Below are 1,039,684 nucleotides of genomic sequence, written 5' to 3'. Positions count from 1 at the left end.
GGATCTTTCGACTCGTAGGCCCAAGATACACTGAAAGAAATGTTTAGGTACGATTTACCAAATTTTCAGTAATTATCTACTAAACAGTTTAGTTGCTGTGGTGACTGCCGAACTTTTAGCTACTGTTTGCTAAACAGCAGTTTATTTATGACAGCTTAACGATTCAGATATTCTAGCTAAACTAATCGGTTGAGACAGCTTTCTGTGTTTAGTTGTGTTACCTAAACTGTATTTATGACAGCTTAACGATTCAGATATTCTAGCTAAACTAATCGGTTGAGACAGCTTTTTGTTTAGTTGTGTTACCTAAACTGTATTTATGACAGCTAAACGATTCAGATATTCTAGCTAAACTAATCGGTTGAGACAGCTTTGTGTTTAGTTGTGTTACCTAAACTGTATTTATGACAGCTTAACGATTCAGGTATTCTAGCTAAACTAATCGGCTGAGACAGCTTTGTGTTTAGTTGTGTTACCTAAACTAAAAATTATATACCTAAACCATTTTGTAGTGTTCGGTTAGAAAAACTTAACTGTTTAGATGTAGTAACCTTATTATTTAGTTAATATTACAAAATGGTTAGGTTGATTAACTAAACTTCGGTTGTAATAGCCCTACCGATATAGGTGTTTTAGCTCTCTACTGCTAGCTAGCTTTAGGTACTGTAGCTTAGCTTTTTGGTTAGATTATCTAAATTAAATAGGAAGTGCAGCTTTGCAGTTTAGCTGAAAACAATACAGGGTGTAAATGTAACCACCATCAACTCGAAGGATTATACCCATAATAAGGAAGTTGAGTGAAAAATATTTTGACTTATAAAAAATATGTTCATGTAGATCAAAAAATATCGATTCTAAATATATAAATATATTTCTATATTATTATTCTTAGAATTAGTTAAACGTTCTTGAAAAAGCATTCAATAGCAAAAGACTGTATACGCTCCACGATTGGTCGAAAGAATTCTGTCGTCACATGTGTCGTGACTTGTACGTACAACGGAACACCTATGGTGCATCTCTTTCTATTACATGAGAGATGGTCGATTTAGATGAGAGAGGTGTATAGGCCAAAGGTTTATTTGGGTTTGTCAAATATATGTACGTATTTGTTATTATTATTATATGAAATGGATTTCTAAAGATACATATTCGTATAGTGCTTTATAATAATATGTTGTTTATTGCATAACTTAGATGTTTTTATTATTATACATGTCACATAGCATGTGATACACTTCAGGCCGCCGGCCGCTCAGAAAAGTCTCACAGTGAACTGGGCTGTAAACCGTTATTTTACTTTTGGTCTTTACTTTTCTGCGCGGTGGTCCTGAATTCGCGCGGGGAACGTCAACAAGTAGCGACGGCGATACCGTACAAGTACCGTATCGGGCGTGAAAAGCAAATATTCTAACTTAAAATATTAATTTAACTATGAAATCTTAATCAATTTTCTTTTTTTTTTAATAACATCAATTATAATAGACGGTTAACATTGGTAAAAAAATTACTGGAATTCCTTGTTGAAGAATTAAATTTTTTTCCATACATAATGCTTAAGCGACGTGGTTTTCACAGTTCTAATGACGTCACACTACACCCCGCCTGTTACCGCTCGGATTCCGCTCGTTTTGGCGGGCTTAATAAAATTTAAACTTTGAGAATTAATTTAACTATGAAAACAAACTTTAAAAAAAAAAAAAAAATACCAGTATTTAAGTTTGAATGCAAACATTGATAAAAAAAAATAAAAAAAATGGACTCAACTTCCTTATTCAGAATCATGGGTTAAATACTTTGAGTTGCAGGTAGTTTATTACAACCCTTTTGAGAGATGAAACCTAAATAAATAAATATTATGTTTTGTAAGACTAGAAAGTACTTATTAAAAACCTCATTCATATAAAAGTTATTTTGTTAAGAATCGTCTCTCAAAATATTGTTTCCAGCTACCAGCAAAGCCTCAAAAAAGAAAACACGTTTGATCATACACACATTTATATTATCATTTTTTATTATAATTTTTTTTTAAATATAGTAAAAGATGTTTGTGTCCTGATTTGGCAAATTCTTTTCGGCGCTGCCTGTATGTGTCTAGTAATTTACCTTTTGCAGCAATTTTTTGGGTAGGCCCAAAACACACATATGGGGTGAAATATACAGCTGCGCTTTCTTTATTAAAGACTTTGGTGATTTGAAAAGCAAATTCATAAAATCTCTTGCTTGTAATGGATCTATCTGGATTACCCTGCAATTCCTTACTTATAATAGTACTGCACAGTCTGGCAGAATTGTCCAACAGACCCTTTGACTCAAACTGCATTAAAAGTGCTTGCCCTTCATTGATTGATAGGAGATGATTGCGTAAGTCCTGGAAAACAAAATTAAATTGCATATTGATTACATAACTAATAACCACTTCTATAATCATCATAATATCAGTCACAGGATGGATATTCTACGCTGCCACTACTAAAATACATATATCGGAATGTATAAAACAATTAACCTAAGTTACTTAGGTATCTGAAACTTACTAAAATTATTTAACTTACATTCGAAATTTGCTCTTCAAAAGCTTCTTGCGTTATTCTTTGTGATTTGTTTTTATTTTCCAACAAGGAAATGTCATTTACAAGGAAGTCATCGTGTTGATAATATATGGGCGTTGTTTGTTTGGAAGTTGAAGGTATATCTTCAATCTGAAACAAAAAGCGGGTATGTACACAAAGGGGAAAGAAAGGGTGAAGGGGTCAAGCTTTGTTTTTATCCCTTTGGAATTGCTTGACCCCCCCGGCAGTCGATTTATTCATTAATTACAGGAATTATTATTTTAAATACTATTATTTTTGTATCAAAATCGCGTCCGGTACAACTATTTCCAAATGGTTAGCCAAAAAAGGCCTAGGTATACAATATGTCATCATTACTGCTTTTAAAAACTTACACTTATGACAGGTGGATTAATAACATCCTTGAGCGCATTAATGTGTGCTGTAGGCAGTGCCCGGTGCCCTACAGTCGGAATCAATTCTTTAATATCATCTTGAGATATTATCAGGAGTGTTTTCGAGTCTATGGCTTGAGTCTGAAATAAAGAAAAAAAACGACGAGATAATACAAAAAATTTCAAAACAAGAAAATAAAAATTTATTTTTCAAAGGTATGAAAATTATTCATTAAAAAAAATGTATATTTATACAACAGCAGATACCGAACACCCTGTATCATGAATCAAGCGGAGATAAAATAGTTTTAATAATGAAATTATTTCATTTATATGAAAATTTCAAATGTAAACATTAACAATGGGTGGTCACCCTGTATTTAAAAAAAAATATCCCTCCCAAAAAAAAAACAACAGAATTCAATGTTCAAAATGTTATGTCCGAATTAATAATTTGCAATACACATTTATTAAAATTAAATATAACCTGCTATGATTTAGTTTCTGGCTAGGGTAAAATTGTAACTTAGAAAATACTACAGTTTCAAACAACATTCGTTCAATACAAAATAATACTGGCGGAAACAAACAAAGAAATAAAGGCGCCCTTGAGGTGATTTTGCACAAAAACGGCGCTATACAAGTGATCCAATTATTATTTTTTTTATATACCACTCTCTGTAACTTGTGTCATGACTCCTGACACAATCTTGGTTGTAGCGTCAACACGCACTCTTCAAACTAGGTACATAATAAATACAAATCTTCTAAATCTATTGCGTAGGTACTTGAGTCATGGAATAATGAAGGTGCCAGTTTCTAAATCAAATAGAATGGATATTATCATAATATATAATATCATAGTTCCATGATCTAAATTCTAAATCAATAAAAAAATGAAAAAAGAAAACTCACCTTTAAATGTTTCTATGTAAGCCTCCAGATTCCAAGAAATTAAATAATCCTCCACGGTTTTGTCTGCCATTATCACTAGGAACTAGGAACAGCGGTTAACATAAATTCAATTCAATTCAAAAATAAATTCGCAACGCGCGCAACGAACGTCAATTCACGTATGGGTATGGAGCGAACTGTGGCGATCTGAAAACTGCGTCGTAAATGAACACCTGCGCGTCGACCGTTAGCGACGATAAAAAGATCTACCAAAGTTCGGGACATTTTAACTAAAGTTTTGTTGCACTTTGCCTAAGTTTGTGCAAAGCAACTAATTGTTATGTAAAAATACCAAATTTAGATATTCCAACCTCAGTTTTGCTATATGAACAAAACATTTAACCAAACTAGATGTTTAGTTAAATTTAGCTAAATACTTTGGGAAGTAACACATAAACTTAAGTTACTAAAGTGAAATAGGTTTAGTAAATTACTTTAGCTTGATTAACCAAACCGATTATTTTGTTTAGGTAAGTATGCTTTTAGTGTGCTATTATTAAAGTTTAGTTGTATTAGCTCAAGCACATTTTACTAAACAACGACGGTATCTGCACATAAAGTATTTTAGGTAAAGTAGCTGAACTTTAGGCGATGGTTACACAACTTCAATTAGCTTAACACTTTAGCTAACTCATTTTTTTCAGTGTAGGTAGAAGAATTTCATCAATTTTATTTAGTCAGGAAAAATGTTTTTACTTTGGGGCCGCAACACACTTCCAGATTTTTTTCTAAAATCATTTATGCATTTGGTGCTTTGTCGTAGTATATTTAAAAATATATTTTATTTATTTATTAGAAGATAGTTTGGTTTGCTTTAGGTGTACGGGGTAAGGGTGTCATATGTCAATAATGTTTATGTTCATGATGTCAGTTTTAAATGTTTATCATAATTTTCATGATTTAGCTTATGGCTAGTAACACTGAAAGCTTTACAATATTATGATAACGTGGAATATTAAACAATGGAATATGTTATTAGGTTTATTGACTTTATTATAATTTGTGATACGTATTATGATAAACATACATAAAATACGTTGGTATCTCTTCCCTTTTGAGATACGCACGATTTTTTCACTCAAAATTCTAGATTTCATTATGTTTCTACGTGAAGATATAATCATAGATAATAGAAACAAAGGATATGTGCCATGAACAATGATTTGTATGAAACGGGGTGCACAAGATTTTTCTACTGCATGTAAGTGAGATTATGTGTTATCAATAATGTTTAATATTACCAAAATTTTGCAAGTAAAAATTCACCTCAATGATAGGTGAATTATAGTTGTTTTCGAAATGTAAATTTGCATATCATAAATAATAATTTAAACAAACATCGTCGTACATCGTTACATACATGCTACCTACTACAAATAAATATAATAATACTTGTATAGCGCCATTTTTGTGCAAAAACACCTCAAAATAATAATGATTTATTGTATTATTTTCTTAGTAACATATAGAGATAATGATATCCTCACTAGGATCTCGCGTGCTGAGGATTTCATTTACATATTATAATTTAATTATAAGAAATTAATATAACAACAATGTAACAAATGAATTTAATTATAAACATATATCATGTTGTATATTTTTTTTTAAATAATTTAAAAATAAGTAAGATAGTGTTTTTTTGTATAGTTCAGTTTAGTAGATTCGGTTTCAGTCTGTGTTTGATATCAGTATATTTTATATTTCAGATCTCTCTATCCAGCTTTTTATTTGAGATTTAATTGCATCACATAAGCTAAATACCAGACGCACAACTTTTATTGGCTCCGTCGCTATGATAGTACATACGTACGGCGACAGTCGGCACGCTATAATGTCACATCTCCGTTTGTTTCCATTATTAGTGTATACAGATAGCGAAGTCATGCTTGTAACTCCACCATTTGGAATTTCATCTGACTGTAAATACGTTCCGGTTCCGGTTCAAAACGGTGGCCATGTTGGATTCTACATTTTTATCCCGTCAGAGTTCGCATGATCATGATCCCTACTACGAGCTGTCAAATCGGAATAATCAAAATCATGGTGCCTTCCGCCCTTCAGAAAATTTGAAAAAAATATCATCGAGGTTGTGAAGTTTCTATGGACAAATCGCAAAATTCCTCAATAATTTTCAGTCTTCAAAATATAAAGACGAATTATTTATTTGCGCCCGTATTAACGCAATATGAATATGAATAAATATTATTAAAAGTCCCATTTGCTCCCAATCATCTGGAGCCACTGAGACTATGGCATCCCCAATTGGGGTATATTACTATACACAAATACAATATTGGATTGATCACCGATACAATACTGTATTTGTAAGCCTTTCTTGAAAGAATTGAGTTTTTATACGGACAAAACTATTTATTCATATTCATATTACGTATGTATGGGCGCAAACAATCAAATCGTCTTAAGGCGATGCCATACGTAGTAATGCAAAATCATGTGTTTTTGGTTTGAAAATTTGGTCGCCTAGAAATGTTTCAGATGCTTTAATTAAATACCGCGAGTAGAATACATCTTGGTCTTTGAAATAATCGAGTATTTTTTTAAATAAATCTTTTTATAAGCCCAGAAAAAAATAATGTATAAGGCCTATGAAAACTGCTTTAAAGTTCAAAATCTCCTACTTACGAACCCATTGTTATGATTGTATTGTATAATGTGGAAAAATAAGTTGTTTATAAAATGATAGAAATTTTTTTAAATAACCATAATAAATAAATAAAAAAAATTTTATCCCTGAACATCCACAAAATAAAATAAAAGGCTCTTTTGGCCATGTTTTTTTCTTGCATAAATCAAAACAGATTGATGGTGTTAAGCGGGAATTTAAACCTTATCGCCATCTACGTAAGGGTTGTTATTGATTGCGGCTCAATTTAAAATACTGCACGACGTAGTGCATCGTCCTAATACTTTAAAGTATAACTTGCAAAACGTGTAGATTATAACGTAGTCACGTTTACCCTTAATTCAAAGTCGGTCCATTAGTAAATCCATTCATAATCATTTTAAAACCTCTAGAATTTTGAAAATACTTTACCAAAATTTGATTGATCGATGGATTAACTAGACACTAATGAATTTCTACACAATGTGAGATGATCAGCGAAAGAGGTAAGTATCGAAATTTCTATATTATCGGACTTGAATTTTCAAAAAATATTTGAGAATAACTGAATTAAAACGCCCGTGGTGGCATAATTTTTATTGAAATTTAAATGAAGACTGACTCATTTAGCATAATTAATGTATCAATTGTTTTGAAGTGTGGTCTTGAACGAAAGAGTGGGTTGTCTATTTTAAAGATAATACTGCCGTTTTATTATTTATTATTATGTAAATGATATGACTAAATTAATCATGGTGGATCGTTTGACATACTTATAATAGTATACATAGTCATCCAAATTAATAGACTTGCCCCAACATGATTTCCTAGTATCATTTCGAGATGGAGTCAAACCACGTAACCAAATTTTGACCAAGTTCGCTTAAGGCGAAGCTTACCAAAAAATATGTTTTAGATAAATTGAAGGTTTTCCTATCGTTTCGCTTGAGTATAAAAAAATAAATAACTCAATAAAAAATATAAATGTAAACTACTAAAAAATATATTTTTTCAATAGAAACGTATGAACGCGTAGAAGAAACAATACAGTATTATAGATAAAATTATCTGTGACAGTTCCACTTGATTAACTTTTTTGCTTTCTTATAAAATTATTTACAAAATAAATTAAAACCAGTTTTGTGCTTGAAATCGAACGTTTCTAGACTCCGTTTGTCAAACGATTTTGATGCCTATTATCTACAATATAGGGTATACCAAGAATATACACATTTTTAACTTGTAGCTTCCTCTTAAGTAAGGCAACGGATTACAGCGCAGTTCACTGTGGTATTTTTCTGCGCAGGATCGGAATGTTCGTAAAATGTTCGTAGAATGACGCTAAAAATGAGTGAGGTGGGTAAATTACTACACATTTTTAATTCAGTTTTGGAAACAAGCCACATTTTTAGTTCACCCGATTTGTGATTTGTAGAAGTTTTTGACGCAGCCAGCAATTCGCGCACAATTGTGAAAAGGACTGGTAATTCATAAGCAGACTTTATTTTGGCGGACCAATGGTGATATTACAATGCGCGTTGCTGTCATATTAATTTATTGATAAATTACAGAAAGGGAGACGGTACGAACCCTCTGCACTCTTCGCACTTGGTCCGTTCCCCTCTCTCTGATGAGCTAGTCTATCAATGAATATGTCTATGTACACGCAACTTAAAGCGTTTTCATAAATGTTTAAGATTAATGTCTTGTGAAACACAATCAATTTCAATTTTTTTTGTTGTCTGTGATGTTGTGGGTGAAATTTCGCTTTGTAATATTCAAAAATTGAATGAATAATTGTTTTAATTCAGACAAGACCTTTCAGAAAATTATCATATTTTTAATAAGGAATAATTTCATTTATTAAAGGTGTTTTTTTTGTTTAAATTTTCGAAGGATGATTTTCCAAGTGTTTAGTCGAAAGTTAAATTTTTGACGTCTTTCATTCTGAAACGCACCTAAAATCGATGTTTAACGGGGACCTTTAAAATGGCCACTTGATGAGTTTGTCACACGTGAATTTCTGCGAAATAACTAGGCCCAACTAATTATACAAGAAATAACTGGGCCCAACTAACTATACAAGAAATAACTAGGCCCAACTAATTATACAAGAAAAGACAATATAATCACACCAGTCGATAATCAACAAAGCGGGAATAAAGTTCCCAACACAACCTAATTCGGATTTAGTGATGAAACGACGCTGGCTTACATTCGTAATGTCGGAAGTTTTCAAAGTGGTAGAAGTTGCTAAAAATAAATATTCATAAACTATTCCTAAGAATTGAAAGATCACAGTGAATTCGAAGGACGATCAGTAGCTCGATGTATTAGAACAGAAAGATTAGCAGGTCCGGAAGTCTCGAGTTAATATCCCGGCGTGCGCAAATAAATTTTATTTGATTCATTTGTGTTGTTTCGCAATGTATTCATCTAAAACAATAATACATAGGATGTTTTTTAGGGAACACCACACAAGAGACCTAACTGCTCCCAACCATTTGGAGCCGTTTGACATCCCAATTTGGGCATGTTGAGAGTCTAAAGTAGTGGAGAAGGCAAGGAGACGTGGGAGAGGAAGGTGGGGAAGTACCTGGCTATTCTGATCTGGTCATTTTAAGTGATTTTAAGCCACGTTTCTCCCCTACTACCTTCAGCCTCACAAGATACCACAAGCGGGGATGTCATAGTCTCACTGGTTTCAGATGGTTGGGAGCAGTTTGGACTCTTGCGGTTTCACATAAAAAATAAAATCGCTTTAGTAATCATCAATTTACAATTGATTGCACCATATAAACTGTGAAAAACTACTGATTCTTGTACAAAATTGTGAATTGACTTGTTGATTCATGTTATCTATTATTTTTTTTTGATTTTAAGGATTCTTTCGTAATCTTCTAACTAGCTACACATCTAACAATACCCTTCATGTTTCTAACTAACTAGTACTGCGGCTGATTAGCCTTATTACTATCACCATCTGATGGTTGTATTTAATTGACTGAATTTATGTTTCATTAATAAGTTTTATGAGGAAAAATTCTTAACTGGATAAAAAACCTCATACAAATGACAAGAAAAAGAAAAACAATAAGTTCTGAACTTTTTACGCTGTTTGACTTTGTGATTTACTGAATTTAAGTATTTCATTTTTTCATGTTTTGGCTGCGTCCTTTTCGCTTCGGTGGTCCTGCAAAAAAGTTTGTGAGAGAATTCCTGTGGGAGAAAAAAACACATTTTGTTATATTAAAAAAAGGATACTATTTCTTCGCCGTCGCTGTCATTTTTCTCATGGGGCTTCACGGTGAGATCTCCTTGAGAAGCTCCATTAGGATAATCAGTTTCTCTGTCTTGGATGAGCAGGAGGCCAGTTTTTCGCGTACCCTGATGAGGCCTTGCAGTAGGATCATTATGTCCTCGTCATCAGAGGATCCGGTGTTGGGCGCTTGGCGTTGTTCCGGTGTGGTTCTTCGTGGTTCCTGTTGTTCAGGAGCCTGTTGCTGGTGGTTGCTTCGGCCCGCTACGTCCGCCCAGGACCGGCCGTCAACTCGGGCCGCGGGTCTCTGTGCCCGGGGCTCTGCCTCTTTGCGCCTCTGGGCGTTGGATTGCTCCTGTCTGCGCTGAAGAGCAGCTACGTATGCCACCCTGTTGGGGCATTTGCCGTAGTTTGCGGGATGGGCTCCGCCGCAATTGCAGCAGACGGCCGGCTCTTCTCGATCGGTTTTGGGGCACTCCGGTGTGGTGTGACTGCCTTCGCATTTGACGCAGCGGGCAACGTGTGCGCAATTTCTGGACCCATGTCCGAAATTTTGGCATCTGTGGCACTGTGTTCCGTGTTGGAGGTGGTTGCTTCTATACTTCCTCAAAGTAATCCTGCAGTGGCACAGGTAGACCACTGTGGCTCTCAGGTGGCCCATGTTTGTTTCCTGGTCAAAGTGTGCCAGGTAAAGCGGGTATTCTGTTCCCGGGGTGGTCATCTTGACCACAGTCCTTGCCGGGAAGCCTTGATTCTCAAGGTCTTCCATTATCTCATCTGGTGACAACTTCGGGAGTCCCCTGATGACGGTCTTCTTTAATTTTTCCGCTTCTGTGGTGAAGGTGTGGAAAGGCTTCTCCTCTCCACGTAGGGCTGCTGTCAGTTTTTTGTGAGCTTCTACTGAGCTCACCACAACGCTGATTTTGCCTCCTTTGGCATACCGGAAGTTGAAGTTGGCATTTCCAATGTGCCTCTGCACTTCTTCCGTAATGTCGCCGTGCGTCATTGACCCTATGGTCATGATTACGGGCGGGACTCGTGTACTCTTCCTAAGAGTCGTTGTAGTCATAGGTCTTCGGCTGGTGGGCGCCTGGTCTCGGCTGGTGGACGCCACTGGTCCTGGTAGCGTCGGGCGTTTCTTCGTCGGTGGCGACGAGATTTCCTGAGCTGGTTCTCTTACTTGATGTAAGGGTTCGTATTTATTTTCGTGAACCAGACCAAAAATGGGCTTTGGGGGGGAATGGGGGCGCTTTGAAGCCGTAGCCCTCGTCCATTCCTCTTCCATAGGTGATGTGGCTCTTGATGATCCGGTTGCCGAGCCGGAGCCGGTCTGCGAAGATCCAAACTTGAACTCTGGCTCATGTGTATCTGGATTTAATCTCCAGCCAGTGGCTCCCTCCGGGAATGCCATGGGCAGGGGGTTGTTGCGCTTGAATTTCGCTGTTCCTCTTGGTGTGCGGTGGTAAGGCATTTTTGAGTTGGTTTATTCTGAAACGAGAAAAATTAATATTATTTGAGTATTTTGCGGAATGCCTTGAGAAAGGCAGTTGGGGCGACGTGAGTGATTTGCGAAGATTGCCTTGAAAAGGGCAGTTGGGGCGCGTGCGCCTGCTCCAGGCCTGCTGGATATCTCCGGCCGGCTGTAAGGTGTTGGGGCCTGGCTGTGTGAACACAAGCCAGACGGAAGCAGTTTTGTGGCTATGTTACAATCCACGAAAAATCCACAAATTGCGCAAAATCCACAAACTACGCGACGCCTCTCTCCATCACCCTCCTCTCATGTTATCTATTAGAAAATATTGTATTTGGTCGTCCCGAACACAACACCAGTATGAAATGATTTATTCACTGCACCACATTGTAAATCTAAGCATGCTAAAAATTCATTGTTGTCCTTATTCCCAGTGAGTAATTTCACAAAAGTATTAGTCTAATCTACATAATAGGCCACTTGCAAGGATTTTCTAATGACTTGGAAAAAAATGAGTGGATAGATTTCTCTACTAAGATTACGAAAATGTTACTCAAAAAATTTTGAAATGTATAGTTTTTTTTAAATAAAATAAATAAATCTGTTATTTTTGGCTTGTGACGTCACCACTTGAAAATGTTCCGTCTCCAATATTATTGAATTAATTTTTGTAAAATTCCACACTGATTATTTTTTTTATATGGCAACACCTTGATTTCCGGCGACTTGTGAATTTGAATATTGACACTTGTTTGGGGTTTGGCTGTTTGTATTGTAGTCCGCTAACTTTGTTGAGAAATTAAGCATATATTATTTGGAAATGATTGAAGTAGGTTTTGTTCAGGGTCAGTCTGACAATTTGCCGAACATAGATTCATTTATGATGGCTACTTTTCTAAGTAATAATATGAATTTCATTGGAAGCGAAATTAGAAATGTCAAAACAAAAAGGTTAGTATTTTTTCTGTATCTTCTAATATACGAATATTATGTTATATATTTTGACAACATTTAATATGTACTTATATATTATGTTTCCATCAATTATTATTATTAAGACAATTGTTAACATTCAGTTATATGCAACTGTCTTTTGTTTTCAACGTGTTATTATATATTTTAAAGGTCTGCACGTGAAAGTTATGGTGATAATGCTATCGGGTATGTGCAGGTAAAAAGAGAAGGTCCTATCTGCACAGTGAAAGCAAAAATAACCCCCGAGCACCGTGTCCGCCAAAAAGCATACTCTGTTGTACTTTTGTGTGATGAGATGGAAGATGAAATACAAGTCTTAGAATGTCAAGACTGTGCAGCTTCTAGAGGTTAGTTGAACTGTATGTCGCTATATTGTAAAATATGTTTCTCTCCTCTAACCTCTACACTCTTCTACCCTATGGAGATGTGGGGAAGAGCAAACTCTTGTGTGATGTAACAAACACAGAATCATTGCGAGGGTCTCTGCCAGCTACCTGTTGACAAATAATTTATATTTGGAACATTTTGCTTTCAGGTGGCTGTAAACATGCACTGGCATTTCTAACATGGCTCCATAGGAGAAGTGAAGAACCAGCGTCGACATCTGTCGACTGTTATTGGAGAAAATCAAAGTTATCGTGTGTCGGAACCTCCCAAAAGTTCATTCTGGCATCCCAAGTTGGCAAGAACGCAGTAAAAAGCGTGGAAAAAGGTAATGGAGATTTCCTGGCAGCAGTACTCCAAAGGAGTCTTAAGGAGGGGCTTCGATGCCAACTGACTCAACTTTACATGGATCCGAAGCCCACTGACTGTTTGTCCATGCACAGGATGATTTCTGCTTTTAAGAAAACACGAAACCTGCACAATACAAGTGCTACAGATTTCATCAATTTTATTACATGTGATCTAAATATTCCTCCAAATATCTTCGAGGAAGTTTTTTCATTAACAAGAAAGCAGGCTAACTGCCCGTTATGGTACGAAATGCGATATGGCAGAATTACTGCATCCAAACTATACGAGGCAGCTAACTGCAAAACATTGGATGGAACATTGACTGAAGTCATCTTAGGGGCAGCCAAGATTCCAGACACAAAGGCTATGCAACGAGGTCGGCTTTTAGAACCTTTGGTGTTAAAGGTACTAGCAAACCAACTGGGACACAAATATAAAGAATGTGGTTTCAAAATCAGTTGCAAATTACCAATTATCGGTGGCTCCCCGGATGCAGTCACTGATGATTATATTGTTGAGGTCAAGTGTCCAGTCAAACATAGTACAATGAAAAATTACTTTTTTGAGGGTGTTGTTGCCAGAAAGTATTATGCACAAATGCAAATACAAATGTTTGTACTGAACAAATTCAAGGGAGTGTTTTGTGTTGCTGAACCCAACTTTGAATCATCTGGCAAAATAAATGTTTTCCACATCGATTACGATGAAGAATTCTGTGTCGAAGCTATTAATAAAGCCATGCTGTTTTGGTCCAGAGCTATATTTCCTGTACTTAAAAAAAATGTATAGGTATACATTATTTGAAATAAATCACGTATTTACTGCACTACACTCGCTTCTTTATTCATAATAATACATGATTATATTGATTATGTACAATAGCATCATATTATTTTCATCCCATCCACCATAGTATAATATGTATTTGTATAAAGTGACAGAAAAACAAAAACAAAAAGTTTACATAAGACATATTTTTACATTTATACCTAGTATTTATTTGATAATACGTACACATGTTATTGTATTATCGCATAGATTTTTTTTGTATTTATTATTGGAAGTAAGAAAATGATTACAAAGTGGAAATTCTAACACAAATAGAAATGTATTAAAAAGTGGAACATGATCACTTTGCTACAACACAACTGTATTTATATAAACTTGATGTAAAAGTAAGGCGTAATGAATGAATAGCAATCAATCCACTCTCAGTAAAATATTGGAAGCATTATTATAGTCAGTACTTGCACTGACTGGTAACGCTGGCCGCTAGATGGCGCTAGTGTAGCATGTTGCATTTCTTCGGGACAATACAAACCTAATGGCGGGCTTTAATATTCTTTTTACGTGTGAGCATAAGAACAGTAAGGTCGTATGTAGGTTACTAAATATTTTATTTTCGACTTATATAATTTATTAACGTAAAATAAAGAAAACATTTCAAATAACATGCATTAAAAAAAACCAACCCACAGAAGTCACGGGGCTAGGAGGCGCTAGTATAGCATAATCAGAATGTATGGTAAATGTAAGAAGTTGAAGGTGTTATACATAAATTATTCTACAGTATTTGATATTATCCCTTTTGGTGGCTTCATTGCCTATAAACTCTAAGTAAAAGCTCCAACATATGTTTTTATAAAAAACACATACTGGCGCTATAATTACATAATATTATACACTTTAGACTTATTCTATATACATTACATGAAGGATAAACAAAATTACACTGGTACATATTATGAATATTTATATTCAAGTTAAAGTTTATATGATAATGAAGCGTACATAACATTTTAAACTAAACATTAGCGTAGAGCACAAAACACTAAAAGACTAATAATATTAATAAGACTAATATGATCAAATTATTGGTTTTTGTAGATTTATGAGTCCACATGCAATCATAACAATATGGTCAACTTGTTGAGTCAAATGGAAGTCTATACAAGAATGTGGCTTTAGAATATTATACTCTCTGAGCCGGCTTATTACACGTTCAACGTGTATACGCAGGGCTGCTATTTGCTTGGATAACTTCACCTCTCTTTTAGTGCTATTTACACCTGTAACAACACTTGGTGGACGCACAAGTTGACAATGTTTGCCTTCTAAAATAGTAGCTAGTTGCTTAAAACCTCTATCTGCCATTACCGACATGCCTTCAGACAAGTTGTCCAAGAAGCCGCACTTTTCCACAATCATCATATCTGTAGTACGTCCACCAAAGCCCTTTGAAATGAAGTTAATAAAGCCATCAGGAGTGATTGATATTAGGTACTTGAGTGTATTGCATTTTTTATATTCTGACCAAGTTAGTGCCTGCTGCAGTGGATTTGATGGCTTCTCTATCTGAATTTCAAAACAGTCTATGATTGATACGACATGTTTGTATCTTGCTCTGAATGGAATTGGTAGTAAGGCTTCTATTGCTTCTGACTTAGGCCAAAATACCAGTTCTGCAAGATGACGAGATAACTTCGGTAAACTTTGCTTAAAGATTCTTGAAGCTTGAGCCTCAGAAAGGCCAAATTCATCACCTAAAATGCTGAAACTAGAGTTTAATTTAATTTTTTTTAAAACGATTAAAACATTTAAAATGTTTATATTTTCAAGGAGTGCTAGGGTTTTAACAATCCAATAAAAATCTTTAAGGATTCCTAAATACAGCTTTGGTTTGTTTTCAATATGCTGCAGAGTTAATTTCAATGACAGACTTTTGAAATCACTATTTGAACTACTATCAACGTACGAATCTGACGTAGCTTGTTGGGAGTATTCTGAACCAGATGCCGATTCCGAGGCAGAACTGTCTGGCTGAAGAGTGACATGCTTTAGTTGTACATTCTTGGTATTTTTATTATGCTTCACAGGAGAAGTACTTACGTCACGAGTAGTTAAACACTCGATTGGACCCCTACTGTGTTCTTTTCCTGTATTTGTCAATTTACTTTTGAATTTCTTTTTCAAATTGCATTGAATGGCTTTCGAATCAGTTGCGTTCTCAACTATCAACATGTGAAAGTTTTCTTCGGAGCTTGATGTATCTTGTGGTCCATCCACATGTTGTTGAAGTATTTGGAGTCCAGAGCATTGAGGCTTCTCGAGAGGAAACGACACTTCCAGTTCAACGTAGTCTTGAGGTTGATTGATGATCTGTTGTGGCACAGACTCATCCACATCAGACAGGCAAGGAGACATTGGCTCGAGACTTGCAACAAACACTTCACCGCCTTTAGATGAGCTTGGATGCTGATCCACCACATTGAGTAGATCTCGCCCATCAGCTCCAATTTGACATTCAAATTTATGAGGAATGGTTCCTTTTTTTAAAAGCACCCTTTTACTTAGATGTTGGGGCCATTTCCGAGCATCCACGCTTAACTGAAAATAAAAATACAACTTATCAAGAGACATTGTATTTATTCAATACAAACTTAACAATGCAAATATAATAAGTATCTTCATTTGAGAATAGCCTGCAAAAGTGTAACAATATTGTAATGTGTGTAGGCTTGTTGTCACTAGGTAATAGACCCACCTACTCAACCTACTGTACTGTACAGCAAACTATTCGTGAAGCATGCAACAAAGAAAAATATGTATTTTTTAAATATTGTGTTCAAACAATAATATTGTAAAAAATATACTTACATTAAAATGATCTTCACAGACATATCGTACGGTTTTATTTGACAGTTCACCCAATTGACTGGACCTATGAATTGCAATACACCATTGTTTTCTAATTGCTGAAATTCGCGGTACAACGAAAAATCTTTTTTCCTTAGTAGTCGCCGAAGTATTTGGGCACAAAGGAACCATACAATATTTATAATTATTTTTACGATCTCGGATCCTACGGTTACTACACGAATCCATGTTTAATTAAATAACAAAACAGTAACAAAACGCAGCGTTAGAATTGGAAGTACTTCGTTTTGACATGACAGATATTATTCAGAAGTGACAGATGTTATGATGTGAAAATCGCACAGATTATCCTTCCGTGGCGGCTGTCTTAGAAGTATAATGGTGATGGTCCTGATTTTAACAAAATCAAATTTAATAATATATTATTATGAGTTTATGAGTACAAGAATAATTTAAATCGCAACATTTGGATAGTATCAAACAAGAGGTACAATATCAAGTTATATGTTATATAACTAGAATGTGCAGCTGTTAAAAATAGTCTCATTGCAAAAACAAAAACCAACCTTGGTACATATAGAATATATAGGTACTTCGACCAACTAAATATATTTTATGAGAACCTTCTTTATACTTGTTTATATATTTCATATTGTTGATAAACCTTCCCCTTTAATTCATTTAATTTTATGTACATTAGGTTTTATTGTAAAATATTTGGATTAAGTGACTGAACATTATAATCGTATATATTCATCAATCCTATAATATTGTGTATAAGTATATTTATATTATATGTCATCTCATTTAATATGGCAGACTGAGATTGCAATATCCTCCCAGTACTGCTGGAATAAAACTTTAAATAAATTAATAAGGATTAATGATCAATAAGAAGGTTCAAGGAAAAAAATATTTATGAGATGTAATATTTTTGGTATGCCTCGTTATTCTCCTCTGCCATTCGTGTGAAATGCGTCGTTTTTTTTTAAAATGTTTTTGGGCTATGTAATTATTTTGTTTTCGCACCCATAAATTATGTTCCGTCTTTCCGGTTTATGAAAAAATGGTCCGATTTTTCGGATTAAAATTTTCAAAAAATCGCCATGGTTTCAAAAATACGATTAAAAAAAAAAAAAAAATACAGAATGTCTTAGAATATTTGCCTAAACCGGAAAATAAAATAAAAAAATGGGATGCAAGAGGCCTATTAGGTCATTTTCAGATACACCTCTTCCGGAAACACGGTATTATTATAATTTTGATTAGATGACAAATTTTGTCATCATGTTTAGATTGAGGTGTATAAATAGAATCTATATTCCTTGCGAAATCAGTGTAAAATGTTGTTCTCGTGCGGGAAGTAGGAGGGGTGTGTGGCGGCTGTCGATGTCGCCAGAATCCCTTCCGACCGCGAACGAACTCAATGAACGGAGTCGAAAGTTACCAGGAACATTTAGGTTACCGACGCGCTAATATCAAGTGCAACATGAGTTTTTTAACATTCAAAAGCACTTTTACAGGTTTACTGATTTTGATAACAACCTATTTATCGATGAAAGGTTATACCATTGCTTTCTTTATTTATCTCAGCTTGCATGTCGGCATTATGAAGTTATCGCCTGACACCTGTTCTCGGCGAACGCTTGTAACAGACTGAATCCGGCGGTATCTCACAGCGGACAATTAACCGATGTAGGTGGTCATACTTCGAAGGACAACGTTGGCTCTATCTATATACTTCAATGCATGTTTAATAGAATGGTAGATACTCTCACATATTAGTCCACCAGAAAGAATTGAATCATGTTTCTTGAAATGGCTTTAGCTGTGTTCAAATCAGAATAATCATCTCAATATACTATTCACCTCTCCATTTCCCACAGCCAAATTTCGATTTAAAACATTTCTTAAATTCCACAAGTTCTCCTAGTGATGTTACTGTGACTGTTCACGAAACACTATCTCTAAATAGTATATAATAAAGTCGCTATCCTCGTCTGTCGTTTCGTGCGCTTAGTTTTTCTAAACCAATCAATGGATTTTGATAGGGTTTTTACTATAATTTAGAGAATTTCTTCCGAAAGGTTTATATATATTTATTTATTTAATTTATTTATTCATTTCAATTTACACACAGTACAATCTCTCTCTCTCTGGTTTCAATCCTGGGATTGGTTTGCAGCAATTTCGTCTAATCTCCTCTTCCATTCTTCCCTGTCTTGTGCGGCTCTTTTGACTTCTGCATATGATGAGCAGCGCACGTCCACCAGCAGGTCCTCCAGGTACTCTCGGCGTGGGCGTCCCCTAGAGTTATACAATACAATATGATACAAGATATAATTAAAATATTTTGTGATTATCGATTATTGTACCTTATCAAGTCGAAATTATTGGTTCCTAACTAGGCAAATTGCCCGTTCCAAGAAACCAAAAAATATGTGAAAGTAAGTGTGTGATTTGTCTATGTCTATAATATATCTTATTAATGTTTTAATTTGTTATGTTTAATCGTTACAATCTTATGATAGAGTCGAACTTGTGCTGTTGTGTATGTTTCAATTGTGTATGAGCAATAATTAGAATAATGGAAGATATATATAGTGTGTGATTAGACTATGTCTATTTATTACGTGACGTTTTTTAATATTTTTTCAGATTCTCCTCTGCCCAGTCCAATCAACCATTTAGTTATTATTGGGCCTATGTATGAAATATTAAAAGTTTTTATGTTTAATTCAGGGGGGATTTTGTTGTACAATTTAGGTACCAAGTATGTGTGTGTCTTTTGGTACTTTGCCGTATTGCTCGTTGGGATCATAAGGTCATTTCTGGTGTGGCTTCTTGTGATGTGTTTATCGTCAATTGTATTAATATTGTCTAGATTTTTATGTACATGGATAATAGGGTGTATCGATTTTTAAATTTTTTTTTGTTTTCAAATTCCAAGTTGAAATAAAGTTGCTACTAGGTACCACAACTTACCACAATTTTTTTTGGATTTTTAAAAAAATGTGTAGGTCTCCCGCACAAGGCCTAAAGTTTTAATATTTTTCAAAAAATATCAATTTTTTTTTAAATTTAAAAAAATAAATTCATAACTTTTGTGTTTATTCCAAGTTAAAAAACAGTAATATTAGGGTATAAAAATAAGTAAGAAACGGTTTTTTTTATAAAATATGGTATTTTGGTCTCCCGCACAAGCCCTAAAGTTTGTTAATTTTGATGAAATTTTGTAATTTTGTGTACATATATGAACCATGTTTTTTTAAAGTTTAAGCCACCGGAATTAATTGTACTTTTCTTACAGAAGGCATAAAATGAGACAATATATATATACATAATTCTTATATACATACACTAAAAATATATAGCACATATATACTATATATATATAATATGTTTTATACCTGAAAAAAGATAGTTGGACGGTGTAAATTGTATGAGAAAGGTGTTGAAAGAAACTGATGTTATTTGCTATTACTGTTGTTTATTACAAAAGTATAAAAGGTTATAACATGTCATAAAATGTAGTAAAAAAACTAAGTACAAAATGTTGCTGATTACTTTCCATACGACATAAGTGGCAGTTTTCTTGTTCTACTGCAAATTTACTGACTTGTTTAAGTATTCGTCCTTTCATCTTGGCTTCAAAACCTTAAATCAAAGTTATGTATAGTATTTACATAGGCCTAGTGAAAATTTTATAAATGTTATTACAGTTCCCAAATGAAATTTCAATTTAATATGGAAGACAATTCTATTGCAGAAGAGTTGGCCAAACGAAACCCCGGCAACATCTCGCACGCCAGGTGGCTTACTCTGGCAAATCGAGTCCTTCGTTTGTATGTAGCCACCGATGATCCGACCCCTCAGCTAAGAAAGCTTGCAGAGTTCATGATGAAGGTCTACATACCATCATGGTTCTCAATTAAGTGCAATCCCCAAATCCCGCAACCTTCCATTCATTTTTTTAAAATGATTCTTTTCAGCAATTACTTGGTAGATGAGCTAAGAAAAGTCGTCCATGCAACGTTACAGATAAATGCTTTCATGGCTCACCCAGAGCATGTTTTGATAGCTATGCTGTTCGATGAACGAAAACATATCAGAGCCTTGGCTTATAAGAGAATCCAGAAAGCTCGCTCAACCGTAAGGAAAGGGGTAAGGGTATTTAAACCCCCTCAGATCAATTTTGATGCCGAAGACTATATAGATATGATTGATTGGAAATCCACTTCAGTAACCGAACCCCCTCTTGTTACTGATATGAGCCTTGAAAAGTTGGAGTCAATTGCGGAAACTGGCAGAAGTGGAAGGGTTGAATTTAGAATTCCTTCTCACACTCAAGCGGTGGAACGAATTGTCAAGGAAGTCACAGAAGCTTTGAAGCGAGTATGTGGGCTAATCGAAAGAGATAGTTTTATCCGTGCCAGACTGGAAGACCGTAAAGAGTTACCTACGTTCGAGACCAAGAGCCAGTACAAAACCTCTGCAAAGGATTAGAATTTAAGTAAGTTTTTTTCGACTATTTTGTAGTTATAATGTTTCTAAATAACGTCTTTATCATACTGTCTTCCATATAAAATTGAAATTTTATTTGGGAACTGTAATAAAATTTATAAAATTTTCACTAGGCCTATGTAAATACTATACATAATTTTGATTTAAGGTTTTGAAGCCAAGATGAAAGGACGAATACTTAAACAAGTCAGTAAATTTGCAGTAGAACAAGAAAACTGCCACTTATGTCGTATGGAAAGTAATCAGCAACATTTTGTACTTAGTTTTTTTACTACATTTTATGACATGTTATAACCTTTTATACTTTTGTAATAAACAACAGTAATAGCAAATAACATCAGTTTCTTTCAACACCTTTCTCATACAATTTACACCGTCCAACTATCTTTTTTCAGGTATAAAACATATTATATATATATATAGTATATATGTGCTATATATTTTTAGTGTATGTATATAAGAATTATGTATATATATATTGTCTCATTTTATGCCTTCTGTAAGAAAAGTACAATTAATTCCGGTGGCTTAAACTTTAAAAAAACATGGTTCATATATGTACACAAAATTACAAAATTTCATCAAAATTAACAAACTTTAGGGCTTGTGCGGGAGACCAAAATACCATATTTTATAAAAAAAAACCGTTTCTTACTTATTTTTATGCCCTAATATTACTGTTTTTTTAACTTGGAATAAACACAAAAGTTATGAATTTATTTTTTTAAATTTAAAAAAAAATTGATATTTTTTGAAAAAAATTAAAACTTTAGGCCTTGTGCGGGAGACCTACACATTTTTTTAAAAATCCAAAAAAAATTGTGGTAAGTTGTGGTACCTAGTAGCAACTTTATTTCAACTTGGAATTTGAAAACAAAAAAAAAGTTAAAAATCGATACACCCTAATGGATAATAACCTTTTTTTTATAGTTTTGACGAACATCAAGTACATTTAATTGTTTAAAGAGCTCATCGCTAGAGAACCTATATGGTTTGCGCATTATGACTTTAATTATTGATTTCTGGGCCTTCATAAGCAACATGTATATTACACTTATGTAGCGATCGACGAGATTCATCTAGAACGTCTCGCCTATACAAAAAGCATCGTAACATTCGTAACCCTAACACTCCAGACATAATGCGAAGCGTTCCTATCTTGCTACCTACCCGTCTACGAACACCTACTTGCGTGCGAACTACCTACGACAATACGTTGCGAGTTGGACTAGCACATTACGCGCATTCGCTAGAAGGTTCTAGCCTGTTGCCTAGGCATAATTCCAGTGCCATCGAAACTACCAGACGAATCTCGCTGAATCGAGTGACCCGTAGTTTACCAGCGATCTCGCGCAGCTACTGATGCCATCGGCCGGGTTATATAAATAGGCCCGACGCAGCGAGCAGTCAGTCAGTCATTCATTGGTCATTCAACAATTAGCAAGTCTCAACGAGTGACAACCCACGCACCTCCGCTGCGCGCAGGACAATATACCCGGTTCATTCATGGACTCCATCGGGATCATCACAGCGCCCTGGCCCCAGCCATCGTTCCTGGCCAGCGCTACACCGGATAACAGTGCCCTGGTTCCAGCACATCTGACCAACGCTACATCCACGCACCTAGACCTCGCAGCTTCCTCGCTGGTCTAAGCATCTCCCGCTCAACCGTCGACCAGGTCCACAGCACCTTCGGCTTCCCTTTCAGCACTGGAGCACTCGGAACGCCCATGGCCTTCACCAGTACCTGATACGTCAACGAGTCCGGTCACCAGCAGCGGCGTCGACTCACTGACTGCATCCTGAGTCTTCATCATCAGTCCTCAAGTCATCTCATATACGGCAACCTGACTCAAATAAAACACTGTGACCTTCACAATATCTTTCATTTCTTGCCTCATCACCAGATCCCCAAATTTATATAACTAACTAAATAACTAACCATCACGCCGTTTCCCCGCAGGGGAAGGCAGAGAGGACGGACCGCCAAACAACTCGGTCTTGGTACACACTCCTTGGCTCATTCACATTCATACATCGTCTCATACATACTATTATTCTGACTCTTGACATGGCCCGACTTAAGTATCTGATTCACTTGGTCGTGACATGTCTTCCTCGGGCGACCCCGACTTCTGTTACCATTCACATTTGCATCGTATATTCTCCTTGCACTCCTTTCTTCGCTCATTTGCTCTACATGCCCAAATCATCTAACCGTCCCTTTCTTGATCTTACTCATTACGCTTACATCAGCCTTGCACTCTTTGCGGATCTCCACATTTCTCACACGATCATACATGGTTTTACCACACATACGTCTCAGGGATCTCATTTCTACAGCATTCAGTCTTCTTTCATCCTTTCTCTGCCAGTTCCATGCCTCACTTCCGTACATCAGGGTAGATACCAGCACTCCATTGTGGACTACTAGCTTTGCTTCTTTAGACAACACTCCATTAATGGAGTTACCTGCCTTTACCATCCATCTCTCTAGAACATGCTTCTTAAATACACAAACTCATCCACCTGCTCCAAGTATTCCTCATTCGCAACTATATTGCACACTGTTTTCGTACTCAAACACCATTACTTTTAGACTTACTTATATTCATCATTAACTCATTCTTCATGCATACTTCGTTCATCCTAGACACGAGAGACTGTAGATCTTCCAATCTGTTGGCAATCAGTACCGCATCATAGATCATATAGGTATAGTAGAGAAAAGTTGATGTTTTGTAATCAAGTCGTAAAAAATATTTTCTGGCGCTTACATTGCTAACGCTGGCTAAACCTTTTAAGATACATCAAAATAATGTACCACGGAATTGTATATCTTAAAAAGGCCCACCTAAAAGTGTGTTTTAATATAAATCTATCTCCTAAGGATAACCTGCAGCAACGCCGGGTATACATCAGCTAGTAATATATAAATCATTTACATCGTTCTTACTTAACCCGGAAGAGGTAATGAAATATTGTATTTATGTAAAATAAATAATAAATTAAGTGTGCCACAGTAGACTGTTTTTGGGCAATTGGGACCCTTATGGCGTTCTTATACGATTATTAACAATTACGTTCGAAGTATACACCAGTTCCAAAAGTTTACATAATGTTTTTGGGCCATGTATGTGATGTAGGTTCACCAGTTTAACTTTTGTGGGTTTTGTATATGTGAATACCGCACAAGAGTCCCAACTGCTCCCTACCGTCTGAGACTATGGTATCCCCAATCGGGGTATGATGTGAGTCTTGTGGTAGTGGGGAAGGGAAGGAGATGGGAAAGAGGAAGGTGGGGGGAGTACCTGACTACTCAGATCTGGACACCAAACACCACTAAAGCCATTTCAAGCTACGTTTCAATTCTGAATGGCTGCCTTACACCAGGGCGATACTGAGAGTATATTCCACTCTGGAACGTGCCGCAAATATACTACATATTATTTATAATGAGTAAGTTGTGAAATAACACAAATTAAGCAAATAAGATTTACTTGCGCACGCCGGGATCTGAAACCGCGACTTTAGGATTGCTATTCGAGAGCTTCACCCCTCGAACACGGAGGCCACTAGTTTCCGGACACCTAGAGGAATAATACTCAAACAGGCCTGTGATTGTTAGGCGGGTTCTGACAGAAATTAGGCCGCTCCCTCACGGTCCGGTCGGCCGCGTGCATTAAGCGCTAGTGCTGCGCGATGTTACGCTGCGTGAACTCGTACACAGCTGTATAACAATTATTTCAAGTGTGTTGATGTTTTTTGGAATTATTGTTATTAATTATTGAGGGGAAGATGTATAAAAAATTAATTCACCTAGTTAATTTTATAATGACATGTCCTATTCCCTCTCTCATCAAATACCTACAAAAAACAATAAATTTTATACTACTTTGCCTACAAATCATTTCAGACGATTTATCATACAAGATAACTGCCAGGCAATTTAACATAATCCTAAAAAGCCCTGGACGGAGCTTATCGAGAACATTTTGAAGCCACGGGCTGAGGGTTTTTTGAATACAATAAGATGTATGTAAAATACAAAAACCTAGTGTTTAATGACATATTCCATTCCTCGTCTCATCAAATACCACAAAAAAATCGTAAGTCATTACAACTGCATTATCAACACACACATTACAATTATAACAGTTTATTATGAACCACTTTGCATTCAAAGCATTTCAAAAGTTTGTCATACAAGATGGCTGCTAGGCAATTTCACATCACCCTAGATTTGGGGCCGATGCTATTCATATACAAAATCGCATTAATGCTCTGTCCAGTGCCTTTTAGGTTCATGATAAAAAATACTGGTATTTAAATTAAAAAAATACTATTAAATGAAAAAAATACACTTTGTAAAACACCACTTTTGTTATGAATTAATATTAACAGCTAACCAGGTTTCGCTTAGCTCAAGCTTCGTCAGGGCTTATTTTATCAACTAAAGTTATTTTCATACAGACATATATATATATATAGAAGAAAATAAAACAATGAGTGAAGGAGGTAGAAATAAAATAACAGACACGAGTGAAATAGATAAAAATAAAAGAGCAGACACCTTATTAGTGCTAGAACGAGAAAGGTTGTAGACTGATTACAGGATGGGTCGGTAGGTGTTTTACAAAGTGTATTTTTTTCATTTAATATATAAAGTGTTTGCTTGCTTCGATAAAATAATATTGGAGTTCGTTATTATTTATTTATTTATTTAATTAGACGCCGTAAAAGGCTTTTACAATATACATGATTTATGTTTACAGTGGTTCACAGGAGCGAAACAGTATTATGTTAAACAGAATAATTACTGAGAAATTATGTTGAAAATTAAACAAGAATAACATCTGGTATACATAGGTACAATAGCATTTTTATTTTCAATCCGTACAGTAGTTTAGTATTGAGGTTATTGTTACCTTCAATATTGGATTTGGTTGAATTTGCTGAGAACTAAGAGTTAGCTCTATTGAAACAGGGCTGTCAGTAAGATATCTCATAACAATTTTGGGAAAAATTATAGTTTTGATTAAGTATATAAAGTTATTAGATAACACTCTTCTGTCTGATATCTGATGTAAGTGCATAGTTTAGGTTCTGTGATAACTTATGAATAGAATGGTATTATGCCTAATAACTTTGATAATTACGACAGAGGTATGTTATTATAGCCTTCTTATAACTATATTCCGTGCAGTTGAACACATCTACTACTTCTGAGAAAGCATTGCCAACTGTATGCAATCTAGGTATAAGCGAGTTTCTAAATGACTCAGTCCTGATATTGTTATTGAAATTAAAAAGAATTTTGGATCGAGTGATTCTAGTGGGTATATGGAAGGTAATTAGGCTTAATATATCAGGGCTGTCTATAATACCATTGACAATTTTAAAAATAAAAGTCAAATCGGAAATAAGTCTTCTATCTGAGAGTTTAAGTAAGTTTAATTCTTTCATCAAGTGATTGTAATTTATTGATTCTATAGGTAGACCGAGTTTATAGTTAATGTATCTTAGGAATTTATGCTGAATTTTTTCAATAGAGTCGGAGTGGATTTTAAAGTAAGGACACCAAATAGGAGAATTATATTCGATTTGACTTCGAACAAGTGAGGAATATAAGATTTTTAGTGTTGAAATATTTTTAAAGTCTCTGCCATTTCGGAGAATGAAGCCGAGCATTTTTAGTCCTTTGTTGGTGACTGTTTCTACATGTGAAAGAAAGTTAAATTTTGAATCGAAAATAATGCCGAGATCGTTAATTTCACTTACAGAGGCGAGGGAAACATTATTAATTTTGTATTGATAGTTAAGGGGTTGTGTTGTTCTAAAAAATCTTATAATGTGGCATTTACTAATATTGAGATAAAGTTTGTTAGTTTTGCACCAATCTTGAAGTTTATTTAAATTTAATTGAATTTGAATACAGTCATTTATTGTTTTTATAATTTTAAATAGTTTAAGGTCATCGGCAAAAATTAGCACTTCAACATTTTTATCAAATACAGTAACAATATCGTTTATGAAAAGGAGAAACAGTATTGGGCCTAAATGTGACCCTTGGGGTACACCGCTAGTAGCTATGAATTTGTGTGAAAGGTTAGAATTATTTTTTACTTGTAGATTTCTATTTGTTAAGTAGCTTTTTATCCATTCCAATAGTTTACCCTCAATTCCGATTTGACTAAGTTTATTAAGAAGAATTTTATGGTTAACTTTGTCAAACGCTTTTACAAAGTCTGTATATATTGAGTCGACTTGGGTTTTGTTTTCGAGTGAACATGCTATAAAATTTTCATATAAGGAGAGATTATATATTAAACTCAATCAAAATGTCATTGCCATCGAATAGCGAATAAGTAATTATTAGTTACCGCTGCTAATTGCGACGATGGTCAGTGTGCCAATGACCAAACTGCAAAGTCATAGACAATACAATAATAGACTTGGAAATAAGTTAGACACAATTTAAACAGTTTTATTATCCTCGATATTTATTGGCGCACGCAAGTACAAAAACAATTTATCTCAATTATGTACCAAACAATGCATAAATCTCACGTAATGTTTTGTCATTTGCGCAGTGGTTATTTTCAGGTGCAGTTCATTGCGTCCGTTTGTCTTTAGGTAACATTAAAATAACTTGTGTATTTTTCCATACACTATTTTAATTATATTCTATTTAACTGATCAATAGAGCGACAATATTATAAATGCATTTAATGGCCATTATTGCCATCAATATTGGATTCTAATTAATACCTCGTAATTTTTTTACGGCCACCATCAAAATCCATTATTTTGGGTTACCGTAACGTTATAACTACTTTTAATTTTACAGTTATAAGTTTATAAGTGACAATCTATCTATAAATTTAAATCTCCAAAAGTTTTTCACTGATTTACAGAACGTTGCATTCGAATACGCGTCTGTTTTAATATACCTACCTATATTATGTAGATGTCACCTGCGACAGGTAAAAAGTTTTGTTTTAAAACAGAGCCATCGGTGGAACGTAAAAGCAACACGCGCATTTGTCTCTCTATCTGCACATACATACTGAGCCACAGCAACAAGTAGCGGGGTACAGCTAGTTTTGAATAAATTTATACAATAACGAAAATACATTTTGGAATTGAGATTTTTACTAAAAATATTATCGTGATTTACTTTTAGGGTATTATGCCTTGTGCGTTACAATGTCCATCATTAATTTCACATCTGCCCTGAAGATGCGCACCGTAATTCTGTCCGAAACGTTGGCTAGTCAAAAAGGTAACGCAATTCTTTATGATACCCAAAAAATAAATCACGATAATATTTTGGAGAATCGAGAATCTATAAATTTCTCAAACATTACTTTTGGCCGCGAAAAGAAAAATATTGAGAAATAAAATCAGTATTCACTAGGCACTAACAAATTCTGGTTTCCGAAATTGTGATTGTGTTCTGAACCCAAGATGAAACAACCATACCTAGCAGTGATATCTTTTATCTGTATAATATGATGTATATTTATTATATTTGCTGCAAGGCGATGAAGAATAGAACCTACTATAGTAGACAAGGCGCTTGCTTGTTTTAAATGCAAACAAACATGAGATTAATATATTGTTTACTTTGAGAAACAAACACCCGATAGGAGAATGGCCTAAGATCTATGGAACCTACCCCTCAATACGATTGAGTCAATAGCAGTTGATATTATACTAATGGATAGGTTTTTAAAAAGGAAAACAGTAGTTACTGTCAAGCTATCACGGATTATGCCAAATTCTCCACGTTCGGGAGACCTACTTTCTTTAACTGAAACATATTTACAATATAATCAAAACAGGATAAAGCTGGTCACAAACGAGACATATAATGTATGGGCGTGGCCTATCTGACGATATCGCTCGCCATACACTCACAGACTAGTAGTAACATATTGAGTACTATTAAAGTATCTGCGGGATAGTTGTGTACTATAAAAGTATCTGCGGGATACTTTAATAGTACACAACTGCTGACCCTGTACAAATCGCAAGGGCGCCCTACTGTCGAATTTGGCAGCCATCTCTGGTCCGGAGCCCCTAAATACCAGAAAAAAAACCCTTGACTCTGTGCAAAAACGGGCGGTCCGTTTGATAGATTCCCCAATCTTAACAAACGGACTGCAATCTTTAGAGCACAGGCGTCAGGTAGGTATGCTGTCCTTGTTCTATCGGTATTACAATGGAAGATGCTCTGAGGAACTAGCGTCATTGATCCCTTCGGCACCGGTGCGTAGTCGGTATACACGCCAAACGCGCGCCCAACATTTGTACACGGTTGACATTTATCACATGAGAACGGGTCGCTTCTACGATTCGTTCTTAAGTTCAACAGCTCGGCTGTGGAACGAACTGCCGGTCTCTGTGTTTCCTCCCTCCTACAATATGGGACTCTTCAAGACCCATGTTCACTCCTTCCTCTCCACAAAAAGACCCTCCACACAGCATCCCCAAAGATGACATAGGCCCCGAGGGAAATTATTTTCTTCAGGGCCTCCTGTGTGGGGTTAATATAAAAAAAAAAAAATATTATTATAAGCAATAATTAGTCCCCTGAAATATCCATACAAATTGAAAATATCTCCCGAGTAAAAATAAATGCCACCGACGGAAATTAAATTGAATTGTTTTTTTTTTTTTTTTTTTTTTTTTTTTTTTTTTTTTTTTTTTTTTATTAAGGAGAAAAAACAGATACAGATATCAATTGACAAAAATATATACGAAACATCAACTAGAGAATTCACCTGCATCCAAACTATTTCTCACGAATTAACTTAAACAGCAGAAAACATTTACAAATATTTTCACTTATAAATAGGGGAAAAATATATACATAAGAATATTATTTTACAAATAGAGATATGAAAGAAATGCGCAATATCCTTTTAAGAATTTACAAATTATTTTTGAAAAAATTTAGAGGGTAAAACAAAAAAAATATATATATATATAAATAGATAAACAATGTTAAACAGAAAGTAAAAAATATATAAATATATTTAAACGAAGTATGTCTAAGTTGTTGTCTACTTTGAACTTTGTAGGAAAACAGTCTTTATTTTCCTACTAAAAGTAGTGCGTGTATCAAAAAATAAGTCAGAGTCCTTGAGGTTTTGATTCTGATTAAGTGATTCGCACATTCTTCTGATTGGATCTCTGACACCAGCATTTGTACGCGTCCTGCTAATGTGGAATAAGTCGTTAAGCCTTGTTACTCTGGGTGGTACTTTGAAGTTTATCAATTTCAGTAAGTCGGGACAGTCAATAACGTTGTTACAGATTTTATACAGAGTCATGAGATCAAGGTATGTTCGCCGGTTAGATAGAGTGGAGACGTTATAACTCGAGAGCATATTTATGTACCCACGTTTGGGTGCGCTCATTCTGTAATTGAGGCATCGCAGAAATTTCTTTTGAATATTTTCAATATTTTGTTTATAGATATCGTAAAGTGGATTCCATATGGAGGTGCAGTATTCAAGTTGAGAACGGACCAGCGTGTGGTAAAGAAGAAGATATGTTTCAGGTTTTCGAAATTCACGGCTGTTTCTGATGACAAATCCTAGCATGCTGTAAGCTTTATTCACAATATTATCTATGTGCGCATCGAAGTGGAGTTTGGAATCAAAAAGTACGCCTAGATCTCTTATACAGTAAACGCGCTCGAGTAAATAATTACCAATACAATAGTTGTGTTTGATAGCGTTGTGATTTTTAGTAAAACTTATTTGTTTACATTTATTGTAACTTAGGTAAATTTTGTTTTCATTGCAAAACGTTTCGAACCTTACTAAGTCGCTTTGTATGAGAAGACAATCGTTTAAATTTCGAACAATGGCAAATATTTTTATGTCGTCAGCGTACAAAAGATATAAACAATGCATGAAACATTTAGTTACAGTGTTAATAAAAAGAATAAACAACAGCGGACCCAGGATTGACCCCTGTGGCACGCCAGAAGTAACTGGTTCCCATGTAGAAGTGTGTCCTCGTAATGATACGGCTTGTTGTCTTTTTGTTAAATATGAGATAAACCAACGTAATAAATTTCCTCTAATTCCGTTGTACATAATTTTTTTAATAAGAATAAGGTGGTCAACCTTGTCGAAAGCTTTTTTGAAATCGCAATATATTGCATCTACCTGGTGGCCTCGATCCATGCTAGTAAATAAGAAATTTGAGTAAATAAGTAAATTACTCGTGGTAGATTTGCCTTTTACAAACCCGTGTTGTTGTTCAGTAATTTTGGCAGCAAGCTGGGGATATATATTGTCATGGACAAGTCTTTCCAATAGTTTAGGGATCGCCGAGAGAATGGATATTGGCCTATAGTTTTCCACTCTTTGACGCGAGTCACCCTTGTGGACCGGTATAATATAGGCCAACTTCCACCTATCAGGGAAAACCCCATCACTCAGGCATTTATTAAATATTATGGTAAGCGGCACACACAGTGACGACGCAGCAGATCTAAGGAAAAACGCCGGTATTCCATCGTGACCCGCACCCTTGTTTATGTCTATCGATTTTAAACTCGATTGCACTTCTTTTTCCGTTAGTTTAATTGTGTGAATGTGCGCAAGTCCAGAGTCCTGAACTTCCTCGAGTTGGTCAATGTTAATAATTGGGTCATTGATAGAGGAAGGTTCAAATGTTGACTTAAAGAATTCAGAGAACATATCACAAATTTCCTGGGCATCGTTAGATTTGCGCCCTTCGAAAGACATTGCAGCAGGGTATCCATCAGACGATTTTAATGAGGATATGTATGACCAAAAGCTTTTGATATTATTTTGCAATGAACTTTCGATGTTGTCAAAAAATAACCTTCGGGTTTCATAAGTCAATTTTTTGTATGTAGCACGTAAGAAGGAAAATTCACGATAGTCAGAAAGACCTTTATATGTCTTCCATTTGAGCCAGACTTTATCTTTTTTCCTTGATAACCTAATAAGTTCAGCAACATTTTGTACTTAGTTTTTTTACTACATTTTATGACATGTTATAACCTTTTATACTTTTGTAATAAACAACAGTAATAGCAAATAACATCAGTTTCTTTCAACACCTTTCTCATACAATTTACACCGTCCAACTATCTTTTTTCAGGTATAAAACATATTATATATATATATAGTATATATGTGCTATATATTTTTAGTGTATGTATATAAGAATTATGTATATATATATTGTCTCATTTTATGCCTTCTGTAAGAAAAGTACAATTAATTCCGGTGGCTTAAACTTTAAAAAAACATGGTTCATATATGTACACAAAATTACAAAATTTCATCAAAATTAACAAACTTTAGGGCTTGTGCGGGAGACCAAAATACCATATTTTATAAAAAAAAACCGTTTCTTACTTATTTTTATGCCCTAATATTACTGTTTTTTTAACTTGGAATAAACACAAAAGTTATGAATTTATTTTTTTAAATTTAAAAAAAAATTGATATTTTTTGAAAAAAATTAAAACTTTAGGCCTTGTGCGGGAGACCTACACATTTTTTTAAAAATCCAAAAAAAATTGTGGTAAGTTGTGGTACCTAGTAGCAACTTTATTTCAACTTGGAATTTGAAAACAAAAAAAAAGTTAAAAATCGATACACCCTAATGGATAATAACCTTTTTTTTATAGTTTTGACGAACATCAAGTACATTTAATTGTTTAAAGAGCTCATCGCTAGAGAACCTATATGGTTTGCGCATTATGACTTTAATTATTGATTTCTGGGCCTTCATAAGCAACATGTATATTACACTTATGTAGCGATCGACGAGATTCATCTAGAACGTCTCGCCTATACAAAAAGCATCGTAACATTCGTAACCCTAACACTCCAGACATAATGCGAAGCGTTCCTATCTTGCTACCTACCCGTCTACGAACACCTACTTGCGTGCGAACTACCTACGACAATACGTTGCGAGTTGGACTAGCACATTACGCGCATTCGCTAGAAGGTTCTAGCCTGTTGCCTAGGCATAATTCCAGTGCCATCGAAACTACCAGACGAATCTCGCTGAATCGAGTGACCCGTAGTTTACCAGCGATCTCGCGCAGCTACTGATGCCATCGGCCGGGTTATATAAATAGGCCCGACGCAGCGAGCAGTCAGTCAGTCATTCATTGGTCATTCAACAATTAGCAAGTCTCAACGAGTGACAACCCACGCACCTCCGCTGCGCGCAGGACAATATACCCGGTTCATTCATGGACTCCATCGGGATCATCACAGCGCCCTGGCCCCAGCCATCGTTCCTGGCCAGCGCTACACCGGATAACAGTGCCCTGGTTCCAGCACATCTGACCAACGCTACATCCACGCACCTAGACCTCGCAGCTTCCTCGCTGGTCTAAGCATCTCCCGCTCAACCGTCGACCAGGTCCACAGCACCTTCGGCTTCCCTTTCAGCACTGGAGCACTCGGAACGCCCATGGCCTTCACCAGTACCTGATACGTCAACGAGTCCGGTCACCAGCAGCGGCGTCGACTCACTGACTGCATCCTGAGTCTTCATCATCAGTCCTCAAGTCATCTCATATACGGCAACCTGACTCAAATAAAACACTGTGACCTTCACAATATCTTTCATTTCTTGCCTCATCACCAGATCCCCAAATTTATATAACTAACTAAATAACTAACCATCACGCCGTTTCCCCGCAGGGGAAGGCAGAGAGGACGGACCGCCAAACAACTCGGTCTTGGTACACACTCCTTGGCTCATTCACATTCATACATCGTCTCATACATACTATTATTCTGACTCTTGACATGGCCCGACTTAAGTATCTGATTCACTTGGTCGTGACATGTCTTCCTCGGGCGACCCCGACTTCTGTTACCATTCACATTTGCATCGTATATTCTCCTTGCACTCCTTTCTTCGCTCATTTGCTCTACATGCCCAAATCATCTAACCGTCCCTTTCTTGATCTTACTCATTACGCTTACATCAGCCTTGCACTCTTTGCGGATCTCCACATTTCTCACACGATCATACATGGTTTTACCACACATACGTCTCAGGGATCTCATTTCTACAGCATTCAGTCTTCTTTCATCCTTTCTCTGCCAGTTCCATGCCTCACTTCCGTACATCAGGGTAGATACCAGCACTCCATTGTGGACTACTAGCTTTGCTTCTTTAGACAACACTCCATTAATGGAGTTACCTGCCTTTACCATCCATCTCTCTAGAACATGCTTCTTAAATACACAAACTCATCCACCTGCTCCAAGTATTCCTCATTCGCAACTATATTGCACACTGTTTTCGTACTCAAACACCATTACTTTTAGACTTACTTATATTCATCATTAACTCATTCTTCATGCATACTTCGTTCATCCTAGACACGAGAGACTGTAGATCTTCCAATCTGTTGGCAATCAGTACCGCATCATAGATCATATAGGTATAGTAGAGAAAAGTTGATGTTTTGTAATCAAGTCGTAAAAAATATTTTCTGGCGCTTACATTGCTAACGCTGGCTAAACCTTTTAAGATACATCAAAATAATGTACCACGGAATTGTATATCTTAAAAAGGCCCACCTAAAAGTGTGTTTTAATATAAATCTATCTCCTAAGGATAACCTGCAGCAACGCCGGGTATACATCAGCTAGTAATATATAAATCATTTACATCGTTCTTACTTAACCCGGAAGAGGTAATGAAATATTGTATTTATGTAAAATAAATAATAAATTAAGTGTGCCACAGTAGACTGTTTTTGGGCAATTGGGACCCTTATGGCGTTCTTATACGATTATTAACAATTACGTTCGAAGTATACACCAGTTCCAAAAGTTTACATAATGTTTTTGGGCCATGTATGTGATGTAGGTTCACCAGTTTAACTTTTGTGGGTTTTGTATATGTGAATACCGCACAAGAGTCCCAACTGCTCCCTACCGTCTGAGACTATGGTATCCCCAATCGGGGTATGATGTGAGTCTTGTGGTAGTGGGGAAGGGAAGGAGATGGGAAAGAGGAAGGTGGGGGGAGTACCTGACTACTCAGATCTGGACACCAAACACCACTAAAGCCATTTCAAGCTACGTTTCAATTCTGAATGGCTGCCTTACACCAGGGCGATACTGAGAGTATATTCCACTCTGGAACGTGCCGCAAATATACTACATATTATTTATAATGAGTAAGTTGTGAAATAACACAAATTAAGCAAATAAGATTTACTTGCGCACGCCGGGATCTGAAACCGCGACTTTAGGATTGCTATTCGAGAGCTTCACCCCTCGAACACGGAGGCCACTAGTTTCCGGACACCTAGAGGAATAATACTCAAACAGGCCTGTGATTGTTAGGCGGGTTCTGACAGAAATTAGGCCGCTCCCTCACGGTCCGGTCGGCCGCGTGCATTAAGCGCTAGTGCTGCGCGATGTTACGCTGCGTGAACTCGTACACAGCTGTATAACAATTATTTCAAGTGTGTTGATGTTTTTTGGAATTATTGTTATTAATTATTGAGGGGAAGATGTATAAAAAATTAATTCACCTAGTTAATTTTATAATGACATGTCCTATTCCCTCTCTCATCAAATACCTACAAAAAACAATAAATTTTATACTACTTTGCCTACAAATCATTTCAGACGATTTATCATACAAGATAACTGCCAGGCAATTTAACATAATCCTAAAAAGCCCTGGACGGAGCTTATCGAGAACATTTTGAAGCCACGGGCTGAGGGTTTTTTGAATACAATAAGATGTATGTAAAATACAAAAACCTAGTGTTTAATGACATATTCCATTCCTCGTCTCATCAAATACCACAAAAAAATCGTAAGTCATTACAACTGCATTATCAACACACACATTACAATTATAACAGTTTATTATGAACCACTTTGCATTCAAAGCATTTCAAAAGTTTGTCATACAAGATGGCTGCTAGGCAATTTCACATCACCCTAGATTTGGGGCCGATGCTATTCATATACAAAATCGCATTAATGCTCTGTCCAGTGCCTTTTAGGTTCATGATAAAAAATACTGGTATTTAAATTAAAAAAATACTATTAAATGAAAAAAATACACTTTGTAAAACACCACTTTTGTTATGAATTAATATTAACAGCTAACCAGGTTTCGCTTAGCTCAAGCTTCGTCAGGGCTTATTTTATCAACTAAAGTTATTTTCATACAGACATATATATATATATAGAAGAAAATAAAACAATGAGTGAAGGAGGTAGAAATAAAATAACAGACACGAGTGAAATAGATAAAAATAAAAGAGCAGACACCTTATTAGTGCTAGAACGAGAAAGGTTGTAGACTGATTACAGGATGGGTCGGTAGGTGTTTTACAAAGTGTATTTTTTTCATTTAATATATAAAGTGTTTGCTTGCTTCGATAAAATAATATTGGAGTTCGTTATTATTTATTTATTTATTTAATTAGACGCCGTAAAAGGCTTTTACAATATACATGATTTATGTTTACAGTGGTTCACAGGAGCGAAACAGTATTATGTTAAACAGAATAATTACTGAGAAATTATGTTGAAAATTAAACAAGAATAACATCTGGTATACATAGGTACAATAGCATTTTTATTTTCAATCCGTACAGTAGTTTAGTATTGAGGTTATTGTTACCTTCAATATTGGATTTGGTTGAATTTGCTGAGAACTAAGAGTTAGCTCTATTGAAACAGGGCTGTCAGTAAGATATCTCATAACAATTTTGGGAAAAATTATAGTTTTGATTAAGTATATAAAGTTATTAGATAACACTCTTCTGTCTGATATCTGATGTAAGTGCATAGTTTAGGTTCTGTGATAACTTATGAATAGAATGGTATTATGCCTAATAACTTTGATAATTACGACAGAGGTATGTTATTATAGCCTTCTTATAACTATATTCCGTGCAGTTGAACACATCTACTACTTCTGAGAAAGCATTGCCAACTGTATGCAATCTAGGTATAAGCGAGTTTCTAAATGACTCAGTCCTGATATTGTTATTGAAATTAAAAAGAATTTTGGATCGAGTGATTCTAGTGGGTATATGGAAGGTAATTAGGCTTAATATATCAGGGCTGTCTATAATACCATTGACAATTTTAAAAATAAAAGTCAAATCGGAAATAAGTCTTCTATCTGAGAGTTTAAGTAAGTTTAATTCTTTCATCAAGTGATTGTAATTTATTGATTCTATAGGTAGACCGAGTTTATAGTTAATGTATCTTAGGAATTTATGCTGAATTTTTTCAATAGAGTCGGAGTGGATTTTAAAGTAAGGACACCAAATAGGAGAATTATATTCGATTTGACTTCGAACAAGTGAGGAATATAAGATTTTTAGTGTTGAAATATTTTTAAAGTCTCTGCCATTTCGGAGAATGAAGCCGAGCATTTTTAGTCCTTTGTTGGTGACTGTTTCTACATGTGAAAGAAAGTTAAATTTTGAATCGAAAATAATGCCGAGATCGTTAATTTCACTTACAGAGGCGAGGGAAACATTATTAATTTTGTATTGATAGTTAAGGGGTTGTGTTGTTCTAAAAAATCTTATAATGTGGCATTTACTAATATTGAGATAAAGTTTGTTAGTTTTGCACCAATCTTGAAGTTTATTTAAATTTAATTGAATTTGAATACAGTCATTTATTGTTTTTATAATTTTAAATAGTTTAAGGTCATCGGCAAAAATTAGCACTTCAACATTTTTATCAAATACAGTAACAATATCGTTTATGAAAAGGAGAAACAGTATTGGGCCTAAATGTGACCCTTGGGGTACACCGCTAGTAGCTATGAATTTGTGTGAAAGGTTAGAATTATTTTTTACTTGTAGATTTCTATTTGTTAAGTAGCTTTTTATCCATTCCAATAGTTTACCCTCAATTCCGATTTGACTAAGTTTATTAAGAAGAATTTTATGGTTAACTTTGTCAAACGCTTTTACAAAGTCTGTATATATTGAGTCGACTTGGGTTTTGTTTTCGAGTGAACATGCTATAAAATTTTCATATAAGGAGAGATTATATATTAAACTCAATCAAAATGTCATTGCCATCGAATAGCGAATAAGTAATTATTAGTTACCGCTGCTAATTGCGACGATGGTCAGTGTGCCAATGACCAAACTGCAAAGTCATAGACAATACAATAATAGACTTGGAAATAAGTTAGACACAATTTAAACAGTTTTATTATCCTCGATATTTATTGGCGCACGCAAGTACAAAAACAATTTATCTCAATTATGTACCAAACAATGCATAAATCTCACGTAATGTTTTGTCATTTGCGCAGTGGTTATTTTCAGGTGCAGTTCATTGCGTCCGTTTGTCTTTAGGTAACATTAAAATAACTTGTGTATTTTTCCATACACTATTTTAATTATATTCTATTTAACTGATCAATAGAGCGACAATATTATAAATGCATTTAATGGCCATTATTGCCATCAATATTGGATTCTAATTAATACCTCGTAATTTTTTTACGGCCACCATCAAAATCCATTATTTTGGGTTACCGTAACGTTATAACTACTTTTAATTTTACAGTTATAAGTTTATAAGTGACAATCTATCTATAAATTTAAATCTCCAAAAGTTTTTCACTGATTTACAGAACGTTGCATTCGAATACGCGTCTGTTTTAATATACCTACCTATATTATGTAGATGTCACCTGCGACAGGTAAAAAGTTTTGTTTTAAAACAGAGCCATCGGTGGAACGTAAAAGCAACACGCGCATTTGTCTCTCTATCTGCACATACATACTGAGCCACAGCAACAAGTAGCGGGGTACAGCTAGTTTTGAATAAATTTATACAATAACGAAAATACATTTTGGAATTGAGATTTTTACTAAAAATATTATCGTGATTTACTTTTAGGGTATTATGCCTTGTGCGTTACAATGTCCATCATTAATTTCACATCTGCCCTGAAGATGCGCACCGTAATTCTGTCCGAAACGTTGGCTAGTCAAAAAGGTAACGCAATTCTTTATGATACCCAAAAAATAAATCACGATAATATTTTGGAGAATCGAGAATCTATAAATTTCTCAAACATTACTTTTGGCCGCGAAAAGAAAAATATTGAGAAATAAAATCAGTATTCACTAGGCACTAACAAATTCTGGTTTCCGAAATTGTGATTGTGTTCTGAACCCAAGATGAAACAACCATACCTAGCAGTGATATCTTTTATCTGTATAATATGATGTATATTTATTATATTTGCTGCAAGGCGATGAAGAATAGAACCTACTATAGTAGACAAGGCGCTTGCTTGTTTTAAATGCAAACAAACATGAGATTAATATATTGTTTACTTTGAGAAACAAACACCCGATAGGAGAATGGCCTAAGATCTATGGAACCTACCCCTCAATACGATTGAGTCAATAGCAGTTGATATTATACTAATGGATAGGTTTTTAAAAAGGAAAACAGTAGTTACTGTCAAGCTATCACGGATTATGCCAAATTCTCCACGTTCGGGAGACCTACTTTCTTTAACTGAAACATATTTACAATATAATCAAAACAGGATAAAGCTGGTCACAAACGAGACATATAATGTATGGGCGTGGCCTATCTGACGATATCGCTCGCCATACACTCACAGACTAGTAGTAACATATTGAGTACTATTAAAGTATCTGCGGGATAGTTGTGTACTATAAAAGTATCTGCGGGATACTTTAATAGTACACAACTGCTGACCCTGTACAAATCGCAAGGGCGCCCTACTGTCGAATTTGGCAGCCATCTCTGGTCCGGAGCCCCTAAATACCAGAAAAAAAACCCTTGACTCTGTGCAAAAACGGGCGGTCCGTTTGATAGATTCCCCAATCTTAACAAACGGACTGCAATCTTTAGAGCACAGGCGTCAGGTAGGTATGCTGTCCTTGTTCTATCGGTATTACAATGGAAGATGCTCTGAGGAACTAGCGTCATTGATCCCTTCGGCACCGGTGCGTAGTCGGTATACACGCCAAACGCGCGCCCAACATTTGTACACGGTTGACATTTATCACATGAGAACGGGTCGCTTCTACGATTCGTTCTTAAGTTCAACAGCTCGGCTGTGGAACGAACTGCCGGTCTCTGTGTTTCCTCCCTCCTACAATATGGGACTCTTCAAGACCCATGTTCACTCCTTCCTCTCCACAAAAAGACCCTCCACACAGCATCCCCAAAGATGACATAGGCCCCGAGGGAAATTATTTTCTTCAGGGCCTCCTGTGTGGGGTTAATATAAAAAAAAAAAAATATTATTATAAGCAATAATTAGTCCCCTGAAATATCCATACAAATTGAAAATATCTCCCGAGTAAAAATAAATGCCACCGACGGAAATTAAATTGAATTGTTTTTTTTTTTTTTTTTTTTTTTTTTTTTTTTTTTTTTTTTTTTTTATTAAGGAGAAAAAACAGATACAGATATCAATTGACAAAAATATATACGAAACATCAACTAGAGAATTCACCTGCATCCAAACTATTTCTCACGAATTAACTTAAACAGCAGAAAACATTTACAAATATTTTCACTTATAAATAGGGGAAAAATATATACATAAGAATATTATTTTACAAATAGAGATATGAAAGAAATGCGCAATATCCTTTTAAGAATTTACAAATTATTTTTGAAAAAATTTAGAGGGTAAAACAAAAAAAATATATATATATATAAATAGATAAACAATGTTAAACAGAAAGTAAAAAATATATAAATATATTTAAACGAAGTATGTCTAAGTTGTTGTCTACTTTGAACTTTGTAGGAAAACAGTCTTTATTTTCCTACTAAAAGTAGTGCGTGTATCAAAAAATAAGTCAGAGTCCTTGAGGTTTTGATTCTGATTAAGTGATTCGCACATTCTTCTGATTGGATCTCTGACACCAGCATTTGTACGCGTCCTGCTAATGTGGAATAAGTCGTTAAGCCTTGTTACTCTGGGTGGTACTTTGAAGTTTATCAATTTCAGTAAGTCGGGACAGTCAATAACGTTGTTACAGATTTTATACAGAGTCATGAGATCAAGGTATGTTCGCCGGTTAGATAGAGTGGAGACGTTATAACTCGAGAGCATATTTATGTACCCACGTTTGGGTGCGCTCATTCTGTAATTGAGGCATCGCAGAAATTTCTTTTGAATATTTTCAATATTTTGTTTATAGATATCGTAAAGTGGATTCCATATGGAGGTGCAGTATTCAAGTTGAGAACGGACCAGCGTGTGGTAAAGAAGAAGATATGTTTCAGGTTTTCGAAATTCACGGCTGTTTCTGATGACAAATCCTAGCATGCTGTAAGCTTTATTCACAATATTATCTATGTGCGCATCGAAGTGGAGTTTGGAATCAAAAAGTACGCCTAGATCTCTTATACAGTAAACGCGCTCGAGTAAATAATTACCAATACAATAGTTGTGTTTGATAGCGTTGTGATTTTTAGTAAAACTTATTTGTTTACATTTATTGTAACTTAGGTAAATTTTGTTTTCATTGCAAAACGTTTCGAACCTTACTAAGTCGCTTTGTATGAGAAGACAATCGTTTAAATTTCGAACAATGGCAAATATTTTTATGTCGTCAGCGTACAAAAGATATAAACAATGCATGAAACATTTAGTTACAGTGTTAATAAAAAGAATAAACAACAGCGGACCCAGGATTGACCCCTGTGGCACGCCAGAAGTAACTGGTTCCCATGTAGAAGTGTGTCCTCGTAATGATACGGCTTGTTGTCTTTTTGTTAAATATGAGATAAACCAACGTAATAAATTTCCTCTAATTCCGTTGTACATAATTTTTTTAATAAGAATAAGGTGGTCAACCTTGTCGAAAGCTTTTTTGAAATCGCAATATATTGCATCTACCTGGTGGCCTCGATCCATGCTAGTAAATAAGAAATTTGAGTAAATAAGTAAATTACTCGTGGTAGATTTGCCTTTTACAAACCCGTGTTGTTGTTCAGTAATTTTGGCAGCAAGCTGGGGATATATATTGTCATGGACAAGTCTTTCCAATAGTTTAGGGATCGCCGAGAGAATGGATATTGGCCTATAGTTTTCCACTCTTTGACGCGAGTCACCCTTGTGGACCGGTATAATATAGGCCAACTTCCACCTATCAGGGAAAACCCCATCACTCAGGCATTTATTAAATATTATGGTAAGCGGCACACACAGTGACGACGCAGCAGATCTAAGGAAAAACGCCGGTATTCCATCGTGACCCGCACCCTTGTTTATGTCTATCGATTTTAAACTCGATTGCACTTCTTTTTCCGTTAGTTTAATTGTGTGAATGTGCGCAAGTCCAGAGTCCTGAACTTCCTCGAGTTGGTCAATGTTAATAATTGGGTCATTGATAGAGGAAGGTTCAAATGTTGACTTAAAGAATTCAGAGAACATATCACAAATTTCCTGGGCATCGTTAGATTTGCGCCCTTCGAAAGACATTGCAGCAGGGTATCCATCAGACGATTTTAATGAGGATATGTATGACCAAAAGCTTTTGATATTATTTTGCAATGAACTTTCGATGTTGTCAAAAAATAACCTTCGGGTTTCATAAGTCAATTTTTTGTATGTAGCACGTAAGAAGGAAAATTCACGATAGTCAGAAAGACCTTTATATGTCTTCCATTTGAGCCAGACTTTATCTTTTTTCCTTGATAACCTAATAAGTTCAGCAACATTTTGTACTTAGTTTTTTTACTACATTTTATGACATGTTATAACCTTTTATACTTTTGTAATAAACAACAGTAATAGCAAATAACATCAGTTTCTTTCAACACCTTTCTCATACAATTTACACCGTCCAACTATCTTTTTTCAGGTATAAAACATATTATATATATATATAGTATATATGTGCTATATATTTTTAGTGTATGTATATAAGAATTATGTATATATATATTGTCTCATTTTATGCCTTCTGTAAGAAAAGTACAATTAATTCCGGTGGCTTAAACTTTAAAAAAACATGGTTCATATATGTACACAAAATTACAAAATTTCATCAAAATTAACAAACTTTAGGGCTTGTGCGGGAGACCAAAATACCATATTTTATAAAAAAAAACCGTTTCTTACTTATTTTTATGCCCTAATATTACTGTTTTTTTAACTTGGAATAAACACAAAAGTTATGAATTTATTTTTTTAAATTTAAAAAAAAATTGATATTTTTTGAAAAAAATTAAAACTTTAGGCCTTGTGCGGGAGACCTACACATTTTTTTAAAAATCCAAAAAAAATTGTGGTAAGTTGTGGTACCTAGTAGCAACTTTATTTCAACTTGGAATTTGAAAACAAAAAAAAAGTTAAAAATCGATACACCCTAATGGATAATAACCTTTTTTTTATAGTTTTGACGAACATCAAGTACATTTAATTGTTTAAAGAGCTCATCGCTAGAGAACCTATATGGTTTGCGCATTATGACTTTAATTATTGATTTCTGGGCCTTCATAAGCAACATGTATATTACACTTATGTAGCGATCGACGAGATTCATCTAGAACGTCTCGCCTATACAAAAAGCATCGTAACATTCGTAACCCTAACACTCCAGACATAATGCGAAGCGTTCCTATCTTGCTACCTACCCGTCTACGAACACCTACTTGCGTGCGAACTACCTACGACAATACGTTGCGAGTTGGACTAGCACATTACGCGCATTCGCTAGAAGGTTCTAGCCTGTTGCCTAGGCATAATTCCAGTGCCATCGAAACTACCAGACGAATCTCGCTGAATCGAGTGACCCGTAGTTTACCAGCGATCTCGCGCAGCTACTGATGCCATCGGCCGGGTTATATAAATAGGCCCGACGCAGCGAGCAGTCAGTCAGTCATTCATTGGTCATTCAACAATTAGCAAGTCTCAACGAGTGACAACCCACGCACCTCCGCTGCGCGCAGGACAATATACCCGGTTCATTCATGGACTCCATCGGGATCATCACAGCGCCCTGGCCCCAGCCATCGTTCCTGGCCAGCGCTACACCGGATAACAGTGCCCTGGTTCCAGCACATCTGACCAACGCTACATCCACGCACCTAGACCTCGCAGCTTCCTCGCTGGTCTAAGCATCTCCCGCTCAACCGTCGACCAGGTCCACAGCACCTTCGGCTTCCCTTTCAGCACTGGAGCACTCGGAACGCCCATGGCCTTCACCAGTACCTGATACGTCAACGAGTCCGGTCACCAGCAGCGGCGTCGACTCACTGACTGCATCCTGAGTCTTCATCATCAGTCCTCAAGTCATCTCATATACGGCAACCTGACTCAAATAAAACACTGTGACCTTCACAATATCTTTCATTTCTTGCCTCATCACCAGATCCCCAAATTTATATAACTAACTAAATAACTAACCATCACGCCGTTTCCCCGCAGGGGAAGGCAGAGAGGACGGACCGCCAAACAACTCGGTCTTGGTACACACTCCTTGGCTCATTCACATTCATACATCGTCTCATACATACTATTATTCTGACTCTTGACATGGCCCGACTTAAGTATCTGATTCACTTGGTCGTGACATGTCTTCCTCGGGCGACCCCGACTTCTGTTACCATTCACATTTGCATCGTATATTCTCCTTGCACTCCTTTCTTCGCTCATTTGCTCTACATGCCCAAATCATCTAACCGTCCCTTTCTTGATCTTACTCATTACGCTTACATCAGCCTTGCACTCTTTGCGGATCTCCACATTTCTCACACGATCATACATGGTTTTACCACACATACGTCTCAGGGATCTCATTTCTACAGCATTCAGTCTTCTTTCATCCTTTCTCTGCCAGTTCCATGCCTCACTTCCGTACATCAGGGTAGATACCAGCACTCCATTGTGGACTACTAGCTTTGCTTCTTTAGACAACACTCCATTAATGGAGTTACCTGCCTTTACCATCCATCTCTCTAGAACATGCTTCTTAAATACACAAACTCATCCACCTGCTCCAAGTATTCCTCATTCGCAACTATATTGCACACTGTTTTCGTACTCAAACACCATTACTTTTAGACTTACTTATATTCATCATTAACTCATTCTTCATGCATACTTCGTTCATCCTAGACACGAGAGACTGTAGATCTTCCAATCTGTTGGCAATCAGTACCGCATCATAGATCATATAGGTATAGTAGAGAAAAGTTGATGTTTTGTAATCAAGTCGTAAAAAATATTTTCTGGCGCTTACATTGCTAACGCTGGCTAAACCTTTTAAGATACATCAAAATAATGTACCACGGAATTGTATATCTTAAAAAGGCCCACCTAAAAGTGTGTTTTAATATAAATCTATCTCCTAAGGATAACCTGCAGCAACGCCGGGTATACATCAGCTAGTAATATATAAATCATTTACATCGTTCTTACTTAACCCGGAAGAGGTAATGAAATATTGTATTTATGTAAAATAAATAATAAATTAAGTGTGCCACAGTAGACTGTTTTTGGGCAATTGGGACCCTTATGGCGTTCTTATACGATTATTAACAATTACGTTCGAAGTATACACCAGTTCCAAAAGTTTACATAATGTTTTTGGGCCATGTATGTGATGTAGGTTCACCAGTTTAACTTTTGTGGGTTTTGTATATGTGAATACCGCACAAGAGTCCCAACTGCTCCCTACCGTCTGAGACTATGGTATCCCCAATCGGGGTATGATGTGAGTCTTGTGGTAGTGGGGAAGGGAAGGAGATGGGAAAGAGGAAGGTGGGGGGAGTACCTGACTACTCAGATCTGGACACCAAACACCACTAAAGCCATTTCAAGCTACGTTTCAATTCTGAATGGCTGCCTTACACCAGGGCGATACTGAGAGTATATTCCACTCTGGAACGTGCCGCAAATATACTACATATTATTTATAATGAGTAAGTTGTGAAATAACACAAATTAAGCAAATAAGATTTACTTGCGCACGCCGGGATCTGAAACCGCGACTTTAGGATTGCTATTCGAGAGCTTCACCCCTCGAACACGGAGGCCACTAGTTTCCGGACACCTAGAGGAATAATACTCAAACAGGCCTGTGATTGTTAGGCGGGTTCTGACAGAAATTAGGCCGCTCCCTCACGGTCCGGTCGGCCGCGTGCATTAAGCGCTAGTGCTGCGCGATGTTACGCTGCGTGAACTCGTACACAGCTGTATAACAATTATTTCAAGTGTGTTGATGTTTTTTGGAATTATTGTTATTAATTATTGAGGGGAAGATGTATAAAAAATTAATTCACCTAGTTAATTTTATAATGACATGTCCTATTCCCTCTCTCATCAAATACCTACAAAAAACAATAAATTTTATACTACTTTGCCTACAAATCATTTCAGACGATTTATCATACAAGATAACTGCCAGGCAATTTAACATAATCCTAAAAAGCCCTGGACGGAGCTTATCGAGAACATTTTGAAGCCACGGGCTGAGGGTTTTTTGAATACAATAAGATGTATGTAAAATACAAAAACCTAGTGTTTAATGACATATTCCATTCCTCGTCTCATCAAATACCACAAAAAAATCGTAAGTCATTACAACTGCATTATCAACACACACATTACAATTATAACAGTTTATTATGAACCACTTTGCATTCAAAGCATTTCAAAAGTTTGTCATACAAGATGGCTGCTAGGCAATTTCACATCACCCTAGATTTGGGGCCGATGCTATTCATATACAAAATCGCATTAATGCTCTGTCCAGTGCCTTTTAGGTTCATGATAAAAAATACTGGTATTTAAATTAAAAAAATACTATTAAATGAAAAAAATACACTTTGTAAAACACCACTTTTGTTATGAATTAATATTAACAGCTAACCAGGTTTCGCTTAGCTCAAGCTTCGTCAGGGCTTATTTTATCAACTAAAGTTATTTTCATACAGACATATATATATATATAGAAGAAAATAAAACAATGAGTGAAGGAGGTAGAAATAAAATAACAGACACGAGTGAAATAGATAAAAATAAAAGAGCAGACACCTTATTAGTGCTAGAACGAGAAAGGTTGTAGACTGATTACAGGATGGGTCGGTAGGTGTTTTACAAAGTGTATTTTTTTCATTTAATATATAAAGTGTTTGCTTGCTTCGATAAAATAATATTGGAGTTCGTTATTATTTATTTATTTATTTAATTAGACGCCGTAAAAGGCTTTTACAATATACATGATTTATGTTTACAGTGGTTCACAGGAGCGAAACAGTATTATGTTAAACAGAATAATTACTGAGAAATTATGTTGAAAATTAAACAAGAATAACATCTGGTATACATAGGTACAATAGCATTTTTATTTTCAATCCGTACAGTAGTTTAGTATTGAGGTTATTGTTACCTTCAATATTGGATTTGGTTGAATTTGCTGAGAACTAAGAGTTAGCTCTATTGAAACAGGGCTGTCAGTAAGATATCTCATAACAATTTTGGGAAAAATTATAGTTTTGATTAAGTATATAAAGTTATTAGATAACACTCTTCTGTCTGATATCTGATGTAAGTGCATAGTTTAGGTTCTGTGATAACTTATGAATAGAATGGTATTATGCCTAATAACTTTGATAATTACGACAGAGGTATGTTATTATAGCCTTCTTATAACTATATTCCGTGCAGTTGAACACATCTACTACTTCTGAGAAAGCATTGCCAACTGTATGCAATCTAGGTATAAGCGAGTTTCTAAATGACTCAGTCCTGATATTGTTATTGAAATTAAAAAGAATTTTGGATCGAGTGATTCTAGTGGGTATATGGAAGGTAATTAGGCTTAATATATCAGGGCTGTCTATAATACCATTGACAATTTTAAAAATAAAAGTCAAATCGGAAATAAGTCTTCTATCTGAGAGTTTAAGTAAGTTTAATTCTTTCATCAAGTGATTGTAATTTATTGATTCTATAGGTAGACCGAGTTTATAGTTAATGTATCTTAGGAATTTATGCTGAATTTTTTCAATAGAGTCGGAGTGGATTTTAAAGTAAGGACACCAAATAGGAGAATTATATTCGATTTGACTTCGAACAAGTGAGGAATATAAGATTTTTAGTGTTGAAATATTTTTAAAGTCTCTGCCATTTCGGAGAATGAAGCCGAGCATTTTTAGTCCTTTGTTGGTGACTGTTTCTACATGTGAAAGAAAGTTAAATTTTGAATCGAAAATAATGCCGAGATCGTTAATTTCACTTACAGAGGCGAGGGAAACATTATTAATTTTGTATTGATAGTTAAGGGGTTGTGTTGTTCTAAAAAATCTTATAATGTGGCATTTACTAATATTGAGATAAAGTTTGTTAGTTTTGCACCAATCTTGAAGTTTATTTAAATTTAATTGAATTTGAATACAGTCATTTATTGTTTTTATAATTTTAAATAGTTTAAGGTCATCGGCAAAAATTAGCACTTCAACATTTTTATCAAATACAGTAACAATATCGTTTATGAAAAGGAGAAACAGTATTGGGCCTAAATGTGACCCTTGGGGTACACCGCTAGTAGCTATGAATTTGTGTGAAAGGTTAGAATTATTTTTTACTTGTAGATTTCTATTTGTTAAGTAGCTTTTTATCCATTCCAATAGTTTACCCTCAATTCCGATTTGACTAAGTTTATTAAGAAGAATTTTATGGTTAACTTTGTCAAACGCTTTTACAAAGTCTGTATATATTGAGTCGACTTGGGTTTTGTTTTCGAGTGAACATGCTATAAAATTTTCATATAAGGAGAGATTATATATTAAACTCAATCAAAATGTCATTGCCATCGAATAGCGAATAAGTAATTATTAGTTACCGCTGCTAATTGCGACGATGGTCAGTGTGCCAATGACCAAACTGCAAAGTCATAGACAATACAATAATAGACTTGGAAATAAGTTAGACACAATTTAAACAGTTTTATTATCCTCGATATTTATTGGCGCACGCAAGTACAAAAACAATTTATCTCAATTATGTACCAAACAATGCATAAATCTCACGTAATGTTTTGTCATTTGCGCAGTGGTTATTTTCAGGTGCAGTTCATTGCGTCCGTTTGTCTTTAGGTAACATTAAAATAACTTGTGTATTTTTCCATACACTATTTTAATTATATTCTATTTAACTGATCAATAGAGCGACAATATTATAAATGCATTTAATGGCCATTATTGCCATCAATATTGGATTCTAATTAATACCTCGTAATTTTTTTACGGCCACCATCAAAATCCATTATTTTGGGTTACCGTAACGTTATAACTACTTTTAATTTTACAGTTATAAGTTTATAAGTGACAATCTATCTATAAATTTAAATCTCCAAAAGTTTTTCACTGATTTACAGAACGTTGCATTCGAATACGCGTCTGTTTTAATATACCTACCTATATTATGTAGATGTCACCTGCGACAGGTAAAAAGTTTTGTTTTAAAACAGAGCCATCGGTGGAACGTAAAAGCAACACGCGCATTTGTCTCTCTATCTGCACATACATACTGAGCCACAGCAACAAGTAGCGGGGTACAGCTAGTTTTGAATAAATTTATACAATAACGAAAATACATTTTGGAATTGAGATTTTTACTAAAAATATTATCGTGATTTACTTTTAGGGTATTATGCCTTGTGCGTTACAATGTCCATCATTAATTTCACATCTGCCCTGAAGATGCGCACCGTAATTCTGTCCGAAACGTTGGCTAGTCAAAAAGGTAACGCAATTCTTTATGATACCCAAAAAATAAATCACGATAATATTTTGGAGAATCGAGAATCTATAAATTTCTCAAACATTACTTTTGGCCGCGAAAAGAAAAATATTGAGAAATAAAATCAGTATTCACTAGGCACTAACAAATTCTGGTTTCCGAAATTGTGATTGTGTTCTGAACCCAAGATGAAACAACCATACCTAGCAGTGATATCTTTTATCTGTATAATATGATGTATATTTATTATATTTGCTGCAAGGCGATGAAGAATAGAACCTACTATAGTAGACAAGGCGCTTGCTTGTTTTAAATGCAAACAAACATGAGATTAATATATTGTTTACTTTGAGAAACAAACACCCGATAGGAGAATGGCCTAAGATCTATGGAACCTACCCCTCAATACGATTGAGTCAATAGCAGTTGATATTATACTAATGGATAGGTTTTTAAAAAGGAAAACAGTAGTTACTGTCAAGCTATCACGGATTATGCCAAATTCTCCACGTTCGGGAGACCTACTTTCTTTAACTGAAACATATTTACAATATAATCAAAACAGGATAAAGCTGGTCACAAACGAGACATATAATGTATGGGCGTGGCCTATCTGACGATATCGCTCGCCATACACTCACAGACTAGTAGTAACATATTGAGTACTATTAAAGTATCTGCGGGATAGTTGTGTACTATAAAAGTATCTGCGGGATACTTTAATAGTACACAACTGCTGACCCTGTACAAATCGCAAGGGCGCCCTACTGTCGAATTTGGCAGCCATCTCTGGTCCGGAGCCCCTAAATACCAGAAAAAAAACCCTTGACTCTGTGCAAAAACGGGCGGTCCGTTTGATAGATTCCCCAATCTTAACAAACGGACTGCAATCTTTAGAGCACAGGCGTCAGGTAGGTATGCTGTCCTTGTTCTATCGGTATTACAATGGAAGATGCTCTGAGGAACTAGCGTCATTGATCCCTTCGGCACCGGTGCGTAGTCGGTATACACGCCAAACGCGCGCCCAACATTTGTACACGGTTGACATTTATCACATGAGAACGGGTCGCTTCTACGATTCGTTCTTAAGTTCAACAGCTCGGCTGTGGAACGAACTGCCGGTCTCTGTGTTTCCTCCCTCCTACAATATGGGACTCTTCAAGACCCATGTTCACTCCTTCCTCTCCACAAAAAGACCCTCCACACAGCATCCCCAAAGATGACATAGGCCCCGAGGGAAATTATTTTCTTCAGGGCCTCCTGTGTGGGGTTAATATAAAAAAAAAAAAATATTATTATAAGCAATAATTAGTCCCCTGAAATATCCATACAAATTGAAAATATCTCCCGAGTAAAAATAAATGCCACCGACGGAAATTAAATTGAATTGTTTTTTTTTTTTTTTTTTTTTTTTTTTTTTTTTTTTTTTTTTTTTTATTAAGGAGAAAAAACAGATACAGATATCAATTGACAAAAATATATACGAAACATCAACTAGAGAATTCACCTGCATCCAAACTATTTCTCACGAATTAACTTAAACAGCAGAAAACATTTACAAATATTTTCACTTATAAATAGGGGAAAAATATATACATAAGAATATTATTTTACAAATAGAGATATGAAAGAAATGCGCAATATCCTTTTAAGAATTTACAAATTATTTTTGAAAAAATTTAGAGGGTAAAACAAAAAAAATATATATATATATAAATAGATAAACAATGTTAAACAGAAAGTAAAAAATATATAAATATATTTAAACGAAGTATGTCTAAGTTGTTGTCTACTTTGAACTTTGTAGGAAAACAGTCTTTATTTTCCTACTAAAAGTAGTGCGTGTATCAAAAAATAAGTCAGAGTCCTTGAGGTTTTGATTCTGATTAAGTGATTCGCACATTCTTCTGATTGGATCTCTGACACCAGCATTTGTACGCGTCCTGCTAATGTGGAATAAGTCGTTAAGCCTTGTTACTCTGGGTGGTACTTTGAAGTTTATCAATTTCAGTAAGTCGGGACAGTCAATAACGTTGTTACAGATTTTATACAGAGTCATGAGATCAAGGTATGTTCGCCGGTTAGATAGAGTGGAGACGTTATAACTCGAGAGCATATTTATGTACCCACGTTTGGGTGCGCTCATTCTGTAATTGAGGCATCGCAGAAATTTCTTTTGAATATTTTCAATATTTTGTTTATAGATATCGTAAAGTGGATTCCATATGGAGGTGCAGTATTCAAGTTGAGAACGGACCAGCGTGTGGTAAAGAAGAAGATATGTTTCAGGTTTTCGAAATTCACGGCTGTTTCTGATGACAAATCCTAGCATGCTGTAAGCTTTATTCACAATATTATCTATGTGCGCATCGAAGTGGAGTTTGGAATCAAAAAGTACGCCTAGATCTCTTATACAGTAAACGCGCTCGAGTAAATAATTACCAATACAATAGTTGTGTTTGATAGCGTTGTGATTTTTAGTAAAACTTATTTGTTTACATTTATTGTAACTTAGGTAAATTTTGTTTTCATTGCAAAACGTTTCGAACCTTACTAAGTCGCTTTGTATGAGAAGACAATCGTTTAAATTTCGAACAATGGCAAATATTTTTATGTCGTCAGCGTACAAAAGATATAAACAATGCATGAAACATTTAGTTACAGTGTTAATAAAAAGAATAAACAACAGCGGACCCAGGATTGACCCCTGTGGCACGCCAGAAGTAACTGGTTCCCATGTAGAAGTGTGTCCTCGTAATGATACGGCTTGTTGTCTTTTTGTTAAATATGAGATAAACCAACGTAATAAATTTCCTCTAATTCCGTTGTACATAATTTTTTTAATAAGAATAAGGTGGTCAACCTTGTCGAAAGCTTTTTTGAAATCGCAATATATTGCATCTACCTGGTGGCCTCGATCCATGCTAGTAAATAAGAAATTTGAGTAAATAAGTAAATTACTCGTGGTAGATTTGCCTTTTACAAACCCGTGTTGTTGTTCAGTAATTTTGGCAGCAAGCTGGGGATATATATTGTCATGGACAAGTCTTTCCAATAGTTTAGGGATCGCCGAGAGAATGGATATTGGCCTATAGTTTTCCACTCTTTGACGCGAGTCACCCTTGTGGACCGGTATAATATAGGCCAACTTCCACCTATCAGGGAAAACCCCATCACTCAGGCATTTATTAAATATTATGGTAAGCGGCACACACAGTGACGACGCAGCAGATCTAAGGAAAAACGCCGGTATTCCATCGTGACCCGCACCCTTGTTTATGTCTATCGATTTTAAACTCGATTGCACTTCTTTTTCCGTTAGTTTAATTGTGTGAATGTGCGCAAGTCCAGAGTCCTGAACTTCCTCGAGTTGGTCAATGTTAATAATTGGGTCATTGATAGAGGAAGGTTCAAATGTTGACTTAAAGAATTCAGAGAACATATCACAAATTTCCTGGGCATCGTTAGATTTGCGCCCTTCGAAAGACATTGCAGCAGGGTATCCATCAGACGATTTTAATGAGGATATGTATGACCAAAAGCTTTTGATATTATTTTGCAATGAACTTTCGATGTTGTCAAAAAATAACCTTCGGGTTTCATAAGTCAATTTTTTGTATGTAGCACGTAAGAAGGAAAATTCACGATAGTCAGAAAGACCTTTATATGTCTTCCATTTGAGCCAGACTTTATCTTTTTTCCTTGATAACCTAATAAGTTCTGGAGTAAACCATATGGGGAATTTGTCATTTCGTCGTGCCAATACTGGAATAAGCTTATCAATTACACTGTTTATTTTTAAATAGAATCGATCTACTGCTTTTTCGGCTGGTAAATTTGCGATTTCAGATAACCAATCAATACAATTAATGTCCTCATTAATCTGAGCATAATTAGCTTTCCTGAAATTGCGCCTACGCTGTATTTTGTTTTTGATTTTTGGTTGAATTACGAAGGATATATCAAATTCAAGGGCTGGGTGGTGTCTATCCTCTGAGAGGAGAGGGTTGTTGCTACGTTTAACATTTGTTTCGCGACTGTAGAATACGAGGTCTAAGTATTTTTCATTATGGTTTGGTATACAGTTATATTGGAGTAAGTCCATCAATGACATTGCTTGAAGCAAAGTTTTCGATGCAGCCGTATTTGAGGAGGGGAGACCTTGACTGCTGTCTTCGGAAAATGACCAAGTCAGAGTTGGTAGATTCATATCTCCTAGTACACAAAAAGTATTATTTGGTTGTGATGAATATACAGATTCTAGGTTTTCGGAGAACGTATCATAGACCCACGGACGTATATATAGCTTTGATAAGGGGGGGGTCCGCAAATTAAAAAAAAATATATAAGGTCATGTTTTCGTGAAAAAAATAGTCAGTCTTAATCAATCAGCCTTTATTTTTAAATATTATATATATAAATCATTCAGTCTCTGATATTTGAACTAAAAATAAACATAACATAATTATCGCTCCTTATTTAAATAAAATCGCTTCGTTTATAACATAAAAAAAGAAATAACATAAAATAAAAGGTGGAAAACAAAATAACTTTTTTTTATACCTAATTTGTTAAGGTACACTAAACAAAAATACTCTTTCATCTTAAGAACAAATAATTTGTTTTAAAATTGAAACACCTTTTATTTAATCACATAACCAAATAATTTATTCTAAACTTTGGTCATATTGTAAGGCACTTTTTTTAATGAACTACAATTATAAAATTAAAATCAAAAAGTATTATCCTACCTACAATAACAAAATATTTTTAATGCAAATAATACTTAATGTATGAAAAAAATAAGCGTTTTCTCTCAAGCTAAATGAAGAGCTTTCATCTTAAGAACAAAATAATTTCTTTTAAACTTTGGTCGTATTATTATGACACTCTTTTTAATGAACTACAATATAATTAAAATTAAAAATTACCTACCTACCTACAGTAACACTAACAAAATATTGTAAATTCAAGTTATACATGAAAATAAATGTAGTTTTCTCTCAAACAAAAAAAACTGACACAAGATTCATTGTTTTACAACTACTATTAATTAAAAATTATCATTCCTTATTTCAAATAAATGGTTGTGCTTTTTTAAATAAGTTATAACTTCTTCGTAAATAATATAAAAAAATAAACAGTATCTAGGTATTACCTGTGTGAACATTATTAACGAATAACATAAAATAAAAGGTAGAAAACAAAATTACTTTTTTAGGTGCACTAATTTCTTTAGGTACCTACCTACACTAAACAAAAAATACTCTTTCATTTTAAGAACAAAATAATTTCCTCTAAACTCTGGTCATTTTGTATGGCACTCTTTTTAATGAACTACAATATAATTAAAATTAAAAAGTACCATCCTACCTACAATGACAAAATATTTTTAATGCAATAATACTTATTTGAATATAATGAAAATAAAAAGTGTTTTCGTGGCTCGCAGTTCAGTGCACCGAACATGTCCGACCGCAGGACGAAATCTCCCGAATTCAGTTTCGGTTTCGGCCGTAGTTTCGGCTGGATGGCGGCCGAAACCGAAACTTAGCCGAAACTCGTTTTTTGGCCGAAACTAGGCCGAAACCGAAACCGAAAGTTCGGTCGGACACTACTTTAAAGTAATACATTTAGTCTTTTACGTTTAATTGCTAACTGATTAATAATTTCTTCGGAATCAAGTTGCACCGCCAGATCTCGGTGTACGCTCATTAAAGCCAGACCAGTAAGTCTTTCGTCGCCCATTTTATTTCTTAGGTAAGTTTTTAACCTCTTTAATGTAGAGAAAGATCTCTCAGGGGTTGCAGTGGACACTGGGAGTGTGGCTAAAATAATTAGAAGCTTTTTTATTAAAGGGAAAAACTGATCATCGCAGTTATCGATGGTGTCGATCACAGTTGCAGGTTTTTGTGCTACAGATTTCCAGTGATTGTGCCATATCTCATATTCACTCAGAAATATTGTGCCTTTATTTTCCCCACCCAGAAATGTTTGTGTAATCTTGTTAAGATTTTCTTTTATCCTGGAGTCATTACTGGTTTTTTCAGGTAGCAGCATTTGAATTCCTTCGATCGTCGATTCATGTGGTTTAAAACGAGCGTCGAGTTCTGTAATAACATGATCAATGAAAGGGTAAAACACATTTCGTCGGTAGTATATTTCGGCAGTTTCAAATCAAATCAAATCAAAAATTATTTATTGTAAAATTAAAATTACAAAAGGTATAGCTTATGGGTAGACCCCATTTCTTCCAGCTAACCACATTTATTTAATTACAATGTTTATACAGATAAAATAACAATATACCAATGTAAAAATAAAAAAATACAAATATATATACCAATAAAAATAGGTGTTTCATTTACGTGAGGTATTCACTCAACGTGTAGTGACATTTATTAACAAGGAAAGTGTTTAGTAACGATTTGAATTTGTGTGTATCTTGTATTTGTTTAATGTTATGTGGAAGGTTGTTATATACTTTAATGGCCATGTAGTATGGTCCTTTTTGGAATATTGTTTTGTTTGCTTTTGGTATTAGTAAGTTTTCTGTGAGCCTTGTAGCGTATTTATGTGTTGAGTTTTTTAGTGGGAACTTGTCTGTAGATGATCGCACTAACATGCATAACTCCAATATATATATGTCTGTGACTGTCAGAATTTTCAGATTTTTAAACATAGGTCTACATGAATCTAAACGATCAGAGTTTGTAATTTTTCTTATGCATCTCTTTTGTATGATGAAAACATCTTTAGCGTTTACCGAGTTTCCCCAAAAAATAATACCGTATTTTATTATTGAGTATACATAACCATAGTATGCGGCTATTACTGATTCGGTGTTTAATATTTTTCTTAAGGTACCCAGAACATAAGAAAAACTACTGATTTTTGCTACAATTTTTGAGACATGTTCTTTCCAGTTTATGTTTCTATCTAATTCCATTCCCAGTAGTGAACAGGTTTGGGAAGGTTCGATAATATTATTATTAATGTTTACATTTATATTTATAGGTGTAGCTTGCACTGGACAAAATTTTAAAATTTGGGTTTTGTTTGTGTTGAGTGATAGATGTTGCGATAACAGCCAGTTTGCTATTAATTGGCAAGTCTCGTTAACTTGTTTGTTAAATTCGTCAACGTCTCCATTACATTCAAACAACAAAGCGGTGTCATCAGCAAACATTGAACATTCTGTGCCAGCAATTATTGGAAGTTCGTTTATATAGATAAGGAAGAGTAGAGGCCCAAGAATGCTTCCTTGTGGCACACCCTTGTTTATTGTTCTCCATTTGGATTCTACCATGTAATGGACCATTTTTTCATTGATATTTGAAATTTGAACTTTCTGCTGACGATTTTTTAAGTACGATTCAAACCATTTTAATGCTAGACCTCTAATACCCACATGTTCAAGTTTAGTTAGAAGAAGCTCATGATCAACATTGTCGAATGCTTTTGAGAGGTCGAGAAAAATACCTACAGTTTTTTTACTAATATTAATATTTTCTAGAATTTTGTTCAAAAAATTGAAAACTGCCTGTGTTGTTGAACGGCCTTTACGGAATCCAAATTGTTGTGGACATATTATCTCAAAGTTTTCGAGAAAGTTATAAATGCGATTGTACATGGCTCTTTCAAATATTTTTGAAAAGTTTGGTAATAAGGATATCGGTCTGTAGTTTGAGATTTCCTGTTTAGGACCCTTCTTATACAAAGGTACAATAATAGATTGTTTTAATTGTTCTGGGAAGGTTCCTGATTCAAAAGATTTGTTAATTAATATTTCCAACGGGTAACTTAACGCTTCTGCACATGCTTTTATAATTTTTATAGGGATTTTGTCAGTGCCGACACTGCTTTTATTTTTCAGTTTTACGATGATTTTAATAATTTCCTCCCTGTTTACAGGCGTTATGAAGAATGATCGGAACTGTTTGTTTTTGACTGTTTTGGCAGATTGTGGATGTAGAGATGTATTTTGTGGTGGTGGCGGTGGTGCAAAGAAAATGTTAAATTCATTTGCAATGTTTTTTGGTTCTGATACCAGGTTATCATTTATTTTAAGACAGATTTTTGGTTTAATTTTAGAATTAGAATTATTTGAGTTCTCTTTTATTATGTTCCACGATGTTTTGGTTTTATTTTGCGCGTTTTGAATTCGTTTACTATTGTAATTCCGTTTAGCTACCTGTTTTACTTTACTGAGAATTTTTTTGTATTGTTTGTAATTGTTTATGATTGTGAGGTCATTTGTGTTTTTTTGTTTCATGTATAGATGTCGTTTTTGTTTAATAGATATCTTAATACCAGTCGTTACCCAATTTATTTTGCGTTTTTGGGGATATTTATACTGTTTAAAGGGGAAACAAAGCTTCATACCATTATTTATTTCATTAATGAAGTATTCGTAGCTGTCATTAATGGATTCAAAGGATTTCAGTGGTTCCCAACATATACACGATATGTAATTGTTAAAAATGTTTGTGTTTTCTGTGTTAAATAAATTTTTTTTTGTATACCACGTTTGGTTTATATTATATTCTGTTTTTACGTGCATTAACTGTGCCATATGATCTGATACAGCTAATTCTGTGACTTCCCATGTGTAAGAGCTTTTTGATATATTTGTACCTATATGATCAATTATACTTTTTTTATTTCCTTGTATACGAGTAGGCTTATCAATAATCAAGCGTATGTTGTGAGATTTTAGTGTGTTTTTGAGTGAATCTGCGTTTTTGTTCTTGTAGCTTGTATCAATATTTAAGTCACCGCAGAGTATTATTTGTTTTTTGTTGTTTTTGCAAATTTTGTTTAATAATAGTTCAAGTTGTTCAAAAAAAATATTTATATCAGAGTCATTATAGTAAACTGTACAAATTATCATTTTAAGCTTTGGGATTTCAATACCAACACATTCAAATACAAATTCTTTCGTTATTTGTTTAACACTTTCTAGTTCTGTAAAAGCAATGTTTTCGTTTAGGTAAATGCAGACACCTCCATGAATATGGCTCTGTCGACAAAAAATTGAACCTAATTTATAGCCCTTAAAATTGATAGATGTCGCTTCACCCTTTTGTAACCAGTGTTCGCTAGCACAAAAAACGTCGATATTTTTTTCACACAAAATATTTTCTAATTCTAAGATTTTATTTCGAATGCATTGTACATTTTGATGCATTATATTGATGGTTTTTCCGGCTCTGGCGGATAACTCTTCATGGTGAGCAGGCGAACTTTGTATGTTATGGATGTAAAAACTCTCTTCGTTATCTGATTGGTTGTCCGAAGATAATTTTATGTTACTGTTTACCATAGAGCAGGTCTTTAGTGACATAAAAAATCAATTTTCTTTTTTTCCGCTTCAATTTTTCTCATGTGCACAGAACATTCATCACTCCAAGCAAAATGGTCAGTTGGCAGTTGTAATTTTAGTCGATCATTCATTTTCTTGCAGTTAATGCATTGGATGTCGTTTTGACAGTTTTCATTGTCGTCGTCATGTGTTCCGGAACAACGAGTGCATGCTTTTTCATTTCTGCAATCTTGTGATTTGTGCATGTAGCCATTGCACTTGTAACACTTTAAAAGTGAAATGTTGTCGAATACTCGACATCTATCCCATCCAATATTTACTCTGCCTTCTTGTAACATTCTATGGTATGTTTTTCCGTCAACTTCCGCGAAAATGATGTAGTTAACGTCACCTCGTTTCGTTTTGACTTCTTTTATAAATTTTATTTCAATTTTTGATTCAATTGTTTCGAGGTAATCATTTTGCATTTTAATTTTCGATACAATTTCTTCCGGAGTGAATTTATCTGTTAAACCAATGATTTTTAGTTTAGGATTCTTAGGTTTAGGTGTATTCACGACATATTTTCCTCCCATCTTTGAGATTATTTGCTCCTCCATCTTCTTTGTTGCAGCTGTATTTTTGCATTCTACGATTACTGCTCCTTGTTTAAAATTTCTTATTCCGGTGACACCGAAATTAACTGGATCTATATTTTGTTTTATTTCATCCTTTGTAACTGTATTTTTTTGTTGTTTATCTTTCGGCTTAACAATGACTATTGGTTCATGTTTTTTGCAGTTTGGTGGTTCCACATTATTTTCGTCATTTCTTGTTATTTCCGCATACGATTTTATTTCCGCATTTATTTTAATATCTTCAATGTTTTTGTCAATTTTAGTTGTGACAGCTTTATTTTCTTTAATAATTAATTCTTTGATCTCACAAATATGCTTGGCCAGTGGTCGTAAATTTTTTAATTCTCCCCTCATTTCGGACATTTCCGTGTTCATATGGCCGACCAAATCAAATAAGTTTTCCATAACAACATAAATAGTTTCTTTTTGTATTACAGATATCTTTCCTTTACATTCAATAATCGTTGTTTTTATTGTATTAAGATATTTTCTTACTGTTGTCATTGCATTTCTGTTGTTAGTAAATATAGGATCCAATTGTAATGAATCATCACTAATTTCCCCTGATTTGTTCGGGCTTGTAGTGTAATCTTCAGGATCAGACGCAACCTCAGATGTTGTACGTACGGCACGATTCCTTCTTTTACTTTGATTAGGCGATCTTGGCGTTAGACTAGATGTCCCAAATGGGTTGGCTTCATTCATTGGAGAATCGACGTTAGGCATTTTTTTGGTGTGAAATATTCAAATTTAAAATAAAAATAGTCTTTGCCGGTCTGCACCTCCCATAGAAATATGTTTCTCAATAATTATTATTGAATGGCACTAGGATTAATTGACAGATGGCGTAAGTATGATTATTGTTGTTAGCTTTGAGTTTGTGTCAATAGATGTCACTGGAGTGCTTTTATTTTTATTTTTTTAAAGTTTTTATTATTTCAAAGTTATAAATGATAATAATTTCTTTTTATTTTTATTATAGTTTTATTTAAGTTTGGTTTAAGTTTAATTGTTTTTTCACAGTAACTTTCGTTTCCGTGGGTGTTGTTGGTATCAATGATTTGACAATTTAATCTGGCAAAAAGACACAGCGTAACGGCGATTTGCACTAATCTAACTGTGTTTAGTTATTTAAAACTTTTGCGCACTGTATTTAGACGATAGTTGTTATTTAAATTTGATTTTTACTTGGGATTTCACAGATATCACATTTAACACCTAGTTTTTTCACGATATCGAAGTGTCACGGCGATTACCAGAAGTGGTGTTTATTTTAGTTTTTTATCACTTTTAGGCACTGTTTTAGGCAAAATTATCCATGAAACTGATATTGTATGTTCGAATTTGATATTAGAAGTCGGATTTCGCTAATATCATGCTTTACACATAGTTTTCTGGGTTTTTATAGGAGCTAAAATTTTGACATATTCACTGTTTGACATTTAAGTCTTACTGTTTGTACTTAGTTCTCCACTTGCACGTTCATCACTGGCTGCTTTCTGCTGCAATATTATTGCGCAGGGTTTGCCTTCCAGTTATTCTTGGCATTACTATATCGCTTGAACTCATCTGCTGTGCTTGCTCAAAAAGAATTGCGAACTGACTTTCGTTCCGAACATTTAGTAAAGTCGTTTTTACATTTTTTGTATATTCGCAAATGTTGGTCAAATCGACATTGACTTTCTGCATTGCTTTGTTAAGGTTTGCTGTATATGAAAAAACTTTTCTCAGTATAACTAAAGAAACAATAAACTGGCTGTTATCCATAGCGATTTGAAGATGGTATGCTTGAGTAGCGACGTCGCTACTAGCAGCATCTTGAAGTGCCCCAAGTGTTTCGCATATAACGGGAACCATTTCTGCAAATCTTTCGACAGCCACGTGTTTCTCGGTCCATCGTGTCTCACAAAGAGAGATAAGCGTTGAATGAGATGAATTAATTTGATCCGCAATTTTCTTCAAAAGTCCGTCGCGAAGCGGTGATAGGCGAAAAAAGTTTATTACGCTCTTAATGGTTCCGATACAGTTACGTATTATTGGTATCTCACATGAATGCGCTAAAACTAAGTTGAGAACATGAGCAACACAGTGTACGAATTGCGCTCTCGGGTATTGCTCTGCGATTATTGTTCTTACGCCCCGTAACCGGCCGCTCATCACTGCAGCGCCATCATAGCCTTGACCAATCCATTTATCCATATCCAAATTATATGATAAGAGATGTGATATAATAGTCGTTGCCAAAGCTTGAGCTGAAACATCTTCTACGTGGATGAATTCTAAAAAATCTTCCCGTATAACCGATTTCCCAGATGAGCAGTGTACGTATCGTAAACATAACGCTAATTGTTCTCGCCGTGATATGTCTTGTGTTTCATCAGCAAGTACAGTAAAAAAACCAGCCTCTTTGACCCTATTAAGTACTTGCGCTTGAATAGCACTACCACATAGTTCAATCACTTGATTTTGAATTCCTGGTGACGTATACATGGCTCTACTGTGAATGTTTTGTGTTAGTAAATGATTTTTAAGTGCTTCATCGCCAGATCGCGCACGAAAACGAAGAAGTGCTCTAAAACTACCATCATTATGTTCGGGTTCATTTATCCCAATTTCTCCAAAATCACGACTTCCTCTTAGTGCTATTTCTTGCCTTCCACAAAGAATAATTGTTTCAACAATGGCTTTCAATCTTTTTCTGTTCTCTTCGGCAATTTTACTGTTTTCTGCATTCATGCACTCTATAACATCAAACGTTTTTCCTTCCATGATCCTTGCAAAATTTGCTGCCTGCTCAACAGCAAATTTATGATACTTAGTATCTGCATGGTGATCAAAGCTCTCTAAAGCTTTCTTCCAGTAAGTAAATGGCTTACTAACCAAGGCTCCAAGTTCTTGCTGACCACGACCGCCATGCTTTTTTCCAAATAAAACACATACTTTGCAAAGTGCTCCCTGCATGACGTTTGAATATACAAGCCATGAGTACCTGGTAGTCCAATGGCGTTGAAAAGAAAGTTTCTTTTTACCAGTGATAGTGACTGGAAATTTAAATGTATCCGGAGGGGTCCAAAGCTCTTTTAATGCTCTCAGCTTTTCCTCGTCATTGCTTGGAGGATGACATACGTAGAGCGCAATATCATAACCCGTCCTGGCTGCGGCTGCGGACGTAGCCGAACACAAATCCATCCTGGCTGTAACAAAGACATATTTGACTAAAACAAAACAACAGCACATACCCATCTTCAAACAGCTTTTTGGTCATATTTAATTGTAAGAATAATAATAATAATTTGTGACTCTAATACTCTAATCCATACTATAATTAAATCGTAAGCGTTCCGTTTCTGTAAGTACATAAATATTTACAAAAAAAAAACAATTCATACGCACTATAATTATGTTACTGAGGTCAATAAAATAGTTATTAAAATTTTTGTCTGTTTGTCTGTGCGTTTGACCACGCTAATCTCAGAAACGGCTTAATCGATTTGTATGCGGTTTTGTTTAACATTTTAGTCTATGTTTCATTCCAATCGGTTCATAAACTAAAAAGTTATGTTAAGAATAAGAATTTTCAACTAAAAATTAAGTCTACGCGAACAATGTCGCGGGCACCAGTTAGTTGTTAGTTAAATATAATTGTATTTCTTTCTGTTAAAAGGCGAAATGATTTTATAACACTTATGTACACGTCGCATATACACTGAAATTACCATTTGTCAAATATTTTATGCTCACGGCAAAACATTTGTTTACAGAAATTCTCTGGGAATAAAAATAAGAGAAGGATAAAAGTTTTTAAAATTCTAGTAACTGGGTTCCTTCCTAATAAAATAAACAAGAGACTTACCTTTCTTCACTTCATCGTCATCAGTATCTGTGGATGGCCCCGCTCTATTTATTCCTACTTCTTCAATATGACAGGATTCCACATTGTCTTTTGATAAAAGTTCATTGGGATTTGGTCTCTCTTTCTTAGAAAAAAAACTCAAAAGAGATACCTGATTTGATCGTTTCATACTTTTTAAATGCGACACTTCTTTCTGTATTAAAACAACTGACAACTGCGCAACGCGAAGAGACAAAATAGACTAAACTAGATTCTAGCTTGGTATGGTGCGCGCGGCCGAAACGCGGGCGGCGGCGGCGCGCCGCGGCGGGGGCACTGCCCATTCCCCCGCTCCCCGCACTGTGGCGGACTTAAGAAACTATCGTATTCTACAATCGGCGCGGTGCAATGGGGGGGGTCCGGACCCCCAAGACCCCCCCTTATATACGTCCGTGCATAGACCGTAGGTTGTGAGGCAGGAGGTATGTATACTGCACATATGATGAGATTGAAAGACCTTACCGGAATAGAAATGAAGATTTGTTCGATTTGACCATTTTCCCAGTCATCGAGCCGGGAAGATGCAAGCTCCTTGCGCACTGCTACCAACACACCGCCTCCGTCCATTTTACCAGTGAGTGTACGGTCCCTATCACGTCGGAACACCGTGTAACGCGAATCTATGAATTCAGACGTATTTATACTTGCTACAAGCCATGTTTCAACTAGAACTATAACGTCGTAGTTATTCGATAATACATTAATTAGTAGCTCCTGGGTTTTGGTCCTAATACCACCACAGTTCTGGTAATAAACGGATATAGATGATGATGAGATCATTTTAACAGAGTAGGAGTGCCGTTTGACATATTCCACAATCGCACGAGTGATACATTATGCAGGGCATATGAGGCTTCGAAATTACATAAAAAACATAGACTACTTATTAGATCAAGGAATGTGAAATATGTTGACATTTTAGAATGTGAATGAATATGTGAGAAACATGGTATTGGTTTAAAGTTATAGGGATATTGCGCGGTAAACAAAAATATAAAGTAGCTTTGAAAGAAACAAATTACAGGATACAGAATACTGTGAGAAAGCGGATACCGAAGACAGCAGTAACATGTTTGTAGTCACATGTTTTCATGTGTGGTTATCTTTTGAAGGTCTCCTTCACGGCGAATGGTGAAAACCCGAGAGAGATCGTTCCTCTTCGCCAGAATACTGCCGTTCCGCACCCATATGTATTTAAAGCCGTTAGCTTTTCCGGCGGCTCGTGTTTTGGCAAATAGGATTTTATTTTTCAATGTAAGGTGCTCGTTTATATAAAAATTGGTGGTGGGAGCACCAAATCCTAATTGTTCCGTGGTAAGGCCGCGGCGAGTCCTTGCTGCAGCGATGACATCATCACGAAGTCGCTTTGTGGAGAGCTGGACGACTATATTGCGTGGACGGTTGGAGGGCGAGGAGTGGCCGCGAGCGACGCGATGCGCAGAAACCACACAGCTACTTGGAAGCGGGACGTTAATGTTGGATCCTATTTTTTCTATTAATGTCATCAAATTTTCGCCCTTTGCTTCGGGAATCCCATGGATGTCTACATTGCATATTCTGCTGCGCTGCTCCATCTCATCTTGTGCATCTCGGAGTGACTGGACTTCTTGCCGGAGGTTTGAGTTTTCTTCTTGGAGAACGCTCACACATCCCAGAATTTTTGTGTATTGATCCTTCCACTCGTTAGACAGCGCATCTAATTTTAACTGAACAGCGTCAATTGCTTTCTTGTTTTCATTGCGCATGATTTCAAGTTTCGACTCAAAAAAATTAATTAATGAGTCAGTGTCAATGTTAATCATTGACTGATGCGCCGACGGTGAATCACTAGGGCCAGACGTGGTTGCTAAAGGTGAAGATGTATCTTTCTTTGCACTGCAAACCTTGCGAGTTTTAGACATTTTGGTTGATTTATTTCTTAGTTTGTAGGTAGGTTTCTTACAGTTGTTCAGAAATACCCCTTATTGAGTTAAAAATAATTTAACTTATTTGTCTATGACAAAAAAAAAAAAAAAAAACCTCTTCACAAATTCAAAAATTCAAAAACATAAATTGTCTGTGGTTGTGGTTTACAATGACAGTGAATTCGTTATGCGTAATTTTTCAGGGCAATATGTAAAGTTGTTTCGCACTGTCACCACGAAATACACTATTATTTTGATAAATTTTTCACTAGTTTATATGTTTCAACTTTGATTATTTGCTAAATTTACTTAAATTTCACTACTTTTGTCATTAAATATGGATCTGTCAGAATCAGCTGTTGTTTTCACTTGTCCATAGATGAGTATGAAGTGCTGTGCATTAGAAACATTATCTTATTAGCATTAGTTTATCATTAAAAAAATAATAATATTTCACCAAAAAATGTAGATATAATATGTCTCGACGCCATCTAGTGGGAAATTTATCACTAACAAAGCCTTTCCTACAAAAATTAAGTTGGTTGTTTACGCGTGAAAAAAATATAAAAAGCAATAATTAGTACATATTGAATTATTTGGCGGGTTGGGAATAAGCCGACGTAGCTCAGTGGTCCAGAGGACCTGACCGGACATCAGAAGGTGCGGGTTCAATTCCCGTCGGCGGCATTTATTTTTAATCTGGAGATATTTTCAATTTGTATGGATATTTGACTGGTCTGAGGCAGTCAACTCTTAGATCAGCAACATCATCAGCTGTAGGCAGACTGATAGAACCTAACCGAAAGCCAAATACTAAGTTTGGTGATCGCGCTTTCGGAGTATCTGGGCCGAAGGCTTAGAATAAACTGCCTCCGGAACTAAGATCCATAACAAGTCCAACAGAATTCAGGTCTAAACTAAAAACTTATTTTTTTAAGCTGTCACACCCTTAAATTAAATATACCATTCCTAAGAGAAAGTCCAGTTATATTCAATTTTACAATTATGTCCTAAATCCTGTATCTAAATTTCGCTAATAAACAATTAGATAATGTTAATTAAGTGTTAATCTTAATCCAGGTAAGTATTGTACTATATTTATTATTACCTCCATAAATAGTTAGTAATAACATAGATCGCTGTAGAAATGTATTATAAATTTGTACAGCGCCCTTGAGGTGATTTTGTACAAAAACGGCGCTATACAAGTCATCCAATTATTATTATTTTATTATTATATTTCAGGCGACTTAATAATGCTTATAAAAATTTGTTATTCTTTGTGCTATGTATAAAAACCTTATCTTATAAACATTAGTTTATCATAAAAAAAATAATACAGACAAGTAGTATGATATCAATTTATTTATATTTCTATCGAGGAGTGGACCCAAATCTTTCCATTCTCCTTTGTTTCTTTCCAATTAATTGTTGTTATTCGTCCCCTACCCTCATGCCTAACCAATTGGCAATGTTTTTGAGAATAATATCGTAAGGCATGTTCCTATAGAAGGGGGATGTCGTGAGGGCCATCGGATCTGGCACCGGGAAACCGGGGCGGGGGGTGCCAGTCTGGGGCTTCATCTCATTGCGCTTGCAGGGATCCATGGGGCCACAGGATTGACACCTGTAATAATAATGAAATAATTCATTAACAAACCAAGGAATTGACGCAGCAAAACACCATATTTTATCGTTTCAGCAATGTCAAATGTCTCCCAACGGATGGTGAATATATTTTTACACAAAGTATATCCAGGAGTTCTGAAAAACATAAAAATTTCTTAGGTAGACAATATTAACCAAACAAAATAAATTGATTAATTAATAATCATTGAAAAGAATTTCAACGATGGCCGGAATCTAACTGACTGTCGCTGATTTGAAATACTACCAGTAAGAGGCTGAGTTGATATTTTTTTTATTATTATTTTATTTTTATTTTTATGTGACACCTCACAAGAGTGTTCCTGCCTGTGCAGTGTACAGACAGGGGAACTATGTCACCACCCGGTTGGGCGGCGTTGTGAGGCGGAATAAGGTAGGGGCTGTAGGAAGGGATTTGTTAATGCGGGCCTTGAAGAGGCTCGGATTATAGGAGGGAGGAAAAACAGATGCCGGTAGCTCGTTCCACATACGAGCCGACTTACACAAAAACGAGTCGTAAAAACGGCCCGTTCTCATGAAGCCAACGTCAACCGTGAACGGGTGTTCAGTTCGTGTCCGTCGAGTTTCGCGCACGTGCACCGGTGCATCAGGAATCAATGCTGCTAGCTCCTTGGAGCAGGCTCCATTAAAATACCTGTAGAACAGACACAGCATGCCTACATTGCGTCTATGCATTAGAGAAGGCAATCGGTCTGTTAACAACGGGTTGTCAATCAGACGAATCGCTCTCCTTTGCACAGAATATTATTGAATGAATATTGCCATTGGGGTCCCACCAAGGCGTCATGTATTCAATTCCTCGGCTGAGTCCTCCATCACAACACAAGCAACATTTTCCGCTTAATGTGATAGTACAGGGTTTTCCAATAAGAGGTGAAATTTTGAATAGCCCGATATTTCAGGTAGATGTTACTTTTGAAGTTTTCATTTTTAACATTTGACAAGTAGAAACTACGCCATTAATAAAAATTGAACGATACACGCTTCAACAACGCATTGAAATTATTAAAATTCACTTGAGTGAATCAAATGCAAATCATATTGAGTGATGAGGCCCATTTCCACCTCGGTGGCTTCGTCAACAAGCAAAATTGTCGCATCTGAGGCTCGGAAAACCCAAGAGTTATTGTTGAAAAGCCTCTCTATCTTGAACGTGTGACTGTTTGGTGCGGTTTATGGTCCGGCGGAGTTATTGGACCTTACTTTTTTGAAAATGAGGCTGGAGCAACAGTTACGGTGAATGGATTGCGCTATCGAGAGATGATTAATGATTTTTTATGGCCGAAATTGGATGATATTGATCTGGACAACGTTTACTTTCAACAAGACGGCGCTACGTGGCACACAAGCAAAGAAACCAATGATCTTTTACGATTGAATATCAAAATAACACCTCTTATTGGAAAACCCCATGGTAGGAGATTTTCAAATATTGTCGGGTTATTCGTAACCCGGGATGTTGGCATTTCTTTAAAAAAAAGACCCACACTTTCAACAAAATCGTTTTATAACTCATCACTAGAGACGTGAACATTTCGTTTTTGCGATATCGCGATTTTTTATGCGAAATTTATCATTTTTACGAGAATACCGCGAATTTCGCAAATTTCGGACAAATAACGAAAGTTTTCGTGTTGTACACACGATTTTAAGGTGTTTTAGAATAAGAAAGTAATGTTATAACATCTAATTATTTCTTTGTCTATTCTATGCTTTTGACAAACATTTAGACACACATCAAAAATTGTCTCTGCTTCCAGGATGTTATATACTTGTATCGCCCTAGTGAAAGACCATCTTTCAGTATAGATATGTTACTGAAAATGGCTTTAGCAGTGTTTGGTGACAATATCTGACTTGCTAGGTAATTCTCCACCTTCCTATTTCCCATCTGTCATATAATATTATCATTGGCTGAAGAAAGTAATTAAAAAAACGGCGGTCTGCCACTTTTTTGCTGTAAAACATCAACAAGTTAACTAACTCAATAAGTCACCAAATACCACCGACCGCCTTTGTCCAAAATGAAAACCGCTTTCCCAAAAATTCCGCAAAAAAAGCGAATTTCGCCAAAAAATGATGTGAAATTTCTGGACCTACGTCCTCCTAAAAATACGAATCATGCTAATATTATTGATTACACTGATAACCTACTTAAGCGTCTACTGGTTTTGATAAGCGCCAAAATTTTAATAGCGCAAGGCGCCGTTTGGCTCAGGGCCGGCCCTGCTATCATCGTCTAGAAGCATCCATATTACGAAGAAATGTAAGAAATATTGTTACGCAATGGCCAAATTCTAACCCACAACTCAAGGTCAAGTGCATTGACCGAAAACTAGCCGCGAAAAGCTCTCGAGGAGGTGTGTCTTATAACACGCTTTTTTGTGAAGAAAATCAATTCAACCTCCGTAAAAATAGATGAAGTCTGATCTGCGCCCAGACCACCGAGCCTGCTCGCCTGTTGAATCAAAATAACTGGACTCGAGTAGGTGTTGTGTAACTGATTGATGAGAACATGACACTCGAACATGATGAATGAGGATCTTCTTGATGCTGACCCGAGATTTGAATCCACGACCCTGGTGTAATGTAGGTAGGCGGGTGCGCGCCCACGCAACTCTAAAGTTCTCATCCTTCCAACTTGAAAACCAATTATTTACATAACTTTTCTTCGTTACTTGGACTAGGTACCTACATCTATACTGTAGTGTTAGTGTTATTTGGTTTTAATTTTGATACCACCCACCAGATGTCGGTAGAATGTGTAGTTCTAAATTATTATCATTATAAACTTAATGTAGTTTTAATGGATTTTCATAGATGGCGGCACTTGCACCATCTAACAGAGATAGCGTGTCGGTTGTACCCGAATGGTTACGAGTTCAGCCGATGGCATCCGAGTTCTAGATAGGTAGCTCACTTTCAGTTGTGTCCCACGTTAGAAAAAACTCATAGCCTCTGATAGAACGGACGTAAATCCTGCATGACATTAATTGTAATTATCTTACGATAATAAAGTGGAGCTGAATATTTTGACGGTGAAGCAAGCTGTGTATTTGAATGTACTTATTTTTATACATAAAATTAACATAGGGATGATGTCTAAGGAACTGAAAAGAAAAATAAATTACAATAACGAGATACACGGACACGGGACGAGAAATTCTAAGCAAATTAGATTGCCAACAAGAAAAAAAACAAGCACCCAAAAATCGCTGATGTACCAGGCCGTTCAACTCTATAACAAAATCCCGAAGAAAATTGCTGTGATAGAAAATATTAATAAGTTCAAAAATGAATTAAGAAAATATGTCTATCTCAATTATTAATGTTTCTTTTTTTGTGACTTTATTGAAATATTTAAAGAAAGATTATGTTTGCCAAACAATGTACATGTTTATATGTTTATAAAACTATTAGCACACACGAAGATGTGAGCTAACTTAAGATTAATAAATAAAAATAAAGTAATCTTTGACGAAACGAAGCATTTGTTGAATTTTCACGACCTCGAGTTATTTCTTACCAAGAAGTTATTAGTTTAGTATACCAGTACATTTCAAGTACCTATACCAAATTGGGTTGTATATAGATTTGTTCAGCGTCGTCTAATAATAAATTATTATTTATCCCAAAGACAATACTTTGCCTTGATTATTAATATTTGTATAATCTCCCAGATCTCGAATGACACCACCAATGACGTTTGATAAACATGTGGCTAGAAATAATATGTATAAATGTTACTCGCAGAAGCCAATATAACAAGCATCGAGTGTACCTACTATTAACAGCAGCTTTGTTGCTATTAACACTTTGGTTTAAACAAACCTCCACAATAAATATTCTATTCGCAACTGACATGGAAGGGCAAATTCTTACACGGAAGCGAAAAGAAACGCATGAAAGACGTCTTGAAGGCTAACCTAAGGACCAAATAATAACATCTGGAAATAATTTGTTACAATTAATATACCTAACTGGAAGGCAACGGTACGCGGTGGTTGTGAAAACCTCGAAGAAGAGAGCAGAGAATGTGTATAATGGAAGGGAAGGAAAGGCAAAATTAAGAGCAACCGATGAGAAGTGGTGGATATTAGCCTAATATTTTCAACTGTAGGACAATTCGTGGTGGCGATCAAAACCATAAAATAGAGCAGGTGACATTATGTAACCATGTGGATGATGTTAGTCAGTATATGCCAAAATGGAGGACAGTAAGACAGTTGGTCTTGTACCAAAACCTTGAAGAATAGCGCAGAAAACACGTTGCATATGGGATAATCCAGAGAAAAACACAATAGAGGGTCCAACAAGAGATGGTATGTACTTAGGTACTAGTCAAATATGCCGAGGTGAGAGGAAAAGATTCAATACGTTTAAGAAAAGAAACATGCTGCAGATATTTATAGTATGTAGAATGTAAAATAAGAGGATCAATGTGGATTCACAGCAAATAGTTTCCACCATTTGGTTACTTGATTGTTTGTAAGGACTCTCTCGACCTAATCGCCATGAACCGCAGAGGGAGGGACCCAGTCACTCAGTTACTACTGGATACTCCTGACTTCCAGATTCCTACTCACCCCTCATTCCTGTTTCATTCCCGGAACTTCATCTCATTCATTTGGTCTAAAAAATACATCCATGCAGCATCCCAAAGATGACATAGGCCCTGTACTAAAAAGCTACACAACGATAGAGAATCCTATCAAGAATCAGAATCCCAGACAAGAAGAACAACAGATAATGAATATTTATAATCATAGGTAATAAAATATGTCTCAAATGATATAAACTGGAAGTTTTATCGAAAGAACCTGCAAATTTATGTGATAAACATTATTATTCCGCAATGAAAAGGTGGTACTCGATACTTGATAAACAACAGATGCGACATTACTATATCTTAACCGTCGGTTATACGACTGGTTATGGCTCTCGTAATCGCCAATTATTATTATGTTTTAGCATTTTATAAAAAAGTAACTATATCCAATTCAATATCAATGTTTTGATTTCATCGGAAGATCGGCGCAGGTCAACAATAAATTGATTTTTTTCCTCATTCAATGTCATTGTTTTGATTTCATCAGAAGATCAGAGTAGGTCAATAGTAAATTGATTTTTTCTCCTCAAAACAAGACGACTTATTGTTGATCCGCCACATATTCAGATCATGACTACATTCTGAGAAAATAATTTTGTAATAATATTCCTTTTTGGCTTCGTTGGCCAAAGATTCTAATCGCATTGCACAGTCCGGCTTAGTATGGTGACTTCACCAAGCAAAATACATTATCAGAACTGTTGTCGAGAAGAAATTACACAGCCGTGAATTTCAAGTACCATTATTATACTGCCAGAATAACACACGGACGGAAATACACGTGGAGATATTTGCACCTAGTGGAAGTAGGAACACATGTCGATAAAGTCAGGTTTATATTTTAGTGTACTTATAAACGCGGCGCAAATATTACATAGAGCTAAGTTCTGAACAGTGAAAAATATAATTTATTCCTTTAAAAAGGTCTTAAACGAGGCTCAAGGCCGGCTTTACGACACCAATGTTGAACCGGCGTGTAAGAATCGAATTAGTAAGACGTCAAGTCAGGTAAGTGTCAAGTGTGTACTGTCCGAAAAAGCGAAGTTAACAGTCTACAATGGAGTGTTGATACATACACTGATGTAAGGCATGGAATTGACAGAGGAAGGATGAAAGTAGACTGAATGTTGTGGAAATGAGATCCCTGAGGCGTGTGTGTGGAAAAACCATACGATCGTGTGAAAAATGCGGAGATTCGCGAAGAATGCAAGGCTGTAAGAGTAATAAGCAAAATTAAAAAAGAGACTTTTAGATGGTTAGTATTTTGTATTTAGGTTAGGCATGTAGAACGAATGAACAAATAAAGAAGCGTAAGGAGAATATATGACGCGAAATTGAATGCTAGAAGAAGTCGGAGAACACATGGCACGATCGAGTGAACCAAATACTGTAGTCGGGCCAAGTGGAGAGTCAGAATAACAGAAGAGCATAAAACGATGCACGAATGTGAATGAGACAAGGAGTGTGTGCCAAGACCGAGTTGTTTGGGTCTGTCTCTCTGCCTACCCGAGCGAGGAAACGGCGTGATGGTTAGTTAGTGTGTACTAACTACAACCTAATATAATAGAACTTCCTTGTTCTTCTTGCGCTAGTAAAATTAGATGGTTAATGTTAATGTTAGTTGTAAGTTTCTACATATTATGTGAATATACAGGGTGTCCGGAAACTCGTAGTACAAGCGGGAAACTGGTGAATCTACATCACATTTGGAGTCGATTTTGTAGTATATATTTTTTTTTATTTGAGCTTTCGTTATCGAGTAAATCGAGTTTGAAGTTGATTTTTTTTTTTTTAATCAAATTCTTATAAATTATTACTGAAGATCAAAGTACCCAACTAATTAAAACTATTTGAAAGTAAAACAAATGAAGAAACTCGGATTTGAAGCATTATTTTGAAATCACCCTTCATTTAACCCGGTGTAATCATAAAATATTTCTGCTCTGCAGGGTTAAAACATATGTTATTCAATTCTAAACACCAGAAAAAACTTTAACCCTAAAATAGCCGAAAAATATTTTTTTTTGTTTTTTTTTTTTTTTTTTGAAAATGCTCAAATCAAAAAACTTTATGTTTTTTTGGGTTCCCCATGTGGTGTAGATTCTCAGTTTCCCGCTTGTACTACGAGTTTCCGGACACCGTGTATATGTCATTAAGATAGTAGTTATAGGTTATATGCCTTAGTCGTAAGTCACTAGATATAAGTCTTAGAGGTAAGTCACTAGTTTTAAGTTAGTAGTTCTAGTAATAACTATTTAAGAAATATATTTGTACAGCGCCCTTGAGGTGATTTTTCGCGATAACGGCGCTATATAAATTAGCCAAATTATTATTATTATTACTAAATAAAAAAAATTTAAACTGATTTACGTTATGTTAGGTCTTTTTTGACGCGTGTAATTGCAGTAGGTGTAATTTTCTTCATGTGTAATTTCGTCCATGCGTAATTCCATCCGTGTGTAATTCTGGCAGTAATTGGTGAGTGATAATCGCGCCTGAGTAATTTCGTCTTGTAACCACGAGAAAGACACATGCAACCAAACTTACGATACACACTTCTTATAAACCACAAATTATTACATAATTATTTCTACATCTTCTGTGTTGCGAAGCCAAATCAGTATGAAGGAGTCTCAAATTACTCGTTATTAGTTAGTTGTCTAATGCTGCGTATACATTTGTGAACCGAAATTGCGAACCTAGCCTCGAATTATGAGAAAGGAACGAAGCAACTGCAAGCGGCGTTTTGCGTCATTTGCTGTTGCTTCGTTTCTTTCCCATAATTCGAGGCTCGGCTCGCAAATGTATACGCAGCATAAGAAGCTCGTCATATTTTTTGCCAGTCCGATTATTTAAAAAAACAACAACTATATTTATTTGTGAATATTGGTAACGTCTGCAGCTATCTACTCGTTCAAACGTGAGATATCGTGATGTTTCTGATTATTTTTAACCAACTGATTGATACCATCCGGTAGTTTTTTGTAATTATTCTTCACTGTCATCGAATTTCGGCTGAGAAAAAGATAAATGTATGGACGAAGTCATATTAAAAGAGGTGTTCATTTCTAGATAGATATTTGCTAATCTGGGTTTAATGTTGAAACCAAATGCTTACAGAACATTATTTCGGTTTTGAAAATCTTCGTCGAGGCCTCCGTGGTCGAAGGTAAGGATCTCGACGCGGGTTCAAATCCTGGCGTGTTAAATTGTATTTGTTTGATTTGAGTTATTTCACAATTTAATCACTAACATAAAGTATATTTACGGCACTTTCCAGAGTGGAAGATACTCTCAGTATAGCCCTGGTGTAAAACAACCATTCAGAATTGAAACGTTGCTTGAAATGGCTTTAGCCGTGTTTGGTGGCCATATCTGAACAACCAGGTACTTCCTCACTTTCGTATTCGCCATATCCTTCCCCTCTACACTACCTTCAGACTCACAACATACCCCAATTGGGGATGCCATAGTCTTCACTGACTCCAAGCGGTTTGTAGCAGTTGGGACTCTTGTGCGGTGTTAACTAAAGTTTTTGTTAATTTCTATTTTATTAATTCGCTTTCATCGCAATTTGACCACTTCCTTTTGTTTCTGTCTTTGAATTTCTTTACGAATATGAAAAAAACTACCTATAATAAAAAAGAAACATCGTTAGATTTGCAGCAATTGGGTATTTTCCCAAAACGTTAAAAATGTGTGGATGATTTTATACTTCATTTTACCAATTCTGATAACTGTACGATGTATGTATAATCATAATATTTTCATTCATAATCATTGATTTTATAAACCGCACATCCCGGTTCCAACTGGCTACAACGTCATTATGACCACCACAGGCTGGTAAAACGGCTGTCGCGTTGGTGACAGCCGTGACGTCAACGCCGCCGAATGCAAGAATAATTTTTTCTTCGTTAATCGTTATAGAAAATTGATTCGTCGACATAGAATCTGTACCTTCATTATCGTTATTTTTTCGAGAATAAAAAATATATTGAAAAATCTTTAAAATATCGTATTTTTGCTAAACTTTACAGTGGTAGTAGACTAACTAAACATGATTTAATTTACTTACAATTAATATATTATCATGCTAGATTTCCCATTTTTAGGTAGTATGTTTTTAACATTTTATGTTTATTTATATTTCTGGTTTTTTACAGAAGATTGTTCAAATATGTTCACACATTGGTAAAAAAAAATCCAATTATAAAAAAATATGTAATAAAGATGAATGCAAGCAATGCTATGTTGGCTTATTTAGTGATCTCAAGGTCTGATCATTATTTGCTTAAATTTCATAATGTGCAGAGCTGTATTTCACCATGATTGAGTGGGATGGCGATAAGCTGACAGCGCAAGTGTAAGAGAGATAAAGCACGTGCTAAATGGGTTAAAACTAAAACCGAAAGACACTAAGTCGGTGGCGAGATTGGTTTACATTCACATGAAAGGCATTTCTATGGGTTTTCTTTATTCTAAGTATGAAAACACACAAGGACACACAAGCAGCAGAAGAGAATACAGGAAAAGAATGGATAAAAGGACACACAAGCAAGCAGTAGAGAATACAGGAAAATAATGTATAAAAAGACACACAAGCAAGCAGCAGAGAATACAGGATAATAACGGAAGAGAATACAGGAAAATAATGAATAAAAGGACACACAAGCAAGCAGCAAAGAATACATGATAATAACGGAAGAGAATACAGGAAAATAATGTATAAAAAGACACACAAGCAAGCAGCAGAGAATACAGGAAAATAACAGAAGAGAATACCATGCAAATATGGAAAATATTACTAAAGTGTAAAATTAGTTGCAGAATCTGCTTTTTAATTCATATGATTTGGCATTTTCACGTACAGAAGTATTGTCATGATTTATTTTGGGGGTATTTATTATGACGTGTTATGCTACCTCCTTATTTAGCCAACTTTAAATGTGATGATGATGATGATGGATAATGCAACGTTGTCCGAAGCGTAAAGGGGGAAGCGCAAAATGGCATGATACCCCAAAAATATATCACGATAATGCTTAAAATTGTAGTGAATTTCAAACATAGGCTACTTACACACATTGGGTTGAAGAATCAATCAATTAGATGCGGGTTTGAAGGTCAGCTGAAGTTCAAATCAAATGTGATTCCCGCTGACATCAATAATCACCGTTTTAATATATTTATGGCACTTTTAATTTCTTTTAATTATTTTAAAAAAATTTCGAGACTCGCGAATTAAAGTGTTTCTATTTTTTTAAATTCTTTTTATGAAATTTTAAAATAAGTAATAATACCATAGCACCTACTTAGATAGTTCGTGCTTAATTATTTTCAACTGTTGTTTATTGTCCGTGGAAAATCTTAGAACATAACTAGACTGAAAAAAAATGTAATTTACTAAAACATATTTTGAGAATCTCATCTTAGTTGGGAGGCTGGTTGGATTCAGTGTCCGAGCCCGGATAGAGGTGATTTTTGTAAAACATGCTATTATTTTTCTGTATTTTTATTATCATTTCTATCATAGTAAACATCTCGAATAATCTGAAATGTAAGAAAATATGGCATACAGAGACATCTATCGGAATTATGAAGAAGTACTATGGTAAGCAGTTTACGATATTATTGATTTTACAGTGATCTACCAAAAAGCTTTGTAAAATAGTCAATATGTGTCACTAATGCAGAATTGCATACCGATAACAGTCTTCGCGGCGTTTTGAAAAAATGTAATATGATTTTATTGTAAAGTTTATTAGGTACAAACTTACTTTCCTTGCGTTAAAAGTTATAATTATTATTGTTATAACTTGTGAAAAGAAGATTAAATTAATAAAATAAAATACTTTTTTGTTTTAAAACCACGATATTTATTAATTTAAGAACCGACCGGTTTCGCTTTACTTAAGCATCATCAGGGTACAAATTAATACTAAACAAGAAGTACATAATGTGTGTATATATATAACAAAATATAGAGAAATAATTAAGTCATTCGGGGATTTATAAATTAAATTGCAATAATTGTTCGGCTTTCTATATCGGTAAGACATCACGTAATGTTAATATTAGGATAAAGGAGCATCTTCGTTGCCTCAATAATAACGGGTTTTCCGAATTCGCAAATCATTTGATCGATAAAGATCATACATTCTGTCATAGCACCGGTGCTAACATCTTACATAAAAACGGGCATGGTAACAGACTAAACAACTTAGAGGCACTAGAAATTAAAAAAGCTGTAAAAACCAAAAGTCAGATACTTAATAATCAATTAGACATATCAAGTAGTCCAATATTAGGTCTGTTTCCAATAAACCCATAAAAAAAAAAAAAAAAAATCCCAGTTCTCCTTACCTCCTTACCACCATGCCAGTTGATGCTTTGTTTCTCCCGATTTATTGATATAACCCATTAGTCTACATAATTATCTAGCGGTTTTTCCATTACTTGTGCACTTATGTTAATGTATTTTATGACCGTCTTTGTGTTGCTTATATTTGTATCATGTTGTCTCCCTCTATATTTTGTTATATATATACACACATTATGTACTTCTTGTTTAGTATTAATTTGTACCCTGATGATGCTTAAGTAAAGCGAAACCGGTCGGTTCTTAAATTAATAAATATCGTGGTTTTAAAACAAAAAAGTATTTTATTTTATTAAATATGTCAAACCACAAAGTGATTGCTTTCTACAATAAGATTAAATTAGTTAAAAGCGTGTTCTCTCTAAATTGTTCTCTCTAATTCCTTGCGTTAAAAGTTGTAATTATTATTGTTATAACTTGTGAAAAGAAAATTAAATTAGTTAAAAGCGTGTTCTCTCTAAATTGTTTTATAAGATTTTTCAGTTATTGTTTTACGCAAGGTTACTAGTTTATAACCCTCCTAGAATTATTTCTTTATTTTATTGAATAAGAAGATAATGCTAATAAATCTGAACGAAACATGGAACAGAACAAGACACAGAAAAAAAGTGACGGTCACAACTGGGAATCGAACCCAGAATCTCTGTCTTATCGGGATAATGCCTCTAACCACTCGACCATTGAGACCTAATTAGTATACGTCATTTTGTCGATCTCATATTTGAAATTCAGAATTGACATTATTATCTTGCTACTAATTTTTCCCATATTTTAGGCAAATTCTAAAGAAGTATTTTGTAATATAGGTAGGCGTCTCGGATAAATATATCCGATTTTTATTTATATGGGACACCTATTGACTTTTCCTAAAAGTCTAAATAAATATTTTTTTACTGGAATAAGTTTTTTACCCATTAATTACTCGTATCAGTAAAGAAGAAGATATTACTTGTAAATCTAAACAAAACATGAAATAGAACAAGACACAGAAAAAAAGGGTAACAATCTCATTTATTTATAGTTGTAATTTAGTGGAACATTAATAAAGAATAAAATAGAACGCATGCAAAATAATAGTAAAATCTTACATTATTAATAGGTATTTTATTATTAGCCATTTCCCCCACGCTCTGCTGTGGATCAGTCTGTCAACACAGCGCGTGTTGATTCTACGTCAAACAGATGGCGCTCTTATGCGAAATGATGAAAGCATGTTATTACCTGTCTAAATCATTTATAATAACCTCACGAATCGACCTTTCGGAGATATAAGATTTTGAACAAAACAACAATTACATTTTTATTTATTTATTTTATTTATTTTTATTTTCTTTTTGTAACTAAATTCCGTGCGATTAAACACATCTACCATTTCTCAGAAAGTATTGCCAATTGCTTGCAATCTATAGTTATAAATACTTTTAATACCGTGTAGTTATCTGGTAATTCATTTTCATTTTCGTGCCCTTACAGGATGTTTTGATTTTATTTATGATATTATCTGTAGGTTGTCGCTACCGGCTCCACGATAAGTGGATAGTTAGGTACTCAATTTGGTCCGTTTTCTGAAAAAAGCTTTGACAATTATTTTTTTGGCCCATGAATTGTTCATGTATTGGTTTGAGACGACTAACAAGGACAAAGGACAAAAAACCAGCATTTAATTTAATTTTCTGAAAAAAATCGCCAAGTACTGTATAAGTCTATAGGGCACGCACAAACGAACATTGCGTTTTATTTATATAACTAGAAAAATAAATAAATAAGCAGTGCAACATCCTGTATAAAAAAGATTTATGCTCGTAAGAATCTAATTTCTTTCTTATTTTTTTTTGTAAATTATGTACTTACTTACAACCAATTAAACAATTTTATAGTTGTGGCAACAATCATTTAGGTACAATAAAAATGTGATAAAATGAGAACTAGATTAGTGTTAACTACTACAATTTAAAGTAGAGTTGAATAGTTAATAAATTAAATTTCTCTCTTGTAAAACAACCAAAAAACAGTAAATCTACGTTTTATGTGGTTCTGGTTATGCTGATTTCTCTGTTAGCTATATAAGGTAGAAGTTTTATATTCACGCTATAAAAATGTACCAACAACGTGAAAAGATTCTGTTGATAGGCAGGGCCGTATTTGGGTAGTGAGCCACCTATGCAAAAACAAAGTTGTCGCTGAACTAGGTAATGCCGTAACAATTATTTGAATGATGAAAATAAAAATTAAAGTTGTTTTACATGACTAAATTTAAAAAAATAACTTATATCATTGATGTCGCTATTCCAAATTCCTGTAAGATTCAAAAATCTGTTAATGAAAAAATAAGAAAATACACAGATTTAGGAAATGAAATAAAAAAATTTGGCATTCTCAGACTATAAAAATATTACAATTCGATATTTCGGCTAATGGCATTATACCTAGCTCTCTCATTAAAAATTTTGGCGTATTAGATCTATCAAAAAATTTATATATGAAGATGCAAAAGTCGGTCATTTTGAATACATGTAGGATAACGAAAGATTTTTTAAAATATTTATGTTGAGGGATCAGTGGGATTTATAGGCCCTGTTAGAAGTTCTACCGAGCCGAACCCTCTGATATGAAAGTATCTGGAGTCGGTGAATTATTTTCCCATTTGATCTCTGGTGAGTTGACATGTTGTTCTTGTATAGTTTTGTATTTATTTCGCTTATATAATGCACTTACATAATGTTGATTGACAAGATGATCATTTGTGGACAAGTGTGTGGAAGGGTTTAGTTTTTCTTATGGGGAAGATTTAACCCGGACAATAAAATCGGAAGTTTATAAAAAAACCTATAACTGCACCAACACCCCTTTAGCGGTAAGTGCCTAACACGTGTGATTAGACGAAGCTTAATGCTAAATCACTATTTTGATTAATCTTTATAACGAATTAGTGTACATTATGAATACCAAAAAATATGATTTAGATAAATTTAAGGTTTTCATATCGTTTCGCTTGAGTAGAATACAAATAAAAAATAAATTAATCAATAATAATATAAATGTAAACTAAAAAAAATTTTTTCAATAGAAATGTATGAACTCGTAAAGGAAACAACTTTAAAAAAATACAGTATTTTAGCTAAGATTATCTGTGACAGTTTCACTTGATTAACTTTTTTTCTTTCTTATAAAATTATTTATAAAATAAATAAAAACCAGTTTTGTGCTTGGAATCGAACGTTTCTAGACTCCGTTTGTCGAGCGATTTTAATGCCTATTACCAACAATATAAAGTATACCAAGAATATACACATTTTTGGCTTGTAGCTTCCTCTTAAAACAGGTATTCATTATTTATTTATGACTGCTGTACCTACTGTACAAACACCATTAATAACAATAATATTTATGTTTACATGTGTAAAGCCTTGATTTGGTTAACCTCATCGAATTTCATATACCTACGAGAGCTACTCGTTCCAAAATCCTAACAACAGTACCTGGACTGAGCGTTGTAAACTCCCGCTTGTACCTAGATTATATGAAGATGAAGTCGAAGATGCCCAGATGTGGCGGATCTATTTCATTGCACGGAAGGTAGGTACAAGAGGGCAATACCATCATTTGTTTTTAATCAATATTAATTTAACCTAAGTCTACTTAAACTTGAATATTATATTTTCTATGTACATGTTTCTCCAACTTTTATATTCTTACAGTGGATATTAAATAAATAACTATTATATCTCTGGTTTACTTGCAGATTTATGTGTTGGGAACTCTTTGATGAAGTAAAAGGTTCTTTACGTTACAATAAATAAGTCTGGATTTAGCTACACTGTTCATTACGCGAGGGTTGGTAATTCTCTGTTTCTAGAAGCTTGTTGTCTGGCAATAATATCATACAGGAAATTGCTACACTCTAGCGACATCTGTCGGACTCTGGAGTAAGCTTTATGACTGGTGCCATCTATCGCTTGAAAACCCAACTTATTACCAAACATCATATATCGACATGTGGTACGCGAGTTGGCGCTGTCTCTCTTTGGAACACTGCGAAGAATTTACTTCGGTCCTATTTTATTGCAATATTTTATAATTACCGTTTGTGCCGCCCCCTAAAAATTGCCGCCCTAGGCAGCAGCTCGGGTTGACCAGATCTAAATACGGCACTGTTCTGATGTGATTTACGATCCATCAAGGTGATAGTGAACATATCGCTACTGGTAACACTCCATAAAACAGTAACATACGATTTATATGTTCCTACATGCAGCAGACTTGTTAAACATTCAGTGGTGATACATACTAATTGAATATAATGTTTATTGTATTAATTAAAAATATAAATAATTCAACGCTAAAAAGGTTGTTATGTGATACTGTCAACTTCATATTATGTTTGATGGAGAAGAGTATACTAATAAATCTGACGAATGACGAAACTTGAAACAGAACAAGACAAAGAAAAATAAAAAGGTAACTGGGAATCAAACCCAGAATTTCTGTCTGACCGAAACAACGCCTCTAACCACTCGGCCATTGATGGAACCTTATTATTATACGTTATTTTTAACGATGTCATTTATACTCGTATTTACATTAATTGCACACAGGAGGTCCTTAGGAAAACAATTTCCCTCGGGTTCTATGTCATATTCGGGAGTGCTGTGTGGGAGGGATAAGGTAAGAGAGGAATAAAGGAAAAGGAATAAAGGAAAAGAATAGTTATTTTACAAGCAATAATTATTAGCCTGAAACACTCATCGACATTGAAAAATCTCCTGATAAAAGATACATGACGCCAACGGGACTTAAACCCGTGTACTTTCGATTTCCGGTCGACAGCTCTGACCACTGAGCTATGGCGGCTTATCTCTTATCCGCGAAATAATTCAATATATACTAGTGTTTCATTCAACAATTACTACTTGTTACATTTTTTCACCTGAAACAACCAACTTTATTTTCCATGAGAAAGGCATTGTAAGTGCTAACTCTCTCACTAGATGGCGTCGAGACAAATTGTCTACATTTTTTGGTGAAGATACTAGAACTTGTCAAATATTAATTATTATTTTTTTGGTAAACTAATGTTTAAGACAAGATTTTTTATGCATAGCACAAGGGGTAATAATTATTGCTTGTAAAATAATTGTTACTCTTTGTGCTATGCATAAAAAATCTTGTCTTAAACATTAGTTTACCAAAAAAATAATAATGAAAAGAAATAGGTATAAAAGGGTGGGTAGGATTCTAGGGATCAGTGTGTCCAGGAGTTACGAACTTATGAATATATCCCTCCCACTACGACGCAAGGCCATCGGGTGGGGAAGCGCATCCTTAACACTCCTCCCCCGGTGAACCCGGAAACCGATGCTAAGTCACCAAACGTAGAAAAACACTTGAGGTGATCGAAGGCAGAGGTGTTGGTTATCCAATAAATTGTTCCCGGGGCGGCGGCACCAAAACTCACCTTCTAAATTAAAATATTAATAATACATGGTTTTCCAATAAGAGGTGTTATTTTGAATAGCCCGCTATTTTGGTAGATGTTACTTTTGAATCTGTCATTTTTTGACATTTGACAAGTAAAAACTACGCCATTAATAAAAATGGAACGATTCACGCTTCAACAACACATTGAAATTATTAAAATTCACTTGAGTGAATCAAATGTAAATCACCTTGAGTGAGGCCCATTTCCACCTCGGTGGCTTCGTCAACAAGCAAAATTGTCGTATCTGGGGCTCGGAAAACACAAGAGTTATTGTTGAAAAGCCTCTCTATCCTCAACGTGTGACTGTTTAGTGCGGTTTATGGTCCGGCGGAGTCATTGGACCTTACTTTTTAGAAAATGAGGCTGGAGCTTCAGTTACCGTGAATGGATTGCGTTATCAAGAGATGATTAATGATTTTTTATTGCCGGAATTGGATAGTATTAATCTGAACAACGTTTACTTTCAACAAAACGGCGATACGTGCCACACAAGCAACGAAACCATTGATCTTTTACGATTGAATATCAAAATAACACCTCTTATTGGAAAACCCTGTATTATAATAATATATATTTTATGATAATATATCTCGTAAGTATATTAATTATGTCCCAATAGTCAAGTGGTTAGAGGCGCTGAGTTCGATTCCCACTTTAGGCCGTTACCCCATTATTTTTCTGTGTCTTGTTCTGTTTCATGTTTCGTTAAGATTTATTAGTATTATATTCGACAGGAATAACCTTTAAAACTTATTAAAGGAATGGTTATTTCAATAAAAATATAAAATTATATTATTTATTTAATTATTCGCCCTTTCTGATAAATTGAAAATCTCCACTGACTCGGTACAATTATTTCCCTCCAATTAGTATTCTTGGCAATGAAGAAAACATAATATTTGTAGTTAGTCCCAGAATTTCTGCACTGAAACAAATCCAGACAAGCAATTATGTACTATCAAATTCATCATTTGGAATTTTGTAAATAATAAGTCAGTGAAAATCTTGAGCACGTTCATATCATTTAAAAGTGTCTTGACTTAAGGCGATGTACTACGTCGTGTAATATTTTAAATTGAGCCGCTATCAATAACAACCCTTACGTAGATGGCGATAAGGTTTAAATTCCCGCTTAACACCATCCGCCTATTTTGATTTATGCAAGAAAAAAATATGGCCAAAAAGTGCCTTTTATTTTATTTTGTGGATGTTCAGGCATAAATATTAAAAAAAAATTCTATCATTTTATAAATAACTTAATTTTCCACATTAAACAATAAAATCATAACCGAAAATGGGTTCTTAAGTAGGAGGTTTTGAACTTTAAAGCAGTTTTCATAAGCCTTTACATTATTTTTTATGGGCTTATAAAAAGACTTATCTAAAAAATACTCGATTATTTCAAAGTCCAAGATGTATTCTACTCGCAGTATTTAATAAAGCATCTGAAACATTTCTAGGCGACCAAATTTTCAAACCAAAAACACATGATTTTGAATTACTACGTATGGAATCGCCTTAACAAAATTATTGGAAAACCCATTTTAAAATTTAGAACGCTTAAGAATTCGTTTTGTATTCTTTCAATGGGTTGAATATGAATATTGTAATGTGGGTTCCTATTGTTTTTATTCAAATCCACAGTTTTATTCCGAGATTGAAGAAATTTTGCATCCTTGACCATCAAAATAACATCGCTATCTATAGTCTATATGATGGTGACCGGATAAATCATCATAATGATAATTCATCACACCTTTAAAAAGTTATATAAAGTCATGGAAAGTTATGAAACAAAAACTTTATTAACTGGGTTAAGTAGGTTAGGTTAGGTTAGATTAGATTAAAAAAAATGACTTTATACCTATCACTTTTTAAAACTGTGTTGAATTGTCACTGTGTTGAGTTACCATGGAACACTATATGATATTTCAAAAAATCACCCCCATGGCTTTTTCCCATGCACTTAAGCCCCCGCATACCCTTTTTCTACCGAGTTATAACAAGTTTCTCCTTAACCCCATATGTTTTTAAGTTCCAAAAAAATATATGTTATTTTTAAGATAATATCTATACATTTCTTATGCCGAAACGTTAATTATATGAAATTCACTCGATAGAAAAAAAATCGCAAAGTAAGATCCGAAAATTAAGAAAAACACGTTTTGTTCTGTTATTTAACATGTTATAGGCATGAAAAAATTTACAGTGTATCTTAAAATTCAATAAAGCGTTTGTCGAGAGATTTTTGCTCACCATTTTCACATTGTTATAGATTTTTAGTATTAGCGCGCTCCCACTAAAATTTGCATATACATATCTCCCTTTCAAACAATCTTTGAACGCTTACTACGGGGCCTTAAAGCAGAATAAATGCCGGGAAACGCTGGGTGATTCAGCTAGTTAGGAATAAAGTCCGTGACCTCCAAAGAAATGCATAGGATATGTTAATATGTGTATGGCACGCGCCGCGCGGGGTCATACTGTGTTTCAAAACCGAACGCGAAGCCCTGCGTGATGAAAGTGACTCTCTAAGTGACGATAGACCACGGCCACTATTCTCTCTGGCAGGTACAAGTACCAGGTGTTCTAATATGGGTCTTCCTCGCTTGGGAAGGCAACCGGTAATCAGAACTAATAGTGCGGGGAAATATCTGGGTCGATGCGATCGAAAGCAACCATATCGCTTGGTCAGTTTCACTGCTCGGTTCGAGAAAATGGCCACAACTAGAAGTCAAAGCGTGGCTTTTAAATACAATGATAATGGTGGAGAAAAACAGACCGACGAAACTAAAAGTCCATGACGTTAAAAGACTGTGCCTAGAGTACCATATCGATAACGAAGCAATTTTTTGTGCATTCTGAACACAAGACTGGTTTTAACTTAATAATGAATCTGCATACGAGTCGAATAGCTTAAATTATAATTGTGATTATTTTTTATAATTGCGCAAGGAACACGAAGATAATTTTTAATTTATTTAATGTATTTTTAAATAATTCAAATATATATTTGACGTACCGTGAAAGAAAACCATTCTCGCGTTCTGCGTTCTCATTATACGTTTCGTTGTCGGTAGTACAAGATTATTTATCGATGTCCTGATCATGCAAAAATGTCAGGAAAAAAACGCCCCACGATGGAAAAACTAGAATAGTTATTCAGGCATTTTTAACCATGTATTGGATAACCAAAACCCAGGACCGGCTCCGAGCCGAACGGCGCAAGGCACGAGTAAAATTTTGGCATCTCTTGGCAAAAACAGTTGACGCTTAGGTAAATGGTCTCGTTGGCGATGTGTTAGGACTTTTAGGTGCTAGGTATTATCTGCGCCTTGGCAATTCGGCGCCCGGAGCGGACTGCTCCAATTGATCCAAACACCTCTGCCATAGATCACCACAAGAAGTTTTCACAATGTTTGGTGATTTAGCGTTCCGAAATTTGTCTAGGTCTTGGTGGCCGATGCGCCTGCACACTAAATGCATGATGGGCCAGTTCGGGAGAGACCTGTTGAAGGAGACCTTTTAACCTCTCCACTCGGACTCTGTCGACCAAACACTTTACTCCACAGGGACAGTGCACTCCTGAACATACGGACACCCAGATTCCTTCCCACCCATTGCACCCTTTTAATTCCGTGAACATCATCTCGTTCATTTCCTAAAAACGTTCCTCCACCCAGCATCCATCAAAAATGATATGGGCCTTTAGGGAAATTATTCCTGCATGACCTCCTATGTGGAGTTAATGTAAAAAGGTGCAGTGGTTAAAGTATCTAACTTAAAAACAGGGTTCCTCGCCCTGGTATAGGTACCTACCAATTTTCATCGTTATTATTGTCAGACCAGAATGAATCGAACAGAAAATCAATACGGGATGTAATCTATCCCGATTTTAAAGAAAACTGCTGCCGTAAGAATTTTCGACTTCTAGAACCCGGACAACCCAATGAAATTTATGTTCTGTTCAGCGTTTGGCACGGTAGATCGATTGCACCCTATATCAATACAATTTTGACGGAATCCGTCATCTATGGTCAGTTGGCGATATTTGCGAACACTGTCATAATATGATAATAGAACATACTAATGGGCGTTTTTTCATAACAACTCTCACGTGGAAACTATTATCGGAACCCATGTGATATTTATTTGCTTTACACTATCATGTTGAGGATTTAGTAAGAGACGGATACTAAATCATCAAAAATGACAACTCCTTGAAAATAACCATAGATCACACGAAAGCATATTATGTCGTTGCAGTCAACAAATTATCAAAAATACACGCAGAATTCATAATACCGAAGAGTTACGAAAATACACGTTCACAAGCGCTAAGAAACATAATATGTAATAGTCCTTTATCAATATTATAAATATGGAACGAAATGAATATGCAAATTTGCCACACAATATACGTAAAACAATAACAGGCTGTAATAATAATTTCCACCATCTTAAACGGTACTAAACTCAGTACCAAAATTGACAACTTCATTTTTATTTTTTACTTCAACCTCACACTGCTTCACACTGGAGGCCATGAGGATAATATTTTCCCTTCAAGTTCAACTTCATCTTTAGGGATGCTGTGTGGAGGGTATTTTCGAGAAGAGGAAGGAGTGAACATGGTTCTTGAAGAGACCCATGTTGTAAGTAGGATAAAACACATAAGCCGGCAAATCATTCCACAGCCTAGAATTTGAACTCAAGAACGAGTCGTAAAACGACCCGTTCTCAAATTAAAAATCGTTTTTTTTATATACATGGTGTCCGGAAACTCGTAGTACAAGCGGGAAACTGGAGGATCTACACCACATGGGGAACCCAAATAAACATAAAGTTTTTTGATTTGAGCATTTTTATCAAAAAAAAAAAGAAAAAAAAAAACAAAAAAAAACATTTTTGGCTATTTCAGGGTTAAAATGCTAATAATAATTTCAATCTATTGCATCGCGTCGGCGTCTCAGATCGAATGACGAAAAAATTCTAACCCTTAAATAGCCGAAAATATATTTTTTTTGTTTTGTTTTTTTTTTGTAGAAAATGCTCAAATCAAAAAACTTTATGTTTATTTGGGTTCCCCATGTGGTGTAGATTCTCCAGTTTCCCGCTTGTACTACGAGTTTCCGGACACCATGTATAGTAAACATTTTAGGAGTTACTCCCTGAGTCGATGTGATTCTTTCATGTATCTCCACCATTCAGACCGCCATTTACAATATAAATAATAATAATAATATTAATAATTTTTATTCCAGGATGTGGGGAGGTTAGTGACATCCCACACGTCCCATATAAATGTGCATATTTTTTGTACAAAAGATATGTGAAAAATGCAAAAATATACGAAGAAGAATAAATTAACAACAGATTACAACTATGCAGGGCATCGTTTTGAGTGAGCTTGGGCCCAGCGCTCACTCAGGAGTGGCGTTTGGTGCTGGTAGACTGCGGTCACCAACGTGTTGGTGGAGGCCATTAGCCGCATCCTGGCTCCAGTGACCCGGTGTCTCATCAGGCCGGCAAATCCATTTAGTCCTAATTCCGTGAACATTGTCGATGCGCTGCTGTATCTTCGGTATCCAAATATGATTCTACGGGCGTCATTATATTGAATTCGGAGTCGTTCCATCGAGCAAGTTCGGTAGTGACACCATGTCTCACACGTATACAGACCAGTACAGAATGCGTTGAACAGTATTCTTTTAACGGTATTGCTGCATTTGCAAAATCTGCGGGCAATCATATGAAAGATCGAACAAAAGAAAGTTTAACTAATTATTTTCTTGATTATTTCTCTGAAAGTGTTTACAAAATGTTACATAAGTGCAACCACAAGACAATTGAATTTGAACCAGAAAAGATGCCTCAAAGCATGTACCTACCGAGGGCAACAGCGGCGGATATAGAAAGTATTGTTAGACAAATGAAGAGTTCTTCTCCAGGAATTGATAATATCGGGATGAAAGATATTAAAAAACATATTTTAATCTTAGGACCAATTATAACCCATTTTATAAATAAAATCTTATTTCAAGCAAAACTTCCTGATGACTTAAAATGTAGTATTATAAGACCTATATATAAGGGAGGTGACCACACTGTATTGGGTAACTACAGACCTTAATTCTAACATATCTTACCATCACTATAAAAAAACTTGAAAAATATATTCAATTAAAATTAATAAGATATTTTGAGATTTTTCTATAATATATACTAATCAATACGGTTTCCAAAAAAAAGAGTACAGAATTGCTGCTTCAAAAATTTTCCAACATGATAAATATATATTTATGTCTTATTTATAGATTACTAAAAAGCCTTTGATACTAATCGATCATGGTAAATTACTTAAAATACTAGAAATTATAGGTGTACCGGTCGATGTACCTACATAATTATTAAAACAATTAAGGAAATGAATATTTACTGTTTTACGCATTTAACGACGCCGAATCCCCTTTGAAGCTTTTCACCGGACACGTATCATGTTTCAAATGGGATTTAACCGTAGTAATTAAAATTTAGTTTTTTTTTTGGTTCCTTAATGCTGCTACGACCCTCGGTTGAGGCGCAGTAAATAAAAACTTAACTCTGTACGGCGAGCGGTTGTCGAGAAGTTCTCTTCGTGGTTGATGTATAATTTAGAGATCAGACACTGAGGATGCGTATATAAGATCTGCAGGTGTAGGTGTGTAAGTATCTTGGAGTGATACAAGTTCCAGTGTGTATATCTTGAGGTGAATATATGGATTCCACACAATAACAACTTTATAGATTTAGTTGAATTACTTTATTTAGATAGAAGTACACTTATTTACTTAATTAAATGATAAGTACATTAATTAAATGACAATAATAATAATGCGTAGAGGTGCAGCGTGCAAGCAGCACAAGTGATGTTAATTGTGAACATAGGGGAACAGCTTGTTCCTGTTTATATAGTATTCCACGTCTCTGGGACCGTGAGAGCATTGTGGACTTTAATACCTAAGATGCAAAAAAGGGTCATGTGACTAATTTGAATATTGCATCATCGATTGGTTTCCCAAAATAATAGGGTTCCTTTTAAAAGTGCCGAAGAAATGAATGTTTGCCATTATAGCTTACTTTTGGGGCACCGGCTAAGATTAACAGTAATATTAAGATGTAGAAAGAAATAAAGGTTGACTTTAATTACTTAGATTTATAGCATAGGCTGGGATTATAACAATGCTCTCATGCATCCTGTTTAGAGATAAAAATAATTGCTGTACATTAACACGTGTTGAATTCGAACTCAATAAATATGCAAACAACTGGCACAATCAGTCAGTTGTCCGACGACATTCGCAAGTTGTGTTTCTTTGCAAATCCTTACCTAAGGTACCCCCGAGAGGAAACCGGCATTTACAGTCGATGTCACTGGCGTAGGTGTCCAGTACAATAGGGATAAGAGGAAAACATTTTGAAAATTACTTAAACAAACGATGCATGAAATTAAAACTCTTAAACTCAATAAGCAAAAAAATTAACTTTTTTGCCGGCGTTCCTCAAGGTTCCATGTTAGGTCCAATTCTGTATATTGTATACGTATCTTTTATTAAATACATTTTTAGACATGTAAAGCACTTTGTTTATGCAGATGATACTGCTTAAGTGATTTCTAGCAGTGATTTGCAAACCTGTATAAACCTTTTACAAAAAGAATACATATATATATATATATATATATATATATATATATATATATATATATATATGTATTCTATATATATATATATAGAAAAGCCGTGTTTGGTGACCAGACCTGCATAGAAAGGTACTTCATTTCCTTCCTCTTCTGCATCTCCATCCGCTTTCCACCACCACTACCTTTTCCACTATCTCCAGCCTCACAACAATTCCCATTATTCCCAACATTGGGAATACCATAGTCTCACTACCTCCAGATGGTTGGAAGTGGTTGGGAATCTTGTGGGCTTATAAAAAAATAATATTCAGAAGGCAAGAACTACGATACAATTAAAAAAATGATTGATTAAATTTGATACAAGTTTTCACTTTTCCATGTCAAAAGATGTACATAGCTCGTCTACTTACCGACTTTTCGTATTTTTCTATGTATGTCGTATTTTATATTTTTCTTTCTATTCAACGATCATGGATTGACGAAACTGGTTGGTTCCGTCCACATGACTCCCGCACAACGCGCTGAGCCACTCCCAACTAGTAAGTAAGAGCATATTGTTATGGGAAGGCCCTTATACTTTTCTTTGCATTTTTGCTGACGAAATCATTGAATACGTTTGGATTTAGACATTGAACGAGATTAAACACCTGTAAGACCCAAATAATTATGAATCTATTTGGTCCTTTTCCGTTGCAGTAAATTATCATAGTAAACTTGAATAAGGAAAAAAAAGTTGTATGGTAGCAATATCCTCTTGAATTTTAACAGTTCTTTTATATTTGACATTTATCGATAACCTTATCACCTTCAGTACAGAGCAAGTAGATAACAGTGCTGAGCGATATAACATTTCAATGTAGGTGTGTGTAGCTAAGTACTTATCACTTTTTATTGAAAACTAACTGCCATAAAAATCGTAATTGGATAGTATGATTGTGCAAGGTTAGGTTTTAAAAAATGTTTTTCGTGTAGTTTTATTTATTTATTTATTGTTTCTTTAGATTGTATCGTTTTTAGGTTAGAATTTTTAACCTGACTAGGACAAGCCTCTGTTGAGGTTAATAATTTTACAAAATAATAAAAATAAAAATAGCACAAATAGGTATTATACAGGGTGTATCGGCACGTACCCGACAAACTTTAACCAGCTATTCCTTAGCATATTTGGAGTAAAAAATCTTATGTGCACTTTGCTGTCCGGTAACGTTTTTTTTTAATAAAAAATTTACTATTCATATTTTCACCACATGTCACCACTGTTTTATCCTTTGTCACAGTTTGAAAACCGATCTGGCAATATTTTATTCGAATTCCGTTGAATAATGCACGTGTGTACCTATATTGGCGCACACTTACAATCACAACGAAATGGCACGGCACCATTCGTCTCATTTTTAACTATTATTATTTAGTGTGTGCGAAAGAGCGAAGACGCTTTTTGACACACTTGCTTATAACAGCTGTTGAACACTAAACGCAATGCCAATGACAGTGATGTAGTGTGGAAATTTTAATTTTTTTTGTTGTTAATTGAAAAAAAATGCTACCGGACAGCAAAGTGCCCATAACATTTTTTACTCCAAATGTGCTAAGGAATAGCTGGTTAAAGTTTGTCGGGTTAGTGCCGATACACCCTGTATATTAAGAGAACAATATTGTTACATTAACGCTTCTGCGCATTGGGTACCTACATGGTACGTATTAATCTAATTCCAGCCAATTCATTACAGTATAATGTAGTAAACATGTTGGGTGACTATGATATACATTGATATTTAATTGTGAGAAAAAATATAATGAACTATTATTTTAAAAAGGAGAGAAAAAGATAGATAAAGAAAAAATTAAATTTTTGAAGGAAAAGGGTGGAAAAATATACATATAAAACATATTATGCCACAATTTAAAAGTATGAAAGAATATGTTGGAAATCCTCTGATAGCACAATTTAACATTCTTTTTAAATGTACACAAATAATTTGACGACTTAATGTGATCTGGAAGGCTAATAAATAGAAGTGGAGACTGGTACAAATAATGTCTTTGCACAAATGAGGATTTAGGGTGAATTGCCATAAAGTTCAGACCAGAGCCAATTCTTGTAGTACGAATTTTCTTTTCGCAGAACTAATATTGTTAAAAAATCTGCACAGCGTTTGTGTGATAAATGGTTGTTTTAAATTGATGAAATTACATTCCTTGTAACTGTAACTGTGTAGGATATCTAATTTTTTCCTGTACATAATTTTGAGAATCAGTTTTTAGGCAATTATTTCTTTTGTGAACACTTACTCCTTTTGAATATTTATGGCTTCCTTTATAATCTTCCACTGTTGCTTGGTATTACCTGTCACATCACTATGTTAATTATGTTAATGCCATCACTATTATTATTGTAGAATATTGTAAAACAGTGTATGTATTGTCAGCCAGCAAGCTCGCATCTCTAAAATGTCTCCTATATATCAAATCTAAATAAACTAATTAAACAGTGACAAGTGTTTAATATAAAAACCCAAAGATCACATGAAACATGGTGTCAGAAATGAAATGTAAAGATCAGAAGTGATTCTTAATAATACAATATAATTTAATAAAAATATTACAAGATGTCGAAGGATTTGTCAAATTAGCAAATGCAGCATGATTTTCATGCATTATCTAATTTAGTAATAACATATAGCATGAACAATGGTGAACAGTTGAAGAATTGGTGGCGATCCCTGGAAATATACCTGCTGGCATCAGTTCTGGAAGAAGCTCCAGAAAAAAGAATAATTGCAATTTTACTACATTCAATTGGATCGAAAGGTATGGAAATATTACAAAACATTTAATATGAATTTTTAAGTGGTGACATTAAAACAAATGAAAGACATATTTGATTCTTATTTTGAACCACATAAGAATCTAAAAATGATAAGAAATTCATTTTTTACAAGAAGACAAAATAAAATGTCAATAATTTTCTACTGGATCTTGAAAATATAAGCAAGCAATGTGAATTTGGAGATTTAAGAGAATCTCTGGTAAGAGACATTTTCATTGCAAAAATGAGCTCGAATCTAAGTTACATACGTCAACGTCTTCTGCAAGACTCAACACTATCGCTACAAAAAACAGTGGAAATTGCGAGAATATATGTATAAATCATAATGTCACAAAGAAATACTGAGAAAATTGCACATCTAACAAATCTAGAAAATATCCTTCATATTAGTCAGCATAAAAGTGCATCAAGACAGTCAAGGTCACCTTATCATAGTCAAAATGTCAACAGTCATTCGTCAAGTGAAAGTTAAGTCAGGTCCAAGTCAAGTCAAAGAGGGTCAAGTCCAAGAGGATCAAGTCATTATGGTCGTCAAGTTGTCAATTCATCGTCAAGTCGTCAATTCAATCGTTACGGGTCACCGTCGCAGTCATCATCACCGTCAACGTCAAGTGGGCATATAACCTGTGGGAGATGTGGTCAGCAACACAAATATGGCTGAACATTTAACCGTCAATGTCAAATGCAGGTCATGTAATTCTTTTGGTCACTTTTCTAAATTTTGTTTCAAAAATAATTATAATTGTCCTAATAACGTCAGAAATTTAAATTTACAAGCATCAAAACCTAATGATGAGAGTTCTTATTGCTCTGAAGGTCATTACGTTGGAACAATAAGAAACATTAATAATAACAATTATTCAAGTCAAGCATGGCACTTAGATATAATAATTAATAATAAAATTTTAAATTTTATTTTGGATACAGGAGCTGACATAAATGTCATGTCATTATTAAACTTTAAAAAGTTAAAGTTAGTAAATTTTATTTTACAAAAGGTTTGTAAATGTGTCAGGTTTTGGAGGTAATAAAATACCGATTATTGGTCAATGTGATCTTGTCAAATTAATGGAGATGTCACCAGCAATTTTTTTTTTGTAACAAATATAGAATGTCAATCAGTTTTAGGTCTTCCAACTATTGTAAAGCTTGGTATTTTAAAACGAGTTTTTAATGTTCAATCTAGTCGTAACACTATATTAAATTAATTTAATGACATATTTCAGGGTCTAGGATTTCTACCACATGTCATTCATCTCAAGCTTCGCCAAGATTGCGTTGATCCTCCGAAGAAAGTTCCCTTCGCTTTACTTCGTGATGACGTAGATCGCACGGAAAAGATGAAAGTCATTGAAAAGGTTACTAAACCTACGTCTTGGGTGAATTCTGTAGTAATTACTGTCAAAGAGTCAGGTAAATTAAGAATTTGTCTAGATCCTAGAAAATTAAATAATTTTATCGAAGGAAGCAAACACTTTGAGATGTGACATTATATATCAAATGAAAAATACACTTTGTAAAATACCACTTTTATTTTGAATTAATATTAACAGCCAACCAGGTTTCGCTTAGCTCAAGCTTCATCAGTGCTTATTATATCAACTAAAGTTATTTTCATACAGACACATATATATAGAAGAAAATAAAACCATGAGTGAAAGAGATAGAAATAAAATACACAAGTGAAAGAGATAGAAATAAAAGAGCAGACACCTTATTAGTGCTAGAACGAGAAAGGGTGTATTGTAACGCTTGGTTTGTTGGAGCGCCTGTGTAATGTAGGAACATTCCAATGTTTACATGTAATAGTGAGATCTACAGGATCAATTAGAGGGTACAAAAACGGTAGAGCAAAGAACTCAATCTCATGATTGTGGGGTTAATTTTCTGTCAAGTAAGAAGGGAAATCAGAAATAATAAGAGTAAATACTTAATCTAAATTATATTGAAAACCATCAAAAGTACATCAAAGGAGTACAAATAATAACCATGTAACAATAGGAATAAAAGTAGGCACATACCAGATGGACTCCTGAACCAAACTAAGCTAACTTTACGTGGCCGAGAAACGAAGGAATAACAACGGGTGGCGAACGAAAACTTGACTCCAGTAGAGGGGAACGGACCCGTGGCGGGAGCCAGGACATCCTTCACTTAGTGGAGACAGGAGGACGCAACTCCTTCAACGTGCGCCGGTAGGATTTTCAACTCCGTAGCACGTGGTAACCAACCAGACTCGTCTTACGGAGCCAGGACATCCTTCACTTAGTGGAAACAGGAGGACGCAACTCCTTCAACGTGCGCCGGTAGGATCTTCAAGTCTGCAGCACGTGGTAACCAACCAGACTCGTCTTACAGACTTCGGGAACAGCAATCCGTTCCTTCGCGACGCGGGGATACTTAGCCATCAACTTCTAGCCACAGCTAGGACCAATCTATTTGCGGTTTCAAATCCGAAACACTAGTACTACAAATATGACCACCGGCCAACACTGGATAAAAAGCGGGATTCCATAACCACCACTAAAAAATAATAACCAACACGAACTATTCGCGATATGAAAAACACCCCGCGCCTTTTTTAAAAGAAAAGAATAACTTCTATTCACATGATTAACTCAGATTAAAACACCTTAAATGGCGAGTGACAAGATCACCGTGCAGCTGGCCTAGCTGCCCGGGGAGGAAGTGCCCATAAACAAAACTCTCTCTTCTTCCTTAAAAAATATTGCCAAACTTCAAAAAAACACCATAGACAAAATAACCCCAATTAGGCAAGAACTACACTTGTCACAAAATATTTATGTGACAGTATACTGATTACAGGATGGGTAGGAAGGGAGGGGGAAGGGAGGAAACAGTTTTATCAGAGGTTAACGGAATAAATTAAATATTGGACTATTAGTTAAATTGATTTGATTGTTGATTATATTTGATTTATTATTGACGGCTTTTTTAATTCCGAGGGCTTCTAAATTGTTTAACCTAATTCCAATTCCATTTTTATGTAATATTGTAGTCCCAGAGGTTTTATCAAATGAATGGTTAGTTTCTAGTAGATGATTCGCGAATTCTGAAAAAGAATTGTTATTTAAACACCTCAGGTGTTCTTTTATTCTTATGTTTACTTTTCGGGCCGTTTTTCCGATATAAGTGTATTTTTCATTTGATAATTAAATAATTGCATAATGAGAGCATTTTCCATTAAAAAACATGAAATTAGATCTAAACTTATAGGAGATGCTTATTTTTCGCATCTAGACGCGTATTCAGGATTTTGGTCGTTAAAATTAGATGAAGAAAGTAGTGAGCTCTGCACTTTTCAAACGCCATTTGGAAGGTAAGGTAAGGTAAGGAAGTATTTACGACTACCGTTTGGAATAAATGCAGCAACATAAATTTCTTATAGGATTATGGTAGATTTATTTGAAGATCTAGAAGGTATTTTAATATTTGTTGATTATTTTCTAATTTATGGAGAAACAGAAGAAATTCATAATATTAGGTTAAGAAAATTCATGGAAAGGGCTAGAAAAGTCTATTTATAATTAAATAAGTGAAAATGTAAATTTTTCTTCAAAGAATGCTTCCTTGGTTATATTTTTAGTAAGGAAGGGGTGAAAGTTGATAAAGAGAAAGTTGATAAAGAGAAAGTCAAGGCAATCGGGGAGTTGCCGTGTCCCAAAAATATCAAAGATTTACAAAGATTTTTGGGAATGGTCAATTATTTAGGTCCGTTAATAGAAAACTTGTGAGAAAAGTCACAAATTTTGAGAAATTTACTGAAGAACAATGTAGTATGGTCATGGGACGAGAATTGTGAAAGATGTTTTAAGATTTGAAGGAAGCTATTTCAAATATAACAGTTTTAATACATTAAGATCCAATTGCATATAGTTGTCAAACTGACACAGTCGCAGGAAAATTATGCACAAATTGAAAAAGATTTATTTGCTATACAATTTGGTTGTAATAAGTTTCATCAATATGTTTACGGTAACAGAGTGACAGTGCAGACTGATCACAAACCTTTAGTCTATTTATTTAAAAAACCTTTGCTTGATGTACCAGCTAGATTGCAACGTATGATGTTAGCACTTCAATCTTATGATTTAAATGTTATACATGTCCCAGGTAAAGAAATGTATATTTCGGATACTTTGTCTAGAGCCGCTTTGAAAGATCATTATTTTTTTTTATTTTTTTTTTTTATTGTTGATACATTTTTTTACAATATTTCATATTTCAATTTAGTAATGTTGGCCTCATTATATACCCGATTATTAATCTGATCTATATTGTCATGTCAATTCAGTCTATATGAACTTAGCTATCAGTGAAGAATATCGTAAAAAAATAAGTAATGCTACCACTTTGGATGAAGCTATGCAAACATTGAAAAAATATTACTATGAAGGTTGGCCAAATAGCAAAGATAAAGTTCACGGTATGTTAAAATCATATTATAACTTTGAAGACGAAATTAATGTCATTAATGATTTTATTTTTAAGGGTAATAAACTAATAGTACCACAATCTATGCGAAAAGAAACGTAAAATAAGATACACGAAGGACATCAATAAATAAAAAAATGTCTAAGATTAGCTAGAGATATTTTATATTGGCCTAATATTACTGTAGATATAAAAAAATAATTGAAAAATGTCAAGTATGTAATAAATTTAAAGTATCTAATCAGAAAGAGCCATTTATAAATGATGAAATAATTCTCAATTTGGTAGGCGGGAATGGGTACCGCCGCCCTGGGAACCATTTATTGGATGACCAACACCTCTGCCACAGGTCACCCCAAGTGGTTCGCTACGTTTGGTGACTTAGCAGGGGTGCCCGGGTTCATGGGTTAAGGTTTGCCCAGGTCTTGGTGGCGGGTGCGTCGGCCCACCTTCTGCGTGGCGGGCCGGTTGGGAGATGCTGGTTGAGGGAGACCCTTTACAACCGGTTACCGCTGTCCGGGCCGCTCGATAGTACAGGGGCCCGACTAAGGGTGGGCTGCCCCATCAGCGAGTGAAAAAACCCCGCCACTGCTGTTGTGCCGGTTCGTGACCGGAGGGGACCCAGCAGCAGCGTTTGGGGCGCATTGGATGCCCTCTCCAGCCGGACTCTCCCAGCCTATCGCCTAGCGCCGCAGTGGGTGGGCTGGAACCAAACGCTCATCACTCCTGGACAGCCTGAACCCCAGATTCCTACCCACCCCTCATACCTTTCCTTTCCAGACCTTTCCTTTCACCTCCTACCCTTACAAAAAAAAAAACTTTAAATTCATGAACATACAACATAACAATTTTAACATCATTACAGCGGCGAGTAGCAGGCGTCCCCGGTGCGAGCCAAAACTGTTGGTAAATTTTGCCAACATTCGCGGCCTGCACACAAATTTAAATTCCGTCCATCACCATCTTTTGTCCCAACCTTCTTTTCCTATCCAAAACTCAGATAGCCAAGCCGCCAGACTCCTCCTATCTGGGCTGCCCGAGCTTTACCCTCGCAAGCAAATTCCGACTCAAAGGAGGAGTCTGCCTCTATAGTCGAGCTGACGTCAACTGTGTACGACTATTGAGTCTGGAAAACTCCAGATTCGACGTAATGTGGGTGCGCTTCAATCTTGCCAGCACGGCAAGATTCTACGCATGTCTATACCGCTCACCGAACCATAGCGAATCAGACACTTCCGAGCTCTTCAAACATTTGAGCGATACTATTGATGATCTCTTGCCCCGCTACCCTTCGGCCGAGTTTGTTGTTCTGGGGTACTTCAATGTTCATAACAAACCATGGTTGAAGTTCTCAGGCCCAACGGACTCGGCTGGCCAACAGGCGGAATCCTTTGCCATTTGCTACGGATTAGAGCAATTAGTTCAGGAGCCTACAAGGGTTCCTGATGTCCAGACTCACCGCTCCAATCTGTTAGACCTATTCTTAACTACTGTGCCACACGGTCATAAGATTGACGTCACAGCGCCTCTGGGATCATCTGACCACTGCCTAGTGACAACATCAATCCCTGTTAGCCTCAGACCAACCAATGAGAGACTGAGGAGAAAAGTGTGGCACTATAGGTCAGCAGATTGGTTCGGTATGCGGGCCCATTTCAACGCTTTTCCGTGGTCAGCTGTTTGTTTTCGGACTTCGGACCCTTCAAGATGTGCCCAGGAGATTGGTGAAGTCATCAAATCGGCGATGGATGGCTTCATACAATCGACTACTAAAGAAACTGGTGTGGTCTCAAAGCCGTGGTTCAGTCAACAATGCTCCGAAGCAGTTCGACGAAAAAACGCGGCTTACCGAGCCTACAACACATCTCGAACGCCCGAAAGCAGATCAGCATACAACAAATCGGCAAAGGAATGCAAGAGAATCATTAATAGGTCAAAATTCGAACACGACCTGCAGATCAGCAAAAAGCTGGCTGCCTGCCCGCATGGCAGCAGAGCATTCTGGTCGCTTGCGGGCTCAATAGGTCGAAATTTTTGCAAACCCAGTTTGCCACCTCTTACCAGACCTGACGGCTCACTAGCAAACACCCCCACCGAAAAGGCTAACTTATTAGGGAAAATGTTTGCGGAAAACTCGACCCTCGATGACGGGGGTGCTGTTCCGCCGTCGGTTCCTCACTGCGGCTTCTATATGAAAAAGCTGAGGATCCGGCATCGGGATGTACTCCACGTCATACGGGGGCTCGATGTTAACAAAGCTAGTGGACCTGATGGAATACCTGCCCTGGTATTGCAGAGGTGTGCTGCGGAAATAGTTCCAGTTTTGACAAAGCTCTTCAAAATGTCCCTGAAGTGTGGCACTGTGCCCTCTGGTTGGAAAAAAGCGGTAATTCACCCTATTCCCAAGAAAGGTGACCGCTCCAACCCGGCCAACTACCGCCCCATAGCGATCACATCAGTTCTGTCCAAAGTGATGGAACGTGTGATCAATGACAAACTGCTCACATACCTCGAGAAGAACAAAATTATCAACGACCGTCAATACGGATTCCAGCGGAACCGCTCGTGCGGTGATCTTCTCGCGTATGTGACGCATGTTTGGGGGCGGTGCCTGGAACGTCACGGTGAGACCCAAACGGTCGCACTAGACATATCCAAGGCCTTTGACCGGGTCTGGCACCGAGGACTTGTCAACAAATTGCATTCTTACGGACTTCCCGCATCCCTGTGTACGTGGATTGCTGACTTTTTAAGGGATAGGTCAATTCAGGCGGTTGCTGACGGTTTCACCTCTTCCTCGCACTCCATAAATGCTGGCGTCCCACAGGGATCGGTTCTGTCTCCGACTTTGTTTTTGTTGCACATCAATGACCTTTTGACATGTGCACCGATTCATTGTTACGCGGATGACAGTACAGTTCATGATAGCTTTTTGTTTGACAAGCCCCCAAAGGGCACACAAACTCCAACGGCTCGGAGGGCTTTGAAGCAGAGAATGGACGGTTATCTCGAGAGTATTTCCTCCTGGGGTAAAAATAATCTCGTCGAATTTAATGTTTCAAAGACCCAATCCTGTCTGATTACGTCTAAAAGGGATCCAAATGATAATCTAGTCTCCTTCAACGGAAGCAATCTTCCGAACAGGCCTTCCATTGATATGTTTGGTGTAACTATAAGTGACCAGCTCAGGTACGGGGGCTCCATCGAAGCCAGAGTAAAGTTGGCCTCTCAGAAGCTGGGCGTACTGTACAGGGCCCGCAGATACTTTAATAGTACACAACTGCTCACCCTGTACAAATCGCAAGTGCGCCCTACTGTCGAATTTGGCAGCCATCTCTGGTCTGGAGCCCCAAAATACCTGAAAAAAACCCTTGACTCTGTGCAGAAACGGGCGGTCCGTTTGATAGATTCCCCAATCTTAACAAACGGACTGCAATCTTTAGAGCACAGGCGTCAGGTAGGTATGCTGTCCTTGTTCTATCGGTATTACAATGGAAGATGCTCTGAGGAACTAGCATCATTGATCCCTTCGGCACCGGTGCTTAGTCGGGATACACGCCAAACGCGCGCCCAACATTTGTACACAGTTGACACTTGTCACATGAGAACGGGTCGCTTCTACGATTCGTTCTTAAGTTCAACAGCTCGGCTGTGGAACGAACTGCCGGCCTCTGTGTTTCCTCCCTCCTACAACATGGGACTCTTCAAGACCCATGTTCACTCCTTCCTCTCCACAAAAAGACCCTCCACACAGCATCCCCAAAGATGAAATAGGCCCTAAGGGAAATTATTTTATTCAGGGCCTCCTGTGTGGAGTAAATATAAAAAAAAAAAAAAGTTTCCATGGCAACAAGTATTTTAATAATGTAACTTATCTCATTGTAACAGACAAAAGCTTGGTAAATCTCAATAAAAGCAATACCGCATCGTTGTCAGTAGTGAAGTAACCCTGTGGTTCAAATTTATATCTTTCTCAATTAGGGAGAATTTCTCAATTGGGGAGGTATTGTTACCACTATATTATATATATTGGTTAATTATGTATTATATATTTATTGGTTAAAAAAAAAAATAAAAATAAAACCAAAAAAAAAAAAAACATATTGTGATCGATGCAACCTGCACAGTAGACGAAACTCTTGTGGGTAAAATTATAATTGGCATTTAGCCGTGAAAAGCCAAAAGTGAGAGGTATTTTCGAGCTTTTATAGTACTCAAATCCAAAGTATTAAGATTTCCTTATTTTTCATAGATGTAGAATCAAGCAGGACACTCAGTGATTCAAGGAAACTATTTGTATGAGTCTGGGACGGAGATCTGTATATGGCTATTTAACATAAAATATAATATATCTGCATTCTTAAGCAGTTTGCTCCAGGGAAAATAATTTCCGTAACAGTCGCCTGAAAATTTTGTTTCACGTAGGCAACTGCACCATCGTTTTGCAAATAGTTATTATTTGTGTTGTAAGCTGTGCATCCGGGGATGCTAGGTGTATTGGTCAATTTTTTTAGCCAAGCTTATAATAATAATAATAATAATAATACTTGGATGACTTGTATAGCGCCGTTTTTGTGCAAAAACACCTCAAGGGCGCTGTGTAAAAACCAATACCTCAGGACGATGTTCTATGCCATCAAGCATAGTTTCATCAAAGTTTTTACTTAAACTTCTAATGTTCAAACAACGTAAAGAAAAGTTTGAATGTTTCAAAAAATTGTTACAAGTAAATTTTTTTATTTTTTTTTTTATTTATTATAAATTTTTTAAAGATACAAGAGTATGCAGTCCCACAAAGCTGTCACACATGACGGCTTGTCTGTAGGTTCTACAAATAATATATATAAACATTTTTAATACATGTATGACACAAAATTATACAATAAACAATATCACAAAATAATATATATCAAAGTACCTACCTATATACAAATTATTTAGGTAGGTACGTTGAGATGTTCAGGAATACATCAATAATTAAGTTCAGAGATACATTGATTCGTCGCTTATTAGCCAACGCTTAGTGTTTTTGGGGCAGGGTCTCTCATTATTCTGAGGTTTAAAAGAATTATTAAATTTATTGAAAATCTCTGGTATTAAATATTTAAGCGTTCGGCTTCCATACTTATTTGTTACTCTTGGAATAATGAGGCCCTTATTTTCAGTGAATCTTGTTGTGTGATTATGCACCGGTTGCTTTTTATATTTGCTATCTCCCTCATTATCCATTATAATAATGTACCAAAGAAGACCCTTTATTGGAAGTAGGCCCTCAGAACCATACAGTAGTTTTAGATTACTTCTTTGTCTGTAGATATTCGGTGGTACAATTTTTTTTATTATAGCAATTTGTAAGTTTTGTATATATTTAATATAAATATTGCTTGAGTGCCCCCAAGTTCGTATGCCATATCTGAGTATGGATTCGACCATAGAAAAATAAATTATTTTAAAAGTACAATGAGGCAAAACAAATTTCAGTTTATAAAAGTTACTTGCAAAAGATCGGAGCTGGTTACAGATTTTAGCCACTTGTTTATCCCATTTAAATTTATTGTCTACTATTAGTCCCAGATAAGTATATTCGTTAGTAAAGTCAATTGTTTCACAGTGGCAAATATTTTCAATTTTTCTATGAATACATTCAGAATTATGAGCAATTATTTTGGGTATATTCCATATTCCCAGGCTTGGTGATTTTACATACATAAATTTTGTTTTTTTAACATAAATAATTAAACCAACATCATGAGCCCATTTAAGTAGCTCGTTAAAGTCACTTTGCAATTGTTGAATAGCTATAATAGGATTTTCATTGGATACTACAAGTGCAGTATCGTCAGCGAAAATGAATCTAAAGGCCTTTTTAAAGAGTTTTGACATAACAATAACATATATAATGTACAATTTTGGACCTAAAATTGATCCTTGCGGTACTCCTGATTTAATATGTCTTCCTTTACTCATATCATTTAAAATCTTTACGTTCATTTTTCTATTAGTTAAGTAGTTTTTAAAAAATGAGAGGAGTTTACCCCGGATTCCAATGTTTTCAAGAACCTCAATTAATTTTATATGGCTGAGAGTGTCAAAAGCTTTTGAGTAGTCAATAAAAAGCACCAGTACATGTTTTTTAGAATTAAGTTGAGAATTTATAAAATCAGAAAATTTTTCCAGCAATATATCACAACTTTTTTTTTTCTGGAACCCGTACTGGCATTCATCTATAATATTCAAATTATTCAAATATTTATCTAAATTTATCGAAATATATTTTTCTAAAATTTTTTCTAGTGCCGGGAGAATAGAAATTGGCCTGTAATTGTTAATTTCGGAGTGATCTCCATTTTTGAAAATAGGTCTTACAATGCTATTTTTTAATTCATCGGGGATGAGGCTGGTATCGATTATTCTGTTGATAAAGTGAGCAATAACAGGGCTAAGTAATTTGACATGTTTTTTTAAATCAAACATACGAATTAGATCTATGCCCGGTGACTTTGAATTTTTCATACCTCCGATAATATATTCAATTTGCTTAGCATTAGCTCTAGGTAAGTACATTGAATGCGGTAGGGATTCTTGCAAGTGATTAGACGCTCGGAAATCACATTCATGTAACAACTTATTAACTCCTTCATCAAAAAAGTTAGCAAAATTTTCTGCCACTGCATCAGAAGATTGTGACTTTAGGAAATATTTAGATAAGACTTCATCGCAACCAGATTTATTTTTCCTACCCAAAATTGTATTAATTTCATTCCATGTTTTTTTAATGTCCTTGAAACAGTGATTAAATTTGTTATTATAGTATGCCTTTTTTGTGTTTAATATTTTTTTATTAAGTTTATTTCTATATTTTTTGAAAGCGATTTCATATTTTTTATTATTAGGCGTGTTTTGAATGTTTTGAAATGAATCATTAATTGTTGAATTAGGTTCTATATTGTCATCCAAATCAATGCTTTTTCCTAAATCAATATCCATTTGTAATGCATTCAGTATTTTCTGTGCCTTTTACCATTCAACTTCTATATTCTATTGAGATCTTCTTCATTTTTTTCTCTGATTTTATTCCCTTCATCTTCTTTCATTGGAATGGATCCATTTTTAAACCAAATATATTTGTTTACAATAAAAACACATAAATTTGTTTTTGACCACTATAGTTTTATTTTCACTCTACCGGTTTCGGAAGAACCCTTCCTTCGTCAGGAGAATATTAAAAACTGATCTACTACACAAAATATTGACATATATATACAAAAATGTTAAGTGTTAGAGGGAGGGGTGGACAAAGTGCAAGGGGTAATTATAGGAATTCCAGGAAGAACAGAGCGGTTAACTGGAAATATGTCTAGAATAGGACTATAAGACAGATTAATTTGGTTATTTATTATACTGGAGTTATTATTGAGGGATTTTCTGATTTCAAGTGCTTCTAAATTATCTAAATTTTCCCTGTTCATCTCTGCATTTATATACCATTTTTTACTCTTGCATTGTACATTGTCCCAAATCTCGTGTCGCTTTGTAATATATTGGACGTAAGTCCATTAATTACAAAGCAACACGGGTTTGCAAAAGGCAAACGATTAGTTTCCACATATTGATGTGAAAAGTAATCTTGTTCCTCTTACCGAATTCATTGTCGATCATATGGACGATCATACTCAATAAACATCATGCACGCAGACTTTGCCAAAGCATTGCATTAAATTTATCAAAAATTACTAAGAAAACTTTGGTCAATAGGTATATTGTATTCTATTTACTTAACAGATTTCAGACAGTAGCACTAACGGGCTTTGAATCAGATGTCCATGAAATTTCCTCGGGGGTTCAACATGGTTCTCATCTTGGAACATTGGTTTTCATTTTATATATTAATGATTTCGGCAATGTCATAAAATGTTCTGAGATTTGTTGTAACAAGATAACAACAAGTCTAAACGATTGTTCCAATTTAAAACGTGATTTAAACAATGTAGTCACATATTGTAAAAAAACAATTATTTCTAAATATTTAAAAATTTCATCACATTACCTTTTTCAGGATTTTTTGAATTTTATTTATTCTTCAAATAACAACAACATTACGACAGTCTCAGATATGTGATCTCGGAATAACCCTTAACAGTAAACTACAATATAATCTAAATGTACAGCAAATCCCGGAAAAAGTTGCTGAAATGTTAGGTTTCATGATAAGAAACACAAAACTTTTTAATAGCATCAATATTATTACATTTTTTCTTAGCCTAAATCAATTATTTTAAAGGGATGTGACATTAACAAAAGAAATGTATTTTCATTAATTTGCAAGCTCTTATTTTATTATAGGTTAGAGGTACCAGTGGCGAAACTATAGGGAGGCAAGGCTGGCAAAATGTCACGGGCCTTTATAATTTTTAGGCAAATTTATAATTTTTACTAAAAATTTAGTAAAAATTATTAATTTTATATAAGTACATAAAATCAACTAAAATTAGACACAACTAATGGCAATATGGGTTTCCAATCCAAATAAATTATTAAGATTTAAACCCAGTCATAAGAAAAATATATCGTTCAATTTTAGAACGCATCCATTGATTGCTGAATTTTTTGTCGCGGCAGTTTGGCGGCGCGGGCGAGCTAGACGCTCGGGGTATTCCCGTATTTTGATAAGCATCGAGATAAGATAGATCTATAAGTCAAGTCGAAAAACAATTTAGCAAGTCGTAACAATTTTATTGAGTCGCCTACATTACTAGAACTCATGTCATTCAATATACCTTCTCGTAGACTCAGAAATTTATTTATTTATTTATACTGGGTTTTACAGATGATCACACTTACGTGAGAAAAATCCACTTATAAAAACTCAGTTATTGTACAATTACAGAAATCTACAATTAAATAAAGATACAATAAATTAAATACAGATACATACAATTTAAATACAGATACATGCAATTAGAAAACAAAAACATCAAAAAATAAAAATAAAATACACAATCATATACAAGCTCGTTCAAGTAACACATTACATTATACATTATTACAAGTGGTAAGAGGCATAAGAAATATGAGAGGTATGCATAGAGAGAAAATTGACACAATGAATTAGCTAATATTTTTTAATAGCGCCAGAACTTTTTTTCTGAATCCGTACAAATTATCGACGAAAATATCTATTTCAGCACACTCTATCTTGTTATATAGTCGACACATCTGGGTCAGAGGGCTAAAGTAGGCGATATTATTTATAAATGTATTCAGGTGAAAAATATTATGGCGTCTTAAACAATGCGAATTGGGGACATTTATTTTAATATTGCTAAGACATAATGTAGTATCAAGTTGACCGTGAATAATTTTATGAAAACATATGAGATCAGTCAATTGCCTTCTAGTTTTAAGTGTATCAATCTTGAAGTAATCACGACGTACGTCATATGATCTTAGATGGTCATGTAATCCACATTTGAAGGATAACATTCTTAGCATTTTTTTTTGAATGGATTCTACAATATTTTCATATTTGCAGTAATGTGGATTCCAAATAGAGCTTCCATATTCAAGTTTACTTCTAATTAAGGCATTGTAAAGAATTAGAATTGATTGAGGATCTTGGAAAGGTTTACATATTCTATGAATAAATCCCATCATTTTTAATGATTTGCACTTAATGTCGTTAATGTGTACATCAAATATGAATTTAGAATCAAGAGTGATTCCTAGATCTCTTATTGAAGATACTTTTTTGAGAATAATATTATTAATAACATAGGAAAAATCCTTTATAATTCTATTTCTAGTGAAGTTTAAAATGTAACATTTTTCAACATTTAAGTGCATATCATTGACAGTACACCAGTTATTAAGTGTGTGGAGGTCGTTTTGAAGCAGTTGATGATCGGAAACAGACTTGATTTTACGAAAAATTTTAAGATCATCGGCGAAAAAAGCATAATCACAATTTAATTTCGAGCCAAGGTCATTTATGAATATAAGAAAAAGCAGGGGGCCAAGATTTGAACCCTGTGGTACACCGGAAGTTACAATTATAGGGGATGATTTGTATTCATTAATAAGAACTAATTGAGTTCTGTTATACAAATATGATTTCACCCAGCGAAGTAGATCTCCATGTATTCCTATTTGTTCAAGTTTTTTTAATAAGATGGAGTGATAAACTTTATCAAAAGCTTTTTGGAAATCAGTATAAATTGCATCTACTTGTAATCTTTCATTAAAAGAATTACATACATAATTACAAAATTCCAAAAGATTTGAGTTAATAGATCTTTGAGGAACAAACCCATGTTGCCTAGTGCAGAGAAGGGGCTTACAATGCGAAAAAATATTTTTATATATCAAAGATTCAAAAACCTTAGCAAAACAGGATAATATACTGATTGGTCTATAATTTTTTACTAAAGATTGGTCTCCCGATTTTAATACTGGTACCACATGTGCTTTTTTCCACAGATCAGGAAAAGTTCCCGTGGTTAGGGATGTATTAAAAATTATAAAAAGCGGTAAACATAAAGAGTCTGCAAAGCAACTGACAAAGAAAGGAGGAATATTATCTGGGCCTGGACCCTTGTTGGAATCTATTTTACTCAAAAAACATTTTATTTCATCTGCGCCAATATGTATTTTACCCAAATTGCTTTGATTGTGTTCAGTTATGTTTGGCATTGAACCATTAGTGGATGATTCCGAATTGGTATAAACAGATGAAAAATATTTAGAAAATATGTTTGCTATGTGTTCACCGTCATTTGCGGAAATATCGTCAAGATGCATTACTTTAGGAATACAATTGGTTTTTCGTAATGATTTTGAGTATGACCAGAACACCTTTATGTTACCTTGCAGACCACTTTCGACAGAGTTGATGTATGATTTATAACATTCGCTTTGTATTTTTTTTGTAACTTTCCTTAAATAAGAAAATTCTCTATAATCTGACTCGTTACCATGTTTTTTTACCTTAAGTCTAATGCTGTTTTTTTTCTTAAGAAGAGCAATCAAATGCTGATTAAACCAGACAGGATATTGATTTTTTGTTTTAGTAATATATTTTTTAAAGTGTTTGTCAATTATTTCCCATAATTTTTCATAGAACAAGATCACCATACTATTCACATTTTCATTTTTAAAAAGAGTTATCCAATTAACAGATAATAGATCCTGTCGACATTCATGAAAGTTTCCCTTCCTGAAGTTATATTTTGAGTCACTTCTATTGATTTCTAAAAATTGATCTTTATTCTGTTTCACCATTATTTCAAATGAAGGGTGATATTGATCCAATTTGGTTAAGCCTGGTGCTATATGTATATCTATGTTAACTTTATCAGAGAAAACAAGATCCAATAAATTTTCATTTGTATTTAGTACATTATTGAATTGATACAAGTTGCAAATTGATGAAAGGTTGACAAGACTGTGTGCTTTCATGCTTTTATAATTAGAAGGTGAAAGTACATTATTTTTAAATGAATTTGTTAAGTAGGGTTTGACCCAGGGTACAAATAATAATAATTGTATAAACTTTGTTCGTTAGAACGCGCCAATCTAGGTTAGAATTAATCATCTAGAATGTTTATACTCAATAATCTCAGGTGTGAAAGTTCGCAACCAAGGTCGCGTGTCAGCATCATGATAGTTTCTTTTGTTTTAGGATGGTATCTCAATGTACATAAATAAAAGGCAGTGCATGGATAGATATTACATGTATTATAAACCTTTTGGACATTTTACATAATTATATAATTTTGACTTACCCCAAAGACCGACCAGTTTTTAGCTATCTGTATCTAAACTATGGGAGAAGCGACGGAACGTCCCGCACACCCATTCGGCGGCGGACGTAACCCCGTAGAAGCGTGATCCGTCTTCTGGAAAGGTGGATATACTCCTCCTGGCCACATCCATGAACTCCAGCTATCTATAAGCGCGTAGCCGTTCCTGGGGATGCTGCAACCCATACATAGGGCTCTTTCTCGGCCCGTCGAACACGTGCGATGTCGGGATTCAAACTCCAGAAATCAAAAAGAACGAAGTTCCCGATTGACAGCTATGCATGGCACAAAATATAAATAGCGTATGATCCAATCCTACGCAGGATTGACCGTTACTTTACGGATTCCCGTTCAATTGTATAACGGCGGTCGCGTGGTCCGTCCGTACAACTTCCGTCCAGCGAGATCACTATTACCCACTTCGGGAATGGTTATTTTACGGTCACAAAAACGTTTACCGCCGTGCCCGTAAGCAAGATCGCACTCATCGGCGACAAAAAATAAGGAATTACATTCCGTACAATTAATTATTCAAAAACGAAAAGCACTGCGACCATCGTCTGTACAGTCCACGAACCCACGCGTTGACTGTCCAGCCAAGAAGTGTTTTTGTTTTTCTGTTTCCGCCCGGTACAGATTTTAAATTTTAAATTATGATTCGAAATTTCACCAAAACCAATACCAGCGACAATCGCCCAGTTCCTAACTAGGTTAGAGAATCGGCGAGGATAAATGTGATGATGCAGAATAAATTAATGATTAAAATATTAAAACAAAAGGAGTCTAGCCCTGCATCATAACATTACCCCCCTCGCCACCAAATGTTTGCCCTCAAACATATAAAATTGTCTAAATAACCTAACCCTATTCTTTCCAGGTCGGTCCAAGGGTCTACTACAACAGAAGAACAAATTTAACAATAAATATCAACAGTAGATAATAATCATCAATAGGAAGTATTCAAAGAACAAAAATTAAACCAAAGTGAGAATAGCGAATGGGCGTGCCGCAACTCCGATCGCACTTCATCGAACGTAAGGCAGGATGAACAGGTTTGCGGTGCAGCCATTCTTACTTAAATAACTATAATATTGTAGGAACTAAACTTAAAAACTTAATCTAAACATAACAACCAATGTTACGTGAACGGGATCCGCCAACACCCACAGCTTGAATATGCTGGGTGAAGACTAATTGACTTAGCGTCATGGACAACCGTTGACGTTACATTTATAACTAACGTAATACCTGAGTGTCTATCACATTCATTTTACACAACCAAATGCAAAAATGCATCACTGTCCCAAAATAGGATTATAAGCCCGTCAGGCAACACTTTTTAGGGAGCATAGCAACCCTCACTTATCACTGACTCTACTTCTCCATAGGAGATAAGAAAACACTTTGTCGATGTTTCTACCTAATCTACCTAACTAGGTCGTATGGGGGTGCACACAAAAGAACAGAGCAGTTAATGAAAATACACAATCTTATTTCAACAAAGAGTGTTAAGCAGTCAACAACCATCGCATAAGAATGGAGCTAAAGAAATAGAGTATACAGCCATCAATATAGAAGGTGCAATCGTGTTAAGTGATATGCAACTATTATTAGTGCAGTGATCTAGGTATACGTCCAACAGCAACGAAGGCGTAATCGATATTGTTATGGAACAACTTATGGTTTTCTCTGTAAACCGTTGTTCAACAAAGTTGATAATAGTAATTCTCGCAGGACAATACCAACAAGTATTCCATAACAATAGGAAAGGAACATCCCAGGTTACTTACATGATAGCAAGATTTAATACAAAAAAAAAAAAAATTCATAAATTGAAACATTAATTGTAACAAGTAACACCAGTGTATTTACAGACATAACTGATGAGAAGTAAATGGATCAACAATAAATTAAATTAACGTTTATCGAGAAAAAATTGACTCAGAACATAAGGAAAGGTCTCAGTACATCTCCCCATGTTCTGGTCTTAAGGTTAAATATAAGAAAATATGATTCAAGGATCAACATATCAACAAAGTGGCTTAAAATGTGGAAGGATCGGTGGTGGGATATCGTTCCACATTATAAGTCAGAACCGTACTTATAAAGGAAAACAAGTAAGTTATGTCTCGTTTCATCAGCAATAAAGCGAACAGCTCCATTTTATCACTAGGAGATTAAATGTTCAGTGCACCGCTTGGTGCAGTCTTTAATATATTTTCAGGACCCATCAAGACATTTACTGTAAAACAATGACAAAAATATCCGTTTACATATTAATGATGAAACGAGAACAACCAGTGTTCAAGCACGTAATTTTTAGACAATGCTTCTTTGTTTTCACCATCGTGAAACGAAAGAGACAGTGGGAATGTAACTCCTTACATTTCAAGATGTTATATCCTAACACATACTACATGTTAAGGTATATTAGCCAATTTAATTATACAAAATTCATAATATTTTTAAATGAGTGTTCATTTGTTCACTTGGAGTCTGTTGTGTACTTAAGTTTAAGTAAATAATTAAATTATTGCTAATAAATAAATACTACATTAATTATTACTAATTCTAATAAGGTTTATTTCTAGTCCATTCAATTCGAGCATTCATACCGGAGTTGATGGTCAATTGTTTTAAGCAAGTAGCTTATAATTAACAATAACAGATATATAAAAAAAAAACGCCCTCGTGAGGTATTTAAACATTTCTTCCGAAATGAAATTATGACAGGACCAAAGTCTGTCAGATGGCATGAGAATTCTTCAACTCGGTTGATCAGGCCGGTGAAGTTTTCCGTGCTTAGAAATTCTAATAAGGAACCGAAGTTCTTAATTATTAATAATATCAATCCTCACGAAAGTTGGCCAGACTTCGGAGGCACTGATGTTCGAAAAGAATTTATACCGGAACATTGTCCGTCTTGACGATATCCTTTACATGGAAATCGCCAGATACTTTTCCTGTAAGGTCTGCCAGGGTATACACTAAATCCGATTTCTTCTTTATTATAACATTTTGCACGAAGCGTGGGGACAATTTTTGAGAGAAGTAATTTAATGCGTTTGACTGAACAAAGTTTCGTCTCCACACGACGTCCCCTACTTGAAATGTGACATTTCTTCTGCGTAAGTTATAACGATTCGCTCCCGTCTTGTAGGCTTTGAACAAAGCGTCTGAAACCTGCTTGTATATGTTTGCTAGACCCTGTAGCCTTTGAGCATAAGCGGAGGGCGAAGCTCCTCTTTCCGAGTTAATTTCCCCATTATCTATAGGTATACGGTGCAAATCTCCGTCGAGAATTTGCTCCCTGCCGTGCATAAGAAAGTACGGTGTATAATTTGTCGCGCAATTAACAGTGTTGTTCATTGCGGACTGAACCTGTGGCAGAAATTTAGCCCAGTTACGGTGGTCTGATTCCACCAGGATTGACAACGCGGTTCCAAGAGTTTGGTTGTATCTTTCGACGACATTATTCTGAGGAGTATAATATGAGTTATAAAATGGGGGTGGAACATTATAACTCTTAAGGAGGTCCTTAAATTCTTTTGAGATGAATTGGGGCCCGTTGTCACAAATAATAGTTTTCGGTACATCGTGTACTAGGAAAATATTTTCCTCTAAATTCTTTACTATGCTTCCCGCGGTGCCTTTGCGCAGCGGAAATAACCACGTGAATTTAGAGAAAACATCAACGCAAGTTAAAATTACCGTATGTCCTGAATAACTACGAGGCAAAGGTCCTACCAAATCTAAAGATAGCATCTGCATAGGCCTTGTTACTTTTTTCGGGTTAGAAGATAAACCGTTCGGTGGTGCCGTGCTGATTTTATGCGCTTTGCAAACAGCACAATGACTAATAAATTCTTTGACATCTTTGTACATGTTAGGCCAAAAATAGCGAAGTTGTAACTTTTTATATGTTTTAAAAACTCCTGGATGACATGAACGAGTCGACTCGTGGGAGTCTGAAATAATAGCTTTCCTATTTTCCTGAGGAATCACCTTCTTCCAAGCAGTGTCCTCCCGTAAGGCTAATTGAGTTTTCGTATGGCGATACAATTCGTTATCTTTAATTTGGAAGTTAGAAAATCTTTGAGGAAAATCCTGGCAACCTTGCCATGCATTTTGGTACCATTTGTCCGACGTAGGTTGAGAGTAACCCGAAATTAGCGCGAGATCCATGCGAGAAAGTACGTCTGGTACAATATGCTGCGTACCTTTACGATGGATGACGTCAAAGGAAAACTGACAAAGACGAGTGCTCCAACGCGCCAGACGACCACTTGGGTTTGACAAGGATCCAAGCCATTTCAGGCTCGAATGGTCTGTAATTACCGTGAAATGAGCCCCTTCTATGTAGGGTCTAAAATGGGTGACAGAATCTAATACCGCTAAAAGCTCTCTTTCCGTGATGCCATAGTTACGTTCGTGGGTATTAAGACAACGTGAATAGTACGCGATCGGGTGTTCGGCACCGTCTATATTTTGAATTAGAACACCACCAATTCCAACGGAGCTTGCATCGCAATGAATCGCGAACGGTTCAGAAAAATTTGGGCAGCTTAGAACTGGAGCACTAATAAGAGCTTGTTTTAGATCATTAAACGCTTTATCAGCTTCTGGAGTCCACTTAAATTTACTAACTCCATTCTTTGATCCAGTAAGCTTTGTTAACGGAGCGGCTATACTGGAGAAGCCTTTGATAAAACGTCTAAAATACCCTGAAAGGCCAATAAAAGCTCGAATTCCTTTCGCGTTTTTTGGAATAGGGAAATCGTTAATGCTTTCAATTTTTACCGGGTCCGTGCGAAGCCCCTGTGAATCTACTATGTACCCCAAGTACTTAAGCTCCGATTTACAGAACTCTGATTTTTTTTGATTTATTGTGAGACCCGCGTCTCTCAGTCTTTCGAAAACTTTATTAAGTAGTCTCATATGTGAATTAAAATCTTCCGAGATTAAAATTAAATCGTCCAGATAACAGAAAGCGTTATCATCAAATTCAGGTCCAAAAAGAGCGTCAGCCAGTCTTTGGAGTTCAGAGGGTGCATTTTTTAACCCAAACGGCATACGAGTAAATTCGAAGAGTCCCCGACCTGGGACGACGAATGCCGTTTTCTCGCAAGAGTCTTTATCCAGCGCTACCTGCCAAAAGGCCTTACTCAAGTCTATCGAAGACACATATCTTGCGCCACCAAGTTTATCCAAGATACGTGCGATATGAGGTAGTGGATAACTATCTCTGACCGTGACATTATTAATTTTCCTGGAATCCAGGCAAAATCTCCCTGTCCCATCCTTCTTCTGTACAATAACAACTGGGCTAGACCACGGTGAACGAGAGGGACGGATTACTCCCAAATTTAGCATCTCGTCCACTTCCGCGTCAAGTTGCCTTTGTCTTGCCGGAGACAGAGGATAGTAGCGCTGCTTAATCGGCCGACCATTGGTAACGATTTTATGTTTTACTAAATGAGTTAAACCCAGACCTTTCCTTTCGTAAGAAATAGATTCGAATTTATTAATCATTTTCGAAAGAGCTTTACTCTCAGAAACAGATAATGAAGAAGCCGGCCGTATTGCTCTTAATTCATTAAGGTGACCTTCATGGTCAGGTTCGTGAACTTCTGGAAACAGTTCCGGTGCGATTCGAAACTGCCTCCAAAAGTTGACTCCTAAGATAAAATCAGGTGATAATGATGGGATGACGTAAAAGACAACCTCCTTCGTGATTGTCCTGTACGTCACCGGCAAGGTTAAAGTACCTAGAACAGACTGACTCGAACCGTCAGCTGTTTTAACTTTAAAATCAACTTTTTCTAATTCTACGCCTAAATCTACAAATTGCTTAAAACTATCTCCCCCTAAACAAGAGACTGTTGCTCCACTGTCTAAGAGAGCAGAAAACGTATTATCTAATATATATATATTAACGAATGGACGATTATCTCCCACAACCTCCGGCTTCTGTGGTAGCGGGCCCACCACCCCAGAAGACGGTGTTGACAAAAACTGACGAACCAGTCGGAGCCAACTCTGCCACTCCCGTTCCCTTTGCGCACAGGGAGGGGCGTGTCCAGATTGACTCCAAGCTAGTTTTTTTTAGTGTGATTCTTGGTACCAGTATGTACGGTACCAACGTTAGCATTTTTAGAATTGGAGGCTTTCTTCCAGCATTCGATTTACAGAACTCTGATTTTTTTTGATTTATTGTGAGACCCGCGTCTCTCAGTCTTTCGAAAACTTTATTAAGTAGTCTCATATGTGAATTAAAATCTTCCGAGATTAAAATTAAATCGTCCAGATAACAGAAAGCGTTATCATCAAATTCAGGTCCAAAAAGAGCGTCAGCCAGTCTTTGGAGTTCAGAGGGTGCATTTTTTAACCCAAACGGCATACGAGTAAATTCGAAGAGTCCCCGACCTGGGACGACGAATGCCGTTTTCTCGCAAGAGTCTTTATCCAGCGCTACCTGCCAAAAGGCCTTACTCAAGTCTATCGAAGACACATATCTTGCGCCACCAAGTTTATCCAAGATACGTGCGATATGAGGTAGTGGATAACTATCTCTGACCGTGACATTATTAATTTTCCTGGAATCCAGGCAAAATCTCCCTGTCCCATCCTTCTTCTGTACAATAACAACTGGGCTAGACCACGGTGAACGAGAGGGACGGATTACTCCCAAATTTAGCATCTCGTCCACTTCCGCGTCAAGTTGCCTTTGTCTTGCCGGAGACAGAGGATAGTAGCGCTGCTTAATCGGCCGACCATTGGTAACGATTTTATGTTTTACTAAATGAGTTAAACCCAGACCTTTCCTTTCGTAAGAAATAGATTCGAATTTATTAATCATTTTCGAAAGAGCTTTACTCTCAGAAACAGATAATGAAGAAGCCGGCCGTATTGCTCTTAATTCATTAAGGTGACCTTCATGGTCAGGTTCGTGAACTTCTGGAAACAGTTCCGGTGCGATTCGAAACTGCCTCCAAAAGTTGACTCCTAAGATAAAATCAGGTGATAATGATGGGATGACGTAAAAGACAACCTCCTTCGTGATTGTCCTGTACGTCACCGGCAAGGTTAAAGTACCTAGAACAGACTGACTCGAACCGTCAGCTGTTTTAACTTTAAAATCAACTTTTTCTAATTCTACGCCTAAATCTACAAATTGCTTAAAACTATCTCCCCCTAAACAAGAGACTGTTGCTCCACTGTCTAAGAGAGCAGAAAACGTATTATCTAATATATATATATTAACGAATGGACGATTATCTCCCACAACCTCCGGCTTCTGTGGTAGCGGGCCCACCACCCCAGAAGACGGTGTTGACAAAAACTGACGAACCAGTCGGAGCCAACTCTGCCACTCCCGTTCCCTTTGCGCACAGGGAGGGGCGTGTCCAGATTGACTCCAAGCTAGTTTTTTTTAGTGTGATTCTTGGTACCAGTATGTACGGTACCAACGTTAGCATTTTTAGAATTGGAGGCTTTCTTCCAGCATTCCGTTACCTTATGCCCACTTTTCTTACAAAAGTCACAAATAATCTTATTATTTGGAAGAGAAGACGTCTTACGCGTGAAAACATCATTCTTGTACATATTCTGAGGACTTTGTTGTTTTTGATGAAAAGTCGAAGTGTTGTGGCTATTATTGAAGCTAGCCTTGTTATTGAAAGACGAAAACTTTCTAAAGTTACTTGATTTTTCTGGTAGTTCAACCACTTTTTGATTAGAAGAAGAAGACGTTGAAGCTTCAGTTAGTGATTCTAATTTTGTTGCTGCCTTAGAGAGATCTTTGAAAGAGATAAAATCTCTTGCTGCTAGTAAGTTTGCATATGATGGTAGCAGTGCCTTCATTGCTTATTGCAGCATTTCTGCCTCTGGCAGTTTGGCATCTAGTTTATTATTGAGGGCCTTCATTCTCAAAGTAAACTCAAAAACAGACATACCCTTAGGCTGTTTCAAATTAAAAAGTTCTGTTTTTAATTCTAGCTGTTTACCCTCTCCCTCGAACTGGTTGATTAATAGCTTGGATAGGTCATCCCACTTTAAATCTGGGGTGTAAATAGACCTATACCACAGTAAGGCAAGACCATCTAGAATTTCATTAAAAGATTTCACTATTTCTTTGTGCGTAATGCCTCGTGATCTGCAACGTTCATCTAACATACTCAAAAAGTCCCGCACACAGGTTTTACCATCGAACTTGTAATCCCAGTTACCAAGCCCACGCGACGAAGATTCCTTATAAATTATTGTGGTTTCTTTAATTAGGGTAACCTTCCCCTTAACTTCACTATTTATTTCCCCGTCCGAATTATTACCCGTCGTTTCAACTTCGGAGTCACAATCTGAATCATTAATCTCTGAATCCGCATTAGAAATTTGTTTTTGTTTTTTATTAAAATCGTGCGCTTGTGCGCGTAACGCTTGGAATGTATTATCTGGTTTGATTGACCGCGCCGTTAGTTCCTTAATTAGCTGCTCCTTGGAAGCGTTGTTCACATTCGTAATTGGAGTAGACATGATGACGTCAGAAGTTATACTTTATAAATAATAGAAAAGGAAGATGACCGTTAGTTTCAAAAATCCGAAAGAACTTGTCTATAACATATTATGACAATACTAGAAAGCAAAAACTCAAAAGAAGTATATTAAGTAGAAACACATCAGTATAGTGCGTACCTTTTTCCAATTAAAAATTAATAAAAAAAAATTTCGCAACCCTGAAAAATATTTGTGGCAACCTTGATAAATAAGGTAAAAAAAATATATATTTTGTGGCAACCTTGAAAAAATTTGTGGCAACCTTGATAAAATATATGTGGCAACCTTGATAAAATATTTATTTCTTTTGCCAGCCCTGGTTTTTCCGTACTATTATTATATTTATATTATTATATTTTTCCGTAGAATATTATTTATTCTCGTATTAAATCCACACGAGAATAAAAAAAAAGAATCACTTTTCAAAATGAAAACAATTACCTAATTAGAATATACATTTTTTATTTGAAATTATTTGCTATTAACCCATGCTATGAACTAATGGCAATGAACCGACTCCCGTTACTTCGATATGCGTTGTTATTTGTGTATAATAATATTCAGTTGTCAACTGCATTAATAAATAAACATGTTTCAATTTATTATTTAACGGTTACCATAAAGGAGGAATGATCCCTAACATTCACACAATACCTTAAAACAACGCACATAAGAAATTCATACAATCATGCGATAACAATTTCACTGCTGTCACTTTTACAGCTATCGGGTTAACATTTAACAAACAAGGTTAACATTTTAGGTTATGTATCAGAGCTCCAAGAGAACAAAATAACCCTAAACCATCCAAAAAAAAACATAATCCTGACACACGACTTACGCCGTTTTTTTATTAAAAACGCGGGCAGCCAATTGTTAAGTAGGGTTTGACCCAGGGTACAAATAATAATAATTGTATAAACTTTGTTCGTTAGAACGCGCCAATCTAGGTTAGAATTAATCATCTAGAATGTTTATACTCAATAATCTCAGGTGTGAAAGTTCGCAACCAAGGTCGCGTGTCAGCATCATGATAGTTTCTTTTGTTTTAGGATGGTATCTCAATGTACATAAATAAAAGGCAGTGCATGGATAGATATTACATGTATTATAAACCTTTTGGACATTTTACATAATTATATAATTTTGACTTACCCCAAAGACCGACCAGTTTTTAGCTATCTGTATCTAAACTATGGGAGAAGCGACGGAACGTCCCGCACACCCATTCGGCGGCGGACGTAACTCCGTAGAAGCGTGATCCGTCTTCTGGAAAGGTGGATATACTCCTCCTGGCCACATCCATGAACTCCAGCTATCTATAAGCGCGTAGCCGTTCCTGGGGATGCTGCAACCCATACATAGGGCTCTTTCTCGGCCCGTCGAACACGTGCGATGTCGGGATTCAAACTCCAGAAATCAAAAAGAACGAAGTTCCCGATTGACAGCCATGCATGGCACAAAATATAAATAGCGTATGATCCAATCCTACGCAGGATTGACCGTTACTTTACGGATTCCCGTTCAATTGTATAACGGCGGTCGCGTGGTCCGTCCGTACAACTTCCGTCCAGCGAGATCACTATTACCCACTTCGGGAATGGTTATTTTACGGTCACAAAAACGTTTACCGCCGTGCCCGTAAGCAAGATCGCACTCATCGGCGACAAAAAATAAGGAATTACATTCCGTACAATTAATTATTCAAAAACGAAAAGCACTGCGACCATCGTCTGTACAGTCCACGAACCCACGCGTTGACTGTCCAGCCAAGAAGTGTTTTTGTTTTTCTGTTTCCGCCCAGTACAGATTTTAAATTTTAAATTATGATTCGAAATTTCACCAAAACCAATACCAGCGACAATCGCCCAGTTCCTAACTAGGTTAGAGAATCGGCGAGGATAAATGTGATGATGCAGAGTAAATTAATGATTAAAATATTAAAACAAAAGGAGTCTAGCCCTGCATCATAACAAATTGTCAGGTAACCATTTTATTTCGGGCAAATTGAAATCACCAATAATAATAAACTGTGAATTGGAAATTGAATACTTTAAATACAGATCTTGTAATTTTTCAATCTGATTACAATAATTGTCTACAGTTACACTAGGAGGAATATAGAGGATGCAAATAAAGATGAGCGAGTTGGAACGAGATTTAATTACAAGCCACAAATCTTCATTGTCACTCTCCCGTTCCGTTTTTCTGGACACAAGCAGTTTTTTAGAAACGGCGGCTAGAACTCCGCCGCCTTCTTTAGACGCAGATTTGGTTGACTCACGATCTCTCCTAAATACTATATATCTGTCATCAAACAGTTCTTCACTAAACACTGTTGAGTTCAGCCATGTTTCAGAAAAACAAATAATGTCATAATTATTGATTAAAATTTCATTGCGCACACTTACGGTCTTTGTTCAAATACCCCTCACGTTTTGATATAGTATATTTAATGCATCAACAGCAACTGCCTCGTCATCTTTTTCCGTATGATTAAACGCCATAGTCGATGGTGGAGAGATCCTTCAATAAAGCCGCTTTGTACGCCGGGCAGTCCTTATCTCCAGTGGGGTGGGCCCGGGAAACTGCAGGCTTTCCAAAACGTGCGCATGTAGCGCAACTGGGTGCTGCAGCAGCAGCGGGGCAGGCCTCGCGCGCGTGTCCTTCTACACCGCAGTGAGAGCATCTCTTTGTATCTTTGCAGTACTTGTGAGAATGTCCAACCATTTGACAGTTCAGACACACTGTAAGTCCTACAAAGTCACGCACACCGCAAACGGTCCAGTCCACGAATACACGACCTTGTTGCACCAATGCATGACGAATGTTAGCGGGCACCGAGTACACTCTGTGGCAAGACGGTCCGGTTCGAGCTCCAGCCATATGACTAAGTTTGCACTTGGATGCACACTCTTTAAAGTTGTCACCTTCAGAGATTCCAGAGAGGGCATTCTCTAAAAATTTCTCATCCGATAGTTCACGGGGCACGTTAAAAAATATTAACCTTGGCTGCCTCCTAACTGGAAGACGGGCACTCAGCAAGTCAGAGCTGGATATAACAGGATCATTTAAAAGCCTTTCTTGTTCCTGGCTGCTGGCAGTGTGGATAACGACTCCTTTGTTTTTTATGTTTTTTACTCCCGTTATCCTCACTCCTAATTGCGATGGCTTAACGATGTCCTTAATAATTTTTTTAGTCCCATCGCTATCATCGACCCCCGGTAGTTTGGGAAAAAAACATACAGATGGTCTTGGTTTCCCTATTTTGATACTGGTACGAGTGAGTGGTGGAGGCACTGGGAGTTTTTTCTTTGTAACTTCAGCAAATGAAAGGCTAGCCTCTGTTGCATCAGCCACACGGCGCATTAAAGAAGAACAGAAATAAAGAACTGCTCTTCCTCAATCAACAGTCGACTAATTATGCTTATAATTCACCATTGTCCAGAATATATAGAATGGTCAACTCACGTCAAGACCTTGATTTTTTTGGTATAAGTCAGAATGTTTTTTGTCGCTCACTACTCAATTAACTAATAACTCAATTGAGGATATTTTGTATCACATTATTTTTAGCAAGGTATACCATCTGGACCAGTGTTTGTTTTGCTGGAAAGATTTTTAAGGAGTTTAATACATCAATATGTGTGATTTGGCAATTATTAAGGTTGATAGTATTAGTATAGTTAAGTGGAGGGATGGTGCAAGAGCTATCAGAATATAAGTAGGAGAAGTGTTCAGCAAAAAGGTTGGCAAAATCGATATCGTTGGTAGCGTGAGTTTTATTAAAGAATAAACTTGAAAGGAGATTATTTTCAATACGTTTTTGTTTAACAAATTTCCAGAATTGTTTAGGGTTAATATTTAATTTAGTCTCAGTGAGTTCAGTAATTTAAGATTTGTAGCACATAGCATATTCAGTTTTAGATAATTCTCTTAATTTTGAAAAAAAAATTGATAAAGCGCTAAGTTTTTTTTTATTTAATTCAAATCAAATTTCATAATATAATTATTAAGTTCTGCAAGTATTTTTTGGTTTTTGTTATTGTTACAGCTGTTACGGCTTTCAAGACCATTTTCAATCTGTGGTTTTAGCCACGTTTAGACGACTTTAGCCAAAACAGCTGTAACAATAACAAAAACCAAAAAATACTTGCAGAACTTAATAATTATATTATCAAATTTAAAAAATTAATAAATGGAGTTCTACGAATTAAACACAAAAACAATAAATAAGCGCTAAGTTGTTCGTTTATTTGAATAACTTGTGTATTTTCTTTTTTTTCAATTATCAATTGCTTTAATGTCCAACTTTTTTAATTTGGGAGGTGGTCAATGGGTACCGCCGCCCCGGTAACCATACTCTGGGTTACCAACACCTCTGCCACAGGTCATCTGAAGTGGTTCGCTACGTTTGGTGACTTAGCAGGGGTGCCCGGGCTCATGGAGGGTTGTGCGTTCTGGATCACACTGATGAATGGGTCGGCCTACTTACTGCGGGGCGGGCCGGGCTGGGAGAGGCCGGTTGAGGGAGATCCAGTAAACCGGTTATCGCTGTCCGGGCCGCTGGATAGTACAGGGGCCCGACCCTTGGGCTCACGACCAAGGGTGGGCTGCCCCATCAGCCAGCGAAAAAACCCTGCCGCTGATGTTGTGCCGGTTCGTGACCGGTGAGGACCCAGCATCTAGCGTTTGGGGCGCACTGGGCGACCTCCACAGCCGGACTCTCCTGCCCATTGCCTAGAACCGCAGTCAGAAGAACATACCTTACATTTGGTGTATCCAGTTGCTCCACTCTCCAACTCCCCACCCAACCTTTTTAACCTAATCCTTCCCAACCCATCCTAAATCCCACAAACAAATAAAACAAACTTAAAAACTATGAACTCACAACAAATTAATATAAACTCAGCGACAGCGAACAGTAGGAGTCCTCAGTGTGGACCGAGGATGAAGGTGAATTTCGCTAACATTCGCGGTCTGCACACCAACCTAACTCCCATCCACCACCACCTTCTCTCACAAAATCCCCACCTCCTCTTCCTTACGGAAACACAGATTGCCGAGCCCCCAGATACCTCCTATCTGAACTGCCCAGGATATCATCTGGAAAGCCTTTTCAGGCCAAAAGGAGGTGTCTGCCTTTACAGCCGTGCTGACATCAGCTGCGCTCGTCTCGCAAATATCGAGAGCGCAAAACACGAAGTGTTATGGGTACGTGTGGATCTCACCGGTATGATGAGAATTTATGCGTGCCTATATCGCTCACCAAACCTTGCCGAATCAGACACTGTTGAGTTGTTTAAATACTTGAGTGACACTGTAGATATTCTCTTGCCCCGTTACCCATCGGCCAAGTTTGTAATCCTGGGGGACTTCAATGTTCATAATGAACAATGGCTGAAGTTCTCGGGTCCAACAAACTCTGCCGGTAGATCAGCGGAATCCTTTGCTCTTATCCATGGACTAAGCCAACTTGTAGAATCTCCGACTAGAATACCAGACATCCCATCACATCGAGCCAACCTACTCGATTTGTTTCTCACTAGTGAGCCACTCGGGTACAGAGTGGAGGTGACAGCGCCCTTAGGATCCTCTGATCACTGCCTGATTACCACCTCTGTCCCATCCTCTATGAACCGTCAACCCGACAAACATGTAAAGAGGAAGGTATGGCACTACAGGGCAGCAAAATGGGACGGCATGCGGTCTTTCTTCGGCGCCTTTCCTTGGAGTACTGTATGCTTTAGCTCCGAGGACCCATCAATTTGTGCACGCGAGGTAGGAGAAGTAATCACATCAGCAATGGATTGCTACATTACCTTCTCCGTCAAATCCTCTGGAGCGGGCACAAAACCGTGGTTTGACCATCGCTGTGCTGAAGTTGTCAGACTCAAAAATACGGCTTTTAATGCACTCCGGAAGATTAGCTCCATGAATAACCTTTCGGAATACCGAAAACGGGCAAAGGATTGTAAGAGAGTTCTAAATAGAGCTAAGAGCGATCACGACCAGAGAATTGCGAAAAAGCTGGCTGACTGCCCCACTGGTAGCCGTGCTTTCTGGTCACTCGCTAGCTCGATCGGAAGAAATTTCTGCAGAACCACTTTCCCACCTCTGACCAAGCCTGATGGTCGGCTGGCTAACTCGGCCCGCGAGAAAGCTGAATTATTAGGCAAAATTTTCGCGGAAAACTCAACTCTTCAAGATAACGGAGAGACTCCCCCTTCCATTCCGCACTGCGGTTTTCAAATGGAGGAACCGAAGATCCGGAACAGAGAGGTTCTCCGAGTCTTGAACGAGCTGAAAGTCGACAAAGCCAGTGGGCCGGACGGAATACCTGCCTTGGTCCTCAAGAGGTGTTCTGCAGAAATGACTCCAGTGCTCGCGAAATTATTTAGGCTCTCTCTCAAAGGTGGAAAGGTGCCAGATCTTTGGAAAAAGGCAATCGTCCACCCAATCCCAAAAAAGGGGGACCGCTCCGACCCTTCTGACTACCGCCCCATAGCCATCACTTCCATACTCTCGAAGGTATTAGAAAGGGTGGTTAACAACAAATTGCTCACATATCTCGAGAATAACAATATCCTAAGCGATCGACAATATGGATTTCGTCGAAACCGATCGTGTGGCGATCTACTCGGATATGTGACGCATATTTGGGGGCGGTACATGGAACGTTTTGGTGAAACTCAAACCGTTGGGTTGGATATCTCCAAAGCCTTTGACAGAGTCTGGCACCGGGCGCTTATCGGGAAGTTACCATCGTATGGGATCCACCCAACCCTGCGTAGTTGGATTGCAGACTTTCTGAGGGGAAGAACAATTCAAACCGTGGTTGACGGCTCTTCTTCCTCACCGCACCAAATCAATGCGGGGGTGCCACAAGGATCTGTGCTGTCTCCGACGCTGTTTTTATTGCACATCAACGATCTCGTTGAATGTGCACCAATTCACTGCTACGCTGATGACAGCACCGTTCACGAGGGTTTTCTTTTTGACGGCCCCCTTCCACGTATGATGTCCGAACAGCTCGGGAAGTTTTGAAGCGAAAAATTGACCACCACCTCGAGATGGTTCGGGCCTGGGGTAAGGCCAACTTGGTCAGTTTCAACGTCTCAAAAACCCATGCGTGTCTGATTTCGGCAAAGAAGGAGATCAACGTTGCTGAATTGAAATGTAAAGTACTGTAGAGTAATGTATCAATAAATAAATAAATAAATAAATGACTGTCTGGTGCAATTTGATGGGAGCACTCTCCCCAATAAAGACTCCATTGAAATGCTTGGAGTTACTATATCAGACCAGCTCAAGAATCGGGGATCCATAGAAGCCCGAGTAAATCAGGCCTCCAAAAAGTTGGGCGTCTTGTACAGGGCTAGGAGATTCTTCAACAGTGACCAGCTGCTGACCCTGTACAAGTCTCAAGTCCGCCCAACTATTGAATTTGGGAGCCACCTTTGGGCTGGTGCCCCAAAATACTTGATAAACCTGCTTGAATCTGTGCAAAGGAGAGCGATCCGTCTGATCGACAATCCGTTGTTAACAGACCGATTGCCTTCTCTAATGCATAGACGAAATGTAGGCATGCTGTGTCTGTTCTACAGGTATTTCAATGGAGCCTGCTCCAAGGAGCTAGCAGCATTGATTCCTGATGCACCGGTGCACGTGCGCGAAACTCGACGGACACGAACTGAACACCCGTTCACGGTTGACGTTGGCTTCATGAGAACGGGCCGTTTTTACGACTCGTTTTTGTGTAAGTCGGCTCGTATATGGAACGAGCTACCGGCATTTGTTTTTCCTCCCTCCTATAATCCGAGCCTCTTCAAGGCCCGCATTAACAAATCCCTTCCTACAGCCCCTACCTTATTCCGCCTCACAACGCCGCCCAACCGGGTGGTGACATAGTTCCCCTGTCTGTACACTGCACAGGCAGGGACACTCTTGTGAGGTGTCACATAAAAAAAAAAAAAAATAAAAAAAAAAAAAAAAAAAGAACCATACGATAAATTTAGGCTGGGAATAAGTTCCCCTTGGAACAACATGAGTTATGGAATCATTAAATTTAAATACCGCATTGTTAATACTGGTGTTTGATAACAAGACCAACATATTGGGCAAGATACCTGCTCATGCCAGTATAGTCACCTTCAATCTGTAGTGATGTGAATATTTTGATTTTAGAGTATCACTTTTGAAAGGCTTAGAGAAGTTGAAATCGAGTGGTGGATGATAATTATCAGAGTCAGTAGCTTCACTTACACAAACGCTAGGCATATTAATAAATATCAAATCAATACAGTAGCCAATACAGTTATTGATCGAGTTTAGTTGAGACAAATTCATGAAGGCGTAGAAATTTGCTATGATGGAAGCTTGAAGGGAAATGTTATTAGAAGTTTTCACACCCTGACTATCATTAAGTCACACAATTTTAGACAGATTGTCACCACAAATAAGTAATCAATCGGCATTTATAGAAACACGCTCTACTGCTTCAGTAGGTATGTAACTTGAAGATTTCTGTTGGAGAGGAGAGGGAAATGTAGACACAACCGACGACAAGTTTCTTGGAACCAAGTGGAACACAGATAAATAATTTTTCAGATACGTTATTAGACGATTCTAGGATGTGGCAAGGGTATTTTTTTAACACATATAATTACCCCACTCCCTCTACACTTGTTAGAAGAGGAGGAGCGGTCACAGTGAAACATATGAAGTCCAAGTTCGGTTGAAGCAATATTATCTGATAGCCATGATTCAGTAAAACTTAAAAAATCGTAAAGAATTTAGATTGGTATTAAGGCCTCGAATATTTTGGTAGTAGGAAGAAAAGTTCGTGTTAATAGGGTGTGTCGATTCTGATTCAGCCTAAAAAATTTACTCGAGATAATTCTCGTCTCTCAGCGGCTTGGCGGGCAGGACAATCAGGGGAGCCAGTGTTGTGAGTGGTCGGTTTCCTGAAGAACTTGCAGTTGGCAGATGCTGGTGGCTTTTCAGGAGTCGGTCAAGCATCACGATTGTGACCTAGTTTTCCACAGTGAGAACAGGTAAGCATGTCAGCGTTACATTTCGACGCAGTGTGGCCGTAAAATTGACAGTGTCCTGTCCACATTTTAGACTGTCAATCCAATCCCTTACAGTATGTATTTTCCTGTCCATAGCTAGTTTAGAAAAGCGAATGAGGTAGTGACGAACAGCAGGAGGAACTCTGAAGACACGAGTACACGAGCCAGTACGAGGTCCTACTTTGTGAGAGAACTGCAACTTGTCTTTCAATTTTGTTTTCATGTTAACTATAAAAACCCAAAAAATAAAGTACATTGTACTTTATTTTTTGGGTTTTTATAGTATTTTCCATAGCTAAATTAACTGTTTTCCATATTTGTTTATTGTTATTGTCTGCAGATAGTATTTTCTTTTTGAAATAGTCCTCTTTACTTTTTTAATACAGGTTGTTAGTTTATTTTTATATTTTTTGTAAAAAATGTATGTTTTTTCATCTAGGGGATTTTTTAATGTTGCTTTATACAGTTTTTCTTTTTTTCTGATAGATATTATAAGTCCTTGGGTTATCTAAGGTTTTAAACATCTATGTTTCAATAGTCGATTTTTTTATGTGCCGTGACAATATATTTTGAAAGTTATTTGACCAGGTTTCATATCATCACTATCTAACATATTGTACCATTGCTCATTTTTTAGTTTTTCTGCTAAAATATATTTTAGTTTTTCTGTCATATTTATGGTGGATTTTTTGGTTATAAGGTCATGTTTTTTTGGTTTAGTTTAGTTATCATAAAAAAATGATGCATGCATGGTGATCAGTTATATTGGTTTTCCAAATAATTGACTTCACTTTGTGTAAATCTTTGCTATTTACATTGGTCCAGATATGGTCTAAACAAGAAGGCGTAAGACCTTTTATTTCTCTTGTATTTTTGTTTATACGTGATATGAAGTTATGTTCAGTCATAGAATTTATATATTCATTCTTGTTATTATTTACGATGTTTTCATTAATATTAAGATTAATGATAAGAATGTTTTTCATGATAGAGTTTATTTTTTTTGAGATTTCTGTTTTAGTTTCCTTTGTAATTCTTGAATCTTCAAATGGTGTTGTCATTTTAGCTATCTCGTTTTTACCTTTATGGATATAATCGTGTGATCGTAATTCCATCGTGACGGTATTACTGTTTTGTTCCGGGTCTCAACGTGTTAATGAGGCTAGTATGCAGACACGCACGTCTGGCGCCTGCGAGCTAGCAGACTACACTGAAATAATCTACAAGTAAAGCCGGGCGTTATAGTGTTAACGGAAAAATAAAAACCGTTGTCTGGAAAAATAACATTACCGACCATCACACGTGTGTATTTCTGTATGAGGATGAAAAAAAAACTTGTTAGTGAACAAATCGTATACCGAATTAAATCTGCAGAAATTGATTGATATGAAAACTGAAAATTGGCAGCCTGTAGTCAATTGTGAAGACGTTGAAATATGTTCAAAGAACATTGAAAATATTTTATCCACGCATATAGAAAAATCTAAAACTGAAATTCCAAATCGCAATCTGGCAAAAAATAAATTCTTTAAACCGTTGGTCATTCAGGGTCTATTAAATTCAATAAGAGAAAAAAATAAGCTTTACAAACAAACAATTAATTTCCCAAACAACATAGAATTATAAAGTAGAATCGGTTTTTCCAAGACAATGAATCTAAATATATCGGCTGTTAAAAATATCGAGCGATTTGATCGATCGTTGATCGATTATGCCCATCGCTACTTGGAACTGCGCTGTAAGAAATTTATAATAATAATAATATTTTGCTTATTTAAACAGTGTCGGTTTCGTGAAAAAGTAATATAATGTAATGTTATCTTCTTCTTCAAGTATCTTATAATTTAATGTTATTCTTACGTTCTAATTTTTTTAAACAACCAACAGCAAAATTTCCCGAAGATAACCTCCTTCATAAGTTATCACAATAAATCAACACCAAAGCAGTATATAATTTATTTATTATTGTCTTTTATTAATAATAATAGTAAACATGTTTGATTAGGAAGGTAATTAAAATAAATATGCATTCCCGAAGATGGAAACATTATTCTAAACCAATATTTTATACCTCAGGTAAAATAGCATAAAAAAGCACAAAATAAATTATGGTCGTACATCTTGGCTGTATATTATTATGATCAATCCGCTTATCGACGGTTTCATTCAAAGGGATACTGTCCTTTTGCGGATTGTTTCAGACTTGATCATCGGGATGGAAGCAGGTAAGTTGGGTTTGAAGAGCATGCATCAGAAAATTTCTAGCAATCCCTTCTTAGTCTAATTCTCATTCCTTATTTACAAACATGTGTTATTTACATTTATATTGATTTACTCTTTCTTCTTAAAACTGCTTATGTTTTACGCATGCCTAGTATATCAATACCTAATACTGTTGTTTAAAACTATTCTTTGATATGTTATTATTATGAGAATTAGATTTAGATTTTGTAAATTTAAAGTTCTTACGAAACTCCTGTTTTCTTTTTTTTAACTATATATGAATGTAACTATATATGGAATGCTCCATGTATATATTGATATATGTATATATTTGTATAAATGTATGTGTATGTGTAAACAAATATATGTACCCGCCTCAGAACAGAAACCTTCTAGTGAGGCGGGTTACTTTCACATTTGTTATATTAAACATGTAATTGCAATAAACGCCCGGGTGTCCGGCAATTAAAATATATATATATATATATATATATATATATATATATATATATATATATATCTGTTCTTGACATGAGTGCAGCATTTGACACAGTAGATCATAGTATTTTATTAAATGTGCTTGAAACCAAATTTGGCGTTCGAGGTGATGCACTCCAATGGATGACATCGTACCTGTCTGGACGAGTGGCCTCAGTAACTTTCAGTAAATGTACATCACCTGAAACTCCCATCGAATTTGGAGTTCCCCAGTGTTCTGTCCTAAGCCCCATTCTCTTCATTCTCTACACGAATCGTCTTGAACAACTCATTCGCTCAGCTGGCTTTGAATCACAAGGCTACGCAGATGATCGTTTGATTTTCAAGTTTTGGTCTCCGGACGAAAAAGACGTCCTTAAAAACGAGGTGGTTAGCCTCATTAACACAGTCTCAAGTTGGATGTCTGTCAATAAACATGAACTAAATCAGACGAATTTATGTGGATAGCTTCCCCCGGAAGGCAAGCTCTCCTTGCCTTCAGTCCAATCCGTATTCAGGATACAGAGTTCTGGATTTTTCCATCTAAGGCAGATAAAATTAATCAGGAGATGCCTTCCCTCTGATGAAGCAAAGTCACTCATAAATTCGTTTGTCGTCTCACGTATGGACTATTGCAATAGTGCATATGCCGGCCTACCTTAGAAACAAATCAACAGAATCCAGTCAGTTTTTAATGTTGCGGCGAGAATGATTTTTGGTGAATCTAAGTATTGTCGTATAACCCCACTTCTAAGGGATCGCCTTCACTGGCTTCGATGCCCAGAAAGAATAGAGTTTAAGATCTGCTTAATGACCTTCAAAGCATTGCTAGGAATGGCGCCAGCCTATATATCGGATCTATGTGTCCGAAAAAACTTAAGCAATGGACAGCTTACTCTAAGGTCCGCAGATCTAGATGTTAGTAATCATAGTTAGTGCCATATCTTGCTCGGGCGGGCCCGACTACTTTTTTCATCATCTTCTACCTCATATAAGTTGTCTTTACGCTACTTTTTTCATTCATCCGGTTTATATGTTCAAACCATCTAATCGTCCCTTTCTTAATCTTAACCGTTACACTTACATCAGCCTTGCATTATTTCCGGAACTCTCCAATTTGAATCATATAAAGTTTTGATTAATATTACTTTATTCAAGTACGTGATTCAATCCATCACTTTGATGTCTTCCCCGGGATGGCCTAATTTTTAACATGGGCATATAGAATTTTAGCACATATACGCCTCAGAGATTTCATTTATACAGCATTCAGTCAACTTTCATCCTTTCTCTGCCAGTTCTGTACCTCGCTGCCATACCTGCCACATAAGGGTTGGTATCAGCAATTCATTGTGGACTTCCAATGACTGGTTCGTCTCTTTGGACTATTCTCTGTGTAAAAAATAATGACGTTTCAAGACGTGGTGTAGTCAGCTAACATCACGTTTTATTTTTTGAATTACTTACAGTAAATATTTTTCTTATTTTCTCACATATTCAATAGAAAAATCTATTCATAGGAATTTTCTAAGCCATTCGAAAGTCCGTGCAAGGGGCTCAATTCGCTGAAGTGCAATTTAAATAATCAATTTATGTGGTTTAGGTAAACATTACTTACATGAATGAAACTGGTTAATCATGCATTGGTACAATCATCAATATCTTATGGAATAATTGGATGGGGGGTTTCTATAATAACCACACTAAGCCGCTAGAAATAGCTCAAAAATTAATACTAAAAATAATGTTGCAAAAAGATGTTACCTACCCCTCCTTGCAATTATTTCAAGAAGCTAAACTCTTAGATATAAGAAAAATTTACTTTATGCAATGTCTGAAATATATATTTTCATGAAATGTACATTTTACAAAAAACGAAAATCGTTCTAGCAGTAGAGTAAATAATTAAAATTAATTATCTAAAGGATTTGGAAATTCCTAATCATGCTATGCTGGTTTCTTTTGACGTAGTAAATTTATTCCCTAGTATTCCAATAGAAGAAAGTAAAACCATCATCAATAATTTGTTAAATTCATCTAACTTACAGAAAGACCTTATCCATGACCTCATTTTATTTTTCGAAGTTATTTTTAAACAAAATTATTTTCAATTTAACAATACAATTTTTAAACAAAAGGATGGCTTGGCAATGGGGAACAGTACGAGTCCTTTGATTGCAGATATTTTTATTAATAATTTAGAAAATAAGATTTTTAATAGCGGTGCCTTGTTACTTAAAAATTTATATTGTTGGAAGAGATATGTGGACGACATTTTTTGCATTTGGTTAGGAACAGAAAGACAATTGAATATGTTCTTAAACTTTTTAAATAAAATACACAAAAATATTCAATTTACATTAGAAATAGGTATAGATAAGAGTTTAAATTTCTTAGATTTAAATTTAACAATAATAGGTAATAAAATAGATTTTAATATTTTCCGTAAAGATACGTACACTGATATTGTCATTCATAATTCATCAAATCATCCCTTTTCTCAAAAAGTCGCAGCTTTCCATTCTATGCTTAATAGATTAATTACGATTCCTTAAAACCAATAGCATCTAATAACGGCTATCCTAATAATTTGATAGATGAAATACTAAATAAAAAAATTAAACATAAATTCTTTAAACTTTATATTTATCCTATTTATAAAGATACAAACAAACAATGGCGTAGAATTCTATTTGTAGATAATGATACTTCCAAAATTATAAATAAAAACATCCCCTTCACTATTCAACCGGCGTTTTATACGAATATCAAATTAAAAAAATATATTCTTAATAATAAAGATATTGATAGTCAAACTAAAAAATCAGGTGTTTATAAACTCAACTGTAATGATTGTAATTCCTTTTATATAGGAAAAACTAATAGAAACTTTGAGATCAGAATGAAAGAACATCTTAGGGCTTTAAAGGGAAACTGTGATTCAGAATTTGCGGATCATTTATTAAATAACGACCATACTTTCGATATTAATTCAGGTTTTAAAATACTACATTCTGGTTACAAGGTATCTCAAATCAATAATTTTGAAATCCTAGAAATAAGAAAACACGTGAATATGAAAGCAGATATTATTAATAAACAATTTTTTTTATTTATTTATTTATTTATTGACGCCCTATTGGGCTTTTAAGTACATAAAATATACAAATTTCATTTTTAGCAACAGTATAAAACAAACAATAGAAAATCGAAATAAAATATAATGATTTCTTATACATTATTTACATTTAAAAAGTGGTAGACTAATTTGGCTTTAAATGAATTAAAGTTTAAATTAAATATGTCAGCGACATCACTTAGTTCATTGCCCAACCTATGTATTCTTTCTAACACAGAATTCGTGGCGAAGTTATTGTTGTAGAATAAAATATTCCGTCTAGTATATTTTGGAGGTATATGTAAAGATAGCAAGTTTATAGTGTCAGGGCAGTCTAACCTTGAATGCACAATTTTATATAATAAAAGAAGATCAAATATTTTTCGCCTTTCAGATAATTTCTATAAGTTAAGTTTACTGCATAAATTGACATAATTGATTTCAATAATAGGAATACCAATTTTGAAATTAATAAAACGTAAAAATTTATTTTGAATTTTTTCAATTTGTAAACAATGAGTGTTGAAATGAGGACACCAAATGGTTGCATTGTATTCAACCTGACTTCTAACCAGAGACGTGTACAGTAATTTTATAGTTTTTATGTTATTAAAGTTTTTAGCGATTCTGAGAATAAATCCAAGCATTTGTAATCCCTTACTGGTAATGCTATTAATGTGATTCAAGAAGCGTAATTTGGAGTCAAAGATAACTCCAAGGTTATTGAATTCAAAAACTCTTTTTAGATTGGCATTGTTAATTGAGTAGTCGAATAATAAAGGGGTTTTAGATCTATGGAAACTGATCGCTTGGCATTTGTTGATATTAAGATGTAATTTGTTTACGATGCACCATTCATAAAGTTTATTTAAGTTCATTTGTAGAGTTAAACAATCAGAAGAATTACCGATCGATTTAAACATCTTTAGATCATCGGCGAATAGAAGAAAGTGAATATTATCGAAAATTAGTGAAATGTCATTAATAAATAGTAGGAAAAGAATTGGTCCTAGGTGGGAACCTTGGGGGACCCCACTTAAGGCAAAAAAAGTGTAAGAAGTTGTGGAGGTAATTTTTACAGATAATTTTCTGTATGATAAGTAACTTCTAAGCCATTCGAGAAAGTTGCCGCTTATTCCCAAGTGTTCTAATTTTTCCATTAAAATGCGATGAGAAACAGTATCAAAGGCTTTGCTAAAGTCAGTATAAATTGTATCAACTTGAAGACCCTTGGACAGTGCATTAGAAATAAAATTTTCGTAAAGCAATAAGTTAGATGACGTAGATCTGTCTGGCATAAAACCATGTTGAAATGTTGATATAATTGGTTTAATTTGATGCATGATTTTACTTAATATAATCTTTTCTAAAAGTTTAGGTAGTGATGACATATTACATATGGGTCTATAATTTTCAATTTGACATTTATCTCCTTTTTTAAAAATAGGTGTTATAAAGCTACTTTTCCAAATTTCAGGAAAACAACCTGTAGATAAGGATAAATTGAAAATTATAGTAATAGGAAGAGCTAGAACATGAATACAGTTTTTAAGTAATATTGAGGGAATCATATCTGGCCCCGAATTCAACCTGGTATCCAGCTGTTTGATAAAAGTCACAACATCATCTACTACCACATGGATTTTATGCAAGTTGAGTGAGCTTTCGGTAAATTGGGGTTTATTAGATAATATGTTGTCATTGTCTTCAACATATACACTCTTGAAGAAATCTGCAAATAAATTTACAATATCGTTTTTGTCATGACCCACTTTTTTCCCATAAAACATTGTACCGGGAAAGTTAGAGTTATTTTTCCGAAAGGAGTTAGCGTAATTCCAAAATTTATTAATATTTGTTAAAATAGAATTTTCAACATTGTTGGTGTATTTCTTGAAACATACTTTCGATTGCCTAGTACAATCTTTACGCAGAATGGAGAATGCGATATAATTATCTAGCGTTCTATTTATTTTATAACGTTTGTGGGCAATTTTTTTATCGTACGTTATATTAATTAGTTCAGAATCGAACCATTTAGGGAATTTAGAAGTGTAATATTTTTGTAGGGGTACAAATCTATCGATTGCTTGATAAATTACATTGTAAAAGTATTCTAAGGCCTCATTTAAATTTGAGCTTTTACAAGTGAGATCATAAGTCCAATTATAAGTAGATAAAAATTCTATAATCTTTGGGTAATCTGCTTTTTCAAAATTACGCTTGACAATCGTGGGGTCAATTACCTTAACATAAGTATTGAGGTAATTGATTATTAGAGGGGGGTGGTATTTATCGAATGGAAGAATCATTTCATCAGAGGCATACACATTAACATTAGAAGAATTTGTAAAGACAAGATCGAGAAGACGAGAATTGATGTTGTACACATGGTTTTTCTGATGCAGATTTAAAAAGTTCGACATTTCTATAATTTCATGGGAGCCATGATTGATGTTGTCCGGACTCGAGGACGCGATGTTCTCAATGTCCCATACAATATTTGGGAGGTTGTAGTCACCCATCAGAATAAATGTAGCATCAGGAAATTTTCTTCGCATAGTTTCAACTTCAAGGTGGTGCTACTTATATGTTTGCAGGCCGAAGGATGGTGGTATATATGTGCAACCGATTATAAGTTTTTCATTTTTTAAGGAAACCATTACAAACACTTGTTCAAGATGTTTGTGAAGGCATTTCAGTTTCTTCGAATTCAGTTTGGTTGATACTGACAATAGTACGCCGCCACCTCTTGTTTTATTGCTGGAACTTTGACATCTGTCGTTTCTGTAAATGAAATGATCTAAAAATCCCAGTTCTTGATCGTTTATGCCAGCATTTAGCCATGTTTCAGTAAGAGCATAAATTTCGTAATTCATCGTTGGTAATGTACATTTTAGTTCTTGAAGTTTCGTTCTCAGTCCTCTTACATTTTGATAATATATTATTAGTTTGTGGGTCAGTTTTTTGGATTTAATTTTACAATTGTTGGGTGATTATTAATGTACTTGATTGTAATGTCTTGCTCACCCGATGATTGCCTATTTTTTAGTTCGATTCGCAAATTATTTAGATAGTTCCTTTGAGCAACTGATTGATCAGGGTACATGCGGATGTTATTCTTCAGCGAGTGTTTTTTACCGAGTAAGATTTTCGGCCATTTAGACTCAGGGAACTCGACTTTTATACCCCTCGGTTTATTAGTATCCCTTTTCCCGATTCTGTAAACTTTCAGGTCAAGAGAATTGGTAGAGTTGTCCAGGTCGAAAATGATTTTTTTTATGCTGGTAGTGTCGTCTTTCATTATATCAGTCTGGGTTATTGCTTTGCTTTCGGGGAGGTTACATATTATAATATTTTTTTCCCTTAAATTTTGATCATTCATCTCAGCAATAATATCGCAGATGTTATTTGTTTGCAAATTAGTAGTGGTAACAGCAGAAGGAATATTTTTGTACACTGACAATTCACCTTCTAGGGTAGCCATTCTTGCAGCCATTTGGCCTATGGACCCTAGGATATTATTAGTTTTGGGCATTATTTTGGCAATATGCTCCTTGGTAAATTTGTTATTGGGATCCATCACAATACTTGTTAGTGCATTGATGGCATCTTGTGCAAGGGATATGTATGTCTGCGCATCCATGATGAGTTCGGATTTAGGTTAATAAAAATTAAAAATTAATAGTAGGTTGAACTCCCCTGATTACTGTCTGGAATCAAGTTCACTTACAAGTAGTAATGAGTAGGTATCAGTAACTACTACGGTCACAAGGCGTGCGGAAATGCAGGTTACCTTTTTTTTTTTTTTTTATAGTGAATACCTCACAAGAGTCTCAACTGCTCCCGTCTGGAGCCAGTGAGACTATGGCATCCCCAATTGGGGGATGTTGTGAGGCTGAAGGTAAGTGGGGAAGGGAAAGAGGAAGGTGGGGAAGTACCTGGCTATTCAGATCTAGTCACTAAACACGGCTAAAGCCATTTGGAGCAACGTTTCAATTCTGAATGGTGGTCTTACACCAGGGCGATACTGGTAGTATCTTCCACTCTGGAACGTGCCGCAAATATACTATATATTATTTTAATTAATTAACTGTGAAATAACACAAATTAATCAAATAAAATTTATTTGCGCACGCCGGGTTCGAACCCGCGACCGTCGGAATGGCAGTCCAATGCGTTACCACTGCCTGCCTTTGGTGCAACAATAATATTAAATATTGAATTTAAGTAAAGTTATTATTATTTGTTATTAAAACTTCAGGCTTTTATTTTATTGTTGAGGACACAAAGAAATGAACAGATTCACGACTTTTACACTGGAACACGATGGCACAGGAATAGTGTATTAAGTTTTATTTTAAATATTTTGTGGACAGAAATAATTCGTGACTGGTTTAGTTTACTGTTGTTGAGTAGAGTTTGAGTTGAGTAGTATAAAACCCATTTTAAATATTTTCCCAATTACCCGGTCTTTCCCGTCTAATGACATTTTAATTCCTACTTTGAATAACCCTCCCCCACTCTTACCCCTCCCCGCTCCTTCTACCTCTTCTTTCTAGACCTAATTTTAATTATAACTTTAGTATACTTGTGCTCCTGATGAAGTGAACTTGGTTCATGAAACATGTTGAGATTTTGTATCGAAATAAAGTGATGTAAACAATGTTATTTGTATTTTAATAAAAAATAAATAATGCCATCACAAAGTGAAAAGCAGTTAGAAGAAGTTTTCTTCGAAAAATTAGTAAATAATGCATATGAGGTTCCACTATGCAAAACTAAGTTTGCGCAGAGACATGCTTTTTTCCTTATCCTTAAATCCTTAATTTTTCTATTTTTTAACCTTTTTTTCTTAATTATAATTTTGTAAAAACTGAATTATTTGTTTTATAAACTGCACTAAACAAAATAAGTATACCCACGAACTGGCGATGCCTATGTGGGATTTTTTTTTGTATATATGCATACTATTCTATTTTATTTTTTATTTAATTGTATCATTTTATTTTTCTTATCTTAAACCTACCTTTTTTTATTTTTTATAGTACCTTCTTTACCTGTGAATGAAATGCTTTTTGTAATACTATAATAATTTTAACAATGTAATACTTGTTTTTGTAATACTTGATTTATGTAATTATATATTTATGCATGTAACAAAAGAAAATTATTAATAAAAAATAAATAAATAAAAAATGTGGTAGTGGTGGTAAATTTATTATTTATTCAAATCTATTTAATTATTAATACTCCAGTTTCAATATACTTTAAGTAATTCATTTATAATGCACAATATCTAATTATCCTTGCTAGTATGAAGCATCAGCATTGGTTTCCAAATAGAAGACACCAGTCCTGAAATTGAAAACAGTATTTTAAGTTACAAGGCACCGGAAGGTGATGAAATATAAAGCTTGACAAGTACCTTAAAGTGCCCCTTAATATTTAGTGTTTCATTTATACATATATAATCATTCATTCATATTATGCTTCGGTCTCCGGCTGGTTCAATATTCTATCTTCCACGATATAAAGCCGCTTTAAAACATTATTTTTTTAAAATTTATCCTTGTTAGTATAAAGATATATTTCAATTGACATTTTGGGTATCCATATCAGCAGTGGCAAAATATATGGTAATATAATGCGGTCAAATTATATGGGGGTTCACCAGATTACAAAAGTTGAGTACTACTCTGTATCTTTCGGGTTAATAAAAGAGTAGGTTCGTGGTTTAAAACGGGTTTGTGACGTGGCTAAACCGGCGGCAGGAAAGTATCGAAAGATACAGAGTAGGCCCCCAGAGTTGTCTTTTGTACTAATTAAGTTGAATCGAAATGTTTTCAAAAAAATATTCGAATTAAGGTGCGCAACGTCTAATTTAGTCTATGTGCGCAACTGTTCTAAAATTTACATTTATTAATAAATATTATAATGATATTATAAAATATTAAAATTATGTTTTAAGTTTTACACATCTTTTAAAAACCATTCTAAAATGTGTCATTATCAATTGTGTAAAAATTAAAACGTATATATTAGTAAGGCCATAAGAAGTTATAATAACACTTACCACTTTTTACGATTTACTATTTTCAACCAATGCACAAGCGATTGAGTATAATGCAAAAACTCCTCCAGCGTAAGCCATATATTGTGGCACAGGTGATCCACCCATTCCCTTAGTGACGGCATCGGCCACGTCAAAACAAGCCAAGAGTTCATCCGAAACTTCACGCTTTCTTCTGTAATAATAATTTTATTTAAATTAGGTAATTGTAAAGGAATACTTTTATTGCAAATTTAGTAATTATTTTTTGTGTTGATTTTTTCTTGTTTCTGGTTAGAACTAGTAGCAACATTTGATACATTCTGTGTATTGTATATTCTGTGAATTAAATATTCTGTGATCCATTCTGCGTAATATAGGTATATTTTAAAAGTCAAATTATTATTTTAAAGATCCATGATTTCTATAATACCAAGTTCCGTAAAATTCTGTTATTATGTCATTATGGGCTAATTGCTTAACATAACTTGAAAATTAACATGGAAATTTGATGAATTGTTCAAATTCTGTGCCACAACCGATCCCTTTTTTTGACGGTTGGGAAACATTAGTTACCTAATAACCCTACTGTTGTTCAGCCCAAGCATCACCGGCAGCAGCCAACCAAGGCCACATACACATATGTGTCTGTTTGTGTTGTATTGGGAGTGGGAAAGAGTCGGCTATGGTCTATTGTTCAGCCCGAGCATCACCGGCAGCAGCCAACCACGGCCACATACACATATGTGTCTGTTTGCGTTGTGTTGGGAGTGGTAAATAGTCGGCTATGGTCTATTGTTCAGCCCAAGAATCACCGGCAGCAGCCAACCACGGCCACATACACATATGTGTCTGTTTGTGTTGTGTTGGGAGTGGGAAAGAGTCGGCTATGGTCTATGGTCTGCCCGAGCATCACCGGCAGCAGCCAACCACGGCCACATACACATATATGTGTCTGTTTGTGTTGTATTGGGAGTGGGAAAGAGTCGGCTATGGTCTATTGTTCAGCCCGAGCATCACCGGCAGCAGCCAACCACGGCCACATACACATATGTGTCTGTTTGTATTGTGTTGGGAGTGGGAAATAGTCGGCTATGGTATATTGTTCAGCCGAGCATCACCGGCAGCAGCCAACCACGGCCACATGAAACAAACACGGTCTTCAGTAACAACAGAACATGATGTCCTTCATTGTGAGGTGTGTACTTCTACGACTGTTTTCATGTTGCAAACCTAAGGGAATGATGAAAAGAATGTAACTTTGACCTTTTGGCAAGGTGGTTAAAGATCTGAGGGGCTAACTCGTTCACTGCGGCAGGAGCGGAAGCAAGTTGGCTGTGAGGCTTGTAGTAGACAACTGGGGCGGGTGCCTCGTATCCGACAGAAGACAGGATGTGCTGAGGTAGTCGCTGGTGCTCGCCTCCATAGTCTCCACCCTCGCCGAACTTAGTTCTGAAATAAATTGGACACTTTGAAAAATCTACAGAATGGTAGTTACTTTCAGTATCGTCCGGGAAATGACCTTAGGCGTGTTTGGTACTTCACCAGGCTCTTCACCTTCTTCTTCCCTTCCCCACTACCTTTAGCCTTACAACAATAATTTAATAATAATAATTAAAAAAATAGTTAACTCAGTGCTTGCTATTTGCTATTCTTATTATTTGCTTTTTAAATGAAGCTATTCATGATTCCATAGTGTAACTGGCTCCAGAAGATTGGTTGATGAGTAGCTTAACTCTTCCATTGTGTTATAAATTATGGAAGCAATATGAACAATATTCGAATATTTTGAATTAAAAAAACAATCAGATTAGTTGCGACCGAGAATTGAACTGTGAACACTTCGCTTGTGCCACCAACCGCCCTTTCCAGACCGGTTTCAACAGTCACACGTATATTGCAAATCGCCAGCTTGTTTAAATTTGTTTTCTGTAAGAAGCACTTCCTACCGTCGAACTCAAATTTAAAAATATATTTTTTGCGGGTCTTCTGAATCACACCGAATATTTTAAATATTGTTTAAGTCAATACACACAATATTTTATATATTTTTTACTAACGCCCTATCGGGCTTTTAAGAGGATAATTGATAATTTATGTATACATAAAATTTAAAAAAAAAGAAAAATTATATCAGTTGTATCTATAAAAACATCTAATTATTAAGTATTTGTAAAAAACCAATCCAGTAATTAATATCGAATTTTGATAATAGGACATGAAATGGTAAATAAATCAAAGTATAATAAATATGTTAAGTTTGTTCGAACATTATTGTGTGTGTTAAAAGAAGTAAACGATGTACTAGTAGGAAGGTATAGAGACAAGATTTAAATAAAAGGAAAGAATAATAAATTAATTACGAACAAATAGGTTTCAAATTATTTGCCTTTTGAAACCTATACAATTATTAACACTGAATATATCAATAAATTCATATCATTTGTTTGCAGGGTGATGAATTCTTGGAATTGGTGAATAGATAGAGTCGTTAGTATTGAGGTTATTGTTACATTTAGATGAGTGTTTGCTTCGAGTTGGTCTGACAGGTACATTCATATAAATTGATGCCAATAATTCAGGGCTGCAATAAGAGATTTAATAATTTTGAATAAAAATAATATGTGTTAAAACTCTTCCATCTGATGGTTTGAGAACTCGAACGTTTTTCAAATTCATTTGAGGCAGTGAGATTAAAAGCGATGGAGAATGCTTACGCGTGAAGTGCACCAGCTCCGAGAGCTTCAGCCCCGAGGTGACCTTCCTTGACAAGTTTCAGCTTCAACAGGGTTCTCAGCTCTCGTTCCCGCGGTGTTAGGTTATGGTAAGACTCCACCAGGGAAACCTAAGCAAATAAATACATTTATTATTTCATGTACACACCTCACAATGGTCCCAACTGCCCAGAGCCGTTAAAGTATGGCATCATCACTATCACTCGTGAGACTGAAGAGAGCGGGAGGAAGAGAAAGGTTCAGATCTGGTCTCTAAACTTTGGTAAAGCCATTTTGATCAGCGTTTCGATTCCTTTCCATCAGAGAGATTATTAGAATATCATCAGATCTACATATAAATCAGGAAATCACAGAGTGTACAAATTATCGACCAATTTCGATTCTCCTTGATCTAACAAATCTCATTTGGTCTTACGTTGGTCTTACAATAGATATACAGATTTTAGGGAAATTTAATGACTTTAAAGTTTTTGTTAGCAAATACTGTACGGTGTATATAAAGAATAAGCGGAAACAATTAAAGGATACGGAATAAATAGTTTTGGACAAACAAATACAAATCGGTTTCCTAAAACTGAAATCAGGCAAAAAAAAATGCGTTGATGTGGCTCAGTCTGTCTGTGCAGATTGAGAAACAATAGCACGAGTTGCTTTTACGTCCAATAGATGGCGCTGTTTAAAAAAAAAAGTTCTTACCTGTCACAGGTGACATCTATATAATATAGGTATAAAAATAATGATTTAGAAAGACACAAAGAATTCACGCACCTTGTTTTGCCCTTTTGACGACTTTAATATTTATTTTATAGATGGGAATGTGTGTTGTGCATTATGTGTACCATCTGGAGGAAGCTAATGGAGTACCTGTGACCCGTTCAAGGAATCTTCGAAATACGTCATTTTGACTATTTCTCAAAGCAGTTGAATTCAATTCCAAGGCCAAGAACCACTACTGCTAGACTGACAAGGAATATCTCGGCTGCTATTGTTCAATAAAATAATGCCTGAAAGAATAATAACTTGCAGAATATTCAACTTACTCGGAAGCTGCGTCCAGGGAGTCCTGGGAGTTATGAGGCCAGGTCAAGGGCCACTAGTGCGAGACTGACAGGGAATATATTGACTGCCATTGTCCACTGAAATAATTAGTGAAAGAGGAATAATAACTTACCGGTGATTCAACTCCCTCGGAAGCTGGGTTCAGTCCAGTTGGGAGTTCTGAGGCTAGGCCAAGGGCCACTACCGCGAGACTGACAAGGAATATCTTGGCTGCCATTGTACACTGAAATAAACAAACAGGTTATTTAATTATTAATTCGCGACATTTGTATGCAATTATCCCTAATTACAGTAATTACGTGATATTTAGCAGAGCTTTGAGAGGAGAGTACGAGAGGTGTGAAGCTTAAGGCCACGTAGAAAGCATTCAAAGATGGTTTGAACGACAGATATGTAAATACGGATGATAGAGGGAGCGCGCTAATATTGTAATTAAGTGAAACTGATGAAAATATTTAATAAAACACGGCTCGTTTGAAAATAGAGCAAAATCTCTCGACAAATGCTTAAGTTTAATTTAAAGATACACTGTGAATTGTTCATACCCATAACATATTAAATAACAGAACAAAACATGTTTACAATAATTTTAGTGGCTTACTTCGCGATGTTTTTTTCTTTTATGGGAATTTCATATAAATACCGTTTAGACAAACCAATGTATAGATATTATCTTAAAAAATAACATATTTTTATGGAACTTAAATACTTAAAGAGTTCAAGAGAAATATGTTATAATCGATAGAAATTCAGAATACGGGGGCTTAAAGGACCCCAAGTATTATTAATTAGGTATTGCCAAAGATGCACATATTAAGATAGATATAACGAACAACCACTTATTGACTGAGCTTAGCAAAGTCCTGTTTTAACTCAACCGTTTTGCATTTCGTGTGTCAGTAAATTTTTTTGTGCGTTCCGTTTCCGTTGAAGATGGTGGCCGTTTTAATGGTTCAATAAAGATTATTTTTCAAATGTGTAATCTACGTGTTTGTTTCAATATTAAATTAAAAATATTTGTTATTTGAAATTAAAAAAATATAACACGAAATATGTGTTACATTTATTTATTTACTAATTTGATTGCCCTGGTGGGCTTTTACATGATACACATTTTACAAGATTTACTGCCTAATACAGTGAAATCAGAAGGTTCCCGGTCAGATATGTCCTTCAGAGGCTATAATGGAATATGATGTTTGTGGCTAGTAATGTCCTTCCGGAGCCTGAAGGGTTAAAATAATTAATTATTAGATTCGTTGTTACATTTCGCCAACTGTTAACCCATTTACGCCCAAGACTAAAGTAATCGTAGAAAAAAGAATAAATTTATTTTATGTAGTAGGAAATAGAGATTTTTAACAAAAATAAAAAAAATATATTTAATTTTTTTTTAATTTCTAGAAAAAAAAGTGCCGTGCTCAAATGGGGACACTGGGCACATTCAGTATGGTATTTCTCGAAGGATGGTTTTTCAATACACAAAGTTTTTTTGCATTTTTTGCACTCCTCACGTTCCTTACTATGGCAAATAGTGCATCGTAACTGTTTTGTCAACTTCTCCGGAAAGTGTAAATTCAAACTGTAAATTGAGAACTACAGAGGCTGATGGGTGAAATTGTAGCTGGTCCATCTTCACGTCGTTACTAAGTATGTGTAGATCGAACATGTATGTAAATAACACCCACCACCACTTCTTGCCTCGTATTGAAGTTCGATACGTTGAAATCGACTGATCGGCTTGATCGACACCGTCCATGCCTCTGTTGTAATTCATAAATACTTGAGGAATATTTTCATCGATTTTCTTCTTTTCGATTGAGCTCGGAAGAAAATTATCGTAGTTTGTTCCCATTGTACAAACGCTGTTATCCAGCCAGCGAACAAACAATATTTTATTGACCGTGTTGAACCGGTCGTCAAAGTCAGCACAACTTTTCTTTTTCATCTCCTTGACGGGTGTGCGAGGAAATTTGCAGGTCCTACCCTCACGTACAGTTCCTGTAGCCAGATTCCCATAGATCCCGCAGCAATGCATAGCTAGTGAAAAAATTATCGAAGAACACAACATGGTCTCTAGGATCTGTGTTTAGCTTGTTCAACAGGTTTTTCACAACTCGTGTACTCAACGGCTCATTGGTGGGTATTTGCGACTTGCTGCAATAAATATCAAAATTGTAGCAGTAGCCATCAGCACTAGCGAGCATCCAATTTTTATAACCGAAGCGTACAGGCTTACCTCGAATAAATTGTTTCGACGGATGACGTCCAAAATATTTCACCATGGATTCATCTATTGACAGATTTGTGTGAAACACTCCCCATTGCATAAATTTCTTCATGAGAACCTCAGCGAGGGTTCGCATCTTGAACATTTTATCTGATGTTTCAGCAGCTACAGTATTATCACAAAAATGTTGGTACTTTTTGATATCTAAAAATCTGTTTCTCGTCATTGCCTTAGAAACAACAGGTACATTACAGTCCTCGTCTAAAGACCAAAATAGACGTTCGCGAGGCAAAGTGTGATAACCAGATAGAGATAGAATGCCCAAAAATGTTTTCAACTCACCAACGGTAATATTGATATCATGTTTATTGTTTTGTGATGCATACAAATCAGAATATTGAAGAATCATATCGATTACTTCCTGATCAAAAATCTTCTCGAAAATTGAAACAGGATTTTTACCTTTGAGATCAGTAATTAGGTTTTTGCATCGTTGTTGTACATTATTCTCATCAAAAGGCATGTGATCGTAGCTAGTCTCGCATTTACGCCAACGGGGCCCAACATTGCATCGTTGCCTTCTAGCGGAATTCGACAAATGCTCTTCATCAGAACTGTCCCAATCTTCTTCGTTTCTGTTAACAAAAACTTCGATATTTCCAGGAATATCTCTTGGCATGTCATTGGTAATAATATTGTCTTCATCGCCTTCTTCTTCGTCAGTGAGGATACTTGTTTCTGGGGGAAGAGCAACGATATCAAATTCAACATCTGAGTCCTCTTCTGTCATAATAGCATCAAGGGCCTTCTGGAGTCCATGATAGTTATCGCTTACTTCAAATTGCCGTTTTGACATATTTATGTGCAGTCAAAACTCTGTAAAAAAAAAGAATATTTTACTCTTTATGTGCCCACTGTCCCTATTTGGGGACACCAACAAAAAAAAGTAGTTCACAGTTCAGTAAATTATATATTTTAACTTATCAAATTTTTATTCCAAAGTAAACAAAGTGTTCAATAAGATTATGTAGAAAAATTAAAAATTTACGAACGTAAACATATAAAAAAAAATACTTACATTTGGTAATCACCGCGACTCTGAGATTCACTTTATTTATGACACTAAAATACTTTTTATAAATGGTGTTATCCAAAATGTTTGATATAAAATGTAAGACACATCAATCACCTCGACAATAATGCTCTGTTAGCAAAACTTATCACATATAATAACAAAATGGTGGGTAGATTTGAAGGTGTCCTCGTTTGGGCACGGCAGGCGTAAATGGGTTAATAATGAATAGGTGTAATCAGCTGTCACTGCATTTAATTCTAACTATAAATCTAGATTGAAGTGACAGTAAGGGTTTGTGAATTCATAATAGTGTTTTGATTTTGAATTGTAAAAGTTTGGTTTTCATTTCGTTTGTTCGACTGTGTTACTAATAATTAGTAACATGTCATACGTAAGAATAAATCGCATCACTGAAAAATGAAAGAATGCAGTTCCTCTCTATTGTTTTGATTCTTCTTATTCTAACTTCAAAATTAGGTAATCTTTAATTTAAAAATATTAATATTTTGCACAGAAGGTGAAAGATTATTCCGAAGTGCAATTGAATAACGCTGAGAACATAATAAAGTTATTCATCCACATTCTTAATCTAATATTATTATTTTCAAAACACAAAAATTCAGTCATTGTTTTATTTTAAAATATCATGACTGTCTGTATTTAATAGTTATAATTAATTGGTCCATTATCTCTTTCGAAGCTTAAGCAAAGCGATACCAAAAAAAAATAACTCAATAAAATACACAAGCTAGTAAATTAAGAAAATAAACATATTTAAGATCGACTGATAATAAAGACAAAGCTTGACTTATTTAATGAAAAATAACAAAAATTACAATCCAAACAAAAGCTAAATCTCTAAATAGTATACAATAAAGACGCTATCCGCGTTTGTCTGTTTATGCGCTTAGTTCTTCTAAGCTACGCAACGAAAATTGATAGAATTTATACTGTTACTTAGAGAATTTCTTCCAGAAGGTTTATATATAAAATACATGCATATTATATTTGTAGAAATTAGATCAAAGTCAATGTTAATCCTAGAATTCACAACATTATTCCAAATCATTCACGAACCCGAGCGACGCCGGTTACACCTCAGCTAGTTCGTTATAAGATGTAAAATCGCTTCACAAAAGCAGCGGAAGTATTAACACCAAAAGAAAAATATCCTACATGAATGTTATGGAAAGTTTCACACTTGTACTTACATATATCGACTTGTCGCACTGTCACCGTCTACTGACAACTGATAGAACCCTTTCCTATTTATATTTATATTTTCCTCTTTCCCCCTCCCGACGGCTCTCTTTATCAATGTTGTGGCAGACCCAATAACGGAAACAAGGAAAATGTGGTCATCTTGGGAAGAACCCATGGAATTAAACACGCGGGCGTAATTTCCAAGATAAGTTCATAGAAATTACTTCTCTTATCATTGAGGTTAATAATATACAGGAAGACTTAAAAAATAATGTCAAGCGGAAGTCCAGAGGTGAAGCACCTCGAGGAGTTCCCAAATCGTCCCCACGTATGCTCCGCGATTTTTTGTAGTTTTCGAGTTATGATTTGTTTTATTTATTTGTGAATCCTTGACTTACAAAAGATTATTGGTCACAGGGACAGATTACACAGGAAATATTGAGATACATGCTTGATTTTTTTTCTAATCAGGGAGTGAATAGTATGCCTTGCAGAACAATTATGGGCAGATCTGATACCATTGGGCCATAAAAATATTGAATATCAAAGTTAATTGGTTTTCTAAATTTTAGAAATTCGAAAAATTCCACCCACCAGAAATATTTAGAAACTAGCTGTACCCCTCCATGCGTTGCTGTGGCTTAGTCTGTCTTTGCAAATATAAAAACGATAGTGCGTGTTGATTTTACGTCTTGCAGATGGCGCTGTTTTTTTAAATACTTTGTAATAATTTTTTAATTTGTATATGTCATTATGCCAAATAACACATCTGCCCTGATGATGGACACTGCAATGCTCTCCGAAACGTTGTCTAAAGAAGGAGTTAGCGCAACACGGCATAACACCCAAAAAAAAAATAACAAAAATGTATATGTCATTGGTTAGGAGTAAAATTGAGTACAACTCGACAGTGTGGTAGAGGCATATTTATCGTACCCAGTAAAAGTACCGGGTATTTCCATGCGATACTTTGTACTTGTGACAAATCTCCAAAACATCTGGTTCCAAAATACTTACAAGTATATTATACTGGGACTAAATATTTTTAATAGGTACTTTTACCAGTTATTTTTGATATTTTTGATGGGTATTTTTAAAAGGTTTTTTGATGGGTATTTTTGGCGGGTATTTAGATGGGATTCTTTGATGGGTATTCCCGATGAGTATTTTTGATGGGAAAAATGTGGGGAATTTTTCGACAGGGAATTCGGTGGCCACCCCCCCTATGGATTTTTAAAAATTATTGTGGGGAATCCCATATTTATAATATAATATTTTGTGGGGAAGTACGCATTTGAAATTTTTTTTAGGGAATTACGTTCCACAGAAATTCTCTAATAACCACCCCCCATGGATATTAAATAATTAATGGCGGAATCAAGCTTACGTAGAAAATATGTGTGGAATTTATGCGAGTATAATTTAGAAATTACTTATTTTGAATTAATCCTCAGGTCGGTATTAGATACATTTGAGTATTTTGTCAGCGTTATTTTTACCATGTATTTCTTTGTACCTGTACTCATTGTAACCAGTAACGAAAAGTACTCATAGGAGCCACCTCTACATCGTGGGCACCTAGTTACGCAAGTCATTCACTCGCGATAGAAAGATTCAAAATAAATTCTTATTAATTCAGAATGTCTTATTAATTTCAGAATGGTTATAACAAGGGAATGTGTTAACCATGATTTTCTACTATGTCAACTCAATTAATTAAAATTATCTTAGTGAATTAATGACCTAATGTGTTTTTATAAAATCATAAATTCAATAATGAACAGCCCTGAACTGTTATCAAATAATTATAAGCATTAATTAGTCGCCTGAAATATCAATACAAATTGAAAATATCTCCCGAGTAAAAATAAATGCCGCATTCCCGTTGGCATTATAATTATTTGTTATCCCTTGTGCTATGCATTAAACCTTATGTTACAAACATTAGTTTATCAATAAAAAATAATAATACTGAACTATTGTACTTGATTTCTTTACATATACCTCGCAAACCAACATCGAGGCATTATCTACCGTTCTATTGTGATAACTCCAACACAGAATCTCAATTCTATTCCCCCGTTCCCCGTATACAAAATTTAGGTAATCACTATAAAGATGTTGTTAAAATATTCTACAAATCATTCACCAAATATAAACAAGTCATTTTTACTTTAAAGATGTTGCTAATATATTTTACACATCATTCACCAAATATAAACAAGTCATTTATTTTAGAAAGAAGAACATCAAATTTAATATAATTTTTCTATAGCTCTGTTTATTTTTCCAATGTATTGTAATTTTCCTAGTGTTATATTTTTCCATCTTGCATGGTGGAGTATCTAGTTTCGATTTGATTTCGTTTTTGACTTTGTTTTTGTTTTAGAGGTTGTTTTTTTATTTTGTCTTCTATTTTCTTTTTTTTTGATTTTGCTTTGATTTTTTATTGATCTTGCTTTGATTTTGTTGTGCTTATTTAGATGTTCTTTGTAATAAATTAAAAAAAAAAACATATCATCTAAAAGCCCAGCCGGGCGTGAAATTAGAAATAAAAAAAATAGTTTGACGAACAGGTTAGGTTGTTTTTTAAAAGAAATGTTTTTTTATATAAAAAAAACACACACACGTATTCGAATGCAACGTTGTGACAAAATTTCAAAACAATTGGTGTAGAACTTTCGGAGATTTAAGATTTTGAGCAAACTGTTCTGTAACCCAACATCTACCAATGTACCTAGCTTTCATTTACTCATACACACTACACAGTTAAGCTGCTTAAAGGAAATGACTAAAACCAAATCCCGGTAAAATATTATATTGTAAAAATCTGTACCGCAAAACTTCAAGAATGTTTTGACACGCAATAAACTAACAGAGGATTGGAAAGTACTTAAGCCCATAGAACTCAACAATCATTGTCATTCGTCTTTTCGTTGTTATAACATCATCACTAAAACTTTGATACTTGTCTATTGTAAAATTACTGAAACTTAATCTCTTAAATAAAATACTTCATTATATACTAAATAAAACTTACTAATTGTGCTTTCACCATCTGAAGATTATCCAGAAAACTGCTTCAGAAAACTAGACCTCACTAATCTAGACATCAACAACATTGGTGTCAGAAGTGGGATTTGATATCTACATAAAATCATCACCACGAAATAAACACAAAAACAATAAATAAAATCATCGATTACCTGAAGTTCAACAAACCGAAGTCTAGGTCCACTGGGACTCAAGAGGACTACAACTACGTTGCAGCCCTTGAACTGAAGTCATCAAGACCCAATCTGCAAGAACCTTATACGAGAGCTACCTAGGAGAGAGTGATCACCCCTCCAAGAGAGCAACTTCTCGGAATACAACCAACCGTACTTATTTTTACAAATTGACAAGTACAACTAGAAGAATATTCCTACGAAATTCAATATAAACCCTGAAAATTAAATTGCAACACTGATTGTCTATCACGAATACCAGTAAACGCATTTTTAACTAAAATATATATGATATACAAAACCTTTTTAGAAAAGCACAACGAATTAGTTTTAGACGATGGAGTAATTAATGAGTATGGCGACAACTTATTAAAAACCAACGATAAGCCCGTCGCATATCCTACATCAATTGACCTTGATGACTGTTTACCCTATTGTGTTGACATTGTCTATCAATCTAACGAGGCAAGATCATGATCATGAACTTAATCAGACGGAAACCACTAAAAACTAAAACTCACTATCATATATGTATAAAAGTAAACCACTATGATAAACCATCATACCCGGGTGTTTTTATCGGTTTAAAAGAATTTAAAAACTAAATTGATAAATAAAAAAAACATTTAGGATTCTACCAAATGCATAATCGCTTTAGGAACCAATATACATGGAAAAAAAATAAAAAATCTAAAGAAATTCCCAATGTCAAATGAACAAGACTAAAGATGTAAACAAATTTATACTCACATTTCGAGATGATTTGACCAAATTCAGTCAAGTAATATAAGCATATGCAATTAAATATGCAACTGCAGAAGAAACAGCCAATAACTTCATAATTTTTGTCCCACGTTTGGTATACCAAAAGCCATATGACAGATCAAGGACAAAATTTTGTATCATCACTTTTTACTCAGGTAACTAAAATTAAGCCCGGCTGGGCTTTTACATGTTTAATGCAAAACATACAACTTCAACACCCTATCACCCTATGACTAATGGAACACTAGAGAGGAGCTATGCCACTTTGAAGGATTACCTTAAACATTTTTTTTTTTTTTTTTTTAATAAATATTTACACGATGATGCAGTATATTTTCTTTTCACTATCACACTAGGCTAATGCACCGAAATCAAGATCAAACCGATTGGGATAAATATTTGAATCTCGCAATGTTTAGCTATAATTCAACCACTAAATCCACAACGAAGTTCACCCTTTACGAATTAGTATTCAGAAGAAACCGGTAATCCCCAATAATTCATTTAGTAATGAAACCCCCACGTACAATGACTGTTTTTTCAACCCTTAAGTACAAAATCTTACAAACACATCAAGATGCGAGAGAACAAATAGAAAAATCGAAAGAAAATTCAAAATAACGCCATGATGGACATGCTTATGAACATCAATACAAATTAGGAGATCTCGTACTACTCAAACAACCTTTTATCCTACGAAAAGCTCTCTCCTCAACCCTTAAAGGACCGTATGAAATAACAAAATTAAACTCGCGAACGTAACCCTAAAAATAAATTTAAAAATCAAAAAAATACTACATGGATGATATAAAACCATACCATTAAACAAATTATTAATTTCTTTCAGATGGATTGCCACATTATTCATGGAATCGAGTCTAGGCAATCATATCGATATAATGAAATATGGTAGTGGAGTATTATATGATACACTAGGAACAGTAAAGATATACGTTGACTATTGGACTTTGGTAATATTTCAAGACACTTCTAAATTGATACCTCATAACATAAAAATCATGGAAGTATATGACAGAACTAACACTGCGCGTATAAAAATGACATCGCATGATTTGTAAAATCACTACAAAATATCACTTGCATCCATAAATTCGGAACTAAACGACATGAAAGTAAAACTAGGCCCAATAACTCACTTAAATCGGAATTCAAACACAGAAGAAAATTACTAGTAAACGAGGATGGTTGATAGAATCAACATGTATTTAAAACCCTATTTGGAACATTAGACTCTGAAGATGCTACATACTATGATGATGCAATCTTAAAATTAATTAAAGAAGACAACCATATAACGTCTCTACTAATAGATCAAACTCAAATAGTGAAATCAACAATTATTAACTTCAACGATACCATTAATATAGTCACTACAAACGAACTTTTATTGAATAGAAATCTAGCCAAAATACAGAACGGTCAAAAAAAATTGTTCTAATCAGTCAAATAATTTTTTTACGAGATGTGACAGCGAACCTAAAATTAAGAGTGGAAAATATAATAAACCCTATTATGTTCAGCAAAAGCAACATACTTTATCCAGGGTTAATAACACCCACACGGATATATAAAGAACGAAATGATAACATTGAGTATTTAAAACAAGGAAGGCAATTACCAACTCCCTTGACACTTAATAACATATAAATTATAATAGAAATCGCAACATTGACTTCATATTATATGAATAATCGAGTAAAATTCATTATCTCAATTCCGTTAACACAGATACAAGAGTATACCCGATACAAAGTTATACCTCTACCAATTTCACATAACCCCAAAAACCCAGAGGTGTTTTTACTTATTCAAAACGAATTCAATTACGTTGGAATAACAAAATCGAAATTGACCTACATAAGATTCAACAACATAGATAAATGTAAACCCATTATCAACCGGCAATACATATGCAAGGAAGAAAACGTTTACTCAACCGAAGATAACGCCATTTGCGAATCAAAAATCTTAACAAACAGTTTATCTAAAATACCAGACTAACTGTTGATTGTACCGACAAACAGTTCACAGGAATATTTAGGAACAGGAAAAATACTACCAAATCACGGCAGAAAATGATATAACCACAAACATTACCTTACCACAGATCGACCTTAACATAATTCAGGACAACTGCTGTAATATAAACTTTAGATGTTTGGAATATTGTGATTATCGCCGATTTAAATGGGTTGTTGGCTGAATGATTCTGTGGTTCTCCAATCCGTAGAATCCAAGGTGAAGTGATTACTCTCGGTGTGCAAAAATGAGAATTCGGATATCTTCAATTTAGTTTTGATTTTAATAAAACTCACGTTACAATAATTTTATGAACAAAACAGATCGCGTACGTTAGAGGAGATTTTAGATTTTCAAGACAGTTTGAAAATGGCCGCTTGTCAATAAACGTTTGGTTTGTGTGAGCACGAAGATCGATATTTTGAAAATTATTTTTTATTCAATAATAAACAATTAACGACAATTATTAATCTGACGGCGGGCATAGTCCAGTGGTAAAGCATTGGACTGCCATTCCGAAGGTCGCGGGTTCGAACCCGGCGTGCGCAAATAAATTTTATTTGATTAATTTGTGTTATTTCACAATTAATTAATTAAAATTAATTAATTAAAATTAATTAATTAAAATTAATTAATTAAAATTAATTAATTAAAATTAATTAATTAAAATAATATATAGTTTATTTGCGGCACGTTCCAGAGTGGAAGATACTACCAGTATCGCCCTGGTGTAAGACCACCATTCAGAATTGAAACGTTGCTCCAAATGGCTTTAGCCGTGTTTAGTGACTAGATCTGAATAGCCAGGTACTTCCCCACCTTCCTCTTTCCCTTCCCCACTTGCCTTCAGCCTCACAACATCCCCCAATTGGGGATGCCATAGTCTCACTGGCTCCAGACGGGAGCAGTTGGGACTCTTGTGAGGTATTCAATATTAAAAAAAAAAAAAAGTGTTTTATTTAGCTCAACCATTTTAATAGGTTTTTCGACTTATTACGCTTCCGAAAAAAAATTCATAGCTCAATGAAATTACAGGGTAAACAGATGATGAAATCGGCATGTTTAAAAACTTCAATATGATGCCGTAGAGATAGCTCAATGAAATTACAGGGTTAAAGATGATGAAATCTGCATGTTTAAATACTTCAGTATGATGCCGTAGAGACAGCTCAATGAAATTACAGGGTAAGCAGATGATGAAATCGGCATGTTTAAAAACTTCAGTATGATGCCGTGGAGATAGCTCAATGAAATTACAGGGTAAGCAGATGATGAAATCTGCATGTTTAAATACTTCAGTATGATGCCGTAGAGATAGCTCAATTAAATTACAGGGTAAACAGATGATGAAATCTGCATGTTTAAAAACTTCAGTATGATGCCGTAGAGATAGCTCAATGAGATTACAGGGTAAACAGATCATGAAATCTGAATGTTTAAATACTTCAGTATGATGCCGTAGAGACAGCTCAATAAAATTACAAGGTAAACAGATGATGAAATCGGCGTGTTTAAAAACATCAGTATGATGCCGTAGAGATAGCTCAATGAAATTACAGGGTAAAAGATGATGACATCTGCATTTTTAAAAACTTCAGTATGATGCCGTAGAGATGGCTCAATGAAATTACAGGGTAAACAGATGGTGAAATCTGCATGTTTAAATACTTCAGTATTTATTTATCTTTCATTTTATTTATTTAAGTTTTAATCCAGCAGGACTGGGAGTATAGTGCAATCCCAGTCTGCCATATTACATGAAATGCAGTAAAACAGGGAAACAATAAAATAAAGTAAAAAATTATAAAAATGGAAATAAGATAAAACAAAGAGAAAAAAAAATTAGGCAGGTACCTAAACATAAAATTAAAATATAAATCAAAAATAAAATAGTCATATAAATAGGTAATACAATAAAAACAATATTAAATGAAACCGCCCATCAGGGAGGTCGCCGCATCATCTGCATCCATCGCTCATTGAGTGGGGAACTGAGCCACTCGGATGCACCAGATGTTGGTTGAGTCCTACCCAGAAGCTGGCTAGTCGGTGGCGAAGTAAGGCGGGGAATGAGTGCACCCTCCCTTCAGTAAACATTGTGGAGGTACTGCAGAACCTCGGTAGTTGCATGAGCTGCCTGTATGCATTATTGTAGCACACCCTCAGCTTGTCCCATTGGTATTGTGTCCACAGCTCAGATGTGTCACCACAGTGCAGTGCAGAATGCCTGACATCGCTACAGTGGTAGAAACGCCTTGAGAGCATTCCGGCCCGTATATTGATTGCTCTTCTTTGTCGTTCCATGTCTTCTATATCCTTCATATCTTCATATCTTTAGTATGATGGCGTAGAGATAGCTCAATGAAATTACAGGGTAAAAAGATGATGAAATCGGCAAGTATTAGAAAAAGTTTTTGTGGAATTTCAGTGATATTTTTTTTTAATCGTCCTCTAAAATTTTAAAAGTTTAGAATTTCGAATGTTTTCTCAGGTATCGGGTATCAGGTACTAGGTAAGAAGTAGTAGGTAGTAGGTACTAGGTAAGAAGTAGTAGGTAGTAGGTAGTAGGTAGTAGGTAGTAGGTAGTAGGTAGTAGTTAGTAGGTAGTATCAGGTATTAGGTAGTAGGTAGTACGTAGTAGGTAGTAGGTAGTAGGTAGTAGGTAGTAGGTAGTAGGTAGTAGGTAGTAGGTAGTAGGTAGTAGGTAGTAGGTAGAAGGTAGTAGGTAGTAGGTAGTAGGAAGTAGGTAGTAGGTAGTAGGTAGTAGGTAGTAGGTAGTAGGTAGTAGGTAGAAGGTAGTAGGTAGTAGGTAGTAGGTAGTAGGTAGTAGGTAGTAGGTAGTAGGTAGTAGGTAGTAGGTAGTAGGTAGTAGGTAGTAGGTAGTAGGTAGTAGGTAGTAGGTAGTAGGTAGTAGGTAGTAGGTAGTAGGTAGAAGGTAGTAGGTAGTAGGTAGTAGGTAGTAGGTAGTAGGTAGTAGGTAGTAGGTAGTAGGTAGTAGGTAGTAGGTAGTAGGTAGTAGGTAGTAGGTAGTAGGTAGTAGGTAGTAGATAGTAGGTAGTAGGTAGTAGGTAGTAGGTAGTAGGTAGTAGGTAGTAGGTAGTAGGTAGTAGGTAGTAGGTAGTAGGTAGTAGGTAGTAGGTAGTAGGTAGTAGGTAGTAGGTAGTAGGTAGTAGGTAGTAGGTAGTAGGTAGTAGGTAGTAGGTAGTAGGTAGTAGGTAGTAGGTAGTAGGTAGTATCAGGTATTAGGTAGTAGGTAGTAGGTAGTAGGTAGTAGGTAGTAGGTAGTAGGTAGTAGTTAGTAGGTAGTATCAGTTATTAGGTAGTAGGTAGTAGGTAGTAGGTAGTAGGTAGTAGGTAGTAGGTAGTAGGTAGTAGGTAGTAGGTAGTAGGTAGTAGGTAGTAGGTAGTAGATAGTAGGTAGTAGGTAGTAGGTAGTAGGTAGTAGGTAGTAGGTAGTAGGTAGTAGGTAGTAGGTAGTAGGTAGTAGGTAGTAGGTAGTAGGTAGTAGGTAGTAGGTAGTAGGTAGTAGGTAGTAGGTAGTAGGTAGTAGGTAGTAGGTAGTAGGTAGTAGGTAGTAGGTAGTAGGTAGTAGGTAGTAGGTAGTAGGTAGTAGGTAGTAGGTAGTAGGTAGTAGGTAGTAGGTAGTAGGTAGTAGGTAGTAGGTAGTAGGTAGTAGGTAGTAGGTAGTAGATAGTAGGTAGTAGGTAGTAGGTAGTAGGTAGTAGGTAGTAGGTAGTAGGTAGTAGGTAGTAGGTAGTAGGTAGTAGGTAGTAGGTAGTAGGTAGTAGGTAGTAGGTAGTAGGTAGTAGGTAGTAGGTAGTAGGTAGTAGGTAGTAGGTAGTAGGTAGTAGGTAGTAGGTAGTAGGTAGTAGGTAGTAGGTAGTAGGTAGTAGGTAGTAGGTAGTAGGTAGTAGGTAGTAGGTAGTAGGTAGTAGGTAGTAGGTAGTAGGTAGTAGGTAGTAGGTAGTAGGTAGTAGGTAGTAGGTAGTAGGTAGTAGATAGTAGGTAGTAGGTAGTAGGTAGTAGGTAGTAGATAGTAGGTAGTAGGTAGTAGGTAGTAGGTAGTAGGTAGTAGGTAGTAGGTAGTAGGTAGTAGGTAGTAGGTAGTAGGTAGTAGGTAGTAGGTAGTAGGTAGTAGGTAGTAGGTAGTAGGTAGTAGGTAGTAGGTAGTAGGTAGTAGGTAGTAGGTAGTAGGTAGTAGGTAGTAGGTAGTAGGTAGTAGGTAGTAGGTAGTAGGTAGTAGGTAGTAGGTAGTAGGTAGTAGGTAGTAGGTAGTAGGTAGTAGGTAGTAGGTAGTAGGTAGTAGGTAGTAGGTAGTAGGTAGTAGGTAGTAGGTAGTAGGTAGTATAAGGTATTTGGTAGTATGTAGTAGGTAGTAGGTAGTAGGTAGTATCAGGTATCAGGTAGTAGGTTGTAGGTGATTTGTATGTTAATGTAGCTAAATGTATAAAAAAATATGAAATACCAACTTTACTTGTTGAGATTAACCCTAAGAAATAACCCTTATAAACAAAAGAAATACATATTTCAAACAATACAAATTTCATTAAAAATGTTGTCTCCCCTCTCTTTCTGATATTCTATATGAAATTTTTGTTTAAACATCGGATATATTTACTTTAATAATTAAATGAAATTTAATATTAAATAATTTTATGGTAAAAAAATACCTACCTACTATAGCAATTAATACAAAATAAATCTGGTAAAAAATATTTTATTATGGGTAGATTTTTCGTTTTATTACAATCAGTCCCAATTTTAAAAATGACACTTAGATTAAAAAAGAAACCCTGTGCTACAATTCACCGAACCAGAGTTACAGACAGACACATTAATAAAATTACTTATTGAAGCCAAGTGAAAACTACAATAAATAATGACATAATTTATTAAAATGCAACAAAAAGTGTTTTTAATTTAATACCTATGAAAGTGTTAAGTCGGTTATTAGTTCAACAAAAAAAATGATTACAATAATTTTGTGTAGATATTTAAAAAGCGGATTATTTTAATTGAGAATTGCAGGTTAGATTTGCATGTGCGCTTAGGTGTATGAATATTCAGAATACATTTCCATAGAGAAATTAACGTATCGTTTTAAGTGTCGAGGATCACGTTATAGATTATTGTTAAATACCTTTCGTAACTGTTACTATTTTAATGTTAAAATACGAGGCCCGCTGGAAACGGGTCTTCGGAATTATTTAGCGTATTAACGATAGTGTTTTTTACATCGCAAAATTTGGAATTAGATCTAACTGTTTATTTTATCTATAATTTGACCAACACCGTGACAGAGTGACTTGAATCGAACAATTTGTTTGTGCAGTCGGTGGCATTTCTACTGTAGATATTGTGTTTTTTTCATGAGATTTCCGTCGTCCTGATTTGGAGATAGCCTCACCCAATATTCTCCGGATGATCGGAATATGCGAACGAAAGAAGTTCGTTATTTATTCCAAGTTATTCAATTATATATTTCCCTTTTGAATGAAATTAAAAAAAAACCATAGATAAACATTAAAATAAGACTCATAAAACATTAAGATTAATTCAGCAATATCACCAGCACAACTGACAACAACCTTGAAGCAAAAAAATCAATAAACGTTAAATTTAGGTCTAGAAACATGAATATGATAAAATCAACAAACATAAGTATGAAAATATCAGCAAACATGTTGATGAGGTCGACAAACGATAAGATAAGGAAGTCAACAAAGATAAATAATAAGAAATCAGCAAACATGAGGATGAGGTCGTTAAACATTAAGATGAGAGAAAAAAATGAGTAAGAAGAAATCAGCAAACATGAGGATGGGGTCGTTAAATATTGAGATGAGAAAATCAAAGAACATAAATATAAAGAAATCACTAAATTTGATGTTGAGGAAGACAAACATTAGGATGAGGGGTAAAATTTCGATCGCGCTGGCCTCGCTTATTATGAATATTTTTTAGATAAAACCTTTAGATTCACCTTAATTACTGTACGACACAACTTTTAGCCTTCGGGGAGGTGGAAAATATTGCAATAAAAATTTCAATTACGTAAAATTAAAATTAGCTTTCGTTTTGTGAAACGAGACCGTCCATTTTCAAACTTTACTGTCAAATGTCATTTTGTTTTGTTGGTATTTCTGTTACTATAGGACGAAACGAACGGCTAGAAGTAGCTAGAGACAATCGCGCAGGCGTTTTTTTTAATGTTAAAAAATTCCGTCAAATTAGTATTTACCTAATATGCATGCATTATGTGCGTTGTGATTGAAATTTATTAGCTGGATTTTATTTTTTTACGTTCAAATTTTATTTAAGTAAACTATTTCTGCGATGTTGAGCGGCTACGCTAAGTTTGTAATACAAAAGAAAGTGCCCCCTTTATAGCGCCTGCTCGCGTCAAGGCAAGAAAAAGATCCCGGTTTTCAATTAGTTTAGCGGCTACGCTAGGTTTGTGTAACACGGTTTGTGATTCAAAAGAAAGTGTCCCTTTGATACCGCCTGCTCGCGTCAAGGCAAGAAAAACATCCCAGTTTTCAATTAGTTTAGCGGCTACGCTAGGTTTGTGTAACATGGTTTGTGATTCAAAAGAAAGTGTCCCTTTTATACCGCCTGCTCGCGTCAAGGCAAGAAAAACATCCCAGTTTTAAAATAGTTTAGCGGCTACGCTAGGTTTGTGTAACATGGTTTTTGAGATATATATATATATATCTATATATATGTGAGATATATATATATATATATATATATATATATATATATATATATACCATGTTAAACAAACCTAGCGTAGCCGCTAAACTATTTGAAAACTGGGATGTTTTTCTTGCCCTGACGCGAGCAGGCGGTATTGAGGGGACACTTTATTTTGAATCACAAACCATGTTACACAAACCTAGCGTAGCCGCTAAACTAATTGAAAACTGGGATGTTTTTCTTGCCTTGACGCGAGCAGGCGGTATAAAAGGGACACTTTCTTTTGAATCACAAACCGTGTTACACAAACCTAGAGCGTAGCCGCTAAACTAATTGAAAACTGGGATGTTTTTCTTGCCTTGAAGCGAGCAGGCGGTATAAAGGGGGTAAATAGTTAACTATAAAATTTGAACGTAAAAAAATAAAATCCAGCTAATAAATTTCAATCACAACGCACATAATGCATGCATATTAGGTAAATACTAATTTGACGGAATTTTTTAACATTAAAAAAACACCCGCGCGATTGTCTCTAGCTACTTCTAGCCGTTCGTTTCGTCCTATAGTAACAGAAATACCAACAAAACAAAATGACATTTGACAGTAAAGTTTGAAAATGGACGGTCTCGTTTCACAAAACGAAAGCTAATTTTAATTTTACGTAATTGAAATTTTTATTGCAATATTTTCCACCTCCCCGAAGATTAAAAGTTTTGTCGTACAGTAATTAAGGTGAATCTAAAGGTTTTATCTAAAAACTATTCATAATAAGCGAGGCCAGCGCGATCGAAATTTTACCGGATGAGGATATCAACAATCATGAATAGAAGAAATCAGCAAAAACGTTGATGGGGTAGTTAAACATTAAGATGCTAAATTCAACAAACATGAATAAGAACAAATCAACAAACACGAGGATGAGGTTGTTAAACATTGAGATGAGAAAATCAAAAAAACATGAATAAGAAGAAATCAGCAAACATTAGTATGAGGTCGTTAAATATTAAGATTAGAAAAACAAATGTTTGAAATGGCTATGGCTATATTTAGTACCTAGATCTAAATTGGTGGTTACTCGTCAGCCTTTATCTTAACTCCTCTCCTGCGTTTTGTGGACTCTTACCAGAATGTTTCTTCCAGTTGTAACTAGGTGCCATGTCATACTGTATTTCAATTCCCTTGTAATAAACACGTCTGCAGTGTCAGTGAAGTAGTGTCTTGATTAATTTGTGGGTTACTATGCCATGTTGCGATTCTTCCTTCTTGTCGAACACTTAATTAAAACCGGCCATTACTTCGGTTTTAATCCTGAAGTAATGGAAAGACCCAAAACGCATCGAGCACTCCTAATTTCTAAATTAAAACTAATTAATTTTACAAATAAATATTTTTCTGAAATACCGACCGTTATATATCACTTATTTTTTTCAATTATGTGAATACCGCACAACAGTCCCATCTGCTCTCAACCGTCTAGACCAAGTGAGACTATGAAATTCTCAATTGGGGTATGTTGTGAGGCTGAAGATAGTGGCGAGAAGAATGAGATGATTTAAATTTGAACCCTCGACCTACACATTGTTAGTTGATAGCCTTAAATCTCGACCACGGAGACCGTTGAAATCTGCCCCGATGATGGAGACTAACGTTGTCTAAAAGTAGGAAGCGCAACTCTGCATAATAACGTCTAAAATAACCGCAATCAATCAAAGTTAAAATATACGCAACAGCAACATTATACGGCATTCATTTCAGCACGTAGCAAAAAGGGTTCAAATAATTCATGAATAGGTATGAACCAAGCTTTCTATTTCAATATTCCACTGGTTTTTAGTTTTGCACGAAGTGGAAAAAACCTGTCAACAAATTGTCACGATATTCGAATATTATCCGTATTATCGTGTAGTTTATAGGCTACAACTATGGTATTTTTATTTACTTTTAATGCGAACACTTTCACGCTGCTTTTCAATAAAAATATGCTCAATAATTGGATTCCAACATCGGCATAATTCCGGATAAGGAGAATTTATAAAATCCGTTGGCGTAACGTTTATGTTTCTGTCGTTATGTCGTTTGCCGATATCGAATTGTTTTACTAACAAGATTAATTCATTAGATAGTTGATTCTTTGACTCTGCATCATTTATGTTTTTTCTCTTTGCGTAATTGTTTCATTGCAAGTGCCGATATAATAATAATACAAAAATACATTTATTTGACAATAGATTTTACATATTCAATTTACTTATTGTTTTTAATTAAATTGATTCTTTTTTGAAGATTTTACTACATTACATAATATTTTAATATGTTTAAATAAAAATGTAAACGTTCGTTTGTTCAAACTCTTAAATCTCCGAACGTTCTTCACCGATTGTGTTAAAATTTTGACACAACCTTACATTCGAATACCCTTGTGTTTTTATATTATATAGAAGTCACCCGTGACAGGTAAAAAAAAGTAAAAGGTTGGCCTTAAAGCCAACATGTGCTATTTATTATCTATCTCGACAGACAAACTGAGCCACAGAAACGCGTGGCGGGGTACAGCTAGTGCTTATATAGATATCTTCGTATTTTTATTATTTTTTTAAATTTATTTATTTCATCAAAAAATTACAGAATATATAATTCATCATTAGTAAGTTGTATAATTATATGTCAGTTAGAAACAATGAAATTGTTGAAAGAATAATGTTACAATAATACAGCAGTTCCTAATATAAGAAAAAAGTAGATTTGAATGTAAGAATGTTATATAGAAATGGCATAATATACTATATTTTAGGTTGTGCATAACCTGCCTCACTAGGCGAACCTGTATTGAGGCAGAATTTTTAGTTAATTATTTCTCCATTTTGTCTATGGTTTGCTTCAAAGATATTAGAAGAACGTTTGCTTATAAATGTTTAATATGGGTTCCCATACAGCAATCCATTATTTTAGGTTACATTATTGTTTACATGTAGAGAATACAAATACAGCAAGTTTAAGCACAATACATACTATAATAACTTACAGTGATAAGGCATTTGGTTAGGTTTCATTATTGTTTGCATTTACACAATACAAATACAGTAAGTCTTAGCACCGTACATACTGCAATAACTGTCATTGACAAGGCGTTTGGGTGAGGGCACCAGAAAAAAGGTATTTGTTTCTTACAAATAAATAACAATTAACAAATTCTCTCATGTCATTTGAAGACCCTTAAATCGACGACCAATGCCAATTTGAATTAATTAAATTTGAACAGTCCAGATTAAAAGCTGATTCTCAGCCTGATTTAGCTTTTGATCAAATCGTGATAAGCTCCATTGGACGTAAAATCAACACGTTCTATCGTTCCCTATCTGCACCATTGAATAAGGACTTTTGTGGTATTTGGTCATTGATCTGCACAGACAAACTGATCCACAACACTGAGTGGCGGGGTATAGCCAGTTCATTATTTAAAAAGTTGTGTAAATTGATAGCTTATCTAAACCCTCGAAGGCCGCGCTCAAAACAGAGGCTTTTGTCTACCGACTGTCAGAATCATATTCAGACCGTGCTTGCAAATATCGCTAACTGACCATATATGACGGATTTCGACACTAACGTATTGGTTTTATCGATCTACTATGTATTATAAAAACCTAAATGATTATACCGAAAAGAGTGAATTTGCCACGACTGTTATCACGTTATATACTTATTACATGTTAGTCAAAAGGAAAATGGTAAGTTTGTGGTTCCCAGCTATTCAAATCTGAAAACACGTGCAATATGTATGTTGAAATGTGAAAATCAAACCTTCTAACATTAGTTTTAGAATCTACGAACGTGACCCGTGACGTCACCGGTCACCAGTCTCAATAAACCTACGTTTTTTTCTCAACCGCTGTATTTTGTATGGGAGTATATAATATTTATCACTGCAGTTCCTTATTCTCTTTAGTGATTCAATTACTGTGAGGTTTTGCATTTAATTTTATTCCCTTGGTAGTCGGTCCCTCGGTAGTTAACATAATATATTCATCCTTACCTACTTACGACTATGTTATTAACACTAATATTAATCAAACCATGCACTACAAATTAAAGATTTTAGATAGACATTGTAAACACAATTAAATTAGTGTAATAAAGATAACACCTGTATTACATTTATAATATATACAATTTATTAAAAGATAAATTTATAATAGGTAAGTACCTAAATATATAATGAAATACTGAGCTAAAGTTTATATGACGGTACATTAAAAAAGCGTTGGAGGATTATTTTTTAAATTCTTGTGTGAATACCGCACAAGAGTATCAACTGCTCCAAACCGTTTGTAGTTAGTTAGACTATGGTATCCCAAATCGGAGTATGTTGTGAGGCTGAAGGCAGTGGGAAGCGGAAGTAGATGGTAAAGAGGAAGATTGGGGAGAACCTGGCTATTCAGATCTAGTAATCAAACACTGTCAAAGCCATTGCAAGCAACGTTTCAATTCTGAATCTTCTACTCCGGAACGTGTCGCAAGTATACTATTATGTTATTTTAATGTTTACATTTTACCGGGATTTGAACCCGCGACCTTCGGATTGCTAGTCGAGAGCCTTACTCCTCGACCACGGAGGCCGTCTTCCAATTACCGGTTCTTCCGATAAGGAAATGTGCCGATTGTCACGGAGGTACGACCAAACCGCACAGATTATCAAAATTATAAGACTGTGCAATGAAGGTTATGCATTTGGTGTGTAGGTAGAAACAAAGGCGGGGCCACTGTGCGTAGATGCGATTTTCAGTATTGTTGGTAAAGGATGTTGGCGACACACATTGCGTACACGGTTTCATAATAATGGCCGCTTTATTCAATGTTTTTTTTATAGCGATCCCCGTATGGAAACTATACCGGGAACCAATATGAAATATCTTTTTCACGATAGTTATTCTTTTTATACTTAACGATTTCATACAGATAGTTGCCATTAGATAAGAAAAATATATTGGGACGGTGATAAATCTTCAAAAAATGACAACACCTTAAATATAACCATACACGCAGAAAAAATATCTTGTTAAAAAAGGGATAGCATGCCAATTTCCTGGTAAAATATTAGTCATTCAGAATACATCGAGAACACTTGTTCTTTTCCTAATACATATCATGAAGGAATGCGACAATCCCGGTATTTCAATATCAATACATATTTGTATCAACACGTGTTCCGCCGTCATCATAAAACATTATCTTTTAACTGATACTTTGTTAGGAACTCTGTCAATTCATTCATTAAAGGCTTGCAGTCAAGTTTTTAACAGGAAAACGAAAAATTTGAACGGGTAAATAATAAAATTACAGTATTTTATAACAGTTTTCAGTTTTCTCCGTGAATATCACATGAAAGCGTTTGTGATTTGGCTTTGCCGTTGCAGTCAAACAACTAATAAAAATGAACACGAAATTGATAATACCGAACAATAATACATCTTCACAATCAGTAATAAACACATATCATTTTACTGCCGTTATAAGCAAAAAGGTAGCTAGGAATTGCAAGTCACATTCTGAATGACTTTTTATTACAATAGGTGAAAAGTCTCCGATATAAAAAATGTCCAAATTGCTAGCTGCCTTTCTGCGTATGACGGCGGTAAAGTATTTTTAACAATATTTTAAATATCAAAGAAAATAACCATGTAACATTTTCTACATAGTAATTATTTATTTATTTATTTATTCATACGCCCAGAGGGCTTTTACATGAAGGTGGTACAATTTTAATGACAGTTTTGAAACATGAGAAAGAAATATTAAAAATAAAAGAACATAAATTAAAAAATACAGCGATTTGAATGGCTTACAAAAATATAACTTCCATTTAGGAATAGTCTTTTACGTAATCCACAAAATTCGCAAAGTTAATATTAAATATATCGACATCACCTAAGTATTGGTTTCCCAAAGTGTTGAATCGTTTTATTGGGGAGTTCGCAATGTAATTGCGCTTATGTGTGTTGCATTGGAATAGTGTATTTTGTCGTGTTGTTATTGTAGGTATTCGTAAGTTTATGAGTTGCAGAAGTTCGCAACAGTCGAATTTAGAGTTTAGAATATTGAATAAAAAAGTTAAGTCGTTTATTTTACGCCTGTCTTCCAATGTGTGTAATTTTAAAGTATTTAATGAAAAATTATATTATTATATTATATTAATGATAGTATAGACGTAAAACCATGAAAAATAATGTCAGCCATCTTAAGCTGTATGAAAGTCCATACCAAAATAGAACACGTCCTTTTTTCTTCCCGAATCCACGGAAAAAATGAAAAGACGACCCATATGGAAACTGGACGAAAAAAAGGATCGTGTAAAACACCCATAATAATGATTCATTGGATCTCTATTGGCTATATTATTTATGGGTGTCCCAGATTTATAGACAAATGTTTCGTCTTCACCTGTAATCTAGGGTAATATTACAGGTTTACCTAAATACAGGTAATAGTATGATAAACGTTTCTTGTTGAACATGTTTCGGGTATGTAATGTTGCACGAAGGCCGCAATTAAAATAGACGAAAAAGCCCAGTTGTTGTATAACATGCAATTACCTACTGTGGAATTATAAACCACAAATCAATAACCTGGTAGATATCACGTAATATTATGGCTATGTTTGAGAAGAAAGTATTGTATGTTCCGACGAATGCTATACTTTCTCTTGTGCTGTAATACTTCGGTCTTATGTAAAATTAAGACTACTATAGCCATAATCTTTTCACGGCTTCATCTTGTCAAAATCCAATAATATATTTATATTAATTGAATGATTAGCAAAGATTTCATGGCGTGATTTTCTAATACTCTCATATCTCAGTTATGCAATCATGAATCGAGAAAATATTTCAACCATAGTTTTATATTTTGAGTTAAGAGGAAGCTACAAGCCAAATGTGTACATTCTTGGTATACATTATATTGTAGGTAATAGGCATTAAAATCGCTCGACAAACGGAGTCTAGGAACATTATATTTCAAGCAAAAAACTGGTTTTTATTTATTTTGTAAATAATTTTATAAGAAAGTGAAACTGTCACAGATAATCATAGCTTTAATACTGTATTGTTTCTTTTACGCGTTCATACATTTCTATTGAAAAAATATTTTTTTAGTAGTTTAAATTTATATTTTTTATTGAGTAATTTATTTGTTTATTTTTATTATACTCAAGCGAAACGATAGGAAAACCTTCAATTTATCTAAAGCATATTTTTTGGTATTCAGAATGTACACCAATTCGTTATAAAGATGAATAAAAATAGTGATTTAGCATTAAGCTTCGCCTTAAGCCGACACCAATCATGATTTGCTTTTTAATTTACCAGTAGTTACTAAACGTTTTCATCCCTATTGTAACACTCTTTTCTTGCATATCTGGAATCCGTCTTATTGGAAATTTGAAACTTGTCTGTACCTACCTACACCAAATATTATTATCGTCTATTGTCTTGTCTTTATTTCACATTTCATATAGTTAATTATTGACGGAAAAAAGTGAGCAAAATTATTAAGAATCTCTTAAAAACGGGATTGCAGGCCCTTGACGAATGAATTGATAGGTTTCCTAGTAAAATACGAACGTATTATCACAATGTCGGAATACGCGTTCATAGAAATCCTAATACCTATCTCCGCATTTCGTTGTTGTATATTATGAATACGTGTTCCGATAAATTAGGAATTGACTAAAAGTTTATCAGGAATCGGCTTGCAAACCCGTTTTTAACCGGATTACTAATAATTAACTGAAATACCCGGCGTTGCCCGGGCTTCACATAAAGTTTTTCTAAGATTTAGACAGTAATTTTCCTCTTATTTTGAACGTCAAGACTGTAATTTCATCAAGAAGTGTCAAAATTCTGCTTTAAGGGGTGGGAAAAGGGAATGCGATTTTCGAAATTTCATGTAAATAGTGACCTTCCCCTTTTTTTGAAGGTCAAGTGAGCAAAATTTCATTAATGTCGGAATAAAACTGTAGATTTGTATAAACATCAAATCCACTTCAGTCACTCTTCGTTCTGATAATTGATATAGATAGACAGTTACAGATAGATTAGGTAGTTTGTAATACACTGTTGCAAAATCCAAAATACCAAATGCCTACGTTTTTTAGAACCGTAAAATTACGTTGACTATCTAAAATAAAAATCTTAAGAAAATGGACGCCATTTTGTACGTTTGCATAAAAACTTGTATTTCATCCGTTCGTGTAATTATAAACGTCATTCTTTCTGAATAGACAGATCTTCCCACATTTTGTGGAAAATTGGATTGCTTCAAAATCTAACTGCAAGTATGGGAATAGGTACAAAAATGAAAGAACGAATCAAGGAAGAAATAAAAAAATAGTACATAATAATTATTTTAGATCCATCGCCCTTGAGGTGATTTTTCACGAAAACGGCGCTACATAAATTAGCTACATATTATTGACTTTTTTACATTAACTCCCCACAGATGGTTCTGAGGAAAGTGATTTCCCTCAGGGCATATGACATCCTCGGGGGTGCTGTGTGGAGAGTAACTTTGTGGAAAGGAAGGAGTGAGCCTGGGTCTTGTAAAGGGTTTTCCAATAAGAGGTGTTATTTTGATATTCAATTGTAAAAGATCAATGGTTTCGTTGCTTATGTGGCACGTAGCGCCGTCTTGTTGAAAATAGACGTTGTCCAAATCAATACCATCCAATTCCGTCCATAAAAAATCATTAATCATCTCTCGATAGCGCAATCCATTTACCGTAACTGTTGCTCCAGCCTCATTTTCGAAAAAGTAAGGTCAAATGACTCCGCCGGACCATAAACCGCACCAAACAATCACACGTTGAAGATAGAGAGGCTTTTCGACAATAACTCTTGGGTTTTCTGAGCCCCAGATGCGACAATTTTGCTTGTTGACGAAGCCACCCAGGTGGAAATGGGCCTCATCACTCAAGATGATTTGCATTTGATTCACTCAAGTGAATTTTAATAATTTCAATGCATTGTTGAAGCGTGTATCGTTCTATTTTTATTAATGGCGTAGTTTCTACTTGTCAAATGTCAAAAAATGACTTGCTCTTTCGGGAGTGTGCCGTTTCTCGTTATTTTTAAGCCTCATATATAACATGTTTGCTGGCGACAAATTGAATGTCCGCTATAAATGTATTTTTTATTTTATTTTATATACATAGATAAGTTTATTTTTTTATACGTGGATAAGTTTAATTTTACATATTTGGATTTGATTTTATAACTTTGTGGCAGCTGGACGAGTCATGCCGTCTTCCAACCGCTTTGTGATTTTTTTAGTATTTTCAAGGGAAACGAGGCCAACATCCCTTTGAAATTATTTTGAAAATCAGTGAATCAAAATTTTAAATTAACTTACCAATTAGTAATCAGAACTTTATAGTAATGTGATTAGAGTGTAGTGTTTTAAAAATGAATAATCGAAAATTGTGCTAAAAAATAATATTCTAAATTCGCTGAAGTTGAACTTGGGACGAGAATCGGTAACTGTAGGTACGCCAGATGTTTTCAATGGAATTCTTGGAAACTCTGAAAGCCCTAACAAGTGCCCAGGGTAATTTATTATCCCGTCCGTCGCCTTTTATTGCGGGACAATGCACCACTAAAAATTTTCTTTATAAAATTGTTAATAACATGTTTAACTCCCCTGAACTCCTTAGGTTGATCAACTTTCATGTGCCTAGTAGAACGGTTCGTCAGAAGGTACCTTACCATTGTAACATTGCAGGTACCAAAGCAGAAATAAATTCAGTAATGAACCGACTACACAGTGCAGGGAATAAATATTGCGTGAACACTATCGGTACTGAATGTCTATAAGCCTATAAAAACATTATTATTAAATATGTATGTCAAATATGAACTTGGCAAACATTAAACGGAGTATGCGAACTATTTCTACTACTCTACAAAATACGTTTAAATAAATAAACATTATAATACTTAACTTAATATTATAGTACTTTGTTTAGTATTATAATACTTGACTTAATATTGTAATACTTAGTTTAATATTATAATAGGTACTTGGTTTAATGTTATAATACTTAACTTAATATGGTGATTCTTGGTTTAATATTATAATACTCAACTAAATGTTTTTCTATTAGACTTTTTGTCGATTCTTATCCTAATCTTGCGTAATAGAGATTGTTAATTAAAGTAACATAGTTTATAGGCTAATGTGAACAACAATTTCATCCTTTTTTATCCAATTGATTTGGAGGATATTGGCAGATCATATATTTTTATTTCATTTACTTAAACTTCATGTTACCTACGTTTCGTAAACTCTTGTTTCATGTTACCTATATTTTGTTAACCTATGCATTAAATCTTATATTTTATGTAATCTGTATATTCTCATATATTATGTAAACTCTTTATTGTTATTGTATTTAAAAAACATAATTGCATTGTATGTAAAAGCCCTATGGGCGTTTAAATGAAATAAATAAACATAATCACCAGGAACAAGTGTACAAGGAGAGGGACTTGCCGAACGTCACAGCGGTGCTGCCAAGGTCTGGAATCCATGAGAGGACATTGTGTCAGCGCTCTATTAGCAGCAGACACTTACCTGGACGGATGACGAACCTCGTTCTGGCACTATTGGTGGACGCGGTGCACTCTCTCGCTGCAGCAGCTGGTCCAGTTTCCTCACCACCTAGGATTCTTGCTGCATAGTCTCCATCTTCGTGTCACCTGTTTCTGTACTTCATTTTATTTAACTTAATTTCCATTTGTAATATTTTTACTTTTTTGTAATATCTGCATTAACTGTAAAGCGCCCCTGAGGTGATATCTCACAAAAGCGGTGCTATACAAATCATCCAATAAATAAATAAATAGGAGAGGAAACACAAAGGCTGGCAAATCGTTCCACAGCCGAACTGTTAAACACAAGAACGAATCAATGTTGTACACGAACTGTGTATAAATGTTGGGCGCGCGTTTGGCGTGTTTCCCGACCGTGCAGCGGTGCTGAAGGGATTAATGACGCTAGTTCCTCGGAGCATCTTCCATTTAAATAACTGTAGGACAAGGACAGAATTTCCACCTAATGCCTGTTCTTTAAAGATTGCAATCCGTTTGTTGAGATAGAAAAATCTATTGGACGCAATGCCCGTTTCTGCACATAGTGAAGGGTTGTTTTTTTCGGGTTTTTTGGGGCTCCAGACTAGAGATCTTTGCCAAATTCAAAAGAAAAGAGAAAAGAAAAGTAAAACAGAACATGATAAAACTAGTAGTTCTGTAAACAGTCTTCTAGTTAATTTGCTAAATCAAAATAAAAATTTCGTCTGAAATCGTAAGACTTGTAAATAGGTACTTAATTACCTACCTACTTAATTATGAATTATGTGAGGAATTATACAATTTATTCCAAGAATCACAATGACAATTCATATGCATTGTAGTATTGAAAAAATGCGAATAAGAAAGTTCACATAAACATTTGAAAAAATATTTGTTAACATTAATTATTAATTAAAACGGAAACGGAACATACCAACAAATTTACAGACAGACAAAAAGCAAAACGGTCGATTTAAAACAGGACTTCGATAATATCAGTCAATAATTGGATTTTTTTTTTGTAAATTTAATTAAAATTAAATTTAATAATATAATTATTAAGTTTTGAAAGTATTTTTCGGTTTTTGTTATTGTTGCAACCGTGTCGGCTATGAATTTATGAAAGTATGTATGTCGGCTATGAAGGTATGTCGGCTATGAAACTTTCAGAACTTAATAATTATATTATTAAATTTGATTTTAATTAATTTAGAAAAAATGGAGTACATCGAATTAAACACAAATGCAATAAATATATAATAATAGGATAGCTAAGGTTTTTTTTCCTTAACTTTTCCTATAATGCGAGTATGTCCAAAATGCCTGATAGACATGACTTTTCTAGTGGTTTAGGCACCGTCAGTTTGGTTGGTTATGAATGTTTATTAAACGAACGTTTTTATCCTTTGCGATAACTGTAATGCGTACAACCAGTTATAGTTTTAAAATATTTAACAGGTTCGAGTAAAAGGACAGTTATAGAGTAGCTCGCTGTCAAGATTTACTTATACGGAATGAACTCATTGCAGGCCAATGTCTAAAATGTTGTACAGTTACAGAAAGTATAAACAAATCAAGATTTAGTCGTTCGTCTCTTGAATTTGAGCTCTGTGATACAAAACATCAGTTTTCTACAACCTTAGCGAAATATTCCCACCTCACATAGTTTCATAACTTTGTTCAATATTCTAACCAAAACCAATCCAACTTACCCAGTTTCACGACGAATTAAAGTTTTTGCCACAAGGCCAAATATTCTTAACCAAGTACATTTAATTGTTTTTTTTATTGTAACAACTTTTGAAGGTTATAAAATTAAAAGTTGTAATTAAGTAGTAAGAAAAAGTAAAATATAAATAAAAATCGGATACGTTTATCCGAGACAATATCTAGGTGACAAACCAATTCGTTAGAACTTTTTAATCATTCAAAAAGATAGCTGCCAAAAATATAGGAAAAATTAGATAATATTATTAATTCTGAATTTGAAATATGAGATCAACACAAATGGCATACACATACATTAATTAGGCCCAATGGTCGATTGTCCCGTTAAGACAGTTCCTGGGTTCGATTCCCAGTTTAGACCGTTTTTTTTGTTGTCTTGTTCTGTTTCACGTTTCGTTTAGATTTATCAGTATTACGTTCTTCTTCAATGATATATTAAATTAAAATTATTTAGGTTGCGTACTACTATAAATTACCAACATTTTCATCCCACACTAGCTTCGAGCCAGAGAAAATCTCCTACTACCACCACACTAAGCGGAAAATGTAGCTTGTGTTGAGATGGAGGACTTATCCAGCCGAGGAATTGAACACGCTTCGCCTGGGTGGGACCCGAACGCGATGTCAACTCAGCCACCGACCGGTCAAAACGGGTCAAGGTTTCATAATAAACTTCAGGTAGTAAATGTTCTATGTTCTATGTTCGTAAAAATTCTAATATTTTCGCATTTCCTCATGGTAAATTATCAAGGCATGAATATGTGTTCCGATATATTATGAATTTACTAAAAGTTTATCAGGAAACGGCATGTTATCCCGTTTTTAACATGATTTTAATAAATTAGAATACTCATTTTTCTCCGTGTACTTTTATGAAGCAGTAAAAAGTCACGAACAGTGACGTCATGATAATTGCACATTTTTGTGATACAAATTTATGGGTCATCGGTAGGTACTATTTTCAGTTACCAACGTCATTTCTTTTGTTAGCTGTTGAGATTTTGTAAAAAGTTAACCAGAGTAACTACAATCCTTCTGTCGGGTCCATAAATTCACAAGCAGTTTAAAGAATTATTACTATGAAAATCCTATGTAAATAAATGAAGGTATATATTTCTGTAAATTTTTAACTTTGAAATATCATTAATTATCAAAATTGTTTCCTTTTGTTCAATAATACAAAAATCTCGCTGAGAATCGGACGAAGCCGGGCACCCCACAGTTAAACATGAAGGTGTGTTCATTGTTTTCTATGTCAAACATATCCCTAACAATCCACAAATAATATTATCTTTGTCAGTGGGTTTATTGTTCAATGATCCTTGAAAACGGGGAAAATACCTTTACAGTAGTTATTGTGTGTAGTTTAGGCGCGGTCGTGATAATTCACAACAATGAGCCCATTATTGGGTACCAATTAACCGTGTGTTACGTGAGTTTCACACAAAATTCTAATATTAGTAATGTGGTGTGGAATTAATTTCAGATTTACTGTACTGATTACTGTGTTGTGTTGGGTTGATGGACAGGCATCAGATTCAAGATAAAATCTCACAGAAGAGAGAAAAAGCCACTTAAGGCGACATAAGACTCTAACAACGGAGGTTTGCTTTATGCTCACATTTTTATTATTTCTGATGAACGTATTACTAAAATCTCAAATATTTCCAGAGTGATCCCTACGAATGGAAATTGTTTATATTTAGGATTAATAAAAACAGAAGCTTACGATTAAAATACTTATAAATACTATGTTAAAATTTTATAAAACGTGTTTCAACTGTTGCGAAAGTTGAAGATGTGTTCGGTGTTGAAAGTAAACCATGTAATATTTATAATAGATTTATTACAGCAAGGATTATTTAAGTAATCCCGGCGCGAAAGGAGTAAGTTATTTTGACGACGACTTTGAAGACTGACTGAGTACCTTCCTTGAGTACATAAGGTGCCAATACGATTCAAGTTGCAACTATAAATGTTCCCGATCATTCCAGTTGCTATGGCTATAAACATTGCCACCCGTAACGCTGCGCAACGGCCGAATTTTCAAGTATGTTCTATGACGGCTTAGGTACCTTAGCGCTTGGCACTGTGTACGAAGTAGTACTTGACACCGTCCGACTCGAGTAGTGGCGTACCACTACACAACTATAAAGTTAGCGGTAAGTATAAAATTTTATTTTCCTAGACGATGAATTAGTAACTTCCCGAGAGATCCCTCTAGAAACATTTGATATTTTTGTAATATTAAAATAAACCCCAAGAAAAGATCATTTTTCTAGGCCTGTTACGGCAAAGACGACCGTCGATCCGTCCATTACGAAGAAACGCGCTCCGACTATTGTTTTTACACGACTTCATCACTTATGTCGTCAAGATTCCCACTTTATTTTAAAGATTTGATAGAGCAAGTTAAGCCGCAGGTCAGTCTAGGGTCGCGCGTCGCACATTTTTGTGCACGGCTGCTTCACTTACGTCGTTTTATTTTATGGTATTGTCTCGTCTTAACTACCATATTTTGATTTGGTTACTCATTAAATGTGTAACATTTAACGATGACTGTAATATTTTATAATATTCTGTTATGATTCCGTCTATAGGTCTGTAACTCCGGTTCAATGAACTCTGAATGAAGTGTCATTTTTAAAATTGATCTTTGAAGAAATAAAAGTACCTGCGTATAGGTAATAATATTTTTAACAAAAAATTATACATTTTCAAAATTGGAATTATATAATACCTACAACACATCCAAACAAATATGATTGCGCTGGATTGTTCTGTCAAGTGTTTTATTTACTAAATAAGTACCTTCTGGGGCTACAATAATCAACTTTTATAGTGAATGCGCTCAAGGTTTCGTATGTGCCAATTTTGGTGCCAATAGATATAAATTTAAAAAATCAATGTTTGAATTGTTGTAGTAAATATAATTTCACCACTATTATTGAATATTGATAGCGACTAGAGATTAAATGCAATATATTCAATGATGTATTACGGGTAAAATCATCGATCAAGGTAGTTTATACAATTTATCGATGGGTAAAATGCATTCGAGTTTGCTCGAAAATTATGAAAGCCTCATTTTAATTTTAATTGAGTAAATGATCCATTTTGTCGGCCTCCATAAGAGGAGAAGTAAAGCTCTCTACAAGCTAGTGTGTTCAAATTCAGTCGTGTGAAAAAAAAAAAAATTATTTTTCGGGATAACTTTATTGAGTAAAACCTCAAATTGTAATATTTAAATATTGAAGACAATATTAGTGATTTCTAAACGAAAATCTGAAACAGAAAAATCAGAAAAGGAAACGGTCACATCTGGGACTCGAACCCAGGACCCTTGTCTTTCCGGGACAGTGCTCTACCGACTGAGCTAATGGGACCCTATTCCCCTCGGTCACTTTTAACTGTATCATACTTCGAATAAGAACCACCAACATTGTCTTCATTTTTTCACCGCACATTTTTATTGGCAACTATCTTTATGTATGATCGCAAGATTCAACCCGAACTAAATGCAATCCAGACAGCGTCTTTTTAGATAAACCTATCTTATTTTTATTTTTTATTTTTTTTTTTAATGTGCGACATCTGTTGACTTTTTCTGCAAGTCTAGAATAAATATTTATTTTTCGGGATAACTTTATTGAGTAAAACCTCAAATTGTAATATTTAAATATTGAAGACAATATTAGTGATTTCTAAACGAAAATCTGAAACAGAAAAATCAGAAAAGGAAACGGTCACATCTGGGACTCGAACCCAGGATGTGACCGTTTCCTTTTCTGATTTTTCTGTTTCAGATTTTCGTTTAGAAATCACTAATATTGTCTTCAATATTTAAAAAAAAAATTATTTGATTAAAAATGGTGTACCTATTTGCGACGTGTTCAAGAGTGGAAGATACTCTCAGTACCTATAGCTCGAATTGAAAGGTTGCTTGAAATGGCTTTGGTCATGTTTAGTGAACATATCTGAATATCCCCATCTTCTTCCTCCCATCTCCTTCCCCTCCCCGCTCCCTTCAGCCTCACAAAATACCCCAATAGGGAATTCTCGTGCATTTTGTAAATAATTTATTTCAATAAAGATAATTATTTTATTATGTGCCTCTTTTTTTTCTGTTTTTTAAATGCGTTTTCAATTTTTTGTAGTTGTTTTAAAAATTGCGTGCTATTTCGGCTCTGAAAACGGTCATGCGCCATTTTGACCGCTACGTCACACCTTTGCCACCGCCGCCGCCATCGGTTTGCAGGATCTACTCGGGCCGGTCAACAGTGACGTCATGGTTCGCCCTTGAACGCTTGATCAATCACCGGGCGTTTTTAGCTGCATTGAAATATTTCGTTCGCGCCTGTTTTTAAAGTCATTATAACTTTAATAAATGATTTTTGAAAATTATAAAAACTATGTATTCTTGTGTCTGAAGTGTTTCTACATGTGAATAATTAATAATAAGTGATTTTTTGGTGTGAAGAGAATTCCCTAACAGTTTTCACTGGCTTCAAAATCTTGGTAGCAGTTGGGACTCACATAAAAAAAAGTCTTGCAATATCATGGTGTCAGCTATATTTACAATACAACCAGTTTAGTATCGGAACATGCTAATGATCAAAAGTCAACAAACACAGTTATGTAGTACGATTTAAGTTAAGATTTGAAAGGCGGGTTTGATTTCCGCCGCTCCGGGAACCATTTATTGGATAACCAAAACCTCTGCCATCGATCACCCCAAGTGGTTCGCTACGTTTGGTGACTAAGCAGGGGCGAGGTGTATTCAGGATGCAACAGCTGTGTGTAGTGCGACATCGAGAGAAGCTGGTTTTGGGAGACCCTTTGACCTCTCCAACCGGTCTCTCGGCTCATTGCCTTGCGCCGCAGTGGGAGGGATATATCTCTGGACACACAATCTCAAGATTCCTTCCCAACCCTCATCCGTTTTACCTTCTCAGAAGTACCTCTCCTTACTTTACTTAGAAGAGACCCTCCACACAGCAACCCCAAAGATGACAGGGCCTTCTGTGTGGGGTTAATGTAAAAAAAGGCACTCATTAATCTTATTTTCATGAAGTCAATCCTTTCTTCAATCTTTTTTGGGAATATTTGAATGCAGTGCGGTGCAGGGTGGAGAGTCAGGTCAAGAGGTCACCGAATCTCTGCTCCATTCTTCAAGCCTCACAAGGTCATTGCTAGCCACAAACATCATAATATTACATTAGAGAAAGATCTGACCGGGGCGTCAGTTTTTATTTGTTACATAATGCGGAGATATCTGAAAGAGTAATAATTATTATTCTTTTCAGTTCGTCTCAAACTTGAGTCCATGGATAAAATCTTGAAAATTATAAGAGTCTATGATTACAAATTGGCAGCATTTTTTCGATAACAGTTGAAAGAAAATATTAAGATATTAATAAATAGTGAAGTGACAGTTTTCTTACTAATTCCATACAAAAAAAGTAATGTGCTTTTTTTTTAAAATATAGAATTCTTATGGACGTTTCGAGTCATCATTTTGGTTTGACACTAATATTTTATTATTTATAAAGATTAATGCACTTTATATCAAATACAAGCATTTGAAAGATAATTTTACATATTTTCTAAAATGCTATTTTTAAAGACATCTTCAAAAAAAATATATTTAGAAATTATAGAAATTCTATGAGAAATTTCACCGTCGTTATGACTTGTAGGTAAAAATATTTAAAATTTTAAAGGGCTGTGGCCCTTGCCACCTGCCCTAGCCTGGCAAGCAGACCTAGATGTCTCTGACCTCCACCACACATGAAAAAAGGAGAATAACCTCCTAAATTATGCCATTCTGGTGATGCACTTGACCCAAAGTTCTTAGGCTTAGGCCTGGTACATCAATTGCTTTTGCTGGGCTTGGTTTTTATATCGATCTTAGCGTGCCTTAACAAATAATCCATAATATACAGGTCCTAAGCAAAGATTTAACACAAATTTTACACGCTGTGTCTCTGATTTTAATAGAAAGAGGAATGTGTTTCTTTTTTCTTTGCAAAACCAAACTACTATTAACACGATGTTTCAAAATTTCAACAAGTTACCCTTGAATCAGCACGGAGCTGTAATATTCGAGGGTAGGTACTAATTTATTATTGTAAATATTTGAAAGTATTTGTTTTGATGGAGTCGGTGTTTTATTCGTGAAATTATGACAAACTGAGCATTGAAAACAAACTCTTGTCACACTGACTTCTAAAATCCAAACTGTTTTTAATTCATCCTTTTTTAATTGATATCGTCGACATCGTTCAATAAGTCGTTGAAGGCCATACTGGTAAAAGTAGGCAATTATCGTCAATTTCGGTGAGCGAGGATTTTCGTACTTAGCGAGAGCAAAGGGCAACTGATATACCGGGCCTAGATAAATGCGCAATCTTCAAAATACAAATGCACCCGCGCTACCAGTCTGGATATTGTCTGGTATATTGTTGATTATTGAGATTAATGGCTTTGCAAAAACAGCTTTACAGCTGTCACGATTCATGATATACATTAATAACTATAATAACCGATCAAATTTGACTTGATAAGATCTACAACAATCTCCCCTCTCATTCTTTTCCATCCGCTCCGTGTTCGTTTCACTAATCAAATCATAAGGTAGCAGGTAAGTAATAATATAGCAAAGAACGTGTCCCGCAATGCTTGCTGTAAACTCAGCACGCGGCTTACACTTCATTTCACAGTACGACAGTCAAGCAGGTACCGCGAAGTGCTGCGCGCGCGTTGCACGGTACGCTCTTACGGGATACTCTTTAATTTTGTCTATGTACATTCGGAATTCGAAATAAACAGATGCCAGTATTTACGTAGTTTTTCGCGCGTTCCTATTGTCATTTGTTTCATTAAAAAAACATTAACTATATTCAGTAAATCAATGACATAATATTATCATTATTTGCTTTGATCTTTGAATTATCGTGAATAACTGTATGAAGTTAGAAGTGAAGAAGTTGCTGTGATTACTTACCGGTATATTGCCGCGATAAACAAATAATAAATTCGAAGTGGTCTCGATAAATAAAAGTTTTATGTTTACACCTAGTGAATTATTATAAGTTTCGACAGTTCTGCAGAGCATCATTGATTTAATCCTTTTGATATAATAATGTAAGTATGTACTTCCTACCTACCGTAGAAATAACAAACGGGGTTTTAAGCCCCCTCATACAAAATTCCTACCGATTTATTACAATTTTCTCGTAAGGTTTTTAAGTTCCAAAAAAAAGTTCTTTTTTTAAGATAATATCTGTACATTTGTTGAAACCTTTATTACAAGAAATTCCCTCGATAGAAAAAAATCGCAAAGTAAGCTCCCAAAATTATTAAAAACATGTTTTGTTGCGTTATTTAATATGGTATATCCATGAAAAAATTCATAGTGTATTTATAAATGCAACTAAAGCATTATTCGAGAGATTTTCGCTCTATTTCCATTTTTTTTATTTATTACTAGCTGTTACGTACCCGGCGTTACTGGGGGTTATGCATGGTTTGGAATAAGGTCTTCTTTTAAGTTGGAAATAATATTATTCTATAGGATTGAATAAGTTACCATTTTTGTCAGTATTTGTTTCACTTGATTGTGCCACGTCTTCTACGGACGTCATCGACTTATTCTACCATCCTCTTCCACGTCATACATTCAACTTCGTACAGCACACCATTCGTCATTCATCTTCATCACATGTGCTACATTTTACCACACACAAGTTGTCCTACCATTCAAAACACTCTCTAAACACTCCTGGCACTAATAAGAACAAACTTTGAAATTTTCAGCGAAATTGGTCCATTAGTTTTTGAGTCTATAGGGCACATACATACAGACATTTCCTTTTATTTATATATGTAGATAGAAGATCATTATTTTTACATTGGAAAACATCGTTAGTTTTCACAAGTCACGTCAAGACGCATGTCAGCACTTTGTGGTTTATGGGAAACTATATTTATGTTAGTAGGTAAATATATGTTTTCTATGTAATATAAAATTGCAAGTAAAATAATAATTGTTCTATTATTGTACAACATACCATCGTCTCGTAATCTGAAGCCCTTATCATGACAAGTATTACTTCATGAAAAACTACAGGTTTTTCCAATAAGAGGTGTTATTTTGATATTCAATCGTAAAAGATCAATGGTTTCATTGCTTGTGTGGCACGTAGCACCGTCTTGTTGAAAGTAAACGTTGTCCAGATCAATACCATCCAATTCCGGCCATAAATCATTAATCATCGCTCGATAGCGCAATCCATTCACCGTAACTGTTGCTCCAGCCTCATTTTCGAAAAAAAAAGTGGGTGTGTCAAGCCTACGCAAGACAGAAGTGAAACTTCTTTTGTTAAACCGTATGAACCACAATCAATTACGTATTTCACTCGTATTACACTCACGACGCAGTATACTAACCAAGCAGCTGATGCTTGGCGTGGCGCAGTTCGCTGGTGTCTGAGAGAGAGGAAAGAAGAGAAGAGAGAGAACGTTCGTGAGCGGCTCCCCCACCTCAACAAGCGCATATGGTGAGAGAGGGACAGTGAACGGTGAGCGGTGGTGGGGGTACCCGCATTTTCGTGTCGATCCTGACTCGGTTTTACTCCGTCCATCGAAAATCCATTACGCGCCTAAAGAAGTTTCACTTCAAAAAGTAAGGTCCAATGACTCCTCCGGACCATAAATCGCACCAAACAGTCACACGTTGAGGATAAAGAGGCTTTTCAACAATAACTCTTGGGTTTTACGAGCCCTAGATGCGACAATTTTGCTTGTTGACGAAGCCACCGAGGTGGAAATGGGCCTCATCACTCAAGATGATTTGCATTTGATTCACTCAAGTAAATTTTCAAGCTGGCTATTCAAAATAACACCTCTTATTGGTAAACCCTATAGTGCCAGACATAAACCAATTTAGTGATTTGTAATAAATACGACTGGATTATACGAATAGCTGATTCAGTTCCGAGTGGTTACATCTCTCAGTATAGCCCTGGAGAAAGACCATAATTCAGAATCGAAACGCTGCTTGAAATTGCTCTAGCTTTGTTTTGTGATTGGATCTGAATAGCCAGGTACTTTCCCATATTACTCATTCCCGCTTCAATGATCTTACAACATACCCCGATAAGAACTGCAGTCCCTTTTTTATTTCAATAACTAATATTAACCTTTTAACTTAATTACCAGTATATTTTTATTAATGTTCATAGTTGGTTTGAACAGTTAAAATAATTTTCAAAGTTTTAATTTTTGGGGTCTCCCGAAAACCCCCAAAATATATGGATGTTATCTGTGACCTATGACGTCACGAGTCGCTAAGTCTTTAAAAGCCTACTTTTTTTAACGAGACCTTTTTTATTCTGATCATTGAAGAACACCAGGTAAAAGGTTAGCATCTAGTCACTAATGTTATTGTATTGAACCAGAGTGCAAAAATACATCCATACACGTGTTGTGGATATAGTCAACTATAGATATATTACTCACGTAGACTGATTGTGATGAATAATCAGATTCAGTCATACCAAACCAAACGGTGGGTTTTAATGTGATGGTGTTTTATTCGTTTTTAAATGAAGATTCATACATTTTTCGTATAATAGTACATAATAAAACTTAAATATTCAGAATCAGCGTTTGATGACCGATACGAATTTATTTTTTAAGCCATAATATTTTTCACTGGAGTTGCTTATTGGGGATGCTATAATCCTCCTGGCTCTAGACAGTTGAAGCGGTTGGTGCTACAGAGTGTTGTTCACATTAAAAAGTATAGTATAGTAGAGAATACTATCATTGGAAAAGTGTGTGCGAAACTGAGTGATTTCGATTGAGCACTCACTGTTTGTGTTGAAAGCGTGGACAAGTTGTCGAAAATATCATTAAATTTTTATTCGCAAATTAATTGCTGACAACAAACTTTAATTAATTTGTTTATATTTACTTCTTGTCGAATTGAAATCTCACATTTGTTATTAATAATGAATCAGCAATGACTTGAATATAAACATCATTCGTCATGCCCCAAAATTATTTCTCTTTGTTAGTTTTTTGTCCAATTTAAAAATGATTGGTAATTTACCCAATTAAAAGGTCGTTTATGTGTATTCTATGGTTATTATTATCTATCAAAAAAAATGTTAACAGACAGGCACAATCTGGTTAATGTGCGTTAGGCTTTGGTTAATTGCGTTATTTTCAAGCCAACCTTTTTCCATTTAATGTCTTATGAACATCTCTCGTTTTTTTTTAAATAATATAATAGCTAACCTAACAAACATGGCTAATAGAAACAAGGCAGATGCGCCTTGCCATGAAACAGTATTAGTATCAAACCATTGACACAAGAGTGTCGCCAACATCGTAACCTATACTACTGAAAATATCATCCTCGAACAGCGGCGTCCAGGCTTTTTTTCTACCTACACACTAAACGCATTACTTCCGTTCACAGCCGCATTGATAGTCCGTTTTACTTGATCGTGCTACGTCTTCCTCGGGCGTCCTCGACTTCTTCTAACATTCACTTCCACGACATATATTCTACTTGCACACCTTTCTTCATTCAACTTCATCACATGTGCTACATTTTAACACACACAAGTATATGATTCATTTGATCGTCCATGTCTCCCCCGGGCTTCTGCGACTTTTTCTACAATTCTTTTTATATCTTGTATATAATAGCCACACTTGGCTTGTTAAAAAACCACAATATATCGACTTTAATTGTCTTCCTCGGGCGTCCCCGACTTTTTCTAACATTCACTTCATGTATTATCGTCAAATCCACATTAGTATTGTTAAAGCCACATTATGTCGACTTCAATTCGACTACGTATCTTATTCCTTGTGCTAAGGTTGGTTAACGGATTAGAGTTTAATGCCTTAAAACTAATATGTAGATAATGAGGGGAAGAAGAGGAATATAGGAAAAGAATAGGATATACTCCTGATACATTCTACACTTATGCAATGATTTATGATCGTACGCATTACTTCAGTTAGATATTTCTTAAGGTTATTGCTAAGAAGGTTAATATTATGAAATTGTTTAGTTCCGGAAAATGAAAATAAATCGGTTTATCGGGTTGATCTTGACTGTATGTAGATACTTATAAAATTTGTAGGTTCGGAAGAGTCCACACCAATTTTCCGATTTTTAAATAATAGGATTTGACTAAAACTTAAACGTAGCTGCATACTTATGCACCAGTCCTCTATCTGCGACCCATAATTCTCTGATTAAATAAAACTTCGGTTTCAACAAAACACTTGGACTTTTTATGTGACAGATTTACAATGGCTTTGATATCTGAATTGGCAGGTGGTTGAAATAACATGAACCCCAACTTCTCCCCCTTATTTATTATCCCCTCGGTCTCTAAAATATTCGACTGCTATCGCCGTCTATGGATAACTTAATTGACTAATCTAGGGCTATCTATTGGTGACCTCATACACTAATATCAATTACACAAAGGTTGTTTTATCTGTTTGTTAGGTGCTCCAACTGCGTCCTCATAGGGCCTACGTCTTATTGTTTCTGAATGGTCTAGCAGTTAGATTGAATATTCTGATTACTTCTAGTTTCCCAAACACACAAACTAATGCTCCAGTATTACCTAATGCCAGGCATTAGCATCGTGGCCAGTCTGTTTCCAGCATCTTGTCCAGTCCTTCTTAAGAAATAAAAATAGCTCGGATTATACGTGGGTTACGTTGCGGTACTTATTAACTTGTCCGTTAAATTCGAACAATACCTACATTTATGTTGCTACCAGCTAGCCGAATTCCCGGCGTTGCCCGGGCTAGCAAAGAGTTTTTAGGAATCAGATGTAGACAGTATTTAGATGCAGTAACGTGAGGCGTAGGTATATAATGAACGGAGAAAGGGAAATAAGCAGAATGTATGACGTAGAAGAGAATGGTAAAATAAGTCAAGGACACCACGGAAAAAAATGTGGATTAAAATCTCTTCAAAATATTGGTAATACAGTTAAAAACGGGACTGCAGGCCGCTTCCTGATAAACTTGTAATAAATTTGTAATATTATACGAACACGTGTTCATGCACCTGCGTTTGTCTTAATAATATATAAAGACGAAATACGAAAATTTTAGGATAACACCTTTTCCGACATCGTGACAAAACATTGGTATTTTACTAAAAGTTTATCAGGATACATATCAATTCATTCGTGCAGAATGGCCTGCAATCCCGTTTCTATCCGGATAACGAATAATTTTAAGAGATTCTTAATTAATTAGCAATCCTTTTTATCAGTCAGTTTTCTCCGTGCCCGAGGAAAATATGGCACAAATACTTAAAATTGTTAGAGAGATGAGGCCAACCCCGTGAACTTTTCCCTTGTGGGGTCTTTACGGAACCAAACGGGAATGGAGAGCAGAGATGAGGCCATCTTCCCTTCAGTGGGGCCTTCAGTGAATCAAGGGAGATTGGAGAGGAGAGATGAGACATCTGAAGACACATTGTAGAACCAGAAGACATAGCCACATATCCATTAACAACCCTGGTGAACTTTATGAGAAGGACCAGGTGACTGTTAAAGGAATGAGGTAAAATTGGAGATAGCAGAATGTACCTATGGCCTAAGTGCTCACGGGAACTATATGTAAACCGTCTGCGCTCTATAAATAAATAATAAAATTGTTCAATTTTAAATTCTTTCCATAATATATTTTACACTAGAATACACAACCTCAAAACTTTTCTCCAAAGCATTCATAACCGGTTACACGTCAGCCAGTATATTAAATTATAGAAGAAGATTTATATTTACAAGTGAGTTCTCCAAAACTGGACACAAAAGGTGTTGCTAATAAACGCTTTTGGTAGTTAATCATAATGCAGTTTCTATATTAAAAGAAGTTCGCACGTCATGTCATATTTAAATTTATTTAAGAGGATCGAAGGTCACGTCCATATCATTTTACATTCTCCGTGTATTTAAGATAGGAAATTTAACCTGCGCAGTCCCATTAAATTTCTTTTGGTAGCAGAAAGTATTTTGATCAAAACAAGATAATCAATCGTGTCCATTTGACACGAGATATTTTCCTAGTACAGTATCTGATATTGTAGACGATGAAAGTAGTTCTTATAATTAAAAAAATGAACTCAATACCTAGATAAAATCCAATTCGAATTTGCATTTTTCACACCTCAACAAATTCGCCTAGTAAAAAGTTGAAATATCATCGGTTCCTATCGGACTCGCAGTGAAATCTTTAACATTGCGTTTTACGTGGATGAAGTCCACGTGAACGTGATATAAATTTGTTTTAACTTGAATTCTCTTGAATTTGAAATCTTTTGAATTTGAATTCGTTTGAATTTGAAGCTTTTGAATTTGAATTCGTTTGAATTTTAAGTATTTTGAATTTTAATTTTAAACATATTGAAATCGCGTTCGAAGTGCGAACGCGATGTACGTGTGAATTCGTTTGAATTTTAAGTCTTTTGAATTTGAATTCGTTTGATTTTGAATTTCAAACATATTATTATTTTTTATGTTTCAAAGTATCTGTCAAAATAAAATTATATTACCAACCATGTAAAAGCCCTCTGGGCGTTAAATAAATAAATAAAATATTGATATCGATTTACGTTTGATTTTGTTTGCATTTGAATTCGTTTGAATTTCAATTCGAATTCGTTTGAATTTGAATTCGTTTAATTTTGAATTTGAATTCGTTTGAATTTGAATTTGTTTAATTTTGAATTTGATTTCGTTTAATTTTGAATTCGAATTCGTTTGAATTTGGATTTTTTTGAATTTGGAGTAGTTTTAATTCAATTCGCTTGAATTTGAATAAGTTTGAAGTTGAATATGTTTGAATTTAAATATGTTTTAAATTGAATTAGATTGAATTTAAACGACTTTGAATTGGAATGTTTTGAATTTTAATTTTAAACTTAGTAAAAAAAACATGAACTTTGCCCACGTTAAAAGCAGAGCAAAAGAAGGCCAATGTCGAAATATTATTTCTAGACTTATAGCCTCGAAGGGGTAATAAATCCAGTATACACCCCGGTTCTGTTTCTCTTGTTCCTTATTCATCCCAATTGACGTCATAAGGAGGGTCTCCAGCGACAAAATGCTTTCTAAACATTGAACACTGAACAAAATATTGGGACGTGGCCACAGCGTTGTTTTTTGTTTCCCATCGGCCACAGAAAATTAATACACTTTGGTATTGTTTTATGTTCAATGTTTTGAAAACATTTTGTCGCAGGAGACTCGCTTATATTCACGCCCGGTTTCTAGTTTTCCACGAAGTTTTCTTTTCATGATGAGTAAGTTAGTATTATTTCTCTTATTTGTTGTTCTCTTGCATGCAGCATTATGAAGTTGGTAGGTCTTACCAATTACTAATTAGTTAATATTTCTATTGACAAATAAATTGTCAAATCTTGCACAGATTTAAAAATAAATGTGAGACCCGAAGAATAGTCTAAAATATTGTGAGGCAGTCATTGATTAATTACGACTACATCAATGGAGGCTGTGGCTTGATCCCAATAGTGAAACCAGCATTTAGTAGCGAACAACCGTGATATTATTCCAATTTTTCGGAACCAAAATAATATTGTGTTTTTTTATAACCCAATATTAAAGATTTAAAAAAAGTGAGTTCATTGAAGCTGTACACTTATTAATATTATGGTATTTATTATGCATTCGAAATTAATGATATTACAACACAGAAAAGAGAAAAAAGATTAGATTGTGACTTGTGACCAATAATCGGATTACTACGCTTGCGAATATGACGATTACCAAGAAATGTATTGGAGACTAGCTTTTAGAGAAATTACTCTACAGAGAAATCTTTAAAAGTAACCTATGCCACTTCCCAGACACCTCAGATATCACCTCAGGGGCGCTTTACAGTTGATGCAGGTATTACGAAAAATATTAATATTACAAATATAAAGTGAAGTTAAATTAAGTAAAATGAAGAACAGGTGACACGAAGATATAAGATGGAGACTCTGCAGCGAGAATCGTAGGTTGTGAAGAAACTGGATCAGCTGCTGCAGCGAGAGAGTCCACCAACAGTGCCAGCACGAGGTTCGTCATCCGTCCAGGTATGTGTCTGCTGCTAATAAAGCGCTGACACAATATCCTCACATAGATACCAAACCTTGGCAGTACCGCTGTGACGTTCGACGAAGATAGAAGATGGTTTCAGAGTTCAAGTCTTCGTCGTAAACCTAATTTTTATTCTTTTCTGTGTCTTTTTCTATTTTATAGTTATTTGTGTTAGATTTTTTTAAATTTTAAAATTTGGGAATATACCTAAATGAAAAATATTTTCACCTTCCTGAAAGAGAAATCTCCAGAGAAACACACTTTATTACACATTTTTCTGTAGCAATATGCAGTCAATATAATTAATTACTCGAAAATCGAAATAAAATTCATTGCACGCAACTGCTGTTTACAGTTTTTACAATCATCGTAAACTGAATGCAATGATCATAATTTTTAGAATGATTAACACATTTTGTGATATAACGATTAACGCTGATAATTAACAATAATAATAGTTCCGCATCTCGTTTATTTACACATGTATACTTGTAAGTCATAACTCATAACTCGGTTGCATAAAATTATCTTATTCTTAAGCAGTGATAGATGTTTAAATAACATGACATGATTTTAGATTTCTGCACTAGTGTACAGAACTACATGTACAAAAGTGATGTAATGTTGCGTAAAACGTGAAACTAATGTACCGATTGTACATTACTTTATATGCTTTATTACAAAAGACGTCTCTCAGCAAAAATGTTTATGAAAAAGTAAGCTTCAGACTGAAGATAAAGACTGCATTGAAAATCATAAAATGTTTACTCTGCTAATACGGAATTAGATTTTTTCGTTTTTTAAAAGGCAGAAATATTTGGATAGTCAAGGATGGGTACACATTAAATACAAAACTATGACATGTGAAAAGTTCTGGGTTCTCATTTATGACAGATTTTGTCTCACTTACGTGAAAACAATCCAGTTATGGTAACTCAGTTATTATACTATACATAAGTAGGTACATAAAATTACAAAAACCTGCTTATTCAATGTTCACTTCATAATATCTAGATAAAATTTAAAAAAAATTATATATATAAAAACTCACCCAAATAACAAATAATATCTACAAGGAGAGGCACGAGATACAATAAATACGAAGATATACACAATTGATGTTTTTGACCAATAGAATGATTTTTTTTCATAATCTGTATATATTATCGACGAAAATGTCTACTTCAGCACAATCTATCTTATTATATACTCGAGAAAAATGAACAGCAAAAAAATAAGAAGCCTGTTACATGTTCATTCATAAACTGGCTACTTGACCATTTCCCATGGTACAAGATTGTAACAAAAGTTTATTATCCCTGCAAATAAAGGATAACCTATCCATAAAAAAACACGTTTAAATTGTACCTACCCAACTACTAGTCTGCAAAATTAAATTTATATAAAGTGGATGGGACCGTTGGGAATCTAAAATTTGTGCGGAACCATGTACAAGGATTTAACTCTTGACAGGCCAAGACGCCAAACAAAACGTCTGTAACCAAGTGGGTTTTTTCCTACGACCCCATGATTTTTCTGTCTTTTGGGCTTTTAAACTATAGACATCCCAATTATTCAGTCACTTATCAATGGTAACTTATGTATTTGCGCAGGAATACGTAAAATACTTAAATGTTATGTCAAGTATTTAAGCTAATAAAAGGAGGATAGTAATTTTGGGTGCTACCTACTCCCCCACTTGGCTGCGGATAGTTTAGAAAACACTATATTATTATAGTCTTGTATAATTCACAATGCAATATATTAAGCATTGCGTCATATATATAGAGTTCAAGTTGCTAAAATCTTATCTTGATACCCTTGATCCATTATCTCCCCTCCGGGATTAGTACGAAAATGTGGAATTTACTAATTAACTTACTAAGCCCCGCGATATATCCCATGGAACAGCACATAACTCTATCCTGGGTATCGATTTTCCAATACAGTCGAAAGTACATATATTGGTCGACGTTCTTATTCTTGAGTCTCGTCGAAGGTACATACGCGCATACGCCAAACGTCAAAAGTCATTCCACTCGAACAACGAGTGGGTCGGACCACTCGTTGTTCGTGTGGAATGACTTCGTCAAAGCTCCGGTATGGGTGGGACCCAAACGCGATGTCAACTCATCCACAGACCGCTGCCCTGCTGAATTCCACAAATTAAAGTAGCGTAAGTAATTTAGTTATAGTGTAGTGAGTAATATGGGGTAAATGTACTCATAGTGTAGTCAGTAATGTAGTTATAGAGTAGGTAATGTAGTTATAGTGTAGTGAGTAATGTAGTTATAGAGTAGGTAATGTAGTTATAGTGTAGTAGTGATTTGTCTTATAGTATTATTTTATTTTCTGTTTTGTTTGATGTTACTGTTACATGTTGCACTAACATTGTTTCATATTGATTTTATCAGTTTTATATTACTTCTTGCTTTAAAAACTTTTTGTATAGTTTTCGATAGCTTACTAGGTATATTCTGTTCTTAAAGTCTATTGTAAAAGCCCGGCTGGGGATAAAACCAAAAACAGCGTCCCTTTCCTAATGTAATTAATTATATGTACCTAAGATCGTCCAGATGAATGGAAACCACATTTAAGTGCTGATATGAAATGTCACAAATCAGTAATATGAATATTATAATATTGATAAAGCAGTAAGCGTGTAAGTTCTTCAGAGAGAATGCAAATCTAATGATTATTTTATACCAAATTCGTTAGTCGTGTTGACTTCTAATGATTGTCTTCATCGTGATGATACTTGAAAGTTAATTACTCCAAATATAATCAGTAAAAGCACCAGAGCAAAAGTAGACCAAAATTATGCCTACTTTTATAAAAAACAACTACACGATTCCCAGTAAATGCAGATGAGCTTCAGACTTAGGAATGAATGATTGCAGGTACCTACGAGTACCTAGATCTTTGGGTACCTGCCTGCTTCAATCTACCATTTCGTGTGGGAATCTACAATTCAGTTTTATTTGTTGGAAAAAATAGAGAGTCATTATTTAATTGATCACTTTCGTGATCGTCTCCGGACCCAAACTCAGATTTTAAATCACGTTTTACAAATAAATTTAGATCAATTTTTTTTAACTTACCTTAAACTTATACGCAATAACCAATATATATATATATGTAGGTATATAAATATATGTACCTCTCTATGTATGGTATTTGAGAGTGAAACGTTCTTTGTAACACCTTGGTGAAAGACAACTATTCTGAATCGAAACGTGTTTTAAAATTATTTTCCAGAGTGGGAGATTCTCTCCGTATCGCTCTGGTGACAGACCACCATTAAGAAAAGAAACGTCGTTGCTTGAAATGTTTTTGGCCGTATTGGTGACCAGATCTGAATAGCCAGGTTCATCATCACCTTCCTCTTTCCCATCTCCTTCCCCTCTCCACTGCCTTCAGCCTCACAACTTACTCCAATTGCGGATGCCATTGTCTCACTGGCTCGGTTGGGAGAAGTTGCGGTTTCACATAAAAAAAAAAATAAGAAGTAAAAATATTTACGTGTGTATTTTGTGACTCGGTCTTAATTACCAGAAACTTCTAAATCTTCCCATTTTTCTTCCCGTACTTGCCACCTTGCACCAAAATCAATAAAAAAAAACCTATTTAGGGTGCTATAAATCCCTCTTGCTCTGGACTTAAAAACCCTTGAGTTGTATTAACTTAAGACACTTATATGGCATTGAGCATTAATTGTTTCCAGTAGGTGCACAACAATTGTATAATATTACATTCGAGAAGTATTTATCTGCATACCAATGATTCATCCACTTAAAAATATTTATTTTAAAATCTATTTTTCGCAATTGTCGTAAACATGTCAATCATATCTACCAAATTTATAACAATTAATTGTGATAATGTAAATTTTTGTTCAATGAATTGAAAATTTCCATTGCAAAAAAATGCCTGTAAGCACTTAAATTGCGTTACTTTCTACTTGGAAAGATTGTATAATATTACAGATTATTTAGATTATCGGATAAGCCAATTATAATACGTGCTTATCTAAAAGGCCGTACAAAAATGTCTTTTTTATCAACTTCTTCTAAGAATCAGAATCAATCTATAATTTTATTTTCTCAAAATATTTTTAATGCCAAATACTTTTTAATTTTCTTATTTATCTTCACTTTAGTATTCTGGGGGGGGGGGGGGGTGCTTATAGGTCAGTGAGCCAGTCTAGGGTTCAGGCGTCGTCCTGTGGAACTCATCAATCCCGCCGGGGAATGAATTCAGCGGGCAATCGTTGACCATACGTTCGGTGGTCTGCACCGCACCGCATCGTAACACGGAGAAAACTTACTGATATAAAATACTGTTAATATATTAAAAATCTTAACAAATTTTGCGTTTTCCTGTTAAAGACGTGACTGCAGGCCAATAACGAATGAATGGTTCCTAAAAAGTATCAGTTAAAAGCAAGTTTTTACGAGGACGGCGGAACACGTGTTCATACAAATACTGATATTGATATTGGCATATTGATATTGTCGCATTCCATCATGATATTTACTAGGAAAAGAACACGTGTTCTCGATATACTCTGAATGACTAATATTTTATCAGGAAATTGGTGTGCTATCACTATTTCAACAGGATCATTTCTCTCCGAATATCTTCTGGATTGAGAGGAAATCTCTCAACTTTTTCAATTTTTTTATTTCACAAACAAATTTTTAACAAAATTTAATATTTTCGCCGTTAGGTTTTATCAATAGTGAGACAAGCTTTCAGACAAAGGAATTTATAAACTAAGCATGGGAGTGAGGTAATTTTTTATTGGAAATTTGAATTTAAATAATAAAAACACTTCATAGACATATGTCTGTGAAACACTTGCTACAAAGAAAAAATTGAGTGGCTTCAATAAATCGTGCAAATATGTATGTCGGTAGCTAATTACATCCACAATTCGGTTTCTTTTTTAAATGCTTCTTGCATCAAATCGTTTATAGGTTTCTTTGTTTTAACGTCGTGAAAAAACGACTAAAAACAACACTACTAAATAATAGGATTTTACCGAGACGTTGTGACCTCGAATGACAATCAAAAGCTACGGCCGAAATGCTCCAGACAAATCAATTGTTGCAATATTTGGCATTACCCTCGTAGGACAACTCAACTTTCAATTTTATCCTTGAATCGCCTTGAATGTAGATAACGTAACGCAGTTATAAATACACTTACACCTTGAACTTTGCATTTATGGGCCTACCTAACTTTGTAATTCACTCTCACTGTCTTTGGTGGGCTTTTAGCTTTAGCTAGTGATGGGAATAAAAGTAAATCGTTTAATTTATCGATATAATCGAGATACTGTCTTTGATGTGTCGAATTGATTACTCGGATAAGGACAACGTAGATTTGAAAGTGAAAAAAGACGAATTTTTGAATATTATGAAAACACTCCAAAACAGGAAAAAAAATAGCAGTCTCTGAACGCAAAATACCTACTTCGAAAACTCCATGCTTTTAGGTACGCTAGAGAATGGATCAAACAGAATTTAAAAGATAATCTAGCTGAGCGTGAAACAATTGTAAGGTTTCAACGATTGTGATGGGCTGGACTAATGACTTATTTCAAAAAATATTTTAAAAGTATGCAAAATGACAGGGCACCGAAAAACACGACCTAATTGGTGTCCAAATGGAAATGACATAGAGGCAGGCCTAGGAAGAGGTGAACTAGTTGCGTGGAAGAGGATTGGGCAGAATGGGAAGGACTGAGACTGGAGATGAATGGTGAATGAGAGGTTGGAGATCATTTTCGGAGGGAAAATTCGTGTAATTTAATACCTTACATTTAGAAATCACATTTCCAATGCATTCGAGTAAAGGCAAATCAATGACTTGAAGACTAGATAGACGCGAAATATTTAGATTTATAAAATAATCGACATGGATTTAAGTATCTCGATTATGCTCATCACAACTCCACAAGGCCACATTTAGAGGTCCAAGGTAATTGAAATCAGTTTGTGATCAACATTTCACCTCACTTGATTTCATTGGCGTTGCTTCTTTTTGTGGTGGTCACGATTTTAGCAATTCGATTTTCCATTATTTTTTCTCCATGCCCCCTGCTTTCCTCCCCCTCTTCAATGATATCCTTTGTTTAAAATCATTGCAATGATGCATCACGATGTAAGATAGACACTCCTTTTCCCGATAGTAATAATCGCATTAATGTATTATTAGACACGTCAAGCCTGTAAAATGATGTCATGTTTTTTCGATTGTTGATAAGTTTTTAAACATACTTTTTAGAGCTCTTACACATAAAAAACTTATTTTAATATTAAAATATAGAAGGGGGCAATTAAGGCAACCTTGGTTGCATTGAATTGTCTATATTTAAGTATTATTTTTGATGCTTGTAAGCGAAAGGTGGATACGTGGTCGATTTCCTCAGCAGAGTTTTACTAATGTCTTTCTCTAAGTTTTGCTCATGTCTTTCTCGGGCGCCTCTGACTTCTTCCACCATTCACTACTGTATACCATAATCTCACTGTTGAAAAATTAGAAAACATCGACTTTAATTCAACTCCGTATCTCATTACGGTGCAGAGATATTGCATTAAGTTGTCCTCGGGTATCCCCAACACCTTCTACCATTTAAACATCTCCATACACTCCCGGCACTAATAACAACAAAAATTTAAATTTTCACCAATGTTGTTCTACTACTTTTCGAGTTTTACGGGCACACACATAATCAGGCTGATTTTTTATGTATAAGATGTTACCAAACGTTCCAGACTATTCCCGAACATTTTACAACATTCCAGAATGTTCCGGGATGTTTTGGAATGTTGCAGATTGCTCTCCGAATGTTTTGGATTGTTCTAGAAATTTTTAGAGAGTGAAACTTCCAGCCCTTATATCATCAAAAGCACGCTCTTTAGGTAAAAACGGGAACATTCTTCATGGACGGGGGATGGAGAGCTACCACACCATATATCTCTTGATCGTACCGGAACTCATTTCTGAGTTTTAGTGGCATGCACACTTACTTTTATAATATTTGTATATATAGATTATTGTGCCATAAATTTGAATAAAATTTTAATATAATGATATAAACGCAAATAAAGATTGGAATGCTCATATACCCAACTGCATGCCCAACTAATATGCACAGCTGATTCTCTTAAACGGGTGTATGTACGAGATAGAGCTTCGTGTCAATAATAAATACGATTATAGCATTATCGAAACCAAGCTAAACTCAAAACACTAGATTTAAATTAAAAAATATATAATTTTAAGCATATCTTGAATGCAAATCTTGATTTGCATTCAAGAACTATTCTGTTTTTAATAATGACTTCTTTAGATGACTTCAGCAATTCTTTTTCATATGTATTTATGACTATCGCACGACGAAACTTTTGATTCTCCGACTTAAGCAAAATATGAAACCTCGCGAGTAATTTGAACCCTGAAATGAACATGGCCTTAGACAGACACCATTACAATCTGTAAACTAAGCCAATATATTGTACTGGAACATTGGCGGCTCATGACATTTGGTTGTACTAGAGTGCTAATATTACAAAAAATGGCATTATGTTGTTGTAGCTGGAAATGATTTTTCATTTTTTTTCGAAAATTCTATTTTGTATGAAGATTTTCAGGAAATTTCAGTTTGGGCACCGCATAGATTTCCTGAAAATCTTCATATAAAATTTTCGAATAAAAAATAGTTTTCAGCTAAAACAACATCAATAATGTAATTTTTGTAATATTAGCACTCTAGTACACCCAAAAGTAACAAGTCGCCACTGACTGGAACATCGTGTAGTATTTGTAATCACGTATCTATGAAACTGACGCATCGAAAATAGTCATAATATAAACAATAATTATCAGCGTTCATAAAAAAATATCTGTTTTTAATAATCGAATGATGATATTTCGAATTACTCCCTCGGATGTGAATTCAAAGAATTGTAATTGTAATAATTCGAAACAGAGTTTGTAATATTTATTCGATATATAACTAAAACGCGCGCCGTATAACGGTTGGGGAGTGTTTTTTTCATTAGTAAGGCTGATTATATTTAAAAGCATAATGTCTATTTTAAAACATGATTCATTGTTTTTTATGAACATGAACCATACATCAGAACGTGAACGTTTTTATGAACATGATTCTGTGTTCAACAACAAGGGGCTATTTTTAGAATCAACCGCAATGAAAAAATCCAACGATTTCTAGTTTTTGTTTCAATAATAATTATATGCCGGGCAGAGATTTTCTACGCCAAAAAACGCAATCAATTTTACCATAGAATATAGATTAAGCGGCTTTGGTAAGAACGAATATTTAATGACGTTTCACAGTTAAGAATCTGATAAATAAATGGTTTTCATTCGTCGATTAAAAATAACTGAATCGGCCGAGAAAATAATCGTATTATTAAAGGGAGGACCGAAGAAATCAGCGTTCATAATTTAAAAAAAAATTCTTTCCGACCACCATTTTTTATTGCAAATATTTCATTTCGAAACCAAGAAACAGTAATGCCAGAAATCTGAAGCATTACTATCTAGTTCAATCGGTTAACCTCGTTTTTTCACTTTGCAACCTTTCTTTAATCATGTTGCAAATTCAGATGACAATAATAATGAAGATGCCAACAGCTTTTCAAATTAATATGTTGTTACGCGCCTGAAGATTTATTTGGCTTTTGGTTTTATATAACACTATTGAGTTTCAATATCGGTTTTATGTTGCGACACTCTTTTTTTGTGATCTTTTAGTTTATTGATATTTATTTAATTTTTTTTTACATTCATAAATTATTAAAACCCCGTAGTAAGCGTTCAAATATGGTTTGAAAGGGAGATATAAAACGATAAAAATTTGGACCATAGCAAAAATATCTCGGTAAATGCTTTAGTTATATTTAAAGATACACTGTTAATGTTTTCATCCCTATAATATATTAAATATCAGAACAAAACTTGTTTTTAATAATTTTCGGAGCTTACTTAGCGGATTTTTTTCTATCGATGGAATTTCATATAATTAACGTTTCGGAATAACAACTGCATAGATATTATCTTCAAAAATAACATATATTTTTTGGAACTTAAAAATTTAAAGAGCTAACGTGAAACTTAGTTACAAATCGGTAGAAATTGGGTATGAGGAGACATAACTCCGCACAGGATGCCATGACGTGTGATAAATATTAATAATTATAATTATAAATTTTTATTAGCTTCCTTTTTTATTACAAATAGAGATAAAGATCCTAAATGGTATCTCCCGTGCTAAGGATTTCATTTACATGTCAATGTAAACCGTATACAAATGTTGGATGCGCGTTTGTCGTGTTTCCCAACTATGCGACGTTGCCGAAGTGATCAATGACACATCAATCAATACCGGTAGAACGTGGGCAGCATTAAACATTACGTTTTAATAGTTTTATTATATGGCATATGCATAAATTAATTTTCCAAATAACTAAAAGTAGTTTTCTTCACCTAAAAATCTGTGCAATTTTCTTGACTTCCGATTAGAAAGTTTTTGTTGCTTCCGAAATTTTTTTTCCTTTTAATGGGTATAAAATAAAAAATATACTTTTTTATAAACGACGGTATTTCTATCACCCCTGAGGTCCCCTTAATCCTAACTTAAATAGTGTCAATCAAATTTTAATAGGCACAATCCCTTTATTTTGGTTTTTATTGGTGCCGATGAGTATCGTAACTCATAACATAATACCTGCATACTGACCAGAACTATACTTTATTATATCTTCAAAGCTATTGGTTAAAATTTCTTCAAAGATCATATGATATCAATTCCCAACTTATCTTCATTTGACAATGTTTATTTAAATAATTTATTACGAACGTGCCGCTATAATGCCAAAATTAATCCGGAAACTGCCGTAAAACATCAAGCATTAGTGTCATTTCCCCAGAAACTTTCCAACACCTCAAAAATGTCACACTACTTCCTACATACATAATATTATGCACATATATTACAACTCACACAACCACTCACCTGCACTGATCTCAATAATACAGCCTGATGACTATTTATGTGACACCAGCCTCTAAACTATTCACAAAAACAGGTTATGTTTGAATTCCATGCGTATTAAGACGAGACAATACCCTGAAAAAAAGCCTAAATCTTAACGACGTAAGTGAAGCAGTCGTGCAAAAAAGTATGCGACGCGCGGCTCTGGTGTATTGGACAGACCTGCGGTTTAATTTGCTCTATCAAATCTCCAATATAAAGTGGGAATCTTAACATACGTGATGAAGTCGTGTAAAAACAATATTCGGCGAGTGGCCCGGCGTAATGAACGGACCTTCGGTCGACTTTGTCCTAGCAGGCCAAGAAAATCGATCTTTCCGTGGGGTTACTAGAATATTACTAAAATTGCAAATGTTTCTAGAGGAATCTCTCAGGAAGTTACTGAGTAATCTTCCAGAAAAAGAAAATCTGGTGCTCACCGCTAATTTTATAGTTGAAAAACGTTTTATAAAATTTTAAAACCGATTTGATAAAAATATTTAAATTTTAAGGTCCTGTTTTTATTAATCTTAAATATAAATAACTTACATACGTAGGGATCCCTCTAGAAACATTTGACATTTTAGTAATCCGTTCATTCAGAAACAATTAAAATGTGAGCGTCGCGCAATTTCCCGTTATTAGTGTCTTAAGTCGCCTTAACATAAATTAATTCCACATAATTACGGTCAAAGCTCGCCCACCTCCCATTAACGGTTGTTATAATTAATCACCGGAACAGAATATTTAATTCATTCAGCGTGTGAATTAGTGAAGATTGTTTTCACCAAACAAAGGACGTAACATGTTACCAAGGTGAACTCTTATAACTATTTTAATTACCCAAGTAATATGCAGTTAGCTAGTTTTATTTGTAAAGAGAACGAAAAACCAGCGCCGGATTTAGATGGTTTGCTGATGTAACAAGATGAATTTATTTAAAAGGGACTGTAATAAATTGCTTTTAATTTTATTCCAAAATTAACAGGGAAAGCGTAAATTGATTTGACATAATTTAATTTGTCCAGTTATGGTACCTACCCACTTATTTAGGCTGCTGTGAGACTATATCGAGAACTCATTTGGAGCACGTTAGTTTCTATGTTCCTGATGACAGTGATGACTATCTTAGACAGCCTTATCATACTTTCGATGACCTAGCGCATACATGTGTTAATTGGTATTTGAAAAAATATTCCACGTTAGTCATAAGATGTAAAGCAACAAAATTAACGTGAATAGCCGCTTTTTAATCATCAAAAATCAAATAAGTATTGTAAATTTCCAACGAAACATCTATTTACAAAGTAATCTTGATAAATAAATGCTTTACAAAACACATAATTGTTTTCACTTAAAAATGCACTTAACACATGTGTGCACTAGGCTATCGGATTATTCTATCTTCCTACCTGTAGGACCAATCTGCCAACGGTTCTGCCGGTGGGGAGGAGTATATTGCTTCCGAACCAAATCTCTTCCGATACAGATATATTTTTCGTCGGTGAAAAGAGAGAAAGAATCTCTCCTTGTTGCCTCGATCTTCCCCGTTGCCTGATTTAAAAAAATTCTTCCTCTTTTTAATATTTGTAAATTCTGCACATTGACATAATCCTTTCCTATGTGTGATAGACGGGATAAGTATCAGATTAATATTATTATAATAGGTTAAAGACAGTATTTAATGTCTTCAGGGGACACCACCTACGTAAGTTTTTCTATTGTTTTTATTATTGTCATTATTTAAAGGGACCTGTGGGACCTGATAAATTCGATACCAAAATTCGATACCAAAAGAAGATTTTACTCGCTTAATTTTTACGCTTTCCCTTTGTTGGTGCACGCAAAACTTGTATTGATTGGGTAATGAAACAGGTTTAATAAGGCCTTTGAGGATGCCCAGGCGGAACATCAAAATAATTCGTTAGTACAAGGAGAATAATGAGTATTTTATTAAAATCGTAAAATTATTGGTAATCCGGTAAAAACGGAATCACAGGACGTTTTCTGATTTACTTTTAGTTAATTCATAATATATCGGAACACGTGTTCGTGCATCTGCATTTGCACTTGCACGAAATGCGAAAATATTAGATTTTTTTATGAACACGTCTTCTGACATCGTGATAATACATTCGTATTTTAATAAAAGTTTATTAAGAAACTTGTCAATTCATTTTTTAAGGGCCTGAAATCACGTTTTGAATTTTAGTTGACGGTCAGTGGCTTGGTTGGCATCGCGTTTGTATCCCACCCAGGAGTCGTCCTTCATCACGACATAAGCAACATTTTCTGCTTACTGTTGAGGTAGTAGGAGATTTTCAAATATTGTGAGATTATTCGTAACCCGGGAACGTTTGTCTTTCTTTAAAAAAGAAATTAAAATTCTTACTAAATTAGCAATATTCAATATTAGACCTTTTCTCCGTGTACTGTCTGTACAGGTCAGCCAAATAACGTTTTTCAGAACTTTCTCAGGTAATCCTCCAAAATGCATGTCAGATGTCAAATTAATGGCAAATGCTCAAAGCAGGTTGAGTGCACGGGCCATCCACGTCACCTCTCATTAGACGAAGCGCGAAGGGAACATCTGTAGCAGTTTGGACGGGAGCACCTTCCCGTTGAAAGTTGAAACCAGATGTTTCCAGATCTGTTATTTCTTCCAATTGAGAAAAAAACATTTTCCAAAATGGAAACATAACGTTGAGCGTTGACAGTCACGGTTCGTCCATTCACATAAAAAAAAATTAATCCCAATCACCCCAAATTTTGAAACGCATATAACGGTCATATTTGGGCAGTGCAGAGATCTCTCGTGATGTTGCCTTGGGTTATTTTTAACCCAGCATCGAACATTTTGTTATTCTCCGCTCCACAGGCCTTCCCCGCTGGGTGGCCACGAAAGAACGGCCATTTTCAAGAAGCGTGCAGAAGGTGAAGCCCCGGTGTTGTCCGAACCAAACCATGGTAACGACTGAAAACGGAACGACCCTCTCGATACAATGAGACCCCTCCCAGGTTCCTACCCCACCACGCGAGATGTACCGGCCCTTTAAAAATGCACCCACCTTATTTCCTTATTTCTGACACCTTCATATTTGGACAGCCTATCAAGCCCTGTTCATATATTGGGGGAAAGTACGCATCGTCTTTTTCCAGTCAATGACTACTTTCATGGTGATGAAAGCGTCAATCGGCTACACGAAAATGATGGCGAGAGTTTTTTGGCCAACAAGAACAGGGCAATACGAAGCATGTTCGTTCTCTCCAAAAATGAGGTTAAAGAAAATTATTTTAAATAGGATTTGCCTCGTAATAATTGAAATTATTGTTTATTTAATGAAACAGAATAACTTATTTTTATCAATACATTATGCTTTATAGAAATCTATTTGAATTAGGATTGGCTTAATGATAATTAATATTTATTTAATGGAACAACTTGTACAATACTTTTTTAATTAACACGTCAACTAATTTCGATACAAAGTTACAAATTTATAAAAGAATATTTATTTGTTTGAATCAGCCCCCGAGCGGTGAGATTATAATTGATATTTATTATTCTCAATATGTGCAAATACAGTCTATACGCAGCACACGGCATCAAATGTGCTAAGTATCCGTTAAGAGAAGCTAACATCAGACTGGACAAGTGATTGACTGGAGTGCATGTTCCCAGGTTGCATGATGACTTGATGACTTCGTTGGTTGCACACGATCTCGGATCTGCCCAGAAAGGCAGAATGATTGGCAGCTTCTGCCGCACGATCGAGCTGGAAAAGTGAAAGAAATCATTTAATCCGAATTACCATTTTGTCGTCTATGTTTAAAACATTATTAAAAAGTGGTTGGGATTCCTGACTAGTGTATTACTTCATGTCACGATAAGGAAGGAAGTAGTTTGATAGGAAACATTATTGCTTTCACGATGTGCTTTAAATTAACAAAATACTTTTTTATGAGATTAGTTTAGGTTAGATGGATTCTGTAAATGGAGAGTCGATTCTAGTTATTTTAATTTATTTCTTAGTTGATAGCTGTACCCAGCTACGCATTGCTATGGCTCAGTCTGTCTTTGCAGATAGATAAATAATAACGCGTGTTGATTTTACGTCCAACAGATTGTCCATTTGTCGAAGTGTTTGTTTGTTCAAAATCTTAAATCTTTGATATTTCTTCACCGATTGCTTTGAAATTTTGATAGATCGTCGGATTTGAATACGCGTGTGTTATTATATACCTACTAGCTGTACCCCATCACGCGTTGCTGTGTCACAGTCTGTGTGTGCAGATAGAACAACAATAACGCGTGTTGTAACCAGTGGCGGCCAGCTAATATGTGCTCCCGAGCGCCGAACAACCAACAAGATATCCGACATGGCTAATCACAATACGAAGCTCGGTTCGGTTATAATATCTCATACAAAAGGTACCTACTTATTAAGCGCGCTTAACTTGCAGACCGACTTTGACTTGTGCCTATGTTCGTAGCAGTTCGTTTTCGATTGCGATCCAAAATTTAACTGCTTTGTCGCATATTCTGTGGAACAGTCGAAAGCGTGGGTACATACCAGTTCGTACTATTCTTTGCAAATAATACCTTATCAAGGACAGCGTTCGGGGTTTTACCACCACATCAGAAGGAACGGTTTATTCAGTAGAAAGTTAAACTAAAACGCGTATGTTTGATATTATTGTCGATATCGTGGTTTCAATTTACCATCTGCTATTTTTCAGCGAATGTTCCGCTTCTTCGATACAAGCATACAGGATAAAACATGTCATTAAGAGATGAGTGATGGTTAGATTACTTATTATCAGTTTAGTCAGTACTCGCAGTTGCCGGGCATTGTCTGTTGAATTTAAAACTTTTCTTACTCTGCGAAAGTTTTGAAGTTTAATTGCAGGTTATATCGATCTTGTATGTTTTTTTTAAACAGCGCCATCTGTTGGAAGTAAAAGCAACACGTGGTATTGTTTATCTATCTGTACAGAAATACTGAGCCACGCAACGCGTGACGGGTTACAGCAATTAATATAATATATAAGATACGATACGTAAATTGCGATAACCAAATCGGTACATATCGGTATCGTAATAGAAGCTATGATTTGTTGAATGCAGTTTATGCGTAAAGTTTAGGATATCCGGAAAAGCTGTTTTTGCTGTCACTATGCCCCCATTCGTATCATTGATGCTTTCATATCTGGTTTCCTTCAAACACGATCTGCAATGGGCACAGAGAGTCTAGTCCGTAACCGTCTCAGGCTCTTTAGTTCGCCGTAAATCTCGGCTGATCAGGTCACACTGGTTTCGCCCGTCATGCTCCAGTGTTACATAAAGTGCATTTACTTGTATTTCTTATCGCCTTGTAATCCAGATCTTCCGGATTGAATTTGAACTAAGGCCAATATTTATGGCTTCATTAATTTTAACAACTTGTTTGTTTAATTAACTGTATTATTATTATTATTTATTGTCGACAATGTGAAATCTAATCGTTATATCGTCTGTTAGAAGGTATAGTTTTTTTATTAATGGAAAATAGTTGAAAGAGTCTAAGCAACATTTTGATGTTGTTCTTTGGTGACTTCATTATTTAACGTCGAGTTTAAATTCAATGAACAATATTTTGATGTTCACAATGTGAAATTCTCAGATCGTACAATCGTAAATCTAATAGTGTTCCGCCAGTTAGTATTGTGCAAACAAATTTAATAAATGTGAATCATTATCAATTATCACATTGGACTGTCGAAATGGGCATTTTTGTATTTTTGTTTGAATAGAGTGATTATATTTAAGGAATTTTCATAGTAAAAAGTTTCTCCAGAAGAAATTAGGTATCTATTTTACGACAAACCTGAACGTAAGAAACCTAAACAAATCCTCGTAAAGATTAATCTTCTCATATTGCAGCCATGTTCCACACCGGTATTATAATGGAAGATGCCGAGGAACTAGCGTCATTGATCCCTTCGGCGGTAGTTGAGAAACACGCCAAACGCGCGTCCAACAAATGTACACGGTTGACATTTGTCACACGCGAACGAGTCGCTTCTACGACTCTTTCTTGAATTCAATAGTTACGCTGTGGAACGATTTGCTGGCCTCTGTGTTTTCTCCCTCTTATAACTCCACTCTTATGAAGGATGGAGGATTCACTCCGTCCTCTCCCCAAAAAGACCCTCCACACAGCATCGCCAAACATGACATTAGCCTCCTGTGTAGAATTATTGTAAAAAATATTAATTTCCGTTGTGGGTTATATTGTAGGTAACTCTGGTTTTTGTTTTTTTTTAAAGTTTATGCGATTTGCAAAATTGTAAGTGAAGGGTCAAGAATTCCTACAAATAAAATAATATTTTAACCGATTTTTTAAAATTCTATTCTTTATTTTGAATGTGCATTTTTTGTAATTCCTAGAGGTTAATCTTGACGGGTAGTCATACTATTTCGTTTTTCAGATTTACATAATATCCCGCGATTTTTCACGTATCTGCGTCAATATAAAATAATATGGTAATGTTTGTTCGTCTTATACATTAGACATTCGACAGAAATAATGCGACATTTCTATTGTGGTTTGCGAATGTGGCTTTTTTATTCTGGATGATGCAATTTTCCGCTTTCAATCGCATTCTTTCCATTGCATCAATGATTTCCATTACTTGTAGTATTTCCTCGTAAAATTAAATTTCATATTGTGCTCTATTGTTTATGCATACAACTATTTAAGTTTTACAGTAACGATTTTTGACACATGTCATTGACATCGACGTCGTTGACAATATGTGTTTTATTTTTATTTTAATCAAGTGCATTGAAAAGTGACTAAAAGTTCTTTGTCAGATCTGTAAAATACTTGATTCTGGGTTCAAAGGTGGCGGATTGAACTCGGAATTGAAAATTATGAAAAAATAACAACCTACGTTCTACTGATATTATTGGCACTACCCTGCTGGGACCAATCAAATACAAAAATGATGCACATCTGAATAGCCAGGTGTTCCATAATATCATTCTTTCACTTCTCCTTTCGCTTCTAAATTCATATAAAACTTTTAAGTGTGTCACTGAAGAAGAAGATAATACTAATACAACTAAACAAAACACGAAACAAAACGAGACACAGAAAAATAAAAGGTAACGGTCTCGACTGGGAATCGAACCCAGGATCTTTGTCTTACCGGTAAAACGCCTGTAACCTCTCAACCATTGGGACCTAATTATGTTGGTTCCATGCTATCCCAACACAGTGACTATTCAACACACTTTTAAAAAGTGATATAAAGTCATTAAAAACGATGTAATTTTTAACCTAACCTATTCTAACCTACTTAACCCAGTTAATAAAGTTTTTGTTTCATCACTTTCCATGACTTTATATAACTTTTTAAAGATGCGATGAATTATCATTTTGACGATTTATCCGGTAACCAATTATTTAATATCGTTTGTATCTCATATTTCAAAATCAGAAATGACAATACTATCATCAACTAATTTTTTCCCACATATTTTACTGCTGTCTTTTTGAATGATTTTCTAAAGAACTTCAAAAAAAATTGTTTGTAACCTAGATATTAATTGACATAGTTTGGTAGGCGGGTTTGAGTACCGCCGCCCCGGGAACATTTTATTGGATAACCAACAACTCTGCCATAGGTCACCCCAAGTGGTTCGCTACTTTTGGAGATTTAGCAGGAGTGCCCGGGTTCATCGGTTGAGGCGTGTTCAGGATGCGGCTGCCTACCACCAGCGTGACGTGCCAGATCGGGAAAAACTCGTTTGAGAGACCCTTTGACCTCTCCGACTGGTCTCACGACCCACCGGCTTGCGCTGCAGTGGGTCGCATACGTCCATCACTCCTCGACACCCTTATTCAAATCAAATCAAATCAAATCAAAAATTATTTATTGTAAAATTAAAATTACAAAAGGTATAGCTTATGGGTAGACCCCATTTCTTCCAGCTAACCACATTTATTTAATTACAATGTTTATACAGATAAAATAACAATATACCAATGAAAAAATAAAAAAATACAAATATATATACCAATAAAAATAGGTGTTTCATTTACGTGAGGTATTCACTCAACGTGTAGTGACATTTATTAACAAGGAAAGTGTTTAGTAACGTTTTGAATTTGTGTGTATCTTGTATTTGTTTAATGTTATGTGGAAGGTTGTTATATACTTTAATGGCCATGTAGTATGGTCCTTTTTGGAATATTGTTTTGTTTGCTTTTGGTATTAGTAAGTTTTCTGTGAGCCTTGTAGCGTATTTATGTGTTGAGTTTTTTAGTGGGAACTTGTCTGTAGATGATCGCACTAACATGCATAACTCCAATATATATATGTCTGTGACTGTCAGAATTTTCAGATTTTTAAACATAGGTCTACATGAATCTAAACGATCAGAGTTTGTAATTTTTCTTATGCATCTCTTATGTATGATGAAAACATCTTTAGCGTTTACCGAGTTTCCCCAAAAAATAATACCGTATTTTATTATTGAGTATACATAACCATAGTATGCGGCTATTACTGATTCGGTGTTTAATATTTTTCTTAAGGTACCCAGAACATAAGAAAAACTACTGATTTTTGCTACAATTTTTGAGACATGTTCTTTCCAGTTTATGTTTATATCTAATTCCATTCCCAGTAGTGAACAGGTTTGGGAAGGTTCGATAGTATTATTATTAATGTTTACATTTATATTTATAGGTGTAGCTTGCACTGGACAAAATTTTAAAATTTGGGTTTTGTTTGTGTTGAGTGATAGATGTTGCGATAACAGCCAGTTTGCTATTAATTGGCAAGTCTCGTTAACTTGTTTGTTAAATTCGTCAACGTCTCCATTACATTCAAACAACAAAGCGGTGTCATCAGCAAACATTGAACATTCTGTGCCAGCAATTATTGGAAGTTCGTTTATATAGATAAGGAAGAGGAGAGGCCCAAGAATGCTTCCTTGTGGCACACCCTTCTTTATTGTTCTCCATTTGGATTCTACCATGTACTGGACCATTTTTTCATTGATATTTGAAATTTGAACTTTCTGCTGACGATTTTTTAAGTACGATTCAAACCATTTTAATGCTAGACCTCTAACCTAACCTAACCCAACCCTCATACCTAATACATTCCCAAAACGTCCTCTCCATCCAAAAACTAAACTAACCATCACGCCGTTTCCCCGAAGGGTTAGGCAGAGAGGACTGACCGCCAAACAACTCGGTTTTGGCACACACTCCTTGCCTCATCACATTTATACATACTTTTCTATTATTCTGACTCTTGACATGGTCCGACTCAAGTATCTGATTCACTTGGTCGTGCCATGTCTTCCTCGGGCGTCCCCGAATTCTACCACCATTCACATTTGCATCATATATTCTCCTTACACTCCTTTCTTCGCGCAATCGCTCTACATGCCCAAACCATTTAAGTGTCCCTTTCTTGATCTTATTCATTACACTTACCTTGCACTCTTTGCGGATCTTGCCTATCCTTCCTTTACTCAAAAACCCTCCACAATAAAAAAAATATACTATAAAGATAGTGTCTCGGATAAAAAAATCAGATTTAAATAAGAAATATGTGTTCACCACAAATAAATTCGATTTCCTTGCACACAAATTTTCACGTCGCATTAAAAATGAATTTAAACCGCTTGCTTCTGCATAAAATATGCATATATTTTACTATAAAAAAAACGTTTACTGGCTTCACAACATCACGATTTATACGCTTCACACAAAACATTAAACGCTTAATGAAGTGAGCCTATTGTTCTCAGCTGCCATTCAAGTACTACACGTAATACCACAGAAAACAAGCAGGTAAAAAGCTGTTTAAAAATCGTTTACAAATCGTTCTTCGCTTCGTGAAACCTGCATTTTTTTGACAATTAATTCAAGAGCTTGGGAATTCTTGGTTGTATCATTATCCTTAATTTGCATTCCGTTAACTTTCTTTTCTTGGAGGCAGAGTCGAGAGACGACAATTTTCCAACAATAGCCGAGGTTTGAACCTTTTCTTGTGACCCCGATACAATTGGCAGTCAACTCACTCATCTCACCGTCCATTCCACGCGAAATGTTTACTTCACGTTCGGTTCAATGATTCTTACATTGATTCTGTAGTTACGTTTATGCAATACGACGTCAGCGTGACGACGGGTATGATTTTTACCGTTAATTTGATGTGAGGTTTGCTTGTTCGTGTGGGAAGTACCAAGTGACAGAACCTATACAGTCTACCTGTTAAGATTATTTAAACATATCACACCATCCAAACAAAATTATTAAATAATAGTCTTGTAAAGTATATTTCAGAAAAGTACTTTATCGATCGTATGAATTTGAAAAGATTCTTTTTACAATTTGTAAATTTTCACAGCACTTCGGGAGGCGATTCTACATGGTGGTAGAAGTAAAAAAGACAAAGAACTTATACGAAATTTTAAACGTTTTTTACCTAAAAGCTACCTTAAAACGATGGAATTTCGAAAAAAGTTAATATTTTTTTTTACTTCTAAAATCATGTAGAATCACCCGCCATGAATTTAGCGCATTTTACCCCCGTATATCTCGATCAATATTGAAAAATTGCTCACATGTTGGTACGCCAAAATAAATTATTTATTATACTAGCACAGATCCGTGAAAAATCACGAATTGTCTAAATTCTCGGCATATCAGTTCCGATTTTGAAAATGGCAACTAAAATAATTATGTGTGGGTAGGTATTCTATCGCATATCTGATTTCTCCAAATAAACACTTCCGATTTTGAAAATGACATTTAAATTCAAATTCGAGTTCTAGAGTCAATTGAACGGGATTTACTTACAGATTGACGAAGTTAGCATTTCGATTTCAGATGTATATCTGAAATTGTGTGGGATATACAAAGTAATCAAGTACCTACACGGCCTTCCTGTTTATTTTATTGTTAATTAAGATAGCAACACTTAAATCAGTCTTCAAAGTGATCAAATAAGAAGATCATTGGCATGCAAATATAATTATTGTATAAATAGTTGGCGTGATTAATGCCGCTAAGAAGTACGAAATATAAAAATTCTATTATTGGGAGACATGACCGGACGTAGTGAATTTTGTAAGCATCATTAAAATTTGCATTAATATCCTGTTTGAAAAGCGATACTAATACCATGAGTTACTGTCAATTATATCTGAAATCATTTGCATATAATACTGAAATTCGTAAGTACATCCTCAATACAGGTACATAACTAAAGCAGAACGTTGATGAGCGAGTTAAAAGCTATGCTTAAAATGAGTTCAATAACTACGGCAGAACGTTGATGGGTGAGTTAAAAGCTATTTTTTTTTTTTAAAGGAAAGACAAACATTCCCGGGTTACGAATAACCCAACAATGTTTGAAAATCTCCTACTACCACCACAGAAAGCCGAAAATGTTGCTTGTGTTGTGATGGAGGACTTAGCCAGCCGAGGAATCGAACACGCGACGCTCGGGTGAGACCCAAGCGCTATGCCCACTCAACCACTGACCGGTCGTGTTTAAAATGAGTTCAATAACTACGACAGAACGATGATGGGTGAGTTAAAAGCTATGTTAGAGTTCACTAACTATGGCAGAACATTGATGAGTGAGTTAAAAGCTATGTTTAAAATGAGTTCAATAACTACGGCAGAACGTTGATGGGTGAGTTAAAAGCTATGTTTGAGTTCACTAACTACGGCAGAACATTGATGAGTGAGTTAAAAGCTATGTTTAAAATGAGTTCAATAACTACGGCAGAACGTTGATGGGTGAGTTAAAAGCTATGTTTGAGTTCACTAACTACGGCAGAACATTGATGAGTGAGTTAAAGTGTTTAAAATGAGTTCAATAGGTAACTAACCAAGTATTTTTGAGCATGTTTCCGTCTTCTTCTGGCGCTAATAAAATTAGAAAGAATATTGATTGATTTTTAGAATATGATATGTGCATTCAAAATCCTCAATCTAAATACCTTACTTCTATGTTACCTGTTTGCACCTGCACCTACAGAGTGTTGTTTTTTTTTATTTTTTATTATTGACTGGTCACTGACAACACGGGCAAAACCAGAAATATGCATTTTTGTATATAAGTATCTTGGATGATTGCAATTACATTGAGTTTGTTACAACATAATGCTGCGTATACATTTGCGAACCGAGCCTAGAATTATGGGAAATGAACGAAGCAACAGCAAATGACGCGAAACGTCGCCTCGGTTCGCAAATGTATAAGCAGCATAATAATCATAGGTTTTTTGAAAAGAAAGAACATTCCCGGGTTACGAAGAACATGACAATATTTGAAAACCTCCTACTACCGTCACAGTAATCTGGAGTTGTCGCTTGCATCGTGATTGAGGACTTAGCCAGCCGAGGAATTGAACTCACGAAACTTGGATGGGAATCAGACGCGATGCCAACTCAACCACTGACCGGTTGTCTTATTACACTCATCATTCAACTATTCTAGAGCCATAAATTAATAAATGTTTAACCGACTGTAAAGACATAATCATCTTTCCTCCGTGGGCATAATGCACCATAATAAAACATGGCATCTGTCAGAATCGAGTAAGTATCAATTATCAGAAATAAAGTTGATAATTTACTGTCGTTCAGCTTTCAGAATTATTTACCTAGATACTAAGATAATTGCATTTTCACTTTTGCTAACCACGCCCATGCTATTTTTGAAATCCAACCATCTTTTCGTGATTAAACCTGTTCCCATATTCGGCAGTACTTTTTGCTGTCTCAAATTACCTGTTTCTTTTTGCAAGATGCATGTTTTGTTCTGTAACTAAATGTGATTAATAGGAATGATTGCAAATTGCCTGCATTATGTACCAGTTTCTCCTTTCCATTGTCGGATCAGGTGAGCAAGTGATTGTCCCTGACTGAGAGCTAGTTCTGGGCGTTCTACAACCACTATGCCACTTAGCGGGAAAGTCATTTTCGTTTTCTACCTTCCAGTTGCGAGCGAATCCTATTTGCGCTTACCGGCTTTTCCACCGATCGAGTCAGCTGATAATTGCAATTCAACAACGGCCTACGAGAGATTGAATGAGGCGCATTCTCACCGTGTAATTATAGTAGTGATTATATCGATTTTCCTTCATTATCCATCCGTAGGCTGTAAGCTGAGGTACCAAGCAAGCTGTGGTTAGAACACGACCGTTTATCAAAACAATGACCCCATTCTCAATTTCAATGCGAAACTGATGCCTATTAACGTGCCACAACCTATTACTTCAAGAAACTGGTGTCACTTATTGACACTCTATTAATGATAATCTCTTACCTCATTATCTCTCTACTATGCAGTCATTTAGCTATAATATAGGCATTTACGCAGATATCTCAACTATTAGACTGAGAATCTGAAAATTTCGTCATGAATAGTAATTAGTAATTACGGATCAAGATTGGCGTTCAATTTTAAGTTTACTTTTCCTTTCTGAGAAATGTTTTTTATTCATTTACTAGCTGTACCCCGCAACAAGTTGTTGTGGATCATATAGATATAGATTCAGTATATATTTACCCCGCAGCATAAAAAAAAATTAGAACATAAATACAGCACTAGATTCACGCGCAATGACGGGTTAATCGTTCCGAAATTTAATAATAAATACGGACAGAGAACGTTTGAATACAACATACCGAAGATATTTAATTTATTACCTGACACTATAAAGCAATGTAAATCTATGATGAATAAGGTTAAATATATGGTGAAAAATTGGCTATCGGAAAAAAAATATTTACTTTAATATGTATGAAAAATTGTATGAAAAAATTGTTGATTCTGTAGATATAAGATGTAAATTATAACTTAAAAAAATGTATGTGAAACTAAACTTTAAGCACCTGTTGATAAGCCAATTCAATTGGCTTAGCAGGACTTGTTTGTTGATATGTATTATATTTGTATTATATAGATTTACATTATTTATTCAATAAAAAAAATAGAAAAAATTAAAAATTATAAGATAATGTTTTTAAATAAAAATTAATACGTATTGGTAGATGTAATTAACTATAACCGTTCTGTTACGTTGCTTCCCCGCAGTGGTGAGTATAAAGTTTGGAACACCTCTGTTCTATCAAAAATAACTTGTTTGATTTAAAGTTATACATATTATACAAAGTCGCCTGTTAATCAGATTCTTGATATGACTTGACTCTGTCATTTGATTCACTTGAGCGTAATGTCACGGTCTTTCTAGTCGTGTCCGATACTTTCAATCTACTTTCGCTTAACTTTCCAGAAGCTCCTCTGTGTCCACACGTACATGCATTGAAGTTGCATCGAATTTAAATTCTTTTCAGATTGCCTCATTTTCAATTTGTATTTTTCCCTTTCTTACACACATAACCCTCAGAGACCTCATTTTTACTGTAATAAATCCACCAACTATAACTAAGAGTTCTGTGAACAATATAGACGTCCCACCCAAAAAGTATGTTTCTAATTTTCTTAATAAATAAATTTCTTTTCTTAATATTATATTTTGGGAGGCGGGTTAGGTTAGGTACATGATATTACTCGCCTGAAATTTCCATACAATTTGAACCTTCTGATGTCCGGTGCGGGTTCAATTCCCGTCGGCGGCATTTATTTTTACTCGGGAGATATTTACAATTTTCAACTTCAAACCAAAATATCCTCTGAAATCATAAAATTTGTAAGTGGGTACTTAAATACCCGCCCACTTCACTATAAACTATCATATTTTAGTAACATTTTTTATTCCAAATGATAAATTATACAAGTTGTCCAAAGTAACGTCAGTATCTCAATGACAATTCTTTTTTCAAACTTTCAAAGCGTAACAACTAAGTTTAAATTACCCACCTAGTCAAAGTAAAGCTTGATTGAATAATAAAGTGGATGCAGCAGATTTTCTTAAACGAAAACGGAATGTACAAACTAATTTACAGACAAATGAAATGCCAAACGGTCAAGTTAAAACAGTTAGCTACTGCGCAGTTAATAATTGTGTCCTTCTCATGCCTCACTGCCATAAATCAGGGCTGGTATCAGATCGCCGTAGATTTTTGGCCGCCTATATTATTTTTATTATGTACAAGGCCAGATAATAATTTAGCACTTATCTATTATATAGATCAACAACAGGATATATTATAATGCACAATGAAAATATAACCGAAATGAGTGGCCGTGATTTGTGGCGTGGAGAACGTACTATTCTTTCCAGCTGGTAAAACGAAACACCGTGATAAACTTAACTCTAAACTTCGCCGAAATTCCGTGAAATTAGGCGACAAACGGCCTCCGATAATAATGTGGTGTAGCGATGGAGACTTAATTCTTTGACTACGCCAGCCAAAGCCCATGGGAATTTCAGGGCCGTTTTCACCTAAACACCGTGAAAATAACAAACGAAATGATAGATCTAGAACGTGGCAGTGTGGAAATTATCTCAACTGCTTAACGATTCTGCATTAACCATCAAAATTTTCAACGTCACTTACAGTCAGTTCAGAAACTTTACAATCTTTTGACGCATGTCAAAAAATAGTAAAACCTTTTATACTTAAAAAATTAACCTCAAATGTTTGATTTTCTCCATAATATGTTGGTGCATAACCGTTTTTATGGAGAAAACGAATAAATAAAAAAATATTTAAGCCCAGTTGTTTCTCAAAAATTAATGTGTGACGAAGTCAAAGTCAAAATCAAATGGCCACTCAGCGTTGTATTGTTTTTTTTGACAGTTGATAGGTTCCCGTTAATTACCGATTTTAACTAAGTTTTAGTTTTCGACAAATTGTGATCTGTAGAAGAGGAGAACTACATTTATTATGTTCATGCTTTTATGAGTTTATTTATTACACTGTTATACGTGGTGGAATTATATAGTATTAAAATAGAAAATAAAACATTTTTTAACTTATATCCACTTGTTTATTTTACCAGTACCGGTTTCGTCATATTATGGACATCTTCAGGCTGGCAATTGAAATTCTTTTGTTACAGAATTTATACAAAATTAGGTACACAATGTCAAGGTAGGTACATATGTTTGGGTTATTAAATTACAATGGTTCTTTAAGGTTAATATGTCATAAATAAGAAATAATAATATAACAATGGTCACTATAGCAGAATAATCGATAATTTAGTAAATAAAATAATGAATTTTCCTGCATACCACGCAGGACAATCCGGAAGAGAAGAATCAAACTGTATAAAAGAACACCTCCTTAGTTGGGTAAATCAAAAAGTGGGGGGGGGGTTATGATCTATTCAACATAATTTTGCATTTACCAGAAAACGAAAATTATTTCCACAAAGATAATTAATTTATGACATATTAACCTTAAAGAACCATTGTAATTTAATAACCCAAACATATGTACCTACCTTGACATTGTGTACCTAATTTTGTATAAATTCTGTAACAAAAGAATTTCAATTGCCAGCCTGAAGATGTCCATAATAGGACGAAACCGGTAGTGGTAAAATAAACAAGTGGAAATAAGTTAAAAAATGTTTTATTTTCTATTTTAATGTTCATGCTTATTAACATTTAATAGAAAGCTAAAACGCACCTAGAATCGGCGTTAAACAGAGATTTTTAAAATGTCAACAAAAAAAGGCCGTGGGATGGCCATTTGATGTCAACTTTGCATTTTAATTTCTGCGAAACAACCGGGTCTTATTGTAATGTATTTGCCTTTATTTGTGTGTTTTATTAGAACTTTAGGAGAATTATCAAAACCATATTTTTATGGGTGAAATCAAATTAATTAGGTACCCACCTTCCAAATTATTTCATCTTTGTAAATCTTTGAGAATCTCTTCTTTTGCTCTCTCTTTTTAATCTTCTTTGACTTCTATCTTATGAATCTTTTTGTCAAATACTTTTTTATAGATATTTTAGAAAATCGGGTAATCTAACCTAACCTATCAACTAATATCAACAATAATTAAAATTATCAATAATTTTGTGTGAGGCGTACAAGTTGTTCGACAACTTCTAATCTACATAATATTTAATTATGCCCAAATCGTATAGTTGCAGCATATTTATAGTAGTAGTACACTATATAAATTACCCACATAATAATATTCATTTTAATATTTACTTTGAAGTAGGTACCTACTTGGAATTATAATGAAAATAATAAATATTTTTCCTTGGTCCCCGCAAGCGGATCCTTTACTAAGGAGAACTTGGTTTTTATTTTCAGCAGAAAAAAGGATGTTGTGATTTTTTGCGGTTTGCGGCTTCTTTGGAAAAAAATTATATCTTTTTGTTTAAACACCGACGCATGTTTTGAGTTCTTGCTTTATGAATGTGTGCTTTATCATTTTTTAACATTCTTGCAAAATATTCTCTCACAAACGTTTCTACTATATACATTAATTGTATATGATAATTATGTAAGTTTCTTACAAACAGCCTGCGAGTGAACTAGAATCTTTTTCATCTCCATAAATGTTCTACTAATATAAGACAAAATGCGTTTATATTCAGAGCCTGTAGTATATTTAATAAGAATTTTAATGATATGGACATATTCTCAAGTAATTTAGGAACCTTTAAAAGATATGTAATAACTAACATTAAATAATTTTAAATATTCTACTTGAAGTTATCATGTTATTGCTTTGAATCCTTTCCAGTTACTTACCTTCCAATTTATACTCATGTGTTCAATTTAGTTGTAGGTATACATTTATTATATTGTTATTATTGCTATTGTGTAGTGTTATTGATTGCTGCTGTGTTGAAATTTTACAATACATTTTGTTTTGAATTTTAGTTGGTTATTAGTATATCAGTTAAATTTAAATTTTTGAAATTTAGCTGGTTATTAGTATATTATTTGTGTTCCTAGATCTGTTATTATTTTTTATTTATTATTTACAATTTTGTATTTTTTGTAAATTTCTCAGGCCACGGGTACAGAACCCTTAGTTTCTTGTTTTAATATTTTTTATTATTATTATAATTTTAAGTGAAAATCTGTTATTGGATTTTATCTTTATTATTTAGTTTATTCTTATATATGTAAATAATCTGTTGATTTTCCCAAATAAATAAAATAAAATAAAAAATAAAAGAATAACGCGTGTGGTATGTTATTTGGGCTCCCCGCTATTGCAGCGCTTCGACGATGTTTACAAAGGCCGCACCCTGCTTCAATTATCACCAGCTTACGGAAAGACTCAACAAGTGCACTATTCCATGTTACTAGCCCGTTTAGCATAAAAATATCATCTATTAACACGGAATTGTAACTTTTGCACGAATGTTCCGACTATAGAACATTGAACACGAACCAATATTTAATAACCATGCTAGTTTTCAAATAATAATATGATATTTATTTATTTACATGTTTATTACGTTAAAGATATATTGTCCATTAACAAAATAACAAAACCGAAGATGTTTGCCATAGGGAACACCAATGCCCGACTGGTTGTAAAACCAAATAAAATAAAAATGTAAACATTTATAAATTTATATTACTTAGAATGAGTAGCAATGCCAAAAAAGATGACAAAAATATACATAAATAAGACAATATTCAAGAATAGAATCTTATAAGAAATTTTTAATTACGTACCCTCTCCCCCTGCTGTATGTAAAATATCTAAGATACGAGTATTTCAGTTATTTTCATTAAGATGTATTTATGTGTTTCCATTTATTTTTGTTTTTTTCTGTATGTAACATAAATATCTTCTGGAAACTTCACTGATTAATGTAAAATGTAATTATTTATATAAAATTGTGTATCCGGTTTTTTCTCAAGTCAGCATTAAACATGCTCCTTAAATTACATTTGCCAGAATAGTGAAAAACTTGACATTTTTCCATGGCATTTGTTTGGTTACAATGTTAAACCAGGCTCAAGGCCGGCTTTACCACACCAACGTTGAAAGGGCGTGTAAGAATCTAATTAATTAGATGGTTACTAATCTGGTATAATTCTAAACCGATGATATTAACGTTTAAAATAACCGTGATCGCATTTGTGGTTAAAACTTCAGGACACCGGTCTATTAGTTTTAGGAAGTAAGTCGCCACAGTTCTGCAACGATAAACATAATGTAAACACGATTATCTCAAATAGTTTGATGATGATAGCAGAATTGTGTGGCTAGGTGTGGCCCACACAATAACGTTTAAACACAAAGGAATTGATAGTAAATTACGTCATGCGTATGCATCAACGCAGGGCCGGACTTGGCCTAAGCAGATAAGGTATCTGCATCGGGCTTGTAAAGTGTTAATATATGAACGTGTTCAATTAAATAGTCCACACACACAGTGAAAATATTTGCTAATAAAATAGTATTGTGGGCTTTTTCAAGAGCCCGAAGTATGTAATATTTATTTCTTGATCTTTCTGTGGTCTAGCAGACGAACGGTCTCATATAATTTGTCGACACTGGTTTTCATTGAAATATTAATATAATGTATCTACAAGTATCTCACTTCTTCGGAATATCTGGTGAGTGCGCGCAAATAATAAAATGAAGTAGCAAAAAAATCAACAAAAAGATTATTTATTGGTTTATGTGTATTTTTTAGTGTGTTTAGGATTAATATTTTTTGATGTGAATACCGCACAAACACCGCACTTCCAACCATTTGGAGCCAGTGGGCCTAAGACATCCCCTATCGAGGTATGTTGTGAGGCTAAAGGTAGTGGGGAGAGCAAGGAGAGGATGGTGAGGAAGTACCTGGCCATTTAGTTTTGGTCACCATACATGGCTAAAGCCATTTCAAGCAAGTTTCAATTTTGAATGATGGTTTTACACAAGGGCGATACCGAGAGTATACTCTGGAAGGTGCCGTAAATATATCTTATATTATTTAAATGATAAATAAATAAAATTTACTTGCGCACGCCGGGATTTGAACCCGCTGCCTTCGGATTGCTTATCGAGAGCCTTACCCCCCGACCACGGAGGCCGTCAAACAAGTATTACATAAACATGTGTTTGCTAACGGTTGTGTTCTAGACATTGATGTTATGGATTAAGATTAATATAATGTTAAGTTCACTTTTTTCAAGTTTTTTTCTGTAAAAAAAACAACTCTAAATATCCATATTTTTCAGTGTTCAATAAAAAAAATTCTAGTTAGAGTGTAAGCCGATTAATAACAACTTGTAAGTATGTAAAAAATAATTACGTGTTTGCATTCGGCAAAACTACACCCTACAAAAAAACTTTAATGGACCGCAACAATTTATTTTTATAAAGCCATTGCCTCTAATGGATTGGCAAAAAAACATGATAGCTGCAATTATATTGTTTTTGCATCAGTACTTTTTTAATTTCTTTATTTATGTGAATGTTAAAAGAAAGTATCTTTAAATACAGCTCCACAGGGTAGTAGTTATGATCGCAGCCTCCCAATACGGACATTGACAGACTCCCAGACGAAAAAAAAATCTGTCTGGTTCTTGGCTGCCGCAAATGCCGTGAGTTAAAAATTCTACGAACTGCACGTTATGTGTTATGGGTGTTATTTTATTATTATCGTGTTAATTTAAAGAAAGTATTCTTCAATAGTAGAAAATAAACAATATGCGGATCTGGTGATATTCAAAGAATGAATGTTACTTGACATTTTGCTATGCTTAATAAAATTTATGGTTAAAAAAATTACTCAACATTTTGCTATGCTTAACAAAAGTTACTTGACATTTTGCTATGCTTAATAAAAGTTTCTTGACATTTTGCTTTAATTAATAAAAGTTACTTAACATTTTGCTATGCTTAACCAAAGTTATTTGACATTTTGATATGCGTAACAAAAGTTACTTGACATTTTGCTATGCTTAATAAAAGTTACTTGACATTTTGCTATGCTTAATAAAAGTTTCTTGATATTTTGCTATGCTTAACAAAATTTACTTGACATTTTGCTATGCTTAATAAGAGTTACTTGAAATTTTGCTATGATTAATAAAAGTTACTTGACATTTTGCTATGCTTAACAAAAAGATTTATAGTGTTATCATATTTTAATTGCAAGAAGTTAGTCGGTTTTAAATAAGATGTAAAAAAACGCACAACTTGCACCCACGCATTATCTTAATGACTGTACAGTGTAGGATTGTTGTAAAAGGAAAGGGCGCCCTCTGCTAAAAAAAACGCAGTAGCAGGTTTATATCTGCTATTTTTACACTAATGTGGTAAAAAACGCTAATTTTACAGGAGAACCAACTCAAATTTTAGCTTTTTAGACATTTATCGTTTCTCAAGAGGCTGAATTAATTATTTATTAGAAGATGTAGAATCATATATAATAGTCTTAAAGCTAAATATGGCATGGAAGCATGCCGACTGTCACCGAGCCATGACCAAGCTGCACGGACTATCAAAGCTTCGAAGCCAATGACAGTTGTGCCTTTGACTTGTGCGTAGGTTTGATTTGCAGTAGTACGGATGAACGATGTTGGCGACACTTTCGTGCGCGCGACTTCATAATAATAATGGTTCATGGTCCATCTCTCTTGTTTCTATTATCTATGTGTTTAACCAACCACGACGGATATATTATGCGGCCTGAGAAATCCATCACGCCCGTTATACAGTGATGCGAAATGAGAAGATTTTCCACACTCCATTGCTTCCTGGTATTTGCGAGATTAGATTACAGAGAGACAAAAAAATAGAAAGATCCTTTCATTATCGTATTTGTCTTGAAGTACCTGCTCACCTTCAAGAGTAATATTATCTATATTCTTAAGAACATTGTAGATTCTTTATCCCCACAAGAAAATAATACTAACATCTCTTTAGCATCATTTTAATTGTTTGATATATTTAATTTTAGACAGGTACACCAATCCGGGTTACAAAAAGCCTGCCAATTGGTTCATAAACTCCTACGATCACTATTGTATGTGAAAATTTTATTTATATAAGCCCATAAGGCCCATACAAGCTTTTACAAAAACGTGAAATGTATAATAGTTTAGTGGAACAGTAATGATGAAGTAAAACTTGCTATTAAAATTATTTTTGAAACTCAATCACCATAATTATTATTATGTTTATTGAAATATGTTATTATATCCTTCTTGTAACTATTTTAATACTGATTCTACAGTGATTGAAGACTTAGATAGCTGAAGAAGAAAACCCACAACGACTGTGTTAATAACTCTGTTAATAACATATTTCCTTGTTATTATTAGCTTCATGCCAAATTTGGTAATCAGTCGAAATTTCAACTCACAACTTTCTGATTGATGCCAAACTTATCCTATTTTATAGTTATGACTGTTGGTAATTATGTTTATTCTTTTTAATGTTGTATTGCTTAGTAGGTACATACGTAAATATGAACATCAATTACAATTGGTTACTTTTACATTTTGCATGTTTATTCTAAAAATGAAATAAAAAAATTATCTTATTCATTTTATAACAAATTAAATTAAATATTTTTTATCTCTATACGAATTGATTAGATCAAAAAGTATTAATTTATTTGTTTTATAGCAACGTTTAGTGATTTTCACTGAGCGAAATCGTTTTGTAAGTGCAAAGAAAGTCGTGCATTTGCCACTCTGTTTTTTTTTTTAATAATTATATTCTCGTAACAGTGAAGCTGTTTGGCCCGAGAGCCAAAATTAGCTGTTGTTATTTAAATCATTATACAAAATTAGTTCTGCTTTTGGTGCTAGTATAAATATTTTGTTTTTCAAGCGGAAGCTAAGTATGCAGTATGTGTTTCGACAAAAATCGTACGTTTGCAAACGTTGGATTTAAATTTAGTTTGTTTTTTTCTGGTTCTAGCAATGATCTTTCACCACACGGGCTAGCATGCCAATTTCTTGATAAAATATTAATCATTCAGAATATATCGAGAATACGTGTTCTTTTCCTAATAACCATCATGAAGGGATGCGATAATATCAGTAGGTCAGTATCTCTATGAACACGTGTTCCGTCGTCCTCACAAAAAAAAACGCTTTAACTGGTACGTAGTAGGGAACTCTGGAACGAAGGTCAACCATATTCATTATTTTTAAATGTACCCTGGAAAAATCCTTGGATATCTAATCAGTGGCGGCCAGCTAATATGTGCTCCCGAGCGCCGAACAACCAACAAAATTTCCGACATGGCTAATCACAATACGAAACTCGGTTCGGTTATAATATCTCATTCAAAAGGTACCTACTTATTAAGCGCGCTTAACTTGCAGACCGACTTTGACTTGTGCCTATGTTCGTAGCAGTTCGTTTTCGATTGCGATCCAAAATTTAACTGCTTTGTCGCATATACTGTGGAACAGTCGAAAGCGTGGGTCCATACCATTACATACTATTCTTTGCAAATAATACCATATCAAGAACGGCGTTCGGAGTTTTACCACCACATCAGAAGGAACGGTTTATTCAGTAGAAAGTTAAACTAAAACGCGTATGTTTGATATTATTGTCGATATCGTTGTTTCAATTTACCATCTGCTATTTTTCAGCGAATGTTACGCTTCTTCGATACAAGCATACAGGATAAAACTTGTCATTAAGAGATGAGTGATGGTCAGATTACTTATTATCAGTTCAGTCAGTACTCGCCGTTGCCAGGCATTGTATCTTGAATTTAAAACTTTTCTTACTCTGAGAAAGTTTTGAAGTTTAATTGCAGGTTATATCGATCTTGTATATCAATTATTAATAAGGCATATCAATTGCATGTTATACTAATTTATGATTACTTTTGTGTTTGTTCAACGTATAAATTAAGAGTGAGTTTGAATGTGGAATACATTAAGAATAATAGGTCGAGTTTTGAAAACAAAGTGATAATAAAAAATGCCGGTCCACCTAAAACCTGAACTGATAATAAAATAAGAGTGCAAATCTGGATCGAACAAGTTTACTCGATCATTTAACAAAACAATGTATAACAAAGCTTGTAGCTCTGTGCATGTGATCAATTGAATAGTTTATTTTGTTTTACGTGTTTAATTTACGATGTTGATTCAGTTTGGACAATCAGCGGTGTTACTGATGTAACTCACCTTTCTGAAAAAATCAAAAAACATAATTCTTATCATTTACATTTACAAAAAGTTTTGAGCTTAAAGGTTTTAGGAAAAGTTGACATCAGAATGCAATTGGATTCAGGCTACCGTGCCTAAGGTAAACACCATAATGAGCTATTTAATAAAAATCGATACAGGTCAAATTTCCCAGAACATGATTTCAACGTGACGCTTAAAACGTATGACTTCCTTAATAAAGTTCAGTACCTAAAAGGTAAACTCTGTGCAATTTACGCCCGCGACGATTTTTCAAAAGCTAACGGCGCTTTATCAATTTTACAACTTTTTTATAGTACTTGTTTATTAGAAGACTTTCCCGAGACTGTGAAATTACTAAAACTTTTGTGCACCATTCGTGACCTTTGGAATGACCTCAGTTGAAAGCTAAAGATGTTTCTCAACGTTAAAAAGAATAAAATCTTTTAACACGTAGAGCCAGGACAGACTGAACGCACTATCAGTGTTAAGCATTGATAGAGGTCTTTGCTAAACAAAATGAACAGAGAATAGAACTTCTTTATAAATAGGTATGTACCTTTATTTAATTTATTTTATGACTTAATGTTGTAATCCGGTGAACCCCCACATATTTTGACCACCGGCCGCCACTGTATCTAATACTAGCTAAGGTCCTTGGCTGGGCTTTGAGTACAGTTTTTCGAACTCTAATATATACGGTTACCTCTTTTCTCTTGTTTGAAGATTAAGGGTGTCAAATTTCATCAGAATCGGAAATAAAACTGTAGATTTGTATACAAATCAAAAACATGCCGACCGCCCGGCGCAGACACTATTCTTTATACAAACAGACAAATGGATGAAATTTTTGGTATTTTGCAAACTTCGAAATGTATATATAATTGCTCGAGGTCTGGATACAATCTGTATACTCTTATTGCTTTCTTTTTGGTATTTTACCTGCTGGTATTGCATCACAGCCCACGGCAAATAAGCACAGCTTTTGAATTCAAAATTTGTCTACAGTGTTATTGTCTTGCGGGATAACCATTGCATTATAATGCATTACTTGGCTCACATTAATATCAGCTCACATTCAAATTTCAGCCCTTCACTAGTCACTTAACCAGACACTTACGAGTTCTATTTTCTTTGCCTTTAAATTATAATAAATCTTTATCATAATGCACCACTTATTGTCATTATTCGAGTAAACAGCTCACAGTAATCGCGCCACTAACAATAACACTCCTTATGTAGATGGCGATGAGGTTTAAATTCCCGCAACACAAGCCACATTTTACAACGAAACCATAACCGAAAGGGGAATAAGTAAGAGATTTCGAATTTTAAAGCAGTTTTTTATAGGCCTGATACTTGATTTTTTTTCTGGACTCTTCTAAGGCTCTCGACTAGCGATTCGAATGTCGCGGGTTCAAATCCGTAAATCCCGGGTTCAAAAGTAAATTTTATTTAATGATTTTTTTTATTTCACAATTTATCTATTAAAATATTATATAGTTTATTTGCTGGTACATTCCAAACTTTAAGACACTCACAGTATCGCCCTGTGTAATACCACCATTCAGAATAGAAACGTTGCTTGAAATGGCTTTAGCCGTGTTTGGTAACCAGATCTGAATAGTCAGATACTTTTCCACATTCCTCTTCCCCATCTCCTTCGGAAAGGTTAAACCACGAACTTACTGATTTGTTAACCCGAAAGAAACAGAGTATTCCACCTGAATGTTAATGTACTTTTAACCTTTCTCTTTCACGTCTGCTTCTGTCTTCCTGTCTACTTCTTTCAGCCTCACAATATACTCGAATTGGGGATGCCATAGTCTCACTGGTTCCAGACGGTTGGGAGCATTTGGAACACTTGTGCGGCTTCGCATTTAAAAAAAAAAACAGCTCACGCTTAACGTTCGACCCTCCACATAAAATGGCCACTCAAATATCCAGTTAGTTAATCACCCCTTTGCGGTCAAATCGCATCTCCATTCAAATGAAATCCATATCCATAACGTTTCTAAAATGATTGAATCTAGCAAGCTCCTCCCATTTACTCCCATTCAGTCAATCAATCGCGTCATGCCGATGAATATTGTTATAAAATGGTTTTAAAAGGAAATCGAGCAAGAGATTAATAATTACTCGTATAGAAACACCAAACACGTCACCTCTCAGATATGATATGTAAAGTTTTGGCTTCTTAGTGTTGAGAAAATACATTCCGTTTTTTTCATAATGGAGTTATGTAAATTTACTGAATTATTTACGGAACCTTACATATGATACAAATTAAGAAATTACAGATTTTATACGTTCGAGTAAGTTAGTATATCATGGCGTGATTTCAAACATCAGTGGCATGCAATGGTTTTCTTTATTTTCAGTATTTTTTTATGTATCTTAAGAACTAGAGTGTGCTTAGATGGGTTTTACACGGAGAAATAAAACAATGCCAGGAGAATTAATTTCGCATAAAAAAGGCGCGAACGTCACAGAAAGACAAGATATGTTCAAGAGAATCAAATCTTTTGTCGATCCTTTCTAGTGATGTGCATCCGGGAATATTCCCCGACCTGAAGAGGGCACGAACTTCCCAGAAAGACAAGATATGTTCAAGTGAATTAAATGATTTGTCGGTCCTTTCTAGTGATGTGCATCCGGGAATATTCCTCGACCTGAAGAAGGCACGAACTTCCCAGAAAGACAAGATATGTTCAAGTGAATTAAATCTTTTGTCTATCCTTTCTAGTGATGTGTAGTGTATCCTTTCTGGAGTCCTGGAATATTCCCCAACCTTAAGAAGGCACGAACTTCCCAAGATATGTTGATTTTGTTACTAAGAAAATTATGCTAAACCTATTCTATTTTTTTATTTTTCGACAGTATATCATATTTACAGGGATAATAATCACAGTAAAGTTTGTTATTCGATATCTCCAAAATTCTTTTGAGCGAAGTTATAAGCTTTCAAAATAAACTAGGGTAAAACATATACAATCGTGTCTCTTGACGTCACATAAGCCACATAGCAGTTCATAGCAGTGCTGCAGTAAATCCGCTGTAAAAGTTCTGTCCTCGGTATGCTCTAATTAAAATGATACACTTGTAAATAACATTGAATTTAATTGCAGGAGACAACATAATTGATTATTCTAGAAATTTCACAATTCACATGAAAATTCCCCATTTCGGGAGTTTTCCCCAAAAATAAATTCCCGTGAGTTTACCCATCACTAGTCTTGTCAAAATCACCGTAAAAAGGTAATGGTAATGGGTGGATATTTACTTGAGTAGAGTTGTATGGCGTTCCAGCCTCCTTTTCAGGCCTACCCCTGCTTGGAAGTGAAATGATTATTATTTTTTTTATATTACTGAAAAATCCCAAATACCCAGGGGGAAGGGGTGTCTACAATTTGCGAAATGTTGTGATTACCTAACCGTTACGATATTTTTAAAATTTATTTGAATATTTTAGTAATCGACGAATTTATTTATTTACAAACATCTCTAAATACTAAACAATAATTTGTATAGTGAAACATCTCAGTAATCGATGAGTTTGCCAATGATTTTTTCAAGCAATATTTCGAAATGTAATAATTTACCATTTGCATAGTGAAAAATATGTAGTAACCGATCGATTATTTCGAAACATCTCTCGATTATTATTTTGTTTCGGAGGTGTCCATCACAAATGAGGAATCTTCTTACGTCTGACCGCAAAACCGCAAGAAGATGATTGCCCGAATTTTTTCACGTCAGTGTTGTAAATAATTTCATTTTATAATGATTGTTCCTATTTTTTGTGTTGATATATTCTTCAGTCGGGTGTGAGAAGTAATCAGTTTATATTGACTTTTATTTGATGGTGTAAAGAATGCAAAACCAATCGAGGCCACCTTTCTAAATGATTTTTAAGCACCATCGAACAGAAAGTAACAAAAAAACGTTTATTTCAACCGCGTGATAATCTAAGAGAATTCAGAGAAGTACAAAATCTTAAGTGAAATTGATAATAATTATATATAATATGTATTACCGCCTATGGCATTATTAGGTGTTTGAAGTTGGTACATTCATTCCCAAACCATTTTATTTTATTTTTTTATTATTTTTATTACCAATGTAAAGTTGTTTTACAGGTGTTTTTAGATATCTGTCTCACTAGGATAAACCTGTGTCGAGACAGATGTATTGGATACATATATAAGTATTTACATATTATTTGATACATGCATGACTATAACTAAAATATAAATTATAAAGTTGTATACATTTTAAACCGTGACATCATAGAAAGTGTAGGTTCCTACAGGGATAGCAATATTATAAATGTATATGGAAGAGTTAAGATAAAATAGTTAATGAAATAATAAATGGAAGTTAATATAAGCAGTATAACCTACGATAGCGTAGATAGCAATATTTAATTACATTAAATGACAGAGGTCAATTAGCATATACTTAAAGTACATACTCCAAGTTACTCGTCACACCTAAAATGTGTAATTCCTCCAACAAAAACAGCATTTGTCGAGCGACAATTTTCCTATATTGCTCCCAAGATATTAAATTCACATCCAGAAAATCGGAAACTGTTCAGTTTCCGATTATATAAAAAATATTCAGAATTGGCTATTGGTAAAGGGAAAGAACTATTGCAAAGAATGTCTCGTTTCATTAAATTAAATGTTATTTTATTCCATTATATTCATGTGTTTTCTTCTTTTTTTATATCTTTTTTTCTTTCTCTTATTAAATATAGCTACCATAATACGGGCATGTGCCTAAAATGGTGGCTGTAGAAAACAAAAAAACTGTAATCAATTAAATTTTTATGGATAAAGAAACACCAAAAAAAAAACTTACAAAAGGGTTTTTATAAAATTCTTGATCTTAGATCTGTCTTGGCTTATAATCCAAGACTTGGTGTGTTTTATATTTTAAAAAAACTTGTGTTCTGTCTAATAGCTAGAGGCATGGCATTGTATAGACTTGTTGCAAAATATCTAAAATTTCTCTGGCCAAAAGATTGTTTTAGCTAAAGGGATAAGTAAGAGATTATATGTCCTTTGATTCTAGTATCACGAGCAGTTTGGACATTGTCGATAGCAGTTTTGTGTTTGAAGAGGTATGCTAGTATGTTTTTGGCATAAAGTTGCCTAATGTCCATAACACAGATTTTCCTAAAGATTGAAGAGATGGAAGCGATTCTTATTAATTGTTTTTTCCAATATTCTAAACGCAGAAGTCATCATATTTGTTTTCGAAGATCCTAATAATTCACGGTGTGGGTTCCTCGGGTCAGACGCTAGGGAAGTTTCTGGTCTTAATTAAACAAATATAAAATTAATAAATTCATTAACGTTATTGTAACTCTTAGTACAAGCTGGAAAATGGTGAATCTACATCATAAAGATAACAAAAAAAACTTTTTTCGATTCGAGCTTTCTGATTTATTTTTACATTTTTTATTTGTTTTTGCCTTTAAAACCTTTTGGAGCTGGGTAGACCCTTCGACGCATTTTAAAATATATTAAATGGTGACTACTAACCCGCCAGCGACCGATGAAAAAATTACCTAAAAAAATCTCGATTTACTATTTAGGCGAAGCTTAATGACAAATCACTATTTTGATTAATCTTTATAACGAGTTGGTGAACATTATGAATACCAAAAATATGCTTTAGATAAATTGAAGTTTTTCCTATCGTTTCGCTTGAGTAAAATATAAATAAAAAATAAATTACTCAATAAAAATATAAATGTAAACTTCTAAAAAAATATTTTTCAATAGAAATGTATGAAAGCATAAAGGAAACAACTTTAAAAAATACAGTATTATAGCTAAGATTGTCTGTGACAGTTTCACTTGATTAACTTTTTTGCTTTCTGATAAAATTATTTACAAAATAAATAAAAACCAGTTTTGTGCTTGAAATCGAACGTTTCTAGACTTCGTTTGTCAAGCGATTTTAATGCCTATTACTTACAATATAAGGTATACCAAGAAAATACACATTCTTGGCTTGTAGCTTCCTCTCAAACGAAGGCTCAGATAAAAAAAATATATTATTTCACCAAATCGACTGCAAATGTTTTATAAATTCAGCAGTATCCCGCTTTTACTGCGACTTTCCAGACACCGTGTATATGTATAGTATATTTGCGTCATATATGTATAGGTACCTACTATAGTTACAAATACATTTTTTATCCATAGCACTAACGTAAGGTAAATTCTATTATGCATTATATAAAAAAAAATATGCAAAAAAATTCCAAGAATTCACGAAGACTTCTAATCATCTTATCTAGGGAATCATGACATCAACTGCAATAACTATGATATCATAGCAAGCACTAGAACGTAAACATTGATATTTCCTGAGTTTTATCGACAAATTCATATTCCTATAATTGCCAGAACCGAAGTTAATTGAAATAGTTTCAATCTAAAGCAATTTTATTGCCGAGCTAAAAACAATGATGAATTATTATTCAAGCAAGAAAGTAATTCTATCATCTCACTAAGAAAAAACGTTCTCTTTGCTAATCTTTGGCGTCGGATACATCACACTAAATGGTATGGTATTTATTATAATTTATAATATTATTCGTAAAAAAACATTGCCATTTTTTAAACGTTTTGCCCATAATCCTATGAAACTACAAATAAACCTGAAGCCTTTTATCTATTTTCTCGAAAGGAACGCAGGGAGGATTATCTGCCTTGAAAAAACTCGTTGCTTCGTTCACATTCATACGTCGTCTCAAACACACTTTTTTGTTATTCAGACTCTTGACATACCTGACTCAAGTATTTGATTCAACTGGTCGTCCGTGTCTTCCTCGGGCGTCCCCGACTTCTTCTTCCATTCATTTCGTCATATATTTTGCTGGCACTACACTATCTTCGATCACTCGCTCTACTCGTCCAAACCTGTAAATGTATACAACATGGTTTTTAGCGGCTTGATCAAAATGTTTTTCAACAATTTTATTTGTGTCAGTTCATAAAACGTTTTGTAATTTTACGAAGGATAACAATCTAAAGCGTTATGTAAATATGTATCACTTTGACTGTGGACACGAAATGTAAGTCTTATCTTCGTGGATGATATAATTCGTATGCCACTTCCTTCAGTCTCTCAAAATACCACTAATGATGAGCCCCATTGGTTCCCGGAAATTAGTCCAATGTGCAATATAGAAGATGATTTTCTTGTATTGTTAAAACATCTTTTATTTAAACATTAAATCCTGGGTCCGCCATCGTCAGAGTTGGTATCATTGAGGACTGTGCTAGCCTTGCTTCTTTCGATTATTGGATAGCTTTTTATTTGCGACTACAGCGTTCGATCCTTCATTAATGAAAAAATATTGTGGTTTTACCTAAACAAATACAAAATAACTTACTTACTTTACAATGCTTGTTGACATTTGTGTTTTTATTTTTCGTACATTTGTTACTAAAATTTTGTTTATTTTTGTCTACTGGTCTCGAAACGACCGTGTCATAAACTTTTATTTTTTAGGTTTAAATTTAATGTTATTATTACATTAAGTTTACATATATGTATTTTTTTTAAATAATATAATTGTAAAGCTGCACATCTTGATACAGAAATGCTCTAGTGAGATGTGCAGAGTATGTTTTTTATGTTAAAAACTGTTTTTTTGAATAAATAAATAAATAAATGAACACAATGGATGGGTTTTTTCACAGCATTTAAACAATTCATCAAATTTCAAAGTTGATTTTCAAGTTCTGTGAAGGTTTTATTAAAAACCTGTTTTTATTTCAGTTTTGAAGAACAACTGGCCACTAATAATATAATAACAGAACTCAAATAGAACCTTCACAGAACTTGAAAATAGAGATTTATTTAATCAATTGCTACATATGGAATAGTGGGATGGGGAGGTTGTGTAACATCAATTCTTCATCCCATGGTTTTAATTAAAAAAACTTACGACATGTGACAATTATACATGCATTCTCATACTTAAGACATATGGAAAAGGATTTGATGGAAAAAACACGACTAAAAAATCATACCCTTTACTCATCACACCTGAAATAATTAATTCCTGCAACGAAAACAGCTTTCGCCTGGCGACTGTTCTCTTATATATCTCTCAAAATGTTCAACTCACTGAGCATTGATAACTGATACCACAAATTCAAAAACTGATGATCTTTATACCATAAGTGTTCAGAATTGGTTATTTATAAAGGGAAGGAACTATTTTAAAGAATCCTCACATACATCTAGATTTTAGTAATCGTCTAATCGAACTTTCTAGGTCTAGGACTAAATCGGGCCGTTTTCTATGATCGCTTTTTTCGTGTAACAGGCCCGCTCATCTGGAATACACTTCCCTCAGACTTTAAAAACAAAATTATTTAAAAAATCTTACCATTCATAAATCTTAACTTCTTTTCAATATTTTATAACAAACCATATTCTAAAGCTTCCGGTAATTGTTTGGTTTCGGTTGCCTCCTTATTGTACCTTTTTAAAATGTCTGCTCAAAAGATTCTCATTTCTCAGCACAAACTGCCTCCTGTTTTATATTATGTTTTAGTTTTAATAGTATGTATTTAATAGTTTTGTCCTGTCCTGCTATTATTGTTATTGTAAGTTTTGTCATCACTTTGTATAAACAGTATATTTAGTGTTATAATATTAGATCTGTATTGGGTAAGGCACACTGTAGGAATAATTTTAATAACAAATTTAAATAACACGACCACTGATACTAAATTACCGTTTTTAAGTTTGTTATAGTAAAGCGCACTTGAAGTGAAATGACACTAAATTGCGCTGTATAAAAGCCATGTTATTATAATTATTTTTAATTTACCGACAGTTTGTTAGAAAACCTGTTAATTCATTCATTAAAGGCCTGCAGTCACGTTTTTAACAGAAAACAAATATTTTCACCAGATTTAGCAATAAGCAATAGCAATTAGCAATATATTATGTCAGTAAGTTTTCACCACGTTCGAATAAAGATAAAAAAACAGTTTCCATTTTACGAAATATTATTATTAAATTGGTATTTTTTGAAGAATTTCAACATTGCAAGCAAGGTTCAATTTCAAAACCAACGGATGAAGAATTTGAAGCAAGTGTAGCGATAAACCAAGGACGGATCTGCAGCTCAAGCATGCATGTCTTTTGAATTCATAATGTATAAATAATAACAAGGCTTACAATAATTTGGACGATAACGATTTATTATGCGATTATGATGATTACTGATTACTCTGATTAGTTTGCCAATAATTAAATATTTTACGAAAGATCTCTATCATGCTGCGTAATTATAATCAGTTATTTAAACACTGTCATTTTCTTAACATGAAATTAGTAATTATTTTAATTGAATGCAATGACTGCTGCGTGACTAATTTTCGTGTTTTATAAGTTTAGTATTAGGTTTCGTATAATATTTTGGAAACTTTTAAATCGTTATGCGTTTTTGTAGGAATATTATTTGCCTCAGGGCCTTTGCCATCATTATAAGATGAAGAGGTCTTAGCTAACCGAGGAATAAAATTCACGATGATGTCTTGGTGGGAACCCGACGCGTTTGTCCACTACCGCTAACCGGTCGATTTGGTATAACATTAGCTTTACTCGGGCCCGGAGGAAAATTTTCCCCTCAGGGCCTATGTCATGTTTGGAGGGTCTTTTGAGGAAAGGAAGGATGCAATGTTCTGGGAAGGAAAAGGGTATGAGGGGTGGGTAGTTATCTGATAGTCAGTGTGTCCAGGAGTGACGGACGTACAAATCCATCCCTCCTACTGCGGTGCAAAGCGATGTTCCGAGAGAGTCCTGTTGGAGAGAGTCTTTCCCGATTCGGCCTACCACGCAGTTGGTGGACAGATGCATCCGCCGCCAAGACCCTAATAAACCTCACCCCATGAACCCGAGCGCCCCTGCTGAGTCACCAAACGTAGTGAACCACTTGGGGTGACCTATGGCAGAGGTGTTGGTTATCCAATAAATGGCTCCCGGGGAGGCGGTTTCCATACCCGCGTCTCAAATTGGAAATTGACATTAATATCTTTAATTTCCTATTTGTTTATTTGTGTACTTAGTTATCCAACATTTGCTTAGATTTAAGCTAGGTTGTTTGATGGTCGAACAAATTCTCTCAGTCATCATCAAATGTAATTTTCATTAACTCGTTAACATGTATAAACCAAAACTGTTTGTTTCATCAAATTTTGTTACCTAATCAACTAATAACGGTTCCTTTAAAGATCGTCAAGAATTTTCACCAATTAGCTGTTTACAAAATGTATGCAAAAATATGTACCTACCTACCTACCCAACATTATATATTATAAAGGGTTGGGTAGGAAAGGTAGGTTAGGTGTGGTACCTACCTATCCAAAAAGGTAGGTACCTATCCAGGAAGGTGGTGTGGTACCTACCTATCCAAAAAATAAGTAGGTACTAGACCTACCTACGCAAAAAATAAGTAGGTGCTAGACCTACATAGCCAAAAAATAAGTAGGTAGGTACTAGACCTACAGGTTTTTTAAAAAAGGTGGTCCAGCAAAACTTCCATATGACTGCTTGTCATATGGTTCAATTACATTATTAGAAAAGTGAATAATATTTTTTCTTGTACTCTGTCAATACCAGTAGAATCAATAGTCCGCGAAGTAAAAGTTATGTTCTAATATTTTAGACTGTGTAATTAATAAATAATAATTTTGAAGATACATAGATTTTTCTTTTATCATTAAAAAAAATATATATTTCTAGGTTTCTCATTTTAGTAAGGTGAAATTTTTTTTAGTTTATTAAAAAACACTCGTATAAAAATTCCAGCGTTTAGCCTCCATACTTAGTGTAGATATTAATGGGGTTTTTAGATCTTTTATTCCATAAAAAGTGGGCTGTGGCTGTGTTATGTTTTTATACTTAGTTTATTCCCAGTTATCTATAATAGTAAGGAATCAGAGAAGTCCTATTGTAAGTAGAACCTCTGAACAAAACAGAATCTCATTGCACTAAAATCCAAATTAATGGAATAATTCAGAACGTATTCGAATTCGTATTCGTAAAAGGACTTTCAAATTTTATTATTGGAAATAAACATATTATTATCATTTTTGAAATCTTAAAATTTTTAATGCAAACATAATTTTATAGTTTAAAAAATGTACCTTAACCTTACTTTATTTAAACCTACATCTTATTAGATAAAATCGTAAAGAAATTAACAAAAAACACCTAATTTTTTTTCGTTTGTATAAAAATAATTATTTAAAAATTCACAAATTTTAATTTTTTTTTCTGAAATTACGGTCGGAACTTTTCGCAGAGAGATGTGCATTTTAATTGTTCTGTGGTTAACTTCTACATTTGAATATGAAGCGTGGTGTTTTCTTTTTCTAACACCGTTCACCATGACAGAAAGAGAGAGACAACGATTTCTGTGAAACTATACGAGCTGTTCCCAAAAGCGAAGAAATTAGCTTGAGGGGTTTAGTAATGATAAGAATATTGTGTGGTCCCCATTTATAATTGCGCAAACCAATTACCAAACCACGAATTGTGATTGTTATTAGTCACGACCATCTATTGTTTAGCTGTTTTCTGCAATTTAGCGACATGATAATAATAATAATAATTGCGAATGGAGCCCATAACCATGGACAGACAGATATATTGACACTTCCTGTAACGAAGTGGTCCGCGGCCGGATTAATCAGAAAGCGTGTCTCTCCAAAGGATGAGCATTCATTATTTGTGTCATCAGTTTAGCAGCGTGCTGTTTGATGTTGAGCAATCGAATGTGTTATTACGCCATTGTGCCAGTGATGTGATGTCCAAAAAGCTTTTTTTCTGGTAAGGTCTAAAATTTCCCCAGAAATACTCAAGATGTCAAACATGGAGTAAATGAGTATTGCTAATTTATTAAGAATCTCTTCAAATTATTCGTAATCTGGTTAACAACGGGATTTCAAGCAGTTTCCTCGTAAATTCCTAACACATGTTCATGCACCCGTACTTGCCTTGATAATATACAATGACGAAATGTGGAAATATTATGATTTTTATGTACACGTGATTTAGGCTTTTAGGTTTTAGTTACGTACCCACATCTTGAGAATTTCCCCATAAATTATCAAGTGAAAGATTTTCGATGAGGAAATTCAATCTTTTTAAACAAAATAAACATATATTGTACAGGTGTGAACACGGAGTAAAATGAGTATTGCTAATTTATTAAGAATCTCTTCAAATTATTCGTAATCTGCTTAAAAACGGGATTTCAAGCAGTAGTAAATTCCTAACCATGTATAGCGCCCTTCGTGGCAGCTTGACGCGTCCTAACGCTTCCTCCAACCGCGTGTTTTTTTAGTATTTTCAAGGGAAATGAGGCAACATCTCTTTGAAATTATTTTTAAAATCGATCAATCAACATTTGAACTTAAATAAAAATAAACTTAATAATTATTAGAACTTTATAATATGTGATTTGAGTGCAGTGTTTGAAAAGTGAATATTTGGAAATTTGCTCAAAAATATTGGACATTCGAAACGAACGGCGATCGGCAAATGCACCCCAGATATTTTCAACGAAATTCTCGGAAACTGGGCAAGTTTCGACCCTGGCAAGTTTTTTTACTAAGCCCAGGGTAATTTATTATCCCGACCGTCGCTTTTTATTGCGGGCAGAATGCACCACTTCAACAATTACCAGGAACAGGATTACATGGAGATAAATGATGGACTTGCCGAACGTCTCAGCGGTGCTGCCAGGGTCTCTTATCTATGTGAGGAGTCAGCGCTTTATTAGCAGCAGATACATACCTGGACGCTGTTGTTGGACGCGGTGGACTCTCTTGCTGCAGCAGATCGTCCAGTTCCTTCACCACCTAGGATTCTTGCTGCAGAGTCTCCATCTTCTATCTTCGTAGAACGTCACAGCGGTGCTGCCAAGGTTGTGGTATCTGTGAGAGGATAGTGTGTCAGCGCTTTATTATCAGCAGACACATACCTGGACGGATGACGAACCTCGTGCTGGCACTGTTAGTGGACGCGGTGGACTATTTCGCTGCAGCAGCTGGCCCAGTTTCTTCACCACCTAGGATTCTTGCTGGAAAGTTTCCATCTTCTATCTTCGTGTCACCTGTTCCTATACTTCATTTTACTTAACTTAACTTCACTCTATTTTTGTAATATTTATATTTTCGGTAATACCTGCATCAACTGTAAAGCGCCCCTGAGGTGATATCTCACAAAAGCGGCGCTAAACAAATTATCCAATAAATAATAATAATAACACATTGGAACACGTGTTCATGCACCCGTATTTGCCTTGATTATATGCAATGACGAAATGCGGAAATATTATGATTTTTATAAACACGTTTTCCTACATCGTGATTTTTTAGCTTTTTAGTTGAAAAAAAAACTATCACCGGCGACCAACTTTTTATCAATTTTTTGTTAATTACAAATAAAAATTCACCAGTTAAAGTAAGCCAAACAGGTCCCTCAACATCCTGTATATGACAGTCAAGAATGCATAAATGAAGATTGATTAATTTCCACGAACAAAATTGTTAAAAAAAATTAGTTTTTTTTTATATTTTCAACATATCACGTAATTTATGTAGATGTATGCTTTTATATGGCAGACAGAGTATTGTACTCACCGCTCTGTTCAGCTGAAATAAACAAACATTATTATTACTAAGACCTCAAGAAATATAAAGTGAATAATTAAAGATTTTATTTTATTAATACATGATTTGGAGGGCACATATAGTTTTTGTGAATTTCACCCTCCATGCTAGGGATGACCCTGTGTTATGGCGGGTGAATTTTACAGTTGGCACAAAATCTATACAATACTATAATATGAAAAAGAAAAATGACGTAAAGCTAGTTTGGGTTACAAGAAGAGAATGCAGAAATTAGAGAATTATAAGAAGATGAAAAATTTGAGAAATTATTAGTAAATAGATCACACTAATGGATTATGTACATACTATACCGCTAAGTTTTTAAGGAATTTTGAACCCCGTCACATTTGACACCGTAATAAAACGCAGTCAGTGCCATTTAGATATTATTAATTTGCCACTCAACTAAAAGCTCCGTTAATCCTCAATTAGAGTGATTTTTTTATCAAATTTAGATCAACCGGCAAGAATAACTGTCCTGTAATATATTAGAAAAAAACTCGATACATACCTACTAGCGTTGAGACATGACACATTTTATTAAGAGCGGGAGTTACGGTACCAGCTCAATATTTTAATACGACTTTAATCGATTGATCGATTTTCAGTTCGTTTTAAAGTTAGTTCGACTCAATTGCACGGGAGCCATGAGCTAAGTGCTTATGATGAGATACTGTGCTCGCCTGAAACGACTCTACCAATACGGCTCCTCGTACGTGGCTCACAGCTCCCCAGCGTATGACGCTATTTTTCTGAGATATCTCCTGAAATAAAAAAGTTACGGTTCAATTAAGCTTCCAAGCTTCCATTATAAAAATATGCAGAGAAATAAAACAACAAAGAATATCGAGAATTTTACTTTTAATTAGAAATGGAAATCAATTTACAACACCCAATTTTAAAATAACACAAATACAAAACCATTATATTTACGAAGCCATTAAATACTACAATAATCTCCCTTCTGAACTGCGCTGTATTGTCAGAACAAATCAATCAAATTTTAAAAAAAAATTAAAAAAAACTTAAATTAAACATTACTTTGAAAAATCAATATTCTTTGCAAAAATATTATTGTAACATAAAACTTATGTAAGAATCGTGGCTCCCTTATCAGGCATAAGAACTCCTCTTTTCTGATAAGGTATACATAACCAATGATGATCTAAAATGTAATATTGTTAAATATTTATGTATCTATATTCCTTATATGTATTACAATTTAAAAAAATTGAGCCGGGGTACGGTTAACCGGGGGTCGTATAAGTATGGCTCATCAAAAACAGCTAGCTCAATTGTGCAGGTCGTTCATGAACGACTAAAACCTGTTCAGTACTTTATCCACTCGTAATCTATACATCTCACATACTAATTTTAACACTGCCATGCATGAAGTGCAAATATAGTAGTATTATTAAAAATTCCCTAGATTTATGAAAAATCCTTTTTACGCTTGCTATTTTTACACTATATCCAGGGAAATTGCCCTATTCCCCAAATCGCAACATCGCGCCTCCGTGCCATGTTTTCATTTCGAATTCAATCCGTGAAAATGTTTACCTGTGCATATTTGCGATTACCAGATTAACCATAGATAAACGCACATGTACGGTTTTAGTACCTACCTACTTAATCCAGGGTCGCAATGGTTGGCTTGATTGGTGTCCTGTGCATAAGGCTGAATTAAATGTAATTAATATTATGTATGTGCCTTGTGAGTGAGCATTTCCATGGTTATTGAACACATTCACATTTTACAACGAATTATGATAATAAACCTAGAAATAATGCACTGATTCAATCTTTGTTATTTATTATTGCCATTACGCTAAATCAGCTAACATGTATGATGGCTCAATATGCTTTTAAGAAATATTTAATACATATTTTAAAAGATTTAGATTCTATATTTATGATCACACCCATTTACCTTTACTTGTAATCTATTAATTATGTTTCCTATGTATTGTATTTATGTAATATCAAAAGTATATAAAAATATACCAAAAACAGTAATTGCACGTCTCAGTAAATAGCAAGCTACTAAAATACTAAAAATATTTTAAAAAATAAAAAATTGTATTGATTGAAAGATATGATGATAATATAGCCTTCTTGTACCTATTTTCCGTGCGGTTAAATAGATCCATCACTTATGCGCATCTATTACTAACTTCATTTAATCTAGGTACAAGCGAGTGTTTGAAATGATCAGTCCTGGTATTGTTACATTTAAACAGTATTTTGGGACGAGTAGCTCTTGGAGATATATAAAATTCAATGAGGTTAAGTAAATCAGGGCTGTCTATACTACGATTTACAATTTTTTAAGTAAATATGCTTCGATCTGCGAGTTTTGGTAAATTTAATCTTTTCATTAGTTTTTATTGTAGTTTATGCTTTCAATTTGAAATTGATGTGTCGTGAATTTTATTATGAATCCTTTCGATGAAATCTGAATGTATTTTAAAATGGGGCCACCAGATTGAGGAGATATATTCGTATTATTTTTGTTCTGTACTTCTTCACTATTTTCTTTTGCTGAAATTTTTTACTAACCCAATTAACTTTTATAATTATGTACAGGGTAGCTTTGTAAAATCACTATGGACCATAGCTTACAGGCAAATCATTTTAAAGCGGGCAAGTTTGGTGGTGGTTCAAATTGGTTCGAAATAGTTTGGAACACTCGCAAGCGGTCCCCTCTTACCCATCAGTAGTTTTAAGATACAGAACAACATAATTAATTCCATTAAAGACTTAAGTTTTTAATACGAGACCATACCCTAAAATAAAGCCAGAATCATAACGACGTAAGTGAAGCAGGAGAATTCAACCGGTCGAATCACATCTCTAAAATAATGTAGGAATCTTAACGACTGATGAGACGGACCGAGGACGTTACCCTTTTTATATCTTCGCTTATTAATTATATTATCGTTTTTTATGATTAACATTCATATTTAATTTATACAAATTTCTTCAATAAATTGCCAGAAAATATAAGATCACTAATTGAAAGTTTCAAAGAATTCAAAACACAATTAAAAAAATATACTGAAATCCTAAACTAAATTTAAAAAAAACGTAAATAAATAAAACAAAAACAAAAACAAAAATTTAAAAAAATAAAATAAAAATCTAACAAACTACACACAAGCAATTGCTTATTATGGGAGAACATTGAAAAATAATAAATATTAATCATATTATAATATCTTTTATCTTATTACTAGTAAAATATATATATATGTATATCACACATTGTAATTTTTTTATTGAATAAATATAATTTAAAAAAAATATATATATTGCGCGGAGGGCGAAATAGCTGTTTACGTGATTGAAGTTGATAGAGTGCACTCTAAATGATATTTGTCTATTTTTTTAACGGTAAAATAATGTTTATAAGCCAAGGTTTTATGCATAGCACAAAGGATAACAAATAAGCAATAAATAATTAGTCGCCTGAAATATCAATACAAATTGAAAATATCTCCAATCTGAGATATTTTAAATTTGTATTTTTATTTCGGGCGACTAATTATTGCTTAAAATAAATTGATATTTTTCTAAACTCAAACATTGCCATTTTTTCGGATTCACTTTTTTTTTTTTTTTTTATTTACTCCACACAGGAGGCCCTGAAGAAAATAATTTCCCTCGGGGCCTATGTCATCTTTGGGGATGCTGTGTGGAGGGTCTTTTTTTGGAGAGGAAGGAGTGAACATGGGTCTTGAAGAGTCCCATGTTGTAGGAGGGAGGAAACACAGAGGCCGGCAGTTCGTTCCACAGCCGAGCTGTTGAACTTAAGAACGAATCGTAGAAGCGACCCGTTCTCATGTGACAAGTGTCAACTGTGTACAAATGTTGGGCGCGCGTTTGGCGTGTATCCCGACTACGCACCGGTGCCGAAGGGATCAATGACGCTAGTTCCTCAGAGCATCTTCCATTGTAATACCGATAGAACAAGGACAGCATACCTACTTGACGCCTGTGCTCTAAAGATTGCAGTCGGTTTGTTAAGATTGGGGAATCTATCAAACGGACCGCCCGTTTCTGCACAGAGTCAAGGGTTTTTTCAGGTATTTTGGGGCTCCAGACCAGAGATGGCTGCCAAATTCGACAGTAGGGCGCACTATTCGACAGTAGGGCGCACTCACTGCCCAAATTCAAACGTGGCGTCATGTCAATAATATAAACTGTTCAACGCGCATACATATACACACACACACTGACACATACATTACACGCACACACACACCTATAAACTACATACATCACACGTCGCCTGGTAATTAGGGAATACACATATCAATTACCAGACATTACAAGGAAACATATTATAGGTACCCCAACATGAAATATCTAATTCCTGTATATTGTTTCATCACTGTAACTCATGTACCGTTGGTGTCTATAATATCAAATAAATAAATCGTCATCAACATCGAGTCTATCTGCCGAGCTCAACCTCGATCGGATGTCGGGAACCAAGATTTGCATCCATTCATTACCGAAAACAAATGTGTAATTCAAAAAATAGACTTGTACAATATCGAAGTTTTCCTTGAAATTTCCTTAGGTCTTTAGCACGTTTAGTTCTGAAATAGCTGTTGGAGAAATTGTTAGGTACCTTTAAGTGTTGGTACGGGTAATTGGGGTTTACATAACATCGCCAATTTGCTATTAAGTGCCCGGATGAAGGGAACAAAGCAACAATGGCTCGGCCGATTCTACCGCCCGATAGCTGCAGCTTATTCGAATGTGCACTTCTCTTTTCATATTCAAATCAGGCCTATTGTTCGCAAACGTATACAAATCAATTTTTACCATTTTCTCTTGCGGTTACAAATAACTACAACCCAAATAGATGAGCCTATTAGCCTAAATGCGTAAGAGAATGGACACAATAGTGTGCTGAAAATGTCTACGTTTTAAGGGGAAGCTACAAGCCAAAAATGTATGTATTCTTTTTTGGATACCTTATATTGTGGGCAGTAGGCATTCAAATCGCTTGACAAACGGAGTCTAGAAATGTTAGATTTCAAGCACAAAACTTGTTTTTATTTATTTTGTAAATAATTATTTAAGAAAGCAAAAAAGTTAATCAAGTGTACTGTCACAGATAATCTTAGCTATAATACTGTATTTTTAAAAAGTTGATTCCTTCACGCGTTCGAACATTTCTATTAAAAAATATATTTTTTTTAGTAATTTACATTTATATTTTTTATTGAGTAAGTAATTTATTTTTTTATTTGTCTTCTACTCAAGCAAAACGATAGGAAAACCTTTAATTCGTAATAAAGATTAATCAAAATAGTGATTTAGCATTAAGCTTCGCCTTAATGTCTAACTAACTAACCATCACGCCGCTTCCCGCAGGGTTAGGCAGAGAGGAAGGACCGCCGATGGCACTCACTCCTTGCCTCATTCACATTCATACATCGTCTCATACAAGTATCTGGTTCGATTGTTCGTGCCGTGTCTTTCTTGGGCGTCCCCGACTTGTTCTACCGTTCACATTTGTGTCATATATTCTCCTAACACTACTTTCTTCGTTCATTCGCTCTATATACCCATCTGAGCGTCCCTTTCTTAATCCTACTCACTAACATTACGCTTACATAAACCTTGCATTCTTTGCGGATCTCCGCATTTCTCACACTAGCATACATGGTTTTACCACACATACGCCTCAGGGATCTCATTTATACAGTTCATTCATTCAGTCTACATTCATCCTTCCTCTGCCAGTTCCATGCGTCACTGTTATAACATCGGTGGGTATCAGAACTCTATTGTAGTCTGCTATGTCATTTTGGGAAATTATCTTAGCTTCCGTCTTGACTGGTTCAGCAGTTCTGAAATGCATTTCGTTATCAACGTTATAATCAAAATTTCTCGAATAATCAAAGCGATTGAATCTCAAACATTTTTTCCAAGAAATGATAGAACACTGATCGACAGATTGATTCAGAATAAATACGAATAAAATTAGAATATATCCATAAATTTCTCGGTCAGTATGAGATCATGAGATTTTTTTCAAATAATTAATTCAAAAGACCAAAGAATAAGAAGCAGCATCATTTAACAGTTGAATTAATATATTTAACTTACTTGAAGCTCCGAGCATGCCATTGTTGATGTGTTGAAGTCGTAATTTATAACGAACTTGAGAATAATAACCATTCACTCGGGCATCACACATAATTTACTGTACTTCTGTAATTTACGGTTTTTGCGCGATTTTGTAATCGTATATGGCTATAATAATGCAATAAAAATATTTTCCAGCTTTTAATGTGCTGTTGAACAAATATCTGTAAAGCTAAAGTTAAACATATTGTTTATGCTTCGTGGCCGTTTAAACATCCACTGATTTCATAAATTCCTCAATTAATCTATCATCACATAGTACCGATGGCCTAGTGCACACGGGTGAGTTCAATTTGAAAATACAATTTATAAGAGTTAATTATAAAATGTTAACAAAATTAATGTGAATTTTCGCTGTTTTTCTGTTCTAGGTGAAACACGTAATAGAAATTACTCACTAAACATCTATTTACAAAACAAGTAATTGTTTTTAGTGCGGTGGGCCATCGAAACGAAGACAAAAAATGAAATGATGTGTAAATGATTATTTGTTTATGGTCCGATGTTATTTTTGACAATATTAATCTTCTTCTTTTTTCGTATGGTATGGGGTCAGAGGGGGACCTCTAGGTCTGCGATCCATTGTAGGGCCTCAGGCGTCGCCATGTGAACCACATCAATCCCGCTGGGGAATGAATAGAGCGGGCATTCGTTGACCACATTAATATAAATGAATTGTGCCTTCATGTAATATTTTGTAAGAAAACATCATTTTTTCTCAGTGTAATGTTTGTCGATAAAAGAAGTAGAGAAAACGTTATGATACGTATACATCCGCGAGCCGAACTGCCGAACTGAACCTCAACTAATGGGAAAGAAACGAAGCAACCGCAAATGGTGAGAAACGCCGCTTGCAGTTGGTTCCTTTTCCGTAATTCGTGGTACGGTTCGCGTTTCGGTTCGCAAATGTATACATACGTATCCTAATAAGACACTGAAGAAAAGATGTGTGGTTTGCATGCAACCTATTTACGATGAACATTCAGTATGAAAGACAATGTGTCAAGACATTATGAACAAGTAGACTGTAGATTGACAAAGAAACGGACAGTTCGGTGTGGTGTAGTGCGTAGTACTGCGTAGTACTTGACTATTCTACATTGTAGGTGGCCAACCACTTTCCCGCCCTGGTATAAGTAACTGATGGTTACTCCTTCAAGACTCTACAAGGACTCTAATTTTTTGGTATAAACGAAGCTACGTTTAACATGAAACGAATCTAGACCCTCCAAATTTCCCTGCCTACGGTGTTAGGAAACAATATGTAAGTGCTTACTATTCAACAAGAAGTAGTTTCCATACAAATTTGAATGGACACAAATGTTCTATTTAGCCCAATAACCTAGCGCTCTAACATACACGTCTATATCTAACATACGGTCTAACATACACTCGTTGACATCGTAAATCTCCATCCCATTTGAATTTTGTAAACCAAGTTTTGTATTGGAAATTTAACCCTCCATTAAGCGAATATATGGATCTCTTAAGAGAAAACTTACTGATATAAAATGTTGCTAATTTATTAAAAATATTTTCAATTTATTCTTATTCCTGTTAAAAACGGGACTGCAGGCCTATAACGAATAAATTGACAGATTTCCCAAGAAAATATCAGTAAAACACGAATGTGTTATGACGATTTCGGAAGACGTGTTCATAAAAAATCAAATATTTTCGCATTTCGTCATTATATAATTTAACAAGATAAACGCAGCTGCATGAACATGTGTTCTGATATATTATGAAAATACTAATAATATATCATGGAATAGCATGCTGTCACGTTTTAAACAGGATTTTAATGTATCAGCAATAAGTATTCACTTATGTTATTCTTATACTAAACGCAGCCAAAACAATTGGTGAAACGCGTACTTTCACAGTTATTTTATGTTTTTACCTTCATTCGATTATGTAACTTGCTAACCACTGATATTAAGCTGGTAAAATCAACAAGATGTTCAATCAAACCTTGGCCGTTTCATCAAGTTTGGAAACCGTGTCGAAAGGTTTTAAACAAAATACCGTTGATTATCTTTAAATCAATGTCTGAACATACACGGGATATTTGTATTTGCTAAATTACTAACACAGCATCCGGCACATATTATATTGCATGTATTAGGTACACAGGTACCCCATTAACTACTGGACCCGTGTATCAACACAGACCCGATGGCGTATATTTATAAATTCATCTGTTAATCCATGGTATTAACAGCTCTGTTATTTCTTAATTATAATTCTTCAGATTCTATGAATAATATCTACGCTTATTTGTATGGAAACTCTAGAAGGTGTCGCGAGCTTGTGTTTTCTTTTTAGAATTTTGATTAGATTAATTAAATGCTTCATGTGTGGGCAAGTTGGACCCAGTGCCCAAGTCAATGGTTTCATCCAGTTTTCGTAACATCGGCTTTCTAACTAAAACTTTCAATATCTACATAACTTTATTAAAATGTGAAAATCGCATAAAAGTCCCAACTGCTCCCAACTGTCCCCAATTGGGGTAGGTACCTATGTTGTGAGGCTGGAGATAGTGGTAAAGGGAAAGACATGGGAAGTGTTTGGCTATTCAGATGTTGTCACCAAATACGGCAAAAGCCATTTCAAGCAAAGTTTCAATTTTGAAATGTGTAAAATGAAGAATAAATACGTAAATAGATAATAATAATAAAATAATACTTGGATGACTTGTATAGCGCCGTTTTTGTGCAAAAACACCTCTTACATAAAACTTACATAAAACACTTATCTAGTTGACGTCTACCCGGCGTTGCTCGGGATTTTTTTCATCTTTTTTTTTGTAAATGTGAATACAGTGCAAGAGTCGCAATTGCTTCCAACCATCCGGAGCAAGTGAGACTATTGCATCCCGATGTAAATTATTATATTGTATGTTGTGAGGCTGAAGGTAGTGGGGAGGGGAAGGAGATGGGGAGATGATGGTGGAGAAGTACCTGGCTCTTCAGCTCTGGTGACCAAATACGGCTAAAGCCATTTCAAGCAAGGTTTAAATTCTGAATTGTGGTCTCACACCAGGGCGATACTGAAAGTATCTTCTTTCAATTACAATATTTAGGCCAATTTACAATAGAAAATCGCTTTTTTTAAATTAAAACTTGCTAAAATAGAAAATTCTACATAGGCCTCGTGAAATTTATAAAAAATACATTGGTCCTTTTTAGATATAAATCGCAGAAATATCGATGGTTATAAGTCAAAATAATGTACCTCCATAAATCACTATTTTGATTACAGGAAAAAAATTATTCTTTTGGAAATTTGATATTTGTAAATATCTTTGGAATGGAACTAACTGATATATAAAATATTGCTAATTTATCAAAAATCTCCTAAAATTATTAGTTATCTTGTTAAAACGGGATTGCAGGTCCTAACCGAATAAATTGATAGGTTTCATGTACACACGTTCAATAAAATCATTATATTTTTGCATTTCGTCATTATATATTCGGATTCACTGCCCAAATTCAAACGTGGCATCATGTCAATAATTTAAACTGTTCAATGCGCATACATACAGACGCACACACATAAACACTCACACACACATTATACACACACATACATTACACACACACCTACATTACACACACACACAACCATATACTACACACGTCACCTGGTAATTAACGAATAAACATATCACTTAGCAGACATTACAAGGAAACATATCATAGGTACCCAACATGAAGTATCTTATTCCTGTATATTTTCATCCCTGTAAATCATTTACTGTTTGTTTCTATAATATAAAATAAAATAATATTAAAAAATATAAATATACCTTTTTTCCGATGTATTCGAAAAGTACTAACATTTTATTAGGAAGCGGCTTGCTATCCCGTTCTTAACAGCATTTTAATAAATCAGAAATACTCATTTTTCTCTGTGTGAGTTAGAGATTCCATAGTATAATATTTTTACGCAATGCACAACAAATTCGGGTTCTCCTTAGTACAGTCTGGTTATTCGTAACTTGATAATTGAAAATCTCAAAGCGTTAAAAGAATGCTGTCTCAGGACGAATTCAGAGTAAAAATGAAAGACAAATAATAATCAAACAGTTAACTAGTTACTAGAACGTAAGATTTGTTGCATTTTTGACTTATTATATGAACGATGCTCAAACAACTAATGAGGACATGAGTAAGTTCTTTTATCTGATGTATGAAATACAAAAAAAATTGAGGACACATTTCCAAACGCACTGAGATTACCAATTATTGCGCTTGTGAACATTATTTCTCTTTACTCAATCAAATAACAAACGAACGGAAGAACACTATTATTAAAGTAAAAAATGTAAGCACCGAGTTTTGAGAAAGGTTTAATGATTTGTCTGTGATGAGTGTAGAGGAATGATGTTTTAAACTCGTGGTCAATGTGAATTGAATCATACATTTTTGTATTTCATATATGTACCTACCTAACTGTAACGAGATTATTAAAAAAATGCACTGGTTTAACAGTGAACACAATTAGTCTTTATTTTGGGTACAATCAGTTTGCAAGTATGACACGTATATACAGCAGTTCAACAATAGTAGGACAGTGTAATAAACTTTAACAACCAATTTATCGGTTCACTGAGGAAACAGGTTACTTCTGTATCTATTTCGCAAATAAACGTAATATGTTCCCTTAACCCTTTGTTTTATCAAAATGGTTTCAATGAGTATTTCCTCCCTCTGGTTAGCTGAACTCCGAAGAAGTAGACGGTTTACGAAACCTTGGGTCAGACCTGCTAGAGGTTCACTCTTAGATCAACCACTCACTACATCGATATGTTTTTGTATGAAACAAATTGGTCCTAAAAAACTATAGATATGCCAATATATAGACAGTAAGTTTTCATTCGGTGCCTACTTATTAAAATATACACCAATGAAAAACTTTAAAAGTTTATTCCATGAACTTTCAGAGTTTTTCATTGGTGGATATAGTTAGGATATCATATTACGTCACAATATTTCGGTCCTAATTTTCGATCGGAGTTATATCCCCCTGGGTTCACTGAAGTAGCGCGGCTGGCACCGGGAAGCAAGATGCTCTTTAGAACTGAAACATTATCTTTTATCGGCCATCACAGCTGTGATATCCCTGTGGATCACATGTGTAAGCCAGAGCGGCGGGGTGAAAAACTAAACAATATTTTCCCTCGTTCTAATTAGTAATAGACGAAGCGACGCGGGAACGAAAAAGTATTCGAGATCGAAGAACTGATCAATATACGCTTTATTTGCCGTGAACATTTACCGTATCTACTAATTTGACCAGGTACAAGATTACAAGTAAGACTTTTTTTCATTTACGATTCGGGGACACCATCCAAGTCATTCTCAAATAAATTAACCGAAATACAGGGAGTAAGTACCATGACGTACCCGGCAGAGTAAAACTATAGATTGAACTTTGTTTACCGGTGACATCTTTAAAAAAAAAACTTTATTGCCAGCACACTTGTAACACGTGATATATCAATGAACCATCTATTACCTACCCTCGAATGCTGTGAGAATGAACCTAACCTAAAAGCTTTCAAAAACAGTTTTCTTCAACCGAACCTGCATTGTCATTTAGTAAAAGTACCCTTTACACTCTCACTCCCAAGCAGTGAGACTATGGCATTCCCGATTGGGGTATGTTGTGTTGCTGAAGGTAGTGAGATGGGGAGGAGGAAGGTGGGGAATTATTGCCAGGCGAGAGCTTTTCCCTTTGACCACAGAGGCCGTCCTACATAATAAATATTAATTTGTTGCTAAAAACTATGAAATTGTGGAAATTGTACGATTTCACTATGAATCCAACAAGTCAAACTCATGGTCCATAAATTATGTATTGACAGCATAATCCCTTTTATTAAAAAAAGATTTGCTTTTAATTGCCGTTTCGCCATTATTTGCAAACTGCATTTACCCTTTTCATGTTTTTACTGAATTACATGTAGCTAACGGTAGACAATCATATTATAATATCTCGTCAGAAGACAATGGCAGATCTGATGATACCTTTTATTATAATGATGGTAGGTAAGCAATCTTATCTCGAATCATTTCCATAATAATTAAAGGAGAATGCGTTCTTTAAGATTAATTCTCAGTATTTTTGTTTGCACTGTTCTTTGCCTATGCATAGATAAGCCTAAGTACGATACATCTGCGTGAGAAAAAAATATCAACATATACAATGCATATTAAATATTAATTTATTCCATTGAATACAACCATTGGCCACTGTATAAATAATTTCGTAATATGCATAATTTCATATTATGAATCGTAAATATTATATTCCGTAAAGCAGGTAGGTATTAGAGGTGGGTGAGTTCTGCATTTTTCCGGAGGCATCCGAGGACTGCTTCCTTTTAAAAGAACTCGAGTTCTTGGAGTGGGTCCCGGGTCCGAGTTCTTGGGTGCGGACTGGGTACTGGGCGACTACCGGGACGCACGGGTCCGGCCAAGGACTCGGCACTCGGACTCGGATAGAACCCGCGAAAGAACTCGGACCCGTAGCAGGACAAGGACCCGCACAAGAACTCGGACCCACACGAGAACACGGAGTCAATCCCGTCACCCATCGCACCCGAGTCGCGAGTTGTGCAGTTTACATTTTGGCGAAGTTCAACGAAATCCATTCGTGTCTTGTCGTGTTCCAGCTGATTGGGCTACGGCTAATGCGAGGCCGTAACGGATGTAGTATTAGGTTCCAAGTTCCAGATGATAATTTTAGCACACGCGTAAGCAGTAATAAATCAAATGTAGTAACATAAATTTCGGTTGTCGTTGAGAATTTGTCGTTTTCATAATCTCTGTCCATCGATATAGATAAAGGTACTTGGTCGAAGCCTCTATCAAATGAAACTCAGTAAAGGCGAGATGTTTTAAAAACAAAGTCAGGAAGTAGTTAGGTACAGCATTGAACTATTAAAATTTTAAAAATTAACAACATGTTTTAATATCTATTTATTCCAGTCCATTTTTTTTTTACTTTTACAATACATACACACTTTGTTCAATATATTATTGTAGGATTTGTGTATATTATATACTTGATTTGTATATTTTTCCTTTTGGTTTCACAAATATATACATATATATGTCTCAGGATCATTAAAAATAAACATTTGCCAGAAATTTGCCTTTCGAATGAACACTATTACGACATAGCTAAAAAATTTTAACAAAAGATAGCCATTTTAAATAAACAATTATTGAATAAAATAATCTTGGTACCTAATTTATCGCTTGTCTGAATCTTTCCAATACCAGTTGACAATCAGTTCCAATTTTTAAAATCAAAGCAAATCCATATTCTAGAGTTCATTGAACCAGAGTTACGGATACACAGACAGACACCACTGAAATTTGTATTTTTAATAACACAAAAAATAAAAATATTGAACGATAATTAAAATAAAACTTTAAAATAATGTCAGTCGATATTATTATTTAACTAATTAGCTCATCGGTATAGAAAAGCAACTCATAACCCCAAATAACTCCAATAAGTACTAGATATTAAACAATAAACAAAACATCCACTTACTGTAAAGCAGGTAAACAGAAGATGTCTTCACCACCAGAACTTACCACTCACTGCAGGACTCGCGAGGCCGGTGGTGGAGGGAGGCATTCGGGTTCGAGACCCCGAGTCCGAGTTTTCTGGGAGTTGTTGATTAGAGGCATTCGGGTCCGAGTCCAAGTCCTTAGAGGCATTCTCGGGTCCGGGTTCTCTGGGAGTCGTTGATTGGAGGCATTCGGGTCCGAGTCCCAGACCGAGTTCTCTGGGAGTGGTTGATTACGAAAAGGAGTGGGAGTAGGACCCGCTTCCCGCAAAGGACTCGGGCTCAAGGACTCAATCCGGCTGAACCTACACATCGCTAGTAGGTATAATTGTTGAAATAATATCAGTTTAATGTAAATAATGTAAAAATAGGACAAGATACATAAAATATAATAATAATATTGGCTGATTTATATAGTGCTGTTTTCGTGAAAAACCACCAATAATAATACATTATACATATTATGCTGTTAAGCTGGAGGTATTGGGAAAGGGAAGGAGATGGGGAAGATGAATGTGGGGGAGTACTTGGCCATTCAGATATGGTCAATAAACATGACTAAAGCCATTTCAAGCAACGCTTCAATTCTGAATAGTGGTATTACACCAGAGTGATACTGGGAGTATCTTCAACCCTATAACTTGCCGCAAATATACCTTACTTTATTTTAGATGATTAAATTGTGAAATAACACGCGACCTCCAGATTGCTGATCGAGAGCTCTACTCCTTGACCACGGAGCCCGTCAAAAGTTCTAATTTTCGTTGCTGCTTCATTCCTTGAAATATTGTTTTATTTTATTTTATGCAAATAATACATTTTTGTATCGCACTGTAGTATACACAACAAATATAATATATGTAATACAGTTTAAGTACTGGTGTTTATTTTTTTTACAGTGATGAAGATTGTGAAAATATTTATCAAAATGATTGGTTATTTTAATTAAAATATCTCTAAATATTATTCAAAACTTGTAAGAGAATAAATTAGTGCATGATTGTATTTATTTCTCTAAATAATAACTTAAAAATTATAAGACAAATATTATATTAAGTGAAAGAAAAATTGGTTCTTAATAAGAATTTCTTCATCTACTTGCGATTTATTCCTAAATAATATTTTTTTATAATATTGCGATGCCAATCACAAATTACACATTACGTAAATGTAATACCACGGTACCTATATAACTCGACTATTGTTAAATATATTTTACTAAGGTGCTTTAAGCTTGTCTGGAAGGTAACGTAAGGAGATTAGGTAATTATTTCCCTAAACGACACACTTTTAGGCACATATTAAGGAAATTACACTTTGTTTCGACAATTACTACAAGAGATAACTATTTACATGCATAAAATATGTTATTAGATTCTTAATTTGGGTTAATTGGGTAATTTATGCGTATCTACATTGAAACAAAAGTCTCAAGTTTTACTCCATACAAAAAGTCCGAAATGGCGGAAAAGGGATCGTTTTATAAGGTAAATTTTGAACTTAACTTGACTAAAAATGGAATTATAATCCATCTTTTACCATCTATCCCAACGTAAATAGTTGTTCAGGGAAATATTTTCCGGAAATTATTATTGTTTATAAATAAATAATGACTTATAAAATGTCGTATGGGTAGGTACTAAGAAACATTTTTCGGGCTGCACTAATCGATTGCACAGTAGGTACATCAATTCGTAACAGAAATAAAGCGGGAACTTTGGAGCATTTTGAAATAACTGCAAACGACAATGAAGTTCGTCAGTAAAGTTGTTGTCAAAAAGTTGTATCCAAAATAAACGTCAGTCGTGCAATATTGAATATTGAACCTTCAAAATATTTTGTGTTCTGTGTTATTGAAATACCTGACCATTCTTTTATTTTCCATTGTCGCAATAAACTAAGCCGGTGATATCACGTGTGGCCATGAAACCGTGCGGTTGTTTAAAATCCAGGTTTAAACGGTGTAAGTATGTATGTCAGACAATGTATGGCTTCACTGGTCATTCGAATTGTATACCTACAAATGGGTCATACAAATAATCCTGTTAGTGGCAATATTTAATATAGATTTTCAATCCACGATAATGTAGAAAACTCAATATGTATTTCTAACCACATAATAATATACAATAATGCAACTACAAAATAAGCAATCTTGAATAAATGACATGTTTTAATGTAAATTTCTTCAGCCATTCTTATTTTAAAATAATTTTCTTGGCATTCCCGCGTAGGTTGATAGCATTCTTTTGTTTTTACACGATTATCTTTTGTTGTCAATATTTTTGTGGTGTATTTTTTGTTTTGGAATGTTGTATTATAGATTATAGCGTCTCTTATCTTGTTATTTCAGATGAGGCGACTGTAGAAACTGCACGATGGCCTACCATGGATTGTCCCAGCATGTGGAACTGGATAGAGTGGCAGATCCCTTAGACAGGTTCACGCTAGAGAGCCTTATCGGGGAGGGAACCTACGGAGAAGTTTATTCGGCTCGGGATAAGAAGAGCAAGAAACGTGTTGCCATAAAGGTTTGCCACTCATTTTCTTTTACGCCTTTTCATTTTGACCAATGATGTTAAAATATATATAGATGCGCTGTTGAAATCTCAAAGTGGCAAGTAAAAAGTACGTCAATTGTAGTGCTTTCGATTTCATAGTTTTATTACTAAACTGTCACGCGTCGCATAAGGTCGTGAGCTACCTTTAAGTAAATTGTCTTAAAAACTGCCAAAATCCTTCGTGTATAATGAGAAAGTCTTTTAATTACTCGGCAAACGTAATAGCCGAGGAATAACATTTCATTTGTAAATACATAAAATTATTTATTTTTATGAACTATTATAAATAATATAATTGTTGACCTCACGAAGATTTTAAACGTCGTTAGAGAAAATACAAGGCCGACTAGAGTAGAGGTCTGGACGCGCAACTTCCAAATTATGAAGTCACTGCTATCAAGTAAACCTCAATAGTCCAATCGATCTGTTTATTTATATTGCGGTAAAACAACATACGCATCAAAAATTGCCGCCATTTGCAAACTGTCGTTGCTCTATTATGGCACGGCATTGACTTGATCGCTTGACACCTCAGACCTTCAATAGGACTTTGACAGAACTTGAATATTAAATTTTGTTTTACATTTGAGTTTAAAACAAACTAATTTTGATCATTTGATCGTTTCGATCGTTAACTAGCTTTTTACGAAGATAAAGTATGTTCTGTAATTCGGCCTTCGTGGTAGAGGGCTGCGGCTCTCGACTAGCAATCCGAAGGTCGCGGATTCAAATCCTGACTTGTGCAATAAAATTTTATTTAATGAATTTTTGTTATTACACCATTTATTAATTAAAAATCCGCAAAGAATGGGAGAGGGCACCTGGAATGAGACAATCCAAAGTACTCATAAAAGGACTAGACCCTAGACGAACCAAGAAACTACTCTATATGGACAGAAACTCGCTGAGGGAACTGATAGGACTACTAACGGGACTCTGCCATCTCGCGAGACACATGCAGATTATGTTGCCTATGTCCTGCCCTGTTGGGAACTAGGCTCAGATACCTGGGGAGACATACAGTAGAACCAGAAGACATAGCCACATACCCAATGACAACCCCGGTGAACTTTATTAAAGGGACTGGGTTGTTGTTAAAGGAATGAGGTAAAATGGGAGATAGCACAATGGGTCTATGGCCTAAGTGGTCACGGGAACTACGTGTAAACTGTCTATGCTAAAAAAAAAAAAATGAAAAATAATATATAGTACCTATTCTTGCGGCACGTTCCAGAGTGGAAAATACTCTCAGTATCGCCCTGGTGTAAGACCACCATTCAGAATTGAAATGTTGCTTGAGATGGCATTAAGCCCCGTATTCATCGTAAACATTAGTTTAGCAACATTTGATCAACATTGTTGATGAGCGGAGAGAATGTTGCTGGAAACTTTGTTGAAATAAATACAGGTTGTCCACACACCAGTCTGCGTTAAAATTTTGCCCGAGGAAGTAGTGTTGTTGTGTTCTCTGTATCTGACGAATAGGATTTCAATTAAAAAAAAGAGAAAAAGATGGTGGATTCGAAACTATCTTCTGCAAAGAGAAAATTTGATGAGTGACCTCAGAATGACAGATGGATCATTTATTAACTTTACGAGAATGTCGAAAAGTGATTTCGAACATCTTCTGGAAATGATTGGTCCGTCAATAGCCATTAGTTCTATTAATTACATTATTTTATCATTGCTCCACACTACTGCCATGTTTATAAACTGTTGCAAACACGTTCACACACGTCAACATTTGTTGCTAAACTTATGTTTACGCTCGTCAGGCGAGAGCTTGTCAACATGCCGTTATCAACTCCGCAACACGCAGTGTTGCCAGCAACATTGTGACAGCAACCCCGCAACACGTTGATTCAACATTTGTTGCTAAACTTATGTTTACGCTCGTCAGGCGAGAGCTTGTCAACATGCCGTTATCAACTCCGCAACACGCAGTGTTGCCAGCAACATTGTGACAGCAACCCCGCAACACGTTGATTCAACATTTGTTGCTAAACTTATGTTTACGCTCGTCAGGCGAGAGCTTGTCAACATGCCGTTATCAACTCCGCAACACGCAGTGTTGCCAGCAACATTGTGACAGCAACCCCGCAACACGTTGATTCAACTTTGTTGCTAAACTAATGTTTACCATGAATACGGGGCTTTAGCCTTGTTTGGTGACCAGATCTAAATAGCCAAGTTCTCCCCCACCTTCCTCTTATCCATCTCCTTCCTCTCCCCACCACCTTCAGCCTCACAACATACCCCAATTGGGGATATCATAGTCTCACTGGCTCCAGACGGTTGGGAGCAGTTGGGACTCTTGCTGCGGTATTCACATAAAACAAAAAAAATACTTTTCATTTAATTTGTTTCAGATCTTAGAAAGTATAACGGAAAACATAGAAGAAATCGAAGAGGAGTTTTTAGTCTTTCGCGATCTCTCCCACCACGCCAATCTTCCCTCTTTCCATGGATTATTTCTAAAGAGAGGTCCAACTACTGAAGATGACCAGCTTTGGTTTGTTATGGAGGTAAGCATTCATACCGCAACTATTTTTTTTATCACAATGTAACTAACTTTTTCTGCCCGCCTTTGCCCGAGATTTTGATAAAAAAAATATTTGACCCCTTATCTGATTTTTTGACAGTTAAAATAATATTTCATAGCTCCATAGCTCATGATGGAGATGAAGATAGTTTTACTGACATAGTTTCCGGATAAAAAAAGCTATGCAATTTTCATAATGCCAGAGTTCACCGTTCAAGAGTTTTTGCTACATTCAAGAAACATATTTCTGCTTTATAGTTAAAATAACTGTCCATAAAATGTAGTATGACTGGCTCACACCTTTAATCTTTACAAGTTTATTTATTTGCAAAAACAATATAAACCAGTACATTGCAATATCGGTAATTAAAAATTACAGAAAAGTAAATAACAAATTCATTTACAAGTGGGACAAAAAAAAAAAAGTTTCAAATTTAGATTTACAATGAGTCTTGAATAATAATATTTCACGTTTAAATAAGTTATAGGACATGTAGAAAATACCCAGATTTCCTGCGAGGCAGTTAATTAACCTAGTGATTCTTCCCAAGGGCATCACCATTGGTAAGTTAGTTCTGCACCTAGGAAGAATCAAAAGCCTGTGTTAGCGGCCTCGCGCATATCCGGGACATAAAATCCTATTTTAGCCAGAATGTCTGGTATTTATACTAAACCGTTTAGAAGCTTATATGCCATCAGGAGTAATGCAACATCCTTTCTGGAACTAAGGCTGCATACACCCAGCGTTCCTGAGATAAATGCTGTTGAAAACAGCCATCGGTAATAACCAAACCCTCTTATGTAGAGGTATTGTAAAAACTTCTTTTGTATCTTCTCGACCATTAGTACATAGACAGTGTCCTCTGGCCCCCATACCTGAGATCCACTCTCGAGAATGCTACGCACTAGGCTAAAGTAAAGCAGCCAATACGATTGTATAATATTTTTAACATGCAAGTTTAATCGACCGGCGGATGAGTGATAAGTGATAAGTGGATGAATTAATCCCAACATCTGTCCATCAAAGTTCTCCATGATTGTACATGTAGAATCAACATTTTCCGCTTATAGTGATGGTCGAAAAGTTTTTCAAATATTTATGTGAATGTTTCTCTCTCTTTAAAAAATAAATCATATTTTTACTTTTCTATAGTTGTGTACTGGCGGCTCCGTCACTGATCTCGTACAAGGTCTCCGCAACCGCGGAGACAGACTATCGGACGAGCAGATCGCCTACATCCTCCGGGAAACCGTGGAGGCCCTGATCTACCTGCACAGCAATCATTGCATGCACCGGGATGTCAAGGGCCACAACATCCTCTTGACGGAGAATGCCGGCATCAAACTGGTGGACTTTGGCGTCTCTTCGCATCTTGCCGCCACCATGGCGAGGAGAAATACATCGGTCGGGACTCCTTATTGGATGGCGCCAGAGGTTTGCATAATTCTAATCATCTAGCTATAACTTTTCTTACCTTTATTTTATCTTCTTATACTTTTGAATGTCTTACTTTTTCGTCAATATAATTTTTTGGTAGACAATGTTAGCGACTCTCAAATGAAAATTTCAAACAGAAAAAGATTTGGTCGCATCTAGAAATTGAACCCAGGATTTCAGCCTTGTTGGGGCTTTGCTCTCCAAGACACTATCTAGATTGCATTTAGTTTGGGAAGAATCTTGCATAAAGATAGCAACTGATAAAAATATGTATTAAGAAAATGAAGATAATGTTGGTAGATCTTAATCAAAGTATGGCACAGTTAAATATGACCGAAGGGGATAGGGTAGAATTAGCTCAGTGGTAGAGCAATGCCCTGCAAGGCTGAGGTCTTGAGTTCAAGTTCTAGATGCACCGAATCTTTTTCTAATTTTTCTGTTTCAAATTTTCGTTTGAGAGTCACGAATATTATCTTCAAAGATTAAATATCACAATTTGAGGTTTTACTCATTAAGTTATTCCAAAAATAATTTTATCATATACTTTTATACTCACTGAATAGATAATACAGGTTGTCCGGTGTTAAAGTGCACCTAACTTCTGGAGGTGGTTCCGTGTGATAGTACTAGTAAAAAAGAAAAATAACTTTTTTCGAAATTTTTAGGTAGTTTTTGAGTAAAAAGTTTAATTATTTGTATTGGAAAATAAATGTACCGAAACACTTTCTTCACTACCTCAAATGTAACTAGTCAAATCCGCTATATTTATACATATATGTATTTACCTATTATGTTCCTACTTTATAATTATATCTACCTATAATTTGGGAGGCAGGTTTGGGTACCGCCGCCCCACGAATCATTTATTGGATAACCAACACATCTACCATAGGTCATCCCAAGTGGTTCACTACGTTTGGTGACTTAGCTGGGGTGCCTGGGTTCATCGGTTTTTTCATGTTCAAGATGCGCCTACCCACCAGCTATATGGTGTGCCGGATCGGGAGAGGTTGGTTTGGGAAGAACCTTTGACCTCTCCAACTGATTTCTCTTGAACCATCGCCTTGCGCTACTACAGGAAGGGTAGATCATACGTCCTTCACTCCTGAACACACTGAGCCCTAGATTCCTATCCATCCCTCATACCTTTTTCCTTCCCAGAACTTCCACTCCATCCTTTCATTAAAAAAACCCACCACACAGCATCCCCAAAGATGACTTAGGCCCTGGAGGGAAATTATCCTCCTCAGGGCCCGACAAAAGGAATAATAATAATTTGGTCATCAGTTTGCCTACACACGATCCGACTTGCAGAAACTATTGGGTTCTGTAAATCGAATCGTAGGGCCTTTAGGTGTCCATGAATTACTTTTATACATGGTGTCCGGGGTCAAAGTGCAGTAACTTCGGGAGGTGATTCTAAAAAATGGTAGGAACATAAAAGAAAAATAATTTTTCCGAAATTCCTTTTTTTTAAATAAAAAAAATAAAAAATTTCCATACAAAAAGACATACGAGTACCTACTAAAAATCCTTAGTGGAGGTACACACTTACCCGATAAATTCGCTGTGTGCTTGTCGAGCGCGAGACTGGTGACGTTGTTTATTATTACATCTTCCTGCTGTCCGGTACACCCCCAACGTGAAAAAGTATTTTTCACCAAATAGTTTCCTCGGACAGTAAAGTATCTTAAGGGGTTGAACACGATGGTTTTCACAGAAAGTGTGTTGGTGTCTTCCAACTGTAGGTATTCGTTGAAGTTTCCGTCGTTGAGAGGTATGTTGTAATTGTGTTGTCGTAAATGTGGATTCAAAATCCTTATCTTTTTCATGGCATGAAACGATCATTGAAGTAATCAGCTTTCAGAAGAGTTAATGAATGAATCTCTTGTTACGTAACGGGCGGCCTTCAGGCCCTCTAACCCATTATCGAGTTATGTTACCCTCATGTATAGTGAGTACACGTTAGGTATTTGTTTATAATATTTCTTTAAAGTAAACAAATCACCGCTGTTCTGTTACCATCTGTAAAGCGCGGGAAGGGGGGGTAGCGGATGTTAGTTCTAGGATCGGCCGGTCGATTTCAAATGAATCCAAAAGCAATAATAATGCAGTAAGCAATTCTTCGTTTGTAGCTGAAAAGTACTATTAAGTAATCTAAATGTTGAAATTTCAAAAAAAGTTATTTATCTTTTTTACTTCTACCATCATGTAGATACTGCACTTTCACCCCGGACACCCTGTATAAAAGTCTTTTAAGGCGTTTAAATAAATAATGTTATGAAAGTGATGTCCCGAAACATTGACTGGCAATATAAAACTACAAATTGTTGTCAAGGCCCCGTAGTAAGCGTTCTAAGATGGTTCGAAAAGGAGATATGAAAATACTAATTTTAGATTGAGCACGCTAATATTCAAAAACGATAATAATTAAGCGAAAATTATGAAAATATTTAATAAAACACAACTTGTTTTAAATAGAGCAAAAAATATCTCGACAAATGCTTTAGTTGCATTTAAAGATAAACTGTGAATTTTTTTATGCCTTTATTAAGAAACATAACAAAATATGTTTTTAATAACTTTCGGAGCTTACTTTGCGATTTTTTTCTTTCGAGGGAATTTCATATAATTAACGTTTCGAAATAACAAAGGTGTAGATATTATCTTAAAAAATAACTTAAAATTTTTTTTAGAACTCAAAACTTAAAGAGTTGACGAAAAACTTGTTATAAATAATTAGAAATTGGGTATGCGGGGGGGCTTAAGTTGTTATCCTTCCAAGTTGTGTTTAACATTCGTCACAATGTACAATAATTATATTTTTAATTCTATTATACATTCATTCATTACCCATTTGAAGGTTCAATTCCACTAAACTCAGTCTGCTTTCCTCCTTAGCAAGATCTTACCATAAAAGTCTTGCCGTCTGCTGAAAAAAAGTGTGGGAAAAAGGCAATGTTAGTGTTCATTGTTTCCCAGAACAATTCCTCATAAAAAGACGATACTACACACTGGCTCATGCAACATTACACGTTTCATTATTTAATATCATTAATGCTGTTTTAATGACGGTGTATTTTCAAATGTGATTGTTATATTGTCCTCTGTTTACAAATGCTGACAAAAATAATAGTCATAATCATGGAACTGTTATGACAATTTATGCAAGGTTAATGTTTTGCTGTAATATCATTGATTTAAATTTACATTTATTAGATATGTATGTAATTACATCTCCATGGAAGATCAATGATCTGTTGACATTGCAATAGAAAATATCTGTTCATTGTATAATTTTTTTATAACCGAGTGCCTGTAGAATTAATCTTCAATTGAATAATTATTCAATCGCACAATAACTGATTTTGATCTAGCAGTTATACATGGTGTCCTGGGAAACTGGTGAATCTACACCACCTTGGGAATCGATTTTATGGCATAATTATTTTTGATTTGAACTTTCGTTTTCAAGTAAATCAAGTCGGAAGTTGGAATTTTTTAGGTCGAGGTTACTATGAGCTTTTTACTGTCAAAAGCATTGTTAGGAGTTAAGCAAAGTTAGTATGTTAAAGCATTGAATTGTAGACTCAGACCCAAAAGTTTTTTTTACCTTTAGTTTTTTGTTTTTTTTGTTTATGTGATATAGATTCAGTAAGTCCTCCATCACGACACAAGCAACATTTTTCGCTTTCTGTGATGATAGTAGGAGATTTTCAAATATTGTCAGGTTATTTGTAACCGGGAATGTTTGTCTTTCTTTTTAAATGAAACTAAAATCTAAACATGACTATTTATATATTGAAGACAATATTAGTGATTTCTAAACGAAAATCTGAAACAGAAAAATCAGAAAAGGAAACGGTCACATCTGGGACTCGAACCCAGGACCCTTGTCTTTCCGGGACAGTGCTCTACCGACTGAGCTAATGGGACCCTATTCCCCTCGGTCACTTTTAACTGTATCATACTTCGAATAAGAACTACTAACATTGTCTTCATTTTTTCACCGCACATTTTTACTGGCAACTATCTTTATGTATGATCGCAAGATTCAACCCGAACTAAATGCAATCCAGACAGCGTCTTTTTAGATAAACCTATCTTATTTTTTATTTTTAATGTGCGACATCTGTTGACTTTTCTGCAAGTCTAGAATGAATATTTATTTTTCGGAATAACGGAATAAAAAATGTGCGGTGAAAAAATGAAGACAATGTTAGTAGTTCTTATTCGAAGTATGATACAGTTAAAAGTGACCGAGGGGAATAGGGTCCCATTAGCTCAGTCGGTAGAGCACTGTCCCGGAAAGACAAGGGTCCTGGGTTCGAGTCCCAGAGGTGACCGTTTCCTTTTCTGATTTTTCTGTTTCAGATTTTCGTTTAGAAATCACTAATATTGTCTTCAATATTTAAATATTACAATTTGAGGTTTTACTCAATAAAGTTATTCCGAAAAATAAATATGACTATTTATTTTTTTTATTTTTTTTATAGAGCAAAGACAGTTTATATATAGTTCCTGTGAGCACTTAGGCCATAGGTCCATTGTGCTATCTCCCTTTTTACCTCATTACTTTAACAGTCACCCCGGTCCCTTTTATAAAGTTCACCAGGGTTGTCATTGGATATGTGGCTATGTCTTCTGGTTCCACTGTATGTCTCCCCAGGTCTCATCTCTCCTCTCCAATCCCCCTTGGTTCCCTGAAGGCCCCACAAGGGAAGAGAGCCTCATCTCTCCGCTCCATTCCCCTTTGGTTTCGTGAAGGCACCACAATGGAAGAGTTCACGGAGGTGGCCTCATCTTTCCTCTCCACTCCTCCTTGGTTCCCTAAAGATCTCACGAGGGAAGAGGATCTCATCTCTCCTTTCCACTCCTCCTTGGTTCCCCGAAGGCTCATGGGGGAAGAGTCCACTCCCCGTTGGTTCCCTGAAGGCCCCACGAGGGAAGAGACCTTCGTTCCTCCTCTCCACCTCTCCTTCGTTCCCTAAAGGCCCCACGATGGAAGAGGACTTCGTCTCTCCTCTCCACTCCTCCTTGGTTCCCTTAAAAATGACTATGTATTGCCATATCAAGCAACATTTCAAGGTGTTTTACCAGGTTGATACCACTCTGTTCTAATAAATCTATTCTTCTCCAGGTAATAGCCTGCGAACAACAGTTGGATCACTCGTACGACGCACGCTGCGACGTGTGGTCCACAGGCATCACCGCCATCGAGCTGGCAGAAGGTGACCCACCCCTCAGCGACCTGCACCCCATGCGGGCCCTGTTCCAGATACCGCGCAACCCCCCACCCTCGCTGGCCCGCCCGGAGGCCTTCACCCCGCTACTCGGGGACTTTATCTCCGAGTGCCTGGTCAAGGACTTGGATCAGAGGCCATTCATCAAGGAACTGAAGCAGCACCCTCTGCTGGTGGCTGTGCATCAGTTTGCTAATAAGGTGAATTTTTATTCAAAGAAATAAAATATTTATTGATAACCAGGTCTTCAACGAACTACTCCCTTAATATCCCATTAAAACATACCTCCCGCGGATAAAGACCCTTTAAGTACACACAATACGGACAAAGACACTTTAAGTACACAAAAAGGAGTACACACAATACGGACAAAGACACTTTAAGTACACACTTTGGGGGCCGGCAAGAAACTTATATTTATAAAACTAGCCAACAATGTGTACAATACCATACTTGATAGAGTGACATCTGTATTTTCTGTCTTTAACTAACCTAGTAGAAGTAATATCCAGAAGTCAAAATTCATTTTTAAGGTCGACATTGCAATTGTAGTTCTTCGAAACCATGCATAGGCACGATTAAAGTTTCAAAGATTACTCTACATGAGGGAGTGCGGCCAATTTCCCTGGCTTTACCTGACAAACATTCTTCTGGGCATTTACTCCGCCACCTTAACCGCTACACACTAATCAATTTCACTTTAAAATATTGTTAAATTGATATTAATTATTTTTGTTTATAGGTTCGCAAAGAGCTTCAAAATGAGATATCCCGCCAGCGCGCAGAGGGCAGATGCTGCCGCACTGCCGAGGCCACCACAAAGCAGGGCAAGCTGAAGGCGGACCGGAAGTCCCGGCCGGAGAAGATGTACATGGACGACCTGGCCGCCCTGGACGTGCTGTCCGAGGACTCCATTGTGGAGCAGCTGCTCACGCGCTACAACCAAGACCAGATTTACACGTACATTGGGGACATATTGATAGCGGTGAATCCCTTCCTGGAACTAGGGATATATGGCTCAGAAGTGAGAACATTCAGAATTCTTAAAAATATATATTCTGAAGCCAGTAGGACTATGGCATTCCCAATTGCAAGATATGGGGAAGAGAAAGGTGGGGAACTGTCTATTCAGATGAGTTCACTAAACAAGGCTAAATCTATTTTTTCACCAGGACAATACTGAAAGTATCTTCCCCTCTGGTAATTTGGCTTAACATGCTCACTATACACAACAAGCTGAAGCTAGTTGCATTGAGTTCAAAATTTGAAACGAAAATGTACGTTTCACCATTTGATAGTTTTTATCATAGCTAATTCTATTATACATTGTGTGTTAACCTTTAAAAAAAAATTCTACATATCATTGGTTAAGAGCGGCAACTTTCTAACTAAGGTTTTTTCCAAACTGAGTTTTTAAAAACTCGAAGAAAAAAATGGTGAAATGATAATTTGAATATTAAATATTGAAATTATCATTTTTCAAGTGGATTCATGATAACGGACACGTAAAGAACATTTAATAACTCAATTTGGAAAAAAATATTAGCTAGACACTTGTTGCTCTTAACCGACGAATATTGGGTTTTATTTCAGGAAAATACTTTTGATTTACTGATTTGCGCTTATTTTACTAACTTTAGACTGGAAAAGATCTAGGTTAACAAAGAAACTACTTGAAAAATTTACAAATAAATTCATCTGCCACAACACGGGCACATATCTATCTAGTGGTCGAAACATTAAAAATACGTACCTCTAATATACTATATAACACTGAATAAAGAAAAAAAGTATTATGTGAGTATTTGTTATAAATTAGTGTATATTTGGTTTTATTTTTAGGAACAACAGAGATACTGCTGTGCCTGCCGCTCCGACAACCCGCCGCATATATACGCCGCAGCCGATGCGGCCCACCAGGCCCTGCTGCATCAGAGGAGACACCAGGCCATCGTCATTTCTGGAGAGAGCGGTGCTGGAAAAACAGAGAGCGCAAATCTGCTGCTGAAACAACTTGTGTTTTTAGCAAAGGTATGTTTAAATTGCTTCCATACCTGCGTAACTCGACACACCTTTAAAAAGTGATATAAAAGTCATTAAAAGTGATGAAAAAAATACCCTACAAAACCTAACCTTCGTAACCTATTTAACCTAGTTTTGTTTCATCACTTTTCGTATATTTTTAAAGGGGTGTTGAATTGTCATTTTGATGAGTTATCCGGTTATCTGAAAACAACACCTATATTGTCTTATTATTCTGAAAGAAAATGTTTTCTCTACAAAACTAATAGAGTTGAGTCCACCATTGACTATTGCATCAATTCTAACATTGCTTATCTATAATATTGATCCTGACGTTGACTCCAACATTGTCTCTAACGTGGACTCTAATGTTAACTCTAATATTAACTCTGATGTTGGCATTATTGTTTATTGTAGTGTTATCTTTTGAATTGACGGTAACTTTTAAACTGACTTTTAAATCAATTCTAACATTGCTTCTACCGTTATCTATATTATCGTTATTGATCCTGACGTTGACTCCAACTTTGTATCTAACGTTGGCTAATGTTTTCTCTAATGTTAATTCTAATATTAACTCTGATGTTGGCATTATTGTTTATTGTAGTGTTAACTTTTAAATTGACGGTAAAGTTGGCTCCAATGTTGAATCAAAAGTTAATTCTATCTTTAAGTCTAATGTTAAATCTATCAGTAATTGTAAGAAGTTATTTTTTTCAGCCATACCTAGGTCAATGCTTTGCTTCCATGAGTGTTAACAGTTCCACAGTTTCTCAACATTGGATATTCTTGGCCAGAACATACTATTATTATATATAAATATTTTATTTTTTGTCCGAAAACTCGTAGTATAAGCGGGAAACTGGTGAATATCATGTACATATAATTAATTTTGATTTTAGCTTTCATTTTCGAGTCCGAAATATGGAATTTTTTAAGTCAAATTTTCAAAAAATCGGTCACTAGGGTGTTAATATCGGCTACTTAATGTCTTTTAAAATGCATCCAAGCATAAACCTGGCTCCGAAAGTTGTTTTAACACTTTAGTTGCCAAAAAAGATAGAAAATTTTATAAAATCTATGTGATGTAGATTCACGAGTTTTCCGCTTGTACTATGAGGTTTTTTACATTGTGTATGTATGTATTATATTTATTTTTTATGAATTTCTACTTACAGTATGTATGTTTTTTTTAAACACTTCAGGCCCCAAACAGGAATCTTGAAGAGAGAATTCTCAGAGTCAATCCCATAATGGAAGCATTCGGCAACGCCCGTACTGGTATCAATGCCAACAGCTCAAGATTCGGAAAGTATCTGGACCTTTCCATGACCAGGGCTGGGAAGGTAACCGGCGCAAGAATCTCCGTGTATCTTCTGGAACAATCCAGGGTAGTCCATCAAGCTAAGTAAGAAATATTTCTAAGCAAGCCTACACTATTAATTTATTAATTCTAGTCAACCACTCGAGCGATAGTGATTTCCAGTTTTAGATTCTGCTGCGCCTCATCTCAAAAATCATACCTTTAAATATTAATATGGAAACATATAAAATGCTTACTGCTGACGCAAAATTTTCACCGTGCGCCAGCTGATTCTAATTTCGTAATAATTAAATTTTTTTTTGCGAAATTATGTTTTTGTAAATTTTACCATCTTACCAGACAATGTGTTTGTATACATACTTGCAATATATACATGGCCGGCCCTGTGTAGGCGCAATTGGAGCAGTCTGCTCCAGGTGCCAACTGGCCAATGGGCCAAGGGGCTAGGCGCTGATAATACCTAACACCTCCCAGCGCCTTTGAGGTTTTTACTAGTGCCGGGCGCCATTTGGCTCAGGGCTGGCCCATTATTTATATAGGGTCAAGTGTTGTGTACCATATAAGCTGAAAGCTCTGTTAAGTACACCCTCTCTTTTAGAGGGGTTATTTATTATCACTTTCCCAACTGTTTTGTTTTTGTATTGATTATTTATACTATTTCAGTGCTGAGAGTAATTTCCACATATTCTATTACCTGTATGATGGGCTGGAGAGCTGTGGGAGGGCCTCCAACTTCTACCTGGATAAAGATCTTCGAAGTAAGCACCGATACCTGCGTTCCCTGTCTTCTGTGCACACACCCACCAACATAGATAAATGGAATCAAATCAATGAGTCATTTAAGGTTGGTGAAACAAAAAATTCTTTATTGAACAATTTCGGAACATATGTTCATCATTTTAAGTGCAATTGTGGCTACCAAAAAAAGGACAAAGCCAATTCACAAAACAGTCTAGTTAAAGGAAATGCATTGTTAAAAAAATATCTGACACAAGTGATACGAGACTATCATTTTTGCTATTTGCCCCGCCATGTTTAATGTCTCAATGACATGAGTGGTAAAGATTTTGACCGGCTGGTCATCGGAGAAGATCACCGACTAGTTTACAAAATATCGGCAACGCATGCCTGTGTATGAACCTCAGTGCAGATATATGGCAGTAGTTGCCAAAATACAGGGTTTTCCAATAAGAGGTGTTATTTTGATATTCAATCGTAAAAGATCAATGGTTTCGTTGCTTGTGTGGCACGTAGCGCCGTCTTGTTGAAAGTAAACATTGTCCAGATCAATACCATCCAATTCCGGCCATAAAAAATCATTAATCATCTCTTGATAGCGCAATCCATTCACCGTAACTGTTGCTCCAGCCTCATTTTCGAAAAAGTAAGGTCCAATGACTCCGCCGGACCATAAACCGCACCAAACAGTCACACGTTGAGGATAGAGAGGCTTTTCAACAATAATTCTTGGGTTTTCCGAGCCCCAGATGCGACAATTTTGCTTGTTGACGAAGCCACCGAGGTGGAAATGGGTCTCATCACTCAAGATGATTTGCATTTGATTCACTCAAGTGAATTTTAATAATTTCAATGCGATGTTGAAGCGTGTATCGTTCCATTTTTATTAATAACGTAGTTTCTACTTGTCAAATGTCAAAAAATGAGAGCTTCAAAAGTAACATCTACCGAAATAGCGGGCTATTCAAAATAACACCTCTTATTGGAAAACCCTGTATTCTAATCGTCAAGTATTGAATATTTGCATATCACTGTGGGAGGAGGGCCTTAGGGCGACGAATTGCAGAATCATGATCCATTGTGCAACATTTTTAGCATATCAAAGAGGAGTCAACAGATCAACTCAATTATTATTTCTTACTTTAATAACATTATTTTCTGTAAATGACTTCCCCCTACTTTTCAACTGTTGAAGTTTTATTAATGTAGTCGCAAGTATTAAAAATTAAACAGACTAGTTTGTATTATTGTTGCAATGTCACTGATGTAGGTATGTACCCCACAATGTCACTGATGTAGGTATGTACCCCACAATGTCACTGACATTGGTATGTACCCCACAATTTCAATGATGTAGGTATGTACCCCACAATGTCACTGATGTAGGTATGTACCCCACAATGTCGAACGGTGACAGGTAATTGTGTGGAGGAACACAGGAACATCTGTTAAAGGGAGATGCATATAGGTGGAACACCCCTGAAAGCAGCTATATTACAACAAGACCTTGGAGTTATCATATCAGAAGACTTGAAATGGGAACCGCATATCGCTGGGATTGTCAAAAGAGCAAATTTATTTATTTATTTATTTATTTATAAGTACATGTTACATGATTAATAAATTTATTTAGAGAAGATACATTAGAACACCATACTAGGCAGCTGCCTGTTTCATGGTGCCCAATGGAGGAATGGTTAGTTAGAATTTACGTCTAGTGTAAACATATTTTGGTAGAATAATAAAATAAAAAAATTTGGTAAAAAAATGTTTTCAATAACTCACAAAGTTTTCTATAAAATATAGACAAATATATAAAATAGTACACATATGTACATACATACACATGCACACGCAAGTATATATACATACATACATGTATATATGCATATACATATACATACACATACACAACATACATATACTTACATACATGTATCATATTCCTCACACATGTAAACAATATATACACCTCTATCTGAGTACGAGAAGCAGGTTACCGACACTATCCCACTCACTCATCAAGAAATCCCCAAGCGCCTTCCTGAAACTGTCGTATTTGACAATTGACTTTATTTCTATTGGTAAATTGTTGAAGATTTTAGGAGCAAGAAAATTAAATTGTGACTGCGCCATTGAGGTTCTTGTTGCTGGAATAGTATAGTTGGATTGGTTGGAATTTCTTGTGTTATAGGTTGATTCAAAAATGGTTTTTTTCGTATGTTTGAATTTGTAGTAGGAGGATAAGTTTTTGATGTATAGGGATTTTATATTTAGTACTTTGAAGTCCTTAAATAAATCCTTCGTGGGGTGAATGTAGTGTACTTTGTAGATTGTCCGCATAATCAATTTTTGAGCTTTAATTAAAGTATCTAATATAGTTTTAGAGCATCCACCCCAGACTACTATACCGTAAGATATAATTGATTGACATAAGGAAAAGTATACCGTCTTTAGTGTGTTTTTATTTAGAATATTTCGTAATGATCTGAAGATATACGCCAATTTCCGTATACGGTTTGTAACATTAATTACGTGATCTTCCCACCGGAGTTTATTGTCAATTATTACACCCAAATATTTAATAGAATCTACTCGTTCTAGTGGGTTGCATTGACAACTAGAGATATCTCTACAAGAGTGTATTTTTAGAATATGATTGGTTGAAGGTTGACCTTGAATATTAAGACTGTAGGTTAGATATTTCGTTTTGGGTATGTTTAATGTTAGTAGATTATTATCTAACCATTGTTTGATAATTTGCAATGTTAGATCGGCTCTATGAAATGTTTCTTCCCATGTTTTACTTTTTATTACTAGGGCCGTATCATCGGCGAAAGTGATTATGTTGCCATCAATAGATAATCTACATAAGTCATTAATATAAATGAGGAAAAGTGTGGGACCGAGTACACTGCCCTGTGGTACACCAAAATTGATGTTGATGTGATGAGATGGTTTAAGTGATGGTAACTTAACACATTGCTTTCTATCTATTAGGTATGATTTGAACCAATCAAATGCCGTATTCTTTATTCCAATTTTATGGAGCTTAGCCAGAAGGATTTGATGAGAGACTGTGTCAAATGCCTTAGCTAAATCTAGAAATATTGCCAAACATTTATCACCATTGTCAAGTGCTTTTGTTATATGTGATGTAAGTTCTAGAATAGCTGAATCTGTATTTAGCCCTTCTCTGAAGCCATACTGGTTTGACGAGAGAATATTGTATTTTGTAAGATAGTCTGTAAGTCTTTTTTTTACTATTTTTTCAATAATTTTTGATAGTGATGACAATATAGAAATAGGTCTGTAGTTTGTTATTTCAGTTGGGGTTCCGGTCTTAAAAATTGGTTGAACTAGTGCAAGTTTGAGTTTGTTAGGGAATATACCTTTAGTAAGACTGAGATTAATGATATGTACTAATGGTCGGATTATAAAAGGTTCAACTGTTTTTAGTATATTTGAGGATGTTTTGTCATGATTGCATGAATGGGAGGGCTTTAATTGTTTGATAGTTTGTGAAATTTCTGCACAGTTCGTTGGGTCAAGTGTGAGAATATTATCTGTTTCACTGGTAGATTGATAGATTATGTTAGCAAGAGCATTTTCATCGGTTGATGCCTTATTTAAAATTTGTGATGCCAGTTTTTTGCCGATATTACAAAAGTACTCATTTATGTGATTGGTCACAATGTCTGGATGGTCGTTTAGAGAGATGTCCTGGCCGTTGATATTTAATTTATTGAGTGGTTGTGCAGGGTGATCGGTATTAGATATTTCTTTGATAATATGCCAGATTTTTTTGTTATTATTACTGGCTCTGTATAGTTTTTCTTTGTAGTAGTTTTCTTTTGTGGTTTTAACGAGATTATTACATACATTTCTGTATTTTTTATAAAATATTTTGGCTTGAGTGTCCGGATTATTGAGTAGGTTTTTGTGGAGCTTGTCCCGTTTTTTAATACAAAAAATTAGGCCATCTGTGATCCATGGTTTCAGTTTTTTATTTTTTGAATTATTCAAACGGGATTCTTCGGTGACATCCTCAATATGTTGCAAGAGGATATTAGAAAATGTATTAAAAGCAACATCTACATCGTTGGAATTTAGAGTGGAGTGCCAATTTTCTAATTTAATTTTAGAAGTTAGTTTCTCGAAATTTACTTTTTTCATTTTTATATTATTACGTGACGTTCCGGTAGTGGGTTTATTGTGCATAAGGCCAATTGCTACAGAGAAGTGGTCTGTTATGGTTGATTGATACACAATCCCCTGGGCATTTTTTTTTGTTCTTAAAAATATGTGATCAATACATGAATTTGTCGTATCAGTTAGTCTAGTAGGAGCATTAATATAAGAAACAAGCCCGTGTTGAGTCATAAGATTTTTATAATCGAGTGTTTGCGTTGCCTTAGGCTTAAGTAAATCTATGTTAATATCACCAATTACCATTAGCTGTTCATTTGATGTACAGTTAAGTAAGGCCAAGTCTAAGGATTTAAGGAAGGTGACCTATATAGTGCCAGAATTGCGGTTTGGTTGGTTTTTATTTGAAGGCAGTTGGCATGTTCAATGGATAACTCAGAGATAGTCGGGTCCAGCTCGGATTTGACATAGACAATTACTCCATCTGACTGTGTCTTATTATTTTGTGTATTGAATACCGTAAATCCTGCAATGTTTTTATGAGTATAATTTGATTTAATCCAACATTCAGTTAAAATTATTACGTCAAAAATATTATTCAAACCGGCAAGTGTTACAAGTAGATTATCATAGTTCCGGTCAATACTACGAATATTAGATGAAAATATTTTTAATCTTTTATAGGGTTTTAGAATGTCTATACATTTCGAGGGATCATTGGTTTCAGGAGTAATTACGTGTCCAAGGTTTTCTATTTGTAGATTAATATCAATCATTTCTCTAGACTGAAATTTATATTTTTTTTTTGTTCAATCTTTGGAAACCAATACTCCAAAAAAAAAACGAATAATTAAGTGCAAGCTAATGGTACTACAGGCATTTCTAAAGAGTAGAGGTAAGTGTGGTATATAGATCAGAACAGGGTAAGTGAACATGTGTGAAGTATATGATTGCAATAAATACGTTAAAACAAAGAAAACAGTTATAATGATTTTTGAAATGTACAAATACATAATTATACATATTTTGCTTTTGTTACTATGATTCATATAAAAACTTACAAGAAAAATATTATTGGCTAAATGACTAATTTTTTTTTTCTTAAAAAATATTAAAACACTTGACTTTGTAATGAGAAGGGTAGGATTTGTATATAAGCTTGAGATTGTAGTTAGTAGAGCACTATTCATGCCGTCAATATTACTTACAAAATGAATAAGGTGTAGATTGCTTTGATATATTGTTTGCAGTTGAGTAGTAGACACTGTTAGTACTTGAATGTTATTAACAAGTGTGGTTACAAATGTGGAAAAAAGATAGAATAACTGATAATAGCATATTATAAAACAATAATTAATATGCAATGTAATAGAGTAACATAGCAGCACTGTACCTTGTATAATCAGTCACAGTAATTGACGTTTTTCACGTTCAAGATCAGCGACATTATTTATTATGATTATCTTGGATGTGTCAGTTTGTCTCAAAAGAATTCGCCATCCAGAATTCCATGAGTGTTTGTAGTTATTCTCTCTGGCAAATTTTGTGGTTTGAGATAACAGAAATTTTCCTTTTTGAGTTAAGTGTTCGGACACATAGATGCGTTTGGCGTCTTGCGATAATCCCAGATCCCTTGTATTTAATTTATTTGTCGAAATTGTGGTAGATTTCTTGTAACTTTTGATTTTGGAAAGGAAGTCGTCACGTGATTTAATGTTGTTGAACGTCGCTATAATCGATCTTGGATTTTTCTCGGAAATTTTCGGTCCAAATCTGTAGATTTTTGATAAAACAGATTGTATAGGTGCGTCGGTATCATTGTAATTAATAATTTTAGAGATTTTATTAAGAACTTCTACATTATTTTCAGTGTCTGACTCCGGAACACCTCGTATGTCGATATTGCAAATTTGACTTAAAAACTCAAATCTGTCAATTTTTTCATCCTGTTTAGAAATAATATTTTGTAGGACAGTGTGTTGATTTTTTAGTAAAATTATATCATCCTTGACTTTTTCATGTGAAAGTTCGACAATCTTTAAGCGCTTACTTAGATCTTCTTGTTGATCTGACATAAATTGTATTGATTTTATGATTTCTTGATTTTGTGAGATGAGTGCTTCGTATTTATTTACATAGGAGTCAAATTTTTGTTCCACGAATTTCATTATGGATGTTTTGAAGTCTGATAGTTCCTTTATAAATAGATGTGACGTTAAAATATCATTTGCGCCATCTGTGGTTGTGGTTGATAAGTTTTCTGTGTCATTTGATTGATTTGTGTTTACAGGTTTTAGCGGTTGGGTAGACTGTTTTGCTTGTTTGACAGAAGATGGCTGTTCATGTTCATCGAATAATACGTTGTTTGTAGGTTGCTTTGCTTTATTAGGTTTGATATTTTTAACGCATTTTTTACACTTCCATTGTAGGCTTCTTGCACTACGCCGTGATGTATCAACAATTTCTGCACAGCCAAGATGGTAGTTTTTTTCGCAAACACTACAGCATATAAAGTCTGATGGGGTATCAATGTTTTTTTCGCAAACGATGCACTGTGTATTCATGATAATGATGTTTTACACGAGTTTATGGAAAAAAAGTGTTTTTTAATGGTTAATTTTCTTATATTATGGTAATCAGTAATCACTTAAGCGTCACTTATTTCCAAAGGAGACACTTATTGTATTTTACAGCAGTAGATTCTTTCAAGTAGTAATTGACACTTCGTGGCAGTATTGAAATTAAGGTAAAACACTATAAATAAGTCACTTCGCGAGATAAAAAATCTCTGGTTTGACGCGTGGTCTCTAATTTAGAAAAAATGTGCACTTAAAACTCAGTTTACAGTTGTTTTGTTTAGTGAATTTTATTAATTTGATGTGGACATAGAAATACGTCAACACTAGACTTGGTAGGGTAGGGTGGATTCAATAATGGTGGATTCAATAAATTCGATAACATATTTAATCAGGAAAGCCTTCCTTTGACTAACACCCGACTTGATGTTAAAAATATGTAGAATATGCTTTCCAAATATGGACCATATTTTGCAAATAAAGAGAGTACAGAGATGATTTACAAAAATATCAAGAGCTTTAAAAGACCGGCAATATGAAGATAGACTCAAGGAACTAAGATTACCAACGGTAAAAGAAAGAAGAGACAGAAGTGACTTGAATGAAACTTTCAAAATGTTTTCTGGTAACTAGCTGTACCCCGCCACGCGTTGCTGTGGCTCAAACTGTCTGTGCAGATAGAGAAACAATGGCGTGTGTTGCTTTTACGTCCAACAGATGGCGCTATTTTTCACAAAAAGCATGTTTTAACCTATCACAGGTGACATCTATATAATATAGGTATATAAAAACACATGCGTATTCAAATTACTTAATACATACTTGGCATCCAAGAAATCTTTCCCACCTACAAAAATATAAATCTCCATTGACACTCAAAAAAAAATTGACTAAACACCTTTTGCTTCCAATCCTAGGATACACTTCCTTGTGGAAGCATGGAACAAATTTCAACAACATGTCATCCATTCTACTAATATAAACCAATTTAAAGCTAGATTGGTTTGTTATTTGGAGAGAAGAAAGGATTAACTTATTTTGAATTTAAAACAACTCAATTACTGTTAAATTATTGTGAAATCAGATATGAGCGCATCAGCAGAATGCTGTCTGCTCATTAAATAATGATAATAGTAATATAGTTGCAACAACGTTGGAACAAAGTTGACCGGTCGGTGGCTGAGTTGACATCGCGTTTAGGTCTCACTCAGGCGTAGTGTGTTCAATTCCGCAACTGGCTAAGTCGCCCATCACAACGCAAGCAACATTTTCCGCTTACTGTGGTGGTAGTAGGATATTTTCAAATATTGTCAGGTTATTTGTAACCCGGGAATGTTTGTCTTTCGTTTACAAAAAAAAAAAAACAATTAAGTAAATGAGTATTTTATAAGATGTGATTTGAATGTGTTTTGTATTGTTTTAGCTGATTGGATTTCAAAAAGAAGAAGTTGAGACAGTTTACAGAATGCTAGCGGCCATCTTGCATCTTGGGGACATAGAGTTTGGAGAAGTTGTGTCTCAGGACAATACAGACAACAAATCTAAAATCATAGATCCTTCTCCACTTCATAGAGGTAAATAAAAAATAAAAAAAACTATATATTTTTAGGAACTCACTGTTTCTATTGAGATCCCTTATCGCCAGCTTGTTCTTGACCTGCAATATCCACAGTACCTTGACTTTATTATTATTAACCCCTCAAGCTAATTTGTTCGGTTTAGCGAACAAACAGCAATTTCCCATTGAGTTAATTTGTATGGTCTCATAGAAATCGTTGTCTCCCTTACAGTTGTGGTAAGAAATATGATCTAAACGGTGTTAGAAAGAGAATTTACCACGCTTTATATTCAAATCTAAAAGTTAATCACAGAAACATCAAAATGAACCATATTATTTTTATTAGAAATGTCAATAAAGTGAGGTGACCATAATGTTTAATAAAATATGTGTGTTTTTTTTCGTTATCAGTAATTTCAGTTCAGTGTTTTCAACACAAGATAAGCCATTTTAAAATCTTTTTTATGTTTGGTTTCAAAATTTAAATATTCCAAATTTTTATTTCTAATAATTAAATTTGAAAACGTATTTCATCACCTTTCAAAACCTGTTTTTTGTTTTCAGATGTACTAGAAATACACACAAATTCTCTCTGACAACATCTGAATATAATAAATCAATTTGCCAGTCAATTTGCCAGAGGCCTGAGTAGTTAAATTAGAGACAGTTCGAAACATCCTTTTTTGGGATGTGAGGTCTATTAATATGTAGTAAGGCATAGGTTGTCTGGATTTCTGGTTCACGCTTGTATTCACAAAGGAAATTATATTGTTTAATAGTGTCTCGTCTGTTGGGAGTGGACGCCAATGAACTTCGCGAATGTCTGACCTGCAGCAGCGTGGTGACCCGCGGAGAGACCATCACGCGGCACAACACCCTTACGGAGTCTGGCGCGGCCAGGGACGCCATGGCGCGAGGGCTGTACTCGCGCCTCTTTGACTGGACCGTCAATCAGATCAACGCATTGCTCTCCTTCAATAGGCCACATTGGTAAGGATACTGATTTATGGATAACTTTGGATTGATAACAACAAATTTATTGGTAATGATGTGAATGTTTCTTGTTTTGACACTTTTACATCAATAATTCTACTTTATTTATTTTTTAATGTGACAGAGGTTGGGCAGCGTTGTGAGGCGGGTTATGGTAAGGGCTATAGGAAGCGATTTATTAATGCGGGTCTTGAAGAGGTCTGGATTATATGAAGGAGGAAAAACAGATACATACCGGTACTCGTTCCACGTATGAAATGACACAAAAACGAGTCGAAGAAACGACCCGTTCTCATGAAGCCAATACCAACTGTGAACGGGTGTTCCTGACTAACTAACGGATTGAAGATGGATGGATCTCTTTGGAGGTCAAAGTAGAATCCTGAGGTTATTCAACTAGTTGACGGCATCAGGAGTCACTTGGTTCGGCACAGATGTGCCATAGGGAAACTTATGAAGGGGACATTCTTCTACGATGTGTTTTGTTGTTTGAATATTTCCGCCCCATTGCAGCTTAATATATCCCACGTCTTCCGAGGGAGAGAGAACCCCAGCAGTTCAATAGTTGGATCCACAGCGAGGTGCTTATTTTCACGTCTGAAATCTGCCACTGAGTTTGCTACGAATTTTCCAGAAAGCAAAAATTTCGCCTTGTAATACGCTTTAGATAACTTTATCATTCACTTGTCTTATGTTCTTCATATCAGGTTTTCATTTCTACTGTGCTCAGTCCTCTTCTTTTTCTCATGCCCTGTGCTATAGGAGGTTGGCTAAAATCTGGGTAATATTCACTCCAAAATTCTAGTCACTCGAAAATGCTCTCTTCTTTCAAAAACATCTATGAACATTTATTTCTGTCCATCTTATACCCTTTTTTAACTTAATCTCAGTTCGGAGCAGCTATCCATCGGCCTCCTGGACATATTCGGCTTTGAAAACTTCCCGTGCAACTCGTTTGAGCAGCTGTGCATCAATGTGGCCAACGAGCAGATCCAATACTACTTCAACCAGCACATCTTCACGTGGGAGCAGCAAGAGTACATGGTGGAGGGGGTGCCCGTGGACCTGGTGGAGTTCTCCGATAACCGACCTGTGCTGGACATGCTGCTGTCTCGCCCGCTGGGGCTACTGGCACTCTTGGATGAGGAGAGTCGCTTTCTGCGATCTAACGATCGTTCCCTTATCGGTGAGTATTTTATATTTGCTTGTACATATATATATATATCACTATGATTTTATATCTATATATATCAACTAAATGATTTTGTAACAACTCTTTCAGAAATGATTAACTTTCTTGTGAATTTATTTAACCCGTAGACTGCTCAACAAATCAACGGTGGATACATAAATAGACTAAAAATCATCTGATAATATGACTATGTATTGTGGAACTGTAGTTACATCGACGATGAGGACAAAATATTTGTTTTTCATAATTTATTAATCTTATATTATATTTCCAGAAAAATTCCACAACAACATAAAGAGCAAATACTACGTCCGTCCCAAATCTGATGCGGTATGTTTCGCCATCCACCATTTTGCCGGACGCGTGGTTTACCAAGCCGGAGGGTTCCTGGAGAAAAATCGCAACTTCCTTCCCCACGAGGTCATCCAGCTGATGAGGCAGAGCCAGTTTGACATCGTCAGGTTCCTGTTTCAGTGTCCCATCACCAAAACGGGAAACTTGTATTCAGCCCTGCAGAGTGATAGCGATTCGAAGAATTCTAGCTCACAGAGTTCCAAAGGTGGAACCAAGGTATGGAATTAAATTATTTTGTTATCATATAATATGTGTTTAAAATTGTAGCGTGTAAAAGTGTGAACCATTAGTGCTTTGAACTATAAAAATTCAATGGTTTATCACTCGCTTTTATGATTGAAAGGTTGTGAAAATGTGTAGGAGTCACGGTACATAGAATCAGCTGGAGTTCAGATCTTTACTGCATAACCACAAATTTCGCTTTGTCTAGTTCTGGAGATCACTACATCTACTTTGCTATGGACCATGTATTTGTTTAAACTCGTCATATTCGACATTGTACATAATCAAATTGGCCAAAAATGTTATTTTGAATTTTTGTTCCATTTGCAAATAAATAACGGTCTCCGTTCACCATCGATTTTCGGCCTGTCCGTGCTTGATCAGATTTAAAGTTAGGTTGTTTCGATCAGCCGTCAAGCTTAATGGTAATCGAAATTTGATTAAAAAAGCTCACGCACGACAGAAAATCGCGACAGAAAAGCATATCTGAAAAAAAATTGTTTAATTTTGTTATAATTCATTTATGTATGTATACACAAATCTTTATATTTTCCCAGGAGCGTTATAACAGTCGCGGCCTGGCATCTCAATCCCGCGCCCAACAAACCGTGGCCACCTACTTCCGCTACTCCCTGATGGACCTGCTGCAGAAGATGGTGTCGGGCTCCCCTCAGTTTGTCCGCTGTCTCAAACCCAATGAATCTCGCTCGCCTAAACTGTTTGACAACAACAAAATACTGAAGCAACTGAGATACACGGGCGTACTGGAGACCATCAGAATAAGGCAGAATGGTTTCTCGCACAGACTGAGCTTTGCAGAGTTCTTAAAAAGGTAACCTATATAACGGGGGCACACTTCTCAAGTGAACCAACTCCTTTAAATGGTTTTATTTAAATGGTGGATGTCACTAAGATAGTTTTAGAAATAAAATAGTTTGATACTAGATTTCATCAATAATAATTTTTCAATGTCACATTTTTGGAGTTGGACCATCTTAGAGTTTGATGTTCAGTAAACTAAATCGCCTCAAAATAATGAGATAAGTGAAGTGACATAATGTCAAAGAACTAGAGGGAAAAAAAATTAAATTAGGTATATCTTCACCCAGCATTAGCTGGACTATGGTTGGTAAATATGATTATTGTAGTGTCCTATTTTTGATTCACTGCGTGAACTACAACATTCCGTTGACTTTTTGAGGTTAAGTTTCTCATGCGGTAACGGTACTGGAATTGATAATTTTTGTATTCCAGGTATAGCTTCCTGGCATTCAGCTATGACGAGAAGGTGGAACCAAACAGAGACGAGTGCCGAATTCTGCTAATCAGACTGAAAATGGATGGCTGGGCGATCGGCAAATCTAAAGTCTTTTTGAAATATTATCATGTTGAATTTTTGGCTAAGATTTACGAAGAACAGGTATGTGAACTTGCAACATTTTATTTAACACAAATTTGTAAGTTTCTTTTCATAATTCATCAAATTCAATTCTGCACCTTTCTGTGGACAGTAGAACCCCAATAATTATTTCAAATTTCGAATTAGCTAATTCCCACTATGTGATTTGAAAATTCGTAGTTACTATGGTTCTTCAAATTCAGATATTCAAATTAAATTCGAAAACATGAACGTATTTCTGTATAAATCGAAATTTCGCAGTAGATCGCCATCGCGGCCGGGCCTTCAAATTAAGATATTCGTAAAATCAAGGCGATTATCGATGCGGCAGGCTGTTCTGATTAAGAATTACAAAATAATAATACAATGAAAATAATAATTTGCTTAAATCGAAATTTTACAGGGTTTTATCCCCCCGGCCGGCCTGTCAGATTCAAATTTACGAAATTAAATAATATATGATTGTATTTTCACACAAATCGAATTTTTTCGAATTACATGAATACATTTTTGTACGCGTACCAAAATAAATTTCGAATTATGAATTACCAAATTTCAAATCAGAAAAAAACATTTCCTGTGGATCTTTTTCAGCAAAAGTTTTGGATTTGTATAATATTTCCATTTTCATTGATAATGGACTTGCCATAGCATGAAATAGCCGAAATACCTAAAATGTAGACATGGGGTAGTTTACTTATGAGCCACAGAATTGTTAATTGTATACACCTTAATGTTAACTGTATCCAACATTGCCAGAAGTACTCTAGGTATATTACTAACTAATAATAATAATAATTGGATGACTTGTATAGCGCCGTTTTTGTGCAAAATCACCTCAAGGGCGCTGTACAAACTTATAATACATTTCTACAGTGATCTATGTTATTACTTAACTATTTATGGAGAAAATATACAGTACAATACTTACCTGGTAGGTCACTTGAGATTAACACTTAATTAACATTATCTAATTGTTTATTGGCGAAATTTAGATACAGGATTTAGGACTTTATTGAAAAATTGAATATAACTGGACTTTCTCTTAGGAATGGTATATTTAATTTAAGGATACGACAGCTTAAAATATGTACAAATAACTACCTTTGTTACCTATTTACAGCTTATATTAAAACTTTTACTTAGTTCCTTAATCTTTGGAACCTTTCCCAGACCTTTTTAGAGGGAAATCATAAATGGAATCAAAAGTGAACTCTAAAGTGTTTCAAGTACAAGCGATTCTGTTTAAAATTTTATGCACTTTCTCATAGCATACAGCTTTAAATCGCACATCAAAATATTCCAGCTAGGGCTAAAACGTCGGGTTTGTCGGAAAAAATTCTTGTCACTGCTTCACGAACTGTTTTCCAGAGGTTAAACAACACACAACATTTCAGATAAGAAAAATAGTACTAGTCCAATCCTGCATCCGGCGCTGGCTAGCGAGGTGCCGCTACCAGAAGGTGCGGTGGCGCATGTCCTCAAGTGTGGTGACGCTGCAGCGCCACGTGCGCGGCTGGCTCACGCGCCGCCGTCTCACGGAGCGACAGAAGCAGCTCAACCGGGAGTTGGAGCGAGAGAGGGAGAGGGAGCGACTGCGACTAATAGAGAAGGAAAGCAGGAGGCAGCAGAAGAACATGCAGCAGATGCAAGGTAATAATATTTTTGTTTCAAGTGGCAAGATTGTGATACTTGAATAGTGTGGCTATGTCATGGGCCCAGTATATCAGTTGATTTTAAGCTCAGCTTGGTTAGCACGGCATGGAACATAATCCATCTATAGGTTGTAATCCTAGATATGACCAATATTACACATATTGTCCATGATTTTAATAAAGGAACGTGTTTCTTTTTTCGTTGTAAAAGCAAACAATTGTTTACGTGAATGGTGTCGACTGTCATCGCCAATACTGATCTTTCAAAATATCAACGGTTTATTTTTAGGTATGTTTAATTTACGAGTGGATTTTTGATAAAGTTCACTTCAATCGGCATGGTGCTGTATGCGAGGATACTAATTTTGAGTAATATATGTTTTGCTGGAGTTAGTGTAGTCTTCATGAAATTATGATGAACTAACCGCCATAAACAAATTGTTCTCACGTTGAAACTTTTAAAATCCTTGGTAAAATACCTTACCAGACTATTTGATTGATTATAAATTAATAATATCAACATGCCACATAGCTCAATGAATTTAATAATCCATACTGATAAACTTAGGCAATTTACATAAATTTCGGTGAGATGGAAGTATGCAATTATTTACGTAAATTGTCAAATTTTACATGTGTCTATAAGTATTCTGCGGCTTATCAAGGATTGAGCGGCTGATATATCAGGCCATAGTGTACTGGCAAAACACGTTGGAAGATATGTATTTATTTATCAATGTTCATTCTGTAATAAAAAAATCACTTTGCAACTGTTTAATAGTGTTTTTGTCACACATTGTATATAGACTGTAAAAGTTTAGAATCGAGTTGGTACTAATAAAAAATATCTTTAGTTCCGAAAGAACTGGCAATGTTGCATTTCAGCAGACTAACACGTGAAATTCCCATCTTGTGAGGTTATTTCAACGTATTATTTTTTAATTGACTCTTACAATGAACAAGGTAAACAAGCAAAGAAGGTTACAATGAATTCAAAATCTCATTTTTTATTGTTACTCTCTGGGAATTATTATAATGTTTAATTGTATAAACGAGATAAAAAGTTAGGTCACTGTTTACTGAATGAAAGGAATGTGTTTTAAAAATTTGTAGTACAGAGGGAAACTAACAAACTGCTGAATTTACATAACATTTAGCCACTCGAGCGATTGTGTTAATAATTGAAATATGAGTCCAGAGACCAGGATTTCTAGCGTTCGATTTGGAAATAACAGTCAATTAAAAAATTATACATTTGAAATAACCTGACAAGTCGGGAATTTCACGTGTCAGTCTGCTAAAATGCAACGTTGCCAATTCTTTTGGAACTAAAGATATTTTTTATTAGTACCAACTTTAAACTAAAATTCCCGCCCTCATAAAAAAAATCATACCTCCAAATTTGAATATAGAGACATATAAACTGATTGTGTTGCTATATAGCCAATGAATCCACCTATATTTTATCTGTTTACTATCTCATATTATTACAATTTATAAAAAAAATATTTAACTTTATAAACCTTATGTGATACTTATTCAGGTCAACATTGAAAATTTTCTTTTTCTGTATGTTGTCAATGTCCTACTTGATAATCACAAATACAAATATAAAACAGAAAACTCAATTTTTAATCATTAAAGCTGTTTCAAAGTTCTGTACGAAAAAATATTTTATAAAATTTGGGTTCGCCGACTGGAACCGGGATCCAGGTGTGGTAGGTCATTTGAAAAAAATGTTTGACTTATCTTTATTTGAAATTGTGAAAAATACCCATACATTATTATCTATATCAATTTGTAATTCCGCGACTCTAAATACATATTATGTTAATATAGTAAATTGGAAATAACTACATAATCCATGTACTTACAGCAAATTATTTTAAATAGATTACGTTTTAATGTAGTTGTGCACAACATTAAAGTAAATAAAATAAGAGTTTGAAACGCCTGTCCGCAGTATCCAAAGGTACTGGGTGCAAAGCAATTGAAAAACAACCAATGTTCCACACACGACAAACGTGTAAAATGAAAAACCGGCCTATGTTTATGTCACCATCTCTTTAAAACATACAATATTCATCGTGCTGTCTCCCTCACGGCTATGACCTAAGCCTCCCTAATCTTTCTTCGGTACCTAATTTTTACACAGATGAAAGACATGTGCCATCTCGTTCATTCTATATGCATAGGGACAGAAGATGCCAAAGCCGTGGTTATTTTTTAAATTGACCCAGCAAATCGTGTGGACTTAGGCCTAGCGCGCACCACGATTGTATTTTTTGCGACACTATTTTAAAATCGTGCTATAATAAATCGCAAAAATAATACTGCGCGCATCGCGATGAAAAATTGCGATGAATTGTTCATTCTCAACATGGATTTCGTACAAATTGCTTGTATTGTTTTGCTTCTTCGGAAGAGGAGGAATAAAAGAACACATAAATACTGGACTCATCCTTTTACAGCAGAAAGATATGTTAAAGGTTTCTTTTATCTGAAATACAATGATCTTCGACAATATCCAAAAAAATTCTTTGGCTATTATAGAATGACGATTCAGACATTTGACAAACTATTAAGAATTGTTGGACCTCAAATTGCATACAATAATACTAGATGGCGGAATGCAATCTCAGCTGAAGAAAGGTTGTCAGGTAGCGATTTTAAATCGAAGTGCGCGCCTGTCCATATAACTTCAAATGTTATAATTTTATTTTGCGAAAATCGCGTCGCTAGCTGTTGCGGAAAAATGTGACAAATCACAATTTTAAAATAGCAACTATTTATTTGTCGTATATGCGCGCACATACTTACTAACTCAAACGTTGCATTTCTGCGACAAAATTATCGTGGTACAGAAAATCGTGGTGCACGCAAGGCCTTATGAATGAAAGCTTCTATTAGAGACAACAGATGTCACTGCTCGTCACTCGCCGCTCGCAGCCCTGCTATTTCGTGGTACATTTCAAATAAATTAAGAATAATACCAGTTGTTTTGATGCTCATAATTTATTATTACATATTGTTGTCTTTTAATTTTGGGGGTCAAACACCAATTGACCTAAGGGAAGAACCGCTACTGGCGCTAAATTAGAATATTTAATACATTTTCTACAAAAAACGGTTTTACATTAGAAAGATACATTCTATATCTACAATTATCAATGCGAATAATCTCGATTCTTGCTTTATTTAGTTCAATTAATCGTTTTACACAGACAGCCTATTTCACAATGTGAAAAACAGAGTGCCGCTTTATAAGTAATAGCGACCTAATACTGGATATTTATCACTATGTTTTTATATTGTGTAATAGAACTAGAAACAAGGATTTTAATAAGGCATGTATCATTACAATACACATAACTAATCTTTCAGAAAATACTTTACAAGTGGCTTGAATCCCTGTTCCGCCATTTTTGTAAAGAAATTCTGTCAAAAACCGAACCTGACAGTTGGTTAAGCCCGATACACACTGGGTGAATTAAAACCTTGTAAAGATGATGATGATGAAACCTTTGAAATCAATCTTTTTGTACAAGCATACAACGGCAATACAAAAAAAATATTGATTTTGTTTTGTATCTAAAAGTTGGATTTTGAAAAAAAAAATAATGGAGAGGGAAATAACCAGAGATGTGCAAAATGGGTACCCAAAACCATTTGAAATGCAAAATGGAAATGGGTCAAAACTTTTCCATTTGAAAATGCAAAATGCAAAATGGTTTTTAGAAAAGCATTTCAAATGCAAAATGCAAAATACCTATTTTCAAAATGCATTGAAAATGCAAAATGGTTTCTCAGGTCAAACAATTAAAATAATTATAGAATTTAAAAAAAAAATTTGTGATTTAATAATGGACATCAATGTAGAACAAACATATTACATGATGGTAAATCCAAAAACACCACGACTACAGATTATGAAACCACAAAAAATTTGCGCGGGACTAATGTTGACATGTTAACTATGTTGAAAACATAGAAACCATTTAATATTACAGCGTCATGGCCCCATGTTCAGTATTTGAATCAGTATTTTTTGTTATGGTATCACTTAAGGCGATGCACTACGTCGTGTAATATTTTAAATTGAGCCGCTATCAATAACAACCCTTACGCAGATGGCGATAAGATTTAAATTCCCGCTTAACACCATCCGCCTGTTTTGATTTATACAAGAAAAAAACATGGCCAAAAAGTGCCTTTTATTTTATTTTGTGGATGTTCAGGCATAAATAGTTAATTTTTTTCCTATCATTTTATAAATAACTTAATTTGCCACATTATACAATAAAATCATAACCGAAAATGGGTTCGTAAGTAGGAGATTTTGAACTTTAAAGCAGTTTTCATAGGCCTATACATTATTTTTTTCTGGGCTTATAAAAAGACTTATATAAAAATTACTCGATTATTTCAAAGGTCAAGATGTATTCTACTCGCAGTATTTAATTAAAGCATCTGAAACATTTCTAGGCAACCAAATTTTCAAACCAAAAACACGTGATTTTGCATTACTACGTATGGCATCGCCTTAATTGCCAGGGCTCCTACCAGGGAGCAACTTGACAAATGTAAATTATCTCTCATAGCGAGGTTGAGGACCGACTGATATTTGGGGCTTATGAAAATAAGATGAGTCGAGATAGTAGGAAGAATGTTGCAAAAAAGCATTTAAAATGGAAAATGCATTGAGAAAAGCATTTAAAATGCAAAATGGTTTTTAGAAAAGCATTTAAAATGCAAAATGGAAAATACCCATTTTGCATTTTGCATTTCCATTTGAAATGGATTTATTTGAAATAAAGCACATCTCTGGAAATAACTGATAGAGTGAATAATTTATTTCCTTATTTATTTACGTCCCAGTGGACTTTTACATTAATTAAATAAATATTACAAAATTGTTTAGACAAAAAACACCCTTTGTTATAATAAACATTTATTCAATTTATGATGGTTTTTCTCATATAATTTAAATAAATCAATATAAAGTGTCATTGCGCCTCCTTCCTGAGTGATAATTTGAGTTTCGCCCTGATGAGAGACCATCATTCAAAATTGAACATTGCTTAAAATGGCTTACGACGGGCTGTATGAGAGAATTTGAACAATTCTTCTAATTTCAATGTTAATTTTCAAGTTCTGTGAAAGATTTTTTCAAGTTCTGTTATTATTACAGTTCTGTCAAGCAACTAGCCTATAACGATATAATAACAGAACTTGAATAGGACTTTCACAGAACCCGAAAATGAACTTTGAAATTTGATGAATTTCAAATTCTCCGAAACAACTCATCATTAGTGACTAGATTTTGAAAAAGCCACTATACTAGATATAGAAAAATTGACAAAATATAATTAAAACATAGAAATAAAACAAGGAATTTAATGTGTACAATACAGGGAAAATTAGAATACCTATGCATATTTTAATATGTATATTTCAATGATCAGAATTGAAATATACATATCAAATGTCCACCAAACCTTTTCCAATAGAACCCGAAAATCGAACCTTTAGGGGCTTTGTCGTAAGAACATTTTTATGAGATGTAAGTATGCAGAAAGAAAGGACTTGGCACTGCCATCATTGTTGATGTTCAAACGTAACGTAAATTTAAAAAAAAAACCTTAACACAAGTAAAAAAACAAGAAAAGAAAAAAGCCCTCAACGGTTCAATAATTCTGTGTGATATGGCATCATACAGTCGAAGCATAATGCAACATCACACACGTTACACTTTGTGGTGGTTCTTTTGTATTTTTTTAGAATTTTGCACCACGCACATGTTCCCCTTTTCCCGATATGGACCAAGAAGTGGTTGCCTTTCAGGATAGGTCGCAGAGTCCTTCCAATAGGTATTGTGCCGATGGTCTTCACAGCCATGTTAATTTTACTGTGACAGAATAGCCGCAGGAGATCCTCCGCAACCTCACCCCTGAAGTTTCGGTACAAAATGCGTTTATTTTCCCTGCGGAGCTTTGAACTGTACAGTATATACGCATTCTGCACCGAAACGCTCAGTAGTCTCCTGAAAAGCTTCTTGTACCAGACCAGGTTTCGCTGTCGTTCGATGGGGAAGCCTGCCAAAAGCTGATCTTTTCGGTCAACTCCCGCCATTATCATGTTATAGTCTAGTACCAGTTTGGGTTTGTCTGTCCAGGCACCAAACTTTTCACTTGCCCCTATTTCTGCTCTATGGTAGGTGGACAACATACTTAGCGGGTTTTTGTTCAACCATACCATAACATTAAGGTCCCCGCAGTTTGAGTATGCGACCTCACCGTCCCTCAATCTTATTTTGAGATGGGACAATGCAGTTGGCACAAATTCTCGGTTTAACCGCAGCGTTCCCATGCAGTCCATCCCATTTATTTTGAGACATCGCGCCAATAATGGACTAGTATAAAAATTATCCATTATTAGCGTATACCCCTTGTTAAATAGAGGGCTAGCCAGGTCGTACACTATCTTTGCAGTGGCCCTAACTGGGCAGTTATCGTGAGCACCAGAAAAATTGGCCTGCATCATGTCGTCTGGCATGTCTTCTGTCATGTCTTCCTGGTCTGGATTTGTCGATTTAGCCTGATTGGAAATGGTCTTCCCCGTATAAATTTGAAATTTCCAAAGATAGCCAGACTTGGACTCACAAAGCTCGTAAGATTTTATACCTGTGCCGGCCGCTTTGGTTTTGATCACCTGGACGAATCCTAAACGGCCTTTATATCCAAATAAGGATTCATCCAGAGTGATCTCTTGCTCAGGCAGGTATAAAGTCTCAAACTTATTTGAGAGGTGGTCCAAGACGGGTTGAATCTTTTGTAACCTTCGCGAAGATAACTGTACATCAGAAGAAAGACTTTCATTGTTGGTGAAATGAAGAAATTTTTTTATGAGAAGAAAACGATTATAATCCATGACTCGGCTGAAAAAGGGCATGGCGGTAATTTTTTTGGAATAGAAGTAGTCTTTTTCAACAGGAAGGGGACAGATACCTTGATGCATTAAAAGTGCCAAGAATACGTATATTTCCTCTTTATTCGTGGGAGCCCATTTTTTGGTACGCGCATAGCGTTTGAATTGTGTCTTCGCAATGCATTGATCTGCATACCTATTGGTCTCTCTCGCAATCAGTTCAACAAAATCTGCATCGAAGATTTTAAGAAAGGCATCCACAGGTTTGCCCATTTCGTCAGTATTGAAAGTTGGTCCTGGCATACCTGTGAATGTCTCCCTTATCCCGTTAAAACGCGAAATATCACTGGACCAATCAAATGAGTAACCATCAGGCGGCAGAATCGAACTCATTGCCTCCCTATCGTCCTGGTCTTGTCTCCTAAATTCTATGGCCATATTAGGGTTAAGTGTAACATTGAGAATGTGAGAAGGTCCTGGTGGCAAGCATAAAGTATCTTCATCGCTTGCTCCGTGGTCGACGTCGCTCGCTTCATCGTCTATGTCGCTCGCGCTGCTTTCCATGTCCATTTCTGAAAGAACAGAAAACACAATTAATTTGAGGTGTCTAAATTTCAATTACGGACCGCCTATAGTATGACGTTTAAAAAAAAATACTCATGGCATGATCAAGTGAATCAAATACTTGAGTCAAGCAATGTCAAGAGTCAGAATAACGGGAGGGTATGTATGAAACGATGTATGAATGTGAATGTAGCACAGAGTATGTGTGCCAAAACCGAGTAGTTTGGCATAATGGGGTGATGGTGAGTGTTTGTTTTTAACTCACGGTTCCCAAGTGCCGACTCTTCTTGAGCTGCTGCGTCCACGTCGCTCGCTCTGTCCGTGTCTGGCTCTGAAAGAATAGAAAACACAATTTTAATTTTTTTTTTTTTTTATTCAGTGTATTTTATGAATTACAATTTTTGTGTACTTAATAACTCCCACACTAGGCTTATGCCCGTGTTGTGGTAGTCATAATGCTATAAATTACAATAAAACCATATGTTGTGGTAAGAAAAAATAAAACATAATATAGAAGAAAAAAAAAAAACATATTTAAGGAAAATATAAAACAAAATATATGTTTTTTATACATGCAAATATACATACATACATGCATACATAAATACATTCATGTACAAAAAAATATATATACAAAAAAAAAATATATATAAAAAAATATATAAATACAGTCGAACTTGGTTATAACGATCACGGTAATAGCGAGTTCGCGGCTATAATGAGCAATTGCAAAACCATATTTTAGTTCAGGCTTATCTTCATATAATTGTTAAATGTTATAACGAGGTGGATTCACTGATATACTGAGCAAATAATTACGTCAACACAATTTTTAAATACAGGAATGGGTTAATTATTCAAGAATTATTCTGGAAGTAAGTAGTAGCAAACAGAGGGGCGGGAATTTCCTATCCCGTTAGGGACGGATTCATATTTTTTATGGCACTACCTGTGTAAGATTGTCGGTTATGTGAACCATTTGCTATCCATCGGGCACAATGTAAAATTGTCATAAAATCTGCGAAATTTGAGCTTCGCGCGTTGGTTCCCTTTTTACATCTTCTTTTGTATTACAACTCATCGTCAATTTTGTTTTAAAAACCAATAAATATGTTTATGAAGGTACCTAGTTACGAGTACATCCCTGCACGGGGTAAATTTATACCAGTGATGCACAACTTTTTCAACAGAGGGTCCGCTTTGTCTATTTTCGTGAACAGGTTGCGAATTTACAAAGGGATTTTTTAAATTTCATTGAGGGGGAGGGGGTTGACAGCGAATTTCAAGAGTTAGGTTTCTGTTGAATTTTGTGTTATACAAACCGGTTCTTCAAATTTGGTTCCATTTAGGAAATACAGCGTAAATTAACCAAAACTCTATAAAAAAATGTTTTCAGCAAGGGTGTTCAAGAATTACCCCAAACATTTAGACATTTCTCTACAGCCAAGTGGGCCATATGAAATTGACATGCGGGCCGCAAGAATGCATCACTGGTTTGTGACAAATAATGTTTTACAGCCGAAAACTAAAACAATCCCGCATTTATGACAAGTGCGATTTTACAAGCGGTAGGTAGTGGGTACAGCACGCACAAACTAGTGATAAAAAGATACACAATTTAGTAATATTTTTCTTGATTGATTGTTTTGAAGAGGAAATTGAGAAACATGAAAGCAAAATCTTTAAAAAAATCATTAATAATAAATTTGAGTAATATAAGTGTATTTTTCAAATTTATTTTGTTAATAGGTAATACCTACTCGTATTTTGAAAATATACTGCACATTTGCGAATATATTGATAGCAGAGGCATTTAGGTAGGTACATACGACTTTAAAAAAAACCTATTTGGATATAAAGATTAACGGCTATAAGGAGCAAATTTAGTTGGTCCCCTCTTGCTCGTTATAACCAAGTTTGACTGTATATATATATCAGTAATCGGTGTTATGTTGTCTAGTAAGTCTGTTATGTCTTCCATTATTTGTTTTTTTGTTTTGCATTGAATTTAACATTCTTGATTTTAACAATAGCTAAACATGTGTGATAATTCAAGGCATAAGCGATACTATAATTATAGAACATAGTAAGAGATTTATAGTTGGTTATGTTACGACAGTAAATGTTGTTTAACAAAGCAATAAATATAATACAAAATACAAGGTAATTTATTTTGACATCAGTAAAATATTTGTGATGCTTGAGTGCAAAAGGAATAATAAAATAGTACAATACAATAATTGATTTAAAGTTGGACATGTTAAAACTGTAATTATTGTTTAGAAAGGCAATGAAAATAATGAAAACTTTTGAGTTATTTATGTTGACACCAGTAGAGCGTTTCTGACATTTTAGGGATAAAGTAATAATACAAGAGCTGTAGTTGTGTATGTAAAAATTAAATGTACTCTTTGAGCAATAGCTATTATATGATGAGCTTAAGGTTTTATGTAATGTAAGATAAGAAGAAAAAAATCCAAGTAATGTGGGGAAAAAACAATGTTTCCATAAGTGTGTGATTTTAGTGGAACTAGGAAAAAATAAATTAAGAAAGAAATAATTGGTAAATCTAAATAGTTATAATAGTTACTATAAAAAAGTAAATTCTAAGCATGTTGATTTTAAATGTTTTTGGTTTCTGAGAGTAGTGCCAGTTTTTCCGCATTAGAAACAAGAATGGCAGCTGTTCCGATGTCTCGATGTACATATATCTGCCCCCCTTTGATCCAAGCATATTTACATTTTTTCTCTTTTGTTGCCTGGCGGGCCAGATACCATAAGTGGTTTCCACGAAATGTCAGATGCTCTGCTATGTACACTGGTGAGCTCGGTCCGGCAATCCCCATGTTCAACGTATTAAGTTTATCTTCAGGACAGGATGCTTGTTTGTGAAAAGCCTTAAGGTCCGATAATAGTTGGTCTCGGTAGTAGTTAGAGGTGAATTTGAATATAATCGGTCCATTTTTATGTTTTTGCGTGGTCCTATAGGCCGCTTCAATGTTTGAGGTATCCACTTTTGAATTGATAGTTTTACATATGTTGTGAAATATGTTTTTCAAGCTTTCTCCATTTGTTTCTGAGATACCCCGCACCTCCACATTTTTCGATCTTGCTGTTCTTTCAATATTTTCGAGTTGGCCTTCTAGAATTTCAACTCGGGATTCTAGGGAGGAATTATGTTTCATGAGTATTAAGTTTTTGTCTTCAAGATCCCGAACGCGACAGAGAATGTCTTCATATTGTTTACTCATGTAGGTTATTGATTCCAGGATTTTATTATTTTGCGCAATGATCGCGTTTTGACTCTTGATAAAGTCGCTGTTTTCAGTTCCTGTAGGTATGTCGCCACTGGAGGCATCGCAAATCGGTGACTTTGTGGTGGTAATACACTTCTTGCATTTAAGCTGGTTCCGACGTTCTTGAGTGAGGCGCCGATATGCAGTTTCGGTTACACCACCGCAGAGGAGATGGTATGCCTCTTTACACACTAGGCACACAAACGTCTTTCCTTCTGATTCTGAACATATTGATCAGTTAGGCATGGTTAGATAGCTTTCTTGCAGCCCAGTTTATTATTTTAAAATAAAATTAATAAAAAAAAAGCATTTTTTTTCTCGCCGGTTTGAGGATCGAACCGTGGTCTACTTAACAAAGGCGCTATCGGCGCGTTAATCCACAGAGCTACGGCCCTCTTACGTGAAATTACGCTCTTATATACTTGTGAAAGGTGTGGAAGGTTTGCGTAGGTCGGTAGATTATAATACTGTTTAGTGGTTTTGATTATTTTTTATATTTTCTAACAACTTTAAACTCTTTTGTTTTATTGATCATTTCAAATTCACTTTCATGAGCAACACTTCAGTTCTACGCAGATCACGACAATAAACTTTAACACGTTTGACATTTGACGAACGCAACTCTTCAGTTAACGAATCTTTCAACTTTAAGGCAATTCACACAATGTTTGATTAACAGTGCCAAGGGCAATGCTGTTCAATCACCCTATATCTCAGTTTTCTGTTATACAAAGGGTTATATTAGGAGAAGTTAAATTTTTTTGACGGAGCAAAACAATAATGCAATTGATGTGTTAGCGAAGACACGAACGATTGAGTTGAGTTGATTTAATGTAAGGTCTAAATATTAATTACGAACCGCCTCTGGTACGACGTTTAAAAAAAATAAACTAACCGTTTGCAAACTCAGAAACTTGTTGGTAGAGCGGCACATCTACCCACAGCTCGTTATTACAACCGGGCTCCGGAGAGGAGTGTTTACCCCACTGCGGTTCCCCACCCCGCGATGTCCCGGGTAATTGCTCTGGAGATGCTATCCGCATTGGTGCAGTGGGATCCGTTGGTTGGGTCGGTGCGGCAGTGGACAGCCATGGTGGTATTTTTGCAGGTGTCCCTCGTGAAAAGGGATGTGCTGCTCTCTCCGGAGATGGATTTCTGAAAACATGTACATAGATCATATTAATGGATTGTTCTCATTAATGTTTGAAAAATCTGTAAAATCCATTACAATAAAAATCAGTGTAATGGTACAGCAATAATATTGTATTGTGCATCTAAATACGTTAACTTACTTTCTTTTAGTTTTTCTTGAAGGTGCGATTGGGAGCAAGATCCGCGCCGCCTGCTTCTGGAGCTTTCGGCTTTCTAATTCTAGTTGAAAGGAAGCAGGCAGGGCCCTAACTACCTTTTGGGCCCTGGCACGGTCTTCCCGCACCATTAGCAAAGCAGGATCACTGTTAAAATAAATAAATATGATGAGCACAGCACAGATACACAGCGAAGTTCCTACTTTAAAAAAAATTATATACTAACTCTCCGGACCGAGCTGCAGCTGCAGCTCCACGTCCTCGTCTTTGCTCTGCAGCTGGTGCTGGTAGGCCGGCACCATCTGCTGCTGATGCAGGTAGTCCGGCACCACCTGCTGCTGCATCTGGTATCCCTCCTCTCTCTCTACCCCTTCCTATGCCTCTGCCCCTACCTCTTCCTCGACCAGTCATTGGTACACTTTATAGTTTGTTTTAAAAATAATTCACTTTATTTATATGTACTATATTTTTTTAAATACTCCACATTCTAATAATTTTTATATTAAATATTCACACCCGAGTCGTGGACAAGATGCTCCAAGGACAATGCGACGATTGTTGGCTCTGTACAAATTAAAAATAAATTAATTACAAAATGAAACAATCTCATAATATAATATGCTTGTATAATATAGATTAACCTTCCGAAAGAAATTCTCAAAATTATAATGAAAATCCTTTCAATATCTATTGCGTAGTTTAGAAGAACAGACAGATGTGGATAGCTACTTTGTTTTATACTATTTAGAGATTAGAGAATCTTCTATTTCTATTATTTTGTTTCCCATGTTTTATTGAGGTAAGTGTTAACTAAGAAAGCAATTTTATTTATTTTTCTAGGAGCAGAGTCCAAAGCCAAATCGGCATTTGTGAAGGCCAAACTAATAAAAAAGATGTCTTCCCAAGACATGATGTCGAGTGATGAATCAAACGATAAAGAAAATACCAATTCTAACAAAGCTGCTGTAGTCATTCAGAGTCGTAAGTTATTATTATTGTCCTCCCATTTTGACCTCTCTTTCTATTGCATACAATATATGTACAAAAGACAGGGAGATTATGATGGATCTATCAAAGGTTTGCCTTTAAATGCTTGATTTATGTATTTTATTTAATTTAAATTATTGTTTGAGAGATTGATCATTAATTTATAATACAAGATACAGCCGCTTAATTACGGCGCTCTGTAAATTTGTTCTGACTTAATTTTCAATTATCGTCTGGCTAGCAGATCACAGTGCATATAGTCGCCACGCCCACACTTATAACACATATATTTAGGTGTGACATGTCTGTATGGGATTGTATAGCGAGCAATATGGAGTTATATAAAACCCTTTGAATTTATAGCGTAATCTGTCACCCCCTTTATTCTCTTGTCATGCTATGCTGTGCTAGAACATCTGTTCTGCCGTGCTCTTGAACAAGTTGTGGTGGTGTTACGTATTATGTAGAATGTTTGTGTATTTCAGATTTCCGAGGCTATACAGTAAGGAGGAAGTGGAGGGAGAGTCTGAAGGGGCGCCACCAGCGGGGGCCCAAGAGACCGGCCCCACACCCTCCCTCGCATGAGAGGCAAGCCCAGCTCATCATATTTTCCAAACAGGTATGAAAATAAATACAACCTCCACAAATATTACGAAGTGCTTAACAGTTTCAACACGCTTTATTGGAAATATTTTTAGTTTTTAACACTTCTAAAATATGGAGGGAACAATAAGAATTATCCTGTCTTATTTTTAGATGGTTACATAAATGAATATTTCGCGGCTCCTTAACCCCTTGAATCCACCAGCATAGTATGCCAGTGGCTCACCGCACTTGCCTTGATTTTATGGTATTTTGATCCTTAATACTCCTAGCGTACTAAAATAACTTTTATTTACTTGGCAATCAAATAATATTATTCTAGCGTGTCGTTTCATCACTTGCAAACATATTTGTTTCATCTGAAAAAGCGCGTCGAAAAATTCCGTGTCAAATGACATCATTCCGATTTTCAAAAGTCATAGTGCTGTATTAATTTGTAGGAAAGCCTCGTGATGTATTTTTATTGTGAAGAACGCTTATTTAGCCGGAAAATATAATAAAACCCATGATTATTCTCGTATGTCTTCATTATATACGTAATATATTTTTATAACATTGGAGGGAAAAAGAAAAATTCTCGTGAATATATATAACCATTCTGGGGAAACTAAATAGGATAGATAAATACAATTTCGTAAATATATAAACTCACTAGCTGTACACCGCAACGCATTGCTGTGGCTCAGTCTGTCTGTTTAGATAGAAAAACAATAGCGCGTGTTGCTTTACATCCAACAAATGGCGCTGTTGAAAAAAAGCATATTTGTTTAACAGATGGCGCTGTTTTTCAAAAAAAGCATGTTTATACCTGTCACAGGTGACATCTATATAATATAGGTACATAAAAACACGCATATTCAAATGCAATGTTGTGTCAAAATTTCAAAGCAATCGGTAAAGCACTTTCGGAGATTTAAGATTTTGAACAAACAAACATTTACATTTTGATTTATATAGATTATCTGGTAAGACGGTACAGTGTATGTTAAGTTCACATGTATTTAAAAAAAAATGATTTACTTTAATTGTGTTGCTGCACATTTCGACACAGAAATTTCCTAGTGAGATGAGTATTATTGAGACTTATTGTAATGTACCATTTTTTTGAAGAAATAAATTTACAAAACAAGAAAGTTATAAGAAAAATAGTGCAGCCGTCATTTGGCATTTTAGCTTGGCATTGCAAGGGTTAACCCATTATGGTATTGACGTTGCGAGTTGAATACAATATCATTGACCTACAAATTGCAGACAGGAGAAGCTGTGCAATCTTCATGATGCCAAGGCTTATAAAAAAAGTTTTTGTTAGTTTATGCACACATGTTAGTTTTTTTTATTTTTATTCTTTACTTTTCTGTTTGGTCATAGAACCCTCTTAAGGTTACCACTTCAATTCTTAATGTATTATATTTCTCCTATATTATTTCATGGTTCTTTCTGGTACAGATCCACAACTCTAATCAGGAAGCCCATAAGGTGATGCGGCGCAACAAGCCCGGCGTGGGCATGGAGGAATTGGAGTCTCTGCCCGAGAACTACGTGGCCCCCCCCGGCTTCTCCCTCATGTCCTCACTGGGCCGTGCCGAACACCCATTGGAGTATCTCCAGGCTGATGGCCAGCCAATGTCCAGGTACTTTTTATACCAGCTTCTGTGGTTGACATGGAATACAGAGTTTTTTCAGTTACATCAGTTTTAGAAATGCTATGCTTTGTGATTGAGAAAAGTGCGTGAAAGTGAAGTGAGCGTTTATCATTAATGAATGGTGCTCACGGAAATAACTTCTAGATGGGTAGGCAGAGAGGATGGACTACCGCACAATTCTGTCTTGGCATACTCATTAGCATTTATACTACGTCACATACATTCTGTAATTCTGACTCTTAACATGATCTGACGCAAGTATTTGATTCATTTGATCATGTCCTGCTTTCCTTGGACGTCCCTGACTTCTTTTACAATTCTCTTTCGTGTTAAATAATTCTCTTTGCACTCAGTTTATCCGCTCTACATGCATAAACCGTCTAGGCATCCCCTTTTCAGTCTTATTCACTACGCTTACATCAATCAGCCTTGCTAAATGTCTTCCTTTCCGGATCTCCACATTTTTAACATGTTTTTGCCACACATACTCCTCATCTAGGATCTATTTCCTGCAGCATGCGGTCTACTTAATTTTTATGCATTGTACATCTGTGTAATAAATGTGAGCATTGATTATATCAATGAATGGCGGTCACAAAATCTGGTCTATTTTACTCTATTTACTACGAATTTATAACAACTTTAGATTTTATTCACTAATTGTATGCGCAAAATAGTGTCACGACGAGCTCATTAGTAAGTACTGCATATTACAATTATCTCGCTACTTCTAATGAATATGGCAATAGTCCAAAATCATAACACAAATGGTCCAACTCCCGTGAAAGCAGAACCTATTGATGTGAACTGCAAATTTTATTAATTTAACTCCAATTAACTAAATTCTTAGTGTGTCCTGTTGTAACATCATTGCAGCACTGAATTTATAGAAATTAAAGTTACTTAACCCGATAATACAGAGCATACGCCCACTTCTTCTTTTCAGTCTTTGGTCCAACGATCAACAGTTGATGAATTTTTTACACCATCGTTGTTATCTCTTGCAACACGACCATCCGATTCCCATTTTCGAATTGATTTACACTTGTAAGTTTGTTTGCATTAAGTTAGTTTCCTGTCAACAAAGAGTTGCTAATAATTTACGAAATTTTGCCAGGGAAGACAAAGGACCCAAAGAAAGTGTTGGTATAGAACTTGGCTCGAGAGAAAAATAATCATCAGGCGCTTTCATTCCATTAACACAGAATTAAGTATGGGCAACCAATAGCAGTTCTTGAGTTTTATCCGAATCACAGCCAGATGACAGCAAACAACTTCGAATACGTCATGTTAGAAACATTGTGGTTAGAAAGGATTGAACCAATAATATACTTTCATTATCGTATTGCTTATTTGGGTTATTATTTATGTGTGTTATTTTTTTCGGGAGTTAATCACGTACCTATCTTAATCAGATTTTATTTCTTGTAATAAAAATATTAGTTTTTCAGCATCTCGCATCGGCGTTTTTAGGTACCGTTTCTTCAGATTAGCGTCTCATCTTACAAACTGATTCATTAGCTTTGAGAAGACCTTAAGCACAGGCATGATTAGACTTGTCAAAAACTCACGCTACTTACATATCATTAGGCAGCCGCTATATATTATAATATATTACATATCGTTAGGCAGCCGCTATATATTATAATATATTACATATCATTAGGCAGCCGCTACACCCGTAAGTAACTTATGTACCTAAGAGACTTATCACAAAATTACCAATATAAATTTCATTAAGTAAATTACAATTTCATTTATATTGGCAATTTCGTGATAAGTCACTTATGTACATAAGTCGAGTGTAGTGGCTGCCCAATGATATGTAATATATTTTAAAACATAATATAACAGATTTAAATGTGAGAGGGAAAACCATCCTGATACCTTAAGTATTTTGTGTAGAGGTTATTTTTTTTTGCTTAAAATATTATTATTTTAATGCTGCCGATTTGGTATTGAATCCAACGCTCTGGATAGTCCATCACCAGAATTTGACGAAGTGGAAGAGGATGGTGTTATTATGTCCACCTGGGATTTGCCTCTCTTGCAAAAAGAGAGCCTTTTGCAGCCGGAGAGGTAAATTTTTTCCAATATTAAAACCCTTCTACCACCCTCGAAATAGTGAAATCCTCTGTCCTTTAGTATTTGAAAAAAAAAAAAATTATGTATACAGTCTCGATAATCCGTATCCAGGCTAATCCGAACTTCGTTGTAATCTGAACTACCAAACTACCCCTCTCTCCTCATACCGAGGCCGTTAAAGCTATGTTGTTCTGTAGTTACGTGAAAGCAGTGGTTTTGCACCGTGTTCACATTACTCTGTGCTGCATGTGCTTCATGTGGTATTTTAGGTTATAAACATGGCTAGACAAGCCAGAAAAATAACATAAAACTTAAACCATATTGCAAAAGTGTGCCATATTGGATAGTTTATGACTTAGGACGGGTTGTACCACAGAATTTCAACAATTTATCGAATTTCAACGTTAATTTTCAAGTTCTGTGAAAGTCCTATTCAAGTTCTGTTATTATATTATCATTATGGGCTAGTTGATACACAGAACTGAAATAATAACAGAACTTGAAAATCAACTTTGAAATTTGATGAATGTTCAAATTCTGTGAAACAACCTGTCCTTAGATAGTAAACTAAAATAGATCATATTTAAATATTATAATTTGAGGTTTTACTCAATAAGTTATTCCGAAAAATAATAAAATAGATCAGTTTATGACAAGTTAAAAGTTTATTAAATATAATTTTTGTAAGCAAACAGCTATTTCATTTAATTTTTCTATCTAACATACTATAATGCGGGTGTTGTTTTTTATTAGTTTGGATTATCAAGCTCTATCAAATACAGTTTATAGAAGCCTCAGGTTGAGATGTTCAAACTTCATCATATTTGATGAAAGCATTACAGCTGACAAGGAACATTGATCAAAGCGGAAACGGGCCGAGAATAAAATATTCAAAATGATGCTGATCATCAATTTGATGTTTGAATTTGAAAAACCTCGACGTTAGTTACAATTATAGATTATATTATTAAGGTTCCTGTAATTAGTTAAGTTCATCTCTCCATTGTGTGTTGTTAACCCTATTAACCTCAACCAATTAGATTTGGTTCCCCGGACGACAGACCCTTGGGCGTGTCAGCGAGCCGCGTCCTAGCCGAGAGACAGCTGTCCTCAGCTTGGCACGCTGTGCTCCCGGTGGCCTCCCCACGGCGCGGGGGCTCCCCCAGGATGAGGGGCAGCCTTGTCAGGTAAGCCCTACACATCTTATTATATTATGCTTACTGATTTTCAATGTATATTACATATTAATGAAATATTGATAGAATTTTTTTAATGCTTTTTTAGCTTTTATTTTCACACTTTTCAACTTTTGATACAAAATATCTTTTAACTTTTCACTAGCTATCAGATAGGAAAATAGGTAAATCCATAATGTTTATTAAGTAGGTTTCAAATACCATCAAACTCATTTTTAACAATAATTGCTTTATTATTGTTTTTTTTTAATAATAAGCTAAGATTTATAAGACAAGGTTTTTTATGCATGCGACTAATTATTGCTTGGAATAATTTGTTAATAATTCCTTTATAATACTGTGCTGGATAGATCACTCAATACATATTTCACATTATTTTGAAAATGTACCTTGAAACTTTCATACAAAATAATATGAATTTAAAACGTTACAATCATTCCCTTCTGTCGTTGTTTCAAATTCTAACACATTTAGTCATTCATTAGTCTTCATCAATCAACTGACAAGCATAACAATACGACCGTTATGCTTGACTGCTGATAAATATAACCAAAAACTGAAATGGGCATTTTACAGAGTCCATTCAAATGTAAAAAATTCCAAACGGTGCTAATCTTCACTTTCATAGTCCCATCCTTAACTCTTTAATTGCGCGAGATTTCGATGCTAGGTGTCTCTGTTTGCGTCACTTTTTCATTTATACGTGTTCGCAAGACAACTGCTGTGTGTTCCGTGATAAAATATATATTTTTTTTTTCCAGTGACAAAATCAACGAGCTCTGCAACTCGGGGTGGAAAGCGGCTCCCGCATCGGCCCACGACCACTTTGATCCCGAGTCTGATCTCTGCCGCATCTTGCGCCACTCCCCGGAGATCCTGCACCTCCATAGCTCCTCCAACATCCCACGACCCTCGCTCACTTCCAAGGATCGCTCCATTCCCGAGGTGTGCCTCAACCTGGCCCGGGAGCAGTATCAAGAAGACGATGATATCAGCGGGCCATTTAACTTCCGGCAGATGCTGCGGCCGACGAGGGGCCCCACCGAGAGTTTGAGAAAAAGGAAAATACGTCCGCCGGCTAAACAGTCGGTTTGGAATTATAAAAAAGCTCCCGAAGCTTCGAAGGAACCTATAAAGGTGTCTTATAGTAAGCGATACACTTAAATACCAAACTGAACCTTTTGTGTATGATGTGAGATTTTCACAACGGAAAGTTGTATTGTGATCAGTTTTTGGGTTGTTATGCTGTTTTGCTCTTCCTCCGTCTTTCGCCAAAGTTTTGGACAGCGTTACAGTGTCCATCATCATATTTATGTATACAGAGGTAATATAGTGTGGCGAGCGTTAATCCTCTTGGGATTGTGGGGCCGAATCTTAGAACCTTTATATGCCTAAATTAAGTTAAATATATGTTTTTCCGATCTTGAAAGAAAAAGGTCTTTCAAGATCTCCGCACTTTTACAGGGCTCTAATAAACTTTGATTTCTTTTCTTTGCTAGGGATGCTGACAAAGATGTACAAGTTTTTACTACCTAAATAACATAATTGTATACATTATCTCAGATAACAAAATAAAACTAATAAAAAAATAGTTAGTGTTGTCAGCTGTCATGTTCATGATGCTCCATAAGAGATTATGGGTCTTCAGGGATATGCAAGTATCTGATACTGATGTTGTGTACTCAAGTTTACTTTTTGCACTTTTCATACAAGTTGAAATCGCAATAATAACGCGTCGCCACCAATCATTGTTGAATTCGAAACTTCAAAACTAGAATGATTTTATAACCTCACTCAAAACCAAACTGTTGCTATAGCTGACATTTGTATATCTGACGTGGTTAGCAACAACTTCGCTCGACTGGTAGCGGGAGACTGGCATCGCCAAGGTACTTCGGTTGTCGAGTACCGGATACTTGTGTATTCCGGTCGGTGGTTCGGTTGGCACGGCATCTGGCTCCCCATTGTGAGTTCAATTCTTTGGCTGGAAAGTTCCCCATCAGTAGGAGATTTCAAATTTTTGTCAGGTTATTCGTAAGCCGGGAATGTTTGTTTTCTTTAAAGAAAAAAAAAGAAGGGTCTTAGACCGGGTTTTTCAGCCACTCAAGGTCCAGAAAAACAAGATTCAGTCCTCATTGGACACTAGGGACAAGCAGTGAATACCTTTATGTAATATAAATGTAACACATTTTACAATTTCAATACCCGCTTAGCGCAAGAGCCTGGATAAATGTGGGCACTCCTAGATATGAATATTATGATGTTAATGCTTATCCTAGATGTTATTTGATTTACTATTCTATAAATATTTTGTGAGTTTAGGTTGGACACTAGGGACAAGCAGTGAATACCTTTATGTAATATAAATGTAACACATTTTACAATTTCAATACCCGCTTAGCGCAAGAGCCTGGATAAATGTGGGCACTCCTAGATATGAATATTATGATGTTAATGCTTATCCTAGATGTTATTTGATTTACTATTCTATAAATATTTTGTGAGTTTAGGTGTAGACCAGTGTATTATATTAGTCACTTTATAGAAAATCTGTGATTATCTTATAAATATTACTCTTTCCTGTTTATTATAATTTTTTAATAATACAATTATTGTAATTAACTGCCTAAAAATTATGTGGAAATTAGTAAATATTATGAAAATATTTTGTATTATGAATGTGAAAAAGTTTGATGCGTGGTTTAATATTCAGTTATTAAATTTATTCTTCTTAGATTATAATTTATGTTATTTTACCAACCAAAGATATTGTGATGTGAGTTAATGTAATTACTTTTTGTAGTTTAACATATGTATGTATTTAGTTTGTAGTTCGGCTTTCAACAGTATTTTCATAAACGCAAATTAATATTCAGATGTGGAAGTTTGCAAATAAAAATTATTTTAGTAGATGTTTTTTCATTCTTCAGTAGATAATGATACTGGACTGACTCATAGATGGATTTTGAATCCCATAGCGGGCACTGACTAACTCTCGGTTTATCACGAATTTATGATTAGTGAAAAAGTTTGTGCTACAAATGCTTTTTTTCATATTTGCCTTTGATTATTTAAGTTATCTGTAAACAGATTAATGAAAAATTCAGTGTGCAATGGTTAGTAAAATCATATAATTAACTAAAATATCTTATAGTTTTATGAAATATCTTGTAAGAAGATGACTAATAAATAGAATTCCTTTTATATAAATAATAATTAAGTTATGTATCGCTAAAATAAAATTGTAGATGATTGAAATGTATTATTGATATGTATTTGTAGACATTATAATATACTGTCGTGTGATAATGTGCCAATGACTTAAATAATAAACTCTTTCAATGAAAACTTTTAGAAATTTATTTATTATATTGTAAAAACACCCCAATTTCTGCACCGTTATTTTAATATTGTGTATTTATATAGTCACCCCCAAAGATATTAGAAGAACGAGATGTGCTATGAGCAGTTCATACTGTGTGGAATTGTTTTGCCAAGTGTAGCCGATTTTGTTCACCAATACTACTGCACACCTTCGCTTACGCTAAGGTATCCGCACTAATACATAGAACAGATTTCTGTGCGTACACGTTCCGATACCGTTCAAAGTACCCTAATTAGGTAGTACTCCGCCTACGGTCCGGCGGCCAACATAGCATATCTCGTTCTTCTAATATCTTTGGTCACCCCTCATGGCATTCAAATCAGACCCTGATGTCTTCTTCAGAGTCTATGTCTTCTTACTGTGTGGAGGGTCTACTTATGGAAAGGAATTAGTGGATTTGGGGACTTGAAGAGACCCATGTTGTAAGAGGGAGGAACACAATAATGAGCAGTCAAGCGACCTGTCCTCATGCGCCACAAATATTGGGCATGCATTCAACGTGACTACCGGCGGCGCAGTGATTCATGATGCAAAATTTCCAGAGCAACTTCCATTGAAATACCAGTATAACAAATGACAATCCGAATGTTTCTTCAATATCTGAAAAATTTGATAATTTTTTTCTTCATACGACAAATATATAATTTCGGATGTGAGTATGTTATGTAACATTAAAAAATACTTCCTTTTCAGTATAAAATAAAATTAATTTATGTTGCCGTTTTTTCGTGATGTAAGCAGTTATGGTAAGCAGTTCATAAAAAAAAATTAATTAAAATTACTATAATATTTTTTTACTAAATAATAAATTAATTACCAGATTAAAATGTAAAAAAATCGATTTCAAAAATATACACCTGTTAAGAAAAAAATGGAAAACTCTTTTTCTCTTCTTTGCCATAGATATTATGGAGAATTTCATGATAATGCTGGAAAAGCGCATTGAAAACGCGTCTTTACGTGTGTGATGAAAATCAACACAACATTAGAAGAGAAGGATATAAACACCGACTTTCCAGTCGTAAATAAAATGCACCTTTAATAAATAACTTGTGAATTAGCCCGCCCTTTTACCGCCGAATAATAAATATAATACCAGGAGCGCATGTGGCGGAGTAGTAATTATTATTTATGAATAGAGCAAAGGTAGACGGCGGAAGGTGAGGGCGGGGGTTGGGAGTGTCGGAGGGCGGGGGCGGCAGTGTGTGGGCGGGGCGGCCAACGGAATGGCGGCCGAAGATCTGCCAGATTACAATTTACCCGAAATAAAAACCAGATCTATCGAGCAAACGCTTCTGCCGCTTATCAAACAGGTAACTACAGTGCACATTGAATCCTGCATGCTGCTCCCGAGTCTCAAACCATCGCCAAGTCTCGTCACTTGTGTATTTACGTCAAAGCTGTCGGAATCGGAAATGTTGTCACTCTTTCAAAACCGTATTCCGATCAAAAAACCAAATTAACATCAATATTGAACGTTACAAACAACGCATTATTGCTTTGTTCAATGAAACGACGGCGAATTCAAAAAATGAGCGTCGGTTTATGTAATATTTTCCCGTTTTTCACTCATTTGTGACGAAGCGACGAACATAACCAAGAAAATCTTGTTATTACTGGTAGCTTCGTTGTATAAATAGGTCGCTAAAGCTTTGCGTGTTTGTTTTGCTACGGCTCGGAGCATTGTTCGTGGCTCTTGAGTTCGCTGACAGACAAATGTGTCGTGTTAACGCCGTCTGGCGATACAAGAAGGGAAAAGTTATAAACCAAAAATTTTAACATTCCCGCCATTTTTTGTCGCGGACAGTTCCGAACCGCAAACTGTTGCACATTTTCCACGGCGACTGCGTGAAATGCTGCAGAAATAAATTATCGATGTCCCGCGGTTACAATTATTTTCTTTTATCGTTGAAAAGTGAAATCTTCACTTAAATTATTAGCAACTTGGTATCAAAAGCCACCAAGGCAACAATTTTATTTTTATTTTATAGTTAAATTACGCGAAATAGAGATATTTTTTATATGTGAGCTTTTTTATACATAAAATGAAAACTGTGTTAAATGTGAATAGGTATCCTATGATAAACGTAAAATTATTATTAGTAATGTTTATCACTTTTCCCAGGGAAAATTCGATAGAAAATTAGGCAATAAACTATTTTATATAACTAATTTCTACCGCACAGAAAATCGATTGTTATCAATACAAAACAACTAAAATAACTCATTTCATGACATAAACTTTAACTAATTGTTAAATTTTAACGTTTTAGACTTATTTTTAAGCCAAAATTGTCAACAAATCAAGGAAAACACACTGAAACGCCTTGTATCCGTCACGCACGCCATTTTCCACCGTTCGACTTACGAAACATGCAAAACAAAAGACTTTAAAATAAAAGAAAAAGCGCACAATTCACAGCTGCGTTTTTATGTGTAGAAATTTAAAAACAGAACTGATTATGGCAAAATGCTTGCACTATTTAGTTTGCCTTTTCCGCTGGTAGAGACACGAGGCGCGCTGTAGTACGACTGGCGAAGTTCCCGCGGTATCCCGGAGCAGGGGATCTCAAGACGGGCCCGCGGCCCAACCAAGAACGATTAATTAATGACAACTACTAACGCGTATAATATAATAATATTATATTATACCTATGGCGTGCTCTCTCTTATCCTTTGCCGTGACTGGCTAGAATAAGCGTGTGATAAACTGGAGACTGTAATGTAAACTGGCCGACCTGACGACGGGTAACGGGTAGTGTCGACAGCTCGCCGGGAAAGGTGATTAGCGATTATTAATGGTTGCGATGAAATAATATGTCAAGCTTAAAGTGTCAATGAAAAACACACAAGTCCGTGGCTACCGGTACTCGCGCGTTTCACATTTTCAGTACCTAACCAAGTAAATCAGATTTTTTTCAGTCACTTTGATATAAACCATTCATAGAATTAATTTAATCTTTCGCTTTGCCTGAACGGTCCCTAAAATAATTATGTGATTTTTAAATAAAGAAGTTATTTTAATTGAGATTAAACGCTACTTGCGTTTTAATCTACACGTTCATAGATGGCGGTAAATTAATTATTAAAATACGCTTTTTGCAAGTTATGCTTTAAAATATTCGAACGAATTAATTGTTTGCGTCCGTACAAACCCAATATGAATACGAATCAGTTGTTTTGTCCGTATAAAAACTCAATTATTTCAAGAAAGGCATACAAATACAATATTGTATCGGTGATTCAATCCGATATAAATAATAAAACTTCATTTTAATGCATAACTTGCAAAAATGTTTATTTCTAAAATAATTCAATTAGCGCCATATGTGAAAGAGTAGGTTATGAACGTCTCTTCAGTGGTAACAAGGAATTTTATGCTACGTATACATACGCGAGCCGAACTGCAGAACTGAACCTCAACTTATGGGAAAGGAACGAAGCAATCGTTTCGTTCCTTTCCCGTAATTCGAAGCTCGGTTTGCATTTCGGTTGCCGAATGTATATGTACCATTGCACTATATAATATAATATATAAATTAAAAACCATAACAGTATAAAATTTGATAATAGGGAATTCTCTTCACACCAAAAAATCACTTATTACCTATTAATTATTCACATGTAGAAACACTTCAGACACAAGAATACATAGTTTTTTTAATTTTCAAAAATCATTTATTAAAGTTATAATGACTTTAAAAACAGGCGCGAACGAAATATTTCAATGCAGCTAAAAACGCCCGTTGATTGATCAAGCGTTCAAGGGCGAACGATGACGTCACTGTTGACCGGCCCGAGTAGATCCTGCAAACCGATGGCGGCGGCAGCGGCAAAGGTGTGACGTAGCGGTCAAAATGGCGCATGACCGTTTTCAGAGCCGAAATAGCACGCAATTTTTAAAACAACTACAAAAAATTGAAAATGCATTTAAAAAAAAAGAAAAAAAAGAGGCACATAATAAAATAATTATCTTCATTGAAATAAATTATTTACAAAATGCACGAGAATTCCCTATTCTTCGTTTTCAGGCCATAGATTTTTTTCCACATTATCCTATGAAGATCTAATAATTTGATATTTTAACCCCGGAATGTGGGTTATCCAAATCGGAAAATTTTGATTTTGAGATGAATATCCCTCTATTTAAGCTTTTGTCACATTTAAACTAACCGTTTAACCTCCCGTTTCTCTGTTCCCTGTCCCGTGTCTCCGAGGAAAACTTCGGGGCGCTAAAATACTGTTTTCTGAAATGTGACATCGAATTATCAGCAAAATATTTATATAGGTCAATTTTTTTCCATGGGTGGGAACTAATTCAAGCTGCAGTCAGATTGGGCAAATATGACGAAAATATCCAAGTGGGAAGAAATAAGAAAAGTGATAGATAAGTAACTAATTAAAAAGGAAATTATTGTTTCTAATAAAGATGTTTTTTTTATATTAACTCCACACAGGAGGCCCTGAAGAAAATAATTTCCCTCAGGGCCTATGTCATCTTTGGGGGTGCTGTGTGGAGGGTCTTTTTGTGGAGAGGAAGGAGTGAACATGGGTCTTGAAGAGTCCCATGTTGTAGGAGGGAGGAAACACAGAGGCCGGCAGTTCGTTCCACAGCCGAGCTGTTGAACTTAAGAACGAATCGTAGAAGCGACCCGTTCTCATGTGACAAGTGTCAACTGTGTACAAATGTTGGGCGCGCGTTTGGCGTGTATCCCGACTACGCACCGGTGCCGAAGGGATCAATGACGCTAGTTCCTCAGAGCATCTTCCATTGTAATACCGATAGAACAAGGACAGCGTACCTACCTGACGCCTGTGCTCTAAAGATTGCAGTCCGTTTGTTAAGATTGGGGAATCTATCAAACGGACCGCCCGTTTTTGCACAGAGTCAAGGGTTTTTTTCAGGTATTTAGGGGCTCCGGACCAGAGATGGCTGCCAAATTCGACAGTAGGGCGCACTTGCGATTTGTACAGGGTCAGCAGTTGTGTATTATAAAGTATCTGCGGGCCCTGTACAGTACGCCCATCTTCTGAGAGGCCAACTTTACTCTGGCTTCGATGGAGCCCCCGTACCTGAGCTGGTCACTTATAGATTCGATGAATATTCCCTAATGTTACCCTTTTCAATGTTACCTTTTTTTCAAATATTACCTTTTCGTACAAAATGACAGTTAACTTCGTACGTTTCCTCGGGAAATCGGTGGGTGGAATTATTCCAATACGATGATATCGATCATCTTGTTTATTTAATCTTTTTATAAGCCCATGGGGCTTTTAAACTGGGTACATTGAAAAGTTTGCTATTTTGTACATGAGGGTTATAAACAATGGTTGCAAAAAATAATTTCTTGGAGTACAGTGGTTTATAATTAGATAAAATTTAAAAATATATTATTAAAAACTGAAATTTTCAGAAATAATATCTTGACATACAAAAATATGTTTTATGTATGTTTTAAAAATCGAGTTCTTTACATTAACAATGACGATATCATTGGTATATTCAATTGTAATTCTCCTAAAGCACAAACTGTGGATTGCCGAAAATAACTGCATGTTTCAGAAATAAAGCTATGATATAATATAGGTAATTACAAAGGTGAATGCGTACATATTTAAAAATAACGTCGTACAAATTGTTCCTCACACAAAAAAACATTTTTTAAAACACTTGAACAAAGAAAAACCACAAAACTCGACACTTACAAGTTTATTTGTATAACTTTTTGGGGGGAAATTTAAATATTATGTTAAAAACACACTTAGTAATACACCTTTCTTTATTGAATTTTTATTGACAGCCAACCAGGTTTCGCTCATCTCAAGCTTCGTCAGGGCTGTTATCTCTATCTCTAAATAGTAAAACAAAGTCACTATCCGCGTCTGTTTGTTTATGCGCTTAGTTCTTCTAAACTGCGCAACGGATTTCGATAGGGTTTTTACTATCATTTAGAGAATTTCTTCCGAAAGGTTAATATATAATACATGCATATAGAAAGTAGAGAAAATGACTTGTGTGTTTTTAATGACAGAAATTAACTGGTCAAATGTTCACAGAAAATCTGTGCAAAATTAAAACAATTGCAAAGTTGGCCTGACATTAGAATGTATGAAGGTTCGGTTAGGGGTTGCGGGTTGAGCCGCCCTTACCATCCCGGGCGGCAGTATCGATCAGGGGCGGGCGGCGGGCGGCGAGGGCGGGCTGCAGGGCGGGGGCGCGGAGAGGTGCACCCCCCAGCCACCAGCCAGCAGCGAGCAGGCAGCCTGGCCGACCACTCCGGGTAGCAAGTGTCCCGCGAGCCAAGCGGCCGTACGGTCGCTCCGCCGCGAACCCGACAACCCCAACCAACCGATCAACCTGACACTTGACACACGACCGCCCGAACATAATCACTAGGACAATAATCAAACCAATTAGATAGCTACAAATTATGTGTATTTCAATTGATCTTCCAGCGTGCTCGGGAGCGAAGTTTTCGCAGCTTTACTCACGCGGTGCGCCTCGTGTTTACCGCCAGTGTTTTTGTTTAGTGAGTTTAGATTCGGGTCGCAGGTGAAGCCGCAACCGTTAGAAATAATATTAGTAACGCTGGTAGCAGTGGCGTGAGTTGTGATATAGTTAATACAGTGTGGCATGAGATAGCCGGGAATATGGGCGACGTAGCGGACTACTGGAGGTCTAGCCAGGTGAGCTGTCATTCTGTCTTCTCTCCGCAGTCACCACTGTCACCAGTGTCCACTGTCACCTCTGTACCTCTGTCCCCTCTGTCATTGTACAATGTACACGTACACTCCTTATTTCCGTAAATGGAAATGTTTTCTTCTGACGTTTACGTGGGAGTTTTACTGATTGATTTTACGGATATTTATATATAAGACAATTACTACACATTAAAAATATTATTTATTTATGTGAGGATAAAACACTTATTTAATCAAAATAATTTACGTGTTTTTAAACCAATGGTTTCTTGGTCAGCAACCTTTGGTTCATTGAAGAAAATATTTATTTAATAGATACGTTATAGTATAAAGAAAGAATTGTGACACACTTGTCGAATTCCGTTGCACGCTTAATACGCAAAAAAATATAAATAGCATTTCGTTTCGACTTTATTACTAAAAAAAATAACTATTTATTTCGTGGGAGATGATAAAAGATGGATTAAAGTTAATTTTTTCTCAATCAAAGTTAAGTTTGAAGGATAGGAAATAGGAATAAATTATAAAAATAAACCAAACTAAGACCCTAAAAACATTTTGTGAATGGTTGACTCCATTAGTATTTAAGTTGAAATCAAGTGTTGTTTAAAGAACCTTTGCATGTAGCGGAATTCGACAAGTTTACCAAAATGGTAATGGCCAGCTAAATATATGTGTTCATATTATTGTATTCTAATACAAGACAAAACGAGTCAAAAAGTGCATTATATTTGAACCTAAAATAATCGCAAACGATTCCAATTTTAAAATTAACTTCAATGGTAATTTTATTTGTGAATTTTCGAAAGATTTTTCAAATTGTCAATTGAAAGCAGTTTATTTTTATTTTTTACTAGTTGACCCCGCAATGCTTCGCTATTGCTAATGTCTTTCTTGAGCGTCTCCGAATTCTACCACCATTCACTACTGTATACCACAATGTTACTGTTAAAAAACTACATTACATCGGCTGTAATTCGACTCCGTATCTCGTTACGGTGCAGAAATATTGATACTTTTAGTCGACTTCTTCTTCCATTCAAACTGCCCTCTAAACACTCTCGGCACTAATAAGAACAAACTTTGAAATTTTCAGCGATATCGGTCGACTACTTTTCGAGTTTTGCGAGCACAAACATACGATGACTGAATTTTTATATATTGCTAGCTGACGTATACCCGGCGTTTGCTGGGGGTTATCCCTAGGAGAAAGACATATACCCTGGCGGACTTTTCTGTAGGTCTTTTTAAGATATACAATTCCGTAGTACATTATTTTGATGTATCTCGTAAATTTTAGCCAGCGTTATCAATGAAAGCTCCCGAAAATAATTGTTTGTGACTTGATTACAAACATCGACTTTTCTCCACTTTCTTTAATTATAATATGCATGTATTATATATTTAAACCTTCCGGAATAAATTTTCTAAATCATAGTGAGAACTCTATCAAAATCGGTTACGTAGTTTAGAGGAACTAAGCGCACAAACAGACAGACGCGGATAGCGACTTTTTAAATTAATTAACTATTTAGAGATGAGTTTACAATGAACTTAAAGAAATTAGTCGTATTAATTTTTCACGCAGACTTTACCTACCTAATATGAACAATTCATAATCAGAATTAAAACCAAGTAAATAACATTGATAACCTTCAAACAGGTCCCAGCCAGTGGTCTTAAGAGGAAGCTACAAGCCAAAATGTGTATATTCTTGGTATGCCTTATATAGTAGGTAATAAACATTAAAATCGCTTGACAAACGGAGTCTGCAAACGTTCGATTTTAAGCACAAAAGTGTTATTTATTTATTTTATAAATAATTTTATAAGAAAGCAAAAAAGTTGATTAAGTGAAACTGTCACAGATAATTTTAGCTATAATACTGTATTTTTTAAAGTTGTTTCCTTTACGCGTTCATACGTTTCTATTGAAAAAAAATTTTTTTTAGTAGTTTGACTTTATATTTTTTATTGAGTAATTTATTTATCTAAAGCATATTTTTTTTGTATTCATAATGTACACCAATTCGTTATAAAGCTTAATCTGAATAGTGATTTGGCATTAAGCTACGCCTTAAAACCTTTTATCTAATCTCATATAATACAAAAGAAAAAATCTTGATTCAATCCTAGAAAATATTTGTATTCAATTGAAATAAACGTTCACAAATAAACAAAGAAAAAACTCATACAGGTGAATTCACTCGTATTTAGTAATTTCCCGAAATAAACTTATAATTGGCTTCCATTTCTAGTTTTGCAAATATGTAACTCAGTAATAAATTATCAAAGTTTTCACAGGAGATCCATGAATGTTTTTAATTGCCAATTATCGTTCATATTATAAAGCTTTGTAAGTACTCGTAGTACGGCGTAAGTATGCATGACGTATTTTAAACGTAACTAGCCGATGGAGTTGCTCGACTTTTATCAACCTCTTATAAATATAATATGCATGTATTATATATATAAATCTTCCTAAATATAATTCTCTAAATAAAAAAATCCGTTTAGTAGTTTAGAAGAACTAACGCACAAACAGACAGACGCGTCTGAAAACCAGTAAAAAGAAGCTAATAATATAATCAACCAGTAGAAAGATAATAGAATCAACCAGTCAAAAGAAGTTAATATTAGAATAAACCAGTAGAAATAAGCTAATAATAGAATCAACCAGTCAAAAGAAGGTAATAATAGAATCAACCAGTAGAAAGAAGCTAATAATAGAATCAACCAGTCAAAAGAAGGTAATTATAGAATCAACCAGTAGAAATAAGCTAATAATAGAATAACCAGTCAAAAGAAGGTAATAATAGAATCAACCAGTAGAAATAAACTAATAATTGAATTAACCAGTAAATAAAAACTAATAATAGAATCAACCAGTAAAAAGAAGCTAATAATAGAATCAATCAGTAAAAACCATTTTTTTTATATAGTATATATATATATTTATTAATATATGGAGTTAAAAAATAGGTTTTTGTTTTACTGAGGATTAAACCTTCCTCCCTAGGGACTGGAGGGAACCGCGCTAACAATCGCGCCAAATCGCGATTGGGTGGGACCGACATTTATTTCGTAATGTTAACTGCCGTAATGTCATCGAATTTTAGAGAAATGCGTGTATATCCGCACGTGCATGTGTGATTGCCACTAAACGTTGATATAATGCTTTGTCATCGACAACGAGTCTATGTGCTGAGTTTCAGCTCGATCGGATGTAGGGAATGGGTTAATTTCCACTTCCAAATAAAAGACAAATTTTTTCAATCTCCGATAATTTTTGTAAAAGCGAGAATACCCAAAGTTCAGAGTCTGTGGTATTGATGTTAGGTAAGCAGCATTTAACAAAGTGCGGTCAGTTCTTCACTGCCAGAGTTTTCTCCTCATAAGGCCGTAAAACCTGTGATTCTTGACCCCCGCATTTCTGAGGTAATGTGCAGAGCGAAGAGCAGTCTCTCACAGCCACTCACGCCCGTATCTAACAAAGCTCTCAGTGATTTATCAACAGGATGCCTGCCGCAACTTTGTAACATCCCCCCATCGAGAAAAAGGGGGATAGAATGTGACATTAAATTGTGATTAAAACTGGAGGTCCAGAATAACTTAAGGGTTGTAAATCGACAAAGTAAGCCAACTGTGCGAGGAATTTCACCCCTTGGCGTGAGGAGACGTAGTGCTTTAATAACATTACACTCTCTGACGTCAGAAAACGGGTTTCTGAGAGGTTTTAATGGTAGGCCATCTCAAATTATTTAAGTTAAGATTTTATATGGTCACGAGGTAACTTTCACATCGCAATATTATAACCAATATCACCATCATCAACTCTTGTATGCAAATTCTACGATAATTTAACTACAAAGTAACAAGAAAATTATTTATTGTACCTTACTAACTATACAATTGTAAATATTCTCCAAAATGCCCTGGAAAGAATCTCAGACTTGTGATGTCCCGAAAGAAACCATTCATCTGTTCTGAATGCAATTACTAATGTTATCCAAATTGACCCTGGTAATAAATTACATCTTTGCGATTCTTTCAAGGATAAAGAAACCATCCTGTCACTTCGAATGCAATCAACAATGTTCTAAAAATTTGTTTTGACAGCATCGCCATTCCATTGTAAGAATATTATGTACTAAATACACAATTTGGCTGTCCTGAAACGGGAATACTTCCCAGTTGGACAGACAAAAGGTTAATTTTGTTTTGTATTGTTTGTATATATATATATATAAATAAATAATTAAATTATATTTATTATATTGCTGCGTTTTTTAAAATTTCGACTTGTAAATGAATATCTTGTACCAATGCACGCTTTTTACCTTTAGTCGTGTTTTACGAAGTGGCAGTATATTTCGCGCGAAAAGTATCAAACTTTGTTTTAAATTAATTATCTGTATCATTTGTTTAATGAGCAAACCGTGTTCAGCAGTTGGAGTGACTCTTGTTACTGGTGGGATAACTTCTGTAAAATTACTTTTCACACGAGACTCATTTAAAAACGTGAATTTGTAATTAACGTACTACGTAGGTACCTACCTACGCCAAAAAATCGATGTTGAACACTTTCTCCCACTAAAACACCCCCATCAAGAAGAGATAAATTCGTACAATAGTTTTCATTTGTTTGTTTAACATTTTAATTTGTTTTTTAAGTACATTTGTATCAACTACACCAGCATTAATAGAACTTGCCTTTTAAAGGCAGCTTCACCTTTAGCTAAATATGTCGATATCCGAATTGATTCTGTTCAACAGCAAGACTGCTCTCCCCACCGGCATGACCATTGGCAAGTTGGTTCTGCAGGCCGGGAGATAAAACAGTCTATGCTGTCGGTGACTGAGATAACCATCAGGAACATAGAGACTAATACTCTCCATGATAGTCGGATTTTCAAACCATCCACGAATCAGTTTGAAGAAGTGTGATACAATATGCAGATCTCTTCTTACCCGTAGATGGTTCATACCGAGCATGCCCAAGAGAAAGTCAGTAGGATAGTGCAACGGGTAGAAGCCGTACTGCCTCAGGTACAGGTATCTCAGAAATAGAATAAAATACTAGCTGAACTCCCGGAATTGCCCGAGCTTTACACAGATTTATCGAAATCAACTATAGACAGTGATTTTTATCTTATTGTCAAGTATTAAAAATGTCATCATGAAGTATCATTATTATGCTACGAGTATAAGCGGTGCGAAACGGGATGTGGTAGTTTGTAACGTAAACAGTTTTCCTCTTGTTTTGAGTAAAAACCAAAGCCACGCCACCCACCATATACACTATACTTTAACAAATTATTATAAGCAATAATTAGTAGCCTGAAATATCCATTCAAATTGAAAATATCTTCCGAGTAAAAATAAATGCCGCCGACCGGAATTGAACCCGCGCCTTCTGTTCAACAATTACTGTTTATTATATTTTTTTCCACCTGTAAATATCCAACTTTATTATATAATAATAAGCATAATTGCTATAATAAGCAGTAATTATTGATTGGAGTAACTAGTACATATTGAATGATTTGGCATGTTGGAAATAAGCCGACGTAGCTCAGAGGTCTCAGAGACCTGACCGGACATCACAAGGCGCGGGTTCTATTCCCGTCGGCGGCATTTGTTTTTACTCGGGAGATATTTTCAATTTGAATGGATAGTTCAAGCGACTAATTATTGCTTATAATAATTTGCTATCCTTTGTTGCTATGCAAAAAAAACTTGTCTTATAAACATTATCATAAAAAAACACTAGTCTTAAAACAAATAGATTGTAAAAAATGTGTTGTATAGTCTGGATTTGAACCCCAACTGTCCGACTAACGGCTATGTAGGTATCATTTAAAAAAAGGAATGACAATTTTTTAATAATATTAATATTTTAATCCTTGACTATAATCTATATTTGTATGTGGTATATCTATTTAATTTAAGATTTAACAATTCTAATTTATTCTTTCGACAGTAAGGTTCATCTGCGAGGTAAAATAGCTTTTCTGACAGTTTTTCAAACAATAAAGATCCCACACAAAGCAAAATAATTTTAGAATTTATCTGTTTTCTTCTCCGTGTTCGCCAATTAGAAACGTCTTCAAATATACGCCAGTAAAACCATGAAATCAGTTAAAAAATACAACAAAAAAATAGAAACTGTCATGTCATTTGAGTACTAATAATATATATCGTAAAAGTGATTGGAAGATAAATGTTACTGCTTTGTGCCTAAACTTTCTTGGATGAATGCCACGAGGTTTTATTCGCATTTCACTTTGTATGTTTATTGTTATGATGACAATGTTTTCCTTTCGCGAAGAAATGCTCGTAAGATAGAAGAATGTAGCCTGTTGCGTGCTTTTCACGGATGTTTGCAGGAAATGTTGACTTATATTGTAGGCATTTGTATTTTCCGCTTTGTGAACCATGTTGCTTCCCAAAGCTACACTTGTTGTATCTTACAATTTTTAGAACAGTAAAGTAGCACTTGTTTTTGGCAATCAACAAATGTGACTTTTACTTACTTATCAAAGTAAATAAGTAAAAGTAACAATTGTATAAAAGTACATTACGTATAACAAATAAATACTTGTTATACATAATGTACTTTCATACAATCCACACAGTTTGGCCTTCTTTGTCGAGTTGAGTACAAAGGGGTGAAGTTAAATGTTAGAATCTAATATATCTAACTTAATAATTGTAATAATGGTGTGCTCTACGTAATTGTTCCATGTTAAGGGTTTCGTCTCCATTATTTACTCACTTCTCCTTACAAACCTTGTCATTAAATTTATTATAGTAGGACCGTCCCGCGGGCCTTGTGGAATTCCTGGGTCTCTTGGCGACATTCACGGATTCATCATGGCCAAGTCATTCGTCCTTTTGCCAGTCTATAGTGTTTAGTAGATTTTTAAACACTCAAGTATTTCATTCTCGAAGAGATTACCTAATTTGTCGGTTTTTTAGCCATGGTGGGACTTTTCTTTCCAACGCATTTTATGGTCGCATCACTACGTTTTCTTTGTCCCAAAGTTTCAACGTATACCTTCTTCTATACGACTATACACGTTCACATTTCATATAGTATTACTGTCGACAATAGAATAGGAAGTCATAGAAATATCCCTGAGATGAACCACCTCGTAACTGCACTAGTTTTCCTTGGACACAAGAGGAACCGTGTAGGTTGCATTTACTATTTTTTGTTCATTTCCTTATCCTATTTATCTTATTATTAATACTAGAGCAGACCCGTTGAAAATCACGGAGTATTAACATTGTAGGATTTGTGACGTTGAAAGCATTTATAAAATAATTCCATCGGGATGCCTTTCAAAAATAAATATTATCAGTTTTATTTAGAGATGTAAAGGCTAAGTAAATGCAGGTAACTCCATTAGTAGAGGGCTGAACGCAGTTGTCGCTAGCAAAAAATGTCGAAAGAAGCGAAGCTAGCAGTCCACATTGGAGTGCTGGTACCTACCCTAATATATGGCAGTGAGGCTTGGAACTGGCAGAGGAAGGATGAAAGTAGACTGAATGCTGTAGAAATGTGATCCCTCAGGCGTATGTGTGTTAAAACCGTATATGATCGTGTGAGAAATGTGAAGATCCGCAAAAAATGCAGTAAGCGTAATGAGTAAGATTAAGAAAGAGACGCTTAGATGATTTGCGAATTAGCGAAGAGAGGAGTTTAAGGAGAATATATGACTCAAATATGAATGGTAGCAGAAGTCGGGGATGCCCGAGAAGGATATGGCAAAATCAAGTGAATCCTATGCTTTAGTTGGGCCTTGTCAAGAGCCAGAATAATAGAAGAGTATGTATGCATGTGAATTAAGCAAGAAGTGTGTGCCAAGACCGAGTTGTTTGGCGGTCCGTCCTCTCTGCTTACCTCTGCGGTAAACGGCGTGATGGTTAGTTAGTTATATTTTTTAAATGTTAATTTGGAGAGATAAATTTACTATTTACTATTAATTTAGTTTCGAATGAACACTGTTAGTAAACTTGAAAAATCACGAATAAGTTAAAAATGTAAATAAAAGAAATACACTTCTTACTTATTGAATTATTAATTAAAGCATACAAAAATCTGATAATAGGAAGCTTTATCGGTTGTCTTTATCAGATTCAATTTTGAAAATTTAAAAGCAAATTTGAGTTTGCCAAACGCGTATAATTTCAAGCCAGAATATTCCAAATTTTACGCACCAACAACCGAAATTAGTATATTTGATGAGTATTAATTTACGCTTTCATTGTAAGGTGGTCCATCGGGTACGCCGGATTTAAAATCCGTCCATTTTTAAAATTTAAGTTGGCAACTCTAATGTTTTTCTCAGCTGTAATTATGTATGTGTAGCACTATTACAGTATGTAAACTGTCACTCATTGTATACTCGTATTTATGTAAGTGTAGCACTATTACAGTATGTAAACTGTCACTCATTGTATACTCGTATTTATGTAAGTGAAGTCCTATTACAGTATGTAAATTGTCACTCATTGTATACTCGTAATTATGTAAGTGTAGCACTATTGCAGTATGATTCTTCACTGAAGATGTTCAAATTTAAGTACTCTTGATACTTGATATGTACATATATATGTATAATTGACATGGAGATTTATATATCCATGCTTCCCACCTACGACATACTCGTACATATACATTTCACTTAGAGATGTTTCACGGTTTGTGTATATGTTGTACGATTTCGCATCTTGTTTACAAAGTATTATGTCTCATACATGGGTAGTTATAAAATGTTTTGTTCCCAAAATAGAACCCAGGTCAAAAGAACAATCGGGCTTCCGTAGTTTGTGTGTAAACGGCACAATAAATCCATGAGAATTGTATCCATTGAGCATTATAACATTTAAAATTCAAGAATTTACATTAAATGGGTACATTTAAATGTAAAACTAAGTCTTTTTTAACAAACAAAACTAGTTGTTACGTCTGATTCAGTGTTCTAGCTTCACGCAATACAAGACTTTCATATTTTCATAGGAACGGCTGCGCGGCCTTCTCTGTACAAAACATAAATTTGGGGCTAAAATACCCAACCAAATTAAATAAACATTCTTTAATCATTGGGAGTTGTTTGGTAATGTTTTGATTCCAGCGTAAATCGGTTATTTGTAAAATTTGAATTTACGCCCATTAAAATGTTCAAAAAAATCATATTTTTGTAGTAAATGGAGCAAAATATTTTTTAATAATAATAATCAATAACTCCCAAATTATTGGCAAAGTTGCTTATGCAATCATAGATAGTCGATTTTTTTATAATTTTAAGCACAAACAAATAATGTAGCATTTTGATTTAAAAAAATATTATTCACTTTGTGGCCTCGAATCCAGATTTAAGTTTTGTATAAAAATGAGTATTGCTAGTTTATTAATAATCTCTTCAAATTATTGGTAATCGGGTTAAAAACAAGATTGCAATTCGTTTCCTGTTAAAATTTTAGTAAGTTCCAAATATATTGTAAAACGTTTTCTTGCACCTGTGTTTGTCTTGATAATATGTAAATATATATATTTTTTACCACACACGAGTCCCAACTGCTCCCAACCATCTGGAGCCAGTGAGACTATGGCATCCCCAACTGGGGTATGTTGTGAGGCTGAAGGGTAGTGGGGAGGGGAAGGAGATGGGAGAGAAGAAGGTTGGGAAGTACCAGTCTATTCAGATTCCCCAAACACGGCTGAAGCCATTTCAAGCAACGTTACAATTCTGAATGGTGGTCACCAGGGCGATACTGTTAGTATCTTCCACTCTGGAATATGCCGCAAGTATACTAAATATTATTTTAAATTAATAAATTGTGAAAAAATATTTACTTGCGCACGCCGGGATTCGAATCCGCGACCTTCGGCCTGCAAATCTACAGCCTTACCGCCTGACCACGGGGCTTTCGACCTATAATGACGAAATGCGAAAATGATATTTATGAACACGTATTCCGACATCGTGATAATACATTGATATTTTACTAAAACTTTATCAGGAAACCTATAAATTCCATTATCCGAGGTGGATATTTGCAATTGCGAACTTACCAAATACAACAGGTCAATAAAAGAATATTTCTCTGATGGTTTGTGAATAATTCCTGTAAATCGTAAATCCTGTAATCCTCCAATCTATAATGTGAAGAGATTCTTAATAAATTACTAATGTTTATTTTTCTCCGTATGGATGGTCACATTACCATATAATCTGTACAATCATTTGAAGACATATTTTGATAATTTACACAACAGACTCGCATCCGAACTTTACGAAAATATTTCACAAGTGGAATATCTGATGTCCGTTAAAATGCCAATCAACATTACGGACGCCATTGTAAATTCTAGAATATTTTACACCGAGGTATTAAGCGAAGAATGATAATGCCGCCCATTAAAAGGACAGGGCTTCAACCTCCCTTAACGAGATATTATTAACGATTTTATTTTGTTAATTAACTTTTTTTTCAATTTGAACCGAAATGAGCGCAAATATATTATTTAACGTCCCGAGTCTCAAAACAACTGTTACAAAACGAAAAATTTCAACAGTTAAAATGAATTGTTTGCATAATTAATACAAATGAAATTTCGTTTTATTTTTGCTTTTTTTGTAATGTTTTATTTGGACATGTTTTAATTAAAGCAAATTTATGTTCGTCTTCGTAATTTGTAACAATGATATAATTTTACCCGTGTTTATTCGTGTAACATAAATTTCATCCTGTTTCTTTCAGGGGGTATTCACCATTAAAAATAAGTAATATGACATTAAATAGAAAAAATGCCATTAAGGTTCCCAATGAGTAACTGGGGAATTTTAATGGCCCTCTCAGAGAATTCTAAACTGTTTTTACGCCTCGGTCCAGCATCAAGTTTGATGCAGTACCACATTATCTGTAGGTATCTTTCTTGAACTCTGCAAATGGAATACTATGTTATTTGCTAAAAGCTATTATGGGCCTGACTGCATACCGTATAGTATATATATATAGTGTATGACGTGCACAAGTAAATTTTATTTACAATCTAAACATTGCTTGAAGTGGCTTTAACTGTGTTTGGTGACCAGATCTGAATAGCCAGGCATTTTCCCACCTTCCTCTTCCCCGCCTTCACCTCCTCACAACTACCTTCAGCCTCATAACTTTCCCCAATAGGGGATGGCATAGTCTCACTGACCCCAGACGGTTAGAAGTAGTTGAGCAGTTGTTGTAACGTTTTTAATATAAATTAATTGAATACGTTTACGGCTGTATAACACTATATAACATACAAGTTAAAATTCCCGTCGTATATAATACACTTCAACTTACAAAACAAGCACAATCGTTCAATAAATGTTCCACCCCATTGGAATGTAACACTTTATAACATACATGTTAAAACTCCCATCTTATTAATACACTTCAACTTACAAAACAAGCACAATCGTTCAATAAATGTTCCACCCCATTGGAATGTAACACTATACAACATACATGTTAAAACTCCCATCTTATATAATACACTTCAACTTACAAAACAAACACAATCGTTCAATAAATGTTCCACCCCATTGGAATGTAACACTATATAACATACATGTTAAAACTCCCATCTTATATAATACGCTTCAACTTACAAAACAAGCACAATAGTTCAATAAATGTTCCACCCCATTGGAATGTAACACTAAATAACATACATTTTAAAACTCCAATCTTAAATAGTACACTTCAACTTACAAAACAAGCACAATCGTTCAATAAATGTTCCACCCCATTGGAATGTAACACTATATAACATACATGTTAAAATTCCCGTGGTATATAATACACTTACAAAAACAAGCAAAACAAGCACAATCGTACTAACTTACAAAACAAGCACAATCGTTCAATAAATGTTTCACCCCGTTGAATTTAACACTATATAACAAGTTAAAAAACTCCGATCGTATATAATACACTTCAACTTACACAACTAGGACAACAATTCATTAAAATTTCATGAAATGCATTCAATCACATTCAGTAAAAACAAACAGATGAGCACGGCAAAGTTCCTAACTGAAATGGCCAAGTTTTTTTTCTGGCGCCGGCACCGTGCCTTACCGTTGCGCGTTGTGCAAACTCAAGCGCCAGTTCTTTCAGGGACTTTATTTCCCATTTAGTTCCTTCAATTCAACCTACACAGCGATTTCCAAGCGGTGTATTGAAAATGCAGAGCGGAATTCGAACTCTCTGCGCTGGTCATTTTTTTATTAGTTTCTTGCCTTTTGAAATAACTTTGAATCGCTAGCGATGTCATTATTCTATAGTTGGACTTATTCTTGTATTCGTGGTACAGGACTTGAGATGAACAGATGGTATTTTGTATTTAGAAGTGAGCTAATTAAACTATTCGGGCATTGATTTTGCTTACAAATAGTAAGATTTTATTTTAAGATTAAAATGTTGAAGCAACAATCATTTTCGTATAACAGGTAGGAATTCAAAAAATCCTAGATCAAGATTTTTTCAGTTACTCGAAATACAGCCGTTAACATAACGTATTCAATTCATTTTGTTTTATATTAAAAACGTTACAACAACTGCTTCTAACCGTCTGGGGCAAGTGAGAATATGCCATCCCCTATTGGGGAAAGTTATGAGGCTGAAGGTAGTTGTGAGGAGGTGAAGGTGGGGAAGAGGAAGGTGGGAAAATGCCTGGCTATTCAGATCTGGTCACCAAACACAGTTAAAGGCACTTCAAGCAATGTTTAGATTGTAAGTAAAATTTACTTGTGCACGTCAGAATTTGAACCCGCGATCTTCGGATTGCTTGCCTTCGACCACGGAGGCCTATTCTCTTTATCTTTTCTCTGCCAGTTCCAATCCTTACTGCCTTTACTTCGTGGTTAGTATTAAAACTCCATTATGGTCCGTTAATCTCGCTTCCCTTGTCAATTTGACAGCTATTCAATGATTATGAATCGTTAATATAATTTGCACCTTTAGAAAAAAAAACAGAAGATTGTTATATATTTTAGACTGAGCGTAGCGAAACCCAGTTTTAACACGACCATTTGGCATTACATCAGTCTGTAAATTTATTTTGTACGTTCCGGTTCCGGTTCAAGATGGTAGACTTGGTGGATACTACCATTTTATCCCGCCAGAGTTCGCATGATCGAACAACGAGCTGACAAAACGGAATAATCTATGTTATAGTTAGCGGCCTTGAAAAAGAATCGTCATTGAGATGGTGACCTTTCTATGAACAAATAATTGTATATTTCTTTTTTTTTATATAAAAAAAAAATGTTACGTAAAATATGTGTTATTTATAATTAAGTACCAATACATAAATCTTATGATTTCAGAATAAATTTTGGTTTTATACTTAATAAGAAAAAAATAGAAACACTTCTTTTGGACGCAACATATTTTATTCACAGAACTACTAAAAAGTGTAGTTAATTTGGTCTAAACATTTTTAATGTGAATTTAGTGGTGTGGTGACCAAATAAAGGTGTGATAATCTAAATAGCTATGCACTAAAATTAAAATGAATCAATGACAATTTATATTGACCATCTCGGGACGCTTTATGCCCCTATTTTGATGTTTTCATTTGATACGTTATACCCAAAGATAATAGAATAAAAGGTTATACCAGTAAACATTCCGTTCAAAAATCTGGTAAAAACAGTAACTCTGATTTAAATTTATGGTCATGTTAGTATCGTGGGTAATGATTAGGAGGATTCCTTGGCAAAACAAGGAGCATTCAATCCTATTGTTACCATCGTAAACCACATTACCCTTTCTGACATTTTTTCCATCCTCAAAGATAGATCCCGCAATATTTGGTCAGAGTATTGGCGCATTGCCAGGCAATCCAAGGGAGCCTGCTATGCCTCCATACAAAAGACTATCCCATCAAAAATGTGGTTTCAACAAGTCCCCCATTTCTCCAAAAAATAAATTTCCTCACTTCTTCGAATGAGGATTGGACATTGATTCGTTCCTTCTCACCTTTTTAAAATTCACATGCTTGACTCCTCAGATTGTACATTCTGTGGTCTAGAAGTGGGTACTTTAGATCACATATTTTTTGGTTGTCCTTCTCTAAACAAATACCCTCTCTTATATCAAGCCTTATCTAAAATTTCCTCCCCTCCACTAAACATCTCGTCTCTTCGAAGTCGGAACTCCCTCCCGTCCATCTTTCCATTAATTGAAATGCTGGCCTAGAAACAGCCAGAAACATTTGAGAAAAAAAGTTATAACACTGAATTTGGTCTTGTTGACATTTGCAGATTTCCACGCTGGTGTCGCACCGCAGCGAGCGCGGTGGCGGGGGCGGGGGCGGGGGCGGCGCGAATGGCGGGCGCGCCGTGGCCCGCGTGGGGCAGGCGGTCAACCTCGCCGTGGAGCGCTTCGTCACCGTGGGCGAGACCATCGCTGACGACAACCTGGACATTAAGCAGGACATGTACGATGCGTGCAAGGAGGCCAGAGCAGCGGGTGAGTCAACAACTTACATTATTTACCATCGTCAGTTTATGTCAATACGCTACATCTAAATGAAGTTTGGACAATTTCTATATGACAATTAAATAAAATTAGGTGTTCAAGCCAGGCTGTAACTAAGTAAACACTATAATATATATAGGTACCTACATAAGTTCTTGAGAAAAGGATCGCTAACGAAGATATCTTGTCCAAGTTCCGTCGCCCTCTGTTGAACTCGATCGCTTCGTCAGCGATCTTGGGAAAATCTTCCATTTCGCTAAAGCTCCTTATAAATATAGCAATACTGGATATGCGCCGATACTCGTTTATTGACCTCCTAATGCTGCGTATAAACAGGGGAAAAAAATGCGCGTGCCGAACCATGAATTATGAGAAAGGAACAAAGTAAACGGTGAGAAACGCCTCTTGCGGTTCCTTCGTCCCTTTCCCATAATTCGTGGTTCAGCTCGCGCATTTTTTCTCCTGTTTATACGCAGCCTAACTCGCAAGTGACGATGTTCCATGAAGATAGAAAGAAATTCACCGCACGCAGTATCTATCAATTGAATAATTACATAACACGGAGCCGAAATTCAATTTCGGTTTCGGCTGAAAATATAATTTCGATGGGTTTGTAAATAGCTCAGGGGGACTAGCACGGACGATCTAAAAAGCCCCATGTCAATGTGATATTTTGATATGTCAGCTAGCGGTATTTGCGAACACGGTCAGAATATGATTTCGAAAGTCGGTTGACAAAAGCCGCTACTTTTAGCGCGGCCTTAAGGTGTCGGATAAACTGTCAATATGCACGACTTTTTTGATAATGTCGTTTGTTATGCAAAAAAATCGGCTTATTTGAATGGGGATGAACTAACTAAGCTCTTAGAACTGAAAGAAATCGTATACAAGATCCATAGACTTAATTAATTCACCTAAGACGCGATCAATTAATTCAGGTTCGAGAAAAAAAAGTTCTTAGTTCTGATTAATGACCTCATGAACTAATTAATTCCCTATTTTATAAGTTTGTACAGCGCCCTTGGGGTGTTTTTGCACAAAAACGGCGCTATACAAGTCATCCAAGTTTTATTATTATTATTTTTAGTGTCAAAAAGTACATGCGAACTGCCAATGTATGTTTAAGTCAGTATTGCAATTCGACATTGTCAATTTATTGGTATTTTTAACTTTTACGTAGCCGTCTGATGTTTAGTAACGTCAATTCATAGAGAGATGCACCAGTGTTGCCAGTGTACATCGAATCTGATTTATTGCGTTACCGACATTGGTATATGGAATCGGTATAAAATCGTAGGTAGTTACGCCTATCGATCCGATATTATAATGTTATGAATTTCACAGTGCTTGTCCCACTGGAGGCAGAGTGTTTAAATAATATATTTGCTTTTACCTTCTTACTCTCAGCGTGTGATGTATGATCATAATATATTGGGTGTTTTAATTGTCAAGTTAGGTCACCCCACTGTCCAAAACGATGTATATTTTTTTATTAAACTTTTCTATTGCCGCGGAATCTTTTATCTGATGAGTTTTTTTTTTCAATTTGCGAGATAGCCATTTGCACGCTACTCTACGTGCAAACATGCTTGGTAATACATATAGCAGAGCATGTTCTCAGCCATAAACGTGTCCTGCATGCATGGCAGGAAGCTAATACAAAATATTTTTTTTTTAGTCTTTCCTTGCAATATACGAAAAACTTTTATGAAATTGTAATTTTTTTCGCGCAAAAACAAAACATAAACGGAAGAAATATATTTACTCTACGAGAAAACACAAAAAATGTCAATTCGACACAATTATTTAAAACCCCTAAACCAGATAACACTCTTCCATCACTGTAAAGACATTTTAAAAAACTACTCAACATTTCAACTCTTCAAAGTTTCATTTCTATTTGGCTCCAATCTTCCATATAATTTTGAAATTTGCCAATTTAATCAAAATTAATACATAATTACACCTTCCCTCTCTTTATAATTTGAAATGATGGCTTAGAACACCTTGGAAGGGTGAAAACAAGAAACATTTGAATTAAAATAACATTAAATCGAGGCAAGTGCGGTGAGCTAATAGAAAATCCACGGTGGGTTCGATGACATTCCAGGGGTTAACATGCACGCCACAAACCGTAATGATATCAGAACTTGTCAAATAACGAAAACTTACATCATTCCTTTGGGAATAGGAACGCAGCTACTACGTTACTAGTATCACTGCACGCGCAGTGTGCACCGCTCTCTACCTATTTGCTATTCTCAGCAGTAAGCAGTGGGTAACTACACCAACTAGTAAACTTCGGAATGGATTTCTTGGGATCTTAACCCGACTGCAGCTCTGGTAGATAATTGGAAATGGGTTAACTCGCGGTTCAGACTGCACAATTGCGATTTTACCAACTCCCTGAAACTATTTTCCATTAAGTAGGTATGTAGTATTCTTTCTTGATTATTATTGTATTGCTTAATTTTTACCTAAAGGTTTACAAATGAATAATTCAAAGGTTTGTTTTTTTTTGCATTATAATTTTGATAAATTGTATTTTTGTGTTCTATAACAACTGAACTATGCTTAAACGTATATAGGAGTGGCTAGCGGATTATATTTTTTTCGTTCATTTATCAAACTAGCTTTGGGATTATTAGGTATTCATTTAATTTCCAACTTCTCTAAAAGATTGAGTTTACGGCCTTTATTTTTTATATTTTTGTGATTTTTTTTGTCTAGAAGATGCTTAGCCAATTGCGACTGTATTTTTAATAATCGGGGGAAACTATGGGATAATTATGAATAACCATTAATTATTTACTCGGAAATCAATAACGGTATAGGTAATGAAAATTATACTTTTAAGTAATATAAATGTATCGTCTGGAAGTGACTTTACCACCGTTTGATAATGCCTTTAGAGGACGAAACAGCTGTTACGCGTTATAATAATTACACAGCAGAACTTTTTTATAAATAAATTGTTGTTTTTTATTGTCAATTGAATAATAATATTATTGAATATAAGAAAGAAAAAAATAAATTCAGCAAATATAATATTTATATTTGTAAATTCTTAAGAGACACCCTAATTCTTCAGCGGTATTAATATTTCAAAGAAAGTCTGTTATTCACTTTTTTTTTTTTTAAATATGAAATATCATAACCTGAAACATTAAATATATCTTGAATGTTATCCGTGTCTTCCAGATGAAGGAGTTTTCCAAAGAAACCAGTCTCCGAATACTCCGTCTCCCATGTTTGTGTGTCTAGTAGTAGTAAGTGTCTTGTTTGCACTCCGAGCTTTTGCACACAAGATACTTGAAACAAAGTGTTCAACGCCGAGTTACTTGGACACGTAACACAATACAACTCTTGACTCAATTCTAATGCCGGATCAGACGAGAGCAGTATTATACTGTTTTGGCCCAGCTCCGGACACACTGTCTTAGTGTGAACAGTAGTTAGGAAAACAGAACAATGAACCAAGACACTGTCCCAGAGATAGATAGGGTAGTGTCTTACCCCCACCACGGCGCCCAGCCGCGTTTTCCGCGTGTAAACGCGCTTTGTCAAAACAGTAAGACAATAGCCAGTCGCTCCGCGCGTACTTATATCGGCTCTCGGATCTAGTAGTTTGGCTTAAAATGTCGCGAAAATGGAACACTACAATACATCTTGGTATATATCCATTTTGACAGCTTTCCTCGTTTGCACTACTGTAGAATTGTTGTATTGTCTCATTGTCCTGTCATGTGTGGTCGAGCACGGAGCAGGGACAGGACACTACTGTATTGTCCTCGTGTGATCCCGGCATAAGTCAATTTCGTCAAACGCGCATTGCAGTCGACGAATTGTGATTGCTTTTCAGTTTTTAATTTTATATATATTGTTTATAATGTTTGCACAAAGATTCAGTGTTCAATCATAATCTGGCTTTTAATATTAAAGTTGAATCTGCTGACAAACTACACAAGTAGTTTAGCGGGTTTAAATGTGAAATAATAAAAAAAAAAAAAAAAAAAAAAGAAAATTATGCTAACAAAATTACCTATTATAGGTACCGTAATTTGGGTTGACTTTTTAATTGGAAGGCGATTTTATCGTTGCGGATATCTGCGTAATCTTCACTGCCACTCGATTCAATTTCGTTTTTCGAGCAACTAGCATGTAATAAAGCTGCGAAAATTAGTGTCAAATTAATTGATTTCTAGTTATTAGATTCCAAAATATTGATGGTTCAATTTCGAAGTATTTTCGGTTGAAGAAAAATGTTAATAAATTTAAAACATTCTACAAATATTTTAATAGTCTATTAAAAATATATTTTAAATTAGGTATGGCAGTTTCTTTCGTTAGATATATTATACAACTACTTGAAAATTTGAACTCGCCTATTTACCTAAGCTTATAAACATGGTAAATCAAAGTTGCACCACTCCGAAAGGTGACTTTCATTATCACGTTATTGTTTTTTGGTGACCGGATAAATCATCACAGTGATAATTCACCACATCTTTAAAAAGTTATATAAAGTCATGGAAAGTGATGAAACAAAAACTTTATTAACTGGTTTAAGTAGGTTAGGTTAAGATAAAAAAAATTCATTGTTTTTAATGACTTTATGTCACTTTTTAAAAGTGTGTTGAATTGTCACTGTGTTGAGTTATCATGAAACCTTTTTTTTACTTCTCAAACACATACACATTTTTTAAAACATGTATTACGAAATAAAATTGCCTCTGTTAATGATTCTATAAAAAAGTTATTTAATTTCAAAGTTGAAAATTGAACAAAGTCATCCCGGTTTACGGTGTGATTGTTGTTGTTATTAAATGTTGAAGTAATTTCAATTTCTCTCGAATGAAATTAATCAATTTTTTAAACGATATTAATAATTTTAGATATCTATTTGGGTTCTAAGAGTCGAAAGGTTGAAACATAAACTGTTGGTCGGTATAGTTTCTGTTAATTGGCATAAGTTTATACCAATAATTGTGCACGGAGAAAAATGACTTATACTAATTTATTAAGAATCTCTTCGAATTATCGGTAATCCGGTTAAAAACGTATTTGCAGGCCATTTCCTGATAAATTTTTAGTAAATTCGTAATAATATCGGAACACGTGTTCACGCACCTGCATTTGTCTTAATAATGCGAAAATATTATGATTTTTATGAACGCGTCTTACGACTTGATATTGGAATTTTACTAAAATTTCATCAGGAATCCTCTCGATTCATTTGTTAAGGGCCTGAAATACCGTTTTAACCAGATTTCAAATAATTTGAAGAGATTCTTATTAAATCAGTAGTATTTTTCCGTTTGTTCGGGCCAATTTTAGGAACCTAATAGCAATAATATTTTTAAAGGGGTATTTCTTTTCATTGGAAAAATTACGTTTCATTCAACGAATTCGTTAGAAATTCTGAGCGAAATCATTCGTCGATAAACGAGGAAAAGGCCAAAAAACTGTTCAATGTGCATGCGATCCAAATGGCCGGACCAAAAACAAAATGCGCTTGTCATTGGTTTTTACCAAAGATATTAGAAGAACGAGATGTGCTATGAGCAGTTCGTGCTGAGTGGAATTGTTTTGCCGAGTGTCGCCGGTTTTGTTCACCAATACTACTGCACACCTTCGCTTGCGCTAAGGTATCCGCACTAATACATAGAACAGATTTCTGTGCGTACACGTCCCGATACCGTTCAAAGTACCCTAATTAGGTAGTACTCCGGCTACGGTCCGGCGGCCAACATAGCATATCTCGTTCTTCTAATATCTTTGGTTTTTACTATCGATTATTTCAAATCGCGTTCAAATCACAAGATAGGATCGAATCAATGTTTAAGACCCAGCAATCCGAATTTCTACCGACATAACATAACATAACATTCTTCCCTCGAACACGTTATTTGTTAAAGTAATATCTATTTAGTAGGGTGACCGGATAAATCATCACAATGATAATTCATCACATCTTTAAAAAGTTATATAAAGTCATGGAAAGTGATGAAACAAAACTTCATTAACTGGGGTAAGTAGGTTAGGTTAGGTTAAAAAAAATTTATTCATAGTGTCTAATGAATTTATATCACTTTTTAAAAGTATGTTGAATTGTCACTGTGTTGAGTTATCATGGAACCATTTAGTAGATGCCGAGTTGAAAACGTAATCATATGAAATTCCCTCAGTGGAAAACGATGGCAAGGTATGCTCCGAAAATGATTTAAAAAACACACATGTTTCTGTTATTTAACATGCTATGAAAAAACATAGTATTTCTTGAAATGTACTTAACTCAGATGTCTACTACGAATCTGATAGTATTATTGTCCTAGCGTCTGGACGATGTGGGCCCTCTGATTGGTCAAATTTAAATTGTTTGTTTCGGTTAAATTCCGCTAACTTCAAAATTATGACCCGATTTAATACTAAAATAGGATCCGCAGATTTCTTCAAAAGCATCTTTTCTGCTCAAATAATTTTTAGATAATATCGAAGAAAATATGTTTTAGAAAGTTCACAATGCATTGGATTAATTACATTACAGTAAAAATTATCCACAATTAGGTACGTTTTATATATTTGACGTCTGTCAAGAATCAGACATTCCAGGGTTCCTTAAAAATGTCAATCCCTCCTTTACCGGCCGCTGGAGTAGTTTTGCTATTGGCCGACAGAGCGCATAAGAGCGATATACAAATACGTACAATTTCATTTATTCAAACAACGGTAATTATTTACGTGAAACTACAGTTTTAATACGCATTTACAAATAAAACAAACATTTGATTCAACTTAATGACAATAAACAACAAGTCTTTGCATGTACGATTTTGAAAAATATTGATATTTAATATTATTTACGTAAATAATAATTTCGCACTATTTGACAGAACACCGACATGAAGTTAACAATACGCGGAAGTATAGGCACTGCCAACTCAATAAAATAACATGAAAGACAATCGGAAGATAGAAACGCTTCGTTGATTGTAAAATTAGTCAACAAATCTCAAATCTGACATGTACTTATATGTTTAATAAAACAATCATTTTGCCAGGTATATAATATACATTATATTAAGGTATTATTCGGAATCGCTGGACATAATTCTTCGGATTTACCTTAATTAATATAAAAGGAATCTGAATGCATTTGGGAATTTTTTAATTTTAGCATTTTAATTTTTAATTACGTAAAATTAAAATTCGCTTTCGTTGTATTGGATGACAGCCGGAATAATTTCTATTGATGATATTTTCTTTTTTTGGTATTCCTGATATGAGTGGCTAGAATTTTTACCATTTACTCTATGCAAATACTAGGTAGGTGGTACTATTTTAGCCAAGCTCGAAAAATAAAATAAAGGTATTTTGGTTTCTTTTACAAGTAAGGAAATATTTAAAAAAAGGTTATTATAGGTTAGGATAGGTTAGGTTGGGTTATGCTAGGTTAGGTTAGGTTAGGTTGGATTAGTATAGTTCAAGTTAGTTTATAGGTTAGGTTAGATTAAGTTGGATTATTATAGGTTAGGATTAGTCAGGTTATGTTAGGTTAGGTAACGTTAGTTAGGTTATTACGGGTTAGGTTAGGTTGGGTTATTATAGGTTAGGTTGGATTTGTATAGGTTAGGCTGGATTATTGTAGGTTAGGTTAGGTTATTATAGGTGAGGTTAAATAAAATAATAATGATAATAATAGCGAAATAAATCATTTGTGTTTTTTAAGTAGGCACTATTTTGCCGGAATATTGTATTACATTATAACTTTTTAATTTACGTTTTTCAATTGTCTCTAGCCGTTCATTTCAGGAATACCGACAAAAGAAAATGTTATCAACATAAATTATTCAGGCTGTTATCCCATACAGCGAAAGCGAATTTTCATTTTACGTAATTAAAAATTAAAAAGCTAAAATTAAAAATTTCCCAAATGCTGTTCGATTCCTTTTATAGTAATTAAGGTAAATCAGAAGGTATTATTTAAAAATATTTCGTATTTTTCCGTGTCCAGCGATTCCGAATAATTACCTATATTAATTTACATTTAGCCATTTAGGCAATTATTCGGGAAAGGTAAAGTTTTAGCCGAACAACTGTCATTCTTATATGCCTAAACTCCTTCCTGTTCCGTGATTTAACAATATATACTCACCCTCTCTGTGAATGACCTAATATCTACCTATTAAATATAATTGTTGTTAGTATCACTTAAACTGGGCGAAGCCCAACCAAGTGCCGCCCGAAGGGCCTAGCAGAAAAAAACCCGCGGAGCGGGTTTTTAACTGCTAGTAATGATTACTACGAATCAGTTTACATTGTGAAAACGAAAAAATATGCTTTGGATAAATTGAAATTTTTCCTGTAGTTTCGCTTAAGTAGAATTAAAATAAGATTTTTTATCTTCTTATCTCTAAATATTATAAAATAAATTCGCTATCCGCGTATTTATGTTTGTGTGCTTAGTTCTTCTAAACAACGCTATGGATTTTTATAGGATTTTCACTATCATTTAGAGAATTTCTTTTGGAAGGTTTACATAATACATATATGAAACACGCATATTGTTGAAAATTTATCCGAGTTTCAAACCAATTATAATTTAAAAGAGTTACTGATTTAGAATATAGATGTCGCTAGTTTGCACCTTCTTTAAAGGCAGCGAAACTAGGGTATTAAAGTCAGTGGCGGATCCAGGGGGGGGGTCACGGTGGTCATGACCCCCCCCCTGGGCCCCAGCCCAGGGGGGGTCATGACTACCTTGGTCCTGGGCCCATCCAGGACCTAGGTGGACCACTAATTAAAATTGTTAAACATAATGTTTTTATATATTTTTTGTCACAATATAAATTTTATTTAAGTACTTTCAATATTTAATTAATTTAATATAATACTTTGTTTGACGGCAAACGCATTATTCGGGAACGAAGGCATCGAAAATTCGAATGTTACCGCGTCACCGCGCACCGCCACCGGCGCGCGCTTCGGCCGCCACCTTTCATATTATTATGACACATTTCGTGTAACCGCGTGTGACGCTTGCGCGCGCTTTGTTTCGACTAACGTCTAGCGTCTAGCAAAACCTAACCTCAATCGGAACGACTAAACTTTATTAATAAAGTGTTTACTTTTATTTGTTTACTAAGTTAAAAAAAATAAGTTCCAATATAAGTAATAGTGTTCTTAAAAATTTTTGCTGCAAATTCAATTCATTACAAGAAATGGTAAGTAATCTAATCAGTTTCTTCATTATGCCAGTGTATGTGTGTTTAAACTCAAATGTTATTTGTTAATGTTCTAAGGCTGGGGTTAGACTCGTAAGTTTTTTTCCTGTAAATCGCTCTTGAAGGCGAGTTTGGCCAAATTCCCAATGTAAACGACACCAAAAGTCACTTAACGTAATTTTAGTAAGTTACAGAACTTATTCTTTCGGAAGTTTTTTGACAGGTCTGGACAGGTCTAACGCGCCCGCGCGAATTACCAGCCTTCCTATACTTCCTAAAGCAATTCTTAAGGCGAGACACAACCTCGTTCATCGAGGTTTTGCCCAAGGCTAACATTTTAATTTATTTCGGCGAAATTATAATTGAATTTAAAAAAAATAAAATTATGCCGCACGAGGGATGCAAGTTATTTATATTTTAGATTAATAAAACAATACCTTACAATTAATATATTTTACGTTCAACGATTTTAAAACTTTATAACCCGTGTATAACTATAAAGTTAGCGGACTTAGCGGTAAGTACCAGATTTTATTTTTCTAGATGATGAATTAATAACTTCGGAAGTGGACACATTTTTAATATTTGTAACAAATTCTTCAGAATCAATTAAAATGAAGGCTAAAAGTGTGGATAGATTTTTTTACTAAGATTACGAAAACGTTAATAATTTTTTTTAGAAATGCATAGTATTATTTTTAATGATGGATTTTGAATGATTTACATGAAAATGTTCCGTCTCCGATTATGTTCCCTTAATTTTGTAAAATTCCACACTGATTATTTTTTTATACGGCAACACTTTGATATCCGGCGAATTTTTGAATTTGACGTTTAACGTTCACTAGATTTATTGTTTGTTCTCTGCGAACTTAACCACTTAACCTTTGATTTGACTTATTGCATGAGTAGGTGGTTTGGTATATTTATGCTTTTTGCTCAAGATGGCGGTGTTTTGACAGATGTTATGAACAGAACTCCGTACAATTTCATGCCATTTTTGTGACATTCGTGTGGAAAACGTTCTTTTTTAAATGACTTTCGACTAGTTAATTACCGTTTTTTTGCACATATAAAATTATGTCCCGTCTTTCCGGTTTATAAAAAATGGTCTGATTTTTCGAGTTGAAATTTTAAAAAAATCACCAGGTTTCAAAAATACGATTAAAAAAAATACGGAACGTCTTAGAATATTTGCCTAAACCGGATTTTTTTTTTAAATGTGATGCATGTGGCCTATTATCGGTCCAATCCTTTCTAATCCTAATGTTTCTTTTTTTAACATTTACGTATTTGAAATTTTGAATACGAAGCCGGTTGCCGTCAGCAGATGTCAGGTAGGTAGCTGTCATTCGGATAAAACGAAATTAATTGTCGCCTTTGACGGAACAAAAGCGCATAGATAATTGTTTAATTAAAGCCAAAATCTATTTCAACACTTTATTTGGGCCTTTTTGTCTTTCTTAACAAAATCGAGTAAATTTGACAGTAGCAGGTCGTTGTTGAAAGGAAGCCATCTTACCGCAAATAAATTTACAGATTGATATAAACGGTCGCATGAGCATTTACACAGGCACAGGTCGAACCTCCGAACAACTTCCGTGATCATTAATTACCACAAGTCGGATGCATATGTAAACGCTCCTGTGAGCTGTGAGTGACCTGTCAAAATTCAAAATATTATGTAATCCGTAAATTTTAATTGCGAGTATAACCCCAGTCTTAAAGTACCTCGTGGGTAGATAAGTAGGTACCTACCTACTTACTGAAAGAGTGTGACTTATGTACCTACTTAATTATTTTTTTTGGAAGAGGGAGTTTGAAGAGCCTAAGCTTACTAACCTAACTAACCTAACCTAAAATCTTAGATAAATTCACACAATGAATCGCGGGTTCAAGCCCCGTCCGTACCTGCATGGCTAATATTTACGGAATGAACATTTGTTTTGGCTTGAGTCTGGGTGTTTTACGTAGCGTAGGTACTTATAATTAATATGTATTTACAAAAGTCTGTTGTCTGTTGTGGGGTGTGAAATTTGCATGGTTTTGCTTGCAGGGTGACTCCAAGGGAAAAGGAGATGGTGGTGGTGGGTTAAAACGTAATATAGGTGGCAGTTCATTTAAAAAAATAGATTCATTTTTCACAAAGAAACCAAGGCTTGAGATTGCTCACTCGAAAAATTTACCTACAACAACTACAGAGGATAATAATTGTACTGCCGATGCTTCTGCTTCTTGCTTTGCTTCTACAGCTATAACATTGCCTACATTAACCTTAGACGATGAAAAAACATGCTCTCCTGTTATTAACGATATTCAGCCTATATTATGTACGTCGACTTCTGATTCTGATCAGATAAAGACTTCACTTTCTCAATCAGAGTTTGCTTCAGATATTGCATGTTATATAGGGAAAAATATAGATGATTCATCTACTAAAGCTATGTTGCTTGAAAAGCATTGGCAGCCTCCCCCTAATTACACTTTCCCGCACTGTGTTGTTAATAAAAAAGGAAAACAAACAAAAAAATATGCGAATAAGTCTCACCTTGAAAAGTTTCACTGGCTTGTTTTGTCGCATAAAGACCAGGGACTTTACTGCAAGTACTGTGCTTTGTTTGCCGTAGCTCCTGGAGGTGGTGTACAGAAAAAAACACCCTTATATCGACTCGTAAAAGAACCGTTAAAAGCTTTTGATAATTTGCTTGGTGAAAATGGTGTTCTGCTAACACACCAGCGAAAAAAATACCACGAATCAGCTGTCGAAGCAGGGAAGAACTTTTTGTTGACTTTTCACAAGCCAGAAATTAATATAATGAACCAAGTAAATAGTCAAAGACTGACACAAATAAATGAAAATAGAGATCGTTTGCGACCAATCGTAAAAACTATTATATTTTGTGGCCATCAAAATATACCGTTACGTGGCCATCGCGACGATGGTAAATTGTTGAGCCATGACAGCGTGGTAGCTGATGAAGGGAATTTTAGAGCCCTTTTAAAATTTCGTATAGATTCTGGCGATACTGCATTGCAGCAGCATTTAGAATCTTCAAAATCCAACGCCACGTACATCAGCAAGACTGTACAAAATGAGTTGATAGATATTTGTGCAGAAATCATTCAGGAGAACATTTTACAGAATGTGCGGGAAGCATTTTTTTTTCAATTTTGTTCGATGAAACAACAGATATATCACATATCTCACAGCTGAGCCTATCATTTCGATATTTTCATAATGGTATTATAAAGGAACATTTTGTGACTTTCTGTGATACTTACGATGCTCTTAGACGTGAAGAAAACAATTCAGGTGATATAGAGCCTCGATTGACAGGTGTAGCATTGGCGAAAATTGTTGAAAATCTGTGTACTAAATTTAATTTAGATTTAACTAGGTGTGTGGGTATTGGAACTGACAGCTGCTCGGTTATGGCATCAGATACGAAAGGTGCAGTGCAAGAATTGAAGAAAATAGCCATTCACGCCAAACGTTGCCCATGCAACAACCATGTACTTAATAACTCGTTGGCTAGATCATCCCAAGTAGTTTCTTGTCGCAATACTTCTGGCACAATGAGAAAAGTTGTAGCTTTTGCCAATGCATCCGCTAAGACTCTTTTACGTTTTAAGCAATCATTTCTTTTATATATGATGGCGAATAACTACAACGAGGAAAAGGAAATTCAAAAAGTTGCAAGATTCCTACACACAATACTATGTTGAAGACACACCTGACACCATGTTATATTGTGGTGAAATAAGAACACGATTAATAATTGTAATCTGTACTGTATTGGCTGACAATTGACATTACACGAGCCTACGCCGCCCGGGCTTGCGGAGCAAAAGACAATCTTAATGATATACCTAATGTTACCATATCCAACAATACCTACTTTTTACTTGTATATATTATTATCAAAATTAAATTATAACTTCTTGTAACTGTAACTGACCGGACCTAAGTCCTCCATCACAACACAAGCAAGCATTTTCGGCTTTCTGTGGTGGTGGTAGGAGTTATTATTGGGTTATTCGTAACCCGGGAATGTTTGTCTTTCTTTAAAAAAAAAAAAAAAACTTGACCACGACTACGTGACCCCCCCCTGGCGCCAAAGCTGGATCCGCCCTTGATTAAAGTTCCAATTTTGATTAGGGAACTCACTTCTCTTGGATAGTTTCTAGCTAAAGGAACCTAAAGTGACAATTATATTTAGCTCTCCGTTGGTGGAGTGATCTCCACAGAGTGTCGGTAGCAATATAAACTTTGGAAAAAACAACAATAAATTCGGTGTAATTTCAACTTCCACAAAGTGTTTTATTTAAAGAGGAATCTACCCTTTTGTTCTTAAACCTAATTTAAACACATATTATATTTATGGAAAGTAGAGAAAAGTCGATGTTTTATAGTCAAGACTTAAAAATATATTTTCGGGCACTATATTGCTAACGCTGTCTAAACCTTATGAGATACTTCAAAATAATTCACTACGGAATTGTATATCTTAAAAAGGCCTACAAAAAAGTGAATTATTATATATGTCTACCTGCTAAGGATAACCCCCAAACGTCAGATAGTTAATATATAAAAATTCAGCCGGCGTATGTTTTTGCTCGCAAAACTCGAAAAGTAGTCAAACGATATCGTTTAAAATTTCAAAGTTTTTGTTTTTAGTTCCAGGAGTATTTAGAGAGTAGTTTGAATGGTAAAAAAAGTTGGGGATGCCCAAGGAATACTTAACGCAATATCCCTGCAGTGGAATGAGATACGGAGTCGAATTAAAATCGATGTAATGTAATTTTTTAACAGTAACCTTCCTAGGTTAATTTTTTTCTTTCCAATGAAATTATTCACAATAAATAAAAAAAACACTCAAATCGAGCGTTTTTAAACTTCGATTGACAAGCGATTTTTATGTTTATTACCTATATCTACTCGTGGTGGTATAAGACACGCTAAGAATATACACATCTTTTTGGCTTTTGTATTCTTCTTAAATCAAATTAATTAAATGCTTACCGCGATACCTTGAAATATAAAACAACACACAATTATAAAGACGTTTATTCACAGCCAAAAAATTTCGTTGAAAAGTTATCGTATGCTTAGCCTTTTTTTGTGTTGGCTAACTGATATTTTAACTATAGTCTGAAAATGACTATCGAAAAACTCCCTTGATTGATGAAGCGGATTTGATTTATGACGACATAACCATCCCCTATGCTGTTGAATGTGCATTCCGCTTTTGACTATTTCCCGGCAATTCCGCTTTCCGAATTATTTACTTTGGCAATATCACATTCAAGCTTTCACGAATTCCAAAATAACAAAACAATCACAAACAATGTGAAACGAATTAAGAGTAAACGAAAAATAATATCAATAAAACCTGTGCGAATGATTCAAGAAATGATTCAGCGAATGATTCAACGATTGATTCAACAAAAGATTCAACTAATGATTCAGCGAATGATTCAACGATTGATTCAACAAAAGATTCAACTAATGATTCAGCGAATGATTCAACGATTGATTCAACAAAAGATTCAACTAATGATTCAGCGAATGATTCAACGATTGATTCAACAAATGATTCAACTAATGATTCAACGAATGATTCAGCGAATGATTCAACCAATGATTAACGATTGATTCAACGAGTGATTCAACGAATGCATAAATTAATTAAAAAACACAAATTTATTTTGAATATAAAGAAGTTGAATTTAATTAAAATCGGAATTTTAAATTAATAGAAATTATTAAAAATGCACAGTTTAGAGGCTTCTTCCTCTTGCCTTCTTCTTGCTACACAGTTTAGCAGACACTGTTTTGGAATGACATTTATCACATTTTCTTTGTTTCTCTTCTATCGAAGTTTTATGAACAGTAATTTTTTTAATGAAATGATTAATTTTTTTTTTAAATAAATTTAAAGTTTACAAAATAAAATAAATATGCAGATAAATTACTTTTTTATTTACATTTAGTTTCCAGTTTAAAAACTTATCTATATAAAAGAAAAAAAATGAGTGACAATATAATTTATTCATTTCACCTTAAATATTAATTAATAGACTACTATCTTCTACTTTGATGATGCCTAGTGCATAAAAAGAGAAAAATTAGTATTGCTGATTTATTAAAAATCTCATCAATCTATTAATAATCTGGTTAAAAACTGAATTGCAGGCCTCGTAAACTTTTAGTAAAATCCTAATATATTGGAACATGTGTTCATGCACCGTGATAATATATGATGACGAAATGCGAAAATATTTTGGTACGTATACATTTGCGAACCGAAACGCAAAACGAGCCACGAATCACGGGAAAGGAACGAAGCAACTGTAAGCGGCGTTTTGCGCTACTTGCGGTACGATAATACATTCCTCTTTTACTAAAAGTTTAACCGGAAACCTATTAATTCATTCGTTAATGGCCTGCAATACTGTTTTTAAGCGGATTACGAATAATTTTAAGAGTTTCTTAATAAATTAGCAATAGGTATAAGTTTTTCTTCGGTTATTGGCCTTAGGAGGGAAGGGGTGATTGGGTCTCAAGGGAGCCCGAGGGATAAATGTAGTCCGAGGAAAGGGAACGGTATGGGCCATTTATTTTTCGTAGCATCCTTCAACTTGATGGCTCAATTATATAACAATGTCCTGCGCAACTCAAGACGTGGCGCAGCCCCAAAACCGAAGAGACGCACTAATGGCAGGTGCTTGGGACCGATTGCCCTTTTCTGCTTCAAAGATTATTCAATTGTATCAATTTGTCAGTGCGATTGACAAAGCCGCCTCCGTGCCGAACCGTAGCACGCCTCGCAGCTGGCATTATGGAAAGTTCGCTGCGTCATTATTGGAAGTTCTTTGTCTTCCCAAGCTGTTAAAGTTCGCTTAAGTTTTAAGTCAACTCAACTTCCTTATTTACCCAATTAAGCTGGGTTTTAATAATTAAAGTTTAACACCATCGCTTAACAGTAATTAATTATTCTAAAAGTAAAACAGTTTATACATTTTTCTAAAGCTTGATTACCCAAGATCAGTAACGGCTGGTAATTTTATTCGTGTATTTAGTAAACCTTTTAAAACCAGCCAACATTTAATTTTGTTAACTTATTTTTAATTTTTTGTTTGTTATTAATAACTATTTAAAAATACAAAGTAAATTAGTTTATCCACAGTCCTCCTCACTAGGTAATCCTGTTACGAGGCCGATTGTAGTGTTGTTGAATGGGTGTTACATCATGATTTCCTCATCATTAGGTATATGTGTTGATTTCCACAAAATAAATAAATTAAAAAATCGTAATGTTTGTTGACTGTAAGTTGTGTTAATTTTACTTCACAATTTTAATGATTTCCTCATCTTCATGTTTAGTTAGCCATATTTTGATTTCGTTTTTGAACGTTATCTTCATTTCAATTTCATTTGGCAGTGCATTATACGGTTTTGTGGCATGAAAATTATGATTTTTTTGGCCAAAAGATTTATTTCATTTTGGAATTTTCAGTAGATTTGAAGTTTTCGTTCATGTAGTGTAGGTGTGTTGATCAGTAGGGTACTAATTGTTAAGTTTTCTTACGTGTAGTGTAGGTACGTTGGTCAGTAGGGAACTAATTTTTAAGTTATCGTATGTGTAGTGTAGGTATGTTGGTCAGTAGGGTACTAATTTTTAAGTTTTCCTACGTGTAGTGTAGGTATATTGGTCAGTAGGTTACTAATTTTTAAGTTTTCTTACGTGTAGTGTAGGTATGTTGGTCAGTAGGGTACTAATTTTTAAGTTTTCCTACGTGTAGTGTAGGTATGTTGGTCAGTAGGTTACTAATTTTTAAGTTTTCTTACGTGTAGTGTAGGTATGTTGGTCAGTAGGGTACTAATTTTTAAGTTTTCCTACGTGTAGTGTAGGTATGTTGGTCAGTAGGTTACTAATTTTTAAGTTTTCTTACGTGTAGTGTAGGTATGTTGGTCAGTAGGGTACTAATTTTTAAGTTTTCTTACGTGTAGTGTAGGTATGTTGGTCAGAAGGGTACTAATTTTTAATTTTTCTTACGTGTAGTGTAGGTATGTTGGTCAGTAGGTTACTAATTTTTAAGTTTTCTTACGTGTAGTGTAGATATGTTGGTCAGTAGGGTACTAATTTTTGCCCTTAAACTTAAGAAGCGAATTTTTTTTGTAGAGTTTTATAACACCGAAAACATTAATGTTTCATTAACTTCAGCAAAATATATATTTTGCTGAAGTTTTTATGGGATTATTTTTATTATTTCTTTTGGTATTTTAACGAGCTGCTTCATGTGGATGTTTGAGGCAGATCCCCATACAATAATCCCATACTCTATACGCGGTTGACAAAGAGCATAATAGATTTTATACAGATAATCAGCAGGAGTAGGCAGAGAGGACGGGACGCGAAACAACTCTTGGCACACACTCCTAGCCTCATTAACATTCGTACATCGTCTCATACATACTCTTCTATTGTTCTGACTCTTGACATGGCCCGACTCTAGTATCTGATTCACTTGGTCGTGCCATGTCTTCCTCGGGTCAACCGGATAAATCATCACAATGATAATTGAAAGTGATGAAACAAAAACTTTATTAACTGGGTTATGTAGGTTAGGTTAGGTTAGGTTAGGTTAGGAAAAAAAATTTTTTTTCATCGTTTCTAATGACTTTATATAACTTTTTAAAAGTGTGTTGAATTGTCACTGTGTTGAGTTATCATGGAACCCTTCCTTGGGCGTCCCTGACTTCTGCCACTATACACCGTATATTCTCCTTACACTCCCTTCTTCGCTCATTCGCTCTATATGTCCAAACCATCTAAGCGTCCCTTTCTTGAACTTACTCATAACGCTTACATCAGCCTTACACTCTTTGCGAATCTCCACATTTCTCACACGATCATACATGGTTTTACCACACATACGCCTCAGGGAACTCATAATTCGTGATCTCATAATTTTTATTCGGCATATATTGCATATTTTTCTAAAGTAGTACATGAGCTTTGTGAGTTTCTTTGTAATGTTATTTATGTTGGAGTCCCATCGAATATTTTCGTAGATTTCAATAACGAGGTTTTGATTTAGGTAATATTTTGGTGGCTAAAGTATTATTGTGATTAATTTTTGGGCTAGCTTTGTGCACTTATTCCTTCTTTAGCCAACTTTTCTGAGAGCGTTACAGTGTCAATCATCAGGGCAGATGTGTAGATTGTGATGAAGAGTGTTTTTATTCATGTAGAGATTGTACCGTATTCTTTGGACTATTTGGGTATCACCTTGTTCATGAAAATTTTTAAACAATACAAATAAGTGTCAAAATTTTTTAATAATATTAGTCACAGTAATTGTAAAGCTTTTTTTACAATATTTGCTCATCGTTACCACAGCCCAGGAGTTCATTACAATATTTATAATAATTTGTTTTAAATTTAAGGCGATGCCATACGTAGTAATGCAAAATCGTGTACTTTTGGTTTGAAAATTTGGTGGCCTAGAAATGTTTCAGATGCTTTAATTAAATACTGCTAGTAGAATACATCTTGGCCTTTGAAATAATCGAGTATTTTTTACATGAGTCGTTTTATAAGCCCAGAAAAAATGTAAAAGGCCTATGAAACTGCTTTAAAGTTCAAAATCTCCTACTTACGAACTCATTTTCGGTTATGATTTTATTGTATAATGTGGCAAATTAAGTTATTTATAAAAAGATAGAAAAAAATATTTATGCCTGAACATCCACAAAATAAAATAAAAGGCACTTTTTTGCCGTGTTTTTTTTCTTATATAAATCAAAACAGGCGGATGGTGTTAAGCGGTAATTTAAACCTTATCGCCATCTACGTAAGGGTTGTTATTGATAGCGGCTCAATTTAAAATATTACACGACGTAGTGCATCGCCTTAAAATGTAAAATGTTGTAAAGATAATAAATGACGTGAAATTGACGTTGCTAATTTATTAAGAATATCCTATCAATTCATTCGTTAAGGGCCTTCAATCCAGTTTTAACCAGATTATCAATAATTTGAGGAGATTCTTAATAAATTAGCAATACACACTGTTGTTCTGACTCTTGAAATGGCCCGACTCAAATATCCCGTTCACTTGATCATGCCATGTCTTCCTCGGGCCTCCCGACTTCTTTTATCAATCATATCTATGCCTACGCCTGCGGAAACGGCGTGATGGTTAGTTAATAAACTTATTAAACATAACATTTTTAATTGTTTAAAATGTTATTTTTACCTTTAAAAACAGTTAAGCAATCTCTGTAGCATTTATTTCTTCATCGTTCATAATATATGATTGACGATAAAAGTTTCTCAAACTTGTGGCGCGTACTTTTCTCATTTTCTATCTGTTTTTTGCTGCACCCCGAGAACTGGCACCATCGTGCGCGAAAAATTATTTGCCGGGGAGAAACAGCCATCAACGCGGCACGCTCGTGAGGGTGGAATTATTGGGCGGGAGAAGTAGCCATCAACGCAGCACGCCCGTGAGGGTTGATTACTTTGGGCCTTATTGAGAAAACTTTCGCTTGATGGTTGGACGATGATCGGGAGACTTTTCTGTTAATAGAAAATCCCTGGTGAAAAGCGTTAGAACTTTTTTGTAAAAGGAGAAATAGATATCAACACTTATATCAATTCTTATAAGAAATAATTATTCACATGAAATACCCATTTAAATTGAAAAAAAATTTCTTGAGAAAGAATAAATGCCGCCGACGGTATGTACTTGAACCATTATGCATGGTTCAATTGCCTATTAAGTAAGTCCATACATCTCTCAGTACGTCCATACATCTCTTAGTAATTGCCTGATATGAGAACGATTCTTAATCTTAACTGGTGATTATACGAGTAATAATAATAAAAATGAAGAACATGTGTGGAGAGATAAAGATAAATTAAGATTATTTATAATACAAGATAAGATTGAAATCAGATTTAGAATCGAGATAGATCGGTTAGAAAACAAGCGGTGAAAATATTTACTTGCGAGAAATTCTAGCCGAGCTTCTCAGTTCCTAATATTTTTTTTTACTTTCTCGGAGTGGATTTTTATAGGTCCCCAGAGACGTGTTCTCCGGAGCAAAGAGCGACCCGTAAGACATGGACCACGTGATACCCATTCCTACCAAAACAGTCCGCCAAGAAAGTGTGAAGATTTAATAAAATGGACTTACAAATTTTTATTACTTTTCAATTTTTACAATTTTCAACACCGATTTCAGAATAAATTAGAGCATGCCATAGTCTGAATTCTTGACAAATCAATTTTGAAAATATTTATTGTTTTTGTGTTTAATTCGTAGAACTCCGTTTAATTTTTTTTTTAATTTAATGAAAATCAAATTTAATAATATAATTATTAAGTTCTGCAAGTATTTTTTGGTTTTTGTTAATGACAGTTTGAAAATGGCCTTGAAAGCCGAAACAGTTGTAACAATAACAAAAACCAAAAAAAATATTTGCAAAACTTAATAATTATATTATTAAATTTGATTTCAATTAAATAAAAAAAAAAAACTTTTTTTTTGAAAATGACAATAAAATTGAACCAAAGTCACAAATACAGAATATTGTAGATTCAATCATGAGGTTATGATTGATTTCCAAAATCGGCATATCTCGACTATTTTTTGTTGCTAAAAGTGCCCGTTTCTTCCTCGTAGTATTTATTCTTAGTTGACATATTATGTAATAAATAACTTATTTCAAATAACCAAAAACAATCTATGCAATTATCTTAATAAGAAGTGTTCATTAAAAACACGTTCGAAAATATATGTTTTTTTAGAATATGATGTAGAATATTGTAGAATCGTCTCTCTCGGGAAGCACAACTAATTGAACACGGTTTGATTATATTCTTTACATTACACCCCACAAAAGGAAATTGAAATGGGTAAATTAAATCGCCACCCGGTTGGGCAGCGTTGCGAAGCGGGTAAGGGTGGGGACTGTATTATATGAAGGAGGACAAACAGTTGCTAGTAGTCCGTTCCACATGCGAGGTGACTTACACAAAACGATTCGAAGAAGCGACCATTTTTTCTGAAGCCCATATCTATTGTGAACGGGTGTTCCAACCAGTGCACTGGGGATCAACGATGTTAGCTCCTTCATGCAGGATTCATGGAAATACCTGTATAAAAGACTCGACTAAATTGCGTCTGTCAAATTGAAGATGGCAATCCGTTAGCAACGAAACGCCATCATTTGCACGGAATATAGTAATAGGAATGAAAGATTGCTTGACGATCGCAGCGCTCTTCATTTTTAAAAACATCCATTCGAGCTCAAACTCATCAGAAATACTTGTTCTAAATGACAATGAATTCTATCAACTTTTGGTGGCAATCACACATACGCACGCTCACATTTACAAATTTCTCCGAAATTAGATGACTATACAATAGTTTACATACGAAATAAATTTCGGTCCTACCCAATCGGGATTTGGCTTAATAGTTAGCGCGGTTAAGTCCAGTCCCTGGGGACAGGATTCAGTTCTAGGTTCAATCCTAAGTCAAACCAAAAAAAAAAATCTGTCATAAAAAATAGACGTTTCAATTTGGGAGGCGCGTTTGGGTACCGTCACCCCGGGATCCATTTATTGGATAACCAACACCTCTGCCATAGGTCACCCTAAGTGATTCGTTACGTTTGGTGATTTAGCAGGGGTGCCCGGGTTCATCAGGTGAGGTAAGTTCAGGATGCGCCTGCCCGCCAACTCCAACTGGTCTCTCAATGGGAGAGTAATATTCATATGTCCGTCACTCTTGGACATACCGATCCCTAGATTCCTACCCAACCCTCATACCTTTACCTTCCCAGAACTTCCTTTCCTTAAAAAAGACCATCTACACAGCATCCCAAAAGATGGGGTTAATATAAAAAAGAAATATTAGTAAAAAAAATGTCTTACACTTTCTTGGCCGACAGTACCTAGTACCTAGATATAATAATAGGTTTTATGTTCAGTATGGCTGGCAGGCTGCTCTCACTAGAGAAGGCTTTAAAAACAAGTGTGCGATCGACCCTGGGTAACTACTCTCACGGTGAACTCTTCTAATTCATTCTCTGCTAAGCGTTTCCATTTCTAATAACACTTTTGTGGAGAGTTATATGTTATTAGGTTTTTAGAAAAAGCTGCGAGTGTCTTTTAAATGGTTCTGGATCGTTCAGGTTCTACGTATTTATTTCAGGTTATTTATTTATTTATTCCTTTAGATTTACACACAGTACAATATGATACAAGATATAATTAAAATATTTTTAGTGATTATAGATTATTGTACCTTATCAGGTCGAAATTATTGGTTCCAAAGTAGGCAAATTGCCCGTTCCAAGGAACCAAAAAATATGTGAAAATAATTGTGTGATTTGTCTATGTCTATAATATATCTCATTAATGTTTTAATTTGTGATGCTTAATCGTTACAATCTTATGATAGAATCGAACTTGAGCTGTTGTGTATGTTTCAATTGTGTATGAGCAATAATTAGAATAATGAAAGATATATATAGTGTGTAATTAGTTTATGTCTATTTATTACGTGACGTTTTTTAACATTTTTTCAGATTCTCCTCTGCCCAGTCCAATCAACCATTTATTTTATTATTATTTTTATTTATTTATTTAACGCCCAGAAGGCTTTTACATGGTTGGTAGTATAATTTTAATTTGACAAATACTTTCAAACATAAAAAATAAGAATAAAATTACATTTGATAAAAGCTATGTAACAAGTTATAGAAACACAAGAAACAAAAACAGAAAATTACAGCTATTTGTTGGTTTGCATGATGTGTTTAGGAGTATTGTTGAAATAAATGTTTTAAATGATCCACAAAACTTGCCAAGTTGGTATTGAATATGTCAACATCACCCAAGTAATGATTTCCCATGGTGTGAAGTCGTTGTATCGGAGAGTGGGCAATGTAGTTACGCTTATGTGTGCTGCTGTAGAATATTGTATTTTGTCGTGTTGTTACTGTGGGTGTATGTATGTTTATAAGTTGCAGGATTTAGTTATTATTGAGCCTATGTATGAAATATTACAAGTTTTTATGTTTAATTCAGGGGGGATTTTGTTGTACAGTTTAGGTCATAAGTATGTGTGTGTCTTTTGATACTTTGTATGTATGTTTTACGTATGTTTCTAGGATTCTTGTTTGTTCACCAATTAAGGCGGCATTATTTTCTACGGAGAAAAATGAGTAATCATTACACAACTGCCCTGATTATGGACACTGCGATGCTGTCCGAAACGTTGGCTAAAGAAGGAGGTAGCGCAACACGGCACAATACCCCAAAAACAAATCACTACAATACTTTTGGCTGTGAAAATCTCAAATCATACCTGAGTATTGCTAATTTATTTAAAATCTCTTCAAATTATTGTAATCCGGTTAAAAACGGGATTGCATGATTGCAACGAATTAAATCACGTGTTTCCTGCTGGACTTCGACACCGGAACACGTACATTTGCCTTGATAATGTATCTTGATGAAATGCGAAAATAGCATCGTTATAATATATTCGTAATTTACTAAAATTTTATCAGGAATTGGCCTGAAATCGCGTTTTTAACCCAATTACCAAAAAAATTTAAGAGATTCTCAATAAATTAGCAATTCTCATTTTTCTCTGTGTTGGATGTTGTTTTGGAGATGATTTTAAGGATTTAATTATTTCAAAACTATTTGAATCTTCGTTTGCATATTTTTTAAGCCTTTATCAATTATTTTTCTAACACAATAATTTTTCATAAATGTGTTGAAATATAAAGAAACAAATCTGAAAAAAAGCCATAGCAGATTCGATTGTATTTATTTTTTTTCACAAAACGGTAACTTTTTTAAATATAAGATAATGGTATCCGTCCAATAAGGAACTCCAGTGAAAAATATTATGGCTTAATAATATATCTATATATACGCGTAGAACATATTGGCAACTCTGTTCGACATTCACATTTGAACCGATGAAAATGTTTTAATGCAGATTTTTAAAAACCGGTAAATTATTTGTCAAGTGCGGTCATGGATGTATTTTTGCACTTTGGTACAATACAATAACATTAGTTACAAGATAGTAACATTTTACCTAGTGTTTTTTGATTTTTAAAGGGGGTAATCTCAAGAATAAAAAACGTTCCCCATTCAAAATACAGTGCCGATTGAAAAAAGTGTAGGCTCTTCGAGACTGGTTACTGGTGACGTCACTTGATGCGTTTTTAGGAGACTTGAAAAATTAAAATTATTTTAACTTTTAAAACCAGCAATAATTTAAATAAATGTTGAATGTTTTAAGTTAGAAAGTCATTCTGTTTCCAGCGTTGAAAATCAGTTTGCTTTAAATTTAATTAAAATACTTGATTTTTTTCTTGTAAAGAGTCAGAATAACTGAAGAGTACCAATGTATGAGACGATGCGTGAATGCGAATGAATCAAGGAGTCTGTGCTAGACAGAGTTGTATGGCGAACTATCCTTTCTGCCTACCCCTGCGGTGAAACGGCGGGATGGATAGCTAATGTAAAAAAATATTTTAAATGCTTTTTCAGAAAACCAGTTTACATTATTATTCTTCAGGCAAAGTGGGAAATATAACAACCCTAAATTTGTAAGTTGTTAAATTTGTTCAGAAGCCTTTAATCCTTTGACAAAGTGATTACTTTCCTCCAGGAAAGTGAATAAAGCCTCTAAAAGAAATGAAATGGAAATTTCACGTAATATGCTAATTTTTCCTTGATGACGGCCCACTTCAATTTGTTGTGCTGCTTTCATTGCAAAATATGCATTAAACTTGATTTTTTGTTGCATGAATTACAGAATAAGAGCACATCTCAACCCCTGAGGAAACCCGAAGGACCCTTCAAAATAAGATTAAAAACCAAGTTAAAACGGACGACTTTCGTCTGAATTTTAACAACCTCTGAAGCTGAGCGATAAGCTCCTTGATCCTCCTGGACCCCGGCGTGGCCTGATAGAATCAATCAATCAATTAATTTATAAGAAAATGCATGATTTAATGTCATCTTTGGGGATGCTGTGCGGAGGGAAAGAAGGAATGAACCTGGATCTTGAAAAGACCTGCAGTTCAACAGCCGAGCTATTGAACACAAGATCGAGTCGTAGAAACAACCCGTTCTTATGTGACAAATGTCAACTATGTGCTGTTGGGCGGGCGTTTTGCGTGTTTTTCGACAGTGCACCGGTGCTGAATGGATGTATGACAAGAATAAGGACAATGTCAATAATGTTACAAAATAATAAATATGTTCAACGGGTTGCAGAGAGGCATATACTCTCAGTATAAAGGTGGTGACAGATTACGCTATAAGTTCAAAGCGTTTTGTATAATTCCATATTGCTCACCATAAAATCCCATACATACCTGTCAAACCTAAAATAGTGATGTGTTATAAGTGTGATCACTGTATTTTGAAAAATTATGGTACATAGTCAATATATGGTGAGAACAATTTACGGAGCGCCGTAATTACGCGACTGTCATCTGTCAAAGTGATAGATCCCATACAAAGAAATGATATTCCGCGGCAGTTCCCCAATTGATTTAACCTCCTCTCATGAAGAAGATTTTAGCGTAGTTTGTGCCAGTATACGCCATGCCTAAATTATGCGTGCACAATATAGCGTAATGTGTCTAAGGCTTTACCCTGGAGAATTGGTTTTAGCCATGTTTAGTGGCCAGATTCGACTTCCCAACCTTCCTACTTCCATCCCATTCCCCTTCCCAGTTCCCCAAATTTGGAATGTCATATTCACATTAGCTCCGGGCTGTTGGGACCATTGTGTGGCACTTAAACTTAAGGTTTTTTTTATTGTACAGTAACTCCAAACAGTAGGAAGTTATTTAACGACAAATAAAATTTATTTTATTAAATTTCTCATATGTTGTAACACAGGGTGTAATCACTTTCAAAGCAGGTCATTATAATCACAATGTATAAGTTTTAACAACAGTGTGAAAAGGGGTCTGCGACTTTGATGATGTGCTCAATCTATTGTAATATTTTCCATTGTTTGAATCCATACAAGATGATAATATGAATAATGAAAATGTTGTAGAGAAATTCATAAATTTCAAGAGGCCCTAATGTCACACAAACGTGGTTATTATATTTATTTTATCTACTTTGGGCATGATAACATTAACAAGCAAAAACGTAATTTTCGTTATGTGTCCATAAAATACTTATATTATAATTTGTCTATATTTGTTTGTGTATTCGCATATTTTCAATTGTATGGAAGGCAAGTTTCTTCTTTATTCTATGGTTTGAGATACTTTATTATTATTCACCTAATGGAATATAATATATTATAAAAATATTCATAAAATGGAATAAGAATCTATAGCGTTATAATATAATATCAAAAACAATAAAAAAGAACACGTCACAATACTCTATTCCACCACAGTGTGCAGAAGCACAACTACATTACTAATTCTCCGATACAGAGGTTTCACACTATGGGAAATCAATATATGATATTGATACGTTTAATGTTAACTTGGTTAATTTTATGAATCATATTAAAAACCTATTCTTGAACGTTTGATTGTCTCTTAAACCTATCTGATCACTTATTTCATGTATTTTTTGTCTATCGTAATTTTATTTTTATTATTTCTTACTGTTGTTCGAAATTATTCATGATGTCAAAATTATACCAAATATACTTATATAAAAGCCCTACGGGCGTAAAATAAAATATATAAAAAATATCTATCCTGTTGTAAAATTTGCGCACGATTATCCCCTTTGACTCTACAGTCGTACTTATAAAGATTTCCTAATACGCCGCTGCAGCGCTTGCATAGCTATACGGTGAGAAGGGCCGTATAGTGCTCGGGTTAAAATAATTACTCATAATGATATTCATGCAAGATTTTTTCAGACTGGCACCACTTTGTTTCGATTCTCAAAAACACGGTCATTTTGCATTTCGCGTTTAGTTGCTAAGTTCACGTTTCTTCAGATGACATTTGCGATGTCATTGACGCGGTCTGATTTGAATTGATTCGAAATTTGGCCAATTTGATTATGCGTTCCGTATTTGCTTTGGTGAATCGATATTTAGATTTAAATATTCCTCTGATGGTGCTGCCAACGGGTATAACTGCTTTTTATACATTTTATGTTAAATCAACAAAGTCCGCTATCTCCGTCTTAATATCGTAGTAATACATCCTCCTGGGAGTCGGGCAGTTTACAAATCTGTCGGCCACTATTACTGCGGTATTACGGCCGGTATACATAGTACGATTATGTCCGCCCCTCCGTATTATCTATTATAAGTAAGACTTTTAATGTTTTTTTAACGAGGCCGAGATTCCTACTTTTTTTTCTTCTTTATCGTGTTGCTTCAAATATATTGGTAATATATAGTTCCACGAAATGGTTCAACTCGAAGAATTGACCATTCAAAGTAATGTTTTCCGTAGAAACATCCTACGATATTACACCACAAATTCCGCTCTGTAACATAAATCTCTCGCCATTTCTCTCACCAAACCATTGTTCCAAATGCCTAAAAATGCAACAGCTTATTCCTTCAGTCTCCATTTCGACAAAAATGAAACAAATTAAATCCCAGTAACGTATTTCCTCTCAATCAATTCGCATTCGTACACCTTATTACGTGTACGCTAGACTTACCAAAACGGACGGAAAAGAATAATCAGTTTTTCTTTTCCATGCAAAAAGATTGGAAGTTTCTATTTTCTATAAGGGTGGGTTTTCATCGGAGAAGGCTTATTTATGTTTCCATTCCTTTCAGCAGCCTAGCACGTAATACGTTACATGATAAAATCTTCAATTACTGGCGGGACAGCCTTAACAGTTGTTATATTGGGTATTGAGAATTCCACGTTCTGCAATGGCACGGACTAGCTGGATAATGGACCGCTTAGTACTCTGCGCGGTAAGTAAGTAAGCTCTGGCCACATTTTAATAAATCAATGGCTTCGAACACACAAATTAAATATTGAAAAATCAACACGATTCTTCGTTTTCAAAGTTTTTTTTACTTATCTATTTTTATGAATGTAATAAAAAATTAAAAAATTGGTTTGACTGACGATTAAACCTTCCTCTCCTGGGACTGAGTGCAGTGAACTTTTAAAATGTCTTTTCAAATTTAAAATTGGGTAGGAAGGACGTTTATTTCGTATATTAAATGCTGTAATGTAATCAGATTTCAGAGAAATGCGTACATGTCCGCTTGTATATGCGTGATAACACATTTTCATCGACAACAAGTATATATTTGTTTTTTTTAATGTGAATCCCATACAAGAGTCTTAACAGTTCTTAGCCGTATGGAGCCAGTGAGACTATAGCATCCCCGATTGGGGTATGCTGTGAGGCTGAAGGTAGTGGGAGAGAGAAGGAGATGAGTAAGAGGAAGGTGGGGGAGTACCTGGTTATTCAGATCTGGTCACCAAACACTGCTGAAGCCATTTCAAGAAACGTTTCATTTAGAATGGTGGTATTACACCAGGGCGATTCTGAGAGTGTTCTGCTCTTTCGGGTCGATCGGATTGTAAGAAGTGAGTTAGTTTCCACTTCATTCATACATTCATCTAAGAAAATAAAAGTGAAAATCAAATGAGATGTATTTTAAAAATTACGAGTTAATACGAGTAATATTAATAAATATATATTGAAGATACTAATACACTCTTTCCAGGACACTTCAAACAGAAAAAAAGGTATGTCAAGATAAATATTATATTGGATATTGCTTTGGAATTAAATAATATATTACTTTCTTTATTACCTTCGCTGCCACTTATATAATATTGTTTTCTAATAAATTCGACAAAATTCTCGTGTGTGACGTTTCCACGTTTATTGGGGGAGTCATACATCACCTCCCCCACAAATAACGCCAAAGACCAGTATAAAGGCCTCCACACATTTCAATAACTATTTCCCTTGTATTATTATAACTGTCGATTCAATTAATTTTCTCCGTTTCCCGGCGATAGTGACAATTTTCCGGAATAATCGATCGGAGAGGGAGCCACTCGTATGGAGGGATAAGATAGATTAGTTTGTCGATAGTTTCAATATTGGTAGCGTAGGTATTTACTTGTAACATTGGGAATCTGTTACTCACGTTGCTCCGTTTGCATATTTACTTTAAATATGACAAATGAACGTTAAATATGAACGTCTATATCATAATGCTCGTATATCTTAAACCGTAAAAACCCAGATGCTCGCACAGTAAAATAATTAAAGAACAACATAAAGAAATCTAGTCTTCAAGGTTTTTTTTTAGATTAATCAAGTTACGAATCAGGGAACTACTCAATATGGATTTTAAAAAAATCACTGAAGGGACTGGTAGCACTACTAACGGGATACTGCCACCTCAGCAGACACATGCAGCTGTCGGAAGTGGAAAACACCAAACGATTAGGGATTCTAATTCAACTATGGTGAAAATATCCCTCCTTGACGGAAACACGGCTGATACCTGGGAAGACACACTGTGGAACCAGGAGACATAGCCAAATATAAAACTGACTGACAACCCTGGTGAATTTTATCAAAGGGAACGGATACTGTTAAAGGCTTGAAGTGTAATGGGAGATAATAGCCAGATACTTCCGCACCTTTATCTTCTCCATCTCATTCCCCCCTCACGCTTCACAATATCCTACTGCAATTGGGGACGCAAGAGTCTCACTGACTCCAGACAGTTTTGAGCAGTTGGAACTCGCGTGTGGTTCACAACAAAAAAACTAAAAATTGTACATTAAAAAAAATACATAATTAAAAATTAAATTAGAAAATCTACTACTTGTGTAAAAAAATAATTATCTAAATCAAACCCATTAGGTTTATCTAAGAACTCGTATATAAATAAGAAACCTAATGGTCTATCTCAGTAATAGTTTTTTTTTATATAACTCCACACTAGAGGCCCTGAAGAAAATAATTTCCTTCAGGGCCTATGTCATCTTTGGGGATGCTGTGTTTAGGGTCTTTTTGTGGAGAGGAAGGAGTGAACATGGGTCTTGAAGAGTCCCATGTTGTAGGAGGGAGGAAACACAGAGGCCGGCAGCTCGTTCCACAGCCGAGCTGTTGAAGTTAAGAACGAATCGTAGAAGCGACCCGTTCTCATGTGACAAATGTCAACCGTGTACAAATGTTGGGCGCGCGTTTGGCGTGTATCCCGACTACGCACCGGTGCCGAAGGGATCAGTGACGCTAGTTCCTCAGAGCATCTTCCATTGTAATACCGATAGAACAAGGACAGCATACCTACCTGACGCCTGTGCTCTAAAGATTGCAGTCCGTTTGTTAAGATTGGGGAATTCTTTCAAACGGACCGCCCGTTTTTGCACAGAGTCAAGGGTTTTTTTCAGGTATTTAGGGGCTCCGGACCAGAGATGGCTGCCAAATTCGACAGTAGGGCGCACTTGCGATTATCGTATAATCGTATATAAATAAGAAGCCACATACATTAGATATATCTAAGTAGGTACTCGTATATAAATAAGAATCCCTGTAAGTTAGGTCTAGCTAAGTACTCGTATATAAATACGTAACCATGTACATTAGGTAAACCTAAGTACTAGTATATAAAAAGAAGCCATGGACATTAGGTCTAGCTAAGTAATCGTATATAAACAAGAAGCCCTGTAAGTTAGGTCTATCTAAGCACTTGTATATAAATACGAAGCAATGTACATTAGGTCCATCTAAATACTCGTATATAAATAAGAAGCCATGACATTAGGTCTATCTAAGTACTCGTATATAAATAAGAAGCCATGACATTAGGTCTATCTAAGTACTTGTATATAAATAAGAAGCCATGACATTAGGTCTATCTAAGTACTTGTATATAAATAAGAAGCCATGGACATTAGGTCTATCTAAATACTCGTATATAAATAAGAAGCCATGACATTAGGTCTATCTAAGTACTTGTATATAAATAAGAAGCCATGACATTAGGTCTATCTAAGTACTTGTATATAAATAAGAAGCCATGGACATTAGGTCTATCTAAGTACTTGTATATAAATAAGAAGCCCTGACATTAGGTCTATCTAAGTACTTGTATATAAATAAGAAGCCATGACATTAGGTCTATCTAAGCACTTGTATATAAATAAGAAGCCATGACATTAGGTCTATCTAAGTACTTGTATATAAATAAGAAGCCATGGACATTAGGTCTATCTAAGTACTTGTATATAAATAAGAAGTCATGTACATTAGGTCTATCTAAGTACTTGTATATAAATAAGACGCCATGGACATTAGGTCTATCTAACTACTCGTATAGAAATACGAAGCCATGTACATGCGGTTTCATTAAATTTAAACCAAAACCTTTTCGGGAAATCAGATTCTTTAAAAGACACAACGGATATTAAGCCCGCAAAAAAATGCTTACAAAGAGAAATTAATTATTTCCTTTCGAGATTGATTTTTTAAGCTACGTTGGCATTTTTAAACGTTCAAATCATCAATAAAAAAGCCTTTCATACTTATTAAATGTGTGTTATTTTAAGGATACTATAAATACTTTTTTACTAAGGGACAAAATAATTCCCGTTCTATCAAACCTTCAAATAATAATCTCGATTCATTAGATCGAAATCCGCTGGAATTAATTTACGAATGATTTGTAACGAAATGCTGACAGCGTATTTTCGCAAAATGTGAAAATTGCTTTTGCTTTCGCATTCTGCCGCCCGAATCTGTCAGGATTTCTGAATTGGTCCCGACGTGGAAGAGTAGAGGGGGAGGGTGGGTGGTTGCTGAATTTTTACGTCCCAAATTATGGAATACAAATTATTTCCTCACGTGTAAAGCATCGCCCGCCATTTTGAAGATTCAATGGCCGCCTCGCCGGGTCTTGGCGCCCTTTTACGGCCATGTTGGCGTTTATCTCTGCCAATATCGCGTACTCGTAACCCAAATGACTGCGAGTGTCACTTCTTCATCCTTTTTTTACGCCGAGAATATTTTTTTATTGCCTTTCTTCTGGTTGATAGAAAAAGGATTATGTTCACGCGCTTTTTTATATGTCCGCTATGAAAATTTTACTAACAGATTTAGCGCGCAGTAGCAAATTTTCTTTTGCTTTATGGTTCGTCACAGTATCACAGGATATTCAATGTGGATTTAACAAAGAATAAGAATACTTCTTTCTATGAAAACTGAAAATAACCTTTTATGTAATCTATGAAGTACGTAGGCACCTAATGTTTGGGATATTTTGAATTCCTAGAGAAATCCAGAGAATACTTGTTTTATTTTACTGGCAACACTAAGAGTTATGTCATTAAATAATTATAACATTAGTTACTCTTTCTGTTTGTATTTTCTTACAGTATTCCAGGCGGCATAACTCCGATCGAAAATTGGAAACGAAATATTGTGACGTCATATGATTGCCTAACTATATCCACCAATGAAAAACTCTGAAAATCTATGGAATAAACTTTAAGAGTTTTTCATTGGTGTATAGTATAATAAGTAGGCTCCTATAAGTAGAATGAGAATTTTACTGTCTATATATTGGCATATCTATAGTTTTTTAGGACCAATTTGTTTCTTACAAAAAGACCGAAGATATCGATCTAGTGAGTGATTTATTTATGCAGTATTCGTTATGATGAATATATGTTTATCTGTGTTATCTAGATAAAATTATAACAACAATTATTATTAACTCCTTCGTGTTATACGGAGAAGTTTTAAATTAAAAATCTAATACTTAATAACTTCTTGCGGCCAGTTCAACAAAATAAGGCTAATGATTTTACAATACCGTCCGGTCGTAGTATTTTATTTGCACTTTTACCTACAATAGTCTAACTTTAAACGGGTAAGATAAATGAAATCATATTTTATTTGCCTTCGACTATCAAATCGTATATCATATCTGAAGCCTTGTGAAGATCGATATATTTGCTCGATACTTAGATGTATACAATTTATTTCAATTTCATAGCAAAATCTAGTATTTAGTAAATAGTGGAAAGTGGAACCTGTCCACACTAAATTTAATTTTAACTTATTTAAAACATCATTGAAGAAGAAGATAATACCTACTAACAAAACTAAACGAAACATGAAACAGAACAATAAAAATGTAACAGTCTCAACTAGGAATCGAACCCAGGATTTTTTTACCGCGACAAACCTAATTATTTTTTGTCATTTTTTTTGAACTCATATTTAAAAGTCAGTATTAACAATATTATATTCAACTAATTTTCCCCATATTTTTGGCTTGATTTTAAATGATTATAAGGTTTATTTTTGAATGATTATAAAGTTCTTAAAGTTTTATTTGCAACCTAGATAGTGTCTCGGCTAACATATCAGATTAAATTTTTTATTTTTATGGGACACCTATTGAATTTTTCTAAAAGTCTAAATGAAAATTCAATTTCATTTGAATAAATTTTGACGGTTATACATACGCCCACTAACGTTAAATTTTAGTATTAATATTATTTATATTATCTTCCTCTTTAATGTAATATTACATTAATGGGTTTAACCGTCAAGTAAAGTTATTCCAGTGAAATAGAACAATTAATACAAAGCAGATTTAGGAAGCATTTAATTTTAAAGAATTGCATCTATATGTACATTTGTTCGACTTAACCCCCCGAATACCCAATTTCTGGCGATTTATAACAAGTTTCTCGTTAACTCTTTAAGTTATTAAATATGAAAAGATTTTTTTTAAGACTATATCTATTTATTTGTTATGCCGAAATATTAATTTTATAAATTTCCTTAGATAGAAAAAAATCGCAAAGTAACTCCGAAAATGATTAAAAACACGTTTTGTTCTGTTATTTAATATGTTATATACCTGAAAAAATCACAGTGTATCTTTAAATGGAACTAAAGAAATTGTAAAGAAAGTTTTGCTCTATTTTAAATGAGTTGTGTTTTATAAAATATTTTCACAATTTTCGCTTAATTATGATCGTTTTTTTAATATTAGCGAGCTTCTTCTAACATTCGTATGTACAATATGTACATCTCCCTTTCAAACCATCTTTGAAGGCTTACTACGGGGCCTTAAAGCAATAGCACGTCTCATTCATTTCAGAGGCATTCCAAACGTCACAATAATTTATCCGACAATTCCTTTGAGTTCCCATCGCAAGATGGCGCCTGATGCTGAACGTTCCATGTTTGAATTCCCTTTGACAGTCGGATGAGTGTGACGTCACGGATTAAGCTAATGACTCCACTTGGGGGAGACTTCAAGTTAATTGATGTGTGTTGTGTTGTCTGTTCTTGACTTGGTTGATTTAATGCTAGAGGATGTGTTACGTGATACATGGTTTTCTTAGTTTTTCGGACAGTAGCCATTTTGTTATATCATTAACTACATGCTGAATCCATCGATGTTTACTTACACCGTTGTTCAACATCCAGATATCACTGGTTGAAACCCGAAGGATTTTTGGTGTATTTTACATATAATTTGAACTACAAAAATAAATAAATTTATATTTGCATCACTTCGTAGTACATCGCTTTTACGATTCTGCTTTATGTGTTATTGTGAACCCGTAGTACGAAGATAAAAGCTTCGCACTTATTACTGTATTTTCATACTAACTCTTCATCCCTATTAGAATAATCTAAGCTAACAAGTAGTAAGTAACGTGAAGTCTGCATGCACGAAACGGCCAACAGACAAGATTACTGTTGATGTTTGTGTTGAGTTGAAGAGTGGGAAGACTGCGGACTAACCGGGATTAGGCCAATTATCCGGGAAAACTTCTCAACAGGAATGTATCGGATTACCTCTATGACACGAAAACTTTCCAACTTCCTCGTACGGCAGTTCGGTAGTACGGTGTTCTCAAAGTTAGACATCTATTCTGTTTGTTTCTAAGGTATTCAGGGTTTGACATTTCTCAGCGATGTTAGTTTGCCTTTGGATTTTTCAAATATCGAGATTTACGTCTTATACAAATCTAAGAAACAATATTACGCAACGTATTGCGTATAGCGTTCGTAAAGGCTCAATTTTTTGTTCAGTAGACGTAGAGATCTGATTTTACCTACCGTTGTATAATGCATCGGCAATTTCCATTGTCGAGCGACTTATATCTTCAACTAAGACTTTAAATAGTGAAAAATGAAGTCGCTATCCGCATCTGTCTGTTTGTGCCCTTGGTTATTCTGAACTCCACGACGGATTTTGAAATGGTTTTCACTGGCAGTTAGAGAATTTATTCCAAAAGATTTATAGATATAAAACATGCATATTATATTTATGGAAAGTAAAGAAAAATCGAGCAACGCCGTGTAAACGCTAGGTAGTTTAGTAACTAATTGAATGTTGCTTTGACTTTGTGGGTATCCATTATAATTAAAAGAAACAATATACCTTTGCTTAAACGCTGTTGAATAGTGACTAGTTTCAGAAAAACTGTTCCTTGCTCAGGGCAAAATATACACTAACTTGATGAATATTGAATGGTGTTCAAGTGGAGGTGGAGGTGCGACGAGGGATTAGGGAAGGGTGGGGAAGGTGATGGAACAGACGGTGGATCGGAAAAAAATTGTATTTAAGATACTATTTTTTTGTTTTTTAATTATATACTATTAATGGATTTCTTAATTTCTAAGGACGGGTTGCTTCACAAAGTTTGAACAATTCATCAAATTTCAAAGTTGCAAATCAAGTTCTGTTATAGTTGTATCCAGCACTTGGATAAGAACAGAACTTGAATAGGACTAAATCTAATAAGAATAATTATTTCTCTTTCCAACGACGAACGAATCACATAAAAGTTAAAAATACTTTAATATTGCATAATCTCCCCGGTCAGATCTGTCTGTCAGAGCCTTTAATGGAATATAATGTATGAACGCCACGGTCAGATCTGTCTTTCAGAGGCTCTAATGGAATATAATGTATGAACGCCCCGGTCAGATCTGTCTTTCAGAGGCTCTAATGGAATATAAATAATGGAATATAATTATTTAATGTAAAATATCTAAATTATCTAATGGAATATAATGTATGAACGCCCGGTCAGATCTGTCTTTCAGAGGCTCTAATGGAATATAATTTTTGTGGCTAGTAATGTCCTTCCGAGGCTTGAAGGTTTAAACATACATAAGTTGTTTTAAAAATGGAGTCAATCTAAAACCAACAGTGAGTTTTAAACACGATATACTTGATTGCTAGTAAAGCGTACTGCCCTTTTTGTGGAGGGAAAAATAATTTTCTTTATCCCCCTCCCGCGCGTTTCAAACTAAACAAATCCGTTAACTTCGTCTAATTGACATTTGGCAGGATTTATTCGCTGTATAACGTTAAAAATGGGTTGATGGAATATTTAAATGTCACAAAATTTGAATTGTTAAATTAACCTGAGAGAGAATCGTTGAATTGTCTGACAGCTTAATCGGAATTAATCTACGCAGCGTCATTTGAATCCATTAGAGACAATTGAAGGCTCCGTTCGTGCTATTTCCATAGGAACGGGAGTTTTATATTTGCATACTGAGGAGAAATTTATATGAATGTCTTTTACAATAAATGTCAACTTTGAAGATTTTCTGCTTGTACGTGAACGGGTAAAACGTAAAAAGCTCCCCTATTGAGAGGCTTCCGAAACTAGGTTCTTACTGCGTTATTGGATTGGGTTTATCGGAGAGTAAACATTATATATATAAATGAACACTTTGATTTGTATAAACAGAAAAACTGGACAAAAGAGCTAGAAAAAGTGCAAATTATATAATATTGATGGCAAATGAATTTACATGGTAGAATTCAGCACAAACTTTTAATTCATTTTTCATGTGAATTCCACACAAGGGTCCCAACCATCCGGAATCAGTGAGACTATGACATCGCCAATAAAGAATTTCACCGTTGTCATTTTTTTATTATTTTGATTTTATGAATGTTCTGTGTAAACTAACGTAACATTTCAACAAAAATTTTTTTTATTTTTTATTTATACAAATGTTGTCTTTTTTAGTTGGCATTTTGCAAAGCCCGCCAAAACGATAGAAATTTGAAGGGGTACATATGACGTCATACGCACCTCGGTTTTGTGGGTTAAAAGCAGTTAACACATATACAACGTGAATTCTACTGAAATATTTTTTAAACCGCAGTAGTGACCCTTATGCCAGTATACGCAGCGCAACATGGCGAAAAAATTATCCGCATTCTTAATGCATAGGCTTTAGTGCTGTCAGAACCCGCTGACCAATCACAGAGCGTTTGAGTGTCTCGCGGTTTTAATCGTTTTTAAGTGGCGATTTATCAATTTTACGTGTACAAATTATAAAAATTATATGTTCATTATCAGCATTGAAAGTTTTTCAATGTGCAAATATGATCTTAAGAATCTTAAGAAATCTAATCTTAAGAAAATCTCGAAACATTCAAACTATCTGGTGAAATTACGAAATTCCCTAGCCGCCACCCCATGTACACACAAAACCCCCCCTTCTTCCCTTGTGTGGGGAATTAGTGGATTTTAAAATATTGTGGGGAATCCCAGTACTGAGCAATTGAGATAACAGGGGTCTACCCTAAACAGAAATAACGTGGTACGTGGTCTACGGGAGAAAAAAGAGGACCTTTGAAATATATGAACATACGTTTTTTAAGCCATACAATTTTTCACTCCACTTACTTATTGGGGTAATTTGTCAGCCTGAAGATAGTTGGCGAGGAAAGAGATGAGGGAGAGGAAGGTGGGCTGTTCAGATCTTGTTACCACACACGGATAAAGCCATTTCAAGCGAAGTTTCGATTCTGAATGGTGATCTTTTCACCAGGGCAATACTGAAAGTATCTACCACCCAGGGACGTGCCGATACTGTACTATATACATTGTTTGAAATTAATACTTTGTGAAATAATACAAATTAATAAAAAAAACGGATTAGAACACGCGGCTTCCGGATTCGTAGCCAAGGATGAAACCACTAAAGCTATTAAAAATACCAAATGCCTTAAAATATACAGTGAATAAAAATAGTGATCAGTTAATTATTGTATTCAGGAATGCCCCAACAAGCTGAACACTATTCACACATTTAGTCTGAATATGAAGTCATCTCAATAGGAACCGCCCCATAAACCTCTACATCTCACTCCGCCCCTGTCCGTGCAAATAGCACGCACAGCCAATAAATCCACCTCACACACATGCTAAACTATACCTTGAAACGATAACAGTGGCCAGTGGCGTACCGGGACTGGCGGGCGGGCGGGGCTGAAATAACAATTCAGCGGGTGGCAAACGATGCGGTCGGGCACATTCGCGAAAGCAGGGGCGCGTTAAGAGGAAATGTCCCGTTTTCCGTTTAAACCCCGTCCGGACTTTTTATCGGACTCGGACCGTAAGCTGCGTACCTCGGTGCATTTTTAAGCCCCTACCTGTGTAGGGTTTGCATTTTGAAATGCACCCTTTGCATATTGTTGACATTAAGCATGCATGCACGGAATGTTTAACTGAAAAACTGACTATCTAACGTTTGTAATAGTGCGTTATTCCAGAAGTCTATTGAAATGAAATCACAAGGAATAATTCTGCGACCCATCAGATAGAAGCGATTGCTTAATATTAAGAATAAATATCTCTTAATAATATAAAATTAAGTCGCTTTTCGCGTCTGTCTGTTTGTGTGCTTAGTTCTTCTTAATTACACAAAAGATTTTGATAGGGTTTTCACTATCATTTAGAGAATTTCTTCTGAAAGGTTTATTTATATAATACAAGCATATCATATTTATAGAAAGTCGATGTTTTGTAATCAAGTCGTAAATATAATATTTTCGGGCGCTTACATTGCTAACGCTAGCTAAACCTTATGAAATTCATCAAAATAATGTTCTACGGAAATGTAAATCTTAAAAAGGCCTACATAAAATTTTTGATTGGTATATGTCCATTTCCTAAGGATAATCCCCGGCAACGCCGTGTAAACATCAGCTAGTAATAAAATAGTATAAAGCAGTCATTATTCGTGTCTGTTTGTGCGCTTAGTCCTTCGAAACTAAGCAACGTAGTTTGATAGGGTTTTTACTATCATTTAGAAAATTTCTACCGAAAGATTTAAATATAAAATATGTGGATATTATATCTATTGAAAGTAGAGAAAAGTCGAGCAACACCGGGTGGTACACGTCAGCTAGTTTCTTTGTAAGAAAAACAAATAATGTGTCAAAAATATTGCAGCCAAAAAAAATAAGCGAAATAATTGAAGATACATAACCTTTGTAATAAAATATTATAATAACAATTTATCCTTATTTTAAGAAATTTTGCGAGTGTTTAGAATACATTGGTTTATAAATTATATAAGTACCACAGACATAGGAATTAATAGACGAGAAGATAATGGCGAGGGGTAAAATCAACTGTTGAAGAACGAAGGGAGTAAGGCTGACTGTGATTCGTCAATAAATCAATCTGACAGTAAATAGGCATCTCGCATTATAATATCACCATTTAGTTCTTAAAAGTAAAATCTGCTTTTGAATGAATAGACATTTTTACATGGGAGCGCAAATTACTCGCCACGTTATGAACTAATTTGCGAAGTCCAAATTCGGCAAAGTAAATTTCTTCTGTTTGCAGAGTCGTAGTTAGTTTCAGAGTATTTAATTAAGACACTTTTACAAATGTTTCATAATTTACTTACCCCAGTAAACAACGATGAGCACACTTGAGAATAGCTACATTGTGATGTGATGGTATATGTTTCTAAAACTGATCCATATAATACGGTGTGAATAAGCTTAAAATAAAGTAAAATAATGCTTACTTATGGAATGTAATACGACAATTGGGTTTATTCTCTTTTTCACATCTATTTTTACAAGTTTTCATATCACAAGTCAACATTTTGCCGTGTTATTTCGTAAAATGAACCGATGATGCCTCGACCATAGTTCGCACAAGAATGATGACGTCACGTTTTCAAATTTCACTTGAGGCCATACGTGAGCACAGCCGGCTCCAATGGAACCGGTATGGGGAGTGGGGATAATACGCTTTTAATCACTTAGGGCAGGTCTACTAATATTCATATGTCTATGATAAGTACATAAAAACAACAACTGAAATAAAATATAAAGAGTGGATAATAGGTAAAAAATAGCAATACATGTGAATATACATGTTGACGCATCTATATTCATCTTCCTTTAACATATGTTCCTGCATTTCTCAACCCAATTATCTGTCCCTGTCTGACAGTGATCTATGTACCGCATCAGTGACATTGCAACAATTTATTACATTACCAATCAGAAGTTCTGTGCAGTGAGCATGTTTTCTCAGTGTGTTTAATTAGAGTCTATTATGGAAGCTTATGCAGTATTCACCCGCAGGGTCCCTCAAGGCCATAATATCGATTTGCAGAAAGACGTATACCAAATATCAGGGGTAAGTAGTACTGGGTAGAGGAGAATCTGAAAAAATGTTAAAAAACGTCACATAATAAATAGACATAGTATAGACATAGACTAATCACACACTATATATATCTTCCATTATTCTAATTATTGCTCATAAACAATTGAAACATACACAACAGCTCAAGTTCGACTCTATCATAAGATTGTAACGATTAAACATCACAAATTAAAACATTAATGAGATAAATTATAGACATAGACAAATCACACACTTACTTTCACATATTTTTGGTTCCTTGGAAAGGGCAATTTGCCTAGTTAGGAACCAATAATTTCGACCTGATAAGGTACAATAATCTATAATGACTAAAAATATTTTAATTATATCTTGTATCATATTGTACTCTGTGTAAATCTAAAGGAATAAATAAACTCAAAAGAAAGAAAAAAAGTCAGTATTCCTTATCAATTCTAATTGTTGACAACAGCTCCCCAATAGTTGTGTCAAATATTATCTACAGTCCACAATAAAACTACAAATTGATTCGCATACAATATTTACGGCTCCAATTAACTAATATTAAAATATTTTCACTAAATGGTTTGAAATTTTTGTGAGTGCACCGGTAACGGCCCTATGATAATAATAATTGGATAACTTATATAGTGCCGTTTTTGTGAAAAATCACCTAAAGGGCGATCATTATCATTACCTTTGATCCAAATTTTTACAAAATGTTTAAAAAAAAAAATTATCACATTTTTTAATGTTTTCTGGAAGAATGTTGGAAAGTATTGTCGCAAGTTTATTTGGCCAAAATTAATATGAGTTACAGGAATTTGAAGTAAATTATTTTTATTGTTTTGAATGCAGTTGAAGGGACCTTACCTTTGGTTATTCCTTCAATGCACACTAAAATCACTACTATTAACTACTACAACCAAAATAATCTCTATTTTAAAGGATTTAAGATTTTTAATGAATTACCGACAGATGTTAAGAAGCTAAAAAGCCTTGCTGCTTTTCGTGGGTTATGCCTAAATACTATAAAGAATAAGTTTTAGATGTACGTATAGTAAAGTGTCCTTAATGTAATAGAAATAAGTTGTCAAAAGGTTAGATATAAAAATGTATTTTTTTATAAATAAATAAATAAAAACATACAAAAAAAACGAATCTACATTTTTATGTAAAAAGGACTCGAGACCCTCAAGTGTCCTTGCACAACAAGAATTAGTAACATATATATTAATGTGAACAGTAATTTTAGCAAAAAACAAACGATAACTTAGTAACACATCATAACAAAATTACAATAGATAGTTGGAATAATATGGTACAAAAATAAAAGCGTCAATATGCTATAAATGTATAGGGAAATATAACGATAATCAAAAGCCGCTTGTGTTAGTGCAGGGACGGGGTTCTAACCACCCCCTTAAAGGGGAGGTTCATGACACAAAATTAATAGTTCATCGAGTGAATTGTCAAAATCTTGAAATGAAATGAAAACCTATATTGGTAAATAATTGAGTTAATGAAACCTAGAAATATCTAAAATAATATAACATTATCCTAAAATAAAAGAAAAACAAATATACAATCCGAACTGTTTCGAGTACAGCGAGTATTTAATCTTCTTTCGTAGTTTTTTTATTTATTTATGTTTGTTTATAGATGAGTGAGGATTGTTTTTTTACGTATACCTGCCGAACGTCAAACACATTCATAATATTTTAGATTATGTTCAAAATTGAATGTATGAAATTGATAAAAATAACGGAATCTAATTAGGCGGCAATACTTCGATTGATAGAGACGCCAATCAAGATATATAAATATATATATCTTGGTTCGAAACCCAGTTGTGACAGTTATCTTCTTATATTCTTTGTCTTAATCTCTTTTATATTTTCACTGATAGTTTTTTTATGCGAGTACCTCCCGCTTAACCGTTTAGAGCCAGTCAGACTATGGCAATCCCGATAGGGATATGTTTAGAAAAGGTAGTGGGAAAGAGGAATGCTGTGAAGTACCTGGCTATCCAGATCTAGTTATCAATTAAGGCTAGAGGCATTTTGATTATGAATGGTGATCTTCCACAAAGGAGATTCTGAAAGCATCTAACACTCTATGAAAATAATTACTTAAATGTCTTTGTACCTAATATTCGAAGATGCGTTATTTTTACGTTTCTGACATCCATTTTGAACAAATTATTCCACGCCTTAATTAAAACATATTTTCAGCAACTCTAATTAGATTTCCCAGCGCTTCCTGATCAAATTCAAATGTTGTGTGTTCACTGACGTCTATCACCACCGAGGGCGGCCCGTCCCCACTCCCACCCCCGCCCAGCCCTGGGACCGCCCAGAGGCCGCCCTGGGGGCTGCGGCGGGATTTCCGAATAAACATTAATTAAAACAACGAAGGAACGTGTGACGGCAACCCTGTTTTGATTTATGGCGAACCGAACCAACCGTCTCCCCGGGGAATCAATTAAATAAATAAAAAAACGAAATAACCCCAGTGAAAGACAACCATTCAGCAATTTACCGTTTCCAATTTTACAATTGTCCGTAACTCAATTTTGAATGATATTCTTTATTGTGTAGCACATTGGCGTTAGATTGAGCGTGCGTTCAAATTACGTATATAGTTATTGTTTCAATTAATTTTTGACGCTGACTTTACTGTAAAAGAAAAATTGTGTTACTCGATCTGAATAAATTATAATTTGCACAGTTTGTTGCAACCTGAGCCGGCCCTGAACCAAATAGCGCCTGTACGTGTACGTGTCTAGGTAGGTAATCACTGTTATCAATAATAATCGGATGATTTGTATTTTGTGAAGTTTTTGTTGAAAATAATGTCAATTGCAATAATTTCAAGGGCTCTTAGGTATTATCAGCACTTTGGCGCCTTGACAATTTGGCGCCCGGAGTAGACTGCGCCCGCCTAGGGCTGGTTTCATCCCGAAACTAACTATGCAACTTCAGATGAACTTGAAAAATACACTATGAAACAGAGAAAAAATGGAACGAAATGGTGTTTGATGGAATTGAACGAAAATAGTTGTAGGATATAAATAAGGAATGGGAGGAAAGAGGATAACCTACCCACTTACGAAGGTAGCATCTGCGTAAGAGTTCGGACACACAAACAACAAACACTTTCTTTATTAGTTTATGTTTTTAACGACAGTAAAACAATAACCGACAAATACGAGAGGAAAAACTATATACGAGTTTTCTTGAGAAAGAAAATAATATTGGTTGCTCTCCGTCGAAGTATGATACCGTTAAAATGGTCGAATTAGCTCAGTCGTCAGAGAACTCAGAGAAGAGAGAAAAGAGGTCCTGATTCAATTCCTTGATGCGATAGAACCTTTTTACGTCTCTTTTGTTTCACGACTTTCCTTTGAGAGTCGTTAATGATGTCTTCATATTAAAATTATCCAATATAAAATCTAAATATATATAAATAACAACTCTTTTGTTTACCATGTTCTATTGGAATTATGTTTGATTCAGGTTGACGGGTGAGTTGGCATCGGTAAAAAGCTTCCCTTTTTTTGTCCAAAAACAAAAGCACTCGCACAATTTTCGTCCAATATGTTCCATAATTTAAATTTAAACAGTTTCCGTATGGTTAGGGAAAAGTAGAAGCTAGTTAAATGACATCTCTGTAGGAACCGACCGTATTCTCATTTCAAAATCAAACCCAGTTATTTGCTCTCTTATCCACTCCAATACATATCTTATACACTTATCTTTCCCCATTTTTATCCATATTAAAAGAAAAACAATTTATTTAATAATCTACATTTAAACTGGTTACAGCTATTGAGACTAAAACATAATTTATTCAATATAACGACTTAGTGAATTCGTCATGTTATTTTTCCAAGAAAAACTAGCAGCGAATAATTCTAGGAAAGAACAGAACAAACAATAAAACTTCTGAGAATTCCGAAAGCCCTCGGTTTCCAGAAATTCATATCCATCTTAATTCTGTGGAAATTAAACATTTCCTATTTGCATATTCATCATCCTAATTATAAGGCATATTATATTCGTACCAAGAAGTATTATACTAGCAAATAAAATATTTTAAATTGATCGTTTTATCCATATAATATAGATAAAACAACCAAGATACCCTTACAATAGTAGGTTACTTGAATTCATTATTTACAGCCTTACTAATAAAAAATCACTTCACAATCGTTAAACGGTACTTTTGTTACATATTGTATAAAAACTGTACAATTTCTATTTTGAATTATTACTAATAAAAAATGTCTTTGACCGGCTGCGAAAGAACTGGCAACATTATATTTTGCCAGACTTACGCATGCGTAATTCGCGCCAGTTTCCCGGCAAATGACAGTTTTGTTTGTGATTTGTGATTCAAATCATGTTTTTGCTCATAATTTCTATTCTAATGACCAATTCACGATTATATTAGTGTAATTCAATATATTTAATATTATTTGGGTCATTTTTAGATTGTTCATTGCAAACATTTAGCAGAGTAATACCAAATTATACATATCGATAAAGCAAAACATAAGTAAGATCATCAATCCATTTAGAAAATGTTCACGTCGTGCGTGTAGTATCGGATAGAAAAAATATTAATTATATTTCATCATAAAGTTGGGTAAAAAATATATATTTAAGATTTTATTGGTGACTTGTAAAATACACCAATTTGCAGTACACAAACGTCACGGTTGAAAATGTTATATTGCTGTTGGATGTTTCTAATTTTCAAGTTTCATATTTTCTTTGCGGTCTGGTTACAAATTAAGATTTCTGGTCATTGTTGTCAGGTTAAGATTTAAGATTCATTAAGATTATGGTAACAGAAACATTCACAGCATCTGCTCAGCATTCCCGTGCATTAGGTGAATCAAATTTATATAACAGATAATGAGCATATTGCCTAGAATCTGAAAAAATCTACCTAGAAATAAAAAGCACTGTCGTAATATATATCGACGCTGGAAAGCGACAATAGAGTAAAAAAATTAGACAGTCATACTAGTACGTTTTGATTAGAATATTCATCTAATCAAATAAGTGTATTTAACTCATCTTTGACTAAATTGTCGCTGACGCCCTTTTGCTTTTCCAGCGTCAATATAGATATTTTCGTACAACAGTAAAATTTTCAATCCTAGGAGCGAATATCGAAGGGCATATAAATAGGATATAAGTTAGTTGAACACCAAAGTGATTTGTCTATAATTAACCTGCACGACAAAGGAATGTTGGGATATCTAAAATTACACGCTGAACGGTATGGAGGCAAACACCACATCCTTCCTCAGGAATAGGGAATAAGAGGGAGACAGAAGGAGTATGTATAGTTAACCGTAGGGAAATATAGCATGGAGGCGTGCCGACTGTCGCCGAGCTACGACCAAACTGCACGGACTATTAAAGCGGCGGAGCCAATACAAGTTATGCGTTTGTTGTGTAGGTGGGGTGCTGCTGTGTGTAGATGCGATTTGCAGTAATATGGGTTGACGATGTTGGCGACACTTTTTTGCGCGTGGTTTCATGTCCATAATGGTTCACTCAGTTGAAGATGCTGTCAGTATCACCCTTTTAAAGACTATCATTCAGAAGTGAAATATTGCTTGAAAAGGTTTTAGCTGTGTTTGGTGAACGGTCAACAGATCTGAATAGCAGGTATTTTAATACATTCCTCTTCCCTATCTCCTTAATCCTGACAAAACAGCGTAAATGGGGATGCCATAGTCTCACAGGCTCACTTGAAAATAATCATCAAAAATATTAATTTCGGTTGTGAGTCTGTCTGTAAAACTCTGGTTCAGTGATCGCTAGAACTAAGATAAACTTTGAATTTGAGAGTCATTTTAAAAATTGGAACTGATTGTGTTTTGTGTAACTATATCGGTTGTCGAATATTATTGAGTACAGTGGTCACCTACCTAGGCGTCTACTGGTTTTGAGAAGGGGCGTCAAAATTTTACTTTTTGATTTTATTATCTAATCTATTTAAGACACCGCATACCCAATTTCTACCGATCTTTAACAAGTTTCTCGTTAAGTTACAAAAAAAAGTTATTTTTGAAGATAATATCCATACATTTGTTATGCCAAAACGTTAGTTATATGAAATTCCTTAAATAGAAAAAATCGCAAAGTAAGCTTCGAAAATTATTTAAAACACGTTTTTTCTGTTATTTAATGTGTTATAGGAATAAAAAAAATCACAGTGTATCTTTAAATGCAACTAAAGCATTTGTCAAGAGATTTTTGCATTCTTTTAAACGAGTCGTGTTTTATTAATATTTTCACCATTATAGCTTAGTTATTATCGTTTTTTTTATATTAACGCGCTCCCTCTAACACTAGTATTTACATATCTCCATTTCAAACCATCTTTGAACGCTTACTACGTAGTCTTAACGTAACATGAATCATCCTGAAATATTTGAAATTCGTGTAAGTTCACGACGCATTATGAGGGAAATACTTAAAATTTGTGTAAGTTCACAACGCATTATGAAGTAAATAATTAGAATTCGTGTAAGTTCGCAACGCATTATGAAGTAAATAATTAGAATTCGTGTAAGTTCGCAACGCATTATGAGGGAAATATTTTATTTTATATTCACGTTTCAAGTCACAGTAAACCTCATTAAAATATAGAAATAATCCGCAGCTTACGGTGAAATAGAATTCCATCGCAGGCGGATATTTTAAATGGCACAGCTCGTTTTTGATCCACAATACAGTTTTCCGCATCGCGTAATGATTTCCGTTCTATAAATCGCTTAATTGCATATCTCATTTCTAGTTGATAAAATATTAAAATATTTTGAAAGGTACATTTGCAATAAGATATGAAAATGGAGTGTTTTAAATAATCAGAAAAGTTGAATCATTGTGACTTTGAATACATAACTGTATTAAAACCACGCTAATCATTTTAAATTTGCGAGGCGGTTAAATAACCCACACCTCTGCCAGAAGTCTTGCCCACCAGCTGCGTGGCGTGCTAGATCGGGATAAGCTGGTTTGGGAGACCTTTTGACCTCTCCTACTGGTCTTTCTTGACCTATCGCCTTGCGCCGCAGCGTAGCCCAGACTTAGGGCCCGTTCCCACTTCCGTTTTCAAATCGGAGGCGGGTCCCGTTTTAAAAACGGATGCCCTAGTGGCTGTAGTGGATGTATGGAGCTGTTCACACTTGTCCGACACGATTTGAAAACGGATCCGACATTTTTTGTCGGATCGCTCGCCTACGCAGCGCGTCCGTTTTCAATTCGTGTCGGAACACGCTCGCTCATAGTGTTGTATGGAGCTGTTCACACTTGTCGTCCAGTCGTTCCGGCAGAGTCCCCGCCAAACCCCGACCCCTCCCCGCCCGCTCCCTGTCGCAAGGAAGCAGGCACGCTGCGTGCTTGTATTTGGTTATTTTGTTAAGTAAATAAATCAAAACTACAATAATGGATAAGGAAATAAATCCCGAAAATTTAATACCACTGGTCGAAGAAAGAGTATGGTAATATTTTATCTTTAACCAAATAAAAACAAAACACTTGGTGTACACAACTTTTGTACATCAAAATTTTTATTTTTATTTTTTTAAGTTTACTTTTTTTAAATTTTAAAGCTTTAATGAGATGCACGGAAGAGCTTATTATTTTAATAAACACATAATAAAAAATATTTGAGTTGTTATTGTTTTCTTACTTTAAAATATCGATAGCCTTTCTTCAGGACAAATGCACTTTCTCAATTTTGTATTTTGATATGTTAAGTTCTCTGAAACTCATTCCAGTAGATGGTTAAAGGAAGTGATAGACATTCTCTTAAGCCATTAAGCGCCCTTGAGGTGATTTTTCATGGTGAAAACGGCGCTATATAAATAATCCAATCATTATTATTCTAAAATAATTAAAGAACTTTAGTTCATCACTTCTCAACTCACCAATTAACACTTGGAAAATTCCTACAGAAAATCATTCGGCTATGATTGGGTGTACCCAAAATTTTCTTTTCACTTTTTTCCTTCTTTTTAATAAGTACAACATGACAACAAGAGCTTCATCGTCGTTCATTGCGCACCATTACTGAAGAATGAGCAAATAACATGTTTTTTTTGAATCGACAATTATTTTTTTTCGTAGAGTATGGTCCGTTTTTAAAACGGTAGTGTGAACAGGACCATTGGCCATCCGTTTTTAAAACGGGACACGCCTCCGATTTGAAAACGGAAGTGGGAACGGGCCCTTACAAAGACATACTTAAACTAGCAGTTCTTTGAACAGCAGACCTCGAGTTCAAAAGTAAGTAAGTCAAAGTGCGTTTCACAATTTCTCTTATTTAATAAATCCAAACCAAAATTTCTTCTGCAATCGACAGATAAAATTTGTAAGTAGCTACCTAATTACAAACCTACTTAATTATATACCGTTTATTTTATATAATTTGTTTTTAATTTCAAATGAGGAATTGTACAATTTGTCCAAGGAAACATCACTATCTCAATGAAAACTCTTTTTTCAAACTTTCAACCTGATAGGTAGGTACCATAGTATTTAAAAAAATGCGAATCAGAAAGACGTTTATTTTCAACGTTCATTTTCGGGTTCTGTTAAAGTTCTATTCAAGTTCTGTTATTATATAATTATAAGCCAGTTACTTGACAGAACTGAAATATTAACAGAGCTTGAAAATATCTTTCACAGAACTTGAAAGTTAAGGATGGGTTGTTTCGGAGAATTTGAACAATTCATCAAATTTCAACGTTCATTTTCGGGTTCTGTGAAAGTCCTATTCAAGTTCTGTTATTATATCATTATAGGCTAGGTGCTTGACAGAACTGAAATAAAAACAGAAATTGAAAAAATCTTTCCAAGAACTTGAAAATTAACTTTGAAATTTGAAGAATTTTTAAAATTCTCCGAAACAACCCGTCCTTAGTATTTAAATTTGAAGAATTGTTAAAATTTTCTGAAACAACCCGTCCTAAGTAAGCACGATCATTTCACATTTAAAGAAAGATAGACAGTTTGATAATGTCAAATATGATTTAAGATTTTCACGGCCAAAAGTATTTTTGTTATTTGTTTTTGGGGTATTATGCCGTGTTGCGCTAACTCCTTCTTTAGCCAACGTTTCGGACAGCATTACAGTGTCCATCATCAGGGCAGATGTCTTATTTTACCCGAGCGACCAGAATATGCGAAGAACATAAAATCGGAGCGGAACTTACGAAGCTGACCGATGCACTGGAGCGTAACGGCTACCCAGCAAGTCAGACAAGGCAAATCATAAGAGCCAAATCTGCACCAAACGAAGACAGAGTTGAAAAAGAGTCGAAAGGCTGTGCCTTCCTGCCTTATGTGCACAATGTGACAGACAAAATTGCCAAGCTTTTGAGAAAGGAAAATATCAAGACTGTCTTCGGAACAACAACAAAGATACAGGACTTACTGAGGTCTGCAAAGACTAAGTTTCCTCTAGAAACAGATGGAGTGTATAAACTCAGCTGTTCCGGATGTGACAAGGTCTATGTAGGCCAGACAGAGCGGACTATCTCCAAAAGAATTTCGGAACACTTCAGAGCTTGTAAACTCGGCCACCCTGACAAATCGGCAATTGCCGAGCATTTGATTGACACCGGGCATTACTTTGGATTTGTTCCTGAAATCCTGGGGAGACCGAAAACTTATAGAGCACGGCTGATTACGGAGGCCATTGAAAATCATAAAAATCCCGTAAACATTAATAGAGACGATGGAGCTAAGCTTAATAGTTCTTGGTATCCGGTAATTGACGGATACACCAGAGCTAAACGAAGAAAACCACTTTAAATAAAAAAAAAAAATAAAAAAAAAAATAAAAAAAAAATAAAAAAAAATAAAAATAAAAATGATACGTTAATGTTAGCTCAGAGGGTTGGAGCTGGCAACACGGTATCACAACCTCATACTTAAGCTCACATTTTAACACAACCTCAAATAAGACATCTGCCCTGATGATGGACACTGCAATGCTGTCCGAAACGTTGGCTAAAGAAGGAGTTAGCGCAACACGGCATAATACCCCAAAAACAAATAACAAAAAAAGTTTGATAATGCCTTCAGAGGGCGAAACAGTTGTCACGCGTAATAATAATTACACAGCAGAACTTGTTTAAAAATAAACTGTTTTTATAAACCCAATAACAATATTATTGAATATATAAAAAATAATAAAGAAAGATTCTTTATTGAACCGTTAAACGGTCATTATCTTTAAACGAAAACAGAACGTAAAAACTAATTTACAGACTGATGAAATGTAAAACGTTAGAGTAAAAATAGGCCTTCGCTACGCTCGACCAGTCGCAAAATATAATTTTCCAGTAAACCTTGGATATTATATATAATTTATGGACATGCAATATTTTAATTATGAGCCCTCGAAAGTTCTGAAGTGAATAAGAATTGATATCTATATTGATTTAAAAGAAAACTGATGTCGCCAAGTTACATATTTGAGATTTGTTTGAATGATTTCACAGGAAGTAAGATACAATTAACCTTACTTCATGCCCTGAGACTCATCCTTCCTTCAGTGGCTGCAACTCGACATAGCTATTCTATTGAGTTAATTGTTTTTTAAACACTTTTTAAGCCCCATTAGGACTTGAGCTTCGTTGGTAAAATCGTTTGGGTAACTGCAGAAGTTTTTTATAAACAAACATTGCATTTAACGACATCGTTAGGATTTTCGCTTTAACCCCTTGAAATGAAAATGTATACATTTAACTTTGCTCGCGTTGCCAAATACTTTTCTTTAGAAAACCTTATTTTTTACATTAATGTATAAAATACATACATTTTAGTAATTACTAGTGCAGACCGTAGTAAAAAAACGATACATTATAATTGACGCTTGTGATGAAATAGGTTTCCTCCAAAAGAAAATGTATTTAATGAAAACTAAACCTCAATTACGAAGAAATCATCACACTAGAGACACCTAGCGAATTTTATAAAAATAAATGCAGGAGACTGTAATTGGAAAAAAGAGGCGTGCTAGTAGGATGTGTCTACCCAAATTTATTACTAAAATTAGCCAATCACAGTGGGCTTTTGACAGGACAAAGAAGAAATCTACATTATTTATTAATCTGGGAACGAAAACATCGAGTCGAAGGGTAATGCACTATAAGGTAAACATGTTCTCACGGGGGAAACATTGGTCATAAACTTTCGGTGTAAGAAACGAAGAGAGATTGATACAAATGAAAAAAAAAAGGATTGATTGTCATTCGAAATCAAATAAAGTATGATAGACTGTTATCTGGAAAGAACAAGGAACTTTTAATAAGTGAAATTAACGCGTGAGGGTAAAGTAGACTCAGGAGAACCTGAAAAAAACTGTGTAGAGAGGTGAAAACAAAACAAAACTAAGTGATTTAATTATAGTTTGGAATGATGGAGGGAAACTACATCTACAGATCAACAAGAAAAACGCGTAATCGATATGCAAATTTGAGAGGGTCGTACTAGGAAACTACCGGCCGAGGAACCAATGGTTTTGGTTCGGTGAGATTGAATACAATGGCCTGACTCATAAATGCATGTGTTTATGTTGAAATAAACAGTACAAGATCCACGATCATTAGAGAGACGATTAAACTGGAATTAGCCATAAAAATTAACATGGGACATATGGAACTATTTATTTAAAACCAAATGCATTAGATTGACAGGCAGACACATTAGCTACAATTGATGGCTGAGGTACAAAGATTTCATAATAATGACTCCATATAAATCAAAAATTAATGGCTAATTTTGAGGGAACAAGATGCAATACGGGTAACGCCTTAATATTTAATTACTTTACAGTGGCGAAACGGTGAAAAGGGGCGAAAATAATGTTCATTTCTGGTCAAATGACATTAAGGTGAATAAAAAATTGAGATGGTTAGAAGTACTACCCTGTACGCTTAAACTGAGTTAATGCATAAAAATATAAATGAAAACATTTGAACTCTGTTTTCCAAGCGAGATTTGAATAGAAAGTTTGGCCTTGGAAGAAAGGACGCCTACAGACCGACAGATTGGCAAGAACTGGAATATACACTAAAATAGCAGCATTATGAAGTTGATTTCGGCATCATAGGAGCGTGGAGACGAATTTGAAGTGCCATAATAATCAGAGGAAGGATGAAATAAAGGTAAACACTAATAAACATGATTGGATTGAGGGAATCCAGTGCGAACATGAACTTGCCTGCTAAGACAGGAACAATAGTGACTGAATTATGAAGCGCAATCCCGAAAAGAACAAAAATTAGAGGGAAAATTCTTTATAAGATAAAGAATTAGATAAGGAACGTTGAATGTGAAGTGTGCGTAGGGAGTACGGTAATGGACTGATTATATTCCCAGAAAAATAAACGAATTTAAGCACAGCTAGAAAAACACATCTAACCTTACGACGAACTCTATGAAAACAATTAAAGGATGCTGATCCAGCCCTGCAACTGCAGAGGACAAAGACAGTAAATTTGAAGGCGTAGCCGAGATATGACTATGTCGTATGAATAAGTGACCAGATTTAAATAATCAAAATTAGTGGCACATATGTTCAACTTTACGAGTTGATTGATGATCTAATTGCCTGAAGGGTGAGATCGACTTAAGTCATTTTGGTATTGAAGACAGTATAAAAGCAAGCGCACGAGAGGATTCGAGACAGTTTTTCGGGGATTTTGGTGGAGCTTGAAAGGACGGGAAGTACGAATTACGCGTGTGTGTACGTCGAGACAGGTAATTGATAAGTCCCTGGACTTAGAGGTTTTTGTGAAAAGTAAAGGTATTAAATTCAGTTTTAAGTCTCTTTGAAAAAAAATCCCATCAGTGAAATTTGAACAAGTCAGTTTTAATTAATTAAACAGTGTTAATAAAATGAGTTATATTCAGTGATTTTCATAAAAGTTAAATTCAGTTTTCTAAATCCTCTTTGAAAATCCCATCAGTGAAATCTTATAATAAAATAGAGTCTAAACTCAGTGTTTAAGAGTGTTAAAGTGAAAAGTGCAAAAAGGTGATTAGTAGATTATTTAAATTCTAAACTAATCATTTCATTCAAAGTGAAAATCATTTAAATTCAATTTAAGTGTTTTATCGGATATCTAAAGTGAACGTGATCGCGTATTGATATTTAAAAATAGATTATAATTTAGTATCAATTTTGAAAAAAAATATATTAATAGTAGATACGTACATCTTAGCTTAAAAAGAAACACAATTTAGACAGTTCGAAAAGTAATATCAATGATTAGATTTGATTAAATTTAATCCCTTTGTGATTTTATTGTTCAGTTAAAATAAGTACGTAGAGAACTCGGAAGGATTAAAAAAAAAGTGAAAATGATAAAAATAAATATTGTCTCTTTGTTTAAAAAGTAATAATGAAATAAATTTGAAAATAAAGGATTCATCGGATACTTTAAAGTTAAGTTTAAAATTAAAAATATATGTTACCTCTTTGTCTTAAAATAGTGGTTCGGGAAAAATAACAATAATCACTCTCCTTTGTTTCAAGATAAAAGTAATAATAATAAATGACTAGTTTAGATTTTGTATAAATAATAATATTAAATATCTAATCATTTGCGATATATTTTGGAAAATATTAACCTCAGTCCTTACGTCAATCAACACTTACGAAAGCTAAATCAATACCTTAAAGCCGCGGTCAAATGGGAAAAAAAATGGTAGTCACGAATCAATTTAATTAAGACTACATTTTAAGCAGCAAGAAGGTAATATTTTGGAACCTTGATCGCAAATTTCGTGTAAACCCGAATGGATATATTTGCATGATCGATTAAGGTAGGTGAGTCAAAAGAAATCAAAATATAAAATAAAAAAATCAGAAATCAAAAGACAACGTTCCTGAGAGCCGAGAGGGGAGAGAAAATCATAGGCGGCAACGTTCCTGAAAGCCGAGAAATCAAAAAAAAGAAATCTTATAATATTTTATATTTTATATATACAGGTTATAATTCGGTCCAGCCTCTGGTTGCGATATTTCAGCAACTAGATCTATCCCAAGAATTAGGTACATATGATACCTATAATATGGTATAACTTTGTACCATTTCACATATAAAGATGTATATATCACGAATACCTATTATCTCACTTGTGTCATGCACAAATGTCTACCTCAAATACCTATTACCACATTCGTGTCAAAAACAAATACCTACTTCTAAATATCCTTTCATAATTAGGTAAACCTTATTTACCAACATGTACTATGAAAATCCAAAAACGATAATGTACGATTGGTCTTCTAAACTATCAGCTGATGTAGATATTACGTAACTGATATCAGATACAAATATAACCCACATAGAATTCATAAGACCTTAAAATAGGTCAAAGTCCTCTTAATTACACGAACTGCATTCCAGCCGAACTCTAAAATAAATAAAACATCGTGTCTGATAAGGGCAGGTTTCTCAAAGCTCGTTTTCACACCAAATCACAACAAGCATATTCATGTGTGTTTTATACACTGGCTAGAAGTCAAAATAATATCAACAAGAAAACATCCTAAAATACCTAACTACGTACGTCAGAGATGAATAGCTCACTCAAGATACCTATTCGGTTAATTATGGTTCAATTAAGTCGCACATACTAGTTATGTGATCATATCAAAAGTGGCCAAATCTAAGTGTCATAATAATTTTGTACGTATGAGTATGACCTATTTCCACACAATGTCAAATTCAACCAGAAGTGGAGGGGGTGGTCACTCCTTATAAAATCCATCAACTAAAACAAAATGAAAGTAATTAAAATCCTATATCATAAATCAAAAAATTTACACAACGTTTGATGGAATTTAATTACAATATAAATACGAAAATATTTGCGTTCAAGGCCGTAGATAACGTATTAAATTAGTTAAGTACATATGTCTATAAAGATATATAGTACAAGAGAGCTTTAAGTAGCTTTCTGTAGTTATCAAAGAAATTAAGGGTCCAATTTTCATGGAGGCTTATGTGTTGAAGGGGTGGAATTTTCCAACCCTACGAACACATATGTAAAGCCTTTAGAAAAAAATAAATATCGATCATAGCCAAGAGAGAAGAAAATTCTATATTGTATTAAACAAAAAGGAATTATATAAACACCCGAAAAGGTGAAATATTACACGCTGAAAGTATTAAAAAAAATATGCATTTGCACCAGAATCATTAAAGTTAAAAAAAAAACAATTTTAGAGACGATCAGAACGTTTCGAATGAACAGTGTTTGTTAACTTGATTAAACCAACCCATAAAAAATATTTTTTTTGGCTCTACTATATTTTTATCGATAGATGTATCTTAAAATATACACACATATTTTTTTGACTCTACTATATTTTTATCAATAGATGTATCTTAAGATACACACACATATTTTTTTGTTGACTTTCCTCCACAGGACTGGAGTCAACACCGCTAGCAACTAAGACAATTGTTAATTGGATAGTAATGACAAGTTATTTCGTAACTTTGTTCTAAATTTTTAAATATGATGTCATCCAATTTCAGAAAAAACGTGTGTGTGCATGAATGCCACCATGAAATGCGTTGTCATCAAAAACTATTCTATCTGCCGAGTTTAAGATCGATCGGTATCGGGATGTGAGTTAATTTCCGCTTCCAAGATTCTGTTACGTTCTTTCATCCTAGAAAACAAAATCGAAATTGAAATACAGATTTTCAAAAATGTCTTTAAAACATAAAAAAATTGTTTCAATGAGTATTTAACTTTTCTACGCAGGAACTGGAGTCGAAAACTCTACCAACCTTGCCAAATAGGATGGGACTGATATTTATTTCGTATATTGACCGCTGTAATATCATCCGATTTTATAGAAATGCATTTATGTCTGCGTGTATTTTTTTAAAATTTTTAATTATTTATAAAAAATTACATTTTCATATCTAGTATAAACCTTTTAACAACTTATTTTTATAACATTAAGGACACTTTACAATACATCTAAAACATATTATTTATAGTATTTAGTCATAACCCACGAAAAGCAGCAAAGCTTTTAACTTCTTTAACGTCTGTCGGTAATTCATTAAAAAATTTAAATCCTTTAAAATAGAGATTATTTTGGGTTCCCGACAAATTTGTTTTTGGAAGACTAAAATCTTCACAGTTTCTCGTCGGGTAACCATGTAAAGCTTAAATATAAATATTAGGGTATTGTAAATTATTCGCTGTCTCACACTTAACATTCCTAGTTTTTTTCTGCATATTAATTATCTTAGAATACCTACTACAATTCAATTTGCTCGCATGCCTCTATTTTGAACTTTTGTATGAATTTGACTGCCACCAAAAGTTAAAAAAATGTGTTGTCATCGACAACAAGTCTATCCGTCGAGATTCAGCTCGATCGGATGCCGGAAAGTGGTTTAATTTCCACTTTCAAGATTTGCATTAATTCATCAATTCCCGAATACAAAAGTTAAATTCAATTAGATATAATTAAACTACCCTCCTGGTAATAATGGTATACCCCTTCTGTGCATCGTACATCGTTATTTATTTTAATTGTTTTCATAAAATTCATTAGCCAATGTACTTCTGTATAAATTTTAGAAAAGCACCATTCTTAGGAGTTCGGAAAAATAAGAATAATTAAAATATAATTTTCCGCTGAATGAAAAAAAAAATCCAGCGTTTCTTTTGAAATCTCGAGGTCAATCTCCGAGCGTGAGCTTTTTTGGCGAAAAAACCCTCAAAAAACGTTTTTTTAGGTATGATTTGTCAAAATCCTTTGTTTGTACATTATACTTCGTCACGAAACCTTAATTATACGGTCGAGTACATGTAATTTTTCAACGTAATAAATACGTTTTGAAAAAGAGCGACTGATTTGTCAAAATAGGTAAAGCATTTAAATAACATGTTGATTTATGTACGCAATTAGTTTTAACGAAACTTTATTTGGACAAATATGTCTAACCGAAAAGTTAATTTATTTATCCGACTGAATTGGTTTCCGAAAAATATATGAAACAAATTACATTCTATCACGTACTTTGGTAATACTAATCCGCTCATTAATTAAACGATTGTTTCGGAGAGGTGAATTCTATATTACAAGCAACTCTAGTAATACTACTCCTAATGACCGGAAAGCGATACCGTGTCAAAAATGTAAAATTATTTTATGTATCTGCAAAAAAATGCAGACGTAAATTACAGTACATTAACAGTACGTTATTGATTTAGAATATAATACTAATAAATCCAAAGAAAACATCAAACAGAACAAGAATTACAGGGTCTTTATCCACTCGACCACTGGGACCTAAATATTATACGTCATTTTTGTCGATCTCATATTACCAAATTCAGAATTAACAATTAACAATGTAATTATTTATTAAATAATTAATCAATTTACAATATAATAGTATTACTTATTACTTGAGTATAATCAATAATGTTAAATAAAATAATTCATACAATTAGTTTTCACTGCTTTTGATTCTTTAATGTTCCTCTTTTATAGAAGCTGGCGCTTGTGTCTAGATATATTATATTATTATATATTATCTTGCAACTATTTTTACCGAACTTTGTTCCAGTAAGACAAAGATCCTGGGTTCAATTCTCAGTTGAGACAGTTATATTTTTATTTTTCTGTGTCTTGTTCTGTTTCGTTTACATTTATTAGTATTATCTTCTTATTCAATCTTCATATATTAAATTGATGGGATAACTTTCAAAATTTATTAAAGAAAAGTTGTTCCAATGAAAAATTTGCTTTTATTATTGCCTTTACCTTTTTATAAATTCTTACCTTGACTTTGTGTTTATGTGTATATCGCTGTCTGTTTCCTTTTTTGTTTTTTCTTGTTTGTACTACTTAACATCCATTTTTCTATTTTTTTACTGTATCGTATGGAAAACTTATAATTTTGATATCAAAATACCAATGTAAAATTGTACCTAATAACTTCCACCTATGTTTGTAAGTTCGTCTCCCTCCTCCCGTCCTACAATGAGTTTTGTAACTCATCGGGATTGCTCTAGCAAGAAATAAAAAATAAAAAAAACCGTTCCATTATTGTGATGTCTTTGCCTTTTGTGAAATGGTATATAAACATGATGTGGCGGATGGAGGAATGCAAGAGTCAAAATACCGTAATTAACACAATGTCTTATCTCGGATGACGAAAAGAGACTGGATAATCTTCCACGCGCTTGTACAACATTATTCCATGTTGTTTCTCTCAAACCAGTCGTACGTTCGTTACAATTATGATCATAGTAAGTCCCATGTGGTCGTATCCAAGACTTTATAGTGTATTATTGTTTTCCCCTCTGGCAATATCCCTGCACGGAATATGTGCACCTGATATTTTAAATTTATCTCTGTATCGCGGCAGCAGACTTACAGACGTCTAAACTTACATCTCCGGGCACGAAGCTACGACAAGTGCTTTACAAGAGTTAATACACACCTTAAATCAAACCCATTTCCTACATACACACACATTGTTCAGTTATGTTATCTTGTGAGAATGCAATAATGGATATTACCAGAAAGGATAAAGGAACAATATGATTTTTATCTTGTTTAGAAAACAATGTTTCACAGACTCCTCTATTGTGATTTTGAAATCTAATTGAAGACCAAATTCAACGTTAACGGAAAATATTCTGTGTGAATTTGAATTGCTGTGAAAATTATTCGCAATTTGACTAAATGTGCCTATTGCACTCCAAACACCCGCAACAAATAAAAAAAAGGTTTTTAGCTGCTAATGCCGATCTGCTTAGTATTTATAATAATGTAAGACTGTCATATCTCTAGATAGTGCTATTTTTAAGTTATACGATTTATTGTTGTATTGCTCAAATATTACCAAGAAACGTTTTATATTTAGGCTTTAAATAAAATGCAATTCATTCATATTTTACTACTTGGAAGTATTGCTTTTAAAAGCATACGGTTATCGTGGAAGAATTACAAAGCATCACACCCTCAGTTTGCTTTATGGCAGAGTACGTCTCATGACTTTGGCTGGTTGTTACTGGCTGGTTGGAATCTAAAAAACCACAACCCAAATATATTTAAAATGACAAATTATTTTTCAAATAAAAAAAAATCATATATTCAAGAAGCATGTTTTGACACAACTATATGCATCTCTCTTTAACATTAACACTGTCATTAAAATTGTACCACCTACATCTAAAAGCCCTCTGTGCGTTAAATAAATAAATAATAAATAAATAAATATGTTCCTCCATTTCTCCACCCAATTATTACCTGTCCCTGTCTGACAGTGTGGAGGACCTACATCAGTGACATTGCAACAATTTATTATTCATTGTCAGTCTGTTAAGAAAACCTGTAAAATGGACATGTTCCTTCAGTGTGTTTAATTCGAGGCTATTACGCCAGCTTGTGCAGTGATAACAGTGTCTCCCTCAAGACCATAATATCAATTGAAAATACCAAGGGTAAGTCATAACTCCTTTTCAATTCGAACCATTAATCACAGCTACCCAAATAGATGTGTCAACTGTCGATTACGGTCCACAATAAAACCACAAACTGATATATCATACAATATTTGCGATTCCAGCATTTATTATGCATGCATAAGTTTTAATTTATGTTAATACAAATAAATAAAAAAAAGTTGAACACTCCTAATGCGGGTTACTCAGAACGTTATAGTTGGATTGTGGCGGTATTATGAGATTTGTTAAGTTTTACTGATGTTTGGAAAATGAATCGTACCACGTACAAACATATATCTTAATTCCTTAGTTCTTTTGAGTAAATTTTATTCGTTTATTTTAATTATGATTTCTCACGTTACACGGAATGTGGATGCATTACAATTGAGAATCTGTAAGGTAGATAATCCACAGTCAAAATAAACTAGACAAAGATTGAGTGCGTCTGTGGAAAATATTTATAGTGCAATCCAAAAAACATTCGGATATGTCATATTCTTCAGATTCTTTAGAAAAATATATCAATCAGTCTCTCATAGGTTTGAGCCCAAATAATGATTTCAAGAGGTAGATTTAGAGGTAGGGATGTGTTTTTCAGTGTATTATATACTTTTTATTTAAATATGTATTTTATTTATCTTAATAAATATAATTCTAATTGATTTTACAATACCTGTTTCACTGGAAAATTCAGTGCATAGACAAACGTTGGAGGTACTCATATATACAGTCATACATAATTTCTTTGAAGTTTTTGAGGCAGATTTTTTAAAACAAATAAGACATGTAAGTTTAATCCAATGAAAATAATATTAAAATGCAAAAAGAAAAGGTGAAATAAAATAGTCAATAACGGGTAATATATGAGTCATTGTGCAAAACAATCTGTAGATTGTACATACATATTTAATCTACATACATAAGTACACACTTCAACACATTCTTTAAACATCTGCCCTGATTATGGACACTGTAAAGCTGTCCGAAACGTTGGCTAAAGAAGGAGGTAGCGCAACACGGCATAATACTCCAAAATAACTTCAGCAGAAGTTTCCAGAGCGGTTTTTGTAAGTCGACGACTTGTTAGTTATTATATTATTAGGTGTCAAGCTATTGTAGTGGTTAAATTATACGTAAACTGATATTACTTAAGTATTATGTTTAACAGTAGTTTACAATAATAGGGCGACCTATTTTAATAATTAAATTCTTCATTTCGTGTCTAAATTTAATCAGTGTTTCGGTTTGTCTAAGCCTAGCTGGTATTTTATTGTGTAATTTTCATGATATTCGCTACCTCAGAGCAACAGTGAGATATCTCTGAAAAAATATTGCTTTTGAGTATGCTTTGTTCCATGTAAAATCATGATTTTCTACATGGTGCACCACAGTATTATTGCTTTAAAAAAATTATGCCTGTATTACAATTGAAATCTCAGTGTAGAAGTTTCTGGTTACTCAGAGCAACACTGAGATTCTACTGTTGATCAAATAGTATCTAAGAAAAGTATTTTTTAAGATATCCCACTGTTGCTTTCAGGTATATATATGTATTTCAAATATCTTTGTCCAGATGTAGTATTTATTTTTGACTCGGATATTGTATATTATGTGGAGGTTGAATTAATTTGTATTGTGTTTTAGTGCAAAAACAGTGTTTCTTGCAAATAGCTAATAGTGTGGAAAATAGCAGATCGGTGCTGGTAGAATGAGAGAGTTTCAAATTATATTTACTTTCCGAGCTTTAATGATGGGATCGAGGGCAGTAGAAAAATCATTACCCCAAGCTATAATTCCGTATAACTTATGTGATTGGCACAGCAAGTAATGTATTGTTTTTAAAAGATTAGCGAAAATGCTTGTTAATTGAAAAGAAAGTTTCTTTGCCGTTTTCTAATTTATTTACCCTCACTTAAATAACTTGTTATAATATTGTCTGACTTTAGATTACTTTAGTTTATTGTTTGACCGAGTACAAAGATTACGGACCGTGCTATCTAGTTGTGAGCTGGGATCTAAGAAAGAGATTTATTTATTAATTAACGCCCTTTTTCGGGGCGTTTACACATGAATATTAAGAAATATACATTATTTATCGTACATAACTGAATTGCTTCGTTAACAACAGTTTATATTTGTTTAAAAATAAATTGAAGATGTCTACTGACTTGGTACAATTGTTTCTCTCCGTTAGTATTCTGGTCAAAGAGGAATACATATGGTAGTTTGTCCCAAAATATCTGCTGAAAATTCTTCTGTCTTATAATTTGAGCATATTCATATAATTTAACAGTGTTGTAGTTCAACATATTTGCCGGAATACCCATTTTAAAATTTATAAAACGTAAGAATTTGTTTTGTATTCTTTCAACAGCTTGTACCATGTATATTATAATGTGGGTTCCAGACAGGAGAATTATGAGATGAAGCTAATACTTGATCTTTTATACTACTATTATATATCTGGCTCGCTCTACACTAACGAAGTCAAACACCTGACTTTATTGTCCCATAACAAGCTTATTCATGTAGTAAGTACTTTGATTTGTGAGGTGTATTATTTTAACTGTAAATGTTACATACATAATTCATAATTTTTCTACTTTTCTACTATTTCAGTTCATATCGTGCAGTCTGGTTTTACGGAATGTACCTACTGTATTAGTATATTGTCATAATTAACTTGAATGCTCTTACCCTACTAAAATAGCTATAAAACTGTCAAAAGGTTTTGATAGAAATACAGGCTGACCAAATATTCATAGCAAATAATTATTATAATTATTACGAGGATACATATTTGCAAAAGAAATACTCAAAATGTTATCAGATATGATTTGAGATTTTCATGGCAAAAAGTATTATAGTGATTTATTTTTGGGGTATTATGCCGTGTTGCGCTGCTCCTTCTTTAGCCAACGTTTCGGACACCATTACAGTGTCCATCATCAGGGCAGATGTGTCACGGTATGATGGACACTGTTGGCTATAGAAGGAGGTAGCGCAACACGGCATAATACCCCAAAAATAAATCACTTTGATAATGTTATCTGTTTCAATGTCAAATGTATAAAATCCGAAGATCAAATAATTTATTGTTTCTTAAATGTTCTTCAGTTGTGTGATTTGAGATTTTCATGGCCAAAAGTATTATTTTGATTAATGTTTGGGTTACTATGCCGTGTTTCGCTTCCTCCTTCTTTATCCAACGTTTCGGACAGGATAATACATAAAGATCAACTGTATCCATCATATTAATACATCTGCCCTGATGATGGACACCGTAATTGTCTGGCTAAATAAGGAGATAATAATATCGAGAAAATTAATAATATTAATGTTATTTTGCTATTTTGTGGGCATTGGATTATTGGCCCAAAATCAATAATTTTGACTCCTCCACTCCACTATATAAAAGAAGCAGATTTATAAAATAAATCACAGAATAAAGATTTTTGGAAAATTTTTTCCTCCAGTTACATAGTATCAGCTTCATCAGAGATAATTCTATTTGGAAACATTATCTTCAATAAAATATTTTGTAAATATTTATAGACAGCCCTCATTTACTGAGACTAATCACCTTTAACATACCAACGAGAACATTATCAGGTCTGAGTCATTTAGATATTCGCTTGTACAAAGATTGCATAAAGTTGGCAATACTTTCTCAGAAATTGTAGATGTGTTCAATTAAATAATACTGTTTAACGGTTCAACGGAATATTAATATATAATAGTTACAAGAAGCCTATAATAACGTACATTAAAAATCTTTAAAAATAAAAATGTAAATGTTCGTTTGTTCAATATCTTAAATCTCCGAAAGTTCTTCACGGATTGCTTTGAAACAACGTTGACAAAACGTTGCATTCGAATACGTGTGTGTTTTTATATACCTATATAATATAGATATCACCTGTGACATGTATAAATATGACTTTTTGGGACCTGTGACAGTTAAAAACATGTTTTTTTTTCTACAGAAAAAACATTAAAAATTATTATGTCAAAAATGCTTGTTTTTAAAAACAACGCCATTTGTTGGACGTAAAAGCAACTCGCGCTATTGTTTCTGTACAAAAGTACTGAGCCACATCAAATGCGTGGCGGGGTACAGCTAATAATAATTAAGGTTAGCATTAAAGTATTTTTCTAAATGGGTTCTATTTAAATATTGAAGACAATATTAGTGATTTCTAAACGAAAATCTGAAACAGAAAAATCAGAAAAGTAAAAGGTCACATCTGGGACTCGAACCCAGGACCCTTGTCTTTCCGTGACAGTGCTCTACCAACTGAGCTAATGGGACCCTATTCCCCTCGGTCATTTTTAACTGTATCATACTTCGAATAAGAACTACCAACATTGACTTCATTTTTTCACCGCACATTTTTACTGGCAACTATCTTTATGTCCCATTAGCTCAGTTGGTAGAGCACTGTCACGGAAAGACAAGGGTCCTGGGTTCGAGTCCCAGATGTGACCGTTTCCCTTTCTGATTTTTCTGTTTCAGATTTTCGTTTAGAAATCACTAATATTGTCTTCAATATTTAAATATTACAATTTGAGGTTTTACTCAATAAAGTCATTCCGAAAAATAAATATTCATTCTAGACTCGCAGAAAAGTCAACAGATGTCGCACATTAAAAAAAAAAAAAAGATAGGTTTATCTAAAAAGACGCTGTCTGGATTGCATTTAGTTTGGGTTGAATCTTGCGATCATACATAAAGATAGTTGCCAATAAAAATGTGCGGTGAAAAAGATGAAGACAATGTTAGTGGTTCTTATTCGAAGTATGATACAGTAAAAAATTACCGAGGGGAATAGGGTCCCATTAGCTCAGTTGGTAGAGCACTGTCACGGAAAGACAAGGGTCCTGGGTTCGAGTCCCAGATGTGACCGTTTCCTTTTCTGATTTTTCTGTTTCAGATTTTCGTTTAGAAATCACTAATATTGTCTTCAATATTTAAATATAACAATTTGAGGTTTTACTCAATAAAGTCATTCCGAAAAATAAATAGGGTTCTATTTAATTTTAAATGCAAATTTTACTTCGTGATTATTCACTAAATGATGATGGTATGATCTACTAAATTATTATGTTCATATCATAACATTGAGGTGATTTTGCTCAAAAACGGCGCTATATAAATCATCCAAATAGTATTATTATTACAAAGCACACGATAAGATTTGACAAAATCGAGACAAAACTAAATGGCGGCCAATATAAGTCGTGAGGTTAATTTGTGACACCCGTTACAGGAGTATTAAGTTGTCTGGCAACATGTTGCCACCACCCAATTCCGGTATCCCTTTTCTGTTTAAGTGTCGTTAAATGTTACCCACAAATTACTATAAATTGTGGCAATTACACTAGTCCGCCCCTAGAATCTCCATTAGCGTCAATATGTGTGCATAATAATTAGCCACTACCACTTATTATGCTATACATACACAACACACCACCACGCCAGCCACTGAAAACATAGAATGATGTAGGTGTATCTGCATAAACATTAAACACGTGACCTTTACGTGGTGGCACTCCCAGAAATACTAGAAAGCTACTGTCGAGTAACATATAATAATATTAAGTTTTTACGATTGTTAATTTTGAAAAAATCTTTTTATTAACAGCCTCCGTGGTTGGGTCATCATTTATTTTTTATTTTATTTTATTTAAACGCCCATAGGGCTTTTACCTATAATAATGGACATCTTTATTTTTTTAGTTACACAGATTACATTTAAAAAATCAGTGTTAACAAAATACAGGTTACATAAGAAAATATCAGAGTTGACAAAATATGTTACATAAAATATAAGAGTTTAAAAAATATAGATATGGATAGAGTACAAATAAGTGATACGAAAAATAGAAAATCTGCCAAAATCCTCCAAATCAACCATAATGATAATAAGAAAGTATAACAATAGTTTACAAATTAGGTAAAAATAGTTCGAACATACTCCGTTTAAAGTTTGCCAAATTCAAATTATTGTCAAATTGAAAACTTTCGTTGGAATGAGATGTATGTATGTAAAATTTTGATAATTGCCTAGTTGTTCGTGTAGGTATGTGTAGATTTATTAAATGCAGGAGTTCACAACAATCGAATTTAGAGTTCAATAATTTTAATAAAAGGGTTTGGTCGTTTATTTTTCTTCTGTTTTCTAATGTCGGAATATTTAAAAGATTCAATAATGACTGGTAATTTATGTGTTCTAAAGTAATGTTAAGTTTAAAATTCATGATCCTTAGCCACGAGTCCGGAGGTCACGAGTTCAAATCCCGGCATGCGCAAGTCAATTTTATTTTATTAGTTTGTGTTATTTCGCTCTGGTGAAAGATCACCATTCTGAATCTAAACATCGCTTGAAATGGCTTTAGCCGTGTTTGGTTACCAGATCTGAATAGCCAGATACTTCCACACCTTCCTCTGGTTCATATATATCTCTTCTCCACTACCTTCAGCCTCACAATATACCCCGAATGGGGATGCGGTAGTCTCACTGGCTCCAGACGGAGCAGTTGGAACTCTTGAGCGGTATTTTCATATTTTTATTCATTTGAAATATCCACTATTTAACGAATATATATTTCGAATCTGCCTGCACTGCAGTAGGGGGGGAGAGCGTGTGGCTCCATCTATAGGTGATTTGCTACCAGTGGCGTGCCACTAATACTAATCAAGTGTAGAGTGAAAACTTAATGAAGAGTAAATAGAAAGAAGTAGATTGTCTGATGTTTAAAAAATACAGCTCTTTTGCTTATCATGTTCCACTGGCATTATTTTTAATGGGTGAGTTGGCATCGGTAAAAATCTATTTAAAAACAGAAAATAAATATTGTTTCAGCTTTTGTGTAGGTATTTATTTCAGGACTGTTGTGTTTTGTTGTGTTTGTCATACATCTTTCTGACCTATAACTCTTCTTCCCCGGTGTGTAAAAATGTATCAGAGATTTTAATATGCAATAAATTTGGGATGAATTTTTATGCCACATAAAAAAACTGCTCACCGTGAAATTGCTTATATTTTATCGTGTTACCTTTTTTGCTGTGGTGACCTGTTTTAAGGCGTGTCAGTTACCTATATAAAGGATTTTTAATATGAATTTGAGATGTATCATCAGTCGTACCTCGTAATAGGAAATTCTGGAATACGTAGGGTCAGCTAATTAAAATTTTATCTTTCTAAAAAAACGTTTTGACAACAAAGTTCGGTTTTTTTTCAAAACTCTAACGGTCAGAACTGCATGCATGTGTTCAGAGTTGATATTTATTTATGCAAATACCTTTTTTTAAGATTCACAGTTTTAAAACTATCCGCTTACATATTATTCAGTCTTACTTATAAAGATTCTATAATACGCCGCTGGCTGTAGCGTTGGTTAGCTATACAATGATCATTTCGCATTACGCGTTTTGTTGCTAACTTTTCATTTCTTCGGATGACATTTGTAATGTCATTGTCCCAGTTTGTTTTCAATTGCCTTGAAATCCGGCAAATTCGATCGTGATAATCGATATTACGATTTGAAATATTTCTCCGATAGTGCTGCAAATGGGTATTACTGTTTTTTTACATTTTCGTTACGCGAAAAATTGTTATTTTTCAAATCAACCAGATTGTTAACAATGTCTGCTATCTCTGTCTTACTAAGTTCGCAAGTCGTTTCTATTCCTTTTAAAATTATTATATTCCGTTTAAAAAACTGTCTACTAGCTAGTAATACTGCCGTATTCCGGTAGGTAGATTATGAGTAACGTTTTCAACTAACGCAAAAATAACAATTTCATAATATATCATATTACGCAAATTCTCTTCAGAATAAAAAAAATTACCGGGGCATTTGATTCCTTACTGTTTTCACTTTTCCGAATTGTCAAGGTTTTTAGTTTTATCATTTCAACTTTCAACTTTGGGAGAGTTTTTCAGGACGCCAATGCTTGGGGAAAAAAATGATAAAATATTTTGTGTTCGTACGTTTTACGGCTATTTTTATGTGCCCATTTCACACGCGAAATCACGCTGAAAATTTAATTATGTAGTTGACAAATTTGCTTTTCTGAAAAAGCTGGCACCCCCTTTCCGCAGTACTACGGTTCAGATTTATTCCGACTACCGACGCCGATGCCGACCGACGTGTGACCGACGTGTGGCCGACGTTTGGTCGACGTGTGAACGCTATGTGGTTGGCAGTATTGTCACGTCCCACTGTCGTGTCGTCTGCCGTACCCCGTTCAACCCGCGGCACAGTGCTAAAATTCCATGCAAAGCTAGTTACAAAATTTAAAAATAAAACACAAAAATAATTGACATTATTACAGGATCGATGGCTACTGCAGTAATCATTGACTCACTCGTCAACACTCATTAGCGAAACACTATTTCTCATTTGTGGTCAATTTAGACAATAAATATTAAACAGTCTGCTCTCACTCTGATCTGTATGCACTTTCCAATTTATAATATATATTTGTTTGATGTGTTTATCCGAGACACTGTCTAGGTTATAAATAAATTCGTTAGAACTGTGTAATCATTCAAAAAGATAGCAGCCAAAAATGTGGGAAAAATTAGTTGAAGGATGATATTGTTGATTCTAAATTTTTAGTTGGTTGAGACCTTATCCTGGTAAGGCGGAAATCCTCCGTTCGATTACTAATTGAGACCGGTTATATTTTTATGTGTCTTGTTCTGTATCACGTTTCCTTTAGATTTATTAGTGTTGAAAGATATTATAATAACATTGGAAAAAATATATATATATGTTTGTATATTTTGGATTTGTAATTCGTACAATTTTATTAATTTATTTATTTTTAACGTAGCTTAAATCAAATTTAATAATGTTATCATTAATTAGTTTTTTTTGTGTTTGTTGCTGGTATAGAGACTAACTAACTAGACAAAAATTAGTAACTAAATTAGGTACATTATTGTTCACAAGCTTTTTTTGGGATGGGAGTTTCATGGTAGTTATTTGAATATTTAATTATTGAAGACAATATTAGCGATTTTTAAACGAAAATATGAAACAGAAATACAGTTAAGTATGACCGAAGGAGATATGCTCCCATTAGCTCAGTTGTTAGAGTGGCGCTCCGTATCTTTTTCTGTTTCGAATTTTCGTTTAAGAATCGCTAATATTGTCTTCAATAATTAAACATTAGAATTTGGGGTTTTACCACAGACATAGGAATTAATAGACGAGAAGATAAAGGCGAGGGGTAAAATCAACTGTTGAAGAACGAAGGGAGTGAAGATGACTGTGATTCGTCAATAAATCAATCTGACAGTAAATAGGCATCTCGCATTATAATATCACCATTTACTTCTTAAAAGTAAAATCTGCTTTAAATGAATAGACATTTTTACATGGGAGCGCAAATTACTCGCCACGTTATGAATAAATTTGCGAAGTCCAAATTCGGCAAAGTAAGGCAGCTTCTATATTCAGAGTCGTAGTTAGTTTCAGAGTATTTAGTTAAGACACTTTTATAAATGTTCATAATTTACTTCCCAGCAACCAACCAGCTTTGTGTTTCGCGTCCAGACGTTTCTCGATGTGATAGTAACAACTGATTCATATTATACGATGTGAATATGCTTAAAATAAAATAAAATAATGCTTATATATGGAATGTAATACGACAATTGGGTTTATTCTCTTTTTTCGCATCTATTTTTACCAGTTTTCATAGTACAAGTAAACATTTTGCCGTGTTATTTCGTAAAATGAACCGATGATGCCTCGACCATAGTTCGCACAAGAATGATGACGTCACGTTTTCAAATATCACTTGAGGCCGTACGCGAGCCCAGCCGGCTCAATGGAACCGGTATGGGGAGTGGGGATAATACGCTTTTAATCACTTAGGGCAGGTCTACTAATATTCATATGTCTATGGGTTTTACTCATTAAGTTATTCCAAAAATAAATTAAGTTCAGTTTTCAAACCTCTGTGACAATTTTTATTTTTTTTTTAAATATGTTTTTTAGTATTTCTACACCAATGAAATTCTTCGGGAAGACTATTAAAATATTTTATCTCTTTGTAAATTTAATTGCTGTGCATTTGTTGTGTACAAAATAGAGGAACTGGTATGTTTTAATGATGAATTAAGTTTTAATTACTTCAATGCATTATCTTAAAATACTTGTTATATTGAGTCTTTTTTATTGATATCTTCAATTTTTGGCACATGGAAAAATTAGAACAATGTTGCTGAAGGGAATTTAGGTTGTTTTTTCAAAATAACTTTATTAATTAGTTTTTGTACTACCTCTACAGGGCTTACAATTTTTTCATATGCACATACCCATCCAATAATTCCATACTGAATTAATGACTGGTCTAACGCGTAATATACTTTTTTTAAACTTAAGAATATTTCTTAAACTAATAAATATATAAATTAATTTCCTAATACACTTAACATAAGTTCACATATGTGTTAGTTCCATTTCAAATGTTGGTCTATAATTACTACGAGGTATTTTATTTCAGTAGTTTATACTATGGGTTTCCAAATCCTCCCGAATGATTTCACATCAGATTTCTATCGAGTTCGACAATATTGTACATATTAAATGCTACATTTAACTGTCTTTTTAAAAAACTCTTTTTTATTAAAAATAAATTTTATGTTGCATCGATATTTCATAGCTAAATAAATATTAACATCCTGGAATAAATATTATTATTATTATTAAAAATGACGATACGAGCAAAAATTAATTTCACTCCTGATTGTTTCGGACTGAACCCTGTGCAAGTTTTCGCTGCTTTGGTAAACAAATTTTTGCTTTAAATTTGAGATTTATTTTAAATATGCAAATTTTCTTGTGTTTTTTATCGGCTTTAATAAACAGTTAAACAATACATTCCTCTCTAATCTAACTAAATGCCTCATTTAAATACTGTTTACATGGAAATTTCATTCTACGGCACCTTTTAGTAAAATATTTCATCATTTCATTTAGTAGACGTATTATTTATTTAAGTTAGAAGGTAAATATTTATTTAAAATATATATATATATTTTTTAATTATCGGTGTTCGTTATTCCAAAAATGAGATTCAAATTAATCAGAACTAGCGTAGACCTGTGCAAAATCACGTAATAGTATTTTTGTTAATAATATTGTATTATAGTTAGGTACCTAGGTACCTACTTTATAGCTTTACCTTTCTAATTTTTCGCACGATCTGTTACAGTTAAAAAAATTACACTTAAATTCGAGTTCATTGAATTCATATGAATTCTGGACTGACTAAAGCACAGCACAGATAACCGAAAATAATATGTTTAACTTATGCACAATCGTGAAGAAATCACGGGATAGTCTAAATTCTCGATAAATCAGTACTAATTTCGCAAATTCAAAAAAAAAAATTCTTTTAAAATTATAAAATTATACATGGAAAATAATAACTATTGCTGATTTATCAAAATTCAGTTAAAATCGGGATTGTAAGCCGTTTCTTGTTTATATTTTAGTACATTTCTAATATATTGGAACACGTGTTCATGCTCCTGCTTTTGTCCCGATAATATATAATGAAGAAATGCGAAAATGTAATGATTTCATGAACACGTGTTCTAAAATAGCAATAATTGACGACTTTTTTACAAAAATTTTGACAGGAAACCTACCAATTCATTAGTTGAAAGCCTTCACTCCCGTTATTAACCAGATTACGTATAATTTAAAGAGATTTTAATAAATTAGCAATATTTTATGACAGTAAGTTTTCTCCGTGTACCTACCTACAATATGTCTTTACTAAATTTTTCGCACAATCAGTTCCATTTTTGAAAATGACTCTTAACACAGGTCAATAAAAGGACAGGAATCTTAAGGACGTAAGTGAAGAAGTCGTGCACAAAAAATGCGACGCTCGGCCCTGGTGTATAATGTATTGGGCAGACCTACGATTGAATTTGCCCTGGCAAATCTCTAAAATAAAGTGGGTATCTTAACGACATAAGTGATGAAATCGTGTTAAAAAATATTCGGCGCGTGGCCCGGCGTAATGGACGGACCTACGGTCGAATTTTCCCTAGCAGGTCTAGCAAATTGATCTTTCCGTGGGGTTTATTTTAATTATTTCTGATTAATGTATTACTAAAATCTCAGATGTTTCTAGACGAATCTTTCGGGAAGTTACTAATTCATCGTGCAGAAAAATAAAATCTGGTGCTTACCGCTAATTTTATTGTTGAAAGACGTTATATAAACTTTTCAAACCGTTTTACGTAAATTATTTTAATGGTACGGTACTGTTTTTATTAATCTTAAATATAAATAACTTACATCCGTATCCAATCGAAATTAGTACGGTTGACTATGTGAAAAGATTATGAGGTATATTTTTAATTTTAAAAGTGAATATCGGGTTTCAAAGTGTTTGAACCAGAGCATATTCCTTGGTGGCTGTGCCTGGACCACAGAAGTGAATGCACAATGCCCGGTCGTCTGCCGGAGACCGCTTTTGTATTCTCCTCATTCAATCTGCCCCCACCTCCCCATCTCACGACACCCCCTGCCTCCCTCTGTGCACCCTGTACCATGTAGTCTGTGTCTGTAGTTAGTAATGTCTGTACTTCTCGTACTTCTGTACTGCCTGTGTCTACCCCATGCAGTAGGCTACTGCACAAAGTGTCTAGCTTGCAGCCTCTCAGATCTACCACTGTGCTCTGTAGTTTCTAAGGCAGAGATCCCAAACCTGTCGCTTACTCATTATTATTACATTACTTGAAATTGGTAGGTTACCCGCACTTGAAGGGAAATGACACTAAACTGCTCTATACAAATGCTATGTTATTATTATTATTATTGCCTTCAATCGGTAACCGACGTTTTGATCGTATTCGGGTTACTGCCAAAAGTTAGTAATTTACAAAAGCATTTTTTGGAGCTCAATTTTAAAGTTTGATCTTTATCTTAATCAAGGTTTTGAGATATAATGTTAATGTTATTTTTTTAAATCATTAAATAGATTTTTTAACAAACAAATATGTTTTTTTTTTCATTTTTATGCGTTTAGAATATATTTCCTATCTATTAATTTTCAAAAAAAAAATAGTTTTATAAAAAAAGCAGTATCTTAAAACGTACTCAACGACAGAGGGGACCCGAACGTGATTATCATTTTAGCGTAAGCGTATTTGATCGTAAATTATCTTTTATTATTCGCATACAATCATTTGCTTATAATTTGCCTACGATCAATATGTTTACGATCATTTTGTTTGTGATCATTTTACCTATAACCCTTTCGAATGCATCCACGTCCAAAAAAAGCCGCATGTTTTTGAGAAAAATCACTGTAATAATTATTCCAGTTCTTTTGGTTTCTGGTTCCGTCAGCTTTCTTTAGTTGCAATTGTTGCTCAAATGTTAACTGAAATGTTCCATCCATTGTTTTTTACATTTGTCAAAAGTACTGCAGCTTGCTTTTTTGGTAATGCTTGACACTTTTATATGCTTGCTTGGACATTACATCTTTGTCCAGAAAATGATGGATATTTTTTAGATCAATCATTCTAACAATTCTAGATATTTAGATTCTGGTTCTGTTAGTTTTTTAGTGAAAATTGTTGACTAAAATGTTCCATTCATTGTTTTCTACATTTGTCCAAAGTCCAGCCGTTTGTTTTTTTCGTAATGTTGAACAATTTGTCTACGCTTGGACATTGCATCTACTCGTATTTCCAGAAAATGACTAATATTTTTGAGAGGAACCACTCTAATAATTCTAGATCTTATGATGTGGGTTCTGTTAGCTTTCTGTGGTATCAATTGTTGCTCAAATGTTTACTGAAAAGTTGCATTAATAAATTGTTCTCCACGATTGTCTGCGGTTGTTCGTAATGTTAGACAATTTTACCGTTCTTGGATATTCTTGTCTCTAGATTAGCTATCAACTGATTCTCGACATACGATGATACAACTAGAACCATCCTACCAAGGACCATGCATTAGGAGAGAAAGAACACTCTTAAACCACCTTGCTTCTGAGGCTGACTTTTTCAGTTAAACTTCAGAGACTGAAATAATTGTTTTTTTTTAATACAAGGCTGCGTGTAAACTGATGAAATTAATGTGATTTTATTTATTGTAAAGTTTATGAAATCCGGTTGGATTCATGGTTTTTCACAATAAATATATAATATTACAAGAGTGGAGTGACTACTTCTTCATTTTTCGTTGATCTACAGAACTTTCTTACTCAAAATATTAAAGAAAATAAATCATTTGACCATTCAGTAATGAAGTTGGAGATTGAAATAATATCTGCCTGTCATTTATTTTTATGTAATTTGAGCAATTTTTATATTGTCTTGGTTATGGATCCATCCATTATTAAGCCAACTTCCCAGATATTTGAAACTGTTTACTTTTCCATCATATTATTTTCCTACTGGGTTATCGCTCGATCAAATTTTGTTTTATTGATTTCCGTAATAAAGTAACTAAATAACTTTCCGCTCCCGTACCGCAGTTTGCGACCTCCACTATTGCGTCAACCCAGATGTGGCTGCTACCAGTCATTAGATTGTGAACTCAGCGTTGCTTTGAGACTTCCTTATTGTATAAAAGCCATCATCAAAAATACTAATCTCGGTTGCGTGTCCGTCTGTCTGCGTAACTCTGGTTAAATTATCTTGGATTTGCTTTTAATATATGTGTCATTTCTTACCTGTAAAACAAAGTATTTTAACAGAATATAATTGTTATTTATTTATTAATTCACGCCCATTTTCGGGGCTTTTAATATGAATATTAAGAAATATACATTATTTATTGTACATAACCAAATTGCTTCATTAACAACATTTTATATTTGTTTAAAGATAAATTGAAGATGTCCACTCACTTGGTATTATTGTTTCCCTCCATTTAATACACATAGTAGTTAGTCCCAGAATTTCTGCACTGAAATAAATCCATCCTGACTTCTAGAATTACGTTGTGGAATCCGGAAACTTGTCAATTCTATCAATTATTCTAATAATTATCATCTTTAATGATGTGTCAAGAATTTTAAAAAGCGATAAAGTACCTACCTATAATTAAAAATATTTTTTAAATTCCATATTTGAAATAAGTGTTTCCTTTCGATATGATTTTGAGATGTTCACAACAAAAAGTATTATCTATTTTTTGGGTATTATGGCGTGTTTCGCTACCTCCTTCTTTATCCAATGTTTCAGACATCGTTCCAGCGTACTTCATCACTGCAGACGTATAGTTAAAGTGTGATTTATTGTATTTATTTTGTTTTAATTCCTTAAGGTTAATTTTGACAAGTACCTTAAGTAAGATTTCGGGATTTATCAAGGGTCTGTGCTTTCTTCATTTTCCATTTTAGATTAATCAAAATAATATCCCGTGATTTTTCACTTGTCTGCGCAAGAAAAATACTGAAATTTTTAAATTATATTTTTCTTGGCATTTTGACGCATGTAACTTATACGGGTTAGTATTAACTTTCTTCTCGCTACAGTGTTTTTTTCTCTACATATGTGTTAAAAACAAACAAAATCAATTTTTGTTGTTTGTTTTTGGGGTGTTATGCCGTGTTGCGCTAACTCCTTATTTAGCCGACGTTTCGGACAGCGTTGCAGTGTCCATCATCAGGGCAGATCCGGTAGATCCGAAGATGTGTGATGTGTGAAGATCACACATCTTCGGATCTACCGGATCTGCCCTGATGATGGACACTGCAACGCTGTCCGAAACGTCGGCTAAAGAAGGAGTTAGCGCAACACGGCATAACACCCCAAAAACAAACAACAAAAATGCTTTTGGCCGTGAGAATCTAAAAACTTACCAAACAAAATCAACATTGAACCATAACCGTATAGCTTATAAATAATGTCTTTAAGGCTGTAGAACCATACCAAATCAGAAAAAAAACATTTAAAAAAGTTATGACACGAGTATCTGAAGGTCTGACTATCATCTACGTTGGGATCAGCGCTTAGCCAGCATAACTACCTGCAATCACAAGCTTTCTTATGTTTTTTAAACTCTTAGAAATATCCTTACTCCTACAACACTTAAAACACTGTGATATTTGCCACTCTCTATTGTCATACAACATCATCATCGGGGGTGGCTGTCAAGATAGATACTTCTCCATCTGTGTAGAAATACAAGAAAATACTCTCTTATATCACAATTACACCCCCAGAACTATAACCAACCGACACGACAAAATATCTAAACCACACACTGCATCAGCACAGACAATTCTTCTAACTAGCTCCTAAAATCTTTAACCTTCTCCCTGATAACTTAAAAACCGAAACTCAACATCATACTTTCAAAACAAAAATAACGCTATGGATCTAACTTCTGCAATACATTACGATCGGAATACATTCTACTCTGCAAACATGTCTCACATTCGCTATTTAATTGAAAAATGTAATTTAGCTAAATCATTTTTAACCCTAGAAGCCTAATCTATTTTATAAGTACATAAAGCCTTAACATACGTCTCAGAGGCGTGCACATGTAAATGACAGCCTCTAGGCCAAAATATACCTACTATTGCCCTATTCTTTGATGGAAAGTTAAGGTTGGTATATAAACTAATAATAAAACACAGTTTTATCAATGAAAACTATTATCACAGGTATTTACTACAACGAATCAAATCATTATGCTTATATTCAAACAAAAAAATCATCTTCTTAAAAATCAACTTGAATATATGATTTTTTTTTAAATAAACTTATATTTTTTTACATTAATTTCTTATTCATAGGGCAAACATTAAAAGTAATCATGCTTTTAATTACAAGCTTTAATTTTAGAGCAATCTACATAGACATCAACTTTGTGCTCAGAAAATACTGACTTTTTGCACTTACAGCACACTAATTTTGACATTATATTTTTTTTAGCAGCAAAAAGCTCAGTATTTATGTTTTTTTGGGCTCTGGTTCTCGTGCCTGAAGTTTATTACCTGAATCAGTAGGTTTTGTGAGAATTCGGCTTATATTTTGTCTTTTTGTCTATATAAGTCGGAGTTTCAAGTCTCATCTCCATCCAAGGCTTAACCGAATCTGTGCTGAGTTGTTTAATGAATTCTCTTTTGTTTGATGGTTTATTTGATCATTTTGTGGCCATAATTACAGCAGAATTGACAAAACCCATGCTCAAGATGCTATAGAATACAGTCATTGACAATCTATTAGTTTTGCGGCTGCACCACATTTAGGAGCACATTTGATCAAATTTATCTACTCCTCCTTTTGTTTGGTTCTAGAAATGAATCATGTCTGGTTTGCCACTTAAATTATTGATTATTTCATTTTCATCCCAAGATAAAAGGTAAAATATATTTGCAGGTGGTTTGTACGATAGAAGTGTCAGAAGGCTATCAAAACAAAACGTAGAATTGCCAACAGGTCGAGATTTCAAGTTCTTCAATTTTTTGTGAATTTCCCGCTTATTTGATCGAATAGTACCCAGTAGATTAAATTTGTAATTTGAGCTGGTCCTCGAGAGGTGCGGACTTTATTCATAGCTGAAGTTCTGTGAGATGATTGACCCCTATTTGTTGACCAAACATCCCGCGTCCATTCTTACCGCGAAGAGTATTTCCAGGAACACGATTATTTCGCCCTGAGTTGGCAGATTGCAAAGCATAAGCAGCATAAAGTGCTAGGTCAGCTTTTAAAATTTTGAGTCGGCTTCTTCAATGGGAGCAGATTCTTGTAAAGGGAAAGCCTCTTAAGTTACATAGTTATTCTCATCTTCGCTTTGAGTGTCGTCCAAACTGGCTGTCCTTGTCTTCAGGAGCTGATTCTCTCAGAGAAAAACTATCTTCTTCGTCTAAGATTTTCAAAATATCGTTACTGTTTAATATATTAGACCATGACATATTGGTATCTGAAACAATGCCAAAATAAACATAAAATGGATGAAAAATTAACGAAAGTAAAAACATATAATCTTAGTTAAAAATTACACAAAGCCTAAACATACGTCTTGCAGGCGTACTATACCTCAAAAACTCATAAATGGCTGGACTTATCTTAGTGATGCAGGTACCATCGGCGAGCTCCTGTCGGCCACTAGGTTGGTTAGAGCACGAGGCGCTAACTTCAACCGTTAGAAAGAGAAATAGAAATTAAGATTTTGTGTACGCCTCGTAGGCGTAGATAAGGCTTCTAGGGTTATAATATTATTATTAATTTCTGCAAGTAGTTTAGCATTTTATTATTGTGACTGTTTCGGCGTTCAAGGCCATTTTCAAATTGTTACTTATTTAAATGATTCTATTTTAATTTGTATGCTGTCTAAAATGATTTATTACCGGTTAAAACGATTTACTGAGAAAGTAGTTGTGACAATAGATTCTCAATTCTGTGGTGTATTTATAATACATTTAAATAGCAGTCACGTCATTAACTTACATATTTGAAAAATTAAAACATGTGATTTGATGTGGGAAAAATAGATTTCAAAGTGCCCCACAGAATTGAGAATATATTGTCACAATTACTTTCTCGGTAAATCATAAATATATGTATATAAACAAAAATGAATTGTATAATTTAATAAAAAAATATTATCAATAACTTCAATCTGTAAACTTCACTTGCCATAACACAGGGACATCCCTAACATGGCGGGTTAAATTATAAAAAAATAAAAATAATTGCATCAAATGAAAAAATATATTTGAGGTGGCAGACCCGTTCAAAGGATTCAGATAACGCTGCTTCGACTGCAGTATTTGAAAAGTATTTCCACGGCTTAAACATATCGATTTTACACCGTGTAAACGGACTTCAGACATATACGAAAAATATATCAAGCATACACGATGCAGACATCCCCACAAACAGGGGTGTCAACGTGGCTTCACAGTTCACAGGCCACAGGTCAGAGCTTGAGACTTACAATATGTGACGCCTCTTCGGTCCCAGGATTTGTTGTTTCTGACTTCTGCACATGTGAGATCAAAGAAAGGATTCTGATCTTTTCTGTGCTCTCTTGAGAACATTTATAACCGATGAAATGGTATATATTCTTATACATATAGACAAATGTTTTCTTCGTTTCAGTTCTCTGCAAAATAGCATCTATCCCGTTATAACAGGTATCTATATTGTCGTGATATATATATTTTATATCTATATTGGTAATCAAAAGGAAACCCGGGCGCTGATAAATTTGAACAATAGGTATTTTAAAAATCACTTGCTATTTCACTCTTCTCAGCGAGCGCGCTATCGATGTGTAGGTACCCACCCAACTAAGAGTGTGTGTGTGCATGTTACGCTCGACTCCCGCCTCTCCCGCATCCCGCCTCCTCCGCCTCCCGCATCACCCGTCTTCCGTCCTTTGTCATGTATCTAGTGTTTGTGGTTATCTTTCCAACTTATTTCTCCGTTACTGATTTTGTCTCGGCGTATAATCTCGGCGAAATGGATTTTGATAGGATTTTCACTATCATTTAAAGATTTTCTTCCCAAAGGTTTACACACGTAATTTATAAATATGTATTATATTTATGAAAAGTAGAGGAAAGTCATTGTGTAATCAAGTGATTTAAAATATATTTTCGGGCGCTTAAATTGCTAACGCTGGCTAAACCTTGTGAGATACATCAAAATAATGTACTACTAATTAATTGTATTGCTCTTACTTACTTGACCGGTCAGTGGCTGAGTGGGCATCGCATTTGGGTCCCACCCGGGCGTCCCATGTTCGATTCCTCGGCTGGCTAAGTTCTCCATCACAACACAAGCAATACCTTCCGCTTAGTGTGGTGGTAGTAGGAGTTTTTCAAATGTTAGGTTATTCGTAACCAGGGAATGTTTGTCTTTCTTTTAAAAATTAAAAAAAAATCTTACTACCCATATAGGTACACCTACTAAAATATGTAGGTGCGTACATTTGAACTGCCTCCGTGGTTGAAGGGTAAAGCTCTTGGCTACGAATCCGCAGGTCGCAGCGTGCGCAAGTAAATTTTATTAAATTAATTTGTGTCGTTTTGCTAAATTAATCAATTAAAAATAATATAAAATACTTGTTTGGACAGATAGTTATCTTTTTTGTTTATCAAAACTTAACTAAACCATTCAAGTTGTTTGAGACAGGGAAAAGTATTAAAATAAAATATTTATTTTTTATTTTAGTAAAATTCCTGAAATCAACAGGTTTTAATTCCCTTGCGATGTTTATTTGGCCAAAATGACCAATTGTTACCACATAAACATCGCAAGTGACCAATTTTCGATATAATATTGCAATTTTTTGTTCACTATTTTGTTTTACGAATCTTATTATTGTGTTTTTTTAATAGAGCCAACGCCAATGCCATTCGTTGAAATTTTGAAAATTACATGAAAGCCATAACACCCTTGCCAATCACCACACTGCAAATCGAATGGTGTGGAGGAAACCTCCATTTTTTTCCACTCTACCTCCAGACATGTCGGGGTTCTGAAAATCGGATCATGAGTAAAAATGAACTAGTATTTAAATATCCATGTAACTCGAAAATAATAGAAAATGTCATGACTAAACGGTGCAACTTTTCCTACTGTGTTTTGTTATAACAGATCACCACGCAAATGGCATCTTTTTAAAAATATATATTTAAAAAAAAAATCTTTATTCATTGTAAGTTGAGGATTTTTTGACTTTCATGCTAGGTACATGTCCGTGTTACGACCAAATTCTGTATCGGGTTGCTACAGGGTTTTGTTATAATACTCGTCCAAATAAGTCGCGTCTCAACTTGAGCGCGCACATACAATAGTCAGGTGGCTTCTTGCTGCTAACTCATCTTCAGTCGCGTCGCGACTTGAGAGTGCTTTTAGACTGGTCTCCCGATCCGGCCTGCCACGCAACTGGCAGACCGATGCATATATCGCCAAGACCCGGACAATCCTCACCCCCATGAACCCGGGCACCCCTGCTCAAGTCACGAAACGTAGCGAACCACTTGGGGTGACCTATGACAGAGGTTATCCAATAAATGGTTCCCGGGGCGGCGGTACCCATAACCACCTCCCAAATTGAAAATTATTATAGTACTTGACGTATACAAATTGAATTTTGTCCAATTTTAGTAAGATCGGCAAGTATGGTATACTCGAAATAAGTCACTAAACCAAAAAAAACTAATAAAATATATCAATAACTCGGGAAAAGACAACACTAGTGCACCGACACAATTCGATATACTACGCTACATCACTTTGCTGTATATTTTTTTGTCGAAATAGAAGTTAAATAAATAAAATAACAATATACATTATAGGTTATTGAAGAATTATAATATTATGCTAGTTACCCAAAAGTTATTTTTAAAAAAATTATCCATTCGAGTGTTTTGTATCCATATTGGCAATACGGAACGAAATCACCTCGGAGTCGGTCTGGCCGTAACGGATGTTTTTTTTAAAGATATTATTTTACGTAAACATATGAAATTAAATTAAGAATATCGGAATACTTCACCAAACAAACACAAAAGTGACCAAACGGAGAAAATAATAAAAAAACATCGATTTCTCGGGACAATACAACACTAGAATATCGAATATCGATTTATGACTACGTGACATCACTTCGCACAAATACATACGTATTTATCTAAACCCTGTCCCCCGACCCTTACCTCCCGAATACTGAGCGAAAGGGACACATGCAGCTCGGGCTACAAATACCTAAATGAAATCTTCAAAATCGAGGTTATGTATTCCCCATTTTTCTCCTCCAAAAGTTAACCGATTTTCAATTTTTTTTTACCAACTACATAAGAAGAAACTATTCTATGTTGGACCGTTTTGCTTTTTTTCAAAATATAATGTCTAGTTTGTAGACTGAACGTCTTTTGACTGCGTTTAAATCAGGCAATTTTATTGATTTTTGGAAGGTCATAACTTCTATAAGAAGCAATTTATCAAAAAAAAAAAAAACAAACCGACACGCAAGTAGCCGATATCTATTTTATGTTAAAAAAATATTTGCTCTAGGGTTAAAATCCAGAAAGATAAATGGGGACTACGTTTGTATGGAAAAATCAACGCCCGGTTACGTCTTAACCACTCAGGCTAATTTGTTCAGTTTTTGCCACAAATAGCTTATAACCCGTAGAGTTCTTCGCTTTTGCAAACAGTTCACGTGGTCTTATAAAAATCGTCGTATTTCCCTTACTGTCATGGTGAGAAATGATCTAAACGGTGTTAGTAAGAGAAAACACCACGCTTTATATTCAAATCTAGAATTTAATGACAGAATAATTAAAATGAATACCTCTATGAATCCAAAGGTTCCGACCGCAATTTAAGAAAAAAATACGAAATGTTGTTAATATTTTATGAATTAATTTTATATGAAATGACAAAAAAGTGAAGTGGCAATTATGTTTATAACATATTTTTCTAGTAAAATAAGTGTTTTTTTTTGTCGTCAGTAATTTTAGTTCAGTGTTAGAAGAAAAAACTTTATATAAAATTTTTAATTTTAGTTTTAGATTTCATATATATATATTTTGTTTTTTAATATAAAATTGAAGACGTATTTTATCACCTTCAAAAACCGTCTTTAGTTTTCGAATACATTTATTTGGATTTAATTGCGAACACACAAATTTTCCAACGTTCCGACAGCGTCTTTAAGAAATGTAACTGTCAATATGCCAGAGGCTTGAGGGGCTAGTATATGTTAATTTACTCTCTCAAATCAAAACCTAGCTAACTTAAATTAAGTAAAAATACCATTAGCGGAAGACTTTATCAGTTCTATTACCTCAACTTTTTAAATGGACAACTTAAACTCTAAATAAGCAAGAATAATTTTGGTGAAGTAAAGGAGACTATTAAAAAAATAATAATTTCGTTGGTCTCTGTGTAACTCCGGCTTAATGACCTCTAGAACTGGGATTTGCTTTGCTTTTCTAAATTGAACTGATTGGACGATGATTGAACGGTGTTCATTCTAAATGTAAATGTTTGATGGTCTTTTTAATGGAAATGTCCTAGGGCAAATATATTTTCATAAATAATTTCTGCTTGCAAATCCTATAATAATAATATCCAGTGATTTTTCACGGGACTGCACTAGTGAACACTATTTTGAACATGGAATATATTTTATGCCGCACAGAAACCTGTTCAATGCACCAACCATTATTCGTTTCTTATTTATCCCGCATTAGTACCGGTAAAATTTTACTATTCATGCTCATTTATAATACTCTAATATAATAGATTATTAAATAACACTTCTAAATCGAACGTGTATGAAAAATTAAATTATATTTGTATTGTAATTGTAAATCAAAGTTGTATTTGTATATACAGACCCTGCAATTTGAGGAGGCGTGGTCTACAACCTAGACCCCGAAACCTTGGGATACAAATTTGCATTAATTTAATAAACTTTATCAAATTCAAGGACACACATAATTGATAATTAATATTACGTACAACAACAATAACATATTCCGAATCACGTCTTAACACATTCTTTGCGGGAAACGAGAAAACTCGTCACACGCCTTTTTACAGTAAGACGCGGGAGACGAGTTTACTCGTTTTGTTGCGCAAAGCGGTAAGCAGTGGGAAATTTGTAAAAAAGGGGTTCTAAATGGGTGCGGGGTCATGTGTTTTCTATTGTCGGCGGAACCCGATCTATCTACCTATCAATACAATGAGTTTGAAACACAACAAAAAAATAAAAATAATAAAATCGCTGTCGCGTATGTTCCGCTCACAAACTAAGCAGTGAAACGCGGTACATGTGCAAGTTTTGCAATGTGCCCCTGCATAAAGGAAAGTGTTTCGAACGCTATCACACATTGAAGCACTATTAGGTTTTAGTTTTTTTTATATGTATTGAAAATTTCTAAATAATCTTGTAATTTTGTATGAATAAATTTCGATTGTGAAATACTGTTTTTTCTATGATTCCCAAGAAAGTAGAAAGTTTTTGTTAGTAAAAAAAAGAAATTACACATACATTGCTAAGTAAATAAATAGAGACATCTTTTTAAAGTAAAACACCGAAAGTTTCATCGAAAAATATCAAATATATCATAAGATATGAATATTTTGCGGAAAGTTTAATTTTGGCGCTAAAATTTAAAAAACACCCGCGCTTTGCCCCCAATTTGGCGGTAAAATGCCCGACCATATAGTGTTAATAACTATAAGTTGACGGAAATAGAAAATGGATGAAAACATAATGGATATAAATTTCAGTTTCATAAAAAATAATATTCGCGCATATTCCGTTTTCTTTGATTATTTTTCATTTTACTAGCGTAAATAGTTGTTTCTTGCGGTAATTAATTAATTACAGTAAAATAAGTGTCCAAACGGTGGCACAAAATGTCTGTAAATCAATAATATTTATGACCCATCGGCAAATTGCTAAGAATTTAACTTGAAAAAATGATGAGTCGGCCTCTCAAATAGCGATTAGACATGATACCGGTTTTTCTAACATGCTTTACTTTATAATGACATGTCCACAGACATAGGAATTAATAGACGAGAAGATAAGGGCGAGGGGTAAAATCAACTGTTGAAGAACGAAGGGGGTTAAGCTGACTGTGATTCGTCAATAAATCAATCTGACAGTAAATAGGCATCTCGCATTATAATATCACCATTTAGTTCTTAAAAGTAAAATCTGCATTTAAATGAATAGACATTTTTACATGGGAGCGCAAATTACTCGCCACGTTATGAACTAATTTGCGAAGTCCAAATTCGTCAAAGTAAATTTCTTCTGTTTGCAGAGTCGTAGTTAGTTTCAGAGTATTTAGTTAAGACACTTTTATAAATGTTCATAATTTACTTCCCAGCAACCAACCAGCTTTGTGTTTCGCGTCCAGACGTTTCTCGATGTGATAGTAACAACTGATTCATATTATACGATGTGAATATGCTTAAAATAAAGTAAAATAATGCTTATATATGGAATGTAATACGACAATTGGGTTTATTCTCTTTTTCACATCTATTTTTACAAGTTTTCATAGTACAAGTCAACATTTTGCCGTGTTATTTCGTAAAATGAACCGATGATGCCTCGACCATAGTTCGCACAAGAATGATGACGTCACGTTTTCAAATTTCATTTGAGGCCATACGCGAGCCCAGCCGGCTCAATGGAACCGGTATGGGGAGTGGGGATAATACGCTTTTAATCACTTAGGGCAGGTCTACTAATATTCATATGTCTATGGACATGTCGAAAATATCGGCTCGGTACCTTTTATTGATTTAAGAAGTACGTGTCATTTAATGAATACTTAATAACTCACTGCAATTAAATATTGTTTGTATTCTGTGATCTTACTGAAGCTTAGAAAGGTTGTAATGAAAAACTAAGCCGAATTTTTAAATTTTATTTTTTATTATCAATATAAAGTTTTTTTACGGGTGTTTTTCAATATCTATCTCACTAAGATATACCTGTGTTGAGACAGACGTATTGGATGCATAATTGAGTATTTACATATTATTTGATACATGCATAACTATATTAAATATAACTAAAATATAAATTATAACGTTGTATACATTGAAGAACCGTGAAGACATAATAGAAAGTGTAGGTTATCAAAGGAATAACAACATTTTAAATGTTTATGGAAACGTTTTGATAAAATAGTTAATGGAATAATAAATGGAAGGTAATATACGCAGTATAACCTAAGATAACATATGTAACAATATTTCATTAAATTAAATGACAGAGGTCAATCAGCATCTGAATTGTTCCCAACATCTTCATACCAAAGGGTCTAGGCACAGTGAAATTGATAACTTTTGAAATATCGGATTGATGGGCGTAACTAATGATGATTTTACACCGATTTCCCGAGCACGGATGCTCTGTTAATACCCTAACCGATATTGATAACGTAATAAATAAGAAATCGGTATACGCTGGCAAACACTGGAAGTATTGTCTATGAATTACGAATCGTCAAACATCATACAGCTACGAAAACATATTAATAAATTGACAAGGTTGAATTGAAATACTAAACTAAATATGCATTGGCAGTCCGCATTTACTTTTTGATACTAAAAAAGTAGTTAATTAATTAATAAGGTCTTTATGCACAACTCGTGTGAACAAATTTCGTTTCTCTAAACTAGAACCAATGTAGCAACATTGCCCCGAACGGATTCCACTCGCCGCGCATAAGACTTCTTTCAATTACTCTCTTCCATAAAAAGCTAGATGTTTTACATAATTATTAAAAAGATGCATATTACACGTGCATATTATGGCAAATTTGAAAAACGTTTTGTGCGATCGATTGTCATAGTGTCCTAAATTAATAGTGTGCTAAACGTTAAATCAGAGGTTCCCAAAGTGGTCTATATGGACCCCCAGGGGTCGATATCGGCTTGCTGGGGGTCTATTTCAGCGAGAAAAAAAATTTGGGGGTCCACGAGATTCGAATGGGGGTACATGCGAGCGGACCCCGATTTACCTCAAGTCAACATTTCGGAGTTCCGTAAATGACACAATAGACCTAACACAAATATAATAGACCGAGAAATTACCCATTTGATATTTGCATTTTTATATTTCGTAAAGTTGTTAATTGAGGTATATAAATAGAGTCTACATTCTTTTTCTAGTAAAAAAATACATATTTAAGCTAAACATTGCACATTGGAAGCCGCGAATTTTCCTAGTTCCCAACATGTTTTTGAAAAACGTCTAGGGTAATAATGACGTTCAACATTTAAATGTACTTTACATAGACTTCAAAACTTAATTTTAACGACATTTTGACTATCGAAATGGAATGTTGAAGAATCGGAAAACATGTGACAAGAAGAACTGACCGGAATAAGCACTGACAAAGAACTTAAGGGGCAGTTCTGTAGGGCTAGCTACAGAAAGAAATTCCCGTTGCTTATTCTGCTTCATTTTCATTTGGTGTAATACCTCACAAGGGTGCCCCTGTCTGCACAATGTAAAGACAGAGCAACTATACCGCCACCCGGTTGTTAGGCAGGCAACGGAAGGGAATCTTTTTGCTAAAAAAATAAATGATTATCACATGGGACGTTAACAGTTTTAGGAAAATTCAATATTCGGCAGGCAAAGGGGTCTACGGAAAAAAAATTGGCATTTGACAAAAAAGTTTGGGAACCTCTGCGTTAAATGAATTGATATTATGGAAACCGCCCTAACGCTTGTCTTTCGGCCATCGAAACATATATTGTCGATCGTTGACCGTGCTCGCAAATATCCCTGAACTGACCATTGATCACGAATTTAGTCCATTTCGTATTGACATAGGGCTTTATCGATCGTCCATGACTTAAAAATCATATATTTTCGCCCCAATGAGCTGCCCAATAAATAGTATACTTCTTAGTTAAATTCAATTTTTTATTTCATTCAACGAATGAGTTTAATTTATTAATTCAACCCACAGTAAAAATAATATATTTATCGTCTCTTCTGTGATGACTGATGACGATGTGTTGAATCTTCTTTACGGGACGTTAAAGTTTGGTTGTAACGAAAAAACATAATGGCGAAAACTAAGCTAAATTGTCTCCAACATCTCCAAACCAGATGAAATCATTTCTCTTCACCCTGATGGGCCACCCTAACATTTGGCAGTCTTCCACAAGTCCCCAGTTTCCCAATGTGGCGAAAATTACTTTATATTCCAACATCGTGTGGTTGGTTGGCCTACAAATTCATTCATTTCAAATATCGGGTTGTTATCTTCAGTCGTATATGAATCGTGAAATCATTCATACATAATATTATGCTGATTTGACGACGGTTCATAATAGTGTCTTATGAACGAATAAGATTTTATCAGTGTGACAGATTAGAATCACAGAAACGGCTAAAGTGTCGCTAAATCTTTGTTGGTCGAACAAAATAACAGTATCTCGATATTTCAGAGAGTATAGACAAAATTAGTTGCACGACCAAATATCTCTAAATATGTAATATAAAATAAAGTCGCTGTTGGCATCGGTTTTTTTTGTGCGCTACGCAACGGATTTTGATAGGGTTTTCACTCTCATTTAGATAATTTTTTCTGGAAAGTTTATGTATTTAAAACATGCATATTATATTTTTACAAAATAGAGAAAAAGTTGATTTTTTGTAATCAAGTCGTAAAAATATATATTTTCGTGCGCTTAAATTGCTAACGCTATCTAAACCCTACGAGATAAATTAAAACAATGTAGTACGGAATTGTATATCTTAAAAAGGTCTACGGAAAATACTTGATGACATTTGTCTATCTCCTAAGGTTAACCCCCAGCAACACCGGGAACATGTCAACTAGTTATTTATAAATGCATTTTACGTTCACTTGGGCCTCTACCAAGTGAAAGCAAACGAAACTCTAAAGCAAACAAAACAATAATAAATTAATAAACTTTTTTTAAACTGATCTTTGAGTTTTGCGAAAGCAAATTATTTATTAGTACATAGGTACTCCTAAGTATTTAAAAAATATATTTAAATATTAATGGAGTCAAAATTGAAAAAAATATTCACTAAAACAAAATGGAAATAGTAAAATAATCTACATATATAAATTAATGTTCCTTTGTTTGTCCACTATAGACTCCCCTATAAACTACTGCACCGATTTTGCTAAGTATTTTTTAGTTTGTTCTTATTAGTGCCAGGAGTGTTTAGAGAGTGTTTTTAATAATAGAAAAAGTCGAGGGCATTCATTATCTTTGCACTGGAATAAAATACCAAGTCCATAAAATGTAATTTTTTATAGTAAAAATATGGTATACAGTAGTGAAAGGTGGAAAAGTCGGGGATTCCCTAAGAAGATTTAACACAGAATCTCTGCTCTAGAATGAGATACGGAGTGGAATTAATGTCGATATTGTAGTTTATAAATGTAACAATGTGAATTTCATGAAACTTCACGAAGGGAATGGTAGAAAAAGCCGAGGATGCCCGAGGAAGACATTTTTTTTTTAAAAGAAAGACAAACATTCCCGGGTTACGAATAACCTGACAATATTTGAAAATCTCCTACTACCACCACATTAAGCGGAAAATGTTGCTTGTTTTGTGATGGAGGACTTAGCCTGCCGAGGAATGAAACACACTACGCCTGGATGAGACCCAAGCGCTATGTCAACTCTGCCACCGACCGGTCATAAAATCAATCTAATAATTATTTGAGGCACAATGAGGCGCACATGCTGAACAAAGGAAGATGTGTAAGGAGAATGTTTGACGTGTGTATATGAATGGTAGAAGAACTAAAAGAAGCCCGAGGAAGATATGGCATTATGAAGTGAAACAAATATTTAAAAAAATAAAACAAATATATATATATATAAAAAGTGTTAATAATAATATTATTTCTATCTTCAAAATGCACCCAATTCAGACCTCACGACCTCGGAAATTTACTCTAAACCCCCGAGAAACGCCGGGTGCACCTCAACTAGTTTAATATAAAAAACTACTATATTTTATGTTTGGGAAGGGATAGGACACTCAAACGGTGAGAGAAAGATTTTTTCGATATTTTGTTTTACACCGTTACAATATCTTTTTATCACTTAGTCCGAAACCCAAAAAGATAAATGTTACGTAATTTGACTAACAAATAGAGAGGAAAAACATAAAAATGAAGGGTCAACCATTATAATTGAAAGATAGGAGAATTCTAAAGCCCCAGGAGAAATCTGCTTAAACGGTCCATTCTACTGAACTGCTAGGGAAGGTTGTGTACATTCTATATTATATAATGTAGTATAGATGGGTATAGCGTGAATGGTGAAGCCTTATGAAGGCTGCCTCCCATTGATCAATATCTCTGGCATATCCCGAGAGGTTCGGAAAAAGCATTTCCCTCCGAAGATTTTTATTATGATGTATCGGATATGTAAACTGTCCAATGTATCAAAACTAACTATTTTGCACAAGCGTATATATTAGTGTTTTCTTTATATTAGCACCTCAAATGTGACCCTATGAATTCAGTGATTCTAGACGATATATATATTTTAAGGAAAGGAAAAACTTGAAAAAAACTGTGTTGTAGTGGGCCAGAAACACATAAATCAACAAATCATTCCTCTGACGAGAGCTAGAGAGCAAGCTAAAACAAGCTGGTTAAACTGATCCCGTGCGGCAAAACACTTCAACCGTGTATATTGAGGACATAATATATATTCTTTTGGAATAACTTAACAAGTAAAGTCTCAAATTGTAATTGAAGACATTATTAGTGACTCTCAAACTAAAATTTATACCATTAAAATCAGAAAAAGATTCAGTCATCTAGAGCAAAACCCCCTGCAATGCCTGGGGTCCTGGGTTCAATTACTAGATGCGACCGAATTTTTTTCTGATTTTTCTGCTTCAAATTTTTGTTTGAGAGTCACTAATATTAATATAAATAAAAGCAACAATATAGAAAATATATAAAGAAGAATAACATTTCAAGTGACTGCATTACAGTATAAGGCATAACAACATATATATAGATATAAGCAGTCCACAAACATCATACACGTAAAGGCACACAACAACACACTTAAGCACACGCATAGTATACAAATACATGCATACAATGGATGCTAATATCAATATGAAAAATCATAATCAATTGAAAAACAGCTTTTTTTAGCTAAGTGTTGCAAGTTGATTCGGTTTTTACTTACATAGTCATCTTATTTAATATATAAGGTACAAAATAAGTGAATGTTCGTTGGCCGTATTTATAAGTAATTTTTGGAATCGACATACCTTCATTTTGACTAAAGACGGGTTGTTTCGGAGAATTTGAACAATTCATCAAATTTCAACGTTCATTTTCGGGTTCTGTGAAAGTCCTATTCAAGTTCTGTAAGTATATCATTGTAGGCTAGTTGCTTGACAAAACTGAATTTAAAACAGAACTTGAAAAAATCTTTCAAAGAACTTGAAAATGAACGTTGAAATTTGATGAATTCTCTGAAACAACCCGTCCTAAGTCTTGTGTTGTTTGTGTGATATACTCTTTCATTAAGTATGTAATCCGACCATAGGTTTTGAACCATAATATCCCTTTAACAGGTTTTTTTTTTTGGTGTGCATAAATACTGTTGCTTACCAAAATCTTAGTCGTAGAGTTTTGAATTGTTTGAATGAAGTCAAATTGTTCTATTTCAATTGTATAAAAGCATGCAGAATATGGAAGGAAGCTTTTGACTGTCCAACTAGGAAGGTTTCCCGTTTAAGGACAGTCAAATTAAAAGGTTTCAAATAACGAGCTTATAGGCATTTGTGGTCTGTTTTCAAAAGTGGAATATTTAAAGGATTAATTTCACAGCTGTACGAGTATTTGCAACCAATACACTAAAACAGCGAATATATATGGCAGGTGATTAGCGAGTTAAGTTTCTTGCCGATTTCTGTCTGTCTTTTGGAACATGCCAGCTTCTCCACACCCTTAACACCCGTCCATTGACGAATGTTCCTCAATCACGAGAATCTTCTACTTTCTACACCCTATTGACCTTCCCCCATTCGCCCTTACTTTCATTGCCAATTTTAGTATATAGCACTTGTTGCTCTGTAATATGTGTCTGGAAGGTTTTTTTCTTTTTATACTTTTAAGAAGGTCTCTCTCTCCTTGTTGAAATCATTTGATGTTCATTGCATCGTCTAAATTATCCCGTGCAGCGTCAATCCGATGACTTTGATATTTGTTTTTTAGGAAAATGGCACAATTCAGTGTGCCCGGTTATACAACAAGAATAACTTGATATAAGATTCACTGTTAATTTCTATCCCCTTATCTCGCTTTGAGGTTGTCAGTTCTCGTTTAGCCAAGCCCCTGAGTATCGATATTGACCCGTTCTACTGGAGCCCCACCCAATAAATAACAGACTGAAACTGCTCTTGGCTTTCTTACTGATTAACAGACATTATGCTATATAAGTATAAACCTTATGTTATGCCAATACATTCAATCGATCCCGAAAGCTACCCGTAGCTCTTGTGAAAGTCCATAATATTATCAGCTAATAGTATAGTGTGTCGTCTGCAAATATTACTTCTCCTCTAAAACCTACTCCTCTCTAATATCCATTTAGGTATGATTTAAAAACCATTTCGGAATACAAATAATCATCTACATTCTCCAATACTGTGATTTAAATAATATGTTATTTATAGCGTCTGAGTTAAAGTTGTTCAACTCAGACTCTAAGGTTAATGGTGACGTTCATTTGACAGGTAATATTACCATAAAATCTTCAATAAAACTTAATATTGCTTAAAATCTAGAAAATATTTTCATTTGGTACGTGCGTCGCCATAATAAAGATGATTACCTGATTTAATTGCGTTGAAACTGGCGCAATCCTTTGAAGCACGCGAGCAAAACGTTTGGAAATATTAAAATCACATTCAGTCTGGAGAATGAAGCACTCCCTCCTCGAATAAAGATAAATGTATAAAAGACTTTGGGCTGAGCCCCCGCCCCCGCCCCCGCCCCCGCCCCCGCCCCCGCCCCACTCCGGCGGGATGGGCGGCGAACACGCCACGGTCCGCGGGAACTTCCCTGATCAAATTAGCCATTTATTTCCCATGTTTCCCCTTGAACAGCTACTGTTTTATGCAAATACCACCGAATAATGGGGAAAGTAGGGAAATGTTCGCTTTCTTAGTCAAGAAATTCGATAGTAGGTGTGGTCGGGGTGGGAGATTTAGTTTGTAGGTGCGACAGTGAAGGACTAAGGGCGAAAATAAAAATAACTTGTTATTATCTTCCCCAATAAGCCCCACTTAAAGCGTAAGAACCACACTATACCTATTACTATTAAATCTACACTAGTCGGTTAACATTAATCATAAGTTTGCAGACCACTGTCCATGTTGCTTGTCACTAATTGACTACATCTTCATAACGCCCGCGCAACGCACCAAGTCGCTCCCAACTTGCAAATAGACAAGTCAAAAGGAGAAAATAAAGTGATTTTTTCTCAAATGATATCATCTTTATTATTTGCCAAATTATTATAAGCAATAATAAGTGGACTGAAATATCAATACAAATTGAAAATATCTCCAGAATAAAAATAAATGCTGCCGACGGGAATTGAACCCGCGCCTCCTGATATTCCGGTCAGATGCTCTGGACCACTGAGCCACGTCGGCTTATTTTCAACACTCCAAATAATTCTACATTTGCTAGTACTTCAATCAACAATTACTGATTATTATGCTTAATTATTGCTTATAATCATTCGTTATCTTTTGTGCTATGTATAAAACCCTGTCTTATTAACATTAGTTTATCATTAAAAAATAATTAATTATTTTCGTTTAGTTGTGTACTCGAACTTCGTTATTAATAAATAAAAAAATCCCTGCTCCAAGCAATTACATGAGCGTTTATAAAAAAGCAAAACTAATGTACCTACTGTCGGTTTCGAATCAGCTCATACATTCATTTGACCCTTTGCCGCAAACGAATGCTGCTTTTTTTACCTCATTCCTTCTGAACGCTCGCTTGATTTAAATTTTTCAACAGATATGTATTTCCTAAAAAAACTCATTTAAGGTTTTATATTTCGCTCTTTCTTTTTAATAAATAGCCAGGAGTTTCATAAATTATTCTCTGTTGATAAAATTTAACACCACATTATATTTATATAATAACGGCAGATGTTGTCCTGCCACAGACCGCCTTTCGATTCTTTATAGACCGCATTTAATATAGACCTCATTTTATTTTTCCTTTTGTCGATATTTAATGCATTTGATATAAATACAATACAAGCGCAAGTCACAGATAGATATGGTTTTGACGTTTCATTTGCTATCGATGATTTTAGCAGATTGTGATTTTTGTTCAGTACGATAGAAAAAAAAAGTTAAAATGCGACCGGTACCTTCTATACTCTTAGAACTGCCTTGAAGTGTATGTCTTTCACAGTGCGACAGATTTCCTTACGAATACGATCCATAGAAAACACTTACATACATTTAAATACATTTTATATATTTTTTTAAAATAAAAGTAAAATGCTTTGTTTACAAAACAAAAAATATTATAATACATTTTTTTAATTTCATTTCTTATTCATCTCATATTCAAACAAACCGGCCTAAGTCCCAAACACAATGTGAAACCGACTGTTGTACCAAAAGTTGGTTTGTTTGAGTTAATTCTTAATTTATGATTTCTACTGTATGTGTATTGTAAGTTTATGAACTGCTCACGTATTTAATTTTTAGTTTATGGCAAGGTATGCTAGCTTGCAACACCGAAACGACACGTAGCCTCCATCAGCTGGCATGGCAAACCGATGAACATTCCGACCTCAGAACCATTTGAGCGACCGCCTGCTAAAGACGTCGTATTTCTCACATAGTTCCTTACCGCGTTCACCCTTCTAGTAACAATATTGTCGCTTGTATCTTGTATTTTTAATAATATCTCTTGAATATATATAATATATAATATCTAATATCTCTTGTCCGTCTTCATTTATCTCTACAATCCGCGACCACTTTAGCACTTCGTTGAACAAATATAGTTAAATAGGTTAAAATCATGATTCATATCTCCTTCTTAAGCCAACTTTTCAGAAATCGTTACGGCGTCCATACACAGTAGGTTGGCAGTTGCATCCGCCGCCTAGACCTAGTCAATCCTTACCTTCCCCCCCCCCCCAAGAATGAACACGGGCACCCCTGCCAAGTCACCAAAAGTAGCGAACCACTTGGGTGACCTATGGCAGAGATATTGGTTATCCTGGGGAGGCCTGCCTCTCAAATTTTCAATCATCGTAACGCTGTCCGAAACGTTGGCTAAGGAGGTATATAAAAAAATAATAGTAATAATTATAAAACACAACAAGGCTTTATGTTCTTTTACCCCTAAAAAATAAATCATTATAGTACTTTTGGCCGTGAAATTCTCAAAAAATATCTATTTCGCAGGTATTTTATTTGTTCAATAATCTTTTCCATTTAAAGTATTGCCGTTACTAGTATATTAACATTTTAACGTGTAGTGTGTATAACATGTGTATGTCTGGTGTCATTTTTTCATGAAAGACATGTAGGCAAGGTGAACTCTGAAAACTGAATACAGAAATTTTGTAGGCAATATCTCTTCTGATTTCCCTTAGGAATCAAACTCTGAAATCTGGTTATGGTGGAATTCCCCTATGACGGTAAATAGAATTTAGGGAAAGGCCATGTAAACGGATAAAAATATAATGTGAGATTGCCTATGAGCTTTCAGTAAATCATGGTTAAACGTTTCTCGCAATTTACTATTTACAATACAGTGTATTATATATTATTTCAAATTTAACTGATATATTTTTTACATGAGGAAAATAATATCTCTCAGGACCTATGTCATCTTTTTAAAGAAAGGAAAGAGAGGGAGTTCTGGGAAGGAAAAATGTATGAGGGACGGTAGGAATCTAGGGATCAGTTTTTCCAGGAATGACGGACATATGATCTATCGCTCGCGCTGCTGTACAAGGCGATGGATCAAGAGAGATCTGAATTGCAAAATTGCTTTAAATGACTCTAGCCGTCTTTGGTGACCAAATCTGAATAGTCAGGTTATTGCCCACCTTCTTCTTTCTCATTCCTTCCCCACTACGTTTAGCCTCACAATCATTGATGTATTATACTAGATTAGCCCTGTCTAGTTAAATTCATTTTAAAAATAACGCCACGTAGCGTACGTCACAAATATGGAGATGAACTTAACAACCCAACTCTGTTTAAACTCCTTGTACAAGCGTTCAAACTCGTAAGCGAAACCACGGAGAATTTGTTGTCAGAGGTGTTGTAATATGGACATAATTCAAATTTAAATATTTGGAACTCGGTTATTTTTGTGATTGAAAAAATGAACTTGCCCAGCATAGCTGAGAAGCAAAATAGACCAACAAAAGGTAAAACGCAATGCACAGTGCCCATTTCGCATTGCGACATAATGCGTGGGCCTTTTCATAAATGTGCATGTGAACCAAACCAAAATTGTGTTGGGGTTATTTTTAAATGAATATGCCGTGTCTAGTCTAATTTAGTCTATGCTCACAATACATCCCAATTGGGGATGCCGTAGTGTCACTGGCACCATACGTTGGGAGCAATTGGGACTCTTGTATGTTATTAACTTTTTGAAAAATCTCTCCGGTGAATCACCCCATTCAGAATCGAAATCAAGTTGCTTAAATGACTCTAGCCGTGTTTTTTGCCCAGATCTGAGAAGCAAGGTACTCCCAGCTTAATCTTCCACAACCTTTTCTCCTATCCATTTCGTCCTAATTCACAACATCCCCAAAGGTGATGCAATATTTCTTCAATTACACCTGCCGAGCAATTTATCGGAGAGTAGAGGTGATCACATGTAAAAGAGACAGTGGGCGAATCAGTTCATCGATATTAGTTTAAAGTGCCGTTAAGGCGAAGCTTAATGCTAAATCACTATTTTGATTAATCTTTATAACGAATTGGTTTACATTATGAATACCAAAAAATATGTTTTAGATAAATTGAAGGTTTTCCTATCGTTTCGTTTGAGTAGAATACAAATAAAATAATGAATTATTCAATTAAAAATATAAATGTAAACTACTAAAAAAAATATTCTTTCAATAGAAATGTATGAACGCGTAAAGGAAAGAACTTAAAAAAAATACAGTATTATAGCTAAGATTATTTGTAACAGTTTCACTTGATTAATTTTGTGCTTTCTTATAAAATTATTTACAAAATAAATAAAAACCAGTTTTGTGCTTTAAATCGAACGTTTCTAATGCCTATTACCTAGAATATAAGGTATACCAAGAATATACACATTTTTGGCTTGTAGCTTCCTCTTAACATGGTTCGCGATGGAGGGAAAAGAGAAAAATTAAGAGAGTTTTACAACAATGAACGTCCAACACTTCTAAAATTTATAAATATTAAAAAAAAAAATCTTTCTTACTGACTCAGACTGTCTTGGCCGAGCACTCGGCCGGTATAATTGAAGCATTACTATTTTTACTGGCTCCGGTTAGTATCGAGCAGTAAATACATTTTTTTGTGGAATTCACTTTTTTAAAATGCGTGACTTAATAAACGAATTGTTAAGGAAACTTTTTCAAGATCATTAACTTACAAAAACAAAGCTGCTACCAGCGTAATAAATCCAATAAACGAAAACAAAACAAGGGGCGTACGAATAAATTTCCACGAAACTTTTATTCATGTATCGGTAAAGCAATCCAGCTTATCGTAAAGACGATCGACCTTCATGCAAAGCAACTTGATACAAATTTATTCCGTGTAAAACACGCGAGGGCTAGTGTGCATATGCCACCCTTATCTGGCCGGCAATTATTGCCGCCCAAGAGATGGCCAGGATAGAGGCCTGGGCGGGGATTTATTATCATGTAGCCTTGGTGTCCAGGAAGCTACACATACGTTTGGGCGGCATCATGTCTAAGACTCTGGGAAGCTATTTATTTAAACGGAGCAGAATCAAACCCTCCAGGAAGATAGCTATATGTTTGGGCGGCAGCATAGACACTGGGTAGCTATTTATTCGAACAGAGCAGGATCGAACCCTGGGCGGCAGCGTGATCGAAGGTTGTAGAAAACTATAAGCTTGGGCGGCTGGAGTATTTAAGGCTATAGTGCGCGAGACTGACCCGTATCGACGGCGGGATCTTCAACATTGCCCTCCGTGATAGGCGGGAAGTGTGTGAAGATGGATTGATATTGTTTCGATAGATTTTGTTTGTTTCTAACCACGTTGCCAAACTCATAATAAATTATTTTGTACGCGCCGTAGCACGCCTCCATTAAATAGGTATTGCTAATAGTCAACCTAACCTACAAACGTTCGGTGTAAATAGATACACTCCGAATGATTTCGTTAGAAAACTTTAAAATATGCCTTGGGTAAATACTCGTATCACATTATTTTCTACACCTATATAATGCAATGTGTTTCTATAGCACGCATAAATTAGCGAGTTTTCCCTCTGCTTTGAAACTATTTATATGAAATACTTTCTAAGTCCGTAATAAGTGCAATTTTTACACCAGTGTAGGCATTTTTGAACATTTTATCTTTGTTATAGTATTTATACTGAATTTACATCAGCGCAGATCCATATAATAGTCAAAATTCGTTAAAAATGAGTTCCAATTTTGAAAATGTCATTTAAAAACATTATTCATTAAGTAGGTACTTTATAGCTTGTCTGAATTCTTTAAACAACCAGTTAAAATTTTGAAAATTACATGTAATGTCAAACGAAATTTTAGTTAATTGAACCAAAGTTACGCGGGACACACTGAGAACCGAAATTAGTAGTTTTTTAATGATGATAAACAATCGAAATTAGTAGTTTTAATGATATTAAACAATCTAAATTAGTAGTTTTAATGATAATAAACAATCTAAATTAGTAGTTTTAATGATAATAAACAATCTAAATTAGTAGTTTTAATGATGATAAACAATCGAAATTAGTAGTTTTAATGATAATAAACAATCTAAATTAGTAATTTTAATGATGATAAACAATCTAAATTAGTAGTTTTAATGATGATAAACAATCTAAATACGTAGTTTTATTCACGTTAAACAACCAAAATTTATAGTTTTAACCATGATAAACAATCGAAATTATTAGTTTTAATGATGATAAACAATCGAAATTAATAGTTTTAATGAAAATCTAAATTTGTAATTTTAATGATGATAAACAACCGAAATTAGTAGTTTTAATGATGCTACGAAACCGTAATTAGTTTGATGATAATCCACCGGATTTTAGTAGGTTTAATGATGAATAAAAACCTAAATTAGTAATACCTATTACTTATGATAAATAACCGAAATTAGAAGTTTTAATGATGATCAACATTTATTCTCTGGAAGCCTAAAGACAATTTTCTGACCAACTGTATAGAATTTTCAGATATTCATTTGTTGCTTTATTAAGTGTATAGAGTATATAATATTTTAAATGCAGACCCACACGATTTGATTAATTGTAGATATAAATAACACTTCCACGAACTTTTCTTATTCACCTTTTTCGAGCTATTGCTGCAGACAGTATGAGCAGGTACAATACTAGTTATAAATAAATTGCAGCATTGCTACTTTGCTAAACGATTTTCAACAGCAAATAATATTTACTACATTTTTATTTATAAAAGCTTAGTATTAAATCAAGGCACCATTAATTTCTACAAATCCAGATGAAAAAAAAATTAAACCGAACTGTCTTTTAAAAGCCACAATATAAAATAATAAATTAATCCTCCGCCGACAAAAGACCGGAGCCGCTATCGTCACATTTTATTTCATTACTCTCAAAGCAAAATACCCCATTGTTCTGCAGAAATAAAATTCACGGAGTCACGAGACCGATTTCAAGACAGAAAATGATTAAACAATTGAAAATAATTGTTAGGAATCACAATTGTTTAGAATCTTCCTTAAAATAATATTTCAGGGTTTTGAAGTCGTGCAATGTTTGACTTTTGTATGGGAATAATGATGCCTTCAATCTACACACAAATATTTCATAATAATTTTCTCCTCGCACCATATTTGGTAAAAAGAAACTAATCACATGTTTTCAACAACCTTCTCCGTTCTAGATATGATTTCAGATTTTCACAACCAAAAGTGTTATCGTGAATAGTTTTTTATGCCATTTTGCGCTTCCTCCTTTTTTATTCAAGGTTTCGGACAGCGCTACAGTGTCCATCATCGGGGTAGATATTTAGTTTGTGGTGAGATGTTGTGGCTAAGCCAGCTATTAGGACGGTTACACAAAAACTGTTATGTCTCTGCTTTACTTGCAGATTGCAGATGAAGGTTTTTTTAATATAATTGTGTTCATTTTTGTTGTTTGTTTTTGGGGTGTTATGCCGTGTTGCGCTAACTCCTTCTTTAGCCGACGTTTCGGACAGCGTTGCAGTGTCCATCATCAGGGCAGATCCGGTAGATCCGAAGAAGTGTAAAAAGAAGTGTAAAGTGTTATTTTTACACATCTTCGGATCTACCGGATCTGCCCTGATGATGGACACTGCAACGCTGTCCGAAACGTCGGCTAAAGAAGGAGTTAGCGCAACACGGCATAACACCCCAAAAACAAACAACAAAAATGCTTTTGGCCGTGAGAATCTAAAAACTTAATTGTGTTCATTTACGTAACAATTAATAAGTCTGGATTTCGCTACACTGTTCATTACCCGAGGGTTGGTAATTCTCTGTTTCTAGAAGCTTGTTGTCTGTCAACAGTATCCAACAGGCAATTGCTACACTCTAGTGACATCTGTCGGACTCTGGAGTAAGCTTTATGACTAGTGCCATCTATCGCTTGAATACCCAACTTATTACCATACATCACAAAAACTAAACGCCGAAAATCACATTAATTATACTATTTATTAAACTGAAATACAAGACCTGAGAGGATTGACGCGCGCAACATGGTATCAATTCTACATAAATAAACACCCAAACTTCATTCTCTATTGATTAATGAATAAATTTAACTGTGAATTCGCTGCATCTCATCCAAAACACAAATGTCTCTTGCAATTATTCTGGATTTCCAAAAGCTTGTCGATCGTGTTCTAGGATTCATTTTCACAGTCAGTACCTGATTATTGCTATACAGGTTCCATTTTCTAGCTACTACACGTTTAATGGTTTAGTGCCAACTGTTTAGAGCCGAAATCTTATAATAAACGAAACGATCTTAGTATAAATCAAACAAACCAGTGAGGAGATGTTTAATTATTGTAATTATGTATAATTCGAAAGATAATTGTGAAAGTTTTTGTGAAAGGAAATTGGAAGAACCCACCGCGTATGTGGTAGCACAATTCTATTTTCAGTATTGGATAATGTTCATACGTTTTATTTTATGGATTGCGGATCAGTGGTTCACTTGTGTAATGACACTAACAATTTTAAACGTTTTATCTCGTCTCGATAATTCGCGTGGATGGAGATATTTTGATTCTTCAAAAGAGGGCTGAAAAACTGCGTGGTTCAGCGGAAGATTTTAATTCTTCCGAAGCGGGGTACAAACTGCGTGGCCTGGCAGTAGGTAGACAGGAGACAAGGTATTTTGGATTAAGGAATTTACAACAATATTACCTACAAGTACAGCGGTTCTGTATGTATGTTTAAGTGAAAGTTGTGGTGTGTAAATGACGTAACCCAACAAATCAGATCATTTTATTCGAAACATTGATCGATTATCAATATTTATGATTGATATTGACCTATTGACCTATTCGTAACAATGTATAGACACACAGAAATAAGAATAGCTCTTTCCTCGTTTTTCCATCCAAATTTATAGAAAATCTAAACCATAACCCCGCTTGAACGTACAAAACAAAGCTATAAAAATTAACATTCGGCGTTAACCTTCAAACATTTTCCATCATTTTGCATCGTTTCCCGTGCTATTCCCTTGGAATAATGCCGAATAGTTACCAAGAAAGTAAATACCTACGCAATTGGATATGTTTTAATGTAAAATATTTATGTACGTCTCGGTCGGAAGCGTCGGAAAGTCTGAGGCGGTTCTTGGTTCGCAAAGCCGGAAGCTTTTCTCAAAACACCGGACTTTAAAATTGTCCAATTTGAAATCGCTCTACTTCCAAAGTACCTTTAATGCCAGTTTCCCGGTATGAATCTTCTGGGAGATTCTGAATAACATGTTGTTGGCTCTGAAATATATGTCGAGGGCAGTCGTTCTAGAAAAGCTACCATGACGAAAAGTTTTATTATCGTTAGGAAGTTTCAACTTTATGAATTTTCTGGAGCCAGTACGATTGATGCATCACGATTTTTGGAGACTAGTTGTTTAGGGCAAAAGTAATGGGAGATGTGGTTGGGATGGCCTGACTTTTTATACACCTAATCATTTGGTTTACTTGAAGTCCCCGTCATTGCCCGGGTTTTATAACAACATTAGATTTAGACGGTCATTTTCCTTCAAGTTCGTCAAAATTTTCAAATATTTGACCAATCGGTCAATCAATTTTATCAATCCAATGCCAAACTGTGTTTCACCATGATTAAGAAATTCAAATGTGGGCGAATGTAATGAGATAGAGCGCGTGCTAAATGGTCTGGAACCAAAAGGTTCTACGTTAGTGCAATTTGGTTTCCAATCAAATTTGTATGGAAGGCACTTCTAGGTTTCTTCTTTATTATATGGCTTGAGATACCTTAATCGAGTGAAGTGTGTTCAGGATGCGCCTGCCCACCACCTGCGTGTCGTGCCAGATCGGTAGAGGCTGGTTTTTGGAGACCCTTTGACCTCTCCAACTGGTCTCTCGACCCATCACCTCGAGGTACCTATATAATTTTACGTCACTCCTGGACATACTGATACCTAGATTCCTACCCACTCCTCATACCCTTTTCCTTCCCAGAATTTCCTCTCCTTTAAAAAACCCCCCACACAGCATCCCCAAAGATGACATAGTAATAATTTCCCCCAGGGCCTCCTGTATGAGGTTAATGTAAAAAAAACGCGTCTCAAGAAAACAAAAACAAAAATGGAATAAGTATCTATGGCTTTTTAATTTTAAATACTAAGGTAAAAATTGTATACGGTTACCTCTCTTGACTCTAAATATTGCGTATGGTTACCCCTATTGACTCTAAATATTGCGTATGGTTACCCCTATTAACTCTAAATATTGCGTACGGTCACCCCTCTTGACTCTAAATATTGCGTACGGTTACGCCTATTGACTTTAAATATTGCGGACTGTTACCCCTCTTTACTTTAAATATTGCGTACGGTTTGGCATAATTTTTTTTTTTTTTATGAGACCATTAATACATTTTTTTTACATATAATCCCTTATTTTTTTAACTTAATATGCAAATATGATGTGATTAATGTATGTTACATAAAGAAACACCTCATGTCACAATATTATCCTTGATAACCCTCCGAGTGGCGGCCATTATGCCATTAGGTTCTATGCAGCACGAAGCATAATACTAGGAAAGTCGGTTTAATGATGATTTTTTAAATTTATAATGACAGCGTGCATCACAGGTAATTCGTTATCCGTGTTTAGTTCCTTCTAATATAATGATGAAAGCCTTAGTAAGTTAGTACACCCTTACAAAATGTTATGTTTCTAAAGGCGCAATTCCACTGAGGCAACACTAAACGACAGGAGGCATGCTACATGTTTCCAAGTATTGCCTATGTGCTACAAATTTTAACAATGTCGCATGCGGATTTGGACTCTCCGCATCGCATGCGGTTTGTCGTCTATGCTTGTAGCATGCGTCTAAACCTAAACGATTCCATAGATGCAACAACAAATTGGTGCGACATGTCTTTAAGGCTCCGTAGTAAGCGTTGAAAGATTGTTTGAAAGAGAAATATTTAAATACGAATGTTAGAGGGAGCGCGCTAATATAAAAATAAATAAAAACGGTATAATTCAGCGAAAATGTTTAATATTACATGACTCGTTTTAAATAGAGCAAAGCTCTCGACAAATGCTTAAGTTGCATTTAAAGATACACTGTGATTTTTTTCATACCTCTAACATATTAAATAACGTGTTCGTAATAATTTTCCAAGTTTACTTTGGGAATTTTTTCTATTATTTTTTTTCATATAATTACCGCAAATGTATACGTATTATAAAAATGTATATATATATATGTTAGGAACTATTCTCAAGTTCCTAAAGTGTTCCTTAAAGTGTTATAGAGAAATATTTTATAAATCGGTAGAAATTCTACTATACTGGAACTCTATGTGTAAGCTTAATAATATATTGATAACACATATTACTTGTAGATTTTAGATTTGAATTCAGTATTATGCAGCCCTTAAGAAGTTATCTCTAAAAAGTATAAAATAAAGTCGCTATCCGCGTCTGTCTATTTGTGCGCTTAGTTCTTCTAAACTACGCAACGGATTTTGATAGGGTTTTCGCTATCATTTAGAGAATTTCTTCTTAAAGGTTTAAATATATGATACATGCATATTATATTTATAGAAAGTAGAGAAAAGTCGATGTTTTATAATCAAGTCGAAAAATTATATTGTCGTGCACTACATTGCTAACGCTAAACATGGCTAAACCTTATGAGCTACATCAAAATAATGTACGACGGAATTGCATATCTTAAAAAGGACTACAAAAAGTCCACTATTGTATATGTCTATCTCCTAAGGATAAACCCCAGAAACGTCGGGTACTCGTCAGCTAGTTTAAATTATAATTTTGTTAATTGCATCGCTTACTCTTTTTTACTTTTATTTTGTTTTTAACACACATATTAACAACTGTATGCATGTACGAACATTAGGGTGTCCCAAAAAAAATAAAGTTGTTATTTTTGAACGCATACCCTGTAATTTTGTTTTAATAATGACAAAACACTTATAATTTTTTTTTCGTTTACTTTGGACAACTGCAACCCGTGCCGACTTGCATCGAAAGATGTCAGTACTTGTACATTAAGACGCCAGCGAGCAAACGTGTTGATGAGCTTGTAGTAACTTGCTATTTTGGTTAGTAAACAAAAATCACTCGTTCAGACAAGATGTTGTTAGATTTACGCACTTCTAAAAAGAGTATATTTTTAATAGGAGTCGTAAAACACCAAATATCGGGTTCTAAACTGCCATCTAATGGACAAGTTCTTGAAGTTTTGCTCTACAATATCCGGAAAGTGAATTTAACTGTCAATATATACCAAATATAGCCATAGTTGGTATTAAAAGCTGTGTTTGAAGTAAAAATCAGTCAAGTGACTACAAGCCCTGATATACCACTCTTCAAAAAGTTTCGAGATAACTGTAAAAATGTTGATCCCGATAAAATTCAGTGCTACAGATAAAATTTCACATTGCACCAAACCGCTTCCGAAATCGATTATTTGCTTGACTTTTACCGTACTGCACTGACAACAAAAATACTTGGAGATGACTATTGAGAGTTTTTAGAGCTCTGTGTGATAGTTTTAGGAGGAGATACAGCAAGAAAATTTAAGATTCGGCCTCCAGGTGCTTAATGGATGGCAAAGGCACTTTATTCCTTGAAAATATCATTAATTTGTGCGCAATTTAAAATGACCGGTAAGGATAAGGCGGCACTTTTAGACGTTTGCCTGTTCATAGTAACATCCTATGTCAAGCTATGGCTACAATGTATTATAGCAGTTAAAGCATCTTACCAGGACTTTTGCTTTTTGAAATCGATGAAGGCTTAAGAAAAAATTGATGAAAACATCTCAATGGCAGCTTTATTTCTGTTCAGTAAGCAGTTATGGTATTTTACCGATGAAGGATCTATTTTATAGCTGTTTGACGACGCTGTGGATCAAACAACTAAAATAAAAATGCTTGAAATATCAAAAAAAATAATTTATCAACCTATGACAAACGTTACATCCCATCGAAGGAAGATCTTGATGGTAAATTGTATGGTAAGTTTATTAAGTAGTTTAAATTATGTTTTGTAATGAGGTTTTTGTTCATATCATAATTTAGTGACTTTTGTTTCAGAGAAAAATATTTACGACTTCATTTCAGTCACGAGCAAGTATTTGTTTGATCGTCTGAAAACAGATGCCAGTTTTCTTAACGAATTACCTACGATGTGGTCAAATAATGCTTCGTATCAAGAAGTCAGAAAGAAGGTGTCGCCGCTGAGGGTAATGAATGATACAGCTGAAAGAACTGTTATGTTAATGCAAGATTTTCATGGCTTAATCTCACGGTCGAAGAGGAACTAAAATATTTTTTGTTACGATGCGTTCAGTAACACCGGAAGATTTATCCTGACTGTAAAAAACAAACTATGAAGAAAGAATTTAATCAATAAACCATTTTTAAATACGAAATACTACATGATTGAACATTTGTGCATTTTTAAATTTTATTTATCCGACAAAAATGAAAGTTGAAAATCCTTCCATATTAACTCTGTACCATATGTTTGGCATCAAGTCGGCACGGGTTGCCGGTGTTTAATCAAAATAATATTTATTATATGCGTTATTGGGATCAAATGGAATAAAATAAGAGGGTATGCATATTTTAATTCAAGAAATTTTTTTTCTTCCTTATGTCCTGGGACACCCTAACGAACATACTTGATTTATATACAGTTATTTTTTGATGTTGTTTTAAAAATAAAAACCTTCTATTGGCACTGTATAGTGCAGAAAATCACGTAAAATATGTATCATGTATAATCCCATAAAGGCGTTTAAATTAATAATTAAATAAAATTTTAGTCGAAGTACCTATGTTACATTTAAAAATGATGGAAATTTATATGGCCAAATTAACTCAATGGTTATAGAAATGTTCTGGCAAGACAGAGGTCCTGTGTTCAATTCCCAGATGCTACAGATTTTTTTCTATCTTTCTGTTTTATGTTTTTCGTTCGAAAATGGTTAATATTGCCTTAAATGATTAAATATAATGATACTTACTTATTTTCAACATCATATTTAAAATAAGTACATGATGTTATTAAATATAATTTTAAAATTAATTGCTGTACTTTTAAGGTTTCTCTTTAGAGAACTTTACCCATTTATGTACGTTACTCTGCGTGTGGTTTTAACTCAGCACACCCATATATTCTGAAAGGCTTTTGTAAGAAATAGGAATACCTGTAAAGTTCCTTTTGCACTGGCCATCTTTTCTTAATTTATTATAAGCAATAATTAGTCGTCTGAAATATGCATACAAATTGAAAATATCTTCCGAGTAAAAATAAATGCCGCCGACGGGAATTGAACCCGCACCTTCTGATGTCCAGTCAGGTGCTCTGGATCACTGAGCTACGATGGCTTATTTCCAACACGCCAAATAATTCAATATGTACTATTTTTACTTCAATCAACAACTACCGCTCATTAAATTTTTTCATCTGTAAACAACCAACTTTATTTTTGTAGGAAAGGCTTTGTTTGTTAGTGCTAAATTTCCAACTAGATGGCGTCGAGACATATTATATCTACATTTGTTGGTGAAATATTTTGAATTGTCAAATATTATAATTTTTTTTTTGATAAACTCATTTTTATAAGACAAGTTATTTATGCATAGCACAAACGATAACAAATTGTTATAAGCAATAATTTGTTATCCTTTGTGCTATGCATAAAAAACCTTGTCTGATAGACATTTTTCAATTTGAATAAATTTGGTACAAGTGTTATTTGCATCTAGCTTTCTCAAGAAGTTATAATTTAAACATTACCTGTTTCGCGATGTAATCCATTTGATGTAAGTTTTAGATTCACCTTGTTAATCTGGCAAAACCAGGGGGTGGGTATGGGAGATACTATCAGCAGCCTGGGGAAGACCCCTAAGAAGTGGGGGTGGGTGGGTGGTAAAGTGGGGGATGTATGAACCCGCTGAAAGATAACAAATCTGTAAAGTTTCCCTCGACCTTTCTCATGCTGTCAGCCGCGAACTGTGGTGAATATTAACTCGCTACTATTCTGAGGAAAGTCATAATTCACTGTCGTTATTTAACCTTCGCAGATTAGGTGCGAGAAGATTACTTACTTAAAATAATTTATTTGCGTAATTTATTGTAACATAAGGAATTTTAAATCGTGAAATCTTATAATCTAAGACTTTGTAAACTCTGTTGATATGAATAAGGAAAATTAAATTTAAGTGCCGTTTACAACAAAAGAACTAATGAAGATAATAATGTTTGTGTACCTAAGCCAATTAAAAGGAATTTTATTTTATAATGACATCGCGTTTGGGTCCCACCCAGGCGTAGTGTGTTCAATTCCTCGGCTGGCTAAGTCCTCCATCACAACACTAGCAACATTTTCCGCTTGCTGTGGTGGTAGTAGAAGTTTTTTAAATATTGTCGGGTTATTCGTAACCCGGGAATGTTTGTCTTTTTTTAAATAAAAAAATATATTTTATGCCATACTCTTCTATTATTCTGACTCTTGGCATGGCCCGACTGTAGTATCTGATTCGCTTGATCTAACCATGTCTTCCTCGGGCATCCCCAACTTCTTCTATCATTCCATTTGCGTCATATATTCTCATTACACTCTTTTCTTCGTTCATGCTCTACATTCATTTTGGGTAGCGCGGTCCCGGGAACCATTTATTGGATTACCAACACCTCTGCCATAGGTCACTCCAAGTGGCTCGCCATGTTTGGTTATTTAGCAGGGGTCCCCGGGTTCATCGGATGAGTTGTGTTCAGGATTTCACCTGCCCATCAGCTACGTGGCATACCAGATCGGGAGAGGCTGGTTTCGGGAGACCCTTTGACTTCTCCAACCGGTCTCTCTTCACCCATGGCCTTGCGCCGCAGCGGGTGAAATAAATCATTCGTCCGTTACTCCTGGACACACTGATCCCTAGATTCCTACCCACCCCTCATACCTTTTCCTTCCCATAACTTCCTTTCCCTAAAAAGACCCTACACACAGCATACCCAAAGATAACATAGGCCCTGAGTAGGCTAATGTTAAAAAAAATTTAAAAAACAACTGATCGTCCCTTTATATTTTGCTCATGATGCTTACTCTCTTACTCTATATTTTGCTCATTATTTGCAAATCTCCACATTTCTCACACGATCATGAATGGTTTTACCACACATACACCTCCGGTATCTCATTTCTACAGCATTCAGTCTACTTCATCCTTTCTCTGCCAGTGAGTGAGGCATGGTCACTGCCATACATCAGGATAGGTACCAGCACTCCATTATGGATTGCAATCTATTCAGAAAAATAAAAGAAAACACACAGTCGTTCATTTTAAATAAATAACTGTACTAAATTGAAGAAGCTTGTGACATAGAATGATAGATTTGTATTGCCCAGGAGATAAGGTTTAAATTCCCGCTTAACACCATCCGCCTGTTTTGATTAATGCAAGAAAAAAACATGGCCAAAAAGTGTCTTAAATTTTATTTTGTGGATGTTCAGGCATAAATATTTAATTTTATTCCTTTTATTTTATTAATAACTTAATTTGCCTCATTATACAATAAAATCATAACCGAAAATGAGTTCGTAAGTAGGAGATTTTGAACTTAAAAGCAGTTTTCATAGGCCTTTACATTATTTTTTTCTGGGCTTATATAAAGATTTATCTAAAAAATACTCGATTATTTCAAAGGCCAAGATGTATTCTACTCGCAGTATTTAATTAAAGCATCTGAAACATTTCTAGGTGACCAAATTTTCAATCCAAAAACACATGATTTTCCATTACTACGTATGGCATCGCCTTAACGGGAAGAATCTTTAAAGAACAATAAAAAAATAACAAAATGTACAAAGAATTTTTTTGTAATTTTTTCGTCCAAATTGAAGACAGAATTATAAAGAATGCCAATTATAATATATGACATTTATATATTTTAAACGTGAAAATGGATTGCAGTTGCGAAAAAAAGTACCTATATTAAAACGAAACAATTTGTTTACTTTTAATACCGCACAGGAGTCTCAACTGCTCCCAACCGTCTCGGGCCAGTATGGAATCCCCAAATGGGGTGTGTGTGTGAGGCTCAAGGTAGTGGGGAGGAGAATTAAATGGGGAAGAGGAAAGTTGGGAAATTCCTGGCTAATCATATCCAGTCACCAAACATGGCTTAAGCCATTTCAAGCAACGTTTGAATTCTAAATGGTAGTCTAAATAAGAGTATCTTCCACTCTTGGACAGAAAAGCTATTTGAGAATACCTTTTCAGCATTTTTTATTCAATAGAAATTTAAGTTTTTCTTGTTGAAGCGTTGGTTTCCCGCCGCCCTGAAGAAGAAGATAGGGAAATGAAATCAAGCGAATAAAAGAAGCTAATTTTTCACTGAAAACGTACAATTTTATACACAATATGAAAAGGCATTGAAAAGCCTTATTATTAAAAGGCATTGAAAACATTTTAATATTTCGTACGACAGATTAAAATGCCACTTTTGTTACCTACGTCAAATTTATAAAAGAATGTCACAACATCCAATTTTACGCAAACTAATTATTCATTTTTGATAAATCTGTTCGAATCTGAAGGAGTCAGACTGTGGTCATGGCTCCGTGCCTGCTTTGCTGAAGAGTTATAAGAACAGCAGCCATCTGGCTACCGCGTCAGAAATATTATTATGTCAGGAAAAATAGAATTTTTTCCATCGCCCTATGTTGAACTTGACCGCTTCCTTCAATACAGATGATAGGCAGCCGTCGGTTTTCAACCCAGTTGTTTGATGCCCGAGTGGCATTCAAAATTTACTGAATGTAATTGAAAAGAGAAGCAGATCAATCGATCGTGTTACAATCACTATGAATAAAAGGAGAAATTTATAGGAAGTTTGATGATATTGGTTTCATTTGAGTCGTGTTTGTTTCTTAAATATTCCATATAGCTACAATTTATAGGTGTACACCTTATACAATCACCATTTCACCACACGACTCTTTTCAAATTCACCACAAAACAATATTGAACTTTAGGATGCAATTTGCACGATTTAAATGGCCTTTTCACGAGATTAAAGATTTTAGCAGTGAAATAACATCCACTTTCAACGACGACGGGAATTGCAATTAAAAACAAATGACATAAAATGTGCGTCGATATAAATTAAATATCAATGCCATCGGTCATCTTTCTTCAGTTCTTTTTTTCTCCCAAGAAAAGACTTTTAGGAAGGAGACGAAAAAAGCAAATGACAATTTGAATAGCACATTGGAATATGGAATAATCCAAAACTGTTTCGATGTTAATCTCATTTAAGGTTGAAATTGATTTCTTTTTTAATGATAAACTAATGTTTAAAAGACAAGGTTTTTATGCATAGCACAAAGGATAAAACAATTATTATTTCAGGCGAGTATTTAATTCTTATAATAATTCATGAAACTGATTTATTAACTTCGTCAAACCTTACACACATTTTAAAATTGAATTCAGTTCTTCATCAACCGCTTCAGATCTTGATCACCCTTTAAATTATACCACCCACGGACAAATACACTTTTAGCACTACGCCAATGAACTTTATAACCACATGCCTACCTCATCGAAACAACCCGCAGAGAACACACCAGCACTTGAAATCAAACAAAAGGTTTCAGCTTAGATCAAAATAAAGGGTACCTGCACAAAATTTCCTGATCTTAATAACACTATATCAAACATAACGTAAATTTAGCAATTAATTTTTTTTTTTTTGAAAAATAATATACTTTTATGTATTTATTTAATTCAACTTGTACAATTGCTTTATAACATTACAGATTGGAGTCTAGGTCATCATAATTGAATCGTTTATGCAATGTATTTGCAGTGACAAGTGCCTTGTAGGACATGAAAAAGATGTCGCTATTTTGATCAACTACATGAAGTTCGTGGCTCTCTCCACGGGTGAGTTCACGAACAAATTGGTGCGGCTCGCTCTACAATAAAGGAAGTTATGTCGACGTCCTCGTGAGTGAGACTCTGGTACATAAATTATCATACCTTAATGTAGGTATGATAATTTCCTTATAAAATAACTAATGTCTACATAGTAATGCGCGTACTCGAAATAATACAGTTTCTTCTAGTAATGTGTTCACGAAATACTAAATCAACAATACCCATAAATCCACTCTTAAATACTATCTCCTATTATTTGTGTTATCCTTGCTTAACCATTCAGGCCTTGGGCGCATCTGGCTAGTTATATTTCTTAAAAATGTTATCAAAAATCTGAGATTTTGTGGGTATTTCCGCTTCTCAATAAAATCCAAATAAATATGATATTTCTAAACGTAAACGAAAAATAAAAACTGTTTCTGAAAAGTGATAAAATAAGCTTTTAAGTTTTATCATTAAAAATAACTATTTCATTTTTTTGTAAAAAGTTTGAACTCAAACATATAATATAAATATAAAAATGGTTTACATTACTCTTTTCATCTAACCACTCAACTAAAACTAAACTAAACTAAGTACTGATAAAGAAAAAACACATAGTTTATTCGAAAAATGGATCATAAACGTTACTACAACCTCATTTTTTCGTCAAATAATAAAAAATTCACAAAGTTTTCATAAATTTTCTCAAATTAGGGTCGGAACCTTTGGTTTCATAGAGGTGTCCATTTTAATTAATCTGTTGTTAAACGCAACGATTTCTTTGAGACCAAAATGAGCTGTTCCGAAAAGCAAACAAATTGACTCCACGGGTAATAGCGGACTGTTCCCTAAACCGAACAAATTGGCTTGAGGAGTTAATTTATTTAACTGTAAACTATGATTCGATAAATGGTTTTAAAATTTAAAATAAATTTTCATGTGCATTACTATTTATTTATCTATATAAAGTTTTTTACAAGTGGTTTTTCGATGCCTGTCTCACTAGGGTAAACCTGTGTCGAGACAGACATAGAGTACATCGATGTATATACATATAGTTAAGTGGATATCAATAAGGGTAAATACAAAATAATTTCAATACAATCAAAAGAACGGTTGGGTTAATCCTGTTAAGATTGTGTTCATTACAAATGTGGGAAAATATAAATAGATAATTTTAATTAAGTATGAATTTGGTCGTGTGTAAATAGTACTTGTTGTCTATGTGCAATTTGGTTTACATATGCTTGCAATAGTGGGACGCCCTGTGATTGCAATCCATTTATTTATTTCGTGTTTAAATTTTGTCATTGTTTCTAATTGTCTGATCGTAGTTGGTAGTGTATTGTATAGTTTGCAAGCTATGTTTTTAAAATGTCTTTACTAACAAAGGGCTGACCAATGTCTGTACCGAAAGTGGCCGTAAACCGTTTTAGGTCCAGCCGTGCCTTGGGCTAATCGTCTATCAATAAAATAATAGTTTGACCGGAGTAATTCCTCCGGCTTTCGGGGGTATTAATCCCGGGTCTATTTGCGATGGCATCTGACATTAATGAAACCTACCAACCTTTTATGGCTCGTTTAATATACTGCCTGTTTTGATATCAACCATGTTAACTACCGCGAGGGGCGCAATCTGACTGACCTAACAAATTGAAACAAATTCGTTCTATGTAAGGTTAAACACTATGTAGTAATTCATAATCATATGTTTTTGGTTTTAAAAATGGATAGCTAAGAATTTTAGACGCTTTAATTAAATTCTGTGAGTAGAAAACTTATAAGCTTTTTAGTGTAAGTCTTTTTATAAGCCTAGAAAAAAAATAAAGTATCAGGCTTCTGCTGGATAACATCTGCTTTTAAGTTCAAAATCTCCTACTTACGAACCCCTTTTCCGTTATGGTTTCATTGTATAATGAGGTAAATTATGTTTTTTAGTAAATTATCTTAAAAAAATTAAACATTTGTGCCTGAACTTGGCAAAATAAAATCTTTTTGGCAAAGTTTTTTTTTTGCATCATAATCAAAACAGCGCAAATTCAAGACAACGTAAGAAGTGTTATTGTTATGCGATCCGATTCCAAATGTTGCAGGACGCATCGCCTTAAAGGTGATTTTAATTTTTTTCTCGTTATTCATACTTATAGATATTCTCAGTATCGCCCTTGAAATGGCTTTAGTCTTATTTGGTGACCAGATCTGAATAGCTAGGTACTTCTCAATATTACTTCTCCTAATTTTTTCCCCCTCTCAGTCTCACAAAAAACCACAAATCAGGATGTAATAGTCCCACTGGCTTGGGACAGTGGTAAGCAAATAGCATCTCTAAATAGTATAAAATAAAGTCGCTATTCGCGTCTGTCTGTTTGTGCGCCAAGTTCTTCTAAACTACGCAACGGATTTTAATAGGGTCTTCACTGTCATTTAGAGAATTTCTTCTGAAAGGTTTTTAAATATAATAATTGCGTAATACATTTATAGAAAGTAGAAAAAAGTTGATGTTTTGTAATCAAGTCGTAAAAAAATATTTTCGGGCGTTTACATTGCTAACATTGTCTAAACCTTATGAGATACATCAAAATAATGTACTACGGAATTGTTTATCATAAAATTTTCTAAAGAAAAGTCCTCAATGACATATGTCTATCTCATAAGGATAACCCCCAGCAACGCCGGGTAGACGTCAGCTAGTTCGCATCAAAAATAAACAATAAATCTTAATTCTGATCCGTAGAAACTACGTCCATATTTATTTATATAGTGTATTTACGTTGTAACTATTTTCAAATTTATTCTCATCCACAGCTATCCGCATATAGCATTGTTACATCGGAAAAAAGCCATTAACATGATGAATCCTTCCACATAGCTGAATCAAACGTATCACATAACAACATAATATTATATAATAAATGTATTTTTCGCATCAGGCAGCCGTGAAAGGGGTATAAAGGCCATACATCGTGGGCTCTAATGCCGCTTGTAATGGCCTACGCAGGGGTCAAAATAACGCGGCTCGCGAGCCGCTTTGGAATGAATTGAATGTAGAATAAATGGACTGTAAATGAAAAATAGAAGTTCATTTGATTTGGTTAAAATCACTGGGAAAACGAGGAAAGGTTATGGAAATCTTACCTGAACAGGACATTGGATTCTTTTGATGCTATTTGTTTCTTAAAATTTCATAGAATGGACCACTTGAAGTTTATAGGTACACAGTGTGTACACCTCACATAGCCACATTTTATATTATATTTCCACAACACGACTCTTATTCATTTCACCACACGACGAAATTTAATTTTCGGGATACAATTCACACGATTTGATTAATGGTCGTCTTTCGAGAATAATGATACGAGCGACAAGATAAAATGTAATTTTAATGACGACAATATTACGAATGAAAACAAATGACATGTGTGTTACAATAACAATTGAAAATTACTGGCGTAGGTCGGTAGATTTATCTCTTTTCTTCTCTCTTCCCAGGTAATACTTTAAGGAAGGACAGGAACAAAGGAAATTACAATTTGAACAGGACATTGGGATATGGAATAGTCAGAAAACTGTTACAAAATTGCTTTCAATATATAACTAGCCGTTGGAAATAATGGCCAAATTCCTTCAACGCCCAACGCTTTTGACGAAAATTACGTAATATCAGAAACACACGAATATAATAAAGTCAAAAAAATATATATTTTAATATCATTAACTAAACACGAATATTATTGCACACAACGCAACGCAGATTATAACGCATTGTTTTAGCAGTCTTGACACCAAATAAATCAAAAGGTATTAGGCCCTTCTTCAACAGGGATACGCAAGTATCCGATACTCATGTTGTGTACTCACGTCGCCACTCAAATCACGAGACCGGCGTCGCCACCAAACATTGTTGAATTCTCGAAACGTCAAAAATATAATGTTTTTATAACCTCACTCACAACCAAACAGTTGCTGTAGCTGTCATTTTTATATATTGTCATTTTTCTTTTACTGTCTCATTGATCTAAAACACAGATATTGTTGCAAAATGTCTGACACAAGTGATACCATATTTAAAGTCTCAACGACATGAATACTAGTGTCACCGACAAGTTTACAAAATGTCAGCAATGTGTACCTGTGTAAAAACCATTAACAGAAACTACACATTCCAATGCCACCTCAAACAACAATAAAAACAAGGTCGTCAACAAACAATACCCTGAACATACCGATAATATACACCACACACGGACAAAGACACTTCCAGTATAACGCTAAATCAATCAAATTTAAATAGCTATAGTGAAAATTTATGCTGTAGCTCTGTGAAATACTTGAGTTTTACTTAATATTTGTCTGTTCTCACTACAAAGTCTGCCGACCCCTGTCCCCACGGCAATCAAATCAGGAAAGGCATCGGCCCTATCAGTGCATCTATCTGGCGGCCGCAAGGCTGATTTTTAATGGGTTGATGGACGGACCGTTGCGGCTTATAGTAGACTATTAACTTTGCATTATTATCAAATGGCTCCTATTGATTTTCATCATAAAAAAAACAGCAAGGGGATGGTTTTTTTTTCAATGTCATTTTAAGTTTAGACATATATATATATATTTTTTTAATTTTTATCTGGTTTAGTGAAAATTCATTTTCGTTAAAAAATCACCCCAAAAGCGCTTGGCAATTTAATTAATAACCTATGTTAATTTTAATTTACATCACCTAAAATAAAGTCGGAATCTTTACGACGTAAGTTAAGAAGGCGTCTACAAAAATATGCGACGCGCAGCCCCGGTGTATTGGACGGACTCACGGTCGAATTTGCTCTGGCAAATTTTCTAAAATAACTGAAGAAGGCGTCCACAAAAATATTCAGATTGCGGCCATAATACATAATAGAAACCACAAAAGAAAAATTCTAGAAACTATCATGTAATATTAATTGAAAATATGCAGTTTGTGTAAAAAATTTTTAAATAAAAGGATAAAAGGATAAAATTTATAGCAAGCATTTATTTTACCACCTAAATCAAACTATTGTTGTTACATCAAAATGATCCCCGGAAAAAAATTCAGTTGATCGAAGTGATAGATGAAGCATTTTTCTATTGGTTGGTTTGAAGATATCACAACATTTCTTTCTTAATAATCCAGGTTTTTAAATAAGAAAAATTTGTAAAATATGCGATCATCGATGTATTTTTGCACTTTGGTTCCATACAATAACATTAGTGAAGAGATGCTAACATTTTATATAGTGTTATTCATCTTTAAATGCGGTAAATCTTAGAATATAGTGTTCTTCAACGTTAAATGCGGTAAATCTTAGAGTATAGTGTTCTTCCACGTTAAATGCGCTAAATCTTAGATGTAGTGTTCTTCAACGTTAAATGCGGTAAATCTTAGAGCAAGGCTGCCCAACCCCAGGCCCGAACGAATTATAAGTGGCCCGCGTGAACCATTTTCAAAAAACTCGCCAATCCGCCAATTTGAAAAAGTGTCGCGGGCCCGCGGTTAAACAAACAATGCAGCTTGCGCGCGGTCACCAGTGTTGCCAACGAAGGCGATTTATCGCTATTTAGGCTACTCAGAACAAGAATCAGCGACGAAAAAATCTAACCTCTTGAACTTACTTTTTAAACAAAAATACACCGGTTTTTGATATAATATTTTCTGCGTCCGAAATGAATCTTGTAGCCACCCCCCCCCCCCATGGAATTCTAAAAATTGTTGTGGGGAATCACATATGATGTTTTTGGGTGCGCGGAATTTTTTCTCAGCGAAGTTCCGTAACAACCCCCCCCCCCGATGGATTTCAAATATTTTGTGGGGAGCACTCATTTGAATTTTTTTTGTGGGGAATTATGTTTTATAGAAATTCTCTAACAACCCCCCCCCCCCCATGGAAATAGGAACCGTCAGGTATTCAGTGGCCCGCCAGTGATTCAAAATCGTCAATTTGGCCCAACTGTTAAAAAGGTTGGGCAGCCTTGTCTTAGAGTATAGTGTTCTTCAACGTTAAATGCGGTAAATCTTAGAATAAAAAACATCTCGACTTCCATACCAAAAACGGCGCCTGTTGAAAAAAGCTTTTTGAAACCGGTGACGTCACACGTCACACAGATTTCCATAGGTTTGGTGCGATTTTGAGAAAGCCGAAAAATTAAAACAGGAATATTTCAAATTACTTACACACTTAGGCTGTCACCAATAATAACTGAAATTAGTATTTTTAATATCTTATCTATCCGAGTGGCACACCGCTCGGTTCAACCGCCACGTGTGCTGTGTGAATAGGCACTTATTCAAATTAGCATAGCTTAGTTCTAACGACATCCCCTACGAGCTACCTGATGGAACCGGTCGCTTCCATGCCAACCACTTAGCGTAAGAGATAAGAGGATTCATTGGGAAAATGAAATGCAATGACATGCACGCTGTAATCCTCGTTATACTTCTGGCAAGCAAGCTTAAAGCGACTGTGTGCTGTATTCCTGAATAAGCTGGCTTAGTTAAATGATAATTGGGTATTTTATATGGCGCAGTTTTTGTTTTAAAAATCACTTCGAAATGCTCTACAACTTAATTTATCACCTTTCAACTTTTAACTAAGTTATGTATCTTCTATTGACTTGCAACTACTGGCCTAACAGCTAATTTATGTATTATTTACTAGCTGTACCCCGCCACTATGGCTTAGTCTGTCTGTGCAGATGGAAAAACAATAGCACGTGTTACTTTTACGCTCAGTAGATGGCGCTGTTTTACCAAAAAGCATATTTTTACCTGTCACAGGCGACATATTTCAAATGCAACGTTGCACAGTGTTTCGTTTCATACAAGCTAGACGGAAAAAAAACTCTTTTATGATTATAAAGTGTTTGGAACCCTCTTGTGGGGAGTATTTAATCCGAATGTATTGAAAATTTGGGTTGAAAGTGATTAATTTAATTTTTTTCTTTAAAAAAAAAATAATTAATACAATATTAATACCGTATTTGAGGTTTTTAAAGAAAAAAAATTTTAACAGTTAAAATATGTATATTTTGAGAATAATAAATAGGTGAAAATAAATTTAGTCATATTTAGCAACAGAACTTGATAAAAACAAGCATTAGTTGCAGAAAGTTATACAAGAACAGTAACGAAACAAAAAATTATTAATTATCTAATAAAGTGCTATCTGAGTCATTTGCGGCGAGAGAAATTAACTGCACATAAACATCTTTAATTTTTTTAATACAGAGTACAGGACCAATAGATTTGTGAGAAAGTGATTGGTGAGCATTAATGAGCAAAAATATCGAAACTGATTTGAATAGAAAATTAATTGTTTAATCTACAAAAAAAAAAAATACGGAACCTTATTGATACTTTATCCGAAATAAATTCTCGAGAAGTTAGAAATTAAATATTTTTAAACCACAAAAAAATACACATTTTAAACATTATTTAAAAAAACTTTATTGTTTTATATTAAAATTTTACGATTATAACACACTACATACCTTCCAAAGTAGCCTCCATTTTTTTAAGAACCAAAACAAAATACTTTAAACATATAAACAACCTTACAGCTCACGCGACAAGATGCGAATAAAAGCAACTGATAATTCGTTAATTAATTTACCTAACTTTGGGGCTCTCGTATGAGTCAACCCGTGCATTAATTACCCCAATTACAAAAGCATTTGTCTCACTAACTACCTGTTAATACCCCTATGACGTCATTTTTCAAGAATTCCAAAGTGAGTTTTTTTCCGTCTACAGTGCGTTGTGTCAAAATTTTGAAGCAATTGGTGAAGAACTTTCAGAGATTTAAGATTTTGACCGAACGAACATTTAAATTTTTCTTTATGTAGATAGATAGACTAGCTGTACCCCACCATGCGTTGCTTTGGCTCAGTCTGTCTGTGAAGATACAGAAACAATACCAAGTGCTGCTTTTAAGTCCAACAAATGGCGCTGTTTAAAAAAAACATGTTTTACCTGCCACAGATGACATCTAAATATCTAAAAAGGGGATTTTTGGTTTTGAAATGACACTTATATCTTACGACAAACTTATCTGTATAATTTAACTTAATACAAGTTAAAGTTCAACCAATAACTAATGAATACAACGTATACCTACCTAAACAACAACGTCATAATACCTTACTTCTTAGATAGAGCCTTGGAAGTAGATTATGTTTTACAGCGCCATTTAGGTGATTTTTTACAAAACGGTGCAAAACTATTTATCTATGTATTATTATTGATGACAATGTTCCGTTAAAGTTATAAATTTTCATCTACTTTTGCGTTTTTTTTTATTAATTACAAGACATTAACATAACACCGTAACACGGGACCGGGTCTAGCATGTGAACGAAAAAAATCTCTAAAAATGTGTGATGTATCGTAATAAGTTAGGTATTCAAGCGATAGATGGCACTAGTCAGAAAGCTTACTCCAGAGTCCGACAGATGTCGCTAGAGTGTAGAAATTGCCTGTGGGGTATCCTTGTCATCCTTCAAGCTTCTAGAAACAGAGAATTACCTACCCTCGGGTAATGAACAGTGTAGCTAAATTCAGACTTATTTATTGTAACGTAAACACACGCAATTATTGTAAAGAACCTTTTACTTTATCAAGAGTTTCCAACACACTAAATTTGCATAGTAAGCAGAGATATAACAAAATGTATATTACGTTATCTTGTGACCAGCAGCAAATCCTATAAAAAAACGCCCAACAATTGAATTTGGGAGCCACCTCTAGCCTGGATCCCCTAATACTTGATAAACCTAATTGATTTTGTGCAACGGAGGGCTGTCGCGTCGGTCTGATTGACAAACCACACGGAGATACAACTATTTTGGTCCTTACGATAAATTAACAGGCCTCATTAATAAAGCATCATTTTAAGAATGTTTTATCGATTTGCCTTGTTAATAAATATCATAACGATAAAACGAGAAATACATTATTCCAACATTATGTACGCACAAAATTTTATGACCTATAATTTATTCTTGCAATTTCCTTATAAGGTATTCGTCCAAAACTATAATTTTATTTGTATACTATATTATTTAGCAAGACGTCGTGATAATGTGCGCATATAAAATAGACCTAATTTTTCTGTAATGAAGTGAATATAAAAAAAATGTTAAATGTACAGTTAAATGTAAGTTTGTGGGTAAAATGTCGTATTAATACTATGTAAAGTGTGATGATTAGTGGGATAATCTACAATGTATATCTTCATGATATAATGTATGTCTAGCTTGTTAATTAGCAGGGTGATCAGCAACGACCTTTGGTGGTGAAGGAAATCACGATAACCTTTCAAAGGACGACCTGCTTACCTGATCTGTGTTCGCTAAGCTGATGACGATGACAATGTTCCATTCGGTAACCGGACAAGTCAGGATAGTAGCAATTCAATACACTTCAACACATTCTTGAAAATAAATATGAAGCCATCAAAAGTGATGAAAAAGATCTTGGTAAGATAGGTTACTTAGGTTAGGTTTATAGTACCTTTTTTTCATCACTTGTAATTGACTCGTAACTATGTATGATCGTCTGAAAAATGTGGAGATCAGCAAATAATGCAAGGCTGATCTAAGTATGATGTTAAGATTGATAAAGGGACGCTCAGATCTTTTGGGCATGCAGAGCTAAGAAAGGAGTGTAAGGTGAATAAATGGCACAAGTGTGAACGTAAAAGAAGTCGGGAACGCCCGAAGAAGACATGGCACGATAAAGTGAATCAGATACTCGAGTGGGGACATGTCTAGAGTCAGAATAATAGAAGACTAGTAGTAGTAGTGTGTACCAAGACAGAGTTGTTTGGCGGTCCGATCTCTCTGCTTACCCCTGCGGGAAACGGCCTGATGATTAGTTAGTTAGTTAATAATGACTTTATATCACTTTTCAAAAGCGTGTTGAACTGCCACTGTCCTGAGTTGCCATGGAACCTATTAACGAACGAAACCTTAGCTCTCTCTTTGCATACAAACAATTAAATTTCGTCCCTTGAAAGGATGCAAGCATAACACCCTTCTTGTTGAGGTAAGATTAAACCTCTTTCTCAAGAGCTATGTAAATCCATCTGTTTTCTTTTCGCATTAACTGATTTTTAATTCAAAATCATATTCCGCGCGATAAACGTTTGTTTACCAGGTCAAAAGAGATTATCTGACAGCTTTAAAAATGAATAAAATTATAAAAATTCTTTGCTCAAGATTGTTGCTGAAACACAATATTAAATTTAACTTCCGCTCCTAGTCAGTCCAGAACATCAGGCCAAAGGGAAATTTCTGAATACGGCACGCAATATTCTCTTTACCTTCCGTTCAAGATTCTTTGTTCAGTGTAATATGTTCTCATTCCCCGGTGGAGATATGGCAGGCTCTAGTAATAGGGTACTGTAACTTTTGGTAAGGTTCCAAGTGGCGCACAGTGGGAGAAAGATTGATTCTAGGAAAATTAGTCAGAACGTATGTTATTGTTAATTTTAATGTATTATTTTATTAAATTGTATTGCCAACCTTAGTTTATTTTGCATTTAAATTCACACGAAAAACATTACTAAATTCTTTACACGATGCTTCCAAATAGATTTAGAAATTACGACTGAGACCGTTACAAACTGATAAGTCCAACTTACCTATGATTTTATTGACCCAGTGATAAATACATAGTTAATAACCCAGTGCACTAATTGTAACAGTTAACCATTAACTATAAAAAGTTAGGTTTTCAAATTTGTAACATAATAATTTCTAGAATTAATATTTCTCCCACAGTGCGGCGGTCCCAACTCCTGTGGAGCCTTCCTCGGTACCTTGCTAAGCCTCTATTTCACAAGGAACACGCTCTTCAGTTCGCGTGGGCTGATAAGGCGGGAAATTATATTAAAGCCTACTGCTGTTCAACAATTAAATGAATTATTAATGAAATATAAAGATTGCGTGGTTGTTTTATATTCGCCGGTCATTCAAAAACTACATTGGTGTTATGAAAAAGCTTAAAAACTAATCCGTTTTGGGTTGTGCAAAACAAGTTAAGGAGTAAAGCGTATAGGTAGGTGTCTTAGGAATTTATCAGCGGACGTGGTAAACATTATTTGAAATAGATTGGCCTAAAAAATATAATTTCAAATTGATAACATTTTTGGAACGCTCCGAAAGGAACTGCGTTGTCTCCGAATAAGAAGCAAAAATGCAACCATTAAAATTGCTCAGGATTATAGTGATTTATTTTTGGGATATTATGCCGTGTTACGCTACCTCCTTCTTTAGCGAACGTTTCGGACAGCATTACAGATTATCTATCATCAGGGCAGATGGGATGATGTGATTAGACATTTGCCCTGATGATGGAGACTGTTATGCTGTCCGAAACGTTTGTTAAAGAAGGAGGAAGCGCAACACGGCATATTATCCCGAAAATGAATCACTATAATATTTTATAAAATGTCGTACAAAGCTTATAGCCGATCATGACCATTATTCACACATTTCAGTACACAGTTAAATGGCGTATTTCAGATAAATTCAGTTTCGTGATCAGGTCTGAAAAACCAGGTTTTTCCCTAATTTCTTTATCCCCATCTCCTTCCTCTCTCGAATCTCTAAATTAAATGCGTGTGTATTTAATTAATTTGAAAATCATAATATACAGGGTGTTACGGGACGTACTTAACTTACTTACTTTCTGTAACCAGTGATTTCTGATATTATTTGGAGTAAAAAAATTTAATGAACTTAAAATATAAAAAATCAGTAAGTATTGGACAGTTAGGTTCGGGGTGAGGGGTTGGTCGGTTATTAGGCTGAGTGACCAGTGAAGACATGTTACATCAAAAAGTCACTAGCAAAAATAAACAAAATCTCTTCAAAATTTTTATATCAGGAATCTGGTTGAAGTAAGGCGAGTACGTCCCTTAACACCCTGTATAGCAATTTCCGTCCCAGAATGCAAAATAATCTCAGTGTACCAGGTGAAACGATGTTTAAAAAGCGATTAAGCCCTGTTTGGTGACTAGATCTGAAAATTCAAGTACCTACCTCTACTTCCCAACCATCCTCTTCCACATCTCCTTTTCATCCTCACTCCCTTTAGCCTCACAAGATATCCCTATTGGAGATGCCATAGTCTCACTACTGGCGCCGGAGAATTTGGAACTCTTGCGTTATATTAACATTTTTTCAAATCGCAAGTTAAAAGCATAAAAACGCTGTTATACAGGATTTTCCAATAAGAGGTGTTATTTTGAATAGCCCGCTATTTCGGTAGATGTTACTTTTGAAATTATCATTTTTTGACATTTGACAAGTAGAAACTACGCCATTTATAAAAATTGAACGAAACACTCTTCAACAATGCATTGAAATTATTAAAATTCACTTGAGTGAATCAAATGCAAATCATCTTGAGTGATGAGGCCCATTTCCACCTCGGTGGCTTCGTCAAAAAGCAAAATTGTCGCATCTGGGGCTCAGAAAACCCAAGAATTACTGTTGAAAAGCCTCTTTTTCCTCAACGTGTGACTGTTTGGTGCGGTTTATGGTCCGGCGGAGTCATTGGACCTTACTTTTTCGAAAATGAGGCTGGAGCAACAGTTACGGTGAATGGATTGCGCTATCGGGAGATGATTAATGATTTTTTATGGCCGGAATTGGATGGTATTGATCTGGACAACGCTGCAACGTTTAATTTCAACAAGACGGCGCTACGTGCCACACAAGCAACGAAACCATTGATCTTTTACGATTGAATATCAAAATAACACCTCTTATTAGAAAACCCTATACATTAATAAATTCATTTAAACTTAGACTAAACTAGAATGACTATTCACCGAGACAGCGCAGAATAAACGTTTGAAAGGTTTTTCACTTCCAAAAGTGTTCCTAGCACAACGCCACAGACTAACATTAATTTACAGTCGCATTTGAAAGCAGCTCGGAAGCTCGCGAGACTATTTATGGAAGAATTCATTTTATTTTGTTACTTCTACAAATACAACATTCTCTCTCTTGGGTAATACTAGAATTATATAATAAGCTCGCGTTTTATAGTTGGGACTAAGCATGCGAAACGTTTTTATTATGAATGGCAAATAATTTTTATTAGCTTGTGTTTTCTTGTACGTGTTGAGGTCGTTAGTGAGTTAACGTTAACGTTCAAGGTTGGTTAGTTTATTCTAAGGAGAGTGGTTAATTTCTAAGAAGGTTAATAATAAATACAGATCTAATATTATAACACTAAACATACTGTTTATACAAAGTGATGGCAAAACTTAGAATAACACCAACAGCAGGACAGGACAAAACAAGAACATTAAAACTAAAATATAATATAAAACAGGAGGAAGTTTGTGCTCAGAAATGGGAATCTTCTGAGCAGACATGTTAAAATGGTTAATATTATTAACAAGTACAGTTTAACAGAATCAAAGTTTTTTTGTAATTAAACTACTCTTATATTTAAAAAATGTAAAATACGAAATTTTGAGGCTAAAGTAAAATACGTAGGTGTCTGGTATTTCAGTTGTTAAAAACAAAGCATTCATTAAATTTGAAGCAAATTGTAGATTAAATAACTTTAGAACTCTCGACTTGCAATCCGGAGGTCACGTTTTCAAACCCCGGCATGCGCAGGTAAATTTTATTTTATTAATTTCTGTTATTTCACAATTTACTCATTTAAAATACACTTTCCAGAATGGGAGATACTCTTAGTATCGCCCTGGTATAAGTTCACGGTTTAGAATTGAAACGTGGCTTAAAATGGTTTTTGCCGTATTTCGTGACCAGACCTGAACAGCAAGGTACTCCAGACAGTTTGGACTTTTTTTTACTGTTTCACATAAAAAAGGACTCTATCATCCTAAATAATTAATACATTATTATTTATTTACTAATTAATTGTTAGAAAAGAAATGATAAAATAATTTTATTTTTTTTATGTGACACCTCACAAGAGTGTCCCTGCCTGTGCAGTGTACAGACAGGGGAACTATGTCACCACCCGGTTGGGCGGCGTTGTGAGGCGGAATAAGGTAGGGGCTGTAGGAAGGGATTTGTTAATGCGGGCCTTGAAGAGGCTCGGATTATAGGAGGGAGAAATACAAACGTATTTTCATATTTCTTAGGAAATAATTAAGACTACGATCCAACAAAAATTTACATTTCACATATTTTTTTTAAAAAACTTTTCACCTGTGAACAACCGGCGACATTTATTTTTACAAGGGAGATATTTTCAATTTGTATGGATATTTCAGGCGACTAATTATTGCTTATAATAATTTAATAATATCAATACAATTCGTTAATAAATTCCCTTACAGCACGCATTGACAATACACAAGTTAAGTACCAGTGTGCATAAGTAGCAAATAGTTATAATAATAGCACCAAAAAATATATATATATTTTTTTTTTACTTTTAACTTTATATTTTATTCTAAGAATGGAACACAACAATAAATAACCTTGCATAACCTCCCTTATCTCTTGGCCATCAAAGTGACAACACGAAGCGGATCACTCCCTGTTTTTCCGCGCAAAAAGAAAACGCGCGAACTCTGTTTCCGCTTGACTGCCGACACGCGTTCTTAATCTGAACTCTTTTATCTCCCGCCATTTCCTCCAAACTTTTCGTCTCTCACCTCACCAAACGTTTGCTGAAACTTGGTTTAACTGAAGATAACTGACAATAATACATCTATTTTTATTCATAAAAGTGTGTTTAATGTTTTTTGTTTGACTAAGGATTCAGCCTTCCTCCCCAGGGACTTGAGTCATCCGCGATATCACTTAAGCCAAATACCGATGGGATGGTACCAACATTTATTTTGTATATTAACTAGTGTACATATTTATAAAGTCATCCGATTTAAGAAAAAGTCGTGAGTAGATGCCACCAAGAGTTGATAGATAATCTATCTGCCAAGTTTTAGCTTGATCGGATTTCGGTAAATAGGTTAATTTCCACTTCCGATACTCAACTTTATTCAATAATTAATTCATTCAAGATAACAAAAGTTATTTTCAAATTGATGTATTTAAAAAAAAGGTCAATTTTTGTGTGTTACCATACCCACTTACGTAGGTGGGGCAAAAGAAATGACATAATGTGAATTGGCTGTCATTTTATTAGAAATGAAAAATGGGCTCTATTTTCACGAAAACTTTATTTGAAGGTTTGCGCGAGACGCTCAGTCAAACGCTTAATTGTTCGCGCACATGAAAAACGACCACGAAATTCACGCTGCGTTTAAACAACATACTGGAAATTGGTCAAATAAACAGTAACAATAATTCTTAAGGTGTGTATCGCTCCATCGCTTATTGTCAACTAATTCTCTATCTGTCTACAACATAAATATCAAAGCACAATGATATTTGACGTCATTTGCAAAAATTATGGCACATTCACATTATGACATTATTTTTACCCCAATTGCACTTAGAAGAGTATAATATATTAGTCAAAACTATCATTGACATCAAAGATATTAGAAGAACGAGATGTGCTATGTTGGCCGCCGGAACGTAGCCGGAGTACTACCTAATTAGGGTACTTTGAACGGTATCGGGACGTGTACGCACAGAAATCTGTTCTATGTATTAGTGCGGATTCCTTAGCGCAAGCGAAGGTGTGCAGTAGTATTGGTGAACAAAACCGGCGACACTCGGCAAAACAATTCCACTCAGTACGAACTGCGCATAGCACATCTCGTTCTTCTAATATCTTTGATTGACATTGATAGATCTTTCTGCCTCATTTATTACTACGTCAAATTTAACAGAAATGGTCGTTACATCGCGTTTGGGTCCCACCCATGCATAGTGTGTTCATTTCCTCGGCTGGCTAAGTCCTCCATTACAACACATGCAATATTGTCCGCTTAGTCATTTTACTTTAAAAAATGATTATAAGCTTGAAACACAAATATAAATTGAAAAAATCTCAGGAGAAAAATTAATGCCGCCGACGGGAATTGAACCCGCACCCTTCCGGGTGACCCCGTCAAATAATTGAATAAATACTAGTATTTTATTCAACAATTATTGCTTATAGATTTTTTCACCTGAAAACAATCTTCTTCTTTAAACACTAAATGTCCTACTAAGTGGTGTCAAAATATTTATATAAGTGGTGTTAAAATTTCGACTTACCAATTATTATTATTTTTTATTAGAGATAAACTTATGCGCACAAAATAATGTTTTTCTGCAAAGCACAAAGGATAACAAATTATTATAAGCAATAATTATTAGCCTGAAACACAAATATAAATTGAAAAAATCTTTCGGTGCGTGTTCAATTCCCGTCGGCGGCATTTATTTTTTCATTTTATATTTGTAGTTCGGGCTAGTAATTATTGCTTATAATAATTTGTTATGATAAGCAATAATTACTTATCTTGTAAATATAAGTTCATCTTAAATAAATTTTAAAAAATAACATTTTTTATGCTATTCTTTCAGGTAATGCCAGTAATAGAATAAGTTTCAAGTTGTTTAACGTAATAAGCATTTCCTGTAGCCTTACGAAGGAGATTTATCTATATTTACCGCCTTCGACAAACATTGTCGAAGCACCGCAATAGCGCCGGAGCTCAAACAGTGTTATATAATAATAGGTAATATTGTTGTGCTCTTGTGGTTGATGGTATATAAGTTACTAGTAGCCTGTCTAGATTACATATTTTCCTACTTAACTTTCTAATTATGAATTTTCTTTTGTTGCAGGTATGTTCACCTCCACACTTAATCATCTTTCTTCCACCTTCGTGGTCTACTTTTAAGGTATGGTCCAGATATATGTCCCATTTTTATGATAAAATATTTAATGATACCCTTTAAATAACAGGATATAATTTGTCTTGAGATGGGAACTTTTGTTTCTTTTGAATAAGAAGAAATAATACGCATTTCAAATTTGGAAAAAAAAATCGTTTTGCAAAATACATTACTGGTAGGTAATTTATCGCGTGTCTAGATTTGAGAATGGAGTAGCAAATATTGTATGCGAAACAGTTCGTGGTTTTATTGTGGACTATAATAAATATTTGACACAAATTTGGAGTAGCTGTGGTTATCAGTTAGAATTGGAAAAGGTTTCTGACTTACCTTTAGTTTTTTCGATCGATATTATGGCCTTGTGGGACACTGCTGGTGATTACTGCACAGGCTTGCGTGATAAGACTCGAATTAAACGCACTAAATTAATATTTTCACTGCACTGGTTTTCTTAACAGACTGATCATGTATAATAAATTGTTGCAATATCACTGATGTAGGTATGTAGGTACTCCACATTGTCAGACAGTGAGAGCTAATTGGGTGGAGGAATGCGGGATAATATGTTAAAAGGAGATGCTTAAAGTTTTGTTATTTATTTATTTTATGTATTGGCTTTATAAACAGACTTTATACATTCATAATTTACAGTGTTAAGAATTGTTTATATGATTGACCAATGCAATAACGAATAAAAAAAGACCAAATTAAAAAAAAATAAGAAAAATATAATATATAATATAATATAAAAAATTCTCATAAAATGCAACTACTAAAATATTTAATAAGGTTATTTTATAGGTTTACATTTAAACATGGAGTGGGTATCAATAATGACAATGAGAGAAAGGGATATTATCCAATTAAAACTGCTTGTTATTCATTTGTGCTGTTATTCTGCTATTCAAACATAGTTTTTTCAATTCAAACTGAAAGCAGAACAGAAAAAAAGGAATTGTGATGAAAAAAATATACCAATAAAATAATAAGTTTTCTGACATTTTTGATCGAATGTCATATTATTTTTTTAATTTGATATTTTTCACAATACTCAACACATCAGTCCCAATTTTTAAGATTTCACCTACATACGCACAAGGAAAATATGCTGTTTAATTAACATAATATGGGAGTACCTGCAAAATTCCAATGAAGGATATTCAAACTCAACACAGGCTTGTCCTAGTGAGGTTAAAAATTATAACTTTTAAAAAAAAGATACAATGTAAAGAAACGATAAATAAATAAACTGTGTCCCTTTGATTGACCTTCGGCTCCCTGTCAAAACGATTAATTCACAGGAGATTACCTTAATACCCGCCCGCCCGCTCGACCACCCCGATAGTTTTCAATTCAGATTAGAATTCTATTAGGAGTAATACATTTCTAGATCCACAGTAAATCACCGGGTCGTGAGGGAATGCGTAAGTCCCCCAGTCTCCCCTGAGGTCACGCGGCGTCCAAGGTTTTGGGTCAGATATTTAATTTGTTTGTCCTGGATCCGTACACCGTCATAATATCAAGCAAAGGTCATAATGTCATTATAAAGACTAACTAAAGCAGAATATTGTGGTATTTAATCTGATTGTTGTGAAAGGAAATCAATGAGGCGTGTGTGTGGTAAAACCACATGGAGAAAACTTGCTAATATAAAATATCGCTACTTTATCAGAAATCTCTTCAAAGTATTTTTAATCCGGTTAAAAACGGGATTGCAGGCCTTTAACGAATGACTTGATAGGTTTCCTAATAAACCTACAGTAAAATATGAATGTGTTATCGAGATGTCGGAAAACATGTTTTGAAAACTGTTTTGAACAAATTAAGTTCTAATTCTAATGTTATGATGGGTACTTAACTAACTAAACTAACTAACTAACCTTCACGCCGTTTCCCCTGAGGAGTAGGCAGAAAGAACGGACCGCCAAACAACTCGGTCTTGGCACGCACTCCTTGCCTCATTTACGTTTATACATCGTCTCATATATACTCTTCTATTATTCTGACTCTTGACATGGCCCGACTTAAGTATCTGATTCACTTGATCGTCTTCCTCGGAAGTCCCCGACTTCTGCTACCATTCGTATTCGCATCGTATATTCTTCTTACAATCCTTTCTTCGTTCATTCGCTCTACATGCCCAAACCACTACGCTTACGTCAGCCTTGCACTCTTTGCGGATCTCTACATTTCTCACACGATCATACATGGTTTCACTACACATAAGCCTCAGGGATCTCATTTCAACACGTGTACTTAGATGAATTAAAAGGGAAAATAGGTTACTGATACAATGTGCACGTGGTTTTACTGAACTAGGTCCAGTGGACACGGGCCGGCCCAATGCGGACGCAATAGAGCAGCCCACTTCGGGCGCCGAATTGATAAAGCGCCTGGGCGCTGATAATACCTAACACCTAACAGTCATAACACATCTCCCTTGAGATTATTTTTCATATAAATTGCATTACCAAGTAATACAAATCATTCGAATATTATTGATTACAGTGATATACTACCGGGGCGTCTCCTGACATTGACACATTGGTGCCAAATTAGTCCTCGCGCCAGGCGCCGTTTGGCTCAGGGCGTACTTGATATTTACTATGTTAAGAATAGTAAATAAGTTCGTTGATGGCAAACTGTCACCAACTTCACGAACACGCTTCTCTTGGCTTTTTTGTGAAAAAAGCTTTCCTGTGCTTTTGAAAGATGCACAAATCGAGCTAAAACCAAAACTGATGGAATTTCTTTCCATTCGTACGTGCTCAAAAATAACTTATTATATCATTATATACAATTATTCACAGGGATTTTTGTTACGTGCTCGCACATCTGTGCCCCGCCGCATACAGAAACGACATTCAAGATAATATAACTGTTTCATCCACACACACATATTCTTTGAATAGCTATCCTTTTCTAATGCGTTCCGTTATATGCTAAGCAATCTTATATGTAGATATGTCATCTATTATAATGTATTTTAATAATGACGTTTTATTAAGTAAACAACATTAATTCATAAATTTATTGATTAAAGTTAACTGCGTCATACTGTTGGGATCGAAAGACTTTTGATGGATTTCTTTGTAAATATAAATACGTACGACTGTTAACTTATTGGTATAATTAATCATGTGACAACTAATAACGTTCCAAGTATTTTATTTATCCCTTCATTTTATGACAAAATATTATTGTTAAAGCAGGTTAATTAGTTAAGTATGGTGTAAAAAAGCCCGTCTTACATGGCACTCAAATTTAATTGAGATCTAAAGAACCTTTTATCTGAATTGTATTATTAAAACGTCGTCATTCTCCGGAAAATCAACAGGTTTTGGAATTGACTACGTCGCGACGTGACGTGGCTTTTTACGACGCGAGTGAAAGGCGAAGGGAACTCTGTGTATATAATTTCCCATTCTAGTAGGTAACGTGTTCTGTGGGTCTATAAAAAGGTAGCTTTTGCTATTCAGTAGGTATTCTGTATTTTTTATTTATTTTTTGTTAACAAAGTACGATAAAATATTAAAAATATATTAATTTCTTTAGTTATTGACTTGGAAAACATCATTTTTTTCTAGAAGACAAATGGTTCATAGCTACGCTAATAGAAAAAAACCGATAACTTACTGTTGGGAAGTAAGAGCTTCATAGATGCACGCACAGATAGCAGTGCATAGAGCTTGCGTTGAAGTCCGCAAGATGGAGTCAGTGGCCAGTAGTCTCCAGGGCCAGTGGTAAGGCTCTCAGAGAAACTTACTGTTTCAGATTCCAATTAGCCAGCTACTAGTTAGGTCGACTATCGAGTCACCTTTATAATACGCGGAGTATTAATAAATCCCTGATTAATCTAAAATAACCACTTATTTATTAACTCTTTCTACGACGAGTTGCAGACCTGTTTGTACGAACACAACACTTACGTAATAATTTTGAAGCCTGCAACTATGCTCGGCTCAAAGACATGTGAACCATGAGAAATCATTTTCACGACACAATAATTCGTCGGTGAATCTATAATTTATTCATTCATTTAAAAATACAAATTTCGATTGTGCTGTGTCCCGCGGAACAATAGTTTAATGACTTTTCTGTCCCAGCACAGCATAACAAAAGGTATGGTGCTGTCAAATTAGGCCTCTTGACATTTTCAGCATTTTAGCAAGATTTCGAGAGTTATTTTAGGCAAGGACTCGATGAAATAAAAAAATAACTCTGAAACTTGGATTTGCTTTGACTTTAAGTTTAATTTTCAAAGTTGAATCTGGTTGTGTGCAGAATTCAGACAAGCGACATAGTACCAACCTATTAGATAATATTTTTAAAGGAAAATTATTTTTCGAATTAATTTTCGCAGGTTTGTTCTAGTATAATACTTTTAATAATGACCTGCGAACGTGAGAAATAATATTTTATTTAGATTATCTCATAAAAAAATAATATGTTCATCCTTGAAAAGTCAATAGATGTCACACATTAAAATAAAAATTTATGTATTTATCCAAGACACTATATACATTGTTTTTAGTTCGGGAAGAATCTTGCGATCATAAATAAAGATAGCAGTCAATAAAATACGCGTTAAGAAAATGAAGATAATGTTTCACGGAGAAATTTTGTTAAAAATACTGTTAAACACGTGACTGCCATGCCCATTTCCTATTAAATTATTATTCATTCACAATATATCTGAACACGTGTTCATGTTTGTGGCCTTGTCCTAATACCTAAATATAATGGACGAGATGCGAAAATATTATGATATTACATTTTACTCATAAAATATTCCCGCTTTACTGATAGTTTGTTTTGAATTTTTTCAACTCATTCGTTATAGGCCTGCAGTCCCGTTTTTAACAGGAAAACGATAATTTGATCAGATTTTTAATAAATTAACAATATTTCATATCAGTAAGTTTTCTCCGTGTAGTAGTTCTTAGTCGAAGTATGATACAGTTAAATATTACCTAAGAAAGTAGAGTGGGATTAGCTCAGTGGATAACCCCCGCAAGGCTAAGGTCTTAGGTTCAATTCCTAGATGCGATTGTATCTTTTTCTGTTTAAAATTTTGATTTGAAGGTCGCTAATATTGTCTCCGATGGTTAAATATCACAATTTGAGGTTTTACTTACTTTAAGTTAAGTTATTCTAAAAATATATATAAAACAATTTTATTGTGTGTTCCGCATAAAACACATAAGTTTTTTTTTATGATTACTAAACCGTTTTTAGGATTTTTGGAGGTTTTCCTACTTTGTCACGCCAATAAATGATCGTTTTCTTGCACTTTTCTGTACTTATAGTGAAAAGCAAACCAATGGTCTTGAGTAATGAACACGTTTTATTTAATATCTCGCTGTATAACCTTACTGTTTGCTGCGAAGTTATGTAAGGAAGGGATCCGCGTCGCACGTCGTGTTACCTGATGTCCTCGAGTCAATAAAGCGATAAGTCGACCTGTCTATATCGGGCAATGTAAGCCTCTCCGTTACATACTGAAACACATGGTGTCACTTATTAGCAGGATTAGGTTGCTACCCGCAGTAGGGGTGACAAGTCTTTCTGGGTCGTTCTGTTGATCGGAAAAAAAGATTTATTATATTCCTATCTATGTGGAGTAAACTAGAGTAAGCCACATGCACTCCTTACGCAGATGGCTATAAGGTTGAAATTCGCTATTTGACATTAGTTGAATGTAGCCTGTTTTGACTTAATTTTTGAAGTGAAACTTCTTTAGGCGCGTAATGGATTTTCGGGGACGGAGTAAAACCGAGTCAGGATCGACACGAAAATGCGGGTACCCCCACCACCGCTCACCGTTCACTGTCCCTCTCTCACCATATGCGCTTGTTGAGGTGGGGGAGCCGCTCACGAACGTTCTCTCTCTTCTCTTCTTTCCTCTCTCTCAGACACCAGCGAACTGCGCCACGCCAAGCATCAGCTGCTTGGTTAGTATACTGCGTCGTGAGTGTAATACGAGTGAAATACGTAATTGATTGTGGTTCATACGGTTTGGTACAGAATTTCAGTGTTAAAAATGAGTAGTGACGAGATAGAGGTGATGAACACATCAGTGGCACAAGAGGAAATATCCTATCAAATCCATGCTTCGTCGTTGAATTATTTAACCTCTAATTTTCAAACTAACCTAAGAGAGAAAATAGAGATGATGAAATGAAAATAGAGAGAGAGGAATACTAGAAGTTTCACTTCTGTCTTGCGTAGGCTTGACACACCCACTTTTTTTTTTATTAGTTTTATTTCTTTCTAGAGCAATCCCGATGAGTAACAAAAATCACTGTAGGTCGAGAGGAACTTATAATACATAGGCGGGAGTTAATAAGTACAATTTTACATTGGTTTTTGATGTCAAAATTATAAGTTTAACATACAAATTAGTACACAAATAGAAAAGGGAAGGTTAAGTAGAACAAACAAGAAGCAACAAAAAAAAAACAGACAGAGAAATACACATAAGCACCCACTAATACATCGGTAAAAATAGATTACGCTCGATTACAAATACATGGGATAGAAAAGGAGAGGGAAAAAAACAAAACAAATTACAACACGAGAATTACGTTTTTTCGTTTTTATATGTTTTAAAAATATATTCTTTTAAGGCCTTACTTTGAATTTTTGGATTATGCTGGCTGTTTTTATTCATATCTGGTAGAGAGTTATAGAGTGTGTAGGCAATATAGTTAAGAGATTATATTCCATATTTCGTAGTGTGTTTTAGAGGAATGCGGATTTATTTATCTTAAGTTAGCCACATCGTAGTGTGTGTTAATAATTTTAGAAACATATTTACATAAAGATTTATTTGCTAAAAATATCTTTAAATATTTTCAAAAACAAAAACAAAATAAATTTCTTAATTCATTTTTAAAATGGTTATTATTTTTAATCTCTATAATTTCATTCGGGATTTTGTTGTTAAGATGGATGACCCGGTACATTGGAGATTTTTAACTGTTTGTTTTGTACCTTGTGGGCAATTTTATTTGTTTAGCATTTCTCGTCCTGTGTCCGTCTATCTCGTGATTGTAATATCTTTTTCCTTTTATTTCCTTAGACGTAATCCCTTTGTTTATCTTATTAATAATTTATTTACTACTGTATTTTTTTTTATATATAATATCATAAAATTATTGAAAACTGTGTGTATGGGCTAATTTCCACTTTCAAGATTCCGCTTTAATCATTCAACCATGAAAACAAAATCGAAATTCAAACGGAAGTCTTTAAAAAAAAAAAGTGGGTGTGTCAAGCCTACGCAAGACAGAAGTGAAACTTCTAGTATTCCTCTCTCTCTATTTTCATTTCATCATCTCTATTTTCTCTCTTAGGTTAGTTTGAAAATTAGAGGTTAAATAATTCAACGACGAAGCATGGATTTGATAGGATATTTCCTCTTGTGCCACTGATGTGTTCATCACCTCTATCTCGTCACTACTCATTTTTAACACTGAAATTCTGTACCAAACCGTATGAACCACAATCAATTACGTATTTCACTCGTATTACACTCACGACGCAGTATACTAACCAAGCAGCTGATGCTTGGCGTGGCGCAGTTCGCTGGTGTCTGAGAGAGAGGAAAGAAGAGAAGAGAGAGAACGTTCGTGAGCGGCTCCCCCACCTCAACAAGCGCATATGGTGAGAGAGGGACAGTGAACGGTGAGCGGTGGTGGGGGTACCCGCATTTTCGTGTCGATCCTGACTCGGTTTTACTCCGTCCCCGAAAATCCATTACGCGCCTAAAGAAGTTTCACTTCAAAAAAGGTTTATTATTGAGTGTTACATATTCACTTTTAAAAATAAATCTCTAGATACTATAAAATAAAGTTGCTATCCGCGTCTGTCTGTGCGCTTAGTTGTTCTCAAAGATATTATCTTTGGTTGTTCTAAACCACGCAACTGATTTTTATTGTGTATTCACCATCATTTAGAGATTTTATCCGGAAGGTTTAAATATATAATACATGCATATTATATTTATAGATAGTACACAAAAGTCAATGTTTTGTAATCAAGTCGAAAAAAAATTTTCGGGTGCTTACATTGCTAACGCTGGCTAAACCTTATGAGATACATCAAAATAATGTACAACGGAATTGTATATCTTAAAAAGGCCTACAGAAAAGTCCATGAATGTACATGTCTATCTCCTAAGGATAATTATTTTCTTCAGGGCCTCCTGTGTGGAGTTAATATAAAAAATAAAATAAAAATCCCCAGCAGTAGTTCATTTAGTAAAAAAATCAGTCTTATTTTATAAAATTAACGAACCGGAAACTTTAACATGTTTCATATCTCGAATGCCAGTCAATCGTAAAGCTAAATTCGCCGAATAATTCCGCCGGACGATGGCGATTTCGCGTTTTGAAATTCTGTTGAATTACTAAAACAATATTCGCGTAACAGGATTTCCGACAAGAAAAATAGCCCACCGTCATCATTTGTCGCTTTAATCTGCAATTCGGCGACAAATAATTTATAATAATGAATGAAAATTATAATGGAAGAACGGCGTAGATTTTTCAATGACATTGACATCATTATTGTGGCGTAGTTACAAGTAGGTATGTCACCCGGTCATTTATTATCGTCTGTTATCAAACGAAGGTCTTGGATATAAACCTACAACTGAGTAGGAAGCCTTACATGAGCCTACGTACTTGCTACTTGTGTCTTGTGGAGGGTTCGCAGTATATCTAGGTAGATAATAGAAACAATCGAGATGTGCCATGACCTACTATTAGTATGAAACCGCGCGCACGAATGCAATCCATCCATCTTCGCGCAGCGGCCCCGCCATTATTTTTACTATGATCATAAAATAAAGAAAAATTCGCAACAATAACGTGTTCAATTATGTTATTTTCTTTTTTTTTAAATTTATTTATTTATTTAACGCCCAGGGGGCTTTTACAAGGTTGGTAGTATAATTTTAATTTGACAGATACTTTGAAACATAAAAAATAAGAACAAAATTACATTTGATAAAAGCTATGCAACAAGTCATACAAACACAAGAAACAAAAACAGAAAATTACAGCAATTTGTAGGTTTACATGATGTGTTTAGGAGTATTGTTGAAATAAATGTTTTAAATGATCCACCAAACTTGCCAAGTTGGTATAGAATATGTCAACATCACCCAAGTAATGATTTCCCATGGTGTGAAGTCGTTGTATCGGAGAGTGGGCAATGTAGTTACGCTTATGTGTGCTGCTGTAGGATATTGTATTTTGTCGTGTTGTTACTGTGGGTGTATGTATGTTTATAAGTTGCAGGAGTTCACAACAGTCCAATTTAGAGTTAAGTGTTTTGAATAAGAACATTAAATCGTTTATTTTACGTCTATCTTCTAATGTATGTTATGGAGACTGTACATTAATTTTTGGTGGCACTCACGAACATACAAACATTTTTCTGAAATTGGATGACTTAATAAAAAATTACAGCAGTAAATATGAAATAAACCTTGGTACCATCCAATCGGGATTTTGTTTAAGTGATAGCACTGTTGATTGCAGTCCCTGGGGAGGATGGTTCATTCTTCAGTCAAATGAATAAAATAATTCATCTATGAATACACACGCGAACATATATACATTTATCTGAAATGATAGCATTTAATATGAAAAAATATATCGGACCTAACCAATCTGGATTTGGCGCAGTTGACTCCATTCCTCGGGGAGGACGGTTCAATCCTCACTCAATTTTTTTTATTTAAGGTTTCAAAATACTTTTTAAAAGTTTATAGCAGTTAAGAAAGAGCCAGTCGCTGGGGACTGTTATAATTGTAACGTATTTTTTTTGTTTTTTAACTTTAATAAAATCAAATTTAATAATATGATTATTAATTTCTGCAAGTATTTTTTGGTTTTTGTTGTTGTTACAGCTGTTTCGGCTTTCAAGGCCATTTTCAAACTGTGGTTTTAGCCACGTTTAGACGACTTATTTATATGATTCTATTTTACTACCTCCCAATTTAAAATGATTTATTACCGGTTTAACCAATTTACCGATAAAATAATTGTGACAATAGATTTCATATTCTGTGGGGGTATTTTGTAGTCAGTTTTCCCCACATTAATGTTATCTTAATTGTTTAATAATGATGTAGCAGTTATTAATTTATTTAAATGTGTTATATTGTTTAGGTTTTGTGAATATACTTAGAAGCAAGGAATAAATAATTTTCCTTACTTTATTAATTAATATTATATTAGGGTCATTGGTTCTTTTATTGATTTCTAATTGTTCAAGTAAATTTAATCTAAGGCCCTTTCTTTATATGTGCAATGGTTTAAGTTCATTGTTGTCAAGCGTAAAAATAAAAAAATAAAAAAAAAAATACTTGCAGAACTTAATAATTATATTATTAAATTTGATTTTATTACAATTAAAAAAAAATGGAGTTCTACGAATTAAACACAAAAACAATAAATATGTAACGTCATTGTTCCGGAACCTATAACTCTATAGAGGCAATTACCGAACAGAAGATGCGACGGCACTGCTGAGCACCTCGGTGCGTCTCGTGTATGATAGTAAAACTATCCCTGTCTGACTGTGTACCAGATATGCGGTGATATTTCCACTAGCGGAACTACATCGCCACCCGATTGGCGACAATGTGGCGTTGTAAGTCAGTATAAATTAAGGAGGAAAGACGAATATCAAAAATATGCTCATTTTACAAGCATGACGTTTTATGTAAAAGCTTGTCTGAGAAACTACATTTTGCATGATGCCGAAATCACCTACGAAGGTGTAATGTATTATTTATGTCTGAAGAAATGCGGCCCCGGTGTAAATTTGTTTACAGCTTTAAGTGTACCGCTACACAATACGAAGTAATACAAAACCACATCAAAATAAATGTCGGTACTATTCAATTCGGATTAGGCTTAGGCGTTACGGTGTTGATTCCAGTCCCTGTGGAGGAAGGTTCAATCCTCAGTCAAACCAAAAAATACAGTGTGTAGCAAGCCTACGCACGACGGGAGTGAAACTTTTAGTATTCTTCTCTCTCTCTTTTCATTTCATTCTCTCTTTGTTTCTGTCTTACGTTAGTTTGAAGATTATAGGTCAAATAATTCAACGACGAAGCATAGATTTTCTCTTTTTAATATTTTCTTATACATGAATGAATTTCGATATAAGTACAGTTCCAAAAATTTTCAATTTATTTACAGTTATGCAATACTATTTACAATTATTAAAATTATTAAATGTTTTTTCTCACTTCTATCTCGTCACTACTCATTTTTGACACTAAAACTCTATTCCAAATCGAATAAACCACAATCAATTACTATTTCACTCGTATTACACTCACCGCGCAGTACACGAAGCAAGTAGCTGATACCTGGCGTGGCGTCGTTGGCTAGAGAGATAGGAAAAGAGAGAAGAGAGAGAGAGAGAACGTTCGTCAGTGGCTCCCTCACCTCAGTAAGCGACTACGGTGAGAGAGCGACAGTGAACGGTGAGCGGTGGTAGGGGTCCCGTACCCCCACCACCAGAGGCGGATTTGCCCTTAGGCCTATGTAGGCCCGGGCCTAGGGCGGCCAGATATTAGGGGCGGCCAATCGTGACAAAAAAGTCACAGATGATAACAAGAAATTACTTCCTAAGTACCTCAATATTCTACGTACGAAATAGCAATATGCAAGAGCGTGTTCACACACAGCACACAGCGCGCCCCCACGCCCCGCAGCCGCCCTCGCCACACCTATCATGCTCCGTCGCTCGCCCGCTCGCGTATTTCCAATCCCTACCGTGATTCAGTTGCGCTAGTGACTGAACCGCGTTAGGTATTGTTATGCATAATAGCGTGTTCACACACAGAGCTATGATATGCGTGAGATGGCGTATTTCAGCATATCGCTCGCCATACCTGGACAAATCTCACCCCATGAACCATGAATGATAATAGCAGGAAAATTAAAACGGTTTTGACCCTAGGAACTTACTGAAAAGTTTGGATACTCCTGGTCAATATGATGGGTACTGAGAAAGGGGCGGCTACATGGTCTGGTGCCTAGGGCGGCCAAGACTGCAAATCCGCCTCTGCCCACCACCAAATGATCACGGTTTTTCGTGACGGTCATGAGTCGGTTTTACTCCGGTCCTCGAAAATGCATGACGCGCGTAAAGAAGTTTCACTTAAAAAAAACTTGAAATTGGCTACTCGCCGGCCCAGAAGATGGAGCGACTAGGCAGAAAATTGAAAATAGATCCACAACTGTCGCAATATAATAAATTACAGACCAACGATACTTTTTATCAGTAATTTAATGCCTTTTTTATTTCTGTATGTTGCTCTTCTCTTTAGTCAGAAGCCTTTATTTAATTAATTATCACTCAGAGAATTGAAAATGAGCAGGAAAAACTTCAGCGAAATTTTAATAAAAGTGGAACTGGAATGAATGCCTTTCTTAAGTGCTTACGTTTAAAAAAATCTAAATGGCTATTATCACTCTCTAAGAGTTCTTCCAGCAGCACCCCTTTTAGGAATACTGTACAGCATCGTTTCTCAAAAGGGAGTCAAGTATACTGGTGGTCGCAAACGCAATCTCTGAAAAAAATATGTCACTTATACGAAAAACACTCTCATTAAATACTTAATTTCAAGTTATTTATTTAATAATTTTATTTCTGTTTGTACATAAGTATTATATAGCCAAAATAAAACCAATTATGGATTTCCTCCTTGTGACTTTACCTCTACTGAGACAGCACAATAAGGAATATGTAATTTAAACCTGTGAGAAAGGAATATGAAATCAAAAATTTATACAAAACAAAAGATTATATAAAATGACAAATTTAGAAAACAAAAAATTTATCAATATATTTATAGCCATGGAGAGAGGTTGTAAATATAAACAATAGAGACATAACATTATTCATAAGCCACCAGAGAAATATTCTTTTATCGATCTCTTGTATTTGGTAATTTTGCAACTGAAAATATCCACCTTGGATAATACGCTATTGTAATTATAGCATAGTCTACATAAAGATATATTATTTTGTGACGGTCGAGTTTGTTTTTCACTTAAAAGGTTTTCTATACGTGGATCGACATTTGAAATGTTACTTTTAGGTTACTTGGGGTGAGGTTTGTGTAGGTCTTGGCTGGGGATACGTTTTCCCACCCACTGCGTGGTGGGCTGGATCGAGAGAGACTGGTTGAGCAAGACCTCTTGACCTCTCCAGATGGACTCTTTTGATCCATTGCCTTGCATCGCACTGGGAGGGATCGATTCATACGTCCGTCACTCATGGACACATTAACCCCCAGGTTCCTACCCACCCGTTATACCTTTTTTCCTTCCTAGAAATTTCTCTCCTTCCTTTCCCTCCACGCATTAGTGGGTAGGAATCTGGAAGTCATTGTTTCCAAGGCATTGTTCCGAGAGTCCTGCTGAAGAGATCAAAAGGTCTCCTCAACCAGTCTTGCCCGATCCAGCCTTCCACGCAATTGGTGTGCAGACGCATCCGCCGCCAAGACCCAGAGTAAGTCACCAAACGTAGCTTGCAACTTTATTTTTTTTATTTATATGTATATATATATATATATATAAATTACAAAACAAAACGAACCTTTGTCTGTCCAACTGGGAAGGATTCCCGTTTCAGGACAGCCAAATTGTGTATTTAGTATATAATATTCTTACAATGGAATGGCGATGCTGTCAAAACAATTTTTAAGAACATTTTTGATTGCATTCGAAGTGACAGGAAGGTTGCTTTATCCTTGAAAGAATCGCAAGGATGTAATTTATTACCAGGGTCAATTTGGATAACATTAGTAATTGCATTCAGAACAGATGAATGGTTTCTTTCGGGACATCACTAGTCTGAGATTCTTTCCGGGGCATTTTGGAGAACATTTATAATTGTATAGTTAGAATTTCCACATTTATAAATCAGTATAAGACATATGAATTTTATAGTACTATATTTTTAGAATTTCTTAGGTGATAGAAATTACACATTACTAGACCAGAATATATGCCGTATGACATATGAATTTCCAATTTTAAAATTTCGAATCTTTATTTATTAAATAGCTACTTGGGGTGACATATGGTAGAGGTGTTGGTTATCTAATAAATAAATCGTGAGACTAAAATTCTAGTTATAGAGTTTTGTCAGCCGATATTTCAATCAGTTGGTTGAGAATAAACAGGTTATCAATCACAATAGATGGAGAATAAACAGGTTGAGAAACAATGCTATACAAACTACAGACTGCCATCAAATATAATAATACTCATCCGGCAAAACAAAAATGTTTATTTTATCGTTTATTAAACATGTTGTAGGAAGGCTGTAAACAGGTTTTGTTACCTTGTTAGCTCCCTACTATCGGGTTTAAAAGTGTTTAAAAATTACTTTTCCGAGAACATTACATATCCCAGAGATATGTTGAACTTTTATGTTGATTCTTGCTGTTTTATTCGTGCAGAATGTTTTTGGCGTGCTCATAGCATTTTTATTTTCCTGTTAATTTTATTTTTGCACGTTGGTACTGTTTACAGCGGGGATCTTGTTGTAAAATATGGGAACGCTGTAATACATTCCCAAGTTATAATAACGTTATACATAATGAAATGCTTGAAAATTAGAGATGTATCTGAAAATCTACTGCAGGTTTAAAATCGTAAAATAAAAATTGTTACTGCGATTTAAAATAAGCATAATTTAAAAAAATAATTGAGAAAGTGTGTAGACCAAGGCTGCCCAACTCCAGGCCCGCGGGCCACAATGTGGCCCCGCGAACGAATTATAAGTGGTCCGCGTGAACCATTTTCAAAAAACCCGCCAATTTGAAAAAGTGTCGCGGGCCCGCGGTAAAACAAACAATGCAGCTTGCGCGCGGTCACCAGTGTTGCCAACGAAGGCGATTTATCGCTATTTAGGCTACTCAGAACGAGAATCAGCGACGAAAAAATCTAACCTCTTGAACTTCCTTTTTAAACAAAAATACACCGGTTTTTGATATAATATTTTTTGCGTCCGAAATGGAATCTTGTAGCCACCCCCCCCCCCCCCATGGAATTCGAAAAATTGTTGCGGGGAATCACATATTTTGGATTAGGATTTCAAACATTTTGTAGGGAGCACTCATTTTGTGGGGAATTATGTTTTATAGAAATTCTCTAACAACCCCCCCCCATGGAAATAGGAACTGTAAGTATTCAGTGGCCCGCCAGTGATTTTTAAATCGTCAATTTGGCCCAACTGTTAAAAAGGTTGGGCAGCCTTGGTCTAGACAATGTCTACCACAATTATTGAGATCATCTAACACAGATGTTATGTTTATCTTTGCCAAATAATGTCATTCGTGATATATTTATGTTTGTAAAATTATTCACACAGAATGATGTTAGCTAACTTAAGATAATTAAATCAAATGAACGGGGATAAAATATGTATTCCCACCGTGAAAAATAATAGATATTATGTTCGTAAATTTAGACAGTTAGTAAACGACGCTTTCTTTAAAATGGAAAAGGCGCAACCCTTGAAAAATCACGAAATCTAAATTTATTAGTCAAGATTAACACTACGAAATTAAAACAGACAAAAAATTATGATTTCAAATATAGAATTTAAATAATTTTTGGTAAAAAAATATTATTTTGGAGGCAGGTAGGTACTTTTTCGCTTGTCTGAATTTTTGACGCAATCAGTTCCATTTTTTAAATTACAAAACAAATCCGAATTCATTGAACCAGAGAAACGGAACCAAACCACTAAAAATAGTAAGCTTGGTGATGAATGAAAGAGTAGAGCATAAAAGTAAAGAAAATCAAGGTAAAATGTGGTTGATCAATCTTTGTTGATACATAATTATTGTGATAATTACGCATAGTTTCTTGATAATAAGCTTAACATTAAACACTATTTCAAATACTTTATGGAAAACTCGAAGAATAGTTTCCTGTTTTTCTGATAATTTCCCCTTTTCATTAATCCTAAAGAACCTCGGAGAGTCAAGACGTACAATGTGGACACGAGTCGCCATAGATGTCAATTCTGTTGTAGGAAGAAGAGGAGGAAAATTTTTGACAAACAAAGAGTAATTTATTTATTTATTTCTTCATTCTATCCTCAACGATTTGTTGTTCAAAGTTTAGTGTCTTTTTTTGTAAAGTATAACAGCGTATATTAGTGTAAGAGCTCACCCATAGATGGCACTAGATTAGTCTGTTAAGTTAACCATAGATGGCGTTTAGCTATCGAGTATTGTATAGTGTATGTATATATATAAGGTGAGAACCTTTAATCAAGATATAAGAGCCCATTGTCAATCTATTACATTAAAAGCCCGAATGTTTTCTTGAGCCGGAGTTTTATTTAATAAGATAGTTTGTAGCTTTGATAACTTTGAGACACAACAGATATTATGTAACTACTTGAATATTTGAACTAGGATTTCATTTTTTGACAATTTCTTTTAGGATTGTGTTTCATTATAATAAGCTTATAAAAAATATATGTATTAATGTCGCCCCACTCCGAAAGGTGACAAAAAAATGTAGATTATATATATTTTTATTTTTTAATATGTTTTGGAAGTTAAAACATGGGCTATAAATAATACGACACAAATTTTCTAAAAAAAATGTTTATAAAAAAAAAAAAAAAAATAAGTTTTACAGTCACTCCATTTTACGGTAGCTGATAATAGCCAAGAAAAGAATGAATATCATATTTAAAATAAATAGAACATTTCTATCAATACTGAATATCATTACTTGGCTCCTAAAATATGCGGTTTTGCGAAGTTTTCTTGCCAAATAATCGGATACCAATTCTTAAACAACTGAAAATGCACGTATTTACTTATTCCAAGTGCAATAAGAACTTGCATATTGTTATGTGGGTATAATATGACTGGCTTATATACGAAGCAAAATCATAGACACACGATGCAATCCTCTGTTTATAAAATATTATTCACTTCCCGTTACGTATTATTATAACAGTAAGAACTTGGCTCTAAAACTACAACGGTTTGGCAAAAGTATGTTGCCAAAAAATAATCCCACACTCGGAAGGCGACAATGATTTGTGTAGTTCTGCAGAATGAAAAAAAAAACTGTAAACTCAAAAAAATTCGTTATGTCGTTCATTCTAAAAAAATCTAATTTAACATTAAAAAAAAATAAGTTTAAGACCAATTTATTTCGGACACAACAAATATTCTTTAACCCTCTTTTATGTGATTACCGCACGAGTCCCAACTGCTCCCCACCCTCTGGAGCCAGTGAGACTATGGCATCTCCAATTGGGGTATGTTGTGGGGTTGAAGGTAGTACGGAGGGGAAGGAAATTGGGAAGAGGAAGGTGGGAAGTACTAGCTATTTGGACCTGGTCACCTAACACGGCTAAAGCCATTTTAAGCCACTTTTTAATTCTGAATGGTGGTCTTACACCAGGGCGATACTGAGAGTATCTTCCTCTGCCGCAAGTATACCATATATTATTTTTAATTGATAAATTGTAAAGTAACACAAATTAATTAAATAAAATTTATTTGAGTAAGCCGGGATTTGACTCCGCGACCTTCGATAAAATCTTAAAAATTGTCAAAGTGCATGATTACGAATTTCGACATTTTTTCATTGACAGTTGAAAGTTAAAAAATTATTTATATTTTTTATAAATAATATATAAATTATATTTCTTTATATATTTTTTAATATAAATAAAAATATATATATATTTTTTATTATATAAACGATATAAAAAGTGAATATACTGTTCTATTACTTATTACCTACACAAATAGAATATGTTTTATAAATATCGAATTCCTTCAAAATTATTAACGTTCCAGTCAAAATGTCCTGGTAAGTTTTTTTTGTTAATATTTTCATGTTTGATATTAAGAATTTATTATTTAGAAAGATCCATGTTTTGTTCACATGCAAATATTTCTAAGATAATTTTATCTTGTTTCTAAAAATTTTTTTAACGATAACTTTAAAAATAAGTAATTTTTAGTACTTTTTAGATACCTTGAGAGCATTCCGAAAATCCAAGAAAATTCACCATGTCGTTGGGACTCGTTGGTAAAAATATTTAAAAATCCTGAAGGGTTAAAGTTGTTCCCTTTATCCATATGTAACCCCCACTCTTTCTCCATTCCTCTACCAGCTTCTCCATTTTGTTTACCTTATAATCTTCCTCTGCACTGTAATTTAGTTTATATGCTTATTGTCCTGAGGAACGTTGAGATCAACCGAAACCGGTCGACAAGTATAACTCAAATAAAGTTGCTTAAAACAAATAAATTTTTTCATTTCATAAAGTTTAAATTCCACTCACGTATTTATATATTTACTTTGTTTGATTGAAAGCATTATGAAACAACACATGATCATTTCGTTTAGATGCCATGTTTCTCGGAGTCTCAAACTCAATATCACCAACTTAATTTATCGAAACGACAATAATTCATTCACAAACGGAAAAATATATACTCAAAAAGTATCATCCCAGACCTTGGCAGAAATTTCAAGTGGACCCTACATGCATATACATACATGTATATATTCCTCTTTCTTAGCTGATTGCCCTTACCAAAACATCTCCAAGTATTGTGTTATGTGAAACATTAGATATGTACCAATATATTTTGCTTGGTAAAAGTTGGTTACCTCTTTTTATTTACGAATACTGAATCGTAAATTATCGCAAATGATGCGGTCTGAGTAACGTAGTGGGTTTACCTTGCAAGTTAGGTAATGTAGCGTGGAGGTCTGCGTAGCATTGTGGTCTACGTAGCGTAGCAGTTTGTTTGGCATAATGATCCACGCATTAGGTCTTGTGGCGGAAGTTTTTGAATATTTAGATGGGTTTAGACCGTCCTGAGGCGTTGTTAGATACAAAAAATTAATCCGCACAATACCATGTAGATACGTTCGACATATTTAATATGAGTACAGTTTATAAAAACTCCGACAGTACATACAAGCTTTGGACAAAGACACTACCAATACCATGCTATAAAAGCTTTCAACAGTGTAAAATTTGAAATTAAAATTGAGGAAAATAAAAATAAATTCACACAAAAATTACAAAATGGATTAAAGAACAAAAAAGACAATATTACCAAAATGTCATAGCATAAAATAAAAACAAAACCTACACGTAACACACAAAACCAATATAAACACACATCACTCATAAACACACAAGATTATTTTCAATGTATTATTTTTTAATTTGAAATATATTATTATGTATTACGTATTTTTAATTTTAAATGTATTATTTTCTCTTTAAATGTATTATGTAGATTATATTTTCATATAATAAAATGAAGGCCTCAGCACGGGCAAGCCACCCAGTGAGGCCTACATTACTGGAAAACTTAAAATGTAAAAAATATTGTACCAAATAAAATAAATAAATAAATATACCAGCACAGCTATTTGCCAAATCAACTGACATTTCTCTATAATCTGTTTGGAGAATTGTTCCAAATGTTTTCGGGAAGGGCTTTTATACAAAGAAGTTACAATTTTATTTCGAAATTGATGAAAATGTGTACACTTTACCTTCAAAACAAGAGGAATGTCAGTCTTTACATTTGATTTCTGGGTAACGCCATCGAGCGGTTGGGAGCAGTTTAGAATATTCTGCGGTTTCATACAAAAAAAAATAACCGTCTAGAAAAATGAAATTTGGTGCTTACCGCTAATGATGTAGTTGGAAAGACTTTTTAGAATTTTTTAAAAACGTTTTACATAAAATATTTTAATGGAAAGGTACTGTTTTGATTAATCTCAAATATGAACATATTGCATTCCCGTGTGTATCCATTAAAAAAAAAATATTGCATTTCGCCGGAATTAAATAAAATTTGATTCTCGGAAAACCCCTGATAAAAGTGATGATTTCAACTCTTAAAAGTCAATTTGGGCATATATAAATAGAAAACTGTGTTTTTCATGCCCATTATAATTTTAAAAACATAGTGGAATATATAGGTACTGTTTTCAAATTATTTCTTCAATGTTCGCTTTTTAACGGTAAAAAACGGTTAACAAAGCGCTTTGCTGCCATTACAATGAATAATTGAAAACAAAAAACCAAAATCACCCCATTCTCCGAATATCGCACGAGAACGAATCACGGAACCGTTTAACGCCATTGATTTTTATTGTGAAATTATTTTATCGAACGGTAATTGTTACACAAATTAACTGAGTACATTTTTTTAATAAAATATTCCTACTACCAATTCTACCATTTTTTAAGCGGAAGATGTTGTCGTGCAATGATGGAGGATTTAGCTAGCAGATGAATTGAACCCATGACCAATGCCTGGGTGCAGAGCATAAAAGGATCCCTAAAAGGGATCTAAATGATAATCTAGTCTCCTTCAACGGAAGCAATCTTCCGAACAGGCCTTCCATTGATATGCTTGGTGTAACTATAAGTGACCAGCTCAGGTACGGGGGCTCCATCGAAGCCAGAGTAAAGTTGGCCTCTCAGAAGCTGGGCGTACTGTACAGGGCCCGCAGATACTTTAATAGTACACAACTGCTGTCCCTGTACAAATCGCAAGTGCGCCTTACTGTCGAATTTGGCAGCCATCTCTGGTCCGGAGCCCCTAAATACCTGAAAAAAACCCTTGACTCTGTGCAGAAACGGGCGGTCCGTTTGATAGATTCCCCAATCTTAACAAACGGACTGCAATCTTTAGAGCACAGGCGTCAGGTAGGTATGCTGTCCTTGTTCTATCGGTATTACAATGGAAGATGCTCTGAGGAACTAGCGTCAATGATCCCTTCGGCACCGGTGCGTAGTCGGGATACACGCCAAATGCGCGCCCAACATTTGTACACGGTTGACATTTGTCACATGAGAACGGGTCGCTTCTACGATTCGTTCTTAAGTTCAACAGCTCGGCTGTGGAACGAACTGCCAGCCTCTGTGTTTCCTCCCTCCTACAACATGGGACTCTTCAAGACCCATGTTCACTTCTTCCTCTCCACAAAAAGACCCTCCACGCAGCATCCCCAAAGATGACATAGGCCCTAAGGGAAATTATTTTCTTCAGGGCCTCCGGTGTGGAGTTGATATAAAAAAAAATTATAAAAATACGAATTTGTCCTCTCGGCCCCTAACAGACCAGAGAAACATCTTTTAGTTATTTGTAAGCTACGTGTGTGATTGAGTAAGAAAGGAAAGAATGAATGCAAACACTTTTAATTCATATTTTGGTAGAAAGCAGTCACTTTGTTGTTTGACATATTAATTGAAATAAAACCATGACTTTGTTTGTAACCACGATTTTTTTTTAGACCGACTGGTTTTGCTTAACACAAGCATCTTCATACAAAATAATTTGGAAACACGCGAAATAAAGAAATATGTTAAAACAAAAACTTAATAATCAATTAAATATGTCCAACAGCCCGATATTAGGGATATTTCCCATAAACTCGTAAAAACCCTTAATCACCTGTTCAAGTGACGTTTTGTCCCTGTAGACATAACTTGGTATCTAATTAGATATCACCTCTCTCTCAATATCTCTTTTTAAGATGTTAATTTCACTCGCTCACTGTTCCTTTATAATATGTTTTGTCTCTTTCTGTATGTATATAAACAGTTTTTTCAGTTTAATTTTCAGCAATGCATTTTACTGACAGTTGACGGAATCGCCCAAAACAAACCAAGAATAAACACATTTTTGGCCTGTAGCTTCATGTTAAGCCAGTTTGATATACGAGAGCATTTCAATTGAGTCTTTATTAGGGAGGAGGGTTCTTAAGTAAAATTATCAAAATGTAAGATTAATGCGTATTGGGAGATGGTTCCATATATATACGTATACATATAGTCACCAAAGCAACGGTTTCTGGACACAGTTCGTGTATTTTTTTAGAATTGATTTTATTTTTATTTTATTTGGTTTTAAGAACAGAATTATATCTAGTTAGCTACCGAAAATTATACAAAAATTAAAGCATGATACAGGGTTTTCCAATAAGAGGTGTTATTTTGATATTCAATCGTAAAAGATCAATGGTTTCGTTGCTTTTGTGGCACGTCGCGCCGTCTTGTTGAAAGTAAACGTTTTCCAGATTAATACCATTCAATTCCGGCCATAAAAAATCATTTATCATCTTTCGATAGCGCAATCCATTCACCGTAACTGTTGCTCCAGCCTCATTTTCGAAAAAGTAAGTTCCAATGACTCCGCTGGACCATAAACCGCACCAAACAGTCACACATTGAGGATAGAGAGGCTTTTCAACAATAACTCTTGGGTTTTCCGAGCCCCAAATGTGACAATGTTGCTTGTTGGCGAAGCCACCGAGGTGGAAATGGGCCTCATCACTCAAGATGATTTGCATTTGATTCACTTAAGTGAATTTTTATAATTTCAATGCGTTGTTGAAGCGTGTATCGTTCCATTTTTATCAATGACGTAGTTTCTACTTTTCAAATGTTAAAAAATTACATCTTTAAAAGTAACATCTACCGAAATAGCGGGCTATTTAAAATAACACCTCTTATTGGAAAACCCTGCATAACAGTAAACTGATAAATTGAATATGAAAAAATATTAGTAGAACATGTAACTGTAACATCAAATAATATGGAAAATAGAACAATACTTTATATAAGACAAATCACTAAAACTACACTTTACCAACGCTACTATAATTTATAGGATTCAACAAAGTGCTGGAATAGATTACGCTTAGTTCTATAAAGTAAATATATCAACAGTACCCCCAAAACTGTTGCAGAAGAATGTTACATAAAATGTTACTAAGTTGAGAAGTTTACACATCAAACACAACAACTGCTTCATACCACGATATTTTTACATTAAAATCAGTAACGAAGTAAACAACCTCTCTCCTTCAGATTTAACTTAGCCCTTGGCGGTGGTTATTTCCAAGTAAACATTTCGCAAAGAAAAATAATTCCCCAAAAAGAAAAACATTTTTTGTCTGAATATTTCACAAAGAAAAGTTAAACAATAAAAAGCTTATAAATTATTCAGTTTCTTCTCTTTTCTCGGCATAATAAAACGTTTAATATGTCGCTCGAGCTGCGAACTGTGTCTACGACTACGTCATCGAGCAACTAACCGTAGAACTTCGTAGTCTCGAGGGCATAAAGCCAATGCTGCCTTAATTAAAGGCCTAGACACTATCAATATCTAAGATGGCGCTTATTCATTTTTTTACTCAAGTTCTTTTCACTAGTTATAATATCTGCCAAACATTAAAATACTTACTGAAAACTATGGCAACTCCAATTATTATTGTGGCGTGTGCAGAAGGCCAAAAAGAGAGGATATGATGAATGGGAAGTATCTACCTGGCTATGTTATTTTTTTTTATGATAAACTAATGTTTATAAGACAGGGTTTTATGAATAGCGCAAAAATATAATAATCAGTAATTGTTGATTAAAGTACTAGTATATATTGGATTATGTGGCGTGTTGGAAATAAGCAGACGTGGCTCAGTGGTCCAGAGCATCTGACCGGACGTCAGAAGGTGCGGGTTCAATTCCTAATTATCGCTTATAATAATTTGTTACCTGGCTATGATTCATTGAATCCATTTAAAGCATGTGGTTTATTACCAGGGCAATACTTAAATGGAAAGATCTTGCAATCATTACAATTATTTCATCATTTAAGGTCATTCTATCTAGGGGGTATATCACCATCCTCTCGATAGCTTATCCACAAGATAACGTATATTTTCGACTTACGATATACGATTTATTTATTTATAAAGTCTGAGTTTACTATTCTTATTATAAATAGTGGCTATAAGTATCGGATAAGTTAGTTGAGATCTCTACCTATTGCGATTTTTTTGTTGTTTTGTTTATTTATTAACATACGTTTTCCTATGGATAAGTTACCAAGAGAATACCTATTGTAGTTTCGATACCGCACACCAGATGTCGGAGTGGGTAGTTCTAAGTTGTTATTATCCATTTTATGTAGTTTTAAGGTTTTTTCCATAGATAGCAGTACTTACACCATCCGACAGAGATAGCATGTCGGTCGTATCCGAACAGTTACGACTACAGCCGATCCCTAGATAGTGAGCTCACTTCCAGTTGCTTTCCTTGTTAAAATAACTCATATTCTCTAATAGAACGGACGTATTTCCTATAAAACATTCAATGTAATTATCTTACGATAATAAAGTACTCGTAATATTTGACGACCCAAAGCATGTATTGATTATTCCCAATCTAAAATGTATTCCATACTTAGAAGATAATAAAACAGCACTCTGGTAAGTTGTGCCTGCCAAAAAGAAAACGAATCGAAGTGAATACAATTTATAATTAATTAATTTTGCTTAACTTTAATTACTATTAAGAGTGCAGTTGCACTGACTTGTTCCGCGCTGCAGCCTTCTCGGTTAAGATTCTCTTGACGATAGCTAACATCCGATAGGAGAGAGCATCAGAGAAGAAAGAAAAAACGAATAAGAGGCTTATTAATCAGCCGCTGGAGGCGCTACTAGTAGGCCGGCCTTCAGAGAATATATTAGGCGGTATTGTTGAAACTCGTAAAGCCCAACATTTAAATGCCCCGCGAAAGAATAAGAAAGATCAGCACTGGTAACAATGAAGACTACGAAAATATTTTCGAGTGCCCCTAGATTTTTCTTCCTGCGCGAGAGAATATTGTAAGGTTTATAGCATTCTTATAGGCTATGTCATCGCTCTTTACTGCAGCTTATTTTTGATTACCCCGTCGCTTTCAGGCCTGTGGTGTTATCAATTATTTCTTCTTCAGTGGAGAAAATTTGGCGGAGTCATTGGAGTAATGGATGTTTTTGGGAGAAATCTTTTCACATACTTCGCTTATGTAATAACGCTGAACAGAGCCAGAAAAAGCCAAGTATTTTGGGCCCAAACGTCAAAATAAATTACATTGAACATTCGTGCAAGTTATTGAAATTCCTTGCAGTTAATCAATCATACGATTTATGAATTTAAAAGTCTATCAATATACAGAAAAGAGATGAACTATCCGAAAATGTTTTAAAATGCTTATTTGAAAATAGACGACAAGGATAATTTTTATTTCCTTTGTTCTACGTAACTATGGTCTCAGTGGCCGAGGGGTAAGGCTATCAACTAGCAATCTGGTGTTTGCGGCGTGCGCAATAATTTTTTATTACGTAATTAGTGAAACCTTAAATTATAATATTTAATCAATGAAGATAATATAAGCGACCCTCAACCGAAAATGTGAAACAGAAATATCGGGCGCCAATTAATATAAAAAATTGCTATATTTATCGAAGACACTATCCAGATTGCATTTATTTCGGGAAGCATCTTGCAAACATATTTAAAGAAAATGAAGATAATATTGGTAGTTCTTAGTCAAAGTATAATATGACCGAAGGGGATATGAACGAATTAGCTCAGCGGTAGAGCAAAACCCCGGCAAGACTGAGGTGCTGGGTTCAAATCCTAGATGCGACCGAATCTTTTTCTGTTTTAAATTTTCGTTTGATGGTCGCTAATATTGTCTTCAATAATTAAATTTTCTTTCATTAAATTTTCGTTGCTCAGTAAAAATAATACTCAGTAAATTTGCGGCACGCTTTAGAGAGGAAGATTCTTTCAGTATCACTATGGTTAAAGACCACCATTCAGAATATAATCTCCTTCCTCTCCCCACTGCCTTCAGCCTACCATAGCTGGCTCCAGATAGTTGAGAGCAGTTTGAACTCTTGTTACAAGTGTAGATTTGCTCGGAAATAGTTTATATTCACCTAAAACTTCGTACCTTTGCTCAAACAAAGCTAAACTATCGACTCTGTTTTACAGTTTCGATAACAAAACAGAAAATTTTCAGTCATAATTTCCAGTTTTACCAAAATGCTCTTTTTTTACCCTTTTCACATGGTGTGATGGTTTTTTTATGTTTTTATATTTATGGTAAATTTTTTTCGACCGATATTGGTAGCTCACCAAAATACCTCACCCATTACTACTATTCCGGTTTCCTCACCCTAGTTCCGGCCCTGCATACCATAAAAGTATCATACACCTTTGCGCTCTCGTGAAGTATCAAAAATGTTCGTATACGTCGATTGACCTTATCCGTACTCACTTTTACGATTTCCTTTATAAATGACGCTGCAATTTTTATCATTATTATATTAAAAATGTTCACCTTTCCGAAAACTTTTTTTATTTATTTCCTTTTCACGGCTACAGTTTACAATCAGAAATCGGCAATACATTATTTTTTACTTGTCAAATACTGTAATCTCAAAGTTTTTTATCTGAATATTTCCAATGAAACATTCTAACGTTTCAGTCGACAAATAAATTTCTTGAATTGAGTGAATTTAATTGCTCCACGTATATTTTTATCGTTTGTCGCAATATAACAAAACTTTAATCACCGTAATAAGAATGCTATTTCTAGATTAAGGCACGTATTTTTATTGCTCTTTGTAGTATTATGTTTCACTAGGGTTGCCAAATATTTCTGGATTGTCAGGACAACTACTTAAATTAAATTAAAAGATATGAAAAGCTTATTTGTTGGTCTTTCTCCAGCTTAGTGTCTATGCCAAAAGCCTCAGTTACACGGCAAGATTAACAATTCGGACTAATCCCACACGACAGGCCTACTTATGGATACCGTTTTAAAACTGCATAGGAACTTGGCTAGAATTGTGAATACATCACAATAGCAAAAAATTACAATTTAAAAATACAAATAAATATAGCATATTGTTTTACTTCGTTACATAATGGCACGCATACGCGAACCGAGCCACGAATTACGGAAAAATAACGCAGCAAATTCAAGCGGAGTTTGCTTCGTTCCTTTCCCATAAGTTGAGGTTCAGTTTGGCAGTTCGGCTCGCGTATGTATACGTAGCATAAAATTCAGCGTTCAAAATATGTAGTACCAAACGCCACTCTCTTACTTTTGTAGTACAAACAATTCTACAAATGATAATGGTTCTTGTATTTTATTTATAAAATCACGGGATTTGTGATGCTGAAATTTTTTATAAAATAATATTTGCCGCAGGATCATTAAATAAACTAACAACAAATAAATTAAATATTATAAGCAATAATTAGTCGCCTGAAATATTTATACTAATTGAAAATATCTCCCGAGTAAAAATAAATTTCGCTGACGGGAATAGAACCAGTACCTTCTGATGTCCGGTGTCGGTTTATTATTCAATATGTACTAGTACTTCAATCAATAATTACTGCTTATTATATTTTTATATTTTGTAAACAACCAACTTTATTTTACATAATTTGTTATCCTTTGTGCTATGTATAAGAAACCTTGTTTTAAAAACATTAGTTTATCATTAAAAAAATAATCGTAAATATTTGTTTTTCTGAGAAACGTTCAACATTCGCACATAAACTCTCCGTGAAACATTTCATTTGTATCATTTGTCTGAAATCTCCGCGTCAGTTTCTTCATGTCGAATATTCGCGGTTGCGGGCCAGAGTTAAAGACAAATATCCCCCTTTAGAGCCCTTGGCGGGACCAAGTCACCCGTTCACAGGCCCTTATTGTGGTCCTTGAGGGGGAGGGTCGGAAACGGAAGGGTTGTAAAACTGTACTCACCCATCCACCCTGTGCTGGAATCGCTTTTCAACTTTGTACCTTTGCAGGGAATAGGGATGATCGTAGGTACCTGAACGAACACGTTATTTTCTTATCTTCTTTAAACTGTGAAACGCAAAAGATTTGCAACGCAGTTTCATTCGATTTCAAGTCATATTTCTCAAACCCACTGAAGAGGTATACGGAGAGGTGTGTTTTGTGGGCGTGTCCATGTGCCCAGAGTAAACAATTTTTTTCCTAACTTCTGATATTGAATAACATCTTAACTATCCTAATAAACGGATAACAACCTTTAAAACACAATCGTCCGGTGGGAATCAGTGTCGGCTCGTGACTTTTGGGTGTACTAGAGTGTTAATATTACAAAAAATAGCAATATTGATGTTTTGGTAGGTGAAAATATCCTTTTTTTTCTAAAAAGTTTTTTGTATGAATATTTTCATGAAATCCGAGCGCACGGCTAAACTGGATTTTCAAAGTTAGCACTCTATCAGTTTCAAAAAAAACGAGCTACATCTTTAGTAAATACCGTCGTTATTCTGCCGGTATTTCAATGGATGCTGTTCTGAGGAACTAGTGTCATTGATCCCTTCAGCACCTTCAGCAGAAAAATGTGTATTGCTAATTTATTAAAAATGTCTTAAAATTATTGATCATCCGGTTAAAAAAAGGAATTGCAGGCCGTTTCCTGATAAACTTTTAGCAATTCCCAATATATCAGAACACGTGTTCATGTAACTGCATTTGCCTAGATAATATACAATGACGAAACGCGGAATTATTCGGATTTTTATGAACACGTATTCCGACATCGTGATAATACATTAGTATTTTACTCAAAGTTTATTAAGAAATCTATCAATTCATTCGTTAAGGGCCGGCAATCCAGATTTTAACCAAATTATGAATAATTTGAAGAAATGTTTAGTAAATGTTAGTAATTTTTCTCCGTATAGCTCAACACGGTTGATATTTGTTACACGAGAATGGTTCATTTCTACGACACGTTCTTGAACTCAAAAGCTCGGCTGTGGAAAGATTTGCTGGCTCACGTGTTTCCTCCCTCCTACAACATGGTCCTCTTTTTTATTTTTTTTATTTGGTACAGTATTTTTTTTTACAATTCAAGTTTTCCAGTAATGTAGGCCTCACTGGGTGGCTTGCCCGTGCTGAGGCCTTCATTTTATAATATGAAAATATAATCTACATAATACATTTAATGAGAAAATTATACATTTAAAATTAATAATACATAATAATATATTTAAAATTTAAAAATAATACATTGAAAATAATCTTGTGTGTTTTTGAGTGATGTGTGTTTATATAGGTTTTGTGTGTTACGTGTAGGTTTTATTTTTATTTTATGCTATGACATTTTGGTAATATTGTATTTTTTGTTCTATCCATTTTGTAATTTTGTGTGCGAATTTATTTTTACTTTCCTCAATTTTAATTTCAAGTTTTAAACTCTATTCTCTTTCTAATATACATAAACGATTTATGTGATGTTATAATCCCTGGTAAAATTGTATCTTACGCAGATGATACAGTAATAATAGTGAATGGAAAATCCTGGCCTGAAACTTTTTTGAAGGCAACAAAATGTATTACATATGTCTCATCATGGCTAGAAAGTAATAGACTCTTCTTAAACTATAATAAAACATTTTACCTAACCTTTTCTAAAAATAGTAAAAATAAACCCCCTAATAACCTTAAAATTCGAATACATAACGTTAACTGTAATCAAGAAATATGCTCATCTTGCTTTGAACTCGGAAAAGTTGAAAAGATTAAATATTTAGGTATTGTTATTGATACAAAATTAAATTGGCAGTCACAAATTAATAATACCGTCTGTAAATTAAGATATCTTACATACACATTTTACAGACTAAAAGAAGTGCTCAATGTTGAAAAACTGAAAATTATTTATTTTTCTTTGGTGCAATCTTCACTCATATATGGAATAATAGGATGGGGCGGTGCGCTTAATGCACATATCAAACCTTTACAAATAATTCAAAATTATATCATCAAAGTTATGTATAGTCGGAAAAGAACATTTTCAACGGATGAGTTATACAAAGAATCTAAACTATTCTGTCTCCGTAAACTATTTATTTTGCAAACTATGAAATACATCTTTAAAAACAAAAATAAATTTGAAATAAATGAAAACAGAACCAACATTAGAAATAATAATGTATTTTATACTCCCCAAACGAACACAAAACAAATGCAAACACACTGCAGTTTCATTGGACTTCGTACTTTCAATCTTTTATCGAAAAATATTCAAGTGATAACTAAACTTCCTCAATATTTAAAAGAATTAAAATTATGGCTTTTCGACACAGCAGTTGAAACTTTTTTTATTTAATTTGTATCAATTTATGTTTCTCATAAAATATTCACCATATATTACATATATTACAATAAACACTTATAACTTCACTATACACTATTATAAACACTTTTTATACAAAACGCTAATACAAAATGTAATCTTGTTTTTATTTTATATGCCCACAATTTGTTTATTTCTAGGTACAATAAAATAATAACTTAAATATATTACCCACGCACAGGCTGCGCCTTAGTGGGTTCCCATTATTCTTATTGATTTATATAATATTGTATGTAATTAATGTAAAAATTGGGAAAAATAAAGGAATTAAAAAAAAAAATGAGATATGAGTATTTGACTGCAAATATCTGCAGCGCTAACATAGCGGGGAATGCTGCATTATTCTAGCGATATGCGAATTATTCTAGCGAACCATTGAGGAGCTGCCAAAATGTATCGCTTGCGGCATTATCTGCAATAATTCGCAACCATTCTACCACAGGGTTCTAATCGCATCCAGTATGAAATCGTTTTATTGCGTAAAACAGAACAATGTACATTGGAACTTCTGTAAATTATGCATTATTTTTCCTTACTTTTACTTATATATATATATATATATATATATATTTTTAACACCAATACCAGATACTAGAAATCGCAAGCTGAAGGTTCAAATCCCGGCGTGCGCAAGTAAATTTTATTCGTTTATTTTTTGCTATTTCACAATTTACTAATTTCAAATAACAAATAGTATATTTGCGGCATATTCCAGAGTGGAAGATACTTTTAGTATCGCCCTGATGTAAGACCACCGTTCAGAATTGAAACGTTGCTTGAAATGACTTTGGCCGTGTTTGGTGACCTGATCTAAATAGCCAGATACTTCCCCACCTTCCTCTTCCCGACCTCCTTCCCATCCCCACTACAAAAGGCTCACAACATACCCCAATAGGGAATTGCATAGTCTCACTATATATATACATACTATGCCATTCCCTTTATATATATTATTGTTACGAATTCATCGGAATTAATCAAGGCGAAGCTTAGTGCTAAATCACTATTTTGATTAATCTTTATAACGAATTGGTGTAGATTACGAATACCATAAATTATGCTTTAGATAAATTGAAGGTTTTCCTATCGTTTCGCTTGAGTAGAATACAAAAAAAAATACTCAGTAAAAAATATAAATGTAAACTAAGAAAAGAAATGTATAAACGCGTAAAGGAAACAAATTTTAAAAAATACATTATTATACGATTCGCTAAGATTATCTGTGACAGTTTCACTTGATTAACTTCTTGCTTTCTTATAAAATTATTTACAAAATAAATAAAAACCAGTTTTGTGCTTGAAATCGAACGTTTCTAGACTCAAGCAATTTTAATGCCTATTACCTACAATATAAGGTATACCAATAATATACAGATTTTTGTTTTATAGCTTCCTCTTTAAATGTAAGCATCGTGCGAACCCCCGTCAATCTTGTGTCACCCAAAAATATACAAATATCCAATATTAAGTGACACAAAGAACAAACATGATATATCTGTGATATAACATAATTAAATACGAGAATATGGCATTATAAGTATTGAATTAATCCGTGCGGGTTGTTTTATTGGCATTCGAAACTCGCAAAGTACGTTTACTTGCGCAATAAAATAGTTTTGATTGTTTTGGCCGCTCTAGTCCCGGCAGCTGATATGGCCCTTGCGCGATTCCTCGAGCCCGTTAAGCCCGCCCCGCGGCCGCGGTTGGACACCCCTGAGGGCAGACATGAAGTCAGGCTTTTGCATTAATAGCCGTTTCGATTGTAATTTAATAAAATACTTTGGTGATACAGATTTAAAGGAAGACTAAGAAATACGAACGTATAAATATACATCGTCTTTTAAGGTGATGAAGTGAAATTTCAAGAAGTCATTTACGATACTCGACAAAAAAACCCTATTGAACTTTTTCAAACAAAGCAATTATTGTAATATCCAAATAATAATAATGTTTTCGAACTGATTATAAAATATGCTTGGTACGATTCATCCGCCTATTATGAAAGTACACAATCATTCGCATTAATAGGTATGTTCGTAGCCAATCAGTCGTTAGGTTACGGTTGGTCGATGATGAACAGAGGCATCATCCTAGAGGCGGGCACCCGCGATTAAACTACGGTCGAATTGTTGTATTGTCCTATTTTCCTGTCCTACGCGGTCGAAGGTCTTCATGGACCTGGAAAATGACAATATTGTACCGTCTTCCTTATTGTCTTTGGGTGAAACCGGCATTAAGAAGGCACTTTTTACAATTCTAACTGGTTTTTATCTCCAATTGCGGCGACACAAAAAAAATCTCTCTACCACTCTGGAACAAACTTCAAATATTACGTACCTACTAAGGCATAATTTATTTATGTAGGTTTGTACAATGATAATAAAAACTCATGTTTACTTCTCATTATTATTAAACCCGGTACATCTGAATCCAAAGCTTCGAACACAGAGAGTTGCCCTAACGAAATGATCGGCTCTTTAGAATGGAAAGGAAATTACTTCGACCGTGAATTCTTTTTACTGTTGAAAAGTCTCTGCAAAATGATAAAATCTCTTTATTCCCACGAGGGTGGCAAATCTTAAGAAAAATTAACACCTAATTCTCACTTCTTTATTTCCCGTAAAACCTTCATCTGCCCCACTGTGCGGATTGTAAAAGATCTTAATCAGAGAATTAACACAATGGGCTAGAGCGTGAGACGTCCCGACTTCGCTCGTAAAGGGAGCTTTTAACACCGCTGACCTAAAGCATGCAAATGGCCGAAACCACATTGCGGGGGCTCCCTGGGGATGACTTCGCCACTTCGCAGCGGTGATTCAGCCGCTGCTGTTTGAGAGAACCGAACTATCTAATCCGATAGAACTATTCAACTTGCCTGGTGAATTATAGTGAGGCTATCCTATATTTTAAGTTAAGTATTATTATATTAAAATACGAATATACTTATTATTATTTAAAGTAATTAATTTATCATTGAAAATATTAATTGAGTAAAGCCTATACGCTTATATTTATACTCGGCTCCATGCCAAACAAGAACAGTGACAAAACAGAGCATTGAAGCAAAAGTGAAATAAATAAAAACACACACACACACCATACCTAACCTTAACTATTACTTTATCAAGTGACATAAGCATTCAAATTAATAGACTTGCCCTAACATGAAATCTGGGTATCATTTCGATGAGCTGGAGGCAAACCACGTGATCATACTTTTGGCACCATGAGGGTTCTAGAATGCTTTGAATAAAGTATGACATCAGTCGTACATTGAAATAACCAGACCATGCGCAGAAGTACATAAAGGCAAAGGTTTGCAGCAATGTCTGTTGTGCCGATTTTCTGCACAGGATCTGAATGTTCGTTTTTAAACGAATCGCCTGTCGTAGCGATGCTAAAATCGAGTGCGGTTGGTAAATTATAACACATTGTAACAAAATATTTAATTTTTCAAACATGCCCGAACTTTTGTTTATCCGATTTGGGATATTCAGTTAAGTTTTTTACGCTGCCATTGTAGAAAGGACTTTTAATTGTTAGGTTTAATGACAAATCAGCGAAAGTGGTACAGTCACGCCGCCTCCTGTGATTCGTGAAAGTTGTTCGTTCCTCTTTCCCTGATTGGCTCGTCTATTAATTTAGATATCTATGACATTGATACAATTGTTTCGAACGTGCGAATGACGATATTTATAAGAAAAACAACATGAAAGGGGATTAATAATGTATGTACGAGTATATAAGGGTGCATGGTTGTCCATTGTCGCTTCGTTATCACCGACATCCGAGATGTGTTATATTCTGTTGACTATTATTGCACCACCCCAATTTCAAAACTAAAACATTAAATGCAAAAGACCATTACACAAAGGCAAAAGCAATACATTATGGATAACCAACTAAATGTTTTTCATTGTCTGATTCTTCTCGTCAGAATGCTAAGAAAGTTACATTTTAAAATCTAGCAGCGTTCACTGTAATGCAGTGTTCAGAATGAGTCTGCGACGGGTACCATTGATTGGACCCATTTGGGGAACGCCACTGTAATCGGATACGATTTTTCTCACTCTTAAATAATGTGTTCGTCGAATTCGCCTTTGTGAGGAAAATTCCCACAGTCGCAATTTACAGGCGGTGAATTGAGTTATGTAGTGAATCATTGTAGAATTATTGTAAATTGGATTAATTCTATTATAGAATGCGTCAGTCCCTGATTAATGACATCAAAAAATATTGCCATATTAATAAAGTGAGTTATGTTCTCCTTCATATTTGACGGTGTTTACATTTTAAAGTGTGCACAACAAAGGCAAACAAATAAATTAAATAATGGGTAGTAAAGTAGAAATTAGTGTTTTCTGGTTATATTGGGATATAAAATTAGGTAGAAAAAAACATACTCACTTCAGTTATTTTATAACTTATACTAATTTTTTTGTTAATCTTGATCTCAAATTTTATCAAGCGCACATCCCATTTACTGCTGTGTATACCCGCAAGTCCTGGATTTGCGGGTATACACAGCAATCCTTCTTATCTCTCGTCTCCCTTTTCCGCCTTTATTTCACCTCGACTTAGCAGGACTTTGTTTAGGAAGCACTTTTCTCTTAATCGTATCTCTCAGTGTGTCCGAATTTCTCCAATGTTCCAAAGTCTTTCATTTAAGCACAACTGCTCCGCGCAGTGTCCCCACTGCGAGCTTTTTTGTCTCAAATGCTTTTCCCATTTAATCCCAGCGGTGGTATTTGTAACAATCACAACTTCAACTCTTCAGCGAGATTTACTTGGAGTTTATTGTGTATTTTATTTAAACCGTTTGTTTTTATTCCAAGACAAAGAGATTGAACAAAAAGTACTTTAGACTCCATCTTTAATCAAATATTTAATTCAGGTTGACAGCGAGACAGAAAATGGAATTTTGTGTTACTTATAATACATGGTTTCCGGAAACTAGTGGTACAAGCGGGAAACTGGTGAATCTGTTATTTAATATTGACTCCGCCGTCACAAAATCACAGATTTTCCTAATAGGCAAACGTAAAACAGCAATCATTGAAGATAAGACTCTCAAACGAAAACTTGAAACAGTCGCATCTAGGATTTGAACCCAGGACCTCAGCCTTACCGGAGCTTTGCTCTCCCACTTGGCTAATTCGATCCTATCCTCTTCGGTCACATTTAACTGTATCATACTTCGACTAAGAACTACCAACTTCGTTTTAAATTGACCTGATTTCTGAATTTTCTCTTTCAAATTTACATTTGAGAGTCGTTAATACTGTCTTCAATGATTTAGGGCGGGTTGTTTCGGAGAATTTTAACAATTCATCAAATTTCAACGTCTATTTTCAAGATCTGTGAAAGATTTTATTAAGTTCTGTTTTTTATTTCAGTTCTGGCAAGCAACTAGTTTATAATGATATAACAACAGAACTCGAATAGTACTTTCACAGAACCCGAAAATTAACGTTGAAATTTGATGAATTGTTCAAGTTCTCCGAAACAACGCGTCTTAAATATTAGAATTTGAGGTTATTCCAACAATAATTACCTTACGCATTGTACTAGACCTTTCGCAGTGTACTAGACCTTACGCAGTGTATAGACACATCGCAAATATAATGTTTTTAAGGACACTGAAACACTGCATCAATCCTTAACTCGTAGTGCTTTTAATTTATCTTTGTTTGCACTTTTTTTTAATATTTAAAATACCTTTTATTATTTGAATCATTGATGAATAATTTAAACTTTTTATACTCCCTCTACAGTTGAACAAAACTACCGTTTAAAAAAATTATGTTATTTCTCACAACCAATTAGGGTACATATCTAATACTTCTCGTCGTTTAAATTTAAACGTGCCTATAATTTGTCCAGCCGACACGCTATCTTTCATTTGAAAATTTAATGTTTAACGTTTTTGTATAAAGTGTACAACTGACAGTAGAGAAGTACTTCAGTATAGCGTTTATCTAGTAGAGAATGGGGCCACTGCATTCAAATATACCTCCTGATGTATGTAAAAGGTAGTACAGTTATTATCCGGTACTTTTCTGGAATGCTACTGTCCTCAAACAAAGACATTTCTATGTTATCTTCCGTTTAAATACTTCCCATTTTGCTCGGCATGAACTCGTTTTTGTCGGGAGTTTTTTTATCTTTCGGGTAGTTATTTCGTTTCATTTGTTCGATACCGTTTTTCTACCGCATTTAACTTCATAATTATAAAAAGACCTTCTTTCGAAGAAGCTTATACACGGTGTCTGGAAACTGGTAAATCTACATTTCATTTGGAGTCGATTTTGCAGTACAATTTTTTTGATTTGGGCTTTCGTTTTCGAGTAAATTAATCAAATTAGAAATTAATACGGTTGCTAGGGGGTTAGAGAAAAAATGTTTAAAATAAAAACATTAAAATTTACGAAGAAAAATGACTATTACTAATTTATTAATAATATCTTAAAATTATTGGTAATTCCGGTTAAAAACGATATTGAAGGCCTTACGAAGGAATTAACAGGTTTTCTGAAAAACTTTTAGTAAATTACGAATACATTATCATCATGTGGGAACACGTGTTCATGAAAATTCTAATACTTTTGCATTACAACGAAAATTCTTTGTATCGTCATGATATATTATCAAGGCAAATCGGTAAAACATTCTAAATTAATTAAATAAATTTTAACATATTTGGTGTATAAAAGGTGTTTTGGTATGTTTTTTAAGGAGTGTAAAAATTTTTGTCGAAGAACCTTGAATGTTAGTGTAATTACCAATGCACATAAGACAATAATATGTTGTATGGATAAGGAAGAACTCACCATCAGGAAAGAGGCACTCGTTTTCTTCCTGTCTATTCTCGTCATAGCAATGGCACTGAACACAATTTTGTTTTGCACGAAACGTGCGCGGATACAAATGTAAGCTATATAAGATCTCGCGCGGATGCGGTTTATAGTGAGCTAAGCGGGTTATTGTAACAGACTGATTGCAATGTGCACAAAAAGGTGTAGGAATAGAATATGAAGATAGGACAAAGGAACAACAATATTATCTCAGTACAGTGGTCGCATGTATGTAGATATCTATTCATGAGATGTACGTAAAAATTGATGTATAATGCGTATTGGCGCAACCAAATTAACTAAAAATTTACAGTAAAACACATATACTAAAAGTTTACCAGGGAACCTGTTAATTCATTCGTAAGGGCTGCAATTCCGCTTTTAACCGAAATTACCAATAATTCTAAGAAATTCTTAATAAATTAGCAATACTCATTTTTCTCCGTGTGCTCAGATCGAAAAAGAAAGTTCTTTGGGTTATCTATATGATGTAGATTCACGTGTTTTGCGCATGGGCTACGAGTTTCCGGACACCGTGTATAACGTATTTGTTATAACATCAAATTGTCATCTGAAGCAGCAAAAGATTTTAAACTGTGAGCTATGTAATTAGTACACTGGTAATCTTTCTTTTCATCTGCCCTTTTCAGTGGATTATTGATGTAAAAAATAAATCCAATCACGAGAGGATGCCTGGTAGTAATACCAGTAGATTATAAAACAGAAAAACTTTATCTTCGACTTAAAGCGCTTGCCGTTTCGTTTAGCCTGCAGACATTTTTGCTGAGAGATTTTATCTTTTATCAGGTAAGTACCTACCTAGGTAGTTACGTTATTTCATTGGATAACGTTTTGCGCATCGCGCCCTATCATAATTTACAAGATCTGTTAAAAATGTCTCTTTCTAGACTAAACAAAGTAAACTTATCTTATTTTTAGTAATAAAACACACAAGCCTAATCCATTCATTCGAATTTAAAATATGAGATCTAGAAATATAACATAACGTATTCTATATAATTAGGTCCCAATGGTCGAGTGGATAAAGACGTTGTCACGTTGAGATCGTCATTTTTTTATATTTTCTGTCTTGTTCTGTTTCATGTTTCGTTTAGATTTGTTAGTATTATCTTCATTTTTAATAATATATTACATTGATACCTTCAAAACTTAAAGAAAAGTTGTTCCGATAAAAAAAGAACATTAATTTAAACTCTTAGAAAAAGTCAATAGATATCTCATATAAATTAAATCAGATGTGTCATCCGAGACACTATCTAGGTTACAATAGGATGTGTTTATCCGAGACACTACCTAGGTTACAAATTGGATGTGTTTATCCGAGACACTGTCTAGGTTACAAATTGGATGTGTTTATCCGAGACACTACCTAGGTTACAAATTGGATGTGTTTATCCGAGACACTACCTAGGTTACAAATTGGATCTGTTTATCCGAGACACTACCTAGGTTACAAATTGGATGTGTTTATCCGAGACACTACCTAGGTTACAAATTGGATGTGTTTATCCGAGACACTACCTAGGTTACAAATTGGATGTGTTTATCCGAGACACTACCTAGGTTACAAATTGGATGTGTTTATCCGAGACACTACCTAGGTTACAAATTGGATGTGTTTATCCGAGACACTACCTAGGTTACAAATTGGATGTGTTTATCCGAGACACTACCTAGGTTACAAATTGGATGTGTTTATCCGAGACACTACCTAGGTTACAAATTGGATCTGTTTATCCGAGACACTACCTAGGTTACAAATTGGATGTGTTTATCCGAGACACTACCTAGGTTACAAATTGGATGTGTTTATCCGAGACACTACCTAGGTTACAAATTGGATGTGTTTATCCGAGACACTACCTAGGTTACAAATTGGATGTGTTTATCCGAGACACTACCTAGGTTACAAATTGGATGTGTTTATCCGAGACACTACCTAGGTTACAAATTGGATGTGTTTATCCGAGACACTACCTAGGTTACAAATTGGATGTGTTTATCCAAGACACTACCTAGGTTACAAATTGGATGTGTTTATCCGAGACACTACCTAGGTTACAAATTGGATGTGTTTATCCGAGACACTACCTAGGTTACAAATTGAATGTGTTTATCCGAGACACTACCTAGGTTACAAATTGGATGTGTTTATCCGAGACACTACACACTACCTAGGTTACAAATCGGATGTATTTATCCGAGACACTATTTAGGTTACAAATCGGATGAGTTTATCCGACAGACTATCTAGGCAACAAATCGGATGTGTTTATCCGAGACGCGATCTAGGTTGCAAACCAACTTTTTACAACTTTTGGATAAATTAGTTGCAAAATAATATTGTTACATAAAAGAAATAAAACCATCGAAAATATAGCCATATTCCCCTATCTGAATTTTTTCCATCCTCAAAGCTTTTCAAAGATAGATCCTACAATGTTTGGAGCCTGCTATGCCTCAATACAAAAGATTATCCCATCAAAACTATGGTTTCAACAATTCCCCCATTTACCAAAAATATATGTCCTCACTTCTTCGAATGAGAATTGGACATTGTTTCGTTCCTTCTCACCTTTATAAAATTCACGTGCTTGACTCGCTAGATTGTACATTCTGTGGTCTAGAAATGGGAACTTTAGATCACATATTTTTTTGTTGTCCCTCTCTAAACAAATATCCTCTCTTCTATCAATTCTTATCTAAAATTGCCTCCTCTCCATTCAAAATCCCATCTCTCGGAATTCGACGCCAATCTTCCATATATTTTGTAATTTGCCCATTTAAATACAATGAATATATAAACTTACCCTCCCTCTCTCCATAATTTGAAATGATGGCCTGGAACAATCTTGAAGGGTGGAAACCAGAAACATTTGAAAAAAGAAACATCGAAAATATAGAAGGATATCAGCTTTTCTTGACATTCAATCGTTACCGATTTGATGCTATTTATGTACTTATTAACGCATTATTGAGCTTTTACATAATAATTTTAAATTAAATTGAAAACAACAGTATCATAAAGATATACCTATATTTTTTAAATAAAGCTAAAAATACAGTATATTTTTTAAGTTATTATCATACTAGCTTCTGAAATTTATAAACCAGTGATAATTTTTTTTAAATATTGTGAATACTTAAGCATATGCATAAGGTATATATAATTACTCGTTCTTTTATTTTATCTGGTTTTACGCCGAGCTGGGCTTTTAGATGCATTTTAAAACATAAAAGGGTGGGGCAAAAGTAATCACCCGATGTTCTTAGGCTGTAATTTTTTTTTATGATAAACTTTGGTACTGCCTGTGAAATTTTTTTATTGCGGAGTAAACCGATTAATGTCTTGTCGATTTGTATTCTGCGTTTGTTTACTTCACAAATGTCAAAACCGAATTGACATTTGGCGCCATTTGCAAAAGTTGTAGCGTTTTCCAATAGGGTATATAATAGCTATCGAAAATTTAAACAAAATTAAAGCGGATGAATATAAAATAATGTTTGTAAAACATGTAACAGTAACATAAAATATTATATAATCTAGAACAATACTACAAATAAGAAAAATCACTAAAACTACATTAAAACGCTACTCTAATTAGGATTCAAGAAAGTGCGGGTATATATATATCAATAGTACCCCCAAACTTGTTGCCCAGATCATGCATCATATTAGTCAGTGAGTGTGTCTGATAGTTGGTTGTAACTAAAAAGTAAGTTTAAGCGTAATGAGTTAGATTAAGATAGGGATGATTAGATGGTTTGGACATGTAGAACAAATGAGAGAAGAAAGGAGTGTAAGGAGAATATATGACGTAAATGCGAATGGTAGCGGAAGTCGGGGACGCCCGATGAAGACATTCCACGATCAATTGAATCAGATACTTGTGTCGGGCCATGTCAAGAGTCAGAATAATAGAAGAGTATGTATGAGACGATGTATGAATGTGAATGAGACAAGAAGTGTGATTCCAAGATGGAGTTTTTTGGCGGTCCGTCCTCTGTTTCTACCCCTGCGGGGAAACGGCGTGTGGATAGTTAGTTAGTTAGTCAAAAAGTGCGGAATTAATTTAGCTTTGAATGTGTCAAAATTTAGATCGAAAATATCAGCGCCATCTATTAGTTCATTACCCAGTCTATATATACTCTCCACGACAGAATTTAACACGAAGATATTGTTGTGAAATAATATAATAACCAAATTTTGCATTTGACCTACAAAATCAGGTATTGCATAAATTTATTTGTGTTTAAATGAACTAGGTATATATCCAAATGAAAACTCAATATTTCTTACTAGAAATATTTTTTGATTTTGTTTCCTGTTTCAGCATTTTAATATAACGCAAATTTTGGGCTAGGGAGAGCTGATTTTGGAAAACATATGTAAATATTTACGGCTTCCACGTGGCTCAAAATATTTTTCCATAATCTTGCCCTAGTTTATCCTTATTGTTGATCACAGTTTTTTTGAAAATATTTGTATACAATCTATGTTTTACGTAATATAATATTTTAGCATAAAAACAAAGATTTTTACTGTAATATATATATGTTTTCAATTTTCTACCTCGTTGTACATCTCTTCGCTAGAAGCCAATTTCAAAGATGAAAACATATAATCTGATTGAGGATTGGACCTTCCTCTCCAGGGACTGGAGTCAACACCGCTAACACCTGAGCCAAATTCTAATCGGATAGTACCGACATTTATTTCCTATGTTTACTGCTGTGAATTTTTATATGTAATTTAATCCTATTTCAGAAAAATGCACGTGTGTGTGCATGAGTGCTGCTAAGTTGTTAGATTGACAACGACAACGAGTCTATACGCCTAGTTTTAGATCGATCGCATTTCGATGAAGTGGGTTAGTTTCCACGTTCAATATTTCATTTCAATCATCCGTTATATTATTCATTCAATCACGAAAACAAAATTCAAATTCAAATAGTATTTAAAAACTATATGATGTGGATTTCAGTGTGTACATATTTAGGAAATTTTATCTTTCTCAATGCAGAGATATAAATTTTTGAATATTTTTTTGTGCCCTGTATGTCTATAACTTAGCTTTAGAAATCAAGAAATCGATCATTTCTTACGCAACGATTTTTCCAGTAAAACTACATCACAAACTAAAATATGACTTCTAGTAGTTCTGATAGACGACTATAAAATGTTAACCATACAACGCAAACAGCACGTATTTACGAATAATTTGAAATATTAAACATTTCCCATGAACTTATTACTCACTTTTATTTCCCAAGGCATGCAATGCCCTGCCTATATATCACGCAACCAAGTGCACGGTACGTGAACCTTCACACACAGCAACAAAGACAGACGAAACACACAAGCCATGAATTTAAATTGACCTGGCTTAACTACAGAAATACATAGCCTCTGTGGTCGAGGGGTAAAGCAATATGGAGGTCTCGGGTTCAATTTTAACCACTTTTACTGTTTAAAAACATTCGACATGCTTCGTAAACAATGCTTACTTCCACAGGATTTACTTAAAACTAATTTGTGTTATTAAATTTCATTTGATTTATTTTTGTTATTTCACAATTTATTAATTTAAAAATATGTAGCATATTTACGGAATGTTCCAAAATCGAAATGTTTGGTGACCAGATCTGAATAACCATCACCTACCTCTTCCCCATCTCCCTCCCTTTCCCCCCCCCCCCTACCTTCAGCTTCACAACATACCCCATTGGGGATGCGATAGTTTCACCAGCTCCAGACGGTTGGGAGCAATTGGGACTCTTTTGCGGTATTCACATAAATGGTACGTGGACAATAGCCTGGAGCACGGATGTATGAAAAAAAAAATTATGATTCAGAGTTCTAAGAGGGGGGGGATTTGTGCCTTATGTTAAAATAAAAATACGTGGGATTTTTCATTTCACTTAATTAAGATCTTCTGCCTCCGCAGTGACCCCAAAAATTTAAAATTAGGGTAAAAAAGTTAAAAGTTTATAAGGCGATACATTATGATTAATTAAGTGGTAAGTAGGTGTTAAATGATAAACAATATACATTAAGATGTTTATTAAGGCATCGCTCTTAAAAAAAAAAAATTGAAACATAATTATACATTTATTATTTAGGTTTAAAATCCTTATTTAGTTTAAAATTTAGGTATTTTGTTCCGCCATTCCAGCCTGGCATCACCTAGCCGCGACTTTCTTGTACACTGAGAAATGGAAGCTTCTGTCGTAGTCTTTACAGCTCTTGAAATTTGAAACAAACTTGAAAAATTATACATTTATTATTGAGGTTTAAAATCCTTTTTAGTTTCAAATTTAGGCATTATGTTCCGCGATTCCAGCTTGGCATTTATGACACCTAGTCGCGACTTTCTTGTGCACTGAGAAATGGAAGCTTCTGTCGTATTCTTTACAGCTCTTTCAACAGCTTGAGTATGGCAGGGAAGCCTTATAAACAATAGTTCGCTTTCGCCACCAGATTCCACGATATTCTGAATTTCATGGTCCGATAAGTTTTTCAAAATCGGTGGTTCGGTTAAGTTTTCCTGCCAATTTATTAAATCAATATATGTAGAAGCATTGAAATCTATCAATGGCACTTGAAACATTCTAGGTGTTGGAGGTTGAGCAGTACTGCGTGCCTTTAGTATGCGGCGGGCTGCCAGCTCTCTAACATGTTTTTTATCATCTGTTATCATCGCAAGTAGAATCCCTTCAGGATGCGCAAAGTAGCCGTTTCTTTGGATAACAGGATCTATAATTTTTTTTAGAGTTTCTGGCAGGTATCTGGAGGCCTTAATGATATTGAACAGATGACGCGTGCCATCTTTGCATGATGGTTTATTTTTAATTGAGAACCAAGACGGTGCGTAAACTTTGACCACAAAAGTAGCCAGAGTTTTCAAATTTTTTTTTTTATTTATTACATTTATTATATAAGTACATTTTTGTTTGTTTGTTACAATATAAGATTCAATATATATTTTCAGATGGTTCTTCAGTAGATACATACAAACGTAGTATTCGGTTAGCACGCGTGATCCAACGGGCATGTGATAGTTTTCCTGGAGATTTATTGCCTAGGTCTTCTGGAAATTCACCTGAAATTACCGCCGAGACAATTTTATGCAAGTACTGTTGGTCTGAACTCAGATCTTTGGCCTTTTCTGGTAGCATTTGACCTTCGATGCGTTCAAATTTTTTAACAGGCAGCTTTTCACAGGTTTCCAGTGATTTTCCCAGTGGACCAATATAAGATTTAGGTCCCGAAGTACACCCATCGAGATGAAGAAACAGATGTCTCAAAGGCAGTTCGTTCATGTGAAGCAAAAAAATTATCCACTGAAGTGGTTTTTGTGGCTTTTTCTCAAGCAGTCTTATAATTCCAGCATACTTTCCAGTATTTACATTCGTACCATCGCAACCAATTGCCATAATTCTATCTTGGGAAACTTCTTTATGTAACAGAAACCCTGTTATCGCGGTTTCTATTCCTTTTGCTGTCCCAACATCAGGTACCACGTATCCCATGTAAATGGATCCCGGCTCTTGAATTAGTGAGATATGTTCCTCCACAAGCATAGTCCTGTAGCATTTACCGCCCTTTTTAACAATATTCAAAGTTTTGTCTTTTTTCCCGTCAAAGTATAAGGCCAAGAGCTCTGTAATTGTTGCATTTTCCGTTATTTTTTCTCTAGTTTTAGTTCTCTCTCTTCGTAACTTGTGCCGATCAATGACCTTAACATCAGACCCAATGTCGAACAAAACAGATGATGCTATTGCTGCTGCTGCTCTGTCAGACACTCCATACCTATCACATGTCTTCGATAACGTAGGAAAATTAAGCGTCGATTTTTTTATTTTCTTTTTAATAACGCCTTTGATCATGGAGCAATCAGATTTTTTTGTCTCTGATGATGTCGCTGAAGAAATACTAGCATTTAAATCAGCTAACGTTGAAGTGCTTAAGGATGTGTTTCGGCGATTCTCTCGTTCATGGTTCCTTTTTAGAGTTTTTTGCATGTTCTTTGTAGCAGTTACGTCGATTCCGCTGATTACCATTATCCGAGACGTTCTTTTTTTTTATTTTTTATATTTACTCCACACAGGAGGCCCTGAAGAAAATAATTTCCCTCGGGGCCTATGTCATCTTTGGGGATGCTGTGTGGAGGGGAGTTCTTTGATCGGTCAAAAAAGTTTGCTCTCGTTTAGGAACCTTTTTATCCTTAGGACAGATACATTGAGCGAATTCTTTGCACTTGCATGCTGAAATATCAAAAAGTATCTTACTTCTTTGCTGAAAACTATTTAACTCGTCCGGGGAGAGCCTCTTGATAGATTTGAGTAGATTTTTGCACTTTTGATGATATGCTTTGAACATTTGAATGATACTTGTTCGCGTCACTGTAGGAATAGATGCCGTTTGACATATATTTTCAATTCTCGACGTTACTATGTTTGCTATCTCGCCAAAAATTGGTTCTTTTGCAGTTTCTAATTACAATTTCAGTTGATGTCTCGTCCACTCATAGTATTTCACTACATCTTCATAAGTAGGTAGAACGTTTTCTTTCATCTCACAAACATCACCAAATAGAGGACATTTGAATACACTCCGAGTTCTTTGCATGGTTGCAACGAAAGATTATCGAACGTATTTTTAACGATAAACGAGCGTGCGACTGATCTGACTCGAGACGCGACAAGTGCAAGCAAGCTCAGTATCACCTCCCGCGCTTCCTCTCTCCCCTTATTTAAATTATAAAACACAAATTCGAACTTCTTTTTATTTTGTGTCTAATCTATATTATACCAAGTAAACTTTCTTGATAAAAATAGGTAGGTATGTTTATTCAAAAATATCTTACATAAACATTACTTCAAATTAGAGTAAAAAACCGATTATTTTCATAAATTCGATGCCGTTGCGGAGGCAGTTACCCTAAACCAAATGGTATAATATTTTACATGGCTTAAATTAAACCTAAAAGGCACCAAATTTTGACTCTTACATTACCGTCCAGTGAAAAAAAAGATTTCACTCCACTCTAGTGGACAATCACACCTTGCAACAAAGACATATGATACACAAATGAGTAGAAATTGACCGCCACCACTGACAAAAAAACATCAATCTGATGATGAATTAATGCACAAGCTAAGAATGCACGGGGAAGGCAGCACGTTGTCGGACTGATTAATGCATGTCGTCCTTGTCACCCTTCCGCCAATGGCAGTCATCACGATTTAGCGGGGTTCATGTTTAATTTGAGTACTTTTGAACGATCAAGGTAGGTACTGCTCGGCTCGAATCAAACACACAGGTTCTGACAATAATTCATTCATAATATAACAGTAAATAATTTTTACCAAACAACTACAGCCAGGGACGGCACCATGATCTGATATGTATCCCACATAGCAGAACAGACGTACTGACTCAGCATAGCATGACACGAATTGTGGAGCTGTAAAATAACTTTCCCAATATTACTTTTTGTAATAGTAGCCTTGAAGGTTTCAAGGGGCAAGTAAATGCCAAGCATTATAGTCATACCATAGATACATTATAATATGTATGGTATGACTTTTTTTCTTTTCAAGAATGTGCATTTTATGGGACATGTGTATTTTGAATGGACACATAGTTTGTAATGCACAAAAAAATAACGAAAAAAAGAATCACGAGCTTAATGTGCTTTTTTTAATAAATCTTCACAAAACACTACAAGATAACAAACGCACCATTCTAAATTTATACTGACATAAAATATCTACTTCAATTATTAAGCTTGTAAAAAATATACATGTTATTTTTGAAGATAATATCTATTCAGATGCCGAGTTAAAAAAATATTTGAAATTCCCTCGATTTAAAAAAATCGCAAAGTAATCCCAGGAAATTATAAAAAAACACACCTGGTTTTCTTATTTAACATTATAGGTATGAAAAAATTCACAGTTTCTTTGTAAATGCAACTTACTATCGTTTTTAATATAAACGCACCACTCTATCATTCATATTTACACAATAAGAAATCTTCTTCTTTTCTAACGATCGTAACGTAGCCTTAACAAATTAAACAGTTTGTATATTATTATTTTCTTCTAATTTTGTATTATTTGTGTACATATAGGCTATCTGTAACTTCTGAGCTAAAACCTTAGAAATTAGAATAATAACATTGACTGTCGGGGGTTATGTAGCACGAATTACAAAAAAAATAAAATTGACTTTTCGAAAGTAAAAAGAAAAGATTAATTTTATTGTGAACGAATTAAAAGTATTCGTTCAAACAAACGAATCGAGTCATTTATAAGTAGGTATACCAGTACTACGTTTATAATGGGAAGATAATGATTTTTTTATTTATTAAACGAGGTTGAACGCCCTAACTAACTTGTGTTGAGCTTGTAGCAGTACCTAGTTACACTCTTATCAATGATAACTACTATACTATATTTAAGTTACCGTTAAACAGAGTTACTTTGCAATCACTTTTTAGTATTATTTTATTCACATTGTTTTTTTAGGCAATGAGTGGAATTATTGAAATTTAATGTATGAACAACAAAATATTGTAGTTTTTAGTGTACTTAGTAGTTTTGTAAATTATGTATTTGTAGTTTTTTTTTATAAAGCAAAGTAACTTGAACGTAACGTGAATGTACGTCACAACTGCTCCAAACCATCTGGAGCCAGTCAGACTATGGCATACCTAATTGCGATATGTTATGAAGCTTAAGGTAATCTGGAGGGGAAGGATATGCGAAAGAGGAAGGTGGGGATGTATCTGGCTTTTCAGATCTGGTCACCAAAGATGGCCAAAGCCATTTTAAGATTCAATTCTGAATAGTGGTCTTAACCCAGGGCGATACTGAGAGTGTCTTCCTCTTCCTCTGAAACGCGTCGCAAATATACTCTATATTATTTTAAGTTTGTAATTTGTGAAATAACACAAATTAATTAAATCAAATGTACTTGCGCACGCCGGGATTTGAACCTGCGACCCCCAACTTGCTAGTCGAGAGCCTCACTCCTCGACCACGTAGGTCGTATTTCTGTATATCGTTTTCATCGCAACCATAGAAGAAAAGTGCGCTTGTGGAAAATTTGATATTTAGAGGAGCGCCCATCTTTGAATACATAAAATGACTCAGAAAAGAGGGGTCGGGTGGGGAGGTTTTTTTTCTAATTTCTACAAGGGGATCGCGCCTTTAAAAAGTTTGAAAACCGCTGCTCTATGACAACAAACTAACTTTCCGTCACCCTGTTTGCAAAGTTTTATAAATAGTTAAACCTTTTTATTCTTGTTTATTTTCCAACAGCTTATGGGAAAGTCAATGACGAGCAAATAGTGGTTAAAGCGAAAGTATTTAACCTTTTGCTTACGAAATTAGATAAATAGATACTTGCCTAGTTGATGTTAAAATTAAATTTCTACACTAATTTTGGCAAACGTTTTTCCAAAATAAATTAACTTTTTTTTTACATTACCCATAATTACAGAAAAATGAGTATTGCTAATTTATTAAAAATCTCTTAATATTATTCGCTATCCGGTTAAAAACGGGATTTCAGACCGTTTCATATTAAACTTAAAGTAAATTCCTAATATATCGGAACACGTGTTCATGCACCTTCATTTAACATGATAATATATAATGACGGATTGAGAAAATATTATGATTTTTATGAACACGTGATAAAACATTGGTATTTTACTAAAAGGTTATCTATTCATTCGATAAGTTAATTTCAAAGAAATCTTTGAAGATCTTTCGGAATTTGAGATTTTGAACAAACAAACATCTATATTTATATACTAGCTGTGCCACGCCACGCGTTGCTGTGGCTCAGTCTGTCTATGCAGATAAAGAAACAATAGCGCGTGTTGCTTTTACGTCCAAAAGATGTTTCTGAAAAATAAAATGTTTGTCCAACAGATGGCGTTTTATTTTCAAAAATAGCGCGTTTGTTCAACAGATGACTCTGTTTTTAAAAAAATACCTATATGTTTTTACGTGTCACAGGTAACATCTATGTAATATAGATACATATAATAACACACGCGTATTAGAATGCAACGTTATGTCAAAATTTCAAAGCAATCGGTGAAGAAGTTTCGGAGACATAAGATTTTTAACAATCGAACATATTTATTTTTATTTTTTTAGTGATAAAATAATATTTATAAGACAAGGTTTCCATGTAAATCACAAAGGATACGAAACTATTATAAGCATTAATTACTTGCCTGAAATATCAATACAAATTGAAAATATCTCCCCAGTAAAAGCTTCCCGTCGCGACGCGTCGGCGGCATTTATTAATAATTTTGTCGGATATTTAATCGGACATTTCAGGTGATTAATTGATTCTTATAATAATTTATTTATATTTTTATTTACAAACATAGATAGCCCGTAGTATATTTGTCACAGTTCCATGATAACTTAACACAGTGACAATTCAATACACTTTTAAAAAGTGATATAAAATTATTAGAAACGATGAAAAAAAATTAACCTAACCTTACCTAACCTAACCCACTTAACCCAGTTAATAAAGTTTTTGTTTCATCACTTTCCATGACTTCATATAACTTTTTAAAGATGTGATGAATTATCATTGTGATGAATTATCCGGTCACCCTTTGTCATATACCTTAATCTAATGGTAGGAACATGGAAGTGAATCAATAACATAAGATACATGTGTTATTTCACTTCAAATGCGCTTTACTATATAACAACTATACAGACGTTTATGAACTTGATAAAAGAGTTCTCATTTTAGTTTGAGTTGTAATGCAGAAAAATTATAAAAATAAGATTTTTATTTATGATATTTGCACATAATAAATACGGCCATTTATCTCACTACCCCAATAGAATTTGCAGCTGCGTTTGAAGTTTCCACCTATAAATTTCGTCGAATTCAAAACACGAACGCATGCAAAATACAGCCCTTATAAATAAAAAAGCGCTTTCGCGCCCCCGCCCTTTAATATTTTGGCAGAAACATCCCTTTAATATCACACCGTACAATTTATGCGGCTTACGACCTGCATAGATAACAATTCTAAAGAGAAAGTCATAACCTTCACTGGTAGACCGCAATTCGCTATACAGAGGTTGGATATGTTGGGCAGGAATCTATCTTGTGTCCTGAAAAAAGAACCATTGGTTTCAAAACATGTTGATTTGTCAAACATCATTTAAAACAGTCGTTAAAATAAGTGTACTTTTGTATGTAGCTGTAACTTTGTGAATATTTGTGGAAAATGAATGTTTCTTTGTCTGTCCCCTATAGACACAAAAACTACTGGACCAATTTCGCTGAAAATGTCAAGGTTTGTTCTTATTAGTTTCAGAAGTTTTTAGAGAGTGGTTTGAATGGTAGAATAAGTCGGGGAGGCCCGAGAAATACTTAATGCATTATCTCTGCACTGGAATTTTTTTTATTTTTATATTAACCCCACACAGGAGGACCTGAAGAAAATAATCCCTCAGGGCCTATGTCATCTTTGGGAATGCTGTGTGGAAGGTCTTTTTGTGGAGAGGAAGGAGTGAAAATGGGTCTTGAAGAGTCCCATGTTGTAGGAGGGAGGAAACACAGAGGCCGGCAGAATGTGATACGAAGTATTATAAGTTTATCACTATACAAGACATACCTGAATGATGTTTTTATGCAGCATTATATTATTATTTAGGAGTATCGCAATGGACCAATTACATTTATATTTTTCCATTTACTTCTTCTTGTAAATTACTTGTATTCACTTGGAAATTAGGCATTATCAAACTGTTCTATTGATTTTAAATATTTTTTGCGAATCGCACTCTTAAAACTGGTTTATTTAATTCTCTCTTTTCTTATATTAAATGGAAAATTATATGTACCATGTATTATGTTTATTTCTTAAGCTTTGATTATTTATTTAGCTGTTGTTGTTTTAAAAATAAAAACCTTCTGTTGTCACTGTATAATGCAATAAATCATGTAAAATATGTATCAGTAGAAAGTAAACTAGAATTCAAATTCTCCAAATCAACTCCAAACCATTCATAACCCCAAGCAATGCCGGGTACACGTCAGCAATTTATAAATAAATTTAACAATATAACTTTACACCGTTTCGGAACAACCGTTCCTTCCTCAGAGCAAAATAACATTAAGTGCTAAATTTGGTGCTATTCCTTAATGTTATATATTATATTCCTTAATATTCCTAGTGCTAATTCTTAATTTGCTAACATTAAGTGCTATTCCCTGCTAAAATAACATTAAGTGTGTCATTATTATTTAATGTCATGGTGTCATTGAGTACTATTAAACACATTGAAGAATCACCTATAGCTTTTTAGAGTCATCTCGTAAAGCAAAAAATACTAACCTTAATTTATTTGAAACATCTCTACAACGCCCAAATTACAATTAATGCCCTTTTGGATTAACGGCGACTTTCTTAAATTATGACCAAAACACACTTTTTCGGTGCATCATAATGTCGGTTAAATGAGTGTTTTTTTTTATAATATAATAATGATAGTAATCTGTAACAGCAAAAAGTGACATCGATTGTCTACGAAAACTCGTAACCCCACACGCATTTATGCAGGGTACCTGATGTACCCGCTGTAGACTGTAGACGCGCTACGTCTTACCAGTCCCAAAGGCATGAGGAGTCGTAGCCCGTAGCCCGTAGCCCGTAGCCCGGGTTAGTGGTGTTTAAATCAGTAGGGCACTTTACGATCCTGCCACATCAGCCGCACGCTCTCCCCAAAAATAAAACCAATATTTCATCCTAAGTGGAATATTCTTTACGACGTGTTATATCCGGCTCTGCACGCAAATCCGCTAAATAAATCCTGCAAACTTACGAGTTTTATGTAGCTTTCGTATTTCGCGTATAATTGACGGTATCATCGCACCGTTTTGAAAGCTTTTTTTCTTAGTGTAGCCTTAAATCTCATTGTTTTAAATATAAGTGACGACGGTAAAAAAGTTGAGCTTACCATATTTTTTTCACTTTGTCTATGGAAAGGGAAAAATAGCCCTAAAGCCCATTAAGGGTGATAAAAAAGGTTGTATTTATTTGGGATTCACTGCAGAACGTATCGAGGAATGGGAAGGTAGACAAAAGGCACACACCTAAATTGTGACTGTTTTACAATAGGTTAAAAATGGCTTTAGCTACTGGAACTCGAACAGAGTTCCTCTTAAATGATTTAAGATTTTCACGGGCAAAGTATTTTTGTTATTTGTTTTTGGGGTCTTATGCCGTCTTACCGTCTGCCCTGATGATGGACACTGTAACGTTGGCTAAAGAAGGAGTTAGCGCAACACGACATAACACCCCAAAAACCAATAACAAAAAGAAAGAATTCCTCTTGTTTTTACTAGAACGAACACTCAATTGGACTACTGAGAACGTGCGGAGAAAACTTACTGTTTTTAATTATTGCTAATTTATCAAAAATCTCTTCAAATTATTCGTAATCCTGTTAAAAACGGGACTGCCGGCCCTTAACGAATTAATTGATAGGTTTCATCTTAAGCTTTGACACCCTTACTAATAAACGTAATTTGAATTTTACACAGCTGAGAAACATCCATTTACCGTAAATTAATGATTGTTTTGTCAGTTGTGTAAAATTTAAAACACGTTTATCTGTAAGACCCATATTAAAAAAACGTGTTCACGTGAATAATTTTATTTTACATATGCATGAACACGTGTTCCGGTATATTCAGAAAGGACTAACATTTTATAATGAAACTATGCTGTAGGAAACTAGCTTACTATCCCGTTTTTGACAGAATTTTAATAAATAAGCAATATTCATTTTTCTCTCGTGCAAACATTAAGTTTTTTTTTATTTCCAGTGTCTTATTTTATTTTATTTTTATTTATTTTATTAACTAAAAAAATACCAATATCGTCTTCATTTCCTTTACGCATATTTTTGACTGCTGTCTTTATATATGATTACAAGATTCCACCCGATACGTTATTATAATTATATGTATTCTATTTCTGGGCGTTTTACACGATACTTTTTTTGTCCAGTTTCCATGAGGGTCGAGTTTTCATATTGATTGGGGTTGACAAAAGACGTGTTCTATTTTTGTACCAATTTTCGTACATTTTAAGATGGCGGACATTATTTGATATTTGTCGTCTGTCATTGTTTTACTTAACTTTATTATGTGAAATTGTAGCATTTTGAATTCGTTTTATATTTAAAACGTTAATAAAAAAAGCTTTAATATGTATGTATTACTTACAGTGAACGTGCATCGTTAGGTATTATAAATTTCGAATTATTTTGATGATTTGATGACGGCAACGGCAAATGCAAATGACAGATGCTTTCATGTGTCTATGATTATGTTTAAAGTATTGCCATTTTTTATGGCAAAACCAAATGAAAGATGCATTCGTGTGATCTATGGTTATGTTCAAAGTGCTGCCATTTTTTTTATTGAAATGGCAAATTATAGATGCTTCCATGTAACTATTATCATATTCAAAGTTTTGCCGTATGTGTACGATTACAGATGACACTTTTATGTAATCTATGGTTACGTTCAAAGTTACAATTTTTATCATTCAGTACAATCCGAAACATAAGTTCTTCTCTAAAATATTTTACGAAAATACATATCGTGTATAGCAAAAATTTTCCATATGAAGGGAAAATAACTCAGCTTCGGCGCAAAATTAAAACAACTCCTGAAATATAATATTTCCTTTCTGCTTTTATTAAGTTTCACGCTCTAATTTTGGATTCTGCATAAAATAGAATACCATAACATTCCTTCGTTTGACGTGTTAAGTAATCGAATTTGCCGGCAAAATAATAATGTGTATTTTTCTGAAATATGGTTTATTGGAACGTTCGGTGTAGTAAAAAATATGAAAATGAATAATAAACCTTGAGAATTTTGGCAATCGTGTAAGTTGTTATAAGTGTAAAACTTTCCACCGACCACGCGAACAACGCGGCTTTACCCCAAGCATCTTTATATGGAAAAACCCGAGCTCGGAAAAATCATGAAAATACCGTCATAAAATTTTATGATTTCCTTTCCTAGGTGTGAATATAAATCATACATCACGAAGCGGAAATATTATAAGTAGCGCGAAATTCTCTCGCCGTTTCTTCAACCTATTGTTTCCGAATATTTGATTTTATTTACATATTTTAGCCACTATTTGCGGAATTCCTGTATATTATTTTTCACATATTATTGAATACCATTGGACTCCGCAATGCGTCGCCCATATCTACCACCATTCACTTCTGAATATCTCAACGTTACTGTTATAAAACTACGTTACGTTGACTGACTCCGCATATCATTCCGGTGAAGAGATGTTACGTTAACCCTTGAGACGTTGTTGATTTGCACGGATCGAACCTTCTACAAGCTTCAATTTTTTCAAAGACAATAACAAGCACTATTTCGTTCTCTTTCTGACATAAAAGAAATAATTAATTTTTAGATGAGAGGAAGAGAGATATATGCATTTTAATAATGTGCGGTCGTTCTGGGACAAATATGGTCTTAGGAGAGTATAATGCGCGCACGGCATTTGGGACTGTTTGGGTCTTAGAAGGTCCCAAGGGTTAAATATTCCTCGGGCGTCCCCGACTTCTTCTAGCATTCAAACCTTTCTCTAAACACTCCTGGCACTGATAAGAACAAAATCTTTGTTCATTAAGAAGATTAGTAATGATAAAGACCTACCTGTCCGACATACTTGACATACAGTCCGACATACAATCGAAATACTTGACCTAGGCAAAATTTTTGATCAGAAACTCTGCTTTGTATCTCACATAACTTCCATCGCTAACAGGGCTATGAAAATGTTAGGTTTTGTAGTAAGAATTTCCAAGGATTTCAAAAATATCAACCCATTAAAAATTCTGTTCACATCTCTCGTTAGAAGTATTCTTGAATACAACTGTACAATTTGGTCACCTGTCTTTAATAATCACACTAATACCATTGAAAGAGTCCAACGAAAATTTTAGAGGTGTATTAATTTAAGGCTTGGAATTCCTTTAGAAACAATAGATTATGGTTTCTTATTATATTCATTGAAATTGCTTAAGTTAAGTGATAGAAGAAAATTTTTTGATCTTATATATTTATACAAAATTATAAATTATCAGTTGGATAGCCCTGACATATTGATGTTGATTCAATTTCATGTACCTACCATCAGATCAAGGTCCTCTAGTATTTATTATTGTGACAATTATACCACAATTTCAGGATATAACTCAGTTATATATAGATTGCACACACTTGGGAACTTTTATGCTAAAATCGCAGATACTTTTAATATTCCCCTTGTAAAGTATAAAGCTGCACTAATAACACATTTTAACGCCACTTATTTTAATGAGGTCACTACATAACAGGCTATTGTCATTACTTCTTTCTTTACTGTTATTTTATTTGTTATGTTTTAACTAAATTTAATTCTTTAATTTTTCTCATCAAAATTTAATACTGCACTATGTATATGTAAAAAAATAATATAAAAACTTTGTGTGTAATTGTGCCATAAATTCTAAATAAATAAATAATTAAATACCTTCCTGTCATATAACCTACAACAACATAAAATCAAATGACAGTGATCAGAACACGTTGTTTCCGAGACAATCAATAGACCGGCTAGTGGCTGAGTTTGCATTGCGTCTGGTTGCCACCGGGCCTCGAGAGTTTAATTCTTCGTCCCTCATCATGACACGAGAAACATTTTCCGCTTACAGCGGTGGTAGTATGGTATTTTCAAATATTGTCAGGTTATTCGTATCCCAAGAATATTGGTCTTTCTTTACAAAGAAATTGTAAAAAGAAAAAGTATTTGTTATTTAGCGAGTATTTTTTGGTACTCAAAAGCGATGCATACAGCCCAATGAATTAATCTTTAACGCCCGTAGAATAGAGCTACCGTAGAATTAGCAAACAAAATATTAGTCCCCTGAAATATCTATACAAATTGAAAATATTTATCGAGTAAAAATTAATGCCGCCGACGGGAATTGAACCCGCACCTTCTCATGTCCGGTGAGGTGTTCTGGACCACTGAGCTACGGCTGTCGGCTGTCGGCTTATTTCCAATACGCCAAATAATTCAATATGTACTAGTACTTCAATCAATAATTACTGCTTATTATATTTTTTCACCTGTAAATAACCAACTTTATTCTTGTAGTAAAGACTTTGTTAGTGCTAAATTTTCCACTAATTCAGGCGACTAATTATTGCTTATTTGTTATCCTTTGTGCTATGCATAAAAAACTTGTCTTATAATTATAAACATAAGTTTATTATTATAAAAAACGCCCAGGCTCTCGCCACGCCACAGAATACTTTATAGTAGGCTGTAAGTACTAGCTAAACATGAAAATTTTTCACATTTTTGTAATATTCTAAAAAGGTTCTTTTTAGAAAAGGGCTTAGGCAATGTATTATGTTTGAGAAGAATTTCCTGGCAATTTATTTATGTTCAAACGTTGCCTTTTTTATTATTCCTTTGAGAAAAGCATGCACCAGTCGAAAAATAATGATATTCTTCCTTCATTTTTCATTCTTCTTCTTCTGAGCCATAAAGACTTGTTCCCACATCTCTTATCTCTTCTCATGTGGGTCTTTAATTATCCTTTCATCTGCCTCTCGATAACCACTACACTCATCCCTCTTTCATCTTCTTATCTCGTCTATTGTGCCTCATGACTTGTCGTTCTTTCTATATTAAATCTTCAACCCGTCGTCGTGAAATATTATTTTCCTTCTAAATAATTTTCTTCACCATAATCACGGTAGATATATTTTCTTTCTAAATCTACCATAATCACGGTAGATATTTTTTCTTTCTAAATTTACCATAATCACGGTAGATTTATTTCATATGACGAGAATTTTATAGCCAGGTACCTCTCAAAATTTAAGGTTTAAGTATAAAAATTTGTAGAAATATCTTTTCTTTAAAATTTGATAGATTATACCCAACAATTTAATATATCATTGAATAAGAAGTTAATACTTACAAATCTAATTAAAACATGAAACAGAACAAGATACAGAAAATAAAAAGATAACGGTCAGAACTTCCTAAAGAACCCAGGATCTTTTGTACTCGACCTTTGGGACCTAGTTATTATTCGTCATATTTGTCGATCTCATATTTCAAATTCAGAATTAACAATACATCCTGCAACTAATTTTTCACATATTTTTGGTAGCTACCTTTTTAAAAGATCGGATGATTTTTGAACCTAGATAGTGTATCGGATAAAAATATGCGATTTTTATTCATATTGGATACCTATAAGACGAAAGATCCTGGGTTCGATTCTTAGTTGTTACCATTATCTTTTTATTTTCTGTGTCTTGTTCTGTTTGTTAGTGTTATCTTTTATTTCACCAATAAAAAATTGTCACCAATTTAAATTAGTAAAAATTTTCTTCACCAATAAAATTTATGATTATAAGATTATTATAACAACTATTATGGAATTGTGTTATTTATAAAAAAAAAAACAGAAACAATTGTATCTATCGTATGTATGTAAAAGCCCAATAGGCAATCATTTAAAATCTTAAATGTAATAGGCAATCATACCAAGGCAAAGACATTATAGAAATATATTTATCATTATTATAGTGTCAATAGATTCTAGAACTGACCAACAATCAATTGGTTAGGTTTATTTCGGCTAAATACGTCTCAACAAAAAGCTTGTATCTACCCGTGCTAATGATTGGTTTTTGCTACTTGTAGAAACTAAGCGATTCTCTACTATTATTCACGTAACTTGCGGAGTTGTTCAACCGAAATCATTCGAAGAGAGATGTCTTACCTATTTATATACTTATCATGTTTCAATTCTCTGTTCTTCAATTTCCACTTGAAATTTTGGACGGTGAGAATCAAACAATTCACTTTTTTTACACGTTTTATTTTATTTTTATTTTATTTTATTTGGGATACCAACAGTTTACATCAATAACAGCATAATAATAATTGATTTACAGTAAATAAACCATTTACAGGTATTATATACAAGTGTAGTGATTACGAGATATTTACTTATGAAAATTACATTTCAAGAAACAAGTTATTTAGGGGAGAATAGGGCGGGGGTAGGATGGGGAGGGATCGGTTAGGTTGAGGTATGTATAAATGAAGTTAATAAAGTGGTGGTTGTATTAGATGGTATCTGTAGTTATTGTTATTGTAAGGTATCGAGAGAGTGTCTGTGGGATTTTAAGGAGTGTGGTGCAGAGTTAAATATGTCAAATTGTGAATAGTGTGTGTTAAAAGTGTTGGACGCACGATAGATGAAAGAATTCTGCTTAGAATTAGTGTTGCATCGAGGGAGGCTAAAAATCATGTTTGATCTGGTTCGTCTGTTAGGAACTCTAACAGACTGTATTATTATTATCTGTATTCGTTCTAGGAGTTCTGGGCAATCAACAATGGACCTGGCTGTTTTTTGAAGAAAAAGTACATCGGCCGAGCTTCTTCGAACTTCTAATGATGGTATATTGAAGTACGCTGCTGAATCTTGGTGACTTAGATGTGGGCGGTAGCTGCGGAAATCCAAGTATCGTAGAAAACGATTTTGAACACGTTCTAGAATTTCCACATACGATATGTATTGCGGGTTCCAAACTTGTGACGCGTATTCTAGTAAGCTACGGACATAAGCAAAATATAGGATTTTCATTGTCCTAAAGTTATTGAATTTTTTACATGTCCTAAGAATGAATCCTAACATTTTAGAGGCTTTTTTTTATTTTTTTTATAGTGAATACCTCACAAGAGTCCCAACTGCTCCCGTCTGGAGCCAGTGAGACTATGGCATCCCCGATTGGGGGATGTTGTGGGGCTGAAGGTAAGTGGGGAAGGGAAAGAGGAAGGTGGGGAAGTACCTGGCTATTCAGATCTAGTCACTAAACACGGCTAAAGCCATTTGGAGCAACGTTTCAATTCTGAATGGTGGTCTTACACCAGGGCGATACTGGTAGTATCTTCCACTCTGGAACGTGCCGCAAATATACTATATATTATTTTAATTAATTAATTTTAATTAATTAATTGTGAAATAACACAAATTAATCAAATAAAATTTATTTGCGCACGCCGGGTTCGAACCCGCGACCTTCGGCAGTCCAATGCGTTACCACTGGACTATGCCGGCCGTCATTTTGATGTGACTGAGTCTATTTAAAATCAAAAATAAGCGAGTCCAATGTCACTCCCAAATCTTTGATTTCTGTTTTGTTGATTAATATTGAGCCGTTCAGATTATATTCATTGATAATGATATTTTTATTTCGTGTGAAATTCACAACGAAGCACTACTCCACACAAAGATGACATGGCCCATGTCATCTTTGTGTGGAGGGTCATTCTGGGGATGTAGTGAATGGAGTAGTCGTGCCTTTAATGTGGGGTATGAGGATAGTCCTCAAGTAAATTAATACGTGATCTTGTACTGGTAATCGTTGGGGAGCTGTAGTATTAAAAAAAGGACTATCCTAACATGTTTCGCCTTTTATAGAATCTCGCAAGCATGTTATCTCGCCTACACTTACACACATTCATACAACCACCACAGAGGAAGAACATGGGTCTTGAAGAGACCCATGTCGTAGAAGGGAGGAAACACAGAAGCTGGCAAATCGTTCCACTGCCGAGCTTTTGAACTCAAGAACGAGTCGTAGAAGCAACTCGTTCTCGTGTGACAAATGTCAACCGTGCACGCGTTTGGCGTGTTTCCGGACTGTGCACAGGTGCTGAAGGGATCAATGATGGTAGTTCCTCGAAGCATCTACCGTTGTAATACTGGTAGAACAAGGATAGAATACCTATCTGACGCCTGTGCTCTAAATATTGCAATCCGTCTGTTAAGCTATGTGAATCTATCAAACGGACCGCCCGTTTCTACTACTGGGATTTTTCAGATATTTTAGGGCTCTAGACCAGAGGTGGCTTCCCAATTCAACAGTAGGGTTCACTTGCGATGTTTACAGGGTCAGCAGCTGTGTTCAATTAGTTAAAATATAATATTCAACATTATATTTGGCTTTGAGATATTTACAAAATATTATATTAAGTATTTGATTTATAATATACTACTCTTGAACAGTTGGTTAAAAAATATAGGTTGTTTTTAAGGCGAATCTTAGTGTTAAATCACTATTTTGATTAATCTTTAAAATGTATTGATGTACATTTCGAATACCAAAAAACATGCTTTAGACAAATTGAAGAATTTTCTATCGCTTCGCTTGAGTAGAATACAATTACTCAATAAAAATATAAATGTAAACTAGTAAAAAATATATTTATTCAATAGAATTGTATGAACGCGTAAAGAAAACAACTTAAAAAAATACAGTATTATAGCTAAGATTTTCTTTAACAGTTTCATTTGATTTACTTTTTTGCTTTCTTATAAAATTATTTACAAAATAAATAAAAACCAGTTTTGTGCTTGAAATCGAACGTTTCTAGACTCCGTTTGTCAAGCGATTTTAATACCTATTACCCATAATATAAGCAATACCAAGAATATACACATTTTTGGCTTGTAGCTTCCTCTTAATGGACGACTATTACATACCTACAAATCTCTGCAAGATCGTTATAAGTTATTAGTTTGACAGACGTCAGATATTGACGTGTTTGTCCCTTTGGTTGAGAAGATTTGTTTTCATCTCTTATGAGGTAAGTAATTAAAGTAGTAAAATATAGCTCCATAATACCAGCGACAACTTACAAAGTGTCACCGCCCGCGCAGTCACCGGGCTAATGGGTAATAACATTTTATCTGCACTTCACAACGAATTGCGTACTTAGCACTAATCTTTCTGACAAATTTTGTTTTTTATTACCTACCTTCGAAGACGCTTAATAATTCTTATTATTTGGGACATGTTCCGCTAGAGGGAGCTGGTAATATTACAAAATGAAGTAGTACGAGCTAAAATTTAAATTAAAAATTTCACAGATGAGATGAATGAGTGGTTTTATGTTTTTTTTACATTAGCTACACACACTGTCATCTTTGGAGATATAGAGGGTCTTATTAGGGAAAGGATGGAGAAGAAATTCAGGGAAGGAAAAAGGGATGAGCAATAAGTAGGAATCTGGGGGTCAATGTGTTCAGGAGTGACAGACGTATGAATCCATCCCTCCCGCTGAGGTGCAAGAATCCGGCTGGAGAGGTCAAAGGGTCTCCCTCGATGCGTCTGCAAATTTGCAATTGTTTTACGCCGGCGGATACTTTTGTCAACTTGCTAGATGGGCAAATGTAGCCGCCACCAAGACCTAGACAAACTTCACCCCACGAACCCGGGACGTAGCGAACCACTTGGGGTAACCTATGGCAGGGGTGTTGGTTATCCAATAAATGGTTTCCCGGGGCGCCGTACTCATACCCGCCTCCCAGATTGTCAATGAGCAGAAGATTACCTAGTTTAGTCGAAAGATATCTACACGTACAAAGACAATTATTATGTAAATAACCGAATAAATATTACATAAATAAAATTTATTAAATTATTTCAATTTTGAAACAGTTAATTCGTGGTGGAATTCCATTTATGTGACTTTAAAATTAAAAAGATTTATAACTTTTTTCCAATTGAAATTACATTTGTTTACGCTTCTCAAAACCAACCGTATTAATATTTATAGTTACTAATAAATATTTCTGTTTTCATTTCCGCACTATTGATTTAATTACGCGTGATCGACGCTTGTTCTAGAACAAAATTAATTTTATACTAAAACTTATAGATACTCAATTTGAGAAAAAAACCCAGACATAAAAGAAAATCCTTCGGCTTCGGATTTCGCTCACGTATTTTGTATTTTATGATGGATTGTATTTTTTATTCAGACCGCGGTTAGTCGACCCGCTTCTGGGGGTTTTAGGAAGATCCAGAGAGATCTTACCTGGTAATGATCGTACGTGTGCAGTTACTTACTTTTTTTTTTTTTTTTGTAATTATTTTTTATTTTTAATAATATGTTTACATGGTACATAATTCATTTTACATCTTGGGTCTTTTTACTACTCTTCCATTGAAAGCATTTGCTTGTGTATTCTTTTTAAAACATTAACGTCGATTCTGTATTCTGTCTCCTGGCTTTTAGCTTCTGTCTTCTGTCTTCTGTCTTCTGTCTTCTGTCTTCTGTCTTCTGTCTTCTGTCTTCTGTCTTCTGTCTTCTGTCTTTTGTCTTCTGTCTTCTGTCTTCTGTCTCCTGTCTTCTTTCTTCTGTCTTTTCTTTTTTTTTCTTTCTAGTTCACAGCTTTAATAGCAGTTTTTCGTAAGTAATAGAAAGGGGAAAAGCTATTAACCATTATTAGTATGAAACCGCCCAAACAACGATACTACTACAAATCCAAATTCCACGCCTTTGTTTCAAACGTATATTTTCCGGGAAGCCTCCTTTATGTATTTAATCTAAAAAATGACAGAATTTACTTGAAAACAGGTACTTGAAAAAATCAATAGTTTCACCAAAAGTAAGTAAAAACTAAGTCCTCTCCCAGAATACACTTTCTTCTATTTAAGGGTGGTCCATCGGGTATGCTGGATCGTGCCATGGTATCTAACTTTTTATAGGATCAATTAGACGTCATGAACCTCGAAGAAATGTGGTTTCAACATGATGGTACCACATGCCATACAGCAAGATAAACCACCGATTTGTTAAGACAAAGTGTGATGGAGACATTAATTGGTCGCCCAGATCTTGTGGTCCCAAGGTCTATCAAAAGGGCCTAGGTATGCCAGCACAGCCGAAGCGGCCATTTGGCCGACATCGTATTTCAGAATTAATATCAACATGTCTACTTCATAAATCAATAAAAAAATTCCCAATTAAATAATAATTAACGGTGTTCCGATGGACCATCCTTTATATTCAGTGGCTATAATACATATTTAATAAAGAATTTTCTTTGTATATCTTTCGAACAAACTAAGGAATCAACTAATTCATCTCATCCGTGATTTTTTCAATTTAATTTTTAGCTTGTACCACTTACAATCATTATAGTCATCAAACACTGAGAAACCATTTGACCTGTTTGCTGAAGAAAGTAGGAATTTCTTGTATTTTGCAACAGTGTAATTATTGTAGGAAATTGCTGTTAGCATTTTTGTACGCATAAAACATTTTGCTATGGCAAAACTTATCTTTCTGCGTATTTCTTAAAGTTGGTAAGAACTTTTCCTTTTTTGAATTTAAGAATAATCCTTCCCTCCATAACTGAGCGCCATCTGCTGTTGGATGCGGAGGTTTAGGCCGGTTAGAGGGAAGTTCAATTTGGGCGCAGATGTGGAACGGCTTTGGACAGGACAATTCGTAAACTGCGGTAATCTCAGATCTAACTCAAAGTCAACTGAAATATCTTTCCTTCTTGGTGGTATTCTGCGGGCTTTGTGTAAAATATGGGGAGATTTCTACTTGAAAACGAGATAATATTTTTCAATCAAGAACTCACTTAAGTTTCCAAAAAAACATTCCGGAAAATAGAGCATTTTGTGTTAAGACGACTTAAGACTCTAAGGGTTTGCTTGACGAACACATTTTAATTATATTCTAACGAACGTATTACTAATATCTCAAATGTTTCTATAGGGATCCCTACGGATGTAAGTTATTTATATTTAAGATTAATAAAAATAGTACCTTACCATTAAAATATTTTATGTAAAACGGTTAGAAAATTTTATAAAACGTTTGTCAACTATAAATGTAATGCGGTAGAAGATGAATTAGTCCCGAGGGTTCCCTCTAGAAACGTTTGAGATTTTACTAATACGTTCATCAAAAAGTAATGAAAATAAACCCCACGGAAAGATCGATTTTCTAGACCTGCTAAGGCAAAGTCGACCGTATGTTCGTCCACTACGCCGGGCCGCGCGATGATTTTTTTTTACGCGACTTCTTTACTTATGTCGTTAAGATTTGGCAAATTCAACCGCTGGAAACTCGCTACAGATAAAAGCTCAAGCCTCAATAAATTCTTATTAGGATCTTCGATCTTCGTCTCAAATAATCCACAGCAACCAGGGAACAAGTCACGTTTTCTTATTCATAATGGTGACAATCGTCTGATTCAAACGACCTTTTAATTAGAAAATCACGCTAAGCCACCAAACACAACAACTATACCACTATACAAAATGTTATTCGAATTCAAACCTTCAACATCCTGTTTTGGAATATTTATCAAAGTTTTCGAAGTGGCAACACAACATTGGCTAAAATTCAAAGTTCCAACATTCTGATTTGAATGTTTGGCAAAGTTAACCGGAATGGCAACACTTAAGCTTTCGCATTACCCGTACAGATTATTTATGCCAAAGTTAAATTGTTTAATTAGTACGATGTGACATGAACATTAAATTATATTACCGCTCACATAAACTTTCAATTACTTTTCACTAAGAAAAGCGGAGCTCTTCGGTCCTTAATTATTTGATTAATGTACAAACATACATTGCATAGTTTTAATTTTACAACAACAAACTAATAACAGTTTAAAGCAAACGAGAAGCCAAGTTTTATTTAGCTAAGCAAGGCTCAATAGTTTGCAACCCCTGAAAATTGAAGGATTTTTTTAAATCAGCCATTAATGACAAATTTAAAAACAATTGTTCAAAACTGTGAAATGAATGTAAATACGTGCATACCATAGATTTCAGCGGTGGGGAACCTTTTCGCCGTCGGGGACCATTTTGATGGTTGTAGAATCACCGGCGATCGCACTTTAGATTTTAGCGGCGGGGATGGGGTGTCGGATTCGTCGATATATTATTATAACTTCATTTTACCATAAGTATCGATTTTATTTTATTTTTAAATCACACCTGACAAGAATTCTTTGAATATAAAACCAATGTTTACAAATGAGTCTAGTACTAGAAATTTATAAATCCACTCGGAACGCGAGAATGGTTTCCCGTGAGTTGCGACTACAGATGAGCCCGCAAATTTATTTTAAGTTGCATTTAAAACACAGACTGGTTTGAACTTAAGAATAATTTAATAGAGTTCAATAGCTGAAATAATCGTTACACGCGGAACAAGCTAATGGGTTTTCTCTGAATTTTGCAGCATATGGTGTAAAACTATAATTTTAACTCCACTCGGAATATGCGAACGGTTGCCTTCGAAACGCGTCAGCAGATAAATCCGCAACTGGAATTTTAACACACCATTCGGAAGACAATTTTTTTAAAACTTAAGATTGATTCATTGTGCGAGTTCATAGTTTTAATTAAAAGTACACCCAGCACACGAAAATAATTTCCTCCGATTTTCGCAACACGCAGTCTACATCTTGGAGTTTATAACTGCACTTCGAACACGATAATGTTTTCCTCCAAAATGTGTCAGCAGTTGGATCCACAACTGTAATATTAACTTTTCATTCTGAACACAAAACTGATATTAAGTTAAGAGCGAATTCTTGTGCAAGTCCCCAACTTTGATTAAAACTACACTCAGAACACGAAAATGGTTTCCCCGGTTTTTGCAGCAACTAGAATTCTAAAACACGAGAGCGGTTTCCTTCTTAAAAGAGTCTGCAGACGAATCCAGCAATTTTAACTGTAAGCGAGTCGGTTTAATTAGCGTTATACTCATAATTTCCTATGACACATTTAATTACTAATTAGTAAAAAAATAAGAATTAAAAAGGGATGTTGGATCGCCAATATATTTGTGTCTAAACTGCTTTCTAGTAACGTAGATGTCAGCTATGTTATATCTTTCTCTGGGTTTTGTAATAATGTCAAATCAGTATCTGAAACACGGTGAAAAAAAACGTTCTCGCTTTCTAAAAGTAGTTATTATACTATTTTTTTTTAAGCAGGCCGCATGAAACTTCCTCACGGTCCGCATCAAAAAGCCTCACAAATAGAAACAAGGGGGATGAACCGTGAACCGTTATTATCACTTCAAACGCGTAACTTTCACTGGCTCCGCGCGCCTCGTTGATAGCTCGTGCAGTTTGATCGTAGCTCGGCAACATTCAGCATGATTTTCCAACCTTCCAAGCCATATATGTCCCTTTTTCTCATATACATGGGTCACACATCATAAAATGAATGAAAGTGGGATACTGGGTACATGCATACATTCGTCGCAATATTACACTTATGTTTACATTTGAAGTTTAATCTACATTTGAAGCAAATGGGTCATTAAAATTAATTAAGCAAAGAGGTAGTTTGAAACCATTTAAAACATGGCGATATTTTTCAAATCGGCCATCAACGTCGATTTTTGTAAAATTGTTTGTTTGAGCAGACACCAAGCTTAATAATATTCGTCAATATTTGACGTGACGCTGAGAAACGTTCGGCCACTGGATGACGAAGTGCTGCTATAATGCCGTACATCAACCAAACATATTTCCAAATCGTTACATACGATGTATTTTCCTAATAAATCACATAAAGCGAAGTTTTTACGCTGTAAATAGTCTGTGAGTGGGTACTAAACAGAACATAATTAATACCTGAACAGTGTGCTACTATGATAAATTTAGAGAGACTTTCAAAAAGGCCGAGAATAGAAAGGTCCATCATATCACAAACCTATTCAAATGATCGAACTGAATTTACAATGATACGATTGTTTAGTATTGAAACAGTTTTTTGGATAATACCTACCATTTTTCCCATCATATACTATCCATCTCCTTCCTTAAAAACAGCCTTACCCACATTGGAGAAATTATGAAGATTTATGTTGCACTGTAAATTGTCGCAAGTCGAATTCGTATGTCGTATTACAAAAAGGTGCCACCTTAGTATCGTCGTTGTATTATTCACATGCAAATATTAAAACTCTCTCGTTTTCTCGTTTATCTCGTTGTGGAGGAAATTTCACCCGAACACTGCAATTGCATCGAGAGCCTTATTGCCCGGATTCATGGGAATTTCAGGTAGGCTGTTTCCTTCATTCCAATTTTCCCGTGATTTATTCAGAACCAATTGAATGAACTCTTTACTGTCGTTTTTTTAATATAAAATTGATTTACAGTTCATTTTAATGTGTAATAGAACACGTTACAACGATAGAACGAACAGAATTGTACAAATCTCTATCGGCTGGCCTGTGGATGCACCATACTCATAATCATACATTACAGACAATTTTTCGGTACTGTGTCGGTATTTTTATTATTTTTTTTGTATTCTTCTTGCATTTTTTTAAATATTTAATATACTCTTCTCTGTCATTAAATTTTATTTGCTGTATGTTAATTAATTTCCTTGCTTTTTATTTTGCTGTACGTTATGTCAACATGGATTGCATTGCATTGCAAAACCCCTTCGTGTAGCCCGTAATAAAGAAAAAATAATGATTATTTATTATTAAACGATGATGTTTGTTCAGGGTGCGGCAGAGAGGACGGACGGTTTTAAAATAATCATAAAATAGTTAATTTTTACTCAAAAACAAATTTATTGATGGAATCAGGTTCGCGAGGAAATAGCATTTGAGACAGTCAAGTGTGGAAAATCACATCAGGCATGTGGTGGCAGAAATCGTTGATGCAGTGCAGGAGGCGTTCTTGGAAGTTCGCGTAGACTCTCTCCAACATCGCTCTCTCAACTTGGGCGACTTCCACGCGAATTGCGTCCTTCAATTCGTCCAGAGTTCGGGGCTTGTTCTCGTATACTCTAGCCTTGAGGTGTCCCTATATCCCCATTTTCGGGAGTTCGAACTGTTCGCGGAGCTCCTCTTGGTCTTCTGTTGATCAATTCACCACGCCTGCGAAGTGATTCAACCCAACGAAGGATGGTGTTTCGAGAGGGAACAGCTCTATTCCGATGAATGTTGAAGTGGCGACGAAATTCACGATGTACGACGGTGACTGACTCATTATTTCGGACGAAACAATCATAGGCGAAAACGCGGTGCTCCACCGTCCACGGCTCCATGACGACAACTGGTAAAACAATGCTAGGAACTAACGAGTCAAGCGGCACCTCTCTCGTAGACGGAGGGGGAGATTACTACCCATCTCAAAAACGTCCGTCCTCTCTGCCGCACCCTGTATATTTAATCAAATTATAGACATTAATTATTTACATGCAAAAAAAGTTAATTTTACAGTTTTTTTTTACATTAACCCCACGCGGGAGCCTATGTCATATTTTGAGATTCTGTGCGGTGGGTCTTTTTTAAGGAAATGAAGGAAAGGAAGTTCTGGGAAGATCAAGGGTATGGAGGTTGGGTAGGAATCTAGGGATCAGCCTGTCCAAGAGTGACGGATATAAATATATTACTCCCACTGCAGCCAGTTGAAATCCGCCTCCCAAATTGTACATTTGACTTACAGAAGCTCTGACTAAAAAATATGAAATTACGATTGTTTTCAGGTATAAAAGTTGAATTGTTTGATGGAGAAAATAAAATTCTTCTATAGAAAAATATTTCGGTATGGTAAAAAACAACCTAATTTAATAATATTCTCTTTTACTTCTACCATCATGTAGAATCACCTCCCGAAGTGTGTGCACTTGACCCCCGGACACCCTGTAGAATTAATATAATTTTCTGTTCAAATGTTATGCTATAATAAGGTAGTACATTATCACCGAGTTCTTGACACAACCAGTTTCATTTTTGAAACGGCACTTAAATTAAAAACAAATACGAGTTAATTGAACTTGAGTTATCATCATAGACATACCCCACAAAATCGAACGTTTAATCATTAAACTTTCAATATTAACAGTAAAATTAGATACTAAAACAAGAATAAACTTTCCAAAAAAGTGAGCCTATTTTTAAACCAAAATCATGCACGTAGATATTGGCAATATATTTATGCTTGTTAGATATGCATGAATGAATAAATGGCCAATCACACCAGTCTTCCTCATTCTGCTTTATTACCTTCGTTCATCTGAAACAGCCAACAGCCTATTATATAGACTATAGACAGTAGACTGCAGTCAAGAGTGAACAGTTCCAAAAGGTTATGACATCATTTCCGACGTGGAACTCGACTTGCGCCGGAACAGTACCTACATTCCTACCTACCTGCTCGGGCATGCATTACCGATTTTTAGCCAACCGAAATTGTGTACCGGAATACCGGTAATAATATTTCTTATATTTAAATTAAAAATCTCTGTCATTGTTTAATCCGAAACTTTTTACGAATTCCAGCTTATAATGCACTTTAAAATGGACTCTAAATAATTTAAACGAAACGAAATTAATTTCAATTGCAGGAATTGGGAGTTACTTAATTGAAAAGGGATGACTAATCACTTAACACTATGTCTCTGCGAAGGAGTACATAACACAATCACAATATAGTGAGTTTCAGCGCGATACCTTGAGGTAATTATAACGACGACGAAACGATATTATGCACTTTCAATATACAAGTCAACTTCCACAATTTGAGGTGATTTTGCACAAAAACGGCGCTATATAAATCATCCAAATATTATTATAATTAAAATCTTTAATTAAAATCTATTCATATCCCAACTAAAACAAAATACGTAAAATGTTATGAAATACTATACTTTGGGCACACATCAAGCAGATGCCTACAAAAGGTAACAAATAAAATGTCGTGTATGCACTGTGCAGGAGACCACTCCTACAAGGACTGTGAAAATAAGGAAACTTCTCCAAAATGTAAAAATTGTGCCACAACAAATGAAAGATTCAATCTAAAAATACCAACAAATCACCTAGCAAATAATAAAGCTTGCCCATATTATCAAAGAATGCTTAAAATAGCTTTGGAAAAAATAGAATTCTGACTATATCATAAAACTAATTTACTAGTTAGATTGTATTATAAAAACTATAATATACCTTCAGTACTTTATATAAAATTCTGTATATTAATTCCCAATAATTTACATATCAATTTATTTCCATTTACGAAAAACTCTCATTGTATTCTACAAATTATAATGTCGTTTAAATTCTTCAAAACTTTAAATGTGTTTAAAGAAAACATTTCACAACCGTTTAAAAACTATATACAATACGATTACCAATATCATAATATTTTTAAAATATATTCCTTCGCTTCACTGAACAAAAATGCATCAAACGCTTATATATTATTTAATCCTTTTGCTAAAACTAGAAATGGATGACTACATTATTCAACATCTGGAAAAAAAATTTTACGTAAAAAATGTAATTTGTGACAACTCTAATGACTGTAACACAATACTTCAAACGACTCCAGATTCATTTACCGTAATGCATCTAAACATACGATCTATAAAGAAAAATTTTGATCATTTTCTAGTAAACCTAAATTTATTAAACAAATATCCTGACATAATCATACTGACTGAAGCACATTTAAACACCAACTCAATCATCCCAACTCTCCCCAATTACAACTACTTTCAGAGCTCACATTATATTAACAAAAATAGTGGTATTGTTATATACACGAAGACGATATTTAAAGACGTACTCTTTACTGAAACGAATATGACTAATGCAAACTGTATTATTATAAGACTGAGCATTAATAATAAACTACCTATACAAATAATATCAATATACAGGACACACTCTGCTGTTATATCCAGTTTTATTGGAGAATTGAATAATATTATTTTAAATAATAAATGTACAAATAATTTTCTAATTGGCGATATTAATATTAACATTGCTGAAAATAATCACACTATTGAAAAGGACAATTATATTAACATGATGACCGTTTTAAATTTTAAACCCTGTATTAATAAATATACTAGAGAATTTAATAATCAAATACCATCATGTATTGATCACATATGGTGTAATTCCAACTACATTGATAATCTTCAAACAATAATATGGAGAAACAACATAACGGACCATCATACATGTATTCTTAACCTTAACATAGAAAAACAAAACATTAATAATAGTAATAAATCTAACATGCCTAAAATATCGATAAACCAACAAATACTTCATGAAAAACTGTCTCACGAAACATGGGAATCTATACTCTGCACAGAAGATGTAAATAATAGTGCTTTAAAATTTCATGACACCTTACAAAAGCATATAAAAGATTCAAGCTGTGAAATACACAAAAAAATATATAAAAAAAAATTCAAAAAAATTAAACCATGGATTACCCATGGTCTAGTGGTTTCCATTAGAGAAAAAGAAAAATTATTTAAACTTACAAAAAAATTCCCACTAAATAATTCGATTATTTTACACTTTAAAAAATACAGAAATAAACTAACGGCACTAATTAAAATGACCAAAGAAGAATTCTACAAACAAAAGATGTTAAATTCAGGTAACAGTGGTAAAAAAATTTGGAAAACAATAAATGAAATAATTGATAAAAAAAGAAAGACAAGTGACATTTTAAAGCTGCACATTAACAATAATATGATGCAAGTTTCTGATAACCCAAAACTATGTGCGAATGCTTTCAATAATTTTTTTTCAAATGTCGGAAAAAATCTCGCAAACGAAATAACTAACAACATAGATAATACCACCACATCAGGAATTCCAGTAGCTTCATTAAATAAAACGGTAAAAACATTCGAAACGATAACCGAACAAGAAACTGTTGTTATAATACAAAACCTAAAAACTGAGTCCGCACCAGGTTTTGATGGGATAACCGTTGAAATTCTGAAAAAAAATCTTAACTTTTTGAAAAAACCTATTACACATATCATAAATAATAGTCTTAAAAAAGGAATCTTTCCATCTATTTACAAAAAAACTATTATTTCACCGATTTTTAAATCAGGTGACACTAAAGAAATTAATAACTACCGACCTATATCAGTATTATCAAATATCTCAAAAATTTTTGAAAAGGTAGCAAAAAAGCAACTGCTAAAATTTATTGAAACTAATAATATATTGAGTTACCAACAATTTGGATTTCGCGAAAAAATAAGCACACAGGACGCAATCATAGATTTAACAACAAAAATACATCAAGCACTAGACAAAGGCAAAAAATCTCTTGCAATATTCATAGACCTAAAGAAAGCCTTCGACAGCATAAGTCACAAAAAATTACTCTACAAGCTTAACAAAATAGGAATTATAGATAATGCCAAAATGTGGATAGAAAGTTTCCTGAACTCTAGAAGTCAATATGTAAAAATAAATAACACTCTCAGTGAACCGAACACAAGTGACTTTGGAATACCACAAGGCACCATATTGGGCCCTCTTCTATTCATATTATATGTTAATAATATCTTTAAATTACCATTAACAGGAAAACTCATTTCATATGCAGATGATACTGCAATTATATTTCAAGCGAATTCATTGAATGAACTTGAAATAATTGCTAACAATGATATCAATACGTTAAAAGAATGGTTTGATAAAAACTTATTAACATTAAATATTGAAAAAACATATTATATAATTTTTAGTATAAACAAAATAAACCCTTTTATTACATTAAATATTAAAATACATTAAAAAAAATGCATATCAAAAAAATCTACTTGCCAAAATAATGACTGTTTATCCATAGGAAATAAAAATGAAATTAAATATTTAGGTGTAATAATAGATAGTCAACTTAAGTGGAAAACTCACATAAACAATATCATAAATAGATTAAGAAAACTCATTTACATATTTATTAGTCTAAGAAATATACTTAACTTAAAAATTCTTAAAAATATTTACTACGCTCTAGCCCATTCAATAATACAGTATGGTATCGTTGCGTGGGGGGGAGCTTACAAATCATCACTTTTACCGCTGGAAATCACTCAAAGGCTGTTAATAAAAATTTTAATAAAAAAACCATCAGACTACCCAACCTTACAACTTTTCCAAGATTTTCAAGTCCCATCACTAAAAAATACATATACGAAAAATACGCTACTTCAAATCCACAAAGATCTGTATAAGAAGTCACACCATGCCATGGTTCGTGTCGAGAGCAATAGGCAAAATACAATGGGTCGCTTATGGACTCCATTAATGCATACCAGTTTTGCACAACACTATTACACGTACACTGGAGTGGTATGGTTTAATAAATTAACGACTGAGATGAGATTAGAACCGGACTTTAATAAATTTAAAAATAAAATTAACTTCACTACAATAAATAATTTAACGAATTAGAATGACGATGATATCTCACTATATTATTTTATATATTATTGTATAAAAAAACTAAAATCTCTTCACTTTATATGTTTTTATGATTCTTTTTTTCTTCTATTTACATATGTATGTTAAGTTTTTATTATTTTCCCTTTACACACGAGTTTTAGACTCTTGTAAAGGTAAACATGTTAATTTTTATTGAAATATGTTCTTACTATGTAAATTTAAACATTATACTGTATTTTATAAAATAAATAAAAATATTAAAAAAAAAAAAAAAAAAAAAACTATGTCATTTTCAATTTGGGAGGCGCGTGTGGGTACCGCCGCCACGGGAACCATTTATTGGATAACCAACACCTCTACCATAGATCACCCCAAGTGGTTCGCTACGTTTGGTGATCTAGCAGGGGTGCCCGTGTTCATCGGGTGACGTGTATTCAGTGTAGGCCTGTCCATCAGCTGCGTGGCGTGCCAGAACAGGAGAGGCTGGTTTGGGGACACCCTTTGACCTCTCCAACTGGTCTTCCGACCCGCCGCCTTGCGCTGCAGTGGGAAAGATATATCCATACGTCCGTCACTCCTGAACACACTGATCCCTAGATTCCTACCCATCCCTCATACCTTTTTCCTTCCCAGAACATCCCCTCCTTCCTTTCTTTAAAAATACTCTCCACACAGCATACCCAAAGATTACACAGGCTCTGATGAAAATTATTTTCCTCAGGGCCTCCTGTGTGGGATGAAAGTAGAAAAAATCGATTAGCGGTGATGGGTACAGATAGACACACCTAAAAAATTTAATTTAAATGCTATTCGTTCAATTTTTATCCAAATTTTTAATTTTATATTATGATCTTGTGCAATTCCTCGTATATCCCTTATATTTATGTTACGTTATAAAATAGAAATATTCTGGCGAGCAAAATTTAATTCAATTGGAGATGGTGCAAGTTTTGGTAAATTTTTACATACTAATAACTAATAACTCACTTGAACCTTGTCCGATAAATTCATTTTACATACAATTATACTAATAACTCACTTGAACCTTGTCCCATAGATTTATATTTACATACAATTATACTAATAACTCACTTGAACCTTGTCCGATAAATTCATTTTACATACAATTATACTAATAACTCACTTGAACCTTGTCCGATAAATTCATTTTTACATACAATTATACTAATAACTCACTTGAACCTTGTCCGATAAATTCTATTATACTAATAACTAACTTGAACCTTGTCCGATAAATTCATTTTTACATACAATTATACTAATAACTCACTTGAACCTTGTCCGATAAATTCTATTATACTAATAACTCACTTGAACCTTGTCCGATAAATTCTATTATACTAATAACTAACTTGAACCTTGTCCGATAAATTCATTTTAAGATACAATTATACTAATAACTCACTTGAACCTTGTCCGATAAATTCTATTATACTAATAACTCACTTGAACCTTGTCCGATAAATTCATTTTACATACAATTATACTAATAACTCACTTGAACCTTGTCCGATAAATTCATTTTTACATACAATTATACTAATAACTCACTTGAACCTTGTCCAATAAATTCATTTTTTGGCTAAATTGTGGGTGAATATTTTACAAAAGATTAGATTAAATTAATTGAGCTTCAACGTCAATATCTTTGGCGAAATAATTATTTTGAAAACACTGAGTCATTCCTGACACACCATCGGAGTCGATGTGCTGTGTGATGATATAAGTACTATATTTTTGATAAACGATTCAAATTTTTATAAACTCTAAGGACGGGTTGTTTCGAAGAATTTGAACAATTCATCAAATTTCAACGTTCATTTTCTAGTGAAAGATTTTTCTGTGAAAGATTTTTTCAAGTTCTGTTTTTATTTCGGTTTTGTCAAGCAACTAGCCTACAATGATATAAAAACAGAACTTGAATAAGTCTTTCACAGAACCCAAAAATGAAAGTTGAAATTTGATGAATTGTTCAAATTCTCCGAAACAACCCGTCCTTAATTCGACTGTTCCGAACTTCTATTACTCATAAACACTATTCTACTGCAGCATGCGTACACAAGGACAACTACATTGCTTATTCTCCGATACACTGGTAAAACAACATCAGAAACTAATATTTAGGTGACATATTTAACGTTAATTTAGCAAACTTATTCCAACACTACTCCCAACCTGGCTTGTTTTACTGTAAACCTTCCCGATCACTGTATTTTTATTTATTTACTAGCTGTACCACGCCACGCGTTGCTCTGACTCAGACTGTCTCTCCAGATGGAGAAACAATAGCGCGTGTTGATTTTACGTCCAAATATGTTTTTCAAAATAGCATTTTTGTCCAACAGATCGCTGTTTTTTAAAAAAAAAACCTGTGTTTACATGTCACAGTTCACATCACTGTAAAAACACACGCGTATTCGAATGCAAAGTTGTGTCAAAATTTCAAAGTAATCGATGAAGAACTTTCGGAGATTTAAGATTTTGAACAAACGAATATTTACATTTTTATTTATATAGATATAGATAGCTAGATAGAAGGTAGATAAATAGATGGATAGATGATAGATGTTTTTATCTTCCTTAGTTTAAATATGTACTGTATAAATTGGACCCAGAAAATAACACGTTATTACTAGTCCCGTCTAATGTACTATCAGTCACGGGTCGCCTTATATATTGCTTTAACCCTTTCCCGCAAACGAGTGTAGATTCTATGGAGAAGCGAATATACCCCTTTCCTTCAAGTCTTGAGTGTTTGTTTAATAGCTACGTGAGTTTGCGGTGGGGATCAAAAGATTATAGAAGGTGATTCATAACCCAAGGTACATTTTTTATGAATTTTATTCACAACTGATTTCATATACATGTTTTCCCCTTTTTACTGATTAATTCAGTTCAGCGCATTAATGTTTTTTGTGTGAGGGAGGAGGGAGGAAGCGGCTCTAATCAGGACGTAGTTCTTACAGGGAGAAAAATCAATATTGCTAATTTATTAAGAATCACTTCAAAATATTGGTAATCTGGTTAAAACGGGATTGCAGGCTGCTTCCATTTATTAAATTCCTGATATATTGGAACACGTGTACATGCACCTGCGTTTGTCTTGATAATATATAATGACGAAATTCTAAAATGTTTGATTTTTACTAACACTTGTTCTTAAATCGTGATAATACATTGGTATTTTACAAAAAAAAAATCAGAAAACCTATCAATTCGTTCGTAAAGGGCCTTCAATCCCAATTTGAAGAGATACGTAATAAATTAGGAATCCTCATTTTTCTCCGTGTGAAAGAGGGATTACAATGAAGCGCACCGTTATAAGACTGCAGTAATTATATTGTATTTATCACATTATCAAAATTTAACCTCAATTTTTTTCCGTTTTATCGGTTCGGCCATTTCTCGGTAGTTTTGCAAACCCTGCGTCGTTGAATTGTTCCGGTCCAGGAATGGTGGCATATTACATAGGCTGTGCTGCACTCTACTGGAAAATAGCAGCTCGCTTCCACCGGAACTGGCGTGTTGTTTTTCTAACTTCGTCGCCCGTCAGCCAAATTGGAAAAAACCTGTTGCACCCGAATCAAAAGTTGCATGACTTGCCTGTTTTGGTGATATGATGTTCACTTTGAAAACAACTCATTTTAATATGGTAGTTTAGATGTGGTATGGTGGTAGCTTAGAAAACAGAAAAAAGTTTTGTTCCATTGTTTTTAAACGGTTTGATAATTATGTCACTTATATGATTTTCTATTACTATCGCAGACGCATGAAAAATCACTGGATAATATATTAATATAGGATTGATAATTATTGCATCATGAAATTTGATTTCATGCTTGTCAAAATTAACACTACGAAATTTAAACAAAAGCAATGCACATTTCAAATATAAAATTAAGATAATTTTCTTTATCGCTTGTCTGAATTCTTGACATATGAGTTTAAATTTTGTAATGATAATTAAGATAAGTTTAAGTCCTAGATATGACCGTATCTTGTTCTAATTTTTCTGTTGCAAAATTGTTTAAATATCGCTAATATTGTCTTCAATAAATGCATATTACAATTTGAGGTTGTACTCATTAAATTGTTATTCCACTAATAAATATTCATCGTAGAAGTAAATAACATGAACATAAAAAAAAATTATATATTTATCCAAGACACTATCTAGATTGCATTTAGTTGCGATCATTCATAAAAATAGAAGCCAATAAAAATGTGCGATGAGAAAATTAAGATAATGTTGGTGGTTCTTATTCGAAGTACAGTTAAATATGACCGAAGATGTATGAAGGAAAAGCAGCGCTCCGGCAAGGCGAAGGTGCTGGGTTCAAGTGCTAGATGCGACCGTATGTTTTTTCTGATTTATCTGTTTCAAATTTTTGTTTAAAAATCGCTAATATTGTCTTCTTTAATTAAATATTACAATTTGAGGTTTTACTTATTCCAAAAATAAAACGTATATTGAAGTTTTTATTATAACGCGTGGTAACTATTTTGAGTATGGTCAGTTTGAAACTGATAATAATAATAATAATATTTTATTCCAGGATGTGGGGAGGTTTGTGCAATCCCACACGTCCCATATAGATATACATTTTTTTTTGTACAATAGATATAATAAATTATCAAATAAGGAAAACTATGCAGGGTGTGGTCTTGAGTGCGCTTGGGCCCAGCGCTCACTCAGGAGTGGCGCTTGGTGCTGGTAGGCTGCGGTCACCAACGTATTGGCGGAGGCCATTAGCCGCATCCTGGCTCCAGTGACCCGGTGTCTCATCAGGCCGGCAAATCCATTCAGTCCTAGTTCCGTGAACATTGTCGATGCGCTGCTGTATCTTCGGTATCCAAATATTATTCTACAGGCGTCATTATATTGAATTCGGAGTCGTTTCATCGAGCAAGTTCGGTAGTAACACCATGTCTCACACGTATACAGGCCAGTACAGAATGCGTTGAACAGTATTTTTTTAACGGTATTGCTGCATTTGCAAAATCTGCGGGCAATCATGTTAGAAACTATGCTAAGGCTTCTCCTTTGTCGTTCGATATCGCCATCATCCGATAGATTTTCATTAATAATGTGCCCCAAGTATTTCACGTTCGAACATGTATTTATTTTTGCCTCGTTAAGGTATACGGGGAGCATATTACTTGTATCTTGACTTTTTCCGTGGTGGAACGCAATCAATTCCGTCTTGTTCGGGTTGTACATCATATTATGCTGTTTTCCATATTCTTCACAAATGTTTAGGAGTAATCTTAATCCCTTGATCGACGGAGCTAGGAGGATCATGTCGTCCGCGTAGCTTATATGATTCATACATATACTGTTAACACGACAGCCCGTTCTGATGTCCAGGCGACTTGACAACTCGTCCATGTATACATTAAATAGAATGGGGGACATACACCCTCCTTGCCTTACTCCTGACCGCAAATATATCGGCTGGGAGTATGTACTTGCCCACCGTACAACATTTTCTTGCTGGGAGTGCCATCGGGATAGTATGTTTATAAATGAGGTAGGTATATTCCTAGCTTTCAATTTATCCCATAATGTTTTATGACAGACCCTGTCGAAGGCTTTACTTAGATCTAAGAAGCACCCGTATACGGTAGTTTTTCGTTTCTTGTAGAATTCTATTATTTGCTTTGCAGTATATATTGCCATATTAGTGGATAGTCTACATTTAAATCCCATCTGGTTATCTTTAGACATTAGTTTATCATTTATCTCATTTAATATTACCCTTTCAAATAATCTAGCAGTTATAGTTGCTAAAGATATTGGCCGGTAATTGCTGGAGTTAGTCATGTCAGGCTGTCCCGATTTCAGGATTTAGCCCAGTCAATGAAGGTTTTGTGTCGGAACTAATTCCCCGGAAGCTGAATTTTTCACAGATGTTAGAAGACCTTTAGACATGTATTTTTACAAAAGTCCCCGACTTTCCCCCTTGTGCTTCCTTCCCCACCCCCTCTTGAATATATTTTTCAAAGCCTTTCGGAATACGCTAATATCTCCTTAATGGTTTTATAAAATCAGATTATTTATTTTTTGTTTAGTTTTTAATTAGTTATTCTAAAAAATTGTATTCTTTCATTTTTGCGAGAAAAGCTATACAATCTCTACAATTTATTAGTAAAGGAAAAATATCAGTTTTTAAAATAGTATTTCAGAATATATTTCCACATAACTTTTTTCTGAGCCTGTTAACGAAAAAAAATAAATCAACAAAACTTGTAGACAATATTTTTAGCTATAAAATAGTGTATATAATGATGGGTTTCAACTTATAATAAGGCACGTAGGCTGTTAATAAGGAGCACGGCGCGCGGCGGCTCGAGCGCGCAGCGGTTCGCGGCGCAGCGTGAAATTACAAAAACCTAAGGAAAGTAATGATTAATTCATGTTTTTTTTTTTTATAACAAATTCGTCTAACTTTGAAGAGTTTTATTGTTATTTGCCAGTTTTAGTTCGGAGGGGAGGGGGGTAATATAAATATTTTCCCCTGCCCAATGAAGCGCTTTCATTATCCACCAACCGCCGTGCCCCGGTCTGGCTAAACAGTCATATTGTGTTGTATGATTGTTTGTTACTTATTATTTAAATGAAGTTATCTGGGAAATTTATGGGAATTAGTTTACGCGTCCTCAACAGTAACTCACATGCTCCATCGACATGAATATTCTCGGGCAAACAGAGCCTACACTTTAACAGCAGCGTCTCTTGTCCACGTAATGAGAGAAGAATACCGAGATATTGATGGGAAATTAAGACAAATAGAAAATATGTATCAAGATTTAGTTACGTGGAAAAAAGATATGGAGGAGGTTAATAATGATGACAATCTAAGAGACGATTCCATATACTGAAGCAAGTGAAGACAGGATTAAGGAATCATCGAGTAGGACTGCCAAGTTGTGGCTTTACCTTCTACATTGCATCGACCTCATGCTTAGATTTATATTTGCCGAGAAGTCTGGGAATCGGAAAATGCACCTAAATACTATTGTTGATATGCTTCCATTTTTCCACCCGGCAGGACATTTACCATACGCAAAATCAGCACATATGTACGCTCAAAGTATGTTGCAACTCGAATCAAGAATAACTAAAGAAGAATATAAACTATTCACTGAAAATGGGTACTTTACAATAAGAAGAATCGACAGATATTGGTCCGGTACGTGGACGGACATGATCATCGAGCAGTGTCTCATGCGACCAATGAAGTCAGTAGGAGGTTTGACACTGGTGCGCGGAATCACTGACAGCGCTTTGTCAAAGTGGAAACTTGGAACCACTTACTACGTGAAAGTGCAAGAGAGCATTAAAGAATTCATCGGTATAAAATTTAATTTTACTGAACAGCATGTTGAGCTGCGCGAATCACGGAAGAAAAGGAATGAGCTAGATATAGGAAAATGTACATCATGGCTAAGACAGCACAGCCCGTTCACCAAGCTCTCGGGGGAGCTGGTGTCTTTATCTTAAGGGTTTATTTCAGATAATAGTGTCAATTGTGATAACGCTTATGAGGTGGGCCTGGTAGCTATGTAAAAAATGAAAGGATTTAATTTTGGAGATATACGACTAAAAAGAAAAGACATGGTGACTACCCAGCAAGATTCAAATCCGCAACTGTTAGGACGAGACAAGTTGCAGTAAACCCCCAGCAGCTATTTAACAGAATACTGTGCATTAGTGATAGTCTTAGCAAGCTTTAGACCTATTTAGGCTATGAATTGGCTTCAAGAACCCTTCTATTTTTGATGAAGTCTTCCTTCGTAAAGGAACAAAATCATGTATGGCGAAAGTATTTAGCGAAAGTATTCATGACGAAGTTGACTTGGAAAATGCTGCAATAGTCATCGATGGGGGATACCTCCTACACTCTGTTGTTTGGCAAACTTAAACTACTTACGGAGACATCATTAAATCATACTCACGTTTCGTCCAAACTAAATTTGGCAAACATTCTATTGTCGTTTTCAATGGATACCCTGAAGAACCAACTGTAAAATATGAAGAGCAAAGACGAAGGTCGGCTAACAACTCATCGTGCGATATTGAATTAAACTTTACTACACGTTGTTTGACTAAGAAGGAAGCTTTCTTATCTAATAAGAAAAACAACAAAAATAATGATTGAAGCACTGTGTCATAAATTTAGTGAATCTGGTTTGAAAACAGTCACGGCCGCAGGTGATGCCGATATTGACATTGTACTAACCGGCATCGAACAACTCAACATCTTCTCAAAAGTGATTGTTGTTGGCACGGATAGTGATCTTTTGGTATTACTTGTAAGTCTTGCTCCTGAAGGAAAATCTATTTTTTTCTGTAAAGATGTTGGTGGAAAGGCCCCTTCAAGAACTTTATACATCATAGAGAAACCTATAATGTTACATAAAGATATTCGAAAACACATGCTATTTACCCATGCCATTACGGGCTGTGATACGACCCCATCTTTATATGGGTTAGGAAAGATAAAAGCTGCTAACATGATGAAAAACAATCCCGAAGCAAAACGCGCAGCTGAGGCATTTCTGGAAAAAGATGCGACTGAAGAGAACTTGTTGCAAAATGGAGAAAAATTCGCTCTCGCCATGTATGGTCTTGGTAGCTACTCTAATTGAAACGAAACTCGATTCTATAAGTTTACCAGACTAACGACAAAATCAGCTATTTAAATCTAAATTTGACTTGGCAAAACTACCACCGACTTCAGAATCGTGTCATCAACATTTGTTGAGAGTTTATTTGCAAGTACAGTTTTGGTTAGGAAACAAACTAAACCCTATAAACTGGGGATGGAGGTATGAAAATGTAAATGAAAATGGTGGAAAGAAGAAATTTTTGAAACCATTTGCTCTTGATGACCTTCTTTCTCTGGTGTCCTGTTCCTGCAAGTCTGGATATGAAAATTACTGTGGCTGCAGAAAATCTGGATTTACCTGCTCTGCCATGTGCTACAACCATAACGGATTATCATGTCTGAACACACCCCAGTATGACGAATAAATGGAAGACTCTCTTTACTAGAAAATTATTTGAATATTTGCCTAATTTCGTCATAGATAATATTGATAAGTATATAATATAATTTACAAACCGTTTTGTCATTATAATATTTTTTGAGGTATATTTTAAGAAGCTTGTTTGAAAGTAAACCATTTTAGATCTATGCACTATTTTAAGTGATTTGTTGTTTCGGTATTTTATTGTTGATAGGTGGACATAATAAAACAAGTGAGAATTTCCACAAAAGATTTTTTAGAACTTCGCCATAACATAAGGTCTGCAATATTATAATGTTGTGAAAGGGTAGTCCCAAGCTGTTGTTGGTATTTTTGGCTTATTTCACATAACTGTATTTAAATAATAAGTAACAAACAATCATACAACACAATATGACTGTTTAGCCAGACCGGGGCACGGCGGTTGGTGGATAATGAAAGCGCTTCATTGGGCAGGGGAAAATATTTATATTACCCCCCTCCCCTCCGAACTAAAACTGGCAAATAACAATAAAACTCTTCAAAGTTAGACGAATTTGTTATAAAAAAAAAAAACATGAATTAATCATTACTTTCCTTAGGTTTTTGTAATTTCACGCTGCGCCGCGAACCGCTGCGCGCTCGAGCCGCCGCGCGCCGTGCTCCTTATTAACAGCCTACGTGCCTTATTATAAGTTGAAACCCATCATTATATACACTATTTTATAGCTAAAAATATTGTCTACAAGTTTTGTTGATTTATTTTTTTTCGTTAACAGGCTCAGAAAAAAGTTATGTGGAAATATATTCTGAAATACTATTTTAAAAACTGATATTTTTCCTTTACTTATAAATTGTAGAGATTGTATAGCTTTTCTCGCAAAAATGAAAGAATACAATTTTTTAGAATAACTAAATAAAAACTAAAAAAAAAAAATAATCTGATTTTATAAAACCATTAAGGAGATATTAGCGTATTCCGAAAGGCTTTGAAAAATATATTCAAGAGGGGGTGGGGAAGGAAGCACAAGGGGGAAAGTCGGGGACTTTTGTAAAAATACATGTCTAAAGGTCTTCTAACATCTGTGAAAAATTCAGCTTTCGGGGAATTAGTTCCGACATTGGGTCTTTTTTTCCCTTCATTGACTGGGCTAATTGGAGTTATAATCGTTTTCGTCATTGCACCCGGTATATGGTTGTGTTTAAGTATTGCGTTGAACAGTATGTGTAGTAGTTTGGGTATGTATCTACCTCCGTATTTTATGTGTTCAATACTTAAGTTATCATGTCCCGGAGACTTACCAGCCTTAGTGCCTGTTATGGCCTTCATTATACTGCTTTCAGAGAGGTAAACGTTTTGTCCATCAAATTCCATAATATCAGGGACAGACGGTATTTCATTTCCAGAAATATCTGCAAAGGTTCTTCTAAAAGTATTAGCAATTTCCTCCGTGTTTGTAGACCCATCAATTTGGCTGGCGATTCGATTTTTTGGTTTGATCAGGTTGTTGCTTTTCTTCCAGAACTGGGCAAATTGCTTCGTGTCAAGTGATTTTACGATATCATCCATTTTTGTTTGTTCAGAGGAGCTTTGGCAGTGTTTAAGAGCTATTTTGAACTCCTTCCTTTTTCGTTATAAATAAATAAAATTAAAATACACGTGTTCAAATGTTAATGTTCTAAAAATAGCCAAATTGGTTGGTTTAAGGCAGCATGCCGACTGTTGCCTGTTTCTAAAAGTAATTTGTAAGAAAGTCGGCAAATTGGCTTAAGAAGTCAGGTCACACTGGTGCCTGTCGTAAAAGTCAATAAAGTGTTTTCTAACCTTCTCCTAACCTCCCTGTCAGGACAGAGGCACTCACGCACACAGGCAAACACGAACACGCGCTGACAAGTATATTTTTTTTGTGATTTGAGCATTCATATATTAAATAATATATCGTTAAAATACTTAATACGTAACTTCGTGTGGAATGAAAATTATTGTGCCAAATCCTTACTAATGATGTAGGTATGACAAATAAAAACAAAAAATACTAAAAAGGAAGAAAGTGTGTGGAGAGATAGCAATATTTTTTTGGGGAGAGATAGATCAAGAGAAAAAATTAAAATCAAGTTACAATGTATATCATGTTTGTAGGTTACATGAAAAAAAAATACATAGGCTTGTATTTCACTCACCAATGACTTCCAGAAATACACACGAACGAAATTACTCATGGATTAAAATTACACTTGGAAAAAAAAACAGAAAAAGACACAGAAAATAAAAAAGGTTATTGTCGGAATTGGGAGGTTAACCCAGCAGTTCCTTTGTCTTACGGGAAAAACACTCATAATTGAGCTACTGAGACCTAGTTATATTCATTGATTTTTAGCTATCTCTATTTTCAATTTAAAAATTATTGGTCATCTCGGTCAATTAAGAAAAAATTCTTAAATGAAATCAGGAATACTGAAGAAACTAAACTTTTGAGAAATGGAAAACCAATTTATAACACCTAATTTTAAAACAACCAAAATGCAAATCGATGTAAAACTACAACAATTTATCTTCTGAATTGCGCTGTATGATATAATTTACCAATTAGAGCAAATAATTTAAATTAAACAATAAAAAATAAACTTTTTTAACGTTAATTCCACATTAAACTAAACTGGAACCCTCTGAAGAAAATAATTTCCCTCGGGGCCTATGTCATCTTTGAGGATGCTGTGTGAAAGGTCTGTTTAAGGAAAGGAGGGAGAGGGTATCAGTGTATCCAGGAGTGATGAATGTATGAATCTATCCATCAAAACATTTTACAAAATATATAATACCAAAAAATAGAACCAAAGCAAGAATCGTGGCTCCCTTATCAGGCACCAGAGCTCCTCTCTTCTAATAATGAATACCTGCAAATAATAAAGCAATAATAAATATATAATTATTGAAGACAATATTAGCAATTTCTAAACGAAAATCTGAAACAGAAAAATCAGAAAAGGATACGGTCACATCTAGGACACGAACCCAGGACCCTTGTCAAGGGTATCATAGACAAGGGTCCTGGGTTCGTGTCCTCTATGTGACCGTATCCTTTTCTGATTTTTCTGTTTCAGATTTTCGTTTAGAAATCGCTAATATTGTCTTCAATAATTAAATATTACAATTTGAGGTTTTACTCAATAAAGTTATTCCGAAAAATAAATAATAAATATATACAATAATGACCTTATGTATTGTAATATTTTTTTAAATCTTATATATTTGTGTATAAATGTAACCCATATTTTTTTATTTACAATATTATAACCCTTTGGGGACGATAAATAATCTACACGTTTTGTTTGTTTGGTCGTAATATTTTTCCACAACCTAAAACCTTAAATTAATACACGTTTACTAACGCATTTGCTGTAATATCTTTTTGTTCACCGTGTAGGTCACTAATCTTTTGGGGTGACTACATTACATTATTTTTAAAATGGGTGTATTTAAAATAAATAAGTTCATATGCAAGAACAATGCGAGTAAAAAACGATCAGTATACATGTGGTATCTTTCTGGTATTGTTTCCACCAAGTTGTCGTATAGTTGCAATACATTATTGGAGGTATATGGCAAATTTTGTGGTGACAAAGCATCTGATGTTAATTTTCCGTAATAAGGATTAAAATAATATAATATATCCACAATCAGAATCACCCCAAACAATATTTGTGCTATATTTATCTCAAAATTTGCAAGACGGTCAGCGTATACTTATGTACTAATCCCTCGAGCAGGTAAATAAACGTACCGGGTCAAACGCTAAGTACGGACTTGTTAATAACTCTCTTACAAGTGAGCAAAAGACAAAATATGAGATTCAAAATATCTTAGAAAAACACGTATTTTTGAACGAATGTTCAATTAAAATTGGGTAATTTGCATTTCTAGGGATTTTTCACTCCTTTAGTTCAGTTAAGGAAGAATTTACTACCGATTTCTCAGAAAATGTATTCAAACTGACCGGACACTGTCCCGCGCAGTGCGCGGGGTTACGACCATTCTGACCAAATGTGTTTCCCGCGCAGTGAACGTGAATTCGTACGGATACGGTTAAAAAAATACAAATCAGTAATTAATTCATCTTAATTGAAGATAATTTGTGATTAATTACTTAAAATTTTCTCAGTTGCGATCGTTACCTATTCATTTTCTGTTTCATATTTCATTGAGACTTGTTAATATTCGTATTATCTTATTATTCAATCATTATGAGTAATGGTCTGTCATCGTGTCATGAACTTACACTTTCTTTGTAGTTCTATTTGAAAGGAAATTGATACATTACGTTGGAGTGAAATGTTAATTTCCTTAGAAATTTGTATTAAGTTATCATGACATGTAACCTTTTTGTTCTGAACTCGTCTATCTATCTATATAAATAAAAACGTAAATGTTCGTTTGTTCAAAATCTTAAATCTCCGCAAGTTCTTCACAAATTACTTTGAAATTTTGACACAACTTTGCATGTGTTTTTTAATATATTATACTATACAGGGTGTATCGGCACGTACCCGACAAACTTTAACCAGCTATTCCTTAGCACATTTGGAGTAAAAAATGTTATGGACACTTTGCTGTCCGGTAACATTTTTTTTCAATTAAAAACAAAAAAAAATTAAAAAAACCACACTCCGTCACTGTCATTGGAATTGTTTCTCGTGGTCAACAGCTGTTATTAGCAAGTGTTTCAAAAAGTGTCCTCGCTCTTTCGTACACACTATATAATAATAGTTAAAAATGAGACGAATGGTGCCGTGCCATTTCGTTGTGATTGTAAAAGCGCGCCAACGTAGGTACGTACGTACATTATTCAACGAAACTCGAACAAAATATTGCCAGACGGGTTTTCAAACTTTGACAAAGGATAAACATTGGTGACATGTGGTGAAAATATGAATAATAAATTTTTTATTAAAAAAAATGTTACCGGACAGCAAAGTGCCCATAACATTTTTTACTCCAAATGCGCTAAGGAATAGCTGGTTAAAGTTTGTCGGGTACGTGCCGATACACCCTGTATAGGTGTCACATGTGACAGGTGAAAACCAAAAAAAGTGTTTTTAAAAAACAGTGTCATCTGTTGAACGTAAAATTGTTTCTATATCTGCACAGACAATCTGAACCACAGCAACGCATGGTGGGGTACAGCTAGTAAATAATTATATGATTTAAATTGTTTTCTATCCAAGCAAAGGGAGTTGTAATTTGTTTTCAACTCCTTAGTACAGAATTAAGATTATTTTCTATCAAATGGGAGGTTTAAAGCCCCCAGTTTATTTATTTTTTAATTCATTTGCAATATAAATATAACGAACTTGTAACTTGTGAGAGACAGCATGAAAGAGGGACAACAATGTAGAGAATTTAAAATGTTTCAGTCTCTCTTCGTCATTACCTGTCATAAGAGATAATACATTAATTAATGCATTTTTTCGAATATCACAAGTAAATCTAAAGCAAAAACAACATCATACAAAAGACACTACAACCACAAAAAACGCTTACCAATACACGGTGTTCGGAAACTTGTAAATTCTACTTCGAATTAAATTTTTTGTTGCTATCAAGTTTAATTTGTAGAACTCGATATTAGTTTGGATTTTTTTCCTTTACATATTCAATACTATTATTCAATCAAAAATAGATTATTTATGAACAAGATCTAATTATTTAAAGTGTAATTATTATTACGCGTGACAGCGGTTTTGCCTTCTGAAGGAATTGACAGTATTACAATTGACAATTGGCAGTTATTAACATTCGAAGAAAGTACTGACAGTTTGATAATGTCTTCACAAGGCGAAATAGATATCAAGTTTTTATAAGTAAACTGTTTCTTTTATAAATTAAATAATAACATTTTTCAATAAAATAAAGCAAAAATCCAAAAAAACTTATTTGTTCGATTTGAATATTTAGATTGTCTTACCTTTTGGAGCTGGGTCTACGCTTTGACATATTTTTAGAAACCGATTTTTTTTTAATTTTGACTTAAAAAGTTTAAACTTTGGTTTCAATTTACTCGAAAACGAAAGCTCCAATAAAAAAAAATTATACTACAAAATCGACTCCAAATGTGATGAATGTTCACAAGTTGCTTGGTTGTACTACGAATTTCCGGACATCGTGTATAATATATACATATGTACCGTGTTTTAAAGTGGAACGTCAAAATCAGATTCTAATATTGATAAAATCAACACCTCACTCCATTGCGATTTAATGACCTTTTACCTGTTTGTCACTTACAACAATGATGCAGGTGTGTATTTATGAATCGTTAAAGGTTGAAAATTAAAGTTGAATTACGGCGTGGCTACGTGACGACACGTTTATTGAACTGGCAAAATGGTGCGTTCTTTATTGTACCTTCGTCCTGGCCCCCGGCGCGGCCTTTGGGACCTTGCCCTATATCCGCCCTATAAATAGGCCGCCCTCGCGTAGCCGCCCTAGCTACTCGCTACTCGCTACTCCCTACTCCCTGGGCCCGCACTCCCCATCCAGCTGCATGAATGAAGCGCGGGCAGCTTCAGGTGAATAGTAAACCCGGGCAGGGGCGGGGAGGAGTGGGCTGGGATTCGATGTATTCCCTTCGACAATCAAGTCTATGGTAATGGTTTATGTGGTTATTTTGATAAGCAGTACTTTTGTAGAACAATTTTTACAGAAATTAAGTCCAACAACATCTTCCGTATATATTATGCAAACATTCCTATTGCTAATTAGTGATGTTAATTTTCGAATTTGCATCGCCTTAAAAGATAACTTAGTTCCTTCTTCTCAAATAATTTATGAATACAAATGCGCCACAAGCTTATTTTATTTTAACTTTTACTAAAAAGCTTTTCACTTGTTTTACAATATAACGGTAAGAATGAGAATGGTTTTAAAACTACAGCTGTTTTTTTAAAAATTAAACGGTGTGAATATTATATGAAATGAACAGCCATGATGATGGATTCCTAGAACAACAAAGGAATAACACCGATAAAAGTCTCAAACGAGACCGTTATTACCGATTGATTAATTCCATAGAAAAACCGTAACAACATTCCTGTTGACTACTGCTCTCCTAAAATCCTAGCACTGTTAAAACATGACAATGATGAAATAAAAAAAAATGATGAAAGCACTATTGACGGTCGTGACAGCACTATCGACAATGACATCAACTTTTTTCATTAGCCTTTTTTTGCTGGCCATGTTTTAACACCACGTCGTTCATGAACGAATAGCTCAATTTTATGGGAAATTGAAATCCGGAATGGGCATGGCTTTGCCGACGTTGTTTGTCAGGAAATTTATTACTATTTTGTGCGGCTTGATTTCGTTAAACCTCGGGTGGTGTTGCATTAACTGATGCCATTAATTACTGCATGTTATTACTTTAGACGTAGAGCGTGGGCATTTAGTATCGCTTTATTCTGCGATCCGTTAATGAAGCCATTTTAGGTTAATAGATTGACGAGCGAAAATTCTCGATCTGTTTACACAATTGACTGATTTTTGTTGTAATTGCCTTCATATTGATTGTAAAAAATAGTTGTTCGTGATAGATGATGATACTGGTGCAATTTTTTAATGAAAACGATTATCACTAACGACAACGAGTTAATTACTCGGACTAGTTAACTCTAGATATAATTAATTTTGTATTTTATTGTTAAATATTTATTTATAAAACTCTAAGGTCTTATTAACAACAAAATCCTGAATGTAAATATTTCAAGTTTGATTTGAAATTATGTCCGGTTACTTCCATCTAATTGGATTTATTTCATTATAGGAGACGGTTGACTTAAGGTTCCCGTGAGCACTTAAGCCATAGGCCCATTTTGCTCTCTCCCATTTTACCTCATTTCTTTAACAGTAACCCGGACCCTTTTATAAAATTTACCAGGGTTGCCATTGGATATGTGGCTATGTCTTCTGGTTCTACAATGTGTCTTCCCAGGTATCTGAGCCTTGCTCCTAACAGCGAGGGTCGTTGGCACCATAGGTTAATTGGAGTCTTTTCATCCTCTTCACGTTTCCTGCATCTGTTGGTGTTTTCCACCCCCAACAACTTCATGTGTCTCCTGAGATGGCAGTGTTAGCAGTCCCACCAGTTCCCTCAGTGAGTTTCTGTCCATATTGAGTAGTTGTCTGGTTTGCCTTGGGTCTGGTTTATTAGTACTTTGGATTGCCTCATTCCGGGTGCCCTTTCCCATTTCTCCCAGTGCTGGGATTTGACCCACCTATCTGTTTGGATCCCGCCTTTGTGTGGTGCTTTTGCCCTTTTTCTTGCTAGACCATCATTGCCTTCAATTCCTTTACGTCCTGGTACCCAGATCGGGGTTATTTTATTAATGGATTTCAATGTACCTATTTAGTACTTTATGAAAGTACCTAATTTTTGGTCGTAGATGCTCTCAGTATCACCCTGGTGAAGACCCCACACAGAAACATTGAAACAATTGAAATGTTGCTTGAAATGCCTTTAGTCTTCTTTTGTGACCAGATCAGAATAGCCAAGAACTTCCCAACCTTCGTCTTCCCATCTCCTTCGTTTCATTATTCCCTTCAGCCTCACAACATACCTGCATTGGGCTTGCAATAGTCTCACTGACTCAAGACGGTTGGTAACAGTTGGGACTCTTGCGCTGCAGGTACTCACATAAGATATTTAATACCTTATGTTTTTTATACTACGGTATTTTTATTCTTATTTATGTTCTTTCGTTTTGGTACTTGTGTACTGGGATGTGGGTGATTGCACTAACCACCCCACATTCCGGAATAAATGTAATCATTATTATGACTTAACTAGGTGAAGGCCCCGATGTTGCCCGGGCTTATCCCAGGGTTTTTCGAAATCTTGTTTTGAAGGTCAATTGTGCAAATTTTCATCAACCTCGAAATAAAACTGTAGATTCGTTTACAAATCAAATCCACGCCGCCACCCCGGTGTCCGCCCACCGTGACAAGAGTGTCTGCTTTATTGATTTGTTTGTATTGAAAAAGATTCCTCTCTTAGAATAGAGTATTCAATTCGCTATGTTTCAGGAACCATCAAAGCTCTCCATTCTAGTATTGCATACAACGCACAAAGCTTGGCCGTGCTATATATCACAGAGTTCATGAATGAAACAAAACATTTTTAGGCGAATAGTATAGAGAGAGGGGAGTTGAAAAGGGGTTGTTGAGTAGGTTAGGGGGGTAGTTTGGGGGGATTCAATTTGTTGCGTACGACGAATGTATCATCCATTCTTCCATCAATAATCTATTGCCCTAGTTATTTTTTTATTTATTTATTTAAAGCTCAGAAGGCTTTTACATATAGGTAGTACAACTTAAATATGACAGAAATAGTAAAAATTAAATTACAATACATAAAAAATAACAAAAATAAAAAATACAGTGATCAAATAGATTTATAACAATTCAACATATTGTTGGAATACATATTAATTTAATGTTAACTTGGTGAATTTTGGGGATCACATAAAATATGTATTCCAACACTACTGTTAAACCTTCTGTTGAATTGTTATAAATCTTTTTGATCACTGTATTTTTTTGTATTTTTATTTATTATAATTTAATTTTTATTATTTCTGTCATCTTAAAGTTGGAGTTCCACGATAACTCCGCAAAATGACAATTTAACACACCTTTGAAAGGTGATATAGATTCATTAAAAATGATGAAAAAAATAGGTTAAATAGTTACATATATGTAACATATTTAACCTAGTTTTCTTTTCATCACTTTTCATAACATTATAACACTTTTTATAGGTGTTTTGAATTGTCATTTTGATGAGTTATCCGGATAACTGGTGACCGGTCACCCCATAAAACATATCCAGAAAGCATCGAGTCCTATAAGCGTGGCAAGATGAGACATGAATGGTTGGAGAAGCAATCTCATTACGCGTCCGTCCTTACGACTGCCAGGAGCGAACTTATTCACAATTATTATTTAATTTCTACAACTTTTCTAATAATCCCTTCAATGGAGCTTTATTAGTGACCTTTACCTAATTACGAGGAAGAAATTTCTCATACGAAGTATGATGTTTAGTTTTCACGTAATAAACCAAACCCGTTTTCACTATTATATTTATTTATACTGGGTTTTTACAGATGATTTCACTTACGTGAAAACAATCCAGTTATATAAACTCAATTATTACACAAATAGGTACTAAAATGCGTTGCATATATCTAAATAAAGATTAAAAAATAATTTGAAAATAAATATATAAAATTATATAAAAGCTCACTCAAATGACAAAGAAAGACAATATACACAAAAAGAGACATAATATAATTAGCGCAACATATCTTTTAGCAAGATCAGAACATTTTTTCTGAATCCGTGTGAATTTTCTACAAAAATGTCTACTTCAGCACACTCTATTTTATTATATAGTCGAACATTTTGGGTCAGAGGGCCAAAATAAGCGATATTTTTTAATTGTACACGTGAAATATGCTTTGGCGTCATACAATGGGAATTAGGAACATTTATTTTAATATTGCTAAGACATGATGCAGTATCAAGATGACCGTAAATTATTTTGCGTAAAGATATTAGATCAGTCAATTGTCTTCTAATTTGAAGTGTATTAATCTTGAAGTGTTCAAGAGGTACGTATTTTTTTATCGAATCTACAATGTTTTCACATTTACAGTAATGTGGATTTTAAATAGTGCTTCCATATTTATGTTTACTTCTAATTAAGGCATTTTAAAGGGTTAAAATGAACTATAACGAAAACGTTAGTGCTGTAATGCTGTCCGAAACGTTGGGTAAAGGAAGAGGTAGCGCAACACGGCATAATACCCCAAAAATAATACGTGAGAATCTCAAATCATATCATAACAAGAATGTGTTTAAAACCTCTAATAAAAATATTCACTTGCAAAAAGCGTATTTTAATAAAATAATTAACTTAACGCCATCTATGAACACGTAGATTATGACGAACGTCGCGTCAGTTGTTGTGAATTGTATGCTCTATTGTAAATAAGTGCTGTTATAAAAATATTTTCACTTTTGCCTATTAATTATAGTAAAAAAAAATATATATATATATATCTATATATATATATATATTTTTTTTTTTACTATAATTAATAGGCATATATATATCCTAGCGCGTTTATTACATTGTTCGACTTTACATATCTCCCTTTCAAACCATCTTCATTAATACTTATTTTTCTTTTTGAATGCTTATAACAAGGATTTTTTTGTATGTGTTAGTTTTTAAAGTTCACGTGCTTGACTACTCAGATTGTACATTCTGTGGTCTAGAAGTGGGAACTTTGTCCCTCTATAAACAAATACCCTCTCTTCTATCAAGCCTTATCTAAAATTGCCTCCCCTCCATTCAACATCTCATCTCTTAAACGCATAAAATATCCGACAACAGCAACAACAGATAAAGGCAGTCTACATCAAACAAGGTCTATATAAAATGCGGTCTTTATAGAAGGCGGTCTGTGGTAGGACAACGTCTGCCCGGGCCCACTAGTATATATGTAAAATAGAATGCTCGAATTCAAACCTGAAGCAAGCAGGAACTCGAAGCAAATAAAAATCATGGCCAGCTCGTAAAAATTGTTAAAAATGGTAAAAATTATGTCAAACTCTTTGATATAATTTTACCGCGCACAAAAACGTCACTGCGTAAATGATATAATTTCATAAATAACTGAATTTCGCTCATATTTCTATTATAAATGGTCTATTTTTTTCTACATCCCACAAGGAGGTTTCAAAAAGTCTGTGGTGATCAATGAACTACATACCAACATTAACCGGACACGCCGCAAAAGCAATGACGCAGACTGCTGACGCCACATGCATATATCGTCATATTACGGCACACGGCGAAACTCTTACCAGCCTTTATTTCACGTCATTCCGTTATTAGATCTCATATATATGGTAGTTTTTAGCATCGGGGCTTACAATTAATTATTAACTAGAATCATCATTCGGGGAGTGGCAACACGACCTGCAATAGCCATCCTAAGCCAAGGTGTGTGCTACCGTGCTCAGGCAGAATGACACGGGAGGACAGTGTCACAAACGGTGCCTCTGAGAAACAGGGGTTGCATCTCGGAATATTCATACCTTACCCTAGCACTCGGGGCTCTGCTGGGGTGAACCTTCTATTTTCCTAGATACTCATGGGACCAAAAAATGGACTATTCAAACATAAAAACTAGGGGTTTTTAGGGAATCTAAGGAGCGTGGAGAGGAGATTTGAGACCACTTCGGTGGATTCTTGCCTCGTGGGGCCTTCGTGGAACCCAAAACAAACAGGGATAATTCTTTCAAGAAAGACATAAAAATACTATATTGTTTCAGTGATTCAATCTTATATTCTATTTCTATGCCTCAAAAATGTTCTTGGTACGCCTTATATTGTAGATAATAGGCATTAAAATCGCTTGACAAACGGAGTCTAGAAACGTTCGATTTCAAGCACAAAACTGGTTTTTATTTATTTTTTAAATAATTTTATAAGAAAGCAAAAAAGTTAATCAAGTGAAACTGTCACAGATAATCTAAGCAATAATACTGTGTTTTTTCAAAAAAATTTTGATTAGTTTACATTTGTATTTTTTATTGAGTAATTTATTACTTTATTTGTATTCTACTCAAGCAAAACGATAGACAAAACCTTTAATTTATCTAAAGCATATTTATTTAAAGCACAATGTAAACCAATTCGTTATAAAGATTAATCAAACATTATTTTAATTTAGCATTAAGCTTCGCCTTAAATAACGTTACCAAGACTGTTGACAAATGTAGCCTTGAAGTATTCAAGAGGCATATAAGTTCCACATATTACCCTTTTTTTATTTATTTTTTACACTAATCCTACACAAGAGGTCCTTAGAAAAATAATTTCCCTTGAGAGCCTATGTCATCTTTGGATGTTTTTTTAAGGAAATAAGGGAGAATAAGTTCTGGAAAGGAAAAGGTATGAGGGGTGGGTTGGAATCTAGGGATCAGTATGTGCAGGAGTGACGGACGTATGAATATATCCCTCCCACTGCAGCGTAAGGCGATGGGTCGGGAGACCACTTGGAGAGGTCAAAGGATCACCCTAAAGCAGTCGCTCCCGATCTGGCATGCCATGCAACTGGCGGGCAGGCGCATCCTGAACACACCTCACCCAACGAACCCGGACACCCCCACTAAATAACCACAACGTAGCGAACTCTTTGGGCGACCTTCGGCAGAGGTGTTGGTTATCCCATGCCCCATAAATGATTATTTTTTTGGTAAACTAATGTTTAAGACAAGAGTTTTTATGCATAGCACAAAGGATAACAATTATTTTTATTTTTATTCTTATAAAAATAATTGTTATCCTTTGTTCTATGCATAAAAAAATCTTGTCTTAAACATTAGTTTACCAAAAAAATAATAATTAATATTTGACAAGTTCTAGTATTTCACCAAAAAATGTAGACAATTTGTCTCGACGCCATCTAGTGAGAGAGTTAGCACTTTCAATACCTTTCTCATATAAAATAAAGTTGGTTGTTTTCAGGTGAAAAAATGTAACAAGCAGTAATTGTTGAATGAAAAACTAGTATATATATTGAATTATTTCGCGGATAAGAGATAAGCCGCCATAGCTCAGTGGTCAGAGCTGTCGACCGGAAATCGAAAGGACACGGGTTCAAGTCCCGTTGGCGTCATGTATCTTTTATCAGGAGATTTTTCAATGTGGATGAGTGTTTCAGGCGAATAATTATTGCTTATAAAAATAATTGTTATCCCATAAATGGTTCCCGGAGCGACGGTACCCAAACCCGCATCCCAAATTGAGTTCTAAAATGTGTGTTATGTTTTCTTTTCAAACATATGTAGCTTTTGTTACATTATCTGTTCATCCACGATATTAAATTATTATTCCTATGAATCGGCACACTAGAACACTTCAGCTAGAACTATCTTGTCCGCCCCTGGCTTGAGCTTGTAGGGCGGGATCGGGTGCGGGCGGCCTGTTAGGGCGGCTGGCTGGGCGGTATGTCAGGTTTACGATATTATTGACAGGTGGTTGATCCGGCGCCGGAGGACGGTTGATGCCAGCCGCCTGATGGAGGGAGATGCGTTACGCGAACCACGATGTGTTAACATTCCAACTTACATACTACCTTGTGTAACTACTCGTACATGCGTGATCGATAATGTTCATTCAACTTGGTTTGTTACCCGGCCCAAGTACATTATATATTATGGATCTATCACATTTACTAAACGTTGATTGTAAAACTAATATATTATATTAATTTTGGTCCGAAAGGAATGATTTCTTTTTAATTAAACATACTAATTTCGGTTGTCGGTGCATTAAATACGTTTATTGAATATACTATCAGGCTATTGGGAAGAAAATTGTATATGTGTAGGTGTACACCCTCGTGGTCTATGTTTCTTTTACCACTTTCAGTATTTGTGTATAGTTTATTATGTTGTCTCGTGTAGTGTTCATGTACTTGTGATGATTTTATAAATGTTGTGTTCGTGTGTATAAATCCATTTTGGATTTTGAAGATTAATAAGCATATGTTATATTCATCCAGTTTTGTGATTTTCAGTAATTTCGTTTCTTGTTATACTTTTTTTGTGGCGGTATCTGGGTTATTATTAAAAAGTTTTTTATAACTTTATTTTGTATTATTTGCAGGTCATTATGTAATGTAGGTGTTTCAATTAAATAATTTAGATGGGACTGAATTAGGCTACAGTATAATCCCCCTTTTACTTGTGTTGGTAGAAGATAGACTATTCTACCAAATACACCAATTAGTGGGATCATTTTTTCTTAACGTTTTTGTATGTGCTGCTTAAATGATAAGTGTATATGTTTTATTTTTGGAATAACTTAGTGAGTAAAACCTCAAATTGTAATATTTAATTATTGAAGACAATATTAGCGATTCCTAAACAAAAATTTGAAACAGAAAAATCAGAAAAAGATACGGTCACATCTTTGACTCAAACCCAGGATAGCAAATCATATATGGCATCATACAGAACAGAGGTTCCCAAAGTGGTCTATAGTGACCCACAGGGGTCGATATCAGCATGCTGGGGGTCTATGTCAGCGAAAAAAAAAATTGGGGGTCCACGAGATTCAAATGAGGGTAAATACGAGCGGACCCCCATTTACCTCAAGTCAATATTTAGGAGTTCCGTAAATGACACAAATCTAACACAAATATAATAGACTGAGAAATTATTTATTTGATATTTGTATTTTTATATTTCGTAAAGTTGTTAATTGAGGTATATAAATAGAGTCTACGTTCCTTTTCTCGTCAGAATTAATATATTCAATCAAAACATTGCACATTGAAAGCCGCGAATTTTCCAGGTTCCCAACTTGTTTTTGAAAAACGTCCACGGTTATAATGACGTTCAACATTTAAATGCACTTCACACAGACTTCAAAACTAAGTTTGAGGACATTTTGACTGTGGAAATGCTACGTTGAAGAATAGGATATCTGTCACAAGAATAACTGACCGGAATAAGCACTGACAAAGAACTTAAGGGGCAGTTTTGTAGGGCTAGGTACAGAAAAAAATTCCCGTTGCTTATCCTGCTTCATTTTCATTTGGTGTAATACCTCACAAGGGTGTCCCTGTCTGCACAATGTAAAGACAGAGCAACTATACCGCCACCAGGTTGTTCCAAGGGAAGGGAATATTTTTACTTTAAAAAAATAAATGATTATCACATGGGACGTTAATGGTTTTAGGAAAATTCAATATTCGGCAGGCAGTTGGTCTACGGAAAAAAAAATTTGGCAAGTGGTCTACGGGGCAAAAAGTTTGGGAACCTCTGATATAGAACCTCATATATAAATCATATAGAACCCAGGACAGTAAATCATACATGAAGATTGCAGCCAATAAAAATGTACGGTGAGAAAATGAAGACAATATTTGCAGTTCGTATTCGAAGTATGATTCAGTTAAATATGACCGAAGGAGATAAGGTCCCAGTTCAGTTGGTAGAGCGGTGCCCCGGCAATGCAAGGGTCCTGGGTTCGAGTCCTAAATGAGACCGTATCTTTTTCTGTTTCAAATTTTCTTTTAGGAAGTGTTTATGCCTTAAATCTAATAAGTAGGGGAGATGAAGAGGAATATATGATAAGGATAGGAGATACTCCAGGTACATTCTATACTCATACATTAATTTATGAAAGTACGCTTTAGTTCGGTTCGATATTTAGCTATAAGTAAAACCCATGATCTCTTCTTCTTCCTATAGCATCGACTTTTCCTATAAAGAACGTCACCTTTAGGCTTCGGAGAATGGGTTCCGCCTAGTCCTCAGCTGTGCAACCTTCTATTAATTAATTAACCTTAGAGAACGGATAATAATATGCCACTCGGATGATTAACTTCACGCACGACCAGCAAACAGGTACCACTCTGTCTTTGAAGTTTCACCCGGGAGTTATTGTAGCCAGTGTAGCCCTTCTAGCCCTAGCCAACGTACCCTTGCTGTAAAGAGCGCCGGTCACACTGAGCTGGATAGACACAATGGGTAGAAGATTTTAACTGATATTAAGAAAGTGTATAATCAACAATGATAATGTATCTTGATACTGTATTATTTGTCACTTGATAATACATTAAGGCGATGCCATACGTAGTAATGCAAAATCATGTGTTTTTGGTTTGAAAATTTGGTCGCATAGAAATGTTTCAGATGCTTTAATTAAATACTGCGAGTAGAATACATCTTGGCCTTTGAAATAATCGAGAATTTTTTAGATAAGTCTTTTTGTAAGCCCAGAAAAAATAATGTAAAGACCAATGAAAACTGCTTTAAAGTTCAAAATCTCCTACATACAAACCCATTTTCGGTTATGATTTTATTGTATAATGTGGCAAATTAAGTTAATTATAAAATGATCGAAAAAAATTTAAATATTTATGCCTGAACATCCACAAAATAAAATAAAAGGCACTTTTTGGCCATGTTTTTTCTTGCATATATCAAAACAGGCGGATGGTGTTAAGCGGGAATTTAAACCTTATCGCCATCCCCTAAGGGTTGTTATTGATAGCGGCTCAATTTAAAATATTACACGACGTAGTGCATCGCCTTAAAGGTTAATTGTTACTATTTATAAAATACATACTAGCTGACTCGTACCCGGCGATGCTCGGGGAGTTATACATGGTTTGGGATAAGTTTTGAGGTTTTGAAGTACCTGCTTGCATTTTTAGGGTGAAAATAAAATTATTGTATTTCAATAAGCATTTGTTTCACTTGATGGTACCGTGTCTTCTACGGGTGTCCTTGACTTGTTCAACCATTCAATTCTTAGTCATACATTATCCTTAGACCTCTTTCTTCGTTCATCACTTTTCATTTGTGGAAAAATCATCATTCTTACGGGCACAAATGCAAGACTTGGGTTCGAACTTTGAGAGTTGTTTTCTCAGGCTCTATGACGCCGAACGGACTGAAAATTAGGAATCGTACTATGAAACATGGTATGAAGCGAAATCAATATCAAAATCTACATAAAGTAGCATTTGTGGAAAAATCATCGTTCTTACGGGCACAAAATGCAAGACTTGGGATCGAACTTTGAGAGTCAATTTCCCAGCCTCTATGACGCCGAACGGACTGTGATTCGTATTTCCCGCGGGCGTCCGAGGCTTTTTATACCTTTTACTTCATGTAGTATCATAAAATTCACATTGTTACTGTTAAAAAAACTACATTATGTCGAGTTTAACTCGACTCCACAGTGCAGAGATAATGTTAAAGTCTTCCTCGGGCGATCCCGACCTTTTCTACTATCCCCTTCTGTATACCGCATTAATAGTCGATATAATAAAAAACTTTATTATTTCGACTTTAATTTGACTATATTTTCCAGTTCAGAAATAATGCGTTAATTGTTCCTCAGACATCCCCGACTCGTACATTTCAAACCACTGTCTAAAAACTCCGGGCAATAAGAACAAAATTTGAAATTTTCATCGTTATGATGTAGGTATTTCATCATGGTATAGGAACACGTACGGGACAAACACAGAAACATTCATGATATATAATTAGAAGATGATGCTTGTTTTTTTTTAATTTATTTATAAACGCTTTTTCTTGAAAATCCTATCTGTTATTTTCTTGTTTTTTAATGAGCACTTGAGGTGATATTTCACAAAAAATGGCACTTTAAAAATTAACAAAGTATTTTTGTTTTATTTGCAAAATTTTATCATTTTCATTTTGTGTTTATTTACGGCTGAGGATTTTTTTACAATACTTATTACAAGATTACTTTGTATGCCAAATTAAACCGAAGAAAACCTTAATTGCTACAATAAAAAATAAACATAAAACAGAAACAAAATTATATACAGTATCAACAAAAAAGCAAAAAAAGTATATTGTTCAAATTGACGTGAAAGCAACACGCGTAAAGAAAACCTTAATTGCCACAGTCAAAAATAAACATATAACAGAAACAAAATTATATACAGTATCGAGAAAAAAGCAAAAAAGTATTTTGTTCAAATTGACGTAAAAGCAAAACGCGCTATTGTTTCTATATCTGCACAGATTGAGCCATAGCAACGTGTGGCGGGATACAGCTAGTAGTAATGTATGAATTCAAATAATAATAAATTAGACAAATTATTATATGCATTAATTACTCGCCTGAAATATCCATACAAATTGAAAATATCTCCCGAGTAAAAATTAATGCCGCCGATGGGAATTGAACCCGCACCTTTTGATGTCCGGTCAGGTGCTCTGAAACACTGAGCCACGTCGGCTTATTCCCAACCCGCCAAATAATTCAAAATATACATTACTTCAATCGACAATTACTGCTTATTATACATTTTTTTCACATGTAAACAACCAAATTTATTTTTGTAGAAAGGGCTTTGTTATTGCTGAATTTCTTACTAGATGGCGTCGAGATATATTATATCTACATTATTTGTTGGTAAAATATTTTGACTTGTCAATTTTTATATTTTTTATTTTCAATGATAAACTAATGTTTATAAGACAAGGTTTTTATGCATAGCATAAGCATAAAGGATAACAAATTATTATAAGCATGGATTACTCGCCTGAAATATCCATACAAATTGAAAATATCTCCCGAGTAAAAATTATTGCCGCCGACGGGAATTGAACCCGCACCTTTTGATGTCCGGTCAGGTGCTCTGGACCTCTGAGCTACGTCGGCTTATTCCCAACCCGCCAAATAATTCAAAATGCACTAGTACTTCAATCGATAATTACTGCTTATTGTACATACTGTACTTATGTAAATTAGACATTTGTAAACTTGGATATACAAATGGCTAAAATAAAATTGGCAAATAATTTATTTCTTTTTAAGTGTCCTGTTTCGCGAGAAGAAATTTAATATGCATTTTTCACAGGTTAGGTTAGGTTGGTAAATGTCGATTTCGGCGGCAAGTTCATTCACCATCAAGTTCGTTCTACCGCGAGGCATTATTAACGGAAGCTAGATTAGTTCTGCGTCTAGGAACAATTATCGATTAATACCCACGCGCTCTCGTAAAATTATCAAAAACACGTGTTTATTTCTTTAAAAAATATAGATTTTCCGATTTTTCCGTTCGAAATTCTATATTATTGATTACTCGATTATTTAACAATGATAAAATCAAACTCTGCTTTGAACTATGAGAAATTAATTTTTTTATTTAGTACGGAAAGCATATACCTATCACAAAACAATTGCTTTAACTGTTAAACTTAGAAGAATTTTCCGTTTTGGCACAATTTAAATGTTCAATACAAATATTAGAAAAACTTAAACATTATTCTATTCATTCTAAAGGAAGCACACATTTTTTTATGTGAATTCCGCACAAGAGTCCCAACTGCTCCCAACCGTTTGGAGCCTGTGAGACTATGGCATCACCAATTGGGGTATGTTGTAAGGCTGAAGGTAGTGAGCAGAGAAAGGAGATCGGGTAGAGGAAGGTGGGGGAGTACCTGGCTATCCAGAGGTGGTCATCAAACACGGTTAAAGCCATTTAAAGCAACGTTTCAATTCTGAATGGTGGTATTACACCAGGGCGATACTGAGAGTAGTACATATTTTTTTAATGAAAAAATCGTGAAACAACATAAATTCATCAAATAAAATTTACTTGCGCACGCCGGGATTTGAACCCGCGACCTTCGGATTGCTTGTCGAGAGCATTACCCCTCGACCACGGAGACCATCAATAAAATTAATTTTAGCAATGTTTAAATTAAATTCTGCAAGGAATGGAGCTTTTTTATTTTCGTGACAGCTATTTCGGCGTTCAAATTGAAAATTGCTTTAAACGCCGAAATAGCTGTCGTAATAATAAAAACTGAAATACATAATTGGAGAACTTAAAATAAAGCTATTGATATTTTTAATATCTCTGAAGTAGGTGCAATTTAAAAACCAACAAAGGATCTCTATATTTAAAGATTTTTTCTAAAATTCCAGCATATATTTTTGTTCATGTAAAATTTAAGATTACAATAAGTTGTAGAATTTTATTCACCTTAGATGTTTTTTTTTTAATTAATCGTATAGAATTTACAGATAAATCGTTCGATGGGTTAGGCTAGGTTGGGTAAGGTTAGTTTAGGTAAGGTTAGGTTAGGTTGAGTTAGATTTAGAAATGTTAGGTTAGATTATGTTAGGTTAGGTTCGTTTAGGTTAGGTTAGGTTTTCAAACGGATTGCGATTTCGCATATAGTAGGCTTCCTTAATTTCAGTCCGTTCGGCGCTATAGAGCCCGAGAAAACGACTCCCTAAGTTCGAACCCAAGTCTTGCATTTGTGCCGTAAAAATCATGATTTTTCCATAAATGCTATTTTTTGCAGACTTTGATATTGATTTCGATAAAGACCATGATTCTCAGTACGATTCCAAAATTTCTGAGCAATATTACTGACTTATTAATCAGAATTAACTTGACAGTACCTACACGGCATACCCAAGTGCGTGCAATCTTTTTAATGAAAAACACTGTAAAATGATGAATTCAAATCAAAATGGTTTGACTGAATGTTTCTCAAAAGACTGTATTAAACAAATAATAACATTCTTTCTGATGTCGATATCTTCAACTGTAACGAAAGTAGATTTAAAATCTCTAATGAAAATCTATTCATATCACAACTAAACCAAACTATGTAAAATGTAATGTTATACTATGTTATTTTCAATTTGAGAGGCGTCTTTGGGTACCACCGCAACCATTTATTGAATAACCAACACCTCTGCCATCCTGTCATCCCAAGTGGTTTGCTACGTTTGGTATTCTAGCAGGGGTGCCCGGATTCATCGGGTGAGTTGTGTTCAGGATGCACCTTCCCTCCAACTGCGTGGCGTGCCAGATCGGTAGAGGCTGCTTTGTGGAGATCCTTTAACAATCCAACTGGTCTCTTTACGCAGTGGGAGGGATATATTCATACATCTATCTCTTTTTTAAATTATTTATAATATGTAATATCTGTTAATCGTATAAATTTGGTTGATATTACAAAGTCGTGGCGCTTGCACGAAGAAGAAAAGTGTGCTTGATTTAGGATTTCACGGGTTATCTCGCCATCTGAGCAAAGAGGGAAACAATTATTACAGCTTAAATTTAACATATAAGCAGGTGCGTTGTTATTACTAAAGGTGTTAAACACCGAAAGCTTCCGTAGGTTTAATATATTATATGTTCCAATTAATTCCGTCTTAGTTTAATCCCCTACTCTCTCTGGATATCGGCTATAAATATACTGGCGTCATTCTTGAATTTATATCCCGTCCCCAATAAATCGACCAACGTTAAGCTGGCGTGTATTTATAGATTTAGCCAAACAATTAATTGAAAATGGCGTTGAATTAAACTTAAATAATGCTTGTCAAGAATTTGTCAAAGGAGATTCCTATATAATTCGTTGCTTAAGCGTTATATTATGAAGATAGTGAAAGCAATAAAATCCGTTAAAGATAAATGATATGCATAAACAAGTTTACCGAGTTTTAGTACGTTAAATATATTTTCCCTAAAATTTCGTAGGGATCATATTACGTATGTATTTTATAAACATGTTACTGGTCGGTTACAAATCACGGGATATTTTTGTTGTAGGATTTGTGATGATGAAACATTGGCTTTCAAAAATAAACATTGTCAATTTTAGAGACGATCAGAAAAAACACCGTTAGTAAACTTGAAAAATTACGACATCTATCAAAAATCTAAACATCATAAATACACTTTTCGAATATGGAATTATTACTTAATCAATTCATATTAAAATAGTTCTGGTACCTACCTACTTTATCGTTTGGCTTAATTCTTCACACAATCAGTTCCAATTTTTAAATAAAATATTTAATAAAATAAGACATAAATAACTGTACCCTGGTGACACTTATGTTGAGCGAAAGCGGTCGGTCGTAATAAATTAAATTCGTGGTAATAAACAAAAATATTATTGTTATATTTCATTTATGTCTCAAACAAGTGACTGCTTTCTACCAAAAACTAAAATACAATGAAAGATTAAAAAAATAAATAAATCTAAGTTCTAGAATTCATTGAACCGGAGGTACCAAAAGACCGACAACCGAAATAAGAATTGTTTATAATAGTGCGATCGATGTATCGACCATATTGCAATACGTAACCGTTGTAACACTGTATTTTCATGTATTGTAACTAACAAAATATCCGACCATTATATAACAGGAGTAGCAATCGGGAAAAAGGTACTTACAAAGGATTTAAATAAAAAAAGGGAAATCATTGATAGTAAAATGGTATATTCTAAATTAAAACTAGTAAATTGGGGAAAACTATTACAAACTGAATGTCCCTCAGAACTGTACTATACTTTGAAAAATATATTTGATAATATTTATTCGTCCTCGAAGAAAGAAATATCATTTGAAAATAATCTTAGGCACAGCAATCCGTGGGTTACTGAAGAAATTAAGAACATGATTAATTATCTTTACCGAAAATGTAGGAATAGCCCAAATAACCCGGTATTTCGTTTAGAATATACTCGATATAGAAACAAAACAAACAAACATATTAATATTACTAAAAACGCATTCCACAAAAATGTAATAAATAGCTTAAACGGAAACCCGAGGAAACTCTGGGACGAAATAAACAACCTAATAGGAAAACCTAAACAAAATCTAGATAAAATAATCCTTCAACATATGGGAAATCAAGGAGACACAAAGTTTTTATGCGATAAATTTGCTACAACATTCGTAAATGAAATAAAAGACATAAGACACAATTGTACTACAAAATTCTTAGGTCGTAACATGTATACAACTCCTGCTATTATGTCAATGAGATTTAGACCTGTAACAGAAAAAGATATAAAAAAATAATTAATGATATGGATGTTAAAAAGTCAGAAGGCAACGACCAAATAAGAATTAAAGACCTGAAGTTAATTACTGATAATATAATTCTAGTCCTTACTAAATTAATTAACCTTTGTGTAAATAAAAGCATCATGCCTGACGAACTTAAAACATCCATCATCAGACCTATTTATAAATCAGGAAATCACAAAGATTTCACAAACTAACGACCAATTGCGATTCTCTCGTGTATTGATAAAATTATTGAAAGAGCTATCTTTAACCAAATACAATTTTTTATAGAAAAAACCAGAATCATAAATCCCATACAGTACGGATTTCAAAAAGAAAAAAGTACTACACAACTACTTTGTAATTTCACTGACCATATAAATTGTCATTTAAATGAAAAATATTACGTTGGTATAATTTTTATAGACTTTAAAAAGGCCTTTGACACATTGGACCATCAAACATTACTAAAGGCAATGGAAGAATGTGGTATTAGAGGTCCTTTAAATAAAATGTTTAAAAATTATCTGTTAAATAGAAAAATTAAAGTTAAAATTGACGAAATTTTCAGTGATGAAATGTTAACAGACACTGGAGTAGCAACAGGGTCGATGTCGAGGTCGAGGTCGGGACCTACGTGTTATATAATGCAAGTAAACAGTTTACCTAACGTAATAAAACGTTGTAAATGTTACATGTTTGCAGATGATACTTGCATCATATGTGCTGACAGAAATCTACAGAAAATTGAGGAATTTTTACAAACAGACCTAAATAACATAATTAAATGGTCCCACGACAATGGAATTATTATTAACGCAAAAAAAAAACAAAATATATGCTTATACACTCTCCATATGCAAGTTGTCAGGATAAAGAACTGCATATAAAAAGTCATTCATACGATTGTTTTCACACAAAAAACCAATCTCTGCCATGTAAATGCCCAAACATAGAAAAAGTTTACCAATATACATACCTTGGTCTTACAATAGATGTCAATTTTAACTGGTCAAATCACATTGAAAATGTATGTAATAGATTAAGATCCATATTAGGGAAATTTTATCACCTAAAAAACTTTGTTAATAAAAATATATTATACTGTATATATAATGCATTAGCGGAATCAATTATAGGATACGGAGTAAATAGTTACGGATTAACGTATAAAACGTACTTAAATAAAATAGAACAATTACAAATCCGTTTCCTAAAATTGATATCAGGCAAAAAAAAAATACAATTATGTGGAGGCGATTATAAAAAAATGTTTTCTTTGTGTAATGTGCTCTCTATACATAGTAGGATAGATTACCAACTAACGCTAGATGAATTCTGGAACACAGAATTCAAAAAACCTGTAAACCATAACTACCCTCCTACTAGGAATAGAGAAGCACAAATGTTCATTATTAAAATATCGCAAAATGTATACGGAGATAGAACAAAAAGACATAAAATTCCGAAATTATTTAACTCATTACCAGAAGATATTAAAAATGAGACATGTTATTCAAAAATAAAAACGAAAATTAGATCGTTCTACCTCCGTCAAACATAAAAATAATTAATATTGTGGATCAAGATATCAAGTTGAAATTAAATATATTATTATAAGGTAATAAATAGAAAAAGTGAGAGATTTCTTACAATTAAACTGATTGATCAGTTTCGTAAGATGTAAGTAAGAGAAAATAATGTACAAAAAAAAAACTGAATAAACACATATAAAAAAGGAAGGATGTGTGCGAAACCAGTTGGTTTCAAATTCAATTATTCAATAATGAATTATCATTTAATAAGGCCTCCAGAAAATTTAATAATCATGTGCCTCGGAGAACTTCAAAGAGAAAACTTTGAAATATTTCCAGCTTAATTAAGTGTTACATTATTTTTCATAAACCTATCGTAATGTTCTTGCGGAATTCAAATGATATTTTATCTGTGATTGTATCCTTAACTTTTGCGACTCTAAATAAAGTGTTTTCCAATAAGAGGTGTTATTTTAACCTTTCCCGTAAAAGATCAATGATTTTGTTGCTTGTGTGGTACGTAGCGCCGTCTCGTTGAAAGTAAACGTTGTCCAGAACAATACCATCCAATTTCGGCTATGAAAAATCATTAATCATCTCTCGATAGCGCAATCCATTCACCGTAACTGTTGCTCCAGCCTCATTTTCGAAAAAATAAGGTCCAATGACTGCGCCGAACCATAAACCGCACCAAACAGTCACACGTTGAAGATAGAGAGGCTTTTCAATAATAACTCTTGAGTTTTTCTATCCCCAGATGCGACAATTTTGCTTGTTGACGAAGCCACCGAGGTGGAAATGGGCCTCATCACTCAAAATGATTTGCATTTGATTCACTCAAGTGAATTTTAATAATTTCAATACATTGTTGAAGCGTGTATCGTTCCATTTTTATTAATGGCGTAGTTTTTACTTGTCAAATGTCAAAAAATGACAGCTTCAAAAGTAACAACCACCGAAATAGCGGGCTATTCAAAATAACACCTCTTATTGGAAAACCCTGTATATGAGTATTTGATAAATATATGACTAGTATATGTAAAATATTTTAATTGGTACATAATATTGTATGAATTCTTAATACTGGGTAAGGGTGAGCAACTTTACGCATAGCGGGGTTATTTTCCTCCCCGCCTTGTAATAATTATTATCTGTTCTCGTAAAATCGCGTAACACGGGTAAATTGAACAGTCTGAAATATTGGGAACAGTTGAAACGGCTGTAATTAGAATTCTGGGAAGGGTCTCACTTGATACGCCGAGTTGGCATTCAATTTATAACGGGTGCTTAATCATTCGGTAACCGGCGGCGATATCCGGAAATCTGTGTACAACGCGTAGGAACAGGAATACAGGACGGACAGGAGGTGAAATGGAAACTCGGAAGCTTTATATTCCCACTGTTTGTCCTTAGAGACAAATTACATTTAAAGGATTATCTATTTACATAACCTTATAGTTTACGTGCAAAGTTTTATCATCCATGTAGACAATTAGTGGACTTCGGAAATATTATTAACAATATGGTATAAACATAACTAAATATGCACTAACAAAATCGCGAAATATGCACTAACAATACCTAAATATACACTAACAAAATGGCGGAATATGTACTAACAATATCAAAATATGCACTAGCAAAATGGCGAAATATTCACTTAACAATACCAAAATAAGCACTAACAAAAAGGCGAAATATGAACTATCAATAAAATATCAAAGTATGCACTATCAATACTTAATAGTGCATACTTAATGGAATACTTATTTTAGAATTGGTTCTTTTTTTCTATGGATAGTCCTGCTGGATTAAGAACTAATACAAAAAACAATAAAAATTATGATTTGTCTGAAACACAAATATATTTTTTTTTAAATCTTCCGATAAAAATAAATGCCGCCGACGGGAATTGAACCCGCAACTTCTGATTGCCGGTAAGGTGCACGGAACCACTGTGCTACGTTGGCTTATTTTTAACCGTCAAATAATTCAATAAATTTCATTGAACAATTATTACTTTTTGATTTTTCACCCGAAAACAACCAACTTTATGGCTGTAGGAAAGGTATTGTTAAATACTAAATGTCTCATTAGGTGGCGTCAAGATACATTATATCTTCATTTAATGATAAAAACGTATGTTTATCTTTAATAAAAAATTAAAAATAAAAGACAGCAAATTAAATTAAATAAGTCATGTAAAATATTAGGTCCCAGAAAAACACAAACACAACAAAGGATTTTTTTGCTATACATAATCGTATTTTAAAAATATACTTACAGAACGGAGATTTTTCAAACAGGTGTAGTTCACACGTATATGTTAAGTTATATCGTGGATTATCAGTGATTTCGTCGGTTTTTCCAGAACATATATCATTTTTCATATTTCTTTGGTTCATATTTCATATAATTTTTCTTCTTACCGTTTTTTTTCTTTCTAACTAGCGTATACCAGTGAAAAATTACTGGGTATCTTGTTTGTAGGATTTGAGAAGCTGGAAGTATTTATTAAATAAAATATTTGCCTCAGGATTCTCCTTGCCTTTCAAAAGAAGAAAACCTTTTGAATGTCAGTTACATTTAATGACATTACAATAATTCAAGCCCCGTTATATTCATACTAATCTAACAAAAATGTAACTTCGCTTCTGAAAAGGATACCCCTTCATAGAATATTTATATGAACTGGCCACTAAAGTATGTTCACTGGACCGAGTTCAGTGAAACCACGCGCATTGTCTCAGTAACATATCTTTACTATTTTAAATCATCCTAGCATCTGTCAAGCATTTTAACAAAAGAAATAAACGTATCGAATAAAGAATTATTTACTAATAAAATTATTTTGGTACATACTTTATCGCTTGTCTGATATGATAAGTTTCCAATAAGTTCCAATTTTTTTTTAAATTAAAAGTTTACGCATTACGCAGAACATCATTACATCACCGACAATCTTGTTAAAAACACCTTTTGCTTCCAATCCTTGGAAACACTTCCTTGCAAATAGAGTGGTGGATGCATGGAAAAAACATCCAGAAGATATCATCGATTCTACTTATATAAACCTATTTAAAGCTCAATTGGATTCTTATTTCCAGAGAAGAAAGGATTAACTTATTTTGAATTTAAAACAACTCAATTACGTGTTAAAATTAGTATATTTTATAAAACTAAACACTTTTTACTCCATTCTGAAAACGTGAATAACGTTCTATATAAGCCATTTCTAAAAATACTAATATCCGACCTTATTAATTAAAATAAAACGGTTTCATGTGAGAATAATTCCGTAATAAATAGACCAATAACATCTCCGCGCCGCTTATGACTAATAGATCTGAGAACATCAGCCCTCAACAGTCACATAAAGCTGGCTGGGCGGGCGGGGGCGGTTTAACTGGGCGGGGGGCTGTTGGAGCAGGGCGGGGGGCCATGGAGGGGCGGAGAGCAACAGGCGCTCGGGACGAGGGAAGGATTTAAGATCGGGTTGTAGAACCAGGCGTTTAAGAATTGCTTTTGTGTAATCAACGTTATGTAGAGGCTAGCGGTGTTGCCCGCCCATCAGAAAAATCTTTAGTTTTTTCTTGAAAACTTTTTATACGGCCTAGATTTCTGGCCCGGTGTTATTTCTTTGGAGCTATTTTGAAATGAAGACAAAATCTACAGACATAGATGTTATTGTGCTTTGACATTTATGTTGTAGATAGATAGAAAGTTATTGATAACAAGCAATCGAGCGATACACACCTGAAGAACGCGTAATCGTTGTTACTGCTTATTTGACCAATTTCCGGTATGTTGTTTTAACGCAGGAGAACAAAAGTAATGTCATAATATGAATGGCTGCCATTTTGTTAGAAATTAAAAAAATTGGGCTCTGTTTTCACGAGACACTCAGCCATTGTTCGCGCACATGGTGCAGGACGACGAGGAAAACTACGACAAAATTAACACTGCATTAAAACAGCAGCCTAGAAATTGTTCAAATAAGCAGTAACAATAATTCAGCGTTCTTCAGGTGTGTATAGCTCTATTGCTTGTTGTCAACTAATTTTCTATATGTCTACAGTATAAATGTCAAAGCACAATGACATTTGATGCCATTTCTAAAACTTATGGCACATTCACATTATGACATTACTTTTGCCCCACCTTCTATATTCAGTGTACTATGGAACAGTATGTTTTATAAAACCCTATGCAGGTTCTGGTCGAATTGAAATCAGTTGGTTTATATATTACACTCTAATAAAGTGGTGTTTAAACTAAGTTATTTTATTCTAATTACATTTACTTCCGTGTTAGAAGTCAACGGTAAGTTTTTTAATCTGCCGATATCTACAGTGACGACGCCCTTAACTACAGAGATCAGTACAACAATTTTAATTGTATAATCAAATTATTCGCGAGGTTCTCTTGCTTGGTGAGTGGTGTAGGGGAGGGGGAGGGCACCACATTAATGGCATATTAACAAGCAAACTTAGATTGAATTGAACGCGAGGGCTGCGTATAATTGCAGAGATCACTCTGATTGATGTGAAATAGGATTATGGGGAAGAAAGAACTGTCGAAGATGACGGGAAGATCAACACAAAAATTGCACCTTATCCACTTCTGAATGAAATAAACCGAGACGTTATCACATAAGTTTAAAAATTATCTAGTATATTATACGGACAGTGAATATTTATGTAATCAAAATTAACCTTTTAGGTTAAAACGTCGCAATTTTATTCGTTATTACGGCGTTTCCTATTGGGAAAAAATATTAGTCTGAAGGGTGTACGGGTGGGGAAGGTTAGGTTACATTAGGTTATGTTAGGTTAGGTTAGGTTAAGTTAGGTTAGGTTAGGTAAGGTTAGGTTAAGTTAGGTTAGGCTAGGTTGGTCTTTGGGCCATTATCCAAGAAATAATCGATCAAAGGAAGAGTCTGAATACAGGATAAAATAAGGAAAAGACAAGAAATATTTTAAAGCAGAAAAATATAAGGCCAGGGAAATTCTAAGATGGGGACAGTTTGGGGACAGTATGTGGACAGTATGAGGAAAGTATGTGGACAGTATGGGGATAGTGACATTGTGACCGTAAATAGGTATATTTCTAGAAAAGTACTTACCACGATTAACCAATAAAGAAAAAAAATAATGATGACAAATAATTTATTTAATTTTGATCTTACTTTTAGTATTTAGTGTTTTATTTCTATTTAATTTAAAATATATATTTTTTAATCAGTTTTTATTTATAATAAGGTTTCTATAATTATACATATGAATAAAAAAATATTTTACCTTAATTATATCCTTTTTTTATATTTGCTCTACCAAATATTATTTTGTTATTCTTACATAAATCATGTACGACTACCATAATACGGGCGTGAGTCTAGTATGGTAGTATGGTAAATCACCAAAATTGTAATCTTTTAAAATTTATAAAATAAAAGTAGGTATGTATATATGAAAACCAGAGGAGAGTACAGTTTTATAACGACAACGAGAAAATGATGAGAAAAAGAATAATATTATGACAGTCAACTCGCACTAACTACCGGAATCTAAGCCCGTTCTGCATCCTACAGTTATAGGATCCTCGCGTGGGCGCAAATGTTTGACTTTAGTCGGAAAACAATCGACAATCGATCTTAGCACTGTAAACAAGATAAGCGCACAATCTCCGCTAATCGTGGCTCCCCGCTAAGCGCTAAGAACTAAGTGGGCAAGCACAAAGCACTAATTCAATCGAAGAGCTTAATCTATTCAAATCGGACAATGATTTATGACCAGTCACTGTTTAAGTTGGTTTTGCTCGATGCTTTTGGATCTATTTAGCCAATGTTTTATGATTATGAATGTCTACCTTTAGAGATACTTATTAAATTATATTGTGAATCTACCTTTAGAGATACTCATTAAATTATATTATTAACGTAATTTTAATCTCAGTATTCTCACTGAAAACAAAAACTATATAATTATAGAAGACAATATTAGCGATTTCTAAACGAAAATCTGAAACAGAAAAATCAGAAAAGGATACGGTCACATCTAGGACTCGAATCCAGGACCCTTGTCTTTCCGGGACACCGCTCTACCAACTGACCTTTTCTGATTTTTCTGTTTCAGATTTTCGTTTAGAAATCGCTAATATTGTCTTCAATAATTAAATATTACAATTTGAGGTTTTACTCAATAAAGTTATTCCGAAAAATAAATAAACAAAAACTATAATTATTTGATGAAATAATTAAATTTACTAAATCTCTCAGATCGAAGAATTATATCCGTCTTAATATTTATGTTAAAAATTGTAAATGGACAGCCCAATTTACGTAACGCCATTGAATTTCATATACCTACGAGAGCTACTCGTTCCAAAATCATGTTTAAATGTAACAACACCAGGACAGAAACAATTTCAAACACTTGTAACTAGATTACACGACGTTAGTAATAGATACGCAGATGTGGCGGATCTAGTTAACTGCACGGAATGTAGGTACAAGATATTTTCAATCAATATTAATTTAACCTAAGTCTACTTAAAAGTTTTGCTAGTACTTGTATCTCTTACTCTTATAAACTTCTACAGTTTCTGTTCATTTTATACTTTCTGATGTCATTGCATATGATTTATTGTTTATGGCAGATCATTTCAGATAAATACACTTTTATTAGAAAATTTAAACATGGAGAAATTACGACATTGCACCCGAGGACACCATATTAAAATAAAACACTGAAAATTAGATAATACGTAAAAAAATTAAGATTTCATCAAAAGTGTTTGGTTATTTAAGCGAATTGATGCAATGAAATTCTACCACAAACAGTACAAAAAACCGAAAGATATTTTCTTTCTTTTTAGTTTCCACAGACACAAATAGAATAGAATAGTAACGATTTTGTCACTATATTTTTGGAATTATCTTTAATTTGTAAGGACAAAAGGTTTCCGATGATCTACTGCTATAAATTATGTATATTGTGTTAACCCTTCATAAATCACGGAAAATCCTTTTCTCTGGCCCTATTTCGTGTTCAGACTTCAAAAATCAAATCTGTGACCGCAGCCAGAAATGTATATTTTAGTTTCCGTGTCTTGACAATTCAATCCCTTTATATGAAGGATGCGTTATTCCTCGTTATGCGCCTTTATCCCTCATCCCTTATTCCTTATCTTGTCCTAAGGGATGGACCTCTTGACCTGCCATTTCCTGTCCATTTCTGACTCCCAGGAAAGATTTATCTCTGGCTAATAATCCCTCAGGACAAAAAAGGTCATCTTGTTTCTTACTTCAGTGCGTCAGAGGAAAGCATGTAAAAAATTGATTCAAGATAATAATCAAAAGATGTTAAATCCTAAACTTGAACAAGAATTCCGATATAATCTAATAGTAAATCTGAGTATAGTGAGTTTTTATCTGAAAAACATTCAGAATTTTTGATGTCATATTAAGTAAAAATCTACTCAAGTGGATAGCTGATAAAAACATGAAATATTCATCAATATGTTTAACTACATTTTCTCCACGGGGTTTTAAATATATTGGAATATGTATAACGCATGGCGAATGGGCAAAAAAAGGTTTGGCAGTGGAATTAGTTTATTTTGAAAAGAGCAAAAATTGTGAAACTAAACCATAGTTAAAATAAATGTGTACATTTTAATGTGGTTATAGATTGCCTCCTATGTTTAGATACCACGTGTCAGCAAGTAATAGTTACCGTGAGATTATCAACGTACGAGGGCCTCCAAGTATCTAGGGTTTAGTCCCGATAAATTACGACAGCGATTTGAAATCCATAACCTTGCGACACAATTTGGAAACCTAATAAGGCGTACCTATTTGTTTTGTCCTACTTAATTTCCCTCCGAACCTTCAGACGGGTAATACCGGTAATACCCTCGACCTCCGGCCCTCCAAGTATAACTCCGTATAACTATGTATAACTCCGCATATCTTGGGGGATATTGTCATATTCACAGCACGTGCTGGTTATGTTCCATCTCAGTGGAAGCGAAATCGAATCTAGAATACTTGTGTAATAAATTCGGCATTATTTATAGTGGACGTGTGACGTAAATATTAAACTTTCCATCGGGTCGAGATTCGAGATTTTTTCCTTTTTGTTCGTGATCCAAGATTTGCACTACAGGTATTTATACTGATATATATAGCGCTGTATGTTTTAAAAAAACTTTTATCTGACGATTATTTATAGAAATTTGGGGAATAAAAATTCTTTAAAAATTACTTGTTCCGCTTATTTATATAGACTGGACTGGTCTCACCGGGAAAGCTAATATTGTGTTATACAGGGTGTCCGTGGGTAAAGTGTAGTAACTTCGGGGAGGGGAGTGATTCTACATGATTTTAGTACTTCTAAAAAAGATGAATAAATTTTTAGAAAATTCAATGTTTTAAGATAAGTTTTAGGTAAAAAAAGTTGAATTGTTGTTGTTTGGAAAAATAAATATTCTTCAATAGAAAATTTTCTGTAAAAATAGTAACGTCAGTTGTTTTTTAAATTTTAAATAGTTTTTTTTTTCACTTTTTATTATATGGTGTAAATCGTTGAATAGCTTAGGGCCTAAGTATTCATAATGGTGTTGTGCAGCTATCGTGTTGCATCTAGGCACATACATATATCCAGATTTTCTAGGTCTTAAGCTTCTCGTTGAGGACAGTTCAAATTCTTTAAAAACTTTGAAAATAGCACATCTTTGAAATAATTTTAAAATCGATAGGATAATTTATCGAATAGTTCACTTGTTGGAAAATCTCTTGGTTTTTTATAATAATTTGAATAATCATTATTTTTTATTATTATCGGATACAAGTAAGTCTTAAAAATGCTGTCCCATGCAATTAAACCATGCTGCAACACTGATTGTACAAGAGCAAAGTAAACCATTTTAATATTTAAAGGTTTTAGGATATTTCTTAATCGTGAGTTTTCTAATTCTTTGAACACAGTTATCTAGATGTTTCTTAAATTTCATATTACTTTCTATAGTGATTCCCAGGCATTTGACATCTGAGGTTTTCTTCAGTAATTTACATCTATCGTTACATATATCCCCCACACATGAATGACTATGCATCAGCGCTCCAAAAATTCTAATATATTTTTTTTTAGTTTGGTTACTGAGTGGTGGCGGTAAAAAATCGATTGACCTATAATTAACACCTATTCTGTGTAGCCTAAGAATTGGAGAATTATCGAAATAATTATTAGCAGACTTATAGAACATTATAGTGAGTAGTCTGTCTTGTCTTACGCGTGGGTACACGCAAAGTAATAAGGTTCGTTAAATCCATGGCGTTCGATCTGCCATTCGCTATTTTGAAAAGAAAAACTGAATCAGTCATTGTGCGCATTGACGATAAGTCGGACAAGTTTAGTAAGTCCATTAAAAAGGTGTAATTGAATTAAAATCGCTGAGATTACCATTAAAGTGTAATTGAAATCGCTGAGATTACCATTAAAATGTGTAATTGAATTGAATTAAATCGCTTAGATTACCAATAAAAAGGTGTAATTGAATTGAATTGAATTTGTTGAGATTACCATTAAAAAGGTGTAATTGAATTGAATTGAAATCGCTGAGATTACCTTAATTTTGCGTAAATTAACAATATTTAAATAAAATCCAATTACGAGTATTTTTCTTTACATGAATGTAATCATTAAGTCTTGCTAGTAATATTAATTAATATTAATATTTAAATATCATTTCTGAAAAGAGCTTTTTCACTCCCTTTATAGCAATCATCAAATTGCTAGTTAAAGCTTTGGAATGTAAAAAATTAGCTTTCTTGAGAAGTTTCTAGCTATGTTAAAAAAACAAAACTTTATCCTTAATACAATAAAATTTTGATTATATCATAGATATAATATTTTTTCCGTAACCGACGTTATGATCGTAATCAAACGATCATACCGTTTGATCGTAAATTTAAAAATGATCGCATTGCTAACTGAAGATAACAACTTCAATCTTTCTTTTATTGAAAAAATTAAAAGGTTTTATTACATGTATTACCTAGCTTTATTTATTGTTAACTGTCATTTAGATTTGCATAATAGGCTCTGTAAAACCAGCATTTAATATGAGAAAGACAAGTATTAAAGTGTATTATTCAGCATGCGATGAACTGTACATTATCTCATATATTTTTACTTTAACATGATACACAGATACTATTATTTGCTTACAATCATTTGCCTATTAATTGCCTACGATCATTTTGCTTACGATCATTTGAGAGTTACGATTATTTAATTACGATCATTTTGTATACGATAATTTCTTATGGATTATTTTATATACGATCATTTTGTATACGATCATTTTGTATACGATCTTTTGTATATTATCATTTTGTGTACGATCTTTCGTATGCGTTCTTTTGTAAGCAATCATTTTGTTTACGATCATCTTAATATATAAAAATTCATCCTGCGTATGTTTGTGCTCCGAAAACTCAAAAAGTTCTATACCAATATCGCTGAAAATTTCAAAGTTTGTTCTTATTAGTGCCAGGAGTGTTTAGAGAGTGGTTTGAATGATAGAAGATGTCGGGGACGCCCGAGGAGTACTTAATGCAATATCTCTGCACAGGAATGAGGTACGAAGTCGAATTTAAGTTGATGTAATATAGTTTTTTAACAGTAACATTATGGTATACAGTACTGAATGGTGGATGAAGTCAGATACGCCCGAAAAAAAATATAAATAAGACAAATAGCGAATCATTGCGGAGGAATGAGGATAAAGAAACTATAATGAAATTCGTTGACAAAGGGGAAAAAATATTCCGAGACCAAAGAATTTTTTTTGTTTGTTTTAATGTTTTGTCAATTTAAAATGTTAGGCTTAAATATGTGATCCTCTGAAGATCCGTCAAGCTTTTCCATGAAAATGCCACCGCTATACATATTATTATTCCCGTTTTAAATTGTAGAAAAACGTAACAAGTCGGGTGAGCTGTACGAAATAAAGTAATTATTTAGTTTCATCCCTTCTCGAGCGTCGCAGCCTCCGAGGCTCAAAGTTAGAAAAGTGTTTTGAAGTTTCCCGCGCCACAAAACCACCCCCGCCCCATCCCCTCCCACCCGCTGCGACGGAAGGAAGTAATATCTATCCAATCTCTGGCTGCCTACAGGGAGGCTGTATCTACTGTCTATTCCTTGCTATCTCCAGGCGCAGATGCTCAAACTTCTTAACGAGCCTTTCTTTCTTCTTTCCTCGGCAAAGTTAAGGCGTTATATTCCCATGCGTGTATGCATTCTTGCTCTACTAAGTTCGCGGTTTGTCGACTGATATTAATGTCTTCATTTCGTTTGCTAATAATGTATGTGACGATAATTATGTTCTTTTTATTGAATTTTTTTTTTGTATACCTTTTTTTTCTAGCGCAGAACTGTGAAAAATCATGGGATATTACAGTTGTTGGATTTGTAAAGCTGAAAGTATTTATAAAAAAATATGTATTTGCCTCTCGATTATTGCCTTTTAAAAGACGATCATAATTTTACCGTTAATAAACTTGGAAAATTACGACACCTGTCGAAAATTTTAACAAAATAAACACACATTTCAAGTATGGAATTATTAATTGAAAAATAACCTACTTTATTCCTTGTATGAATCGTTCCGACAAGTTACACTGAGAAAAAGAGACGCACCACCGAAATTATTATTTTTTGCAGGTTCAAAAGTATGTATACTTAGAACGCAACGATAAATCACATACCTACATAAGCCGTTTAACGGTGAGTTCTGGTCTCGTGAAATTTGCCTGGATATTCTCAGTCAACGTAGTTCTTTGAACAGTAGATCTCGCGTCAAAAAAGTATGCTTCTAATTTTCTCCTATTTAAAAAATTATTCAAAATTTTCCTCTGAACTTGTGAGTACTTAATTATAAACTCTTTATTCACGCAATTTTTTTTAAATAAGCATTTTGTCCATAGACACGTCGCTATCTCATTGACAATTCTTTTTTCAAACTTTCTTCAGGCGGTTAAGCATTATAATATTGATTATTCCCATTTGACAGCTCCTAGGAGGATTAACGCTCATGCGGACTCTAGCGGGATAAAATGAAGTATCCAACAAGGCCACCATTTTGAAATGGAAATTTTGCGTAAAACAGATTTTCAGACAGTTTAACTGTAAAACGGTCACTCTACAGGGAGAAAAATGAGTAGATATTACATTCGAATAATTTGAAGAGATTCTCAATAAATTAGCAATATACATTTTTCTCCGTGTAAAACAGGATTTCACTTCATTCAGTATGTATGTTATTAAAATCAGCGTCCTTGAGGTGATTTTTCACAAAAACGGCGCTATACAAGTCATCCCAATATTTTTACATAATATCATTAAGGCGAAGCTTAGTGCTAAATCACTATTTTTGATTAATCTTTATAACATATTGGCTTACATTATGAATACCAAAAATTTTCTTTAGATAAATTGAAGATTTTCCTATCGGTTCCCTTGAGAAGAATACAAATAAAAAATAATAATTACTCAATTAAGATAAAAACGTAAACAACGAAATAAAATCTTTGCCAATAGAAATGTATGAACGCATTAAAAAAACAACTTTTAAAAATATAATATTACAGCTAAGATTATCTGTGACAATTTACCTTGGTTAACTTTTTTGCTTTGTTATAAAATTATTCACAAAATAAATAAAAACCACTTTTATGCTTGAAATCGAACGTTTCTAGACTCCGTTTGTCAAGCGATTTTAATGTATATTATCTATATTGGTGACGATATAAGGCATACCAAGAATATACACACTTTTAGCTTCCACTTAAGTCCCTTATACTGATTCCTTTCCAAATATCGTAAGCAGTGTTGCACACTAACAAAACATGCTCCACAGTTTGAGAGCACTTCCTCCAATTCAAGCAACCGCGACTACCCACATTCCCCAGCTTCCGGTGTTCACACCTGTCAGGGTAGATACCCCCATACATAGTTGTTTAGTGAGCGCAGGAAGTATTTGAGATGCTGTGTTGTGTGACTACAACCACACCCCAGGCGCATAAACACGATAAATAGTTGAAGGCACTACGAAGTAATACGAAATCATGTGTGTTTGGTTTGAAAATGTTATCGCTTAGAAATATTTTAGACGGTTTAATTTTATACTGGGATTAGAACACATCTTTGCCTTTGAAATATTCGAACATTTTTTTTATTCAGGTCTGCTAATTAAAAACTGTTGTTAAGTTTAAAATCAAACCTCTTTTCGGTTATGGTTTAATGTGCTAAATTAAGTTCTTTAGAAAATGATCTTAAAACATTTAAATAATAGAGATAATTTTTTCTTGCATAAATCAATACAGGCGGCCGGTGTTGCGGGAATTTAAACCTTATCGTCATCTACATAAGGAGTTATTATTTTTTTGGTTAACTAATGTTTTAAGACAATATTTTTTATGCATAGCACAATGGGTAACAATTATTTTACAAGCAATAATTATTCGCCTAAAACACTCATCCACATTGAAAAATCTCACGGTTCGAGTCCCGTTGGCGTCTAACACGGGTTCTAGTCCCGTTGGCGTCATGTATCTTTTATCAGGAGATTTTTCAATGTGGATGAGTGTTTCAGGCGAATAATTATTGCTTGTAAAATAATTTTTACCCTTTGTGCTATGCATAAAAAATCTTGTCTTAAAACATTAGTTTACCAAAAAAATAATAATTAATATTTGACAAGTTCTAGTATTTCACCTAAAAATGTAGACAATTTGTCTCGACGCCATCTAGTGAGAGAGTTAGCACTTACAATGCCTTTCTCATATAAAATAAAGTTGGTTGTTTTCAGGTGAAAAAAATGTAACAAGCAGTAATTGTTGAATGAAACACTAGTATATATTGAATTATTTCGCGGATAAGAGATAAGCCGCCATAGCTCAGTGGTCAGAGCTGTCGACCGGAAATCGAAGGGACACGGGTTCGAGTCCCGTTGGCGTCATGTATCTTTTATCAGGAGATTTTTCAATGTGGATGAGTGTTTCAGGCGAATAATTATTGCTTGTAAAATAATTGTTACATAAGGAGTGTTATTGTTAGCGGCCGGATTCCAAATGTAATACGACGTGGTGCCTTACATGCGATTTTCGCCTCCTGCGCTGCTCAGGCAACCAAGCTGGACTGCCCCACTGTACTTTTTCTATCCTGTAAACTTCCTTGTACTCTACACTTCTTACTCAATATTTACTTGTATGCTATATCTTCTCGTATCTGTACTTACTACAACTCTGTACTCTACTTGCCACCGTAGTACAGATTGCGGAACTACCGTAGTAGCTCTATCCTGAACTCGTGCAGCTGATATTACGTGCATTATAATGAGTACATAATGCTAACGTCTGCTAACTAACTAACTTCATAGTGGAGAATTTCCTATTAGCTTGACATTATCAAGTCGAGCTTAAAACTTTGGTTAAAGATTGATAGTTTTATAGAACTCGTATAGTATAACATCTAACCTAACTACCTAACCTAACCTAAATGGATGAGCGCAATCGTAGCGAAAACCTGTTTTAATATTATATTTATATGTGAAATCGTTCTGTATATTTGCACTTTTTATTTTATAAATATTATTGTACTCTACACTCGCCTGACATCGTAAATCTCCATCCAATTTCATAATTAGTCCCGATTGGCCAAATATTTGGAACACGTTACACGACCACATAGCATTTCTCGTCTTCTTTTTTATTCTATGATTTTACCTTCCCATCAAAAAATTAGCACTTTTGACAGCATCACTCAGTTTCCTATAATAATAATATTTCCATTTGAAAATCTCAGCTGCGTTAATAGTAAAAATTATTCTTACGCGAACTAATACTTGCTCATTTATAAAAAAGTAAAATGAGTCGATGGATTTTTCAAACCATTCATTTTGACTTTTTGCTTAAAATGTAGATATGTAGCTAGTTTTCTGCCTTTTCGAGATGCCTACCGCGATCCGTGGAAAGCGACTGTTGTCGGTGTTCTCGCCTTGCTACCCATCGAAATCATTTCATATACAACTTCACGAATCGCAATCGAAATCTGGATTGAATTTCCTTAAAACTTATTTTCTTCATCTCATTTTCAGATGTACGTATGTTCTGGGGCCTCCAACCACATTCTCGCTAAACCATCATCCCTTGAAAAATGAATCATTCTGATTTTCCATCATGTTTCCATTTTCGAAATGTATTTTTCAAAGTATGACTTATTTTAAGGAAAACGAGAAACATCCAATATCTAATAAATCAGCTGGCAAGGGTACACAAGGGTATACAATACACGGGTAGTTCAAATTTCAACTCCTTTGCGTATATTTCAAATTGTACCAGTCGTAAATAAGCCAAATGTTGCCAGGTTGTATTGCCGACACAGCTCGAGAGAGTTCCGGTGACATTGTTGTAGCCAGTGGCGGTTTTCTCCAAAGCGTATTTTTGCAGTGAACTTCTATAAATGGCTATAAAATGTAAGGAAAAAAGACAAAATTGTATCATAATTTTACCGAACTTTAAACAGCGCGCCTTTCGAATTCCGTGCTAAAAAACCCCCAGCCCAAATGATTCAACTACTATCCAAGAGCGAGAACAAAATAAATCCAAAATCTTATAGGTGCGTAGTGAATATCAGCACCTATGAGACCTTCCGTCGTATTTCTTAGGTTCATACAACACATAGAGGTTAACCAGCAAACCTTGGGAATGTACTAGCTGCCCGAGTGCGCAGCACCTATGAAATTTGTTAACACCAGATTTGTGCGGAATAGTATTTTGCAAAATCAACATTTTTTTCTGCGGTTATCGTATTATATATTCTGAATATGTTACTTATTATATAAAATAAGAAAATTTTCATGTGTTTAGTTTTATTTAAAACTATTTTTTGTAACGTAAGACATTATATTTTTTAATCGGCGTTTAATGAGCCGCCGAATTGTGTATTGTTGCTAGGTCGTTAATCTCTGGTGCAGTGATGTGAGAAATTGGATATATGGAATTATTAGGTCTATGGATGATTAGATCCATGTAAAATGTATTCAGGGTGTCCGGGGTTAAGTGCAAAAACTTCGGGAGGTCTACATGTTGTTATGAGTAATAAAATTAATTACTCTTTTCGAAATTTCAATTTTTTTTACCTATACTAAAATATTTTTCGATAAATTATTATTTTCCTATACAAATAATTCAACGTGCTTACCTAAAAACTACCTTAAAACGTTAGAATTACGAAAAAAGTTTTTAATCTTTTCTACTTCTAAAATCATGTATAATCACACCCCAAGTTGGTGTACTTTACCTCTAGTGTATTATGGAAAATATCAACATAGATTTATTTTCATATTTATATCTGAGGGATTTTTTTCTCCCTTTTTATCTCTGATTGAACTCCCCATGAGACAGGCCGCGAACCGCCACTGGTTGTAACTGTCACGGGGTAGAGTGGGTGGCACAGGTGCTACAAATTCTGGCCACCGTAAACATGATCCTAGCAAAAAGAACATAAAAATGCTCGCCTGGGAAAAGTCATATGGCGACCGAACTATGACAGGGTCTAACCGCCGCGGCCGTCAGAGCCAAGAAGTATTTATTGCGCGGAGTAAAAATATTCATCTGTACATGTGCGAAATATTCGGAGGTTCAACTGACAAAATCTAGGAACTAGCGTTTTGGAATTAGAGCCATGTCATAGTATTCTTATAACATTTCTTTTTAAAATTAACATTTTTCCCATTGGCAATTTTAGCTCGTTTCTTGCAACAAATGATTTATATAGTGCCATTTTTGTGAAAAAGTACCTCAAAGGTCCTGTACAAATTTACATCTACAATAATAATAACATGGCATTTATATAGCGCAGTTTAGTGTAATTTCACTTCAAGTGCGTTTTACTATAACAAACTGTAATTTAGTATTAGTGGTCATGTTCTTAAAATTATTCCTACAGTGGTGTGTCTTACCCAATACAGATCTAATAATTATAACACTAAATATACTCTTTATACAAAGTGATTACAAAACATAGAATAACAGCAGGACAGGACAAAACTAAAATATATAAGAAAGGAGGCAGTTTGTGCTCAGAAATGAGAATCTTCTGAGCAGACATTTTAAAAGTAACTATACTTTTGTAACTATACATATTATAATCTGTATATATACAGGGTGTATCGGCACGTACCCGACAAACTTTAACCAGCTATTCCTTAGCACATTTGGAGTAAAAAATGTTATGGACACTTTGCTGTCCGGTAGCATTTTTTTTTCAATTAAAAACAAAAAAATTTAAACTTTCCACACTACATCACTGTCATTGGCATTGCGTTTCGTGTCCAACAGCTGTTATAAGCAAGTATGTCAAAAAGCGTCTTCGCTCTTTCGCACACACTAAATAATAATAGTTAAAAATGAGACGAATGGTGCCGTGCCATTTCGTTGTGATTCTAAAAGTGCGCCAATATAGGTACACACGTGCATTATTCAACGAAATTCGAATAAAATATTTGCCAGATGGGTTTTCAAACTTTGAAAAGGGATAAAACAGTGGTGACATGTGGGGAAAATATGAATAGTAAATTTTTTATTAAAAAAAAACGTTACCGGACAGCAAAGTGCACATAAGATTTTTTACTCCAAATATGCTAAGGAATAGCTGGTTAAAGTTTGTCGGGTACGTGCCGATACACCCTGTATATATATATATAAGCACATAGACTAGCTCCCCAGTTTTACCCGAGAATATTTCTCTACAAACCGGGTAAACTAAAAAGTGATGTCTGATATGAAATGTAATATATTTTTATCTCTTGTGAGTATTAACTTTTTTTTCTAAATAAATAAAAATAAATAAAAGGTACAATAAGGAGGCAACAGAAACCAAACAATTACCGGAAATTTTAGATTATCGCTTATTATAAAATATCGAAAAGAAGTTAACATATTTGAAAGGTAAGATTTTTTAAATAATTTTATTTTTTTAATTTAAACAAAGATCATTTTTATTACTAACCATAGACTAGACAAATCAACTTATGTCTAACCGATTGCATCCACCGGTTCGGCAATCACTAATAAAAACTATATTTAGAATGCATTTGACGAATGAACGAGAGGCTGCTTTAGAATGTACATATTTATATTTTTTGTTATATTCTGTACAGGCAGATAATATACTGGAAAATACTTATCTCGGAGATCAGTTGAGATTAACACTATTTATTGTTTATTCGAGAAATACATTTCGCACGCGAAAGATATAATTTGAACGCATGTAATTGGAAATGCTATTATTAATCCCGATATTTATTTTAATAAGATTTATTTTTCTTTTTTATTGATCATTTTTAGGAGAGGAAAAACAAATTTTATGTTAAGCGGTACAACAGTACAAGGATTTGATACAAGGTATAAAACAACTTTGTGCAAATTTTGTTACTGATTTCGATATAGACCATGATTCTAATCACGAATCCAAAATTTCAGCCCGTTTGGCACCATAGAGCCTGAAAAAATGGCTTTTAGAGTCCGAACTTGAAACGAACGTCTTGCAGTAGGGCCTGTAAGATTAATGATTTAAACACAAATGCAACTTTATGCAGATTTTGTTACTGATTTCACTATAGACCATGATTCTAATCACGATTCCAAAATTTCAGCCCGTTTGCACCATAGAGCCTGATAAAATGGCTTTTAGAGTTCGAACCCCTAAGATTAAACCCGATTCGAACCCCTAAGAAATAGTGCCCGTAAGATTAATGATTTTTCCACAAATGCAACTTTATGCAGATTTTGTTATTGATTTCGCTTTAGACCGTGATTCTTATCACGAATCCAAAATTTCGGCCCGTTTGGCACCATAGAGCCTCTCGGTATAAGACAGATTGAGGAGTGAGGCTAATGTAAATTCAATGACTGAGGATTATTTTTTATGCTAGCATGTTAAGCTTTAAAAAAATTTAAATTATTGGGAATAATGAATGGGGCGATAAAAAACAGAACATTTGGTACACACTGTTTTCAAATTGACTTCAAACAATGAGGCGATTTTGCACAAACACGGCGCTATACAAATCATCCAAGCATTATTATTATTATTATTACTTCAAATGATAAAATTTGCCTAGTAGTTCAAGATATTTAATTCTTATAATTCATTTTCCAAAACAACCACGATTGACGCACGTTCATTTGATTATCATATTATTAAAATAGGAATTATTTCAATTTTAGATATAACGAACGCAGACCTGGTTAATTTCTATATTTAAATATAAAGTTTGGTTAAAAACACCGTTTAGTTCTGATTTCTAACTATACGAGACCATATGAGCTTTTCTGAAAAGCAAACATATTATTGTCTCTACGGATAATAGCTGTTTGTAAATTTGTTTCGATATATCTGTTTAATATTTAAACAGTTTTGGATAATATCTACCATTTTTCCCATCATATACCTACTATCCATTTCCTTCCTTAAAAACAGCCTTACCCACATTTCAAAATAAGAAGTTTTTTGTTGCATTGTAAATTGTCGCAAGTACAGCATTCGAATTCGTGTCGTGTAGCAAGAAGGTGCAACCGCAGTGTCCTCGTTGTATTATTCACATGCTTTGTGCTAAATATCAAAATCACATTAAAGATTATCTCGTTTCGGAGGAAATTCCACCCCGTGAACAGTGCAAGTTCGTCGACAGCCCTATTGCCGGATTCTGGGGAATTCAAGGTAGGCTGTTTCCTTCATTCCACTTATTGCCGTGATTTATTCAAAACCAATTGAATGAGCTCTTCATTGTCGTATTTATTGTGGATTTGATTTACAGTTCATTTAGGTGTAATAGAACACGTTACAATATCATTATAATAGCAGTTTCTTTCCCAAAATAAACAAATTATCCTGAGGATTTAAACCAAATTTATGTTATAAAACATGCTATCTTTCTCGCTGCGAATATTCGAATTCATTATCTTTTAGAGAATATAACATAAATGGACGATGTAATTAAAATAAATGGATTGGAATAAAAGGGATCAATTTATTCGATTGAAAGTATTTCAGTGAATAAGTCTCGAGAAACCCATAGAAAAGTAATCGCAGAGGAGATGGGGACGCAATTAAATTGCAACAGGCAGTCCTTAATGGGAAATTTCTATTCTGTTAGAATTCCCCAATTCTGTTAACCAGCCTTTGGTGTTCCAACTTATAATAAGGGCGTAAATGTGGAGTTCTAAAGATGTAAATTTATACGCGGCTCGAGTGGGAAAGTTCAGGTCCGCTGTGACCCCGTTTGCCTTGCAGGGTGCAGGGGGGGGTGGGGAGGGGTTTATAGGGGTGGGGGTAGAGGTGGTGACGTCATAAGACAGCCGAGGGAAGACAAAACAATGTCGGGCTTTGTACGCACCTAATAAGGAGATAAACAAGGAATATTGGAATTCCAGATACAAATATACGCTTTTATTGATTTTGTGATGTTTTTTGATACACCGAAGGCCAAATGGTATTGGTAACATCGTCAGTCACATTTTCAACGTAAGCAATGACCAGGAAACGGATAAAAACATACTAATAAAACTTAAAACATGAACGCAATAAAGAATTATAATGAAAAATATTATTGCTAAAAAATATATATTCAAATAGATCATCAAATGTTAATTCTGATTATATAAGTTTTATTAATACAATTCGAATCGAATAATCATCATTTAAAAACAATTAAAACCGTGAGAAGCTCAAACGCCCTGTGATTGGTCGGCTGGTTCTGACAGCACTTAAACGGCTACCTCACGGGTTGACTGGCCGCGTGAATGCGGACAATTTTGTGACAAGTTGTGTTGCGTGTACTTGCGCACGAGTTACACTGCGGTTTACAAATTATTACAAAAGAATTCATGTTTTTTTTAGAATCGCGTTAAATATTTAAATTGGGCTTTTTGTTTTCATATCGACCTGTGTGGGTACTTACTGTAATAGAAGAAAAAAGCGAGGTAAGTGTGACATCACGTGTACCAGTTGGGCAGTTAAAAGGTTCGTATTATAAATACTATTTTTAGTTTTACATGTGCATTTTTTTTCGATTTCTTGTAAAAATTGAAAATTCAAAGTCATAGTGGAGAAGTATTTGAACTAAAATATATGTAATCTTCTTAATTAATGTTCTGACGTTGCGGTAACACGTTAGTGTTTTACCTTAATGTTAACCTATAAGGTAACTTATCAATTCGTTCGTTAAAGACCTGCAATCCCTTTTTTAACCGGATTAAGTTTTTCAATCCCGTTTCTAACCGAATCAAGAGATTCTTATTAAATTAGCTATATCTTTAATAAGTTTTCTCCGTGTAATAATATTATTAACAATCTGTAAATGTTTCAAAGAATAAATAAACAACTCTGTATGTGTTTCAAAGAATAAATAAATAACTCTGCACATGTTTCAAAGAATAAATAAACAAATCTGGATATGTTTCAAAGAATAAATAAACAACTCTGTATGTGTTTCAAAGAATAAATAAATAACTCTGCACATGTTTCAAAGAATAAATAAACAACTCTGTATGTGTTTCAAAGAATAAATAAACAACTCTGTATGTGTTTCAAAGAATAAATAAATAACTCTGCACATGTTTCAAAGAATAAATAAACAACTCTGTATGTGTTTCAAATAATAAATAAATAACTCTGCACATGTTTCAAAGAATAAATAAATAACTCTGCACATGTTTCAAAGAATAAATAAACAACTCTGTATGTGTTTCAAAGAATAAATAAATAACTCTGCACATGTTTCAAAGAATAAATAAACAAATCTGGATATGTTTCAAAGAATAAATAAACAACTCTGTATGTGTTTCAAAGAATAAATAAACAACTCTGTAAATGTTTCAAATAATAAATAAACAACTCTGTATATATATGATTTAAGATTTTCACGGCCAAAAGTATTTTTGTTATTTGTTTTTGGGGTGTTATGCCGTGTTGCGCTAACTCCTTCTTGTATGTGTACACATCTGCCCTGATGACGGACACTGTAATGCTGTCCGAAACGTTGGCTAAAGAAGGAGTTAGCGCAACACGGCATAACACCCCAAAAACAAATAACAAAAAAAACTCTGTATATGTTTCAAATAATAAATAAACAAACCAAAATACGAAATTATATATACTATATATAATAGTGACCCAACTATTCCAGTAAGATTATTATAGTTTCAACGTTGCTTTCTTGGAAAAGCGAACATTTTTCTTATTGATTACAGTTTCTTTACCCGGAATAATAAATCACACAGATAATAAGGACTGTATGATGCCGAGACATGCCACATGCTAATTGTATTGATTTATATTTTACATACGATATTTTTCGTCACGAAATACGATACACGAGTCATAAAGGTGAAATATGACGAATTGGTTTTGTCAAATGTCAAATGAGACTTCGCGTCTAGTCGTAAACTCTGGCATTCGTTTTTCTACTCAGATTCGGTAATGAGATATAATATTAACGCAACTTATATTACGGTTTTTATAATACAAAGGCCGCTCCTTCCTGGCAGTTTGCTTGCTCTGAGACGTACCTATATAAAAATATAATAATTCTAATTCTATTTGTTTACCGAACTTAAACGGGGCTTAAGATTGGCTTACCTATAATACTAACGCTGAATCGGCCCATAAGTTTCTAATAAGTAAGGTATAAAATGTACATACATAAAGACGAATGTGTAACAGTAACTAAACAACTAGAATAATTTCTGCATATTATGGATAAGTTTATTCAATGATAGAGGAAATTCAGTAAATTGGAGGGGTCTCATTGTGTCGGGAGGGTCGTGCTGTTTTCAGTCGTTACCATGGTTTGGTCCGCACGTTTCTTGAAAATGGCCGTTCTTTCGTCGCTACCCAGCGGGCCTTCCGGCTGCAATTTGCGACTTTTTCCTGTGGGGCTACCTGAAGTAAAATGTTTTTTAAACATCGGCCTCACACCTTGGTAGAACTCAATGGTTGAATTCGGGACGAAATCGTTACTATACCCGTCGAGACATGTTAAATAAAATGCGATCGAATCAATGCATCGCTGCTGAGGCATCTGATGTCAACTTCAGGACTTTATGCATATTACGGCATGATAAACCAAATAAAATTTAAAAAGAAATCCACATCTGTAAGTTGCGACTTGTTTTAATGGCCCTTTAAAACTGCACTATCTATCATATCCAAAAGAGATGCTTACAAAAATCACCAATTTCAAAACTCCAACTCCAAAAATACTGAAATTTCTGACGATCACAAAAAATGGAGTTATTTAATTTGGTATGGTATCCAGACAAATTCCCACTAAAACACTCAAAACATAAACACGCAACAAGATTTACAGCAAACTTATTAATACCACCAGCAATCTAATCAATCAATAAAGCAAAACAATATTTCAAAAAGGGTCGGACTGCATGGCTATTAAAGTATATAACAACCTTTCACATAATATTAACCAAATTCACGATGTTCATGATGCGATTTAAATCATCACTGAACATTCCTTTTAAACAAACGTCAGGAATTAAATAATTCTGTTCCTATTTGTGTATCTAATCGCTTTAATGTTATAATATTTGGCTTTTTGCGGACGACAATAAGATTCTAAAGATAATAAAAAATCACGATGACTGCCTTCTTTTCCAATCGGATATCGACTCTTTCAATGATTGGTGTAAAATTAATTGTTTGAAACTAAATGTCGATAAATGCAAAATTATGTCCTTCTATAGATCAAAAAAACCGATTGTCTTCGATTACAAACTTAATAATATTTGCTTAACAACTGTTACATCTATTAAAGACCTTGGTGTCTCTCTTGATAGCAAGCTTTCTTTTCGGGATCACATAATGCAATCGTTAATAAATCCCTCAAACTACTTGGTATCACTAGAATCACTTCGGACTTCAAAAACGTAAATACCCTTAGAACTCTTCTGCTCCTTGGTTCGCCCCCATCTTGAATATGCTTGTGTTATTTGGTCTCCTTTTTATTCTGTCCATATTCGACGCATTGAATCTGTTCAACATCGGTTCTTAAGAGGGATTGCTAGGAGGCTAGGTTTAGAAAAAGGCAAATACTCATATGATGAAATTGAACTAACTTTAAACCTCTCTCCTTTGGAAGTCCGTCGGGAAAGAAATTACCTCATTTGCTTCTTCAAAATTATAAATGGTATTATTGATTCACCTACTCTACTGCAACTCATTCCCTTCAATATCCCTTCGCAAAGACTCAGAAATAATGAACTGCTCTTCCTCAACCATCATTCGACAAATTATGGATATTATTCACCATTGTCCAGAATGTGTAGACTGGTCAACTCAAGTCAAAACCTTCACTTTTTTGTGATAAGTCTAAATGATTTTTGCCAGTCGCTAAACGAGTGACGGAATATTATAAGTGTCCTGTGGTCCTGACCCACGGCGTATTCTTGACTTGATTCGACTTGTCACTTTATTTTCTTATATTATATCTACCATATGTCTTTGCTTTCATGTACCTTTGTCTACTCCTATATTTTTCATTTTACTTTATTCGTGTTATTATTTTGTAATTTGGACGATGTCCGTTAATAAATAAATAAATAATATGTAATCACTTCTTGTATAGATATAAGATAAAGAAATAGGAAATATCTATAAAACCTATGTACTTTCTGTATGCTTGTACAATAATTATTTTTTTAATTAGTCGTATCTCAGTTTTTGGCAAAATTGTGCCATTTATTTCATTTTGTCTCCTGTTCCAGTATTCACCCGGTCGCGAATATGTTCCCAAGTTGGAATGAATATCTTTCCCTCTCCACAAATTGCCACGGATTATGGACTATAATAATTCACATTTTTAAAAAGAGGTCTCGCATATCGACATTACGATAATAAAAATAGTATAATAATAACGTCATAATTATTTATATAACACGTAATATATAACGTGTTGTTCTTGTATTGTTTTGAATTTATTATGCTTATGTAATGCATTTGCATAATGTGGATTGACTAGATTATCATTTGTGGAAAAGTGTGTGGAAGGGTTTAGTTTTTCCTGTGGGGAAGATTTAACCCGGACATAAAGACGGAAAAAAAATAAAATTAAGATACCTTGACAATTTTTTTATTTATTTATTTTAAATGTTGTCTTTTGTGTATTCAATAAGATTATAATGCAATTGTTTAAAAATCTACTCGTAAAAAACATGTTTTTTTACTAAACTATAATAGGTATATCTGTTACCTACTGGTATATCTTTTTAAAAAAGTGTTTTAAAACATAAAAAAAATAAAAATGGTTTGACTGAGGACCTTTCTACCCCGGAACAGGAGTCAACAACTCTAGCAATCTCGCCAAATGCCTACCGGGGAGGACCGTAATTTGCTTCGTATGTCAAATACTGTAATGTCATCCGATTTCAGAGAAATGCGTATAAGTCCACGTGCGTTCACATGATTGGCAATTTCAGTTCGATCGAATGTCGGGAAGTTGGTTAATTTCCAAAATTTGCGTTCATTCATTACCGAAAATAAAAGTGAAATTCAAATAGAGGTATTTAAAACAGTTCATTAAAAATATTTCTATTCATAATACTGGCAATTCGTAGTGGGATCCATTATGTTGATAGGTAAATAAAATCTTTTTTTTTAAATTTCACCCAGCGTGAAGACAGCCATAATAGGTAACGTTCAAAAATAAAAATAAAGTGGAAAAAAAATAAAAGTTTTCATTATTTCAATATACTTATAAGCAAGTTCTGCTGTGTAATTATTATTAGATACATGTAACTGCTGTTTTGCCTTCTGAAGGCATTATCAAACTCCGAGTTTAGAATTGTTTTTTCGGGTAAGAGAGATATATCACAGAGATCTGTTTCAGGAAACCGTTTTATATTTGTGTGTTTATCTTGGTTAGTTTTCCCATGCTCTCTGACCGAACAGGTCAAATACTCTTTTGGCATTTATTTTTAATTCCGCTGAAAGCTGGACTTGCAGCTCTTTCAGTTATCGCAGTAGAATCAACCGGCGTATTATGGATGTGAAGTTCTTTCCGTTTATTATGCGGGTTTAAAGTTAATGACACGTCGGACAAACTTTTCTAATGAATAGAGCGCCAAAGCATGATATTTCTATCATGCTATGTCTGTCCGACGCGTCGCCAGCTCCTTTCGGATCATGAAAGACTTACCTCTCGGGCGGTGGGCACCGCTGTCATGCTATTATGTCACAGGGTGATGTGATGATTAAATAAAACAGTTTAATTGTTTAAATTGCACACTGATTATATATTTAACTGTCTGATCATATCAATATTTAAATTAAGACACTCACCCGAGATCGACCGTGTTATGAGCTACTCTGACTATCTAAACTTGGCTAGGTATTCTTGATGATGGGAAATCCATGACGGTGAGGAATGCATCGGTACGATCCGAGGCAAGTCGGATGCCTCTCATCCCTCCTCCGGAATATTCTGCTGCTGCGCGCTGGCCCTCTCGTGTGTTAGGCACCAATCGACATCCGCCCACAGATTTGCTCGGCGAGATTAATTAAGGCTCGGCCCAGAATATTAATAACTTGCCTGCACAAGGCCCAGGATGATGAATTTATATCCGCGACCACGGTCAATCTAGAGATGGCTCCGATTAATTGTCGATTACAATCTACCGACATGCTGATCAAAATGTCGCCGTTATGGTTTTAAAATGTGAATCACGCACTTTCTCGATAACTCCAATATCATGTTGGATATTTAAAATAACAAACCCATCAGGGTAAAAATCTATCGATTCACGATTGACTGTGTTACATTCCGTAATCCGGTTTTTAAATTAATAATCTCTGCGACTGTCGTTACCGAACCGGGGTCCCGCCGGCTCTCTAACAAGAGTGAGGAAACGGCCCCCCCCCTTTTCTCCTGACCGCTCATCTCTGTGTTGCCTGTCAAGAATCATAATTAATTTATTACCCTTTCGAAATTAGCCTACCTGAGCCTACTTGAGTTTATGAAATAATATTTCATAACACGTTCTTCCGTTCTTTCAGTGAGGTCGGGGGACTTCTTGGGATTCCGGCACCGGTCTGTTTGTCTCCTTAATATAGTTGGGACTGAAAACTACTTTAATTGTCTTCAGTTTCAGGAAATACGAAGGAAGAGCTGAAACTTAAATAGCCGTTTCAATTCAAATTCTGGGCAGTTTCTTCAAACAAGTTCAGATATACTAGCACAGACCCATAAAAATCACTATTATAATTATAATATTATAATTGTAGAATTTGAGAGACGATCAGAAATTTACCTTTCAAATAAACACAAATAGTAAAACTGAAAAATCACGGAAGCTGTCAAAAATTTAAACAAAGGAAATTTTTCATTTTAGTTTTTCACACATTTCAAGTGTTGAATTATTTATAAATAAAAATAAAATATTCAATTTTTATTGGATCTTTAACTTTTGAGGTTACACCCACCAATGTAATATTTCATTGAAGAAGAAGATAATACTAACAATTCTAAACGAAATATGAAACAGAACAAGACAAAGGAAATAAAAAAGATAACTGTCACAACTAGCTATTGTTAAAAAATAATATATTGCACTGATTATATTATGTATTACTTGCATCTCTTACTTTTCTGTAATATTTGTATTTCATATATATATTTTTAATTTTGAATTTTTATTTTTATTTGTTTTATATTTTAATATTTATTTAGATATATGAAAATGTATGTGTCTTTGTATGTGTATTTGTATGTTAACTGAGTTTTTATAACTGGATTGCTCTCACGTAAGTGAGATCGTCTGTAAAAAGCCAGTATAAATAAATAAACTAGGAATCAAACCCAGGATCTCTGTCTTAGCGGAACAGCGTTTTTGGCCTTTCAATCATTGGGACATATTTATTAAACGTCATAATTTTCGATCTCATATTTAACAATATTATTTTGTTATTACTATTTTTTCTATTACTTTGAAATTTAATTTTTTTTACATTAAATATATGATTTAAAAATAAGTATTTAAGTACCTACCTACTTACAAATATGATTTCTGAGGAAATTTTGGCTGGATAAATTAAATACGGGAAAATTAGAAACATTCTCTGTCGGACGTGAAATCTACCGTTTAAAATACTAGTTAAATAATTGGCTTACGTAAGCAGACTCTTAAATAAATAAAGCATTTTCAGATGAATACCATCTATTTTAAATGGGTTACAAAAATGATATTTTGAATAACTAACTGCCTTTCTTGAAAATCACGAAAATCTTATAAAACCATACTCATTCAACGGCAACGTCTTTATGAAATAAGTACCTACTTTTGGCTGGCTTTTCGGGCAACTTTGCCTAACTTTTACAAAAAAAGAAAAACAATTTTATCTTGAAAACCACCTTGACTTTGAAAGGAGGTTATTCGGCTGCTCACTTCATTTGAATATGAAAATGAAAGGCTTCTTCATTATAAAGTTTCTGCGAGTCATAAACTGGGAGATTCCATGTCTCGGATGACGTAAAATGACGCAAATATTCAATGACGTGAAAGTTTTACGTTATAATAACTTGCCTTATTCACGGCACACCTGCTTTGAATTCATTTTCCGAATATGAACACAAATCCTTTGCGATAAATTGTCCCAACTTCGCTGCTATTGTGAAGAACTTTCCAATTTACCTATCGTTCCCACATGCCCCGGTTTCCCACTCTCCTTGTGTTTATACCTTCTGCTTTCCACCGAAAGTTTCAAATTTAATGAATTGCATATTGCGGAGTATGTAACTGCATACATCGAATATATATAAACTGCACTATGCAACCTTAATCCTTTGTTCCACAAGAGGATGAAATAACACAGAATTTTTATTTGCCATCATCCAAGTCATTCGCTAAAAGCCTGTAGACCCGTTTTTAACAGTAATACGAATAAATTTACCAGATTTTTAATAAATTAGCAATATTGCAAATCAGTAAGTTTTTTCCGTGCAAGTTCTGCAAGTATTTAAGTTCTTGTTATTGTGACAGTTGTTTTGAAGCTCGAAGCCATTATCAAACTGTGTTTGTTATAATTTCGTTTGTATGAGTTAAGAGATTTATTAATTTATAAAATAATAATAAACCGATTTACTAGTGTCACCGTAAAATTTGTACTTAAAACGTTACATAAACTTTACCTACTGCATTACAAAACGACATAAAAAAAGATATGGCATGAAAGTGCCCTGTGTGGATTAAATTGCATGGACTATGAAAGCGGTGAAGACAATGAAAGTTATTAGTTTGGAGTGGGAAGAAACAAAAATTGGGTACCACTGTAGTATAGATGAACAACGAAGATGGCGACTCTTTTGTGAACGTGGTTTCATACTAATATTGGTTCATGGCCCATCTCCCTTATTTATTTATTTATTTTATATTGATTCCACACAGGAGGTCCTGAGGAAAATAATTTCCCTCGGGGCCTATATCATCTTTGAGGATGCTGTGTGGAGGGTCTTTCTTGGAATGTTCTTAAAAACCTAGTACAAACAGGTACCGTTATCTATCATGTTATTACCTATATGCCAGTGACGTGCATTGCTCCATGCCCAAAGTTAAGGTTCCACAGTAAGTGTTCAAAAAGAAGATGAAGATTACTGAAGATGATTTAAAAGGGAGATTATGTAAATACTAATCTTAGAGAGAGCGCACTTACATTAAAAAAACGATTAAAATTAATAGTCGTAGGCGACTTTTGCGAAAATATTCAATAAAACACGACTTTAATTTAAAATAGTGCAAAAATCTCTCTACAAATGTATCAACTAGCATTTAAAGAAACACTGTGATTTTTTAAATATCTGTAACATGTTAAATAACAAAACCAGATGCGTTTTTTAATAATTTTCTGTCGTTCTGTTTTCTGTGTGTACTTTTTCGATCGAGCAATTTCATAGGATTACTTTTCAAATCTTTCAATAATATATATATATATATATTTTTTTATGATAAACTAACGTTTATAAGACAAGGTTTTTATGCATAGCATAAAGGATAGCAAATTTATTTTTACTCGGGAGATGTTTTCAATTTGTATTAGTATTTCGGATGACTAATTATTGCCTATAATTATTTGTTAATAATAATAATATTTGGCTGACTAAATAGCGCCGTTTTAGCGATCTACGATTAAGGCTTATACTACTGACTTAAAACTAGTGACTTATATCTAAGACTAACATCTCTCCAATATATATATAGATTATCTTCAGAAATAACGTAACGTTATGTTTTTTGAGCTTAAAAACTTAAAATGTTCAAGGGAAGTATGCTAGTGGGGCTTGGTGTATAGTTTTGTAAATTTGGGTATGAATTTATTGGGTATTTAAAAAAAAATCTACCTTTTAAAATAGGTGTGGTCTGAGAAACTAAAAAGGGACAATTTACCAAATGAATAAATACTTAATCGGAAGGAAACATTGTGTATTTAATTCGAAAACAAAAATTACGTCTTTGTGCCATAATTAGTGTACTAATTTATCTACAAAAATCTACAAAAAGTGTAGCTTACAATAAATTTGCTATAACTTTGTCATCACTAAAAAAGATAGCAGCCAGATGACGATAACATCTTTTATTCTGAATTTGAAATATGAGATCAGCAAAAATGTTCTAAACACATTATGTCACAATGGCTGAGTCGATTGAGGTGTTGTCCCGGTAAGAAGGAGATCACTGGGTTGGATTCCCAGTTGCGACTTTCACCTTTTCATATTATGTCTTGTTCTATTTCTTGTTTCATTCATATTATGATTAACATTACATTGATGGTATAACTTTTAAAAATTAATCCAATGAAAATTTTAAAAATTAATTGTTTATTGTAACATCACCTATCGTTAATATTTTAAGAGAAACACAACGCCACACTGTACTATACTAATGACAAGAAATAAACCCATCTACAGTTTCAACGCTGAAAACGCCGCAAACTGTAATGTAGGCATACATTTCCTCATTTACTATCATCACTGGTAAACGTAACTCGAAACCGACAACAACAATATGAACAAGATAAACTTATACTATATGTCAGCATTTCCTCTGGCGGCGCATGTTGGGCTGAAGTTGATTCAGAGTTCCCGCGGGAGTTAATGGTACCGTGCTACTATTGGGTAAATGTTATGTATTTTAGCTACTACAGTACTGCAGGACAGCCGTCAACAGTTGAGTTAAGCCGGAGAAATGAATTGTTATAAATGCAGCAGAGATTGTTAACATTTTAATAACTACTTGCCAGATGTGTACTGCCCAGCGTTATTCAGAATTTCAAATCTTGTATGACTTTCTCATACCCATTTCTTCAGTGTTATTATAATAGAAACGTCTTGATAACAGAAATAAGGTGATGGAACATATTATTATCAACGAAAAACTGCTCACATACCTTGAGAAAAACAGAACCGTTCGTGCGGTGATCTTCTCGCGTATGTTACGCATAATTGGGGTCAGTGCCTGGAACGTTGCGGTTAGGTGTTGCACTGAACATTTATTTCCAAGGCCTTTAACCGGGTTTTTCATCGAGAACTTGTCAACAACAAAATACTAGTAATATTTTATAGAAAAAACTCCAAAAATAAAATATATTATTTAAAAAAATTTCAAATATTTATAAATAACCAGTTTGCTTTTTTACTTGGTATTTTCGACTCCAGTAATCCCTTACAACAACGGAATCATATTAGTACCTAATGCTTATTTCAATTAGAATAATTTGTCAGTTAATACAGTTTACAGTCAGTGTTTTAGTCACTGCCACCAAATAGAGATGAAGCTAATCCCGAGCTGTTGACAAGCTGTCACCAACTGAAAATGTTATTAAGTCACTGCAAATTATTACCCCGGGCAAATGAAGGCATCACTGTTCACTGTTCACTGAGCACGAACTGTTAATACGGAAGGTGAACATTGCCATTAGGCTTATTACAAGTTACAGTAAACTTTTCCGCCATTTTTCCTGTCAATCAGTTTGCAAATTTTATAAGCGTGAATTAACTGCACGCGAATATAAAGATTGTAATGTAATTTATTAACCTTTTAACCGCCGTTCACCAGCATCACTCGTGACTAATTTCCCCTTCAGAGGACACAATTTCCTAAAATAAAGTAGGAATCATAACGACGTAAGTGAAGAAGGCGTTAACAAAAATATGCGACGCGCGCCCCGGCGTATTGCACGGACTTACGGTTGAATTTGCTCTAAAATTGATATTTGCACGGCGTTTATTTTAATTAATTATAAATATATTACTAAAATCTTTAGGCTCTAAGTTCTTATAAATTTCACATTCTTACCAAATATATTTTAAATGTATTTATTAAATGTATATTTGTTAAATGTACTTACATTCAGAAGAAAAATAAATCTTTCCAATGTTACAAAATAATACATGTAATGAAGAAATATCATAATCTTTGTATTTAATAAGTGAAATACACAATTTAAAAAAATATATATTTGTAAATAGGTAATATTTTTCGCCTTCAAAAATATAAAAAGTCAATGTTGAAAGTACTTACCGAAACTAGAATCTCATATTATATTATTTCCTTGACAAGTGAATAAAAATATTTTTAGTATGCGCCATTATATTACATAATACAATAAAACCAGTGAACTACTAGCGAATCCACGGTGGATTCGTCGGCACCCTGCGATACAAATGTCAGAAATCCACGGTGGATTTCTAGGCGCATTAGGGGTTAAACAAGTATAATAGAATCATTTTAAATCTAGTCTAGCTTGTGTAGTGGTGTACTGTATTATAGGAGATATATTTTACAAACACAGTTAAACTTGCGGTCTTAAAAAGTTGCCAGTTAAAATTAACATTATAATTATTCACATACGAATCTAGCATTAAAAACTATCTACTCCTGCCTCTGGCTCACCTTGTTCATAATTTTCATGTGGTTAACCTCTGAATTTGGTATAAAGCGTCGTGTTTTTTTTCTTTTCAACACCGTTTAGTTATAATTTAGATATAACTAAATTTAGATATTTAGTAAGGAATATAGATACAACGATTTCTGTGAGACCATTTGAGCTGTTCCGAAAAGCGAACAATTTTACTCTACGGGTAATAGCTGTTTGTTCGCAAAACCGAACAAGGGTTTGTTGAAGGGTTAATATTATTTTTCAGAGTAATAGTGAATACCTTGTTAACGCCCTGTTAAATTCCCGCCATCCTGTGGCAGAGAACAGTGTCACTTTTCCAGTATGAAATAATTTAATGGGCGAATCTGAAATGCACTGCGGGGTTTCCATTAACGACCATTAATTACTCCATTGAGTCAGGGAATCCCATTACTTCCAGGGTTTAGTCCACCGCTGTCGAGTCATGATTTGCCGCTCTGGTCAACTACTCTATATACACCCACTACTCATACATACTAAGCTTCAACGTGCTTTTATATTCCCGTTTTACAGAGGAAAATGCAGCGTGTAATAAAAAATCACTACAGATGTCATCTGTAGATGTGACTGCCTCCGTGGTTGAGGTCCTCGACTATGAATCCGGAGGTCATGGGTTCAAATAACGGCATGCGCATTTTTTTAATCATTTGTTTATTGTTCTTTATCCCGCTAGTTAAAGTAGTTTGTCAACAGGATGTCCAATTACAATGTAAATATAATTATACATTTATTCAAACTTGCGATTTTATGTCCGGGTTAAATATTCCCCATAGGAAAAACTAAATCTTTCCACACACTTTTCCACAAATGATCATCTAGTCAATCAACATTATGCAAGTGCATTATATAAGCAAAATAAATACAAAACAATACAATAACAACACGTCAACTCACCAGAGATCAAATGAGAAAATAATTCACCGACTCCAGATATTTTCAAATCAGAGGGTTCGGCTCGGTAGAACTCCTAACAGGGCCTATAAATCCTACTGATCCCTCAACATAAATATTTAAAAAATCTTTCGTTGTCCTACATGTATTCAAAATGACCGACTTTTGCATCTTTATATATACATTTTTGATAGATCTAATACTCCTAAATTTTTAATGAGAGAGCTAGGTATAATGCCAGTAGCCGAAATAACAAATGGTAATATTTTTATCGTTTGAGAATGCCAAATTCTTTTTATCTCATTTCATAGATCTGTGTATTTTCTTATTTTTTCATTAACAGTATATATATATATATATATAAATATTATTATTGACATACATAATTATCCAAATGTAAGCCACATTTAATATTTTAACATTTATTGATTGATATAATCGTCTAGTAATCATTATCTCTACTTAGAAGCCATTTTATAACATATTTTTGAATCTAGTAGACATATTGAATATTTTTTATTTAATTAAATTGCGTTATTTCCCATTTCATCCATATAAAATTATTATTGTAGGCAGTATATTTGTAATACGTTCCAGAGTGGTTCAATATACCACTAGTTATTTTATTTGTTTGGTGACCAGATCTGAACACCCAGGTAGTTCCTAATCTCCTTCCCCTCCCCATATCATTCAGCCTCACAACGAAAGCCAAATTGGGGACGCCAATTCCATTGGGTCAATGAAGATTTTAAAGATGTTCGGAAATGTGATAATTTTGAAAATGGCACGTGGTGTTTGACATTTAGAAATACTGTCATAGATATGTACTATGTTCCGTTACTCGTGACGTAAGACGAAATATTATGAGTTGATCAGAAATGTTGTGTCTTCAGTTAGACGGTTTCTTCGTCAAATAATTGTCTTTAATTTTATAAATATGCTGACACTCCACCTCTAATCCTTAGTTCAGCTTCCAGATTGACAATAAGAAGTACATTTGTTGATTAAACTGAGTATTATCGATACTTCAAAGTAGTGAACACTTAAATATAAAAAAAGTTAATAATAATTTTACGATTTTATCAATTTTTTTTTGCTCAAAATGTATATGGACTAGATAATTAGAAGTAGTAATATTATTAATAATAGTATTTAACTGTAATGTATCGAGACAAATTGTCTACATTTTTTGGTGAAAATACTAGAACTTGTCAAATACTACAACATCCCTTAACACTAATCATAAAGCAAACAACACAAACTGCACTTACTTTAAAAAGATGATGCATATCGCGCAAAGTCGCATAGACTATGATTAGGTATGTTTATATGTATTATTATTCTAAAAAATCAATGCTTTTAACCAAAACTTTATTTAAACACTTAACATCTTCTTCTGATAAGCACAATAATGTATATCTTTTACTTCCGAAATATGAGTATCGCATATCTTTGATATTTTTTTCTTCTTTAAATATATTATATTCTAATTTATTGTTCGGTATCTATAGTGTTAACACGGGAGTATTGAAATGTATATTGATGTTAGTTTAACCTAGGTATACTCATACATGTAGAAAAAATATTTATTGTTGTCAATTATTTAACCAAAAACTTTCTGAACAAAGCAAAAATCTAACTAGGAATATATTGGTAATGTTTACTTCCGTAAAAATATTTATACAATTTATTTGCCTTGATAAATCCTCACACTTGTTTACATACTATTGCCGCCTATTAAAATATTATTCAATATGGGTGATTTAAACGTAGATTTTGACACCTCAGAAATTGATTATGAACGTACTCACAATTTTGAAAACTGGTCCAATAAACATGTATTAGGAAATAATAATATAACTGTCATTAACCTAAATATTCGATCCTTATCTAAAAATTGGGATACTTTCCTTCTAATTATTTCTAGTTCCTTGCGAAATATTGACATAATCACGCTATGTGAAACGTCGATAAATGAAAATAATAATTTAAAATGGCGAGTTAAACGGAGAATTTGACATCTCTGAAATCGCTTATGAACGCACACAAAGTTTTGAGAACTGGATTATCAAAAAACATGTTTCGGGAAATAATAATTTAATTGCAATCAACTTAAATATTCGATCCTTATCAAAATATTGGGATACGTTTCTTGTCGTTATCTCTAGCTCTCTGAGTAATATTGATATAATCACGCTTTGTGAAACGTCGATTAATGAAAATGATATACATTTATACAAAATATTGGGTTTTACTTCTCATTACTTTTGTCGAAAAAACAAATCGGGAGGCGGGATTATTTTATATGTGAAAGATCACCTAACGTTTGAACAAATTAACATAATGCCAACTAAATTTGAATGTGTCTACGGAACTATTTCTGTCAAAAAACATAAACGTCTACATATATTGGCAATATACAGACCACCTAATTCAAATAAAAAAATATTTCTCGAAGAGCTAGATGTAATATTGGTAAATATTGAAATTAAAGAATCCGTTATGGTACTTGGGGATACGAACATAAACTTATTAAATTATCAGGAACCAATTGTAATGCAATATGAAAACATTATGGCTAAATTTGGATTTTTAAAATGTATTAATGACGTGACCCGTGAAGCCATACTGACTAACTATGTAACGGCTACATGTCTAGACCATATCTATGTAAGAGAGAGAGAGACAAATGAAATCAGCTCATGTGTATGTGAAACTATAATAGCGGATCACTACCTTATTGCAACAACGATGCGTTTCTCTACCTATGAGGCAGGTACCACCAATAAATCGCACCATACGAAATATACTGTAATATCGGAAAAAAAGTCGACCTACTTAATGAAATCACTGATTGGAATGAAATACTAAACATAACGGAACCTAACTTAATTTTTGAAGAAATTAAATCGAAATTCAAATATATTTACGGAAAAAGTACTGAAACAAAATCAAATACAAATAAACAGCGTAATAACCAAAAGGGCTGGATAAATTATAATCTCTTTGAAAATATACAACTACGTGACACATTATGGAGAAAATGGAAAAACACGCCTAACAATAAAATATATGAAATCGAATTCAAGAAATACAGAAATAAACTAAATAAAAAAATATTAAACACAAAAAAAAATACTATAATAACAAATTTAAACATTGTTTCAAGGACATTAAAAAAACATGGAATGAAGTAAATCAAGTATTGGATAGGAAAAATAAATCCGATTGTGATGAAGTCATATCTAAATATTTCTTAAATTCCCAAACTGCGGATGTGGTGGCAGAAAACTTTGCAAAATTCTTTGACGACGGTGTAAATCAGTTATTGCACGAATGCAATGTTCGAGCGTCTGAGTTGAAGCAAGAACATTTGCAACATTCAATGTACCTACCAAGAGCTAATGCAGAACAAACTGAATGCATTATCGGAAGAATGAAAAATTCAAAGACACCGGGCGTGGATCTCATTCGCATGTATGATCTAAAAAAACATGTTAAATTATTTAGTCATATAATTACTCACCTAATTAACAGAATTATTGACACAAGTCACATTCCAGCTGAACTTAAATGCAGCATCATAAGGCCCATTTTTAAAAATGGAGATCACACCGTAATAAATAATTATAGGCCTATTTCCTTATTACCCGCATTAGAAAAAATATTGGAAAAATATATATCTATAAATTTGGATAAATATTTAAATAATTTGGGCATTATTGATGAATGTCAGTATGGCTTCCAAAAACAAAAAAGCTGTGATAAACTGCTCGAAAAATTTTCCAATTATATAAATTCAGAGCTTAATTCAAAAAAACATGTACTAGTATTATTTATTGATTTCTCAAAAGCTTTCGATACACTCAGCCATACACAATTAATCAAGGTACCTACTCGAAATCATAGGAATCCGTGGTAAACTCCTATCATTTTTCAAAAACTATTTGACAAATTGAAAAATGTAAAGATTTTGAATGTAATGAGTAATTTTAGATTTATTAAATCAGGGGTGCCACAAGGGTCAATTTTAGGACCAAAATTATACATTATATATGTAATTGCCATGTCTAAACTTTTTAACATAGTCCGTAGATTTATTTTTGCTGATGATACTACACTAGTTGTCTCTAATGAAAACCCTGAAATAGCTATTCAAGAATTACAAATTGACTTTAACGAGCTACTTAAATGGTCTCATGATGTAGGATTAATTATTAATGTCAATAAAACTAAATGCATGTACATAAGATCACCGAGCTTGAAAATGTGGAACTTACCTAAAATAACTGCACATAATTTTGATTGTATACATAAAAAAATGGATAATATTTGCTGCTGTGAAAAAATTGATTTTGCAAACGAATATACTTACCTTGGCATAATCGTAGACAATAACTTTAAATGGGACAAAAGTGTGATCAAAATTTGTAACCAGCTCCGATGTTTGGCGAGTAATTTTTATAAATTAAAATTTGTATTGCCTCGATGTACTCTCAAACTTATATATCATTCTATGGTCGAATCAATACTTAGATATGGAATTCGAACTTGGGGACACTCGAGTAATATTAATATTAAATACATTCAAAATCTACAAACTGCTATAATTAAAAAATTGTTAAACCTAGCATTTACAAACAAAGAAACAACTTAAAATTACTGTATGGCTCTGAGGGCCTACTCCCAATTAAAGGGCTTCTCTGGTTTATTATAATTATGGATAATACGGGAGAAAATGCGTACAAAAAGCCATTGGTGCATAGTCACAAAACAAGATTTACTGAAAAAAAAGGCCTAAAAATTCCACTAATATCAAATAAGTATGGTAGCAGAACACTTGACTATTTGATACCTGTGATTTATAACAAATTTAACGAAAACTTTAACTTGAAAAATAATGAGGAACCCTGCCCTAAACTGACAAAAAGTGGTTTAAATGAACAAAACGTTTATCTATCCTAAACATTATATTTGGTATTAATATTTAAACTTAAGCGAATGTGTATTATGTTATAACATTAAATGGTAGAACCTACAGACAAGCTGATTGTCACAGCTTTGTGGGACTACCCATATCTTAAATGTATTAAATGTAATTATATTAAATTTAATAAAAAAATAAAATAAAATAAAAAAAATCTATACACCATCTAGTGAGAGAGTCAGCACTTACAATGCCTTCTCATATAAAATAAAGTTGGTTGTTTCAGGTGAAAAAAATGTAACAAGCAGTAATTGTTGAATGAAACACTAGTACCTATATATTGAATTATTTCGCGGATAAGAGATACGCCGCCATAGCTCAGTGGTCAGAGCTGTCTACCGGAAATCGAAAGGACACGGGTTCAAGTCCCGTTGGCGTCATGTATCTTTTATCAGGAGATTTTTCAATGTGGATGAGTTTTTCAGGCTAATAATTATTCCTAATAAAAATAATTATATGATAATTGTTTTGTTTTTATAACTGCCTTAATTATTACATTTTTATAACTCTACTTTATTTTATTTTGTTTCTTAAAATTTCATTTAAATTCTTTTAACTAACATATTTTCAATGAAGTACATTTTAATTTACATACAAAAGGAGCCTCAGCACAGGTAAAAGCACCCAGTGAAGTTCAAATTACCAAATCATTATAAAAAAAATACTTCTCAGATCAGAATCCTTCATCGCTCGATGAATATAATACTCATTATTGATAAAATTATGTAATTTACTTAAATTTCGGTGAGATGGAAGTATGTAATTACTCACGTTAAAGTCATATTTGACTTTTGTTACTGCTAGCGCCTCGTTGTCTAAAAGGTGAACTATTCTGCGGCTTATGATGTGGCTCACTTAAATTTGAGCGAGGAATATCGCACATGGCGAAGATACGGAGCGAATGATGAACCGGGCCTAAATAAATAAAGTAACATAATTCAGTGAAATAATATTGCGATACAATAAGGCGACATAACTTAGTAGAAGAAAATCAACATAATACAGGGTGCAGCTAAATAGACAGTGCACTTTTGAAGGGCTGGGACATACCGTGTGGTCTGGGTAGGAACCTGGGAGGGGTTTCATTGTGTTGGGAGGGTCGTGCCGTTTTCAGTCGTTACCATGGTTTAGTCCGGACAACACCAGGGCTTCGCAGTCCACACGTTTCTTGAACCAGCGGGCTTTCCGGCTGCAATTTGCGACTTCTTCCTGTAGATCTACCTGACGTAAAACGTTTCAAACACCGGCCTCACACCTTGGAAGAACTCAAGGATCGAATTTAGGAGGAAATCGCCGCTATATCCGCCGTAATATGACAAAATGTGGTCGTAAACTTCGGAAATCGCCTTTATCAATCTATCGGTGCAGGGAAGCATCATCTTTAAGATGTCATCTTCAAGACTTGATGCATAAAACGGCATGATGTACTAAATAAAATAAATTAAACCCCATTTTTGTAAGTTGCACTTTTTTGATAGCCCTTCAAAACTGCACTCTCTGTTTTGCCACACCCTGAACAGCGACAAAATATATTGTCGAAATATAGCGACAAAATAAAACGATAAAATATAGCGACAAAATATAGCCATAAAATATAGCGACGAAATGTAGCGAGAAGACTTTGAAGCTGTGGAGCCGAACATTGCATTGTAGCAGGCAAATGTAGCGAACACGGTATAACTGCAGTGCAGGGTGGTTCGTAGGGATATTTTGTTTATATTTATGACGGCGGGGGTAGTTGGGTAATGGGCTTGACAACAGCGCTTTCCGCGACAGGATATGCTCCACAATTATTAATCACGGCTTGTCAATGGAAAATTTACGACGAGGCGATGAATTCAACGATTTCAATCACGTTAGAATGTCGTAAAATTGTAACAAATTATTCTTTAAAATTTATATGGACTCTTGTGTATGGCAACTACCGTTGCGATCAAAGATATTAGAAGAACGAGATGTGCTATGAGCAGTTCATACTGTGTGGAATTGTTTTGCCCAGTGTCGCCGGTTTTGTTCACCAATACTACTGCACACCTTCGCTTACGCTAAGGACGTATCGTTTCAGTAGGCACTAATACATAGAACAGATTTCTGTGCGTACACGTCCCGATAGGATTCAAAGTACCCTAATTAGGTAGTACTCCGCCTACGGTCCGGCGGCCAACATAGCATATCTCGTTCTTCTAATATCTTTGGTTGCGATATATGTATGACATTTATCATTATTTTGTCTTATGAAAATACTAATTTTAGCACTCTTCTTTTCTTCTCTCGTCATGTTTTATTTCGTACCGCTTACAATATGGCGTCCTGTCTAATTTGTCGATAGTTACTGTTATATCTCTGCTTACTAGCAGATTTCTGTGTGTTGGGAACTCTTGATAAAGTAAAAGGTTCTTTACAATAATTGCGTGTATTTACGTTACAATAAATAAGTCTGAATTTAGCTACACTGTTCATTACCCGAGGGTTGGTAATTCTCTGTTTCTAGAAGCTTGAAGTCCGACAAGGATACCCCACAGGCAATTGCTACACTCTAGCGACATCTGTCGGACTCTGGAGTAAGCTTTATGACTGGTGCCATCTATTGCTTGAATACCCAACTTTTTACCATACGTCACAGTTACTTTTAATTAGTGTTGCAAGTTGAACACAGCTACGTTGGCCTTAAAAATGAAAGGAAAAATAAAATCTTAGACAGTGTCTTTGGATAAAAATATCATATTTTTATTTTAATGTGCGAAATCTATTGACATTTTTGCAAGTCTAGCATTTAGTTCGGGTTGAATCTTGCGATCAAACATAAAGATAGTTACCAACAAAAATGTGCGGTGAGAAAAATGAAGACAATTTTGGTAGTTCTTATTCGAAGTATGATATAGTTAAATATATGACCGAATGAGATAGGGTCCCATTGGCTCAGTTGGTAGAGCTGTGCATCGGCAAGGCAAGGGTCCTGGGTTAGAGTCCTAGATGTGACCGTATCTTTTTCTGATTTTTCTGTTTCAGATTTTCGTTTAAAAATCGCTAATATTGTCTTCAATAATTAAATATTACAATTTGAGGTTTTACTCATTATATTCCAAAAAATAAAAATTAGATTTTTGTGTTTTAAATATAATTTTATATTTATAAATTTGAATATTTTAATTACAAACACGAAAAAAGTTGAAAAAAAAAACATTTATTTTTATTCTAAAATTTTTAAAGCCCATTCCTTTTATTTAGTAAATAAGTAAGAATACTGTCACCCTTGATGTAATTTTGCACAAAAACGGCGCTATACAAATCATCCAAATATTTTATTATTATTACTGTCACCTCATTTTTTGTTTGTTGTATTGAAAAAAGGCGAATAAGAAAGTCCAAATAAACGCGACGATTTCACATATGATAAAAAAATCTTTAGTAAACCATTAAAACGGTAACCATCTTGAAACGGAAACGTAACTTACGAATAAATTTACAGAGAGACGAAATGCAAAACGGTCAAGTTAAATCAAGACTACGAAGACTTTATTTACTAATAAATAAATCAGTAATTATAACTCAGATTTATCTTACTACTGAGTGTACATATTAGAAAATGTTTTTACTAGAAACTCGTTGTTACAGAAATGAATTGGATGACAGCATGGCTTATAATATTGTAATACGAACAACATGCTTACGTGATTAATTGCGCAATTAATCATATAAATCTGCTATTATGTCACAGTATAAAGATCGTTGCAGGGCTGTGAAATACATAAAAGTCAGCAACGCGATCCGCCTCCTCTGTTTAGGTGTCAAGTCCCTCGTGGCAGCCCTGCTCCCTGCTCACTCCTCGTTCTGCCCCGTCTACTGATGAAATTTATCAATGTCTCCCATCTCTCCCGCTGGATATAAATCGCGCCTGACTGGGTTTTACAGAATCCATTATTTAAGATGAGCTCCGGAGGAATGTTGGGGGGAAAGTTCACGACTTGCCATTGCCACTTTGGCGACTTGCAAAGCTTCTATATGAAGTCATCGGATGGAAGTTATGAAAGGGGAAAGCACCACGTTACGATTTTAAATATATTACGTGTTTGATGTATATTGTACAGATAAAGATAGTACCTAACTAATATTCAAACACTGAGGGTAAAACCGAAGTAGGAGACTATAGGATGTATATTTTTAATGTTAAGACTTAAGACTAAGGACTTTGGATTTGAGGCCAAAATACCTAATCAAAATAATTATTTATTTAAATAAAAAAGGTATATCAAATATCTAGTACGGATATGTGCGACTTTATCTACATATGTTTTAAATTATAAAACAGACAGCTATTAACACCGCATCGTAGTAGGAGTCCAACAATTGAAGTCCAAATTTTAGTATGTAAGTAGTAAATAATATTACAGTAGTCCTAGAAAAGAATATATTAGATATAAGAATATATAAGATGTAAAATTTTATAACTAAATAAAATATAATATTTTCACGGATAAAAGTATTTGGGTTATTTGTTTTTGGGGTGTTATGCCGTGTTGCGCTAACTCCTTCATCATCAGGGCAGATGTGGCCTGATGAAGGACATTCTAACGTTGTCCGAAACGTTGGCTAAAGAAGGAGTTAGCGCAACACGGCATAACACCCCAAAAACAAATAGCAAAAAAATAAAATATACTTTTAAAAAAAGCATAATTTTAGAAACAACTTTGACAATTATTTGTAAGTTAATTATAAATATTTTTAAAAAAATGTTCAGTTTATTGTAAAAATATCATGAAATATAAAGTTAAAAATACAAAAAAAACTAATTTTTATGTGCTTAAATTTAAATTACAAACGATCAATTTGCGTGGGAACACAAATTAGTAGTACATAAATTAAAATTTCTACAAAAAAAACGCCTTTTTTACGATGTTTTTTCTTTGTTTTTTATTACATTAATATAGTAGAATATGGCAAAATAATTTTTTTAATAATTCACAAAAGTGTGCCAAAGTTTCTTTCTGAAATCATTTAATGGAGTCGATTTTTTATATCATAATTTAAAACGCAAATAAATAAAATAGTACGTAGGTATTTGTAGTCTCAGTTTAGTTGGGAATTTTGACCTCAATAAGTTTTGTATGAAAAATGCCGCGTAGCCACTAACTAAATAACTAACCGTCAGGCCTCCGCAGGGGCAGGCAGAGAGGACCGACATACAAACAACTCGGTCTTGGCACACACTCCTTGCCTCATTCACATTCATACATACTCTTCTATTATTCTGTCTCTTGACCTGGCCCGACTCAAGTAGGTACCTGATTCACTTGATCGTGCCACTCCTCGAGCGTCCCCGACTTCTTCTTCCAACCTCTCAGCCGTTCCCCTTAGCCTCTGGAAAACCGTTCGCTCACTAGTGACAAGAATTTTTATCATGCGCTGCTGGCATTGAAATATCGCCCTAGATGAAAAATTTTGATATCCGATTTAAACCTGCATGCCATTAGAAAGTGCTTAATTTTTTTAACAGAATCGCTTGCACTTGAAACACTTTAGGGTTCATTTTTGATTACCCTGATATTCCAACACAGACTTTTAACAGTTTAAAAAAACACTCCTCAATTAGAGTTGGCTCAAACTTCAGATTTTTGGTGCATATTTATTGGTGCATATTTACACAATTCCGACAGTGATGTCCTTTCAAAACGTTCCACCCACTTATTAGCCGGAAAGGAACAACAAGTGTGTACGACCATAATGAAAAAAAAGTATATATTTACACTCCACTGGAATTTTCCAAAAATTGTCTTTCATCATGGCGATGCTGAGAGTATCAACCAATGTGTCTTTTGTTGGAGTGTGGGTATTCTCACTCCTACAACAAGTGTCACTTCAATACCCAGACCAACTCTTTCCTCTCCTTTGAAAGACGTCCGCACAGCATCTCTGCGTAGAGATTACAAAAAAATCAACTGCGTAAATTCTTTCCTTTCAAATATTTTTTACTACAAGAATCTGATCGCTTTTATCGATGGAACCATTAAATTTTAAGCTGAGCGTGTAACGGGTTCCGATTATTGCTTTCTTTGCAGAAAAGCTTCGCTTTTTTATTGGTCGAAATGGATTTAATGGTCCTTTTATAACCTCGACTAGCAGAAATTGATATTTCGTAGGTTATATTAAATTAGGACTTAATCACATTCACGCTATAAAACCATTTGACCGGCCACGGAATGCTTCGTGATCAATTGTTTTCGTACCTTGGAAGCTTAGCAAAAGTTAAAAGTTAAAATACTACTAAATTCGACAGTGTCGAATTTAAATATGAATATTAATATGCATTGGCAGTCCGCATATACTTTTTGACATTAAAAGGGGAACTAATTAGTCACAACTAACAACAGAATCAGAATCAATGAATTATTTAAGTATATGGATCGTGTATACGGTTTCTTTCAATTCTAACAGCTTCATTGGTTCATCTCCATTCAAATAGCCCAGTTATTTTGCGTAACGAAAAATTAAACGAATTATTAAAAAAAGTTATGTATATTGATAGCTTATCCGACAAATTGAAGGCCGTGTTAAAAACAGCGGTTTTTGTCTACTGACTGTCGGAATCATATTCTGTCCGTGCTCGCAAACATCGCTAACTGACCATAGATGACGCATTAAACATTAAACATATTCATTTTGGTATAAAATATCTAAATAGGGTAATATAAAAAAAGGTTATCACCGAGATTCGTTTCAAATACCAAAAAATATACCAAGTCATATTTTATATATAATATTATCTATAATGCAATGTTTAGCGGAAGTTCTGTATGAAGAACTTCAAATTTCCTTTGAAATACATTTGTATAAAAATATTAGCTCTGGAGATTTTTTCTATATATTCTAAGTATGCTATATTGGCAAAATACCATTTTAAAATATTGAAAAAAATGTTATTTACATAGAGCTACAATTAGAGGCGCTACTGCGTTCTAATATCTCGTCGAAACTTGTACCACGTAATAAGCGGTGCGCGCAGACCCGAATTGTGAACTTTTAATTAGAGAGTTGAAGGTCAGTTGGAGGTAAAAAAGCGGAACCATTTTTTTTGCTTCATGTCTCATCTACTAATATTACATCAATGGTTATTTACTTGAATCGGGTAACTTTACCGTCAGGAATTCTAAACATAATAATGAGAAAATATTACATTGAAATTACTACTACCGCTATATATCTCTATTAGGGTATTTCGTAGATAATTAGATGGGTCATGTCAAGAGTTAGAATAATAGAAGGGTATGTATGAGACGATGTATGAATGTGAATGAGGCAAGAAGTATGTGCCAAGACCGAGTTGTTTGGCGGTCCGTCCTCTCTGCCTACCCCACCGGGGGTTAGTTAGTTAAGAAATAAAGGCAGATTAGTCATGGAAGCGTACCGACTGTCGCCAAGCTAAACTGCACAACATATCAAAGCGTAGGAGTCAAACAAATTGTTTGATGTGTGGAAATTGTTTGATGTGTATAATTTTTTGATGTGTATAATTGTTTGATGTGTATAATTGTTTGATGTGTATAATTGTTTGATGTGTATAATTGTTTGATGTGTATAATTGTTTGATGTGTATAATTGTTTGATGTGTATAATTGTTTGATGTGTATAATTGTTTGATGTGTATAATTGTTTGATTTGTATAATTGTTTGATGTGTATAATTGTTTGATATGTATAATGTGTGGAAATGTGCAGAAATAAATGGGGGTGCCACTGTTACGTGCGTAGATGTAATTTGCAGTAATTTGGGTGAAGGATGTTGACTATACTTTTGTGTGCGCGTTTTCGTACTAATAATGGTTTATAGCTTCTCTTGTTTCTGTCATCTATGGGTTATTCAAGCATTCCTCATCACGTGTAAAATATCATGCCAATTTCAAAATCGTATTCTCCTGCGACATCTTACGTGAATTATTCCAACTAAGAATTGTAAAGACGTCCCATTTTCATTGCACAAGTGGTCCTGCCTAATATTGACCCGGCACTCCATCCTACCCCTCAGGGGGGGAGTTCTGGACCCCGGGGGGAGGAGGGAGGTCAAGGTGAACTCAAAGGACTTGACGCAGTATTACATGAGAGACATTTTACTGATCCTTGAGATAGTCAAAAGTCTTTTAAGACATCCAACAATAAGCTTACAAAGTTTTTTTTTAATATTCCCAAGTTTTTGATTATAAAACTTTATAACTGTGATCCACTTTTTTTAAGCTAGTTATTAAAATATAATACCATTTACATTACATTATACACTTGTTTTACATACTTAATAATAGGTACCATAATGTCCAGTCCAATGTTGAACCACTAAATATTACTCAAAAATTGATCCTTAAAGTGATGTACAAAAAAAAATCTGTTTTCCATCCAACCTACTTTTAATTTAATTTTTTTTTTTAAAGAAAGACAAACATTCCCTGGTTACGAATAACCGGACAATATTTGAAAATCTCCTACTACCACCACAGTAAGCTGAAAATGTTGCTTGTGTTGTGATGGAGGACTTAGCCAGCCGATGAATTGAACACACTACGCCTGGGTGGGACCCAAACGCGATGTCAACTCGGCCACCGGCTTTATAAGGAATGTAATGTTATGTGCATAAAACAGCTCAAATACTTCGTCGATTTTTATCAATATTAAATTTGATGAAAGAACACAACAAATGCGGACAACTAGAATTAGCTCTACATTGAACTTTGTGGCGGTACATACTAAAACTTCTTTTGGTCAAAGAAATTATTTATATCAGGCACCACTTTTTATTATTATTGGATAATTTGTATAGCGCCGCTTTTGTGAGATATCACCTCAGGGGCGCTTTACAGTTGATGCAGGTATTACAGAAAATATAAATATTACAAAAATAGAGTGAAGTTAAGTTAAGTAAAATGAAGTAAAGGAACAGGTGACACGAAGATAGAAGATGGAGACTCTGCAGCAAGAATCCCAGGTGGTGAAGAAACTGGTCCAGCTGCTGCAGCGAAAGAGTCCACCGCGTCCGCCAACAGTGCCAGCACGAGGTTCGTCATCCGTCCAGGTATGTGTCTGCTGCTAATAAAGCGCTGACACACTATCCCCTCACAGATACCAGACCTTGGCAGCACCGCTGTGACGTTCTACGAAGATAGAAGATGGAGACTCTGCAGCAAGAATCCTAAGTGGTGAAGGAACTGGACCAGCTGCTGCAGTAAGAGAGTCCACCGCGTCCAACAACAGCGTCCAGGTATGTATCTGCTGCTAATAAAGCGCTGACACCTCACATAGATAAGAGACCCTGGCAGCACCGCTGTGACGTTTGGCAAGTCCATCATTTATCTCCATGTAATCCTGTTCCTGGTAATTGTTGAAGTGGTGCATTCTGTCCGCAATAAAAAGCGACGGTTGGGTAATAAATTGCCCTGGGCTTAGTAAAAAAAACTTGCCAGTGTCCAAGCTTGCCCAGTTTCCGAGAATTTTATTGATAACATCTGGAGTGCATTTACCGGTCGCCGTTCGTTTCGAAAGTCCGATATTTTTGAGCAAATTTCAGAATATTCACTTTAAAACACTGCACTCAAATCACATATTATAAAGTTCTAATAATTATTAAGTTTATTTTTATTTAAGTTCAAATGTTGATGGATTGATTTTAAAAATAATTTCAAAGGGATGTTGCCTCATTTCCCTTGAAAATACTAAAAAAACACAAAGCGGTTGGAGGAAGCGTTAGGACGCGTCCTGCTGCCACGAAGGGCGCTACTACTACGCTTATGTTTAATATTCTTCCAAATCATATTAAGTCTACCAATTCCTTAGTTAAATTTAAAAAGTTAATTAAGGTTTATGTATTGACAGACGATTGTCTCAATATTTTTTCATCCTTGTCCTTTCTTAAATAATCATTTGCTAAAAACTGAATGTCACCCTATCTGTCTTTATTATCTACTTTTCTTCTTCTTTTGAATAATGATTAATGATTAGTTATGGTTCAAATATTGTTACAATATACTGTCAAATTACCCATCTGGTAACACATCTAATACTCATTTTTTTCTTTAATTTTGAAATATTTTGTGTTTGTATGTAGAATTACTTTATGTTTGTTACTCTTATGTTTGCTTCACTCAAATGTAAATTGTTAACCTCGATACAGGCTTAGTCCTAGTGAGGTTGAGTTTTATGTGAAAAAATGTGTTTTATGTATAGTGAGATGCAATAAATAAATATGTTTTTTATTTTTGTATTCTTTAGAAGAGAACGCTTGTGTTTAGAAGATAAGTAAGCATCACAATGATTAGTATGATTCTTACTCAATGACGTTCGTAAATATGAACATTTTAATTTGGTGTACAAATTTATTAGTAAATTGTTTTGGAATTAGGTTATACTGATGACTTTGATAACGTCCGTAACCTTGAGAAAAAATGACACTCGAAGAATCATATACAATTTATTCCAAAGTCATCAGAGATGCTACATACATCAAATAAAGAGTATTTTCTAGAGCGATATTCAGTGATTCTGAACTTATTATTATTACAGTTCCTTTGTACATAAGGGTTAAATCGCTTTATAAAATTTAATCGATTTTAGTAGCAGTTTTTTTCAATTGAATTGGTATTTAATTATTTTTTTTTTATATATATTAACTCCACACAGGAGGCCCTGAAGAAAATAATTTCCCTCAGGGCCTATGTCATCTTTGGGGATGCTGTGTGGAGGGTCTAATTGTTTTGCTAGATATTTAACGTCTTTAATAAATTGTTCTGATGTTTTCCGGCAGGTTATTTTTTTCCTATTTAAAAACTGTGATTTGGTTTTTGTTTTATTAATTGAATCATTATGTTTTCCGAACAATTTCATTAAATTTTAATAAATTAAATTCTAGAAAAATGAGGTTTGTTGGAAAATCCCTTGTTAATTTTCAAATATTAACTTGATTTTCTTAATAAATTTGTTATTTTATGTTCCAGCTCCTTAGTTGATTACAGCGTATTGGAGATTGGATTGTAATATGTATGTACTATTAATTTTAACCGTTTATGGTATCAGTGTTTTATTTTATCGCTGACACTTATTATATATCCTAGTGTACGTTTTAAATGTACCAGCCTAGCTCCACCCTAAAGTAAATAAGAAAAACAAAATTATTCTGAATAAAACTAACTTTAAAAATATTTGATGTGGGTATCAATTTATCAATACTTGGAGCAATATGGCGCTATCAGCGGTATGCCTATAATAGGCTATGAGTGTTTTTTTTTATGTGAATACTGTACAAGACTATGACATCCCCAATTGGGGTAGTCGTGAGGCCAAAGATAGTGGGGAGGGGAAGGAGATGGGGAAGGAACTGGTTATTCAGATCTGGTCACCAAACTCGGTTAATGCCGTTTCAAGCATTTAATTTCTTTAATTGGAAGTTTAAAATTTATTAATGGGAAGATATCTTCCACTATAGAAAGTCCAAACATAATATATATTTTTTTTAATTGAATACATTCTCTCATCACTCTCTTAAACATATTTCCATTGTATTTTTTTATCTTTGATCTTCTAAGCTCCTCCCCTATCCACCTCATTACCCCTCCCCCCCACTACTTTCATTTCTACCCACGCCTGTTTTTCTATACTTGATAATTTCGTTTTAGTACATTTAATGTCCTGATGAAGAGAACATCGTTCTCGAAACATGTTGACTTTTTAAAAATAAAGATTATCGTGGTAAAAACAGTGAACGTCAAAAAAAGGGTTTTTAATTATTAATAAAATGGTGCCACAAAGTGAATTTGCAAAATTTGAAGAAGTTAATAATAATAGTTTGCCGGCAACCCGATCGTTTATTGTATTTAAAAAAGTTTTTTGACGATGTTGCTAGGTAAGTTACCCGTCTCACTAGACAACGTCTGTTCCGAGACGGGAAATAAATAAATAATATAGAAGAGATAACTAGATTTGAAGGAGAAATATTACATAGAATTTATACAGAACAAATTTGATATAATATAGTGATCAAAAGAATATAATACGTCTCATTTGAGGATAGGTAAGTAGTACATCAGAACACCTATAATACAAAAATATATAATATATAAAGTATATTACATACCATGTACACAGTCAGATCAAGCATGAAAGTATACATAAGAATCAAAAGTATATAGGAGATATCTCATTTGAGGATGGTTGAATAATATATCATATCATAGATAGTATAAAAACATAAAAATGATTATTATAAATTGTTTTAAGTTGAAAAGTATACAGTTTAAATATAAAAATAAATTTTATGTTAGGTCGAAAATTTCGTATAGATCATTGAGTTTATATAAATAATATAACGTCAATTAAATGCATAAAATAATGTCATAATTATAAAAATAGAAAAAATATAAAGTCAAAATTTCATAAAAAATAATTAATAAATAAAGTACATAAGGGTCAGAAGTAACTAAAAAAATATGATTGTAGACTAAAAATATCATAGCAAAAATAGTATAAAAAATATTAAAGTGATTGTTAGAAATAGTTTTAAGTTAAAAAGTATATAAAATAAAAACAGAAAATTCAATAAATGTGAAGTCAAAATTTCATAGAAAACAATGAGTACAAATGAATATAATAACGTCATAATTAAAGGTTAAGTTTTTAAAAAACTACGTACATAATGTTGAAAAATGTTTTTCCGATTCAAATAGGTACTTACCCATTTAAATTTTTCTAGAATAATCTTATTTTTGAATGATGGACAACCGTGAAAATGATGTGATTGAGGATTGTGGCTTGGTGCCGGTGCCGGTGCCGGTGCCGGTGCCGGTGCCGGTGCCGTCCCGGTGCCTAATGCTAGACGAGTTAGTTGGAATGCTAGAATTACCGCATAATTGAAGCGGTACAGCTTTGTTACAAATGATTGTAGGAAATTAGGCGTCGCGAGGATAATGAATCACCCATTTCAAACACGAACATCGATCAATTAAACGCACGCTTCAAAAAGGTTTCAAATTGCCAGTTTTGTTTGTTTCAATCACGCTTCAATTCTCACAAATCGCCGAATGAATCATATGTTCAGGAGTAGTTATAATCTAGTTATCATGCCCGGCTCCGCCCAGTAATTTTCTTTCGGTAGTTTTCACTGTTTTATTAAACAAATACTGAACGATATACACACAGTCATAGTCACTGTGTACATATTTTATTATAATCTTTTAATATCTGACCTCCACCAAGAAGAAGAATTACTGAACGGCGTTGCTGGGAGTTATCCTTAGGAGATACACATTGTCGCCTATTGTTCTGCGCCAGGAAATATTTTTTTACGACTTAATTACAAACATGGACTATTCTCTAATTTCTATCAATATAAAATGCATGTATTTTATACGTAAACTTTTCAGCAGAAAATCTGTGAATGCTAGTAAAAACCCTATCAACATCCGTTGCTTAATTTAGAAGAACTAAGGACACAAACATACAGACGCGGAAAGCGACTTTATTTTATACGGTGACCGGATGAATCATCAAAGTGATAATTCATCACATCTTTAAAAAGTTATATAAAGTCATGGAAAGTGATGAAACAAAAACTTTGCTAACTGGGTTATGTTAAGTTAGGTTAAAAAAAAAATTTTCATCGTTTTTAATGACTTTATATCACTTTTTAAAAGTGTGTTGAATTGGCACTGTGTTGAGTTAGCATGGAACCATTTTATACTGTTTAATATGTGGAATATGAACCTACACAAACCAACCTTATTGTGGTGTAATTGAATGTGTCATAAAGACAGTATAACATAATTAATCGATAATCGACCTAACTAAAAGGTGTCTAAATGGAATCTGAAACACTGAGTTTGTCTGGGAGCATTCAAACTGGTCCTGGCGACTACTGGCCACTAGCTGCCATCTTGCGGACTTCCACGCAAGCTCTATGCACTGCCCTCTATGATTGCATCTGTGAAGCTCTTACTTCCCAACATTATTTTAATTAATTTCTTAAAATAATTAATTTACAATTATCCAAATTTGTTATTTTAATTAATGTTTTTAATTTATTATTCAAATGAATTATTTGAACGAATTATTGAAATTAATTATTTTGTTGAATTGTATTGTATTAAGGCGATGCACTACGTCGTGTAATATTTTAAATTGAGCCGCTATCAATAACAACCCTTACGTAGATGGCGATAAGGTTTAAATTCACGCTTAACGCCATTTTTTATTTATGCAAGAAAAATACATGGCCAAAAAGTGCCTTTTATTTTATTTTGTGGATGTTCAGGCATAAATATTTAATTTTTTTCATTCATATCATAATTTTAGAAATAACTTAATTTGCAACATTAGAGATTTTGAACTTTAAAGCAGTTTTCATAGGCCTTTACATTATTTTTTTCTGGGCTGTAAAAAGACTTATCTAAAAAATACTCGATTATTTCAAAGGCCAAGATGTGATTCTACTCGCAGTATTTAATTAAAGCATCTGAAACATTTCTAGGCGACCAAATTTTCAAGTATAAATGAATCAAATGAAATCATTACTTTTACTAAACTACTCGAGCAATTTTTGGCATATTATGCCAAGTTTGTAAAAACGTTTTGAACGACCGCTCGTCACAATGAGATAAACGGCGAAATCTAGGTGGATTTATTAACGTAAAACCGCAGCAAGCAGTTCATATGTTTCCATATTAATTTCAATAATTTTATTTAACTAATACACCAGAGCAATCCCTTTCCGTCAGCAGTATTCTCTGCACTTATAGAGAATAATAGTAATTTTCCGATTCCCATTTATAATGTATGCGCTGGTACGGCTTCCCAGCTGCATCAGCAGTTCCTACGCCTATATTATGTATACATCAAATAATAATATCAATACATTATAACCCTCTGCAGCTGTATGGTGTGTACTGTATAAATATGTATATCATATATCCATCCCTTCCGTTCTGTAGGTTGCGCGTTGAAGTTGTTAATAAATACCCACGCAAATCAATGGATTGGACATGCCATCACGTTGTTTTGTTCCAACACGTGTAACGTGGGATCTGGCCTAGTTGCCGAGTGTAATATAAAGACAATCAACATTGCACATTGCACATACTGCACACTGCACTTATACCCTTATCTCTCTTGGGGCAGGGATATAGAGTCTTTTTCTAAATATTGATAAACTTTGCCATTCTTTTGCCAGCTCGAATCAAAAATCACTAAAAAATACTGTCATATTTTAACATGAGCCATAAATTTTTTAAAAATGTACGTTTATGTATTTTTTAACACTAAAACAGACCGTAGCCGTCAATTTGACGGCTGCCCTATGTAATCTGACGATATTTTGCTTAAAGTTTATTGTATTCATTTGACGTTTTTTCACTTTTCATGATTCTTGATTTAACGACTATGATGAAAAGTTACGTATCTATTTTACTTTTTGAAATATAATGATTTATATCTACAAATATCAGCGCCGTCAATGTGACGGTTAAAGCCATTAATCTGAGTTTGTTTAAAACGTTTTCCTTCAAGTTTACAACATACCCATTCCACCTCGCAAAATGATAGTACTAATCTGTCTGCCTCTTTCTTTCGGTATTGCCTATCATTCGAACTCGATCTGTACGTTGATTGGTCACTGTCTTTTGGTGTCGGTTGTTAGTATCTCATGTTGATCTCTCCGCACGTATTTCAAGTCGCCGAATATTCGTTTCTTTTGCGATTTTGTAGATTATATTCTACGAAATGTCTACCTAGTTAAATAAATTAAGCAATTTAATTAGTTATCATTTTATATTATACCAAAAATTTCACTCACATGTGATCAGCCGTCAATATGACGGTCTCGGTCTTTATAGGTATAGAGCAGTAACCGTTCATTCTAGTGTTAATTTCCTAGCTACCCGCTAAAACACTATTACTTCATGTCTATAGTACACACGATGGCATGGTGGAAAAAGTCTGCGGTGAATTTAATGCATAAAAGTCGCGTGAAAGAATAATGGTCGCATAAATAATAATGGTTTTCATTTCTGCATTAGCGGTAGGTACGTGAAATGTTTTTCCGGGCTGCAGGTGTGAAAAGGTTGACCCCTACTGATCTACATAAAACACAGACTGAAATGCTTCAAACTAGAAAATATTCTTTGAAATGCATTACAAATGATTTTTCTCTTTTTTTTAATTTGTACTATTTGTCTTTGATGCTAGCTGATGTTTGTGTTTTTCTGATATTTGAGAATTTCTTTCACTTTTATACAGACATATTTTCTGCTAACTTTTAGTTAATTTTTTTTTGTATCTGGAACTGGAACTTTTCAGAACCCGTTTTGTGAAATAAATATAATTTTAAAATGCTAATTTCGCTTGTGAATCCATCTGTGTGTCTGTAAATCCTGATCAATGAACTCTAGAATTTTTCTATGAATTTAAGTGTCATAATTTAATGTTTGTTTTACCTATAATACATATTTAATATTTTCAACGGTAAACTATTTTAATTTCTGTTTTCAAAATTGGAACTAACTTGTCGAGAATTCAGACTATCCTATTGATTATACAGGATGTCCGGGGGTAAAGTACACAAACTTTGGGAGGTGATTCTATATGATGATAAAAGTAAAAAAATTATATAACTTTTTTGAAATTTCAACGTTTTAGTGTAGTTTCATTCAGTCAAAATAGTTGAAATATTCTACAATGGAAAAATATTTTTGTATGTGAAAAAAACAACAGAATTTCGAAAAAAGTAATTTTTCTTTTTTACTTACTATCGTGTAGAATCACCTGTCGAAGATTATCCATTTTAGCCCCGATGTACGTAGATGGCGAAAAATTGGCTCCACTTTTTTTATCTCCAATTAGTTCAATTTGACCGTTGTACAATTTTTACTGTTTATTCTAAAAAGGCTATTTTAAATATATTTAAAAAAAAATGAATAATTTTTATTTGGGTTTTCCACTGATCTCATTAAAATAAATTGACCATAAAGACTCAATTTAATAAGAAGATGTTTAAAATGTTTTCAGTTCAGAATAACAAGAGTATTATTAACCCTAAAAGGGAACACGGAAAACACGATCTGGCCGTAATATTGAGAGCTTATACGAGATAATGTAACGTGTAACGTTGGTCGGGGTAATAACGAAACCTCCATAATATTAGAATAAATTTTAATATTCGTTATATGATATTATTAAGTCTAGCAACCGGCTTACGCGTACGCGGTTCCGTTTGCTGTGGTCTACCAAAACCAGTGGGAAGGAATGAACCTAAAATACAGCCAGGCCTACGTGATGTTGTGTAGAAAGCCTCAAATCCTAAAAGCTTCTTGAACTAGAAAAGCTTCGTGAAAACTAAAGGTACTGAAAAAAAACGTACCGTTTTGAATTGAGGGACAACTTTGATCATTGCCGATATCTGCATAACTCGGTTCCACTTAGAAATTACTTTTTTTTTATTTTATATATAGATATAAGTGAGTACAATGGTGTTACATAAATTACATATCGGTACAAAATATATTTATAATCGCAATCTTACCAAAGAAGAAACTGGTTCTTGTACTTGGTGAGCGAGTTACACTAAATATAAGGAAAATAGAACAATATTTGAAACATAATAGAATGAATAATAGGAACAATTGAAACTTCTGGATTATCTATATGTGTAGGTGTACATTTATAGGATTCTGTTACATACTAAATATTGAGCAATTAAGAGAGTAATTAGAAACATCTAAATAAAGTAGAGATGAATATAGACTTATAATAAATAAAAAGAAAGGGAAAAACAGGCAATTATTTAGTTAATTATTCCTGACAATTATAAATTCAGTTTGAGCTTCAGTTTGTTGATATCTTTTAATTTCGTTATTTCAATCGGAAGGTTGTTGAAATACTTTATTCCTAAATAGATATAATTGTTTTGCATTAGTTTGGTATTTTGATGTTGTATTGATATTTTTTTGATAGGTGGGTTTCAAAATTTTTGATGATATTATCTTTGTAAATTTGGATAATTGCATTTTTGTTGAAGATATTCTCTACTCGAGGCACCCCGAAATCTGCGAATAGTGTTTGTGTTGGATATGTGATTGATGATTAGCTTCTGGACCACTTTGATCGGGGTTAGAATATTGTCGTAAGCCATATATTAATAAGACAAAAGCAGTTGCACGAACGCGTCTTCCGATATTATTACGAATTTACTAAAAGTTTATCAGGAAGCGACCTGCAGTCCCGCTTTTTACTGGATTACCAATAATTTGAAGAGATTTTTAACAAATCAGTGAACTGTGAACGTGTATCTAGAGAACTAGGAAAAGCTGAAACAAAGTATACGTTTAAACGTGTAGTATTTATAAGAGTACGTTGTGGTGGATATCATGTTAATAAAATGTATCGATTACTAATTCCAGGTGGCAGTATAGAGCGGCTGTGCGTGGCGGCCAGCGCAGTGGGGGCGGGCGCGCCGTGCCCGGTGGGCGGGGGCGGGGGCGCGCCCGACTGCAGCGAGCGCGCGGCCATGGTGAGGGCGGCGCGCGGCCTGCTCGCCTCCGTCACGCGCGTGCTTCTCCTCGCGGACATCGTGGTGGTCAAACAGCTGCTACTAGCTAAAGATAAGGTCAGAATATATTAAGGGTTGCAAAATTTACTAAAAACATCATTTTATGTATTTATTCAATTCATTTTTACAATTTTTTTTTTATTGAAAAATTATAACGCTATGCAAAATAAATATTTTTTACAAATTATTCTACTATTCCATAAGGTGAGCTTCTAGATGCTCGTGTTTATGGGAGGAAAAATAATACGAAAATAAAACTGTGCTTTAAAAATGGTGCTTTAAAATACAGAATTGTCAAATGTCAGATTTAATTTAAACACCATTCAATCAAAAATATTACATAATTAGTTCCTAAACTTTAGCCCTTCGGTTTATTTACAAATAATGTTCTTCAAAATTGACACTCGTTAAGTTTTAACGATAAAACTTTCGACGTTATTTTCACTAGTGTATTTTTGAGATAGATTTCCCTTGGACCAACTGGGGCGGTAGTTACCCCTAGTTACGGCTCCAGCCCTTACAGTAGAGCCTTAATTGGATTTTGAATTCTAATATTAAATCTACAAGGCTCTCCAAACTTCTCCGAAGTCTAATTACCTTAAGTTGATGACAAACAAATGTTTGTCCGTGCTATTTCTCGAAAAATACTTCGAATAATTTAAGAAGGATAATTATCAGATTGTGATTGTAATAAAAACGTTAATTAGTTTGTGATTCTACTAGTTGATGAACGACCTTTCGATGTATGATTAATCAAGATGTTAATCCTCGGTCTAGATCTATCCTAACCTAAACTAACCTAACCTAGGTTAACCTATAAATAGAGACACCCATTCTTGCGAATTAAAACGATAAAGGGTGTTTTTCCTGTGAATAGTGTTTCTCGCAGAAAGATTTTTTAGTCTCCATAATCTTGTATTGACTGATCGTAGAACGAACATGACACACTCTACTGTAGAAACATGTGCCATGTTGAGTTTCAATCAATAATACAATAAACATTTTTCAAGTGATTTTGCTAATTTAATTGTTTTTCCCCTCTTGCCGACTCCCATTCCTTGACGTTATCCTATTTAGTTATAAACGCTATGAAAACGCAAAATTAAAGCTATTTTTTCAATAATAAATGCTACATTTCTTAAAAATTAAAGCTGTGAATGGCTGTCTCTACCTATAAATAATGAAAGTGGCATCGTGGCAGAGCGATGCCGGTTCTACGTGAGGATAATGAATTGTCCTTAACATAAAATTAACGACTTTTTCGCTAACTGCGATTCCTTCTCACGGTTGACAGTTAAAAGTCGTTAAGTTTAATGTTAAGGACAGTTCCTTATTTTTCAGTATAAGATTAAAGATAATTAAGGACAAAGTATTGACCTTAACCTTAAAATGAATGACTTTTACGTTAACTATGGGCGATTTCAGTATTACTTAATGAACGACTTTTTTGTTAACTGCGATTCCAGTTCTCTTAGATAACAGGGAAAAAGTTTTTTTTTTAGTTTATTTTAAATTTAAGGATAATTCCTTATCCTTAAGTAGAAACCGAAACGCGTTTTAATGGGCAAATTTAAAAAAATATATATTTTTGGGCTTCTCACATATACACGGAGAAAAGTTACTGATCTAAAATTTAAATCGGGTCATATTGCTCGTTTTACTGGTAAAAACGGGACTAGAGGCCTATAACGAATGTATTGATTTTCTAACGGAGTAACAGTAAAAAGCGAATGTTTTATGAGAACGGCGCGCCGCGGCGGAACACATTTTCATACAAATATTGCTATTGTCGCATTCCGCCATGATATTTACTACGAAAAGAACACGTGTTCTAGATATATTCTGAATGACTAATATTTTATCAGGAAATTTATTATTATTGTTTATTATCTTTTTAACAAGATAATTTATCTCCGTGTATTCTAAAAGAAAATTCTACTCTCGACTTTACCTATATTTAGTGACTAGATCTGAATAATCAGGTACTTCACAAACCTCCTCTTCCATTCTCTTTTCCCTCCAGACCAGCTTCAGCCTCACAACTCACAACAGCTTCCCAATATTGGAATGCCGCAATATCATTAGGACACCCCAATTTTTGAGCTTTGTGATGTGGAAGTAAGTTTGGGAATAAAAATATAACTAACAAACTAACCATCACGCCGTTTCCCGCAGGGGTAGGCAGAGAGGACGGACCGCCAAACAACTCGGTCTTGGCACACACTTCTTACAGCAAATAAATAAAAATATTGATGATTAATAAATATTCTCTGTTCAGGTCGCTAGAAGTCTCGGGCGGCTGGAGTCAGTGTCCAACTTCACGGAGTTCGTGAAGGCCTTCAGCATGTTCGGCGCAGAGATGGTAGAGCTGGCGCACGTGACGGGCGAGCGCCAGAACGACCTGAAGGACGAGCGGCGACGGGCGCAGATGGCCGCAGCCCGTCAGGTGCTCGAGCGCTCCACCATGATGCTGCTCACTTCCTCCAAGGTAACGTACAATCTAACACAGTGTTCCGCAAAGCGTGTGCCGCAGTACCCACACTGGTGTACCGTGATCATCAGTTGGTGTGCCGCGGAAAAAAATCAAGGTATTGTGAAGATTATAAGAAAGCAAATGGGGCAGATGAGAGATAATATCAGTCACTTCTGTTTCGTACAGAAAAACGATGGCTTTCTCGCGGAAACCACTACCACTTTATAACTTTAACAGTTATAACACATAAAGTGGTATATGTGTTAACTTAGGACAGTTTAAGTTATCAAGTTATCGTGTTATACCTACATGTGGGTTTTTGGGTAAATAACACCCGCCGTACTAGACGGCCAGTAGAGCTTGAATCTCTATCTATACAGGGGGAACTAGACAATTTCCAATGAAACAGGTTATTGTGAGAGGTCATGTTTATTATTACATAAAACGGAAGGTCAGACAGTTCTATATTAGATACATGGCGATTTAAGGCCTATATTTTACTAGGGCAATCTACGGAATTTAAGGCTCTGTTAGAATTAGGTACATTAATAGCTCACGTGTGAATTACGGAGGATGCCATAGGCGAGAGGCCTAGGCTGGTGCGGACGATAGGCGGGAGCTATAGCTCACCGCGCGGCGGTAGGCGGTGCCTAAGGGCGGCGGCAGACAGCGTGGGCGGCTGTGCTGGGCGGACGACATGGGCGGTAGCTGGCAGCAGGCAGAGACGATGGAGATGAGGCTGATGCACTGGTCGGGTTGCCAAGGAGCTCTCCACGATCAGGCTTTGGTGGGTGGAGACGGCATAGATGAGGCTGATGCACTGGTCAGGTTGCCAAGGGGCCCTCCACGATCAGGCTTTGGTGGGCAGAGACGGCATGGGCGGTAGTCAGCATCAGGCAGAGACGATGGAGATATGACCCAACTATACAATGTAAGGGCACTGTGGTTGGCTGGTGATAGTCCTGAGTATTGAACTTGGACTTAGAGATACGGCACAGTTATAAAACGTAATGAGGCCGGTACGTAGTTACGTACGGTAATTGTCGGCACCCGTGAACTGGGAACAAATTCCATGGTGTCGATCTCTACGGTCTCGGCGGTGAACTCCCGAACTCGGTCGGCGGCAAGCTCTCCTGCCGTTTGCTACTCGAGGCGAGTGGAAGGGGGTATTTTTTTTTTTTTTTTTTTTTTTTAAACATACAACAAACGATGTTGTATTCCCAAGAGTTATTGAACTCATTAAGGGATCGCCAATTGGTAGTTTTCAAATAGAAGAGTAAAAAAAATTAAAAAAAGCGTTTTGTACAGAAAAATTAGATTAAAAATTAAAAATAACCAACCCAACCCAATGTGCAGACACAATGTATGAAGAAAACATTTACAAAACATTTCACAGAAGCAACATACAGACACAACATATGAAGAATCACTTTACAGATATGTTACAAAAAAAATTGTCTTATAAGACTTTATGAATTTTTCTAATCACTCATTTGATTTATGTACTGTTGGTGTCAAAAAGTTGAAAAAGTATCCTCAATGATGGACTATATAAATGCATAAAAACAAAATCAGGAAAATACATTAAAAAGTACGGGGCCAAAAATAAACAGACCTAATACAAGATGTTTTACATTCAAAATACATGAGAAGATTATAAAAGCTCATCATCTCTGGATGTACAAAGTTTGGTATTTGGAGATAATTAGGACGGCTATCAGAAACAGAGTTTGTACCTACTTATGACTCGTTTTCCAAATAACATTTGAAAAAATAGGATTTCAATATATCGTTTCGAGATTTGTTAGAGGCATATTATACCTGTCTTAATTCTTCAGGCAATTTGTTATAGTTAGTGTAGGCAATATATTCTAATGATTTCAGTCCGAACTTTGTTGAGTGTATTTTTGATATATGTAGTTTGTTGTGTTGTCGTGTATTATATTGGTGAACATCGTTGTTATAGTTCAGTTTTATATTTGTGTGGGTGTTACACTGAATAATATTTAAAATGGTGTTTGTTATCTCAAAGCTAGGAACCATCTTAAATGGCAAAACAAGTGCGTGACGGTAAATATCTTTAACAGGTATATCCCAAGGCAAGCCAAAAATGTTACGCATGGCTCTATTTTGGATTATTTGCACCTCCGATATCATTTTTTTGGTAGCAAAGCCCCAGATACTCGAAAGATATGCCAAGTGGGAGTGAATCATAGCATAGTACAATGATCGCAGTATGGCTGTGGGAAGCAATCTACGTAGTCTGTACATTACACCGGTCACCGGAGCAATCTTTGATTTAACATGGTCAAAATGGTTTTTCCATGTAAGCCGTGAGTCAATTAAAAGTCCTAGATACTTCGCGACATCTGTTTGTTCCAGTTTGTTTATTCCCAAGGAAATGTTTAGGCGTTGTCCTTTCCTATTCCCGAATAGCACATAGTGAGTCTTTTTAATGTTAAGGCTAAGTTTATTGATTCTCAACCACTCGGCTAGATGACCCAAATCCCTTTCCATGTCTTTTTCCATTTCGTTTAAATTAGTATTATGATAGAATAATATTGTGTCATCAGCATAAAGTTGAACGGTACCTTTCAACCCCCATTTTGCAATATCATTTATATAAATCAAGAATAATAAAGGCCCGAGAATCGAGCCCTGTGGTACACCACATGTTATATTTCTATGATCACTTGATTCTTTTCCAATAACAACCGAAGAGCACCTACCCGTAAGATAACTAGATAAAAGTTTTAGATTTTTGCCCACGATGCCCAGATATTCAAGCTTTTCTAACAGAATCTTATGATCAACCGTATCGAACGCTTTTTTGAGGTCTATGAAAATGCCCGCTGCATATTTTCCTTGATCTAAGTGTTTTTGAAGAGTTAGTATAAAATCAAAGGCAGCACATTTCGTGTTGGAGAATTTTCTGAACCCATATTGTTGAGGCGTGAGAATATTATTAGTTGTGAGATATTTTGTTAGTCTATTTTTGATTACATGTTCAAATACTTTGGAAAAGACTGGGAGTATTGATATTGGACGATAATTAGATGGATTTTTTTTGCAGTCTTCTTTGTGAATTGGAACGATTTTTGCTAGCTTTAATTGATCCGGAAACAGTCCACTCGCTAATGATTGATTAATGAGAATAACAAGATGATCCGCTAATTTTTCTTTACAGAATCCGAGTAAGTTAGTTGTCATACCATCGACCCCTGGAGATGCATTAGTTTTTAGTTTTGATATAATTTTTAAAACTTCTAGTTTGTTTGTATTGGTCATGTAGAGGGACTGTAATGGCTTTGGTTCCACGTTTATTGTATTTACGTCATCTGAATGAGATGGGATGCTCGCAGCTAGATTTTCACCAACCGATGTAAAGAAGTCATTAAACGCTGTACATATCTGCTTCGGGTCATTTATGTCTATATTATTGATGGTAAGAGTTTCAATTTTATTTGTCAAGTTCTTTGGACTGTTAGTTATGATTGAATTTATTGTTTTCCAAGTTTGTCTTGGATTATGTATGTTTTCTTTAAAAATATCTGTGTAATATTTTGTTTTGGCGAAACGTCTGTAATTAGTTACCGAATTTCTCGACTTATTTTTAAGTGATATAAGAAGACTGTTTAGCGGATCTTTTTTCCACTGTTTGTAATAAGTATTTCTTTCTCTAATAAGAAGATCTAATTTTTTGTCAAACCATGGTGTATTACCTTGCTTAGGGTTTCCTATTCGTAACCTTGGCTTAAATTTGCAAGTGTCAATCGCTGTTTTGATATATTTAAAAAATTGATTAAAATTTTCGGTTATATTGGTAGTGTTGTGAGAAAACGGTTGGGTTTCAAAATATGTTCTCAGAGCCCTCTTATTGATACTGATGTTTATGTTTGGTGGTATTCTGTTGTTAGAGTGGTGTTTCAAAGAGTTTTGGTAGTCTAACATCATTATACTGTGATCACTTATCTGGTTATCAATATTGGAGGTCGTTGAAGATATGTTTTCTCTATTTGATATAATATGGTCTAAAAGAGAACTGCTGGTTTCCGTAACTCTCGTGGGATGTGTATTATTACATATGAAATAATTATATGAAAATAAAGTGTTGATGTATTTTTTTGTTGTGTCATTTTTTTTAAGAACATTAATGTTGAAATCCCCCAAGATGAGTGTATCTAGGCTACTTTTTTGTAATATAGATTCAAGAGATACTAGAAAATCATTTATATTGTTGTTAGGTTTCCTGTATATACCATATATATTTAATGGTTTAAAATGTTTATATTGAACCCTAACTCCTAAAAAAGAGTTTTCATTTGACCACTTTTCAATAACTTCACAGTTAAATGTTTTGTGAGTATATATCGCCACTCCTCCTCCTCTTCCAGTAGTCCGGGAAGCAAAATTACCCTGGTAGCCATCGATGTTGAACAATAATCCTTCTCCATCTCCCAGCCATGTTTCGGTGACAACTAAGACGTGCACAGTATCCGGTATCCTTTTGAGCGTTTCTTCTATTTCGTCTACTTTGTTTCGAATACTTCTGGCATTAATGTACAGGACTCTCAAGCTATTTTTTATAGGTATATAGTCATCCACCGATTGGTACTTCCTTTGTATGATTGATTGGTCAGCAGCTTTTTTCAACAAATTCCGGCGTAGTCTACTTTTTCCCTAACACGTTTATCCATCATCTTCCATATTGGACATTCTGAGCTGGTGGCTCTGTGATCGTTATGACTTACATTATTACAGTTGGCACATGTAGGCTGCTCTTTTTTGTTAGGGCAGGCCTCGAATTTGTGGTTGCCCCCGCAGTGAACACAGGCCGTTTCTTCCTTGCAGAACAATTGGGTGTGTCCGAAACCCATACATTTATAGCATTGGACCAATGGTGACTGATCCTCCACTTTTAAACGTTGGTATCCCACATTGATATGGCCAGCTTCTATCAAGCTTTTCCAGTTTTTTGGCGATAGTTCTAATACTGTATTGCAAAGAAGTGCATTCCTATGATTTTTTTTGTATTTAATTAATATTTTTTGCGAGAAATCTATACCTATCCCATTATTTTGTTTCTCCAGGGAATGCATTAGGTCATCATTAGTAGCTCCCTTGATAAGGCCTCTAATTATAACCATAGGATTCAATTTTTTTCCTTCTGCTATATTTATTTTGCCTTGTAGCCCTTTATTTAATTCTTCTTTAAATTTATTTTTATCTTCCAGGGAGGCCATATTGAAGATTAATTTGTCGCTGTTATTCGATTTTCGCATGCGTGCAACACCGATCCCCAGAGTGCGAACATCTACGTGCTTTTTGATGAGTTTTTCAATGTCGGCTGATTTTTTCTGTGGGTCGTCGGAGCTTATTACTAGGGCATGATTCTGAAGGGTTGTCTTCTGCCTAGCTGCAATAGTCGCGTACGTTGTAGCTTGAGGGGTTTGGTCCAGCTTTTTATTGATTTTATTAATATCATTGGAGAGCAATTCGATGCTTCTCATAACATTTTTTAAAGGTGTTTCGGAGTGAATTTGGGAGAAATGATCTGCCATTTCCACTACGTAATCTATTAAGCAACTTACGCCGTTCTTTATGGTCGTCCGTTGATCTTTTGTTAGGATGTTAGACGCCAATAAATTATTGATATCCTTTTGTATGCCTCGAGCATTCTTTATCCTCTCTTCAGGGAGTATCTTGTCGTTTTCGGGTTCACTGAATGGCATTTTCGCTTTTGGAATAGATAACGCCTATTTGTCTGCAATCGGACTAGCACTTTATTTGTATAATGGGAATTGGCAAAGATGCGCCTGTTTTCCGCAAATCGGCTAGCACTGGTAAAAGGTAAACAAAGTGAGCTCACTTTCAACCAATCGTCATGCAGCTACTTAAACTACCCGGTTTTAACAATATTATTGTTATTCGCTAGAATATCACTTGTAAAAATTGCACTTGTAATATTTTCCGATGGAATACCGAGAGGATAAAAGAACACCGTTATAGCCCGCACAAAACTGCACTTATTTTCAAATTTGTATGCTCGAATTCACTTTTTTAGACACTTTCGGTTGATTATCGTAAGAGCGTTTAATAGGCCACTTGCATGGATTTTGTACACAATCCTTTCTTCAGCTTACTACAGCTTTGCACTGTCACTGTTGATAGCGTTTTATATCGTATAAATCTGTTTTTTAGCAAATATTTCACTATTTTCAATGGAGCAGTATAAAGGATGACATCTGTCATTGACAACCATCATATAAATACCTCGTATCGCTCCTTATAAGGTCACGTTTCCTCATTCGGACATTTGATTGGCCGTAGGTACTTGTAGGCCGTACCATGGAATGATGTCGCCAACGTACGCGTATGTATTGGTGATCACCCGATTGCAAACATGCTGTTGATGCATGTTCTGTTTCCGGCCACGTGCTGATATATTATGCGTAGTAGGTTGCTAGCTGCTATGAGCGATCATAACAATACCTACTGATGCTGAGAGACCTACTGTTGAATTTGCCCTAGCAAATTTTTAAAATAAAGTGGGAGTCTTAACGTCGTGTAAAAACATTATTCGGCGAGCGGCCCGGTGTAAGGGATGGACCTTGATCGAATTTGCCCTAGCAGGCCTAGAAAATTGATCTTTCCGTGGGGTTTATTTTAATTATTTCTGATGAACGTATTACTAAAATTTCAGATGTTTCAAGAGGGATTCCTCGGGAAGTTACTAATTCATCATCTAGAAACATAAAATTTGGTGCTTACGGATAATGTTATAGTTGAAAAACGTTTTATAAAATTCTCTAACCGTTTTACATAAAATATTTTAGTGGTACGGTATTGTTTTTGTTATTAATCTTAGAGATAAACAACTTCCATCCATAGTGATCGCTCTAAAATATATATGTATAATGGCATTACGTATTAGTTAGAATTTATTCAAATGTGAGCCTCGAACGAACCCCCGTTATTAGTCTTGTGTCGCCTTAACAAATAATCTTATAGGTGCGGCGCACTCAGGCAGCTAGTAGATTGTCAAGGTTTTGCTGGTCTACTAGTATGTTTTCTATGAACCTGAGAAATGTGACGGAATATTCCATAGTTGCTGATATTCATAACGCACCCACGGGATTTGGGATTCAATTCGTGCTCGCTCTTGAGCAGTACGAGTAACATTCGGACAGGTGATTTTTTTAGCATAGAATTCGAATGGCGCGCTGTTTAGCTGGGTAAAATTATAATTCAAGTCTGTCTTGTTTCCTTGTATTTTTTATGGTAGTTCACTGCACAAATCGACTTTAGAGAAAACCGCCACAGATTTCACATAGTGTTGACGCACGTAACGAACTGTCGCCATAATAACCTAAAGGACCTGCTTTAAATATTAATTTGCTCAGCATTATTTGTAGATAAGGAGGTTTTGCATTCTGCCTTATATTAATATATAGCCTGATAATTTGCCTATCCTGCAAAGAATCTTTAAAAAAAAACTCGCTAATGAATACCCAATGGCATTATTTGTAGATAAGGAGGTTTTGCATTCTGCCTTATATTGATATATAGCCTGATAATTTGCCTACCCTGCAAAGAATCTTAAAAATAAACTCGCTAATGATTACCCAATATACCCTGTGAACGGGGATTATGAGTGGGGTTTTAATTATCCGACCTTTACTCCAAAAAGTTTTCAATAATTTCCGGATAGTCGGTATTTACCGGTATTAATTTAGGTATTGAAAAAATATGCGAGCAATTACTTCAAATATTATGTTATTCAAACCAAATAAAGCATTAAAAAAAGTTTTACCAATAAAATCTGAATTTGGGTAGAGCAGGGCTGGCTAGCGAATTTCGAGAGGAATAATTCCACACAATATTTTCGAGTCCTTCACGAAATTTCGGACAGAAATTTTCTCAGTAAATTTGAATGGGTTTTTGTGCTTTTTCCCTTTTCTCTAAAAATGTTTTAGATTTAAAAAACTTCTTCAATTTTTTTAATCAGTTAATTTTAACTGAATTCGGTAATTTTTTTTAAATTTCGGTAAATTTCCAATACAAATCGTTTGATTTTCACAAATGACCAAATTTAGGTAGATTTTCTATAAATATTGGTAGATTTAGGTTGAAATCGGTAGATGTACTGAAATGTTGATAGCATTGGCATCACTGGTCACCACAGTGTTGTCACGAGAGTGCGGCGGCAAGTGGGAAAATATTTAGGGAAGCAATGCGCGCGAAACGTTAGTAAAATGGCGAAAGAGCAAACTCGTTCTCATATACTGAACAAAAAATAGAATTTTTTATTTGTAGGTTAAATTATTTAATATAATATAATATGTTTCCAGGCGTGTTTGCGACACCCCGAGTGCCCGAGCTCGCGGGAGAACAGGGACACGGTGTTCTGCCAGATGCGGCGTGCGATGGACCTCATCCACTACGTGGTCAAGGACGGGGTGCTGGACTGCCAGGCGGCTCTCTCGCCCAGAACACAGGCAAGACCCAACACAACCACTTACCAAACATTCTATGTTACATCGACTTACAACTTCCTTTATTTGAAACAGAGATTCCCAAACTTTTTAACCATTAGACTACTTGCCAATTTTTATTTTCAGTAGACCCCCTGCCTATTGAATATTGAATTTTTAAAAATCTATTCACGACAAATGTTGATTGACTACTGCACTTAAACCCCTTTCCAGTAGGTGTTAAGATGGAAAAGTTATAAAAAACTTTCTCCGACAGTCCATAATACAGGATAAGTAACAGGTATTTCTTTCTGAAGCTTTTAAGTTCTTCGTTAGCGCTTCAGTTCTTCTTGTCGTAAAATGTAAACTTGAAATACTTATTAGATAATTATATATAAACTAGCTGATGTGTACCCGGAGTTCCTGGACTATTCTCTACTTTCAATAAATATAATATCTATGTATTTCAACCTTCCGGAAGAAATTCTCCAAATTATTGTGAAAAACCTATCAAAATCCGTTGCATAGTTTAGAATAACTAAGCGCACAAACAGACATATGCGGATAGTGAATTTGTTTTATAATATTTAGAGATATAATGTTAAATATATTGTCATTTAAACAAATTATTTACTTCAATACTTTATTTTTAATCTACAGAATAATTAATGGCACAATCAATTGAATTTCTAAGACAACCTACAGCACGAACACACACAGAACAGATGAGGAAAAGAAATTAATAAAACTCACCTTCCTAAAAAAAACCCATAGTCAAAAGTCGTTGATGTACGGAGCAGTGACGCTATATTTATGGAGAATCTCCAGAAGAAATAAAATTAGAAGAAAACATAAACACATAAACTTAAATTAACTTAAATACGATATAAGATTTTCATGGCCAAAAGTATTTTTGTTATTTGTTTTTGGGGTGTTATGCCGTGTTGCGCTAACTCCTTCTTTAGCCAACGTTTCATCGTTGACTTCGGAACAACAACAAAGATACAGGACTTACTGAGGTCTGCAAAGACTAAGTTTCCTCTGGAAACAGATGGAGTGTATAAACTCAGCTGTTCCGTGACAAGGTCTATGTAGGCCAGACAGAGCGGACTATCTCCAAAAAGATTTCAGAACACTTCAGAGCTTGTAAACTCGGCCACCCTGACATACCGGCAATTGCCGAGCATTTGATTGACACCGGGCATTACTTTGGATTTGTTCCTGAAATCCTGGGGAGACCCAAAACTTATAGAGCACGGCTGATTACGGAGGCCATTGAAATTCATAAAAATCCCGTAAACATTAATAGAGACGATGGAGCTAAGATCAATAGTTCTTGGTATCCGGTAATTGACGGCTACACCAGAGATAAACGAAGAAAACCACTTTAAATAAAAAATGATACGTTAATGTTAGCTCAGAGGGTTGGAGCTGGCAACACGGTATCACAACCTCATACATAAGCTCACATTTTAACACAACCTCAAATAACACATCTGCCCTGATGATGGACACTGCAATGCTGTCCGAAACGTTGGCTAAAGAAGGAGTTAGCGCAACACGGCATAACACCCCAAAAACAAATAACTTAAATTAACTTGTGTATAAGGATTGTATTAGACATATACTACTAGATAAATAAAATAAATGTCATTTCTAGTTGATGAACTCAATATGTCATATGTTTCCTTCAACAAAGATGATTAAGTTTTTATTCAAAAATATTTTAATTTTTCTCGTTCAATAAAAGTTGATTAACTAAAATTGAAAAGTCAGAATGCAGCACTAGCTTGAGAATCACGATCAGATCTCACTCGTCTGAGGGATAATTGATATTTTGGTATGTGAACCAATTTCCAATAATTGTTAACCAAGTATATATGTATTTCAGGGCTGGGACTGCGATGAAGCTCTGGGCGGGGGCGGCGGTGCAGGGGGCGGGAGCGAGCGCGTGGAGCGCGGCACGGTGATGGGCGCGCTCCGGCGGCTAGGCCAGCTGGTGGGGCGGGCGCGCGCCGCGCACGCGGGCCCGCCGCAACGGGCACAGCTGGCCCGCGCGCTGGACCAGCTCATCGAGCGCACGCACGACTTCACGGATTCGGCCTACACGGGTCACACGTGCCGGCAGAACATCCTGCTGCTGTGCGACCGCACCAAGCTGGAGCTCAACCAGCTGCTCAGAGTGGCCGTCAACATGGTGAGAACTATCTCATCTTACACTAAACTTGCAAACAATAACATATTATATAATAAATATTATATTATATTACATATTATATATAAATTGAAATTATGTATAATTTTTTGTTTTGAATTGTTTCAATTCGTTTGCAATTTACTACAAACATTTTAAGAAAATCGGGAAATTTTCAAACTCACAGCCTTGTATCTTTTGAGTTTTGATATACACATTAACTTGGATCCCAAGATAAGTTTATTACATATACTGTCTAAGTATAAACAATACTTGGTTCGCTCGGATCGGATAATAATTCTCTGAGATACAAACCCATTTATGGACACATGTCGGGAAAATTGTCGATTTGCTTTTCCGCAGTTTGCAACGTGCGGGCATCCGGCCGCCACGAATGTTGGAACGAGAACTTTCATCCTCTATATTTAAAAGAGACTAAGCGCGCTATGTCTGTTATCATAGAATAATCCCAAATAAAGAAGACAATTAGAAGTGCCTTCCATACAAACTTGAACGGAAACAAATGTTCCATTTAGACCATTTAGCACATGCTCTGTCTCACTTACACTCTCCTGACATCGTAGATACCCACACCATTTTAATTTCTTAATCATGGTGAAACAAAGTTTTGAATTGGAAATTTAAGGTCAGATTAATCAAATATTTGGATCACGAAACACATTCATAAAGCATTTCTTGTGTTCTTCTTTATTCTCATGCAATACTCTTCGGTCAAAAGACAAGAGACAATGGTGCTACAAATGTGGTTTGATCCTCGCTTTGCAATATTTGTAAGTTCGTAGGAACATAAAATATAAATCAATTGATTCGGTTCAGTTTCGATTTGGTAAAGCCAGCACATTTTTGCAACAGACAGGAAAGTAGAAGATCTCCAGTATAAAGCCTAAATATACATCGACCTTGTCTATAAACGATTGATGTTTTCACGAAAATAAATGCGGCAGTGTCCGATACCACCTATCCATTTTTGCTGTCAGTCTGCTCTTTCAAGAACCTGAAAATAAAATTTTGTTTGTATCATGTTCCAGGACGACGTGCTGCACGAAGGCGTGCCGGAATACGGACACGAGATGGAATCGGAGCTGGAGGCGGCGTGCGGCGGTGCGCTGGAGGCCCTGCGTGCGTTGTGGGCCGCGCTGGTAGGCGCAGCGCGTGCGCAAGCTGCCGAGCTTGGGCAGGCCACGGGAGGCGCGGCCAAGCACGCGGCAGAACTGCGGCACCGCCTACACCCGCACGCAGACCTGCTGCTGGAGCACATTGACCACATACTGGAGGTGGGTGCCAAAGTAACATAACCAAGACCTGGGCCCTAGCACAGTCGATAGATAAACCCTGTACATATTAACCCTAGAATGCTAAACATCGCCTGTGAGGCGAAGCAATTTTTTTTTGGAGTGATATCTCCTGATCGCTCACTCGTATCAAAGCATGCGCTCGCGCCAACTCAGTTGAGTGTTGTACGAGCTAGCGCACAGACGTTTTTTGGATTTGCTCGGCTGCGTTGTTGAGATACAGACACGTGTGGCGCCTGTGAGGCGAAGTTTAGCATTAAAGGTAATTTTTTTGTACATATATGTTTGTGGTTTTTTTTTTGATTTTTTGCTAAAAATTAAAGTTTGAGTATAATTTTTATAGTTTTATGAAATGGCAACGTCTGAAGCGCAGCTACTTAAATGGCTGGAGGAAATATCGGTAGATGGAAGTGAAGAGGACGACGATTTAGGAGCGGATTTTGATTCAGATGACAGTGTGGATGACCCCAATTACGTCACTGAGTTAGACGATGACTTGCAGAATATTCATGTATCAAATCAAATTCATGTCGATGTACAATCCACACCGACTCATGTTCAGGAAGCTTTAGCCACGGCGCAAAATAGGGAGCAGCCGGCTTGTGAGAATCGGATAATTACGCCATCGGCATCGATTATGAGGGGAAAGAACAAATATATTTGGTCCTCAGAACCTTCTTCGTCACAACAAAAATCGAACAGAACTCCTTCGAGAAACATAGTCCATATTGTGCCAGGCCCAAAAGAAGGCGCCAAGGGCATTGTTGATCCCATGAAATGTTTTGAACTGTTTTTTACTTCGGAGTTGATGGACGAAGTACTTTTGCGGACTAATGAATATATTATACAAACAGCTACCAAGTATAAAATTCAGAATACTACTACATCACAGGTCAGAATAGAAGAGCTTCGTGCGCTTCTTGGCATATTTATCTTGAGCGGAGCGTTGAAAAATAATTACTTGACAACAAATGAGCTGTTTGATCCTACGATTTGTGGATCCCAAAATTTAGCTGCAATGAGCTGTGAACGGTTTGAGTTCCTTGTAAAGTGTCTGCGTTTCGATGATCGTAACACTCGAGACGACAGAAAAAAAACTGATAAGTTTGCGCCTATCCGAAATATTTGGGAAATTTTTATCAAGCAATGTAGAGATCTGTATAAACCAAGCTCATACGTGACAATAGATGAACAACTTTTGGCATTCAGGGGACGATGTCCATTCCGTATGTATATTCCTAATAAGCCGGCCAAATACGGAATAAAGATTGTTTTAGTGTGCGATGTTAGATCAAAATATATGTTTGATGCCTCACCGTATTTGGGAAAAAACCTCGGTACAGCTATAAACGAACCATTAGGCTCTTACTATTGTAAGCTGCTTACAAAGACTATACATGGCACAAATCGTAATTTAACTGCCGATAACTGGTTTACTTCTATACCGCTAGCTGAGCAATTGCTTCGACCACCATACAACCTTACTCTTATTGGAACAATTCGAAATAATAAGCAAGAAATTCCACCAGAGTTCAAACATAATTCATCACGCCCTGTTGGGACATCTCTTTTTGGATTCCACGAAAAGCTCACTCTTGTTAGCTACAAGCCAAAACCTCAAAAGACCGTTCTTTTGCTCTCTACGATGCACGACAAGCCTTCTGTTGACTCCGTTTCCGGTAAGCCGACAATAATTCATTCTTATAACGAAACAAAAGGTGCTGTGGATACTTTTGACCAGATGTGTGGTCACTCAAGCTGTAGCCGTAAAACTAGGCGTTGGCCACTTTGCATGTTCTATGGAATGTTGAATATGGCTCTACTCAATAGCTTTGTTATTTATGTATCCAATTGCGAAGCTTTGAAAATAAAGCCAATGTCAAGAAGAGAATTTCTCAAGATATTAAGCAAGAACCTATGCAGCGACTGGTGCGCCATCCGTTTGGAAGAAAGGCCACGTATGCAGAAAAGAGTCCGTTCTGCAATTCATGACGTGGTTGGTCATAATACTGACACTGATTCAGATGAACCATGCATAAAAAAGGGAAAAAGATCAATGTGTGACTTCTGCCCCCCGAAATTGAGGCGTATGAGTATTTATTTCTGCGCAAAATGCAAGTTAACATACTGCTTAGAACACCGGTCTCCAAACTGTTGCAAATGCGACAAAAAAAAGTAGGTGGAAAAAACCGAAACTTTATTTTGGTCTCAATGAATATTTTTAAGTTGTAAGCTGTGAAATATATTTTTATAGACTTAGTACATCTCAGGTCTATAAGACCCAGAAGTTTTTTTTTTATTTCCAATTGTGAATTTTTTTGATTTTTTTTTTTTTGTAAAAGATCTCTGTATACCACGAAACAAAATATATGATCTTAAAATAAGCTTTTAATATATTTAATGTATTTAAAAAATGAATTGTGTTATTTTTTTTTTGTTACCCAATATGTAATAAAAGTGTTTTTGTTTTTGTTTTAATATGTTGTATTTTTTTTAAGTAAAATATGGTTTTTTTTTATAAAAGTCGCCTCACAGGCGAAGTTTAGCATTAATGGGCTAAAAAATATGTTTAGTATTCTAGGGTTAATACGACATTGAAGAAATTAGCACTTTCCTATAAAGTGTTCCGACAGCCGATAGACAAATGCAGTCTAATTAAGCGCTGCATCTTTGCTTTTACTATGCTTCGGTTAACTGTCAATTTACCTACAATGCTTTTTGCATAATGTCTTTCGTTATTCAATATTACTGTTAATGAAGGGAGGCAGATTAATGCAGCTCGTAGAATTGAAAGCTCCTAAACGTGAACAATTGAATCCATGCAAGCTTGGAGAAATGGAATTCAGAAAGTTGTTCAGAATATCACGAGTTTTGACTAAAGATCTCATTTACCAATAATGAACTCCCTAGTTAGTGTCAAAAAATACATACTGACTGCCAATGTATATATTTAGTATATTTCGATTCCACATAATCAGTTTATTCGATGTACGGAACCGTTTGACGTTGTTGCCCAATTGCATCCTATCGACAATGTAATTGGAAAATCGATATAAAATCGCCGTCAGTTAAGCCTGTCAATCCGATATTGATAATTTATCACTAAGTTAGTGCTCAACCCCTAAACTTAACCTAACCGTACCTAACCTAACCTAACCAATCCTAACCTAGGCCAACCCAACTCATGCAAGTTGAAAATTATTATCACCGCTGTCCTTAATGTATAGCAGGGTACTCACCTAACCGTGTAACATGTAACGTATCTGATACTGTATCAAGTGAGTACGTAGGCGCGAGCCTACTGCGAGCCGATCGCGGGTGGAGCGCAGTGTGCTCGCAGCGACCCGCCGACGGCGGTTTCACTGCGAGCACACTGCGAGCACTAAAGGCGGATCCGGAGCTTGTAGCTGGATACGCGGTTACCGTGGACGAGCCGTACCCACTTGCAGATTGATACAGTATCAGTTACGTTACATGCTACACTCTTGGTGAGTACCCTGCTTAACAAGGAATGTTACATTAAGGACAGCGTAATATGAACCTATGACCTACGTCAGATGAAGCCTTTTCAGTAGTGAATTTATGAAGTAAGTATTTATAAGTTTTTTTCCATCATGTTGCATGTTGTATACCTATGCAGTCCACATGCAATTACTCCAAAGTGTGGAAGAATTAAAGTAACAAATAGCATGCATTATGGAGTATTTTCGTGTGGTCTTACCGGCAACAATATGGGCAGCATGGGGCCCAAGGGCTAGGAAAGGCTACAAAAAGTACAAGTGACTTACAGTACTTTGTGGTCAATGGTGGTCTTTCACCATGACGACCCTAAACTCTTTTCTAATCAATGATTATTTTATTCTGTCAATAGTGAAAGAGAAATCCACAGAGAATTCACAGTCTTCCATATAATTCCAGGTGTGTAAACTACTGAGACACATAGCCCTGTCGGAGACGTTACAAGTAACGGCCAAGTTCACTGAGATCAACCTGCGGATCTACGGACCGCAGGTGGTGACGGCTGCCAAGACGCTGAGTCTCTACTCCGGCAGCAAGATCGCCAAGGAGAACCTGGAGGTGTTCGTGGACATGTGGCAGTGGCTGCTGTCCGACGTCACGGCCGTGGCCAAGGAAGTGCTGGAGCTAGCGCAAGGCAAGCCCGAGAAGCAGGTCTACATGTCGCTGCCTAGACCGGGGGTGAGTTGACTCTACTATCTATACTATACAGGTGTAATGTTATCACAGAATGAAGCGCTTTTAGAAATAAACATAGAAATTGTGCCATAAAAATTGAAATAATCATATAATTTCAAATGCGTGTATTTTTTACCTTGTGTTATTTTACGGTATCTAATTACGTACAGCGCATATTCATCCTGACACCAATCCGGCAATGGGTCATCTTTAGAAGCTTATTGTAAAAGATTTTTGCCATCTTGTACAGTAACTAATAAATGACAATAATAATCAATATAATCATGTATTTTATTCTGATTTCCAGAAACATGGGACAACTAGTAAACCATTGAAAGCAGTTAGGTTAGATTCAGAAGAGCAAGCGAAAATTGCTAAATCTGGACTAGAGATGAAAATGATGTCTTCAGAAATGGATGCGGAGACTGACAAATGGCAAGAAAGTGGGGCGGCGCTAGAAGAAAACAATGACATTGTAAAAAGGTAAACCCAATCATTATCTATTTCCGATTTACATTAAATTTCAAATAGATTCTTTGTTTTTGAACATATTCCAAAATTAAATACTGTTTTTTAAAGCAGATGAGAGACTCTTTCAGATTACAAATCTGCAATAAAAAAAAAAAAATTTTAAACCGAACATAGCTAAAGTTTTTTAAATCGTTGTCACGTAATGAACAAATGGTTTTTATTACCTCTTTATACGAAACAAATTAGACAAACCTGTTAGGTGTAAAGGTTTATGTCACTTTACTTTTATTCTGTTTTATATGAAAAAGAATTATTAACCCGTAGGAGTGGACAAGAATATTCAATAAATAAAAATGCATTTTTATTAAGGCCAACACATAGACAAAACCATCTCTAAATAGTATAAAATAAAGTCGCTATCCGCGTGTGTCTGTTTGTGCACTTAGTTCTTCTAAACCACGCAACTGATTTTTATATGGTTTTCGTTTAGAGAATTTCTTCCAGAATGTTTATGTATATAATACATGCATTAAATTTATAGAAATAACAGAAAAGTAGATGATCTGTAATCAAGTAGAAAAAAAAATTTCAGGCGCTTACATTGCTAACGCTGGCTAAACCTTATGATCAAAATAATGTACTACGGAATAGTACATCTTAAAAAGGCCTACAGAAAAGTCCACGTTGGTATATGTCTATATCCTAAGGATAATCTCCAGCAACGAGGGTACACGTTTGACTGATTTTTGTGTTTTTAACAAACCCAGTTGAAGTAATATCTAAAAGTAAAATTAATTTATAAGGTCAACACTGCAATTGCAGTGCTTCGTGACATGCGTGGGTTACAATTCTTCAACACTACAATTGCAGGGCTCCGGCTCCTAAGGGCTGAGAAGTTGGAGAAATTATTAAGAAGTTTGACAATCCTTGGCTGGGTGATGTGTTTGGCGGTTTTCTGTTTTATAGAATTTTTTGAAATTATACTGGAGCTTCTTGATATTTTTTTAAATGCAAAGAGAAAGCTTGGTGTTCTCCCTTTATAAATCAGTTATTATTTACCTGATCAATAGAAATGCAGACAGAATAAACATTATTATGATGCGTGATTTGGTAACAGATATAGCGCCAAGTGTTTTTAAAGAAAATAAAAGAATATTTAGCCAAAATGTTTTTTTTTTTCATAAATTTGTGAATATTTTTGATGTTAAAGGCGTTTTACATTGATAAATAATTGGTTTCCAATGTTACAAATTTACACTTTTAGTAGGACAATAAAATGCCCATTTCAAATTAATATTCAATGCACAAATTATATCTAATCTTGAAAACTACACATAGCCTACCTTTGGTCATGCACTTTTTCTTTAGTCAGAGCAATACACGCCATTGCTAATTAATATGTGTAATAATTGAATTCTGGATTGTTTACAGAGCAAAGAATATGTCATCAATGGCGTTTGCAATGTACCAATTTACCAAAGGAGAGGGACAGCTGAAGACGACGCAGGACTTGTTTACGCAAGCCGAGTACTTTGCCGAAGAAGCCAATAGATTGTATAAAGTTGTTCGCCAATTTTCTTATCAGGTAAATTAAATACAGAGCCATGATCCTTTGTTAATTTAAATCGTAAATTTTAGATTTCTAGGAATATGCTGAATTTGTCATCTCCCGTATTCAGATAGCGGGTCGCCATACAGATTTGTATACAGATTTGAACGACATTACAACACATTGTGGAGACATCCCCGAGTGTGAGACTCCGGCATAAACAATAGGTTGATTTGTGCCAGAATCTCACTGTTCGATATATGAATCCTATAATTTCTATACCCGCTATATCCGATTTTTTGACAAAATGATCTGAGTATGACATCTTGTTCACATTTTTGCGAGCAACAAGAGGAGCCTAAAATTGAGTTTCAAAACCCTCCTTATCGCGACCAAAAACCATGTTAAAACTGCGAGTGAGAAACCAAATCCGCTATATCATACAGAAAGTTACTATCAAAACCCGCTATATCGGATTCAACGAATCGCAAGCAGTTATTTTGCCAAAATACAATATGGCCGCCGCTCTGACGCCACGCTCGTGTGTCAAAATGATCTACGCGTGAGTTTCTAAACCCGCCATGTCGGCTCAGTTGACTTTCAAAATCACGAAGTGAGTATCAAAATCCGCTATATCCATTTTATTTATCGAAATTACTTAATTATTGCTAGACATATATAGAAAAATAAATGCTTTTCGAAATTTTATTACTCCAATTCATTATATAAAAAATTGTAATGCATTTATTTATGTACGCTAGAGATGTGACAGTTTTTTGCGGTTTTCTCCAAATCAATGAAAGTTGATATAGCGGGTATAGAAATTACACGACTCATATGGCCATTGATTAAATTTAAGCTAAACATCTACGTGTTTCTAGCAGAGGCGGCCAGGGAAATGTACCTTGATTAAATAATACTGCTACGTCAGCGTTCCCAAAATCATAGAGAAAATAATCCCAAAATAATACTCGAGAGTAAAGGACGCATTCAAAACGCATTAGATTACGCATGACCAAAGTGATGCAAAAGTCACTGGCCGTCAAGGCGCTTTGATAATGCACAGAGTGAGTATATATCTACACTGCTCTAACACGTTATTTGATGTTAACAGTGTAATCTATCTCGCTCATGTCACCATTTCATCTAGGTCGGGCTATCTCGATACTGCCCGATGCTGTTTCAGTAGTTTGGTAAAACATGGTTTTGTGCACATTGGGGTATGCACGGCCCGTTTGCTCTTGCGCGGGACTTTTGTACTAGAAGATAGCTCAAATAATGACCTGGGGGGAATTACGACTGGAGATCGATGACTGGGTCACAGGTGTCATTGAAAGTTGTTATGTGAAGACTGAACACAAGCAGAGCAATGCACAAATGCACTTACCAAGGAACCGCCTCTGTCTGCCTCCCTTCTAGTGAACGGTAATAATAATAAAATGAGGTGGATATAAATATGGGTACGTTCCATGGAGGTGGTAAAAATAATTGAAAACCATAAGAATTTTTATGAATTCTTCCAATGTTTAAAATGTAATATATACAGGTATTCATTCTGATTATGCATTTTGACTCCAACACACTAGGACTAGTGAGTTGTAAAGGAGTCCTTATGTTAGTAGGAGTAAGTTCATCATTTTCATAACATTTTTATAATCCCTTTTGGTGTAATTTGCAGGTTCCAGCAGGAAGTAGTAAAAAGCTATTACTAGAACACCTAGACAAGGTGCCCACCTACGTACAGCAGCTCCAGTTCACGGTGAAGGACCCCACCGTGGGGCGGGCGGCCACCTTCAGCAAAGTGGATAATGTCATCCAGGAGACCAAGAATCTCATGAACATCATCAGCAAACTTGTCACCACATGCTTTGACTGCGCCAGCAAGGTAATCATTAATACCACTATTTATTTAATTAATGTTATTTACTATTAAAGCCTCATTCACAAGATGATAAAATGTTCAGCACTGAGGGTTTTTTGGCATTTAAATTGCACTGGATTCTTCACACCGAGCAATGTGTGCTATTTTACCAGAAACCCACTATCATTTATGAGTTGATTCAGACTGCAAAGTGGACTGCACGAAATTCTCTCACGGGCCGCAGGTTGTTCATCACTGCTCTATATGCAGCAATTATTCAACTTCAACGTCTAGAGCAATGGTTCCCAATTAGTGGTATGCTTACGAACAGTGATAAGTGAGGTTGCTCGAAGTGGTGCTACACTGTACAGACGCTGTGCGGTACGTACTGTACGGACATTTTGGCTACAAGTTTGGGCTCTTTCTAAAAGGAAAACTAATTGAGAACCACTGGTATTGAGATTTTAGTAGTCAGAATCTGAGTGCTTAAGATTCCTTTTGTGAATGAGGCTTAACTCATCTATTGTTTTTTTTTATTATTTTAACTTTTTAATCAACCTGTCTCATGTCCTGAAATTTAAAATAGCATTTTTGTAAGTTTCACCCCTCTTGAAAGTGGGAATTCTTAATATTTACAAAATAACCTTGTTTCTAGTGTTAAATAGGGGCTAAGCCCTCAAGCTGTTTGATTTTGGAAACAGCTCACATTTGGGAACGTCTCATAGAAAGCGTTGTGTGTCCCTTACTGTCATGGTGAGAAATATGATTTAAACGGTGATAGAAAGAGAAAACACCATGCTAGGAGTTAACCAGAGAAGAATTATAATTTACACCTTTGTGAAACTAAAGTTTTCGACGGCAATTTGAGAAAAATTATGAAATTTTTTGTATAAAACGACAAAATAGTGAGTTGTCGATAATTTTCATAATAGATTTGTCTAATAAAACGTGTGTATGTTTTTTTTCGTTATTGGTAATTATTTAGAACACAAATCTATATTTGCATTAAAAATTTTAATATTTCAAAAATCATATATTTTTTTAATAATAAAATTTGAATGTGTATTACATCACCTTTCAAAAACAGTTTTAAAATTTCGGATACATTCAGAAATATTGCACTTATTTGGATTTTATTGCGAAGCATAAATACACACAAACTCTATCATAATATGCCAGAGACCTGAGGGGATTAAAGCACATCAAAGCTCAATATTGTACAAAAAATTCATTCAAGTAAAACTTTATCTATGCTTTTGTAAAGTGTCCCCCAATACCCCAATAGGATAGTGCCCAACATGATTGTCTTACACCAATAAGGATAGTGGCCATATGATTGTCTTACCCCAATAGGATAGTGCCCAACATGATTGTCTTACACCAATAGGATAGTGCCCAACATGATTGTCTTACCCCAATAGGATATTGCCCAACATGATTGTCTTACACCAATAAGGATAGTGGCCATATGATTGTCTTACCCGAATAGGATAGTGTCCATATGATTGTCTTACCCCAATTGGAAAGTGCCCATATGATTGTCTTATTCTACGGTTATTGTTTTATTTTCTCTGAATGGATGAGTTTTCTTTTACCATTGTTTTATAATTTCAGTTTGGTTTGTATATGCCTGAAAGAATTGATTTAAGTTGGACGCCGAGTTTGAAAAAGGCAGAAATTCATAAAAGCTGCAATGCCATATCAAATTAAGTATGGGTTATTCAATATTGCACTGACTTTTGCTATACCTCCATTCATTTGTTTGTTGTGCTTAAAATAACAATAACATTAAAAATGTTTTATAACTATATAACTCGTAACATATTTTACTTATGTACCTAGCTATATCAGTACGGCAATTATTTCCATAGCCGCAGCACTTTTAGATACAGATTATGGAAATTAAACTTTGTTTCAACAATTACTTCAAGAAACAACTATTTCATTGGACAAAATAAGTTAATAAACTTTCGCAATTATCAATCACACCATAAAAAAAAAATTCGAAAATGGAGGCAAATGGATCATTTTATAAGGTAAATTTTGAACTTTGATTGAATAAAAATGGAATTATAATTCATCTTTTACCATCTGTCCTGACGTAAATCGTTTTCAATCCCCCAATTGGGGATGCCATAGTCTCACTGGCTCCAAACGGTTGGGAGCAGTTGGGACTCTTGACAAATTTAAAAACAAAACGAAGTGTAATTTCCATAATCTGTGCCTCATAAAAGTGTGATGATTAGGGAAATATTTACCTAATATACACAAATAATATTTTCACTGTTTGTAAAGTATTTTCATAATGTTGAGATAACTAAATGCTAAAGAATAACCATACTAATACGTTAACATTAATACTTAATGTCTGGATTACTGCTAAACCTTTTTATGAAAACATAAATTAAGCTTCTGCTTGCTTACATAGTTTTGTTTCTTTATCGGTGTTGCAATTGAGACTCGTCAAGTTATACGTACATTCAAGAATTCCTTGTGGAAGATATAAAAATAAATTCACTGAAAATAGGGACATGCTTAACCTTTTGAACGCGTTAATTTGCTCTGTTTTATCTATACCCGTACGCGGTACATATTTTCAAATACCTATGCACGCAATTAAATGTCAAATTATAGCATTCTGGCATGATTTATTGGACTATATAGACAGAACAGATTATTCTCCACAATATGATAACAAATCCTCGTGTGTCAACACTCTTAGATGTTTATAAAAACAAAATCATAAAATTTCATACAAAGACGTACCGTATCTTTTGAATGTGGTCCCGCCATTCACTCGGCGTGTGTGTACTTAGGCCACTGCGTTGATAGACACAAGTGGAACACCATGAGCACTTATCATTTTTTGTTATGAAAACTTTTTCTAAAACTGGACACTTAAATTTTATGTCACTTAATATAATAACAAAATTGAACTAACGCCATCTGTTGACAAAATTTTAAACTATAGCACTCGAAGGCGCAAAGAGGCTCACTTGATTATCGATGTTTATTAATGAAATACAATTTTATTTTCGAGAAATTCTTGTAGATGTCAGCATCGTGATAGTTCTACGAATGTTCAAGCGAGCGGAAAATAAATTTATGTCAAAAGACCGCTGGAATATCGGCATTCAAAGTTTCCGTATCATAAGAGTATGGACTTTTTGCTGTAACAACAGTTGATACAGCCGCGTGCAAAGAGTTAATACATAATTGACAGTAACGAAATACATCCAAAACATTTAAACTTGGCTTTACACACTGCACATTGCAGTGCACCTCAAGGTAGTCATTATTTCACTGAACTGCAAATATAGCCAGCCGCACTATAGAGGTTAAAAACACTTAGTATCAGTAAGAAAATAATGCGAAGTAAGTATTTCAGTTTCTGTAAATGGAAAAGAATGTATTTTAGTAGCTATTCCGTTAATAAATCATTTTGATAATGTGTTGTCTTTACTTCAAGCCATGTTTTGACATAATAATAGGTTAATTTTAGAGATATAACAAAAAAATTTATGTTGAAACTTTGACATCAATAACAATGGCCGCCAAGTGAGCATTCGATTTTAATTTTTGACGAAATAACTATTAAAGCGCATTATTTTCCATTTCCAGAAACCGAAATACTTAACTAATAAACAGTGTTTTTAAAATAAAATGTGCATGTTAGGGTAAATGCGAACCGTACCACGAATTATAGAAAAGGAACGAATCAACTGCAAGCGGCGTTTCGTGCTATTTGTGGTTGCTTCGTTTCTTTCCCATAAGTTGGGGTTCAGTTCGGCAGTTCGGCTCGCAGATGTATACGTAGCATTAAGCGGCGTGTCCCTATTTTCTGTATATTTACCGATAAAAATCAACTCCATTGATCCTTATCTTTAATGGACCTAAAAAGCCCTTGACAGAGCGTTAGTGCGACTTTGTATGAATGGCATTAAAACCAAATCTAAGGTAGTGCCTGGCAGCCATCTTGTATGACAAACTTTTGAAATTATTTGTATGCAAAGTGGTGCATACTGAACTACAGGGTTTTCCAATAAGAGGTGTTATTTTGATATTCAATCGTAAAAAATCAATGGTTTCGTTGCTTGTGTGGCACGTAGCGCCGTCTTGTTGAAAGTAAACGTTGTCCAGATCAATACCATCCAATTCCGGTCATAAAAAATCATTAATCATCTCTCGATAGCGCAATCCATTTACCGTAACTGTTGCTTCAGCCTCATTTTCGAAAAAGTAGACAAAGTAGTAGTGACCATAAACCGCACCAAAAAGTCACACGTTGAAGATAGAGAGGCTTTTCAACAATAACTCTTGGGTTTTCCGAGCCTTAGATGCGACAATTTTGCTTGTTGACGAAGCCACCGAGGTGGAAATGGGCCTCATCACTCAAGATGATTTGCATTTGATTCACTCAAGTGAATTTTAATAATTTCAATGCGTTGTTGAAGCGTGTATCGTTCCATTTTTATTAATGGCGTAGTTTCTACTTGTCAAATGTCAAAAAATGACAAGTTCAAAAGTAACATCTACTGAAATAAAGGGCTATTCAAAATAAGATCTCTTATTGGAAAACCCTGTATTATCATTTTATTTTTGTGTTGTTAATGCAGGTATAACGGCTTATGTTTTTTTTTGGGTATTTGATGAGACAAAGAATTGGATATGTCTTTAAAAAATTTATTTTTTATATTTTACATTTTTCATACATCTTCCCCTCACCGCGCGGCTTCAATTTTTTTTCAAATAGCTTCGTCCAGGGCTTTTTAGGTTCAAGTTATCTTCCATCCATGAATCAAGTATAAATTATTTAGTCTATGGGCGAGTTATGATTACAAAAAGTTCATATCTATGGACGGCTCTATCTATAAACATTAAATATAGTATATACAGTGGTGTGTGTGCTGATTTGCTGCTATTAGATTTTGAGATTGCACAATTGAATTGTTTATTTGAAATCACCTGATCTTCATCTAACTTTATTGTGATATCTTGAATATAAACGTTTTTCCTTGCTCTTCAGTGTTTTACCCTGGTAAAAACTTGTACATGTTATTTTTCTAGTAAACTAAATGTTCGAATGTCCCCATAATAAATAATATTGAGAGCGATCAATAGGTTATTTTTTTTCATCTTGGTCATAAACAAAGAAAATGTGGCATGAAATAAGTGATGGATCAATGTTGCATCGTTTATAAAATAATTAATGTACCCCTTTTTCTCCAGTACAAGTTGGACTTCAGCGATCTGGCGGGGCGCATGGGGGGCTCGGGCAGCGGGGGGCGCGAGGAGGACGGCGGAGGGGGCTGCGGGGGCGACAGCAAGGGCGGGGGGTCGGGCCCCGACACGAGTATGTGACAATTCGGCATGGGCCGCCGGGGCAAAGGCGACTCCCGGCGGACCAGGGTCAGCTTCCTCCTCTTCTAAAGCGCGCCTGCACCCACACCACCTCGTGCCAGAAGGCTTTTCACTCATACAAGCCTGCAGAAGCATGCAATGTTCTTATTGAGTCCCTGTGACTAAATCTGGGTAGGTACCTACTCATTACATTGACCTACCCCTGTGAAATCACAGAGCTCTCTCTATGAATGGTTTTTTTAACTAGATTCTTTAGAGCGAGCATTGTGATTCTACATAGTTAAATATCATAGAAATTATCCCAATTTTCAGGGATGAATTTAGGTATGAAAATGAGAAATTAGGTCGATTACGAGTCAATAAGAACATTGATCAGTTACGAATCAATGAGACCATTGGTCACTTCGAACAATTTTATTGATCAATTGCTAGAAATATTATATTTATTAGAGATGTAATTTCACCAGTGCCATGATTGTATATTAGTTTAATCCTTGCGGAGATTATATTTTTTGTGGGTTAGTTTACCTAATCTGAGTGCGAAGGATACCGACCAGGCCCCCAGATCACAAACAATTTCAGTATTCTTGGCTGTTGAACATTCTGTCAAAATGTGCATATAAGATTATGTTTTACCTGGAATGATTAATTAACACTTTGTTTGCTTACACGCAAAAAATATATATCTCCCGGGAAGTATTCAAAGAAAATAAAGGCTAGATCAGTTCTCATTTGTAAATTTGATGGAAATTATGCCTTATCATTGTTCTATGTCATTTTTAGACCATGTTACATAAATAATAACACTAGTGTTATATCATTTAATATCTTCTTGTCAGATATGTTTTATTTTTAAATTGATTGTACAGAGTGAGATTTATGGAATATATTTGAACTACGCTGCAATAAATGTAACTGACACTGCCTGTAGTAACTACAGTTATATAACGTATGTTTGTGATACCAAATGTTAACTAAATTTGTATAAATGAAAAGCTGTTCTTTAAAAGTACAATAATCTTTACTGTACACGATATCTAGTCAAGGAATTAGATGTTTCAAAACACCAGAGATTTAAACTCTCCGTGGGAATATTTCAGATTGCAGATATTTCTATAAGCTTGTATACTAGCACATTCTGCTATGGTGAACAAGATATATCATGCATCGTGAAGGATTACATTTCTATTGCCAAAGTGAATCCTCTTTATTATTTTAGACATTCTGCAAAACAATGTGGAAAACACGTCAAGTCGTTTACAAAAGGAATCATTCCACCGCCATCTTTATTAACTTATATTGTAAAGAAATAAATTTTAAAAAAAAAACAAACATATGATCTTTGATATTCTATATCAACTGCAATACCTTTTGGCAACTCGTAAATGTAATCCTTCACTACAATACTTCAGCCACTAATAAGCTCTTTTGTAAATTGAATAACGGGCAAAAATTTTTAGTGACTAAAGCAAGCGACGATGGATACTGTTTTACTATGTAAGATGGTACGAATGAAGACGGCGCGACACGTGCAACAGTAAAATGTTGACGTTAACGCCGGACCCAACGGACGATTGGGCAAGCATGATAATTTATCTCATCACGAGACTTGAATGAATATTCGACTCCAATGTTGTGATTTACTACTATTGTTTGATTAGAAAAAGTGTTGATGTTCGAATAAAGGTAAATATTTAAAGAAATTATTAATTGTTAGAGGTAGCCTCGCCTAGATAGAAGATACTTTACCAAACATTTTGTCCGCATTTGCGGAAAAATAAACTTATCATTCTGAATATAAAAAATAATTTTGTACTCGGTGTCGTAGGTTGGTGAATAATATTAATGCTAAGGTTTATGCCCCTATTTACTTTATATTTCTTACTATCAATTTTATAAGAAGTCGCAATATATAATCTTGTAAAACTATGTGAGAGATTTATCTAAATGAGGGCCAATGTTATGAAAATGGAGGTATCAATTGGAATATAATAACAATAATATAATAAATCCTTTCATATCTGTTCTAATGAGTGGGCAAAACTTGGATTTGTAAGTAAGATTGTGTTTATTTATAATTAGTATTTAAACTTATCGTTATGATTACATTTATTTTAAGAATTTTAATTTTCAACCATAAAACGATACTATATATCGACGCTGGAAAAGCCATTCAGCTAAATAGTGTTTAAAAGCCATTTATCTCAATTCTTTCCAGTGTCGATATTTAGTTTGTATCAACATAAAGTTGGGAGTAATTGTGAGTAAAAAATAATAATCCATAATTGATATGTTTTAGCTAATTTCTAATATGAGCTGGATCATAATATCTGTGAACAAAACTTAACGTCTTAGGCCCATGGAGATACTTACAAGCTACATGACTGTGACGCAACTACAATTAGCCTACCGATATGCTAATCTTTAATGCTGGTTTCCGTACACGGCGCCACCCCAAATATACTGAACATGATAATTTTTTCATGTGCAGCCGTCGAGTAAATACAATGTCAAATGACTCTAGCAACGAAGACAATAGTATTGTTCTTCTTTATATTTACAAGCATAAAAAAACGCTCTAAAAGAAGATTTTGGGTTCACCCATACAACTAAATAAATGTTAATTGTAAGGCATTTGTCGCCGCCAAGGAACTACATGAGAATGGTGTCAAATGGACCTTTCTTTCTAACCTAAATCTGCGCCTTCTCCGCTAAATCCTTTCTTACTTATCCGAGAAATTATTGTTATATAAACATGAATATTTTCCCACCTCCATAACAAATGTAAGATTCTAATCATGTTCGTTCGTTCATTCATGACGTCATTTCTGTCAAACGAGTAGTGGATACAAAGTCAATTCGCTTAGCCTTCCACCAGTACTGTCAGTAGAATGCAAATGAAAATTTCAAACCCGTGGTCAACGCGTGGCATCGTGTACGAACACTGGCAAAATAGAATGGCAGGTACTCATGAGTAGCGCGTGTGCTACGCGCACGAAAGTCGAGATGCTTATCCATGTACGAAGGGCCTTATACTTACTTCTTTCTAGATGAGTCCACAAGTAAAAGCTTACTGAAATTTGTAAATCAATCAAGGAAAATATTACAAAACCAACATAATGAATACATAATAATTATGATGGTCTCAATACAAATTTTGTTTTTTGTCTTTACAACGTTTTGAACATCTACTTGTAAAGACAAAATACAAATTTTGTTTTTTGTCTTTACAACGTTTTGAACATCTACTTATAATTCCTCCCATCGCAGACATATTATTATAATTCCTTATACATATTTTTCTTTGTTCATTTTCTTATAAAAGTCATATTAAACATTGTGTCTACAAAGCAATCAATTTTTTTGGCGACTTTTTTATGATAAGGCTACATTTAAATAGATAGGTGTCTAACCTAACTTTACTAGTATGTTTGTGTTTATGTTGGATTTTGTGCAATAATTAGATACTTTTATTAATCTTAAATTACCGTGAAATTCAGAGTAATTTGTGTTCACATGTTACCTTGGGATTGGACAATATTAATGCATTAATAAACTAAGAAAAGTCATAGATTTTTGCCGAAAGCCATTATGATATAAATAATAATCTAAGGATTCATTTCTCAATTTCAAATATCATTTAAACATTGAGGTTGTAAATATTTGTGAAAATGTAATCTTATGTATTGTAATGGATTAACGATGGTGAAAAAATATAATATTATGACTTTAATGATCATTATGTGTTGTAGATGTCCGATAAATAAGAATGTAGAAATATTTCAGTGAAACATCTCAATTTCGCAAGTATTTGATATTTGTGAATTCTCCATTATATTTGGGTAAGAGACTGACAATCATCTTAAATAACTCGGATATTATCTAAATCAGTTCAGTCTAAAAAAGATTTTTTTTCTGATAAATGTTAACTAAGTATTCAATAGTCTAATAATGTGGCACGCAAAAACATACTTTTTGTCAAATGGATCTTCTTGCATTCTTCTCACAGATTTAAAACCAGTATCCATTAAAAACTCTACCAGGGGGTCTAGCACGAACAAATTGATAACTTAACAATATCGGATCAGACTTAACTTCCTACGATTTTAAATCAATATCCCGTGCATGGTTGCGTCGTTGATACCTGAACTGATATTGACACGAAATATAATAGAAATTCGTTATACGACGGCATCACTGGCGCATCTCTCTGCGAAATGACATTCCTAAACGTCAAACGCTACGTAATAGTAAAAAATACTAATAATTTGACAATGTTGAATTGAAATATTAACTTTAATATATATAAGCAGTCAGCACACCCTTTTTGACACTTAAAAGGTAGTTAATTAGTTCATACAGTTATAACTAACAACTTTTGTTTCTCCAAACTGGAATGGAATCAATTGATTGTGTCTTAGATGAATTAATTACGCCTATGGAACGTGTGCACGATTTTCTTTAATTTTAAGAGCTTTGTTAGTTCGCCTCCATTCAGTAATAAGCCAGTTATTTTACATAATGAAAGACATTATCCAAAGGTTGTGCATATTAAAAGCTTATCTGAGACCTTGCAGGTCACACTAAAAGCAGTAACTTTTGTCTACTGACTGTCGGAATGACTGACTGACCATAGATGACGGATTTCGTCAATATCGTATTGATATGGGGTTTTACCGATCTACCGTGCTAGATACCCTGATGTGACAATATAATCCGTGTTAGTTACATATTCTCGGTAGTTTTTTATTACCATTTTATGATATCAGGTGCTTTACATAAAACAGTTCTACATAGAAAAGCTATTGTTGCACTTTGTGGCAAAGAGCGACAATTACAATTCATTGTATATATTTTATCAAGAGTGTTCACAGTAGCTTAATGAACCAAAAAATTAAGTCAGGACGTTAACACCAATTAATTTTACTTTATAGTTCTCTACATATTATCGATACGAAGCCAAATATCTGTTTTCGCATGTACGGGAGTGCATCTTAAAATCTCATAGAGTTTAACCTTTCATAAAGATAATCTTATGATGAACTAAATCATTTTCAGTGTCGTCACTTCTTCTAGCAGTTTATAATATTACATATTCTCATCAGATAGTTGTACCTAATTGTAATGAAAAATGTCAGTGAATAATAATAATGAATTGTTTATTTGTTTGTTTGTTATAATGTCTCACAAGAGGTTGGTTGGTTGACGAATGTAATAGTTTAATGATGGCGTGGTCGGTAAGGAAGAGGAAGAAGAAGAAGAGTAAGTTGTATAGATATTTAAGAGACCCATCCCTAAAAAAGACTTATCGAATAGTCTCTTTTGCAAAACTAACAATCTTTATAGGCAATTATGGCTGAAAAGCTGATACGATCACTTATTACACATGAGCACTTTGTATTCTTCCAATGATCAAGTCAACTGTTTAATGTAATAATTATTTGTACCGCAATATTTCCTTTAACAAATGGAATACTTAACGACATATTCATAATAAAACAAACTGATAATCACGCTTATAGTCATGAGGAGTAAACAGTAAGTTTTAGAATAAAGTGTTTCTAAAATCACGGCAGAACTACAGTTCAAATAATAATAAAGTAACATGTTCTAGAAATACTGGATGTAATGTGCCTGTTTATTATACTTACATACATATATAACTGAATACGAATACCTTTTGTGCAGGGATAGTAGAACTAAGGCCATAAATGATTGTTACCCGAACTCCAATTAAGTTATAGCGGCTATATTACTATATAGGTGGTTGGTGTGCTGTGGCTGTGGCTGAAGTGCACAGTGCGTAGTACAGCCACCGGGCCGCACTTACAGTCACTGGAGACTGGGCATCTGAAGGAGATGCTATTTCGACAGTTACTGTTGCAGCAAACTCGCGTCAATGTAATATAATACATTATTGTTATTGTATTCATGTGCTTGAATCACTATTGTAATGTATGGACTTTTTCAATTTATTCTCTTTTTAATGTTTCACTAATCATCAAAATGTTATTAAATCTCTTTCAATTTTCTTAACTAGAGTAGATCTTTAAATGACATATTATTCTGTCTCAGCGGTTTCAACTAATAAGATAAAATCTAAAGTAACTTTCAATGTAACACATTCGCAAACATGATCGCTTTAGATGGTCACCAGGGTCTAAATTATCCGATTGTGAACTTGTTTAGTTCTTATATTCTATGAGCTTCCTTAAATTAGAAACACATTTGTATGTAGCCAAAAGTTAGAGGATGATTGTAAAGTTTCATTTGTGTCACTGTCACTGTCACATACTGTGTCACTGTCACAAACTATGTCACTAGTCACTGTAACACTTATGGAGACGCAGTGTTGTGTTGTATTATCTGTTATCCTTTCAGTACCTACGGTCACATGTCATCTAGACTGTGAAATTCAGAGCATTTACCATGCCGATACAACTAATGCATAAATATATGTCTTCATGTTAGAAAATATACAAAAAATTTATGCACATCAAACTTCCCGCATTATTTAAAATTATTCAGTAAACTAAAATAAGCCTACTCCTTTTGATTAAATTTGTCAATATCTCTTTTCAAATATGAATATTTTAACTAAATATTGCATCAATTCCCTCTCAGGGAGATTTGCTTCTCTTAATATTATCATCCTTTACTGACAGAAAACATCTATCAAAAACCCTAATATGTTGACAATATGGAAATATAATTTAGTTGGTATAATTTAATTTTTCAATACATTTTTTGCTTCTACCAACCAATCCGAGAATCATTAATTTGGTAAAGTCCTCTATTAAAACTTGTAAAATGTAAGACAGTGTGAACTAATTCTAAATGCCTTTGTTAAATATTAAATGTTATAATATTATTTAAGATTTGAATAAGAAATTCACAAGCAAATGCCCGCAACATCAAGCAAAGTCCTTCATTATTGGCAATTGGATGTATCAGCACGGCTTCTCAAACATCTTCCTGTAGAAGTAATTGCCAGATTGGAAAGGAGAAGATTGTGTTCTTTACAGATAACTTGATTGACTTACGAATGGTCTTTTAGCTTTTGGAAACCAATGAATGTATTTTGAGTTACTATTGAATGTGACAATTCAAAACGTAGTACATATAAAATGAAGCAGTTGTTAATATATTTTTACTATGTAAAACTTAGAAATTATATAATTATGTTACCAAAATGTATCAATCGTTACAGTTAGCAGTAAATAATAGTCATATTTTTCCAATAGCGCTGCCAAATTATTCTTAATACTTAGTTTATAGTTAAGACATAAAAAATTTCATTTGTATTTTTTAATTCGTAGATAGAATAGTATAATTTTTATGTATAATCTATTTAAATACATAAAGGATGTGATTCCTAAAGATATATTTTTTTCTTTTTTACCTCATTACCTTTTTTATCTCCCCGATATCCCGTGGTTTCTGTTTAAAAAAACTCAAATCAAAGTCATTAAAACTATCTCCATCATGCGCGAACTCAAATTCGAGTCCTAGGTAAGTTCTTTTGGATTTCATCGATTGGTTGGAACAGGCATTTCGTTCTAAATTATGATTGGTTCAGAGATATGGCCTGTTAAATGGGAGCACTCTTATTGGCCAATGTACTTCAAATACTTGCCACCAGGGGATTTAGAAAAAAATATTCATTCCTTGTGATTATTCAACATATTGCAAGTTCCTGATTACAAAAATGAGTACCTAATTATAAAAAAATTACATTACTTAGGACGGGTTGTTTCGGAGTATTTGAACAATTCATCAAATTTCAACGTTCATTTTCAAGTTCCGTGAAAGATTTTTTCAAGTTTTGTTTTTATTTCAGTTTTGTCAAACAACTAGCCTATACTGATATAATAACAGAACTTGAATTGGACTTTCACAGATCCCAGAAATGAACATATTATCACAAAATTTGATGAATTGTTCAAATACTCCGAAACAACCCGTCCTTAGTATCTATCTATCCTTGTAAGATTTCTGAATGTCAAGGAATAAAATTTATTATTATTTGAAATAAGTAAATTGTACCAATTTCCATAAATCATAGTTTTGTTGATTCTCCATTTTCACCTAGTTTCTATACTAAATTGATTGATTTTAGGCACATAACTTGCGTACTCAATAAGCTATAATATAGGGTTTTCCAATAAGAGGTGTTATTTTGATATTCAAAGAAAAATGCCATTTTTTAATGTAAATGATCGAATGATTATTTTATTATAAAGAGGAAGGTATGCCGTTAATAGTGAAAAATAACATCAGTCAAATGACCACCACGACCACGCCTACAGGACCATATCCTTTTCATGAAATTTTCCATAACCAAATCGCAAAGTGGCTGCCTTATGTCCTCGATAGCCTCACGAATTCCATCTTTGAGGTCTTGAATCGACGCTGGGCTGTTGGCGTAGACCTTCTCTTTCACGTGGCCCCAAAGGAAGAAGTTGCAAGGTGATAAATCACAAGATCTCGGTGGCCAATTGTGATCACCTCTTCGAGAGATAACACGGTCCAGAAACTTTTCCCGTAAAAGATCAATGGTTTCGTTGCTTGTGTGGCACGTAGCGCCGTCTTGTTGAAAGTAAACGTTATCCAGATCAATACCATCCAATTCTGGCCATAAAAAATCATTAATTCCTTAATTAATATTCAAAATAACACCTCTTATTGGAAAACCCTGTACTTGTCGAAATATTTTTTTATATTATTTTTTATGTATTTTTAGCATAAAAATATGTACATATTTATAAATCCTGTTTTTTATCCAGACTGATATTAGCAACGAGCGAATCGGATTAGCTTGCGCACACAACGGTTTTTTTTCAGAAGGCTAAAACGCACGGGTTAAAAGGTTTTTGTGAAGTCTTCATAAAACTCAACTTGAATCAATCGGAGGTTGAGATTGATTTGAACTTTTTTTATGAAGTTTCATCATGAATTTTTTAGAAACTGCATCTGTTTCTCGTGATGTGAGTCGGTATTGTATGATATATATTATCACAAAATAAATTAATTTTCACTGTCCTTCAAGCAGAAATTCAAGAATCAATTGTTTATTCTTACAAATAAGAATTAATCAAATCTTTGTATATTTTTTATTCAAAGCGGAACAACCAACAGAACAGCAAATGAAAAGCCATTTTTGTAAATTGCAAGCAAATTAAAATCATCATTTAGTACCTGAATTCATATTGGAGTATTAAATATTACTCGTCCAGTTGACAGATTAATGGAAATCTGAATGATGAGTACATTCCTTAAAATAAGAAAAAATTGTCTCCTGTAAAATTTGGTATTTCTCATCATGGCGCAATATTTAAAGCATTAATGTAACAAAAGTAATGAAACAACATTCTCAAGTTTTAAAATATTTTAATAAAAGATACTGTATATATTACATCACTTGATAGTAAGCAATAATTAAAATTCTGGGTTATTACTTTTATACTTTGTTTTTGTATAAAAGAATTAGATACAAATACTCAAGTACAAACTAAATAAAATAATTATAAAACTTAATTAATGCCACAATACAAAGATACAAAACATTTATACAGGAAAGTTGAGCCTTGGAATGAGAAGGTCCCGTGCACTGACAAGTGGGGACTACTGGACTACTGGACTACTGGACTACCAGACTGTCGGTCTATTGGACTATTGGTCTACTGGATCTGCTTTTGCTTTGGCCAAATAAACAGACAATAATACACCGCCCCGTCGGGACCGTCTAATATGCGTTGTACTTTAGTTTCCTTAGGATAATAAGGGTCATTATAATATATCAATCGAATGAGGGATTCTTTACACAAAACTCTTAAATGCTCAATTTTATTTATAACACGTCATTATATTTGACGGGAAAGAAATAGAAGATGCCACACTTAAATATAAATGAATACATGGAAATGCAAAGCTAACATCTTCGTCAGATATTATGTATTATTAAATCGTTATAACACAGAATTTCAATTTTAATACTGTTTAGCATATTACGTGTTTAGTTAGAATCTAGGAAAATGGTATTTATTATATTTAAGAGAAAAATGTAAAGGTGCGATAGGTCAAGGGTCAAGAGGATGAAACAAAGTATGGAACTAGCGAGGGTTCAATGAGTAATAATGGCTCCCGGCACCTGGAACCAGGCACCAGGGACCAGGCACCAGGGACCAGGCACCAGGGACCAGGCACCAGGCGCCAGGTCGCCAGTCAAGTCTTATAAGAGGTGGATTACGCCTATAAACTATTGAGATTTACACAACAAATGGTTTTAGACTCACAATCAACAACTATGGTATTATTATATATAGACCTGAGGAAGGATCAGTCTACTTTATGTCTAAATTAAGGGTGGTGAAACCACTTTCCTCGTCTATCCTTAATGGAATCAGCCTCTTCTAAACACTCGGCTAACCGCCACACGTCTATCACACGTTCAAACAGAAATATATGGAAATAACCAAGAGCGTCTTAATAATTTATTCATCAAAATTACATATAAATAATATTTATACCAATCAATATTACATAGAAAATTGTAGAGACATATTCTGTATTCTAATTTAATAAATACAAATGGTGTTTCATTTTAACAAACTAACTACAACCTAGAAATCAACATTCCAAGGAAAATTACATTCTTTTAATGGGGGAATGAAGCATTTGGTGGAATGATAGATTACGTTTCGATCGTCAAATAGGGATGTAATGAAATTACAATAATGTCAATTCGTCGTTTGCGATTTTGGCAAAAACATGTTTTTGGTTTAATTCATTCAACACGCGTGAAAATCTTTGGAAGTTAATGAAATATTCCTTAGAATGCTCTAATCATAATAATGCAAAGCAATATTATTTATTATTAGAAAAAAAATACGATTTACTTCTATAATATAAATATTAATATTGGCAGTTACCATCAATGTTCATCACAAAAAAATTAAGTCCATGCTGCTTATGATTAATACATCTTACCAACAAAGCCTTTGACTGTCAAATAAACACATTTATGTAATGGCACACACTTTATACATATTTTACCATTTGAACTGCGATGCTCAAACTGATCAAACACCGCGCGATGCACGCCAACCAGAGAAATGATTTGAGCATATTTGGTCGTCTTACTGACCAAACAAACATATTCTATTACTGAATGAATACACATGCAACCAAATAAATTCTATCCTTAAACTATCTTAGAATAATCCTTTTTTCTTCTTGTCTTTTTTCTCCTTCCCGTCCATAGTTCTGAAAGCACAATAAACAAATAAAACATTAGTACAATGCCTACGGAAAGGGTAGTATCGGATTGAAAATCACCCCTGTACAGAGTTTAAACACACTGGCACGGTAAAAAGTAACATCTTAGTACCAACACGGTTTAACATGTGGGCAGGGTAGGCAAAGAGTAACATCTTAGTACCTACAGGGCTTGAACAGAATAACATCTTAGTACTTACAGGGTTTAAACATGTGTCTAGTCTTGGTAAAGAGTAACATCTTAGTACCTACAGGGTTTGTACAGAATAACATCTTAGTACCTACAGGGTTTAAACATGTGTCTAGTCTTGGTAAAGAGTAACATCTTAGTACCTACAGGGTTTGTACAGAATAACATCTTAGTACCTACAGGGTTTAAACATGCGGCTAGTCTTGGTAAAGAGTAACAACTTAGTACCTGCAGGGTTTGTACAGAATAACATCTTAGTACCTACAGGGTTTAAACATGTGTCTAGTCTTGGTAAAGAATAACATCTTAGAACCTATAGGGTTTAAACATGCGGCTAGTCTTGGTAAAGAGTAACATCTTAGAACATATAGGGTTTAAACATGCGGCTAGTCTTGGTAAAGAGTAACATCTTAGAAAATAAATGTGGCTAGAGTAGATAGAGTAACATCCTACAGGGTTTAAACATGTGGCCATACTAAGTAAAGAGTAGCATCTTAGTACCACCTACTGGGTTTAAACATGTAGCTAGGGTAGGTAAAGAGTAAAATCTAGTATAGGAATTAAACATACGTATTACTTGATTTTTAGTAGGAACTACGTGAGTGGAAACTATTGAATGGCAGTGTGGAGAGAAAACGCTGGGTTGGGTTCGATTAGGTCAGGCTACGTTAGGTTAAGTTAGATCAGATTAGATTATGTTAGGTAAGGCTAGTGACTCACTCCTTGCTGTTGGCCTCCAGCGACCTCCGCCTGAGGTCATCCAGGGACACGCCGGACTGGGACTCCCAGGCGGCCACCTCTGACTCCAGCTGCTTGCGGCGGTCCTCCAGCTCGCGAGCTTCCTTCTCCAGTGAGCGCAACGTGCTGGAGTTGCGCCGCGCCAGCTCCGCCTCGCTGTCACGCAGCTTCTGTCTCTTCTCTCGAACCTAACAAACAACATTACAACACACATTAAACACAAGCAATGGTATCTGAAAAGGATTAGGCACTCCTACAGAGGGTAAAAATTATATTTTTACTATTAAGACTACCATAAATAATAGAAATGATGAGAGTTATGATAAAACTGCATAGACTACCAAAGAGGCGGAGCTAATGAAAGTTTATCTTTGGTGTCTAAGTAGAAAAAAGGCATGGTGCTGCTGTGCGTAAATGAGATTTGCTTTAGTATGGGTGCAAGATAATAACTACACTTGTTTGTGAGCAGTTTTATACTAAAAATTATTTGTGACCCAACTCCCTTGTTTTTGTTATCTATTATTCTTGCTTTTCGCATTAATGCTAAAGTCTGAGACTCCATTAATTATTACAGACTCAGCTTTGTTATTGTAGACCAACAATAATCAAGCTTTTAGACAGCATTACATGGTCTCCGGAAACTAGTGGTACAAGCAGGAAACTGATGAATCTATGTCAAATTAGAAGTCAATTTTTAAATTTGAGCTTGAGTGCAAAGATTTAATTTTTAAGGTCAAATTTGAAATAAGTAGGTCACTATGGGGTTGCTATCAGTTATTTACTGTCTCCAAAAGTTATTTTAAAGAAAAAAAAATCTGAAATGCCAGGTTGAAAAAAGTAAGTTTTTTTGGTTCTCTATGTGATGTAGATTCACCAGTTTCCCGTTAAAAGTTGTGCAGACATTGAGAATATGCATACCTTCATCTCGAACACTTGTTCCATCTCACTTTCCATCTTCTTCATCTTGTTGTCATGCTCGCGCTTCTCCTCTTCCATCTGGGCCAGGGGGTTCCTACAAACATTATATTCAACCTTTACTTTCTGCAACTTCATCAAAAGATCCATTAGAATTACGAATAATACAGTACTCTCTCACTAATCCACCACCCCAAAAACCTGACAAGTATCCAATTAGTGAAATTGGCAGATTATAATAGTGCGTACATACAAAATGATATATGTGAAAAATGAAAACAGGTTTTACGTATAAACGAAGAAAGATCTTCTGTAAAATTTCCATATTTTGGTTTAAAGTTAATGTGACATTCATGTTCAATGTGGGAGGCGGGTATGGGTACCGCCGCCCCGGGAACCATTTATTGGATAAACAAACACCTCTGCCATAGGCAAGTGGTTCGCTATTGGTGACTTAGCAGGGGTGCCCGGGATCATGGGGTGAGGCTTGTCCAGGTCTTGGTGGCGCATGCGTCTGCCCATCAACTGTGTGGCGGGCTAGATCGGGAGAGACTGGTTGAGGGAGATCTTTTGACCTCTCCAACAATTCTTTCACGGAACATCGCCTTGCACCACAGTGGGAGTGATGAATTCATGCGTCCGTCACTCCTGGACACACTGACCCCAGATTCCTACCTACCCCTCATACCTCTTTCCTTCCCAGAACTTTTTCTCCTCCCTTTCCTAAAAAGACCCTCCACACAGTATTCCTAAAGATGACATAGGCCTTGAGGAGATTTATTTTCCTTAGAGCCTTCTGTGTGGAGATAATGTTAAAAAAAACCTAAATGTTCTAAAACGAACAGAAACACATGCAACAGTTGCCAGAATATACAGAAGACTAACCTAAATGTCCTAAAATGAACAGAAACACACGCAACAGTTGCCAGAATATACAGAAGACTAACCTAAATGTCCTAAAATGAACAGAAACACACGCAACAGTTGCCAGAATATACAGAAGACTAACCTAAATGTCCTAAAACGAAAAGAAACACACGCAACAGTTGCCACAATATACAGAAGACTAACCTAAATGTCCTAAAACAACAATAATAATGTCTGGTAAAACGGTTAGCGAGAGCAAGCTAGACGGCGCAGTATAGTAACTGAGCGTGTAAGAGAAATATATCCCAACACTCGACTCTAGGAAAGCAGCGGTCTACTGAATTTGACATAATATGAATACCGGCGAATTGTAGACCTTGATTTCGTGCTTTCAACTAGTAAAAATAAGGGTTGTAATGTATTAAATTCAACGGCCAACGGAAGACAGGAAACCCCTCACCCCCGCTCTCTCCCGGACCCCGCAACACGTGCCCACCAAATATTCAATGGCATAACAACACGATTCGGACAGGAAACCCCTCACACACCGCTCTCTTCCGGACCGTCGCTAGGGAGCCATACGCACGTAGGCCATCGAGACTATAAAAACAAAGAAATGCACCCGTTAACGACAGTTAGGTACGAAAGCCCAAGGAAGTAGGTCACGCGGAGCCGCAGCGATATCCCGACTAGCGCGCGATTTCTAGATCATACGATATACTTACAACACAAGCTCCCGCGCAAATAACGATAGTCCGGTACGGCTTGCCAACAACGTGTGCAGTGATGAACATTTTACAAATACCTATCTAATCGGACCTCTCGGACACAGTGCTTGGACGGTACCATAGTAACAAGCTTGTGCAGTGATGAACATTTTACAAATACCTATCTACTCGGACTTCCCGGACACAGTGCGAGACACCCCAGCCAGCGGCTCCCACACTGGGCTAAGGTAGCCCTAGGCGTCACCACGGCGTCGTCCACCACACCGCGGGTTCAACACCAAACCACTACAATCACCAAGTAACGTACTACGGAATCCCCCTTTAAGTCGTTGACATCCTCGAACGATAATAGAGCCAATATAGGTAGGGACTATACTTGTATAACCTGTCCATAAAAATCAACAATATATATGTATACTTCAATGTCTAAAAATAACTTGTTTCTTTTAAAAAACCTGTCAATACAATGATGCTTGGGTTGAGGACTGCACGCCTGAGAAATCGAGCATAGCCGCGGGACGATTAAGTAACACAAACCAAAGGTAAGCCAGTAAGGTTTGCAGAGGTAAGAAGACAATTCTAAAACGTTACAGGGTGAATTATAGTTATTGGATCGAGTGGTAGATTGCTGTGAGAGTTCTGTACACACATCTAAATGCTTTATCTTTCTTTCCACAATCTTTCTATTAATCTGATAATATACATATACAACATGCAAATAATTTCTCCAGACAAAAGCAGTTTGGTAGCGATTACATAGAAGCACAATAAGTTACACAATTACAGTATCTACTTCATAGTCAGCAATTCAGAACAGAAACCAAACAGGTAACTGACAACATTATTAGTTTTACACAAACATGTCGTAGGATTCAATTTTCAATTAAAAAATTTTTTTTTTTTTTTTCGGAATAACTTTATTGAGTAAAACCTCAAATTGTAATATTTAATAATTGAAGACAATATTAGCGATTTCTAAACGAAAATCTGAAACAGAAAAATCAGAACAGGATACGGTCACATCTAGGACTCGAACCCAGGACCCTTGTCTTGCCCGTGTACCCTTGTCTTGTCTTGCCCGTGTCCCGGCAAGACAAGGATCCTGGGTTCGAGTCCTAGATGTGACCGTATCCTTTTCTGATTTTTCTGTTTCAGATTTTCATTTAGAAATCGCTAATATTGTCTTCAATAATAAAATATTTTATTTACATGTATTTCAATTATTTTATCATTGTAAATTATATTTGCATATGAAGCAGATTCTTTATAATTAAATATGATTTAAAATAAAACGATAACTTTGTTAACCGGTCAGCAACGTAAGCAGATATACACGATAAAATAACGATAGCAGTCAAGTACAATAAGCGTGTTTACACGTCAACGCGTGTGTTTCCACAAAAATCGTCATAACTCCGTTATTCTTCTAGTGACATCCCTAAAACAAAAAGTAAAATATTCGTATTGAATGAAGCTTCACATCTCTATTCAAAGTTATCCATAGAAACCCGTAAAAAGACCTACTCAGTGGAAGCAAATTTTACCCGCCAAATCGTAAAACGACGCCAAGAAAGCCGTTTGACGTGCCGACCCGCCTCGCAAGTTTAATTATTTTTTTTTAAATATATTTTGTATGAAATGGTCAAAAAGTGAAGTGACAGAATTGTTTATTGTACATTTGTACGATGAAATAAGTGTTTTTTTTTTTACATTATCCGTGATTTTAGTATCGTTTTTACATAAAACATTACAGGTGAGTCATTTTTACAATTTTTTCATGTTTCCATTCTAAATTTAAATATTTACAAATGTTAATATTTATTTATGATACAACAATTTGAAAGCCTATTTTGTAACCTTTCTAAAACAGTTTTTACTATTCGGCTCCGTTCAGTAATGTTTCATTTATAGAGCTTTGATTGTGAGGCGGTAATAACACAACGTTTTCGTGAAATTGACATTTCGGTAAAGACATCTTAGCTTCAAGTTCGCGAAAAGTCGGAGGGGTTAACATCACTTTTATTTTTTATACCTATTGCCGACCTTCACTAGCTACGGAAGTAGCAAAACCTGGTCAGCAATGGGTATAAAAATGATGTTAACAAAGTTATTTTTTTATTTTACATTGTAAATGACTCTGCACCAGTGATGCAAGGATTCTTATTTTGATGCTTGTGATTAATGAATTATTTTGAGATAGAAAATAAAGGCAATTTATTCTATTCACACAAAAATGCCACAAATTAACCTTTTTAATGATAAAAATTAGATCACTGTAAATATCACTGTAAAGATTACTGTAAAGATCACTGTAAAGTCGGTAATATTAAAGTTTCTAGATCATCCAAATAGATGTCTCTATGTGTTCCATATTTAAATTATTCTAAATACATTATATAACCAAGCAACAAAAGGCATAAAGAAGGGCGAGTAAATTCGCTAATCTTGTATGGCCGGCCTGCCGTACTCGGTAACGAAGAGCGCGTGAACGTGCTTATGGCACAGAACCGGTTAGTGAGATGAAATTATTTACAGAGAAAATACAAATATGAATTATAAATGACATTTGAAAGACTCCACGCACTCAAAAGTTTTTTTTTTTAACTAATAATTGTTGAGATAATCAATAATCAGCAATAATGAAAACCTTAAAGATTCTCATGGTCACCATTTACCACCAAAATTATAATCTCTGCATCAATATTTTATACCAATAAAAATAAACAAACAACATTACAAAAAATGTGATAAACATACAATGACATGTCCAAATGACTTCAGAGGTAAATTCATTACACAAATAAAAATAAGAGTGGTATAGTGATAGCACAATAAAAAACTAAAATAAACATGCAAACATTAGGAGTAAACACTGATAAATATAAGGTATTTACAGACATACATGACAACAATAAGTATTTACCGTCGTAAAATAGTTTAATAATATAGCAGAGTAGAATAATTTAATATTTCATAAGTGGAATCCTCGCGGATATTCGGCATACAAAAATGATGGCTCAAAGGGGTTCTCTACGACAGATCAAAACACAAAGAAAATTTTGTTTGTTCAATTCTAAAACTTACCAAACTGTCATGAAACTATTCATAACTCCTTGAGGGCATAAACTGAACATCAAACTACCATTACTAACGGAATAACAAATATCGCTACAAAATTTTGAAAATAGGGAGATAAACAGAATGAGGCTTAGAGTACATCATTTTTGCATATCCACATCAAATGTTCTGGGCAAAAGACAACTTGAAGTAGAAACACACCAAGTCGACGAACGCGATACACGCATTTCTATGGTCCCAGGTCAATGTGCATACTGATTCTACGCACGCAACGCGTGTGATCACATGACAAGTGGGCTCTAGTTCTTAAGTATGCGGTGCGCAGGGGCGTCAATTGAGTTGACGATTATTTTTTAGGTTATGTTTATACGTTTCACTTGTCAGCAGGAGCAAAAGCCAACTGTCAAAACAAACAACCATAAGATGCATAGATAATACCACTCATAGATGTGAAATCAACTCGTGATGCCACCCCATCTTTACACGTCCCACGCCGATCTGAACGGCCCAGATTGGCTTAGCGATGGAGGCGTGGGTTTGCATTGCGTGTGACAAGTGTGTTTCTAAAGCATCATTCCCATAGAAAATGTATGGATTGTAATTAGTCCAGATATCTTAATGTGTCGCTTACGTAACGTACGTAGACCCAGTGTGTTTCTACGTTTAACGTTTTGCCAATACGAAAATCATTATTATAAGCCAAGTTGGTAAATTCTTTGATTTTTAACGCCCACAGCAGCTGTTTCTTTGTTCAAGATATTACTTTAAAATGAATGCACAATAATTAAAGAACGAAAAAAGACATTCAAAAATAAATAATAATGAATGCAATGAGACTTGAGCTGTTTATCAGCCGTTGCATATAAATAATAGCCAATTGTTGTAAAACAAATCCACAGCACAACAGATAGAGCGCGTCATTCAACACTGCAGGAAGGAAACCAGAGCAAGTCATTATATTCTAAAATCAATTAATTCAAACTAAATAAATCAATGGCTTTTAAGAGAAGCTACAGCCTAAACATGTTACCTACACTTTGTAGACAAGAAGATGAATAAACAAAGCCTTTATGTAGGTAACAAAATTGAATTATTTTTTGCAGAATAAAAAGTCAATTTAAATATTAATATTTGGAATGGAAATGATATTAATGAAATCACGATGATATTCACCACCCACACACATACTGGCACCTTTCTGGACAAATACTGATTAACCCCGCAGGCTTAATTGTTCGGTTTTGTGAACAAATAACTATTACCCATATAGTCAATTTGTTCGATTTTTTAAATAGCTCACATGGTCTCATAGAAATCATTGTCTCTCCCTTACTTTTGTTAGAAAGAGAAAACACCACAATTCATATTAAAATCTAGAAATTAGCTACAGAAGAAATTAAAATAATTTAGACGAAATTAAACGAATTTGAGAAACTTTTGATTTTTTTATAAATTATTTTTATTAGAAACGACAAAAGAAGCGAGGTGACAGAAATGTCAGATAAATTTTAAATTTTTTTTTCACTATCCGCAATTTAGTTCAGTGTTTAGACGAAAAAAAGTAAGCTGAATCATTTTTAAAACTTTTTTTTATATTTGCATTATAATTTTAATATTTTGAATATTAACTTTTGACATTAAAATCTGAAAGCTTATTTTATCACCTTTCAAAAACAGGTTTGGTTTTACGATACGTTAAGAAATATTCAGTTTATTTGGATTTTATTGCAAAGCGGAAATACACTTGAATTCGCCGACCTTCTGACAGCATCTTTAAGACACGTAATGGTCAATATGCAATATGTGCCTGAGGGGTTAACAGTGGGTGCACAGTAATTAGATAAAGCAATAAACTCTTACATATTTGTATGAAGGCGAATGCACTACTCTTTATGACAGTCGTACATTGTATTTTGGGATAAAAAGATTAGCAGAGAGCAAAAGTTGCGCGTGGAGCGGAAGGCGCGCATTATTTGCGCACCATATGATGCGATCAGCAGCAAATAGGTCAATTCAAATTACTAGCAAGGCAGGCATCTGTATGTGAGTGGATCATTAACCGCTTCTGTGCCAAGAGCGAGTTAACTCGCATTCTTGGCCTGCTGTGCACAGCTACACTTCTACCTACTGGCATTTAAAAGGTTAACAATTTTATAGCAATGGCATTCAAAACATGATGAAACAAACCAGTTGAAAAGCAGTAGCTAGAGGTAGATAGCAACTCGGTTGATTTACTACCCAAATTTAGGTCAGTCATTTTTATGAGTTATAATGTTAAAAAAATATATATATATATTAAACCAAAAAATATGGGATAAACGGTGAAGTCTAGGTGGATTAATTAGTTTTAAACCATAGTAAGCAGTTCATATGCTTCCGTACTAATATTTGGCAGTACGATATTGATTAAATCGAATGGAAACCGAACACCCGGAAATCTCCATCGCTCGAGTAGTTAGAAGAGAATAAACCAGAAATCGAATACACTCACACTCCCAATACTTTCGAGAATAGATTAAAGAGTTATAATTTTTACAGACCAAAGACAATACAACTGCCAGTCTTTATAAAAGTTATATTTTATTACTTTTTCCATATCATTAGTTTTATTTTACCAATTGATATAGCCATATAGTTTTGAATGGAAACGAATGTCGCCACTGACTTAGTAACTTTTGATTCTAGCCCATTTAACACGGGCTCTGTCTCTCTTACGCTTGCCTGATATTGTATATCGCCATCCCGTTTGAATTTTATTATGAAGGTGAAACACATATGAAATATAAGCAAAGAATGGTCCAACGTGAATCAAGAAATATGCCTACAAGGCATTTCTTATGTTCTTCTTTATTCTGTAGATACAGCACAGAGGGCTTTAAAAAGGCGATAGACAGTCAACAGATTAATTATTCAAGAATATCTCGACAAATCTGTACAAATTCTGGGACGGTTTCCAACATTTCTTTACAAATTCCTTTGGAGATCTAGATGAATCCTCATTGACAATTCTCTCATACAACTTCAAGTCATAAATTAATAATAATTTCACGTGGCAATTATTCAACTGTTTGTTCTACAGCATGTTTTAAATAACATCGGTGACAACAACAACAACAAAGCTTAATAAGTGTGTTAGGATTACTGACTTGTTGGATATTCTCTGCGGCTTCCCGTCAGATCCCAGACCGGCCAGTTTCCGGCAGCGGTAGTTCTCATAGTGCACGTTGCTGGTGACGTCCTTCAGGTCCTGCAGGTGGGTGCGGATCACCATGTTGCGCAGGGCAATGAAGTCACAGTGCTCCAGGTTCTCCACTGCAATTAACAATGAATTATATATCATACAGTTAGTCTTGCAGAAATCGACATATTTATACAGGAGTCTCATACTCAAAGACGTCGTCACAATATGTAGCGTAGTCGAAAGAGTCGTTCAAATCTGCATCTGAATTTGCCCATGGGAAGAGCAACCTGCTATTTGAATACGGTGGATGGCAAATTCGACACCTTCTTTGAAACCTACAGTGAGTTTATGTAAGGTTTTTAGCACTACGTACCAAATGTACCAACCTTACCTACTTTACAACAAATTAGGTAACATTGTAATATTATGTACATATCGTCGCATTAATTCGTAGACTGCGTAACTCCAAATTTTTCGAAAATACGTTTTTAATGCCATCTGGTGTTAAAATTAGACCCGCATCGACTAGTAAAACTCGAAAATTTAAAAAAAAATTAACCTTTTAGATAAACACAAATTAGGAAACTGCGTAAAATTATGGTGCCATTTTTACTCGCGAATACTTCGTAACTCCTTAATTCAGTATTGGCCGGTGAGCCGTGCACGCTTGTTGTGTTTTTGACTGAGGAAATTTATTTACGGTGTAATAGTTTTACCGTGAAATTAACTGAGATAAGTTGATTAATCAATTTTGAACATTTTATAACCTTAATTTTAATTGTGAAGTCACGAATAGTGTTTTGTATCTGTAGTCTAAACTGACGTCTTCTGCACCGTGTGACGCTCTGCCATAGCTCTCTTGTTTTATGTGCCTCTGCGGTTTCGTAAATACCTAATAGGTCCTTGTTCTGTGATTATCTCTTCTTCAAGGTCATCATCTCTCTGCAAGTGGATCTCCTCCTGATGCATATCCGGATCCGGTTCTTCACTGTCCTCTTCAAACAAACCCAAAATATTTACGGTGTAACGTGCGGCAATTCCATCTCGTCTCTCCTCAGACACAGTCCGTTCTCTGTCAGGCATCTTCCGCGGGTCAAGCACATGTCTTGGTATGCCATCTACTTCGATGTTGTTGACTGAAGTAAGTCCTGTCACCCTTCCATGCACGATGTGCATCTCCCATCGACTGGTTTAACCGCAAGAAGATCGCCCACTTAGAGCTCAGTCAATACTTTCTCTTCTATATTCACTTGCGCAGAAGGGTGTCTCCACGAGTGTGAAGTGTGAACTATACTAGACAGCGCAATACCTCGATCATCCTGACTTTTTGCAGCCAAAGATTGTACCGAAAAACTGCCTGCAGGGGATCGCTTCAACTTCTGGCTGCAGTTCTCTTTATTGTTTGATGATGTCGTTCAACTATACCGTTTCCAGCTGGTCGGTATGCCGCGCAAAATCTTTGACGAACATTCCATCTCTTACACTTATCTGTAACACTGTAGGAACAAAATGCAGTACCATTGTCCATGAGAACTACTTTGGGCGGGCCTCTTTCCCGAAACACTTCTTCCAAATGTCTGATAATCGAAGCTGCATTATCTGACTCGATTTCCCGCCACACGGCAAATCTACTTGGACCGCAATTGATAAATGTGAGTAAACATTTCCTACCGAAATGAGTAACATCAACTGCCAAGCGACTCCAGGTTGTCACAACATTAAGATTACCCGCTTCATGGGATGATGGTGGAGGGTCAATTGTCCTGCATTGTACGCAGGAACGCACGCATCTATCGACGTCCTTTCTTCTCGCCTCGGGATCGACCAGCCGGGCAAGATGAAGCGTTCACTTTACTCCAAAGTGATGCTGAGCATGAAGAGTTTCTACGCTTAAAGCACATGTTTGCTCACCAGTTCCACTTTCAAGTCTCTCCCACCTATCTTCACACTCTGAGCAGTCTCTTTCACAACGTTTCCTGTCATGGCTACTCTTTGCCCGGGTCTTGCAAACCCTAGTAAGTACATCAGTTTTATTTCTACAGGACAACAAGGGTGATCGACAATGTCAGATCAAATTCTTCTACAATCTCCTTCATCAACTCCAAGCGTCACTTAACGATCATCTCTGACACGACTACTCCCGGTCAGTGTAGATCTCTCCCAGCACAAAACCGTCGCCGAATCTGTAATGATCTCCAGAGTTTGAAGATTTCACTTAAGAGTCAGATTTAATCCCTTAAGAAAGGAAAAGTACCAGCATTTACAAGACTTAAAACAGACATTAGAAAAGGATTACCACTCCTTTAACGATAACCTTCCGCATCATTAAAATCATTAAAAAGCATCTAAATAGACTGCCTCGACATACACATACATTTTTGTGTTTTATTTTGTAAATGTAAAATTCCTATCTCCCAAATTTTCCGCTAGGTTGTTCATAAAACTGTTCGCAGAAAAGTATGTATCTTTTGTAAAATGCGTATCTCCATTCTCGGTTTTTACGTAAACTTCCTAACTCCGATTTGAAATAGAAAGCCTTAACTTACAAAAGTTTAATGATTGAAAATAAATTTCGAAATATATTATATGTTCGAAACATAAATAAAAAGAAGAAGCCGTTTTTCATTTTTTTTCACTACGAGGTTTTTTGTGCCTCCTGTAAAATTTTACATTTGGGAGTTACGCATTCTACGAATTAATGCGACGATATGTGAATAAAATAAATCTTGTCTCTTGCCAGACACAGAAAGGGCCCTCAAGCAATAGCGTAATTCTTTTTTATTTATAGGAGGTTGTGTTACCTTCAGCGATGCCCCAGGGGTACTTCCTCCCGCGCACCTTCTTGCCGTCATGCTCGATGACTGTGTTGGAGCCCACAACAGCGAAGGGCACGCGCCCTCGCAGCCGCTGTGCCGCGCCCTGTTTTTGCGCCACGCCTACACCCACCTCTTCCTCTTCTTCCCCACCGGCCGGGAACTCGTAGATCTTAATCTTGTGCTGGATTATCTCGTTCATTATCTGCAAATTACCAATGTTGTCGATTATAGTTGCCAGAATCAAAATGTTGATGCCACCCTTCATCTGGATTAAAATTCTATAAATAAAAGCTATCTGTTTGAATCTATCATTTGATAAATAAGAACAGATCACAGGTGTCAAAAACATAAAACCCAGCTTTCATTTTCCACACTTTTAAATGTGCAACTATCAACTACAGTACCTACAGTGAACAACTGTTAGTTCATATACATTGAGGATGATTATTTCAGAAATAGGCTTCTTCAATAAGATTCACTTGTGATCAAAAATGTAGAGTTTATTTTACGAGGTTTTAATAATATAGAAATTACAAACTATCAAAACTGACTTTAAATTTGTTCTCAAATTCCGTTCCAATGGACTAAGGTATTTTCACTTTGCTTGTTTATAATTGAGGAAGAAATTGGGAATTAATTATTTTTTCTTAAAGAAAGACAAACATTCCTGAGTTATGAATAACCAGACAATAATTTGTAAAACTTAGCCAGCCGAGAAATTGAACTCACGACGCCAAGGTGGGACCCAGATGCGATGCCGATTCAGCCACTGACCGGTCAATTAACACTTATATACATCTTAACTCGTTTGGAGGGAGTTACTTTACAGATGTAAATGATTTGAACTGTGTACTATGTACCACATAGTGCAGACCCCTATGACAATAGCTAAACTTTATATCTGTATTTATTATTAATAGATTGAATGGTTTGAGACCAGACTGTTTGCCGATTTTTTAAAGTGGAGAAAAAATTTAAAAAAATAAATAGGGAGCAAAAATTGAAAACAATTTTGAATACAGCAATCATATAAAGGGGTTATGTTCCTGCATAATGAGATCTCCATTGTAACTTCTCTTTCTGATGCACGCATCATTTATGAGAAAAAGGAAGAGGTAACATGATGTGTTTACCTGTTTCTTAAATAGTGCACACTCCTCGGGTGTCATGGTGTCTGCCTTGGCAATGATGGGGATGATGTTGACCTTGTCGCACAGCCGCTGCATGAACTCCACGTCCAGCGGCTTTAGGCCATGGCCGCTGGGCGCGATGAAGTACAGGCAGCAGTGCACGCGTGAGTCTGCCATGGTCTTTCTGGCCACGCGAGACTCGGCGTTCAGGAACTCCTCGTACTTGGACTCGACGAAATCAATGACTGGCACCCAACTGGAAGAGAGAATAAAATTGATTTATTAAGACAATTAAATTATTTAACCGCAGGGGTTCAGAGATCATGGAAAGACACCTACTCCATGCTTCATTCACATTCATACATCGTCTCATAATCTTCTCTTATATGTATAACTATTCATCCAACTCAGGTATTTGATTCGATCGTGTCATGTCTTTCTAGGGCAAAAGCAACATCAAGATTGTTCAACCCTCATTGGTGCTTGTAGTTTATACACACGGTACAATCATCTTGTATTAAGCCCGTCATCTCACTGGCTCGGTAACGGTAAAGAATCGACAAAGACCCTGTGCTGAAAAGTAAAGTTCACTAGCGTTTGCTGGGCAGCCATTATGGAAATTTTCTGCACAGGGTCTCCAGTTTTGCTGATTCCTTACCGTTACCGAGCCAGTGGGACGACGGGCTCATTTATTTACAATAGAAAGTTGCAACTGAAAATTAACACAGACAATTAAACTGAACATCAATGCATAACGTGTTCATTGCTTTTATGTTACTAGCCCCTTTGTGTCAATTCCCTATTTTAAATGATTCTTCTCGATGAACATAGTACAAGTACCTTAATTGTTAACGTTCTTTAACTTTTTCTATGTAATCTATCCCACCACCATATTTTGACACTTAATGGATCACATATCGTCGCATTAATTCGTAGAATGCGTAACCACCAAATGTAAAATTTTACAGGAGGCACAAAAAACCTCGTAGTGAAAAAAAATGAAAGACGGCTCATTCTTTTTATTTATATTTCGAACATATAATATATTTCGAAATTTATTTTCAATCATTAAACTTTTGTAAGTTAAGGCTTTCTATTTCAAATCGGAGTTAGGAAGTTTACATAAAAACCGAGAATGGAGATACGTATTTTACAAAAGATACATACTTTTCTGCGAACAGTTTTATGAACAACCTAGCAGAAAATTTGGGAGATAGGAATTTTACATTCACAAAATAAAACACAACAATGTATGTATATGTAGAGGCAGTCTATTTAGTTGCATTTTAATGATTTTACTGATGCGGAAGGTTATCGTAAAAGGAGTGGTAATCCTTTTATAATGTCTGTTTTAAGTCTTGTAAATGCTGGTACTTTTCCTTCCTTAACCTTTTGAACGCGTTAATTTGCTCCGTTTTATCTATACCCGTACGCGGTACATATTTTCAAATACCTATGCACGCAATTAAATGTCAAATTATAGCATTCTGGCATTATTTATTGGACTATATAGACAGAACAGATTATTCTCCACAATATGAAAACAAATCCTCGTGTTTCAACACTCTTAGATGTTTATAAAAACAAAAACATAAAATTTCATACAAAGACGTACCGTATCTTTTGAATGTGGTCCCGCCATTCACTCGCCGTGTGTGTACTTAGGCCACTGCGTTGATAGACATAAGTGGGACACCATGATCACTTATCATTTTTAGTTCTGAAAACTTTTTCTCAAACTCTTTTCTAAACTCAACACTTAAAAATAACACATAAATTTTATATCACTTAATAAATATTGTTTTTTAAGCACTTTAGAGGAATCTCTGTCTGTCACATTTTTTTGGAACTATGGTAAACTTTAAAACAGGGTTCGATACATAAAGACACACCACATTCTTTACATACGTATCTCGTTAACTGCATTTTTTTATTTTTCAATCGGCATACACGACATCGTCTACGCGGTTTTTTTATTTTGCCAGTTGATGGAATCAATTCGGCCATATGCTTAGCGGCATATTTAGGCAAAACCCGAAACGGGTTGAGGTGGGCTGATGTATTAGGCTCTGGTATTTGAGAAATCTCTGGTTTATATTTCTCAACTAGTTGCATAATAACCGCCAATTGAAAATCTGCTAGAGATTTTTTTATACCTGTCACTTGGGTGTACAAAATAAATGAATTCAATAAATATAGGTCAAGTATGTGAAAAAATACTTTTTTATACCATTTTATGGTCTTCCTCATACAGGATAAACTGCTCAGCATCATGTCGCTTTTGTCAACAGCTCCCATAGATTTATTGTAATCAATGACACAGGCAGGCTTGCGAATGGGTTGTTTAGTTTGGTGATTTATTTTACTGGTTTCCTTAAATGAGTTATCGTGCAAGGTAGTTAGCATATGTACATCCCTTTTATCACACCATTTTAATGCTAAAAGGGGACCGCGGCTTTTTGACTCAAATTCGCCTTTTTTCAGTTTAATAAATTTTGGCATTTCCTTCCGGTTCTTTTTTACCGTCCCACAGGCATTTGTTTTTTTCGAATGCAAAAAATTTAATAAATTTGGACTTGAGTACCAATTGTCACACCATAAATTGTGCCCTTTGCCAAAATAATCAGTTAGGAGTGTAGTAACAACAGCGCCGGTTATTCCCAAGTTTTGTTCATCTGTAATTTCCGTGCCTTCTCCGCAGTAAATTATGAAATCTAGAATGTATCCAGTTTTCACATCACACAAAACAAACATTTTGATTCCAAAGCGATGTCGTTTTGATGGAATATATTGCTTAAAAATTAGCCTACCCTTGAAAACAATGATACTTTCATCTATACATAGGTCTTCATAAGGTATCACAGACTCCTTAAATAGTGTTCGGGTGTGATTTAAAACTAACCTTATTTTATAAAGACGATCTATAGGAAGCGAATTTGAGTCACAGAAATGTAAATTTTGCAACAACAATTGATATCGGTCTCTACTCATGATCTGGCCAAAAATAGGGGAACTTAGAAATATATTTGTACTCCAATACTCTTCAATAGTCAAATGTTCGTTTCTTGTCATAAGCATGGTTATTGCAAAAAATAGATACATTTCTTCAATACTTGTGTCCTTCCACTTATGAATTCGTGACTTCGCACCAAATTCCTTTGAAATGAGAAGAAAAGTATGGTAGTCGTTTGTTTCTCGAACAATTTCATTCATAATCGAGCGATTTAAAAAATGTTCAAAAAAATCACTTTCTGTTGAATTTTCGTTAAATTGTACAGAAACGCCGGATTGAAAATCATCAAATTCGTGTACTATTGGAATATGAGGTCCAGACACCCAGGAGTGTAGCACTTCTTCACTTACAGACTCATTCGCTTGAGTTTCTGTATCTGAAAGTTCCGAAGGTTCAAATTCATCTTCGGACATTTCATAATCAGAATCCAAAACGTTCAATATATTTTCAATTTCATCATCTTCCAAACTATGGGCCATTTTTTATCCGAAAAATCAAATGAATTAAAAAACTAAAAACTTGTGAACGTTTCCTAATAAATTTTGAAATAGTATATAAAACACGAAAATAACACGCACTTTAGTAATAAATAACTAATACATATATATAACAAAATATATTTAAATTAATAAAGTATATAGTAAAGTCAATAACTCAGTTTTGTAACACAGTAAAATGTTAAAAAATACGCGCAATCGGCACAATATGGTCACTCGTGGATACAGTAAAATTGAATTTGCTAGACGAAACACAAGAAATCAAAAAAAAAATGATTACTGAAGTGAACAAATTAATTTGAATTTTTCGTAATAATTCAATATTACAGCAGAACACAGAATGTTATCGGCGCAGATTCCACAGATCAACTCGGCGCGCGCAAGCGCAGATAACATACTAGTACTAACGCCATCCGTTGACAAAATTGTGAACTAAAGCACTCAAAGGCGCGAAGAGGCGCACTTGATTATGGATCTTTTTTTATGAAATACAATTTTATTTTTGAGAAATACTTGTAGATGTCAGCATCGTGATAGTTCTACGAATGTCCAAGCGAGCAAGAAATACATTAATGACGAAAGAGCGCTGGAATATCGGCCGTCAAAGTTTCCGTATCAACTGTTGATACGGCCGCGTGTGAGTATAGACTTTTTGCCGTAACAACAGTTGATACGGCCGCGTGCAAAAGATTAAGGGATTAAATCTGACTCTCAAGTGAAATCTTCAAACTCTGGAGATCATTACAGATTCGGCGACGGTTTTGTGCTGGGTGAGATCTACACTGACCGGGAGTAGTCGTGTCAGAGATGATCGTTAAGTGAAGCTTGGAGTTGATGAAGGAGATTGTAGAAGAATTTGATCTGACATTGTCGATCACCCTTGTAGAGTCCTGTAGAAATAAAACTGATGTACTTACTAGGGTTTGCAAGACCCGGGCAAAGAGTAGCCATGACAGGAAACGTTGTGAAAGAGACTCCTCAGAGTGTGAAGATAGGTGGGAGAGATTTGAAAGTGGAACTGGTGAGCAAACATGTGCTTTAAGCGTAGAAACTCTTCATGCTAAGCATCACTTTGGAGTAAAGTGAATGCTTCATCTTGCCCGGCTGGTCGATCCGGAGGCGAGAAGAAAGGACGTCGATAGATGCGTGCGTTCCTGCGTACAATGCAGGACAATTGACCCTCCGCCATCATCCCATGAAGCGGGTAATCTTAATGGTGTGACAACCTGGAGTCGCTTGGCAGTTGATGTTACTCATTTCGGTAGGAAATGTTTACTCACATTTATCGATTGTGGTCCAAGTAGATTTGCCGTGTGGCGGGAAATCAAGTCAGATAATGCAGCTTCGATTATCAGACATTTGGAAGAAGTGTTTCGGGAAAGAGGCCCGCCCAAAGTAGTTCTCATGGACAATGGTACTGCATTTTGTTCCTACAGTGTTACAGATAAGTGTAAGAGATGGAATGTTCGTCAAAGATTTTGCGCGGCATACCGACCAGCTGGAAACGGTATAGTTGAACGATATCATCAAACAATAAAGAGAACTGCAGCCAGAAGTGGAAGCGATCCCCTGCAGGGAGTTTTTCGGTACAATCTTTGGCTGCAAAAAGTCAGGATGATCAAGGTGTTGCGCTGTCTAGTATAGTTCACACTTACTCGTGGAGACACCCTTCTGCGCAAGTAAATATAGAAGAGGAAGTATTGACTGAGTTCTAAGTGGGCGATCTTCTTGCGTTTAAGCCAGTAGATGGGAGATGCACATCGTGCATGGAAGGGTGACAGGACTTACTTCAGTCAACAACATCGAAGTAGATGGCATACCAAGACATGTGCTTGACCCGCGGAAGATGCCTGACAGAGAACGGACTGTGTCTGAGGAGAGACGAGATGGAATTGCCGCACGTTCCACCGTCAATATTTTGGGTTTGTTTGAAGAGGACAGTGAAGAACCGGATCCGGATATGCATCAGGAGGAGATCCACTTGCAAAGAGATGGTGACCTTGAAGAAGAGATAATCACAGAACAACGACCTATTAGGACGCGAAGGTTTCCGGGTTAGTTAAATCAATTCGTGCAGTGATGATGACATCAGGAGGGCGTGTGGTGATAAGCAGGTACCACTGTAAAAGCGGTGAACGCAACCGCAGAGGCACATAAAACAAGAGAGCTACGGCAGAGCGTCACACGGTGCAGAAGACGTCAGTTTAGACTACAGATACAAAACACTATTCGTGACTTCACAATTAAAATTAAGGTTACAAAATGTTCAAAATTGATTAATCAAATTATCTCAGTTAATTTCACGGTAAAACTATTACACCGTAAATAAATTTCCTCAGTCAAAAACACAACAAGCGTGCACGGCTCACCAGCCAATACTGAATTAAGGAGTTTCGAAGTATTCGCGAGTAAAAATGGCACCATGGTGTTACGCAGTTTCCTAATTTGCGTTTATCTAAAAGGTTAATTTTTTTTAAATTTGCGAGTTTTACTAGTCGATGCGGGACTAATTTTAACACCAGATGGCATTAAAAACGTATTTTCGAAAAATTTGGAGTTACGCAGTCTATGAATTAATGCGACGATATGCAACATCCACTTACAGGTATAGTTGCCGATGGATCACATGTGTGACAGTCAGTTGTTTCTTGTAATAAGAGTTTTCCTTAACAAATACAATATGAAACTTCACCCCCATCAAGTAATAATTAAGGTAAACAAAACAAAGACAAAGACATATTCTGAATACAATTTTAAAACAATCCAATTCCTTGGAAATTAGCAACATTTTGATGGAACATCATAAATTGAAGAACTGGATTTTTGTGTACATTGATTTCACATAAATACCCCCATACAACCGTGCCCTCGTCAGTTACCAAAGTTAACTGTTTGGTGCAGAGGCGGCCCGTGACTGACATTGCCAGCAGTGCATTTCACTTTTAAAATGTACCTAGTGTGTAATTTAGGTGGAGCAAATGAATGAATGGGGGTACCTACTGCAATTCAATCTATCTACTAAGTTATATTTGTAAGCTAATTGCGTTCCCAAAATCATCTCGAGAGTAAAGGACGTCGTTGGCGGGAATCACGACTGGAGCGTACTTTCGTACATAGATGATGAAGGGGCACAGATTTCATTGTTATTAAAGTTGTTATGTGAAGACTGAAGACAAGCAGAGCAATACACAAATTCACGTACCAAGGAACAGCTTCTGTTTGGTGGCCTCCTCGATTATAAGTTAGCGTTTCATTAGGACTATTAACGGGACACCTGGCACTTGGACACTTGGCATCTCAGGAGACGCTTGCAGTTGTTGGGAGTCGAAAACACCAATAGATGCAGGAAATATGAAAAGGATGAAGAGACTCTAATTCATCTGTGGTGCAAAGGTCCCGACCTGATAGGAACAATGCTCAGATACCTGGTAATCTGTGGTACACTCTGTGGAACCAGGAGAATTAGCCAAATATCCAATGAAAACACTGGTGAACTACAGGGTTTTCCAATAAGAGGTGTTATTTTGAATAGCCCGCTATTTCGGTAGATGTTACTTTTGAAGCTGTAATTTTTTAACATTTGACAAGTAGAAACTACGCCATTAATAAAAATGGAACGATACACGCTTCAACAACGCATTGAAACTATTAAAATTCACTATTATTAATTATTAGAATTCCATCGAAAAATCATCTTGAGTGATGAGGCCCATTTCTACCTCGGTGGCTTCGTCAACAAGCAAAATTGTCGCATCTGGGGCTCGGAAAACCCAAGATTTATTGTTGAAAAGCCTCTCTATCCTCAACTTGTGACTTTTTGATGCAGTTTATGGTCCGGCGGAGTCATTGGACCTTACTTTTTCGAAAATGAGGCTGGAGCAACAGTTACGGTGAATGGATTGCGCTATCAAGAGATGATTAATGATTTTTTATGGCCGGAATCGGATGGTATTGATCTGGACAGCGTTTACTTTCAACAAGACGGAGCTACGTGCCACACAAGCAACGAAACCATTGATCTTTTACGATTGAATATCAAAATAACATCTCTTATTGGAAAACCCTGTATATCAAGTGGGCCGGGTTAAACGAATGAGGTAAAATGCGAGATATCAATGGGTGCAGCATGGCCTGACAATAATAATTTTAAAATCTCCTACTACCATCCCAGTAAGCGGAAAATGTCGCAATGGAGGACTTAGCCACAATGCCATGGTGGGACCCAGACGCAATGCCAACTCGGCCACTGGCCGGTCTCAAACTATTCGTAAACCGTATCCGCTTTATAAATAAATAAAAAAGTTGTGTTCATTCAGAAATGAACCCTCTCACCAATTACTATTGTCCACGGCGTCTCCGAATCCTGGCGTGTCTACGATGGTGAGCGTGAGGTTGACTCCATTCTCCTTCAGCAGGACTTTGCTGGTTTCCACTCCGACGGTCTTCTTCACCCGTAATGAGGGGCCAGGGTGGTGCTCCTGGTTGTATATGTCGGACAGGAACATGGAGTTGATCAGGGTGGACTTGCCGAGGCCGGATTCACCTGGAAAAGAAAAAAATCATCAAGTTAACCATTACATTTGAACCTAAACCGAATCAGTCTTAGTTAACTTCATGGATCGCATAATATGATAAAATAAGTGATTAAAGCAATCACCGATGTAATTCTGTAATTCTGACCGGTCGGTGGCCGAGTCGACATCGCGTTTGGGTCCCACCCAGGCGTAGTGTGTTCAATTCCTCGGCTGGCTAAGTCCTCCATCACAACACAAGCAACATTTTCCGCTTACTGTGGTGGTAGTAGGAGATTTTCAAATATTGTCAGGTTATTCGTAACCCGGGAATGTTTGTCTTTCTTTTTTTTTAATAATTAATTAATAATTAATTCCAACTAAAGTAAATTGAAGGTGGAGCACTTCGATATATGTATACTTATGTTTTTTTACTTTTTTTCATTGTTTTTGTCAAATAAAGGGTTAAAAAATACTTTTTGGTCGAAACATTTTAAAAGCCACAACTGACATTAAACCCAACTTCGGAATCGATTTACCCGAAAACGAAAGCTCAAATCAAAAAAGTTTTACCACAAAATCGTGATGGGGGACTCACCGACGACCATTAGTGTGAAGTCGAAACCCTTCTTGACAGCCTTTCGGTAGACCTGGTTGGGCAGATTGGCGAAGCCCACGTAGCCGTCCAGCTCTTTGGGCTTGGGACGCTCCATCTTTGGGGGCGGGTCAGGCTTGGGGGCCACGGGCGGGTGGTCATTCTAAAAAAACACAAAAATAAACTTTAATAATTCATTACAAAATTTTCTATAGAAATCATAACTAGTAATCTAACAAATCAATTATGTACAGCTCAAGCCATTTCCATTTCATTCTTGCATGAAATGAACATTATCATTCATCCGCTTACTAGGACGGCAGATTGGCCGTATTCTTTAATATTTCGCACCCATTCCTCCAGCTAGATCGTTACTGAGTTTGACAGTCACAAACTCGGTAAGGGTAGTTAGGTGGTAAGCGGAAATGAGAATTTTTTTCATCATTCGACTTGAAATGAAAGTAAATATTTTCTTTATTTTTCCTAGAATTTCGCTATTGCATTAATTTCACAATACTCCTATTGATTGTAAATTGTGTATAGGACTTTTTGTATCGTTCATTCCATCTAATGAGGTTTTTTTTTTAATTATAATATATCATATTCTTCTTCTTCTTTCGTATGGTGGGGGTCAGAGGGGGACATCTAGGTCTGCGATTCATTGTAGGGCCTCAGGTGTCGCCATGTGAACCTCATCAATCCCGCCGGGGAATGAATGGAGCGGGCATTCTTTGACCACATGTTCGTTGGTCTGCACCGCACCACATTCACACATCGCCGACTCTTTAAGGCCCCATCTGTGCATCATGTATTCACAGCGGCTATGGGAGCACCTTAACCTATTGATGGCGGTCCAGGTTTTGCGAAGCAATGAAAACCCAGGTTGTCTCTCGGTGGGGTCCTGTATGAGATGGGCATTTCCCACATTCGCCGTTTTCCACTCAAGTTTCCACCTATCTTCCGGGGTAAGAGGTAATCCGAGGAGCCTCTCTCCTTCCGCCCAGAAGGGCTTTCGGGACTTCAAGCGGCATGCCGGGTGGGAGACGACATCTTCGTGCAAAGGTATTGCGCTTTTTTGCAGAGCCTTCTTGTATTTATTTATTTATTTATTTATTTATTAAACGCCATAAAAGGCTTTTACAGTAATGTGAAACATGGGATTATAAGTACACAGTTCAGGGCTGTCAGAGACTTGACAATTAGAAATAGCATTTTTGATTAAAATAATACATCCACAAGCAGTTTTTATTGATGCTATACATATACATTTCACATATATGTATATATGTGGAATGTATATGTATAGAACACCATATATATGTTACACATAAAGAAGAACACAACAGTCAGTATGATGCAGTACAAACAGACATTTAACATTTCACAAACATATCAATTACATTCATAACCAAGTATTTTTGCCTTGATGCAAGACGGTGAGGTTTTGAAAATATCAAAAAGGTCTGTATACGTGTTGGCAGTGCGGTGAAAACGCGCCAACGGTGAATGATACAAATAGTTAGTGCTATGATTGTCACTGTGGAAAAGATGGTGGAGTCGAGTTGATTTAACAGGGACACGAAAATTTATAACACTTAACATTTGAGGGCAGTCTATGAGATTGTTCAGTAATTTAAAAAGTATAAGAATGTCATTAATAGTTCGCCGGGTAGAAAGAAGTGGTAGATTTAGACCAGACATTAATGTATTATAGCAGATATCAATTACAGGCTGTCTCAATTTGAATTGAACGTATCGAAGAAATTTTCTTTGTACTTTCTCTAAGCGGTGTAAGTTACAGGTATAAATCGGAGACCATACAGGAGATGCATATTCTAGGTGCGATCTCACAAGAGAGCAGTAGAGTAATTTAATTGACTCAATGTTTTGAAAAGTCCTTGTGTTACGCATTACAAAACCTAGAATTTGCATGGCCTTATTGGAAATTGTTTCACAGTGACGATCAAAGGTAAGTTTTCTGTCAAAAATAACACCAAGGTCTTTGATAAATGGTACTAATGCAATTTCATTATTGTTAATTGAATACGATATGGTTATTGGAGTCCGTGAACGGTAAAAACACATGTGGAAACACTTTTTTACGTTTAGGAATAATTTGTTTATTTCACACCAGCTAGCAAGTCTATCTATATTATGCTGAAGGATAAGTGCATCATTTAAACATTTTATAATCTTAAAAAGCTTTAGGTCATCTGCAAATAGAATGAATTTGACATTTTCGAAACATAAAGATAAATCATTTATAAACAATACGAAGAGAAGTGGGCCCAGATGAGAGCCTTGAGGAACTCCAGATGTTACTTTAAATTTATATGAGACTTTATTATTTAATTTTACCATCAGTTCGCGGTTACAGAGGTAACTATTCAACCATTTTAGGAATGATCCATGTATACCAAGGGCTTGCAGTTTCGCGAGAAGGATATTAATATTTAACTTATCAAAGGCTTTTGAAAAGTCAGTATATATTGAATCTACTTGTGCACGAGACGTGAAAGCTTCACAGATATAGTGTTCATACAATAGAAGATTGGTTGTGGTAGACCGACCGGTCACAAAACCGTGCTGTTCTGGAGTAATAATATGCCTAAACTTAACAGCAATTTTATCTAAGACAATACTTTCAAACATTTTCGGGGTGGTAGACAGTATGCAAATTGGTCTATAATTTAAAACACAATTTTTATCACCTGATTTAAATACAGGTGTCAAGTGATTAAGTTTCCAAGGATCAGGATATATTCCAGTTTGAAGTGACAGATTGAATATGTGTTGAAGTGGAGCTGCTATAAACTGAGCGCATTCCTTTATGAATACCGGTGGAATTTTGTCAGAACCTGACCCCTTCTTACAATCTAGAGATCTGATCTTTGTATTAACATCATCCAGAGAAATGTGGCATGTTGATATGTCAGTTACATTGGTGTATTTAAATTCAGGTATAGTTACATTATCATTTTTCTGTTCATAAACACTTGAGAAATGATCAGCAAAGAGGTCAACTATTTCTTGATCACTGTCAGCATGTTTTCGCCCTGAATACATTGATCGAGGACAGCCGTTGTTGTCTTTAAGAGAATTCACATAATTCCAAAAATGTTTTGGATTTGACTTGATAGTCTGCTCTACATCTGTAATATAATCTGAATAGCATTTTTTAGATAGACTTTTACATTTATTTCGTAAAACAGAAAAAATTTTATAGCAGTCAGTGGAGTTATCGGATTTAAAGTTAATGTGGGCAATTTTTTTACATTGAATGAGTTTTTTTAGTTCAGTACTAACCCATTTTGGGTAACAGTCGTTACGTTTTACAATAGAAGTTGGTATGCAATTTTCAATAGTATCATAAAGGTTTGAGTTGAACACATTTGTTGCTTCTTCTACGTTTGTAGACATAAAAATGCGGGACCAATTGAGCGAAGAAAGATATAACCGCACTTGATTATAATCGGCTTTCTTGTAGTTTAGTTCGTGAACGGGAGGTTGGGGACTAAGGAGTTCAATGGGTGCCAAATAAATGGTCGCTTGTAAAGGGGGATGATGAGAGTCAATGGATACTATTGATTCACGCGATTCGCTGACATTACTATTATTTATGTTTGATATGACAAGGTCAAGAATTCTGTCATTTATATTTTTAACATGATTTAATTGTTTAAGGTTGAGAAAGTTGATGATATCAATGATTAATTGGGCTTTAGCAGAAATGGGATTTGAAGACTCGGTGGGTTGTACCCAGTTTACATTTGGGAGATTAAAATCCCCAAAAATTATTAATTTTGCATCAGGATATTTCAATTTCAAAGATTCAATTTCATCACAATGTTTACAATACACATCAGCACTAACTTGGGGGGGGATATACACACACACAATTATTATTTTTGTTGCTTTGAGTTTCACTAATATAGCTATTTGTTCAATGTTTTTATTTTTTAGTTTTAATAGTTTTGAATGGAACATCTTTCTGATCGATATTAAAACCCCGCCGCCAATAATATTTTCACGATCCAGCCGGTAAACATCGTAGTTGGTGAAGCCTAATTCAGGGGAAGATATATTTTCATGAAGCCAGGTTTCTGTTAGGCAGTACACATCGTTATTTATCGTTGGAATATTACACCTTAGGGTGTTGAGCTTGGTACGCAAACCTCTAACATTTTGGTAGTAAAATGTTAGTTTCGTGGGGAGTTTTTTGTATTTACAATAACAGGTTTATTGTTCTTATATTTGATTGTGAGACCTATTTCACCGTCTCGGGTTCTTTGGTCTAGGGTTAATCGTAAATTGGCGAGATAATTTCTTTGGGCTGGAGTTTGGTCGGAATAAATTTTAATGCCAGGGTACTCTGTTATGCTATTTTTTTTTCGCAAAATATCAATGGCTTGGGTGGGATTGTCAAGCATCACTTTTAGAGGTCTGGGTTTGTCCGTTTTTTTTATCCCCAGACGAAAGGTTGTGATGTTGGCCTTGGTGATGGTTGAGTTTATGGCCGTTAGTGTATTTGATATTTTTGTCGTGTCATCTGTAATTTTGTCAATTTGAGAGCAGGCCAAGCTTTCAGGAAAGTTGAAAATAATAATGTTTTTCGAACGTTTTTTCCTCTCCTCGAGCTCGTCAGCAGCTTCGCACATTGTTAAATTTGGTAAATATGAAGATTCATGTTGTGAGGTTGATTCTATCAATTTTGAGGAGACCATGTGTTCATATGACTTAACCTGTCCCTCGAGGATTCCAACTTTGACACCAACATCCAGCATGGTGCCAGAGAGGTTGGAAAGTTTGTTTAGTAATTTAGTCATCTGATCTTTAGTTAGTTTAAGTGCCGGATCAGTAATATTACTATATAAAGCACTAATTTCCTCCTTAGCCTTGTTGATATATGATAGTGCATCAGTGGTACTCATCTTGCAATTGGATTTTGAATATTAATAATTTATATAAGATGCAGTGACAACCCTGTTCATGCGTTGTCTATGACGAGAAGTGGGTGGGCGTTTCACTTGTACTCTTCGAAACTTTGATTGTATTAGTATTCTTCCTTCTAATCGGCTTTGTATGTGTGTGTCTAATGGAATCCAGTGACAGTTGAAATTTTAATTAATAATAAAGAATTACCGGTTAGGCAGCTGCAACTGTTGGTACACAATGTTAATTTTTGATTATGGTAAAGTACTCGTGGGTGAAAAACACTACTTTAAGCTCTTAATTTTAATATAATTATTAATTTGTGTGGAGCAAAAATTTACGTGTTGACTGTGACACTTAGTATTGTTACATCTGATATTCCCTCAGTGTTGCAATTTCTGGCCTGATGTCATATTGAAAGTTAACGATGGGTTGTTCATTCTTCTTCAAATATCGACTGTACCTACATCAACTGATGAAAAAATCGTTCACAAGTCCTGGTTGATTTGGAAAGAGTAGCGATTCCATTTTCTGATGATTTTTTAAATACAGATTTTCAGCCAAAAATGTGCTTGCAGTTTACAATGTTGTGTCAGTGAATTTGAACAATTCATCAAATTTCACAGTTAATCATTTTGTGAAAGTCCTATTCAAGTTCTTTTATTATATCATTATAGACCTGTTGCTTTATAGAATTGAAATAAAAAAAGAACTTGAATAGAATTTTCACAGAACTTGAAAATTAACATTGAAATTTGAAGAATTGTATGAAACAACTCGTCCTAAATGAAGAAGAACTCATGAAAATGGTTAAAAAAAATCATGGATGGACAAATTGCCGTCATAGCGAGTGAAAGTGTGACTTTAAAGGGCTTGAGCGGGGTGAAGGTTAATTATTAGTAGGTTTGCAACACAATCATTTTCCATTTTTCTTTAATGTATGCTGTGTTGTCAATCTGTAACTGTTCCAAATAGAATATAAAATAAAATGAGACATCATATTTTTGAATTGTACAAAAATTATACTTTTAAACATCGTGGAACTTCTAGCGAAGCCTGCAATTCAAATCTTGATAGATAATGAATCGCGAATCAAGGAGACTCGAAATAAGAAAATGAATCAATATTTCAATCCCCCTTGTCCCAATTAGCGAAGGTATTAATTAGCATACTGCACTCGAGTCCTCCAGAGTATTTCAAGAGTTTGTTCCACCGAGCTGATTATTCCTAGAAAAGAGTTCGAAAATATCGATTTCACAGAAAACTGATATTGTTAATTCATAATTTAACCCAAAATCTTTCGACCCCTTGGCTATCTGCTCAGAAAATAACTTTGTAAATTTAATACAGTACACTTTCGCCAGAATTCATATGTCAAATTCAGGAGTTCGCCGCACGCCTAAACTCAAGCGTTCTTTGTGATTCTTGCAAGAGCGGCATACACTGATTACTGCTGACATTTTACGCCAAAAAGCACTGTTCTGCTGTAATAGTAGGCATTTTCTGACGTTGGATGTGTGTGGTGTTTGTTACCTTGAGGTTGTCTACGTTCCTGAGGGCCACCTCCACCTTGAGGGGGCGGTCAGCGGGCGCGGCGGCCGCCGGCACGGGCGGCGGCGGCGGCAGGCCGTTCTCGTGCGAGTCCAGCGCGGTGGTTGCGGCGCGGCGCGGCGCGGCAGGCGCGGCGGCGGGCGCGGCGGCGGGCGGGCCGGGCGGCGGCGGCGCGGCCGTGGGCGGCGGCAAGCTGGCGGCGGGCGGCGCGGGCGGCGGGGCGGCAGGCACGCTGGCGCTGGACGGCGGCTCCGACTTGAAGAACAGCTCGCGCTTCGTTTGCAACTAAACAAGAAAGAACACAAAACGAACATTAGCATCAAGTTAAAAATTTAAAAATCACAAAAATATGTAGTTTTTTTTCATTATGAATTATTTATTAACGTGTACACCTGCAACTTCTCTATTTATCAACACCCGTCGTTCCACGGGTCGGTCAGAAATCGACATAAACCAAATGCTGTAAGACCCTGCGCAGAAAAGTTCCACGCTGAACAGCGCTGAAGACCGTTACCTTGCTATAGGGAACTTATTTTTCTGCGCAGGGTCTTGCAGTTTTAGGTTTAAGTCGATTGTTTATCGAAACGTTTAACCACATTTAAAATATTGGAACCTACTTGTAGCTATCAAAACAACTGAGTTCGGAATAAAAAAATAACTTCAGTATCTACCCAGTGCAATAATGGAAATTTCCTTAGATCTAGGGGAGACAAAACTTTTTTAGGGAAAAGGGAAAAAATACAAAATCTAGTTAAGTTTTGAAATATTGACTACATAAGGGCAAAATTACGAAATATTCTGGGGAAATTTTTGTTTTTGTTTGGCCACGAAAGAAAAAAAAATTTAAAATAAAATCTTTCCATTTTTCTCTCCTATGCTTGTATTTGTAAGTTCTCTACGCGGAAAAAAGAAAAATTGTGCGATTGTTTTTATGGACGAATAACTCAGTCGTAGAAATTTTAGGTAACGGAAAATCGCCGTTTAAAGTTTAAAAGAAATTATTTGTTAAGAAAACAACAAGCATAATGTTCATTCAACCGAAACTAAGCCACCGGCTAAACTAAAACTAAACAATTAAACATAGAAATGATACGATTTCTCAATTCACTACTTCATATATCTACGTATTTTATTTTCAATGAAACTGGTAATAGACACCAGTTTCGTAAGTAGATTAAAATTTAATGATTTGAAAATGGGACTGACGTGATTAAAAATATCATATTATTGGTTAAACCAAAAACTTATTTTATCTGAAAAACCACACACAGTTAGTACTCACTCTATGCCGAATCGAAATCGCGCAAAATGGTTGCAAGTTTTTGGTTTACATTAGCAAATTAAGAAATATATATTTTTTTAAATATAAAACCCCAAAAAAACTTCACGAAACCGTCCGTAGTAGGCGTTTAAATAGAAGAAGAAGATAGTTTGAAAGGAAGATATGTAAATACGAATGTTAGAGAGAGAGCGCTAGTATAAAATTAAAAAAATCGTTTATAATTAATTGGTGTAAGCGAAAATATTTAATAAAGCGTTACTTATTTAAAATAGGGAAAAAATCTCTCAACAATTGTCTAATGTAGCGTTTAAAGAAACACTGTGATTTTTTTCACAACTATAACAAGTTAAATAACTGAACCAAATGTGTTTGAAATAAATTTCGGCCAATAAGAGGTGTTATTTTGAATAGCCCGCTATTTCGGTAGATGTTACTTTTGAAGCTGTCATTTTTTGACATTTGACAAGTAGTAAATACGCCATTAATAAAAATGGAGCGATTTAAATTATTGAAATTCACTTGAGTGAATCAAATGCAAATCATCTTGAGTGATGAGGCCCATTTCCACCTCGGTGGCTTCGTCAACAAGCAAAATTGTCGCATGTTCACGGGGCTCGGAAAACCCAAGAGTTATTGTTGAAAAGCCTCTCTATCCTCAACGTGTGACTGTTTGGTGCGGTTTATGGTCCGGCGGAGTCATTGGACCGTACTTTTTCGAAAATGAGGCTGGAGCAACAGTTACGGTGAATGGATTGCTACGGTGGATGGTATTGATCTGGACAACGTTTACTTTCAACAAGACGGCGCTACGTGCCACACAAGCAACAGCTTTTAGGACGGGTTGAAATATCAAATTCAATTTTCAAGTTCTGCAGAGGTTCTTTCTAGTTCTGTCATTATATTATTATTGCCCAGTTGGGCCACAAAACTGAAATGCTCACAGAACTTGAATATTTACTTTAAAATTTTATGAATAGTTCAAATTCTGAAAAAAACCGGTCCAAGTGTTCAAGGGAAATATGTTATAAATCGAATGCGGATTTTAAAAATGATCGCACAGGCGATAAGCGCAAAGCCAATGTCACAGTAGAATAAAATATAATTTTACCTACTCTACAAGATGAATTATTTTTGAATATTTTCTGTATAGCTTGAGCCTATATGTATATTGTCTCCGATCCACCAGATAACTTCAGCAAGTATACAAAACAGCTTTCCTATTTGAAATTACATGCCAGGTTGTTAGTAAGTAATATGTATGTAATCTATTATATGAGTAGTAATGCGTCACACTGACATAAAATACGACACTCATTGTGCACATTATAATTTTCTATTATCGATTGTTGGTTTGATTGACGGGTTGGTACCGTAGCTAGTATCAAATTTGTTAGTTATACCAATACGTACTTATTTAGTTGTTGCTAAATAGGTTAGAGTTTTCATCGGCTCTGTTGGGTTATTCAAATATACAACCCGACTTACATTTAAAAAAAAAGTCCGTTGGGGCGTGAGGTTGGGCGTTTACTCTGCCGACTGACCAGTTACGACAAGTGATAGATTGTTTTGCTTGAATTTAAAAAGATATGCACACAGGTACCTATGTATATTATAAAAACCAAAATTAATTTTCACCAGAGACCAAAATTTCACTTAGGTACATATTACAGGGTTGTCCAAAAAGATGTTTCCACTTATATGGTACTATATAATTAAAAAAAATACTAATAATAATATTACTGACATAATAGTTTTACATGACAAAATTAAAAAATAATAATTTAAATCATTAATGTCGCTATTTCAAATTCCTGTAATATTCAAAAATCTGTTTCTGAAATAATAAGAAAATACACAGATGTAGGAAATGAGATTAAAAGAATTTGGCATTCTCAGACTATAAAAATATTACCATTTGTTATTTCGGCTACTGGCATTATACCTAGCTCTCTCATTCTAAATTTAGGCGTATTAAATCTGTCAAAGAATTTATATATAAAAATGCAAAAATCAATCATTTTAAATACTATATAATATTTATATTGACGGATTAGTACGATTTATCGGTCCAGTTAAAAGTTCTACCGAGCCGAACCCTCTGATATGAAAATATCTGGAGTCGGTGAATTATTTTCCCATTTGATCTCTGGTGGGTTGACGTGTTGTTCTTGTATTGTTTTGTATTTATTATGCACATGCATAATGTGGATTGACTAGAAGATCATTTGTGGATAAGTTTAGGTTTTCCTGTGGGGAAGATTTAACCCGGACATAAAGTCGTTAAATTATTATTATGATACTACAATATTATTTAAATAATTACCATGATAGTAATTATTTGGACTTGTGTACATAGTGTAAGTTATAATGTTATTAAAATAAAAGTCAATCCCGTATGTAAATGGTAACATCTTTTCGGACTACCTTGTATTTTATTCTAAATATAAGATCAGTAATCGCTGGTTAAAGATTGTCAGGTGCCTACCTCCCATATTTGGAACGCCTGGGAAGGAGGCGTATTATTTTTTTCCAATCGAAAATGATTTTTTTAGTATGCTAGGAGCATTTTTATGGTAGAAAAACCCCATAAAAGAAAGTATGTTTCTACCTTGCCGATAGGCAAGGCTGGCACACAAGAGGTTAACAACCTGTATACAAATAAGGATGCAAATTTATTACATTAACTGTAAAGATCAATTGATGTGGTTTGACGGTACTATAAAAGTGATCCAATTGTCAGTCAAAACTGTCAGTCGGGTGCCTTTATTCATTGTTATGAATTAATTAACTCTAAATAATGTTTGTCTTAACTCTAACATCGACATTTTTTCGGATTCACTGCCCAAATTCAAACGTGGCATCATGTCAATAATTTAAACTATTCAATGCGCATACATACAGACACACACACACAAACACTCACACATACATTACACACATCACACACACACACCTATAAATTACACACGTCACGTGGTAATTGAGGAATAAACATACTACTTAGCAGACATTACAAGGAAACATATCATAGGTACTCAACATGAAATATCTTATTCCTGTATATTGTTTCATCTCTGTAAATCATTTACTGTTTGTTTCTATAATATAAAATAAAAAATAAGATTTTAGAGTCTCATTCAAAACAGAAGGGTCAAGCAGAAAAATGTACATTTATATAAATGAGCAATCGCGATAATGCCGCTGGGCGCGTGGGCCAATGGGGACATAAAGTTATAAAATAATGAGAGCTGGTGATCGCACCAACAGCATAACAAGCGGCCGAGATCTTACGTCCGGGAACCACAGAGCTATACAATTAGAGGTGCTATTTCGTACTAATATCTCGTATTATAGATACGTGTGCCACTATTTATATTAACTTTTAAAATGGCTCTACCGGCTGCGCCAAATGTAATGTATGCCATATGTAGCTCGTGACAATGTGGTGTAGAGGCTGAGTATTATTGTAGCGGGTGAAGGTCGTACACAATAATGATACTTGATCTTGTACTGATATTTATTGGGGAGCTGCTTGTAGCAAAAGAGGGCGCACAACTAACGTGCATCGCCTTTTATAAGATCTCGCAAGCATTCCATCTCGCTTGCACTCATCCACATTCGTACAGACATCACACTGCCTCAACACAGGTTAGCCGCTAGCCTAGTGAGGTAGGTTATGAGAAATCTCAACTTTATCTATTTGTTAACATGTATTCTTAGTTATAATTGCAAATTTCTTAAATAAAGATATTATTATAATTATATTATTACAGGCGTCGGTAGACTTTCAAGAGCCAAGTTGTCGATATTTTACGTGAATGAGTTCCGTAATAAATAAAGAATATCTAAAAAAAAAAGAAGCTAATCAATTTTTTGGAGCTGATGACTTATATTAACCCTTCAGGCCTCTGACATATTGACCGTTATAATATTTCTTAAAGAACCTGTCACAAACTCGGAGAATTTGTGTGTATTTCCGCTTCTCAATAAAATCCAATTAATTGGAATATTTCTGAACGTATCAGAAAACTAAAAACGTATGTGGTTAACTTCTAAATTTATATATAAAGCTGCGTGCTTTTTTTTCTTATTTTTAACACCGTTTAGTTCATATTTATAATTATGACGGAAAGGGAGACACAACGATTTCTGTGAGACCATGTGAGTTGTTCAAAAAAACGAACAAATGGACTATACGGATACCAGCTGTTTGTTTCCAAAACCGAACAAATTAACCTGAGGAACTAAGAGCTAGCTCTAGCTCAATAATCTGAGTTGGCAACACTGATGCTGTCCAAGTAAAAGTTCGTTTGGCGGCTCCATCTCGTAAAGCTGGTTGAGTGGAATTTATTGGACGTACAAAAGTGGAATCTATGTTTCGCTTCATGTCTCATCTATGTATTAACATCAATGGCAGGAACAAATTCGTCATACTGATTCGGTACGGCACGCGTAGAAGATAAGTAGGTACCTAATGATAACGTCACCCAAACAGGAAGACAGGAATTATTACGAAATCCGTTTATACGAGCTCACTTTATTGAATTAATAATTTCATGTCATCAATTTCATTCGAATTTAATTGTGATCTGAATATTCTCGATAATTCATGCGGAAAAAACGAACGATATTGCATTTTCGCAAATCGAATAAATTGCCACTGAAAATTTTATTTCACGTTATCTACCCTTCTAGGGCGTCCCTAGTCAATTCCCGAAATGACAAAATAAACGAATCAGAAGATAATTTTGAATTTTTACGTCCAGGGCGCTTGTTATTATTGTATAAATATAATATACTGAATAATCACGAGATCTGTCGGTTCCAATTTTTAAATTTTAATTTTGAAAATGACACATAAATTCAAAGCAATTTGATTTCATTGAGCCAGATTTCACGCAGGACCAACCCACATCACAGACCCGTAAAAAATCACGGGATATAATAATTAAAATTTTGAAAGAGACAATTTAAATTATTTTCTGTTAAAATGTTATATTAAAAGTAGGTACCTACCTACTTCATCGCTTGTCTGAATCCTTCTCAGAAGTTTGAAAACGAAACTTAAAGCAAATTTAAGTTCGTTCAACTAGATTACACGGGGACTAACAGACAACCGAAATTAGTATAATAGATATGTTTGATTATGTGGCAATAAGATATTTTGGTAAAATATATATGTATATATATTTTTTTTATAAACTTCCGATTTTTCCACACACTTTTCCACAAATGATCATCTAGTCAATGAACATTATGCAAGTGCATTATATAAGTAAAATACATACAAAACAATACAAGAACAACACGTCAACTCACCAGAGATCAAATGGGAAAATAATTCACCGATTTATTACTTGTCATTATTTTTGTCATTAGGGTGTAAATTCGGACGGTACGTAATTAGGCGGCTGGGATTAGCTAAGATGGATTATGACACCTGGAAATTGCCAAATTAATTGGGAATTCGGTCTAATTATACCTTGGGTCTTCGTACCTATAACTAGGTAATAAATTTTCATTGTGTAATAAAACCTTTGTTTAACATTTTCAACGTAGATGTTTGAATACTACCGAGATATAAATTTGGTGAATTGACTCAGAAACTTTTCGATACACTTTTATTTTATTTATTTAGCTATTTCCCGCCACGCGTTGCTGTGGCACAGTCTGACTGTGCAGATATAGCAAAAATAGCGCTTGTTGCTTTTGCGTACATCAGCTGGTGATGTTTTTTAAATAAGCATGTTTGTTCAACAGATGGCGCTGTTTTTCAAAAAAGCACGTTTTTACGTGTCACAGATCACATCTGTATAATATAGATAAATAAATACATTTTTTAATTTATTTAGTTTAATAAATTTTAAAATGGGTATTCCAGCAATTATGTTGAACTACAACACTTTATTAAATTATATGAATGAATATGCTCAAATTGTTAGACAGAAGAATTTTCACTGAATTCGTATTTCTATATAAAATTCTAAATGATTTAGTTGATAGTCCGGTTATTGCTAGAATTGATAAGCTTCCGGATTCCACAACGTAATACTAGAAGTCAGGATTTATTTCAGTGCAGAAATTCTGGTACTAGCTACCATATGTATTCCTCTTTGCCCAGAATACTAATGGAGGGAAACAATTATACCAAGTCAGTGGACATCTTCAATTTATTTTTAAACAAATATATAATGTTGTTAATGAAGCAATTCAGTTATGTACAATATACAGGGTGTTATTTTGATATTCAATCGTAAAAGATCAATGGTTTCGTTGCTTGTGTCGCACTTAGCGCCGTCTTGTTGAAAGTAAACGTTGTCCAGATCAACACCATCCAATTCCGGCAATAAAAATCATTAATCTTTTCTCGATAGCGCAATCCATTCACCGTAACTGTTGCTCCAGCCTCATTTTCGAAAAAGTAAGGTCCAATGACTCCGCCGGACCATAAACCGCACCAAATAGTCACACGTTGAGGATAGGAGAGGCTTTTCAACAATAACTCTTGGGTTTTCAGAGCCCCAGATGCGTCAATTTTGCTTGTTGACGAAGCCACCGAGGTGGAAATGGGCCTCATCACTCAAGATGATTTGCTTTTGATTCACTCAAGTGAATTTTAATCATTTCAATGCGTTGTTGAAGCGTGTATCGTTCCATTTTTATTAATGGCGTAGTTTCTACTTGTCAAATGTCAAAAAATGATAGCTTCCAAAGTAACATCTACCGAAATAGCGGGCTATTCAAAATAACACCTCTTATTGGAAAACCCTGTATAATGTATATTTCTTAATATTTTCATGTAAAAGCCCCGATAAAGGGCGTTAATTAAAAAAATAAATAAATACGTATATAAAAACACACGCGTATTAGAATGCAACGTTGGGTCAAAATTTCAGAGCAATCATTTAACATTTTTAACAAACGAACATTAACATTTTTATTTATACTATAGATAGTTAGATAAATATTTTTGCCGTCTACTACTGTCACCTGTGACAGGTAACAATATATTTTTTTTGAAAAACAATGTCATCTGTTGAACAAGCATGATTTTTTATACAACGCCATCTGTTGAACGTAAAAGCAACACTCGCTATTGTATCTCTATCTGCACAGACAGACTGAGTCACAGCAACGCGTGGCGGGGTACAGCTAGTAAATAATAGTGATATAATTATAAAATGTCACACCACTAAGTGTACGCGTTTTTAAAAAGCTAATACCAAGTAAAATTAAATTATGATTTTTTTTGCGGTTTCACCACATATAAGAAATATTATTTTTAACAAAACAATCAAATAATAGAAATGACTAGCGCAGACCAGTCAGATATCACGGATAGTCTGAATTCTCGGCAAATCCCACCTAGGCGTCGTGAGTTTAATTTATCGGCCGGCTGAGTCCTCCATAACGATACAAGCAACATTCTCCGCTTACTGTGATGGTAGTAGGAGATTTACAAATTAATATTGTCAGGTTATTTGTAACCCGGGATTTTACATTATAAGTAGGTACTTTAACGCTTGTGTGAATTCTCCAAACAAACACTTCCAAATTTGAAAATTACACTTGAATTCAAAACAAAAGTTCTAGAATTCATTGAACCGAAATAACAGACAGATGGAGTCACAACCGAAATTAGGTAGGTACTTTTTATTAGGTAGGTACGCATTGCATCCATCATTACTCAAGTCTTTTTAATGTGCAACCGCACTAGAGTCCTTACTGCTCCCAACCGTCTAGATATGGTATGTTGTGAGGCTGAATGTAGCGGAGAGGGGAATGAGATGGGAAAGATAAAGGTGGGGAAGTACCTGGCTATTCAGATCTGGTCACCAAACACGGCAAGCAACGTTTCAAATCTGAATGGTGGTCTCACACCATGACCATACTGAGAGTATCTTCCACTCTGGAACGTGCCGCAGATATACCATACATAAGAGTAAGTTGTAAAATTTAACAAATTAATCAAATTAAATTTACTTGCGCACCTGGCGACCATGAATAAGTCCAGTGATTTTGTACCTGTTTGTTTATGGCTGAAGGCTGAAGGGCACCGACGATTTCATCCTATGTAATAACATACAACGGTGGTCTAATTATTGTACTTGTGAAACAGTAGTACAATATGTACCCAGTTATTAGCGTCACGCACCCGCGTGTACTCGCGTTATGTATCTCCCTACCGTTTTACATCAGCTGTAAAACACTTTTATAAAATGAAAATATAAGTTTCCCTCGAGGGAATAGGCTAATTTCCAAATTTGTCCATGAACAACGAACGAACTATGTAATACTCACAGACATAGGAATTAATAGACGAGAAGATAATGGCGAGGGGTAAAATCAACTGTTGAAGAACGAAGGGGGTAAGGCTGACTGTGATTCGTCAATAAATCAATCTGACAGTATATAGGCATCTCGCATTATAATATCACCATTTAGTTTTTAAAAGTAAAATCTACTTTTGAATGAATAGACATTTTTACATGGGAGCGCAAATTACTCGCCACGTTATGAACTAATTTGCGAAGTCCAAATTCAGCAAAGTAAGGCAGCTTCTATTTTCAGAGTCGTAGTTAGTTTCAGAGTATTTAGTTAAGACACTTTTACAAATGTTTCATAATTTACCTACCCCAGTAAATAACGATTAGCACACTTGAGAATCGCTACATTGTGATGTGATAGTATATGTTTCTAAAACTGATCCATATAATACGGTCTGAATAAGCTTAAAATAAAGTAAAATAATGCTTACTTATGGAATGTAATACGACAATTGGGTTTATTCTCTTTTTCACGTCTATTTTTACAAGTTTTCATATCACAAGTCAACATTTTGCAGTGTTATTTCGTAAAATGAACCGATGATGCCTCGACCATAGTTCGCACAAGAATGATGACGTCACGTTTTCAAATTTCACTTGAGGCCATACGCGAGCACAGCCGGCTCCAATGGAACCGGTATGGGGAGTGGGGATAATACGCTTTTAATCACTTAGGGCAGGTCTACTAATATTCATATGTCTATGGTAATACTCATTTTCCCCAAATAAAAAATGATCACCTTGGATAATATGGAAATTGCGAAATTTTAATTTTTTATTCTTCACTAGTTGACGTGTACAAGGCGTTGCTGGGGGATATCCTTAGGAGATAGACACATACCATCGCGGACTTTTCTGTAGGCCTTTTAAAGATATACAATTCCGTAGTACATTATTTTGATGTATCGCATAAGATTTAGCCAGCGTTAGCAATGTAAGCCCCAGAAAATATTTTTTTACGACTTGATTACTAAACATCAATTTTTTCTACTTTCTATAATCATAAAATGCATATATTATATACATAAACATTTCGGAAGAAATTCTCTAAATGAAAATGAAAACATGTTCGCAATATTAATTATAACACTAAAGCACACAGATAACGAGAAGCCACGATATTGAAAATAGATACAGCAGAATAAAATGTCAAGTTGACTACAATTCAAAGACATAAAAAAGTTTGAAAAAGAAAAGCCTCTTTCAGATGTAGGTAAAATATTCGGTGGCAAAGCTTTTATGGCGTGGAAGTTGGCGCTAGGCCATTCGCACGAGCGGCGCTTTTTGCTAAAAGCTTGCCGTTACTCTGATATTTACATATTGAGTACACGACGCCCGCGTTATTGTGCTTTTTTGACCACACGAATAGTTGGGAATACCAGGATAATAAAATTCCACATTTTTACGTAGATTAGCTAACTAACTAATCATCACGCCGTTTCCCTGCAGGGAAGAGGACGGACCGCTAAGCTACTCGTTCTTTACACGGCCCTACTCAAGTATCTGATTCACTTGATCGTGGCATGTCTCCCTCGGGCGTCCCCGACTTCTGCTACGATTCGCATTTGCGTCATATGCCCAAACCATCTAAGCGACCCTTTCTTAATCTTACTCATTACGATTACATCAGCCTTGCATTATTTGTGGGTCTCCACATTTCTCGCACGATCATACATGGTTTTAACACACATACGCCTCAGGGGTCTGATTTCTACAGCATTCAGTCTACTTTCATCCTTCCTCTGCCAGTTCCATGCCTCACTGCCAGGGTAGGTACCAGCACTCCATTGTGGGCTGCTAGCTTCGCTTAATTTTTCCTTAGCGCCAACTGCGTTGGGAAAGAACTGCTTCCCATCTCTCGTAAACATACTTCCTTTTACGTAGATAAATCTACTTAGATAAACTTAAAATTCTCAACGGCAGATATATTTTCACACGACCTTAACTCCCAAGCGTGTATCCCTATAAAATAATATACAAAATCAGGAAGGCGAGAATTGCAACGCGTTAAAAAAACTCCCATTCCGAATGAAGCTTCAATAAAGATATTTCTCTATGAAAGACAATTTTATTAGTACATTGCCCATATGAAAAAAACATCATTAGTAAATATATTTTTAAATATGTAGTAGTACCTTTTACAAATATGAATGAAATATTACCTCACACAAAGAAAGGGTTAACACTTTAATGGCCGTATTATACGGCTGCATTACTTTACAAAGGGATTAATAGACGAGACAGATAATTGAGTTATCCTCTTAACAGGGGCTAAACGGACCAACGAGACAAACAAATCATTCCAGTTAATTAAAATGAGTGATTTACAAGCAGACTCTACTTGTCAGCGGGATATCACACAATTACTGTTACTGGTAATGTACTAAATGTATTAGATGCGCGGTGCGGAGAAATTAACTTCACTTTACAATAGCTACTTTCCACTTGCTCGGCACTCGGAAGTTCGTTCTATGAAGGGGTGATTTAGATTCGGTTCGGATAAGAAGCTTTTAACTAGTGAACTAACTGCAACCATTACTATTCTAATGTGTCGTAACTGCCAGTATCTTAAAGGATGCCGCAATTGGCAATTCATAGTGCTAATCAAGGATCAAATTCCACCCTAAATAAACTCGTTTCCGATAACCAGCCGCTAGCTTTTTAGGTAATTTAACTACATAATGTTTAAAGATATTTTCTATCTTTATAAGCGGTGTAATTATCGTTTTTAAGTACATCTATTTGAATTTTACTTTGATTTTCGGTAATAAATGGATGTACCTAAATCTTTAAAGCGGAAATTAAACAACTTTCCGGCATCCGTTCGAGCTGAAACTTGGCAGATGGACTCGCTGTCGACAATACATTTTGGTTGCAATCACATACACACACGCGGACATAATGGCATTTGTATGAAATTTGACGATATTTCAGCAGTTAATATACTAAATAAATGTCGGTCCTACCTCATAAAAGACATTTTAAAATAGATGTATTTTAGTTAAAACAACTTTTTCACGGGTTGATTTTTTATTCGTGAATTCTGCGGTCACGCCGGGCGACGTTGGACAGCCTTCTTGCGTTTTCTATGTCATAAATTGATTGTAGCCAGTTGGAACCGTTTGGGAATTTGCAGTTTTAGATTGTTTTTAAAATCTAATAAAATTACAAAATTTTTAGTACTTACATAATCAGAATCAGAAAATATCCATCAAATGATCCTCATCATCCCGTATCTCATAAGATATATTATTTTCTATCTCAAAAAGCGGTGATATATGTCAATAATAAGCAATCACGAAGAATTAATACCTATTGTTTTTTTTCCCTGTGAGTTCAGAAGTTACCTACTTTTTACCATCTTTGAAACGAAAAACAAGTAACATTTAGAAGCATTTTTATCACTGCCAATTTTATTACGAACGAAATAAGAAAATGCTATTAATTATTATAAAATATTAATTAATAATTTATGATTGAATAATCGTAATGGTCGAAGAAAGGACCGTTGAATAAATAAATTTAAGTCATGTTATCCTGAGAATCACTGCAACCGATGACAAAGAAAAAAAAACAAAACCTCCACTAAAAGCTTTGTGCTTTTAAAATCGAACAAAACTTAAACAAAAATAAAATAAAAATTACCGCCGCCGTAAAGCTACGCTTTAATTAATTGCATAAAGGTAGCGAAGCATTCATTTGCATACAATGAATATTTGGATACCCGAGGGAAGATCAAATAAAACTAAAACTAAATGAGATACCCTTTGAGACTGGAGACTATAGGACCAGCCGTTCGTTCATATTAAAAGATGAAAGCTTAAACCAAAAAGGGTTTTTTGGTTGTTGACCCTCGTCCAACCAGATCACTAACAATGATAATACCACCTGATGTATGCAGAGGTTAATTATCTGAGTGATGTACAAAAAGGTGACAATCTTTTAGCAGTCAGTAATGGTCAAATCAAATATGATTCAATAGAGAATTTTTTGTTACATCCTGATTATTGATATCTACGTTTAAATAAATTAATGTTTCTTTGTTTGTCCCCTGTAGCCACAAAAACCACTGGACTTATTTGGCTGAAAACTTCATTTAAGTTTGTTCTTATTAGTGCCAGGAGTGTTTAGTTAGTGGTTTGAATGGTAGAATAAATCGAGTACGCTCGAGGAAGACTTAACGCATTATCTCTGCTCTGGAATTAGATATGGAGTCGAGTTATAGTCGACATAATGTAGTTTTTTTTTAACAGTAACAATGTATTATTTTGTTGATAAACTAATGTTTATAAGACAAGATCTTATGCGTAGCACAGAGAATAACAAATTATTATAAATTAAAAGGATAAAAAATTATTATAATTCATTAAAAAAATAATAATGTTGGACAAGTCAAAATATTTCACCAACAAATGTAGATATAATATGTCTTGACTCCATCTAGTGGGAAATTCAGCACTAACAAAGCCTTTCCTACAAAAATAAAGTTGTACTATAAAATAAAACACAAACACTTTGTATTTAACCACGAATTTATTATTTCGTATATCGACCGGTTTCACTTCGACCAAGCTTCTTCAGGATATAATAATAACTATTTTATATTTATTTTATAATATAATGTCTAGAAGCTTCGACCAAGCTTCTTCAGGATATAATAATAACTATTTAATATTTATTTTATAATATAATGTCTAACCACAAAGTAATTGCTTCCTATGAAAAAAAAAAAATAAATAAATTAAAAAAAGTAAAGTTGGTTGTTTACAGGTGAAAAAATATATAATAAGCAGTAATTGTTGATTGAAGTACTAGTACATATTGAATTTTAATATGAAATGAGCCGACGTAGCTCAGTGGTCCAGAGCATCTGACCGGACATCAGAAGGTGCGGGTTCAATTCACGTCGGCGGCGGAGATATTTTCAATTTGTATTGATATTTCAGGCGACTGATTATTGCTTATAATAATTTGGTAACAATGTAGATTTCTAGACATTTAGTGAAGTGAAAGGTATAAAAGTAGACGCCAGCAGGAAACAAGAATCACATAATTATCTGTGGTAAAATGAGACGTAAGTGATGAACAAAGAAAGGAGAATGTAAGACTTGGAAGTTATAGAAGTGAAGGACGCCCGTGGAAGATATTGCACGATCGAGTGAAACAAATTATTAAGAATTTCTTCAAATTATTGGTAATTCCGGAAAAACGATTGCAGTGATTGCTTAGGAATGAATGAACGGGTATTTGATAGTACGTAATCACGATGTCAAGGCAAATTCAAAATAAGATAAAATTAGAAACATACTTTTTTTGAATGCGAGGTTTACAGTTCACAGAACTACTAGTTCTATAGGAACTAAGAAGAAAATCAAAATCAACAAACTTTGTCGAAGGCAAGCAAAGATATTAGAAGAACGAGATGTGCTATGAGCAGTTCATACTGTGTGGAATTGTTTTGCCCAGTGTCGCCGGTTTTGTTCACCAATACTACTGCACACCTTCGCTTTCGCTAAGGTATCCGCACTAATACATAGAACAGATTTCTGTGCGTACACGTCCCGATAGTATTCAAAGTACCCTAATTAGGTAGTACTCCGCCTACGGTCCGGCGGCCAACATAGCATATCTCGTTCTTCTAATATCTTTGAAGGCAAGAATCAGCCGACCCGACGCATTCAATCTGACCAATCGTCAGAAAAAAACCAGCATCCGAATGCTTTCTTTTCTGAGTCATCCACGCACACTTCCGACGATTATTGTGCGAATGAAATAACCAAACAGGTAGGTAGGTACTGATGTCATTTTGGATTAATAAAACAAATGATTTTCAGTCAATAATTTTGATTTAATAACTACCTCTAAAATTTGTGTCACTATTGATTATAAACTGTAAAGATCATTTTCTAAAGCAAAACATATTATTAAATTTATATTATCATTCCAACTCCAAACCAGGTGCAGGAAATCACAGAATATAAATATTGTTTGACAACGGAAGCCATGAATCCATTAAAATAACATAAAACGATATTAAATTAGTGCTGATGGAAAGTGGGTTATCTCGTTTCATTATCTGTGCAGCATTGTAGCAATTACCGCTGGCAGCTGGTTACAGTCAACACTCAGATAAACAAAGTTGGAAATTAATATTATATTACAACAACATATTTATTATTACTAGCTGCCGTGTACCCGGCGATGCTGGGGGTTATCCTTAGGAGTTAGACTTATACCATCACAGACTTTTCTGCAAGCCAGTTCAAGGTATACAATTCCGTAGTACATTATTTTGATGCATCTTAAAAGGTTTAGCCAGCGTTAGCAAAATGTACATTACAAAACATCGACTTTTCTCTACTTTCTATAAATATAATTTATATGTATTATACATATAAACCTTCCGGAAGAAATTCTCTAAATGATAGTGAAAACCCTATCAAAATCCGTTGCGTAGTTTAGAAGAACTAAGAGCACAAACCAAAGATATTAGAAGAACGAGATATGCTATGTTGGCCGCCGGACCGTAGGCGGAGTACTACCTAATTAGGGTACTTTGAATACTATCGGGACGTGTACGCACAGAAATCTGTTCTATGTATTAGTGCGGATACCTTAGCGTAAGCGAAGGTGTGCAGTAGTATTGGTGAACAAAACCGGCGACACTGGGCAAAACAATTCCACACAGTATGAACTGCTCATAGCACATCTCGTTCTTCTTATATCTTTGGCACAAACAGACAGACACGGATAGCGACTTTATTTTATACTATTTAGATATAAGCTGACATCTAACACTAACAACTGCCTGTAGTTATTATTATGCCTATGGGAATATTATAATCATTTAAAACTGAACAGAATAAAAATCACAGTAGATACCGTTTAGTTGGTTTGGTGGTCAGTTGAAACCATCCACTAGGTAGGTGCTACATCAATATTATTTATATTATCCTTTGACTGCTACCGGATACAGTTTATGTCGGTTCAGTGTACGATTAATAACTTTGCCCTTCCGAGTTTCAAATGAACTAATAAAATAGCGATATTTATCTTAAATTATCGTCACGCTAGTTTGCGACTTCGACGGATTTATGCAGAGCTCCAAAGAGACTTATCAATCATCAGCGGTTACTCGGTGGGTGGTGATGAAAATGGTAGATGTTCTGGAGCAAGATATTAGTCGAATTAGAGAAACTTTATCTAATTTAACCAGTGCTCAATCCAATTAATCTTCAGCAGTTAGTTACTCGTTACAGTTACGTTAAATTATGGAAATGGTAATGTTCTGGATCAATATGTTAGATAATAAACATGTTATCATTTAACCAATACTCAAAGTAACCTTCAGCAGTTATGTGATGGAAAATATGTTAAATACGTTCTTGAGCAGGATGTTATACAAAGAAAGTTCCTCTTTTTAACCAATGCTCAAAGTAATCCTCAGCAGTTAGGCGGTGGTGGTAGTGGTAGATGTTCTGGAACAGGGTGTTAGACGAAGAATAGCTCTAATTTAACCAATGCTCAATGTAATCCAACCAGTTATTCTATGGGTGGTGGTGAAAATGGCAGATGTTCTGGAGCTGGATGTTCAACAAGGAAACTCGGTCTAATTTAACCAATGCTCAATGTAATCCAACCAGTTATTCTATGGGTGGTGGTAAAAATGGCAGATGTTCTGGAGCTGGATGTTCAACAAAGAAACTCGGTCTAATTTAACCAATGCTCAGTGTAATCCAGCCAGTTACTCAGTGGGTGGTGGTGAAAATGGTAGATGTTCTGGAACTGGATGTTCAACAAAGAAACTCGGTCTAATTTAACCAATGCTCAGTGTAATCCAGCCAGTTACTCAGTGGGTGGTGGTGAAAATGGTAGATGTTCTGAAACTGGATGTTCAACAAAGAAACTCGGTCTAATTTAACCAATGCTCAGTGTAATCCAGCCAGTTACTCAGTGGGTGGTGGTGAAAATGGTAGATGTTCTGGAGCTGGATGTTCAACAAAGAAACTCGGTCTAATTTAACCAATGCTCAGTGTAATCCAGCCAGTTACTCAGTGGGTGGTGGTGAAAATGGTAGATGTTCTGGAACTGGATGTTCAACAAAGAAACTCGGTCTAATTTAACCAATGCTCAGTGTAATCCAGCCAGTTACTCAGTGGGTGGTGGTGAAAATGGTAGATGTTCTGGAACTGGATGTTCAACAAAGAAACTCGGTCTAATTTAACCAATGTTCAAGGTAATCACCAGCAGTTACTCGGTGGGCGGTGGGTGATGGTGAAAATGGTGGATGTTCTTCAATGATATTAGACAAATACACTTGGTCTAATTTAGCAAATGCTCAAGAAGGGCTTCACTTTTAATGTATTTCGCCCTATAAGGCCTTTCGTTGAGCGAGGACAAACAATCTAGCAACGAGCCATTTTAGTATCATAGCCTGGAGGTGATACTGAAAAAGAGAAATCTGGCCAACAATGGCCACTATTGCAAACAGTAAAAATATTTTATTTTATATTATAAAAACACAATCACCACAGCAATTGTAAAACTTGAATGAATCAACAGTTTGCTTAATATTCACGAGTTATAGATCTGAGATTGGATTACTAATCGGATTTTACAGTAATCTTGGAATGTTTTAATAAAGATAATATTGTAGACTATAAATGAAAACAACAGAATTATCTGGCTCACTGAACGCTTGACGTTCGCTTCCAGAAGTCTCCTATTACAGAATGTTTTTCAACATTACATTACCGCCATCTGAGGTTTTTTCTACCACAACATAATACCATAAATTGTATACATTTTGTCGTGAAGATGTCTTGAAATCTATAAATACTCCACTCGCCAGTCACCACACCATCAATATCAACTATTGTTACATTATTCATTCAATGAATACGACGACAATACAGAGTTAAACTAATCAAACGTCAGTCGAAAGGAGGGCATGACGAAGGAATTGCAATTGCATTTATCACCAAAGCAAAGAAAAACACTGAATCACAGTCGAAATAGATCCCAAGAGAAATATTGCAAAAGCAACAAACTTAAGTTTTACCGTCCTATAATAAATAATACGGGTGGTTAGAACGGGTTAGTAGAAGTAGAAAACGTTACTCATAATCTCGCGCATGCGTACTGCGTATACCGGTCATAATTACTCATAATACGACAGTATTAGAAGTTGACTTCTTTAATCGCCCGACCCCCAGATATAGAAACGTATTACGATCGTAGTAAGAGACGGAGATCGCGGACTTTGCTAACAATCTGATTGATTTGACAAATATCGATCGACCGCGTAATGAATATGTAAAAGCAGTAATACTTCTTTGCAGCACTATGAGAACAGTATTTGAAATCGAAATATCGATTTACCAAAGCAAATACGGAATGCATTGTTATGCATTTCGAAACAATTCAAACCAGACCGGGTCAACGACATCGCAAATGTCATCTGAAGAAATGTGAAGTTAGCAACAAAACTCGAAATGCGAAAATGACCATGTTTTTGAGGATTGGAACTAAACGGTGCAAGTCTAAAAAACTTCTTGCATGAATATTATTATTAGTAAAGATTTTAACCCGAGCAATAAACAGCCGTCTTCATCGTATAGAGCTTTTTAAGTAATACTGTTAAGGTCAGTACCAGTATTAACGGTGCTGATTCTAGTATGTATTAGCAGCGCTTTCTTACAATCGTAAAACGATTTACTATAGAAATAATACACAAAGTGTGATAAATGTACCGTATCGAGCCATCAAAAACATATTCCGCAGGAGTTAAACCACAGATGTACGAATTATTATTGATACGTCAATAATCAATGTTACGAGTGGATTGATTGCCCGCTAAACAATTTATGGTCAATAAACATAAAATTATAACGGCTATTTTGCCCAGCAACTGTTGTAATTGTTTCAGTTTTCGTTCCTGAGTGAAACCCGTACGACAAAGTCGTACAAAAGAACAACATAACGACGCGTGGTCACCATGTAGACCACGCTTTGAGACGTTGATTGCGCCGTTTAACTGAGTTCAAAACACGTTAATTTAACCAATGTTTCAGTTAGGGCCGAGTGTTTCACCCGTGTTGTAGCTAAAGCAGTAAAGGACAATTATGTTATTATTAGCGCCATGAAATTCATTCGAAAGCTTGAAATTTTGTGAGGTACAATCCATGTACAATTTCGTATTATCTCAAAAGAAGCAGTTTGTGGTTAGGAAATTTAATCAAAATTTTGTTTACATATTGGGAGTCATAAAGCTTTCGAGATCTTTTTATAGCTTATGACCTCAATAAAGTGTCGCCAATGGTGGCCATTGTTTCACGACTTAAAATACCACAGGGAGCTTTTGTCTCCCAATATGAACAGAGCAGTAAACAACATGAAATTGAGGGACAGTTTATGCAGTGAAATCGGGTTAAATCTAGTAAGATGCATCAAGAAACAGATTAAAGCAGAGTTAAAATTAAAACCGTGGTTTAAATATTTTTTGGAACAATTTAACAACCGGCCCATAGTTGGTGGTTTACAGGCCGGGCAGTTCCTGACTTCCTGCGCCGGAGCAATAACAGAGTTAGCGCGGACATAAATGCACATTGGAGAGAACAATCACACGGACTGGACATTGGAGGCCAGCCGGTACTGGGTATAGTCCTATGAGCAGTTAGTTAGCTAATTACATTACTCATGTCTGGTGTCAGGATTGAAGCTTTGCAGTTATATTTCAGCTCGTTGATTCGTTTCATACAGGACAAACATACAGACTGATTCAATTTAAGCGAAATGTCTCGTCTCGTATGAGATGAATAAAATTGTTCAATGAATAAGGCGTTAAAAATAAAGTTAGAAGTGGAAACAACCAATTTAATTTCTTTCTTTCTCTTTCTATAGGTAACGAGCAAGTAACGAAATAGAGAAAAAACGTAATACATTTTTATGTTCTATCTCTATTTCACAATTTTTTGTTTGAAATTGATAGTTGATGCAATTTCTCTTCACTTGTAACTCTTTTTTCATTTTCAGAGCTTTTAAATATAATAAAATTTTGAACCCACTTAAAGTAGTTCAAAGATTGGTAATCAAAGTAATTTTGAAAAAACCGTCAAAATTTTCTACCGAAATTCTTTTTACAATTTTCAAAGTACCTACAGTAGACAAAATGTATAAAAAATATTCAATACTTCGAATTTACAAAGAAATACAGTCAAATACTCATAACTTGCAATTCAATACATCAGCAAGATACCAGAAAACTATTAAAATCCCAAAATTTAACACTAAGCTCATTCAAAATACCTATCTTTATCTAGGCATAATTTATTTTAATAACCTTCCATTAAATTTAAAAAATATCGAAAACATTCAAGAATTTCACCTTAAATTAAAAAATTACCTTAAACTATTATAAGTCCAAAATACGTTCACTACTTACATCTAGAAGTAATATTGTTTAAATCTTGTGTTGTTTCTAAATAATTTATTTACTTTAATACTAACATGTACATAATTGAACTAGAATTCCCTCACCAAACACAAGAGCATTGTCTCTTTATGGTGAGGAAAGGCTATAATTTCTATTGTTTTATATCTCGTTAATATCCTGTATTTATCTATGTAAAAAAAAATATTTTTTCTAATATTAAATAAAAAAAAATAAAAAAATGTCATTTACCGAGGGAATGGGCGCGATATAGGATCATCAATCATATCATTTCAACCATGTTCTATATCAGTATAAACCCCTTATTCTGCGTATACTTTTGCGAACCGAAACGCGAACCGAGCCTCGATTTATGGTAAAGGAACGAAGCAACAGCAAGTGGCATTTCGTTCGTTCCTTTCCCGCAATTCGAGGCCAGGCTCGCGTTTCGGTTCGCAAATGTATCCGTACCTCAACTGTACGAGCATGAAGCGTTATATTGCGTTGAGTGAAGAAAATAAGTGAGAAAGCGAAGGAAATAATTACCTAAAGAAAAACATAAATCAAGATAATATAATGTTACAGGGCCCTGGGTAAGTTGGAAGCAGTAGGCCGAGCCGGGCCCACCTGGAGGAAAAACATGAAGAGTGAACACGTGTAGGTTTTGTGGCACAGTTCACGATGTCCACACGCGATACGGTCCATTCGTTCATTGTTCCCTCCGTCCACAATGGGACCCCATCTCTATGCGGTAGCTGTAAAGTCGAGATGAATGTAGGTAGGTAGTGTAGGTACCAGATGAAGCGAAATTGGAAATTTCCCATTAAGTGATGAGAAAACTGATGGTACCGGAATGACTAAGTACGTTTACGATTAAATTCATCAATATATTACGAGACCTGCTAAATTACGTCAGTAGTAAGGTTCGTCAAACAATGAACAACACCAATACTAATTAAAATTTTCAGCAGATTATTTTTGACTCGTTTTAGACTATTTTATCATGAGAATCCATAGAATCCACCGTAGAATCGGTGTAACTTCACCCTCGTCTCATTTCCTACCTCTACTAAGTTGAGGTTCAGTTCGACAGTTCGGCTCGCGGATGTATACGTAGCATTAGACATACCTAGGGTCGAATTTACCTAGAAAATTGATATTTCCGCGGGGTTCATTATAATTAATTCTGATAAACTTATTACTGAAAATCCTAAATACCTCGGGGAGTTACTAATTCATCACCTTTTTTACGTAAAATATATTAACGGCAAACGTTAGTACTATTTCTTAAATATCTTAATATATAAGATATAAGTAAGAATATTTATCATGGGAGAAGTAGATCAACGAGTGAACATTGGCAGAAAAACCAACCGAAATCTTTCTTTCTGTCGTGCTAAAACTTGTTTGGGAAGACAAGTCTCGTGAACAGGGTAATCATTATTATGTTTATTGGAGTCTGAGCGTGCCACCGCATTATGCGGGGCTCAGTTAACTAACGAGACCAATACACATCGACATACGACGAACCCATCGAAGAACAATGACTGTATTTCACGGCTGATAGAATAACAATAATGGCGCCTGCAATAATTAATGCACTAATGCACTCCAGTGGAAGAATTGTATGACGGAGATGGAAAAATTCCTCTCGCTGGCAATCGGCAGAGCCACACCTGAAAAATAGTTATAATGGGACATCATTTACTTTTTAGTAATACAATGCAGGCGTATCCCGGGTTACGACCACAATGCGTTATATCAAAAAGTTGTCGTATTGTGAATCAATCAATGAGAAATAAAACACGACTAAAAGCTCTAATATTTTCTAAACAGATTTGCATTTACAGAAGTAGCTTTAGGCCAGCCCATGGTTTGAAAGGGAGATATTTAAATATTATTAGACAAGGTTTTAAGCCAATTTTGTGAATTTTATCATCATATATCCATATACAGCGCCGTTGAGGTGATTTTTCACAAAAACGGCTAAATATTATTATTATATATAACTGCATAAAAAGTAAAATTATAAAAAAAATAATAGGTTAGGTTAGGTTCCTTAAATGTTCTGTTTTGTTGTACAGCCATATTAATTTATACTATATGGTTGAAGGCCCTATTGTAATAATATAATAGATCCGAACTGAATTCTGAACTTCGAAACTTCGGTCGTATCGGTGGGGATAGCCGGTCGGATCATGAGGAGTACGGGGTACAAAATATACGAGGTGGTCGTAACCCGAGGTACGCCTTGTGCGGTGTGCGTTGTACACTGAACGCAGTCGGTCTCTCTTTGCGGCTTGGGAATGAATAGGTCCTCTCGGGTCGCAGAATGGGCGCGTTGGGATTATGGTTTAAATTGTTTGTACTAAGCTCCCCTTCGTATCGATCAATAATGCTCACATGACTTACGATCTCTAATAGCGAGCACAGATGAAAAGAGATAATACATATATTCATTTGCATGATGACGAACATATCTAAGGATGATAGTTAAAGTCAGTTGATCAATCCAAGCATCTTCATTCAATACATAAAAAAATTATCTAGTGTACCGCTTCGCAATAAAATCCAAATAAATGGAATATTTCTGAACGTATCCGAAAACTAAAAGCTGTTTTTGAAAGATGGTGAAATACGCTTTTAAATTACATTATTTTAAATAAACATATAGTTTTTTAATATAAAAATGTTGAAATCGAACATTGAAGTATTAAAAGTGGCTTACCTTACGTTTTTTCGTCACTGAACAATGAAAACTGAACTAAAATTACCGATAACGAAAACAACACATATTTTACTGCAGAGATGTATTATAAACATTACTGCCACGTCACTTTTTTTGTATTTTCATATAAAAATAATTGGTAAAAAATTCACAAAACTCCATAATTTTTTGCTCAAATTATGGAATTTCCAGAGAAGAAACCTTTGGTTTCAGAAAAGAATACATTATTCTTATGTGGTTAACTTTTGGATTTGAATATAAAGCGTGGTGATATCTCCTTTTGTTTAGTTCATATTTCTCACCATGACAGTAAGGAGACAACGAATTCTGTGAGACCATATGAGCTGTTCGCAAAACCGAACAAATTAGCCTGGGGGGTTAAATATAGAGGAGGTTGAATGGGTGCAAACGCCCCATTGGACGCATTTACCCCAACTGACCTAACCTACGCGTATTGTTAGACTGCAATCATATCGCCGTCTGGTAATGCAGACGTCTCAAGTAAGATGTTCCATAATCGATGGGGCGTTTGGCGGCCATATTGGACGCTTCCCCGGCATATCAACAGCTCTCTAGGTCTTTAAGGAAGATATGTTCCAAAGTAAAGTAAATAATCTGTGCACAGCATTGATGTAATTATCTCGATGGCGTATAGCCATTAAAAGCAAGATATAAGGTCCCTTATGAAGTCATATACATGCATTCCGGTAGTGGCTGTCTTTTTCGTAAACGAAGCACGTTACAGAAATAATATAACATATTGTTACGACGGAGTTTTCAGCAGCAGGATCTTGTCACAGTTTTTGTTTTTACTTATTAGTTGTAGCAAAATTAATAACATTTTTGGGGGTTTGAAAACACCAGAAGTTTTAGTTGCGTCGGTGTCTTTGTTTAAAATAGAAGCGGTGTATAATGCAAACGTGTTATTATTTTTCGTGATTAAAACGAAGATACCGTAATGCGAGGCAATTACGTGCCGGACCTACGTATAAAAAGTCTGCTGATGATGTTTTAAAAACTTGTTTCGAAGACAGGCAATTAGATCAATGCCTCAATTATTTTCTACAAATAAGTTGTATACATCTATATAACGGTTCAGTAACTTGCTGCCCGACTGCGAGATACAATATAAAATAAACCTCCGTGGATTTATTATACCAGCTTTTCTACCACGTTTTTCTTATAGAACAAGAATTGAAAAATGAACATACAAACAAAATTTTCACCGATAAATAGACTTTTCAAAGCACCATAACACATGATGGAAATGTATCGTTGACCTAAAAATTTCAGGTGGAAAAAAAACTGTACAAAATCATGGTTCCAGAGCTCACACTTCAACGGTTCTTATTGCTTCAGAAAACAGATATTTGCGGACTACACATTTAAACCTCTCGAACATGAATTATGAAATATGCTTAAATAAAAATGCTTAAGGATACTTTCTATGAATAGGGTTATAAACATTGCCATAGAAAATAATGTAATGCAACTTTCAAGTAAATAACATACTTGAGAATCTACATTATTTATATTTTTTTAGGTAAAGGCGTATTATAGGTAAGTACATACAAAAAAAAATTCACATACAAAAACGAATTGGTGTAGAAAAATTTTCGATTATAAAAGTGGTTTAGCGACGTGCATAAAAATCTTGAAAACACTCGGGAAAAAGATATATTTTCTTATTTTTGCAACACTTTAGATAATATTTGGAAGCATACTCAGTTTTTTCAGCCAATGAGCCTCTCCATCTAGTCTAAGCTCAACTTTTTCAGCGAGTCTACCTTTATTCTTACTCTTGCCACCTATTGGGCTGAAGGATGTTAGACGACCTTTTTTGACTGAATGACTTCAGTGCTTTCAGTGTATATGAGAGATGAAGCAAGAGATCATTTAAATTCTAATAGGTCTAACGGCTCGTTGTTGGGGTTCATTCGCCATAAAATCTAATAGTTTACTGTTGCCACATTGAGAGGAGGAAAAACATTTCGAAATGACATCTCCTGTGGCGTAGTCGATGTGGAACACAGTCATATCAAAGAGTCCATCAGATTAACTCCTCCCATGTTTTTGTTGTATATTTCAACATAAAATGGCCTATATACGCCTATCTTAGCCGTACCCTTCCTCGACCACCTCTTAGCTTTAGAAATTGGCTGAGCACCAGTAAAAATAGAAGCAACGTGGACAAGATTACTGTCAATCCATCGAGTCACTGTTACATTGGATAGCGACATTGCCAGAGAAATAGAAAGAACCACAGGCATTATCTTAATTTATTTATTTTAATTTAATTGAATTTAATTTAGTGGCCACACCACACAATCTGTTTGTGCGTATTATAGCTGACGCTTATTGATTATACGATCAATTAAAAAAAATCATGATATAGCCTATAATTTGTTTCTCGCATAGCTTTCATGTCAGGAAACGTCAATATCCGACTGCAGCGTTGTATTGTGGAAACTTTTTCCATCTCGGGTGATCCCCGCTCCCCTTCCCTCCATCCAATCTGCCGCAGCCTCTACAGGTACAGACTACAGGTGAGTGTCCCGTCCATGACTCATCGGCAAGCTCCGAGCAGTCCAAGTCCCAGCAGCAGACGGAGTAGGAACAGGCTACTGCGGGTGAAAGCCAAACACGTGCAGTAGCGAGATGTTCTTTTTTGCCGTTGGGATTTGGAATACTTTTACTTTTATGAATACTCCGATTTAGTGTTTCAAAAAACAGAGGTTCGAAACATAAAAATTAAATCGAGCAACCCATTTTACAATATTCAATGTACCTACAATAAACAAAATGTGTAAACAAATTTCAATAATACAGATTTTTAAAGAAAAAAGTTAAATAGTTGAACAGTTTATTTTCCTCAGGGCCTCCTGTGTGGAATGTAAAAAAGTTGAATAACTTGCAATTTAATAGATCAGCAAGATATCAAAATAACATTGAAAGTCCAAAATTAAACACCAGGAATATTAAAAATACCTACCTCTATTTAGGAATAACTTATTTTAACAATCTTCATCAAAAACTCTAAAATATTTATTAATTTAAGCTTGAATTTAAAAATAACCCCAAATAAAAATTACCTTAAAAACTTTTGTTGTGATAAATCTGACGTTTTCCTTTTTCATTTCTTGTTATTATTTTTTTTTAACTTATTATTATTGATAATATTTTACTACTTATATGACTTTTTTATTTGAGCAAACACAAGAGCCTTGTCTCTTTATTGGGAGGAAGAGTTTTTTTTTCATATTATTTTTTTTTATTATCAATATAAAGTTTTTTTACAGGTTTTTTCGACGTCTGTCTCACTAGGATAAACCTGTGTCGAGACAGACGTATTTAATACATAAATTAATGTTTACATATTATTTGATACATATAATATTTCATTACATTAAATGACAGCTTAAATTATTACAGTGTAACATGTAATAATTTGTATGTTTGTTGTAAAAAAGTACATATTAACGTTAAATAAATAAAAATTTAAAAATGTGCAAATTCAATCAAGACCAACACACACTTGATTCAACATCTATTGAAATATGATTGAAATACATAATTTAGTACATAACTAAAAAAAGGGTAGTGTCCATCCCCCATCTTTCGCACGAACTACGTTTATTAAACAGAAATATAGGGTACAACGGAGCTTTCATCGGCTTGAATCTACTCTAGAATGGTATATTTATTTTATTTTCTTCGCTTTCAACTGACCGGACCTTTTCACATTACCAACCCATTGAAAAAGCTGCCGGGAGATATTATTGAGTCCCGATATGTTTCGTATAGAAAGCTCTCAGAGCGATCAGACGCTCAATGCGCCAGAGGCAAAGCTTGTTTAGTGTATAATATGTTCAGTCGGTTCAGTAACTCGGTTCACATCGCGTTGTGATCTGGTATCATACACCTGTTCCTGCTTGATTCATGAGTGCAAATACACAATGAGTGCAGATAGCAACTATTACAGGACATTATAAGTGGACAGCAAAATATCGCTGGGAATACCAAGTTAAGAGAACAATGAACATTATGAATTGTGTAAATATAATCTTTAATAACGTAATTATACTTCTGTAACGAACTGTAACCTAACTAACCATTTCCACGCAAGGATGAAACGTAGGCTTACGTGGCATATACAGCTCAGGTATTTGCTCTTAACACCGCTTCTTCAATTCACTTGAGCTACCTGTATTCTTCCGAAACTCTTAATTATGTTAATTTTATATGCATGTCCCAAAGACCCAAGCATCCATATCTTAAATTTGGTCTCTTGTGAGGTTTTAGCACAAATACGACGCGCGGCCCTCATTTCGAGAAAATAGAAACAGCCAGTAATATCTGTAAATCTCTAGGTTATGATTGGTTGCATTGTTATTCCATGTACTATTCTCAAATATTATTGCGGTGTCATCAGCGAATTATAAAGTTTTTTACGTAGTGCTAATTTAAACATTCGATTAACATTAAGAAAAAACTGGTCCTATGACAGTTCCTTGAGGGATTCCGTATGCTTAGATAGGTAATTTAGTATTTTGTATTATTATTAGATTTAAGAACTCCTAATACGGACCATATTGGGAGTTAATCATAAAAATCGTGGTAAGATGAAACGATTTTATTCTACGGCAAAAATATCGAACATTTTACAAGGCCAAGTCGGCGTTTCCTGTTCGCAATAATAATAATAATTAAGAGAGAAAACAAGATTATTATCCATTCACAATCACGAAGATGCTGCAAAACTAGTTTTGGAAGCAACGAAAGTACAAGTTGATTACTTGAACGAGGACACCTGCACTAGGATAGGTAATCTCAATGCTAATGCAAACAAACCAAGGCTTACCAAAAATTTATTCACGTTAATTAGTCGAAAATTAATTCGTCACACCGGCCGCGCCATTAAACGAATCGCACCGATCCGACTTAACGAGCGGTAAACGAACGAAACATTTGTACATATTATTTAGTTGCGTTTGCCGACAGTCGTTGAACAGCGATTCAACTAATGAGTACACGGTTAAAACATTTGTTGTAAATCGTATCAAATTAACTCAACTATAATAATACACGCCTGTGATTAGTTAAAACATAACTCTACAACAATGGAACAAAAACGGGGCATTGTAAAGATGAGAGATGGGAAAAAGTAGTATCAACTAACAATTAAATCATTCATATAACAAGTTTTTACGGCCGGGTCTTGTCTTTATTAACTTAAAGGCTTATAAAAAAGAAGATTAAGAGCGTTAAGGTAAATATTTGACACGCACAATGTAGCTTGGTGAGAAAGGTCATTGTAGTTTACGTGTGAGGGGCGCTAAACAAATTAACTGTTCCCAACAATTTCCATTGTTGCTTCTATTGACAGTTTCGAAAGCAACAAATCGCAAACAGCTGGCGCCAGCCGCCATGCGTTGTTAGTAAAGCTTCAGAATAATTTCCGTTTTTTTCCTCACTTTATTTTATGAAAACCTTTCATTTCGTCTGTGTTCTGGTTGCCACAAGGCGGGAGAAGGAGATACAACACTAAAGCAACTTGCGATCCATATATGGATTTGTTGCCCATATCTCAACGGGTACCAGTGTCTTTCAATCGACTTGAGAAATGTACTAAATATTTGCTTAGACCAGAAAAACTTAAGCATTTAAAATTGCATTTTGTTTATATTAAAATAAGGCCATTCGAAATTAATATTATGCATTTCAATTAAATTGCAAAAAAATCAGTATTATTTTGATTGGACACTTCAAATAGAGTATTACGATTTAATTGAATTTATTAAAAGTATTTCACAAGTGTAAATGATTAATGTTTTATTATAATAAAGTGCAAGGCATACCAGCGTTATATTAATTCGAGCAAGGCTTTACGATACAAAGAATTTTAATTAAATTCAAGGCGGATTGTTTACACTGCGCGATGTGCACTGATTCATTGAAATAATGTGGCTATTGAGTTATTGACAGTAGCGAAATGAAAATAATCGTAAATTGGCATCGGAAGACTGTCAAACGAAGACATCGCACGTCCTCAATTCAAGGATATTTGGACTTGAGCAGTGACACGGGATAAATCAACAAGTTTTTCATTAAAAAATATCAGAGCGTTCGACATTCCTGAGGGGCTCATTGCAACGGGCATTCTGCATTAATTAATCATCTCTGTACTCGAGATTCAAGACGCAATGACACATACCTCTAGAGGTCGAACAAAGTGCATTAATTCCTTGTATTATTTAATTGTCTCTACAATAATTCCCTTATTATAATTAAATGATTGGATAGAACGCTCTTGACATGTTTCGAGTATATCCAGAAATCGACGAGTCAATGTTAAAAGTAACGCAGTAAAAAACAGACAACGGTAAAATTATCTAGTCTATTTAGAATCTGGAAGCAGTTAAATTTGATATATATAGTTTCAATATCTCTCGACAAATGTCGTTAGGATATATAATTTTATGTAGTTTTAACGTGTATCCATAGGTGTCAGTAGTAGTACCACACGATATAGACAACAACTGTCGAACGTTTGGGTCTAATACCCGAATGGTCACGAACATAACCGATGTTAGCCGATCTACGGGCGAACATCTTCAGTGTGCGATTCCCACTGAGGAGGATAACTTATCATCTATAACAGACCCGTAATCTCAGAACGAACCGAAGTTTCCCGATCATCCAAGTGTATTGCTAATCAGAGGAATATGCCAGTAGGTACAACACATACAACAAAAAATATATTCATCGCCAAAGGCAAGTTTTGACTATATATTATATTTTTTTGTAGTTTGTTAATAGCATTGAACATTAAACTGGCGCTCAAATTATAGTGATTTATTCATAAAAAAACGTTTATCTCAACCAATGTTTATTGCAACTGCACCAGAAAGCGATAGATCGTATCGATTTATTGGCAAAAAAAAGCGAACAGAACGCTTATTAGTACCTAAGCTCCGCGCAAAATTACGGAGCCGAGAAACAGCGCACGCCGCCACTTAAGGATGAATAATGCTCTGCAGGGGCAAAGCCAGAAAGCTCAGTCACAACAAGATCAAGCCAAACCAAACCAATCCACGGACCGAAATAACAACTCAGTAAACCAATTCAGCAAAACGCTTCGAAACACGTTCGTAGGAACACGTCAGTTGCTGGAAGCGCGGACTCTACGGACCATAAGAGTTCATCGACGGGTAACACTAAATTTAAACAGCGTACACATTACAACAACCAAACACTGTAAATAACGAACGAAACTGACCTCTAAATAAGCCTCGTGAACTTGACTTTATTGTGAACTCAAAAGTGTCAAAACATCATCGTGGAATCAGAGATTAAAAAATTGCATGGGATTACATTTTTCTTTGCATTGTATTCAAGACAGGTCGATCCTTTCGAAGATAACTTGGGAACTGGGTAGATTTGAGTTCACCTTTCACTCACTGAACTTAAAAAAATAAACATTTTTGTATTTATTTCACCGGTCGGCAGTCGGTTTGGTAGTTCGCGATGGAATAGAACTGGAACAAGTAATCGAAATAACGTCTATTTCTGGCAAAAGCAATTACACGACTGATAACGCGGAGAAACGCGAAAAATTGGCAGAGAAGACTATGTTTAACCATATTTTTGTGTGTTCAGCTTTACGAGTGACCGGCACAAATTATCGCTATGGCAAATACAATTATTGTGGTGAAGAAAATAGATGTGTTAGATAAAGATGATATATCACATTATTGGAAGTGATTCTACATTAGCGTTCCCCACATTTCTACTGCACAAGGTTCCGTTACCCATTTGTCTGGCGATCTTCTGCATCGAAAAAAACCTCCTCTGTCCAATATGCGATGTAATAATCCAATCTGTTATACCGGTTCTTTGCTCCTAACTGTCCGGAGCCAGTAGGACTATGTCAGCCCCAATTGGAGTGTGTTGTGATTCTAAAGGAAGTGTGAAAAGGAAGACAATGGGAAGGAGTTACATGATCATTTAGATCTTGTCACAAAACACGGATATTGCCATTTCAAGAATCGTGTTGAGAGACTGTATCTATCACTGTGTAGTAGTCACAGTAGTAGCAGCCTCTTCCGAATTTCAAGGTCCAGTCTCGAAGACACCCCAGACGCGATGGTGGTTAACCCGTAATCTTCAAAGCCGAGCACGTTTCGCCCATTAAAGTCGGCAAAAACGGCAGAGCGGGATCTGGCGATGCACTGTACTTGTCCGTGTACTCTGTTCTTCCAGTTAAAGGGACGCGACAAGGATTCCCTTGAAATATCAACTGGCAGCGCGAACATAACCGCATACTAATGTGACAGGTACGACCATTCTCCTGAAAAGTACTTAATTCACCCAAGAAACTAGTTAAACTTATACCAAAGAAATAATAACGTGTTCATTAAAAGCAGTTATACCGTGTCTTGTAGTGATCGGATTTATTTATTTTCATATACAGATAATAAAAAGGTAACGGTCGCAATCGGGAATCGAACCCAGGATCTCTTTTTTACCGGGACGACGACTCAATCCACTCGGCCGTTACGACCTTTTTTTACGTCATTTTTGTCTTGTTTCGTTTAGATTTATTCGTATTATCTTCTTCTTCAATGATTAATATTACATTAATGGGTATAATATATAACCTTCAAAGGTGATTTCAATAAAATTGAATTATTTATTTATTTTTATTAATAATTTTTTTGTTACAAACAAAAAATTATTTTAAAAAATTGATGGGTATAACTATCAAACGTAATTCCAATAAAATAAAATAATTTTATGTAAGCGTAATGAGTAAGATCAAGAAAGGGACGCTTAGATGGTTTGGGCATGTAGAGTGAATGAGCGAAGAAAGAAGTGTAAGGAGAGTATACGATGCAATGGTAGCAGAAGTCGGGGACGCCCAAGTGAATCAGATACTCGAGTCGGGCCATGTCAAGAGTCAGAATAATAGAAGAGTATGTATGAATGTGAATGAGGCAAGGAGTGTGAGCCAAGACCCGAGTTGTTTGGCGGTCCGTCCTCTCTGCCCACCCCTGCGGCGAAACGGCGTGATGGTTAGTTAGTTAGTTATTTTGAAATAAAAAAAAATAATAATAAGTCGCATTTAAAGATACACTGTGAATTTTTTCCATAACTATAACATTAAATAACAGAAAAAAAAAATTTTCGAAGCATACTTAGCGATTTTTATCTGTAGAGGGTATTTCATATAATTACCGTTTCGACTCAAAATAAATATATTATAAGTACACTAATTATAAGATGTACCTACAGATGACTAAATTTAATTAAGTAATTTAAACATTGTAGACAGACAAGTTTGTGTTTTGTTGTCACTGCTCAACGCTACAATGTATTAAAATAATAAAAAGGAAAATACAGCCCAGCTGTGCAAGCAGATGTGTATCTCAACAATGGTGACAGGTTCAAAGGAAGTCAACTGGGAAAAGGCGTGATCACTCCAATGTCTATGTCATCTGATAACTCCGGGGCCGGGTGAATAGCCAGGGAGCTTTCGCTTTTCATCGATGTCATATACTTGAACATCAACAAATCACAACATGCTTGACAGACTCACAGACAATGCCTCCAAATTAGTGATAACCACTTTTTCAGCATTTTGTTTTGAATATACCAACCATCATATGCGACTATGGCATCCCCGATTGGGGTAGTTGTTAGGATGAAGGTTGGGAGTAGGGGAATGGGGAAGGTGGGGAAATATCTAGCTACTAGCTACTCAGATCTAATCACAAAACACAGTTAAATGTTAAATCCATTTCAAACAACGTTTCAATTTTGAATGGGGGTTTTCATTAGGCGGATATTAAACCTATTTTCCACTCTGGAACTTGCCGCAAATGGTGACCGGATAACTCATCAAAATGACAATTCAACACGCCTATAAAAAGTGCTATAAAGTTATGAAAAGTGATGAAACAAAAACTAGGTTAAATGGGTTACGTGTGTAACTATTTAACCTGGTTTTTATTTCATTCCTTTTCATTAAACTTTATAGCACTTTTTATAGGTGCGTTGAAATGTCATTTTGAGGAGTTATCATGTAACCGTCGCAAATATACTATAAATATGTAAATTAATTAATTATTAAACGGTAACCGGACAACTCAACACAATGACAATTCAAAAAGTGAAATATAAAGTCATGAAAAGATATAAAACAAAAACTAGGTTAAATAGGTTAAGTAGGTTTGTTTTATAGGTTAGTTTTATTTCATCGCTTTTTATGACTTTATATCACTTTAAGGTGAGTTGAATTGTCATTGTGTTGAGTTATCATGGAACCCTTATTTCTCGACCACGAAGTGTCGTTTTCTTCTAGCGAATCCACAAAAACGCGTTCCTCAATTAAGATTGAATCTATGGTCATGCGACCTTGAACACTGGCTCAATAAATTAAAACGATCCTCATCGAAACAAGATCTTTCGATTGTAATAAGAGGCGGTGGTATAAATTACCTCCACTCTATTATCCTACGAATATGCCCACAACAGTCGCATAACGCCGCGCTGTACAATTAGTTATTGTTATAATAAGGCATGAGAAAAACAAAGAAGATAAATGTCCGCCATACATTATGCACCCATTCTTATTATTATGATAAATCCTATAAGCTTGATTAATGCCATTATAAAAAAATATTAGAGTGATAATAATGGATTGTGGATGATTCATTTGATAATTAATATCTTAAGGCCCGTAGTAAGCGTACAAAGATGTTTTGAAAGGGAGATGTGTAAATACGAATGTTAGAGGGAGCGCGCTAGTATTTAAAGGCGATAATAACTAAGCGAAAATTGTGAAAATATTTTATAAAACACGACTCGTTTAGTTGCATTTAAAGATACACTGTGAATTTTTGTCATGCCTATAACATAGTAAATAACAGAACAAAACGTGTTTTTAATATTTTTTGGAGCTTACTTTACGTTGAGGTATGAGAAAAACAAAGAAGATAAATGTCCGCCATACATTATGCACCCATTCTTATTATTATGATAAATCCTATAAGCTTGATTAATGCCACTATAAAAAAATATTAGAGTGATAATAATGGATTGTGGATGATTCATTTGATAATTAATATCTCAAGGCCCGTAGTAAGCGTACAAAGATGTTTTGAAAGGGAGATGTGTAAATACGAATGTTAGAGGGAACGCGCTAGTATTTAAAGGCGATAATAACTAAGCGAAAATTGTGAAAATATTTTATAAAACACGACTCGTTTAGTTGCATTTAAAGATACACTGTGAATTTTTGTCATGCCTATAACATAGTAAATAACAGAACAAAACGTGTTTTAAATATTTTTTGGAGCTTACTTTACGTTGAGGAATAGATACCTATTATCTTAAAAAATAAAAATAAAAATTTGGAACTTAAAACTTAAGAGTTAACGAGAAACTTGTTATAAATCAGTAGAAATTGGGTATGCGAGGGCTTAATAATAAAGCAGAGAATCGGTGAGTAGGAAGCAGCAATGGTCTCGGACGGTGAGTTCCGCTGTAATGAAATTTTCTAAACTTTTCGTTTTTTATACTTTTAGGTGGCAGCGCTATTTCCACCCTTTGATATACACGCAATTATTTAACTGACAGATAATAAGCAACAATGTTTAATCCTTGTTTTCTAATCATACAATAAGAAAAATTAGAATATTATCTGTATGACACACGGAGAAAAATAAGTATTACTGATTTATAAAAAAAATCAGGTTAAAACGGGATCGCAGGCCGTTTCCTGATACTTTTATTAAATTCTTTATATATCGGAACACGTGTCCATGCACCTGCATTTGCCGTGATAATATATAATGACGAAATGCGAATATATTATGAATTTTATGAACACGTGTTCCAACATCGTTATAATAAATTCCTCTTATACTAAAATTTGAACAGGAAACCTATCAATTCATTCGTTAAGAGCCTGAAATCCCGTTTTTATTACGAATAATTTGAAGAGATTCTTAATAAATTAACGATACTCATTTTACTACGTGTAGGACCACGAACTGCGTTAAGATGATTAAAATATAATAATAATGCTTAATCGAATGAATATAACACGTTGGGATAATGATAGATGTTGTAATGCATTCGTGACGGCTACCATCAGGTAAGCCGTAAACAGGAAATGCAGCTACCGAGAGATGCTGCGATCTGCGATCACACCCGACTGCAACGTTTGATCTCCCGATGAAAACATTTTGATCACTACAATACCTAGCTGGGATTAAGCCAGTGTAAATAGCAGGTCTATGGACCTCGGGGCGTATTCAGCATTAAGCTTCTGACACTCATTTGATGAGATGACGCTGGGTGATGCTTGTAAACCGGTACCAAATGGACGAGTTTGCGTACAAAAACAAGAACAAAAAAATTCAACAATTCAAAAGCTCACCATGCTTAGAGAGTTGTACACAAAATCTAGTCGAAATATGATTACGCTTCAACAGAACGTTTACACAAACAAAAGGGAAGAAATATACACCACAGAAGTTACAGTAACTACAAATTTTGAAGCCAATTCATTTCGATTCAAGGAAGCATCAGTTTCGTAATGCAAACCAAAAATAATGCTGATATTCGATTCGCGTACAAAACACAAAAGCGAAAAACACCGGCACTAGCAAAGGCGGTTTTCTAGCGACTGAGAATAATTGTACAAAAATGAACACACACTCGAGCAGTCGGTGAAGTACCACTGGACTCTAGATCTCAGTGTGTCATGGATACTGTGCCAGACGTAATGTGTGACACACAAGACTGTAAACAGGGCGGTGATCCCAATCCGTGGAGGCGTATGATGCCTTCCTTCAGTGGCGTGGAGGGGTAGAACGGGGCCGTCTCTGAAGCCGTTGTAGCTGGTCCGATGCTGATTCTGGTCCTTGTCGTAGAGTCCGGGTCTTGTTGTAGAGGCAGAGAGGTCCGGGGTGAGGCGAGGGTCAGAAGAAGAAGAGAAGGCGAGTAGAGTCAGAAGTCGGAGCGAGGTAGAAGGCTGAGCAGAGAGAAGTGTAGAGCTGGTGGTGGTTGCTGGATATCTAATGTTTCAAGGGACTGTTCCCGTTTTATAAGACCCCGGCGGCCTTCGCTGGCCAAGCGACGCTCACACGGGCCTGCTTTCTCTTTGATTCCTGGAATCGAGGCCCGTGTTTTGTGGCGCGCCCGCGGCCCGCCGCCGGGTTAGCTACCGCCTCTCGGCCGGTAATTTCGGGCCCTGTGGTCGAACGTGACCACGGCCTCTCTCTGTTCGGGCACGGTTCTCAGAATCGCGCTGGTGGAACGTTCGGGCGGCAAACCACCTCGTACGCTATGACGGCGCACGGCCCTTTGCTTCGGGTCGCGGCCGAACGTTCCCTCTCGTATAAGCACGATTCTCATAACCGTACCCGAATTAAATGCTATACTAATTAAATGCTACTAATCCACCAGCTCTCTCGGTATACTTCTCTGCCCGTGTCTCCTAGCCAAGCTCCGACGTTTCATTTATTGTTTACATAATCATTTTTACATAGGGGTTCAGACATACATTTTATACATTTCTTTCATTTAATACAATTTAGGATTAGACAGATTGGCGTAGATTATGGATTGGCGACCGCGGCCGAGCCCGGAGCAGTACGTCCGTAACACTCCCCCCGTGGAGCTCGGCTACACCCTTTTTCGGGAGGCGTGCTGCGACTTGCGGGCGCGGCGTGGTCCCTGGCGTCCGGTCCCTCTGGCGAGTGTGTCTCGGTGGCGAGTTCGGTGGGGCGGCGTCGGGACAGGCCCCCGGCGGCATGGTCCCCGGCGGCACGGTCCCCGGTGGCACGGTTGGTCTCCGGCGGCGTGGTCCCGGGCGTTGGCAGCGAGGCCGGTGGGGCGGCGTTCGGACAAGCCATCCTCAGCGTTGTCCCGGCGTCGGCGTCGGCGTCGGCGTCGCGCCGGGTGCTCCCATGCGTGATCCAACCGAGGGCTGTCCGGGACGTCATCTGGCCGCTCTCTTCCTTCCGCACCTCCCGCGACACGATAAGCAGCCCGTTATCTTGTCCGATCAGCAGCCGGGGTTTCACCTGCCGGCGGCCGGCCACTGTTTGTCGCGGGAGGTCTAGGTCTGTTACGGTGTGGGCCGTCACCGTGAACGCGTCTCCGTCGCCGCGCACCGACAGTCTCACCCGCCGGGACGTAGCATCGGATGAGCACATCCCATTAGCGCCCCGAATTCGCAGGCCACGTATCGGACCCGCGGCTCCAACGATGTCTGCAACATCTGCCTCGACTAGGGTTATTGCAGAGCCCTCGTCAAGCAGCGCGTGCACGGTCGCTCGGCCCCCGGGGCCGCACAATGTCACGGGAATCACTTTCATTAGCACTTGTCCCTCACTTTCCCACGTGTTCGTGACTGTGTGCGTCTCGGGGTCACGAGTGTATGCGTCATCGTGCAGCAAGCGGTGATGCGGGGCCCTGCACGTCCCCACTCCGCAGTTGGTCCGGTACTCGCACCGTTTTGTCTGGTGCACACCGTCCAGACACTTAAAGCACAACCGTGCGCTTTTCACAAGTTCCCAACGCGCACTGATTGTTTCTTCGGCGAATCGGGGACACTTGTAGAGTTTGTGCGAGTCGTCTTTGCACAGTGTGCACCAAACTTCACTGCGGGGTTCCGGCCGCTCGTCGATCACGTGCACATTTTCACGATACGGGCGGGCGGCCCGCTGATGTTCGACCGAGCTGCTCGGCCGCGCTGCTCGGCCATTGTCGGTGAGGCCCGACCGCGGCACCGCGTTGGTCAGCCGCTTCAGGAACGCGGCAAGCTGCACCACGGTGGCCGCGTGCGTCTGGTCGGCCACCTTACCCAACCACAAGAGGCGTAGGGCTAACGGCATCTTCGAGGCGATTTCGCTGAGGAGGGCCGGGTTGGAGAGGTAATCGCCCCGCAGATTCCCCAGCGAAGCCACGATGTTCTGCACCGTGCCCGAGAACTCCACCAGAGCCTCGGTCGATGCGTCCTCTTGCAGTCGGGTTAGCCGCTTTATCCGGTCGAACATGACCGCGGCGACCGAGTGCGCGCCCCCAAAGCGGTGCTCCAGGACATCCATGATTTCCGGCACCTGCGCCGGGTCCAGGAGGAGAGGGCTGACGGCTTCGCGCGCCTTTCCCTTCAGGGCACGCTGTAGCCGCATCAAATTCTCGGCCGCCGTCATCCCGCAGGTGGCCGTCGACTGCAGGAATTGTGCCTTCCAGGCCTGCCACTCTATGGCGTCGCCAGCGTATGGCGGCAGGTCCTTGGCGCTGGACTGCCGGGCGATGAGCGACGCCATCCGCTCATCCTCGGGGTGGGAGCGGGGTGTACCGCCGGCCTGGGACTGCCGGAGGGCGTCGGCAAACATGGCCGTCACCTGGGCGAGAGGGACACTCCCCTGGTTCACCCAGTCCCGCGTCTGCCTCGCTGCCTCGTCTGCGCGGTTGAAGGCCCCGTATCCATCCATAGGGGGCTGCGATGGCGAGTCTGCACTCGGGGGAAATGCTGAGAACTGGGCGGGCCCGCGGGTCACACCGGGATAGCCGTACTGCGGCTCTGGTCCACCTCGCAGCGCCGCGGCGCCTGGGGAAGCGCCGTCCGTGAGTGGATCCGCAGCATGGTTTCTCTCCGTCCCGGTGTGAGCCCTCACGGCGCGGCGCGAGTTCCCGAAAACATCGGTAGTCTGGGCTGTGGCTTGTGGCACAGTGGGTTCTCCCCCCACTGTGAAGGTATGGCTGTGACCGGGGCCGCTAGGGGGCGCCGCAGTCTGTGGAAGGCCAATGGTTTGCGCCTCCGCTGCGTAGCTCCGAGTAGGTACGCCCGGGGGCGCCGGCGTCGGCGTCGGTCCGTAACCCAGCCGCGGCGCAGTGGTGTGCGTCTCCGCTGAGTAGCCAGGACGCGGCGCAGTGGTGTGTGTCTCCGCTGAGTAGTCCAGGCGCGGTGCAGTGGTGTGCGTCTCCGCTGAGTAGCCAGGACGCGGCGCAGTGGTGTGTGTCTCCGCTGAGTAGCCCAGGCGCGACGCAGTGGTGTGTGTCTCCGCTGAGTAGCCAGGGCGCGACGCAGTGGCGTGCGTCTCCGCTGAGTAGCCAGGACGCGGCGCAGTGGTGTGTGTCTCCGCTGAGTAGCCCAGGCGCGACGCAGTGGTGTGTGTCTCCGCTGAGTAGCCAGGGCGCGACGCAGTGGCGTGTGTCTCCGCTGAGTAGCCCAGGTTCCGCCTGAAGCCGCTAGATGGCGCCGCCGTCGGTGGGTACTCTGCCCGTGGAGCTGTGGCGCGCGTCTCCGCTGCGTAGTCCGGGTCTCGCCCGAAGCCGCTAGATGGCGCCGCCGTCGTCGGGTACTCCGCCCGTGGAGCTGGGGCGTGTGTCTCCGGTTGCCAGGCTGCAGGGGAAGCGGTCCGCGGGAGGCCCTTCAGCGTGGCGATCAGTTCTGCCATCTGTCGGGTGTGGTCCTCCTGTAGCTTCCGGTTGTGCCGCCTCTCAGCTCTCAGCTCGAGCTGCACCTGCCGGAGCGTGTCCTCGCTGGAAGCCTCGCTTCTTGACGAGACGTCGGCCGCGGCAGGGGGCGTCTGTGGTGGTGATGCGCCGGAGGGACCAGGCAGTAGGTCCGCTCGGGGATCAGAGGGGGCCAGGGGGGCGGTTGGCCGGAGTCCGGGGGGCGCGGCTGTGGCCGCCCCGGTTGGTGTGGGATCATCGCTTCCCTGCGATGAGTCCCCGTCAGCGCTATTCTTCCCAGAGCGCAGTGAAGGTGACATCTTCCACGGAGAGATCCGGCGGCGAAGGACCACTTATGTGCCAGACGTAATGTGTGACACACAAGACTGTAAACAGGGCGGTGATCCCAATCCGTGGAGGCGTATGATGCCTTCCTTCAGTGGCGTGGAGGGGTAGAACGGGGCCGTCTCTGAAGCCGTTGTAGCTGGTCCGATGCTGATTCTGGTCCTTGTCGTAGAGTCCGGGTCTTGTTGTAGAGGCAGAGAGGTCCGGGGTGAGGCGAGGGTCAGAAGAAGAAGAGAAGGCGAGTAGAGTCAGAAGTCGGAGCGAGGTAGAAGGCTGAGCAGAGAGAAGTGTAGAGCTGGTGGTGGTTGCTGGATATCTAATGTTTCAAGGGACTGTTCCCGTTTTATAAGACCCCGGCGGCCTTCGCTGGCCAAGCGACGCTCACACGGGCCTGCTTTCTCTTTGATTCCTGGAATCGAGGCCCGTGTTTTGTGGCGCGCCCGCGGCCCGCCGCCGGGTTAGCTACCGCCTCTCGGCCGGTAATTTCGGGCCCTGTGGTCGAACGTGACCACGGCCTCTCTCTGTTCGGGCACGGTTCTCAGAATCGCGCTGGTGGAACGTTCGGGCGGCAAACCACCTCGTACGCTATGACGGCGCACGGCCCTTTGCTTCGGGTCGCGGCCGAACGTTCCCTCTCGTATAAGCACGATTCTCATAACCGTACCCGAATTAAATGCTATACTAATTAAATGCTACTAATCCACCAGCTCTCTCGGTATACTTCTCTGCCCGTGTCTCCTAGCCAAGCTCCGACGTTTCATTTATTGTTTACATAATCATTTTTACATAGGGGTTCAGACATACATTTTATACATTTCTTTCATTTAATACAATTTAGGATTAGACAGATTGGCGTAGATTATGGATTGGCGACCGCGGCCGAGCCCGGAGCAGTACGTCCGTAACAGATACATAATGGGTTATGGGGTACCTAAGTTTTAAAACCTACGGACTCGCAATATTACAAAATATATTCCACGTGAGATCAACGCAAATCCCAGAAAAGCCCTTTGAAATCCAAACGAATAAAATACCATACAAAATAGGCTAGGAATATTTAATAATATATTTGTTGTCTCTTAAGACTGTGCAGCGTTAGAAATACGAGAAAAATTCAAGGAAAACGAAAGCAGCAAACCAAGAAAGTTGATGAAATTCGATATAGAGAGAGTTCGAGTCCCGATACATCGGATATACTATGATATTACTAATATTAAATCGGAGCTTGGTAGTATTGGTATGAGTCACAGTTTTTATAACATTGATTGGCGGTAAACCCGACAGACGAGCTCAAGGTTAGGACTATTCGTCGGCTAGCCCCGAACCACAAAAAATCAGTCCCAGGTGTGCTTGAATTGAGCACGCTAAAAGTTGTCTGTCTAATAATGACGGACAACTATTAGGAAGCTCACGAAACAAGTATTAATTTCAATAGATTATTTATAAATACTCGTTTTACTCGTCTTCGCTAGTCGTTAATAAAAGAAACTAGTTAGAATATGACCCACTGCAAAGATAAACACCACACACAATCTTCTGCTCAAACAAAGAGTCATCATAGATAGATTTCACTAGAATGTTTGCGGATTATATCAAAGGAAATCGTTTAACTTGCTCATTAGGTGTGTTTCTATGGTTCACACTATTCAGTACGGATTATATCGCCGAGCGTATCTGATCAGTCAAGTCACAAGAGACGAATTACTTTTACAAGGATCGATAGCAGTCCAAAATGAGGACTGAGGAACAAATCGTGTTCAATGATGCGATCAAATCGGACACTCCGATTTGTATGTGAATCTGCATGGTATAATCCATCATTGATACCAAAATTTTCACGCTCGTGCTTCGTCGGGCTTTTCACTCGGGCGGTTAGTTTTTATTTGAAATAAATGTATACAAGCAGTGGACCAGAAAAAATATCGATTTTAAATAGAAATCGACACATGAATGCAGAAATATCAACTGCATTACAGGCTAGCATTTTTTTAAATTTTTATTAAATTATTAGAGTCACACGGTGCTGGTTTTGTTATGCAGAAAAGAATGATAATTTTAAATGGCGAAAGTATAACAAACGAACCTTAAAATTACTAATTAATTTCGGGAAGATGAAAAAAACGAAGAAATATAAATTTAAAATAGAATAATCTGAATAATTATGAATGTAATTTAGAAAGAAAGAATGCCACTGAAGATAAGTATGTTATCACTGACGAAATGGTTAATGTCACTAACAATCAAAAAGACAGAGCTTGGCGCCTGGATTACTATGAACTGTGAAGAGTTAATTGCGTCCATGTTTTTAGAGTGTGTCGTGTGTTGACAGCACCTGAGACTGTCAACTGTTCAGTGTCCGGTGCCCATTCCCCGTGTCTATCAGGTCGGGTTACTAATCCGCCACAGATAAAGGAGGTCCGTAGTCGAGCATTCCCTCGCCGTGTTCTGGTCATGCGCCGTGACCGCGGCCGCACTGCTCACTGCTCACCACTGTTTAGTGCTAGCTCCTCGGGTGACAACACTGACAAGGTACAAGGTATCTCCCTCCCGCCTCACCGACATGAGTGTGACGGGCAAGAAAGTATCGAAAAGGGATTATTAAAAATATACACCCCTAAAATTTCCAAGATTTCCAAATTGGAACTTTACTAGATTCACTAATTCCCCTCCCTCGCTATTTAAGAGAAGGATTATTATAACGGTTATTTTTGAAAATAACAGAGGGCACCACTTCTGTTTACAACAATCCTAAGCTGTACAGTCATTAAGATAACAATACCTGCATGGTTGAAATGTGTACTTTCGAAACCAAGCAAGCTTTGAAAACCGATTTCCATGTTGGGATTTTGCAACATTTGCGAAGAAAAAATGACAATGACGCCGATTCAGTAATCGATTGTAGGCGTCAAAACAATGATCCTTCTATTATATATTATATTAGGTAATCAATGAGATCATCACAAGTAAATGATATCCCTGAAGCAAAATAAGCAAGATTGCGAATTAGGATAAGGAGATTGAAACAACACGAAAACGACGAGAATATTATTAAATGTCACAGCATCTAATAAATTTAAAAAACGCTTTTTTTCGGAATCGTCCATGATCAATAACACTCTTTATGTAGATGGCGATAAGGTTGAAATTCCCACTTAACAACATCGCCAAAAAGAGTGTTTTTATTTTATTTTGTGAAGTTCAAGCATAAATATTAAAATGTTTCCGATTATTTTCTAAAGACCTTAATTTGGCACATTAAAAAATAAAATCTCAAGTAAAAAGAGGTTCGTAAGTAGAAGATTTTCCACTTACGATCCCCAAAGATGACATAGGCCCTGAGGGTAATTATTGTACTCAAGGACTCCTGTGAGGACTTAATGTTTAAAAAAATACCAAACAGAGTCAAGCAAAAACAAGAGAGTCATTCGGAGTGTATAACGAAATTAAAATTGAAATAAAATCATTGTTGAAGACAATATTAGCGATTTTTAAACGAAAATTTTAAACAGAAAGAGATATGGTATCTAGGACTTTAAACCAGGAGCTATCAACTTATACCAACTGAGCTAATGAGACCCTATCTCTTTCGGTCATTTTTAACGCTATCGTACCTCCAATAAAAACTACCGACATTATCTTTTCACTTCACATTTTCATCTATGAACGGTCGCAAGATTCATGACGAACTAAATGCAATCTAGATAGTGTCTTGGATAAACACATCCTATTTGTATTTTTATGTGCGACATCTATTGACTTATCTGCCAGTCTAGGATTAATTAAATAACACTGAAAACTGTGGTGACGTAACGTTTACAGTGTACACATTTCGATTGCATAGAAAATAACTGTTAACTTATGTTTAGCACCAGATACAGAGCGAGAGTTCACCCTTTTTGGGGAAATTTATAGTAAAAAAATAATATACGCAATTTTAAAATGCGTAACCTTTCGTTCGACTATTTGGCCTTTAGTGCATCGTATATTACATAACTACTTAAACTGCATACAGTCATGTCATTCAGTCTCGTGCCGAGACTACTAAGTCACTTCTAACGGGCCGCTGCATCTGCATTGAATGCAAATCAAGAAAATCTTATCCAGAACGCTATTCCTAATGAAACATGTACCACCATTTATCAACAACTATACATCTGTTTCCAGATTGGTACACCGGAAATTATGCTGAAACTTCTCTCATACTAATAACATTATCGAGAAGAACATATATTTGAAGATTACAGGGAAAAACAAGTAATGTTAAATCAAGACAAATTTGTATAAATAAAAATTTAATGTTTAAATTAAAAGTCTGTATTTGTCACTGACATTCATTGTTAATGTTTTTTCCCACCATCATTACTTAGTCTTATAAACTAATCTCAAGAACTAGTTTTTGTCTCTTTTTTAGGACGTACTACCGTAGACCAGTGAAAAATCACGGGATAGTCTGAATTCTCGGCAGATCAGTTTCAAAATTTAAAATGCCAATTAAAATGAGACTGAAATTAGTATATTTAATGTGACAAATTACTTCAAAAATGTTGAGCCTCTGTTCAGTCTATGTTTATCTATTTACTGTAAAATAATTCTGATAGCATGGTAATACGAGTCTGAATATTTAAAAAAATTATTTTTTATTTATTTATTATTAATATCCCAAACTAGGTAAATGTGTATGATGGTGGTAACATAAATAAGAAAATATAAAAACAATAATACAATGTAATATATCTTAATAAAAATGGTTATACAAAAATAATAAATAATAGGGATAAAGTCGGAATGATTTCACTTTAGGGTTTTTCTTCGTGTAACTGTGATCTACAAGACTATGAAGCTTGGCATTGTTCGTATAGTACTTTATGAATGCATGTATATATTACTATTGATGAGTGCGTGTATAAATTACTATTTATGAGTGCATGTACGAATTACTATTTATGAGTGCATGTACAAATTACTATTTATGAGTGCATGTATAAATTACTATTTATGAGTGCATGTACAAATTACTATTTAAGAGTGCATGTATAAATTACTATTTAGAGTGCATGTATAAATTACTATTTATAAGTGCATGAATGTACTATTAATGAGTCATGTATAAATTACTATTTATGATTGCATGTATAAATTACTATTTGTGAGTGCATGTATAAATTACTTATTAATTGTAATATTCTTTTTAATTATGAGAAATAGAATTTTAAATGAATTGAATTTTTCCTCCTAAAATAATGAGATTGGATGACTAAATACATATCTGGAATATAAGGTGACACTTCTGTCTGAGTCTAAGAATAATTATTGCCGAGTAGTTCTGACTAGTGGCAATTAGGAGATAAAAATAGTTACAGGAATGTCAGAAGATCCGCTCCTTTCATTTGGTTTAGTCACATGGGACGCTTTCTCAAAATAACCGTAATATAATGGAAGGCAAATGGTCTCAATTATTATTCTTGGCTAAATATCTAATACTTACTCAAAGGCAGCGATGGATGTAATTCAGAAATTCATTTCTAAAAAATATCAATTATAAAAATAGTAATTCGAATGACCAGGTAATCGAAAACATACAGACTTTAACGTTGTTTATTTACTGTCTTCGTGTTTTGTCATACCAATTTCGGATATCGGTGCGTGGGTGCGTGCGTGAAGTGATGTGTATTCCAGCGTAATGCGTAAAATTATTCAAGTTCAATGAACTCCCAGGGTGGTGGTATCCATCAAAATACATCTCTAAATAGTATAAAATAAAGTCTCTATCCGCATCTGTCTGTTTGTGCGCTTTGTTCTTCTAAACTAGGCAACGGATTTTGATATGGTTTTCACTATCATTTAGAGAATTTCGTCCGGAAGGTTTATGTATATAATAAATGCATATTATATTTATAGAAAGTAGAGAAAATTCGAGTAAAGCCGGGTACACGTCAGCTAGTATACAATAATATTATTACAATAATATATACAATAATATTATTATTATCCTCAGTCAATTCTAACTCTTTACAATGCCTTAATTAGAAGTAAACTTGAATATGGAAGCTCTATTTGGAATCCACATTACTGCAAATATGAAAATATTGTAGAATCCATTAAAAAAAAAGCTAAGAATGTTATCCTTCAAATGTGGATTACATGACCATCTTAGATCATATGACGTACGTCGTGATTACTTCAAGATTGATACACTTAAAACTAGAAGGCAATTGACTGATCTCATATGTTTACATAAAATTATTCACGGTCAACTTGATACTACATTATGTCTTAGCAATATTAAAATAAATGTCCCCAATTCGCATTGTTTAAGACGCCATAATATTTTTCACTTGAATACATTTATAAATAATATCGCCTACTTTAGCCCTCTGACCCAGATGTGTCGACTATATAACAAGATAGAGTGTGCTGAAATAGATATTTTCGTCGATAATTTGTACGGATTCAGAAAAAAAGTTCTGGCGCTATTAAAAAATATTAGCTAATTCATTGTGTCAATTTTCTCTCTATGCATACCTCTCGTATTTCTTATGCCTCTTACCACTTGTAATAATGTATAATGTAATGTGTTACTTGAGCGAGCTTGTATATGATTGTGTATTTTATTTTTATTTTTTGACGTTTTTGTTTTCTAATTGTATGTATCTGTATTTAATTGTATGTATCTGTATTTAATTTTTTGTATCTTTATTTAATTGTAGATTTTTGTAATTGTACAATAACTGAGTTTTTATAAGTGGATTGTTCTCACGTAAGTGTGATCATCTGTAAAAACCCAGTATAAATAAATAAATAAATTACCTGAGGCATAAAATATATATAATCGTAATGTGAAAACAAAAAAAAACTATTTATTTGTATACCACTTGTCCTAAGGTTGGAGTGCATAACGAAGCTAGAACCATTTTTTTTCAGAATAGACACGAAAATTTTATTATTGAAAAAAACTTGAACTCAAAACTGGAACTACTCGAAATTTTCTGTGAAGTCCCCCCTTAATGATTAAATGGGCCCAAAGTGCGAGTAGCATGGCAACGTTGGCAGGAGGGGGGTAATAGTGCGTGTATGTCTAAAAGGAAACCCTCAAGAAAATTTTATGGAACTATTTTGAACTGCAAGTAGGTACTTTCGTAAAAACGTCGGAATTCAAAGTTTACTGCCATAAATTTAGTGCAGGATCACCTCCCGAAGGAAATCCACTTTGCTCAAGGATACCTTGTTTATTGGCCATGTCAACTATAAAATATATTTTATGTGTGGCTTTACTTAAAAGTTATTATAAACAAAAGTAACGTGCTCTACGTGCAGTAACGTATCAACAAATCTGACTCTTTACAGGACCAAACTTTTGTAAGGAATTTTCTTCGTAGTTTTGTTATAAATTACCATGAATCACCTTATAATAGTAATTGGATAATTTGTATAGCGCCTCACCTCAAGGGCGAAAAATCACCTCAAGGGCGTTGTACAACTTATTGTGAGTTCCCAGTCTCTATCTAATTATATTATTTACAAACAGATGTCGAAAATATACTAATACTAGCAGGTCACTTCAGATAAACACACTTTTATTAGAAAGTTTAAGCTTTGGAAAGATACAACTTTGCACGCAAAGGGCACTATATTACATGATTTTACCTGTCCTGTTTTATCATCCATTACTATTACATTTATTAGAAGATTTGCAGCGAAAGTACAGTTGATATTTATTTTAGAAGACTGGAATTTAGGACTCTGCGTATGAAGAATTTTCGGTTCGCAGATGTATACGCAGCATCACGCTCATTCGTGATGGATACATTGTTTATAATATGTATTATGTAGTTTACCGATTAGCTGGTGACGCAACTGTTAGCCTTGGGTTATAAGTTATAATAGAATATAGTTAGTTATAATAGTTAGTACTAAAAATTAGTACAGCGTCTTTGCGATTTTTAACAAAAACAGTCAATCATGACCTTACAATGGTCATCATAAGTCATAATGATGATGGATAAATATGAACCTTGATGCCATTAACAGAACTTGATAGTAGAACATCAAATTATAACTATCCATTATCTCTAAGAATGATTTTAATGTTATAATTTATTAGCATCAACATCATCTCGCTTTATGAAATAATTTCACACAAAAAGCAATCACTATTCCATTAAGTCGAGGTTGAAGCAGAAAACCGCTTAAGTGCTTTTGTGTCTGAAGTATTAGCGAGTTTGTGAATAAAGCTCGACTTAAAAAAGCCCCTGGCCTTTGGAGGAGTTGCTTAGTTGCTCTCGAGGGGACCTCCGAATAAACCAAACTGCGGGGCTTTCAATTCAAGGACTATTTAAAATCTAAATATTCATCTGACGCAACAGTCCGAAGTTTCTCAACACGTTTATTAATAATAAACGTGGCTACCAAAATGCTTGGTAAGAGCTACCTCCTATCAAATACTCAACTCTCGCAAAGAATGGAATTTTTTTAAATAGTAAGGTAAAATAAACGTAACACAAAAATAATACAAATAATCTCTAACGTTTGAAACAAATAACATTTGTTGAATTTCATTCAGAAATTAAGAATATTAGTTTATAATAATCTTTAAAAATTCGCCACATTTGTCGAAAATATGTGCGTCACTACCAGTGTTAATTTGAACCAACATTGAAATTCATTTATGATATTCTTTCAAATAACCTGTGAACAGTGAATTGAACTGATGTTATTATTATAGAACATCTTTATACGTTAACATATATGTAAATCGAGTACAAAATATTGATATCACATATAAATATGAAATAAGGATTTCGACCGAGCGGCCACAGAAAAGACTGCACTTTTGACTGACTTTTCTAAATCGCTACCGGTAAAAAAAATACAAAGTTCATGTTAATTTGAATTAACCCTGGCATGAAAGAATTAAGCTGGAAAGTTTTCCTGATAATAATTAATATATATATAAATGTATACATTTATATAATAATAATTATATAAATATATACATTTATGATTAAACCTGTGCAATTATTTTTCAACACAGTTCTTTTTCGATTATCTGACAACGTTCAAAACGTAACATAAGCTATATTGTATATGCAGCACGAAATATTGATCGTTATCAGGGAGTTGTTAAACCTGCAGTCACGTAAATTTAGAAGCCACGATGTGCAATTTCTTTTCCACTCTACCAGTTCTTCCATCAATCTTCCCCTAGTTGAGCAGTTTGGTATTCTGTTATTTATATTATATTATTATTTGCTACCATGCGCGTTGGGCAAAGATGTTTCGAGGATGCGCCCATAGATCAACATTTGGAAAGCTTCTATCTTCCGTATCATTGCTTGGTTATTATTAGATTTCAGCACTTCATAAAATGACGCAGGCACCTCAGAAGTTCGTGGTTATTTACGTCCAACATTGAATCAAGTGCAGTGAAAAGCGGGGGCGCAGCGACGAACTACCAGACCCTGGGGCAAGATTGTAACCGGACCTCAATTCATTAACACGTCAATGTCATGGTGAAATCAACGTAGTTTACAAATAATATGCACGAAGAAAATTTACTGATATAAAATATTGCCAATTTATTAAGAATCTCTTCACATTATTCGTAATCTGATTAAAAACGGGACTGCAGACCCTTAATAAATGAATTATTAGGTTTCATGTTAAACTTTTTGTAAAAGAAGAATGAATTATCGCGACGAATTATGGGAACGCGTGTTCATAATAATTATATATTAACAGGGCAAACAAACGCATGAATACGTGATCAACGTGAATTTACTAACATTTTATTAGGAAACGGCTTACTGTCCCTTTTTAACAGGATTTTAATAAATCAGTAATAATCATTTTTCTATGTGAATTAATACCAAGGCATTATGAAGATGCATAAACACGTGTTCCGATATATGAGGTATGTACTAAAAGTTTAACATGAAATGGCCTGCAATCCAGTTTTGAACCGAATTACGTGAAATTTGAAGAGACTTTTAATAAATCAGCAATACTCATTTATCTCAGTGTGAACGCAGAAAATAGCAACGGGAGACTAAATACATTCATATTCATACTAGCAATCGCAAAAAACGATCAAAGCATAGGAAAAATGTACAAAGAGGGGATTGTCGATGGCGAGGAAATTGAAATTTCAAAAAAAATGTTGGCATTTTATTTTAGGGCAAAAGTCGAAACAATGCGTGTAACATCACCCACAACCCACTGGTGACAGCAAAGTTCACGGCTACCAGTGGGAGGTGGGAGGACTGGCGTGACACTTTAGAGAATGAACAAGCTTTCTGGCGAAGCAGAAGTTTAAATGACAAAGTGTTAATCGCCCGTGAAAGCCAACGGTCGTTCTTGCCGAGTTTATCTGATCGGCGGACTAATAAAGTCGTCGACTGCAAAACAGCTTGGCATTATTGAACTGTGGGTCAAGTTTAATACGTAAGTCAGTCGTTGATCGACAAAATAAACGAGGTTCATTATTCATACGATAAAGTGTGAGAACATTTCTAGTGGGATCTAGATTGAAAAATTCTAAATAATTTGGGTACAGCATCCACCAATCAAGCTGACAACCGTCGTCCAGTGACCAATCATAATACATTCATTCAAATATATATAACAGGGTGGTTACACAAAACAAATGTCGAAACTCACTCAATCAGCTTGATATTTTAAAATTAATCTCGGGAAATAATATTAACCAGCAGATAAAAACCCGCTGCCACGGTTTGAAAAATTATTTACGCTTTTTTTGAAAATAAGAGATGGCGCCACTTCCGTTTACAACAATCCTAAACCGTACAGTTAACATTAAGATTATAATACTATCAGATGGGAAAGATCTGAGAAGCGAAATTAAATAGTATTATTATTCTAATTAACGGACTGTACTTAATAAGATGAAATAACGTCCAAAACAAAATATCCTAAGAATTACAATCTAAAAACCGACAGAGCCAACTCTGAAAATTCCAGGTTTACCAGGTCTGACCACCCCGTGCAGCTAAGCTAGATTAGTATTAATACAGTCATTTATAAAACCGGGGAAACTGCAACACTGTTTATACCAACATGGATATAATGAACGCACTGTGTACCATGCACATCGAGAGTTTATTGCATGTATCCCAAATGGTATTAACACAATACAAAATACTAGGAAATAGATTAAAATTATAGGGAGAAAGACTAATAATAACTGTTGGTTTTATGCTATGGTATTATGGAGAGGTTTCATAATACATAAATCATAATTTAATACAAGGACAACGTATAAAGACGCCGCTTTAATATTCAACTAGGAGGATTGCCCGGTGCCCACGTCGAAGTGATATACAGTACATTGGACTTAATAACGCTATACAGGTAAATTATCTATACGCCAGAGACCGGCAGAGATGGGATTACGATTTTAGTAAAGCGCTTCCTACAGCTTTTCATTTTGAACATCTCGCGTACTTATTAGGGTTTTTAATAAACTGCTTTGGTAATAAATTATTCATTCGGCAAAGAGAAAATATGATCGAGTTAGTGATTTTGTATATACCTTGACAGACTTCTCCCGAAGAAATGTTACATCGCTCGTTTTCTGTAATAATGCCACAATTCAAAGAAAATGACACAAAAAATGCTATTTCTTTCAATTATCAATCGAAATATGAATGGAAATAAGAAGAGATTTGCAAAAACACATCCTGCACTCCGACTATCCTGAACATTTCGTGTTTTGAAGTTGCTTCCGTAAGCTTTTCTTGTAATAATACTGAATACTGACACTGGTGCTGTATCGCATCAACTTCTGGTACTTCAGGAATATCGTTTGAATAGTTAAAATCAGTTATAACTTTAAAAGTGTTATATTTTATTTTACTACATGTTTTTTCTTATTATTTGTGGTACATGTAGAAATTATCACTTTTTACCAAATAAGTTGTAGGTATAAGAATAATTTTTGATTTGTTAAACGATGTGTTTTATTTTTTTCCTTTAAAGTCTTAGATTTTTTTAAGTGACAAAACTCTTTTTTTCTGGACTCAATTTTAATCCCAGCGTAAGCAAATAAAAAAACAACTTGTTCCAAAGTGGCAGATACAATCACCATTCAGGATTGAGAACGTTAAATGAAATTACTGCAGCTAAGTTTAGTAACTAGGTCTAAATAAAATGTCATGGGTAAAATTACAGAATAACGCCTCACGTTTTATACGCACAAATAACACTTCGTTTCAACTTAATTAATAATAATAATATTTCGATGATTTTTACAGCGCCGTTTTTGTGCAAAATCACCTCACGAAACCATGCACAAAATTAGTTATTCATTACTTAGTTTGGGTTATTTATTATTAACAATTTATGCGCATTTTCTAACATTCAAGTATAACCTACGCCGAACGTCGGATCGTACAAACAAGAAAAAAAATGGTGGTCGTAACCAGTGGCTGCTCGTGTCTTTTGGGTGTAATAGAGTATCAATATAATAAAAAATGGCTTATAGCTGAAAACGATTTTTTTTTCGAAAATGTAATTTTTAGTATCAAGATATTAATGAAATTTGAGTTTGGCCGTGCACCTCACGGATTTCCTGAAAATAGCACTCTAGTACACCAAAAAGTCACGAGCCGCCACTGTTTCAACTCGAAACTGTCAATATATGTAAAATTTTGATCTTTGATAAAATAAAAGGGAACTTTAATGAATCTTTTACCATCCCCCCCCCGACATAAATAGTCTATTGTCGTAATGAAGCTGAAATCAAGAGTTATTTAAAAAAATGCTTATTAAGCGTGAGGAGAAATTGCGCAATTTTACCCCAGGTACTAACCGTACACAACGCGGATCTCCCCTCTACACTTTCTTCGCCCTATAAATACACCCCAATTGGGGAAGCAACTATTTACATTTTGTTCAACGACAATAATTGGATCTTTTGGACGATGCGACACACAAATTAAAAATGTATGTATATTTAAAAAGGCATTCAGCAAATATAAATTAGAAATTAAAACATGGAAATCCATAGAAAAAAACATATTTATGTTAGAGTAGTAAGGGTACATTTACGATTATTTTACGATTAATAGCATCGTTCGCCGATTGAATTAATCCGCTGTAGTCCATAAAAATTTTAGTTGCTAGTATTGAGGACGATTACGTAAGCAAATCGAGATGTTTATTATTCTCGGGCGATATCTTTAGATACACAAGTCATAATAAAGTGAGACCTGGCAATGATTTATGATTTTTCTCGCGAATAGTGCATGTGTATTTCTACCTTTTTTGGTCTGGTCGGTTGGCGTCTTCAATATTTATTAAACTTATATTTGAATCCGTCGCTCTCACCGCAGGCAGGGCAGGCCAACTAAGGTTCGCGTGGGTGGAGGACACAAAGGGCTAATGAACGCGGGGCCCACACACCACACAGGCACACGGTGTAAGGTAGAGTCGGGAAGAATGATCCATTCTATATAACAATCACCTTCGCGGCGGAGAAACGGCGAGTGAGACACCTCGGAGCGAAAAGGGCGGAAAGGGGTCTCATTTCGAGGAAACATAATTACGACAACGAAGATCTAAGTAATGCATCGAACATCACTTTAACGATTACGATTATACATTCAATAATAGCACGATTATGATTATAAAATCAAAGTTCGTACGATTACGATTATGCATTCAATAATCGCACGATTATGATTGTAAAAAAAAAAGTTCGTACGATTACGATTATACATTCAATAATCAAAGTTCATACGATTGCGATTATACATTCATTTATCACAAGATTATGATTACTCAATGAAAGTTTGCATTAAATAATCGCACACAATTATGATTATGTAATGAAAATTCGTACGATTACGATTATACATTCAATACGTGTACAATTATGATTGTACAATCAAAATTCGTACGATTTCGATTATACACTTAACGATTATACAACCAATTATTTATTTATTTTTATTATACGCCCATACGAACTTTTACAAACATGTAATGTGATATATAAAAATTCTGTGGAACAAAATTAAAGAAGTAAAATCTGTTTAAAGAAATTATAAAATAGAACACATGCAAAAGATTATTGAAAGCTAACATTTACGAGGTATGTTATTATAGCCTTCTTGTAACTAAATTCTTTGTTGTTTAACACATTACCATTTCTGAGGAATGTATTGCCAGCGAGTATCAGAGTAGTATAGTACAAATATTACTGTAGTGTTGTGTCGTCCTTTCTAATATTTAACTTCATTTCTCACTTGCTTTTTACGTTTAAAATCATTTTCCTAAATTTATCCTTACATTTTGTGTTTGTCTCATTTTTCCTTAAATGAATTACATAAAAATTGTCCGTGGGTCCTTTTTCTCTATGCTTAAAAACAAAAGATGTCAAGTTTTTCATTTTTCGAACGAAAAATTGTTATCAATTCTCTTGCAAAAACTCAGATTTCTCTGTTTTTGAGGCCCAACAAAAACATTATCTCTCATTGCAAGCAGTGGCGGCCAGCTAATATGTGCTCCCGAGCGCCGAACAACCAACAAGATTTCCGACATGGCTAATCACAATACGAAACTCGGCTCGGTTATAATATCTCATTCAAAAGGTACCTACTTATTAAGCGCGCTTAACTTGCAGACCGACTTTGACTTGTGCCTATGTTCGTAGCAGTTCGTTTTCGATTGCGATCCAAAATTTAACTGCTTTGTCGCATATTCTGTGGAACAGTCGAAAGCGTGGGTCCATACCATTACATACTATTCTTTGCAAATAATACCATATCAAGAACGGCGTTCGGAGTTTTACCACCACATCAGAAGGAACGGTTTATTCAGTAGAAAGTTAAACTAAAACGCGTATGTTTGATATTATTGTCGATATCGTTGTTTCAATTTACCATCTGCTATTTTTCAGCGAATGTTACGCTTCTTCGATACAAGCATACAGGATAAAACTTGTCATTAAGAGATGAGTGATGGTCAGATTACTTATTATCAGTTCAGTCAGTACTCGCCGTTGCCAGGCATTGTCTCTTGAATTTAAAACTTTTCTTACTCTGAGAAAGTTTTGAAGTTTAATTGCAGGTTATATCGATCTTGTATATCAATTATTAATAAGGCATATCAATTGCATGTTATACTAATTTATGATTACTTTTGTGTTTGTTCAACGTATAAATTAAGAATGAGTTTGAATGTGGAATACATTAAGAATAATAGGTCGAGTTTTGAAAACAAAGTGATAATAAAAAATGCCGGTCCACCTAAAACCTGAACTGATAATAAAACAAGAGTGCAAATCTGGATCGAAGAAGTTTACTCGATCATTTGACAAAACAATGTATAACAAAGCTTGTAGCTCTGTGCATGTGATCAATTGAATAGTTTATTTTGTTTTACGTGTTTAATTTACGATGTTGATTCAGTTTGGACAATCAGCGGTGTTACTGATGTAACTCACCTTTCTGAAAAAATCAAAAAACATAATTCTTATCATTTACATTTACAAAAAGTTTTGAGCTTAAAGGTTTTAGGAAAAGTTGACATCAGAATGCAATTGGATTCAGGCTACCGTGCCTAAGGTAAACACCATAATGAGCTATTTAATAAAAATCGATACAGGTCAAATTTCCCAGAACATGATTTCAATGTGACGCTTAAAACGTATGACTTCCTAAATAAAGTTCAGTACCTGAAAGGTAAACTCTGTGCAATTTACGCCCGCGACGATTTTTCAAAAGCTAACGGCGCTTTATCAATTTTGCAACTTTTTTATAGTACTTGTTTATTAGAAGACTTTCCCGAGACTGTGAAATTACTAAAACTTTTGTGCACCATTCATGACCTTTGGAATGACCTCAGTTGAAAGCTAAAGATGTTTCTCAACGTTAAAAAGAATAAAATCTTTTAACACGTTGATCCAGGACAGACTGAACGCACTATCAGTGTTAAGCATTGATAGAGGTCTTTGCTAAACAAAATGAACAGAGAATAGAACTTCTTTATAAATAGGTATGTACCTTTATTTAATTTATTTTATGACTTAATGTTGTAATCCGGTGAACCCCCACATATTTTGACCACCGGCCGCCACTGATTGCAAGTTTATCTAAACTTTATATGCAATATTTAACACAAGTTTTATTAAGGAGTTATATTTAACCTACAAACCTCTCAACTGTACGCCACCCTCTTTCTGGAAACGAAGAAGTTTTGACCAGAGCTCGCCTTATAATCGACTCCATACCTCCGGAGACCAGAGCCAAAGAGCGTCCAAATACAATCATGCATCATTTTTTTTTAACAGTAAATAAAATGACATAATATAAATATTTTCTGTAAATGTACAAATAATAGACATATTAAATATTCTTAAGATTCTTTTTACCTACGATTACGACGTTTCGTAATCGTAATCGTTACCTTCATCACTACTTTTACCCTTAAGAAGATTTTACTTAATTTACAACAGCACATATTCAATGTCGGATTTAAAAGTATGTATATAAATATAGCATGCATAATCTGACCCCACACGAATTCGCAAACATGTGGGTATTTTTAGAACATAATGTGGTAACGATAAACATATTTATCCGTATATCCGATGTTCGTGCCCGCAGTACACGCCACATGTAAGCGCGTGCGATGCAAACATTAATTCATATTTTAGTGAGAACTTAAAATACATAGATACCGGCCAATAAACCAGAAACGAGCCCGTTCTTTTAATGAGTCGAGGCACACAAATCCACCAAAAAGAAACGTAATTTTATAGTAATGTTAAATTCACATTGTGATCGTAGGCGAAGATTGGTATCACGTGACTTGAACAGTGATCTTTCGTCTGATATGAGTAGTAAAACATAAAGATCGAAATAAAATATGTTCTCATGATATCATAAAATTATTATTTCGTTGGTAAAAGTAGAGAGCATTACTATATTCTACCAGCACCATAGATCTATAAAATACAATATCGATTAATGACACCAGTAGATAAGTAAACGTAATTTTCTTTTATCTTGTTCAGCACTTGCCTCACTCGTAACACCGTCGCGCAAATTGTTTTGCTTCAGAATAAGCGTCGTCCCACGGGTCGGTAAGCAATCGACACAAACCAAACGCTGTAAAACCCAGAAAAGTTCCACACTGAACTGGGCTGCAGACTGTTACCTCACTATGATGAACTTAATTTTCTGCGCAGGGTCTTGCAACATTCGGTTTATTTCGACTGCTTACCGACCCACGGACGACGGGCAAAATTTTACTGCAGTCAGTATAATTTAGTTACTCATCTACCAGTTACAGATAGACTGAAATGCACTGCGAGAAAAAAAATCTATTATGATTCATTTATTAAAAGAAGAATTTTCACTGACTTGGTATTTCTATATAAAATTCTAAATGATTTAGTTGATAGTTCGGTATTGCTAGAATTGATAAGCTTCCGGATTCTACAACGTAATACTAGAAGTCAGGATTTATTTCAGTGTAGAAATTCTGGGACTAACTACCATATGTATTCCTCTTTGCCCAGAATACCAATGGAGGGAAACAATTATACCAAGTCAGTGGACATCTTCAATTTATCTTTAAACAAATATAAAATGTTGTTAATGAAGCAATTCAGTTATGTTCAATAAATAGAGGATATTTCTTAATATTCATATGTAAAAGGCCCGAAAAAGGGCGTTAATTAATAAATAAATAAAATAAGTTTTCTTACTATTTTTTATCAAAGAACTAAATTTAGCGAAATAATTTTGAAACAGCCCATATATTAGTTAAAAATAATTTTATCGCGGCCAAAAATCGCATTTTTGTATCAATTTCAATGTAAAATAAATGTGTTGCATTTGAGATACTGGCATTGAAATCAATATGCAAAAAGAGAAACATGGAAAAGATGAATGGATAAGGAAGAATGGAATTTTATAATCCTAAAGAATTCTCGGACTCCTCTTTGAGTCTGCCACCTTCAAAGAGACATCTCTACACATTTATCTCATGCGATAGAATCAGTAAATTTGAAGTTCAAACAAATAAATCAGCAAATTGATCAACCTATAAAAAAATTACAAAAAATAAAGGTACACAGGTTTCCAAATTTTTTTATCGTATCCATAGATAATATAAACAAATGGAGGTATGGCATGGAAGCATGTCGAGTGTCGACTGCGAATACGAACAAAAAACGTGGCGGATACAACGCAAATTATTTCAATGTACAGGTATGAACAAAAGCACGGGATATTATAATTGTAGGATTTGTGAAATTAAAAGTATTTATTCAAAATAAGAAATTTACCTATCAATCTGATGACATTGTACAAATACAAGACACGTTATATTCGTACTAATCCAGCAATAAATCTGGCACCGCTTATGAAAAGGATAGCCATTCAAAGAATAAGTATATGAATGTGTCGCTAAAGTGTGTCCACTGCAGAGATGTGCAAAATGGGTACCCAAAACCATTTGAAATGCAAAATGGAAATGGGTCTAAACTTTTCCATTTGAAAATGCAAAATGCAAAATGGTTTTTAGAAAAGCATTTCAAATGCAAAATGCAAAATACCTATTTTCAAAATGCATTGAAAATGCAAAATGGTTTATCAGGTCAAACAATTAAAATAATTATAGAATTTTTAAACAATTTTGTCATTTAATAATGGATATCAATGTAGAACAAACATATTACATGATGGTAAATCCAAAAACACCACGACTACAGATTATGAAACCACAAAAAATTTGCGCGGGACTAATGTTGCCAATGTAAAAACATAGAAACTGCTATCTAACATTTAATATTACAGCGTCATGGCCCCATGTTCAGTATTTGAATCAATATTTTTTGTAATGGTATCACTCAATTGCCAGGGCTCCTACCAGGGAGCAACTTGACAAATGTAAATTATCTCTCATAGTGAGGTTGACGACCGACTGATATTTGGGGCTTATGAAAAAAAGATGAGTGGAGATAGTAGGAAGAATGTTGCAAAAAGCATTTAAAATGGAAAATGCATTGAGAAAAGCATTTAAAATGCAAAATGCAAAATGGTTTTTAGAAAAGCATTTAAAATGCAAAATGGAAAATACCCATTTTGCATTTCCATTTGAAATGGATTTATTTTAAATAAAGCACATCTCTGGTCCACTGGACCTAGTTCAGTGAAACCGCGCGCGTTGTCTCAGTAACTTATCTCCACTCTATTAATGCATCTAAGGGTACGTATACATTTGCCAACCGAAACGCGAACCGTACCACGAATTACGGGAAAGGGACGAATCAACTGCAAGCGGCGTTTCGCGCCATTTACGGTTGCTTCGTTTCTTTCCTATAAATTGAAGTTCAGTTCGGCAGTTCGGCTCGTGGATGTATACGTAGCATAAGCATCTGTCAAGCATTTGAACAAAACAAATAAAGAATAATGAATGCATAAAATAATTTTGGTACCGCCTTTATCACTCGTCTGATAAGATAAGTAGTTCCAATTTTCTTAATTAAAAGTTCAATGAACTTGAATAATGCTACGCGGGAATATTTCACATTACTTACTGACCCATGCACCAACAACAGAAATTAGAATGTTTTATTGATTCATGTTCTCCATAAAACGGTTATGCATCAATATATTACGGAGAAGATTCAAAATTTAAGGTACATGTAAGTATAAAAGGTCATGGGGGCAGTTTTACTATTTTGTGACATGCTTCAAAAGATAGTTGCTAAACTGTCTGTAAATGACGTTAAAAATGTCGATGGTCAATGCAGAATCGTTAAGCAGTTGAGTTTCTATGTTTATTGGCGCGTTCTCATAGGCAGAAGTCCTCGCTTTCGCAGTATAAAAATAGCATGTTATCTCCCACGAGTATACCTTGTTAGGTATTATGTGATCATTTATGTCGCTTTTATCGTCTCTAGTCTGCGGTTGTTAAGTTCATGGTGTGTACCTATTTGTAGAATGTATTGTCTAATAGTCGAAACAAGAGCATTTCGTGCTAGAACCGGAATTCTTTTGTCGGCCCGGGGATCTTTGTCCGCGTTCCGCCATGTGTTGCTGGCTTCACCGTGAACTTTACCCACCTCTGATTGTCTCTCCTATTTCGTGACAGTTGATCTCATTGTGCCTGGCGGGGTATCACAGCGGTGTATCGGAGTTATACGGACGCTCGAATTCACCAAGTGTTCATTACATAAACATCAGAGCACGTTTTGGTTAGGTACATTAGAAAATAATCCCTTGCAGTCTCACTTTTATAGATTCCAAATAGACAAGATAAGAGAGTTACCAAGTCTTAGCAGAACTGCATTTATGAAATCAATAAAATTATTGACATTTTGCAAGGAGGGGACTAGACTCACAAAAAACACAAGATAGGCCTTGTGACAAGATAGCAATGTCTCAATCCCGTTAAGCAGAAATCTGTAAAAAAAACTCTCAAACGTGAACTGTGAGATCAAGAAGATTGCACAGTTTTTTTGCAGTCTGAAATTTCTCAGCCATCGCATCCAAAAATAAATAAAAGCAATAAATGTCAATCGCAGTCGTATCTGATTAAAATGTATTTAAAACAAACTAATTATCTATTCGATTAGCCATAAAACTTAATCATAGTCACCGAAAGTTCACGTCGATTATTTGTTCGACCGTTCGGTTTAGGTACCTTTGTACCTACAAGAATAATGCACAGACTTTTGAGACGGAGATAGATGCACGACTCTGGCAACAAATATGGGGTTAATTACGTTAATTAGATAAATTCGCTGGTCGTGAGGTATTACACGGACCAGGCAGGTACCGGGGACTGGCTAGGGACCGCGCAGGGCCAAAGATTAACTAGAATTTCCCGTGTGCAGTACCTAACCAGGGACCTACATTCGTCAGAGTAGTTTTGGTGGGCGCAGGAACCCAATTTGAGAGTTCAACGACTCCGACATACAGAACATAACAAATAATAATGAGAAAAAAGGTTTAGAGGCGTTAAACTTTTCATCACTAATTTCATTGTTTGGAAGGCATACAAAAACATTTATATGCATACACCCCGTTTTTTATTTAGCACATGGTCCTTTATTATGGACATTATACATTGTGGTCCTTCTGAGAAACAACTCAATTCAAAATAACCAACTTTATCTCAAGCTATTCAAGAAATCAATCAAAAAATTTAAATTGTTAAAATCTTATAATTGTAAATCATTAAAGATTCATAAGACGTTTGTGCATACGAAATAACCCTCCATTAACATCATGATGCACATGATTATTTTGACTTATACCTTGTAAAAAAACCTTTCTGACAAATTATTTTTAAAAAAATCATTGCATCTATCGAAGGGCAAGGCTCTCGACTAGCAAGCTGGAGTCACGGGTTCAAATGTATTTATTAATTTGTGTTATTTCACAAATTACTCATTAAAAAATTATATATTTATGTAGTATATTTGCGGTACATTTCAGAGTGGAAGATACTGAGTATCGCCCTGGTGTAAGAAAGACCATCATTCAGTATTGAAACGTTGCTTGAAATTGCTTTAGCCGTGTTTGGTGACCACCGAATAGCCAGGTAATTCCCCACCTTCCTCTCCCCCACCTTCTTCCCCTCCACACTAACTTCAGTCTCACAACACGCCCTAATTGGGGATGCAATAGTCTCACTGGCTCCAGACGGTTGGGATCAGTTCGGACACATAAAAAAACCTATATGAATTAATCAATTTAAAAAATTGATGAGATTTTGACGTAGTATTGAGGTTAAACTCATAACTTTATTTACAAATTGAACGATTAAACATATCAGTTCATGCAATCTTCCACGTTAATATATTCAGACATTAGTATGTTAATTAACTATTCAAAGTTTATTGAATAAATAATATTTTTCATTGATTGATTAGTCAATCCCTAAGTCTTCCGCTAAGGGTTCGACTTTAACTTAACTTAGCTTTCGATCAGTTTCCGTTGGTGAAAGAGGTCGGAAGGGCGCCACAGGCAATAATGAAATGAATAAAGATTAAAACAAACTTCTGTCTTCGTGCTTTCGGATTTAGAAATAGAACTAACCGTTTCCACGCAGTGACTCATTTGCCTATAAGCCAGAAGCTAGACTTTAGACGACGGAGTAAAATGAAATTTCCATGTCGCGTGCTCGGAACAGAAACTCTACAATTACCAGCACTGGGTCCACGCTGTATCGTGCTACCGTTCCTAGCCAACAACATCGATTGAACGATGAAAAATTGAAACGAAAAGATACCTACATGATTCCAGAAATTGAATTCCGAACAATTATTACGCTTTCGTGTTGCGATTGCAAAATAAAATCAAATTTACGCTGGAGTCAATGTTCTTTTTTTGAATACATATCTATGGCAATCGTACAATGTGTAACTAACGTGTCTTTCCTAGTCAAATAGATCGATTGTGCGATGGAAAATGGAAACGTAAACAATGTACTATGCCAGAAATTGAATTTCGAACATTAAAATGTTGCCGTTTTGCGCATCAAGATTTCGCTAGATTTTTTTTTTAAATATCTGTGATAGATGGCGCAAAAGACATACTATTCCAGAAATTGAGTTATGAACTAATTATAGCGCTTTCGGGCTGCGATTGTAAATAAAAAACTAAGTTTTTTGCTAGAGTTTATTTTTTTATATCTGTGTCGGCTGTATAGTATAGAGTTCTGACCGAAGATATTATTCTCGTTCTACAGTAATTGGCTCGACAGTTCTCAGATAGTGGGATCCCAAAGGTCACGACAAGCGATATACGATTAATCACTGGACTTCATTATTTATTCCTCGTTACATTTACAATGGTTCGTTGACATTCGGCTTATCGATGAATCAATTTGTATTAAACGTTTTTCAACAAAGTCATTTTTAGATCCATTAAAATTAGCAACATCACTCATATATTTCTTAAATCTATGGAAAAATCCACCTTAGTAAATTATTTCACTGTACGTGAAAATTAAGCCCGAAATCTCCTAAATCAACTATCCCGCAGCCAAGTGGGGGAGTAGGTAGTACCCAAAATTACTATCCTGCTTATATTAGCTTAAATATTTGACATGTCATTTTAGTATTTTACGTATTTATGCGCAAACACATAAGTTACAATTAAGAGGAAGCTACAAGCCAAAAATGTGTATATTCTTGGTATACCTTATATCGTAGGTAATAGGCATTAAACCGCTTGACAAACGGAGTCTAGAAACGTCCGATTTCAAGCAAAAAACTAAAATCAAAAATATTGTTAATAAATTTATAAGAAAGCAAAAAAGTTAATCAAGTGAAATTGTCACAGATAATCTTACCTATAATACTGTATTTTTTAAAAGTTGTTTCCTTTATGCGCGCACACATTTCTACTGAAAAAAATTTTTTTTAGTAGTTTGCATTTATATTTTTATTGAGTAATTTATTATTTTATTTGTATTCTACTCAAGCGAAGCGATAAGAAAACCTTCAATTTATCTAAAGCTAAAGCATATTTTTGGTATTCATAATGTACACCAATTCGTTATAAAGATGAATCAAAATAGTGATTTGGCATTAAGCTTCGCCTTAATAATTGACTGAATAATTGGGATTTCTATAGCTTAAAAGCCCATACAACAGAAAATGCTTTTTGTTTGGCATCTTGGCCTGTCAAGAGTTAAACCTAATGCATAAACAACTAAGCTTTCGAATGTCTGGTTGGAATTGAAAACACAATTTGAAAATTGTTAAAATAAGTTATCTTCCCTACTTTATCTGTGATAGTGTAAAATTATTATGCAAGAAAGAAGATTTAGTTGCTGGAGATTTCCATCTCAAATTATACTAAAGATCTGCTTTCTTATTTTAAATGAAATAAAAATGCATAAGCTGCTTTCGAAATAAGAAGAGATCATTTTTTTATTACATTGTTAAACTATTCGGCGAACGCGAACTTTATAATTGTAAAAAGAAATTTTACGTGGATGGAACTCCGTTTTCTGTGACTTTAACGAGATAAAACAAGAAAAGAAGAATTAAAGTCCCCGAGGGGTTTGCTCTTTGGATAATCCTGACATCTTAGTTCTTCCAACTGTCCTAAGTACCTATTCTATAATAAAATGTTATATCCCTACAACAGAGCCCCCGATATTCCGCCAATAGCTCCGTTGTAACATCTCCTTCATTCTCATAAAATATGCATGTATCGGAAAGAGAGGTCACAGTTGAGTCGCTCTGTTGATTGTCGCGTTCTGACAGGCAGAAGTCCTAGCTTTCAAAGTAATGGATACAAGAAAGTAATGGTACGTAAATTCTCTCATATATAGTTATCGCATAAACCTCCTTTGTACTTTTTCTATTTCTGGGATATGGTTTTATTCGGAAGGGGCCCAAATAATGTAGCTTTGTTCCAGGATACTGCATTATAATTCATCGCATTTATTCATTTGCCATCTCATAAACTGTCCATTCAAATCAAACGATGTCTCTAATCATAAATAGAAAATTGAATGGTATATATCAAACGATTTGTGGGTGTTTGCACATCTTGCGTGGAAATCGAATAACACGAAAGGTGTTCTTAATAAAATTTCCATAGCGTGTACAATTTCTAACAGACTGCAGTCTAGTGTAAGTACATCACAGTGTAATCTGGATCTCATGGCATGCATTTCACTGCAGCTCGGAGTACGATAACTGATAATATTATGATTACGGTTCGCGGTGTGGTATTATTGGTTCGTATCTTCCGAGGATTTCCGGATGACGTTACTATTCGTTGCTGGCGGTATTAATCTTTCGTATCGCGAACCCGGCTGGAATTATAATTGCTTTCTATTGAACGTATCGTGGTAAGGCGTCATTTAATCGATCTTGCTATCGTGTTTGTTTACTGCGATCGGATACACTGGATCAAGCACCTAAATACTATTAAATTTAATAAATAAGTTGGTACATAATGCATATAAATTAGATATGATGTGAAAACAGGCTTTCTGACTGGTTGTTAAAAAAACGTGTAGTTTTAATATTATACTGCGATAGTAAACATCGCTCATAAAAGAGTACGAGGAATAATATAAAAATGTTCCTTGGCAGCTGTCAGACCTGCTATAAACATCACTTTAGAAATTAAAGAAATGATTTATGTAGACCAGCTTTACACAGAGAATTGGAAAAAGTATAAAATAAAGCTTTAAAATTAAAAATATAATCACTCCAAGAATGTATAAAAAGGCACAAGGAAAGAACTCAACTTTTACTGTTCAACGTGTCAAAAAAAGTTGATTTGAGTTGAGGCCGCAAATTTCATTTACGCGGAGAAAACTCGATATAAAATACTGTTGATTTATTAAAATTTATTCGTTTTCCTGGTAAAAACGGGACTGCAAGCCTTCAAGGAACGAATTAACAGAGTTCGTAACAAAATATCAGTTAAAAGCAAATGTTTTATGAGGACGGCGAAACACGATTTCATACCGCATTCTGTCTTGAAATGTATTATGAAAAGAACACGCGTTTTAGATATATTCTGAATGACTAATATTTTACTAGGAAATTTTATCATTTTTCTCCGTGTAGTTGTCAAATTACACGACAGCAGAAATGTGAATATCTCCCGAATTTACTAAATAAACGTATTAACTCATTATGAACGTGGATCTTCTTTCATGTTAAATTTTGCAATTGTGGTATAATTCTCTTCGCTTTTTCGCAGTCGGTAAATATAATTGGCCAAAAGGCTGTCAAATTAGATATGGCAGACAATGCGCTGAGATACAAAGTTGTTAGATATAACTACAAATGATATTGAAAACTGCTGGGATGAAAAAAACTTACCTAATAGCATGATAACCAATCAAATGTCTAAATAATATATTAAGTTACGTTGTATATTGCTCGAAGGCGAGAGATTTGTCACGCATAAAGGCAATATTTGTTGAGTGCAAAATCATGTTGGAATACGTACTCCAATCGCGTAAACGGGTGAGTGCATAGTAATGATATTAATAAATAATAATTGTATAATTTGTATAGCGCCGGTTTTATGAAAAATCACCTAAAGGGCGCAATAATAACAAATAAAAAAAATTCTTACACTTTACCGCAATTTATTTTTAAGGTATTAATTATTTATTTTGTAAGAAACAAACAGCTTTTACATAATATACAATGATAGATATAAATAAACAAGTTAACTGAAGTCAAGCCACAGAAGTTTCTTATGCTAAAGTTCATTGGAAATGAGGTTTTAATATCTTAAAATTAATTTGTTGTTAAAGGAAGGGGAGAGGAAGAGGAAAATAGGAAGAGGATAGGATATACCGTGTTGCACTACTTCCTTATTTAGCCAACGTTTCGGACAGATATAATCTAGTCCGAAACGTGGGCTAAAGAAGTAGCGCAACACGGCATAATACCCCAACAATAAATCACCATAATAATTTTTAGCGTGAAATCATATCCAATCTTAGACTTATAAACCTAGAAGAGAATAAACACTCAAACTGTGAGCATGGCTTCGTGAAATTTGCACAACTTTTGCTAAAAAAATATATATTCAGCTAGAGAAATTTTAATCCCGAATGCAAAAATGACATATTTTCCTTTTCAGCGTTTTCAGTGAAATGTGTAAAATTGGTAACCGAGTAACTTAAGACAGTGGCAATTCAACACACTTGAAAAGTGGCATTAAGTCATGAAAGGTGATGAAAAAAACTAGATATAAGTTATGTAAGTTTTATAGGTCAGTTTTTTTCATAATTTTTAATGACCTTTTGACACTTTTAAAAAATGTGTTGAATTGCCACTGTCCTGAGTTGCCATGGAACCGTATTATCAATCCAAAACCGGGTAGCAAAACAAGAATCATATTTTACAAGTTTAATAATTTATGATATTCGAAGGAATTATTGAGTATACATTTATAATCGAGGAACGCCGTCATCTCGAAGCGCCTGACAAGCGAGATTTATCGAACGCATTTTTGAAATCGTCTCTCGAGTGTCGTGGGCGAAAATGATGATAATGGACCTCGCCTCTGTGAAACACAAGCTGGACCAAGTCTCGTCTCGAGACTCTCAATTGTGCGAACAGCGGGGATTTTTCACATCAGACATGATAAAAAAAAATAACCACTGGACAAGACAGCTCAAGGAACAAAAAATAATAACAAGTACATTCGATTCGTGTTTTATTTACGGTGATTAACTTTATAGAATGGACATTCTGCTTGTACATTCATAATAGCTTCGCGAAGGTTGCGAAATCGAATCCAATTCCCTACAGGAAGTACAAAAATATAACTTTTTTTTATTTAAGGCGAAGCTTAATGTTAAATCACTATTTTGATTAATCTTTAACGAATTGGTGTACATTATGAATACCAAAAAATATGTTTTAGATAAATTGAAGGTTTTCCTATCGTTTCGCTTGAGTAGAATACAAATAAAAAAATATAAATGTAAGCTGCAAAATTTTTTTTTCAATATAAATGTATGAACGCATAAAGGAAACAACTTTATAAAAAAACACTATTATAGCTAAGATTATCTGTGACAGTTTCAATTGATTTACTTTTTTGCTTTCTTATAAAATTATTTACAAAATAAATAAAAACCACTTTTGTGTTTTTTTTTTGTTTCAAACGTTTCTAGACTCCGTTTGTCAAGCGATTTGAATGCCTATTACCTACAATACAAGGTATACCAATAATATACACATTTTTGGCTTGTACCTTCCTCTTAAACACTTCGACCGACCGTGTGTCATAATATTACTCATTTATTACTACAGTGAAGTTTGGAATGGATTGCCACATGAAAAGGCTTGATAAAAGACTCTCACTAACAAAACTCATTCGTCACAAGTCATATCATATCCATAAATAGACCATGGAGTTAAAAACCTTATTTCAAAGTTAGCTCGTTATACAAATTTGGATCTTCTGTCTTTTAACATTTCCATTCCTGACAGTTTATTTCACTTCTGATGTACAGTCTGGACTTTCACAGTCAAATGGAAATTTTGGTTTATTAAGTAAAGCCTTCTATAATCTGAATAATTGCTTTTTTAATGTGATGTTATACCTAGATAGTTATTAATTTATACACGGTGTCCGGATACTTGCAGTACAAGCGGGAAAATTCTTCGGCAACCAAAGGGTTTTAAAAACTTTTGTGCTACGCTTCAAAGCATTTTAAAATACATTAAGGTTCTGTAGTAAGCGTTCAAAAAAAAGAAGATGTTTTGAAAGGGAGATATGTAAATACGAATGTTCGAGGGAGCGCGCTAATATTAAAAAAAACGATAATAATTAAGCGAAGATTGTGAAAATAATTTAATAAAACACGACTCTTCTAAAATAGAGCAAAAACCTCTGGACAAACGCCAAAGTTGCATTTAAAGATGCACTTGTGATTTCATACCTATAACATATTAAATACTGAACAAAATATGTTTTAAATCATTTTCGAAGCATATTTTTGCGATTTTTTTCTGTCGAGGGAATTTCATATAATTACCGTTTCGGCTCTTCAAATGTATAACCTATTATCTTCAGATTAAAAACTAGAAATTCGGAATGCGGGGGCATACACAACTGATATTAATTAACCCCAAGCGACCTATATCTTTAAATTCGATTTACGCGAAAACGAAAGATTAAATCAAAAAATTATACAAAAAATCAACTCCAAATGTAGATTGTAAATTCACACGTTTTCCGCTTGTACTACGATTTTCTGGACGCCGTGTATAGTTGTACGGGTTTTGAAGTTATTTTCTAATTTGGTATGCCCACTGGGTCTTCTTTCACCACAATATTAAGAATTATGATACAATAAGCACTATAATAATGTGACAAACGCGCTTATTATCGAACCTACCGAGCATCAAGTCTAGCCATCTTTAAATTTGACTCGACTTCTCGGAACTGCGGCTTTTGTAGACTATTTTAATTGCAGGACAGCAAGCGTGACGATAGTATCGCCACTGCATTCATCGCCCCTCATTAGATTCGCCGATCGAGTGCGATGTGATGTGACTAATCGAAAGATTATTCATCAAACGGTGGTACATCACTATCTAGGACAAAAAACTGGTACATGACAACATTACAATGGTTAAGAAAAAAATTTATTTATACAAACTAGCTACAGACATGATCCAGATATCAAATTAGAAATAGATTTATTCGGATCTAAAAATAATCGATTCAGATTTATTCGAATACTAAAATAATCGATTCAAATTTATTCGAATCTTAAAATAATCAATTCAAATTTATTCGAATCTTAAAATAATCGAATCAAATTTATTAGAATCTTAAAATAATTGATTCAAATTTATTAGAATCTTAAAATATTCGATTAAAATTTATTCGAATTAATTAATTCACAATTGAAATCACGTTTCAAAAGCCACAACAAAGTTGAAAGCCATTCATTAGAATGAATAAATTATTATTAGTAGGTAGTCGAAAATCTTTCAATTGTTATTCAGACCTACTCACCAAACATGGCTAAAGCCATTTCAAGCAATTTTCGATTCTGAATTTTGTTATTTAACCGGAGCGATACTGCTATCTTAGTATTTATGGAATAACATATGTTTCGCTTATGCCACTGTTACACAGTGCTACACACTAATCTTGTTTTATTTCATAGAAGTTCTACAAGTTGAAACACTGAAAATTAAAAAAATTACATCATTTTGAGCTATGAAAGTACCTACGCATAAGATAAATAAACAGTTCCTAAAATTTAGATAAATTTATTAATCGGCATGAAGCAACAAATTTAGATAAATTTATTAATCCGCAAGAAGCAAAAATTTAAAAAAAAAATCATATGCGTCTCATTCATTGCCACGAAGTCAAAACTTCAAATATCGATTGTTGCAAAACTTCCCCAAATACAATATAGCATCTCCCCTCAGTTTACCAACTAAAGTAAAGCAATCTAGACTAGGTTTTTTATACAGGCTCACTGATATTTCTATCTCACCCTCAGCTGATGTTCCGTGAGGGAACCTACCTACCAGTACCAGTCAACCAACCACCTTGAGTTTCACGGCCATTCAGAATTATATTCTCCCCCTCAGATAAGGCAAGCAGTTACCTTCATAGAACTAGATTATATAACCGCACGGAATAACGCTGTATCCAACAACATTCTAGCTTTGAGATCAGTTATGTCTCATTACATTTTATATTTAAAATACAATAAACATACAATTCTTAAGTTATTTAAATGAAAAGTAGTAAAAATGTCAATTAAATTCAAATTTATGACAAGAATTGATGCTAAATTAGTGGAAAAATGTTGTATGTGAAAATTACACACATTATTTCTCTACTTCACTCAATAGAGCCTTAAAGAAAGCAACACGTCAACAGGTAACTCCATTAATGGAGAACTGAACGCAGTTGGCGCTAACGAAAAATTGTCCAAAAGAAGCGAAGCTAGCAATCCACTATGAATGTGAATCAGGCAAGGAGTGTGTGCCAATACCGAGTTGTTTGGCTATACCTGCGGGGAAACGGCCTGATGGTTACTTAGTTAGTTAACATGTCAATGAAGTATGCTCATCTATCATAAATTGACACACGTAATTGAGGTATTTGAGCAAAGCAACAAATAACAATATGATAAGTCAAACGATTAAGTTCAAGATATTTCCGTGAGATCAACTTGCAACATTATTCCACAAAACTGTTTCGACGGGTAAAAATCAGCCTTAATAATATTATAGGCAGGTACTTTATCGCTTGTTTGAATTCTTCTCACAGTAGGTTCCAATTTTGAAAAGGAAACTTAAATTCAAAACAAATCCGAGTTCATTGAACCAGAATCACCCACACAAACAGACCCACCACCTATATCAGTATTTTTATTATGCAATTTCAACAATCTTCCAGAAATAAATATTAAATAAAATAGGGATGACTTCATTAATTTTGTTGAACTTAAATCGAAGAAGCGATAGCGATAGAGCAGAACAATATGTTTATTTGGAGTGGTCACTCGAACGGTGAGGCTCGCCTTTTCTGTATTCATTCCAGGTTAACATATGGACTGACAGCTAAACAACTCGGCCATTTCAGTTGCACTCAATCGACGAACATGTGGGCTAGTAAATTAAGTAAACAAAAAAAATCGATATCAGTGAGGTCATTTGCATTCAAACAAAGATAAGCCTCGTTGAATCCAAAATCATACAATTAAATACACCTTATCGGTGAAAAAAATATGCTTAGCACACAGATCAGTATTCAGAAGTCATGGCTTAGCAGGTAAAACGTATTGCACGTTTGAAGCGATTAAACGAATTCGGTAGATACTTACCAGGTTACCTAAATCCATACTTTGTGTGGGACAATAAAGTCAGGTGCTTGACTCTGTCGGTGTAGAGCGCGACAGATGTATTATAATTGTATAAAAGCCCATGTTTTAGTTTGATCTCTCTCTCACATCCCAGCTCGCAACTAGTAACCACGTATCCGTAATCTTTGTACCCGGTTAGCAATAAACGAAGTAATCAATCTCGGAGTATCATTCATATGAATAATCCAGAACCTTATAGTAATAGTGGTACAGCCTACAAACAATATAACAATATTAAAACCAAATGCACTGGCTGGTTCGCTCAGCCACGCATGCGTCCCGTTGTGGCTATTCTAGAAATTGCCAGTGTTTAAAATTAATAGTTCCTACACTTTTTAAGATAATTCAACGGTTTTAAAACGTCGGCCACCCCAAAAACTTAACTTTATATTATGATAGTTTCCATGGAGATCAAAACACACCCTCTAAGATTAATTCATCATGGCGTGCATGCCTTCCTCTGTTGAATGATTTAGTACCGCTATTATTGTCAAGATTATAAGAAACGCCATCTTAAATGTGTTTTACGAAACATTGCCAGTGATCTAATTATGGTGTATTACGTTTTTTTTCTTTATTACATCGCCACCACGTGAGGGAACCGAAATTACAAGGGCTGGATGGATTCGAGAAGGAGAAAGCTTTATGATTAGTTTACCTTTATGCCCCTCCTAGCAAAAGGAATAATACCTACTTCAAATGATACTACCATATCCATCAGCGGTTGATAGTCTCAGTATCGCTTTGGTGAATGACCCAAATATACTAGCATAACCCTTTAAACTTGATACTAGAACCAAAGAGCATAATCTCTTAATACCCGATACTAGAACCAAATGGCATATCCCTTTCGCTAAAATAGCATTTAGCCACAGAAATGTAAAATACTTTTTTTTTTTGTATTAGGCAATTCACCCTAAAGAGAGTGCTATGTGGTAAAATACTTTGAAAAAAAGCTAAACAATGCTCCTCCACCATTGGTGGATTGTGACTTTTGAGTGTGATAGAGTGCTAAGCTTGTAAAATTCGACACTACTGATGCTGTTTACTCCTTAACGACTCTATTTTTTTGTTTCGAAAATAATTTTTTTTGTATCAAGTTTTTCAGGAAATTTCAGTTCGGCCTTCCAGAAAATCTTCATATATAAAACCGAATTTAAAAAAAAAAAAAAACAATACGTTTTCGGCTTTAACAATATCAAGAATTCAATTTTTTATATACCCAAAAGTCGTTAGCCGCCACTGACCTCCACTGGCCATGACAGAACACAAATTACGCTAAATATAAATTGGACACCGAGTCTTAGATCACCAGCCAAGACAGATAAAAAATTAATGATGTTTTAAACCTCCTTATAAGTAGTAACCAATAATACCATGTATAATATTTTATTAGCTCTTATTTACCAATGGCACAATGTTAACTGACTTTATTTTGGTTATATATAATACTGTAAACTGTTCCTGCTCTCGACATTTTCTAGCGAGACGGACACAGTACATCACCCATATAATAATGTATTTTTTAAAGATGAATAAATAATTTAAAAAATAAAAGCATAATCAGGACGTTAGCCATGTTTAGTGAACAAATCTGAATAGACAGATACTTTCCAGCCATCTTCTCTACCATCTCCTTCCTCTCCCCACTCGCTTCAACCAAACATCATAGCAAAAACAAAGATGACATAGCCTCAATGGCTCCAGACAGTCAGAACTCGTGTTGCTGTTGAAACGGTTTCCTTATAACTAGCTCTAAATAGGTTCTTCCCAATATTCCTCGTCTCCCTTTTCTCTAACATCCACTTTCCATCCGTCTCATAATATTCGCCAATCGGTTAGTGGTACCGGATAGTGGAACTATTAGCTTATGAGCTTGTGTCAAATACGATAAAACAAACGTTTACTACGAATTTAAAAAGATAACAGATACTAACGACACATCCGTTTTTCAAATAGCACTCAACCGAAATCGAGAACTTTCTAATCGCACTTAGTACCTACGTAAAGATCGTATTCGGCAGTACCATCACTAGCGAACGTACCCCCTTTCCCTCGATGAATCACCATTCATGCTAGCGTAGTGTTGTGGGGATCGGGCGGATCGATATCCCGAGGGGCGGAACCACCAACCGGTCCGCAAACCGAATTCGTGGCCAGCCCTTGTGTTTCAGACTTCAGACGCACAGATTACATATCAGATAGCCGGCCAGAAATACTACTAGTAATTGGTGAAATCAGAAAGTTATACAGGCAAAAATGCGTTATACACCGTGTGCCAGTGAGTTTGTATTTTTAATTTAACGACCGATTTCTGTCAATATCCCATCGATCTGAAAACCAGAAATAGAAAAAGTAACAAGGATGAATCGAGAAAAACGGTTACCTGATTTTGCCTACTTATGCGTATATTTTAGCAATAAGAAACTCCTTTTAATTTTTTTATCCAATTTTTTTTTATCAATTTCAAACTTCAACTTAACTGCCAGTTTATTTTTTAACATAATTTTTAAAGTATATATTTTTGGGTTTCCCAAAATACCACCAAATCTATGGACGTGGCGTGTGACCAGTGACCAGTCTCTGTATTTTGTATGGGAGTCGAGACGTTTTTTATTATGAAGTTGAAGAACACTATATAAAATGTTACCATCTCAATAATAATGTTATTGTATTGAACCAAAGTGCAAAAATACATCCATGACCGTACCTGATAAAATAATTTAAAGGTGTTTAAAAACCTAGTACGAAAGAAAAAAGACATTGTATACCATAGATATATTACTCACATAGAGCGATTGTGATGTCAGAATCAACAGTTTCAGTCTTACTAAACCAAATGTGTTGTAAATGACGATTTATAAATTCTACGTATAATAAAACATATATATTCAGAATCAGCGTTTGTTGATCTATATGAATATATGTATATATTTTAAGCCATAATTTTTTCACTGGAGTTCCTTAAACTTAATACAAAAAAACAGATAGTTTACGAGTGCAGATATAAAAGTACCTGTATAAAAGTATGATAACTTTTAAAGTTTTCAGCTTTTTCTTTATAATTGCGAAGCGCTTATAAAACGAAAGCTGCGGCCGTAAGATGACTTCATCTGAAGGGCAAGAGGGTGCGCAATTTATATTGTGGTTGCCGCGTGGTTACAGAATACAGCTGTTGGGTTACATGGGATATTTGCCTTCAAATCCAACCACAAAAATTATATATTATTTTTTATTAAATTCTTCATACTTTAATGAACGACTGGTGAAATTTTCAGCGAAAACCAATGCACTAGTAAAGATGTTTAACAAAACAGAACATAGATAACACATATAAACACCAGATTTTGTAAGACATCCTGTGGTTGGTGATGCACTGTCGCACTGACCTATCATACATTACAATTCTATACGTAGACTCGTGAATAAGAGTTGAGAAGTTTAATGACTTCCTCGTGAAGCCTGTGCAGTCTGTGTTGCACTGCGTAGGAAGTTCAAGAGTTAAAAAAGAAAAGATGAAACCAACCGAGAACAATCATCAAAGTGGAGGCGCCGCGTAAAAAAGAAACGATACGCTTCTTAAGAAAGCTCAACGAGCCATGGATTCAAAATATTTTTTTCGAAAGTGTCGGTTGAATTTGACGTCATCTGGACGAAACTTTAAGCTTGCTAAGGCAGCCATGTGGCCGCCTGGAGGCACACATGTTCGCCTAACGGTCTACCCTTCGAAAGGGTGGCTTGCAATACAGAGACCCCGAGTAAAAAGCGAAGAGGAGTTCGGAGTTACCAATGCAAAGATCAATAAGAATTTTGCTGAAGGATCTTCACAAAAACTTAAAATTGAGTTGGAGTTAAAGCCCTGAGGGACGTTCGCCTGATACCAAAGAGGGCCACCGAATTTCTTGCCTGTAAAGCATGAAACGTCCGGTTGCACATGCGAACAGTCTTATCAAAGACCGCAATGTGGTAGTTGGTAGTCATGCCTTATCTTTATCAGAGGAATAATGTTTAAACTATTTATGAAATATGATAACCGGTGACGTCAAATCATGACCCAACCCAAGCGAAGTGCAATAAAAATATTCAACTCAACCACAACATATTAAATCGATACGGAAATATTTACATGAAACAAAAAAGCGACTGACTGACTTATTTTAGTTCTGGTCTCAAACCAGAATATCTGAAACGCAATCTTATGCCGCGAACATTGAACAAGCCGAAACCCAAAAATCATTAATCACTTTATATTTTAGTATTTTTATTATTGGTTAATTTATTCTGGGAATGAGTCACGTCCCTCGTGTGCGATTCGGTCGCACATGGAACATTTCCAGTTCAAGACAACGGCCCATAAATAAAATGCAAATGGAGATAATACGCTTTTATTAGTCTGCGTAGAGTCGTGAGTCTGACCCAAACACTCACTCTCGCTGCACACTCCTGGCGGCATGGCAGGGCGATGAATGCACCGCTGAGAAAACTTTGCCAATCAAACAGGGACAGGGACCAACCACCCTCGAACATAACCCGACCCTTGCATATTATTGTAATCATCCCTAATGCGCATGAAATGATGGGCTCACAATGGGATTTTTATTATTTATTCTAGGAGCCAATTTAGACACATGGAACAGACGGGCTCACTCGAGAGCAAAAATTAAGAATCACCATTATTATTTGTAAAATTATATTCAATATTATTGCAGGGGTAGAGGGGCAGATGGGGTAGACCGCCAAACAACTTGGTCTTGGCACACTTGTTATTCTGACTTTTGACATGGTCCGACTCAAGTATCTTTTTAAAGAAATACAAACATTCCCGAGTTACGAGTAACCTGACAATACCTGGTATCTCCTACTACCACCACAGTAACCGGAAAATGTTGCTAGTGTTGTAATGGAGGAATTCCAGCCGAGTAATTGACCACACGTCGCCCGGGTGGAACCCAAACACGATGCCAACTCAGCCACTGACCGGTCATCATGTATTATTTCATAGTGCTTTCACATAAACGAAGTAAAACATTCCGGAACTTAAACTTCAGTTTCACTTTATCGTACCATGTTTTCATCGGGCATCCCAGATTTCTTCTACTGTTCACATTCGCGTCACGATTAAATAAAGACTAGAACAAACAAAGGTGAAAGAGGAACAGTCGGGGAGGCCTTAGAAAGGCATGACACGATCAAGGCAATGAAATACTTGAGTCGGGTCATGTGAAGTATAATGGATGTGTATGAGATGATGTACGAATTTGAATAAAGCGAGAATTATGAGTGCCAATAGTAATAATAATAATGGGATAAATAGTATAGCGCCATTTTGAAAAATTAACCTCAAGGTCGCTAAGACAAAGTTTCGTGACATATCGTCCTCTCTAAAATCTTTATCGGCTGCGCCAATGTAATTTTTTTAAATATATATTAATAATATTAATATATTATTAAAAAAGGAACGTTTGACTTTTAAACAAGGTCTGCTTTATTAATTTATTTATAGCATTTAATTAAACTATAAATTGGGACGGTGGAATGAAAGTCAATATCCACAATTAAAACAATGTATCATCTCCAGTAACATGTGATGAAGAAGAGGTATTGCACAACCGTTGACAATATTTTATAGTCCTGTTTTCTTTTTCTCTCATGAAGTCTCTTTCGTACTAGATATTAGACAGTCAGTTTAAATAACTACATTTCACTGAAAAGTCACTAAATAACAATTCAAATAAAAAAGGGAGATAAAATAGCGAAGCTCTATCAAATCAGCCAAAATAACTTGAAGTAGGTTCACGCTCAACAAATGTAATATTGACAGTGCTAGCGAGGGGTGTTGTGTCAGATGTAAATTTGATACAAAATCTCCTTTGGCCCGGATAGCATGCAGGAGGAGTAAGGCGCTAGGCGCTAGGCGCTAGGCGCGAGGGTGCGAGTAGTAATATGACATGGGGTCGAATGGTCTAGGCTGGGGGGCTCGGTACGGAGGGAAGGGTGGCAGGGTAGTTGGGTAGTAGGGGGGTGGCAGCCAGCCCCAACACGCGGCTCAGCAACAACCAAGCGACCACCTAACCTATAATAATTCCCGCTGCGTTCAGGACCTCATTCCAAGGCATCCATCCATCGTGAAAAAATACTATCATGTATTGGTATTTAAATACTATCATCTATGCAAAACGTATTTTTATTACATTATATGATTCAAAAAAAATATTAGCAAAACAACTTTTGCGTATATAATAAAGCAGATAATCAGTGGTCTTGCAAAAGCATCCAAAACTCACTAACGGTGAGTGCTTGTGTCATGAAATTGGCACAGCTTTTTCTCCATAGAATTTCTAGGTCAACGCAACTATTTTCAGGTCGCTACGTTATTTCCGTCATGAGTTATGGAGCCTTGAATAGTTCATCTAAGTTTCAAAAATAAGACAATGTTGTTTTATTTTCCATAGAATAAATAAAGAACACCATAAATGCCTTGTGGACATGTTTCGTGATCCAAAAACTGTGTTTACAAAATTCAAATGGGATGGTGATTTACGATGCCAGGCGAGAGTGGCAAGTGAGACAGAGCGCTGGGCTAATGGACTAAATGAAACATTTATTTCCATTAAAATGTGTACGGAAGGCACTAATAATTTTTATATTTATTCTAAGTTTTTCCGTATTTTTAAAATTTTCAACAATAAACAATAAAGTCGAAATATTAATAACCTGCTGATAATAACGTTATCTTAATATGCATGTATGTAAATAAGCCGATAAGACAGCCGACAAAAAAGAATAAATTTAATTAACCTAGTAGAAGATTATCGAAAATTACACAGAGTGCGATTACAGTATTATGTACACAGAATGAATCGAAAGTGTACACAAGATCAAAAGCAAATAATTTCTATTTACAGTAAAATTGTGACGGCGATACAATATGCTGTATTATTTTTATTGGTATACAGAACTAAGCAGCTGGCGGCACGGTGATATCGATTTTTGCTCTAGCTGTAAGAACATTATAAGACAGGTGGTAGATTGTGGCTGTATAACATTATAATGCATTGGAAAATAACCCCGAACAGGTGAGTGGGCGGTGCCCTTCCAAAACTAACTAATCAATGGGCGGGGGACGGAGCAGCACGTGCTACTACTAACAAACATGCTGGCTTTCTTTCTTAGACGATGTTTTTTTGTTTACAAAGGTACTATCACATAACTCAATTAAAAGGCATAAATGTCGTCGTGTACCTGCTTTACACCAAACAGCATGATATAAAATAGTTCTCGCGCAGTTATAATACAATAGTAATTTCATAAATAATACAAGCCTTCGCACTGGCTGATTGACTGACAGCCTTTTGAAGTTAGTCAACGTCTATCCAAGGAAAAACTGGTAAAAGGTGTGCAAAAAAAAAACGGCGTCTTTTTGATGTCAAAAACATTCTGTGTAGATAATATCAGTTGTATCCGTGTACACCTAATGGCCGTTTTTTTTGTTTTTTTAGTCTTCAATCATACTATCCGTTTCCAGTGAACCTAAATGATCATTGGGTATACACTGTACATGATTGAAACTGACGCCGTCTGGACAGTGTATTTTTGACGTAGGACTATAATCCTGCCTCTGAGAGCTCCGTTTTAACCCTTTATTGGTCGCCTGTGTTATATGTATATGAGTGCCTTGTTTTTCGGGTAATCTATTAAGATAGCTGGACACGCTTAGTACTTCGATTCAATTTAATTACTATAAAATACAAAAGTATTTGGGTCGGGGGATATGGGAAATGCAACAGCATGAAAGTCCCATTTTTTCAATCAAAGTTTCAAAATTACATGCATTTTGACAGTTTAGTCATGTCGTGACCATCAGTTTGGGTTGACGAACTCACCGTGGCGTCGGGCTGGTCGATCAGCCTCTGTCTCAGCGCTAGGCGCTCCAGACTGGCGAGACGACAAGAGCCCCCGGTGGGATCGGCTCGGTCGCGCAGGCTGGCCCCGTTGGAGAGCCCGTTCCCGTTGCCGTTGCCCGCGTTGAAGGAGTTGGACGAATGGCGGGGGAGGGTGGGCGGAGGCACGGCGCGCGCCCTGCCCAGCAGCCCGCTGCTGCCGTACAAGAATCCGCCCCCGCCCGCACCGGGAGACCCCAGCCCCGCGCGCCCGTTCACGCCGTTGCCGTTCATCGGGGATCCAAGCGCATTTCCTTCAACAACCACCAATACTCAACCCCTGACTCAAAACAACAAACAAACAAACTTCACTTTGACACTAATTACTATTGTTAACGTAGATAAAGAACTGATTTTAAAAAGTGCCGGGTATTGGTTTGAAAGTCACAAGAACTAAAAACAACTAACTCCACAATTGACGCTAGAACAGCTGTCAGGCCACTCGGTCACTTCCTACGCTAATAAAGGTGTTTATACGATTGTGTTATAAATTGATAAGGTTAAGGCACTCGATTGCACCGGGTAGATTGAGACGAGTAGGGAGCACGCGGCGGGAGGCGCGAGGTAAACAGTACACAGTTAACAGCACGCTGCACGTCGAACGGGCGCCGCGACTTACCACGGATTGCTCGGTACTACTTGGTGCTAGTGCCCGCTTGTCCCGCCGGCCCCGGCCCTCGTGCCGCCTTCTCCCCCTCCCTTACCCGGCAGCCCTCCCCCTCTCTCCCCCACTAGCTCACCCGCCAGAGGACAGGGCATTCATTGCAGCCGATGCATTTATTACTAGTATTTGGATAAATTTTAAGGCGCCGGAAATTGTCACCTCAAGGGCGGACATTATGAAGTAATGACTAATGACTATTATTCATGAGCAATAAAATATTCTTCAAAGTAGGTGAGCAACAACACTGATAATAAAATACATGCATTCAAAAGAATAAAAAGTACTGAAAATAAAGATTTTTTCGTTAAAATTAATTACTCAGGTGTATTTTTAATTGTCCCACTTAAAACACGCAAACGAAGCATTCTAGAGACCTTGATTTTTTTACGGTACGATTTTATGGGTCAAGTATTTCCAGTTAAAAATTGTATTTTCTACTCCGAGCTACGATTCTTTTAAGTTTTCAATGAAAACAACAACTAAAAAATGTTTTACATCTTAAATATTTTTTATTAAAAATGTATACACCGTGAAAATTTGGAGGGTGTATCATTTATGAAAAACTTTGACAAAGAAATTTTAAAAAGTTATGATAAATTTCTTAGTATGTGTGTGTGGTTCACAAACCGTTCGTATAAACACTTATATAATTATTATTTCTCCCCACACGGTCAGCTGTTCTAGTAAAGATTTGAAATGCGAGGGTGGTTATTTTGTTATCCGAACACGTGCATTATTCGCTAAAGTAAAGCTGTGATTATGCTGGATATTTTTTTTTTACTAATTAGAATTGCTATTTTATTAGAATTTTTTCTTAGATAATCATAATTGAACCCCCAAAGTTTCACGGCATGAGCTTGGAACACGGTATAAAGGCGGCTTTATATAATATAAACAGATTAGGCAGATGAAAATAGTTAAATCAAAAACATCGTTTATGTAAATATGATCAATGTTGAAGGATTCATAACTGGAACAAAACAAAGGGGAAGCAAAGTACTACATGGTTACTAACAGCTATTATTATATAGGTACCTAATACGTTACTAATATAGTTCTGATATTCATATTCAACATAGTAAGACAAATGAACGTACAATATATCAGAATGCGTAACTCAGATTAAATGGTTCTAAAATTCAAATTTTACAGAAGGCACAAATTATTTTTACTAGTTCGAATTTTAAAATTTTGTTATATACCTACTTTCGAGGTGCTTTACGCACATAATAAAAGTTATTTTTTTCTTTTGTAATAAAATAAAAAGATTTCTAAGATTCAATCGAAAACCAACGTCATGAAGCGCAAAAATTGAAAATTCAGCTACGCCAGCCTAATTTAGCTCCTATAAATTATTTCAATTTATAAAAAAATATATAAATGGCGTCCAAATCTCAATTATAGGAAAAATTGAAAAATTGAAGTAACGCATTCTACAAATTAAGCCCTCCATCCGCCCGTTTTGATTTATGCAAGAAAAAAACATGGCCAAAAAGTGCCTTTTATTTTATTTTGTGGATGTTCAGGCATAAATATTTAATTTTTTTTCGATCATTTGATAAATAATTTAATTTGCCACATTATACAATAAAATCATAACCGAAAATGGGTTCGTAAGTAGGAGATTTTGAACTTTAAAGCAGTTTTCATAGGCCTTATACATTATTTTTTTCTGGGCTTATAAAAAGACTTAAATAAAAAATACTCGATTATTTCAAAGGTCAAGATGTATTCTACTCGCAGTATTTAATTAAAGCATCTGAAACATTTCTAGGCGACAAAATTTTCAAACCAAAAACACATAATTTTGCATTACTACGTATGGCATCGCCTTAATTATTATCGTTTTTTTAACATTAGCGCGCTCCTTCTAGCATTCGTATTTACAAATCTCCCTTTCAAACCATATTCTTCTTTATTTTGAATGCTTACTACGGAGTCCTAAGTGTTAATTAAGTGATGTGTTCTTATCATGTGATTTACTTTTGACAGTAAATAATTATACACAAATATCACAGTACATTACCCTGTCGGTGACCCTAGTTTATCAAGTTATATTTATTCTAATGTGAATAGTTTAAGATAAGGCTCATAATAAGTGAGTCGTTATTATGTTAATAAACACAGAAACCACAATTACACGATGATAATAATTCAATTTACTGCTCAATTGTGAAATTTGCAAGAATGTTAGCTCCATGTATTACGCAGCTCGTTGAACATCAGATTACTAAAGAAAAGAAAAATCTAATTGCCTACGACTACTTTAAGAATATAAAATATGCGTGATTCATGTTATTTTTTCAAGCACAAGTAGGTGCTCTACATTCTTACAAGCTCACGTTGTTATAATCGCTATTGCTCTCGTAGTAGTGACCATTGAAAGAACAAACAGTTTGCATGCACCTCAGTAATGTTACCGTTTACAGTAGGGGATTATGTGGAGACCTCTTTAGGAAAAACTTCCATGACATTGGGCGCTAATAAAGCGAAAATTTCTGAGATAGTGAGAGAATATATTTAACAAATTTAACGAAAATTACGCCTTTTAAATGTGCAGCCTGCAAAAATCAGATTCAAAACAAGGGTTATATTATTCTTAAAATAAATTAATGGAGATAGCCAATTAAAAATACGAAGGCACGTTTATTTTTATTTATATTCAATAATGTTATTATTTAATTTATTGAGAAACATTTATTTTTCTCTCACGGGTTTGAATAATTCATCAAATTTAAAAGTCGATTAACAAGTTCTGAGAAGGTTCTATTCAAGTTCTGTTATTATTTCAGTTTTGTGAAGCCCTCGGCCAATAATGATATAATAATAGAACTTGAACAGAACCTTCACAGAACTTGAACATCAACTTTAAAATTTGATGAATTGTTCAAATTCCGAACAACCCCTCCTTATATTTTATATTCAAAAGATAGTCATTAGGTTCTCGTGGCGATGTCAGATTAGGTTATGTTATAATAGTATAAAAGAAAGGAATTTTAAGAGTCAGTGAAAGAGGCCTTCAAAAAATTCTTAAGATAAGGAATGTTACCTTTTTAGCGATAAATAGTGTTAGCAGCAGCGAACGGCACAAACTGCACGTCGCAACAATGCCAATGAGCAAAGTGCATCGGAGCCGGCTAAAAAATGCAAATCGAAATGCATTCCATTCAACCGCGGCATAGCAAGCACTCTGCCCGGCCCGAGAGTTCAACATTATATCAGGAATAAAATACATAACACAAGCGGTCAATCTGCTCGCTGCTGTCAGGCCTCCGGCTCCGAGCCAAGAAGCTGCCAAATAAGGCTGAACGGCGTTGAACGACACTGCACGTTGAACGGGTCTCATCCTTGTAGACTACTACTATGGGAATTATTGCACAAAGATTATCTAACTATAACTAGTGATGCGTACCAGGAATATTGCCAGACCAATATCTGTACCCGGGAAGCATACGGATGCAACTTCAAAACACAAAATGTTCAGGAGAGCTGAAAACCTAGGTGTTTTTAGCAGTGGCGGCTCGTGACTTTTCAGTGTGATACTACTATGTAACTAAGTTTGAAAAATTCGACATTACTGATGTTGTAGCTAAAAACGATTATTATTTTTTTTGGAAAATTAAATTTTTTGTATGAAGATTTTCAGGAAATTTCAGAGGTCCGTGTAGCGTACGGATTTCCTAAAAATCTTCATATCAAAAATCGAATATTCGAAAAAAAAAAAATTCTGCTAACATAAATAATTATTTTTTTTGTAATATTAGCACTCTAGTACACTCAAAAGTCACTAGCCGCCACTGGTTTATAGCAAATATCTCGTTATTTAATTGAAAAAAATATATATTTCTTTCAATTATCAATCAAAATATGTTTGAAAATAAAAAGAGATTTTCTAAAAACACATATTTTTCGGCTCTCCTGAAAATTTGCACTTGGAGTTGCATTCGTATGCTTCTTGGGTACAGATATAAATTTTCAAGAAATGTCGGGAATTTATTTTTTTACTAAGTTATTCCAAATGTGGTTGACTCCCATAGACATTGAAATAATCAGACCCTGCGCAGAAAAGTAAAGTTCGCTAAAGTAGAGCAAAGATTTTGTAGCAAAGTCCGCTATGGGACTTTTTATCACAAGATTATTGGCCTGCAGCAAATAGTATCAACAAGATTACTACATTTTCGAAAAATTCAAAATGTTCTGTCATCAGCATACATTTGTAAATAACATGCAAAACTACCTCATTGGGTAATTTGAGTATTTCACAAGTTCGATGAAAATTCCCGCAATATTCCATAAAAACAAATTACAGGGAATCTAACCATGGCAGTTTCACAAATTAGTGGGTGGTATATTCTGTTGCAGGGTTTCCATCCTTCGAGAGATCTACCATCACAATAATGCAATGCAACTACTTATCTTCGCAAGATAATAGCTGCAGAACGTTTCAGTTTAAACTGTACGTGCCTATTTGAATATAGATAACTATGGCTTTGCTTAGGTTTGAATAATAAGTGACGTGACAATAGGAATGAGGGCATATAAATCACTATACTTGTGTTAAATCTTATACACGGAAACACAAAAGCAAACAAAATACAATATGTTAGCGTTTGTTAGTTTCAGCGCCCTTGAGGTGATTTTTCACAAAAACGGCGCTCTACAAATTATCCAATTATTATTATTATTATTGTTATCTGAACCTAGCGATGGACACAATCATTGACGATATTGACATGTTTTTTTGCTAAGAAGATTTATAGCAGCTCTCGATTGGAACGCTTTAGATTGTTTCGAAATCGATATTGTGGAGTGTGGACAACATTTTTCATCCGTTACATTCCCAACCACCTGGAACCAGCGAGACTATGGCATTCCCAATTGTGGTATGACATGAGTTTGAAGGTGGTGGGGAGGGGAAGGAGACATGTACGGATATGGGGAAGAGGTAGGTGGGGGAGTACCTAGCTATTCAGATCTGGTCTCCAAACACGGCTAGTCATCTCAAGCAACGTTTTAAATCCCAAATGGTGGTCTTACACCAGGGCGATACTAAGAGTATCTTCAACTCTGAAACGCGCCGTAAATATATATTTTTTTACATTAACCCCACACAGCCTATGTCATTCTTGGGGTTACTGCGTGTAGGGTCATTTTAAGGAGAGAAAGTTGTGGGAAGGAAAAAGGTATGAGGGTGGGTAGGAATCTAGGGATCAGTGTGTACAGGAGTGACGTATAAATATATCCCTCCCGCTGCGGCACAAAACGATGGGTCCAGAGACCAGTTGGAGAGATCAAGGTTATCAAAACTATTTTACATTTTTTTCATTTGCCCGCGTGCAGAACCAACCTTAGAAAAAATTCTCCAATCCCCCGTATATATGCGCGCAATATAACACGCAATTTAACAATATCGATATTCTTAGTAAAACTCTTGTAAAATACCGAAACGAAGTCGAGCGTGCGACCACAAATGTTAATTAAATTAATGCACAGTTATAGAAAAGGTACAACATGAGCATCTCCTGTCCCCATCCCATCTTCCTCTGCCTCTTGCCCTTTCCTATTCCTTCTTCCTTCTAATATATTTATATGATTTTTTTTCTTTTTTTTTAATTTCATTTTCAGTTAATGGTTATAACCAATTACAATTTTGTATTATATCATATTATCCAACATTGGCATAAGAAACTATTTTGGCTTACCTCAAATTTAACCTCTTGTATAACTCATCCTGTATAAAATTGCTGTTTGTTTCTTACAATAAATAAATAAAAACTAACCTCTCATGCCACTTAGGTGGGGGGCAAACGCCTCCTGAACACACCTCCCCCAATGAAACCGGGCACCCCTGCTAAATCACCAAACGTGGCGAACCACTTCGGGTGACCTAGTGGAAATCCCCCGGGATTTGGACGATGACATTTATTGGTTATCCCATAAATGGTTCCTATGGCGACAGTACCCAAACCCACCACCTAAATTATTTTTAATAAATCAATTATGAAATAACACAAATTAATCAAATCAAATTTACTTGCGCACGCCGGGTTTTAAACACACGACATCCGAAAAAAAAAATCAGTCTTACCCGGGGGAAAAGACTAAAAATTGAGATTAATACGAAACATCAATCGGTATACCCACATGAAAATGTTTCGGTACTCCTTATGCAGCGTTATACAACACATGATCTCGATCTGAATGCGCAGCAAGGCGCCAGCATAATGTTACTTTCTTATGGTACGTATACATTTACGAACTTAAACGCGAACCGAGCCACAAATTACGGGAAAGGAATTAAGCAACTGCAAGCTGGGTTTTGCGCCATTTGCGGTTGCTTCGTTCCTTTCCCATAAGTTGAGGTTCAGTTCGGCAGTTCGGCTCGCGTATGTATACGTAGCATTATGTGAACAGAAACACCACAACCTACCCTAGTTATTATGAATTATGGAAATTGTCCGTGAAATAGACGTGACACTAATAAGAACCACTTTTCGATAATCAACACGCTTTGATTACAAACGTGTTTCGATTATCAACACGTTTACAATATCAACATGTTTCATAATTTTTCGGATTTCAATGTTTCGATTAAGAAAATGTTTCTAATATCGAAATGAATCCATTATCAACATCACTAATCTAATCAAAATACGCGACATTAACCCCTCACGTTTTTCAATACTTTTACTGAGTTTACAATGTTTCCGACGCATTTTAATTGTGCAATACATTTCGTTTGTTTTTTTTTTAATTCCTTAAAAATAAACACTGTTTCAGAAACTAGATAAATATATCTTACTGTGTATATCTTTATTTTTTTATTTAAACATTGGTATTTCTAAATATTCATATTTTAATATCAAACATGAAAAATGTTGTCTACAAGGCTTACCACAATTGCACTTCATTTTTTACTTAACTTTTGACAGGCCAAGATGCCAAACAAAACGCCTGTAACCGAGTAGGTCTTCCAACGACCCCATGCATTTTTCTGTCTTATGTGCTTTTAAATATAGAAATCCCAATTATTCAGTCAATTATTAATGGTAACTTATGTATTTGGGCAGAAATACGTAAAATACTAAAATGATATGTCAAGTATTTAAGCTAATATAAGGAGGATAGTAATTTTGGGTACTACCTACTCCCACATTTGGCTGCGGGATAGTTAAAACGTTAAAAAACACGTTTTTATAAAACAAATTACTTTTGTTTAGGGAATTTGTAGGACAATTATTGTGACATCATTTTAATTTAGTTCATACAAGTAAAAATTAGAACTAATTTTTAAAGTTTAAAAAGTCGAAAACTGACGAATGGCGCGAATATTGTGTATTTTTCAATTTGGATAATTTTTAAGATTATATTCATGTCATCCAATGTATAAATATTAGAGTCAAACGGATTAACTGAGCTAAATTCCGACTGTATTTATTTCGCATAGTAACTGCCGTAATGTCCGTGTGTGTACGCGTGATTGCCACCAAAGATCGATAGAATGCATTGTCATCGACAAGGAGTCTATTTGCCGAGTTTCAGCACGATCGGATCTCGGGATAGGTTTAATTTTCACATCCAAGATTTGGATTAATTCATTCACGAAAACAAAAATTAAATTCAAATAATGTATTTAAAAACACTGTATAATATAAAACACTGACCTCGAGGGGCTCGGGGGGTTAAAATACTACTTGTATAATGTATGGAAGCCGGGTCATATCTGGCCCTGAGATGCTCGAGGGGTTAAAATACATTTGGTTTAAACTTACCAAGATATATTGATGCATAAAACTGCAGGATAGTCGAGAATACACCAGAAACAATTTGACTGTATTATGTGACAAGTAAACATGCGAGCGTTGTTTGTTTCTGCAGTGATTTCTTTTAGTCTCTACTCTGTGAAATTTACATGAACTAAATTCCAGACTACTATCACAGTAACACAGACTTTAGGGATCACTGAATAAAATAACACAACAAAACCCCCGATACAAATGCCGAAAAGGGTAAGAATTTTCTATTACTTATTCATTCCAATGCTGGATGAAAACTGAACGTGGCAAGAATAAAATTGAATAAAAATAATAATAATTATAAAATCCTAAGCAAGCAAAGTACTAATTACCGTCATGCATTAAAGTATGTATTGTGCTAATAGTGTGTTGCGACATCATTTGTAAACAAAAAATTTCGACACTTCGTTTTATTCTAACGAGCTTGGCAAATAATGCATTCCCAACGCGTGCAACGCAGCCTGCGAAAACTTCGTAGAAGAATTCTTGCGTCTTGTGCTAGTCTTCGCGCTTTTGCAAATAATTTCTCTCGATAATCACAGGTATGAAACAAGTATGACTAACTAGTGATTTGTACAGGGTGTAACGCTGAAATGCACTTATTTCCGGGTCTGATAGAGTAGGTAGTTACTTAGGGTTAAGCAAAAAAAAAGGGGACACCAAGTTACAAAGACTAAAAATGAACCATTTTTTTGTGTACCCATTCCACTTATAGCTCGCGAGTTGATTTCGCCTTTGGTAGTATTGGTAACACGGCGATTGTGTCAACAGGCGGAGTATAATTATCACTGTAAAGCAAAACACTCGAACGGTGAGTTCTGGAGACATGAAATTTGTAGTGCTTCTTCTGCTAGTAACTTCAAGGTCGGTGGAACTATTTTCAACTCGCAACGTCCAATTTCAGTCTATTGCGCTTTTAATTATTATTTCAACATCAATAGTACAATCGAACCGTAAACTGTGGTTACTTTGCATCTTAAGGGGGAACTTATAAAGAAGGAAGAATAATGACTTTTAGGGGTGCCTAAATTTTTTAAGCCAATGATATAATGAGAAAATACAAATCTGATGCAAAGACACCCCCTTATAAAAAAAATACTGTAACTAATTTATAGACACTTACATAAGTACACTTAAAACAAGAACAAAAATGTTCCTCATACCCCATATATCTTACACTTAAATTGCAATAATACTGCCTACTCAAAGCCTAAAAAATCTTTTGTAAAAAATAGCAAAATAACCCCCGGTTTTCGGTACCTAGTTTCACCACACATACGCACTTCAGAATCTCATTTCTTCCGGCGTTTTATATATATGTTACACCATGTTTGCGGTTATATAGATTGGCTGGTTCTGTGAACTAATCTTGGAAAAATATAGCATTCTTTAACCGCGATAATAAATATACTTAGATATGACTAATCAGCCAGGCATTCCGTCATACTCATTACATCGATTTCTTCTGGATAATATTACCTCGTGTTCGCAATCTGCCTTATTTGTGACAAGCTATGTATTATGTCGTATTTACTACATTATACATCGTCACAAGAACATGATCAATATCAGTAGCCGACCAATGCCGTATTTAGGCAATGGACAATCTAGGCAGCTGCCCAGGGCGCCAATTTTTAGGGGGCGACATTTCACGGAAACTCTAAAAGACTGCGTAGTTCCAATGTTTTGCACAAGCTGGTACAAATACAGTTTTTTTTTTAAATATTGCAATAAGATAGTCAGTAATTTCTTCGCAGTGTTTAAAATAGAGATGGTACCAACCCGCATACGAACGCTTCCAGTACGTCGATAGACTTGTTATCAATGGTGTACATGTCGGCAGTCCTAGGATACAGTATTAATGAATATTCATTATTGATTATTATTCATATGTCACGCGAACTTATTTATGATTATTATGTTTGATCCTTCATTATTTTTTTAAAATAAATTTAATGTCATCATTCTGCTTTGCAAGTATTTTAGTTTTTATTATTGTGACAGCAAGACCGAGTTGTCTGCTTACCCCTGCGTGATGGTTAGCTAGTTGGTTAGACAGCTGTTTTGGCGTTCAAGGCCACTATCAAACTATAGTCATTATATATCGTGATTTTATTTACTGCTACCTTATTCCTATTTGTATGATATATAAAGTGATTTATTTATATTTTCGTTACTAAACCGATTTACTTAAAAAAAGAGGTACTCACCGTTAAAGGTACAACATGTGCAGTTGTTGCAAGTAATAATATGCCTACTTTCAAGTGAGTTAATAAAATGTTGTACTTAAAAATAATTGTTACGGCCATTGGTTAGGAGGGTCAATTTTATTTTGCCTGGGGCAACTCGCTACCCAAAGACGGCCCTGTAACTGTAGACGCGGCGCTACTGTGGGAATAGGCACATTTATGTCAAAGAAGAGGGAGTACATACTATTTTATCTTTGCAGATAAAGTACAGATAATCCATGAATGGAAATTGCTCAATGGGCCTTGCTTTGCCAATGTGAAGATAAAAATCACAATGGAGAATCACTTATAAATTTCAGGGTGGCCACAGAAAACTGGTATAAATTCACATTCCGTGATATTTCAGGTTTATGATATATTAATGACATTTTTTTGGAATATTAAAATTATATTGGTTCTGTGGCACAGGATAAACGAATAAGATTACATTTTATCTTGTTAACGTTCTTGATTTTCCAAATGGTGTTCAAGGAACAACATGACAATTTTTTTTGTTATTTTTGATATTTTATTTTTAAGTTTTAAGGCATTATCAATGGCCTCAACATACATACAAGTACAGACAACTTATATCTATATTACACAGAAAAAAATAAGTATTTCTAATTTATTAAGAATCTCTCTAAAAACGGGACTGCAGGCCCTTAACGAATGAATTGATAGGTACCCTGTAAAAAATTTAGTATAAAAATAATGTACTATCGCGAAGTCGAAACACGTGTTCATAAAAATCATTATATTTTCGAATTTCATTATTATACATTATCAAAGCAAATGCAGGTGCATGAACACGTTTTCCGATATATTAGAAATGTAATAAAAGTTTAACAGGAAACTTTAACCAGATTTGAAGAAATCAGCAATCACTTTTTTCTCCGTGTATAAATACTTTTAGGAAACAAAGAATGCAATCACATTTTAACCGGATTTAATAAATCAGATATCACATTTTTCTCCGTGTATAATTTACTTTTGGGAAACCAAGATTCTGTTTGGTACAATAGTCTTGGTATCCGCAAATAATTAATTGATATTGTTTAATTTTAAAATGGATCGATTATAGTTTTCCTGTAGATAAGTCTAAGAAAATAACCAACTATCGAACAAATACGTTAACCACGCAAAGCACTGTCAACACACTCGATTATTTACACAAATTACTCGAATCGGCTCGAGTCACGAAGAATCTTGCTGTAGATTATGTTTAAAATCAATAGATAGAAAATCAATATTGTCCAATTACAAGTCATATTATTATTCTATTGGCGCCGAACAACTTAGAATCGACCCACGAATGCCAAATGTTTTAGAAATTAAAAAAAAGCACTACTTACAAAATCAATATTATCCAATTTGTTAGATATTATTTTTTCAGAGCCGTATGATTTCACTTTTTAGAGGCAAAAAGGAATTGAAAAAAAATAATGTTCAGAGGCAAAGGGAATCGTGAGAATGAATGCATCGAGTGTTGAATGTGGTCTCAAGGGCTGGTCATAGTGGGCAGTGAAGCAGAGTAATGGGCATTCCGTCAGATCATTAGGTTATCAATGCTGTTGGTGCGAGTGACGTCAAGTGAAATCTATGTCATCCAAAGGTGGTTTCCGGGGAATGCAATCCCGGGATTCCGAATTAATCCCGGGATAAGTGCCACAAGAGTTATATTAAGTTCTAACTAGATTATTAAATATTATATACATATGTTGACTTTCATATAAAATAGGTAATAGTTTAATCTTTATTTAAACTATGTAAACTCATTGAATTAAAAACAACAACGAAATTAATATTGTGAGGGTACCCATAAATAATGCTTTATAAAATTTAATTTAATTATGTATAACATTAACAAAATATTGATTGAAGATATCGTCACCTTAAAGCAATAGTGAGATATCTTCGAAAAATACACTTTTGAGATAAGTATGCAGTTCGATGTAAAATTGTGAGCTCTACATGATGCATTACTGGGATATTTTGTAAAAAAAAAATGCCAGTGTTATGAAATAATGCAAGTAAAATCTCAGTATTGAAATGTTCGGTCATTCAGAGCAACACTGAGATATTGATGTTGTCCCACTGTTGCTTTCAAAAGGTCGTTTAAAATACTGAAATAAATTCATTGTCTCACTGTAGCTCTATAGTTTTCAACAAGTTGGGTGATCTTGGAAGAGAAACATAAAGAAACTGAAGGTGAATACTTTTCAGGAGTATGTAGCAAAGTCAGGAAAGGTATGCAGAGCAAATCAAATTATACCTGTACTGTGTACTAATTGTAAATACAAATGTTCAGAATCTGTTTTGGAAGTTATGATTCCATGAATCCTAGCTATTAGTGGTTATTATTTTGAGAGAGATGGACATAACATACGTATGTGTAAGATTTTTTTATGGCAACCTTAGATATAAGCAATAATACCATAAGCACTGCATTAAAAAAGAAAACAGACAGCTTCCTGCAAAAGGATGATTTAGTTGATGGTGTTATGAATCACATCAACAGCTTTAGTAGAGTGGAATCGCACTATTGTCGTGCAGGATCAGCTCGGATCTCCAAATATCCAAAAGATGTACAATTTGTACAAATAAAAGTGTGTCTCGGTAGGTAATCCCTATGTTACACACTCTACATACAGGAAAATATTCAATACCAATTTTTTTTTTTTTTTAAAACCAAAAAAGAACCTTTGCGCATTTTGTGTATATTACAACCAGAGATGTGCAAAATGGGTACCCAAAACCATTTGAAATGCAAAATGGAAATGGGTCAAAACTTTTCCATTTGAAAATGCAAAATGCAAAATGGTTTTTAGAAAAGCATTTCAAATGCAAAATGCAAAATACCTATTTTCAAAATGCATTGAAAATGCAAAATGGTTTCTCAGGTCGAACAATCAAAATAATTATAGAATTTTTAAACAATTTTGTCATTTAATAATGGACCTCAATGTAGAACAAACATATTACATGATGGTAAATCCAAAAACACCACGACTGCAGATTATGAAACCACAAAAAATTTTCGCGGGACTAATGTTGCCAACGTAAAAACATAGAAACTGCTATCTAACATTTAATATTATAGCGTCATGGCCCCATGTTCAGTATTTTTTGTAATGGTATCACTCAATTGCCAGGGCTCCTACCAGGGAGCAACTTGACAAAAAATGTAAATTATCTCTCATAGCGAGGTTGAGGACCGACTGATATTTGGGGCTTATCAAAAAAAGATGAGTGGAGATAGTAGGGAGAATGTTGCAAAAAAGGATTTAAAATGGAAAATGCATTGAGAAAAGCATTTAAAATGCAAAATGGTTTTTAGAAAAGCATTTAAAATGCAAAATGGAAAATACCCATTTTGCATTTCCATTTGAAATGGATTTATTTGAAATAAAGCACATCTCTGATTACAACTATAGTACTGCAAATGAGAAATTAGAAAAAATAATAATATTCTGAACACATTCAGAATGTAAAGCTATCTCGACAAGAAAAAGATAAAAACATTACCAAGACCACTGATGATACTGTAGTTGTCATTTATGACTTTCAAGCTGTTGTGCCGTTGCTGAATGGCAATATATCTATTTTTTATAAGAGCAAGTTAAACGTTATAACTTCTGTATTTACAATACCAAAACACGACAGGGCCATTGTTACATGCGGCATGAGGGTGTAGTTAAAAGAGGCGCAGTTGAAATGTCTACCTGCGTGTACACATTTTTAAAAGACCTATGCCGAGGGAAAAAGGAAGTGATCTTTTATTCTGATAACTGTGTGGCACATAATAAAAACAAATTTATATTTACCATGTACATGCATGCACTATGAACACTTGATATTCAAATCATTACCCATAAATATCTAGTTGTTGGGCAGAACGAAGGAGACTCCATTCATTATTGCATCGACAGAGGAAAAGGTCAGAATTTTAAAACAAGGCCTAATATTTATTCCAACGGAGTTAGCGATGATCATAAGTGTTCCAAGAAGAATGAACCTCGTTATAAGTTAACAGAAATGGAAACAACGGACTTCATTGACTGGAAGAAGGTATGTGAGAAGACTGGAAAAAATTTCTCAATAATCATGGACAAAAATAAATGTATTTGGAATAAAGTTAAGATTTTACAGATCACTAAAGATGAACCGTCAGTTATCAAATACAAAAGCACCTACACCGAGGGTCCATTCAATCAGAGTATTAATGTGAGAGAGCGACTGAAGAATGTTCGGAATGAGAATAGTATAATTGTAGGACCAGCTTATACAGTTCCACCGAATAAAAATCGTGATTTCTTATTTCTTTGCCAAAGTGGTGTTATACCAAAAAAACCTCATAATTTTTTTGAATTAATTAAACTGCCAATACAGACCGCGATGTACAAGAAGAAAATAACGATGAAGGTTTATTGTATGTTTCCAGGGAATCAACACATATTTGTTTTATTTTTTTGTTCTTAAAGTTTTCTGTAAAACAAAAAAAAATACTTTTTACTCTAAAGGTTTTCTGTTATTTTTGATACTTACCTACTTTTTATTCTTGGTTTTCTGTTAATTTTGTATCATACTTTTATTCTTAAGGTTTTCTGTTATTTTTCTTACATACATTATATCACGCTTCTCATTAATAAATTTATAAGCACAAATATTTTTTTTTTCATTTTTATTCCACCTTACTCCCATGCAATTGTCGTATTGACAAACTATAGGAGTGAGTGGGTGTGTACTGTTGAAAATGTATTTATGATTATAAACAGCATGGAAAAACATGCAGAAATAACAATTATTAATTATTTTAAGCAATAATTATTAGCCTGAAACAGTCGTCCACATTGAAAAAAATCTCCCTAGAAACAATTATTAATTCATTTATCCATCTAAACTCGTAATAATATTACTATGCTACACTGAGATAATTTGAGATGATTACCAAACACTCCACGCAACAGTGAGATATTTCAAGATTTACGTATACTTTGTCAAAATTAGTATGAAAAAATACATTATTTTTCTATTATTACAATTTTGTGTTGAAGTTAAATAATTTACCTCTCTTGTACCATGTCATTAATCAGCAAGATTAGTTAATTTGATGCTGCTAGAGCTCACGCAAACCTAAAAGTCCTATTATCTCAGAACAGCATTTTTGAAGATATCCCACTATTGCTTTAAGGTGACGATATGTAAAAATGTGGTGTTTTAAATTTGTTTATCTGTTCAGAATCGTTTAGAATTGAATCAACGACGATGTAACAGCGGGTTAATCATATACAAATAGCACGGTGACAACTGAACCAAAAGTAAAAAAATTAAAATGGGAGTCAGTTTACTTCATGAAAACGGAAATGGATCAGACTGGATAACTTAGAGACACTAAAATTACGGAAAGTTAAAAACATTCATAGCAAAGTCATCAACAACTGATACTTGGGATGTTCTCTATTGACAAAGAGCACTCTCTTCCCAATCCGCTACCTCATCCTACCTCTTACTACCTTCCCCACTAGAGCTAAGCCTATTTTTTTTTTGCAACTTTATGTGAATGCTTAATATATTTGTACCAAATTTACTAGTAGATTTTAGTCAAGTATTGTGCTGCCCTGAAGAAGCTACGGTTGTAGCGAAACCCGGTCGCAATTAAGTACAGAAAAGATACGTGGTGTTAACTAAGCCATTGTTTTATATTAAATTATGATGTCACATCACAAAGTATCTGCTTCATATAAACAAATAAAAACTGTTCGCGAACCATTTCTTTCTTACCAGTGATCAAATAATAAGAAATGCAGCTAGTTAAGTAATTTTTGACCACATTTATTATTGACACATGGTCTTTGTATAACCATTATAATACCTCAAAGTGGCTTGTTATTAGCATCTGGATGTTAGAACATTAAAAAATCGATATTTAATGATATTCATAAAATAATTACCTTTAAAAAAAATATTTTCACGGCCCAAACTATAAACGAGATTAGGTTTTGGGTTATTATGCCGTGTTGCGCTTCCTAAGCCGACGCTTCGGATAGCGTTAAAGTCCACGGTGAAGGACACTGACGTTCCCCGCAACGTTGGCTAGAGAAAGAAGAAGCGGCACACGGCATAATAACCCAAAATTTAATCACGAAGATTTTTACTGTAGCAAATATAGAAATGTTATTTTTTTGGATTAAAGATCCCTTTTTACCATCTTAAGTAAAATATATTTCTCTGTATAAATTTTACATTAGATCATCACAAAAAACGTCAGTTTCTAAACCCGGGATTTTTAAAACCGATTTCAGAAATCCCGGGAGTTTAATTTTGGGTCGGGATTGAATATCTCCAGTGGAACCCCATTTAGTTATGTTAAATATTGTTTCGAATAAGATAGATTATGCAGTTCACGATACACTTTTTAAAATAACAAGATTGTCTTGGTACAAATAACAAGGTGTCACGTTATTGCTCGGTGGCAGCGCAGCATCTGAACATTTAATTAATTACAATATGAGTCGTGCGGTAATTCTAACTTTGATCGACTAAGCTATTATGAATTTCACTACCGTATTGACGCATTATCGAGCTCCTGTTAAAACTGAGTCACTGGACTGGCAAACACGGTATCAAATATCTTTGATTTGATGCAGTGAGTCAGCAAATTGATTAATTCTAGAATGAGAGGACTATTTTTTCACGATTCGAAAAATGTCCATTACTGATAAACTACCCTAAATGGGTGACTAATCCGGGGATTCTTCTTCGAATAGCTAAATTCTGAAAAATTATAGAAAATTCGAAAAAAGAAACAGACATTTTGGTTACGACACTTAAGTATTGAAAAGTGACAAATATTATAAAAAGCATTTAACTGAAATGAGTAGGACGTAACAAAGAAAAATCCTTTACTTCGTGGAGCACTAACAGAATAGAACCCTTTAACTAATGAGGACGTAATTAAAAAACCTTTAACTCGTGTGGGCTAACAGAGAAAAACCCTTAACCTCGTGAAGATTAACAGAGAAAAACCCTTTACCTCGTGAGGATACGAAGTGGGGAAGTACCAAAGAAAAACCCCTTACCTGGTGAGGACGAAACAAAGAAAAAAAACCCTACCCCGTGAGGACTAGCGGAGAACAACACCTTACCTGGTAACGGCGTAACAAAGAAAAAACCCTTTACGCCGTGAGGACTAACAGAGAACAACCCCTTACCTCGTGAGGACGTAACAAAGAAAAAACTCTTTACCTCGTGAGGACTAACCGAGAAAAAACCCCCATGGTTTCGAAACCTACGCAACTGGTACATCTAGTATTTTAGCACCTATACCTATTATTTATGTACCTGCTACGTCTGTTTCGACATACGAATTTCCCAGTGAGAAGCAGTGAACAATCATTTGTATATACAGATTTTTTTTTAATGTATGGTCTGCAGGGTGAAGATTTTCCTGATAGTAGTCGACTTCCGAAAGGAAAAGGCACAAAAAGAAAAATATATCATCATGCATGATGTATAAACCATATTTGAAAAAAAAACAAAAGTTCTCTGATATATTGAAATTTCCCTGGCATTACGATATATCGCCAATCTGATACAAAACAATTTATTTGCGCTATTAACTATTCAGAAAACGTTTTATTTTAATCGTTCGCAGTTCGCATGATTCTCCAGCCGGTTAAGTTTTTCTAAGCTGTCCATATCTGGCTCAGGTCACGAGTTAGGAGTTATAAGTCTTCAGCGATCGGAGCTGGTTAGATCGGTTGGTAGTTTGTTAGCAGTTTGCTGATGTTGTAGTCGGTAGCATTCCATATTGGGACGGAGGAGAGCCACCGTAGTCGGATATTGATCGCATCATACCTGCATGCCGTACATGTGCTTCCGGCACTGCGGGAAGGAATAATATCACGGGGACATCAACCCGAGCAAACCATCATATTTCAAAGCGAAATCCATAAATAACTTGTGATTATTTGATCAACTGTGCGGTTTCCAGTTATTTTGTTAAATTTTCTGATAATTCGAATAATCCTGTATCTAATTTTGTTATAATTACTGATTACTGAACGAACCATTTCTTCTAATCGTAACTAATATTTGGTAGAAATATCGTATATTACTTTTCTACTATATCACATCTACCAAACATATAATGTTATTATTTTTTTACTTGCTCACTGTAATGTACTTACTACAACACATAATTCCTATCATATTATTAATTACTTATAAATAACTACAATAATGTACTGTGCACTATCAGTTTGTTTTACGCCCCGACTCCACGAAATTAGCACAGATTTTTCAAGGTCAACGCACCTAAATTAATATAATGGTGACCGGATAAATCATCAAAGTGATAATTCATCACATCTTTAAAAAGTGATATAAAGTCATGGAAAGTGATGAAATAAAAACTTTATTAACTGAGTTAAGTGGGTTAGGTTAGGTTAGGTTCAAAAAAATTTTTAATGACTTTATATCACTTTTTAAAAGTGTGTTGAATAGTCACTGTGTTGAGTTAGCATGGAACCAATATAATATAGTATTTATGGGTGAAGTTATTAGATTAAAGCATACTCGGGGTGAAATATTTAAAAAAAATATGCTTGAGAAATTTATCCTAATATCCTGGATATTAGTGTATCTGCTCACCCGTAGTTGGAATTAGATTAGCCTATTAGGTTACCCATCGACGGCGTTAGCCATCGAGTATAAAAGTACATAAGTACAAGTGTTTTGTTGAAGCCGGAGTTTTATTGATTAAGAGAGTTTTCATCGATCAGTGAATTAATGAGCAATAATGACAAAAGAGACATATGTATCCATTTCAGCGAAGCCGAAACTTCATTGGATAAAATAATATATTATGATTTAAGCATATATTTAACTAGCTCTATACTCTATTAATATATGTGGGCTTGCATTATATTATGAGAGTATAGCGATCGTTTGAAACTAGCATTAAGATTCTTTGAAGTTTGAGAAATAAACAGTCTACGCTTCTTGGACCAACGTTTCCGAAAGCCTTGCAGCACCCTCATCAGGCAACACTATATAACTTATAAACGAATAAACAAACTGTTTACTACACTCTACACATTTGTCGTAATAATGGACACTACAAGGCTATCCGAAATGTTGGGTAAATAAAGATGGAGTAGGAAACACGGATTATCCCAAAAATCAATTAATCATAAAATCAAGAGGTACATAATAATAAAACAAAAAATAAATTAGTATCTAATAATTAAGAATAAACATTCCAATATTGTGAAATTTTTTGATACTTAATACCTACCCAGGTAGGTTTGTTGTTCATACCACCTTAATAGAAGTAGGTACCTACCTACCCTATTAATTGTATTTCAAATAGCTAATAATTAATGTGCCAAAGTATACCATATTATTGCTCATACCATCTTAATACAAGTAGGTACCTACCTACCCAATTAATTGTATTTCAAATAGCTAATAATTAATGTGTCAAAATATACCATATTATTGTTCATACCATCTTAATACAAGTAGGTACCTACCTACCCAATTAATTGTATTTCAAATAGCTAATAATTAATGTGTCAAAATATACCATATTATTGTTCATACCATCTTAATACAAGTAGGTACCTACCTACCCAAGTAATTGTATTTCAAATAGCTGATAATAATTGTGCCAAAATTATTATATTAACAGTTTATAGTAAAGATGAACAATATAAAAGAGAAGAACAATATTGTTTTCATATCTCGAGTCACTTGATATCATATTAACTTCACGGCCATATTATTGTTCATACCACCTTAATACAAGTGGGTACCTACCTATCCAATTAATTGTATTTCAAAAGGCTAATAATTAATGTTCCATAATATACCATATTAGTACAAGTAGGTACCTACCCAATTAATTGTAATTCAAATAGCTAATAATTAATGTGCCAAAATATACCATATTATTGTTCATACCACCTTAGTACAAGTAGGTACCTACCTACCCAAGTAATTGTATTTCAAATAGCTGATAATAATTGTGCCAAAATTATTATATTAACAGTTTATAGTAAAGATGAACAATATAAAAGAGAAGAACAATATTGTTTTCATATCTCGAGTCACTTGATATCATATTAACTTCACGGCCATATTATTGTTCATACCACCTTAAAACAAGTGGGTACCTACCTATCCAATTAATTGTATTTCAAAAGGCTAATAATTAATGTTCCATAATATACCATATTAGTACAAGTAGGTACCTACCCAATTAATTGTAATTCAAATAGCTAATAATTAATGTGCCAAAATATACCATATTATTGTTCATACCACCTTAGTACAAGTAGGTACCTACCTACCCAAGTAATTGTATTTCAAATAGCTGATAATAATTGTGCCAAAATTATTATATTAACAGTTTATAGTAAAGATGAACAATATAAAAGAGAAGAACAATATTGTTTTCATATCTCGAGTCACTTGATATCATATTAACTTCACGGCCATATTATTGTTCATACCACCTTAATACAAGTGGGTACCTACCTATCCAATTAATTGTATTTCAAAAGGCTAATAATTAATGTTCCATAATATACCATATTAGTACAAGTAGGTACCTACCCAATTAATTGTAATTCAAATAGCTAATAATTAATGTGCCAAAATATACCATATTATTGTTCATACCACCTTAGTACAAGTAGGTACCTACCTACCCAAGTAATTGTATTTCAAATAGCTGATAATAATTGTGCCAAAATTATTATATTAACAGTTTATAGTAAAGATGAACAATATAAAAGAGAAGAACAATATTGTTTTCATATCTCGAGTCACTTGATATCATATTAACTTCACGGCCATATTATTGTTCATACCACCTTAATACAAGTGGGTACCTACCTATCCAATTAATTGTATTTCAAAAGGCTAATAATTAATGTTCCATAATATACCATATTAGTACAAGTAGGTACCTACCCAATTAATTGTAATTCAAATAGCTAATAATTAATGTGCCATAATATACCATATTATTGCCAAAAACCTAGTAATTAAAGTGCGTTATACCGTTTTGGTATATTACGGTACACCTATTTTAGGTACGTATTTCCGATAATTATCGGAGTTGATTAAAAATCTAAGCAGGTATTTAAAAAAAAACGTACTTTATAGCAGCAGATCCGACCTCTCCGAGCTTGCGCACTCACAAAATCCAAAAAAAACATTTACGACCTAATTGTTTTAAAAAGGTGACTGAAATTATTACTTTTAAAATACTTCTTAGTTACAATAGGTCACTAGATTAACAATTTAAAAATAGTCGTTTGTAGACCTTAGTGGTTAATATTTTTAAAATGTTATCTATCGCATTAAAATAATGCTGCGGTCACAAAAAAAAATGATGTCCCGAGCTAAAACCGCATAAGCGACAAATCGCAAATTTTTTATCACAGTGAACTATTTTTTTAAATTAATTATGTAATAATTATTAGATTAATAAAATGTGTACGTACTACAATTATTTACACTATATGTTTTCGGTGTTGCAAAATTTCTTGTTTTGTCACTTACGCGCTTTTCGCTGGAAGCAATCGATTATTTCAAGATGACTTTTTTTTTATTTAAAAAAAAAGTCCGGTTAGTTTTAGAGTACAAGTTAACGCCAGCGAGTGTAAATATTGACTAAATAATAAGAACGATTTTCGGCATTGACAGTAGAAATAGCTGCGGAGGCCTTGTGATTTCAGAAAGTCATTTCCCCTTTCATGAGAAAGCTCCGCGCTGCGGCTGAAAGAGTGTTCGCGGCTGGGAATAGTAATGGTTTGGTAATGATGGTGGAGCTTACGAAAATATTCAATAGATGGCTATCGCGTGCTGTATCGCTGGGGCGATGGAAAATTACTTACTCTACCCGGCTTCGATCGAGAATATCTTTAAATTGAAAAATATGTAACTAATATTTTAATTTTTATTAGTTTATTGAGAATTTTAAGTGCGTCTTTCTAGAAAATCAGAGCTCAACGTACGAGAGATTTATATGTGTAAACAAATAGGTTTCTTTTTATTATAAAGATTTATTATTTGAACTAGGTAATGGTGACGGGAAAAATAAGAATATTATTATATGCAATCAGGGGGCTTGCTCTGAATCTTTCGGGTTAGCAAACCAGTAAGTTAGTGGTTTAACCTTTCCTTGCCGGTGCTATCAACTGAGTGAATATCGTCTCTAATTAATAAAATATCTCCGTAAATATACTAAGCACAGAGTTCAAATTTGTTGGTATTCCTCTGCAAAACATTTATTTCTTGCATTAAGTACAATATATAAATTTTTAGCGAGTGTATAGCACCGGAGGACGAGGAATTTTTAAACACCGTAAGGGAAGGGTTAATACGGGTTGGTGACGGGGCTAAACCGGCGGCAGGAAAGTTTCGAAAGATACAGAGTAGGCCCCCTGATAAACATAATTTCAGACTTTCTTCAGTTAGTCAATAATGCCGAAAGAAGTAAATTTAGATTTTCATTTCATTTTAATCGATTACGCCTCTCACAAATTAAGAAAAATTGGAATCGAAAGACGGCAATTATTTCAATATATAAGGAAACTGAGGAACATCCCCCCATTCAAACCTTCTAGCTGTAAAAGACAATCAAAATGAGTTATGCCAAAGTTAGCACCCCAAATATCTGAAGATAATTCATTGTATTGTTACGCTTCAAGTAAAGCCTAACCGAGGGGTAGAAAATCATGAAAGAAAGGGGATGATAATTATTAGTATTTGTCCAATAATTAACAGTCGGCAAGGGAAACCGTAGAACGCCAGGCGGGACACGCGACATTGTCAAAGAGATTTACTCCAAGGATTGTCTTACATAATTTAACCACAGGGAAAGATGGCCGATGCGTGTGTTTAAAATTAAAGCGGATTTAAAAAAAATGGTTGAAAGGGGTGAAATTATGAAGGAGCTGAAATTTGAGCTTTTTTTAAATTTAAAACCTTCCACAACTAGATCGTTATTAACAGCTGCGGCAAGTGACTTTTGTTTGTCTAAGATCGAAAAAAAACTTTATTATAATGTCACTGCATAGTAGTGCATTGGCGTTGCACCAGAAATTTTCTAAAATCTTTACACTGATTTAAAACTAATATAATTTTTGGCAAAACACGTCAATAGACGCAAGGAATTATTAATTAACTTCTCCTATCCCTATCTTATCTTCCTCTTTCTGTTCCCTTCCTCCTTATTAAGGGAAAATATATCTCTAACCAACATTAGCTTAAGTAACATTTTTTTACTTTAATGGACTTATCTGTAATCATTATCCGTAGTTTATTTTATTGTTTTGAATTATATAATCATGCGAAAACTGTATTTTTTCACTAGTTTAAAATTTTAAGAAAAATAAGTTTTATTTTAATAAAATTAAATTTAAAAACATATATCGAATATAATAATTTCACAAATAGTTATAAACTGGACTTAATTTAAATTTACACAACAGGCCGAAGTAGAAAAATCTACCGGCCACAGAAGTCAACTTACTTTGATGTGCAGCACGTTCTCCAGCCATTTCACCAATACGAAAGAAGAATTCACATAAAAACAATAATACGTGTATTGAAATATGGTGTGTGGTTTTAATATATGATTAATCGTTTGGCACATGGATCGTATCTAATTAAAACACGAGATGATTGTTCAATTTTTAAAACAATGGTTAGAGTGTTATGATGTCATTTTGACATCTCATTTGGTGATATGATAATATACTATAGCGTGCTGTGAGTGTGGTAGCTAAACATATCAAATATTATTGCAGGTAAATCATTTGTGTTTAAAAGTTTATATTAAGTGTATATATAAGTGTATGTTAATTACATTGTGAATACAGTGACACTATTTTTTTTCTTCTAATATTCATTTGAAGACTATTCGAGTTTAAACGATTCGTTATTTTTTAACCCCTCAGGGCTCTGGCTTATTGACCGTTATATTTCAAGGTCGGAGAATTTGTGTGTTTTCGCTTTGCAATAAAATCCAAATAAATGGAATATTTTTGAACGTATCCGAAAACTAAACACTGTTTTGGAAAGGTGATAAAATACGCTTTCAAGTGTTATTATCAGAAATAGACATATTATATTTTTTAAAGCAAACATAAAAAAGTTTTAAAAATGACTCACCTAACGTTTTTTCGTCTAAACACTGAACTAAAAGTATTGATAATGAAAAAAAAATACAAATTTTATTAGACAAATGTATTATAAACATTATGTTCACCTGACTTTTTTGTCGTTTAAAAAAATAAACAAAGTTTCATAATTTTTTCTCAAATTTGGTCGGAACCTTTTGGTTTCTCGTGGTATTTTCTCTTTCTAACTCGGCTTAGAACATATTTCTCACCATGAAATTAAGGGAGGTACAACGATTTCTGTGAGACCATATGAGATGTTCCCAAAAGCGAACTAAATTGACTCCAACGGTAATAGCTGTTCCCAAAAACAAACAAAATTAGCCTGAGGGGTTAACGAATCTTTCGAATCCATTCGAACGATGAGTTCAAGAAACTGAAATTCGACACGAATCAAATTATTCAGAAATCAAAATTAATCGATTCACAGTATTAAATTAATCGATGCATATCGAAGAATCGAACTTCATACCAGTATAAAAATTGAGAAATTGTGTGAGTTTGTTGCATCTTTGTTACAATATTGTTGCTAGTGCTACACATCTTTTGGCTGCATGCCAATCCAAAAGACAACTTTGGTGACAGTTCATTAACTCGAAGTTTCACTACAATTATCGACAGTTTGCATGCCAATAAACGAACACCACTGTCTTTAACAAATCATGCACACGATGGAAGAGAAATAAAATCACGTGCTATCGAATCATTATTTTTATGCTCGATTAAATTCTGTAGAAAAAGGAGAAAATATTTGAATGAACGGTTAAAACGGAAAAATTGTAGAAAACATAAAAGTGACGAGATTATTATAAAAAAACTATTATTATAGAGGATTAATCAGGTCATTTGCTTTTCTGGGAAATCCGACTTTATATGGAGTTGCAAAACAATATTTTATCACTAAAAGTCAAACAAAGAATTTATTGGTGATTGTTGAATTTTCCACAAAAAACCGGAAATAACTGGGGTTAACTTCCAAATTTCAAAATGGGAACAAGGGTTAAATAGATTATGGTTAAGGGTAAACGTATACAAATGTATATAATCTACGCGTTCATAATTATTTTAAGAAAATACACTTTTTGTAAGTTATGCTTAAAAATATTAACACGAATTATTTGTTTGCGCCCGTACATATGCAATATGATTATGAATAAATAGTTTTTTTCTGTTAAAAACTCAATTCTTTCAAGAAAGGCATACAAATGGAATATTGGATTGAATCCGATACAATGTTGTATTTGTATGCCTTTCTTGAAAGAATTGAGTTTATTTACAAAACTATCAATTCATATTCATATTGCGTATGTACGTACGCAAACAAATAATTCGTCTTAATATTTCAACGCATAACTTGCAAAATGTGAATTTTCATAAAATAATTCAATTACCCTTAAACTATTTAAAAAAATCAATTATAATATTTTGATTTAATGACTTTCAAATGCCACACCTGGATTCACAAATTGTCGTAACATTTAAATCGGGGTGGCACTTTGAAACTGTCAGTGGCTCGTAGGATTTCCACTAGCTTATCACCAAATAATTATTTTAGTGTGGTTTTGAGTAATTATGGTCAAAGTTTAACAATTTAGAGATTTCGCTAAAGACAGTAGGTAAGTGAACATGTACAGCAAATTAACGTTTAGACTTGGTAATATGTAAATACAAACTACGTTTTCACAAAGACAACATGTATATTAATAGGGTGTACCTAGGAATAAATACCTATGTCGTCTCTTTAGGCGGTCTGTAACAGAAACACATGCAAATATGAATTAGGTGACAACATTATGATACAGGTTAGTCAAATACACACACAGGTTAATAGTATTAATGACACACAATATAATTGTTACATAATATTCTGTTAAGACAATCAAATACTATATAATACAGGGACATGTAACTCTGTAAGGACAATGCATGATGTAATATTATATATTATACAGGACAATGACAAATCAAAAGCAATGCGGCCCAAACGATGTAACCAATTTGGACTGTTTGTGGTGACAGAAAAACGTCACTGATCTGATAGTATTATTATCTTACTGACTGTACAGTTTAGGATTGTTGTAAACGGGAGTGGCGCCCTCTGTTATTTGTAAAAAGAACCGTTAAGGCGATGCACTACGTCGTGTAATATTTTGAATGGAGCCGCTATCAATAACACACCTTACGTAGATGGCGATAAGGCTTAAATTCCCGCTTCACACTATCCACCTGTTTTAATTCATGCAAGAAAAAAACATGGCCAAAAAGTGCCTATTATTTTATTTTGTGGATGTTCAGGCACAAATATTTAAATGTTTTTCGATCATTTTATAAATAACTTGATTTGCCACATTATACAATAAAACCATAACCGAAAATGGGTTCGTAAGTAGGAGATTTTTAACTTTAAAGCAGTTTTCATAGGCCTATACATTTTTTTTTCTGGGCTTATAAAAAGACTTGTCTAAAAAATTACTCGATTATTATTATATTAAGGCCAGGATGTATTCTACTAGCAGTATTTAATTAAAGCATCTGAAACATTTCTAGGCGACCAAATTTTCAAACCAAAAACATATGATTTTAAATTACCACGTAGTGCATCGCCTTAACCGTATTATATTGGTCATCAAAACCTTGACCACAGAACATAAAAAAATATTAAAAGTTAGTTAGTAGTACCTATAATTAAAAGAAACACATCAGATAAGTTCGAATAAATTTGAAAGAATTAATTCAAAATCGATGTTGTAAAATAAATAGTGGTGTAAATATCTAAAGCAATTAACCACAATTAGCGATGCTTTATTAATCGGTATTCAATTGAAAGTTGTTAACTAAGATTGGAAATTATTTCTCGGCAGCATTAGAAAACCAATAAAAAGTGAGAGTCTGCGGTTTACATTCGAAAAATAATAATAAAGATGATAGGTTCCCAACTAACAGGTTGTGATTCGAGACCTCATATTGGGTCGTGGAGGATTTTCTGTCACCGCTAAAACAATAGATTTTTTTTACTGTAATACATAATATTCATTGTTAATCAGTGTGCGTTTTGAAGTTCGAATAACATCATAATTTCATGTACGACATAGGATTTGCGGTAGCTTAGACAAGCGTATAAAACCTTATCGTGATTTATTTTTGAAGTAGTATGCCGTGTGTGATTATAGCTACACATCTGCCTACATGATGGGACTCTGTAACGCTGTCCGAAACGCTGGCTAAAGAAGAAAGCAGCGCAACACGGCATAATCCCCCAAAAATAAACCACGATAATACTTTTGACCGTGAAAATCTCAAATCACATCCAAGCGTATAAACTTATACGCTTGATGATAATTTGAAATACAAAGCAAGAAAAAAAATTTATAAATGTTACACATCTGCCCTGATGATGGACACTGTAACGTTGTCCGAAACGTTGGCTAAAGAAGGAGTTAGCGCAACACGGCATAACACCCCAAAAACAAATAAAAAAAGATAAATGTAAATGTTCGAAAAATCTTAAATCTCCGAAAGTTCTTCACCTATTGCTTTTAAATTTTGACACAACTTTGCATTCGAATACACGTGTGTTTTTATATACCTATATTATATACATGTCACCTGTGACAGGTAAAAACAAGCGTTTTTAAAAAACAGCGCCATCTGTTTGACAAACTGCATTTTTTTAAAAAAACAGCGCCATCTGTTGGAGAAACATACTTTTTTGATAAACAGCGGCATCGTAAGGACATAAAAGCAACACGAGCTATTGTTTCTCTATCAGCAAAGACAGACTGAGCCACAGAAATGCGCGGCGGGGTACAGCTAGTATTTGATAAATCTAGAAATCTGTAGTTTTCCATGTAGTATGTAGGCTAAAGTAAATTCCTAATTTATTTAGGTATTTATTTATTTTTTCATGTTCTCCATAAAACGGTTATACAACAAAATATCACGGAGAAGATTACAAATTAAAAAGTTTACAGAGGCAGTTTTACTATTTTGTGACATGTGTTAAAAGATAGTTACTGAATTGTCTGTAGGTGACATTGAAAATGTCGATGGCTAATGCAGAATCGTTAAGCAGTTGAGTCGCTCTGTTTATTGGCGCGTTCTGATAGGCAGAAGTCCTCGCTTTCGGAGCATATAAGAGTGCATGGGATCTCCCTCGAGTATAATTGTTAGGGACATAAAAGTAAACCTCTTTCAACATAGGCGGATTGTGTATTGTACCAGAGATTAACTTAAAAAAAGTGGTTGCCTAAAAATATTTTTCTGCGGGCTTCTAATGTATTGAAATCGAGAATTCCTGTTAATAACAAGGATGGATACAGGAATGGATAGTATGTATATTCCCTCATATACAGGTAACGCATAAACTTTTTTGTACTAGTATAATAGATGCATTATAATAACGCCATGTTATAAGTTATAATGCGATTGGCAATTACAGGTTTGAAAGTTTGCGAGAATCTTCTACAATAGCCGTAAGTGTTAGGCGTCCACCAGTATATTATACAGGTTGTATCGGGTATCGGCACGTACCCGACAAACTTCAACCAGCTATTCCTTAGCACATTTGGAGTAAAAAATGTTATGGGCACTTTGCTGTCCGGTAACATTTTTTTTAATAAAAAATTTACTATTCATATTTTCACCACATGTCACCACTGTTTTATCCTTTGTCAAAGTTTGAAAACCCACCTGGCAATATTTTATTCGAGTTTCGTTGAATAATATACGTACGTATCTACATTAGCGCGCTTTTACGATCAAACGAAATGGCATTGCACCATTCGTCTCATTTTTAGCTATTATTATTTAGTGTGTATGAAAGAGCGAACACGCTTTTTGACACACTTGCTAATAACAGCTGTTGAACACGAGAAACAATGCTAATGACAGTGACGGAGTGTGGATTTTTTTTATCATTTTTTGTTTTTAATTGAAAAAAAATGTTACCGGACAGCAAAGTGCCTATAACATTTTTTACTCCAAATGTGCTAAGGAAAAGCTGGTTAAAGTTTGTCGGGTACGTGCCGATACACCCTGTATATTATAACCTAAATACGCCTATATGGCGAGTTTCTAGAGAATTGAATAAGTGCCGTGTGGTGTATAATGTACTGTGTGTAGTATGTGGGCAGGCCTACGATGACAGACGTATCGCTACCTGAATGTTAATTATGATTACGGTGTCCGAGACGTGAGAATTGCGAGTAACGTTTCGCGTTATCGTAAGCGTTTCATTCATTCACACGCTTTTTGTAATTTTGGTGTTTTATTACGGTGTTAACAACTAACAGTACCGACTGGACAATACGCGGGCCAAGGTGCCAAACTGCCAGGTAAATCATTCTCACCCCCCATTAAATTTGAAAGTTTAAATTTATGATTGTAACTTACAACAACTAGACCCATTAACTTCGTGTTAAAGCCACTAGATTCAGAAGTAAAACGATTTGTTAAGTTGATACACCATCCTACTAATTACATTAGTACAGACCAACAAAATACAGAATTAAACTGAAATACTAATTATTGAGCTTTTTTTAAACATTACCTCCACACAGGAGGCCCCGATGAAAATAATTTCCCTCAAGCCCTATGCCCTCTTTCGGGATGCTGTGTGGAGGGTTTTTTTGAGGAGGGGAAGTAGTGAACTAAGTCTTGAAGAGACACATGTAGTAGGAGGGAGGAAACGCAGAGGCCGGCAAATCTTTCACAGCCGAGCTGTTGAACTCAAAAACGAGTCATAGAAACGTGACGTTGAGTGACGAATATGAACCATGTACAGTTATTGTCGAAAGGATCAATGACGCTAGTTTCTCGGAGCATCTTCCATTGAAATACCGGTAGAACAAGGACGCAATTTCCTGTGATGTGATGTGTTTGATCTAAATATTGCAATCCGTTTGTTAAGATAGGGAATCTATCAAAATCGCTTGTTTCTACACAGGGTCAATGGTTTTTTGGGGCTCCAGACCAGAGGTGGTTGCCAAATTTAACAATGGGGCCCAAATTTATGCAATGGCCAAATTTAATAATTTAACAAACTTGTACCGGATCAGCAGTTGCGCACTAGCATGTACTATTGCGCACGAGACCATTGAAAGATTTTGTAGGTCCAGAAAGAATGTCAGATAACAGGACACCAAAAATCATGACAAAGTTGGTGCCACAGCGGAAGCTGCCTCGAGGCAGGCCGAGGAAGAGTTGATTTGTTTGCGTGGAAGAGGATTTGAGCAGGATGGGAAGACCAAGGACTGGGAGCATATGACCAGGGACCGCAGCCTGTACAGAAACTCCTTGATATGGTAATTAACAGACCAACACTAAACTATCACTCACGTCGATGATCAGACTATATACATTGTTCAATGACAATGGTTCTACATATTTTCATAACATCGCCGTACATAATATTTATGAGAGAATAACATATAGACAATGCTATAATATATAACATATCATGATGTTAGTCACTTTACCTAGAGTTAATGCGATTGGTATAATACTGAACCATGAAATAATTCATTATCAGGCAACACGAATTCAAAATCTTATGTTAAACTCTATTAGAACATGAAAGAAACACTGTGCTGAATCCCAATTAGCAAATTCCAACTCAACCACATACACGGTGTCTGGAAATTAGTGGTAAATCAAAAAATTTGTGGAATCTACATAACACAGAGAACCCATTGAACATTTAGATTTTTTTTTCAGAAAATTTGAGATAAATAAACTACAAGAGCCGGGTCTACGCGTCTACGCGTTTTAAAATACAATAAACACGTACGAGTAGTGACGATTTTTTCAAATTTTAAAAATAATTTGAGAACTTCAGACTTGATTTACTTCAAAACGAAAGCTCAAATAAAAAACTTATTACACAAAATAGATTACAAATGTGATGCAGATTCACAAGTTTCCCGCTTGTACCGCTAGTTTCCGGGCACCATGTATAAATGACAATAAATTAAATATGTACGTGCAAAAAATTTACCTGACTAATCAACGGAAGATCAACGATATGTAACAATGAATAATTATAGAAATTTGAACCACTGGAATAGAAAAAATTTCTTGAATTTAATAGAAAAACTTTAGCGGAAAAAACTTTAGTTGATAAACTTTACTGGAAAAAACTTTAGAGGAAAATGTGTTCCAAGTTATTATTCCCTTCACTCGTCTATTGTAGCGTGCACTCTGAATTGAATACAACTCTGTTAGTAGTTGTGGCTAACTGTGGCGACAGTGCTCTGTGCACCGTCATAGCGAGCCACTCAGTGAATTGACACCACCGCCCCATTAATTATTGTAACCGCCGCGAACTGATCAAACGTTGGTCTGCCCCAATAGACCTTTAATAAACGTTCAATCAAATTGCAATCATATTCGACATAGAGCTGTTATCTAAGAAGACAGACACAGATATAACTTCGAGTAATTGCTGCATTCGAGCAACCCGAGTAATAGAAAAGTTAACTAATTTGTATAAGGATACATGATATGAATTTCCTTCTTCAAAATTGAATTAAGATAGGCACATAAATAGAGTTTTTAATTAAATCCATTTAATGAATACAGTATTAGCTGGAGGTGTCAAAGAAATCAACACTAGCAGTCCACAGTTGGGTTCTGATACCAGCCCAGATGTAGGTATGGCAATTAGGCATGGAACTGGCCGAGGAAGGAAGAAAGTAAGAAAGTGTACTGAACACTGTAAATATGAGGTCCCTGACGCAGTAAAACCATGTAACACCATATTTAAAAGACGATTTTCAAAAAGAGACTCTTAGATTGTGTGGAAATGTAGAGCGAATGGAAGGAGAAAGGATCGTCAGAAAGATAAAACATGGCACGTTCAAGTGAGTCATTTTAGGAGTCTGAATAAATAATCGGAGTATAATTGAGACGAATGCTGCTGAATTGAAACCCCTGAGGCATGTGTATGGTAAAACCATGCATGCTCGTGTGAGAAATGTGAAGATCCGCAGAGTGCAAGGATGATGTAAGCGTAATGAGTAAGATTAAGAAAGGGACGCTTAGATGCTTTGGGCATGTAGAGCGACTGAGCGAAGGATATATGATACGAATGCGAATGGTAGCAGAAGACGGGGACGCCCGAGGAAGACATGGCACGATCAAGTGAATCATATACTCGAGTCGGGACATGTCAAGAGTCAGAATAATAGAAGAATGTGTATGAGACGATGCATGAATGTGAACGAGGCAAGAAGCGTGTGCCAAGACCCGTCCTCTCTGCCTACCCCTACGGGGAAACGGCGTGATAGTTAGTTAGTTACATGATACGATTTTTAAGCGTGGATGAAGCGAGGGATGTAATCAAAGAAATATGTGAGACATTTCAACCACCCTGCCAGGGAATGAAGAAATCAGGGTTATTATTTTTTTAATGATAAACAAATGTTTATAGGACAAATTTTTTTATGCATAGCACAAAGGATAACAAATTATTATAAGCAATAATTAGTCGCCTGAAATATCCATACAAATTGAAAATATCTCCCGAGTAGAAATAAATGCTGCCGACGGGAATTGAACCCGCACCTTCTGATGTCCGGTCAGAAAATAAAGTTGGTTGTTTACAGATGAAAAAAATATAATAAGCAGTAATTGTTAATGGAATTATTTGGCGTGTTGGAAATAAGCCGACGTAGCTCAGTGGTTCAGAGCACCTGACCGGACATCAGAAGGTGCGGGTTCAATTCCCGTCGGCGGCATTTATTTTTACTCGGGAGATATTTTGAATTTGTATGGATATTTCAGGCGACTAATTATCGCTTATAATGAAGTGAGGGTTAGCTAATTTGCTGGGTTTCCTTACGGCGATCTTATGATGGCCGGATGAATGACATAATAATAATTTAATAATTTTAAATATAAACACAACATAAGCCACAGGATATATTCTGACCTATGTCATCGAGAATACAGTGAGTCGATTCGATATCGACCGATACCAGCATACTAATTGCAGTTACGGTTATATGCGCCGAAAGGGGGAAAACAATAAAACGCTACTTAATAATCAGTTCCTTATTGTAATTGATGAAGAAATTACGACAAAATAAATAATTATTAGATTTAATCGAACTTCATGAAAGTAGTTTGAATGTGAATTTTGAACTAAATATTTCGTCGCCTTGATAACCATCTTATCTACGTCCGCTTTGTGGTGATGGAATGTAAAATCAACACGCTTTGCTGCAAACATTTGTATATTGAGACTTAGCTTAAGGCATTTTAATAATACAGGAAAAAGTTTATATTTGACGTATCTAAAGATTCATCGAGTACGGCTAGTTATCCATAACATTTATTCGATAATACGACAACATTCTGATCGGTTTACAAGTTGATCAGTATTCAGGACGCGGCCGTCACTCGTCCATTGTGTCCGATATGTATGACAAAATATAATTTAAAAACATTCAGAGAATTCCTGCACGTGTTTGTGTGTAATAACTAGGGTATCTAATGACGGATTTAGTGAATAACTGTTGAATGCCATTAGAAAACATAAACACAGTTTAGGAGTTGGTGACCAGCGGATAGTGGCCATCCGACATTCCTGGCGACTCTTGCACTCCATGTATGAAGTAATGGGCCATTACGGCGGTAAATTAACCTAAATTAAGTTCCCCTCCCGCCAATGCAAATATCACTTGATACACAACTACAATTAATTGGAGCAAACCCATTCGTGTCGCAGAAACTATCCAGGCAGGTCCATTTAGAAGAATCCATCAACTAAAACTTCAAACAATTGAATACAACAATCCAATAACGATTTGTTTTCACAGCGTATTGTTGATTTGAGTTGAGTCCATAAAGAAGAGAAAAGAGCTAATGTATCTATTCAATAAACAATACATTACCCATCGAAGAAAACCCAAGAATGTCGCAGCTTTCAGACAGCAATGGCACGAGTGAGTCATTATTTTAAACGTCGAAAAATGGCTCGAAAGTTTATTTATAAACACGCGAATACAGTCTCGGGGCGGGAAACATAACTCGAGGCGCGAAGCGAAGCAAACAGAAGAAAATGAAGCACTGGAGTCCGGGCGGCATAGCGGCCATAGCGGGCTAAATACTCTATACAGACCTTAGGGGCAATGGGGCGGTAACGTGCCAACACCGGCCGGGCCCTACTCCTCGGGGTGGGCGCTTCCACGTCCACGCCGTTCTGGGACATCGTCACTAGACTAGACACTCGTGACACTTCGCTCGTGACTCTTCCGCGCTCGCACACTCACACCGCTCAGCGTCCAACAATCACTAATCGATGCACTTATTCGTGATTGTGATTGATACCGCCTCGGACCCCACTTCTCTAAGCTAAAGTAAACAATGTCACAGCTCACAGCTTACGGCTCACGTCTGCCGGTGCCGATACTCCCAACGTACGACATGGCTACAAGGCACACTACAAGTCTTGGTACTTACCGCTATGTGGGCAACGTGGTCACGTTCGAGGAGAGGCCGAGGATGTTACCACCGCCGGAAGCAGATAGCGGTGAGCGGGGCGGCAGGCGGCAGCGAGGGCGGGGAGCGGGCGGGCGGGCAGGGCGAGAAACAAAAATACATTATTATAATATTATGTCACTCTTCAAGCTCTAGAATACGCAATTCAGTCAGACGATGCCTCATTATCTCATCATCCTAGCTAATCCGTTGAATCTTATCTACATCAGTTTCTACCTCAAATCGAGCAGTCGCTGAAGGGTTAAGTAAAGTATGTACATATTTGTTTCAGCGATCAGGAATGCAATAAAAGCGCAGAGTTTGGTCTTTTCAGACGTCTGCATGCCCGGATTGCCCGGCCCCGCAGATGGCAGATAAAACACAAATATTCGCCTCGAACGAAAAAATTAACCTAAACAATTCATTATAGAAAGGAATGCTGTATTCAAGGACCAACAACTAATTAATTTATTTGTTATTATATCAATTCATTACGACGCATCGCATATACGTACTCATCATAATTCATTACCCAATTGACTGAAAAAACCTTAAGCTATAAGTAGAAAATAAAAAAGGCAAACACAAAAGAATATAAAACTTATTCACAGATAAACGTAAATCGGTAACAGGACAAGTGACAAATCAGGACAATATGATAAAGGTCATGAAAAGCAATGATTTTTTTTAAACTTCTAATTAATACATACTACTTATTGACTTCAAAGAGTGTCGTCACTGTTCTGAGTTGTCAATGAAACATATTGATTATATTTGGATGATTTGTATAGCTTCGTTTTTATGCAAAATCACCTAAAGGGCGCTGTATATTATTATCGTTTTATGAATGGTTTCTGTCATTATGAACTTTATAAAATAAATATTTGGGCGATCAAAAGTTTTTTTGGTAAGATAAAATATAACTGAGGTGGTTTTTAAGGTATTAGTATTTACGCAGTGTTTTTCGAAATCAGATGTATTCAGTAGATTTCCTCGTATTTTGAATGTTCAAAATAGAATGTTCAAAATTAAATGTTCAAATTGAATGTTCAAAACAGAATGTTCTAAATTGAATGTTTAAAATTGAATGTTCAAAATTGAATGTCCAAATTGAATGTTCAAGTATCCAAATTCTGCAAAGAAGTGGGAAAAGAGGATGGGTTGATTTTTCTAAATCTTGTATAAACATTGACCTTCCTCTTGTTTTGAAGGTCAAGTGTAAAAAGTTCTTCAATCTCGGAATAAAACTGTAGATTTGTATTAAAAAACAAAACCACTGTTCTTTGTATGTATTATTAAAGACTAGCTGGGGTGTACCCGGCGTTGATGGGGGTTATGCTTTGGAGATAGACATATACTCGTACCATCGCGAGCTTTTCTGTAGGCCTTTTTAAGATATAAAATTCCGTGGTAATTTTGATTTATCTCATAAGGTTTAGCCAGCGTTAGCGCTTAAGCACCCCAAAAAAATTTACGTCTTAATTACGAAACATCGACTTTTCTCAACTTCCAACAAATATAATATGCTTGAATTGTATACCCTATAAGAGGTGTTATTTTGATATTCAATCGTAAAAGATCAATGGTTTCGTTGCTTGTGTGGCACGTAGCGCCGTCTTGTTGAAAGTAAACGTTGTCCAGATCAATACCATCCAATTCCGGCCATAAAAAAATCATTAATCATCTCTCGATAGCGCAATACATTCACCGTAACTGTTGCTCCAGCCTCATTTTCGAAAAAGTAAGGTCCAATGACTCCGCCAGACCATAAACCGCACCGGATAGAGAGGCTTTTCAACAATAACTCTTGGGTTTTCCGAGCCCCAGATGCGACAATTTTGCTTGTTGACGAAGCCACAGAGGCGTAAATGGGCCTCATCACTCAAGATGATTTTGCATTTGATTCACTCAAGTGAATTTTAATAATTTCAATGCGTTGTTGAAGCGTGTATCGTTCCATTTTTATTAATGGCGTAGTTTCTACTTGTCAAATGTTAAAAAATGACAGCTTCAAAAGTAACATCTACCGAAATAGCGGGCTATTCAAAATAACAGATCTTATTGGAAAACCCTGTATAAACCTTACGGAAGAAATTCTCTAAATGATAGTGAAACCCCTATTAAAATCCGTTGCGCAGTTTAGAAGAACTGGGCGCACAAACAGACAGACGCGGATATATACTTAGTTTTATACTATTTAGAGATATATATTTATAGCACGACAGTAACATACGGATAAAAGTGAAATTGCGGCAATCAGTCGACATGATTGATTCACTGATGCCACCTACATATATGGAAATGTGCGTTAAGTGAACCAGATTATGGGCAGAAAGTTGAAGAAAAGAAAGTCATGGTCGATCGTAAAATAATCGACTGGACTCATTCAACTAAATAACAACTACTATCAATATTTTAGCTTAACAGATGATGTGATTTGTTTTCATGTTCCATTAAAAAAACTATCAAACAGTGAGCTCTACGGCATGAAATCTATCTACGCAACAGTCACTGCGTCATTTCCATCATGAGCTATGGAGCTTCGAAATTAGTATTTATTGATTTCAGCATTTTTCAAAAAAAAAAAAATTTAAGGTAAGGTGAAAAACGTGTGAAACCGGGTAGAAAATAGATAATAATGTGTTACAATTCGAATCGAAACGTTAATAAACACGCTGTGTAAAGAAATATTCCCAAACCAACAAATTAAATACGGAAATATTATTAGTTCACGCTGACCGCGTTCTCCGCACGCGTTGTGGCCAATTATAACGAACTACAAACATAAATTCGTCACAATTAACCTTCTCGGTAAACGAAACCAGCCCGCATAGCCAAAAGCAGTGCAAATTGCAACGCGTGCAATCTATCGGGCTGACGAATACCGAATACGACTGCAACGGAAGTGGCATCATAAGGAATAAACATACTAATACTGAAAATACTCATTACTATTACAGCTAATATTAGTACATGCTAATGAGCCCGATTAACCGTTAAAAGGTGTAGTTACTGTTTATTTGTCTCACAACACATCTACTTAATACGACTTAATGTGTTTATATATTCATAACTACACAATATACCTGCCGATCTCTCATTGATACATATATAATGTTAATATACCATTTGACTCACAACACAATACTCCCCGATATCTACTTAATACCACAACATGTGTTTGTTTATACATTCATAACTACACAATATTCCTCCCGATCTCTTATTGATACATACACAATGTTAATATACCATTTATCTCATAACACAATTTTCCCCGATATCTACTTAATACCACAACATGTGTTTGTTTATACATTCATAACTACACAATATTCCTCCCGATCTCTTAAAGATACATACATAATGTTAATTATTAATTGTGTAATGTTAAATGTTACCATTTGGCTCACAACACAATACTCCCCCGATATCTACTTGATACGACATAGTGTGTTTGTTTAACTACACAATATAATGTTAATACACTATTTGTCTCACAACACAGTACTCCCCCGATATCTATTTGATACGAAATAATGTTTGTTTAACTGCACGATATTCCCCCCGATCTCTTCATGCTACATATTATAAAAATTGAATGTATCTATTTGTCCAACAATACAATACTCCGCAAGATGCATTATACTTGATACATACTTTATTCGTCTCACAACACAATACTCCCCCCGAAATCTACTTGATACGAAATAATGCGTTTGTTTAACTACACAATATTCCCCCCTATGTTTTCTTGTTACATATGTATGATCATCAAGACTTCTAGACGTTAGGAGAAAAATTGCAACGGTATTCGTAGCACATAAGCTGCTCAATTGGTATATTTTCAATCCTGATGTTCTGGAACGTATTATTCTTTATGCATGGAGAAAAACGATCATGTTAAAAAGTGAAAGCATGCGAATTCCCTGATAAAATATTAGTCATTCAGAATATATCGAGTACACGTGTTATTTTCCTAATACATATCATGACAGAATGCTACAATATAATTATGTCAGTGTCATTATAAGTATTTGTACGAATACGTGTTCCGCCGTCCTCATAAAACATTTGCTTTTGACCGATACTTTGTTAGGAACTGTTTAATTCATCTATTTTTAACAGGAAAACGAAGACCAGATTTGACCAGATTTTTAATAAATTAACAGTATTTCATATCAGTAAGTTTTCTCCGTGTGTCCACGACAACTTCACGGGAGTTAGGCAGCACAGGCTTCTTATTTTTTTAAGAGGAACGACCAACCTACCAATGATCATACATTTGGTGAGAATGACTACACTCTTAACCACCTTTCTTCTGAGATAGTCAATTTCTTTAATTGCTAATTATTTCAGCTAAACTTCAGAGATTGCATTGTTCTCACGCATGTGTTAATAATATGTAAAAGTAATAATAATTACATATAATAGTCTTTTTACCATAATATTAATCCTGACACGAAAGAAAACAAATCTATTCTGTCTATTGGTGGAAAAGCTTGACAAGTAGGGTACTCTGTGTACAGAACTGAAGTATTAAGAGTTCAAATCCTTGGCTAGGAGATTATACAATATTCGGTTCCTGATGCGGCGACATTTCCTCAAGACTTGAATTGGCGATTAAAGTTTACGATTTCACCTGACATTAACCATTGTGCGTACTATAAAAATAATAACAACAAATCACGCCTTGGACAGCTGTGCAGCAAAGATTAAAACAGCATAACAAAACTTATACTTATATGCATCATATACACTTGAACACGTTGATTTTAATGTATTAAAAATATTTTGCTACTAGATATGGCAATATTCCTTCAGCCTTGCTGTCAAGGAATCAACATGTGACACGTTTGACAGTTAAACAGACAGTTCATTTCAATAAAACGCAACTTCAAAACGGATTTCAGATGCTTGGCTTATTAGACCACTAAAACCATTTTAATCATTCTTAATTGACGCTTGTCTACTTTTGCCAAGGTGATAATTTGTCACAGAGAACGCACTGAAACGTGAGGGTTAATCCCTTCTGCAGTTTGACAGTCGACATAGTAACGCAAAACGATTTCAATTTAATTTATTTAAAAGAAACATAACTTAAATATGAGTTAAGAATCAATAGAACATACTATAATGTATTAGTAGTAAGTAAGCAGCGTTTCGCGCCATTTGCGGTTGCTTCGTTCCTTTCCTATAAGTTGAGGTTCAGTTCTGCAGTTCGGCTCGCGTATGTATACGTAGCATATGATAATGCAGTACATTTCTGTAGGTACATGAAGCAGTGTTGTTAAACTTAGATAATACACGGAGAAAACTTACTGATTTAAAATATTGCTAACTAAAAAATCTCAAAATTATTCGTATTCTTGTAAAAAGACGGGACTGCAGGCCTTTAACGAATGAATTGACAGAATTCTCAACTATCAGTAAAACATGAATGTATTATGGCGACGTCGGAACACGTGTTCACAAAAAATCTAATATTATCGCATTTCGTAATTATATAATAACAAGATAAACGCAGCTGAATGGACACGTGTTCCGATATATTATGAAAAGTACTGTTTAACAGGATTTTAATAAATCAGCAATACTCATTTTTCTCCGTGTAGTAAATCCATAAATCAAATCGACACACTATTCCAGGAATAAAAACTAATCACACGTTTTCTCCTTAGGCGCCAACAAAGCACAATGTTTATAAACAAAAACATCACAAAACAAATCAACCGCGGTTAAAGGCGTAAACAATGACGGGCTTCAACAACAACAAATTCCGGACGTAACGCCAAAATAAGACGTCAAAAACGATTGAAATGAGGAATAAAGATTATAGTATTGAAATTCAGGGTAACCCGGGGAAAAATTAAGGGAAAATTAGTCGGGAAAATCCGACGTGGCCTTACGTGAAAAGCCGACGTTGGCGCGCACAGTTTCCATGGTGATCGCGGTCTCCGACGAAAGATAAACCTAACCACTAGTCACTGTTTTAACTGTCACTAGCACTGAAGAGTGGCGAGCCGGCATGGGCATGGGCAGTACTACGACCGTCAACAGAACTACACTGCGAGAGTTCAGAGTGACCGGCACTGCGCCCTGTCCGCGGAGCGCGAGCAAAGCGGGAAGCGCCGCCTCGCGAGGTGTCCCTCGGCGCGGAGGTCGACCCGTGTCGCGGGCTCGTCTCGGCCGCAGAGGCGGACTCGCGCCGTTGCTACTCGGGGCCGGCGCGCTCCTCGCGGGTGTCGCGCAAACGGATTCTTCGGCGCTGTTAAACTGTAACTAAACTGTGATACGCTGAGTGAAATGGATGGGTTCGGAGGATGTCAAATACGCTGGATATAACCAATCGCTGTATACTCTGAACTTTGAAAATAAACTGTGAAAATGTTCACAAAAGTATATAATTACAATTAAGGACACCAAGTGCCAAAAAATTTTTTTGCGTAGGTAGGTACTGTAACAAATAAATGACACAAATGGATATTTTAACTATGAATTCCGTTAAAAATGCGTGTAGAATTTCGAAGTGTATTTTTACGATTATAATCACGGAGCTAAAATTGTGTAATTTGAATATTTCATACAAAATTAATAATTGATGGCTGTCACCGATGTTGGCCGGTGTGACGTCAACCACGCCACATTCACGAATAAATACGAACATGTCGTTTTGGCGGCAAATCGAGAATTTCCTGAGGTAAAATATCTCATGACGCATCTTGAAGTTTCAAAAACTTCGGTACATTTTTGTCAATATCGGTAGATTATAACGGAATTCGGTAGGTTTTCAAAAAATTTCGGTAAAAAACAAATTCACAAATTTTCTATATTAATACGTGATTAACCGACGTGTTCGCTGTCTCCACTATGCACGCACCTATGTGTGTCCTTTGCACTCACAAAAATCGGTTGGAATTGATTGCGAATATAAATTCCTAGTGCGACCATGCGCCTGGCACTTTTCAAATAATAAATCAAAACCCCCATCGAGAGTCCGAGGTGTAATAACAAAAAAATTATAATTTCACAAAATATAATATATTAACGAGAACGATTTTTTGTGTGATTACCTAAATGCAAAACATAGAAAGCTGAGAACTTCATTTTGGGCCTGATAAAATCTTCAATTGGGCCGCATGCGACCCGCGGTCCGCAGGTTGGGCTTGCTTGATCTAGGGGATCGAAAATTGACAGTGTCAAAAGTCTTTTCCATGTCTAGAGCCAAAATTAAGCAGTATGTCCTGCTCTCCTCTCTTCAGTGACAAATATACTACTGTGCCACGGAGAACGTGAAACTTTGTATAAAGAATTCGTCCAGAGTTTATGACATCCATCACGGGTACTTGGTAGACAAGTTCATTTTCAGCTTTGACATTATGAGGAATGTGACTTACTAACACTCACTACACACAATAGATGAAGGGAGAAGAAGGGAAGGGCATAATACATTTCTCGTAAAAAAGAATAAATTTCAAAATGCAGTAGAAAATGAAGAAACCATAAATTTTTATTTTAAAGTGCATTTTCGTTCATTTAAATTCCGAACGAGTAACTCGCGTCTCTGTGAGTGTACTATAATGTAGGTACAGTGGATGTATGCCCAAAGGATTGTTCGTTGTTTACTCCAATGCCTGCAATGTATATATGCCCACAGCGCGTTCTCGTGAAAGATGTAAATTTCAGTGGTACATTTGAATATAATGGAATATCCGAAACCCGCCAAATAAAAAACCAAACCGAAAACCATTATTTATTCAATAGAGCGTGTAAAATTGAAGTAAAGCGAAGTGCTTGAAAAAAATACACGTTCTGCGATATTTTATCTCATTAGTAATTTAAACACTAGTCGTTTGTGTAAATTTAAAAAAAAATATAATCATGTAAGATTTTTTTGTAAAAAGCATTTGCCGTAAAATAAATAAAGAATTTCGAGATTCGTACCACTTCAATGTTTCAAGCGGTTAAAAGTCCAACCAGGGCCGCCCATAGAATACGTGATTGACAATTTTAATGGTAGATTTGTTACTTTGTAAAAATGCAATTATGATAATTGTTGAATATCGTCGATGACTTATATACGACCTCTATCTGAGACTACTTTAAATGGCGCTTTAGCCATTTACTATTTTCAGCTTCGATATATAATGTACTTGTTAGCAGAGTTGAAAAAGACTAATAAATCAACGGGCTTTTAACAAATAAGAAAATACAATTTTTTCCATTTTTTTTTTGGCGCCCATTTTTGACGCCCGGGACCATTTTCCCAGTTACCCTGCCCTGAGCCGGCTCTGCGTATAATAAAAAGCAGGCGAAAAAATACTTCAAGCGGTGGCGGACACGATCTATTAGACGTAGCCAATAATCGAGAAATTATTAGTCTGCTTCAATTAGAAATGACTAACAATATAATAAATTGATTCGTCGAATTGACCAAGTCATATTGTGATGAGATGCCTGCACTTGCTTTCAGAATATAGATTTTGTTACATATTACCGAGAAACCATTTTATTCAAATTTGTATTATCATTATGGTATGTTTTCTTCGCTTATCGCGGATATAAAATTCATAGCACGAGTGGAAATGCGGGTTAAAAAATGATAAAACTATAATCTAACGTCGATTGCAACACTCTCTGTAAACGAGAGTCTACGATGCGACGATATATAAACGATATAAGGTTTCAAGGCTTACGTTAAGTGTGGAAAGATACAATTTTACTATCATCGCCTTTAGTTCAGTCCTACGCGTAAGTATACCCATTATTCTAAACACCATTATATTATCGTCAGTAAAATAATTATTCAATTCAATTCAATTCAATTCAATTTGTTTATTCCTTTAAAAACATTACAAAATTACATTTTATTTCGTTTTTAAGTATATTTGTAAAATGGTATTACATAATAGTTAGCGGTGTATAAACTATACCAGCATCAATAGAGCTTGCCTTTTAAAGGCAGCTTCACCGATGCTAAATATGTCGATATCCGAATTAATTCTGTTCAACAGCAAGACTGCTCTCCCCACCGGCATGACATTAAACAAATTGAATGGCGGATTTTAATGGTGATGACACCATAAATATAAGATAGAATTTTCTCCATACAATTACATCTGATCAGTATTTTGCAGTGAATCCAGGACACTGAATAAAATCGACCTCTTATTAAACGACCGAAATCTGTCGGGGTACTGGTGACGTCACACGTACCTCGGTTTTGTCGGTTAACAATAAGGCCAAACCCACTTAGGTCGCTATGAAATCAGATTTACAAAAAACATGATTGTTTTAAAATAATGTTTATACCGCAGTGGTAAGCCGTGTGCAAGTCTACGGAGCGCAATTTTGCACAAAATTGTACGCATTCTATTACAAGCGGCCGACTGACCCGTGAGGTAGCCATGTAAGTTCTGTCTGAACACGCCTACCAATCACAGGAAGTTTAAGTCTCTCACGGTTTTAGTCGTTTTTAAATTACGATTTATTAATTTTTATTAATTTTACTTATAATATACAGGGTGTATCGGCACGTACCCGACAAACTTTAACCAGCTTTTCCTTAGCACAATTGGAGTAAAAAATGTTATGGACACCTTGCTGTCCGGTAACATTTTTTTTTTCAATTAAAAACAAAAAATTATAAAAAAATCCACACTCCGTCACTGTCATTGGCATTGTTTCTCGTGATCAACAGCTGTTATTAGCAAGTGTGTCAAAAAGCATCTTCGCTCTTTCATACATACTAAATAATAATAGTTAAAAATGAGACGAATGGTGCCATAACATTTCGTTGTGATTGTAAAAGCGCGCCAATGTAGGTACGTACGTACATTATTCAACGAAACTCGAATAAAATATTGCCGGATGGGTTTTCAAACTTTGACAAAGGATAAAACAGTGGTGACATGTGGTGAAAATATGAATGAAAAAAATTTTATTAAAAAAAAATGTTACCGGACAGCAAAGTGCCCATAACATTTTTTACTCCAAATGTGCTAAGGAATAGCTGGTTAAAGTTTGTCGGGTACGTGCCGATACACCCTGTATGGAAGGAGTATAATAAAACTTACATATTCAGAATCCGTTTGATTATCTTTATAAAGATATTTTTCACTAATGTTACTTATTCCCGATAGCGAGGTATTTCGCGGAACCGATCTACTTGGTTAACCAAGGTATTACTGAAGAAAGAAGTGTCATGCAATATTTACATATCAACTTTTTATGCATATCTATGAATCGTGTGAACCAGATTCTAATCGAAGAATCAGTATATCCGGTTAGTACTGCAAACAAGTGTAATGGTAATTTTACATGATACTTTTTTTCATACCTATTCCCATATGGAAACTATATCCAGACCCATATGAAAAATCGTTGCTTTCAAACGATCATTATTTTCATACGGATAGTTACTACTAGAGAATAAATAATATTTTGGAAGTGTATATAGTAAAAAAAAATGCAAAACATTTTTTTTTTTTTTTTTTTTTACAGTAATACCGCACAAGAGTCCCAACTGCTCCCGTCTGGAGCCAGTGAGACTATGGCATCCCCAATTGGGGTATGTTGTGAGGCTGAGGGTATTGGGGAGGGGAGGGAGATGGGGAAGAGGAAGGTGGGGAAGTACCTGGCTATTCAGATCTGGTCACCAAACACGGCTAAAGCCATTTCAAGCAACGTTTCAATTCTGAATGGTGGTCTTACACCAGGGCGATACTGAGAGTATCTTCCACTCTGGAACGTGCCGCAAATATACTATATTACTATATATTATTTTAAATTAATTAATTGTGAAATAACACAAATTAATCAAATAAAATTTATTTGCGCACGCCGGGTTCGAACCCGCGACCTTCGGATCTGTAGTCAAAAGCGTATACCACTAGACCACGCCGGCCGTCACAATATATATATAATATATATATGTCACAAGCTGACGTGTACCCGGTGTTGCTGGGAGCTATCCTTAGCAGATAGACATATACCATGGCGGACTTTTCTGTAGGCCTTTTTAAGATATATAATTCCATTGTACATTATTTTGATGTATCTCATAAGGTATAGCCAGCGTATGTATTGCCCGAAAATATAAATTTTCGACTCTTCTATAAAACATCGACTTTTCACTACTTCTCTAAATAGTATAAAATAAAGTCGCTATCCGCGTCCTACTGTTTGTGCGCTTAGTTCTTCCAAACTACGCAACGGATTTTGATAGGGTTTTCACTATCATTTAGATTTTTTTTCCGAAAGGTTTATATACAGGGTGTATCGGCACGTACCCGACAAACTTTAACCAGCTATTCCTTAGCACATTTGGAGTAAAAAATGTTATGGGCACTTTGCTGTCCGGTAACATTTTTTTTTAATAAAAAATTTATTATTCATATTTTCACCACATGTCACCAATGTTTTATCCTTTGTCAAAGTTTGAAAACCCGTCTGGCAATATTTTGTTCGAGTTTCGTTGAATAATGTACGTACGTACCTACGTTGGCGCGCTTTTACAATCACAACAAAATGGCACGGCACCATTCGTCTCATTTTTAACTATTATTATTTAGTGTGTACGAAAGAGCGAGGACACTTTTTGACGCACTTGCTAATAACAGCTGTTGAACGCGAGAAACAAGGCAAATGACAGTGACGGAGTGTGGATTTTTTATTTATTTTTTGTTTTTAATGGAAAAAAAATGTTACCGGACAGCAAAGCGCCCATAACATTTTTTACTCCAAATGTGCTGAGGAATAGCTGGTTAAAGTTTGTCGGGTACTTGCCGATACACCCTGTATAATACATGCATATTATATTTATAGAAAGTAGAGAAAAGACGATGTTTTATAATCAAGACGTAAAAATATATTTTCGGGCACTACATTGCTAACGCTCGCTAAACCTCGTGAGATATATCAAAATAATGTACTACGGAATTGTGTATCTTAAAAATCACTACAGAAAAATTCACGGTGATATAAGTCCATCTCCTAAGGATAACCCCCAGTAACGCCCGGTACACGTCAGCTAGTTTTAAACATAAAACGAAATAAACATTCATCATTTACACATAATATTTATAGTTACGTAAAACCATGACAGACGATGGATGATGTTAAGTAATGTCCGTCATCTTAAACTGTACGACAATCTGTAACAAAATAGAAGATAATAATTTTTCTCATCCCTAATCCATATAAAAAGACGACCCATGTGGAAAATGAACGGAAAAAGCCATCGTGTAAAAATGCTATTAACCATCTAATATTCTAATGATTAATATTATTATTTATCTGCCTGTCAACGACAAGTGATAATATTATTGACTTTTACTTATAGGTCGCAAAATTAATGTTAAGGTGACTAACACATCAGTGGCGGTCCGTCACTTATCAGTGAGCTACCGTCGTAGTTCGTTCCTCAGCTGGCTAAGTCCTCCATCACAACACAAGCAACATTTTCTGCTTACTGTGGTGGTAGTAGGAGATTTTCAAATATTGTCAAGTTATTCGTAACCCGGGAATGTTTCTTTCTTTTAAAAAAAAATGGTGTTATTCTGAAAGTGTTATTTAGGAGTATCGTGTAGGAGAGATTTCGTTTTTTTCCATTTACTTCCTATTGTAAATTACTTGTATTCACTTGAAAATTACGCATTATCAATCTGTTCTATTCATTTATATTATTTTTATGCCATCTGCATTTTCAAAACTGGTTTACGTATTTTCTCTATTGTCTTTTATTATGTACATCTAAATGGAAAATTATAAGTACCATGTATTCAGAGATGTGCTTTATTTCAAATAAATCCATTTCAAATGGAAATCCAAAATGCAAATGGGTATTTTCCATTTTGCATTTTAAATGCTTTTCTCAATGCATTTTAAATGCTTTTTTGCAACATACTTCCTACTATCTCCACTCATCTTTTTTTCATAAGCCCCAAATATCAGTCGGTCCTCAACCTCACTATGAGAGATAATTTACATTCGTCAAGTTGCTCCCTGGTAGGAGCCCTGGCAATTGAGTGATACCATTACAAAAAATACTGAACATGGAGCCATGACGCTGTAATATTAAATGTTAGATAGCAGTTTCTATGTTTTTACGTTGGCAACATTAGTCCCGCGCAAATTTTTTGTGGTTTCATAATCTGTAGTCGTGGTGTTTTTGGATTTACCATCATGTAATATATTTGTTCTACATTGATGTCCATTATTAAATGACAAAATTGTTTAAAAATACTATAATTATTTTAATTGTTTTACCTGAGAAACCATTTTGCATTTTCAATGCATTTTGAAAATAGGTATTTTGCATTTGAAATGCTTTTCTAAAAACCATTTTGCATTTTCAAATGGAAAAGTTTTGACCCATTAGCATTTTGCATTTCAAATGGTTTTGGGTACCCATTTTGCACATCTCTGCATGTATTATGTTCATTTTTAAGTTTCTGGTAATTTATTTTGTGGTTATTTTAAAAATATTAACCTTCTGTTGGCACTGCATTATGCAGTAAATCATCTAAAAGCCCATCGTACCCAATGTATTTCGGAAATCTATATCTCAAACATTCGGAAAATATTAGCAGTACTTATAGACGAATAGTGACGGGCATAATCGAGATTTTAGTTCCGCCAAACTTTTTAACAATCGAATTAATCGCTCAGGTACGGTTTGCAGAGACGATTTAAATGTCTAAAAATGTTGAACTCTTAAAACACGACAACAGATTTTTTGTCTAAAAAACCGACCACGACTATTACGAATCAGACATCTAAAGAAAAGAAAATCGAAATGTTTGAAATTAATTAAAATATTTCAGTTGTAGCATATCATTCGAATTTTGAAATGTGCCGATTATTTCGACTAGCATGAAATTAAAAATTTGTACAATTTATTAATGTGGTCCTGCATTGAGAGCCTATTATTCTACAGGAATCGATTACGAGACAGGAGGGGTGCTTACATTCAATTTTTTGTCGAATATTATCCACAAATTAAAATCGAAACGTTTCGAAAAGCATGCAGATTGTGCCCATCGTTAGTATAAACACAAACCTCATGCTTAGTAGATAAGTTTACAAATCGTTATTTATTTAGAAAGTCGCGTGTCAAAGCTGAAAATAGGGATATTTTTTGGCTTTACGACAGACAAAAAAAACTGGCTAAAAAAACATAAATGATGAAATATAATTGATCAGTACAGTACATATTGAATTATTTGGCGGGTTGGAAATAAACCGACGTGGATCAGTGGTCCATAGCGTCTGACCGGACATCACAAGGCGCTGGTTCAATTCCCGTCGCCGGCATTTATTTTTTCAATTTGAATTGATATTACAGGAGACTGATTATTGCTTATAATTTAAATAATATTTTCACTAACTTTTTAAAGTTTATACCCATCATCAATGTAATATATCATTGAAGGAGAAGATAATACTAATAAATCTAAACGAAACATGAAACAGAACAAGACACAGAAAAATAAAATAAAAAGATAACGGTCACAACTAGGAATCGGGAATTCTCTTAACGGGACAGCGTCTTAACCATTCGACCATTGGTACCTAGTTATTAAACTTCATATTTGTCGATCTCATATTTCAAATTCAGAATTAACAATATCATCTTGCAACTATTTTTTTGGCATCTACCTTTTTAAATTATCACACCGTTCTAATGAATCGGTTTGTAACCTAGATAGTGTCTCGGAGAAACATTTTTCACGATTTTTAATTATAATTATTTATGTGATACAAATAGACTATTTTAAAAGTCTAAATGAATATTTAGAAAAAACTTTTTCTTTAACCTTAATATATCTCTGAAGGAGAAGATAATACTAATAAAATATATAATATATAAATATAAAAACAAGATATCCTGGGTTCGATTCCTAGTTGTAACTATTTTTTTTTGTGTGTTCGTTCTTCTTCAATAAAATAATATTATTTTTAATTCGAATCCTACAAAAGATTGATGTCAATCATAGATAACAGAAACACGTGAGATGGGCTATGAACCATTATTAGTATGAAAACGCGAGTCGTCAACATCTTTCAACCGTATTACTACAAATATACGCACAGGGGCGCCCCGCACTTGTTTCTACCTACACACCATAAGCATAACTTCATTGGCTCCGTCACTGATAGTCCGAGCCCCCTTCTTCAGAGTAATCGCCCTCGTACTTACGACGTCGATATTAATAGATAGTTGAGGGTCTTGTAATTCCTTCCTTATACAGGATGAATTTCCTGGTAAAAATACCAATACGTAATGTAAATATTGCGGCAGATCCATCGCTGGTTAAATAAGCCAGACCTCCGCACGAAGCAGAGGAGTTCATCCCAAAAGAACCGAACCAAGAAAGATAACAAAATTATTGCTGTTTATTTATTTTACCCAAACAAGATTTCCTGCCATGGTAAAATCATTCAATAACAAATTTCTGTGAAAAGAAACGTTGAAAATCGTAAAAAAATATCTTCCACTATAAAGCCACCATGATTCCTGGCGTCAAATTTGCAAAGCTTTTCTTCCTGCATAATAATAATAATAATAGTTTATTCCAGAATGTATGCAGGGGTAGTGTAATGCAATACATTCCCTAATTTGAAATAAAAACAAAAGAAATCGGACAAATAATAAGAAAAACAAATTAGACAAAATAACAATACATGGATAGGTACAAAAAATAATAAAAATAAATAAAAAGAACACCAAAGTTTTTTTAAATGCGGAAAAGAAGTGTAAAATGTTAAACATAAACTATTGGTACTTTCATAATATATCGGAACACGTGTTCACGCTTCGTTTAATGACGAAATGGACGAAATCCGTAAATATTCGATTTTTTATGAACAAGTGTTCCGACATCACCATAATACATTCGTGTTTTATTGATAGTTTAATAGGAGATCTGTCAATTCATTCGTTAAAGGCCTGCAGTCCCGTTTTTAACAGGAATACGAATAATTTGAGGAGATTTTTAACAAATCAGCACTATTTTACATTAGTATTTCTTATTATTGTTGGTATTTCTAAACCACGCAACTTTCTTCTGCTCTAATTTACAAGTAAGCTATATTTTGATTATCTGGTAAATAAGAAAATATAAATGTGTAAATAAGAAAAAATAAATATGTAAATAAGAAAATATAAATATGTAAATAAGAAAATATGAATATGTAAATAAAACAACATAAATATGTAAATAAGAAAATATAAATGTGTAAATAAGAAAATCTAAATATGTAAATAAGAAAATATAAATATGTAAATAAGAAAATACATATAAGCCAGGACGCCCTTTTTCCAGACATCTGTTTGATTTTCACTTTTGTTTTCGGTAATGAATGAATGCAAATCCTGGAAGCGGAAATTAACCCATTTCCCGACATCCGGTCGAGCTGAAAATCGGCAGATTGACTTGTTGTCGATGAAAATGCATTCTATCAACTTTTAGTGGCAATCACATACACACAAGCGGACATATACGCATTTCTCTGAAATCGGACGACATTACAGCAGTTAATACACGAAATAAATGTTGGTCCTACCCAATCGGCCTTTGGCGAGGTGGTTAGCGCGGGCGAAATCAGACCCTGGGAAGGAAGGTAAAGTCTTCAGTTAAAACCAATTTTCACACAATTAAGACAATTTAAAATAGAAAACGAAGTTTTGTTACCGTTTTTTTTCAATTGTTATATGAGAATTTTTTTTTTTAATTTTGTTAAATTTTCAGATGAAAAAAAAAAATATATATATAAGGATAATAAATAGTAAGCGAGAAACTAAATCTATCTCCATAGAACTCAAACCTCCTTAAAATTGAAAAAAAATATCACTATCAAAAAGTAATTGTTAAAAGAACACGTTGACAAACTGATATCAATCAGTTTAACGGGACTTAATAGTAAAAAAATGTATTTTTGAAAGTTAATAAATGATAAAAAAAAAAACAAACAAGATAACAATGTCTGCAGGCCTGCGATTGTGAAAATAGGCCTCTCATATTTTATAAAGATCTGGAGCTAACTGTTTCCTGGAAAATGGCATAGTAATGGGAACTGGCAGCAGATCATCGTTCCCTTGTTGTGATATTCAAATGTATCATACAGCTCAATTGTTATCATTGTTCCCTAGATGTGACATTTAAATGTACCGTACAATTAATTTTTTACCACTGTTCTCTAGATGTGACGTTCAAATGTAACTTACAGGTAATTTGTTACCATCGTTCCCTAGTTGTAAAATTGAAATGTATCATATCGCTTATTTGTTACAATTGTTTTCTGTATGTACCATTAAAATGTATCATATAACTAATTTGTTACCATTCACCAGATGTGACATTCAAATGTAACGTAAAGCAAATTTGTTACCATCGTTCCCTAGATGTTAAATTCAAATGTAACATATCGCTAATTTGTTACCATCATTTTCTGACTGACATTCAAATGCATCATGGTGATCGCGCTTTCAGAACATCTGGGCCGAAGGCTTGGAATAAACTCCCTCCGGAACTAAGATCCATAACAAGTCCAACAGAATTCAGGTCTAAACTAAAAACTTACCTTTTTAAGTCATACCCTCAAATTAAATATACCATTCCTGAGAGAAGTCCAATTATATGCAATTTTCCAATTATGTCCCAAATCCTGTATCTAAATTTTACTAATAAACAATTAGTTAATGTTAATTAAGTGTTAATCTTAAGTGATCTACCGGGTAAGTATGGTACTATATATTATCTCCATATATAGTTAGTAATAACATAGATCATTGTAGAAATGTATTATATATTTGTACAGCACCCTTGAGGTGATTTTGCACAAAAATGGCACTATACAAATCATCCAAATATTATTATGATTACTATCATTCAGTTAATTTCTTACCTTTTTTCCCAATCTAAAATTAAAATTACTATATCTTCAATTTGTTCAGCAGCATTTAATGAAATTGGATAATTAAAAAGCCCCACAACAAAAACAGTCAGAGTTGATCAGAAAAGAAGAAAGCATACCTTTTCAGAATAGAGTTGAGAATTAAGTTGTAAGAGGAAGAGTAAGAGAAATAAACAAATGATGATGAAACAACGTACACATTTTAATCCTCGCCTCTCATCAGAGAGACTATATAAATTTTTTACATAAATGGATTTAGCCTAATGACATGCAACGATACGTCAAATCTAAAATTGTCACTTTTTATCAATAATCAGATACAATTATTGATAACAAAAAATACCTGATAATATATTTTAGTCGAGATTATTCTTTTTTTGTAATAGATAAGTACTCACTCCTGCGTATTACTGTAATAACAAGATTATGTAATGTAAGCACTTTGATGTTTGTACAAACACAAGTTTATTTAAATAACTAACCTTGTTTCACTGATGAGACATTATTTAACAGGCATATAGTGAAAATAAATTAAATAATACTTATATAGGAAGACTGGGCAAAGGTTTACCTTCAAATTTCAACTTAATTCGAGCATCGAATGTCACCACTAGGATTAGGATGAATGCAAATTATATTAGGAAACCTTTCAGCCATAAGATTAATTTCCCAACCCATATAAAATAAGAATGGAAATATAAGAAATATACCACACACCCAATTCTAATGTTGGGTGCCTCCCCTTTTTAGACTCCTGGGGACAAAACCTGGTAAATAAGCATAACCAAAACCTTCATATCACATTACTGAGAAACATCTGTGCAATAATTCATAACAAATTGTAATGGTTACTGTTAGTATTCTTTGAATTCTTATAAAAGGAATATCTTGACATGAGCCTAATGTTTTTGTCAAAAAAAAATATGTGCATAAAGCCAATAAGTCGTATAAACTGAGCAAAATCTACCCTAGATTCTTCACTGTACCTGAAATAAAATAATACTTCATTGTTACTTGATGTCAGGAAGCATTCATTATGCTTATCAATGGTCTTTATTTTAATTAACAGGTAATTCAAGACATAGAATACACTACAAAAAACTATGATGTAGACATTTGGTTTTCTGGCTAATTGTACACAGCAAACCGTTTGTTTGGGACAAATCATTGGAATTGACAATACAAAACAAAACGGACACCACTTGGCGCGAAGTGTTAGTACATTTACCTGTAAAAAACATCGGCTTTGTAATGAATGACTACTTGCATGTTTATTGTCTCTTACCTGATCTTTGCATGATGTTTGTTTTTAGAGCCGGTCAATTACAGTTCATTATCACGAGCACTCACAAAGTTAAAACAAACTGTCAATTCAATATTTCTCATCCGCCCTTGACCAGGTAACAAAAATTGATTTTTGAAAATGCGTCCTTGCCATATTGCGAGAACTCGCATCTATCTTCACGTTAAACGTGGGCTCGGTTTTTTAATTGACGTTTTATTGCGGGTAGGTATCATAAATAAAATGATTGGGCTTGTGTTATAAAATACGCTGTTCCTCCTTTTTGTATTATTATAGTATTACCAGTATGTTTAGTGTTTGGCAGCATTGAAACATTTCTTAGCGAGAATGTTAGGACGGTGTCTGATTTCGAATACCTCAAAGTATTTTGATAACTAAAAATGGAAGAAATACCGAGTTGTTAAATACTATTCGCTAAAATAATCATTATTTTGGGGATAATTAAATTGCATGTACGTCAAAGAAATCGAATCTTACTATTTAAAATTTAAAAATGGTCATAAGATATTTTGACGACTAACTAAACTCTCTGACTATTAATTACTCAAAAAGAAGTAGGATGTGAAATGTTCCATTATTCGATAACATGCATTATGAATACATTTTCTTCTAGGATATATTTTTTTCTTAAATACAGACAAACATTCCCGGATTTCGAATAACCTGACAATATTTGAAAATCTCCTATTACCACCGAAGTAAGCGGAAAATGTTGCTGTGTTCTGACGGAGGACTTAGCCAGCCGAGGAATCGAACACACTACACCTGGCTGGGACTCAAACACAATGCCAACTCAGTCAACTGGTCTATTACTCTGATTGTTTGGTTTTGCTCTGTTTCTACTACTAGGAATGTAAGGAATGAAAATATACCAGTAAAATAAAGACTGTCGAGCAATATACGTAATCTCACAAACCTCTGCAATAAAATATTGTTCATGTTAAAAATTGATTTCGATGTAATACAACCGCATTTGAATATTGTGAAACTGGCTTCACTTTTTTTTCTACACATCATCTGTCACTTTATTATTTTTCTATGCCATTGGCATCTGATGTCATTGTTTACAGTTGGAAATGGACAGATTGCTCAAAAGTTTGGAAAGTTCATAGTCCAACACAAAATTAAGTTTGTTGTTTACAAGTTGTTTTATTTAATAAAATGTCAAATATGATTTGGAGGTTTCGTGAAATAGCCAGAAATGCATTCAAAAGATATGCTCAAGTTAACATGTACAAAAGAACTCCCAATATTATGGGTGTTCAAACTCTAAATGTAAATATTATTTATTATCTTTAATTATCTAAGATATATACTTTTTACATATTATTTTATATATACTTTTTACATCTTATTTTATATATATATTTTTTAAACTTTTTTTTACACAGGTTTTTAGGTCAAGGCCCCAAAATTTTGGGGTAATAACTATGCTGGCTTTGTTTTGGCCATTGAGTAAAGAGAAGAAAACAGACGAAAGTAATATTTCTTCAGCGGATAAAAAAATTATTGCGGATGGATTAAAAGAAGCCGATCAATTATATGATAATGGACAGTACAATGATTGCTACGATTTCCTCACAAAACTTTATGTAAGACCTTATTATTAATATTGATGTTCTTTGGTATATCAGACCGGCTCAAGTACCAGGCTTTTAGGCTTATTAGGGGCAGCTTCAATTTTTTATAGAGATTACAGGGAAGGAACAAAGAAGGAGTCAGAATAAACTAGAAGTATGTATATACAAGCTTACGTGTACCCTATCTTGCATGGGGTTATGAACAGGGCCGTCTTAAGCCGTGAAGGGGCCCAAAGGCATACCTTGGGAGTTTGGGCCCCTTTTAAAAGCCATAAACCTACAGGAAAACACCATTTTTTTCTATAATTTTACTGTAGGGATTCCTTCAAGATAGATAGTGATATGCCACCTAACCGAGGTTTGGAAGAATAAATACAAGAATTTAAAAGTTTAAAATAATTTAAAAAAATTAAATTGTGTACTACTGGAACTATCGCATCCCCAACTGAAATAAGTAAGTAAGAAAAAAATTGTAGGTTGAAGCGCAGACCAATAAATGCATTTGATTTTTATTTTTCATAGAATCAGTTTTCCAACAATATTTCTTAGACGGAGATATTTTGGTATTGTTTTATAGTTTAGGGAATGAAATATGAATTATTACATTCACAAACAAACGACGTGGGGCCCTGTGGAAAATTATTGTTTAGTGTCTAATGTTTTCAAATTGTATCATTTTCACAGCATCACCAAAGATGATAGGTCATGCTTTAAGGAACTTATTTCGTATTGAGGCCTCCTGTGTGGAGTTAATTTTTGAAAAAAATCGGTCACTGGTCCAGGCCCCCCACCCCTAGGTTGATCGAGACGATGAGTTACTTGTTACATTATAAAAAAATATCAGATTGGTAGATTTGGCGCCAGTTATAAACAGTGTACGGGGCTAGCAGATTTTACAATACTGACCAACTATTTACTCTATACTAGCGATGAGTAATTCAGCAACGAGCCGCACAATTGACGTAGCTCTTTTTGATGAGCTGTATTTGTACGACTACCGGTAAACCGTACAACGGCTCAATTGAACAGGTACTATTTTTTATCAGGAGGTATTTTAGAAAAATAGCGCCATTAAAATTGAAAAATTTAAATTAAAGTGTTAATTGTTATTACATACCCAGAGACGTGAACGGCATTTGACGACAGTCCGACATCTGGACTTGGACATATGCTTACCTACATCTACTAACTATCTAGCATCTTATTTTTCTCAGGTCACGGGCAGAATACCGGTACCAAGAGTCGTACGATCATTTATACGCTGGGAACCGTATCGTGGGAGTCGTGTAGCCGGGGAGCCGTGTAGTAAGGGAGCTGTGTAGCAGGGTAGCCGTATAGCAGGGGAGCCGTGTAGCAGAGGAGCCGTGTAGCAGGGGATCCGTGTAGTAGGGGAGCCTTGTAGCAGGGGATCCGTGTAGCATGGGAGCCGTGTAGCAGGGGAGCCGTATAGCAGGGGAGCCGTGTAGCAGAGGAGCCGTGTAGCAGATCCGTGTAGTAGGAGAGCCTTGTAGCAGGGGATCCGTGTAGCATGGGAGCCGTGTAGTAGGGGAGACATGTATCAGGGGAGCCGTTTAGCAGAGGAGCCGTGTAGCAGGAGATCCGTGTAGCAGGGGAGCCTTGTAGCAGAGGAGCCGAGTAGCAGGGGAGCCGTGTAGCAGGGGAGCCTTGTAGCAGAGGAGCCGAGTAGCAGGGGAGCCGTGTAGCAGGGGAGCCTTGTAGCAGGGGAGCCTTCGTTCAATTGAGTCGACTCTTTGAGTCGTAGAAAATATTGAACTAGTTCCGTGGCTCCTGCTCTTAATAAAATGAGTCATGATCTATTGCAACGCTATACAGATCTTAAGTATATCTAATACAAGATTTGATAGCAACCTCCAAAATACGTGAATAACCTGCATGACTTGTGCAAAGGATTAAACAGTTTAACCCCTTCAGTAATCATTTAAAAATTAAAAATGGAAAAAAAACACATTTTTTTTATCAATGAATTTTATTTACTCAAAATATATATCCTCATATAAAAGCCATTATACAAACCCAAAATAGGACTGAATATTGATGTTGTGGTGCATAGTGTGAAAAAATAATTAAAAATTTTCTTTAGTATGAATTCCGAATTCTGGCACAAAATAGCCGCCCGAGTATATTCGGGCGTGGTCCTTAAGAGGTTAATCCTTCCAAGTCAAGCAAGTTCAAACAGTTCATTGTAAACAGATTGATTGGCACAGACGATATAGGCATGCTCAAATCTTGCATTTTACATGTATGTTCATATTAAATTGATTCCCAATGCACTGGGTTATCAGTGAGAAGCTTCGTGAAAAAATTTGGAACACCCGTTTATGGTTAATGCTGTCATGAGCAGTGGCGGCTCGTTGTGTACTAGAGCAGTGTTCCGCAAACTTTTTGTGTTCAAGGTACACCTATCAAATCAAGAAATTTTAGAGGTACACCAAAGAAAAAAGCAATATTTATTTATTACTAAAATCAATTTACCTAATATGAAAAGATGTTTAGTGAGAAATATGAGCCTGTTTAACTGAGCACAGGCCGTCAAAATTTAAAGCAATCGTTGATAAGGCTGCTCTCATCTCTTCATTGATCGTCCTCAGGCGTTCTCTTTTTTTCGATTGAAAATCCCAATTCGCATAAGTAGGTTGTGGCAAATGGTAATATATTTTCAACAGCATGCTTTGAAAGCAGTGGATACTCATTTTTATATGCAGGCAAAAATGTTCTAGCTCTACTTTGGAAAATTTTAGTTTTAATATCCAATCAGTTTTTAACTCCATGAATACTTTCTGCTCGTTTATCGGTAAGTGTCCAACAGAAATGTTATCCGAGAGTGGATTTCGTACCGTGTCCATAGGTTGTAGGTCACACTTAGGAAAATAACAGTTCATTTTTTCTGCTAATAGCTCCAATTGTTTCACTATCAAAGCCTGCACTTTTTTCTGAATCGGCAGCCATGACATTTGGAAACAATTCATTACTACCATTGACAGCGTGGCTTATCCATAATACCAACTTAGTGCGAAAGCTTTCAATTTTGTCCGAAGACGTTAAAATATAAGAATTCCTGCCTTGCATTTTTCTGTTGAGCTCATTTAAATGAGCGAACATGTCTGCCAGATATGCAAGTTTTACTATCAATTCTTCTTTTTCAAACTCAGAAGCAAAATCTGAACCCTGGGCCTCTAAAAACGTCTGGGACTCATTTTTTAGCTCGTAAATCCGAAATATCATTTTTCCGCGAGAAAGCCATCGTACTTCTGTATGAACAGAAGTGACTGATGATTTGCTCCCATTTGCTTTCTTATTATCTTTACAATACCTTGATTTTTTTCCGCGGCACACCAACTGATGACCACGGTACACCAGTGTGCCGCGGCACACGCTTTGCGGAACACTGTACTAGAGTACTAATATTAAATAAAATGGCATTATTGATTGTTGTTATAGTCTTAAACGTTTTTTTTTTTTAATTTACGAATATTCTATTTTTTGTGTTATGATATAGGAAATTTCTGTTTGGCAGTGCATTGCACCGATTTCCTGAAAATCTTCATACAAAAAATCGAATTTTTGAAAAAAAAAAAACTTTTCTGCTACAACAACATCAATAATGCCATTTTATTTTAGTATTAGCACTCTATTACTCTCAAAAGTCACGAGCCCCCACTGGTCATGAGAATAAGAGTCGTTTCTCTGACCCATATTTTTTTGTAAAAATGGTAAACTTGTGGAAATAGATGCTGGTGTGTTTTTAACTCGACAATAATATCTATCGAACACCTCTATTAATAAAATTGTGTTATTTACATCATTGGGGTTTGGCAATATAATATAATAACATATATTTTCTTTTCTAATAATTTATAGAAGCAGTACAGTAACAACGTTGAGATTCTGTGGAGGAAAGCGCGGGCTATCTACCAGCTCGCTTCGCAGCCCGTAATTGATGACAAATACAAGACCGCTCTCGCCCACAATGCCTTTTCCACTATAACAAAGGCAATGGCTGTGGACGAAAACAATTTCGCGGTTCATAAATGGATGGCTGTAATCTTGGATCTAAAGTGCTCCTGCGAAAGCACAAAAGAAAGAGTCAAACACTTGGAAGTAGTTAAGAAGCACATGCTGGTGAGATAATTTTTTATTTGTTACATTCTGAGCTAAGTGTAGGGAGTGTGGCGAACCCAACGCTCAGGGAGTGGAAACACCACCTACAAGCCAAGGTGTGAACTACCATGCAAGGCTGAATGACCTAGGGAACAGTGTCACAAACGTTCCCTAGGTCACCTACGAGTTACAAGGGATCGCATCTCAGAGTATTTAGACCTTACTCTGGCACTCGGGGCTCTGCTGGGGTAGACCTTCTATTTTCTTAGATACTCGTGGTACTAAAAATGAACCGTTCAAAGAAAACAAAAAACTAGGGGCCTTTGGGGAACCTAGTAAGAGTGGAGAGAGGGAGCTGAGGCCACCTCGATAAGACTCTTCCCTCATGGGGCCATCGGGAACCAAAACAATGGAGAACTTCCTATAAGAAAACCCTTACCACTACAGGATCCTGTAGGGGATCCATCCGCGGAAACAGATATCCTCATGGGACCTGAAAACAAACTCGAAGGCGTTCCTTTGAGGTGAAATGGAAATAAATAAAAAAATAAAATAGCATGGACTCATAGCTTGAGTGGTCACGGGAGTTATCCATATACTATCTCCACTTTAATAAATAAACTCTTATGACACTTCAAAATACATTTTTTCTAAAATAAATTGTATTGAAACTAGTATGGTAGTTGAAAAAATCATAAAAATTTAATTTGTAAAAATTGTAAATAAAAATAAATAAATAATTATTTTTAGAGGGCTATAGAACTCAACCCCAACGATGCCACGACCCTCTACATGCTGGGAGAGTGGTGCTACCGGATAGCGGACATGCCGTGGTACCAGCGCAAGATCGCCTCCACCCTCTTCGCCACCCCCCCCACCTCCACATTCGACGAAGCCATCGAGTACTTCTCCCGAGCCGAGGTGGTCGAACCACGCTTCTACAGCATGAACTTACTGATGCTCGGGAAAACTTATCTGAAGCTCGGCAAAGAAGATATCGGCAAATATTACTTGAATTTAGCACTGCTCTACCCGGCCAGGTCTAATGATGATCATCAAGCTAATAAGGAGGCCCAGGATATTCTTAAACGGTTTAAGTAAGGATTCTTCGCAGTGGCGGCTAGCGTTAAGGGGCACTGGAGCTACGCAAAACATAAATTTCGGTCAATCTAAAATTAATAATTACAATCCAGTAATAATAATACCACCAAAAATCAAAGCAAATAACCGTAATAAGTTACATTCACCCGTCTCGAAATTTCATTCTTTGTATCATATGTCATATGCCGCGTGGTGCGAGCGGATTGCATATCGCTCAATTATCTATACTGTATTGTATTGAAATTTCTCCCAAACGGTGGTGCTCGTCAATGCTCTTCGGCAAGGCAGAATACCTGACGACAAAATACATTTGTCGCGCCGAGATGGCACCACTTTATTTCACAGTTCCCATACGGATAATTCCAGCAGGTCGATATAGGCTTCAAAATTGCTAGTATTCTGTACCTACTACCTGGCGTAGGGGATAGACTGACAAAGTTTTTAGTGCAGCACTCATTTAGCAAGTACAAGCCGCTACTGATTCTTAGTATCTAAAATGGCTGACTTCATCACCATGACCAATAAGAACAAATTCGGTTTTAATGGTTTTTGTTCAAAAGATTTCCACAAACAAGGATATGTATTAGTTATTTTTAAATAGGATTTTCACCATAGTTTGACCTGACCTATGCGGCTGTCGCAAATGTTGTCCATCGGCAGCGGTGTATGAAATTTCACTAAAACACATCTACATTGTGAGAACACTTACCGCGTGGCGGCGATAGATTGCATTGAAAGGTTTTACTTAAAGTAATGTGTCACGCAGACTAATAAAATAATGTTTTTTAGTTCTATAGAATGAAATTAATTTTATAATTTCTAACAGATGAAATAATTGTAATGTTATATTAAATATTGGTAATTATTTCCTTAACTGCCGCACTTACTACAAGAAATAACTATTTACTGGCACATAATCAGTTTGGGTTAGTTAAGTGATTTATGAGTATTTAGATCGAAACCAAAAAAACCAAAATAGCAGCAAAGGCATTGTGCTTTGTAAGGTAAATTTTGAACTTTGAATATAAATGGAATTGATGCATCTTTTACCATCTATGCCGACTAAATTGTTGTTTCTTGTAGTAATTAAGTTGAAATGAATAATTAATAATCTGTGCCTATTAAATGTTCGGCGGTTAGAGAAACATTTAGATGGAAAAAAAATGTTTCTAACTATTAACAAAGAATTATTTTGTTTAGTGATATTATTCCACTATTAGTACATTTATTATACACCATTCCTGTATTTTATATACTGCTATTAATTATAATATATGCATTTTATAACTTGTTACAAATGTTTAACATCCAGCTATAGGTTTATCGGACTGTTTCGCAGGTGCTTTTATATGACATAAATAATATTTACGTGTAATTAGTATTAAGATTTTTTTACTTTAATAAATAAAAGAATATGCTTGAGTATGAAAACTTTTATTTCATTTATTCTTACAACTAAAAAAACTATTTTACTTGGGTGTATTGAATGATAAATTATAAGTATTGTCTATCCATTGGTGTGTGCTTTTTCTTCTTGTCCCTAGATCTCGGGAACCAATGGTGCTTTGTGGTAAGAGTCATCTTCATGAGATTTTCCCTAGCAGTATCAGGAGAAATATCTTTGAACACGCGCATCACTTGTTCTCTATCATCCATTTTCAGAGGCGATTGTATGGTCCTGACTTCTTCGATGGGTATTGGTTTTGAGAGTTCATAAGGGAACTTCTTCTCTGGGTGTAGAGCCACAAATGTGCTTCCATCATCTGTGATTGTTATCTTGCTAAAATTGCAAATACTCAATAAGGGGGCTGATTTATTTCTCACTGCAAAATGGAGCGCGCGGAGCAGAACCGACATTTTCACTTTTGACTTTGACAGAACGAAATCAAATTAAAATAGGGTTATGTTTTGTATCTATGAAAAAATATATCTATGGTGATTGAGTAATTTACAAAGTCGGGACATTTCCATTGTGCAAGCAGTGTTACCATACAAATTTTGTTAAAATTTACCCATTTTTTTATAACTCACCTTTTGGTAAAAAGTTATTTTAGTGCCATAAACATAACCTACCGGCGGGCTAGGCTAGCTGTCATCACAGCACATCACAGAATTTACACGCTGTCAGAGTCAGATTCATACGTGTGGTACTTTTGTACTTTATAGAAAATGCCGACAGAAGAAGTGAATAAAATGACTGATGAATTGGCTGGTATATCATTAGAGCAACAAAATAAAAAGTATTTAATCACTAGGAATTTGAACGAAGTAAGTTATATTAAATTGAAACATAACTTTATTTTTTATTACTGCTGTTGACCTCATGAAGTTTTTGCAATAAGTGAAAGTGCGATAATATAATGATTGTGATCTAAATACTTATATTTTTATTGATATTGATGAATTTTTGTGGTTTGTAATTTGAGATTCAATTAACAAATTTCAAAATTATGTACTATATTTCATCATTCAGGTTACAATACTGAAGTTAATACTATATTTTCTTACAGGTTTTAGGTGAAAATCTATTAATTGAAGTCCTTAAAACCCGCGATGTACAGATCTACTGGGGAACCGCCACAACTGGCAGACCTCATATCGCCTACTTTGTGCCAATGATAAAGATCAGTGACTTTCTTCGCGCAGGATGTGAGGTTTGGAGATTTCAATTTCTTATAGAAACGTACGGTGAATGTTAACTGTACTAACTAACTAACCGCTCTGTCTTTTAATAGGCACATATTATGGAAATTACACTTCGTTACAACTTAATTTTTACAAACAAAGAAACAATGATTAACATCGGTATAGATGCTAGAAGATGCATTGTAATTACATTTTTATTCAAAGTTTAAAATTCACTTTATAAAATCCCTTTGCCGCCACTTTGGACTTTCTTTAGTATGGCATAACACTTGCGTAAGTTTCGTTTCAATCTAAATATGCATAAATTACTTAATTAACCTAACCTAAGAACATAATAACCTATTTTGTGCATGTAACTAGTTGTTTATTGTAGTAATTGTTAAAACAATGAGTAATTTCCATAATCTGTGCCTAGAATTGCAGCAATTAGGGAAATAATTACAAAACATACTTATGGTAACTACTTTCCTAACCGCTGCACTATTAGGCACATATTATTGAAAGTTCACTTTGTTTCAACAATAACTACATGAAACAACCATTTACATGCACAAAATAGATTATTAGGTTCTTAGTTTGGGTTAATTAAGTAATTTATGAGTATTTAGATAGAAAAAAGACTTTCACAAGTGTCAGCACACTATGGAGGTATTAGATCGCGGGAGCTCTGCATTTCAAGGATCAAGCGTGGTATAAGAGAGTTGATAAACGATTTGGCATTGATGTGATTGTTGCAGTGAAATATATATTTTAGTTTGCGTGACTATTAGGAACATAAAATGAAATTAGTGGCCATAATGCAGGGCTGTCAATAAGGGGATTAATGATTTTAACCCTTAAGTGATGTGGCGAACAAAACTTTGGTAAGTGACTTTGTGGGTCCCGGGACCCACATTTTTCAAAATTACTTAAAGTGAAAGTTATATCCTACCTCGACAAACACTACCTACTCTCAGGTCATCAATTCGGTTTTCAGGCTACAATGAGCACAGAACAGGCTATTTCTGAATTAACCAACTTTTTTTTTATTTTTTTTTTATAGTGAATACCTCACAAGAGTCCCAACTGCTCCCGTCTGGAGCCAGTGAGACTATGGCATCCCCAATTGGGGGATGTTGTGAGGCTGAAGGTAAGTGGGGAAGGGAAAGAGGAAGGTGGGGAAGTACCTGGCTATTCAGATCTAGTCACTAAACACGGCTAAAGCCATTTGGAGCAACGTTTCAATTCTGAATGGTGGTCTTACACCAGGGCGATACTGGTAGTATCTTCCACTCTGGAACGTGCCGCAAATATACTATATATTATTTTAATTAATTAATTGTGAAATAACACAAATTAATCAAATAAAATTTATTTGCGCACGCCAGGTTCGAACCCGCGACCTTCGGAATGGCAGTCCAATGCGTTACCACTGGACTATGCCGGCCGTCCCTTATCCCTTATCCCATCCCTTAACTACATTGTAAAACATGTAGATAAGGGATCTAAAGTAATTGGAGTATTTCTAGATCTGGCAATAGCCTTCGACACCATCTCTCATGATTTGCTATATGAAAAACTTAAAAATATAGGAAAAAATGGAAAACCGCTTAAATGGTTCATCAGTTATACAAAAAATAGGAAACAAATAGTTGAATTAAATAAATGCTTGAGTGACACAGCAGAAATAAAGTACGGAGTGCCTCAAGGTAGTATCTCAGGTCCTATTCTTTTTCTTATCTATATTAACACAATGTTTGCGGGGGGTTTTTTTTAATCAATCTACGCCGTAAAGCGGGCAATTTTTATCATGTTCACGCCAAAATTCCGTTTCATGTAAAATAGCTATAACTTCTGAACTATTGATCAAATTTAAATAAAATTTTCAGTATTTTACCTTATTCGAATTTTTTTATTATGATCTGGTCACAAATTTTTATATTTTTGAAGAAACAATTACGATATATAAGTTTAAATTAAAAAAAAATTGAAAAAACTGCACTTTTGTCGTATTGTCTATTTAGTCATTTTATGCACATTCAACATAGTGTATATATTTTTTTAAATACACACCACTAAACACTAATATTGTTTGAAAGTATGAAATCGTTGAAAACAATTCCCTTCATGTAAAGGTACATCATAGAATTTACACATGTACCGGGTTTCGCTAAGTATTTTGTGTACCGCGCACACACGACATCGCTTTCGTAGATTCTTATTTTTACCAGGGCCTTCAATCTTTTCCAATATATGTTTTCGCATATCCATCGATAGTCTTCCTGGAGGATCAAATTTTGAAGATTTTTTTCGGATACCAGATGTTGATGGTGTTGGTTCCGGGTCTTGACTATTATCTGACGAAATCTGATCAGCCACCCAGTGCTCTGCGATTTCCTTAAAGAATTGTTTATATTTTATTTTCCTTTCTTTTACGGAGTTGTACACAACAAATGAGTTGAATAATGCACAATTTATTATATACATCGCTAGCCTTTTTGTCCATTTGATGGTTTTTCGTAAAATAGAATAATACGAAAGATATTGGTCTGCTAGGTCAATGCCTTTCATATATTTATTGTAATCGATTATCATTACCGTAGTCCATTTTATAGGTTATTTTTTATGAAAAAATATCCCTTTATTATGTAACAAATATGTAACAAATAAATTTTCGAGCACAGCACACAAATACTTTGTACGAAATTTTTAAAGCGGAATGTAGACAGAAAAGAAAATAGAGAACGTCTTGAACGAAACAATATCGCTTTAACACTGAAGAAATATAAAGATTTAAAAAAACAGAAACATTTATCTTACAGTTATTTTATTTCAAATGCATGTTTTATGACCACAGTCGGCCGGCCACCCGACCCAATTCCACGAATTGCCAGGTACCTAGTACACGTGTCACGAGAGCTGACGCATAATTTTTACTTCACAGAGTAACCAACATCATACGTTACTCGTAATATATTGTTACTCTAAGTGTACCTACAACGCATTTTGGCATCTCCCGCGCTTTACCAATAGTGTACAAATACGAAAAACGCTTTTAAGCGTCTCCCGCTCTCTACCAACAGTACGCAAAAGACGCTTTTAAGCGTCTCCCGCAAACAATGTGTTAATGGTCTCACTGATATTAAAATTCCAACACTCTGCTATAATGTGATCAGCTACACAGATGATACTGTACTTCTTTTTAAGGAGCTATCTTGGGAAAAGGCTTTTAAAAGCGCACAATTTGGTATGAAGGAGATAAAAAAATGGCCCGACAAAAATCTTCTTACCCTAAACACCTCGAAAACCAAATTTTTAATATTCAGTAAAACCAATACTGGGCAACCAAAAACCGTTCCGCTCTTACATCTGTATCCATGTACTACATCACAAACCACTAACTATGACTGTGAAAAAATTGAGCATTCGGATAGTATAAAGTATCTTGGTTTAACAGTGGATTGCAAACTAAAATGGGAACTTCACATAAATTCGCTTGTAATGAGAATCCGGAAACAAATATACATTTTTAAAACGATTAGATACATTATGTCACTTAAACTACTGAAAAATGTTTACCTTTCCATTTGTCAAAGCATTTTCATTTATGGTATATCGGCATGGGGTGGAGCCGCAGACACATACATTAAGTTACTTAATACAGCTCATAAATCACTTATTAGAACTTTGTTAAAAAAAACCATACCTTCATCCCACTGAAAATCTTTGAATTAAAAATAAAATACTTGATATCTGAAAGCTATTCATTAAAAAAATTATCCACATAAATTGCATAAAATCGTCACCTTCCCACATATCTCACTCCCAGAACACTAGAGCTAAATCTAACAATCATTTACAAGTGCCAAAAATTAAATCCACTCTTGCTAAAAAACATGAATCTTACCTCGCTCCTTCCATATTCAACATTTTCTTAAAAGAAACACAACATATAACTCAAACCAACAGAAAATATAAAAATTTTAATACATGGTTAATGAACAAAAATAGAAATTGCATTAACAAGTTACTTGCAAACCATCCGTGTTAATAAACATAATTTTTGAGTAAATGTACTTTTTTACACCGAAAACGGTTTCTAATGTGTCTCCCATATATTGCATACTCTTTTGCTCTCTCTCTTTTTTTTCCCTTTTTCTTTGTTGCATTTTTTCTCACACACTAAAGTTTGTTTAATTTTTTTGTTTTTATCCATATATGCATGTAATATTTTACATCTACATTATTTTTTGTATTTTTTTGTATTTTTATTAACACTATATGGTCAGGCATTTTCCCGCCAAATCACAGCATAGCGCGGATGTTTTTTTAAATTTTAGCGCCAAAATTAGACTTTCCGCAAAATATTCATATCTTATGATCTATTTGATATTTTTAGATGAAACTTTCAGTGTTTTACTTTAAATAGATGGTCTAAATCAGAACTAGATAATGAACTTATTCTTCTTTGGGTAAACGTTGATGGAAGAGGAATAACATCTTCTTCACAAAGATCGTAATCGGATAAACTTTCTATGTCACTTTGGCAGGAACAATTTGATAAATTGTCAGCAAACAATTCATCGTCACTCTCGTATGTATCTTGATTCATTTTCGGGGAAAGTTAAATTATGTATAGCATTCAAAAATAATATTTATCAAAAACAATATCACTCAATAAACAAGAGGCAGTTCAAAAAAACTTGAGATTTTTCACCAACACAAAATCGTTCTTAGGTATTTAATACACAAAAATGTGTAATATAAGCAAAATGAACTCAGGAACATGAATATAAGACGTCTGTACGAAAGCGGTATAAAGCAGTTACTGGCGAGACGAACGAAAATGCAATAACAAAATCCTTTGTTAAAATTATCAGGTAATAAAATAATTGCAATGTTCTGACTTGTTTATTGACAGCTAGATAGATCGAGTACTGCCGACAATAGAAAACACATGACCCCGCACCCATTTAGAACCCCTTGTTTATCAATTGTATTAACAAAACGAGTAAACTCGTCTCCCGCGTCTTACTGTAAAAAGGCGTATGACGAGTTTTCTCGTTTCCCGAAAAGAATATGTTAAGCCTGATTTGTGTACAAAATATATGTAATTATACTGCTACCCGGCTCAGAACAGATATTGTCTAGTGAGTCGGGTAGCGCACATGATTTTGTTAATAACCTTAAATAAAAATTAATAAAAAAAATAAAGATAAAGGTTTTTTAAAAATAATTATTAATCACAAATCTTTACAACAAATCAGAGATATATTCCAAAAATATATAAAAACAGTATACATATTTTCATTTTTGAAATTAAGACTTAATACAAAATTCCAACAATAATTAAAATATGATATCTTGGTTACTAAAGATGATGTTTTCGTATATATAATTTGACAAACTTTTAAAATTTGCATACACAAAACAACAATATCTTTCTCATAATATCAATTATCTTTTATGGTGGGTCCCAGGGACCCATATGACTATCCTCCTGCGTGATCTCAGTCAAAATATAGGAAGGAATAATAATAATGACGTGGCATTTATATAGCGCAGTTTAGTGTCATTTCACTTCACTATAACAAACTTAAAAACGGTAATTCAGTATTAGTGGTCATGTTCTTAAAATTATTCCTACAGTGCGCCTTACCCAATACAGATCTAATATTATAACACTAAATATACTTATTTTTCGGAATAACTTTATTGAGTAAAAACCTCAAATTGTAATATTTAAATATTGAAGACAATATTAGTGATTTCTAAACGAAAATCTGAAACAGAAAAATCAGAAAAGGAAACGGTCACATCGGGTTCGAGTCCCAGATGTGACCGTTTCCTTTTCTGATTTTTCTGTTTCAGATTTTCGTTTAGAAATCACTAATATTGTCTTCAATAACTAAATATACTGTTTATACAAAGTGATGACCAAACTTAGAATAACAATAACAGCAGGACAGGACAACACAAGAATATTAAAACTAAAAAATAATATAAAACAGGAGGCAGTTTGTGCTCAGAAATGAGAATCTTCTAAGCAGACATTTTAAAAAGGTACAATAAGGAAGCAACCGAAACCAAACGATTATTAAGGAACTAAATTGCAAAGGAACTGAGACAAGCAGGGCTCAGTGGTGTATAGGATGAGAGAGGCAGAGGGGGGGAGTTTCGATGTGGTTCCCATAGACCCACAACATCACTTAAGGGTTAAAAATAATTTCATGTTTGCAGGTGACAATATTGTTGGCCGACCTCCATGCCTACCTGGATAACATGAAAGCGCCCTGGGAACTACTCGCCCACAGGACAGATTACTATGAAAAGGTCATCAAGGCAATGCTTGGGTCCATTGGAACACCTATTGACAAATTAAAGTACGGTAATATATTCAACAGTGGAAATTTTTTTTCAATTTAAAATCCACATAAGAAATAATTCAAACTAGGAGGATTTATTTAAAAACTTAAAAATCTATAATCTATGGACGCTCTTGTGAGGTGTCACATAAAAAAAAAATATATATAAACATGGCGGGCGTGGATTTGATTTTTATACAAATCTAAAGTTTTATTCAGAGATTGATGAAATTTTGCACACTTGACTTTTGAAATAAAATGAAGATCAGCGTCTACATCGGATTTCGAAAAACTTGGTGTAAAGCCTGAGCGACTCCGGGGACTTCAGCTAGTATTAATATAAAATGATTTGTCCAACTTATATAATATTTTTTATTATATAATCATAATTTATAATGTATTATAAAGTATATACTCATGTTGTCGTAAACAACTTGTCGTTCACAGTCAGTATAAGTCGCTACTGAAATCACGAGACCCACATCGCCACCAATCTTGTTAAATTTTCGAAACATCTAAACTAGTACGCTTTCTTAACCTCACTTACTACCCAAGTTGCTCTAGCTGTAATTTGTATATCCTGTCATTCTTTGTTGACTGTTTTGTTACTAGCTTTGATCTAAAATACACGCATTGTTACAAACTGTCTGAAGCAAGTGACACCATGTTTAAAGTCTCGACGACGTGAGTTGGAACAACCTTGCCGGGCTAGTCGCGGGAGGCTGGCGTCGCCGATGAGTTTACAAATATCGGCAACATGTGCCTGTGTACAAACCTACGTGCAGATTTATCGCCAAGATCCTTGAATCGTCGATTATCGGATGCTTGCTTATCCCTGTGGAAGAAAGGCCTTACTCGGGTGGTGCATGTGTAGTAAGACATTGCTTATTTATACGAGTTGCTGAGGCACTCGCTAATTCTGCCGCCTGTTCGGTCATGGCCTCTAAACAAAGTGGGCTACTATTTTTTTATTGATCTAGACTCTCTATATTTGTTGATTATCAACGTGATTCGTTGCCTGCTTGCAGATTTGTCCGTGGCACAGACTACCAACTGTCTAAGGAGTATACTCTAGACGTGTACCGACTAAGTTCTATCATCACGGAGCACGACGCCAAGAAGGCTGGAGCCGAAGTGGTTAAGCAAGTGGATCACCCGCTTTTGAGTGGTCTGCTGTACCCAGGTAAATTCAATACCCTAATCCGACAAAGTGGTATTCCTCATCATTGTGCAAAATTATTAAAATTAATTATTATGAATACTATTTGAATCAGCCCAGCAGTGTCGATCACAAGGCAGAACTATTAGGTAACTATGTAATTGTTTTGTTCACGCATCAGTGATACTCTTGGTATACAATATAAAATATTATTATGTATTAATATCTGATTGATTCGATTATTTTGTTATTATGTATGTATTTTTTTAACAATGTTTAAATATTTATAATACAAAATATGTATGCAATTTTCAAAAATGGGAATTTTTGAAGTAAAAAAAAACTCACTCTTTGACCACTTTCTTCTCTCAAAAACTCAATCTCTTAGAGGTTAAACATGGTCTAGTGAGGCGAGTAACTTGTACCGTTATGGGCAACTTTTGAATCGGGGGATGACTTTGATCTTCGCTGATCTAGCTGATAATCTACATAATTCTTACCACTGCTCAGAAATACTCACTTCTTTAAAATGATTTCTTTTGGACAACGTAGATCGTAGATACAATGACAATTTGAAAATTAGTTGCTTTCTGGTTAAATTCAAACATATTGATGGTTGAATTGTGTAGCTGTTTTTTTTTATACATATTTTCACACAAAGAAAAATGTAAATAAATTTTATAAACTCCTCAACAATCATAATAGTTTTGTTTCATTTATCTTGTAAATTATATCAGTATCTATCGATATAATATATATATAACTACTTGAATATTCAAATGCCCGAGTTGCCTCAACATCTCAAATGTCTAAGCATGGGTTGTTTCACAGAATTTGAACAATTCATCACATTTCAAAGCTGATTTTCAAGTTCTCTTAAGGTTCTGTTATTATTTCAGTTTTGTGAAACAACTGGTTAATATTGATATAATAACAGAACTCGAATAGAACCTTCACAGAACTTGAAAATCGCTTTGAAATTGATGCATTGTTCAAGTTCTGTGAAACAACCCGTCCTTACTGTTAACTCATCAGATCGAAATGTAAAATTTGGTTATAGGTTTGCAAGCGCTGGATGAGGAATACCTTAAAGTTGATGCGCAGTTTGGTGGTGTTGATCAACGGAAAATATTCACATTGGCTGAGAAGTACCTGCCTGCTCTAGGTTACAAGAAGCGAATTCATCTTATGAATCCCATGGGTGAGTTTATACGAAATTATAGAAACATCAAAATATTTAAATAAAAATTTGTTTTCAACGTTAGTGAAATTTTTTTTACTTTGGCTGCTCTAAGTCCACAACAAAGTAGGTGTATATAATTTATGCACGGTTCAAACTTATGTCAATAGATGGACATTCTTTATAAATTTTATACAATGTTTCAATTTATGTCAAGAGATGTCACTCTTCCAAAGGGTTTTTTTTTAATCTTTATTGAAAGTTTTGATACATGTCATGTCATTAGAACAGTTAAATACAATTAACAAATTGTCGCTGCTATATTATGGCATGGCAGTGACTTAATCACTTGACATCTCAAAAAACCATCAGGCCACCAGAAGGGTGATTTTCTATATTTTGCGTCAACATGACACTTGTTAAATGGGCCGTAGCCCGTATAAGACACGTTGACACAGTTTTCCTAAATGCGGTATTCCGTATCATGCTAATGAGCTAAATTCTTTGGATTCTTTATGGCATCAACCCTTATACTCATTATACAAATGCCAGATACCCTTCAGGCCTGTTCTCTAGTTGGCCTTGAGGTAGTATTCAATGCAACTTTTAAATACGAAAACGTCTAATCATTTATTCCGTTCGTATGCACATTTTTTTTTAATGTTTTTCTTTGTCGTAGATGAGCAACGTTTGAATTAAGAATTTACTGAAAAAACAAGAGTATTTCTTACTTATTTCATCTAAATTTGGTAAGAAAGTGGCAAGTCTAGATATATATAAAATTAAGTTTTAAAAAAAAACAAGTGAAATGAAAATATTCAGTGGAAGTTTTAAACCAAACATAAAAACCAAGTTTTCATTTTTTATAACTAAATGTCATATTTTATAATTTTCTTCCTGTACAACAATCTTAGACTAGTGATATCTCCTAAAACTGTGTATGAAGCTGATCGAATAGAATAAAAGTTTTGCAATGCCAAGATTATACAATAAGTAAGAAAAACAACCGTAAGGCGATTCACTGTAGATGGCGATAAGGTTTAAATTCCTGCTGAACAACAGCCACCTGTTTTGACTTATGTCAGAAAAAAACATCTCCAAAAAGTGTTTTATTTTATTTTGCGAAGTTCAGGCACAGATATTTAAATGTTTTACGATCATTTTCCAAAGAACTTAATTTGCTACATTAAACAATAAAACCATAACCAAAAAAGGTTTCTTATGTAGGAGATTTTGAACTTTAAGTTGAAATAATGAGGAATTTATAATGTATTTTTTATGTTTCTTTCAGTTCCCGGCCTCGCCGGAGGTAAAATGTCCTCCTCCGAAGTGGATAGCAAAATAGACCTTTTAGACAACCCGGCGACCGTCAAGAAGAAGTTGAAGAAGGCTTTTTGCGAGCCGGGAAACATCACCGAGAATGGTCTGCTCGCCTTTGCTCAGCACGTTCTCTTCCCGCTCTTGAAGGAGGATGAAGGTAACTAACCCCACTTTTATTAAAAATTATAATAATAATAAATGTTTACTATCTATCTTTTTTGTAACAAATAGAGCTAATGATATCCTCACTGGGATCTCCCGTGCTGAGGATTTAATTTACATATTAAAATTTATGAATAAGATAATAATAATTAACTGTCAAATTTAATTGACAGATCAAAGCAATGATTGGCACCATTTTGCATAGTCCATTTTTATAGTATATTCTCAGCCAGTTTCATCTTTTGATTGACGGCTGGTCAAAATTAGATCAAATGCTGAAACAGACCGATATTCAAAATTAAAGGGGGGCATTTAATATGGCGTTAATCGTAAATAAAATGTTACAGAGCTTACAATAACCCAACTTTCTCCTCTTTGGATGAGATGATTTGAGATGCTCATGGTCAAAAGTATAATCATGAATGATTTTTGGGGGATTATGCCGTGCTGCGCTTCCTCCTCCCTGCCAACTTTTCAGACTTCCCTACAGTGTCCATCATTAGGGCAGATGGGTAGATTGTGATAAATGATGTTTTTTTTAGTATGGCTGACAAGAAACTTCAATAAATAATTTTATTTTGTTAAACTCAACCCATAGACAATGCAATACCATAAATAAACCACTCACTAGATCAATAACTTCGGGCTTTTTCTATGAAACAAATTGGTCCTAAAAAACCATAGATATGCCAATATATAGACAGTAAAATTCTCATTCGGAGCCTACTTATTATACTATACACCAATGAAAAACTCTGAAAGTTTATTCCATAGACTTTCAGAGTTTTTCATTGTTGGTTATAGTTAGGCAATTATATGACGTCACAATATTTCGGTTCAAATTTTCGATCAGAGTTATACCCGCCTGTGCAATACTCAATAAAGTGACATTTTTATTTTTATCTTTAACTGACCCATTAGAGGTAAAATGAGTGTATAAGTTCGACACTGCAATTGAAATGCTTCGTATTGTGGGCACGATTCAACACTGCGAATGCAGGGGTCCGGCCCCTAGCGGTTAATGTGATTTTCAGCACATAGTTTTGGAATAAGCATCACTGTTGTAGTATTTATTTCAATCGTTATTTTTCTTACAGTATTCACCGTATGCCGGCCAGAAGCTTACGGCGGAAATTTAACATACACTGCTTACAAGGAGATGGAAGAAGCCTACGCCAAGGAAGAGATCCACCCTGGAGACTTGAAGAACTGCGTTGCTGACGCCATCAACAAGCTGCTAGCTCCTATTCTGAAGACCTTCGAGGACCCTGCCCTCGTGGAGCTGGCCGAGAAGGCCTACCCACCGCCCGCCAAACCAGCCAAGAAAGAAGGCAAGAAGGAGAGCAAGAAAAAGCCAGCAGCATAATGCAATACATAACAAGATTCATATTATTTTATTGATTTGAGGAACTATTTATTTTTTTGCAATAAAACACCAATTATCACTTATTTTTAATTTGTTTATTTTCCAACTAATTATAAATCTGTTTAGGTAGGTACTACCAAGTATTATAATCTATGCTTTTCATGACTACTTCCTTATTCTGTTTTATTATTAAAGATCCATGGACCTAGGAAGCCTTGGACAGTGCATTAGTGCTATTTTGTATGAATGACATTGAAGCCAAATCTAGGGTGAGGGGAAATTGCCTGGCAGCCAGTGGCAGCCCGTGATGTTGTAGCTGTAAACGATGTTTTATTTTTTTTGGAAAATTCAATGTTTTGTATGAATATTTTCAGCAAATTTAAGTTTGAAAATTGTTTTCAGCTACAACAACATCAATAATGCAATTTTTTTGTAATATTAGCACTCCAGAACACCCAAAAGTCACAAGCCGCCACTGCTGGCAGCCATCTTGTATCCCTACTTTTGAATTGATTTGTATGCAGATTGGTGCATATGAACTATTATTAGTTTATTTTTGTGTTAATGCAGTTACATCGGCTTATGATTTTTTGAGTATTTGGTGACACAAGCAACCCTCACCTTAGATTTGGCTTCAACGCCATTCATACAAAATAGCACTAATGCTGTGTCCAGAGCGTTTTAGGTCGATGGAACATATAGAACCAGTTATCGATACACATAGACAAATGGGCAGGTTCAGGATAAACAATGAACTTTCCAACAATTGTTTTTATTTTCATTAAAATATTAGGTGGCCTTTAAAATGGTTAAACGAGCGTGAAAAATGTAGCTTATCTTTTTCTAGATACTATATTATATTATCTGTTACAGATAATATTTTATCACAAAACAAGAAGCTCTTCAATCCCACGAAAGGTATGTCTAACTCGGTGTTTTTGTCAGATCTCAGCATACACCTGTACGAATAGATCATTTAAATTTATAGCCACAATTGGAACTATGCTGTCTTTCATGCATTTATCGGAGGTTTCTTTTTCAATCATAGGGAAATGTTCCATTGCAGCATTTCCCACTAAGTTCACTGCCGTCGATTCAATAGTATGCATTTGTATCGAAAAGGTACTGTTTTCCGAGGTAGGTTTCAATGATGATTTCATGCTGGCCAGTTTAAGGCAGAAAGAGCGCATACTTTGTTCTAATTTGATCAGATATGGGTCCTCATCAGAAGATTTTTGAATTTCGTCTACTTCAAAAACAAATTTTTGTAGTTCAACCTGCGTTTCACTGATGATTGCAAGTACTACCTTTTCTAATGAACCAGATTTAAATAGTTCTTTTATCACTCCCAAACAATTAATAATGTATTCATTGACTAGCGGATGTATTGAATACTTCACTGGAGCCCCGTACTTTTTCCTATTTTCAAAGATTTCTTTAGGATAAACATCCGTTAGAAACAGAATATTATGAAAAGCTACTTCTAAAAACTCCAGGAGAATATTTACTGTCATCGGATCCATCGGTATTACTTAGAATGTATTGTAAACAAACTTTGCAGTCATTATCGCAAGAAATCGCGTCAAATTCAAACATCCGGGTTTTGAATACTAAATAGACTTTGTCATGACTTTGTACTCTTTGTAGCACAATAAATAACTTTGTAGACTTTGGTAGACTTCCTTAACATGACACGACATGACAGATCATTGACAGATGATTAAAAGTGTTACTAGCATAAATATACCGTTAATACTCCCCTAGGTAGGTTATTAATTTAATAAAGTATTCCATTCACGCAAAAACTTTTAAAACACGAACCTTTAAATTATTTATTACACGAGACACGATTTTGTCTTAAAAAAAGCTATATAAACGGTAAGGAATCGACATAAAACCGTAGGACCCTGCATAGAAAAGTCCCACAATGGTTCCACTGCAAACTTTACTTTTCTGCGTCAGGTCATACAGCACTCGATTTATATTGATTCCTTACCTGCTTACCAGACCGTGGGCTTAATGTTACGAACATCGGTGATCTTCACAACGTAATATTATTAAAAAGTATTAATAATATTCTGCCTACCCCTGCGGTAAAAAATAAATATTACATACATATATACAATAAAATCAAACGAATTCGTTGTTTCTAACCACTTTAGTGCTGATTTGATTTATTCACTTTTATAAAAAATATATATATTTAAATACGTTTCACTGTGAATGCGTCTATTTGTAAATGAAGAAATTTTATTTTTTTCTATTGGCATAATAATTTGGCAACTGGTAACACCGACTGCCGCGTATAAAATAAGAAATGTTTTTGAAAGTTGATAACAGTTAAAACAAACGTTTTATACATAGTTTTCTATAAATTTATCATTTTTCTTTCTCAAAGTCAGAGCCCTTACTACCACTGATAAAAGAAGAATCGATTCATTGAATTCAGAAACAATTATAATTTTTTAAGATAATCAGAAAAATATCCAGACAGATTGAAACTTTGGAACCATAAAAAAAAGTTCAAAAGGTCACCAAGTTGGCACTGACAATTTTTTTCGGTAACATGCAAGACGGTATTAGAAAAATTTTACGCAACCTTCGGTTAGTAAAGGTTTTGCCTTTATTTGCAAATAGTAGTTTGCGAGTGAATGGATCTTTTTATTCAACATTACAAAGCAGTTTATCCGTTGAAACAGTGAAAATATTTGGTGATAATTTGCGAATCCAATTGAAAAGTTCTTACTATGACTTCCCACTAGTATGGTTGAGGGATAATTGCCAATGCGACAAATGCTTTCACCCAAACTCTCAGAGTAGGATTATTCACTGGAAATCTTTCGATATTGGTGTTCAACCCCAATCCATTTCAACCGACGAATATGAAAGAAAAGTTACTATTAAGTGGAACGACGACCACACTTCTGCATTTAACATGGACTGGTTATACGATCGAAACTTCACTTCGGAAAACAGAAAACACTTTTTATCCGACACCTACAAACCCAAAAGAGTAACATGGAATAAGGATGATTTTGAGCCACTATTCAAAAGATTTGATTTTGCTTCTGTTATGGCTGAGGATAGTGGTTTGAAAGAATGGCTGGAAGCACTCAGTGTCTTTGGTATGTCTTTAATTACAAATGTACCACCTGGGAATGACTCTTGCAGACGAATTGCTAATAGAGTAGAATTTATAAGGAGGACTCATTACGGAGAAGAGTTTAGCGTTAGAGCCAAACCGGGAACAACAAATGTTGCGTACTTATCTAGTAACCTACAGATGCACACAGACTTACCTTACTACGAATACAAACCCGGAGTGAACCTCCTGCATTGTGTGACTCAATCCCTCGGTCCAGGTGGAGACAATATGCTGTCTGACGGATTGTACGCAGCCCGCTACTTGAAGACCCACGATCCAGACTGTTACAGGGTGCTATCGCAAACTTTGGTAGACTGGGAGGATTATGGACAGGAAGGAAACAACAAATTCCACAGTTTATTCAGGTCTCCGGTCATATGCGAGGATTCCGACGGGGAGATTGTACGAATCAACCACTCCGTTCCACAGAGAGGAAGTCACTTCAACATACCCATTGACCAGGTGGGACCTTGGTATAAAAGTATGAAGAAATTTGTCAATTTGGTTTATGAGAATGCAGCAATGTATAAAGTCTCTCCGGGAGAAATGTTATGTTTTGATAACAGAAGGTTATTGCATGGAAGAGCCGAGTACCAGGACACAGCTGATAACACGAGGCATATCATTGGAGCTTACCTTGATTGGGATTATATATTTTCAAGAATTAGAGTCTTGAAAAATAAATAGATTTGTATAAAGGAGTGTTATATAGTTAGGACTAATGAAATCAACCAGTACTTTATTACCAACATTATTTAATATTGAATTTCTTATTTTGTTATTAAATATATTATTTATCTTGCTTGAGAAAGCAAAGATGTGAAACAGAAAATGATTCGGTCGCATCTGGGAATTGAATCCACGACCCCTGCCTTGCCAGGGTAATGCTCTGACCGCTAATTCGACCATATCAACTTCCGTCATATTTAACTGTATTATACTTCGACTAAGTGCTACCTACATTTTCAAAATGTTGGTAGCAATATATATTATCTTTTGGCTGCTATTTTTTAGATTATTTTATCTAGATAGTATCTTGGATAAATATATTAATTTTTATTTTTAACATGCGACATACATTGACTTTGTTGCAAGCCTAGGATGAATATTCAATATTTTTATAGTGGAATATAAAAATAACTTAATTTTTAATTTATTAATTTTTTGGTTGTATCAGCCGGGTTGTGTTTTGCACATTAATTAATCATTATAATTGTTTTTTAGAATAAGTATAATATTATTAAATTGACTCTCATAATATGAAAATAAAATTATTTTATTATTAACACATAATTTTTTACTGCGTTGATAACCTCTGTGTTGACACATTGCATTGCGGACGCCCGTAATTATTAGGGCTAGTTGTTTCACAGAATTTGAATAATTCATCAAATTTAAAGTTAATTTTCAAGTTCTATTTGATTCTGATATTATTCTATTATGAGCGAATTCATCAATTTAAAATTCAAGTTCTGATATTATTTCATCTTTGGTCCGTTTTTACAGTACTTGGATAGTAACAGAACTTGAAAAGGAATTTCATATTAACTTTGAAATTTGATGAATTGTTCAAATTTTCTGAAAAAAATGCTGTAATGCCTGAATTACAGCTCCACATTACTCGGCCTAGTAGCGGACGATTGATTCAGGCGAGACAGTGGATAGAGGAAAGGCCCAATGACTCGATCGAGTAAGTACCCCCTCCACCTGCATACTCAACTCGGCGCTTCACTCAGTCAGTGAGATCAGCCGAGTCAGTCAGTGAAAGAAAAAAAAGAAAATTTTTGTATCTGACGTTTGTCTACAAAACTGTCTACATTTTCTCCTTTTGTTCGATTGTGGAAACGTGTCGACAGCACTTTAAACTAATCTCAAAGAACTGACCGTCCACTGTCCCTTCTACTTGTGATCACCTCGTAAGGACGGTGTCATTATATAGTATGACGATTATATGTTATAGTGTTTTTGAATATTAATAATCTCTAAATCAGAGATGGGCAAACTTTTTAAGGAAAGGGCCAGATAAAATAAAAAATTATCTAGGCGGGCCGGAAAAAAAATTTAATAAAATAATTTTTTATATGTGATATAAGTACTTTATTTTTTAATTTTTACATCATTCATAATACTGAGTACATTATATGCTAAAATGGTAAAAAGTAACAAAAATTGATTATTCTTTAGAATAGTATGAAGGCGTATGTGACAGATGAAACTGTGGCTGAGCTTCTAAAAGTTTATCATAATCTGGTAAAAACTGGGATGAGCTGATTCACAGTAGTGAAGCTAAATGGTGGTCAGTCAATCGGTTTCTAACACTGTTTTTGCGAAGCTTCATATTAGAAAACACCTGTTCACAGATGTAGGAAGATACAAACATCGCAATTATCTTCTGAGCGTGAGATTTCAGGTTTGGGAAACTTGATTTTGACAGGGCCTTGTAGAATTCAATTTTGGAAACGTTGAGAAACAGTTGCTTCAATTCAGTGTTACATTGCAACTCAATCAATTCGAGCTACAATTCTAGTTTGACTGATTCACAATCCATATTAAATGGCATGCTAAAAATGTCCAGGTCCTGTTCTATAACTTTGAAGTCTTGGAATCTTCGTTCAAATTCTTCATAAAGATATTTCATGCTTTTCTCATAGTTCTTAAGTTGGTCCTCCCTAACTGCAATAGGTTTTAGTCTTGGAAAATGGGTAAAATCTTTCTTGACTAGTTGTTTAGAAAATAGATTCAATTGCATTTTGAAACTCCTGATATGACCCCAAATATTATTGATTAATTGATTTCTTCCCTGGAGTTTAAGGTTCAATTTATTGATGTGACTGAGAAGATCTGTAAAAAATGCAAAGTCTGAAAGCCATACAATATCTTTCATATGTTCACATTCTTCCATTCCTTTTTCTACCATGAAAGAGATTATTTCATCTTTTAAATCCCAAACTCGTTCGAAAACTCGTCCTGCACTGAGCCACCTTACTTTAGTGTAGTCAAGTACATCAGAATACTCAGACTGCAATGAGTCAAGAAATTGTCTATGATTGAGTGCTCGTGAACGAATGCTATTAACAAGCTTAATAACAACATCAAGCACATGTTTCATGTCTAGAGCAGATTTACACAGAGCTTCTTGATGTATGATACAATGAAGAAACACAGCTTTGTTCCCAGGAAATGATTCCTTAAACATGCCTACGAAACCAGATTTCGTCCCTGTCATATTCGGTGCTCCATCGGTAGTGATGTTACAAATTTTGGTCAAAGGTACTTTCAAAGACGTGATAGTTTCTTGAAATTCTTGAAAAATGTCTGATCCTTTTTGTTCGTTCCCTTTAATGAACGCATGCAAGCTAATTCTTCAGTAACACAAAAGTTGTCATCAACACCTCTTATAAATATCAGTAACTGAGCTGTGTCAATTATGTCCGTACTTTCATCCAACGCAAAAGAACAGAATTTAAACTCGCTTATCTTTGACTCTAGTTGTGAGACAAACTGATTATCAATTACTTCAATTCTAGAAGAAATTGTTTTTCGATACAAACTTACTGTCTCAAAATCCTTTGTTTTGTCAGGACACAAAATGTCACATACTTGGATCATACAAGTTTTTAGAAATTCACCATCAGAAAATGCTTTGATACTTTTTGCAATATTGTATGCTACAACGTAACTGGCATGTGTAGCTAGCTTTTGAGAACAGCTTTGTTTTCATGAAGTGTCGTGAGAGGTTGAATTCCTTAAATACCGCTACAGCTTCATTGCATATGAGGCACACAGGTTTATCCTTAATATGTGTACAAAAGTATTTCCAAGTCCACTCATCTTTAAAAATACGACATTCTGAATCAACTTTACGTTTTTTACTTGCCATTGTAACGATCAAAAATGTCAAAAACACTACCAAAAAAGCACAACCAAAACAAAACACAAACAAAAACACAAACCAGGCATACAGCCGCAGAGGTGACTTGACACTAACTACGCACGCGACGTCGTGTCGTGACTGTCCGAACTACACTGATGAACATTGAACGATTGAACACTGACCTTGACAACAGAGGAAACGAAAATGGTAGCGCCCGATTCGTCCCGAACTTAGCCGAGCAACACACGCATTGCACTTCTCATCGCCATGCATTCGCCATGCTACCGATCTGCAAAGCGCGAGGTTGTGTGCAAACTAATATTAGATGCAATAATACCGTACTTAAAACACAATGAGAAGGAAACCTTTAAGTATTCTATTCTATCTACGTAGAAAATACATTTTGTTCAATTGGTAAATTGTGGTAGGGTTATTCAAAACAATGTCGCGGGCCGGATTGACTAGCCTGGCGGGCCGGACTTGGCCCGCGGGCCGTACTTTGCCCATCACTGCTCTAAATAGTATAAAACAAAGTCACTATCCGCCTCTGTCTGTTTGTGCCCTTAGTTCTTCTAAATAATGTAACGAAGTTTGATAGGGTTTTCACTATCATTTAGAGAATTTCTTCCGGAAGGTTTATGTACATAAACCATGAATATTATATTTATTCAAAGTCGAGCAATGCCGGGTAAACGTCAGTTAGTCACAAAATAAAATAAATATTTATTCTTATATTATATTCATGTAAATTAATTTCAAAATAAACTATCACAAAGGTAATCATGTTGAGCACTGCGTATCTACAGTCAAAGGGTAAATACTAATTGAGTTATAAATAATGTTTTGTGACTCACACTGATCAAAATAGTGCATTTATTTCTGTTTTACTTGCATTGTAATAATGTGCAACATTGTTGTAGTCACTGAATATAAATACCAATAGCAGTGTGTTACGTGTGCCAGATGTGTCAATTTTCTCTTATTTTGAGTGAAATTAATCAAAAAAAATTTTTTAGTATGATGTATTTGGTTGTAGTTTCGATACCGCCACCAGATGTCGGTAGAGTGTGTAGATCTAAATTAATATTATCCAGTTAATGTAGTTTTAAGGAATTTCCAAAGATCTGACAGAGAAAGCACGTCGGTCGTAACCGAATGGTTACGAGTACAGTCGATCCCTAGCTCACTTCCAGATGCTTCCGTCGATAAAATAAAAATAACTCATAGTCTCGATAGGACGGACGTATGTCCTCCAAGACATTCATTGTATTAATATTGATGAAAATAAATTTAACACCACTACCAAGCTAAACTAAATAAATTGAATTTGCCGCCATTAACCCATTGGCCTCAAACGACGCCGTCCCGGCGGGTCTGATGTCTGTCGGCTTAAAAACGAAAAAGGGATACATTATTGACATCTGTGTTTAAAATTTTAAATGCCAGTTGCTCTGTAGATAATTAAGCATTTATTTCGTTGTAATTGGCAGGACTCCGTTGGTACAATTTTTTCCTGATATTTACGATTCAAATTTTGTTATATTTTAGCTTCATTGAATTTTTTCAAAATGGCGTGTGTTTCCGGAATTGACAAGCTTGTTCGTAAAACGAATGGTGAGTGGCTAACAAGAGCCCAAATGGCAAAAAACATATATTATGGTAATAAGTATGATTAATGTACAACTATTCTTAATCCAATTATAAAAAATGAAGAAAAAAAAAAAAATTTTCATATCCTCGTTTAATCATATTATTATTATTTTTTAAAACAATGCATATATTTTTTACGTACCTTGATTTAATGCACAAGTAAATTAAAAAAGATTGTTTCGTTTGCATGTTTAGTTTAAAAGTTATGAAAGATTTAGTACACCACTGCACTTAAAACTTTTGCTACAAAATTAATTCGGATGTTAAGGACAATTTTTTAGCTAACAATTCGGATGCCAATGGGTTAAAAGGAATTTCAAAGTCAATATGCTACTCTAGCACCTCTAGCGGCCAGAGTTGTTGATATTGCCACAATTTCATTGGAGTTAATAATAATAATATTTGGATGATTTTTATAGCGCCGTTTTTGTGCAAAATCACCTCAAGGGCGCTGTACAAGTATATAATACATTTATACTCTGTTATGACTAGCTATATATGGAGATAATATACAGTACAATACTTACCTGGTAGGTCACTTTAGATTAACACTTAATTAACATTAACTAATTGTTTACTAGTGAAATTTAGATACAGGAGAAATTTAGGACATAATTGGACATAACTGGACTTTCTCTCAGGAATGGTATATTTAATTTAAGGGTATGACAGCTTAGTTGGATGTATTAGCAATATTATAGCATATTTACTTCTACAGATTATCTCTACAGTGGTTGCAATGTGATAAACACAATTTCTTTATCATGCATTCATTGAACCAGAACAGTAATAAGATAAATTAATCTACGAGGGTGGGTCAATAAGTCCTTAGAAAAAAAGCATTAAAAGAGTTTGTATTTTTGTATTTTTTTTTTATTTCTCAACATAATCTCCTTGGAGCTCAATACACTTGGTTAGACGTTTCTCAATTTTTTTTAAACCGTCAGAAAAATAAGTTTTCGGAAGGTCCTCAAAATAAGCATTTGTCCGATCGATGACTTCTTCATTTGAAAAAAAAACGTTGTCCACTTAGCCATTTTTTTAAGTTTGGGAAAAGGAAAAAGTCACTGGGGGCTAAATCTGGCGAATACGGTGGGTGGTCGACCAATTCGAACTTCAATTCTTCAATTTTAGCCATTGATCGTAAACATGTGTGAACACGGGCATTGTCCTGATGAAAGAGGATTTTTTTCCTGTTTAAATGAGGCTGTTTTTCTTCAATTTTGTTTTTTAGCTGGTCCAATAAAGATGCATAATAATCCCCTGTTATTGTTTTTCCTTTTTCCAAATAGTCAACGAAAATAATTCCACGTGCATCCCAAAATACAGTAGCCATAACCTTACCAGCTGATTTTACTGTTTTCGCCTTCTTTGGACATGGTTCGCCTTTCGCAATCCACTGCTTTGACTGTTCTTTCGTCTCGGGAGTATAGTGGTGTATCCATGTTTCATCTACAGTCACAAAGCGACGAAAAAATTCATCCGGATTGCGTTGCATGAGCGACAACAGGGCTTTAGAGGCCACCACCCTATTGCGTTTATTGTCGACTGTGAGCAAACGCGGCACCCATCTTGCAGAAATTTTTTTCATCCCCAATTTGTCATGTAAAATAGAAATGACGCTACCTTTTGAGATCCCTGTAACCTCAATTATCTCACTCAACTTTAATCTTCGGTCACTTAACACCATATCGTGGATTTTATCGATCATTTCTGGTGTAGTCACCTCTACAGGACGTCCTGAGCGTGGTTCATCCTTTGTTGATGTACGACCACGTTTAAATTCATTTAACCACTTATAAATAGTTGCAAGTGAAGGAGCAGATGTGCCGTGAACTAAATCCAACTCATTTTTTATTTCCTTTGCTGTTAACCCTTTTATATTAAAATGTTTAATAACAGCTCTAAACTCAATTTTCTCCATTTTTGTAAACAAGCAAATTTTTTTTTTTAAATGTACGAGAAACACACAACAACCCGACCAATCTGCTTGAAACTTCGCAGCATACTGAATCGGTAGTGCCGCTGCATGAAAACAAACCGCTTACAGTACTAGTCGCGCCACCTGTCGGCTTTTCTAAGGACTTATTGACCAACCCTCGTATCTATATAAATAAATAAAACAATTTAACCCCTCCGACTTTTCGCGAACTTGAAGCTAAAATGTCTTTATCGAAATGTCAATTTCACGAAAACGTTGTGTTATTACCGCCTCACAATCAAAGCTCTATAAATGAAACATTACTGAACGGAGCCGAATAGTAAAAACTGTTTTAGAAAGGTTACAAAATAGGCTTTCAAATTGTTGTATCATAAATAAATATTAACATTTGTAAATATTTAAATTTAGAATGGAAACATGAAAAAATTGTAAAAATGACTCACCTGTAATGTTTTATGTAAAAACGATACTAAAATCACGGATAATGTAAAAAAAAAAACACTTATTTCATCGTACAAATGTACAATAAACAATTCTGTCACTTCACTTTTTGACCATTTCATACAAAATATATTTTTAAAAAAATAATTAAACTTGCGAGGCGGGTCGGCACGTCAAACGGCTTTCTTGGCGTCGTTTTACGATTTGGCGGGTAAAATTTGCTTCCACTGAGTAGGTCTTTTTACGGGTTTCTATGGATAACTTTGAATAGAGATGTGAAGCTTCATTCAATACGAATATTCTACTTTTTGTTTTAGGGATGTCACTAGAAGAATAACGGAGTTATGACGATTTTTGTGGAAACACACGCGTTGACGTGTAAACACGCTTATTGTACTTGACTGCTATCGTTATTTTATCGTGTATATCTGCTTACGTTGCTGACCGGTTAACTTGGTTTAAACCACTATATATATATTTTTTTTAATTAACGCTGTCGGGTTTCGGAAAAACCGTTCCTTCCTCAGGGCTGAATATATGAAAATTTCAAAGTTTGTTCTTATTAGTGCCAGGAGTGTTTAGAGAGCGGTTTGAATGGTAGAAGAACTCGCAAGAAATCCAAGAAATACTCAACGCAATATCTATCTATCCACTGGAATGAGTCAAAGTAAAGTCGATATAACGTAGTTTTTTTAACAGTAACATTGTGGTATCCAATAGTGAATGGTGGAAAAAGTCGGAGGCGCCTGAGAAAGGCATTAGGGGCCGTTCAAGTATTACGTAAGCAGATTTATTACAATTATTTACCCCCTCTTCCCCCTTGTCACCAAAAGTAAGCAAAGCTCTTACCCCCCCCTCACATGCTTACGTAAAAATTGGTACCTATTTGCATTTTTCTGTTAATGTATTCTGTTTTTTAAGCGAGTACCTAAACGTATTAATTATTTGTGGGAATCCCCGAATATGTATTCGGTTTTCAAACATAGACAATGTGTGGGTTGCCAATGTGTAAAAAAAAATAACTACTGCTGAGCAGTGCTGACGTAATCACTATCTCGACCCCCCGACCCCCCCATGTCATCAAAAATAAGCAAAGCAAAGACCTCCCTGCCCCCCTACGACGTTGCATTCGAATACACATGTATTTTTATATACCTATATGTATTATATAGTTGTCACCTGTACACGGTAAAAACAAGTTTTTTAAAACAGCGCTATCTGTTGAACGTAAAAGCAATCTATCTGCACTCTATCTGCACAGAAACGCGTGGCGGGGTACAGCTAGTATAATAATAATTATTAGAAGGATTAATAGTAAACAAGTGGCAAAAGATGAAGGTTGGTTTATTTTAATAATTTATACAATATTTTTCTACATAGTTCACCATTGGAAATTCAATGTGAATTGCGAGTACATTTTAATTCATCGTAAATAACATTAATTTATTTATCCGGGATGTCTTCCAAGCCCTGAAAAGAAATAAAAAGTTACTTTATTTACGATAAAATCAATGGTTAAGGATAGTAGTAATCATGGAGCTAGCAGAGGAAGGGTGAAAGTAGACTGAATGCTGTAGAAATGTGATCCCTGAGGCATATGTGTGGTAAAACCATGTATGTCCGTGTGAGACATGTGGAGATTCGCAAAGAATGCAAAGCTGATGTAAGCGTAATGAGTTATCGGACGCTCAGATGGTTTGGGCATGTAAAACGGATTAACGAAGTAAGGGTGCAAAGAGAACAGACAACGCAAATGTGAATGATAGAAGAAGTCGGGGACGCCCGAGGATAATATTGAATGATCAAGTGAACCAGACACTTGAGTTGAGCCATGTCCAAGGGGCTCATTTTATTACAATGTTTAAAGTTCGTTTTTTTCATTCACATTTCACGATAGACGACAAAATTGCTCTTTATTCCAATTAAAAGAATGAAGTATATTATACAGAAAGAAGATAAGTTGGAAGATAAATGAAAGAAGATAAAAAAAATCATAACATCAACAAATATCAAAACTTTTTATCTGGGAAGAAATACAGGTATCAGTATCGTTATATCCATAATTGAAATAAAATTAACTCGTAAAAACAAGGGTTTTTTTTTAAACTCTATATATACATCTATTTTAAGGTTCAATGATATTTCATCAAAATGAAAATTCAACACACCTTTAAAGACTGATATTAAAAGTGATGAAAAAAAAACTAGGTTTAATACGTTACCTACGTAACGTATTTAACCTAGTTTTTGTTTCATCATTTTTCATGAATTTATACATATCACTTTTTGGAGGTGTGTTGAATTATCATTTTGATGACATACCCGGTAACCCTATTTTAAAATGTCTTTTAAAACTTAAATTTGCATAATAAAAACTCAAAATGCCGATCGGGGAGGATCGACAATGATTTTGTACATCAACTGCTGTAATGTCATCCAATTTCAGAGATATACTTATATGTCCGCGCGATTGTATGTGATTGCCACCAAAATTATATAAAATGCATTGTCACCGACAACGAATCTATCTGCCGAGTTTCAGCTCGATCGGATTCCGGGAAGTGGGTTAATTTCCGCATCCAAGATTTGGATTCATTCATTATCGACAACGAACGTGAAATTCAAATACATAGATGGATTTAAAAAAAAGGCAGACAACACACTTTTTTCTCTAACACAAGTAAAGCTTATGAAACAGAATGAATAATCTTATTTTACTTTAAATCATAACAAGAACTGAACCACCAGATGTGAACCATTTAAGAAAGATAAACATTCTCGGGTTACGAATAATCTGACATTATTTGAAAAACTCCCACAACCATCATTATGGTGGGAAAATGTTGCTCATGCAATGATGGACGGCTTTGCTAGTAGAGAAATGAACCTACCACACTTGGGTGGGGAAACCGATGCATTTGTTCACTCAGCTACTAACCGGTTGAAGTTACCTCCCATGTTTTATAGCGATTCAACTACCATGTTTGACATGAAAAGTCTGACTGACTTTGCCAATATTTCTACAACACTCTTTCTTTCTGTTTAGTCATAATAATCTGTTAAAACTTACTTTCAAATTATATGCGTTTCCGTTTCCCAGCCTCTCGTCACGCTGATAATTATATCGGTTCCATCTGTCGATCAAGCACCTCTTGTAAGGCTAGAAGCAATACAAAATTACAGTTGGTAAAATATGGAAAATAGGAACACGCTTATTACGCACGTAAAAAACCACTATGCAGTAGTTACAAAGTGTTTTCAAAATAAAAACCACCCGTGATAAATTTTAAACCACACAAGTAATTCACAACAACAACAATACATGGCGCGAAATGATTATAAAGGTATATTGATTAGAGCGTTAAAATTCGTAAGACTGACTGAATGTGACGCGCTCATCAGTGCATTTATATAGTTGCATTACGTAGATATTTCTGGTAGCCGGCTGTAGTGCCTCCAGGAAGCACGTGGTACCTTCTCGCAAGGGCCGACTCGTCTAGTAGGTTCTGTAGTACCTTAGCGCTTGGTACCTGGCACCGCCCAGCTCGAGCAGTGGCAGTGGCATATTTTGAATGCTATGGGCGATACCAATGGCGTGCCACTAAATCATTTTGACAAATACTCAGTACATCACTATTCTAAACATAATATTTATTAGGTGTAAATTTATTGCTCTTCAAATAGATACCCCTCCATAATCCAGTCTAACATCTTGTTTTGTTTTATTTTATTTTATTTCACATCACTACATTTACCTAAGAGGAACCATATACTTGGTTAAATTTCTGTTATCCAATGAATGTATTTTATTTTAACTGCTGTTCTCCCAAATAAATAAACAAATTATTTATTATATTCACCAAGACAGGTACATACGGTGTCAAAAAAATTGAGGTTATCTTCTTATATAATATTCAACTTCATAGAAAATGTACGCTGTCGATTATCACTATCGATTGTGCAAATAAGATGTAGATTGTAGTGAAATTATAAATGAATCTTTAAATGCTTGTGGAAATAATAGTAAATATAATACAACTTAAAAACTTACAGTTCCCAAGAAATGTTTGTGGGCAAAGTATAGCCCGTATCCTGGAAGAGATAGGGCAACCACACAAATGGTGAAACTGGGCAGAATCTCAAACCACATTGTGAGGTTTTATATTTCACCAAGATGGACTGGTAATAATATGTTATCCCAAGTGAAGTCTTCAAAACTTCAAATAATTCACAACACAGAATTAGGAACAGGAAAATCGACCACTTGGAGAGGTTCTTCTTGTCAACGTGAAGTTCGCTATTTTTCCACCAGAGGGTGTTGGGGTGATCAGCTGTGTTTAGCCAAAAATATGGCGGAGGGTGTGATCGAAACCGAGTTCCCTCTCGGGGGTTTAATGCCAAAGAAAATTACCGGGGTAGAATCATTCTTGCAAAAGTACCCCGAATATGATGGCAGAGATGTCACCATCGCTATCTTCGATTCCGGAGTCGATCCGGCCGCTGCGGGCTTACAGGTACGAAAAACGAAAAGTGTAAAAAATGACTTGTCACTCCGCTATTTCTGTGTTTTGATATTATTCTTGGTGAAACAAAGAATTTATGCAAGTAAATTAATGTTGCGTTATTTTTTCTCAGACTACGAGCTTGGGGGATGTTAAAGTGATCGAGAGATTCGATTGCAGCGGATGTGGAGATGTGGATACGAGCACCACTTGTCAATTGAAAGACGGACAGCTGGTTGGAATAACTGGTCGCAAATTGCAGGTAGCGATGCCAATTCATTATGCTACTTTGTTTTACCTTATCTTCACTACATAATTCAACTTTTTCCATTAAAAATGTCCTTCTAACACCTAGTTTTAAACTCGCAAATTTGCGAAATTTATGGACCTGTCAAATTTTTAATATTATTACATTATGCTAAGTCATGGTATTGTGAAGTGTAATATCAGAATGAAATAATCATTATTTATGTCTAAATACAAAAGGTTTGAAGGTTTACCCTCTTACGGTATTTTCTTTAGTCATTGGGTTTACCTATTCCATTTTTCATACAAAATTTAATTAACCAACTATCCCTTCGAGTTTATCTTTTCCATTTGTGAGTCTGCTAAAATTTTCACATATAATATTATTTACGACTTCCCAAAGTACTTTGTGTGATTTTCTAAAAATTGTAATCTTTACCATAAAGCAGAAAATCTGTGTGAACCAACAAAATTTATTGAACGGTGAGTGAAATTTGCACATATTTTTATCCAAAATTTCTAGGTTAACGATACTATTTTCAGCTCGCCGCATTATTTTTTATATTTTTATATTAATTATGCTGAAAGATGACAGGGAGGGAGGTATTTTTTCTTCCATATTTTTCAATTATTGTTCAAGAGTGTTGCATTTGGGCGACACAATATAGTGCGTTACTTTACGTAATGCTGTCAAGTGATTAAATCACCAAAAGGGTACTTTTTAGGTTATGCATATTATATTCTTTCCGTAAAATAAGTTGGGGATGCCCGAGAAAGACACGCACAATAAAGTTAATCAAAGACTTGCATTGGGCCATGTCAAGAGTCAGAATAACAGAAGAGTATTTCTGAGGCGATGTATGAATGCGTATGGAGCAAGGAGCGTGTGCCAAGACAAAGTTGTGTGGCGATCCATCCTCTCTGCATACCTTAGGTGAAACTGCTTGATGTTCTATGTCTGGCTCACCAAATAAGAAAAGGGAAGTGTTGTGTGTTTTAGAAATATGAACTCGGAAAGATCTTTGCAAATTTATTTCATTTGAATAATTACGAAATATGTATTAGAATTTAAGAAATCGGAAAAGAAATCATATCACACTGAGTTCGTCTCTTGGTGTTGCCACGTTTAAGAAATTATTGTGCCTAGTGAATTAAATAATTATTTACGGTAGGTACCGCTACAGTAGTTAGGTAGTCACAACAGTTTGTAATATCTTTTCCTTTTCTACAAGTCCTTTATTGGTTTGCAGGTTCCGACCACATGGCAGAACCCGAGTGGCGAATGGAGGATAGGGGTGGTGCAGCCATACATCCTGTACCCCGACAAGCTGAAGGAGAGGGTCCAGGAGCACCGAAAAGAGTTCCTTTGGGATCCCAAACACAAGACTGCCTTGGCTGCCGCCGCCCGCGAACTGCAAGAGTTTGAAGCTAAGCACAGTAAGAATGGAACCCTTTCAGGTTGCTTTGTTTCAATCTTTGACTCATTTGGTTTACGATCAAATCGATGATCAGTGCAATCAATCAATGGTCCCCGTTGAACACTGCTTTTTCCACTTTCGGTCAAATTATGACCAGCCCGTTAAACAAAATCTTCAAGCTCTTATCCTTGCAAATATTTTGATATGCGCTAGCCAGGAGAATTGAAATTAACGCCATTGTCAAACAAAACTGTTACATATTTAGATAAGAAGAAGATACCAACAAAGCCTTCGGTTCTGTAGAACTTCTTTAACATCTGATGTGATATGTGCTTGTTATCTTATTTACTGTTGTTTTTGTATTTTTCTAGCTACAACTCCATTATCCTACGACAACAAGCTATTTAAAGAAGAGTTGGAAGTGCGTGTGGAAATCTTAACTGCACTAGAAAGTAAATTCAATGATGTTGGGCCGTCTTATGACTGCATACTTTTCCATGATGGTACCGTGTGGAGGTAATTACTATAACATTTATTTTATTTCGTCATACTTGTGATGATAAAGAATTTAATCCGTTGTGTAAGTCGGTTCAACTCGGGAAGTATTTTACCATAAATAATAGAAAAAAGGGAGATTTAACCGCACTGCAGGCACTGAAGTTTTGCCAACATCATTCCCCCGTATTACTGCAAATCGCATCTATGCGCAGCGGCGCTCTGCAACACTCCAAACCTACACACCAAATGCGTAACTTTTATTGGTTGGTCACGCTGATAGTTTGTACAGTTGGGCCGTAGCTCTGCGACAGTCGGCACAATTCCTTGCCATATCTTTCTTTGTTTATAATATATTATTTATAGATTCTAAACTATCTAGAGTTTGACAATCATACATGGTTTAACATTCTATCATGGTTTAACACACGATCATACATGGTTTAACCGCACATACGCCTCAGGGATGTTATTTCAACAGCATTCAGTCTACTTTCATCCTTTCTCTGCCAGTTCCATGCCTCACTTCCGTACATCAGTGTCATCTTTCTCGCTAACTACTGTATAGCAAATATGTAACAGATATGAGCTCAGTTGCAATATTTACTCTCACTAAGTCAACATTGTAATCACACTGTAAATATTATACAGAATTGATAAATTATTGACTGGATTTCGATTGAAATATTGATGTAAATTATAAGGGAAAATATTTAAATACATTCATACGTAATGGAAGACTGATAACCTGAGATGTGTTCATGCGTAGGTACTTGTTGGCTCAACAATTCAAAAGCAATAAGCGTTTAATTTGACAGACTACAAAGGAATCATTATATACAATTTTACAACGAAATTGAAGGAATGTCATAATAATAATGAATATAAATATGCATAATTTAAAAGATCTAAATAATACATAATAAGTACATGGTTAAAGGTTTTTAGTTGTTCCTTCTTAGCCAACTTTATTAGTTATTACTCTCTCTTTCAAACACAATTTCTTTATTACTCTCTCTTTCAAACACAATTTCTTTATTACTCTCTCTTTCAAACACAATTACTTTATTACTCTCTCTTTTAAACACCATTACTTTAGATTTACTTACATTCATCATTAACTCATTCTTCATTCAAATGTGAATCATTATAATATTACCACATATTGAACAGCGCGGCACTTTAAAAAATCAACCTGCTCGGCCTGTAGAAAATCTGTTCATAGGAGCGGAATCCAGAATGCACCTGTGGGCAGATAACTCCTATGGAATATTTAATACAAACATTATTATCTTTCGTAGAGTGAGAGATACGAACCTCCAGAGCCAAAAAATTCATATTCTGTCACTGCGCACCTTCCACCATCATTAACCGTTCATTGTGCCATTCGAGCTTTTATAAAATTTGCCAGAGATGTCACTTTTGAATAGTATTATATTTGTGTGCGTCTCCGAAGAAAGCGAAACACAACAAAAAATATGAAATTATTATTAGATGCATAATTTATTTGCATTACTGCTGTTGCTGTTGAGTAAAAAAACATTTGATGGATTTATGTAAACGGAGATTTAAATTAATTTATTTTTCCTCTAAACTTTGATTGAACCCTCATTGAAAATGACCGTGTACTGCCACTGATCTGTGTGTATGTATTATTCTGCCTTTAGGGCCTGCATCGACACATCGGAAGAGGGCAACCTCTCGGAGGGGGTGTTCCTGGGGGAGTACAGCAAGACGCACGAGCACAGCCACCTCACGGAGCTGGACCAGATGACGGTCAGCATCAACGTGCATAACAACGGCAACCTCATGGAGGTTGTCGGGATGTGCTGTGAGTTTCACTTCATTTCATATTGTAGTTTTTTTAAAATTATTTAACATATTGGATGGTTAAACCTACGACGAAGAATTCGGGGACGCCGAGGAAGACACAGCACGATCGAGAAAATCAAATACATTGATATAGTCGAGTCAGTACGACAGAAGAATATGTATTGTATTGATATGATGTGAATAGAGCAAGTGTAATTTATTTACAGGACAAGTACCTTTAAATACACAGAATAAGCTAGTCTCCCGCTAGCACTATACTCTCATAATATATGTGGGCTTGGCCTATTTCATTTGGTGATATTGTCTTGAAGAATATTACAATGATAAATATTTTGAACAATTCTAAAAATGTTGAGGTCATCAACAAAAATAAGATAAATACATTACAAGATAAACAAGATTGGACCCAGATGTGAACCCTGTGGAACTCCACTTGGTGCATTAATTTTTTTAGCATTTTTTTGACACGATTTTAATAATTTGTTGTCTTCTAGTAGGATAGCTCTTAAACCAGGCTAATATGTTGCCACGTATACCAATATGTTGCCATATATAGCTAAAGCACCTGTTTTATATTTAATATGTTCTTAGGTTGGGTTTGCATGTTACGAGCAAGTAAAAATAAATAGTAAAACTTGACCAATTTAATTTGTCCCACAAATCTACAAAAAATAATAAGTCAAAATAACCCAAAAATAAATTACTATAAAAGTAAGGTTATTCAAGAGTTTCTTATCATCTTAACAGCTAGTCACGGAACTCACGTGGCCTCCATAGCATCTGCATACTTCCCTGACGAGCCACTGAAGAACGGTGTGGCACCGGGAGCCAAGATCGTCTCGCTGACCATCGGGGACAGCCGCCTCGGATCCATGGAGACCGGCACGGCCATCGTCAGAGCGTGCATCAAGGTTATGGAGATGGCTGCCACCAACAAGATCGACGTCATTAACATGAGCTATGGGGAGCACGCTCATTGGTCAAACGCAGGGTGAGAATAATACTACTCTTAATAGTAATACTGTCTTTTTAAAAGGTCATCCAATTTAAAATGTAAATTTTACCCAGTATGGGTATAAAGCTATTTTTACAAAATTGTCTCAAAGATAACAGTGTGCATATTTTGTAAAAATTCTGTCTCATTTCAATAAATTATGACTAAATTAAGAATCTAAAAAATGGTTCACAAAATGGTTAGGAATGGTTAGTTCAACATTAGGTACAATACTCGACTCGACAATAGCGACTCGCTCATGAATGACTCATCGCTACCTCACTAATCCGCCACCCCAAAAACCGAGCATATGCCCAATTGGTGAAAGCGGTGAATTTTAGTGCATACATATAAATTATGTTAGGATAACAAATTATTATAAGCAATAATTACTCGAGTAATTATCGCTTATAATAATTTGAATTTTTACTTACAAGTTCTTATTTTATTTACAAACGGGTCTTTTTTAACTATTGTTCTGTACAATCGCAGATGATATTTCTCTCTAGTTTTCTCTCTAGGAGATGCTAATCAATGTATCAGTGTTTACATAGATATCACATATGGAACTCTCACACATAACGACTTATGTAAGTGTACATTGACAACATACCATCATGTTGAAGTTGATGTAACAGATGGAGTGAAGATATATACTAATATCGCCGGTTGATGTATTTGCTAGCACAAGTATTAAATGTGTTTTTTTGTTAACCAGGCGCCTGGGAGATATAATGAACCAGGTGGTGAACAACTACGGGGTGGCGTGGGTGGTGTCGGCAGGGAACCACGGTCCCGCCCTCAGTACTGTGGGTTCACCACCCGACATATCACAGCCTAACCTCATAGGTAACAAACTTATTTTTATGTTTTATTTCCTCAACTGTTCAAATACAGTAGAACCTAGTTAATTCGAAATCTCAAATTACGCGTTTTTTAGAATCATCGGGGATCGAATTAACGGGGTTCTTCTGTATACTTAATTCACATATGACATAAGTAAATATGTATGTTTTATCTAAAGATAAAACCCTAAGAAACTCTTGGAAGACGTGTACTTCAGGTTGTATCAGCACGTACCCCAAACACGTTAACCAGCGATTCTGAGCATATTTGGAGTAAAACTGTAGATGTCATTTTACTGTCCGATGACATTTTTTTTTTCAATTAAAATATTTTTCTTGAAAAATTCTTGGACACCCGTGGCCACATAGCGCAACACATCATACACATTTCGTCTCATTCCAGTGGCACCGTACAGACGAGACGGAGTGCGTATCACTTGATCTATTGCATTTTTGAAGAAAATTTTTGAAAAATATCATTGAAAAGCAAAACGACTAAACAAAAACGTATATTTTTTACTCTAGAAATGTTTGGAAATCACTGGTTAAAGTCTTTTGTGTTTTATTGCTGATGTACCCTCTATATCCACTCGAGCGATTGGTGTCATAGATATAGATTTATCATTTAATTTAATTTATACCATTCTTCAAAATATTATATATATAAACATGAAGCTGCTTACTGCGGTTTAAAGCCAATTAATTCACCTAGATTTCATCTTTTTCCCACATTTTTAGGTTCCATAAATTTGGCACATAATGGCAAGTGATCGCACGAAGTTTGCAAAACGTTTTTGCATGCCAAATATCGCTCCAACGGGTATGATGCAAAATTGGGTTCTGAAGGATTCTGAATTGTGGACCCGAGGGAAATTATTTAAGAAGTTAATGGAAAAAAAAGTATACATATATAAATATATAATACACAGAATACATTGCTGAAGAATGTCCACTTGACAGGTTAACCGGAAACATTGAATAAAGTGACCCCTGATGCCGTCCTGATGCCTGAATAAACTCAACATCCCATTATGGCATCGTCCACCAACTCTTAGAAGCCTTAGAAAGCAGAAGGAGAAAAACAGTTCTTAGCCATCAATTAACGTGTTTAGTCACTATCAGGACTAAAATCAATGATTATATACTATATATTTTTGCAGGTGTGGGAGCATACGTGTCCCCCGACATGATGTCGTCAGCATACTCCATGCGCAAGCGACTCGCCGGCACCGCCTTCACGTGGAGCTCGCGCGGCCCCTGCGCGGACGGCGCGGCCGGCGTTTGCATTTGCGCGCCTGGTGGGGCCGTCACATCGGTGGCGCACTTTACGTTGCGCGGCACGCAGCTAATGAACGGCACGAGCATGAGCGCTCCGCACGTTGCGGGGGCCGTTGGTGGGTTAACTTTCATTTAATTAATCTTTTTGTTGTTTATTGTCATATTGTTTTTTTTTTAATTGAATTGAACTTGGCATATATGCATTTCTCTGAAATCGTATTGCATTATCCTGTATCTAAATTTCGCTAATAAACAATTAGTTAATTAAGTGTTAATCATAAGTGACCTACCAGGTAAGTATGTCACTGTATATTATCTCCACATACGGTGAGTAATATCATAGATCATTGTAGAAATGTATTATGTATTTGTACAGCGCTCTTAAGGTGATTTTGCACAAAAACAGCGCTGTACAAATCATCCAAATATTATTATTATTACAGTTAATTTACGAAATAAATGTCAGTCCTAATCTGATCGGCATTTGGCGAGGTTGTTAGAGTTTTGGATTTCAATTCCTGAATAGGAAGGTCGAGTGTGACAATCTTATAGCTAATTTCTGGCAAAAAAAGCTCTAGTACCACTATTGAACAAGTCAAAACATTTTGCTTTTCATATGAACAGGGTATCTTAGTATATTTTCTTGCTGTCTGTCAAAATGTACATACATAAAAATTACTCTTGTGTTATCAACTTCAATCATCGTCGGCCTTATGCCTTTCTTCCGTAGTGAAATGCATGTATCCATCCAATACTCAATGATTCAAGTATCTTGGCAGCAACCGCCGTACATTTGCACAGAGTTGCACAATGGCACACTTTACCGACATTATTTAAAACTCGTCGGCGATGAAAGTCTTCCACGACCAGCCGGGCGAGGTTGTTCCAACATGCGTCGTCTAAACATTAAACTTGACGTCACTTGTGTCAGACATTTTGTAACAATGCTTGTGCTTTAGATCAATCTAGTAACAAAACAGTCAACGAAGGATATAAAAATGACAGCTATAGCAATTGTTTAGAAGTGAGAATTCAACAATGATTGGTGGCAGCGTGATTTCAGTAGCGACATATACGGACTCTGCAAGACAAGTTGTTTGTGACGTGAGATTATCGGAAACTTGCATATCTCTTTGGAAGAAAGGCCTTACAACAGTTAGAGAGTCTTGCCTTCATGAAATGCCTCTAATCCATCCGGATGCCTAAACTTAGGCCTTCCAATACTCCTTTGTCTTGCAAGTGAAATAAGTCGGCGCGTCTTCGGTGGTCAGCTTTCTTCTCATATTATGTATATAAATTATTTTAAATCTTTGCAATGTGTTTCTTTCTTTTATCCTATGTAATGCATTACCTTTATTTCCAGGTATCCTCTTATCCGGAATGAAAAAGAATAATCTCCAATACTCCCCATACAGCGTCAAGCGCTCCCTGGAGACTTCCGCCACTCATCTGCCGGACGTAGAACCCTTCGCCCAGGGTTGTGGGCTGCTCAATGTTGAAAGCGCGTACAAGGTGCTGAGCGAGAACTCCGAGGCAGTTGAGAGGGACGTTTGGTTCTCCGTGTCCTGTGGGACCAACAATAACAAAGGAGTCCACCTGAGAGGGAAGATGCAGGACAAGCCGAGAGACATCAACGTCACCGTGGAACCTTTCTTTGCTAGAGATTTTGAGAATCCTGAAGGTATTTTTGTTTTTTGAATCCAACTCTTTTTAAAATTTTATTTTCATTTCGATCGAGATTCGAGAGAATCATTTTAACAACTGTAAAGCTGTTTATTTGAAGCAATATAAACTCTTGGATGGTGAGCTCTGCCCTCTGAAATTTTCACAGCTTTGTCTGTTTATAATTTTCAGGTCAATGCAAATATCGAAATCTCCAGAGCTTACAAAATAACAGCTGATAAGAGCCTCCCAAAGAAAAAAAGGTTAACAGTATTAATGGAATAGAAAAATGGTTCGGTGGTCAAATTATTGCTAACGTTATCTCTCCCGTTCAGCAGTGGTTCTGAGTTTGAATCCCCGTTGCACCAATTTTCTTCTTTCTTTTCTGTTTCCATAGTTAATTAATTATTGTTTAATTTTGCAGGCATTTTGCAGAACCCTCTAAAGATAAACTTTAACCTGAAGCTGACCCTGGCTTGCGACGCCCCTTGGGTGAAGCTCCCTACCTACCTGGACATGATGAACATGGCGCGCTCCTTTCCCATTAGGATAGAGCCCGAAGCCTTACCGCCTGGTGCTCACTTTACAAGGTTAATTTCATTTAACGCATTAATGGCCTTCCACACAAGCCACCAAACTCTTGTAAAATAATTTAAAAATCTAATATCTAAGGCCCTCCTTCCACAGGGATTTGCAAGTATCCGATACTCTATGATTCAAGTTTCTTGCCCACTACCGCCATATCTGCTCGGAGGTTCATACAGCACACATTTCCGAAATTTTGTATTGTTGGTGACCCCGGTCTCCGCGATCAGTTGGTCAAAGTCGTTATTACTCACGTCGTCGAGACATTAAACATGGCGGAGCAATTAATGAATATGATAGCTAGCAAAACTGACTTGCTCTCTTTTCAAAAGTTATTCTTAGGGAGATGCTAATACAAATCTTGCGGCTTAAAGGGTCCAGAGACAGTCAGTGTCAATTATTGTCAATGTGCATTGTGACAATAATTGACACTGACATATTTAGCCCCAGTTGCTTTGTTGACGTTTGCGGAAACATTACCTAAAGTGTGCAAATACAGCTATAATCTTTTTATTTATTTTCCATATTTTTGGACAATAATGATATAATGCAATTAATAAGTAAATAAATCTCGTTCCGCGATGAAACTGGGTGATCATTCCGCTGCATCAATAGCACTTTTCTATGGAGTATGCGCTCAGTCAAAGTACACATCGTTCCCCCTATCAATGGGAAATCTCAATTGCCAATCGCATCAATTGCATCAGTAAATGATCAATCAGCAATAGTCAGTCACATCAATGATGTAAATCGGCGTTAATGTCGTTTCTGGAGCCCTTTAGAGTTTCTTTTAAAAAATCGTTCTGTTGTTTTCTCATTACAGTATTAAGGCGTACGACACCAAATGCATTACCAAAGGTCCTGTCTTCCAAGTGCCCATCACCGTGATCCAACCGCAGCAGCTCACGAGCGTGGGATCTGGTGGGCCGGGCTTCTCGGAGGCCAACTGCCCCTTCAAGCCGGGCACCATCCGGCGCCACTTTGTCATTGTGCCCGAGGGTGCCAGCTGGGCCGTGCTGAGGCTGAGCTGCGCGGACAAGGACAAGAGCGGCAGGTTCCTGATCCACTGCATGCAGTCCCTGCCCCGGATGAGCTGTAAATCTAACGAGTTTCAAAAGATGACGAGTGTCACGTCGCAGACAGATACCCTACTGCCTTTCCAAGTCCAGGTGTGTAACATTTAATTTGTAAATTATCACACGAGAATGATCTTGGGCAATCCGGTGGCAGAAGAACTTTCCGTTTTGCCGCGAAGGTTGACACTTGCCATTGAATAAAATGTATTACTAGTTTTTCGTCCCGTCAGTAGATAGTTTTGTTTAAAAAGCATCTATTTTCGGTTCAGACCTAACTTTTCATTTGTAGGTAATAAATCTTGAATTCTTATTTTATTTATAATACTTTGAACCATTACAACCTTCAAACGACATACAATAAAGAATCACACAAGAAGTGCCTTGTGGGTGTGGTACAAATATTTGCCTGATCGATGCTTATATGTATTTCCAATACAAACTGTGTTTATTATATCCGAATGGGATGGGGATCTACAATGTCAGGCGAGTGAAAGTGAGACGGAGCGCCGGTTTCTTGTTTTTTAAAAATTTGTTTCCATTAAATTTGTATGGAAGGCACTACTCCTCTTATTCTTTATTCTATGGTTTGGGATCTATTGCATTTCACCCCTTAATTTAAATAATATAGTCAACAATTTTTTCAATCGATATTTCAATTTCCAGAGTAACATCGTGCTGGAAGTGGCCGTGGCCAAGTTCTGGGCGAACATCGGCGACCTATCGCTAAACTACTCGCTGGAATTCCACGGCATCCGGCCAGACAGCCCGCAGGTGGTCATGCACGGCGCGCAGGGCCTGCACTGCGTCCTGCTGCGCTCTCTCTGCCAGGAGGAGTGCCAACCTCAGGCCACCCTCAAGAACACGGTGCAGGTCATCAGGTACTTCCATAAGCCATTCAATATATCCAACTATTCTCTATCAACTACTCGCTGGAGTTTAGAGAAAGGGCTGCAAATATTAGTGTCGAACTCAGCCTGTCCGTTTGTTAGTTGCCTTGTTATTTTTAATTTTTTAATAATTTGTATAATGTTATATTTTATTTCAGACCTTCTGAATCCAAACTAGTTCCACTGACGGACAGAGATGTCCTCCCTCCCGGCAAGCAGATTTATGAAATTAATAATACATACAACTTTCACATAGCCAAAGCAACTGAGGTAACATCCCCCACATGCATACTTTCTATTTTTATGTTATTCACTCGAGCGATTTTTTGCATATTATGGCAAGTTTGTAAAAACATTTTGAGCGATCGCTTGCTATAATGTGCCAAATTTATAGAACCTTAAAATATGGGAGACATGAGGAAATCTAGATGCATTCATTGGATTTAAATTTTGAGAAATGATATTAATTAAATAATATGGTAAATGTTATATATACAACCAATCGCTAGAGTGGTTATTTACTAAACCATCAATTATACTAATTTCAGTTATGTGTTCAATGTACTCGGATTTGATTTGAATTTAGGTGTCATTTTCAAAATTGAAAGGAACTGATTGTGTGAAGAATTTCGACGAGCGATAATCTACCTGTTATGATTTAAGATCTATTGCCAAAATCGTGATTTATTTTTGGGTTACTATGCCGCTTCCTCCTTAGCCAATGTATTAGATATGAAATGTTGACTAAAGGAGTAGGAAAAGCAACCTGGCATAGTAGCCCAAATATAAATTATGTTGATAAAGTACCTACATAAATGTAATATAATATTTTAAACAGTAATATATTATTATGATTTTCAAAATTGGAACTGATTTGTTAAGAATTCAGACTAGCCCTTGATTTTTTATGGCCCTTTGCTAGTATACGTAAATTCCGAAAGTGTGTCCGTCCCTCTGTTACCAAAAGCCACCAAGAGCAATCAAAACATATTAAAAAATCGAGACGAGAAAAAATTTTCCCAAACTTTTGAATGTTTTTCAGCATTTTTTTTTTTTGCAGTATCTGTTTTTTTTTTACAATGGAGATGTATTTATTTTCAGATAACGCCCAATGTATCGCTTTTAAGTGATATGCTCTACGAGTCTGAATTTGAGTCCCAATTGTGGATGTTATTTGACAATAATAAACAGCACATTGCTTCTGGAGACGCTTATCCTAATAAGGTTAGTCATCATTTTTCTTCATACTTTGTTTTATTTACAGAACTACTAGTAATATCTTTAATATATAAATAACTAGTTGACGGGTACCCGGTGTTGCTCCACTTTTCTCTACTTTCTATAAATATAATATGCATGTATTATATACATAAACCTTCCGGAAGAAATTCTCCAAATGATAGTGAAAACTTTATCAAAATCCGTTGCGTATTTTAGAAGAACTAAGCTCACAAACAGACAGACACAAATAGCGACTTTATTTTATTCTTTTTAGAGATAACTAAAATCTATGTACAGGACTGTTAAGAGTATTGATGCATAATCCGTACTTATTAGAATCCAAGATTTTTCCCACAGTAATAGTAGGAATAAACAATAATGTCTTTTATTTTTTAACATCCTGGAGTGATTTTCCTATACTTACACAGTTTTATTTATTTTGAATATAATTTTCCTCAGTGCCTATGTCATCTTTGGGGATGCCATGTGGAGGGCCTTTTTAAGGAAATAAAAGTTCTGTGAAGGAAATAGATATGAGGGGTGGGTAGGAATGTAGTGGGTGTAGGGTGATGGGTCGATAGTGTTTCCCGATCCAACCTGCCACACAGACGGGCAGACGCATCATAAACGCATAAAAAACCTCGCCCCACGAACCCAGGCTGTTATACACACATGCTAAGTCACCAAATGTAGCAAACCACTCGGGGTGAAGAATGGCAGAGGTGTTGGTTATCCAATAAATGGTTCCTGGGGCAGCAGTACCCATACCCGCCCCCCAAGCTGAAAATATTATGTGCATACGGTATTCATGGTAAATGATTTATTATAAGGTATTCTGTGGAATGTATCCCTATTATTAAAGTATAGCTAAATCACTACTTTGATTAATCTTTATAACGAATTGGTGTACATTATGAATACCAAAAATATGTAAACTACTAAAAAAATTTTTTTTTCAATAGAAATGTATGAACGCGTAAAGGAAACAACTTTTAAAAAATAGTATTATAGCTAAGATTATCTGAGACAGTTTCACTTGATTAAATTTTTTGTTTTCTTATAAAATTATTTAGAAAATAAATAAAAACCAGTTTTGTGCTTGAAATCGAACGTTTCTTGAATCCGTTTGTCAAGCGATGTTAATGCCTATTACCTACAATATAAGGTATACCAAGAATATACACATTTTTGGCTTGTAGCTTCCTCTTAACACTAATGGTTTGTTCATGCATTCTTACAGTATTCAGTGAAAGTAGAGAAGGGTGACTACGTATTGAGACTGAACATTCGCCACGACCGGAAAGAAATCTTAGAAAAATTGAATGAGGTCCCCTTGCTGCTCAGTCAGAAGCTGGCACAGCCCCTCAACCTGGATATCTATGTCACACAGTCACAGGTATTATACTACACTCATTATCACAATATGACATCATTTATTAATTGTTTAGGGCCTATTTCTGGAAACATCTGCAGAAGGATGATTGTAAACTGAATTAAAAAAGAAATGATTTAAAAGTATTAACTGCTAGAGATCAGTTGTAGGTTTTTTGTAGCCAGATTGGTTGGCGACTAACTTGTCGTTGCATCTTAAAAATCTGTTAAAATAATAAAAAATATATTTTTTTAGAATAGTATCTAGTGAGGTTATGAAAGCATTCTAGTTTTGACATTTCGAAAATTCAACAATGATTTGTGGCGACACGGGTCTCTGGTGATTTGAATAGTGACGTGCATGAACTGTGCACGACAAGTTGTTTGCGACGTGAGTACACAACATTAGTATCGGATACTTGCATATCTCTGTGGACAAAGAGCCTAACTCTAATAAATAGTTAACTCTTATCTCTCGCTAGGAGTTAATGATCAATTTGTACACATATAATAGTTAGCTCTTATCTCCGGCTAGGAGTTAATGATCAATTTGTACATATATAATAGTTAGCTCTTATCTCCGGCTAGGAGTTAATGATCAATTTGTACATATATAATGGTTAGCTCTTATCCCCGCTTCAATGTATATTTATAGTGAAATAAAATATTGTATTTGTGATATTCCAGGCACTAACGGGAGGAAAAAAAATGGTCGGAGGATGCATTCCAGCGGGTTTCACGTTACCCATTTACCTGGCGCAATTGCCTAATGATAAGTAAGTTAATATAATATAATGTGTTCATAGAAAATTTTATATTCACTTCGCTTAAGGGAATATGATAGGCAATTGGTGTGATTTGATGGAAAACAGCTATGAAACACCTCTGAAATTACCTTTCGAATGCCATTCCTAGATATTCATTGATATGTTTTATTACCAAATAATGGACTATTGTTTATCACTCTGCTGAGTTTTTTTTTGTAATTAATGTAGACATTCGACCATAATTAATAAAACCCACATTTACAACTTTGATCTATGGTTTATATTTAGTAATGATTGTAGACTATATTTTTCATTTAAAATATCTAGATACTACACACATCTGTGGAATTGCTGTATCTTTTTATTGTCATGATATATGTTGTTTTAAATAATTGAATAAATACATCGTTCGGTACCAAGATTTCAACGGTAGTTCCGCCATTTCTTCGATTTCTTCATTCCGTTATAGAAGCCGGCGGCTTACGATGTGGGACTATGTTGTTAGATAATGGGTTTCCACGGAATCGAACCGCGTAGGGAAATGTAATATACAATATTCAAGAATACCGGGCTAGCTCAAGCAGGTTCCGTGTTCTTAGTTCGTTTGTATTAAGAGAGAACAGCCGCCTCCTAGAAGTGGATAGAACAAAGGGGTTTCTTGGAAATAAAACACTCTTATTATGGTGCTTTTTAATGGTCAACGCCCCCAAGGGGTTACCATATGAAAATATTTAAATATACAAAGTACTTGATTTTAAGAAAATATTGCCGGGTTGAATGTTTTAATTGTAAGAAAGTTCATTTCATAACAATGCGCAGTTTGATTTTTGGCCTCTATAAATGTAAAATTTCATATAAAGTGGAGGTAATAGATTGGAAAGAGCATGTCGACCCACTTAAATCTTTGCAATCGTCTAACAAGGCTAGAAAATAATTGGTTTCACAAAACATCTATAAATAAGCAAAGCTATGATACAGTAATGTACTTTGACAGTTATTCCAACTCACGTGTAAGGGGATGAATACATTTGCAAACTGAAACGCGAATCGTACCACAAATTACGGGAAAGGAATGAATCAACTGCAAGCGGCGTTTCCTACCATTTGCAGTTGCTTTGTTTCTTTCCCATGAGTTCAGGTTCAGTTCAACAGTTCGACTCGCGGATGTATACGTAGCATAACGTTCCACCTGCGGGTGTGTTCACGTAACTGTGCATTTAGAATGTTTCACACGGCCATCTTGTTCTGTTATTTAACATGTTATAGGTATGAAAAATTCAGTGTTTCTTTAAATGTTACTTTAGACATTTTTCGTGCTTTATAAACTATTTTCGCTTACGCCAATTAATTTTAATCGTTTTTAAATATTAGCGCACTTCCTCTAACATTTCTATTTATATATCTCCTTTTCAAACCATCTCCTTCTTCTTTTTGAACGCTTGCTACGGAGCCTTAATCCATCTCTTCCATGAGTAACTTTCAGCTATCCTTAAAACTCTACTTGAATTTTTAGTTGCATTTTACAAATAATAATGTGGTGATATATGTACATTATTTCCTCACCGAAATAAATACATCAAAATGAATGAACCCTTTAAAATAATTATCTGGATCTTCAATGCTGGTCGGTGTTTAATTTTCACGCTGTTGTTCTTTCGCATTTCAATAGAGTTTTCAATGTCTGTCCATCAGAATTGGAAAGAATTTGTCCGTAGGTCAGTACATGACGGGCACCGTGTCCTTTGCCAAGGATGAGCTGGGGAAGAAGGTGGACACGTACGTGCTCAAGTACATCCTGCCCGAGCTGCCCAAGAAGGCCAGCAACGGCGTTAAGGACAAGGACAGGACCAAGTTCGAAGAGTATTCTGAAGCTCTGCGGGATCTGAAGACAAATTGGCTCGGCAAATTGGGTAAATATTCTCAAAATGATTATAATACCTAACATCTTTCTTCCCATATTTGAGATGACACTTTTTAAGACCCCGCATTATTAAATCCCTTTCAGCAGCCCCTTTCTTATTCGCCTCACGTCACCCAACCAACGACCTACTTGGTCGAGTGGTTCGACTATGAATCTAGAGGTTACGGGTTTGAATTCTGATCTGTGCAAACAAATCTGATTTCATTAACATGTGTTATTACATAAATATATTAATAAAATTATGAAATCAGATTTATTTACTTTATTTAAAAATTCCAGCGTGCGATAGTAAATTTTTAATAAATAATGACATCACAAAGTGATAAGCTTTCAGAAGAAATTTTCTTTGAAAAAAAAAAAAAAAGTAAATTTTATTTTATTAATTGATTTTATTTCACAATTTACTCCTTTAATATAATATATAGTATGTTTGCGGTACGTTCCAGAGTTGTAGATACTCTCAGTATTGCCCTGGTGAAATATCAACATTCAGAATCGAAACATTGCTTGAAATTTTATTTACCCAAAATGTCTTCAATTTTTCAGAAGGCGAACCGGCGCAGACCCTATACGACGACCTGGTGAAGTCGTACCCCAGCCACCTGGGCTGCCACACGGCCTTCATGCAGAGCCTGGACGCCGGCGCGGACCTGCGCAAGCTGCCTGCGCCCGGCGCTGTGCCGGACACCACTGCCGCTGCCTGCAACAAGCTCATCGCCGTCGCTGAGCTGGTCATCGCCGCCATCGACCAGGAGAAGCTGCTCACGTACTTTGGCGTCAAGAACGACATAAGGCCGGATGCGGCCAAAATAAAGATGTAACTATGCAAAATTTATTTAAATATGTATGTAATTAATTATGTTTTTGGCATGTGTGAGGAATGAATGTCTGACTTGCTTTAATTCAGAGGGTAGTTTATTATAATGTGTTCCTATATTAAATTATGACTAAGCAAACATGGTGAAGAGATACTTGTCCATGTCTAGAGTCGAAATGTAATGTACTTTGATAACAGGCTCTAGGATGTTTTCGCTAGTGCCATGGAACCTCGGATAAGTTCCATGTGTCCACCTATAACTGAGGATTTTTTTCTGAATTGATTCCAGCATATTTTATGTATTTATTTATTTTTCGGAATAACTTTATTGAGTAAAACCTCAAATTGTAATATTTTTAATTATTGAAGACAATATTAGCGATTTCTAAACGAAAATCTGAAACAGAAAAATCAGAAAAGGATACGGTCACATCTAGGACTCGAACCCAGGACCCTTGTCTTTCCGGGACACCGCTCTATCAACTGAGCTAATGGGACCCTATCCCCCTCGGTCACTTTTAACTGTATCATACTTCGAATAAGAACTTCCAACATTGTCTTCATTTTTTCACCGCACATTTTTTATTGGCAACTATCTTTATGTATGATCGCAAGATACAACCCGAACTAAATTCAATCTAGACAGCGTCTTTTTAGATAAACCTATCTTATTTTTTTTATTTTTTATGTGCGACATCTATTGACTTTTCTGCAAGTCTAGAATGAATATTTATTTTTCGGAATAACTTTATTGAGTAAAACCTCAAATTGTAATATTTTTAATTATTGAAGACAATATTAGCGATTTCTAAACGAAAATCTGAAACAGAAAAATCAGAAAAGGATACGGTCACATCTAGGACTCGAACCCAGGATCCCGTTAGCTCAGTTGGTAAAGCGGTGTCCCGGAAAGACAAGGGTCCTGGGTTCGTGTCGTAGATGTGACCGTATCCTTTTCTGATTTTTCTGTTTCAGATTTTCGTTTAGAAATCGCTAATATTGTCTTCAATAATTTATGTATTTAGTTTGATGCGGAGTCCATACACCACTAGTGTAATCCAGCTTACTTCTTACAATGCCATTGAATTATGTAATAAGAACTCCAGTCCCTTTTCTTAATTTTTTTTATCAATCTTGTAACTTAATTACCAGAGTTTTTTTTTTTTACAAATGTTTTAATTTTTCCCGTCTATCAAAATTGCACCAGATCTACGGACGTGACCTGTGACATCACCAGTCGTCTCAAAAAGCCTACTTTTTTTTTCAACCGGTGCTGTGTTTTGTATGAGAGTTGAGACGTTTTTTATTCTTAAAATTACCCGCTTTCAACATTGAAGACCATTAGGTAAAATGTTAACATCTTGTCACTAATGTTATTGTATTGAACCATAGTGCAAAAATACATCCATGACCACACCTGATAAACAGTTTACCGGTGTTTAAAAACCTGCATTATTACGAAAGAAAAATACATTGTAGACCATAGATATTTTACTTGCGTAGATTGGTTGTGATGTTAGAATCACCAGATTCAGTCGTACCAACCAAACGGCGTGTTTTAGTATGATGGTGTTTTATTATTTTTTAACACGTTGACTGCCAACTACATACAAGATAACTCATAGATTGCGTTCTTTACAAGTAAGCACACTACGAGTTATCTCTATAATACTTGCCATATTTGCTAAAATACGATAAAATTCGTGGTATATCAGTGCTTCTGGGAAGAGAACAAAAAATCAATGCTGGCTTACAGAACAGAAAATATAATTATAAAAAATTAGAACTTGGCGCGTGGCGGTATACAGCTAGTTGTAGGGTAAATTAATAATAGAGTTAACACGGGCATGTGCCTAGCTTGGTGGTCTAAACATTCCTAATAACTGTAATAACCATTTTTTTTTTAAATTATTTGTTTTTAGTCAACAAGAGAAACAGCGTGGCTACTTGCTGGAGGCTCTGAAGAAGAAGGGAATAGCGCTTTGCAGACTTTATCTGTTATCAGATGATACTAAACCATCAATAGACCAGATCAAGCAGGTTGCTTCTGACATCATGAAGTTTTCTGATTTGAATGACACAAAGGTAACGCTTATACTTTATTTTTGTGTATTTTAGTGCTCATCATCAGATATTGCTACCGCGATTAATCCCAATACATCGTTACATTTTTGCGTACTAAAAGCTACTCCATTCCCCACGCTCACATCTTTACTATAACCATGTTATAAATTTTACACAACTTTTTACAATACATGGCTGTTCATCAGTTGTGTAAATTTAAAAATAAGTTTATTAGTAAGGCTGTGTTTAGCGTAAATAATTATTAATGTAAAAACAAGACATTTAAATTATCGAAGAAAGCATACACTTTGTTTCTTGACTTTATACAAATGGAAAAAGTTCCTTGTTTTAAACCATTTATTTGAGTTATACAGGTTGACCGGTTTAATAAATAAACCCTTAAATTTAAATTATAAGTTTATATATTTTATATACACGGTGTCCGGAAACTCGTAGTACAAGCGGGAAACTGGAGAATCTACACCACATGGGGAACCCAAAAAAACATAAAGTTTTTTGATTTGAGCATTTTCAAAAAAAAAAAAAAACCAAAAAAAAATATTTTTCGGCTATTTTAGGGTTAAAGTTTTTTCTGGTGTTTAGGGTTGAATAACAGATGTTTTAACCCTGCAGAGCAGAAATATTTTATGATTACACCGGGTTAAATGAAGGGTGATTTCAAAATAATGCTTCAAATCCGAGTTTCTTCATTTGTTTTACTTTCAAATAGTTTTAATTAGTTGGGTACTTTGATCTTCAGTAATAATTTATAAGAATTTGATTAAACAAAAAAAAAAAAAAAAAAATCAACTTCAAACTCGATTTACTCGATAACGAAAGCTCAAATAAAAAAAAAAAAAACTACAAAATCGACTCCAAATGTGATGTAGATTCACCAGTTTCCCGCTTGTACTACGAGTTTCCGGACACCCTGTATAAATACGTCGATCTGTATACATAACTCAAATAAAGTGGTTTAAAACAAATAAATTTGTTCATTTATACAAGACATTTAATTATGTATTGATAATTTCATATTTAAATCAATAATAGTAAACTTGTTAAACATGCAAACTTTTTTTACAGTAATTTTAGCCATAGTTTATAGTTTTTCTGATCATCTCATTTATTTCTAAGGGCATTTTTAAGTATTGACTTTTGCCTGAACAGGGACAATATGAACTTGTTGTAACCACCGATTGTGTGTGTATTTTTCAGGTCCTGCATTTTGCCCTCTGGCACGCGATAGTCCTGGAGCATTGGGGACGCTCCGTCAAGTTCCTGAACAAGATAGGCGAGGAGCGTTGCACGGCTGACATCGATGACCGACTGGTCAAGCTCTACACTGCTCTGGACTGGCAGCACGCCGCCTCCTTCACCACCGCTGCCCTCCCCGTCAAGTACCCGCCCGCTTACAGACTTTTTTAGTCTTGCATGCGCCCCCGGCTTATCATCAAGCCTCGTCGCTTACCCGTGATGATTGCTGAACGTGTAGTGGTGATTTTACAATATATTAGAATGTTTTATTTCCAGCTTATGACGTTGACCGGGCGATCAGTGATGTGATGTGACATGTTTTTCAGAACAATAAATCTTTTCATTTTTCCATTTGTGACTTTAACATTCAATATTTTAGTAATTTAATAATTTCACCAACCATAGTCAGTGGTAGATTCTCTCAATGATAGGTCACTCTTCACAATCGAAACAATGCTTAAAATGGTATTAGCCAAGTTCTGTTACCTGATTGTCTGTATCTTTCAAAAGTCCGTGCCGCCGGTTTAGCCACGTCACAAACCCGTATTAACCCTTCCTTCACGGTGTTAAAAATGTCCTCATGCACCGGTGCTGTACACTCTGATGCTGCATGATCCCGTTTTATGTTTATTAGCTGGCCTTCTGAACTCCTTTAGTTTTGTTCTGATGCCCCTGATGTTCTGGTAGTAGATGAGGCGTTTTTTGGTTGAACATTGACAATTTTAGGTGAGTTGTTAATATATTTTATGGTTAAATTATTTATACAATATTTACCGAGTAATTTATGTAATAATTCCATCCGATAATAAATGTATTGCAGAGGAATATGTACCTAAAATATGAACTCTGTGTTTAGCACATTTACAAAAATATTTTAGTAATTAGAGACAATATTCACTCAGTTGACGGCACCGAGCACAACTTACTGGTTTGTTGACCCGAAAGATACAGAGTAGGCCTCCTGAATGTTCATGTAACCTTTCTTTGCTTCACGTCCACTTCTTCAGGACTCTTCTCCTCACAACATACCCCAGTTATATAAGTGTGAATTAGTATTATTTCGTGTAAAAAAAGCAGGACCTTAGTGATGAAGTTTCTCAATTTATCCATTGAAAAATACTTGTGAAATGATTGTAAAACTACCAATTGAAAGTTTTTTTTTTCGGAAAAGTTGTAAAAATCGGAAAGTCACGGCAAGTCACTGATCATTACTAATTATTAGCTGAAAATGTTACGGCACCCTCCTGGTATTGATAATAATATAGACTACACAAGGTAAAAAAAAATTACTTTGCAAGTAAACGTTTGTACAGTGCGTAATGTAGCAGTAAGTAATGTATTGTACAAACATTCAAAATTCACTTGCGTGAACTGTGAGGTTTTTTTTTTAACTTTGAATATTATGCATGAGATGAAGGCACTCGTTTTTCTTACATAAAAATTTATCAAACAGCGAAATCGTTTGTAAAACTTGATGTAAAGTGCGGGAAGGCACACATTTCACATATTTGATGCATTTACAATATTAATTAAGTATCAATAAAACACATATGTTATACTTACTGCTATTCCGCACCCTCATCAATAATATAGATTAGTAATTTATTGCAGATGTTAAAGTACTATTTATGTATAAGGACAAAGTTTTATAAAAACACACTCACTTAACCCTAGATAACTAAACTGTTTTCATTGTTTCATTGTAACTACACTTTCGTCGAGTGGACTACGCAATAAAAAACTAGAAATAAATCAAAAATATTTTATTAAGATAGGAACTTGTTACATGGCACAAAAGTAAGGTTTATAATCAACAAATTAATATCAAAATATCAGTTTACACAGTGACCACACATGTCAACATTATGTGGACCACAAATAGCCTTTCTACATCTGGTGCAGCGGTGTTTGGTCATCCTCCGGGCCTTGGATGGACACAGGTAGCTAATTTTATGCACGTTTGACGTAGATAGAACCGGAGCTTCTATTGTAGAAGATTTGCCAACATTAACAATAAATATAAGAATATATGTACCTTAACAATAAAATTGTTGTTGTAACTAAACTTTCGTCTAGCGGACGACGAGATGGTCATAGGGCACGTCCTAGTATGCGTGTGGCCGCAATCGCATCACGTGCTGCACTGTTTACTCAAATTAGGAAGGTAATGAAAGAGTCAAGGTTGGGGAGTGGGGGGAAGTAGGTGATTTCGAATTTCGCCGAGTAGCGCGTCGTCGCCTCGATGAGCGATTAGTTATCTAGGGTTAAAAAAACATGTTTTATTCAAATCTAATTGGGTATTAATGATAGGTCAGGCAAGTCATCCAATCACACTTTTCTGATGATTTAAGTAAGTATAATTAAGGTGCTTTCCTACACTTTAAACAAATTTCGAAGCTCAAAGTCAAGAAGTGCTCTCATCTCCTGCATATTATTATGAATTCTCTTTTTGTAAAGATTTTGTAACAAATTATCTAGATCATTAAAAAATATGTGCGTATTCATTTTATTTTCTACGTAATTTATGACAAAACTATGAAAGACTACAAACTGTGCAAAGCCTACTTTCAGTAGTTAATTTGTGAAATAAAACCAATGAAAAGTCAACATTTTAATAAATTATGTATTGCAATATCCGTGCGTATTTGAGAATTTTTTGTGATGAATTTGGTTTTTGTTTACAGCTGGTAAAATGATTATATGACTTTAATAACAGCTTGTAACCTATATTCTTAGGTATTGTATTGGATATTTTAAATCAATATTAGTTAATTTTATTGTATTATTTTGTATGGTGTTAAAATAAATCAAATCGATTTTAATTTTTTTTTCACATTTTTATTTCAATATTTTACTTGGTAAATATGTATTTACAAATCATGTCTGGTGGTGACAACATTTTTTTTAGAGTAATGGTCCACCCGTATATTTTGGTTACGAATTCTATTCCTGTTTCAGCATAAAAATGTATTGAAATAGATTTTTTTCATTTTGTGTAACTTTGGCATGCTGAGAAAAGTCGCTCTTAAGCTACAAAACCAAATCCAGGAGTATTGATTACTTTGATAGACATTACAATAATAACTACTTTACGGCGTTGTAAGAACATTGATAAAACAAAACAATCAAATAATAATTGAATCCCTGTAAACCCAAAAAGAAGTTTGTAAAGAGCGTTTGTTTTCTGCATTTAAATGGACCAACAGTTTTATATGTCTGCATTTCAAATGTATGTGAACTTGGATTATAATGCTAGCAATAACCACGGATAAACTAACAGTTAGATAGAGAACTTATTATTTAGAATTTTTTAATTGACTGATTACAGTTCAATCGTGAGTGGTTTATCTATGGTTCAATCCAATATACATGCAATGGACATACGGTAAGACGGATGCCAGAGTGATGTCTTTGTTGTTTTTTCATAACTTCTATTCTATAACATGTTCTATCCTATTGTTATTTTATCCGACAATAACAACTGTAGGTAGTACTTTGTTCACATAGTTTAAAATCACAACATAAAAAACAAACTAGTAAAATTAAAACATATTTTATGTAGTACCTTTAAAGTTAAATATTTTGATTCTGTTCATTGCATTGTTGTTCATGGCTTACAATTATGAGATTACCGTACTGTACGCATAAATATTGCAAACTTCAATGAGGAATGGACGGTAAAATGTATGTAATAACTAAGAAATAAAACCTCTGCAATTTCTTCAATCGTTGCATTAAATCTACGAATTTGTTTTAAAAATCAAATTTCTCTGTGAACCGAGTATGTGTACGCATTTTAATTACTATGTAGTGGTTATTAATTTATTATGCAGTCTAAAACAACAAAAAACACTCTCGCCAGTGCAAATGATAATGTGGCTAGTGAATAAAACGCTTATTTACGGTAGGTACTCGCTACAGTATTAAATTCAAATAATTGGTGCCTTCTTCCATTGTTAGTCAGTAGGTTCAAGAATTCAAAGTGGGCACATACTATTTTAAAGTTTACAAATAATAAATGATTGCCATACTGCAAAAAATTTAATTACCTTTCCTATAAAACCATGCTGGTGAGAACTCCCATCCACACACATTTGCTTAGAAATAATATGAAGGATTAGTGCAATTTATTTAATATATTTATATATTATGTATTGACATAAAATACACTAGGTGAGATCACTGTTCTAATATTTGAAGTTTTTCAATTGTAAAATACCGTATTTCTTATGATGAAATTATTGATGAACAGTGACAGAATCCTTTATACACTTGACCTCAAATGAGACAAATTGGGGAAGTTTGGTTTATTTACTGTAATGGCAATATATTCTACATATTGATGAGATGCAATTTTTTTTAATTTTTAGTTTCTTGGTTCTATTAGTCACAACTCTTGAGGTTTATTCATAAAAAAAATATAGCATTATTATTATAATGTACCTACACTAAGGTCATCCACTTCTATACATGTTTTATAATCAAATTTGAAAATTATAAGTGACCCTTTAATAAAATAACTTTTTTTATAAAATGCTGTATTTTTACTTTTGTCTTTGTCTTTGGTAAGTATGCAAGTCTGATTGGAGTAAAAAAAACTCTGTAGGTTATCACTAAATAAGGATCAGTAAGGAAATCCTGATAAGTTTTCAAGAGTGCTGCTGAAGTATCGCCCCGGTGATAGACCACCCTTCAGAATTAAAATGGCTTTAGCTGTGTTTGGTGACCAGATCTGAACTTCCTCTTGTAGTGGCGGCTCGTGGCTTTTGAGCAAAAGCGATTTTTTATTTTTTTTGGATGATTCAAAAAATAATACGATAAAACTGAATCTTTTAACCTTTCCGGGAGTATGGACGCTAATGAACGACGGTACACACTTTCGCCAAAGGAGTATGGACGACAGGGGTTGCATATTCATATTCGATGCATATTCTGTAAATATGCATCGTATTGCTATCTATGGGCATATTACTGTTACTTTGCACCAATTTTGAACACTTTTCATCATTATCGACAGATATATTGGCTGTTATTTATTTTGCATACTAGGTATCATAAAATTTAATCAAAAGATATATATTTTTATTTTTGTAAAAAAAACTCACTCCCCAGAGCACGGCCAGCATTACATAACTTACTCCCGGAAAGGTTAAATAAAAAAAGAAGTTTTCAGTTACAACAACATCAATAATGCCACTTGTAATATTAGCACTCTAGAACACCCAAAAGTCATGAGCTCCCCACTACTTTGAGCCGCACAACTAGGCCTGGGCCTAATGTATTTGTAATAGTGAAAATATCACGATACCGCCAGATATCGATACGGGTTCTACAGATATCAGAGTTACTGAATAATTTCTGAGTGTGGAATCGGGAGAGCCCATGTTCCACTGTCTAATGCTACAGGCTGGCTCTATGGAAACAAAAGAGACAAACGTATGCGAAATATTTCTGAGTGTTAACCCTTCAGGCGTCGGAAGGACATTACTAGCCACAAACATCATATTCCATTATAGCCTCTGAAGGACAGATCTGACCGGGGCATCGATACATTATAAAAGTATTTTTATCTTTTTTTCTATAATGCATAGATATGTGGTATGTTCATCATTGGAAAGATAAATAATTATTCTTTTCAGTTTGTATCAAATATTCACACATTATTACATGGATAAAATTTTTAAAAAATTGTCAAAGCGCATGATTGCGAATTTCGGCATTTTTTCATTGACAGTTGAAAGTTAAAATATTATTTATATTTTTTTACTGTATAAACGGTATAAAAAGTGAAGGGACAGTTTTATTACTTATTACCTACACAAAAGGAATATATTTTATAAATATCGAATTATTTTAAAATTATAGACGTTCCGAGTAATTTTGTCCTGCTAATTTTTTTTCGTTAACATATTCATGTTTGATATTAAAAATGTATTATTTAGAAAGATCTATTTTTTTTCGCATGCAAATATTTCAAAGATGATTTTATGTACTTTCTAAAATAGTATTTATTTTAACGACAACGTAAAAAATAAGTATTATGTAGTACATTTTAAATACCTAGGGAGCATTCCGAAATTCCAAGAAAATTCACCATGTCGTTGGGACTTGTTGGTAAAAATATTTAAAAACCTGAAGGGTTAAGAGTGGGAGAACCGATACTTCCTTGAAACGGGACCTACTTCCTACGGTATCATGTCGTACACATTGCTCGAGTGGATTAACGGTTCTAAAGAAGAAAAAAAAAGTTGATTTATATTTTTTTACAGGGAGCAGTGCATGTACTTTAAAATTTGGTCACCCAGAAATGTTTCAGATGCTTTAATTAAATACTGTGAGTAGAATACATCTTGACCTTTGAAATAATCGAGTATTTTTTAGATAAGTCTTTTTATAAGCCCAGAAACAAATAATGTATAAGGCCTATGAAAACTGCTTTAAAGTTCAAAATCTCCTACTTACGAACCCATTTTCGGTCATGATTTTATTATATAATGTGGCAAATTAAATTATTTATAAAATGATGGGAAAAAAATTAAATATTTATGCCAGAACATCCACAAAATAAAATAAGTCACTTTTTGGCCATGTTTTTTCTTGCATAAATCAAAACAGGCGGATGGTGTTAAGCGGGAATTTAAACCTTATCGCCATCTACGTATGGGGTGTTATTGATAGCGGCTCGATTTAAAATATTACACGACGTAGTAAGAAACGAAAACAGAGCTCTCCTCGAATCAACACTCTTGTTTTTAAATTCATTTCGATATATACAAATAAAGCGATGAGCTTGTTGTAGAGGAAACATCAATATAGGCGGAGAGAGGAGAGTACTTAGTCTAGGCGACGGGGCGACTGGCCAAATGAAGAGTCGTTCCGCCACACCACACAAGAATCGTCCTTCCCCGCAGAATTTTGGCGGCCTGGTGGAAAGAGCCGATGACTCACAAGGCCGGCCGAACGAAGCGGCATTCCATGCAATAGCTTCGTCCTGTTTTACTCCTCTAGGCTCGCCAAAAGATGTTTCACACAAAAAAGAAGTTTTTGTATGATGTACCATGAATTTCCAGACATCACTTTTAATAACCAAAGAATATCATCAGCTCGTTTTTGCGACAGCCGCTTGTGGGACGTGCTGAGAACATCTCACCATAATATGTATATGTGATACAGCTGTGGTAAGTCATCAGGGTAAGGGTCAGCTAAAATGCTTTTAAACAAAACAGAGTAAAAAAAACAACGAAAGTACGAAATTAACCCTTTATTATTTGATGTGCCCTGTGGGACAAGTACAAGAATGAGAATCGTTCAATTCTTTTAAAGTCGTTAAAATTAAAATAATTCATTATAAAAATAGTTCTATTGTCAATGTCTTAAGAACAATTTATAAAGTATATGTAACAATATTTTTACACATAAGATCAGATCCTTACTATTACATATTTTACAGTATTTACAAAATATTCTAATAAATATTAACACTAATGTTTGTTTTACGATCATTCTTAGATTTATTACTCTCTTAATATTATTATTAATGCACAACAATTCATTATTTGTACATTGCAAGATTTATAAATGGGTTGCGAATTACATGATTTCTAAACAGATTATAAATTTGTAAGTGCAAATTAATATTATGGTAATTACAAATACACAACGGTGAATAACAAGATTTATAAGTTGGTTACAGGTTTGCATGTGTGAATCACATCACAACACAATATTAGTTATAAGTTGGACTCTGCAAATACGAATTAGATCTTGGCAAACTAAAGAATGCGCTTGGCCTTTTGTGTAAACGCGTAGCTTTGCCCAAGTTATTTGGAATGTTTCGGTAATCCAGAATTGGTGATATTTTCTAGTTGACTGACTCCTACCAAATAGCATTTTTTATCACATCAACCACCAGGAGGAGCATTATCTTGTTTGCCAAACTCTACAACAATTATAAATTGTTTACAATTCCAAACGTGTGAATTGAAATATTATATTTCTAGAAAAATGTATGTGTCGGAATTAGGACAAGGATTGTTTATTGAAAAATATTTTACAACTACGCTGGTATTTTACAAATACACAAGTTGAAGAAGGCATTATTTTGAACATAGATGATGATAAATGGTGCAGTGGAAACATTGCAAATAATCTATCAATCATATAAAGATATAAATGGCGGCACTGTCCAACAGTACTGGATGTTATTTTTTAATGATAAACTAATGTTTATAAGACAAGATTTTTATGCATAGCACAAAGGATAAAAAATTTCCGTCGGCGGCATTTATTTTTACTCGGGAGATATTTTCAATTTGTATGGATATTTCAGGCGACTAATTAATGCTTATAATAATTTGTTAGTACTGGATGTGGCCAACAGAGGCGGTGATAACAATTTGGAGTTGTTTAGGACATATAACCTGCACTATCCAAGTTGTTTGGCAAAGGGAAATGATTCCCAAGTTTGCAGAATGAAGACCGAGGAAAGGAAAATTTGGATATCCCCGCCAAGTGATAAAACACTGGTGTATTTAATTTGCTATTCTTGTATTTTGAGTATATTACCAATAAATCTTCAACTTCTGCATTATTTGGACCGTTATTGATTATGCAAACCGAACCATTAACATACCTTGTGGAAAGGTAAATTTTTATGTTAAAATGTTGCATCACTACTGCTAATATATTATTCACGTTTAACGATTTATGGATTGTGTTTAAAGTAGGTACATAGTATGATAATAAATCAATAGGTCTAAATCATTTTTATAAATGAATGTAGTGAAAAATTGCTTGTATGCTAGAAGTAGATGACATAATTTTTGACATGATGAAATTAACAAAAACCACTATGTATTTTCATTTTAAAAAGAGTAGTGGTTCTTGAAAAATCTATCCTTAACACAATGTTTGTGGGTGGTTTTTTATGAATCCACTCAGTAAGGCTGGAAATTTTTTCGGATTTGAATGCAAAATAAGTTTCACAATGGAGTAAAAATATTTGTAACAGCAAAATGGAGGCAAAAACGAAAATGGAGAACGTCTTGAACCAAAGAGTATCGCTGTAACCCTGAAGAAATGTAAAGATAAAAACGAAATGTTACCGCTATGTTACATGGCAAATGCATGTTTTATGACCAATCGTCTGCCACTCGGTAATAATCTTACAAATTCAATAATACTACGAATTGCCGGGTACCTAATACACGTCTTACGATATCTGGTGCGTAATTTTTACTTCCCAGAATAACAACACGTTTTGGCGTTTCCCGCCATCTACTAATAGCGCGAAAATAGAAAAAAATGCTTTTAAGCGTCTCCCGCTCTCTACCAACAGTATACAAAAGACGCATTTAAGCGACCCCTGCAAACAATGTGTTAATATGTAATTAGGATTCACTTTAGTACAGAAAGCATTTTGGAGGATTCAGTATAGTGTGGTACGGGAGGAGGTCCTTAGAGGGGGCCCAAGTGTCCCCCTAATAACTCAACAAACTTTTATGAGTTTCATCTTATTGCAAGATTATTAAAGAATTTTTTTTATTAAATTACAACCTTAAGGGCTTCTACAGGCTGCCATCAGGTTTGACTAGTAACTCACAAATGAACACAATGGGAAAAATAGATTTATACAAAAATACACAAAAGGTACAGTGCCAGTGTAAGTTTACTAACAAAAGCTAGAGATATACATAATATATATTTCTAAAAAATTCCGGGTGAAATTTAGTAAACGCCAAAAATAATATTAAAAATTATAATTGAAATGGACACGACTCTACAATATCAACTTTTTTACTTTGGAATTTTCATTGACAGTAACGAAATACATTCAAAATATTTAACTGCGCATTGCAGTGCACGTCAAGGTAGTCATAATTTCTCTAGACTGCAAATGTAGCCAGCCGCACTATAGGGGTTAAGAATATTAGGCCTGATTTGTTAGTTTATTTGAGGTGGGTATGTAAATAATTCATAATTATTTAATTTTTGTGATGTATTGTAAAACCTGTACGCAAAAGGAAGATGCAAGAGTTACATAAATCCTATAAGCAATAACTAAAATAAATAAGAAATTATATTGAAGCAAAGGACATACAATAGGATTTAGTAATTGAAAACAAAACAGCAAATAGAAAACAATGAATTTATTCACTACATTGCAGCTTAATTTGAAACATCACCTTTTTCATTTCGCACACAGAAATAATTTTTTTTATTGAAGAAAAATGTTTAAAAAAAAATTTAGGGAGTGCCATTAGAAACACGGAATTATTAGTTATAAGTTATTGTCTACAAGCAATGATGTTAAAATATATATATGCACTGTAGAAATCTCAAAGCGTTTAGCAAAAGAAACGTAAATTGTGTGATTTCGTAGTTTTAGTACTAAACTGTCACGCGTTGAGTAAGGTTGTGTGCTACCTCTAATTAAATTGCATAAAAAGTATCAAAATGCCATCACGTGCGATGACAAAGTGTAAGCATTACACGACAAACACTAGAAAAAGCCAAGGAATATTATTTCATTTGTAAATATTTGTAAAGAAAAATATTTATTGTTACATAAAAACAATAATATGGATTGTTTCCTGAAGATCTTCAGGGCTATTAGAGAAAGTGAAATAGCAAGCGTAGCAACACATTAGTATAAGAAGGACAACCTAGGACAGTAAGTCGTCTTAGTGTAAGCGTATCTTATATCTGTCACATAGAACGTATTCAATGCAACTTTCAAATATGACAAAACGCCTATTTTTTATTACGTTCATACATACAAACCGTCTTACTAATTAGATTCTTACACAACCGTTCAACTTTGGTGTGGTAAAGCCGGCCTCGAGCCTGGTTTAAGAACGATTTAACCAAACAAATGCCATGGTAATAAGCCAAGCTTTTCACTGTTCTGACATTACGCACTGCGTAATATTAACACGGTTTTTAGTAAGGCTGATATTCTTTAAATGTCTATCTTCGTCATACATGCAACATTTGAATTAAGAATTTACTGGAAACATAAGAGTAGGTATTTCTACTTGCCACATTATGTGAGACAATAAGTCCATTCGCTCACGAGACAACTGTTTCAGTTGCCAGTTGCCCATAGATGTCAGTTTTCAAGAAATTTGCGATCTGTCCATGCCTCGAGAGATGTCAGATGACTATATGTCCAAGCAGGAAAGCAGGATGTTGAAAAATTCCCATGTATTTACAACTATAGGCTTCCTGATTATGCAAGAAACAAAAATAATGGCGGCTTCATCATCACATGATTCTGCAGACATTTTTTAACGCAATATGATAGTGACAGGTGACAGCTGAAGTTTTCTTATTCATTCTATGGTTAAACAAGCTTAGATAATTTGTGAAATCGTAAACTTGAGTTGCGTCGTGAGAGAAACTCGATTGCCAACCAGTTTGCCTAGTTTCAGTTGCCCCGTGAGGGGATGGACTAACAAGTCTAGGTAAAAAATATTAAATAACCTTTAGGTACTATCATTATTAGGTTATTGTTTATATCAAAACTATTTGATAATTATGAATAAGTATCATCCACATATTGATGAAGTGCATTTCTGTTTAAATTATTAAATGCAAAAATATTACCTTAAATAACAACTTACCTTTAGTGAGCAACGCTTTTTAAATGCTAAGTAGAGGTAACCTTTTAAAAAACCAAGAATATTATTTAGTCTCCCAATGTAAAGTTGGATGCTCAAGTCAACAAATTGCACCATTGAATTATATATAATACAATAACATTTTTATAATAAAGCATTCACAAATAAAGGTTTCGTAAAATTTGTACTTTGTCAATTGCATTTCAGGAATATTATTATTAGCGTAGAACTTTCCATATTACATGGTGGTGTGTGTTTGACCAATTTCTCGGGGCTCGAGGCACTGAAGAAATAGCCCCAGAGCACTCGTGGACTAAAATCTAAACTGCCACGCGATTAATATCAAACTAAATCTGTACAGAATACAAAACGAGACAAATACATTACACGTCATTTTTAAATTTACATAATTTGTGCTTGGTTTATAATTTCAAATAACACTCACTGATAAATAATAAAAACAATTGATCAAAATTTTAAACACTGAAATAAAAAAAAATGGATTAATGTCCATTTCTTGGCATACGCAACAAAAAGAGAAAATTGATGAAAATTTTTTTCTTTCTAAATAAATTTTGGATGCATATCTCAGGGGCTTAGGATCACAGGGCCTAACCACAAAAACTGGTGTTTTGAGTTAATCTAAGTTTCGGTAATAATCATCATATTTATATTTATTAGTGACACAAAGCTGTATCTCTTACATACAACTGTTTAAGAGATACAGTCGGGCATATGAGCATTCCAATCTCTATTTGCGTTTATCTCAAAACTGTGTTAACTAGAACCCTGTGATCCTAAACCCCTATTTCTCAGAAATGACTCATTGCGTACACCAAGAGATTCATTCTTGTATGCTAAAATTTCAGTTACAGTAATATTTTTAATTTTTCACCAAAATGAAACACAAATATTTGCAATTTTTTAAAAAGATTACATTTAACAACCTTTTTTTATGATAAAACGAATAAATATATGAAGATTTGGGAATAAGGAGCTAAAATTTATAATATTTTATTACACCAGTAGAAAATTTGATTCTAATATGGCACTTAAACGAAATCGAAAATAAAACTTTTATTATTATTTTATAAACATTACAAAGGAGATCTATTTTGTGACCAATTTCTTATAAAAGAATTACGCTAAAAAGTGCCATTTCGTAGTATGATTTTAATTTCGATGGATGTTTTAAAATATACCAATAAAATAATTACTTTTATTCAATCCTTTTGTGTGTACATAAAATAAAAAAACGCTAAATATATATATATATTAGATATAATAATATAGTTCACAACGGTAGCAAAAGAAAATGTGACTTTACATATTTACCAAATTCATGAATTAGCAAACAACTAAATGTAAACTCTACTTATAAGTTATTCATTAATATTTATACTGGCAAATAATTATACACAGCAGTTCAATAAATAATGCATCACTTTTGAGACATGGATTTTAAAAAAAGAAAGAAAATATGTATTTAAAACGCTGTCAAAATTATGTAGAATAATACGGAAAGTTGTCATTTTTGTACATTTCCTGGAAGTGTTCATTTTTGTATATTTCCTGGAAGTGTTAATTTTTGCACATTTCCTGAAAGTGTTTATTTTTGTACATTATTTGGAAGTGTTCACAGTAGATAAGGCAAGATATTTTTTTTATAAGTAAAATAAATGCCAAAGTTGCCTCTAAAATCATGCAAAATTGAATTTTTTAATAGCCTTTATATCATAATTTAAAAGATAAATCAATAAAGTAGCACATATCCATACTCGATAATTGCTACACCATTGGATTAAAAAATATATTATTCTGTTTAATTGGGTATTTTGGCCTCAAATACAAATTTAAGTTTTGTATGAAAAAAGGCGCGCAGGCGTTACTTTTAAGAGTAATTTAAGATAGATCGTAAAAAATGTAATATTACATAAATGTGTGAAATAAAACCAAAATACCTACCACCTAACAAACTATTTCTCGTTAACTTTTTGAATTATGAATTACGAAGAAGTTCAAATTGACTTCTTGGGTTTTGTGTTTTTAGATACATATATCATATAATGTAGTAGGTACTAGTAGTTAATACTAAATTTGATCTACACTTAAAAACATTTCACCATCACCTCAACTAGACAACGGCTAGAACACTCCTTTGGGGTGAAGAGCCATTTAAAAATATATACACGAATACATCTGAAAAGCGGTGCAGTTTTTATTGAATAACTGTGTAAATATAAAAAAAGATAACTAATATATAAATATACATTGGACAGTGCGTGGGATAAGTACAATTGAAAATGTATAAAAAATATACATCCAGAATTAATCAGCTTCCAGCAAAGCCCGCCTAAAGATTAAGATATTCACATTTTGGCCAATGAACTCCCAAATATGGTTCTCATCACCAAAACTCCATTATCTTCAAACATTATTTTGGCAAAATGTTGATGGAATGCATTACATTATATTATTATTTGTTTATTGTTATCTATTTAGGGACAAGGCACAATATCAAACACATTGAGGGCTTCAAACAATAGAATGTGTATGATTGACAAAATTTATTTGGCTTGACATGAAATTTCGTCAAGTTATGGGATATTGCAGTGCCTCAAATTCTGCAATTAACCTCATAAAAACTGCTGATAATTCAACTCCAAAATAGTAGACTGGCGCAACTTATTTACTGGAATGTCAGCATTGGTACGCAATGGGTTGTTAATAGATTTGCAGTTGTTGATTGATAAACACAATTTTTGCAACAAATAAGATAAGCCAGTCAGCCTTTCAGAGACAGATTTATCATTTCCTTGCACCACAGCAAAACATGATTTCAAATTTATGTACTTCATTCATTAAGAATTAATATTGCGAAGAAATACAAATAGTAAAAACATTACTGTCGAATAGGGTTTGGAAGATACCGAATGAAATTATCACTAATTCTCAGCTACAGTTTTTACACTCCGACGGGGTGTGCTTATCGGTTGTGAGACCTACATTGGACTATGGTTTTATACTATTAATAAGGGCATAAAATCAATAGTCAGTTAATGTGCATATTACATGTTATTCGGGATGCTGCTTCAAACTCTGGCAGTAACTTATATTGTCGAAACAGGTATTTAAATACATACATTGTACCCGTTTCCAAACCCCGTAATGGATAAACTATTCTGCTAGAGATTATACAGCCACCAAAATTTTTAAATTAATATTGCTATGAGGAATATTACTTTGAATCGATAAGCAAGAGAAAATTTTCAATGAAACCGAACACAAAAGTACCGAACTCTCAACACCTTATAATGTTAAACTTAAATATAAAATTCCAAGCTAAATTGATTGAACGTTTTTACAATTAATTATACTAAAACATAACTATTTAATGTCACAGCACGTTATATTTGTCAATAGTAAAAAATATAATTTAATTGGTTTCCTAGTGGTCGATTTGAAGTGCCTGTCATACATCGACTTCCACATCGCTGGTGTTTTCCATCTGGGAGTTGCAGTTGGGCGAGTCCTGGTACGTGTTCACCGAGTTGAAGTGCGGAGACAGCATAGAGTGGCCCGGAGACACATCGGACACGTCCTGGCCGGGAGACATAGAGTCGGAGAGGGGCGAGGACGGGCACACATCCTCGTCCATCATGATGGAGGCGGGGAGCAATGCGGACACTTCTTGTAATTGACTTGTGTACACTGGGAAATCTATGCAGGAAATAAATCAAGTTAAATTTCTACTAGAAGAGCCTAAACACAAGTTCATTGTGAAAATTTGCACTACGGTCTCTGAAAAAATACCATACTCTTGATCAAAATTCTCGACCATTTTCCGGGAGAGATGTGGGATCATACCATTAACGTTGCAGAACCATTTTCATCAATTGGATAATTTTGATTTATTTCTACCGATGAACGATCATTGTGATAAACTGGCAGCGACGATATAAGATTTGAAGTTGACTATTACCAATGTAAAGAAAGAACAGAGAGGTATTTCCACCTGGAGACATCGAATTACGTAATGCACTTTGATGTTAAAAACTGAACCTTTTGGATACATACTTTGTTAAAGGTAGGTCAATTTCTTTATATTACACTGCGCAATACACAATATCGTTTTTTACATTTTGGTAATAGACTTATGAAAGTGGATGTTCTTAATAAAATAGTATATGTACATAGTAAAGTTACCATTAATGTTGGGTTTGATATCATTATCGTAGGAGAGTTGCTCCATCGAGCCCACATCTAAGTTGTCTGCCTCTAAACTCTCCATCGATTCTGCCGGAGAATGCTCTTCTTTTATCGTTACTTGGAAGTTATCTAGTTCGGGGATATGTGGCCGTATCTGGAATGCATTTAATTAGTTTAATGTAAAAAACCCAAATAATTTTAGTTTGCTGTTTTTCAATAAAGGGAAATTTTATCATAGAGCAATTTTATGGTAGAAATTTTATCATTTTATGATAGAGCAATGGAAGTATGTATTGATTAATTTGCCCATTGGATGTCACAAGTATTTATTTATTTCTTGAATAATTTGTATAGCGCCACTTTTGTGAGACATCACCATGAAGTCAGCTCGACCAGGTAAGGTTAGTAAGGTAGATTTCCGAGCACAGCGTCTATGGCGACAGTGACACTGCCAGTATCACTGTGTTTGTATAAGCTCACGTACATTTGTATAGTGCATAATACTGTCGCTCTGTCGCAGCGACACTATCGCAGCTTCATTGACACCAAAGACGCTGATCTTGGAACTCTACCTCTAAGAATGATCGCCACCATACATAAATCTAACATCTAACGTGGAGACGGCATTAGGACAAAATGGCTTAACAGATATAGAGATATTTTTACGAGCAAGTGTGCAACTCGCACTAATTTGTGGCGAAAGCATTCTATTTCACAAATTATTAGCAGCAACTTACCATACAATCAGTGAAAATGATAATGAAAAATTAACAAACATTGGCCAGACAAAAGTTATATACACAATACAGGAAAGGAATTAATAAACAGTGGATCGCAGTTTAAAAAATTTGAATGCAGCAATCAAGGTGTGATAAATTTAATGATAACATACCTTTAGTCCATCAGCTCTGTGAGGGTTCCGACAGCCCTTGCACTTACATTCGCTGCAGGCTTTACTGTCCACGTAGCAAGGGCAGCGCTGGCCGCAGCACGTCAGTTTGCCCGGAGTAGCGGTTGCGTTTCCACATCGACAGCCTTTTCTCTTGTTGGCCGAACTTCGAGATCTGTAGACGGGCTTTTTAAAACTTGATTGGCTTGACTGTGAAATAATTATTAATTATAATCGATGCAAAACAATTTTGACAAAAATAAAAAAACAAATTTAGAAACCATAATATTGCCGATTAAAAAAAATAATATAAAGTATGCCAATTGGAAATGATAATAATTTAAAATTTTCTTTTTGAATGTGACTGAATTTAAGTCAACATTTTATGGTGGAGAGCGTGTTTTATAAAAATAACCATTTCCCTGAGAGGTGTTATAAAATGAGGTGTGAGAGTGGGGTTAGGATGGCCCGCCCAAGTAAGAAGGTAATATAATATGTTTTGCAAATAAAAACTCTAGCAAATCTGCATCACATTTATTAATTATAAGTTACATGATAACCACAAAGATGATGGAATAATGGATAACTCTTTGACTAGATAAGGGTCCTTATAGATATTATCTTTGAACATTCAATGGTTATGTAGGGTTATATTTGGCTTAAACTATTATATATTTAAATATAATTATAATCTATATTATCTGAGTAATAGAGACAAATAAACTTACAGACACAACACTACACAAAACATCATTTGAGGTATCTTCTTTCTTGATTTCGTCAATTGCTTTTCGTTTAATGGTTATTTTGTTTCCCGTGCCAGGGTACATGACGGAGTAGAGGGAGGAGCCGTTGGACAGGGGCTTGGCGGGAGGGGACTCCTTGCAGGCCCGGCTGGAGGAGGCCTGTGGCTCCGGGGGCGGGGGCGGGGGCGCGGAGGCCGCGGAGGAGGCGGCCGCCCCACTCTGCGTCTGGGTGGACGAGGAGCTCGTGAACACGCACGGCAGAATGCTGTAGGCGGATTTGGACAAGCCCGCTTCACTCTTGTATTCATCATTGAACTCTGCTCCCTCTTGCAGGAGGTCTATGAGGCTTGTGGACGCTGACGACACGGAATCCGCTTCCGCCGATTCCGCTTGTTCTTGTAATCTTTTGTAGACATCGGTACATATTATATATTCGCACAGTTGTTTGTAGCACTGAATAAGAATCCTAAGTTGACAGTTTTCGGCATATTTATGATAATCTTTACACCAGCCGCACGAGGGTTTTAATTTCTTTCTACCGCCTTTGCATTTTTTACAGACGTGGTGCTGGCAGGAAGTATTTGTAGGAGTAAATGGTTCTTTTAACAAATTGTTGCAAACTGTGCATGACATTGACTGACGTAAATACGGAACTAAGCGGTATAGATCTTGCCATGACGAGAGGTCGGAACCGTCAGCTAGTAATATAAGTTTACAGGTCGAAACATACAGACTTGTGGCATTCATTTTATTCGGTAAGAATGAAAGAAATTAGCCAAATAATCGAATTAAATTCATGTTGACATCGGGAAACGCTAAACGCCGCGAACACCGTTGTCAAAAATTTATTTTGAAATTGCCAGGCGGTAAGAAGTGTTTTTGGCGACGAAACGAAATTCGGAAATAATTGCCTATATACGAATATACTCAAAAGAGGCGCATGTCGAGTATCCGTCAGCGACGGACCGTCAGTGAATATCTAAGAATTCCCGGAAAACCATTTTATTTTATAAAAAAATACAAATTTAGTATTGTGTTACATACTCTAAACGCTCTGAATTTTTTAAAATATATTTTTAGAGCCGACTCGAATTAATATCCTATAAGGACTAAATGATTAGTGATGTGACAGCTTTATTATCACGTTTAATTTATTATTGAAGTTTTTTTTAAGCTTCGTCGTAAGTTTTAGTGTAGGCTTAAAGTGTGAAAACAGGTTTTATAATATCAACGCATCTGTTATTTTGCAAAAAATCATTGCTTTGTCACTTGATTCGAATTTTACCACATTTGAGGAAATTTTTTCCACTTATGGCAACACTCTACTTTTCATACGTCAAACTATAAGTAGGTACTATTTTATAATTTTTATTATTTTTTAGAAAAACCGGGACAGGTTGTAATAAAAAAAGAGCTGATTTCGACTAAAATCAAGTAATTTTATTCACCCGTTCACACCCGCATTATTGTTTCCACATATATAAAATATGTAATGCTTGTTAAAACCTCAGTATATTATTAGAAAATGTTTGGTATTTAATTTTTTAAAGTTATTCCATGTTTAATTTGGCTTAACATTGGACGTTAGAGGGTATTTTTAAAATAGTAAGGTAAAATAAACATAACACGAAAGTAACACAAATAACTGTTTCATCTCCAAAATGCACATTTACAATGTAGTGATAACCTCATAGGTTTGAAACAAATAACATTTTAACTAAAATTCATTCAGAAATAAAGATATAATCTTTAAAAATTCACCATACTAGTCGAAAATATGTGCATTAGTATTATAATATTACCAGTGTTAATTTGAATGAACATTGAAATTCATTTACGATTTTCTGGCAAATGACATCGAACAGTGAATTGAACTGATGTTATTATTATAGACCACATCTTTATGCGTATAAAAAAATATTTGTAATTCGAGTAGAAAATATTGATATCTCACCTTAATTGAAGTAATCAATGACGGCAGAAATTCGATGAAACTCACAATCAGCAGATGTCAAAATATTTATCCTATTTGTGGCGGGAATAAGGATTTCAACCGAGCGGAAAAAATAGACACCACAGAAAAGATTACAAGCTATAAAAAAATCAAAACATGGCTTTTCTAAATCGCAAAAAAATCACAAAGTTCGTGTTAATTTGAATTAACACTGGAGATGAAAGGGTTAAAGCGATGGGGACTATAAATGATGGAATAAAAAATATTGAGTTAAGAATACCAAATTATTTATTAGATTAAAGTAATAATTGTGATATTTATCAAGTACTTTCATGATTTAAAAATAAAATTACATCCCCTACGGATTAAGAGATTTTTTAAAACAAAATATGGTACAATTATTTTTATGAATAAATGTTGTTTTTTTACAAAATAAAGACACGCATTGAAAATTCCTCTCGAAACACACAAGTCAAACATTACAACAAGAATGCAAAGCGGAAAGAAGAAGCTTAGGCGTTAGATGCGAAAATTAGAATGTTATTATTATACCCAGAAATAATGTGCCTGAATTGTAAGGGTACATAATAATAAATTTTAAAGTGCTTTCACACAAGCGAAGTGTTGAATTCCATAAGTACCTACTAACTTTAGGGCGCACTGTTTACAGTTTACACCGCGCTGTGCAAGCTTGTGCAGGTGACGGTAAGGTTGAAATAGCCGCGTCACGCCGACAGACCAACAAAAATCCCCAAAAATCAAATTTTATTTTCTGTAGATCAGTCCCAAAATTTTAATTATTTTAATCATAATGTGAAGAACAAACTTAAGAAATTAAAACCATTTAGAAACAAAGTTTGTGGTAAGGATGTCAGGAAAAAAATTGTCATTTATTTTACAGGCTGAAACATTTTTATATGCTTATGCACAGATATATAAAAAAAAAAACAAAATGGCTTGATCAGAATTTAGACCAAGACGTTTGTGACTACTTGTGGTATTTTTATTAGACAATTTACAATCAGTAAATTATTTCGGAAGATTCAAAGATGATAATTTTAATTTTTAACAGAATGTTAGGCCCTTTAAACGTTTGGCTCAAAAACATCTCCAAGCTCGTGACAATCTCAAGGAACAAAGTGTTGACCTTAATAGAATGAAAATATACACAAGCCTGGGTCTGCAGTCAATTAAAACAAATTGGTTGCTTCACCTAATGGCCAAACACCACTGGCATGGAATAGAAAAAATATAGCTGCTTGATATAACATAAATGTTTTTTCTAAAAGTTAAGAATGTTAAGTGTTGAAGATTGAAAAAGATATTATTTCTTCAAACACCAGTCAAAAAGAATGGTGTGCTGCTTGTGATTGGGTAGCCGAAAACAATTTGAATTTAAATAAGTTCCCCGAATTCTTCTTTAGAAATTTTATAAGTAGGTACCATTTCACACCTACCTTCAACCCATAGACATCCAAATTTATAGACTTGCTCTAACATGAAATCTGGGTATCATTTCGACGAGTTGGAGGCGAACCACGGGATCATATTTTTGACATCAGGAAGGTTCGATAATGTTTTGAATAAACTACGACATTAGTTTTAGTTAGTCGTACGTTAACCGCCGTTCGCTAAAGTAAGGTAACGGTTTGAAGCGCAGTCCATTGTGGAACTTTTGATTTTCTGATCAGTTAAAAATAGTCAATAATCAGGAAAAAAGTTTAATTAACCGAATCGCCTTCAAATCGGGTAATTATGTAATAATTAAAAAAAAATAGTACACTAAAATGAGCGAGGTGGGTAAATTATAACACAGTGTCCAACTAAATAGTGTTACAAAATATTCATTTTTGGAAACAAGCCCGAACTTTTATTTACCCGATTTGGGATTGGTAGTTGTTTTTTAAGCAGCCTGCAATTTGGGTGTCATCGTAAAAAGGACTAGTAATGGTGATATTACAATGCTAGTTGCCTGTGTAGGTACTGTCAGTTTAATTTATTGACAAATTACAGAAAGGTCACTCCCCTTCCCCACTCCTCGTACTTGGTTTATTCCTCTTTCCCTGGTGGGCTGGTCTTTCGATTTGAATATCTATGCTTCAACCACAAAACTTCATTTTTTATATTTCAATGTTAAAAATAGTAGACGGGACTATTTAAAATATTAAAATACCATTTTTGCCTCAATATATTTCTAATCAAGTGATAAAACGTAGTTTTGCCAAATGATTAGCTTTATTCCAAAATATGTAGATATTATAGGACATGCGCGTGGCTTATATCAAAATATAAAATCATTTAAATCAACAAACTTATGTATGCAGTCGGGACTGTAGATTTTGTGGAAAAAATATTTTATTTGTCATTTTGACCGACTTATTATGTACGTATGTCAAGCCCATTTAAATGTATGTGATAAATGTAAGTAGGTACCTACGTCTAGTGTTGTAAAGGTCTTAAAAATTAAATTGGTTCTCAAAACACTAATTGATTCCCTAAAAATATTTCACTCAGCTACTGATAGGTAGGTAAGAAGTTAGGTAGGTACTTGAAAAACCATATTGATACAGAGTTAATGTTATAATGTCACATCATTCGAATTTGCCTACGTAAAACAAGATTATTACTTTCTCAATATAGTACCTACTTACAATTGATAAATAATTTAAATAATAGGTACTTAAGCAGGTACCTGCATATTAAAATACAAAAAATATATCTGTGGCATAATATTATTATCGATTCTCGTAGGTTAGAAGAATTCGTCACTGCGTCCAATTGCAAAATGCGAAATTTAGTTCGTTGAAGGAGATCATTCAATTGAACCCAATTAAAGACTTCTTCAGCTTTATGGGACTGTGGGAGCCATTCCTCGTACACATTTAAGTAGGTAGGTACCTACTCCTTACGTATCATTCTTGTCACTTGTCACTGAACAGATGAATGTTTCCGTGTCCGAAATAAGGTCAATTTACCCTCACTACGGACGGGGCCGGCTCTGGAGCCAAACGGCGCTTGCCCGGCCTGCGCTAGAAAAATCCCAAGGGCGCGGTATTAGATGTTAAGACGACATCGTAACGATAATATTGTTTTTTTTTACTGATTCTTACTGATGTAAGTTATTTATATTTAAGATTAATAAAAATAGTACCTAACCGTTGAAATATTTTATGTACCTAACGGTTTGAAAATTTTATAAAACGTTTTTCAACTATTAAATTAGCGGTAAGGACCAGATGTTATTATTCTACACGATGAATTAATGAATGAAACTTCCCGAGATATTCGTATAGAACACCTGAGATCTTAGTAATACGTTCATCAGATATAATTAAAATAAACCCCACGGAAAATTTTCTAGGCCTGCTAGGGCAAAGTCAACCGTAGGTCCGTCCATCGTGACCAGGACTGTCGTCGCATATTTCTGTGTAGGGCTTCTTTACTTACGTTGTTAAGGCCCTGCAGTAAGCGTTCAAAGATGGTTTGAAAGGGAGATATGTAAATACGAATGTTAGAGGGAGCGCGCTAATATTAAAAAAGGATAATAATTAAGTGAAACAAGTGGAAATATTTAATAAAACACGACTCGTTTGAAATAGAGCAAAAATCTCTCGAAAAATGCTTGAGTTGCATTTTAAGATACACTGTGAATTTTTTCATGCATATGACATATTAAATAACAGAACAAAATGTGTTTACAATAATTTTCCATGCTTACTTTGCGATATTTTTCTATCGAGGGATTTTCATGTAATTAACGTTTCGGCATAAAAATGTATAGATATTATCTTAAAAATAAAATAACGAGTTAACGAGAAACTTGTTATAAATCGGTATAAATTTGGATATGCGGGGGCTTAATATTCCGACGTTGTTTTAATGTATTGTCTCGTCTTAAGTTGAGGACATCAGTTTTCATTCAAATAGGCATAGATTACAATTCTAGGGGTTTCCTATTCAGTGGTGCACAAGGTACATGATGCATACATACATGAGTCATTGTAACAACCTTTCTCAGTTCGGGATACGACCAGAGTTGATGAACAAAAAAAAACAAGCATGACGAATTAGTAATATAAATATGTCCTTAGGATTAGTAACTCTCATATATATATATACTTTTTATTGTTGGCAGAATCAGGAAATTAAATATCAGGGAACTGTTTCCTTTCCAATTGATTATGACAAAATATTTCAGAAGATAAGCTGCGATAACGCATTGCAACACCTTCTAGAATGCGAACGATGAAAAAAACATTCTGTTGGCTTGAAGACCTTTACATGTATACATTGTTATAGAAAAAATGTTCAGGAGTACAATAATATATGTGAATAGTACATAACATTATAAATTGAGTATGAACGCTATAAGCAGGTACAATACAAGTTATCTAAAAAATGAGTTCAATACGTTTATATAATAAACAAGAGTACAAAATAAGTACTTGTAGGTACTATGAAAGTAGTTACAGAGCAACGTGAAGTAACTTTGTTGATGTTTATAAAAATAAACTGTTTGTTCTTTACATTTAGCAAACTTTAGTTCTTTACATTTATAACGCCAGATTGGGTGTTTTGCATAACATAGTTAAATTATTATTTTATATGAGCGGTCTGACCCATACCATTACCCGTGGTGACCGGATAAATCATCACATCTTTAAAAAGTTATATAAAGTCATGGAAAGTGATGAAACAAAAACTTTATTAACTGGGTTAAGTAGCTTAGGTTAGGTTAAAAAAAATTTTTTTCATCGTTTCTAATGACTTTATATCATTTTTTAAAGGTGTGTTGAATTATCATTGTGTTGATTTATTATGGCACCCCTACCGGTACCTCTGTATTACATGAGCAAGCCCAAAAAACATTTTTTCCGGCGATTGCACATGAAAGAAAAAGCATCAATATTTTCTTCGTTCTTGGTTGGTTGTTTGTTCACAAAAACATACCTAAAACGTAAATAGACTAGTTTAAAACTAATATAAACCAGTACAGGCTAGAAAAGTAGCTAGGTAATTTATTCGTATAGATTATGCCATTATTAGAAATCGTCTCATTAATACGCGATATGTTCTACTTGTTTTCAATTTTATTTATTTATTTTATCTATTTATTTATTAATCTTAAGTTAGCTCACATCTTCGTGTGTGCTAATAGTTTTATAAACATATAAACATGTACATTGTTTGGCAAACATAATCTTTCTTTAAATATTTCACTAAAGTCACAAAAAAAAGAAACATTAATAATTGAGATAGACATATTTTCTTAATTCATTTTTGAACTTATTAATATTTTCTATCACAGCAATTTCCTTCGGGATTTTGTTATAGAGTTGAACGGCCTGGTTATATCAGAGATTTTTGGGTGCTTGTTTTTTTTTCTTGTTGGCAATCTAATTTGCTTAGAATTTCTCGTCCCGTGTCCGTGTATCTCGTTATTGTAATTTTGGAGGCTAGTAAGGGTACCGCCGCCTCGGGAACCATTTATTGAATAACCAACACCCCTGCCATAGGTCAACCCAAGTGGTTTGCTACGTTTGGTGACTTAGAATGGGTGCCCGGGTTCATAGAGTGATGTTTGTCTAGGTCTTGGCAGCAGATGCATTTCCTTACCCACTGCACTGATGGGAGAGACTGGTTGAGGGATTCCTTTTGACTTCTCCAGCGGACTCTCTCGACCCATCGACTTGCACTGCAGCAGGAGGGATGGATTCACATGTCCGTCACTCCTAGAAATATTGACCCCCAAATCCTACCCACTCTTCTTACCTTTTTCCTTCCCAGAACTTTCTCTCCTACCTTTCCCTAAAAAGACCCTCCATAAAGCATCCCAAAGATGACTTAGGCCCTGTGCTAGATTTTTGCCTCAGGGTCTTTTGTGTTGAGCTAATGTAAAAAAACTTTTTGTAATATTTACAAGTAATTACTGAAATACGTTATATGTATAACACCGGATGGTAAATGACATCGGAATAATTTTTATAAAACTGTCAGTGAAAGTTTTTCATCAACACCGTCGTATTAATAGGGATTTTACCAATGATGTATTTTTACCCAATACATATCGCGATCATGATCATCAAAAATAATGCAATTTCGGGGTATAACTCAAATGTCACGAAGGTTAAAGTCTACGCATTCATAGATGACGTTAATTTATTTATTTAATTAAAATACGCTTTTGGTAAGTTATGCTTTAAAATATTAAGACGATTCCATACGTAGTAATGAAAAAAACCTGTGTTTTTGGATTGAAAATTTGGTCGCCTAGAAATGTTTCAGATGATTTAATTAAATACTGCGAGTAGAATACATCTTGGCCTTTGAAATAATCGAGTATTTTTTATATTTCTTTTTATAAGCCCAGAAAAAAATAATGTATAAGGCTTATGAAAACTGCTTTAAAGTTAAAAAATCTTAATACTTACGAACCGATTTTCGGTTATGATTTTATTGTATAATGTGGCAAATTAAGTTATTTATAAAATGATCGAAAAAAAATATTTATGCCTGAACATCCTCAAAATAAAATAAAAGGCACTTTTTGGCAATGTTTTTTTTCTTGCATAAATCAAAACAGGCGGATGGTATTAAGCGGGAATTTAAACCTTATCGCCATCTACGTAAGGGTTATTATTGGTAGCGGCTCAATTTAAAATATTACACGACGTAGTGCATCGCCTTAAGACGAATTATTTTTTTGCGCCCGTACATACGCAATATAAATAAATAGTTTAGTCGGTATAAAACTTCATTTCTTTCAAGAAAAGCATATAATACAATATTGAACAGTGATTCAATCTAATACTGTACCAACTTGTATGCCTCTCCTGAAAAAAATGAGTTTGTATACAAACAAAACATAAATAAAAAAATAACTAGTTTTCCTTATCTATATGTATCACACAAATACAATATTGCTGCGAAGCATCTTTTGGCGAGCCTAGGGGGTAAAATCGACTCTTGCGTAGCAAGCATGGCAAGACGGGATGACGCTCTTGCACGGAAACGGGACAGCGCTCTTTTACGGTACGACATTTCATTCGGCCAGTCTAGACTCTGATATTTGCTTATATTCTCACTAAAACTGGCGATGGATCTATTCTAACCGATGGCGAATTTTTAATTTGTAATATATTTTTTTGTTTATATTTTAATAACAATAAAATAACTGTTTTTCTATCAAAAATATAAAGACTTCTTTATTTTCATTTTCACTTCAATAAAAATCAATTTCGATAATTCACATCTGCCAGGCATCCTATCATATTTGATAGGTCATCGGCAGTGTAGCATATTCATTTTTGTTCATGCTTCAAAACTCAAACATCATAATAACCATTTTATACTTCTGTCATTATTTATAAATCATTTTTTTAAATAAAAGAAAATAAAATAAAATACTGATTTTATTTTATCTGGCATTTTCATAATATTGTGTAAACAAAAACAAGGTTAACAACCACTCTGTAAATTGCCATCTCAACACAGGCGTTCCACACCTAGTGAGATGGGCAATACGTCATTATTGTAATTAAATGTAATATTTAAATAAATACATATAAACATTTCCGGGTCACGAATAACCCGAAAATATTTGAAAATCTCCTACTACCACCACAGTAAGTGGAAAATGTTGCTTGTGTTGTGATGAGGGACTTAGCCAGTGGAGGAATTGAACACACTACGCCTGGATGGGTCCAAAACGTAATGTCAACTCAGCCACCGACCGGTCTATTGTTTCTATAAATTCATTGTTAACCCTTAGGAGACGGAACCCTGCAATTGTGCAGTGTTGAATAATTATGCAACGCACGTCACGAAGCACTGCAACTGCAGTGTCGACCTTATACATTCGTTTTGCCATTACTTCTACTGAGTTTTTTCACTTTATCATGGATTGTCTTAACATCTACCTAAACAAAAACTTATTTTTATTTATTGAATATTCTTACGGGTTAATAAATCATATCTGATCACACTAGACCTCAGAACAGGTATAATAGTTATAATTGACCAAAATAAAATTTGTCACTATTTTTCAAAGTATTCGGATGAAAAATAAACTTTAAAATTTCAAAATTAATTAAAAATTATTATTCCAATATTAATTTAAAGTTTCTAGTTCTTATATTTTCATTAATAATTTTGATTAATTATTTGTAGTACTTACTAGCCACATACAAATTATGCAGAAGTGGGTTTCCATTTCAAACAATTACCTGATTTGTAATAAATGTAAAAATAACTTATATTATATTACATTTCTTTCGTAAAAACTATGAGAAAAAAGGATATAATAATTGAAGTCGAACATGACTAGCAAATTAAATGTTTGTATTTGAGTCATTGAATCATTACTAAATCAAGACACTCTATCACAGTTTGTTGTTGTTTTAGCAAGGCTGATAACTGTGATAACTAAGAAGATGTGCTAATGTAAGTGGGTAGTTATATCTTTTGTACTTTCTAGCACCAATATAAGTATGTATTTGTAGTTAATGTGTTTGTCTATCGAATAAACACTTGTACAAGTCGTCCATGTTTGCCGAATAATTAGGCAATCGCACGATGTTTTGCATTTGTGGACAGTGAATCGAATCATTTATGAATCCGTGTAAATATATTGTTGAAGTAATATTAAATGATGTGTGAAATACGTCAGCCAGTGTATGAATCAAAATCATCCCGTTAAAAACAACTATAATAGGTAGGTACCTCCATTTTGATTATATACATCTAACTGAATTTCACTTTTGTTTTCGGTAAGGAATGAATGTAAATCTTGGAAGCGGAAATTAACCAACTTTCCGATATCCGATCAAGCTGAAACTCGGCAGGTATACTCGTTGTCGATGACAATACATTCTACCAATTTCGGTGGCAATCACGTACACACACAACACGTACAACATATAGTATTTCTCTGAAATTGAATGACACTTCAGCGGTTAATATACGATATAAATGTCGGTCCTACCCGATCGGCATATGGCGAGGTCTGTAGAGCTGTCGACACCAGAAACAAACCACTAAGAAATGAATCCTAATTTATCATGTGTATGTAGTAGTTCTATGTGGTTCTCCGTATAATTTCCTTAAAAAAACTATTACGCATCAAAATACATTTTCCGGTAGCTATAAATGTGGGTATTTCCTAAAATGAAAGAGGTGATAGTTGGTGTTAATTCTTTATTTGGTTTAAAATAAAAGAGATAATTTTTTTTTCGCTGTAGACACTGGACACTGCGCTGCGGAGACACGTGCCATATCAATGTTACCAACCGAATGGGAAGAAATTGGGCATTTTCTGTTGAAATAAACATTGACCCATTTTGTCCTCGGAGTATTTCATGTCTAATCATTATGATTTGCACTAAAAAGATGCACGAACGCAAGAAAAAAATATGTATGACATTTCCTTGATTGCATAAACAAAAAATATTGCATATTGTTTTTTGGTAACCGGAAAACTCAACATAGTAACAAATCAACACACTTTTGAAAATAAATTGATATAAAGTCATGAGAAGCGATGAAGAAAAAACTATGTTAAACAGGTGAAATAAATTACGTTAGGTTAGGTTAGGTTCGGTTAGGATGTAAATAATTAAACCATCGTTTTTACCGTTCGACATAACAACATAATGAACAATGAATTAATTATTTACAACTAATCTAACGTAACCTATTTCACCTGTTTAATTTTATATGTTTTTACATAATATAATTTATATTATTTTTGCGTGCTGCAAAAACTTGGTTATTGGTTTTATATTCACCCTAGTCTCTTTTTGATGGTAGAGAAGTTGCAATTTTTCACTATGAATTTCTTGCTAGTACAATATATTTTTTTGTAAATTTACAATTACTTATGTATTTACAAGTTATTTTATTCTACTTTATAAAAAAATATTTTTATAATAATTTTTTCTAATAGTTTCCTACTTCGGTGATTATAATTAATTGTTTTTTTTCTCTTCTCGACAATCTCATAAATTATAATTAATACAACGGTTTTTGTAAATGTATTTCTGCAGACACGTATTTATAAGCACTTACCTATCAATAAAATAAAAATCGGCGTGGAAAACTTATCATTTACGCATTACTACTCTATTTTTTTTAAATATGTCCAACATCAATATAATATAATATGCTTTTCAACAAATTTTTTAAGTATTTTTTTTCGTAAAGTTTTATTTTGGGTTTGTGCTTATATATTTGTTAAGTTTGGTTGTATATTTTCAGTTACATTTGTTTCTTTTGTCTACATTAATCAATCAAAAATTCAAATTAAAAAAATATTTACTGCACAAAAAGAGTACAAATGGTACAGCGCCATTGAGGTGATTTTGCACAAAAACGGCGCTATTCAAGTCATCCAATTATTATTATTATAGCTTATAGGTTACATCCCATTTCTTCCAGCTAACCCAACAAATACACATTATATTACATAACCCAACAATTACAAGTTAACAAATGTATGTAAATTAAAAAAACAGAGGTATTTAATTTATGTAAGGTATTCATTTAAGGTGTAGTGACATTTGTTTAAAAGAAATGTTTTTAGTGATGATTTAAATTTAAGTATGTCGGTTATTTGTTTGATGCTACGTGGAAGGTTGTTATATACTATAATGGCTTTTTGAAATATAGTTGTGTTTGAAAAAAAAAAAATATATATATTTTTTAAATCACCTCTCTTCTTTATTTTTGTGCATTTAAATTTAAAAAAATGATATCTCTTAAAATATGTTAAATTGTATACCTAACCTCCCGCTTATGTTTCGTAAATTCCTTCTGTCTATAAATTAATTTCATAGTTCATCAGGATTGCTTTATAGCAAGAAATAAAATAGTAAAAAATCCTGAAAAAGTATGTATATTTTTTAATCCATTTTTTGATATTTCTAAATATTAAGTATTGCACGTCTCTTAGCCCGTTGGACGCATTCATTTCATATGACCCCGTATTGCAAATAACTTTATTTTATAATTTAAAATCCGGATTTTTCCAACTCCGGATTACCCAGATTGCAATCTCTAGTTTCAACACTAATTTGTTTTTTAATTCAATTGAACAAAAGTGGAGCTATTCACCAACCTATTAGTTCGTATTATAATAGGTTCAATGACAACTCAAGAGATTGTAAATTCAACACATTTTTGAAAAATGATTTAAAGTCATTAAAAGTGATGGAAAAACTGGCCCATAAACTTAACCTAACCTAACGTAACCTAGTTCCCTTATACTATAATGCTTTATAATATTTTATATAATCAATGTACTGGGTTTTCCAATAATTCGTTGCTTGTGTGGCACATAGCGCCGTGTTTTTGAAAGTAAACGTTGTCCAGATCAATACCATCCAATTCCGGCCATAAAAAATCATTAATCATCTCTCGATAGCGCAATCCATTCACCGTAACTGTTGCTCCAGCCTCATTTTCAAAAAAGTAAGGTCCAATGACTCCGCCGGACCATAAACCGCACCAAACAGTCACAAGTTGAGGATAGAGAGGCTTTTCAACAATAACTCTTGGGTTTTACGAGCCCCAGATGCGACAATTTTGCTTGTTGACGAAGCCACCGAGATGGAAATGGGACTCATCACTCAAGATGATTTGCATTTGATTCACTCAAGTGAATTTTAACAATTTCAATTAGTTGAAGCGTGTATCGTTCCATTTTTATTAATAGCGTAGTTTCTACTTGTCAAATGTCTAAAAATGACAGCTTCAAAAGTAACATCTACCGAAATAGCGGGCTATTCAAAATAACACCTCTTATTGGAAAACCCTGTAGTTAGGTTTGGTTTGGATAGTTAAATATTTTAACTGCCAAAAGTATGTGAATAATTAGTTGCAAGATGATATTATTAATTCTGAATTTAAAATATGATATTGACAAAAACGCTTAATAAATTGGTTCCAATGGCCGGACGCCTGACTCGTAAGACAAGAGATCCTGAGTTCAATTCCTAGTTGTAACCGTTATCTTTTTACTTGTCAGTGTTTTGTTCTGTTTCACGTTACGTTTAGATTTATTAGTATTATCATCTTCTGCAGTGATTGCAATGGACATCATATTGGCAGCTGAAAATAATAATAAAATTCCTCAAAAGTGTGAAATTTTCATGATGATTCACCGCTAAGACGACCCAATACCCTAACGTAGGTGACACATTACGGCTTGATCTATTTCATCATATCATACATTACCAATGGAAAAGTATGGTGAGCGATATGCTGAAATAGGAATAGCCACGAAAATATAGCTCGCTTATGATGTGGTTTGTTACAGGCATAAAAAATGGGAATCTTAACGATGACCTAAGTGCTTCTCCACTTAGGTCCTAAGTGGAGAAGCAGTTATAGGCATGAAAAAATTCACAATGTATCTTTAAATGCAACTAAAGCATTTGTCGAGAGATTTTTGCTCTATTTCAAACGAGTCGTTTTTTTATTAAATATTTTCACCATTTTCGCTGAATTATTATAGTTTTCTAATATTAGCGCGCTCCCTCTCACATTCGTATTAACATATCTCCCTTGCAAACCATCTTTGAACGCTTACTGCGGGGCCGTAACGCCGTAAGTAGGGAATGCAATCCCGCAAGAAAATGTCAATCCAGGTATTTGCGGGACTGAACAATCTTAGTCCCGCTGGATCCAGGTATTTGCGGGATCCAGCAGAGTGGACTTAGATATCTAATCAATCGTATAATAAATACCTAGATCTACCAACCTTGTTTTTAGAGTTTTAAACGTATACCTATAATAAAACAAGTTCTTTGAGACATTTTAAATGATTTATTAATAGGTATACCTTTAGTTAGACATAGGTAAAGTTTAAGTCATAAATTGGCAAAAAATAAGATAAGACATAAATTTACATAACATACCCGCCTCGGAACAGATTTTGTCTAGTGAGGTGGGTAAAAGAAATCTATGTACACAAATGATAATAAAATAAACGCCCGGATTGCCGGCACTGAAACTGAACTGAAAATTAAATTTAAATAATAACGTTCACAAGTTTAATTAACCATTATTTTGGAAATAGATTCGTAAAAAAGTTAAAGTATTAATTGTGTCATCTGATAAACGGCTTCTGTTATTGGACACAAGGTATCCAGCGGCTGAAAAAGCTCGTTCAGCTTCCATGCTAGTTGGCACAATAGTCATTAGCGCATTGTAATTGAGTTGAAGGTATGTGCCTTTTAATCCACCGGACTCGAAGTAATTCAGAGTAAGTGAGGGTAAATCTGTAGTTGCTCTCTTTCAGCTTTAAAAGATCTTGAAAAACGATCATATTTAGTGTCTTGCCGTAATTCATTACCATTAATTTGATTGAATTAAACGATGTTGGTAAGTTAAAACCCCCGACTTTAAAAAGTTCTCGCAAATCCGACGAGGTACAGAAAACTCGGAATGGTAAACCATCTTTAGATACCATTTTCGACGGCATTGTTTTCGCTTGAAAAATGGTCAGTGATTTTATTTGTTGATGGTTGAGGTTCACAATGAGCCGATGTGAAAGAACTGGACGTCGATGCAGTTGTAGAAGCTTCTCTGTAATCCCGCCAGTCCAGCGGGATCCCGCAAAATTTTCGACCGAGATTAGTCCCGCAAAATGTCTGCGGGATCTCGGTATTTCGGGATCCCGGTATACCGGGATTGCATTCCCTAGCCGTAGGTGAAGAAGCCATGCACAGAAATATGTGACGCGCAGCCCTGGTGTATTGGTCAGACCTACCTTTGAATTTACCATAGCAATTCTCTAAAATAAATTGGGAATCTTAACGAAATAAGTTACGTAGTCGTGTAAAACAACATTCGACGCGCGGCCCGGCGCATTGAACTGACCTAAGGTCGAATTTGCTCTAACAGGCCTAGAAAATTGAAATTAAACGGATAAAAGTATTAATTACTAACATCTCAGATGTTTCTAAATGAATATCTCGGGAAGTTGCTAATTCATCGTCGAGAAAAATAAAATCTTGCGCTTACCACTAATTTTATAGTTTAAAATTTACAAACCGTTTTAGGTAAAATATGTTAATGGTAAGGTAAGGTACTGTATCGCCTTAAATGGTTTTTGCTACTTAATGTACCTACCTACCTAAACAGATTTCTTCTTTGTTTAATTATTGTTTTACATTTGATAAGTGACATGGCTGACCTACTTATCTTAATCAACAATATACAATCATTGAAGTACTTTTTCCAATTGGTAATAGAGGACTATTTAATAACAAATTTATTATTATTATTAAGTCTGGAGATAATGTATTATACCTATTACTCATTATCTTCTTGGAGCAGTTTGATCTTTGACATAACTATGAGTGAACTTGTTCGAAAGTCACTTTACCAGTAGGTACAAAAAATAATCAGTCAAGTTTAGTGAGAATTCAGAATAATCACTAAATTGGACCTAAAAGCTAGATAGATAAAAAAACCGATGCTTTGTATGGATTTTTTGTAGAAAAGAATAGCTATCTTCCGTAATACGGGGCGACTTTTGATTAGGGGGGCGACTTTGATCATCGCGGATATTTACAATAATTCTCGCTACCTCTCCGACACTACGCGCTTCTTTTAAGCCCCAGCATACCCAATTTCTACGGATTTATTTATTTTGTTTATTTATTTATAGATAGATACAAAATAAAGTACAAATTACATATAACGAAGCTTTGCCTGTCGAACTAGGAATGTTTCCCTTTCCAGGACAGACAAATTGACAGGTGCAGTTCATATTATTCCTTAAGAAATGTACATAAATACAAAACAAAAAAATTAAATTTTCTCTGCAACTAAGTTGTGTAATGAAGAAAAATTTAAATTTAAATATATATACATATAAATTTTTATTTATTTTTTTACAGTAGTAGCGGCTTTGTAAAGATTAACATGGTAACATATATTGCATTCGGATTTACAGTATAAGATATATGTTAGGTATTTAGTAGTAATGAAAAGTAGAAAGGGAGTTTTTTTTGTTTGTAGTGTGACAATGTAGAAAAAGTAACCTAGTAGCATATATTATATTTGGAATTTACCGATTTTTTTTATTTTTTATTTATTTTTTTATTTATTAACCAATATACATATAATACAAAATTAACCAATATATATAATATATAATATTAGTGGTAACAATACCTCCCTAATTGAGAAATTCTCGTGTTTAGGGAGGGATTAACCTGGTAACACATAATATATACGGATTTACAGTGTATGAGATAAGTTTGGTAAGTGAGTAGCATTGGACAATGTAAACCAGTTACCTGATAACGTGTTGGAGGAATTAGATTAAGATTTAGAACATAAAGAGATGAAGTTATGTTAGGTTATGTGTTTACAAGTAGTGAACTTATAATACATAGTACACTTATAGGAGAATCTACATTAAAATTTAAAATATTAGATATAATTTATTTAAAAATAAAAAAATAAAAATGTATGTAATAATATGTATGTTTATATATTTTATAACAAGTTTCTCGTTAACTCTTTAAATTTTTAAGTTAAAAAAGTTATTTTGATGTTATCTAAAAATTTGTTATACCGAAACGTTAGTTATATGAAATTCCCTCAATATAAAAAAACGCAAAGAAAGCTCCGAAAATCGTTAAAAACACGTTTTTCTGTTATTTAATATGTTATAGGCATGAAATAATTACAGTGTATTTTTAAATGCAACTCAAGCATTTGTCGAGAGATTTTTGCTCTATTTCAATCGAGTTTTGTTTTATTGAATATTTTTACCATTTTCGCTTAATTATTATCGGTTTTTAATATTAGCACGCTCAATCTAAAATTCTTATTTCCATATCTCCCTTTCAAATCATGTTTTGGCTTACGCTTTCGAGCAACGTGGATACAACGAAAAAGTATCAAATTAGTTGGTTTCTTGATATATTAAAACATATATAGTCTATTGAATTGTATGGCTCCTTCTTAGATATTTCAACACGGAGAAAAATGAGTATCGCAAAATTATTAAGAATCTCTTCAAATTATTGGTAATCCGGTTAAAACTGAATTTCAAGCCGTTTCCTGGTAAACTTTTAGTAAATTTAATATATCGGAATCTGCGTTTTTGATATATACCTACTTAATAACGAAATGCGAAAATATTGTGAAACACGTGTTTGGATTTCGTGATAATATTTTCGTATTTTACTAAGTGTTCATTTTATTATTAAATAATTCATTAAAGGCCTGCAGTCCCGTTTTTAACCGGATTACCAATAGATTCTTAAAAAATAGCAATTCTCATTTTTTTCAGTGCAGACAGAAAAAAACATTTTTAAAATTCCTCTAGTCATTTATATTGTAATAAATCATCAGTAGTCACATTAAAACTTTGATGTCGCATTTTTGGCTCATAAAAATCACAGTGGCACCACTCCGAAAGGTGGTTTTGATCACAATGTTTTTGACTCCCCAAACACAAATATATTTAAAAAATAAATATTTCGATAGCAATAATTTTGATATAAAATTTTCCGACACAAATGTTTTACCAAAAAAGTTTTTTTGTTTAAAAGTTAAGAATTGATCTATGCTACCCCATTTTACTGTACTTAAATAAATAAACAGTAAGTAGTTAAACGGATATTTGATAATATACCAGTTCATACTTGAAAGGAGGGAGAGAAAATATGATACGAGATTCTTGAAATAAGCAAAAAAATCTGGTGTAACAAACAATAGGTTGGTACCGAAAATAAAGATGTCTGATTTATGTATTTGTTTTAGAGTAGATGACGAGTTAACGACGAGTTTCTCAAAGAATTCTGAATAACCTGCTAGTACAATAATGCCATCCTCGTCAAACTTTGACTCTCGGCCCGTTTCAGCTTTTCGGGTGTCAAAAATAAAGGTCGTGTTGTTATGCTCCTCCATTGATCACAATTTGTTCAAAAGTTTAAACGGACCGAGAATCGATTTTCGATTAACTTTAATGTTATCAAAACACATACTATGGATAAATTGAAGTTTTTTTCTATCGTTTCATTTGAGTAGAATTAAAATAAAATTGTTAATTACTTCATAAAAAAAACATAAGCGTAAGCAACTAAAAATTGTGTTTTTTCATTAGAAATGTATGAACGCATAATATAAGAAACAACATAAAAAATACATTTTTATGACTGTGAGAGTTTACCTTGATTAACTTTTTTTCTTTGTAATAAAATTATTCACAAAATAAATAAAAACCACTTTCGCGCTAAAACTCTAAAGCAGTAGTTTTAACCTGGGTTTGATCGAACCCCAGGGGTTCGGTAAGTCAATTTCGCGGGTTCGGTGGAGGTAATAACACACCCCGCGTGTCCATCATTGGCTGCAGGTAATCACGCAACATCGCCTTGGCCTATCGAAATTTGGTGCGCCCAGTAGTCGAATTGTAACTGTCGTGAAAGTACGTCGTGTGATACCTTTCTTAACGTTTTAATCCCTTCATTCTATGTCGAGCAAAAAAAGAAGTTGGTCGGACGAATATAAATAATATGGATTCACATTTACAACGTGTATAATTATCGTGTGAAAATCACGTTTTAATGGTTTTGTTCATTTTGCGCACATATGTATAAATATATACCTATGATTTGAATTTGAAAAAATCATATTTTATTTTTCCAATTAAGAAGGGTTCGGTGAAGGGTTCGAAATATGAAACTAGGGTGGTCAGTACCTTTAACAAGGTTAAGAACCACTGCTCTAAAGACTCCGTTTGTCAAGCGATTTTTAAGACTATTACCTGTATTCGTGGTGATATAAGGCACATTAAGAATACATATACGAATGCACATTGTCAGGGACGGTTTAAATAATGTAAACAATTCAAAATGGCCCGATCGTCTGTAATCAGATATGAAAAGAGTTTTAAATTATTCAGCCTTACTTATTCATATTCTTTCATTGTATTTACATATTATGACGTCTGTATTTAAATGTTTTAAAATAGTTAATATTTAAATGCAGTCATTAATTTATCGAGAATTTTGTTTTGATGCACCTATCTCGTATCAGGTTTTCTTCCCCGGACAAGTTTATAATACCTTTATTATAGCCTTTGGCTATCAGTAATGATTTTATTCCACTTTAGACACATAATATTTAACATTGCAAGAAATGCTCATCAAATAGTAATGATCGAATGTATATCAATAATTATGTGTTTGCAAAATTTGCCGATCTGTTTTTATCAAATAATAAACATTAAATAAGAACAAGGTACTTACCCAGTAAACAATTACTAATCAAATAATGATAGAAAAATGTAAACATTCTTCGATCTGAATTCAAGTGTCATCTATGTACAATATAACAATGAATGAAGAATTAGTATCTATTAACTCTAAAACTAATGAACCGATTTCTCTGAAAATTCCAAAGTTTGTTCTTGTTAGTTCCAGGATTGTTTAGAGGTATGTTTGAATAGTAGAAGAAGTGGTTCTTTCTTCAGCATTATTTTTGCACTCGAATGATATACGGAGTCAAATGTAGTCTTTTTAATAGTAACAATGTCGTATACAGTTGTGAAATGTGACGCCCGTAAAAGACACGGCACGACCAAATGAAACAAATTCTTTAGAATAATATTATTTCTATCTTAAAAATAGAACCACATCTATTTTAATTTTTTTCTGTGATCTTTTAAAATGTGTTTTCAAATTTTTAAAAATAAATTGGTTTGACTGAAAATTGAACCTTCCACCCCAGGGATTGAGTAAAATAAATGAACACAGCTAACGGCGCTACCACTTAAGTCAAATCAAAATTGAATAGAATCGAGGTTTATTTCGTATATTAACTGTTGTAAATTAAATAGTATAATGTCATTCAATTCCGGAAAAATGGGTAAATTTCCGAGTGTGTAAGCGTGATTGCCACTAAAAGTTGATAGAATGCATTGTCACCGACAACGAGTATATCTGCCGAGTTTCAGCTTGATCGGATGTCGGGAAATGGGATAAGTATCACTTTCAAGATTCCATTTCATTAGTTTATTTATTCAATCAAGAAAAAATTAAATTTAAATAGACGTATTTAAAAATAAGTACCTACCTACTAGCGAGATATTGTAAATTAAGTGATTTTTAATTAAGATTTTTATGTGCTAATTAAGTGTCATTAAAGTGATATAAAAAATAATCTAAATGAAACCGTCATTCGTGATATGGTGTCACTATCATAAAATAATTACTATCCTGATTTTTAGTTACTGTATCATGTTGCGATTCCTCCTTCTTTAGCCAACATTTCGGACAGCATTACAGAGTCCATCATCAGGACAAATGTGGTGAAGTGTCTTTATGTAGTAAGTGTCTTTATGTTACTGTGTTGCACGCATTGTTCCTCTTAGGGCCGGAATTTCAGTTTAATAATTAGTGAATTTAATGTGGTTTTCGGTGTTTAGTTTTGGTTTAACCGTAGCAACTACCGGACACCAAGAACTATTAAGATTAGTCATACCCATTGATATCAATAACTGAAACTATAATTAACTGAAAATAACTTTAAAACGTTTTTAAAAAAATTATATAACTTTGGGAAAAAAAGGGAAATTGGTATTGCAACTGGAGTTGACCCCAATACAGCACAGTACCTACGCACACAGAATGATGCATTGTTCAAACTCGTTTTTCGAAAAAAATATTATTCGTAATCCGGTTAAAAACGGGATTGCAGGCCCTTGAAATACTCATTATTCGTGCACCAGCATATACAGATATGCATAAATACATACAAAAGTGTCCTCTTTAAAGAGATTTGTCTGTAGGTACCTATTTATTTACGAAAGTTTTTGTTTCATCGCTTTCCTTGACTTTATATAACTTTTTAAAGATGTGATGAATTATCATTTTGATGATTTATCCGGTAACCCCCGAAAATATATAGTTTACGACTTGATTATAAAACATCGACTTTTCTCTATAAATATAATATGAATGTATCTTATGTACCTTCCGAAAGAAAACCATATCAAAATCCGTTGAGTAGAAGAACTAAGCGCACAAACAGACAGATTCGGATAGCGATATTATAATATACTATTTAGAGATGCTTTTCCAATTTGGTAGAAAGTTGTTACGTGATTTTTCAGCACCAAATACGGTAACTAATAACTAATGTGAAAATATTTCTCTTATCTCGGAAAACTGTTTGTGTGTAGTTAGAATAAATAAACGACCCCGTGTTTTCCGTCGAGTCAGTTCGACCGTTCGCGCATTGTTTGATAATGAAATTAATGTTCTTGAATGATTATTGTTGGGCTCAGTTCTGACGAACGCTTCGAGTCGAGAGCAGGCCGGTCCCTCTGTGAATCTTCCTTATTAATTGAACTGATTGAAGTCTTCCATCCTGCGTCCAAAACGGTTGAACACTCCCGAACAACGAGGAGAACAGTAGTGCAATTTGTTTAAAATTATTCCCTCTCAAAGAAAATAGTTCCTTCAAAAAGCATTTGGGAAAAATTAATTTGGTGAAAAAGTGATCAGTGAAATGAGTGAATTAATTAAATACAAGTTTTGATTGTATTTAATTAATAAGTATCTAGTGTTTATGCAGTATTAAGTTTTGTGAGTTGTCAGATTTTTTAATTGATTTAAATTTGGAAACTGGAATGATGAGATTTCAAAATTGATTGATTGAAGATCATTGTCTGCACAAGGGAACAGTTTTCTGTGGATATTTAACTAAGGTAAATTTAAATATTTATTTATTATTCATAATATAGGTATGTATTTTTAATATTAATAGGTATATTAAATTGATTAACTTCGTTATGTGCGTGAAATTTCTTGTCCTTATTAGGTTATATAACAGTTTACTACCAAATTTGCTTGACGGCTTTTGTGGTCGAGGGGTAAGGCTCTCGACTAGCAAACTGGAGGTCGCGGGCTTGAATCCCAGAGTGCACATGTAGATTTTATTTGATTAATTTGTGTTATTTCAAAAACTATTAATTTAAAACAACATATAGTATATTTGCGGCACGTTCCCGAGTGGAAGATACTCTCAGTATCGCCCTGGTGTAAGACCACCATTCAGAATTGAAACTTTGCATGAAATGGCTTTGGCCGTGTTTCAGGCCTTCATCCTCACTACCTACCCCAATTCAGACGGTTGGGAGCAGTTGGGACTCTTGTGCGGTTTCACATTTAAAAATTTAAAAAAGGCACATATTGTAATCTATCTATCTATTTATACAAAGACGATGGTCTGACAGGCGGCGGTTTTTATACAAACCACAGTTTTATTTCGAGATTTATGCAAAACATTGTACCTTCAAAACCAACTGTTCAAGTCTGATTTCGAAAAACTCTGTGCAAAGCCGGGGACCTCAGCTAGTATTCTATTAAAAAAAAAATCATGAAAATGTGTAAATAAATTGATAAACGTAAGTACATTTATAACATTCGGTTGAAATTTCAATTTTATCGTGAATCACGAATTAAATAAATTAGTCAAAACAAATAAGTGAAAATCTTTTTCGACACTATGAACAGAAATTAGTAAACGAAGAAAATCGTTTGCAGCGAAGATAAATTTATAACAATTTTGCAGAGAAAGCAAATATTGTATGTTGATTATCATCTTTATTTCTGATAATATACCTAACTAGCTATTTCATTCCATACAACTATATTTTGCAACAAAACTCACAACTTCCTTGATTTGAAAAAAAAATTAAGTAGACTTATTCGACAAAATGTTTCACAAACTAAACAACCAATTAATAAAATTCTAATTGGACGTCTGGCAGATGTGAAACATCGAAATTGATTTTTATTGAAGGAAGTAAAAATGTAAGTAAACAAGTCTATATATTTTTGATAGTAAAACAGTTATTTTATTATCTTGAAAACACATACAAAGAAATTTATAACAAAATAAAAAATTATCATCATTTAGAAACAGATCGATTGCCAATTTTAGTCAGAATAGAAGCAAATATACCGCACAGAGTTTTGGCGGCCGGGCAGAAAGAGCCGACGAGTCACTAGGCTATCCGAATGAAGCGTCGATCCATTCAAGAGCGTCGTCCCGTCTAGCCACGCAAGTCACGAGAAATGAAGCACGCATCTTTCTTGAAAAGTTTTACACTGGTATTCTAAATTCGGAACTAAAAAGGTGTGAATGATTAAATCAATTGATTTTTCGAAAAGATACACTTTCTTGTTAATTAGACAAAACGCCGAAGTCTTCTCATTATTACCTAATAATAATAATAATAATCGAAATACGAGTAGGTGCCTATCTTATGTAATTCATAATGTATTTATCGATAGCGAGTAATCATTACATTCCAATCTAATTGAACATTATATTTGACTAGAGTGACTTGATTTACTTAAATTAATTTAGTCGCAATTACTTGTATCAAACTCAATGGCATCAAGTAGAAAAATATGTACATGTTCTATGAGATTCACAATCTTGATGGGTATTGCCTTGTGTTTTTTTAGAGGTAAATGGATACCTGTTTATAAAGATTTTGTTCACTGTATCCCGGAATACCAATAGCTTGCTCCATTATTGACCATTCTGAACAAAACCTTTTCCAAAAAAAATTCTTACATGTACCTCAAATTTGTAATCTCCTTTTTATTATATTGGAGCATAACCGCACGAATAGATAAATAGAAATAAAAACTTTATATCTTACGATGTTAATGACGTTGCGTTGGTGAAAATAATAATAACTAAATGCTTTGATCTAGAAATTAACTAAGGTGCATAAAACACCATGCAAATTTCATATTACCACATGGAGAGAAATAAATTTTCGCCCTCACGATAAATTAACCGAATTAATTAATAAAACATAAATTCAATTACGTATTATTGATTTGCCTTTTATTTATTTATTTATTTATACTGGGTTTTACAGATGATCACACTTACGTGAGAACAATCCACTTATAAAAACTCAGTTATTGTACAATTACAAAAATCTACAATTAAATAAAGATACAATAAATTAAATACAGATACATACAATTAAATACAGATACATGCAATTAGAAAACAAAAACATCAAAAAATAAAAATAAAATACACAATCATATACAAGCTCGCTCAAGTAACACATTACATTATACATTATTACAAGTGGTAAGAGGCATAAGAAATACGAGAGCCTTGATGCCTTGATAACATATCATGACAATACAAAGAATTTTCGTTGTAATGCAACTTATGCAACACGTGTTCAACACCGACATCGTGATAATTTATTCGTAATTTACTGTAATCCCGTTTTAACCGGAATTATCAAAAATTTGGAGAATAAACAATAGTCATTATTCTAGGCGCAAAAGCACAGTTTGAGAGTTTTGCTTCTTCAGACACATGACAATATTTTTTGCCAATCTACTAGTAGTTAAGATTAGTAATACCGAATGATAAAAAATAAACACTATAAAAAAATTCTGAAAAATAAAGTTAAAAAATTAATCATCTGGAAAGAAGAAAAATAAACAATGACACAAAGAAAAGCTTCCCGCGAAATATACATATACACTATAGATGTTGTAGCTATTTGGATACGAGTAGATAACGATTCGCAGAATTTATTGTGTTTTCTATTTTTCCACCCTTTTCTGTAAGTATATTCAAAACTTCAACCGGTCAGAACTGAGTGGATATGTTTTCGAGATGGAGAAATGATAAGGAAAAATGCTGCGGCATTAAATTTATTTATTTAAGTTGACCGTGAAAAGTCATTATATGAAACTTCACTTGCCAATATTAAAACTGACATATTTTGTTTCTACAGAAGCACAAAATTAATTTTAAATATAGAATTAAAAAATAGCCCTGTAAAAACTGCATAAAATAATAACTACTGTCAATTCATAAAAATGCAAAAATCAGTAATTGTAAATACATGTAGGATTACGAAAGATTTTTTAAATATTTATATTGATCAGTAGGATTTATAGGTCCAATTTAAAGTTCTACCGAGCCAAACCCTCTGATATGAAAATATCTGGAGTCGGTGAATTATTTTCCCATTTGATCTCTGGTGATTTGACGTGTTGTTTTTGTATTTATTATGCTTGTATAATGCACTTGCATAATGTAGATTGACTGGATGATAATTTGTGGAAAAGTGTGTGGAAGGGTTTAATTTTTCCTGTGGGGAAGATTTAATCCGGACATAAATTCGGAAAATAAAAAAAGTATTATACGTAGGTACTTTATAGCTTGTCATTATTTAAAAAGATTCTTTTTATAATTTTAATAATTTTGTTAACGAAATGAGAGCCACAAACTGACGGACATCTGGCTATATTGGATAAACAATATATTAAAGTTAGCCAAAACTACACGACAACGGCGTAGTTCGATATCAAAATATCAAACAACCATTCATGTACAACTCAACCAGTACTCAGCTGCCAACAGTTTTGTTTTCCAAAAACATTCAGAGTTTTTCATTGGTGGATATAGTCATGCAACAATATGACGTCACAAGCCATAGAGATTACCGTGTCCGTGAGTTATACCTCCCCGCGAGTCACCTGGGTATGATATATTTTTTTTGTATAAACAATCAAGGAGAATATCAAGATAAGACAGGTGAGAGGATTTGATATTATCTATTTCGACGGATTTTCAATCTTGCAACAAAAGAGATATTATTTAATCCCTACTTTTTATAATCTAATGATTGATAATTGAAATATCGGTTAATATCACGCAATGATGGAGATAAAGTCACTTACCATTGTACTTTGAATGCGCCAAGATTAAAACCCTTGATAACGGCTGGATTTTCCATTATTTTAAGAACAAGGTGGGCCAAAAGTAATTCAATAAGTCAATAGAGTGACTAGCACTTAGCAAGCTCTAATAATTGGTAGCACACGACTAGTTACTACCATCATACCGGAAGGAAAATAGATTCGCCAGTCATCGAATTATTGAAAACAGCTGTGGTAATAAAAACACTATATTGCCTGTGCAAATACTCACAATATCACAGTACCTAACTACGTATTATTATCCATAACTTGTACCTACGTATTATGCACATCATGCGGTAGGTACCTACCTTGGCCCTGGTAAACGAGCAAAGTTTTTCCGGCAATTTCTTGCCGGCAGTTTATCGCCGTAAAGTTTTCCGTAGTTTCGGGAAAGATTATTGTATGTTATTTATTTATTTATTTAAACGCCATAAAATGGCTTTTACAATAGAGTGATTACAAAACAATGCGTACACAAAAATATTGTTGCAAGTTGTACAGTTGTTAATAGAAGTGCAGTTAAACAATACATAATTAAAAGAAATATCTACTAGTGTAGAAATAGTTGAATGAATACTAGGTTTGTATAAGACCTGACATAAATCGAGGTATGAGGTGTTTATGATAATGAATAGTAATTAATATAAAGTAAATTCTATTAAGGCCTACAATGTTACAATAACAGAGAATATTTTATTTGAACAGAATATTAATATGTATAAAAAAGTGACTTTTTCATATGTATAATCTAGCAAAATATTATAATAGAGTAGTTAGTAGTGAGTAGTGAGTTTGTTGCCTGTTCCTGGTGGCCTATTGCCCTGTCTTACTGGTGAGTAGGCTAGGCTACACCGACATTACGACAATATTGCCGGGTCAAATCTATTGCCTTCTCGCTGTGTTACATACGTGCATCTCTGTTCGCCACCTACTTGCTACGAAAATTCATAATTTCGAGCGATTTTGCTTCCATGTTTACAAGTTTGGTGAGTTATTGCAGTCGTTCGAGTTTGTGTTGTGAATCGGACTTTTACATGACGGCAATCTTGACTTGACACGGCAATATTGACGAGTAACACATTACCCGGCAAGACAATAGACGATTTATCGGAATTTGTTAAAAAAATATTTTTTTAATATATCTTTTAAAAATAACTGACATCTTAAACAATCAATAACTCCAAATGGGGCAATTCGATTATAAATACCGTCGAGTAAATTTTTTTATTTCGTTACCAGAAAAATCAAATAAATAAATAAAAATTTAAAAGATTTTAAATTTCACCTTAAAAACACACACTGCGTAATATAACATACGAACAAAGAAATTACTATAATAATTTAAAAACACCTCCCCAAACACTTAAGCTCTGCTTCATTATGTGGGTGCATCTTATTTATTATTATCTACATATAAGTATTACATTGTAACAAATTTTATTATAAATGATGTAAAATTACTTAATTGAATACATAAAACATGTTTCAAAAAATTTCACTCGTTTACTAGCACTTTTAGACATCTTGGTACGTAGGAAGGGACAGAGACGGTATTTTGTATAATGTAAGTAGGTACCTACTTACCTTACTTACATACATAAAAATATTGTATACGTGAGTTGGCATTGGTTCCTTCAGCGAGAGGCTTGTGTGGTACCTACCTATACTAACTATACACATGTTCCCTAATATAGTTTTATTTATTCCCGATGTTCACGCCATTTACATATCACACCTCTCATTTACACACTTACAAAACCGCTGTACTTGGAGGAAATATTGTTGTAATTTAATACATTGTTCCAAAATACTTTGGTCCTGTCCACCTATCGCCGCTAGCGCGCATGGCAGTTTCACCGTGGTGCAGTTGATTTGTTCACACAAACTTCCGTTATCAAATGGTCCTTTGGTTTACACATAATTACATAAAATTTACACCACACGAAATTGTAAAAATTAGTAACAGAATACTTCGCTTGGAAGACGAGCAACTGATGAGCCACTGATATTGCCATTTAATGGCGTCTAATGCTACGTATACATTCACCAGCACAACTGCCGAACTGAACCTCAACTTTAGGGAAAGAAACGAAGCAACCGCAGATGATATTACCGCAGCTTGCAGTTGATTCGTTCCTTTCCCGTAATTCGTGGTATGGTTCGCGTTTCGGTTCGCCAATGTATACGTACCTTTAGAGAAGACATGATGATACAAGGCCACCCTAATTAACCCGCTGGATCGACGCTGTATTCTGACTAGAGAACGCTTCAGCAATTATTATTGAGAAGAATGTCAACAGCTCCTTGGCATATTTACATTATAAAGCGCCTGACTAAAAGGAAATACAATCTGCGTAGCGGTTCGCTATACTGAACATAATAAAATCAACCCATAAAAACATTTACTATCGACTAATAATACAGGGTTTTCCAATAAGAGATGTTATTTTGAATAGCCCGCTATTCGGTAGATGTTACTTTTCAAGCTGTCATTTTTTGACATTTGATAAGTAGAAACTACGCCATTAATAAAAATGGAACGATACACGCTTCAACAACGCATTGAAATTATTAAAATTCACTTGAGTGAATCAAATGCAAATCATCTTGAGTGATGAGGCCCATTTCCACCTCGGTGGCTTCGTCAACAAGCAAAATTGTCGCATCTGGGGCTCGGAAAACCCAAGAGTTATTGTTGAAAAGCCTCTCTATCCTCAACGTGTGACTGTTTGGTGCGGTTTATGGTCCGGCGGAGTCATTAAACCTTACTTTTTAGAAAATGAGGCTGGAGCAACAGTTACTGTGAATGGATTGCGCTATCGAGAGATGATTAATGATTTTTTTATGGCCGGAATTGGATGGTATTGATCTGGACAACGTTTACTTTCAACAAGACGACGCTACGTGCCACACAAGCAACGAAACCATTGATCTTTTACGATTGAATATCAAAATAACACCTCTTTTTGGAAAATCCTGTATATCTATTCTTGCTAATAGATGTTTTTAAAAAAATATTTTATTTGTTTGACTGAAGATTGAACCGTTCTTCCCAAGGACTGGACTTATTAAATGTCTTCTAAAAGCAACAACGAAAACAAAAAATAGTTTCACTGAAGATTGAACTTTTCTTACTAGGGACTGGAGTCAACAACGCTAACCCCCAAGACAAATTCTTATTTATTTTTTATTTTTATTTTTTTATTTATTGTTTGTTTGTAAATATTACATAATACAATTAATGAACTTAAAATGTCCAACTAGGCGATTGCCCGTTTTAGGACATTCCAATATGATAATGTTTTTACATGTAAAATTATACTAATTTATAGTGTTGACTATTCTGTTGTTAAAAAAATACATATGTATATTCATATTCTAGAATACTTTCAGTTATATCACGACATATTTTACTATTGTTTAGCTGACATAATAAACTAAAGAAATATTAATAGATAAAAACAAGAAAATAAATTTGAAAATGAAACTGAATTGAAGAAATTCTGTTGGTAAAGTAATACAAATGTATATTCATAATCTAGTATACTTTCAGTTATACCACGACATTTTTTTTTTTTTTTTACTATTGTTTAGCTGATATAATAAACTAAAGAAATATTAATAGATAAAACAAGGAAATGAAAAATAACAAAAAATAAAAAATGAAAGTAAAGAAGGAACTTTTCCTTTAAGGAAAAATATCACGAAGAATTGAACAATTTTTCGAACTTTCTTTATGTAAAAATACAGTTACTGTAATGCTAATAAAATACCAATATAAGTTAAAATGTAAAGAAGAATGTAAAGAAAACAAAATTTACAATTTAATTACTGTTTTTTTAGCATATTCTCGCATTCAGCTCTCCCCAAGACCAGAAGCCAATTGTTTACCTGCATACGCAGAATATTAGTACTCTTTGCCTTCCATGCATCAGGTATGAGATTGAGCAGTTTAGGGCCTAAGTATGAGAATTGTCTCTGTGCTAAAGATGAGGAAGTGGTGGGCGGAACTGTTGGGTTTTTTTTTGCATGTCTTGTATTATGACAGTGGTTTACGGAAGCTAAGTAGTGCCTCTGTTTTTGAGTATGTAATATGATTTTCCTCATATATAATTGTCTTACATCAAGAACACGAAACTCTGCGAACAATGAATCGCTGGGGTACCTGAAAGGTTTTTTCAGTATGACTCTTATAAGCAATTTCTGGGATTTAGCTAAGGGATCGAGTATGGTTTTAGCACAACCTCCCCAACCTAAGGAAGCATAGTCTAGTATGGAATTGCACATTGCAAAGTAAATTCGTTTCAAATCATTTAGACATAGAATATTTCTTATTGCTATAAACAGATGTGTAAGTTTCCTGACCTTTGTGGAAGTAAAGGCTATGTGTTTGTCCCATCTCAGAAATTTATCAATGATAATTCCTAGGTATCTTATATTGTCCACACATTCTAAGGTATTGCATTTACATGTAATAGTGTCGTAACAATGGTGTATTCTAATGTTAATAATTTCTTGTGGTTGACCCGCTTGAGTTGAACTGAAGCAGATGAATTTCGTTTTATCCGAGTTTAGAGTGAGGAGATTACTATCTAGCCACTGTTTAACTTTGTTTATGCCAAATTCAGCTTTAATGCAAGACTCATTCCAGGTTTTGCCTTCGAATAAAAGTACTGTATCGTCAGCAAATTAATGTAATAATGTGGTCTGCAAATGAAGTATTACATAAGTCATTTATATAAACATTAAACAATATGGGACCTAGTGTACTTCCTTGCGGTACGCCATATTTAATATTGGCTGGATCACTTAGAGTACCGTTAATATCCACTCTTTGGCTCCTGTTTTCTAGGTAACTAACAAACCACTTGAAAATTTGACCCTGTATCCCAATTCGCTGTAGTTTATTCAGTAGAATTTTGTGCGAGATAGTGTCGAACGCTTTAGCTAGATCTAAAAAAAGTGCAATGCATTTACTACCTTTATCTAGATTATTAGAGATGATTTTTGTCAAATTAGCGATGGCGTTTTCAGTGCTTAAACCTTTGCGAAAGCCGAATTGTCTACTAGAAAGGATGTTGTTATTTTCGAGATAAAGGATGAGACGGTTCTTTACAATTTTCTCCATAATTTTAGAGACAGAGTTGAGCAAGGAAACAGGCCGGTAATTATGTATCAGTGATTTGTCCCCACTTTTATGCAGTAAAATGACGATTGACTGCTTTAAATGGTTAGGGAATTTCCCTGATTTAAAGCTTAGATTCGCAATGAACGCAATCGGTATGGCTATGTATACTTTAATGATTTTTAGAAGATTTGATGAAATCTTATCGGGACCACATGCTTTTGATGACTTAAGGTCGTCAATTATCTTCATGACTTCGTTAGTTGAAGTTGTGATTGAGTCTATTTTGTGACCGATCCTAGGGATAGTTAAATTGGCGAGAGCGGTTTCTGATTTCTTACACTTATCGAGAATTTTTTTCGCAAGTGTGTCACCCACAGATGAAAAGTAACTGTTTGCAAAGTTTGTCATATATTTGGGGACTTCAGAGTTTGATGTGTTAATGTATAGCGATTTTATTTCAGAAGATTTATTGATTTTGGATTTGGTTATGTTGCGAAAGGTATCCCAAAAATGTTTTGGATTGCAGTTGTTTTCGTAAATGAGTTTTTTATAATAATTTTCTTTCGCCGATGTAATTAATTTCTTACACAAATTCCTATACTTTTTATAATAACATTGTAATACCAAATTCTCAGGATATGTTTTTGCCTTTTCATGAAGATGATTTCTTCTGTGAATCGATTTAACTAGCCCCAGGGTGATCCATGGTGTGAATTTAATTTGTTTATTAGATACGGTTATATTACTTGTGTGTTTTGATATATACTCGTGTAGTTTGATAATAAATTCTTTCGTTGCTAAGTCAGTATCTGATTTATCTAGAACATTTAGCCAGTTTTCTGCGCTCAAGTCCTCAATTAAATTGTTGAAATTAGTTTTAGCAACGTATTTAATTTTCGAAGAAGTGGGAGGCTTGTTTTTAAGACAAAGAGATGTTGTATAGTGGTCTGAAATAGTTGAGTGTATAACAAAAGTGTCAATAAAGTTAATATTTTTTACATTGATGTGATCAAGACAGGATTTACTCGAGCCCTGTTCACGAGTAAAGCTGTTAATAGTCTGTGTGAAACCATTTTCCGCGAGTAGACATAGATAATCGATTGATAGACGGTGGTAGTCAGGGATAGTGTTAATGTTTAAATCTCCCATTATAATTTGCTGTTAAAATTTTTTCGCATTGTTTAAAATTGCTTGCAATGAAAAAAGGAAGGGGTCAATATTGATGAAGGAAGGAGATCTGTAAATGGCAAATATGCATATGTTATTATTCAATACTATTTTCATACAGTTTGATTGTGCTAAGGTAATTTCCTCTACATGAGCTTTAATTCCGTCCTTGATGTAGATAACAATTCCACTAGATTTGTTGAGGTTGGTTGTGGTGTGATATTCAGAGTAATTGTGGATTGATTTTACGGTGTAGTATTTATTTAACCAGCATTCGGTTAATATTATAACATCGAAAGATGAATTAAATAGGTCAAGAAAAATTGTAAAGTCATCGAGATTTGATATGCTTCTAATATTCTGGTGTATGATTTTTAGACTATATGAGTCCCAGTTATAGTTGTTTAAATTCTCCAGATCTCGAATTATATTCATATTAATTGGATAGATAGATATTTATTTAATATATTAACTGCTATATTTTTTTAAATTTATTAAACAAAATGTCATCTCATTTCAGAAAAAAGCATAGGGACATGGCTGCAATATGGGGAGGTTATAAACTTTAGGAAGGATATGTTTAGGTTTTTTATATGTGGTATGTACCTTTTCGTCGTACAGGGCGAGGCAATTTATGGACGCGTTTTCATGGGTGGGAATACTGGCATAAAATGTTTCCGCGAGACTTTAGATGTGGTTTTTTAATAAGGGTATTCCAGAGTCTTTGTGGAGTTGGGTTACCCTTAACCATTTGGGTAAAAATAATATGACATCTAAGCGGCAACTAGAGCATCAAGAGTAGGGAACACCCATTGTCAAATTACACATCAATGGGAACACCATATAAATTTTCCTTGACCAGATTTACAAATTTTACTATTTTACCGTAATAATGTTTTGGTGGAAAACTGAAAATGGTACCAGGAAGGGAGGGAACAAATTATACAGTTAAACCCATATAATAAAGAAGAAAACTAGAAGTGCCTTCCATACAAATTTGAATGGAAACAAATGTTCCCTTTAGTCCAATAGCCCAGTACTATGTCTCACATTACACTCGCATGGCAATGAAGATCTCCAACCCATTTGAATTACGTGAATACATTTTTGTGGAAAATATTTGGATCACGAAACATGTCCACAAAGCATTTCTTGTATTCTTTATTCAATGGATAAATCTAATACTTAAACATACTAATTTCGGTAGTGACTCCGTCAGTAACTCCGGTTCAATGACCCTAGAAGTTAGATTTGCTTGGATTTTAAAATCGTAAATGATTGTGGGAACAATTCAAACCAGCGATAAAGTACGTACCAAAATTATATAAAAACTATTTTAATTAATTATTTATTTTTTCAATAGTTGAAAAGTGTTTTTCTTTTGTTTGAATTATTGACAGACGTTCTAATTTTTTTTAAGTTTTATCAAATGGTAGATAATTGTTAAGTAGTAATGGGTCAAGTACACGAGTAAATTAAGTTAATATATATATACCTACCTGCACTTTCTTTCTATGGATTTTTTTAGGAGAGGAAGGAGTGAACATGGGTCTTAAAGAGAACCATGTTGTGGGAGGGAGGAAACACAGAGGCCGGCAAACTGTTCCACAGCCGATCTGTTGAACTCAAGAACGAGTCGTAGAAACTACCCGTTCTCATGTGACAATTGTCAACCGTGCGTGTTTCCCGACTATGCACCGGTGCCGATGGAATCAATGAAGCTAATTCCTCGCAGCATCTTCCATTGTAATAACTGTAGAACAAGGACAGCATAACTACCTTAAACCCTGTGCTCTAAGGATTGCAATCAGTTTATTAAGAGATGTTTTTCACATTTCACTGTGTGAAGATTTTGTTGCTTTTCTTTTTTTTATTTACCCATGCAGATAATTATGGAGTCCACAAAATCAAGAAATTGGGCCGAGTGTAAAAAAAAATTCGACTGAATTGCAAAATATAAATTTGATAAAAGAAAATCCATTTAAGGATAAAGTATTCCAAGTGAGACGCATAGGTGCGGCTGAATGACGTAAAATTTTGAAAAATTGCTTAATTTTCGATTGCACATAACGATAATCTTACTTAAAAACAATTCCGGATGACTTGATTAAAACATACGTGAGTATTGTCTGTGCGTAATTGATTTATTGTTAAATTCCTATCAATTATCCATATAAATTAACGATAAGATAAAATAATACGCCGAGTTGACTAGTCATAAGATATTAGATTATTGTTAACTATTTTTGTTTATTATGACGAACTTTTCTCACTAACAAGGGCAGAGAACAACTAAATATTATACTTGTTTGCTAATCGGTACCTCTACCATTATTTCAATCATTTTGGAACAATTTTTCTAATATACATATATATAATAGGACTATGTGTCGTTGTGTTTTGTTTTGTAATTAATATATAATATGACGATATGTCATTGGGTTTTGTTTTGTAATTAATGTATAACATTACTAGGTGTCATTGTCTTTCGTTTTGTAATTAATATACAATATGACTATGTGTCATTGTATTTTGTTTTCTAATTAATATATAAAATGACTAGGTGTCATTGTTTTATTTTGTAATTAATATACAATATGACTATGTGTCATTGTATTTTGTTTTCTAATTAATATATAAAATGACTAGGTGTCATTGTGTTTTATTTTGTAATTAATATATAATATTACTATTTGTCATTGAGTTTGGTTTTGTAATTAATATACAATATGACTATGTGTCATTGTATTTTGTTTTCTAATTAATATATTATATGACTAGGGTCATTGTGTTTTATTTTGTTATTAATATACAATATGACTATGTGTCATTGTATTTTGTTTTGTAATTAATATATGATATGACGATGTGTAATTGTAAATAGTTACATAAGTAACCTATTAGACACATATGTAACTATTTAACCTAGTTTTTGTTTCATCACTTTTCATAACTTTATAACACTTATAACACAAAAATCCATAAAGTATGAAATAAAACCAAGGCGCACAACTCATGCCGCTAGGTGGCGCTGGTGTAGAATAATTTGCTGTGAGCTATTAAAATATTGGCATATTTTCGATTCAAATGAATCTTCACGGGTCATAATAATGATCGATGCAGGATTCCCTATCAACCGTTGGAATAATTCCATAGACATAATGACCCCATCACACCATGCTACAGAGCTGCACCCATCTACTCCGGACTCATCGATCAAGGATTGTACGTTGTTTACAGGAACACAATGCTTGAAATGATTTGCTTCAGCGCTCTGCCAAACACAATACGGTAGCTGCCTATATGGAGTATGAAGCTGCTCCCCTGGCCTCATTAGATTACTTAGTTTATTGGTTTCATTGTTGCAATCAACTCAGGTATTGGAAACCATTCCCTAAAATAGAATGAAATATATATATATTTCCTTAACCTTGCCGATAAATCCACAGTGGATACTGACGTTTGTACCCGTCGAAGAATGCCGACGAATCCATCGTGGATTTAGGTACTAATAGTTCACCGCACTTTCCCTGGTTTTTATTTAATTTGGCTACAAATGCATACTTAAATATTTTTTGTTCGCCTGGCAAGGAAATAATGTATCATAATATTATTCTAGACCCTTGATTCGTGAAGTGCTAATACATTAATTTTAACTTTTAAATTTTATGTTTGTGAAAGTGAAAAATATTTCCGATTTTTAAGGGTAGGTACTGTATTTATTTACAGGAAAATCTCAAATAATTTGTATTTCTTTTTTTAGATCACTTTATGGATGATATGTAAATATAAGTTTATTACATTATTATATTTTCTCTGTAATTATTAGATAATCCAAAACTGAAAATATTCATTCTAGACTTTTTTAAATCTAATTTATTTATTAATTTAAACGCCCTGATGGGCTTTTACATGATACATATTTTACATGATTTACTTCATAATACAGTGACAACAGTAGGTTTTTATTTTTAAAACATCAACAAAAAAATTAAAAAAAAATTTAGGTACGCAACATATGTACAAGAAAACAACAAATATATGCAATCGCTCTTTAAATATGCTACATTAATGTCGTTCAGGTATCTCTTGAACACAGGCAAACTTATATTAAATATGTCGGTATTTGAGGTGAATTTGTTTCCAAGTGTGTGAAAGTGAGAAATAGGTGCATGTATGTGGTAGTTGGTACTTGCAGAAAAGTCAATAGATATGGCACATTAAAATAAAAAAAAACTGATATATTTATCCAAGAAACTATCTAGATGGCATTTAGTTGGGGAAGAATCTTGAAATCATACATAAAGATACCAGCCAACGAAAATAAGCGTTAAGAAAATTAAGATAACGTTGGTAGTTCTTAGTCGAAGTATGTAGGATATAGTTAAATACGACCGAAGAAAAAAGGGTCGGATTAGCTCAGTAGTAGAGTAGAGCTCCGGCAAAGTTAAGGTCCTGGGTTCAATTCCTAGATGTGACCGTATCTTTTTCTGTTTCAAATTTTCGCTTGAATAATGACTTCAATGAAAAAAAAATTGGCGAGGATGACATTTAGGAGGTGTAGTTAAATGATGTTTATATTATCATAATACAAAGCAGGTTCGTTTATTTTGTCTCTTGCACCAAACTGAAAACGTTTCATCTACCAAGCATCAAGCGATTGGTTTAAAAGCAATTGTTTAATCAGTGGATAGTACTTCCCTAAGAAGGTACCGCTGGCCTACGCTCAATTAACATCAAGATCTTTTATAATCTGGTTCACCACCAATACTTGAATAGTCTGAAGGAAGATCATTTATTTATTTTGAATTTCACGCCCGGCTGGGCTTTTACATGTTTATTGTTTTACTAAAAAAAATTAGCAAAACATCACAAAATCAAAAAAAAATACAGTGTGTGGCAAGCCTACGCACGACGGAAGTGAAACTTTTAGTATTCTTCTCTCTCTCTCTTTTCATTTCATATTATTATTATTCAGAATGCTGTACATTATAGTTTTAAAAAGCATAAATTTATTTATAGGCGTGTTGTTAACAAATGAACGTTTAACTAGATTCCTAATATTGACATATTTATAAGTAGCATGTGATAAAAAAAATTAAAAGTTATAAAAATATGGGATTCGAACCCGGGTCCTGCATAACGAGTGTCGAACGCTCTGTCTTTAGACCGCGAGGAGAGGTATCTCGCGCGACGAGAACCGCATATACAACGTGTACTCCTCAATTGACTTGTCTCACGCAAATTTTCGTTTTCAAACACGGCAAATGAATAATATCACATAACGTCTCGTTAACGCTTTATATAGGGTCGAATCGAAGATATATCGGCAGTGTGAAGTCATATCTGTCGTTTTTCAAAATATTTCCGTATATTTGTCCGTTTTGGAAAAGATCTATCGTGTTTTAACAGTCTCATACCCGTATGGAGTCTGAACTTGAAAAACATTTCTAAATTTTGAAAAACTCACTTACGGCTGTGTTTTTTACTAAAAAAACTTGTCACGCACGTCTGCGAGGGTAATTAGTCGCGTTATCGGCCTTGATTAGTAATTTTAATGATTCAAAATAAAAATAATTAGTCAAAATACTGAGCGACTCTACCGGCTCGATTTGTAAGCTATATTTCGACCAAAATATCATATAGTCAAAATATCTAAAAGTCGCAGCACGAGAGCATTTTATCACTTTTCCTCGTATTAAAAAAATCACAAAAAGAAAAAAAAAATATTTAAAGCGGGGATCGAACCTCGGTTCTTCACGACGACAGTCGGGCGCTCTGCCTCTAGACCGCGAAGCTGAGTTTGGAGAGTGACCTAAACTAGGTATATAATATTAGCTAGGCTCCTATAGCGAAATGATCACGGTTTTTCGTGACGGTCATGAGTCGGTTTTACTCCGGTCCTTGAAAATGCATAACGCGCGTAAAGAAGTTTCACTTCAATACTCTACATAATAAATAGTAATAATAGGAATAGTATAATAAATTTATGAAAATAAGTCGAAGCATGCAGAGAGAGCTAGGCAGTTTTTTAATTAGATTTGTTGTTCTGCTTGCCTATATAAATTATTCTATATTAGTGATTGATGCGTTAAATACGTCAACAACGTTCTTACAATCATTGCCCAAATTCTGTTTGCGGCGAACTGTCGTATACAATTGCGATTTCGTGTTGGAGTTGTCGCAACAATTCGGTAGATATTGCCTTTGATTGATCATCAAAAAATAAGACCTATTTCTCATTTTTAGGTTGAATATCATCAAAAGTATCCTAGCTCTGTAGAATGCAGTCTGCAACAAATCATCAGAACTGCATATTGTGTACATTTCGAAGCCATGTTATTCGGCGTCTTGCACAAATCTTCTCTGGATAACTGGATGACTGAAAGACATACAATTCGTTCTATCAACTTTTACACCAAATACTAATATTTGCCTATAAATAGTGTTATTTAATGAAAAGGAAAAGAAAGTTGCAATTGTAACATTTATTTTATAAAGCGTCTGAAAATGATGACACTTAATAAAAAATATCCCGTTGATAAAAGCTCGCATTGAAACTATTATTCTGAGAATAGCATAAAGTCTTTCGCTATTTTTATTACAGAGATTACATTTGTCTAGAAAGAATGAACTTAATAGATGTAATTACGTGAAATTATAAGAATCAGTATTTTGCATTCGCATAATTTTCCGCTAATAATGCGTTTAGGTAGGTATATTGTCATTTTAATTTAACCTTTATTCATTATTACGACACAAGGTTAAGATTGATCGCATTAGTTTTTTTCCAGTGGCGTACAACGGACATTACAAATATGTATTAGGTATATACATAAAAATTATTTGTGCAGTGGTTGGCTGGATTAATTGTTATGTTTTGCATCCAGTAAAAACGACCGATGTAGGTCAACATGTTGTGATTTTCAAATACTTACTAGTCTGACTAAGATAACCTAGAAGGAAGGTGAGAGACGCGCATGGCAACTGGTCCAGTAAGACCGAGTAAGTTATATAAATTATAATAATCACACAATATCAGTTTTTAAAATAGTATTTCAGAATATATTTGCACATAACTTTTTTCTGAGCCTGTTAACGAAAAAAAATAAATCAATGAAACTTGTAGACAATATTTTTAGCTATAAAATAATGTATATAATGATGGGTTTTAATTTATAATAAGGCACGTAGGCTGTCAATAAAGAGCACGGCGCGCGGCGGCTCGAACGCGCAGCGGTTCGCGGCGCAGCGAGAAATTACAAAAACCTTAGGAAAGTAATGATTAATTCATGTGTTTGCTTTTTGAAGTGAAACTTCTTTAGGCGCGTAATGGATTCGGGGACGGAGTAAAACCGAGTCAGGATCGACACGAAAATGCGGGTACCCCCACCACCGCTCACCGTTCACCGTTCACTGTTTTCAGTAAAAGCAACAAATCATTAGCATGCGCATAAAAGTTTTTATGTGTTTTATTTAAGTACTTTTTTACTCGGTAGTATAATTTTGTTTGGCGCATGCCTTAGCTGTGGTACAGACGTGGACAGGGCTTTCCTGTACCGTCCGTCCGCCGTTCAGTCTGGTTTAGTCGTCCGTCGAGAGCGCTCGCGTCGCGCGCTTTGCCGTTCCATTCGTATTCCAGTATATAAATATTGTTTACTGTCGAGGAAGTTGTTATAAACTTTAAAAAATATGTTTAAAATGCCGTGTAAATATACGTGTTGTGCGTTCAGCTTGCTGCTGCTGGTTTTAGTGAGTAGTGCTGCCTCCAAAAATGTGGATAATTCCGATAGAACCTTCGAGGAAAGCAATTGCAGTAAGGTGAGACAGTTCCTCGAGACCAGGAACATCTCGGCTGTACCGGCTCGAGGCGCAGACGACAAAGGTAAGAAACCGACAAACCAACAGAACCCACATTCATAAATTGTGGTTCATACGGTTTGGTACAGAATTTCAGTGTTAAAAATGAGTAGTGACGAGATATTTAATTGTAATATTGTTATTTATGTAATATTGTATACTTGTGAATAAATTGAAAATTTTTGGAACTATACATTAATCGAACGTCATTCATCTATAAGAAAATATTAGAAAAAGCAAATCCATGCTTCGTCGTTGAATTATTTAACCTCTAATTTTCAAACTAACCTAAGAGAGAAAATAGAGATGATGAAATGAAAATAGAGAGAGAGGAATACTAGAAGTTTCACTTCTGTCTTGCGTAGGCTTGACACACCCACTTTTTTTTATAACAAATTCATCTAACGTTGAAGAGTTTTATTGTTATTTACCAGGTTTAGTTCGGAGGGGAGGGGGGGAATATAAATATTTTCCCCTGCCCAATGAAGCGCTTTCATTATCAGCCAACCACCGTGCCCCGGTCTGGCTAAACAGTCATATTATGTTGTATGATTGTTTGTAACTTATTATTTAAATAAAGGTATGTGGGAAATTTATGGGAATCAGTTTACGCGTCCTCAACAGTAACCCAGATGCTCCAGGGACATGCATATTCTCGGGCAAACAGAGCCAACACTTTAACAGCAGCGTCTCTTGTCCACGTAATCAGAAAAGAATACCGAGATATTGATGGGAAATTAAGACAAATAGAAAATATGTATCAAGATTTTACGTGTTACGTGGAATAAAGATATGAGGAGGGTAATAATGATGACAATCTAAAAGAGACGATTTCATATACTGAAGCAAGTGAAGACAGGATTAAGGAATCATCGAGTAGGACTGCCAAGTTGTGGCTTTACCTTCTACATTGTATCGACCTCATGCTTAGATTTATATTTGCAGAGAAGTCCGAGAATCGGAAAATGCACCTAAATACTATTGTTGATATGCTTCCATTTTTCCACCCGGCAGGACATTTACCATACGCAAAATCAGCACATATGTACGTTCAAAGTATGTTGCAACTCGAATCAAGAATAACTAAAGAAGAATATAAACTATTCACTGAAAATGGGTACTTTACATTAAGAAGAAGCGACAGATATTGGTCCGGTACGTGGACGGACATGATCATCGAGCAGTGTCTCATGCGACCAATGAAGTCAGTAGGAGGTTTGACACTTGGGCGCGGAATCACTGACAGCGCTTTGTCAAAGTGGAAACTTGGAACCACTTACTGCGTGAAAGTGCAAGAGAGCATTGAAGAATTCATCGGTATAGAATTTCATTTTACTGAACAGCATATTGAGCTGCGTGAATCGCAGAAGAAAAGGGATTAGCTAGATATAGGAAAATATATATCATGGCTAAGACAGCACAGCCCGTTCACCAAGCTCTTGGGGGAGCTGGTGTCTTTATCTTCAGGGTTTATTTCGGATAATAGTGTCAATTGTGATAACGCTTATGAGGTGGGCCTGGCAGCTATGCAAAAAATTGAAGGATGTAATTTTGGAGATATACGACTGAAAAGGAAAGACATGGTGACTACCCATCAAGATTCAAATCCGCAACTGTTAGGACGAGACAAGTTGTAGTAAACCCCCAGCAGCTATTTAACAGAATACTGTGCATTAGTGATAGTCCTAGCAAGCTTTAGACCTACTTAGGATATGAATTGGCTTCAAGACCCCTTCTATTTTTGATGAAGTCTCCCTTCGTAAAGGAACAAAATCATGTATGGTGAAAGTATTTATCGAAAGTATTCATGACGAAGTTGATTTGGAAAATGCTGCAATAGTCATCGATGGGGGATACCTCCTACACTCTGTTGTTTGGCAAACTTAAACTACTTACGGAGACATCATTAAATCATACTCACGTTTCGTCCATACTAAATTTGGCAAACATTCTATTGTCGTTTTCGATGGATACCCTGAAGAACCAACTGTAAAATATGAAGAACAAAGACGAAGGTCGGCTAACAACTCATCGTGCGATATTGAATTAAACTGCACTATACGTTGTTTGACTGAGAATGAAGCTTTCTTATCTAATACCTTAGAAAAAAAAACAAAAATAATGATAGAAGCACTGTGTCATGAATTTAGTGAATCTGGTTTGTAAACAGTCACGGCCGCAGGTGATGCCGATATTGACATTGTACTAACCGGCATCGAACAACTCAACATCTTCTCAAAAGTGATTGTTGTTGGCACGGATAGTGATCTTTTGGTATTACTTGTAAGTCTTGCTCCTGAAGAAAAATCTATTTTTTTCTATAAAGATGTTGGTGGAAAGCCCCCTTCAAGAACTTTCTACATCATAGAGAAACCTATAATGTTACATAAAGATATTCGAAAACACATGCTATTTACCCATGCTATTACGGGCTGTGATACTACCCTATCTTTATATGGGTTAGGAAAGATAAAAGTTGTTGACATGATGAAAAACAATCCCGAAGCAAAGCACGCAGCTGAGGCATTTCTGGAAAAAGATGCAACTGAAGAGAACTTGTTGCAAAATGGAGAAAAATTCGCTCTCGCCATGTATGGTTTTGGTAGTTACTCTAATTGAAACGAAGCTCGATACTATAAGTTTACCAGACTAACGACAAAATCAGCTTTTAAAACTAAATTTGACTTGGCAAAACTACCACCGACTTCAGAATCGTGTCATCAACATTTGTTGAGAGTTTATTTGCAAGTACAGTTTTGGTTAGGAAACAAACTAAACCCTATAAACTGGGGATGGAGGTATGAAAATGTAAATGAAAATGGTGGAAAGAAGAAATTTTTGAAATAATTTGCTCCTGATGACCTTCTTTCTATGGTTCTATGATACTGTTCCTGCAAGTCTGGATGTGGAAATTACTGGATGTGGCTGCAGAAAATCTGGATTTACCTGCTCTGCCATGTGCTACAACCGTAACGGATTATCATGTCTGAACACACCCCAGTATGACGAATAAATGGAAGACTCTCTTGACTAGAAAATTATTTAAATATTTGCCTAATTTTGTCATAGATAATATTGATAAGTATATAATATAATTTACAAACCGTTTTTTCATTATAATATTTTTTGAGGTATATTTTAAGAAGCTTGTTTGAAAGTAAACCATTTTAGATCTATGCAATATTTTAAGTGATTTGTTGTTTCGGTATTTTATTGTTGATAGGTACACATAATAAAACAAGTGAGAATCTCCACAAAAGATTTTTCAGAACTTCGCCATAACATAAGGTCTGCAATATTTTAATGTTGTGAAAGGGTAGTCCTACGCTGTTGTAGGTATTTTTGGCTTATTTAAATAATAAGTTACAAACAATCATACAACATAATATGACTGTTTAGCCAGACCGGGGCACGGCGGTTGGCTGATAATGAAAGCGCTTCATTGGGCAGGGGAAAATATTTATATTCCCCCCCTCCCCTCCGAACTAAACCTGGTAAATAACAATAAAACTCTTCAACGTTAGATGAATTTGTTATAAAAAAAGCAAACACATTAATTAATCATTACTTTCCTAAGGTTTTTGTAATTTCTCGCTGCGCCGCAAACCGCTGCGCGTTCGAGCCGCCGCGTGCCGTGCTCCTTATTAACAGCCTACGTGCCTTATTATAAATTAAAACCCATCATTATATACATTATTTTATAGCTAGAAATATTGTCTACAAGTTTCATTGATTTATTTTTTTTCGTTAACAGGCTCAGAAAAAAGTTATGTGCAAATATATTCTGAAATACTATTTTAAAAACTGATATTTTTCCTTTACTAATAAATTGTAGAGATTGTATAGCTTTTCTTGCAAAAATGAAAGAATACAATTTTTTAGAGTAACTAATAAGAAACTAAACAAAAAATATTTTTTTTTTTTTTTTTTTTATTAAAACACAAATAACATTGTTTACATCACTTTATTTCGATACAAAATCTCAACATGTTTCATGAACCAAGTTCACTTCATCAGGAGCACAAGTATACTAAAGTTATAATTAAAATTAGGTCTAGAAAGAAGAGGTAGAAGGAGCGGGGAGGGGTAAGAGTGGGGGAGGGTTATTCAAAGTAGGAATTAAAATGTCATTAGACGGGAAAGACCGGGTAATTGGGAAAATATTTAAAATGGGGTTTATAAAAATTTTTTGTTTATTAATAATATCTGCTTTCATATTCACGTGTTTTCTTATTTCTAGGATTTCAAAATTATTGATTTGAGATACCTTGTAACCAGAATGTAGTATTTTAAAACCTGAATTAATATCGAAAGTATGGTCGTTATTTAATAAATGATCCACAAATTCTGATTCACAGTTTCCCTTTAAAGCCCTAAGATGTTCTTTAATTCTGATCTCAAAGTTTCTATTAGTTTTTCCTATATAAAAGGAATTACAATCATTACAGTTGAGTTTATAAACACCTGATTTTTTAGTTTGACTATCAATATCTTTATTATTAAGAATATATTTTTTTAATTTGTTATTCGTATAAAACGCCGGTTGAATAGTGAAGGGGATGTTTTTATTCAAGTCAACTTTTAAATTAGCGTCAGCTATCAATACTGTAATTAATAATGCTAATATATTTCAACCAACATACACAGTTAAAAATTCGTTAGAATTAGTTAATTATCTAAAGGATTTGGTAATTCCTAATCATGCTATGTTGGTTTCTTTTGACGTAGTAAATTTATTCCCTAGTATTCCAATAGAAGAAAGTAAAACCATCATCAATAATTTGTTAAATTCATCTAACTTACAGAAAGACCTTATCCATGACCTTATTTTATTTTTCGAAGTTATTTTTAAACAAAATTATTTTCAATTTAACAATACAATTTTTAAACAAAAGGATGGCTTGGCCATGGGGAACAGTACGAGTCCTTTGATTGCAGACATTTTTATTAATAATTTAGAAAATAAGATTTTTAATAGCGGTGCCTTGTTACTTAAAAATGTATATTGTTGGAAGAGATATGTGGACGACATTTTTTGCATTTGGTTAGGAACAGAAAGACAATTGAACATGTTTTTAAACTTTTTAAATAAAATACACAAAAATATTCAATTTACATTAGAAATAGGTATAGATAAGAGTTTAAATTTCTTAGATTTAAATTTAACAATAATAGGTAATAAAATAGATTTTAATATTTTCCGTAAAGATACGTACACTGATATTGTCATTCATAATTCATCAAATCATCCCTTTTCTCAAAAAGTCGCAGCTTTCCATTCTATGCTTAATAGATTAATTTCTATTCCTTTGTCGGATCCTAATTATATCTCAGAATTAAATATCATAAAACAAATAGCATCTAATAACGGCTATCCTAATAAATTGATAGATGAAATACTAAATAAAAAAATTAAACATAAATTCTTTAAACTTTATATTTATCCTATTTATAAAGATACAAACAAACAATGGCGTAGAATTCTATTTGTAGATAATGATACTTCCAAAATTATAAATAAAAACATCCCCTTCACTATTCAACCGGCGTTTTATACGAATAACAAATTAAAAAAATATATTCTTAATAATAAAGATATTGATAGTCAAACTAAAAAATCAGGTGTTTATAAACTCAACTGTAATGATTGTAATTCCTTTTATATAGGAAAAACTAATAGAAACTTTGAGATCAGAATTAAAGAACATCTTAGGGCTTTAAAGGGAAACTGTGAATCAGAATTTGTGGATCATTTATTAAATAACGACCATACTTTCGATATTAATTCAGGTTTTAAAATACTACATTCTGGTTACAAGGTATCTCAAATCAATAATTTTGAAATCCTAGAAATAAGAAAACACGTGAATATGAAAGCAGATATTATTAATAAACAAAAAATTTTTATAAACCCCATTTTAAATATTTTCCCAATTACCCGGTCTTTCCCGTCTAATGACATTTTAATTCCTACTTTGAATAACCCTCCCCCACTCTTACCCCTCCCCGCTCCTTCTACCTCTTCTTTCTAGACCTAATTTTAATTATAACTTTAGTATACTTGTGCTCCTGATGAAGTGAACTTGGTTCATGAAACATGTTGAGATTTTGTATCGAAATAAAGTGATGTAAACAATGTTATTTGTGTTTTAATAAAAAATAAATAATGCCATCACAAAGTGAAAAGCAGTTAGAAGAAGTTTTCTTCGAAAAAAAAAATAAATAATTTGATTTTATAAAACCATTAAGGAGATATTAGCGTATTCCGAAAGGCTTTGAAAAATATATTCAAGGGGGGGTGGGGAAGGAAGCACAAGGGGGAAAGTCGGGGACTTTTGTAAAAATACATGTCTAAAGGTCTTCTAACATCTGTGAAAAATTCAGCTTCCGGGGAATTAGTTCCGACACAAAACCTTCATTGACTGGGCCTGTATTAGTAGAAATATTAGACAAACCCAAAAATGAACCGGCGCTGCCTCGTCACTAATCAAGTGCTCAGATAACGGAGGTAGATTCCTACTAATAAAAGTGTCACTAGATGTAATTTAGCTGGCCATGTATTAGTAGTAATACAACATACAATACAGTGAACACATTACCATGCTATCATCTACGCGTATGCATCCCGCCTCTCTTCTCGGTGATAAGGCGAATCACGCGTTGACCCTTGCGCCTAGTAGCTAGTGCACTCATTGTTCAATTAATTATCGACTATCATGCGATGTTTGTCACTTCTTAGAAGCGTCCTAAGCAATGAAAATATTTGTATTTGGTGTCATTATATTTGGAAGAAATGCCGCAAAATTGGAAGTACCTACTTATCTTGTTTTTCTCGAGGGTAAACTTTATATTATTCGTAACCTGCTCGTTCATTGATAATAATAATAATATGCCATTTATATAGCGCAGTTTAGTGTCATTTCACTTCAAGTGCGCTTAACTATAACAAACTTAAAAACGGTAATTTAGTATTAGTAGTCGTGTTCTTAAAATTATTCCTACAGTGAGTCTTACCCAATACAGATCTAATATTATTATAACACTAAATATACTGTTTATACAAAGTGATGACAAATCTTAGAATAACAATAACAGAAGGACAGGACAAAACAAGAAACATAATATAAAACAGGAGGCAGTTTGTGCTCAGAAATGAGAAATTTCTGAAAGGTACAATAAGGAGGCAACCGAAACCAAACAATTTTCAAGGAAGTTTTAGAATATGGCTTATTATAAAATATCGAAAAGAAGTAACGATTTATGAATGGTAAGATTTTTTAAATAATTTATTTTTAAAGCTCGTAATTCAGGCAAATTCTGCATTTTAGTAAAAGCTGAAGAAGTCTATTTCAGATGAGCGGGCCTGTTACACGAAAAGAGCGATCACAGTATACGGCCTTTTTTGACCGAGAAAGATCGATTAGACGATTACTAACATCTAGATGGCGGTAATATGAATAAATAGATTTTGTCGGTATAAAAACTCAATTTTTCCAAAAAAGGAATACAAATACAATATTACATCGATGGTTCAATACAATATTGTATTTGTATACTTTTTTAAAGGAATTGATTTTTTATGCGAAAAAAACTATTTATATATTTATGTTCCGTATGTACAGGTGCAAACAAATAATCTATGGTAACATTTTGAAGCACAACTTGCAAACAGTGTTTTTAAAAAAATAATTAAATTAGCGCCATATATGAACAAGTCGTTTATGAATAATTTAAAGTTTATTCTTAACCATATAATGCATACAAATTAATTTTTAGTCTGTTATAAATTACTCCGTGGACAAACGTGAATCGATTGCAAATCCAGAAGTCTCCGGACTAATCTTATAGTCATCTAGCCTGTTTCCGAAAAAAAAAATTACAAATTTGAATGAAGCGACTTGCTTCACATTAAGTTAATGTTGATAATTAGCAAGAAAATTCTAGCTTCATTGCTACTCGTATGATAAGGTTTCTAACAAAAACAATAAACATTACTTACCTGCCTAATCTACAATGACAACGCGAAGATAAAGAAGAGGCAGAACTAGCAAGCATAAATAAACCACTCACCTATCAAGGTTCGTAGAAATTATTTAATGTATTTTCTACGAACATTGGGAAACTTTTCATAGTCATTATAAATCACAGATGTAAATATTTGATTTGAAAAAAAGTTCTTTTCTTTTTAAATTTGACTACACGCATAGGTAAGTACCTACATTCGTTCCACTTTAAAAAATAACCAAAGTAAGCCATTCAAAATATCATCAAGTAAGTACTCTATTCGGTAAGTACCTACCATTAAAATTACTGTGATTGAAAGAGATGAATTTGAATTTGAAAGGTTCTTTTAAGTTGTTAATTTCCTCAAGGCAAGAAAAAGTTTGAAAAGTTCACTACTCATACTTTAACTTACACCGCTGCCTCTAAAGAATAAAGAATTGTATTACATAGATGGAGGCCTATAAACTTATGTGTGTAGAATGTCGAAACGGGAACAAACGAAAGTGAATACCCCAGATTATTATAAAAATTATTCTTCTAGAAAGATAAATTTTATTATTTGATTTGTCTTTTGATAGAGCCAGTAGTTACACCTTGCACCGAGCGGCGCTTGTTCGAACTTCTAAGCACTATAGGCTATTAAATTTGGCAATCAACGTTGAAATAATAATAATGATAAAGATAAAATAAACAAAAAAACTTTAAGCAAATCGTACACAAAAAAAACTGCCAGGCTGCTGGCCAGCAGACCAAGAAATTCTTCAATGGAATAATCTAGACTGCAGTTATTCTTTGGTTTCATTCATGTAATTGATGACATAAAATTTACCTTTTTGCAACTTTAAATCCTGCTGCCTATTTCCATAACCGTGCAAATGCGCACGGCAGACCAATTTTTTTACCATTTTTTTTTGCACACTAAACGTCTATTCAAAGTAATTTTATCTGTGTACTTGTGGGACCCTACGCTATTTACTTTAGTGGGATTTTTTTAATGGTAATCTTTCTCGTAAGCGGTGCGACATTTTTTGTTGGATTTATATGAAAATATCTTGCTTTGTATATTTTATAATGTCATTGAATATATGGATTTATATGTGTCGTAAAAGGCAATGATTTTGAGGCAAATATAAAATTTGAAATACTTTCTTCATTGCTTCACTAATCCTACAATTATAATATTGTTAGTTTTTTCTCGAGTCTGAGCAAGTAATTACATGAAAAAAAGATACTTTGAATAAGTTTTTTTACTTCAAAATAATAGTTGCTAATTTATATCAATGGTTTCAAATGAATAATGATGAATAACACTTTTGTTTTCGGTAACGAATTAATGCTAATCTTGGAGACGGAAATGAACACACTTCCGGATAGAAGATCGAGTTGGAACTCTGCAGATATACTCGTTTTCTATCAACTTTTGGTGGCAATCAGGTACACACACGCGGTCATACACACATTTATCTGAAATCGATTGACATTACAACAGTTAATTTTTTAAATGAATGTCGGTACTATCCGATCGGCATTTGGCGAGGTTAGTAAAGTTGTAGACTACAGTGCCTGGATAGGAAGGTTTGATAATCAGTCAAAAAAAGGGTTTTAAATGACATTTTAAGATTTAAAAAAACAAATGCGAAAGAATTAATCATCTGAATTCTAACTACACGTGGTAACAATACATTAACGAACAGGTTAGGTACTGGTATTTGGTAGATATGCCAAAGTCCGTGATGATAATATGAAATAAATAACTATTATCATTTTCCTATTTTATTGATTTAGCTTTAAAAATATGTCGATATTGTGCAGTATTGTTTATTTAATGTTGATAAACAATCAATAATCACTGTGGAAAGTAATCATTCGAAGATTAAATGTTTTGTTGTAGAAGCGTTACACATCACCACACTACATATATTGATAAGGATTAGAATTATAAAATAATTCAATTTAGAACTAATAAAGTTGACTAAGTTTTTCTTTTATACTCGAATATTGAATAATATTATTATTCAATTTATAAAAACACTTTATTTATAAAGAAGTTCTACTGTGTAATTATTATAACGCGTGACAGCTGTTTCGCCTTATGGTGGCATTATAAGCATTATAGGTATATAAACCATTTAAAAAAATGTTTTTTACATCATGGTATAGGTATATACTATATATATATATGTCACCTGTGACAGGTAAAAACATGTTTTTTAACAGAGCCATCTGTTGGATGTAAAAGCAACATGCGCTATTGCTTCTCTCTCTTTACAGACCGACTGAGCCACAGAAACGCGCGGCGGGGTACAGCTAGTACTTATAATGAAAAAAACTAACTGACTTTTATTTTTATTACCTATGCCATTATTGAAGTCCGAGTAAAATATTGAAAAGTTTGATAATGCCTCCAGAAGGAAACGGCTAAAAAAACTGTTTTTTATAAGTTGATTCATAATAATATTGAATGTATAAAATAAAAACTTATAATAAACGCAGTTTTACAAATTAAAGTCGATAACAATAATTAAAATACCTATAAGTAGTTTGTTGTTATTTCTTCTAGCTCCTCGAATTAACAAAAAATACTAATTGTAAATAGTGTGATTATTAATATGCATACCTACTGACAGGTTGATAAAAATCTAAAACGTGACTTATTATGTAGCTACATAAAAAATTACAAAAAATCATACAGTTATCACGGTGATTGTTAAAAATAACAACATGTTCAGAATTATAATATCCATAAAATATGATTTGGAATCTTCTCCTTTCACTAATTACCACTAATTTCTGAACACCGTTTGATATTGATTTGAAAAATATTAACTTAAATTGAACCATAGTCGTTTTTAGTTAGATCATTTTTCATTTCAACCGACTTGGTGTTGCCATTTAAAACCATTTAAACGTTCGCAACCTCCACTTTATTTGGTTAATCTGTTGATCTGTAGGCAAGATATTATGTAGGTACCTATCCTGCACAACTTTATTATCTATATAAGTAGGTACCTACACTAAAAAGTACTGACAGTATTGTGTAGGTACCAAAACATGTTATACTTAAATCAATTCTGACAAACTAACAACTTATCAATCAATTAATCTTCAACTAACTGGGTCAAAGTACGACCTCATGTTGGAAATTGTCATTTTTCATCGAAAGATCGATGCAATACACCTATCTACATAGGTATGCAGCGATGACAAAATTCTTGGGGTAATATTTGTCCAGGATTAAACATTTCTAAACCCTCCAGCGTTTTAGAGCCATATATGACCGGGCGTCCAAAATTTATAAAAGTTTTTTTTTTTCTATCATGCGGAAACACGTAATTTTTTAAATTCTTTCCAGTTTGTCTCAAATATTTATGGTAAATATTAATGATGCCATTAATAAAAACCTAAAAATAGTCAAAATTAATAATTCATATTTTGCGTCGCTATCGTAACAATTGGTTTAAATTTTACAAATATTTCTTATTTTTAAGTATACGTACGAGATAAAAGTGAAGTTACAATTTTCTTACGAATTCACCAAACAAAACTAATGTGTTTTCGAAATATCGAGTTCTATCAATTTTTCTACGATTGGAGTAAAAAATAATGTAAAATTTTGGTTAGCGTTTTTGACAACATTTTTCAAAACGTTTTTAAAAAAATATATTTGAAATAGTATCTAATTTTTATTTTAAATGCGTACACTGGAAAGAAAATTTGATCCAGTTTCTATAACAGACATTTGTTTTTATCGCAAAGAATGCATCCGAAAATTATAAAAGCCACATCTGGTTCTGTTACTTAACGTAATGAAAAAATTGTGTTTCTTTAAACGTTATTTAGAAGTGTCAGGAAATTTTTGCTCTTTTTTTTAAATAAGTCGCGTTTTATTAAATACCTGTTTTCAGTATGAACAGTCTTAATTATAATAGTTTTTTTTAAATATCAACGCGCTTCTTATAACATTTTTATAATTTAGGAGGCGGGTATGGGTACCGCCGCCCCTGAGACCCTTTATAGGATAACCAACACTTCTGCTATAGGTCAACCCGAGTGGTTTGCTACTTTTGGTGACTTAGCGGGGGTGCCCGGGTACATGGGGTTGTCTAGGTCTTGGCGGCGGATGCATCTGCCCACCTACTATGGACCTATTTGGAGAGACTGGTGGAGGGAGATCTTTTTACCTCTCTTGACACATCGCCTTGCACCGCAGTGGGAGGGATGAGTTAAAACGTCCGTCACTCCTGGACACACTGACCCCAGATCAGAGGCGGATTTGCCCTTAGGCCTATGTAGGCCCGGGCCTAGGGCGGCCAGATATTAGGGGCGGCCAATCGTGACAAAAAAGTCACAGATGATAACAAGAAATTACTTCCTAAGTACCCAAATATTCTACGTACGAAATAGCGAAAATTAAAACGGTTTTGACCCTAGGAACATACTGAAAAGTTTGGATACTCCTGGTCAATATGATGGGTACTGAGAAAGGGGCGGCTACATGGTCTGGGGCCTAGGGCGGCCAAGACTGCAAATCCGCCTCTGCCCCAGATTCTTACCATTCCCAGATCTTCCTCTTCTTCTTATCCTTCCTTTCAGATGGAAATTATTTTCCTCAGGGGGTCCTGGGTGAAGCTAATGTAAAAAAAAATCGTATTTACATATCTACCGTTCAAACCATCTTCTTCTTGTTTGTTTAAATCAGGGGAGTAAAGATTATCGTATTTTTTAAACACATGTATGTATTTTCATTTGCAGCTTTCGCAGCCATGAGGTGGGAGGGGGTGGTGGCGGTGATGCTAGCAGCAGTGACGTGGCTGGGGTCCGCTGGGGCCCTGGTGCCGAGCCCCGTGCCCCGTCCTGGGGGTGCACTGGTGCCAGGGCAGCCCACGGGGCGCTGCACCTACCACCGCGCCTTCCGCATGTTGGGGGCCCACTGCTCGGAACTCAATCTGCACACTGTGCCGGTCACGCTTAAGACGAGTATTGAGGTAAATCATAATCTCAAATTAGTATAAAAATTTAAAAACACATTAGGTTTTCTGCTGTCGATATTTTTTATTGTTTATCATCACAAAACCCCTTGCCCCTTACTAATAAAAGTGTTTAAACAACTGATAAACAGCCATTGTCCATATAATAGTTGTATATCAGTTCTGTAAAATACACATTTATTAGTAAGGCCCTAAATATGCACTGAGTGTACAGCACAGGAGCACTGAATTTTCTAGCACTGCACCGTAAGGTAAAGGTTAATCTACAAAATTAAATATAAATTTGAATGTCGGTAAAAAGGGGAACTTCATTAACATTTCGTCCGCCGTTCTACCGCCAGAGGGCAGCAGCGCTGCTTTCACTATTGGAGAAGTCTTCACCCTTTCAGTAAAAATGAGGACTATTTACAACTAATAACAACGAATATCTATCACCGTGAGAAGGCCGGCTACTAGCAGGTTCAGACGTTTCAATTTTAGTTGATCAACTCGACACTTTGAAGAATATTGACAAGTGTGAACCCTCGTTCAACATAGTTGAACAAGTTTTTTCAAATAATTTTTGTTGTTCAATAAAAGTTGATCAACTAAAATTGAAACATCTGAACCCGCTATACACGAGAGCTATGAATTTATAAAAGCCCATGTGGCTGACTATTTATTTTGGCATTCAAATATTCCCCCATACATAAGAAGTAGGCTGGCAATTTTTTTTAAATATTTCAAAATGATGACATAACTATAAATTCTTAATATTCTATCGCAGACAGGAACTTACTCCAATCAACACAAATAATATCTAAAATAGTTTTTTATATTTTTCAGATTCTCGACGTATCATTCAACAGAATTCGAGACATAAGAAACACGACATTCCTCCGATATACATCATTGAGATATTTATATCTGGGAGAAAACATGATACTGCATATCGAAGCGGGGGCATTTGATGCCCTCACCTCGTTGGAAACACTGGACCTCTCCATGAACGCCCTGTCCACCATTCCCGCCTTCATCCTCAACCTGCCGTCTCTTCGGAAGCTGTACATGGCGGACAACGCACTGATAAACTTATCCAAAGATCTCGAGACTATTGAGAAACCTATACGTGCACCGATAAACTTCCTCAGTTTGTCTAACTGCCAGTTGACTGAGTTTCCAAACTTTGGGCCGATGTCCCAACTGGAAAGTTTGAATATGTCGGCAAACGAGTTCAGGAATCTAGTTCCCGGAGACTTTACGAAGCTGTGTGGGCTAACTACGTTAGATGTGACGGGAAGTATCTATGTGAACGATGCGTGCACTTACAAGGCTCTTTCAGTTTGGTTCACTGAGAAGCAGATCAAAGTCATTCCAGATATGGATGCCATATTTAACCCTGATGTTGAAGGTAGGTTATTGTTCAATATTATTTTATGCAGTTGCGTAATATTATTTTACTTAATTAATAATAAAAAAATACATTTTGACTTTTTCATTGTATTAGGATTGTTAATGTATTGGGAATGAACCCTCTCTATAATAATGATAGCAATCGCAGATTTTAACATTTTTTTGAATAATTAAAAAGATTACCTTTTAAAAAGACTAATGATTTGTGAAGGGTTAATAATTGATTATTCACATAGTATCTGATCTACTTATCCATTCTGATAGAATCTATTTTATTTTATTATGTTTAGGAATAAAAACAGTTATTTATAAGATATTGTAAAATTAATACAATATTATAAACTAATCAAGTTCTATTATTTATCTACATCTATACTAGCTGTAACCGCCACGCGTTGCTGTGGCGCAGTCTGTCTGGGCAGATAGAAAAACAATAGCGCGTGTTGCTTATACGTCTGACAGATGGAGCTGTTTTCTCAAAAAACATGTTTGTCCAACAGATTACGCTGTTTTTAAAAAAAAAAAAAATTTTTACCTCTCACAGGTGTCATTTACACAATATAGGTATACTAGTGGGCCCGGGCAGACGTTGTCCTGCCTACCCACCGCATTTTATGTAGACCGCATTTTATATAGACTTTATTTTATGTAGACCGCCTTTTATTTGTTTTCGCTGTTGTTGGATATTTTATGCATTTGACATACATAAAATACATGCGCAAGTCACATCACGTCACGTTTCATTTGATATCGATAATTTCAGCAGATTGTGATTATTGTTCAGTACAAGTAAAAATGTGACCGGTACTGTTCTATACTCTTAAAACTGCCTTGAAGTGTATGTCTTTCACAGTGTGACAGATTGCCGTAAGAATACGATCCATACCTCATATTCAAGTGTAATAAATAAAAAGAAAATTCTTAATTGATAGTGGATAAAATTAAATAAGGTAAATAAAGATTTATTCTTAAGTCTAAACAATATTTTTCAATTATAGTAATGAATTTTAATTTAATGTAGTGCGACTTGGTGAAAAATATTTTTTGTCAATCCGTCGTTTGCCAATATAAATAGATAAAGCTTACACAATTTAAACAAATATTACGTACCTTTATACTACGTATATTCATCGTTATTTGGTCAGATAGATAATCTTCCTTTAACAGGTTCGCTGCCGCCTATGCACAATAGAAATGATCCTAGGTGCCAAGCGGCACCACGGTTGAAAATCACTTAGCAGGTGCCGGCGGTTTCGTCCGTTTAGTCGCACTCTTTTAACTCTCTTCTTATTATTTTGATAAAACAAAAAAAGACAATTTTTTTTTGTCTTTTGTTCAAATAATAACTAAAATACAAGTAGCGAATCAAATAAGATAACGAAAGTAATACACATCTCATGAAGAAAAAATATTTATAAAATTTGGTGGTACTCATTGACGCACTCAAGTTCATTTTCTAACTCCCTCTCAATGTCTTCAACTTGCAGAGATTTACGTAGGGGACGAGACTTTTTAGGACGAGATGGTCCAGCATCATCACTCATTATGACAATAAGAAGATTTTTACACAAAAAAATTAAAAAAAAACACAAACTTATCGTTTATATTTTTAAATGGCCTTTTACAACAATAACCTAATTTTTTCTTGAAAACCAATTGCTATAAAATGTTGGTACAATTGTCAACAACAACGCCAGCTACAGAAACAACCATTCGCCGCGAGTGCCGGCAGGAAAATGATGTTTATGCAGACATGCTACTCATGGCTCCGGCCGGAGCCGCCGGCACCCAGTGCCAGACGCCGAATGGCTCCGACCGGAGTCGCCGGCAGCGAACCTGTTAATCCCGATGGGACTTGTTTGTCAAGAGGCGATGAAGACGATAAATAAATTTGCGATTTCTAGTATCCAAAAGGTACCTACCAGAGTTACCACTAGTATTCCCAAATTTAGCTAAATGTTCCTTTATTTCTGTGGGACAAAACAACATTTTTGAACCAAACAAAATCTCCCCAACACAGCGAGCAAATTTTGCTTCGAGGAATATGACTTCAACCATTTTTAAAATTTATTATAGTTAAAGAAATATGCATATTTCGCTTTCTAACCACATCATTCAATGCTATTGTCATAAATATAAATAATGTTATACTTTATACATTTTATCATATTTGAACAGGGGCCGTTCAAGTATTACGTAAGCAGATTTATTACAATTATTTACCCCCTCTTCCCCCTTGTCACCAAAAGTAAGCAAAGCTCTTACCCCCCCCCCCCATGCTTACGTAAAAACTGGTACCTATATGCATTTTTCTGTTAATGTATTCTATTTTTTAAGCGAGTACCTAAACGTATTAATTATTTGTGGGAATCCCCGAATATGTATGCGGTTTTCAAACATAGACAATGTGTGGGCTGCCAATGTGTAAAAAAAATAACTACTGCTGAGCAGTGCTGACGTAATCACTATTTCGACCCCCCCACCCCCCCATGTCATCAAAAATAAGCAAAGCAAAGACCCCCCTGCCCCCCTATAGTGCTTACATAATACTTGAACGGCCCCACAGTCCAAACAACTGAATTATTTTATTTTGTGATTTAGATAAACCCATAGACATATGAATATTAGTAGACCTGCCCTAAGTGATTATAAGCGTATTATCCCCACTCCCCATACCGGTTCCATTGGAGCCGGCTGTGCTCGCGTATGGCCTCAAGTGAAATTTGAAAACGTGACGTCATCATTCTTGTGCGAACTATGGTCGAGGCATCATCGGTTCATTTTACGAAATAACACGGCAAAATGTTGACTTGTACTATGAAAACTTTTAAAAATAGATGTGAAAAAGAGAATAAACCCAATTGTCGTATTACATTCCATATATAAGCATTATTTTACTTTATTTTAAGCATATTCACATCGTATAATATAGATCAGTTTTAGAAACATATTATACTATCACATCGAGAAACGTCTGGACGCGAAACACAAAGCTGGTTGGTTGCTGGGAAGTAAATTATGAACATTTATAAAAGTGTCTTAACTAAATACTTAAACGAAATATTCGACTCTGAAAATACAACCGAATTTTTTTGCCGAATTTGGACTTCGCAAATTTGTTCATAACATGGCGAGTAATTTGCGCTCCCATGTAAAAATGTCTATTCATTCAAAAGCAGATTTTACTTTTAAGAAGTAAATGGTGATATGATAATGCGAGATGCTTATTTACTGTCAGATTGATTTATTGACGAATCACAGTCAGCCTTACGCCCTTCGTTCTTCAACAGTTGATTTTACCCCTCGCCATTATCTTCTCGTCTATTAATTCCTATGTCTGTGGATAAACCAATGTCCATAGTCTACTGTTAAAATTACTCTCCATCTTCTTTATAATTTTGGTTCATTTATTGTAAATTAAAAATACAATCATTTTTTCATGCATGGAACAAACCCTTTGTAGGTGACTATAATATAAATTTATTGGTTCAAGATAAGTATGTACCTAATGCAATTCTTTATTTTCAGAAGGCCGTCGCTGTCCAGATGTCTTGTTCAGCGAAGACGATATGAACGCATACAGTGAGTGCAGGGCGGCAATCAAATCAAAGAAGCTCGACCAGGTGGCCAAAAAGACGTGGATCATCATAGCGGGCTGTGTGGGCAGCTGCCTCTTCCTGTTTGTTGCCTGTCTTGTCTGGCTGCATCGGCGGAACGTCAAACAGACTGAGAATCTCAAGAAGAAAATTAAAGCGGAGACTCTTCTGGGTGAACCACAAACCAAAGATGACGGAGATGAACCATGAACCAAATATAATAGAAATGTGGGAGATGGGCCAAGAACCAAAGATAATAGAAAGGTGGAGATGGGCCATAAACCAAAAGTGTCGCCAACATCGTTCACCCACGCTACTGCAAATCGCATCTACGCACAGCGACACTCCACCTTTTTTTCTACCAAAGAATAACACAAGAAATATGATGCAGGTGTGTTTTCGTGATCCGAAAGTCAGACTATTCTTTGCTTAAATTTGCAATTTAAAACTGTATTGCATCATCATTATGAAATTCAAATCGGATGGCGATTTACGATGTCAGGCAATTGTGAGAAAGACAGATCACATGCTAAATGGGCTAGAACCAAAAGGAACCATGTCAGTGGCGACACTGGTTTCCATTCAAATCTAAATAGAAGGCATTTCTTATGTTCTTCTTTATTTCTACCTACACAACTAATGCATAACTCTCACTATCTCTGCTGTTTTGACTATAAATAAACCACTCACTAGATCGATAATTTCGGGCTTGTTGTATGAAACAAATTGGTCCTAAAAAACCATAGATATGCCAATATATAGACAGGAAAATTCTAATTCGGAGCCTACTTATTATACTTTATACCAATGAAAAACTCTGAAAGTTTATTCCATAGAATTTCAGAGTTTTTCATTGGTGGATATAGTTAGGCAATCATGTGACGTTTCAATATTTCGGTTCTAATTTTCGATCGGAGTTATACCTCCCTGGTTTTGACAGTCTGTGCAGTTTGGTGGTAGCTCTGCGACAGTCAGCACGCATCCATGTCATTTCTATAATCTATGATTGATAATAGAAATAGAGAGGAATAAATTCGAAATGAACCACAAACATAACATAGATTTAAATAAATAAAAAAGTGATATTATACTAATGTTACCTAGTATGGTTTTCAAAAAACTGTACAAGTAAAGATATTTAACCAAATAAAATTCTTAAATAAAGGCAGTTTAATGTGTATTAAATAAGGATTGTGTCGATATGTATCATAGATTAAGGAAGACTGAATAGATTTAAAACGAGTTATTTGATATCAACTTGGAAGTGTTACGATAGGCTACAACTTATAAATCTTGTTTCTCAAAAAGCTTGTGAAAAAAAACTTTGACTCTTTTATCATTCCATTGAATTGATAATAAATAATTATAGTGTACCTATACTAACATATTTATTTTTGAATTCAAATATTTTTTATATATGTATGTATATAAGTTTTTTGATCAAAGTGCCATTAACAAAACTAACAATATTGTGTTTTCAAGTGAATAATTTAAAACATTTGTTTGTTTTTATGAAAACTAGTAATATTATTACATGTAATGTTTTTTGTGTAATAATGTTTAAACTTACTTTTTACTATTATTTGTTTGAAAGATTAAGCAAATTATGTAAGTACCTATTTAATAAAGAAATAAAAATATGAGAATATTTATTTTTCATTGTTCATAAATCAAAATGTATTCTAACCTTCCCGTTGCCAACAGGGGTAACTGAAATCTCTGAAATTACAATTCTTCGTGTATCAGCTTAAACAGAGAGTTTATTATATTTTTCATATTTCCACAAATCCTATAAACAAGTCTTATAGTGGGGTATCTCAGTGACCCCTCATTGTAACACAAGTTTCAAGCACATCAAAGGTTAATTGTTGAGGTCAGTCTGAAAAGCGACATGATTTAAAAAAGTATTTTGGAACATAAAAAATATATTTCAATAATAATATTTAGTACAAGTTCATTCATACAAAAATGTTCAACATCATTATGTACCTATATTACATGTTTTCTTTAAATTAATATTGATATTTTGTGTGAAATCGTAATTGGGGCACCTGCAAAATGTAGAGGAGGGGCAGCTTCGACGGCATGTCGGTTAGTCTTAGGTTTTATATTTGACCACTTGGGCAATTTTGGGAGATATTCTTCAGAGATCACAGACAACTGTGTAGTCTTTTTGGGAAATATAATCCCAGCCTGACAAAATCTGATTTTTTATTACCACCAGAATTATGATTTAAACAGTGTTAGAAATAGAGAATACCGCCCTTTCAGTTTGCATTCAAAAAGTTATCGTAAACGCTCCTGAAAAATTTTAAATAATTCCATGAAATAACATTAGCATTTGGAAAATATTTGTCAAGGTTTGCAAATTTTTAAATATTTATTTTTGTATTAAATGAAAAAAAGTGAAGTGAAAATAACTAACTTTTGACTAATTAGATGTTTTTTTTAGTTTTGTGTAAAGTAGTAATTACAGTTTACATGACAAAAATCAAGGCAAGTGACTTTAAAAACTCGGTTTGACTTCAAAACATGAATATGTATTTTTAATTGCATATGTCTATTCGTAATACTTAAATCCGTAAGAGACATTCATCTGCTTTCAAGACATATTGTCAAAAAAGGAACAAATTCTTAAGCAGCAAGGAAATATAACAAGAGAATGACGAGTTATTATTAACTCGCTTAAAAAGTTATTCCAAAACACTCAATCTCCAAACAAATGACTCTGGAAACAGAGGATATTTAGGTTCTGACAAAGGTACAAGAAGCAAACTTTATGAATAATTTTTTTATGAAACATTCTAATGCTTAGCATGAATTAACATAATATCACACAAAGTTTTCACAATACTTTTTGAATGAATTAGCCAACACGTCGACTTGGGGGTATCGAAGGTGCCCCGTTGTGGGGGCACCCCCGATATTATTGATTATTTATTTAAAAAATGTAATATTCTGAATTTATTTTAAAGAGTGCACATATTTTGACAATTTCCAGGATTAAGAAGTGTACTATGTTAATTACTTTAAGATTTCACTGGATAAAGTTTGTCTCTTAAAAGAAGTGTTGGAGGGTGCCACCTCTACCCTATGTATGTAGAAAACCTCTAGGACCTACATGGTGGATTCATATAATATGATAAAAGTTAGTCTTCTTCTTCCGGTAGTTTATCAATATTAGGGTCGATAGACTTGTATGTGCCCGCCGGAACGTCTTTATCTCTGTCCAGTCGGGATTTGCCGATCCTGCCCATCCCGGGCTGGTAAATTGCAATGCTGGGGCGGTCCTAGCAATTATAAACAAATTTAGTAAAATGAAAACAATCCTAGTAAATAAAGATATACTAAAATGAAAACAATAATTCATTTAAGAAGACTATAAAGGAAGTTGATTTTAACCCTCCCATAACCATGTGGGGTAACTGAGTTACTCCAAAATAATTAATATGCACCAACAAAATAAAAAATGTATGCAACAACCAAGTCTCGCCATTCATCATATCTACTAAAGTTATTTAAATTAAAATTGATTGTTTTGTAAAAACAGTAGAGGCAAGTGCATAACTGGATATTAAATAAAAAAAATTAACAATTTTTGTCAATCAAAAAAAATATGAGCATGTATTATCATAATTAGTTACCTTGTTTCTTATCCTGCGCTCAGGCCTGGTCTCGCTGGTTTTATGCCTGTGGGAAGATGGGTTGGTATCTTCATCATTGGTATCCTGAGACTTATCATCCAGTGACTTGTGTCTCCGGAGAGGAGCAGCTTCGTCCGAGGGGGATTTCTTCTCACTGGACTCCAAGCTGCTGCGACGCACCATCGGATCATTTGCTTCATTTTCTGGAGACAGGTTATCCACAACTGATTCATCCAAACTTTTGAAAGTCTCTATTTTCTTAGTAGATTTTGTGGTTTCTTTAATTATTGTAGTCTCTTCTTTGGGCTTGGTTATAACGAGGGCAGAAACCTTTTCTTTTTTCAATTCAGTGGTAATTACTTCAGCAACCGGACCGAGGTCTTCTGTAGATATTGTGGAATCCGGATTGTTTCCTTCTATTTTCATTTTGTTAACAGTTTTATCCAATTCCTCAATAACTTTACTCAAATCTTCGGCTTTATACTGGGGTAGCTGAGTGAAGGGCTTGATATTACTGCTGATAAGGGAAGCTTTGGCAGTTATTTTAGGTTTCTCCGAAGCAATCTCGTGTGTGGATGTGGTGACAGAGCTTTTGGGAGTTGCTTTTGACTCTGGGGAAGTGATCAAATCATCTTGCTCAACTTCCTCCATTTTCCTGAAAGAGGGCAGTTTTTCAGGTTTCCTTTCATTTAGTTTCAGCTTGTCTCTGCGACTGTCACTATATTTCTTCACTTCTTTGATTTTATCTCTGGGCTGCTCTCGCTGGCGATCTTTCCTCTCTCTGCGGCTCCCCTTTTCATCAGCACCGGAATATTCCACATCTTTTCCTTTAGAATAATCTTTCTTTTCATAGTCCGGCTTTTTGCGCTGCTCCTCTGGCTTCCGCACTTCCCTGTAACCCTTACTTCCCGGTTTAACGTATTTCGACTCCCTGGGCTCGACAGAACTTTCGCTTTTGGTTGAAACGGGAACATCATCTTTTTTCCTGGAAAGTGGTTTCTCCTTTTCAATATCGCGAGGTATAATTTTTTTGATCTTCTCATCTTCTTCTGGAATCTCGTCTTCCTGAAAACACACAAACAATATATTCATTTGACTACCACACAAGTGTGCCATCCTTGAACATCTGTTCAATACAATATTCAGTGGTCAAGAGATATAACACACATCATTTCTAAAAATCCTATTTTTTAAAGTTATTCAATCATAATAATAAAATGATAACATCACAAAGCATCCATGTTTAAATTTTCACTATTCTATACATATTTAAAAAAAAAAAAATACTATTTTATCACCAAAAAGCTTTGTGAGCCACTTTTTCAGCTTAATGATTTTGTGGCTTGGTTCCCTTGACATCTACGGCGACGATATGAATGAGCTACTTAAGTATGTCCAGCAGACCAGTTCAATGGAACAAAGCGCATTGTCTCAGTAATGTATATTTACTCTATTAATTCAATTATGCATTAATTTCAATTCAATTATTTAATTATGCATCTTTCAAGCATTTGAACAAAATAAAATATACATTTCAAATAAAGAGTTATTAATTCATAAAATAATTTTGGTACATACTTTGTCGTTTGTCTGATACACGACAAGTCGTTACAAACTTACCTACACACCAACAATCTAAATTAGTATTTTTAATTAGGACACAAAAAGGAATAGTTATATGTAATGTATTACCTTTCGGTTTCTTGGTCTACGCCTCTGCCTATCTTCCCTCCTCCTTCTCTCATCTCTCCTCCTGGCAGCCAGAAACTCCAAAAGAGGGGTGGTTGTTTCTTTTTTCTCTGCAAAACCACAATAAATTCCATTAGAGTATAAACGCACTGAAGGCCTTCTGTTTTTTCTTGTTCTTTCATTGGTTCCATGAAACTGTTGTCCGGTTACCCTTTTATTTAACCCTAGGCATGGCATCCTACCGCGACCTGGCACTTCTTAGTGTGCCAGGGGTAAAATACCAATTGCCAGTAAAAACGCCAACTGGCACTATTTCCCAATAACTATTACTTTATTATAATCTTCTATTATATTATATTTTCCAGCTAAATAAGCATTCTTTATAATAAAAATGAGTCTTAACACATTGTCGTCGGGACACGGCCTTTGCCGTTTTTCGCGGACTGTCGGTCAACTGCGGGACACGGCAAATGCCGTTTTTGTCGACTGTCGGTTTTTGGCGGGAAACGGCATTATACGGGTTTGTTATCAGCGTGAAATACTATAATTCATAAGTGGAATGGGCTCTTCAATTAGGCGAGGCAACCGCAAAAGACTCTTTTTTGACAAGATGCAATCAAACATATAAGTTATTGAGTGTGCGCCTTCGACCTTAGGCGACACTGTTCAATTTACGCGATCAGATTTCACACATCCAGCGATTGTAAAATTGCAGGCATGGCAAATATATATTATTATTTATTATATAACTATATGATATGAATAAACATGTTATCTTTTACTGGAATTTTCAAATATTGAATATTGAATGCTATTTACTGAATTAATATCAGGTTTTTATATTCAGCTTTGAAATGTGGTGAAATTATGATGTAATCAAAGCAATTATAATTTATTTTTGATGATCAAATGTCATATATCATTTCTTTGAAAATTTCAATTGAAAATATTATTTGGTTTAGAAATTGTGTCAATTTTAGGAAAGCAATATATTAATGCGCTAATCGCGAAAAACACCCGCTATAGGCTAGAGTCTATTGTTTGAAGCGCCCGACTACAATGTGTTAAGAGGCTTTCCTGTAAATAATTACAGCACAATGGACCTTCGAAAATCGGAATCATGACATTTGACAAGGATTTTGCGATGCTCTTTGTCACAGATAAAATAAACATATTTCAAGTGACGAAACGACAAGCTAGAATAATTTTAACCTCTTGTTTGCCAGCGTATCATTAAAAATACTATTAAAAAATCATTTCTCTGAATAACTAATTAAATTAAGGAAATTAATGACATTTGGTTTGACACGAAACTCAACTTTATCAAGCATATAAAAATAATAACCAATAAAGCTTTGAAAATGTTGGGATTTATTTTAAGGGTATGGGGCCGTTCAAGTATTATGTAAGCACTATAGGGGGGCAGAGGGGTCTTTGCTTTGCTTATTTTTGATGACATGGGGGGGTCGAGATAGTGATCACGTCAGCACTGCTCAGCAGTAGTTATTTTTTTTTTACACATTGGCAACCCACACATTGTCTATGTTTGAAAACCGAATATATATTCGGGGATTCCCACAAATAATTAATACGTTTAGGTACTCGCTTAAAAAACAGAATACATTAACAGAAAAATGCACATAGGTACCAATTTTTACGTAAGCATGGGAGGGGGGGGGGGGTAAGAGCTTTGCTTAGTTTTGGTGACAAGGGGGAAGAGGGGGTAAATAATTGTAATAAATCTGCTTACGTAATACTTGAACGGCCCCTATCTAGTGATTTCAACAATGTCAATACTGTAAAAACATTATATATGTCACTAGTAAGGAGTCATATAGAATAACATTTCATGGTTTGGTCAAATTATGAGGTTCATTCACATGCGATTGAAAGAATCCAAAATAAATTTTTAAAATATGTAAATTTTAAAATGGGCATTCCTAGAGAATGCCTAAATTACGATAACGTACTTTGTTCATTAAATTTAATAAAATTATTTGATCGTAGAATCATTTCCGATTTAACCTGTTTGTATAAAATCATTAATTCAATGTTTGATACCCCTGATTTATTATATGTAATATCTTTTCATAATCCAAGCAGGTCAGTTACAAGACAGTATCTACCATATTATTGTAGCAATTCTATATCAACATCCCAATATAACAACACACTATCTGGTAAGATGGTACATTTTACAAAAATATAATTTTGCAAATAACAAGCAATTTATTACGAAAATAGAATCATCAGCTGGCGCACGGCGAAAATTTAGCATCGGCGATCAAGAAGATAAGATACATTATTACCTTGCCAATAGAATAGATGATTGCCAAGAGGAAAGTATAAGCAGTTTGGACAAACCTTCAGTCGGTTGGTATGAATACTCCATCTTTGGTTCCCTGGAGTCACTGTCAGTTTCCTTCAAGCTTTCCAGGAATTCCAAATAAGTAGAGTCGGTCTCCATAGTTCCAGACTTGGGATCCTTCTTGCGACGCTTCTTTGGCAATCTTTGGAATGGAGCATACTCCACAATGGCGGGAAATTCATTTCCTAAAAATAAAAAATTATTAAAATAAGTTTTGGGTAACTTTTAATTAATTGTGGCAACACTAGGCCGTAGGCAAATTCAAGTCTAGCTTGCTACACTCCAGTCGACATCTCTACACCCTGCATCAATTTTTTTAACCTCGCTACATCGTTACCCAGCAATAATTGAACACCACCTGGTAATGTCCCAATACCGTAAAACGTTCCTACTTTGCTCCTGCGAGGTAACTGTGCTCCAGTAAAATAAAAAGATTTGACTTTTTCTAGATGGAAGCACTCGCGTATTTTAGTCATTTAAAAAGTGAAATCGGTAAATACTATTCTTCCTTTGGCAACACTAATATGACAGATTGCCGGAAGTCGAACTTTTTTTGACATTCTCTGTCATGACCTTTGAGTGTGAGCTTGCTGTGGTTTACGTTCTCCGTCAAAATCCATTTGCATCTGAGAATTTTTTGGACGAATAGAGATGAGTGTTATCTCATTTTATAAGGAATTTCATTAACTAATTGTGGACAAAATATTTTTTAATTTGGTGTGATATTTTTGGAATAATAGGATATTTTCGAGATTGGGTATTCTTTGCACATACTTTTGGGGATACAATGCTCCTGGAGCAATGTACCCCAATGGAGGAATTTATCCCCTAAATATGCAACCTCTCTTAGATCGACTTCCCTGTACTGGTCCTATAGATAAAGAGGCCATAAACAGTTCTTTCTTAGAGAACCTTCAAAACAAAAGAGTCGAATGGACTAACGGCACAGAAAGGACGTAAAAAGCTAAAGTTAGTGCCAGGAATGAGCGTTGCAGAGCAATTACTAACAGAACCAGAAGAAAATATTGTGCAACAGATTTTATCGGAAACGACTGAGGAAATGGTAAACATCATGCCCAGCACGAGTTCCAGAAAAACTCGTAGCAATCATAACTGTAGTGAGGCTAGTGATAGAATGTCATTGAGAGATTCGTCTGAAGGACTTTCTGATTTGGAAAATGAACCACCTAATGCTTTCGAAGGCCAAAATCAACTAGATTTGCAACCGTTAGTGAGAGAGGTGGGCCGGTAGGTATGTCATGTTTTTATACGAAGGAGAAATGTTTCCAGGGGTAATAACAAAATTCGATGGGAATGGGCCCACTATTTCGGCAATGGCCCGTTCATTAACAAATTGGAAGTGGCCAAAAGCTAAAGACGAAATTATATATAAATGGAGCGACATCCTGGGATGCATAAATCCACCAAAAATAATGGGAAGACGCGAGTTTTACTCTGTACCCGAGTTAAACCACTTATGGGGGGTTTAACTCATAAATTTGCAATGTTAAATGTTATTTTTTGGAAATTTTATTGCGTTTTCTACTTGATTACCAAAGGACCATGTCTTGCTTTGTTGAAAATTACATTGAAAGTTATTTTTAAATTTAACCAAGCATTTTTTTACTATGAACCAAAGTTATGTTGATGAATCTCTCAAAAATATATGTGATTTTCATTTATAGTTGCATTTTTCTTAATCCTGGGTCATTTTCCGATAGCGCAAAGTAAAAAAAGTAACGTATTTTATTGCTCCATAGCATAAATAAACGTAAAACTTAAGGAAAAACAAGGTGGAGCAAAGTTACCCTTATCAAAGGAACTACTTTGCTCCAAAAAAAAAGTTTTAAAAAATCAAAACAAACCATTAAACTTTAAAAAAATTCCTGTCTTGCTAAAGCTTAAATGTGCTTCTGATCGGTCAAACCAATAGAAGAGATGTACAATATGTCTTTCTCAATTTACAATAAAATTTATGAAAGTGGAGCCAAAATTGGTGCAAAGTAGGAACGGTTTACGGTATATTATTATATACACAAATGATTTCATATACTTTAATTTGCTTTTTGACGAATTTATTTCCTAGATGGGATTATGTGTTGCGCGAACTGTCTGAACCGTCTCCAAGGCGCAATGTGAATGGATTATTATTTTCCCACAAGTCTGCTATATCCTTAGACAATAATCAGGAACACGATTCTCTCATATTATTCATACACCCTAAATAATTGGGTATGAATTGAGATTTTCACAGCCAAAAATATGTATTCTTGTTATTTTTTAATGATAAATTAATGTTTATAAGACAAGGTTTTTATGCATAGCACAAAGGATAACAAATTATTATAAGCATAATATATGCTTATAATAATTAGTTTATCATTAAAAAATAATAATATTTGACAAGTCAAAATATTTCACCAACAAGTGTAGATATAATATATCTCTACGCCATCTAGTGGGAAAATCGGCACTAACAAAGCTTTTCCTACAAAAATTAATTTGGTTGTTTACAGGTGAAAATATATTAAGAAGTAATTGTCGATTGAAGTATATTGAATTATTTGGCGGGTTGGGAATAAGCCGATGTAGCTCAGTAGTACATAGCACCTGACCGGACATCAGAAGGTGCGGGTTCCATTCCCGTCGGCGGGATTTATTTTTACTCGGGAGATATTTTCAACTAGTATGGATATTTTTTTATTGGTTTTCAAGCTACAATCCCGTTAAACTGCAATAAAGCAGTTTGTCAACAGGATGTTAATGATCAATTACATACATACACACATAATATTATTACTATAACTATACAATTAACACACCTAAATTAATATAAACTATCTCTATTTAGTTACCATTGTTTCAGCATATATCTCAATCTATTTGTAGAATCGCAATTTTTTATATTAATGGGTAACATGTTAAGCATTTTTGGCAAGTTAAATTCTAGGGTTCGCCGTCCGTATTTATTATTATATTTTGGAACAAGCATTCCTTCATTCTTTATAAACCTTGTATTACATTCATGTTCCACTTTCCTTTTATAATCAGACTCAGATATATGTTGAATCAATATTTTGTACCATAATAAGGCCTGCACCGGTAATATTGTTAAATTCCGATACAACAATGATATGTTTCGTCTCTGTGAAAAAATATGTTTTTGAGCTAATAACTTAACCATAGAATTTTGTACTGATTACAGGTAGTTTAAATTAGTTTTACAAGAGTGACCCCAAGTAGTTAAACCATACCGTAAAGTTGATTCTGCGAGTGATAGGTAAATAATTTTTAAAATATTCACCGGAACGAAACATTTCAGTTTGTATATCCTACCCACTATCGCTCTCAGCCGCTTGCAAGTTTTGTTTATTTGTGTATCCCATTTGAAATGACAATCAACAGTCACCCCCAAATAAACGTATTTATTTACCAGTTCAGTACTTTCACACATACAGGGCTGTAAAATGTTTTGATGAATACATATAAAGTTATGTGAAATTATTTTAGGCATGATCTGAAATGAAGCATGTGGAGACCGTATGTGCATCAATTTAGTTTTCTTGGTATTAATGATTAGACCTGCGTCATGTGACCATTTTATCAGGGACGTAAAGTCATGTTGCATATATTTAATCGCAATGGATAATTCATCATTTAATCGCAATGGATAGTTCATCAGATATGACAAGAGCAGTGTCGTCAGCATATACAAAGTGTCTTACATATTTAAATATTTTTTTTCATTATTGATACAAATATAATATAAAGGGTTGGACCCAAAATCGACCCCTGCGGGACTCCAGCACAGATTTTTTTCTCCCACTCATTTTTTATAATATTTTTACACAGATATGTCTATTAAATAAATAATTTTTAAACAAATTAAGTAGGTTACCTCTAATTCCAATTGCTTCTAAGATTTTTAATAATTTCTGTGGGTCAATTGTATCAAACGCTTTGGAGTTATCTATAAATAGTACTAAAACATGTCTTTTATGGTTTAATTCATTATTAATATAATTTGAAAAATCCTGTAATAAATTCTCTGTGCTTTTTTTTCTTTTGAAAGCCATATTGTTTTTGGTCTATAATGCCAAATTTTTCTAAGTATTTATTTAATTTTAAGGAAATATATTTTTCAAAAATTTTTTCAAGTGCAGGCAAGATACTGATAGGTCGATAGTTTCCTATTTCTGAGTGCTTTCCTCCTTTGTATATAGGTCTAATAATAGCACATTTAAGATCATTTGGCAATTCAGCTTCTATAATAAGTCTATTAACTAAGTGCGTTATAATGGGTCCTAAAATATCTATATGTCTTTTTATGTCGTACATTCTTATGTTGTCCATTCCCAAGGATTATGAATTTTTCATTTTCTTAACAATATTTTTTATCTCAGTGAGAGTTGCCTTTGGTAAATACATACTGTGAGGTAATTCTATTTGATTAACATTGGATGCCTTAAAATCACATCTGTGTAACATTTGGCTTATACTATCTGAGAAATAATTTACATATTGGTTTGTTACACTTTCCACCGTCTGTTCCTTTAACACATATCGTGAGATGACTTCATCACAATTACTTTTAGTTTTTCTTCCCAACATTTTATTTATTTCATCCCATGTTTGCTTAGTATTATTGAAACTATGTTTGAATTTATCTTTAAAATAACATTTTTTTCTTTTAGTAATTAATTTGTTAACATTATTTAATTGTACCTGTATTCATTTTCATAAGTTTTATTACAAGGAGAATTTTTCCATCTTCGAACAATAAATCCCTTCTTTTTATTAACTCTAAAATATCTGTAGTTATCCATTTTTTGATTGCATGTGGTCTTTTGGTTGGTTTTTCAAAAAATGACACAGTGCTTTTTTGATATAAATTAATGAAATTATTTTTAATTTGATGATACAAAAAGGTACTTTCTTGTTCATTAAGTAAAGAATTCCAGTGTATTTCTCGGATGTGATTATCAATATGTTTTTTGGGACAAAATTGTTATCTTTTTCATGTTTTTTAATGGTTCTTTTTGCACATCATATTTAATATTAACGGCTGTCATATAGTGATCTGCTATGGAAATCTCGCATACACACGCTGATAGCGAGTCCACTTGTTTAAGCCCGTTACTGTACCTAACGTATATATGATCTATGCGTGATTGTGTTATGCGCCCGCTAACAATTGCTTCCCGCGTCACACCGTCTATGCATTTGATCAAATAATTGCTTGCAAGAATATTTTCATGAGTTTACTACAGGATCATGAAAATTCATCAAGTTTATATTAGTTTCCCCAAAGAACAAAACATTGTCTCGAAGGCCTATGAAATCCGTCAGAATAGATTCAATTTCCCCAATAAAAGATAGTTTGTTAAGATTCGGTGGTCGATATATCGCTAATATACTCAAACTTTGTTTATTTGGAAGAGTAATTACACCAAAAACATTTTCAAAATAATTTGATTCTAGTGGTGATTGTTTAAATACCATACTGTTTCTTATATATAGCGATATGCCCCCACCTGATTTATTATTACGACAATAGTTGTAATTTGAATAGCCCGGAATCTCATACATATTAATTTGGTCAGCTTGTATATTTGTTTCGCTAATCATTAAAATATCTATACGCTCCCAACAATTTCTTAAATAAACATGCAAAACATCCCAATTCTTTGTCATTTTTATATTTATTTCAATTTAAATGCAGTTTGTAAGAAATATTGGGTAATCTAAAATATTAACAATAATGAATTTCGTCAGAATGAGTACTGCAACACCTCTATTATTATTTTTGTTTATTGTCGTCTGAATATATTTAAAATAAGAGTGCCGCCGCTGATAAGCAATCGGCAGTGACTCATGATTTGTAAATGTCTTGTTTAACACTATGGGGCCATTCAAGTATTACGTAAGCAGATTTATTACAATTATTTACCCCCTCTTCCCCCTTGTCACCAAAAGTAAGCAAAGCTCTTACCCCCCCCCCCCCCTCCCATGCTTACGTAAAAATTGGTACCTATATGCATTTTTCTGTTAATGTATTCTGTTTTTTTTTTATTGATTCATAAGCAGCACTTATAAAATAGACTTAGGATAGAGGACTTTAATGCACATAATATTCATTTAAACAAACTAAGCGAGTACCTAAACGTATTAATTATTTGTGGGAATCCCTGAATATGTATTCGGTTTTCAAACATAGAAAATGTGTGGGTTGCCAATGTGTAAAAAAAAAATAACTACTGCTGAGCAGTGCTGACGTAATCACTATATCGACCCCCCCACCCCAGGCTGAATATTTAAATTATTGATTTTAATTAAAATAGTTAATTTATTCTGCATTGTAATCGATTATTTGTTTGGCAACTTTTAACATATATTATTTAAGATTTTCACGGCCAAAAGTATTTTTGTTATTTGTTTTTGGGGTATTATGCCGTGTTAACATATAATTTCTAAACTTACATGCTATACTATTTGGTAGGGAAATTTTTTTGTTTCTTTTGATTAGAATCCCAGTAGTTGGCACATTTGGGGGGGCAGTCCAGAGATTTACATTCCCGGTATTGGTGGTCTCCGGCGCAGTGCATACATCTTGGATCCTTTATTTTATCTAGGCATTTATGTGCAGTATGGCCAAATCTTAGACAATGGTCGCATTGTGTTAAAGGGTAGCAGTCTTCAACATATATCCTCAAGAATCCTAAGTTGACACGTTTTTTCCTTATAAGGTAATCTCTCATGTTTCCATTTGTTTCGACAATTATATTGTGGGATTTATTTCTTTTGTTGTCGGTGATAGCTTTCACCTGAAATATATCAGGATTTTGATCTGTCATTATTTTAATGTCATCATTTTGGAGTCTTAAGAGGAACGGCTGCGGTGCCTATTTCATACAAAATTTAAATTTGGATTTACGGCTAAAATACTAGAGTAAACTGTTTTTTTTTTTTTTTTAGTTAAAAGACATGGTATGTATAAAGTACGGATATGGATCAGATTTTCGATTTTTGCCTTAAATTATAGAATATAGGCCCCAGAAGATGACGATTTTACATGATTTTACGAGGCATCTTTGGCAATTTTTTGTGACCAAATGAAAGATATTTTTGAAAAAATCTCACATATCCTGTCTCAGGCATATAATGAACTATACAATAAAATTTGAATCTTCACTGAAAAAAGTTTTATTTGCTTCAAAAGCCGAATTTGGTGGCCACAAATTCAACATTTATTTAACTAGCTTTTTTGTTATTGTCTCATTCGCACTTTCTTGAGTCGGGCTGGCTAGGGTAGGTAGGGGGGGCCGGGGGGCAGGGGCTCGGGAGAGATCGCCCGCCTAACAAATACATGCATACATACCTACGTCAATCGTCCTTCATTTTTATTATTATTGCTAGTGTATGTATATGTGACATTCGCAGTCAGCCCGCGCGGACATATAATTGACGAATTTTTTACTTTGTTTACGAATAATATTATTTTTAAACTCCACAGTTTTTAACCGAAGCATCCCCAAATAATTTATTTCATTCAACATGGGTAAGTAATCATTATTTGAGCATTTTTAACAATGATAATTAGGTTATGAATTAGGGTACTTACGTTATTGATTTTTATAAAATGTTATTTGTGTTTTAGAATTAAATGTCCATTTACTGCAGCAAGTTTAACGCCTATCGAGGCAATACTTTCCGGAAAAATAAAGTATTGCGAGTTGTGTGAAGGCAATCTATTTTTGAAAAGAACGCACGATTACTTCTTTCAAATTCAGGGGCAGCTTCACGTAACTCGCAGATTATTTTGTACACCTTTAGGAGTGATGTTTGAAAGAATTGAACGTGACGACCAGTTCTGGCAGAATAAAATGGATAAGCCACTGGAGACATTTTATATGGAATGTATTTTGCCAGAATTGGTCGATCCAAGATATCATCGGAAGATGCCACTTCGCAAAAGATGTTCATATTCCGAGAAACAGCTAAAGTCATAGTTTTGTTTAGATATTAGTGTTAGTTTTGTTAGATTCTACACAGTATACATTTTGTAATAATTAGTCTATCTGACGGGGTATTAGGGTACTTCACTACTATACAGCTTGTTGACAACTTATTGAGAGATTGGTAGTGAAATACGTCCTAATTGTAATTGTATTATTATCTACCTGTGATTAATATCCACTTTAATTCCGTGATGTTTTAAAGATATGTTAAAGAAACTTGTATTATTTTGCTTGAACAGTTTGTGTCTTCGAAAATGCAATTTCTTATACACATACGATGGTCCTCTTTGATTGTGTGATAATTTTCTGATATTTATGTAATTATTTATTTGCTTATTTATATTGGAGTCTGTTCTTACTATACAACTACTACCTGTCCGACTTTTTTTATTTTTCACCTTGTGCACATGTATTGTGTAGATTATAAAATAGGATTTTTTTCAGTATAAAAAATCTGGGACTAACTACCATAAATGTATTCCTCACTGCCTAGAATGGACGGAAATAATTATACCGATTCATTGAACATTTTTAATAAAATATGCTTGTTGCTATTATTCTTGCTGTTATTGTTTTATTATTGTGCTGCTATTTTTATGGTTATTTTTATTTATAGTTGTATTACTTAATTTTGTTGTTCACATAATATTCTTCTTACATAACACTTAAAAATAATCTCGACCAAAATCTCAGTGATAAAGTCAGTGCGTGTTCGGAATTATATACACAGCGACACGACTTTATAACATTCTTCCAGATAAAATAAAAAAAATGTGATTCACAAAAAATTTCAAAGGTAATGTAAAAATTAAAAAATAAAAGGTTACCTATGTCAAAAGTAACGGTAAGGCCTTTACCGGTGCACTCACACAAATTTTAAGTAAGTGTATATTTCTATTCTCTACAATTATATTACTTACTGTTCATATATTATTTACTGCTGTTAATTCTATGTACTTATCTAATTTATAAACTTATACACCCATTATTACTATTATTATAATTTCGTCTGTGGCCAGCTGCCACAGTAGCAAGTGTACAATTTCCGTATCTGTGATGACTGTGGGACTAATGGAATGACTGTGTCTGCTAATGGAATGAACTAAACGAAAGGGACATTTCACCGACTTCGTGCAAATATTCAAGCATTGAACTTAATTTCCTTTTTATTTAATCTCATATTATCTAACTTTTTTTGATCGCTTGCAACGTCAGCCGTACTAAAAGCCAGGTACTCCCTTTCGCACCCCCGCTCCACGCTCCGTTAGAGAGGGACACAGGACAATAATTATTTTTGCGGGAGTCGAAATTTCGTCCGCGAAAACAACGCTCTTAAGTCTGTTAAAAATTCTTCTTTTGTGTAATTTGTTTGTATTCCTTTGAATATTACACATGGTTTTTTTCTTTGTATTTCTTCTGCCGTAATGTCTTTTTTGATATTTTGTTTATTTCAAATTTCAGTTTGGTTGCATCTTCTTTTTTAGGGCAAGTTATAATTAATCTGTTGTTAGTTATTTTTTTCATGCTGTTTACTCCGATGCCCAGAGCAGATATTTTAATTTTATTTTGTATTGTTTCCTTAAGGTTAAACGCAACGCTCGTTGTATTCTACGTGTTCACAGATGGCGTTAATTAATTAATTTTGTTTAAATACGCTTTTGCAAGGTATTGCTTTACAATACTAAGACAAATCATTTGTTTGCGCCTGTATATACGCAATATAAATATGAATCAATAGTTTTGTTCGTTTAAAGACTTAATTCTTTCGAGAAAGGCATACAAATACAATATTGGATTGAATCATCGGTACAATATTGTATTTGTATGCCTTTCTCGAAAGAATTAAGTCTTTAAACGAACAAAACTATTGATTCATATTCATATTGCGTATATACGGGCGCAAACAAATGATTTGTCTTAATATTGTAAAGCAATACCTTGCAAAAGCATATTTAAACAAAATTAATTAATTAACGCCATCTGTGAACACGTAGAATACAACGAGCGTTGCGTTTAACCTTAAGTTGGTCTTTATTTTGGTTTGTATTTAATGATGTTATTATAATTGGAAAGTTTTTTTCTTCAATCTCTTCTTGGTGATGGTTGGTTTTTACTGCTAACGGCGCTGTTACACCATGTATAAAAATATTTATTATAAAATTTGCAAACCTTGACAAATATTTTCCATATACTAAATTAATGTTGTTTCATTGAATTATTTTTAATTTTTCAGTATCGTCTATGGTAAACTTTTAAATACAAATACAAAGTGGTACATTCTCTCTTTCTAACTGTTTAAACCATGTTATTGTAACAATACTGCGACTGATGCAGAACAAAATTCTTTAATATATCGCCTGCATAGATTAGGAAATGAATACTTTGATATCAATGATGAAGAAAATCTGTTATCATATAAATGATGCATAAAAAAATATTTTTTACGTATACAAGAATCAAAAGATAAGTAATAAAGCATACATTATCGGTACTCTGATAATTGATAATCATTTATGTTTGGCATAATTGACAAATAATTCTTCTAAGTCATTATTAAGAATTATTTTTTTCTTACCTTTTGTACTTCTTTTTAATAATGTATTCTTTATAATTAACTTAACTTTATGTTTAACCTTACATTTTACACCGTAAATTATAATTTATACTTTGCACTTTATATTTAACCTTTACACTTTATACCGTATATTATACTTTATATTTAACCTTTACACTTTATACCGTATATTATACTTTATACTCAACTTTATATTTAACCTTTACACTTTATACCGTATATTATACTTTATACTCAACTTTATATTTAACCTTTACACTTTATACCGTATATTATACTTTATACTCAACTTTATATTTAACCTTTACACTTTATACCGTATATTATACTTTTACTCAACTTTATATTTAACCTTTACACCGTATATTATACTTTATACTCAACTTTATATTTAACCTTTACACTTTATACCGTATATTATACTTTATACTCAACTTTATATTTAACCTTTACACTTTATACCGTATATTATACTTTATACTCAACTTTATATTTAACCTTTACACTTTATACCGTATATTATACTTTATACTCAACTTTATATTTAACCTTTACACTTTATACCGTATATTATACTTTAAACTTTATGCTGTATACTTTATACCTTGTACTTTTAACTAAACTTTTATATTTATGTTAATGGCACATGTCGTGCCGTTTGTATTTAAATAAATAAATATATCTCACCACAGTACAAAAAGTGATAGCGTGGCTTTTGTCCGTGTCAGGTTGGAGAAATATCTCCCAAAAAGAGTCTAGGGGTTAAAAAAAGCGGCTAAAGTTAACCGAATGAAAATAAATATGTGTAATGTTTCCTACCTTTTTCATCCAAGAAAATGTAATCATCAAATTTATCCCGGAACAGGAAGATGTCATCGACATTGACAAAGTTGATGTAGGCCCGTGAAAACAAATCGGGGGTTAGGGACGGGTCAGGCTTGGAGAAGTAAAAGTAATCGTGTTCCGGAATGGGCGACACTTGCTCCAGGAAATCTTCTTCGTTCATATTGGGTGGCAATCTCCGGCATACTATCTGTAATGTAATGAAGGACGAAAGATACATTATTGTAGTTACCGAATGAATTTGACATTGAAAATAAAAGCATGGTAAAATTTTAATTACGACTACCACACTTTCATTAACTCCCTCACAGGAGTCATCTTTGGGAATACTATGCTATATGTGGAGGGTCTTTTTGAGGAGGAAGGAGTGAGGAAACAGAGGCAGGCAAATCGTTCCACTGCCGAGATGTTGAACTCAAGAACGAGTCGTAGAAGCGACCCGTTCTTATGTGACAAAATGTCAATTTTTTTATTTTTTTTATATTAACTCCACACAGGAGGCCCTGAAGAAAATAATTTCCCTCAGGGCCTATGTCATCTTTGGGGATGCTGTGTGGAGGGTCTTTTTGTGGAGAGGAAGGAGTGAACATGGGTCTTGAAGAGTCCCATGTTGTAGGAGGGAGGAAACACAGAGGCCGGCAGTTCGTTCCACAGCCGAGCTGTTGAACTTAAGAACGAATCGTAGAAGCGACCCGTTCTCATGTGACAAGTGTCAACCGTGTACAAATGTTGGGCACGCGTTTGGCGTGTATCCCGACTACGCACCGGTGCCGAAGGGATCAATGACGCTAGTTCCTCAGAGCATCTTCCATTGTAATACCGATAGAACAAGGACAGCATACCTACCTGACGCCTGTGCTCTAAAGATTGCAGTCCGTTTGTTAAGATTGGGGAATCTATCAAACGGACCAACTGTGTATATATGGCGTTTGGCGTGTTTACCAACTATACACTGGTTTCGAAGGAATCAATGACGCTAGTTCCTCGGAGTATCTTTCACTGTAATACCGTTAGAACAAGGACAGCATACCTATCCGACACCTGTGGTCTAAAGATTGAAATACGTTTGTTGAGATATGGGGAATCTATTAAACGGACGTCCCGTTTCTGCAGTCAAAGGTTTTTTCAAGTATTTTGGAGCTCCAGACCAGAGGTGGCTGCCTAATTCAACATTGGGGGTACTTGCGATCTGTACAGGGTCAGCAGTTGTGTACTATCTGCAGTATCTGTGGGCCCTGTACAGTAAGCACATCTTCTGAGGCTAACTTGACTCTGGGTTCGATGAAGCATTTAGGGGGTATTTTACCACCCTCTTGAGAGCTTATCCAAAGGATAACACATATCAATAGATAAACGGCTAAATACTCACAAAAGGTAGAAAACTCAGCTCACTTATACAATATATAGTATTGGTATACTATTCATAGGTTTGAGTACCCAATTGTAAACTCGGACACTACAAATAAATAAATTGTAAATTGACAATATATATTATCCAATGGACATGCTATAAGAGGATGGCGAAATACCCCCTTTAAGCATAATTACCGCAAAATGTTTCTTTTTTAAAAACCCAAGCTAAGAACCTGAAAATCGATTTAACAACATAGGTACTTGGGCTCTTAATTTAGGTTTGAGGTAAATGTACAGAAAATGGGGACACGCTTAATATGAACATTTTATTTTAAAAACACTTTGAATTAGTTAGATAATAATGAGAAGTAAGTATTTCAGTTTCCGGAAATGGAAAATAATGCATTTTAATAGTTATTTCATTAAAATTAAAATCGATTATTCCCTTGGCGGCAATTGTTATTGATGTCCAAGTTTTAAGGTCAGTTTTTCTTCTCTTATTAGTTTAAGTATAATTATAAAAACTAGCCTAAAAAACTATTTTAATATTATTATGTCAAAACATGGCAAGAAGAAAATTCATCAAATTATCATCCGTTTTTTGACAAAATAGCTACTAAAATGCATTATTTTTCATTACCGGAAACTGAAATCACTTTTCTCATTGTTATCTAACTGATACAAAGTGTTTTTTCTATTAAAAGTGCATATTGACCGTGTCTCTATTTTCTGAATATTTACCGGATTTAACCTTTGAAATGCTGAGCTCCCACGACCTAAAACCTCTTTAGTGTGCCGAGGTTAAAATCCCCACACACAGAAAGCATTGTTTTCAGATTACCAATTAGATACACCTGCGCTCAATTATTTTTCATCTTTGACAGCTGAAATAGTTGTTTCTTATTATAATTTAGTTGAATCAAAGTGTTGTTCCAAAGAATACGCGTATTAATGATGTTAGTTGTAGGTAAAATTTTCCCAAATGTGTCTCGTAGTGGATGTAATGTAAAAGTAAGAATTTAAAAAAATCAAGAATATATGAGTCGATAGCTTTGAAAAATTCTATTTTAAACCTGGGGAAGAAATTATTAAAACCGTTAATTTAATATTTATCTTATTGCTGTCAGCGTTAAATTGCTAATGTAAAATAGGTAATTTGACAACAGGACAAGCAGCTTGATAACGTTTGACATATTTTTCAAATCAAAACAAACCTTGGTTAGCGGGCGACTTCTTTCTCTTTTTTCTTTTCCTTTGAATGCAGCTGATTTTGGGGAGCCTTCCGATTCGGGAGACACTTTGTCGTCTTCCGTCATGATTAATATTCTTATCACAATTATTAATTAATTGCTAAAATCAACTAAATTTCATATAAAATATAACGCAGCGAACGGCAGTGAATGACATACAATGCATAGATAAATTTGGATAAATTTGAAGTATACTAGAGATGGTCGATATTCCTATTATTTTTTTATGCGAGTAGCCGGTTATTATTGGAACGGGTTCCGAGCGAAAGGGGTTTGCCCTCAAGGTTCGTAGAAAATATATTTGACATATTTATACATTTTCTGCGAACCATGGTTTCATTATTTATGCTTGGTTTGCATGTTTACCCGCTGGAAACTGTAAGGGGGTCCCAGCTCTCATCCACTTGAAGGTTACATTTTTGGCGTATTGGTGATACTATATCCTATGGGTGGTACACTCAAACTTCAGACAGTAAAAAATTACAACATTTTATTTCTCTTCGCAAATTCACAACAAATATTACATTGAATATTAAATGTTTAAAGGTCTGATTTCTCTACTAGCGGGCAAAATAATATGTGTAGGCTATTTCACCATATCCTCCAAAACAGAGTATTAACCTTTTGTGAGCCAACGTATCTTTTCAATCAACGTATTAACGATATTTTCAAAAACACATTTCTCCGAATATAACTGGCTGTTTTGAGGAAACTACTTATGGTAGATTGTATACAGTTTTTATAAATGCATTATCTGGCAAGACGGTACAATTAACTTAAACATCGATTTGTAAAAACAACAAATAAATTAATACGAAAATAAAATCAGCTGGCGCATCGCGATAATTTAGTGCCAGCACACTGCAGCACACAAAGAGCTAAGGGACGTACTTGCCTTACTTTAACCAGTTATTCCTGGCATTATTTGGAGTATAAAATGCAATAGAAAATTTTATGTCCGGTCACATGTTTTTGAGTTAAAACAATAACAAATCAATAGGTATTGGACAGTAAAGGTCGGGGTGAGGGGTCGTTCGGTGACGACATGTGAAAAAAAACATCAAAAAAGTTACCTGAGACCATTGACCGGGTATGTCATCAAAATGACAATTCAACACACTTCCAAAAAGTGATATAAAGTCATGAAAAGTGATTAAACAAAGCTAGGTTAAATAGGTAACTGTTGAACCTATTTTTTGTTTCTCTATATTAATAATAATTAATAAATCTATATCACCTTTTAAAGGTGTGATGAATTTTCATTTTAATGAAATATCATGGAACCCTTTCTTAAATACCAGAATATCGCGAATTGAATCGAAAATTGCGAGTTTCGCGTCATTGTAATTTAAATAAAAATTATAAGGGTCGATAACTTACTTATATTGTAACTTTCAAGAAACAAATATAAAATATTTACCCTTATGCAGATTTTTTGAAATAACAAATTGTTCTACACCGTTATTGGATGGTTGGTATGTATACTTTGTTATTTTATTACTTTATAATTTTCTTAATGTCAACCCTATGTCTGCTGTACACTTACATTATCTAATAAACACAAACAAAAAAACTAACAAGTATCTAGTAATTTTGCAGAAGAATATTATATTAGTTATTCAAAGAGATTTTTGGGCAAAACAGTAAAATGCAGAATTTTACATGTCCTCTTAGAAATTTATTACCATCACCATCTAAAGAATAAAATAAAATAAGAGTCGAGAACAGCGCCTCTGGCGGGGGATAAGCGAAACAATCGTCTGTGGCGGCAATATTCAAATTTCAAATACAGCTTACCCATTTTTTTAAAAGAAAGACAAACATTTCCAGGTTACGAATGACCTGACAATATTTTAAAATCTCCTATTACCACCACAGTAAGCGGAAAATGTTGCTTGTCTCATGATGGAAGACTTAGCCAGCCGAGGAATTGAATGCTCGACGCCCGTGTGTCCTGGGTGGGACACAAGTGCAATGCCAACTCAGCCACTGACCGGTCTTATAAGGTACTATTTTCATCTTAGGAAACACTGTTATTTTAACGTCCCAATATAATGAAGCTGATAAAATTTATCAAATATCGTTGTTTTAACAAATGAAATCTTTTGGAATACTGTGTTACTCCTTTATAACATTTTCCAAGAGCAGGGAAAATACTTCTACTGTGGGAAAAATTGGACAATTTGTCAAATTCAGTCTTCAAGGAAAACAAAACTCTGCAAGGATGAAAACTTGCAGTATATGGAAATATAGAGAAATTAATTAGGGTTAGATGAAGGGATGTAGGAACAGGGACCGCGGAAGTACTCTATGACGGGGGGAGCAAACTTGTTTAGTCACCCTCTTCCTTCAGTCTCCTCTCCAGTCAATCAACTAGTTATAAATAAGACAAAACGGAGATGACCAGGTCAAACAAATAACAGGTTCAGTGAATAAAAAACCTTTTTTTTTTAAATATTGCTTTATTGCATTCATTGAACGATACCAAAAACGTTACGTTCTCAGCTGTTTTTGAAGCAAATTCCCTAAGAATTTCATTTAAATCTAAACTAAATGTTTCCGCCTTATGCACGTGCAGTACGTTTCTTGTATACAACAAACACTTTTTCATTTATGAAAAAAAGCACTGTGAAGGATACAGATAATCTTTACCAGCACAGATAATCCTTCTTTACCCAGGTAGTAAAATTGGAGGGGGCGCGGCCCCCCCCCATTTAATTTTAGGGGGGCATTTGGCCCCCTCTGCCCCCCACTTCCGCGGTCGCTGTGTAGGAATAATAATACCTCAACAAAGGCTTGTCCTAGTGAGGTAAAAAATTCTAATGTAAACTATGATAAAATGTGAAGAAACAATAAACAATTAGGGTAATAATGATTCTTAACGTCAATTAACATATAAAATAATTAAAATGCTTTCATAATTTTAAAAAGGCATATATTCTTTGCGATGTAAATACTATTATTTTTTCAGGTATCCCAAGAAATCAGTCCGATCTGCGATATGGATCCTGAGAAAACGGCTTTAAAAGTTCATTTATGCCAGCAAGAATGATGATTTTTCAACAAATGCCGCTTTACTGAGACTTTGTTATTGATTCCAATTCAGACCATAATTCTTCGTACAAATCAAAAATTTGACAAGCTTGCGAAAACGGCTTTCAAAGTTTGAACTCAAGCGTTACATAAGATAGTTTTTCAACAAATGGTCCTTTTCTGAGATTTTGTCATTGATTCCATTTTAAACCGCCATTCTTAGTACGAATCCAAGATTTCAATCCGTTTGGCGATTCTGAGAAAACGGCTTTCAAAGTTCGAGCCCAAGCATTACATATGTATATGCCTATAAAAATTATGAAAACCACTTTCATGGTTATAACCCAAGCCATTTACGTTTATAAATTTATGCCCGGAAGATTGATGATTTTTCCACAAATTGCACTTTTCTTCGATTTTGTTATTGATTCCAATTTAAATCTTAATTCTTAGTACGAATCTGAAATTTCAATCTGTTCGGTGACGTAGATCCTGAGAAAACGGCTGTCAAAGTTTGAACATAAGCTTTATGCCTGTAAGAATGTAGCATTTTTACTTATGCAAACTGCTTTAAATTATGGATCAATTTACGTGTCCTTCCTGGAGGGAAGGTATGTCATAAAGTAATTAAGTAACAAATGTCTAATGCGACAAATGCTACTATTCCTTTCTTAAATAGCTACATTTTCCAATAAAATTTCCTTGAAAAGCTTCACTTTCATACCATTTTACTGCGGGGAAATGCGGTTTGAACGAATCAACAGAATAATAAATATATACACGTCTAAACATTATGTTTGTTATAATCTTTGCATTCATAGATGGCGTTACTTTAATTATTTTAGTAATAAATACTTTTTGCTTGTTCTGCTTTAAAATATTAAGATGAATTATTTTTTTACGCCTGTATATAGGCAATACGAATATGAATACATAGTTTTATCAATATAAAAACTCAATTCCTGTCTGATTACGTCTAAAAGGGATCCAAATGATAATCTAGTCTCCTTCAACGGAAGCAATCTTCCGAACAGGCCTTCCATTGATATGCTTGGTATAACTATAAGTGACCAGCTCAGGTACGGGGGCTTTATCGAAGCCAGAGTTAAGTTGGCCTCTCAGAAGCTGGGCGTACTGTACAGGGCCCGCAGATACTTTAATAATACACAACTGCTGACCCTGTACAAATCGCAAGTGCGCCCTACTGTCGAATTTGGCAGCCATCTCTGGTCCGGAGCCCCTAAATACGTGAAAAAAACCCTAGACTCTGTGCAAAAACGGGCGGTCCGTTTGATAGATTCCCCAATCTTAACAGACGGACTGCAATCTTTAGAGCACAGGCGTCAGGTAGGTATGCTGTCCTTGTTCTATCGGTATTACAATGGAAGATGCTCTGAGGAACTAGCGTCATTGATCCCTTCGGCACTGGTGCGTAGTCGGGATACACGCCAAACGCGCGCCCAACATTTGTACACAGTTGACACTTGTCACATGAGAACGGGTCGCTTCTACGATTCGTTCTTAAGTTCAACAGCTCGGCTGTGGAACGAACTGCCGGCCTCTGTGTTTCCTCCCTCCTACAACATGGGACTCTTCAAGACCCATGTTCACTCCTTCCTCTCCACAAAAAGATCCACCACACAGCATCCCCAAAGATGACATAGGCCCTGAGGGAAATTATTTTCTTCAGGGCCTCCTGTGTGGAGTTAATATTAAAAAAAAAAAAAAAAATAATTCTTTCAAGAAAGGCATACAAATACAATACTGTATCGATGATTCAATACAATACCGTATTTGTGTAAATAAAGTAGCGCCTTGACCATGCATAATTTAATATACTTATAACTGAGTATGTTTTAATAAAAATATTAATATTTTTAAATTGCACATTTAAAATACAACCGTACCTAATATTATCTATTAGTGTTTACTCTTGTTATTATTTTCAGATCGTGGAAGAGGAGCTCGGGAAGGTGTTCTTCATAGAGGGAGATGAAGTCAGACGAAGCATTCCTCGATAGCCAGCCGTTGAGTATTCAGTCCCCACTCAGAGGCCCCGCCTCCGACCTTCAGCCATGGGATAGTTGGAGCTTCGCAAGCCCAGGTTCTCAAATCAAAGTTCTCGGGTCAAAGTTTTCGGCTGCTCAAAATAATAAGCACTTTTATTACATATTTGACTAAATTTATTTCGCAGCACAAGACTTTAATGCGTTTTAACCTTTTCTATGCGTCATTAATTTGTATCACTTCGTTCACACGCGGGGCTATTTATTATCAATCTAATTTATGACTTTAAACAATAATCACGCATGGATTTTAAAATTTGTTTTAAAAAATACGTCGCTTATGTCTTGAATTATCTTTTCAAGTATAAATAAACAATCCGAACATCAATGGGGCTTGATAAAAATTCGAAGTATATATTCATAATGTAACTGATATGGTATGCCCGGGCGGCCATGTTTATTTCAAGGTTAACGATACACATGATTATAAACATGCCGGAGTAGAGCTCTTCAACTGTGGTGCGATGTAAGTGGTTGATTTATGGGTGCGATGTCGCGTTTGACTGGATACATGAAATATTGACACACTTAAAAAGGTTCATATAATAAAAAATAACTACACTTAAATTTACAAAAATAATGAAATAATTTTTCTGTTATTATGTCACCGTAAATATGTATCACTCAATATATTTTTTTATCGTGATTTTGAAACAGTTCTCAACGCATAACGGCAGAATCATGGCTTTCATGTATTTCAGCAGCTTCGCAATTATTATCGACGTCACTGTCACTAATTTCAAAATCTGAATCTATTTCTAAAGTAGCAACAAATATTTCTTCGTCATTAAGACCACGACCCGACATTTTGTATTTTGGCAATAAAAATACTTTCAAGAATTGATAAAAAGTCAAACTTGTACAACTTTACACTTGATTTTTCACTATAAAAAAGTTTTAACCACGTATCTTTATTTGAAAATAATCTATCACTGACGAAATTTTATATTTCTTCAATAGTTTGAATGAATGTATGTAACTGAACTTATTTTAAAATATGATAAATCAGATTTAATGTACACTGTAATTAAAATAGTTCATATCCACGAAAAAGCAAACAATAATTCGATAAAACAATGTAATCTACACGGCGAGCGTCTCTGTTTGAGAATCTTATAAAATGCGCCTGCGCAATAACGTGTGTAAAGACGCGGGAAGAATTCAAACTGATTCATTTTTCGCTCCGAGTTGGAAGATCCCTTCAAATCTTTGTATCGATGATTAGGATACGTATTATGGATAAATATCGTAAGATGTCAGTAGTGTAAAGATGTGAGATTTTTTAAGAGTATAAGTTTTACCGCGCTCAAGCATGTTTCATACCCATAACGCCGAAGAAACTTTGCGTCGCACAGATGTGCCACCCGCGTACAGGGCATGTACAGTGCGTCGCAGGCGTGCGTCTCCCGCAGAGAAAAGGTTAAAGGTTTCCTATAAAATACCAAAAGTTTTCTTGACTAAATTTTAGTTTAACTATCTAAAGGACAAACATCAACAGCATGTCTGCATTGATTGACCATGACCACGCGTTTGATTGATATTTTCATAGATTTTGCTGAGTTCCGTTTTAAAAGAGTAAAGGAGGCGGAGCGCTTTTAGATATTTACCCAAGTTATTACTTGCAATAATTTTAAGGCAGCAGCCAGAGCTGACAACAGTAGTTAGAATTTGAAAGAAATAAGCTTTAAAATAGAAGTTATTTATTGAATAAAATAAAGATTAGGAAGTAGCGGTAGCTGCTGTTTTGGCAGCATTGTGGGCTATCATGGCTTCCTGGGCTTTGGACAAGGTAGTTTTTCTATCTAAAGCTCTTGAGCGAATCTCTTCCTCCATTTTCTTATTCACAGTTTTTGAAATCGCTTTCTTCAGTTTGTGTGATTCCTCGAACTTTGCCTTCTTGGGTTGTATTGGTGCACGTTTTCTTTTTGAAACTGCAGTTCCTTTGTTCTTTTGCTTATTTTTGTGACTGTCAGGCAGTTTTCCTTTGACTTTCATCTTTCCTTGTGGCATTTTTAGATCTGAAAATCGAAAATTTACCTAGATCAACCCAGATAACTATGTCATAATCACCGAGCAAACATTTGGATAGCACATGATTTACGTAATGTATAAATAACTGTACATGTGAATGAACTGCAAGGGATAAGTGATTATATAAATATTCTTACATGTGCTTAGGCTTGAAAAATATATTTTTATGTTCCGGTTTTGACGTTTGACAGCTCTCCCATGTGGTGGCGATGGTGAATAATCATAAATAAACCACTCTCTAGATCGATATCTTCGGGCTTTTTGTATGGCGCCATTTTGTCACCCCCTTAACCACAGACGACCACAGATAAAACGGTCGTTTGGTCCAGACAGGTAAATATATGGTGGACCATAAAGAAATCTCAAGGTCATTTAAAAAAAGAGCAAACATAGACAATATACCTGCACCCAGCTAACATCGTTCATTCCAAAAAAATTATATAATAAAAAATACTGGAATGCAGGAAAAGGAAAATAAAAAAACCCACAGCTATGCACAAATCAAAATATTTTTTATTTTCAAAAAGACAATGGACAGTAATACAAAACAGGGTCAGTACAACCGATGTATTGAGCATTGATTTATCATTGAAGTAGAAGATAATACTAATATATCTAAACAAAACATGAAACAGAACAAGACACAAAAAACTAAAAAGTAACAGTCTCAACTAGGAATCGAACCCAGGATTTCTGTCTTACTGCAACAACTTAATAGGATTTAATTTGACCTTGCACAAAAATACAAGAATATATACACAAAATAGCACTAGAAGTTATTCAAGTTCTCATGCAAGGGTTTCATATAATTTTCAAAGCTTTGTCGTCAGCAAACATCATTGAAAATACTTGTACTTACATGATGTAATTCTGGAGAGGTTTAAATGAACTTGTTTGATGTAATCGTGGCTTTGTTTAGCAATTTTAGTCTCCTAATACGTGGTATAAGATCGCGTCGGAATACGGATAGGTCTGAAAAGAAAAATTAATCAAATTATTAGCCAATGAAGTACATTCAGGAATCATGAACATTGTATCAAAGAACGAAAGGTTAGTACTTGTATTTAACAACGGGATCGGGTCCTTCTTTCAATTGGTGGAGATAGACCGGATATTTTATGATGATTGGAAGATTAAGCGTTGGCAACGCATTATTTTGTAATCCCAAAAGTACCGTATTTTTTATTTCAATCGCGAAATGGCACACACAAACAAACGTATTTCTTGCTGCTTCTTCCTAGCACTGGATTATCGAATCCGTTTGAGCAACCTTTAACACAACACATTTATCACCTTGAAGAATTCTAGCACGCAACATTATTTTTAGATCGGTGAAAGAAAATTCAAAATATTTACGCAAAAACCTTCAACTGACTTCAATCTGCGAAATGGCGTCTTGGAAATTACCGTTATTTTTTTATCGGAGCATAACACATGCTTAGCTTCTCTTTCTGTTACACGAGTCGCTACGGTAGAGAGCGAGAGATCAAGATACAATTTTTGCTCTGAGCCAATGAGATCTGAGCTTTCAGCCACAACAGCTTTGTCTATAAGAATTTGGGTTGAGGATAACTCCTCCCATCAGGGTTACAAGGTTATGCGAGAGTTATACGCCCCTGGTGAATAATATTGTTGTTTACATTTTTCTATGGAACATGAACCAACGAGTAAAATTTGTTTTTAATGTTGTTTATGGTACTTTAGTTTATGTTTATTCTATGAGTTTTCTGTCAAAAGTTTGAACGAAAAGTGCATTGCGTGCATGCCAAAAATATCAACAAAGATAATAATATTAGTTCCGACATTATAAACAATGGATTTCGTTGGCCAAGTACAGATGTCTGATGATGAAGAAGACGAAAAGGATTTATTTAACCCCGCAAACATGGTGAAGATTCAGAAGGAAATTGAACGGCAGAAGGCGAATGAAGAAACGCGGGGTATGTTTGTGTCTGGCTGGGATGACGATGACCAGGGAATTGAAGAAGAAAAACATCCTCACGGTAATAATGATGGGCTTTTATCAGCTTTTCAATACGACAAATGATTTATTAAATAAGTTCGCATTCAATGTGCTTTATCGTAGATCCTAGTTTTCTGTTGCAATTCTTCTGTGTTTTTTTTTATCTCATCATGTAAATTTTTTAGAAACTCCTGAGAAAGAAATTCTATGGGCTGCTGAAAAGGGAAAGATTGACACAGTGAGCACACTTCTTCGAATTGATTCTGCTCTTGTGAATGTTATTGATGAAGATGGCTATACTCCATTGCACAGGTATGTTTAGCAGGTATGGTGGTGCACAAGCGCTGTACTCTCAGAATAAATGTGGGCTTGGCATAACATTATATTGGCATTTTTAAAGCCAAGCCCACACATATTATGAGTGTATACCGCTCGTGTGCCACTGGCATGATCGTTATTGAAATACAGCTATTTTGTGGTTTCTCTTCTGACCCGTAGATGGTTCATTCCTAGCATATCCAAAAGAAAATCGGTAGGTTAGAGTCACAGGTGTACAGAGGGCCTCAAATAGAGAAATCTCAGAAATTTATTTGTACTATCCAAGATGTCGAAATGAGAATACTTTACCTGGTGTTGACTCCAAATTACTGACCACTGTCAAATCTACTCCTTACTAAGGAATTGAATAAAACTAAAACAACCCGTGTATCTCTAAAATTCCTTTATTCCTTCTAGAGCCTGCTACAATGATCACCTGGAGGTGGTGAGCCTCCTGTTGCAGCACGGGGCCGACGTGGGGGCGCGCACCAAGATGGGCTGGGAGCCACTGCACTCCGCCTGCCAATGGAACCATCCCACCTGCATCGCGCGACTGCTGGGTGCCGGGGCCAATGTCAACGCTCCCAGCAAGGGTGGTCGGTACCCTTGCATTATTATAAACTCATCGAAACATACATTTTTATTCATTTGAGAGAGGCATATGCCCAAAGTTGGATGCCAAAACTCTAAAGAGTATGAAAGATTTAGAAATCTTAAAAAGGTTCGGAGCAGATGAGGAAGGAAAGACATTTGCCAGTAGTTCGCTCGACTGCTGCCTTTTACACAAGAATGAGTCGGAGCAACAACCCAAAAGCAAAGATTATGTTAACTTTGATGTGATTTTTCTTTTCAAAACATCTACATACTACAATAAATATCAATGTCTTATTCTATTCTGGTGCCCGTCTGTACAGTGAGATATGGGAACTATATCACCACCCGATTGGGCAGCGTTATGATGTAGGGGCGGTAGAAAGGGATTTATTAATGAGGGTCTTGAAGAAGCTCGAATTGTATGAAGGAGAAAAGACAGATGCCGGTAGATCTTTTCCAATGCGAGCCGACTTACACAAAAACGAATCGAAGGAATGACCTGCTTTCATGAACCCAACATCAACAGGTATTCTGCTTGTGTACGTGAGTTTCGCATACAGGAGAACAGGTAGGCTCCATTGAATTAAGATCATCTGTAAGACATCTGTGCATTATTAAGATATGGCAGTCGGTCTGTTAACAATGGATTGTCAATCAGACGGGCCCTCCTTTGCACAGAATCAAGTAGGTTTACTAAGTATTTTGGGGCTCCAGCCCAGACGTGGCTCCCAAATTCAATTGTTGGACGTATTTGAGATCTCTACAGGGTTAGCAACTGATCGCTACTGAAGAGTCTGCCCTACATAAGATGCCTGTCCTTCAGATAGACTAAAGTTGTGCGAACTTGGTTCATGTAGAATATCGTCGCATCAATTCGTAGACTGCGTAACTCCAAATTTTTCGAAAATACGTTTTTAATGCCATCTGGTGTTAAAATTAGACCCGCATCGACTAGTAAAACTCGAAAATTTAAAAAAAAATTAACCTTTTAGATAAACACAAATTAGAAAACTGCGTAAAATTATGGTGCCATTTTCACTCGCGAATACTTCGTAACTCCTTAATTCAGTATTGGCCGGTGAGCCGTGCACGCTTGTTGTGTTTTTAACTGAGGAAATTTATTTACGGTGTAATAGTTTTACCGTGAAATTAACTGAGATAAGTTGATTTAATCAATTTTGAACATTTTATAACCTTAATTTTAATTGTGAAGTCACGAATAGTGTTTTGTATCTGTAGTCTAAACTGACGTCTTCTGCACCGTGTGACGCTCTGCCGTAGCTCTCTTGTTTTATGTGCCTCTGCGGTTTCGTAAATACCTAATAGGTCCTTGTTCTGTGATTATCTCTTCTTCAAAGTCACCATCTCTTTGCAAATGGATCTCCTCCTGATGCATATCCGGATCCGGTTCTTCACTGTCCTCTTCAAACAAACCCAAAATATTTACGGTGGAACGTGCGGCAATTCCATCTCGTCTCTCCTCAGACACAGTCCGTTCTCTGTCAGGCATCTTCCGCGGGTCAAGCACATGTCTTGGTATGCCATCTACTTCGATGTTGTTGACTGAAGTAAGTCCTGTCACCCTTCCATGCACGATGTGCATCTCCCATCTACTGGTTTAACCGCAAGAAGATCGCCCACTTAGAGCTCAGTCAATACTTCCTCTTCTATATTCACTTGCGCAGAAGGGTGTCTCCACGAGTGTGAAGTGTGAACTATACTAGACAGCGCAATACCTCGATCATCCTGACTTTTTGCAGCCAAAGATTGTACCGAAACACTGCCTGCAGGGGATCGCTTCCACTTCTGGCTGCAGTTCTCTTTATTGTTTGATGATGTCGTTCAACTATACCGTTTCCAGCTGGTCGGTATGCCGCGCAAAATCTTTGACGAACATTCCATCTCTTACACTTATCTGTAACACTGTAGGAACAAAATGCAGTACCATTGTCCATGAGAACTACTTTGGGCGGGCCTCTTTCCTGAAACACTTCTTCCAAATGTCTGATAATCGAAGCTGCATTATCTGACTCGATTTCCCGCCACACGGCAAATCTACTTGGACCGCAATCGATAAATGTGAGTAAACATTTCCTACCGAAATGAGTAACATCAACTGCCAAGCGACTCCAGGTTGTCCCAACATTAAGATTACCCGCTTCATGGGATGATGGTGGAGGGTCAATTGTCCTGCATTGTACGCAGGAACGCACGCATCTATCGACGTCCTTTCTTCTCGCCTCGGGATCGACCAGCCGGGCAAGATGAAGCGTTCACTTTACTCCAAAGTGATGCTGAGCATGAAGAGTTTCTACGCTTAAAGCACATGTTTGCTCACCAGTTCCACTTTCAAGTCTCTCCCACCTATCTTCACACTCTGAGGAGTCTCTTTCACAACGTTTCCTGTCATGGCTACTCTTTGCCCGGGTCTTGCAAACCCTAGTAAGTACATCAGTTTTATTTCTACAGGACAACAAGGGTGATCGACAATGTCAGATCAAATTCTTCTACAATCTCCTTCATCAACTCCAAGCGTCACTTAACGATCATCTCTGATACGACTACTCCCGGTCAGTGTAGATCTCACCCAGCACAAAACCGTCGCCGAATCTGTAATGATCTCCAGAGTTTGAAGATTTCATTGAGAGTCAGATTTAATCCCTTAAGGAAGGAAAAGTACCAGCATTTACAAGACTTAAAACAGACATTAGAAAAGGATTACCACTCCTTTAACGATAACCTTCCGCATCATTAAAATGCATCTAAATAGACTGCCTCGTAAAATTCCTATCTCCCAAATTTTCCGCTAGGTTCATAAAACTGTTCGCAGAAAAGTATGTATCTTTTGTAAAATGCGTATCTCCATTCTCGGTTTTTACGTAAACTTCCTAACTCCGATTTGAAATAGAAAGCCTTAACTTACAAAAGTTTAATGATTGAAAATAAATTTCCAAATATATTATATGTTCGAAACATAAATAAAAAGAATAAGCCGTCTTTCATTTTTTTTCACTATGAGGTTTTTTGTGCCTCCTGTAAAATTTTACATTTGGGAGTTACGCATTCTACGAATTAATGCGACGATATGTAGGTTTGTTTGAGGGTGTGATTGTTTTGTACTGGATAGTAGAAATGAATATTCTCTCTTTGTAATGTGTGTTGAATGTACTTGGTTATTCATATCTGGTCACAAAACTCAACTGAAGGCATTTCAGCAATGCTTCCATTCAGAATGTTGGTCTCAAGGGCGATAAAGAGGGTACCCTCCACCCTGAGATGAATTGAACATTGTCAAGAGATATATTTAAAATTCCAGATCAGACGCCACTGCACATAGCCACCTCCAGTAGCCACTGCAAGCGGATGCTCCAACTGCTCCTGTTGCACCCCGATGTGGACGCCCACATCAAGAACCACTCCGGCGACATCCCCAAGGACATTGCCAGGAGGCAGGGCATCTACGATTACCTTTTCGAGCTCTCTGACCCGGCCATTGACTACATCAAATCCCCCAGCTTCACTGAAAACCCCTTCATGTCCGAATAATCTGTAATTTTAATTATTATCTAGGGTCTAAGTATTACATAGGGATATTTTTCTGAATAATTAATTAACTCCAATAATTGTTAGACGCTAGCAACACAATTTTTTTAAATTTCCAACAGATGACACGTTTGAACACAATTTATGCATTTTAATATTCCAACAGATGACACGTTTGAACACAATCTATGCATTTTAATATTCCAACAGATGACACGTTTGAACACAATCTATGCATTTTAATATTACAACAGATGACACGTTTGAACACATTGTTTGCATTATTCCAGCAGATGACACGTTTGAACACAATGTATGCATTTTAGTGAAACTTCATAGATCACATCAAAAGGTGATCATTTTTTCATTAAGTATGTTCATCCACAGACTGCCGAATATTTGTTTAAATGGTCGTGGGTTTGTTTTTTGGAGCACCGCTTACAAAGAATACCGCATCAGATGTTGTGGTTTTTTAAATGGGTTTTATATTGCTCCGATGTTGCAGTATTGCTCGCCGAATGACGATATGCAACATCCACATCTTTCAGGATAAAAAGCTTTTATATACTATTTATTTTACAATGGTCTGTTCAGGACTGGTGTATTTTTTAGCCAATGACAGCAAGTTGGCACGAAAAACTCTGGCATATAAATAATGTACACACGCTGGTAGTGTGAATACAGATTGGTCGCCAAAACTATGATGGTAAATACATCCATGAAACATGCGTTTATTAAACTTTTTCTATTTTGCTGAAGAAATATGTAGTAAAATGCATGAAAACTGTTTAAATCTGCAGTCTCAGTCTTAAATATATGTCAATTTTATGATGATTAGTGTGTACTGTGTTATAGATGGTGTACGCAATTAACATTTTTAAATCATTTTTTTATTTGATTTACTTACAACTAATTAATAATATGACTAATTTTATGTATTTATAAGAATTCTATCGTTTCCCCTTCTTCTTCTTCCGGCACCGGTCCCCAAACCTTGAAATCCCCTCCCGACGCGCTGAGGAACATCTCCTGGCTGGGGTGCATGCTGAGGGAATGAACCACCGAGTTAGGAGTGTGGACGTATTTAGCCACCACTTTAGCCGTTAGCAGTTCCCAGCACCAAATCTCTCCTGTGGCTGAGCCAGACAATACTTGGGAGTCTGAATTAGTGACGCAATTCTCCAGGGAATATTCCTTTGACGCATAACCAGAATAGCTGAAAAAGAAAAATTAAAATGATGTCTAACAAAATATGATACAGTTGTAAACTAAGTACATAATATGTATGTACATGCAAATCGTATTTATTTTTGTTAGAATAATAATATTGGTAATAAATATCTGTTGAGTGAACTGAACTCCTGAATAATTGATTGATTAATTAAAAAAGAATCACTTAACAGAGATTATTATTGGAAAAACAATATAAAAATAAATACATAAATGCATTTTTAATTATTGTGTAAGGCCCTTCTTTGAGAATGATACATACGCAAGTATCCAACTTGCCGCGCATGTTCCGTAAATGTCGCTACTGAAATCACGAGATCCGCATCGCAACCAATCCTTGTTCAGTTTTTCGAAAAGTCAAAACTAGAATGATTTCATAATCTCACTCACAACAAAACAGTTGCTCATGTTTTTATACTGTCATTCTTTGTTGACTGTTTTGTTCCTAGCATTGATCTAAAACATGCGTATTGTTACAAAATGTCTGACACAAGTGACGCCATGTTTAAAGTCTCTTGGAACAACCTCACCCGGGTGGTCGCGGGAGATTTGTGTCACCGACGAGTTCACAAAATGTCTAAGGATATTATTTGTAGTAGAGATATGACGATTAATAATGTGTTAATGGTATCATTTTGTCTAAATACTTACGTATTTAGGAGTTCTCCTGTGCTTTTGTCCATCAATCTTATTTTATCATCAGCGCATGAAACAACTGTGCACTGTCCATCGTGTGTTATGGAAGAGTAAGTGATGGTATCTGAAAGTTTCAATTTATTTATAATACATACAATAAACAACGAAATCGAAGTGTTCTACTTTTATCTTCAGATAATCTATTTGCCAAGCAGTTTCAACCCAGATAATTGGATACCAAAAATTTAAAAGGCTTTTTTTAATGTGAATACTGCGCAAGAGTCGCTATTGCTCCCAACCGCCTAGAGCCAGTGAGATTATTGCATCCCCAATTGAAGTATGTTGTGGGGCTGAAGGTAGTGGGAAGAGGACGGTGGGGAAGTACCTGACTATTCAGATCTGGTGATCTCAGGAAAGGTGGTTTACACCAGGGTGATACCGATATCCACTCTGGAACGTGCCGCAAACATACCATATCTCGTATTATTTTAAATTGTGAACACAAATCAATTGAATAAAATATATTTGCGCATGCCAGAATTTGCATCCGTGACCTCCGGTTGCTAGTCGAAAGCCTTACTCCTCGACCACGGAGGCCAGAGTTGTCTAGAAATGTAGTATGCAGTTATCTCCAGCCAGCTTCTACAACCATCAATATTTGAAAGGAATCAAACATTTAGGGCCTCCAATTCTTCACCTGCTCTAAAATCCATAAGATAAGAGACAAAGTAGCATAGCATTTCTTTACCTCCAATAAAATCTGATGTCATCTGACCAACTCGAAGATCATACAATCTCGTGTGACAATCTACAGAGCTGGTCAATATCTCGTGGTCCGTCACTTGAATAGATGTAATGCAGTCCTTGGCGTCTGAAAGTATCTACAAAATTACAAAAGTTTTAATTTGGATTCATTAAAATAAATTATTGAGGGAATTTTCATCAATAATTGGAAATATTTATGTACTTGAATTGGGTCATTTTTTCTCGATCGAAGATCCCAGAACATCACGGTATTATCATGTGAACCAGAAATAGCTACAGTAGATTCTTCATTCATTCTATAAACAGAAAAATACGGGTAAGTAGTGATATTGCTAAATCAGACATTAAATAAATAAGTAAGTAAGTAAAAATAATTCTAAATGTTCTTACTTCACACAGCAGATTGAGCCGGCGTGTCCTCTGAACCTCCGCAATGGTTGCCCCGTGCTGACGTCCCACAATATAACGGACTTGTCAGAGCCGCACGAGGCTATCTGGCTGCTGTCGCACGACCCCACCGCATCCAACACTTCGTTGCCGTGACCTCCATATACTTTCAGCATTAGATTTTTGTGAGGATTCCATAATTTTATCTTTTTGTCAGCGCCACAAGTAAGGCAATACGACCCGTCAACTAGAACAATTGCATAATTATAATTGCTAGCAATTGTTATACATTCATAGAAAATTTCACTCCTGAGATCATTTTGGACTTGATAAATAAGAAGCACAACTTGTTCCTACCATTAAATCTAATAGCCCTTATAGAGCCTTGTTTTGCATCTATAGTTTTTAAACAAATTAAATCCATTTTTCAAAGAGAAAATAAATTATTTTGTGAATAAACCTAGGTTAGGTTTTTCTCTAGGTTTATTATTAAAATCTAGAAATAAAGACATGTATATTTCAACTTGGAAAATTCAAAAACACACTGTAAACATAGAACTGTCAGAAGAGGTTCGGTTTAGGTTATGTATGTTTGTTATTATTTACTGTCTATGGATTTGAGATTGAGATTCATAGACAAGATAAGTAAATAAATTTGTGCATAGAAAATAGAAATAGTTTTCTTCTGTCATTTGGTGAGTTGTATATCTATGATAATTGCTGTCAAATTTATAACCTTATTTAACCTACAAGTATTATGAAAGTTTTATAAATATCTAACTTAAAATGTCTGCAATAATGCTGGGATCTTCGAGATCGAGAATTACGTCTCTTGCACAGTTACTCAAGAAAAGAAATCTTCTTAGTTGTGTATCTAGTAGTGTTGCGCGGTTTTCGACAGAACACACCAACGAAAGCGGTGCAGGCGCCGAAAGTGACAAGAAACTTGGAGGATTTGCCCAAGCTTTCGAGAAATATACTAATATAAAAGAACCAGAAGCACCAACTCCGGAAATTAAAACTTTTGCATCGCTTCTTCGCTCTTCGAAGTTCATTGATGTATGCACTTTATAATATCATTATTTGTATCTTAAATTATGCTCTCTTACGTACAATTACACTGGTAGATACAGCCATTCAGATCTTCGCATAATTAATTATGCATTCTTCAGCCATAAAACCGTTACTTGATCAATGGAGTACACATCTGTTTCATTTCATGTAATCCTTGCGCCGTATTATCTTTAGATTTCTTAATATTTTTCTGAAATATCCTTCCTTACCTTCAAAGCTTTATTTTACTTTGTCTGTCTTCGATAGTTGCCTTCACTTTGCTTAAACTTTTTTGTAGCTTGGAGACCCGAATGGAAAAATAGTTACCGGTGAAATATTTCAAGTTGTCAATGACGATCTTTACATTGACTTTGGCTGGAAGTTCCACTGCGTCTGCACAAGGCCGCAGAAGAATGGGGAGGAATATGTTCGAGGAGCCAAGGTCCGCCTCATGATCAAGGACTTAGAGCTTTCATCGCGCTTCCTGGGATCCGATGTCGATCTCACACTTCTAGAGGCCGATTGCAAATTACTGAATTTAATATACTCACCCGCTAAAAGATAAACTAATCAAATATCGACCATGTTTATAGCGTTCACTACTTCATTGAAGCATTTGTATTTGTTTAATAGTTTATGAGTTACATTAGAATATTATTAGTAAGTATGCCATAATAATTTCAAATATGTCTACGAAAATATTATAACCTACGCCAAAAGTAAAAATTAAAGTGTCTTTTTTGTAGGTACCTATGTTCTTATCCATATTCCTATTTTAAATTATTATCATATCTTCTCAATAGATAAACTCTTGATGAATCTCTAATGAATTACAGAAGACAGGACAATACTGTCTTGTCTCAGATCCGTAAACAGCCTGGACTTCGCAGGACAGGACAATGGGACAATACAACAGGGAACGTTGCAAATTATTTTTTTTCTTTTATGTATTGAAACTGTTGGGAGGATGAACTAAATAATAAAAAATAAAAAAAACTGTGGATTAGGAATTCTATGGGGTATGATATTCTTTGGGTTTGTCTGCAATGATCCTTAAAGAATTAGAAGAGGAATATCCTCAGGAGTTTATTTCCACAGCAGCTACAATTTCCTCCACCTCGTTTTCTCTGCAACTAAATTTAGTAATCTCTTCCGGGTTCCCTTTACGCGACATTTTTGAAAAAAAAGTGTGCGGCAGTGACACATTCGCACGGAGTAACTGTCTATTGTCCTACTCTCCTGGCCGTGCGCTTCACACGTGGACATTGCGGTGGGGTATGACATTGTAGTGCGGAGCTGCTGCGGTCTATATCTAGGACAGTTTCTTGGTCCGTTGTCTTGTCCTCCAAACTTCTGGTCACACTAGGACAACAGGACCGGAGCTGCGACAAGACAATATTGTCCTATCCTCGTGTGAACTACGCTTAACTTATGTACATACAATGAAAGACATATTTTCTTATTTTTATTTCAGTAACTTTATTGTCAATATTTTTAAAAACACATATGTATTATTGTCTTTTCAATCACAATCCAAAAAATTAACCTACGGTCATACATATATAATTAAAAAAAGATAAATACGTACACCTTAAATAAATTGAAAAGTATTAAGGTTAAATGCGACGTTCGTTATAATCTATGTGTTCATAGATGGCGATCGATAAAATAATTAAATTACACTTCTTGCAAGTTATGCTTTACAATAATAAGACAAATATGAATAAATATTTTTCCGTATAAAAACCCAATTCTTTCAAGAGAGGTATACAAATACAATGGTGACCGGATAAATCATCAAAATGATAATTAATCACATCTTTAAATAGTTATATTAAGTCATGGAAAGTGATGAAAGAGAAACTTTATTAATTATTATTTTTTTTTGGTAAACTAATGTTTAAGACGAGATTTTTTATGCATAATAATAATAATACTTGGATGACTTGTATAGCGCCGTTTGTGTGCAAAAACACCTCATAGCACAAAGGGTAATAATTATTTTAGAAGCAATAATTATTCGCCTGAAACACTCATCCACATTGAAAAATCTCCTGATAAAAAATACATGACGCCAACGGGACTTTATTAACTGGGTTAAGTAGGTTAGGTTAAAAAAAATATTTTTTCATCGTTTCTAATGATTTTATATCACTTTTTAAAAGTGTGTTGAATTGTCATTGTGTTGATTTATCATGCAACCAAATACAATATAGGATTGAATCACCGATACATTATTGTACATATATGTATGCCTTTCTTCAAAAAATTGAGTTTTTATACAAACAAAACGATTTATTCATATTTACATTGCCTATGTACGGGCGCAAACAAAAAAATTGCATTAATATTGTAAAGCAAAACTTGCGAAAAACGTATTTTAATAAAATAATTAAATTAACGCCATCTATAAAAACGTAGATTATAACGAAAGTCACATTTAACCTTCATTTTGTTTTTCTAAAGAAAAGTATTACTATCAAACCACATTAATTTATTTCTGATAAAATCCACCGATGTACCTATTTCGTTCTTTGACTGAAAAGTTAATAGAGATAAAGATTTTTTTTTTACTGCTTTGTGTTTTAACTACAATGTCAACGAAATATAATTCTTAACTAATCAACGCTTTAATGGACGCAAATTATACGTAAATAAACATTGCTTCAGAAGCACGCTTTTTACATCTAAAGTAATCATAATCACTACAGGAAAATGGTTACACGTGATGCTTAAATTAGAATTCAAATCCACACTCGAGTGTGGATACTAAACTTAACAACAAACTTCAACCTAACTTAACTTCACAACAATTATTATTTATCATTAAATATAACGGTAATCAATTCAATTGGCTTTCCATGTAATAACTTACAGCACTCTTTCCGTAATTATTAATTATTACTAGCTGAAGTACTGGCTTGGCCTATTTCAGCATACATTACCAACGGAAATGTATAGCGAGAAATATGCTGAAATAGGCCAAGCTACAAGAATATAGCGTGGTTTGTCACAGGCATTAAGGGGATGAGGTGATTTTCGAAATCTCATTTAGACCATCCTCTTATTTCGAAGGTCAAAAGTTGTGCAAAATTTTATCAATCTCAGAATAAAACTGTAGATTTATATTAAAAAAATCAACCCACAGACAAATTCTAGACGAAGTTAAAGATTGTCTTGTTTCTTTATTTAGAGTTATTGCTTCGATCTGTATCTGTGGATCACGTTTATTAATTGACATTTATTTACAAACTATAGAACCTCTTAGGAATATATCAAGGAAGATCTTCTCGTAAAACTGTTTGAGGTTATATGGTTTAAATACAAGTGGAAAATTCTATCAATGAATTTGTTAATTTAATGCTGGAAGATAACTGATCTATTATTTCACATTTATTATGTCACAAGTTTTTCTTCATTTTGCCTTTTCTGTTGTTTTTAAGTTGAACTAGACATCAAAGCAAGCCTCAAGTAAAGTTGCTTTGTACAACATATGCATAATACCACTCTTATATGTATATAAGAGTGGTATCATGCATATGTATATATCTTATATGAATATGTTTCAGCTTAATATTATTTTATTTTTCATAAGGAAGAAAATATATTCTTTCATAATTTAATAGCAACACTGGGAAAGGTATTATTTTTGCCAACGTACAGGAGGTATCTCTAATTGACCAGCTTCATATTAAACTACTTTCATCTTTAAATTAAAATTAAACTACTTACAACGATAATGTGCATATATATCAACAGTGAGACATTTAGAAGAACCCAGTGGCGGCTCGAGTACTTCTTCGATGGTGGGGACTGGCATTTTTGTACTGAAATCTCGCTACCCGAAGAATGTATTAAATTTCTCATGCAAAAATGTTCACGGACAAGTTATACACCTAATCAGATGTTTAAACATAAAATAAATTTAATTTTTTGTAGATATACCAATTAAAAACATAGAATAATAAAAATAATGCAACCTCCAACTTAATTAGAACGCTTGCTATTCCCACGGGAAACTAGGGGATTTAAAAGTCTGTCCCGAGTTCTATGAGATTCACATACAAGTTCGCATGCGCGGTAAGACGGAATTCCTAGGAACATAACTAATGCACTTGAAAATACGAATTTCAAGGCAGAAAAGTTCAGTGACGTCCCTTGTCTGTGCTGTGCGCACTGCACACGGCCTATTGACATAAACAGTCACTCCAGCGCGTCAAACTCAATTAGTGTGTTTGTGTTACGCGTGCGCGCTATGCGTTAGTACACTACATGAAAAGTCGCGGTGCGGATGTCGTCCGTCCGTAGGAACTGTTCTAATTTCAATCTTCGAAATAATACGAATTTATTTTTTGTATTATATTTGTCTAAAATAATGTTAATTGCTTTTATGTGTAATGAATTTATTAATTTTTATGGAGATTCTATTTTAACTATTTTCTCTTTTTGTAAGTTTTGGGAATATCTGGTGAGGATCCCCCCCCTATGAAAAACCGCCACTGGTAGAACCAACAAACGTTTAAAAAAACATTACATCCTTAAATTACTTAATATCCACAATTGAGTTGTCCTTCTTTTCGGGCTCTGGCTTCATGCCATTCTCGAAAGGAGGATTATGACTCGCAGAATGCTGTAAGAAGTGCCTTTTCTTCACTTCTTCCTCATCTGCATCATGTATAATTAATATTTCATTGACTGATGTCTTATCTGCCACTTCTTCCTTGGGGTGTTGCTCTGTCCAGACCTTCAAGAAGTCTACTACGGTGGTGTGTCCGAAGATAGAGGCTTCATTGAGTGGTGTGCTACCCCAACGGTCATGTGGATCATGGGGAACATTGCAGTGGACTAGGAGGAACTCCACGCACGGGAGGTGACCCTCAGCTGCGGAGAGATGCAGAGCTGTTCGCCCGTCATAGTCAGAAAGTGTCATATCCATGCCTGATAATCTGTGCCTGTGGAATAATATTACATTACATATGTGTCAAATGATTGGAAAGTAGAATACTACACACTACAAACAATCTATTTTATTTTCGTGATGTCTTCTGTATATTAATGTATGTATGTATTGGTTATTGTATGATTGTATACCTTCTGAGGGCACTGAGATCGCCGCTGGCAGCAGAGAACAAAAGGTTTACGATGCTCAATCCTGTTGTTTCAAACTTGTAACGTCTGGGGTTCTTTTTGTTGGTCGCGTATCTTAAATTATCGTAGCGGTGGAAGTTGAATCTTTCAATTAAGTCCTGTAAGAAATAACAAATTAAAACATCTGTCAAATCTTTATGTAAAACAAACAACAATATATGCAAAGATTTATTATGGTGTTGCACTCACCACACAGAATTGGACTCCCCTACAAGAGTTACCCAACGGATCCAAAGCCGGGGACCAGACACATATTCCCATAACATTAGGGACGACCACGAGCATGCCTCCGCTGACGCCAGATTTGGCAGGAAGACCAACTTTGAAGGCAAACTGCCCAGAGTAATCATACATCCCACAGCTGTGCATCAGGGAGAGGACATTCCGCACGGATTCTGCACTGAGGATCTTCTCGTCTGTCGTGGGGCATATGCCACCGTTAGCTAAGGTCGCTGCTATGACTGATGCTATGTCACAATTTCCCTCCATGGCACAGCACTGAAAGTAATTGACATGGACTTAATGAAATATACAAGTGAGGGATTGTTTCTAATCCTCAAAAAAAATCATTGTTGGATTAAGGTATTTTCGATCCCTGTATTAACATATTTAGAAGGAAACTCTATGCATTGTCTACTTAAATCTTTGTACAGAAAATAAATTGTTGTTCGTGAAAGACGGTGTAGACAAAAACAACATAATATTATTTAAAGATTGCGTGGGCAGAGTATTCTAGAGAGTGGTAAGTAAAGTAAATAAAACAATATTCACTATTACATGTCGGAGTGGTATATATATGTGTAAGGTGTACAGCTTAAGTGTAAGCTATAAAAAACCTGGATACAGGCTATTAGTCCTAGTGATGTTAGGTTAAGTTTCAGCAATAAATAAAGAACTTAATAACCTTTGATAATATATATTTGCCATGGGAAAATAATACTGCTGTACAGAGGCGGTTCCTTGGTACGTGCATTTGTGCATTGCACTGCTTGTCTTCAATCTCCACATAACAAATTACAACGACATCTGTGCCCCAGTGATCGATGTAAGAAATTCGTAATTCCCGTCAGGTCATTATTTGAGCTATCTTCTAGTAAAAAAATCCCGCGCAAAAGCAAGCGGTCGTGCATACCCAGATATGCACAAAACCAACTTTTACCATACTACTAAAACAGCGTCGGGCAGTATCGAGACAGCCCGAAGTAGCCGAAACGGTGACATGAGCGAGACAGATTACACTCTTAACGTCAAATTACGTGTTAGAGCAGTGCAGATACATAACCCATCCGTGCAATATCGAAGTGCTTTGACGGCGAGTGAATTTTGCATCACTTTGATCATGCGTAATCCAATGCGTTTGGAATGGATTCGCTTAGAAATACTAATGTTCAATGTTAACGCAACAACATTAACACATTGGAACTCGTTCGCGGTGAAATCAAACGGTTTCGCTATATTTTCAACGATGAATTGAGTGTCCTTTATTTTCGAGATAATTTTGTATTATTTATCAGTTATTTTACAAATATAACTTAGAAGATAGAATGAATTGCAGTAGGTGTTCCCATTCATTAATTTGCTCCACCTAAATTACAGACTAGGTACATTTTAAAAGTGAAATGCACTGCTGGTAATTACAGTCACGGGCCGCTTCTGCTGCTGTATCTGTTATACTATTACTTTATACTTCATTACATAGACATCCAAATAATACTGCTGTATCTTTTACAATCTTACTTTATACTTCATTACATAGACATCCAAATAATACTGCTGTATCTATTACAATATTACTTTATACTTCATTATATATAGACATCCAAATTGATAGACTTTCCTTAAAATAAAATCTGGGTATCATTTTGACGAGCTGGAGCACATGACCGTATTTTTGGAACCAGTAGGATTCGAGAATGGTTTAATTAAACTACGACATCAGTTATACGTTGATCACCGAGGCAACGGTTTGCAGCGCAGTCCATTGAGAGACTTTTCTGTGCGAGGTATGAATGTTCGTTTTTAACCAAACTGTCTACAAATCGGGTTAGCTGCGCAAAAATGAGTGAGGTGAGTAAATTATAAGACACTTGTAAAAGTGTCTAACTAATTACTGTAACAAAATATTCGATTTTGTCAAGTTTTTAAGCAGCCAGCAATTTTCACGCCATTGTAAAAAGGATTAGTAATTTGTAAGCAGATTTTATTTTCTAGAATTAAATAGTGATATTACAATGCGAGTTGCCTGTAATCTATCAGATTCATTTATTGACAAGTCACAGAAAGGGAGACGGTCACACCACCTCCCCGCTCCGTGTACATGGTTTGTTCCGTTTCCCCCGATGGGCTGGTCTATCAATTTTAATGTCTATGATTACAAAGGATTTTGTTTCTGTGCCAATCTTCCTGTGTTCCATGATTGTATGAAAATTCTATTAGAACTGATTTCTCAAGTAACTGGTTACATTCTGGGAAGGTATATAAAAGAAGGGATTTACCTGGAAATAAAAGTCCATACACTCTCTTAGGTTAGTTTTCTCTGGGTAGCATTTATGTTCTCGCATGTAAAAGCCAAGAGCGTAGTTTCGGTCAGCCGCTTCTCGCTCTGACAAGAAGGTTGCATTATTGAAGCTCAGGGGTTCGTTGCCAGCCATTCCCTTGAAGAAGTCCATGACGTAGTCAAATTTCTCAGCTAGGGTCATCTCGGGCTTCACCAGTGTTTTCAATAAAGCACAGATTAGAATCGCTCCAGCGTTTATCATCGGGTTATGCGGTTTCACTGGAAATTAAAAGATATGAATACCTCACAAAATATTAATTTATTGCATTGCAATCAATCTTCAGAGTATGTTATTGCAATAGATCTATTATGTATCATAAACAATTTATTGACCACACAATGAAAATGAAATTGTTGAGGTTGAATAGGTAGTAATTGCGCATGGTAAAGTGGTAAATTAGCGTCTACTAATTAAAATTTACATACTTGAGTTATGTTTTGTGGCTTACCAATCGATAATTACGTTATCGTAGTGTTTTTAATATAAATGAGTATTGCATTCTAAAAATATTCTTACTATTAAAATCCAAAACGAGTTCATTGAAATTCCTTCCACTAGGTTCAGTGCCAATGTACTGATGGACAATTTCGGGACCCAATGTCTCCAAGGCCATTGCGTAGGTCAGGGGCTTGCTGCAGGACTGCAAGGTGAACGGGACAGTCACGTCTCCAATGGAAAACCTTTGCCCGTCAATAGTGCACACACTAATTCCCCAATAATCGGGATTCATGCGCGCCAACTGCGGAATGTAACTTGCCACCTTTCCATCTGTGTTGCCTTTGCCTATCCAGTACATCTCTTCTATATCCTTGACAAAGTCCTGGAAGTCGGGAATGACAAACTGACTTTTGAAGGCGCGGGTGATGAGGACAATGTTGGGTGCGATGACTTCTTTGAATGTTTCTCGGGTCAGTTTCTGTGTTTCCGGAGAACCTCCTTCGAAACCAGACTTCCTGTGGATGGCGAACAAGTTTGTCATGACCTCTTTAATGCGTGGGTCGTTTTTCCGAATTCCCGTTGATTTCAATGCCTAAAAATAAAATAAAAGGGATCTCATTGTGCTTATCATAAACAGACAATAAATGTGTTCTTATTCTACAATTTATTTCTGGCTACATACGAGTACTTATGTACTGATAAAGGGCATATTGATAAGATCATTGCTGGCTGTTAATGTTTTTGGCCCCGAAACGTTGGCATAGAGTTTTGTGGCCGTTAACTTGGTCGTCAATCTCTATACGCAGTCCTAAAGTATGTGGAGTTCTGGAGGTAGTCCAGAGCAAACCCATGATAATATTACTTATTGTGTACAATTAGTCTGTTAGAGAGCAAGTCCTGATAGAAACCTGATAAGAAAGGTGCTGATATTAAAGGCAACCTGTTGTATGAAAAATTTTTAACTTACGGCGAGAAATTTTCCAATTGGTAACAGCCCAGTTTCTTCATTTTTAAACATATCAAATAAAACATCTTCAGCATCCTTAGGATCTTGATCACGGGATCTGGAAATCAAATTATCCTGTTGTATTATTCACCTCCTTTTTAAAGTGAGCAAAAATTTTCTAATAAAAAAACACAAGTAACTAATAATGTGATCATACAAAATAACAAGTTTATTAGCAAAGATATGTCTTCAAAATAACAAGATAATAAGCACAGATAGTCTACAATGTGTCTACGGAAAACATAATACATACCTACATTAGGGTGTATCGAACAAAAACTTTATTTGAAAATTCAAAATTTCAAGTTGATAAAAAATACAAAAAGGCTTCCGCAAGAGGGCTAAAGCTAATAAATTTCTTGAAAAAATTTTATTTGGTTTGAAAAAATTGCATAGGTAGTTTATCACAAAAACAATTGACACAAATTTTTCAAAATAAACTAAATTTGTTAAAATTACTTAAATTAAGTGCAGGAGACGATCCCTGCATAAAAAAATTTTTTAAAGATTATTTTATTCCACACCCAAAATTTTTCAATTTGGAAAAAAAATCACTTCATTGCAAAAAAAAAGGAAAAATTCAATTGTTTTAAGAAAATTATAAAATTTAGGCTTCCTGCAGGGGACCTTAATGTTTTTCATTTGGGCCATTTTTTGTGATACATACTCGAATTTTGGTCTGTAGAGACACCTTTTTATCAACTAAAAATTTTTAATTTCAAAAAAAGTTTTTTCCATAAACCCCTACTATGTAATAGTAAAAGTAATCATTATTTACATTTGCAAAATACATAATAATATTCTACATCACAACACAATATATTATATAACTGTACTCTGAAATTTCTTAAAATTTAATACCTTTTGCGATGCAGACATTGTTAACGAGCAATCTATTATAAGTGCATAATACTACCTAGTGTAATATTTTAACAACATGTAAAGGTACATATTATAACAAAAAAATATATTTTTCATAATAATAGTTTTATTTTCTTATTGCAGAAAAGACATATTTACTGTAACTTATTATGTTGTCGTTTATTTACTGTTTTTTCTTTTGTCTCTGTTTGTAATGTACTATGTATAAACTGCTTAATTATTAATGGGAACATAATTGGTTTATTTATGTTATTTCACCATTTAATTATTATACTTGTTATGTAAATTGATTATTTATTTATAATTAAAAATAACTGTTGTGTTAACAGAGCGAACGTAAAACAAAAAACTTTTTGTTATTATTAGATTTCGGAGCTAATTAGTAGATTTTTTTAAATACCGAATTTTTCACCCACCGTATTTATGCTGCGCGTCACTCTTCCCGCGGCTGATTTCAAATAAAAAAATTGTTCAAGTTGTTCAAAAATACGACGTCTACCAGCGTTAGATTCTCGTACAAAGCATTATTTATTTGTGCCAGACTTTATGATATATTTATAATAAATGTATCTTTTTAAAATCGTAATACATCGCGACACCTCTCTAATGAACGCGTAAGAAAAATATTACCTTTATCGGTCGGTAGGACGAGGTACATCTTAATAAAATGTTACACATTGAATCCAGAATTTTACAACGTCCTTGTATTTAAAACTTCACAAAATACAGTTTTATTGCTTTTTAATGGCAGACATCATAATCTTCACGTCTGTCTGTTGCAATAGTTCTTAAAATGAATAAGATTTGATACACATAGCGACGGTGTACACGCAATATATTTACTCAGTTGTAAATAATTAACGCAATTTTACGTGAATATTTACTTTTCAAATTATTGTGACGAGGATTTTTTACGACCGTCGTGATGCCCCCGCTTCTTATCAATAATAACTACATTACGTTTTATACGTACGTTTCATTGTGCCTCTTTAAATTATTTAACGAAACGCAAAGTTCTTAGTACTTACCTAGGTTATTCAACAATCTTATTATGTTCCGTCAGTTTCGTAGGTTCGAAAAGGGGAAACCCCACAACCAAATGCATTTTCAAAAATAAAATTGTCACGTGAGGGAAGCAGTTTAATCCGGCAATACACGGAACAGGAAACGGCATAAATGCCGCCATGTTTTAAAGCTATTAAATGAAACGTTTCGCAACTTATTTAATTTAATAAATTTAAAGCGATGCACTACGTAGCAATGCAAAATCATATGTTTTTGGTTTGAAAATTTGGTCGCCTAGAAATGTATCAGATGCTTTAATTAAATACTGCGAGTAGAATACATCTTGGCCTTTGAAATAATCGAGTATTTTTTAGATAAGTCTTTTTATAAGCCCAGAAAAAAAATGTATAAGGCCTATGAAAACTGCTTTAAAGTTCAAAAACTCCTACTTACGAACCCATTTTCGGTTATGATTTTATTGTATAATGTGGCAAATTAAGTTATTTATAAAGTGATCGAAAAATAAATATTTATGCCTGAACATCCACAAAATAAAATAAAAGGCACTTTTTGGCCATGTTTTTTTCTAGCATAAATCAAAACAGTCGGATGGTGTTAAGCGGGAATTTAAACCTTATCGCCATCTACGTAAGGGTTCTTATTGATAGCGGCTCAATTTAAAATATTACACGACGTAGTGCATCGCCTTAAATAAACGTTTCGCAACTTATTTAATTTAATAAATTTAAAAGTTTTAAAAATAGAACAAATAATACAGTAGCATGCAAGTTGTGAAGACGTTAGAGAAAACATTGTTGAAAAATTGTTTTAATAGTATTAAAACTTCACACTAGGTACAACTCTACCCATTTGTAATGAACGTGATATTATTATAATGAATTGGAAAATTAAATTGTGTTAACGAAATATTACCTACTTGCATATTGATTGTTGATAAGAAAATCATTATCACTGCAATACGTTTTCAGGAATGAAAAAACAAACCCGAATCGTCTTTCTCAGATGTTAATTTATATCATATTTTAAAAATCATTATGTATTTCCGTTAATTGTATTATTTCACTGCTTTTGACATAAAACAAAATATTTAGGAGTTCTACAAACTCACACGTATCCCGTGAAAAAAATAGTACTGAACTAAGGAAAATCGGAAATATAGACACTGCACGGCCACTGAGACATAATGAGATAAAAAAAAATATTGCAAGTACAGCAGATGTTAGGCATTTATCAGAAATAAAAAAATACGAAAGGTCACAAAAACCAACCAATGGTTGTTTTTTAATAATATTACGATAATAAAATAAATAATATATTCAAGGCGGAACTATCAGTTAAAAACTGATGATTAGTTATAATAAATTTGATTATTTCATTAATCCATTAAAAGATATGACTACTAAAGGTTTACCATATATTTTTTGTCGCTGCCGTCGTTTGCATATTATCGAGAAAATGACATAGAACCAACGCAATATATATTACAAACGCAACTTGTAAAAATAATATATTACATTAGAGTTGGATTATAAAACTGGTAAGATCCTGTTAAAATATCTCAAAGTACCTACCCAGTACCTACCTCAAAGTAGTTTGGATCTTATGTAATACAGGGTTTTCCAATAAGAGGTGTTATTTTTAATAGCCCGCTATTTCGGTAGATGTTACTTTTGAATCTATCATTTTTTGACATCTGACAAGTAAAAATTACGCCATTAATAAAAATGGAACGATACACGCTTCAACAACGCATTGAAATCATTAAAATTCACTTGAGTGAATCAAATTCAAATCATCTTGAGTGATGAGGCCCATTTCCACCTCGGTGGCTTCGTCAACAAGCAAAATTATCGCATCTGAGGCTCGGAAAACCCAAGAGTTATTGTTAAACAAAGCCTCTCTATACTCAACGTGTGACTGTTTGGTGCGGTTTATGGTCCGGCGTAGTCATTGGACCTTACTTTTTCGAAAATGAGGCTGGAGCAACAGTTACGGTGAATGGATTGCGCTATCGAGAGATGATTAATGATTTTTTATGGCCGGAATTGGATGGTATTGATCTGGACAACGTTTACTTTCAAGAAGACGGCGCTACGTGCCACACAAGCAACGAAACCATTGATCTTTTACGATTGAATATCAAAATAACACCTCTTATTGGAAAACCCTGTAGAGGTTCAGACGTTTCGATTTTAGTTGATCAACTCGACACTTATAAGCTTAATAGCTCTGCCACACGTACACTTTGAAGCAAAGGTACCAAGCGCCACTACAGAGAGCCGCGCAGAAAAGTGATGTCCGAAAGTAAGGTAACGGTTTACAGCGCAGTCCATTGCGAGACTTTTCTGCGCGGCGGCCTGAAGTGGCGCGCGGTGCCGCAGATCCAAAGTGTGCGTGAGGCAGAGCCTATTTACAAGTTTGAACCTTCTTTCAACAAAGTGGATCAAGTTTTTTATAAATCTTGTCTGAAAACGTCTAGAAAACGTCTGAACCCGCTATAACAGGATTTAAGGCACAAAATCTAGTTTGAAGTAGATGATTAAAAACTGGTGGTTAGCAACGGTAGGTAAAAACCATTGGTGCAACTCTTATTATTTGAATGCATAATTCCATGTTTCATTGAGATCTCCAAAGTTTTATGCCGGTTGAATTTAGAACGAATTAGTTATTTCTAAATTCGACTTAAAAACAAAATCAAGTTAATCCAAATCTAGAGCGATTAAAAAATGTGACCTAGTATTAAATTCAAATGGGAATTAGAAATCTCATTGGGTTGAATAACATTAATTTTCTAATGAATGAGCCGTTCTACGAGAGTTAATAGGTATTAGCTTTACAAAAAGACAAGATACGAGTGCATTTGCGGACACAATTGTGCATTAAAAAAATTACATTAGCTCCACACAGGAGGCTCCGAGGGAAAAATCCCTCAGGATCTATGTCATCTTTGAGGATGCTGTGTGGAGGATATTTTTAGGGAAAGAAAGAAGAGGAAGTTAAGTGAAGGAAAAGGGTACGAGGGGTGGGTAGGAATCTGGGATCAATATGTCCAGGAGTGACGTACGTATAATTCCATCTCTCCCACTGCGGTGCAAGGCGATGGATCTAGAGAGTCCGGCTGGAGAGGTCAAAAGGTCTCCCTCAACCATCCCCTCCCGATCCGGCCCGCCACACAGTAGATGGGCAGAAGCATCCGCCGTCAAGACCCAGACAAATCTCACCCCATGACCCCAGGCAGCCCTGCTAAGTCACCAAACGTAGTGAACCAATCGGGGTGACCTATGGCAGGGGTGTTGGTTATCCAATAAATGGTTCTCAGGGAGGCGGTATCCATACCCGTCTCCCAAATTATAGTACACATGCAAAATCAATACAAAGAGTACAAAAATAACCATAGTCATTTCATTGTGGTGGAAAACTTTCTGCATTCAGAGAAATTTAACGAATGACAAAAGATTTGCGTATTGCTAAAAATATATTAGGTAAGTACCTACCTAACTACCTACTATACTTCCGATAATTTCATCTGATTGTTCAAAGAGTTTTCCAACCACATCCGGAAAAAACAATACAACTTTGCTGCAGTATAATATATTCCATTTCAGGGTGGATTAATATTACCTACTTCTGGATGAGATGAAAGTACTAATAAAAATCAAAGCTTTCCGACAAAAGTCAACACAATTTTCACTTACAGTCCTTTGTAGTTGATATCGTGGATGACGGAGTAAGACCTTGGATAAAGCAATAGAAATAAAATCAATCATTAGTTCTCCTATAATTAATAAACAATAATTAAAAATTTACCCAATGAATCTCGCTAGAAGTTTGATAAAGCGATCTTGTTTATTAGTTGATGCAGAGACGTGATTATTGTACTCGTCGTTATTGTATTCTTTTGTTGACATACTGTTGTGATTTGATTAAAACTTTATTTTAGGTCTGATTTGAAGAGGCTGTTGGCGTGGCAAAGGTTTTCACTCAACTACATCGATGCGATACAGATAAAAATCTCCGCAAATTTTCCGATCATCACAGATTCAACCTGTTAACTGTTAAGGTACAGTTACCGGTCAAAGTCGCAGACTCTGACTGCTCATGTCTCACTCAGAAAGGTTTCGATAGAGTGAAATGCAAACACTTCAGTGTTCGTGGCTTGAAAGCCAGATTTTCCCATAAACGCCGCTAATAAGTTAGATAAAGCGCCGCAAGGATTGATTACGTGAGTACACCTTGCTTTCTGCGTCACGATTATTATGGTTCCATTGAAAAATATTTCCCCATTTTATACGTACTGCCTATCTTTGTTCACTCTCAAAAGCTCTGCTCTGGCTCTCGTTTTGTTTATAAAAATACGTTTCAACACAAGGAAACAACAAACATGTGATTCAAGAACATTCTGTTTTTTTAAATATTGATTGCAAAGCTCTAAACTTTGTCAGTACTTACTTACAGATTAAACAGTCGTAAATATGCATGTGAGTGGTTTATTTTTTGGCATGTGCATTATACAACAAAGTATTGATTACACAAGAAAACAAATAAAGTTACCGCGAAGAGGGTGTATCACCGTGGGCAGACGCATAACTCAGGAACTAATATTATTTGCCCCATTTATCTTTGCCAAAAGAATTCATCAGATGTTTGCGCTCTAATAATAAATTTACCTTCATAATAGTTTCACGGCTTTAGTCATCATGATGTGTCTACACGTGAATTCTATTTAGATTATTACGTTCGTGATGCTTTACTTTATAGTTACATTTCAAGTGTTAATCGAAGTACATATCCAAATCATTATCTTAATCAATTAACACGTTTAAAAAATCTCAAGGAATCGAGAATCATTCATTATTACTTTGTTTGAATAAACAATTTGCTACAGTTAGCAAAACATCGTCAGGGAAATCCAATATTTATGAATTCAGCGTTAAAATGATAAATGAAAATGACATCGAAAAGTGAAAATGAATGAGATTTTATTTACCTTATTAAATTTTTATCAAAAACGTCCTGGAACCCGTAGAATATTCCAGCTTTTCCGGTACGCCTTCCCACGAAATCACTAAATCGTTGCGCCTGAAAAACATCGCAATTACTGAATTTGATTCACACTTTTAACTTGATTATATTAAAACATGTAAAGAACTCCAACTGTGGCACTCAAATATAATAAAATCGATCACATTTATCACTGAAATAATTAAAGGAAAACTTACACCCGACGGTACAGAAGTATACGGTCGTGTAAAAGCTCGGGTTGTGAGTTTCAATTTCCCGCTATCGCGTAATTTTAAGCCTAGGATTTTCTTTATTTCGTTGTTTTGCAGAGGGGAGACGGGCCCGAAGACCACTCTGCGGCTGGTATGCATCGTCAGGCGAGTTGTGAGTTACGAGATCCCAAGGGAAGTGGAAGGTGGAAGCGAGACTGGAGGTCTGACAAACTGACAATCTCACCCGCTATCAGCACTCGTTCAACATTTTCAGTGTCAACACGTGCGCAGAGCTACGATAGTCGGCGCGCGCGGCCGATCCATACGGCACAGCTGATGATCTTGGATACGCACTGAATTTAAAATAACTCAGATGTTTTTACATAATTAACTTCGGGAAATGTCAAGAATTTGCCGATTTGGAATACGTCAAAACAGGAGACACGTCGCGCGAGACATTTCAATTCAACCACGAGGTACGCACCTATTCAAAATCTAGTTATTCATTCGAACTTAAAATTATTATGTTAATACAGTTCCTAACATGTCTGATAATACTAACTTGTCACTGAAAATATAGTCATTAAATAATATACCTAATATATAAATATGTTATCTGTCGGACGCCAGCTAATGATTATAATAAAAATATTAAACCGTTCAAATTTGGACCAACTGAATTCCTATAATATTTCAGTGCAATCTCGGTAGGTAGGTACTACCTTAGTAAAGTGGTGCATACAAATGAATATTTTTTATACTGTTCTGCCACAAAGTTAGTACTTACATATTTACAGAATAAATATAATAATTTTATATTAATTGACAATATCTGTTGAAGATGTATTGAATTATGATTCCGAAAATAATGAAACATAAATAAATAAGTCAAACAATCACAAGGTTTATTTGTAGCCCAACATGGTCTGCATTTAATTTGCAGATAAATATGTAGGTACCTGCTATAGCTGAAAGAATTTCCGATTTATTAGGTAGCTAGGTACTTACCTAAAATAAGTATGTAAATATTTATTTAGTCGATATCTACTATCATGGTAATCCCTCTTACTGATTTTGGCACTGTGAATCCTCCACGCTAAAGGTGGGGCCTGATTATTCATTTCTATATTGCGCTTAAAAAATTCTTACCAATCATTTTATAATAAATAAAATTAAGACATTAAAAATTATCAGAGCCTGCCAGTGGTTTTACAACCTGACCTGTGATTGTATGAAGACAAATTATTAGTATGAATTGCATAACTTTTTATTGATGATAAGAGACCATGACGTCAGACTAATTTATGTGTCTAGAAATGGTCTAGAAGTAAAATTTTAAAGCCCTGGTAAAAGCGCAACTTTTTTCGACAATTTCTTGCCGGTTAAGTATTTCAAGACAAAATCCATTTCCTTCTCGCTCTGTTACATATATGCGCTCCTGGTCACCACTTTACAAAAACTGTTATAATTTCGAAAGCGATTAATAATTTTAATTTTCTTTTATGCTGATTTTTGTTATTTACTAGAGGCAGGTATTAATACATTTTTTTGTATCTGTTGTATTGTGTATTAGGTTGATTCCTATTGTTCCTATCTTATTTTTTATATTCTTTTAATGATATAAATATACATCATGATGATTTAAAAATATTATTATTATGTTAATTTGAATGCACTGCGTTATGTAATTAAATTATACTTGTTTAATGTAAAAGCTCAACGGGCGTAAATGAATAAATACATCTCTACCTCTATTATACTAAAATAAAAATAAAGTCACTCTCCGCGTGTCTGTCTGTTGATGCACTTAGTTCGTCAAAACTATGCAACGCATTTTGATAGGGTTTTCACTATCATTTAGAGAATTTCTTCCGGAAGGTTTATACATATATAATACATGCATATTATATTTATAGAGAGTAGAGAAAAGTCGAGCAACGCTAGTAAACCAAATTTTTTTTTCAAGTTTATACAAGCTGGTGAAGTTATTGCAGGAGATTGTTTCTTTGTGTTGTGAATTTGTCTTATACATTATGGCAGTCTTGACAGGATTGCCAAGGCGATGATCTTGAAGAGGTCGAAGGGTCTCCATCAACCATCTCTTTGTACGGCAGTAAATAAGGAATGAAGAAACAAATTTATGAAAGAATACATTATTTTATTGTTATATTCATTATCAGTTGATTGAGTTACAAAATTTGAAATTAATTTTAAACAAAATTAAATTTATAACTCTGTTTGACAAAAGTATAAAAACACATTTGATAGAAAATGTAAGTAATCTTCTTCGATGATCTGAACCTCGGAGAGGGGGGAATAGTCAGGATCTATGGGTTCCAGCAACTCTTCTTCTTCTACAGGGGACACCGAGATATCGTCCCAAGTGACACGCTTGGGGGTGCGGGACGTCCCGGGAGTTGAAGTGAGAGCACTCGGCCTCTCGGGACTCTCAGAGTCGTACGGAGGCTGGATGGGAGAATACTGGTCCAGACCTGCAAATCTTTTAGGAGTGCTGAAAGTTTCCGTGCTCTTAGTTCGCGCCTTATCGAGATGCAGTTTCCTCACCACTGACACTCGCATAGAATCGTGCGATAGTCTGGGACGGGGAGGAGGGGCATTTGAACCAAACTCCATAGAATCATCGATTAGATTGCTTTCGTGTGCCACGGACAAATCTTTGCTTTCTTCTTCATTGTTTAGTAAGGGAAAAGCGCCAAACTTTTTGCGAGCCAAGTAATTTTTAGGGTGTGACAAATCCAGAACCTTCTTTCTCACGAAATCGTGGAATATGGGCAGTTCCGTACACAATTCCCGTCTAATGAACTGTCTATCTCTGCTTGACACAGAGCTATCTTTGTTGGCGAGTAGAGCCTGGGAAGCAAGCACCGTTAGTATGTTCTCTAACGTAATCAAAACAAGTTTTTTATCGAGGGCTGCAAGCCAACTGGGGCCTATAGTCACGGTGCTGGTTGTGGAAGAGAGACTGGTGACGCTGTCGCTGCGTAGAGTTCTGCGTCTCATGCTGTCATCCTGGCCTCCAGAGGTACGCCTTCTCGATGATCCTCGTCTGCTCGATTGCTTCTTTACGTTATTCAGAGGGGTCTCGTCTGCGTGGTAATTCTGAAAAGGATAGTCGATTGAATATTGCATTCCGGAGAATAATAATTATTATGAAAAATGTACAAAAAGCAGGAAAATATAATAGTCCCAGAGAGGAGTTGTACATGATGTATTCTACGACTGTCCTAAAAACTATATAAATAAACATGTAAATGTTCATTTGTTCAAAATCAAAAATCTCCGAAAGTTCTTCACTAATTGCTTAGAAATTTTGACACAACTTTGCATTCAAATATGCGTGTTTTTATATACCTATATTTTATAGAGGTCTCTGTTGGACGTAAAAGCAACAAACGCTATTGTTTGTACATCTGCACAGACAGACTGAGAATGGCAATGTTTACAAAAAAAACTACGTAGATAGAAAATAACAAAGAATAAATACCAACGATACAATAACGGTGTACAACAATATGTAAACATAACTTATGTAGTTTGTAAAACAACAACAATAAAACAAGAGATTCAAGAAATTTCCAGGAGCTTGTATGAGAACTAAAAAGACAGAAGATACCGGAATGATGACGTTATGTACGACCTCTCTCTGGGACTATTATAATACATTTTAAGAAAACAGTTCATATTCTTCAATTACACCATAGACATAGATGCACACTTGCGGCAATAGATTACCATATATTTTTCAGTTGTCCGGTCAGAATTCATTAGTAAAGCAGGTCTATACATCACTTAGTTTCTATGGCACAGTAATTAGTGCAGTGATAGAATTACTTTTATTGTGTTTGGAAAGAAAATAAGAAAAATATGCATCCATGAAAGTGAATGAAGCAAGGAGTGCGTGGCAGACTATTCTCTCTGCCTACCCCTCTGGAGAAAAGGCATGATGGTTTAGTTAGTTATATCTAAAAGAATAAAAATAAATTTACATAATTTAATGAGCGTGTCAGGAAGCAAACGGCTGCCACGACGGTGCCGAAGGTCAGTTGGGGGAAAGGGTCGTCCGACAGTTTGGGCGCGGAGAACTGAAGCTCCATCAGCAACTGCCACTTGGAGAGGTCGGGGCTCGGGTCCGCCAGGAGTGTCAAGAGATTCGGACTGAAGGCTTTCAGGCAGACGGCGGATAGATTCATCAACTCTAATAACCTGTAATTTTGAATTAAATAACACAATGTTATTTTAACACGTTGCTTACGGGGTGCACATATTTGTGCGTTTCAGAAACCTTACATTGCGGCGGGGCGCACATTTTTGTGCATTTCTACGATCTTCAACTTCACATACAAAAAATACGTCTTAACTTGTAATTTCTTCTGTTATATTGGCTTTGCTGTGTATCGGTTAGGTGTCGCTATTATAAACACAGCATTATGGATTCTTCTCTGGTTCAAAACATTGCTAAAAGTCATCATTAATTTCAATGAAATATTGGAAATTAATTTTAAACAAAGACAATAGTTGGTATTTTTTCTTCCTCGTCAAAAAATGAAATAAAATATGTAGAACATTGACCTTTACTTTAGTCGATAGCTGATACTTATGACGCAATAAACTCAAGTGAGGAAACCCTAATATCATTTTTTATTCGCAGCTGTTGTGATTTCAGCGCTTGTTAAACTGTGTTGTTATTATGGAATATATATTTTAAACATTACAAAACGCGTATATGACTTTTTATTATTATTGTGATTTGTGAACTTATGTGATTTTATTTTGAGACGTTAGACATTTACAATTACATTTGTATTTTTTCGAGTTCATTCGAGAGCATCATTGTGGAATAATTAAATGTGTATTTAATTTTTTTTTTACTTTTGTGATTTGTTTTTACGCCTTTTGGGATTGCGATTTTTTTTTATAAACCTAAAATGGACGATAGAGAGTATACTTTCGTCGAAGAACATTTTGAAGACTATCTTTCAGACGTACCCAATGACGCTGAAGAAGAAATCAATGACCTTCACGAAGATTACAGTGAGGCTGAAGAAAACGAAGAAGATGATGAACCAATTTTACGTAGAAGTTCAAGACCGCGTGTCATGCGCATATCATCCTCTGAAGAATCTTCAGAAGACATCCCTGGTATAACCCTGGATTGGTCAGAATTTGATCCTCCTAGGAATTTGCCTGATTTCGAAGGTGTGCCGGGTCTAAAAGTTTTCCCTGAAAATCGATCAAGTGTAGGGGATGTTACATCGCTATGTATAGGAGATGATTTGTTCTACAAAATAACCAATGAAACAAACATATACCATGAAAGAAATTATCACAACTATGCGACATCAGCTCACGCCCTAAAATGGAAAGATGTAACTATTCAAGAATTTAAAAAATGGTTTGGCTTAGTTCTTATAATGGCGCTAGTGCGAAAAAATACCATAGGCGATTATTGGTCCACAAATCCTCGGATAGAGACCTCATATTTCCGAAAGACAATGAGCCGCGATAGATTTCGACAAATTTTACGAAATCTCCATTTTTCTAATAATGACAAAATTCCGACCGCTAGCACAAACCGTCTGATCAAAATTCAAACTGTAATCGACTACTTCACCAAGAAATTCCAGGAAGTGTATACGCCAAATCAAAATCTATCGCTAGACGAAGGGATGATTCCGTGGAGAGGTCGTCTGAAATGTCGCGTGTACAATCCCATGAATATTGTAAAATATGGATTCCTGAATAGGATGATTTGTGAATCAAAGAGTGGATAATATCTGTAATTTTAAATTATATTCGGGTATAAGTGCTACGTTAGATTCCACAATAATCCAATTGCTGTCACCGTACCTAAATAAATGGTATAATATCTATGCGGATACTTATTACAATAGTGTGCGTTTAGCCAATCATCTAATTGGGTTAAAAACTTGAATCTGCGGCACAATTAGAAAAAAATCGTGGCATACCGCCAACACTAAAAAATATACGCCTTAAAGTCCAAGAAACCACATATCTACGAAAAGGGGATGTACTTCTTCAAATGTGGAAAACCAACAAGGTGAGAGATGTAAGGATGATCTCTACGATACACCAAGCGAATATAGTGGATACGGGAAAAATTGATAGAACAACAGGGTTGCCCATCAAAAAACCAAAATGCATTGTAGATTACAATAATTTGATGAATGGTGTTGATCTTGCAGACCGACAATCCAATATACAGAAAATCTTTAAAGTGGACCAAAAAAGCCTTCTTATACCTTATTTATTGTGGAATTTTCAATGCTTTCCAAATTTAAAAAAAAACTTAACGTACCAAATAAACTTTGCTTCCGCGACTTTTTGTTACAAGTTGCAGAAACCTGGCTTGAAGATAGTTCTTCCGCAGCAGCCACACCGTCCACATCATTCACGCAAGATTTGCAAATAAGTACACCTACTTGTGTCACGGCGAGAACTCCTTTTTTGATCCACATAATAGACTGTCTGGCATTTAGAAAAACCACGAATTGGTAAAAATAACGAGTGAGAAAACTAAAAACTTAGTAAGACGCTATTGTCGAGTTTGTGCGAAGCTCAAAATACGGAAGCCAAGTGCGTTCATGTGTAAACAATGCAAAATTCCGCTTCATGTTGGTAAATGTTTCCAAACATACCACACCAAGAAAAAATATGTTTAAATTTAATTAGTTTTAGAACGAGTTCTATTTTTTCCTATCATATTTTATCCTATTATATTATTGCAATAAGTAAACTTATTATAACCCCTGAGTCATTATTAAATATTTTTTTATTACTAATTTTTGTTTTATTGATATAAGCTCCACAGTTTGAAGTTTGCTGACATACATCCGGTAGTGGGATTGCGATCTAATTTCGCCCGCCGCAAGTGGCAGTTTTTTAACAAACATCTCCGTGTCTCTAATGTCTCTAATGTGTTAAGAATAAGTGTTTCGTTATGACGTTTGTCATCTTTCTGGCATTATCGGCTTTGTTCTGCTCCAACCAACCATGGAGCCAGAATTCAAACTCCGTACTTGATTTTGTACATGGAACAGGCATGCACCGAGGAAAAAGTGTGGCAGGTAACAATTCAACTGTCATCGACTAAAGAGAGGAGAGAAACCGTCGTTTAATCTCATTATTCGTAGCACATGCTCGCCAATTGTGTGCATTAATTCATGTGAAAAAGGATGACTTGTGATTAATCGAACGTTCTTCCCAAGTGCGGACCCCGCTGGACATCGAACCAAAGAACCACCAAACCTGATAAGTACAGAAATCTGGCGATTACTTTGTGTGTTGGTTGGGGTAGCGCAATCTCCATTTCGAATTACAAGTCTTCTGGAACAGAGAAAGGATAACGCCTTTCTCTGCCCCAAATTACGGTCACGCAATTCCAGCATCATAGCATAATAAGTATAAAATCTATAAAGGCTCCATTAAACAAGCAAATTTTTGCGGCAATTTCTTGCCGTCAAGATATTGTATTGCCTATTCTTGTCGATGTATTTCCTATTGCTATTAAGGCAATGTTTCCTTCCCGTTCAGTTACATAATACGTGAGTTTTTGGTCGCCACCTACCCCCTTCCAAAACTGCCACAATTTCGCAGGTGATCGATATTAATAAATAATTTCGCGATTTTGCTTCAAAGTTTATGCAAGTTTCATGGAGTTATTGCAGGGGATCGTTTTATTGTGTTGTGAATTTCTTTTACACATTACGACAATATTGACAGCCAATACCTTGTGTGGTAAGACTATTGACGGGCAAGACAAATTATTTACTTCTTAGAAAACATGGATGTGTATTTCAAATTAACTTACTTATTCAAAGTTGTCGTAACTTTGGCAGAAGGTCCGGCATTGTCAGTTTCTTCTTGAGTCAATAAGGAAGACGGGCTTTCTATGGAAAAGTGAATCCCTTTAGGCCTCAGTATCATGGTGGTGCAATAGTGGAAGCAAACACTAATACTCCTCTGAAAATGCAAAATAACCATTCAGTTATATAATTTTCTACCGTATCAAAGTTCAATAAAAAAAATCATTTAAATTATTGACAAAATGAAAAATACAAAGTGAAAGAAAATGTTCTCACCATAAGTGCAACCATCGATTGGAAATGCTCCTGTCTCCATTTATTTTCATATTTGACCAATTCAGAAATGAAATATAATGCGGAGTTAGTTAAATTCAAAGCGTCCATATCCAAGCTCTGCCGAATCAATAAAATGGATTCATTAAGGTAGTCTTCTTGCACTCCAACAAACAGAATTGCATCAGAGGAGAAGAAATATCCGTGACTTTCCAGCATGGCCGTCACAAATTCAATCCCACATTTATACACTTGCAGCCATTCGTTCACTTGCCATGCATTATCAGAATGCTTCTGAGTACCAGCCTGGGACAGTTCCTTGGGAGGAAGCAACTGTAGCCACAAGTGTTGTCCGATATCGCAGTGAAGTATATCGTCCGAGACGGAGCTACGAGCAAAAGCTGTAAGGCAATTCAAAGCTGCCAATGTTTGCCTCAGCATCGACTTTTTACGAATGGATGAAGAAACAAAGAAAACCAATTTATTTACGAGCTTCGTCGACTTAAACCAGTGGCTCCATCCGACGAAGCTGTCTTTAAAAACATTAATGCACTGCTCCAAGAGTCTTAACCCCAACACTATCGGGTTCAGATGTCCATTTTCATTGCCCGATTTGACAATCTGCTCATCATTAATTTTGTTTTGTTCGTCCGAATACATTTTATCAAGTTGGGAGGAAGTTATTGTGCAAACTGAGCGAATCACGCTATCAGACAAGTCCGTCTCTGTTTTCGTGTCACAAGTCAGCATATTAAGTGAAAGCGTACTGACGGCGAGAATAGAATTTTTGGCTCTCGAATGTAAAATGTCAAACGAGGCGGCAGAGTTGTTCAATAATGTGGCTATTTGGTTGAAATATTTTTTTCGCTCATCGAAGCAGTCTTCCTTCCAGTTGGAAAAGAACACGACGTACATTTCAGACAGGATGACCAGCGTTCTGCCATCCTCTACTTTTTCCATTTCTTTGTTCAGGGTATCCAGGCAGTGGCCGGCCATGAGAGACTTGTTGTCAAGCGAAATTGGAAATGGTAAATATTTAATAACTACCGAAATAAAATCTTTCCAAGACGTAATTAGACTTAGCCAACCCGGGATCTCGTCTACAGCATTAAGTGTACTCTTCTTTCCATCGAAAGAAAATATGTAATCGAGCCACGTCTTCAGATGTTTCCCATCTCGGCTGAAAAGTTTTTCTAAAGCAGCTCTTAGACTTTTGTCAACTTTGCCTTCAAAAGTGAAGAGTTCTATGGCCATCATGTTAAATATCTGTGAATAAGCCTTGATGTCCGGCAGAATGTCTTGGAAAAGAGGACTGCACAAGTACTCCCAGAAGTCTTGGTTCTCTCTCAAGTCTTTGACTAGTATTTGCATATTGTTTTTCCAAAGGGCATGGAATAGTCCCATTATGCGACTGAGTAAAGGACTGTAGAGACTATTAGTGTTCTGAAAAATAATAAATAACAATATGAAATATAAACACAAAACAAAGATTAATGCTGCAAGAGGTTTTTAGAACAAAATGGAAGTGTTAAAAATCCACTTACATTTTTAACAGCGGCCAGATATTCCGCCATGTAGGTTAGTATTCCATCAGTGCGGTCGCTTTTTTTTTCGCTATGGAACAGCCTCTTTTCATCCTGAGGATGGGATACCTTGAAGAAAGCCTCCGTGAGGCCGGGCTGCTTCTCCACGCACGCCGCCACAAACTCCAGGATCACTGTCTTCAGAGAAGCCGATTCGGAATCATCGCGGAGCCTCTCTAGGAACATGGTACGGATCTGGTGCGGAGTCATATCCAAACAAACCAACAGAGACATTTGGAATTCCTGAAACAAACCATTTTAAGGCAAGAATAGATGTTATAAAAAAAAATTCCACATTAAGTACCTACACGCTGTACTACTCCCAAGAATTTGCAGTCTGGCAAAATAAAATGGAACTGAAATCTTTCTTTACTATGACAACACCGATTTTAGATCAAATTATAGTAGATTTAAATGTGAGGTTATGATTAACAAAAATGGTAATTTGATAGTGAACAGGAAAAATGGCGTAGCTCAATCCTTTCTTTTCTTTTTCCATAAGTGCATAATAGGGAATTTGATTACATTTAAAAAAAATTATTTTATCAACATCCACATTCAAACATAAATACTGGTATTTTTTCAAGTTCGTTTTCATGGTTAAATTAATACTCTAAGTTTGAATATTTTTTAGCCAGCCAAAACGATCGTAATCCGAGCGGTAAGAAGCAGGAGGGTGAGTGACGTCATCTGTGCACTGAACGTCCTGTGGTTAGTGCATTTTGTATGGAGTTTTTTTTATTCCTTAGTAACGAATTCCAGTACATTTTTTAATCAATATTTACTGTCTAACTGAACTAAGGTTATTTTTTTTAATATAAAAATTTCATACTGAAATTGATTGTTAACGTTAGAATTTGTGATTCTCAAACCAAACATCGCCAGACAAAGCCCGTACAATGAAGTCTACACGGTATCATCGAAGTACCTACGTAGTTCACGCCGCGGCTTCGGCGAGTTCTCACCGCTCATTGCTTTTACGAAAATTTGAAATGAGTTCCGATTCACATTTTGACAAAAACGTTAAATTGGCATGTAGATGATTTTAGTCGCGCTCGCGCTAGTTATTTGAGTTGCATTATATTATGGAATAGCTTCAATTTTACCCCTTTGAATTTAACAAAACTTTCTAAAACGTCAGGAGATACTACGATTATAAGTTAAAACAATCGATAAAACTAAAAAGACAAACACAAATCATCTTAAAAATTTAATCAACATACATAACTACACAATTCAAAACTTTATAGTGACCTCTCGCTCTTATTATCAAAGTACACATGTAACAGATGTTTAATTATTACGTTGTACAAACTTAACGCGGAGTACATTCGACATCAGATTTCGGTCAAACAATCACGGAGCGTATACACACTAAAGCTTTTAAATCATTTTTCAATAACGAGTTATTAATTCTGAGAGTAAAACATAGAAATATATAGGTGAACTCGGAATCGTGCTTTTTTAACTGCATGAAAATAATTTTTAAAACTCAACATTTTTTTTCTTCAAATTCCTTATTGTTACACACAGTTTGTATTATTTTGATTTTACACTAAATAATAAATATTTTATAAAAATAACTTTTACATGCAATTATCTCGCTAAGTATTGAAAAGTAAAAGTTTGAATACTAAATTTCCTTAGAACATGATGTAGAATCATCTCCCTTCAGGAAGTACCACTAATTCGTTAACACCGTGATACTGATATAAAAAAAAAATTACTTGGATAAAGTACTTTCTATAAGTAAGGTAGGTACATTATTTTTCCTTTCAACCATCTTGGTATTCATCCATCAGCATCCTCCGTTTTTTCTACGCTTTCTCAATGGACTGTAACCCTGGTATCAAAATAAAATAAGATTTGTATGATAAACTTACCAAAGCGAACCGTCGCAAGAGTCGACAAGCGGTATTAGGTAATTGCTGGTTGAAGACATGATTGATATAGCCGGCCACGACTGGGACAATCTTCAGCGCATCCTTTTGCCTGGGCTGCGTGTAGATCAGGTGCTCCAGCGGCCCCAGATCGTTCTTGTCTCTCACTAGACTCTTCAATCTCAAGACTTGCATCAGAACTGCCATGGATATTTGGATCATTTTGATGTATTCTATTCCCGGCCCGTGAATCCAATTCGTTTCACTCTCCATCACTGTCTGGATATTGTTTTCACCTGAGAAATGTAAATAAAAGGTCATATTATGGGTAAGACTTTTTAAAGGTGGTATATTATTAATAAAGATTTTTAAAGGTGGTAAATTATTAATAATAGGAGTTTTAAAGGTGGTAAATGATTAATAAGGATGTTTAAAGGTGGTATATTATTAAACCCTAAAGCCTGTGATATAGATATTCATGTTGTGCAGTCATGTAACAAATGGGAATTTGATCGCTCTGCTGGCTCCGGGCAGTTCAAGGGAAAAATAACCTTATTTACTTACCCAAAGATATCAGTTTCAACAGAGCGCTTCCATTTTCAATGTTTAACAGGCTGAACACACAGGTCTTGTTGAGTAGCAGGTCTGCGGGACGGGTGGTTTGCTCGGGGGACAGCTGCGAGACCTTCAGCAGATAGGTGACGCACTTGAGCGTGAGGGAGTGCCTGGTCTGCGGGGTCCTGTAGAACCAACGAGACATGTGCGGGAACACCTCCCGCAGGATGAACACGAGGCCCGGCAGCAGTACTCCGGTGGCAATGTCTCGGTCGTAGTTACACTGCAAGTTTTAATGATATTAACAATACAGTAACATACATGGAACAAACATATAAACAGTAACATACATAATGTGGATTTATTTGGACAAGAAAGAATGCGAGACGAAAGGACAATGAAAATTATGACCAAGTGGGTGCTCCAATAGAAGCAATCCAGAGGCAGACCGAGGAAGAGGAGGATTGACTGTGTGGAGGGGATTGGAGCAGGACAAGGACTGAGGCGAATGGCAATGGATCACACCCAGTGGAGAAAATTTGTAGAGGAGGTCAAATCTAGAGTGGGATGTAGCGCCGTGGTAATGATTAGCATGGATTTATTGAGGTAAGTTAGAATAGAAAATCTTAGGTTAGGATAAGATATTTTAAAAATAAACCACGCAGGCTCTAGTCCAAAAATTATTTTTGTCTGTTCAAATATCAATAAATTACTTCATAGATTAAAAAACATACTTCAATTTCAAAAGTATTACAAATGTAATACATACTTTCCAAAAATAGTTTCATTTTTGAGAACAGGATTAATAAAATAATTAATGCCTCAGAAATCACTCCAAAGCTCAATACCCCACAATGGAAAATATGATGCTAGGTATAAATATATATTTTTTTATTATAGTGACTGTTTGTACATTCAAAATACGAAAGTGAATATATGTATGGCAAATTGTATTTTTTAGTCCTCCTCACTAGGGTGACCTGTGCTGAGGAGGAATAAAGTTATTCAGTTCTATTTTTGTTATTTGTTTTTGGGGTATTATGCCGTGTTGCGCTAACTCCTTCTTTAGCCAACGTTTCGGACAGCATTGCAGTGTCCATCATCAGGGCAGATGTGTTATTTGAGGTTGTGTTAAAATGTGAGCTTATGTATGAGGTTGTGATACCGTGTTGCCAGCTCCAACCCTCTGAGCTAACATTAATGTATCATTTTTTTGTTTAAAGTGGTTTTCTTCGTTTAGCTCTGGTGTATCCGTCAATTACCGGATACCAAGAACTATTAAGCTTAGCTCCATCGTCTCTATTAATGTTTACGGGATTTTTATGAATTTCAATGGCCTCCGTAATCAGCCGTGCTCTATAAGTTTTCGGTCTCCCCAGGATTTCAGGAACAAATCCAAAGTAATGCCCGGTGTCAATCAAATGCTCGGCAATTGCCGATTTGTCAGGGTGGCCGAGTTTACAGGCTCTGAAGTGTTCTGAAATCCTTTTGGAGATAGTCCGCTCTGTCTGGCCTACATAGACCTTGTCACATCCGGAACAGCTGAGTTTATACACTCCATCTGTTTCCAGAGGAAACTTAGTCTTTGCAGACCTCAGTAAGTCCTGTATCTTTGTTGTTGTTCCGAAGACAGTCTTGATATTTTCCTTTCTCAAAAGCCTGGCAATTTTGTCTGTCACATTGTGCACATAAGGCAGGAAGGCACAGCCTTTCGACTCTTGTTCAACTCTGTCTTCATTTGGTGCAGATTTGGCTCTTATGATTTGCCTTGTCTGACTTGCTGGGTAGCCGTTACGCTCCAGTGCATCGGTCAGCTTCGTAAGTTCCGCTCCGATTTTATGTTCTTCGCATATTCTGGTCGCTCGGGTCACCAATGTATGGATAAGTCCTCTCTTCTGCGCTGGGTGGTGGTGCGAATCGGCGTGTAAGTACCGATTCGTATGGGTTGGTTTCCTATATACAGTATGCCCTAGGCTACCATCGTGTTTCCGCATCACCTCCACATCTAGAAAGGGCAGGATTTTATCTTCGTTTTCCAGTTCCATTGTGAATTTAATTTTGTTGTGGAGAGAATTAAGATGGTCCAGGAATTCGTTTAGTTTCTCCTTTCCATGAGGCCAAATGGCGAAGACATCGTCGACGTAGCGCCACCATACTTTAGGGACAGCCGAAGCTGTGTCGAGTGCCACTTCTTCAAACTTCTCCATAAAAAAGTTGGCTAGTACTGGCGATAACGGACTGCCCATCGCATAAAATACATAAAAAGGAAATCCCAATGAGACCGATTGTCAGCGCTATTGGTGCTCCTACATACAAATTTTTTATGTCATTGTGATTTGATCTAATCCAATCTAATCTGATAATTGCAACCCAGAAATTCACAACACCTCAAGATTTCATTGTTTGAACGTTTTTGCTGAGATATAAATATGTACATTCTGTAAAAGAAAGTTCCATAACTAGGTAAATATTGATTAAAAATTTAAATCTCTCCATAAAAAAGTTGTTTTCTGGGAATTTTCCATTTCCAAGCTATTTTTATTATGATGGTGCTACACGCTGGCACACGCTTGTCCAAATGCTTTGCAAGCATCGGCAAGTCAAACGAACGTGTGGATGCCTTGCAAGCGTTTCCCTTGAAATCCCGACACCGGCCCAATCGGCGGCAAGCGCTTGCAAGTCTATGCAAGCCTACGTCCATCCACACTTTCAATCTTGTGAATGCTTGCCGAGGCTTGGCAAGCGTGTAGCACCGCCATTAGAGAAGTGACTGATTTGATAATTGTGTCTGATTCCCAATCAAGAGGCGATTTGGGGACAATTCCTCTGCTAGCTAAATCCACCATCATTGCACAAACAACATTTTCCGCTAATAATAATGGTAGTAGAAGTTTTTATAACTTAAAATATTGTTAATTTATTCGTAACCCAGGAATGTCTTTTTTACAAAAAAAATAAGTATTTAATTATTGAAGACATATTAGCGACTTTCAAACAAAAATTTGAAAGAGAAAAGCTTCGGTCGCATCTAGGAACTAAACCCAGAACCTCAGCCTTGCCGGAGCTTTGCTCAGCCACTGAGCTAATTTGACCCTATCTCCTTCAGCTGCTTTCTTTATGTATGATTGCAAGATTTTTCCCCACTTAAATTCAATGTAGATAGTGTCTTGGATTAATATATCCATTGTTATTTTAATGTGCGACATCTATTGACTTATCTACAAGTCTAGAATGAATACTTTCTATTTTTTGAATAACTTAATGAGTAAAACCACACAAATTTTCATTTGAGACTCACTAATATTGTCTTCAATGATTAAATATTACAATGTGAGGTTTTACTCTCAAGTTATTCCTAAAATAAATACATAATAAAATTTTACTTACATCGTAAAAGGCAAAAAGCATATCCAGGTAAGAATTGAGAATGGGATATTCCCCGCTGGGCTGCTCCATGTTGACTAGGTAAAGGCCCAGGGTTGATGTTTGGAAAGATACTCCACTGGCGTATTCCTCATGAGATAAGTTGGTGAACTCTACCGACGGCAGTAGTCTGATGTTCTTTAATCTGGAAAATAATTCAGGTACATATTTTGTACTTACTATTATAACACGAAATGATTAATTGAGTGAATTTTCAAATACGTCTATTTTAATTCGATTTTGGTTTTGTGAATGAATGAATGAAAATCTCCGAAGTGGAAATTAATCCATTTCCCGACATCCGATCGGGCTGAAACTTGGCAGATAGACTCGTTGTTGATGACAATGCATTCTATCAACTTTTGGTGTCAATCTCGCATACACACGCGAACATATACGCATTTCTCTAAAATTGAATGACAGATGATGGATTACAGAAGTTAATATACGAAATAAATATTGGTCCTACCCAATCGAGATTGGGCCCAGTTGTTAGTGCGGTTGACTCCAATCCGTGGGGAGCAAGATTCAATCCTCAGTCAAACCACAAATATATATACCCACTAGAGCGATTGGTAATATATATATATTGGGTGTCCGGGGACAAACTGAGCTAACTTCGGGAGATGATTCTACATGATGGTAGAAGTAAAAATGATAAATAACTTTTTTCAAAATTCCAATGTTCATTTTCCGACAAAAAATAATTTTTTTCCATAGAAGAATATTTATTTTCTCATACAAACATGACGGCCGGCATAGTCCAGTGGTAACGCATTGGACTGCCATTCCGAAGGTCGCGGGTTCGAACCCGGCGTGCGCAAATAAATTTTATTTGATTAATTTGTGTTATTGCACAATTAATTAATTAAAATAATATATAGTATATTTGCGGCACGTTCCAGAGTGGAAGATACTACCAGTATCGCCCTGGTGTAAGACCACCATTCAGAATTGAAACGTTGCTCCAAATGGCTTTAGCCGTGTTTAGTGACTAGATCTGAATAGCCAGGTACTTCCCCACCTTCCTCTTTCCCTTCCCCACTTACCTTCAGCCTCACAACATCCCCCAATTGGGGATGCCATAGTCTCACTGGCTCCAGACGGGAGCAGTTGGGACTCTTGTGAGGTATTCACTATAAAAAAAAAAAAAAAAATCTTTTTTACCTAAAAACAACCTTAAAACATTAGAATTTCTAAAAGAGATATTTGTCTTTTTTACTTCTAAAATCATGTAGAATCACCCCCCAAAGTAAGAACACTTTACCCCTGGACACAGTGTCTAGAGACAGTCATAATAGCGACATCCACGTATGGGGTTAGCCGCCATTATGAATCACATATGTGACTGCAGCGTAGATCACGTTAAAACATAAAGAGTCAAATTAAGAAATGTGTTATTACCTGATGTAAATGCGCTGCGTAAACTTTGGCACCAAAGTCGTGCTGACATCAAGGCACGCCGCAATGAGAGGTAGAAGGGGCGTTTTAAAATGCGCAAATTTGACCAGCACCTCAAAGACAGCCTCGCATGGCCCCACCAGCGAATCGGGCAGTTCATCTCCAGCTGTGAACTTCAGGACACTGACCAAGGCTCTAATACCCCATAAAACCCTCTCCAACTTCTCCAAGATGTTGGTTTGCCCCTGCACAGTTTCATCCAGCAAGTCCTGAATCTCGTGTTGGAGGATTCTCCAGTATGATACTGGTCGCCGGAAGTGGATCAGGGTGACATTGCGTCGGTCCATTATGGCGGCGAGTGACTTCGCCCTCACGCAGAGTGTCTTATCGCGGTGGAGGTAATAGTTCTCCATGATGAGAACGCTGTCCTCGTCATCCATGAGGTTGGATACACCAACCATACCGGGCCGGTATAACTCCGTATATACAGGGAGAGACTCCAATTCATTCAGCAACTGAAACGAAAAGAATAGTTACTTTGTGGTGATTTATTTTTGGGATGTTATGCCCGTGTTGTGCTACCTCCTTCTTTAGCCAATGTTTAGGACAACGTTACCGTGTCCATCATCAGAACTTTATTAAGTTAATGCAGAGCTCAACAAATTAAAGAATACGGATTACCCTCTGTTTACCGAGCAGCTTTGCCGAAGCTGTTTGTCATACTTCACAATAGTAGCTTGTAGACTTATACGATTTAATAATAAATATATAATAAACGTGTGGAAACAAATTTTAGTGCGGATGAACAGTTTGTAGAAATCTATGATGATATTTTCTGGTGGCCCCCGCCTCCAACCAAAATGCGTTTCTGCGGATCAACCATCGGCTGCAATATCTCGTTTGTCAGACTCTACACAAACCTGAGATAACGATCTGCTCCATGCTAAGTATCCAATCTGCAAACATTGGCTGTATTTTCAATTTTTTTTTTTAATTTTCGAAAAAAATTACAATAATGAAGGGATCGTTATTTTATTTTTTATTGACGAATAAATTTTCTATAACGATTTAAAATGTGCCATTTTCGATTTGCCGCCAAAACGATGTGTTCATTTTTATTTGCCAATTGAGCGACGTTGGTGACACACATCTTACCAGACAATAGCTTTTTCTATGTCATAATGACGCTGTAGCCATTTGGATCCGTTTAAGATTGTGTGGTTTTTATAATCGAAAATTAGGAAATGAAAATATTAAAATTACACATTTTTAGAATAATTGTCAGAATCAAAAAAATAAACTTTAAATCTTTTACACATTTTTAAAATTATTCATAGATTGTGACTCCATTGGTTTTATTTCGGCTATACTACACATGTACAAACTGATAAAATGTCATAAATTGTCGATTTTCCGAAAATGAATAAATAAATAAATGAATATTTTCTAATTAACATGACAACATATTATATATTATACTCACAGTATGAAGACAAATTAACATGACAACATATTATATATTATACTCACAGTATGAAGACAAATTAACATGACAACATATTATATATTATACTCACAGTATGAAGACAAATTAACATGACAACATATTATATATTATACTCACAGTATGAAGACTTTCATGACCAGCCTTCGACAGCCCCAAAATAAATATGGAAATAGCCTTAAAGTCGTAGGGGAAGAATTCCAGAGCGGTGTTCCACAGCGACACGACCCCGGGGGCCTCGGGATTCTGCACGGAGCCCCAGAAGGCCGCGGCCAGCCGGGGGTCAGTCAGCAGCTCGGAGCAGAGCTCCACCACCCCGGGATGCTGCGACACCGACCCGTCCCCGTCAAACTTGTTACACATCATCTGGAGAATGTGGTAGATGGATTTGCGGACGATTACGGCGCATTTGCTCTTATCCTGAAAAAAATTCAAGCAATTATCAAAATTATACAGAATATATAACTTCTTTATAATTATGGTGGAGGAGAGTTTATGAAGGTCAAAGTGGGATGCTGATATTATCCTGTTAGATTAGCAGTCAACAGAGTGAAGATTGGCCTGATGATATCCAACCTCTGATTGGAGAGGGCACCAGAAGAAGGGTAAATATTCGTGATCGCTGAAATTATTTGAAATAGCTGTGTAACGAAAATGGATTTTCATTTTACGTAATTAAACATTAAAAATTTACCAAATGCAGTCAGTTTCCTTTTAGAGTAATTAAGGTAAATCAAAAGGTTTTATTTAAAAATAATTGGTATTAGCCGTGGCCAGCGATCTTTTCTCTGAATATAAGTACCTATTCTGGGAAAATCTTTTCTTCTACTTATGGTTGATTATTTATTCTCTTTTATAAATATATAAACACATAAGTTATTACGAAAATAGAATCAGCTGAAAATTTTGCATCGGCACATGAAGAGCAAAATGGCATCTTGTCTTAGTTTTTTGACAATTTAAATATATTTTAAAATCTATCAAAGCTCATAATGGCAATGACAATGTTAGCTGAAAATAGTTGACTATACATATATTGAATGGTTGACAGAAAAAGCTGTACAATTTCATAAAGTTCAACGATCGAGAGTTTTAGCAGCTTCAGATAATCAGATCTCTACTTTTAGTATTGAAATTGTTCTGAGAAAGTAAAAAATAAATGTGCATACTTACAGAAAACATGGAGTGAGTTATCATCTTGTGAAGAAATTCAAACACACGCAGTTGGAGCGCTTTGGTACCGAAATGTTGGTAACGCGTCTGGAATAATTCTTCTCCTTGTGGATCCTGAATGAATAAATAACAAATGTTACATATATCTAAATACATAATAATAACAGTTGAATGGAAATAAATTTATTTTTTACCTGTAACAGTAATAACATCCACACTAAAAGCAGAGCACCGTGTTCCTCATTTTGTTGCAGACGGATTAATTCAACTTCAATGTCCTCCTTTATATTTTGAATTATTGAGCGGATATTTAAACTGCAAGAACAAGTTAAACATAAATTAAATTACTAAAGTCCTGTCTTCGAGAGCTCTCTTGGAACCTCTCTTTCTAATGGATGCCTGTTTTTGAGAGGTTACAAGAGAGCTATCAGCAGTATGCCTTTATCTTAACACATTTCTGCCAGGTATTTTTTGCGCTGGCGCAATGCTGAGTCTGGACGAAAAAAAATGTCCCGAGCGAATTTCTTTAATTTGTTTCAAATCGTAATAATTAAAATATTTTAATAAAAATTTCTACATAGTAACTCTATATCCAAGCTATAAAAGTACTAAACGAAAATCGAATATTATTTGAAGTGCAACTCAACTAATATTATTTATGTTTATTACGGTCTGCCTATCGGTATTTGCCCATACCTGCTTTCTTTAAATACGCCCGACATCTCTCACTCGCTTGCACATAGGAGTTGAGTGGGTGCGGAACAGAGAAAGAGATTCGAATCGGGTTTCACTGTCATAAAAACCCTCATTCCAGGAATTGAATTATTTCATTAACAAATAATATACTATCCTTTTGTTGAAATACTGATGTAAACCACAGACATATGAATATATAGACTAGAAATTAAAGGTGAGGGGTAAAATCAACTGTTGAAGAACGAAGGGGGTAAAGCTGACTGTGATTCGTCAATAAATCAATCTGACAGTATATAGGCATCTCGCATTATAATATCACCATTTAGTTCTTAAAAGTAAAATCTGCTTTTGAATGAATAGACATTTTTACATGGGAGCGCAAATTACTCGCCACGTTATGAACAAATTTGCGAAGTCCAAATTCGGCAAAAAAAAATTTCTTCTATTTTCAGAGTCGAATATTTTGTTTACGTATTTAGTTAACACACTTTTATAAGTGTTCATAATTTACTTCCCAGTAACAACGATGCGCACACTTGAGAATCGCTACATTCGACCAATGTTGGCTCGATGTGATAGTATATGTTTCTACAACTGATTCATATTATACGACGTGAATAAGCTTAAAATGATGCTTACATATGGAATGTAATACGACAATTGGGTTTATTCTCTTTTCACATCTATTTTTACAAGTTTTCATATCACAAGCCACTATTTTGCCGTGTTATTTCGTAAAATGCCTCGACCATAGCTCGACGCTAGTTCGAACAAGAATGATGACGTCACATTCTCAAGATTCACGGGAAGCCATACGCGAGCCCAGCCGACTCCAATGGAACCGGTATGGGGAGTGGGGAATAATACGCTTTTAATCACTTAGGGCAGGTCTACTAATATTCATGTCTATGGATGTAAACGAAAGGCACAAAAATAAATTTTTAAAAAGACTTGCATTACGATTCGATAATTATGTACATATAGTTGGGACCTTTACAAAGAGAATGGTATATAATATTCATGTAAAAACATTGAATAATTCCCCCTTTTCTGCCATTGAAATGAAACCGGCGCAAAAGGTAGAACTGCCCTTCCCGGCCTAAAGCATCAATCGACCGATCGGGTAGAACTACCTTTCCCGGCCGAAGTGTGTTAGTATAGAATTAATTCTTTACCTTTTAGAATCATTGACTATCTTGTAGAATAATGCTACTTCACAGTATACAATTTTCAGCACCGCAGCATTGTGTACCTCTTCAAGATGTTTGGAATAAGATAGTTGCCTTCCGAAATTATGAATTTTGAAAAGTGAAAATAGTTTTTTAAACTCCTGAATGCTGAGATCCTTCTCTTCCACCACCAGCAGTATCAGTAGCAGGATATCCACTTGCTCCCGGAGGTTTCTTTCCATCCAGGTATTTTGCATCGCAGGAGAAACCATTTCTCCATTTTGCACTTTAGTTGGTGGAGTCTCTTTAACTAAATATTCAAACTGTTTGATTAAAGATACTTTCAATTTATCCAAACTGATATTCTTTATCACCGAACTGAATTCCTTTTCATAGATGTGGTTGGAGTCTTTGTATTCCAGCATTAGTTTGAGCTGCTTTAACATAAACATACGCTCAGAGTTGTAAAAATTCCACACTTCGATTAACAGTTGGTTGATTCGAATGTCCATAAAGGTAAAATTTTGGAGGGAATTTTCGGCATTGCCATGGTACTGGCTGGAGAGATAATGCCGGAATACATCCCATGTTTGTAAAGTGTCCAAACCCTAAAATGAAATAAATAACAACAACTATAATGAATTCATCAAAGAGCGCGAATAGCTAAAAACTTTACAGAATAATATTGTACTTACAATGAACTGTTGCAACTTCTCGATGAAAGGTAAAACTTTTTCAAACTTCTTATGGTCAGCAGCAAATTTTGAATAAGATTCAGTGGAAGATGGTTTAAAATAGCATAGACCCTGTTCTAATTGATTTTGAATTCCATTTAGCTTATTTGTAACCAGCTCACTGGGTGTAAATCCAGAAGTTAACCTCCATAATTCTCTCCAACAACTAAAACAAATGACAACAAGTAATATTATGAAAAATATTGATAAGATAAACTAAAAACACATTTTAGAATGTAAATTACCAAATGTCAATTGAACCTCCCATATTCAAAATATAACATTACACTGGATTTTCAACACAAAAAAAAACGATCAAAACGATATCGGACCGCCGGGAAAGTTTGACAATCATTTGAAATATTGCAACGTTAAAAAATAAACGAACGCGGTAGGTACTAGACGTACTAGAATATTAAACTTACCAAAAAAAGAGGCAATCTCAGAGAAAATTGCTCGGAATGACTCTTATTAATTTTTTAAGACATAAGAGAGAAATTTACGTAAAACGGCTAATGAACTATTATTTTATCATTTATACGAAACAGTTGGAGATTCCTACATACATAAAAGATTGTTAAAAAAACAATAAAAGTCACTATGTTATTTTAAACAACTCATGTATTTTAAGTAATTCACCCACTAATTATCCAACCAAACAATAAACAAAAGCTCAAATAGAAAAAAAGATAGAAAGCAACAAGACTCCACAGCCTGACACTGAATGTTATGACAAAATGTTTTATTAAAAAGAATTGTGAACACAGAAATTTGCCATTTTAACCTCACCTTTTTTAATGAAATGAAATGAGACCGTCAGGTAAATGATAAACGTATAGATATTTATGTTTACTTTAAATATATATATTTTTTAGTATTGAACGGGTTTCAAAAGTACATAGTGAAAGAATCATTATATTTTTTGACCGTGGACCTAAAAAGCCATGAACAGAGCATTAGTACGACTTTGTATGAATGGTAATGAAGCCAAATCTAAGGTGAGGGGAAATCGTCTGGCAGCCAACTTGTACGACAAACTTTTGAAATGATTTTTATGAAAATTGATATTATTAGTGACGACTTTTTTTCGTATTTGATGAGACAGGGAATGGGATGTGATTAAAAAAAATTAGATAGGTTTTGACATTTTTCATGCATCTTCCACCTCACACCGCTTCTTCAAATTGTTTTCGAATACAACGGTTTAGACGTTTCAATTTCAGTTGATTAACTTGACACATAAAATATAGACAAGTATGAGGTAGGCGACACATTACGCTATACGCATCATGGCTTGGCCTATTTCAGCATATCGCTAGCGATACACTACCGATGGGAATGTATGGGGAGCGATATTCTGAAATAGGCCAAGCCACGAAAATATAGCGCGCTTATAGCGTGGTCTGTCACAGGCACGAACCTTCTGTCAACAAAGTTGATCAAGTTTTTGTTAGTAAACTTGTCGTTCAATAAAATCTGATCAATTAAAGTTGAAACGTCTCTACTGCTAATAGTTCCGTCGGGCTTATTAAATCCATGATTTTGACCTTGAGTGTTTATGGTTCCGTCGAAGTTTGACAAGGTAATGAAATCTTGTCTATGTTGACATTGTAGAAGAGAGTGGTTCAGAGTTGTATATTTCAGTGTTGCCAACGAAGGCGATTTATCGCCATTTAGGCGATAAATGGCCTTCTTATTGATAAATCGCCTCCTTTTCTAAAAAATCTAAAAGGCGACTGGTCGCCGATTAGGCTACCTCAGAGACAAGTTATTTAAATCAGCCAAATTACAAATAATAAATAATTGAAATGAAATTTTTTAATTTCAACGGAAAAATGTGAGGAATTTTTCGAAATGGAATTCCGTAGCCACCCCCCCCATGGATTTCAAAATTGTTGTGGGGAATCACATAATGGTTTTGGCTGTGCGGAATTTTTTTTCAGCGAAGTTCTGTAAACCCCCCCCCCCTCCCCATGGATTTGATTTGAAATATTTTGTGGGGAGTACTCATTTTGAATCATTTTTGTGGGGAATTATGTTTTACAGAAATTCTCTAACAACCCCCCTCCCCCTCCCATGGATTTCGAATAATAAAAGGGGGAATCAAGCTCACGTAGAATATTTGTGGGGAATATGTGGGCAGCATTTATGCGAGTTCATTAGAATTACTGCAACTGAAATTCGGCTACATTAGGCTACTAAATGTTTGAAAAACGGCGACATTAGGCCAAGATCCGTTGGCAACACTGGTATATTTATGACGTTGAATCTGTGGGTGAGTTTGGTCAAGTTATATGTACTTTCGTACCTTGCTCTCTAAACTAATTTATCTTCTAGAAGCGGCTTCGCCTTTCAAATAATTTTAATAAATTAGAGCAGTGTTACATTACTTTTAGAAAAATGCCGCCAGCAACTAATTTAAAAGAACCAACTGGAAAAGGGGTATATGGCATCAATGCCATCCTACTTGGTCCCCCAGGATCTGGAAAGGGAACTCAGGTAATCTAATTTATTATTTTCAGGTTAAACTGCATAATAATTTCAATGTTTTACGTAATTTCATCACTGGGAATGTTTCCACATGTGTCTGAATAAGGTTTACAGCTATATTTGCTTAAATGGAAAAGTATTTAAGTTATGCTACGTAACATAATCTGTTTATTAAAATACAAAACATCGAAGAATGAAAAAAAAGTTCTAAATATGTTCGCTGTGTGTGAATCAAGTTGTGTAACTATATTATTATTGATTTCGTGATGTTAGTAATCTTATCAGAAATAAATTATTATAAATTTATTATTTGAATCAGGATTTTTATGTGATTTATTTTTCAGGCCCCTCTTCTCAAAGAAAAGTTTTGCGTATGTCATCTGTCCACGGGGGACATGCTCCGTGCAGAGATATCCTCAGGGTCAGAACTTGGCAGCCGCCTGAAGAAGGTGTTAGACGAAGGGAAGTTGGTCAGCGATGATCTGGTTGTGAACATGATTGATAACAATCTGGACAAACCAGAATGCAAGAATGGCTTCCTTTTGGATGGTTTCCCCCGAACCGTACCACAGGCAGAGAGGGTTAGTTTTAATTGACTATTAATGAGCCTGTGACAGACCACACTAAATTTGCGTGGCTTGGCATATCGCTCGCCATACATTCCTATTTGTAGTGTATGGCGAGCAATACGCTGAAATAGGCCAAGCCATGATGCCTGTAGCAGTGGTGGTCGGTGGGTCTTTTTGTAGAAGGGATACTGGAGATCAAATGTTTATACTCGTACTTACTACGTACTTGATATCAAATATGTACATCTAGACGATAGCCCACGAACAAGATACAATTAGGTACCGTCTAAAATTATCTCCATAAATCCATTAAGCTCCATAACTCAATATTTCCAGTATCCAGAATAAGTTTTTTTTCCGCAAATGGCCGAGACACAAAACTTTTTCGCATTAATGATGCAATTATACAACCACACAATTCACTATTATCATTTAGAACACGTTGGCGAAGTATTCATCTTATTCTTTTCATTTTTATTTATTTAAATTATGATTAAAAAGTAAATCTCAGGTTAATAATAATATTCAATAAGAATTCGACTCAAATTCAAGCTCAAAGCAGCGCGCGCATACAATCCAATGGATTAGTAATAAAGTATTGTGCATTATACATATGAGCATTAAAGACAGTTTTTGTACCTTGGATGCTGTCATTAATATCGTATAAAGTTGATGAAGATATTAGCTTACGTGTCTTATGCGCGGAAAGAACGTTCATTCTAGCATTCTTGGATACGGTTTACAGATCGCTTCCACTTCGCAGTGTGTTTTACGCGTTTCACAGTATTTGAGAATGTATGTGTATTTAGACTCTCCAGCGCTCTTTGTATCGTGTCGTTCGTTGTGCGTGCACAGAAACGGGACGATAATATGCACGATGTCTTATAATAATAATATTTGTATGATTTTTTACAGCGACGTTTTTGTAAAAAAACCACATTAGTCGCTGTAGAAATATTAAAATATTTAAATTGCAGTATTGTTGTTTACGGCTAGAACACGTTTGGTTAGAAGTCCAAATCTTTTTACTCTAAAATGCAAGGGATGCGGAGCATCAAGCTATTCCACAGGTTCTCAAACTTATTTCGATCGACTTAAATCTAGAGCCCCCTCTATTTTTTAACTTACCTTTTTACATTACCATCTTTTGCATATATTGAAAAAAGTTATTGCAATATAATTTTTAAACATGCATTATTACATGAGTAGGATAGATAAGGTGACCCATATCCTAGGCAAATAAGGCACATTGGCGATGACGGATTTGTAGGATTTTCATTTAATGTTTCCAGAAACTAAAATTCATACTTCTCACTATTATCTAACTACAAATTGTTTATGACTGCCGTGGTAACTAAAAACACAGTGTTTTTAATTACCACCGCAGATGTCCATATTTTCTGTATATGTCCCGATTTTTCTTCCAAAGTAAATTATTGTAATAAAAAAATGTACTAACCCTAAAATTGAACATTTTCTTCCTATTTCAGCTTGATGAACTATTAGAAAAGCGCAAGACAAACTTGGACGCCGTCATAGAATTTGGCATCAACGACGCGCTGCTGGTCCGACGTATCACCGGCCGCCTCATTCACCAGCCCAGCGGCCGGAGTTACCACGAGGAGTTCGCCCCGCCCCTTAAGCCCATGACAGACGACATCACCGGCCAGCCCCTGGTAAAGCGTTCTGACGATAATGCCGAAGCCCTGAAGAAGAGACTGGAGGCGTACCACACCCAGACCAGGCCTTTGGTAGACTACTATGCAGTGAAAGGACTCCACTACAGAGTGGATGCTTCCCGACCGTCTCAGGAGGTCTTTAGCAGGATCGACAGCATCTTCATGAGGCACAGCGCGGCCCGCATGGGCTGGTAAATAGTTAACACATAAAATCATTCTGTAAATATTTCATAGCAAAAATATTTTAGTCTAAATATTTGTTTTTCAGGAGATTTTTTTATCGCGGCGCGTTATGTTGTATAATTTGAATAATTCGTTTGTTTGAAAAGACATGTAAATAATAAAATGCTATGTCATATTGAATCCAGTTAATTCAAACATCGTTTTTATTGTAGCCTAACCTAACCAAATTACATTATGGTCCTGCCATTGAGAACTCCGCTGTTACCTCTCTTTATCATTATACACGGTGTCCGGAAACTCGTAGTACAAGCGGGAAACTGGAGAATCTACACCACATGGGGAACCCAAATAAACATAAAGTTTTTTGATTTGAGCATTTTCACAAAAAAACCAAAAAAAAATATTTTTCGGCTATTTTAGGGTTAAAGTTTTTTCTGGTGTTTAGGGTTGAACAACAGATGTTTTAACCCTGCAGAGCAGAAATATTTTATGATTACACCGGATTAAATGAAGGGTGATTTCAAAATAATGCTTCAAATCCGAGTTTCTTCATTTGTTTTACTTTCAAATAGTTTTAATTAGTTGGGTACTTTGATCTTCAGTAATAATTTATAAGAATTTGATTAAAAAAAAAAAAAAAAAAAAATCAACTTCTAACTCGATTTACTCGATAACGAAAGCTCAAATAAAAAAAAAATATACTACAAAATCGACTCCAAATGTGATGTAGATTCACCAGTTTCCCGCTTGTACTACGAGTTTCCGGACACCCTGTATATACAAGGGTATATAGAGGAGGTTACAACGAAGCTATTGTGAGAATGACTTAAAAAGGTATCTTAAAACGAACTGCATGAAATAATAACAAAATATGGATTAACTTGATTCATTTTACTTCTCATTAATGTGATTACAATTAAAATGAAAATTACAAAGGTCATGTTGATTACTTATTATCTAATCTATAATCTCCAATTTCAGGGAAAAAAACGTATGTATAATTTTTTGAAGTGTAAAATAATGTTGATTGTTTGATAATATGCAAATAATACAGAACAATCAATCTTATAAAGAGTAGTCCATAGTCTTGAAGATGGGACACTAAGGACGGGTTGTTTCGAAGAATTTGAACAATTCATCAAATTTCAACGTACGTTTACGGGTTCTGTGAAAGTCTTATTGAAATTCTGTTATTATATCATTATAGGCTAGTTGCTTGACAGAACTGAAATAAAAACAGAACTTAAAAATATCTTTCACAGAACTTGAAAATTAACTTTGAAATTTGAAGAATTGTTCAAGTTCTCCGAAACAACCCGTCCTAAGCTAGCAAATGGAAAAAAATCGAGTTTGAATGTCACAGCAGGTACTAACTTCATCCCTTTTGAAACATAGGTTAACGCATATTAATAAATATATACTCGCAATAGGTAGAAAACTCGGCTAACTTATCCGATATATAGCCGCTGTTCATGGTTCACCATATATAGCAAACTTGGACTTTATAAATAAATAAATCGAAAATTTACGATGTCCTATGCATAAGCCTATTTAATCATTCAGATTAATTGAATATTCCGGTAAAGGGTTAGGTCCCAAGCTAAGGTGTGAGCTACCATGTTCAGGCTGAATGACCTGGGGAACAGTGTCACGAACAGGAGAAACAGGGTCGCATCTCGGAGTATTTAGAACCTTCCCCAGCACTCGGGGCTCTGCTGGAGTGGGCCTTCTATTTCCCTAGAGGAGTGTGGGACGGAAATTGGACCATTCGAAAACCCCCTCTTCCCTCGTGGGGCCTTTAGGGAACCAAGGTGGAGTAGAGAGAAGAGATGAGGCCGTCTTCCCTCGTGAGGCCTTCAGGGAACCAAGGGGGAGTGGACTCCTCCATCGTGGGGCCTACAGGGAACTACTAAGGAGGAGTGGAGAGGAGAGATGAAGTCCTCTTCCCTTGGGGGCCTTCAGGGAACCAAGAGGGATTGGAGAGGAGAGATGAGACCTGGAAAGACACATTGCGTAACCAGAAGACATAGCCACATATCCAATGACAACCCTGGTGAACTTTATGAAAGGGACCGCCAGGTGACTGTTAAAGGAATGAGGTAAAATGGGAGATAGCACAATGGGCCTATGGCCAAATGCTCACGGGAACTATATGTAAACCTATAAATAAAAAAAAGGTTAGTTCAATATCCTACTTCATTGGTACACATTTATGTTGTTTAGTTCAAAAATGAAACACTAGAATTTAGTTACTCATTTTTTATTTGTTTCCACTGTCTATACATAAATATAAACACGATAAACCTTTTAAATAACACAATCGTCTAGCGTTGCATTGCTAACGGAACAATAAATAGTCGATTACATAACGATAAAGGGCATAATATCTAGAACAGAGCAACCATCACAAGTCAAAAGTCCAACCCTTCAAAGAAGACCACCAAAAGCAAAAAATCGTAAAACCTACATCTTTATCTATTAATGAGCATTACCATGATCGTTAACAGCATATTTGAACAGTTATCACATATAATTAGCATGTTAAAAGGAAGAGACTTGGGCCCTCGATTAGCGTAGAATGCCGTTGTAATTTGTTCTTGCACTTTAATCACAAGTAATAAAACCAGTAGTCCCTTCTTTCACATGAATAAGCAAACATCTTGTCACACACAGTCCGTACACATCGCTGCTGAAAACCTACGTCGCCACCAATTGTTTAAAATGTCAAAACTATAATGCCTTCATAAGCTCACTCACAAACCAAACAGTTGCTGTTGCTGTCATTCTTTGTCAACTGTTTTGTCCCTAGCATATTGATCTATAGCAGGGTTGGGGAACCTGCAGCCCGCGAGGCTTTTCGGTGAGGCCAGCTGATCACAAAAAAAAATACTTTCAGAACCCAAGAACGGTTTTCTTTCACGGTGTTTCAGATACATCTTTAAGACATTATTACAAAACTCAGAGAAAAGTATAATATAGCTGACAGGTACTTACATATGCACCTACGATTCAACACCTATTTATTCAACATTAAATTAAATGTGTCAATGTAATGTTGTAATTCACCTGCTGATGCATTTCGAAAAAAACCGTTCGCATGTTATTCCGAGCGGAGTTAAAATTCTAGCTTCACACCACGTGCAGCAAAAATTTCAGGGAAAACCATTTGCTTTTTCCGCGTGTAACAATTTTTCAGAATTAAGTTTAACCACTCGGAACATTAGAACGTCAAAAGACGTAAATATGATAATAGCGGTCAAGACATTAGTACGTCTTTTCACGTAAACGCGCGAGATTTTACAAAAATCGATTTATTTCCATCACTAGTATACGGATTGCCATGATTTAAAAAACAGAGTATCGATAATGAATAACGCTACGCGTCTGCATTCAAGAATATCTATGGAATGTAGAGGTGAATTATCTGAGTCGATTGAATCTGTCATCTTGTTCGTTCATAATTTATTGCGTTTTTAAATAATTTATTAAAAATATTTTAGTTTGGACGGTTAATATTTTGAGGTGACTAATAGTTTTTAATTATATTTCTTCAATATATAAAGTGTTATTTCTTTATGATACTCAGAAAAAAGTACATTTTTCACAGCTTTGAAATAATGGTCAGCGATTTTTACATATTTTTGACGTTTTCAGAAAATGTATATTTAGACACGCAAATATTTACGTATAACAAAACAATACGATAGTGAATTTCATAATCTTTCCAAAACATTTTTTAGAATGAGGCTACGTTTCCCAAAACGTGAGTTATGAAGCTTTTAACAAAACTCGTGAATAACACAAAAATTTTCGCATTTTGACAGTTCGCAAAGGAACACAAAGTAAATAAAAGTCCTTTCTGAGAGGTTAAACTGTTTGTGTTTTGAACGCAACTTAAAATTCGATTTGCGGACCCATCTGTAAACACTGCTCAAGAGAAACCATTCTCGCATTCCGAGTGCAGTTATATATATTTCTGCTGGTATTTTATTTATTCGAAGAATTCTTGTTAGGTGTGATATAAAAATAAAATAAAATTGGTACCTGGTAAAATGGGATTGTAATAAGAACTGATACCCCCTCACCATCAAAATCTAGCCCGCGGGTGGTCATCCAAATGGCCCCCGACTGCGAAAAGGTTCCCCAGGCCTGATCTAAGCATAATGTTACAAAATATCTGTCAAAGTGACGCCATGTCAATGACGTGAGTGGGAACAACCTTGCT

At 34.8% G+C, this 1,039,684-nt stretch overlaps 21 protein-coding genes, 1 long non-coding RNA gene and 1 pseudogene across 30 annotated transcripts; 11 read left to right on the top strand and 12 right to left on the bottom strand.

The window, feature by feature from the left end:
* Positions 1–1,884: 1,884 nt before the first annotated feature.
* Positions 1,885–4,508, bottom strand: LOC149425518 (uncharacterized). Its single transcript, XR_016305689.1, has 4 exons — positions 3,863–4,508; positions 2,948–3,088; positions 2,556–2,702; positions 1,885–2,371 (listed from the first exon to the last, which is right to left on the bottom strand). It is a non-coding gene; the product is annotated as an uncharacterized LOC149425518 (long non-coding RNA).
* Positions 4,509–139,237: 134,729 nt separating this feature from the next.
* Positions 139,238–148,442, bottom strand: LOC149425517 (uncharacterized). The gene is made up of 6 exons (XM_089651152.1): positions 148,396–148,442; positions 143,992–144,102; positions 142,803–142,930; positions 141,352–141,537; positions 140,110–140,281; positions 139,238–139,391 (listed from the first exon to the last, which is right to left on the bottom strand). Exons 2-5 carry the CDS (start codon positions 144,094–144,096, stop codon positions 140,116–140,118), a joined length of 585 nt encoding a protein of 194 aa, XP_089507278.1. The 5' UTR covers positions 144,097–144,102; positions 148,396–148,442; the 3' UTR covers positions 139,238–139,391; positions 140,110–140,115.
* Positions 148,443–180,198: 31,756 nt separating this feature from the next.
* LOC149425516 (myosin-IIIb-like) lies at positions 180,199–302,136 on the top strand. Of its 4 annotated transcripts, none has more exons than XM_089650714.1 (21): positions 180,199–180,611; positions 252,612–252,789; positions 255,189–255,344; positions 256,515–256,796; positions 261,940–262,242; positions 262,785–263,066; positions 263,885–264,073; positions 265,270–265,472; positions 266,052–266,232; positions 274,275–274,425; positions 275,189–275,399; positions 276,293–276,588; positions 276,869–277,164; positions 277,728–278,002; positions 278,425–278,590; positions 279,967–280,222; positions 293,159–293,299; positions 293,791–293,924; positions 295,355–295,539; positions 298,677–298,823; positions 299,594–302,136. In XM_089650714.1, exons 2-21 carry the CDS (start codon positions 252,637–252,639, stop codon positions 299,994–299,996), a joined length of 4,410 nt encoding a protein of 1,469 aa, XP_089506840.1. In that variant the 5' UTR covers positions 180,199–180,611; positions 252,612–252,636; the 3' UTR covers positions 299,997–302,136. The 4 variants fall into 4 exon arrangements, with proteins under 4 accessions (XP_089506840.1, XP_089506843.1, XP_089506842.1 ...); XM_089650717.1 differs by having other exon boundaries at positions 180,199–180,615; XM_089650716.1 differs by lacking the exon at positions 180,199–180,611 and adding an exon at positions 252,090–252,221.
* Positions 302,137–303,297: 1,161 nt separating this feature from the next.
* alpha-Catr (alpha-catenin related) lies at positions 303,298–647,728 on the top strand. The gene is made up of 12 exons (XM_089650787.1): positions 303,298–303,530; positions 323,240–323,447; positions 616,507–616,712; positions 618,934–619,143; positions 627,480–627,626; positions 629,494–629,799; positions 630,846–631,091; positions 635,028–635,306; positions 635,611–635,786; positions 637,206–637,359; positions 639,002–639,208; positions 644,414–647,728. The coding sequence occupies exons 1-12, from the start codon at positions 303,444–303,446 to the stop codon at positions 644,543–644,545; spliced, it is 2,358 nt and encodes a 785-aa protein (XP_089506913.1). The 5' UTR covers positions 303,298–303,443; the 3' UTR covers positions 644,546–647,728.
* LOC149425515 (uncharacterized) lies at positions 334,011–396,308 on the top strand (annotated as a pseudogene).
* Positions 513,957–840,126, top strand: TyrRS (Tyrosyl-tRNA synthetase). 2 transcript variants are annotated; one of them, XM_089650711.1, is made up of 8 exons: positions 513,957–513,971; positions 828,011–828,134; positions 828,377–828,520; positions 834,732–834,874; positions 835,885–836,039; positions 837,076–837,216; positions 838,487–838,672; positions 839,775–840,126. In XM_089650711.1, exons 2-8 carry the CDS (start codon positions 828,036–828,038, stop codon positions 840,041–840,043), a joined length of 1,137 nt encoding a protein of 378 aa, XP_089506837.1. In that variant the 5' UTR covers positions 513,957–513,971; positions 828,011–828,035; the 3' UTR covers positions 840,044–840,126. The 2 variants fall into 2 exon arrangements, with proteins under 2 accessions (XP_089506837.1, XP_089506836.1); XM_089650710.1 differs by lacking the exon at positions 513,957–513,971 and having other exon boundaries at positions 827,976–828,134.
* pnut (septin 7-like protein pnut) lies at positions 654,725–799,709 on the bottom strand. Of its 4 annotated transcripts, none has more exons than XM_089650705.1 (11): positions 799,486–799,709; positions 684,547–684,849; positions 678,085–678,244; positions 677,308–677,518; positions 669,469–669,721; positions 668,321–668,537; positions 665,485–665,650; positions 662,345–662,386; positions 657,669–657,762; positions 656,733–656,938; positions 654,725–655,810 (listed from the first exon to the last, which is right to left on the bottom strand). In XM_089650705.1, exons 1-11 carry the CDS (start codon positions 799,573–799,575, stop codon positions 655,759–655,761), a joined length of 1,794 nt encoding a protein of 597 aa, XP_089506831.1. In that variant the 5' UTR covers positions 799,576–799,709; the 3' UTR covers positions 654,725–655,758. The 4 variants fall into 4 exon arrangements, with proteins under 4 accessions (XP_089506831.1, XP_089506829.1, XP_089506832.1 ...); XM_089650703.1 differs by lacking the exon at positions 799,486–799,709 and adding an exon at positions 764,420–765,089; XM_089650706.1 differs by lacking the exon at positions 799,486–799,709 and adding an exon at positions 720,778–720,798.
* Positions 820,111–827,268, top strand: LOC149425512 (regulator of microtubule dynamics protein 1-like). Its single transcript, XM_089651150.1, has 4 exons — positions 820,111–820,341; positions 820,458–820,658; positions 824,526–824,786; positions 825,516–827,268. The coding sequence occupies exons 1-4, from the start codon at positions 820,228–820,230 to the stop codon at positions 825,864–825,866; spliced, it is 927 nt and encodes a 308-aa protein (XP_089507276.1). The 5' UTR covers positions 820,111–820,227; the 3' UTR covers positions 825,867–827,268.
* On the bottom strand, positions 827,285–827,770 carry mRpL42 (mitochondrial ribosomal protein L42). The gene has a single exon (XM_089651151.1). The coding sequence runs from the start codon at positions 827,721–827,723 to the stop codon at positions 827,361–827,363; it is 363 nt and encodes a 120-aa protein (XP_089507277.1). The 5' UTR covers positions 827,724–827,770; the 3' UTR covers positions 827,285–827,360.
* A 37-nt stretch (positions 840,127–840,163) lies between the features above and the next one.
* Positions 840,164–841,745, bottom strand: LOC149425509 (mitotic spindle assembly checkpoint protein MAD2B-like). Its single transcript, XM_089650712.1, has one exon. The coding sequence runs from the start codon at positions 841,564–841,566 to the stop codon at positions 840,985–840,987; it is 582 nt and encodes a 193-aa protein (XP_089506838.1). The 5' UTR covers positions 841,567–841,745; the 3' UTR covers positions 840,164–840,984.
* A 614-nt stretch (positions 841,746–842,359) lies between these two features.
* On the top strand, positions 842,360–844,173 carry LOC149425508 (gamma-butyrobetaine dioxygenase-like). Its single transcript, XM_089650709.1, has one exon. It carries the CDS (start codon positions 842,610–842,612, stop codon positions 843,873–843,875), a length of 1,266 nt encoding a protein of 421 aa, XP_089506835.1. The 5' UTR covers positions 842,360–842,609; the 3' UTR covers positions 843,876–844,173.
* Positions 844,174–852,423: 8,250 nt separating this feature from the next.
* Positions 852,424–855,394, bottom strand: ND-MWFE (NADH dehydrogenase (ubiquinone) MWFE subunit). Its single transcript, XM_089650701.1, has 3 exons — positions 855,147–855,394; positions 854,166–854,255; positions 852,424–852,565 (listed from the first exon to the last, which is right to left on the bottom strand). The coding sequence occupies exons 1-3, from the start codon at positions 855,243–855,245 to the stop codon at positions 852,539–852,541; spliced, it is 216 nt and encodes a 71-aa protein (XP_089506827.1). The 5' UTR covers positions 855,246–855,394; the 3' UTR covers positions 852,424–852,538.
* Positions 855,276–877,652, top strand: TppII (Tripeptidyl-peptidase II). The gene is made up of 20 exons (XM_089650700.1): positions 855,276–855,609; positions 855,731–855,859; positions 857,094–857,280; positions 857,633–857,777; positions 859,424–859,587; positions 860,337–860,580; positions 861,302–861,432; positions 862,589–862,822; positions 864,070–864,387; positions 864,793–864,958; positions 865,777–866,122; positions 866,693–866,907; positions 867,075–867,186; positions 868,018–868,140; positions 869,378–869,533; positions 870,196–870,284; positions 871,968–872,185; positions 872,743–873,013; positions 874,936–875,098; positions 876,296–877,652. Exons 1-20 carry the CDS (start codon positions 855,286–855,288, stop codon positions 876,503–876,505), a joined length of 3,945 nt encoding a protein of 1,314 aa, XP_089506826.1. The 5' UTR covers positions 855,276–855,285; the 3' UTR covers positions 876,506–877,652.
* Positions 877,653–891,427: 13,775 nt separating this feature from the next.
* On the bottom strand, positions 891,428–894,623 carry msl-2 (male-specific lethal 2). The gene is made up of 4 exons (XM_089651149.1): positions 893,782–894,623; positions 893,057–893,263; positions 892,162–892,318; positions 891,428–891,675 (listed from the first exon to the last, which is right to left on the bottom strand). The coding sequence occupies exons 1-4, from the start codon at positions 894,544–894,546 to the stop codon at positions 891,428–891,430; spliced, it is 1,377 nt and encodes a 458-aa protein (XP_089507275.1). The 5' UTR covers positions 894,547–894,623.
* Positions 894,624–947,453: 52,830 nt separating this feature from the next.
* Lapsyn (Leucine-rich repeat activity-regulated protein at synapses) lies at positions 947,454–954,200 on the top strand. Its single transcript, XM_089651148.1, has 3 exons — positions 947,454–947,682; positions 948,511–949,075; positions 952,606–954,200. The coding sequence occupies exons 1-3, from the start codon at positions 947,461–947,463 to the stop codon at positions 952,881–952,883; spliced, it is 1,065 nt and encodes a 354-aa protein (XP_089507274.1). The 5' UTR covers positions 947,454–947,460; the 3' UTR covers positions 952,884–954,200.
* A 935-nt stretch (positions 954,201–955,135) lies between these two features.
* Positions 955,136–974,560, bottom strand: LOC149425503 (uncharacterized). The gene is made up of 6 exons (XM_089651147.1): positions 974,378–974,560; positions 971,787–972,000; positions 960,371–960,559; positions 958,010–958,116; positions 956,318–957,382; positions 955,136–955,963 (listed from the first exon to the last, which is right to left on the bottom strand). Exons 1-6 carry the CDS (start codon positions 974,477–974,479, stop codon positions 955,823–955,825), a joined length of 1,818 nt encoding a protein of 605 aa, XP_089507273.1. The 5' UTR covers positions 974,480–974,560; the 3' UTR covers positions 955,136–955,822.
* A 6,635-nt stretch (positions 974,561–981,195) lies between these two features.
* Positions 981,196–981,761, bottom strand: LOC149425502 (uncharacterized). Its single transcript, XM_089650713.1, has 2 exons — positions 981,681–981,761; positions 981,196–981,530 (listed from the first exon to the last, which is right to left on the bottom strand). Exon 2 carries the CDS (start codon positions 981,520–981,522, stop codon positions 981,232–981,234), a length of 291 nt encoding a protein of 96 aa, XP_089506839.1. The 5' UTR covers positions 981,523–981,530; positions 981,681–981,761; the 3' UTR covers positions 981,196–981,231.
* A 1,514-nt stretch (positions 981,762–983,275) lies between these two features.
* LOC149425501 (ankyrin repeat domain-containing protein 49-like) lies at positions 983,276–988,148 on the top strand. The gene is made up of 4 exons (XM_089651145.1): positions 983,276–983,546; positions 983,692–983,818; positions 984,242–984,420; positions 987,735–988,148. The coding sequence occupies exons 1-4, from the start codon at positions 983,357–983,359 to the stop codon at positions 987,962–987,964; spliced, it is 726 nt and encodes a 241-aa protein (XP_089507271.1). The 5' UTR covers positions 983,276–983,356; the 3' UTR covers positions 987,965–988,148.
* A 200-nt stretch (positions 988,149–988,348) lies between these two features.
* On the bottom strand, positions 988,349–991,521 carry LOC149425500 (WD repeat domain-containing protein 83-like). Its single transcript, XM_089651144.1, has 6 exons — positions 991,337–991,521; positions 990,983–991,226; positions 990,795–990,888; positions 990,576–990,708; positions 989,843–989,951; positions 988,349–989,177 (listed from the first exon to the last, which is right to left on the bottom strand). Exons 1-6 carry the CDS (start codon positions 991,401–991,403, stop codon positions 988,901–988,903), a joined length of 924 nt encoding a protein of 307 aa, XP_089507270.1. The 5' UTR covers positions 991,404–991,521; the 3' UTR covers positions 988,349–988,900.
* Positions 991,522–991,684: 163 nt separating this feature from the next.
* Positions 991,685–993,078, top strand: mRpS28 (mitochondrial ribosomal protein S28). The gene is made up of 2 exons (XM_089651143.1): positions 991,685–992,038; positions 992,331–993,078. The coding sequence occupies exons 1-2, from the start codon at positions 991,766–991,768 to the stop codon at positions 992,595–992,597; spliced, it is 540 nt and encodes a 179-aa protein (XP_089507269.1). The 5' UTR covers positions 991,685–991,765; the 3' UTR covers positions 992,598–993,078.
* Positions 993,079–993,317: 239 nt separating this feature from the next.
* Positions 993,318–1,008,561, bottom strand: GLS (glutaminase). Of its 2 annotated transcripts, XM_089651141.1 has the most exons (9): positions 1,008,310–1,008,561; positions 1,008,078–1,008,169; positions 1,006,786–1,006,824; positions 1,001,144–1,001,240; positions 1,000,255–1,000,768; positions 999,676–999,956; positions 997,370–997,678; positions 997,124–997,278; positions 993,318–996,984 (listed from the first exon to the last, which is right to left on the bottom strand). In XM_089651141.1, exons 1-9 carry the CDS (start codon positions 1,008,460–1,008,462, stop codon positions 996,576–996,578), a joined length of 2,049 nt encoding a protein of 682 aa, XP_089507267.1. In that variant the 5' UTR covers positions 1,008,463–1,008,561; the 3' UTR covers positions 993,318–996,575. The 2 variants fall into 2 exon arrangements, with proteins under 2 accessions (XP_089507267.1, XP_089507268.1); XM_089651142.1 differs by lacking the exon at positions 1,006,786–1,006,824.
* A 1,927-nt stretch (positions 1,008,562–1,010,488) lies between these two features.
* Positions 1,010,489–1,030,926, bottom strand: Nup188 (nuclear pore complex protein Nup188). Its single transcript, XM_089650697.1, has 15 exons — positions 1,030,784–1,030,926; positions 1,030,500–1,030,704; positions 1,029,811–1,030,412; positions 1,028,134–1,028,254; positions 1,027,940–1,028,053; positions 1,026,887–1,027,186; positions 1,025,266–1,025,777; positions 1,023,826–1,024,006; positions 1,020,448–1,020,721; positions 1,019,887–1,020,179; positions 1,017,965–1,018,246; positions 1,016,424–1,017,863; positions 1,016,153–1,016,304; positions 1,012,311–1,012,527; positions 1,010,489–1,011,423 (listed from the first exon to the last, which is right to left on the bottom strand). Exons 1-15 carry the CDS (start codon positions 1,030,804–1,030,806, stop codon positions 1,010,530–1,010,532), a joined length of 5,610 nt encoding a protein of 1,869 aa, XP_089506823.1. The 5' UTR covers positions 1,030,807–1,030,926; the 3' UTR covers positions 1,010,489–1,010,529.
* Positions 1,030,927–1,032,806: 1,880 nt separating this feature from the next.
* On the top strand, positions 1,032,807–1,036,392 carry Ak2 (Adenylate kinase 2). The gene is made up of 3 exons (XM_089650698.1): positions 1,032,807–1,033,037; positions 1,033,373–1,033,609; positions 1,035,088–1,036,392. Exons 1-3 carry the CDS (start codon positions 1,032,939–1,032,941, stop codon positions 1,035,469–1,035,471), a joined length of 720 nt encoding a protein of 239 aa, XP_089506824.1. The 5' UTR covers positions 1,032,807–1,032,938; the 3' UTR covers positions 1,035,472–1,036,392.
* Positions 1,036,393–1,039,684: the final 3,292 nt, after the last annotated feature.

This window comes from Hesperophylax consimilis, chromosome 3 (assembly GCF_061612785.1).
Source record: "Hesperophylax consimilis isolate HC1 chromosome 3, BYU_Hcon_1.0, whole genome shotgun sequence".
NCBI lineage: Eukaryota > Metazoa > Arthropoda > Insecta > Trichoptera > Limnephilidae > Hesperophylax > Hesperophylax consimilis.
This window is presented reverse-complemented; position numbering and strand designations above follow the sequence as displayed.

Excerpts from the sequence above, each read along its gene's own strand:
- TyrRS (XM_089650711.1), top strand. The coding sequence starts at position 828,036 with ATGCCGACAGAAGAAGTGAATAAAATGACTGATGAATTGGCTGGTATA. Across the intron at positions 828,521-834,731 it reads TTCTTCGCGCAGGATGTGAG|GTGACAATATTGTTGGCCGA; the intron begins GTTTGGAGATTT and ends TCATGTTTGCAG. Across the intron at positions 836,040-837,075 it reads GAGTGGTCTGCTGTACCCAG|GTTTGCAAGCGCTGGATGAG; the intron begins GTAAATTCAATA and ends ATTTGGTTATAG.
- pnut (XM_089650703.1), bottom strand. The coding sequence starts at position 764,710 with ATGAACGGCAACGGCGTGAACGGGCGCGCGGGGCTGGGGTCTCCCGGT. Across the intron at positions 668,538-669,468 it reads GTGCACTATTTAAGAAACAG|ATAATGAACGAGATAATCCA; the intron begins GTAAACACATCA and ends GGTAATTTGCAG. Across the intron at positions 665,651-668,320 it reads CCCCTGGGGCATCGCTGAAG|TGGAGAACCTGGAGCACTGT; the intron begins GTAACACAACCT and ends TGTTAATTGCAG.
- ND-MWFE (XM_089650701.1), bottom strand. The coding sequence starts at position 855,245 with ATGTGGTTTGAGATTCTGCCCAGTTTCACCATTTGTGTGGTTGCCCTA. Across the intron at positions 854,256-855,146 it reads ACAAACATTTCTTGGGAACT|CCTTACAAGAGGTGCTTGAT; the intron begins GTAAGTTTTTAA and ends TATTGCTTCTAG. Across the intron at positions 852,566-854,165 it reads GAAACGCATATAATTTGAAA|GGCTTGGAAGACATCCCGGA; the intron begins GTAAGTTTTAAC and ends ATTTCTTTTCAG.
- Ak2 (XM_089650698.1), top strand. The coding sequence starts at position 1,032,939 with ATGCCGCCAGCAACTAATTTAAAAGAACCAACTGGAAAAGGGGTATAT. Across the intron at positions 1,033,038-1,033,372 it reads GATCTGGAAAGGGAACTCAG|GCCCCTCTTCTCAAAGAAAA; the intron begins GTAATCTAATTT and ends TTTATTTTTCAG. Across the intron at positions 1,033,610-1,035,087 it reads CCGTACCACAGGCAGAGAGG|CTTGATGAACTATTAGAAAA; the intron begins GTTAGTTTTAAT and ends TTCCTATTTCAG.
- mRpL42 (XM_089651151.1), bottom strand. The coding sequence starts at position 827,723 with ATGTCGGTTCTGCTCCGCGCGCTCCATTTTGCAGTGAGAAATAAATCA.
- LOC149425512 (XM_089651150.1), top strand. The coding sequence starts at position 820,228 with ATGTCAAATATGATTTGGAGGTTTCGTGAAATAGCCAGAAATGCATTC. Across the intron at positions 820,659-824,525 it reads ATTTCCTCACAAAACTTTAT|AAGCAGTACAGTAACAACGT; the intron begins GTAAGACCTTAT and ends AATAATTTATAG. Across the intron at positions 824,787-825,515 it reads TAGTTAAGAAGCACATGCTG|AGGGCTATAGAACTCAACCC; the intron begins GTGAGATAATTT and ends AATTATTTTTAG.
- TppII (XM_089650700.1), top strand. The coding sequence starts at position 855,286 with ATGTTATCCCAAGTGAAGTCTTCAAAACTTCAAATAATTCACAACACA. Across the intron at positions 873,014-874,935 it reads GATGCGGCCAAAATAAAGAT|TCAACAAGAGAAACAGCGTG; the intron begins GTAACTATGCAA and ends ATTTGTTTTTAG. Across the intron at positions 875,099-876,295 it reads CTGATTTGAATGACACAAAG|GTCCTGCATTTTGCCCTCTG; the intron begins GTAACGCTTATA and ends TGTATTTTTCAG.
- LOC149425502 (XM_089650713.1), bottom strand. The coding sequence starts at position 981,522 with ATGCCACAAGGAAAGATGAAAGTCAAAGGAAAACTGCCTGACAGTCAC.
- GLS (XM_089651141.1), bottom strand. The coding sequence starts at position 1,008,462 with ATGCATACCAGCCGCAGAGTGGTCTTCGGGCCCGTCTCCCCTCTGCAA. Across the intron at positions 1,008,170-1,008,309 it reads ATACTTCTGTACCGTCGGGT|GCGCAACGATTTAGTGATTT; the intron begins GTAAGTTTTCCT and ends GATGTTTTTCAG. Across the intron at positions 996,985-997,123 it reads GATCTCAGTGCCCTCAGAAG|GCACAGATTATCAGGCATGG; the intron begins GTATACAATCAT and ends ATTATTCCACAG.
- Nup188 (XM_089650697.1), bottom strand. The coding sequence starts at position 1,030,806 with ATGGGAGGTTCAATTGACATTTG. Across the intron at positions 1,030,705-1,030,783 it reads GGAGGTTCAATTGACATTTG|TTGTTGGAGAGAATTATGGA; the intron begins GTAATTTACATT and ends CATTTGTTTTAG. Across the intron at positions 1,025,778-1,026,886 it reads GTCATGAAAGTCTTCATACT|TTGCTGAATGAATTGGAGTC; the intron begins GTGAGTATAATA and ends TTTTCGTTTCAG.
- LOC149425508 (XM_089650709.1), top strand. The coding sequence starts at position 842,610 with ATGCAAGACGGTATTAGAAAAATTTTACGCAACCTTCGGTTAGTAAAG.
- LOC149425516 (XM_089650714.1), top strand. The coding sequence starts at position 252,637 with ATGGCCTACCATGGATTGTCCCAGCATGTGGAACTGGATAGAGTGGCA. Across the intron at positions 256,797-261,939 it reads CTTATTGGATGGCGCCAGAG|GTAATAGCCTGCGAACAACA; the intron begins GTTTGCATAATT and ends ATTCTTCTCCAG. Across the intron at positions 274,426-275,188 it reads TCCTTCTCCACTTCATAGAG|TGTCTCGTCTGTTGGGAGTG; the intron begins GTAAATAAAAAA and ends ATTGTTTAATAG.
- LOC149425500 (XM_089651144.1), bottom strand. The coding sequence starts at position 991,403 with ATGGATTTAATTTGTTTAAAAACTATAGATGCAAAACAAGGCTCTATA. Across the intron at positions 991,227-991,336 it reads AAGGGCTATTAGATTTAATG|TTGACGGGTCGTATTGCCTT; the intron begins GTAGGAACAAGT and ends CAATTGTTCTAG. Across the intron at positions 990,709-990,794 it reads GAAAAAATGACCCAATTCAA|ATACTTTCAGACGCCAAGGA; the intron begins GTACATAAATAT and ends GTAATTTTGTAG.
- msl-2 (XM_089651149.1), bottom strand. The coding sequence starts at position 894,546 with ATGAATGCCACAAGTCTGTATGTTTCGACCTGTAAACTTATATTACTA. Across the intron at positions 892,319-893,056 it reads ACAGAGCTGATGGACTAAAG|ATACGGCCACATATCCCCGA; the intron begins GTATGTTATCAT and ends AATGCATTCCAG. Across the intron at positions 891,676-892,161 it reads TATCAAACCCAACATTAATG|ATTTCCCAGTGTACACAAGT; the intron begins GTAACTTTACTA and ends TTTCCTGCATAG.
- LOC149425503 (XM_089651147.1), bottom strand. The coding sequence starts at position 974,479 with ATGACGGAAGACGACAAAGTGTCTCCCGAATCGGAAGGCTCCCCAAAA. Across the intron at positions 958,117-960,370 it reads TTCATACCAACCGACTGAAG|AGAAAAAAGAAACAACCACC; the intron begins GTTTGTCCAAAC and ends GTGGTTTTGCAG. Across the intron at positions 955,964-956,317 it reads AGCGCAGGATAAGAAACAAG|GACCGCCCCAGCATTGCAAT; the intron begins GTAACTAATTAT and ends TATAATTGCTAG.
- LOC149425517 (XM_089651152.1), bottom strand. The coding sequence starts at position 144,096 with ATGGCAGCCAAGATATTCCTTGTCAGTCTCGCGGTAGTGGCCCTTGGC. Across the intron at positions 142,931-143,991 it reads CCGAGGGAGTTGAATCACCG|GTTTCCCTGGTGGAGTCTTA; the intron begins GTAAGTTATTAT and ends TTATTTGCTTAG. Across the intron at positions 141,538-142,802 it reads GGAGCTGGTGCACTTCACGC|AACTAAGTTCGGCGAGGGTG; the intron begins GTAAGCATTCTC and ends AATTTATTTCAG.
- LOC149425509 (XM_089650712.1), bottom strand. The coding sequence starts at position 841,566 with ATGGATCCGATGACAGTAAATATTCTCCTGGAGTTTTTAGAAGTAGCT.
- LOC149425501 (XM_089651145.1), top strand. The coding sequence starts at position 983,357 with ATGGATTTCGTTGGCCAAGTACAGATGTCTGATGATGAAGAAGACGAA. Across the intron at positions 983,547-983,691 it reads AGAAGAAAAACATCCTCACG|AAACTCCTGAGAAAGAAATT; the intron begins GTAATAATGATG and ends TAAATTTTTTAG. Across the intron at positions 984,421-987,734 it reads CAACGCTCCCAGCAAGGGTG|ATCAGACGCCACTGCACATA; the intron begins GTCGGTACCCTT and ends TTAAAATTCCAG.
- alpha-Catr (XM_089650787.1), top strand. The coding sequence starts at position 303,444 with ATGGCGGCCGAAGATCTGCCAGATTACAATTTACCCGAAATAAAAACC. Across the intron at positions 627,627-629,493 it reads CTCTCTCGCCCAGAACACAG|GGCTGGGACTGCGATGAAGC; the intron begins GCAAGACCCAAC and ends TATGTATTTCAG. Across the intron at positions 631,092-635,027 it reads ACATTGACCACATACTGGAG|GTGTGTAAACTACTGAGACA; the intron begins GTGGGTGCCAAA and ends ATATAATTCCAG.
- mRpS28 (XM_089651143.1), top strand. The coding sequence starts at position 991,766 with ATGTCTGCAATAATGCTGGGATCTTCGAGATCGAGAATTACGTCTCTT. Across the intron at positions 992,039-992,330 it reads GCTCTTCGAAGTTCATTGAT|CTTGGAGACCCGAATGGAAA; the intron begins GTATGCACTTTA and ends ACTTTTTTGTAG.
- Lapsyn (XM_089651148.1), top strand. The coding sequence starts at position 947,461 with ATGAGGTGGGAGGGGGTGGTGGCGGTGATGCTAGCAGCAGTGACGTGG. Across the intron at positions 947,683-948,510 it reads CGCTTAAGACGAGTATTGAG|ATTCTCGACGTATCATTCAA; the intron begins GTAAATCATAAT and ends TATATTTTTCAG. Across the intron at positions 949,076-952,605 it reads ATTTAACCCTGATGTTGAAG|AAGGCCGTCGCTGTCCAGAT; the intron begins GTAGGTTATTGT and ends CTTTATTTTCAG.